The sequence below is a fragment of the Rissa tridactyla genome, chromosome 2 (assembly GCF_028500815.1).
Source record: "Rissa tridactyla isolate bRisTri1 chromosome 2, bRisTri1.patW.cur.20221130, whole genome shotgun sequence".
NCBI lineage: Eukaryota > Metazoa > Chordata > Aves > Charadriiformes > Laridae > Rissa > Rissa tridactyla.
In genome coordinates this window covers 55,027,486-56,097,902 of record NC_071467.1, presented here as the reverse complement: position 1 = coordinate 56,097,902, position 1,070,417 = coordinate 55,027,486, and the positions used below count along the sequence as shown (strand labels likewise).

General features: G+C 39.4%; 5 protein-coding genes across 19 annotated transcripts; 1 reads left to right on the top strand and 4 right to left on the bottom strand.

The window, feature by feature from the left end:
• Nucleotides 1–32,072: 32,072 nt before the first annotated feature.
• Nucleotides 32,073–58,255, bottom strand: RAB12 (RAB12, member RAS oncogene family). Its single transcript, XM_054192361.1, has 6 exons — nt 57,792–58,255; nt 44,298–44,358; nt 36,410–36,548; nt 35,783–35,872; nt 34,704–34,808; nt 32,073–34,192 (listed from the first exon to the last, which is right to left on the bottom strand). Exons 1-6 carry the CDS (start codon nt 58,033–58,035, stop codon nt 34,079–34,081), a joined length of 753 nt encoding a protein of 250 aa, XP_054048336.1. The 5' UTR covers nt 58,036–58,255; the 3' UTR covers nt 32,073–34,078.
• Nucleotides 58,256–98,386: 40,131 nt separating this feature from the next.
• PTPRM (protein tyrosine phosphatase receptor type M) lies at nt 98,387–582,945 on the bottom strand. Of its 11 annotated transcripts, XM_054191333.1 has the most exons (35): nt 582,452–582,945; nt 469,000–469,122; nt 426,681–426,946; nt 416,222–416,300; nt 413,179–413,294; nt 392,995–393,169; nt 381,727–382,020; nt 321,083–321,391; nt 318,201–318,310; nt 312,239–312,440; nt 307,682–307,784; nt 282,079–282,352; nt 280,897–280,933; nt 275,051–275,125; nt 257,823–257,955; nt 250,780–250,809; nt 198,036–198,187; nt 195,280–195,354; nt 195,026–195,052; nt 190,898–190,909; nt 189,951–190,138; nt 160,566–160,653; nt 154,690–154,766; nt 151,815–151,851; nt 133,838–133,935; nt 121,341–121,457; nt 116,109–116,263; nt 115,684–115,819; nt 114,952–115,101; nt 114,332–114,505; nt 111,848–111,979; nt 108,603–108,728; nt 106,628–106,791; nt 104,432–104,567; nt 98,387–99,165 (listed from the first exon to the last, which is right to left on the bottom strand). In XM_054191333.1, exons 1-35 carry the CDS (start codon nt 582,522–582,524, stop codon nt 99,112–99,114), a joined length of 4,497 nt encoding a protein of 1,498 aa, XP_054047308.1. In that variant the 5' UTR covers nt 582,525–582,945; the 3' UTR covers nt 98,387–99,111. The 11 variants fall into 11 exon arrangements, with proteins under 11 accessions (XP_054047308.1, XP_054047309.1, XP_054047310.1 ...); XM_054191334.1 differs by lacking the exon at nt 190,898–190,909; XM_054191335.1 differs by lacking the exon at nt 250,780–250,809.
• Nucleotides 582,946–683,450: 100,505 nt separating this feature from the next.
• Nucleotides 683,451–686,591, bottom strand: LRRC30 (leucine rich repeat containing 30). The gene has a single exon (XM_054191856.1). It carries the CDS (start codon nt 686,403–686,405, stop codon nt 685,509–685,511), a length of 897 nt encoding a protein of 298 aa, XP_054047831.1. The 5' UTR covers nt 686,406–686,591; the 3' UTR covers nt 683,451–685,508.
• A 23,498-nt stretch (nt 686,592–710,089) lies between these two features.
• Nucleotides 710,090–818,707, top strand: LAMA1 (laminin subunit alpha 1). 3 transcript variants are annotated; one of them, XM_054190708.1, is made up of 63 exons: nt 710,090–710,169; nt 734,596–734,766; nt 735,112–735,224; nt 744,427–744,669; nt 747,716–747,895; nt 750,591–750,680; nt 751,157–751,274; nt 752,352–752,530; nt 754,179–754,284; nt 754,744–754,904; nt 757,533–757,673; nt 758,621–758,794; nt 760,195–760,296; nt 761,045–761,256; nt 762,532–762,643; nt 763,543–763,653; nt 764,432–764,559; nt 765,171–765,257; nt 765,502–765,713; nt 766,209–766,315; nt 767,309–767,489; nt 768,795–768,931; nt 771,559–771,795; nt 774,250–774,393; nt 774,769–774,948; nt 775,558–775,743; nt 776,616–776,743; nt 777,811–777,931; nt 778,057–778,194; nt 779,886–780,007; nt 780,906–780,992; nt 781,249–781,442; nt 782,423–782,565; nt 785,387–785,485; nt 786,291–786,402; nt 786,568–786,730; nt 789,044–789,254; nt 789,494–789,610; nt 789,698–789,861; nt 791,018–791,156; nt 792,369–792,462; nt 793,705–793,821; nt 795,872–796,054; nt 796,368–796,522; nt 798,216–798,359; nt 799,005–799,138; nt 799,343–799,493; nt 800,035–800,159; nt 801,155–801,305; nt 802,461–802,605; nt 803,221–803,362; nt 804,507–804,621; nt 804,840–805,010; nt 805,719–805,870; nt 806,382–806,567; nt 807,035–807,197; nt 808,835–808,947; nt 810,047–810,236; nt 812,179–812,337; nt 813,373–813,526; nt 814,122–814,255; nt 815,339–815,561; nt 817,213–818,707. In XM_054190708.1, exons 1-63 carry the CDS (start codon nt 710,094–710,096, stop codon nt 817,371–817,373), a joined length of 9,288 nt encoding a protein of 3,095 aa, XP_054046683.1. In that variant the 5' UTR covers nt 710,090–710,093; the 3' UTR covers nt 817,374–818,707. The 3 variants fall into 3 exon arrangements, 2 of the variants coding, with proteins under 2 accessions (XP_054046683.1, XP_054046684.1); XM_054190709.1 differs by lacking the exon at nt 710,090–710,169 and adding an exon at nt 710,621–712,144; XR_008464753.1 differs by lacking the exons at nt 807,035–807,197; nt 808,835–808,947; nt 810,047–810,236; ... (3 more) ...; nt 815,339–815,561; nt 817,213–818,707 and having other exon boundaries at nt 804,840–805,014; nt 806,382–806,517.
• Nucleotides 818,708–818,854: 147 nt separating this feature from the next.
• On the bottom strand, nt 818,855–899,756 carry ARHGAP28 (Rho GTPase activating protein 28). 3 transcript variants are annotated; one of them, XM_054190710.1, is made up of 15 exons: nt 899,415–899,756; nt 854,843–855,045; nt 850,045–850,262; nt 844,349–844,436; nt 842,251–842,408; nt 837,909–838,074; nt 837,703–837,794; nt 835,514–835,591; nt 832,175–832,337; nt 830,559–830,641; nt 828,562–828,759; nt 827,726–827,869; nt 825,391–825,545; nt 824,694–824,758; nt 818,855–822,820 (listed from the first exon to the last, which is right to left on the bottom strand). In XM_054190710.1, the coding sequence occupies exons 1-15, from the start codon at nt 899,543–899,545 to the stop codon at nt 822,729–822,731; spliced, it is 2,034 nt and encodes a 677-aa protein (XP_054046685.1). In that variant the 5' UTR covers nt 899,546–899,756; the 3' UTR covers nt 818,855–822,728. The 3 variants fall into 3 exon arrangements, with proteins under 3 accessions (XP_054046685.1, XP_054046687.1, XP_054046688.1); XM_054190712.1 differs by lacking the exon at nt 899,415–899,756 and adding an exon at nt 885,602–889,651; XM_054190713.1 differs by lacking the exon at nt 899,415–899,756 and adding an exon at nt 872,514–873,501.
• Between the last annotated feature and the right edge of the window lie 170,661 nt (nt 899,757–1,070,417).

Genomic DNA, 1,070,417 nt, shown 5'->3' with positions numbered 1-1,070,417 from the left:
CTCGAGCACTGATTTGTTTCAATAAAACGAGCCCAAATCCCCCGGTGGCAGCCGTCTCCTCCTCCTCCTCCCTCTCCTTCCCCTCCCGCTCCCCTCTCTGCCTGTCTCAGCTTGATGCAGCTCAAGTTGTGATGCAGCCCCCCCAAAAACCTCCTTTTCCCTTCAATCCGAGGCAAAGGCGTGTTTCCCGGCTGCCTTCGCCTCCGCTCGCAAACCCCCGCTCAGCCCACCGGCGCCGCTAACCCCATGGCTCCCCGCTGCCCCCGGCTCCAGCTCCAGCTCCGGCCGCCGCCTCCGCCCGGCTCCTGAAATAGCCCCGCTGCTGCCGGGGCCGCTCGGCGCGGCGCTGCCCGCCTGTGCGCAGGATCCGCCCCCTCTGTCAGCCAGCCAGGCTGCTCTCCCTGCAAACTACTTTCCTCGCAGGCTTTATTATTATAGGGGCGCCTCTGCCAGCCGCTTCCTATCAGAAAGCCTCATTTGGGGAGAAATTTTAATTTCCCGGCCATGAGCTGTATAGCGCTGCCCTTGTATTTTTTATTTTTTTTTTGGGTTCAGACTTCATGAAAACCCTCTCTCCAGAGATTGGCAGCAACAACACAACAGCCACCGCATTATCTCTTTGCTCAGGGCAGACACAGGTTCACCCAGAGGCAGGACTCAGTATTCGAGGGAATCGGCAAGTTCCTGGCTATGGCTAAACTACAAAAGGCACGGACCTATCCTTTTGGAGCACGGGGCTATGAAATTACAGCCCTTGCATTTGCAAAGCACCCGGAGAGTAAATGACAGGGAGGAGAGGCTCAAGCGTGGGAAAGCGGCGCAGCCTAATGGGTAGAGCAGAGCAGCAGCAGCCGGGATGGTTCTGACTCCTCCGCTTGGACACAGCGGGACCTTGGACTAGCCGCGGTGGCTCCCTTCTCTGCTCAGACGGAGGTGGTGAATGGCGGTGCTTAGCTCATGAAGTCCTTGGGAGGCTCAAGTCATCCACATCTAAACGGAAGCGACTGCAGCGCGCCCCGGGAAAGGGCAGTGCAGGGAGTCGGGGGGGAGGGGGGGGGAAGGAGTGGGGGAGCAGCACCTTGGGGCGCTCCGGGTCCCCCGCTCCCCTTATCTGGGTGCAAGGTATTACCCCGAAAGCCACCGGGCACCACCACAGCAGCAGTCAGGGTGGCCAAGGTAAGACCAGGCAGCTGGCTCTGGCAGTCCCGCTCCAGGTCCGGTGCCAGGCGACGTGGAGTACCTGAGCCGGGGGCCCGGGCCGGCCTGCCTGGGGAAGAGCTGGGACCGCCCTGGCATCCCGGGACTAAGCCTTGTCTCGGTAAACGAGGGGAAAACTGATTTATCCTGCTGAATAGCAGCACCGATGCTGCCGCATGAGTATGCAACAGGTAGTCCTTATTTTGCAAAGGCTGCAGAGGTGAAAAAAATAATAATATTCAAATCAGAGCTGTGTTTACAGGTCTCCAGGAACTGGGAGCAGCTCTTCGGCACCGCCCCGGGCAGCCGGCGTGGGCAGCGGCAGCCGGGAGAGCGCGGTGATGGGCGGGCTGCCGGCGGGGCCGGGCGTGGGGCGCCTCCAGCAGCCCGGAGAAAGCCGGGGCTAGGGGCCGGCGGCGGAGGCGGCGACCGGGGTCCCTCCCCGTCCTCGTCCGGCGGGACAGACCTCCCCGTCCCCGGCCGGTGGGACAGACAGACCTCCCCGGCAGGGCGGGGCGGTGCGGTCCTTCCGCGAGTGGGCAGGAGATGAAAGCCCCGCTCCAGGGCACCCACCGGGCCATTTGTTGCTGTTGTTGGGTGGGTGTTTTTTTTAATCTTTTGGCAAATTCAGCTTCTGTTACTGATCACGGTTTCCCCCCGTTGGCATCGCTGCCGGCTGGCTCGGTTCCCGCATCCAGATGTACCTTTCAGGTCACACGGCAATGTACCTTTTGTGGCAAAGATTGCACTTATTGCTGTCTGTCTGTACATCCAGTAGAGCTATCAGGAAGACCTCGTCGGTCCAAGTCCTTTAAAATTTCTACAAAATACTCTGAGGAAAGGAAAACAGAGCAAGCCCGCTTGCAGGTGTAAGCCCCCTCATCCTCCCTCCATGTGCAACATTAGTAATTTACTTGATTGGGTGACATAAGAAGTCTATATAAGCAATATGAAGTGGCTCAGGTAGAGTTTGATCTAGGAGAACGACTCATGAAATATAAACTCATGGTCCTTTTTATTGACAGATCATTTGTCAGGCCATTGCACATTATCAGTGTTTCCTACCAAGCTGCTGTGCTCTTAATTGGGGTTTTGTTTTTGGCAATACAGTGCTGGTCAATTCAAGCAATCCTCCCTTTCAAGAATGCTTGAGAGTGAAAGAGATGGCAATTTTTTTGTATACAACATATATAACATTTGTATACAACATATACAACAATATATATTGTATACAACAATACAATTGCTGTATTCCATCCTGAGAAATAGTAATTATTATGGAAATACTACATATTATGGATGTTGCCCTAGATGAGAGATACCAGAAAGGTTGTTTTGCTCTACTGTATTGCCACTCTCACTTGGTTTTGGTTATAACTTTCAAGAATAGACGGGAATTCCAGCTTTGCTTATTAGATTTGCAGGGTGTTCTATTCCTGTGATGAAAGGGGAACTGCTCTGTAATAATTTATGAGTACCCTGTTTTGACTTTGCCCCACGAACAGAACAGTTCAATTCAAAAGGAAAATGAAAGGAAAAAGTATGTCTCAAGATAAGCCACTTTTCTACAAACAATAGCTGAGAGACAGTGCCAGGCTTCTTTGCACTGGAGGGGAAAGGAATTAGGGAGGTGAAAAAAGGAGCACATTCACAAAAGGCTGGGAATTGTCTGGGAGAATTAATCTGAGACACTTGAGTGCCTGACAGAGAGTCCGGTTTCCTGTGGTTACCTTGTTTTTTAGATTGCAATTTTACATTGCAAATATATGAATAAATATATTTTTTTTCTATTTTATGGTGGGTTTTTTTTCCCACTACATGCTTTGTTTCAACTGCTAAATGATTTATTTTTAAGATATCTTTTTATATTGCTGTGCATCACTCACCACAAGCTCCTGAAGGCAAAAAGAAATGAAGCTCAGCCTACTTCTGAGGAGATACCCTCGATAAATAGAGCCTCAGAATAATTAAAGGCCCACGACGTGGCAGGGTGACTGACCTTAGATCAGAAAGGCGACTGGAAGAGCAGATACCTCTGTAAGCTTGCATCCTTGTATTCTGTGCTTCTTCCTCTCATTGAAACATACATTAAGGTTCGTTACCCCTTGCGTTCAGAGGCAGCCCCGCTTCAAATAGGCATCTTAATAAAGTGATTTATTTAGATTGATGCTCAAGGAAAATAGCTGCGGAACTGAAAACATGCAGCAGCAAAACACATTTGGCTGAGACGAATGCTCAGTCACACTAAGATCCCTTTACATTGTGCTGGCAGTATAAAGCGTTTAATAACAAAGAAATGCAGTCTCCTTAACCCTCGCTGGGCACGTGCTGGGCTGGGTGCAGATGGCAGATTTGTGTGGTATGAGGCCAGCTGTAGTATTTTGGCCGTGTTCCTCTGTCCTCTGCTGTCTGTGAGATGCCATTTGGGGATCCCTACAAAAGTGGTGTAAATAAGCATGGCGTGAATGAGAATAAGACCCTAATATGAAAGCTAAGTGCATACCACAGAAATCTCCATTGGGCTAGGCAAATGCCCAGTAAGGATTACTGATATCATATTTCTTATTTATTTATATCAAACCATTTTTTCCTTTACTTAAAACTCGCTAGTGGTTCTCATAGGAACATGCAGGCACAGACTATCACTCTTACCCTAATTCTCCTCTCCCTTTCGTTTTATTTGCTTGTAATGTCCAATTGTTTTCTCTTATCGTAAATTAGTCATACACTCCCTGGTGGTGGAATGGTTCTTATATGCTTGTGTAGCTCTTAACATAATAGGACGTCTGGGTGTTGGTTGAATAATACAAATAATCAGACATAACACTTTTACAACAAATTTATTTTGGCAATGTCGATATCCTTTGTCTGATTAATGCAGACATTTGATAACTGAGTTGTATTTGCACAAATAATTATGAAAAGTCGATGCTAAGTCTGACTGCTTAGATTAGCTGTCGCACATCTTACAAAGCATAAGGCACAGTTTTTGGCAGTGCAGGGCTGCCTAAATTCTTTTCTAGGGCTGAGGCACGAGAGAGTTTACAATTACTTAGGGAAGATGTGAAGAGGCTCAATCTAAATGTAAATTTGTCCCTCAGCCGGCCCAGCTTACAGTAGCCTAAGCCTAAGCTGTTATTTTCTCCTATTTCAAATCCCTATTTGAAATCTACTTCAATGACACCATAAGAGCAGCCAACTTACAATGGCTGGCCTTGGAGTTACAAGGGAGCACTGATGTTTACGGAGCTAAAACAAAATAATAGATGAAGACACAAAGGCATCCGTACAGGCCACACGTATGGATAAAACAGCATATATCTGGTCGAGTCTATCATTATTCCCCCTTTATATGTAGCAGATCATGAGTTGTAATTTCTTTGTGGCCACATTGTGCTTTGTGATTATACCATCCCAGAGGAATCCTAATCAGGGCCAGCAGGTGCTACAGTAACACGTTAACAACAGCAACGAGGCATAGCTTCAGCAGAAAAATGTGTGACATTTTCAAGTTCACAAATCCTATTTTTTTTCAATCTCTTCCTTTAACTGATGCCTTTCCTTGGGGGCTTCAAAGCCCTGGAGACCTTTTTTAAAGCTTTATTCTGTGTCCCAGGAGTTACGTCTACATTGTGATGTCTTGCTCCTTATTTGTACAAAACTCCACTATTAAAGGTCTCAGTTCTTTACCAGAGCCTCTCTCCTACACTAGCAATATTACCGATTGCCATAATTCAATCAGGGAATAGAAATAATTGCATGAACTATCTCCTAGTCCTAAAAGACCTCAGTACTAGAAGAAGGGCTCAGGGAGACTTCAGACATCTTCATCCAAACGTGTGGTGCCCCAAAGCCCATCACCCAGCCCCACAGACTCCTAGCTCTGTTGGCCATCTTAATTTTGGCCATAAAGCTCCATAGAATCATAGAATCATAGAATCATTTAGGTTAGAAAAGACCCTTGGGATCATCAAGTCCAACCATCATCTCCACTCTACAAAGTTCTCCCTTACACCATGTCCCTTAACACCACATCTAAATGAGTCTTAAACACATACAGGGATGGTGACTACACCACCTCCCTGGGCAGCCTGTTCCAGTGTCTAACCACTCTTTCTGTGAAGAATTTTTTCCTAATGTCCAGCCTAAACCTACCCTGCTGCAGCTTGAAGCCATTCCCTCTTGTTCTATGGCTAATTACCTGTGAGAAGAGACCAGCACCAACCTCTCTACAATGTCCTTTCAAGTAGTTGTAGAGAGTGATGAGGTCTCCCCTCAGCCTCCTCTTCCTCAAACTAAACAGTCCCAGCTCCTTCAATCGCTCCTCATAAGATTTATTCTCCAGGCCCTTCACCAGCTTCGTTGCCCTCCTCTGCACTCGCTCCAGCACCTCGATATCTCTCTTGTATTGAGGTGCCCAGAACTGGACACAATACTCAAGGTGTGGCCTCACCAGTGCTGAGTACAGGGGGACAATCACCTCCCTCCTTCTGCTGGTTACACTATTTCTAATACAAGCCAGGATGCCATTGGCTTTTTTGGCCCCCTGGGCACACTGCTGGCTCATGTTCAGCCGCTTGTCAATTAGAACCCCCAGGTCCTTTTCTGCCAGGCAGCTCTCCAGCCACACTTCCCCAAGCCTGTAGCGATGCATGGGGTTGTTGTGGCCCAAGTGCAGGACCCGACACTTGGCCTTGTTGAAGCTCATACTGTTAGCATTGGCCCATCGGTCCAATCTATGCAAGTCTCTCTGTAGAGCCTCCCTATCCTCCATGGGCGACCAGAGCTTTTCCTTCGTGTATGTCCATGCCAGCTCAGTCGGAGCCAGTGATGGATCCCCTGAGCATCATAGGGTCACCACTAATGGTAACACCACCCTCTGGTAGGTGTTGGGGTCCCAGCAAAACATAGCAGCAAGCAGCTCTGTTGAGAAAACAGCAGCACCCCACCTCTCGCAGGGGGCCTGGTGGCCATGTGGCGAGGCAGCACGTGGGATGTTGGGCTTCAAAGCTTTTCCCAGGCTGCAGGGATTAAAGACCAAATCCTCAAATGCCAAGGGGCTGGTGGGGCTCGCTGACTTCTATCAGTCGTTCCTGCTGGTGCCAAGCCTTTGTGTGTGTGTGTGAAACCTCCTGGGATCATGGTTGGCAAGCATATATGGCTCTTGCACCCTTCTTGCTGGGGAGAGAGCTTGGGCCTCCCTGTGCAAGCAGCTGGTTCTTCCCATGGGTGAAGCCCTCCGCCCCCTCTCCCTGTTCCTCCAGCTCTGGGTTAGTCACCACTGCCTGGGCTGAAATCTGCAACCCTGTTATGGGCGGGCATTCCCAAGTGTGCACGGTTCTTCTTTCAATGTCCAAGGAAATGCCAAAGAGCCAGAACGTGAAGTCCTACATGTCCAGCATTACAGGGCAGGGTTTTTCTGGTCTGGTGTCAGCTTTAGAGTCACAAAAGTTCATGCTGAGGCCTGAACCTGAACAGTGTTACCCACTGTTCCATTTCTGCATACTACAGCCAACTATAATGTCCAATGGGAAAAAAAACCTCCAGAATTAATATACCGTGCTATCAAACCAAGGGACATCTGTGAACTTCAAACACCAAGGAGCACATACTGTGCTGTTAAAGTTATTGCCTATTTCAGAACTAAACAAGTCAAACATGCAGTTTCTAATATTAATGAATTTGTACTTTTCCTTCTCACAAACCACCTGCAACCTCAATAAACACCTACATGCACACTTTAAAATTTATCACCCACTCACCACCGTACACACAAGTATCTAGGATCTGGTATTGTCTGTAACATAGCATTGTGTACTGCTCATTTTCCAGCTCCTTAACTTTCCAGGGATCATTTATTGCATTTCAACGAGTCGTTCTTTTCAAGTAGAATTGCTACAGCTTCTTCTGTTCCTGGTTAACCTTTACATGCTGCAGGTGCAGCTCAACCCAGTAGACCACTACTGTTTGTTTTAGGATTATTTGGGGGTTTGGGGGGGGGTGTGTAACTGTACTCAATCAAGACTTTCAAAGCCATAATACATTTACTTGTTTTGAACCTCTGAATGTTTGGTGACATTCAAAAGCAAGAGACCAAACAAGTCACAAATCATTGGGAATCAAAGGCTGGCCCTAGTCAGAGGTACCAAAAGAGGAACAGTACGTTTTGGGTCTTCCTTCACAGACAGTAGGGAGCTGGCACCAAAAAGCAGCATTAATTTATCAGCCATTCAATGAGGAAAAAGACAGATGGGTCGTGTGCTTGTTACTTACTGAAGACAGATGCTTTTCACAGGTTCTGGTGGTTGAAACTGATATGTATGATGGGATACACTGTTTGTAAGATATAGTTTGATATTACCTCAACACCAGAAATATTTCACAGAATTATGAAACATATTTTGAAAGCTGAGGAGGAAGACCAATAATATGACTGCTGGTTGGCAGTGTTATTAGTTTGGATATTCTGTAAGGGAAGTGTCACCTTACACTGAGCAAAACATCAGTCTTAGAATATTATAAATTATCCATTTCTAATGGTACAGTTGGCTGAAGAAGGCTGCAGAAAATATCATATTCTGCACACACACACACACATACCTCTGATAACTAACCAATACCCCAATATAGCAAACATTCAGTAGGATTAACTTCCTAGATACATCTGTGCCAAATTTAGCAATTAAAGAGTCAGTATTTTTCCACAGTGCTTCATTCCCACTGTATTATTTCCCTCTGCTCCTAGCACCTCTTCAACTATTTCTTTTCTGACCGTGATTAAGGAGGCCGTTCCCAGCAGAAACTAAATCTCAAATTTTTTTTCATTCCCACTTCAGTTCCTCCTAAGATGCTGTGGGCAGACATGCTGTAGTCTTTATTGTGTCTCTTTTCAGTAATTTCAATTAATCTACCTCCAATTGATACTAAACCTTTAGGACCTCTGCTTTTAGTGCCAGTTCCCTTCAAAGCTGTAGCTGTTTTTGATTTAAGTCTGGGTTTTGAGACAGCTGCTCCCTAGTTGTTTCTTTTTTTCTGCCTCTGAAAAATCCCAAACAATTGCTTCTTACAAATACTCTGACTGTGATGGTTTAGGACTCGCTTTGTCCTCAGTGCATCTGCTGTTCTGTTAGGGCTCAGGCAAGCTGATTACTGAAGTCTGCTTCCCAGCTTGTGCTTTCACACGGTTTCCTCTCCGACTCTCCCATCCAAATTTGGGGCATGTCACTGCATCACCATGTGAAAGTCAAGCTCTCGATTACGCAGCACCTTTGAGGCAAGCCCACAGTTACCTCCTGCAGTTTAGACTCTTCTGGCAAGGCTCCACAATCAGTTGAGAAATTGATGATTTTTGAGGAACATGCAAATTCTCGCCCACCAGTGTTTAAGTACCAAAAAATAAAGGCCTGGAAGAAGGAGAAGCCAATGAGCAGGAATGCGTTATACTGACATAAAGAGAAGTGTAAGCAAGTAAGATTGTTGTCCATACATCCGAGGGATGCTTGGAAGATGGACCATTGATTGCAGGGGACAGTAGAGGCACAATATAATTACAATCTAAGCACAATATAAGTCACCAAAAAATAGTATTAGTGGTATGTTCAAGGTTCCACACTCTTTCAGTAAATAAGTCATTGACTTTAATTTGTGAATTTAAACAAATACTGTTAGCAATTCAGAAGTCGAAGAATAAGCTTTGCTTGCTTTCTTAACTTGTCTCATAGTCTGTTACAGTTTGTTTCTGATCAGTAGCAGAACCGACAGCGTTGTTTCCCTGCACCTGTAACAAATGATTCAACAATGAAGTCTTTCCCTAAAACAAGGAATTACTGTTCACTAAAAAATATTTTCAGATCAGCAGACGCCTGTAGCATATCCAAGAAGTGTCCTTAGCACTCAATTAGTAGAATTCCAAAAAAGGCTCAGAAATTAGAGACCAGTTATATATTTACAACTATCCTGGGCTAAGTGACACAGGACTAGTTTCTTTTTTAATGCTGGGGAAAACTCCACTTTTGGAAGACTCTAGTGTCTGAATCTGTGAAAATATTTACTTTATAGCCAGCTAGGTCATGTAGGATTCAAGGTCTCAGAGTTTCCAAGCCTTGCCAGGTGCAGGCACGAGGAGGAGCGAGGCCTGGGCATTTGACCCAGGCTGGACAACAGGATTGTTTCATACCGTGAACGTCACATTCACTATCAGTTAGAAAGTTTGCTGAGGAGTTTCTCTCTCCCTTGATGGCGGCGGTCCAGAGAATTCCTTGCCCCTGTGCCGGACCCCTGAGCCCTTCCCTCCTTCCCGAAGCCGTTGCGCTCGCAGTGTCCGACATTTGCTGCCCACGGCTGGGAGTGCACGGCTTCTGCTGGTGGAATGGGCTGAGCATAATCCTTGTATATCTTATATTAGTATCAGGATTAATACTGGTTCTTTAGTACTATTGTAATTATTTAGTCTTATCCTATTAAATCTATGTATATTTCAACCCTTGTGTTTCCTTGCTTTCCTCGACTCCCCTTTCCAGGTGGGGAGGGGTCGTCGGGTGATAGAATAATTGTCTAAACGACAGTAAATTGTTACGGGTTTTCTCAAACCATAATAACACTTCTTCGGGGCTCTTCTCTTTTGAGGCTAGTTTGAAGCAGTTCTTTATGTCATTTGGGAAATGCCCACATTTTATAAAGAATTAGATACAACCTGATAACTAATTGATTTACTGCATCTCAGTTTGTAGGGTCGAGCTCAGAACTATACTGAAGTGCCCTGCCAGAGCAGGAAAAACAGGGGAAGAAGAAGAACAGGGAGGAAGAAGACTTTTCTAGTTATCTTATCTTGGAAGACTGTTTGGAGTCTGTTCTCCAGCCTCTGAAGGCAGAAATATCTTTTTGTTCAACTTTTTGCGTGGCAATGGAATTAGAGCTCTAATATTCTCCATTTAAAATTGAGGTGACAGGGTGGTGCTAGCACTAACCGGCCTTAAAATGTTAAATGTATTTTAATGCCTTCCCTGTGCACAATTAGTCCAATATTCATATGAAGACCTTTTTACATTAAAGACAAAATAAAACGAAACCTCAGTTTCTTGGATATCTTGGTCTGAGAGTGATGACAAGTTCCCGCTGCTGTATTATGCCCATGCTGCAACTTCCTAAATTAATTTATCCTAATCCTCAGTAAGAACAGGTGCTTGCCCGAGGGATGCCATGGCAGTGGGTGCTTTGGGAGTGCTAGTGCTGAGGCAGGCGTGAGAACCAGCCCCCTTCACAGCGGGGTGCAGGCGATGCTGCTGGCAGAGGTGCTCGCCCCAGCCCCAGCCCCTCTGCCCTGAGCTGGGAGGAGACAGGTCCCAGGTTCAGTTTTCCACCCTTTCTCCCACCCACGCTGCCATGGGCTTGGCTCTCTGTCCCAAGGTTTTGTCTCACCCCTCCCCAAGGAGGGACCGAAGAGCCAAGTGGCTTGTTCACAACCACCGTTTTGGGCGGTAGGGATGATCCGGGAGCGCAGGCTGGGCTGTGAGCTGGAGCCCTGGCTCTGCTGCTCCTGTCCATGGAGAAATGGATCTAACTCCATTGACTATGGTGGCACAGCTTGTGACTGCTTGGACAAGACTGGATTAATCCCAGAGAAAAAAACAGAGGAGGAAGATCTCCCCTACCAAGAGGGGATATGGGCACGGAGGTGAAATCACAAGCCAGCTACTGCTCTGGGAAAGCGCAGAAGATGACTCAGCATTGGGTGTAGCGTAGACATTAATTAAAAATAATAAAATGAAACTGTTGATACTTTCATAGAACAGCTAACGTTCTTCTACCAAGAGGTTATGAAATACACAACAAATAGCAGCTGCCACTTATTTCAAATTTTCTGAAGGTTTTCGATAAAATCTGTCTTTGGAGGTTGTTGACAATTCATCTTGCAATGAGCTGAAAACTTAATGCAAAGTGGGAAGTACGTAGAGATAACTGGCAAAAATGGAAAGATGTTAATTGTTGATTTTGTCAAGGAATATCACAATACAATTGTCATTTTCAATCTATTTATTTGCAATTTAGAAGAGGAAGTGAATGTCTTCATTCACAAAATTTGCTGATAGCAAAATTTCATTCTGGTGGCTCAAGAATGCGACAGACTCTAGGAAAACCTTAATGAAATTAGGTAATAGACAATTTTGTAGTAAACTAAATTTAGACCCACTCAAGACTGGGGACTAGAGATGAGTGAATAATTATTTCTAAAACGTATTCAGCATATTTAGCTTTTGTGCACTTGCAAAATGCTAAAGATCCATTTACGGTTTTCCAAACTTCATTATTTGTTTCAGTTATTTCCAAAGTAATTGTTATGAATAATTCTCAATTCATAAATTGTTCATGGTGAGTTCTGGACATTTCATTAGGGAGGACTTCAAAACACATGCCCTGACTCCCAGTTCCAGGTTAGTGGTATCTGAAAACAGCAATCCAAACTAATTTCTGTCCTTTTAACCCCAGAGCATCCTCCATTTATGCATTAATTAAATATGACAATGAGAGATTTCTAAAAGTTTAGAATTAGCTAAATTAAGGGAAGTGAAAGAGTAATGTATGATAGAGTAGAAATTGTAATGGTAAGACACAGAACATGGATCACCCTTTCTTATCCTGTTTTGTATGAAAGGGAACTCTACAGGATTTTAAAAATATAAGCTAAAACATATACTCTGAATCAGAGCTTAGCAGCAATAAGAAAAACTAAGCCAAAAACTATAAAACGACGTTTAGAAAAATTACAATATATTGGAATAAGGAATAAATACAGAATAGAGGAGAACTGATCCTAGTAAAAGTGGTTTTTTTGAAGGAAAACCATAGAAAGCCCATAGAAAAGCTCAGAGAGTTTGTAGGACCCAAAATGATTGTCCCACTATCACAGGAACCTCTTTAGTGTTGTCATTTCATTAGGATGGTCAAGAAAGATTTCAATAGTTAAGAACATAACTTTAGTTTGCTTTGAAAAGGAACTACTCTGTGGGTTAAAAGCAAGAAACTATGTTGGTCCGCAGCACCTAAAACCCCAGGAAACGGGCATCGTAACTGTGTGTGCTAGGAACAGCTCAGAGACGAGAACTTGACTGACCTTTCATCATTTTATAAAGACCTGTACTGAGCCTGTTTTGGCACACGTTACAGATAAACAGCATTGGATTGTAAGTCATATTAGCCAGCTAGATTTCTGTAAACATACCATCACACAGCAAAGTGGAGAATTTGGGGGAAAAGGGGAAAGAACCTGGACAGGGAGAAAAAGAGAAGCAAGCTTACAGATCAAATTACCTTCCGACAATTAATAAAATACCTCTAGGTCTAGGACATACTTCCCGTTACAGTATATTTGGAAAACTACCCCAGCGAAGCCTGAAAATGCCTTGCACCTCCCTCTCTTCCCATCCCTCACGTGCCCTTTCCAAGTGGAACCGGGCAATGGAGGGCAGGGAGGAGGAAGAGGCTGGTGGAGGCCCTGTGAGGCACCATAGCCATGCACAATGGCTGATGACAGTGCCTCCCCCCAAAAAATCCACCCCACACTTCACGGGCCGTTGTCGCACAAGGGTGTTCCTCTGCTGTCTGTGTTCACTGGTGCAGGAGCCACTCACCCCCCGCTGAGGGTAAGCAGCTTTGCCCCAAGGAGTGCTGGCCTAACGCGGCGGCTCATGAGGGGCATGGCAGTGCAGTTTAATTTTAACGACAGTGAGTTTATGTCTGTGCCACCTCTCATGTTTAATCCGCTGTCATGGATGCATTAATTTTTTATTGTTTGCATCATAAACAGAGCCTTTCCTGCAAAAGGAACACTAAGGGTCCATTATTTTTATCGTTTCCTCCTCCCGCCCCCATTCTGCTTTGCTGTTAGTCACCTTTTCTACATGAATCAATGCTGTTTTTCCCAAAAAACAGGCATGTGGGATTTATTCAGGCAAAGTGTTCATATTAAAACTGGGGCACTCCCCCTCAGCACTAAACAGTGAACTATAATGTAAAGCATTACGGTAGGACAGCCACCACTTGAATGAAGAAGAATACACACTTGGCTCATCCTTCTTGCTGTCCGTCAACAGTAATGGATCCGGATCCAGCAGTGCCTCTGCATGCCACACAACAGCTTGCGTCCTCCTGCCTTTTGGACTTGTGTACTAAGAACCTGCATTGCCACACTCCAGACATGTGCAGTGATTTTTACAACACTTCCATTCTCTGCTGAAGCACAAGAAAGACCTTTACCATTTATTAAATCAGCATTTGTCACTAATTATTCTTAAGCTTATCATCATTTGTAACTTCAAAGCTCTCTTTAGTTGCTTTAATTTTGGATTCTGCAGACCATCCTTTTTCCATTCGAAAAAAGAGTTCACCATCTCAGAAGGAAAAGCCATGTACTATTTTAACATCTCCCGAAGAGATGAAAAAAGGTATGAATGGATCCTGTAGTCTAGGCAAACGCCTATTGCGCTGATATGATTGCATGGAAGAAACCCGGAATATAAAAAGGCAGGTTCACTTTTGGCATTAAGTTTCTCTTCCTGTACTACTCTTTCCCTGAAGCATGCCTGTGTCTTTGTTGACCTCCCTCTCCTGCTTTCTCTTGTCGTCTAACTCCTGCTCATGCAGAGTATCAAAATCACCTTTGCCCTTTGGGACACATGACTCCTCTCTTCAAATCTTTTTTGCCTGCAGTCTAATTTTTAAGGTCTTATCCTCCCATCTTCGTGGGTTTACCCACGCTTCCTGCTTCTTTCCAAGCATAAAATATGAGTAGGAGGAAGAAAGATGCCGTAGGCCTGCAGGGCTTGAAGCCATTATGTTTAAGTCTGGCAGTGGGTCAACGCAGAGATGCAGCTGCGAAGCTGCATTTTGGTATACTTTTATGCCTGATCTGTAGTAGAGGTGAGCTGTGTAAACTACCTGTTGAAACCTTTTTGTGACAGAAAATCACAGGGCCATGAAATACACCATCAAAAAGAGAACAGGAAAGGACGGGGGAAAAGATAACTATTACCCCAGTGTGGGATAAACAAGGTGACCAGGAAAACCTGGTCACGGGTGCTTGGCAGTGCTCTCCTACCTTACCTCCTTGAGAGCAAGTAACATCCATCCACCACGGGGACAGCAGTCACAGCCCCCCAGATAAAGTTGCATTTCATGGTGAATTCAAAATATGGCTTAAATATGGCTTTTGTGTTAAAAATGCCACATTTATGGTGCTTGCCTGTCCTGGTTTCGTCTGGGATAGTTAACTTTCTTACTAGCAGCAGTATAGTGCTATGTTTTGGATGTAGGAAGAGAATAATGTTGATAATACACTCATGTTTTTTGTTGTTGCTAAGCAGTCAAGGCCTTTTCTGCTCCTCACACTGCCCCACCAGCGAGTAGGCTGGGAGCGCACAAAAAGCTGGGAGGAGACACAGCCGGGACAGCTGACCCCAACTGACCAAAGGGATATTCCATACCATATGATGTCATGCTCAGTATATAAATCTGGGGGAAGAAGAAGGAAGGGGGGGACACTCAGAGTTATGTAATTTTGTCTTCCCAAGTCACCGTTATGTGTGATGGAGCCCTGCTTTCCTGGAGATGGCTGAACACCTGCCTGCCCATGGGAAGCTGCGAATGAATTCCTCATTTTGCTTTGCTTACATGTGTGCCTTTTGCTTTGCTTATTAAACTGTCTTTATCTCAACCCATAATTTTTCCTTATTTTTCTGATTCTTCTCCCCATCCCACTGATGAAGAGGAGAAGTGAGCAACAGCTGTGTGGTCCTAGTTGCCAGATGGGGTTAAACCATGACATTGCCCTTCAAGAATTTTCAAGAATACGTACTGATTAGCTTGATGCAAAATTAGTTAAAGACTAGGAATGATGGCATACGTTTCCGTTCTTGTATCACGCATGGGATCCACCGGGAGAAACTAGGTTACAGGTCTGCTAAGTTATTACATGCTGTTCTGGCTAATCACTCTGCTTGTGCAAACTATGGGCAGGCTCAGTGGTCACTGTGTGATCAGAGATAAAGCAGCTACTCGCTTCTCTACTTCCGAGCTACAACTGCGAAGGCTCAGTCTCAGGCTCTGCTACTTTCACTTCATATAATGTTGGTGTCGCTGTAACAGCCCTGCAACTTCAGAGATCAGCTCTAAAGCTAGAGGCCAGCTTCGCAGGCTGTGTCTCAATTGCTTGGTAATGTTCTTCTGAACATGGAAAAAAAGTCATAGGAAAAGATAAGTTGTTGGGAAAACTTCATAGGGAAACACAAGCTGTAAACTCAGCATTACTAGATGGTGTGCTTTATTTTGTAATCTTTGGTACCTTGGGGAATTTGCCCATAAATCTGTGTTGCTACTGCATGTTTTATCTAATAAGTGGTATTACATAATGGTATACTTTTTATTGATTTTTTTTTGGGGGGGGGGTGTCTCAGTTAGTGTGCATATTTGAAATTGTACATTGTATTAAATGAAGAATATTATCCAAGCAAAACTGTCAAGCATAAGGTTAAGAACTGAAATCTGTACTGTTAACTCAAGGCTACCACACACTACAGAGCAAAGCCTTTTAAAGAATACTATACAATACATTACAGATCTACGCTTTTCAAAGCAGGATATGCAGGATTAAAGCTACATTTAAATCCAAACATGATAAAAGGGAAAAACGAAATAGGCAAAACACGACTACTTTATAGCGATGTTATGTAAGAACTTACACGGGAAAATAATTTCATCCCCTGGTCCGAAACAGATTTTTTAAAACATCAATTCTTTTTGTTGTTGTTGTTGTCCTTATCTAATCTGATACCATAAATACTAAAATACTTTAATCCAAACTGTATGGCTATTGCCATCCCAGTGCAGAGCTCATTGTGTTCGTGAGCCTCAGTCCTGCATTTTCCGTTCCGGCAGACTCCCATTTCTCTTCAGGACCAGCCCAGCTCTGACATTTCGGGAGTCTGTGACCACTGAAATACTTAGCTTCGTGACGCTTTTCAAATCACCACAGAATTATCTGTACTCTATTCTATTTTCAAATTTGTGATGGATATTCTCAGTACTGACTCAGTCTTGAAGTAACTTGCATTTTCAGGCAAAAATGCTAAGATTACGCTGTCCTTTGGGACTATGTATACTGCCTACATAATGTATCTCTGTTTTGTAAGCAGCTTAGGATAGGGACCATGTATTATATAAAGCGGGGTGTATAAACCAATGCCCTTATTTAGTAATAATCCGTGTTCTCACTCCTTCTGACTGCAGTGCCCGGTGGCAGGCTGGGATTTATTCGGCAGAAGACAAGCGGTAGCACAATAACATCTACTAAAATACACTTGTTATTCCTGCCTTTCTCATTTGAAGTTGAATACAGCCGGCAGCCAGTGGCGTAACCTCCCTGGTAATCAATAAACACAAGAGGCTCCCAGATCCCCTCCGTGTTGTTCCATCTTCCACCTCCTCAAGGGGAAGAAACGCTGTGACAGAAACAGCAGCATTATCAGCAGGAGGGTACCACTGCTCCCTCCCTCCCCCGGGCTCCCAGAGAAATACGCCGCCTCTGAAACTCACGTGCCAGGATATTATTCAAAGACTTATGGTTCCTGATTCTCGCTACGGTTCGCTCTTGCTGCTTTGTTTACTTGGCAGGGTGAGGGAGGGAGGAGGGAACTGGATTAGCCTCCAAACCCCGCAACAAAAGGCAGAAAAGCTCTGCCTTGCGTGTTTAATAATCTGCATTTCTAGCGAATTACTGAATATGCTGGAATTACCTCCAGAAAATCGGGCGTATTTTAAAATAGTTATTCACAGCACTTAAGCAACACTTCACATCAAAACAGCTTTGAAACCAACAGTTTTGTTCTGATCTGGTAACCACTGTCACATACCATGAGAAAGGACCAAAACAAAACAACGACACCAGGCTACTGGATGAGCAGAATTTAGTTATTATTTCAAGTCCTTGAAGTTCTGTTTTTATCTACTTTACCTTTAGATGCATAAATATTACACAGAGAAAAATAATCAGAACCACTGGGATGGGAGTATTGGAAAAAAGAGGGGGAAGAAGTTCAGGTTTTTGGCGAAGTGAAGTTATCTTCTCATTTGTAAAGACCTTTACAGCTGAGAGAGGACTAAAATATTTCTCTGAACAGAACATGGGGAGAGGACTGGGGTATTGTTTTTTTGTTGATTATTTGTTTGTTTTGTTTTTTTTTTTTCCCCCAGAGGAAGAAAACTACCTGGTCTTTGCTCGTGGTATTAGACACGTATCATGCAATGGCTCAAAACACTGATTTGCTTAATTGCATTAGTCCACTCCCCTCCTGTTGTGGGAATTCAAGCTTCAATGGCAAATTCAACCTCCTAATAAGATTATGGTGACGTTCCCAATATGAGGCTGTAGGGTGGCAGTACGATGGGCACAGGAGCCACGCGTTTCCTTGGTGACTGGCTGAGTGGTTAACCCTGGTAAGAAAGGGTGGAGGGAAAAATCAGTTTGAGTGACAGCACTTCATCCTTTAAACTTCAGTTCGTGGCTGAGCAAAGCAGAAATAATGCCAGGCAATGACCATGGGGAAATTACCCTTGTTTTAATCTCTGTTTCTTCCAGCTGATGTCAGTAGAAGGGGACAAGACAAAGGACCTCAAGCTGTGGTAAAGATCATTAAAACAGAAAAATATAAAGCCATGGACATCACTGTGCCATCTATTAAATATTGATTTCTGTCGAATGCAGACATTCTTCTTTGTTATGCTGTTTGATACTATTATTATTATACTATCTTTAATCCATTTTGTATAGTTTTATTCCTTTTTTAACCTCCTTTGTAACGAAGGTGCCTTTTAGTCAGCTCCACCAGCTAATCAGATTGCTTTCTCTTCATTACTCACATTGAGCTTTTAGAGCCTGAGGCCCCAGCTAACTGGAATATACGGTCACGATCTAAGTTCTTGTGGAAGAGCTGAAGCTGTGCCAGAAACACAGCACATCATAGCTCTGTTTTTATTGCTGTCATATCGAGAGCAGGTGAGATGCTTTTGAATCAGGGAGTATTTAATCACAAACATGCCCGATTACTGTACAGGAGTAAAACACGCGTCTATCATTCACAGCCTCCAGTGGAAACAACTAATAGTCTTTTTTTGCCGTTTATCCAATAAATTGTGTTAAGACAAATGTAAGGCAATATTAAAGAGATGATGTCTGTGAATGGAGAAAGACAAGAATTTTTCTGAGGGATATTATTTTTTTCCCAAGGCAAAGATATTTCTGAGTCAGAGGACAACATTGCCCACACGCAATTAAGCAGCCTATAACCCACACACACGGATCCCCTGAGCCCGGGTTAGTTCGCTGCAGTGCAAATCTAGAGGATTTCCATCACAGGCAGTAAAGTTAAGCTGTTGTGAAAAACACTCATAAAGGCAAAATTGTTCCCACTTTCACAAGACTGGGTACATGAGGAAAGATGAGAGGTGTAGGCCCGTGGGTACACCTGAACGAAGGGCTCCAAAGGCTACGTGAATCCAAAAAGTGACAGAAAACTTACTCTTACCACCGAGCACCACCGGCGGGTGATGTGCCTCTCTGGCATGTGGCTGCTGGCCAGGAGGGCGACGGCAGGGAACGGCGTCCTGGTGCAAGGGCGAGAAGAAAGGGAGAGACCATCACTATGTGAAACCAACAGCAGCAACTTCTAATTCCTCTACGCTCTAATTTAGTACAACTGAGAGCGTCATCAATTGCTGCAGTCTTCACTATTTTTAAACCTTAGGGAGCAAATGGAAATCACATTTTAAAGTCAGAAACTTAATTAGGGACTTTGAGAGCTTGTCATCTGCTAAAGGAGAAGCTACAAGGCCAGTTCTACATTCCTTACCTCTTCTCTCCTCTGGGAAGGTTTCTGATGTCTGCTGCCAATCCACCCGGTGTTTCCTTTATTGTGGCTTCAGCTGCGATGGCTCCCAGCAGATCATTTTGATGTAGTTGGTCATCAGGGTTAAAATAGAAGAATCAATGGATTTTTCAGTTTGCTTTTGTTTTTGTTTTCCTCAGTACTTTTAGAAATGTCTGTAATTCTTATAATCACGTCCTGACCTCGGTTCTCAAGATCTTCTCTTTTTGAAGATACCTACATTGTAATCAAAGTTGCCATTACGGCACAGCTAGGTATACCTGCAGCGGCTTTCATCTAGCTATATTCAGATTAAAGGTTTCTGCAACATTTGGGATGCTGAAGCCAATGGCAGGGACAACCCCTTACAGCCCCACAGGGAACGCTGGACATCTGTTTGTGAGGACCATGGGCTTGATGGCCCTTCCCATGACAGCTCCTGCCTACCTGGCTCTGTGGGAGTCACACCTTTGCCTCCTAGAAATACCTTGTTACCCCCATCACAATCAGATTGTCTGTAGTTAGGTCTTCAAAACATGACCTTCTTCAGTCCTTCAGCCCAAATATTTATTAAGGGCACAGCCAGTTCTGCTCACTAAGCTCTCACAGTTCATGTGGGGGGAGAGTATTGCTCCAAATGCAGCAGCTACTGTTGGGGCTGCAACACACATGTGCGGCTCCTCCTCTTCAGCTCTGGAATTTTTTTCTGAACATTTTTCCTTCTCGGCTTTCTCCAAGCTTCTTTGTTGTTTCTTGTTGGTCTAGAGCCCAAGAGAAGATGTTCTGGTGTACTTCTGAAAGTTCAGTAGAATCAGTAAGTTAGCGGTTTAAAAAGCTGAGAGGCTGGGAAGAAGGCGACATATTCACAGCACCTTTTTAAGGTATTTGATACATAATCTAATACAATCAAATATTTTGATACAAAAAATTAGGAGCCTAATCTTTCTTGACTTTCCTAACAGTGAAAGAGATGACTCCTCCTCTGACTCCACTTGGTGGAGGAACCTAATTTAAGCATCCAGATTTAGATGAGTTAAGTATATGATGTGATGACTCCTTCCCACTCCTGTTCATTTTTCCACTGCTCACATGGGTAGCAAATTCAGATGTATGTTACTATTTTTTTAGACACGTGATGTGACCCCTTATTGCTAATGAGAAGAGATTAACCTTTTGAAATGTGAGGATGAAATTACACTCTCTTCAGGACTAGAGCCATGAGCTAATATAATCACACAGAGCCTAGGAAAGAGCTGTGGAGACACCAGAACCCCAGATCTGAAATTTCTGTCTATAATGAGAAAACCAGAATCCTTATTAAAGGGTTATTTAAACAGGCTCAAGATCACAATCCCAACCCATTCTGCTTTGGCCAGGAATAGAAAATAGTTAGGGAGTAAGGATGTGAACACAGATCTCCACCCACAGTTTTAGAAGGAGAAAAAGTCATCTTCCAGCTGGGTTTTGCCATTGAGTAATCCCGCAACATCAAGAATTTTGATTTTCATGAAGAGGCCAAAGAACTAAAAGGAGCTCTTAAAATGCACCCCCAACACGGTTTGGAACTGAATTTTGGGTGTGTAACATACACTCATGACAGTCTTTGGCTGTACTATGTTTTGAACACAGCTGCAAGCACTCATGTAGTCACTCCCTTAGAAACATCCATCTTGGTTATGGAAATATTAGTACTATTAGAAAATAACTACTGGTCATTAGGACAGTGCACCCTCATCCGACCATATGCTCAGAGAAGAAATGTGGAATATAGGCAATAATATTCGGAAATTTTAAAAAAAGGGTGTCAGGGCAAAGAAAGGCCAAGATAGAGCTTTGCTGTGTTGCATTACCATAATATATAAATAATAGAATAAAACGCACTCATGATTCCAATTCAGAATTTGAGGAATTCCTTAATTATGTCTCTGCCACAGGTGAATGGTCAAGAACACTGCCCTTCTGATTGCCAGCAACATTTTCCAACTATTTGACATATGCTTAGGTGCTTGTGAATCCACAGGGGAGGAATAAGAAGGTATAATGTAATGGCATTAAGTAGATTTATGCAATGCAGAAAACACTTACCTACATTAATACATCCCCCTTTTGGTTCTGCTGCCTTGTGAATCAGATGAGATGTCAAGTTAAATATTATCATGCTAGAAAAAGAGGATTTGCTGCTGTTATTGGCACAGTTTTAACAAAAGCAGAAGGCTAGTTTCCTGTGCCACCACAAAAGTAGCCCTATATACATATTTTAGAAACAACCAAAGTACGGAGTTGGATTCTAGTTGAAAGGTGCTTCCACTCATATGCTAACAATTTTGTTGACAAGATCTAGACTGTGCTTTTAATATTATCAACATTTGTTCCGGTTTCTCTCTTCCATTTCAGTATGTCTCCTTTCTTCCTTCTTCTCCAGCCCTTCTAATTCTTCTGCTCCCATTGCGATAGTGCTCTGGAGGCTCCTGTCAGTCCCGTCCTGTAGGTATGAAACGTGCACGAGACTTTCATGCTAGGACTCCTCGGACCCTGGCCTGAGGATCCGAGCCCTGCTTGCTCCCAGGGCTGCCTGAGGAGCGCCTGTGTGCAGCCCGTACGATGCTCAGCTACCCCCTTTCTGACTGGCAAGAGGCTGCTTTGATGGTTCATCTGGGCACACCAGGAGCTCGGCTCAGCTCAGCTAGTGCTGACAAGGTAGGCAACACCCCCGCGAACTCTGGCAGGCTGACAATACAGGTTTAATACTAACGAACGCAATTTCTTCTTCCACAACCTCATTAAAATTTGCTCGATTAGTCTCATGTCTTCTTCCTTTGCTTCCCCGCTTCGACTCCCTCATCTAAATTCAATCTACTCGTGCTATGCTCCCATCCATTCCTCATTTTCTCTTTGTTTTCTCCTCAAACACTCCTCTAATTCTCTTGCCTAAAGTGCACCAAGCAGTTAAAGCCCCGGTAAGTGGTTACTGAGCTTCCAAGCCCTCACTACCACAGCCTTGTACGGAGTCAAATAAGAAAGAAGGGGACACAATGGGTCATGTGCTTGGGAGACAGGTCAAGGTGCCAGCCACGGCTGAGAGGTATTTTCTAATGAAGAGCTTTTAAAGGGAGATCAAAGATGAGGCTGCCCAGATGTGCTAAGGTCGCACTGTGCCAGAGGAGGAAGGAAACAGGTTCAGGTCCCTCTCGTCAGCCTTCGCTGAAGGCCCTCACGGGAGACTGAGGGGATGCAAAGAAAGACGGAGAGCACAAGGCACCGAGCGCCCCAAGCGCCACAGGGCAGATCTGACTCTGCTAAATTACGACTTGGCATGGAACATTTAAGACGTGAGGTTTGACTGTCCCACATCCCTGCCCGCATTTGCATTCTCCCTCCTATTCATTTTAGTTACTCTTATCTTTTGCCATATAGGAAAATGCGAACCTCAATGCTTTATTAAAAGGCATACCACGTTCAGAAAGCCATTCCAGCAGCATAATCCCCTCCTCTTTCTCTTCTCATGGCAGAGCTGGGACAAGTTACGCTGTCTCTGTAACCACTGACTTGCTAGTTTTTTAAATAACCGAAACATACAAAAAAGCCCCAAAATAACTTGGTGGGAGTTCAGTTTCTACTCTGATCAAGTTGGTAACTGATGTACTCTCCAGGGACCTCTGGAGTACCTGACCTCTTCAAAGACAGGCAGGCACCTGGAGGCAAATGTCTAATTTTCATTTGGACCCCTACATGAGACAAAACCCTCTTTTAAGCCTTTTGTCTCTCAAATGCTGATATTTACTTATGGTGCTTACTTAGAGTTGTGCAATGCATAGCAAAAGTTGATTTTATTGCAGAAAACTTGAAATTCTCTTTTTCTTGCTGACTTAATTGCATGCTATTGTCATTTACTGGGAAAGGAGAAGTTGAACGGGTTAGGATAGCTCTCCTCCACCCTCCTTTGGGTTCCATTATTGACAACATTTTCAATTTCAGCAGACATCCAAACTTTCTTTATGAGCTCCTCGCACAGCCTAGCACAACTGCAATGATTTAGAACTACCCTATCCTAATACATTTTACCCCTCAGTATCTTATGACCCAGGAAGACATAAAACTCAATTTACTCATTAACCTTAGCTTCCTGAAGCTGCAATTACTGCCCTGTGGACGGCCAGTAATTGAATTGAATAAGAGTCGCATGCAAATGCCAGCCGGAGCTGGCTACTGCTAAAAAGATAATCCCGCATGCTTACAAAAATTGCGTGTGGCACACAGACAGCAGGTAGCAAAGTGGAGCATTAGAAAGGAAAATGCATAAAGTAGCACGTGCAGGGATTAAGGAGATGCAAAAGAGCAGAATCACAGGAATCCACTCAGTGGGAATAAACACAATATTATATGAGCTTCGGTTTACGGTTACAGTTAATAGCATGCAGTTATTACTTTTGCACTGAAAAGCGTTTTCTGAGGGGATGGTTTCACCACAGAGTCAGATCTTGTTTTTCTCCCTGCCTTTTGTAATTCAAGATGTTAGCTGGCATTTTATATAGCCTAGTATCCTTTGCCCCAACTGCAGCGAAAGAGATCAAGACATTACAAATAAGGACCAGAGTTAGCAGAAGGAGACTCAGTTTGAAGTGCACTTGTCTTTCAACATTGTTACTTTGCATTTTTTTTCCTCCCATGGAACCATAAGTGTATGTTTTTCCAGGCTTGTGGACAAAGCTTTTGCATTTTTCAGCTCGACCTAATTTAAGTGTAGATGACCCTGGTCTCTTACCGCCTAAATTTCATATCTCATCGTGGCCCTTGCAGAAATATCTCACCGGTTCGTTGAATGCATTTCTTATGCAACCTCATATTCCTCTCACATTTAACTTATTTTGTTTAGTTTCCTGGTTCCAGTCCTAATTTCTAACTTTCTTCCTTTGCTACTGCAAGATGCTCCAAGTAAATAAAAAATGCCATTTAAGAGCTTTAATCACCATGGTTCTGATCCCTTGCAAGACATGCCTACATTACATTAGTATTTTAATTCAGATGAGGATCATCTCTTCTTACTGCCCTTCAGTTCACATCACAGAATTGTGTTGGAGGAAACAAAGTGGATTTCTTCTAGAGAAAACCAAACCAGATGATCTTCAGGAGCACAGGTAACAAATTCTGACTGCTATCAGTAGTCAGTGCCCTAGGCCACACCAGAGCAAGCCCAAAGCAATCCCTTCCCTAGCAATGCCCACGCAGATTCCCAGCACCAATTCAGTTCGACTGGTCTGCTCATTTTGGATCACATTGACAGAGCACCCACAGCAAATGTAAGTATACGCAATTTTCTCCTGCTTTAATTTGGTGATGCCTTGCAAGAACCCACAGACGATGTACAGCTATCTATAGGAAACAACATGATTTTTGGTTAGTGTTTTTGCTGTAAATGATGTCTCTTTAATCTCATGTTTGACTTTAATTAGAGTTGTTGTCTGGTTCTCCTCTTCCTTATTGCTGTTGACATCAGAGATGGACATAAATACAACTTTCCAGGACCTCTCAGGTCTTCAAGTGTTTTTGAAGAGCAATTGTGAGTGCTAAAGGAGGATTTCTGATTCCCTGGAAGGTATCACCTCAACATAATTCATGCATGCTTTGTTTTTCTGAACGTTCTTATGTTTTGCTCATTAATAAAACTTCACATCCACATTCCAGTTTTTGTGGCACAAGACTTTTTCTGCGAGAGGGAAAAAAGGGATCTTGGGCATTTTGGATACATTTTCTAGACTTTTTTTTTTTTTTGAGACCACTTTGTTTACCACTCAGGTCCTGGGCAGGGTATTTTTCTTATATTTTCCACCTTTCTGGTAAGGATTATTTCACTGTCTTTTCACCAGTTTTACAGATTTCATTAACTTAAGCAAATCTTTGATTTCAGATGGCTAAACCAACAACAGCTTGCCAGTTTCCACCCAAGGCTGCAGCAAAGCAAATGGGCTGCAGACAGGTTCCTAGGCACAGGCCATAGGTTTTGGACCAAACCTGCATGGAGTCACAGCTGAGGTTCAGCAGCCTTTGGCTGCACTTGTCTTGGCCTCACTGGAAACCTTGGTTCAGACCGTTCACTTGTAGCAAAGTTTTTTTTCCTAGTGATCAGAGACTTACTACCCAACTTGTCTCTTTTTCCTTATTTTAATCACGGGATGTAATCATATTTATAGACATATTAGTGGCAGTTGGTTATTCTATGTAGAAAGATGTATCTAGGACCCAAATGTACAGTGACCGGTGTAATTACATCAGAATAGAGGCAAGATATGACAGCAAAGGCCTCCAAAGCAAGGACACTGGATACAACTTAGACAAATACAGGCCTGGGCTGATAAGGAATGGAGAACCTCTCCTATGAGGACAGGCTGAGAGTTGGGGTTATTCAGCCTGGAAAAGAGAAGACTCCGGGGAGACCCTATAGTGTCCCTCCAGTACTTAAAGGGGGCTTATGAGAAAGATGGGGACAGGGTCTTTGGTAGGGCCTGTTGCAATAGGACAAGGGGTAATCATTTTAAACTAAAAGTGGGTAGATCAGAGTAGACATAAAGACGACATTTTTTTATAATGAGGGTGATGAAACACAGGAACAGGTTTCCCTGAGAGGTGGTAGATGCCCCATCCCTAGAAACCTTCAAGGAGCAACCTGATCTAGTTGAAGATGTCCCTGCTCATTGCAGGGGGGTTGGACTAGGTGACCTGTAAGTGTCCCTTCCAACCCAAACTATTATTCTATAATAAGAGGGGGCTCGGGATAACATTAAGGATGCAAGTACTCACCCATGGTCAATTAAAGACAATTTGGAGCTGGGCAAAACCAGCGTTAGGAGTAAGAGAGAACAAAACCCAAGTATCCAACACGTGTAAAATGCACTGTATATTGTAAATGTGTATGCAATGTACTTGCACACCAGTGAAGAAGAACAAGCTGTATGAATGTGTCAGCAAACACGAAAATAGCCCAAAGTGGAGCCTAGAGTGATGAAGAAGATGCCAACATCATATTCCTCCTGACAAAGAGGAGGAGGAAACCCGGCCATCAACATCTCACTCCACCCAGTGTGTGTGCGTATGCTCGTGTATGCTTCTTTGCAACAATTTAAACCGATTTTTTTTTTTAACAGTGAGAATGATGTATTTAATTAGATAATTGGGACTGTGAAATTTAGTAACTGGACTAATCGTAGTAACTGTTTATTGCATTTTATTTAAGTCTACTAAGATTTCAGTTAGACCAACAATAAATTCTTGGCTTTGCATATAAGGTATACCCCTAATTTGGCCCATAAAAAGATATTGAGAATAATAAACTGATTTCAATTAAGATTTATTTTGTTGCCATTTTGAGTAATCCTTGTCTGGATGACAGAGTTCACAACAACCTGCGAAGGCGAGTTATTTTGGTACAGATTTGTATCCAGAACGACGCCAATGGTGCAAGTTAAATATAACCAAGTGTAAACTTTTAAATGTGTCAACATGGAGATTTCCCCTGCTTTTAAACTGCTTTCAATCTGCCCTTAAGCTGACAGAAATAGTATGACCTGCCTGTGCTTTCCTTAGAGCGGTGACTGTACACTTCTGGCGCAAAGCACACCCGTCTTGTTTGTCCTCCCACGCATATGCCACCGAAGAGAGTTCTCTAAGGAACATCAGATTGACATCGATATGGGATAGTTGGTAGGCACTGTGATCAAGGAATAGAAGACACGTAGAAAAATGACATTGGAGATCTAATAATACCTGTGATATCCAGCCATTATAGAGCGCATGAAAAGAGTGATCCACTTGATGTAATTTACCTGGATTTACAAAAGCCGTTCTACCATGTCCCTCACCGAAGGCTCTTAGAGATACTAAGATGCCATGCGATAAAAAGAAAATGTCCTCTTCTGGATAAATTACTGATTAAATGATTAAAAGCTACCGTGTAAACCTATGCTGAAACCACATTTTTGAATGCGGTGCTGGCCTTCTTGAAAAAAGATGGTAATAGAAAAAATGTACAGAGGAAGGCTGTAAGGATGTTTAAAGGCACGAAATGGTTTCAACAATGGGAACAATTGTAGATATTGGGACTTGTCAAGCCTGCAAAGGATATGACTGATGGAAACATTTGATATAGGATTTTAAAATTATGGGTGGCAAGAAAAGGTAAAAAGGAAACAATTGTTCCCTGTTTCTTTTGGTAAGAGAATGCTGGGAGGTGAAATGAATTAGCAGATGACAGGTTCAAAATAAAGGGAAGCACTTTTCCCAATAGCGTATAGTTATGCTGTAGAATTTACTACCGCAGTATATTGTGGATATCAATAATCCACATGGGTCTAAAAAAAATGCAAGCAATCAGACCAATTCTTGGAATTAAAAATCCATTGTGCTATTACGATGCATCAGCGCAGGGGCAGCAGAAGTTTACCGTCAAGATTTCCTACCCAGCAGGGGAAAAACTTCATTTTCTTTTCATCCTTGTCTACTATAGGATGGCAGTGGGGAAAAGGTCTCTATTTTATGTCAGTCTATAATCATGAGGGATTAAGTGAAAGAGACCTGCGCAGTCCCTTCCACTTCTCTGTTCTTAAAAATCAAAACCGCATTGAAGCGAACAAAGCCATGCCCGTATGCGGAGGTCATCGCTGGCTGCAGATGGATGTTTCGGCCTCCTCTTTCTCCTGGTGGTTATCAGAGCTCTTGGATTTTGTCCCCCTCCTGAAATGCCACCAGAAACCCCACTAGGGGCAGCTGCAGTATCCTCCAAGTGACTCTAGTCAAAAACCTGCAACATAAAGTAAGTAATTTCATAATCTGGCATTTTGGTCGCCCGACCAGCTTCTCTCCTGCTTTTCATGTGAGCTCAGACAAGTCCATAATGCCTGCGTTTACACAGCTACTGTGAATTTGCATTACTATCCCTGAGAAAGAAAACTGACTATTTTCTTCAGTACTAGCCAGCTTCCGGGGACCCATAATTTCATGCCAGTTAGGGAAGGTGTCTGTAGGATTGTGTGTACTAACACATTGAGACACACATGCTAGATTTTATAACCCTTAAATGCAACATTAGAGAACATGATAAGGAACTCTGGGTCAGAGGGAAACAAAACAATTTTAATCTAAAAAAGCATCTTAAATTCCCCCATAACAACAAAAATCATAGCCAACGTCAAACAGGATTCCTCCTTTCTAAGAGACCAAAATAATCTTGGGGAAATAAAAACTTAAAATTATAAATAAAATAAAAACTAAATGTTTCGTAGCTATCGATTAGAATCTACAGAAAGCTGGATTCTTTTGCAAGGGCCAGTACTTGCCCAGACTGACACAAAATTTTGTTTTAATAGCATTGACCCTGTAATCCTCTGTGATAGAACAGCATCCTTGAATAATAGGATTGAAGAATTGAAGCATCCTTGAAGAATAGAATCGGACCTCTGAAGTACTTAGAATTAAAATGAAAATTTGACCTTTACAATTTTAAGGACAAATACCCTTCATCAGAGGTAGTTTATGTATATTTTGGCCAGAGTTGGAAGAAAAAATAATTTCACTCAAGACCACCTAAATCAAGTAACAGTATACAAAACAGATTTTAAGGGCAATTCTAAGAATAAAAAAATAAATTATAAATCCTGATAGAAGCACAAGTAATAGATGACATTGAGGGGTTTTTTTTATGTTTTGATTAATTTATTAGAAAATGAAGAAAGCCCATCTGAATCCTTACTGATTTTTGAATAAATCATCGAAGGGGATCCTCAAGAAGTACAGTAAATAAATCACGTCAATCATACAGATGACTGGAAGTTCAAAAAAATATCCCTTCTGCCAGAAAAGAAACTTAAACAAACACAACTTCGCATACAGAAAGTCTATTTTTTAATCCTTCAATACTTCCTTCCTCGTGTCAACACAACACACTCGTGCATTTCTTTGTCTCTCTTTTCAGCGGCCACAGCTATTAACCACTATTATACTTTAGGTTGCTGCTTTTCCGAAGCAGCGGGAGTTTTGGCAAAAGCAGGCACTTACTGAGCAGGGAGCAGCCAGAAGCACTCGCTAATCCAACAGGACGGGTACCGGATTCCTTCACTGGCGGAGCTTCAGTGACCCCTAATGGACAACTCCCACCAGTGCGCCTGCCCTTGCAGGAAACCCAAACTGTGCCACAAAACCTCACGGTACTCAAAACTTCCCGTTTCAGCCCAATATGAACCCTGGCACTTCGGCTTTTCCTTATTTAGTGTGAAAATCTTAACAGCTCGCACCCAAGACGACTCTGCCTACTAGGATGCCACTATTCGTATTTTGACCATTCGAAATGTTCTAAGCCAGAGGGAAGAGGAAGGTGAACAAACCCCACAGCCACTCTGCTAACTAGTTAGGACAAAGCCAATTCATTTTTTTAAAAAACTAGAGCCAACAGGTTTCACATTTTTCAACAGGAAATAAAAAAAAAAATGTTAAGTACTAACATCTCAAATCGACCTATTTAGACTGTTTTAAAAGGAAGACTTGCAACCAGCACAATCAAGTCTGTATAAACAAGAGTAGTGATTTGAAGGACATAGTCCAAATCTTTCTGCCTTTTCTCCCCAAAGTGAGATTATACCTGCCATTAGTACGGCAATGAGTCGCTTTCATTCCAGGGAAAGGATTCTTTGCTTCAGCAAAACTACTACCATTTCCACTGAATGAAAAACTGCCAACACAAGAAGGGAGAATGAATTCATGCTGGTTGGTGCAGTTTCTTTTTGTCTTTCACAAACCATAGAGATGAACTCATGTGAATGAACTCCCAGCACAGGAAAGCGACCAAGCTGGAAACAGGATGCATTCCCCATTTTTGTTCACGCTCTTTCTTTACTAGCTTGGTTGCTTCTGTTCGCCTTTTCCTACCTACCTTGCTTTCCTTCCTACCGCAGAATTGTACCTGCTACAGATCTTCTACCTCAGTGAGATTTTGAGGCACAAAAAGGTAGAGGCCTTGAACAGAAGGATCACAGCGCTGATGCTGGCGCTGACAGCTAGCACAACAGCCCCATTTAGACAACCGATAGCACTAGTCTGTAAAACAAAACTATCGGCTTTCAAGGATAACTGGATTAACTAGAAATCCTTGCCCAAATCAGAAAGACCTACCGAGTTCCTGATCCTGATTAAATCTAGCACTCTTAAGTAATGATTGCTTTATGGTATCACTTTCACAAATAATAACAATAAAAAGACAAACCAATTAAGGCAAAACTGTCGCTGCCAGAAATTCTGTCCCTTCAATGCGGTGACATAAATAACAGATTAAATTAAATGAAGGAATGATGAAATCTCCAGAAAGGGGCCAAACACACAGCCCTAAACTTCCTTTAGCAAGTCCCCGTATCCTGACTTTCAACTTCCAGTCCTTTTTTCTACCTTCTTCTCATCCTCCTCCTTCAGAAGTACCAAATGTTGACATTTGTTGTATATGCATTTGAAGGAGCAGAACATCTTGTGAAAGGAATGTGCGACCCTCATTGTTCCTCTAGTGCACACAGCACAACTGCATAATTCAAGATGTTCTGGTAAGCCAGTGGCTTTCAGGTTTTTCCATATCATGACTGTTACACAAGAGTCTTCCTACTTTCCTTCTGTTCACCTACAAAGAAATGATCTGTTAACTCAGCCCACTGGCTGAATGTCCATTATAGGCAGATCTAAAACTTTATGGACACAATCAAATATTGTATCAGTCTCTTGAAAGAGATGAACTTTGGTTTTGGTACAAGATGCAGTGTTGACTGGTTATACCACTGAAATTGTGTCATTTCAGGAATTTACTGGATTAAATCTTAACCACACTGAAATCAGTGTCAAACCACCACTCAACGGCCACGATCTAGCTACTGTTATTTCATGAAAGTCAAGAAACCACCACTACTTTGGAGCAGATCATAGAATGTGTTGGGTTGGAAGGGACCTTTGAAGGTCATCTAGTCCAACCCCCCTGCAGTAAGCAGGGACATCTTCAACTAGATCAGGTTGCTCACAGCCCCATCAATCCTGGCCTTGAATGTCTCCAGGGATGGGGCCTCCACCACCTCTCTGGGCAACCTGTGCCAGTGTTTCACCACCCTCATGGTAAAGAACTTCTTGCTAATGTCTAATCTAAACCTACCCTGCTCTAGTTTATCACCGTTACCCCTCACCCTCACATGCCCTTGCAAACAGCCCCTCCCCAGCTTTCTTATAGGCCCTATATATAGGCCCTATTATACCATCTTATTTCTGATGCTCGCTTATCATTATTTCTCCATCATGAAGAAACTGCCAGGGACTAGATGGCCTCACATCATCTGATGCGCTTAGTGGCAAAGCATGTTGGACTCAGTATTAGAAGGAAACAATCCCCCCCCACACACCCTGAAAGGTGGGAATGAGGTACCCTTAACCAAGGCTCTGAAAGAACAGCAATCTGTTAACACAAGTTAGAACAGACTTACAGGTGCAGCTAGTGCTCATCTTCCCTTTTCTTCATCCTGCGATCTCTCAACGGTTGTGCAGACCATTCAAACAGTCCATCATTAGATGCCAAGAAGGGTTGGACTGACAGCTGAACTTCCACATGAAGCAATGGAGCAGCAACAATAACTTTTTTTTCCCCACCCATCTTTCCGCACCACACTGCAAATGCCTGCTAGGTGGAGCAAGGACATAAATGAACTTTTTTTGACTCATAAAAGTTGCAGAGATAAAATTAGGAGACAAAACCCTCTTTGGTCTCATAGTATAATGGATACAAAGCAAACAGGTTTCCTGAACTTTTTATGATTTCCAATGAATAATCAAATACAGTCAAGCATTCTTACATAAATATGTCTGTCTTAAATGCAATAATTTTTAATTGTTGGTACAAGAGACTGTGATTCCAATCTGCCTATATACAAACAGCACAGAATTACAAGAAAGTGTATCTAAGTCAAATTTCTTAATTTTTATTAAATTCAAAAACTGCAGGAAAAAAATCACAAGTTTCTAAGTACAAATAAAAACAAATCAACTAAAATAAAATGGTTGTCAAGTTAAAACTCATTTTCCATAATTTTCCCTTCCTTGCTACTGCCCACAGTACCATCAGAAGTCCTACAAGTGCTTTAGAAATTGATTTTACCTTACCCATATGATAGTAAACTGTAAGTTTACTATGTAAAAAAGCAAACTGTTTAGGCACAAGGTGGCAGAAGACATAAGCACAAATATCAACCATGCTTCCTAAATCTGTCAGTTGAAATCCAGGTGTTCTAAAGACCTGCATGGTATTGCATTCAGAATGTCAGAGCTTACTTTGTAAAATAAGGGCTCATTTTTATTTTATTTTTAATGTTAACAGTGCGTTGTGTCTTTTTTGCTTCCAGAAAACAGAGAGAAGCTGCTTAAGTCAGTGGTATACCTTACTGGTCAGTGCCAGTGTTCTGGCTAGAAGAGTGGCAGAAGTGACAAAATGGGTTCCAGCACCAGAGAATGAGAAGTAGAGAAGCTGTAGTGTGAAAAAGACTGGTTCATACTTGTGTTGCCAGCGTAATTAATAGTTTGGCGACCGCTTGCTAAGATAGCATGACAAGCAGTCACATGCTATTTGAAGATATCAGCTGGGCTAGGTCGTCAGCTGCTCTCCCAACAGAGCAGTGATCAAGGTGAACAACTAACGTCCGCTGCTCTTCTAACTACACCTACAGGAACTGTCAAACTGGAAATTAAATCATAACAAAATAAAAACAAGTGTTGTTCCATATTCCAGATTATACCTTTTACCCATCATTTGATACTTGCCATTCTAATAACAGGTGCAGTTCCATTGTCATTCATAAATACAAAATTTTATTTGCACTTCATTAGTTTAGAAAGACCACAATGTTTTTCAATACCACAACATTCAGGACACACCAAGTTATTCAAATATGTAACTATTGATTTACCACAGCTAAACTAAACAGTGCATTTTAATAAAAGATATACCAAAGATATAATTCACAAATTCATTATCAGACAAAAACCTAACACAGTATTTGCTTGATGGGAATAATTTCCACCATTAGGAAAGAAAATAATTTTACCTTAGGTTCCCTTTCCCCCAACCCTACAGATGTCCAGACAAATACACATATATATTCCTTAACACAGGAAAATGTATCATCTTAATTTTTTTTTTCTTTTTAAAGAATTTGTCTAGACAGCAGCATTGCTTTTTATACTTTCTTTTAGAGCTCGAATATATCTCAATTCTTTTACTGAAACTTAATTCTTGCAACCAAGTTTATGCTTACGCAGAAAATTATATATGCTACTTCAGAGTGCAATCTTAGATCCGCACCAGGTGTGATGTCTTGGTATACAAAGAAAGGGTGCAGCATTAATCGAAATAAATAAAAGACTGCCAAAAATTAAACTTAGCTTTTCAATAAATCCAGTCAGCAGAGGATGCTACAGCCAAAAATGTTTTCACTACATTAAAAGGAAACATAATGCTGATTATGGAAGCTTTGTACATAAAGTCCTCTGTTTTTAAAAAATTTGTCTTTAAAATAGTTAGCAAAGCACCATATACTTATCTTCATACCAGAAGAGCTTCTGCCTGCCTGTTTATAATAACAAGAACTATTACAACATTTATGTCAAGAATAGGTATAGATTTAATTTCTCCTCCTCCTCGACTGGAAGTGTGGTAAATTCCCACCGACTGTACAGTATTTATAACACTGGGGCAATGAATGAAACATCATTGTGAGGGAGAGGGGTAATAATTAAATGTTATAGCTGAATCCTACACAGGATTGCATATTTGCATATTTACAAGTTAGTGTGTAGCTCTGACTCGAATAACAAAGTGCAACAAGAAACTGCCAAATGATTGTAGTGCAGAGTAGTACAGATACTTTCTTTACCCTCCCACTCCTATTTTTCATCCTGTATGGAGGAACAAGTCAACAGCAACGGACATGCGGCCTTGGAGGAGGCAGTTCTGGTGGGATTTCTGGCTCTGGTTGCAGGGACAGGATACTGTTGGACAACTCATTTCTTATAACATCCAGTGGCATCTTAAAGAAAAGAAAAATCACCTGTAAACAGTCATCTGCACAGAACTCAGCACAAAGAGCTCCTTTCAAGAGTTCACTCTCAGCCAAAGCCTCCATTTAAGGATGTTTTGATTCTTATTACTGAACTACATTCGAGTAAGTTGAATCAAGAATTTCTTTCAGAAGAAAGTTAGAAGACATTGTCAAAATAAAGCCACCTCCTAAACCAATTAAATTACTGCCCACAAATGAAAGCAGGCAAATGTACAGTCAGCTGCTGATACACAGTGAAGTTATACGAAAGAGGAAGTATAGCAAATAGGAGCAGATGTTTACCAAATTCAACAGTAATATTTATTAACTGAAGTGTTCAGCAGAGGCTGTGAACTACATTATGCCCGCTACATATTAACCAAAAATTTCACCTGACTCTGTGCACTCATCTTCTATGTCCTCCCAACAAGTGCCTGCAGTCATTATTTAAACACAGACCGTTTACATGATCAGAGGAATTACCACCTGAATATTGTACCTTTTTCAGAATGTCATCAACAAGTTTTAGAAATATTTCATCCACATTAAAATTATCCTTGGCACTTGCTTCACAGAACCGCATCCCAGTTATTTGCTGTGCAAACTGATGGAAGAGAAAATAAAATAACTACGTGAAGATATGCATAAGCAGCAACAAACAGCAAATATGCACTCCCCATAAAAGCCTTAAAAAACCCCCACAACTTTCTACAAATCTGTGAAAGAAATCTAATTCAATTAATAAACCTGAATCTCCAAGGTACAGCAAATATTACCACATAATTTTCTCTTAAAATTAGTTTACTGGAAAAGTGTGCGGCATTTTTCCAGACATAAATCTGAGAAATTAATGTCTTCAGTTGACATGGATTGCTGCAGATTGCCAAAAAAGTATGAACTTTTCAGTAGAGTTAATCTCAATCTTAATCATAAAATGCAGAAAAGGGAAGTACGGATGAAAGAATTAGCCTTGACACTCTAACAGGAAATCCTTTACTTCCAAACGCATGATGGGTAGCTGAAGGAAAACGTTTGTGTACGTCCATACTGACAGTATCCTGATCAAGATGGTGCTATGAGTGTTCTGCTAAAACATACTCTCTTGACAGGCTCCTTACCACTTTTGGAGTTGGAAAAGAACAAAAGAAACATAAACCAAAGATGAGCTAAGTAATCAATCAGGGCTGTTGCCTGGCCTAAAATACTACTGAAAAGCAAACATCTGGAAGAAGGCTCACAAAGATGGCCCGAGTAGAGATATCTCTGTGATTCAAGTCTTCACTACATCCTCTTACGGAGCCCCAGAAGGAGTAATCCCTGCACTGCTGTGTAGTGTCAGCTAACTTGTAGTTTATTCTTTTCTTTAGAGCAAAGACATACTGATCCAGCAGGCAAGCATACAGCTGCAAATTTTAAGTAAGCAAATACTGTATGGATTTTGACAGAACACCACCACTCTCAATACACTCCTTAGGTCTAACAGTCTGAACAAGAGTAGCCATGGACCATCAGCAGCAGCAATGCCACAGCAGTTTTGCTTCTAACAGTAACTAAGAATTGTGTTAGACCTATTCTTACCTTTTCTCCCTGCTGTCGAGTAATCTCTCGATCAACTTCACAGTCCAGTTTATTTCCAACTAATAGAAGCTCTGCATCTTCTGAAGCATACTGCAATTAAGACATTTTTAATTAACTAAACCTAGGAATGTAAGATTTTATAATGTCAACACAATATTAAAAAAGGGTGATTCCTCTACTAAATAAGGAACCACAACTACACAGTTTATACGTACAAGTTCTTCACAAACTTTACTTCAAAGATTTTTCAACTTCGATTTTTGAAATTCCATTTTTAAAACATGACTTCAGAACTAGCTATTCTAGTTTATCTAAGAATGAACATAATGACCTTATTTCACAGACAGGAAATAAAACACTTTTTTTTCTGCCCCAGTGCACAGGTAAATGAGTAATGTTACAGATTTCCACTGACACTTCTAACTTGGACAATTCTAGTTCAAGGAAGCAGGAATAGACAACCATTTTCCAACAAAAATGTGTTAATGTTAAATCCTGGCTAAAAGAACCCAATGAAAATTAGTTGGCATTACTTTAGTAATCCTATATCAAAAAAGTCCTACAAAGTACCTTTGAGGAAAAAAACTGCTTCTTAAGAAAATGTGTAAAAAAATATTTAATGCCTACCTTATCAATCATTTTCATCCATTTTGGTAAATCGTCAAATGTTTCCTTCTTGGTGATATCATACACCAAAATAATTCCCTTGGCACTTCTGTAATAAGCTGAGGTAATGCTGTTGAATCTCTCCTGACCTGCTGTGTCCCTAAGAAGCAGCAGCAAACATTGGCACAAATATTTCACCAATTTACGAAGTACAGAATAACTTTGTTTACATTTTAATAAACACAGCCCCACGCTCATCAGACACTCTATATTGAACATTTCCTTCTATATACGTGAATTTCAGGCCAAAAAAAAATGAAGCAGTACTTTCAATCATAAAAAGTTTTTGTATCAGGACTACTTATCCCATACTAACTTCACCAGGAAAGGCCACCAAACAGTTCTACATGTGTCTGAGAATGAAGCTGCCCAATGAAAACGTACCAGCAGATGAAGCTGGTTTTGTGTTGTTGGGGTTTGATTGGGTGTGGGGTTTTTTTTCTGTTCTGTGTTTTTTTTTAATAGCCCTAAAAAAAAAATGAAAAAAGAAATGGACACATGCTTATCAAACACAGCCGGACATCCAACTATAAAATGAGCAATGCACTGATCGTTATGATTCGAGCTTTCAGAGCCTTTTGGGATCAACCACAGCAATTCAGCCATGGTTCTAAAACTAATGCAGAAGATACTGGCAGATGTGAATGAAAACAGTGAGCAACCACTATGTGGTACAGCTTTCGAAAGTAGACACCCAGCTTTCATGATTACATCTCTTAATTTGAGGTGTTCAAATAACATTTCCATTCTCACTTTCAGCATTGTAGGTATTTCAGGCGGGGTGCGTTTACACAGGAGACTATTTTCTAGCAATGACACCATGTCGCCTGTACTAGCTACAGCTTATATTCCAAAGCAGATGAGACCGAAGGGTTATTATTTACTGAACCATGAAAACCTGTGAACTGCTTTCAATCGTATCATCAAGGCTGCTTCTGGAAGATTTTTGGCTTCTGGAAGATTTAGTTATACTAAAAAAATAGCTGGTGCATATCATAAGTCTTAAAATGTGACTGGTATCACAACTGGAAAGTAAGTTATATGGTACTCCAAAGTGATCAAGCATTCACTGCTTGAGTTCAGCCCCCAGAGCCAATGGATAATTTTGAAATTTCACTGTTAGAGCAAGTCAAAAGATGGACCAAAATTAAGAGTGGATGGGGGAAAATGCGCACGTGTGTGTTGGGACTCAAAAGTTCAAAAGGAATTCTCTTCAACAATCACATTTTAGACAAAAGAAGGAGGATGAATTTGGGAATGAGATTAACGATGGAGACCCAAAACACTTGTTACCAAAAAAATGCCATGTTCACAAAATGCCACATCGATTTGTCCTGACAAATTAATTCTTTTAAAGCCTATGCACAACAAGCAGTAGAATAAACTATCAAAAACCTATTTTGCTCTTCACAAAATCTTTAAGAATTTTAACTAAGCATGTTTAAAAATGAAGTATTTAACTTTCTCCTGAAATTGCCACAAGTGTACTTGATAGCAACAAATCTTTGCTAGTGATTTCACAAAGAACGCAGTGTCCACTAGAAAAAGATTTGAAAGCTCTGCTTCATAGCCTGTGGATAAATATTGACCACTACTTCACTGCAAGCCAATGGCATCACAATATAGGGCAGAAGAGAACAAATTCCTATCACACACATTTTTATTTTATTTTTATTCAAACCCCATTCTCTACTCAGAACTTCAGAACTGCATTCATACAACCCTTTGGGACCCTACAGAAGGTGAAAACAGGAAGCCTGTCAAGCTGTAGTAGTATTTCAGACCAGTTTTAGATGGTTAATTGGTTGCTTTCGTATCAGTAATGAGGCATTTTTATTAAAGCAATACAAGTTCTGGCAGCTGAAACTACAAATATAAGTATTACTCTGAGGAAGTAATTCTACTTTCTCTTCCATTATTTCTTTGCTATGGTCAGATTTATTTTTTGAAAGGTCCTTTGGACATTCACTGCATGAAAAATTAAAAAATTCTAGTATGAACCGTTGATTTTCCACATATGGATAACATTGCTTTAGTGTTTATGAACAGACTTCTCAGAATTATGACCTTGTAGAGCAGCCCCTGACATCTGTTGCTGATCCAGCCTACTGATCAAGCTTATTAAGGATGGGATCCCTGTAGTTTCATTCTTCTGAGCAGACACAGACTAGGCAGCAGGTGGAAGGCAATACCTGATGTGGAAGAATGCATCAATTCTAACTTTGGCCAGAATAATGGGAAGAGTTGTGGTTTTTTGCTGCCCGGTCTTCCCCCTCTTCTATGTGCCCCTACCAGAACCCAGATATGAAGGGACTATTTCAGAGTCACCTGGCTTTGCCTTCAGGTCAGTGCTAAGGACCTTTAGCAACTCCCATCACAGAGGGGCTACCAGCGTACCACATCACTCAGTTCATACACTAGAAAAACAGAGGGGAAACAAACACACTAATGACTGAAGACAGTCATCCACACACTGGATAAGCCTAGGGGTGGGTGATGGAGCCAGCTATGCAACATTACACTCTGCCACTCCAGCTACCTCCAGCTCCACATTTCCCCTAAGCCTGCTGAGTGCTGTATCTTCAAGCCTACCTGGTACCGTCAGCCTCTCCTCACCCCACAACACCATCAGGGTCTTTAAAAGTTTATAGTATTCCCAGGCTGCTGATCCTCTCTGTACCCTCAGGTCCTCCTGCACTCCCCTTTGTGTAGGCCATTCACCCAAATATCATACAACTTGCAGTCTGGCTTACTGGCTAACCGAGACACACCACATGCTGTGGCTAGTTTAAAACACTCATGGATAGCCTGGCTGTCCACTATGTACGTTAAATGGCCAGATGGCCACTGACTGTCACCTGCCAGTCGCATAATGACACTGAGTTATGGCTGACCTTCTTTGCCTTGCTTTAAGTCATGGACTTCCCCACACTTCATACGACCAATGCCTCTACTGCCGCAGCAAGTTTAAATGAAACCAGTCAACAGGTTTGTGATTGTAAGCACGATATTCTAATCCTTGTTTCCTTTGAAAACTGGAAGAAAGTAAGCTGAATTTGCGGTCTTGAACATTACATTAATATTTTACTAGCCTTCTTCAAACAGTAAGGTGAAAATTAGGGAACTATTTCTGCAATAAGTAAGTTTAGAATGCAACCCCAAGCTATCTAAATAAGCTGTAGTTTGAAAAGAGTATCAAATTGATCTTTCACGTGGCAAATCTCACCGTCTACCAGGTACTACCTTCATTTTCATGAAAATGTGCAGTAAATTCTTCCAATATTGAGGAAAAAGTGACAACCCCCAATGCAGACCTAATATTAAAAGCATATCTAACTTAAAATGCCCTCCATTCATGTGCAGTGCTGGAGGAATTAAGTTTGTTACGCTATTTTCATTGATGTATTTATTACACTTCTGCAGCTGGAGTATTTTAGTAAGGATAGCTAACAGTACATAACTCCATGAATGTTTTAAGTGATACGAAGTGCTGCTAGTTCTTCATTTGGTCTGGTCAGAATTGACATAACAGAATAAGTCAGTTCAATTTAATTCAAACTCCAAAAGTCCAAATAATACATTACTACAACTTGATCAATGATTTGGCATCACTGAAAAAGATACAACAGATTACTCCTTTTTTAATGCTAAAAGCAGTTTTCTTTCATTGATTTTTTTGAAAAAAATGGTTCTAATGGAAGAACACTGGTATTTCTAAATCATAATCAGAAACATACAGCGTATGACTCCTTGACCATCTATAATCTGCAACAATACAACCCCGCTGCGTGGTTCTGTTTTTCTGCTTCCAAAACAAGAACTAGACATCACTCCAAAAATACAAACATTACACCAAACAAAAGCAAATACAAAAACCACACAAAGCCCATTTTCAAGTGTTGATTTGTCATGTTCTCACTATTTCACACTGCATAAAATACAATACAAATACAGTTGATCTTAATTAAAATAAGTTTGGATAATTTTTGTTTTACATAAATGTTCTCTGTGTCTATCTAAAACAGTTGCTTGAAACAAACACACAGACTCAAAACTGTCTTTGGCTCTGAAGTTAAACTATTTTTTTATGAGTGGTGGTGTGAACTGGCAATAGAAAGTATTTTTAAGCACATAAAAATTTAACACTAATTTAACACTTTCACATGCTCTGTGCTTTTATAGAACCTACAGGCAATATTTTTAAAAATGTTTTTAAGTCATTTTAGAAGTTAATTCTACTTGTTAAGCTGAGTTTTTTCCTCAAATATATTTAAAATATTTTATTATAGGAAATAACTTATTTCTGTTCTCCCACTGAACAGAAGGAACTACATTATGTTGCATTCCAGGACAGGTGAGCTTTTCCTCAGACTACTCCTCGCCCCAGAGATTTCCCAAGACGACAACTGTCCGTTAGAAAATGCTGAACTGGCAGAATGTGAACTTTTTATGAGAACGCACCAATTTAAACAACCTCCAGAAGCAAATCAGACCGTTTTCTTGCTGGGTCACTGGCTCCCTTGGGCATTAAACCTGCAGAGATACCAGAGAGTCCCTTTGGCTCCCCAGCAGGGAACTGGGAGCAGGGGCAGGATACCAGAGCTTCCAGTAACCAGGCCCTTCAAGCGAGGAAGCCAGAAGTGACTGCTGCTTGTGTCAGCTGAGTGCCCAGATTGCACAGGTCGGAGGGGACAGTCACACTCACTACTGTCCTGCTGAGCTACTCCCGGCACACCTATGCTTCAAAGCATGAGAATGGGTTTCTGATTATTTGGTCTAGTTTTCAAGCTTTGTAAAAGCACCAATTCACAGATGCTCGGATTCCCTCGGGAGCTTACGCTACCCAGTAGCTCTGGTTACTTTATCCCACAGCCTGAGCTGCAAGTACACATCGCTTCTCACAGATGTATGAGCTTGTTTCAGACAAGAACTGCAATGCAGCAGCAGATGTACTGTATCTACTACTTCTGGCAGCCCAGGGGGCACTACTAGTGTTCCAGGTGGCACGGAGGAGATGGACAGTACTCTGCCTCCTCACTGCTGCTCTACCATTTCATATTCTAAGGAGCAGGAGATTGTTTCCTGAGGGAAGAGGTACTGGGAGGTAGCAGGGACCGGGCAGGAACAGATAAGCTACGGGTGACAGATCAGACGCCTCTGTGATCCTTAGCTCAGAGTATCCCACTGCGAAAGGAATACGGGAGACAAGTCCAATTTGTACGCTACCCTACAAACAACTGCAGGTGCGAAAGCTGCTTTCAAAAGGATGTCTTACACACCTAATTGCTTGATATATTCAACACGGTACTGCTGTTTTTTCATAAATTCAAGTGGTAGAGGTCTGTGGAGAACACTCTGCTGATACAGTGGTCAGTGAAGAGACACGTCGAGTGACCATAAAACCACCAAAGTTAAACTTTCTTTTTAAACTAATCTTGTTTGAAATAGAATCAAATGACTAAAAGAAAAAATAATCAAACTCTGATGCTTCAAAACTTAACTTCAGTCATTTTAAGAAAACAGAAAAGCATAAACTTTAGAAATTATCTGTTCATTGAATAAAAGGGGTTTTTTTGCAGTAAGTTTACTGTAATCATTGTACATAAGATTACCAAGAAGTATGAGGCAACCTTAATTGTGTCTCTGTGTAAGTATGAACGGAGACTGACTTAGGATCAGCTGTGCAGCTTAAGTCTGTGTTTCTAAACTTCCAAGTGTTTGACTTGGTAAATTGCTTTCCTCTTTTAATCTATCAGTTGAAGGTACAATAGGGAGCGGCTGAGGGAGCTGGGGTTGTTTAGCCTGGAGAAAAGGAGGCTGAGGGGAGACCTTATCGCTCTCTACAACTACCTGAAAGGACGCTGTAGCCAGGTGGGGGTTGGTCTCCTCTCCCAAGTGACAAGCGATAGGATGAGAGGAAATGGCCTCAAGTTGCACTAGGGGAGGTTTAGACTGGATATTAGGAAAAATTTCTTCACTGAAAGGGTTGTCAAGCATTGGAACAGGCTGCCCCGGGAAGTGGTTGAGACACCATCCCTGGAGGTATTTAAAAGACGTGTAGACGTGGTGCTGAGGGACATGGTTTAGTGGTGGACTTGGCAGTGTTAGGTTGATGGTTGGACTTGATAATCTTAAGGGTCCTTTACAACCAAAACGATTCTACAATTCTGTGATTCTATGACAATAAGAGTTCAGGAGTATGCCAAGACAGTTTTAAGGGTTAAGTATAAGAATAACATTTTAATAGCCACTGTTGGAGAGAAAGTGACATTTAGGAGCAGGATGTTGTGTTCATGGATTTTACCATATTTTAAAATATTATCTCTTCACATTCTGTTTTCTCCACCATTTTAGCAGGGCTTAGCACAGGAGTAATGGTTACATTTTAGCAACCTATCACTTCTTAATTTTAAAAGTTTCCTATACGCTACTAGCATATTCTCAATATGTGGAAAATAATGGTTTAAACAGCTCTTTTCCAACAAAACATCTCTCCCATAAAGAATTTATTCAACATGAACAAATTGTTTGATGAGCTTAGCACATTTCATAGCAAGAATTCCTATCAGGCGTACAGTAGTATCTCCATATCAGAATTTTTTTGTTACCTCTGTCAGCTCCGGCAGACCCTGGCTAACAATTGCCGGCTCAACTGCCAGCCTTGTGGTCATAGGTTTCCAAACAGGGACAGATGATGGATGAAGACATGCCACTAACATTCAAGTGTTAGGTGACTGATGATACCAAAGATGAAGCAGCAGGTTAACTCAGAAGGAAGCAAGACAGACACATGGTGTGACAAACAGAGTTGATGGTGACCTGCCAAGAGGAGTTAGTAAGCTGAATTCACTGCATCCATGTAGTTAAGAATGAGAAACCACCAGAATGTCCCAAAAGTGTAACAACAAGTATATTTAGAGATTCTTTCCCCCGCTCTGGATTGTTAGCAGCTTTAACAGTTTAACTATGCCAATTATGCATCTGTTAATAAACCAAAGCTAAGCTTCTACAGAGTAGTATATAAGATTAATGTATAGAACATAGCTGGTTTATTCTCTCATAATAACATTTATGTATTGTACTACTCTGCAAAACAAAGGAGCTCTTAAACTCAATAATTTCTAAACAATAAAAACTGTATTAATCATTTACATGGAGAATCATTATCAGGAAATATGTAACCTACTCCAGAAAGGAAAAGCTTAGCTCAGACTTTGAGCTTTCTGTAGTAGAACACCAGTACCAGTTAAGTTATAGGGTCTTATTTGCATGGGATCATTTTACTTCTCAGTGCTGTTTAGAGTGGATATAATTTACTTAGTCTTGAATGCCTTTCACTTTAACGTTATTTAATATAGCGTCAAAGAAACAGCACTGCATATACTAAGTTTTAGAAAAAAAAGTTTAGAAAACACTTCACCGTTGTTTTGTGATTGCTGATACAATGAAGGTCAGTGTTAAACAGTCCAGAAAACAAAAAAATCCCAAAGCGTATTTTCTCTAGTGTCTATTTAACACAGTCACCTTTTGTTTTTTGTAGAACTCCTATTCTATTTCTTGTGTAGGCGATACCATTCTAGGAAAAGGGGCTTGAGACCTCTGTGATGCATTAACATTTCAGTAATTACATTCACATCCTATTTCTAACTTTATCTCTCCTCCTCCTTTACCCTCGCTAAAATCTAAGGGCTATTTGGTTTTGCTTAAGTCTCGTGGGAATGGAGGAGAGGAGGAATAGGGAAAGAGCTAAACCAGCTTATAACAGTTAATAGTATTAGACAAGCATATTAATTCATGCTAGAACATCAAAATTAAAACATACTGCTGGTTGCACGTTTGTTTTACTTACCAGATTTGTAATCTAATTTTCTTTCCTCTTAGCTCTACTGTTTTGATTTTAAAATCAACACCTATAAATAAAATACAGTAAACAGAAAAGGAGGAATAAGAAGCAAAAGTAATGAGGGTGCAATTATAACTATTTTTTTTTTTAAATATTAACTTGTAACAGTCTGAACAAGCAGAAGGGTTTGCACCACTACGAGTCACCTCAGAAACACCATGGGGATTTGACAATTGCTATGTAGTCTGTGAGCCATCCAATTTGGCAGCATCACAACATACACCTTCCACTTTGTGCAACATTTCCAGCAGCAGGTAAACCCAACATAACAGTAAATCAGACCCGGTATGTTTGTTTCTCCCTATTCACCTTGACTGTCAAGGACAAGCCTGCCCTACTTCCAATGGCACAGATGCCCTGGAGGCATGGGGCAAAACCAATTCCTCCACATCAGTTTTGCTGTCTGTGAACTGGGAACAATACACATCTGATTTCCAGGCTAGATGCCTAGCATCTGTAAAGCACTTCAGTGCAAGTGCTGGAATTGTGGTTGGTTTATGAGGAAGTCTGTTAGCACTGTCATTCTTAATTCCTGCAAATATTTATTAGCAAACTGCTTAGAGAGGGTATTTGACTTTTAAAATTTCTTTTATACCTGTATGGTACTTTTATCCATCATCTCAAAACTCCAGCAACATTTTGAATGCATGGTAAATACCAAAGATAGAACCATGAAGACCTTGTTATACAGAAAGATAATACTGTTGGCAACCAACATGTAAGACATACTATGGTCAAACAATACCTAGACACAAAAGATTACCACCTCAACTACAAAAATATTTCACATGTTTTTCAAATGTCCTAGAATATCATAGCATTTGTAGATTGTGAATGTGTTCATTTTTAGTATACATTTGTATGAAGATTTTTGCTTCAGTTCTTCCTTCTGAACATCATCCCTCCTAACACTGCTAAATCAAAAAGAGGGAAATAAAAGACAAGAGAACATAGTTCAGACTGGTACACTTAAACTCACGCAGAAGTGTAGAAGCGTAGTGTGTTGGAAACACTTTTGCTGTTTCACGTATAATTGTATACTAAGGACCGGGATGAAAGTGAAGAGGAAAAAAAGATTTTTATTTTCTCTAACAAAACCTACACATTTTCCTAATGTCTACCCTTGGTAAAAGCCGAGTATTCTTGCCGATATTGTTAGACTCAAGACTGGATCGTAACTTTGACAGAAAGGACTAAATTTGGCCCTTATGCAAAGCTTTTCAAAACTCCTGAAAATTTAGGTAGGGAAAAAAAAGTGCATTTTACATCCTGAAAACCAGTTACATGTCGTTGACTTGGCATTTATTTTAAAGTGCTTTTAAAGACAGTTATGTCTGTAAAGTTGTTAGTATGGGACAATGAAATGGACTAAGTTTTAAAAAACTAGATACATTCTACAAATTGAAATGCAAAGGATACATTCAATTCTATTTTTAATTTGCAAAGCGGGTTGCCACTGTTCAGCTAGACTAAATAAATGGAAGAATCACTGATAATCATTCTCCTAAACAAAAATCCCTTCAAACAGCTTGCAGTTGTACAATACATAGCGATAAAAGTATTGGTTATCACCATGACATTTGGTCTCCTTCTCCAGGTCCTTAGAAGTGTCTAGCGCACATATTCACCAATTCTTGGAGTTATTCAGGACATTTGATGTTTATTCTTCACTTGGCAAAATGTATCCCATTCAAACCCCAGCAGGGTTCTCAGGCAATACAGGAGCTAAAGTGTTGAGCTGATTTGTACTACATGGTCTACAATTTTAATGGCAATTTTCAAGTATTCATATGGAAATTGAGAAAAAAATATTAGAATGATTAACATTTCAGAGCATTTACTAATTCTAACTTTAAGAAGTATTTTTCTACATTTTTGAAAAACCATCATCTGTGTCAGCATAAATGCAGAAGTGAAATGATCCAACTATGCTTTACTATCCAAAATGTGGGAAATAAGAATTCTTGTAATTACTGCTTTTCTATTAATGAGATTTTTTTTTTTTAGAGAAACATACCCACATTTCTACTGTTACAAGCCTTTTCTCTGTATAAATGCCTTTAAACTATAAAATGCAATTGTCTTATGGTCACAGCTTTGTGTAAAATAAGACAGCAGCTTTACTTGCTAAGAAGATAATCAATATTAACTGAAATTGCTTCAAACCTCTCCCTTCCTGCCTCTTCCCCATTCTGCCCTTATCTCATACACAACATACTATATGATTTGCCATTCATCTGAGAACTCAGGTTCAAAAAAACAAACAAACAAATCTCACTTTTCTCTCCCATAGAAACTTAAATAGAAAAAAAAATCTAGGATGCTCATTGAGGTGGGGTATACTTGTTTTAGGCTAACAATTATACTTGTAGAGGAGCTTGATCTGAGCAGAGAGAGAAGACAGCTCTGCTGTGTAAAGAAAAAGTCTTGTTGTCACACAAAAGAAGAAGTCTGAACCATCTCTGATACAAAATTGTGTATTAAAAGCCATCACAGAACTTTCACTTAAGTTTCACCAACTCCATCAACAAAATATTTTTATTTTTACAGAGGTGGTTTACACACTGCTGTCTTTCAGGAACAAAAAGGTTTTGTTGTATTTTTCAAAAGGAAAAATAATTAATGAACTATGGAGAGAAAAACTCCAACTGTTCTAGTAAAGTAAATTTTCAACTTGGGACTTCCTGGTACTAGTAGGCAAAACGTATGAATGAAATGAAGTAGAAAAAATCCTACCTATTAAAAAGATGATTTAAAAATAAATAATCCGTCCATAACATTGTTATTTCAAAGGCAGATCTTTCTATTAATCATCTTAAAGTCATACCATGAAACATTTCCCTACTGTTAAATTTTGCAATGAACAATGCAAACCACTAGCTTTGGAAAAGCACGTTCCTCTACAGAACTGTTTGAATCACTTAACACTCAGGTCAGACAGCTTGCCAGAACTAAGCAAAGGTTGCTCAACTGCTCTTTATAATTAGTAATGCTCTGTAGGCATCAACACAATACGAAAAACTTCATGTTTGCCAATACTGCAGGAAAAACATCTGGCAACTTTCCTTTTGCACACAAAGAAAAAAATTCCTAAGCCTGTCAGGTTTCATTACCATGTTTCACCATAGACCTGCCAAAGGTAGTGCTCTGAGTTTACATACAAATTAGTAATTCGATTAAAACGATACCACAATCATTTGTTTTCCACTTCAATTTCAAATACTAAGTTAAGAAAAAAGTTCAATGAAACAAATTAGCTTGATTAAGGTCAATGAAAATACCTAAATGAGAAATTTTGCTATCCGTACAATTACTCCAGCTATTAAAAACAAGAGGAAAAGCTGTTAATGTTCTCTGAAAGTCAATCAGGAAACTAACACTTTCCACTGTAACAGATAACAAATACCTATTAGTCACACATGACGTTGAGAGTTAGACAACTGCACCTTTCCATTCACGTATGCTAAGCCAGTCTTATATGTTCTTTATATTTGCAGTTGTAGAACGGAAGATTTGGAGCAACCGCTGCAAACTCCCATTCTTCAGCAAAATAACTGAGAACAGTTCTTTTAAGCATCTCTATTCAGCACAGGATAGAGAAGGTATTAAATCTGCTCTTAGAAAATGGTGTGGGTTTTTAAAGAAATGCTTTGTAACGCTCCAGTGTTGATGCCAGCAAGATTTGATAAATTCTTTAAAATCCTTGCTTCAACAGACTCTTAATTTACAGTTGCTCTAAGCAAGGCATGTCTTTCTCAGTCTTGTTAAACCTAATTCTAAGACCTGTTAAGTACAGGTATGTTGTCAGAATTTTTCCAAGTTTCCCACTGTTTGCAATGATACTGTTGGTCCTTGCAGTTACCATTCCCTTAAGGCAGATCCCAAAACACAACTAACACACAAGTTTATTAAACACTGGCATTTCTTCTGCATTCAATCCTGCCAGAGGCTGCCCTGGCCTTGAAGCTATATAGCTGCACAAACGGTGTGCTAGAATCCGTGTGCCAACAGACAGGACTCACTAGCCCTGGCATAACACTCTACTAGCACAGCTACAGCAACACCTTCCCCACTGTGTGCCTCCAGTTATGGCAGGTGTCCCCTAAAAGGATGTCAACAACAGCTAACACAAACAAGACACTTAAGCACCTTGTGTCCTTAATTATGCAAATAGAACTGAGGTCACGGTTTTATACATAGTTCAATAAAAGAGAGGAATCAATAATTACTGTTGACAACTGCATTAAATCTGAGCAGCAATTTTTATAAAAAGAACGGATTTTAAAAGGCTCTCTTTAGGTGCTACAAGGCTGGCAAACTATTGCTGGTTTGCACGCTACCTAGTTTGCATTTTAAATGCTGCTGGCTAATTTATTGTCAACGAATAATGAAAGGTACACATGCCAGTGGAGCCAACAAGTGCATGTGCTTACAATCATACTGAAGCGTGCCCTTTGCCAGGTCACAGTGATGCAAGAGGAACCAAAAGGCTTATCACAATCTCCTCTCCCATTAAAAAGTCCACCTCTTCTCCATACATCAGGTTTGCATGGACCACAGGCAATCAATGCGTTCAGTTTTTCTAAGGTTATTACACTCACACTATGAGTGAATCCAGACTTTGACCCCATTTTTCTTTGGAAATCCAAAAATTCCATTTTTCAGGCATCCAAACACACACATAAGAACTAATGGAAAAGGCACAAAAATACAGATCTCAGCCTCTGGTTTGGGTTTCTGATTTTGTATCTATTGAACATTTCAAAGTATACCGAATCAGTTTGCCTTACCACTTAAAACTACAAATGAGCTGCTACCCTCTCCCTGCAGGCTAGATATATGTCAAATAAGGCATTAAGTACAGCAGCACTTATGAAATGTGTGTACGGTAAGATTATTAGTTAAGGATTTTCAAAATTTTATACAAAGTACATTGTTTTTGTTAATAGCACATGAACTTTAGATTAAAAACATGCTTCACGCAAATGAGAACATCTATTACAACAAGGACTCAACTGAAACTATGCCTTTTCCAGGGAAAATAAAGGGCTAGTAGAATAGAAGTGATTTTTAAAAGTATATTAAACACACAGCTAAGCAAACTGTCTGCACTCCTTTCAAAAATAAACAGCCTTAAAAGAAAGAGAACAGACACTCAAAATAGACGTGCACTAATGAAGTTCTAGATAAGGGCAAGTCAGCGAGGATGACGTATCTTGTCACTGAACCAAACTTGAGACTGAAATCCAATAAAAATGAAGTCTAGCCCAGAACAGATTATAATATATTAATTTCTCCACCCAAACAGGAACCAAATTATCTACTAAAGCACAAACTGAAACACACACAACTGTGTGTACCCTCTCCCTTTAAAGCTAAAAGAATTTAGCTTCCTTTAGATTTTAGAAATAAAAAAAATAGTGAAGAAACGTCTTTCTATGCATTTTTCATTGGGTTTTGGGGGTGTTTGGGTTTTAGGTTTTTTTGATTTTTTTATTTCCCCCCCCCCCCCCGAAGTGGCAGAAAAAGGAAGTGGAAACTGTTTTGCTTAATGCACCCAGAGTGACCTTTCAGAGGCCAAGATTTCCTGATAATGAAGTTAAAGGAGGAGCTGGGAAAACAGACGCAAATAGAGCACAAAAAATCCCCTCCAACTAAAATCAATTCCAATAGATTAAATTTTCAGAGGCCTATTAGAGATTTGCATCAAAGCAATTCAATCAGCGAAAAATAATCAGACCACGTTTAAAGAAACACAATCAGTTTAAAAATTCAGAGGTTGCATACTAACTAACCATTAGAACAGACACATAACTCAAAGACTATGACAGTTTATTTAATTTGGACATCCAACAGCATTATACAAATTTTCTTACTTCTGCTACAACTGATGACTGAGGTCACATTCTTCTTGAGGTAAGAACCATCTTTGTCAGTCCTGGTCTGTAACTAAATACAATACCTACACCTATCCAGAAACTCCTGAAGTCAATGAAAAGATGCTCAATAGCTTTGATACTGATTTCTGCCATCTTGCAAGCAACAACAAAAGGTACACAGTGAGGGAGAGGGGAAGGCTAGCAAAACTGTTTCCAGAAAAAAAACCAAAAAACAAAACCAAACCCACTGTATTTTATTTTAACTGAAGCTGCAGGACATGCAGTTAATTTTAAAACACACTAAAGCAGAAATACCTCTTTCAAACTGCATAGTAAAGATTTTAAAAAGGTATTTGGAAGCACTTAGTGTTAGTCAGATATGAGCCAGTTTGGGGATTATTTTAGAGGCAGGTAAAGGACGTTGTCCATAAAGCTTCAGCGTGTAATTCTAGAACGATTAACACGCAGACATTTGAGACTGCTCGCCTAAAATAAAAGTGTACCCGTATCTCAACTGGCAACTGTGCTACAGACCAGAATGAAACAGATACACCAGCAAGAGAAATAAAACAAAATAAAATTTGGTAATATATAATGCAGTGAATAAATTTTGAAGGTGTAATTATAATGAGTTTTTAGGAGACTGTCAGGGATTTTTGAATGTCCGATATACAGCTTCTAAAAACCTCACATACTTGGTACTTCCAAACTCAATGAGAATGGAGGAAATTATCATTTCTTTACATTTTCGTGGACATTACAATTCTAAAGCCTTTCACAAAATGTAGTCTTTTGACACTATTTACGGCACTAAGTTCAAAGCATGCACCAAAATTCTGATAAAGAGAATGAGATGGAAGGGGAGCATAGAAGGAATGATATTCTCTGTGCCTTCTTGAACAAGACTTATTTTCAAAACTTCTGATTATAGACCAGGAAAACAAAGTGAGCTACTGGTCTACAACTACCTGACCTGAAAGGAAAACTGAATGTGAAGAAAAGTTAAATTTGTTTCACGAAGAGCACTACCCAGATTTTAAAAAGGCAGAATCTATTTCAAAATGAAACTGAATTTAGCATTTTGTTTTGGCTATCAAGTTTCCCACTCATTTGGATATCAGAAGAAATAAGTTGTAAAAGCGTCACTATATGCTGTTAAATAGTTGCAATCTTAACAGGGAATATTAATCCTCTTTCTTGTTTAAGGACAGTCTAGTGAAAACAGTTTACAAAGACTTCAGAATTTTTATGATGAAAGGCACTCTAAAAAGCCCATGTCTTCCACTTTATGGTTTAGCTAAAACCACAATTATTTTGCATTGCGCATGCACTATGTTTTCATAAAACGAACATTTAAGCTCACAACTCCCAGAAAAACATAAGAAAGCCCATAACTGAGAATCATATGGCCCTACGTGGCTTTTTTTTCTGTTGTTCCTGACACGCTCAGCTGTTCACAGCAGAGACTGAGTTTGACAGCTGCATTCCACTCTCCTTGCAAACTAAACTCAACGCCATTCAAGTGGCCTCTTCATTTTGCCTGCTGTTTTCCTTGCATATTCTTGTATGTGTACTGACTAGGGACTACAAGGTACTCTGACAGTTCTGTAGTGTTGATATAATCCAGTACCTGAATATTTCTATCAGCTGAAATTAGCATCCAGTTTACAAATGAAGAAAACAATGTCAATTTCAAATTTGCTCTTCTTCACAACCTCTTGGTAATTAAAAACCCCATACCTCCCCAAAACCCGACTCCTGAACCCTGATTATTTATCCCGTCAACCTACAACATTTTCCTATTTTAAAACATAGTTTTCTCACCTTATGAGGTCTCAAACAATTACGCATGGAAAATAATTGCTGACTACACCCAATGCTGTAAAATATGCTTAGCTGACACACCTGAGGCAAATAATGACTGGCCAGGTGCTTTCAGTTGCTGTAGTCCCTAGTGTCAATTACAAGTGACAACATTGCTCCTAAAGGTGAAAGGCAGCTGGCAGGGAACACAGGCTTCTGTTCCCTTCCGAAACTTATGGTTACACAACTGAAGACAAACAAGACAGGTTCATACATGCTCCCTAATTATCTTAAGGTTTTGTGTAAGGCAAAATTGTTTTCTGTGCGAGCTTCCAGCCTCCTGCTCTCCTCTATTTATAGTTTTCCAAGTAATTGCAGCACACCACTGATGAGATGTTTTGTTTGTTTTATTTAGGTTATTGTGCACTAGCCAAAAAGCCAATATATGAGAACAGACAGGTATTAACACCCTGGACATGCGATGAAGGCTCAATTCTCACAGAAATACTTATCACTGATCAGAACTTTCCTCCTGTTTTGTACAACAGCAAAAATTTCTCAGTCCAAGTACAGAGCTGATTTTGTGTATAAAGTAAGGACATCTTACTGCTACTTTGTCATGATGTGGTAAAGCAAGAGACATCTATCTCTACCCTTTCTTCCCTCTCCCCACCCCAGCTAAGTTTTCAGTGACATTGTATGGAAGGGGAAAAAAAAAAATCTGTAAAGAAAAATTAAACTGCACTATATTTCTTAGAAAGAGCCCACAGGAACATACAACAAGCATAGCAAAAAGAGATATGTTTCTCTAGTTGATGCAGGATGTTTTTCTAAAAGTTTTAGGTAGATTGTTCTTCATCTCAGATTACACGAAGTTACTAAACTTGTTTTTATTATAATTTACTTATTTTATTATTTACTTATTTTTCAAATGGTTAGTAACCATATACCATGTTTACAGTGCTTGTGAGAATAAATACTGACTGGGTAACTACAAAACTGAGGACCAATTTAACAGACAGTTCTGAAAAAAATGACCAATTGATACTTCTAAAATGAATATGCTGATAATTGTAAGTGAATATAATTATGCTATATGGCAACCTTATAGGAATGAAACTTAACATTTATGTTGTTAGTCCACAATTTTAAGGATAAAGAGAATGAAGAAAGGGTCTGAATTGTGACAGAAACCCCAAACGTATGTATACACATATATATAATTATAAATGTGTATATATTTATATATCATATATATGTGTATACATATTAGAACCAGAAGCTGTCTTAAGATTGCTCTGATAGAAGACAAACCTAAAGTTTTCACCATTACTACTGTTTATTTGATGGACGTTAGGCATTTTGCATGGACATCGGTATTTTAAAAGGAACTGCTTTGGAAGTAAAAGCTGCAGAGCTCTGCAAATCTAATGAGTTCCCAACTTACACACCATTTCACACTAACATCAAAGTAAGGTGAAGCAAGGTCAAAGAGCATTTTTGTGAAGTCAAAGCCATCTTACACTGCAATGCATTTGCATGCCACTGATCTGGATCCTACAGGCTACAATTAGACCAAAACAGATCACAGGTCACAAGATTCCCATCCTGACCCACAACAAACCTTCCCATTACGACCTTAGCCAAGTAGCTCTACTTACGATTTTGCTTGCAAACCAGGACGGAAGGAAGCTTTAGCTTTTACTACAAGCAGTACTGTAGTAGCCAGCAATGAGCCTGCGTGGGACACCCAAACCGCTCTTGATATTATCAAGGGCAAGGCCTCTTTCCTGGGATGCTTTCAGACCTGGTGGAAAAGAGCTGAAGGATAAGACTAGGCCTCAGAAACTCTCCATACTAAGCCAGCAAGTAAAAGAAAAGCCGAGGAGCTCAGCTTGACTTGAGGGCGCAGGAGAGCCAGCCGCCTGAGAGGCGAGTCAGTGCAGGGCCTCAGGTTTGGGTGAGCAGGAACCTCAGATTCAGAGATTAAAACACAGAGAAGCATAACGCGTGTGGCAAAATTAGATGGACAGGAAATACTGCTGCGTATAGGAATTTTGTAGATCTGCCATGGAAGAAAAACAGCAGAGAGATTGGGAATGAGCTAAAATTTGGTGGATGCAGGGAGGATAGACAACCGTGAGACTAAGCAGTAGTTGTACAGACACTGGGAAGAGGCCTTTGACTATTAAATAAAGGGACTCTGATGAAAAAGAGTATGAGAGAGCACCATTTAAAAAAAAAAATAATATATATATACAAATTATAATATGACCACTATGGAGATCTGAACTAAGATGTGTTTCTTTCGGGATAAGAACTATTTGGGGGGAGCAGAGAAGGATGGGGGAAGAAGCAAAGGCAAACACTCTTCCATCACCACCCATCTTTGAACCTTCTCACAAACGTGGCAATGAGTATTTACCTGCTGCCTTTGGAAAGATCACCTTTTTTCGTGACGGATTTGGTATACTGGTTTTTAATTACCAAGAGTCTGAAAAACCTCCAAGTGAAACTTTTGGATTCTGTTCCTGCGTGAATAATGCAGGTACATGGGGTAACAAATCATAAACAGAGATTTTTATTTTAAAATAAAAAGTATATATATATTATGTCTGTTGACAGAGCTAATATGATGCTGATATCACCCTCACATACGCATTCCTCCATTATAGAAAAGAAGTTACTTTAACTACTTTGGATTTAATACTGGCAAGAAAAGAGTAATTTTACATCATCACAGGTACAGAGGAACACTTCTAAAAACAATTTCTTTGCCCAAACAAGTAATAAAAATAAGTTATAACCTAATAGTAAGAACAAACATTCAGACCTAACACATAAAATTGTAAACAACAACATCTATTTCTCATCTGACAACCACATGCAAAAATCAGTAAATATTTGAGCATATTGAGTATTCTCAGTACTATGTCAATAGCAGATTAAGTAGACACAATATTCTATGCAACTAATTTAATGCCCAAAATAAACACATCAAAAGAATTTTAGATCAACAGCACATCGTGTGCTGTTATGAATAATGTGCTGAAATCTGCCAAGCTATTTTTGAACACTTTCAAAGAACTTCAGTATTTTGAGATGGGACTGAAGACATGTTCATGATTTTATTATAGAATTTACTTTACCAATCTGGCAATGTAGTCTTCTTAAATTAGCATTAAAATACCGTATCTTTCTAAATTGAATCCACACCTCCCCTTTTCAGCAGAAACGCTCCACATTTCAGTGACATGGTGTTATTATCCTAAACAGCTCTTAGGGCCAGAAGACAGCCAAAGCTTCGGACATTTGCAATTCTTCCACTATTGGAGAAGACCTCCAAGTAGCCTGTACACTCTCATACAAAAGGTTACGGCGTTAAATGTTGTTCTGTTTTGCCTGTACTTCTACTGGTTTAGTATAAAAACATAAACATAAGGTTGACACCATCAATATCAACATAAGGGAGTAAATATGTATTCTAGCATTCCATTTAAAATACAGCTTCGTTAATAAGAGGTAGATACAACAAATTTTCATCGTTCTTTTGGCTACATAGTTTTTTCAAATTTAATCTCAAGGTATATTCAGTTTGCATAACCTCCTCTGAAATTGTATCAGTCACAGGGTTTTCAACAATGTTTCAAAACACATTCTCCACTCCTAATTCTTGAAAACCACTACAGTAAGTGGTGACAAAGAAAGAGCTTTATGATTTCAACTGCGTATCAAAGTCTGACCTCAGGTCATTTTGGAGTGTGGGTTATTTTCAACCTACATGAAATGTAAATAGCAGAGGTTACTTTTTCTTATGCTACGGTGCAAAAAAAGCAAGGTGCAAGCTGACTGTGAAAAGCTCCTTCATTTAGCAGTCAAAAGATCCGGGGGAATCTCAACAGCTCTCAAGTTTAGTCGGAGGACCTTGAAAGAATGCCATTACTGTCAAGTCTTTCTACATGCATTTTGGCACGAGTCAATTTCCCTATGCTGCTTTATGTTGGCACACTTTGTACATCAAACATTACGTAATCTTCTGTCTAGCAGCATACCACCATTTATTTCCTGTTTCTTTTTTAAAATAAGGAAGCTTCCCTGCTTCAATCACTGTCTCAGTCATCTAGCAAATCAGTTTTGCTTACAAGGCACCAGACTGGAAGTCTGGACCGGGGTCTAGAGTACCTCCTCTCACTTCTCAAGATTCACATCAGGAAACATGCTACTTACAGACAGCAGCCCAGCCTTGAAGAAACCCTTAATGTAGGTCAACCCAAAGAAGATGCATGTGAGTTCAAAACAATATATAGACTTGCAGAATTTAGAAAGAATACATTCCACTGTCAGTTCTACTTTCTCACCTGTACCATATATTTAATTAAATCTGTCCATCCACCGAAGCCATCAGCATTTCTTCATTACAATACGTTACTTGAGGATTAATCCCTCTGATATGCTACCACTGCCTAGCTTCTACAAGGTTAAGTTACTAACTTCAAAACAAAAATATATCGATGCTAACAGTGCTAATCTGCACTACCAGATTTGTATTTTTAGAGGACCTAGGAAAGAATGAAAACAACAGATAAAATACACATTAAAAGTAAAGTAGGAGTCACTGTATATTATTTTGTCACAGGCAGATAGTTCTTGATAGTAATAATTCAGCTTCTAAAAGGCTTTCCATCAGATGCTATAAGTTTACTCACATTCCAAGCTACAATTAAGCCAAGCACACATATTTTCCAATGACACAGACTTAACAACTGCCTTGCAGCAAGACACAGGAGTTCAACTCCAAGGACAGGACTCTAATAACAACGCGGACTAACTAGCTTGTTTTCCTCCCTTTACACATTTGTGTATTAAAAGACAACAGGCATTAAACTACCTCCAAGACTCGTAGAGATGACTACACCATGAATAAGACAGCACACTACAGAACCAGGAGGTTGCTCTCCTTCAGTTAGCTGTGTGAGGAGCAAAACCCACAGCATGCTCAAGAGGTACTACTCTTCAAGAAACAAAACATTAAACTCTGTCAGATCTAACATCACGGAGGGTTTCTTGATGAAGGCGTAACAGCAACCTGGAGTTAATCAGACTATGGGCTGGAAGAGTATTTGAAGTCCCATCGACTATTTTGAATACACACTGCAACTTTTAACAACTCCCAAAACACTTCTGTTTCCCTACAGGAAACATCTCAGACTTGTGCGCAATAACCTGCTTTACCAACCATCCGTAATTTTTATTTTTTTAATTTTTAAACTGTGCTTTTTTGTTTGCCGTTAGCGAGGCTGAAACAGGATACCCCCAAAACCTTCTCAAAACTTGCCAAGATAACCAGGCAGGCCCTCCACGACCTTTCCCACCCAGAGCGACCTGGGCGGCCTGACACCAAGGGCTCCCCCGCCACAAACCCCCGCGGGCTTCCCCACGGCGGGGCGGCACACGGCCGAGCAACCCACCCGCGGGAAGGGGCCGGGGACCAGCCTGAAAGGGACGAGGGCTGTGAGGCCTCTAAGGGGGACAACCTCGGGACGGCATGTGGCGACGGGGGGGGGGGGGGGCACACTTGGGGGAAGACGGCAGGAGGGGGTCCAGGGGAGGAGGCCGCCACACCGAGCCCGGTCTTTCCCCGGCCGGGCCCTGTGGCAGGGTGGGCAGGGCGAGCAGCGGGGCGAGGACAACTCCCCCCCTCCCCCGGGTCGGGTCGGGTCGGGACGGGTCGCGGCGCGCCCCGCCGGGCTCCCCTTACCCACGGTGGACTTGCAGGCCTCGCAGAAGGTGTCGTCGGTGAAGCGCTCCATCAGGCTGGTCTTGCCCACCCCCCGCGACCCGATGATGATCACCTGCAGCTTGAAGTCGGCCGGCCGCGGCGGCTGCTTCCTGCGGCGGGACTGGCCCCCAGAGAGCGCCGGCGACCCCCCCGCCGAGCCCGCCCCGAGGTCCAGCCCGCCGCCCCCCAACCTGCGCTGCGGCAGCCCCGAGCCCGGCTCCATCAGCGACGCATGCGGCGCCGCCCTGGCGCCGCGCTCCCTCCCCGCTCCCGCCCTCCCCGCCACCGGCGCCGACGACTGCGAGGCAGGGGGAGGAGGGGGGCAGCGAGGACGAGACACAGCCGCCGCCCGGCCCGGCCCGATGGGGAACGGGAACAGCAACAGGAACGGGAACTGCGCCGCTGCCGCCACCGCCGGGAGCGGCGCGCCCAACCCGGCGCCCGGCCGCCCAGCGCCCTCTATCGCCCCGGAGCCGCGGCCCCGCGCCGCAGTGCCGGGGGCGGGGAGCGGCCGCCCGCTCCGCCCTTCCCCCGGGGCTTAGGCCGGCCGAGGGTCCCTGCGGGCGCTGCCCGCCCGTCCCTGACTGCGTGCCGGCCGCAAGTGGGGAGAGAAGGAGGGCGAGCGGCCCCGCGCCTCAGGGCCCGGCCTCCGTCGCCTCAGCCCCTTGGCTGAGGTGAGTGAGGGCTGGCGGCCTCCGGCCTCGCACGGCCGGAGCCTACCCGGTCGGGCCTTGCTTCGAAGCCCAGTGCGAGCTGTCCCCACCGGGGCGCTGGGGTCTCCCTCTAAATTTATCTTCGATTAGTCCGGCAGACCCCCTGCGTAGAGTGGGACGCACCGGTCTGGTGTGGGACGGGGGTGGAATTTTCTGTCGAAGCCAACTCGAATACCTAGCACCTGGGCCTGGACCTTTTCATCCCAACTGCCTGTGCTTGTTCAAATTCCAAGCAAAGGGAAAAATGGCATTAGCGGAAGTAGTGTCATAAATCACATGAAGGAAAATGACCAGGGTGAGCATTGCTCGCCATAATTTTTGAGGAAATGTCCACCTCTCCAAGCACTGAGGACCTAGAGTTCACACAATCCTAAATTTTTCAGCAGCCGCTGGCAGCAGGGTGACTTCCAGAGGTAGAAGGATTCATGCTTTTAACTGATGTTTGCAGGTATACGCAGTATTCTTCTGAACATCAGAGGTGCGGGCCGCCAAAGCTAGCAGATAGTTGAGAAAATGTGGTCCCGTTTTTCTTGGTTCTCGGTACTGTTTGTAGGCTAAGGAAATTCCACAAGGGAACGTCAAATTGGGCTTTACACTTAGGAAACCATTGCCATACAGGAATGATTTTCTAAAGAGCTAATTTTCTTGAAGAATCAAGAGACAGGTCGACAGTAAGGCTATGTTGTCAGGAACAAAAAACCAAAAAACAAATGAACCAGTACTAGTTTAACATTTTTAACTGTCACTAATTTTCATCACCAGCAGTATTGACAGTTATTCAAACAATCAGCAGGGTCTAAACCTTTAAAAAAAACACCTTAACAAATCAATCCCAACACTTCTTGTGCGTTACTCTCGCCCTACCCTCTTCTTATTGATTATCTGTAATGCTATAATTAGGTAGTTGAAGGGACAATCCATCACTGAGAGCGAAATAATCTGGAAAGTAAAGCAGCATAACAAGATAACCTTTCTGTTTTGAGTTGAGGTTTTTTTCCACTTAGGTCCTTCCTCTAGAATTATAATGTTCTCCAAAATCAGGCACTTGCTGTGACCCATCTGTAACTCATAGATCTTCGAGATTGCTCGGCTCTTCCTAAATTGTGCAGACCACTAAGTATGTTGTAGACTGTTCCCCCACGTTCATTATCGGTCATTAGAATAGCCTCAGTTTCACACACTATTTTACGTCCTACCAACTCACTTCCAAACAAGGTAATTCAGATGAATTTAGGTTGACCGCTGTGTTTCTGTACCTGCACGTAGATATTCAGCAATATCAACATTCATTTTCAGTCCCTCATTAAATGAACTGAACTGTGAATACCAGGCTTCAATTGCGTGGCCTTGAGTGGTTTGCATCTCTTTTGCAGCAGAAGAGCTTTTTCGTGATTAGTCAACAGCTGTAGAGAACCCACATACATGAAGTGAATTCCTTTGGGCCTCCAGTCTGTCATGTTTAGCAGTCTATCAAAAGCCACTGCCACTCTTCCGTTTTATTCATCTCTGGCTATTTGGTGGGGCCATTTTAGCAAGCTTGCATAGATTTTTCAGATTGGCTAGTTTGTGGCATCCAAACTTTTCTTTCACCATCTGTTTTCAGCTTTCCCACGCTGACATGTATAGTCAACTACCAAGTATCATAAAATCATAGAATATCTCAAGCTGGAAGGGACCCATAAGGATCATCAAGTCCAACTCCCCGCTCCTCTCAGGACTACCTAAAACTTAACAATATGACTAAGAGCCTCATCCAGATGCTGCTTGGTGCTGTGGCCACTTCCCTGGGGAGCCTGCTCCAGTGACTGACCACCCTTTCAGTGAAGAACCTTTTCCGGATGTCCAATCTGAACTTCCTCTGATGCAACCTCATTCCATTTCCTTGTGTCCTATCGCTGGTCGCCAGAGAGAGGAGATCAGCACCTCCATCTCCACTGCCCCCCTTGAGGAAGTTGCAGACTGCGATGTGGTCAGCCCTCAGCCTTGTCCTCTGCAAGCTGAATAAACCAAGTGACCTCAGCTGCTCCCTGTAAGTCTTGCCCTTGAGGCCTTTCACCGTCTTGGTTGCCCTCCTCTGGACACACTCTTAATAGTTCTATGTCCTTATATTGAGGCCCCCAAAACTGCACACAGTACTGAAGGTGGGGCCGCACCAGTGCAGTGTAGAGTGGGACAATCACCTCCCTCATCTGGCCAGCTGTGCTGTGCTTGATGCACCCCAGGACACGGTTGGCCCTTTTGGCTGCCAGGGCACACTGTTGACTCACATTCGTCTTGCCATCAACCCAAACCAACCAGTAGAGCAATAGGTCCTTGTTTGTCAAGACCAAACCACAAATCTCAGGCAGAATAAGAAGCATCTGGACAGCCTGCAGTACTGCAGAAATTAGTTTGTTATATCCCCAACTATTTCACTCCAAACAGAACATGCATTTTTATTGCAGCTTCCCCCCAGCCCCGCAATAGCTGGGCTTGGATTTTCTTTAGAAAACAGAAAATACTGTCAGTAGCTGCTGGTGGGAAGTTTTTCAAATAGACCTTCAAAATGGTATTCTTAATTTTGCTGCTTCATATCAGTAGTATCATTCATTGCAGGAATGTAATTCCTTTTCCAAGAAATTACAGGCTATCAGGCCCAGTCAGCATGAGTTCATGAAAGGCAGGTCCTGCTTGACAAACCTGATCTCCTTCAGTGACAAAGTGACCTGTCTGGTGGATGAGGGAAAGGCTGTGGATATTGTTTACCTGGACTTTAGTAAGGCCTTTGATACAGTTTCCCACAAGCATCCTCCTGGAGAAACTGGCTGCTCATGGCTTGGATGGGAATACTCTACACTGGGTTAAAAACCAGCTGGAGGGCTGGGCCCAGAAAGTGGTGAAGAATGGAGTTAAATCCAGTTGGCAGCTGGTCACGAGTGGTGTTTCCCAGGGCTTGGTATTAGGGCCAGTTCTCTTTAATATCTTTATCAATGATCTGCACGAGGGGATCGAGTGCACCCTCAGCAAGTTTGCAGATGACACCAAGTTAGGTGGGAGTGTCGACCTGCTTGAGGGTAAAAAGGCTTTGCAGAGGGATCTGTTCAGGCTGGATCAATGGGCCGAGGCCAATGGTTAAACCAATGAAGTTTAACAAGGCCAAGTGTGACCCAAGATCCTGCACTTGGGTCACAAGAGCCTCACGCAGTGCTACAGCCTTAGGGAAGAGTGGCTGGGGAGCTGCCTGGCAGAAAAGGACCTGGGGGTGTTGGTCGACTGCTTGTATCAGGAGCAGTGTGGTGAGTAGGACTAGGGAAGTGATTGTACCCCTGTACGGGGCACTGGTGAGGCCCCACTTTGAGTACTGTGTCCAGTTTTGGGCGCCTCACCACAAAAAAGACATTGAGGTGCTGGAACGTGTCCAGAGGAGGGCAACGAAGCTGGTGAGGGGTCTGGAGCACAAGTCTTATGAGGAGCGGCTGAGGGAGCTGGGGTTGTTCAGCCTGGAGAAAAGGAGGCTGAGGGGAGACCTTATCGCTCTCTACAACTACCTGAAAGGATGTTGTAGCAAGGTGGGTGTCGGACTCTTCTCCCGAGTAACAGGCGATAGGACAAGAGGAAATGGCCTCAAGTTGTGCCAGGGGAGGTTTATATCGGATATTAGAAAACATTTTTACACTGAAAGGGTTATTAAGCATTGGAACAGGCCAGGGAAGTAGTTGAGGCACCATCCCTGGAGGTATTTAAAAGATGGGTAGGCATAACGCTTAAAGATATGGTTTAGTGATGGGTTTTGTCAGAGTTAGGTTGATGGTTGGACTAGATGATCTGAAAGGTTCATTCCGACTTAGGCAATTCTATGATTCTATGATTCTATGAATTGGATATGCCACAGTATTAGTTTCCTAGCATTACTTGCCATCTCTGGATGAGCTGATAGCATTTTAATCTCTCTGGCTGTGAGAGCTTGGAGGGGCTGATACCTTCATCTAGATTTCTTCCTCTCTTACCCATGCCAGAAAGTGACCATTAGACGAAGACTCATTATCAAAAACATGGAAAATGTGTTCTTTGGTTGAGCTGGGGAGAGATCATGTTTCAGACCTGGAGATGACATTTAAGAACTGTAAAGTATGATCTATGGCATAAACAAATTATTCTGAATTAAGATTAAATACCATTTTAATGAGTTGCGTTCATCTCAGATGAGTTTGTTTAACTTTTTTTAAAGTTTTAAAACATTATTTGATTTCAGAGATTGAAGGGACTGAGCTGCACAGATGAATCAATTTGATTGAGGGCACAATTTTTTTAAACCAAAGTACTGTTACCATTCATAATAGGAATACTCTTATAAAGAGGTTTATATTGGTATGGTTCATATACTTTCCCTAAGTGGGAGCCTGTATGTATGATGTATTAAGTGTATGTGCATCAGTAGAATCATACCTACACAAGAAGGATGTACGGGTATTACTATATGAAAAAGTTTTGGTAAAGCTGTACAACTTTTATGGATACCCTGGCCTACATTTCAACTCATTTATGTACACAAATAAAAGATCAACATGGAAAAAAAAACCAATCAAAAACTAGCTCCAAAAGCAGAGAAAGAGATGGGATTTTGATTTCTTCGTAATTGTTTGGTGAAAAATAATCAATGTGCTGGTAGGTAGTATAGTCTGAGTTGCAGTGTTTTCATTATACATTAAATTGGTATCGGCCAGCAGAAAAAAGCTCGGGACAAAGCTCACAGAATCGCCACAGCAGCGTGGTTGAAACAGCAAAAGAGCTTCTGACCTCTTAAAAAGCAAAGAAACAAAAGAAAAAAAAAGTCCCCAAGCCTCTTGTTTTATTAATAAGCAGATGTATGGAAAAAAGGGCTATTTTAATACATTTTCAAGCTGTGTTCTAAGGGCAAATCAGAGTTAATATTTCCATCCCTCCTCTGTATCCCAGACACTCTTAGGGCAGCTGGTGCATATGTTTATGCTTAGAAATGTGAAAGGAGACTTACTTTAATGTGATGAGCTGTTTCGAGATGTCACTTTGTGTTTGTTTCCACTGTACAGCCTTTAGTACATATCGCCTATACGCTGTCTGTCATGCCCTATGCCTAAACTCTTTATTTTCCTGCAGTTTCTTTTGCCTTCCACTATGTCTCATACTCATCTAGATTTGATCCAGGTTGAATTTATTTCAAGAGAAATATTTAAAAGAAAATACATGAAGTATTCTTTTGGAGAGAGGCGAGAGCAGGGTTGATTGGCTAGACCACGTCTGTCAAACCCAGTCTCTCTAAGCCTAAAGGATATTGATGGAATATTGACAGACTGGTCATCGTTCCAGTGGAAGCAACTCTTGCTACTCAATTGAGTACAGCGGTATAGTTAATTTAAATGTCCCTCTAATCAATCTTTCTCACAGTCTGTTCTGCAGTACTTACACGATATCATCTGAACTATGTTACTTTTATAATTAATTTCTCTTTTCAGTACACATCTAAAGGGATACCATTGTGCTCATATTACAGATGGGAAACTGAGGCCCTGATATTTTTGGCTGTATATTGTTTTAGACCGGTGCGAAAAATTTTAGATGGTTATTTTATGTGTTAAGTCTTGAGGACTTCCATTCAAAAACTGGTTGGAATTTGCTGTTTTGGAAAGGGTGGCAAAATAGTTTTAAAGACAATGGCAGTGAAAATGAACACAAGACAGGAACTGCGAGCTTACATGCGCACGCTGCCAGAGTAGTCTAAAAGCAGGATTTTAAAGCTTGTGCTGTAGTACATTGGAAAAGTTATAACACCTCTGAAGAGTAACCCAAGAAATAGTAGTCTCGGGCTACCCTGCAAGAAATGCTAAACGCAGGGGTATAGCTAACATCTCTCTTGCCCACAGAGTTCAAATTTATATACAGCTTCTTCAAGGTGTGTAGCAGAATGCAGATTCTCCCTCTCAGATTAATATCCTAAGACAATCTTTTCTCAAATATAAATGAACTCAGTGGCTTCTGTTAGCTTCATTTATCCTTTCTCTACTTTATAAATTTGTGAAAAGATATCAACACTCTGGATATATATGCATCTTTTTTTCTTTGGTGGAAATAAACAATTACCATTTTTCCCCTGTTTTCAGGAACGTCATCAACTCTGAATATTCTCCTCTCTTCTATTTCAGGGTGGGCAACTGCGATTACCATGTAAATTTTAGATATACTTTCTAAACTGTTTTTATTCTGAGCAATAACCCCCTTTTTAATATGGTTGTTCCTTTCCAGACTGTAATAGTTTTATTTACTGTATGAGTAGATGGAAAGAACCTTTTTCCTAGGCCATCAGAACCCATTCTGGGATTTGAAAGGATAGCAATTTTGAGTGATACCACACCCTGTTTTAATTCCTTAATATCTTTTTTTTTTCCCTTGAAAATTTAATATTAGCATTATAGCATCCATATTGTTCTCATTTTTGACAAATTCCATACACCCATGAGATATTTATCATCCAGTATCAACACGTCAGAGTGAGTATGATTAAAGAAGAAAACAAACAAAAATTAGAAAAAGTCCTACTGTAAACAGCTCAGCAAATTCTTTATTGTATTATTGATTTTAAGCAGGTCTCCTCATTGATTTTGGTGGGGAGTTTGGTTAAAAATCAATAGGATGATATGTCCTCCTGATTGTACCTTCAAATTTGTACAAAGATAATAAAAGGATTTTATGTGAGGGAGGGACTTTTTACAAGTACCATTAGTGTGAGAGTTAATGGGCTGTATTCTGATCGCTGTCACTGTAAGTTTTTCTTTGGCACATCACGCAGATCATGCATGTAGCGAACAGGCTGTACGCATGTAATCCATACCTTTCTTCGTGCAGGGGGGAACAGCTTTCCACATCTTCCTTGGATCCTGTAGATGATTTCTACATATGCAGACACCCTTGGGAGAACTGGAAGGAAATACGCAGGAGAAACAAGCACTCAGCCCTCAAGTTTTAACAAATTTGGAGATGCAAACACCTAATACCCTTTAGCTATTGCCATGGATTTGTGTGGTCTGACACAGGAGCTCTGGACTGTTCTGTGAAGGCAAGCAGCTCCCTATCCCCAGTGACAGGGTCTCTTAGAATTATATTTTGCTGAATTCCTTGCTTCACCGAAAATTATTATCACAAAGGAGCAACATCTTACTCATCATTGACTTCAGGGGGAGTGCTTCATAGCTACACAGAGGCTTCAGATTTGGCTTTAGTTCTTTAGTCATATTTTACATTCAGCTTTCCAGTTCTGTGTTTGTTTTAAAAGTAACAGGAGATTCATTGTAAAAAAAGATGGCAATTTTGAAAGCTTTAGTACATGTACAAGACATATGAAATTCACTCCATCCATCCATCCATCCATCCATCCATCCAGGTAAAGCTGGCTTACTCCAGATGAACTGTGGGATGTAGTGAGGTAGAAGAGAGAAGTTCAGCCATGGGCAGTAAGTGGTGTGGATGGCTGCTGCAGCTTCTGCTTACCAGTGTTTGAAGCAATTCCCACTCTTCTCTCGGTACACCCATGTCGTGGCCTTTCGTGATACCCAAAATGCAAACAGAGACTGTGTTCATTGAATTCTATGGAATCAAAATGGTGCATACTTTTTTTTTTTTTAATTGAAATTTCCAACAAAGTTCAGAAGAACAATAAAAAAATGTACAGAGTGGTTTTGCTGGTGCAAGCATATTTACCACAGTCCTGTTTCTAGCAATGCTTCAAGTAGTCTTAGATATAATATATTAGCTACTGAAGTGACAAACTCAGTAGAAAGCAAAAAATAAATCCTGCAGATAAATGGATCTACCAAAAAATTCTTGGAATACAATTAAAGCTAATGATCCAATAATCTTTGACTACTGTAATATGATAAAACATGAAACATACCTTCAAGGTATGCGATATTATGGGCCTCAGGTTGTTATAATAAGCTTAACTGACCAAATTTGCTCCATACTTTTACTCCTTGGCTTTTCCTAACAATTCCAGAGAGCATTCGTTGGATAGCTTTCATATTTTTGATTAAACAGAAATAAACTCTGAGGTTTGATAATAAATATTGCTAATTATTATTATTAACTTGGAGGCCTTGAATTTAAAATTGAAGGGTTACAATTAGATGAAAGCATTAAAGTACTTTATTCACTATCAAGAATAGCATATTTTTTTTAAAATGTGGAGTCTTTATATGGGCTCCATTGTAACTACTGGCTTTTCAAAACTCAGGAGTTTGTTTCCTTCCTTGCGTTTGGTGTGAAATACTAAAGGATTATTTTCCTCCAGAGGAAGACCTAGATCTCAGAGCAAGTCAGAAATTGAATGTTTTCTCCCCTGTGCAAACACACGTACACACACCTGCTTGTGCATGCACACACATACGCATATGAAAACTAATACTTCCTTTTAGTTCATTGAATGTTTCTTTAAAGAACTTGGAATTATTAAGAACTTGAACTGTTCATGCATTTCAAGACCACTAGGTGCTGCCTATTCACTGCAGCAAACCTTACAGTCTCTTATAGTAAGTGAGAGGAAATATGTGAATATGTGAATTATTCATAGTTTCAAACTGAATCTGAGGCCTTTTGCTTCCCAAGGTAATCTGAACAACTGAGAATAAAGCTAAAAATATGGTAGAGGCTTTATGTTGTGTAATTAAGAGAAGTATTTCCTCGACCACTCAGTTTTGAGCCCTCAATTACTGACACGGTGAATAAAAGCTATCAAGAAAATCCTGCAAGAAGCCTTTCCAGTGTTTTAAGAAAGGAAAACACAAAAAGCCCTCTCATATTCTGGTCTGACTGGCATAGGAGTGATTTACTGTCAGGCGATTAGTGAAAATTGAAAAATGTAATTAAGGTTAGCTTAAAAATTTCTAATCTCACTTTAGCTCTGATGCTCATTATTGTCTTAAATGTAACATCTATTGTTTTTTAAATAACACGTGAAGAGCTGGGTTCTTACAGTTAACACTCAATCCTTCCTAATATATTTCATTACCTGCTAATTCTGTACATGCAACTGCAGATTAAGGACAGACAGGAATAGGAGAAGAAAGTTTTTCTGCATGCTTATGATAGAAAGAAATAATACAAATCTCTAGCTTTAAGCAAGCCTATCCATGATAGTTGTAAATATGTTTAAGAGTGACATGCCAACAGCAATCACAACACGTGAGTCACCTGTCCACCGGCAAGTGGAAGCTCCTGGCTGCACGAAATGGCTTGGAAACCTGCTGTGCTTAACAAAACTGCGTTCGTATCTTCTAGAAGACGGACTGGTTTGAAAAGAAATACGGGACAACAAAAGAGAAGTAAAGGGCATGGATAGTGTGTCTATATTAGCATATTATGATAAACGAAACATTGAAATAAAATGTGCAGTATGCAGAATGGAGGGTTATTGCTGCTACGTGTGTTTGATACCACTGTTCTCTTCTAATGAAGAAGAGATGACATTTCATTCTTTCTTTGACTCAAATAGACCATTTTTTTCAGTGGGAAGAATAACAGAGGTGGAAACTATTGTTGAAAGGCAAACGGAGCATTATCAAAAGTTTTTGCAAAGATTTAGGTAAAAAATTGCAAGAGAACAGTTGTTTTCTCCATGTCAGTAAAATGACCTTAAGAGTGAAGCTGTACTCACATTGTTTTCAAGGTCTGGAAAAAAACAATAACGCTCAAAGAAATAACAAAATACAGTAATTTAGTAGCCTCAGTGAAGAGATAAATCACATCTGTATAGTGTCTCTGAATACCTCACGTAAAGTTTGTCTTAAGGGAATATGTAGTCAGGTGACAGAATGCCGAAGGGAGCAGGCTAATGGGAAGAGCATGGGTAAGATTCTGAAGCAAAGTTTAGAAACTGTAAAACCCGACATGTTCAGCTTTTGGTTTCCCCTCTCTTTAATTGCAAGGTGCAAATTATATCCACAATGATGTTATGATCCAGAAAATGTGGCATAGATCAAAACACACTCCATTTATCAGGGGGAAATCCGAAATCCGTTGGAGCTAATGGGAGGTTATTTTTTTCCCCTCTAATTTCAGTATAGCAAGGCCTCATCCATCAGTGCTTTGGCTGTTCTTTCACATTAGGCACTGGCTAAGAAGTGCAGGCTGCTACCAGTTGTGTGGAACAGGCATGACATTCCCATCCATGTTTCCGAAACCCTTGTTTTTCACAGCCATTGCAAGGTTCGGGGCCATACAGTCACGGTATTCTCTGCTGCAGATGTTCTCTCCTTTCGCTGAGCAAGAGACTTGGCATCAACTGTTCACACTGGCAGCGTTGTGTGATGTTTATATAAATATGGTCCAAAGAAAAATTGTTATGTACTGGAGGTGGGAATAGTCTAGCTCATCTGGGCCATGTCACTACATTTTTGTAGCGCGCATTTTGTTTCCCAGCAGTAAAAAAGAGCATGATCTGGGGAAGAGTCTAATTGCATCATTCCCTTCTTCAGGAGATCTGCCAGAAAAACAGCTTTAAATCATGTCTGGGGTACTGAAAAGGTACCGGTTGCAGAGCCTGCCCCAATGAACAGTGACCAGCTGTGTGGTGTCAAAGCTTTAAATTCCAAATTCCTTAAAACCCATCAGCTTTTTAAGAGTCTTATTTTCAGTTACACACGACAAACTTGACCAAAGGACCTGCTTAGTGAATGTCACTGTTCAGAGATTAGTGTGTAAATGCCAGGCTTGTGTCTGATCACACAGCTGCCCAAGTTACAAGGTGTAGACCTTTACTTGTAGTGAAGCTGGCTTCTTTATGACAGTGATGACAAGATCACCATAACAAACATCTCATTTTCTGGGTAGAACAGACCATTTACTCTACCTAAGCAAGGTAGAAAGGAGAATATCCAGTAGCATCTTCTAAAATGAAACATTTATATCAATAATTCATGTGCTGTTAAAGTTCTTCTTGAAATGATATTAAATAACACTAATTTTCAAATTATCTTGAAAACCTGAAGACATTCCAGCAAGGATTTCCAGCGTTGTTCTAGAGAAAGTGAAGGAAACTCAGGGATCTACTTATTTGCTCAAATTCTGTACAAAGTAACAAAACTGCTGATTTTGTTAAAAATAAAATTATAAATGTAAACTGTCAATCCACATAATTTCATGGAAGGTAGATCTTTGTTTTTAAACAAACTCATCATGGTTATTTTATAGTGAACTCTGGATCTGATGGAACAAGGGCGGTTGCATTGATACAGTAGCGTTGGATTTCTCCAGTGGGTTTGATATAATACTGCACATTCTGAATAAAAGATGTGATTCATGTGGGACAGCGTGCACAGCATATAGATTTAAAACTGGATTACTGAGAGGCCTTGTAATGCAACTGATACCAGGCTGACAGAGCTGGCTGTCTCCAGCAGGTTGCAAAGGGGTCATTAAAGTACTTCAACACTCCTTTTAAAATCAATTGTGTAGATGATGATGCAGAATCTTTGCCTGGATGGTTAAAAGATGACATAAAGATCGACCAGGAAGCAGATAATGAATACAAGTCGCTTTACAGAGAGGACTTAGTTGCCTAATTAAATGCAATTACCCAGTCCAAAGAACTGTGATTCAGAAGAGCCACATCTATAACCAGGAGTCATTACAGGACGAAGCAAAATCTGAGCCAGCACTGAGTGCTCTTCAGCAGGGCTACTTTGTCTTGGCGCATGTTGTTTTCTCTATGCTGTCCTTCATTTTCAAATTAACTCTTTAGGGGCCACCTCAGGTCTGTCTTTATTGCATTGGCTTGCTTACCCTGTCTTGGTAGATGAGTGACTCAAAGAGTTGAAAGTTCACTGTAGGTGTCCATCTCAAAAGCAAACATTAATGCTAGGTTTTAGGAAGAAGGAGCAAAGGGAAACAGCAAAGCGACTTTGCCAGTGCACATATCAATAGTAACAGCGTTACTAGAATACTGTCTTCATTTTTCACAGCTACGCTTCTAGAAGGATGTGGAGATATGGTTGAAGGATACAGAGCAATGTCATGATAAGTAAGGTCTGTGGCTATCTCTGCTTGGATTATTGGCTGCTAACTTCTAAAGAAAGCACAATGCATTTTCACTGGTTGTCTGTGTTCATAACTTCACTTGAGTGAACCGTTCATTGCTTGGTTAGAAAAAGGCCAAGCTAAAAGTACTCAGCATTGTTCTGAGAGAATCTCTCTGCTCTCCAGTTCATGTCGTGAAGCAGTTTCTCTTCAGGGTTCACCCCACTGTTGTTCCTCTTCCTTGAGCTTTCCCTTTCCCAATTGACTCTTAAATGGTCCTTATCTTGTGACGTTCTTTTTATGAAAGCCTATTGCCCACCCAGAACAAATATTAGACAAGGTGAGCAAAGGAGATAATAAATAAGTCCTGCAGAGGCAACTGCATATTACTGTGCTTTTTAAAATTTAAACCTGAAATTTTTAGAGAAGATGTTAATTGTTGTGTACTATTCTAAAGGCCCTCTATAATTACCTTTTCCTTTTCACTGACTTCACTGATAGCAGAGGGTGGACCAGCAATGATCTTTGGCTACACAGCACTTTCTTCCTTTCAATGAAAGGACAATAGATAATTATAGCTTATTAATGGACAAGAGAACAGTTACATACCTACCGGAAAGATGTTAGCATCTTATTCAAAGCTGCAGAGGGAAAACTTTCAATACATAGAGACATTTTGTTTTATGGAAAGACTTGTTTTTTGTTTTTCCTCTAAACACTGGTTCTTCAGAGGCTCAGTAACATTTTGCACACTGTATTATTTTTGTTATTTAGCATTGTGTGAGGATTTGCATCTTATGGAAAGGGAAATCTACCAAAATTCAAAGCAGTTTCTGAATTGTATTATTGACTCTAGTTCAGATGGGTCTATTTTTTTCAGTTAGCTACAGATTTGAAAATGGGAATTTTAAGTGCGATGTAAAACACCCCTGTCACTGGAAAAGTCTCGCAATCTGCAAGCATCCCAAATGACATTTCAATTTGTGCTTTTGCTATTTTTAAAGATCATTTTTTTCATGTAACGCCAGTAACAACAGGTATTATTTGAATTTAAATGGTTTCCAGAATATTTAATAAGTCTTGTGGCTGCAAAAAACTATATATATCACATCGATAAAGCTAGACCACCTGCCTCCTGCCTTGATCAATACATCAGTTGTTAGGGGAGGGATGACTCTGTGCTGTAAATTGTAGTTATTTGTTTGCACTCCAAACCATTTCAATTCTTTTTTTTTTGTTTTTTAAAAAAGCAAAGAGAAATATGTCCTCTTCCCCAGTCCCTAACAAATATTGCTATGACTCAGAAGTGCAATTTGAGATTAGGTTATTTCCATTTCAAAAGGAGCTTTGAGAAGAGCGGATACACAGAAGATGCAAAACCACCAGGGTCTTTGTGGACCATAATTTCTGAACTGTAATAGACTTTTTTTTACTATTTATTGTTAATAAGGTGCACCACAAGATGGCTCTCTAACAACAAAAATAGTCAAAAAATCCAGAGCTGGTTCTAAAAATAGTTGGTTGAGCTCTGACTGGGAGCAAGTTCTCTGGCACAGACCTGTGTGCGGTGCTGTTGGAGCTGAGGAGAAACAGTTTAACCACCCTGACAATACCAAATGAATCACGGGGTTTTTTCTTGGTGTTGTTTGCTTGAAGGAAGCAACTAGGATATAATAGCCCTCGCTTAAAGGTTGAACAGTAAATAGCCGTGCCCACCTGTGACAAGTTAAGAGTGTGTTTGTTGAGTGGATGCTGAGTGCAACATCACAAGAGCTCAATGGCACTTTTAGCAGAAGAATAATTTCAAAATAATTTCTATCCAATTTTTAGTGAAAAAAGTGAAGCGTTTGTTCTTATTTTGTACTATTTTGTTCTCTACTGTCCTTTCGAAAGGAAGGTAAGCATGTTCCAAACTTCCATTTATTTACAAAAGTGAGGTACATACCTATTACTTGACCGATGTACAGGTTTGCTTGTTGGAAACAAACATTTCCATGCATGCAAAAGTGTAGGGGGAGAATATGCGTGTGGAAAATATGTACCCAATAAAAGTATCAACCATAACTTTTGTGCAGTAATAGTCTTAAACAGGTACAGTCAGAAGTGACTACTAGGAAAGGCCATCTCCCCAGCATTATGCACTGACTTTGCTAGAGATGAAGCACCAAACTTTTGTATTTTTATCCTTCATCTTACAGGTTATTGTCAAAAAGCAGAACTTCCCTGCCTGTAGCAAAGGGTAAAACAAACTTTAGTTTTTTTAAAGGCACCGTCTATTTTTGGGGAGACATTGGGTAGGTCATTCATGCCCTGGGCACCCAAAAGGCAAAGAGACTAATTTAACTTGACTACTCAAGTGCAGTTGAACTCCCCTTGGAGCTTAAGTGCAAATTTAACAGCGCAGTGGAAGAAACAGGATCAGCTACTAAGACAGAGTCCCCCATTCTTGCTGAGCAGACCAGGACACATGGAACCAAGAGGAGAAAGTCAGAAACTGTCTTTAGCTGCTCCTCGTCTGTCAGTCAGGGCTGCTAGCTGCACTTCAGGAATTGCCCGCATGAGCAGTTCTGTTCCGTGCGAGGACAAAAATCAAACAGATTAGGTTAAATTCACCTGTTTGAATTTTCCCCTCGATGGAGCAGAAGAGCCCTTGTAGTCAGTTACCAGCTCTCAGCTAAGACTTATACACTATCCAATGCGTAGCAAGGCAAAATAACAGATTAGTTTCAACTATCTTCAGCAGCTTGTTAAGATAACATGTCCTGAAATGAAGTGCTCCCATAGCCAGGCATAGCAGAGATGCGATGCTAGAATCTCTTTTTCCTTCCCTCTCAGCTGCTTGTGGCTGCCTCAGTCCCGGTACCTGACTGCGGAAAGGCTTAGGGAGTACTAATAAATCAAAGGCAGGCACGGATTTGATGTGTTAGTGGGTTTGCTGTGACTGGAGTTGGGATAGAGAGCTTAGCCACAACCTATTGTTATTATGGTTCTGATAGAGACCACTTCACAGAGGCTTGTGGTGCTGGTAATGAAATATAAGAGGATTACTGTTTTGGACAGAGATTTATATCTAGTCTTCCCAGCTTTAATAAGAAATGGCCCTAAGCCGCATAAAATGGGATCTAGACTTTCCTAAAGTTTAGTGATGTTCTGAATGGGGACTTTGGTTTAGAGAAAGTATTTATAAACTTACAGATCCTGAAATGTTTACTCTCTGAGGCTCCTTAGCCCTCTCTACAGTTCCCTGTGGAGCAGTCCAGCAAAATTACTGTGATAAAAGTTCTGCCTTGCAGTTCCTCAGCCCTAACCCTGTCCAGGTTTCTCATAAAGGGCTCTTGTTGCCGAGCTGGCCTCTTTTGCTACTGCCCTTCAGGTAAATCATCTTTCACAGGGGTGAGCTAAGGTTACAGACAATGCTAGCAGAGTTCTCCTAATTTGTTATAATGTGACTGTTGTTTGATTGCCCATATGAAATCGTGGGATGGACTGTGTCTGTTGACTGACATCAAGTGAAATGATGTATTAGACACTCAAACGACTGGATTAAACTGGAAGTCATGGCTGATTCCTTCCCTACTAATCTTATCACACCCTGATCACTCTCTCCATTGAAACAGTAACCTCTAGTTTCAATCTGTTGCAAAACTTAATCTGATTCATATGGCCCATTTTAGGTGGTACTGGAACAAAAAATTAACCCTAGATCTGCAGGATGGACCAGGCAGATTATATCAATTGTTACAGAATCACAGAACAGTTCAGGTTAGAAGGGGCCAGCTGGTCCAACACCACTGCTCAAGCAGTGCCACCTGGAGCAGGTTGCCCGGGACCATGTCCAGTCAGGCTTTGAATAGCTCCACAGATGTAGACTCCACAACCTCTCTGGGCAACCTGCTCCAGTGTTTGGCCACCCTCAGAGTAAAAAAGTGTTTTCTTCTGTTCAGATGGAATTTTATGTGTTTTAATTTGTATCCTTTGCCTCTTGTCCTGTCACTGGGCACCAGTAACAGGAGCCTGGCTCTGTCTTCTTCATAAATTATTTGTATAAATATCCCCCTGAGCTTTCCTTGAGGCTGAGCAGTCCCAGCTCTCTCAGTCTTTCCTCATGAAAGAAGCCACAGTCCCTTCATCATCTTAATGGCCCTTAGCTGGACTTGCTCCAGTATGTCCATATGTCTTGTACTGGGGAGCCCAGAAGTGGCCTCATAATTCCAGGTGTGGTCTCACCAGCGCTGAATACATAGGAGGGATAACCTTACCCCCTGGCAACACCCCTCCTGATGCATCCCAGGATACTGTTGGCCTTTTTTGACACAGGGGTGCAGTGCTGGTTCATGGTCAGCTTGTTATCCAACAGGAACCCAAAGTCTTGTCACAGATGCTTTCCAGCCAGTTGCCCCCAGTGTGTGCTGCTGCCTGGGATTCTTCCCCATACGTCAATTCTGCATTTCCCCTTGTTGAACTTTATGAGATTCCTCTCCACCCAGTTCTCCTGTCAAAGTCCCTCAACAGTGGCACAACCATCTGATGTATCAGCCACTCCTTCCTGTTTTGTGTTATCTGTGAACTTGATGAGGGTGCAACTCTGTCCCATCGTTGAGGTCATTAATGAATATTTTGAACAATATTGGCCCCAGTATTGGGCCCTGTGACTTGTGCCACTAGTGCCTTGCTTCCAAATGGACTCTGAGGCACAGATACCCACCCTCTGGTCCTGGTCATTCAGCTAGCTTTTAATCCACCTCACTGTCCACTTTTCTAACCCGTGTTTTGTCAGCTTGTCTATGGTAATGTTACAGGAGTTGATGTCAATTTACTAAAGTCAAGGTAAACAGTGTCCACTGCTATCCCCCTGTCCACCAAGCTAGTCATATAATTTTAGAAGGCTATCAGGTTGGTCAAGTGTGTTCTCCCCTTCATAAATCCTTGCAGACTACTCTCCATCACCTTCTTATCCTTCATGCATTTGGAAATGCTTTACAGGAAGATTTTCTCCATCACCTTCCCAGAGACTGAGGTGGGCCTGACTGGCCTGTAGTTCCCTGGATCTTTGTTCTTGATACCTTTAAATTGTTGTAACCCATGATTTGAGTTGCATGTTAGAGGAATTAATACAACAGGAACCACCTGAACCGATGGAGAACAAGCCTTACAAGACGCAGTACAAGTGTGGCAGTGACCTGTCTTGAGCTGGCTTTGGTGCCCAATAACTCCATACGACACACCACCTCTCCTGTCCTGAGTGACCACCGTAAGAGATAGAATCGGAATTCGTGGACTATATCAACACAATGGACACTTTGTGGACATTTGTGGACATTTATGGACAATTTACAGACATTTCACAGGGGTGGTCCATCGACTAAGGGAATGATATCTATGTATCAAAGGATGAGAAAGGGAGTGGTGGTTAATGAGGATGTATTGAATAGGGTGGGACCTGACGCGGCATAAATAGTATAGAATAAGGGGTGGAGAATGTGCTGGTTTTGGCTGTGGTAGAGTTAATTTTCATCATAGTAGCTAGTATGGGGCTATGTTTTGGATTTGTGCTGGAAACAGTGTTGATGTTTTAATTAGGGGATGTTTAATTATTGCTGAGCAGTGCTTACATGGAATCACCCCACCAGTGAGTAGGGTGGGGGTGCACAAGATACTGGGGGAGGGCACATCTGGGACAGCTGACCCCAATGGACCAAAGGGATATTCTATACATATGACATCATGCTCAGCATATGAAGCTGGGGGAAGAAGAAAGAAGGGGGAGGATGTTCGGGGGGGTGGTGCTTGTCTTCCCAAGTAGCTGTTACACATGATGGAGCCCTGCTTTCCTGGAGACGGCTGAACACCCGCCTGCCGATAGGAAGTGGTGATTGAATTCCTTGTTTTGCTTTGCTTGCGTGCACGGGTTTTGCTTTGCTTATTAAACTGTCTTTATCTCAACCTACAAGTTTTCTCACTTTTACCGTTCTGATTGTCTCCCCCATCCCACTGCGGGGAGTAAGTGAGCAGCTGCGCGGTGCTTAGTTGCTGGCTGGGGTTAAACCACGACAAAACAATGTTTTTTTAAATATATAAAGTATAAGGATAAAGAACATGATAAATATGGTACATTTGTTGTTCCATTTATTTCTGTTTAACAATTTGTTATTGAAACTTAAAACAAAGAAAGTGACTTGGCCAGTCGGAACATGCAATCTGCTGTATTGCTCTTTGGCAAGGGATGTTTTTGGGTTACACAGGACAAATTGTCATTACAGTTGGTGTATAATGGAGACGACTGGAAAAAGATACAACACAGTAGAAATCTCAAGATCTTGCTCTAGGTTAAAGTTCACAAATCTTTGCAGATTTAAATGAAGGAAAAATCTCTTTAGAAAATTGCTTTATGATTAAACTACAGAATATTAATAATGAAAACAGTAGCGATGTCTTGTAAATACAAGTGTAACAGTATACTCTGTGCATGCTTAAAACTTAGCAAGTGGAGTGCATTCTGTATAAATGAGAATTAAACACAACAAATTTCATCTGTGGTGTTCAAATGTATCAGTGCTATATTGTGAAATTTACAGTCTCAGATTCAAGTAATGATATTTGAAAGTCTTAAGTGATAAAGCACAGAACAGTGCCTTGTACAGAACACAGAATTTGCATCAACATGGACTCAGTAAGTAAAGCTACCATAGGAAACCACAGGAAGGAAAATTATGGAGATGGCCTCATTGCCTTCGGAGACAATGTGGGGACGGGAGGGGCAGATACCTGCTTGAGAAAAATACTCACTTCTTAAAAAAAACATCTATTGACTTAGTCAGCAGTGAATAATATTCTCAGGATATTAAAGCATCGGCCAATGTATTTCATCTGTGAGATCTGTATCATTAATCTATACATGCCCCCAGTGTGATACTAGGTTATGTAGGTGCATGTGGCTTATCAAAGTGTGTAATATTTTCTTAGATCTGTCAGTATCGGGGAAGAAGTCACACCGCTAATCAGCATTAGAAGTGGCAACATTTTCTTCCCCCCTCCGTGTGGGGAGTTTATGTTCCTAAACAGCTGACAGAGCACCAGAGACCTTGTTTTTCTTATTGTTAAAGCTGCAGAGTGCCACTAGCACATGCCCAATTTTAACTGAAAGGTGTAATTCAAAGCTAATGTTGATGAAGATGTTCGCTCAAGGGATACCCCAAATGGACAATTTGACATCCCAGTGCTTGTGCAGCTGGGCCTGTACAAGGAACATTGGAACCAAGGGCGCCTGTACATCCCCACATGCCCGAGCCTGATCAGCCATTAGGACTGCTAATTTTCAGTTAGGAGTTGAAATACCGAAGGTTGGGCTGCCAACACACCATCGAGCCACCAAGCTGCACATTCCAAGAAGATGCACGTCGGCATCAGACTGCTCTCAAGGGAGTAGCACTGGAACGGGCAATGCTCTCCTGGTTTTCTCTTGCACTCATCTATGCTAGAAGAAATAAAAGTTTAGCCCTGAGGGGGACTGCCAATATCACTTTGAAGAATATATATCAAAAGCCAAGAGGCTGTAGCACCAAATCCCAAAGTGCACCTCCTGAGAAAGAACAAATGTTTTCTGCTATACACCATGAATTCCTCATCTGTGAAAGAGCTGCAGGTGTAAGAGCTGAGGTTCAGAATTCCCAGGCTTTATCCTGCTTTGCCACACAATATTTTGTGTGTTGAGAACAATTGTTTTCCTATCAGTAGATATAAGGACAGGTATATGTAGTGTTTTATACCTGCCTTGAATGTCTTAAAGCTGTTCCTGGCACCTTGTACTGGGTATGTCAGGAAGAACATCTTTGTCTGTTTCTCTGTGTTGTGCCAAGGTTTTTAGACGTTCTTTTAAAATCAGTGCTCTATCAAAATATATTCAGTACGATTAATGCCTTGGAGGTGCTTTCTAGTGAGGATGTAGCTATTAGCAGAGGCAGCAATAGGTAGGTTGAAAAAAATATGAAAAATCTCTAGCAACAATATCTTTCAGGCTTGTGTGCTACCAGATACACTGGTAGCAGGTCTTCCGGGGTCAGTCCTCTAAGCGTGAGGGTGCACGAGTTCCTTAATACAGATAAACAGTCTGCAGCAGCACTAATTCCCTGGAAGGAGTTACTCACATGTCTTGGTGTGTACAGGACTCGGCAGTTCTGTGTTTGCATTGTGCAATTACAGATGTTGAATTGAATGGTGTTTAAGCAGTTAAATTCTCGCATGAAAGAGATACCATAGCGCTGTAGTAGATGTCTCTGCGTTGGTCCAAAGCAGTGTTTTCTACAAAATTCTGCACTAAATTACAATAATAATACTTTATTTGCTTAATGTCAAGCTATCATCAATCCCATGCAAATTGTTAGCTTTGCAACAAAACACCATGTAATTGTCACTACAATCTTAAGCCTCAGCAGTCTTGATTTTCAAAATACTAGTTCATCAATAAACCATTGTAAAGCCTTTAAGCTCCAACAGGAATGCAGTAAGGAAGCTCTTTTCATCTGTGATGTCAATAAGCTGAGGTGAGACAAGAAACTAGATTCATCAAAGTGACAAGTGGATATATATATTTTAACCGTAATGAATAAATGACATCCCTATTAATGATTTATCTCCTTTCAACTTTAACAAACAGTTCTAGTGATAATGACTAAATTTTTTTTTGCATTAGGAAAGTAAACTGACACATACCTAACATAGTCAAATAGAGCCTAGTTCGATATTCATAAATGCTGGCTTTGTATATGGAACGCAAGTTGGTAATTACAACCAGAACTATTCATTTCCTTTTTTAAAAGTAGGTACCTGGGAATGCCATTTAGTCATTACTCAGAATTACTTGTTATCTTTGATGAACTTAGTCTGTGCTTTCATCTGGTACCAGACTGCATGCTAATGCCAATCAAGAGTGTAAATATGCAAAGAAAAAAAATATTTGGATACGAATTTTAAATACGCTTGGTCTCATTTTCATTCTGTTCCCATTGAATCAGAGGCTGCGGTGGCAGCACCCTCTTCAAAAATGCTACCACTGGGCCAAGAGGGGATATCACTGGGCTTAGAGAAATCCATCTCTATTCTTGTGACAAGAAATGCACTGTAAATGGGCATTTTTCCTATCCCTCAGTCCATTCCATTTGTTCCTATTCTTATACCAATTTCGAGTCACTCACCCGTACCCTGCCCATTAGAGCTGGTTAGTACGTGCTGTTCATTTATCATACGGGAAATAGGCTGCTTCACCGGTCAGATGTTTTACAGGAAGGTATCTGTTCCAGTGAGGCTTTTTCTGAAGGCTTGAAAAGCGAGGGAGAGAGCCCGTGTTCCAGGGCAGCCCCCCGATCTGAAAACTGAAAACCGTCACTTTGGCACAGCTCTGTTTTGTGCAAACAACAGAAACAGGTTATTTTTGTCCTAGGACAGAATAAAGAAAACCACAGCAGCAACAATAAATGTCACAACCCAAAGAGCTGCCACAAAACAGAAATGTCATCCTCTGGTCAACTTTTGGAGACATTTAGTTCGGAGATCTAACTCAGCGTCTAAGACACACACACACACACACACACACAAAAAGATGATGTAGCTGTTTTTCTGCAATTGGCTCCTATTTTTTTTCACATCCATATAGTTAAAATATCTGTTTTAAGCTTTCCCGTAGTCTCTGTCATCATACCCTTTAGTTACTGCAGAGGAAATTTTGAAACACAAATGCTCAATAATAATAATAATAATAATAAAACAGCAATAACAATAAATATGAATGTCAGGGAGGCAATTACTCCTATTTTTGCCTTTGAAACGCTGTCCCACTGAATCATTAAACTTCACCATGTTCTCTAACCTCATTACATTTATCTGTAGGGAGATTAATGCTCTTTCGTAGTTACGGGTCATTCTTCAAAACGCTGGTTTCCTCCTGTTTTCTGTTCTTTTTTCTCAAGATGCCCCTACTCCATGGCGATGCTGGTTAGTACATTAACTCTTCACCTCTGAAGAGCTGCATGAAACATTTTAACCTTTCACACTTGTCTCTTATATTTACTAGTCATAAACCACAGCATAGTGACCAGAAAAGCAGGAGGAAACATAGAGCAGGGCTGGAGCAGGAGGCACGGCACAAGCTCGGAGAGGGGTAATGTTAGTACAGCTGTGAGGGACAAAATTTTTAAATTTCAACCTAGTTACACCTGAGTTAGACTGTCAGCACTGAGGTCAATGTGTTGTATCAGCTACACCCAGGCGAAATCAGGACTTCACATTTTTCTGCTGCTTGCAGGTTCAGTGTCTCATTCTAGCAAGACTGTAAGAGCTCTCTCCCCACCTTTGGAGATCAGACAGTAACCTTGAAGGATAGCTATTTCCATAAAATATGTTGCAAATACTGGATTTCTGAACACAGGCTTCTGTTAACATATTTCTTCTATTTCAATAAAAGCACATTAAAAAACAGATGGTTATTTGGAATTGTCACGCATTACAGTGAATACAAATACACTCTTATAAATGAATAAAATACTAAAGCTTCTTATGTTAGGATCTGTCACTCAGTCTCAGTGGAACTTTATCTTCTTCATAAAGGCTTAAATTTTCTACTGAAATAAATATAAATCAGCACCTCATTCTAAGTCATACCAAAATGGTGGTTTGCTTTGTTTTTCTTGACAAAAATCAGATGGGATCCAGTTGACAAGCTTGCGGTAAATGCCTTAGTGGTCAGACTAATCACCTTTAATCATTTCAAGCCCTGAGCCATTATTCTGACATAAAAAGGGAAAATCCAGGCATTGCTGTCTGCACCTTCCTGAGAAAAACTCTGTCTTTGGGCACAAAGCCCAGTGGAGGCCATGGCCTAGGAAAGAGGAGCCAGAGGGAATAATAAAATAAGTTCGGCTAGCCTGGAAATGTTCTTTGTCCTTGCGAGGACCCTCACAAGGCTCAGGAGGATGCTGCTGTTGCCCTTCAGACATGCATTAACCTAACCGGGGAGGTGCAGGGCAAGCGGACGGATAAACGGTAGATGGTGCCTCCTGTCATGGTGTGTGACGGGCTGTGCAATTAAGCAGAGCGGTGCTATTCAGGAGCTTCAGAAAGAAAGTTTTGAGAACCTGGCTGGCAGGAAGAAGCGAGTGTGTTGTTTGTGATGGCTTGCTCCCAGGAAGAGGGCTCTCAATCTCTTTCCCAATGGGGATCTTTTACAGAAAGTCGTAGCAAGCATCAGGCCAGGCATCAGCCAGTTCTGTGGCGTCCTCAGATTTCAGAAATAGTGTGTATAGGCCGTTTTGTTATTTACACAGAAAATCACAGCTTCCTACCAGAGACTGGAGAGGTTAAATGAGATTTGTTAGCATCTCTGGAATTCCTGCTGAGCTGAGGTCCATGGTCTGCAGGCAGGTGTTGATAGTGTCTTTCTATGACAAGCAGTCAGCGCACAGAAATCAAAATGGTTGTTCAAATGGTTGTTCAGCGTGAATGTGATTTGCGACCACAGACTCTGCAGTACGTATGAACCGTCTCTGGTCTTGTCATACTAAGATGTAGAGGAAAACTTCCTTTGGGGAAAAAAAAAATGTTAACAGAGCTTTTCAAGTGAAGTTTCTGCCCTTTTGCCCAGCTTCTTTCAGTTATTGTAAGAATTGCAAAATACATGTATTTGCTTCTCCCCCTCCCTCCCTCCCTCTTTCAGCTCTCCCCTCTCCCTGCTCCTCGAGCTCTGCCAGGCTCTAGCTGCTGTACCTGAGGTGATCTTGGAGCTGACTGGTTCCCAACAACATCTAGGAAAAAACTTTTGGACTGGGACCAAAAAAGAGCAAATGGAAAGGAGGGGATAAGGTATGTGTTACAGACCATTTGTTTTCAACCTTTTCTGTCCCCGGTGGCATCATGCAATCAGTTCTTGATTATCCACATGAACAAAGACTTAAAATGGTTTGCGTAAAGCAAAAATGTAGCTAATGCAAACCATATGGCAATTAGGCTATCGGAACATTCAGTGAAAAATATAATGGGGAAGGGAAATAAGGCCAGTAAAACTCCTCAGACTGGAGCATGGCAGTCCCCAAGCAAACACAAATTTGAGCTGGTAAGTCCACACAGCCCTGTGGCACCTGCTCCCAGACATCTGCAAGATCAGGAAGAGCTGTAGGAATCTCTCTCTAAGAGTGGGTTACTTACATACACCTCAAAATAGTCTGCTGAATAATAACCCAAAGATAGTGACTCCAAAAAAGATGTAGAACCTCCCTTCTACCTGTATTTCAAGAGGAAGAATGATCACAATCCACTGAAGTCTGTCCTGTCCTAAGACTGTGTTCAGTAAAGAGCCCTGAATAGTCACGTCCTTCTCTAGCTGGTGGATTAACTTGGTACCAAGTTGTTCTAGTTTTCCTGTTGACAAAACTAAAGAAATCTTCACAGAGTCCCTCAGTTTTCTCATCCCCTACCCAGCAGAGACCAGAGCAAGATCCAAGCCCTAGGCTTATTATTTTTCCACACAAGCAAAGGTTGTGATCAACTCCTGTTATTTAATGCCAATGTAAAACACATCCCTCACCCTTCAAGAACTGCATTTCAAACCTGCTGCTTGAATAACTGGGCTTGAAAATTATTAATCCCACTGTAGCTTCTCTGTGGGCTCCCAGAAGGAAAGAAATCTTTGTCCATGCCCAACACCATCCACTGCAGGTGAAGTTGCCCAGTGCTCTGGGGGACAGTGCATGCAATCACAACAGGTGAAACATCCCAGCTTCTCAATGCCCTGGATGAGAAATGAAGGGCCCAGGATCAGAAAAGGTTCCTGTCTGATGAATGGAAAATGACGGCCTGGGAGCAGTTCATTGTTTAGTTGCACCATCAGGCTTTATAGTGCTTTACTCACCTAGAAGATAAAGCTGAAGAAGTTGCTTGACCAACGTGTGTAAGAATATCTAATTTATTTGCAAGTTTACCCTCCCTGGTACACTCCAGTTCTCAGCGGAAGGAAATGGGAAATAAATCCTCTTAAAAGCGTTTCTCTTAAAAACTGCTGTCTGCTGATAGATTGATTGAGATACAAAAGGGCTTTGCGGTTTGGGAACACTGAGTGTTACCCTATGGGATTAAAAGCAAAGGCTCTGTAGTGCATTGTGACATGGAGTCTGGGATTTCAGGAGATGGCAAAAAAATTCTGAGGGACTCAGATATACAACTGTCGGGAGGGAAAACAGTAATCAGGATTCTTGCAACGATAGGACTGAAACCACCAGGTTCCCCATGTGCTATAGGACATCACTTGTCTTGAAATCTAGTCTGCTGATTCCCACCCTACTGCAGTAAAATGATGGCAGTGATCCTGCAACCTCTTCCTACCCGCCACGGCTGTCAGAGTGTGCCTTCTGGTGAGTCTAATATCTGTCATTCAGTAATGGAATACTAAGGGGGAAAGATGTCCATACATGTCTGGGAGTCAGAAAACCCCTGGAAAAAAATCTGTGCAGGTTTACGCAGAACAACTCGTACCACCCAAGATAGATTATTTTTTGATAGAATTACTAAATTAATGGATGATGGGAATGAAATCGATTAAGCAGTTCTGAGCTTTCACTAAGGCATTTGATACAGTGTGTCACAAAAGCTGGTGTGAAAAATGAGTAGCCATCTGAGCTACAAAGAAACTGTCATGAGAGCTGAGGATTGAATCAAGGACTTAAGGGAAGGGAAAGAAAGTCCAAAAAATAAATGACAATGACAAAGCAGAAGGAGGTATTTGCTCTGGGCTTTCCAAAATCTGGTGTTTATTTCACTGGTATTTCATGCTCTATTAGGGAGCTGTTATAAGAGGTGGAGGTGACAGTAAATTAGGAGATTCAACTGAGTTAGAAGTATGCGCAGGAATTAGTAGGGAGATGAATTTCCTCTCAGCCTCAGATTCACTCAGCAACAACCCCTTCCTGCCCCTCCTGAACACCCCATAAAAACCCAACCCAAACCTGATACACTGGGAGAAGGGGAAGGAAACACAGCAGGACTGAAACGTGTTCCTGGAAGGAGTGGCACGGTGAGGTTGGCACGGACCTTGGTGCAGAGAATGAGAGGAGACCTCTTGACCAGCTGACTGCCGGTTCAACCCATCTTACCATCCAGCTGGGGACCCTCCGGGCTGTGGTTTTGGTTATCTTTCACAGCTTGCTTTACCTGACAGCCATGCAGTGCTTGGAAGGCTTGAGAAGCCAGCAGAGACCTGTAGAGAGGGGAAATGAAGAGAAGAAAAGTTATCAATCACATAGCAGAGAAAAAGGGTATTTTAAGAAGTATGCAGGAACGCTTCATATCATGTCACGGGAAGGTCCTGTCTGCAGAGTGCTGATGAAACTAGGCTTCAAACACAGCTTTGCTGTACCGATTTTTACTCCCATTTCTATATCTCTTCAATAATAAATAGCATCTTCTTCTCACCTCTCAGGTAAACTGCACCTTTTGAAAATATTACTCCTTGAAAATAAGCAGACAGGTAAGCCACATCCTCAGATAAGCCAGGCGGGGTGGCAGTACCCTGCCCTGCCTGGTGCCGGGGGAAGGGAGCGAGGAACAGTTTCTGTGCCACACCACATAAAAGGTTGCTTTGCTTTGCCCTCTCTGGTATTCACTGCTGCTGAATTAAAGATAACTCACGGCTGTGCACGTGATATCTGTACTACCACCTTCAAGAGAATTACTAAATTATAGGGTAGGTATGATCTCGTTTTTTTCTTTGTGTCCTGCACGTGGAGAAATGAGAGTTGACACAACCAAGCCAAAGGACCAGCGTGGGTCTGTGGCACAGCCCAGGACAGACCCCTGAGCCCTTGATGCCTTACAACTGAGTGCCAACATCAGTTTTTTCTAGCTTCTTATAAACGCTTAATTCCCTCCTTTCTCCATAATATTAACATTTACTCCCAAATGTGGTTGACTGAAACCGCTTGTAGACCTGGAAAGTGCCTTTTATTCCTTTATACATGTTGCAGCAATTTCTATTCTAAAGGTCTTGGACCTTCTGTGACTCATTTTTGCAGGTGTTTTTAGATTTTTGAGCAAGTGTAGTAGCAACCGTGAGTGATAGTAAAACCTTGCCACACAGAAAGACTGATTTTCTTCTGTTACAGAGATTAATGTTATTCTTTTGGGATACAAAAGAAATCTCCTGGCTGATGAACTTTGCTATGACACTGGGCGGGAATGGCTCCAGACTGTTATTCTCTCTCTTTCTCCAGAATCGCTTTGCTCAGCAGCTATTTGTAGGATACTGAATAAGCCAAGGAGCCGTGCCAGTTCCTGCTGAGAATCAGTGATCAGCTCTTGTGCTGGGGGAAAAGGCAGTGGGAGCCGGGCCCTTCTGAGGGGAAGCTGCCTTGTTAAAGACCTGTCAGCTGCCGCCAAAACCAACAAGGCGACAGCCAAAACCAACGAGGCGAATAGCCCTCGTGGGCAGCTGTGAACCCCTGGGGTTGGGAGGTCTCTGCTGGTGGCACAGTCCACTGGGGGAAAATGCCTGGGGCCTGAAGGAGCCAGTGGTCCTTTCTGATTAACAGCCTCCTACATCACACATTTTCATCTAATTTACCTCTTTTGGCTTTCAAATAAGCAAGTAATGTCACACCTGCTAAGCAGCTAGAATTATGCAGCATCATAAATTAAACTTTTTAATTTGCCAAAATTCCTGGCTTATACCGTTTATCATTCAGAGCCACCCTTCAGAGCGGCAGAAGTGTTTCCTGCCCGGCAGCATACGGGAAGGGAATCTTTTCCCCTCGCCCTGCAGCGCAGGATGAGGCAGGGATGACAGTGGGCACCGGCACCAGGCAAAGCTCTCCAGAAGGATGCATCATTAGTGAAGCCATTAACCCCAGGACACTTGTGTGGCAGTGCTGTGTTTTGCACCACGTACCCACCGCACCTGCTTTAGTCGGAGTGGCTGGTGAGCTCCTGCTGCTTGGGTCCCCGCGGCAGGAGCCAAAGCCCTCGGGCAGTGGGGCGACACTGAAGACCATGCTGCTTTGCTGCTGTCAGATTATCTGCGAAGTTCTTACAAACGGGAGCACGATGTTTGCATTAGGGATGCTGTTCCAGCTGAGTAGGCGGGCATCAGCTACAAACACTCTGCCACACAGGGAGGGAGAGTGTCCTTATGAAGTTGGGTAGTTGTGACCTCCCTCTTCCTCTCCCTCGACGCAAGACTCAAAGCTACTTAACCCATGAGACAGGGAATCAGAGAAGGGTCTATTTCTGTAAATGCATTTCACTGATGAAAGCTGGGCTTTGAAGACTGATATTGCTTGAAAACTCTTTAATACAGTGAATATCTGTTGGAAAAATATTGATGAGACTGGGTTTTACATACAAGAGCAAGGTGGTGCTGCTGCTTAGCCCAACCTTCCTAGAAGCAAAATCAGAAATTTGAGCTTGTCCCAGGTCTGGTAATTGCAGACAACATGGGGTGCCTGCGGTGTCTTCTCCTGTGAAAGTTTTCAATGGGTTTTCCCCCACTGCCTTTCCTTTTTGGGCCAAACGCTGAACCCTTCTTATTGTTTGGAGAGTGGTGGTGGGTTCCACTTCCAAATGAAGAATAAAAACTTGCTCATGGACTAGAATAGTTTGTGGTGGGGGATGTGGAGTGGAAACACTATAGTGAAAAAAAAATTCCTATTGAAGAGATACTTGAAGTCACAACAATTTGTTTTTTGAACAAAGCTATGAAGAGTTGTCCAGGCAGCAAGTAATACAAATGAGTTAAACTACTTATAAGCAGTTGCCTTTTTCCATAAGCAAAAAATCCATATCAAAACAGATATAGATATATGGATATGCTTAGGGTAAAAGAACTGCATTTAATGAACTTAACCCAAAAATGGCAGCACTGCACAGTCTAACGTAAACAAGAAGGATGAGGGTGATTCGTAGTACCTTGCAGAGAGAGAGTTTCATTTGGATGCTGCCCCTTCTTTCTGTAAAATGCTCGCATAGCTGCTGGGAAAATAGGTTGGGAAGGAGCCAAGAAGAACAGCAGTGAGTGGCATGAACCCCGCAAAGGGAAAACAAAGCCCACCCACTGTGTGCGGTGCAGCTCGGCATCCCCTCTCTGCTGCCTGCTTTCCTGGGCCAGAAGCCCAGCCCGGGGTCAGCGGGCAGAAGGTGGGTTTCGTGTGCTGGTCTGGCTGCTGGGAGCCTCCTCCCATTAATTACTAACAGCCTTCAGAGGACCTGCAGCTTCTCTTTACCTGTTTGTTGCCAGTTTTATGGCACCGCTGTTCCAGCAGGGGACTACGCCGGGGCCGCGGCGCTGGGGCTCGGAGGAGGTGCCTGTGGAGCAGCATGCCGTGTCCTGTGCACCCTGCATTGGAGCATCCAGTGCACCACTGGCTAGTGCAAGGTCTGTCCTCTAACAGACTAACTCACAGACAGATCTGTCTGGGAAAATATCCTAAAAAGGCTACAGTTCCTAATACTGCAGGTGCAAAGTTTGGCAAGGCTGGAGGTGTTTGCCAGTAGCTGTTTGCAGCGGCTTGCCCCTGGGTGTCCTTCTGGACAGCCTTCTTCCAGCGGGCTCCTGGGCTCGTCAGGGGGAGAGCGAAGGGGCCATGAAGGCTCAGAGATGCACACACTTACTCAAAGGACCAAACCTGCTCTTTGATTTCAGGCAATTGGGACAATTCACGGAGGTTTTATCTTGTTGTGGTCTCTTCTGAGGGAAGACAAGCTCTTAATCAAGTTTAACGAGCACATTGCCCATGTGATATTGATAAGGGATCTTTTCTTCTATATCCTTGCTGTTAGGGATATAAAAATCCTTTGTTTAAATTAGACTACATTACTGCCATTTACATCCAAATTAAAGTGTGGAGACCAAGTCTGGAGTAGTTACACACCTCTCGTCCCAAAGGAGTGAGCCATATTTATTCAGTGTAGGGATGGACACGGGAGAATGAAGTTCTCTAAGGATATATGTGCCTTGGATGTGCTTGTGATGGAGAGAAAAAGACTTCACTGATACACCACTATTGCAAGTTCTTATGGATACAATAGAAGAATGCACTATTGCAATTTAAGGGGAAAAGAACAAAAACAATTCACAGAATACACTATTATCACCTAACAAGTGATCCCGAAAAGTAATAGCACAAACCACCAGGGCGCTAGATATGAATATCTTAAACAAGTGCACAAATCACGATCTTAGAGCATGGTAGACATCATACGTACGTTATTAAATCACTCATCCTCTCTCTGGGGTAAAGCCACTCAACCCCGGGAAATTACCTTGCACGGCGTCCTGGGCAAGAGGGGGAAGAATCTCCTGCAGGCCAGCTGTATCTTTGGAAGACTCCCCATTTTGCTCCCCAAAACTTTGGACTTAATTATCCTGTTTCAGGACTGCTTGAATGGTTTGCACTATCTGGGATGGTTATCTCCAGTGGTTTGATGGCCCCTCAGATAGCAATGTTTATTTTGTGATGTCTGGTCTCACGCTCACTGCATAGTGGTGGGACGTGACTCAGGGCATTTTGTTTGTTAAAGGGACCATTGGGGTTTCGGTTCTGTTTTCGGTTCTTACTGTAATGCAGTGTTGAGACCACCCCGGGCTGAGCCATTTCCACAGCTCCCCCCAAGTTATCTCTGTATAGACAGGGATCAATAAGCAAAGGCCAAGGAGAGATGGAACTGAGTCGAATGACAACTCCATGCATCTCACCTTTTGTGTTCTGAAACCGGTTTGGCCAGGTGCTCCCGTTCAGTGCTGAGCCCCTCTCAGTCAGTAAGGTGAACGCACTGCATGGGCAGCAGAGCGTGGCTTCCTTCAGCTTCCTGCTGGGCCTGGCACAGCAACGCGACTAATTTCAAGCCCAGTGGTGGAACAAGCCCATCCCCCCATGTCAGTACTGTTAAACTGGAAGCCAAATCAAGTAAGTTGGCTGCACCTACTCATCACCATGTGAAGCGTATTTAGAGCTTCACACCTGTGAGTTATAATAAAAAATACGCTAACATATACAGCAATAAGGTGTGATTTGTGATGTTAATGACTTTCCCATCTATACATTTACTGACAAAATATATTGCATAATTTATGAAATTGCTTTAGTGCTCAGAGCACAAACGGTGCCTCCTGATTGGCTCAGTTCAGTGCCATATGTTGTATAGAAAATGTATTTATACCCAACGAAGAGATAAATTGTAAGGAAGCCTTGAGTACAATGATAAAATTATAAACACATTTTCCGCCTGTTGAACACAGAATTTATATTTGCAATCTTATCTTGGTTGTGTTGCAACAGTCAGCTTGGCTTCTGCTTTTGCCCCTAAAGGCTTTCTTCAAATATTCCCTTACTAGAAGTGTTTTTTGAAGCTCTACAACTAGACAATTAAGTGAGTACAAAAAGCACAATAATTACTTCATACAGCCAGTGTCGTGTCATGTATGGTAATGTCTTTCTTCCTTTTAGTTTATTCCATCTAGAGATATGCTACACCGATAGACTGGCTTCCAAGTCCATATTCAACTCAGTTACCATCGGTTTTAAGAGAACATTGCAGTTCAAAAAATAGCTAAATGTGCAAAAGCTTGAAAACTGGAAAAGGTTAAACTGATCCAGGGATTTTTCATTCCCATTAACTGATAAAACCATTTCAAATTCAAACTCTCCTGCTATAATTTTATATATATATAACGAATTCCATTTCCCTGATTGTTTAAGTTATATTATCATATAGCAAGTTACTTTAAATCTTCCTGAAAGGATCTAGGTGGAAAATATGCAAGAAGAGGAGAGGTGATGGTGGCTCTTGCTACCTGTACACCATCTACATCAGCCTGAGGAGGCAGACGGATCTCTTTGTGGACAACTCACCCCGTGGCCGTCTCTGTCTCCACAGGAAACCAGTCTTGGAGTAGGCAGACCCCTAACAGGGTCCTCAGTTAGGTGGCCACGATTTAATGACCGAGTCAGAGCCTTGGCATGTGTGTTTCATTTGAAATACAGCTTTCTGACAATCCTGGTAGACGTTGGCCAAGTCTTTTTTTCTCCCCCCACCCCCCTCCCTTTTCCAGAGAGAAATGAAGATCCGTTTAACTGCAGCCAACTTCGTTAGCTGATTGATGTGCTTGCTGGCCTGGCCGAGCACTGCTCTGAAGGTTAGGTTTCCTGAAAGCAGAAGGAAAATCCCCCCATGACCACTCTGGCACTTGTAGAACAAGCAATTTGTCTGACTGGCTGCTGAATGTATTAATATTTGAAGTTAATTTGTCTGCTCGAATAATCTGGTGCCAGATCATGTAGCCATTTATCAGTTGTAATGGGAAGACGCCGCTCTTGCCGGACCACCTCTAGAAGGTAACCACCATCACCTCGGTACATTTGACACAGCTGATTGTGGAAAATTACATTGCAATATTGTTCTGACTGCTTGGTTGCAAAAAGTGTTTAGTAGCTTTATGTTGCAAGGTTGGACTAAATCATATCTCGGTAGTCCAGACGAAGTGTAACAAATGAATTTGCAGATGTACCAGCAGTACCAGTTAGGGGAGGGTGTCTAATTCTTCCTAAGAGTCTCAACTAAGTGGAAACCTCATGCAACAAGCACATGTGTTGAAAGAGAGCGTTCTCAGCAGAGGTTTGGGGAGGGGAGAGAATGCTCTATTTAAAAAAACCGAAGGTAAATACCACCCAAGCTAATAAAACTCTGCCCACCTTCAGCAGCCGACTCTGTGCCCCAGGCTGCGCCGCTGACAGATGTGGTGGGACGGCAGACGGGGGAGCAACGCTGTCAGCATGAATGAGAGCCTTCGCTGGAGAACACGCGTTTGGCAAAGCCGCCTGTCAAAACCAAGGCAGGATGACCACGGACTGATCCTTGAAGTGCAGTCAGAGGTTTAGAATGTGGGTCAGAGTGATTTGGCAGGAGGGGACCTTGGCAGCGGGGAGGGAGGAGGGAAGGGAGAAGTGCCAACAGAAGGAGAGGGAAGCTCAATTTGACCAGCAGGCGTTGTCATCTGATAGAAAGACAGTACAGTTTAATATATCAAAAGCTTTTATTCAAATCAATTAGAACGACCCTTTTGGCTGTCAGACTGAGGCGTAGCTCCACACTAGGCAGCCTAAAGAAGGCAGAAGGCAGACCGATAGCAGTTCATTCATTTAGTGTCCTTGGAAGAGAGACAGATTTGTGTATGTTCTGTCTTCTTGCTACATCTCGACAGACATCGGTACAGGCAGGCTAGAAGTACCAGGATGTGAAGAGTATCTAGTTTGGGAGGTGGCTTGTATTTTGCTCATATCCTACCGAGAAAAAGCCAATATACGCACAAACCGAATATCGTGAAGCAAGAGTTGCAAGCCACTGGCAGATGGTTTTTTAGCAGTGCTATCTCTGTGGATTTGCTCAAAAGCTTGTTGTTTTCAGATGGAGACTGTAATCGTTCCAAAATACAAGGCTGCAATCCACCAGCGTGGCTGAGTCTGTGCTGATCCCCTGTAACAGCAAAGCTACCTTTTGTTTTATGTGGTGTGTAATATTGATTAAATTCCTGTACATGGCCAACAAAGGTCACTCTCCTTACGCCTGGCTGGGCGAGACTTTCACAGGCGTCCTCACCACGCTGCGCAGACTGGAGAACACAGAGACGAGCAGATAATGAAGTCTTCAAGGACCAACATCAAATTTCATCCCACTTCTCATGTGGGAAGGCAGTAACTATATTTCACTGCCAAGACTTTTCATCCCCAAAAGGCTTGATATTATACGCTGATTGTCATACACCATATAAATCAGAACTTCAGGGGGACACACTAGCGGGCTAGTTCTCTGTGCCTTCAGCTCAACCTCTAAAGGTTAGAAATACAGAGAATAATGGGACTGGATACATCCCAGTGTCTCTTCAGAGGCTGCAGTTACCAGCCCGATGTGTAATATGAGTACTACGTATGTGATCCAGCATAGTGCTCTGCCTTCTGAGTTATCTGAAGTCTTTTGGGGCAGAAACTCATCAAGGTCAAATGGCATCTCCTTGTACAGCGCCTACAGTTGTGCCGGTCTGGAAGCTCTCAGGCAGGGCTCTGCACCTGTAACGTTCATTCATGGCACAGCAAAAACACTAGCACGGCGTTTGGGTTGTGTTTTGTTGTTGTAGTAACTGCTGGTTAAAGACAACACTTAAAATGGGCTGAATACTGTACAGATACAGAGAAGACCAAGTATCTCTCCCAGATTTTCTGCCACGCACAATTCAATTCCATGTTTTTATCACTTTCAGTGAGTGGGTCAATCTGCATCTGTCTACTTAGGTTAATTTTAAAAAAAATGTGCTTTTAATAACATACATCATGTGCTTAACTTTAAGCACCTAAGCAATCCTATTAATTTTATATCAAGGAAGCTCATATTTTAAACTTTTTGTTGAAGCATAACGTTCACTGACGGCTGTCGACCTTAGTCCTACAAACACTTCTATGCCACCTGTGGTGGGCTGACCCCAGCCAGCAGCTAAGTGTTGCCACCTGCACACTCCCTTCACCCTGGTGGGACAGGGAGAGAAGAGGAAGAGCAAAAGCATGGAAAGTCGTGGGCTGAGATAAAGATAGTTTAATAAGCAAAGGAAAGAGGAAGAAGAGAGGGGACATCCCCCCCTCCCCCCCCTAAGAATCAATGCAAAGGCATTCATTCACCCACCACCTCCCACAAGGAGACCAAAGCCCAGCCAGTCTCCTAGAAATTGCATCCTCCTCATCAGCCCCCATTTTGTTACCAAGTCTGATGTTGTATGGTATGGAATATCCCTTCTTTGGTCAGTTGAGCTCAGCTGTCCCCGCTGCGTTCCCTCCCAACTTCTTGACCAGCCCCAGCCTACTCGCTGGGGCGGAGGCAGAGTGAGAAACAGAGGAGGCCTTGGTGCTGCGCAAACACTGATCAGCAATAGCTAAAGTGTTGGTGTGGTGCCAACACTGGTTTTAGTCACAAATCCAAAACACAGCACCATACGGGCTGCTACAAAGAAAATTAACTTCATCCCAGCCAGACCCAGAACAGCATCATGACATGACATGTACAAGGATGATAAGGTCAGATGTAAAATGTGTGTGAGAGTCGGATTGATGTTTTTGCACAAGCGGGACTAGACAAGAGGATATTAATGTAAATGTTTGTAGGACTAGGAGTTTTGATTGCATTTAGTCAGGCCTGGCAACCCTATTAATGTATGTCTAGCGTGAATGAGACTCATGCTTTAATTGTGGCCCCTGAGCACGTCTTCATAAAAAAACCAATTACTAGAAATATCACGACTGTAGACATACAATTAAAAGTCTTCTAGCTGCTACTGAAAACACATCAATAGAAGAGTTACAGGAGTAAAAATACTACTGCTTGGAAAGACTGTCAGTGAACATGAGATATTAATCTCCTCTGACACGTTCCCTTAAGACAAGCTACAGCAAGCACTGCTCTTACTCCTCATTGTCAAAGCCCACCTTTTCTGTTCTTTTGGGCATCAAAGTTCTACCAACAATAGTAACAAAAAAATCACATGTAGACCCCAACTTCTTCCAGCCTCACATCTGCTTTCCACCTATCATCTAAAGTCGTATTACCCAGAAAGAGTATCATGCGCCGTGGTGACAGGGCTGGGAGGGAAGCAGGGTGGAGGCTCAGGGGGCAGGTTATACGTGATCCTGGGCTGAAAGGCAGGACCATGCCACCAGAGTGCAATGCATCTTCCAAGAGAGCCCTTGGAGGCTCGGATGGGAGATACAGACCTGAAAGCAGTGTAGCCCAGCAGCTCTGCTGCTCTGCCTGGCTGGGCTGGGCCAAAGAGATGCGACAGCCTTATCCTGAGAGTGGCTGAGGAGCTGGTGAGATGGACTGGAGGAGGTGGGGGTGGCAGGGGTTGGATTTCAGGCTTAGAGCAGGAGACAAGGTGAGTCTGGGGAAATGACCAGCACAGGAGCTGCCTTTTCAGCCGTCCACAGCAAAGTCTGCTTGGAAATACCCAGCAGGGGTGAGGAAAGCATTTTGCTGTTGCTGTTTATTGCAGTTTGCAAAAGGTTGCCAAGGCTTTGGAAAGGTTCCTTCATTGAAGGGGGTTAGGACGCTGAAGGTGAGCGCCAGCAGCTGAGCGGAGCAAGTCACCTCGTGCCAGCATCATGTGGGAAGCTCCCACAGGCAGAGCCTGTGAATGGCTGAGGCAATACAAACGGACCCATCAGCTTATAGTTTCACTGTATAGACAAGGTCTAGGCTATGAAAAACAAACAAACAAACGGGCTCCAATAGAAATGGCTTTATTTTCACATGGTCTGTTGGGTTTTACTGGTACCCTGCCCCCAAAATTACACTGGTCTTTGGCTTCCTTAACAAGCACCAAACAGCAGAACTAAGCTGTACATTTTTCTTCTACTCCTAATTTAATTTTTCTTTTAATAAAGCCAAGTGTCTGTCATCAGATACGGGCTGCATGAGATTTTGTAGTCCGAGGCTCCAAGTTGATAAAATAAGTGTAAAACCAACAATAAATATAAAATGATGTGGCGAATCATTCTGTTACAGTGGTCTGCCTACATACCTCGCTGCTTCTGAAGGCAGATGCACAACTGCTTGGAGAAGTTACTCTGGGAGGCAGAGCAACCGAATTACCTTTGAATCAGAAAACTAACGAGGCTGTAAAACCTCAAGTAAACTTTGAAATCACTTACTTTCCTTCAGTCATCCTTGATTTGCAGGGGGAAAACACAAAACAACCACAAGGGAAAGGAGACCCAGCGGCTGATCCTGCTGTGAGTGTTTTGGAGTGGCTAATGCCAAGGGGCTTTAGGTTTGCTGCGACAATGACAGCCTCTCCAGGCCTCCCCAAAGGAAGCTGCCTGGAATAGCTGCTGCTGGAAGTGTCAACTCATCTGCATTGCTACATCTCGGGGAAGAAAAAAATCTATTTGCCTCCTTGCCACACGTTATAAAGGGCCAGTGTTGACTGAGCACGGGCATATACAGGAAGCAGTCACACCTGGGGGAACACCCGCACACAGTGAAATGAGAACCAATCATTTCGGATATATTAAAGATGAGTCCTAACCAGCTGAAGGAGAAATCCAAAATGAAGGTGGTCTTCATGCTGCATAGCACCTTCAAATCAGGTCTTGGTGCACAGAGACCCTTTTGAGCCACACAGCGTACAGCTGGGTGGGAAGGTTTTGTATTTTAACACCAGTTGCATTTTCCATGCTTTATTTTTTTAATCTTGCTTTATGTAGTCCTTAAGCTTTGGGTTAGTACACTGTGAAGCTACCCTGCTAGTGATAGACTCATTTTGCTGATAAAGAAGCCCAGAAAGCTGTCGGGAGCATTGCTGTTAAAAAGATACAGATACCTGCATGTGATCACCTCTCTCCCCATCCCCGTTGCTGCTCTTTCAGAAGAGCTTAGCAAAAATCATCTACCTCAAGTCGCGGACAGGTGATGAATTGGGTGATACATATAGCTAACCATTTACAGTGTCTCCCTATTCATTTATGTACCTCTTATATACTGGGGATTGAAGAAAACATCCATTTCTCTGTTCCTCCCAAACTAGGACCGATGTCTCCGTAAATCCTGCAGCTGTACTGGGCTTGTAATCATGTAACTTCTGCAAAGGGAGGCTGGTTTGTGAAGACTTAAAATGGCTGTCACTGCTGTTTTCTTTCCGTTGCCTCCTCTAAAATGCTACCCTCCAGGCAACTTTCCCAAGCTCCGCGCTGCTTCTTAAATACCTGCCCTCCACGTTCATCTCCTCTTTCTGCTGCTTTCTGATTCCTTATGTTTTCTCTATTCCTGTCTCCTTGAAGTTCTCCTCTGTTTTTTCTTCTTGCCAAAATATTGTTTTAACTAAGCCTGGATTTCTCTATCATTTGTATTGGTTGATACCTGAAGTATGAGAGTGAGGACACAAAGCAGCTTGCTGTGCTTTCTTTAACTGGCTCCAGTTTTAAGACATTGTAGTTCACAGACTGCCTTTCGGGTCAACATCACACAGACTCAGTAACACAGGTTTGACTATATCTATGTCAGAAGAACAAAAAAAAAAAAGTCATATCAACAGTAAAACAATAAGAAACACTGCAGAACCCTCTCCTCCTCTTATCTTCCCCCCTGCTTCATCCTCCAAGACCTACATGTGCAAAGTACGTCTGCAAGAGTACAGCAGCTGAAACAATGTCTGGCAGATGCTGGCAGCCTCTCTCCTTGGGAGAGATTGCCATGATTCTTGCTGCATTTCAATAAATCTCATTCACATTTGGGATCACATTGCCTGTGTCACCTTCCGTCCCAGGGTTCCTTCACACGCTTAGCCATCACACTTCTTCGAACTATCACAAAACATCAGACACATATGTGCATGTCTCAATAAACAGGTGGTGGAAACCAGGTATTTAGTGTCCCACGATTACTACACATGCTTGGCTGGGATACCTGCTCTGTCCTCTTGTGAGGAACTGATGTTAGAGGTTTGGATTTTGTTTCCTAACAATAGGGTTTCCAAGTGAATCAGAGTGTTTTCTACTACAGGCTGAAGTGCTACAGGGTTTATCCAAGGACCATCATTCTTCTCAAGGCTGGGGTTGTTTTCCCTAAGTTCTTCAGTACCTCTGTGCAATTTATAGCAACGGCTGGTACCTGCCAGCTACATTTTAAAACAATTTTAAAAGAGATGCTTTCCAGCTGCAGAGGAAACCTATCCTCCTGTCTTCATATCTGAATTTTGCAGTGGTTTTGAACTGGAAGTTGACAAGCTGTGAGTCATTACACGCAAGCTGGATCTCTTGGATTTAGAGGCTCTCAAAACAGTTTAATACATTTAAATAGCTACTGTCCCCATCCCAGATGGCTAGCACATTAAAAGGATCTTTTTAAGAACTGGAACGCTGTGCTGTTTGCTGCTTTCTTGCATTGGGTTTCCACATATATTTGGAAGGCTTCATTACTGGGCAGAGTTGCTCCATCTGCAATGTCTCTTTGATGTTGCTGGGTGAGAGACAGATCTGCAGTTCCAGCGGATGGTGCGGCAAACCCTTGCCGGCTCTTTCCCCTTTCTTGCTGCTTCTCTGCAGCGCCTCCTACATCCATGAACATGAGGCAAGTCCCAGCCTGGTCAAACACTGGTCAAGAGTGCTTGGGAGAAAGAGGAACCATCCAAACACCGTGGAAGTGCAGTGCAGCCATTCTCAGGATAGGCAAGAGCTTTAATGGTGTAAACCTGTCGACTGGCAGAACTGGTAACGGCCCTACTAGCAGGGTAGTTTTACTCACTTTTTAACCCCTCCCAATAATTCCAGTACTGGTACCTTTAACACGGGGAATTACTTCCCCCTCACAGCAGTCATTCTTCCCACGAACAAAGGCACCCTCAGCCCTTTCGCGGCAGCAGACACAGAGCGACTGGGCTGCAGGGGAATGCCGTGACAAGACTGAGCACTGCAAGCCCGACACCATCTCTTCTTCGCGCAGCAGGGCGATTTTCGGGTTCTGCCTTTGTGCACGTGCATCTTTAAACATACAATTCACCACTTTATCTATTGGCATGGCACACCTTGCTATTGGCTGGATCAACACTGGATCACACAATAAACACGCTCGGGAGGCGGCTCAGTATTTACAAGAATTAATCGGAAAAGAGGCTTAGCTGAAGGCACTCAGATGCCAAGAGATATCAAATTAAACGAGATTTTATCATGTATGTAATTATTTATTGAGCTGAGAATCCATACAAGGTAAACAAATGTTTACACTATCATACAGTAAGCATTTCCAGGGCTTAATAAAAATGATTGTCACTCACTGTGCTTCACAAAAAAATTCATTTTAATGAATAAATAATTTGATGAAATCAAAAAATATTTACAATATAAACAAATGAAAAAGCTTTGGATATATTAATCTGAGCATCCTGTATTTTGCATTTTCTACCTGTATTTCTATCGAGATTCTCTCTCTGAAATGGTACAAAGTGGATAGAAATTACAACTCAACAAAGTTAACATGATTTGGTACATGTCTTTCCATTAGTTCCGATAAGCTACATATGATTCATTTATTATGCACGTGTTAGAATACAAATATAACTAAAATCATATGTTATCAAAATGCCAGACAGCATTCTCCACAGAACAGAAATGTACACTAGGCTGTGGCAATAACTGAGAATCACAGGCAACGAAATATAACAGAAAAGTACAAATTCCTTCATAAGAATATAATTGTGCTCTCTTATTTACCAGAGGACTATGCTGCTTCACCACATCAATGGCTATGTATGAATACAGTGTTCAACAACTGCCATGTGGTTTGGTGTACGTTCATATGGGTGTCAAGCAGCGGCATTATAGTGGAAAACGGGCAGTGCAAGCGGTTTTATAAACACCTTTTCGGGCTCTTAAAAAGAGCCAAGTATACAAAGCAGTATAAGCATAACACTGAGGAGTCTTCGTCTCATTTACACAGATATCATGAAGCGACTTGCTTTGTTTGTGGTGGTGAAAGGAGGAACTTTGTCTGCGCTGTTTATGCAATCAGCCAGAATTCAAGTATTCCAAAGCCACTTCGTAGCAGAATTTGTATTGATCCTGAAAAATCAAAACAAAACCACAAAGTCAGTTATTGAAGGAACTTAATTAAGGGGATCAATATTTCTCTTCTGTTAAAATTATTTACTATCAGTTGTTGTCAATGGGAACCAGTCTGCAAATCCAATTTATATTCAGATAAGAAAACCTTTATATTAACCAGACAATAGACACAGGTACTGCTCATATTAGACGCGTATTTAGCTGCTCCAATACACTTGTATGAGAAAAATCGACTACACGCAAGCAAATTGACTTGCAACCCTTCTGTCATCTGTCAAAATGCTCGTGTAGCGCTTTACCAGAATTAGAGTTATTGAAATTCCTCCCTGGAAATGTTTATCACTAAAATAGACCCAGTATCTAATACTTCCCAGGTCATAACTTTTATTTTAAAGTCGTTCATACACTTGCTACGTTTCAGGGCAAGCGCTGCCTACAGTTCCTCTGCTATCCACAGCCCAAAACCACGCTGAAATACTGTCCTCTTCCAGTGCAATAGGCACTGTGAGATCAGGCTTGAGCTAAATTAATTGGATTCATTTCAATTAATATTTAGCAATTAATGGTGATGCGTAAGTTAGGCTCTTAACAGCTCTTCTGTTACCCAGGCCAAGTTTTCAGGTGCCAACCCTGTACTTCAAATGCAAACCTGCTGATTTTATTTGCAACTGTTCAGAAACGGGACTGATTCCCCAAAGGGGAAAAATCCCCTTCTTGTGGCATGCAAACCCTGCCTGCACCCTTCAGAGATGAAGGGCCATGACTTTGTCCCCTTCATATCTTCAGCAGTACAAAGAGGCCAGTGCTTTTGACTGACCCTCACCCACTGTGCAACTGTGATAACCTGGGGCCAGTTCTGTTTACTACCTTTATCAATGATCTGGACAAGGGGATCCTGTGCACCCTCAGTAAGTTTGCAGATGACACCAAGTTGGGCGGGAGTGTTGATCTGCTTGAGAGTAGGAAGGCTCTGCAGAGGGATCTGGACAGGATGGATCGATGGGCTGAGGCCAATGGTATGAGGTTCAACAAGGCCAAATGCCGGGTTCTGCACTTGGGTCACAACAACCCTATGCAGGGCTACAGGCTTGGGGAAGAGTGGCTGGAGAGCTATATGGTGGGAAAAGCCCTGGGCGCGTTGGTCAACAGCCAGCTGAATATGAGCCATCAGTGTGCCCAGGTGGCCAAGAAGGCCAACAGCATCCTGGCTTATACCAGAAATAGTGTGGCCAGCAAGACTAGGGAAGCGATGGTCCCCCTGTACTCAGCACTGGTGAGGCCACACCTTGAGTACGGTGTTCAGTTTTGGGCCCCTCACCACAAAAAAGATATTAAGTTGCTGACATGTGTGCAGAGAAGGTCAACAAAGCTGGTGAGGGATCTGGAGCACAAGCCTTATGACGAGCGGCTGAGGGAGCTGGGGTTGTTTAGCCTGGAGAAAAGGAGGCTGAGGGGAGACCTTATCGCTCTCTACAACTACCTGAAAGGAGGCTGTAGCCAGGTGGGGGTCGGTCTCTTCTCCCAAGTAAGCAGTGACATGACAAGAGGCAATGGCCTCAAGTTGCACCAGGGGATATTTGGATTGGATAGTAGGAAAAATTTTCTTCACCAAAAGGGTTGTCAAGCATTGGAACAGGCTGCCCAGGGAAGTGGCTGAGTCCCCATCTCTGGAGGTATTTAAAAGACGTGTAGATGTGGTGCTAAGGGACATGGTTTAGTGGTAACGTGGCAGTGTTAGGTTGACGGTTGGACTTGCTGATCTTGAAGTCCTCTTCCAACCAACACGATTCTTTGATTCTATGATTTTAAATGATGCTGTCACTGATGACTTCACAGTTTTGTGTGTGCACACATATCCCTCTTCTGTTGTCATTCTTGCTACTTGCAATATTTAGCAATACTACAAACATTTAAATGAAACAAAAAAGCCAAAAGAAATAGTAGGTCCAGGTTCCCTGAATCCAAGGGCTCTGGCTTCTAAAAATTCAGTTGGGAAATACCTGCCAGTTTAATGACTATTTCCGCCACTAAAATGCCTCTTTCTCTTATGCAATTTAACCAATTAATAAAAGATAACTAATCAGGTACTATTGTGTAGGAACAACAACAGAGTTAACTGAGTAATGGCACTCACCCTTCACCTTCCTAACATCACAAGTAGGAAGACTGTAAGTACACTTCAGATATATTCTCCTTTTCACTGAAGCAAACATTTTACAGGATTAACTCATTGGGCCTGTACTTGGGATTTTGGGTCACATTTTATCTGAGAAGAGAGTCCACCTTAACGTGTAAGAGACCAAATAATACTACAACAATCAAAAAGCCATTAACATGCATGGACAATTTTTATGTTCTTTTGTTGAGAGCTGTCACTTCGAAAGAAAACAAATCTTAGGTGTACGTATCACCTAAGTGATGAATGAGTTGTATGTGAGGTTTTAAGATCCTGCAGGGTTCCATAAACTGCTTGTGTCTTCTTCAGAATGAGAAAAGAACAAAAAAGAAGAAAGGAAAGAAAGCGGTATTAGGCAAATTATTCCTTTTCTGCTTTTATTGCATATATGTTTCTAAATAAATGAAAATTATTCTATAACTACATAACGGATCAAAACATGAGATCAGCCACTCATCCATTTCCATTTTTCCATGCTCGTTTTATGCTGATTTACTGATCCAGCAGAATAACTGTCATTTTTAGTAAACTCAATACCTGTCTTAAAGAGTAGACACGTATTATTTCCCACTGTGTTCACTCATGTGTGTCCTCTGTACATTTTTATTATTCACTCGATGGTGAATCTTAAAAGTCTCTTTATGTTAGCTAGCTTCAGAGAGGTATATTTATTTATTTTTTCTAGGACATCTACTGGTAGGTCCAATAACATTTATCACAAAATGCTTTAGGCATTCTGTAACAGACATTTTGTAATACCATGTGTTACCTTCGCACGACGGCTGAATAATTTCATAGATTTTCCATATTGTATGGATGCAGCATTCAGATTTTTACACTTGCAGGAAAGCAGAGGTTTCAATGAAATTAAGAGATGAATCTCTAAGTATGGACCATAAAGATTTCCCTTCATCTAGTCGGAAAGTGCATACCAGGTATTGATAAAGCAGTCTTGAAACTATTTTGGTGAAATACTGTTATTATTCTGAGCATTTCATCTTTTACCACAGAATTTTACAAAGGTAGGTGAATATTATTGTTCTCGTTTTTCAGATGTGGAAACTGAGGCAAAGACAGATCACGAAGGATAAAATCAGTAACAGGATCAGGAAAAGAACTCAATTGTCCTGACTCCCTTTTACCATGAAACAATCTACACGGAAACTGAAACCTTGCTAATTCAAATATTTGTTCCTACAAAGCAGCAGACCAAGACTGAAGAGATGTGGTTCTAACTTTGCTTTGTCAGTCAATTACGTGATAATGGGAAAAAATCCTTATTGTCCCCTGCCTTCGTTCCTCTGTCTGTACAGTAAGGAAAACAATACTGATCTCCTTCACAACTGCTTTGACATCTCCTAATGAAAAGGCCTTACAAGGCCTCTCAGTGCTGTCCAGACATTCTCAATACCATCCTCAATTTGCTAAAAGCTATTTTTATATTCTAAAATAGTACATTTAGTTTTTGATTAAAAAAAAAAAATCTCTGCTGAAAAATGGAGACAGCTGCCTGACAAATCTATACCTGGAGAACTGTCACAAATGGGAATTTATAGAGAGCATTTTCTTCGACTGTACATCTTCACACTGGTAATTTTCTTTTTATTTCTATAAAATAAATGAATAAGAGATCAGTGTGTTCTGTGGACTTAAACTCTGGGAGAACGGAGAACAGCAGGCCTGCCAAGTCTCTATCCAAACTATACTCTCTGAATGAAGAAGTAGGACATTTTTCTTAATATCTAGGAAATAAAAAAGTATGGTTCCCAGCATGATGATTCTCCTCCTGAAAATATAAACTAGAGGAAGAGGAGCCAAATAAGCTGCTCCCTCCCACCACTGCAAAAGCTTGATAGTTCTCACTGATACAAGATTCATAGTTCCACATTGCTGGCTCATGGCCCTGTGGTGCTGCTTCTAAACTCCCTCCTCGCTTCGCACAGCTGGTAACATCTGGCTTTTTTCCATGAGCGTGGCCAGAGCAAGGCTGTGAAATCTGTGATTTCACAGGTAAGATAGATGAGACGACTGCAATGGAGGATGTGATGGGAGACGTTCTTCCGTGGGACAGATGAGGCGCAGTGATATGTGTGGTGGAAAAGCGGATGGCCCTATCCACCTACAACAGGACCTGAAAGCCTCCCAACGGAAATTCCTGCTTTCTGCACACCCTGATTTTGGCACCTCGTCTGAGAGAGGGGGATCTCTCCTAAAATTACAAGACACTTGACCAGCTCGGTGGGAAGCCTCTTGCCTCACCGTGGGCACTCTGTAGAAAAGATGCTGAAATATGACCCCAAGTCAGCTCATATTAGTTTAGCATCCCTGAAGCTGCCCAAATGCTGCTTCCTCCCACCTATGATGCTAAATGGAATACAGCTGCCTCTCAAGCAGACACCTCTACAGCAGGATGTTGTAAAACAATGTCTTTTATAGCCCAGGCTTCAGAATAGGGTATCGCGCTACACCCATCTCCAAGTACAGAACTACACGCTGGAGTGTAAGAACCTGCTGGTTTAAGCTGTTCTGCAGCTCTTGTGGCATAGCAGCTGGCACTTCAGCAATTCTCCATTTAAAAAGAAAGCTCATAAAACACTCTCTAGGAAAATAATTGCACATGGCCCCTTGTTTCTGAACTTCTTTAATCTTTCTATGAGATAGAGCAACCATAATTAAATGCAATATTCTGGATGTCAAACTGAAATTCATGGCTTTGATAAATATTAGGCGATTAAGCTATTTATAAAATATATAATTTGAAAATCTGGCATTTCATTTTACATAACTATTATTTCTACCATGCAAGGGCTGCTCTCCACTTGGCTCAGCCTGCTAGAAAAGAAAATTAATAAGGATGTTCGGCTGAAAGTTTAAAACTCTTAAAAAATTCAAATGAACAGAGACAAAGTCTCCTTGGGAAGAAAGCAGTGTAAAAATACTCTTACAAGTGAAGTGACTTCATTATCCCCTTTGAAAATGACTTGCTTGCTTTGTGAACAACTCCCACTGCAAATCTTGGAAATCTTACTGAGTCTTCTGAGAAAAAGGAACATTTTCTATTTAGTGGTGCAGTTAAAAAGCTCATACCAGAAGGTCCACCATGTTAGGCTTATTATTCCTCAGTGTCTTCACAGCATGGAATACGTCAACAGCCCTCTGATGTTGAAGCATTTCACAAACAATACTGATTGCACAAAATGTCCCACTGCGGCCACCTCCATTCCTACAATAAAAATGACAAAATGGCACACTTACAATTGACTCTATGTTACAAGTTCATACAGCACCAGGGATGGCTACACAAGGTATGAGTTCCAGCAGGGAGAAACCACAGAACATTATTGCCTCTGAAGGCTGCTGAACTCTAGGCAGAACACGATTTTTAATTGGAATTAATGGGCCGAATGATCTCAAAGCAATGATTCAGAAATCAGCAGGCTGAAAGCCTGGAGGGAATTGAACGGCTGAGTTTTGCACCATCCTTCAATGAACACCTGAGACAGCACAAAGAGGATGCTAAAATAAGGACAAGGTACTTTTAGATTCATCTCAACACCCCTTTGCACTGTAAATGCACAATGAACATCAGTGCTGGAAATGCTATAGAGAAAGAGGATCTCTAAGCTCTTTTATTCCAGATCCTGGTGCCCAAAGGTGTTTCGGAGGAACAGCAAAAGCGTCCGAAGTCTCTTTTGCAGGAGCTCTTCTGGTGGCTCCACCTTTAGCATGGCACTAGGTGGTGCTGCGATCTTGCCCCGGCTGATGGGCTCAGCCCCTGGCAGCAGGCAGAGGGGCCGGCTGCCTGGCGATGACTACTTTTAGAAGCGCACGTATTTCCCCCTCCACCCACAGCATCAGAGGATGAGAACCCGAAGTGACTTGCTAACAAAGAAGCCAGGCACAAGTGTTCATACGCATGATCAAATACAGTATTTAATAATACTCTATCCCCGGTTATTTTTAATCTTTGAGAGAATCTCTTTCTTTCTGGAAGCCCTATTATTTCTACAGCTATTCTAATCAGAATCTTTAGGCTGCGCTTCACCGAAAATAATAAACCTTAATAATTACCAGAGTGCAGACTAGTTAGGTAGCGGGTCTTTCAAACCAGCTTCGCAAATGGTTGATTTTCAAAGGAAGCTACAACGTCGCACATCTGTCACATCCAGGCAGTATGAAAAGAATGCTCTCTGCTGCCAAAACATTGCCTGATATTGTGGGACTCTTTGAGAATTTTAATTAAAATAAAGTCATTTAAAAGGATTATATTAGAGCTTTTTCTTTCTTTACTGCCTGGAAGTGACGCATGTGTGATGTTGTACAACTATTTAATATCATCAGCCACCTCAGAGATAACAGTAATTTACACTTCAAAAGGGTCTTTTCAGCTAAAGATCTCAAAACATTAATTAATCACACTGCACAATGCTCCTTTGATAAAAGTATTATTATCCCCATTCTACAGATGGGGAAACTGAAGAGCAATGACTTGTTCAAGGTCAGTGATAGTGGGAATTATTAATACACCCTTAGATTTTCCTGCATCGTTCTAACATTGGGTCCCAACTTTTGAAAGTGCATTAGTGTGTGCTTTTCCCATCAGCATGTCCCTTCTCCATCATAGCAGCATCTTTAAGCAGATGTCGAGAGGAAGATGGATACAACTTCAAGCACTGAAGACTCCGTCTCAAAAGATCAGCTACTGCTGAGGGAAACAGCACGTACAAGTATTAAGCCATATCAAAAGGAGGATGGCAGCAGAGGGGATGAGAGTCTGCACCAGTGGAGCACAAAGACCACAGGAGGACAAAAATATATACCATTATTAGAGAAAGGTAAGGCAATTAAAGGATCATTGTAACTGGTCTATCGGGCTACTTTTACTTCTGTGCTGTACGTCTGGGATCACCCCTTCAATGCTACTCATTTCTACAGTCCTTATCTGTAGAAACAAAAGGTACATTGTTCTGAAGGTACAGTTTTGATTTACTCTGAATAAATATGCACCTTTTCCATTTGCAAAAGAACATCTTTATATAAAATAGAATTAACTTGTACCCATCATCCTTTCACAGGGGTCTACCAAGGGACAGAGAAGGAAACTCATGAATCTACATCAAAAAAGTACACAATTCCTCCTATGTTCAAAGCTTTTAAATGAGCAGCTGTATTATTTATTCAGTTCCAGATGAGGACAGATACCTACTCACAAGTCTTTTAAAACCTGGCACAAATTCTGTAACGGTATTCCTTTATTTTCTCTCTTCTGTTTCCAGTACTTACAAGCAATGTACAACTGTGCGTCCCTCTCCCCCGTTATATTCTTCCTGCCACTTCTCCACTTGGCGGATGAGCTTCAAGAAGGAGCGTTTAGAAACTGGAGTGTCTCTATACATGGGCCATCCCAGGAACTGGAACTGCTGCACCATCCGGTAGCCGTCTTGGGGCTGTAGAGGTTCAGACAATAAGCAGGAAAAACAACTGCATTTTTTTTTGGCACACAACTTAGATATTCGCATCAGTGAGGAAAGTTGTTCAAGCAGATCACCGCTGACAAACTACTAATGTAATTTCAACTGCCCTTGAGGAGTTATGACTCTTAATTTCCAACAGAGTTATTACAACAAGAGGTTTTAAACAGAGTGCTATACAAATAGACTAGAATAGAGCAATGGTACAGCTGCAGGATCAAGCAAATAATTGATTAACATCATAGCAGGAACTTGGTAACAAAGGAGCTGCAGCACAACTTCAATTATACGCCTTCTTTTTTCATATACTTCAGCATTTTGAAGAATATTTGTGTGCTTCTGCCTTTTTTTTTATAAGAAAGGTCAAAACCTCTCAAGATAGTTTGAAGCAGGAAACATTTAAAAAACCAAAGGAAGCCCTCAGATTTTCCTGTCTTATAAAAAAATCTAACTCCATTTTATTTTATTGTGTGCTACTGCAGCAGTCAGAACCCCTCTAGTGAAACGTTACTGAACAGTTGCTTTATGGTGATTTAAAATAAAAAAGGAGCATAGGACAAGTGTTAGTGGCAGAAAATTACAGTCCTTTGAAAAGAGCATAATAAACACACATGAAAACTGTTTTTGTAGTCTAGGATTTGCCGCTTTCACTTCTGTGCAAAGTGAGGGCATTTTAGTGCCACTTTGAAAATGAGCAACACACAGAAATGTTGACATTACAATTTTTTCTCTAGAGTAAAAGGTAATAGAGAGCATGTAAGATTAACAAGATGAGGGAATAAACCAAAGCGGATGCAGCATTAGGTATGTTCTTCCATGGGTTTTGTCTGCTTTATGTCAAAATTTGGAATCTACTGATTTTCTGGCCAGTTTCTTTCAGCTGACGGCCCCTCTTCCCCAAGCACATCAGCCAGACCCAGTGCCTGTTAAAGCTCACATTAATGCTGCTGGGGATCGTGTTTTTATGTTGCCACATTTACTGTGAACGCAAGGCCTTCTTAGTATTAAAAGAAATATCTTGAAGCTTACAATCAGCTTCCCTGTTTGGATATTCGGATGTTTTTGTGTGTGTTCTGGGGGCCTTTCTCTCACTGTCCTGAGAGCTACCAGATCTCAGGGCAGTTCCCATCTTTTTTCCGTAGGGAATACTGCTCGTTGCTAGCTATGGCTCTTCAGTGATCAACACCAGTCCATTGCAAGGCTCTCCTCATCTGGATGGGGAGAGGTGCCTGGTCTGTGGTGGGATCTTATTTCCACTCAGCTTGAAAGACATGCCTCTTTTAGTCCTCTGTCAACTTTACAGGAGCATAAAAGCCGGCTATGAGAACGTACTTGTCCTTCTGAAGTCCTTACATATATTACGAAGTGTGATTAGTGGGACAAGATCTTCACTAAAAGCCTGGGACTGGTATTGGAAAACATGCCTAGTATTGGCGCGCAGCTCTCTTCACGTGACACAAGATACAAAAATGCAAAATGGCTAATATCAAACTGTTGAAAACAGCACTGATTTTGGCATTTCTGGGCTACCGATCTGAATACTGCATTTATTTCATTTGCATTTAACACAGCTGAGATAGGCATTAAAATATTTTTCACTTTAATTACACAAAGAAGGCTTTTTTCTCATTGATCATGGTGTGACTCAGTATTGCACCGTTGCTCTGAAAAAAATAAGCTGAAAAATGAGAATGGTTTTATGTGAGTTTAACTTTCATTTTTTTTGTGACTTGAATAGAGCCAACTCATCTACTGAGACAGAATTGTTTTGCAAATAACGTCCTTACCCTGGCTGCATTATAAATTCGGAATATCCGGCTGATTATGTCTTCTTCTAAATCAGCTGATACGAACTCCACCTGAATAGGACCGTGTCGGTGTACTCCATTTTCTGGCCAGTACTGAGGACACAGCTATAGAAGACAACAAACACAAAAAAGCACAGTTAATCACTTTGAATTTCATGGTGCCTCAATATACTTTTCTAGATTTTTCTTTGTGCTACATTCATTACTGACATTCTCACACAACATTGTTATAAAATACACGGTGGACCATCCTCCATCGGTTTCAAGCACTCTGCTTTTACTTGTGCAGAACAAGTTTAAACAAATGCCTTTTCCCTTAACTGAACATGCTATCGCTTGCCGCTGTACTCGCCATTCCCTGGTATTTGGAGTAACACATTTCTGCCACTCAACGTCAATTCTGCAATACCGTATGACAAGACAGGGGGACGCTGTCAAATATTACCGTATCTCGGAGACAGTGTGAAGCCTAAATACCAGAGGCCTGATACCTCCAACCCTCCCAAAAAGTTGGTAATAAATCAAGCTACATCAGAATACTCTGAAGAGTGCATCAATTCTTAAAACTCAGGGCTTAACTTTCACATCTGTTTCAGCAGTGACTGACGATGTTGGTAATATCAGCAATGCTTTAAATTTTCATCAACGGCTCAATTTCATCTTATGAATGCCACCTGAAAATACCAATTATGCTCTCTTTAGTCCTCAGAAAACATTACTTCTAGGTATCTGAAGATCACAACATAACATTACCATTATCTTGCACAGTTTTAGCATCTAATAATATCACGATGGCTTAATCCAGGAACCAATTATCATCTGTGTTAATACGTTATAGATTAAATCAACACTTTGCAGGGAGGTTTTTCAAGCTAGACTCTGCTTGTCCATGTTTTTCCATAAAAACCCTAATGATTCTTTTTCCGGGGATATTTACAGTAGTTCAAGTATGTAGCTTTTGCAAGCATTCACCAAAATTAAGTATGAACTCCTGAAATTTTGTTTGCTTGCAGAAGCATTGATGTCATATTTGGAACTTTATTTCATTCAGTAAAACAGCTGTGGTCTTCATTCTGCTGCATTGCTGTCGGTGATCCAGAGCTGAGCTGACAAATCACATTTACTCCAGATGTTGTTTTGCATTTCTTGTAACATTTATTCCTCAACAAAGCCGTATAGAGATGACTACATTTTAGGGAAACATAATCATTTACTACACCAATTAAAAAGAGAACAGGGTCTGATTTGCAGAAGTTCACTTTTAACAAGTTAAAAACAGATATTTCGAGTAGGAAAATATATTTTCATTTATTTGAAACCCCCCAAGATTCGGTCTGCTGAGCAAATTGCTTTCCAAATATTGTCTAAATCTTACACGAATTTTTATTATGAAATATGCTAGTGTACAGGGTAGCAAAACATAATGCATCCAACTAATGCAAGTGCCAGTGCTCTGATAATTTAACATGTGTACAGTTTAGTACACGTCTTTCAAATACATAGGAATGCTGTTCTAACAGATCTTTGAAAAACGCTTGAATGATAATAAGCAGAGCTGTTTGCTGGAGCTGTTTTAGGAAGTCAAGACTTTCAAGTTCTAAAGAAACTAAAAGCATTTAGGTCTGCGCATTTTGCATGCATGTGATGCTAGTGACTCTCTTTAAGTCAGAGTCACTGTGAAGGGTTGAATTTCATTTCCCAATAGAGCATAACAACCCACATAAATTGTAATATCTAAACAGAACTGTAAACACTCCGTATGTACATAAATAATAATGATAACAGTAATTATTAATAAATCTGAATGTAATGTGTGTTTTTAATAAGCTCTGCCCTTTCTCCACTTCCATTTGCTCTGAGGGTTTTGAGATTTATTCCTAATGAAAAGATTGTTACTCACATTAGAGGGAAATGGTTTAACGTACTGCAGAGGCAGGTGCATTAACTGCATATCCCAATAGCTTTTAAAAGCCTGTGAGGCTAATAAATGCTTGAAATAGCCATGCACTATTGTAAATTCAAAACACAGCCCACAAATTAAAAAAACTCTGTTCAGCAGTCCCTAACAGTCTGACTCCCTTGAGTCTTTCCTTATTCAGTCAGAAAATAATCTTAGACTCATGAATAAAAGTTTTGTCTTTCATTTCTGTTTTTCTCCCTGTAGACAGTTAAGGGCTTGGAATCAAAATTCAGTCTTTAAAACAGTGTGTGGAATTCCTACACATTCCTTTGAAAGACAAAACTGAAGATTAGTATGTTTTAAAAACAAATTCTTCACGTTAAAAAGAAATAGAAGGAAACATTCTTTCTAGGTATGAACAATGCACAACAAAACTAAAAAGATTCTTGATCGCATCAAGAATAAAAATAACATGCAGTCTGCTATAAAAAAAAATAACAATTTCTCTTAACCAATAATTAGTAAATATTTGCATAGTTAGAAGCCAGATTACCACCACATTATTCCAGCAGATGGCTGGTGCAGTTTGTTGGAACCAAGGAAATTATATCTGTGTAAGAACTTGGAATTGCGCAATTGCGAGCCAGGCTCTAGGACACTTAGTGATTAATGCTAGCAATTAAATTGCCAAACCAGTAGGTACAGTTTTCCAATTTTCTAAAGAACATGTACAGCATGCACAACTCTTTTGTAAGGTAATTACATTCCCCCATACATTTTGTTGCTCTGTTTCTCTCTTCCGAAGGATGCTTAGTCTCCAATCTTGTTTAGTTCCCATCTCCTTGCTAACAATGTCATTTTGTGCCAAACAGAACACAGATTTTTCACACCGGGAACACCTATCCCCCGGTAAGCAGACCAAGGTCACTGACCTGTTTCGGGCAGGCTAATGAATAGCTGTTGGCTTCTGTTTATGACTTTTGGCTATTACTAGTGTGTTTCAGACTTGAGTCAGAATTTTACAACCATCACTTTTGGTTTTTAGCAGCTCTGCCCAAAGCAAGTTTTCTTACCAGAATAAATTTTTGGCGTGTGCACTTAGGTGTGTGTGCATTAACGTTTTGGTGGAGAAGTCGCTGATGGTCTGATTTATTCCTCTTTCGCTATGTGTATCTGCAAGCTACAAATCCATTTTTTAGTGTGTTAGTATTTAACATTGTTTTATAGAACTAATTACATCCTAAAGCTGTTCTGAACTGCGCATGCGCTCAAATGCTGAGGCACTAGCAGTCCTCTGTTGAATGGCGCCATTTTCTGGACTTACTTGTGCTGGATCGACATCGTTCAGCATAACTATCGAAGTGCAGTGATAATCTAGGACCAGTCTCCAGAAATCTTTGACAGTATTTGGTAAGGGATGCTGCGTAACTATGAAAGCTGACGGTTGCTTGTAGCTCTGCAAAGAAATAACAAGAGATGGTGAGAGGAATGGTAAAAGACAAAAATTCAGCAGAATGCCAGTCATAGCCCCAAAACTTTGGGCCTGAAAGCGTTATTTCTATTTCCTATATAATTAATACATTGTTTTCAGCTCCTTCCCAAGATCTTACATGCTTCAAAGTTAATAAACTGTATTATGTCTTATTATGTATTATAAGAATATGACTTCTGCAGATGTTATATTTCTGAAACTTATTTTATGCCACAGGCATAGAGTAAAATCATCAGAGATTTTTGCCTCCGATGGAACTCCTAAAAATTTTGAGCAACAGTTTTGTTTTGAGCGGTTAATGGACAGATTAATCTTGTCTGTCTGCACTTAGCTGTTAATTTGAATGATGCCCGCAAAAGGAAATATCTAGCTATTTTTCAGAAATATCGTTGAAATTCTGGTTTCTCTGACAGCAGCGAGGATAGTCAGGGGATAAATTTCAGTGCTTTTTGGGTTTTTTTAGTACCAGAGTGTGTAATTGACTAAGCTGCTTGGTGGAACTGTTCAATTGTGTAATTTTCAATTACGTCCTCCTGAGTGTTGAAGGCCAGTGTGGCCATACTGGGGCGATTCTTGGGAGGGGTTGCCATTGCCTTCGTTAAGGAGGGCAGGGAACCCTCTACGTGCCTTGAACTGAAGTCTTTGTACCACGACAGAGATACAATCTGATCAGCTACTTGCAGCTTCCATTCAGAGACAGTCACTGAAGAGACCACAGAAAATGAATCCAACGTGTTTCGGGGTACAGATAAAGATGTGCAAGACTTCAGTTCTCTGTTTTGGTTTCAGCAAACTGCAACCAGCAGGTATCGATGCTGCTGGTACATCAGTCAGCTGCCTTCTATCCTACAGGTCTTGTCTTGCTGGAAGTTGCATGCAGATGAGAGTTGCTCCAAGGGCTCTCCATTACTCCCTCACGTAGAAGCCCCAACAGGTTTTGTTTTTTTTTTAAATAGTTCTCAAACTCATTTGATACTGAATAATGAAAATTATGCTTGCTACCCCTTTTGCTTGAAGTGAACTTTAAAGGTCTACATGAAGAGATCCAGATGCATCTCAACAGATGCCAAGTGGAGAGGGTGAAACACATCGTGTTGCCTGCTGGATACTGAGTGTTTAGAGAGAGGTACAAATGTCTACTCTCGTCTCTCAGTGCAGGGATACTGCAGGAGCCTTGCAAGGGCCCTTTGGGTGGAAAGTGACCCAAATCACCTCCTCCCTTGGAGCCTTTTGCTCAGACACGCTTTTGGATCCAGCTCATTGTTTCAACAGTGAAGAAGGGAAGAATTTTCAAAGCAAATATTGAGGCACTGCTCTTTCTGAGCACTACTTAATTTACAGAACAAAACAGTACTGAACCCTCCGGGAAAGAAGACAATGTAATGGCAGGGCTGTAAATTGCAGATCAAGGAAGCTCCGTTCTAGTATGAAATGCCGTTGACCTACTGCGAGAACCTAGAGAAGTCACTTAAACTTTTGTTCTCTGTTTCTCTACATAGATAAACATAAAGAGAATACACCTACCTTTTCACAGGAGCGTTTTGAACTTGGGCTTATTTTAGGAAAACGCATTGAGAACTCGGAAGGGAAGAAATGCAAAAACTGCTATGAAGTGTTATTACTCTAGCTTCACTTTTCAAAAAGGCCATTTACAATGCGTTCATTCTTTGCTAACCTCTGTTTTCTTGTTGTTTATGTGTTTGACAACCATAATTACTATAGCTCTAAATTGTCAAGGATAGGCTATAAATATCTACAGACTGTAAAGGCAGTTTAAGTGTTTTTAGTGATACTCTATTAGCAGGATTAGAATTACCACAGATGCATTAGAAAAAAAAATCCACACACACATTCAAACAGAAATAAACGGGAACACTGAAGTAATGGCTTGTGTACTATCCTATGCTGACAGACAATCACTTTTTTTGTTAATTATTGTTAAAAATAGAAACAAAGGGAACTGAAATATTGCTGCAAACCTTATTATTCTATTTAACTGCCTTAGTGTCTTAATAGGTAACTCTTTTTTTCCTAGGCCAGATGGTTAAAAATTCAAGCACTAGGGAGAAATACAGACACACTGAATTTATCAAAACTCCCCGACTTGCTCTCTGAGCGTGGCTTTGGAACCTTGGCTGTGACATAACATATGTGGGATCCTAAATGTACTTGGGAGTTTAAAGATTTTGTGTCACGTTTTTGGAAAACAAGCTAGAAGGATTTCAGTCTTCTTATGCCGACCCCACTTTGTGGCATTGCTCAGTTTGGAGGGCTGCTTATTCCCTTTTTATTATTAATGATGTAGCGGAGACTTACATCCATCAGTGCAGCATTAATGTAGTTACTACTCTCCCCATCTATTGTTATGAGGAAAGGCAGGCATCTGTCTGGAGGCAGAACATCCATACAGCGATTCTTTTCATGATTTCGTGGTAAAAGTGCTATGCTGCAGTCTTCTACACGCAGTGTTGGAGTCACCATATTTAAAGTCTTTCAAAAAGAGTAAACAATACAATAGAAAAATTAACACAGCAGTGAAAGAATTCCAAAATATTTAAGAATAGATCAGCTCAGCTTCAGTGGGAATCAATATGCAGAGAAATGAAAACACATCATAGTCAGCAGGGTTTAGAAGCAAAAAATCCTGGAAGCATACAGATCTGCAAAATAACCTCAAAGACAGCTGCAGAGTAACCTGCCTTCTGAAGAAAGGACAGTGAAAGGAATCAATATACTTCCCTTAAGTAAAAAGAATTTTACTACGGCTCTATTGCATTCTTTTATGATTTAACATAAGAGCAATTAGTGACATATTATTTTCCCCTTTCCCTCCCAGGCCTGGTCCAAAATTCACATGATTATAAGCAAGCACTTAAGTAGAAGTCTTTAGCATAGCTGAACTATACAGCTTCTAGGCACTGCTAGCTACAACTTACCCGAAATTCCTCTTTGATCTGGCTGGAGTTAGTCTGAGGATCCAGTTTATTCATTTCATAGTAAACAGACCTAACTTGAGAAGCTGGAATAGATGTGTCCCCACAAAGACATGCTTCCAGGATAGCATCATGGATGAATACGTACTGCTCCTGGTAAAGCAATGAAAAGAATTACTGACATAGAGGGCATATACTACTAGTATTTTGGTGAATAAAAAATAATAACTAATGTGGTTGCCACTAATACTTTCTGACTTTACCAGCACTGAAGCAAGACCAGAAGGAACAACAGCAGTTCACAAAACTTTACTCCACTCATTTAGAAATTAATTTAGGACTGACTCAAACTAGTTACAAGTACAAACAGAAGCGCAGTAACATTCCATAATAAAACTCGGAATGTTTCTGATTTCTTCATTCCTTTGTGCAGTGCTGTAGGTGCTATGACATAACTGAGCCTCAACAAGATGTACTCCAGAATGAATCCTCCCTGGAGAGGACACTCATGATTTTCTTTTTTTCTTAGAAAACCACAGCAAACCTTAAGTGCAGCGTAACTGGGCACTTGTTTGGCCAGCGGTTCTTCAAGTTTCTGTGTGGATTATTTTCTGCATATGACTGAATAAACTACCTTCTGGATGGTGCCTACCACAAAGGGGCTCTAGTTTCATGGGCTAGAAGAACACTTTTTCTTGCAAAGCGTAAGGCAGTATTCATGTAGATTAACAATACCTCAGTCTGCACCATGTTAACTCTCCGAGATCGAAGCTCTCTCACGCAATTGTATATGTCTACAACACCTTCTCTTTCTGCCATATCTAGCATGATGTCAATCACAATGAAGCACCCAGTTCTGCCAGCACCAGCACTAAAGAAAAAGAAGAGCACAGTTAATGTTCAGCAGTATATTGGAAAATGTGAAGTGCCAGGGTTCATCTTGCAGGTACTTGATTGGTGGGATAATTATTGAAATGAAGTCTTGCATTCAGGCATTTGCCGGATTTCAGACTCAGTTGTGCCGTTCTTGTTTATATTTTATGTATTAAGTTCTTGGGGGTAGAGGTCCAGTGGCTTCAGCAACCTGCATGGAGATGATGCAGTACAGGAGAAGCAAAAGTAGGTTCTGAGTTTAGTGGTCAATACAGTGTTCTACCCACCTGCAGTGAACAACCAGAGGGCCAGCGTTTGGTGGGCTCTTGGATTTGACCTGCCGTACAAATCCCAGCAGGCCTGTCGCATGGTACGGTACACCGTGGTCTGGCCAGCCAGTGAAGTGAAACTGCCGAATTTCTCGAATCTCATGAGCACCTCGCTATTGAAAAGACAAGGGTTGAAAAAGAAAAACAAGCTGGAATGTGAAAGAAATTAGACGAGAGACAGCATAAGAATGTTACTTCAAAAGCCTTGCTGTAAAACATCCACCCCCTACCAATACTCTGTAGAGACTGTTGGAGAGCTTTCTCACAGCAGGAGAGCAAGTTCAAAGGTTACATATCAACCGGTTTCAAAGCCTTACAACAAAACTGAGTAATTTAGCACTAGATCGGTTAGAAACTTTTAGCAACAAGATAGATGCTCATCTCTATATTTAAGGACTGGGTTGCTTTGAAAACTGTGGCCTTAAGATGCAAGCCATGATCGCAGAACAGGTCAGCAGCAAGGCCATGAACATACAGCACAGATGACATTTTTTTTCCCCACTGCTCTCCACAGGAGTTTTGCTGCTGACTTCGGGGAACTACAATTTCAGCATAATTTTCCTCATCATTTGTCTCCTTCATTGGTCTGAAAGAAACAGCTGAATAGTAAGAAACCTTTTTGCACCTCCAATCACAGGGGCTGTGTTTGTAGCCCTCCAAATGCTCACCCTTCAAGTGATCTGCCAGAGTCTAGAAGGACACGGATACGTTAAGACAGGTATAAATGAGAGGCCGATCGTGCAAGTAATTTCCCATGTGACTTTCTGGAGCAGTCTGGATATTAGAAGCGTGTATGCTAAGTTTGATTTTCTTAGTGCTTGTATTTCCCCCTCCCCCTCTAAAAATGTAGCTGCCGGTATTTTATTCTCATTAGAAATCCACAGACCAGAGGCCATCATACATATTTCATAAGCAAACAGCAAAATTATGACATATCATGTCTAGGCTGGACTAAATGTCAGTGATATTAATAACTGGTGGTTTACAGTTTTTCTTCTTAAAGATGTATTTCCTGTCTTGAGCTGGTTTGCATATAAAAGGTCTAATCCTTTTTGCATAATGAAGTCATATAAACTTCCTAATTTATTGCTAGTATGCCACCGAAAAGAGCCCGGGGTTTTCAATGACTGAGAAATTTTGGCCATGCCAGTGCTACACGACTGGGGTGGGCTCGGTGCATCTTGGAGTCCTGATGCCCTGACAGCTCAGGCTGGGGGATTGTGGAGACTGGGCAGCTGCTCAGAGGAATGTCCACGCTCGTCTCCCTCCAAAACTGCGACACAAAAAGGCAGGCGAGGGAGGGGATGAAGAGCCTATGCGACACTGAGGAGATCACACCCTTGCAACAGAAATGACCTTATATCCTAAAATGCAATTTTAAAACATATTGAAATCCAGGAACAGACAAAGTAATTTGCATTTTAAGACAGTCTAGCAAACACACTCAAATACAATTTGGTCTCTGTACCATGGGGATTTTAGAGTGTGTTAGTTAACAGCTTTTTGCTACTGTAAGCAAGGCCTCCAACTCCGTAAATAGCTGTGCGTAGGTGGGGTATCCATGTCCCAAACATTTTTATATTGCTCCTAACAACTGCCCACAACCCCCAAGAAACAAAGATCCCATACAAAAAGCAATGCCGTGACTATACAAACTGAGGACTGCAATGAGTACCCCACACAAATTCTTCACGGTGTACGCAGCCTTGATTTTCAAGCAATTTACAAAAAGTAAACTGCCCCTCCAAATTAATGTGCCCGGCTGTTGCATGGGTTAGGATATGTCCTGTGTATCTTGTGCGTTAGTTTTGAAAATGCTGTCTGTCACGCTGACTGCATTTTTGTCTCTCATTGGTAACACTCAGCTACTTAGAAAAGATTTTGCATATAGGGTACTTTTATAATGAGTTTGCTTATTATACCTACAAAAGAATGATTTTCATGTCTGTAGCTTCCCTGCTGGTTTCTAAACCCAAAATAGCAACACAACTGCATGAATCATAAAAGCATATGCTCAGCTTGGAAATACTGCATTTTTTATTTTTTATTTCAGCTGAAACAAAATGAAAATGATGTACATTGCTCACAAACCCTACAACGTTAAAGAACGTAGACCCTAATCCTACAAATACTTATGGTGCTGCTGTATGTTCCTGAGTAATTCATCTGAGCTGTTGTGCTGTACAGGAACCACTCCAAAGGAACGGTTCCTTATCACAGAATCACAGAATGGCTGGGGCTGGAAGGGACCTCTGGAGATCATCTAGTCCAACCCCCCTGCCAGAGCAGGGTCACCCAGAGCAGGCTGCACAGGAACGTGTCCAGGCCGGTTTTGAATGTCTCCAGAGACGGAGACTCCACCACCTCTCTGGGCAGCCTGTTCCAGTGCTCTGCCACCCTCAAAGGAAAGAAGTTCCTCCTCATGTTTAGGTGGAACTTCCTATGCTCAAGTTTGTGCCCATTACCCCTTGTCCTGTCGTCGGGCCCCACTGAAAAGAGCCTGGCCCCATCCTCCTGACACCCACCCTTTAAGTATTTGTAAGTGTTGATAAGGTCCCCCCCCAGTCGTCTTTTTTCTAGACTGAAAAGACCCAAGTCCCTCAGCCTTTCTTCGTTAAGAGAGATGTTCTAGTCCCCTAATCATCTTTGTAGCCCTGAACACATCATAATGCGTATCTAGGAAGTGGTCTTCAGAATCAGAATGTAATTTTGGGTTCAATTTTCTTAGCATCATTCCCCTACTTCTCAGTAATTACCAAATAGCCATTTAAAAAATAAAAATAAGTGATTAATTTATCTCCAAACAAATCAACTTTTAAATTGTATTTTAGAAGCAGGTATGAGATGTTAATCCACAAATAGAAAAGATGGTCAGAAGGGACCTCTGGAGGTCTCCAGTCCAACATCCCATCAGAGTGTGTCTGTGTCCTGGCACTATATCAGGTCACCAGTGGCTCTGTCCACCTAAGCCCTGATGACCTCCAAGAATGGAGATTCCACACATTTTCTGGGTAACCTGCTTTAGCACTGCACTACCCTCCTCCTGAAGGAATTTTTCCAGTGCAAGCCTTCCATGCTGCAGCTTCTTGGCTAATGACCCCTGTTTTACCATCCATTACTGAGAATTTGGTGCCTCTGATTTTCGAAACATCTTTGGGGTATTTGCAGACTGCAATCAGATCCTCCTTACCCCTCCTCCTCCTCTCTACCACACCAAGCAAGGCCCCCTCCAGCTCATATGTCCTACATCCATAATCATCTTGGATGTCAGCTGTTGTCCCAGGATGTCACAGCCTGTACAGACGCATGGGGATAACCCACCTAAGGCACAGAACTTTGCATTTTTCTTTGTTGAATTACTAAAGTTTCTGTTGGCCAAATCTTCAAGTCCTTTAGAGCTGAGGCTCCAATGTTCAGCATTTCAACACTGCCCTTCATTTAGTATTGTCTGCTGATTTGGTTAGGGCGCCCACTGTCTCATCATGCAGCTTGTCTTGGAGAGGCTGAAAAGTATCAGTCCCAGTAGATCAGGAATATAAACTTGAGAGAATTATGGTGGAAAAGAGGTAGACTCGACCTTCCAGTACCATTGGAAGAGTTAAAAAATATGGAAAATAGGGTAAAAACAAATGTACTTTAATCAGACTACACCGACACTGCTTTTAGAGGCTCACTGAAAAACTACCAACTATTAAAAAGCAGTGTCTAAATGAAATCTTTTCAGATGGAGATTTTTTTTTAAGAAATAAAATGTTTAGTGCCTTTTATCTCTATCTGTTCTAATGCACTTATTCAAGACAGTTTGGTTATGATCAAGTGTAAAATCCTCTAGGTCTTTTTTTCCAGTCCCAGTTAAGAAATGAAAAGCTAACATCAAAGCACGGGCTTAAAATTTGCAGAATAGAAATCAACCAGTGCTTCATCTACTTCAAAGTGTAGCCACCATTTCTCATCTGTTTATTAAAAATACCTAAGTACAAGGGAACAACAGGCTTGAATGAATTCGATGTACAATATATATAGCGGTAAACATGATACAATATTTCACTTCATTCAAACTGCATAATTCTGTTATCATTACCTTCCGGTTGCTGTATTGATGCATATTTAAGTATCAGTTTGAAGAATGAAACAAGAAAAAAACTAATTCCTTTGTCACTCTGGATGTATGTACAGAGACCCTGTTGGGCCATCTTTTTGGCAGTTTCATCTACCAGGGTGCAGGATTCTTTGATGCTAAAGATTATGTTCTTCAAAACCATAATTGAATACTATTTCATCATTAGAGAGAACCGCTATATCACAGGTACTGCAACTAAATCAAAAGGAGTTTTCTAAGCTAATTAGTTGAAAATCTACTCATGGTGATACTCAGAGAACGTTACTTCAGTGTGTCATTACGGATATCAAGTCTTCCAGAGAGGCCCTTTCCTCATTGTTTTGCAACTCAAATGAGTCTTGACACATGCAATTAAAACACTTCCGTCCTTTAATGAAGTCTGAATAAAACCCTTAAATTGATACAAAGCGCATGAAGCACTTCAGCTTTGACTGACCCTGCTTGTTCTCACTTTCAGTAACTACCTTATTTGTTAATTGTACGTTGTCCGCATATTGCAAGCTGTTTGGGAGAGCTACATGATCTAGTAAGCATGGCATTATTCTAATAAACACCAATACGACACACTGATTGGAACTCTCCATATAAAGACTGATTCCACATGAAAAGTGAAATTGCCTTGAAAATAAAATTAATTTGTTTCAACTATTCCTGCAGCCCAGGAACACACCGGCCCAACATATAACAGCATCCTCCACCACGGACTTCTGAATAATGGTGCGTGCAGCCTCTGGTACGGACAGAAACTGATTGTGCGGAACATAAGGTGGGAAAACAGCACGAATGTGATTTTCAACTGATTGCTGGGAGGCAGGCTTCGATTTCTCCTAGGCAAGGAACATCACTTTTTCTAACTCAGACAGGGGCCAACAGTGATGGAAAGGACAGAAAAGTCGCTGCATTTCAAGAAAAACAGAGTTTACCATAAGAGGGCGGTAGTCGTTTACCCAAAATAATAGCTACAAATCTGGGATGTCAGTCAAACCATTTAGCTTTCTCGTGTTTAGTCTGTATATAAGCTACTTAGGCAGATACCATTGTATTTAAGAAAACTGAATTTGGAAACTTACCTTTTCTACTGCAAATGTTCGAATCACATATTCAGCCAGGAGTTCTGTTTCTATTAGGGTAACTTTAATGTCTTTATATATCTCTGTGTCATCTGGCCAGTATTTGCAGCATTTGACCTTTAAAAAATACAAAGGAAATTAAGTTTCATTTATTTTAGAAGCTTCATACTGAATCTATTCTGTATTCTGTGCAATGATTTCTGTTTCAAAATGCAGTCACGCGCAAAACAGTCACATTTCCTACATGTGGAAATGATTAATGCTAAAGGGACGTTGCCTCTTCTTTTTTTTTAAGACATCTTCAGAGTTGCAGGTGAGATTTGTGTTGTGGTTAGTAAAGTAAGGCAAAGTTGTACAGAGCACAAGGGATACTTCCACCATGCATAACTCAGTGGCAGTAACCGTTCATTTCCTCTGCTTTCCAACGCAGGCTGGGCCCAGAGGGACAACTACCACCAGAAGGTTTTCCCCCAAACTCTATTTGGTGATTTGTCTCAAAAATATCTTCCTATCCTCTAAAATGAAAATGTGGTTTTTTTGGACAAAAAGGATCTTCTCTACTGTTAGCAAAGTATCTGTTTTCTCAGATTAACTTTCCAAAGGAACCAATGAGAGGTCAAATGGCAAAACCCAGCTCTTTAAGTCAAGCGATGAGTTTTATGTCTGGGCTTTAACACCAATTCACTAGATGACCCCAAATGCTATGGGTGGGATTGATCTCAGCTCAAACTAAGATGAGTGGGACGAATGCCTTCTAGAGGTGCTTTTATTTTTGTTAACCATGAAAAGAGTCTAGACGACTGCCTTCGCATAGGTATTTATTTGGCTTCTTGATGGCTAAGGTCAGGTGAGATTAATTACCCTTTCCTCCATAGTAACTTCACTTGGCTTCTGGAGCTGTGCGTTCTTGGCAAATTTATCCTGGGATATGGAGACGGAAAGAAAGTGGGCTTTGTGAACTGTATTTCAGATTTTCTGAGCCCTGGTGTGGTCTAGATGGGATGGACTTCACATTATTTAACATATTCAAGCGTGCTATTATTCTGCTATTTTTTAACGTGGGTCATTGTGGGGACTGTATATGATGATGCAGATAGCCGGCAGACTTAAGGATTTTCTCCTCCTTCCCATTTGTGTGGACAAGGTGGTGGGCGCGGAAGCTAGCACATTACTTATATCTCGGTTTTATTCTCCTCTATCACGGTAATTGCTATGCCATCACCACTGCATCTGGCCATTGTCCAGTAGTGCAGTACAGGCTAGGAACAGCATCTGTTATACATCTGCTGCGTGGAATGGTTTCTCTTTCTCTCACCGAAGGGAAAATTTAAAATGGATCTTTTAATACATATAAGTCTACTGGTTTACTTAAATATACACATAAATGGGCTGGGTAAAAAACCCCCAAACTTCAAATATTCAATGGAAAACTGATAGAAAAACAACCAAAAAAAAATTAAACATCACAACTGGTACAGTATTTCTCAAACCCATTTTCAGGCCAAAATATTTGGATTACTATCATGCCTAGTCTTGAGCAAAAGGTAAAACTGATGAACATGTGTATAAGCATACAGTGAAAACTGTAAAGCATGAATAAAATGTTTTATTTATACAAACTCCAGGGTCAGTACATAAAGGTTTACGCAGAGAGCCAAACCTTGTTCTGCCAGGCAGAAGAAAATGCTTTCCTCAGAATCTGTTTCTAGTGACGTAGCTGATAATCATGTACAACCCCTCTTTACTGTCTAACAGAAGACAGTTCTTGCCACACCAAACAAGTAACATCGGCTGACAAAACAAAAAGTACGTCCGGGCAGGGTCAGTAGTTCTGACCCTTGTTCTGACTCTTTAGCAGGATAAAATTTGAATCTGAATAGAACTGTGTTGAAGGGCTGGAAAAACACAGCCCCACATCAGGATCCTCTTCAGAGAAAAAGAGTAGCCCAGTTGTATGCCCTGGCTCCCAGCCACAAAATTATACAAGCACCTTAAGAGCTTATTCCTGCTTACACAGCTGATGGAAAGCTCCTGGAGCAGAGCTGGAGGTAGCTATAAGCAGGTTTTTATTTATTTCTCTATGCTTGTCTTCAGACCTAGTAACCGCATTAGTATTGGCTAAGAAAAATTCTTTATATTCTTCACATTTCACCCGGTATTAAGCACGGTTTCAGGACAACTGGCAAACACCAGGTTATAGAGTTCCCTTCCAATAGCAAGAGGCTCGGAGGTGGGACACAGGGCAGTCCTCGCAGTGCCTGGCACTCCTGCACCAGGGGCCAGCGTAGCAAGACTGCTCCCCCCTGCCACGCTGCCCAGGCAGCCAGCCGACAGGGCCTCCGTGTGGATGAGAAGGTTTCCACCAGCCAAGGGCCAAGCCCAGGGATAATCCCAGGCTGCCTAAATGGCAGGATCTCTGGCAAACGTGTATTCATCTCTAGAGCACATCTATCAGTTACAAAGCAATGAACAAGCATTTCAAAAGCATTAAACGTTGCTGCGAGCAGTTTAGTAGTTGCTGCTGCTATCTATTGTTGTATCTACTTGATATTTATTCAGATCTTATCTTGTTTGGTTGTATTTCCAAAAACCCTCTGATAGAAGCTAAGTGAAAAACACTGAATGCTCATTGTTTTGTCTGTGTTGTTAAAATAATCCAGAAAATTCCCATTGTTCAGATCCCTTAGGCCAGCAAACTGGCCCTTTTATAGTCATTGCCGGGAATTCTCTGAAACAGGGTTTTCCTACCTATGGCTAAGATAATTTTTCGACTTCCCATGCAGAATAAGGCAATTCACATTACCTCCGGACTGCAGCAGCCCAGTGACAACCCCGTCTCTGGAGCTGATTCCCCTTTTCCTGCCTGTTCGTTTATCCTTTCCATACGCGGAACCTGAACCCCACGAGTTTGGCCAAGGCACGTTGGAAGGGTGCAGCTGCAGGGGTGATCCTTGCCACAGCACTACTGATCGGCACGTCTCTTTGTTCCTAACTTTAGCCTTGTTTCTTTCTGATGGGCGCCTGCCATCCTCAAAGCAGGTCTAGTTTAGTAAAATAAACAATCGGGAACAAACCACCAGCCCTGGCTGAATTAAATTGCTCAGCCTTGAAGGAAAACATGCCTGTTTCTAACTTGGTAAGTCTAGACAGTCTGGATTATGATTAAGAACTAGGGACATTTAGAAAGACCAATTTAGAAGAGCACAGTCCCCACCTTCTTACGCCTCAACTGTTGGATTTGCTTCCACTCTTTTTTTAAACCTTATTTAAGATGATCCAGTGCAATAATTAGGGAAGCACTGAGGGATGTCGCACAGAAGTTACAGCCTTTCGTGCCTCACGCAGCTTGGGCCTGCCGGGGATTTCTTACTCTGCTGCACAGGGGACTTTGGGCATGGAGCAGATTGGAGCTGAGCAGAAGGATCCATGACAACACAATTTCCTGAAAACTCTCCCAAGTGGAATAGGGGCTGTAACAGCCGTGGGAATGGTGCCAGAGCCGCAGTCAGAGCCACACACCAACACTAAATGATTCACTCACTGGGAGGGGGGAAAAAAAACCCCAACACTTTTTCTCTTTTTTTTTTTTTTTTAATTTCAGGCTTTTTTCCTACTTTTGTCTCTTCTTCTGTAATGCTGCTGCACGTGCTAAACTCTAGAAATGGGAACTCTGCAGACTCCTGATGAGCCAAAAGTTAACTGAATGCTTAAAGACCAGTCTCCCATCTCCTCCAGCACCTCTCAAATAAATGCAAAGGTGTCTTAAAACCAGAAGTAGATTAAATAGTGTAAATCAAAATCACACTTATAAATGTTTATTGGATCAGGGCCTTTATTTGCACATGGAAAGACAATTGCAACAAAACAGAATATGGGTTTACTCATCAAATATGAGAAACATTGCTGGTAACATATGTTTGTTCATTTTTTCTTTTTAGCACAGCTTTAGCTACTGTGATTTGACGAATCTCTTTCCCTTTTTATAAACATTTGCTACGTGTTTTACAAAAAAACCCTACGAACAGAAGGTTTAGCTAAATAATTGATACATGAATCCAGAATTGAATATTAAATTCATTAATTTTTTTTTTTTCACACGGTTGCTACCATACCAGTAAATATCGTCCGCAAAGTAGAAAACATAATTTTGAAATCTCATCTGAGCAGAACTATAATTGAGAGTTTGTTCAGATACACCCCACATTTATATCCTAACAACGTGCCAAAAAATACAGATGTTCATCACAAGATGAGATAAAAGGGTGATTGCCAGAGACATAATGAAAATGCTCTGGTTTAATCTATTCATCCCAAGGTACACTGTCCAATTGTTCCAAACATGTTTATTTTACTAATAATTTTAGAAATTTGGAGAAGAAGATTACCTACTTCCACTCCCTAGCTCCATCCCCCAGCAAAATAGTCTAATGAGAGAAACTAAGAATTAGAAATGAAGGTGGAAAGTTGTTTTTGCTGTTTCTAAATATAACAAACAATGTAGGCAGTGGATAGCTAATGAACACAAATTGTGACTTCCGAAGCTGTATATTTAGCCATTTGGCAATGTGACACATCTAGCTAAAGGCAGTATGAAAGCCAGGACAGTAATTCATTTACTTAGAGGTTTGGAATAGGAGGAATATTACAGAATTAATATGTGAGCTGGCTGTGAAATATACTTTGTAGTTTGTACAGAACAGTTTAAATAACACTGATTATTCAAAGTTCCCAATTTCCTTTGATTCTGAAATATTCTTAGCAAAAAGGTGATATAACCGGCTATGCACTCCATGGATTGTCGTTAGTCAAGAGCAGTATTATATATTCTAATTTAAAATTAATCCTGAACTAAGTAATGATGATAAGTCAGACATAAATTTTGAAGTGAAACCTCTAGGATATAAAATGAAATAGCCAACCAAGCTCACTGGTGAAAATTTTTTAACAGATTTTACAGATGTAGCTAGGATAACATCATGTACTTTTATTTGGCTGACTCGAAGTAAAAGAACATCCAATAATTCAAAGTGGTTTTATTTAAATACTTTTCAAAGAAAAAATGTATTGTGATATAAGAACATTTTATAAGTTATAAACCAACCTTTGACAGAAGATAAAACCCGGTTTTTCTTGTTTTCATTTTCTTTGTTTGCTTTTGAGCAAGTCAATTAATTGATTTATACCTCGTTTTACAGTTTTCTAAGAGAGGTATGGAAGAGTACTGAGAAATACAACATTTAAGATATTATTTGGCACCATCAGACGAATGGGTCTGTACAATGGCAGCCAGAAGTCTTCATTGTTGTTCACAGCTCCCAGAGGGGGAGAGATGTCTCCATGAATTTTACTATCTCAGTCTAACTTCTTCCAGGGACGACTCAGAGCTGATATAATTCTCCACCTTCTGCTGCCTTATGTTGCCCCAGCAGCGCAATTCCTAGGTTGACTGGTGGATGCACTCTCATTGAGCTTCTGTCCAGAATAGCTGGCTTTCTGGACATGTCCAGTAGTAGCCATACACTAATGCTTTCCACCTGAGGGAATCAGCGTGGTCCCTTTGTTTTTAAGAATCAGGTATACTGTTAGCATGCCATCAGCCTATTGGCTGGGATTAGATGAAATTAAGATGACAGGCTAAACTCACGGTGTGGCCACACTTTGGCCGTAGAACAGAATTAGTCTAGGAAAATTGCTTTAGGGTAAAGATGACCCAAGGTAAAGCTATTGTAGTGTTCCTCTCTCTATCGCTAGTACCAACAGAAGAATATGGATTGCCTCTGTTTCATTGCTTACGTTTAGGCAATTCTGTCTCCCACTGGGCATTAAAAAGGGCTGTAAATTAGTGCACCTTAGTACAGCCCTGGGGAAAATAACCCTGAGCACAGAGCACATGAGAAGAGTGGGCCCATGCCAAGATGAAGGATGGTTACAGAATTAGCTGGAGCTCCTCAAAGCCTGTCTTAATCCCTTACGCAACTGTGAACTCATGGGCATATTGCTCAGATCCTGTGCTCCGAGGACTGATGTGTCTGCAGTGAGTAGAACAGCCGGTGCTCTGAATCGTGCTTCCGCTCCAAGAGCAAAATCATGCCATTACTTGAGCTACAGAGCACCACCGAATTGGTGGATTGCCTTCTGGCTCTAAAACCTGATCATCTGATGCCAAGTTAGAAAGCTCTACGTGTTACTCTACTGGGTAAGGTAAAACTGTGTCGGTGCCTCCAGGATACTTCTTCCTTCACTGAGAGATTAATTTCATGAGACTGCTGAGGTGAGGAGACTTGCAGTGATGAAGCCATTTCACTAGCCCTGACATTTCAAAGAAGAACTTGAAGCCCACTCTGCAAACTGCACTTATGCTTGCCTCCTACAGCTTGGCAGCGCTTCAGCAGCTAGCCCAAGAAGGGGGTTGATCCATTTGTGTATCCTTAAACCTCTTTTATTTATTTCTCAAAAGTGAATTATCTCAATTGGATTAGTGAGCATTAAGATATTAATCTACGTTGATTAACATTCTTTGAAACGTAGCTTTTACTGGAAATGAGAATGCATCAAAACACAGAGAGCTGAAACCATGTCTGCTTTGAGTGACATGGGACAGTGCTGAACGCTTGTAGGATGATGTCCTGTTTGATGATGCTAACGTTGCTAATCTGGGGACATCTTTATTAAATGATTGCAAAGAGTCCTTCCTTCTCTTTCCTGAAGAACAACAGCCAATTTTTTTCCCTAAGGGCTCCTCCCCTGCTACGCATAATGAAATAATGCCAACTTATTATGTCTGGTTAGAAGTCTAGAAAGCTGAAATCTGTTTTGATGACTAGAAGGGTTCACTGACTTGAAAGATTAACAACAGCTTTAAATAATGATTGTTTTCTTTTTTCTCATTGATACTCTGTAAAAGTATAAACTCTACAGTATCCAACAAGAGTTACTGGAATTACAGTGAAGCCAAAAGTAAAACAATGAATATCTAATAACATATATGTACCATAAACGCAGGTCCCAGGTTTTCTGGGCAAACATGATTAAGAAAAAAATCTTCTCTAGATATGGAAGGACACTAGTAGTTTTTACAAGCTGAGACTAGAATTACCTAGAGGTAGGAAGGGTTTCGTACAGCAACCTTTCTCCCTCTCATTTATAAAATGTGGTTTCTTTCTTTCAATGGAAAAGTTAAGATGAAATCTTGGTCACCAGTGTGCTTCCAAACCCTTTAGCATACCTCCTAAGGAGCGCTAATGCCAGTATCCTGAACTAATTCCAACGTAGGTAATTTAGCTTATTACATTTAGAGGCAGTTTCAATCAGATAGAGTGTTCTTCCATTTATACTAAATACAAATGTTCTCTTTGTGAAGAATTTTTTAGAGTTTTAAATTTTAAAGAGTTACTGTGTTTTACCTCTGCAATATCTCCGTAATGGGTGATCTGAACCTTAAATACTATTTGAATTTATCTTTGTTTATTAGAGGGTCCTTCTGAATGGAAGATTCTCAAAACTCGTAAAACACGTAAGTGCAAGCTTCATAAATAGGTTTGTGTCAAAAAATTCCTTTTTTATTCTAAGAATAGGTGGCAAGCCCATTGGAAATACCACACAGTTTTTATGTTGCTGGAATTTCCTACAATTGCAATATGCTTTCAGTAAGAAGTCTTTGGACAGGGCAGTTTTTGGCAGTTTTTCTTGGATGTTTAATGTCTAAGGTCTGTCTATGGACGAAAGAAAACATTAGGTAGACCTGAAGAAGATCTGGTTCAACATAAAGACTTCCGGATTTTGTTTGTTAAGGAAATGTATTTGTATCTGGTTTAGAAATGTTTCTTGAATGCTGAGCAAGGCTGCACATCCTGAGCAAGGACCAAGCTTGGACCCAAGCACATGCACATAGGACTGCTTAGAGCCGGGCCCACGCAGAGTAATTCCTGAGATGAGCAACTCTTTTCTGATGGATTTTATCTTACAACAGGGAACTTTTTTTAGCCAACCAGCAGCAAGGAGATGTTCCCTTTCTGTCAGGAGACCTTTGTATGGGTGTCCTCACTGCCATGTAGACCCCAATTATTTTCTTTTAAGTGTGAAAAGTCAGAGCCATCAACATTTTTGCAGTGAGGCAGATGAGAGTGCCTACGTATGTAGCATGGCAACCGCAGGTCCAGTAAAACAAGCGAAGGAAAAGCTATGCCACCACTGTGTTTTTTCTTTTTCCCCACCCAGATACAGCCCTGATGGCTCCTGAGAGGGAAAAGTCACCCAGGAGGAGTGTGAGATGGCTATCAGGAAAGCACAACTCTCCTGAGAGACGAGATGGGAGCGGGAGGCTGTTTCAGTAGCACGAAGGTGTGCATGCAGGCATGTGGGCAGGGGCTATTTATTTATTTCAGTCTACGGCTGACCTTCATTCCCCTGTTGGTGTCACACCCATTCCGTTATAGTCAACCTTGCCTTCTTTCAAAAAAAAGGTCTTTTGTGTGCTTATTAACACTATTAGCACTGGCTTTTTTCTAATTCTGGATAATAATTGCTAAACTCTAATTACTGTAATTACCAGGCTCCTGGGGTGAGGTTTTATTTTTTATAATTATTTCTAGTGATTTTTTTGTAAATACTTTGTTATATTAAAAGCATGATAGACAATCATGAGTCCTTGCAACACTTTTATATATCAACCACCTCCACTGAATTTCATCAGTGCATTTCACTGTTTATTAATCAGATATTACTAAATTTCTTCTGCCTCAAGCAAAAACAAGGAGTGGGAGAGAAAGTGACTACTGACAAATGATGTGACATGCCAGGTTTGATTCTGCCAACCAAGTATTAGTACCAGCCCAACAAGAGCAAAGATGGAGGTGACAGCTAGGTGGCACAATTGAATATATTCTAAATCTTCCCAGAATAACTCTATAAGGAGGAAAGAAATGTTTCAATGTGTGCAGACATTGAAACACTTTAAGAAGCAACCTGAGACTTTGGCCAGTACATGAAGACCTTGATCCAGTTCCCATTGCTTTCCACAGAAGGATCCAGCTCTGTCTTTTCGAGTCTGTACTCCAGTGCAGTCTCTGGAGTAAGCAAGATGTTCTCTTTGTGTCTGTTTTCAGATCACCCCTACGCTGGTGGGATAAAAAGTTTTGTTTCTTCTAGAATAATCCACCGGATTATGCTAAATCTCTCAGGAAAAGATGTCTGAAGTTACACTACTATCTTCAGTTGCTCTAGCACTTACAAACATGAGCACGGAGGCCTCCTGCATTAATATAATCCAAAATACATTATTTTGAAATGGCTTGTGGTCACACTGATGTATTTTTATGAATCTTGTTTTTGCTTTTTACCTCTTAGTGTGTGGTTTGGAAAATTCAGATTTTTGCACTAAAATTTAGGTGTATTCTACCATTAATTACTTGTCATTCCCTTTTTGTGAACTTCATTTGAGTGGAAAGTTGTTGACCCAGCGTGAAGATGACAGAGACTTTTTTTCAAGGCTGCTTCAAGGCCTGCTTCTTTGTTTAGTTTATTTTGTACAAGTTCTTATGTCAACCTAGGCCAATCTTAACTAAAAACCACTTCATCATCCGTTATCAAAGAGCTGTTCATGCAACTCAGCAATGATTTTTCTAAATGACTGTGAGACCTCATTTGGATTTTTAATAAACAGTCACATTCTAATGAGGTCTTCATAAAACCGACTAAATATGTTTAGAAATCATTAGCTTAAATTACCAGTACAAAAGTCTCCTTAGGGAGCCCTGCAGATTTTGTGATAAGACTTCTGGCAGATGGATTAGTATAACAGCGCAAGTGAGTTCTGAATTTCCACACAAGCAGTGTAAATGTGAGTGACTGGGTAACAGGCTACTAGATAAAGAACTAAATGTCCCTCAGGTGGGTTCATTAAAGAGAGAAAACAATCAAAACACATTTCTGTGCCATTTAAATACCAGGTGCGCAGCAGTCTGCAGGTGCCAGAAACACTGACAAGGGTCCCTTGCTGGAACACACAAGAGCTTAAAGGGATGCATGGTTTTGACAAGTATGCCTCAGATAATGACAGATATTGGCAGATGTACCCGGACCCTGCTGGAGGGTAATGTGGGGACTGAGTCATTTGCAGCAGGTGCTTGCATTAGGGACAGCCTCATGGTGATTCCTCCATCCGCAATTAAAACAGTCCTGATGCATAATGCTCCAGGGCAAGAAGCAAGTTCCTAGCACTGATTTAATGACTATCCAGCCAGTCCTGGTAAACAAATACACATACGCCCCCTCAATGATTAATTCATGAAGGACGTACACTGTGTGGCAAACATGTTAAATAGATATTCCTCTTTCCTGAAAATATAAAGGAATTTTCCCACTCGGCTTACGATGGGTCAAGAGGGTTAAAAAATAAAAATAATAAACCCCTATAAATCTTACACCAGAAATACCAATTGAAATAGAAAACCTCAAGGTTGGGAAGGTTACAAGGTTTGCCCTGCAGGAATGCCACCAAAAGGTCCATTAAAATCATTACTAATCAAGGTGGCACAGAACTTGAGTTAGAGGTTGCAGGACAGATGGTGTGTTTCTAATACGTCTCCTTGTTGCTGATGGTTCCAGCTCTGGGAGTGGGACAGAAGCACCAACGGAGGCGTGACTGCATTGTTCTGTGGCTCATACGATCTCATTTCCATTTCTGCTCTCTGATCTCACCTATGTTGGCCTCCCGAGAAAGTGACAACAAAGACATTTCTACCACTGCCAGAAACAACAAAGCTGCAGGTCTGAATCCCACTACAGCTCTTGCACCCTGAAGAAATCGCCATGGTGGCACAAACTGTTGGCTCGCTGCTAAGGGAATGTGCCGTGCACCTAAATGTTGTGAGTTGAGGCCATCAACACCAGCACCAAGACTGGCATCTCCCCGGCTGATACCTGACAGTTCACTCTAATTGATGCTTTCAAATACTGGCTTTAGGAAAACAGTATGTGGTTTCATGCAGTATGCTATTTTCATTCTCAGGCTTGTTTATCCATACCCTGAAAACATCCCTTTAAGTTATGTGCTTGGGTACTTACGAATGCGTATAAAGCTTTAACGAAGAGGTTTGCTGGAGAGCTTCCTATTCTTACAAATCCATCCATTTTCAACTGATAATGTGACCATCCGACTATTTCTATCTTCTTCCTAACTCAAGGGACTGAATTTTTAAAGTGGCCTCCGTGATCCTTTTTTTCTCTGCAATTAGTCGTACATGTGCTCCTGCAGCAGGTGTTGAATGCCGTCACAAACCCCATCTTTTTTATACCTAAAAATAATACTGGCACCTGATCTGTTGGTAGGCTTGGGCACACAGAAATTTACCTGTTAGGATTTATATGAACAATTGACAAAGAACATAAGGAAGAATAAATTCAGACCGTAAAACTCAACTTGCTAAAAAGGAGACAAGATCCGATACTTTGACTCAGACCACATAAACGGTGCTTTCTCTCTCTCCTCATGCCAATGCCACAGGGCAGGGGGGTATGAGCCTCTCCACCAGCATGAAATTAAAAACATCTCTTAAAACCATGTGGCTCACACCAAGATATGTGCACTTGACTTCCTATTTCAACACTTCGATTTACAATAATTGCAGTAGTTGCAATAAAGACAGTGGGCTTTTTTCATTCCAAATGAAAGCTGTATGCCCAGTTCCCAAGCAAATTTTCTTGAAAAAAAACATCCCAGATGAGAACTAAGACACCAGTGCATAGACAAAGCAGTAAATTGAAAGACTCAGTTATTGATGGTTGTGAGAAACAAAGAAAATGGTTCTATTCAATACTTGTTGAAAACAAAATTAGCCATAATGACTTGGGTAGGAGGCCTCCTTTAGAAGTTACCAAGGAAAGAAAGAAAAGTACACCGTATCAACCAGGTAAGTCAAGCTTTCCTTACTACTCAGCTCCTGAAGACGACCTCCTCGTCAACAAATTTAGTGTACAAACGAGTAAAGCTATTTTTTTCTTTTTTAGCCCAGAAGGCTTGCAGGAAGGAAAACCAAAACAAACCAGGTTGATTCAGACTGTGAAGAAGGTGCAATTTCATAGTTTAACTAATTTTCTCTGAAATCTGTTTCAGAATTACTCCCCCTCAGCCTCCCTTAGAAAAAAGATGACTCCATACCTGTAACCTGCTCTGTAACCAATTCCCGAGTTTCCCTTAATGGAAATGGTATGTCTGAGATATATACAAAGACATGACGCTTTCCCTCTTTGGCAGTCTTTGCAAGCTGTGCTATACAGAATGCAGCTTTATCGGTTACTTTTTCATTGTGCTAATGTTATCAAAGCCAAGAATCCAAGGCACGTTTAAAAATAATTGATAATGAACCTCTTAGCAGAAGCAGTCATAAATATTTTATGTGCTATACTCAGTATATAAGCATCTTGTTGGTCTGCTATTTAATTTCCAAAAGCAAACACCTTGGAAGTCTTTCATCTTTTTAAGTACAAAAATCACTTACCCTTCCCACTTCTACGAGATTAGTAACCATGATTATGCTGGCTGTGTTTTCATGCCATACCATTCTCCAAAAGTCATATATTGTCTCTTGCATTGGTCCTGAAACAATAAATCAAAAGAAAGGTTACTTTCTGAAAGTCGCATGATTGGAAGCTTGTCTCTGGGGAACTTTGAGAAACGATGACTATACACATATATTCATATCACTATCATCATATTTTTCATTTAGGGTCAATTTCTTTTCTGTCATCCCACCTATCTGCATTTAAGTATTTTTCCCCTGAAATAGTGCTCTGAAAGAAAGTTAGTTCTCCAGCATTTAAGTATTTATCTCTGTAATACCCAGAAGTGGAATTATAAAAAATGGATAACATTACTCTTTCTCTTAACAATTGGATGATAACCTAGGGAAGGTGTATTTGGAATGAAATGAGCCTCAATGGACTACGTGGCCTTTCCTGGTATCTAATATTTTTCTTAGTATACGCTATCCATCAAATTATCCCAGCTCCTAAATTGTACTTCCTGAAGTGAGACAGAAGTTATAGTTTTTTGCTGCAGTACATCACTTTGCAAAACAGTGGGGAAAGCAGTAAAGAACCCCGGCATGCCACGGCAGCCATGTCCTCTGCAGTGCTTTCCCCAACAACCTGGCGGCTTTTGTAGACGAGCACATGGGGGGCTTCCTCCGGCGTCGTGCTAAAGCTGGGTACCAGCCCACAGGACATGTTACAGAAATGTAAAATGTTGAGAACAACCACGTCACTTTGCACGTACCTGGTCCTGGTCTGTTTCTAGCCTACACGTCTTACCCATGATGTTCGGTCTGATACCCCAACTTTAACCCACTGCTTTAAAATCACCAAGCCAATAAGAATACACAAATGTAAAATACTATCAGGTACTATAAACTTAACATCCACCCTGAATCCATTACTGAACTGCCACGCTGCAGCAAGCAATTAGTAGCTTATTTAGAGGAATGCCTTAAATCAGCTAATTGGAGGACAAATGGATAATGTATTGGCCTAAATGTTCCTCTAGTGAAGACACCAACACCCTTAAAGCGTTACAAAACCATACATTGACAGATTTGTCTAGTTTGGCACCCATGTTTTTGTACTTTGAGCTCCCTTTGAAAATAAAATTCTCACTCTGAAGTCAAGTACTTCGTGAAAAAAAGAGTAATATATTATGACTATATTATCATAGAAGGGGAGTTGGACTGGATGATCTTCCAACCCAAACCATTCTGTGACTCTATGGCTTTGTGATTCTATGATATTATAGGCAAGTCAAAATCAACTCACTAGGCAAATAACATCACAGTTATGATGTAACTTAGAACTCAAGTTTAAGAAAAAAGGATGGTATTAGTCTAAAACTTTTGATTTTTTTAAGTTTACTTTTATTTTCAGCAATTTCAAAGGATAATTTTATCATCCATAATTTGCATAGACCATTTAAAGAAGTTCTGTATTCTCCCCTTTACTTTCTCTGCTTTTAAAAATGCTGCATATATAGTTAGTTTCACAGGTTTCACCACAATCACTCAACTTGTCTTTTGCTTGCTTTGGTAGTTCATATAACAGGAAACAAAAAAATCATTTAAAACAACAGGAAGCCATGACTATTAGAACACAAGAAATGTCAGAAGGTCTCAGAGTAGAAATAACGACAGAATCTAAAACTACAGTTTCTGAAATCACCGAATTCAAGCCGATGTTGCGGCTGCAGAACTGGACACCTTTTTTTTCCTTTTAATGTACAGCACAGAACAGTTGATACTTTTGTGAGATTTCATTCTGAAGCATGACAAGGGTGAAATCACTCTCCACCGTATGGAAATTTCCCATGAGTATTTTACTTCTACGTAAGTGTCCTGGATATGTAACACAGACACGGTTCGAGTGCAATTTTGAATACCACAGTAGGATAATTAATATACAGTATAGTGAAAGTTTAGCTTGCTTGTGTTTTAGTAATGTAGGATTCAATATAACTTGTGGGGCAATTAAAGCCACAACAGCTTTAGAAAGGTTTTTGGCCAGCCTCTCCTACTGGAGAAAGGAAGGTGACTGTTTTACTCACTGTAAGAAAACACTTCCTCTGTATAGCTCCTTCCCTCCCCTCAAATCTTAAGCAAATATCCAGCAAAATTACTATTGCAATCATCTTTGAAGAAGTGTAGCTAAAAATAGGATTAGGGAAAGGCAGTTTTCCATGGAGTAGTGTCCTGGAAAGAGTCTGTAAATTCATGACATTATTAAGATTATTTAAGCTTGATCAAGGACAAAAGATAACAACAGTATTGCTTCAAGAATCCTGATTCACAACCTGGTCTAATGGAGAAAATATAAATGGCTCCACTGCATTCTGCAATAACAGGATTGCGTGATGTTTCAAGGTTGTTCATCTGAATATGTTTTTGGTAAAGCTGCAGAAAAGGTGAGAAAATATCCTCTGTCTACACAGCCCTCTTCTTTTCCCCTCGCAAGAAGCCAGAATCTTTGAGAAACTGAGGGGCAAGGTAGCAAGTTTCTTTATGTATTATTTCAGTTGTCTTTCCTACGGATTTACTTGAGATACAAGATAGTTGAGCCCAACTTTGTAACAGTGATTTCCTTCTGACAGCTCTGGAATAACCTGCAACAATTTATTCCTGATATTTTTTTTTTTTTCCTACAGACAGCATAATTTTGTCTCGTGATTTAAAGATTCCTACACTTCAGATTCTGAAATCACGAATTACAACTAGGGAAAGATCCTAAGCACTGATTTATTGCTAAAGATTTTAAACTTGTCATTCTTTATAAAGAAAAAAACAAGACAATAAATTATGAGACGAAGAAATCTTTAGAAAAAGTAATAGCATTTTCCAGGCCAGAGAAAGAGCTGAGCTCTGACAAGTCTTTCAAGAAGTATTCCAAATGTTCTTCCAGAAGAAATGTCCTATTCTGCAGTGCTGAGCATGCTCTTCTCGATCTTACTATCCAAATGAAAAGACAATCATAATTAAAAGTGCTTGACAGGATTTCCTGCTCTCCTCAAGTATTCTGAGGTGTTTTCTTGCTTTCCCTCTCCAATTCTAACATGTAGCCTCCAAACTTCTTGCATGTTCAGGACACTGAAAGGAAAAAACCACCCAAAAACCCGCTTTAACATCTCAGAAAGTAATTCTTTTCTACCCCATTTTTCTTTTCTTCTTGACATTTTTCGAATTATTTTCTGACATATGAATAAATTATTACCTGTCTTCAGCCAGAATGGAAAAGCATTAGAGGCTAGGTAGGGTTGGAGGATTTATTGTCATGAAGAACTGAACGATTTGATTCCAGAAACTCATGGTAGGGAGAGAAAGAGCCTATAATTGTTCTAAGCATCAGCTTAACAGATGTGTGCACAATAGGCAGGAAAGGTTATTCTCAGCAGTTGCCCCCTTGCGGGAGAAGGTGGTCTGAAGAGAAGGCACTGTGCTGCCTAACAGTAAGCCTGCGGCGTACCCCATTAGCTACACAATATACTAGTTGGTATCAAAGATTTCTGCTGTGAAAAAAAAGAAATCAACGACATGCTACAACCAGAAAATGAAAAGCAAAGGAAAATAAGAAAAAGAAATCAACCCTCCAAACCCCACGCTAATTAAATGCACTATTGAAAAAAATTGAACAGATATGATCAGTTGTATATATCAACCATTAGTTGTATTACCAGTAGTCGTTAGTTGCTGCTCTGGGAATGCAAACATATTAGGAAACGGAATATCACACAGCTTTTAAGAATGGTTTAAACTCCTAAGCAGCTGCTTCTGCACACAGAGCTTTCTAGAGCCTCTATTTCTGCTTGTTATTGTCAGACCCTGTTCTAGCAACTGGTATTGCTACTGGGGTATGCGATCAATTCGAACGTGACAAACTAGCCCAGAATAGAGAAAAAAAATGCAGGAAAGAAAGTAAACACACAAAGAAACAAGTAAAACCTGAATCCTGAAATGTCCCCAGGACTTACTCAGATGGGACTTGTAAATCTATAGGTCATTTTTCAATTTCTAGAAAAGCAAGCAGCTTAAACAAGGAACAAATAGCTTCTAAAACCTTTTTCTAGCGTAGAATGTCAAATCCACAAGCCAGCGTTTGGGCCACCTGAGACCAAATTCAATGACAGATATTAAAGCTAGAAATGTGCAGAAAAAGAACAGACGCCTTTAAGCTCCAAAGGCTCCCCAGGGACAGTGTATGGCCAGTGGTAGCCTGTGTTGACGGAGGCGGCGGCCTGACAAGATGCAAGACATACCTGCAGCAGTTAAATTCCATCTCGAAAAGAGCCCAATAAACCTCCTTCCAGTCAGTAGATGTGTCCACCCAGCACGAGGAGGTGGTTATAAAATGGTCCCCTCACCTAATGGTGACTGCAGTTTCTAGCAGCAATGACAACTGTCTTCGCTTTTTACTGAAGCAAAGCTTGCGGCTCATTGCTACGACTGCCTACAACTGGACAACTCAAGGACAACTGGCTAATATGCCGGCATTTTAGCACTCGTTCTTTACAATGTATGATCCCTTCAAAATTAACTTGAGACACGGTAAATATGGCGGTGCATGGCCAAAAAAGCCAAAAAGCAACGTTCCCTTCGCAACCACACCATCAAAAAACCCCAAACCCATTATGTAGCAGAAAATGTTCAAAATACACATGAAAGCGTAAAACCAGAGATAAAATAATAATAAAAAAATACTGGGAGAACAGACTACAAGCTAACAGATTAAAAATTTCAAGAATTCTCCTTTTCCTAATGAACCTTTTAAATGGGACAGACTAGCTGTTAGTAGGATAATTTACAGAGAATTTTGCAGGAGGAAGCAAAATTACAGGGTTACTAATGCTCTGCCGGACCAGTGATCTGATAATCCATAAGTGCATGTTATTTGCTCTTTTAACCATTCTAGAAATCGGAGGTAAGAACAAAACGCCCTTTCAGAAAAAGTTGTGTAAAAACCTGCAGTTAAATGTTACTTTAAACTATAAATATCACTGACTGCAGGCAAGGGAACATCTCCCTTTACTGAAATACATATTTTTCCTACTCAATAAGGCAACTTGCCGAAGATTTTATCAACGGGAATTTGCAGAGGCATCATTATGTGATCAGGTTTTCACGAGCGTTCAGTTTTGTCAGCCTCCCAGTTACCTCACGGGACATTCTTCAGCGGCCAGCAGCTCTGCAAACCTGGACACCTCTTTGCATGATCAGGTGGAATGTAAGATTAGGTTAGATTACACTAAAGGAATGTAAGATTCGTTTCCGCTTTTTCATAAAATAATAAAATAAAAATTAAAAAACATTAAAATAAAATGTCTCGATCTTTCTATCTAAAGTAGTCGGCACACTATAAAGAAAAGCTGTAGATCCCGGTTGTGCTGTTTTAGTCAGAACAATCACATCAACTAGCAAGATAAACTGCTAGCTCAGTATTCCTTCGTAATTGCCTGGTCACTGCCTCACAGCAGTACAGCTCATCCCACCCTCCCCAAATGAGCTGGTTTCTCAATGGAAGACACTTTGAAGATCTGATCAGTTGCTGGTAATCTGATTTGTTAAGAGCAGTCTTTACCATCTGCTTGTTGAACAGCACGTATTTAACTTTCACTCACCCCTCTGGGAGTTCTTAAGGGTTTAGTGCCTCCACGGAGGCCAGCGAAGTCCAGAACAAAGCTCTGTTATCAAAACTTCAAAAACTCAGGCAGTGATCATGAAGTCTTTCTGCAACAGCTGCTCTCAAAATAGGTTCAGACATTGTTTTCTACCATAATATATACACTTAAATTGACTTTCAAGGCTTATACAGGAGCATGTTTTTATAGGCACAGTATGTGTGCTCCTGTAAACACTGTGGACGATTTTTAAGTCTGAGATAAACTGTGGTCAAGATATCACTAAACCACGTGGGCCCACCATTCCCCAATAGCTATCCAAATGCATACAGAGCAGTCTTTCGTGTTTTAGGATATCAAGCAAATAATGATGAAAAAGAGTGAGTTCATATAACCTGGAGGTTTCTAAAGCTTTAATAAAAGTCCTCCCAAGTCTGCTCCAGAAACTAAAACGGCACCGAGGGTAAAACGTCCCCCAGTGCCATGCACCTACTCACTTTTACTGAAGTCTCCTATAGGCCTATCACTGTAAGAATCAACATGAAAAGGCAACAGACGTTTGTACCGACAGAACTTGGCCATAACTGCTTCAGTGTTGTTTATTAATTGCTGGTTTCTAGCTGCCATACTTCAGTATTAATTATTATTTGTTGCTTCTGCATATCCCAGCCCCAGACATTTTGTGCACTAAAGAATCTCAATGAAATTAAACAGAAACCCTGAAAAAACACATTCTTGCTTTTATCGCTTTATTTCATTTGACTTATAGTGTTGTCTGTGATGGCATTTGAAATGCACTTTCTAATTTTAGCCTTAAAAACATTAATTATTATGTAATCTTCAGCAGGGCTATATGGTAATTATACAACTATGCTGGCTTTCCTGATAAAACTTTCTTGGAAATCTCTCCTGCCTTGGAAAAATAAAAATAAACAAAGCTGTGGATGAACTTCCAACGAGGTTGTTTCCCTATAAGTACATTAAGCCATCCGGCAGTCCAAGCAAGGAAGCTTGAGGCTACAGCTACTCTTACGTGAGGTAATGAAAAAAACCTCCCCCTCAGTTTTAAACCTTATTTTAACTGATTCCTCCATGGTAGTGGATTCAGAGATGGTGGAGAGAGAAGCCACTTCTTTGCAGAGGCAGCAATTAACTTACAGTCAGGTAAGCAAGAACACCATTTTGTAAACAAGAATTCTACCAGATCTTAATTCACAAACAAATAAAAAAATACTCTGTTTCTCCTAACACTAGTTTTAACTGAGGCTTAAGAATATACCACGTGTATCAAATATATGCAGAATCCATGTTTGAGTCGTAGTCGGTCCACTATTTCTTTTTTTTTTGGCCTTTTGCAACAATACCATCTTAAAATGCAAAAAAAAAACCCAAACCACAACAGTATGAAGCAACACTATTCAGCAAGTCACCTCCACTAGACTCAAGTGGGTTAATCAGGACTAAGCTATGAGTTTAAATTTTTTTTTCCCATGATTTCCTCACCTTAGATGGATTGTCAATAAGAAACAGATCTGACTGAATCTTGTTAGCTTGACATTTCAGGAAAATGCTGCTTATAAAGCCAGCTGAAATGCTTTCTTGGGACAAATCCTGCCCAGTCCAGCTACTGGCAATGTAGAGGCTTTCTACTGTATCCTTTGCTCAGGAAAAACACAGCCTTCTCTCATTATCAGCCAAGGGACAGCACAGTGAATAGTAATTGGCTGATTTTCAAGCACAAACTAAATCCTACCTGCTTCGAGCCAGCCAGTCAGCAAGCCCTGCTGTCTGCACATCACTATATGTGAAAATTGGCTTTCAGAAAATGAAATTTTCAAAGTGCTTTCAAGTCTCATTAGCTTTCAACGAGGCTTACATTACTAAGCGACTGAGGTGCACGTAGAAATTTTATCTATAGCTCCCACGAGACTGACCAGTGCTTTGGCTGGCTTTCTGTACCACCTCCTCCTACATTTAGAGGAGTCAGCACCAGCCCTTTCAAAGGATGAAGGAAAGGAGGAGACTGTCCTGTCAATTCTCCATCTCTTTCCAAATGTAAAAAGAACATAAAAACATTTGGCCTGTAAGATGCCCTTTACAACATACAGTAGTGATGAGCCACGGTCCTATTGTCTTATGAAATACATGCAAGCATCTCACAGCTAGCTAAAATAAAAAATGCCTTCTGTTCTGAATTCCCAGTTTAATATAGAGATGCTCAAAAAATATATCCTTTGAGTAATGGCAAAACTGATTATTCAGGAGAATTTATTTATTTTTTTAAATTGCTCATTTCACAAACTAGATAATCAGCTTGAAAATACGTATTTTACAAGTGTGTGTATATACACATACACATCAACTATTGGCTAGAGCTGGATCATTTCTCTTTGCATTTCCTCTGATCCTATTCTGCAGTGATTCTGTGGGTAGTCAGAAAGTTTTATGGGGATGTGGTATTTATTCTTTGGAATATCTTATAGCATTTTTTTTTAATTTATTGATACAGATCTAACTAAGCTGGAACAGCACACATCTCTATGCGTTATTTTGCCTGCGTTATGGTACCATCTAGAAATCCCCATCTGGGACTGGAGCTCCATCATAGCAGGAACTGCTTTACATATTAAATGCCCATGAATACACAAAAGGTGTTCGTGCCCCTCACCGTCACAATCCAAACGTACCTTGAGAGACAACAGGATGCAAGATAGGGTTCAAATGAACTTAACAGGCTCGGTATAATATTCAGCAGCCACAACATGCCAGCTCCCTAGCCATTTCTGAATAATCTTACCTGTCCCTGTTCCTTATTAGTATTTCCACCATGTTCAGAAACAAGCCATTGCTGCACTTAAATATATTTTTTAAGTCTGAGACCAGACTTTATTTGTGCACTTTTGGCAGGTGCTATCTACGACATTTTTATAACACCACAGCTAATGCTGCCAGCTAACTTTCCATCTAATAAAGTGTTACACACTTATTGATTGACATTTCTCCACAGCTAGTTTTCCAATGCTAGCTCAGTTTGTTCTGTACCAACAACATAAAATGAAAATGTCATATGATTTCCCAAAGAATAAATAGCACATTCCCATAACACCTTTTGACTACTCACAGAAGTACTACAGACTGGGAACAGAGAACTGGCAGCCACAGAAATGGCCCACATTTATCCAGTTAGCTTGAGATTAGGCAAAGCTGAATGCAATAAAAGCTGTGTACTTAGTACTGCTGGCCATGTATGTACCATTATGCCATTCAAGAAAGCTGCTTTCTCTGATCTTAACTGCAGGAAATTAAAAAAAGCAACTGAACAATGTAGTTCATCCAGTATAACTGAAGAACGGTTTCTTCATATAATTTGTTTGCCACACAGTGGGGATGTTAAACGGTCTGTTCCTCTCATTAATATTTTCCCAGACTGGATAAATGCACTGTCTTCCAAATTTGGCATTAAATGTAGCACTCCCAGGGGTCAGGGATCCCTAGTGAGGGTTATATGGAATGCCTGAATAAGGCTAGAGTCTTGAATCTTTACCTCGCACAGTTTGTAAGAGAGAACTGCCAGGCAATGGCTTGCAGGGAGTGTGTTTCAGTTTTTTCTGCTATGAAACAGGAATACTTTGAATAATTATAATTGTAACTAGAGGCCCTGATGTATTTTCTGGTGGAGCGTACTGGCTACAGAGAAACAGAGTTGGTCTCACTCGCACATGGACCCTCTTTCTCTCTCTGCCCTACAGACATTTGATTGTTTAATTACAGTCAAGCATGTTGGGAGAACGATAGAGGACTCATCTGGGAAACTGAGATACAGGTCCATATTGATTCAGATCAAACAGCAACATGAGGTATTGGCTCTCTATCTGAGGCCACAGCTCTGACTGAAGGCTTATTCCAGGAGCTTTGAATCCACAGTCTAAACTGTCTTTGTGAAGGCAGTCCAACAGAAAGCTTCAGTTTAGCTGAATCAATGTTTTCCAGTAAGAAAGCTGTTTTAGTTTCTAATTTGTGCGTTCTTCTCAATAAGGGTGATTTACATCACGGAAATATGAATACCTATTAATCACTCATTCTAAATAGCCTATCTGAGCTCGGGAAGACTAACAAATACAGAATTTATTTTGTAAAAAACATGCTGCCTGTAACATTTCCAACTCAAAAAATCTTAGGTAATTGACTTGTTGGACTGGGTTCTTCACATCAGCTTGTAATGCAGAATCAATTTTGATGATGGATGAGAAGTTTAAGATCATTTTATCCCCTTCAGTAGAAGGTTCCTTAGGGAATGGACAAAAGAACCTAATTAGTCTTTCCCATTTCTACTTTCTATTTTCATGTTGAGTCAATCATAAGCATCAGGATGTAATAAAATCATCACTATTCTCTAGCTCAAAAATATGAGTTCATTTTGGCTACTTGTTTCTTTTATTTTTCCCCAAGGACCTTATTGTGAAGGAATGTTGCTCATGCTTGTGAGTAAGATATTCAGATGCTGTATTTTTTAAACTTGCACTGGGAGTTTAAGTGCATTAACATGAACACTTTACCCAGATGAACAAACAAGATAATTTAGTCTACATTAAAGGACAAGTAAAAATGCTAGCAAAACCAGATTTGTCATAATTTATTATCCTGATACATCTCATGAGTGAGATATATCACTCACAATGTATTTTTCTATTTAAGGCTAGAGAACTTTGATACATTTATTTCCTCTTCAGTCATAGATACCAGTCAGAATCACACAAATGTTAGTCAGATCAAGATACATGTGAAGGTCATAAACAAATAAATGTGTATTGGATATTTTTCCTTTTAACGTCAAGATAACTATGGTAAAAATTAAATCTGCATGACAAAAAAAATCTCTCAGCACTATTAATGATTGTTATTTTTGGGAGCACGTTGGTTATTTTTACCACTTGGAGTAGGAAAGGGCAATGCCAACCTTTTCATTCTATTTCTTATTATATTTTATGGGAGACTGCATTATTTGATGTATACTCTAAACAAGAAAAGCCATTCTAACATGTGGAGCGCGTTTGTGCTTAGTACAGAGACATGAGCCTGCTTGCAACAGAATGAGATTTAGCAGCAGCACAGGGAATCTCCACAAAGTCTCCATCTCGATATGCAACTGCATGGAAGCATACAGATGGATAGGGAAAGAAATTAATCCAATAAGCCTGTATCTTTTTTTTTTCAAAGGCAGGGCTTCATAATCACCCAGACTGTCATATGCATTGGTGGCCATATCAATATAGAGATTTCAGTTTCCACCAAAGGATGTAGAATAGAGAAAAGATGACAGGTTTCAAAGATTTGGATAGGGTGACAGGACCAGAAAAAAAAAAAAAAAGGTGCCTTATTTGTTTCTTGATACATTTGTTTTTGAAATACATTCTGTTTGTAAATTTGCTACACTCTTTTTTTTTCAGCAAATGAGAAGACGAAAAGCCTGCTTACACCTGCTGCCAAGCTTCCTCCAGGCTGCTGAAGACTGGCTGGAAAACAAACTTCACAGAAAAAAAGATGCTTTGATTACGTGATTTTCCTGACAAACTGCATTTCTCTGCTCCTTCTTCTGCTTTAGCATTCCGCTGCACTGATTGACAGGCATGTTAACACTACTCTGTCAAGAGTGCCAGGTACCTTCCCCATCAAGCCCAATTTATGGCTGATTCTTTATCGAGGATGGAAACCCTATCATCAAACCTCACCTTTTCATATTTCGCATCCCCCAGAAATAAAGACATGTGAGGCAAATTTGTAAGGCTGATGTTGTATACATCTTCCTTCAACAAAAAACAGATTCCAGTGCATAGTCTAGGTAATTAGGAGTCTGAGAAGTAAATACACTAATACACGGCCACCTCCATAATGTTCTTTTCTGAAAGTGTGATTGGTCCACGAGGACAGTTTGCTCAGCTCTTCAGTGTCAGGAAGATCATAACTTCATTCTTTGCAGGACATATTTTATAGTCACATTTTTTTAAAGAGGACCAAGATATTCTTCTATTTTTCTACAACACAAACTTGAAATATTTCCTTTTGCCCGATTCACCTCTTTGTCTACTTAATTACTGTAGTCTCTCATTTCTCTTCTTAATTCTGATATGCAAAAGTCTGTTGTAGTTATTCTAGTCCGACTTCACAACAAAGAAATCAAACCAATATCTTGTCTTTGAGACCGAGATCTATATATGCTCTGAAGACCCTTATGTCTGATTTCCTGCTGCTCACTCTTTGCGGGGGAGAGGACAGGATTGCTTTTTCTTCCTCTGTGGCTCTGACAGTGGACTACAGAAAAATCATCAGTTTCTCAAACTGTTGTTTGACAAGCCACATTAACAAGCAAGTGAAAGAACGGCCAGCATGGGATGAGGGAATTTATATGTGCAAATAAAGATTAAACTATTATTCAGTATAATTTCTAGAGCTTATTTTTATTTTCAAAGAATTTCCAAAGGTTTATGAAAGGCAGGCATGTATTTTATGCAAAATGTAGCCACACATATGGGAAGAAGAATGTTAGTGGCTCTACCTAGTAATGGATCTACCAGCAGTTTTCCAACAATGCTCCTGTTTCACTTGGTCTACACACAAAGATTCGGAGAAGTCACAGAATAGAAGTATAGAATGTGTTGGGTTGGAAGGGACCTCTGAAGGTCACCTGGTCCAGCCCCCCTGCAGTAAGCAGGGACATCTCTAACTAGACCAGATTGCTCAGAGCCTCATCAAGCCTGACTCACGGCAACAGAGCCTAAGCCAACTTTGAATCTATTAGAAAACTACGCTAGACCTGCATTTACAGCCTTCTACACTGAATGGAAAGCAACAGGGACATCCCATTCCCTGTGCAGAGAAAACCACCACACAGCTGATTAAGACAAAGACAGAAAAATATAGGAATCGTGAAAATGGTGAAAGATAACCATTCTAACACAGTTATCACTAAAATCTCTTATTGTAAACAAAGAGGCAGAGAGGGACTACGGTATTCTCATGTGGCTGCAGTTGAAAAGTGTTACTTCGATACTTATCAGTTTTTACTACACCCTGTCTCTTTTTGTCCTCAGCGCTAGAAAAAGGACCAACTTTTAAAAGATGCTCAAATGTTGCAAATGTTATCATCAGCTTTCGTTGGGAAATGGGAGTAAGAGAGCGCTCTGGTGAATTTGCCATATGGCTTCACAATATAACCTGGAGATATCACCGTATGTAAAGGATCTATTACTGCTGAATGCAGCTGGGTGAAGGAAAAAAAATAACTTCTTTGCCATTTGCCACCACTACTGCAAAACAGGTGAAGGACATGTTTCAGAAAGCCTGGCCTATTCAATGTAGGGCTTAAGAATGAAGCCATCTTCACTGAAGACAGATGGCCCCAATCACCTTTTTAACATTTTGATGATTAAAAAGAAAAGAGCAGCATCAAACACAGATGAATCTTTAATACCGGTATATAGAATTCAATCACTTCATATATACATCAGGAAATCCTCCTGACTACCCTACGTCCTGCAAAAACGACAGCGTATATAAAGCTGAAAAATCGTGTAGAACTGTTCTGCTTTGTTGTTTTTCAATTCTTCCTGAAGTAATTTCAAATGTTAATTTTCATCTGGAGGCTAAAACCACGGCAGCAAAAGTTTCTTTGTAAAGATAAGTGTGGAGCTTCCACACTGCTGTAGTTCTGACAGCTTTCTGCAACATAAAACCAAAAGACATGCCAAGGAAGTTAAGAGTATTATTATTCAAAGCAGTATTTCTGCTTCAGATGCCTGAAAGGGAACTTTCAGTTTGAAAGAAAATGTATTTTTGTTTCTGAAAACCGTTATTAAAATGTTCACACAACATATACGGTCATGTGCAGAAGAAAGACACGTACTTTGCAGAAAAGAGAAGGAATATGAAAGGGGTTATTACAGTGGCAAGTTTATGCTGCTGCAGTGAAGACTATAAACATTTCCATTGTAAATATTTATTTTCAGAAGTTTATAACTCATACCTAAAAAACTCCACCTGACTGAAACTTGACTTGATGTCTGTCTCCATAATCAGTAATACACAAAACGAAACAGTTTAGCATTTGGATATAGAGAAAAGGAAGGTTTTATCTCAAGCTGCTTTATATTCAAGAGTAACTTTTTACAGGCATTAAGATATGTTCTGAAGTACTTCCACAAAACATCTCAGATCTGGCTGCTCTGCGTGTTGCAGCAAGCAGAGACAATCAGACCCGTGAGGAATATTCAAAAGCCAGAGATGCACAAACGAATGTACTTCATATATCAAGACCTGCAGCTTGCATGTGAGTATCTGCTGTTTTACATGATTGATCTGCTCGAAAACCAGCCCTGGTGGAAATGGCAACGAGCGATACTGTAGAACTCTATTAACATTCGTTTGTCACTCGTAATTTACAGTTGTTGGTGCAGTGGTGAAGGAAGCGTTACAAAACCTTTGACAGGGAGTTGCTAAAAGAAGCTAAGTCATAGCTCAGTTAACTATGTGAACTTCAGGGGACACAGAACAAGTAAATACAAAAAAGTTTCATTTTTCCCGCTTAGTAATCAGGGTGAGACCTGCAAGATCACCAGCAGTCACGCAATACATCCAGTAGTGTGCGTGAGAATAAGTACTATACAGATATTCAACATAATGCTCTCACTAAACGACCTGGTTTAAATTCATTGATTGCCTAACTCCCGGAAAAAAAACCCCTAGCTACCAGTAAATTGAACTGATCATACAAGAGCTCGATATTCTGCTGTAAAAGAATTTTAAAGAATTATATCCATAGGAACAAGGGATATATAAAACAAAGTAGCGAGTTTTAAATTACACCAGCTTGCTGGTTCTGCATGACCCTTGTGACGAGGGATTCTTTTTAATCACGGTGACTGAGGTGCGGATCCCATCTGTTGATGCCAATTACAGCAGATCGCCAAAAATCTTTATTAGCTGTAAATTCAGCCCACCACTCGCATTATACTTATCACATAAAAGGAAAAATGATGTGAATTTTATAATTGAAATTGCACACTCTGAATGTGTTACTCTTAAAATGGAAGTAAAACCTTTTTTGATTATTAGTCGAGAGAGCCTCCATTAGGCAGGTCTTTTAAAAAATGCTTCTCCCCCTAATTCAAATTAGCAGCAGGATGTTACGAATGAATGCCAAGGTGGAAAGATACCAGTCTGTACGTCAAACTGTGGTTAGTATGGAAGACACTAGCACTTTAATAAACAGGTGATTATGCAACTCCCAGCTCTGTTAAAAGCAGATTGGTAGTCTATTAGGAACTGATTAAATTTGCCACTTTTTCACTTCAAACAATTATATTTGCTCATTAACAGTTGATATGTTGAATGCAGCTTAAGAAGAACATAGGAAAATTAAATATCAATCATTCTGACTCCTCAGAGATTTAAAACTGACTCATGTAATGATATTTTCCTTCAAAGAACAATAGGTATGTGCACCTGTGAAAGCTGCGATGGAGGAGAAAAGGAAGAATTGGAAAAGTTATTTGAAGACTGATGTAAAGTAGACATCAAGGGAATTAAACACGCAGCTAACTGTTGTGCTGCATTGATGTGTTTATACATATCTGTATGAAAGTGTGTTCTAAAACAGAGCATGAACATCGCTGGCTATACTGCAAGCCGTGGCTCATGACAGATTTACCAGTAAGGAAGACAAACAGAGGCATAGTCTGTTTGACATCTGAAATAAATGTCTTTCCTTTCATAGGTAATATAGACCCTCAAAGGAGTTTTAGAGATTATTCCTAGTTACCTTATCACCTTTGCGAAAGACAGAGATTGCATCTTTCTGGAAGCGTTACTACTGTGCAAAGGCTTTGTCAGGAAGCTGGGATACTGGAGAGTAACAGTAACTAGCCTTTACACAGCTGCATCTAGCAGGACATTGCAGAGAACTATAAAAAGCAGATGAGTATTTTTAACCCTGTTCTGCAGATAGGAAAGCTGAGACAGAGGAAGGAAAAGAAACTTTCTCATGATTCTTCATCAGGCCAGGGACTGAGCCAGAGAGAATACATAACCCTCTTGAGATCAGTGCTCTGCATTTCTCCAAAGTGGAGATACACATCTGTTTCCCAACTGGCCTTAAAAAATCAGATGTTAAAGATGTAATCCATGAAAAAAATCACAGCAGATTATTTTGAATTGCTGTAAATTGTATGCCCATTTTAAAATTAATTTTATATTCTTCAGAGAGTCAGTTTCTCACTCATTGCACCACGGGAGGGGTTAGGCATCCATGTGTGCACTCAGCTGCACCTACACAGAAGAAACTGATAGGACCTGCCCCAAAGAACTGGCAGCTGAAACAGTCATATATCCTTTACATCTAGGAACAAGACTTGTTCCTACTACTCTTATTCTCCTTCTTGACAACATATCAGGGAAAAAAAGTGTAGCAAAGAAACTGTCGGGATTCACTTGTGAATCTGGTACATAGACTTTCAGTACATTCATGGAATCATAGAATAATGGTTTGGGTTAGAAGGGTTAAAGATCATGTAGTTCCAACCCCCCTGCCACGGGCAGGGACACCTCCCACTAGACCAGGCTGCTCAAAGCCCCATCCAGCCTGGCCTTGAACACTTCCAGGGATGGGGCATCCACAGCTTCTCTGGGCAACCTGTTCCAGTGTCTCACCACCCTCACGGTAAAGAATTTCTTCATGATATCTAACCTAAATCTACCCATTATTCATACATTATTATGTACTTGGCTTTAAAAGCTGAAAATACAAAACCCTCAAGCTTGGTATTTTCTATTCAAGTATTATGATGAGTGATAAAGCCGCATTTAAACTTGCTTCAGATAGGGATCTCATATGCCTATCAGAAAGCTGTCAGGGAGATCTTCTGGTGAGCCTCCTGATGAAAACAACTGTATTACAAACTGCAAGTAAAATGCCAACTGTGTATCTTTTAAATTTAGGATTCAATTAAAGGTGAAAACTAACAGCATCATCAGCTAAAGGTTAAATGGAACAATCCATTTCTTCTCAGATGAGGAGGGCGTAAAAGCCCAACGGGAATAAAGCAAATGCTGCATTTTTGTCCTAGTTTTCCTGTTTGGCTCATCTGTAGAAAGGCCATGGGACTGAGGGATGGCGGATAGGTAGCAGAAGTGGAAGAAGCAGCACATTTAAATGGCTCATCTTCTAAGATCACAAATTCTAATTCTGGTCTAAAGGCAGAGACAGGAAGCCTACCAGTGCTAGAAGTGGGGACTGGAGGCTGCAGACTCTGGGTTACTTAGGGGACAACTCAAATCACAGTAAGACCTCCTATTTGACATGGCCAAGAACTTTTTCTCTGCTTTAATAAAAAGCCATTAAAAAGTATATATCTAAATCCAACATGGTAAGATTATTTTAGTGTATTATACTCGGTACTCCATCTGGCTCTCTTAAAAGGTTGGGCATGTGTTGAAATAACGTGTGCGGGTGCAGCTTAACTTCTTCAGATCCACGGGCAAACGCAGGAAGCTCTGTCACAGAATACCTATCACAGAGAAGATTCCCTCCAAGCAGTGGAGGAGCAATCAAAGTTTCACACGTATGCTATCCAAGCATAGGCAGGAGATTGGCATATTGTTCAATATTATAACTAAGCAGTCACAGAAGACTCATCTTCCCCACCTGTTCCAGCTCTGAGCTTGACCAAAAAAATAAATAAGAAGCGCATCAGAATGGGCAAATTATGTCTTTGAAGACAAGTACAAATTGAAAATGAATTTGTGTTTTGACAAAGGAATAGGTTCTTGTTCACAAGCAAGCTTTTAAATGATACCCTATAAAATTGGTTCTCTAGATCCCTTTGAAGAACCCCCTTGCAAACATAGTATATCTTTGGGCGCTCTGCTAAAACTTGCTAATTGAAGTGTTTTGTATTTTAAGGACCTTAAGCCTGGTTATCATTAAACAATTAAGAGAACGTACACTTTCACGACACTATTGTCTCTGTGAAAATTTTGCTCAATGTTTCTACCACGACATTTCTTTTTTCATGGGTAAGAACATGTTGAGTAACTTCTGCCAAAAAGGATGTATTTTGCTTTTCTACTCAAAACACAAAGGTAAAGGACCGCTTACTTGACATACATGAAAATTAGATAAGAATTAAATTTGCTTGCTTCTACCAAAGTGATTGAGTCTACTCTGTCCTAGATATTGACTGTGGCAAGAATACATATTAAAGAGTATAAACTGTAATCCAAGTACCCAAACCTCTTAGCCTCACATAGCCAAAAAGAAGGGATGATAAACTTACCTTGTGTAGCAATGTAGTGATTTGGTCTATGATAACCCTAAAATAAATTGGAAAAAAAATATATAAGCAATATGCACATCGGCTATGTTGCTATGAGTGACACTGCATTTAGAGTAGCATTCAGTAAAAATCAGAACAATACAGATAACCTATTAGATGCAAAAGTTCTTTCCATTGGGGAAGGGCAAAGGAGAAGGGGAAAAAGAAGCCAATGTGTTTTCTGCGAGATACTTAAGTTGCAGCCTTGTACATTAGGGGACAGAAGTAATATGTTCTTTCAGTCCCTTGTTGGCTCTGCTGAAAATGAACAGCATGAAATCCTCTCTAGCACTTGCAGCTAATGGCATCAGATGCTCATGGAGGCTGAGATATACCTTCAAGCTACTGCTTCTGAGTGCAAAGCCTATCCCTTTTTTAACAGCTAAAGAATGCTAGATTTGCATTCAGCCTGGGGAATGGTGGGGGGATGTTCACTCCGTCCACTGTGATTTGTTTATGTTTTGTTTCTGAACAGTAAAAAGGAGGGTAAATTCTTTGACTAAATGGTTTGGTACGAATATGCTTGTTCACATCTAAATAGGAAGAACTTAAAACAATTCTCTGTTTCTCGTATGACAAGAGAGACTTAATCACAAGCTGGCTGTGCAATAAAGACTAATACCTATGGATTCTTTGCAACATTGAATAGGTTGCCAGTAAGGAACAATACCATTTTTATAGTATTTGAGTTTCTGACATGATGGGAGTGTCCACGAAGGTTTAGATCATGCACTTGTATGTTGATAAATTCAGTTATACCAGTGTTAATCTTTTAATAATCATTATGATGTGTTTTCAGACATCAAGAGGAAGACCTTAAAGCTGTAGCTTGTGTGCCATTGCAATTTCTTTGTAAAACAGCAAGGGGCATGGTAGTGATGCAAGGAGGGAAAGACTCAAACCAACTGAAGATACCTTGAATATTACAGAAAGAATAACATCAACTACAGAATTGATTCCTTTACATGCCATTGAAGTAAAATTTGGAAGTCTATGAACTGAGAAGTGTTCATATAGCCACAGAGCTGATTTTTTTCTGCTATGTGTTATCTAATATCCTTAGTGTCTGGGATCAAATGATTCTGTTTCCCAGTGAAAAAACACATGGGAAAAAATACAGCATAATCACTGCCCCTCTCTTTTATCCATTAAAATTTCATAGTGACTATGACCATGCCATTCCCTTATTAACATGTTTATTCTGACAACACAACAACTGTACTAATAATCACATGCAAGAGTAAAATTGCAGCTGCTTCTGTAGTAGAAAAACAAGCATTTCTAACGGAAACCTGACTAGAAAGATTACAAACAAAAAATGCTGTGTTTTGTGGCAGAGTTGTCTTTGGAAGATGTCTGCAGTCCTCCAAGCTTTGCAATGAAGAGAATTGGGGAAGAATTGAAGAGAAAGGGAGAGAATTTTTTTGGTTCTCACCCTCTGTTTCTTTTACAGCTGCACTCTCCCCATCCTCTTGTACTTCCACACGTAAAAAAAAAGGTCGCTATGCAGCTATCTTACCCGCATTTTAATGGAGACTGTATGGTTCAAATCCTTATTCCTCACATCTAATATTTTAGAGTCAGAACCAAACCTGACACAAGAACATACTAGTAGCCTAAAATGAGAACAATCCTGAATGTTGGAGAAAGTGTGAAAGTGAATGCAAACCTAGGTCCCCAGTGTGAACCCTCTCTTTCCTTTCATGACAGACTACTCCCTTTAGAGTTTAGTGGGATGTCCAATGAAATATATTTCCATATGTGTCTCTACTTCTTGGTGACTGTGCTATTCTTTCAAACAGCAAGGGACTGAGCAGAAATCTGGGCTTAACTTAATGGTTCTTGAACATGCTAATAAACATCAGTAGAAGGGAAAATCTTCAGAAAGTTCCAACTTCAGACTTCAGATTGTTACAGCTGGAATACCTACTTTTCTTGTACAGCCCTAGTTGCTTCATACTCTGAGAAAAACATCTGTTGTATTCCTGTTTCATACTGGTGATTAAATTTGAACTGCAAACTGTGACACCATTTTTCAAAGATGGCACTGCTGAACAAGAGATCTTTAGAAGACACAGTTTCCTGTGAAGCAACACTTGTTTTACTTAGCGACATCTAGCACCCCGTGTAAATAATAAAATTATTATCTTTGCTATCCATAGATTTCTGGCTTTAGATAGTATTGATTTAATAATGATTTTCAATTCTACTTTTGAGTTCATTCTTTCAACCAAAATCACCTTGTCTCTTAAAGAATTTATTCTAATGTAAAACATTAAGTTAACATGATGCAGAATGAACAAAGAAGCCACCTTCAATAATTAAACAGCCTACATATTTAATGAAATGTCTTGCTTGCATTAGAAGTACTGGTTAACAGCTGCAGAATATACTTTGAAGGCGACTTAAAAGTGCAGAGATGACAAGAGATTGCAAATCTCTGCATTAGGCATTACAGAGTTTTGTCACATTAATATGCAAACAGCTTTCTTTTAAATGTGGAATGATGCCAAGCTGTTGACAGAAAGTGAAAATAACATTTTGTTTGCCCATATAAGCACCAGCAGGCAAAGTAGCCATACAGTGCTGCTGGCAAGGTTTCGACTAGTGGCAGATTGAGGAAATTACTCCTTCCATTTGCTTATTGACAAAACCTCTGAGGCTTTTTTTTTTCCTTTAGTGTACATCTAGCTTCCAAAGACAATACTTTGCAATGATGTTTAGCAGCTGACATTAGCTGTGATATCTATTACAAATTATGAGTAGCATGAGAATAATAAGAGTTGCCTCTTTGACTGAACACAACGTTGTTTGTTGACTACACCAGTATACGCACATCAATATAATTTCCGTTGATGTAATCGGAACTTGTTTCTCCTTCAATGGGCTGCAATCTCACTCGAGAATGATCATCTGAAATGGGATCAATGGAGAGAAAAAAAAGTAATTAAAGACACATTCAGTTAACACAGCCTTCATCAAAACACTAAAGTCAACCGAAACCTCAGTATTCGCAAGTTCATGCTTGTTTTGTTGTCCATGAAAACACTGTATCTACATTTAATCTTCATTTCAGTCATTTGCAAGGCTTTCCAAATCGCCTCTGATTTTCAGTCTGAATGTCTTAAATATTTCTAATGTGAAATCCATTGCAATTATGGTTTTTGCCTTGACAACCCCCCAAACCTTTTGTTAGTAAAGTAAGTAACATTAAGTTGTCAAAGGTTTAGTCATTTGGAAATGCTTCTGCTGGTACGCAAAATAAGCTGAAGTGATTCTACAAGACATACTACCACCTCATAGTTTCTGAAGGAAACTCATTATGTTTTCAGTGAGGGAGAAAGCAAAATAAAACAATGACGAAGCCAAAGCAGTCATATAATGGCTTTGTGACTGAATTTTGTTCCACTGTGGACATCTATATCTATCCAGGAATGTGCAAACACTTTCAACTCCATTTTCCGTATTCCAATCCAAGACACCATGGCATGAATTCATTTCTTGTCAGCTGCCTCATTTTCTTTACGATACCACAGCAACGCTGGAGAAGTGCTAGAGGCTAGATGATCCCCCTCTTCAAAAAAGAATCTCTCTGTGCTGGCAGGGCTTCTTCTTCTTCTTCTTTGAGACTTCATATGCTCCTCTTGATTCTCTTGGTTCGAAAACAACCAAACACAATGGCTTTTCCAGAATGGTGCGTAAGTTGTTGATAAAACAATTTGAGGCTATGATCTCAAGGATGGAGAGCTGGTAAATAGCCACTTTACTGCTGCTTTGTTTACAAGTTACTCTTGCATTATAATTAGATACCTGTATATTATTGTTTTTGAATGCTGCTTGCTAGCTGAGCTAGTATCACTTGCAGCTGACGACAGACCTTCATGACTGTCATTATTTTGTTGTAAATGTAAATAAGCATTAGAGCACCTGAAACCTGCCACCCATGTTCTGAATAGCTATTTTTTTCAACTTTAAAAATCCTAAGAGATAAGAAATGAATGAAAGAACATGAAGTGGCTTAAAAATCCAACTTCATCATAAGTAGCATAATATTTTCCCACATTATGGGGGAGAAAGGAGAGGGCAAGTGGTTCTTGAAATAACACTGTTTTAGAATTAGAAGTCAAGAGATTTTCAAATGACTGAGTAGGAAAGGAGAGGCAAATTCTTTATTTTATCCTCTTTTATGCTCCAAGTCTCAGGGACTACAGATCTCAGAGCCTCATTTGCTTCCCTAGGATTCCCTTGGGAGTGAGAAAAAGCACAGCTGTAAACCAAATATAGTAAGTCTAGGTTCCACACAGTTCTTATTTTGCTATTTTCTTGTGATAATTTCACCCACTAGTTTTCAAGAATGAGTTTTTCCAAACCTGTTGGAATATTCAAATCAATTACGTTCACCAGGTCAGCCTTTTCAGCCTCCTTATTGGATTTTCCAAGAGTAAACATTTATAGAGATGTGACTCTCCATTACATAACCCGTGCTGGTCTGAGCCTACGCTCACCAAGCTACGCTTATCCAAGTGCTGGGCTATTCTCCGCTAAATTAAGCTATTTATCAGTTTCTTTTGAACAGAGGTTTGGTAAATTCTTAAAATCCATCTTGCTTAAGGAAGATACCACATTAGGAACTTTCTAAGCTCTAGACATGGTTGCTGCTTTTACAGTTTTGGGACCTGCTCCATCTTCTGCTGAAGTCAGCAGACTCCAGAAGTCAAGCGTGCTTGAACTCATGGTGTGTTTTCATCCACATCTTCATGATTTCCTGCATTGTTGACTTAAAAGCATTCTCGCTGACCAGCCCAGGCTAGTAAAGATCTCCGCTTTTATGTTACTTAGGGCAGGATTTAGTTGTCCAAGTACAAACATCTCATGCCACTTCACATACCCCGGGATATACTGCCTAGCCTTCAGCTGTCACTGTGGAATAACACGAGTCTCTCGTGGTTGGTCCTGCACAGATGTCCTAGGTCACCTGAGAACTGCTTTCTTCTCACGTGCATCCTTTCTAGTAGTGCATTCTCAGCTAAGTTTTGGGGAATTCTGGAGGTAATGGACTGTTCAATACCCATTCACTTGCAGTGGAGCTGGAGTGACTCCCTTTTTTTGTTGCTTTTAAAACTCTAGTTAACTCCTTGCTGCGTGGCAACACTTCTTGATTTGAAAAAATTCTTTGGTCAACAAAAAGAAATGTTACTCTGTCTATGCCTGTGCTTATGTCAAGTAGATTTAAACCTGAGAGGTACACAAGCCATATATTCTTCCAACATGTGTGTCAATTCTTAAATAGCCGCTAGGTTAACTGTCTAGATTTTTAGGGTATTTTTTTCCTTTATACATCAGCTGCTCTTGACAATTTTTGTAGCTTTTAAATACTCTCTTTTCCAGCTCACTGTTATTTTGATAGCCCTCTATTAGGAGATCAAATTTAACTCTGCGCTGATCACTTAAGCTTTCAAAATGAGTTATGTTAGAATCCATTTGTCTTTGTGGAAAATGGTAATAGATAATGAATATAAGCATTTTATTCTCGCTCCCCCCACGTTACCTACAACAGGTGTGTGCCAGCCCGCAGACTGTGATCTCTAAGAAGCCCCTCGAGTAGCTGGTTGATTAGTATGCCTAGCCAATGACCCTTCCTTGGGACGTGCCTTGCTGATTCTTTGCAAATCAAGCCTTTTATAAATGTCTCACCTAAAATCTTTAGCTGCTTTTAAAAGCTGTGATCAATATTCTCTTCTCATTTAGTCAATATTGAGTTAGGTAAAAATAAATACAGAAGCCCCCCATTCCGAAACTACCTCAAGATCTCTCCTGAGGAAAACCCAATGGATTTTAACAAAATCCATGCATAACCTTACACAATTACGACAGAACGAGACTTTTTCTTAGGTAAAAAAAGATTCATTTAGCATTCATGCTAGTTTCAGTTCCTAACGAGAAAGCACAAATCTTTCTGTGTTCAGAAAAGGAGGAGCACGTTTTCTGTGGGTGACTCTGATCATCACCATGGGGCTTGTTGATACAGCGGCTCACCAGTTGTAGCCACTTTCATACAGTGGGCAGGGCATGCCTGCAACCAATTAAACGCCCAGCACTTCAGTAATGTAAAGCATATTGCCATTTTGACAACCTCCTGCCAATGCTGGCCAATGCTGGACGCCTGGTGCTATTGTTTTAGTTCCCTCGGAGAGCAATAATGACTACAAACAATAATGTAACAGTAGTATCTTGGGGAAAATTTAAATAAAGAGGATAAATGGATGGAAAAAAATACATTAAATGTTTTACAGGAAAAAATATACATTTCATTATAATCATGTACCCATAGTCAGTGGCACCCAAACCATCGTCTTTTTAAGTCTTTAAACATAGTATAAAAGGGCAATTTAGTAAAATGCTTTTCAGCTAAAGCAAATATGTTATACAAATACCTGGGACAAATTTTCAAAAGCGGCCCGCTAAAATTGTACTCTCAGACTCTGAGACAAGTGATCATTTAGGCAGCAAAAAGCCACATAAAATAATTAAACAGTTAACTACCCCATTTGAATACAAGTGTTTAACAAATGACAAACTGCGTACAGTTTCAGCTTCTGTTTTAAGATATTGCCTTTAACTCTAATGGATTTTCATTTGAACTTGTGTCCCTGTGTCTTCACAGCCACATAAATAGGAAGTGTTATTGATAACAACTCCATCCAACTCCTTCCCTTTGCTAAATAGTGAGGACTTTAGAAGTAAATTGAGATCTAAATGATCTGAGTTATATTTACCCTCTCAGAAAGTCTTCAGTATCACTTGTAATTGCCATTGATTTGTGTATCTAATATCTTTTACTTGTTTTCCCTTGGCTACTCACCACTTCATTACCTCAGACATACAGCACTAGTAGTCTTCTGCTTTCTTCAACCAAAGGGTGTCAAAGTGTAAGGTGACGGCTAACGTGATGTTAAAGAGGGGACTGACAATACTAAACCCGACTAAAAGAGAAGATCTGTTGTCATAAGCTTGGGCTGTAAATAAAATTTCACAAAGGAAGGATAAACATAAAAACTTTTTGCTATTCTTATTTTTGCCTTCAATATTTTTACTTAAGTGATAATAGTCTAATGTATTGCTACATCCTCACAAAATAACAAGTTTGTTACACATTAAAGATTGCTTGGAGGGAAACAAGCAGAACCACATCTAGCTAACTTATCTTCTTTTGCATATGCTCCAGCCCATCATGATATTCACATTTCCCTAGAGGATTTCATTTCCTTTTTCAGTAAGTAGCACAGTATACATCCAAAATACACAGCAATACTACCATGTCCATTCAAAATGATACGGCAGATAGCATCTCGTGCGTAACTGGCCTCTGCTTCCACAAGCACTTCCTGCAGGTTCTCCTTCTCCTTCTGCAGCAAGTTACAGAGCTCTTTTCTCATTGTACACTGTCTCAGCCCAGCTGGGCCACAGTGATATAAAGGCCTATTCATACCACCTACTGTAGGTCACCACGTTACGACTTGGTCTCTCTAGACTCGTTGTGCAACCACTGCAAAGAGGACCTCCTGAGGTGGTGATTCAGAAGCATTCAAATGGGCTCTATTTCTGAATAATTTCTCTAGAAGAGCTGTCCTCCCTTCTGTCATGTCCACGTAGTTCACTGATGAGGAAACCTCGGGAGATCTGTGCCCAGATGAGCATGTAGACTAGGTGCCGAAGTTAGGCAGTGTAAATACGCATTACATACTCCTTCCACAGATCCTCCAAATGTTCAGCACTGTTTATTCGTCTACGCTGTCCCATGCACCTAGGGTTATACATGATTTCTAAACTCCTGTAGTATCATTAAATGATCCCTCCTTAAAGTTCATTTTCATGCTTACAAAACTTCCAACATGCTGTGGCTGCTGCTTATTTCTCTGCTTACACCTGCTTCGTTTTCTGGCTGGCCAGTAGAAACAGGTATCTTAAACTTGGATGGTGAAGGGACAATCAGGGAAGGGATCATCACCTACATACACACCGGGAACTTACCTGTTAAGTGCAACGCCACCAGTGTGTAAATAATAATACAATTTTACCGAAGTTGATATATTTTCTGCCCCCGTGTTCATGTGCAGCATCCCTTGCCACAATGTTTTGCAACCTCATAATGCCAGATTTAGGGGTCATTCACCAAAGCATGCTATCGTCTCCTCAAGTTATTTGATTATTAGTATATCTAATCTTTATCAAGCTTGGTATTTTTAAGTAAAACATATAGATCCTGTTTTTTTTTTCTTTAGAGTCTGTCTAGAATTAAGAGGGTAAGTCAGGATAGCTGTAACTGTTATCAAGGAATACTTAAGCAGCAGTATTGTCCACTCCTACAATATCCAAAACCCAGTATCAAGGTACTGACGTGATCACGGGTACTCTTTCACTAAGCTGCCAGGAGCAGTCTGGGAGCTGTTAGAGCCGAGTATTGGTTAAAGGTGTCATTCTCCATTAGCCAAACGCTGATCACAGGATGGAAGGTATACAAGAGGCTAGTTGAGAAAATGCATTAAATCTGACAGTTTTCTCAAGAAAAAAAAAGTAACATCTTCCCTCACTTTTATCTTCTTAATTAGTGAAGAGGAATATAAGCCTGATGTGAGCACGAGGCTGGTGGTCATTCTTATCCAGTTCTGAAGGGAAGTTAACACAGTGCACAATTATGTTGTCAACACTTACATGCAATGATATTCCCATATCTATTTTTCATTCTGTTCTCATCTTTCTTAGCTGAATCCCACGGTGCAGACTGTCCTTCAAAGAAACTCTAAAAAAGGAAAGAAATGACATTAAGAAAAGCAGGCAGCAACAGTTACCTTACGGATAATCCAAGGAGAAAGGCAAACAGTCCTTGCAGGTATTGTTAAAGTGTCATTTAGCCAATTGAGCAGAAAGATCAGCCTCCTGTTTAAACCGTATTTATGCATAGCTCCAGATGTTATCTAAAATTTGACATGAGATTATTTGGGTAATAGCAAGAAAAATTATTTACACGTGAAGTCTATTAAACCTTTCACAAAGTTGCCTGCTTGCGACACCGAGTCCTTCATTTGGGCTATCCAGATTCTCTGCATAGTTCTCATACACACACAAACGAAGCTGAAGGAGCTTCATCATCAGTGTTGGAGTTGCTCCAGTATTTGAGCGCAGAATTGCACACTATACTAACGTGTTTTATTTTTGACATATCCACAAGTTTCACTTACTTCTTGGCAGATGACCTCATGGGTCTAAACATATATGGGCATTTTAAAAAATCTGGATTCAACTAGCATGTGTGGGGTTTTTTTGAACACAATTTATGATACCAGCAAGATGATTATTTTGTCAGAGAATAAAAATAACGTGACTTTGTGAAAAACATAATCTAATATTCACCCAACCTCTGCACTGTAGTTAATAAGTTGAATGAAAATAAGAAAGTAGAAGGTGCTAAAAATACATTTTTGCATTAATAAAACACACAAGCTGCCAAAATGGCAGCAAGCAAGTTGTTATGCCCTATCTGTCCTGTGCATTCTGTGGTCTAAAGGAGCATTTACACCATTTCTTAATTTATGCATTGCAAGTCATATAATGTAGATGCATTTTATCACTGAAATTGTAGTAAGTATTAAAATATTAATCTTGTGTTAAAAACATTTAGCTGACAAACAAGCCAGTGGAATTCTATCAGGATGATGGCCGGTTTTAACTCATGATTTGATCTTTTTACTAGAATGATCAGGAAACTAAACCTTTTGATTCAAGAGGGACATGAAGGTACATGATTTACTTTTCCGGTAACAGAAGTCAAAAATGGCTAAGTCCCAAACTAAACAGGGAAAACCTTGGGAAGTTCGTATCTCTCTCACAAGACCTCAACGCATTCTGAGTGGTTTAAAATAGATAATGCCCATTAAATGGACTACCATGAGTGTCCTTTGCCCTCATACTTGAAATGCACTGTTGTTCAAATCCCAATGATTTCCATTAGTAAAGAACATAAAAGTCAAAACAAACCCTTGATCTCTTGCTGATGTGAATGGAACACAGGGCCATTCAGTGTATAAGATGAATTTTCTTTTAATAAGTTCATTAGAGTGCTGCTTTCCAACTTATGATATGGAAACTCCTGGGAATGCATGCATTATTTCTAAAAAGTTTGTAAATAACAACTGTAAAGAAAAACAGAAGCCTTGTCAAAAAGCTTCAATTTGTTTGTAATTCTTCTCTCCACAACTACTTAGAAGATTTTTAAAGGTTTGCAAATTGAAATGATTAAAACGATAATGATAAAAATGATGTAAGTTTCCCCCTAATCATTGGGTACAGCTCTGAGAAATGCATATTCCTGCCAGGATAGAGAAGTGGGTCCCTGCAAATCCTAAAATGATTTACAGCTTTGTGGCTGTTTGCCAAAAAGGTGCCAATCAATATCTGATTATGTATCTGCCAACGGCGTCTAAGGCAAGCAAGCCCTCCCACTCCCGAGCACTCTCAACTCAGGCTGCATGGAAAATATTCCTGTAATAACCCAGACTGGACTGCAGAAGGAATTGCTCTCCATGGGCAAAGACCTATGTCTCAATTTCTTGCAAAGTCCACGCTTACGCTCAGACAACACTGGATGATGAACGATTAAACATAGTGAAAGGCAAAATAGAGATGGAAATGTTCAGCAGCAAAGCTCCAAAGGCAGAACAAACTTATCATTCATACGTTCTAAACCTTGACCTGGTATCTTCCTCAGGCTTTTGTGTTTCAGGCAGGTAGATAGACTACTACTAGTTTTCTAACAGTCCTTCTGCTAGAGACTAGTTCACAGAATTGATCCATAAGACATTACCCAGGAAATGGTTTCGGGTTTAATTCACTAACCATGACACGTGCTGTTACAGAGAAAGAGTCCTGCTGATAAAGCTCCCGAGCCTATACCTTGAAATATGGAGGACCCAAATATCCTCCTAGGGACTTCTCGTTTCTCCCTGTCCCACTAATGAACTTTTACAAAATTGCTTTAAACCAATCGATTAAAGTAAATCTCCGGAGACAAGTGGGAAAGATTTGCACGGTATTGAATTCAGGGAAGATATACAATAGGCAATGTGCTCGTTTGGGCAGCTCGTCTGCTTCTCATCTGCTAATGTACGGGTTCAATTTCTCCCACCTGCTTGGAACTTCCCAAACAATGATAAGCTTAACGAGCCTTACAGATAAAATATATCCTAAAAATATATCTGCAACATAGATAATTCTATTCTTTAGAATACATATATATCAAACCTCACACAAAAACAAAAACCAGGAGACAGATTTACATTTCCAGCTACTGCATATTGACTGCATTAAAAATGTATTGTAGAAAAAGAGCGCCATATATATATTTTCCTTCCATTTTTTATCAATAAATTAGTGAATGAAATAAAACCTATCACATAGGGAGAACAGACCTAATTTATGTAGATACATTTTTCTTTTTAATTCACTTTGGGATACACACAGCTATTTCAATGAGAAGTGTACAGAGAAGATAATTTGAAGGAAGAGGTATTACAGTGCAAAAGCATAAAAAGAAACAGTTATTGTAAAAGACAGCTGGAGTGTCATTTCCGAAATTCCCCATGTGCTGCCATTACACAAACCGCAACAGAATGATAATCCACAATGAATTATAAGGAGAAATCCCATTTGTCCCACAAGTAAAGAACAGAGCAGATACCTCATAACAGATGATCTGTCAAGATCCTTCCTTACTTGTAAGAAATATATGTTTCATTACAGAAATTTTTTTAATGTCTTTCCTGACATATCACTCTCCAGGGAGACTGCTGCACAGCAGCCCACACATTATCTTAGCGGCTATTCATTCTAATTCGTCCTTAAAAGTTTCTTAGAAATGTGGACTATTAGGAAGAAATACGACCCCAAACAGCTTCAATCCACCAAATGTCTGGCAAGGGCAATGGAAAACCGAAAATGAGTGTAGGACGTTTCCCAAATCATTTAAAATAAGTATTTCTTTAACTCAAATCACTGGCGACCCAGCCTCCATGATCTATGTGAAAAATGAAACACTTTTCAAGCCAGCTGTTGTTCCAGCAGACATTTCAGTATGCAATGTCAACTGTCATTCTGTTCTTTCAAAATATTTCAATAATCAGGATAAAACAGTTTCTGAAAAAGCCTGAATTATACAGAACTGGTGTCTATGCAGCATGAGAACTGGCCAGTGATGCAGCAGCAGGATCATCTTAGGATGCACGTGAAGCTTTTGCTTGCTTTAAGTCAATGCTGCACTGGTTTCCATTAAAAATTAAATATTTGCCAAGGGCTAATTCACTGTGACCCTCAGACTAGAAAATAACTGCAATATCTCAAATAAGAGGGGGAGATAATCATTGCAAATACAGATTTTTTTAAATTATTCCCTTTCCTCATTTAAAATTCATAAGACCAGAAAATATTGGAAGGGACCTATATAAAATACAGTTTGAAGAGGCTGGAACGTGGAGACTAGCGTGAGATCTTCAATATGTAATTTGTAGCTCTGTTGATTTTCATTTTTGGCAACACACTTTCCATCCTAGATTTTCATGCTTCCAATTAAGGATAGTAAAAATAATGCATCTTTGTAAGTACTTTAAGATCTACAAATGTAAAGTGTTGAGCAGAATTACTATTTTTATTATAAATCCAAAGCCAAGCAGCAACTTTTTAAAAAAATACTTCATAGTTGCTAGGTGACAACAGCGTTAGTCTCCTACGATGTCTTTTACAAAATGCAAGCTCTTACAAGCAAAGAAATGAGAACTTAAAGACATCTTAAATCTTGCTCTGCCTACTTAATAAGCAAGAATATTATTTAGAGGTACAAATAAAGGCATATTCCACTGCGTAACAATCTTAAGTTTGATCTGTGGGTTTGTTTTCAAATGTATGACTCTTTATGATGTCTGATTTTCCTGATTGGCCCTAAATTTGTCCTCTGATAACATCCATTTTTCCATTGCTATTTCTAGATAACCAGATTAAGATGTACTTTAGCAAAATGAGTAATTTGACCTATTCAGTTATACATGTCCCTGAATTTGTTTTTAAACTATGTACAGAGTTACGCACACTGTCTACTTTAGGTCAGACCAGACAACTGTCGGTGGTCCTAGTGGAGGTCCTCGTCTAAGCTCAATTAGCTAATCTAAACTCAATTAGATATAGAAAAAACTTACATTTCTACCATAGGTCCTTTGAGTTGCAGCTAAATTAGATGCTTAAAATGCCCTGAGTTTGATAGTGAAGATACGTCGCTAGTTTTACCTGAATATATCACCCTTTACTACTGCTATGTCCACTTTGTATGTGCAGATTACAGATGGAAAAAAATGCATCCATTAAACTCTGAGTTAAGATCCTAGTGTTGCATTAGACTCTTCCTTCTATTTACAAACCCTAGCAAATACACTTTTTATTTTATGCAGGTCCATAAACATTTCGAGGACAAGGACCTTCAGGCTCATTCAATGAACAGGGCAAGATTTATGAGTACAGTAAATCTGTCAGTTCATTGGTTTTTCAGTATTCAGAATCTGCAAAATATCTGGCATGCGAGGATGTTCTTGTTACTTAATGACATTAACTGTTTTTTTTAAAGAGAAAATTGAAATAATCACATGCAGTTGTTAATACCTGATATTTAGATTGTTAAGGAATTAAGAAGGAAGAGTCATTGATAGTTATGTTAAGGAAATCTGCAGAGAGGTCCATGCTATGAAGCAACATTTTTAATCTTCTAGTCACTTTGAGGAAAGATTTTATCACTGAAAATGCATCACCTGCAAGTAATAAATCACCCCAAGTGTTTGTGAACAGTAGTAGAAGATTTCACAGATGGCAACCCACTATATGCAAGCAGCTCTTCATACTTCAGTCATTGCTTTGGTCACCGAAAGCATTTGTGGACAACAACGTGCCACTAGAGAATATATTCACCATCAGCTTGTTCTTCTCTGTCAGCTTCAATCACTGAGAATTATGTCCAGTTTTCAAATAATGGAATTTAAAAAAACATTTTACTGTGTCTGCCCTTGAAAACTGTCTGTTGCAAGAGCCAATGTGAAAATCTATCTAATCAATGTAAACTGCCTTCAGCAGTAATAAAGCACTTACCAGTGTGCTACTAAAACCTAGGTCTGGACACGGAAGGAAAAAAAAAACAATAGAGACTGTTGCAAATAGAATATATTGATGTTATCGCCAAAACTCCCTCATTCTGTTTGGAATTTTTTGGAAAAATTAGACTGACAGTTTACATAAGGTTTTCTGAATGTGAGATAAAAAGTGCAGATCAGTCTTAAAGTCTGACATACGGCAACTCTAACACTGTTCCTGGTGCTCCTTTATGCAGTTGTGCCTCCATGAACTGATGTAAAAAACCCAAAAACATCCATTCATAAAGGCTTGCATAGCCAGAGGTAGGAAACAGAGTCTTTTCTTTCTTAGGTGCATTTAGGTTAGTCTACCATTACACACAAGACGAAGAATAGGAAAGCAAAGATCTGGAAATCGAAGGGGAATCGTTACCCCCTCCACTGACTAACTGCAGCATGACTTAGCATTCAGATTTCAAAAAACGGACTAAAACCACACGGTAAGACAAAATCTGGTACTAATTCTGTCATTGTGTTCGTGTGCTCACTTTTCAGTGTCAAGATGCTTTCAGCTACTCTATTTCCTAATACATTTGTATTTTTAAAGTCACAGGCTTTGGTATTCCCTGGAAAGCTGGCCAGTCTGGTTAAGCTATAGCTGCATAATGAAAACCTCTTAAAAGGCCTGTACTGCTTTGGTGTGGTACCTTTAATGACACAGATACTTGTAGCAGTTAGCATGAGTTAGCTCTAGTTGACAATAGTGTTAGCACATGCACATGAAATTCGCTTAACGCTATAGGACAAGAGAGTAGCTTGGTTTTAAGAATAGAGAAGTAACGTAAGTGAAAGCGACTTGTCAGTCACCGTGAAAGTTGTGAAGGTGTTGAATAGAATAGGAATAGGAATAGAACCTTCAGGAATAGAAGATCGTGAGTGTCAGCCATAGTGAAAGCTAGTTTTTAGATGTCAAATGCATTTGAACAAGATAACCAAGAATTAGGTATTCTTTTCTGCCCACTCCTATACCTGACAGTCTCCTGGATTGCTCGGGGAGAGGACCCAGAGGACAAGGGAGGAGGCCCCTGAGAGATACTGTAGGAGAACACATGGCATGGCTGGAACCACCACGCAGACCCACCTGACGTCTCTCCTGGAGCGTGTCCTCTCTCCTGCGGAACAGGGAAGTCATGCAATTTCTAAAATTGCATATATCTGTGACTGAAAGATTTTGGTAGCTGAGTACATTTAGTCTCCAGTGACCAACTGGCATTTGGTCTTAAACCATGGCCATACGGCAAAAGAGAGTGTCATGGAGTACATCTATACTAACTAACAAAGAATTGCTATCTGTATATTTTTTAAACCAACTTATTCGCGAGATCCGTTGAAGACATTTCTTATCTTAGTATCTAACACTGCCACACCTTGTGTGTGGAATCACACACACATCTTGTGTGTGCCACACACACACAAGATTCAACGGCAGGAATAGAAACCTTTACAGATTCTGCAGAGTGGTCTAAAAATTTGTGAGATAACCTAGTTTCTATAGGCTTTCAGAGCCACTTCCATTTTACCTACTGGAGTTTTAAAAACTCCATTACTTTCATTCCTTTAAAATTCTTTAAGACTTCCGTATACGGAAAGATTTTGAAATATGGTGAAACGTGAATTAGTAAGAGGACTGCAATAGAACATACAATTAAAATTCTAATTTAGAAACTTATTCCCTGGCATACTAGATAGCAATAACTTAACCTCATTAATCTTCCTGATTTATCTCCAGCAGAAAAATATAGTATGTTGATGGGATTTTATGATCCTTTTTTTATAGAAAGGACCCTCTGGGTACAATATGCACACTTGCACTGTAACTAATGTGCAGGATATATTATTTTTAACTTGTGTGTGAAAAAAATTAAAGTTGGTCTCAAGCCGTGCTTATTTCCTCTCATGAAAATAGATTTCCTGCTTTTGGAGGATTTAACGAATCATCTTCATGTAAAGCATGTGGGATTTTTGTATCTCCCTGTTCCTCACCCACTTTTTTTTTAACATACTATGTAATTAAAGTTTTGTTCACAACTATCATACCTTGTACCTTCTCAAGAACGCAGTGAACTGGAGCAACACTCGTGACTGTAATGTCTGTGAACATAAAGTGAATGAACGCAGGCTATACTGAATACCTAATACTTCTGTGCTTCGATAGGAAACCTCTTCTGGGGAAATACAGTGAGACATTGATCACCACATGGGCACTATCCATCCTTTTGTGAACAAAATTATCCGCTTCATTATTCAGTAACTCTGCTATCTCCTTGCTTCCAAAGGATGTAATTACATGTGTTAATTGCACACTACAGGAGTAAAAGAAGGTACATAGTTATTTACTTCTTAATGAGAATTCCTACTTATCAAGACACAGGTATTTACGCAAAAAGGGCAGGACTCGAGGTTACATACAGTGCACTGAATGTGTGGATAAGGGTTTTAAGATAAATTCTAATCAACTTTTTTATACCATCTTCAGAAGGGTAACATGTAAATACCTCAAATGACTTGGACAGAAGGAAAATACTCAGCCTGATGACTATGACATGGTTTGAGTAAGGCCAAAATGGAGAGGTAACTTAAGATATTGAGTGAAGGCAGAGACATCAACTCTGAGCTAATGCAGGTATCCAAGATACCATTATGACCACCTAACTTTGACTTCATTCAGGAAAGTTAACAACACTTATTATTATTACCGTTGTTGTTGTTATTGTTGTTATTATTATCATTATTATTGATAACGATGACGATGATGATAATGTGCATCTTTTGCCCCCATCTTTGAAAACTTGCCTCACTCCTGTATTAGAGGATAAGGTATCCAAAGTAGCTATTGGCTGCCAAATTATCAGTCTAATCACTCCTTTTTCCAACGTCACAGTGCTAACTTCTGGTGCTGTTTTGTTGCACTTGTTTTACAAGTAGCCACAGCGACAGACGCCTGGAACCTCCAGACTGAGCAAGCTGCAATATTGCTGTTAATGGTGCCACAGGCTTTTGATTTTTTGCATCACAGATCTGCACTCTATCTGCTACGACTCCTTGAGACTTCCTGTTGAGTAAGCTTTGCAGAAGAAAGGGAATGACAGCCTAGCAGTGGTTTCTTCCAACTCCTCTTTCCTCCTTGGCTGCAACTCTGCTTCTCATTCCCTTTCCCTCTGTTTGGAGTCACTAAAATTTACATAAGGGTAGCTGTATGCCTGTGCATTGCTACTCTATTAGAATTTGGAAAACTGTGGGTTTGTCTCTTCTTGGTTTTTGTTTCCAATTCTTAATCAAGCAACTCATTTTCAAATGCCTTTCTGCCAAGCAAAACATTCCTTCCACAATACTACTTAGAACTCAGAAGTACATCACTCCTAGATTTTCTCTGTTGAACTCAGAATGTTGCAGGCAGGTGGATTCTACTAAGTGTTTTTAGGTACCTTAAGAGTTTTGAGAATATTATTTTGGATCTTTTCGTGCACTTTAAAGTTTAATTAAAAAAACTAATAGAAGATTTAAATATTTCTTCTGAGTCTAGCTCATTTTTCCTCCAAAGATTAGCACTATGATATGTGATTTACCTTACAAATAACAAAAGCTTGCCACGGGGAATGGTTTCAAAGAGCTAATGAAATGTTATTAAAGCAGATCATAAAGATACAATGTGCTATGAAAAAAGTAGGCAAGAACTACAGAATTTTTTTTTCCTACAGTAAAGAGAAGAGTTTGCAATTGGTTTAAAATAAGAAAGAAAAAATGAAAAGATGAAAAAAAAGAAAAAGAAGAAAAAATACATGAAAATCAAAGTGAAAAACAGAGAGAGAGAAAAAAAGAGAGAGAGGGGAGAAGAAAAGACACAGACATTTTTTCAGTCATCAGAAGAAAACCAATAGTGTGCATTTAACGGAAGTAGTAAGCTTTGCATTGTAGTTCATTTTCTGTTCACTCATGTTTTATGTAGTGATTGAGGAGAGCTACTCCACTAATTGCCTATGTATGCTATGTAACGCACCAAACAAGGATTAAGGATTCCAAGAAACTCCCTCTGAAGTGGAAAATACTTACTTCCCATGGCAAAATACTTACTTTCCATGACTTGATTGACACTGTAGGCCAGGACACTACTCTTTGAGCAACTATATTATTTGAAGAAGTACTATTTAATAACCGTGCACTTCTGTCATCTGCTTGCTGAAGATTATTTCTAATAGAAGGTGATTAACATTGAACTGTTGGACACATATGCTGATAAGAAAGGTGACTTCTGACACATTTCTAGCAAATCCAGTAATATTTTTGCCTGATTTTATCTGAATAAATCATTGTAATTGAGACAGTGTGCTGAGCTCAGAATTCACAAGAACTGCCTGACTCTTTAAATTATCAGTTGACCCAAGCATAGAAAACTTGACAACATCTTCAAATCCCTTATAAAGACAAGCTGCTTCTGATTTAGAACCACACAATTTGCAAAAACCTTGAACATAATAAAATTCCCTGAAGCAACAGAAAACAGCATGTGGAGAAACGAAACAAAGGCAAACAAATGTTGAATTTGAGAAGTGAACAGAACCCCTCCTATCTTCATCCACGTTGTAACGTACACACAGCTGATCTAACCTTTCCAAAGTGATAAAGCACCCCTCAGATTTTGCTCACTAAGTGAGCCTCAAGGGTTTTCGTGAGCGTATCTAGGCCGCTCTAGTTAATATAGTTTGGATAGAAGATAAGAAAGCAACAAAGCTCACATAATAAGATTTTAATTCTGCTACAGAGCAACACTGACATCATACGAAACTACAAGATAAAAGCCAGAGTACACTGCTGTGCGCAGATCGAACACAAATATTTTGCACACTGTTGTTTTTCCCCAGTGGATAAGATAGGACTTCTCAGGGGAAGTAAGAGTAGTAGGGCTCAAATAGATAAGGGTCTACTTGCAGTGCCCTTTCAAAAAAAGGATAGCATTTCATTGTGCTGGTTCATTACATTTTTTGATCTTCACAGGAAACTTTGGTGCCTCGATGTCTGCTTTGCTTGTTTGCAAATACACTATTTGCTAGTATATATAAAGACGATTATGCATTCCTCCAGGCTTGACTTTTAGCCCAGCATTTTCCCTGTTCGAAAGAAAAAGATCTCTTTCTATCTAAAGCTACGTGTCTACTTCCCACTTTTCCCGGCTGGCATCCAGTCCCTGCGCCTATCGTTTGCTACACTGCTCTGCGCAGGGGGAGAGCAGTGATGGGTCACAGTAGAGCCGCAGCGACAGGAGCTCCCGCTACTTCACTACTGAAAACTCCTGGCTATGGCTTTTTAAAGTTATGCTTCCTTTTCCCAGACATCCCTCCGCAGGCTCTCACTCTGTGATTGCTTCCTGCCAATCATCTTCCCTTTGGACAACTATGCACTTACTGGAAAGGAGTGGGCAGGTAAAAACTTTGAAAAAAGTGCTGTTGGTCTTGGATGATTCCACACCTCTCTGAGAAACTATTGAAAGAATAATACAGAGTAGTTAAGAGCATATGAAGATAATCAGCATAAAAATAGTAGCGGCAGTAATGGGATTGACAATGATGACAAGTGTTGCTATCAGTTGTTAACCTAATCATTTTTAGCATGCTCACTGCATTCTGACAGACAGCAGCGCTTCAATACAGCCCCAAGACTACTTGTTAGAATGAAGAGTGTCTGGTTAGGTGCACTAATGAATAGCAGCAGCTCACCAACCTGGACTGTCCTATTTTGATGTTTGAAATGTATATACAGCACTTTCTAATTCCAAGAGAGGTATCCCTGCAGCAATTTATCAACCAGGCTTAAAACCAGACAGTTTATTCAAATATATAATACATGGGATCACAGGCTACACAAATGACCCAGGCTCAGCTAATTGATAAAGTGAAAAGGAAGTACTCTGGGTTAACAATGAGGAAGGGGCAAAGGAGGTTGCTGTCCCTAAAGACTGTCACTTGAGGACCACTTCTGCATCATTAAGCTAACATCAGATACATGGTACTAGTATTTTGTCAATGGAAAAGTACAAACATACCATACACAAGTGACAGTTTCACCATGGCACGTATCCACAGGAGCTTATCAACGGACATTTGGATTGTCCAACTCTATTTCCATGTAATCAGCTACTATATTCCTCATGCCTGAGAAAGAAACTTTCAAAGAGCTTTGAGAAGTCTTCTAAACCTGTATTGACCTTGTGCAATATAATGGAGATCTCTGAATGTCCTGGTGCAAATGTCTCTTCTTCCTTCTTATTTATCACTCACACAGCATACATTCAGAGAATATACTCTGCAAGTGAAATAAGTATTGGACTAACTCCCAGAAAAAAATCAGTCTCCAGGAATGAAGATGGAGATGGCAATTTGAATGCCATCAGTTACTTACTGGGCAGATGCACAACAAGGATGTCTCTCTCTACTCTAGTCTGGTAGTGTTTTACACTTGCTATGTACAAGTAAGAGCACGGTATAGAAAACTAACAAACCAAACGTAATATTCACAGAAAACAGACACACCCTCACAAAAAGGGAAGAGAAGTGCAATTGTTTGACAAGACAGGTTTTTTTCCAATGGACAATATGGTGAGGACATGAAAGTGAGCTAACTGAAAAGTTGCAAAGTCCACGTAACACAAATGGATTATGAAATAAGAAACTGAAACAAAAAAAGGGCTAGTCATGGAGATAAAATAGAGCAAAATATTGTTTACATTCACAGCTTTAATAATAGAAAAGGAATAATCATAGTTCCGCACTTGGATCACACCCATGACATTATTCTGGGGATTTTTTTCTGATGTGCAGGACCCTTGCAAACATGTCACCTAGCTGCTCTTTTGTTCAGATTCTGATCTTGCTGAGTATCAAAACAATTCTTCAGTAATGAAGATCGAGATTTAACGACTTGATGTATAATTTTGTTTTTTGCAATCTGCTTCTTCATTTCCTCTTTTGCATAAACTGAGGAAAATACAGCGATTTATCAGCTCTCCGTAGACACTGCAAGATTTATATACATTGCAGCTCTACATTTTTATTCTACATTTCCTTTCATTAGAACAGTGCACTCAAGCTAGATTAATTGAGGCAAACCAACATTATAAAAGCTCTGTTGAATAGCAGCAGATGCCTTTATTCTCTGCATTCCTCCATAAAACAAAACTTTCAAAAATTTGAGTCTCTATATAAATATTTCCCTTACAAGACAATACAAGGATCCCAGGCATCTGTCTCTCATTAAGCCAATTACTATTTGCTTAAAATAATCCAATAAAGTCCGTATTTATGATTTCTAATTAATAAAAGTATTGTTAGACTCTATGGGCCAAATTCGGCCAAGGAAACCCGAGAAAACAATGAAGAGTGAGATAGATGGAGAAGAGGGACTTGGCACTGAAACGTTCCAGTCCCAACACTTGGTGGAAAATCCAACTTTGAGATAAACCCCCGCTCAAACAACAGGGGAAGACTTACTGCTAGGAGACGTCAGCTCAGTAGGGACTAGACTTCCAGCTGAAGTACATATATGAAGGACATATACTAAGTACTACACAGCTGGAGTGCTAGGGAGGTCAATACTGGGTCGTACCTTGTTTAACAGGTTCATTAATGACCTGGATGATGGGGCAGACTGCACGCTCAACGAGTTTGTGGCAACACCAAACTGGGAGGGGCGGCTGATGTGCCAGAGGGTTGTACTGCATCCAGAGGGGCCTCAACAGGCTGGAGAAATGGGCTGGCAGGAACCTCCTGATGTTCAACAAAGAGAAGTGCAAAGTCCTGCACGTGGGGAGAAACAACTCCAGTCTTGGAGATAGTCAGAAACCATGTGGATGTTGTCCCAGGCAACTGGCTCTGGGTGGCCCTGCTTGAGCAGGGGGGTTGAACCAGATGACCTCCAGAGGGCTCTTCCAATCTCAACTATTCTGTGATTCTGTGACATGGGCATTGAAAAAATCCCTTAGGGCCACCGGTATTGAACTTGAGGTAACAGGGGAGCATCTATTTCTACTGAGAACTCTCAGAAACAGATACTTACCCTGGAACTGCATACTATGTCCCAATTGCTTTTGATGCTGGATACAGGAGTCATTTGAATGCAGACTGTGGCACTGAAATTTCACCTGACAGCTCAGTGATTAGGACACCTTCCTGATGCTAGCGATTTGCTGGACACAGGACATGGTATTCTTTAAAATTAAGTTTCAGTCCAAATTGCATCAAAACTAGAAATGCCCCAGAATTACTTAACATAAGTTAAAAGAAAAGAGCTGTCTTCCAAAACAAAATAGGGTCCTGGGACACTATGATGGTAAAAATAAGTTAGTAAAAGACAGTAAGATACTAAAAGACAGTAAAACTGATTCAGGATCAGTGAACCTTAGACTCTGGTTTTCTTCCACACTTACGGTGTCCCACTGCTATCAACATTTAAGGTTTCAGGAGAAACATTTTAGTAGCTGTACGCTGCCTGGATTTAGTGCAAATCTGTCAATGTAACATGGTGATCCCACATCTCACTCTGGCTCCCTACCTAGCCCTAAGTCAACCTCTGTAAGCTGAATCTTAGTTCCATAAGAATATGTTTTAAAGTATATCATCTGAGACAATACCCCCAAAACCCGTGGTTTGCTTTTTTCATATTAGGTAGCTGAATTTCAAAGTTATCATTCTTGGTAACTTCACTGCAGTCATAACACCTGGCATCTAAACCTGCCATATGAGTTAAAATACAAATACTTGATCTGATAGCAGATCAAACTTGAATTTTGGCATAAACCAAGATAACTTTTCTGCTTTTCATTAGAATATGCTGAAAATTTTCTAGGCGTGGGCAGAACTGTATGGTGAATGGAGTACTTCATTGCTTTATGTACACGCATTTTCAGCTTTTTAGAACATGGTATCTATTAGTGGCATTAAAAATAGTAGTTTCTATAGCATATTTTTTTCCATTCTCTCCATGTAAATAGAGAGGAAAGCAATCTTTTTTTCTTTTTTATATTATTGCACTACTAAGCTTGAGCACTCTAACACGCTGCTTCTCCAAACTAAAACAATCATATGGGTGGCACCATTCAAATCTTTCATGACACCAAAAAAAATCATGTCACTATTAAACTCCTAGATTAGTCAGTCAGGTTTCCAGGGACTCCCGCACTTGCTGTTCTGCAAAACTGGGGAAATAGGACACATGAACAGGTGACCTTTTCCTCCCTTGATCTCACAGAGACACAGAATTGCTACCCTAGTACAATTCCTTCCCACAGCCGTTTCCACAGCCTGGTCCCCCCAGTCAGCACATCTTCTCCACTGCTTTTCTGGCGGAAAAAGAACGCTGCTAGCTGAAAGGAGTAGAAGCGGGAATGTAGAAGGACCTCCTGCTTCTCACTTTTCCCAGTGTTAGGGAGCAGGACCGCCCCCGCCCCTCATCGCACTGTCCTGCCTGCTGCACCCAGGAGAAGGAGGCGGCAATGGCAGAACCTGGATGAGAGATGCAGAGGTCTGGGCTTGACCAAGCAGGGAAACACAAAAAATTGTAGCACACCTTACGTATTGTTCAGCATCAGGTGATGCTTCACTGAAGGCAGAATCCCTGTTCCACAGTATCTCTGTGCTTCCAAATACTCCTGCAATAGCTTTGGAACTACGAATGTTTTCACCTTACCCTCCTGTGTCAGTCAGCAGGTGAGTAGTGGGGTCCCCACATCTAGGAGGGGATGCAGTGAAAGGTAAAGCTTTATCTGTGGGCAAGGTTCCCAGTATCAGAGGGAATTATTCCGAGGAATGAGTATACATATTGAGTAAGCACAAACAGACCTCTGTGTCAAGTGTGTAGCTAGACAAAAGTTTAGTAGTTTCACACATTTCTTGGCCCTTGGAATAGGACTATTTTAAAAAGATCCAACCTGATCCCTGATAAGATATTTAAGGCAATTCCACTGTAGCACACCTGAGCAAAAAGAAAACATACTTGTAGTTATGTCAACAGGAAAGACATTTGCTTCCCAGCCAGGCTGTCCTTCTACCTCAGCAATGTTTAAAAATCGACTGATGACAGAATCACAGTGTTTTGAAAAAATGTCACCAAAAAATAACAAACACATAGTCTCAGTAACAAGAAATAAAAAGAAATCCACAGAACAGTTAAACTTTATAGAAGCCCTAAATGCTGCAGATAGCATGGCCTTTTTTAGCTTTCTTTGTGTGCCAGAGATACATGTGCTTAGTAAATATCAGTAAAATAAACACAAATGCTGTGCAAAGGACTGACAAATGGAGGGAAAATATGTCAATCTCTAACCAGATCTACAATTAAACATATAAAAAGCATGAGCAATTTATGTGATTTTCCTTGGGTTCAAATGTTTTTGTATGTTCTAGCTACTGTCGGTTCTATAGACTTGATTCACAATGTAACCATCAAAACGTAAAATTCAAGCTGGTGATGTTGTAAAAGAAGAGACAATTAAAAAGTCAGTGCTAAAACTGAAACGTGTATAAAACTACTAGGAAAGCAGCAAGACACCCAATTTGCTTAGATTTGAAATGTTTTACCCAGTGCAAAACCGAAGCAAATGCTATGGTGTGGTTTGATAATTTCAAAATTCATATAAATGTCACCCTTTCACTCTCCAAAAGGCAAAAAGTGGTTTACTGCCCAAACTATGAGTTTATTTCCATTACCTCTATATACTGTAAGTAAAATGACTCTCTTGAAAGGGCCTAATTAATGTAAACAAAGCTTTTTGCAGAAAAAAGCACTGCTCAGAATAAAGGCTCAAGGATTAGGCTTTAGCATAACAGCTATATGCATATTAAATAAAAGCATTTTACAACTGAATTTCTTTTTTTCTCTTTCCCTTTACAGCATCATCATCCTGCATTTTGCAGTCCAACAGCAAGACAGTGGAGCAGGAGAACAGCTACTAAAGCAAAAGAACTAGAAAACACCAAGGATGCTAGCTAGCTTAAAGAGCTCTTTGTGTTCTTTATAAACTGAAGTGATGTTAGTTCTATAAAATTGACTACTAGTATGTAAAAAAAAAAATAAAAAAATGACCATTCCACATCGCATTGTTTGCTTTGTGTATACAGAAGCACTGATTTATTTTCTTCTTCTTTATGTGTGGTAACAGCCATACTGGGTCAAACCAGAGGTCCATACAACCCATTATTTTTTCTACAACAGTACTAGTAGCAGACGTTTACAAAAAGGTATGAAGAACAGAGTAAATAGAGAGTGAATCTTTCCCCAGCATACCCTCTTAGCTTCTAGCAATCAATGGCTTTCCTGAGCAATCTCTTCCTCAGCCAGAGACTGCACACAGCCATTGTGTTTAATAATGAATTTGTCTAGCCCATTTTTGAACCCATTTATAATTTTGGCTTCACAGCATCTTGAGGCAATGAGCTCCACGATGTAATTATGTGCTGTGTGAAAAATATTTCCTTTTGTTCACTTTAAACCTGCTGCTTAATAGCTTTGTTGGGTGCTCCCGATTCCCTATATTATAAGGAATAATGAATAATTGTTGTTAGCATTGCAGAAGTAACACTCATCTCTGGCACAGCTCAGAATATCCTAAGGGGGTATTACAGCAGCCAGGAATGAGTGATATTTCACTATCCTGGAAACAAGGCGAAGACTCGGTACTGGAGCTGATAAAATGGCTCTGTGCCTCTTTAAGGATTTCCTTACTCATAGAATCTTTGCATAGTTTATTATGCCAACCTTACAGAAGCTGTGTACAGCAGCATTACGGACAGCATAAAAGCTGAAGTATGAACGGTCGAATGAGCGAAACTACAAACTAAAAATGCAGAGTTTTACTGTAGTTATTTGTCCAACACAACCAGAGACACCAATGACAAATAGAAACAGACGCAGATAAAAATCAAGGCTAAGTGAACAAAAGCTCAGTTGATATCACAGCCTAATGCAGAGGACAATGTTCTGAAATACTCTTCACGCAAACAATGCACTAAATCGTTCTGGCAATGAATAATGGTTGACAGCACTTGGAAGAGCAATACTGGTATCACAAAAGACTGAAGAACTGTTGTACGCAGTCTTTCTCAAGATTAAAAAGCATATGTCTCAACTTGACAGTCCTGCTTAGATTCAGAGATCTTGGAAGGACATGAAAATCTAAAAAGAGCTTTGCACTACAAGCTTTTCCCCATCTATTTAAGTCACCTCATTTCTTCCCTCACTGTTCACGTGGAGTTGGAGGTGGCTGTTTTTACTGTTCTTTCCTGAGTAGAGGATGCAGGATCTACCTATCTTTTTAACATTTGTTATGTCACACTGGAATTTTGTTGCTTTGTCATCATTCTTGGCAAAGAAGAGCACAGAGATTGCTCACGTGTAGGTATTTGCTGTAAATAATCTGAATGGCAATGTTTTCTCATATCAAAACTCTAAGCTCTGTGATACTGCCAAGTATTTAAGCACCAAAGGCAAAGAATTCCTGTTGCCGTCTCGCAGACTAATCGCACACTAAAACTTTATGCTTACTTCAGGAACCAATACTGCATGCTGTATGGAAGCTTCCAGCATCCCGGAGCAAGCACTAGGAGGCATTCTATTCAGAAGGGAGTCCTGTCACTGTTTGGGTAGGACAGAGACAAGAAGCTAGAATTTGCTAAAAAGAGCTTTGTTAGCAGAAGGCAGCCACAGCTATGGCTACTTCTGAACAGTCCCAGCCTCCGCATCAAGGAAGGTCCTCACTTCTTTTGTCTCCCTTCGGTGTGTGGTGGAAGAGTGGAGACAGCCTGTCTCTCAGAGACTCGGACCTCTCTCTTGTAGATAAAAGAGCTTCTTTTCTGTTATATATTAAAAGCAGTTATTATTGCACAGGCCAGCACCTTAAAGCTAGATGGGGAATAACTGAGCTCGGCTGGTAGATGCATTTCAACCGTACATAAACACATGCTACCTATTTTTTCCACAGACCAAAGCAGAGCATTGTCAGTCATTAATCTTTTTAAGATTTTAAGGGGAAGAAACTGCACTGTTTTGGTGAACAGATATTCAAGCTTTGTCACCATTACATGAACATGTCTAAACTATTATGTGTCTGACATCCCTGGTGTCTAAGTGAATGGTAAAGGTAAACCAGAAAAGAACGTGTATTAAAAGCAACTTTAAAACAGTCCTTTATATCCTTTGAAAACTAACCGGACTTAAACACTGTGAAGAAGTGTCAATATTATGAATTTTCATCAGTGCTGAACTGAGCTGCAAACCCAGTAACTCCAATAATTTCACATGGCTGATGCAGCCATCATGTCATTTCTGAAATATTGACTCTCACTGACAGTATTTCGCAAGTGCTCAAAGTCAGCCTGCTTTTCCTTCTGCCCACCTCCTGGGCTGCTTTGTTTCCACCAGTACTCCAGTCTTCCCATCAGCTTTGGTCTGGGGGACAATTTTATCCCATAGTTGCCCTGCTCATCTTTGTCTCTGCTTGACCAAGATGCCTGCATCTTCTTATGGCTGTTTGGCAGGCTATGCCCTCTTCACCTCTCAAACGACTTGCTGACGACCCGGGGCGACCAAATGGCTAATAAGATGGAGCCAGAGCCAAGCAGCTGAAGAACACCAGTAGCCCCACGAGAGTGTAGGCAGTGGCCTCACTGAGATCCCGCGTGATGGGTAACTGGAGGAGCAGCCATCACGCTGAGACAGAGGCGATGGCAGGAAACCAGCAGGAGAGAAAGGAGGCTTGCCAACCCCCTCGTCTGCCCAACTGCAGCCTGCCAGATTTTCAGTGGACTTAACATTTCCCACAGAATCTTTCGGGCCCATCAAATCAGTATGCTGTAACAAAACCAATCACTCCTGCTAGAAAATGCTGATCATCTGTTCCATTGACAGGACAATTACTAAAGCACTACAGGAAACATGTAAGAAGAAGTCTTGTATTCCAGTTAGAAAACTTCTTAAAAGATACACTGAGCCACAGGCTATATAGGAATACAAATTTTCATTTCCTGAAAAATTCATAATGGCTATTTTAACTTATTTAAAACAAATGCATTATAGAAAATAATGCATATTTTAGGTATGCTGTGAATAAACTGCTGCTAAATGAAAACTCCTAATAGCTAAATTATGCTAATTTGATTTGAAAAGTGTTCCTCTCGCTTTACAAACAGCCAATAATAATGCTCTGGTCATGAAACCAGCAATGGACTAAAATGCCTAATTATTTGTAGTGAATAAATACAATCCATAGAAAACACATAGGGTGTATATATAATTAATAAAGCATAGATTATAATTGCATTTAACATCATTTGCATAATTTAAAATGGAGTAACTACATGACTGATTTTTTATGTCTTTTTAAAGGGCACTAATAAAATATGAAGGAGGTAAGGAGGCTTATATGAGTAGGAAGTAATGAATAATACCTTGAACATTAAAGCACAATATATTATTCTGTGCACATAAATTGGACCAATTCGTTTTTGCAGGTGCAATGGGAAAAGTATGGTGCATCAGCAGTTTTCAAAAGTAAATAATACGGTAGCTGAAGAAGGGATTATGGATTCTGATCAAATATTCAATGTCTTATTTGAATAATTAATCAGTCAGTCTGGTGCAAACATACAGCATATAGCCCTCAATGATTCAAAAACTTCTCTTTCTTTCAAATCATACTTGTCAGTAGCATTTAGAAAGTTTAACCTATCACCTTATCACTGTGAGCATTAAAACCGTTCTTGTGGATTTCCCTCTGGAAACTCACGTTATGAGTGAAATTAAGTTCAGTGGCCTCATTTAGTTTCCTACCGCGGTGTTCAATAGCCCATAATGACGCACAGATTGGCTAAATCTGAAACTAAACCCTAATTTCAAAAAGTACAGAGAGAGCATAGATTTGATACTAGCAAAAGCATAGCAGCAAGATCATTCAGTAAGAATGACTTGCCTAACAGACAACCAGAGTAAAATATATTCTGAGAGGTCTCCTTAGTACAGCTTGACTGTTTCTCAACCTGTGGCTGCCAAAAGGGAGGAAGACAAGACAGGCTGGAGAATAACGGTGCAACAGATTTCATGTGCTAAAACATTGGAGCGATGTGTGAGTGTTGGTTATTAAAAGAATAAGTATATACCTCTGTGTACATCCAAACATGAGGAAGCAGTAAGATGGAAAAGGTTAATTCTTCCCATTAAAATTATATAACCCCACTGTTAATCACTTGGATTTATCAGACGTGGATACTGGATTTCCAAAGATCTGCTTGGTGCCAAGTTGACAACAATCAGTGATTCTTCAAATCAGGAAGAGATTTCTTTTATTGCTCCAGTGTGACATTGCACATGCCCACAAATCTTTCCAGAATAAAATGAGAAAGATTTTGCAATGCCTTCAGAGAATAAAAGATCCTAACGATGAAGTCATAGGTCAGGAAAAAGGGGAGCAAAATTAAAACAGGTTTTGAAAGACTGCTGTGGCAGCTGGACCCCGGATGGGAAAAAAACCCACAACTTTCTAAAGCAGATTGAAACTTTATTGCCATGGGATAATGAAGGACAAGAGATATGTCCAAAAAACTGCATGCAACAGGTAAAATGATTCCATTTTAAATGCTTAAGTAGACTCACACATTAAGGATCAGGAATAACATCAGAGGTGCTTATCACTTTGTGATTTTCCATCCAGCTATGCTGAAACATGAAATGAATGTCTGCTAAATATCTGAACATGGAAAAGACACCCAGGGCATCTTCAGGACCATGAGAATTGACAGGTTACAGCCCATTTTTTATTGCTGATGATAGATTTTGTATTGATTCACGTTTGCCACCACATACACCAGGATTACCAGACTCAGTAGACGCAGAAAATGATTAAAATAGCTGCCAGAGCTCCGACATAAGAAGAACCTGCATTCAGTTCATCCGTCCAATTGATCAGCTGAAACATCTATATCTCACGACTTTTGAGTGGACCAACACTTTTGTGAGTGGATCAATACCACCAGTCTCTGTTTTAACTGCTTAGAGGGACACAATGGTCATGAAAGATGCGCTGACGAGCTACCAGGCTTTCCTTAGGACACAGTCTAAACTTGACTTTACATACAAGACTGAGTCTGGTAGACTCACACGGAGAAAAACATTGGGCTGAATTAGGCATTCTTGTTCTTGTAAGGCATCCTTGCTGCCTGAGATCCTACACAGTTCAGACTGTCAAGGCTACTAGGAAGAAGAAAACAGGAGGTTCACACTCAAGTAAATCACAGACTGATCAGTACCAAAAATAGCCGTGTCACAGCATGATCAAACAGCTGCCTACACCCCACTGAGAGTAATCCTAAGGATACTGGAAGCGTTCTAGTCTATACACCTCTGCAATTTTATTATTCAAACAGATAAACCCACACAGCCTTTCTAATGAAGCCATGACCTGTCTAAATCTATAATCTGTGGTAAGAATAAATTCTAATTAAAACTGCTTAAACAAAAACAAATTAGAAAGATGCTTCTGCATATACATGCACTTTTATTTAAATTGGAGGAGAAGGCATTTAGGAAGAGTAGGAAACAGTGAGATTTATAAAGTCCTAGGACACCTTCATCACTGGGCAGTTAGCCACGCTGCAGCATAGGGCAGTGTCAAGTGAATGATATTAAGCACTGTGGCAGCACTTCTCATACATCTGAAATCTGTTAAGAACAGAAATTCACAGCTATTAAGGATAGGTTCAGAATTGCATAAAACTGGCTGACACACCAGCAGACATTCAGCAAACTAAGTGTCTCTCCCCTGAACCGAATAAAACCCCAAACAAATGCCTATTAACTGCCGTACAGCTAAAATTGTTGACAAACGATTCTTCCTGATCAACAACTGGAAGTCACCCATTCTACTACGAGGCTTATTAAAGAACTAAAAGGATACTGCATGCATTGGGAAGTTGTGTCACTAATAACATAGGCTATTTACTAGTGAATGCAGTTTCTAGTTTGGGATGACTTTATTTCAACACTTTGGTGTTGACCTGGTGTACCATAGGATTTCTGAACCAAAACATGCCTCGTGGACATGGCAGCTGCTTATTTTTACTATTGCTTTTGACCTCCCAAGATAGATTCTCCCCAGTGCCAAGGCTTCCAGCATCCAAGAGTCTGGGATAAACCCAAGCAGGAACAAGTTACTTGGCATTCATGGAAGGCTGCTGCAGCTCCCATGGCAATCCAAAGAAACTGACTTTTCTGAACACAGTCCTTTGACAAAGGAGAAATATCCATCTCTCACAAAGAACCTTTATATCACCATTAGTTGCAGTTATCGTTCATTGTGCATGGGAGAGAACGTAATAATATATGCCTATAATCAGACCACTGCAACTTTCCAGTATTACAGAACAAAGATTCAACTGGGCATTCAGGTGATTGTTCTGAGCCCCATCTAAACAGATTAAATTTCACAAAAAAGTAACAGCAATGATCTCTACAGAAGAACATTTCCAACAATTCTCCACACTGTTTTCACAGGACAAACTCCCACTATTTTACTTCTGTTTCTATTTCTGTTATGTTTACAATCTCTAATGAGTTTTCTCATTATTACAAAAATAGAAAGAGTGACAAACAGTTACCTGCTCTCAGTTCTGGAGGACGCAGATGTTGTCCTCCGTGTATTTACACTGTGGACTAATGCCCCCATTCCCACCCAATGTTCCAGAGTCTTTCTGCTTTCTTTGTAATTTGTGGCTTGTGGGACAGAAAATAACCTGAACTGATTGTGGTATTGACTGTCTCAGCTGGTGCTGCAGAGTATCAAATAAAATCAGAGAAAAAGGCATGATAAAAATGTACAGGTTGGAGGTGAGACAGGCCAGTTGCAGTCATAAGGAACACAGGCAGAAAAAGCACCACCAGCTGGGTTCTGGCAGTAGCTATATCAACATAACGTCAATAAAATACATATTTTTCCTACTATTTTCAAGATTTCAGAACAGGGGCCCAGAACCACAGGGCTTAGAAGTGTCATGTGGCAGCAAATTTGTCTTCCAGCTGGAACCAGAGAGAAAGAAAAGCTGCGACTGGAAGACTGGTTGGTGTGACAGGATTCTAGTCTGTTATGCCTTTGCATGCCAGCAGAAAATGGAAATGATATCAGAATTCCGTCCTAGGTCAGAAATTCATGTTAACAGTGGTCTGGAGAAAACAAAACCTTAAGCAGGCACCTATGGGGTAAACTTTCCCCCATGAAAAATTTCCTGCTTGCCTGCAATACTTTGTCCCCCCAAAAACAAGGATCCGTATTTCTGCTGGTTTTAGAGAGATTTTTTCCTATTTTTTTTACTTACAACCATTTTCTATTTACCCCAGGAATTTCACTGGCCAGTAGTAGTACACTGCGTGAAATACTTTGGTTTTATTGACTATCAGCACATCTACCTGCATATCTTCCGAAGTTCCATTTCAATTAATATATTGCTATGAAGACAGGATTTCTTTCATATCCCCAGTTATTCTCAACACTCACCTCCAAATCCTCTTAGAATTATCCTTTTTTTTTATGATCACCTTTGACCACAATCCCCTAAGGTATAACTGAGCAGTGACCATGGCCAGATAACCTATTTTAAAATACTTCCACCAATCCATAATAGGTGCTAAGAAGTGCTAAACTGAAACGAACTGATTAACATACATTAGATAATGTATTTCATGTTCCTGACCTTAATAGGCCCTCTGAGCCTGTATCCTCACGGGTATCCATCTATTTAACTGTGGTGATTTAGAGATTAATGCAGTTATATTGGTGCAACCCCTCAGAGTGGAGACCACGCAGCATAAAAGGGACGTAATCTGTACAGTTTATCTTGACAGGATATAACTTCATTGTATTAGGAAAAGCATTGGTTTAACGATATTAGTATAAAATACATTTCCTGAGTGAAACAGGTAACTGCCACAAAACCTTGAGAAAAGATGTGTGTGACAGGAGGAGAGGGAAGACGAGAGAGACAGTGGGGGGAAAGGCCTTAAAGTTAAAGTTACAGGGAGGAACCTTTTTTAAACCCTGTTATTGACACAGTCCTGTTAGTGCCAGTAGGTGAGGCTGATCTGAGCAGGATACCCTTTGCAAATCCTGGCTTTTCAAAGGAACCTCTGGTTTCGAGATAATGGAAGCTCAGAACTCCCTGTCATGGAACATAATGCAAAATTGATTTTGCGAGGCTTTATCTACACAAAGTTGCACTGGTTTAATTAAAGGTGTGTTTTTAAATCAATTCTGTTAAACCAGTCCAAGCTCCTGTGTGGACACTCTGAAATCGATTTGAAACTGTCTTATGTCAACTAACCTTAATTTGGCAAAGAAACAATTTACACTGAACAGGCACCAATTTTTGCTGATCCAAAAATAGGGATAAAAATAAATCTTATTTAAAATGATAAGATTTTGACGAATTTCTCTGTTTCTGCCCTAGCTATGCCACCCTATGCTGGCCTATAGCAGCCTACTCCATCTGTTTAGGAAGGAGATGAACTCATTTCTTCACATCTATGTGTTTATGGCTTTTTGACGGATACATGTCCTTGAGAAAGGATACAGTGTAAAGCACTGCAAAATTAAGAAGCCAAAACCCAAAAGGTGACAGGTGTAAGGAGAAAGAAGTGAGGAATAGTAGAGACCACTTTCACCCTCCTTTTCTATTTATTTTGTTTCTGTAATGCAGAAAGGAGATAAGCAATGAGCCTTCCTCATGACCAGCATAAGCTCTCTGATGCTGTAGAGTTGGGGAGCAGCTCAAACAATCCACAATTAGTGGAGGGGTGCACGTGAAACTAGGCCAATGTTATCCTGCCAGTCTAACACTGCTGAAACCCCCAAATCTCTCCTTTCTTAAGGGTCTGGCAGGGGATAGAAAGGATTTTGAAGTTCTGCTGCAGGCTAGTGGTGTGCAAATTTCCTGGAGTTTGAGGATTTCCGTGCAATCCCTTCCCATCATTCACACTCCACTAGGCTGCAAATGAAGGTCTGCGTTTGAGTCCACAGCTTACAGAAACACATCCATGTTATTTCCACACCTGAGAAACACATGGGAAAATGGGCAGTGAACTTGTCACCGCTGTGCCGCTTAAGGACAGGTCTGTATTTGCTCTTGTTCTACAGGCACCGCTGGACACAAAAGCAGAAGCTGCACCGCGACATCTGAGAGCTGGGACCTGATCCTGCTCCAGGGAACAGGAGCCTTCGCACACGCCATCACAGGAAGAGGGACAGGCCGTGGGACCTTTCCCTGCTGATATTCCACCAAAGCCTTTGCAGTGACAAGGGCCAAAAGTATCTCAGCTCCTCCCAGGAGGAGAACAAAACGGTGCAGTCCTCGAAAGTACAGTGTTCCCTCAAGCCCCTTGTACATTGGGATCTCAAGGTACTCAGGATCTCAAGCGGATAACCTTATTGCAGAGTTGAGCAGCGAGTGACTAATTATCAGCCTGCCGCTGCTTAAAGACGATTTTTCAACCTTTATCCTTTGTGTCAGTCATGTTACTCCAAAAGTTCGTGCATGAAGCCAATAGGACTTAAAACCACGTAGATGTGCTTAGATTGTGAACTATAGCCCTAATTATTGAGAATAGCGGCCCTAATTATTAAGTTTTAGTTTAAAGCACTTAAAACTATGCCCTGTGCACGACAGTAAGTGTTCTGTATCCTTGTGCTCCTCTGAAGTGCTGCTAATGGGTAATGTGCTACTTTACTTTCTGTTCAGTTCAACAGATTTATTTTCAGAGTGAATCCTGTGTGAATTTCTCCTGAATCAGACTCTTTCCCTGGTGAGACTATATAATCCTGCTGTCTTGTTAGAGCAAAAATCACCTACGAGACTTCATTCAAAACAAATCCCCTGCCAAACTATTTCTCCCTTTTCATTTGGACAGTTATCCTTCTGATAATTTATAAGGAAAAAATTCTTTTGTTGTCTACTTCAACCTTGTAAAGAGGACAGTATCAGTCCGACAGCAGCGTAAACAAAGAGATTCGCAATCTTAGCAGTGCTAGAATATATTGGGCAGTTTTTCATTGCACATGGAGGAAAAACAGCAATACTGCAGTCGTTCAATGAAAAAAAACATCCTCAAAGATATGGCTACTTATGGTTCATTCTGACTGTAAACAATTTCCATATATAAAGAGGAGTTCAGATGCAGCTGCAGTATGTTAAGTCCCCCTTCCCTGCACTATTAATAAACTGCACCCTAATGTATTGCATCTACTGGCATTAGTCATGACTACACCTACCGTCTGTAATGGGATGCCATTCATCAGCTTGGTAAGCTCAAAATTAAGTGATTTTCCTGGAAACTGTTTTTCAGCAGCATCATTTGATCCGCTGTAGTTAAAAAGCCATGTCATTGGTTGCATTATAAATTCCATTTTACAGTCATCTTTTTTTTTTTTTTTTTATAAATTAATTGTAGCTTTCCTCTAGGCTTAATACTGATATAAAAGGTTTTGGCTGATGAGCAAATCTTTTCCAAAGACAAGAATTTTCAATTCTATCATTTTTAAATAACAGTGGCATAAAAAACCTCACAGGAACAAACTCATTTAAGTCAGCTTCACAAATGAAAGTTGACAAGTGATTAGCTCCTTCTGGGAATGAATTGTTTTCTACATTTTAGGGGAAAAAACGTCATCGGTGACTTTGGAAGTGGCCTGAAGCATGGGCTTTGGAAATCTAATACTACAAATACCAGTTTAAACAATTATGTATTTAAGCAATTGTTGTAACATGGAGTTGGCATGACAAAGCACAAACTTCAAAAAAAGACTTCAAAAAAAGACCATCTCTTGTAAAATGCAATCAGTATGCACACTTGTAAAAACTCAGCAACGTACTAGTAATTATTAGTCATCCTGAAGGACCTGCAACAGTGAATACATTAGTTTCTACCTTTAAAACTTAAGGGCAGTCTCTAGGGCAGGGCACACTTGCCAAAAGAGAAATTGTTGCTTGCCCTACAGGGTGGAAGTAATTTAAATTACTTTTGCTGGTTGTCCTCCTCCCTTCTCTTTCTATCAGATGAAAGAATGACAAGGGATCTTTTTTTTGCTGGCTTCTGCTTTGAGAAGACAGAGTTAAAATTGAATCTGTGTCATTCTGCTTCTCACTGGCTATGTCGGAGTCACATCACAGTAAGACCCATTTATACCTGTTCTGATTTCTCACGTTCTCGTTTCCAAGGAAAGGAAATTTAGGCTGTGTACTGGGTTGGAGATGAAGTGCAAGTTGGACAAGTTCCTCAACTAGACAAATGGACGCTACCACATCCAGAGGCAGATACAGGCTCTGTCAGGTGTAGCCTACTCCTAGAAATGGGGGTGGTGGGCTGATGGTGATCATTATCTGCTCTCTAGACCATGTGGTAGGGATCATTTTATTTTTTAAAAAAGCTAATCACATCATCTTGGATCATAGTCCATATAATGTATGAAAAGTTAACAGAGTATTTGAGAGGTGATATATTCAAGTCCGCAGATCAGACCCCAGAGATCAGACTCCACAAGTTCTTACACAGTGCATCTTCCCACCCGATCAATCAAATTTATCTCATGAATTCTAATACACTCCTATGAAAATTTTGACAAGTTGTAGTCCAGCCCTGCAGATCAATCTTATGTATTTTTCCTCTGTGAAGTAATATATTTATGCTACCTGGTTTTTGGGTTCCAGTCCACTGAATTGTAATCTTGTGGGAAACTACTTGCTGTAGACATCTTACAAACCCATATTAGAGTGGTCCTGTATGCAAGAATCATTCAAAAAAAATAAACTCCTGAAGATCTGAGCTAAATGTCAGAGAAAAATGGACAAAGGACATTCAGTTTTACAGCCTAACAATTAAAATATTGGATATAAGCAGATTTTAAAGGTCTCAAATCCTGCCTCACATTGGTCAAGGAACCCAGGCTGATAAGTTCATTCAAATATATGATTTGGATGAGGGGTGGTGCATTCTTGACACTCTTCAGCAAAACTATGCTTTGGAAGTCAGGCATAATACTACCCTTAATTTTGGCCATGAGAGCAAGTTCTGCTTGTTTCTTGCTTTTTTCACTTAGTAAACTGACTCATCTCACAAGGAAGACAGGATCTCCAGCGCAGTATGCTGTGTTCTTGTAGTATTTGCCAGGATGTTGTGGTCATGACATTTAAAACTAAGATGATAACAGGGAAGAACAGGTCACTCTAGCATGAAATGAGGAAACAGAAGTTGAATCCAAAAAAAAAAAAAAAAGGAAAAAAGAGAGACTCTAAGTTCATATGAAAAATAATGAGGACTAGAGATAGCCTCCAGCTAGTGGGAAATGGCTCAGGCACCACAGAATAAATTTTATAGCCCTGTGGGCCTCTCTGAAGATTTGTGTACTTCCTCTCCATGATGAATACTATTATTCCAAGAAATACTGCTTGTAGAACTAGATTTCTAAGCTAATATTGTGTTACAGGGTAACAGTGACTAGACAATCCGTGATGTAGAACTTTGGAAAAAAAGGTATATTCTTCAACAGTAAAACAAGAATATGGCAAGTTCTGGGAGAATGCTAGTGGACCTGTTTTTTTGAATATACATCTCTATGCAACTAGAATTAGGCAGAGATTTCCAAGAAATGTTTTTAGGTCTCACTCCTCGTCCTTGCTGGTTACGATCAGCAAATTTGCTCACTGTAGAGATGATCCTTTCCATTCAATACCTTCCCTCACACAGCAACTGACTGACTTGGTTGAGTAATTATTTTTCCTGTTCTGTGGTACAGAGAGCAGACAGGTAAAGCCAAAAGTGCAGAGGACATAATAATAATCAGATCATTAGACCTGACACTTACTTCATACTCCTCTTTGAATCCATAGCCTTCTGCACACTTCATCTGGGTGATGTGCTGTAGCAAGTCAGCTACACGGATGGCTGGATGAAGCTGTCCGGTCTGGTAGGGCACATCCACTGGATCTCGCTTCTTGTAGGTATGGGATTGGACCAGGCTGCTTGTGTCACTGACCATCGTATGGGTTTCATCTAGAAAAAGAGTATCTCATAATTTACTGGCTCATTTTCACGTATTAATAGAAATACAAAGTACACAGATTTCTAGAGGAATGGCAGAAATCTGACACCATCAGTACTGCTTCTGTCTGTGAAGGCTACACCAGAAGAACAGTAAATCCATGGAGCAGTTTACACAGGGAAATTGCAAGACTGATTGGAATGAGGCAAAGTCCATGGTTCTACAATGGAAGCATTGCAGAGCAGTCCAAACTCTAATATTGTTTTAAATATCACTAGCTGATTACAAACAAGTTTTAAATTAGGCATGTGGTTCTAAACTGCATAGAAGTTTCATTCTGAAACTTCAACAAGTCCCATGGAATGAAATTGGACTTGTATTCTTCTTAGATTACTGGCGTGCTATATTTTACACTGTAAATTTAGAGCAAATGTTTGGAGTGAGCAAAATAAAAAGATGCACGAAATGGCTTATGGTTTCATCAAGCTAGGACTGCAATGGAAATGTAGATCTGATACAACGTTTGGAGACAAACTATGAGAGGACAAATGCAAAGGATCATCTGGTCAGGAAAAATGTCTTGACTGGCTGCTGAACATGCTTTAGGAACACGGTATATCATGAGCCACCACATTCGGCATGGAATGTTATATGTCAACTGACATGCAAGCCAACAAACAGGAGAACCCAGTGGGCTGGTTAAAATTTTTATGAGACACATACTCTCCCAACCCTCCACATCTCTTCCATGGGGCAAATGGGCAACTTACCATTGATTGGCACTTTTAAGAAGATACATATCAGGAGAAAAAAAAGAGGAGGAGAAAAAGGAAACAGGGCATAAGCAACAGTACTACATTAATAATTACAGGTAATTTTATGTTTGTAATTTAGTGTTTACAGAGTGATTTCCTAAATGAGTCAGATTCTGATCTCAGTTTCACAGTGTAAATTAAATATACTGAAACCAAGGTATCTTACTGTGAGTGAGTTCACACAGATGTAAATGAGATCAAAACTTATACTTAGCAGTAAACAGACAGATGTGAAAGTGCACTCTACCTAAGGAAGCAATATGACTTTCTTCCTGTTTAGATGTAGTTTTAAAAATTTGTTCAGACTTGACAAGAGAAAAAAACCCCACCAAATTCTAAGTTCCAAATATCATCATAAATATTTTTTCTGTTTACCCAAATAATAATTTTACATATCTCAAAGAGTTTTTGATTTTTAACCAAAATTGTAAATGTGGCACTTTGACTTATTCAAACTACTCCTCACTGGCTGCACACTAAGCATAGCAAGGGGTTCATAAAAATACTATATTTATTAAAAACTTACTACTTCGTAAAATATGTTGTATGAAAGGGAAGCATTAAAAGAATATTTCCATATTCATAAGTTAGATATATCATAGCAGGAAGTTCCACAAATACTCTGGATGCAAAGGTCCCAGATTCTCATGTACACACCAAAAATACCAGCACACCTCATTAAAGGTGAGATTCTGTTCTTAGTTACACCACTGAAAATTGATGTCAAAGCCACAAAGGTCAATAAATCATATTTAAAGGATGATTTTAGTTTCTCTCAATTCACACTGATACTAAGAGACATGAAATCTGGTCCTCAGTAAGCATACAGTCAATATGAACTGTGCGTTTGAACCTAAGCCAAAAATAACAGAGAAAAATTTATGGGTATGAGTATGGGCATTTCACTACTTTTCCTGGTAGTTTGCTAATCTGATCTAACGCAGAGGAAAAGGATTCATCTTTTAGTCATAAAATTTGACAACTTTTGTCTAATGTGTGATAAAATTGTACTGCGAAGCACCTTGGGATGCATGGCATGAAGCGTGGTATACAAGTGTAGGTACAGTATGTTGCTGTTGAAATGGCACCTGAAAACTACAAGGTGGCTAAGACACAAAAGACAAAAAAAGTATAGGAAGTTGATCATGATTTTTTGGGTGGCTTATTGTAATTTTAGAAATAGGTTAGAAAACCTGGGTGGGCTTTTTTTTGCAAACTACAGAATTGCTTGTAACACAGACTGTTAGTAACTAAGATGAAGGCAAAGTTAACAGACAGCAGGGTCTTGTGCTATGAAAGCAGCAGTTTAATCCTTATGAATCTCTTTCCTGTGTGCTCCTTTGTTCTAGAGTAATTTTCCTCTCTCAATTTCTTTATCTTTTATAGCTGCATTAATACTAGTTTTCTCTCTTTGGTAGTGATCTTTTAAGTTGTTTTAAATTAAGTGCTTTCAATCCTCGGTTTATATGGCACCTTAGGAGCCATGTACATCACAGTTTTTTGCCTTGCCTTTGAGCACTGTAGCATGAGCTTGTCAGGCATAACAGGCCACTGTTTTTCAAAGGGTCAGCTCTTCCAGATGCAGTTTTCATAAGCAACGGGAAGTTTGTCCAGCTTAAATACTCCTACAGCTGCAGTTGTTCTGTCCTCCACTTACTCATTCCCACAGAGATGCACAACACGTTAAATAATATATTTATTTACTAGTTATATGAACTCACAGCATTGAAGGTATCTAGAAACCCAGCCCAATATCTTTTCTGGGCTGAGACTCTTCTTTCTCCAATTTCAGAAAAATGCATATCACTGATACTAGACAAACATGACCTACACCCATGCTCAGGAGCTATTAATCTAGCCACTGTTACGTAGAGTGCTTTTTTAAATCTCGGGCTTTCACTTAGGTTATTAGGCTAAGCAGACTGTTGCCTTTTGCATCATTTAAAGAGTTCACCACCAATTAGCAGTCTTTTTTTTTTTTTTTTAATTGGCTAAGAAATTCCTTATTTGCATGAGTAGTCCAAAGATCTTGCTGTACATAAATTTGGAAATGGTAAGTGTCTTGTGGTCTTTCTAGCAGATTTTGAAAACTAAACTCAACCACTCACCAGACCTGTACCCTTCCCAGGAGGTCACATTGAAAAGTTCATTTAGTTCTAACTACAGGCTTGACCCTGCGGTCTAACACAACTTCTTTGGACACGAGAAGACAGCAAAAGCAGGTACTGGTTGCAATTAAAATCCAGCATATATTGTTAATAGCTATATTCCTCTATTGACTGAAGCATAGCTAATTTGATTTAGCTCAGATAAAACACTATTCCTATACAGACAGTCATAAACACATTTTGGGAGAGAACCTGGTCTGAATGGAACACTACTCATAAAAGGGTATTGAATTTTTAACATGTAAGGTTAGAAAAATGTTCATTTTCCACAGTGAAATAACTGGAAGATTTTCTGAGACGAGTAAGCATAGGTTGCTGTAGTAGACCATAAAATACATATCAGACTAATTCAAGATTTTACAGACTTAGTAAAAGCAAAGATTTTTCTTTCATAGTGTGTTTGTGTGATATCTGAATTACTTGCTTAGAGATTATTTCTTGTGGAAAAAAAAAGCTAACAAATAATTTTACCATCATTATTATACAGCAAAGGATTAAAAAAAAAATATCAGAGAAACCATTAACTAAAACTTAATAATCCAGGTAGGAAATCTCAAAGTTTTTCTCCTGATAATAGTACTTTTCTCCTTGCCCACCCACAAGGTCAGAAAGAACATCTACTGGATGAAGCGTTGAATGAATGCTAAAGCACACAAAAAAATCTAACATCTCAGGCATTTAAAAGGCACTGCAAATTTCATTTGCATGCAGATTATCACATTGTTACAGTCACTACCGTTACCTTCTTCCAGATTTACATAATGTATAAAAAAGTACAAGTTCCTTCTCCAAGTTATCACACTGAAATGCACTGCGCTAAATATTCTTTCACAGTAACAAATGTTCAAGATCACCTTCCTAAACTTCTACTTCTACGTGCTTCACTCTACTTTTACTTAAGCCGGTTTAACTTACAGTTTAAGGGCAGGAATCAGTTAAGGGATCTTGTATTTTTTACAATGATTTTAAGAAAAAGGAAGAGAAAGAAAAATATTTGTTGAAAAAATGATTATCAATCATTGTAAAAAGAGTAAATAGGCTTAACATTGGAGTTGGAATTCTTGCTACAGTGCACTGTTATATTTTGACTTATTATTATAAAAAAATAAATCTCTCTGTTTAGTTTAGGGTTAGTATGGGAAGGAGGTGTAAATAGAATACAAGCCACGAAGTAGTTAGAGTTACTTAAGCACTGAAAATGCAATAGCAACTCATCCTTATTGTTTTATCTGTGCTGAAACCTCTCTCTTTTTGACATTGGACAATAGCAGGTTTTCCTAAACTCCCAGTGGAAATGCTTTACGCTTTAGCTGTATGTTTTTAACCTACAGATCTAGTGTTTTATTTTGTTCCTGTGACACCTGATGCATAATAAACTATATACTCTAAGTGTCATGTTATCATTTTGCTGTTCAAAATGCCATCTCTCCTCTGAAACTTCACTTTGACAAGCATGTCAGAAACTGTGCGGTATTGTGAGAAGAAATGATAGCTGGTGGATGGCCAGAACTCTATTTTGTCTGATTTTCTGTACCATGAATAGTCTAATTAGGAAAAAAAATGTTATTTTTAAGAAGTGACATCTTCAGTTCTGAGATAAAACGGGAAAAAAATGAGGGAAACTATTTCAATTGCTGCAATAATCAAATTCTTTTGTGTCACTCCAAATACATGCATAAACATTTCCTCGCAAATCCACTTGTTAAAATTATTTCTCTTTTCCCCCCTGACTTGCACTATGACAGTAGTAATCAAGCCTGATAACTGTCCTTAACATTCTCAGCGTAGCCAAGCCTACCACCGCTCCCCTTTAGCAGAAAACTCCAGCTTTTTGCATACTATTGTCTGTACCCCAAGAACTGTGACTTTCTAAATTACTTCAGCAATAAACTTTGATAAAGGGAAATGTTCTCACCTAGAATTGCAGTTGGCACAAATGGATCTGTCATACATCATAAGCAGGTCAATGCAGAAAAGGTAAAAAGAGAGAGAACAGTAAATGATTGATACATGTTCCCCAGTTTTCTTTCAGAAAGTTACTGTAAGCAACCAGTATGTTGCTTATATATGTATTAAATTTCCACGGCAAGAAGTATAATAACATAATTACATATGCTTTTATTATGAAAAGGTCTATATTGGGTGGAAATCAAGAAAAAAATTGGTTACCTGGGTAATAAGAATTAGGCACTGTTGTGCTCAATGTGTTAGTTTTCATTGTAAATGAAGATGGTGAAGATACAGCTGCAAAGAGAAACAGAGCTGGTTAGAGACAGCGAAGTGATACGTGGCTTTTTAAGCTGAGCGATTGACTCGGTTTAGAGTCCACCCCGTGGTGTTTGTTGCACTGGAATGGGGACCTAGGGAAAACCAGGTGTGTCTAGTGAATAAAATAGCTCCTTGAATTTGGTCAGTTCTCTAAAAAGAAATGTCATCAGCAAAAGCATCTCGATCAGTCATGACGAATACACTTCTTAAATCAGAAGATTAGGCTGAATACTGATGCTTGAATAAAGACATCACGACAACAGGTGTTTTTGACAGAAGCTTTGATCATTATTAAGTTTACCTAGTAATACTCTAAATACTGTATGCAAATATTCTACTATAGTTCATTTTTTCCTTTTCTTTTTTTTGATTTGTTCAGACAGATGGATAAAGTGTACACAGATACTATTATGCCCTGAATATTACTCTTTGTTTAACAACGGTTTTCAGGGAGTGACACATAGACCAAAGCTTGCATTGATATTTAATCATTTAACCATTTGTAAAATCTATGGCAAAGCCCAATGCAACAAATCAAGTTCAGTTAGTTCCCCGGTATTCAGAGATCGTGTGAATTACTGTTTTAAGCACAGATACATTCAACAGCTGAGAGTTAATCGCAACATTTTACAGGATGTTCAGCCAAAGAATCATTAAAAGCTTTTAAGCAAAAGCTCATTCCGAAGTCAGCCTTAGTTGCTTATCTACATAGCCCGGATTCAGTCGGATCAGTGAATGTAAGCATGTTCTGGATACCTACAAGCAGACTAACAGGAACTGAAACACTGGAACAGGTTGCCCAGAGAGGTGGTAGATGCCCCATCCCTGGAAACATTCAAGTTTAGGTTGGACGGGGTTCTGAGCCATCTGATCTAGTTGAAGATGTCCCTGCTCATTGCAGGGAGGTTGGACTAGATGACCTTTAAAGGTCCCTTCCAACCCAAAGTATTCTATGATTCCATGAATTTGTGAAACAAAAGTAGAATCATGGAAGACTGGATGAGAAAGATTGAGATTATTCCTGCTGGCTTTCATCCATCTTTTTTTTCGGTTGATCTTCTAGGGTGTACAGCTGCCAGTCCTTGGTAAAATGGAGCTGTCTGAAAACAGGCTAAAATTATGCTTATGCTATAAATGAATATATCTGAGATTACTTTCCTTTGATTATGTCTCCTGAAGCACAGGATGGAAAGATCAGAGTGGTATTCCTGTTGGGTATGGACACATAGAGTAGTTGAGGTCAGAGCTGCTGCAGCTCATAAAACTGTCCAGATACAGAATGCAGCCAGGATAATAAACTTCCATAGGAAGCAGGAATGTTTGAAACCTTTTGCGCACAAAGATTATTCCCAAAGACTGTCAAGACCGCAGCTTCTGGTGACCACATTTCTTATGGGAAGTCCAATTAGAGTTTCTAGCCCTCAAGTGGTATAAAATATTTGTTATGCCAGTAATTTACAATTGGTTTAAGGTGGTTTACATAAAGAGGATTTAGTCCCAGGAACTCACTGCAGCTTCTGTGGTTGTTGTGACCATTCAGTAACACCACTGGAAAACTACATCATGATGATGGAAGATGAAGTTACATCTCTTGATCTCTTCACAAAAGCAAGCAATCTCATTAACTGCAACGGTATATTCTCACCATAAAGGCAGGTCAGATTTTGAAAGATCTATTTCAAAGCTATTTCAGAAGTAACTCGAACGCAAATTAACATTGCAAATTCTGAGCCTAATGCTGCTGAGAGAACTCTCACTGTTATAAACCTCACAGCGTGTTTGTACAATTGAGCTCGTCAAAGATAAGTTCTTATGCATATTATTAAAGAGTGGGAGTTGGGCCTCACATACCATTAGTACTTGAAACAAAATTCAATCTTTGGCAAATTCTGAAGATGTTCAAAAACACTGGTATACAGAAAAAACTAAGGTTCCTTAAGAACTACAAAAAACAAGGAAGTTTTTTGAACAGTCATTCTTTTTTCATTCTTTTTAACAGTTATAAAAAATACTGTTTTTCCTGGTCTTTGCTTAGTGCTAACCCTCGGACAGGAGTGAGTCCTTAATTAAAATTCTAATACAGGAAATTTTATGTCTCAAATTTTATTTATTTTCAGGGTAGATCTAAGAAAAACCAAGATATTAGAGAATCTTTTATGAAATTGCATAGCAGATAATTCCACTGAGTTCTTCCTTTGCACAACCAACAGAAAGAGCATCATCTAGAACTGGAAAGACAATCAGATCACCATTATTAAGTTATGACATTCAAAAATAAGTTTCGCCTACATAAACAGAAGTAAGCAGGGGAAGCATTTGAAGGACTTGAGACAGCATAAGGGATATAAAATTTTTAACATAATAGAGACTGGAGAAAGGTAAAACTGCAGCTGTTTCAGTAATGTCTTTGCTCTTCTGCAGAAGAAAAGGATGGACAGAAGAAAAAAGCTCAATTACCCTTATTATTTTTAAAGAAGTCTCTTCTTGATGTCTGACTGTCTCGCTCATTCGAATACACACTGTAATGTGCTGCACAGTGGGAAACTCTAGGTCCCATGGATTTTCCATGACTGAGTAATGAGGAGTATTTTAAAAACCATTTGCACCTTTCTTCCACCTTCCAAAAAAAAAAAAAGAAAAGAAAAGAAAAAACTTACATCTCCCATTTAGATTGTGCGTGTCCATGAAAGAGAAAGCTTCGTCACAGTTGGTGCCTTGCTCAGTGTAGCTTTTATCCATTGAATTCACCATCACTGTCATTTCCTGCCGTGTACTACTCAATGTCTCTTTCCGCTTTTTAGCCAATTTTCTTAAGAAATGAATGTTGAGGGAAAAAAAGAAAAAACAACACTCCATGAGCAGACATAGTCTTCATGTTGTTTAGATCAGTATTGTAGTTTGTTACAACATTATTACAATTATTCCTGCATTTCTGGAAATTTGATTCCACACTCACGTCTTTCAACGACATCTGACAATCAAGGAATAGTTGCCAATGCCCAGACTTATGGTGAACAGCACCTTAATCCTTGGGGACCACCACTGAATTAAAGGGGACTACTTGGATACAAAGGTGATGTGAGCTACTGTATCAGAGGCTACAACTGTTTAAATACATAAATAAAAATGACAGCAGAGAAGATTTCACTGGAAGTGACAAATCAGTAATAATTTTCACTTCACATGTGTAGAACTGTCTGGAGCTGTTTCATTGAGACACCATATAATACAACTGGTTTACATCATACTGTATAGTATACGTTTGATCTCTTAACGCACTGCACGAGCAAGTGACATTTTAAATTGACTTGCATTTCTAAAGACTATTCTCTGTCAATCTTGATTTAAGGAGAATTAGTCACAAGAGTTAGTTGCTTCTCAGCAGGAGTGATCTGTCAGAGACAAGATCTTGATTCCGATACTATAAAGGTGATTCATTAAGCTGCAGAACTGCTTTGGATGCATGAATCTCTTTTTTCCAGATCTGTCTGTTTCTGTCTAAACTAAAATCTGTGTCTCCCCCAGAGTTATGCTTAGCTACCATCACAAAATAACACGTCCAAAACTCTTGATTTTTCCTTCAAGCTCTGCAAGACATCTGTAGTCTTTATGATGGTGGACCCCATGCCCATTTGGCTTGTTTCCCTGGCCTGCGACTCCATCTTAGACCAAGCCTTTCTCCAAATCCTTGCCTACAGCCTTCATTTAAATTTTCCAGATTCCTTCTGTATAGTATCTTCAAGGTATGAGTTTTACACATAAATAACAGAAATACACAGAAATAACCACTCCGCATACTTTGATCTTCTCATATCTGTTTGTTCAATGGCTTTTCCTCTGTGGAAAACATAATAAACCAACTCATATCCATCTGCCAAAAAGATCTTTTAGATATGATTTTATGCTCTTCAACCAGAACTTACAGGAGCTTATTATCTCATCTACGTATCCTTCCACTTCTAGAGGCCTACTGCATCAAGCATAACCAACTTGTGCTCTCAAAGCCTTTCTCTTTGTTGACTCTCATTCAGTATGAAAAAAATTATTCCCACCACAAACAAAAATTTAATACCAGCCTCCATTACCTTTTCAAACAAACACGTTTGTCTCCCTTCATGCTGCATGGGAGGAGCTTTCTGTAACGTTCCCTACCAATAGCTCACTATTCTGCTTCAAATCACTGCCTGCAGACGCACTCTGCAGAGTACTGATATTACTGTTCACTATGCTGATCAGTATTGCCTCCGAGTCTCCCCATGTTCCCCATCTGTCTACTTGTTTCTTCTTTACAGCTAAAGAACAAGCCATCTGGGCAGGAGCCATGCTTATGTTCTGTACTGATATAGTACCAAGCTCAGCAGTATCTTAGTCCTTGACTAAAGCTCGAAAGGCCTTTGAAACTTCAGTCTTGCTGTTAACAAAAGTACTAATAGTAAGTGCAGGCATGGTATTGGGTCACTGCACACAGAAGTATTAAGGGTCACACTTGGCCCTCAATAATGTGCTGGGTTGCCATCCCATTCATGAGGGCATGTCCCCATGACTGAAAGTGACTGAAGTCATACTCTGCCTTAAAATCCCGCTACAGTACCTGCAGTAATGAGTAGTGTGTGCCTCTTTGCTCGCCCCAGCTCAAAAGGCACCTGCGTTAGCTTGAGCCACCATGAACACACTCCAAATTGCGACTGATGCTGAGAGGGAGAGCGCTTATGGTCAGTCGGATGGCAGCCACTTGTGGGACTCTGTACTACACTAAGCATTTGGACGCACAACAAAAACTCATCCATAAATGCTCATTATTACAGATTTCAGAATTCACTAATGATAATATTACAGTCCAGCTAAGAAAGAGTGTAAGATAAACAGTAACAAGTCACACTCTTCCTGAAGATTAAGTTTAACTCCTAATTTTGTGCTTTGGAATATTATTGGTGGACAGCAAAAATAACTCACAAACAAAGGTTTTGCTTCTAAATTTTCATTTAATTTTAATTTAAGGACATTAAATGGAGAAACTTAACAAGTTCCTTTATGATTGACACTAATTTACTTTGTAGACTTGATAACAAAACCAGTTTTTTATGACTTCACAGTACATAAATACAGAAAGGACCATTAGGTAATCCAGTGAACTCTTTTAAAATCAGATACAGAAAAATTTCACTCAAGTACTGTACGTAAAACAAAACTCCTATATCTTTGCATCCTTCAGTCTCCTCCCTCCTTCACTGTAATGAATAAGTGATATATTATTTAAAGTAGAATCTGAGATGTATCCCCTAATGCACGAACAACTTAACATAAGTCCTTTATAAGGACAGGCTTATCAAAGTGATAACATGAAATGGATATATTTTTTCCTCTTTCCACCCTTGGCTCAGGTGGCAACACACCAAGTCATGCATGGCTCCTCCTCTGATCCTCTTTAGCCTTAAGGTGAAATTACATACATCTACTCCTACCACCTGCCAACCACTGGGCAATTCCCAGCTTAGCTGGGCTGTGAAACCAGGACGTGAACAGTGACAATGACAGCATCCACAGTGTGGTCACTGAAACTTCATCTGTAAGGCACATATCGTACTTATTTACTTATTTTATTCCACAGCTGTGCAGACCATAGGAAAGTGCTTCAGGAGAATTGAGCACAAGAGCAATGCTTCAGGAGGGCATGCAGAAGGAGCTTTTCTTCACGAGACTCCCCTCTCTTCAAGCTGCAATCAGCAGTGTCTCTTTAACCAGTTGTCAATCCAATTAGCTAACGAGACACTGCATACTTACTAATGCCAGGAAACTGCAGTATATAGTGGCCTTCCCTTGACCACCAGTGGACCTGTGAGTACTATCTATTCACAAAACCTTTGATCGCTGTTAATCTCACAGGCTCATTGCTTTCTCCAAGAACTCTTGCATGTGAACATTGTCCGGGGTGAAAGGTAACAACTCCTCCTTAATGGTTTTTTAAATAAAAGTTACTAGGAGAACTGCCATGGGCAACATTACAGTGATACTCATCCGTATCTGAAAATACACAATGTGGTAAGATATATGATACCAGCCACTCAGTGGGATTACGAAAACCCCCATGCTCTGCGTATTTCAATCATCTGCTGTTACAGAGAATGTCCTTTATTTTACGGTAATGATTGTATCCTTCCCAAGGAAAGCCAGAGCTCTTGCTTATTACACCAATATGAAGTTCAAATTTCATTAGAAGTCAGCTAATTTTCTTAAAGAAATTACACTAACATTTTCTCATTTCCTGCATTTTTGTTTTTGGTCCCATAATCAAGCTATAGCAGATTGTTTTTACGACAGTAACAACTGTACAGTATTTCTCATTCTGAATCTAATTCTGGAAATAGGTCTTGTGGGAAAAGTTCAAATCTGCAACAACTGCTACAGGAAGAGAGTGATACCAGCCAGACTTTTGTACTGTGAACAAAAACACCCACTGGACTTAGTCAAGTAAACTTTAGCTGAATACAGCATTTTTTACATCTGCAGTTTTCAGATATTGCTGAAAGCGTTGCAGTGCTGCAGTCTCTGCAGCTCATCCGCTTCTCATCTCTCGATCCCTAGGAGGCTCCAGCTATATAAGATGTAAGAAACTCGTAAAACCATGGTACTTCACATCAATGTCACCACTCATGCTTTTAGATTTGAAGTAAATTCTGGGGGGGGAAGACTTAAATATTTGATCATCTTCACTCACAGAAAAGACACTTCATAGCTACTCTCTGATGTTTCCTCCTTCTTAAAGGAAAAGAGGTCTACAACCAAAGGAAAAAAATAAAACAGATGGAAGACCCCACAATGATTACCTAGGATGAAATTCTTTTTGTATGGAAAGCAAAAATTATCAGCTTGTCACACAAACAGTGTTACCATTGCTATATGAGGAAAGAGAATATACAATACCAGTCTCAGAAAAGAGGAGCCTGATATTCAGAACAATCTCAAAACTAGCCAGGAACTGTTGGTATTTTAAGGCACAATAAATTGAAAGAAGTGAGTTGGTGTAATGGTAAAAATATGGTAAAATACAGAGCAGACACATACAGACTCCCATGAAAACATTCTGTGGGATTTTGGGTATCGTTTACTCTGTTCTGTTACAAATACTAACAAAATCAGCCTAGGAAAATGATAAAGGCTTTATCACCATCTGTCCCCATTTTATCTGCCACCATGGAACTCTTAAATGCTGCATCTTTTCCTGTACAGTCCCTTCTAGTTGAAAGGATCACCATGTGAAACTTCTGCAAGCCTGACTCAATACCTTTCTCAAAATCCTCCTTCTCTGTGATTTCTCCCTCAAACAAACCAACTGTTAAGTTGCTGCTACATTATCAGCCTCTATTTACTTCATTTCCCATCTGCTTACCTGTATCCATTTTCTCTGTCCTGTCTTGACTTAAATAACAAGCTCTTTGGGACCCAGCTTGCCTTTTCCCTTCGTGTTCATAAAGTACTGGGCACAATGCATGAGGCACACGGGGACACTACCATAGTTAAGAGCAATGTAACAACAGTAAAAATAAAACAAAAAAAAAAAAAGGTGACTGGGGCTGATAACCAGAATCAACTGAGGTTGATTCTGAGAGAATTGCTCTGAAAGAAATGTGCCTTCCATTTTAATTTAGGCACAGTGAGAAAAGCATATTTATTTGAATCAAGCAAAAGCACTCACTTCTGTCTTCCCAATTCCAAACTGAGGGGTACTCCCCTTTTTCTATCACTATGCCTCCTTTCTTCCAAGCAAAGAAAGGAAAAACAAGAGGCTCCTACTTTCCACAGCTCCAGCGACACACTACCATCACCGTGATATTAATAAACACAGTGTTGCTAAAGGAATTGGGCTAAATTTTTTCCTTTAATTAATTCAATGAACTATTTTACTTATTATAACTTAAGATAACATAGCTTCTTCTTATATATATTTTGTTTCAAATTTCACTTCTCTATTTGTGGACAGGTCACATAAATGGTTCTGATGAAGAAAGGACTGGGGGTTTTAATACAACCCATTGGTGTGGTGCACTTGTAGTTACAAAAACTTGTAACAGTTTGCTCACCAAACGCCTGAAAGAATCTAAACTTTAATCAGAAAGATCCTTTAGTAAAATAACGGCTAGTTAAAAAGATACAATACAAAAAGTAGGACTAAATCGTCATTTTCCGCAACAGAGGTACATTACTAGGGGATATCCTACAACAGTGCATGCTGGGATTTGTACTATTCACCATATACACACTGATCTAGAAAATAGGTGAACAACATTGTTGTCCACAATGTTTTTGGACAACACACGACTTTTAATTGGTAGTAAAAATTAGAAATAGGGTTAAAAAGTTGCAAATTAATCTCACGAGGTAGGGTGACTGCACATTCACTAAAGATAAAATTCATTGTTGACAGATATAGTCATGCATATGGTAAAAAATAATCCTAACTATATACACAAAATATCGTGTCTAAATGACTTCAGAAACAACAGAAGAAAGAAATCTAGTAGTCACTGATTCTCTGAAGACAAAAATCCAGTGCCATGTATTGTCAAAATGGCAAAAAGAAGTCAGAAATTATTAGGTAAGGAATAAAGAACAAAACGGAAAATAGCATTAAGCAACTGTATAAATCTATGGAGCTCCTGCATGTTGAACACTGCATGCGATTCTGCCATGTGCCTATCCAAAAAAGATTTTCTCAAACAAGAGAACATATACAGAGAGGTGATGGGAAGACCAAAGGAGCAGATCCTACCAGAAGAGCGATAGTCCTTATAAAGATAAGGAGTCGCCAGTTTAAAAAAGAGGCAGTTGAACAGGGAATATGATAAAAGTATACAAAAAACATGGAGAAAAGTAAGAAAATAAGAAAGAATGACTAGTTCTCAAAAATGTAAGAACCAGAACCAGAGGGTATGCAGAAAATTTTTTAACTATAAAAGTAAATACTTTCACACAAACCAGATAATTACGGAACACGTCATCATAGGACTCTGGAGATAGCAAAAGTAAATTTCAGTAAAAGAAAAATTGATTAAGGGCTGAGTGGAGGACAGTGGATTCATTATTTTATCTTTGCTCTGTTCCTGTATTCATCTGAAGGTTTGTCACTGGACACCGTCACAGACATGATGTTAGGTCTGGTGGACTTTTAATCCAACATTTGATGCAATTTTTTATTATATTAAGAATCCCTGTACAGATTATGCAAGAAACAGAATGTAAACACCTTATTTATTTTTCTAGCACTTAGAATTACTCACCATTTTGCATTTTTAGGCTACTTACGATATACCAGGCAGGATTAATTATCTCAGAAATTAATTACTTTGCCTATCTATTTTGGCTGTCTATGATACACTAAAAGAAGACTCATAATTATTTGGGGGAAACTGCTTTAATCCAAAATCATTTAATGACCGTCACTGATTCAGTGACACTCAGTCCAAAGGTGTAATTTAATAAAAGCTCTCCACAAGAAGCGTATAAAGAAGTCTGCAAATGTAACTGACTTAATCCCTGTTTATTGTGTTTTCATATATTTTTCATAATTATGTTGTAATTATTTTTTCTTTACCAATGAAACAGTCCTTGTCAATAACCGTGATTGATTTCCTGTCTTTAGCAATGGGTCCTCTGAGGCAGAGACTTACACGTGTACGATGGAGTTCAGGTTTAGCCTACCACCCCTGGTTTGCAATACTACACATTTGGTATCACTGGGTATTATTCTTATCAGCATTAAAATTGGAAATACTACTTTCTATTTTTTAGGATATCCTTTTAGGGCATAAGTTGAATCTACAATGCCTCATCTGTATTCTTTATGTGACTTTTCACTGTCAAAAATCCTCACAGAACACAAGTTTTAGAAACTTGAATATCTAATCCAATTCCAAAATGTTAAATTTCTTTAGGCATTATTAAATAACTATGATTATAATTAATTAATACTTTTATTCTGCTTTATATTTCTTATGAAAACAGCAACACCGCACAGAACCCTTTTTACTTCCCCTGAATGGACCGAGACACAAATATGAAGCAATTGAAATCAAGCGAGGAAGTGAAATAGAAATAGTATGGCATTAGTGATAGCAAAGTTCTGCTCACAGCAAACTTCTGTCATTCAGTTTCACATTTCTATCCTTTATATTGACACCTAATATGCTCAATAATTCAGTTTCACAGTGACATTAAACTGTGTATTGTCAACACTCTATCAGACAGGAAATAAAGGTTGGAGAAATATTTTTAAAGGCACTACATTTTGCAGCAAGAACTAGCGAACACCTAATAAAATGCTTTACAAGTTGTCCCCACTTCAAGAACTAGAATTTCTAGAGAACCACCACAGGGAAGGTAATTTTCAGGAGAATTAAAAAAGAAAAGGGTAGGCAGGATCCCACTGAATTGTATTGTTCCTTGCTTAGGATCTCCTAGTATGCATTAGCTGTATTAGATTATAAAATTATTCTTTTCCTAAGAAGTCCAACACATATTTTGTATTGACATCACAACAAAGTAAAGCTACAACAGCATGGAAGACTGATGTAGAAATTATGAATATTTGACTATAGCCAAGGCTGCACAAGCCCATTTACCTGAGTTTACAAAGGGGCAGCTTATTCTAATTTCTTTTAGGTGCCCTTTCTTTGTTTTAATTATCAACTTCCTGCTTCAGAGCAAATGCTAACATTATTCATTTCATTTTTATCATGCTCTTGCATTCTCTGGTAAAGACAAAAGAATGAATTTTAAAAAAATGCTGTGATGCTACTCAAATTTTGAAAACAGTGTTCTTGATACCACAGGATTTCATTTTCCTGCCTTTCATTCACTGTGGCTTTCATTTTTGCCACAGAGACTTCAGAAGCACTTTCAGTAACATCAAAACTACTACTGGGAGACCAAGAAGGCATCCCAATACTAGCAGGACTAGCTAGAAAGGGAGGAGAAAGAAATAAAAGGGTGGTGGGGGAGGATTCGTTTAACTTATAGAGTTAGAAGAATTGAGTGCAAAATGAATACAAACTTTTTAAATGGAGGCAGAGGTTAACAAAAATGGTTTTGATTTATACCAGCCTAAACAAAAACAGTTTTGATTTTCTGATTTTTTTACTTCCCTTTTTACTCATTGCATATCAGACCTTTAATGGTCTTTTAGTACTTTCTTGTTACTAGTAGACTGGTTCATTAGCATCACTTGAGATCAAAGCAAAAATAAGTTATTTGACTACATCCCATTTTCAAAATAACAGCGGTAGCTCACAGGTAAAGTATGGCATGACGTAAGAAACAGTGGATCAGAAAAAAGAGAAAGAAAATATGGAGGGGAATGGGAACTGAGAAGAAAAAGATGATGGAAAAGTAAGGTACAGCGGCAGTCGCAGACACGCAGCTCGCCTACTCTTGCTGCTAACCGTTCTTTCTTGAATTCAGGCATTCAGCACGTGCTTTGAGAATTGCTTATAGTGGCATCATTAAAAACTCTGCGTATCTGTTTCTTAGGTTCTGCTTCGTATAAACTCCTACATCAGGTTATCTGAGTTTCTGCATCAAACCCAAGAACACCTCCGGTCAAAGGAGGCATCGCACTGACAGATTTTCTTTGCCGAAGCAGTGGCTGAGGGGGAACACTGGCGGCTGACGGACAGTGCGAAAAAACTGGAGCTATGTGGTGCATCAGATTAATGTAAAAACATTTATGTGAAATGGGCTGACTCTTGTCTTAGCTCACAGAAAAAGTTAATTTTGTGGTTACAGTTTAGTTCTTGTTTGTCCACCTAAGAAGACCTCAATGCATTTTAGTGTGATTGACAGGCTCTTCAGGGAAGCCTCTAGGCTATGGCAGTAAAAAGGAATTTGAGAAGCTTTGGCAGAACTCTGTGTATGCGAACCTCCTGGTTGCACTATTTCTGGCTCAAGTTAGTCACCGGTCTTGGTCTTCAGAAAAATGCACCCACACACTTTACAAAGAAAATCCAACACCCCCCTGCCCCCCCAACAGGAGAATAAAACAATAGAGACGTGAGCAGCAATAGTTTTCAAAATTTACCACTATCTAATTTTGACTATGACCTTGATTATTATAAGTGATGAATCAGGGAATAACATGTCCCATTCTACTCAACCGAACCAAGGAAGGAAAAATGAAAAGCCACAAATTCTCTGAATTTGTTTCAAAAGTTAACAATTTTGCAATGAGAATTTAAATTTGTGTTTTGATTCTTACAATCCCCAAATCGATCAAGAAAATAGTGATTACAATGTTTAATCGACATATAGGTCCTCCTGAATTGTAAAGGTCTATAAGAAAAATATACAGAGTATTAACACCTTGGTTTTTCCCCCCTGAATAATTAAAAGGCAAATGCTTATGAATCTGTTCCGTTCACTAAAGACTTAGCTGACTGATTTACTTAGGTGATTAGGGCAGCCACGCGGAACTACTTGCAGGACAAGGATCAGGGTGCTGCTTAGAATATGGGAGAGGCCAAAGTATGACAAATCCTTTACGAGCACAAGGAGGAACCCAGTAGCCCAGCTAGAACACGTGAAGGCCAAAAATCATGCAGTGACAACAAACTGCTCTGTGCTTGTCCGCTCTTCCGAGGACGGAAAGAGGACAGCCAGGCAGCTGAGAGGTCTGTTATGGTGAGGAATGCAGGGACACGGAGCAGCTGGGAGCAGCTAAATCAGGGCAGGGAGATGAGGGGTGAAATGACTGCATTATACCAAAAAATATCACTATGGTCTTTGACATAGGAGCAGACCAGCACCCAGGTCTGTCTTTCAGCTGATGGCCCTGCTCACTAAACCAGCAAGTCATACTCTCTGACACAGTCAATCTTGAATTATTCTCTTCAAGGTAGTGTATTTTAAAAGGTTTTGGAAAGTTCTTCCTATTAAAAAAACATGTATCACCAACCAGGGGATTAGGACCCTCTGACAGGAAAGGAAATGGACTTTTAAATGTTACCTGACTGAGCAGGGAACTGAACTTGGATCTCTCTCAACAGACAAATCCTGCCTGAAGAGAGACTGAAAGAGCTGTCCTTGTTCAGCCTGGAGAAGAGAAGCTTTGCAGGGGATCTTACTGCAGTTTTTAACTACCTAATGGCAGGGTATAGAGGATACAGAGCTAGACTCTACCCACATGGTGAAAGGACAAGATACATTAAACACAAGTTACAACTAAGGAAAGTCCTATTAGATCTTAGTAAAATTTTCTCACCATTGGGGTGGTCAAACAGTGGAGCAGGTGCTCAGAGAGGTGGGAGCTCCATCTTTGGAGATACTCAAAACTCTGCTCGACAATGTCTTGAGCAGCTCGATTTAGTTGAAGTCTGCTTTGAGCAGGAGGTTAGAAAAGATGATCTCTAAAGGTCCCTTCTGGTCTAAATTATTCTAGGATTCCCGTTAAATGTTCTGGTAATAGGGCTTTTTTTTTTTTTTCATAAAAGGAAGCCATAGGGATTTAAAGGATTACAGATTTGAACACAATCCTCGACTGTGCCCCTTCTTTGGAATAGTCCTACACGTGACATGCACAATCAGAACCAGTACAGGATAATACGTAATACTAGCAAAATTACATACATTCAGATAATTAAATATGATGATAGATATAGATTCTTTTTAGTTATTTATTTCGTTTTTAATTTTTTTTTTCTGCTGCATGTACTGAACCATCTTTCTAAATTAAGGAGCAAAGCTTCTGTAAATATTTTTATCAATAAAGTTTTTTCATTAGAGAGCTAGTTATATTCACATTGAACTGCTTAATGAGAATGTGATAATTTTCCATGAAAAAAGGCAAACTCTATTTTGATTTTCTAATATGGTATTAATAATATACATGTCCTCATTTTAATGAAGATGAAACCTTCCATTTTCCATTGTGTTTGATTTGTATTAATTTCTGCTACGTTAATTGTACATAAATGTAAAATGACATTACGCTACTTTACATGCTTTCTATTACACTATTTCAACTTTATTGAAACAAAGTATTTGAAGTTTCTGAAGAGGTCCTTTTCTGAAATGTATGGTCACAGGAAAATTCTAAACCTGAGATTTCCTTTTGCCTGAGGATACTTTTTTTCCCCACAAAAAGAAATTTCATTTTCTTAGCTAACTCTATTAAGAACAGTAAATGAAAATTTACACAGAACCTGGACTTTCTCTTCTGTTAGCATATATGCCACTTAACTTACCTATAGCTAACAAGAATACCTAGAATCTTTTGCATGCAAATGAATACACATACCGAATTTTGTTTTAAGAGATAAAACTTAAAATAAGCAATTTAGATGAATGAAAGATGTGTATGTCATATTGGGCTCACAGAGAGAGGTATTTCCTTCATAGTATTGTGGAGACGGGTATTAAGGACTCTGCACATGGTACAAGAATACCAGATTTATAACATATTGTTTAAAATATATATTTTGCATTTGACATTGCAAGTCTTCCCCTTTGTCTCAACAGCTTTTTTTTTTCTTCTTTTCCCCCATCATATTATCATCTGATCTGAATAAAGAACTAAATAGACAACACTGGGGCCTGCTCAGGAGGAGGTAGTTGTGTGATGTGTAGTGCCAGACAACATGAACATGAAAGCTTTTTACATAACTACATTCATAACAGATTTTGAAATTCACTTCCTGAAACTAATTATCATTTTAGAAAAGGCTGGCTAATGATGAAAGAAAACACCTCCTTATCCCATAGCTGTCAGTTTTAAGTAGAGCCTCAAACTCCCAGGGGTGGTGTGCACCGTAGGTGCCCCAAATCCCTCCGCTTTCACAAACCAAGACAAGAGGCAGTGTTAAACTGATGCAAATTTGTTCTGGGGTGATTTTCCCCACACCAATTTTTCACCACATTTTCAGAGGTGTTCTCAGCGCAAGGAATTACAGGGCTGTATGGCAGATGTATCCATTATGTGGCAGTTTCATCATCCTCTCTGCCCACTGGTCTCTCACTTTCCGATTTGCTGATACTCTAAACTCCTTAAGCATGGCCGGGCAAACGTTTACATCTTTAAAAGTAAATCTGACAGATAAGCAGTTCCTTCCACAAACACAAAATCCCTAGCCCCGCAGTGCGTCACTACCTGAGGCTGACCTGGGTACAGGACAGGTATTTTCTGGATGAAAGAACTTGTTACTTTCACTATGGGGTTAGCGAGTTTGTCTTGCAAGTCCCAGCAGAGCAAGCGGATTCCCAGATTTCTATGGAGTCTAACAAGTTAACTTCTAGGCTTGCATAGGCTCAAGTTAACAGAAAGCAATAGTAACTGTGACAGTTTTAAACATAGGAAATATTTTTCCCCTGAAGGTATTTAGGTCTCTGCATAGATATCTCTCCCACTAGACAGAAACTAAGGTATTTGGCTTTATCAGTATAAGGACATTAAATACAGTCAAAATAAATTGTTCAAAGTTCTCCAAAACATTCCTTAAGGGAATTATCTTTAGTATATTTGCTGTTTAAATATATGTAAATATATTGTATGTATTGTATATATTATATACATGCATGTATATATGTAAATATGTAACTAAATATACATACTGGTGTAGTGCTGAATTAAAAGCAAAGGTTTTGATAGGCTTAATCTAACACGACTCATTCATTGGCTTGCTGCTCCCCAGTAACAGAACGCAAAACAGCCAAAGGCTTTTTGCCAATTACAAATTCCATTGTATTAGTACAGATATTCTGTCAGACAGATAAGCATCCTGACCTAGCGACTATGTATGTCCTGCAGTGGGAAGTACTTCTTCAGTTCATGGGTATATTGCTGTCTGTGCCAGACAGCGTTCCTCACTCATGCTGACTTTTGAACCATAGTCCTATAATTCCTTACTTGAATAGATAATTGCTGCCTCTTTGTGTCCCAATACAGGCAGGAGAGTGTACAATATATTTGCAAGTGCTGGTACTGAATGTTCAAAAACTTGCACGTGATTTTTTCCGTACTACCTGCACTCCCATCTCCGTCATGTACCTTCCACTTTTTCAAGCAATTCCCTCCTTCAAGAGTTTTGTAATATTCAATACACCTCAGCAGTTCAAAATATGCAACTTCGTAGGGTTTTAATCAGCCTACCAGTCTATCTTCTTTCTCTTCCACAAGAAGAAATCTGTCTCGACAAAAGTCAGTGACTAAAAACTCAGAATAGGCAATACTCAGTCATGTAAGAAAGAAACTCATTTTTTCCTAAGGGGCTGCTGAAATTGGGCCATCCCCTTAAGGTGGGTGGGATGCATGAAGATATACCCAGAGCATAGTGTTCTTGGTAGTGCTCTAATTTAATAGCACTCTGTGCTCACTGGGGGAAGGAAGGCACTAAGCAGTGGTTCTTTAGCAGCATGTAGCTCGTAAACCATTCAAGTGTTCTCCCAAACCACGGGTATATCATCTAATTGGCAGTGGAAGTGTGGTGGTAATCCAAAACTGTGACTACAGGAGGAAGCGGTCCAGCTGCGACCTTGTGAGGCTGACACTATTTGGTCAGTTTAAGATGCAGCTGCACCCTCAATCCAATCCTATCCCATGCAAAGGGCTTCTGGGAGAAACTGTCATCTGCCCCCTTTATAAACAGCTAATGAAGTTGTCCAGCCCCTGCTTCTCTTTTAGCAGGTTTCTCTTAGGTCCTATATTCAACGGCTCATCGTGAAGAGATGAGGCCTCTATGGCAAGGAAGGTTGTTTCATTCACTTTATAGGATCATAGAATCATAGAATGTGTTGTGTTGGAAGGGACCTCTAAAGGTCACCTAGTCCAGCCCCCCTGCAGTAAGCAGGGACATCTCTAACTAGATCAGATTGCTCAGAGCCTCATCAAGCCTGGACTGTAGGGTCTCTTTATACCACTGTGGGAAGTGCAGCTGATACAGCCGCATACCATGGTGGTTTTAGGTAAGAACATTTCAAATACATATATTTAGGTCCCTTCATTTCTAATTCTGGCAAACTTGAATCTATTAACACCAAAGGCTTTCTTAATTAAAAGATGTAAGAAAGGTGTCAAGGAAAGCTTCTCTAAATCTTTCTAATACAGTTTCATCTGAAAAAAATCAGTGTTATAGCCACAATAACTTTAACATTTGAAAAGAATCTTAATTAATGGTAATATAATAAGGGATTTTCACTCAGAGCTTTGCTACCCACAAGCAGTATGATAATCCAAAGACCGAGGAATCAAAATTTTTGCAGGGAACCACGTTACCTTTAAGTCTACACCTCTGTCACAGAAACACAAAGAGAAAATGAATGCCTTGTACTTTTTCTCAAATCTAATTCTAAATTCTGTGAAAATACACTTTTAAAGTCAGAAAGACATCTTTTATCCTTGGAAAAGCAAAAATCTGAAACTTCTGAACAGAGCTTGCATGGAAAAATTCCTTCTGAGCAAACAGAGTAAAAGCTATTAAGTAATGTCATAATCCTTCCCCTGATTAAATCATCCATTACAGTAATACTATATGTATTAACGTGAGTTGCTAAGCACCGTGCTGTTCTTCAGAAGGCAACAACCCCAAACTACCAGAATACTACTACATCGTTAAAAATATCAACCAGTTGGAATTTGCAATTTTAACAATAATGATAGCTGCTGTTTTTACAATACACAGCCCGGTGCTTCGAATATATTGGTATATTACAGTTTACAGTAGTGATGTAATACAGTAAGTATAATGACTTTTATAGAGATACACAGACCTCTCTAAGTGTTGCAGGGAAGTGAACTAGCAGGCTTTTCTGTTGAAAATAACAAACTATTTCTTTGCACTCCTCTAATAATAATGAACAACGATGAAGTTTCTAAGATACAATGTGGTAGTGCTAAAATTAACTCTCCAACTCATTATTTACAGAGAAAGGATGTAAACTGTGACAGCTGCAAGGAAAACTGCTTTTTCTTTATTAAAAAAAAAAACCAAACAAAAAAACCCCAACAAACCAACAGCACTTGATAACGAAGAAAGCAGTACCTCTGTAGCAAAACATAAGAGAGTTCCATAAAAACGATTTGGCATCCCTGAAGATTTTAATGGTTAATAATATCCTTTCTATGAGTTTATTGAATAAACCAGTAGCACAGAATTCTCTGTTAGAGCTCTACATGATTTGGGAGACGGTACTTGAGGGGGAGTGTCTTAATGCCTGTAACAAACTGCAGGAGACAGGTCTGAGTAGGAGTTCCATTAACAGAAATTAGAGGGAGAGGTTAGCAGGATATTAACTTCCAAGACATCACTACCAGTCAGTAACAGCTGGGAATATGTGGCTATTTTATCCTCCTAGAGAAACTGCTGAAATATTTTTCTGCACTTGAAAAAAAATACGCAGTGAGTAGGAATGCTTCTAAAACAGTACAGTACTTATTGTGAAACAGGTTCTTTTAATGTTTTGGCACAAGTGTTGGTGTATTTTCTACTGATTTAGGGTAAGTAATCCATAATATATTCATTATGGCTATTTAACTATACAAAAGGACCTGAAAATACCTATAGCGTTGTGATTGTTTTCTGAAGTGAAATGTGAATGCACAACTACAAATATAACACATTCATGAACTACAACATGGCAATTTCTCTTTAACATACTGTTTGATTCAAATTATAACAATTTTAAGATCAGATGTCCAACGAATGCTTTGACTGGATCGACATTTCCTAGCTTATCTAGACAACTTGTCAAAAAGGTGTATGTTTCAAAGGAAACTACAGGACTCCTTACAGTTGACTTCAGTGGAGAGTTAAGTGAATGAGGACTTCAGAACGGTGCATTCCACTTCTGCCCTTGGAGAAGGAGGGCTGCCTCTTTCAAGGAGCTAACTGGCTTCCCTTTGTCACTTGTGCAAGACCAAATGTAAAATCAGGGTCTCCAATACACCCATTAAACTTAGTCACTTAGTAAAATTAGTAATGGAATCCTCTTAATGAAAAGATGCCCCAGGTACTGCGCCATGGGTTCTTACATGAGCTTTATACTGAACCGCAAGTCACTGCGTGGAATGACACCACCCTCCACTGGGGGGTAACTTTTAACAGTCACTAGTAAAACCTTTAAGTTTACAAACATCAGATTAAAAGATAGTATTGTGCTAGTTTCTTCAACAGCAAGGAATTAAGTAACTTGAAAACAGGTGAGTGGACATCCGTGCAATTCACTAGGGACACCTGTTCACTATTTAAATAGTGTCTTCCTTCAAAACATTGTAACACTATAAATAACTGTAACTAAATAAGAATGGGAAATGACATTGTAATAATATTTTGGCATAGGCGAATCACAGGTGCGGAGTCTCTAGTTGACTTTAGACAAGAAGTTACAGTAACAAGAAGCTAGGTAAACAAGAGTTTTCCCAAAATCCTGACTCAGAAATCCAGGCTGAAGGAGATATGTGGACACCTGGTTCGGACACTTGGACATAAGTTTGGGTAAAATTTTAAATGACAGCAGAACAGTATGCCCTCTGTTAATGACAGCTGATTTCAGAAATTAGGTAAAGTATCTCAATTACTTCCATTTGCAGGTAAAACTGAAAAAAATGGCTTACTCTGCCAGAAGCAGACAGAAATGTTTGTGTAATTTGGAATATCTTTTTTATGTACCAAAATAGCAGATGCATAGGAATGTATCAATATTGTGGCCTGCATCTGATAAGGACTTCTTATCTCCCCTCTGCAGTCCAGGCTCGAGTTTGTCTCTTTTTTTTTCACTACAGTGATCTATCAAGTTCATGTTCCTACGCAATGTAAGACTCTCGTGCTATTTTCCCACTTTATTAATATCGCTCCTTTCACCTGAGGAGTTTTAAATATTTAATGGAGTTTTACTAATTAAAACTTACATCACTCTCTGTGAAATATGTATGGTAAGGGGACAGACAGAAAGCACTTCACTCATCAGTACAACAGATCTTGGAAGGAAGGTAGCAGTAGGCTGACAGCACTGTTACTCTTCACACAGAAGACGGAGAAGACTATTGCTTTCGGCCAACAGATGAAAAGATTTCAGCAGGATGAATGTTATTACCTGAAAGGAGGGTTGGTCCAGAAAATGGAAGCTTTGCATTTTCAACAACTGTATTCATGAGCAGTGCAACTAACGGATTTGAGCTTTCTACATATTAATCTCCCGTGTTCCCTAACTTCTGTGTTCCCAGCTTTCCTTTGGGTCCTCAGCACCGGCTCCCCAACATTTCCCAGCTACCTCTCCTCTCTGTATAATTAACGAAGTAGCACTAGGTGCTAAACAGCAACAAGGCTAAAAATAAGATGAAATTTTAAGTGTCTCCAAATGTCTGTAACTTCCCCTTTTAAGATGATCCCACGGATGGGCAGAGCGGCCCTCAGCAATGCACTGGGACAAAGATTCAAAACAAATTTGTGGCTTTCAACTTAGATAAAAATTTAAAAAGAAGTTTAAAGATAACTTAAGCTTGATTTAGGATTATATCTAAAAGTGCTGAACTTCAAGCAATCATGTAGTGACGAGGCTTACGGTAGTTATGGACCACTCCCACTGAGAGACTGGGAGCTATTCATGTCTTGCTGTATTTATTATTTCATCCCCTCCATCCAGTGCCCCTCTCTTAACTTACCCTGCCCACTTTTTATGTCTGGTGTTTTGGATTTCAGGTTCAGCAGTGGCGAGACCTTCACTGATTAGGTGTTTGAACACCTAATGTGAAAGTGTGACGTGGTATAGCTTGAGTGAGGTCTTTGGATATTTTTTTACTAGAAATTTTAAATTAAATAGCAACATGCAAAAATATCACAATAGAATATGAGCTAAGCTCAGTGCCTTCTGGATGTCCTCAAGCCTCTCCAATATCTTGAAATGGAAGCCAGCGATAGTAATATCTTGTATTATGTGTATTTACTTCAGATTTAAATTAGATGGAAATAATCTGACCCTAATAACTTCAGTAGGGACATAATCTGGCACACAAAATGAAACATGTTTTAAGTTTCCCTACTCGGGGGCAGACTACCGCATCAGCTCTTAACTGCTGAAAGTAGTTCGGGGCTAAAAGTGATATGGGGCAGAGAGAGATAGGCAGACACATTAATTATATTTTTATTTCGGCACTTGTCACAACACTTTAACTGCCAAATAAATCACCGCGACTGGCTTAGGTGCACGTGCCATACTAGTGCTTCCCTGGTCCTAAGAAACCAGGTCCTAAGAAACTGGCAGAGTAACTCCTGCTAATTGTATTCAAAGAACTACTTCGCATGCATAACCACATCTGAAATATTTTTACCTGCTTCTAGGAAATAATGCATTTTATTACTTGCAGGTACTGCCAACACCACACAAGTTGAGGCATTAAAAAGCAGGAGGTAAAAATACAGAAAAGCAACCGCTCAGTTTCTTCTTCACTGTGTGCCCTCATCACACTGTCTGTCTACTGGTTTCAGAAAGGAAAAGAAGGGGTGTAACGGTTAATCTATTGTTTATTCAAAACCACCAACAGAAGTTAATAGACAGTTATAAACTAATTGAGTGCGTCTGTAGTGCTATCTCCTCATTCATCTTGCTTATTCAATTTAGCTCTGTTAGTGTTCCATATGGTACAGTGCCCCTGCTGCTAGGAACAGTCATTCATTGCAAAAAAAACCCTGTAACAACAGGAAGCTAATAGTTTAACTGTTCCTCTAAATTTGTTTGACAAAACTGACATTTAGTACGCCACGTCACGTTGTCAGTAATCTGCAATTTACCCTTAGGCAGGCAGTGGATGCTCATTTTATTTACCTCTCGTAGTTAAAAGCGTAATTAATATTCCACTCTGAAACAAAGATTAGAGATTTGACAAACATTGCAATTTAAATTCTCCATTATAGCAAACATTAAAATCAAACATCTTTCACACACCCCACTGCATAAAGGACACATGTAGCTGTAATTTAACTTTTTAGTTTTTAATACCACAAACTAATTTCTGCTGTCAGTTTAATGAGGTGGAAAACACAAATCTTGTTGCTCTCTGTGTGCACAGGCTGGGACAGTTAGACTGCAGCGAGCTTGAATCAGTTTGCTTCATGATGTTTCAGTCAAAATCCCCAGATTATTGTGAGTCTAAAAAGTAAAAAGTCTAAAAAAAGAAAAGTCGTAAAGAATTTGTTTAACAATAGGCTTCGATAAACAAATACTTCAGGAACAAAAATACTGTAACACCACAGCAGTTTTCTGAATTGCTGCAGCATTGCTGAAAAACTCCAATAATTGCTGTAACTTTTGTGGTGGCGCTACCCGTAGCACAAAGCCCAGCAAAACTCTGCCAAGGCTGCGTTAGGAGGGCACGTTCCCCTTTCTCAGTGTTTGACCTCCTTCATCCTGCTTTACACCCCGTCGAGGTATAAGCACTCATTCCAAGCATTTAATCACGGGCTTAAAGCAGAAGCAGTTTGCAGCGATTCCTGACCTGGGTCAGCCGTCCGGGGCTTGGCTGGCACTGTCTCTGCCACTTTCCCAGTCCCTTTGAGGCCAGGCTGGCATACTCCTCCTCCTCATGCTCCTTCCACCTCCGCTCCATGCCCGCAGATTTTACACGTATAGCAAATGCAAAAAAATTGCTGTGCTTTCCACTCACAGTAGTTATGCTGTGGGTAAAAGTCCCATAGCAGGCTGCTCGGTGGCGTCTGTGTTACGACTGATTTATTGTGCCAGATTCTGTGACAACAGGGCACATTATCAAACTGGCAAAGTAGGGGGAGCTCTCAGAGAAATAAATGACTGCGGTTTTAACTCACGCTAATTTCAACTGGAATTCTGGCTCCATAAATTCTCTGTGACTGATTAAAATTATTAACATGTAGAACACCTTTAGGCAACCACGCTGGCTCATTAAACGTGGAAGCCTAGAGTTATCTCCACTGCAACAAACGCGTGTGCGAACGCGTGTGTTTCGGAGACATACATCAGGAACTTTTACTTTTTTTGAGGGAGATCTTCTTCACAGAAGCACCAATAATGCAAAAAAAAAAAAAAAAAAAAAGAGAGTATAAACTCGACAAAGAGGCTGCTGTTACTCTCTTCTCAATCCATCCTATGTAGTAACCCACTGACTCCTGACTCCTTCACAAGACTTCATTAGTCACTGCCAACTTCAATCTGCTTCAGTTATTTTGCATTCAGCTCCCAAAGGAAAAGCACTCTCCCCACTGATCGCAGGCTAAACTAGAGATAAACTGGCTCATTTTATAACACATCAGCCTAACATGTCCTGAATCACACTAGCACCACAGACCAGGAAAGGAATCTCTGAATATATCTAGCCCTGTCAAAATACTAAATAAGAGAGATGCACGTTTTTAAAACTGGGTCTCCAAGGCAGGAATTCAAGTTTTACAGGCAGTGTCGTTAGGGTAAGCACATTTTTTCTCTCCTAAATGTCAGAGGATATTTTCTCTTTCATAATGAATGTCTGCATATAAAAAAAACTTAATAGTAGTATTATACTTTTAAAGAGAGACGTTGATGTACAGTCTGAGATTCTGTGAACAAATGATTTGAATGTCCCTGTTAAGCAAAAATATTTGAAAAGGTTATAGCAATTGAATGAAAGTTATTTAGATTTTTATTTAATTCAAAATGAGATGCAGGTTATGAAAATGTATAAATCAAGAGATAAGTAGCAGAGCCACAAAGGTCAGAATCACAGCTGTTGATAAAGGGAACCTCATTAATCATAACGTAAGAATTGCCATATTGGATGAGACCTGAGCCCAACTGGTCTTATATCCTGTTTCTGTGAAGTTCTGGAAAGTACAAGAGATGCTATAAAATGCAGATGTGCAAAAAACTGTTTCCAATCCCCTAACGGCAAAAGATCGCACTAAATTTTGAAATACCAGGTTTTACATGCCTTCCAAAACGCTTTTTAGCAGTATTTACACCTCAATTTTAACAATTTTATCTCTGCATATTCTTCAAATCCACAGAGATGTCCAGTTCACCTTTGAATCTTACTATAATCTTAGCCCAAGCAGCACCTGTTGACAATCAATTTCACTGTCTAATTATGCATTATATTGAAGTTTTCCCTTCTATTATAAAGGCAAGTTAATTAAAAAACCTCTTCCCTGTATACTTTATTAGCTGACTTATGGAGAATAAAAATTCCTGGTACAATCTACAATTTATTAATTTGTTTACTTTTACTGTGCCTATTTTTATCTTTTTCCTTAAACGGCCAATGCCCAATCTTTCAGTCCCTGCTCATGTACATTTTTCTGTGCCTGACTCTGAAATTTCTCTCCCCCTTCAATACACTTTTTTGGATGAGGACTGACCAAATTACAAGCAGTTTAGAGCTGTACAACTCTAATGCACATTTGCCCCTTCTACGTTGAATTCTTTCAGTACTTTATTCTAGCTTGAATTCTTCCACTTTGTTATGAGACTGATTGCAGTGGAGACTCTTGAGAAGCTGCCTGAAAGCCTTTTGTGTTTCTGAACTGGTCTAATAACTAGGGCTGGATTTTGCAAGAGCAAATTAAGAGAGAAACTTGCACGACAGGAGAATATATTTCTTTCCAAACTCTAAGTAGCAATGCTTGATTCGACACTGTTAACTTTTCCTCTTCCAGGCAAAATGAAAGCCAAGGTGGCCTTCAAGGAAAATTGAAGGGGCACAAGCACACGTTGGTAGCCCTCACATGTACTTAGTGTACTCCATTGGCTCAGCATTACCATAGCAAGAAGAGGGGAAGGACTTCCTCCCTTGGGAGGTCCAGAATGACAAAAAATCCATTGCATCCTCGGGGCACCAAATTTTCCGTACACAGGGGAAAATGAGAAAGACAGATCTTCATTTGAGAAGCTAATAAACATACAGGGAATGCTATATTTTTCTTACTTGTGCCAAAAGTGAAGTCCCTAAGTGTCAGGGGCTTGTAAAAATCTGGTTTATATCTGTGGTGGACATGGAGATCACAAGGTTTTCTGTAAACTAGTCAGAGCTGCTTTTGTCTGTTTGCCATCTAAATCTGCACCCAGGGTCAGGCTAGCAGACTTCAAATATGAAGACTACCAATGTTCTCATTAGGCTCTTTGGGAATTCTGTTGCGAGCTTTGCCCTGTGTATCACAAAAATCACCTGCAATTATTTTGCCTGGGCTTTGCATGGCCCTCCCTCTCCATAAACTTCCTCCCTCTGATCACGCTACAACAAGCTTGAGATATGAACACAGGCTGTTTTACTCAGTCAAGACATTTATGTAGCTTCTTGAGAAGAAGAGGAGAAAAAACACATTGGACGCACTTATCAGTTGTTTTTTCCCCTTGCCCTACTTTTAAGAGTGAAATTAAATATATAACAATTGCTGTGGCAACGGAACAGCAATAATTAAATCCTTGGCATTTTCATGCTCTTCTAAGTGACACGCTCTAATCAAGAGACCTTTAACTTCTGTGAGAACGGTCTTCAGAAGAAACAAAGACAACTGTGAACAAAACATCCAGTTTGAAGGTTCCACTTGAAATGCTCCTATCTTTGAATGATGCCGAAGGTTTGCTTCGACATTTTCACGCTAAATGCTGAGATGAAGTTTATGAAGAACAGTCTGGTGGATTCTAATTAACACAAAGTTCTTTTTTTTTGGCCTAATTTAAACAGCTACAACAAAAGCGTGTCTTATTTCCTGAGGCGTTCAAGAAGTTCTTGACTCTACCTGTCCCACTCTTTTGAGGTACAATCAACAGAAAACACAGGAGTTCAAGAAATTATAGAATTCTTACCGATAGTGTCTTTTTCGCCTAGTCTGTGGGAATCTACCATCAAAACATTCAGCTTGCCTACTAATTGTGAGCCATTGCAAATGTTTTGCTAAAATCGACAAAACTAACTTAGATTTCTAATCTTTTGCCATAAAGCTTCTTCTCAAAGAAATGCAATTTTCTCAACAAGGAAAATGTCACCTAATATAAACTCCACTTAGGAAATCGAAGTTCATTATACACCTAAAATGAGACTGTATCATATTATACAGAGTATGCCAACATTATGTCCACAGATGACTAGGTATGCAATTAAATATGAAAGCTAAGTGAATAAACAGAGGAATTCATTTTTGGCTGCCTAGATCACTGTTAAAAATGTCCTTTTTTGTGATGCAACAAATTATTTTCATATGTATGTATAATATACATCAGTGTACATGCATCTTTCTGCATTACCAGGCTAATGGTACAGGGCAATATAATACCACAAGACTTTCTGTATTTCTGTTGTATATCCTCTTAACCAACATTTTCCAACTATAAAGTCACATTATATGCAAATAGACAGTTAACTGACTTTACCATTATATATTTAATTTGATGATGCTTAGGGGTTCTTTTTAAAATCTTTCCCAGTGAGCTAATTCATTCCATAAATGTAAATGTGCTCTAGGATATAACTCTATTGTAAATTGTTTATTCCTTCAGAAAAGTCTATTAAAAATTTGTGAATCTGTTCTGCCATTGACATTTGGGGATAATGAGTGAAAATCTTGCATTGGTAACTAACTATGTGAGTGGGAGCTACGTGTGTAAATGCTCGGCACATCTCGGGAGTCTGTACTTCAAATCTTTTATGAGAAAATTTGCTTTTATAATAGCTATAGTTTATTGAACTTTCCTTACAATACTGAATTATTCATTCAGCCCACTTATCAATTCTTTTAGAATTTTTAGGAATCGAACAAAACTCTCCACACACTCTCTCATATTCCTTTTAGAACAGACGATTTACAAATCTAAAGTCTTGGCGTGAAATGCCCAGAAATCTTGGAAGGTAGCGTTTATATTCTAGCAAGGCTAATTTAGACATTTATCATTGCAACACATAAGTCACAAGTACTTATTGTTCAGAAATTTTGGAAGCCCCATGATTTAATTGGTTGTATCTCAGAAGAATGGCAGAATTAGAGCCATGGTATTATTTTAACACTTCCAGAGCTGATTTGTGTCAGTACCGACACAAATTTTGCGAATGTGCAGTCGTACCATAGAGCCGTTCACTGATTTATCCCGAGAAGGGTGTGGATTGAAGCTGTGCTGATTGGATTGGACATAGACTTGCTGTAGAGAGTGGCACAGATAAAGTTTTTCATCAGAGGCCTCTTCTAGTGCTAACACATTTTTCTTTTATCTCTAGGTGTTTCTAAAGTTCATGGGATTTTGTAGTTTTCTAAGGTGCCTGGCAGATAGTTGAAAGCTGGAAAATTTGCAGAAAAGCGCTTAGCAGTAAAGTCCTACTCATGTATGATCTGTTTAGTTTGTGTATACACTGTGTGAATGTTTGTGTGTCTGTGATGGATGAATCATTAGGTAGATAAAGCTAATTGAACAGCATAGAATTGTTGTGTTGAAAAATTTAATTTTGCCTGTTTCAGATAGTACCAAAATGTATTTCCTTGACAAATGACTACGACTGTGATGGTTTGGCATATAAGGCTCTTTAACACATTTCAGTCTTTAATGGATGTTCTAACTCAGTTCTCCGATGCTACAACACTCTCAGCGTTTGAGAACGCTCATTGTATTTTGCTTTTTTGGCTAGAATGCTTATCTAATTGAGAGGGAGATTCAATAAACTGTAATCATTTAACTGGGCAATATTTGGGTCAATAACAGCACGGAAAACACTCCATAAAAGCAGCAGTAACGTTACAAGCAGTACAGGTACAAGCAACCTCAGAAATTAGATATCTTTTGAAGTTTTCATATAATCTTTTTGAATACCGTGGCTATCTCCATTACTAGACCTGAGCATTACAGATGACGAAGAACTGAGAGTATTCAAAGGAATAAAAGTAATCTAGGATGAAACAATGTGGAAAGGAATAAACCAGCATACATGGAATAATAGGTTGAAGATGATGTATAGATATGGAACTTCCAATCCAATCACTGCTCTGAATTGGGTGCAAATACAGATTTAGACGTGTTTTAAGTGAACTACAGAAGGATGACCTTTCCTACCGTAACACCTTGCATTCATCACACTTCGCTGATGCAGATACTAGGCTGAGTGCCATCTCCTTTCATCTTTGAATCTTCCCCTCCATGCTTTCTTCCCTCCCCCCCTCCAGCCCCCACCCCCAGAAAACTGACATCAAGGTATGCTCGCCCCTTTTTCCCATCATTTTGTAGTCTGTAAGCAGCCATTGTGCTTTCAAAACTAATCTTCTTTCTATTTATATATCAATAAAAAAAAGCCTAGACTGCAGCATTTCACTAAACAACTTCAGGGATTTGAAAAAGAAAACAAGCCTATTTCACTTAAAATGTCAAGATTCAATTCACCCTACCATGCTATTCAGCACACACAAAGAAGGGATAAAATATATCCCAAAGTGTAGTGAGCGACTACCAATCAAAAACCGGCACATTTAGGTAGACAGCTATTGATAAACCTCTGGGAAGAACAGGAAGAAGCGGGTACTAACGACAACAATTATAGACATACACACCCCGAGAGGGGGAGAAAAAATGTGAATATTAAGACTGTAATCTGTGTATCTAGAATAAATATTAACTGACACTAAAGCAACAGAAATGAGCTCACTGTTGTCTCTGCCAGGCATCCATTTGTCTGTGTTCTGTTCCTACAAAAATAGCAACAGCAGCTTAAATATGTAGAGAGACTGTCTGAAGATTTTTGAAGGTTCCCCCCCCCTTTTCTTCTATCTTGGAAGAGTGCCTCTATTCCAAAGAGATGATTGCAAAATAATCTGAGGAGGATACTTTCAACTTCAATACCAGCCACTAGAATTCCTCTGTGTCTTTTTTCTCCAATTTTCATGACAGTATGTTTACTAAGAAGAAATTCAGAGACATAAGCCAAGAAAGGAGAAATCCCTCCTAGATACATAATGAAGGCAGGGCTTGAAAGCACAATTTTAACAGTCTGCAAAGAACTAGACATGGAAGGACTGCCTTTCAGCCATTAAAGGTATGTTCTATGTAATTTGGAATATTTAATTAGCTGATTATTTATCACACCAACAATGCTAGCAGAAACCTCCGCTGCTTTAATGCAAAGGTATTTTGATCGCACAACATATTTTCAGTACATATACTGTAGCACTCAGGGATCTATTCTATTCTTGCTTGCATTGTGTTGTAATGACTTCAGGCAGTTCAAAGGAGTAATCTAAACACTGCAAAGCACACACAGAGATGCGCGATTATTTTCTGCTGTCAAAATACCTACCTTTTACTTAGCTTTAGATTAGCACAAGATTGTTTGTACAGCCAGGAGAAACAGAAAAGACTATCTGGAGGAAGAGGACGTGTCAGCTAAATTAACAAAGATGGAATCAGTGCAACTTGCTTCAATGAACCAGTTTTGCCTTAGTCTCCTCATCACTGGGAAGTCTTGTCCAAGTATAGACCCAGGGCTGCATGAGCAGTGATTATAGCCCCTGAGAACCCAGGGATCAAAGGACAACACTGCCAGCCAGCACACCATGCCACCTCTTCGTCTCCTAGTTAGCAACGGACTACTAAAAGGCATTGTTTATAATATTGTGTACTTTTTATTATTAAACTCCACCATCCCCTCTCCAGTGCTTTTGTCCTCAAGGTCCCCAGTTCACCCTCATTTCCCAGTCACCCAATATCTTTATAATGCTTGCTAACTCATCAGTAAACTTCATTAGCACACTTCTATTTTTTTTTTTTTGTGACTTGATGAATAACGGCAAATCAGGAAACATAAGTGTTGAGACCGACACTTAAGAAGCTCCTATGTCAACTGGTTTTGCTCCTGTCAAAAGTTTTTTCACTAATAAAACCAACCATTGCCATCTCTCCTTTGATCACTTTCTTACGTGCCCTACAACTTCTGTAATAATTGCCATCTTGCCTAGTTTAATGAACACCCATCCAAACAGCACTGCCTCTGTTGTCTGACCGAATTCCAGACAGACAGACCAACTACATTACTGCTGTGCAGAAGATCATTTATTTTATTACACAAAAAATGCCCTATTAATTTGGCCTGACCTACCTTGGTAAATCTATTTTCCTATGATCCGATTTACATTTAATCTTACTTCCAAAGTATTTCCTTCAAAAAATGTTCTAAAGCCTAGTAAGATTATCTGAGACAATAGCTGCCCAGGTAGTTTTTTTCTTGAAGATGGGCACTACTTTTGATATTCTCCAGTCATACAGAACCACTCTGACTCAATAGCTCTATTAAAGACTTTTGCTAGTGGACCTGTCATTTCATCTGACAGTTCTTTCAGAATTTGAGATGGTGCATGATTTGCTTCCTCCAGCTTGGGTGCATTGTGAGTTTTGAGTTTTGCTTCCACCTTACAGGGGTAATTTCCATTTCTATACCTTTATTCATGTCAGTTATTCTTCCTGACAGGCATTTATCCCCATGTTAACCATAATCATAAGAGATAAACATAGTCTTAGTTCAAAAAACCCGTTTCAGCATGGAGACCAGGAAGAAACAGCATAAGAAGGGTAAATCATGAATGAAAACAGTTATTATGTCAAATGGCTCAAATACTCACACCTTTGATGATTTTCTGGTGAGTTATGGAATAACTAAACCAGCTGGTAATAATGTTAACTCAGAGCTAAAGGAAATTATTTCTGAAGAATACTAATGGTGGTGATTTTGTGGTTTCAATCATCCCTCAGTCTGAGTACTGGTAACAAGCAAAGAAAATGTATTTCCACTGGTGCGCTGATGTAAAATATCACATTCTCCTGTTCCAGCGAGGCACAGAAAGCCCGACTTGTCCCGGGACATGCAGAAAGATTTTGGCAGAGCCAGAAATTTTAACATAGCCTTTGGACCCAATTTGAAAAGAATCCTTCCTTACTATTCTAAGTCCCTTAATTTGGTACAAAGTTACACACTTACTTACTCCTGATATCAAGAATTTCTGGTAAAATCTGAGACCACATTAAATGGAAATGACAGAGAAGGTAAAAGACCTGGGTGTATTATTTAAAGGAGTATTATTATAAGCCATCAATATGATGTAGCCTTAAATAAGGAAATCCAATTCTAGGACAGACATTTCCAGAGACAGAGGAGTAGTAATGCCAAGGTACGAGGCACTGGCAAGACCTCATGTGGACTCCTCCAGACTGTCAAAATAATTAACTCAAATTGGATCAGATACAAAGGAAGGCTTCTGGGTTATCTAGAATGGAGACTTTATTTAACAGAGAAGAATTTTCAAAAAGCACAAATGAGGACATGAGTTCCACAAAGGACATGTACAGATATGCAGATGGACACATAAAAACCACCTACAGCTAGGAAGAACTATATGTCTGGCTTTGACAATTAATAGCTTGGAGATAAAAAGAACTACATAAATTAGAGGCCAACGCTGGCACAAGAAAAATTGCCTATAAACTATATGTGTTGGAAGTAGTCATACGTGGATCGAAGTAGTCAATGTATGGACCAACCTTCAAAACAGAGGCAGCTTTAAAGTAAGTGTAAATTTATGACAGTAATTTTATGACATTATTACTGAGAAAGTGGTTAGATTTGATGAGCCTTCTAGTCTGAGGATCCTACATTCTTAGGAATTCATGTGCTGTGATAATCAAAACAGCAGTGGCAAAATTTTCATGCATGACATTGCACATGTGGTTTTGTATTGATTTCTGTTACTTGGCAAAGTAAGATATCCATATCGAGATGGAAGGTGAAATTTTCAAGATTTTTGTGTCTGGATAAATTGTATGCTTATCTATTGGAATTGGAATGGGGACCAGTATTTGGTTATTAAGCAACCATGCAAATCTGGTGTATTTTAACTAAGTCTTTACACTCTTACAAGTTATTCTTTTGACACATCAGTCTAAAAACCCCAGCACCCCCCCTCTAAGATGCGCCAAACCTTGCTACCACATAACTAATAAAAAAACAATCAATAAAAGTCCAAAGAAAGTAGTATGTAGATAACATGCTAAAACTTTAGGTTGCGACTTCGATTTCAGTCACTGTCAACAAATTTTACAGCTGAATTAAATTAAAACTAGAAACTTAGTGATGAGGGTTTGGGTTAAATGGAGCTGACATCTTGTTTAAGTGAACCTTTATGAAGCAAGGGCAAATGCTACCTAGTTCTACTCTGCTACTTGCCTTGTCGGATTTATTCCAAACAGAAGACTTGTACTAAGAACTTAGTGAGTTCAACCCTCTGTGACAGATTTCAGCAGAGACATGGCTGATTTGTAGACAGACATGCAGTCCCATAAACAGCAGCAGACATAAATAAGGTATGAGTTGACCAATGCTGACTACACGTAAGGTTTGAATTCAGTTTAGTTTGCTGCATAAGGAGGTACTTTAATGTGGTAAAACACCAGACATGTTATGTACCCCTGCACCTCATAAATGGCTTGCCTGAAAGGTCAGGATAAGAGTCTCTATTCTTAGAACAGATCATATTGTATTATATGAGAATATGATCTAGTATAGTATTAATTTTTTAAAAAAATCTTTCCCCCTCATTAAGTGCATAAGGCTGAGAATCGCAGATTTACGATCATCCCTGACTTTTAGTGAGAGTTATACGCCCTCAGCTCTCTTGCAATGCTGCTGCCTGAGATGGTGAGTGGAGGGAGTCTGGTGATTTAGTAATAATGTAAAACGGAAACCCAAAACTGAATCCAGCTGTAAAGGAACAGAGTGAATCTCAAAAATGTGCCTACTAAAGCTGAATCTCTGGTGTTTGGTTCTACTTTCAGAGAGTTTTGCCTGTATTGAAGGGCTAAAGTGGATTTGGGATGTACAAAGGATGTGATTTAGGCCTTTCACGACTAAGCTGGTTATTTTTTTCCAGGAATCAAGGAGAAAGTTGTCTTCTTATTCCTGAGTAGTAGACTGGGAGGATACTAGAAACAGAACAGACTTGTATTTCCATTGCCTTTGCAGTAGACAAAGAGAATCACAGCTAAAGCTGCTCGTAAAGGCTTTACCTCTAAGATATCACACTTGGAACAGTTAGATCAATACATTCTGGCCGTATTTTTCTGCTTTAGCAGTGGAAAACAGACATAAAATTGACTTAACCAGGTAGTTAAGTCCAGTTAATGGCTATTTGAATTGGCAAAGTATCCCAAAGCAGTCGGAGTGTACTAGTGAATCTTGCCTTTACAGTTTTATTTTGTCTTTAAGAGCAACATTCTGAGGAGGTTTTCCTGTATTTAAAGTATATTCATTTTTAACCTCAAGTCTGTCTTAAAGTATTCGGGGGAAAATTTACGATAGTGAATTGGACTTTGAGATTTTTAAAAAAATAAAAAATAAAAATTAAATTTCTCCTATAAAACTTTTGTTTTCCCCAGTAAAGTTACACAGTCCATATTTTAAATAGTTAATATGTACACAAGATACCTCGATTTTTTCAAGTGATTATTTCCATTTTTTTTCACCCCTTTACACCAACTGCAGTAGCAAGTAGCTATTTTTTCTGGTTTCTGCAATTTAATGTTGAACAAAATATCAAGTGCTGGATTATGAAGTCTGAGGGCTCAGATAGAAAATGGAAAATCGGTTCTCATATGTGTAATGAAAGACATGGTTTATTTAAAAAGTTACTTAAGTTGTGTATTTTATTTTAAATACTGCAATTTTTAAAGGCCAGTGCACGCTGGTCTTTAATAAGTTTATAGCAACTGGGGGGCAAACTGCAGAGGCAGGTCAAGATGCAGGAAATCTGCAGCACAGTCTGGATGATGAACCCTGAAAACATCTTGTGAGACGTCTGCTTACATAATGTATTGCCATGCAAGGGTCATTTGCAAATTAAAAGCATGAAAATGCTGATGCTACTCAAAACTGCATTAGCAGAATCACAAGACAGCATGTGGCCCGATTAATCTTATGAACTCGGCATTAACATATTACCAGATCACAATGTAGATTACACATTTATGAGCATAACAACATCCAATGTAGAGTAAAATATGCCCCGGAGCACCTTTGAGTGTAATTTTCTTCTACAAATAAAAACAAAGGTTTCAGAGCAATGGCCAGTAGCATCTTCAGGCTCAACAAGAAATAATGTGGTCATATTATTATCAGTTGCCACAAACGTCTGCTTCAAAGTTCTATCTCCAGTTTCAGATTAAGTTTATCATTAAAAAGTTTTAAAAAGGCAATGTATATACAAGGATTTATTTTCTATAGAATCCCCTCTCAAGACATATGGAATTCAAGACTTACCATGTACACATGTGCTGCTATTTTAACATGCAGCAAGTCAGGAGGCAAGCGTGGAACACTCTGAATTTCCTTCTCTGTGCTAGTGGTATGTAGTTAAACACTGGAGGAAAGCATGCCTATATATATATATATATATATGTACTACTTAAATGGTCATTATACTCTAAAATAAAAAAAAACCTAAAAACATCTTACCTGCCATGGTTGAATTGTGTGATTTCTAATGTTGCCTATGGCATTGGTCCTGCCTAGTACTACTTTGACACTTTATTGTGGTTGTAACTGAAATATTCAGGAAAGGGTAACAGTATTAAATCAAAGGCTGATCAGGAACAAAACTTATGACTCTGGGATCTTACATCAGGCTTGATAGAATCTAGATACAACGTTCTCATTATGTCTCAATACATAGATACAACTGATCTTTCTTGCGCCATTAATTCTGGTGAAAAGATTTTCACTGTTTTCTGATTCATAGAGACAGCCTCTTGCACGACACATCTGCTTTGGGAGCGGGTCACTGAAAAGTCAGCATTCAGCCTGGCTTTGAGCATAGACCCACTTGACCAGTTTCCAGGCCCACAGCTACAAAAGGCCCCAAGATCTACCCAACAATATTCAGTAGGTCTGACATTGAACTTGCCAAACACACAGTTTGCTTTGCGTGGACATGCTAACTGTGATGCAGTGGACTTGCTGCATTGGGAACAACCATGCTCAGCATTTCCAGAAACATTTAGTCAGTCCAACTAGCCATGAGATAAGTTTGCCAGTGTCAGAGGGTCTGACACAATGCAGAGCTGGAAAGTTTTGTCTTGTCCTTACTCTAGTTTAACACTAGATGCCCGTCCAGTATCTATCAGGCGTTTCCGTCTAGAGCTGATACCAACTACAGGTAAAAGAGGAGACTTGGAAACAGCTCTCGGGTCCCAGATCCTTGTGCATACCTAGAAACTATACTGAATTGCATCAGTCTAATTCCTTTCACCCTTCATGGCCTGGTTTTCATGGAAAGGAAACATGGAATGATCTGGGTCCGGGGTCCCATAATGCATGCTCCTTCAAATCAGCTTACATATTGCCAGAGTGGCTTATTCTAGAGGAGAGAACTGACTCAGGGTACAGCCAGCCCAGAAGGGTGGGGATGCCAAGATGTTCTTCCCAGCACACTGTCACAAGAGCTTCCTTGAACACTAAATATAGAGGACTTGCTGCATAATTGCAACACAACTGACAGATTTTTCACATTTCATTTAATGAAAAAGCTTCATGTAGCTCAGCTGTAAACCAATGACACAGCTCACCATCTAATAATCTCAACAGAAAAAGTAAAGGTTGAAGGTACTGTTTATGAGGGATAAGCTTCAAAAAATTCAGATAACTGAAAAGCAATTCAAATATTTGTAAGGTCATTCAGAATGACAAAAAGTTGGTGAGGTTATTTCCCGCTTTCTAAGTATCTTAGGATGTTCTGCTTACAAAATACATAACACAGCTGCTCCTACCTCTTGTCTGCATGATTTACTGTGCCAGATTCTAAGCGCCTGTGATTGCTCTATCGAAGGCATTTATGAGTACACAGAACATTTTGCTAAAACAGACCCAGTGACTTTGGTATGATGATAGGATGGGGGGATGGGTGTCATCAGAGCAGATGCCCTCACAAGGTCCCTTCCAACCTAAATTATTCTGTAAGTCTGTGTCTGCTTACAGACTTAAAAAGGCTTATCAGGAGTTTCACCACTCCTCTCCAGACATCTGTATATATGGTCGGAATTTGTACGTAGCTGCTACCACAGTCCCAAGGGACAAAAATACTCAGAAAAAAAAAGTCCACTTGCCTTTCTATTAACTACAAATACCCTAGTAAGAAACTCTCTCTTGTTCTGACTCTGCTCAAGCCAAATATTTTTAACGTAGTCAAAAACAAGTAAGAATTCTACCAAGGAATTTTTTTTTTCCTTCAAAAATGGGATCTTTGTCTACCAGGGTTGATCATGCATACAAATACATGCAATGCAAAGACATAGTTTGGCCAGAAATAAATAAATTGACTCTTCCTTTTAGCACCTATGTCAAAATAAAAAGTGGATTTGAAAAGAAGTAACAGCATGACTAGCCTGGAATCCTTTGTTGCTCAAATATTATAAATGAGAGAAAGCAATTTAGTTTTGTTCGCATTCTGCACTGCATCATTCTAAGCACATGCCATTAACACAGTAGGGTGTTGGAAGAGCCCTATTTCCACAGAATAAACATTTTAAATAAAGCACCAAAGGTTCTGCCATGGCCTGGAGTTCCACATTGACTCTCACGAGATGGCAGAGGCGGGTAGGTATCAGCTGCAGCAGCCCTTCTTCTTGCCTATGCTATTTTCAGACTGCGTAGGCAAGAAATAACTCCTCTACTACAATCACAGCAAATAAACAAAGCCTAATAAATAACCATTGCTACTTTAGACAGGTCAAGGAGTTCCTGTTCATAAAGCAGCTTGTGTATATTTTTTCCATCATATTATGCCCTTGTAGTTCATAACATAACAGACGGAAAGCATCTTACTCTTTGCTTTGTTACTTGCTAATAGGACAGGTGTTGACTACGGTATTACATAAGTTTATGAAACATCATAAACTGATTTATTTTGGAGTTCTCTTCTTTTTGTTACACGTCTGCTGACACTCAACCCCACAATAAAATTCTATACTAAAAATTCGGTTTCCACTTGGCTGACATAAAAATACAAACGTATTTGATGTGAAAATACCATTTACGCAACTGGTCTTCAAACAATTAACTGTTTTCTGAGCAACGGAAAAAATAATCTCCGTGAAAACACAGTGCAGCCTTACCATATGACCAAGTATTGTGAATGTCTGCAAAGTAAAGTGAGGTGTTTAGCAAACAGAAAGGATGAGGAATGACGACTAAGTATAGCTGGAAGATGAGATACAGCAACCTGACTTTAGAAATAGCCTTTTAACTGCCAACTGTATAATGAGAGTAAATATCAGGTGAACATGAATTCACTGACAGTTATTGAGAGAAAAATAGTTGCTGTCAAAACAAACCAGTACTAAAAAATTGCCATGGTAGGCTGCTTTTCTTAATAACTTGTTCTAGCTGGATTCAGCTTTTCTGCAATTTAACATGTCTCTTCAGAAAGGTGGTCTGTTTCTTTTCTAAAAGTAACCTACTGAGGAGCTGGCTGAATGCAAGGTTCGTTTGCAGTTCTGATTTGTTTATCTTAGATCTGTTTGGCATAATTGCATATGTGAGAATAATCATTAGATGCTTTGAATGGAGCAAAAAGGAAGAACCTTCATAAATAACAGTGAGGTACAGTATTTATAGTCAAGAATTCTCTGTTCCTGGAGTCAATGCTCTTATATTTGGATGAAGATTAAGCATCAAATAGAACTGCAGCATGTGCAAGCCAGGCATACATTAAAAATGAACAGCTGAAGGCTGAGGGACACATTTGGCTCAAACACTTTTCTATGTGAATAGCAGACTGAGATACAGAACGCTGCTTCTAGCTTTGCCTCTGATGTTCTTTGTGAAACGTCATTCTTTTTAAAATCGTCAATGGAATTTGTTCCAGAAATGCACATCAACTTAACTTTTGGAGCTGGTTCATCTATCACACTTTTAAACCTTATTATCACGTGTAACTAAATAATGACACGAAAAATGCATTTTCTGAAAATGAACATCTTCAGATGCAGGATCACTGAAAGGACTAAAGTACAGTGTCTCTTTGCTTTCCTTATGGCTGTGCTGTTACTCACTTGGGAACTACTCATCCTTCTCACTCCTCATTAAGTCATTTGCCACCTGAAAATGTCACAAGAATATGATTTTGTACTGTTATTGTTCCACGTCAACAGGAAAATGCCATTTCCTCTAGCATTCTACATGCTGTCCAGAGATAAAAAAAAAAAGATTTAGAGGCCTGGTTCAGTATAGAGTATCAGTATTCACATGCACATTTCTGGCAGAATTTGCGGCAAAATTATGGGGTGGTTTAATGCTATGGAATAGAAAAATGGCAGCTGCTGCTGCTACAATAAGGGGTAGCAAAAATTCCAGCTGTGGATATGCAGTCCCTCTCTCAGTGTAATACAAAAAGTGATATTTCCTGTGATTAAATGCAATGTGCAACTTTGGCTTGTTTCTCTCTAATCGCCTGTTTTCAGCTACTTAACTTTCTTCAGGACTGAAAAAAATAGATGCTTAATGCACCACTCCTACAAACAAAAGTATCCATGGAATAATTAATGAAAGCCGTGTAATTTCTTTTTTCTATTTGTGAATCAACCCGTAATTTCAATCTCTTCTGATTTATGTATAAACATTTATTTTTAGCTTCAGTGATGAAAAGCTGACAGGCTTGGTAAAGAGACATTCAAAAGAAATAAGGCACAGGAAAATTTTAATAGCTATTAGATATAAGCGTAAAAATGCCATCTGTATATAAACTCCAAGACACATATAGGAAGAAAAAAAATGCAGCTGACATGTTTAAATGTCTATATTTCACTAGTAAATTAGCTACTGTAGGAAATTTTCCAGTATCAGTAATAAAAGATATGACACTGTCTTGCAGCGGCGCTGACTAGACGGTGAAGGAAACATAACACTGTCCCATTCCCTTAGATTTGCAAAGGCAGAATGTAATAACAGAATGTCTTGTTGCATTATGTTACGGACTAAAACACCGAGAGCTGCAACTTCAAATTTGGGCCACCCTGAAGCTTCTGTGGACCTCTGCCACCTGTCTCTCCAAAGCTTTTTATGTCATGTGGAAAAAGAGGAACTCACAGCATCACAGCATGCCACAACAGGTGACAGGTCTCAAGTTCCTGCTATACCCATCTCCACTTCAGCAACACTAGAAGGGTGACTGTCTGGCACAATGTCGTGACAAGGTGCGTGGGTACTGGGTCAAAGAGGAGAAGGATCCCACTAACTTCTCCTTCCACAGCATACCTTTGCTGCTGTATCACCACGAATTACAGTCCATGTGGTACCAGCTAATTATTTCTCTGGTCAAACGGATACTTGTGGGTGTTGTGCTGTGAGGGAAATTTGTCAGCATCTGAGGCACTGTCAGGTGAGGATTTTCAATGTTTTTCCTTCTACTGAAAGTACTACCTCAGTCTCACAGATATTTTCTTTCTGTAGTTTGCCTTCCAGGACATCTGTTTTCCTTAGCTGTTCCCTTTCAGGGCACATTCGTTCCTTGACAAAGCATACAACGGTCTCCCAGCTCATGGCTAAACTGAGGAACCCAGGAATGCTCATTAGCCCCAGCAGCCAGGTGCATGCTCTGACTTCGTCCTGACCCTCCGGTGAAACTGAGAATGATCATCCCAAAGCCCAGGGGGGTTGGTTTCCTGGGAGATCCATGTTAACCATCATACTCAAGAAGCTAGCACGTATGCTAGTGTCCACCTGTCTTACAATCTGCAGGAGGGACTCAGTGGCCAAGGACACACTGGCCTTCCAGGAAGGTATCAGGAAGTCAGTGGGATGACATGGGCCCATAGGCTCTTACCAGTTCACAGCCATTTGTCTCATGTCTTACTATCTGGTGTCTACATACACTATCTGGTGTCTCCTGCAATAAAGCTGGTAAGCTGTAAACACCTTATGTCTTGAGACTTGTAACAAGCAGAATTAAGCCCCCTTGAAGCACCCCAGCACAGGCCTCCAAATTTTCTTCTCAAAAAGTTTTGTTGAGTTATGAGACAGCAATGCAAAGAGCCGAATGGCTTGCTTTTTAAAGATCATCCATGCAGACATTGTCTGACCTCAAAGGAGTATGAACAAAAGGAAGGGGAAAGCTTGTTGGAAGATGAGGTCATAGAAGGCCATGTATTCTTCTGCAGTAAAATTTTATAGCTTGTCACATTGTCTTAAACCCATAAAAAACCCATTTCAGAATGGGAGAGTGAACATAACCCGCACTGCGTTACTTCCAAAATAACCTGCAATAATCATGTTATTAGAGAAAGTCACAGGACTAGATTAACCCCCTTAATTTTGAAAGCTGATATACACGTTATATCATCAAAATGTTGGCAACTAGATATTACTAAGACTTCACCCCAAAAAGTCTCAAATTCTCTTCTTCAAAGCTTGATAAAAAGCCACAGCTCAAAATCAACAAATGGAAAAGACTCAAAGGAGGCGCTTATTTACTAGTTTCTTGGCATAAAAACCTGAGGAGGTTTATTGTGCAGTGCACACGTACACGCACACCCACAGAGCTTCAGATTACAGCTTGCATCGAGGAACAGAGGTATGAAATACCTGACATTAGTACTCCGGCACTTCGTTTCCTTCACTTCAGATACATCCTCAAATGATATAAAAATAGACTAGCATTACTTTCTGACATGACTAAGGATCTTTAGTTTTGATCTACATACAACTGCATTAATAATAGATTAAGGGTTGCTATCAAAGCACGATCACATGCTCCAGAAGGAAGAAACTACAAAGTACAGCTGTCAAATCATTCTCACTAGCTAAAGCAAGGGCAAACTAACAGTATCTGAACTTCTAGGACATTTACTGGTCTGCTCAACCTCTCTTTAACATTTCACTCCTGAGCAATGACTTGCATGCACATGACACAAACGAGTATTCTCCTTCTTACTGACCTTGGACAGACAAGGAAATAAAAGATTTTTTCTTTTAAGGCAACAGTACCATTGTAGGACACAATGCAATGAAACAACAGCCTGCAGAGAGCAGGAAGAACCATGGCATTAACATTTAGTCAGTTGATACTGAAGAAGTAGCACGTGACGTAGGTTTATTTACTATCTCAATCCAATTTCTCATGGATTACTCAACGTTGAGTGGATGATGCCACTTCAAAATGCATAAACTCTGAGTAATCATCTAACTAGTTCTTGTTTTGTTGTAACTATACCATGCTTTTAAATATGCAACCCACTCTGACTGGCCTGTAAATGTTCTAAAAATAGCTGTTTTGGTTTACTGTCTGACAGTAAACTATCTGACAGCAAAACAGGCAACAAAAAAGTCACCCCATCACTGTCTTTCCTCAGAAAGACAAAGCCATTCTGCCACAGCCCACTGTTACATCTGCAAAGGGCACATTTCTCGACACCAAATAGAAACCAAGCACACAGAAATTAACAAAATGACAAGAAGTGGCTAACATGCATGGAGATCCCTTTGTGACAAACAGACAAGATCTGCACGAATATTTATGGAGAAGATCCCAACAGGAAAATTCTTGATCACAGGCACTGCAGAGGCTAATGAGATACAGGGAAGATGAACACAGGCCAATTTAGCTTTAAACTTCTGGTGACTAACCAGCATTCATGAACCAGGACAGTGACCTTTCCTGCTGTGTTTTCATTCCTGGTTAGTGACCCCAGTATATATGTATTTCTTGACTCTCAGATAATGAAAGACAGAGCAGTTTTTCATTCACAGCAAATTCACAAGTACCAAAATAACACCAAGTGACTTTTCATTGGGTTTTACAACTCTTTGGACCACTGCACTTCCTGAGTCACATTAAAAGACTTTGAGAAAGAGAACCAATTTGACTATAAAAGTCTAGATTTTCCATGATTAGTCGAATGCAAGAGATATGAAAATCCTACGCTATTAATTTAGCCTAGATTTTCATTACACTCTGACTCTGGCAGGACACAGCAGGAAAAACTAGGCTCCCAAGAATGTCCACAAAAGGAAAAGACACCCAGCATTAAAAAGGGAGAATCGTGTGACCAAAATGTTAACCTGTTGTCAATATTTTTAACCCACCAGGCAATAACGTAGTGATTGGAAACACCTACAAGAGATTAAGTGATGCGGAAAACAGCGCTGCTCAGATGAATCTGTTTACAACAAAATATGAAATCAGTGACAAATTCAATAGGATATTAATGGGATAAGCACTAGGACCACAGTAGGCATTTCCTGCGTTACTAAAAAGCAGTATGAGTTAAAGGTAAAGGGAAAATAAGTTTAATATTTGGGTCCTGTATTAAAGATGTGCATTCCTATGTAAATAATGAGAATGGCAGTTACATGCAGAGTCCATAGCTGAAAGTGAAAGATGTGATTAACCAAGAGTACCATATCTTGGAGTGTTTGTAGTGGACAAGTAACCTTTTATTTATCATTGAGGTTAATTTCCCTTTCTAAGGGTCACTAACTTGATCTTAGTTGCTTGACTTACTGTTGATCTTCTTTAATCATAGCAAAAAACCTTCATAAGTACTGCCTGTCTGAATGCAGTTAATTTAATCATATGACCTTTTCCATCTTATTTTCACCCTATGGCTACCTGACTTCTAATCAGACAGCAAATGATTAGACTCTAAGTGTTAGATTGTGCTCAGTTATTTTATTTATGCATTTCTGAAAATCATGAGATGCTGAATTATTGTATTATTCTGTTTAACTGTTTTCACCTTTGTCCGAGGAACCTACTACTGGATTATCTGGGCTTTAAATAATGATTATTTCTTTTTGTCAAAAGAGTAATCCACACGCACAAGAGTTCAAGCAGTAAAGCTCAGATGCTGATTACTCCCACTGTGGGAAAGGAGGCAGCGCTGCAGCCACTGAAGTGTCAAAGCAGCTAGTGTCAGAGAAAACACTTTACACCTCCCCTGGTGCTTTTGCAAGGGCTACTCATAAGACAACATGTGTTTCCGCAAGCATATGTGGCTAATCCTGCCTTCGCTGGTGATGTCTCCATCACCGATTTTCAAGTACTAATATTCCAACAACACGTATTTTCAGGCAGTGATGCCTTTCTACTTAGAAACACAAAGACAGAATTTTCTCAAACCTAAGTGATGATAAAGGAAGCATGAAGCACTCTGCTTCTCTGATTATCAGACCTCCAATAGTCCTGATACCACTGCTTTGCAGCAGTTAATAGCAATCAAAACTTAATTACTGAGGAGAATACGGCGCCCAAAGGTTTAAGAACTTTCATCAGCAAGTTGGTGGCAGAAACCAGACCTCTTGATTCCCATGCTCTTTCCATAACCTATTTGAATGCTTATTTAAAAAGCGATCGCTATTATTACATTTTTATGTCAGGAAGAAACCTACAAGAAAGAAGTGAACACCAGGATTTCTGAAAGGATGACTTCAACGAACTGCAAAGTTATAGTCCATTCTGGTGTGAAAGGTTTTGCAGAAGTATTAATATTAAAATTACAAAACCTCTGTAAATTGTGCGGAAATTGTAGCCCTAAAAAGACAGACTTCCACTGAATGGCCAAGTTTTTTATCTGCCACCGCAGCTCCATCACTCACCAGTTAGTGTCACTTGCATGGCAGCAGTCATGGCAGTACTTAGAAGTAATCAAAACCTACTTTAATCAGCTATTACTGGGATCTGAGAGAGGGCTACAATGTTTGTGGTGACTTTATCGCCTTGCCAGAACTCTAGCTCTCTTTAATAGCAAAATGTACGCCTGGGAGACAGACAATTTTCAGACGTCAGTATGTAGGACAAAAAAAATGTCCCTTATGAAATCAAATCTACATTCTACCCATGTATGCCTTGCAGCATTACATATTTATATGAAACACAGTAAAACAGCTAATTCATTACACAACACAAGACAGTGATTTATTAGTCCTCTCTTGTGCTGTGAGAAAATCTGGAGTCTCTCGAATTTTAGTCTCATGTAGTTAGGTTTTGCAGCATCCCAGCAATTCTGTTCAATTGAAAGTAGCATCTGACCCCATGGAGAACCAATTCCTCTACTCACCGGGCAGAGAAAAGATGGATCCCTATTCTTTAACCTTTAATTAGTACTTAGCTACATTATGCATGCTGAGGGCAAGATTAGTCATAAATGCTTCCAGGGGCACTGTATACTTACTAGTAACCTCTGCACGTAGACAGTATGTATTTCATCCAGAACCAGCACGTGGAAAAATATGTAGCAGAGAGGGTTGGACAGCATATAATTAAACTCGCTTTGCATATTAGGTGAGCAACTAAAGTAGAAACCATTACTCTCTGTCTGCAAAGCAACTCCCAAGGTTGTTGCAGGCAGAACGGCAGAGTATATGTCTTGCAATCCTAGGTATAAGCTGCATATGACCAGTGAAAAATAGGCTTTTTATTATGGCAGGGCTGAGACATCCAAATACGGGACCAGATTCTGCAAAGTGCTGAAGTCAATAGGAATTGAGGGCATTCAGCACTTAAATTAATTCACACAGCAGGGTATCAGAATGGTCCTTGTTTTAAATATTTTAGGCAATCAAATTTAAGTGGCTATGCTGAGTTTGTTTTACTCATTTCATGTTGGCTTTATCATGCCAAGATTTTAAAGCAGTGAAGCTTTCCACTGTCTAGTCAAATTACCAGATGTAAATATGACATTTTCTTTTAAGGATATGATTTTAGGGAGCATGCTGATTTCATTACATTATCCAGTGGGGGAAAAAAACATATTTATAATCTTAAAAATCTCATCTAATACAAAGCAACCATACATGAAACAACTAAAGCAATACGTTCTACTGACTATTTCTGTGGTTTTTTCATGGGTATGTCAGCACTTTGTAAATCTGAATACATCATCATGGACCCACACTCGCTAACTTAAGCTATGAACGTTTTTTGTGAACAATACCTTCTACTTCTAGACTCCATGTAATTGAAAAGTCAACTAATAACGATGCTTAGAAATTAATTTATTTCAGGTATGCTGTAACAACCATAATCAGCCATAAATCCTTTTGCCCTATTTGCATTTACTGAATTTGCCTTAATTATACTGCTGCCTCATTATGAAGCTCAGTCTAGAGGGGAACTCGCAAGAAGCAATGATGCAGAAAGCAGAGGACAGTTTATTCCACTTCATGGATTTACAACTTTCTACTACTGCAAACCGCTTGGAACAGACTCTATTTGTGAGGTCATTAACATGTAAACAGTGTCACGCTGAAGACGCATGGCAATGACCTACCATGCTAATGAAAAGTGATATTGAGTTTACTAATTCAGATAAGGGTACACAGATTGCCTTTTCTCTAACGCGGAAAGGCCTGTCACAGAAATAAATGCATGCTCCTTGTTGCAATTAATTTGATTCTTGTTCTTTTAAAGCTTTACTTGTAGATTTAATTAAAGCTTTCATGCAGCACACACTTTCAGGAAGTATCTATGTTTAATGGCTTTTTCTCCTAAATTAAAGAAACGAGTGAAGGTTATGATTCGAAGAACAACAGGCAATCATAAAATGAAAAGCTATTCTTAATACAGTAAGCATTACCTTGTTTTGACATAAGTAAATACACAGTACCATGGGTGTTTAAGTACACTTTTTATAATTAACATCACAGTGCAACTTCCACGGTGACATCATTTTCAATCGCTTAAGATAATTTTTTTGTTTTTTGAATGTAAAATCTTGCATGCTAAGTTTCAACCTGGAGGTGAATATTTTTAAAGCCTTCGCAAAATCAATTTTTAGATATGAAAAAATGAGCAAATAAAAAGTTTGCTGTTTTCCCATGAAAATAAAGAAACAATCCCCAACGCAAGAAAATTCTCATGTAGACACGTAACTCAGTCTTTCCTTAATTTTACCGTATTAAATGTTCCCTAGACTAGTAAGTCTATCTAAGCAACAGACACTTAGTAAATATCAAGAATAAAAAGAATTACAAAAAAAGGTTGCACAATAACAGAAGGATATTCTGATGTTCTCAGATATGCCTCTCCTTCCATCTACAGGTTCTGAGGAGAGAGATGGTAAGGCATGGAGCAAGAACAAGTGACTAGGCAGCTTGCACTAAGTTTCTGGAGACAAAGCAGAGCACACAGAGTGAAAATAAAGCAATTTTAAGGAAATATTTTTCAGGACAGGACAGCCAATACAGTATTGGCAGAGAAGGACGGGGGGAAGGAAAAGGGGCTAAAGGAAAAGAGGAGTAAGTAAAAGGAGGAGCAGAGGAAGAAGAGAAACAGATGAAAAAGGAAACGGTCAGTAGAATAAGAAGGCAGGATTAAGAGCTGGGCGCAACACCTTACTGTTGAAAAAGAAGCTGGAAGGAAAACAGCAACAGTAGGATCTGAGGAGTAAGTTAGATAAAACCCTTCGTGGACAGGGAACTGGACAAGACACTTCCATGAACACACAGTACTCCTGCTTCAAAATAAGTTTACAGGGTTCCGACAAAAGGCAGCTGAAACTGCAGTAACCTATTCAGGAAAAAAATAAACCCATTCTTGCTGGCAGCCTGTATTAGGACTCAACATGCAAACAATGTACCCTGTTCTCATTTTCATTTATTTTTCTTAACCATGCATTAGGTAATCACCACAGTTTACTAATATCCTTATGTGTTTCTCTTCTTTTCTTAGTTTAAAATATCTTCTATAATCTTAATCTGGAAAATATTAAAATGCAGACATGACTCTTCCCTATTTGTTAAGCAGAAAGCAAAGTTCTACTGCCAGTAACACCCGGATGTTACAGCTAAGGATCAGGGCTGTATTCTATGACGCATTAGAAACGTGACAATCTTACCTTAAAAATCTCAGGAAATACAAAGCATTCAGTATTTCACCTGCTTTTGAAAAAACACTGTAAGCCAGGAACCTAGTCCCTCTGAAGTGACCCTTCCATGGACAATTGCCAAATAGGACCATAAACTGCAAAATACATTCCATTATACCTAAAGCATAATCCAACACACGTTTTTAAGCAAACTAAAATGTATCTAGCCTACCTAAACCATTACTTGTTGCAGCCAATATGCATACATTATTATACCCAAGATGAACATGTTGGCCAAATCCATACTGGAAGATGTACTTTGGGCTACTGACGTCACCACGCAGGAGGAAAGCACACAATCACTTTGCAATGGGAAAAGGAGGCTGAGGGGAGACCTTATCGCTCTCTACAACTACTTGAAAGGAGGTTGTAGCCAGGTGGGGGCCGGTTTCCTCTCCCAAGTAACAGGCAATAGGACATGACGAAATGGCCTCAAGTTGTGCCAGGGGAGGTTTAAACTGGATATTAGGAAAAATTTTTACACTGAAAGGGTTATTAAGCATTGGACCAGGCTGCCCAGGGAAGTGGTTGAGTCACCATCCCTGGAGGTATTTAAAAGACGGGTAGACATAATGCTTAGAGGTATGGTTTAGTGATGGTTTTGTCAAAGTTAGGTTGATGGTTGGACTAGATGATCTGAAAGTTCCCTTCCAACCTAGGCAATTCTATGATTCTATGTGGAGCCGTGTAATTCTCTAAATCAGCTGATCCTCTCATTCCTGCACAACTGTGAAATGTGCAGGTTAGCAAATGCTTTGCTTTGCCTTTCCTTCAGACAAGCCAGAGATGCCCCTGGTAGCTCTAACTTGTGTCTTTAGGACCAGAGGAATCAGGGAATGAGAAAGAAGGAGAGAAGCTAACTCCCTCTGCAGGTGAACTGAGTATAATTTAGCTACCCCTAGACATTTGGTTCAAGGTCTTATCGAGGGATCTCAGATCAAATGCAGAAGCGGTCCTGAGTTTCAGCTGCTAAAAAGAAAAATAAATGTGCTTCTTTATGTTTACCAGCTCAGTACTCACAGGAGCAGGTAGTTCATGGCACAAGCGCTACAAAACTCTGCTCTATTCCATCTACTACCTCTTGTTATTTGGATCGCTGCTGCTGTCTGGTTGGCACAGGAGTTAACTAACAGAACTACGCAAGACTCTTCTGACAGTCCTACAGATTTCTCTCTGTAGCATACGCTAAAAGCTGCAGTCTAATAATAATAGTAGTAGTGATAAAAAAACCTTTCTCACACAGTTGTAAATGAAATAAAGCCGTGATTCTAATATCTATGATAAATCTTGTACAAGATTTTCTTTTGCAACAGGGTGTCTGGGACTGATGAAATGCCAGGTTTTGCTGGATTTGTAAGCACACAGTACAGTCCATTCCTCTGCTTCTTTGCTTGAGTAGTTTTTGTGAGGGTCAATTTCACAGCTGATGCAATCGTCCCAGCTACATTTTGCATGTGGGCTATAGCCCTGAAATTAGGAAGGACCCTGGTGAGATAGAATCCTTGCACAGACTCTCACAAATGGAGGCAGAGGGCCAGAATGCCCAGGAGTGACAGAAGAAAGCAACTGAGCTACAGTTCCTGATCCTCTCACGCCAGAGTTAGGTAATTCATTGCAGGAAAACAATGACCGAGAAAGAAAATTTGGAAACGAATGATCATTTTGGGCAGCTAGACACTACGGAAACCAAATGGCCCCTGTTCTTCTCTCCAGGGATCTGTCAGTCTAGACTTCACGGGAACTTCAAGGGAACACTGTAGATAAGAAAGGAAATGAAAAGGAGAAGAAGGAAAAGGAGCCAAGATTAGAATGTTTTCATTGTGAAATTAAGAGTGAACACTAACAGATGCTACCTTGAGGTGAATTATCATTAACCTGTCCGTAACCTCTGCAGTTAGGCTCTACAAAGGCATTTCAGCTGGTATCTCCCATGGGATTCAGGGGCCAGAGAAAAGACTACTGATAAGAAGCTCAAACAAAAACAAAACCAGTGAATAGAAGTTATTGTAAAACTAATGACTACAACACCTCAGTGCCCTGTGCTGATTTCACTCAATAGACAAGAACATCTCCTTACAGTTGTTCTTATCGGTATCACAGAAGTGATTAAGCCTGTGGTTTACTGGAGCAAACAAGTTTTAGGCTAGATTCACCATATGATTTCTCCTATCCATTTTTCTTTAAGCATTTTTCTGCTGCTTGTCCTTCTTGAGACCAGGAGAGATACAATACAAAATTCACCTTATTCCTTGTAGTCCCGCCTTTTGCAGACATCCGTCGATCGGTTCAATGTTTCACTAAGCCGTTTTGAAAACTAGCAATTCAGTCTTTTAGGAAAAATACAAGCCTTTAGCAACATAAATTATGAAGTGAGTTTTGGTCTTAATATGCAGTGTAGCTTCTTTACTGTTAACACATTTACAGTCACACAAAGTGTAATGGCAGGTTTGGGGTTTAGGGAAAATAAGTTTCCAATGCTATTAGCCTTCTTCTACAATAAATACGAATACTAAAATAAGGAAAAACTCTTCTTCCTGTTTGGATATTTAAAATTAAAGAATCTGAAGTCAGTTTTGAGCTACCTATGTATATAGAAATACAATTCCAGAGTAAAAAACGCATGAATTGCACCTTTTTCCATAGGGAAAAGTCTTTAAAAAAGTGAATGAAAATGATACACCTTAGACCCTCTTTGAAAGTCTAACTCAACAATGCTGGTAGATAATGGCAAAATCTCAGTGCCTAGAATGACTGCTGTTGACAGTAGGCATGACAGATTTGGGAACCAAATTTTTTAGGAAGCTCCAAACAATGTCAACAGGCTAATTGTGGAATTAATTCAACCCGCAATTCTATAGAGAATACAGTCCACCCTGGTAAATTGGTAACACTAACTGAACAAGAATCAATATGGGACAGCAATACAAATACTCAAATACAACAGTAACTTCTTTAATACATGCACCTGTCCCTATCTTCTCTTCCCCTCCTGAATGTATGCATTATGTCTCAGTGCTATATATAATAAAGATAGGCTTTCAGGTTTATCCGTCAAGAGTATATGGAATCCACAACTTCTAAAAGCAATCTCAGTATTCAATTCAAATCCCTGTTTAGAAAAGCAAGACAAAGCTTTTATTAATGTGGAAAGAACCAAGATGTCTCTAGACTGCATAAGCATTTATTTTTCCTAGAGTTACATTGGTTCCCACACTAAATGTCTGCTACCTTCACAAAACAAGCACTGTAAACTGAAACTGCCCCTTTAAGGACAGAAAAATCTCCAAACTCCAGCTCATCTGCAAATTTACTGCTTGACACTGAGGGAGCAAGGACAGTAACTGACTGTGATTGTGTGACTGGCATAGCAATCAGTCACTTCTGATACGTCACCCCACTCTCTCTGTAGTACCCATTTATTTGGAAAAACCCAAACTTGCAGCACACTACAGATTATGGTTTCTCACTCAACACATCTGGGCTAATGTAGTTTTGAAAAGTCTCGGTAACTTCAGAAATGACTACGGGTTTCCTACCTGTAGGTATTGGAAAAGTAACTTGGAGTGAGTATCTAAACATGCCCAGAAAAGATGAACTAAAGCAGAGCTATTCCACCACATGAATGATCTGATCTGTGTTGCACCTCAAGAAAGCTATTTCATATAGTCGGGTCACTGCCCTGGGGGGCTCACATACTACGGAAAGAGCTAATAAAATAAAAATAAAAGGATTTACTTAGTGGTTGTCTGAGTGTTAAGGATTATTTATAATTTTTCTACAGAGAAATAGGAACATAAGCCTTGGTTATAAAACAATACAATTAGATCCAAAAGAATCAGAAGATAAAAGGAATCAGTGTAAGAAATAATGACTTCAGACAGATATTTAAAAATGATGTGGTGTATTTTAATTAAAAATAAAATTCTAATTCTGAGATTGCTTAGTATCTGTGCATGAAAGCTAGATCTTGTACCTCTGTACTCAAAGCATACGGCACACAGCCCACAAATGTATTTTTCAGCAATGGTGACTTAGTAAAACACCCTCCTTGCTATTTTGGGCACTGCATATTATCCAAAGATTTCGATATTCTAGACTTTGCCAGATGCAACAAAACTCATGGGACATCCCCAAATCATTTAAGTCTAGCTTACAAAACAATTACAGTAATCCACGTTTATTTTGGGTTACATGATTCTGAGCTACAAGTCTATGTAACTATGCATATTTAAAGATTCAGAAGAGATCATAAGTGTAGTCTTAATGGATCAAAACATCAAACAGTTCAAACGCATTCCCGTTTTTCTGTTCAGTGCTCTCCTCCATCTACAAGACGCTAACTGATGAACTTACTCCAGTTCCAGGGGCAGCTGCAGCTGAGAATACAGGGCTGCTTCTAACCTCTCTCACTATTTACAAATTACTACAGAAGTTTTAAACATGATGACTGCGTATTTCCTGGAATTATCCAGAAATCACTCTTAAGAGTTTCAACACCATTGATTTTTTTGGAAATTTTATGACTCTGATTATTAGGGTCATTTTGCAAATCTGCTAACCTTGTGCTTTCTGCCATAAGTACTAGGTCAATTGCAACGGAATTGGGGAAATGAGCCACAAATTAAGTCTCCATACAGAGCTCCAGAAGCCAACACTGAAAATCTGCTAGCGAAGCAAGAGACACAGAGATAGCTAAACTGAGAACAGACTCAGAGGCTCCTGAGCTCAAGTTAGGTACACAAGAAACGTGTACTTCAACTGGGACCCAAACCACCAAATTCTCATGAAAAGGAGGGTTTGTTTTTATTCACATTTATATAAAAAAGCTAAATGTTGGTACAATTAATTTTCTTGTAGGAGCAATTTTGCCCTCTTTGAATCATACATAAAGTACCAAGCAACAGGACCTCTACTCCTATATAGTCCATTTTAGTAATGTTTCAAAATTGTATTAGGCTTCTGGATTGAGATTTCCATATAGAGGACGTACCTGTGAAGCACTTCCGTCCTAAGCCACCTAACTAATTGGTGCTGGGACAGACAATATCAGATTTCATACTAGTAAGATCTCAACATGATTACTATGTTATAAGAATTCTCGGCAATAATTGTCTCCTATTTCCCTACTTCACATTTCACAAGTTGAAACGACTTGTGAAAAGGCACAAAAATAGACTAATACTATGCACCTAACTGCTGTGCAGCCCCGTTGTTGCATAAGTACTTAATTTCAATAATAATCATAACATACCATTTTGATATCAAGTTCAAACTGAGGACAACATCAAAAGCTACCTGCTTAACCTTGTATTTTAATTGGGTGTACATCCTACTCATAGCAATGTAATGAAGCCTTTTCTTGAAAGCAACTTCTAACAGCTACAATTTGTAACTATCTGCCCCAGAATCTGGGGTAAACTGAATTCCCCAAAATCTCTATCAGGCGCTAGTGTCTCCAGTAAACTCAGATGCTCCAAGCCCTCTTTTTGTTCGTCTGATGCTTGAATTTGCATGAATTTAGCTATGTTAGCTCCCGACTAATGATTAATGATCTCAGAGGGCAGAAGCTTTATGAAAATGAAAATCCCAAATATGAAAGTTAATGGCCATCAGTCAGCACAGTGGTGCTCGCTGTCACCTGAACAACAGGCTTGTCTAGCTCATTTAACCATAATTACACAATAAACTACTAATGTACTTTTCCTCTGTGGCCAATGTCGCAGGGGTTTGGCCCATCAGAAGACGTGTGAGGAGAAAGCAGTCATGCCAGCGCTGGCTGCCATGCTGAGAACACCAGTCATTACAAGTGTCACTAACAACACCGTCTCCATTCTTCCCTTTTTCTGGAATTGACTGCAAAGTCAAAAGACCTGCTGCAGAGTTAATGAGCACTATTAAATTTGCTCTAATCTTAAGAAGAAAAGAACTCATACAGGACTAACTACGGCCAGACCAAAAAAAATACCTGCTGCCTGCCTGAGGTGAAAGGTAAAAAATGCACCAGTTCCGAGGAAAGCAAGAGTGGGAGGAAAGGCGCTGGCAGAGGCACTTAAGCCCATTAAAACGAAGTATAATTCTCAATAGCCGTACTCGACTTCTTTTCTGTAAAGTCTCTTGACTGGCTAACTAGTAAACACAAGATAAAATGGAAATAATTCTCTGCCAAATATGCACAGCTGTAGGTCCACCTCTGATGATTCATCAGCAGCTCTAGGCATCTGCCAATTTTTTCTTTTTTAATTTCAATTTAGGATGGATCTAGGAGTGGCAGAGACTGCAGCCTACTAGGCAAAAGGAGCCCACGGCACATAAGGAAAGCAGCACACAAGACAATAGTAACTATTTCAGTGCATAGATGCTCGCTTGGATGTTACAGCTTGCATTTACAATGACTAATCAGTAAATTTGAATATGATACTCAGTATAGAAGTGGTAAATTAGCAATGGCAGAGTACTTCAGATTATGTTTCTCAAAATATAGAACATTTTATAATCCACACCAACTTCCTCAGCTAAAAATAAAACTGTAATGAATTCTGCATTCATGTAAGATTTCCTCCAATTTCAGTGAAATTGTGTGGTGCGTAAACAGGTGGAGAATTAAGTCCAAAATATTTCCTCCTACCGGGGGCCAATCTTGTTTGCTCTTTTCAGGGCTCTTATTTCCCTTCCTTCGCCAGACAGAGAGCAAAACAACACAAGGTCAAATGCACACAATTTCTTCTGGAAGAGTTCATGTACCCAAACTACAGAGTTACCAAATTTGTATCATGCTTACAAAAAGACAGATCTTTTCTTGAAGCTGCTGTGAGAGTACTCCAAGTAATCACAAGAAGCCCTGTTATATCCAATATTACGATTGCAAAACTGGGGACAAAACCTGTTCAAACTTCACATTATTTTCCATTGTCAGTGGATAAAGGGGAAAAAATGATACAATCCAATTTCTTTGAATTTAATGTTCCATTTGTTTCAATTTTGTTTTTTGACTTAGCCTTGAGACATGAATTACATTAAAGTATTAATTTAAACATATGTACTTATTATGGCAACAACTTACGACATGACTTACTATATTACACTATTTTGACATTTTAAAAACAACATTTAAACAGTCCCACACTGAATTTTTTTTTGAAGGCCTATTTCATGGAAAATATGGTCTTTTCATCTCAAGAACAGAAACAAATTTTGAAATACTGTATCTGTGGAAGAGATAATTTTTTCTGACCTTCACATAAATACAGTGCTTTAAAGAACAGTTTTAAAAAATTGTACTATGTGTAAAGTGTCAAATAGTGTAATATAAAATCTGAATTACTAAGTAAATGAGCAGTCTCAATATATTCTGAAGTCTTAGGGAATTTCAACTAAGAGGCTTAATTTTTTGTTGCTTTAATTCATTTGAAGCATGGTTCTGCTCACCAAGTTTTCAAGCCAGAAAACATTTACTAATTTGTCCATAAATTCCATAAGTGAATGATGCTTTTTCAAAATATTAATTGAAAAAATATTTTAAAAGTTTGAGGAGTAATTAAAAAGGAACATGAGAAACTAAATATTGTTTTTAAATAAAAACATTACTGAAATGTGTTCCTTTCAAGCGCGTGGTACTACCATATGTACCTGAAAACTAGTACTACAGTCTGTCTCATGCAAGTAATGCTCCGTCTTCTGTAATTATACAAAAAATGTCTCCTAGTTCCCCATGACTTTTAAACCTGAGCTTTAAATACGACAGATATCTACTGGGCAGCTGATTTTTGCTGCCAGCCAACAAGATCAAACAAACTTAAATGCATCTCATTTTGTGACTATGCAATTAATATTTTGCTAATCCAAAACCTATCATGTACTCCTTGTACCTGGAAAGCGAGAAAAGGTGAATAGGCTCGGAAAGGGATTTGCTAAAGTCACTGAAGAACCCTTCTCATTCATCACCTGCTGACAGCAGGGAACAAAACAAAGGCTTTGAGTAAACAAAGAATCATATAATGGCATTACTAAGGACTGTATCAAAATGAAAAGTTATTACTTACTGAAAGTTATGCTTCATCTTGCCCTCATTTTTTACTGCTCTCTCCTTTGAAATTCACTCCAGTAACCGTAACTCATGACGTTTATGCATGATCATTAATCATGAAAAAAGTAGTAATATGTACACAGCAACATATGGAAATGCTTGTACGTGTCTAACCGATGCTATATGTTCAACAGAACAAATGAGAAAGAAACCACTATATAAATCCTAAAAATAGTTACTTAGGCATGAAAATTTCTCATACACATTGTAGTGATATTTCTACCTACTACTTTTCAATTAAGAAAATTCATTACATAAGGATATTCAATGGACTCTAATGCACAGTATGAGGCATAGGAAACTGCTATAAAGCTAAATACTTCATTACATTATTGGCCATGTTGTTTTTATCTTGGTAAAACTTCTACAAAGTTTGTTTTTATAAAGGAACTTTCAATATCAGCATTCACTACTTATGCATGGAACAACATGGCAGAAAGCGTGTCTCTGATGACAAAGAAGTTACTTACAGGTAATAAGTGTAGGAGTGATAGCTTCTTCTGCCATGATGGTGGAAGGATTAGGCAGTGGTGGAAAAGATGAAATGGAAGGAAAGAAAAGCCAAATATTAATGTATGAAAAATCAAGATGAAACTGAGACCAGAACTGGTGACACAAATGAAAGGTAGCAAGAATGCATATCTGGGCATATCATGCAACGTGTCTGGAACAGACAGATGACATATCCAATCTCCATAAAAATTTAAGCAATACAATACATAATGCATCTCCAACTGTTAAATCAAACCACCTTAAATTACACCGACTCTCTCAGTAACATTAGATATAGAACGTATATTTATCTCTGCATACACTACACACACAAACACTCCTGATTAAAGTGATAAAACACCTCCAATTACACTTCGACTGCATTAGGAATAAGGATATTGAGCTTCTAACATGGTGTTAGAAGTTTAACAATGCAGAATTTCAGAACATTTATTAAACAGCTTCTCTTCCTGTCAGAGTACTGTAGAGTCTTTGGATATCCCTTTCTTTACTTCAAGAAATCAGTTCTGCCACTGACAGGACTAGAACTTGTTTCCAGAGGGGAAAAAAATCAATGGTCACAGCTTTTTTAATATCTCAGCTTTTTTAACAACCATTTAAATTCAGAAGAAAAACATACTTCTGGCCACACAAGTAAAAAGGCTATCCTTGCTGGCTAAAATTATTTTGGTGGTATTTCCCCATGTGTCAGAGAAAAAAATAAGAACTGATCCTCTATCCCTGTTATTTCTGCCCACGTGAATGTCACAAAGAACAAGTTGGAGACCTAGCCACCACCATCTGGAGAAATACAGACCCAGTCAGTCTTTCCCGCATCACCTCTTCCACAGCCAGATCCTCCAGCCAGATGTGCTCTGCGTGAGCACGAAGTGTAGAAGCCCTCCAGCTACGCTCTTCTGCTTTACATCTCTCCCTCCCTCGGTTATGAGCCCACTACAAGCATGTCTGCAACTCTCCAAAAGGGGCGAGTTCCAACCTAAATGAATTCCGTATATTGACTGCAATTAAAAAGAGGCTGGAGATCTTAAAACATCTCTGAGCACAGCATCAAGTAGCATTGACATGTTGTAAGATAAAAGACTGAAAGGAGCCATGTAGGCATTTGTAATTTTTACAGCACATGCATACAGCCCTTTGACTACAGAGGAAACGTAAACAGGCCTTGCAAAGGCCTACAACTAACATTAACTTGCCTCTAGCTACATGCTTCAGGCATCCCTTTGAAAACCAGGCTTTCATCAAATTTTCTCTCTCATCTTCTTTGTGTGAAGATGCCGTTAGAAATATTTTCCAGTTTTTATTCCCATTTTTCTGATGCAAACAGTATTGTTCAAACACAAGAGGCTAGATACTGAATATTTAATCACGTGGCATGTCTGCAAAAATGCACACCTGTTAAAGTTGAGTTTTAAAAGACATCTAAGAGTAGAGGACAGGGAAAGCTGGAAACAGTTATATGCTTCTTCCACCAGCACAGACCCCCATTGCCTTCAGTACGGAGAACAGGATCAGGTCCTACCAAAGCAGATCAACTTACCTGCTCTGTTAGCAAGGGGTTATTTTCTGGCTCAGTCCTAATTATATCTCCCCCTGCCCTTCTTTTCAGACTCACTCATTCTCTCACTTCCATTTAGAATCTCATGACACTGCCAACCCTGTTTCTTGCCATATGTTGCCATGAGAGAGATTTAATGTAATTAGTACAAATGTTCTCATACTTCTAAAAGATGTATAATAATTTGAGAAACAACAATAAATACAATTAATCAGTGAAGCGCTGCTGGTACTTACGTGTAGAACTCTGCCAAATATGTTATAGAGATAAATTATTCCTTATGAAAAAAATGCTGAAAACCCAGGAGCTTTAATTTGTGTAAATGTCCCATTAAAAATTTGTATAAGATGAGAAAAATTAAAAGTCTCAAGCTCCAGATATTTTTATGTTGCTACAGTTGTGAAATTTTCTACATGAAAGTCCTTGAAAAGGAGCACTGTGGTTTTTGACTCTCAATAACACCAGACGCTAAAAAAACAGGTAAAAAAAATTAAAAACCTGCAGAAACAGAATATTTTAGACTTGCAATTCCTCAGGCCACATGCAAAACCACCATTGATAATTGAAAAGATTTAGCTATTTTAAGAAATATGGACAAGTTCCATTTTATTTCCTACATAATGTATATAAATTTACTTTCTCTCTATGTATGAATTTTTTTTTTCTGTTAAAGAGAGTGACCCAAAGATTTTGGCCAACCTTTGCCAAATTTTCTTCTGTGCATGGCTCTTCAGTCATGTCCCACTAGACAGGTTATTTTATGTCAATAAATTGTTTCTGTGTATAGTGATAATATAAAGCACTTTTATATCCTTCAGGACTGAAGACATAAATAAATTTCATAAATAGCACTTGTAGAATAAGGCCCAACTATAAAATCTATCAAAACCAACACAGCTGGCCGCAGGAGAATTGTCCCACTAGAAGGGAAAACTTCTGGAACTGTGTAATTACCACTGTGATTTCTTTCATCGTCTCTCTTTTGTAGCTGGCCTAGAGGGAAAAACAAGGTTCAGGAGTAGCACTCGGAGAAGACTGGAGTTTTCCTCCAGCCCTATTATCTCCAATTTCTATCCTAACTGTTTGAAATTGTTGGCAAAGGTGTATAACTGCATTCCCAGACCAGCTCCATCAAGTGCAAAAGCCTTCCTTAGCCACTGCCAAGAACCAGGGGCTCTGACTTAAACAGATGCTGCAATTACATACATTAGAAACTACTGGAAGGCTCAGGCACAGAGACAGCTGAAAACAGAAACTAAAGATAGGCAAAAGAAAATAACCTTTTTATGGAGAAATGCAATGATCAGAAAAACTCCATTCTACAACTGAAGGAGAAGCCGATGTAATTAATTTTTAATAACCGCTTCCTTGCTGCAGCAAGATGGTGGCCCCGAAAGTAATAGCCACCCAAACACATAAGTACTTCCAAGCAAACCTTGGACCAATAAATCTAATTTCTCAACTTCTGCGTATTTTTTAAACTTAGCTGAAATAAAAGAAAAAAAACCCCAAGCAACAAAAAGAGAAAAGAATAAAGCAGTAAGGTTCTGATTTTTCAATGCCTTGATTTAATTGCTATTGCTTTTCCAAAGGTTGTGGGAACAGTTCTCTCATTTTCACCGCTCTACTTTAAGTTGACCAAAAGGTGAACTTACTTGCTGCAATTTTTATTTTTTATTTTTTTATTTTTTACAAAGTCCTATACAGATATATCAAAGACTGGCAGAGATCAAGGGCCTTGCCTGAGATTTAATATTCAGGATCCGATTCAAAATCCACTTTACTTTGGAGCAATATTGTGGAAACACATGTATTGGTTTCCACTGACTTTGTGTTAACACTTATGTGAGAGATTTGGAGCACAGCTGAGAGGAAAACATACTGACATTATTCTGCCTGCACAGACAAGAATCGTCTCCTTGATATGACCATATTGGTATTAGGAATAGCTTGCAGGTCGCTTGTCTACGTGACATCTTTATGCAGGAATGTGGTTGAGTGGATAAAGATAGAACAGAGCAGATAAAGAACTCCGAACAACGAAGTGGGAAGAAAACCAGGAAAGCACTAACAGCCATCCCCTGACCCAGGTGACAGGCGTACAAATCTGGCTTACTTTAGGCAAGAGTAAGTGTCCACACAGAAAACATTTTAGTGTCCATGATGTTCCTACTCTCACCAGTGACTCCATACCATATACTGAATAGTTAGGCCACCTAATCTCTCCGTGACCCAGTTTACCAAATAGCTACTTCAGATGACTGTTATATAGTGAAATTATTAATGACGCCTAATGGCTACCGATATTTGCAGAACTTCTCTACCTACTGCTTTGACAGTGACCATATCCAAAGCACGTCTGTGTGGCACTGAAAACTTTGCTTCGAGTGTTGGTCTTGGCTACTGAATTAAAAGTCAAAGAGGCTGATCTGTGAAAATCTGTGGTGCCTGGTACTGACCAAGCAAAGAACGGTTTCTGGCTGAACTGAGATGGCTATTAAAGGAATATGTTGGGTAAAGACACGGATATCACCTACAGTGAAACCGCTTTCCAAATCTCTTGACAATGGAAAGAAATGGTTTAAAATAAAGTTAATTAAGCACTGTGAAGCCCCAGAAGTAGAGTAAATCTAATCTACTGGTGAGACCCGGAGGTGAAGTCTACAAGGACTCATTTCTGTGAAAGGATGAGTAACAGACAGTATGTATCTTGGGATATGCCTTGGGATGGTGGAGCGTGAATGGGATATTGCTGGAGCCAACTCCAAGGAAGACAAGTTTCAGAGCACGTAGCCTCAGTGCAGTGAAACCTACTATTGTAGCCCAGAGAGTCTGCACGGAATAGTGCAGAGAGGAAAGTGGTTCTCTGGGGAAAGGTGCCACTGAATTACAAGGTGCTGTTTTATTTTTCACTCAGAGCTTTACTCCAGTACAACTCTTGATAAAGTAAATGAAATAAAATGATCAAGTTGCAGCAGTCAAATGACACGCTAGCTTGATAAGATTGTTTCACAAAGTAGCACCTAAAGTATCATAAAACAGCAAAATCGCTACAGTTATACTAAGCTTGCAGAATGATTTATACATTTTCCTCAAATGCATAATGTATACACAGTAACTGAACCAAGGTGAAACCATAGGGGCTCTCAGCAGCGTAGTGAATTAATGCACCAATAACAATCTATTGAATAATCGGTTCATCTTTTGCTTAAGTCATGAGTGCAATTGTATTCAAGACCTTCTATGCTACAGCATCTGCTTTAGAGGTCTGGGACACAATATACCTGCCTCCTGAAACTCTCATTAAAGCCTAGTCACATCCTTTTACACAGATGAACTATTCTTACTTTTTAGTATTCACTACAACTCATTTCACAGTTTGTTTTCTTCAAGGCTGCAGCATCATTCTGGGATATGTTTAAGTTATTGGTATCATTCTTTCTGTACTACACAATGAAATTGTGCGTATGTGGTAACAGAGTTCCTGGACTTGTACTTTCAATAGGTTCATCTCTGTGACGAGCAGATTTATTCCAAACCCCAAAGAAGCTCACATAATGCACTTTTCTTCTAACAACAGAATTACTATGAATAATAATTACTGTGCTGTGGTAGACAGAAGGAATCAAGTATCCTTCTGCATTAACATGCAAACACTTAGAATTCGAGCCTTCTTGCCTCTAACAATTAGATTATCAAAGAGCTTTTCCCTAGAGAATGAAGCAAGAGCTGGTATAGCATCCATTTAGCCAGAGACCCTGACACCTTATTTACTTTGAAACTATTTGGATCATTTTGCAATGCTCTCCCTTCAAGATTAAGAAGAACTTGTCTCCCTTGGGTGAATATATTCTACCTTTGGCGCAAATGCTTAAGGAGAGGCTCAGAACTGGAAGAGAAAGAGTGATGAATGCTGGTCAGGAATTGTGTGAAGAAGGACTGGCCAGACAGTGCGAGAAGCCTTCCCCTCTGCATGCCAAGTGCCATGTCTGGCCCTAGGGAGGAGTTTGGAAGCTCAACTGTTAAAACTGAAGGTATGAATGATGCAAAAAATCAGACGTGGGAAGAAAGAAGTACTGCGAAGTCAGAACAGATTTTAACTCTGCTACACTGTATTTTATTGAGAAGATTTGGTTACTGGGTCAATTTTGTTCCCTCGGCCAGACTTACCCTGGGGCTTAAGTCTCATTCTCCTCTGTAAAGCAGCTTTTGACTGCTTTACTTACCTCTTGCGGTGACCTAGCCCTCAGTCCTGGCCACAGCTCCCCGTTCTCTGCATAGAGCCCTTCTAACTCACGGCCCTGCTTCTGCCTTCAAGGAGAATGAAAAGCAGCTACTTCTGTTGCCTGCCCTGAGGCACTGTCAGGCAGCTGCCTCCTTAGCTGTGCACCTCCACTGTTCACATTCTGGAAGAATTTCAGGCAGCTCAGGGGTTTGGACTATCTCAGACCTGCCAACCTAGTTAACATACAATTAAATCACATAGCGTCGGGGTGAGCAAAATCAGGCCAAGATTGCTCGCAAAGGAGGAAAAGGGGATAATACAAGGTGAATGGCAAGGAGGTGAGGGGTTATGGGACAGGACAGCAAGAAGACTATGGCAGACGTGGCAGGAGAACTCGTGACTCAGCCCCTCCACACGGCTCTCACACATTCCCAACCCCAACTCTACACATCACTCAGGATACAACCTAAAACCTTGATTTTATTTGCTAATGAATTTGTCCCAATCTAGACTTAGCTTCTATCATCACACAGATTTTTTTTCTTACCCATGCCACCTCCCTAGCTGTGAGATATTTTTCCCTTTATTATTTTTCCTTTTACAGTGTTGAGAAAGGCAACTGGGTGTAAAAGGCTTACAATTCTAATGTTGTAGCAGTTTTCAAACGATTTTCAAATCAGTCTCAATGTGTGTGTGTGTGTGTGTGTGTGTGTGTGTTGAACCAGCATTTGGAAACATTCAACACCATTGTAACATTTTCATTTGTTTTCAGGGAATGAAGTTTATGCAGAACAATACAGACCCCATTCTTAGCCAAACTGCCTTAGCCCTAGCTCCTGTTTGACTGAGGATTTCTTTTACATTCAAGAATGAAACTACATTTAACTTTCAGCAGATCTGTTGAATAGAGATACTGTTCTATTATTAGAGTCCATCATGCAGTACTAATGCAAGAAGTGCTAGAATCATTAACCTCGAGTTGTTTTTCTTCTAGAACAAAGCCACAAGCATTAATTCATAGAAAATGCTGTGGGTTGAAACAGGTATTGTAGTTTTATACAAAAACAGCAAAGCTTTGGGGGTGGGAGGGAGCAGTTCCTAAACTCTGTGGCAAAGGGCATGAAGGTGGCTGGATACTTTTGCCAATATCAACCTGAGAACTGCTGTAGGAGATGCTGCGATATGAACACGTACATAGAAAACATCTACTGATTGCTCACCTTTTCTTCATTACCAGCACGACCCCCAGAAATATAATGACGAACAGCAAGATGCCTGCAATGACTCCAGCAATTTTAACAGTATGGTCGGTCTGCTTCTCAGGTTCTGGGTCTGGTTTTCGAGTGGCAGCCCCTGTGGAATCAGTAAAAGGAAAAAAGAAGAGAGAAAAAGAATAAGGATGTTATTCTTTCCATGTTTACACATTTAACCTACCAATGTCATTAGTCTTTTCCAGGGCCAACAGATATCAACGCTTGATATTTTAAGAAAAAATCCTCCTTTCATATGCATTGACAGGAATATAATTCCTCATATTGTTCCATGACATTTTGCTAGACCACAACACAGGTGGGATACTACAGTCAGCCCTGACCCTTTTCTAAGAGCCTCTTCACACATTCACAAATTTCTATATTTTTATTATCTGTGCTGGCTCCCTTTTCTTTCTGCCATTTAGAAACTTGCTAACAACACAATAACTATCCTAAGCCTTTATCCAAATTTGATTTGCTGGAACATTTTCCTCAATTATTTTTCATAAATGAAGCTGTAATTCCACAACATATTAGCTTAAACACCTGGAAAAGTGAGATAAGCTCATTTACCATGCATTTTACCCACAATTGTTTTTTACACAATAGGCTTTTTTTTTTTTTGCCTTTGGAAATCTAAATCTAGGTCACATCTGGTAGGCAAAAAGACTCCTTCTAAGCAATTTATTCACAAAGTGGGAAGCAGCTGATGATCACACCACTGGCACCCACATTTAATATCTGTTTAAATGAGATAACCAGTGCCTTACAGCAGCTACTGTCTTAGCTCTTCCAGCTTCTCCACTTAAAAAAAATAACATCGTTTGTACTGTTTACTGTATAATGTGATGGAACGTCAAATCCATGTCTGATGAAATATCCATTTCCTCTACTAAATGAGTTCAGGATGAAAAATGTTAAGGAAGCAACATTAAATTCACTAAACTGATTTTATTTTTTTTTATGGACTTCCATTTTTTTTTAATCAGAAAGTGACAGTATTCATCATTTAAGGCACCATGCCATACAGTGGACACAGGGATTTATGGATCGCTTTACTGCTATGGCTTTTTTTGGAATTATATTTTACCATTTATATTTTACACGTTTCTTCACTTTCTTTTTTGGAAAGAAAGCAAACTGGTGATCAATTTACATGCAGAGATATTTTCTGAAAAATTCAATGCAAACATTTCCTATGTTTCTTCTCAGTTGCAACCATCATATTCTAAGATGGTGAGTACTTCTGAGCACCCACAGTTACACTTTTGGCCTACATCTTCAAAACTCCTTACCACCAGGAATGCCCGCAAAACCTGACAATTCATATTGCTGCCAGAAAAGGTGTTAATGTTTAATCAAAATACATCTAGGGCTAAGTGCAGGAGCCAGGTTCTTTGGAAAATTCTGGCCATGGTATTTTGTGTGAGTGCTAAGTCAAAGCAGATGATTTGCTGCCTATCTCTGTGCCCAGTCCCATCAGAATAATAGTTTGATAGCAATACACTGCAATTCTGAACTATTAAAGTTCTTACTCCGTATGAGTAAAGGTAATGGAATCTGGCTCTGTATTTTCTTCAATGCAGACGTATAAAATTCTGTTATAAACAGTTCTATTTTTATTTTCCTTGTGCCATATACAAATAGTTTTGTTAAACTCTACATTGCTGTAATCTGCCTGGCACTCAAAAGTGTAGCAGATATTTAGAAGACATCTTTGTGCAAAAGGCAGCTGTTAGTTGAACTTGGCAAACAGGAAACAGTGAATCGAGTATAAGGCAAACGGTAAGACATGATAAGGTCTTCACAGTCCTCTTTTAAATCTAAAACCCAAGCAAGGAAGAATGCAAAGTCAACAACAAGCAATATATTTTCAGATGTTTTCTAAGACTGGTTCCTCCCAAAGTCTACTCTTCATTCTCTCCTTAAGGCTAGATCATTCCACTGAAATGCTCATCACTACCACCTTCTTAAAATCAAATTTTGCCTTATGGCTTCATTCCTTTCATCAAGGCTTCCAGTGCTACTTTTGGGAACATGAACGCTAAATACTAAAAGTAAATGAAGGCAGCCTTGCTACATTTACACATACAACTCTCAACTATCCAATGTGTTTTATCTCAGTGTCATGTCTCTCTTTAACAGCACAGGGTCCTCACTTCAGTGGAACTAGCCAGACTTACACTATGCAGAGAAGATAATATTAAAATCATATTCAGAGCACACATACTTCCTGCATCTCATGAAGCGCAACTTCCACGAAATGCCTTCAACGACACAAAGCACTGCCCTCTTGGGAGTCACAGACAAGCTGGGGAATCCACCGCTACTGGAAATTCTCCAAAGAAAGCCTACACGAGGAGACATACAGAGCCTAACAGCAGGACACTGAAACTCCCATTTTGCACCATCTATTGATTATCCAATTGAATCATCTTGAATGGCCTACAAAAAGTGCATGTAATGCCACCCTGAGTTAAAAATAGAATAAAGCTTTCCATCACGATGGACTCTGCCTGACTCGTAACAGAGATTGTCTTAAACTGGAAACACGATGTTTGACATGCCTTTTAAAAACTCCTATCACTAATTCTGATAAAAACCAAAGTATTGGCATTATCTCAATTCTCCATTAGTTCCATTCAGCACCTCATTCATTCCCTGACAGAATGTTGCTCCTTTCTTGGTGTCAGTGAGTTCCAGAATCCACTTGGGTAAAAAAACCCAAATTTGCCACCTTTCACCTTTCTTGAGCATCCCTCGTGTCTTTTAGTATTAGAAATTCTGGATCAACTTTCTTAATTTTATTTAATACTGTTTATTCCTTTAGCATATCTCATTTTTTCTACATTTTTAAAAATTATTGTGCTCTACGCCATTTTTTATCCCCCTTAGCATTCTGTTTGGTTTTATTTTGCCATCAGATGGACACTTAATAGGTCACTGGTGTATTGTTTCCAATGAAACCCGCATCCCTTTCTTCAGAGCAGTGTTCTATTTTGAACCCTTTATTAATTAAAAGTCATTCAAATTTAGCTCTGCTGATCACTACATAGCATTTATCAAGACTGAAATTTGAGCTGGCACTACCTCTTTATTCAGTTTGCTTTTGTCCTGCTGAAATTCCTCATAGTCCTGTGTGAATTCTGCTAACCCGCATCACTTAGCATCATACTCTAGAGCTGCTGCCTCAACGTTGCCTCTTCCGTGTCTTTAATAAACATAACGTACCGCATATAATATTAAACCCTTAAGTGCATTAGCTATGATAAAAGCTGGCAGTTTACTTCTCTCTGTTTTCTGCCTGATAGGTAGATTTTAATCTAGAGTAATATTTGCCTCTCACCTCATAATTACTTCTTAACTAATTTTTAACCTATAGCCACACAGGCAATTGCACTGGCGCCATGGAGAGAAAGGTGAACTGTGTGTAAGGGGATCCAAGCAGCTAGGGGCAGTCGTTCCGAGATTCGTTTTGCCACTGCCATGTCAATTTGTGCTTTTAGCCTTGTTTGTATGTTTTCAAGAGATTTAGAAAATTCCTATTGCAAGTCTAAAAAAATGATGTCGTGGTTTCTCTTTTACCCTACTGTACTGACATATGCTAAAAAAGTTGAGTGAAATATAATCTTTCTTTACAGAAACAGTGTTAACTATATATGATATGATACTATGATACTATTGTATCATGGTATTATAGTCCCAGTTTTTTATTCTATTTATCATTGTTGTTTCAACCAGTTGGTCTGACATAGCCATTTTTAATTTCCTTGACCACCCTAGAGCCTTTAAAAATATATAGCTACAAGACTAGTGGAGCTTTACATCTCCAGTAAAATACCTGTTTTAATGACAGACTGCATATTGTTGCCAACAGCTGAGCTAAGCCCACTGCATTTTCCTCACAACACTGGACCTAATGACTTATTGGGGCGAGTTTTTTCATTCATTTTACATTTAAGCTTTTGGTTCTACCCTTTCAAGCCTGACTTGAAACTTTCCACAATAACCTCACTTTTGTTTTCTTACTGAGACTGTCTGGGCTAGTGGGGTTAGAAGAATCAAGGCCAAACTGCCACATATACTGCGGCCCGCCTCCCGAAAGGCAACAGGTCAGTAAAGAGCAATGAGCGCAGGACAGCTCAAGGGAGCTGCTTAGAAAATAAAAGGACAAGGAAATGTTTCCTGCCAGTTTAAAAAGGATTAAGGTGCTGACTTTGGAAAGTCCTTACTTGATGAGAACAAACTAGAGTGCTTCCTGCCAGCAGTGACAAACAAGAGATACACTTACAGATAAACCCCAAGGTGCCACAAAGCCCAGCAAAGTATTTCCACAGGCTTCCTGCACGGAATAAAGTGGAAGACAGTAACATTGTTTCTTTAATTAAGTAGACTTGTCTCATTTTATTTCTCCCACTCATGGCTGACCATAGTTGTTGCCTTTTCTTATTTCCTTTCTGCAACTCCAAGCTCTCAAAAGGTCCTTGCTTGGTAAGCCACTTGTAATCCTTTCCCACCGTATTTCACCCACAGGTGTTCCACTGACTGATGTAATGGCTAACTTTACAAAGCTTTGAAGTAACATAACAGTTAGTCCAGGTCATGTTAGTCTCCAGTCAAACTTGAGACTAACTCGTGTTAGTAACCAGCGCATGATTTTTTTATGCAGGCAGTGCGAATCAACCATCACATCTCAGCACCGACTTTTAACTTATGTCACAGAGTGAGTCAGGACAATGAAACATTATACCCCTGTGTGACAGTTGCACTGTGATTAGGCAGCAGAAATCACACAAAATGGTACAATGTAGAAGGGAGATGTGATGCTTCCTTGGAACCCCTGTCACTAGAGTCTTATTGTCCCTCCCACAAAGAAGACTGAAAAGATCAGAGAACTTGGCTTTAAAGACTCTGCCCACGTTCTGCAAGGACAATACAAATTACAAAGGCTACTATCATTATTTCTCTCTATTGTTTGTACGATAGTAGGATCTAGAAGCTCTAAATCAGATTGGGAGCCCCACTGTGCTAAGAACAGTGCAAGCACACGGCTAAGAAATCTTTGCCACTAAAAGCACACTATCTAGCTGAGCCAGGCTGTAATTGGCAGGTGTAGCTATCGTAGGTGGGAGAGAGAGGCAAATACCCCTAAGAAAATGCATTTGCAATACTCAAATAAATGAACACTTCTTCCTGCTCTTTTAGCCAGCTGGTATCACTCAGCATCTCCAGTTAGTACCACAGCAGAAAGAGATCTTCAATCTTCAGCAGTGATTTGAGGGAGAGAGTAACGTTTTTGTGAGTGACGTTGGTTAGGGTATTTGAAGGAATGAAGTAACATAAAGGTTCACAAAGGTAGGAAAAGCAGAGGTGTCAAAAGTAAAGGGCTGGTGTAAAATGCAGTATGACAAAATAAGAAAGCACACAAATTAAGTCCGTGCTACTGATATGAAAATGGGTGCTCCACGGAGGTAGATCCTTCTTATAAATGCCAAATGATCAACAGGAATTCCAATCCTACATCACAGATTGCAAAATACACCTGAATAGGGCAGTAGTGGAAAATGTCCAGTTTTCCCCTGAAGTTTTCTCAGCATTTCTACCCCCATTTCCCCCCTGACTGCAGAAAATTGTACCTTTATTTTTAAGTCTGTAGAAGCATTACTGGTATTACGAGGAGACAAGGCAGTCCAACATGCTTTTTATTTGAGTTTCAAGTTCATTCCAGATGCCAGGATTTGTGACTGTCTTGGAGAAGACCCAAAACACATACAGATTTGTAGATGAAATGAATTACCACCCTGGCTAGTCTGTTTATACTGTAAGTGACTGGCATTCAGTCCTCATCTGCTAGCCAGCATGTATTCTGCTAACAAAGTCTTTGTTTTATTACTCCTGGTAGAACTCCAGCTAAGGGAGAAAGTTCTCCCTCCCATTCCTCATTGTTAGCTTTCCAGTCAGTGCTCCTCGTTCTCCTTCAAAACCGCTTTTTTCTCCATATGGTAGAAGTTACGAGGTGGTGTTGGGCAGGGTATAATTTGTGACAGAAGGTGGTTTTGATCAGTGTTTTTTTCAGTTTTCTCTCTCTACTCCATGCCTTGAATACATTAGTTTTGTAAATGCCTCAGAGTAAGGTCTGCTTAACTTCTCTTTTTACAGTATTTTCCCCTTTCTGTTTCTGAATTCTTTTGGAAATGCTCAAGTATAAACTGTTTTTTCCACGGGGCAGGGATTATGTTTTCTTTCTGTTTTGCTGAGCACAGGAGCCATTTAAGTGTTGAAATCAATGTATCCTGATTTTGCCTCCTATGACACGTTAGCTCTCACTAAATCTATTTTTTGAATGTCTGGGAAAGAGGGCAAACAGCATTTATATTTTCATAGGAGAGTATCTTCTCTGCAATTTATGATCATCAGTACAATACATATTGCTGTGTACAGATCTTCCTTTCCTAAAAAAGATTTCTGTACTTCTACAAGACAACCATGCTGATTTGGTACATTGTTTATTTGGTGTTTTTTAAATGCAGGAAAAAACAGACTTGTTAAAAGATCTATGCTAAGAAGGGACTATGAAAATAAGGCTGCACTGTGTAACAACAATTATGAATTATTAATTTTGTTTGTGATATTCTTTACGAAAATGTAAATATGAGCGACAAAGAACTTCATGAAAAGAAATGCAAAGAACTACTTCACTGATGAATATGACTCATTTAACTGACTACCAAATGAACTGTATCTCTCACTGCTGGATGATTCATGTTGGTACATGTGAGCAAAAAGACTTTTTTTGTTAAACATCTGTGTTTCTGGCTGTCAGGAATAATAATATTCTTTACAAAACATGCCTAAAACAAATTAAGTTCCCAGTTTGAGATGTATCTTTTGGTCTCATCACAATTTACTTTTTAACGGGATTTTAATCCAGGGTCCTTAGACTGGATTTTTCTGTGACTGTTTTGTTTTTTTTAAGAAAGGACTTACATTAAAACAAGCAAGCAAGCCTTGATAAACAGCGCCTTTGCAACAGAATCACCAAGGTTTCTACTAGCTCTTTTTTTCCCTTTTCTCTTAATCAAGGAAATTTAAATAATTAAAATTCATAAAAATTTTCCTCTCCAGTGGGCAATCAAGCAGTTGGAAGCCCTCACTCATACTGGAAGAAAGAAAGTTTAAGTCCTCACACCCTAATAGCACTGCGATCATTAAGGAGTCATAGAATCATAGAATTGTTAGGGTTTGAAGGGACCGTAAAGATCATCTAGTTACTCAACAGCTACACCACAACCAGAAATTAATAACAAGTCTAGAATATACAGACATGGTGTATCTCCTTCTTGGAGATAAGTAATTACCTAAGGAAAAAAATATAAAGTCTTTGGAACCTTAAGCCTTCAAATGGCCCTAAAGGGTACTCCCACACACTCCAGTCTATTTTATGAAGGAAAAAGTCTGGTTAGATATTTATATACACATTCCATGTGGTAAAAGAAGCAGACACAATGATGCATTATCACAGACCTCTATGTCAACAAAGGGAAAGGTCATGGCAGCAAATTTGAAAGAAAGATCCCACCACTGAAATTAAAGATAAAATCCTCCTGACTACTATGGAAAGAAGAAATTGGACTTCTTTACAAAACTGCCCTCTGACTACCCAAACACAACAAAAGTCAATATGACTCCATGAGATGCAAATTTCTGGTCAAGAAGGTTGTCTGAGGAGCAATGAGAACATACTTGCATCAAATTAGCTGCATACATGTAAGTCTCATACTGAATAAGGATGAGGACGTCTGAGAAAGAGGCACCAACAAGGGCTGCAACCACAAGTGTCCCAGTACTTCGAAAGGCAGGGCATGTTATGAGCTGATGCTGTGTGAAAGAGGTCCCACTTGCAGCCACTGGAAGTGCAACAGCATCTTATAAATCTGACATCTGTGAACAAGAAGTCCTAGAGGTATAAAGTACAACAATATCTCAGCCCTAAAATATTTGATTTTATGGTTCTCTACATAATCTCAAACCAACGGTACTCAGGTTAGAAGAGTGGCTCTCAAATTAGCTCTAAGGAAATGAAAGCAGTCAGTCCAGACTGATTCCGTCCACACATAACGCATTTTTTAGCAAGACAGCACTGCCTTCTAGCCACTCCTAGAAGTAGCGGGTAATTTATCATCACCCTCATCAAGGACATTTGAATTTCACCTGTTGCTGAAGGAGATGTCTGGTTGGCTCTCTCACGCTTTCAATACCCGATCTACTCCTGAAACTATACTGAAAAGTGTCAAGAAATATCAGGCATCTATCCAAGTTTATTTCAACTATCTTCTACAAACAGGAAAGGTGTGCATTAGAAGCCTGAAGAGGAGTCTGCCCTCTTTAGGGGAAGTAACATCTACTTGTACTCAGTTGGCCCCCACCAGGCAGGGAAGATGTGAAGTCAGATCAGAGTAATGTTTCTGAAGCTGACCTTCTCAGGGTGAAACTCTGCTACAGAACTGAATGTTCTTGGCATGGACAAACACAACTGTTTTATTTTCCATCCATGAATGCAAGGGATCACATCCAGCATGGGAACTGAGTAACCTGAAGCTATGGGGAAGAAGTAGTGGAGTGAGGTACTGTTTTCTCATCTTGCTGCCACTGAGGACTTAACTACAGGAACACTAATGAACAGTTCCAAAGGGAAGGTCAATGAAGACCTGGTGACTTTGCCATTAGGAGGAATGGGGGAGGAGAGGGGTGGGGCAGAAGGACAACGTAGCACAGGAATCCCAGTGGCAGGTCTGCACATCCATGCATTTCTGGCCTGTGCTGCCACTGGCTCATAGATGAGGCTGATGTTCCTGGTGATTTCCACTACCAGGCTCCCCAGCCATCCTCCCCATTGTATCCCTTACGAAGGGTTCTTCAGAAATCCTTCAAAAACAATCACACTCAGAATTTACTTATCATGGCTCACTGCCTACCTATTTTCTTGGAGGAAAGCATAACACAACTCATTCTACTCAAAGATAAATGGAATTATACATGCAATGATGCACACAGAAAAATAAAAATATATTTGTGATAAATTTATAAAAAGCAGGAAAAAAGACATAAAACTTTTTTTTTTAAAAAGCATTTCCATAGTCAACATTGTTTTGGGGCAGGAAGGTTGGCTAGAGGAACTGGGAAGGAGAATCAGCACAAGAAAAGAAAAATAATACTACAGAATTCTGAATCTGCCTTTGTGCCAATACAGTGTAGCAATTCTTTCGTTCACATTTCAGAAGCGTTTACAGTATTGCCAATAATTGCCAAAACTGAAGCAATGTTAGATGAACCAAGATTCTAGTACAGGGACAAGAATAGACTAGGCCTCCTTTGAATGGTTATCACTGATTTACATTTCATTTTTCATATATTTCCTGTAGGTTTTAGGGGTTACAGAAAAATCTCCATCTGTCCTATTTGATTAAGAAAGCCTTAAATAGCCATTTTTCTCATCAGTTCTTTTCATATCATTTTTAATTATCAACACATTTGATCATAACCTGAAGCTAAGTCAGTGGCAGCATGCTGAAAAATGCTGAAAAATATAACCACTTTCCTTCAAAAATGTTTCATGAATACTTTGTTTGCTTCTGACCAATGACGATTTACCATTTTTCCTCTGTTTCCCTTTGTGTTTCCGACGTGAACTCAGAAGATGAAACAGAACCTGAACTACTGTATTTCCCCTCTTGTCAGCTTGAAATCATGTGAGATGGCAACTTCCACTCGCTTTTATGCAAAACTGTGACTCAGCTTTCATTTGCATGGGAGTTTTATATTTACACAAAAACTTCTTAGTGGTCAGCCGTAACAGAAAATCAGATGAAGAGAAGGAAATGAAAATTCAAAGTTTTGGGAAAATAAAGACTTGAAAATGCACACATGTACTTAAATGCCTTTCCCAGAGCTCTAAAATCATTGGCTTTTGCAGTGAAACTCCCATTACCGCAGAAAAGGCCATTTTCAATATAATGTATAGAGAAGCAGGCGTTAAAAACCCATCAATAACTACAGTCATGGCTGGAATAGTGTTGAGCTATTACTCCAAGCAGACAAATGCTTAGATATTTATTAAGATTTCAGTTATTTTAAGGAATCTAAACTAGTGAATTGCTGAAACATTATTTTGCCCAAGGTAGTATGATCTGTGTCTTTTGATTAAAGTCGACAGTATTACTCTCCTCTTTGCTGCACTACTCCATTTAACTGTAACACATTTTAACGTTCACCTATACTGTAACACAGAGGTAATCCATGTAATATTGCATTACACATTTGTTAAACTCTCCAGTGATATAAACACCAGATTTGCAGTTCCTAAGAACTGCAGGTTATTTTACCCACAACTAGTCCCACATTTTCTTTCAGATTAAAATTCTAATTGCTTAGCATTTTATGAATACAGTCAATAACTACAGATGGGAAACACTGAAATTCACAGGGTTTTTTAGTTACTAATTATATCTCTGAATCTCTCTCTCTTCCCTTGCCTCTCCTTAATTTTTTATTGTGGTACATGCAAAACATGTTCTGCTTTGAATGTAAAAATCAGAGGCATATTTTTTTAATACAGAAATTAAATAACATATTATATGACACACAACCATGCTCTAAAAATTACCTGCCGGTATTTTTGCTTTGTTTTACATTTTCTGCTTCTCTGTAGATTGCTGATGTTGATATATTTTGGATTAGACGTGATACTGACCAGCACCACACAAAGGGCAGAGACTCCTTCTGTTTGGTAAGAATTCATCCTGGTCAGTTCATTCATATTTGTGTTTTCATGACTAGGTTTTATGTTTCCATTCTCTGTAATGAGATTAAGGAAAGTGTGCTCCCCACAGTCCAACCTCAAACAGCCTCACAGATCCTCCCTCACTGAAGGGACTTGGGTCTTTTCAGACTGCAAAAAAGATGACTGAGGGGGGACCTTATCAACACTTATAAATACTTAAAGGGTGGGCGTCAGGAGGATGGGGCCAGGCTCTTTTCAGTGGTGCCCGGGGACAGGATAAGAGGTAATGGGCACAAACTTGAACATAGGAAGTTCCACCTAAACATGAGGAGGAACTTCTTTCCTTTGAGGGTGGCAGAGCGCTGGAACAGGCTGCCCAGAGAGGTGGTGGAGTCTCTGTCTCTGGAGACATTCAAAACCCGCCTGGATGCGTTCCTGTGTAACTTGCTCTAGGTGACCCTGCTCTGGCAGGGGGGTTGGATTAGATGATCTCCAGAGGTCCCTTCCAACCCCTACCATTCTGTGATTGTGATATCCTCATATTAAGATTACACATTACTGAGCAAATAGATTTTTTTCAAGCTAGGATGAGCCAAACAGGCTCATCTTTAGTAGCTTAAGTAAAATTTTGTTTCACTCTCTTCATGAAAGAGACATTTGACACTGACACTTGGAATCATATTCTTCTCAGATATGGACTGGAACATTTGAATTTCCAAATCAGTTATGTACTCGAGGGATGTAACACAGCTCCTGCAATGACTGACTACTAACTCTGTTGCAAACAACCTTTTAACTCTTCTGGATAAAAGATAAACAGTGTCTACAGTGCAAAACATACCTAATTAGGCTACTTGTCCTTCCTTAAAGGATAGCGAAAGATTGATACTTTCTTCTAGGTCACGGGATCTTCTACAGCTGTTCCTGTCCCACGTCTGTAACACCACTAGCTCTCCATGATACAGTGCCCAGGTAGCTGATGAACCCGTACGTCCTTGGCCAACCATCATCAATCAGCAGTTCATGCTGGAGCAGAACTGCTGGCATGACACTTTATCCTCCCTACTCTCCTATTTATGCCGAAGAGTTGCAAAGGTCCCACTATCCCCAACCCAACCTGTTCAGAGTAAGAGCTGCTGAACGGGAAGGAGGTCCTGAACCCCTGATCAGAGCCTCTGGCTTTTCTGTAATGACTCAAACACATTCAAAACTAAGGCTGATAATACCTTTCCAGAAAACCTTGTAGGAATTCTTATTATTGTAAAACATGAACTGGAGTACTTAATATCGATAACAGAATCACATTGGTAACTGACTTGTAATCAGCTCTATGGTCTACAGCTGGAAAGGGCTTGTATTTATATTAGGGGTTATTTCACCCTTTGTGAATCGTTATCAGCATTATTTTAGGCCCTCTTTGTCTAATTGTTTAACTTCAGCTCTTCTTCAGATCCTCCGTAGAAAATGTACTTGTATTTAAAATCCTAGATGCGTTGGCTGCACTGTCTTAAAATCTGAGAACCTGACATTTGACTCTGTAATGTACTAGGAAAAAAAAAAAAGAGAAAAGGAAACAGTAGCTCCCATGGCACTCCTGTATCCTCTTAACATTTTCTTGTAACTATACTGTTTTATAGATGAAACTGTCACTGCAAAAATGACAAATATAACACATAAAAGAACAAAAATGGGCAATAAATCACAAGTGACACTCCAGCCCATTGAAATGCATTCAGCCGGTGCTGCAGAAAGTAGGAAGATTTCCTCTCGCTTTGCATTCTGCCTAGCTAGGACCAGAATCCTTGAAAAATTATTACAACAAATGCTGGGGCCATGATGTAAAAACAGGCTTAGAATTTCACTTTGGAGAGCCAGATCCATTCTCACTCTGCCTTCCTTGTCACTTGGCCTTGCAACAGCATCGTAATATGGCTTTACACCACATAGGTGCTCGCTCTCCCCTGGATAGCTATACACAACTCCCACTGGCGTAAATGCTGTTCAGAAGTATCAAGAGAAGAATACACTTCTAAAATGCTGTATTCAACCTGCATACAGACATATCTGCACACAGCTTTGTTATTACAGACAGCACTGTAGTTTCAACTAGGAAATCATGGGTTCTCCATTACCCAAAATAGCACTTCAAGTTTCAACATGTCAGAATACGTCTAAATCAATGCTACATGGTTCAGGATGGAGAAAAATGAATGTGAATGTCTGTCCAGCCTGTGTTGCTATACCTCAAATGCATTACATTGTAAAGGAGAAACCACAAACACTCATAAAGAAATTACCCCCGTTCTTTCCAACAAAGGAGATAAACAGGAAAACAGCCCTTCTTAAATTCATGTTGTTGTTTTTTGTGTTAATAAATAAACCGTGTTTTCAGTAATGCAATATAAATATGGAGTAAATCCCTTGACCTAAAAAACATTCAATGAAGTTGCGATCTTATCAATCAATTATTTCAGTTGATTTTTTTCACTTTTACAGTGGAATGGCTGAGAACAGAATCTGACCCAGCCTCCAGCAGTAGATCTTGCTATGTATTGAATACACATCTGAAGAAATGTGTATATTTTACTATGCCGCTAACTTCTTAAGGGAGGAGAAACCAATTGGGATTATTTTATGATTGCTTTTAACATGGTTAAAAAATATGCTGCTCATCTGGACCTTGAAGGTATGCACTGTAAAAATCATCTAAGCTTTAAGATTGCCACTACCTTTTCTAAAAAAATTCTTCCCAATTCTTAGGTAGCAGTTATTCTACAAGGCTTCTGACATATCTTGTTGTATCTGATTGTAACAAGAATTTCATCTCTGAAGAGTGTACAATACAGAACTCTGCTTCCAGCTGCATGCGTAATTAACAATGGGTAGTAAAAAGGGCGTTCTATGGAAATCAGTCTTAACAATATCCAGTAAAGTAGTGGCTGCCCTACTAAATCACGAATGGAAATATTTTAATTTAAATATAAGTAGCTCAGACGTATTTTAACAATTAAGAAAATGCCTGAAAGAATGAACACCCTAATCATAATTCCAAGCATGCTATTTTATCAGAATGCAGACAGAAAAAATAGATGAGGGCCGAGTGAATACCAAATATGGCCAATTTAAATCTATTACATGAAGTGTCTCTCACAAAATAGTGAAGCAAACTGCAAATGCTTTTGGGCTTTCTCAAGAACAGGGATTTGTTATTCAACTTTAAAGTCAAGATCATACAGTCACTTATGTATGTGATAAGTCTTTTGTTAACCTTGTACATGATTTCAACCACACTGTTAAACCTTATTTGATTATGAAAACATGGAGACGGTATCATGAGGACCATTATGCTTCATGTATACATAGTCTTTTCTCCTGGCTGACAGATATTAGTTAGATATTCTCCCTATGTATTAGAGGACAGGGTCAATTGAGTGGATTTCAAGTTAGTTACTTTTTGTAGGTTAACACTGAAAGCTAAACACTATCCCTCAAATTTGAATTCCTTAGTAACTAAGTTATTGAATCAGTGACAGTAATGTATTCACTAGTACTAATAACACTAATTTGCCTATTTTAGCTTGTAAGAACCAGAATCACACAGTAGGCTTTACAGCATGTTGTATTATAGTATAACTTAAGGACAAATACATTGGAGGTATTTAAGTGCAACTATAAGGAAAAGTTGCCTCTGCTACTCCTGCAAAGGAGTACTAAAGCAAGGAGTGGCTGTCAAGATATTTAAGGCAAATATTTTTATATGAAAAGAAAGGAGAAAAGAAGGAGCTAATAATCCATTGTTTATAAACTGCACCAGTAAGGACCAGGATGAGTTGGTTACGAAGGTAGAAGAAATAAGTGGAAGCAGAGTTGGTTTGAAAGCTGACCTATATTATCATGATCTTTCTGAAGAGGAAGATCTTTCAAAATTGGTAACAATATTCAGGATTGTAGCCAAGATTTTATATTTTCATTATGCAAGAAGCATCAACTTCCCACCTGAAAAAAAGAAAATCCCCATCCTGACCTCCCCACTGCCAGTTATGTATCTCCTTAAATGGTAAAAGACAAATGTATTTTGATCTCAAATGTAAGTACTTTGGTGCTGAGCAAAGAAGTGCGGAAAAGGCACTGAAGAGAAAAGACTAGGAAACACTATTTAACAGTTACAGCTGTAGGGCTTGTGGTAACTACAGTTCGCAATAGTCCTATGATTTCCACAGGAAGAAGCCCTTTTACATGTAGATCCTTCCCACAGTCTGGGAATCTGTAGGAGAAAAATGTGGGGAGAATGTGCGTCATCCCCTGCTTCCTCACGTCCAGTCCAGCTCCTGTGAACCTCCTTGAAGAAAATCTTTGGGTCATGGATACTGCAGATACCATTATTGCTGTACCACCCTGAAGTTGAAAAGTCTGCCTAAGGGACCCCTACACAGCCTGTCTCTGTACAAAGCCATGAATTCCTGTCGCTGTCATGGGACCAACCACGTGGGCTGGGTGAGGATTTTTCACTCCCTATTGCAGTTGTGGCAACTGAGAAGGAAAGTGCTTCTTTCCTTTTGATCACACAGTCCTCCAAGCATGAGAAGGGCTTGCAAAAATGATGAGGGGATTTCAGAGGGTTTTTAATACATTTCTCAGATAGCCATAAATGCTGTTTGCAGGTATCATTCGATACTGTCTTTTTCACTATAAAGATTAGTTCCTCGTAGAACAGATTTTTTTATTTTTAAAAAGGAAATCATGCACAGATCTGACAGACAACAACAGACTGCCAATGGTATGAGCCAACAGTGACAAAGCAACCAAGTAAATACTTTGCTGGCTGTCCTATGGTAGCCGTATCTCTCTTCTTTCACTGTTAACTACTAGAGCCATCCCACTCTTATGGAACAGGTCTATACCCAGTGTTTCCTGTAGCTACCCAGTTTTGCATTAAAACAAATAAAGAACAAAATAAGAGAAGGAAACCATTTAATTCTCCATATGGAAAAATATATAAGCTTGTTTGAATCCTGTGATGAAGAAATCAAAACTTGTTGAAGTTCAAGGACATGGAAGAGGTGCTCTTTGTCCCTTCAAAGCTTTATTTGCATTCTCAAGTAAAAAAGAATTGAGCTATAAAAGCGTATGTGGTCAGAGCTTCTGACAAGTAGCACTAACAAGAGCAAGCTAGTACTTCCTGGCGTCATCCAAATATGTTATTCTGGTTAGTTCATATGTTATTACATAATACGAATACACATGCAACAATTTTGTCTTGATTGACATGACAACTTGGTCACTATGGATCACTCCGCTTTGTTATTATAACACACACCCTAGAATTAAAAGCTATTGCAGACATGTCACTAATCCTCTTATCTTAAGCTAATCAATGAACCGCCCCTTATTGACTATAGCAGTACCCAGATGCTAAACATCTGAACTCCGCCTCATCCCTCAGACACCATGGTAGCAACATTTACATGCTTCCCGAGTAACTATGCCAGTATTCTTGAAAAAGGCAATGATTTTATCACATGCTAAATGCTCATGGACTAGGTCTAACTCCCCCTGTTAAATATTCCATCGAACTCACCTTAGATTCTAGAGTTTTTAATGCTTTTTGCTCCTGTTTGAAAATGAAAAGGTTTCCAAATCCCTTAAAAGCTTTATGCATGTGTTTATTTTCCGAAAAAATGAATCATTTCCCCATATCATAAAGACTTTCTGGTACATTCCAAACAGGCCTTCAAGCCACATACAGCCTAATTGTCTTGCATACTGAGTTTACTTCAGCAATTAGATTTAAAAATATTATAGTCTTGTTCATTCTCCTATATCACATACTAGGTTATCTTGTTTTAGTCCTAGAGCTCATGTATGACAAAATTAAAAAGGAATCAATTTTATTTCTTTATTTTGATTTTTTGTGTAATGAAATGTTGCCAGAAAATATGATCTTCCCAACATTCTGCAGTAAAAAAATAAATCCATTAATACAAGAACTTTGTCCTAACTTATGCATGCAACTCTTGAGCCTATATTATTTAGAAATTCTAGTTGTCTTGATCTAATAACACAGAAAAAAATAAACAGGTACACAGATACTATATCTATATTCAAACTGTCATTTAATTTACAAATGGAGCAAGACTAGACCTCTGTACAACATCAGGCTTGAAGGAACATTCCACAGATCATACACACAATGGGCACATGCAGTGGAGTTGTACGTACAGGGATGTGTCTGTAAGTTTTGGTGCCAAGCACACAATTTAATTTAATGGAGCTGAAGAAAAATTTATAAACAAAAAAAAACTTTTAACATAGAAAACTATTTATAAGCAGAGAATGACGAAACTGTCAGGGAAGAGGAGCCAAAGAAAATGAGACAAAATGGGCATGATGACTTGTCTATACTTGAACATCTGACCTGTTAGTTGGTCGTCGCCTGCAGCAGGGGCGATGCGAATGTATGGTGTTGTAAGCTGAGTCACGATTATCGCAGCTAAGGCAAAGGAAGATTTCCAGGTCAGCATGCATGAGGGAAAAAAAAGCCAGACTGAAGCTAGGCCAGCAAGAGGAATCTTGGTAAATAGTTTATTGTCTGAACTTCTTACAAATAAAAACCAAAAAACTCCCACAAGTTCCTTTTCATTTTCAGTTGTTAGTTTGGTTATTCTGCAAATTAATAAGCTTTCGTATGTGACTTTCATTCTGGAAGAGGACTCAAAGCACATTATTAACAGATAATGCATTTGAGGAAACTGGAGACTCTTTGGCTCTGTTAGTCACAGCACTGGGCCTTCTAAGCGAAAGTTAACTGCTTATTCAGATTACTGTAGTATTAACCTCTCCAGGTAATTTAAACTAGTTTCAATTTTTGTTTTCCTATTTCATAACAGTACATTTTCCCTGTAATTCTTTTTAAGATAATTGTCATGTAAAATGATTGAGTTAGCTAAGATTCATTTTTCTTGTAGCCACTTGGGTCTTTGTTCTAAAAATGCACACACTACACGTATACTTAACTTTCACCATACAGGGAATGACCACTGAGAGTAAGCACGCTTTTAGTTAGGTATGTATATAACTGTTTGAGGTCCGAGTTTCAAGTTCATGTTTTGTCACCAAGACAAGAAAAAGACGAAAAGCCTGAATTGTTTGTTGTGCCTGAAGTATTCAGACTTTTCTGTTGGAGCTGTAACAATCACTGACTGGTATAGATAACTATTACCGTGGCTCACATTAATAAAATCTTGTATTTCTTTGTTTGTCAGCAGTTCTATGATTGCCTCTAAATGGTTAAGCACATTATGATACATATATATTAAGGAATATAAAAAAAATTAAAAGGTCAGGTCCAACATGATGCAGCTGGAGAATGATGCAAAGAAAAAATATTGGAAAATTAAGGACAAAATTATATGAAAGATCACTCATTTACATAGAACAGCCTGGGTGCTATTAGAAATGTGGCAACGAGTGAGGAAAATAGATCATCTACCATCTGCAGACAATTAAACTCAAAACTGCTGCTGCATAATATTTTGAAATATCCCTCTGCAACACTGAAATGCAGTGTTGATAGTAGCTGCTAGAGTACTGTTGCTATTGGATTTAAAATATTATAATATCCTTTTCTGTCTTATAATTAATGAAATCCTTCCAATATTGCAAAATTAGAACAATAATGTCTCCCTCTTGAGAACCGGAATCCTAGGAGATAACTAAGATGTTTCTATCCAGACAGTGTTGTAAGTCATATCAGGAAATATAGTCTTAATATAAATCACAAAACACCACAAAATTGATAGCAATAAACTTGGAGGAGTTTTGGAATGTTTTCAACTTCGTCTGCTGAGATTTTACAGTCATTTAGCTTGAAGAAAGAGCAGGTATATGAAAGCCATATTTCAAGCAAAATACGACAACCTTTATTACCACTGGTACAAAAATCTCTTCCTCATTTTTGTTTGTTTGTTTGTTTAATTATCTTGTCAAAAATAATGGGAGTGGAAACCTGCAGTCTCTACATTGGCATATACACCCAAACAGTCACAGAGGTCCTAGAAGACTTTCTCTAAAGAAAACTGAGATCAGAAGACTCCATCCGCCTCACAAGAACATGCTGTCTGACCCTACTCCTAGCAAAGGCAGTAGCAAAGGTTTCCTTTGACTTCAGCAGAAGAAGGAGGAGAACTTTAAGCTCTACAAAACCCAGTATTCTGATCCTAAATTACACTTACAGTCACAGCAATCAGGATTTTTATATGATCTCTAAAAGAACACATTTAACAGAGGTTTAATTTGTAAAAATGTAATGGTCATGAAAGAAGAGCATTTTTAAAAATATTACAAATTAAGGTTGTTTTAAATACACTTGATGGAATGAGAAAGTATTATCTAGCTACTGACCCTACATTTGCATTTGACCCACTAGAGTTAGGCTGTACTCTTCGAACAAGAAGCTAGTCATGATTATAGGCTATCCAGTGCACTTGGCTCTGATCCAGTGTCCTGGTCTCAGCTGGGATACGGTTAATTTTCTTTCTAGTGGCTGCTGTGTTTCAGATTTTGTATGAAAGGAATGTCAATAATGCATATTGGTTTAGTTGTTGCCAGGTGATGTTTGTATTAGTCAAGGACTTTTTTCAGCTTCCCATAGAAGCTGAGAGGGATCATAGACAGAAAAATCTGGTCAATGTAATATTCTGTACCACAGATGTTCAGCATAGAAATGTTCATGTTCGGTATATAAATGTTCAATATATAAATGTTCATGTTCAGTATACAATGGGGATTGGCCAGGGGGTGGGAATCAATGACCACTGCTTGGGATGAGCTGGGCAACCAATTCACCAGGTGGTGTGACTTGTGTTGTATTACTTTATTGTGTATATTCTTTTACCATTATTATTATTATTGTTATTTTCCTTTCCCATTATTTTTCTATTAAACTGTCTTTATCTAACCCACGATGTTGTGGGTTTTTTTTTTCCCCCTCCTTTTCTCCCTCTTCTCCCTACCCTTGGGAGGGCGGAGAACTGAGTGAGTGTCTACGTGGTCTTAGTTGCCGGCTGGGGTTAAACCATGACATCCAGCTACAGAGTTTAGTGTGTGCCAGTTGAACACATGCTTGACAGTAAGCACATGTATTATTCCTGTTGACATCAACTGGAGTGAAAAGTGAAGTACCTACTCAAGGCTTCTGCTGGATCTGGGGCAAGAACACTCTGCATCTTTATATTATGCTTATTAATTTATGTTTATTTTAACAAAAAATGAAAAAGCATGTAGTGGTCCATGGAATGAACACTGCAAAACTCGGTGACAAAAGAGAATCTCAATGATCTTAAGAAGGTCTCAAGGGCACCAACGACTTTGAGATTATCTGGAGTGAGGAAAATTAAAGGAAACAGAGCTAGCAAACGATATAGCTATGCTCATGTCAGGTTCTGAGCTCTCCTACTGGTCCTGAGGGCAGACTTCAAACAGGCTAACCACACGCAGACAATGGCATGGCTTGGCCAAGCACAGCTGGCCCAGTGGAGCAGCTTGGAGGTTGCCTTGGGTGACCTGGATCCCAGGAAGGGCTGCCAATGAGCTTTGTGCAATCCTCAAATTCCACAGGAATGAAATTGCAAAAGGTTTCTACAGTCAGGGAATCAAGAAACAAGCCGACAGTTGGCTGTGCTGTCATGTTTGTTTTACAGGGTACAGTTTATGGCACTGGCCTTTACCCGGTGAAATACTTGCATGTCTACTTTAAGACAGAATAGTTGCAATGCGGTCAGTGAGATTATTCTTTGTGATCATAGTTAGGTCCATAACTGACTTGATCAGGGCCTCAAAGCACATGGTTTCCCACATACATATTAAATTCTAGTGTATGCCTATTAACTCCAATGGCTTACACAAGGCTGTACATATTTTCTGCATCGGATCTTAATTTAAAAGATTGTACCAGTGTTATACATGAATGGCCTAAAGCACTTCCTTTTAGCTTTAAAAAACACCAAACTTGAATTTTTAAAGACAACAGAAGCCCAGAACACAAACATTTCAGAAATTATGTTAGTATATGAAAACTAGATGTTGTATGGGAGAGTGTTTGCAACCTTGTTTGTAAGAGGCACTGTAACAAACAGATGGGCAAAACAAGCACATGATAGAGCTTAAGTAGCTTACTGTCTAGTAGGTACAGTGTAGTCACAAAACTCAGTGGAAAATGGTGCATATCTGTAAGAGATCAGGCACAGTGGTCAGAGCAGCCTCTGTTTCCTGGGGTGCGGGCAATATGAACGTTGCACTAAGCTGTTTGATAGTGTGTGGACAGAAGAGAAAGTGAATGGGAGAGGACAAGTCTCTGTCTTGTCCCACTGCAGGTGTGGTGACTTCTGACCTACATTAAGCATTTTTGCTACTTTTTCTAGTCCTTATGTGGGAAGTGCAAAGAGGGCACAGATTTCTGCTTTTCTCTCAAGTACCTCTGTTGGATCTAAAGGGAAAAAGTCCGTACAGGCAGGTATGATTAATATGTCATGGTCTCCATTTTATTTTTAAAAATTAATATAGTTTCAAAATATAATACAGGCATTCAGCTTATAAGCATGGAAATCAGTGCTTTACAGAAGCCCCCCAAGAAAGTTTTGCACCAGTGACTATAAATGCCATTAAGGACATCTCTGGTTTCAAACTCCTCACAACAATCCCTCACATTATTTTACTGGCTTCACAAAGGTATTAAGAAGAATTCTGAAACATGTTTTCAAAATAGAAATGTATGGAGATTTGTTTAAAATAAAAGCTGCATTTCTCACATGTCCGTTGCCAAATGGGTTAGCTCAAAGTAGCTTGTTGCTATGGGAGCTATTCCAATCCATAAAGTTACCCTCACTTCTCAAATGAGAGAGTAAGAATTTTCAGTCAGTCAAGTAATTGAAATAGTTGAACATCCATTAGTGGTTAGGAATACAAATCTTCAAATAATTTAAAATCCATTCCTCTAATTGCCTATTATGATTTCCAAGGTAATGTAGTCCACTCCTAGTATCACTGAAGCTACTGGAAAACATCAACACGGGATTCCACTTGAATCCGAAATTAATCTCTCGTCTATTATTTTATTGGGTTTTAGTTTAGATATTTGAAAGTCTTCTATGGTTTAGTAAGCAGTCAGTAAATTAGAGTTAAAACTACTTCCTTTGGTTTGGAAAAAACCCAACACTAAAAACCAGGAACCAGTTCAAAGAACCATAAAAACTGTATTTGTCACATTGGGGAGGATCCAGCCTTTCAACAGAAGTAATTGTATGCTAATGTTTCTGTTACTTTTAATTAATGAGATTCTCATCCATTGTATTTAGATTTAGTGGTGGTGGTGGTGGAACTGTGAAGTCTACATGCAAAGGAAACCATGGTGGAATCAGTTACATTAGGGATAGACACTATGGGCCATGCATGATCTTCGGCAAAGAACACGGATGAAGTATTTTTTGTTTCGTACTCTTACCAGGTGTCCAAATTGCAAGGTGGCTTTACCTATTCCTACTCATAGCACTTGCCTTTTCCTCTATTACAGTCTCCAAATAATCATACTATCCCATCACTTTTTTTTCAGGCCTTGAAGTTGCCATGAACTAGAGGTACTAAAAAGGTGAGACTACAAAGATAACTACAGACAGACCCTAGCCTCCAAAGTTAAATATATCAGCACCATGTTTATCTTTTCCTGTTTGGGAATCAAAGCTATAGCTAGCACTGTCTCAATTATACAAACTTGTCTCACAAATGGCAGTATCATGTGCTGACAGTCCAATAAATACAGCTGATCTGTACCATGAAAATGAAGAACAAGATTTCCCCCCTTTTCTTTTATAAAGCAATTAAGATAAGACAATTGCTTACGAGTAAGGGGTAATTTTTCACTATGGATTTATAAGCAGCTGGTATGCACTCCGCAATTGGCAATTTTACAATTCTACTATATATAGAAAAGTAAAAAATATTTCTTGTGAGATCATATAAAAACCCACAGAATATATTTCAAAACACATGTGTTCAAATAGACAACTAAAAATGAGTAATATGTTTATTATTAAAAACAAACAAACAAACAAACCTCCTAAATCTCAGCCAGAGATGCAAATGAATCATTTAAAATTCTGTAATAGGTTTAGTGATGTCTTTTAGCAATATAAACACTTCTGGAAGTCTGCAAAGACCATGTGAGGGAAAGGTCAGCAGGCTGAAATACAAGACATAATATGAACGTACCTTTTGTGGCTACCCTGACGCAGTCGATTTTGGTTTCCTGTGTCAAATAAAGAGGAAAAAGGTCACATCCTGTGTTTCTAAGGAAAGAAAATAATCCACGATTCTATTCTTAAAAGTACTGATAGAATGTCAGAGAAGTGTTCGTTTAATGTGCCTCATTACATATTTAACTGCTTATTAAGCAACTCCAACGTGCTTTCATAATATGGACAAACGCTGCTTGGGTAGTGTACATAAACATTTCACTTAAGATTTCTCTGAAAGTAGAAAATACGTGAAAGATATTCACAAGAGCACAGGCAAGTGTTCAGCTTTTTTACTTTGGCAACATAATGACCTTGGGAGACTTTTTTTTTTTCTTACAAATAGTATAGTTCGAGGCATCATGCTAGACAATTTTAGAAAGAAAAAATAATCAATGGTGTTTCACATTTCTGCACTGTCAGTGCACTGTGAAAGAGGGACCATTATGGCTTCTGGCAGAAAACATTTCCAGGCTGTCAACACAGACAGCCAAAGCTTATCAAGAATGGAAGGGCTCTGGGTAGGTCTGTCCAGGAAATGAAAAACAATTCCAGGAAGAATTAGCCCGATGAAACATGATCTGCGAAGACCTTCTTACACACTTTTCATTTCAGTTCCATCTACTTATTTTTCTTTTACCGTTTGCAGAAAGGCAAAAAAAAAAAAGTTTCTAATTCAGTCAGGGCAACCAAATGAGAAAACAGGAGTTCAAGACATTACAAACTAAGGTAATGCGACTGGACAGGCCAAGACAGATGTGCTAAAATCCACAATCAAGTTTGGCTTAAACTTAGCAAAAGAAATCACAAAACTCTCCTCTTCAAAGCAGCAAAACAAAAACAAAACAAAAAAAGCAAGCAAGCAAGCCAGTCAAACACACTCATTGGACAGCTCTTAGATAAGAAGACAGAATGGTAACGCACTACTTTGCCTGCTCTCTATTGACAAAATGCACTGTTTTCCCCTCCTCTTTCCTGTAACCTTTAATCATTAAGCAATATTCTGTAAGGAAAACTGTTATTTTTTAAACTCTGAGTGTTAAATTTCACGGTTATTTAATTTTTTCATTAGCAACTGAATTGGACATCTTGCTAGTTGGTGCTGATCATCTGTTTGCACACAAATACTGTATAAAATCACACCTGTCCTAAGACTTACCCCATTGGCTCTGCTAGCGGCTTGAAAATAGATGCTGTAGCTCTTATGAGGCAGAAGAGGAGCATTCCAGAAACCACTGTAGGTTTTGTTATCACCAATAGTAAAAGGCTGAGCAGCTTGTAAACCATTGGCTGGAAACTCTGCAGCAAAGTAGTACTGGGAATTCAAAAGCGAGGCATTCTGGAAATGAATGGGCACTGGGTAGCACTTCAGGATTTCAGTTGTCTTTTTGGTTCTCCGTGGGCGTTCTTCTTCAACAACTATTTGATAGACACTAGGAGTAGAAAGGAAAGAAGAAAAGAAATCATGGGTTATTTTAAGACTCGGGCAGTCAACTCATTCTGAAACCACAATAGCATACCCGTATTTATGGAAAAAAAGAACTGTTAAAAGCAAAGGGCATGGGAGTAAAATGTCATTATGAAATTCAGGTGTAAGAATTTGTGGAACAGATTCATGCTTTCCAAGACATTAATTTTGTTTCGGAAAAACAAAATTAGCCATACACACCAGAGCTTTTTGTACAGCAAATGCACAGAACACCTTCTTGTTCAAACTCTTGCACAAAAAAAGCTTGCTTGATTAGCGCTAAAATGTAGAATTAAGTACTATTTTGTTCACCGAAGTAAGTATAAAGTTATAGATTCCATCCTCTAACCTGTCTAAATGAAATGAAATGAGTAGTAAGATGAAAATGAAGAAATAAACTACAAAGAGACAAGGAATACTATTTTCTTAACTGTTGACATTGTAACTATTTATAAAAGCACACACAGGTAAATCACAGTCTTTTAAAATTTCGCTGGAACATTGACTGTTACTGCGCAAGAATAAAACACTTTTTAATGAACGTTACTCTCACTCAGCAAAGCATTTTTACACATCTTAGAGATAACCATGTTTTAAGTGTTTCTGCATTCTGCAAAGCAATTCAGTTTGTACTTGCATTCTTTGCTGTATAAACCCCCTACAGGCAACAGTCCATCCCTTTAGCCTGTAAAGGTGCTATGGACATTCAAGTGGGAACAAAGAAATTGTGATTTCTGCTGTATATGCAAATAGCATAATCATTATACCCTTGCAGTTGCTGTAAAAGCCTGAGTCAGTGCCTTCAAATTTGTGAAGTGGGAAGTCCATGTCTCTAAAGAGGACTGGCTTACAAGTTTATTGCTTCACTGGGGGACAGTGATTCTTAATCACTATTTGTCTCCTGGAATCTTGAATCCCGGTAAGCAAGTCAGGGTAAGGCAATGTGTCCACATTTTTGCACATTACATCTAATAACAATTTATGACCTTTCAAGGTGATAATTCATAAAAAGCAGCAATCTCTGGGTAGGGTGTGTTCCGTAAAGATGAAATATCCACACAGTCTTCTGACATGTCATCTGTGGGTAGATAATTATGTTTACAGAAGACTCTGCCCAAAGTACAGGGGCACGTGGGCTGAGCTCTGCAGCTCTCAGTCTGGACCCAACAGGGCTTATTGTCTTAGTCGTATCACTGCACAGCATCGGCTATTCCCCTTCTGAAGGCAAATCTGGTTTAGAAATAAGAGAGATGACTTTGTGCAGTCACCAAGCCCGCTCATGGCCAGTGAACTCCTGCACCTGCTTTGAGCGCTGGCACAGAGCTCTCCAGCTCTTGCTCTCTCTGGAGCCTTACTGACTCGCTGCACAACCAAACTAACTTACTGCTTCTACACTCAAGCTGCCTTTGCAGGTTTAGATAATGCCGCGTGCTTGAATGATGCCCCATCACTGAAACTGTTCAAGATCAGGTTGGATGGGGCAACTATCTAATCTAGTTGAAGATGCCCACAGCAGGGGGGGTGGACTAGATGATCTTTAAAGGTCCCTTACAACCCAAACCATTCTATGACTTCATGATTCTATGTCAGCATGATGCTAGATCTGCAAAGCCTTCATAGCTGAGTATCGCCAAGAGGCAGAGGAATGCCAATTCTCTTGGCCATCGTACTGTTTTTTTACCAGACCTACTGATCAAGTGCAGCAAACCCCGGTCACTATGTTTTCAAGACCTAGAATCTCCAGTAGGAGATGCTGCACTTCCTACGCTTACAAAAAACGCCCAGAAAGTTAACACTGAGAATGGTTAATACCTCTTCTTCTGCCTAATTTAGATTTGCACCACAGTGGAGGTTTAGTTTAATGTTAAGGCACTTTAAGTGTCTTCATGAAGATGTTTATACACCTGTAAGCTCCCATTACAGTCACTGGAGAGCTGCTCCGTACAGGTAACAATCTTAAAGACCTGACCAGCGACGAGCTGTCTACTTTTGGGTCAACTTAATTGCTTTCTAGGCTCCACTGACTGTAATAACTAAATACTCGGGTCACATGTAGACATCTACAAATACACACCTAAATTTTAGACGTTTTAATCTGATGCTGAACCCCATGCAGGAATCAAACCATGTATAAGTAAAATTTGGTGCAGCCACGAAGACAAACAAATGTCTTGAGGGTCCACTTGAAGGCCACTGTCTGTACATTTTGCGGTTCTGTGTAACAAAGTCTACACATCTAGCAGAAAGATTTTCGTTAGTTGATTAATTCCATGCTGAGTAGTAAATGAAGGTCAATACATGGCAACCTTTCTTTGATCCCATGAGAACGGATCTGTAAAAACCAGCCATGAAATACATCTAAGCTTAAAAATTAATCACTGTCATTACAATCTTGTTTTTTCTCTTCCAAATCAATGTTTGACATGATTTTAGCTGTTAATTTTCTAGAACAAAACACGGTTGCTTAGGACTGGGATTCCAAGCTACTTTGAAGAAAGCATGTTGCCTCCTCTATTAATTTACAATGAATCTACAATAAATACCATCTGCAATGTTGCCTCCTCTATTAATTTACAATGAATCTACAATAAATACCATTTGCAAATTTAAATGGAGTATTGGAAAAAAAAGTAGAAGGTGATGTAAACATCTGTTCTTGCAAGGTAGCGAAGCTGGACACACTTGCCTAATACCGCAGCAAAGATAAAACCCCCTCATTTTCACTAAAGCTCAATGGAGAGTAAACTAGGTTATTTGGCTGTTGCCTTCAGGAGAGTATTGTTATCTTTTTTATTGCAGCAGGACCGAATATAAGAGGAACTTCAGCCCAGACAAGGTAATACGACCTGTTTCAGTACTGGTTTAAATAAATATTCTTTTCATTTTTCACTCAGTGATTAAAGCTAAAGACTGTAGATATTTTAGAAACAAACCTGTAATTAAAATGCTCATTTTTCTCTGGCAAATTCATGTTAGTTATACTATGAGCACTATTCCTTGTATATTACATTTTAAATGCCTGCCATCTATTCATCTTCAGATACATTAAAGAAAGAACTAAGTTGACTGGAGCAATTTCAAACTCAAAATGTCTTTTCATCCTTTCTCCATGAGACAGATTAGATTTGCAAGCATCTAAACCTCAAATCTATTTGCTCTTTAATAATTTAAGCACTGAAAGGTCAAGCAGCTCTTTTCTGTTCCCCTTTATCAAAGTCCAAGTGCTAATGAAAAATAACTAAATCCCATCCGCTGCCCAATTTCCACACACTGCTGTTTCTCTGATGAAATTAACACCTTATAAGCACCTGGGTCAACGGAAACATGACAGAACTTTATGAGTGATACGTTTTACATTTGTACAAATGAGATCATTTTGCTAATGAATTTTACACAATTACCCCAATTACAATTATAATCCAAAAGCCTCCTCTAATTCTTACTGTTAAAATTGCTTTCTTTAATATGTAACAGCTGAATTGCCTGCGCTGAAAAGGGTTCAAGCTTAGTGAATTGAGCTAGCAGTGTACCGGGACTCTATTATTCCTCTTAGGTATAAGTCAGATTTCCTGCTTGTTTGAAGTTGCATTATTCCTTTTCCACACCTCTACATTTCAGAGAATGAAGTCTTCCCACCTGTAATCCAAAAAAATAAAATCTACACTACAGTGAAAGGTATGGAAAGCATATTGGCTATTGGTAAAGCTTAAATTGATCTTTCTGAAGGAAAGAAATGTAATTTAAGTTTCATTCACGCTAAGCAGTTCCACTATCAAATTCCAATGCCTTGGAAATTGAACACGAAATCTGCTTTTATATAGATCGAAACTTACTGTTGCATCAAGAAAGGAACACATGGGAATTATTTTTAACTTATGATTCAAATATTTCAAATTTGGGGATTAAAAAAGATGTCTGGGAAAAGAAAAAATTGATGTAATTTTTAAGCTATTTTTTATTTTAACAATTCCAAAACAGCTCCAAATTTAAATGACTACGCAGAGATACTGCTCTGAACATAATAAGGACCGTAATTTTGGTTAGAAATTAGACATACCAGGCTTCTCAGATATTTACTGAAATTGGGCTGCTTAAATTAAAATGGTCTGTCAATGTCTGCTAAATATACTGATTTCTTTCAGAGTTGAAAAAAGACATGAAAGATGAAAGAAAACATGTTAACACAGTAATCAAAGATGCTAAGAATATTTAAACAAATGAACCAAACCGTTCAAACATTTCAAAAGAAGACTTCAGTGTATATCTATTCTTAAGTCCATGAAATGATGGGTTTTAGTAACTTGCTGAGTCAGGGCATTATTCCACATTACTGGAATGCAATAAATCAAATTTTAATTAATCAAAGCCTCATTCAAAGAGACAAAATAATTTTCCAAGAAGGGCCTATAGGATACAAGCATGGACTTCAGGATTCTTAATACAGCAGTCCTTAACATGTACAATCTAGGTATTTATCAATTGAAACTTGTGAATTTATAATTACATGTCCATCAAAAGTAATTCCAAATAAAAAACAAAGGGAAAACAAGCTTGATTACTTCATTATTGAAATGTCAGCTCTCTCTTAAATAGTCTTGATGCTCCACCTAACTGGAAGCAGTTTGTTGAAGTCATAAAGAAGTTTTAAAAATTTATTACAGAAGAAAGATGGCCTAAGGACCTGAATCTAGACGAAGATTATCTGGATTTATTTATTAGTCTTAATACAACTGTTGTGTGTGATCCTAGGCAAGTCAATTAAATATTTTGTGCCTCAGTTCTCCAGCTGTAAAATGAGAACAGGGAAGTTTCTTATTCCCTCTAACCTGCTTCAGTGGTTCAAAACTAAAACCTCTTCAAGACCACTTTTTCTATTATCGTTGAAAAAATAGGTTGTTTTTTTTTTTTTTTTTTCCCTGGGAAACGTACACACCCTGCAAAGCTGTTCAGCTCCACTAACAATATGCTGAGCACCTCTGAAAACTGCTGGGCTGTTTTTGCAGACTGTAGAGTCTAATTAGAATATTTCTGCTTGTTGTAGTAAGTCTCCTCTTAGTCTTATGTTTTATTATAAACATGTATGACTGGTACTTTTTATAGACCTGTTTCTGTATCTCGACTTGCTTTGTTTTAATGCCAAACATTCAAACAATAGAATAATCTTTAATCTACATATTGACCATTATTTCAGTTACTTATTCCCATAGCCTTACTTTATCTGTATGCTAGAATCACTTCACTGCATTCTTCTACTAAAATACCAAAGTTCCAATAGATGGCAAAATTAAGAAACCCAAACCCCACCTTGTTATCTCAGTTTTATGTCCACAAAGAAGTCGATTCCTCAAACATAAAGTCTAAAGGGTCCCCACAATTTCACCAATACTTGTGTAGACACTGAACATTATTCTACTGTACTGCCATGCAAGGCATAAGCACTTTTTAAAAATATCAGTTGTTTTGTTCATGTTTTCCATCCAAAGCTTCATATATGCTCATCATATGTCAAGTGAAGAGTTTATTATTTAACAGTGTTCCTTTAAAAAGACACAATCTTTGGACAATTTTTTAATATAATCTGCAACATAACTTCCTCTTCAACTCTGTCATCAGTTGTTTCTGACATCTTCATAACATCTATATGGATGAACATTGGAGATTTGGTCTATTTCTTCCTGCCCTCATATTGCACTAGATTCTTGAAATCTATCCTGTAACTTAAAATTTTACAGTACTAGAAACTATATGTAAACCGTATCTTGAAATGGAAGAGGGAAATTACTCTTTAAAGGACAGGAATGAATAATTTATAGTTAGCAGGCAAACAGAAGAAGGCTACAACAAATTGCCACTAACTGTCCTACTACTGAGCATGAGTCTGTATATTTATTATAGGTGGCATTAAACAAAGGCGATAATGACACTCCCCCAATTTATCAAGTGTCTCACCATAATAGCTACATAGGCTTTGCCAGTGCGTCAGGAGTTCTACCAACACATAATATCTACTGAACAAAAGATACTCCATGTGCGGTCATTTTCAGTACAGATGTGAAGCCAGGGAACCAGCTGAACAGTGGTCCTGTCCCTCTGACCACTGCAGAATTTTACACGTTTTGTCAAAGGGGGAAGCAGACACTGTTCAACTCTGTATTGTCTGCATATCACACAGAGACCGTCGCTCTATTCAAGATCGGCATTTATAGGCTGAAAGAACCAGATGCAGTAATAATTGTTCCTAGGCAGGCTATGGTCTCTGGACAAGGGCAGTCTGAACGAACACAAAATGGGTACCTTATTTGGGAGGGGTGACTTTTCTTGTCCAAGCATGAGAAATGAAGTTATCTGTATGAGTTTGGGATTTTTATGGTTCTGTTGTTTTTTTTCTGACAGTGACTTGGCAATGTTACAGGTGGGATAGAGATTAGGTCAATGACTCCATAAACTTTATGAAGTTTATGAAGTAGAATTAAGACTAGGGAGATTTGATTAGCAAAAGAACAAATGAGTATGCCTACTAACGAAGGAGAAGCCTGTTCAAGGTAGCCCCCTCTATTTCAGGAAGATTTTATTTGGGAGATCAGAGATTTTCTGTGTTTTAAACAAAATACAGCCTTGCCAGCTATACCTTCCAAAATGAGAAAAAAATGAAGCATCTTAAAAGAAAACCCTTACATGGATGTAAAATTCAGATATGAAAATATAGAACTGACAATAAAGAAAAAACCCAGACCAAAGAAAACCTCCAAATCAAGGCTGCTGTACCAATGCCAACAACGATGCATTAAGATCTAATTTATAAAGGGGAAAAAATGTGAACTAGGCGATGTTGCAAATCATACTGGCAACACAGAAGCAATCAAAATTCTTGCAACTGTTCACATCTAAGTGCTTGACACACCAGTGTTAAAGGTGTACTGCCTTTTCTTTTTGCGAGTGAAGGCAGTCTTTAATCCTCATTTTTGTTTCCATCTGTGCTTGCAGTCAGGAGGTTTTATACAAACAAAAGTTCCACAGTCTTTGTCTGGTTTCTAAGTTTGCGGGACAGTTAATGCTTCCAAAGTGGAAGAAAGGGAGTAAGAGAAGAAAATACAACAAGCTAGCAGCTTGTCGAAGCTTGAATGGAATGATTCTGCTTCCACACCTGGCTTTATTTACTGGCTTTGTAAGTCAAGAGGTAAGTCCGGTTAGATTCTCCAAGGCAAGGTCTGTTTTTCTTCTCAGGAAACATTATTACTGGCACCTGAAACTTCCAGCCCATGGGAAAAGTCAAATTGGAGAAAGCCACAAATCTTTTGGAATCAGACCTGGAGTGAACACGAGAGGGACTAATATTATACAGTACCTCCGTTGTCATGCAAGGAGCCCTATTTCTGAGATCAATCAAAGCAGAAATACCTAAACAGCTGTAAAGGAGGAGATAAGACAGCTTAGGTTAGCCCCCAGAGATACTGCCAAATGTAAACTCTCAGGTGTCGTAATAAGCTTTATCTTCACAGACCCAAGTCCATTGGGGAACAGTATCTGGTTTTTAATGTAAAACTTCTAAGCTGCTTTGTGACTGCCCAACTCTTTCATATGGATAGTCTTAAAGTCTTAGAAATCAGTATTTACAAAGGGGATTTTCTGGGAAAAATACATCCAAGCAAACCTCTCCTTAGCATTCCTATGGATTTATATCGGAAATCCCAACAGTTCTCATATGCGGAGCATTACGTCACTGGAAGTCAAAGATATTTTGCTTGTTCTTTCCCCTAAGGACGGTCACCAGGGGAGGATATGACTATGCATTCAGTTCCTTTGAGAAGAAAAACAGTTGCTACGTAGTATCTTAATTGCAGAAGAGTCAGATGGGTTCTGAAAGCGGTAAGGGAACGGACACCGTAAGTCCATCATGCATTTTTCCAAACACAGAAGAACTGATACACTTCTCTTTTGTGAGTTTAGACTCTCTAGGATTTAAGGGAAATATCAGAGCCTGGGCTCCCAAAAGTCTTAGAAGAAAATCTGCAAGAAAGGAAAAGGAGACAATGATGCATGCTCCTTCCACCTTCCAGTGGCCAGATGGATGCCACCTAGTCCCAATGACGCAGTGTATTTAATTTTTTGCCTTATTTCCTAGTATACGAATTCACTGTTTTAGAGACTCTAAGCACACTACGTCAGGGGCAGAGAATCATATACTACCATATACTTATATAAGACGAGGGTGCAGGGGAATATGTTTATCCAAAAATGACTGCTCTTTACACTCACAAACATCTATTGAGTATTCTTTTAACTGCTCTATCAGCTGATACTTGGCTTCTTCCACAAATAACTCTGGTATACATAACTGATACTCTTTCTAATAGGTATGTCACCTTTATATTTTTGGCAAACATAAAACTTCTCTGCTGATATCTCTTTCATGTATATGGGACAACAACATCCCATTTACATTGATCTGGTACTGGGTTCTTTAAATCCCATTTGAAACAGAAGATGCTTCAAAGCTTTGTAAATAGACTAACACACTACAAGTTTTACAGCGAGAATCCCGTCTACATTCCACACGTCATCTGTGATACCCAGCTCCCACCCTCAATATGCTCAGCTCCTTTTAGCATCTCCCAAATATTGGCTGGAAAGGAGGCAACACATGCTGTGGCTGTGGCTGCTGCTGGGCTACATATGGGCTTGCTGATGTGTGAATTGTAGCTCTCTACTGATGAACCAAATGAAATGAACTAGTTCATATGGTACCATAGCCTATCTTCAGCTTAAATGCTAATCTGGGTCTTTCCTCTGTACCCAGAGATTCCAAAATGTGGGAGAAACTTACTATTTATGAAACATTTAAACCATTTCATACGTGCTTGAAAATCGCCGATAGGTTCAATATTAGTGAGGGAAGGAAGGAACATACGGACAGGTGGTAAAAACAAGGTAAGCCTCGTTTTCTGAGGAAACTAGGAAAAAAGCAGGTATAAACAAACTTTAACTTAGTTATGTTCTAGAAAGTTTATTTTTTATCTTGGATATGTTGTATTGCACACACAAGCCAAGGAGTACTTCCTTTCTTCATTTTAGCAGTGAACAAGTTTTATTCCTACTGGGTATAAGGACTCAGTCCCTCTAGACACCAGATACTATTGATCTCACTCCACGAGGCTTTACGCTCTTAATTTAAAGCCCAAGTAGCAGCATCACTAACTTAAATGATGCTGGTCTAAACAGAACTAACCTAAGGCTTCAGATTCTCCAGGGCTTTGAGACTGACTTCACTACAGAGCAGAATAAAATTGGGATATCTCCTACTTCCTTCGTAGTCTGCTCACAACATGGCTTTAAAATGAATGAAAACCAGGGATGGATTGTGAGGATAATAATTCCACAAAATATTCCACAACGCAACTATTTTGAGATCTTCTGGTGGGCATCATGGAAGAGGCGAGTAAAAAAAAGAAATAATTCTCTCCAGACAGTAAGCTACACATACAGTTGCTTGTTATGACATTCCTCACCAAGGTGTTCACAACCACACATAGGTATCTTTTCCTTTTTTCCTTTAGAGAGGAAAATTATATTTCCATTTATTTTCATTTCAGAGATAGGAACAGAGAGAGCATGATATATTGATTTGCAGAAAGCTACACAGATTGTCCCTAGCCGAACCAGAAAGACACTGTAATTCCTCTCCTGGCCATGTGAAGAGGCTTAGCTCCTCTTCTTCTCTACAACAGAGCTCTCCCTTGGGGAACACGGGCCTACTCCTTATCTGGGTGACTTTCTTGTGTACAAACAAATAAAGAATTAACAAACCATTTCAAGTACGGAGCTTCTCTACACTATTCTGATAGTGACCTCTGTCTTAATTTGAGTATATTTTTCCAGCAATCACCTACTCAAAGCAGGGAGGGAAGGAGGAAGAGGGTGAGAGGGAGGTGTGGATGAGAGAGAGGGATGCAGAGGAAAAGTGGGAGAGAGAGAGAGGGAGAGGCAGAAGGGAAGGGAGAATTCTGTACAATCCTGCCAGGAACAGCAATGCCAGTTAGTCCCACATTACGTGGGAGGCTTTTATAATGAAAACCACCGATCATCAAAGTTACCTAGGTTTAGGAAACATTTCTCTCCTATCTTGTTTGCTGTTATTTATACGATAAGACTGCCTCCATCTTTCAAAATTTGTATTAGAAACACCCTCTTTCCACCATAATACTTTAGAGTAAGAAAAAAACCCTCAATACACAGTGAAGGAAGGGATTTTGGTTTATTCCAGTTGAAAGAACAAATAGTGTAGCAACTTAAATGCTCTGATTTTTACATCTGTCATGCTGTGGAGGTGTTCATGCTTAGCAAAGCTCAGACAACAGTGTGTAACTCTTAGTACAAAAAGCATATGACCTAAACTGTTCTTCCTCATAAAATACAGTAATGAAAACAGATAATAGCTGGTCTTGCACAGACAATTTTGTTAGATGCCACATGTTTCATATAATAACACAGCGTTGAATATTTCAGGCTTGTAAGTTTAATTTCTCTTTGTCCTGGTTTGATCAAGATAAGATCAGTCCTAAATTGCTTTCGAATATTAGCTGGGTACCATGAATGTATTTTGTATTCTCTCAACCATAACTCATTACATGGAACTTGCTTGGCATCAATAAGTCACTATCGCTTTTCTGTGTGTACGCGTGTGGGAGCGTGTGTGTGGCTCAATACCCTGCTGCTAGGCTATTTAGTGATAAAATCTGATATAATAAAATATTAATTACAGCTGAAAGGTTGGGTGAGAAATATGAACTCAATTACAGTCCCATATTGTGAACAAAGGGCAGGGTGAAAAAATCCTTTAGTTATAGAGGTTTGGGATAATAAAAGAACAACTAGAACATTAGGCTCAAGCTGAGTGCTCCCTAAAAGGCCACCTGTTATTAATCTTCACATCAGGCATAGAATTTCAACTAAATTAGGTCAAGATGAAAGATCGTTGCTGCTGATTTTTTTGACTTAACTAATTTAAAGATTTCTTTGTCTGAGCATTTTTTTCTTTGATGTCATTGCAATTTCATAATTAGAAATTTGTAACAACCACAAGGACACAGCAATTATAATTAAAGGTTAGATATCATACACGGTATGCAAAATGATCACCTTATATGGTATAAAAATAGATAACAACTAGCAGTTGATTCTAAAAGTATTTGTTTCAGTCAGATTGGCAGTTTCTCAGTGCCAAACTGTAGCAGATGTGCTCCCACCACCTTAGAAAGCCAAGTTTGGGTTTTTTTTCAAAAAATACCAGAAGTAGAATATAAATTATTCTAAGACTTCTTAATAAATACATTTCTGTTCATCTGTTCAACTTACCTGAGTGGGAAGTCAGATGAATTACCAAAGACTTAATAAAATGTGACCAGATTGCAAACAAGCACAGCTGTGAGCCAAAGTTAGTCCAAACCAAATAATACGACCTTGAAAACCTATGCATAGTAGTGAATCATAAGAACTGAGCAATCTTATCTATTATTGCAGGCTAAAATGTGCCATTATATCATAAAATAAGATTTTCATTGTCTGAAGAACTGTGTTTTCTATTAACAGTGTTTTCTATTTCAACAAATTTTGCTGAAACTATGGCAATATATTTTGGTACCAAGCCAGAAAACATACTTTCCATGAATTTACATTTATGATACTTGGAACAATCCAAAGACCATTTCAAAGCTTCTTAATCAGCTTTCTATTCTTTGCTTAATTTCTTTTTAAAAAGAACACAGAAAAAGGATGAGTTCATAAATACAAGATAAAAGTATCTTGGTACAGCAAGCGAGCTGCTTTTATAAGCCAATATTACACCATTTAACTCACCAGTTTTCAGGTTGCCAAGGCCCATTTATAAAACAACTGGAAAGCATGGAAAACGCAGTAAAGTCTTGTCACAGATTAAAAGGAATTAAAGAAAGCAAAACCGTCTAAAATAATTTAGTCTGAAAAAGAACGAGGTTAGAGGGAATCTGAAGGAAATATTCAAAACTGAAAGCCATGGCAGAGCTGACTGATCCTCTCTTTTCAATCTGTTGCAGCGAAAGAAAATACTGATGCACAACAGTATGGAAGTACAGATCAACAATGAAGAAACAAAAGGAAATGCCAGGAGTATAAACACATGCAAACCAACAACCTGTGAGATGACACAGCCCATCCTATCAGGATCAGTAGTAGCATTTCTGAAAGGCTATGCCTGACTCTCTGATATTCAAAGAAAGCTCGCTACTGCTTGCAAATTGTAGGTCTGCTTCTGACTAGAATGGAAAGATTCATTACAGCACATTTTCAGCTCCAGCAAAGTCAGTGACGGTACCTGAACCATCAGATTCCACTTGGTTCCTTCCTGCTACGTAAGGCAGGGTGCAAAGAAGAAACAAACTTGTTATTTTTCTTATTATAGGATATGACACAATGCTATTACCTAGTCTTCACAAATTAGGTAAAGAATAGATCTAGCAAGGTCTAAATGACCAGTTCACTTGGATTCCCAAGAAGACAGGAAGGCAGACTCCCACCTAACAGGGACTTTACTAGTTCTTAAAATCTACATGGGATGAATGTGTTATGTCATTTCCACTAAATAATTTTGAGATTCAAGTATTTTTTCAAGAAATGCTACACTCTGTTATCATTCTACTACGTTCAGAGTTGCTGGATATAATATGATAAAACACTGTACTGAAATTAAAAGGAATGGAGTAACAGAAAAAGAGGCAGTCTTGGTGCAAGAGCCATTTCTACTTCCAAAGAAATGCAGGACTTGCACACCACAGGTTTTTTCCTCAATAGCCTTGAAGAAGATCAGTATCTACACAAAATATAAGATTAATTAATTAAAAAAAAAAAATACTTTGAGAAATAATGTGCTCTTAAAGAACAGGAAGATTTCCTCAGATCTAAATCCATATATGAATGGTAAGATATTCGATTGCCCATTCTCCTGTATTCAACTCCCAATTTATGTTTATTATATAAGATGCTGCATCCTAGAGCAGTGGTTTTCATTCTGTTCTCTGCAAATTCCTAGGGATGCACAGTTTGCAAAAGGGAAGAAAAACAAATGTACAGTTCATGGATTTAAAATCACAACATAGAGATCTGCACATAACACTGCAATGTCTTCAGGGGTTTACAAATTAAAAAAAGTACATCACACATACTAAGAAAAAACTGATTGCAAGTAAGTGATATTCTAGTTCAGTATTTTCTAGTGGCCCATAAACTCTTGCAATGCTGTGACTATGCCCTGGAGAGCGTCCATGAGGTGTGGACACTCTTCAAATGTCATAATGTTCGTGTGTGTAACTATAGCAAGTTGTACAGCTCTTATTTATGGATGTGAAATAATATGCACATGCAAATTGATCAAGGAGCCTGGATATTACATAGAAATGAAGAAGTGGCAGAGCAGGAGATCAGCTAATGGATTAATGACACAATGTTAACACTAAAAGAATGAGATCTTTCTATATTCGACAAAGCTGCGCACTGGAAACTCACTACTGAATTGTGAGGGGGAATTAAGCAAATAGATTTATTAAAATGAGTGGTTCAGTGGTTCATAAGTAGAGGGAAAATGCTTATTTTCTCCTTTTCTCAAGGATGCTCTGCAACCTGCTGGTTTGTGTGCAGCACAGAAAGAAAAATATTTGCTGAGGCAGCTGGATGAATACACAAGCCAATTTCAACAAGTTTTTTGATTCAAAGCTTGAAAATTGTTTACTGCTCATTAAAGCACTCACAGAGGATATGAAGTTTTTAATCTATTCAACCAGGGGATACAACGTGGAGCACGGAGAGACTAGCTCAAACAGATCTGCTGCAGTGGTTTAAGATGTTGTCTCATTTGTCCATTTCCTCCTTCTGCCAGATGCTATGCTTTCATGGGAGACTTGGTGGAAAGCAACACGTGCCTGTGCTTCAGATGCGACTGGAAAGCCGAGCGTTATCACCTAAGAAACCCAAGGCAGACACATTTTCTCCTGCTGACCCTGCTGTGGTAGAGCAGGGCCAAAGCAAAAATAACCACAACAAAACTCTCGTCTCTCAATGCTATCGCCTCTTTCCACAACTTGAATGCAATGGGTCCTGGTCCAGCAATTTGGAAACGGGAGATTATTGTCTGTGTTCATTTTCATCCTTCCTTCTCTACAGAAAGGCTCTGCAGTGCACTCTAATCAGCAGTGCAGAATGATACAGGCAGATACAAAAAACCAGTCAGTTTTTGTGGCATTGTCCCCAGTTTCTCGGGAGTCCTGTGGATAAATACAAGGCTGACCTTCTATTCTGTCAGTGAAGGTATAAACTCTTCCTCCTCCCTGAAATGGGAATGAGTCTGGTAAGATTAGGTGGCATAGAAACCTTGGCAGCATGGCATTGCACAGTTCTTCCCACAGGAAATCTGGCTGTAGATAAAAGATTTTGCATAGTTCAGGATTAGCACAACTATTAAATACAGATGAGATTTTGGCCTTGTGCTTCTACTACCCTGCGAGACTAATCTTGAAAACAGCTTCGGCTCTAGATGTGAGAACACAGTTAATTCATTCGCACTCGTCCGATTTCCCCGTGGTAATTTCTCCCTAAATACAACATTTTTATAATGCCTTGTACTTCTATCCTACCACTCTCTGAGACTGTTTTAGGCTGAGGCATTTACACTGCTCCTGACTAAAGAGTTGCTGCCTTCAGTTGTAGAGCCCAGTAAGTGACTCTAATGTTTCTTTATGTCATTTAATGTAATCCAGTTGAGCAGATTAGCTTTTACTTAGCAATGCTTTAGAGTCATGATGCTTGTTGTAAATGCCAGTGATTTCCTTTCCTACTTAAATGAACAGTGTAACAGAAAGAGTTTTCAATGTTAATGTTCAGTAAAATGCATACTCTTTCAGCATCCAGTATGGGAAATGACAGTGTTTCACTCGGAGCACATCTATAGCTTTTCTTCCTCTTTTCATGTAGCATTCCTCTTTATTCTTTCATGTCCTTAAATACTACTTAATACCAAATAAAAGCATTCACTTGTTTCCTGCAATGCATGATCAAAATGCTTTAGTACACACAGAATGGGTCAATCAAATATTACTTATACTGAGAGTTAGGAATTCGCCCAAATTACATTGTCCTGGAAACCACAGTCCTCCTGCCATACCTTTATGCATTAGCAACAGAATCTTTTCTAATGAAGCCATTTAGTGTTTGCTAGTGAATAAAGGACTCGAATAAACTTGCTCAAAAAACACAATACTGGAAGAAAAAATCCTAAGGTCAATGGCTGTATGAAAATGCAACATTGTCAAAGAATCTACGGGAAAGGTAATTAAAATGGTACAGGTTACTTCTGTGTTGTAACCTAAATTATGAAAAAGAACAAATGTGCTCCCTGATGAAGACAACCCTAGTCTGTGTGAGCATCTTGACAGAAACTTGTGCTTTTTTGGGGGTTGTCATGTACAGAAAACTGAAAAGGGACCTTTGGCAGCACAGTGCCGTGTGACTAACTCTCACACAATACCACATCACATAATCGTTTCTACAAATTTACCTAGCACCACCTTCCTGACATTTACATCTGTACATATTTCAGAGCTTCAGTTCACCCCTGGGTAGAGACTTATATTTGAGTTGTTTATTTACATGCTCTCTGAACTGAAATTGTTCTTCTCCCTCTCTGAAGTTTATTCTTCTGATGTATTTTTAGAAAACAACCATGTCTTCTCTTGGCCTTAACTGGCTAGCTGAAGCAAGTCTAGTTCTCTCTGTTCCTCCATGTGTAACACAGGTTTGCCAATTCCCTGATCATTTATGCCATAACTCTCTGCTGCCGTGCTGCTAGTAAATGAGTATTTCTTGGTAGATCAGAACTAGGCACAGGAGTTCACATGAGGTCCTGCCAGTGTCTTGTACAAGGGCATTTATAGATTGTCACCTTTGCTGGAAACCCCACCTGCTGTGTACAGTCTATTTGCCTATCTCACAGTCATGCCATGTTTTGATGATTAACAGTCATATCACAAGCCATCGATGCACACTTTCTTCTCCTCTGTTTTTTACAAAAATGAGCCTATCGTACAACATGCATCCTTGTTATTAGCTCATAAAATGCAAACTTTGCATCTCATCCTATCTGTAGGAGGTTAATCCTGAAGGCTAGTCAATATTTTCTGTGCAGCATTCCAATCCAATGCTGCAGGCAGGATCTGCTTTTACTGCCAAATGGTTCATAATGTGTTATATTTATATTTGATATCTATACACAAAATGTGCAGAATGTTATTGGGTCACTTCTCAGTTGATCATAGAATCACAGAATGGTTCGGGTTGGAAGGGACCTTTAAGATCATCTAGTTCCAACCCCCCTGCCATGGGCACCTCCCATTAGACCAGGTTACTCAATGGTAATTCAGTACTTCACAATACAGCACAATGAACATGTACTTACATCATGACCACTAGTTTAGAGCTCTTGTGAGCCACTTAAAAATACATAGTTAAATACGTATGAAAGAAAAGCAACTGAATCTCAAGAAGAAAAATATCAAGTATATGACATGGTTAAAGTACAGAAAGATTGACCTGCAACATTGCCAAGGCTTCAGTTCTAACAGGGCCGAAGCAATCATGGCTTCCAATAAGACCTTCAAGATTGACTTGAGTGCTTATTTAGTCAAATGGGTGAACAATCACTAAAAGGAACTCCATACTTTTCACTTGGGACAACTCAGTTCAGTGTCACTCAAGAGCAAAATTACTGATGAGATTCAAACCTTCATAAAAAAAAAAAAAAAAGAACTGTGGTGAGATGATAAGCCACAGTGGAAAATCTAATTTCACATTGGCATTAAGGATATGGCAAGCGCACACGAATAATACACAGTAAGATCAACAGCAAAAGCTCCCAAAGACAGCAATGGGTTCCATGTGCCTGACAATTCCTAACCACAGTTCCACAGGAATTTAGAATGGGTCACTCAGCACTGTGGCTACAAACTAACATATAGTACTGTGACACACATTTTCAGAAAATGACTTTAAAATGTCTCCAGAAAGTACATCCCCACATAATCCTGTTCAACAACCTCTCGGGGAAATGTAGCTGACTCACATACTCCCCCTTCAATCCTTCCACAGCACACAGTAAAATGAAAACAAATCCCTGGCGTACTTCAGTAAACACAGGGCAACAGCATTTCTTTCTTACACTTTCAAGGAGTGCTCTGGTTGTTCTGCATCTGAACTCAGGTATGTATGAACTGGGTACATTTTTAAAAATCATGCAATGCACTAATTTCCAGTGGTGTTCATAACTATTTCATTATGCTTCTTACATTAAACACCCCTCTCTCTCTCAAGATAAGTGCCCAGAAATAAACTTGAGCCCCCTACACAGTCATTGGGAGAGAGAACCATGTCTTGTTACAACTCCAGAGCGCTAGTCTGAGATGAAAAGTGGAATTGTACCTGTCATACTATCTCTATAGGGTGATCAATGAGCCCGTAACTGAGGAACTACCTAAACTCAGCCAGATGTAGATGCTTACATTTAAAGACCTGAAAGGCACTTTATTTGGGGCTTTACTGTATAGGTCTACATCTCATTAGGATACAAATGTCTGAGCTGTCTCATGAGAAATGTGACAGACATGCCAGCTCTTTCCACAATAACCTAATGACTTGAGCATGTTCTCAGAAACTGGAGGCCAGGGTTCAATACTGTTTTCCACCTGAGAGGCTTTCACCATACTGCTCCCACCCCCTAGCCATCCGAACAGTGTTACTGTGGTCTCCCGCAGACGTTGACCTAGCATGCAAACAGAAATACAAGAAGAATCAGAGAACCAGGAGAGCATTCATGAAGGAACCTGTCTAATCAAATGGAGAATCTCCGTATCCTGTCCATTACTTCCGTTTTTATTCAATGACAGTCTAAAATATAACATATTAAAAGTCCTGTGAGAAAGGAACAAGGACTTCAGGTCTCTTGCTTGCCCAGGAGGAGCTTTAGGAACTTTGTGCTCCTAGTTAGAGGTTCCTACTGCTTCACTGAGAACACTGAGATACTTGAGAATAGGCTGGTGGCCTACACTGAGCTGTCTAAAATCCATCTAAGCTATACGCGTGAACAGGAGATTAAACAGAGAAATACAACACTATCCTCCTTGTTTGAAAGGTCCCCAGTAGGGCTTTGGCACCAGCCAGCTACCACTCTCCTCAAAATTTCTAGACATGAATCAGGACACATTCCCAACTGGCAATGGGTAGGTGGTCATTGTGCCTGGGAGCTCTGCAGTATGAACATGGACTGCTTTTAGCCAGTCGGCCTCAGTACTAGAAAATGGTACAGGGCATACAAAATTCACAGTAAATATGCATGCTTAAAGTCTGAAGTCAAGTAGGCTAAGCTGGGCACTGAGTAGCCATTCCTTGGAAAGGGATCATGGAAAAACGACACTGTTCTGTTCCTTGCATGCTCAGAGACCAAGCTGCTCATTTTAGTAAGCAGATTTATGAAAAACGTGTTTTATCAATTCTAACTGAAGTTGGCGGTCCAGAGAAAGCAAAACAGGGTATGAGTTCCAAGACTTTATGATTCACCAGTTGACTTGCTGTTGGACTTCCGCCTTCACCAGGGAGACTGGAAAAACCCAGTGGTCCGGAGGATGTCAGCAGAGAACTAGCTAGCTTAGCTGAAACGGACTGTCAGAATGAGAGGTAAGCAATACAGAGAAGACTACCACTAGGAATGATGCAAAGATATGGTCTCCACTGCATCCTACTTAAGGTCAGCATGTAGACGGAAGATTAAAAAAAAAACCAAAAACCAAAAGCAGAGCCTCATAACAGTGCAGCAAACTTTTCAGTTGCTAAGTATAACCAAAACCCATAATAAAGTATTGGTGAGTTATGAAACTGAAAAATGCCTTCAGAGATATGGAATAATCTAATCTCTCTTTTATTCTGGAATTGCCCTAGCTTGCTTTATTTATCATAGATTAATTTTTATTAATCACATTGCTAAATGACAGATAGCATTACGTGCTGGGTTCTCAGTTCTCTTTAAATTACTATTTAAAGAAATCAAGAATCAATGCTCCTTTTACCCAGGGACTATGTGAGAAGTCACAGTAAAAGGAAATTTCTGAACAAGCCATCAGGACATGTGAAGCTGCACCACGCATGCCCAGGCAACACGTACCATAAATTCTAATTCAAGTCACAAGTAAAAATCCAAGGACAAGTTCTACTGCATAACAAAAAAGAATTACAGCATTTTTACAGCATAAGCAATTATTGTACTGTTCCCTCAATGAAACTGAAATTGACCCTTCTGCTGTAAATAATTATACTTCTTGCTATAAAGAAGTGACAATTATGGGCATTAATAAAACCCCATCCCTTCTGAATCACAGACATCCTCAAACAAGTTTACTGGCTGCCTTACAGGTTGTAAAACTATGATTTGGAAATACAGTTTGCAGGCAAAAGCTGACCCTACAGCATACAGTTCAAGTCTTTATATTTACAGACCCTTAAACAATAGAAAGGATGCTTGTGGCAAGCAAATTAAAGAATGGACAGTAAGTTCCCTTCATGCTCTTTAGACCTTCTGGTCTCACAGTATTTCAAAAGGCTATATTTTGAACAAGACATTTCAGAATACTAGTAAGTTAATAATGCTATTTGACCAAGTATTGCAACGTTATTTCAACATAACCATTTCTTTATCATAAATCCACCAAATATCTAGACTGTTTTATCAATGAGCTCTTGAAAGGCCAGAGTTCACTTTTCATTTTATTGGGAAGCTTTCCAAATCTCTCCTGGTTAATGCACAGTTTTAATATTTCTCTCCTCAGCTGCGTCTATGTAAGATTTCCTTTTTTCTCATTACTGCATTACCATGCAATGTCACTGGGAATAGAAGAAGATTACAATAACATGCTAGCATTACATAACGTGCTAGGTAGGAATTGTGAGAGGACAGAGCTAAAAATACAGATATTGCAGTGCTTTTATTTGCATGTGCTGTTTCCATGTTTTTGTCCACACAGAATGCTAACACGTCTCCTGTTGTGCCAATCAGTATTCTTCCATTTCAAAACTCATTTGTTCCCTTATAATTGTACTCATCATGCCTGCCTCCATAATTCATGCACGGGAAATTAATGCTGCACTCTTACCACGCAACATAGAAACTCAGACTGCGATACCAGTACGTTGTCTTCTCTGAGAAGTGGATTGCAACTGTGAGGCCCAGCCCTGTGGCTGCCATGGACTCACAACAGCAATGCAAGTGCCCCGTGGTCTCTTCAAGGTTATGGAAAATATCTTGAAACTTTTGTCTTCAGAGTGCTTGAAGCCCTGCTGCTTTTTAGGTTCCAATGATATCAGCCATGGATTTCCAAACAGCCTGGCTAGCTTGCTAGCTTTTGCTTGGATTTCTTGATTGCCAGTGAAACAACTTAATCTGCTGATCTGCCGACCAGGTGAGTGTTTTTGTGAAGATGAATAAAGGTAAGTAGTGGCTTCTCGGGAAGGCCATCAGTCAGATGGGAGGGTCCTGCAAAAGCTCTCTCAGGCTTCAGTTGATCCCATTTCTACAGATGCAAGTGTCTGAACAGTCCTGCATGCCCTAACTGATGTGGCACAAGGAGTGTAAACTCCTGCTGCCAGCCCATGAGAAAGTGAGTAGACACAGTGACAAAGCAGAGGGGCTGGCCAGACACTTAGAAGACTGATCCTCATGGCACCAGTCATGCTGAAGAAAAGAGATGAGGCCCTAAGACACGTTGTCCTTCTTTGCAATGTGTGTGGCAGGGACGGGAAGGCAACTGTGACCTCCACTTCATGTGCAATGCACTGTGGTTTCAGTGGGGAACTGTTGCATTACATATGAGTCTTTGCGTTTCAAAGATGACCACCTCAGTTTAATGTAGTCCTTCCTACTGCTAATCAGTAGGTAGGAATTAGGTGTCCTCTGTCATTCGTTTAGGAATCACTACACTATGAGTGTTGTTGAAATGGCTAAACCACATACAGAATGAAGTACTCCTTGGACTTGGGCTGACAAAGGTTTCTTCACACCGTGCATCTTCCTTTGAATCATGCTGCTCCTATCCCAGGGACCATGTGCAGATGGCCTTAATACCACTTGTGACAATGAGGCCAGTATTTACAGGGTGCCTTTAAAGGTCTGAACTAGGCCAATAAGAAATGTAAATCTCTGTGGAATTTAGACAATCTGAACACATCATGAAGTGTTTACCTTATGAAGTAGTAGAAAGGAGTGCTTATCACTTTAGATAACACATAGTTTGAAATTTCTATGGTAGTTTTCAGCTGCACTTCAAAACACTTAACAACTTAATATGGCCTTTTGGGCTGAAATATACATAACTTCTTCAGGGAAGAGAGATTAAAAGTATATTTCAAAACTAAGCACTTCAAGTAAAGATATGTTTGCTTTATTTTCCCAGTAGAGTTGTTATTTAGGGCACCCAACCTGCATGCTGAAGAAGTTGGGCACACTGATGATAAAGGGGATGCATTGAGAGTACACAGACTGCCTTCACTCTAGCACACTCTCAGCTTTCAACTCACATAATTCCAAGTTTATTTGCTTCCTTCTGCATGTTTTCTTTAAGGTACTTTTAAATTATACTACTTGGCAATTGCTGCAATTCTGTCTGTGCTTTGCAGCCCCAGGTGCTGCAGGACTGATCCTACATACTCAGTGCGGGAGGTACCCTGGCATCCTAAATGCCAACTGTTGCATGCATAGGGCACTGCCAGCTGGTACGCTTGGCCCTCCAGTTCTCTTACTTTAGGCTGGAAGAGGAAAGTACCAACTGTCTGTGTTGTCTACAAGAGCAGAGAGGGTGGATAAATAGGCTAATCATTAACTGATTAGAAGGGTTTAATGGGGCAAATCCAGCTGAGCCAAACTCTGTAATGTAATATGAGAAAGAGACCAGGAGGCAGAGCAGAGTCTGGATGGTCTGGTCTTCTTTCTTACCCTTCTTGCTCCTTTCCCCAGCCTGCTGCTCCCAGAGTGCTTGCTATCGCCAGGTGGTTCTGGTATTATCTGGGCCAAAATCTTTGGGATGTTCACTGTTATGGCTTTTTGAGGATGTGGCACAGAATAGAGGAGGAGGATGGTACAGTGACAGCACTTTGCTGATTATGTAAGCAAGATAAAAGAAGCGAAAACATTCAACCTTTATCACGGCAAGACTGAATGGAAATCTATGCGACAAAGAAAACTTGCTTCTCCCTGCTGAAGCTAAAAGCTGCCAGGAAAACTTTTCCTGAGAAGGTCATAAGAATCTTTTATAATGGAATGCGGCAAACAATCTAAAGCTCTTTCTAACGTAGATGAATATATAAATAACACTAAACACATGCAGTCACCAGGCATTACATTTTTTATTTCTGCATATGAGCCGGGCCTTTCCAACACAATAGCATTCCTTAGTTGAAGAAAATGGAACCAACCAATCCATGTACCTGCAGACAATTTGGCCCCGGGGTCTTTAAACTTTAGGCTAACTTGCCCTGAAGAAGTAAGAGATACAAATGATACTGCCTTGGAAGAGTGAGTCCCTCAATAGGTGCTGAAGAGCCCTCACAGAAAAAAATATTTGCATCTGTATGCTTTTTATGCAATTCTGTAAAACTTTACTGACTCTTACTTACAAGTATCTTTGAAAAATAGAGATTATCCACAGTAAGAGATACAATACACAATTTCCACAGAGCCATCACCTTAAATTAAAAAAAAGCCTTGCAAATTACAGTCATTCTAAAAATCAAAATAGCTTAGCCAGCTGTTAAAGAAGTGCATACATGCATCATTACTGAATGCATTACTGCTTTAAACACATATAATTCCGAAATAATCTCCTTGAAATAAACACAATCACTGCCATAAAGCATGTTGGACCTGAAATTGAAGACAAAGCAAGCAGTATTTGTTGTATTAAAACTCTGACAATATACATTTTAATCATGTCCAGTCTTACGAATTCTAAAACAACCTGGAATGCCATTTGGCCTTCGTGATTAATGTGTACTTTATCATTGTAAACAGAGCTTCCTGAACATTTCTATAAAGTCTGCTTTTTGAATCAACATTTAAACAATCAGCATTGCCCTTTCTCTCCTTTTACGTTGTGGTGGTCGTGTGCAGATTCTAAATAAGGTATAAGGTATCAGGATTTTTCATATTTAAGCAGAGAAAAAGAATTTAATCACAGAAAAAAGCTGGAATTCTGAGTGACCTCAGGTATTAGCTTTGTTGACTTGAATGGTAGAATTTGTGCTCCCCTTATCCATCTCAGGAATTAAAGAATTTTATGTGACATGGCTGATGGGTTGATCAATAAAACAACAACAATCATTTACACTGCAAGTTTAGCGCAGTTTCAAAAATCTGCATTAACCAAGACGGTAGTTGTAGCAGAATCAATAGACAAGGCATCTTGCTTAGTGGTGCAAATAAATGAAGTATGACTAAACTTTTAGCACCCAATGAATACAGATGCAGATGATAAAATACACGTGCAGAATGTGTTCTGCAAGCTATGCAATGACAGTGTGCTTGAGAGTGTAATGCACAATAAAATGTTAAAAGTATTAGGAAATTCTTACTTTAATTTTCACTCTGCTTCACTCAGTATTTGCATTGTGAGTCTGCAGTCAGCATTCATTGTATTTTGAGACCTGTTGCAAAGGACCTCGTTAAATTCGCTCCTGTGTGTTTATGTCAGTGCTATAGCTTCACGTTACTTTAAATTTCTCCTCCTATTTTCCTAACCACTCATCCCCTTATTTGGCACACTTTAATCTCCTAACTAGCTCCTTTCTATTGTCAGTGAAGTTTCTGATGTGTCACTACTGCTATAGGAGTCAATCATCTTTAGTTCTGATACAGATAAAAGGAATGAAACTGCTTTTTCATTAATGGTCTAATACGTTTGTGTTTAAACAACGACTCCAACTGGTACTATTTTAATCCAGATGCTTGAATTCAGAAGGACTACACTATAGCTTTGTGAGATAAATGAAGACAAACATCAGATCATTCTGTTTCAAATCTAATCTGCTAAATCAAACAGTTTAATTGAATCTGCTTTAATTGCTTTCTCTTTTTTTCTCAGTTGGTTCAAACTTCTCTGAAGTGTTACATTTCCTTTTCTAAAAGTTATCTGAATGACCAACAGGATGGCATTTCCTAAATGCAGACCTACATACATACAATCATGATGCAACAATGAATACCTTGCACAGTAAAAAAACCCATTCATATGAAACATTGAATATTCTGAAGAAACCAAAAGAACCGAAAGATTTTCACTCACGCATACAGGAGTATACCAGATATGTATTTCCCAGACAAACAGAAATTACCAAAAACCTTAGCATCACGATGAAAACAATTGATAGTCATTAACTACAGGTGTAAATTCTTCCTATAGAAACAAAAGAAGTAACCATTTCTGATGATACCTGATGAGCCAAAAGGAAAAACATCCTAAAGCTCTGAAAAATCTGTATTTCTCTCATCTGTATTTTCATTTATTCAGAGTATTGAGCTCGTTACTGGTTCTCATTCAAAATACCTAACCATTTCTCTGTTTTCTTCACTGAAAAGCAGGCCTCTTTTATTCTAATCAATGAAGGACTTACCCAGTACCATGTATGTGGCGGTGAAATAAACCTCTACAAATTGGAAATTCATTAACGGGCACTACATAACACTAAAGAATCTGAGCTACCAGTTTTCCAGGTTGATTTTTTTCCCTGTTTTTGCTATCATGGTCAATTAATCTAAATACTTTATGAATGTTACAGTACATATTGTTTAAATTCGCTTACTTACTAAGAGTTTATTATCTTAAATCTGTGAAGTAAACAAGAAGAGTGAATATTAAAGACAGCAGCTCAGTATAAAAATGTGATATGCCCTTGAACTTATAACACTGCAGTAAGCAATTACCTTAAAGAAGCCACCCACACAACAGAACTACGGCTTTGTTCCTTATCTTCAAAGAACAAGCCACTTGCATCTGGATCAAATCCTTTAAACAATACACGAACACTCAACATCAAAGCACTTTCATTTTCTTCAGTTATTTAATTTAATTAGAGCTAATACAGACATGAATTTAGACACTGATTGCTGTGTAGAAAATCCCCAGAAAACATGTTCAAGAAATTAATCAATTTGGTTTTAATTTTATAAAGATTTTTTCCCCGGTACCTGACAGGAGCGCCTCTGCTCTGTGCAGGTTTCAGCAAGACTGTCACAGTGCTGTCAGTTTGATTCAAAGGTGTTTCAAGTTCATACGGTGGCATAGAGGGTGCTGGAATAAGAAAATAAAAGAGGCAAAAATAATCATTATTCCTGTATTTCTTCTTTCAAGAGCTGTATCTTTATTTGACTAGGTAATTTTAAAGAATTCTTCAAATATAAAGACCATATTATAAGTCTAAGATGCTTGCTGTTACAACACAAGTGTGAGACAACTGTTAAATAACTTCAGTGAGGGAAAAAAAAAAAAACCCAAACAAAGGAATCCCAGCTCACTGCCAATTTCAAGACAGGAAACAGATACTGGTAGGAGTAAGTTTGCAGAAAGCATTGAAAATCCATGACTTGGAAATTAAAAGTTATCTCAAGAAAAGCAAATGTGCAAATGTGCATGTTGAAGTGACTACAGCTTTTGAAACTAAGCCCAGCTTTCTCAGTATGTCAGTGGTATTAGGCTGCTCTCTCAGAATTTGTCATTCCTGGAATTTTAACTAGTGCTGTAACTGTCTATTGTCCACCACAGACATAATTTACAATAATGAAGCGGGATTATCACCATGAGAGCGTATCTTAGGTTTGAAGCCACACTCAACAGCACTTTTGCAAACTGTGTCTTCATTGAGGAATTACAATTATGATTAAAACAAATGATGCCTCAGTTATTGTCTTTTACTGTTGCTACTTTTGTCACTGCTATCATGTAGTCCCATTTTTATCATTATATTGGACGGAAGGCTGCTCAGTTAATTGGTTGTTTAGCAGTCTGTCGTATCCTTATTGTCCGGTAGTTAATGATGATACACAACTAACGGATTTAAAGGCTAGAGAAGCAAAAAGTGGCCATTGCAATCTCCTCTGACCACAGGAATAATGCAGGGCAGTGAACTCCCCTAAACTAATTCCTGCTTGAAAAAGAAAATACATCTGGTGGGGGAGAAGATCTTTTCTTTAGCAGGTTCTTCTATTGGCTAATTACACTTCATGTTGAACATGGAGACCTATTTGGCATCTCAATTTGTTTAGCTTCATCTTCCAGCCACTGGAATACTTTGTGTACCATACTGACGAAGTTACTCAGTATATTATGCTCCACGTACAGATAGTATCAACCTCTAGGCTCATCTAGCAAACTAAATAGCTCCAACAATGTGAGTCTTTCTTTAAAGTGTATTTTCCAATACTTTTCACCTTACCAGTCGCAGCTGCATCTACTTGAAAAGTATACGAACGTCTCTTTCCTTTATCCATATTGCCCTATATACCCAAGTAAGGATTGTATTAATACTTTTGTCCACAACTCTTCGGTCAGCTATGAAAACATTAACATCTTCGTCGCTTTTCACTGATATTCACCAGTTTTGAAACGCTTCACAAATAAAAAAAATAGTCTTCAAAAAAATCCTTGTAAGCTGAGAGGGTTTTATTCTGTTTACAATTCCAGACAAAAGGCACTAACATTTAGACTAATCATTTTAAGTAAATTGGGTACCCGCTTCGAGAAGCCTAAGGGCATAATATTCAACAGTACTTTAGAGATACAGACAGAATTTTCATGTATTTCAGTTTTGAATATCCAGATCTTGTTCACATAATGTCCCTTTCTTAAGTTGACCATCCTGAAAATAAGGGAAGCACAGAGAAGCATCTCCAAAAAGCTTTCTTAACTCTGAATTGTTTTGGAACACTGTAAGTGTCATTTCTTGCCCTTGGTCTACTGCCCACATCTTAAAAAGTCTTGTAATCTTCCTAACTTATTCTTAGTCTCCCTCCACCAAAATTGTCTTCCTGTCCAGGATATGAGTTGTGGTTCTCCCAGTCCCAGCTTTCAGTCCTGGCTCCTTTTTCTCTTCTCTACAGATACTTGGACGTTATCTATTCTTACACTTTTCTCCTGTCTAGGTTAGGACTCTTCCTCTTACACACTGCCCCCACATAAAGGAGCTTATCAATTCACAGAGAAAACAGGAGATACTCCTCCTGTTCACAGTTTTTGCAACTGCACATGCTGGTCTTCAGCCGCAGAAAGCTCAGATGCACTAAACGGTAAGGCCCTTACAGACTCTGTCTGCACTGGGCCACACCGAGACGATGAACATGCAGGCATGTCTCTAAAAGCTTAGAGAACTTAAATCTATTTATTAAGGATGTCATCTGTGGTGACATTCCCTACTCAGTTGTGTCAAGTTTCCCCCATTTGTGTGCAAACTGCAACATTTACAAATTGCCCAAATCTGGACAGATTTTCAGAGGGCTGGCTCAGAGTAATGTCTCTCTTTTGCTAAATATTTAAATCCCTGATTGAAAGCACTTCAGTAATGTATCGGTCACCAGAATTTTTCATGATGTCAGCCATGTTCCTGAAATGGATGAAATTCTTCTTAGTATGAAAGGCAGCATACAAAATTTCAGCCCACACAGATAACTTTTCACAGTTACATGAAACAGAAAACAGTCTTCTAATAGAGTGCCCATCAATTTTGATAGCAGGCCCTGTTACAAGCTCTGCTTCTGGTAATACGTATTTACATACAGATCACTTCATCCATCAGTGCCAATCACACAACTGTAGAATAAAACATGGCAACTATTTACAGTACAGAATAGTACTACTCAAACACTTAAGACAGGAAATTAAGAGTATTTTATTCAAATGAAAATGCAGTCTAGAGTCAGACAAATTAAAATACAATGACTCAATTCAGAAATCGGTCTGAATGCACTGTTGCCACCTCATCTGTTCTAAAAAACAGTGAAACGTTTCATCCATAAATGTTCAGCATTTTCATTTCACATCTCTCCAAAATGGAGAGCAGTGGCCACATGAAGAGCCTCAAAGCCTTAAAGTGAGACAATGAGATCACAAGCCCACAGCACTGCAAAGAGGGTACCATATTCAAAAGCTAAAATTTCAGTTGTGATTTTTCAATGACGCTAAGAAAAGTATGCATTCTGCTTCTATTTTAAATTCATCCAAAGACTGGCTTTAACTACCCAAAGACAAGTCATAAACATTCCCTGTTAGTACAGAGACTAACATGAAGTCATGAGAGAGCGGGGTGCACACAAGACGGCTTGCAGAACCTCGCCGCGTGGTAGCTCGGAGGTTAGTCTCATGCCCGCAGTATCTGTTCAATGAGTTTTAGTTGGTGACATGTCACCTTTAGAAAAGAACAACAACGTAAGATCCAGCTTTATTGCCAAATGCCCAGATTCTCCTTCGCGCTCAATAGTCTCCCTCCTTCCTCATTCTAATAAGGCTGATTCTGCCATCCTCACTCATAGCAAGTCTGGCTATGTCAGAAGTTGATTTCTGACAGAGAAAGTTTCTGCTCAGTATAGGAAAGGGGATGGAAAATGAACCTCATCATTACAGACCAGTGTTAATCACGTTTAGACTTTCCATGAAGAATAATTTTCTAACGTGAAAATTAACGACTTTTTTTTTTATCTCTACCGACACCTGTATTGGCAATAATTTCCACCTCGCATTAATTGCCTTTTCCTATGAAAATAAAAAAGAAATTGCTCTATTTATGATCAAAACTTGTTGTTGTTTTTTTTTTTCACTCCAGTGAAGACAGAAAATGAGTGATGGGGAAAAGTACAGAGAATGAGAGTAAAAGAGAAAGAATATTTTGTACCCAAATGTCTTTCTTTATCCTTTCTGAAAAGCAAAGTTGACCACAAATAGATAAGGTAATTTTCTGTAAATATTATCAAGGCCTCACAGTTCAACTGTCAGTTTAATTCCCAAGAAGACTGTAGAAACGTGAAGAGTAAAGGGATTTCAACTGCAACTTTGCAAAACATTTTGTCATCAATTACATAAGCATTTCAGAGTATGTAATAGTATCGCATCCCATCAGCTAGAGAAATGAAGTGTTCCTCTGCCTCTGGGAGGGCTTTAAAATACTGCTCGTGGATCTGCAGAAGTGACAGAGTCATGCTGCTGTTATCTGAAAACCACCAGTCCTGATGTTCTCGTCTAATGCAGTTTCATAACCACTTCAGTCCACACGCCTGCCAGGAACATACGCAGGCTGGCAGTTAGTTACACTTTCTAAGCGAGTACTAGACATATAGTATTTCTGCTCTACTCTCAATTGTTCATGGCTCATTAAAGAGATTTTCCAGCACCGTTACTGTACTAATTTAGAATCATGTCAAGGCTGACTAAGCTCTGAATGGAACCCTCATCCTCACGTCCAAAAAACCCTACGCTAAATGTTGCAATAGCAGCTGGCACCGACTGCAAGCACATAATTCATAGGGCTTCTTGGGTGATAAGTTACAGTTGTGAATAGGAATTTCCAAGTACGAGATGATATTTAAGCACTTGGAAGTTTTTCAGGTATGTTAATGTATGTCACTTTGACATCTTCAAGGATAAACATGTATTTTACTTCTTCAATTTACTGCTTGTTAAATCCTAAAGAAGAAGCAAACAAGAAAAGAATTACCCATGTCATTATCATAAGCAAACAACGATATTCTTTAATCAAGTACCTGATATTTTAGTGGTGAACTGATTTGTGATTGGAGGTCCAAAGCCTTTAGCTGTGCTGGCTCTTATGGTAAAAGAGTAGGTTGTGCCAGGATACAGTCCAAAAAAGAGATAGTGCGTTTCATTTCCTAGCTTTGAGACTCGTCCACTTTGATTGGATAAATCTATTTCTGGGTCAAAGGAACTGACTGCTTTGTAGGTGATCTGCAAAAGAATAAGAAAGTTATAAACTGCCTTGAGCAGATGGACAGAGATTGCATCTTTATCCAGTAAACCCTTCTGATGTATGCGCTGTCAGACATTTTATGATAAGCTATCTTACTCTCATATACTCTTCAAATCCCGAATCCCATGAAAGGACACAGAAACTTAGCCATAACTGCTATGAGTTATTACTTTTATAGATACAGAGACTTAGAGGCAGCTAGATTACAACTCTAAAGGATGGGTTCAGGCTTACATTAATTCTTTCAAGATGCTGGCTTTACCAGTGTCATTTTTTGAATTCATCTTACTGTCGGTTTTGATCAGCAACAATAACAAAACCAAAACAACCAGGTAAAAACAGATACGTGAATAACAAAAGATGTAGCCCCCAGTTCCAGCTGACTTGACTAAAATTACACTTTGCTCTGAATAAGATTATCCTTAAAAGATGATAAGGGCAGCTTAAGGCAAATTTTTCAGAAAGTGGGTAAAGCTTGTATTTTAGTCTGCAGCTTAGCTATTGTAATTGCTAATTTGGAAATTTTCAGGTTATTATATTGTACCTAGGTCAGATTTTCATTTGGAGGAAAGGAGAGATAAAATGTTAAGTAATATATGCAGACTGTATATCGTATCCTCAGTTCCTTCTTTAATTCAAACAGTATTTTTAGTTTTCATTAGAAATGTTAATATAAGTTCACAGTAAAACTTGATCCAGATTTCTTCTATTAATTACTAATTTCCATGCACTGTAATGAGAATTTAAAAATAAGAAATCCATTAAAAAATTAAAAAGTAAAAATGATTCATCCCTCCTTTTTACTTTTAAAGTTTCATTTGTATGCGGATAATTCCAACACTCTCATTATATAAAGTGATAATTGACATTCTTTTTGCTATATTTATTCCATATCATTATAATTAAGAAGGCACTTAAAACAATACATAGAAACATCTAAGCGTTGGCATTACACATTACCTTAAACACTTGCAATTTCCTAAAACCTCTGACTTAATGAAAATTGATTTTTATATGACCCATCTAATATAACATCAATAAAGTGCTGAAAATTAGTAATAAAAACTTCGATACCATCTAGATAAACCCCGACATTATTGCAGTACATACAGGAAGATCCTCTACAACTCTTCATCCATAAATTGAACTGAAAGTGCCTTAAAAACTGCTCAACTAGCTTTCCTAATTATAACAGAAGACAGAAGATTACACTAGCAAATATCAGAACTTTTATCAGTAAAGAAATTAAGTTTACATATTGTGCAAAAGAATCTGCCTGATGGATGGTAAGTGCTGTTATGTCTGCTTGTGGGAGAGTGGGTCAGAACTTTTTTTGCAAATTTTAAAAGACAGGTTAGACAACTATCTCGTAACTATGTTTTGTACACAGCTGATCCTGTTCTGCCGCAGATATGTGAACTAAATGACCTCTTGCAGCTCCCTTTAACTCTGTTTTCTATATTTCTACGATTCGTAACTGCATTTTCCAAAATCTCACTTAATTCTATTGAAAATAATATCAGGCTATTGGAGATTCTGCAGCCTATGTTAGAGTCTTAATTTTTTTTTTTGCAGTGTTTAGTTATTAGAAGCTAAGTGGCTGACATTCTGTAATGAAATAGGTTCTTACATGGATCATGCAGAACACATGAAAAAAAGAAGCGTTTTGCCTTTTCAAAATGAACTTGCACTGTTTCTGTATTTCACTCCTACTTGTAAGACTGTTACTTTTGGTTTTTTTTAACGCATTTCTTATGTCCACCATTGCTAATGCCAGTTCAGCTTTGCAGTGATGACAAAAAAAAGGCATGAGGGTAATTTTCTCTGCATGTTGACTATTTTTATCAAACTTAGGTGAAACCTTGCCCAAAGAACTAATCCCTTTATTCCTACAACTGTGGACCTGTACTTGTAATAGAGGAGCAAAATGCAACAATTTGTCATTATGTCATTTCTTCATCTAAAGGGTTTTTCCTTTAAATATTGGTAAAACAATTGGATTTGCACTTAATTTCACAATAGCAATGAATACTCTAATACTTGAGACTTCAACACACAGTTTTTCCCAGCACAGATATTAAAAGACTGTTTCCTTCAGGGACTAAAAACAAATGCCTGGCCCCAGAAAACAGACTAAGTTATGAGATTTTTAACAACATAGAAATTTAGGTACTCAGAGTAGGAAATGCCAGACACAGAGGTGAGACTGAGCTTTCTCTCTCGGTGCAGCTATGCAGACTCAGGACAGGGAACTACTGGAGCGAGTCCAGCGTAGGGCAACCAAGATGATTATGGGACTGGAGCACGTCCCTTATGAGGAAAGGCTGAGAGAGCTGGGACTCTTTAGCCTGGAGAAGAGAAGGTTGAGGGGGGACCTGATTAATGTTTACAAGTATCTAAAGGGTGGGTTTAAGGAGGACGGAGCCAGTCTCTTTTCAATGGTTCCCAGTGACAGGACAAGGGGCAATGGGCGCAAGCTGGAACATAAGAAGTTCCGTTCAAATACACGGAAAAACTTCTTTACAGTGAGGGTGACAGAGCACTGGAACAGGCTGCCCAGGGAGGTTGTGGAGTCCCCTTCTCTGGAGATTTTCAAGACCCGCCTGGATGCAGCCCTGAGGGATGTGCTTTAGGCAATCCTGCTCTAGCAGGGGAGTTGGACTAGATGATCTCTAGAGGTCCCTTCCAACTCTGAAGATTCCGTGATTCCGTGACATTAAGTTCACCTATCTGCTGGGATCAAGACCCTGGGACCTCATGCTGAAAGAAGGTGTCTGCTGCTGTAGTCCTCAGGCTGCCCCTATAAGAAACAGCCATCAGCTGAAGCGCTTGCCCTGGAAGGAGCAACCTTGCTCCTAGGTCTCAGGCTTACATACTTGCAATTTTCCCTCACTCAAGCTGTGTATCTTCAACTCTAGACTGAAGTACCCGGCACTCTCGTACTTGTTTTCCATCTAGCACTACAATTTTTTCACCCCTGGTTGTGTACAGCCCAGCGGCGGGTAACAGGCGAATGGAAGGAGCATTCACCCCTTGCTTCAGCTCTGCGCCTGAGTCGCTCCCTTGGCAAGGCAGGTTACCATGAATTGGGGAATCTCTCAAGCCGAAATGTCCCCTACCCAGGCCTCCCCTTTACTAGGTTAGTGCTCATCTGCTAGGCCATTCTCTGAAAGGTGAATGCTATGAACACCATAGTTTTCATGAAAATACCAAATATGGCATACGTTTTTATAAGAGCAGGTTTAGTGGCTAAGCTTTTTAGATCAGAATTGTTGATGTACGCACAGACAAGGCAGGCTTAGATGCCTCTTTATCTTAGCTTTGGCTTGCACCAAGGCATAGGCAGGACCTAGACACCTCACTTCTCAATCTTGGGTGATTTGGAGCTGTGCTGTATGCGTTACCTTGACAGCACAACGATCAGCTGGAAAGGTGCCTATTGAGACATGACGGATAGTCTAAATCAACCTATAAAATACAGGTACCTAAATATAATCTAACTTGTCTGGATTTTATCCTGTGAGCTACTTCGGTTAGCTAAAATATACCTGAAGTATACTTCTATGTTTCACCTGAAGTATACGTTTAAAACAGGTAAAATGTCCTTGTGATTCATTGCGTATATTTGTTGGCCTCCAGGTAGTTTACCAGTCATATTTATAAAATCTTTGTGATATATTTTAGGCTTATAAGCAAACATCAGGGCAGAAAAACTATTGAAAAATACGCTTTCAGCAAGTAGGTGTGTGTTCATATTTAGCTACCTGACTGGACTGAGTTGGCATCTTTAAAACAAGGGATGGTTTGATTGCCTCAGTCTGTTGGTATCTTTTACTTAAAAATTAATTAAATCAAGTTTCTGATCTAACTGATTGCCTTGCTCCCTCTGTCTCTGCTTTGAGGTGTATTACCTAAGCAGTATAAGGAGATATCAGCATTGTATTTTCTTCTCAATATTCTCTTCATTGTTGGAATGCTAGGTTCTTTTGATGTTCAGAGACTTGCACAGTCCTGAATACCTTAGTAAGTCTGGCCAAGCTATTCTTTTCCATCTCTGAATACACCTTTACAGCTCCCATTACAGCTGATGGAGTTATGTATGTATATACATCTAAGAATGAACTGCATGTATACAGTTGCCATGGTTTCGGCTGGGATAGAGTTGACTTTCTTACTAGCAGCTGGTATAGTGCTATGTTTTGGATTTGGGATGAAAACAGTGTTGGTAAAACACTGATGTTTTTCCTCACGTTGAGATGGAATTTCCTGTGTTCTAGCTTGTGTCTGTTGTCCCTTATCCTGGCACTGGACACCACGGAGAAGAGGTTGACCCCAACCTCTTGACACCCGTCCTTTAAATATACATAAGCATTGATAAGATCCCCTCTCAGTCTTCTCTTCTCCAGGCTAAACAGACACAGGTCTCTCTTTCTGGTTGTTGCTGAGACAGGTCAAGGCCTCTCCTGCTCCTCGCACCACCCCACCAGCGAGTAGGCTGGGAGTGCACAAAAAGTTGTGAGGAGACACAGCTGGGACAGCTGACTCCAACTAACCAAAGGGATATTCCATACCATATGTCACGCTCAGTATATAAAACTGGGGAAAGAAGAGGGAAGGGGGGTTTGTTTGGAGTGATGGCATTTTGTCTTCTCAAGTAACTGTTATGAGTGATAGAGCCCTGTTTCCTGGAGATGGCTGCCAATGGGAAGCAGTGAATGAATTCCTTGTTTTGCTTTGCTTGTGCATGCGGCTTTTACTTTACTTATTAAACAGTCTTTATCTCATTCCAACTAGGGGGAGTGAGCGAGTGGCTCTGTGCATATATTCCTCAGGAATGTAATCAGACGTGCATGAATGTTCCTAAGTAGAAAGATGATTCACACTGTGTGTTCCTATGTACATAAAGACTAACATCAATAAAAACCTTAACATATTAACCAAAACATCCCTGAAAGTAGGCAACTGTTGAACTAGTTGGAAAGCAGTTAGCTTCATAAAAAATCAATTCATACCTTTTCATAACATTTTATCCTCTTACAATAAAGTCGTTTTCAAAACAGTATCAATAGGTTACCATTCAATTTAACTTTTCTTTTACACCAACTCTCGTTTAGGTGGGGTTTTTTAAACAAAGCATTTCAATACCAATTTTGTAGTAAGGTCAGGTAAGAAGCTTAACAGTGATTACTGTCTGACAGCTTAATCTGTGCAGTCTTTTGTCAAATTTTCTAAAAGGCAGAGGTTCTACATGATGAAAAGCAGTGATTTTTAGACATCTAACAACATACAATTTTGTTGAATTTGCATTTTAAAAATGTAGATTTTTTTTTAATTATGCCTGCTTGTTTCTACTACAATAGGCTTCCTGTAATGAGTCTTATCTAAATGTGATGTTGACTGTCACCACTGTGTTATGTCTCCTATTTGTTCAAAAATTCACTAAGATATGTCTTTCAATCTTTTAAATGTTTGATCCACATTACTAGATAGAATGCTACATCACATGGTTCTAAATATAGCAGTTTCCTTAAAGCTGATAACCCAAGAACATTTTGGGTCCTGCACAATTCACTCCTACATTATGTATTTGACTTCATTACTTTGTAAGTGTTACTATCTTCAAAAAGAAGATTCATTTTACATAAACTGGAAAAAAAAATTAAATTTTCTTACTAATTATGCACTTTTGAAAATCAAAACTATACATAAAAATTAAAACATAGCAAAATGCTAGGTACCTCATACAAAGTAATCACACCATATGTTTGCGCTGGCTCTCTCCATTGAAGAAAAATCTTCTCTTCAAAGGTGCTCCCTTGAATGGATTCAAGTGGCACAGCACTCGGGACTAACGGATTAAAAAAAGGAAAAAATGCTGTTTTGAGAAAAATTTCAGAAGGAGACACTCTGCTTAATATTTGCGCTGTTGAGGCATAAAAACCATCCCACTATTATTTCCGAAGACCGAAGCAAAGGCCAGGGTAGCTGAGGAGGAGAATGACTAATTTAACAAGATAGTGTCATTATACGTGGAAAGTTACATGGAACATACAGAAACATGGAACAATGGAAACATATATGTCACCTTCAGTGTAAGTGTAGTGAGCATCACATTTTTCCCATAAAACACTATTGATGAAAATAAAGGACAAATATAAATTCTTGTAAATAAAACCTACTTGTGACACCTACTTATCAATATTGTTACTGTCCCATAGTGAAAAACATATTAAACATTCATATATGAAAATGGACAAGCACTGAAATAACAACATATGGTGTCAACAAACTGAACTAGAATGGTTAGCTTGGAAAGACAAGTCGCATGTTGCATAGAACAATGATGCTCACTGATATTAGGCCTGAAGACCTACCAACAGGGTGAACATAGGGAAATTATGAAGCAGCCAAACAGAAAATCTGACATTATTCATTTTTCTTGAAGTCTCTTAATTTATGAGAATGACCTCTGAAGAGTCAGGGATGTCAGAAGGTTCTGACAAAAGGCATGTCAACTACTCTAACGTATCGACTTCTGTTTTCTGTTCATTCTGCAACAATTCCCAAGCCAACCTCTACACAGTTTTCAGACAAGGAAGTGTGTAAACAGCTCATGGATAGGTATCTGCGATTTTATTTTTGTAACAACACTTGCAAAGAAATGTGAAAAGAAAATCCTGAAAAATGTGGGACTGCTGTGAGGCAATAGGCATTGATGGGTTGGCACTTTTCACTGCATGTGAAAATCCAGTAAGAAGATACATTTAGCACTTTCCACAGGCTAGAGAAACTACCTTCTGCAGTGGTTGAAATAATTTCTCAGACCCCTTATTGAGATTTAGCCGAACGGTTAAAGAATAGGAAGATCTTCAAGCAAGACATCTGGTGACTCCTTCCCATTGCTAGGTCTGGTAGAGCACTATCCTCCTCCTACTGCTCCATGCTGTTGGTCTGGGAGTTCACACAGTTTGAGACTTTCATAATCACCTCTCCATAGCTCTCCGCAGAGTCCATTGCTCTAGCCAAGGGGAAGCTTCAAGGACACAGGTGATTGTTTCTGAATTTGCTTACCAGTCCTTTATGGACCAGTAAGATTACGCCTTTAGGACAACCTTAAGTCTGGGCACTAAACCTTGCTTCCAAGTAGGAGAGAACTGGCAAAATTCGTTTGGAATCATGGGGTTAATGACGTATGTGTAAAGGGAGAAGACTTAAATATAGTGTAAAGAAGTTGGGAGCATAGCAAAACACTGTGGTAACCCTCTAAAATTATCTGAAGGCCATAAACTGAGCAGTTATGCCATGAGGGAGGTCAAACACTGGCAGAAGTTACCTGAAGAGGTTGTAGGATATCCATCTTTGGAGATACTCAAAACTCAACTGTACAAGACTTTGAATAATCTGCTCTCACTCTATCTGTTCTGAGCAAAAGGTCAGACTACATGAGCTCTGGAGGTCCCTTGCAACCTATATGATTGTGTGATTCAAAAAGTTATGATGATTATTTGGGTCAGCATACTCTGTTGTGTTACATCCATATTTATGTACCTTACTGAAAGTGCATGGTATACTAAAGAGTTACAATTTTTGTCCAATGTATTCTCTCAACCACTGATATTGATTTTTAATATAGATCTTGGAATAACATAAAGTTCCAGAGGGCCAGGAATAAGAAAATACTACATAAAATTTTAGAGAAAATACATAAACAGCCTAGATAACAATAAGGTCTTTAGCTTTGTCATCCTATAAGTGAAATGAATCAAAATTAGAGCATGACAGCAAAATTAATTCTAATAAAACAATTTTTTGTTAGCTATGCTTTGTCAAATCTGTTGCATTAGTGACTACACATTCCTAAATTGTTTAATTTATTCCCTCATATATTTTCATTAGAAATTAGTACTACACAAAACCAATACAGCATATATTCAATTATTTAATAGGTTTAAATGACAGACTTCAAGAATTATAAGCAGAGCTCATCATGGCTGAAGTTTTTTCTAGAAATCTTTACAACATGTTTGCAGTAAATCTATCATTGATCTGGAAGAAAGCATGAAGCCATTCCTGTGCAGATTGCAGATGATAAAAATGGGAGGAGGACGGATCTGTTATATAAGGCAATGCCAGCCATTTGGTAAGGTTTCTTTTAAGGGCATGCATTTTAGAATGGGTAAAAGCAAGGTCAAAAAAACTAAGGCACACTTGTAGAGGGCACCAAGGGGCTACATGTCAGCACAGAGTGTTCTGGAAAGGTGAACAAATATTTAATGCTGAGCATATCACCCAATAGAAAAGCTTACATGATGATACTATGGACAGTCACGCGAAATTTCTGCAAACTGATACTGGAACTTTTAAGAGGCAGAACATAGTTCAAGCACAAGTTATGAGTTTAATGAAGAAATGATTAAATGATGTGTGATGTTATGGGTTACCTAAAAGATCATTATAACACTTTTAATGTACCCTTTACTGCCTTAAAATTGGTGAAGTTGGTGGAAAATCTGATACAGATTTTAGTGAAAGTAGAACATGCACTTATACAGAAAAGTGTACTGACTGTCAGGTAGTATGCATATACAATGTATGCGTACACGTAAATACAAAAACTCACCATCTTCATCAGTTTGTACTACAAGTTCTTGGCTTTCTTTTCGTCCTTCGGGATTCATTAGTACTAATTTGATGCTGACATTTGTGTATGGTGATAGATTAGTAATTGTGTGCTGGGGATGTGAACTTTCTGTATCCCAGCTTATTTCTTCTCTCACTTGCTCTTGTCCTCCAGCCTGGTAACGGTAGTGGACTGTGAGGTTGTATCGATGGCAACGTGTGACATTATATCCAAATGGTTCCCAGCAAATAGTGATTTGTCTAGATTTGATCTCCACAACCTCTAGTTTTCGTGGCCCACGCATTGGATCTGCAAAATTACCAACATAATTCGGGTATGATTATTTATCCGTATTATAATAGTAAGTCACATGAGTAATAAGAAGTTACACAGTTCTATAAATACGACACATAAGCAGAAACAGAAATTCATTGCTTTCTCTGAAAAATCAGGAAAAAACAGTGTGAGAGAGAGGTGTCTGATGAAAAATGAAGAGTAAATGAAATATCAGAAAGTTTTTATGCTTAAGCTCAAAGTGCATGATACAGTTTAAGTAACGCTTACATCTTACCTATCTGTTGCTTGCAAAAAATAAATATTTTTTTAAAAATTAATTTGTGTTAAGACTTACAGAGCAAAAAACTTTACAAAACAAGTATCTAAAGAGAAAAGGTAATTTTAGGGAAAACTTGCAAATACATGGTGATTTTCTCCCAGGACTGTTTATACAGAGAAAAAGCGTCAGGTGGTTCTTCAGCTATTTCTTATTCATTTAAGTTAGACTGAATGCAATTACTCAATCTCTATTTGGCCAGGACATAAAGTTAATATTCCAATTTCTTTAAAATAGTCCATAGGGTTCTTTTCCCATAAACATTAGTTGTTAATACCTTCTGTCTGTCTTTTTTTTTTCTTTTTTACCACATCTAAAATAAACAGTGCAAATACCTAATTTTGTAGTTGTAGTTTAGCTAAAAAATCGAAAGAAACACAGAGGACGTACATCAGCCGATATCCTACTGCATCTGTGCTTTCCTAGAGAACTCCCAGTGGATAACCAGCCATAAATCACATCTAATAAAATCATACCCAAGAACTTATGTCTCTCTATATACAAGAACCAAAGACTGTGTTGACGAAGTTACACTTTCTTCAGTCCTACCGGTCCCAGCAATTCAGATAGAGAAGTGAACCCAAATTTCCACCGTATTACAGCAAAACCACTGAGCTGACACCCCCCACCTTCCCCATTTTCAAAACACTGCCATTAATAGAGCTATTATGCATATTTAGCAATAATCTGTTTTTTTTTCATATTGGAGCCCTCAACAAGATTAAAGACAATGTCTGGTTTTATCCACTGCTTCACTAGTTAAATGCTTAGAAGACTTTTAATGAGCTAGAAGCCTCTTACAAGTAAACAAATTAATATGCATCTTCCCTCTTTTATGTTTATTAATCAACATGTCTTCACTAGGAATGTTCTGAACAATTTACACAGGATTTCATCTTTTTACTTTTTAATAAAATCCCTGCATGCTTGAAATAATTGTTCAAAGATGTTATTCATCTTAACTCCTTGAAGAAAAGGTGTTAAGAAATTGCTTGTTCTCTCTAACATCTACAAAGCAGGGTATTTTTTTCCGCTTTCTAATCCTCCAGCTTCTTTTAATTTTTTTAATTAATTGCCACTACCCAACAGTGCTGAGCACCAATACAGAGTATTTGCCAATTGCTGACAAAATGGCACAGCAAAACAAATTCATGAACAGATCTAATCCTGGTCTCCTTTCTAGTGACTAGATTGACTGATAAAAGTGTCCTCACCAAGGATAAATCGCTACAGACCATTTACCTGCTTCCATGCTCAGATACTCCAGCTAAGAATACCATGTTTGGGATACTTTCTATTGCCACAACAAAGATTAATGAGAAACAGACCTCAAAGACTGGCAAGTCCTACGAGTTTCATGTCTTCCTTAAGCATTTACTTCTGCATAATTCAAACATAAGTTTAATGAAAAAGGAGTTTTCTTTTTTTCTGGTTTCATACCAGCTTCTAAGCATTTCTTCAGTTAGGTGAAACTATGAATACTGAAGGACATTTGATGGGTATTGTGTAACTGTAATCTATCTGAATGGGCTAAATAGGACTAGAAAATCAACAAAATCGAGGTGACCCTGACATACAACGTTAAGCAGTTGAACTAAGTTCCTAGCTGCAAGAATATGGAACGGTCTGCTTAGTACCACAGTAGGCACACCAGAAAATCCACAGGGGAGCTGAGAAATCACTTTATTAGAGACATAAAACTAATTTGTAGCATTTTAAGACTGAAATTGAGTGGCTGTACAAAAAAACTGGATCAAAACCTATCCAAGATTTCTGCCCAGGAGGAAGATTTTCTTATGTCACCGTTACCTTAATAAAAAGTACAAGTTAGCCCTCTAGTTAAATCTTGAAGTCATTGCTATGAGAATGACAGATACATTTTCACTTCTAACAAAACAGTCAAGGGAAAAAAGAGATTAGATTGTAAAAGATGGAGATAATACAGCTTTTGTTGATATTCACAGGATAAAGCTCATCACACAAGGCAAATACCCAGGTTGCTTTGGTTCCCGACTTGATTCTGTGATCTATAGTATCAGATACCTAAGCAGCTCATATCTGTTTTTTCCTTACAGTTCATTCAGAGATTATGCAACTGATAGGGCCCTAATGACCCCTTCGTGGGGTAAGTGTAGTGTGTCAATCTGACAATGACAGCACTTAGTGAAAAGAAAGGGAGAGGTAGGATATAAAAAACCCTGTGATACAGCAGAGAAAGACATATAAGGAAAAATAAAGCAAGATCTTATATGATGCACCAGGTGGGATAACCGCTGGTTTATGGGGGACGTCCACTGAGAAAGTGAGGTTGAATATTCCAAAGAGGTTTCTCCATGAAAGAGCCTCTGAAGATAATGGGCTGTACTCCAAAGAATTTACCCAGTTTGTGTCCTCAACCGCACTTTAAAATTCTCTAAATAGACATATTTCGTGGAATAGATGCTTCTTTATTATTTCTTTCATCAAATAAACCTAATTCATGAAGTACCACTACTTTATTTGCTTTATTTTTCTTTCCAATAACACACTTTCATTCATCAGACATGACTTGATTACAGACCTGAGGATATCAGTTCTCATCTGCTCTATATAGTTGAGTTCTCAGTCATAACAGATCTATAGGCTCCAACTACATGACAATTTTTGGTTAAATTTAGTTAATTCGTACAGTAAGCAGGAAAGAGATAAAGGGAAACGGGTCTACTTTTAACCAGAAAAAAAGGTCAAGGTAACAATGGAATTTTGGGGTTAAAAAAACACGTGGCTCAAAACAGCCATGAAAAATAGCAGTTATTGCAACAAAATATAGAAAAAGAAACTTCCATTTGATCAAGTCAGTACTGGGCTTCTCTGGAGGTATCGTTCTATACCCCAAAGAAAATATTTAATGGTTCTGAGAGCACAGATACACCGGAATCTGTGTACTTCCGATACACGGGAAAGTATATGCTCTTCATGAAGAACACAGGATACTCGGGGAAGAAAACTATTAAGCAACACAAAAAGAATGACAGGCAATGACTATGGTTTAAAAGGGAAAGCTGAATTAATTACCACAGCATGATGACTTCATTTAGTTGATTTTACTTTCTACAGGATCTTTTTAACGCTTTCCCACGGTAAGCTCCCAACTTTAATTGAAAAAGCAAGCATTCTATAGAGATGCTGCTGTTGCGCTCATGAGACTTGCACTAACTCTTCATGCAGTACTCGAAGGTTGTCATCCTAGCAATGGTCTGCTGTTGTTACCTTGGGTGAGCTCTGGTAAGCTACCATCAGGTAACGGATAGCTACATAGAAAAGTGTCATTTTATAGTGCTAATCACAATTGAAATCACATTTTTTAAAGTAGAAGATGAATAAGGAGATTAATATGCCATAACAATTATATTCTATGCAACATATACACCTCATACCACAACAACCATTTGCTGAACTTTTGTTTTTTCCTTACTTTATAAAGGCCCACCTGCAGACCTCTCCACTCCTTCTGCAGTTCTCTAGATGAACTTCGACACTGTTGCTCCTCAGTTTTCCAGCTATTTTCTTATGCCTCACTGGTACAAATCATGAGGCGAATGGAGAAAATAAGGCCTACCAATTCATAAGAGAAGAAATTTTTCTCCCAAAGGAGCGCACTGCCCGTCATGCCTGAAGCTTAGCCAGGTAGTTCTTACTAATTCCCCTGCTGGCGCCTGCAGCATTTCTCATACTGCTCTCCTGCCAGCTTCAGCAGGGTATCAAGCAGTGAAGTCTGACAGTTGCAGCTCTGACCTGAGGGACCAGCAAGCCTGGTTCTCGCCCCTGGCATTTTAGCATCCCATTTAAGCGGTGATCTTGGCTCCTTCTCTGCTCCACTCTGTTTTCCTGAGAATATGGAGCAGAGACAGACAGACAGGATCAATTTCCATTGCAGCTGCAATTCACAGCTCATTTCTCTGGAACTTCACACTTTACCTCTTACCACAAGTACAATGCTTTTTCAGAAACTCAATTTCAGAATCACAGAGACATTTAGGTGTATTTTTAGCATCCTGCCATTGATCATCAAAACTTGGGTTCAGAAGGAAAACTCAGACTGGGAGTGTTGTCTTTTCACCATAGACTGCACAGACCTACTGAAATAAAGAGATGAAGAAAGGAACAGCACGGTCATTTTCTGCCACACCATGACACTCCAGTAGCTGCAGGCATCTGGTATGTGTTAGGTACCATTTGAAAGTAGTCTGAACAATAGCAAAGAATTTACTTCTTGTCTAGGCAAACTATTAGTGTGGTTTAGCTCTGTAATCACAATTCTTCTGATTTACGTTCCAGATTGGACTCTATTGTCCTTCCCTGGGAAGTAAAGGATAAACACAGCAAGAACATGTAGAAATTTAAGATGAAACCAGAATCATCTGAGATTTAAGATATTATCCACTCAGCTCTTTTAAACACAAAATTTAACTGATAATTAAACGTACAAGCTTTGCCACAGATTGCCCAAGCAGTCTTGTTCAAATTACTTAACATCTTTTCACTTCGATTACCTCTGAGTAAAGTAGGAGTCATAGTACTCTAGCATCAGTATCAGAGGGTGTTGCATATCACCTAATAAACACCTGCACGGCATCACACTTGCATACTACAGTGATGGAGACCATAAGCACATACAAACTTTAGATTTGATTCCACACACTAAATCAGGGCCACATCTGATTCAGCAGACAATTTAAGACATGTTCTGTTTCAAACAAGGCTGCTTGTGTTTTAAGTCAAACACATGCCTTAAGAGTTCATCAGCACTGGCAAAAGTGATCACGCTGTCAGTGAACTTTACTGAGTCAGAAGAATGCTCCAGGGAAGAACGAAACAGAACAGCTAAGGAGGAGACATGGGAAGTAGTTTGCTTTTCCCTGCAGTAACATTAAACACTTAAACATTTTAAACAGCAGAGAATACAACTCTTACTTTATATATATTTACACACGCCATATTTCATCCATGTTTCTCCTTACTTGGTAAAACCCCACCTGTAGAGTTTATAAAGCCAGACTTCTCCACTCACTCTACAGTTCTCCAGATAAACAGATACTCTGCTGCTCCTTGGCAGATTATTATCCAGCTATTATCGAGACAACATAATCCAGATATTATGTTATGCCTCAGGGCTACAGATCATGAGGTAATGAAATATCATTTCACCTATGGGGGTGGATTTATCATTTCATCTATAGGGGAACAGACTATGTGCCCTGTGAGCCAGCTGCTATCAAAGTGACAATGTTTAGTTTGTTTTTAGAAAACACATCTCAAGATTTGTACATCTATAGTCAACACCAAACAAGAAGTGGGTAAAATACTTTACTTATTTGGCTTGCCCTTATTTGATTTGATTTGATATCCAATCTACACATGACTGCAAACAATTTGCGGTTGTTTGCAGACTTGGTCAGACAGTTTTGTGGAAGATCACATTCAAACATGATGGAGTGATTTTTATACTGTAATTATTCTTTGTCTGACTTCTTCAACAACAGACTGAAGTTCAAAAAGAGCTTTTCTTTGCTCAAAATACCACATGATTTATCAAATCTGGTAACAGATCTGGGTTTTTCAAATTCCAATTTACCAAAAACTGCAGAGTGTAGTGAGGAAAGAAACGACGGGCAAGTTTTTGGGTGGTATAATTTCACAGCTTTTTGACACATTTTTATTTCAGTCCATAGAAACACATTGGTTTTACACAACTGCATCTCAAGTCCAAAGGAGCAGTCAAATTTGTTAATATGAAGAACTGCTTTGTAGTTAGGACTTGAGAAAGAAAAGGGGCGCTTTACCCTCATGATTTTTCATACTGTTCAGTATTTGTGCTACAAAAGAAAGGAATCAAAGAGAAGGCAAACAAAGAAACAAAGGGACAAATGATTAAAGGATTAATAAAGTCAGCACAATGAAATTGCTAATATGATGTTGCTGATGTCACAATCATTTAAAAGTGAAACCTGAGACTAAGCTAGTGCTGTGCACAAAGCTGTCAAAGATCCAGAAACAACCCTTGGAGTAAAAAGGCCCCCAATAGAGGTTGGTCATCTGACATATCTAAGAACACAGCGTGTTGCAGCAGCAAGCAAAAATGTTAAAAGCAGCAAAGAACAACTGTAAATTTGTAAATTTGTAAAACTTGAAACACTGGTTTCATCTGGGATATCTCTACTTCCTTTCATGGAGCAGCCATGGAAATTGATAGCAACAGTTACTAAGATTATTTAGGTAAAACAAAATGACCGCAGAAGATACTCAGCATCTCCTGGAGAGATTTCAAGTGATGGTATTTAAAATTCTTACCAGTCTTGCACAGTTACTTGCTAATAGCATTTCCAAAAGAACACGTCCCTCCTTCTGCAAAAATAGATGCCTCCTACAGAAAAGCAGCACTTCTATTAGTCTTATAAACATATTCACTGACACTTTAAAAAATGTTGGGATGCAAGCCCTGCAGAGCTTCAGCACTAATGAGAGAAAGAACTATGAGACAGCAAAACCGAAATGATAGTCAACCCAAAGAGGAAGGAATAATCAGTTTTATATACATATATATACACACACACATATACATATATATCTATATGTATGTGCTGAAAACTACACTATGCCTGTTTTTCTTGGAGCAAATTCTGGAAAAAATGGCTTCTTTTTAATTATATTATTTGTTTGGTTTTTTTTAAATTTTAATTACATTGATTTGTCTTCCACAGTCAAAATGCCAGTGGAGGAAGATGAACACAAGGGTGTATGCACCCTGAAGTTATCAGGATGCTAACTTTGAGCAGTAGCCTGTGGGGATCCCTTCTGCACCCTTCCAAGTTATTGCAGACTTAAGAGCACTGGGAGGCAGGAATAAGCTCCCTGCATATGTTTCCCCCAGCACCTTTACTAACGCGATCAGCATCCACAGTGCCACAATGGAGAGAAGGTGTCAACAGGACAAGACTTAAGTACAAAACCCCCACATCTCCGGGCAACCTCACCACAGATAGTTTTCTGTCTCTGGACTAAACCACGTCCCAGCATCTGCGAACTGCAACATTCTCACTTCGGGCATGCGCTCATACTCAGTCTCTTTTTCCTGCTAGAGATGTCAGCAGTCTGCTGGGCAAAAGAGAAAAGCTAGCATCTCCCAAAATATCCTGTTGTCAGTAAGACTATAGCTAACACCATTCTTCTTCAGCTTGGAACTAGATGCAAGATTGTGCTTCCACTGATTTCGTTTTACCATATACTTCAGAAGTATTGTGTAGTTAAACCTGATGTGTCTGTATGACAATAGCATTTCTCTTAGTTTATATACGAAGAAACAGAAGCTTAAAATAAATGAATTCTCTGCTGAAGGATACAAAGTATCAGCAAAGGCATGGAATCCTAATTCTCAGTCTCTTTCTAACCGAGCAGGACATAGCACTCAACAGGTTTTTCTGTACTTTGTGGCCAGAAGTGGTTAGTTCCAAAATGTGGGAGCTCAGAAAACAGTAAAATACATACTCACAGCAGTAAAATGAGCAGGCCAAGTTCTTAAAATGAGGGAGTTTGAATCCTTACTCATTTCTCAAATTCAAATGTGAGATATAGTAGAGGTCTACTTTTTCCAGGAGCTGATAAGTACTAATATCAGCTTATCACTAGGAGAATTCTTTTTGTGATATTTCTAGCTGAAATACAAGCTAAAAATATAGTAATTTTTTGGGAAAGAGCCACTAAATTGAGCCAACTATAGAGGATTCATTGAAAGCACATTCTAATAGGCATCCAAGGCATCAGCTCATCACTTACCAAAAATAAATGTAGCTGTTGCTTGAAACCAGATGAGGCGTTGGATTTAAGCTTTTAGTAATGTATTGTTACAAGTACTGGATACGGAAACACGAATGAGTGATATAATCCTGCATGAGACAGTTTCCTTAACTTTTTCACATCCTATTCTCCAATTCATGGCTACACATATCCCATGAGGCCTATGTCTTCAGGCTGACGTTCACAGCTGCAAGATATATTGGTCTAATCATCAATAACACCCTTTTAATCATCAGTAACACCCTGTAAAGCTAGTAGTATTTTTAACGTGTTAGTTTCCATACAATATTTTCTTTCATGAGAGAGCTGGTAAGAACTTTTCGCTTTATAGTAAAATTTATATCTGAACCAACGCAAACTGAATCTAATATTTACGTTGTTGTCATTTTATAGGTATAGTCTGGATGGTGAGTCATTTAAATTCTAATATATTTAAATAAGGAATGAAAAAAAACCACCATTCGATATATTTTTGTCAAATTACCTACATTACATGATTACTCCTCCACAATCAAAATCAGATTTTAAGTATGAATGATACAAACAAGATTACATTCTGAATCTGCAACAGAGATTTTAGCTGCTTGTTTAAAATGACATACCTAGCTATTCAGTAATCACTTTATAATAACCCCTTTCATTTCTAAATCTACTTAGCCATCAGCCAGTAGTGAGGAAAATGCTGGCAGTGGCTTTTACAACTACACATTAGTTTTACATTTCATGACAAGCTAATTCTAGAGACTTCGAAAGACAGACAAGCATGTGTTCTTAAGGTTTTCTTTCTTTTGCATGAAGGAAGCACACATCTAACTGAGAAATGAAAAATAAAAGAGTGCAGACATATACTTTTCACTTCGCACATACGGCAGTGACAATTTATCCCAACTTCACCCCAGGAACCTCTGTGAATATGTAAATCAATAAGAAATAAAAGGTTGTAACAAATACCTCTCAGGAGAATTACTATGGTGAGATGGCAAATAAAGTGGCTGTTTCTTGCAGATGCTACCTTTGGTAGATCTACCTTTAGTAGATACTTGGATCAGAACAATCTTTGCGGAAAAGACTTATGTCACAAATATTGTCCCTCTCAGCTGAATCTATCACAGGTGTTTAACCCTTTTTCTGAGTTGATCATGTGGCTGGTTTACAGTGCCATTATTGTCCCTTCCTACCACATGTCCATCGTACACTAACAAAGCAGATGTCATTATCTCCTGATCTGATTCACAGACGCATTTAACCAGATGTATACCTCCACACCTGTGGCACCCTTCAGAAGTTGGAACAGATAGCAGGCTTCTGGACCAATTTATACAGCCTGAAGACCAGATGCTGCTCATATTTGAGACGCCTCAGGCAACACAAAGGAAGTTGAAGGTCTGAGGAATTGCTCTTGTGACCCCCGGAACACCTCCTTCACACCGTTACCACTCAACAGTACTGTCTCCACTGAACACGAAACCATCTGGTAATACAGGGTCAATACAGAAACTTTCAGATATACTAAGAGATGGTGCAGGTGGCTGGCTCATAGTTAAGTATATTCATGAGAACAACAGATATAATTTGACCACGCACCATGAACAGGGGCAACGGCATAAATGTAACATACACTCTTACACTCAGTGGTCAAAAAACAGGAACCCAGGCAAACAGTATAAACATTTAGAAGGTATGGTGTTAGGGAAAAATCTTTTTTCTAGTCCATTTTCCTGGAAATGTCTGGAATACATCTATGACTTTGCAGCATGGCAAACCATTCTCTTTATACACTAATACAGTACATGCACTTTTGTACAGCAAGTGCCCCAATCACCTTCTAATTGTGACTAATATTAATGGCAAAGTATGCACCGTTTGCTCTGTTGTGTGACACATGGGTATGTTTGAACTCATTAGTTTTCATGGTAGAGCTTCTTGAGTTGCCCCTGAAGTCAACTGGAGAAAAGATAAACCATTGTGTAAATTAGCAAAGGTTTCAGCTGCTCAATACCTGCCATGAAAGTAGAAGCCTAGAGACTGTTTATTATGTTGTGCAAAAGAATAAATGGGCAATGCTGTTTCATAGATCAGTCAGAATAAGATGTAGCAGCGTGTTCTGGTTAACACTGTGGCCTATTGCTACTGACAAATCACATTAATTCAGAGCTGTTAGGTACAGTGGTGTTAGCTAAATTGGGGATTGAGAACAGCCCTTTATTGAACCTAGATGACAGGACAACATGGTCATATAAATCTACGTAAAAGAGAAAATGCCACCAATCAATGTTACTCGTCTAAAAAGGATATTTACCATTCTTTCTAATCTGACATGTGCAATCAACCTTAACCAAATGATGTGGAGTGAGATTGGTTTTGACAAATAACTCTCAAATGCATAAATGTGAACGAGATTCTCTGTAACAACTGGTAAAAGAAACTTTGAACTTACATACATGTCAAAAGGGAACAGAACATTCTGCCTTCCTACTACACATGCTAACTAATATTAACACGTAAGTACAATATTAAATGAAAGCTAAGTGCTGTAAAGTTGAGAATATCATCTGTTTAATTTGTGACAATACCCTTTTCCCAAAAGAACCTCCTACGTAATTCACTGTCAGTCTGAACACAGCCTTTCACTCTCCCCAGGTTAGACCCATCTTCAGGACTTTTCCAGGAGCTTCACACAAGCCTGAGAAGTGACTAGCTACTGAGTAAATGAGGATGCTTTTTCACCCACCAACTTAAACTACCATCTTCGTCTTTGTATACTGTCAGTAACTAATAAATTGGGCCTCAATATCAGTTGCAACATTGAACTCTGATTCCTTTCTCAAGCTGGCTCAAACAAGAACAGTACTTTACTCAGACTTTCTTGAAAGAAGCAAAATTCAAACTTCTACGCTACCTGTGTAAGTTTTGGATGTTTTAATTTAGAATGATGTAAGAACTGACATAAATGATATAGGTTTGCTAATTTTTTTTTTCTGCGTACCTTGTATGAAAGGAATTTCTTGCTAATTATCTTTGCAGTTCAATAGCTACACTTAATGTCTTTATACATTAAAGTACTTTAAAAGTACCTACATTAAGAGTATATACTGTTGACTTTGTTTGTTGAATATATTCAGCCTCTTTTTTTTACTTCTGTATCACAATATCTAGAAAATTTCTTGAAGAAGCCCACAAATTGCTCCCTCTCTGGTAGGTTTCTTCAAATTTTCCTGTGACAGCTGAAGAAGTTATTTGCCACCAGTGTTCTCTGCTATATCACTCCCTGTAGAAAGCACACATAAGAAAATCTGCTTGCTGATGAAGCGAATTTATACTGTTATAGTCAACTGCGAAACACAGAAGAAACAAGCTCACCCTTGCTTCTGACACATTTTAACAAAGAAAGAAACTTCCACTGGAGGAGGAAGGAGAAGAGCTGGGCAAAAGGGGTGGAGTGGATGGTAAACTGCTTCAAAGTAAATTCTTTTTTTTTCTCTTAAGATTTAACAGAATCCTAAGATTCCCACAAAAATGCATACACCTGGGACTTCGATGTCTGCCCCAGATACAGAAATAATATGACTGACACTACTATGATACTACTGATGAAAAGAGTAGACGAAGGAATACAAACACAGAATAAAGAACAACATATGAAAATAAACATGCTTTTGTGTAACATGTATCACAGTTTAGTTAAGCCCGTGTTATTTCCTTTAAGTCACGCTTTATTTCCACACGTGGTCTTTGAGACTATGTTGTTTATTTCCTTTCTCTAGTCATAAAGATTAATCATTTATCAGGACTACATTTCCCTATGTTGCCTGCAGCATCCCCTGCTTTAATAGCTACAGGTCACTTTGCATTTGGTTACGTCCTTCTGCTTCCTTCCCCTCTTCTAAATTTGGTCCTGTCAAATGGGTTAAAGAATGTGTGCATTTATGCCAGAACCATAACTGACATGGAAGAACACAAAGCAGCCATGAAATATTCAAGAAAGCGGAGGTTATGGGAGGTTGCTAGAGTACCTGTGCTCCTGAGCGAAGGAGAGGGACCAGGACTAGCTTCCAGTTTCACTGGTCAAAGACAGGCAGCCGCTTTACTGTCGAGACATAAACCAGCTCCGCAGGTCACTCCGGAGCCCTGGATCACAGTTTTACCACACAGCACAAGGAAAACATAGAAGAGGTGGCTAGTAAAAGTCCACCAGAAATAAGCTGCTGTGACAAATTATGGAGCTGCATATGACAGCAATTACATAAATCTGAAAACTGTCTAATTCTATCACCAGTGACCCAGGACTCAAAGTCCATTAAGCATTGTTTTTTCCAATTGAACTGAACTAATGGAAAATAATTGCTACTCTGAAAAAGGTCATACACAAAGTAATAAAAAAGCAAGTGCTATACAGTCACTATTTATATGTTACTCTAATTTGAATTTATAAATTGCTGACATCTGCTATAAATCACGCAGTTTCCTTCCAAGCACAGAAGTTTCTCATTGCAGGCTTTCCCCTGTCTCTATTACAACTATGAAAGTAAAACATTCAGGATAATAATTTACATGGAGTTTGTGGAGTGTTCAAGTATTCATCTTTACGGGTACTTTTCACTAACAAAACTAGGAAGAGAGTAAAAAGGAAGCAGTCCCCCCTCAAAAAAAAACACCATAAAAAGCACAAGAGCCTACAAGAGCTCAAAATCATCAGCTCCCAGAGCTTACAGTTATAGAATAGCCAAAGAGGTGTCCTTATTTAAAAATTAAAATTTTAAAATAGTTTAATTATAGAAAATAGGTTTAGATTTAGAAAATCAGAAAGATATAAACCACAGATTTTAAGTATCAAAATTTGCATTTGCTTGATAGGAAATGTAAACTCTTATTTGTAACTGAGAATTGAACCAAACAAGAAGGCGACAGTAGAAGAGCTGCTGTTTTTGCACTTCCAGAATGGTTTAGGGGTCACCTGTTATAATCTTGAATTATGACGATGCTTATTTTTTTCATCAGTAATCTACATGCGCGTAAAAACAGCTTGCTGGATTTAGTATACGTACACATACAAAATCTAGAAATATTCATATAATGTATAACCAACTTAAGCTAGAAGTTTCTTCACAACTGAGCACCTGCTTTGTGCTTATGTAAGCCTGCCAGTAGCACAACTGCATTTTAAACTACATTATATTTGTAGGAATAATTTCAGTGACTTGTAAATGGGACCGTGATATTTGGAAGTCCATTTCCAATAGTTAATCTGAAAAACCAGGACGTAGCCATTAAGATGTTATAAACATTAATTGCTCTTGTACTAGACGGTGCAAACACGCCTGTCAGGTCTTCCTGACTGGATCTCAAAGGTCAACCATAGAGACAAATTGGGAAAAAAACTGACAGAAAGACAGTATGACAGAGACTTGAAGTCAACAAAAGCTCATTTGCTCACTTGCCCCATCCAAGCCATCAGCTGCAGCCCGTGTGGATCAGTATTATTCCCACAGGTGACTGAGCTTAGTGGCAAGATCCCCGTACTGGGGAATTTGAAACCTCAGCTCAATTTCTGGCTTAGGCACTTGTCACTGGAAGATCATAAAAATCCCACTCAACACCTTAGATTTGAATAACTAAATCCTCTGTTTGTAAAGCGCTTTGATATTTATGGCTTGGAGGTGTTACATCGAAAGATACTATTATTTTTTCAGTATGCTCGGAAAGTTGAAAGGAAAGCAACATGAAAGTCAGGGTGTCTCTAGCTATTCCGCTGCTGAGGGCACTCACCAATTCATACAACCACGTTGAAGCTGAATATGTGGTAGTCTGCTTCACTAACGCGTGACTTCAGAAATGCCAACAAACTGATTTCAGGGGAGGCAAGAGCTTAATTCAAGACGAAGAGGTAAGTGAGGATGGTGCACGGGGTGCAGCTGCCCCGGCTCTCTGCGAGGAGAGGCCGGGGTGGCCCCGTGCCAGACACGGCCGTCTCCAACCGACTCACCACAGGGCAGGGGTGTGAGGAGGGGGAGTTTTGTAGTTTTGTCTTTGTTTCTCACTACCCAAATCTATTTCAACTGGTAATAAATTAAATTAATTTTCCCCAAGTTGAGTCGGTTTCGCCTGTGACGGTAATTGGTAAGTGATCTCCCTCTCTTTGATATCAAAACCTCTGTGATTGTAACTCTGTAAATCGTTCGGGGAAACGATTCTTGACAAAACAATGGGATAGAAGGAACAACCTAAAAACCGAAAAGAAGGACCTAAAAACAGGCAGTAGAAACCTCAGTGGGCTGATTGCCCAAGAAACTTGGCTATACCGCATGAAACGTGTCCTTAAGGTGAACTTGACTAATCATAATATGAAACCCACTCCTCTAGAAGTTAGGATACCTGCCTCTGCTGGAAGCCCCTCACACACTGAGCCTGCACAGTAAAATTAAGAGACACCGTAGCTTTAATTGAAGATGAGGACATTTTACACCAATGAGCTTCAAGATAAGGAATTATAAGCACCAGTAAAAAGTTGATAAACAATGAATATGTTAATTATGCTAATTTACAATGTATAAATGGATGACTGTTTCAATGCTGTGTGTGCTCGCTTTTCTGATACCCCCAGCACCCTTTTTTTTTTTTGCACAAAACTGCTAATAAATAGCTAATACCCCCAGCACCCTTTTTTTTTTTTTTGCACAAAAACTGCTAATAAATAGCTAATACCTCAACTCTGTGTGTCATTGGCTTGCACACCAGGTAAACGATCCCAAGAGTTTTGGGACGACATCTTTACCATGACCCATGAGATTTTCCACCTTACTTTGTCCCGCTGTCCCACTGAGGAGGGGCAGTGAGAGAGCGGCTGGGTGGGCGTCTGGCAGCCAGAGCCAGCCGAGGTCAACCCACCACAGATGGGTTTGGTGTTTTGAATATTTAGGTCAGATCCAGGTACAAGTGAGTGTTCCCAAAATGAAGAATATAGTATCAAGACTCCAGTGAATATCAAGAAATTCTGCACTATACAAATTTTTTTATTTCATTTTTGATGAATTTACATTGTATTAAGTACTGGAGCAGAAAGCAATCGTTTTAAAATAGTATCAGCACTATCAGTGTGTAACCATGGTAATTAAAACAATATTATTTTTAAAAATTACAAAAGACTACTCAAGACACATAAAAAGGAAGTATCCAAGAAAGAACGTCTTTCTTCTGATAACTACATTTCTGTAAGTCTGCAAAATTATTAAAGACACAGACATTTTTCATTCCTGCTAAATAGTTAGATATGCTACAGAATAATGGTTTTAATTAAGAATCAAATTAAACAGGGAGTTTGCATGGGCAGAACTTTCAAGAAGCTTTGAAGCACATTACTGTCAGACCTCTGAGACAATATTTTATCCAGGATTTTCATACTCCTTATTTATATGGAGATTTCACTACCTTAATGCATATTTACAAGTATTCTAATACAGGAGCAGTTCCCAACTAGAGAAAAAACAACAACCAAATCCATAAAAAACCAGGCTTTTTAAGAGTTAAAGCAGAAGGTGCTCACATAACAGCTCAGAAGCATTTAAGTCAACTTCAGCCTTTTCACTGAACACTGCATCTAATACTACCATCAAGAATATAAGCGAATAGGGGCTGGAGGGACCGGTCCCTCATAAGGCAGTCCTTGCTTACGACAGAAGACAAAACTCAGTAGGCAGCAGCATGGTACCGCTTAAGGGGTAATTTATATAATAATGTTTAATGTGGTACGAAAGTATTCTTGATTTAACTTCACTGATCTGAGGCTTCTTTTAACATCGGCTTGTGATAATAACAAAAAAGATACCATTCTTGGATGTGTTACAGTTATGGCCACACAACTATCCGTGGAGAAAATCTGTTTTAAATTATGAGCTAAAATGAGAGAAGAAAAATCCTTCTACAAGCCCAAGAGCAGTTGTTTTCTCTCTGAATTCACGAGTGAGTTCAGCCACTGTGTAGCCATACTCATGGCTGTCAGCAAACCTTGTGTAGCCCAGTACATTGAGGAAAGCTTTGCAAGTTCAGAAGACACACATCCTTTGCCCTCTCCAGCATGCTGCAGCACATCAATTCCCCACAGAATGCTATGGTGCATAGGATCCCTGTAGTGGCTTTCCACCCACAGCAATGGGACCTTAAAAGGTCCCAGCCACACCCGAAGCCCGTTAGTGAAAGCATGCTAGGAGAGACAAGTTTTGTCTTAACAGAACAGGAATGTGGATGAAATAGTACTGCAGGTGAAAGAGGTAAGACAGACAAGTCTCACGTGCTCTGAACTTTCCATTCAGATACGAAATTTTCACCAAAAGTAAAATATGACACTGTTACTAACACTAGGAGGTTGGGGTGTATAGGGTTAACCTCCTATCATATTCAGGGCACTTCTCATCGTTCCCGCTTAGGGTTGTGTTTGAACGTGCAAATCCCCCAGGAGAGATGGTCACCATGGTCACCATCTTGCACCCCTGGGCATGTGCCCAATATCATGATTGAAGGCATCCCAAGAATTTCCACCCTGCTGTCTTGTTGCCTGAGTGACAGGTGTAGTAAAAACTGCTGGCTCGCACAAACAGGAAAACACACTTTTTGTTTTCTTCACTTCTCTCCGTTGCCCTTGGCAAAATGCAGCAAGAAGTGGAGAGTGGAACAAGACTCCAGCTATTCTCAGATGCCTCCGGGAAGCGTGGGGGACCCATCACAGAGAGACATGTAATGGGACAATGTGGGAGCTCAAGGATGCTGGAAACCTTTGGTTATTCCTATGGCCATGCAGAGATGCCTAGTGAAAGCTTCGAGTTAACCAGACTGACTGATAAGAAGCTGAAGTGCCAAATGTCTCATCAGAAAGCCTCTTCTCAATACTAGTTGATAGTTTAATTCAGCAGATTCAGGCCATATGAAAAAAAAAGCTGAAAAAGACAAAGGCTGTTTATTTACCTTAGGCTTTGGTTCAGAACATCACCTGTCACTAGAGGGATGCACTATATGTCAATGCTATAGGTGAAACAGGTAGTGTTTATGTGTGCTGTGCAATGCCACGTTAAATATTTTTAAGAGGGCTTTAAAAAGACAGAGCAAAGAGTTTAAAAAGCTGAACCTATTACTATGGAGTTTCTGCCCCCTAGCAGAGGGAAGTCTAAAGCATGGTTATGGCATCTATTTTTACAAGTTTATGCCAAGTCACCTATCCAAATTTTCTCTAGATAAATTTGCAGTAACAAGTTTAAAAACACATAGAAGAAGTTATTACAAATGGCAGAACAAACCCTAGGAGGCTTCTGGCAGCTTCGTAGGCATTAGTTATGATCCATATATAAAAGTACTCCCCAGGAATTCACAAAGAATAAGTCAATAATTCCATCTATGGTTTCCAATGACATGAACAAATGACTCAAGATTCAATCCTGTTGTTTATGATGTTGCTAGAATCTCTTGATAAAAGTAAAGCCTAATGTTTATAACTACAGACATATTATTCTTAGAATATGTTCATCAGACCATAGGATTACCTACATGACTGTATGTTGTTGAAACGATTTTACTTTTAGTACGATTGAAAAGCTATTTAAAAATACGATAAATAAACCCATTTGCTTCAGCAGAATTTGCAACTCATTTCAAATTTTAAAAACAGAAATAGTTATCCTGATCTGAATGTAGAGCTACCTCTTAAGGCAAGTGGGAAACATACAGACAACACAACTAATATAGCAATAGTGTGGAGACAAAAGAAATAGGTGCATGACGGCTATCCTATATATGCATGAGAATACTTCATTCTTGCCTAAGGCACTGTCTGGAACGTCCTGGGAAAAAAATCGTAATAGCTGGTTTGAGCTTTCTTCATTTCCTTTAATGAAGAATGAAGCAGCGCATCTGAAACATTTTGAAGGCAATCTACCAAAACCACTGACTAATGCAGAGCTCCCTCTATAACACCCATTAATAACTATAAAGATTACTGTACATCCAAAAATGCCATTACAAAAACATAATCAACAGTCAGAAAATGCCAGACAGTATCCCAGACATCACTGAAAATCTTGAGTTATTTTATTTATTTACAAAAATTAAAGAATTTTATTGTTTCTCAAAAAAGCTACAGAAGTGCACAAAGAACTCCAGTATCAATCTGAGTACTCTTGTGGTTATCTTGTGTATGCCTTTAGTATAGAGAGCTCTGGCTGGACCTCAGGAAAAAAAGGAAAGTTTATGATCTTTGGAAAAGGGGGTTGGCTACTTATGAAAAATACCAAGATGTAGTGAAGCTATGCAGGGCAAAAATCAGAAGGGCCAAAGCTCAAGCAGAACTCATCTTGGCCACCACAGTTAAAGATAACAAAAAGAGGTTCTTTCAGTATATCAATAGAAAAAGGAAGACTAGGGAAAATGTAGGCCCACTAACGAATGAGATGGGCGTCCTAGTGGTGGAAGACACAGAGAAGGCAGAGCTACTGAATGCCTTCTTTGCTTCAGTCTTCCCTGATAAAGCTGTCCCTCATGAATCCCAGGCCCTGGAGGCAAGGGGGAAAGTCTGGAGAGAGGAAGAGTTTTCCCCAGTAGAGGAAAATCAGGTTAGAGACCACTTGGCCGAGCTGGACATCCGTAAGTCCATAGGCCCTGACGAGATGCACCCATGAGTGCTGAGAGAGCTGGCAGATGTTATCGCTAGACCACTCTCCATCGTCTTTGCAAGGTCATGGAGAACAGGAGAGGTGCCTGAGGACTGGAGGAAAGCCAATATCACTCCAGTCTTCAAAAAGGGCAAGAAGGAGGACCCAGGGAACTACAGACCGGTTAGTCTCACCTCCATCCCTGGGAAGGTAATGGAGCGATTCGTTCTGAATGTCATATCCAAGCACGTTCAGGGGCAGGAAGTTATTGGAAGTGGTCAACATGGATTTACCAAGGGTAAATCATGCCTGACCAATCTCATAGCCTTCTATGATGTTATAACTGGTTGGCTGGATGAGGGCAGAGCAGCAGATGTCACCTACCTTGACTTCAGCAAGGCTTTTGACACTGTCTCTCATAACATGCTCCTTAGAAAACTGAGGAAGTGTGGACTAGACGAGGGAACAGTGAGGTGGTTTGAGAGCTGGCTGTGTGACAGGACTCAGAGGGTTGTGATCAGCGGCACAGAGTCCAGTTGGAGGCCTGTAACCAGTGGTGTCCCCCAGGGGTCAATACTTGGACCAGTATTCTTTAACGTATTCATCAACGACTTGGATGAGGGGACGGAGTGTATCCTCAGCAAGTTCGCTGATGATACCAAACTGGGTGGGGTGGCTGACACCCCAGAAGGCCGTGCTGCCATCCAGCGTGACCTGGACAGGCTGGAGAGCTGGGCAGAGAAGAGCCTAATGAGGTTCAACAAGGACAAGTGTAGGGTCCTGCACCTGGGAAGGAAGAATGTCAGGCACCAGTATAGGTTAGGGGTGGACCTGCTGGAAAGCAGTTCTGAAGAAAAGGATCTGAGGGTCTTGATAGAGAGTAAATTATCCATGAGCCAGCAGTGTGCCCTTGCCGCCAAGAAGGCCAACGGAATTCTGGGCTGCATAGGGAAGAGTGTGGCCAGCAGGTCAAGGGAGGGTCATTCTCCCCCTCTACTCTGCACTGGTGAGGCCACAACTGGAGTACTGTGTCCAGTTTTGGGCTCCCCAGTTCAAGAGAGACAAGGAACTACTGGAGAGAGTCCAGCGTAGGGCAACAAAGATGACTGAGGGATTGGAGCATCTCCCTTATGAGGAAGGACTGAGAGAGCTGGGACTCTTCAGCCTGGAGAAAAGAAGGCTGAGGGGAGACCTTATTAATGTTGACAAGTATCTAAAGGGTGGGTTGAAGGAGGATGGAGCCAGACTCTTTTCAGGGGTTCCCAGTAACAGGACGAGGGGTAACGGGCACAATCTGGAACATAGGAAGTTCCGATCAAATATGAGAAAAAACTTCTTTATGGTGAGGGTGACAGAGCACTGGAACAGGCTGCCCAGGGAGGTTGTGGAGTCCCCTTCTCTGGAGATTTTCAAGACTCGCCTGGATGCAGTCCTGAGTGATGTGCTCTAGGCAATCCTGCTTTAGCAGGGGAGTTGGACTAGATGATCTCTAGAGGTCCCTTCCAACTCTGAAATTCCGTGATTCCATGACTTAGAGGTAGCTGTTCGTCTTACCAGGAGAGAAATTCATCAGTGACCTGCAGATCTCCCACTCCTGTGTAAATATATCTTTATATGCATTTAAGTCTGTCAGTCCATATGGAAACATTAATGATTGCTGTTTCAATTTAAAATATACCTAAATATCCAAAATTCAAGTAAGGCAATATCAGTACTTTAATTTTTATCTTGAACTCTATTGTTAAGTAATATAAAAAAGCCATATTTAAAAATTTAATATCATTGGCTACTTTCTTGAAAATAGACAGATCATAAATAGCTTGCTCTTTAGTTGAAATCGAACTAGATCATTACAGAAGTTATGGAAAGAAAGTTAAAGGAGAATCACACATGCAAGAAGATTCAAACTGAAAAAGAGCAAAGAGGGAGTACTATCAGGACTTAGGTTAGCACAGCAAAACTCTCTTTTTATTAAAAGCACAATTTCACAAAATGCAGGATTTGAGTTCTTGACTCCCATCAAGTTTATGGCTGCAATCTCATATGAGATGTTTATTGATAAGCACGTGTGGTGAAATAAATTGGGCAATCCATGTGACAGCTGATCTACAGAAGTGTCGTAAACCATTGCAGAGTGCAGATCACAGCCAGCTTGGAGGTCCAGGCACGACTGCTCAGAACAGCTGCAATGGCAGGAACAGATCTTCCCAAATGCTGGGGAGGAAAGGGCAGCTTAAGGTACACTGGGCGCTTACAGGTGAGCATCTTTGCTACTGAGCAGAATTTAAACAGTAGCAAAGATAAAGCTGAATTTTAAGGAATGGAAGCTGCCAGCCAGATTCCAGACGAGAAAATAAGAAACATTTTCTTTACAGAAGGACCATTAAAAAGGAGAAGAAAAAGGAAAGACAAAATATCTTTAATCACCAAGTTTACTTAGCAACTATTCCAACTGGAGAAGTATATGGATAGCACAATCCATACACTTTTTATGCTGTGAATAGTCATTGCTCTTCACTTTTGAGTTTGTTTCTGCAAATAAAGTATTTTTCCGTAATATTGGGGAAATAGAAAACTTAACTTTTATAATATAATATCTGCGGTTGAAGAAGAGCAGAAGTCTTTCATATAAATCAAACATTTATGGCTTGAGGCATATGGCAAAATAAAGCTGGTAATTCTTAAGGCTTCCTTTCCTTTTGGAACTGTCCCTACTTTCTAAAATGTGTTTGTTTCACTTGCATCCAAAATAAAAACAACTTCATCAGATTGCAAATGGATCACCTTGTGACCACAGGCCAACATCTCCATCTTGTATTATTGTAAAACATTGCCTATAGTAAAACGCACTCTGTCATTTTGGTTCAAGCAACCTGATACCTAATGTACACATCGTTGGGCAGAATTCGGCCATATGAGTGCAAAAGAAATAAATCTATCCTTTCGACAAAAGACAAATTACGATGTTACAAAGCTAAACCAAGCATATTGCCTAGGGTATCTGCAAAGTGCTTGCAAACTGTTCACCTACTAGTTGTAAAGTAAGAAGACAAAGGACTAGAGGCCCTTGTATCTACAGTAGTACAGCAGACCTGAGGCCCTTGAATCTTCAAAAAAGCAGTACATTTGAAATATTTTTCAGTTCATTTCTCTTTTTTGTTAAGCGCATATTTTCACTTAATGGTTTTCTCTTACTCTACATGATGGTTCTTCAATCTTTCATACCAATTTCTAGCATGATAAAACAGTCAGCATCCACTTTCATTAAATATTTGATGATTACTTGGCTCTCACAAGGTGAACTGTGATACATAAGAGCTAGCCTGCATCATATGAGAAATGCTTTCATTCAAAATAATGATTTAATATGTGGCTACTAAAGACGTGAGCATACAGGTTTTTATTGATTCATTTCAATGTCTTCAGGAATCATAAAACTTGTCTATGCTATTATGCATCATTGGTTTATTTTATTAACAAAACTTATGAAGGTGTGCCCTATCAAATCAAAGCATTTACTAGACTGTCTATCTCTAGGAATAGTGAGAAGCCTCCATAAATCTACCTTCACATTATTTAAGAAATAATGCTGACAGATGATTTAGTCTGTAAACTCAATCTGGAGACATCTCTGCCTGGGAAAACATTCTCTCCAGTCCTCACAAGCTTTGCTCCCTTTGCTTCTTTGGCAATGTAGCCCTGCAAGTTTGTGATTCCTAGCAAAAGGATTTGTAGTTGGTTTTGCGCTAATGATATTCCTGTCTTGTATATGCTCCCACGTAAAGTTTTGGTAAGTTTTTCAGGAAACTACCGTAACCTCAGGGTTTGGAATGGGTGCAGTGCACACCTCAAAAGTTTCCTATGAGAACAAGCTGAGAGAGTTGCGGTTGTTCAGCCAGAAGAAGAGAAGGCTCTGGGGAGACCTTATTGCAGCCTTCCAGTACTTAAAGGGAGCTTATAAGAAAGATGTAGAGAGATTTTTTTAGTAGGCCCTGCAGCAATAAGAGAGAGGTAATGGTTTTAAACTAAAAGAAGGAAGATTTAGACTAGATATAACAAGGAAATTTTTTATGATGAGGGTGGTGGAACACTGAACAGGTTGCCCAGAGAGGTGGTAGATGCAACATCCATGGAAACATTCAAGGTCAGGCTGGATGGGGCTCTGAGCAACCTAATCTAGTTGAATATGTCCCTGCTTACTGCAGGGGGGTTGGAACTAGATGACCTTTAAAGGTCCCTTCCAACACAAACTGTTCTATGATATGACGACTAGATTGTTGTGAGTGTCAAGCAATGAGGCTGTCCTACCAGACTGATGACAAATTTAGTCTTGCAATCTGTCATGACATTTTCCTAGAGCAATTCAATGTCTGTGAACAAGCCAGTTTTGCTTGGTCATTTTCCTGCAAGGCAGAAGGCTGGCAACTTCCTTTACCAAAGAGAAGCACATTTGTTAAGATCTAAATACCCATTCTGAGATGAAATATCAGATCTGTATTTATCCACTGGGCAAAAGATTTAATCTATGTGAATCATACGGCTTCCACATGTGATAAAAGACATTTAAGTTTATGGATCACTCTACTGGAAAATGAAATAACAATGAACAAAGGAATGTTGAAGCCTGAGATTTCATGAGGAATGTCAAGGTTCTCCAGTGAGTCCAAGACCCTAACTGGAGTATCGAAAGGCCATTATCACCGCTTCAATAATTGAATCCAATATATATTCCCTATGTGCAATCTTTGCTTTGCAGGCACACAGATATATCAGGAAAATGCAATTTCTGGAATACACTGATTTCTCCTTCTAGAAGGCATGGAAATAGAAGTATATTCCCTCTTTTGAGTTAACTGTAAACTTTCCCTCAGCAGTTCACTGACTGGCCAATGATACCTAGACATATAAGGTCAGAATTGCTTAAAAGCCTCACAGCTTTGTTTTCAGACACCTAAGGTACTATTATGGAATAAGGTGAACTGGGTGCCTAATTGGAGGTCTGTACCAAAGACACAGCATCTTTAGCCAAAGCTCCTCATTTATTAGCAGTTTTGATGAAGAAAGCAGGCAATAGTTTCAGGTTCATTTAGAAGACAGGCATACCGTAACTCCTGGTCCCATGCCAGGTCCTTTTCTCAGGTGACATGTGGAGTCTCAGGGAGAGAGGAGCTCTGCACATATTCCATGTCTTGTTTTGCTTTTGTAGTAAGAATTGTGCTACAATATCCAGGCTTTGTGGTTTAGTCACTATAAAGTGACTAAGCACTGCAAGCATACAGACATGTCAGTTATAAGCTGAAAGCATGTGACTGACATCTTCTAAATGTTCACAGAGAAGCAGCACGGTATCATACTGTTGATATTTCCCACAGTTTGTAGGTGAGAGTTGTAGCAGCTGCTGATGCATTTGGCAATACCGGGGGAGGTGGTAGTGATAGAGTAGCTAAGGTACCTCCTGTTATCACAAGAGGAGAGAGGAAGTGAGACTTGTGAAGTGATGGAAAGATTGCTCCAAAGATGAGCAACTCCCAGCGTAACACAAGCAGTTGATCCAAAACGACCACTGTTACCTGCTGCCAGATCTGAACTCTCTGTACTACCAGAGCTGCAAAGCCTCAAAAGACACCTTTCCAAAATTATACCATTAGCATAACTATGAACAGTATTTTCCATCAGCCAATGTGCTTTCAGCACATTATCTAAATGTTTCCGAAGCTTAGGAAACATAACTAACACCAAAGACATGTTCTATTCAACTTCTTCCTTTCTGTTAAAATGTCTCCTGGTAGATAGGTGAAGTTGAACCAGTACAGGAAAACAGACTGCAGAATCAGAGCTTTCTGATGCACTGGAGAAAAGCTTCCTATTTCTTATTTTAATATGGCACTCATTTTTATCTTTGGTTATAAATCACATTTTTAGAATAACTTTTTTTTTCTTCTTGTTGATCTGATGAAGAAATGTGTTTACATTTATCCTATGTTCTCTTTCTCTGTCCCTCAATGTTTTTTTAATCCTATATCTGTCTAGGGTTTGCATGAACCAGTTAGCTCTGGTTCTCTTCCGAGTAGGAACTGTTTGGAACACTGAAGCACACTGCACTGCTGTCCTCATGCCATAATTAAGCAAAATCAGCCCTCGGAACATAACACAGAGAGACTGACGGAGGTAGAGAGCATATATTTTGCAGCTTGAAAGAAAAGAGAGGGAGAAAGGATGTGAGAGAAAAACAAGAATAAATGAACATATTCTTGAAGGACTCAAGCTCACAACCAGTGTTTCTAACTTTTTCATTAGTTCCTCACATACCGTATTTGACAGAATTACTGCTATGCTTGCTGATGCAACCCACTGGCCTCCAGACATCATCACAGTAATATCCCTGTCAAACATGACACCTGTTTTTCATTTCCAGACATTGATTCTCCACCTTATAGCCAATGTATTTCATAAGAATAAACTGTTATCATTACCAGCAAAATATTGATTAGACTGAAATCCCTACCTTTAAATTTATAGCCTTAATTTCCACTAGGTTTCATCAGTTACCTTCAAGCAGATGAAGATGTAAGGGAGTCATTAACATGTGTCAAGCAAAATGTTAGCTAGTCTCTCTTGTATTTATTAAAGTTTAACAAAAACAATGAATAAATAATTCTATATAATTGGAAAGGAAAAAGAAAAAAGAACAAGCACCTGTTTAAGGTCAGACAACAGAAACTCGGAATTAGAAAGCACAGACCATACAGCTAAGTAATAACATGGGCAGAAGTCTACAAGGAAAGGGCGTAACTCTTGTAGTTGCAGAGCAAGAAAGAGGTCAAGGCTCCCCGACATCAACTGCCTCTCAGTCCCTGCACATTGGGCCTATGAGCGAGGACAGTTCTCTCTGTCCCCATGGTACTACCAAAACCCAACTTGACTTCAGTCTCTGGGTTTCTGAAAGCCTCCATGCCTGAGTTATCCTGGATAAATGAAGTCCTCTCTGGACGCCACATTTCTTGTATTGCACCTGAAATAGCTGAACCTCCTTCTGCCATTTGTCGTTTTCAGTTTGCCATGTGTTGTTTTATTATATTTAATCTCCTCAACGTGGGGAGATATTAACTTTCCCTACATATTTCGACAACCAAGATCCTCCTAATTCCCTCAGTTTGTACTAATTATTTTCTTTGTCTTGATTCATTACCCTTGGGCCTTGACTGTTCTTTGTGTAGATCAATATTCCCTTTCCTCCGAGTCTTTTTTTACACCATTTTTACGCTCTTTCCCCTGCTCTTTTTCCTGTTATTCTTCAGGGCCATGATGCTAGTTAGCTACCGTAGAAAAACTTCTCAACACCTTCTTGTAAAATCATTGTGCTTTCAGCAGGTACCTTATTTTATATGTGCAAGTTGAAAACTTGGACCTGTAACCTTATAATCATTGAAGAGCAGGGTCAGAATTAGCTTCTTAAAATGTAGTGCGCTTTGCCAAAGCAGCCTACGAATAAAAGCTTTTCCGAGTCTTAGACACACATGAGGATGAGGACACTTTCCACCCTAAGGTGCACCTACAAGACAAACAACACCTCTGGGAGATGAAGGGTACTCTTGTTTTCTCACTGTACTTAAAAAAAATCATTTTTTGCTCCTTCAATTACAGATCATCACCATCAGCACATCTGAACAATGGGGCATTTTCAGCAAAAAATAAACTGTATTTCTAGAAGTTACACTGATCTGATTTAATTGACTCAAAATGCGTTTAAGTGACTAAACTAAGGATCAGAAGTTTGACTTCTTTTTCACACAAACCTCTGGTTTTGCTAATTACAGCTGAACAAAAAAATGTACACGAATGTACATATTAGTTATGTGAACCTTGTCAGTTGTAAACACGGACAAGTGGACTTATAAGTGGAAATTTATAATGATATTATTTATATTATTTTTGTGAAACATATATTCCAGCAGAATCTGAAGTCTCAATGCCTCACATATGCCAACATCACAAGGGCTCCATTTAATTACGGGAATACTTTTCTGACAATGTAATCCCAGAAACCTCTTTCTCTGTCTCCTCCACATAACATGTCATTCCTCTCTTTCTTCTCCATTATTCCTTAAGTAAAGAGGTTATTTTACTTACTCAAAGGAAAAACAGTTATAATTTTTATATTGAAAATATCAATCTAAAATAAATTCATGCAATTTATTTAAGAAACTTGTGCTGTTTTCCACTGCACTGATAATGCTACAGCTAGGAATGAAAATCCTATATATTCACACTGCACCTTTCATACTGTAAATAGAATAACACACTTTTCATTCACTAACCACATATTATGACTCAGAAATGTGAGTGAGACAAAATAATGATAAGAAAAAAATGCTAAACCTTGGCTACTCATTTTTGTCTAGCTCTACTATATCCTGGAACTCTTGTACAGGGACAGACTCAAAATTCTCTGGAACTCAACAGATAACGGTTAGATGAGATTTATGTGCTGAAACAGCGAACAGCATAAAATTCAGGAACTGTACATCTTCCTAAGGAAACAAATATATAGGCATTTTTCAAATTATATGCAAGTCATTTACACTGCTAATGTTGATATGCATTTCAGTGAGAGAAAAATGCACAGTATTCATTGTGACTGACAGAGTTGTGCCTAAAACCAGAGAGGCAGGTCACTATTCCTTCAATTTATAGTGCGTAATACAAATTTTGCAACCTGTAAAAACATCATGTTCTGTTCTATTCTGCTATGCTGGCAAAGTAGCTTATGGTTCGTCAGACTGACATTTTTCTTTTGAATAATGCAGAGAATCAATAACGCAGAACGGGGAGGGGGGGGAAGGATGCAGTGGGAGACTTGCAGAAAAACTGTGCTTGGACTGTGCATATTACACAAGTCCCAAGAGTTCACAGAGTAATGGAGATACCTAAGCAACGAGGCTCAAATCTACTATGAACTCTTCTATATAGAGACTGGAGGGGGGTTTGCATTTCTTTCTTTTATATCCTATGAAATTCTCATGGGCCTCTAAATCATGAAAAGGAGATTTCATATTCTTTGGGGCAAAGATGATGATCATTAAGGAATTACCAAGGTTGTTGCCTGAACCTTAATTTTGTCCATCAGAAAATGTGAGAAACTCAAGTTTCAACAACATACACTTGCTAAGAACACATCAGATAGAAAGTGTTTTCTTTCTATGACAAGGCAAGTAGATACCTATGTCTTGACTTTACTAAAGCTTTTGATACTATTTTAGGTAACTTTTCCATAACCCAACGAAGCTAAGGAGAATTAGCCTAAATTAAGATACTACATTATGGACTCAAAAAACGAACCCATTGGAAGACTACACTGGAAGACTAACAGGGATCTGTCTAAGATCTGGTGCTATTCAAAATTTTCACTAATGGTGTGTCCAACAGCAAAGTTGAGATCTTGGCCACCAAATCTGAAAAAAAAAAAACAGAAACAACCTTACCCTACCACCAACTATCAGGAACCACTCATAATTAGAACTGCAAGATGCTACAGTGAGGCAGCAACAACAAATTGCACAAACTGTAGACAGGGAACCACTGTTTCACCTGTGTTTCTGTAGAAGAATGTCTTACAGTTAGTATGAAGTTTGCACCATTATAGTCAAAGTATTGTTCAACAGTTTAAAGTCTAACTGATGCCTTGTCAGAAGTGGTACTCCTTAGCGGATGATACTGCAGTTGACATTATTCAGTATATTCACTGAAGATCTGAAGAAAGGGATGGAATGTACCCCCAATCTTAGAGATGACAAAATTAGGGTAGAACTTGCTATGTGGGAAGGCATGACAACTGATCAGAGGGATCTCAACCAGCCGAACCTGGAGGAATTGCCCAATCTTATTAATTTCAACGAAAAGAGATGCAAAGTCCTGCACTGAAGATGGAACAATCTCATGCATCAGGACCAGCTGGATAACAGCTCTTCAAACTTGGAGACCCTGCTAGATGGCAAGTCAAACATGAGACAGGAAATGTGCCCTTGCTAACTACACACGGGACTGCATTAGCAAGCCCACAGCACGTAGGTGAAGGGAAGTGGTTATTCCTCCAGACTTGACTCTGTACAAGTCACTGGTGAGGCTGTATGTATGTGCAGATGTTTTGGTTCCTCCGTACATGAGATTTGGCAACAAACTGGAATGGCTCAGAAGATGAATAAAGTGTCTGGAATGCATCAAATAATGAGGGGAAGCTGAAAGAACTGGGCTTGCTCAGCCAAAGAGGCATTTCTAATTGCTGTACTGCAGTACACGAAGGAGAATTGCAGAGAACAAAGCACGAGACTCTTGGATGCGCAAAACAAAAGGATGAGAGACACCTCTTATCTTAGACATTCCAACTCAATAAGAAGAAAAAAATTCTTCACAGTGGTCAAGCACTGTAACAGGCTGCCCAGAGAGGCTGTGGAATCTATGTTTTTGGAAATATGACTGAAAAAGCCCTGAGCAAGTTGATCCAACCTTTTAACGACTGCTTGGAGATAGAGACTGGACTGAATGACCTCCCCAGACAAAACCCTGTGACGATTCTTTGATTTTATGATTGAGTAATATCACACGTGAAAAAAACCAACACTGCTGGGACTATGTAGGACCCAATCACAATGCCATGTTCCGGAAAGGAATAACCTTTTCTCTGTGTCTACAGCTGAAAAATAACAGGTTTGTACTGCAGCAGAGACAACTGAGCTTAGAGATTATGAAAACTTCTAACAGCATGAACTGCTGGAAGAGGGGGCATGAAGAAATTACAAAATTTAATTCCTTTGAGATCTTTCAGAAAACCAGACAAAAAGACGTCACAAACAACAGAAATATAGCTGACATGCTAAATAGTATATTTTGGGACTGGGGAGGAACAGAAGGCCTCTAGAGAATCTTTCCATCCTGGGAACCCATGAAAAGCAAATCATGGTGACACACAGAAATGGAAAACAAATACTAAACAATTTATTTAGGGATTTTAGTTTTTTCGTTGTGGTTTGGTTTTGTTGTTTTTTGGTTTTTTTTGGTCATAGCTTTTACTAAGAAATAATCAAATATTAGTATTGCACCATTATTTTGAAACATAGCTCTCTGTTACTAATGTGGTTTGCTTTGGGCGAGCCCCTAGGAAACTCGATTCAACATTGTTCCATTGAAGAAAGTTTCTTAGCAAAAACCATGAGAAATTCAAAAAAGAAAACAGAGATAGCTGCCTTCTTTCTAAGCAGAAGTTTGCCGTTAATTGTTCCCTCCCATGCTTACCTTTTGAAATGCAGTGCTACGTATAGACTAAGAACCTAGAGCTTCCAAAAATCTAGACAAAGGAAAATGTGGCTTGCCCATTGGCAATACTTGACATCAGCATTAGAAAGAAAATGTTATGGATTCCTTTGAGACTGCAGTATGTGATGAACAGAGAAAACTGAGAGCTCCAGGCTGACAGGTGGAATGCAGCAGTTTCTTGTATGTTTTGTGACTGTAGCGTCAGAATTCTACATACAGTAATGTGCTCCAGAAATCAAGTCTTAATTTTAGATGTAAAAAAACCCAAACAAAACAAACAATAAAAGCCCACAAAAAACCCTCAAACCATCTTGCATTTGAAGGTTTGAAAACAATCACAATGATGACAACAGCCTGTACACTATAAATTCTTCTTTAATCTGCCAGTAATTTAAAACAATAGCTTCAGGAGACTTGAAATCCAACTCTGATATCAATAAATCCTTAATTCTAAAACCTGTCTACACATCAACATCATTAACTCCTTGCTCTTGCTGACTGGTTATTCTCTCTTCTTCCCAAGGTGAGGTTGGTGGCTCCTCTGACATCTAAATTTGGGATGTAATCTTTCTTGGGGCTTGTGTGTGTGTGCAAGAGAATTCACACAGCGGTGCAAGAACCTGAGCGATCATTTACAAATGAGCACTTATCTCTGCTAAAAGGAGGTAGATCACCTAAACGTTAGATGGCATCCTAGACTCCTCAAGTTGATATTTTCTTCATCTTCTGAAGAAGCTTAAATGTAATGATGTCATGCCAATAAAAGTTTCATTTCTTTTGATAAGTAGGCCAAAGTAGCAGATGTCTAGTTTAGCCTAGAGGAAAAGATGTTTAATGGTGTGTGACAAATAAGAAGAAATAAAAAAACAAGTAACATTTTTTTCAATACTACCTACTTTAAAAATGTTTCTTTCCTCTATTATTTAGGTTGTACATCCCTAGTTACATTGCATTAGAATCACAGCAATAGTTTCTCATTCAAGACAATATTAAAAATCACCACAGCGATCTTTAACATATTTAACAGCTAGCTCTCGATTTTATTAAAGTCTTGACCCAATATTCATCTCTTGAATGGCCATCTACCAAAAGTGGAGGAGGATAATGGAGATAAATACAAGGAATCAATTGTAACATTCCTTTCAAGCCCTCCACGCACATAGTTTGCCAAATCCAGGCGATTCACTTGACTGGTTTAAAATGCAACACTGGTTTCCCAGAGAGGATAATGGACTAGTGTATAAACAGAAATAAAAAATAAAAAAAGAAGCAACAAGGCAACCCAAGTGACAGAAACGTTTCAGGGGAGAAAAAAAAAATCATCGCCTTTTCCAAGGGAACAGACAGTTTAGATACTATATGAATATAGTTTTCAACAGCAGCCTACCAACAAAAACATGACACTTTAAGTGTATTAAAAATAATGACATGTTGTATCATTAAATGATCAACAAAGCAGATGATACTCTCCCAGTAGTGCCTAATCAAACACCAATAATAATGATCACTTATATTACCAGTGGGCCTAGAATATATAATTATTCGATAGTCCATTGACCTAGGAGCTAAATACATACAAAAATAAACGACAGCGCCTGTCCCCTATTTACAATCTCAGTAAAACAGAAGATAAAATCAGAGACTGCAGAACAGATTCAGTTACAGGGATGGCAGAGAAAAAAAGTGAAAAATCAGATAGTATTACTTAAATATACAGCATGTACTCTTTGCCAGGGAGGAAAAACTCCTACAGTCTGTATTTTAAAACTCCGAAGAAATGTATCTCCACATATTTCTGACAAATCTCTTGGATAACTGTATCTTATCTGGAACTCATGTATTTTCACATAGTGGATAAAAGACATACAGATTTAGATATGGAGAGATTCTGATCGTCTTGTTTTCATTCTGGATAGTCCATTAAAAACAGTACTATAAAGAATACAGTTAAAAATATTTCTCACAAATTATTATTTTTCGAATAAAAATTCCCTAGTATGGCTGACTGGATTCTTTAATTCACTTTAATCCAAAAAATTCGCTACACTACTAATGTAGGTCTCTTGCATAAGCTCTGATCTCAGAACAACACAAGGGAAGAGGACAATAGCAGAGGCCTGGAAGGGACAACCCTCAGCACCAAATCCTCCCCTCCACAGTCTGTGTGTAGGATACATTCCCACCTTTCCCTTTCCACAGGGTATAACATTTTACAAACCTAAATGCCTTTCTCCTATTCTTCACCAAAATTCATGGACACAGAAACAAAATTAGTCTTTCACTGCTCAGATCTTGGCATGTTTTCACATTTCGCAAAAATTCATACTCTAAAGTCCTAAAGTCCCTTTGGAGAGCAAGGTGGAAAAGGGAAGATCTTAATTTAGGATGCTCCAGAAGAAGCTTTAAGAAATAAGTTTACTCTCTTTTTACTGTTAAGAATGACTTAAGGAAAATAGTAGCAGGATTTGTGAATAACAGTACATTATTTTGCCTAGTATGTGTTGTGAACATTGTGCAAGGCATTCTTTGAAAGCAGTGATTTGGGTCAGCATAGAAAGAACTGTACACATTGTACTTGTTATTACGTACACATTTTATGCCCTTTCATACTGTGATTTAGTCTGCAGCGGATGCTCTAAATAACATGTGTAATTGTAGATTTATTGAAAGGAGACAATTTCAGCAGTTCAGTGAGCTTATCAGAATGAGTTTTGCAGATGAAACCGCACAACGTTCTTAGAAATGAAATGTGAAGGACAGAGATGAGCAAAGCCCTTTTCTTCAAGGCTCTGGCTGGCTACCAGAGCATGCAAGTGGATATTTGTAATTGACGATTTTTCTCTGGATTCATAGCAATACGTTACTGGGATGCAACATAAATGCTGAACGGTGACACGGAATGGTGCATATTTTCCACAGGAGAAGGTTTTTTTGACAAGATCTACAGACTTGCCTGGCAGTAGACTCACACTCCCCATACATAAAAAGAGTTCCTCACTCAGAACCTACAAGCAAGGAATGGGTTCCCTTCTGTCAAGCTCTCGCCTACTTTTCACATTTCACTTAGCAGTAAACTGAGGCATAATGTACCCATAAGAGGCACTTATCCTCACAGTTCTAATTGCTATGTAATACTTCCGCATTTTAGAGTAATCGAACACAAATGTTTGCCTTCTGCAGAAGCATTGTGAGGATGAAGATGCTACTGCGCTAATCTATCAAGATTTCACCCACACAAGTAAACAGCAAAATCTGAAAATATAAATGCACAAACAACAAATTGATCCACACAATTTATTTGACCGTGACTCAATACAGTGCTTTTGGGTGCAGTTTAGTTGCCTAAACTTTGGTGCCTACTGCTACCTGAAATGTTGTAGCACACCTGACTGATCTGTACGAGGATTTCATATAAGATGGACTCTACGGGAGAACCTCTGCCCTCCCAGACTGGAAGAGAGACCAGGAAGGACACTACAAGGAATCTCCAAAGATACTCACTAGTTGCTTGTGTTTAGGGAACTGAACTGAGCCTGTTGACTTAAGGTAAACAAAATAAACATGATTAGTTAGTACTTTTAAAATAAAGTTTTATCATACACAGGGCCCAGACTACCAGAATCATGCACAAAGAGAACTAAAAGCAACAAGAAAAATATTCAATTAATTATATGTTTGACTGCCCCGGACTGCTATTTCTTCTTTAATATTACATGTATAATGGGAATAAAAAATAAAAATAGGAAATAATTATACCAGCTCCATACACCAATCTAATACATTGTCATTTGAATAACATTAGTTTTACTTGAGCAAATATATCTGTGGCCTGTCTTAGCCAAGTGGACCGAAAGGAGTAGACAAAATGAAGCAAGAGAATCAGGGAAGAAACTCAGATGAAGCAAGAAGAGAAATCCAGGTTTATTCCTTGGTTCATGACTTCCTTCCGTATCCACTACTGCTTGCTTGCTTTCTTCCATTCTTCATGAAATCATGAAGGTAAACTAGAAAAACTAACTACACAATGATGGAAAAGAATTCCTTGAAGTGCTAGTTTTGTTTCAGTTAAGTACAATGCTATATGTCTGTGACTAGAAAATAATTCAAGATGCAAATGTGAAATATATATGCACATGAATGGAGGCACACACTAACAAAAGTTAGCTTTATATTTCAAAAGTGGCACCAAACTAAGAGAAGTGAAAGACTTAGAAGTAAACAAATTATGTAGCTCTTTCTCAGTCTTCTGTGCAATGAAAAACTGCATTTTACACTGGTATCATCAACATTAAGCTTCGTAAGCAAAGGAGAATTTTGATTCCAATCACAATATGTAATTCCACACTACTGGAGGAAATGCATTAGGGAACATGCATAATATTGCCCTTCGCAGATTATTAGTGTGCTTGCCTGCTTGAAAAGCAGTTCTAGAATGAATTATCAAAACATACCTTGCTGCTCTAGCAGTGGTTTTTTTCATCATCATCCCCTTAGCTATTTCCAACAGCATTTATAAAGAAACAATCGCCTCAATTTTGCCTTTTGGATGCTGACGTTGACATGGTATGTGGCCATAGTGTTACCAAAGACAGGTCTCTGCTTTGTTTATAACCATATGCTAAAAAGTTGTTTACTTCCTACTAACCTTCCTATTGTGCTGACATAGGTTGTAGAAAACAGTTAACCTCTAAGCAGATGTTACAAATAATGATAATGAGGAGAAAGCCAGAAGTAGTTAATCACCGAGGATGGAATAACAAGAAGTATTTCATCACTTTAAGGTTCTTTTATGTACTCCTATGTCAATTAGGAAAGAGTTGTGGCTACTTCGAGGAACATCCTTACCATCCTCAAGAAGTCGGCAAACTTACAGTAAACTTTTACTGTCCTGAGATGACTCAATACCTTAAAAGGATAACGTGAGGAAGGGTCTCCTTACCCAAACAACCACCGAGAAGCTCACGCCTGCACAGAAGTGTTTTGGCGATGCAGCAAAATTTAATACACATGTGCAAAAAGGCTATTCCATCTAATGAATATGTAAGCCTAGGTGGAGTTATGTATTAGGCAGGCGGAATTATGAGAATCTTTTGTGTATAAGTAATGGGTGAATATCCCTGGTAAGGTGTGCTTGATTTGTGGATTTCCATCTAGAACCCGACAGCGAATAAAGCACTATCTCCTCTCTAAACTACTTTTTGTTTCGAGAGCTTTTATTTCAGGTAACAATAGGACAAAAGTCTGCTCTCAACTTTACATGGTGGAGCTTAGAAATGCTGCTCTGGCTGAGCGTGCAGGACTCAGAGACGACCCTCCTCTGGCCCCATGTGTCTGTGTAACACAAGCTGAGAGTCAAGCTCCACAAACTGAACCTGAGAGCAGCCATCTGCTGTCAGAACCGCATACCTTCACGCAGGCAAAACTAATGTCTACGTTCAAGTTTTTCAAGCTTCTGTGCAACATAAAGCCACAGAGAGGTGCATTTGCAATTTTGTACAGTGGAACAGGCAGAGAAGGCTTCCTTGTTTGTCTTAAGGGTAACACCCATTTCCAAAGAAAGGAGTGAAGCTATGAAAAGAACCAGAAGCTATTTCTGTTACTATTACTCCATGGAAAAGAAAATCATGCTCTTTCTTAAACACTTCATAAAAGGATAGTTAAAAAAAATATTTGTTTCTTAACACATTCACAATGTAGTATGAAGAGGATTTTCTTTTTCTTTATGGATCTGTTCTAAAAACAATATATACAGACAAAAACAAGAGGGTTTTTTTCCCCTCATAAGTTTTATTTTAAGCTTAACAATGGAACATTTCACCACCTTTCTTCCTCACCCATTAATTTTCCCATAGTGCGTCAGCAGCTGTTTATTGATTTTTTTGACATCTATTTTGCATTGTACAGGACTTCACTGTCAACCTCCTACTGTACACATCTGATAGTCTGCAATTTCCATGATATGTAGGAGGACGATCTGATATTTGTAGTTAACGTGGCAGCAATATTAGCACCTCGCTAAGTTAGAGAATCACAGAATGACAGAATGACAGAATCGTAGGGTTGGAAGGGACCTCTGGAGATCATCTAGTCCAACCCCCCTGCCAGAGCAGGGTCACCTAGAACAGGTTGCACAGGAACGTGTCCAGGAGGGTTTTCAATGTCTCCAGAGACGGAGACTCCACCACCTCTCTGGGCAGCCTGTTCCAGTGCTCTGCCACCTTCAAAGGAAAGAAGTTCCTCCTCATGTTTAGGTGGAACTTCCTATGTTCAAGTTTGTGCCCATTACCTCTTGTCCTGTCCCCCGGCACCACTGAAAAGAGCCTGGCCCCATCCTCCTGACACCCACCCGTTAAGTATTTATAAGCGTTGATAAGATCCCCCCTCAGCCGTCTTTTTTCCAGACTGAAGAGACCCAAATCCTTCAGCCTTTCTTCATAAGAGAGGTGTTCCAGTCCCCTAATCATCTTGGTAGCCCTTTGCTGCACCCTCTCCAGCAGTTCCCTGTCCTTCTTGAACCGGGGAGCCCAGAAGAGACTCCTTAGGTAACTTTACTCTGGTAATTTACCACGTATACCAATCCAAACAGGCTGAAAACTATTCACCTACATTTTACAGTTCATCTCCATTCCAAAATACTTGCTGATCCTCTGAGGGGGCCTGTCAGGGCATATGCCATCTAAAAATTTTGCAATCTGCATAACCAGGCATGGATGGTAGATAATTTTGCAAAAATATTCCAGAACAGTACTGAAATTCTGTCTCTTTTCTTAACATTACAAAGATGTTTGACAGCACTAAAAATTAAAATGCTTTCTTTTCTTACAAAATTTGCATCATACTTGAGTTAGTATTATAGAGATTCATCCAAGTAAGGATTTTAGTTTGTTAATATGCCCCAGAGTCACAGCATGTCCCTATTAGTTCAGAAACTATAAAAATAAAAATGCTTTTGGGCATTAGCTGACTTTGCCCTTCAAAATAACTACTGCAGTTTGTGGATGTGGGACATCATGACTACAGAAATTAGTTTGATTTTCATTTCGTACCATTCTTGGTTTCTTAACCAGGTACTTCCGGACTGGAGGTAAATCTGACCACATGATGGAAGAGGTACTGAACAGACACACGGTTAAACAGTACATGTCTGATTCTATGGTACGTCGCAAAGTCTGACAATCCAAAAGCTTCTGCTCAGACCCCTAGAGCAGAACCTATAATCCTGATACATCAGACTTCCTGCCACCATTTAGAACCTACTGTTCAGGAGGAGAAATATTTGCCAAAGCTCTTTTTTAACCAAAGAAGCCATTTTTGAGAACAGAGAGTGTGTGAATATGGCTCTTCCTCAGGACAACAAGCTTTTACAGCTCTAAACATCCCTAGGGACTTGTTCCTTCTTTGCAGGACTAAATTCAAGCTGAGTAGGATTTCACAGCTCACATGAAACCATGTAAAACCGTAGATTTTGTTCCACTACATTATAACAGGATTAAAGGAATTATAATTCAGGTTAGATGAGCCATATTCCAGTGTCCACAGATGTAATGTTCCACCAAACCACCTCAGACTAAGGTTGTAGAAACTACCCTGGGTTAGATTTTCTTCTCACCACAGCTGGCTGAGAAGGCAAGAAGCACGCCCACCAGCAACTGGAAAAGACCAGAGCAGTTATAATTGTGACTACTGAGAAGAAAAAATCCTCACAATAAATAGAGGACTGGCAAGACGCAAATCTTCACCAGTTCAGATAAAACACTAGATCTTTGTTCAAATTTGCTCGAGAATGGCTTATTTAGCCTAAACCAATTCCTAGTTACCTTAACATTATCTAAACATTCTGAGAGCGCACACGGATTTTATTCAGGCTACACCAGGCTCATATATGAAACTGGAACAAGAGCATCTTCTAAGGCACTTAACGTTAAATGTTATGCCAGGTTAACAAAGCTGCACAGCACCTAGACATTGTCTGATTAGCAGTTGGCCAACTTGTAGCTCATGCCTCAAAAACCAGTCAAAGGCCAGACCTCCAATTAAATTAGTACAGCCTTACAAGCATACCACGAACTACAGTGCTAGTCAAGTTTGCCTGAGTGTGAGCAACTAAAATGAAGACACAAACAATTACCTATTGTTCAGAGTAGTGGTAAGATGAGATACCCAAGACAGAACAAAAACTCTCCAGGCGATACAAAACATTTGTATAAATTAGGCCACTGCAAAGTTGAAATGGGAACATGCAATATGGGTGCAATGGGGAAAAGACAGACCGTGGAGAACAGGCTCAAGAGGCAATGCCAATTCAGCCTGAGGGCTCCAATGCACAAACTCATGCAAACACGGCTGTGCGGCTTCCAGACCCCAGCTAGCTCACTGCCAGCCAGCTCAGGTCTCCGCATTTGTGACACAACCTACTGTGAAGTTGGATGATCCACCAACAGATAACCGTGAGCTGAGTGCAGCTCAGTTTCCCAGCAAAGTACATTCTGATGGCAGATCATTATATATAATTGGAATTGCTGGTGCTAGAAAAATACTAGCTGAGAAATAAGCAACTCAAGGCAGTAAATGCAAACTAAATATTTAGCATTGCGGGCTTCACCTGGAATTCCTTCACAGTCTACATACATGTCACATAGCATCATGCATTTCCTTCAATTTATATAATATAGCTACTAATTTTACGCGATATAGCTATAATATATAGCTAAATGTATTATATTAGGTAATAATATAGCTAAAATATTATAGCAAATATTATATTTTATATAATATAGCTACTACTTTAATAACCCATGTAATTACTGCTTAGGAATAACCTTACCTTTAGAAACTTGTTTTCTTCCTTAGACTTTGCAGTGAGTTATTGGTTAATGAGTTATGTATGGGATTTGGTTTTGAAGGGCAGGGGAGGGAGGGAGGGAGGGAGGGAGGGAGGAACAAAACAAAACAAAACAAGAAAGACAAGGAAATCTTCATGCATCATTTTTCTCTACCTGATTTTCTGAAGTTGTATTGTATCTGTAAATAGCCTATGAACTCTGCTTGCATAAAAGAGTCTGACCCCTTCCAGCATAGGCTGGATGTTTACTGAAAAACTAGAATAGCATAGAATACCACATCCTTACTTAGAAAAGTTCTTTTAAACTATAAATTATTTGCCTAGAAAGAACAAATTAACTGGTGCACACAGCATAAGCAAAGCTTTACCTGTGCTCATTACTCAGGAACATATTTAAAAAGAGCTGGCTGTGCAAGTTTGTAGGATGACTGTATTCCAAGAACCTGAATCTTCCAAAGTTATTTTTGATGTCTACAAGTATTGTAAAAGCACTGAACTTTTTCAGGATCCATTCCTTCTACTACAAAAACATTACTCAGCTGGTAAACTTTATGAAGCACAAATAAAGTAAAAGTGCATTTTCCAAATTCTCACCTGTTTTTCACAGGTAGTTTATCTTTTTCCTTGACTAAGTTTTTTGCATTTTTTTTTTCCTTTCTTAAAATCATTCACAGTAATTATCTGATAGTCCTTACTGATACCTAGAAACAAGATATACATTATAGTTCATCTTTGAAAACATCTCTTTCTGCTGTCACAACAACAAAAAAAAGTAGTTTAAAACTGTAAATAAATAAAGCACACCAATAATAATGGCATTTCCTTATTCTATGCACCACGTAACCTCCGTTTTGGAATGGAACAAATTGCATGAAGAATAACCCAAAACGTCACAATGCGAGTATATCTGGATGCTTCTTGCTAATCAAGCTTTACCATACGTAACGTATTTTTTGTGTGCTTAACAATGAATATCAATTATGACCAGCAATTATGGCATACACTGTTTATCTGAAGTTTACAGAACCCTTACAATATTCAGATGAGGAAGCTTTTTATGTTGAGTTATTTTAGGGGAAATAAATGTACTATTATAAGTGCTTTACAGTAAATAGAGTAAATATGGCCTAACATTTGTATCACTATTACTGCAAATCTCTTATCTTATCACAGTGTCTCGAAGCTGAGGCCCCCAGATCAAAAGCCCTTGTCTCGTGCCTCTGCGGGCACTGTTGGGTTTCCAACTACTGGGTGTGAGGCATCAGCAGGTCTGTCTGAGCTTTGAGAACTCCTACGCTTCTCCTGAGGTGATACAAGGAGAGTGCAATACAGGACTGCGACACAGCTTTTTCCAAAAAACACACCACTTTTCCTAACCTCAGTAAGAGAAACTAGGCAAAGAGGAGTTTTAGCCCAGCACACAGCCTACAGGTATTCCCCTCTTAGGAACAACTATGCAGATCTAATTTGAGTTAACAGAAATCCTATCTGTCCTCTCTGCTCCTAGAACAGTATAATTCCATTTTCTCTGTCTCCCGTTATTCTTTAGTCAGCACATGCCTTTTAACCCTTGCCATTCTGAACCAAACATTTGGAGATGGTCAAATGAAAAAGTCTAAGGAGTCTTGCATTATACCAAGAAGCTACAAGTGTGATGTATCAGTATTGCTTCCTTTTCATGCAGAATTTACCCCAGGTTTGAACCATCTGTTGGAAAATGCACCCTAAGCAACTGAGTAACAATCACGTGGATTTACAAAATGTGTAACTCACAAAATGTCACTATCCGATGTAGTCTAGATGACAGTGTTTACCATAAACCCTTCTACAAATCACCAGGATCGGTGTTTCTCAGCTGATTTATGAGGCTCCATCAATTACTTCTATGTGATCCTCAGCAGGTAGCTGAGCAGACCCCTAGTCAATAGGCTTATATGCATTATACAGAGTGCTGTAGGCAGTAATGGCACAGCTGTACAGCTGTTAAAATTTTTATTGAGGTCTGCAAATCAAAGACATTGGGGGGAGTGGGGGTAGAAATCACTCAACTGTGCTCTACCCAAACAGATGAGTGAATCATTAAACTTTTTGCTTTCTTCCTATTACTTAATCATTCTAAAGCTATCTGATTTACCAATACAATGAAAGTACAAATTAAAAGCTCTAACCTCCACCCTGTCTCAAAGACTAATTTTGAAATTAAAGACCACATGAGGTTACTAGCCATTGCTGGGGAAAATATCAATTAAAAACAAAGCACTAGAGAAATTACCCCTCTGCCAGCAACTTCACATAAGAGATGGTTGTTCCAAGACCAGGCAGTTTTGACACCCACTAAAGATCAGCGCCTGAGTCTTCTCATGTTCACGGTGATGCCAATTACTCTGGCAACAGCAAAGCTCCTGCAGAGAAGGTAAGGCCCCAAGATCTGGACTTTCTGTCTGCACTCTAGTAGACCCAGTTCAGCATGAACCCGGTATAGTCATGAAAAAGTCAGGGAAGGACCACACAATACGAATTTTTCAGATACTTAATGGTTAAAAGGAAACCACGAACTAGTAACAGCATCAAGCATGGTAAAATAAAAGCATGAAAAATACAAGAATAAGATCCACAACCATGTCACAGATTGATTTTACACAAGTTATTACAGTCACGTGGTTTAATTAGTTTCTACATCATTAGCGCTATGTGTTTTGGAACCACACTTAACTACAGGTATCATTAAACTTAAGGAATTGCTTCTTTTATGAGGAGAGAAACATTTGCAGCTCTACAAACCACAGACTAGCCATCAGGGAAAATAGACTAACATCTGAATTTAATCATATGTTCCTTCAGTCTCAACAAATGGACTTCAGAAAGTTTAGTACCAATGCAGTAATACCAGTCCAAGATGAGGAAAATATTCTTGTGGTTAAAATACACTTGGATGAAATATTTCAGATGTTTTGTAGTTGGAATTGCCATCTTCGTGTGCCAAGCTTCCCCCAGATTAAAGTACGTTCATAAAGAAAGTGAAAACACTTTTTCCATCTACTTTTCTCTGCCCATTTTTTTTATTTGCTGCTTGTACGCATATAAAAGAAAGTTGATTTTGCAACATGAAATATTATGACTTGCAGATTGTTAAAAGGATCATTACATATTTCCTCTTATTTTTTTCCTTTTGCTAGTAACACTTTTCCAAGCTATATTCTGTATAACTGTATCTTGACAGCAGATCTCTACACAAGTCACTATTTATGATATAATCCATGACATTTAAGATTTGCAAGTATTGTTCCTACCTGATGGTGATCCTGTTACTTATTATAGCACAATCCGGTTCTATAAAAAGGGTTTGAATAAATTTGCTAACTTTTTCCAAGAAAGGATAAGGTATCACTTCTGTATTTTCAAAAGATCTTTCAATCCATGACGTGAGGGAAATTTCACTATCTATCTGCATGGTAATAGGATTTATATAGGCTGCAAATCTCTTATCATCCCCTTTCAGAAATACCGATTTCATGATTCTTTCTTAGAAGACTAGGCACCAAAAATAACTTTCTCTGAATATCTGAGTTCTCTTAAAATCTGTCTTTCAAAAGTAAACCAGTAAGACTGAATGAAACTGGTCTGTGAAAAAGGAAAAGGCCTGCAAGCAAATAACTTGGCTTGTGTCCGTCTAATGAAAAAATCTGTGGCTAAATCTACTTGGACGTTCGGTTATTCGCATGATAGTTTTCAGCTCTACGTTTCTAGAAAAACCATGGAACTGGTAAAAAAATTATGGGAAAGCATATGTGCTGGGGCTGGAATCCAACCCTTTGGGAAGCCAATACTCCTCCTTATGTTTTTCTGCAAAAATACTAGTTGAAACTAGTCCAGGAATTATTTCCTAAAAGACTTCTCATTACCAGGGACTTTCCTCGCTGATTTAACGCTCTCATGTTCCAAGATGCCGAGGCTGTGCCGCCTTCTGGATAGTGTCCAAATTCCTAAGCTTACTCCTTTTCTGAATGTGCTCTGAATTCCAAAATGATGCTGTCTGCCAGTGGACCCTTCCTGCACACGGGGTGACATAAGGTTGTCGTCAACTAGAATATTATTAACCGGATCTCAGCTACTCCTTTGCATCCGGGAACGGTTCCATGCTGAAGTTAGCACTGTTTGAGCAGGTACAGTATCTCTGTGGGGAAAAAAATCGTTAACTCTGAATAATCCAAAACACGATGCATCTCTGGAAAACTGTGCAGAAATACAGCTTTCATTTTTCTAAATCTCATTTCTGAAAGAGCCGCTCTGTCTCTTTTGGTGTTTATCTGAGTCCCTGGAGGAGTCAGTGCTCTACTGAAGATGAGATTGCTTTTGTCTAGATTTATTGCAAATCAATGTGTGCTGAGTTCACAATTCACCCTGGTTATATTCTAAATGACTTCGCTCTTGGATGATGGCTTGATGAAAGTGTCATCCAACTAAAGAAAAAAATTCACCACCACAAGTTTCTAGAACACTTTATAAATTCTTGGGATCACAGAGAAGCCAAATGGCACATATGTATCAACGACAGATGTCCTTTCAATGCTGAAACTATAGGTTAAAAAAAAATCCTCCCTGGTTTGAAAAAAAATCAAAGAAACTATCAAGAGTTTTTGGATCAAATTCATCTCTGAAGTAGCTCTTTATTTTACAAGGAAGATTAACCAGATGATGCAGGGCGTTCACATTTCTTTGATTCCTTTGACAGTATTCCCTTTGGGATTCCTCTGATCTGTTTTCACAGGGCAATTCTGCTTGAAGCACCTGAGGAGGGCCCATGCCAAATATAACTCCTCCACAGGACAGAAAAGAGCTGCTTCTCCCTTATTTGTTGGCACTCCCTTTGGAGACTTCAGCAGACCTTGGTTGGCCAAGGACAACGGATCACGACTGGAAGAAAGAGTCACTCAGCCAAAGCTTCAGAAAAGTTTCTAGTGCCAAAAGTGGAACTAAGGAGAAATGGAAGTGCTCATAGCACAATCTATAAAATCCCAGCCGAACTGCTAGGTGTCTAAGCCTGCGCACATTTTTGTGGTTGTTGCTATGGCCAAACCTCTTCTATTCTGTGACAATTCACATCGCTTTCTTGAAGACGTTACAAAAAAGTTTCATCATTCTACAAACAAAGCGTTACAATGCTGTATTTCAAATAACACCTCAATAGTCTGTATTTTTAAAGAATTCTTTTGAACATTTCTGGTATTTTGAAATTTTTTTAAATCCCATATGTATTAGTCCAGATTTTTTTGTTAAATCATTACCTATACAAAGCTGTGAAAAAAAAGAAATAAAGATCCTGTCCCTTAGATCATCATTCCTTAGTTGCTTTATTTCTAGCATTTCCATTTCTCATGGACGGGATTAAGAGCAAACCAAACACACAGCCTGCATCTTAAAACAAGATATATTTTAGTATTTTCACTCCATTCTGTTTTACCACACCAAACAGAGTAAAATGGAATAGCATAAAATTTACCACATTCTTTCAGGTGTGCATATTTACTTTAGCAGGACTTAAGTGTAATGGGATCCTAAATGCCACGGTATAGAGGGAGGGGTTGTCTAAGCCACAAGCGAAATATGCAGCAGAGGAAGGAGAGGAAAAAAAGTAAATATTCTAGACCAAATATGCAGCCACAAGAATAAATGAAGTGAAAAATCAGGCAGCACAGGACAACACTCAAAGAATAATTAGATAAACATTTGCAACATGTTTGAAAAAAATCAACCATCTCAGATTTGAACCTACTGAATTTAGTAGATAACTAATAAAATCAAAACATATTTTGGAAGTAAAGGGAAGGTCTGGCATGCATGCGTCACTCATTTTTCAGTCCCCTATAGTCTTGTTCAAGTGCCACCTCCTGCCTTTCCCATCAGGTTTGGAGCGCGAGCGGCTAAAATCAGAGATTTGTTCTTCCAGCTGCCACGTATTTACAAAGGAAGTCTTGTTTTGAGCTACCAAAACATCATGAGAACATAAAAAGTAAGTCAGCTCAGTAGTACACGTACTGTAATTTCTAGTCTCTTTTGGCTAACAGTGGTATGTACCTGCAATGTATTTTCACCATGCAGCTGTACTGTGTATTAAAACCCCATACTCAAAACACATGTTGATGTTTTTTTAAAAAAAACCATATGCGGGCATATAGGTAAACTATTGGCATAGTGTAATCTGGTAACTGATTTAGCTACAGCAATATATTACATACATTTTAAAGAATATATTTTAGTGTTTTTCACTAACTTTGAACAAAAAGACCACCCGAACAACCTCTCCTCTCCATTAAGAACTGTTAAAAATATAAAGTAAACATATCCAATCTTTCTGACAAAATGATAGAACTATTTTTCCTTTCTTCTACAACATGAAACTCTGCCAGTAATGCTACTGTTGTCAGCTTATTCTTAAGCAACACAATTCCCTGGCATCTCTCACAGTACTGCAAATCAGTTGCATAAAATCCATAGCAACTATCTTCAGAAATTGGTCTTTTTTTCTGGTATGGAAATTTCCTTGTTTATGTTAGATGTTTAGACAATTTCTAACTCCACTGACATAATAAATAGTATCATCCTCGAAACAGTCATTGAGAGCGAGCAGAGCCAAAGTGTTACACTTTAACCTTGGCAATGGCCCATCTGAAAACCAATGGACACAGTCGGGAAGATTAAGGACGCATTTGTCTTCTCTATTCAGAGTAAGAACGCACTCTGCTCAGATTCAGAAAGTTATACCATCTTATAACACAGAACTTCATCAACAAATGGCCTAAAAATGAGACTTTAAACAAGGTGTTCCTGACCTATTTTAGGAAAATAACTGATTTTAATCCTTAGCCAATGGATATTAGGACTGACACTATCACTGTGCCACCAGTCCAGGCAGGTCTTTACATATTTTATAGGAGGAGAAAATCTTACCTTTATCCTAGAATGTTTTGTCTTTATCCCCAAAGAGACTTATGAGTATTTACAAAGATGCAGGAGGTTGGTCTCCCAAGAAGCACTTTATCATCAGTGAAAAGCTAATAAAATTTAGAAGACGAATTTAAAATATTAATTTTAAAAAGATACATTTAAAAGATGAATAAGAACACTTTGTTTGAATCCTGCTCTGAAGCAGCCTCTTGCAAAGCCTGTCTTTCCATGTTGACTACAGAAGTTACTGAAGATACCCAACGAGCAGCACAAGCACGGTTCCTGATAGCATATGTCAAAGCTAGAGGTAATTCTCAATTAGCTACCCATACTTCTGCCAAATCTTCGAAAATAAGTTTATGGGAGTCACATTTATTGTTTCGTTAGGCACTAAGCTGTCTAAGGAACCACAGTATTTCCTCATATTACTCTCAGCAATTTTGGGCCAAAGTCAGCAGAAAGTTTTTTACGAAAATATTGACAAAACCTTTCCAAGTCTGACCACAGAAGGCAAAATTAGCCTAGTCTTACTGGTTTATATTTACTTTCCCCAAAATAAAATTACTTGAAATAACAGCATGATGGCAGTACAATTATACAGCATAATCAGATTACTTATTAGTACCTTGAAAACAAACATTTCTTTGCTTCTTTGATTACTCCTACCACAGACTTCCCTTGGAATTTCTTTTCCAGCACTAGATCATTAGTAGTTAAAAAAAAATTGTAATGTTATTTGAATTATTGCTTTATCAACTGTGCTTTTCAGGATTATGCCTACATAACTTATTGTGTAATACATGAAATGCTACCCAAAACAGGTGTCAAACACGATGAATAAAACAGGGAAGTTAATTAGAAGGAGGAAAGTGGTTTTCTCCATGGATATAAGCAAAAGAAAATGCTGGAAATCAGCAAAAAATGTGGGCCCAGCTTGGACTGGGTTAATGAGCTTCAACCAAAGCAAAAGTTTAACTTTGCCCAAAGCAAAGCTCTCAAGAGTCTCCTGATCCTCATCTAAAAAGCTTCTATCTGAAATGAGCTTACTCCTTCCCCTCTTCGCTCCTCAACAGGAGACTGATTCCACATTCACGTCTGCTCACCCACCCACCTGAAAAAGCTGTTCTGTTTTTCGCCCTTTTTGTTTCTCTGTATGAAGAGTTAGGATACAGCTGGGAAGAGTGTCAGGTTCTGCAAGCCTTAAACTCTGAGCAGGTAAAGTCCTACTGACCCACGGCAGTTTCTGTATCTTCCTGCAGGCTGTCTCATTCTAGAACAATCTTGAGCTGCAGCACATTTCAGCTTGTTTTTCACTGGGAAGAGCGATTCCAGTCATAATCTTGAACTTCTAATACCACTGCAACAGTGTTGAAGCCTTTTCCCCTCTCCCAAACAGCCGAAATTGTAATTTTTGCAATCCATGGAAACTTAAAACAGGCAAAAAATTGTTTTTCTTCTAGGTCATGTGCCCTGTGCTTTTACTGTAGTATGACAAAATTCTGATTTAAATTCATAGTCAATTTTGTGCTATCCAAGTATAAGACATAACTTCAAGTTTCTTTAAGAAGAGTTATCTGAGTAGCATATATTCTTTAACATTTCATACTAGATAAAACCAAAGATATTCACTACTACTTTAAATGATAGTCAATATATTTTATTTCAGCCAGGTACCCACCGCTGCATATTAAAGTAAAGGAACTAAATATCTTCTGAATTTATTTGGTAACCTTAAATTTGGTGTTTTGCATGAGAAATACCACAAGCAAGTATAAACCTACAGATACCAGTGCACATAGCTGTCACATGGGTTTCGTTATCTGTCTCACACTAATCGTTTGTGTAACTTTGCTGAATATTAGCAATTTAGACTGAAACGACTGTTCTTCCTCTTTCCTCATGCTGGAAAATTTTAGCAAACATAGTTCATCTTTTTCTGAGAATGAGTTTAAAATTAGTTTAGCCAATGTTACATGTCTTTCTGTCATCATTTAATAGCTCCAACATCCCTTTATAGCCAGAAATAATCGTACAAAAATGAAGAAGAAAAAAGGAATCAGTTACCTGTGTTCATAAAAATAAACCTAAATTTAAGAATTGTAAATCTGAGAAATAAATAAGTCACCATTTATGTATGATCTAAAGGCTTCATAAAGATTTGCTCCAATCAGTCGCCCAGCTGTACTAGACGCACCCATTATTTTTAATCAAGATACTAAGCCATCCCCTATGAAGAAATTATTAAATGTTTATGCAGATCCGTGACATACTCATGCTCACAGAATTCTCTGAGGGCTACCTTTTTCGTCTTCCTGCATCTTTAAGACACTGCAAAGGCAAAATACTATGTTGCCCTGCCATTTCAGCATTTCAACTTGTCAAATCAACTGATATTAGACTAGAATTGTTACAGAAGACATCCAGGGACATGCCACTTAAAATTTCTCAATAACAGATGACAGCTCAAACCTTTTCATTTAAGGAAGAAACTCTAGTCTGAGCCACTGGAGAACTGTGCATCTATAAAGCTCCAAATGCAGAATAAAACCTTAAGATCTTATCAAACTGTAATTTACATTGTTCTAACAATCAAGGCATAAATCAGTTTGCAGAGATTAAAACCTGTGGTCTGAAAAAAAAGACACATACAAACTGGCCTCAGCAACTTGCAGTAACATCCAGAAAACAGCTACTGAAGAGCATGAAATTGAATGCAGAACGGTACTTTTCTGACAGATTTTAAGTTATTAACACTGACTTTTTTCATAAGCAATGCTCTATAAGTCAAAAGACTAACAGTAAAGTGGTAGTACACCCAGAAGTAAATGATCACTTTGAATTTTAGTAGACAGTCTCTGAAAATTATTGTTATGAAAAGAACCTATTTTCAAGTCAGTTGTTTTAGGAACGTAATACAATATTGTACATTAACTGCTTAGCAGAGATTGTGTCACTGTAACACAGAATAAAATAACTTGGCTTTAGAAGATTCATGCCAAACTATTCTGTGATGTTAATAGAGCAGAAATAGATTCATTGTTTTAACAGATTCATAGGTAAGGTGAAAGGCATTTTTACTTAGTCAAGAGTACAACTTTTCTGTGTATGTAAGAATCATATTTTGAGATTAACAGGATATACACTTTGTTTAAATAATGAACAGATAGTATAGTGCGAGGAATCATTGTACAATGTATCTAATTAACAGCAATAACAAAAGCACACAAAATACTTCTGTAAATATGGAGCTCAAGTGAGTTTATGGAAGAAGCATCACCCATCTGTCAGTTAAATGACAGCGATTCTGATCTTTGCAGTTGCCTTTGAAAATCTGGTGCCAAAAACTTTTAAAAATATTAATCTTTGCTGGAGCTCCCATTGAAAGATTATGTAGAAATGAACAGGGCAGCCTCATCATGTTTTTATTCATTTTCTTTGAGACCCCAGTATCAGAAAGCAAAGGGTCTATCTCAGTCAGTAATTGGAAAGTTTGAAAATCAGAATATGTCATAACTTTTTGTATTAGAAACATCTCAGTTCAGGATTAAACCGAACCTTGATAAGACCTTATAAAGACCCTGAGAACCTTGATAAGACCTTATAAAGACCCTGATTCTTCATGAATAGTCTTAGATATAGACCGAGACAAAGTTAATGTTAATAAAGAGAACAGACTGAGAAGCCCTGTCTGCATAATATTACTCTGAATTACTGCAAGACTTGATTCAACCACGAGAATTTTTCATCTCCTTTTACAGCAATTGAAATAAATAATGAAAGAATTTCTAGTTTCTTTGTAAAACAACTAACAATGCAATGCTGTTTGTCAGTGAAAGGTTTCTTGACAAAAGAAATGCTTTCATTGATTATCCTGAATTATAAATTATAGTTCTCTAATTCTTCCTCTTATAAATGAATACTCTTCACAATCTAGCCTTACATGTCAGACAAAAAAGATGAAACTTTTATAATGGAAATTTAATTATAGTACAGTTTTTGCCAGTTGTCATTCCAAAGTCATCTATAATTATGCCCAGGTCATTAAAAGTTATTTTTTTCATTTACTTGGCCAAACATGCCAGTTACACATCAGGTCATCCTCTCAAATTCAACTCTGTACAACAGTAATTAAGTAAATTACTGAATATTTTTTTGGTGTGCATTTTTTTTTTTTTTAAGCTAATTGCAAACAAAACATCTGCAGAAACAGTCAAAACAAAGAGCAACTGACAGACAGTTTGATTTTTGTTTCCAAAGAATATAATTTTTTAGAAATAAAAAGGCACTTCTGTGTGTCAAGAGTAAACACTTATTATTGCTTTTTTGCTTTACATGCATTTTCCCATATGTATAATACTAAAAGATAACAGTCCATTATAAACATCATTTTCTGCTGCAAAATTTCTGGACCAAAACACCTTCAGAGAGCTTTTTGAAAGTTATGAATCATGAATTAACGGATAAAACTGAAGTCTCCCTTTCCCATAAGAAAACCCTCTTTTCTCCTTACCAGGAACTGGATCAAGCTTAACAGAATGAATAAGCATGGACTAAATGCACAGATAGTTTTTAATTTATTTAAAACAATAAAAGGGATGCTCAAAGGATGGTGCATATTGAAAGACAGATAAATGAGACATCAGAAGCATAAATTTGAAAACACAATTGTTAAAAGCATTTTAGATGGTTGGTCATATTTCTCATTCTAAAAAAGATCATCCTATGGACGAAAGAACATAAGTACTGAAATGCAAGAGCCCTAAATCATTAACTTCATTGACAGTCTTATTTTAATCTCCATTTTACTCTTTTAATACAGTACTTCATGATAATGCTATGCAAAGCGTTTCCCAATTTTATTTCTTATTTTCTTTTATATATTTAATTAAGTATTTGCTTGCTCAATGTCTCCCCAGCCAAATGTTTTATTTTCTTTGGGCCAGAATCCATCTAGCCACATGCGTACACAGTAGCAAAAAAGAATACAGAGTAGCTTTCCTCCCTCAAACCTTTGTTGCCTACAAGAGTCTGAAAGAATCTCAGTTCCACAGGGATATCCCTCCCTGCCTAACTGACACACTCCCCCTTAGGAGGGATTAGGTGGATTACCAAGGAAAACTATTCTTTTCAATCCAGAAATGGAGGTCTAGTGCCCTTTGAACTGTCTCAACTTTATTCTTCTGTAGTTGCAAACAGAAATGTGATGCCCGCTTGCTGACCAGGAGAGATCTTTGGACTGTAGGACAGCATTACCTATTTACAGCACTGCAGTGACCTAGCATCCTGAAAAGAGAAATTTTTTTCCTCCAAAGTCAGGATATTTCTTCATTGGGATCTGCCCTGATTTCATGTCTCAAACTAGACACCTAGCCTACAGTCTAGGCCATAAAATTTTAACTGTACTTTATGGCAAAAAGTAGTACCAGAAAATCCAGGACTCGCAGCACCAACTCTTCTCGCTGGGAACCTTCAGGAGGTTGGACTGGATTCTGCATACAACAGTTCTACATTTAAAACAAACAGCTTTGCAAAGCCAAAATGCCTCCCAAACATTGAAAAAAAAAAAAAAAAAATGGAACCTCCTGAGTGTTTTTTTGTTTTCGTTTTCCTTTGAAGTGAGGCAGAATTAATGCACCATTCATTCTGCAAACCTTTGATTTTACTTTTACTAAGCAATTAAAAAAAAAAAAAAAGAAAACTAAAAGGTTTAAAATTTAAGTATCTCAGTGTTTCTACATAATTCCTGGATGTTTCATGCTTCACAGATGCTCCAATAGAATTGTGTGGTTATGTGTTTTTACAATCGGCCAAAGCTGCTGAGCAAGACAGCACACGGTCTGACAGACTCAAACAAAAGGCTGAGCCTTAAAATAATAAAACAGAGGAGCATGCCTGTCTGTTCATCCATTTCCATCTCTCAATACCCTTTAAAACCATTGGCAAATTTCATCCAAATAACTTGTTTCAAATTTAAACGAATTTGACACACTCCTGCCAGAATTTAATTCCAGAAGGTGAGAGAGAGCCAAAATAGTGCCCTCATTCAGGAGGCGCAGGGCAGACAAGCAGAAGACTAACATCAAATACCCCTTTTGACAGCAGATTCCTGGTCAATTGGGTGCTGCCTCTTGCCCTGCAGGTCTATCATAAGGGAAAATGGGATTACCATCATAAGGTGGCAATATTTAGCAGACATTTTTTCCAGAAATTAGGCTTCCATTGTCTATGGGACATCTTATTTTCCCGGCTCCTAAAACAGGTGGCTCAGAAGTTCACTCAACCATTTTTTTTAATTACAAAACCTGTTCTTTAGAGCCTAAATCCCCTTTGGTCATAGGGGTGATACATTCATACATATATATGAAGGAGAAAGAGTAGTAGATTGATGGAGCTATATGTGTGTGTATGTATATACACACATACACACTCTCAGGCACGCATGAGTAGTTATTCTTTTAGACATAAATTGAAGAAGTAAATATACTTTGACCACTTCAAATCTATAAAAGGTTTTGCTTTGGTTTTGGATTAAACCTTCTCCATAGACTAAGTCGGAGGAAAAGCCATCCTTTCCTGTCTCATTTGCTAATGTCTTTGCCAAAGAATCAGCTTTATTAAAAATGAAGTGAAGTTTATCTGTAAGTGGAAAGCAGTATGGCATAACTGGATGTGAAAATTGGAATAACTGATGTGAAAACTGCCTTCAGAAGAGGGGAGAAAGTGCTCAGCAGAAAGTTGCATCTATACCCAAAGCACTCCCTGTTCTATATTTCTAATTGCTTTTAGTAACAGAGTACCAATGCATTTATTTAATTCTGCAGTGATAATACTTCCGAAGAGAGAGATACAAAGCCTCCACAGAACAGTTCACGTTCAATTTGGTCAGAACAGAATACTAATAAGGAATGCCCTATCAATACTTTTCACAAGTATACCTCATATACCACTTCTATTAAAGGTGCCCACATACCAGTCTTTTGTTTATAACCAGCACACTCCCAACTTGCTGGGTTTTTTTCACTCCATAACGAGAAATTCTTCCTGAATCAAAGTTGGTAAAATAATTTTTCAAGTGTGTGGGTTTTGAGTTTTTCCTTATAATTAATAAGACATTGTAAAAAATCTGGAGATAGAGATATGTCATAGAAATAATATTATCTACTTTTTCTCAAGGGTCATTATGTTTTCTTCACATTCCCTTTACCTGGTAGATATGAAATTAATAATTTTGCCCCTCGCGTTTGCTATAAGATGGTGAAGGTTCATTTGTCTCAAAGAGCAGGTTAATTTCTTTCTCTGCAAATGTTTTGAAATGGAAATCTAATAAAGTGAAGAACTAAGTCTCCATTTATATGACTGCTTTTCACACGACAGTCCTACCTGGCACTTCTTTTTACAAACACTAGGTTTCCATCTCTATATAAATCCAGCTATAATTGTCAGGAAAGAATCCTAAATGCTTCACCTCATTATAACAAGGAGCTCCTCAAAACAAACTGATCTGACAGCCAGGTTTCATACTACGTATCCTTACCATCACTACAATGTGTCTACGTTCCTTATACATGCCAGCACACGTGTCAGAGAGAGGGCCAACAGACCTAGATCTCTGCAGGAGATTTCCTCTCCTCTTCCTGCCCTTCCCATCAGGTGGTGGGGAGGAAAAATGTTCTGCCCCTCCAGTGAGACCTCTGGATGCTATAACTAAACCAAAAACGTGTATTTAGGGACTTACGAAGACACGAAAGTGCAGGGACTAGTAATTTCTACATAACACCAGCTCGCTTGGTGGCTGATGCTAGGAAAAAATGTTTGTGCGCACAAGCTGAAGATTCACTGAACAGAGAACCGAGCTGTGATTTCCCTTGCAAAGGAAAGACACACTTGTGATAAGGCAGATATCCTGATAATATTTTATTTTCTAAGAGAAAATGTTTATTTTTCTCTATCACTGACAACCAGAAATCTGAAAAATGATGTGGTGTAACTCAAACTTCTATTAATGATAAAAGAGTCTTTCTATCATGCTGTACCTCACTGTTCATACAGCCTTGGGAAGGACAGGAATACGGTGGAGAGATCACAATACATCCCTGCTTGTGAAAGCAGAGTCCAGCAGAATTTAATGGACGGCATGGTGACAGCTCCTCTCCCCAGAGTTTGACAGAAACTCAGAATCACAGAATGGCTGAGGTAGGAATGGTCTGGTCCATCTGGTCCAACCACCCCCTACCCAACTCTTGCTCAACCAGGGCCAACTAGAGCAGGCTGCTCAGTACCATGTCCAGACAGCTTTTGGATACCTCCCACTGCTCTCCCCTCACCTACCAAACCATTTCATTGCAGAAGGCTGTCAGGTTAATAATTTTTTTTTTGTTTCCTAATAAGAGGTAAGTGACATGGACATACATCCCATTAGGTAATATTTTCTTGGAATCCGATTAAAATCTATCAGTCTTCCTTCTGCACATCCAAAAGCCGTGATCACCTTCTAGACTGCAGAAAATCCACTACTGGCTTTTACCCTTTTGAGAATTGTAGACCTTATATGGGAATGATTTGTGTATCAGAAAGGGATTAGGAGAAAGGATGATACAAGTAGGTATTCCTCATTTCAAATTTCTATTAAAACTGTAACTTACTTTCTCAATGAAAACATACATGAAATGTAAGTTCACTGTGGACTTCCTGTTCTGGTAAATCAATGCAACTTCCTACTAAAGTTTATTACAGCTTCAGCTTTGGAATGGTGACTTTAGAAATGCCATTGAACTTTTCCATGGAAGATAAAATGGTGCAGTACCTGCAATCCTCCTCCTCAGGGTTCAGGTGCCTGTGATCTGAGATCTAGCTCTGATACAACACAGCAGCACAACCTTGGTTCAAACTTCTGAGAAAATTGCCAAGTTCTGAGAAAGAGCTGTAGAAAAGAACCTGCAGTACAGCTTCAAGTTGACATTTTCTTAGGATCACAAAACTAAGCGATCTTAAGACTTCATTATATGCCTTAAAAAACCTAAACCTGTTCCCAGGCAGTCCCTCAAGGTATAGCAACAAGAAGGAAGAACTTAATTCCCAGTGACACAAAGATCCTTCCTCTTTTCTTGAGAGAAAAAGGTCAAAAGATACAAAGAAGCCTTCAAGGACAGAGAAAGGCAGCCTCCATTTCAACCTAGAGAAGTTCTCATCCTTCCAAATAGTGATATAGAATGGGGATGGGCATGGAAATAAGCAGTAAGTACCACTGAGATTCAAGACAGGCTAGGGCATGAACATTGACAGAGAGAGAGACTAACTATAGAATTCTTGACAAAAGAAGATAGGAAGGTGGAAAACGGGGAAGACCAACTGCAAAGATGATTGAGTATTCAGGATCTCATACGTTAGGGGCTGCAGACTGTCCGTCTTGTAGGACCTGGCAAGTGCTTCATGTTGTGGGGCAGGAAGAAAGTCGTAGCACAGAGTACTATCTGGCATACTCAGCATGTTGATTTTGCATGCAGGGTTCAAGACAGTTGCTGGCCCATACCACGTGCCTAAACATACTTTTGTCTGTTGCAACCTGATGCAGTTAAGAGACCGTATGACAGCAAAGTACTGTATAATTTGTGGGGACTATCTAAAATGGGTAGATGGGGAAGATTATGAGGTCTGTACTTTGGTTTGGATCAGGCTACAATTTTTAACAGAGCAAACATACGTTGCCTATGTGAATACTGTATTTCCATACTATAGACCTTATGTGCTTATAAATTATGCACCTGTTTTAGCAATGAAAAGGAGAAAACAGGGAACTTAGGTAACATTCCCAAGTAAAAATAGGGTTGTTGCTCTGGTCCACGTCTGATCATTTTCAGGATCTGGTAACAGGAGATGAGGTCTTAATTGATCAGAGGGAAGAAGATGCTCATTCCACCAGCGAGCGTTTTGGCACACGTATATTTTTTCACAATACCACTGGATGCCAGTGGGCAGCACAGAACTAGCAAAGTAATTTTGACACCTTGGAAAATTACCCAGCTGAAGCCAAAGCGGTGAGCAAAATGAATAAACCAAAAAAGAATAATCTTTAGGAGTGGGGATTTAAGGAGCTCCTCTGCTCTGTTCTTCCAGATGGTAACAAGCCTTCTAGGAGTAACAGACAGTTTACAACTAACCTGCAGCACTGATTCAAGAGCTCAATTGTACTGGGAGTAACGGCTTTCCTCCTGACAAGCTCAAGTGATGGCGTAGAAGAGACAGCAAAATGAACTATGTTAATTAAAACATTCCTGTTACTTCCTTGTATGAGGAATGTGTGAACTCTCTGCCTGGAAAATTATTGATTAAATTGTCAGTGACTGTTTTTGCAAATACTCCAGGGCATTAATCAGGTCTTAGCATAGAGAAGTAGAGTTCTGACTACTAAAAAAAGCGCCACAATTTGTGGATAGACCATCAGAAGGTTTTTTTTATGGCAGTCTTCTTATTTATTTTTTTTATTTTCTTAAATTCCAGTAGTTTTCTGGTTCAGGAAAGGAAAAAATAGTAATTTTCTAGGATTATTCCAAATGCCACAGTCAAAAAAGAAACATGACGAGAAAAAGGACACGATTTTCCCTAGGCGGCCTTAAAAATCTCCTCCCTTAGCAGGAGAGAGGATTTTATTTTACTTTTTCTTCCTAAGGTAGCTGGCTTGAAGCTATACCTGTGTCCTGGTTTCAGCTGAGTTGGAGTTAACTTTCTTGCTAACAGCTGGTTAAACCATGACAATTTGTTCACTGGCAGATTCAAGGAACAACATTGTTTAGAAATAAAGTTTCATAATAGAGAGACCATAGCAAAAAAATTTGTAGGAGCTCATTTAGCAATTCCAGATTCTCCAGGAGACTGTTTTAAGTGGGGCACTGCCTCACTGTGAGACTCCTATTCCTCAAATAACGGTGTCTGAAGCGTGAAGGATGCTGATATCTTGCCCCTAAACAACTCTAATTGTGGGTGAGTACTCTGGAATTCTTATTTTAAAACTTTACCAGAGTGAAAATGTACATCAGAGTAATTTGAGATATATTGTATAATAGAAATGTTCTGTCACATATCTCCTGATGGATTTTTTTCCCCATTTCTCTCCACCTCCCTTTTATTTTAAATGGCAGCACTATTCCAGGTTCCAACACCATATGAGACAGCTGTGAGAAGAGGGAGCTTTGAGCACGGCAACTGGTGATTCAAATTCCAGACAACCTGAGGCGGCCTCCACTTCAGACCTTGAAACAAGAAAAACCCTTTTTTCTGACTCAAATGTGGTTCACAATGGCCAAAATCCATTAAAACCCTCTTTTTCAAACCTGAACTCCATGTTCTAGGTTAAATCTAATCCAGACCTGAACGTAATTCCTCAGCCTTCCTGAACACTACACTGAAAGAGCACTTACATTTATATTACATTTCATCTAAAGGAAGCAAAACACTTTATAAAGTACGTAACTGCTCCACTGAGGGTGATGCAGCCAAGTCTGGAGAGATTATTTTTTCTTTGCATTCTAATTATAGATGCTTTTATTTACTAAAGTTACAGATAGGACTTGTCTATTACAAGCCTCTGAAATCTCATTTTGCTAAAATGAAAACATATTTCAAGTGCTTTGGAGAACTATTAAGATTATTGAACGTCTAGCGTACTGCTTCAAGTCTCCGAGTGGTTCACTAGACCCCTAGGGAACAGGCAAGCAGCATACAATTATCACAGTAATTAAAAAGGTGCAATGACTCTTCTCTTAAAGACTCTTGGTTTATTAATTCTATGGTATGCTTTGGAGACTGGCATTATTTTACTCCTACCCAGCTTAATTATACCGTCATTAGTTTATCAGCATCTCCTTTTAAGCCCTTGGGCCAGTTATTAGCATGTCACTTGCTAACAGTTAACCAATAACCACTACACCTTCAAAGCAGGATCTTCTGCTATAAAAATGCCAATTTGTAGAGACAGATTTAATATCATCATTCAATTTAAATTTTTCAGTCAGCCTTCACTTTCTGCTTTTAATTTAAGAGAGTTACTGTTTAGCTTAATGAAAACACAAATAATGCTGATGTATTACAAGATGTTACCAGGTAATAAAATACTTCCAGTACATAGCAGTTTATGAGACTGAATGCATGTTTTAACACTCCACAGTACATACCATTGAAAAGACCAGAAAGCATACGATGTTCTTAAATATAACTAAAATTCAGGATTTCTCTCTCTACTGGGTCTGGCTGGGATGGAGTTATTTCCTTCTTAGCAGCCTGTACAGTGCTCTGTTTTGGATTTGTGATTAAAACAAGGCGGATAACACACCAGTATTTTGAACATTGCACCACCTCAAGGCTTCCTCTTTTTCCCACTCTGCCCCCCCGGCAAGTAGACTGGAGGTGGACAAAAGGCTGGGAAAGGACACAGCCGGGACAGCTGACTCCACGTGACCAAAGGGATATTCCATACCATACGATGTCATGGGCAGCAATCAAAGCTCAAGGAAAGGAGGAGGAAGGGGAGATGTTTGTTGTTATGGAACTTGCCTTCTCAAGAAACCATTATGTGTGCCGAGGCCCTGTTTCCCAGGAAGCGGCTAAACATCTGCCCGCCGATGTGAAATATTGAATTAATTTCTTATTTTGCTTGGCTTGTGAGTGCAGCTTTTGCTTCACCTACTAAACTGTCTTAATCTCAGTCCATGAGTCTTCTTGCCTTCCTCCTATTTTCTCCCTGTCCCGTGGCAGAGGTGACCGAGGAGCAGCCGTGCAGGTACTACGATTCCACTTGGCTGCTGGCTGGCATCAACCCACCAGACTCTCTAACCCTTTAGTACAGACAGCCTCACTCACACAGCACCCAAAGTTACGTTATCTAATCATATAAGCAGATGATCAAACTACGAGAAAAAACATTTTTATGTTAAAATAACTGATGTACTTGTGTATTAAATACATACTAGTATTTAATACACAATACACTTGTATTTGATACATACTTTGTCTAAACAGATAATTTTACATTATTATTAAAGGCACAGTGACCCAGAAACCCTCCTGAAGGTAACTCTTAATTAATTTTTATGCTTCACTTTTGACTAAGCTGAAGTTATCTTAGTCTAATAAAGAAAATCTTACAAATACTAACTACTTAACTAGTACTATAACTTAACTGCATGGCTTTTTGGTATTTTTCATTAAATACTTCTGTCCAATAATGAGAAGAAGAAGAAAAAAAACCCCACATATACCACCAAAGAGTGACTACTTGTATAAGCTTGCTTCTTCAAAACATAACGCTGGGATTCTTGAGAGCAACTATATCTCATTCTATGTTTGACATCACACCCATCAGTTCAACTGAAATGCCATTTAGCCACTGACAGGTGGCCAGGTGACTTTACAAAAAGTCACTTTACTTTCATATGCAATGGAAATACATCATTATTGCTGTTGAAGTATGTAATTTTTTCTGTTAAGAAGACAAATAATATTAAGCCATTCTTTAAAGGATTAGGATCAACAACCTAATACCATTTGGTTAGTGCCGTTTCCCCTAGGTAACGCTTCTGCCTATCTTCCACCAACTTTACAGCAGCAGAAAGAAGATTTGAAATACTGGGGGAAAATACTAATGACCAAAAAAAATTCCAGGTCACAGTATACTCTATTATTTCCTGAGCAGCTGAATCCCAAATTAATATCACTGCCACTCTTCCTGAAAATTACTGTACAATTGCTTTTGTATAATAGGTCTACTTTGTATCTTTTTACAGTCAGAGGTCAGCACTATTAATTATAACATCCAAAACAAGAGCCAAGACTGCTACACAGCACTAGAAATCACACTGCCTCATTTAATGAAAAGACATGCTATCAGTCACTCAAGAAAGCAGTCCTTTGCTAAATCTCATCTGCTAATGGAGACTTAACTGTGTATACTTTTGCCGTTACACAGGATCTCCTTCCCCTTTATCTACAAGTCTGACATACTTGAGTTTGAAAAAAGCAAAAAAGAAACTTTATCCAAAACAAAGTTCTTATCAAGCTTGGGATACTAGCCAAAAAAACCAAAACAAAAAACAGAAATAAAAAAAAAAAAAAAGAAATAAAAAAAGGGTGAACTAACCTGACACCCAAACATACACTGGCAAGAGAGGGGCGTAATGAAATGGAGAGACCTTTGTGCATACCTGACACTAAAAAATTGTTTGTTTATTTATACAGCACTCTACACTGACCACTTTAAGGCACGCACAGGTATGATCATCTGCAATCTACAGTGGCACTGAAGGTTCGTTTCAAGGTCATCGTAGCTGGCAAATGCAAATAGCTTATACTTTAAAGCATTCAGTCTTAATTCCAGCAGCATGCTGGTTTAAAGTAGACGGTAAAAATTGCTTGTGAAATAACTTCCATTTTCAACCCTAGAAAGATGCTTACAATTTTCCAATTACTTTTGACTACTCACCAGCACATTTTGTTCTTGTTTTGAGAGCTGGGCCAGGAGATCCAGTTCCTCCTTCACCTGGTCTTGTAAGTAATACGCTGATTTCATATTCTGTGTCAGGATCCAGGTGCCCAATCTTATAGCTTGTGGAGTCCACGGGTTGTATGTCATACCAGCTTCCACTTGAAGTTCGATACTCAACTTCCCTTTGAATAATGGGTCCATCCCCATTGATGGAATTGGCATTCAGCTGTATCCACAGGTAAGTTGCGCCAACTGAGGACAGCTGGGGTGGAGCAATGGGAACTGGTGGCTCTGAAGCACAATAAGTTACAAAAAGCAGCAATCACTACACTGGCATTTTTTCTGCTTCTAAAACATTCAAATAAACAATGGGGTTTGTACTATAGAGATGAAGATTGCATAAAAATATGGATGTGAACAAATTATCACGACAGATTAGCTTATTTCCAGTAAACTGCAATACGCAAACTTTTGCGTGTGCGTGTGGAGATTTTAACATGAAGCTTTGTTTGATACCATGTAACTACAAAGCGGATGCAACTGCAATCCTATTCACTAGACATTACGTGGCAATTTTCAACTTCCAATTTAAAAAGAAAGATGATCTCAGTTTTTCTTACCAAAATACAGTTCTTACTGGACATAAATATAAATCCTAGCAAAACTAACATTTTAATGCTAAAATTGATATTGTAGAATTGTATTGTTCCTAGACATAGCCAGAACAGTGATTTCTGCATGAAAACAAAATGAATTTTTTATTCATTATTTCTTATGGACTGTACTACTCAGCCTTCAGACTTTCAGACTTCCGTGTAAGCAGAATAAATATAGTATTTTTTCAAGTCCTACATCCTGGTTAAAGAGAAAGAGATTCTAACTGAGAGCTGGGGGAATTCCTGAGTCTTTACTATGACTTTGACACTATTTCATGTAATGGTTTATTTTCGCTAACTACCAGAGCTGTACTTTGTCTCACAGAGCAAGTATGTGTGTGATCTCCTGATAGATCTGCATTCTAAAGGTTTTAAAAGTGAGTAAAATTTTAAACAAACTTTTATTTATTACATGATGGACATCTCATTTTAAATTAGACTGCAAAAAAATTTGCAGACATCGTCTCTTTTTAAAGGTAAATAACAAATTCATTTTTTTCCAATCGATTAACCAGGAAATTACTCTGCTCTTTCCTGCATCACATCTGCAAAAAATTCACCTTCACATTGGTTAAATATATTCATGTAGAATGAAACCAGGCTGCTGTAATAAGGCACCGTTTGATCCAATATTCTTAACATATCTATCAGCAAACACTGCCACCTTCTTAAGGTTACACAGAATACGTAATGAACATAGAACATCTGTCTTCCCTAAGCTGTAAATTCAGATTTATCCTTTTCTGCTAACCATTTTCCAACGTGTTGAGATATAGGCAGGCAAACAGAAAAGAAGCTGAATTTATATATTTCATCATTTTCTCAAGGACTTCAAAGTCAGAGTTAAAGCAAAGAACATTAAAGAATGAAGCACAAGGGAGAAAAAAACTCTGAAAATAAGTATTAATATTTCCTGAGAAATAGTAGAATTTCTATTTTAATAAACATGTAATTATCCTACATTATGCTGCCTTTTTTCATTTAGAGAAAGAGTAGTGAACCTGCAGAGCACTAAGGACACTGAAGATTAGCTATGCTTCAGATAGACAGTGTCTCTCATTAGCACTGTTGTGGCGGTGTGCTCTCCCCTTTTCCCCCTTTCCCCCCCGGGCTCCTGCTCAAGCCATGGCCATCAGCGGGAGTTCTTATGAGTTGCACTTGAACTGTGGGGGATGGCTGGCAACATAACCAAAACACCGTCTGGAGTGGGAACCCAGGTATCTTGTTCCCATGCGGATATGACTATAGGTCCATTATCTTACTCCATAAATAGCGGACAGCCCAAGAGCCCTTTGAGCTCTCCTGCACGGCAGCGAGCTGCACAACAGGATCTCCCCTTGAGTGGGGATGCTCGCTTAAGGTTCTGCTCCTTGAGGCTGAGAGGTCCCTTGCCACAACAGATTCTCGGTAAGTGACTAATAGCATGCTAAACTTTGAAATCTTAGCTAAGTGACATAAGGATTGATTGCGCATATATAATCCTTTAGACATAAACCGTTGACCAAGTCTGGGACGAGGATTGGATCCAGCTGCACCTAGACTCCTCTCTGAGACCGTTTAGAAAGCAAGGGGGGGCCTTTCTGAACCTCGTGACTCAACGGGAGGGTCCTCCTGAGAGCTTGTCTGACCCCTGGTCTCTATGCAGTAAATAATCAAGTGTACCCTGGCATCGAATCTCATAAAACACTGTTGCATTCACTACTAACTTTGTTAAATCACTGTTTTATGTTAATAAACATTTCACTACTTCTCTCTTACAAGTGAAGTTAATCACTCCGCCCGCGACAACTGTACACTTGTACGTAAGCTTCAGTCTGTGCAATCTGTTAGCAATTGCTGAAATATGACATCACAAAACAGCAAACATAGGCATCATCGTTACATATTTTCATCTTAACAACACTAATTGATTACCATCATGAAGAACATGATACAGTGGGCACCAATCCAGAATGTTTCCAAAGATGTCTACTAATTATTACTGATTGCAATAGACATCAAAATAACTTCATATATTGTGGCAGATTCCAGTACATAAAGAAAAGAATATTGTTTACATTTTCAAATCACTAGGGAAAACACTGTTACATGTCAGTAGCAATATATGGCAAACTGATGTAATCTTTCGGTTAGACACATACTGCAGTTTTATTGAAATTATTGTTCCTGAAGTATATAAACTATGGCTTCATACAGCGATAGCATGTCTGGAAACAGTTCCGATGACTCAAAATGATTTAGCATCAATTTAAATCATTAGGCTGTTTTGTGAACCAAGACATGAAATGGAACTTTTATAGAGCATCCTAAGGCATTTACTTAGCCATGCTGAAAGAACAGTTAATTACTTTCAAGTTTCAAATGCTACCAAAGGCTGTTGAAGTGCCATTCAAAATGCGAACTCAGGAGTTAGGTCACTAAGGTTAGTGGTTACACCAATTCATTCCAACTATTACAAGTACTTGAAATAGACAGTATTTTATTTTCTTTTTATCCCTTGGGGCATATTTTTCATTCCTTTGTGACCAAAGTGCAAAAGGTTAATGCAAGCTGCATGATTTCAGCAAAGCCTGCATATACTGCAGTTTAATACTAGTAACGTAGTTTAATACTAAAAGTAGTCTTCTTACCAGAGATCGAGGTTACATAAAATGAACCTTGCATTACAAATATGATGCTCATTATTAAGTGACTCGTTAAAAACCTGAGACCCGGAGTTAAGCAGACACTTTAATACACACAGTATACTACCAAATACAATGAGCCGATTTCATGACTAAGGTATGAAAGTTGTTCTTCTGACTTATTCGTTTATTCCTCCCTTAGGCAGAATGATCTAATCTTTTTAGGATCTTGAGGAGTTTGAATCACTTAATCGGGTAAGTACCAGGCTGCAGCACCATCTTTCACTAAAAGCAGGTTTACTGGTGGCCACTTGGGTAGTCTCAAATAAATACTATGCAAATTATTTTCTGATTAACACCTCTATGAAAATGGTATTATAGACCTGTGATTTTACAGCTGTGTACATTCAAGGAAGGAATTTCAACTGATTGGAAACAAGTTTGTAGCAGTGGCTGTTTAGTATGATGGTTTAGCTCAAAGAGGAGTTCTTCCCTGGAGATCTCTCTTGAAACAGAAGTAAACAGAGCTATTCAAGTACTGTGAAACCCTTTAAAGACAGGCTTTTAAAATAGCATATTAACTCAAAAAAAACCTAAGGTAAGTTTATCCATAATTTCAAATTTAATGCTTTTTAGACTTTGGACAGACAGCTGACTACTTCTGGACAAATGGCGATGGGCATAATCCCGTATGGAAAGAAAATAGTTTCCAAACATTTTCTACAAGATCTTAACATCTTTATCTTTTGCAGTTCTTTTAAAATTTAAATAGGGAGGTGAAAGACATCACACAGAGATGCCAGTAGAGATAATGTAAATCTCTGAGATTTAAGTTAGTTATAGAACACAAAAAATAGACATTTCTTATCTGTGTCTCAGAACAGCTAACTTGAAAAATGAAACAATCTACTTCAATAGTAACAATAAAATTTTTTGATTCTTCTTTTGCGGAGAGTGAGAGAATGGAGCAATGCTACATTTGTGGGGGATCAAGGAAGAAACATTTATCCTGCGAGCTAATTTTTTTCAGCTAAATAGTAACTGTTAGAAAGAGAATGCCACGATATTCCCACATGATACTGTTCAGCACATCATGAGTAGGTGAAGTGATAAAAATAATGCATCAACAATATCTGATGTTACGTCCACATTAATAACTTCTTTATTATTATAAAGCTAATCAAATCATTATAATTTTATAGTCTTGAAGTCAACTAAACAGGTTAAAGAATTTTTTTCTTCCATTTTCCTTTCTTTTTTTTTTTTTTTATGCATAGATACATATTATCACACTCCTCTTCTGAACATGCAAATGATTCTATCTCTTTGGAAACAGTGGAGAGTGGTGCCATTTTGCAACCTTTAACTGTGGGTGAAGGGCCAACAAATATCCCCACTGTTAACAAAAGACATGGCAATGATTTTGGAACATCACAGTTCTTCATGCAATACTTTTCCCAAAAAAGTCTTTAAATAATTCCTGCCAAAGCATTTAATTATTTAATTAAACAATACCTCTAAACAGTATGATGCATAACATGTGAGCTGATTTTACACTATTGCTTTACTGATACTGTTCAGGTGAAAACTTGACCTGACCCAGTATCCTAATGTCCTTAAAATTACTTGTAAATTCATCATTTAAGAAAAATGTCATTGTCGTATTTTATATGTATTTTGAAACTTTACAGAAAAACAAGTGTCCTTGTACCGTACACTGATAAGCCTACGCAGGAACAATCTAATTAGTTGGACATCAGTAAATATCCTAATAAACTCTGTGGTAGTAGTAATAGTCTTACTGTAGTACTGTACACGCATCCCTAACTAGGCACAAACTCTTCCCTTCCCCCAGTATGATTCCTCCCAAACCCAACTGCTCTGACTTGCCAACTCTCTTTTAAACGGCGGCACCTCAGCCTGCATTGCTCTTGCTCCATCCTCATCCGCTTACTTAAGTGGTCTAAGCCATCTATCCTTCCCATTCTCAGCTTTGCTCAGCTTTTGCTTCCTCCCCACACTATGGTCACCTTCTCCACATTCCAAACATCACTAAATTTCCACCTCAGGTTTGGGGTTTTTTTACCCCAGGTTGCACCTACAATCTCTGTGCCTGGTCTTTTCCATGCCTTCCAGTCTGCTGCTGTTCTTCTAACCGTGCTTCTCCCTAGCATCTACTTCTCCTCTCCCCTCCTGTACCAGGCAGTTCTCCTTTCCAGACAGTTCCCTTTTCCACTAGCCTCAGCCCCCATCCTCATCCCCTACATACATATATATGTATATACACACATACATACTTTTGCATATGCATGTACGTATGTTTATCTTCCACCCTTTGTTGTCTTTCTCCCTAGTTTTTAGTGTTTGCGTAGTCCCAATTTTCACCTACCTCCTGCCCTCTCATTTCAAAACACCCCCCAGCAGTTTGCCATACCTTTCAGTCCCAACACTAACAACCTCATCCGAGTATGAAGTCACTTGCTCTTCCATCCCTTGCTATCCACATGATGCATCTCACCATTTTACCCTCACGGTACAAGGGCTCAGTGAGGCGGAGGGCTGTATACTAAAAGAAAAGGAACGGTAAGCTCACAGCTTTTAATTCCTGTGCCTGCATCCAGTCTGTCCCAGAGGAGCTCAGATCAGTACTTGCATTTAAATTCTGTTCACTGTATCTAGAGTTTGGGGGGAATCTGATAGCTTAACTCCGAGAAGTCTACATTGTACGTATCAGAACAGGGGTCTCGGTGGGTTTTATTTAGTAGCTTGTAAATTGACTGTACTTGAAGACAGATATTCACAGGAGCAGAAAAACAGTATTCTTGACATAATCTGAAAAAAAGTTCCTCCTTCAAAGCCCAGAGTCTTCAGCGCTTTCCTATGGGATGGTTTGCTAAGATGGCTAAACCATCTCAACTGTTTTGGCTAGAGGTTTTCTCAAAATCTTCAGGCTAAGGGACACAACTGCACTAGAAAATATCAGCCTGAAGTCAGTTTGCCAAAATATTAGCGTCCGAAAGTAGGACTTCATGAAAGGAATTTTCAGGCAACCATAAAAATAAGTCCTAATACCACCACCGTTTGTAAAAAAGGGTATCAACAGATGGATCCAGCATGAAAGGCTACTTGTCAGAGAGACAAAACAGACGTTAAGTACTTGTGTATACTTAATGTATGAGAACAACTGATACTTCTCTTATGAAGAAAGGCTGAGGGATTTGGGTCTCTTCAGTTTGGAAAAAAGACGACTGGGGGGGGACCTTATCAACACTTATAAATACTTAAAGGGTGGGTGTCAGGAGGATGGGACCAGGCTCTTTTCAGTGGTGCCCAGCGACAGGACAAGGAGTAACGGGCACAAACTTGAGCATAGGAAGTTCCACCTAAACATGAGGAAGAACTTCTTTCCTTTGAGGGTGGCAGAGCACTGGAACAGGCTGCCCAGAGAGGTGGTGGAGTCTCCGTCTCTGGAGACATTCAAAACCCGCCTGGACGCGTTCCTGTGCAACCTGCTCTGGGTGACCCTGCTCTGGCAGGGGGGTTGGACTAGATGATCTCCAGAGGTCCCTTCCAAGCCTACGGTTCTATGATTCCATGATTCTATGAATGGAAAAGCAATCTTTTCTTACTGGGTCTTGGTCTCATAATGATTTTTCCCTCCAGAATAAATTCTTTCCTCTAGAGCCCCAGAAGAGGTTTGGTTCTGTTCTCGGTGTTATATCTTCCATTTGGAAAGATGCAGACATTTAAGCTGCGAGCATTACAGATGGCTACCTTTCTATACCCACACTTAAAAACCTAACAAAACTCCTTTTAACCAATCTGACACCTAGGTTTACCTTGTTTGAACTCAATAAGCAGTCTGAACTCTGTAATAATCTGACGTCTGCTCAGACGGGCTCATTCTGTTCTCTTAAATCTAATCTGTGTTGGATCTATCCACTATTAGAAAAATTTAACCTAGGGACTGTATGTAGAAGTCTAATTTACTTCACCAAATACATTTAATCAATTCCACCCTACTATTTTCCTTTTGCTCAATGTTTGATTACTTTTATGTCACCTACTAAATACGAACTGCTGTTTTTTACAATAAGTGGGTGATCTGACAAGGCCAATTTCATGTCTCCCATTAGATAAAGTGACATTTCAATCCAATTCTCTGACAAACTTAGATGAGGATGCTGTGTAGTTTGAGCACACACAATGACAAGGCACTTGTCTTTTCAGCCTTTCCTATCAGAACAAACAATTGGGTAAATTGAAAACCTCCCCTTCAGGATTTATTTAAATAGAACAATCAATACTTTATTTCACTGTCCTCTAAAAGGCATATAAGATAACACTAACAAGTTTTCAAAAAACCTTCTTTTTTTCCTTCTTGTTCAAGGCCAGCCTAATTGTTCACTGACAGGCTTTTTGCTTATTAACTAGACAATATTCATGTTTACAGTTCTTTAATAAGATAACATGGGATTAACTGACAGCTCTTTAATTGCTTCCCCCCCCCATACAGATTAAACCTTGCTATAACCATAACTGCTTAGGTAAAAGAAAAGAAAATATTTGACGTTTTCTTTCATATCTTTCCTCAAAGTTTGATTCCTATTCCTGTGTGATTTCAGGTTTGGATTGCAGCACCTGGCACTACCAGCCCTTCTGCTGACTTCGAAAGTTCTGGTACTTGGTCTCCAGTGCCACACAACATCACGCCACTACAAACCTTAAAGAGGTTTACATAAGAAAGTAACTGGAATCTACTTAGCCTAAGTTCCTATTTAGTGAAACTACATCTACAATGAAGTAGAATGAACATTGTACAGAGTTGTAACCCACACTACTGTGCAAATGTCCCTACTTAAAACCAAAGACATTTTGAAAAAAATTCCAACTCCAGTGCAGGATTTACTTATTTGCAGGTTGAGTTACAATTTCACTAACCAGAATGAAACAGAGCACCATAAATGTGAAGAACTGACTCTCTTTAACTTACAAATGCTAGGTTTGACTCTCCTGTCACCCTGGCAATGTAATTCCAGGGAAATTCCTCTAAAGTCATCTTAGTTACACCAGCATAAATGAGAAGAGAATTAGAATCATTGTTTCCAACAAAAAGTGGGGAGTAATTACACCACTGTTTCTACACATGCTGTTATTAACCCATCAGTAATTCCCAAGTATACTAAGCATTACATGCAATATGGGTAAATGTACATTTTTTCATGATTTATCGACTGTAATGGATTAAAAAAAAAGACATAGCTGCACTGAAATCAATCCATTATCTCTGAATTCTGCTAACTAACATTGCAGAAAAGCTGCTGAAAAAATTAGGAAATACAATTTCTTAATTATATGCCATCAATAAGAAAATATATTTACTAATTAGCCCCTAATGCTGCTATTTCAGCACAGTCATCTAAGGTTTTACAGCACAATGTTTAAAACGGGTCTTTTTAGGTCAGAAGGAATAACCTGCAGGTGGTCTCATAAAAGCTTCAGTACAGGCAACGGGGATTACCATAATTACTTTGCCACTCTACAAGTAGTTAATGGGATTATACCCGAAGGCTATACGCTTGTTCACAGCACCCATTGCAAATTTTCTGAAAGAATGTGGGTAAGCACAAATGCTTTAATGATACGCTTCATAATTTTGTCTACTGCACCGCAAATGGAGCACTAATAAATTAAAACACCCTAAATTAAATAATTTGAAAAAAATCTAACTTCTTTGGCTTTCTGTACCTCCTGTTACTGATGCAGTCAATCTTCCATCTGCCTCCCTTCAGGCAGTCTCCGTTCTTCCTCGTTTCTACTGATATTAGGTCTAAAAGATGCTTCATCATTCCTGTTGGGGTTCATACTTCACCCTTCCTTGCTCTTTGCTGACTTCCATACATTTCCTTTTTGGCCACTCCTTTTATTTCCTTTTCATGCTATCTTTGCTTGAACTGAAATAACTTCACTTTTTCTACCATGCCTTATATTCTCATCCTACCTTCTCCATTTGTTTCTATCTTCGTCTTCAAACAGCTCATCTAAGTTTTCATACTACAATTTGTTTTGTTATGTTATCTTCATACACTGGTTATTCACAAACTCCTCCTTTGTTGTCTTGTCCTGCTTCTCTCCATTTTCTCTAAAACACATCCACTGAAGCCATATTCTTACTTTTGGAAAATGGCTCGTTCTTCTACTGGTAACCTTTTATTCCGCAGTCTAACCCGTAGCCCAACTTTCTTCCTCAACAATCAATCCCTGCTCATCTCACAAAAACTGCACTAACCATATCACCTCTCCATTATTCCACTCCTCATTTTCTTCTTAAATATCCCCCTCAATTTTTATTTAATTCAAAAAACTCATCCTTATCTACAGCCTAACTGCTAACCTTCTTATATGTCTTCTTAATGTAAACTCTATTGTTCTCTCTTTGTCTCATCTTTTTTTTCCCCAAAAACTTTTGCTTTGCTTTTTTAACGTCTCGGCCTGATTCTTTACTTATGCCTCTGTGGCTCCTGTCCTTCAAACCCCTGCTTTACTGCTAGCTTCTCATACACGTGCTTTCTATACTGACTTCAGAAACAACATCCATGCTACATTTTCAGATATAACAGTTATCCCACACCTTGCTTATTGCCCTACATATAAGTTGCCTTTAGGAAAAGGATCAATCTTTAAAAAGTCCTGAGAAATCCCATATAGGTTTATAAATATACAAAATAATTAAAGAGTTAGGAGAAAGAAAAGAGCAAATCCCAGATCAACTAATAACAAAGCCCCTTATACAATCTGCTGTCTGCAACCAGAACTGTACAAGCTCTTATACTGCAATAGGTACTGATTTTTTAATTAGATGACTAAGTCGTAAGGAATGTTAATTTGTATCTTAACCCAAAAGATAAAACCTAGAGCAGAATTTCGAAAGCAGAGTGACAAGAAGGTACTACACAAAGATCAGCTTCTTGAACCTGTTACTCCTTACCCTATAAGTTTATTTCATTCTAATATGTTTATTTAATTATAATAATATCATCCATGATAATCTGAATGCTATCCCCAAAAGAAAAAAAAAGTCCTATCCAACGAAGAGCACTGTTTCTAAAATCAGAGGATGCGTAATAGATGCAAGTATGTCCTTCCTAATTCCCAGAGGAAAATTCCACACTGGTGGTGGATTTAGTTTTAGGGCACTCGTTCACTCCTTCCCAACTTGGATCAAACTGTTTTCAGGAAGAAGAGAAAAGAGCCTTTAGACCTTCATCTCACTTCTTGTTTGTTAGGCACAGAATGGACCCGAAGGTGAAGACCTGTAACATAATAATGTGTCTCCACACCTTCGGTGCTACAGAATCTGGTTTTGATTCTGAAAGAACAAAAATAACATTTTGTTCCTCCAAAATACTAGTATAAAAGTAAGAAGCAATCAAAATGCAATTTAAATATACTGTAGGTTAAAAAATTGTTTTAGTGCAGTTTTCTATAATAAGGATGGACATAACTGTATGCATTCTATTTACATTTAAGTGTTTCCTGCTGTTTTTAAAAACATCCCTCCGTATGTTGGAATATGTGTATTTTATGTGTTCGTTTTAATGTGAATCTTTCATATTTTGCAGTAAATGTATTTTTAGAACGCAATCTCCATAAAGGAAGTAAATAGCCATATGAACATAAGTTCATACCATAAAAAAAAAAATCTTGTAAATATACTCTTAAAGACATACAGTTCTAAACAGTGCATTTTGGAGAAATATTTAAAACAACAATAAACAAGTAACTAGTTAATTAGCCCTGGCTTCTTCTGTCATTCTCTTGTTACAGCTGGATAGGCTCTTAAGATTGACACAAACAGAGTCTATTTATTGAACCTCTTATCGACTCGAACAGGTTATGGGTGACATTCTTACTGAATTAGCAATTGCAGGTCCTTATTCCATACACTGAGCATGCAAATACTTCTTTTTTTTATTGTGAAATACCTTTGACTATCAGTTCTGCATAGTTTGATACACCAACTCCTCCTTCTGTTCGAATCATGCAGCGATAGTTGCCAGCGTCCCGCTTCGTGGCATTTACCACACTAAAAAGAGCTACAAATCGGCGAACGTTGAACACTTTTATGTCCTTCAAAGGTGCATCCCTTACGTAAATACCCTAGGCAAAGAAACAAAGAATATTGTTAATCATATTAAAAAAAAGACAATAATACTGAAACCCAATTTTATTTCTCTCGAGTTCCCCAAGAGAGGAGGCAAGATAAAAGCAGAAGTCTATGTTACTTTTACAGATGTTTACACTGTGTGAGACTTTACTGTCTTCCCATGTGAGTTAAACCATTCATCATCAGTGGGTGACCACTCATCTGGAACAGCTGCTTTCAACTCTTGATAGATTAACTAATAAAAAGATTTAAGAGCAATGTAACGTTTACTTGCTTGGCTTGCTATACACAAATATTTAAAGTTACCTCTTTTAAAGAAACATGAAACCCAGCACACTCAGTCTCCGCTTTCTCTTCCCCTCTGCATCTGCTACTTGGCATACGCATCTTGCACAGCTTGTACGGAAATGTCAGTGGGTGGTTCTCATAAAGCACCTACACACACTTGTGGGGTTATCAGCGACTCGGATGGAAGAGACTAGGCACAGATTTACCAGGCAAATGACCAAAAAGGTGGAAGCTGTCTCCATCTCCCACTTCCTCAGCATGAGACTGGGAACTAAGCAGTTTCTCCCTCAGTGCGGTGTCTCACCCTCAATTCAACATATTGCATGCATGGCACAAGAAAACGAGCTATGTAACAGCTGAGGAGCACAACGCCCAGCATAAGTCCCAAGCTACTGGCCTGCTCCCTCGTGCGATCCAGTGCATGGCTGGAGGAGGAAAAAAAGGAGGGTAGCAGACAGAAGGCAGCAGAGACGACATCTTGCCACGTCCTGACAGCAAGATGAGGGCAGAGAGACTTGGCCCTCAGATCCGTATCAGAACTTGTGCTCCATATGCCCGTGAAATAGGATACGTGCACTATGAACAGTCAAAAACCCTCAGAAAATGTGTTATCATTGACTTACTAGAGCTGGCTGAAAAAAAACCATATACAAAATCTAGTGACAACATTTACTCAAACAAGCAAGATGTGCTTTGCACAGAAACACATGTATTTCAACAAACTGAAGGCTACGGCTATTATCAAAGCATCAAGAGAAACTAGAGAAACCCCAACAAGCACCTCCCAAAAGATGCTCTCTCCAGGAAGGCATTTTTAGTAGGTTTTTCTGACTTCAGTAGCTTCAAACAGGGCAAGGGTCCTGCATGACTGAGCTTCTATAAACCATCAACAGAGCTAGTAACATCTGTTTTTCTGCCCTAGAGTCTGTAGTTTGTCCAGCAGAATTTAAGACCTATATAGGAAATACTGACCTCAGTTTGTTCTGGCCTTTACTTGCCATCATACTGGAAGTACCCTGAAAATACCAGTTACAACCAGAGAGTTTCAAATACCAGCCACATAAAATTAAAGTCATCCATAAATCACAAAACCAAGTCAAAGTTAATCATGCCACTAATGCCAAAGAAGCAGTATAATTATCAGTAAATACTAATTCTCATGCACTGTAAAGGTAATCTCCTCTTCAAAAATAAACGTGGGTGATGCACAGCTTGCTTAAAAGAAAAAAATGCTTGAAAGATGCACAAAAATGAATGTACTATCACACCTTAAATATTACTCAGTCTTAAATTACTACTTGAGAACTACTTCGGACAACTGCCAGCTCCTTAAAATTCCTAGAATTCTGAGCTGCTGATAAACGAGTTTCTCTGACGTGGCATGTCAGTTACCGAAAACAAAACTTGGAAAGAAACATTTCAAACTACTATTTCAAAACTGCTGTTTTTCCCAGTTTTGCCACTGTAATATCCTTCTAGCAAGAACAGCTGCAGATAGCAGGAAGCAAGCAGAGTGGGTTAATTACGATTTTGGAGAATGAATAGTTCTTAAAAGCAACATTATTTTTTACCCAAGAAAATAACTGATTAATCCTAATTATCAGAGCTGCTGACCAGTCACAAACCACATAGCTTTAAAACGTGTTTCTGCAGCTTTCAGACTCTTTAAGGATTCTGTGCATAGCCAGGTCGTGTGCTTACATTACATCCACCCACGCTAGTTTTTCCTTTTTTCTAGTCACAACATCAGGAAGCTTCACACAGGCTATTTTATCCTGCCAAGAAACAGGGTAAGTTATTCTCTAGGGAACAACATACTGCCACACGCTGATTAATTCTAGTACCTAAACTAGCTCAGCTCGTTTAGAGTGTGAACAAGCCCCAACGCACTCCAGCCTGCACGGTACACCCACACTTCCACACGGGCACCTGCATCCAGAATTTACCAGGATTCTCATGAGTTATAACACAACTGAAGTACCGTGTAAATATTTTAAGAATTACTTCTTGCTGTCCCCACCCAACCAAAGGCTACAGGACACTATTGAAGGGAAAAAGAGGTGAAAGGAAAGAACTAGGCAGTATAATTTGTGCCTTAATCTGCAGCCCATGAAGACAGGAGATCATGGAAAGGTAGGATGCACACACATCCCCCACTGGCCCCACAGAGAGGACTGTCTCCTGTCACGCCAGCCCCCTCAGACTTCACAATGGCCTGTAGAAATCCTAAACAACACAGTTTGGGTTGTCATATAAATGGCCAGCAGTCCACGAAGAGAACTGCTCAAATACCCATCCCCATAGGACATATTTCCCATCTTTTTCTGTGCATTATGTGGAATGACAATTGGAACTGATCGATGCATCGCAGCATTTATAATAATAAATTACTATTTCACTGGGGTCCCATAATCGTTTTCACCTTCTGCTTATTCTCGAACACACCAATCTCGCCTGATTTCAAATGTTGTAACTGCTGTTCCACAACAGGAAATCTTAGTTTGATCAAATAATCGACTATATGGCCACGCAACACATGCTATCTGTTCTCATGTCAATAATTTTGACTGAAAAAGAGAGAAGTCAAAGCACATTTCAGAGGCACATAACATTTTGCTCAAATGAACAAGCTATGAGCCTTAAATGTAACTCAGCTTGGCTCTACAAAGGATTTGAGCATTTTTGACCCCCTACCGAAATCCAGATGTGAAACAGGTTATTAAAATAATAAAATTCATGATGGAACTCCAGAAAGAAAGCCTTTATTATTACAACGCACCTGTAAAGTATATGTGAGATTATTATTAATAAAGATTATCCTGACTGACTTCTCTTCAACATTACAAACTCACAGAGGCAAAGTGTAGAGTGTCTAATTATATGTTAGAACTCAAATAGTCCCACAGAAATCACTGGCATGACATTTCCTAGTAGAATTCAAAGGAGAGAAAAACCCAATTTTTTTCTTTCATGTCTTTCAGAAAAAAAAATTCATGGAAAACAGCGTTTGGGACAGACAAAGACTAAGAAACATAATTGCTTTACTTTCCACAAGAAAAAATACAGCTCAAGAGAGCAAGTCTTCCCTCTCTTCTGGGATGACAGCAAACGAGTAGGAAAGCTGCCTAATTGATTTAAGTCTGAGCATAAAGGAATGGTAATGAAGGTAATGAATTCAAGTATAAGAAAAGTTCAATCCACAGGCACCGGAGAAGAGAATTAAAAAAAAAAAGGCTGCACAGTAAAATAACAAAACAAACAAAAAAAAACCCCAAACAACCCACATCTACAACCTCTACCAAACACTTATTTCAGCAATGGACAAATGGCAAAAGACTGTTTTTATTCTGAAAAAAAAAAAAACTATTTATAATTTGAGATATGAATACATAATGGCTTCTGTTTTAACTGTACCCACATGGCCAGCTTCACTCCCTTTATTCGTGATTCACATTTTGCTCTCTCTGAGTTACTGCACAGTGTCTTCAGGAAGCTGCAGAGGTATGACAGTGGTCACTTTTATGGGCTAGTTAAACCCATTGGAGGAGAATGTCAATAATATTTTCTTTTCCATATTTAACAGGCCCCTTTAAGCACATTATTTGATAAATGACCAGCTCTCAGTGACAATTGTCAATAGCTATTTCATTTAGCACAGCTAGAAATAACTTATGTCAAATGAACATACATTTACTGAACATATTAGTACACCCCGCTACTTTTTTTTTTTTTTTTTTTTTTACAAAGAATTATTTTTAGGAACATTCACAAAAATAAGTTTTTAACACTCACTAATGCAACATTCTGAAGTCCCACAAATAAAAGAAATCACTTAGAGTCATTGCTTTACTAATTACAGTCATTAAAACCTTTATCTCAGTTCTTTTAAGGTAGATTTCAAAATTTACTGATAGGTCTTGCAAACTACCAATTTTATGTGGGAGCCTAAGTTTTCACAAACATATCATATCTTATTGAAAATTAAACAAACAAACAAACAAAAGACAAGTCTGCAATTAACTAATCCCATTCCAGAAAACAGTACAAAATCAATGATTTACAATGCAACACTGTAGTACTCTAATATCAAAACCCATTAAAACAGGCTGTTGGAGCAACTTTGTAGTGTAGTTCTGTTTTACAGGTGGGGTTTTGTTTGTTTGTTTGTTTTAAATACAATTAAAAGATAAAGATAGTGCTTTTTACTTTAGCCCTGCTTTGCCATGTGAAAAACTGAGGCTTTAGTACAGATTAAGCTTGCCAGCTCTTTCTGCCTCTGGGACTTGGAGAACTGTGTGAACAGGACACTTCATTCTTTGGAAAGAGGAAACTGCCTTAATCATTTAATGCTAGACCTGCTTGGACTACAAAGGCCACGTCCCCAGGGCAGAGCTATCTAACCTTCTTAGAGCAGAAGAATTTGGACCACAAAACGAAGACTGCAAGATGTTGAGATCCAAAAATGAAAATCACGGGTTCCACTGGCTGCTGAGCAACTCGCATGTTTTCAAATGCTCAGAGAAAGCTTTCAAAAAAAAGAAATACACATATTCAAGAATGTTATTTAAGCCAGCTAATGAAAATATATAACTGTATAAGTCACTTGTAAAAATAAATTTTCTCTTAAACAACATGTTATTTAATATATAGGGATATGGAAAAAAAGGTCTTAATTTAACCTCAGGATATATACAGCTTGAAAATCCATATTCCTAGTACCAGCATATTAAATGAATACAGAGACAGCTTAAAGCACTTTAAAACGCACATTATTTTTCCATTTTAGGCAAGCTAGAATGAAAAGAAATAGGTTGATGGTTATTTAAATTAGACTTACAGCCTCTTTTAGGCAATGAACTAACTCTAAGGCTTCTAATTGAACAGCAATTTAGCAGCAACAAGATCTGTACTATACCTTTCAGTAATACTTTTAACAAAAATGCAGCAGTAATTCGAAGGCACTGAAGTTCTGGGATGTTATATCCAGCACTACCACTGCATTAATCACCCTCAAGGCATGTTTCAACAATCTTGCCAGAAGAGACTTAAAAGGAAACATTGGTCAGTCACCCTCTGTCCACACAGGTAGATTAAGCAGCTGTTCATACATTTAATAAAAGAAAGGGTTTGCAGTATCCCTCTTTCAAATACACACATTTATAAAATTGTGATTAGAGTCATACCAGTGGGATTTCAAATAACATCAGCAGTGCCAGAAGTAATTTGGTTTAAAATATGTATAAAATCTAAATCAAATAGTAATTAATACCTCAACAAAATTGCTTCACAGAATTCATATCATTCCAATAATTAAGACAGTTGGCTTTACCTCTGAATTTCTAGAGCTGCTTTCATAATCAAGACAACTGTTTGTCAGTCTAGATTAGAACCACCACAGATCCTGTGATTATCTTGTATTTATTCCATCTGTGTAAGTTAACAAATGTATTTCATTCAAGTAATGAGGCTGTGCTGGAAAAAGATTATTGTCCTATTTGGAATTATTCTTCTATGAGCCAGAATCGCACTCTGCATGTGTAACTAAAGGGCATTCAAGCAAAATGTTATGATTTTACCTTTCAAGAAAAATTTCAGCTTTCAATATTTTAATGTTTGATAACTCAGCCTTTTCCTCAAATCACATAGCTTTCCACAAATCTCCGTTTATTATGACTAAACTGGAATGCTGGCTGGAGCTGCCAGGTAATATTGTAAAATATTACTAAAGTTACACATCTGAGTTGTCACGTTATCAAATATTAAGCAATGACATCTATTTGAAGATACAATTAAACACAGAGAAAGTAAACAAAGACATTATTGCATTTTCTGGAGTTGTTAAACTCAGTGTAATTTAGCCAAAGCAGCTACTCTGTACTTACATACTGAAATTGTTTTGCATCATTCTGACAGGAGCAAATCTGTTATTACTACAAGGAGATTTTAAAACGAAATAAAACCCCAAACCCTGCTCAGTCTATTTTTTATTTTTACATTAAATTCCCAAGTGATTGAGAAGAGTTAATATTCTCTAACAATTTTTCAGTGCTCGCAAAATATGTAAAAATTCCAAATCTTCTTTCCATTCATCTTTAATAGCACACAATAGAATACAAAATGACTTGTAGGCAACTACATCCTCAGAAACATCTGGAGAAAACAGAGTACTATGAAATCTCTCTCCAATGCAGACTTTTATACTTTAGACAGAAACTGTGGCAATGATCCATGTACCTGCTAAGCATTTTTCTGAACCCATAGCCCTATTTATAAAGTCATTTAATCTAATACCGTATCTTAATTCTTTGAAATACGCAACACTAAGTACTCCTCATCATGCTTTTATTTGCATTAAAAATTCCAAGGGTTAGGATGAACACCTTGCTAACAAATGAAGGGAACATACATAGGATTTTTAAATACTCTGTCTTGGAGTGCTGCAGACACCAGGCTTATGGAGGGGCTGGGAAATAGCAGAATGATGAGGAGAAAATGTGAAAGTAAAGATCATTAGCATAATTTTCATCCATACAAACAATGTAAGGTATATTAATGCAGGCATTTGCATGCCTTTTCCATCCAAGTACATAAAAGGACAGTTAAAAAAACAGTGTGCTCATGTCCCACATTCTCTTCACTGGAAAAGTCTTATCTTGTTGGGAAGAAAAGAAGCACAGGATGAAGGAAGTCCAACTTGCAAGTTTTGGGGACAACCAAAGTTACAAACAACCAGAATAGCAGGCAAAACCAAAGTGATACAGAATCCTACAAAGCTGGTAAGGAAGAAGTAGCCAAGAAGTAAGCACACATATATTTGATGATGAAAAACCATGCCCCATTCAGAGCGAGGCAGTGGCCTCCTAAAAAGATCCTTTCAAATGGGAGGAATGAATGGCAAGGAGAGACACATGGCTACGATTAAAGAAAGCTACAGTAAGCCCCTCAACAGTAACAGAGCAATTTGTGAATAAAGGCAACCATAGCAGTAATAACCAGTAATAGCTGGGTACACATTGGTTCATGTAACAGAGGAACTAATGTAGAGGAGTTTGGCTGGAGGTGTTTTGGTCTTAATTACTGAGTCAGTCACGTAGTTTAACAGCTCCCACCTCCAACACACGCTTCCTCCAATGCTCTGTTTCCTTCCTATCATCTTCCCTTTGGGTTTAATTTAATTTAATCTTTACTTTGGTTCTCCTTGCCTTAAAACAGTTTCAACAGCCCTCGGTCTTATAAAAGAAGCCTCCATTCAACTCCAATTTGAACACGATGCCTCCCAGCAGTAAGTTTGTACATTTTAACTACAGTAGTCATTGTAAAGGTCACTGTTTCTTACTCCCAAAGGTCCAAAAGCATAGCACAGAAAGCTTACTGAATTTACTTCATCAATTGCCTAACTCGTATATGTCCCTAAGTGATTCTGCTGCTGCTGAACTATGCTTCGTATCAAGGCAGCCTTCAGGGTCCAGAGACAGGCACACCTAACAGGCTGTTTAAAAGCAAGCTGAATTTAACCAGCTCCCCGTGGCACAGGTCAACTGTTCCATTATCTCAGGTTTGCTAATCACCATTCACTATATTATTAAACGCTCCATTATAACTGGAGGATTAACACATCACACTGAGTTTCCTGAAAAGAGTATGCTACTTAGGTCGCTTCATTTTCAAATTCAGACAAGAATATCAAAATGGTTAGACTGATAAAGGTAATCCCAGAACAACTTTTCTTACGGGTCACTTCATCAAATGAGAATACATATGGGGATGGACAGGGATGGAGGAGAGGGACTGATTTATGTGCATCCTCTCTAACTTGCATGTGTCCATAAATGCCTGCAGGTAAGCAAATCTTCTGCAAATCAATGTATGCAGTCAGTTCATTAATATCCGGTAGTCTCTGAACACTTGAGACACAGCTCTAAAACAGGGAAAAAGGAAGAAGAAGAAGAAAGAACAACTACCTGTTACCAAAAGCTTTTTGTCTAGAGTCCAAGCTTCATATCATCCCCATTAAATAAAAATAATAATGGCTCTCTTAGGTGGCACTTCTGACTCTCTTTATAGATCTAAAGTGCAACAGGTCATCTTAAGCAAATGAGGAGGATCAAAGTCTACTAATTTTTCAGGTTACTCACAAACCGACTTTGACAAGCTTTCTCCAACTGCCTTAAAGTTTTACATTGTTGATCATAGCCAAGGCCCTTGTGGATTTCACAGAGTTTCTAGTGTACTTCTAAAAGTAAAACTTCTACATTTATGAATTCTTCAGCTTTACTTTTCCCCAAAAATCTCTTTTGGTCACAGGGGATTAACAAAGAAACAGGAGATTAAGAGTTATATATTTGTGATTAAAAGGCTTTTTTTTCAAGACAAAAATTTTAATACCGATATTAAAAGTTTTCAGACTCCATATTCCCTTTGTAAGCAGGAACGGTTGATATACTAGTTGAAAACAAAATGCATATTTCAGTGTCACAAACACACTCTTGGCAGAGCAGCATCTACCTCTGCTAGACAGGTGCTGATGGCAGGCCTTCAGAGAACACCACCCATTATCACTCCCTGCTGGAGTGTATGACCAACACCACCTACAGGGCTAAGCACCTCTCTCCTCAGTCTACAGTATTATTTTTTTTTCTACTGTGTTAAAGGTTGCTTAATTTTCTTGCATTAAAATCAAATTTGTTCACGTCCACTGAAGTCTTTAGTTTTTTTTTTGGTATCACTACCAGAGTGTGGTCTGCGGTGCTCACTGATCTGAAGAGTTTCTGATCTAAAGGTTTGGACTAATGTCATAATGCAAAACTTTACAGTGGCTTCTGTCAGGTATTTTCAGCAGAAATCAAATACTTTCGACAACGTTAGAAGCTTCAAAAATGTGTTCTGCATCCACATCACTTAGGAATGGTGGAGCTGGTTCATGAGGTTAGGAGTGAAAGTTATTTTTCCATTTACCCTTATCTGCATTTTTTTTAATACTAGTAACAAAACACGGTGACGTTTCTTCATGGTTACCAACATTTGGCTCTTGCGTCGGGCAGGGTGGACTGGGAGGCTTACCCTTTAGAGGAACTTTGCTGGCCAGGTTTCTGCAATGTTCCTGAGCAGGAGAATACAAGGCTCATTTTTGTCTCCAGTATTACAGTGGCACCATCTAATATAAGTAGTATAAGGCTACCATACAGATTCAGACCATCTATCGCACCATCAGGCATTTTAGTTCTTCCAGCTGTGCCTTCTGTTGGTCATACTAGCTCTGTGAACCCCCACTGTGCTACATGGGAAGCAGGTGGAAGTGATATGACAGTCTGACATCCATCAGTGATTGCGCTGTGGCCCTGACTTAGCAAGTTGGCCTCTAATATTCTTGAGTTTTAGGGCTGGGTTTTTTTGATAGGTTGTTTTTCTAAGGAAAATGCAGAAATCCCTTGCAAGAACCAGCCTGGGCAGCACACTGCCGTGGTGGAAAGATTTCACTGTGCCTGGGTGCAAAAACAGGAGGGTGGCAGGTTGGCAATACTCCCGTTTTGAACACTGACAGTATGCCAGTTCCTCGATTTTGAGAATTTAGTCCTAAAACACTCTTACTACTTACAGAGTCATGCCAGTGATAAGAGCACACAGCACCTGATGTGCCACTCAGACTCACTGACACTAACCTGTAAAGGAAAAGACGGTGTCCAAGGAGGAAGTCACCCTTACTGTACATTCCTACCACACTCTAAACACGTTTTGAAAATTCAGGTGCACGTAGTTTATTTACTAATAAACACTAGGCTGGATGGTTTCTGATGGTCAGCTCCGAAACTTCACTGAAGTCAAAATACCTCACAAGTACATTGACTTCAAGATGTCTTTCTTTTTTTTGCATTTGTTCAGTGGGATTTAACATTAACAGTCCAAAATTAGTTAATTATTCCTACTCTCTGATACCACTAGTAACTGAAAATTCTGTAAGAGAAATCTTAGCATCACATAAAGCTCACTCAAATCTACATACATACAAGAATAAAACTTGTAAGTCCAGGTAAAAAAAGCCTGGCTGGTGTTGTCCCTGATGGGAGATTGCATCCTAACAGAGAGAAGAGAGAAAAGGATTGCTCTAAGCGTGATGAAGCCTGCAGCCCGATTGCCCAGAAGGAAGATGTAACAGTTCACAACAAAGCTTGATGCATAAGCAATGCTTTCATCTTCCTCAAAGGATGAGCACCTAACCTAACAACTCTTTTGTAACAGGAACTGGTTTGGAAGTTTAGGTATACATATTCAAAAATATATTCGACTTTTCATACAATCTAAATATATACTGTCTTAAGGTATAAAGCTTGTGGTATATGCATTTGCTTACAGCTAGAGTGGAACAATTAAAATAAACGTAGATACTTTGTTCCAAAAATTTGGTATGGGATCTCTAATACACATGAACATACTTAAAAATTTTCTAAGTTTGAACTGATGTTTAGAAAGCTGAGATTTATTACATTTCTTTCTTATGCCTCTCGTTAGGGAAAGAGAGTATGTAAATTAAACTAGATCCTTCTATCACATTTTATCAAAGTTTTTTAAATGTGGAAAATCAGAAAAATTGAAGTTTCTCTCCTAAAAAATTACTGTGACAGAGTATGTGCAAATTAAACATCAAGCAAAATTAAAATAAATGCAAACTCAACAAGCTAACACAATATTGTATGCAGATGTTTATAAAATTGTGCTGTAACAATTATGTAAGTGAGGAACAGGGATATACAGATAACAGAATGCATTGTTCCACAGACGCTTCAAAGTATCTATTTTTTGCCTTTTCTTTACTTTACTTTTGTAAACCATACGAAAAAGAGCTTCTTTTTGCCACTTCCTATACTACTGGCATGTTATACAAAGTACTAGACTGCAGCTTCCACATTAACAGATGATTTTGTATTTCTGACACCCTCCTAGCAATATACAGCTCCTCCCACATAAACTGCTGGAATTTGGGTGTGATCAGAAATTTAATAGGTCAGTGTTCATTGACAGCCAAAGCCCCATCCCAACGACTTTGCTGAGTTTCTTCTGTGTGCTCTTAGTGCTGAGAATTTCCCTTCTCTCCTTTATGACCGACAGAAGTAAAGTAAGAAATAAGAAGTATAAACGGACAGGAACAGAAATTAACAGCAAAGACAGACCAAGAGCTTAAAATGGGAAAAAAGAGGAGTACAATCAACTGCTGAAAACCAGTGTGTACACATAGGCACACATCTCACCTCACTCAAGAAACTCCATTTCAGTATTTCCTTATCAGTAAAATTGCTAAATGGTAGAGATGAGAATAGTGATTTTTAAATATTATCATAATCACAAAATAACTATGATTGGAAGGGATTTCTCAAAGCAGGGTCAACTACAACAAGTTGCTCATGACTGCAACCAGCTGCATTAATATCTCCAAGGATGGAGACTCCCTAGCCTCTCCAAGCAACTTGTTCCAGTGTTTGAACACAGTAATTTATTTTCTTTTTCTTATGTTTGAGTGGAGTTTCCTGTATTTCAGCTTGTGCCCATTACCTCTTGTCCTGGCACTAGATACTACTGAGAAGAGTGCGTCTCTAATCTCTGCTCCTTTCAAATTCTCCCCTGATCCTTCTCACTCCAGACTGAACAGTCCCAGCTCTCTCCTTACATTTGAGATCCTGCAGTCCCTTAACCCTCCTCCAACGTGTCCGTATCTCTCTTGTACTGGGGAGCCCACAACTGGACACAGCACTCCATATGTGTCTCACCAGTACTGAGCAGAGGGGAAGGATCACCTCCCTCGACCTGCTGGCAACACTGTTCCTAATGCAGCCCAGGAGGCTGTTAGCCTTCATTGCTGCAAGGGCACATGGATAGCTCATCATCAACTTGTCCACCATGATCACCAGGTTCTTTGCAAAACTAGTTTCAAGCCTGTCAGGCCCCAGTATGCATGGGATTATTCCTTCTCTGAGGCAGGACTTCGCACTTCCCTTTAATGAATTTCATGAGGTTCCTCTCTGCCCATTTCTCCAGCTTGTCAAGGTCCCTGTGAACGGCAGCCTTACCGCCTGGTGCATCAGCTACTCCCAACTTTGTGCTGTCTGCGAACTTGCAGAGGGTGCAAGCTATCATCATCCAGGTCAGTAATAAAGAGGCTGAACAGCACTTGTCCCTGTATCGATTCGTAGAGCACACTACTAGTGACTTGTCTCTATAATGCACTATTATTCATTATAAATTATAATCGGTATACATAATGAGTGCTATACATAATTGCTAACACATGCGGAAGTTTTTTCTATTAGCCAAATATGAACACGGGATTTGTTTTCTTTTGTTCTTTCTTTCCTTTTTAGCCTAATGTAAAGAAATTGGTAAGAATGGTCAGGCCATCCATACATGTGTTACTTTCTCATTTCTCTTCAAAGATCTTAAAGTCTCCCAACAAAATCCACGCAAACTTCACGGAATGTTTCAGTTATTACCGTGTCTGTAAAAATAAACAGCACAGTTCTGCAAGGTTACCCAAAGCATAAGCTAAAGTATATTATAGGCACCAGAAAATTCACATTTAAGTCAGATAATGAAGAAAAAGTGTTCATCAAAGATCACAGCTCCTTAGACATTAGGTAACACAAACATGACACATGTCACAAACCTCCTATATTATGCTGTTCATAGAACTTTTTCTGTCATATAGTAAGATTATTACGCAATTAATAAAAGGCAACTAAAACTGAGTCATGACAATGGAAAATATACAGTATTGACTACAAGAAAGGCAGTAAATATATACTGGACTGGAGAGGGGGAGACAAAGAAATTAACGTACCAAAACCTGGTTTAACTGTTATCTATTCAATAACAGACAGTGGCCCTTCCTACAGGGCACTAATTATCCTTCTAACAGAAAAATCACCTTAGGTTACCACAAAAACATATTAGGATGCAGTTGCATCAGGATGTGTGTAGTCTTGGCAAAATCTTTAGCTGATTGATGTCATTAAAGCTCTTCTCAAGTCAATGGACTCAAGAAAATTTGCTATGCACAAGGTGGCTTGATCAGTCTCAGAAAATTAAGCTATTTATGACCAGGAGGAAGAACGATCTCCTGTACTCCTGTAGTACACAAAAGCACCTACTGATCAACCCAAATTTTTTTGTCTTTTTTTTTTAATATTCAAAAGAACACTTTCTTTAGGCCTATCTCATTGTATAGTTTACATTAATAGTTCCACCTGTTTGTGTTACTAAGTTGTTACATATGTATATGATTTAATTTTAACAGGTAAAACACTGCTTTATTATCTTAGTACTCAAAAAATGGCTGAAACATTTTTTCCTCCAGTGCTTACAGACTTAGCAGTGAAAATGGTAATTATGTGAAAGCCTCAGAGAGTTTACAGCATAACAAAAAATTCTTATGAAACTCTAGGACTTCAGTTCACCTCCTGGGATACCTTATGTGATTTACATAAACAAGCACATGCACACACAAACTATTTTGTATATCCTATAAATATGTTTTATTTTCATCATTTGCCAGGAGTCATTGCACTGGTTCTACATTCTCACAAGAATGTTTTTGATACCTCTCTCATTTGTGCGTGCGTGTGTATGTATTCCTAAGGAAAACAATTTATTTTCCAGAACACCCTCTGACACAGGATTATATCTCTTCCTTTGAATAAATAATAAATAATGCATACAGGTTTTGCAGTTTTGTATGTAGAGGCATAAAGTCTTTCATACTTTTCATACCTTCAGCAAAAGATTACTGAAGATACAAAAAAACCCATACACTGAATAAGGTGAAAGATAGCTCTCAGAGAAGACAAGAAGAAAAGCCAAATCCCTTATTAACAGGTAGCAAACAGTTTAGATAGGGTAGAGAAGACTGGCCATTAGAGTGATACTATTCTTAGTTTCTTGGCTGCAAATGAAGTAGCATGTGTTCTGCATGCATAAACATAAACCATAGGTATGAAAGATTTCCCCCTCTCCCTGTCTAACAGAGAATACCCATTAGTCTCTTGCTATTGGTAAGTCTGATAATGCCGCTTCCTACAGCTGTCACATATTCTGAGACACTATTGTGATTTGCTTATCTTCAACAAATTTTCACTCTTAGGTCTGTGTTCCTGCAATGAAAGTTATGTGTCTGAGACTTACATTTTGAAATAATTATTTGAATTTCAACCATGTTTTAGAATGAGACTAAGAAAAATACTTCAGTGAAGTGATGACCTCTCTGCCTCATCAACTGTAGCTTTCCACTGTTTGAAGAAGCTCTCTCAAGGAAGGCTTCCCACACTGAGTCAAGGTACAAGTCTCTGAAAAATGCAATTGCTACATGTTTAGTGATGCTACAACAAATCTTTAAAAATTAATATCAAAAGATTGGGTTTGATATTAAAATGGAATTTCATGATACCTGGGTATCATCTGAAAAGCAATTTCCCTGGAGTCATACTCTAAATCATTCTAAGAACAAGGAGTACAGAGAGGGAACTGATTAAACAAGCTGCAAATTAGGAGAAGCAGCAGACGAGGGTGGGAAAATGAAGAGACGGAGCCAGGCCTGAGAAGCTAAGGAACAAACAAGTCAGTTGCAGAATCTGCATGATTCCATGATTTAACAGACATGCCTCTGTCATAGACACCTTATGTCATGTCACCTAAACTTTTTCCAGGACTCTTCTAACTGCATAGTGACATTCTAGATGCCTAATTTTGGTCTTTGTAGCCAATTTCCCGAAGTACTGGCCACTCGCTATTGCAACTAACATCCATGATCACTGATCATGGAAAGTGCTCAGTGCGCCTTACATGTAGAGAATCAGATCCATATGTCTCAGAGACTGTTTCCAAAAGAAAGGGATATGTTTTGCTTTTGTTTCTCAGTGTCTATGTTCCTGAAGTATAAAATGAGGATCACGTCAATCCACCACATAGAAAAAACTTAATATTGTGAAGCACTAGCATTAGCAGAAAAGTTTCCATTAGAAAATGAATCAACCTGTTTTCAGAACTGATTTGTACAGTATTTAGTAAGCAAAGTGAAGCCCTAAATATACTTGTATGAAGGAGCCCACATGTTAAGGAGCTACTCATCAACTGAATATGTCCACTATACTGAATAAGATGGGGATTCTGTAGGAGAAAAAAAAAAAAAAAAAAAAGAGATGTTAATATGTACCTTAAAAAGGGTAGACTCAAGAGGTTCAAACTTTTAAGCTGCAGAGGCACAACTATTCCCAAGTATTTCCTTGGAAACATTTATTTTAATATTTAAGCAATTTTCACTTGATAATAATTTTAATTTTAGTTACTATTAAATATAATATTTTGTATGCGTAAACATTCAATACATGACAGTTCAAAATTCATACACTTGCGGAGAAGAAAATCTATGTATGTGTATACCTGGGGTTCACAGTGGAAGAAGTTTACCTGTTTTTAAGTAAAACTTTATTTTTCTAAACTTCATTTTAATTTGCAAGCTACCATTTAGATTCCTGGCTCCAAGATGCTGATGGAAAGCAAAAATGTTTGCCTTTTCAATGTTCTAGGCTGCCCCAAAAGAAGGTTACTTCCAAAAAAGAATTCTACCTTCTTTCTCCAGTAATACAGTTCTGTGTTTCTTGTGTCAATTTACTAAATACTAATACTAGCACAAGCTTTTCAGAAGACATTGTCTCAGCTGCTTTCACTTGACCATTAACTGTTCTGTGTTCCCCATATTAATTTCTTTCTAAATTCTAAGTTTGGCTCCCACCTACAAATGCTTATGGTTTTGGTGGCTTTTTTTCTGAAGTGTATTTCCATTCCTTGGGATACCCCCAGCTCCTTTAGTGCCTAGTGCTTTATCTTATTGTTGGTGTCAACCTCTGGAGCCTGTAGTTTCAAAGAGGAATTTGTTCAATTAAAAGAAAACCCACAGCAATTGCTACAGACCTTATAGCGGGAGCACAGGAAAGAGCATAGGAATGGCATTTTTTCTTAATCATTCAATGGAATAGAAAGAGTCAACCCATACTGATAACAACCTGTCCTGTCCACAGATGTGATAAAGAAAATGTAAGCAGATGGGACACATCTGTTAATTATAAACATTCCTTCATTAGTGTAATCAGATTTATTTTTAAGGTATGTTTATGTTTAAAACATAAGCTAATGAGGACATTAATTCATAAACATACAATCTGACCAATGACCTTATTAATTGGACACTCGTTAAAACAACAAAAACAAACTTGTACGATGCTGTGTTGTGTTTTTGAGTCCTTTCGTTTGACTTTAACTTGCAATTATATCACTGAAAATACCTACAATTTGTTGCCAAATTATCTGACAAACTTGCAACATAGCTCATGCACTAGGGTGCATGGCTGCCTAGCAGGATCAGGAAAAATGTTTTTCTTGCAAAGCAGTGCACTATGGAATAGGTAAACAGCTTTCTGTCTTCCCTTTCCCGAAAGAGTAAATACTGATCACAGCATCATGAAACAAATTTCATGGCTCAGTGGTCTAATTTGGGCAGCTCACCTATGAATTGTGGTTCCCCCATCACCTTTTCAATTGCAAAAACTTCCATAATACTCCATAAATTAATAGACTTCATATTCCATAGGGAATAAGAGTGGGACAGGCTTGAAAAGAAGAAAAAAAAAAAGAGGTAATAAACCATGATCTATAGGTTTCACTTAGGGCTGCTTCAAGGCCTGGGCATTATTAAACTAAGAACATCTATGCTGTTTCCAAGAACTACTCAGCAAAGACAAGGAGATTAAAATAACCAACCAAGTTACAATTATTCATTTGTTTTAAGGAATATATATAAAGGTATAACCCTCACAGTCTAGCAGACTGTAAAAAGTAAAATAAACAAACACACCAGAAAAAAGTGTACTACTAAACTTGAAGTCTTCTGCTGCATACAAGCTGAGAGGTACTACATAAAAGGGACAGAACTAGAGGAGTAAAATCCTGCCGCTACTGGATGTTATAAACAGGCATATAGAAAATTCCTCAATAGCACATCACGAAACCAGATGGGCTCAGCTGACTGATGGAGAACTGCAAGGTCTGGGGATCTGTTACCCAGTAGTGACCTAGCACACTAAAACACAGCTAATCCTGTTGGGAACAGTATCTCATAGCCTTGATACGCAGCATCCAACACGTGGAGCTGTCTGATCGGTTTTACTGTTAAGTTGCAGCAGACATCTGTGGAAACTGACAAACAAGTACAAAAATAAATCCAAGCCATCTAGGAGACCTTGTCAACTTTTGAAATGTTCTTACACAAAGGCCCACCTGGAATTTGCACAACCTTGGACTGATTACCAGAGGGACCTGTAGTTATATGGACAAGATATATAAACAGTGGCCCTGCAGAAAGATGAAATTCCTCAAAAGGCGATCTGTCATTACTTTGTTATCCTTCACATATAGAAAAAAAAAAACCCTCATAATTATGTATAAACAAGGAATCACTTAACTAAGCTCAGCAAAGATATTCTGGAATTTGTACTGCTGTTAAGAAGAATTATTTTTATATTACATAAGCTCTAGAAGGATATCGTATTTCTAAAATAAAGAAATTACTTTCCGGTCTTGCAAAGAATTTGTGTGTGTCCTAAATTCCATGCAAAAAAGTTAAAGCTGAAACTACACTGCTCTGAAATATATGAAAAAACTGAATGGAATCAGGATTTCCCTATACTAAATTCTACCTTCAATTTTAAAAAAAAGCAGTATTCAAAAGTTCGAAGGTTCTAGAAAGGTTATCATTGACGAAATAACAACCCATTATTTTCCCATAGTGCTAAACTCTTTTCATGACTGGAAAAATCATTCTTTCAAAAAGTCTCAGCGGCTTAGGAAAGACAGGGGTCTAATTCTACCAATTCAACATTGTACCACTGGCTTTAAAGGGCTGGAGTGTTAGAGAAGTATCACCCTTATATCAGCACAGAGGTTGAAAATACCCGTGCAAACCCAAATAAAAACAAAGGAGATTTCCATTGCCTTCTACTGTATTTGATCAGGCTCTTTCTGGATAGACATAACCGTTTGTCATTCATATACAGATAAATATGGGTCTTTGCTTTTCAAGTGGTTTTACTTATTTGTTTGTATGCTTGTTTTCTTATAACTACTCAGCTATTTAAGCTGTCACACTTAAATGAATCCTTTCCAAAATGCTTGATGAAATTTTGCACTAAGTGCAACGTGAAAGGAAAACGATAGTAAAAGCCTGAAATCGCTTAAACAACAAAAAAAAGAGAATTTCATCTCTAAGTCCCACCTGTAGCATTGCTTCAATTTCTCCTATCTTTTCTTCTCCACATACTGCAGTTTCATCTGACTGTTCTCCTTAAGCATTGTTTTAGGCAACCTTATTTCCTGCTCTCAGACAACGTCCCAGTTCTAGCGTGTTGTTTGTCACGTATGGAAAGCACAGGGATCTGGAGGTTGGTATATCCCTAATGCTAAGACCAAATACAGACTATTGTTTGCTGTAGAGAACAGACAATCCTGGAATGACGGCAGCAAGACAGCAGTTAAACTTGCACCCCCATTACTAAAAGAGATCAAGTAAGAAGCATGTTCTTGACACAAGGTTACACATACGGATAAGGAGAAACTTTACTGAAAGAAAATGAGTTGGAGACAGTCTTTAAATCAAGATCTGACACCTATCTAGAAGCTACATTACTCAATAAGTAAAAAATTATGGACTCAATCAATATAGGTAAGATTCTTTGGGTCTTAAAATACAGATGGTCAGGCTTCTGTCTGTCACAGAATCACAGAATTGGAAGGAGGAGTTGGAAGACCTCTGGAGATCATCTAGTCCAACCTACCCACTAACGCAGGTTCACCTAAAGCACACTGGATAGGAACACATCCAGGTGGGTTTTGAACATCTCCCGAGAAGAAGACTGCACCACCTCTCTGGGAAGCCTGTTCCAGTGCTCTGCCACCCTCAAAGGAAAGAAGTTTTCCCTCATGTTGAGATGGAATTTCCTGTGTTCCAGTTTGTGCCTGTTGCCCCTTGTCCTGTCGCTGGGCACCACTGAAAAGAGGCTGACCTCATCCTCTTGACACCTCCCTTTTGGTATTTATAAGCATTGATGAGATCTCCTCTGAGACTTCTCCAAGGCTAAATAGACTCAGGTCTCTCAGCCTTTCCTCATAAGAGAGGTGCTCCGTTCCCTTGATCATCTTTGTAGCCCTCCACTGGACTCTCTCTAGCAGCTCCCTGTCTTTCTTGAACTGCGGAGCCCAGAACTGGGCACAATTCTCCTGACTTAAAAAGTAGGAATGTAATTTTAGCTGAAAACACTAAACAGAGATAGAGGTAAGCCAAAAAAAAAAAAATCATTGTGCGTGATGTTGCAGTTAGCCAGCATAGACATTCTGAGAAAGCCACGTGCTCTTCCCTTGGGGATTTAGCCTTTACTCATGATTATCACATGTAACAAAACCACTACCTTTATTTTTAATAAGGCATCCCATTGAAACAAGGGAGCAAAATCTTCCAGTATCACTTTCTACAACAGGACACCTGCTATGCAACAGTTCAAAGGCGCTATAAAATCTAATATTGATGAAATGGACAGCCCTATCATTTTTCATGTTTTACATTCCTTTCAGAGTAATGAACTCTCTTCCCCCCAGATCTCAGTGCATTAGGAAAGAAAGAAATTACCTGTAACCAGAGTCTGTCACCTGAGTCTGTTCCACCATTGGCAGTACACTGAAAAGTAGCAAATTGTCCCGCATTGACTTCCACACTCTGAAGACGCAAGAAATGGGGAGTTTTTGCTGTTGGAAGAACATAAAGTATTGGAGTTACGCAACATGGAAGTACTGGCTATGAGTAATACACGGAGCAAATTAAAAAGCCCTGCTTTAAAGATCACTGACTACTCATTAGATTCTAGGTTGGTTTACTTCCGTACCTGGGAAAGAGCAAAAGTGCTATTTAATTGCTCCTGCTGTGTGAATTATCATAGCTCAGCATCCCTCTTGCAATAAAACTCTATTAATAAGGATCATATTGGAAACTAATTATGTTTTGAACAAAAACTGATTAGATACTTACACTACCAACTAGACAAAACAGTAAGAAGTTGAGTGACGTTGTCAGGGAAACAGGTTTTTCTTTTTAAACAGGTACAGTGACTATAGAGGAGATGCTTTAGAGATGTAGCACACCAAACAGCTAAAATACTAACATAACACTTCTCATCAACTACTACTGTATTCTCTAAATACAATTCTTCTCAACAACACTGCAGAAAAACCAAAACACATGCATTCTCCATACAAATACTTATTTTTCATTTAGAAAGAGAAAAGGCTCCCAGCAAAAATGAAAGCAATACAGCTACAAATAACCTAACAAATGAAACAGATATTCAAACAAGAACTACGTCCACTGAAGGAGGAAAGATAGCATGCGTGTTTTTGTTTTACTGGAAAGAGTCAATCATGTGACACAGAAAAACATAGAAATTTGATTCAGAAACTTATCCTTGAAAAGGCAGTATTCCCCAACCATTGACATCCTACTGCAGACAAGGGGACTTTTTGCACTGTCTGTACGAGCAGATGATAAGCCAGGCTCAGAACATTGCTTTCAGACATGGAAATGTTAGTATTAGCAATAAACTGACAAACTAAACATACAGTTTCTAGCAGAGCACCACAACCATTTGAAGTGTTGATGACAATTTCTCAAAAGACCTTATCACTGGGAGAAACTGCAGTTTTAAGGAATTTACAAATAACCAGCTACCAGAATTCAAGAAAAAGTTGCTTACTATTCAGTCTAAGGCAGTATAAGAAGGAGGAGATGGAATAAAATACCCCAAATTAATAGTAAATGTGTAAGGAAATGTTTTCATGATAACTGTCCTTATGGCAAATTTATTAGACATGCTGCTTTTTTTTTTTTTCCTCTTAAACACTTCCCAATTAGGACAGACAGACTTTAGGTCGAAGTCATCCTCTTTGCCTATCAAACTATTAATGTCTATCGAGCAAAATACTTGGACAGGTTCCCCATTTCTCAGTCACTACTTTTTTTTACTTCTGCTTTTACCCCACTTGATTTTTTTTCTCAGTCTTCCTAAACTCTGGAAAACTATCCTTTCTGAATTACCAGGTATGGTCTAAGTGGAAATGGGCATTAGGTTTTAAAAAAGGAACACACATACACACACAAACCCCACCCACCACAAGCCATCCCTTTCAGTTCTTGCAACTTGCCTTCTGCTTGGTCTTTGTCCGTACTATGCAGACAACTGCCTAGCAAATATTCTTCATATTTGATTTTTTTGTTTAAAGAGTTAATCATTCAAAAATTATTTTTTTTGGCAATATAGAAAAAGAATAGCATTACGAGTCTTGCTAAGTTTTAGACACGCAGTAGTTCTATTCCAATTTGCACACTTCTTCAATTTGCTTGTAGACAACGTAACTGGTTTGATGTCTTAATTTCTAACATTTTAATTACTTCATCAAAGAGCTTTGCATTAAAGCTTTTGCATTTCAGCACTCTCACATTAGAACTCTACATGCTATGGTGTATAACTCAGTCTCCACACTAGCAAGAGCTACTTGCAGGTTTTGAGAATTGATTGGTACAAATGCACAGATCAAACCTCTCAAAATCTGTATAAGGAAAATTATTAAGCTGATAAAATGCTGCTTTAGACTTACCCTGCCTGAACCAAAGATACAAATTCAGAATGCAGAAGCACAAATGCTGCCTAACAACATGAGAGCCTGCTGTTTTTATTAGAACTAAGTGATTCAGAAATAACAGCTGCTGATTCTGCATAACTGTCTCCACATTTGAAGAAATGTCTGTGTCTTCTTGCTACTAACACTAAAATAATTTTTATGAGGTGCTCTGATACTAACTGATAAACCACTTTTCATTTTTAAATCGCAGCTTTTACTTACAAGGCACAAAGAATGCATACAAGTACAATATGGCATTAGAGGAACATGAACAATTACACAGAAGTTGGTGTCTTTTTCCCCACTCAGTCATTTGGTCAATAAGATTACAACCTACAATTCTATGTATGATCTTAACAGACCTTACTTAACAAATAGGAAATATATGAAATAATCATTTAAGTAGTCTGTTCAATTACACCCGGATTACTACATTAAAGCTTTAATTTCCAAGGTTTTGTTTTGACATCAATTTTAAAAGAACTTAGGATAGTTTATTACATATCCTTAATAGGATAAGGAAACATACATGAAACATAAGCAAGGAAAACAGTGCAGAAACTGAGCCATGAACCCGAAGTACAACAGCTGGGGAAGTACCCTAAGTAACCTTGCTTAGCAAAGCCTCGGCCAGCTGAGCTTGCTTCCTTCTAAGCCTTGGGAAAAATAACCATATATATTCATCTCTTGTGGCGTTCATCTGCTCTGACTAATGCCTCAGCTTGTGGCTGTACTGAATTTTTGATGCCAACAGAAAACTGGCCAACAAACCTTGATGACTTATGCCAAGTGCTCTACACAAGGTGCTTTTAAGAGATGTGTTTAAAGCCAATAAGGTGTAAGTGCTCAAATGCTAGCAACACTTTGTACATACTCAGCCTATATTTATAGCAGTGACATTGTTTTCCGACATTTTCCATATCTTTTGCCCCACATTTATTGAAGCATAGTGGCACATTTATTTTAGAGGGCTGGCCTTAAAATAGCAGATAGGTACTTACTACACGGATGTCCTAAAACTTTCACTTCATCAATAGCCACATATCCTGGGTGACCTGAAGTGACCACTTCAAAAACAACCTGAGAAGCGAAAAGAGAATTTCTGTTAGCAGCTTTTTAACACAGGGAATATAAAAATACTGCGTTATGGAATAATACATCGACTCTTTAATATGGTGAGAACACTGAAAAAAAAAAATACAACCAAAAAATCCTCAAAACGTGTTGCTCTTATCATTAAAATGAGCCAGAACATAAAGCACATTTTTTCATGTTTATACTATTTTTTTGAGATTTACAATTGTGACCATACATAGTTCACAATTAGAAATAACCGAATCCCCCCAATATTTGGTCTGCCAAAGTACTTAACTAATAATCCTTTTATTTATTTTCCATTCTTTGTCTTGCAATATAAACTCCTACTTTTATTTTAAAAATGACAGTTCTGCAGTATAGAGAGATTTGCACGGTATCAGACACAAACATACCTATTTTCATGAATGTATTTTCCATGCTCTTAATCTCCCATCAAATGTACTGAATTAAGTAAAGCAGATCCATTTGCCACGGTTTGTTTAATGGCTATAAATAGGTCACAAAATAAATGGACCGTTCTTGTTGTTTGAATTAAGTACACTCAAAAGTAAACCTCTCCAAACTTTGGCAGCCTTAGCTTTGAACATCCCAAGAATGTTGATGAGGAATAGAAGAAAATATGCCAGTAACATTAGCAGTTACATTTCCAAACCAATGCTGAAGAAGTTCATGCTCAAATCCAGGTTGTGACTTTGTTATTTTTAATACTTCCCTTTTGCTTGGAAAGTTAACTCTAATTGCAGCTTGTAACTTGTCTCCGGAAGTACACTGAGGAAGACAAAGGTTAGAAACTATTTTTCACACATATGCTATACCTGACCTTGGAACAGAAGCAGAAGGATACTGTGTACCATACCCTTTAGTGCAATTACTACAGCAGAAAGAGAATGATACAGAATGCAAATACGTCACAAGGATAACATACAACCCTGTAATATTATATCTCAGTTTCCTGCTGTTGAATGTACAACAGCAGAGCACCGATTCTAAAACAAACCTTGAGGTGAGCAAATTCTTCACCACTTACTGCCTCTGCCTTCTCCCATCTTTCTCATTGCTCCATCTGTGGACACCGATCCTGTTCTTCTCTAACAAATACAATTTTCCTAAACCCTGTCCATTTCTCCCTCTCAATCTCACAGTGAAATTGCCGTAAATATGGCTTTAACTCCATATGGCTGACAAGCAAAAAACTACTTTTCATTCTAGTTCTGTCTCCTGTCCACACAAAAATTCCAACCTACAGTGCTATGTTGCCCCCAGATGAACCAGGCAGCAACAAGAAAACACAAAACAGCAATGAGAAAAGTCCAGAAGTCATCAAACAAATTTTAGAAAAACAAGTTCTGCAAGAAAAGAATTGCTCAGTCACAAGTCACAGCCTGTGGCGTTCTAAATGCCCAACAGCACTCTCATGGCACTTGAGGTTTTTGTCAATCCACACCAACAGACTGGACAGGGTATGGATTTGGCTCCCAGCATTCAGTAGAGCATCCAGAGCAAGTCCATTCAAAATTTCAAAGCATCTCTTTCCTATAAAGAAGAAAATCTCCTTTTGGAATCCCAGTCTTAGGAACTATGTTGGGAAGCAGAAGTTCTTAAAGAAGAAAAAAGCAAAAATTCTTACAGAATAACTTGCATAGCACTCAGTATAAGGAGAGGATCTGCACAAAGCAATCTGAAAGGTCTACCTGATCCACAATCCCATCACTGCAGAGCAGAGGAGGTTTTTTCAGGTTCTTCACTTTTAGATATGCTAAAAGAATATTTAGATATACTAAAAGAATATTTTTTTCTAGAAAAGCTCATGAGGAACTGGCACATGGACACCTCTGAAGCAGCCAGCCAAACCAGTTAGAAGTTTTCTGCTAAATATATTACTGCCAGATAATGGGGATTTAACCTTTTTTTTCAAGTTGCATAAAAGTGCCTTTTCTGAAGAATTACCTGACTTTAAACCAAACCAAATACCTGAAACGGAGAAAAGAAAACATGCATAATACCTGAGTAGAAAAATCTCAAAATAATTTCTATAATGCATAACTGAGGAGCTTAGCTACCGGCTCTCCGAGAGGTTTTAAGTACTTCATTATTGCAATACACTCACACATGAACAAAGCTTGTAGATTCTAAACACAAATCCAGCACAGGCAGAAACTACAACCTTGAAGTAACTGAATCAGACCTGCTTATGACAACAGGCAAAGACTCAATATACTACTAAATTACAATTATTGACATTAAAGGGGCCATGTTCCTATGAAAAGTAATACAAATTAAAATATTGTCAGTTTAATCATGCTTCCATTAAAAGAGTAGCCAAGCTGATATCAACTTAAATGATTGTTAAGTTTTGGCCTCTTCTGACATAAAATATGCAATTTGTAGTAAATGGAAAGAGACTCTACGGTCAGCAGTGACACGCCATCGCGGAAGAGGCATCACTGATATGCCTTTTACTTCACATATTCAAGAACATGACACCTATTCCAAGTACAGCAATATAATTTCCATTCTGTTTACGAGCTGTGAAAGACTATTGACTGCTGTATCCAAAACCAGTATTTTGTTTTACTAAAATTAATAAATTAAGATTATGGACTATAATATCTGCTTAACTAAGCATTTTCCCTTTTTACACTAAAAAAAAAAAGAATATGAACATATGCATGACACATTTCTGAAAGTCCTAGTAAGCGTGCTACACACTCTCAGAAGGTGCTCAGGAACACACCTAGAAACACTTCCGGTAGCTCATTTATTCATCAAAAAGCTTATATTAGGGCTGTCAAGACTATTCACAAATCCGGATCGGTTTTGCCAGTAATTTCACTAGAAATGAAACCTAGAAACTTATTTCACGTCCATTTTTTACCATCATTTCACATTTGAAAAGTTGCTGATCTTGTAAAAGTGAACACTTTTACTCCCGCCTCCAAACTTTGCCTTTCCTCACGGCTGACTGACGCAACACCTGCACGCAAGACAAAAGGCTCCAGTCAAAATAGAGACAGCACTCCAGCTATGTCAGACTGGGCAGCCTTTGGATTTTTCGCCTATTATTCCGCCACCTTATCAGTCAGGAAACGACTGGTTAAAACACTGCATTCATTTGCTCAGGAAAAACGCTGCCGAATGTTGGCCTGAGAGCTGTTTTACACCATTCCCCCCCCCCGCCCCCGGTCGCAAGCCTGCCAAACAGGAACCAGGGAAGTGGCTTAGGACTGCACTGTCCCTGATCCTCCCTGCTTCAGTGAAGAGCAAAATTAGCTTTTCATTCCTGCCACTTCCCCTTGCTACGTATGAACAAAGAAAGGGGGTCTGCTCACCAACATAAATGCTTACTGCTGAAAATGTGCGACTCAAGATAACTTGGCTGTTCCAAAGAACAATAGAAATAAACAGGTTTTGTTGCCACACAACCTCACTCCGTAAATTCCTGCCTTTGTTGTTGCGAAATTGCAACGCTTTTAGTCAAAAGGTGGATTGTACCTAAAATAAACACTCTCTACTTCACACGACTTAAAAATAGCACGTTGCAAAAACAAGAGAGAGAAAGGAGTACTAAGAAAGTTACTGAAGGCCAGGCTGCGATCCCGCTCCCCTGCATCCCCAGTCAGTGGGCAGTGATGTTCCCTGCGCTGCCCACAGCAGGCACTGGGCTCTCCTCCCTGCCTGCCCTGCCTTTCTTTAACTATGTTTTTACAAGGCCTTCAGAACAGGTTCTCTCCAGAAAATTGGCATTGGTTCATATCCCTGTGGTTGAGTTCTTCTCCCCACTTTTGACTCATCCCAGGACTATCCGCTTTGTCACCGGGACACTATCGTTCTTTGATGGCTGCTGCCTCATCAAAGCCACGCGGAGGGAGGTTCCTGACTTCATTCCTTCCCAGGCCCCACCAAAACCAAAATCAGTCACAGATGATTGACTTGGGCTGCCTAAAACATGGTCCGGCCTCCCTGGCTGGGAATTCGCTTTATGTCATTTCCCTCACCACGTCTCACTCCTACACAACTACCATTTAGCACTCACACATGCACTCGAGCACATTAAACAACATTTTGGTGGTTGCTGCCAACCTGAGACGCCAAAGAAACCTCTTACGGGTGAGCTACACTGAAAACTGAGCTCTTGACATTTGGGCTTACTAAAACTTATTATTCTTTTTTGTTTTTAAACCAGCCAGTTGTTGTCTTACATTTCTCTACTGAGGTCCCTGAAGCTTTCTTGATTTAGGAACAAGGGACGGGAGAAAATAACAGAGCCTTGTTATATGACAAAAAGCACGCGCCTGTTTACTCTTGGACATTTTTAGACTGCCGGGGCTTTTAAATTTAGGTATGTGGTTTGCCCTGGTGCATCTTTCTCAAAATAACTATTCCAAAATCACCCAACTCAGTGAAGAAGAGCTATTAAGATGCCTGTCACAGGGTTGTGATTCAAAACGCAATATGCATTTCAAAGTTTCTTTTGAGTTCAAAGCACAGTTCAGGAACCATGTGCGCAGTTGAATGCAACACACACAACATGTGAGAATGTGAGTCTGACCTTTACTGCACAAGAAGGTTAATTCTCTGTCCTAGCTGATGACTTAAGTACATTGTGGGAGTCAAACTCCAAGCAAAGCATGTACAAAGCAGGTTATGAAACAAATGAAAGTTTAAGTCCAGGTTTGAAAAGGTAAGTTGGATATACTGCTTCTTATTCCCTAAACTCCTAATTTACAGGAGAAAGTGTCAGAATAGTAAAGGATAAATCTCATCTCAGTGTAAAGTGATACCATGTAACTCCTTTGTGTCCTTACTAAAAAAGATCAGGAGTTACTGCCAGGCTCTTATCCCTTTTTCTCATTCCGGCTTCATAGGAATTTATGTTTAAAGAAGGTGCAGTGACGTAGAGTAGTGTTGCTCCACTGGAAGCTATTTTTAATCCTTTCAATTCCATTTCTGGACTTTAAAACTGGAGTGTCTGTTGTGTTATTTAATCAAGATTTGTTTCAGCTCACTGCTGCAATGCCTGGCTCCTAGCAAAGTACAAAGCAAATAATTCAAAATATAAAAACTGATAGGGGAACGGTGTGTTACTTGCAATGGTGCTGTGCCAAATTGCTTGCTTGCATCGCTAGGAGCAGGGAACACAAGCCACTCACCAGACTCAACCCAGTAGTGGCATTTTGCATGTTGTTAAGTTCCAAAACTGCAATGCTTCAAAAACATAAAATATATTTCAAATACTACTAATCGGTCTAGAATCATTAACTAACGTAAGGAAAAAGAAAGTATTCCCCGAACACACAAAACAAGAAAACAACCCTTAAATCAACAGATTTTTGTCCTGCTAAAAGAAGAAAATGAGGGGGAGAAAAAATATTAAACATTAAAGAAAATAAAAACAAAGCCCCAAAATCCTCCCACCCTCTCCTCACTAGAGGAGCAGCCTTTTTGGGACTTACTTGTATCTCAAAGCATCAATTTTAGAGCCTCTCAACCTACTGAGGCGGCTCCCCAAGAATCTAAAACCAGGCTCACCACTACCCATAGAAATCTACATAGCATTTAATCCTCTTTTTCTGAGTACATCCTAATTCTATTCAAGTAAGGAGGAGGGTGAAGGTCTTAGTAGTTATGTGAAGCCTTGTTTTGTTTGCAGGCTGTCTCTAATGGCATGATAAACTCCTTGATGCTCTTGCTTAAGATGCAGCAAGTAGACAATAGCTCACTAAAGATTTTCTCCTGTGACCAATGATAAAAAGGGGAAGCCGATGCTCCCCCAGGGGAGTGCTCCTAAAGTGATTTTATAATAGAGAAATAAGACTAGCTCCTGTAGACATATCCCAGCTACTTCGAAACAAATAGCTCAGAGACCAGGAGGCACAGCAGAAAAGAACAAGCTGTGCTGATTATCTTTGACCCTCAGAAGGTGTTTGGCAGCTGGAACCTATGTTACTGCAACTATACTGTAATCAGTAACCAGACTGCAAGGTAGACTATACCCTAAAGTCAAAGGCAGACGTTAAGCAGTAGCACTTAGAAGACCATTAATTATGGAATTAAATATATCCTTAATCACCAGAATACTTGACAAGTTAAGTTTAAATAAGCAGTAATTAAACTACAATTAGTGTTGTTACGTGCAGGTTATCATTGCGATTTATATACGTAGTACCGCTTTCATATGGCGTGAAACCTACACAAATAATTATTTAGTAAAAAGAAAAGCGTATACTAAAAGAAATTAATTACTTTGTTCAGAGACTGTAATTCTAAAGAGTCAATTCTAAATGGAAACCCAACATGAAAGGTATTAACAAGCTCAAATAACTGGTGCTACAATAATAAAATACTGTTAATTATTAAAACTTTTGAACGCTTTGTATATAAGTGTTAATAATACATGGTTTAAACAAATAGATCTTTAGAAGTTGGATTAAAATTCACTCCACACTACACAATCCAATTTGTAGTCAGCTACCATTAGTGGGTGTTATTTTGCCTAAGTTTTTCATGAATCAACAGCAAAACAGACCAACACCACTGTGTTTTTAAGCATCCTGAATTGTATAAATATTATAACTCTGAAATGTTATCATATATAATTTGTCTTCAGAATTCTGTAGTACATCTTGGTGTCATTTGCAGCTAGACACGTTCCTACTAATGGAATGGAGCTATAAGGCATTCACAAAGATGCAGATGCCTACACGGATATGTGATTTAAAACGCAACAAAGAAAATCACACAACTACATTGCTTTGTCCCTTCATCTACTAACGCTGAGTCTTTTCCTGAAGATTACTCATTGGGAAACTACCATGAGTTTCACATATGAAAAGCTGAAAAGGGCTCTATCATTCCTTAAAAATCTTCTCCTCTTAATTTTGTTCAATAAGGTCAGGTAGCCTCAGAAAATCCCTGGGAGGAAGTCTTGTACACTTTGGAGGTTATGTGAGAAACACAGGGTTTGTGCCAAAAGAGGTCAGAGTTTTGGAATCGAACAAATAGCAGCTCAGGAAACAGAGGTGGTGCTAGACGCCTGTCAGATGGGTCCCCTGCCTTCTCCGTGCATATGACATGCAGTCACCTGAGCTCTCACCTAACTTGGATGCATGTTCTCACAAGATCCACATACACCCTCTCCCTTCTTCCTGCCCTTCTCCCAGCTGCTTGTCACTAATTTTCTGCCTCCCCCAAAAAAGACTCTGTGAAGAAGAAAGAGCATGAAAATAGATGAAAAGAGTTAAGAAACAATGAGAAATTGCAAGTATCATTGGACGAGTGAGGAAATTGCATCACAGATTTGTGAGAGGACGGAGGCAACCAAACTGGAGATGATCGACCATATGCTGTCAAAATGGAGACAGAGCTTCTTCAAGAACAAATTAGCTTATCTACAGTGAAACCACTGCAGTTACACTATTTTACATGGATTCCTTGGACTGCCACAGGTATTACTGTAGCATAAGACATTCTGGCACATGAGCTAAATTGCAATACCTAACCAGGTATTATTTCAGACTACATGCAGCAAATGCAAAGAAAATGACTTACTATACTCTTCAGTGAAAGAAAGATTATGTAAAAAATTCTATATATCCAGAGGGAAATAGAGTACATGGAATCCATTACAGACAGACTCAGGTGTCTATTATGTATCAGCTGATAACGTGGTAATCTGCTAAACCGCAGTACCCCATCCAAGAATGTAAGTGCTCACCTACGAATAAGGGCGAACAGTCCAGATGGCAGATCTCGAGGAGAAAGCAGACTATAAATGTTATCTTTGTATTTCTATGGCCAAATATCCATATTGCTGAGACATCAGTTAGATGTATCACATTGTTAGAAAATCTGACACAGATTATTACTAATATCAATAACATTTAAAACGGTCAGAGCTTGCCAGTATTTTTATTAACACGTTAATTTAGCTTAAATTTACTCGTCAGAGTCAAGGTTGCTTCTACTAAAATTCCCCTGTCCACATTAGCATTTTAGTTCAGAGCTAGAGTGAGGTGCTGAAGCACAATCCTCATCTTTACTGACTGCTGGTTCACAGAGCAGTTCTGTTGCATAAAAACCAGACTCCTTTCAGAAGACAGGGAATTGGAAGCTCCTCTACTAATTCACTCCAAACTCAGGTCCAGATTTAGGCATGAGCGACAGTCACGCATTCACCCAGTGTCTGCAAAATGTGCACACACCACATGGTGCTCCTGAACCACCAAGCATGCTCACAAAACCCTCCAGCAGATCCCATGTTACAAACCACCCAGAGTTATATCCAATGTCAGCCACGAAATTGTCTGTGGGACGCTCTACTCTTCTCCCACCATCCGCTGAAGCTAACAACACAGACTGGTCCTCATTATTTCAGTCAAGATAGAAAGGCTCTTTGGCATCACTGGAGGGCATTCTCAACACTGGCATCAAATCAGTAACATGGAGTCCACAGTCTTGCAGTAAGGTCACAGAATCATGGAATATCTCGAGTTGGAAGGGATCCCACAAGGACAATCAAGTACAACTCCCTGCTCCTTGCAGAACCACCTAAAACTAACCCATATGACTAAGAGCATCACCCAAATGCTCCTTGAACTCTTGACAGCCAACAGAATACACATTGCCCTTTCACCCCGAGAGATGTAAAGGTATGGCTAAACCAAGCTTGGACTCCATGATCAGGATACTGTCTCATGCTTCAGAAAGGCAGGTAGTACATCGCTTCTGCCACCATGCTGAGGTGAACCTCAACTCTGCTAATACGCCTGCCCTTCTGGAAAAGGTGCCGCTATTCCCTCATCAAGCCCGCAGTCAATTATATGAGATCCACATCGTGAGTCCTCCCAGCGAAGTTTACTGACGTGTCCATAAACTTACCCTGAATGCTCTCCAGTAAGCCCCAACGATGCAGTTGTAGCAATTCCTAGCCACCTTGGCCAGAGCACTGGATGCAAATGTGGACCCTGTCAATACCCCCTACACAACTTAGGAACACGCTATCGAAGGCAAGAAGAAATGAACGAGCGTGCTCTTTTGGGTCTGCAAGCATTGCACCCACTGCCAGGTATCCCTGTCCCAAGAACAAGATAGCCCTGGCACTCCAAAATCAACTTGCAGACCAGGACCTTCTATCAAATGTGAGTGAGACAATCACAGAGGGAAAGACTCCAGAAAGTTCTTCAGCTTGTTTTTTTCCTTAAAGGAAAAAGGGTTCAAACAGCTTCAGCTTACTTGAGACATTCTCACAGATCAGCCACTGCAGCCACAGAAAGAGGTCCACTATAATGCCCCAGAGCACCTTGCAGTGGACATTGCCAAACTCATGAGAATATGATGTGGCACCAAACAGCACATGCAGGAAGAGAAATAAGGCTCTACCACATGTGACACTAGTAGTCGGGGCACTGACATAGGACTTGAGATGTCACCTCCTGGAATGACACTGTAGAATGACAACATTGTACTTCCTAGGGAGGTCTGCAGTCAAAGAACCCCTATCTTTGGGACAACTTTGCTTCAGAAAGTTTCAAACCGCAAGTATGGTGACAATGTTAAGCACAGGGGACCAAATAAAATCCAAACCATACTTTCCAAACTGCAACTGAAGATGAGAGGAACCTCAATAATATCTTTGATCTACTTGTCTGCTATTATTACACCAAATTACTTGCTTGTGGAGACACAGACTATATTTTCATGGGAAGGAGGAGAAAAAAAAACCTGTTGAACTACTACACAACTGTAAATAACTGTATAATCTATAAACTTTCCTACAGAAAAGCAGCACCCTAAGGAACTGTCAAGTGAAATTCTCCCTAAATCTTTAGGATGTAATCAGAAGCCCATTCCTATGATAGCTACTGTTATATTTATGTTTACTACTGGACAGAACAAATGGCTATTGCTTTCAAACTGAAGACTCAAACTGAGGATTCAAAGCATTCTCCTTGTTCTAAAACAACAAGTATTGCTGATCTAAATGAAACCTGAAGTCTCTATTGCAATAAAATCTATTGGCGTTTAATTCCAGCATCCCTAATGAACTGAAAGAATGAGTGAATTTATTATAGAGAAACAGAGGTAATCGACTGAAATCAATAGCAAAATTTCTAAATTGTTTCAATATAATTATTCCATCCACATTTAAAGCATACGTGTGTGTGCATACATTTCAAACACATCTATAAATACATGTAAACATATAAACACTGCCACATATACAAAAACACATTTAGCATCATCTACAAAAATATGGTTAAGAAGAAGATCAACAAAACATACTGAAAGATATTTTGATTTAAAGTCAAAATGATGATTATGTGACTATTATGAGAAAAAAAATTCATAAAAAGTAAAACATACCTGATAAAAATTGGGCCAGAAAGTGCTAATTGCCAGTTCTGCTCTGTTCCAAGTAGCAGTGAAAGATGTGTTCCAGATCGGGTTACCAATAGGACCATCATTAACTTTCACATATATATTCAAAGTGCCAGGGCTAGATCCACTCTTGCTTGAAACATAATAGTGGAAATCAATACAATGCGTATCATTTTCTTTCAGATGGGGCATCAGGAGGTGAGCTTTCTGTCCCACATATCTCCCAGATGTATTCACCAACATGAAAGAACCTGCAAAACAAAGTTAGTAGTTCAATTTCCTCTTTATTTTCATCTCCTTAATATGGTGATCTGAAGTTAAAGCGTCATTAAAAAAAATAATTCTTTGTTTTGCTTCTACTAACATAACAGTAATTTGTATTTGGTAGGTATTTAATCTCAAATTAATTTTGAGAATCTCAAGATTCTTTTCTAAAGCTAGTAAATAATATTATTATAATATTATTTAATTTAATAATAATAAAATTTATTATTATTTTAATATATTGTAATTATATTAAATAATTATATTATTTAATAATAATATACTTATAAGAAATAATTAATTATAAAATATAATTTAATAATAATAAAAAAATCCTTATTTTACCGTTGGAGAAAGAAAGAGACACAAAAATACCACTGAAGAAGCAATCTGCACTGCGCTGAATCTACAGATGTTAGTAGAGAATCAATTGTAGGTCCCAACTATCTGAGCGTTTCTGTATGCAGAGTCTGTATTGGGTTTGGGTGGCCAGGATTTTGTAGCGGGGAGCTACAATGGTGGATTCTGAGAAAAGTTGCTAGAAGCTTCCCCTATGTCCGATAGAGCCAAGACGGATCTGCTGCTGGCCAAGCCCATCAATGACAGCAGTGGCGTCTCTGTGATAACTTTTAAGAAGGGGAAAGAGTTGTCATACAACAGGAACAGCAGCCAGAAAGAAGAGTGAGAACGTGCGAGAGAAACAACTCTGCAGACACCAAGGTCTGCGAAGAAGGAGGGGGAGGAGGTGCTCCAGGCGCTGGTACAGGGATTGCCCTGCAGCCCAGGGCGAAGACCATGGTGAGGCAGGCTGTCCCCTGCTGCGCCTGCAGGTCCACAGTGAAGCAGTATCCATCCTGCAGCCCATGGAGGACCCCACGCCAGAGAAGGGGAATGCTCGAAGGAGGCTGTGACCCCATGGAGAGCCCACACTGTTGCAATTCATGAAGAACTGCAGGCTGTGGAAAGGACTCACATTGGAGAGGTTTGTGGAGGACTGTCTTCCACGGGACAGTCCCCATGCTGGAGCAGGTGAAGAGTGTGAGGAGCCCTCCCCCAAAGGAGGAAGAAGCAGCAGAGATGTGATGGACTGACTACAACCCCCATTCCCTGTCCCCCTGCGCTGCTCAGAGACGAGGAGGTAGAGAAATTGGCAATAAAGTTAAGCCTGGGAAGAAGGGAGGAGCGCGGGAAGGTGTTTTAAGACTTTTTATTTCTTATTATCCTACTCTGATTTGATCAGTAATAAATTAAATTAATTTCCCTGAATCAAGTCTGGTTTGCCCATGATGGTAATTATTCAGTATCTCCCCACCCTTATTTTGACCCACGAGGGCTTTTGCCATATTTTCTCTGCTGTTCAGTTGAGAAGGGGTACGGTAGAGCTGCTTTGGTGGGCACCTGGTGTTCAGTCAGGGTCAACCCATCAGAAGAGTTGCAAGGAAAATGAGGACAATTATACATGTTCAGATGGTGGGATGCAGTATATGATATAGATGGGAGTCCTAAATGTTCTCAATTCCCCAGCCTTACTCTAGCTAATCGCCAGCTACATCCTTGACTGATTAGAGTGCAACAATTGTCTCCTAGCCTCAAGAGCTGAGAAAAGATGGAACAAATGAAAATACCCAGCAAATTGGTAAGCCTTACAGGAGAGAAAAAAAAAAAAAAAAAGTGGGGGACACGACAGTGTGAATTTTACATAATGGTCCCAACTTAAACAACAAACAACAAGAAATGTAAAGGTGCAGATCAAATACAGTTATGTTCAAACAACTCTCACATGAACAGCTAGTCAATTTATGCTCTATTTTTTCAGTGCCTATTAATGTGTTTCATTGAAGCGTACATTCAAAATAATCATATTACAGAACAGGTGTGCAACTAAAGAATTTGAATGTTGGTATAGACATTACATTAGAAAAATAGAACATGATTTTCAAGACATTCATATTTCTGGGTTGAACAAACCCAAAGCAAAGAATTCTATAAATACATATGCTATAATATCATAGAAGGAAATAAAATTCAACACAATGTCTACTTTGGAAAGAAAACATATCAATAAAATACATGAAGTAATTTAAACCCTGCATTTTTCATAAAAGTCAAGAAATGGATATGTTATAGTTGCACACTATAAATGCACAGGTAAGTGCTCTTATAAAAATATAAGGACGCACATTTCTCAAACAATTATTAAAAAACTATTTTTAATTTTTTTCTTTTTTTTACTTTGATGGGTGATGATACCTTGGAATTTCAATGAGATGCAACCTCCCAAGTTATTTCTTGAAATGGAATGTAACTATTTAGAGAACTGTGGTACAGACTGTAACTTTATCTTAAACAGGTTTACCTATTCAATAATTCAATAATACTTCAAATAATTTATCAAGCATAACTTCTCATTAATTTTCATTCTAGACAAAATAACTGGGTTTCTAAAGCTGAAAAAATAGACATTAATTGTGATACAAAGGAATCTGAATATTTTACTTCCTCAAAAGCATTACTCTACTAAATTTACAGACTGTTCGTTGCTATAACATATTGGGACAGATCCTTATTCATTAGTAGTCATTAGAAGTCCTTATTCATTAGAAGTCACTGAACATGTTTTCCATACTTTCCTACAGATAACTTTGAATTTTTAATTTAGCAGAAGGAAACAAGGTAAGGCATCGAGATTCACGTGCTTTTCCATGCAAGGACTGGTTTCTACAAGTTTCTGGTTATACTATACTCAAGTCTACAGTACGCACATCTGCAACATTTTATTTCTTGCTGCGTTTCAGTAATCTAAAATGTAAGAAAGCCATAACTGGGAGAAAAAAGGACACCCCACACACACTATTCTAGATGGAGCAGGCAAGAGGTGGCAACCTTGCTCCTAACCTACTGACACAAGCACAGGAAAGAATACTCTTTATTACTACTTTTCACATGTCCTCACCCCATTTCACCCTGTCACAGCAGTACACCATTTTCATACAGAATGCCCTATGTGTTTTTGACTTGTAACACACACATCTTCAAATACTCCAATGCAGAAAGAATAAAATTTACTTCTGCAAAGACATAGTAAGACGACTCCTGTCATTATCTTATACAGAGGAGACTAACCAAGTTAGTAATCTTTGGTCTTTCCAACCTTTTCTTTAGTATGATGGTTCCTACATTGTTCGTGGTCTTGGGTTGATCAAAGTATAAAATTTCCCTGTGTCAGAATTTTTGATCCTGTTGTTCAGTGACTAACTAGGATGCTGAAGGGTGAAGAATGTATTTCCCCATCTTTGTAACACAACAACGTGTTAAAAATAAAACTCACAAAACTATATTTGGGTACAAAAAGGAAGCAAATAAATTTTTAATTTAGCTACATGGATCTTTGCTTAAAACAGGCAGGAATGAAACCAATATTCCTTCCATCACTTAGTACATGCCCTGCTGTTCAATTAATTTATTTAAATTTAAAATATTTAAAATTTAAAATATAAACCCCTTAAAATATTGCTAAGTTATCAAAACAACACTTAAAGCATTCATGAGTTCACTAAAAATTAACTGGCTTTTTTTTTTTAAAATCTTACCACTAGGAATGCCATAGAGAAATGTTCATCTTTTCCTAGCAACTTTAAAATTTCAAACCAGTATCTTCCTGATAACCCAACCAATTTTATATTCAGCGCTGCTAAGAATCCTACAGTCCTTGATAGAATTATATTTTTAAGAACTATTTAATTTATAGCATCCTGATTAATGTAGTATGTATTGCACAGCTGAACCACATGAAAAATTATCAGTGGCTTAAGGAAAAGAATCTAGTCAGCCTGTTTTGAAAAGCTGTCTCTGACTCCTTTGTTGAAAGTGACAAAGTACAGAAGAACGTCACTGTAAACAGAATAAATCCTACTTTCCTTTTTGTAAGAAAAGGCAATCTTTAAAGAGAACTAAATTAAGCCACACTATGTCATTCAGATGTACTGTTTTAGTTTTCCTGCTAGAAAGTATCTGTTGAACTCTTCTTAGTTCATGAGGCAAGGAGTAGGACATAAATGCATCCTTTTAATTGTTTGACTAAACTAGCATCTGAATCTCAGGAAATAAGACACCTAGCAGTACCATGACAGGTAAACTACATCGCATAGGTCTTTTGGGACCTTTGGATTTCCCACTTGTGAAGGTCTCACCCACCAGCGCTTTCAGAAGCTGAAGTTTCTTCTGTTCCAGTGCACCCGGAGCACCACCTTCACTCATACAACTTTTAACAGAGTCAAAAACCAAAGGACATTCAGCCATCTAGTGTGACCTTCTAAACCCAGAGCTGATTAAGTAAGATGTAACAGCCAGCCTAAACATATCCTTTAGACAGTATTTAAGGAAAACTTTCCTGAAGCAAGTAGGCATCTTAGACGATGGATCTAGGAACACCTGACTGTAAGAGCCTGGTTTCAGAAGAGAACAGACTTCTTGTGCCAGACACAGGCCATGACTTGTGTGCGTGAAAATGAAATCCCAAAGTGCCCGTACATTAAGCTATCTAAAATCAGCCCATTTAATGTAGAGCCATTTCACGCTCGCCCATGAAGAAAAAATGAATATAGATACATCTGCAACATTACTCATCTTTGAAATTGTGTGCTCTGCTGAAGGTACAAGAAGGTGCTCTGTCTACTGAGAATAAGTAGCACTGCTTTCTTGAAGATAAATACTGAGGTCTCTTCTTTCAGTGGGGCAGATGAATATGAAAAGTGCACGCAAGAAGTCTCAGGTACACATAACCACCAGTACGTGGGCAAATCTAAAGTTCAGATGTAGGCCACTGACATTTTGGGGGTTTCACTAAGGTTAAGCAACAAGAAAACATGTATAATAAATTTCATGTAAGCCCCCAGTTGGTGCCTTAAACCTTTATTAGTCCTGTCTTTGAAAGGCTGCCATCTCATGAAGGAATTCAATATATTTTTTGACAGTATGTTTTTCCAGGCATGTGAATTCTGATAAAGATCAACTCAGCTTCTACACTTAGTTTTAACTATGGATCTCCCCACAAGAAAAACAACCTAATAAGTATTTAAAGGAAAAGGCATAATCATTAGACAGAAATCATTACATATATTGTACTTAAATCCATACAGAGTGCATAATGAAAAAAGTGAATTGAATGCATTAAAATCTTTCTTCCAGTATTTTTTTTTTCAAATCTAGTCATAGAATCACGGAATCACAGAATGGAAGGGACCTCTGGAGATCACCTAGTCCAACTCCCCTGCCAGAGCAGGGTCACCTAGAGCAGTGTACCTAGAGCAAAACCCAGGCAGGTTTTGAACGTCTCCAGAGACGGAGACTCCACCACCTCTCTGGACAGCCTGTTCCAGGGCCCATCTTATCTTCAGAGCTAAGTGATGTAGAAATTTCCTCTTTCGACTTTTACTATTGCCATCTGTTAAAGGGATTGTTGAAATAATACTATGCCGGATGGTTGTATAAATCTAAAGTATGTGGATAAACTCAATATACAAATAAACACTTAATTTTTTTTTTTTGGGGGGGGGGGGGCTGAAGAAAAAAAAAAAAAAAAAAAAAGAAGAAAAGTGTGGGGAGAGGGGTGGTTCTCAGCCATGAAAAAGAAAAAAAAACAAATGAAAACCACAGTACCCAAAGCATACTTTCTTACAGTGGATCAATTCTCCAGAATCATTTATCACATATTCGGGCACATGAGAAATACATACAAAAAATAACTGCAACTATTCACTGGTATATCTACTAGGAAAGAGTTATCTGCCAGAAAACAAGGATTCAACAAGAAAACATGTAAAATTATAATCAATTCGGCAGTCATTCATAAGAAGAGACAGCAAGTGCACGTATTACTATAAACATATTACTTTTAAAGTGACTAATTTCCTAGATGTGCTTTCATGCTTAAACACATGTCTGATGATAGTTTCCTCAGTCAAAAAGTTTAAATGGGATTTACTTGGGTTCAGTACTTAGGTCTTTGTTTAGGCACTACATGCAATTGAACAGTTGCAAAGTACACACTGCAATGAAACTGAGAATAAAATCTAAGGTAGCTGATGGTGCTCAGCATCCATTAAATTCAGGTTTCCTTAATCCACAAACTTGCTAAATCATCCGTATTTCATAATTTTACCCAGAGGGTTTAAATTGACTAAGTGGTGAATTTGCTGCAGTTGCTGTTGTTGTTTACATTTCCTCACTGCAAAAATGTTTCAGCAGTAATTCAGCAAATATTTGGTTCATTAAAATATTAATTCTAAGAAGATGCAATACTTGAAAAAGAAAATATAGACTAAAGTTGCTCCAGTGTAAATCGGCAATTGAACACCCCTGTAATTCTCGTTAGCATCAATGGAAATTTTCTGTGAAGTGAGCATAGAGGAAAATGAAATTTTGTACACAAAAAGATGCCCAAAAGACAGTGACACAAGAACTGAAAAAAAAAAAAAAAAAGTATTTGTTTAAAAACAAACAAAAAAACCCCAAAAAACTGACAACTGGAAAAGCAATGTACTGTCCTACAAAAATGATGGAAATGACACAGGAGAGATTTTCCAGTCACTTCTGCAAGTTTTCACCATGTCACATCACCTCATTAAGAGACACTTTTTATACTTGGAATGTCAAATGCAATGAAATTGAATGCAGTATCATTTTTCATGCATGAAGAAAATGTGACTAGTGAGCAAAGAAAGTTACTTTGTTGATTTTTCACCAGTCTTATACATGGTTGAGGACAAATTATTAGTTTTCTTTCCAGACCATGACAACAGACATGACCTAGACAGGTTATAATAGCAATCCTCGTTGCATTTTCATTGATACAATAATAAATGTAAGTAAAAAAGTACTGGTGTTTAACTTATTTAGGCATCAGCATTGGTTGATCTGGATGCTTAGTATTTGAAAAATGTGCTAAATGAAGGAAAGCAGAAAGTCTGGTTTTAGGAACAGATATTCTATATATCACCTTATTAACAAAACACCCTTTGGGTGCAGAAACACCTCTCTGCAAGGTTGAAGGGCATCAAAAATACCTTTATCAAAAATGTTCTGATTAGATAGATACAAAGGCTTACTTTTTATTAACGAAACAGCATTTCCTAAACCCGAGACACCCCTCCTGCCATCACTCACAAGGGATGCCTACCTTCCACCAAAGACTTCTACCACTGACTGTGACTACTGTGAGTGCCCAAGCCTAAGTATGTGACTGCCCAAGTTACTGGAACTGCTGTGCATATTCAGATAAATTGCAAGGCTCAAGTGTAATGAGTCCCACTTTCAGACAATGCAAAGTCAATATGTATGTTCTTATATTTATTATATTTTTTAAACATGTGTATGGGCCATCTTGGAAGCACTGCAGAAAGCAGAAGACCTGAATTTAATAACAGCCAGCCTTGGACTTCAATTCCCAAAGCTAATGTCTTCACTATTTTTTCCTACTATTTACTAATTTTACAGATAAAGTAAAATATGTTTTCAGGTAACATTTGAAAATTATGGAGCTGCTGTAATTTGAGAAACCTCTCAAAGCATGACTAGCACTACCTAAATAAGCCAGAACTTCTGCTCAGATGCACCACTTCCAGATGCCACGCAGTAGGTAGCTCCACATAAACATCAGTGCCACCTGCACCCCTGAACTGGCATAATGAGGTGTGCCAAAATTAAGAGTCTTCACTTCAGTGCCTCAACTAACATCCATCAGTTCTGTTCATTAACTCACAAAACATTATTGTCTCAGGTGAATTTTAAGCCTTCTTTTGAGCAATATTTACTCATATTAAATTTCATGTGATTTTAAGCATTATTTATTACCCATCCTAAAAAAGTATATTCATCTCAACTTTCAAGTTGTATATCTTCCAAATTTTCAACTACTGAAACTCTTGAAAAAATCCATTAAACTATTCGATCATAAATCCTGTATATTGTTTGAAAAGATCAATCCACTTCTATCTATAATGCCATCTTAATTTTAGCAGAACAACCAATAAGCCTAACAAGCCTTATAATTCTTTCGCCAAATTCAATTCTTCAAATTCTTCCTCATCTCATATGCATAGACACATCTTCCATTATTTCGTTAGAAATTGTTTTGATCAAACACAAACATGAAATCACGTATTTCTGAATCACGTATTTCTGCAGTCCCTTTTCCAATAGCCAGTAATATCTAAAAGAACTGCTTTCTGATGAATACTGTTTGTTTTTTCAATCCTTTTCAATATTTAAAGAATTTCAATATTTAATGAATTTCACTATTCATCTTTGTTCTGTTTCCTTTATGACTCTTCTACATTTTCAAACACAGTATTGACATGTAGAAGGCCACTTCTTATATAACTAATATTACTTTTTAGGAAAAAGCAAGCAATGTATAGAAAGTTCACAAGCCGTTACAGAAAACAATTGCATGTGGACAAATTCTGAGAGATCTGTCTAAAGTTTCAGATTCAATTTCTGAACCAACCATTACATTTTAGAAAAAAACAGAAAGCAAAGTAAGAAAAGGTAAATTATCCATATGTTGGAGTACGCCATATGTTAATTAACAAAAATAAAAGTGTCATCTGGTGGAGAGCTAACTTGAAATAAAAATACAAAGGTTATAGGTAAAGAAAAGGAAATGAAGTGAGGGAGGATGGGATGGAACGTGTTGGGGAAAATGCATGATTTAAGACTCCAGGACATGCAAACCCAGACCGAGGAGACTTTTAAAATGCAAAGCTATCCAGCAGCATCTCCCCAGGACTGGAAAAGACAAATTCAGGTTGACTATTCTAGAGCAGCGAGCAGGCAAATATTCAAAACGATCAATTTCCATTAATTGAAATTAGAGGACAACGTAGATTTTACCAAAGTCTCCTTCACATAAAGTAATATGAAAAGGAATTGGACTTATTTCTGCCCTCAAGCTTGAAGAGAGACAGCCTTTAACAGAAGGAATTCAGCATTTCTGAGATGAAGGTGTAAAGTGTTGACCCATATAAGAATGTCACAGTGGACACCACCAATCCATTTTCAAATCAATACAGCTCCAGAATAAGAACAAAGATCATTCTTTGAATATATACATCCAGACTGTGGGAAACTATATATTGCTAAGTATTTCCTCCACCTTCCACTGTTGACAAAGTTGATAGTTTATGCAAATAAAAAGAAAAATAGAAAATCCAGGAGTATTGTCCCACAGCTGGATGGTTGGTATGCAGAAGATGGTGAGTCTCTGTATTGTGAACCATATTTGCACTTAAAGAAAAAATAGTGAAGAGAACATATTCATCTAAATTAAAAATACCATGCAAAGTATTAATGCAAGGGAAAACTAAAGATCACAGGTTTGAATGTTACCTGCAGTTAAGGATCCTGTAAATATGACATATCACAAGCTTCTCTGGCTTCAACATTGTGGGTGTAGAATATTGTCGATTTGGAACAAAGATAAATTAAGGCTGGGTTTCTATAAAACCTCCCGAAGGGTTTACATTTGAACTGCAGTTCCACTCATGAAGGCAACTGGAAAGATTTGTTTATCTCTTTTTAAACAGGAAACCTGACTTGCCTGCCTATAAGGCGAATGCAATTACAAGGTAAGTCTCCCTCTGTTTGATAAAGTGGGCCAGGTACAGTGCAAGCAATGAAGTCTCCAAGGAGTTGTGCTACTCCTCTTGTCCCTGGAGGGCCACCCTAGATGCAGCCCAGCCCCAAGGCAGTAAAGCAGTCCCACCGCAGGCAGCAGTGACTAGTCCTGGTCACTCAGAAAATCCACGGGCAGCTAACTAGCCAAGGGGTACAGCAACTTGGGAGAGGTTTTTGTTTGTTTGTTTGTTATTAAAGGAACTGTGCTCCAATTGGGCTTCAAAGAGACAAGTTTGGTGCAGGACAATATTCTTGTTTGGTTTAATTTCTGTAAGATGCCTCATCCCCTGTTTGGCCTAACACAATATGCTCTGGCAGCTCTACCAGTAGCTTCTACAGCCAGTGAGAACTGTGCTACAAACTGTTAAAACAGTAAACCAATTTATAAAACACACTCACAATAGCCAGCTTCCCGCAAATGGTACACAAAGTTTTCTTCAAATTCTCTCAAGAGTCCTCATGATGCAGTCAGCTGGATTTCTTTAAAGCTGGCCTACTACCTTTCACAAGTTATAAGATTTTTTAACTTTTATGCTATGACTGGATCTCAAACACGCCAGAGCTTTGAGACAGACCTGTCTGCACCTTTTCTTTAAAGTGAACACACCAAAATATACCAAAAGGGTTTTGAAGAAGCAATGTTTTATTAGAACATAAATTTGAACAAACTCTCTTCTGTCTGAAAACCCAGATTCTTTCAGGTGAGAGAGATAAAAATACAGCCATTTGAAAACAAATACCTTTGCTGCCCAACTGTGTCTTTGCAACAAGGGCCCTTTTCCTCTAGACCTGCTTTTCACACTAGCCACCTTCAATAGCCTCTATGGTTTCCATGAACTCTACTTGTTCCCCTCTGGGTCAATAGAAAAATCTCCCCTCTTTTCATCATCTCTGGCCTGGTTTTATGTCTCTTCCCCATTATTCGAAGAAAACGCACCAAGCGCAAGCTCCCCACTCAGCACGTCTATTACCACCTGCCCTGTTCTTCCCTGGAAATGCTTCTCCCACAGTCAGGAGCTCTCAAAGAAGAAATCCTCTCCTCCCCTTTAAAAATGCCCCTGACCAAAAATCATGCAGTTACCAACCATGGACTTATCACAGCATATAACATGCATACAAAAAATAATTTAAAAAGACACCTTGAACCACTATCTCATTTGTCACAACCAGAATGACAATATGTGCATGGAGAATTTTTTGCACATCCCCTCTGCTTTCAAGGGGAAACAAGATGAAGTTTCCAACCTCACAAATGGAATAAAACTTGTTTAGCACAAAGGTTCTTTCCCTGCCTCTGAGGGCTACGCTCGCAGATGCTTCCTCTCCTTGTCTATTCCTAATAGGGCACAGCTCCGACAGTTGATTCTTTAGCCTGTGTACCTGTAGTGAGATTGGAAGAGAAGGTCTGCTAGACACATCTGCTAAGTCTATCCTAAACAAAATAAGGAAATTCAAAATACAGGATTCAGTAAATAAAGGATTAAAGCATAGGAATAGAAATGGTAACTGACAACATGGTAAGAGACAAACAGGTCTTGCTAAAGAAATAAGCCTGATTTTACAGTTGGAGCGGATTGCAGGTACTACTGAAAAAGATAGCAGCTAAAGATATAAGAGACTTCCGTGAAGTGCTTAACATAGTAAACAAACCGATGAGAGCAGCATGCCAGAACACATCAAACGTACTAAAAACTGAATAACTGAAGCAACTGTTAATGAAGAAATCCCAGTAAAGAAGGGATGAGGTTCTGCTAGTGGCATTCTCTTTGGATCACTGCTGAACTAGATGCTATTTAACTTCTTTTACATGGACTAACAACAGATGTAAAACTGTTTCTGGGAAAAACTGTAATGGATAAAAACCACTATCAAAACAACACAAAGTATCTGAGTAGCCAAATCTAAGCTACTCTCAGGACCCAGGGTGAGTCCTCCTCTCCCAGCCTGACAGACAAAAGGTTGCTGCAGTTCCATGTCCCCAGATCCAGCTGGTGGTGAGGCTTCCCAACACCTACAGACTGACATACAATACATGCCAAGAGAGACAGACAGCCCCACTCTGTTCCTCCTCTCCAGCTAATGGGAATTTCTCCTTAGCTAATGGGAACCCTCGCCCTGCTCCTCCACAGGTGTTGGCCCCCAGACCCAAGAGACTCTATCACTTTCACGGTCCTACATCAGCTGCTGGCACTCAAATCTCTTCTACTCTTCATGGGTATTCACACACACACTGAAAATGAGAGCGCACCCACACACAAGATGGTTTGAAATAGGACTTAATAAGAACACAGGACAGACTGTGGCAATCAAGCATCAATCAGGAAGAGTCACACCAGCATACTGAGTGGTCGGCTATTTAGAGTTGATAAGCCTCTTTTATCCCTTTATCCCTCTATTTTTCTCATGCTTGCTCCTTACCAATCCAACTTTACTCCTGCCTTTGGTCCCCACATTAACAGTCACACACGCAGTGAGGGCAGCAAGCAAAACTGCAGGCCACGTTTTCCAATGTGTTGCTTACCTATCAACTTGTGATTTATTATAGCTTGGCATTCAAAGCATGAGACAGTTGTTTTGTCACTGAAGATAAGTATCTGTAAAACTAACCAGCACATGCCAACAATTAATGCTGTAGCCCAGAAAGTCTCTCTTCTTTTCTAAGCACATTCTCTTTGCTGCACCACAAATAACATTATTCTTTATTTTTGTAAACCATTCAACCATGTAATTCAGCATTTAAGAAAAATACTCAGGAGGTAAGCAGAAATCACCTTCAACATGATTCAGGAGAGTTCCTGGGGTAAACCAGTTGCTACTCAGGTAAAAGCTTTGGGGAAGTAAATATAACAAGGGTGGGGGGGGTGGGGGAGGGACATGGGTTGATCCTGCATGTTATCCTTATTGAGAAGGGCCATCTCCAAGAACAGGGTTAAGTGCTACTGGTGCTCTTCTCCCTTCCCAATGCCAGGCTGAAAGGTTTGTTAAACACAAAGGTTAATACAAAAAGCTTCTTAAGGTCCAAAGACAGTGAGCTTTACAACTTTTACAGAAATTCAATTTTGTTTCAGCTTTAGGTTGCTAGGTTAATGATAGACTAACGATCATACCTATGTATACACTGTTCTAAATTTTAGACCACCCAGCAGTAAGCTACTTTCCATTTAAAAGCAGACTGTCATTGTACTTTCTCCATACAGTATTCTCTGGAAAGAGTACTGCCACCTGGCCGATTACCAATTTCCTAATTACGGATAAAGGCAAACTGTCATCATAGTACTATCAGGTGTGTAAACTACTACTTAGGTGTTGCACAGACTGGTATCTGCAGTAACAGAGCACATGCAAATGACATCCGTCTTTTGAATTCCACTCAAATGTCTGATAGTTTATCACAGACCTGTAAGACAGAAAACAAAACACTACTATATTGCCTATGGCACTAAATCCCACAGCAATACAGAGCTTTCTGAAATCTTGTTTGACATATCAGTAATTTTAGAAGCATATTAGCCTCAAGGGCCATTCTGTTACTGGAGTAATTTACTCCTGGTTTTATGAGTGCGAATAAGGATAACTCACAAGAAATCTACCTTATCTATCAAAGGGTAGGGTAGAATAATAACAAAACAACTCCACAGATCTATAGAAGACTACAATGTAGTGTTTAACTTACTCTTTTGAATCAAAGCAATCATCTTCTTTCTCATCTGTTTAATACGTTCATCTGTATTAGCATGCACCATATATAGCCTCAATTCTTTACTTCCATGTAAAAAATCCTGCTCAGCAATTAGAAGCTCACCAGTGTAAGTACAATCACAGGTGCCTCCCTAAAAGATACTTTTATATTTTGTTTGCTTGTTTGTTTTTCTGAAATAAATCACCGATTGAAACTACAAACCACAAGTAGTGGGCTTTTCCCCAGTTAAACTACAAATTATTTTAGATTAGCATTTGCAGCATTTTTCCTCCATGGCAACACCATAGAGACCTCAGGTAAGACTTGCTGAGTAAAGTTTTAAGCACATCGGGGCCTGTGTTTACATGATGAGCAACAGGATGACTCAGGACCTTTCATCTTGAGCCCCTGTCCCCACAGGGAAGTACTATGTTATACCAGCATAAAGGCACTCACCTGTCCCATGGCAGCTACATGACAGTTTAAGATTTAACGGATAAGCTACTGCACTTTCCACAGGCTAAGTTATACACTTTAGTTATCTACCTTTCATTGTCTCATACCAATTAGTCTGCACAGTCAACCTGTATTATAACAATATGAAAGCTTTAAAACTGATATGCAATTGAGGCTTTTACTTCAATCTTAAAAAAACAAAACAAAACAAAACAAACAAAAACCCCACAACCATGAATTCAAAATCCGATTTTAAAATGGAATTTAACTCCAGTCTACACCAAGATTTATGTGTGTGTGTGTATATATATCTACTTGAAATATTGCATTAGTTGGACTTACTCTGTACAGGAATTAAAGACCTACTACATCTCCATTCCTGGATTTCTTTCTCTCTTTTTAATGCACTTATGCCTTTGCCACAGAAGCAGCTGACAGCATTTTCTACAAATGGGTATATAAAGCCATATTTCACTTAGGTTTTCTCCTCTTAGGGATCCTGTTACACTTAGCAACAATAGAGAGAAGAGAGACATATCTTAAGAGTTCAGATTTCTTTTTTCCTACCCAATTTCCAAATTATAAAGCAAATAAAAATACAGAGTTATTTGTTATCCTGGGACTAAGTTATATGACAGGGTTACATGAAAGGGTTTCAGTACATGACAAATGAAAAAAAACCCAAACAAACAAAAATAACTTAAGGGATAAGGATTTTATTTGCTTAAGGAAAATATTTAACTCTTAGTTTCACAAATTTGAAATCTCACCTCTAAAATAACACTCTTTTTGCAAAAAAACACCCTCTCTCGGCTATTTTATTCTAGACATGTTAATCACTACAGTACAATCTATCTTTAAAGGCTCTTATCTAGAAGAGATTACGTCACAGACTACATCACAAATAATGAATACTGTGCAGGTTGCCAATTTATCTGTGTTTATTTGCACAATAATTCCTTTCACTGTGGCAACAGGCAGAGTTTCCAATGCCTTCTGCACACTGATAAAGTGGGAGTTTCACTTCTCATTCTTTTAAAGAGGCTTTTTCCAAGCCCCAGAAGGAATTGGTTTTAAGTGTTGTATTACTGTGGCTATTCGCTATGTCCTAGTTAGTCTCAATTTGTATCCACCTTAAATATAGCAGAAAACATCCCTAAAGCATTTAGCTGGTGTACATATGAAGTTAACATACTTATCCCATGGAACTATATATTGTTTTTCTCCTGTGCGATGCCATGGAAGATACTGTTTGATAGACCTGCTTTCAGGTTCTAGTCTGCTAAAGATGCGTTAAAGATATTAATTTGGGCCCGATTCATCTCTGAAATAAGCCCTCCAGCTTCCATGATTCACTATCCCAGGAACTAGATTGTCATACTCAAGAGAACAGTAGGGTTGTGGGGTTTTTTCCCCAAGAAGGAAAGCATAAGACTCCAATTAACATAAGGGCTTAACGATGTGCTTAAGTACCATTCAGGAAAGCACTTAGATACTTACTTAATTTGGCTTCGATAGGATTAAAAATTGAGGAGGTACATGTATAATGTTTCTGCATGATGCTTTCTGGAGGTCTGAGTTCCTGCTATGGCAGGAACCTAACATTTCACAGCTTGTTTAGAAATATTTAATTGAAATACCATTGTATTCACAGATACAATTTCCAAAAATACTTAAGTGATACAGAAATCCTAGAGTTGATTTCATGAGACCTAGTTTGTCAACAAAGTACAGTAGCTGAAGACAGCAGTTTAGGAGCTGCAAGCCGTAAAATGATGTTTGCGCATACACAGACTGTGCATGTTAGTAGACATGCACATGAACTAACCCTTGCCCAGAGAAGGAAGTGCTAATTAATTCAGCAAAACTCAGATTTTAAGTCCTGAAACTACTTTTTCCAACATTTAGGCATTACTCAGTAGACTTCTAATTCCCAAATTGCCTAGAGCAAATGAAACATGCAGAACCACATTCTGCACCATTCAGGATGGTGTTTTCAGTTAAATTTTATATTAACGGTGATCCATAAGAAAAGTTAAGGCTTGGCAGCAGTGCTCAAGGCAAAAAAGTTTGGACAACACTGACTTAAATTCTTGAAAACTTTTTTCAAGGCGAGAATTTAATCCAGATGTTAAATATTAAGGCATTTGATGATTCTTAAGGGGGAAGAGGGATAAATACGTGTTTTCACTGCTGAAAAAAAGGGAACATGTATTTACATGTTTTTAAAATCTGCTGCAGAAAAAAGCAGAATCAAAGAGAAACCAAACTAAAAGATAACAAATTCTCTGCGTTTTTCTTCTTCCTTGACTTTGTCTTACCTTTAAAGCTTCTAGGTTGAAATTTTATACCAGAAGCCCCCACATTTCATTACATACAAGTCAAACAAAAACTAGGGAACTAAAGCAACATTTTCTTAGATCGCGTCACTTTTTTTTTTTTTTTTTTTTTTTAAACAATTTTAGCCTGATATCCTCACAACTCATTATGCTTCTCTGTGCTCACCGTGGAAACGCGTCTCTCCCTTCTGCAGCTTTCAGGGATGAGCCGGCCCCAGGCCACCATTTGCAGCCCCTGCTCTGTCCTTTCCCCGCCGCGGCTGCCCCCTGCCCAGCTGCGCCTGGCTGCTGGGAAGATGGAGGAGTCCAAGGCAGGCACCAACTCCTTCCCGGGGGATGGAGTTGTCCAAGGCAAGCACAAATTCCCACCGAAGGGAGGGAGGCAGCACAGGGTCCTCCTGCAGGAGGATGGATCCTGACCCTCAGGCCTGCAGGGAAGGAAGCAGACGCCAGCCAAGCCTGGCCATTGGGCCCACAGGGCCCTCGGCCCACCACAGCTCAGACCAGGAAAGATGGCAATGTTACACAGGGCACATTCCCTGCCAGCCCGTCACCCATCCTTCCCCACTCCTGGGATGCTACACACATTCTGCTAATTCTTTTTTTTTCTTTTCTTTCAAGTAACAGTTGTTGCGATGCTGCTGAGCAGCATGAAGCATCCCTTTTACCAGCCCCCCACCACAGAATCACAGAATGGCCGGGGCTGGAAGGGACCTCTGGAGATCACCTAGTCTAACCCCCTGCCAGAGCAGGGTCACCTACAGCAGGTTGCACAGGAACGCGTCCAGGTGGGTTTTGATTGTCTCCAGAGACGGAGACTCCACCACCTCTCTGGGCAGCCTGTCCCTGTGCTCTGCCACCCTCAAAATAAAGAAGTTCCTCCTCATGTTTAGATGGAACTTCCTGTGCTCCAGTTTGTGCCCATTGCCTCTTATCCTGTCGCTGGGCCCCACTGAAAAGAGTCTGGCCCCATCCTCCTGACACCCACCCATCCTCCTGACACCCACCCTTTAGATATTTATAAGCATTGATAAGATCCCAGAGCAACCCATCCCCATTTTAATGTGCCCTGCAGCAGCGAGGTGAAGGCTGACCATGGCAATGATAGACACAGCAGCGTTTTACTACACATACGCCTTAATGCTTCCGCCTGTCACTCATCATTAACATGTTTCACATCAACAGCTTCTTACTTCTGCCCCCCTAATATTAAGAGCAAATTGCCATGTACGAGCAGGCAGTCTTAAGCTGAGCCTTGTATCTAGGTAACCACAAAAGCAAGCAGTGTAGGCAATAGTTTAGGTGTAAGTATGCCCAACCACTCAGGAAGTAATGGTTCTGCATTTTCAACATTCAATAAAAAAAATTAGTTTCCAAACTGATTCATATTTATTATGTCTGGCTGTAGTTCAGTTTAAGTTTGACTAAAATATTATTTAAAGTCTCAGTTCCATTAAACCTCCTTTCCTTGTCTACAAACATGAACCATTTGAATGTATCTTCTGAAGTAATACCAACATTTTTTGTTGTCATTTTCAAAGTCTGTTTCACATACCCAAATAAGCTATACTTCAACAGCATTTTATGAGACAAAAACCTTCAGAAATATTATGAAACATTGTCATAATAAAACAGATTACATTAAAATCTTAAAAGAGAATGAAAATCCTAAACTGAATAATTGCTAGACTCAATTACCCTTTACAATATAATAAATACTTTGTTTTTCATTCAGACTATAACTTGGTGTCAAAAGCAGGAATGCAAAACATAGTGACATAAATTTTTAGGAAAGCAACAAAATCACTTGGCTTTACTGGAGACAGTAGCATTTGTTTTCTCTTCTCTCATCTCATTTGTCACCTTCTTATTTTGCCTAATGTAATTATTTTACTTAACATCGTTTTGATTTGATTTACCAAAATGAAATTTGCAGCCCTGCTGTTCCTTCTCCTAGAATTTTTGCTGCGATCCTCTGAAGCCTAGCTACCTTATTTTTGCAAATAATCTGAAGTATTTTAGTGGTGAAATTTCAAATAAATGAAATGTGTACCAGATTTTAAAGACTTATACGAAATTATCTCAGGAATGATTTCCCAAGGAAATCATATCAGTGGCAGAACATACTCAAACTAAAAACTTCCCTATAATCTGAGCTATAAAGCTCAGATTTTTTTTTTTTAATTGGCTACTATTACAAGTAATAACTACAACTCTAGTACTTAGCCAAGATACAAATAATATAGCCCCCATTTTCCAGAGTACTTTGTGTGTGTTAGACAGTACTTTGTATATACAAACATCCAGACTCCAAGCTATATATTCAAACAAAAATGTAGGTATGGTACCGTGAATACAGTTTTTAAAATCACTTTGGAAGTTGACTTGTTTTGAAGTAGATGCCCGCTTTTCCAGCTTCCCTAAGAGTCCTCAGTCCCCTCTTCAGAAAAGCTAGAAAATAAACTACAAATAAAACCACCCTTTACAAAACATCCACTCTCTGAAGCACAGTGAAAAGCCCAGATCCTCAGGCAAACCGGACTGCTTGCTATTTCTGTCAGATTAATCTGAACACCGAGAACTGCTCACTCACTCGCTCTCTCTTTGTTACACTTGCATTTTTCCAAGTCATCTGTCTTCTATTCCTTCTTATAACCTGCTGAACACAAGAGGAAAGTTGAGAATAGTCTACTCAAAAGCAAATGCACACTTAGTTAGCAGACGCCAGTAATCTTTTTCACATGTTGCACAATTATGGATTTACAAATTCAGAGATTAAGATTTAAGAACACATTGAAAACATTTGAAATAAAATTAGTTGTAGACATATTTCTTGAAGTTTGGGGATATTTTAAACAAATATTCTGAAATGCCGGCTGAGACACAGAAGTTGCTATGTGAAGCGCAACAAACAGCTATGTACTGAATGCCGAATATGCACAGAATGAATTATTTCTCATGCTAAAGAAACCGTGTGCTGCTGTTTGCATTTTGTTTAAAGTTTGCACTAACTACTGTAATTATACAAGTCTGTTGAAAATTAATCCTCTCTTTACTCTCTTATGGAAGTCTCTAGAGAGAGGGGGTTTTTTTTAATCATTTCTAATGTACTTATTTTAAAAAGAAAGAAAACTTTTCAGTTAGGCAGCAATACCATCCATTTCATAACACTCAAACTTGATTTTTTGTGCAGACTGTTAACTCGACAGACTTCACCGTATGATGAACAACTAACAGATAAATGTATCTAGGCTATTCCTACTCTTTGCTCATCATTTTGATAAGGCTTGTCATGATATAGGAGGTAAAACTCACTAAGCTTCAACAGAATGTAAGTTAATTTCCTGAAAGAATAATGTAAGGGAGATTTTTATTAAATCCTAATTACTTCTACTTCATTATCACTTCAGTAGGTGGATTGGCTGATATCATTATTGTAATGGAGGGTAGTGAGAATGAATCAGTCCAGTCTTACAAATATACTGCTTCCTCTCATCTTTTTATAATAGTCTGTCACCTTTTCTTGTATTTCAGTAATAAAATTCACACAGGTCATACTGGGGAAGTGAAAAAGCAATGACTGAAAAGTGTCAATGGCAGACAAGCTCTTACTGCCTTTTTTAAAAAAATCTTCATCCAAAACTTCCTCCAGTTGCAGGGGCTGGCAATATTGCTATTACGAATTAATTCAACTTTCATCCTGGTTTGGCAAAGTAGAAGAATGTGTTATGAATCTCTGTGTTTTGTCAGAAGTCAGGGGCAAAAATTCTGGAACATATTCTGACAATGGCTACTTCAAGAGTGACCTACGGCTTTGCGAGTCTAGCTTAAGCAAGCAGACACAAATAATCTTGAATTCTCTAGAATCCTTTTTTTTTCTCAACTGAGTATTTTAAAACAAAATAAGATCAGCACTAAAACTAACTTAGATGATTACAATTTATAAGCCTGTTACGCTGATTTAAAATTCTTTACACTTGATTAGAAAAATTGTTGTCTTGATACCCCCTGAGTAAACTTCATCAACAGCAGTCCATAACTACTGTTTTCCAGTCCTTCAGAATAGAAAGAGGAGGAGGAAACAAAGGCCTAGGAAAAGAATAAAATCCTATGAAACCTAATTCCTTTAAGAACTCGAGTCTGTAAAAAATATATATTTTTTATGAAAAGCTAGGATTCCTAAGAAAGGATGGGTTTCTGATTGTAGGTAATTCACTATTTTGTTATTATTAACAAGCACTGCTGTTTATTTCATATTTACAAAAACTATTTTAAGATTCTCACTGCTTATGTGCCTAACTCTTTCTTTAAATTTCTGGAGTTTCTTGTCCTGCCACACTCTACCTGACTTCTTTGCTCCATCAGGGATGCCAGCCTCATCAATCTCTCTGGTTTCCTCCTGAACATCTCCCTGTGTACCTTCCCGCTGACCCCCTTCAACAACCCACCCCCTTTCTTTCTTCAACTCAGTCAATTTGAAAGGGCACTCAATATATTAACAGGCCAAATAAGTTAGTTGATAAACGTTGCTGTTTCCTCTGCCTTGAATCCCGATTCTTTAATTTCTGTTAATGGGGGCCACAGCTATCGTAATTTCTAAAATCATAGTTGCATCATATACATAAGCATTTATACTGCCTGGTTTGTCCTGACTTGACCTCATGGGTACCAGGAAGATTACTACAAGAAAGCTGGAGCCTTCGAATTTAATTAGAATAAAGTGAAACTATGCAAATAGCAGCATACGCTTGATCTAAACATACAATGATGGTAATAAAGCTACAGAAAGCATTCACATCCTTACGTCCATCAGTTATCTATCTACCAATTACGTGTGCTAAACTAAGTGTGAAAAGCATTCTTTACATGAACTAATTTTAATCCTGGATTAACCAACAAAAATAGTATTTCATGCCTTTAAGATCTCAAATTATTTTGTAACAGATGGAAAAACAATGGTTGAGCCAAAATACCAGCACTTCAGTTATTCTCTGTAGCATTCCTATTATTTCATGGCAGCTAAAAAGATTTCTTTTTTTTTTCCGTTTTCTTTTTAAAGAGTAATACGCAAGTTCAGTGCATTAAAAAAAATAGGAAAGAAAAAAAAAATCTGAAAACACTGAAGATTTTCAGAAACGCTAGTAAAAATGTTGCTTAAGGGTTCTCAAATGCCCAAGCAAATCATTACCAGGAAATTACTTTTTAATCAAGCATGAGGAGGAAAGCAGAAAGTATTTTATTCCCTACAACAATACAGCACATGCTTAAATAGTCAGAAAACATTGTTTGCACTTCAAGAGAGAATATATCCCCAGAAATGACTAAAACTCTAACTAACAACTAAAACTAACTACAAATATTTAGCTTACATCCACAGGGAGATCGAAACTCGTATTTTCCTATCGCTTACCTTTCCTTACAAATTTCTAGCATAAAAACATGTAGTCACTCTGCTATTGCTTATGATTTTCCATCTGTCTCAGCTAGGACAACAATTATAGACTAGCTATTTTTCCTGCTACAGTACTCAACTGTGGTTAGTAAGGTTACTAAGACCTAGAGAGAAACCTGCAATCCTCCCCCATCTTTCTTTTTATTTTAATTGTCTGAGGATAAGGAAGAATGGATACTTAGTACTGTAATTACTTAATAATGGCTCTGATACTTAAGTAGCACAGATAAGTAGTATTTTAGGGCTGGATGTGTCATGAAAGCTCAGATAATATGATAATAGAGTAATATAAACATTCACTATTTTAAAAAATAGTTGGCATTTTAATAGAAAATCCAGTGGAAATAATTCTGCTGAACAGTCTACTAAAAGCTCTATAATTTGTATGTTTTCCCTTATCCTTCTGCTTTATTCTTCCATAGATCTTCACACAAACATCTTGCAGCTTTTAGCCTCAAAATGGTCAAATTGATCCTAGGTAAGAAGAGATTCCCAAGTCTTGCAAATGATCACCAAAGATGCTGAAAAGCATGACTAGTGCGTACGTACACCTGCAGAGTGACTCAGTCTCTAAAATCAAAGACTTGGAAATGGAGACATAGAAATGTCAATTGCCAAAGAGATCTCTAGCCCTTCAAAAGCCATCTGCATCACAAATCTGCATCACCTGATAATACTTAGAAATTTAAAAAAATACATTTGGTACTGTTGGCAAGTAATATCAGAATACTAACGTTTATGTATGACTGCAAAATAAAATGCAGCTGGAGGGAAACCCTCAAATTTGGAGCACTTTGACACAATGCTCTGTGTCCGGGTAAAGGCTGAAGAGGTGTAGCTCAGGCTTTATGAAACCGAATTCCGTAACAAGTAAGAAGGGCTTTTGCCAGCCTTGCACTAATATAAAGAGAAACTGAGTCAACTGAAAGCTGGAGCTCACCAGAGTGAGAAAAACAGGCAACATTCAAAGCCAAATCAACATCTGTCATCTTATGCAGAGATACCTGCATCGCTTCTAGTGTGTTTCTTTACAGTAATTACCCAGTGCTGAGCACAAACATCCACTATAAAAAGTTCGCCTTTTACCACTGCCTCTTTCATTAAGGTTGGGTTTCATTTCAACGAAAGTTTGATTGTAGTCTTTGAGTCAGCACTGGTGTTTTAGAGCGGAAAGCAATATAGGTGTCCTCTGTTAAGAATCATGAACTAGTGTAAGTACCTCTTAGCTTTATTTCACACTCTGCCACTGACTCATTATCTCAAGTGAGTCACTTAACCTGCATAGGTCAATTAGATTGTCTGTAAATTATGGAGGATACCACAGGGCCTCATGGTTGTTATGAGGTGTTACTCATTTCTGGAAGAACATTTGACATCCTTGGATAAATAAGAGTGTAGATTTTATGACTGCCAGCTAAAGAGAAATTAGCTTATAAGAGGGCCATGCTACATGTTGTTTGTGGTTATTTTGCATGACAAGTGATTCTCCCAAATAGTCATTGGTGGCAAATGCCACTTTTCTCAATCCTTGCCATGTTTTTCATATTTACAAGCCTTTGCACTAGGTATGTGGAAGACAGGCATGAAACAAGGACACTAATTGTCAAGTTCACGCAGAACTGAAACAAAAACAGGGACATGGCATGCACGAAAATGAGATACAGTGTTCGTTTTGTTCTGGAAAGTGAAACAAATAGTAACTTTTTAGTCATGATTATTACATCCTTGATTAATTTTCTTGTTTCCTGAAAAGTAGAACCATACTCCCCCTATGTAATATTGAGTCCAAATACTTAGCTTACGGAGTACTATTACTTATTTGACAGGTATGCAAAAACCAAGCCTGTTTAAGCTGTTTATATGTGTTTTACCTTTTTTTATTATTATTACTTGAAGCCAGAAGCATAAAGACTCTTTACTATACAGCAATAACCAATTTTTGTCATTAGCAAGCATAAGAGGTACGGAGGTTATCAACTTGCGGTAAGGGAACACACTTTGAATACTAGTTGACTCACAGGAAACATCTTATTACCAACACTTTCTTCTGGGCTTCCCCCCACCCAGCCACCCACCCTTGTTTTAATTAAAATGGGAATAAACTGTTTTCCAGTTTTGCTAAACAAACAGAAAAAAAGATCACACTGACAGACGGAAGAAAAGGTCTTCTCCAGGAGGTATGTCTTAAATACATAACCTTCAATAACTTTTAGTTTCTCTAGGTATAACATGAAATTTTGTTACAATCAAATGTAATTGTTTTTGAAACAGGCACAGAATTGTTTCAACTACTATTGATACAACACCTGTTAAGCAAGGTATCAGGTAGAAATGCAGAAGCTAGGCTAGGAAGCATTTCAAGGCCTACGTCTGTAGCCAAAATTGTTCTTTAAGCCACTACGGACCACTGCTGCTACTGAAAGTGGTCCACACATTTCTACTGTGCCTTCCTCTTTCTGTCCTACACGGCTGCACAGGAAACCAAACCAAGGACCCAACTGATTTTCTGGTTTCTGTTGTTTTGGGTTTTTTACTGCTGCGGATGTGGGAGAAGGTGGTCTAAGTCCCTGAAGGCACTACCAGCCCTTGCTGTCCCACCTGCCACCCTTCCCCTGCAACCCCATTTCAGCTCAGCCCTGGGCCACCAGTCCCTGCCCCAGCGATGCTGGAAGAGTGTGCCCATCTCCAGCCTTGCCTCGGACCCCTTCTCCTTCGGCTCCTGCCCAGGGATCCTTGTTGGACCCTGGAGCTTTCCTTGGATCCCGCTAGCAGGACGTTACTCTGACAGCTACGTTTAGATGCTGTGGGACTGCACCCCATCGGTGAGGGCACAGCCAGCGCCAGGGTCATCCTTGGCTCCCAAACCCTCTTCGCCTAAGAAGTAGCCAGCCCTTGCTCCTCCCTAATGGGGGAAGGAAGATATTAGTCAAGTTAATATAAGCACGTGTGAAACTACTGCCTAAAAACTAGGCTTCATCTCAGCCCATCCACAGGAAATGATAACGTATGTACTTCCTCTCCAGTTGTACAAACCTCAGTAAGAAACAAAATCCTAAGCAACACTGACAACTAAAATATCACATTTGCTATGCGAGATAGCACTTACCAAAGAACTATTGTTGGAGGTCTTCTGCAAAAGCAGTTACAGCGAAGTAAAACACTTCAATCACATTATAAACATTTGCAGTATAACATCTAGAGTGCTGCTGCTTCATGAATTTAATTGAGAAAACTGATGCAAGAAATCTATCCCTACACTGACAACCACTGATCCTTTATCTATCTTAAGTAAAACCATTACAGCTCTCCTACATCTCATAGACACGGTCTACCTCCAAAACAGAAAATAGCAGTCATGTGGCCCATTACATTTCTTGCTAAGGATGACCTCATAGTACAGGAAAATAGGGGCTGAAAGCACAGCATGATCTTGAAAGGCTTCTAAAAGCAGGAGCTATTCCACTTGATTTCAAAATGCTAAGGAAAGGTATTTCAGGATTAGTAAGGTGGATTCATTTGACAGAACCCAGGAAGGCCTTATTTCAACTTTAAATTGCTTTAAAGAAAAAGAAAATGCTGGAAAATACCAAAAAGATCTGCTCTGGGAATTTTAATATGCATTAGACTTGAATGAATGTTAGCATACAGTCTTCCAACATCATACTGGATGTTTCATTTTGGAAACATCTCTTGCCCTCTGAATTCTGTTTCAGAAGTTATCAATTCTACTGACCACTGAGCATGAATTATTGACTTGCCCCACTCAGACCACAGTATGATTTTCATCTGCTTATCTAGCACAGATTCTGCTAAGTCCCATGACGAGATAAAACAGGACAACATTTATTAATTGGATGGTGTCTTGTACTAGACTTCAAGGCTGATTGTTGAGACAGAATGCTCAGTTAAACAGAAAATTAGGGAGTTTACCTGACACCAACAAAACCAACCCAGTACCCACCATGAGACCATATAAGTAATACACACTTTTTCTAGTACTTTTTTTTTCCCCAAGCACCCCTTTCCAGATGTATCTCTACTATTTGTTCTTTCCCCCAGCCAATCTAACTCTATACATGTGCTGAAAGAATCTTGCTTCTGATGTAATTTCTAACACTTATAGAAAAGTTTAAGAGGAAGTTGATTTGGTCATTTAAAAGTTCCCTGCATCCTTAAACAACCAAGTGTTGTTTTACAATATGATGTAGCTATTACAAAAGCTTAAACTCCTGCCTTTCAGCACTAAGCCCGAGCAACATTTCAGCTCCTCTCCTCCCTCCACCAAGAAGTACAGCAAAATACAGCGGGGAACTGCAGGAACCTCAACCGTGGCAATGCTAGGTTGGGTCTGATGTCAGCCTATTCCAGCAGACGGCATCTTGCATGTGATAAAAGGAAGTTCTTTGGAGACAGGGGCTATGAACCCTCAAGTAGGCTGGCATGAGACAATACAGACTTCATATTAGTCTCCTCCTGACCTCTACTAGACAAAAAAAAAGTTTTAGAGAGGCAGAGAAGCTAACACTTCCAGCTTAGTGACAAAGCCTACTACAACACTATGCAACCATATGGTACACACAGCTTTATTGCCTTGAGTTTCTTCCTTTAGTAATTTATGTGGTAACATTTAGTATCTGTTCCATGTTTAACACATCAATATTTAAATATTGTGCTACTTCGTTGGTTAGTATGAAAGTAGTTGATTTTTTGTTTCAAAGACTGGAATGGTTTTGATTTACTGGGGTTTGAGTTTTTTTGTTGTTGTTTTTTTAATGAAACCTAATATTCCACTCTCATTGACTAAAGTAATGCATATATTTGGAAAGTGCTGCTGAGTACATAAAGACATGTAGTGTGTTCCTTGTAAAAACAAAACAAAACAAAAACCCAAAAAAACCCAACAACAACAAAAATCTTTCTCTTCTCCCAAAGAAACTTCAATAAAATTAAGAAGTACATTCCCATCCAAGTCTCAGAGTAAAAATATTTCAGGGATCCCTGCAAACCATTTGGAACTGCAAAGTAAAACTATACCTCATGTTTTCTCAGTGTGACAGAGTTAGAAATATAATCCTCCAAATTAAGGTAAAATAAGTACACAGAATAGGCTACTCTCTCTTTGTTGTTACTGAAAAATGACGTGAAGTTAGAGGGAGGAGTAGTAAGAGAGCAGGAGAGGAATGAATGACACAGAAAAAATTATTTTACCTTGTTCTCTTCATAAAAGTTTATCATTATTTAGAATTACAAGCAACTTACACTCACAAAATACAGTTCATCACAACTTTAGTTGTAAGCATTTGCATATACCTAGCCTTGCATAAGAAAATAGGGTCCAGGTGAAGGTCAATGGCAGTGATGCACAGAATAACTGTAATTCAGCTTCAGCCCCTAGTCAGATGCAATGTGTCGCTAAAAATGAACATGTTCAGGTTCTAAGTAAGCTGTCCTCACAACTTCCATCAGGAAGTTTTGTCTCATTATAAAAAAAACATTTCTCTCTTCCAAAAAGACACTTTAAAATTTCATTTCCAACGAGATTTGGCTCTTTTAAAAGAATTTGAGACTATCTGAGGTAAAATGCTTTTTCATACCATAAGAAAGAATGTACTGAACAAAGAAAAATAGTAATTATCTTTTTAATTACTGTGCTATAATTAACACGCCCTGTATAACAAACTGTAGAATTGTAGACAGAACAGGACAAAACTTGGTGTTATCTGCTGCTATTTGCACTTAATTAGCAACCTCAAACTTGCAGAAAAATGGTATCAGTTTCTAAAAACATGCCTTTTCACAATTTAACCTTGACGGGGTAGAAGCAGGTGGTATGGAGCTTTATATTAAGTCTTGAAGAATGCCTTGGAAAAAAGCGGACTATATCACCCTTTATCTTGAATGCAAGTAATGCATCAGTGTGTGTGGAAGCCAAGTGAAAACGAATCTCTTCATGTGTTCGTTTCAAAGTAAAGGCAACTACCTTGCTCACAATATCCTGTGGCTCAGCAGATGTATTGAAAATCATCAACATGGTGATATCCAATTGCTAGTCAGGCCTTCTGTAGTCAGAATACATGCCATAAATATTAATGTGTGTGCTTTTTTAGACCTATCTTCAAACGTTCCATCAAATTTTCTTTAAATAAGGAAAAACATGAAGGAACACATTTTAATAGGCAAAGCAAAGCTCAAGCAACTATTAAGTAAAAAAGGATATCCCAGCATCCTTTAGGGAATTTGACAGTCTGTGCTTCCCTAGACTCTGCGTATCATTGATATGCTAAACTGCAGTATACCAACAAAGTTTTAGTTAGGAAATGAATCCATGAAAAATAATAATAATGCTTAGAAAAAGCATCTCGAGTTAGAGGTGGCAAAGAGAGAAATTTGGCACACAATAACAAACACGACAGCTGATGCAAAACATAAACTCTGTGCCTAGTGGATTCAGCAGAATTTAGAGAGGCACTATGAAGACTTCTGGACCACAGAAATCTCATGCACATACTGAGGAATGGAAGAGATGGAAGAGAATGAAATTCTTGCAAATAAATATATTCTCCCAAGAAGTATACGGCACAGGAACTGTACAGAACAGGAAAAAGAACAGAATCTTGAAGTCACAAAAATCCCAGAATCTCAAAGCAACAAAAATGAATAAATCTTTTGGCAATTAAGTTTTGCTTTCATTACAAAGATCTGTCATTTAACAAATGTAGTACAAAAATTAGGACTTTTGTTAGGCTTTAGCCTTACAATAGTATTGAAAGGCTCTTAAAAGGCAACATAAAGGAAACGCACAGCTTCATCATAAAAGCAGCCCAACTATTAGCACACAAAATAGTGGCCTCAGGTTACATAATTTCAAACACTTTTCTTCTCAATATGAATAAAATTAATCGTTGAATGAAACTAGACAACCTGAGATTATACCAGAGTATCTTCTAGATTCCTGTACACAGGATAGGCTCTATTTGCCGAACACAAAAGATGCATTCTAGTCATTGAAGCATCAATGCGGTATCAATTTTTATTTCCATATTACAGGCAGAGAACTAGCTTTTCCAAAACAGTATTTTCGTTTGAACGACAGTGATATGGGTAAATAAAGGATCTCAGAGGAGCTCTTTCCTGGAACTTTAAAGGCACATTACTGGGGGAATAACGGATGGGATATGAATGATGTGAACTTGTGAAGACTACATCTAATATGAATCCATTTTATACATGTAGAAATCCAAATGATTAACTGCACTGGTGAATACATGCCATATCCAAGGTGTGTATTCCAAGGACTTCCCCCCCCCCCTTTTTTTTTTTTTAAATTAACTTTGCTTCTTTATAGACTTGCACAGGAGGTAAAATGACCTGTTTTAATACTTCATGTTAACTTAAAGTTACAACTGGATGTAGACACACTACAACAATTAGCATGAGTAATTTAAATTCAACAGGCACTATAACATGCCCTTGCAAAATATAGCTTTTCATTGCTGTAACTAAAATAATAATGAACTTCTTACTAATTATATAATTGTTGTTACTGATACACTAAAAAGCAGGGGAAAAAAAATCTGCCGTGCACTTAGTAAAGCAGCTTACATTTTGCAAGTCATGTAAGTAAAATGCCTGAATTGACATTTCTCCCAACAACTTTCTGCCTTCACAAAGATGTCTCACACTAAAATTAAACACGTCAAGAAAAACACCACAGCAAACATAACGCCTAAATATCATTGCTGAAAGACACCATATCTCTTTATCCATGGTACATCAATTTATTACACTGCAAAATTTCGGCTCATTAAATTTCACATAGTGCATTGTGCACTCACAAAGAGAACTTGGATGCTGCCACCGACCAAGTCCACTCTAGAACATGAGGATTTGTTGTTTCAGGCACATAATCATTGCTAGTGCTGCTACACACTGAGCTTCCAGAACTCAGGTCGCATCTTCACGTTGTCCTGCATGGTGCTTTTTGGATTAATCAGTATCCATAGGCATTAGCTCAACAGCAGGTACACAATATCCCAGATCTCCTCAGAACAGGACCCTCATCAACCCAGCCTGGACCTTTCAAAGGTGTTTCTTTTGATGTGTGGCTGCTTAATAAGGAAACTTCATACGGAAATGCCATGGAAAGCAGCAAGTTTTACATCCCTTTCTTCAGGTAACCTGCTAGCTTCTAGAAAAGCACCCTTCCCTATTTGGGATACAGAAGAGTCCAGAATCCTCCTCTGAAAGTTCATCCTCTCTTTCAGTTCCTTCTTGGGATGCCACTTGTAAGAATCCCAGCATGACCCTGTAAGTAGCAGTACAGTGGTAGGATACTCTTTTCCTAAGATGTAAGAACCATACAGTCAGTGCTGCCTGCCACTCAAGCAGTAATTAGCATTGATTCCTATTAACTGAAAACCACTAAAATACTGCAGAGGTAAAAGACTGGACCAGGGACCTGCTTCCCGTCACCTGCTGTTTTCCTTCCAGAGCCTTCTCAAGTGTTCGACAAATCTTGATTTCTCTTCTACAGATTGATTTCTCATGTTGATTTCTCTTCTACAATAGCCCATGCGCAAAAGGAGGGCTAATGAACAACTTCAGTTCTCATCCTGGGAACAGGGCCATTTCCTTGCAACCGCAAGATGTGAATTATAAAAAGCTTCAGAAAGGAGCACCTCTAATGCCTTTGAGCAGCGGCCTGATCACACAGGTCTTGCATATAAGAAACAGCCTCTTCAGCAAATTCCCAATTCCCCTCAACACATAAGAAGTAAAAGAATACATTAAGGATCATCCCATTGTCATGTCTGATATACTTCTTTTGCAATTGCAGAGACAGACATTCTGGGAAGAACAACATCTGACTCCTGAGTTCAGGCTGGTGCCACAATGCTCGACAGCATACATACCAGGGACTTGGAGAACTTCCCCTTCAGTACGGTGGGATTCACACACTGCTTAAGTGCTTCCAGGAACAGGTGACAGTTACACTCCATAATTCTATCGAGGACTTTCCACCATCGTTGTTTTGAACCTCTGCACATTAATTTCTCTCTTATCCTATTGTGGGTTTCTACTTGCCTTTTTGAGTCTAGTTTTCACTCTCACCTTTTTCTGATCTGAAGGTGTTTGGGATGTTAGGAAGAGATGAATGTCACAACAGCAACTAATGAATAGTGAATTATACCCTGCCCAGTCATGCTCCAGTAAAAACCCAAACAACACAAGAGTTTACTGTGACACCTAGAAGAAGTAAAGGTGTGAGTATGGGAAAATCAGGAACTCAGATTTGGCTGAAGGACATTCCTCCCCTCTATGGTAAGGGGAAAAATGAAATAGTAAACTTTGAAGTAACAATACAATCCTATTTGAACTTAATGCATAATCATAGTATATGAAGAAACTGATAAGAAAAGTGCATCTGTAGCTTCCATGTTCTAATATGATAATGTATGTATTAAAAAGCATTTTTTAAATCTGTATCATGTCAGAAGCACAGAACTGTGATCAATTGCTTGCATGCAATTATCACAAATATTTGATGTTATTAGCTGCTGCAACATTATGACTTGGATAATTACCTGCACCTGTTTTCTCATAATTAAATGGCTGCGTACATCATTAAATTTTCAATGAGGTCCAGACAGTACTTTTTTTTTTCCTTTGTGCTACTGAAATGCAGTTGATTAGAAATGTTGTGACTTCTAGATGAAGAATGCATTATTTCAGCTGGTGAGGGAAACAACTATATTGCTTTAACACTGAGAACAAAAGTATTGAGCTCTTTAATTCAGCTCATGGAATTCATGAAAGTCTTTTAATTGCTTCTTCTCTGACTCCGAGTTCTACAAACATATATAAGGAAATTAAGACTGTGTCTGATATGTTGGGAAATCTGATTGCTTCAAATACAAGAGGACTTAAATACAATACAAAATACAATCCATCCATTTTGCTCATGTACTAACCTAGCTCTCCAGCCGCATTTGCCACCTGATGTACTGCCACATGACTGTCCTCACCTTGGGAGCAGAAGCCCAAAAAGCGTGGACATCTTGAGATGCCTGAAGCCACATTGCAAGCGGAAGTTCTATGTGGCTGTACGTAGTTTCCTAAATGTGCTGATTTTGGCTGAACCAATTACTTTCATTTAAAAAACGTCGTTGAAGCCCACGCACTAAGCGAAGAAACATCACTCTGCAAAATTTTAGACATTTTCCAGCACACTTCTACTGTGAATCAGATTTTACAATATTACATACAGCATTTCCTATGAGGCTTGATTAAGGTTAATGAAGTAATTTAAACCACATAATTCTCTGGTAAAAGGAGGAAGACAAAGGGGGATGCTAAAAATACATTGTTCTTAAACTGTGATCAGAATATTTGTTTGGTTGGAATACCAGCCTGGGTTTTGACACTGATGAGGAAGAAGCTTTCTTTATCACTGTCCTGTACTTCAGAGTAATTTCAAATTCAACCCAAAGAACAAGTACTCCGTGAATGACAGGTTTGCCAAATAGCTTTCTGATGCAGCATTTAATGACCTCTGCCTCAAATCACTCAAATCAATGACTTTTTGGCCGCTCTTACTATAGTCACAGTTCAAACTGCTAACAACATACTTGTTGTTAGCATTTGTTAGCATGGCAAACATTGTCATCAATGCTTGCCAACAAATTAAGTGCTGTAAGAAGGGATGAAAAAATCTCCCATAAATCTAACTGAGACAAGAATTCCCTCTTTAATTTCAGCAAAAAGCCTTAAAATAATATGCCAAGAAAATGATTCCCTGAAGAGTCATAATGTTTGCACTCCTGAAGAGGAGTGATGGAGTCCAACTCCAGCTCACTGGCATTTTAACTGTGACTGTGACTATGATCTCGTCATATAGAAGAACTGTCTTAAAAGATAAACTTCTAACTCAGGAAATAACTGACTTAGGCCCTGAAATGGAGGCAGTCACACTACACACTTTAAAGCCTGTAGATGCAAGGAAAAGTTTTGATCCACTCTTTATTAGTTTCTAAAGGGCAAGCTGGATGAGAAGAAATCTAATGGGATAAGCATGAGCCTGAAAGAAAAGCCCTGAAGACTGCAAAAAATTAAGAGGCTTTTTTTCCAGTAGATTAATTACTAAACAAGAAAAAGCTTATTTAGGAATACTCTGATTATTCTCCTGATCTTGCAATGCAGTGAGTGCAGCTCCTAGAGGAGCATCTTCAGACTCACTGTTTATTCACAGTCCTCACAGGCTTTTTACTGGTCACAGCTTTTCTCAAACTGGCTAAGTATTTTCATTCTCCAATAGCAGAAAATAGCCAGACAAACAGGCACAAAAAATGTATTGCTACTTGATACAAGTCTGCTGAAACTGGAGCAGAAACTGCAGAGGTTTCAGTAAGATTCCCATGGCAGGGAAGGTACAGTAACAGTCTTCAGCGCTGAGTGAATCTCTAGGGAACCCTAAGCTTAAGCATGCACTAACTTAATTTATATTACTATGGAGTCCCAAACTATCCAGATTAAAGCTTCCTGAGGTACGTTTCCATGTCTCGGGCACATCCCCAGGAAAGAAAATTTACATTCTGTGTGGTCTTTTCTGAACCAAGAGCCTCCACCAGAAGTAACTGAATTTTTCTTTTCCAGACCAATATTCCAGTTGAAAAATGCAAGTTCACTAGAAGGTAATGCACGGGTAGCTGTCCTGAATCCCTGATAAAATACTTTAACCATTATTTACTGGCTTTACAACATGAAGCACTTTCCCTCCCTCCTGTTGGGATTCTCCCACCTCACTTCCCCTCTCTCCTGTTGGGGCTCTCCTATTTCATCTGAAGGAACTCCTCACGAACACTCCAGGGAGGGAAAAAACACACACAAACAAAAGCCCAGTTAGTCAGTGTACTTCTAATTTAGCAGGAAAATCTGAAACAAGATTCTGATGCACTTAACCAGCAGGACAGTGTCTGGCACTACGGGTGGAAGACGGGAAGGAGCCTGGGTTTCCAATGTGTAATAGTAAAACTTTGTAATCCTAAACATTTTTGCTGTCAAGAACTCCATTTCAAACCCAGCTCCAGTGTCTAGCTTATTACGTTAGCTGCTTCTCAGCATATATGATGGCAGGTGTTATATATAACCTCAGCAGGAAACGTGTAATCACAGCAAGGCAAATGAGTTCGGCTAGAGGGCTTGCTTAGCACCATGTGGCACTACACGGTGTTACACAGAAACACCCTCAGCAGTCAACTCTGTCTTCCAAGGTTGCTTCGAGAATACTCCGGTTTAATGAGAAGTAATTCCCAGACCTTTCATATAGCCTCTATCTCACTTTTATGGAAGAGAAGAGTTCCTCAAACATTTAAAAAGTCATAATTTATCATATCATCATTCTCCAGTCAAACATCTTTAATAAATCTGCAATAACTATTGCTGGATTCTAACATAGCGTCTCCCACCCACTTCGGCAAGTTGCAGCATGTTCTGTGATTTTGTACTCAAAATATCAGAGGGCTGCTGGAATGCGTAAGAAAACAGGACAACTGTTATCCTCCTCTCAGTAAGTTACAGTTATAAATACTAAAGAAAGCCCATTGCTTCAAATGAAAATTTGAAAGTCAGTCACCTACGTTGGGCATTATCTCATGAACCACACCGTTTATATTCAAAATACTTTGTTGTACAACAGAAGAAGAAAGTGTAAAATAGAAGTCATATGTAGAGAACATCTACAACAAAAATTTAAACTAATCATTACCATATTTAACCCCACCATTTTGTCTGAAAGCTATTAGGCGTATAGGCAAAATACATTCAAATATCTTGTCTAGTTGCCTATTAAGCAGGCCAGGAATATTGTCCATCAGTAATTCAGAATCAGAGATTCTGATGCTGAGTAATCTTTTACTACCCTTTGCAAGAATACTGGATGCTCTATATTTGTAATAAATCCAGTGTTTGCGCCAGGTGCTGAAATCAGTAAGTCAGGTCAGACGTTACAAAAATGACTGTAAGATTCCTGTAAGCTCTCACAACAAGCAATATCTCAGATGTAGCTGGTGGCATTATTTTGACTGTTGAACAAATCTGTTAAGTACGCTACTCGCTAAAGTCTTTAAGTATGTTTTCAAAGTAGCTAACCCCTCTAGGGCTTGCATGGTAGCCATAGCAGCACGAAGCTGGCTGGGTCTGTACTTGGGTGGTTTGCTCGGGCTGACCCCCATGTTGCTCCATATTAGCAGCAACTGATATTAGCTTACACAGTTAATTGGAAACCGTCTTGAATATGTCAACACGAGCTGGAGCTGCTTGCAAAAGAGGCAACGTCCTTAATGCCTGCAGCTACTACCTGGATGTGCAACAAAATGCTAAACATGCTCGTGTTCCAGGTCTAGAAAAGTCTATGAGAAAAATCAAACTTGAACACTGTGAACGAGGTGCAACTCCCACACCTTGACAGTACTTCACGTTATCTCTGGATAGCATTCAGATGAATTTAAAAATGCCACTATTTAAAGTAATCTGGGAGAAACAGCATTGAATAAGGAACATATTTAATTCTCTTCTATATGAATGTAAACAGAAGAAAAGCATCCCTACTAACACAGAACAGAAACACAATGCAGTGCTAAAATACACTTCATGATAAAATACTAATCACAATGGAAAGTCAAAGTAGGATAACTTTACATGGTAAGATGCTGCAGTTGGCTTTAGTATACACTTGCCAACTGATCATTTTATCTGTCTTTTTAAAACGGATCACAACTCTTCTACACACAATTAAACAACAATTACATTTTTCACACCACTACTTCACATTCTACAGTATTAAATACTCCCCTAAATCAGTATCTTGGTTTATGGAATATCTGCTAGTTATGCATGCCTGCTAACTAGATACCAAAAGACCACTTTAAACAATGATTAATAAAGCATTATATGCATTTTCTGCAGACACTGCATTGGTATTGATAAACATTAAGCAACACTAGATAATCAGGACACAAATAACCATAGAAGGCCATTCAAAAAATTACACATAGCCATGAAAATTATATATTATCACCTCAAATAGCACAAACAGAATCCTCATCCTGGCTTTGACCAGCACTGTATTAAACACAGAAATCTTCATTGCCAAAAACATCCTTTCAATGCACTGAATGTCAGCCTGTGAAGATTTGATTTATAATTGCTTTTGAACTATTCTAAAATAGTGACTCATTGCAAATGCAGTGACACCCCTTCAGTGATATCAAACTAACCATGGCATTGAAGAAAAAAGGATGCTACTGTCCTCTGGAACTGTGAAACACTGTAGAAAGATTTTACACAACTGAACACAGTGTTTTGTAACAAAATACATGGACATGAACAGAAATGGTATCCAGCAAATCACAAATAGAGCAGAGTCTTGACAATGTCTGCATTTCTTACAGTAATCTGTAAAATTCTAATTGCATCACTGTCAGTGACAAGACTCACTGTAGCAGTACATAAACTAACACAATGCACTCAAATACCTCATAAATTCTGTTTTGATTTGAAATTTGCATACGTCTCTGTATTTTGTTTCTTTGGTTTTTTTACTCATCTGAGTTTTCTCAACTTTTACCCTACTCATTCCTCAGACTACCCCAGATCCTGCCTCTCAGTGTTTTAGAGCTCTGAACCTGCATTCTCTTCACTGCTGTCTGTATGCCAGTTGTTCTCAATCGGTAAACAGGTATCCATCCATACATGTGTATGTGTCCATATGTATATTTAAACACCTATTAATTCTTCAGCTTGCACCCCCCCCCATCCTCTCCCTTAAATCCAATGAACACCTCTGTTGCTCTCGGTTCTTCTGTTCTTCCCTTCTAGGATACACTGCCAGGTGTCAGAGGGCTTTGCTACTGCAGTCTCGCACACTCAGCCCGCATTCCTTCACGTAAACATCTCAGAATAAGCAATAGTTTTGAGCTTTAATGTTAAGTACCAGAGTACTCTGTGGGAAAACCACAATGCCAGAATAATGACAGGCCACGATGAATTGGGTGGGACTTGAGCATAAATGGGACTATGGAGTGAGAGTAGAGCAGGCATAGGCCAGAGAAAGAAATCAAGATCTGGGAGATCAACCAAAAATCAGATTAGAAATGCAGAAGAAAAGCTCCAGAAGACTGTTCATGTTTATTTGCATTATTACAGGACCTTGGAGCACTAAACAAGAACTGCGGGGTAAACACAAAATAAAAAAATGGAACAAATGAATGAAATAAGAACACAGTACTGATCAGATCAATGCAAAGGGGTTTACGGACAACCTTTTTTTTTTTTAAGACACAATGACAAAAGAAATAAAAAACAAACAAACAAAAAAAAAAAGAAGGCCACATGTGTTTAGAAGGAGCACATTCCAGTGAAGCAACATGAAGAAACACATGAAGATCTCTCCCTGAAAATTTACTGACTAGATGAAGATGACTGCTATCACGGTGTAGCAGAAAGTAAAACTGGTGCAATGACGCTTATGCTAATATAAGACAACTAAGGAGGTAACAGACAAAGAATAGAGAGAAGCAGCTCATATTTGATGCAGTCTAGAAGGGGAAACCCTTCTATACTGAAATTAAAAAAAAAAAAAAAAAAAGGCCAAGCAGCTGGTTCGGAAAAGGACCTTTGCAACTGCATTCCAAATGCAAAGAAGTAGTTTTTAGGTACCTGTGGGGCATAAATCTGCAAGAAACTGGCATAATTTATTATGTTCTAAATTTGCTATTTTCTAAAAGCATCACCGAAGATGCCATCAATGTGACACAAGCAAGATCAGAAGAATGGTGCTACTGTCCACACTAATCAAAAACGTCATAAAAAATAAAATCTCATCCAAGTGATTAATTGGATTGGGAATGTCTTTACCGGTGGGTTGACCTTGGCTGGCTGTGAGACACCCACCCAGCCGCTCTCTCCCTCCTCTTTCTCAACAAGAGAGGGGGAGAAAATGAGACAAAAAAATCTCGTGGGTCAAGATAAAGACAGGGATATCACTCACCAATCACTGTCATGGGCAAGCCAGACTCAACTTGTAGAAAATTAATTTGATTTATTGCCAATTAAAAATAGAGAGTAGGATAATGAGAAACAAAAAACTAAAAATACCTTTTTCCCACCCCACCCCTTCTTCCCAGATTCAACTTCACTCCTTCGTTCCCAACTCTTCTACCTCCTCCCTGTAAAGTGGCACTGGGTGACAGGGTATAAGGGTTATGGTCAGTCCATAACACTTCATTCTCTGCTCCTTCTTCCTCATACTTTTCCCTTGCTCCAGTGTGGGGTCCCTCCCATGGGAGACAGTCCTTCACAAACTGCTCCAATGTGGGTCCCTCCCACGTGGGTTCTTCAGGAACTGCTCCAGTATCAGTCCTTTCCACAGGGTACTGTCCTTCAGAATGCACTGCTCTGGTGTGGTTAACCCAACAGGCCACAGGTCCTGCCAGAAAACCTGCTCCTGCGCAGGCTCCTCTCACTGGGCTGCAGCTTCTGCCAGGAGCCTGCTCCAGCGTGGTCTCACCACAGGCTGCAGCCTCCTTCAGGGCATGTCTACCTACTGCGGTATGGGGTCCTCCATGGGCTGCAGCATGGATATCTGCTCCAGCATGGTCCTCCATGGACTGCAGGGGACACCTTGCTTCACCATAGTGTTCACCACAGGCTGCAGGGGACACCTTGCTTCACCATAGTCTTCACCACAGGCTGCAGGGGAATTCTCTGCTCCAGTGACTGGAGCACCTCCTCCCCCTCCTTCTTCACTGACCTTGGTGTCTGCAGGGCTGTTTCTCTCACGTTTTTCTCACTCCTCTCTCTCATAGCTGCTGCCCAGCACTTTTTATGCTTTCTTAAATAAGCTATCCCAGAGGCGCCAGCATCACTAAGGAGCTCAAACTGTGCCCTGTGGTGGGTCCACTGGAGCCAGCTGGAACTGGATGCATTCAACATGGAGCAGCCCCCGGTCTCTTCTCACAGAGGCTGCCCTTGCAGCCACTCTGCCCCACTGCCAACACTTCTCCAATAGAGTAATCTATTATTTGGGCATATTTTTCTGAAGGCATCTTTACTGGACTACAGCTAGAGGGTATACACTTAGCTGTAATTGTAAACGTCTATTATATAAACACATTAATATCAAACTGCTGTAACTGTTTTATAGGACAATGCAAGATGGCATTAATAATGACTAAGTGTTTCTATAATTATAGTTTTGAATACTATTATAAACATACATTCTTGGAACAGAAAGCCAAGGAGAAAGGCAGAGGCTGAGAAAAGGGAAGAGCTATTCTTCCTACAGCATTTACTCCATCTGACCCACAGGACACTTGAAACAGAAGAGCAGTGGATTAACCACTCTCATTTAATCCATACAAATATATACAGAAATATACATGTCACCGCTTTTTGGGTCTGTTTAACACAATTTCAGATTAGTACTGACTCACTAAAGGTCACACTTATATTTATCAAGAAAATCAGAGCACTGGAGTGCTACTACTTTAGTAGCAATAACTTCATATTTCTCTATTACAGTAACAATCCAACAAGGATTGAAGTCCGCTTTAAGAAACACTTTCAGAAACTTTTTATTATCATCTTTGATATAACTTATCAGTTTTCATCTAAAATTAGATCTAAGAACTATTAATGTTCACCAGCATGTAAATACAGTGTGTACATTAATGCATGTACACATGCATGAACGTTATATGACATTTCTTTTGACCCACCGAAATAACATATCAAGCCAAAATATTTATCTATCTGAAGTATAGTTATGCTCTCAACTGTCTCATGCGGATTAAAATAAATCAAATCCCATAACTAGTGTGCTTCCCCCTGACTGCCACCAAATTATACAAAATATTATATATTGACATCAAGTCGCTCACTGGAGCATATTGCCTGAAATTAGGAATGTTATGTGCATTAATTTTTCCTACTGACACGGGACTACTGAACTGAGAGTTCTTGTTTCAGTCTAGTATTACAACATCGTTGCATAAAGCATTTTGCTTTCAAGCCAAGAATTCCCCACAAACCATTAATCTAAGATGTTCTATTCATTATCATCTCAAGCTATTTTTTTCTAAAATATGTAGCTCAGAAACTGCTGACAAACTACTTGAAATCATTTTTTAAGTGTATCACACAACCCTCTGGCTAAGGCTAACTGAAAACGAATTAAAATCATTAAGATGATGATTTGAACAAGAACAGGAAAAAATGTCTAGATGAAATTATGAGGAAAAATTAGATACCACTTGAGTGAATCGTGCCCTTAGACACACTGCTTCTCATTTTCAAAAAAGTGAGCATTTCTTTCCCTCTCAAAGGGGTTTTTGACCTTTTAAGGCACGGATAACCACAACCCTCCTCAGACTAACTTGTTCATCTCCTGACCGAAGACTCCCAAAGCATATTTCACTTCTTTTATGGGCAGAAATAAAACTCCCTCGACTCTAAATATAATTTATTACCAAGTTTAATATCTTTTTACTTGATCATCAGAACATTATTTTAGTCTTCTGATAAAAAGGCAGGAAGACAAATACGAAACAAGTTGTACGACATCTGATAAATAAAATTACATGTATCTTTTTCCCTCCATAAAAATACCAGTCCCTCGTCTACACTATTGGCCCTGGGAAAACAAAACAATCAAATAAAAAAATCTTCAAGCCTGTGGTTATCACGGAAAAGAACACAGATTTGAACCTCTTCTATCTGCCAAGAAGACTGAACAACATATACCAACAATCACTTTCACAAAATCCAAGCAGGGACAGTAATGAATGAAATTTGGAATAGAAAGACAATTTCCTGTGGTGTGATTGAGAAAAAGAATGTATAGCTTGTACTGCAAGCCAAGATGACTGATAAACGACATGTGTTAGCGCCAACTTGAGAAACAGTATTAAGCACTCATGAAATAGTCCAGAAAATTTTTAGCAGCATGTGCCAACACCACTGGACAAGAGCCAGTTTAAAAAGGAATTTGCACGAGCCTCCGTTATCTGGGATGATGAACTCAATCTAGCACGACAATCCAAGTGCTGGGACTCAGGCAAACCGAACATTCATCTTGAAGCGCGAGTCCTACCTTTGCCAGAGGAAACAAAAGTGCTGACGGAAAAGGCACTTCAGTTCACCCTCAGATATGATGTCCACAACACATGGCGACATTGATAAATCTATAGTGAAGACCACTGACCACAGCATTTTTACCAGTGAATAGGGCCGACTGGTGCATATCATACATTAGTGCATTTATTAGACCACTAGTGATGAGTGGATACATTCAGGTTTTGTTTATGTAGTCACTTCTGAAGATTCACACTGTTTATCTCCTAATTCCCTTATCCAAAAATAAGGAACATTTCTTGAGAAGGACAACCATTAAAGAGATTTTACACAAATGCTGAAGTACCTTCTGAGTCCTTTGAAGAACTAAGTGAAATCGATGTGAAACATCAGGACATTCATCTGCTATGCTTTTAAGTGTTCTGGATATATTTATACTAAATTATGAGGCTACTGCAGAAGTAGTCCCGTGATGCTACAGCCAGTGATTTTATGAAGTGGTCTTTTTGTTTTGGCTACTTTTAGGTGACAATAGTCACAAGAGGCTAAGTCTTTAAAAGCCAAAGAAAATGCTGAGCTGGGCTGCAGGCAATCATCCCCCAAGAGATGGAGATCAGTACACGGGGGGCAACTCTAAACATGCCTAGATAAATTTTAGGCTAGTGAATCATTTAAAACCAATGATCAGATTTTACATATTTGGGTGGGTGGGTGAAGTGGTAAAGGAATGACTGCAGTAAACTGACTAAGTTCAACAGAATGCAATGGTTGTTGCTATGGAATTATGCAGCGCACAAAGTACATTACAAGTACAATAAACAATAGTAACACAACAAGCACAATATCATTGACGCCTTCTGTTTCGGGGTACCTCTCCTCTCCTTTTTCTCTCATCTCTTTTTCACTCTCCATTTCTTTTCAGAATAGGTTTTGATTAATATCTCTTTCAATGAAAATACCTAAGGCCACCTTTTTTTTATCTCTACTATTCCCTCTTCCTTTGAGTCATCCTGTCTGCATGTTTCTAGTACTACTTTATATTCATTTTCATGCCATCATTCTGTTTTCTCTCTGCCTTCCCTGATGACACTATTTTCTATTTCTACTTTCTTACCTTTATGTTCCACACTCAACAAAAGAAAACGTTTGATTTGCAAAACATCACTCACAAAAATCACTGGGAAGATCTGAGTCTTGCAATTAACAAACAGATTAAGACGAAGTAACATTCTAACAATAGTACTGTCAAGAAAGGCTGAATAAACACATAAGTTAATGTCAAAGAGAAACAAAGCAAAATAAAAGACCAACCAGATGGCATCCCTTGACCAGAGGGGGGCTTTATTGGTGCGTTCACCTGATCCCAGTTAAGATCATCATCATCTGACTGAGTATAGCCACAGGAACTAAGAGGCTCATCGAAAGTACAGCATCCTGTAAAATAAAAACAAAGATAAAAATTACACAAGGCATGCAGATAACAGATTCTGAGTCTCTAATCCTAACAATTGCAACATAATTTAATGTAGGCTGTATAATTTTTCAATGTCTTTTAATACAAATGATTATATATTTATTAATTATCAGGTTTTGAGCAGGCACAAAACCTTCTCGTCGTGAAAACAAAATCCCAAGGGTAAAAGAGCAGATTTAGAACTTCAGAAAAGTTTTCTCCCTATGACGCAATCATCAGGTAGCAAAAACAAACCAGCAAAATAAAAAGCAATAAAACTCACAACATCAAAAGATCGAATAATTAGTATTCTTAAGGAAAAACAAACTATTCCATGCCTGAGAACCCACACTTTAGAGGAAAAATGGAAGTGTGGGAACATCGGTTCCCATCCCTGTAACTTGGTTGCCAAGTAAGGGAAGGCGTAGATGCTCCCAGGTGAGCTGCGCTGCAAACAGGTACCAGCCTGGGTGTTTGTGGGATCAGCGCCTCTGGTACAACACAGCACACCTATCTCATAATGCCAATCTATGCAGAGCCTCAAACTCCCTGAAAGAAAACAGCATTATTTCCTCTTTTTCCCACTCTTTTAAGTCATTTAGAAAAGAAGAACATGTTATAAAAGCACACACTAAGCTGGGGCGGGGAAAAATCTAATGTCACGAATTTTGAAGACCGAAATCTAACATTATCCACAAGAAAATGTAAAAGCTTTGCTTTTTCCCTTTGGTGCAGAGGAAACTTTTCCAGCTTTTTTACATCATTCTCTTCTAACAGGAGACTAACACAGTGTTACAAAATTCTTTTTTTCTTTGATGTTTCACTGCAGTGAAGAATGACATCTTTCCTATTCAGGAAAACAAATATAACCCTAGTCACGAATATTTCAGTCCATATTAAAGTAAATTCTGCAGCTGTTCAAACAAAACTAAACTTTAGGGCTATTCATCATCTTTGCTATCTGTCCATAGGCAGAGCAGGCTTAGCCTTGCCAAGCTGTATTAAAATAGGAAACAGACAAAATCTAGCTTTAAAAAAAGACTTGAGACACATAAGTTTTCCTAGAACATTATAAATGGCATTACAGAATACCTTATCAAAAAGTAGGATAACAGAAGACAAAATTTCGTTATACCTAACTGAAGTCCCGCCTGCCTAATAGCTAGTCCCAGTTTATATTTGAAATTCATGACAAGCACTTTGTAAGCATATAAATCTTCAAAAGAAATTAACTCTATAACTAATCACCAAATAATTTCGTTTTTTGTTCTCTTACAGTGCCATTGGTCTTTAAAGACACACCATGTTTACCCTGCCCTTGGATACAGACTATCCTATACTGTTCTCTTTCTTCTAAAATATCTTTGTCTAGGAAGTATTCATTAGCTCTAGGTATACCAGGGAAACTGGCAGCTCTGGACATTGAGTCTTTCTGTACTATTTTAAGTGCACAAGATTCAATTAGATAACCCAGTGGGAACAGAAAACCCATTAAAAAACTTTCAACTCGGAACTCTAATACTTCACCTCAATGATAACAACTCATATAAATGATCTCTCCCCTAAAGTTAAACAAATTCAGAAATACAAGAGATTTGTATATAGTACATCAAATAACATCTGCAACATTTCCAGCAGAAAGGCTTAGAAAATTGGGCATCCATTTACACATTTGTTCTAGTACTTGAATAAATATTACTTCACACTTCATAAAATATGCCACAAGCTAAGTTTCAGACACAACAGCAAAACATCAACTTTCACAGACCTATCTGTGCTTTTTTATAAAAAATTAAAAAACAAAACAAAACAAAACACCATAAGCCACAGGTGAAGCAAAAGGCAGTTTCCTTGCAAAGGTACTGCAAATGATACTAAGGCCTAAATTTAAATATCAAGTTATGCAGTGTGCAACGTAGTCAAGCTTGGCAAAAAATTTACATCTGTATAAAACCTGGCATGAATAATGGGTTACATTTCAAACACAGGACTAATGAATGTACAGAATAGCTCCCATACCTCATGATATCATACATATCTCTAGCAATAGGGAGACATAGGAAAGTTTAGGTTTTCTTGCTCAAACCCAGAAGCACAGCCAAGTGCTGCAAAATGTCCAGTACTGGAAAAAAAGGGAAGAGTTTGTGATTCCAGATGGTTAGGCAAAAGGCTTCTCCTCTTCTCACTACTTAGGAAGATGTCAAAAATGTGGATAAATAGACTGACAGTTCTACCTGTCTAGACCATTTGTCTGTCAACACAGAACCATTTCTCACTGTTTTTGTTTTTGGTTTTTTTTGTTTTTTTTTTTTTTTATTTTTTATTTTTTATTTCTCTTGCGAGCCTATAGCTAAATCACTCTGTCAGGATTTCTTTTTTTCTTTTATCTTTGCCATTTACATCCTACAAACCTCTGTGAATTTATTATAACTTCCTCAATACGGGTCTCTCATCTTCACACCTGCTATAGGAAGAGTTTAAAGGGAACTTCTGAACTCCTTCCATTCCTAAGTCACTTCCACCCGCAACTAATAACCAAACTGCAGCAAATATCACTACAAGTACTCAAACTGTACAGCCACCAACCCAGAGAATTGACCAGCATACACAAGATCTTTAACAGCACAGATGCCAAGCCACGTTCCTTTCTGCAGCCAGCCACTAAAGATAAGATGAATACTAATGAAGGCTTTGCACAGCCAAGACTTTCTGGAAAGTCTTTTGTAGATTAAAATAGCATTACATGGCATATATAGGTGTTGGAAGTATAGACAAGTTTATAGATTGAACTAAGAATAACACAGAACATCTTACTGGAACAAAAAAAAAAAATATTAAAAACCGCTTAGCTACAATTACTGTTAATCAAGAGTCATTGAGAGTCCTAATGGCTTATGTTTGGCTCCCCAAAGTTCCAACCCTCACATCTAACTGTATTACAAATAAGATGAAGTTATTTAGAAATGGGTCATGACATTTGACAGAACCCTATATTTGCATCTACTCAAGCTCTCCTGCCTTCTTCTGCAGCGCTTTGCCTATTTTCTAGTCACGATGCTCTTATCATACAAGGTTTCCACTTCATAAAAGGTTATCCACATATGATATCAACAAGGGCTAGTAAAATGTGAAAAATTATCAGTGGTCTTTAATGTCTCTCATTGTTGCACTGTTTTGAAACACGAGCCACTGCCAAAATAGGCACTCATTTATAATAACTAACACACTTAAGAAATTCCGCCCATTTTTGCAATTAGAATTTATAATAACAATCAAAATACATATCGTCTGCTATATAGTTTAATCAAGCAAAGTAATTTCCCTGCCTGTTATACTGGCATTACAGTTCGGATAGCCAAACTGTATTTTAAAGGATGAATTCTGTGCTGACTGAAATATTTATAAGTAAAACAGGAGATACATATCCCATTAAGATTCTTTCCCTTATACTATATTTTATAGATATTTCTGGATTCCTAAGAGGAATTGAATTGACAAACGCACAAGATGCAACACAGTCTATTACAGCCTACGGTTCTTTCAAGTGCAATTATCCATTTAACCATCATGAATCCTGTTCAATATAACTATGCCATTGCCCAAATATAGTCCTTTTTTGCACATTTCTATTTTTATTCAGTTAAATTACTTTAGATCTTGAAAAATTTATGATCTTAAACAAGGAATATAAGATGAAAGCAACTAATTATAATAAATGGGATAAAGAATACACTGTATTTTTCCTAATGTGAATGAAGTTTTATTCAAAGTATTCTGTGTGTTACAGACTATAACTATGACATCTGTTATGAAGTATTCTTCAAGAATACCTTATCAAAAGTCGGATAACAGAACACAAAATTGGTTAAGTGACAAAAACTAACATAGAAAAAAGTTCAAGTTATGCTGGACATTCCTTTATTTTCGTTGGTCTTACGTACTGAAAAAATCCCCGATCAATATGTATACTTTCTATCAAAAATTTGCTGTCAAATGTTCAAGTGCTAAAACTTGTGATGCTTATGAGTGCTAGCACTGGCAGGGAACAAATGTGCATACTAGAACTGATAAAAGGGCCTTGCTCTGGGACAAAATACATTTATTTCTTTACAGCAGAACCCTGTGGTTTCTGGTCTGCCAAAGTAACATGAATTCTGTTGCAGAATAGGTGAACCCAGAAGATGAGTTTACTCAATCCCACATTTTATTAGTATTCTTCTTTATTTCATTTTAAAAGTATTCTGAATTCTGTTGTCTCTGTATTTTCAGTTTCATACTGGAAAAGTGTTTGTGTTGATTAATTCGAAGTGCAATGTAGCTACGCTTTGAAACAGAAATAAAGGTTTTGACATCTGATACGAAAGGTGAGTGTCCAGATCATGTGTGCTATCAGAGGGATTTGATAATACAGCGAAAGATTAATCTCCTATTAGGCAATGGATCTTTTCTGTCTATTAAAAAAAAAAAAAAAAAAAAAAAAAAAGGAGCCTCTGCCCAAACCAAGAATATACCATTCCTCAGCCAGCTGCATTCCCTCCTGTCCTTATGACCATCCCTACATCCAACAGCAATGGACCAAGAGCATCACCTGGACAACATATTGAGGCAAATTAAAAATTGAAATAACTGAAAACTGTGACAAACTGTAATTGTTAAGCTTGACTGGACTGTGAATGAGCCAGCCCTCATCCCCAAGGGTTACTGCTCAGGACAAGGCAGCATTGCCGTGCTGCCTTGTGCTTCCTTTTACATTTTTGAAGTTTTAGATTTTGGGGCAATCATCCCATCTAGACACTCTCATGACAATTAGAAAATGACCTGAGAAACACGGCATCAGGAAAACAAGACCCTGAGCCCCTAAACTGACAAACTGTCAAATCAGAGAAAAAACAACTACTCCATTGGGGGCCAGTAAGAAGTCATAAAGTGGAAAATAAAAAGCCATTCTCAATTATAAAGTGGTTAAAGAGAATGCTAAAGTGGGAATCGATGGACAATTTTTAACGGAAAAAAATTCAAATTCTGTCTCTAAAACTGTATGACAGGTCTGGGCTGCTGTATACCTTTAATAAAAGACAGGGTGATGACAAAAACTGTCTAACACAAAACTGTCCACCTCTCTGAAATTAGTAAATAGTTGAGCCAATAAAGCTTCAAGTAAACTAACTACAGCTAAACAAATGGACACTTTAAAGAATGTATTGGAAACTGGACATAATGGCCTGCCTGGATTCTGCTTTGTGTGCAGATTCTCATGAGGAAAGAAAAGAAAAAAAAAAAAAAAGGCTCTACCTGCCATTTTCAAAGGTGTCACAGCATTACACATTAAAAGGACTTTCCAGCCACACCAGCTCAGAGATAGCTAGCAAAAGAAACTCTTCTTTCCCTGTGTGCCTCCAAAGTGCAGGCAGAGCTGCCACATATCTGCAGTGACAGAAACGCACCAAAAATTCTTACCCAGGCTTTACAAGTGAACTTTCGACAGTGGGTAGTCTGTTTTAAAATGGAACATTTATTTTCTCTCAAAATATACCAAGTTTTTTATTTTGTTCAGAGCTATAAAATAATACTTTAATCTAGATTACTGGTCAGGGAGTCTGAAAAACCACGTGCTGCATAAAGTTGGTCTAATTTAAAACAGTTTCTACATTTTGTCAAGTCTGCATATGCGCGGGGGTGAGCGAGAAGAGCAAGAGGAAAAACAGATTTTACAATTAAAGAACTTCTCCGATTGCGGCTGTGCTCAGGAAGCGTTGTGAAAAAGGTGGAGGACGGAAGAATTATCTGGAAAAATCTTATGAGCCAGAGCAAAAATGACGAGGGAAAAGGATGTATTTTGCAACTAACAAAGGCCAGATATTAATTCTGGCTGTAAGGGACAACAGATGGAAAATGATACAAAATTGTGCAAAAATATGTGGAAAAGGTGGTATGAGAATGCTAGAGAGTTCCGAATTCATAGACCCAATTCCAGCAGTATTACAGGTGATGGCAGTATACAGAAAAAAATCATTTTGGATAGACATTTAAAGCTGTTATTCATGAGACTTCAAAAGCTCACCACATGTTCATAAAACATTCTCTCTGTTCTCCCTCCACTTACCTGACAGAAGCTGAATCAAGACAAATGTCTCCAAAAATGTTTCCGTTTTGGTGACATGGGACACTGTAGCAAAGTTGCATTTTATGGAAGACACATCTGTCAGTTCTAACTTCCTCTGGAAACCTGCCCACATTTAGGTAAATAAAATGTTTTCTAAAAAATTACACGTGCCTCATAGATACTGAGAATAAGTCAAAATTTGGGTTCCTGGACTGTAGTGAAAAGCCCTGAAAAACAGGACAGTTCCTTCTCAAAATGTGCATTTAAACTCCTTTTAGAGACCAAGACATAGGAATAGACACCACTCACCAAGGATAAAAGACAAGACGTTGAATAAGGGCTCCTAAAATAAATACCACATGTAAGCAAATAATATCCATACATTTGTGTCATTTTTATATCCGTGATTATTTATATGAGGCCCATGGGAAAACGGGTGCACATTAATATTCTATGAGCAAACATTTCTGGCATTTTTTATGGCAGGGTGTTTGATTTTGCAATATTAGTGATAGCTTTTCTTAATGTATGGCACAGAATAAGTGCACATGTATGCTTACACACATGAATTATATCCCTGGCTGCAGTTGCAATTAATTAGAATATGACTAAATTTTAGGGTGGGGGGTGGTTTGTGTGGGTTTTTTTGTTTTGAGGTTTTTTAAGTTTTCATTTCTTTCTGTATACGCACCATTAAGTTTTTAATTATTAATTTAATGCTGAAATTGAGTTCCACATCAGGGAATTCACTTTATAAATGTAATAAATACTGTTATGTTAACTTTTTTGAAAGGAAGCCTTATAAGAAAAAAAAATCTCCATATGAGAAGTATTTTGGAATGACTTTTCAAGAACAACTAGATGTCCAATTTGTAACGTGTATTTAACCTACAGCTGCAAAAGGGAGAGGAGTGATGTACATGTGTTTTGGAGCTGACTCGACCTGCCGAAATTCTGGTCAAAAGCACTACAAAAATAAATGAATAAATAAAAAGCAGATTTCCCATATGTTTTGTATCTTGTTTATCATAAATACATGACAAAACCTTGCTCCAAAATGCAGAAGTCTCTTGTATAAACCGCCTGATATGTTTCCACATAAAGCCCTGACCTACAAATAACTAGCAAAAGGAACCTTTCTTCTCACATACTTAAAATAGAATTAAAAATTCAAAAGATATTCTGGCAATGGAATAAGCCTCCCGAGAAAAACAAAAATGCAACTGAACACCTCTTTCATATAGTGTATATCATAGGATTCACTTAATTTATTTTTATAGCTACCACCCAGGAGTGCACAAAACCCCTTTATTAAATGCGTAAAAGCATTCAATCATCTTGGTTGGGAAAGAAAGCAGATGCTACAGAACAGAGATGTGGGAGAGGCTTTTTCCTCCCCCCATTTACTTGAAACGGAGACTAGTAAGGACATACTGGGAGGGCTGGAAACAGATGTACACACTGCAGTAATATATACAGAAGGTAACATTGGGTATACTTTCTTTTCACAAGTTAACATGCAGTACCTCTTAAAGGACTTGAAATGACACCTCTGTTCTGAGAAACTACAGTAAAACACATGAGAACATTTTCTGCACTCTTTCCTGAGGAAGAAAAGAAAGAGGATAATTTTCAGACTACCTACTGGACCAGTTATGACTTTGAAGCAGTAGCCTGCAGCACTTCACCCTTCTGTCAGCCGAGGGACAAAATACATACCACAGGTATCTCTTTTCCACTCAGCATCTATTTGTGACTTCTTATGTTGGTAACAGAAGCTGTCCTTTTTTATTTAATTATTATGTAGAATGCCTCTATCCTTTTCTCACTTGGATTTTATTGCAATTTTACCTCCACTTCTCCTTTCGGGTCACTGAGGACTGCTATCACCAAAACACACCCAAGCATGTGCAGCTGGAATTAAAAAGAAAATATCTAAACATAGTAAGAAATTACTCATTTGATTTCTTTTTTTTTTCCTGGTTTCATTTGCTCCTATAGACCTACCAAGGCCCAGAGGCAAAGCCCTAAATTGTGTCCTTAGGTAAAGTGCTGCCCTGACAAAGGGTAAGCTCAAGAATCGCTCACCATTACTCTCTCAATATGGCATTTACAAGAGATGTGAGCAGTTGTGCTGATCTGTTGAAGACAGGCAAATTTCAACAAAAGGAAAGACGACAGCTGTCTGCTTTCAGTAGCTTCACATTCCAGTTTTTAAATTGATTATCCTAAAAACTGCTTACTCCTTTCCATTTCACCTCACCTGAGTAGCCCCCAGCATCTTTGAATATCATTAAAATATAACACAGTAGATCTGCCCCAGAAAGATTTGTTCAGGGGAAGGGAGAGGAGAGCAGGGAAAGGCATTTGAGAAACAATACAAACTGTGCAAGTGGGAAACAATACAAAACTGCAGCGGTGATATTCAAGGAAGAAATTTATACATTGGAAAAATCTGAGATGAAATAAAATGCAGTTCAGAAGGAAGAAAAAAAAAACAGGGTGGGGATAATTCAGTCTTCCCCCCCACCCCCAGCTAGGAGAAAGGGATTGAAATGCAAGCCTCTCGGCCAAAATCTATCATAATAAAGGGTCTACTCACTCCGACACTTTATTTAAAACACAGTGTAACCTAAGAAATATACAATCATCAAGACTGTAATTATGAGACCACACCAGACCATTTCTCTAACATCTGTTCAGGAAACACTGCATTAGATTTTCAGTTTGTCATGAGGACAAACCTTTTCATGCTACATCCATCCCAGGGCTCTGGGGAAATACAGCCTGATGAACAGTCAAACCACCTTTCCCACAGCCAGCACTGCCAGCCGTTCAACTCACAAAGCCATTCAGTTCCTGAGCCCAGCGTACTTGGATTTTCATTAAGGTACTTCTTAAGAATTTTGAAAAACAGCACTTTTTCCTTAAAATTACTATAAGCCAGTATCTTCATTCTTAGTTTAGAAATTGTGCTATTCAGTTATCCCCCCAAAAGTTTTTTCTCACATTGTAATGGATGTGCATGAATGAATGGATGTGAACAAAGACAAGAACACGCAACACAGTAAGCAGACACTGTGCTTTTGTCTACGGTTGTGCCAAGAGTCATACAAGTTTTCACAAAACAAATCAGCTTTCAGCTGCATTTCATGCTACGCGACTATGAGAAAAAGACCATGTTGCTTCAACACATTTATCACATTTTTACAATTTACAACACAATTTAGAATTCAGAGTGAGTTAAAGAACACTTGCTCTGACTAAAGAAACCAAAGTCTTATGTCACAGGTCAAAGTTGCTTTGTTCATTCCTTGGCTTAAATGGACGGACATTGACAAAAAACCGTCATGCTGTCATAAAATAATCAAAACCTATGATATTTTAAATTAATTTAACTACCGTATAACTACATAACTGTACCTGTTAACAGCATAGATTATATCAGAATAAGAAGCAAATAAGAAGCTAAATCCTGATTTTAAAGCTCAGTATCACGGAATCACGGAATCTTCAGAGTTGGAAGGGACCTCTAGAGATCATCTAGTCCAACTCCCCTGCTAGAGCAGGATTGCCTAAAGCACATCCCTCAGGGCTGCATCCAGGCGGGTCTTGAAAATCTCCAGAGAAGGGGACTCCACAACCTCCCTGGGCAGCCTGTTCCAGTGCTCTGTCACCCTCACTGTAAAGAAGTTTTTCCGTGTATTTGATCGGAACTTCCTATGTTCTAGCTTGTGCCCATTGCCCCTTGTCCTGTCGCTGGGAACCATTGAAAAGAGCCTGGCTCCGTCCTCCTTAAACCCACCCTTTAGGTACTTGTAAACATTAATCAGGTACCCCCTCAACCTTCTCTTCTCCAGGCTAAAGAGTCCCAGCTCTCTCAGCCTTTCCTCATAAGGGAGGTGCTCCAGTCCCATAATCATCTTGGTTGCCCTACGCTGGACTCGCTCCAGTAGTTCCCTGTCCCTCTTGAACTGGGGAGCCCAAAACTGGACACAGTACTCCAGTTGTGGCCTCACCAGTGCAGAGTAGAGGGGGAGAATGACCTCCCTCGACCTACTGGCCACAGTCTTCCCTATGCAGCCCAGGATGCCATTGGCCTTCTTGGCGACAAGGGCACACTGCTGGCTCATGGATAATTTGCTGTCTACCAGGACCCCCAGGTCCTTCTCCTCAGAGCTGCTTCCCAGCATGTCCGATCCAGCAGTATCATCATGTTTTTCAAGGGTCAATAAATGTAACAGTGCAAAATAGCTCAAAGTCTTGGAAAAGTTAAGTGTCAGCTCTAAGATGATGGGCCCACAGCAAACTTTGAGACACTACAGCTGGATTGCCAGTACAGCATAGAACATCCTCAAAGCGAGCCCCAAGACTCACTTCTTCCCCAGCTTCCACAACTTTTACAGATGGTTAATACTGCCTCTGAAGTTATCAGCTAGCAGGACTGAAGACAACCTGTTTTATCAAATCCAATTTTGATAGCTGAGGGATTAACTATCATTTCATCCAACTATTGGGACATTCTGATCTGAGCAAGTTTTTTGGTTTTTCTTTTTTTTTTTCTGTTGTCAAAAAACTACTATAATATCCTATTTATCTATATATTAAGGGATTTCATTGAGAAACCTGACAGCATTCTTCTCATCTGCCAGTCGAGCTTTTATAACGTATCTTCACCTCTAAACTCTTCAAGCTAAAAAACACAAGTGTACTTGAAGCTCAATCATTCTCCTTGGTGCTGCTCATTTTTAATGAGCCTCTTGTCTTTACATGTCCCAAAAGACAGACTCCACAAAGCAATCTCAGGTGATGTGAAACCAATGCTTGATGCTTTTCCAAAACCCTGTCTTTTTGAGCCTGAAATCTTCCTGCTAAACCCGTATGGGACTGATGGGCCATTTCAGTCAAACCCAATTTCACTTATTTATTACAAGCCCCTACTTAGAAACTCTACTGTGGATTGCTTGTACACACAATCTGTTTCCAGCTTTGAACTTTAAAAAGGATTTAAGCAGTCAATCTCAATATCATTGTAAATCCAATGTGCATTACTTGCCTATTGATTGTGAGAAAATAAAAGTTTGAAGCTTGATTTCAGGGCTAATCTTTCCATTTGCTTGATGAGTTCTGCAGTTGTTACAGAACACTTAGTGCATCCTGTTTGATAACAACGTATTAAGCTTGCATGAGAAATCCAGACTATTTACAACACACTTCTAGCTTTAAGTAAAGAACAAAGGCAGCATTAGCTTTCCTGGTCCCAGAGGCTTTTCAGCTATACCACAATTTAAAAAAAACACCCAAAAAACAAACAAAAAACCCAACAAACCACTAACCATTTCTGTATAAAGGATTCCATCCACAACCTTAAAATATTTTCATAAAACTAATATGTTAAGATGGATTTTATATTTCTTCTGCCCAATATATCAACCTTCAATAGATTCTGTCCAAATCTAGACTTTTATATTCTACTTCATCAATGATAGAGCAAATGAAAAAATAGACCAGACACATTGGTATTCATTCCATTTACTATTAGACTATCTTACAAATGGCGTTTTTCCCTATAAGTTTTAAGTGAAATAGTTTATCATCTAATTAAACGAGCTGTTTATGATCTGAATTTTAATGTGTGTACTGAGACATTTGAGAACAAATGCCATAAAAGAATTTTATACATAGAAAGAATTCAAATAGATGTCGAAGCCCGTGCAACCCTTCCCCTGCCTACTAATCTAAGAATTCCCCAACCCTTTCTTTTTTTTTTTTTTTCTTTTTTTTCTTTTTTAAATCTCCAGGTTTTTCTGCTGCATTTAATCTGGGGGCTTTCCTTCAGATGAGAAAGGCTGTTACTCATTTTGTTTTGCTTTTTAAAGTTACTGTCCATGCGTTTTCCCGTGCAGTGACTATGACCTGTTACAGATGCATCCCAAACCATTTAGTTCTATGATACAGCTTCAGCTACTCGATCAATAATTCAGGAAAATATTCGTCTTGATTTCGTTACTGCTGTCAGTACAACTCTGTGCCTGGATGAAAAGAGAGCAGGACCTCCATCTGGAGGTTTTACCTGTGCTGCTCAATGAATTAACCTGTAGGAGGTGCCACAGTGATGAAGCAGTCAAAAACCTCCAGAAGGCAACTTCATCACAGGGGTAATTAGTTCACTACATCAATAACGCCTCCAGTCGTTAGCAGCACCAAGTCTGAATCCCAGGTCTGCTTGTTAAATTCACTCAGCACAACAGGCTTTCACTGTGCTGCAGGTATAAATAACTTTCTATTTTTAAATATAGTCAGCTACTATTTTTTTTTCCTCATTTTTAGTCATTATCTCTTGCGATAAATTATACTTTCTTTCATTCATCATGTCTGTAACTTCCTCCCAGAAGGAGAAGAAATAATTAATTTTAGAAGCCTCTGACATTTTCACAAGGTCTGATCGACTATAAGAGAGACCCACATTTGACAGTATTAAAACCACCGCTGCTGCAGCACTGACGTGCCCAAGCTTACGTGACCCAAGAAGCCAACTCTCGAATCTCCCACACAGGGCACTATCACTGCACTACCCAGATAAAGCAATTACTTTCAATTCTTGCCTATAAGAGGATTAAGTCAGTAGTAAACTCACCTAAATGTTGTACCATAACAAAAAGACAAATCGAGGCCACACAGAGCTTCACACTTGCTAGCCGTGTAGAAGCCATTTCTGGTCTATGTGTGAGCGACGGCAGTATCGAAGCACTGGCAAACCTAAAGACTGTCAGGTTGATTCAAATTATTTTTTGCTTTCTACTAATTCCAGCCCCATGCCTGATGAAAGGGATGTTTTGCCCAGGTCATAACACTGGGATAAGTGTATGTCCCCCAAAGTCTGATCCTTTGTGAAAAGGGTCTGATATTCCTGGGACACCAGTACATTACTAAACTGGGAAGGTCTAACCCTCTCTGTTGCCAAAATTCACTTCAGGACAGGATAATCTAATAAAAGCTATATGTTGTATGCTTTAAACAGTATAGATTTAGGACTGATTTAAGACAAGCTAGACTAGCTCAGAGTTTTTGGCTTAATGACTTGAAATTATCCATTTTTTATTACAGTATTTTAGTAATACCACATAACCTATAATATACAGCGTATACAGATACATTTTTACATGTATTTTGAAGCCTCTTTCATAATTTACCTTTAATTATTTACAGAGAAAACAATAAACAGTTGAGCTTTGGGGGCAATTTTCTTTTTATTTAAATGCATCTTACTTAAACGTTTAAAAGTCTTAATAAAAGTCATGTTTGGCCTTTATATTTTGAGGTAGCTGATAGGTCTGAAGACTTCAGTGGTTGCCAAGAATTGTGTGTCAAGTGTCAATACGGTCCAAATACGGGAGTATTTCAAGCGGATGCGAGACATTCATACATTAATCTGTCATCGCCCAGTCTAACCCAACATACAGTACAGACCTCAGCATTTAAAGTAATTAATTCCTGCCTGACCCAGAGCATATCTTTTATAGTGACATATGCAATCACAGATTTGAAACATTTTAAATCATAGAGAAGTCAGAGTTACTGAGCTAACTGCATTCTCTTCTTCAATAATCTATTTGAGCACCATTTCAGGTCTTGCCTCTCAACTCTTGTTCATTGGTGGAATTTGGTATTTCTCCTACTGTCACGTCAAACCATAGACTGCTGTCCCCCATCCCACTCTCAGCCAGCCTGACCTACTCAGAACTCGCAGTTCTTCTCCGCCTTCTGGAGCCAAGGGTGACAGCCCACAACTAAACAGCTTGGAAAAGCAAAATATTATTTGTTCAAGTTAAAAACATACTAAAAAAAGGGTTTAACACAGTGTGTTTTGCATGGGTTTACCCCCCCTAATATTTAACATCTCTAAAATCTGTAGGTATGGTCATTTTTTAGTGGGTTTTGTTTTTGTTGTTTGTTTTTTTTAAATTCCTTCACAAAAAGCCTCTTTCTTTCCCTTCCCCTCCCTATTAGTGCTGTACAGATCCTAATGATTAGTTGAATCTTTCTCACTTCCGCAAACAGTCCTTCAGCAAACCAAAGTCTGAAGATGATACTAATAATGCAAGCACAAGCAAACAATAAGAAAATGGCAGAGGTGACGTTCCTCCTTAGTAAGAGCTCTTTGTCAGCCACATTATGAGGTAACAGAAGTGACAACCTAATCAGATCTCACAAGAACTCGGCCAAAAAAATTTGAAATTAAGTTGAAATAAACTCAACTTAGAGACAGACCTTCCAATTGCTGCATCATGAAGTATTAAACTAAGATTTTTAAGTAATGAAGCATATTCAATCACATAGCTGTCCCTAAAAATGTATTCTTAATAGGAATATTTTAACTAGGAGAACAGAAAACAGTTTTTACCATTACTAAAATAAAATTTAAAAATATTGTTTATTTTATCTTTATATCATAATTTTTAATTTTTTGTGCAGGTGTTAACTGTACTAATTATATTTGTATGGTAGCATGTGTATATAAATTATAAATAACTATATACATATTGGGGGTACGTGGTCAACAATTTTTTACTGATCGAGGTGCACGGTCAAAAGAATTGGGAGATCACTGACCTAGAGCAGGATGCTCAGGACCACCTGCAGATGGCTTTTTACTATCCCCAGGGATGGAGATCATCCGGTCCAACCCTGCTGCTCAAGCAGGGCCACCCAGAGCCAGTTGCCCAGGACAACTTCCACATGGTTTCTGACTATGTCCAAGGTTGGAGGCATCACAACTTCCCTGGGCAACCTTTCCTAGTGCTCAGTCATCCTCACAGGGAAAAACTGTTTCCTGATGTTCAAGGGAACCTCTTGTGTTTCAGGTTGTGCTCATCAACTGTAGTCCTGTCACTAGGCATCACTGAAAAGAGCCTGGCTCTGTCCTCTTTGGACCATCCTTTCAGGTGTTTATAGACATTGGTAAGATCTCTCTGAGCTTTCTCTTCTCCAGGCCGAGCAGTCCCAGCTCGGCCTCACTGGTGCTGAGGAGAGGGAAAGGATCCCCTCTGTCAACCTGCTGGCAACAGTCCTCCTAATGCAGCCCAGAATACAATTGGCCTTCTTTGCTGCAAGGGCACATTGCTGGTTCATGGTCAACCTGGTGTCCACCAGGACCCTCAGAGCCTTTTCTGCAAAGCTGTTCTCCAGCTGAGCAGCCCCCAGCCTGTGCTGGTGCCTGGGGTTGTTCCTCCCCAGGTGCAGCACTTTGCAGTTCCCCTTGTTGAACCACCCTCTGCTGTATTGGTCACCCCTCCCAGCTTTGTGTCATCTGTAAACTTGCTGAGGGTGCACTCTACTCCACCATCTAGATCATTAACGAAGATGTTGAATAGTACTGGACCCGGTACAGACCCCTCAGGTACACATTGGCCTCCAACTGGACTTTGTGCCACTGATCACCATCCTCTGGGCCTGGCTGTTCAGACAGTTTTCTACCCACCCCACCATCTGCTCATCCAGACCATAGTTTGTCAACTTCTCTGTGAGGAATTTATGGGAGACAGTGTCAAAAGCCTTACTGTAGTCAAGGTAGACGATATCCCATGCTCTCCGCTTACCTACACGAAGCCAGCCATTTCATCGTAGCAGGTTATTAAGCTAGTCACTTCCCCTTGGGGAATTTGTGCTGACTGCTCCTGATGATCATCTTGTCCTCCATATGCCTGGAAATTGTTTCCAGAATTAGTTGCTACAACACCTTCCCAGGGGCTGAGGTGAGGCTGACCTGCCTGTAGTTTCCTGATCCACTTTCTTGCACTTTTTGAAGATAGGAGTGGCATTTCTTTCCTCCAGTTCTCAGGCACCTCTCACAATCGCCATGATCTTTCAAAGTTTATGAAAAATGGCCTTGCGGTGACATCAGCCAGCTCCCCCTCAGAACTCACGGGTGCCTCCCATCAAGACCACAGGTACCAAAGGAACATCCACTTCAACACTTAAGTTTTTCCAAAATATGAATTTGCCTAATTCTCAGCTTAACTTTGTTTAGTCATTCAGGCTTGTTTTACTAGTGGCCGGCAACTCTGTGGGTCCCTCAATTATTAAACAGCATTTCTATATAGCAAGGCTTGCAAACCTAGATCAAATATTGTAAAGTCTGATTTATTGAATAGATTGTAGTGGCAGATTTAAGGAATTTGAAAGGTGTGCTTCCAAACACTTAATGGTTCAACATAGTAGTTGTTCTGTGCTCCCTTGAGTTTGTTATCCTTCCCGAGTTGTGATGCTGCATGGGCTAGATCAAGTATTCCGATGACGTTATAATAATGCCAAGTATTCCTCCTGTTTCTGATACTTCTTATCAGACATCAAAAAGCTTGCTTTCCAAGTCTTTTTCAATCCCCGTTTCCTTGATAGTATTTCTTTAGGCTGGAGGCATGTCTTCTTTTCTGTGTCAAAATATATAGTGCTTTCTTGCACTCCAGCTTTCAAGATTGCTCAGTTCTCCTCTGATCACTGCTTACCATGGCGCTAGCCCTGTTGTCATCTGCATGCTTTTATCGGTAATGACTCTGTATTTCTTCCTCATCACTAATAAAAAGGTTAAACGCTGTCAGATCTAAAATTAATCCTCAGAGGACCTCCACATACTCCACACTGATTACTGACTATAATTATGTTATTGAGACCTATTAGCCATTTTTTTTTAAAACACACTTGATGTATGCTGATGATTCTATATCGTTCCAATTGCTAAATCAACATGTCACACAGCACCAAATCAAACATTTTACAAATATTAAACGTCACATATCTTTGAAAAGTCCAACGTACTCTCTCAAAACGTCACGTTGTCTTGAGAAAAGATCTATTTCCCATAACCGTGTTGACTGAAATTAATTAATGAAGAATTAAAGGTACGTAACAAAGTTGACTCCCAGGCAGCCATTCTATTATTCTGCCCCAGATTAATGTCTGTTTGACAGACTTATGATTACTCGGTCATCCCAAAGCAAGAAAAACTTACAACGTAAAAACAACAATGAAGATATTTTTAGATAGAACCCACCAGTCAAAAAAGTTTCATGAAAATAACATACATAGCCATACATTTGGTGCAATGATGTAAAGACAATCACCTATAACAGAAAACATCCTTAGTCAGTGAAGTCACGGACCTTTCAAGTAACTCCACCAAGCTGGACTGAGACTTTTAGGAACTTCCCACGCGCACGCACACACCTTTCACACACTTTGTTTTATTCACAAGAGGAAAAAAAAAATTGCAATATAACTCACCTGTGTCATGGAATGATTAGCAGTCTTCTGGGAAACACGGTATTTTATTTAGAAAGGCATTGATTTGCAAACAATGGGGCTACAGAAACAGAGCTCAACAAAAGTAAATAAAGGACTAAACAAACATTCATGGACACAGGAAATTCTGTGCATGAGAACTTTCTAGAGAAAAATTTATAATGAGCTTTTGTTCTCTAAAATTGAGACTAGTAGTTGCAAGATGAATGGCCAGTTTCACTGTGTTTAATAGTTTCTATTCCTTAAAGGTTGTTTTATAGATTTAAAATCTAAACCATAGTTGACAAAACGCACCTCTCTTTCTCCACAGTTGTGAGAATACTACAAAATCATGGATCTCCTTTATGCAGAAAATTGCCTCATTTACAAGTGTCCTGCATTTTATACACACATTACATATAGTCATGTTTTCCCATATTCTTAGGTAGTTTTTATTGTCTCTCTTTTCTCCTCCTAACCTCAGGTAAGCCTGAGAGCAACGAAGAATTAAACAAAAGCAACTGCAATGACATGCAATTTGTATTTCTTATTTTTTTTATTGTTGGTTAGCATATTTACCTTCCAATTTTTTAGGAAGGTATTTCAGTCTAGCTTCAAATTCATGCATACTGGAAACCTATTTAAGGTTAGTGCAATACTAATACTAAAGTAATTTTCCTCCTATGCTGATTTTCAGCAGTAGATATGTTTTTCAGTCCCAGAGGGACTCATCCATTCCCATCCTTCCCACCCTTCACAGAATCATAAGATGGTTTGGGTTGGAAGGGACCTTAAAGATCATCTTGTTCCAATCCCCCTGCCACGGGCAGGGACACACTTCACACTAGACCAGGCTGCTCAAAGCCCCATCCAGCCTGGCCTTGAACACTTCCAGGGATGGGGCATCCACAGCTTCCCTGGGCAACCTGTTCCAGTGCCTCACCACCCTCATAGTGAAAAATTTCTTCCTAATATCTAATCTAAATCTCCCCTCTTTCAGTTTAAAACCATTACCCCTCATCCTATCACTACACTCCCTCCCCATCTTTCCTGTGGGCTCCCTTTAGCAAAGGCTGCTATAAGGTGTCCCTGGAGCCTTCTCTTCTCCAGGCTGAACAACCCCAACTCTCTCAGCCTGTCCTCATAGGAGAGGAGCTCCTGCTGTTCAATCATCTTTGTGGCCCTTCTCTGGACCTTCTTGAGCAGGCCCATGTCTATCTTATGCTGGGGACTCCAGAGCTGGACACAGTATTCCAGGTGGGGTTCTCACAAGAGCCGAGCAAGGGGGAACAACCACCTCCCTTGACCTGCTGGCCACGCTTCTTTTGATGCAGTCCAGGATGCGATTGGCTTTCTGGGCTGTGAGCACACATTGCCGGCTAACATCCAGCTTTTCATCCACCAGTACCCCCAAGGCCTTCTCCACGGGGCTGGCTCTCAATCCACTCATTGCCCAGCCTGTACTTGTGTTTGGAATTGCCCCAATCCACATGCATGATCTTGCACTTGGCCTTGTTGAACTTCATGCGGTTTGCATGGGCCCACCTCTCTAACCTGTCAAGGTCCCTCTGGATTGCATCCCTTCCCTCTAGAGTATCAGCCATACCACTTTTTTGGTTGTTTTTTGTTTTGTTTTCCCAAGATAAGCATATTAAAACAGATGAAACAGCCTACTTACAGTCCATCCTTTTAACCAATCATACTTCCAAGCCAGGTAGATACAGGACATGAGGGAATGTTGCACACTCACTCAGCTGCCCTCTGATCACATTCTTCCTCACTAAGGAAAGGCACTAGAGTCTCCTTATATGCTTGCTTGTTGCTGACGCTATGGTTTATATATGGCAATGCCCCAACTCTATCATTCTCTTTGCAGGAAACTAATCCCTGTGATACAATATCCTCAGCACTACGTGTAGCCATTTGACATTCACCAAACCTGACAAGAATGAAATCTTGAGGTTTTTATGCTACAGCAAACAATAGTCCCTGTGAAGGTCCACCCTAAACAGACAGACAAAAAATGATGCAACAAAGATGGCTTCACTACTTTAAACACGGGAACACCACTATCACACTGTACATGCGAAGAGAGTCAAGATAACATCTCAAATTAACACTGCTGCAGCAGTTCTCACAGATGGTAAATCAACAACAGCTTCTGTACTGTAAATCCTTTACTAAAAACTGTAAATCCTTGCCTTTAAGGCCCATCTCTCTGTAATCATCTTTGTTCATCTTTCAGTACATTGCCAAAAGCCCTTAATTAGTCTGCCTTTCACTGCCCCTCATCCTAATCAGTTGACTAATTACTTGCACATAATCTCAGTGTCAGGTTAGAAGATGTTTTTTGAATGAAGATAAGCATGTGGAAGAAGTCCCTGGCCTAGGGGGCATGGAGGATAGCCCGTAGACAGCTACAAAACGACCTCAAGTAGCAGGTAGCCTCACTTAAGAGAAGAAAAGGGGGAGGGAAAGATGCATCCACAGCCAAAAGCAAACTTAGAGATATAATAATCCACAAAAGCAGACAGCAGAAAGCTTTTAGTGAGGAAGGCAAGTCAAGGGAAAGGCTGCAGTATGAAGAACACTCATTCTAGCATGACAGCAGGGAATGCAACTTTGGATTTCAAATGGGCTGTACAAAGGAACTACCAGCAGATGCTGCAGTAACTGATGCAGGAGGAGAGAAAAGCATACAAAATGGTTTTCTGCAAAGGCAAGAAAAGAACACATCTGATCTTAGGAATACATGAAAATATTTGGAGATGATATGCATCTATGAGAGAAAAGAAAGCACCAGAGATGTACCTCCAGAAAAGTAACAAGATTAATGAATCAAGGAGCATGGGCAACAGCAGGAAGAACAACTTTGGAGAGAACAACACTGAAGAGGAGTTAACTGCCACCCGCAACTCAGACAGCATTGATATGACTTCCTCCACATAATAATGGTGTGTTAAAGAGTAATGGTGGGTTAAAGATGAAAAGGACTGGATTAGGAATGAAATCCTTTTCAGACTCTTCTGTAAAGAGCAGACTTCATGACAGAAAATAGAAGGAACAATTAGATGCAAAAAAGTTAATAACAATTTAAAAAAAAATGCTTTAAAACTCTTAAGGTTATATCATATTATTGCACTTAATGAGAGAAGAAATACAATACAAGAGCTTAAAAAATGTTCTGATGACTTAATAAAAATTCCACCATGCATAACATCTTAAGAATTTCTCTGGATATTTTGAAAACAGTACAGAACTTGTGAAGAATGCAGAAGAGCGTTTCACAGACATGTATTTATGATGTTGCTAATTCAGTAGTTACGTACCAACAGAGTAAGTATTGCAAAGACCCTAAACTGACACCAAAACAAATTTGTGGGGATGACTTTTTACTATTAAACTCAAATTAACATAGTTTTGTTTCATCTTATGTGGCTTACGTTAGTACATCAAGGAACATGAGAAGTTCAATACCCACAAGATATTGAACTTGTGCCCCTCCCTTTATTTTTTTTTCTTTTCCTTAACTAAAATGCCTTGCATAAATACTTCTAATTTGTGCCTAAAGTGCAAGAAGAACCGCAGTACTACATTCAAAATTATGAACTCATTTAAAAACATCGCAGCAACATTTCAGAAACAACATCTGTGCTCAGCACAGCCTCCCAGCAAAATCCCAGAGGGGAGGTGGGGCGGGGAAGGTACTTTGCCCAACAGTTTCCTCGGTCTATCATTTCTAGGGGCAGGTCCTAAGCTTCTTCAAGCCAAGCAGAGTAACACTGATGAATCACGCCCATGCCATCATACTGAGCAGCGGCCAAAGATGTGGCCCTACCGTACAGCCAGCATCTCCAGGTTGATGGCCTGGGTCCCATAGCAGCCACATTCCAAGAGTTTAAAGGAGAAAGTTTGACAGTCCTTAAATCTGTCATATTTCACACCCTGTTAAAATGAGCAGAGGCTGAAGATTTAACTCTGCAGTTGGCAACAGTGCTGCAACACGTCAATCCATGAACTGCAGACCTGGGCTGTATCCAACAGCCGGTGCAGCCCGCCCTGTGGAGTCACTACCAGCATCCTCTCAATAATTTCTACCGATCTTTGATAGTGTTCTTCACAGTCAGTGACATCGTCGAGAAGCAACTAGTCGTTCTAAATCATTACGTGCCAAGGCCTGGAATTCAGTGTTAGTACGCCACAATTTCTTTTCTGTGACAGGCTCCACGACAGTATCAGAACTCAGAAAATATTTGTTAGTTTTTTCCTAACACATGACTTGTATTCAATTAAATGGCTAATTGTCACATATGTGGAAAAGAACAAAGGAACTACTTGGTTAACTGCATTTTCCTCTTTATTTAGCTCGTTTTTTATTAACGGGGAGAAAGTTGAGTTTGGCTAAACTATCATACAAACAACATACAACAGTTTATTCATCTCAACAAGGCAAGAAAGAAACCGAGGCACCTGCCAAACCTAAGGGTTAAAGAGTCTCAGGACTGCAATGGGATTTACCTCCCCTTGTCTTTGGACACAACTGCCCAAGTTAGAAAATCAGTTCCCTTAAGGCCCTGGCCCCCCACCATCTAATCCAGGGAATAAGCAGGTTCCTCTAAAGGACAATACAGATTTACAGTAGTATTGCTTCCAATTTAGGTTTGTATGCTGCTATTTATGTGCTAGACATATAATGCTTTATCTATGCAAGTTTGGTTTTCAAACAGCTTTGAAAAATCTCTAGTTTAAATTAAATGTTTTGTAACAAATGTCAAAACTGTAAATCACTGAACAGTAGCAGTAAGCTGATAGAGAAGATGCAACTTGCTCAATAGAATTCTCCAAATCTGTTAAGCCAAAAGTTGTTTAATACAATTTAACTCACCCTGGAGTGCAGTTAAATAATTGTGATGGATGGCAGCTTGTCTTAGTCTTTTCCATTTGTTAAATTATGATAGATGAATTATGCACATTACTGAATTTCAATGCATTCTTTCTGTTCACCACCCCTGCTTCATAAAAAACATCCAGTCAATAAATAGTCTAAATCCATCTCCATCAGAACCGTATGACATTCTACAATTATGATAAAGAAGCTGAAGGCCAAAAATGTTTCAGAATAAGTCCCTTGACATTAAAAGCAACAATAAATGTACGTGTGTAATGTAACTACTAACACGCTTGCTACTATCTCTATTTTAAATAAAGGAACCGAACCAATATCTGGTAAAAATGTTTGTTATTAGTGCTTTCTGAGAACTTTGGGGGAGGGAAGACTATAATGAATCAAACCCCCAAAAAGACATAGGTGCTTTTTTTTTTGAGCAATTAGCTAACTTAGTATTGAAGTCACACATTGAAAATTATGTAAAACAATTCTTTTATAAAATAAGATAAACATATTGCTAAATATAATATAACATACTTTCTAAGAAAACTTCACTTGAGCCGCCATTTAGTAATTATCTGCTCTTTGACAACACCTGCACAGAGACTCCTAGGATGTGCAGTTTGTCATTTTAATGTATTCCACAAAATCCCAGAGCACTAAGCTTCAAAAAAGAAAATCCATACTATCTACTTTTTCAAAGGGTTTTTATCTTACAATAATTGTTGCATGTGACTGCATCTGACTTCTAACCATTTCAGTATCCGTGTTCAATCAGTGTGGCATTTCAGGAGAGCGTCTGTTTACTTTGAATCCTTCAACTAGATTGTTCTTTGTTTAATCATAGACATACAGCATCTTAAGTTTCTCAATTTGGATGAAATTATGAAGTGAAAATGGCCGATACAGAAGTTTTCTTTAGAAAAAGACAGTGTATGTCTCCATATGTATCTCTCTATGTATTCGTAAACTACCACAACTCAATGTCTGACAGATGTACTGGAAGATTAACAGAACCTGCTTCTGATTTCAGATGAGCTGGTGTGTGCCAGGAGAAAGTCCATGAAACCTACAGAGGTACATCATATACCAAGGAAAGACAAGTGTACAAAAAAAAAAAAATCTAGTCAGGCTTTAAATGTATTCCTCAAGACTTATGAAAACCGAAACAAAACCAAGAAAACAAAAGGATTTGATTGACAAAGTGCCACATGCTTCAAAGATTACAGGGTATTTACTTTAACTGTTGGTGAGGTATAATTTAACATAGCTGAAGAACAGCATTATGTATATGATTCACACTACCAGCCTGAGCTACCTTCCACAGTAGGTTTTCATCAAACGTAGACGGAAGGAGGACTCAAGCTAAAATGACTAGTTTAAAGAATAAGGGGAGGGGGGAAGAAAAAGCTGGATATTAACTTCGGTAGCAAGTTCCTCCATCTTTGATGAACAGACTTATGAAAAGTTTATGAAAGTATAGACATGAGGCAGTAGCTCTGTCAAATCTCAGCAATCCGGTCTGACTGACGGGCATACAGCTTCACAAATACATCCTGACAGTTACACGCACTGCAACACAAGGAATCTTATTTTAAGGAAAGTTTGCAAAAACCAAAATGTGACATTTACAAGATTTCTGAGCATAAAACCTCAGGGACAAATTCAATCTCTATTACCTTCACTTCATCCTAGTTTTCCTTAAATATATTGTCCCAGATTGTTCTGATGTCTCCTCCCCCGATACAGACCTAATACCTAGGAACTACACTGACACTGTGAATCTGCCAGGGCCTTTCAAAAACCATTTTTATCTTAAATATGAAGTGTTTTCCTGATGGTGAAATGGCATTACATCTTGCAGAATTCTTCATTCATCCCCAGTGATACCACCTACTGTGGAAGGTTAGATCTGAATCATCTTCCTTAAAGGAAGCTTGACAGTTCATTTTAGAAGTTCCTTTTTGTCTCCAATTTCTAAACAGAAAGTAGTGTACATTCAGAAATTTCAAGCAGCTGTGTACCTCTGCAAGTGCCACTGAACTAAAATAACATTCCTCAGAATTAGTCTGTCATAGTTTAAAGCATCAAAATTGGTAAGCAATTCTCAAGTGACATTGTAATTACAGAGTGCAGCCGCAGTGATGCTACACTTCAGGCTGAAGGAGCTATTCCTATCTAAAACCCCACTTTCAGTTTCTTGCAACTTTCTCAGCACCCTCCCTTTTGAGGCATACCTGACACGGGGCACACTTTTTTGACAAGGGCCTCCTTCACAATTCCAATTTTTATTCACTAAACAAGCTCTTGTTCCTTAGAGAGGTTAATATTCAAACAGCAGACAGAAGAAATTGCTATATATAAACCCTACAGAAAAACAATTGAGTAAAACCATACATTCTTGTCCCACTGGGTACTACTTGGTTGACAAAAGCTATGCATGTAGTTGAAAGCAGGTTATGCTAGCAGTGTGGACACTATGAACTGGTAAAAAAACCTCTATTAGGCGTAGTATAATTTGAAGAAAATTTTAACATGAAAATCAGTTGTTATTTGTTGTCCCTATTTAGCTGTCCCCCAAACCCAGACCACCTAAATTCAATGAGCTACAGAACTTCAAATCTGTGTTCCCTAGAGCTAAGGCTACAATGAGCCCCAACAGGCTGTATGAAATGCTTGCTTTTGATTCCTTGCAGCAGTCTTGATTATTTTTGAAAGCTCAGCTGAACGATCAGGTATGAGCTGAGCCCTGCCACTCTTTCTCCACAAGTCTAACTTGTGCCAGTTGCTATCAGCCCTACTAAGATCCAGAAGCGACATATTTTTTAACTACAGACTCCCGAGATGCTATTTGTAACAGAGACCATGCCTGGCATACAGCCCAGGGAAAGACCATTGCACAACATTGCAGTAGACGGCTTTCAAAAAGCAGCAGAAAAGGCTTGCCATGTCCCTGTTTTTAACCCAACAGATTAATCTCGGTTTACTGGCCAACATAAACCTGGAATTCTCTTGAGGGAAGACACCCTCCAATGCCCTTGTTAAGATGTACTACTGTGCAGAAAAGGATGCAAGACTCACCAGTCTAAAGACGAGGATACAGAAGGATGGCTGATGACACTACAACCTCAAGATAAAAGAACTTATCCTGAAGGTGAAAAACTTTAAGCTATTATACAATAAGAGAAAAGAAAAACCCCGTAACCAGAAAAAGACGAAGCAGACAATTGCATTAAAGACCAAGTTCTGGACTGTCAGGAAGATGCATAAGCCAGAAGACCTGCTGAAAGCTTTTGGGGATTCAGTTTTTCCTGCTGGTTAGATGGAAGCAGGCTTGTCAAGGTGAGATTGTGAAGCTGCCTGCCTACTCTGCCAACCACCCTGGAATGACTGGCTTTCTCCTTGTCTCACAGAGAATGCCTCAAATGTGTAAGGAAGACCCTGCACACCCAACAAGAGCCCAGCATTTCACTGCAATACCCAAAAAAGGTCCGTGGTATGACCCATAAGCTCTTTTAAGTATGTTACTGGATTTGGACCTAACACTTCATCCTTTCAAGCCATGAAAATCAGAAAGATCATGGCCCATTGATAAACTGCATTCGTTGCTTGTTCTATCTGGTTTCAGTAGATTTGTGGTAACAGTCAAGACAAAGACTAAACAGCGTTTATCTGCCCCTTTTTGCACTAGCCTGCAGCACAGGGAATACAGAGAGCAACAGTTTTCTCCTTTTCTTTCTCCTAACTTTTTCATCACTTCATATTATTTGACAACTTCTTACAGTTCTGTAGCTTCTTCTGGGCTTTCTCAGATATTTATTAATTTACAAAGTCCCCCAATGCAGGAAATTGCCAGCTTTTATATGAAGGATAGCTTTTTTCCCCAGTAGCAGTCATCTCCAGTAATTACCAGTCAATAGGCAAAACATGTCCATTTAGCACTATTAAAATTCTTCCCAAAAATGTGACAACTGTTTGCGTACCAAGACTGCCTTTTTAATTGTCAAGATGGATTGAAGAACAGAAGAAAAGTTATACACCATTCTTTCCATCCTACTGCACTGACATTGTATTTAATCCAACAAACACTGCAATTTCCTATACAACACACGTGCAAGATCACGAACACGTAGCTTTTGTTATCCAGCTTCCCCCTTTCACCAGGCTTAGTTACTGAGATCAGTCCTTGGACTGCACATTACAAGTGAATGTGTTGAATTTTCATTGAGATAAAAACCAGTAAATTCTCTTGGACTTATTTATTTATGTATTTGGGGAGTGGACAATATTTCTTCCTTGTCCCTAACGATCACAGACAGCAACTAACCTTAATTCCTGTAGCTGAGGTCCTTAAAAGTCAAGGAATTTGCCTATATATTCTGAAGAACAGGAGAGGGAGAAACAGAAAGATGTCTTATAAAAATAACTAAATAAATAATAAAAGGTAAATCCTTTGATGACTCTGGCATACTGGAAGTAAGAGCCAGTGATCTTAATAAGCAAGTTCATTTCAAAAGTGCTAAATAACAGAACTCATGCTAGAGCTCAGACACCAATACTTATAAAACAATACTGGCTTTAAAAATAAAAATGAAGATAAGTCCTCAGATCCTTTCTTTCATAGAAGGAAAATTAAGAATGCAAAGGGAGATCAAATTGAGAGAGAAATATGGGAATTTGTAAAACCTACCACATAGACTGAAGACAGATAAAATCATAATTATTATTAGAATGAATAATATTTTTTTATTAATTTTGTTCCTTTCCAACTTTCAATTGTATAGCTCTAGATAAGCTTATTTTAAGTAGCTTTGAAATGGAGCTCTTGACATAAGAGTGGTGGAATAAAACCAGCAAGTACCTGTTCCATCTTCAATGGCCAATCACTGAAATGCACCAACATCAACTAACGACTCTGTTATTTGAAACTTGAACTAAAACTAAAATGAACATACTATCAACAATGAAGTGTATTGTGTGATTTTTATTAAGACTTAATAAAAATTCTTCCTCCTTTGTATGCATAGTCAACATGACATTCTTCCTTCCTCCCAAAAGCAGGAGATTCAAGAGTTAATTTCGCCCCACTGTGAATAATCTGGGACTGCTTCAATACTTATTACATTTCACTGCAATAATTTATAGGCTGAACATTTGCAGTGACTAACACTACGCCAGAATTTTTCAGTAAAATGATGGAAGAGCACTGTAAGTAACAAAATGTTTTCACCACGTAAATTGCTCTCTTAAAAATGTGATCCCCAGTAAAGTCTTCAAAAGAAGCCTGATTATAATTGGCAGTCCTTCAGAACAGATTAATTTAATATAAAGAAACTGGAAGCCAATTTGTTTCACAAATACTGATAGTTACGTTTCACTTAAGTCATGGTCATAAAATATGCATCAAATTTAGCCTAGAAAGCTACACCTTCTCTTAGTTCAGCTAGTTTTTTCCCCAACAAAATCATGTAGAAATACCTAAAACATAGATAGATAGGTGTAGAACTTTCATATGTGTTCCTGAGAGAGGCAGTTAAAAAGTCAGAATCAATCTTTCCAAAGATGAACACCTGCAAGATGAGAAGCGGAGATGCTCCTCCATGCCTTCTGCCTGCTGTCAATGCAAGAACAACCCAGGAAAAGGCATTTACAGTCCTTCTGCATACAGACATTTCCCCAGTAATTAAGTCACTGGAGAGAACTACACAATATATAGATTTCCATAAAAGAACAATCTGATGTTTAAAAAGATGCTGGACTTTACCCACACCAAGACTCTTCTGAGACAACTTGTACAAAGCCTACACTCTTTCTGCTTTTAAAACATAAAACAAATACAGGAGTTTGCAGCTTATTCAGTGCCAACAATAGGACATCACTGCTAACTTGAATCTAATTAATAAAAATACAATCTACACATTATATTTAAAATAATTACAACTCCTTGAATAGCTTAAAGATTTTCTTGAATAAAGATCAGAATACTGACATAAATGTAATTTTTTAAAATGGAATCTTTTTTATAGCAATCAAGCTTTTAAGAAAATTAGTCAAACATTAGAAATTTAATTTTCATACCAGCCACTAATAAAGTTTGGAAATAACATGACCAGACTTTCAGCCTTCAGAACTAAAAATGCAACACTCACTTTATACTTATTTTTCATTGTAACAATGTCATTTACTCCTCCTGTCCTGGCAATTTGCAAAAGGTCAGCTTGTTATACACTACGGAAAGATTCTTAGACCATAAATTAATAAAGTGAGTTACATGACATTCTTATCAACCTTAAAGCTATTCCCCACTAAGGAAGTTTTGAAGAAAAACATTAAATTGCAAGATTTTTATAACTACACCTCCAAACTGTAAATACTTAGCCTTTCAAATGTATTATCAGAAGCAGAGGGAAAATAACTTGTTACATCCAAAAGGCAAAGCAATGACAGAAAGGAATTGTTTCAATAAAAAAAAAAAATCTTAATGCTCCCTGTGCACTACAGAACATCAGAAATCCATTCTTTGATGATGCTATAATGAAAGAAAGTTCCTCTGGTAATATATACAAAGCCCCAGATAAAAGCTTACAGGATTAAAGGATTACATGAAGGTTATTAAAGGGGTTGGGGAGGGAGGGAGGATGCACGCTCTTTTAAATAATGATCATCGTTCTGTTTGGAAACGTAAGTAATAAGTTTGGTTTTAGGTTGCGTTTTAGCTTTTGTAATAAATGCTGTACGTACTTTCTTTTGAGCAGAAACAAACCAGTAATATATAAGGAAATAAGGGCTTAACTTGCTCTTCAAATGCACAAGAAAGATTTGTTTGCAACATAAATCTGTTGCATTGGCATAGCTTCTTTAAACAGAGGTTCCAGTTCTGAACTGGCACATTATATATTGCATTTTTATACACAAGACTGTCAAGCACCTTATTTTCAGTATTTGTTCCTATGGAAAAACAGATGTAAATGAAAAATAAACATATCAGTGTAATGAATTACACTATTTATTACTTCTAAAATAAATTACTACTGTTAATCTATACATCTCATACATATACATTATCTATAAGTTTCACAAAGTTTACAGTTGACCAAGATTAAATCCACCGTGGCCTCTTGTTTTCACTTACTGTTGAAAATAAATGCAACTCGTCATTTGAGCAAATGCCTTTTAAAACATGGAAGTTTTCCTCACACATCTCAAATCATCAGGTTTCAGCTCATCCCCAAAAGAATGGGGGGGGGGAAGAAAAGAAAGCTCATCCCCAAAAGAAAATTCCAAAATTCAGAATGTATAACTGCCTCCCAAGGGGAAAATCCTCAATATGATTTGGAGTTACTGTGATTATTTACAAACACTGGTTGCACCATACCCACTATGGTTTTATTGACTTTCAGTGTAGTTAAACTGACTTTATTAAATATAAAACACTAACCTCAGACATGTAGGGTATTACACTAACGGTCTATTACTTTCTTCTAATGCAGCTGTACATTTTACCATTAAAGCTTCCTTAAGAATTATCTGATTTCTTAAAAGTGTCAAAGATGAGGAAAAAAAGAATAAAATTCAAACATTATTTGATTCTAAACAAAACACTGATGTTCCCAGCGTACTGCCTGCAGCTGGTATACGAAGAAATGAGTAAAGTAACTAGAACAGCACTCTAGCTTGTTTCAGATATAACAAAATACATGACATCTCCTTCGGGACTCATTTGTTCTTAATAATTAAGCATGAATCGAAACTCCTGCTGAGGGCAGATCCGTAAACAAGTATTTACTGTAGCTATCTAAGAAAACAGGACAGTCTGTCTATTCTGCAACCAGCAACTACTTCTAACTTTTAAGGCAACACATGGATTTAAGTTCAAATATTTAGTCTGTACTCAGTAAATGCATTTCATTTTACACATACCAAATCATCCTATTAATATGTTATGCAGTTCACTAAAAAATAAATTGAGATAATTTCATCACTTTCCAAGGGCAGGTTATTTTGCAAGTTCACATGAGCAACCATTTTACAGTAAAGTATTTCTTCTACAACTCTTAGTATATATTGCAGTACCTACCAAAACTGGTACGGGAACTACCTGAACATATTGTGACTAGCTTTTTTTGCAAACTTTTAAAACAATCCATGTAAAATATATTCTCAAATTATGTAATAACTGAAAAAAATCCAGAAATTGAGAACATAGGTATGTCTTTGATGTCCTAGTTAAGAATTTGGCATCAACATTTTAAGTCTTTTTGCCAATCACTGAGTCATGTAACAGACAGTAAGGGGAAAAAAGGCCAGAAAGTGAATATGCATGACAACAACGAGATGTGCAAGAAAGCCAGATAAAATAAAAACTTTACAACCAATACTGAGAGAACATGGAAACATTATTTAAAATATCAATTTTATACCTACAATATTCTTAAATTTTAACTTATTATCCTAATACACCTGCTAGATAGAGATATTGCTAAGTAACCATGTATGGCTACAGAGGATTTATGGCAATAATCATATTAAGATTATTGGGCACCGCTAGTGGAAATCATCACCAGAAAAAAACAAAAACAACAACAATATAAAACTCCCAACACAGACAATATGTACATAATTTTGCTTGCATTTGTTAAACATGAATACACTATTAAAGCCTTGCGTTGCACAAAATCCCATCCATTACCAGAACCCTCATGTAGAAAACACTAAAAAGGTGGTAGGAAATTTTCAAGCGTATAGAACATGACTTCTCAGTTTCCACCTCCAGATTTCATATATACCTTACATTCACAGAAATAAGTGATAGGCCTTATGCCCACTAGAATTATCAAATACTCATAGGCCATTGGCCCCCAATTCTGCTGGTAGGGACAGACTATGAAAAAGCGCATGTGAAGAGACACAGGCTGCAGAACATAGAAAAGTCATGCTTCTTCCAAGCCATTCTGTCAAGCTCTGGGCAGTAGCAAGACCCTCAGCACTCCAAAACTCTCTTCTACAGTAAACATTAATGGATCTCAAGAGTGGCCTGATAAAAGGGCACAAAACCCCAGCTGCTCATTCTGCGACAAAATGCTGCCTTGGACTTTTCTCTGCTGTAGATGCCCACATTTCATTTAACCTCATTCTTCACTGCAAGCTCAAATAATCAGTATCCCAAAATTTTTGCCAAAATTATTGCCAAAATCTTCTCTAGATGGACAGTACTCATTACCTTGGAAAGCTCTGAGATGCAGCTTCTTTGAATAGCTTACTCAAACACATCACTGCGGTGGGCACATTCATAGATTATCATTGTTGTGGTTTATATCTTTTACTTGCAGTACTCACCCAACTTGCTCTAGTTATAAAGCTTCATACATATAGATAATGCTGCTTTGTATGTGCTAACAATCCTGGCAGGTTTCCCTTCAATAAACCACTCCAGATGTTAGTCTCGGTAATTATGTCTGACATCTCTCAGCTTTGGTAATGAAATACTGCTGATACAATTCCTTGTTTGTATTTCTATGGATCATCTTCAGACATAAAAACTACAGAGTTAAAACAGCCACATCGACAGGCACAGAATGGAAATCTGCTAAATGAATATACAGCAATCACATGATTAGCATAAACAGCATAAATATGGAAATATAGGATTCTATGAGAAAACTATCAGTTAACACAGCACACTTCGCTCTTCTGCTTAATAAGGATGCCCTTTCAAATCCTATATATGCATATGTATGACTACATGAAAGACAAAATTACCAGTGTTATCAATATCATGTAACGCTGCATAATATATAACCTCTTTCTGCTTCAAAAGAATCGAAACTCAACTTCACACAATAGGCCTGCTGCCAACAAGGTATGAGAAGAAACATGCACAATGGAATTTCTAACCTGAGAAGTCAAGATTCAATACCTACTTTACCTATGATAGTATCATATCAACTAAAGTGAACATTAAAAGTGCTCAGGCAAAAAATGTGGTTAAATAATTTGCATACAAAAAGCTTGAATTTTGCAGATGTGATCTTAGAGAATACAGATTCTGGAAGGTATACAACATGTACAGTTTCTATGCTGATAAATAAGCCTGCTCAAGAAGAAGTCATCGGCTCATACTACCCTCTTGGGGTTTTTAAATTATCACATTAAATGTCAACATTAACAATAAAAGTGATTAAATCAGTACACAACTACTGCTGATGGCTGAAGTTTCAAATATTAGCAGTGCTGTCAATGTTGTATGGGGCACACAGAAAGGAATTTAAGCAGGAGCTGATTTTGTATTGAAAACAAACATTTCTTACCATTTTAAGCTGTGATAGGTGTCATGCCAATATTTCTGCCAACATTATTTTATTGCAGATAAATTATCACATAGTGTTGACAAGTTATTCGTGATAATAGCTTTCCTATATATTTCGCAGAATTATTAATTATTATTATTATGACGACTACCTAGCAACATTAAATCCCATCACTTAGAAGCAATTACCCATCAGCAGAAACCAGTTTTCATTTTTTTAAAAAAGTAAGAATAATGTCAAAGTCACTTTAACTACTGGCTTCTGAACAACTGAAATTAAGCCAAAGTCACTTAGATCACTATGAACTTAAGTGACTTCTAACATGAAGTCTTCTTAATGGAAAGTCAGAAAGCCACTCATATTTACTGTAATATGCAATGCCACTGTTTTCATCGCATAAAACAAAAGCTTCAGCACATGCAGAAATCAAAGGCCTTCCCTACAGGCTGCGTGAAGTATGTGAAACGGGCTGTTTCCCAAATAGTATTATGCCTTTTCATACTGTTATTCTGCGACTTAATACCATCACTGAAAATCATTTATAAAAAAAACCCCACACAATTGCAATAATGATGTCCCATCACTGAACACTTTATTTATATAAGCATGAGCAAATGGTTTGAACAGAAGTATGTAGACACACATACAGCTGCCCATCCCCATGGCAAAAAACCCCAGAGACTCTTACAAAAGCACATCCAGCATAGTGGATGTGCTTTTGTAAACTCAAGGTCATCCAAAACAGTTAATGGGTTTGAATTTCTCCAAGTATTTTTAGGCATTTAAGTCAGCAAAATGTTTGTCTAACTACAACATTCAGTTAATGATCAAACAAGAAAACCAGTACTAACTGGCCACCCATGGCAAAATCTCATGACTATAGTTTACTAATGAAGCAATAATTATGTTTTGTAAGAAATAAGGAAGTATATGTTTCAAAGGGATTCACGTATTAGAAAAATCACTTTAATATCTCAGAAGAATGCACTAGGGCTTGCCCTGTCAAATGAGAGAAGAAAGGTGGAAAGAAGTCAGAGGATCATTATCTCCAATTCTGAACATCTCAGTTTGCTCATCACACGAACTCTGTTAACAAGAACCACAGCATTTGAGTGAAAGAAGTGAATAGGTGCCAATACTGTCATTCATAACAAGGTATATGAAATGTCCTGACTATGAGGTGATTTTATTTAACCTAGACTCTGCTAATAACTTGGCAGGTTTTGTTTTTTTTTTCCTGGTAGGATGAAAGGATACACAAAAAAAAAAAAAAAAAAGACTACGAAAAGCTCAAGAAACTTTGAAGGGAGCGATTTCAGCAAAATATGAACAGTATATTTTGGAAGGGAAGACATGAGGAGAAATACATCAAATGCTTATGATGATTCAAAAAGTTCAAGCAGATGGGTGTTACAGGCACTGTAGGTTTTAAAACATCGGTGCTACATCTGACTCTAAAGAGAGAATCATCAAGCTCAGGGACACAAAAGTTATGCTGCATATTTAAGCCAAAATTTTAATTGTGCAGATTCATAAAACTCTCTGTGTTCTCTTCTAGGAAAGTCTAGCTGAAGCCTAGAACCAGTCAGTAGGAAAGAGCTGCCACCAAGGATGACAGCCTGAATTTACAAAGGGAGTCAGCTCCTTACCGCCTGGGCAGAAAGCCCAGCTCAGCACTGGTAAGGACTTTTCTAAGTCTCAGGTGAATGATTCCATGACCTAGGTCAAAGCTGACAGCCAGATAAACGAAATTCAAAGGCAAACGTTTGCCCTTTGTCCACGATAATCCTCATGACCCATCTTCAATTTATCCCATGGAGAGGGATAACTCAAATCTCTCAGCCAACGCGGTGCCAAGTGACATATCGGAGGCACAGACAGAGCTTTGTCTTCCCACAGCCGAGGCCATTGACCTGCATTTTGAAATATTCACACCATGAAAAATAAAAATGTTAAGTCTTATATACTGACTATATGAAAACGAGAGAAGAGCCAGGGGAAGAGAAAACAGTAGCAACTACTCTTTGTGAAAAAACAATAAACTGTTTATTAGGAATATTTGATTATGCAGAGTGGATAAAACCATTTTAAATAGCTCTGCAGTATTATTTTCTCTTTCTGAGAGTAGAACCACCTCCAGCTGAAGAACTACCTCTTGACCTCTCTGTTCTTCAAGTAAAGTCTTCCACATTACTAACACAGTCTATAAACATGTGCTTACTTGGGATCTAAAGAGCATCACTATTTTAACAGGACTGCCTACTTAACTATATGATCATGCTAGACTCCTTTGCTTAATTGGGAGCTAAAGGCCGAAGTAACGAGGGAAAAAACAGGAATCCCACCACGTGCTCTGAAGGTAAATTGACCGAGCGCCATGTGAGACACCGATTTCTACAGCCAAAAGTTTCTGTTAAAAAACTTTTGATCTGTGATTCCTTTCAAAATTACTTAGCAGTAGAACTTAAACGTCTCGGTTTAAGAGGACTCTCAGAAGGAAGCCGGTACCCTCCACTCTGAAATCCATCACAAAGAAATAGGTAATTTATGCCATGCCTGGAAATATTTCCCAAACAAGGTTTTTCACAGGATCAAGACAGAATTCACGGACAGACTAGTTTTGTTTGTTCTCAAATGATATCCAGCATACCTATGCTTTCACCTGCTCCTCGAAAAAAAATTCTGAATTTTCTAAAACACAGACCATGCCAGTCTTCCACTTTCCAGGCAAAATCATCATAACCCTTTGAGCACAAATAAGCTGGTGTTAAAAGTTTATAAAAGAAATATTCATGAATTCCTCAAAAGCATCGTTACTGCCTTTTACCTTCTGAACCATGAGGGAAGGCCTGCACAAAACAAAGGCGCAGCTTTCTCCCTCCTGGCCCATGTGGCACTGAACCAGTCAGACATTCTTTAAAAAGGCAGATTCCTATTTGTGGTACTTAATGCCAAGGCTAAGCTAGCTACATCCAGACAATAATAACTATTTTTATTACTTGCTTTCTGAGATAAGAGGATTCTGTCATTAAAGCGTTCCCTTATGCAGTGCTTATTCCTGCTCTAGTATACCGGCTGGGAAAGCTTGGAATTGATCACTTCCATTTGTTTTAATAAACTGCCCTACTTAACTCCCAAGATTGTATTGGCTTCATTCAAGAGGTTTTGATGATGCTGATTAAACTCTGTCATTTTTAGACAATTTCGAACTCTTATTTTAAAACACAGCATTAATTTATGATGCATTTTCTAGCAAACTGTGGTACACAGATATCTTATGTAAATTATGAAGATGTAAAAGCCCTGTTTCTATTCTCAATAGAATAAACAGTACTTTGGACAAAGTTCCAATACTCTCAGTGCAATGTGATGCAAAGAATTATTAGGAGACTTGATGAAAGTGTCTTTCTTTATGCATGTGAAAATATCTTGACAGCTGCATTGCCTGAATATTGTTATGTGTTCACAACATCATATGGCTCCAGTAGGTTTTGTGTATGTTTTCCAACTAAAATTTTTATTTTATTTTTACCCTGGCAGTGCTGAACCCATGCAAGCTGAACACTGCCCACTAAGTACTTGTACTACATTTTAAGGAACAACTATGCTTTACTGCAGGGAGTCTCACATCTCCCCCCACAATAAACGTGCAGAACACAATCAAACGCAACCTCAGAGGCCCATAGATGAATGGCTACGCAGCAGCACCACACACCACTAAGACTTTATCTACAAGTAAGGACAAAGGTGCACATCTCCTGTAACAAAGTTTCACGGCACAAGTGAAAGTTGTATACAAAGATCCAGATATGAACAAAAGAAAAAACTCCTGAATCTTCCCACATCTCAGGCTGGAACCTTGTGACAGAAGTAAAGAGTTGAGCTGGGGCAGAGGAAACATCTTATAACCTTATATTCTTCCCTATAGCTTTCAGCATTACTGCATCACCAACAGGTTGGAAATTAACATTTTCCCCCTCTATCTTCAACTATTCACACCAGACTGTGTCCAGTTCTGGTCTCCCCAGTACAAGGGAGACACGGACATACTGGAGAGAGTCCAGTGATGTGCCACAAAGATGACGAAGGGATTGGAGCATCTCCCATATGAGAAAAGTCTGAGAGGTGGGACTGTTTAGACTGGAGAACAGAAGGCTCTGGGAGATCTAATTAATGTCTATAAATACCTGAAGGAAGGATGCAAGTGACGGGGACAGAGGCAACGGGCACAAACCGAAACACAGGAGGTTCCCTCTGAACATAAGGAAACACTTCTTCCCTGTGAGGGTGACCGAGCACTGGCACAGGTTGCCCAGGGAGGTTGGGGAATCTTCCTCCTTGGAGATATTCAAAAGCTGTAGGGACATAGTCCTGGGCAGCTGGCACTGGGTGGCCCTGCTTGAGCAGGGAGGTTGAACCAGATGACCTCAAGAGGTCCCTTCCAACCTCGAGCATTCTGGGGTTTTGTGAATTACACAGGTGCAGAACATAGGACAACAATAGTGTCTGATCCAGGATTTGCCTGGAACACCCAAATGATGAGAACCACTTATTTTAAAATTTCCATTGTAGATCTGACCAATTTTTTCACATTTTGGCTGCTAAGAGATGCATACACTACTTTATATTATCCCAATCAGATGAAATTAAAAAATCATGAAAAGATGAATTTCTTCTTAAGACAGCCGTGAATCCCTGTGTGACTTATCTTTAACTTCTGGCATATTTTGATGCATCACATCAATTTTTAGAAACTCACTGAGGTTCATCCATAACTAAAGCACCTGATGAAACAGGACTAAAAACAATTGATAAGTACCTGTACCATACAGAATATTTACTACATGTTTCTGTGGGTACACGGTTAAAGTACTGAAAATCATAACATTTTTGGACTTTTAATAATATGGTAACTCTTATTCTGAGTTTCAACTGCAAATAAGATTTATTTTATTTTCCCATTAAACAGATTCCCTTTGCATTTGATTATCTCATAATATGAAATAGAAACTTTAAGTCTGACCATTGTAATTAATATTTCACAGCATTACCATTTATATTCTAAAGCCAAATAGCTAACCAGTATCATCCCAAACATAACCCATCTAACATTTCCTGCATGTTCACAGGAATATTAATTTAAGAACCTATTTACACTAAAATGCAGTTTTCTGTAGACACTGAAAATACACTCTCTTTTGCACTAGTTATTCGTCATAAAGTAAATAGTGCAACCTGTTTTGCAAACTGTTACTCTCCTACTTGAATTATATTATATCTTTCAGCTTTCTGTAGCTGTCATTAACTTTGCCCTCTTCTTTATCTTCAATCTGAAGTTAATTCTCTGGCCAGCATGTTGCTTGCCGCTTTGAGGGATTAAATATAAGGGTTTATGAAGAAAAGGAGCTTTTCATACAATGCTATTACACCATGATAGCTTTCACAGAAATTGTTGACTCTTGAAAAATGCATGTTAAACACACATGTTGTTCATTTTAAAAGAAATATTATCATATTGCAAAATAATAAAAAAGGGATTATTTTAAAGCATTCGCGGAACATACATGCAATCCTATTACAAGCAGCAGACAGGAACATACCCATATTCCCCGCACAGCACACAGACATTGGAAATGCTGTTTGCTGTTTATATACATTGTACAATTATTCTTCTAAGACATATTCAAAATAATACCTAATTTTTTCTTCTAAAGGACATTCTCTTAAGAAAATGGTAAATCTAGAGAAGCATTTTAGTGTTACAGAATTACAAGTCTGTGGTCCTGCTGTACCAGCTTTTCATTCCATCTCACTTTAGCTGCTGATGTAGTAAGGCATTCATCTACAGACCAATTTGGAAATTTAGGACAGTAATTTAATGGTTTGTGCTAACCATAACATAGTATGTCTGCACTAATGTCTAAGATGTGTCTAACCAACGGATGCAATAACAGAGGAAAAGTGTTGTGAATTTGTGGATCACATTTCCTTTCACACATACTTTAAAACAGAAACTCGCAGATAATTCCTTAGTGATAAAAATATATACCTACTTGATTTTAAAAATGAGCAACTTCAGATGACCCTGCTGATCTATCTGAGTATCAGTAGAGTATCTATCTCAGGCTTTTCAATTACAAACAACTGGGAAAGTCTTAGACATTCAAAGTACACATGAGATGCTAGCCAGACTTAACCTGGACCAAGTAATCAGCTGAAAATAATGGCAATATCACTCTCATTTCCTTTCCCAACATGTTTTCTATCCCATAAAGTGAAGAATGGTGTAGGAAGCTGCAAGAGACAATTTTGCTAACAATCTAGCTACTGAAAAGTCTCCACAGTTGAGGAAGTTTTCCATAGCATTAAGTGAGAGCCTAAACAACATCTATCGCCACCTAATACTAGACATTCAAAGCCCCAAATTCTGCATCACGAAAAAATAAAGCAAGCCACCAAAGGAACACCTCAGTCAATGTGCCAGCAAACCTGTCTCTGTGGAAAGAACATGTTGCAACATGATTTTGTTTCACTAAAAAACAAGTCATATGCAAAAAAGAATGTACCTATCTCAGTATCTTCTATAAGCAATAATCATTCAGATGTGTTCTCTTGCCTCACGTGCTCTGAGATACTAAAATAAAAACTATTTCTAACTTCAGTTAATTTGCATTGGATTATAGCTGAGTGACTTAAGTAAAAAAAAAAAGTATTATTAATATTACATCTGTTACAGATGGAGTAAGCACGGATAAGCATAATCTTTTCATTGTTTTATGGAACCCCAATCCATCCACAAGTGTACAAATCTGCACGATATCCTTGAGTGCTGGATTTTAAATTCGGGTCTCAGAGAGAGGTGAAAGACGTGCAAGATCTTAAATATACAAAGAATCCTTAGCTGACTAAATATACAAGCTAGTTTCTGCAACTCATTCGCAGGGATAAAGCACATCTTTATTTCAGCATAATCAATGTAATTTCTTCCTTGTTCCTGATTTTCCAAAGAGTACAGAGAACAAACACACAAACAGGTGCAACTGGGGACTCGGGAACCTGCAGCTCAGCGTGGCACACTGCAACATGCTTCCTGCACACCCTGGAAAACGGGTGATGAAAGTTTTTCTGGGGTAGCTCTGCAGGCAAAAGCCCTGATATATACTTACATATCCATTCATCAAGGCAAATTAACTTTTAGCAAAAGCATTTTCATTCCAGTATAACTGCACATACACTCGACTTCAGCACTTAGGCACCGCACAGCCTGTATAATGTATACAGTTATTCATATTCTGAAATATGCAAAAACCCATATCTCACTTTTCTAGATGACACTGTTACCCTTGAAAACTTTTTGAGTGCAACCCTTTAGACCTTGGCTTCAGATTTAAAAAACTAACAGTACAAGTACTTCTCCTGAAAGAGATCTAGAGGACTGATACATTAAAGATTACGAAAGATGCCAGATAATCAGACAGAATGAAGTATCAGCCAGACATCTGAAGTATCAGTACTTTCCCGTTAGTACAAAACCTCTCTCTTCTTCCCCTAATTGTCCACCACTAACAATGACAGTAACCATCCAAATGGCTCTTCGGCGCACCTTCCATTTTTAAATATGCTGAATACTCAAGCACAGAATTGATGTTATGCCCATCCACAGGACATTCTATTTTGGAAGAGTACTTTTCACCTACTTAGCATGCATAGGCCAAAGGGCAAGACTAAGCAGTCCATCGTTTTTACATTCCTTGTTTTCCCTAAATGCTTCAGGCAATTAATTCTGAATGTTTCTTTAAAATTTAAGTTACATAAAATGTACCTTTCTCCCTGTCCGGTCTTTATATTGCGTAATCAAGAGATGATGGAAAGCATACAATCAGCGTGGTTCACAATGAATCTACCTGCCACTCAGGAAAGTTTATGAAGGCTGGCACGAACAACCAAGGCACAGAACTGAGCAAGCAACATACTGCCACATAACCTATGAAGGTTCACAAAGTAACATGTTCCAGCAATACTCACCAATTATTACCCACTGGAAGCTGGGGAAAAGCCTTCTCTTCCACCTCTAAATGTGATAACCAGCATGACTCCTGAACACGTGGACAACCCCCTCCACCATCCAGGACAGAGGGCTTTAATACTTCAGCATCTGCTCTTCAAGAGGCAGCCTGATGAAAGCCGAGGGGAGGCCTTCAACTAATGGAACTCTAACGGAAGGGAAAAGGAATGGCTCTTCCTTTTTAAATGAAATTGTTTACACGCATGCTGTTATTTACTGGGGGGGGCAGGCAGATGTTAACTGAAAAGAAAAGGCCAAAGTAGATACGAGGTTCAAAGTGAAATCTAACAACATGTACTCGGTCACTTCCATTAATCAAGCTGTGTTCAGACAGCACCGACCTCTCTGAGCAATACACTGGCTCAGCCTGTAGGGGAAATCCAAAACTGATTTATTTAACTATGATTTTAAATTACGGTACAGGTATGACAATGGACAGTAAACTAACTCTTTACAAGAGTCTACAGTATACTCTATAGACTGTTACATAAATAGCAGATGAATTATTATCTAATTAAGCTTGCCTTGCAAGCATATCCACAAAAGCTCTGAGCATCTGTTTCTCACATTGAAGAGCTGAAGAAACAGAAAAAATTGACTATATACCAAATTTTGTCTTCATAATGCTGACTACCTACTGACAAATACACTGCTCTTCAAAAATTTCTGTTATCATTCCTCTTGGCTGACTGCTAACTTCATCTGCACAACTGAAGTAAGCCATGATAGTTAACAGTACTACAGAGATCTCTGAAAGCCCCTCAATGGCTTGAAATAGTAATTGTAAAATAATTTCATAGTCCCAGATCCTAAAGAAACTAAATGCATTCTGAAGAACTTCAAACTTGAAGCGCCTAGCCCAGTAAGTTGCTGGACACCATCAAATCCACATTCTAGTCTTCAAATCAAAAGAAATGCTTCTCCTTAGGAATTGCCTATTTTGACAGGAATACTTACTTTCTTCCCTCTCCCCCCCAAATGGGTCACATACCATTTGTGGTTGAAGCTAAGCCTGAGAGCTTTAGCTCTCAAGGATGGTTTAGACAGAATTAAAAAACAACAGAAAAAAAAAAAAAAAACAAAAAAAACCCAGTCGACATCAAGGAATATGATGTTGCAAGTTGAAGTTGTTTTAAAAACGGAGAAAAAAAGAGTTGAAGCTGGTTCAGAACTCCCAGCCCAATAACATGAATACAGAACCCCACAGGAAGCATCCTGATCTCTGCAGAAGCTAACCAGTGGTTGGGAGCCTTTTTCTAAATAGCAATCTGAACTCAACTGAGAGAATAAAGATGAATCAACTTTAAAGCACAGCTTTACATTCTCAAAATTAAAAGTCTACTAAAGTATTAAATAGATTAAAATAATCTTGTGAGCATAGAAGCTTCAATTAAAATCTTAGTGGAAAAATGAGACGGCAGTAAAATGTAAACATGATACAGCAGGTCAGCTAAGCCTACACTTAACGCTGGTAAGAAACATGCAAGAGAAGCACATTTCATACAACAGAAAACCTGAGGTACCTGTAACTCCAGGACAATGAACCAGTTTACACAGCACAGAAGCAGTGAAGACTGGGAACTGCCTAAATCACACGCCTTCTCAGAGTCAACACAACAGGCTTGATTCCATACCTATCTAAAATAATAACCACGAGCTGAAGGAAGCAGGTGAAAATACGGTGGCAATTACCTTAACGCTCACCACTGAGAACATACTAACACTAACAGGCCCGCTGTCACGCTTCCAGGGGTACATTAGTAGTTCCTAGGCTTGTGCTGGACACCTGTGACACATCAACTGGTCCAACCCAGACCGTGCTCAGTACTCCGAGACAACACAGAAACTGGAGCTTGCAGGATGCTGCTGTTGCTTAAGAAACAGAGCTTCACAACACAACATTCAGACTGTCAGGCAGTCACCACGTTTTCAGCCGAAATTCAAATCATCAGTATTTTATAAAAACCCTCATATAGTCCAGTTACCTTATAGATCACCTGCCCTCCTCAGCCCAGGTTCCTCTGAGATAACAGATGCATTGTGGTAAGAATTCCTCCCTCCTTCATATTTACTGTAAAAGGCTGTTAATATTGGTACTTTTTCCTCCATTTCCATTCCTCATTAAAGTTTTCTTCTTGCAGCCTTACAGATTGTATGCAAGATCCGATTCCTTCTCCTCCACCTTGCCTCAGTTTTACTCTGTGGGCTGAAATCCTTGAATTTATCACATTTGCTGAAGACGTTCATTCAGTAAAACTAAGGAAAAAAAACCTTTATTAGATATTTCTTGTGTGTTCACTCTTTTATTAACAGCATAAAAGTCTAGAGCAGTGAGTAAATACCTTGAGAAAAATATACAAGAACATATTTGCAATCAAAATCACTTGGCTCCACAACAAACTCATACAGTTATTCACCAAAACTGGATTTTCAGTTCTGTCTGAACAGAAGAAAAATAGGAATTTGTTAGATAAAGGAAAAGTGGGTCAATCTAAATCTCAATTGTTCATGAAGTGGAGGAAGGCTCAGTGCTGTGTGTCAGGATCACAACCAGTTTCAAGTTTGTCAACTGACCCCCTCTGACAAGGGCTGGTAACAAGTCAACTTTTATTCTTTTACCCCAAGGCTGAGAAAAGAAGAAAATTCTTGAAAGAACATTTAACTGACCTCATAGTGCTAACTCAGTCCACTTTAAAGTGATAAATGACCAGCTCTACGGGGCTCCACTTAGAAAAACTTTAAATAGCACAGCTGACCACTAACACTAAAAGGTTCTGCAGTTTTGACCTACAGTTTTCCTGTATAGATGCAGAGAAGGGGGGGGGATTTTGTCCTGAAGGTAGGGAAGAGATGCTGATTGAAATTTTAGATGATACTTCCACTTAAGACAATAGAGAATATACTTTTTTTATGTTACTGAGAGCAATAAATACACTCACTGCATGTTTAACCTTGACTACTGAAGTTATTCTCAAACCACTTGAGACACAAATATGGTAATACATAGGCCATATTTTTTTTTCCTGGTATATAACTGCTCAAAGGTTTTCAGTTTAATTAAAATGTTAATTTATTGTCAGTTCCAGCTGACTCTACTGTGGAAGCCTGCAGGATTGATTTTTTTATTTATTTTTTTTTCTAAGGAGAAGTTTGGTGGGGTTTTGGGTTTGTTTTGTTTTTGTTTTTTTTTAAACAACAATTTAGTCAGTATTATCATCATCAGTAGACGTGTAACTAAGTCAGCACTTTTGCTTGTACCCTTGTAAGGACTCGCTCCTCCTGTTTGAGTAAAATGGCTGTTTCCTGCTGATATCAGAGTGCACTGAGATTACATGTATTTTCAGAAAGCTAAAAAGTATCTTTCAGAATATTTATTTCACAAATCACAATTACGTAGCAGTATGAAATGCCAGCTATAATATTACACAAACTCTGAATTTCCTGTTGAAGTCTTGAAAATAAAGGACAAGTTACCCCTAAGAAAATAACTTCATAAGGTTGACATATTTATTACAGATCTTCCAGAGTAATCTCTTATTATTCCTATTCCCACTACAAGGGTATATAGTTATCCATGTATGCATACAGAAACTCAGGCTATGAATACATAAAATACAATCAGATTTAAATATGATAAATACCAATAACTCTCCTTTAATATGACACATTTATTTCAGAGCTACACACAATGTGATCCTTCAGAAGACACTGGAGCTTTTTTTCTCCAAATGAATAAAAATGTAACATACACCCTTCCACTTAAAAAAAAAAAAAAAAAAAAACCACAAACCAAAACCAAGTGTTTTCACTCAAAAAAAAATAATATTCCTACGTACAAGAGAAAAGTAATCATGAAGTTATGGTGATAAGTTACTCTAACAATGTTCTGCTGGACTCAAAGTGTCGAAGTGAATAATTGATCGACTGTGACACCGCAATAGCTGAGACTGTATAGCAAGAGAGAGAGAAAGATCCCTAAGGACTAAAGTGCACATCTTTGTAATGGGAGCAGCTGTAATAAATCTAAGCTGACAAGTATTCAGAGACTGAAGCAATGTTCCATCAAATATTTTTAAAGTCAGTTCCACACAAGTCAACCCAGCTTCGCCTGGAGATTTATCAGACATTTAGCCGGTGCACATGTGATCACTTGTTAAAGTGAAGGGGAAAGCTAAAGAAGTGGACAAATGAGAGATACTAGACCAAGGCACAATAAGATTTTAATGCCTAAGGACGAACTTTCACATTTCATTAAAGTTTAGAAAGATTTTAAAATCTGTTCTCGTATCTCTCATTTTTTAACTATTTTTTTTTCCTAAAGGTTTTTATTTAAGGAAAATAATTGAGAAACTATTTTCTTTCTTTTCCTAAATTTATGAACATGTCTCAATCAAAATTCTTTTTAAAAAGTTGAATAAAAAATTTCATTCAAGATGCACATTTGTTTATTTCCTAACGCATTTGCACATTTCTAACTTTTGAAGTTTTACAGAGAAGTTTATAAAATTCTGCTGTCAAATCTGAGCAACTCAGACAAAAGTAAGACATTTGATTGAAATGGACTTTAGAAACAGTACTAGAAAAATAAGATATCATTCATTCAAGAAAAATCAGTTTACTGATAACCTTCCCAGTATCAACTTAAGTAAAAGAGTAAGAACAGTCATGGGGTCCCTGCTCAAGAACTGCCATCCTCAAGAGCAGACCAAGCCTGTTTAACATTGGGAATTCTTCAAAACACTTGACAAATCCTGATGTCAGCAAAAGCCCCAACAATTGCTAACAAAAATACATACTTATCAAGTATTATGGGTACAAATTACTTCTGGGGAGATTCCGATTGGACACAAGAGTAAAATTTTTCACAATGAGAACAATCAGCCATTGTAATAATCTCCCCAGGGAAGTGATGGATTCCCCAACATTGAACACTTCTAAGATTCCACTGGAGAGGGTGCTGGGCCATCTCGTCTAGACCATGCTTTTGCCAAGAAGGTTGGACCAGATGATCCTTGGGATCCCTTCCAACCTGATACTCTATGATCCTATGAAGTAGCTGACTACACGCCAGACTGATTTTGTATCCTGCTTCCATCTACACCCACATGGGAAATTTGAACAGAACAGCTCTCAAATGCTGTAAAACTCAGTACAATTCAGACACCGACACCGTTAACAAAACTCTACTAAAAACCAAGCCTTTCCCAAAATTTAGAAATATGTAAAATGATGAAGCAGTGAGTGGAAGGAGGAGATGGGGCAGGGAGCAGAGCAATAAGCAGAGGAAGGAAAAAAAAAAAAAATCAGCTAAAGTTTATGAAATAAGACGAAAAGGAAGAATCCTATACCATTTCACAAAGACCATTCAGGGATGGTGGAGTTGAGCAGAGTATTGGACATTTTCTGATGTGAGCCCTGGATCCATGTTCCTGTATGTATCTCTGGTCATACCACACAGTGCAAGCATAATTCATAGTTTTAATGGTAATTTTTGGTTTTGCTTTCATGCAAGTGAAATGTAAAGAGTGGAAAGTGGTCAGGGTATTCCAGACTGGAACAGGCTGTCTGCTCTCCAGAGCTACGCATTCTCAGAATTTAGTAGATCCGAGTCAGCTGATTTAAGGATCCAGGAGTTTCAAGATGTTTCTGCAGAAAGTCTCTGAATCTCACTCCCAGCTGGAAATTCAGTGATTCTTCTATTTACTTACATCAACTTTTTCATATCCAAGTTTGATGACAGCCATCTACTGACAATTAGGTTTATGGAGTAAACAGAGATGGATAAACTGTCACACAAACCGACATCCACAGTTCTACTCATCCGATGATGGAATCTGGCACCAGCTTGTCTATATGAATGAGAGGAGACAGCACAGGGTGGGGATGTATCATAAGGGGCTGCTGATGTCCCTTAACGCAAACACAAGCAGTTGATAATTGATGAGGTAAAGATGTATGAGCCAGATGGATTTGTATCATGCAGCCTTTTTTGATCCTCGTTTATGTTCTCTTCTGTTGAAGTACGTGGGAGTTCCTGATTTCAGTGACGCGGTGCTGTGCTACCCTACCTAATACTCGCCATGGCAGAAACGCACCCTTCCACCTGGCACCTCCCACTGCAACCGCCACGCAGAGCTCAGCACAGCCTCTCCCAAGAAAGGAAATGCAATTCCACCTCTGCTACCTTTTGTTAACCGCAACACTGAAGAGCTTACTTTTTATTACATGCTCTATCTACAAACAGAAGACAATGCTTCAAAAGAAGCAAAAAGCAGACTCTGAAATAGATTTTAGAATTAGTTCAAGCTCTTTGTCATACTTGAAAAAAATATGACGAGTCAAGGCCCTAGTCATTTACAGAAATGTTATTTTCTAAAAATACAACAGAGTGGCAAAACTTAATTAAAAAATTTATATATATGTATATATAATTTTCTTGGTTTTCTATAGCACTTTCTTCTGTAGTTGCTGAGAGGCAACACGGACATTGCCTACGCTGGCTATTGCAGAGCACAGAAAGAGCTCTAATAAATTATGCACTTGTTTTGGAGAGGCTGGAGGATTGAGACCCTATCTTAAACACCAAACATGATTAATTTTATTCAATGAGACGACTCACATTAGTAAAAACATTTGTATATGTGGCTATTTGCAGAACGAGACCTAAAGCAATTTTGTTCTATTTGACATTCCGTATCACGCAGAGGCCTTATATTTTCCATATATGATACTCAAATTTTATACATGGCTGCTTGGAGAGCCCCACTTCCATCAACCTTGGCACCTTTTTGAAATCCTCTGATGCATTACAGCTCATGTGAGCATACAGCAAGTCCGTATTCTGCACTTGAGATAAAGGAGGAAGTTGTTGTTGTTTGAAAACACACCATGGAAGAGTAAAGTAAAATACATAATTTGGTGAAGAAATTTTAACGCATATGATTTACGCATCTTTCATGGGGTTTAAGTCACAAAGAAAATGCATGCAAACTACATGTACATTGTGTGAGCTAGACTCAGATAATTTAGGATTAAAAACTGAAAAAAAATAAGTAAAATAATTATCTGAATAAGCAAACATTAATAGGAAATAATTTTCTTCATTTTCACTTCTCTGAGTAATTATACCTGTGGGCTATTATGAATAATTTATGAGATGGCATGCAGTTTACATGTAGCCCTGAAAGTCTATGCATTTATAATATGATCATTTCAAGAAATTCTGGAGCAAACCATGCCCGGTAAGTGACTTCTGCACAAACAGTCTTTCAGCCTTAGGATAGTTTAAGCTTCTGTTAACAGAGCAAGGCACTCTGGTTAAAAAAAAAGAAGGAAAAAAAAAAAAAGAAAAGTATTTTTAGTTTATTTAAATCTCTCTCCTGCAAGTAGCATTCAATAATTCATTAAAATCTTGTAACTCCAAACTTCCTTTAAGCTTTGCGAAATATTGACTAACTACTTTATATATTGATCTTTACAGTGATTAAATTTTTAAGGCACTTGAGACTAAATTCTGGTAAAGGCAATATCCTCTTTTTCCCAGCAGCATACAAATTATGTTGCGCAGCCAGAACCCAAACAATTCTGAGTACCCTGCAATAGTTTTAAAAGTACAACATTGTTTCAAAAACAAAAGCCTGACTCATAACTCCAATGTTCTATTTTCTGACCAAGTGGAATATATGGAGACCATTTAAAACAATTACATACCATTTCTCTATTTGAAGTCCCGTTTTCCAAGAAACAGTTTATTGTACATATACTAAAAATAAAAAAAAAAATCCCCAAGATTATGCAAAACCCTTTTCTTTTTCTCTTTTTTGGTCTACAGTGAATTTTAGTTTTGACCGAAGATGAAAAAGCCACTTGCAAGAGTACAATAGGAGTCCACATTCTTTTCTCTCAAGATCATTGTGCAGATTTGTAAACATGCGGTACTTTGTCTTCCAGCATAAGTAAACTACATTTAATGACTAGAGGAGTACTGTATAAAGAGATAAACTAGAACAAAAGACTTTCTGCAAAATACAATTCAGTCTTTATGCATAAATTATCCATTCACAATGCTGGCGCCTTTTAATAAATTTTGGCCTTTAAAGTCAAATTTTTTCAGCTTGGTTTGTTTCTAACACATTTTCTGTCGTTATAGTACATTTTACCCCTTCCTCTTCAAGATGCAATGGAAATAATAACAACCAAAAGAAACTGTATTGTCAAAGACTGTAAGTTTATTTAAGAATTCTTTTCTGCTTAAACTGTTTATCTCAAAAATACACCTATTGTGTTCCTGTGCACATTAAGTTCACAGACTGGAGTTCGTCTTTTCATCCATACTTCACTTGTGCATCTGAACCAATCTTCACAGTACACTACAATGCTCCTTAGAAATTAAAAAAAAAAAAAAAAAAAGGCAAGAAGAAGGTTCTTGACAATCATCCAAATAACTAACATAGCTCCATCTTCCACCCACCACATTTCACTAATTATATCTCAATAGCTCAGCTCTCTTAAGACAGAGAAGGAAGCAGATGACATTGTCAGTGTGCCAGGGGAAAGAGTAAGGTAAGTAAGCAAGGGAACCCCAGAAGGGAGGAGGATCAAGAGTTTTCAAACCTGTGCTGAAGCCATTGTATGCCAAGAATTACCACGTGTATTCCTTCTATGCAGGAAAAGGGTGGTTTGAACACAAAATTTGATCTCAGAGTAAAAGATGTAAGAAAAAAAGAAAAAAATGCCTGGTCAAAATAAAAAAAAAAAAAAAAAAGACTCAAAGTTCTCTCATTAAAATAACTTCCCTTCTCCTAACATCCTCCATCTCCTGCTGCTACATACTTTTATTTCTCTCCAACAAAAACATGGCCTTTTGAGGTTGGACTACTGTATTTCTGATACCTTCTCCCTTTCAAGATCTTTCAGTAACACTAAGCATCTTGCCTACCTTCATCCAGTGCCACTCTCATCCTACTAGTGCTTTGAATTACTGAACACATACTAAAAATGCTCATTTTTATAAACAAAGTTGGTACCAGATCAACGTCAAAACTTAATAACTGTTATCCCTGCGAGGAAAGGGCAGTGAGCAATACCTACCCTACTTGGAAGCTGTTGATATACTTGAAAAGTACATCAACTTCCTTTATGAAAAAGTAAAGGTCACTGGACAGAGAACACAATTCCAGATGTCCTTTCTTGCCTTTACTGTTTGCCATTTTGCTGCAAGAGTGATTACTCGTATAAAATTCTCCTTCCATAAACATATGTTACATCATATCCAAGCATATGCTTAAGTTGCTTATAACACTAAAGTACACTAGCTAGTTTCACTATCAAAGCTCTAGTATCCTCTTCATTATAAACGAAACAAACGTTTAAGATTCTTAACTTAGAGACCCATTCCGGAAAGGGAGGAGGAGAAAGAACACGGCTACATAGCACACACTTGTGATACGAAAGAGGAAAAATAAGTTAAAATTTCAATAGCAAGAGAAGCATCAAAAACAAACATTCTACTTTAATTCTGAATCTGCAATGCAAGCATCCACATTTCACATTAGCCCACCCTTCCCTCGTATCTTTTGCCACCAGCACGCCACAAAAAAAACTTCATCAAGGTTAGTAATACTCATATAACAACTAGAACCGATTTCTACGGGCAAGATATCCCTGCGTATTGCTTTTAGTGCATGAGAAAGAGAAAGAGATACTGTTCCATGTAATGATTCCCTTGACAGGATACCTTAGCTGATTTCATACCCTTCTAGCAGAAAGGGCACGTCAAGAGGAGAGATGACAAGACCAAAAAACACCATGTTCAGCAAATGCCAGCATAAAAAGCGCATTAACTGCAAAGATGATTCAGAAGAATTTGGCTTAACTTTCTGTGAATGCCAATTCTATTATATGGGGGGGAGGCAACTGAGCAACTCACTCTGTTCCTCTGATATCACCTTGCAATTGAAATAACATATGATGCCAAACATCATCTGTTTTATAAGAGACAGAGGTGGCACCAAAGAGTCTTTAATTTATTACAGAAATATTGATTTTTCATCTTTTCTGAATAAGTGGTAATTCAAGAAATTAGTTAATCTTAAAACAACCTACATTGCTTGAAAATCAGTTAGCAGGCACGCTCTAGCAGAGCAGCCTTTTAAGTTGGCACAGGTTGGAAAACTGAAAATGCCTCATCAGAAGAGCACCTGACCTAGAAGATGGCCTGGATACCACACGCCAGATGATGACCATACATCATTTCTATGCAATTTCTATAAAAACAAAGCATTGCAGCATTCTGGTCTGTCCCACAACCTGCTGAACTCTTTCCCAACAGGCAAACAGGTACTTTTCATCCTTTTCTTAGGCAAGACTGGTCCCTGTTACCTACACCAACCCACACTTCCTCACTCTTACCTCCAAGGAGACACTAGGGGAGGTGAGAAGAAGCCAAGTTACTACTCCTTGCTCCTGAGTTATTTTTGAAAGAGGAAACCGAGACATTGGATTCCACCCATCCAATGGAAAAAGTGTCTGACACCTTGTGGAATAATTACTAAATTGGCCAAGAATACAAAAATACAGCATTGTTCACACATTAAGGAAAGTCATAAAATCAAGAGGCTTCTGAGGTAGAATACAGCCGCAGCTAGCACACGAAGAATGCAACAGAATACAACCCTGACTCCCTGTACAAGGTTGTTTGCGAAACTACACGAGGGATGGAACGGAACGCGCTTGTTCCGTGGCCTTCCCTTGTGACGAATAGCAGATATGGGGACGAGATGGTACTACGGAACTGATAAGCGGCCTACACGCTACCCGAGCCAACATTTCGTCAAATGTTGATAAAATGCTGTCCTTTTGTGCAAACTTTGCTCACCACAATGTACCAAAACACACCTCCATCCCGGAGGCTATCCGCCCCCAAGGTGTGAACACTCCTCCTTGAATACATTAATCATAATAAAAGTACGTATGACTAAAGTCACTCAAACTCCACTTTGAAGATAAAAAAATAATATAAAAATAGCCCAAGAGAGGGGGGATGTCAGGGAAGACACCATCGCGAAGAATTCCACCGCTGATTTCCGGGATCAGTTGACGGGCTGAGCCTTTCTTCCCCCCCATAGGGACGCCTTTGGGTAAGACTTCGATTACACCGAGCGCTTTCTCGGGGACTTAGAAATTTCTCTAGAGAATCTCTACCCTACATTTATAGCCAGGCTGTATCGTTTATAATTTTGTCACGCGTTTGTATACTTAGCAATATCTTTATTTGCACGTGCTTTGCAGGCAGTGTATTTATCACCGGCAATCCTAAAGAACCTGTATATCTGTTGTTTAAATAAACTGCACTGTTTAAGTAGCTAGTCGTTTCGCTTTCTCACTGAACGCGACCAAAACTTGAGAGAGGCCGTGCTAGTTCAGGAGCACGACTGGACTGAAGGTGCAGTCCACTATTAGTGTATCCAAATCGTAGTAGTTTAATACATATTAAACGCAATTGGACTGATAGTGCTGAATTGGGCATAACTCAGAATTTAAACCTAGCCGCACCTAGCCTCCCACCTCGGTGAGGAGTGTTAGAACGCAAGGGGGTTTATCTTCTGCCAAAACCGCTTGGCCCCGTTTCACGCAACACACCTCACCAAATGTTTAAGCATAGCAGCCAAAGAAACCATGTTAACGAGGAGCAGAGTCTGAACTGCCATTCATTTGGCTATTCCACATGAAAAACTCCACCAAATTGGATCTTCTTTCAATATTATCTTGTTCCCTGAGAAAAGTATTGGCTAGTCTTCAACTACCTATGAAGAAAGCTAGAAATCATAGGGGAGCAGACAGATTTCAAAAAGCACAGAGGTCCATCAAATACTGAAGATCCAGTTTAGTGCCAGTCATCAGTCAAGCACACTCAGGAGACACAACAACCAGCTCCTGGAATGAGACAAAGGGGCAAGCAAACTCCAACACATTTTTGGATATGAGGTGCTCCAAGCATGGCAATACCAAACAAAAAGAAAATGGAAGCTGCTGTAATAACTGCATGTGACCTTTGTCCTCCAAATAGGGAGCTATTTACGAAGGCAGTTACAAAATAAATAATTTTAGGGAACTTTTGATAACTGAAGACTTCACAGAAATGTTATCTGCATGGGTAATAAGACTCATATGCCTACAGAAGACTATGGTACTCAAAACTTTCTCTGAGTATAAAGTACCGCCAATTTTTTCTACCTCCTTAAGAATTCAGAATTCAGAGGGTAATTTTTGTAAATCTCTGTATTCTGGAAGTTAAATATCCGTGCATCATATATAGAGAAGCATGCAAGTCTGATTGGAGCATCTAGGATTAAGCAAATATAATATCTTGCTCTCATTTTCACATACATTTAAGGATAAACCTGCTGCAAAGCAGAGCAAAAACACCTAGTAAAAACAAAAAATTAATAAACGTTTATAATGAAGTAAAGAAGAAATGATTAAGGGAGGATATATTTTAAACCAAAAGACAGTTCAAAGAAGGCCTTTATGGCATACACTATTTTACTACATAAATACTAGAAACTAAAGCAAATAAATTACCAGAAGAAAACCAAATTTTCCATATGGGAACCTGGTGCTATATCATCACACAGGAAGCCTAAATCCTGTCATGTACTCCCCCTCAGAGTCTGGAGTAATACAAACTGAAATAAGTAATTATTTTAATGCAATCAGAAATATTATCTGCAAGACTCTTGCTAGGCACCCTGTACTTTAAATGGTTTATTAAAAAGGAAAGCTGGCTTATCTCTAGAGATCAGTCTTTCAAATTAATATCTTTTATGTTCTAAATAATGTATTGTAGCTAAGTAGCAGAGAAATTGGAAAATTTATGAGTAACATTATAGATGGTTATAAAAAATTAACCTTTCCATTTTTTTTCATGAAGGAATCCAGCATGCTATTCTTTTTAAACTCACAGTAAAGCATCTGCAAATACTATGATATTTCTTTTCATATTTTCAACTGACAGCTTTCCTGCATTAATACTGAACGTGCAATAGCAGTATCCTTTTCGGGAACATATAATATTTTGCATGCAGTTCCTATCCATAAAATAAAGTTGGAGAACCAAAGCAGCCACAGTGGTCAGCAGAGCTTCATAACCCAATGTAATGAATTTCTCAGTGTAATAATAGACATTATGAGAATTTTCATACTTTCAAGAACAGCGGATTAGAGATAGATGAAAGTTGCACACACCTGCAATACCTATATAAGGCCCAAACTTTTCTCTGCCTTCAAGATCTGTCCCAGCTCAATGCAGGAGAGGATTAAACAGCATAAATATACAGGCACCTGAAAATGAGACCTATCCAGAGTGACCCATTTTCATAGAATCATAGAATCTTCATGGTTGGAAAGGACCTTTGAGATCATCGAGTCCAACCATGCACGTGCGCAAAAAAAAAAAAAAAAACCAACAAAAAAACCCACGATCCTACAATCTCTGCCACTAGAGCATGCCCTGAAGTGCCACATCTAGACGTTTCTTAAACACCTCTAGGGATGGTGACTCAACCCCCTCCCTGGGCAGGCTGTTCCAGTGCCTGACCACTCTTTCAGTAAAGTAATTCTTCCTAATATCTAATCTAAACTTCCCCTGCCGCAGCTTCAGACCATTCCCTCTGGTCCTGTCATTATTCACCTGGGAGAAGAGGCCAACACCCACCTCTCTCCAACCTCCTTTCAGGTAGTTGTAGAGGGCAATGAGGTCTCCCCTCAGCCTCCTCTTCTCCAAGCTAAGCACGCCCAGCTCCCTCAGCCTCTCCTCATATGACCTGGTCTCCAGACCCCTCACCAGCCTGGTAGCTCTCCTCTGGACACGCTCCAGCACATCAACGTCCCTCTTGTACAGTGTGTGTACAGTGTGTTTTGTACAGTACTTGTACAGTGACGGTATTTTGTCACATACCAGCTTCCTCCCTGAAAAAAGTTTTGTCCTTACTTTTCTTGTATACAAAGGAAGAACCACCATCTCTTGCAGCAAATAAAACACTTTTACAAACTTTATGGAGCTTAATGTATCATTGCATTATTTCTTGAGACATGCCCATGTTACCGTCAGGAGGCTACAGTGACAGATGGCAACATAGACACCCATTTTTGTCCTGCTACTGAAAAGCAAAGCCATTGTAGCTCTTCATGACCCTTGAGTGAATGAACATATATTGCTAAGTTCTTCAGCAATCAAAATCCACAGCTGATGAGCTTTCACTTCCCGTTATTTTCAGCCATATAAAACAATACAAAAAACCACACACTCATTTTACAGCTGAGCAGGATACAGTTTGGCTGGTCTTCAGCCTGCACATGGGCATCCTCAGCTTAAAGGATCCCACACAACTTGATTTAAATTTCTCTGAACTGCATAAAGAAAGTGCATTACCACAGCTCCACAAACTGCTCTACACTACACATCGGAGCATCTGAAGGGAGAAGCAACTGAACATTGGAAGCCTCATTTTCTCTTAATTCGCCCTTGTCAGTGCCACGTGTATTTTCTTTTCAGTGGGTTTGAATAAATAAAAATTACTTTCTATTCCAAAAGACTACCTTCCTTCTCTTTCCAGATTAAGACTTCAACGATAAACCCATGCTTACAGCATGGGGTAGAACTTGGCTATAGATTTCTGATGAGTTCAGTATTTCCTTCTTAACAGAAATCATCCTCAGAAATATCAATAAAAATGTAAACCTCAGTCCCAGTGTAAGCTGAATATGTATAAATGGACAGTAATTTGAATTACCCAAGATCTCTAGTATCTCCTTCTCAGTTAAGGGTCTCCCCAAGTAGCAACAGATTTCAAGATTAAATCTGTTTCAGTGTTGCAATTAAAAACATACATTAATATACACCAAAAACTTCAAGAATTATACACATCCAAATCCAGCCTTATTTCAGAGCAACGGAAGTATCAGCAATGAGTTACTCAAGATACTTGCAAGAGAACAGTCTCCACCACCACCTTCACAGAAAAGGTCTGGAAGAAACAGAGGGGGAGGCTGGATGTCAACAGTACAGCAATGGAAAGGCATGTATTCCTTAGTTGTACCAAAGACAAAAGCTAGGATTTTTGGTGAATGCGTCAACTAGGAACTCATCTCCTGCAGTGATTTACATAGCTGCTGTAGTTCTGAGAAGTTCCTCAGACTGCTAGGAAGATCAAGCCACGCACCTCATTGGCCCCATCAGAGACCAGGACTGAGATTATCACCAAGGCACTTCTCTTTCTCCACTTTCTAACCAGGTTGGCCAACATTCTAACTCCTCTTTGTCTCTCAGTTGTAAAGTGTTTAAAAAAACACAGACAAATTCTCCCCTAAAGACTCTCTCCTCTGTAACATGAGCTTGAACCTTCTCAGACCTCTCAGGAAGCATGCAGAACACCGATTTGGAAAATACATGCACACACAGACATTTGGTCTATAAAGGAATCCAACTATGTATTAAGATCCCACCTGAGCAAAACACAGTAATAAGACATAATAAACACGAGAGCCTCGAAGGTTATTTTGTATGCAAAGCATATTTTGATAGTGGTACTGTGATTGTGGGAAACTCAGAAAAGAATTCCAGAGCAATAAATTGAATACCTGCACATTACTGGGCATCTGTGCTTCACTAAAAGCAACAAAAAAAAAACAAAACAAAACAAAACCAAAAAAACCACACTCAAACAAGGAAACACAAAAAAAAAAATCAACAACAAAAAACCCCATACTTTATCCTGAATGATAGTCGCATAAGGTCAATGTCAATTAAATCTTAAGTGTTCCTTTCATGGTTCAGCTGGTGAAGCTTCCTATATAATTTTGCTAGAATATACAGCATACGAAATGAGTAATGGAGCTTGTATTTGTATTCTGTCATTCTCCATTAGTGTTGTGTACAGAAAACAAGACCCGAACATTTAGTGATGAGTGAGGTGAAGAAGGGAAATGAAAATGTCAAATGCAGGAAGAAACTGTTAAATGGCACCAAATGCCTGGGTGAGGTGTTTGTCTACCCATGTGCTGCTTGTCTTTCTCAATCTATCATCAGAAAGGACAAGGAACCTCAGGAGGGATGAATGTCCTAAGTCAGAAGGATGGAGTGGTCTACATCCTTGACTGCCTCAGGCAATAGCATGCTTGCCCTAAACTGTCAGTTTATGGTCTTCACTGCAATCTGCCTCCTGTCAATGTGAAATTCAGAAATTGAAATCCAACGTGACTTGCAGCCTTCAAAAATAAAGGCTATACAGGTTTTTTTCAAATGATAAAGCAATGATTACAGGCATTTTTATTGGTTTTTTTTTTTGGGGGGGGGAGGGGGCGGGTGGTGGTGTGTGGATCACAGCATGGGAGGTGGCACACATTCCAGTGTACCAACTTGCCCTGTTTTTCCACTCAGGCTGATGCTGAGAGTTAAGAGACTGACTGGAAGCAGTTGGCCCAAATGACCATCTGACCATGAAACAGAAATATGGGCTAGAGTTTGAAAGGAAGTCCTAATGGAAATGTAAAACAGAGAGAAGCAGCACTGCCATTACCGTCAGTAAGAAAGGACTGGAATAACAGAAGAAAGTCAATCCAAATAGTTAAAAATGAGACAAGAGAGACACAGAAACATGCTTAAGTTTCTACATGTCAGATCATCTCTCCTGTTTCATAATAAGCAAAGAGATGATAAAACAAGAGGCAAGCTAACAGGTTGTATACCCACTATTGCTCTCAGAGATGAGCAACACAACTTTGATTGAAAGGCCACAAGCCACTTCTACAAATGATGTCTTTGTGAACAAGTTAGGTACATCCCAGTTTATTCAAGTTCTGCTTTGCCTTTTCCTTCTTTTCTTTGTAAAGTATTTTTATTTTTTTTTTCACATGATGCTGGGTGTTTGAACACATGACAAACAGAAGAGGTCTATACAAGCATTCAATTCAGAATGGCTGTTTCCCTTTTACAGCATGAAAGCTCACTGAGAGGATTATATCCTATTTCATCACAAAGTAGTGATTTAGATTTTATTTTGTTAAATCTTTCTTATACCTAGGGATTTTAAAGAGTTATTTCTACATTTGCTAAGAATCTTTTAGAAATGAAGACACATTATTAATATTAAATATTCTAGAATGCTTACAACAGTATCAAAAACCATGGATGTCATCCCTTAGTCATCCACAGACACAAAGTCAAAGTAAAGATCTGACAGTATTTTACCAAGAGACCCTTCATTCACTCCTAAAATGAAGTCTAGACCACACTGGGGTCTTGGCACTGAAAGTTTTCATTACAGAGAGTTCTCATTAATTTACCAGGTACTCAATTAAACCAGCTGCATTTTGTTTAAGATCTCCAATAAAGACTTTCACTTACAGTCAGTTTACAACTTTAAAAAATCATTTTATATAACTTCTATAGCCATAAAAATCAACACCACAAAATTTAATAAATTTTATATTCAGAAGCATCTACTTTTGTTTTTAACTGAACTCCACAGCCAGGCTACCATCGAGCTGAATGGCAGCGCAGTTAGATCATAGTTTAAAGCATCCGAGACCCAAACTCTACATCCACATGAAAAGGATGAGTGTTGGCATCTTCTGGGTTTCACAAGCAAGATATTTAGGACTGGAGATTGTGCTGCAACAGAGCCTACTGCTACTCTTGAGCAAAACTAGAGGTGTCCCCTTCTCATAACAAGTCACCAAAGCCCAGGCAAACGTATGCTGGTAATTTAAGAACAGGCAGAATAGGTGAGAAGGATGCTGAGAACACAGGCGTGAACTCTGGCAATTCATACACAATTTACCAGATGCCTTTAAGCAGGAATCCAGACAACCTGCACCCACTGTAGCCACGGTCTTTAAGGCAACTGCATCAGAATCGACAAGATTTTTTTGAATAACCTCCAGAACCTTAAGTGGTTGCTGGCAGAGTTTACACCTTGGCAAAGGTGTGTGCTTTAAGTCCGATACAGTCCTCAGAAGCTGACTGTATATTTCTTATGAGGTTCTGTGCCAAGCCAGGCCACATTTTCACCTTCTCCCCTGCATGGTGAGCACTGCTTGCAACCTAATATCCATATATAAACAGGAAATAAGACGGTTGGTGGAAGACTGTCACACAGCATGAATATCTGTCCTGGATTCCTCTAATGGTGGTGTTTGGCACAAGCACAAAGATTTGGAGAGTATGGAGAGTAATTCAAACAATGGGCTATTTACACACTGGTTTTGGTTGTGCAGTATTACTCCTATTACTTGATCCCATCAGAAAAAAGCAGCCAACGATGCAGACTCTGCAAGTTCTATCATTTTTTGTTGGTTTTGGTTTTAAATGCAAAACTGTCTGATTATCTCAAACTGTAGCCTTTTCCACTTACAGACAGACAAATATACACCTATTCGGCGTGTGTATCTATCTCTATCCTCACCAATAATTTGGTGTGATATCAAGTAACAGCATCATGACACCTTCTCCCCCTTCTACGCCTACCAAAAAAGTAAGAAAGAACTTATGCCCCTTACACCTCTATTCCTTGGAAAACAAGCCCTAGCACAAGACCAGCCGGTTTACTGAAGACCCTCCACCCCACTTCTCTCCCTGTTGACTCTCAGCTTGCTCTCCTTTACTCCTCCCCAAGCTCCCCAGGCTCTGACCCTTCACAGGCTGGGGTTTTTTTTGCCTCTCAGCCCTCTACCCCTTTCTAACCCCTCTCAGGACTCTGTTTTTGCACAAGCACGGTATGTCAAAATGTGCTCTGTAAGACCCACGGATAACATTTGAGGGGGCAGGAGGGGAGGGCAGGGGAAGAGTCTTCTGAAGACAAAATTATTTTTAAGGAATTCCGCAACAGTGTCTCAATATTCACTTTCCCAAAACAAGAGTAAACGTAGTAACACAGCTAGGATTGCCCTTCTCTCTCCACTAGCACAATATTCTCTGTGGGAAGAAGGGAGACAAAAAGGGCAGGGGGGCATGAAAGGAGAAAAAGAAGTAAGCAGCCTTGATGACTTATGACACAAAATTTCTTTCCTAGCAGGACTAATCTCCATTTACTCTACTAAGATGGAGCTTCTTTATGGAACACTTCATATACGGCAGGAGATTATTGATTCACTATCCATCAGAGAGAAATTTTATTTTTATTTTTTTTAAGCCTGATAGCTTTGTAGATAGAGTTCTACTGGATATGTGTAATAAGATTTTTTCTTATTTAGTGGATTATTCCCAGCTGCAGAAATAGCATCCCAAATTTAAAAGTAATTCAGCTTCACCCTCATCCCACCATAACTATATATCTGTCTTAACAGTATGATCATCATTGACCGCATCCAAGTTGCCTCAGGTCAGATGAATTTGCAATGATCTTATGATACTAAAATAATTTCATTTGAAGGGAAGAGAAAGCCCCAGAAGATACAAGGAAATGGCAAATTGCTCAGTTGTTCCTTCTAACTGCAACAATCATGGGAAGAGCGGCTCGTTCTCAAGACAGCCAGTTTTCTAAGTGAAAATGAGTTCTCACCCCTGTCCCCCAAATGCCAATCAGCAAGGCCCAGAAAGGCTCCCAAACAGCTGAAAAAGGAAATGCAGCTTTTTTATTCAGCCTGGTGGAAAACAATCCTGATATGCAGATTCTGATCATAAAAAATATTCTGATGGGGTTTTTTACTGATTTAAAAAAAAAAAAATAATTATCGTTAGTCAACTGTTCTCCAAGACTGGATAGTCTCTCCAAGGTCTTAGCTAAGAGTTCCTATTAGGAAAATTATAGCCAGGCAGTGCATAAGGGAATGCGTTAACAGTCAGAAAACTGAAAATGTAACTGTACCAATTTTAAATTTGAATACACTATGGTGTTGCTTTTACCCCAACAGCTCTGATAAGTTGCTTAAGGTTGTAGCTAATAAAAGGTCATTCTGTAGCATTTTTTTTTCGTTATTTTTTAATGTCAGAGAAATCCCGAGGGCTGTTGCAAAGAGCTCTGCAAATGCTAAAACATGGAATGGAATAGAACAGCTTTTGGGCTGAGGGTAGGCATCTGTGAGAACCCAAACCTTCCTGGTCCCCAAGGTGACAATGAAGATGAGTCCGCTGTACAGACTCATGCCGACAGACAGAGCTACTGACGGCTACGATGGTCTGCTCGCAGTGCCCTCATTGAAAATCTGCAGAATGAACAGCATCTTTCCACAAACTTCAACCTGCTCGTAGCATATTCTAATCATAATTGTCTAGTGTTTTGTCAAGTCAGAAGAGGAGAGATGAGAGACTTGGAGAGGACAAGGGCTGAAAGCACACACGATTCGACCAGAATCATTCAAGAAGAGTCACTTGGAAGGCAAGCGGCTCAGCACAACTAATAATTTCCAGCTAAAAAAGTCTCACTGAACAAAACAACTAGAGTGCTATATCAAAACACTGCACGTCAGTAAGACTTCTTAGCATACATAGGTCCTGCTGACTCAACAAAACCTTAAGGATTATTATTTATTTCCTGAAAGTACAGCTCTTCTTTACAATATAACCTAGATATAAAATACTTAAGTACAGTATTTGCTTAGGCAAAAATTTGCTTCCCTTTTTCTTCTTTAAGAATTTATGAGCCCAGAGAAATAATTATCTTCAAACAAAAAGATAGTTTAGGTCTGATTTTCTTTACTTATTACCCATTTTATGGCTATGCAAGTCAGAAGGTGAGGAAAACTGGCACCATAAAAGAGAGTTCCAATTTCTGGTATTTAAAAAATGGACAGTATTTCAAACATGAACCAGAAAAAAATTGCATGTAATTTAGGGAAAGAAAAACTTTTAAAGAAAAAAAAGCAGAACAAGAGTTTTCCTTAAACTTACCCCATTAATTTGGAGATTTTTGGTTTTCTTTGAGATGGCACAAGGAATGAGTTATAAAATCCTGAGCTTTGAAGTTTTGTTCATTTGACATTTTACATTCCAGCAAGTATTTTTCCATTATTCACTGATCTCCTTATATTATAAGGCACAGCTATGAACTCGGATTTAACTACCTCATGCAGTGCCTCAATATCAGGATGCCATTTGGCTACCTAAAAAATGCAGAGATATTCTCCAGCAGCCAACAAAAAGAAAGTCAAAGCACCAGGGTTAGAATGAGATTGTAGCAACTCAAATTAAGGGTGCCATCACTGTCAACTGCAGTTATAACAGGCATTTTTATAATATTTTATTTTATACTGCTTTTCCATCTATTTTTCATGCTATTTTTACTCCTCCAAGCTGCCTCAGTATACAGAAGAGTACCTCAACTTTCCTTGCCCAGAAAGTCTGACTTTCTTATTCTTTCTTAACCTGACTCTTCTCTTGTCTACCTGTGGACAGAAGCTGTTGCTAAACACTGTAATTACCCTCTGTAGAAATTACAAAAGGAAATTACAACAGGCAAAAACAGTTAGAAGGTAAAGTCAGTAAATTTAAAGATTAAAATCAAATTTTTTTGCAGAATGAAGAAAACCAAACTACTACACTTTCATCTTTATACATAATATTGGTAACACGAGGTGGTCATTCAAAAATATGTAACCCACGAAACTCTGCATCACAGCTGGGACATTTCTAATACAGTCCAGCTTACACTGACAGTGTTTCTTCCTATGTCCTTTGACTGAGGGGAAGAAAAAAAATCCACACGCAACATAAAGAAGCTGTGAAGACACAAAACATTTCAGGCCACAGTTAGAAAGGCAACACAGGTACTAGATCCAAGTCAGCTTTGTGCTTCACATGGTCACAGCCACAATACAGGCTTCATTTTTCCTCAAAATGTGAGCACTGAAACAACCATCCATGCCCATCTCTTCTCCATATTAGACAACAGATGCCGAAAGGTACCCCACAATAACAAAATATTTTAAACTCTGTGCAGAACTCAGCAGCCTGTACACCAGAAAACGTAGCCACATTGGCTACCAAAGGCAATAACACAGTCCCAAAATAGACTGGCCTTTATTTATCTGAAAGCTCTCCTTTCTTCAAGAAAGGTTTAAGTCACACTGCTGCAGCTGCAATAAATATGACACTACAGCTAGAGCTCCAGGTACACAGCAGATGAACAACTGATGTGGTATTTTCCAATTTTCTAGGCATACTGCAAGGTCACTATATGGCCAGAAGCACAGAAGACCCGAAACATCTTCATGATAAAATTACATTTGGATATTTGTTATCACTGGTAAGAAGTTCACATAAATGGTCAATTTTTACACCATGAGCATATAACTAAAAATTAATAGATATATGTTTGCTGAACAGCATGCAGAGCTCCTCATCTCAGACGGCCAACTGTTCTCATTCATTTACTTTAAGGTGTTTGGGGTTGGGTTTTTTTGTTGTTAAAATTTTTAATGACCATGTTCATCCCAATAGGATTATGATTGGAAGTATCTTTAGGTCTAGCTATAAAAAGTAACGCTTGACTGTCATTAACTATTTTTGCAGAAGGAGTACCATTATATCCAGTACAACTATTCAGAAGTGCAGATGACTGCCACATCAATGTCAACGATCTCAACAGATAATGGAATCTAGAAGTAAAAGGTTTGTTCAAGCAGTTTTTTCTGATTTCCAATTAAGAATACAAGGTACATAAGAAGCCAATACACTGCTTAAACACAAATGAAATTCCACGTGGCTTTGCAGGGCAGTTATACCTTCACACCAGCTGATACATTTCAAGACAAGAAAGAAAAGCGAAGAGGTTCACTTCTCTCCCACCCACCTCTACACTGCATCCAAGCGGGGATCTCTGTGGCCCTAGCAAGGACCAGGACAGGACTGTCCTGAACTAAGTGCCCGCAATCCTTCCAGTAACGGGAGATTGGGCAAGAGTACCTTTTGGTAAGTGGATTTATATATAGGTCATGTCTGACCTGCAAGCTGTGTTATTTTGGCAGCAGAATCAGGAGGAAGCCCTCATCTCCACGCTTTCTGCGGAGCAGAGCCATCAGCACAATCCATGCCATGGGCTGTGCAGCCACCTTGCAGCAGGAGGGCTCAGGGAAAAATTTTCCATGTTGGGACAGCCCCTGCATCAGCTGCAGCTCTCTCAGAGTCCTCTTCTGACACAACAGGCAAAGGAAGACAGGCTGCAAGTGATAATGTTCATTTGATGCAACTCAGGCAGGTCTATCGAATATCTTACAGATAGGTCAGAGGGAGTTTGAAAGTCAATCAACTAACCTAAGAAGCAAAAGATACAGAAGAGGCTAGCAGACCTGGAGGTAAAGCCAGTGGTTGACCTGCAATGAGAAGTACCCTGAGAGACTCGGCTATAGGAAAAGCATGCAGAAACTAGCTGGCCACAGTGGACAACTTCTCAACTCTGTGCAGCACAACCCTTACATGGGACTTTGATATTTCTTGATAACAGACCTAATACTGTCAATACAGGTCAACTAGAGCTCACTTATGCCTGGTTGTGATTGTATTGTAGACAAGTTGCTATCTGCCATTCAGTCCTATGAGCTCTCTCTGTATCCTTCCTATTTCCGCATATGAGCCAAAGAGGACTGCAAGGCTGATCACTTCAGCCATTACTGCACTTACAGTGTTCTTGTGAAAGTACTATTCAATCAAAAGGAGAAAGCACCTATAAATCCTCTTTTATCTCTGTAATATAAGGCCAGAATAATTTGCAAGTTCAATATACTGCGTAAGTTACAAATTAAATCAACTGCTAGCGCTTTGAAGAGTTCTCATTTTTAAAAGCTAGTGCTGCAACACAGAAGTGATACAGCTCCTTCTAAAAGCTTACAAGGAATACAGGAACTCCTCTGGTTTAGTACAACTGCTGTGTTTTATAAGGACCAGACACTGCAAAAGCATTTTGCATTAATGGTTATAATCATCTAGATGCATTTAACTGTGAAAAACAAAACTGAGCTCCTTTCAGTACGAATTTGATATCAGATGCGTTACGGCTACACCTAAAATAACTGCCCGTGATGTTTCTGGCTTATGCATGTATGTAAAGCTGTTCAGAATTAAGTCCTATAGGAATTTTCCAACACAAATGCTGTCAAGTATTCTGAAAGTTCAGAGTCTGCTGATGTTTATGGATATTTTGTAAAGTTATTTTGTGGAGTTGGGTTTATTTTAACTTGGGTAAAACAAATACTTAGTGAATACAGTGTATTAAGTGATTCATACAACAGGGAAATATAAACACTCAAAAATACACAGCTATTACACAGATTTATGTAAGCTGCAATACCTGTTTACCAGTTTAAAGGTACAAGACAGCAAAGCTGTCATTTGATTTTAGAGTATCAACCACACACCATGTATCTGCTTTGGTTTACAGTTCTCCCACCATTGCTGTTAATGACGCACTGCAGCCTCATGCATCCGAGGCTAATCCTGAGGTTTAAACAAACGATTCCCTATTATCTTTTGGTCTTAGAATGTGCCGCATCAGAAATCTGAGGGATTAATGAAACACTGCTACCGCTAATTGCTGACACAGGAGTATTTAGGGCACTAAGGCAATCACAGGAATAAAAATAATAATTAAACCAAATGGAAAGAAAAACAGAAAGAGACTTCCTAGTTTTCCTCTGAAGTACATTAATCAGTCACGCAATGTCCTGTTGTGAAAGATCACTAAACATATGCTTTATCACTTAGTCCCAAATAAAGCAAGTCTTTTCCATATTAAGTGTTCTTTGGTTTAGCAGCTGTACAACTCACAACCAAAGACACTAAACATTGACACAAAGCAAAAGTCAAATAAAGAAATGCTTTTACATTGCCTTACTGTAGAACTGTGCATAATGCAGGAAGAGGCTAATGAAAATGAGAAAACTCTTAAACTATGTAAAACTTGGGGCCCAATCCCTAGGAAGAAGTGCTGGAGAATTTGTAAGAGTGCACTGATGAGCCTTACTTTTACTGACACAAAAATCTAAGCTTGGTATTAAACAAAAAAGCAAGTAGACAGACAATTTCGGTCAGCAGAAATCACAGCGTATTTTGCTGTAGAATGTTGGTTCATTATCAAGAGACCTGTAAAGGAGGTGGAGGTGTTTTGTTTTGTTCTGAGTGAATGACCAGAAAAAGTCCCTAAATACACTTCAATTGCTGATGATCAGCATATTGCGCTCTTCCATGCCCTCACCAATTTACCCAGTAACAACGTAAAAGTTTAATAAATTCGGATCTAACTTGCTCTAAAGTCCCTTTGAGAAGCTCGCCCACCCCCAAAAAAAAGAAAAGATAAAAGAAACAAAACACATGATGGAAATATGCAGATTACAGAGAAGTATAGGATAGATTTTCTTTATATTTAATGAAAAACTACCAGTCATTTTCAGTAACCCAGCAAAGCCCGATAGGCACATTCACTTGCAATATCAAAACTGATAGAAACAAAAAACAAAAACCAAAACAAAACACTCACACAGGTGAACAGAAAAGATGGCCTGCCACTCTTGGAGAAAAGCAAAGCACTAAACTAAATGGCTATTCAATGATAATGAGAACACATGCTTAAAAACCCTCCCTTGCTTTGGCTGCACAATGAGAAGACAGGACCTTGCCATGGGAGATGAAATTTATGATGAAATTCCTTCTTATTTTACTACTGTTCTGACAGAAAAAACACATCACCTACTAATATTTAGAGTAATTACTTGTGGTATTATACCTACTCCTGACTAGAATAGTTATATTTTGGTTTTAAAAGCTTATGATGAAATTTAGAGAGCTGACAACATTTTTTTGACCAGAAAAAAAAAAAAAAAAAACCTTCAACATTTACGTGTCTTGCTTCTAAGTTAAAGACAAATAGTCACCAACTAATGAAATATACATATTGACCAATTCCTCATGATTTTGTGCAATGACCTGAACATACAAACATCCACTCCTAAATTTCAATTAACGAAGAGCTAACGTAACAGTGGTTTTCCGGGACCATATGCGGTTTAGGATTTCCAAAATTCAGAAACCTCTCGAAGTGCCAATCTCTGCAAGTTAAATGATAAAGCAGCAGCGAGAGACAGCGTTTCCGAAGAAAGCAAGAGCACATCCCAGCTGGTGACTGCAGGCTGCTCCATACCACCCCAGCCTCCAATGGCCCAGGCGCAAAGCTGACCTGGATTTTTAACTTCGCTGCCAAACCTGTTCCACACATTCAAAGTGAAGTAACCACAGATAACCGCAGTATTTAATGCCTGGGTATCCCACAACTGTTATCAGTGCCTTTATTGTGGTTTGCTACAGAAACACTAGTGGCTTTTCATGATCAAAAGTGGTTGAAATTAGTCCCCATCACCAGCAGATTACTGTCCGGAAAACTCATTCCCACAAATGTAAGAACTTGAATTTAGCAACAGACATCCTGAGAGAGCATTTCTAATTTATCTCAAACAGCGTCTAATGGTATTAAACAAAAATCCAAGTGCTAAAACTCTAGAAAAAGTGATATCAAAGAGATCTGACACCTCCTACTGATATTACACAGTAAACAGCAGATGTTGCTGCTTCTTCTCAGTGTTCTGAAGTTTTCTAAGTGGAAGAGGTGGAAAAAGTATTTGCTAACTTAACTAGGCCACACATTAAAAACAAGAAGGTGAATAATGCAAAAAACAGAAGTACGTTGAAATTCTGATTTATTTCTCTTACCATACTCATCTCTACTAAAATATCATTCACATGCTCTTACACATTATTTTCCCATATTTTTTGTTGTTCAAAGATGAAACTCCAGCCATCTTAGAAATCTATATGAAATATCATTAAAATTATCTATTGCAAGATCAGAAGTTATCTGAAGATTAAAAAAAAGGATTAAGACGCTTTGCTCTAGGAAAAGAAAAAGCCAAAGTACAAAGACTTCCTGCACTGCAACATTTTTGAATAGACACTATAACAGGCTGAAAAAAAATTTTCTGAAAGCCTGAAGTTATACTAGTATGCTTGTAGTGACAGATAAGTTTCATATAATGAAATATATTGTATTGCTTCTTTAAAACCAGATATTCATTAAAATTCTAACACTTAAGAAATGACGAATGCAGCAGAGCCAACCTCCAAACATCAAGATTCCCAGCAATACTACAGCGTGTAGTTTTTTGCCAGAGGTGAGTAACATCTGAGTCACACAATTTCTGGCTGTCACTTCCAAACACAAGCAAGCTAGGAAGTGAAAAGGCATTGTTGGAAAACAGAAGAGTACTGAAGCTAAGAATGGACAATACTGAGCTAATACATTGAATTTACACCAAAAAATGGGTTCGATCTTAAAAGTGATCATAATTTTTTTTTTTTTTTTTAAATCACCTGAAATTACTCCTCTGGTGTTCTGGTATTAACAGAGTACCGAGAAAACAGCCATTAGACTTCAGCACAGGCTGCAGCTCTGACTGACGTGATGTTGTAGGAATTGCTCCACTTTATCAGCTTGACCGTCCCAGCAGCAGAAATCAGGATGATCACACGTATTTTGTTAAGTGCAAGAGAAATGTGTTTTGCCTCAGAGCGTAAGCTAACTCAGTACTCCTTCTAAATATGCATTGCTCTTTTTGGTTTCCAGTTACCCTTGGGCTGTGGCCATGCCAACCACACTACAGACACCTCACACCAAGCCTTTGCTTTAATGAGTACTCCATGGTCTTCCCGTGGTGGAGGTATGAGAGCCGGCAGGCGCTGCAGCATCCAAACGAGGCTGTTACTATACACACATGCAGCAGGGAACTGGAGAAAGATGACCAACTTCGAGAAGTCACTAAGCAACTCCGAAACACCAACCACTGTGCTCTGTATGCGATTCCAGCAGACCACCTATGAGCCAGAAACCAGAACCATTCCCAGGTTTAACAACACGCTATGGGTGCCTGGGCTCTCTCTGGAATGGAAAACCAAAAGGTTGGAAATTATAGTTCTACAAGCTATGGAAGTGGTTTCATCGTATTACTATGTTCTCTACCAGATCTATGACATTTAGGATTCTGAAGTAATGGCATTTTCATCTTTGTACCAAAATGAAGTTTTGACAGATGCGTAATTTCAATAACCAAAGAGCTAGGAACAGAAATCTATTAAAGATATTTTAGATCTATCAATTTTTTAAAAGATGGCAATAGATAACCTCATCACATGTAGCATTAAAAAAATTGCAGAAACTTTAGCAATTTTCTAATTCACTTTCTCGCCTATGTCCAAATGTTACCAGTTACCTAAATAAATGCTTACAATGAACTGGGACTTTTTTCCCAGACTATATTTCAGCTTATTTTAGTAGCAATTATTTTCTATGCCGGTTGCTGTGAGAATAGCTGCATAAACAATTAGAACAATGAATGACTGAGTAGGCAGCAGGTGATAGATGGGAGTAAAACTTATGGTCATATAAAAATCTTCAGAAAAAAAAAAAAGGAGGGGAAAAAAAACCCTAGAAAAGTGACACTCTGCAATGTCATTTAAACTGTAAGAGGGCCTAAAATCAGATATCTTGTAATTTAAATAAGGCGACACATTTTACTGCTTCAAAAACTCACCCCTTCTGTATTTTTTATTCAACAGATAAATTAGAAGAACACTTATAATGTGTCATTGCATTTCGGATAATCTTTCCATCTAATAAAGCAGTAACAGTAATTTTAACTGAAATTATCATCCAAAAATGGCAAATCTGTCATTTTGCAAGGATCAGATTTTTAACGTTTTTTTCAAGACTAATAATATCCATTATTTGCTATAATTCTGTTTCAGGCGTTTTCAGATCACACCATAATGGAAATACCTTTTCTACTGGGAAACATTTATCCAACTGTGAACTACCAAAAAGATATTATTCCTTCTTATTTTACTACTGTTCTAACAGAGCGACCACATCACCTACTAATATTTAGAGTAATTACTTGTGGTATTATACCTACTCCTGACTACAATGGTTACATTTTGATATTAAAAGTTTGTGGGTGGAATATAGCCAACCCACTATTATTCAGCAAAACTGAACCACAAAATACGTAGATGAAACTTTCTTTTTCCTAGGCCAGTAAAATCTACTTAATTATTTAAAAATTCAATTTAATTTTTGAGGACATATACGTAGAGTGAATCTTCAGAGACAATGGTAGTGTCTCCTCTGCTTAATTTAGTTCCTTAAATTAGTATTGCAGTCCTAATGTTTTCATTATTTGGACTTTAATCTGCTGATTACTTTGTTGATGTAGGTTTATTAGTGAATGGGCTTAGTGGCCCCAGTTAGTGCCTTTAATTACTGGGTCTTTGCTGGATTTTTCCTTCCTTTTGTAGTTGGTAGGCAGCCTTCAATTGTTTTTTTAGTTTCTTCTGCTGCTTTTCTTAAAGATAGTGCATTTGCTTCTATAACAAGTACAAAAGTATATTCATAACAGCAGTGAACACTGAATGACACTTTCATAACTGGCACTCTTACCAAGGTCATTACATTTAATATTTTTCTTTGTTCCCTTGTTCTTTGTCATCCTTGTGGCTGATGCTCTCACAGCCAGAACCTCATTCACATGTTTTACTTTCACTCTCTTCCTCTCCGTGTTATAATGCAGCCCTTGTAAGAGTCATGATTGTTACACTTGCCACAAAGTGACATGTCTGTTTACTCATTATCATCTCTGATTTTTGCTATACGGCAGCTGTTTTCCAAGGGTTCAGTGAGTTATTTGTTAGGGGGAGAAAGGAGGAGGCAGGGAATTGGTAGCACCGAAATTAAGCTACTTAGGAAAACACTTTTCTTTTTGTATTATACTCTGGGAAGGCTTTTCAGCAGGGGATGCCTAACTCTGAAATTAGTTGATTCTGCAAAACTGCACAACACTGACCTCCATGAAAAGATGCAAAATATTCCAGTTCTCTCAGGATTTTTCAAGGAGAGGATGGATATTAAGGAACAAGCAGATCAGGATGGCCTCTAGCTTTCCTGAAGACAGCTGTTCTTAATATAATATTGTTGTTTCTTACACTAAGTTAACAGTACATTTCAGCCTGGTCAGGCAAATACTTTGGGATACTATTTTATTTCAATTATCTTAAGTTGCCTTTCTTCTTTGTAAGAATCTGACTTCAGAGCCCCATGTATTTTTGTGCATTTTTCAGTTCAGGGATGAACTAAAAGACAAGCAAGCCAGAAATTCCTACAGCATAATTCAACTTCCACGCAGAAGCCCCATTAGCTGCTATGCACGCCACAAGCAAAAAACAATGAGCATCTTGGTGGCAAACTGCATCAGGGCGAAGGTCTTAGATGGTACCTTCCCTGTCAACATGCAATTCAACTCTTTCACTTCACGTCACTCACAACAGAAAGTGAACAACCTAATATTTATGTTTAACCACACTGAAAGTACTTTTTCATGAAGCCTTGTTTTACGTTCTTAATTTTTAGCAGCATCTGAGTTGCTGAGATTTTTTTTTTTTACTGTGTTTCAGTCTCATAGGTATCAATTGAGACTTGTATGAAAACAGTTTTAGATACTGCCCAAATTATCTAGCTTCAGAGCAGCAACTGACTTCTGAAAATAAGTCTAGCTGACCTTTACCTCTCCTGTCTAATACAGAATTAGTTCCATTCATATAAAAAAAAAAAAAAGTACAGACCTCAGCGTTTCTAGTTTTCTCATTATTTGGGGTGGGGAGGGAAACAACCTCACGAAATGCAGCGCTCTTAAAGAAATGCAACCTGACAGGAATGCAAACACCCTCCATATTTCCTCTATCTGCTATCAATTTTTTTTTATTTCTTTTTTAACTACCGTGGAAGTATATAATCCATGCTTTGTTATGCAGATGTTCTATTTGTGTTTAGGTCAACATTAAAAAAAAAAGCAGTGGCAGACTAACCAGCTAATCATATTCTTCAACTTACAACCTCAGGCAAATGACCTTAAACACTGCAAAACATAATCTTCATCAAGTCCAAATAAGAGTAATAATTAATTCAATAACGTTAACATACAGAAGCTTAAGAACTGTCCCCCAGGACACAGCAGAATGTTAAATACACTAAAAACAGCTCTGAAAGAAAACACAGCCATGAAGAGACACGATATTTTTCTCAGAAGCCCTCTCCACTGCATGCCACTTAAAAGCAAATTTTAACTTGCTTATCTGAGTTTTATCAAAATTAAAGGAAGAAAATCAGCACTTCGGCTTCTTCCACACTGGAACAAATACGAGTTCTAGGAAACAGCCCAGGATTTCCTGCCGCCAGTTATCACAGCTTATCACAACTTCCACAAAGCAGTATCTTTACATTTTTCCCTCAATATCCGTGATGCTCCCTCCCGCTTCCCATCAGCTGCGGCAGCGGATCCTGCGGTGAGGGCTCCAGGGGTACAAGCACCCGGCCAGGCTGCGGCTCAGCTTCTGCGGCAGCCCTTTCCCCTGGCACGCACCAACTTGAATCTCTCTCCTTCGCTCAGTCATGAATTTTCACACGGATAACAGGAATTAATTACCTCTGAGGTTGTTTTTTTTCTCAGCTGTTAAATACGGACAAGCAAGTTCCAACGAGGGACTGACAGAGCAACACGCAGAGCGGTCACGTAAACCTCACCACTAAGGACAGCAAACTGCAGATGCAATGCATCTGGCAAAGCTAAAGCTGTCGTCTCCGACTCAAGGTTTACATAAAAAGAGTGTACAGCCAAGATAATCCATCCTCTAATTATGCCTGAGATTTCCTGACCTTTGTGTTCAAGCAGCACACTTGGTGACAGTAGGGTGGCAAGATTACAAGCCAGCTTTCATTACAGTTATATCAGTATTAATCACACAGGTATAATCCCATGCACCTTCACTTGCTTCCAACGCATTTCCCCTGGTCAAATTCCAGAGGAAGTTGGTTTAAATTACCCAGCTGTATTATGAAGCACCGAGCACAGCCCAATGAACCTGATGAAGTTACTGACTGCTTTTGATCATTTACTAGGGGTCAGAAACTCAAAACCAGAAAAAGATGTCAAGTTACACAGTTCATTAAATGAAGATGTAACTAAGGTTCAGTTTTACGGACTTGCTATAGTATCTATATATGAGGAGCTGCAGATACGTTAACCTGTGTCATAAGACAGAGGAGGGATTCTTCTCATACAGTGCAAAAATACAGTTTGTTTTTTTTTTAGTATAGGAGGATGTTAATCAATGACCAACATCCCACAGGCAGCTCCACTAAGATCATACAGTTTAGACTTTCAGGAAATAACTATGCAAGAATTGAAGTACTGGAATACCATTAAGTTTCCGAAAATAAAACCATAATCAGAAGATAAAATTGCAATGACACTTTAAAAAAAAAGAAAAGAAAAAAAGAACAAGAAGCCTTTCGATCTCTCCCTGGATCCTGAAACAATCCCCAGTGAGAGAACAGCTGCTACAAAGTTCAGTTGTATCAAACTACCATAAGTTAGCATCAGTTTATGGAGAATACCTTGAAAAACTGCAGTGTATGTTTAAAAGTAAATTTATTAAGATACAACGGTTTGGATGCAAATTTTTTCATGACAACGCTACCAAGAAAATCAGAATATTAAAAAAATTTTCATGACATCTGTTAAATTAACTAAAACCTAGCCAAAGACACATCTCGGATGATAACTACTTAGAAAAAAAAATATTCCACTAATTAGGTGTGCAGTGGAAGCTCTTAAAAAAAAAATGTTGAATAGGACAGTGTTAATAACCTATGAGAAAGCTGCACCATCCCCAAATTGAGTTTGAAGATGACAGAAAGACTGAGAAAGAAACATTAAGTAATAGTGTAACACAGCAACCTCAGCAAAATACGATGAGTCAGAGACTAGTAAATAATCATTTTGACAAACACATACAGAAACTTGTATTTAGAAGCAAAGGATGAGTGTGGAGAACACGGGCATCCATGCCAGGAAGGAAGGACTGACAGAAAAACTTAAAAATACAACTATTTAAAAACAAACAAACAAACCAACACCACCCCCAGAAAAAAAAAATAAATCCAAAACCAAACAGTCAACGAAATGTTCATAGAACGGTGAGGCCAAAGAAACATGTATGAACAGCAGGTGGAAGATAACTACCTGGGTATTAAATGCTGAGGTTCAAGGAGGACTTAATTGCGGAAACTGCTACAGCCTGGAATACAGAGGCAGACAGACCAACCCATACACACCCACCCCCAGGCCCTTCTGGTAATATAATCTACAAATCATGTAAAAATTTCCATACCCAAAAGCCAGATTACTTTCCTTTGGAAGGAAAGAGAAACAAAAGAAGGAAATGGGCCTTTAACAGGCAGTTAATAATCTCTTAGCCTTTCTTTTTTGGCTGTTCAAAAATTTACTATTAAACCCAAAACAGCGGGAGAGTTCTTGCCTAATAAAAAAATCAAGCTTTTCACAACAGCAAATTATGTTGATTTTTCTAAATAAAATAGCAAAAGATATGGACTATTAAAGCAGAATTTCTGTATAAAATTCCAGTAAAGCTCTGATACAGGATGCAGAGGTCAAATGTGTGGGTAACTATTAAAGCAACAAAATACAGAAAACCAAAAATCTATAAGAAGGGGCAACCCTCTGGGTTATACATATTAAACTGGCAGAAATATAATTGGTATCCTCTGGATTTTTTTCATGAGCTCTAGCAGCTTCCAACACTGCATATACCATGGTGCTGTATGGAAACGAAACCCTAAGTACCTGTTACCATACATACACAAATTTCTGCTTCGCCAAAACATATTTATATAAATATTTATCTAATCACTAGAAGTTTCAAAGATGAAGAGGTATGGAAATTAACTATTTCTCTAGTGAAGGAGTAATGGCTGTTAGAGGAAGGGTACGAGAAAGTAACATCCACTTCCAAGTATCTAAGCATTGTTAATATCCGTAATATGACTTCAGCAGTACCTTTTAAAAATATTAGTACAGAGGAGGGAAGAAAAAGAATAATCCTAATTTAAACTACGAGCTTACTCAAGTAATATTAAAATGCTGGGCAACAAAGGAGCCAGGTAGCACTGACATGTAGAAACCACAGATAAAAGACATTCCCGAAACATTCTTTTCTTATACTCTTTAAACAAAATAGCTGATAAATGTACACAAAATATTATCAGAAACAAAACAGAGCAACACAAGGAAGGCTGGGTTCTCTCAAAGGTGAATGTTTATTCCTCAGATCCAGAGCTAATAAGACTATAAATTGACAACAGCAGCAAAAAGAGGTATGAGCTCGTCTAGCTGGCTTGCCTCTTAGGATGGGTGACCCTGAGCTCAAGATTTCCCGATACACACTCCTCATGCAGGAGGCCCGGAAGACTTCTTCGTCAGAGAGACATTAAGAGTATGTTTATTGTAAAAAAAAACCTCCACAACACTGACTCAGTCTGCCCTAGACTATCTCAAGACTGGTAAACAAAGATTTCACCCCTAATTGGTGATTACCGGCAGACACAGGAACTCTATTATTGTATTTTAGAGAAACAGAGAGTGTTATCGAGCCCAGCACTGTATTTGCAAGAGCGTGCATACTAACCTGCATCTACCAGCAATTTACATTTCCAGAGTAAAGAGCAATTCATCTGTTTTAATTCATTTAATGCTCATTCTTCTGTAAATTAGTTAACTGTAGAGCCCCCGTCTATCCAATTTTGCTAAATAGCTATTATATTTGAATTAACCGAGTTCCTTTCAGCACCTTTAGTTGCCATGATTTGTTTGTGGAAGGTGTCAACCTCCAACTGCAATGACGTCTGGACATACAGCTGGAATTTCACCACAGGATTTCAGATCCCACCCCCTCCTTTCTCTTTTACAAGTACACCGACCATGGAGAGGCAGATACTAAACATCAGGGGTTTGTAGTGATCAGAGCACTAAACCGCCCAATCTATACGAGGACGCAGAGCATTGTTCCTGTAAGATAAAGATTTCAGAAGTCTGCGTTTCTTTAAGAAAATAAATTTGCTACCATGCATATACTCTCACAGCAGCTAAAACGTTTTTTACCAATGTCTGCTTAACATTGATCTAGTTATTTCACCAGTGACAAAAATCTCATCGTTTACCCCTCTGCAAGTCCATGCCACTGAATTGATGAAATTGTATCTTGCCTTCTTACCTGTAAAAGCTTACAGGTGAGGATCAGCCATTTGAGAAACTACGCTACTTGCCGGTTGACTCCAAGATTCACCAAGCCTCTAATCCCCAAGGAATGCATCCCAAACACTTTACAGAGATAGTAGCAAATCGTTACAAAACACCTTACTGCATTGGTTCCCAAAAGATTCAAGCAGAACAAACCTGTTCCATTTCATATTCCTGATTTCAGAAGTCTTGTGCCTCACTTCACAGCTGAGGAAGAGAGTGCTTGACCTGGAAAATGGCCTTTTACATGGGAAGAGAAGCTTGTAAAAGTTGTCTATGCCTGAAAACACAAGCAGAATTGTAAGTACACTATTTCTCAGACAATAGAAGGTGACCAGTCTTCAGGTTCCCAAGAACATTTCAGAGTTTAGCTAAGGAAGTCCCTGAAGAGATACTAATTTTTAAAAGGCAAGTAAATGTAACAGTATCTCAGGACCAGGTCTGCTGACCTGAACAAAAGTGCCCTTCTTTCCAAAGCAAGAGGGTACTAAATGGATTGTTAATTGAAGGAAGCCTTGACACACACACACACAAAAAAAAAAAAAAAAAAAAAAGTGACTAAAAGCTACTAATGGGTCATAAGTTTTTTGGAGACTGCTGTGGGAGATGGACATCATTTTCCCATTCTCCCATGGAAACTGAATTCATCTACCATTTCGACAGAACCCTTCTGTTGTTTCTTTGGGGTGCCCCTCATTAATATGGCTCACTCTTAGAAATAAGCAAAATGTTTTCAACTGCTATATATCTGCTTTGGCTTCAGCCTCCTTAGAGGCAAGTTCTGCTCAAGATAACAGTACTCTCTTATCATAGAAGCATCAGAATGCTTAGATTGGAAGGGACCTTAAAGATCATCTAGTTCCAGTAGATTTCAAGATACTTTTCCTTTGTTGTTAAATTCCACGATGAATTTTTGCAGAAGTCAGCAAGACAACACCAGATCAGAGTGGATGTTCTTTTTGCCTGCAAGGGAACTTAATGGGAGTAATTCTGGCTCCACTGCAGACAAAAAAGGTGTTTTACTTACCAGGTGTGTTTACCAGGTTTAGAAAGGTGTATTAGGTGATGAAGTATGTATCAACTATCTGAAGGGACCAACAGCAGATACAGGGTACTGGCTTTCATGATGTCATCACTAGTATTTGTAATAGTTGAGCTTTTTCATCAGAGAGGCTTTTGAAGTCTCAAGATGCTAACCTTTAACTGGGGCAGCAGGGGGGTAGGGGAGGGGAGGAAATTTAAGACAAGGGAAATAACAACCTAAAGGATTAAAAACATGAAGCCAAGGTCAGAAAAAACCTTCTACTGCTGGTATTACAATCAAAATATTCACCAATAAAATACCGTGTCACTTCAAATTAGGAGACTTCAGTGTACAGCAGACACTTTTGGCAGAAGAAAACAAAGAATCATTAGAAGAATTGCAAGTGTTAATGAAGGTCTGGAAAAATCTGCCATTTGATAAGAGATCTGTGAAGTCCAAATAGCTATTTATTTCAGAAAAGTTTAGTATTTGCTCATAGTCTAAAGAATTTAAAGAAGAATGAGGTTTCCGTAACAGGAAACTTCATCTAGCAAAAAAATGCATAATGAGATACAACAGAGCAGAACCTTGAAGCTTAAGACAAATTCATTAGAAATAGGCATTCATTTAAATTGGCTAAGTGACAGTAATTTACCACTGAAACCACTTACCTCAGGATTTGGCTTATTATCCGTCAGATAGGCTCTCTGTATCAATAATACCTTTCCAGATACTCATCCAAAAAAGTGCAAAATATAATGAGAAAGCCTATGTAGGCAACACAGAGAAGATAAAAAAATCTACAAATCTAAAAATTAATCTATTCGCTCTTGGACCTTCTTACAGAGGAGTTACAGCAGAGACTTGATAGCCTTTAGAGGAAAAATTAGAGAAGCTGAAATTTAAGAGTTCAGTACCGACACAACAATTAGCATGGGCAAAAGTTAGATGAACTGAGTAGGCAAGAACCTTTTCAAAGCACTGAAAATTATCCCGTTTGTGGGTATTCAACCAGAATAGTTTCTCACATTACATTTTGATCCCTGTAGTAAAGCTTCTAAATACTAGATATCTCATTAGCAGGTTTAATAAGAAATTTAAAGGGGGGGGAAGTGTTGCAGGGGATGGTTTTGTAGTTTTTAAAATTGGAATCATAAATATTGTCATCCCACTTGGCAGAAACCAAAGGAAATCCTGGCATATGCAAACCTAACGTTCTTCCAGTGCTAGCAGCCTTTCTGCTGCCTCTTCCTTTCAAAGAAAGGATCCACTCCATATACTTAGTAAATCTTAAAAAAAACAAAAAAAAAAACCAAAAACACCCCAAAAACTCAAATAAAAAAACCCAAGGTCAAAACAAAACTGAAAACAGTATTATTAGGCAGGATTGGGGATGAATCCACAATTGTAGATTGCCTACACATTTCCTAAATGTGTCAGTAAAGATCTTATTAAATACTATTGATGAAAAATGATCATACAGTAATGGAACTTAACAGCAAATATCTCAAATGCTAAGAAATCTCAACTTTTTCATATTAAAAACTATGAAATAATTCACTAATTGTAAGCCATTCCCACAAAGATAACATATTCTTTTATGAAGCACATTTTTGAATCTTAAATACCTCTGTACAAACCTCAGTCAATCCCAATAGATTTCATTTTTTAAATTTTTTTGTTTTTTTCAATCATCAGTAAGTGTTCCCTTGGGCAAAGCTCACACAAAAACTACAGAACATCTCCTGGTACTAAACCTTCTGTGAATCGAGCTTTTAGATACTTGCAACGCCCTGGTATCAAGACGTTCCTACAACTCTGAATTATTTATTCACCAATCTTTGTGCCGCTTCCCAAACACCAATGGAGACCAAAGACGATTTCAGCTATTTGATGTTACATCTTCTCAAGTGGCTAAAGAGGCTATAAAGCACCCCATTGCTTAAGCCTGCCATCTCAGTTCCATTAGCAGTAAAGACCTCTCTATTCAAACTGCTAAGTAAATCCTCCGAGAGCTCGGGGACTGTTTCATGCTTGAAAGCAACTGTTAAGAATTTGACAACAACCAAACTGTTCCTATTTAATCCTTCTCCCAAGGTAAAAAGAATTATAGGTAAACATATGCCTTCATTATTTGCTTTGCTGCATTTCAATACTCAATCCCACACAAAATTGCCAGCCAAGGATTTAATGCAATCTCTTCTGTATTTCAGAGCTATTGCCTTTACAGAATGGAAAAAGCTTAATAAGGGCTATAGAGCTGGTTAGCAAACAACTCTATTTTTTATAGCCCACACTAGAGATCTTGCAAAGGTAACTTTAATAAAGCAAAGAGTTTTGGACATTTTTTTTTTCCAAGTTAGGATTGTCAAGTAAACAAAAATAGTTGTTAATTCATTTCATCTGCCAATAAGTATTTTTCTTTTTAATTAAAAAGAAACAAAATTGATCTATTACAGAGTACAATAACTCTAGTTTTACTACAAACACAGATTTACATAAGCTTTCTTTTGGGTTAGTAACATGTATGTTAATCAAACACTAGAATATCAAGGAAAGCTTCTTAGATACACTCTGGAATGCATTAAAATGAAAATTTCAAGCCTTCAGTCAGGTTCATTCAGAAATGAAATAACTTCAAAGTTTTTCAAAGAGCCCGACACGTTGGTACTCTAAGCGATGCACGGTGCTCTCGCCCACACAGTCAGAGCATTCGCTGTCTAATCCCTCTTCTTTACGAAAAACGTGTACCAATACAAATACAGAATAATGACTGAACAGAAATAAACAAGCAGTTATGTTGTGTTGCAACAGCCACTAATTGACTGTTGTGTGGACATCACAAAGCAGCAATCCCTACAAACAGCTGCCATAGTCCTGGCTGCAGCACCATCGCGGCCGTAAAGGTTTCAAACCCAAGTGGTGCTGTGTGACAGGAGGGTCCTGCAGGGCTGGACAGCCGACCCCCAAGGAGACTGGACACCCGTCAGCATCAGAGGGTTGATGCAGCTCCTGCTTTACTTTCATCCAAAAAAATCCGAATTTGCAAGCGCCAGGACAGTTTGGCAATGAGAACTGGGCGGGGGGGGGGGGGGGGGGAGGGGCATGAACCCAGCCAATTCCAAAGTTCATTTCAGAGGTACATTCCTCATCCAGACTAAAACATGAATGTAAATGCTCTCTAGGAACGTAAGCGAGGCAAGGACATAAAGAAGAAAGATGTAAGTGTAGTAACCCAACTAATAAGTTTATTTCCAATTAAAAAAAAAAAAAAAGAGAGAAAACACACAAAAAAAACAGACCACCTTTTAAGTACATAAGCCTTTATTCAGACTGTAGTTTTATGCATTGCTGGAGACAAAACCAGGGCTAATATTAAATTTAGGAGTTTATTTAAGCAGACAAAAGAAATGCCCAATTTAAAAGTGAAGGCTGTGGGAAACTCATTAGGCATTTAGAAACCAAAGGCTAAATCCAGATCTCATTAAATTTCATGGATTTGGACTGAATATACAGTACAGCAAGAGTACCATTTACATATAGCACAACAAACATATCCAAAACAATCCATACAGTAACATTCATATCATGTCAGAGGACTTGTTTGATAATTATCTCTGTTTCACCAAGAAGCAGAAAGAGGAAGAAACATATTGCAGTTTATCTAATTGACATGGGACAACTAATCACTGGCAAAGTTAAACCCACAAATCATAACTTCGAACCCTAATACTTATGATGGAATTTAATAAATAAAAATCCCAAACCATTTATCATACCATACACCATTTATCATACCCCACCTTGTAGTGGGTTTCCCCACATACCTTAAGTGAGCAAAGCCCATCATTCATTTTAATAACACTTCCTACAAGTAAACAAGCAGGTCATGAAAACAAACATGAGACTTGAAGACACTAAGACAGTTATTGTAGGGCTAATTATGCTATTTAATGGAAAAGAAAGCCTTCTTCCTAGCTTAATTTAAGAAGCAAGAAAAAGCCACTGCTAGCTTTGAAAGCTGTAGCTTTCCCCACCATTCAATTAGGCTTTCTTCTTTTTTCTGCACATTCACACATTAAAACTTCTTGTTCTTTTCATAAACATTTAAATAATAAATTCCCTTGTCTGTTCTGTACTGCTTAAGGAAATGGGCACAGTAGAGCCTTTATATGACTTCTAAGCTTTTTCGCCACGTCAAGTCTCTACAGATGTCTTGGTTGTGCTAAAGCACTGCTGAACACATTAGGACTGGAGCAGCAGATTAAAAGGTAGTACCTTAATAGTCATTACTTTTTTTCTGCGTCAACTCTTTAGAAACTTCTAAAATGAATTTGGCATTAACAACATCATTCTTTTTCCTTTCTAGCTCATGACATCTGTTTTAACCTATGCTTCCCCTACAATGACATTTAAGTACAGCAGCATACTAAATTGCTACCTTGTGAAGGGAACAAAACATAACTAATAATAGATCATCCCATCCATGTGCATAAAGAAGCTCAAATGAGGACTTATGTGAACTGATGCTTAAGTAAATATTTTGAGACTTCTTCAGTATATTTAGCGTATTTCAAGTTTCTTGCTATTCTTCCTGAGAAATGCTGCTCTGCAGAGGAGCTTGCTTGTTAGCAAAGCTCTATTCTTATGGAAAAGAGTGGTAAACTAAGTGCAGCAATAAGTACAATAAATGTGTACAGCAAAACCCTTCATTCAAATGGAAATGGTAAAAGAAGGTGATCACGGGGAGTGAATGATCTTCCTTACATGTATTTGCAAGGTTTTATACAAAGTTCCATACTGTATCATCTGTATTTAGCAACAACCATTGAAAACACTGCACAGTATTAAAAAAACATATTTCACACACACAGTAGTCAAGTACAGAGTTAGAAAAACAAACAAAAAATACCTTTGTAAACGAATGTAAACAACCAGTCACTTAATAGTGCCATTCTTGACACACTTGAAATTTTATGAAGGTAACTGCTAGATAGATTTCTGCTACATTATAAATAGCAGATAAAGACAACCAGAATCTTGTATGGATGGGGTTCTTTCCGTAAGTTGTTCTCATAAAGCTGCTGTGATCGATGTTTTGTTGCCTGCATTTCTGACCTTGTCCCTTATCTTCAGCTTGGAGACCTCTCCTGGGCCAAAAGCATCTACTGCACTGTTTACACAGGGCCAGCCACGATACTTGTTTGGTTCTGAAGTACTGTCCTGCTACTTGCAATGAATAATACCAGCTTTCTTGCTTTATATCTGCTTCCATGCTCCTTTTTTCCTATGTTGTAGCACAGTATTCCTAAACAATAACCAACTGTCCCCTTACACTGCAAACAACACTGGGGGACAAGAAACTTGAGAGCTAGACGCACACACGTCACATATATCCCTCCTAAAAAATTCAAGTCTGTTTGAGGCACAACTCATTTATATTCAAGCCCCTACATCTGTACATTTCTTTCTATAATTATGACATTGTATAGTCCACAAACAGCCTAAGCACTAAATGATACACTGTAGCTGTTGCTAAGGCAGCAGCAGATTTACATGGGTGAAATCTAGCCAGTGTACCACCCTTGTAAATTATCAATAATTAAGTTGCTTCTCCATCAAGGCTGCCACAACCAAAAAAAAAAAAAATAATAATCTTCACTTGTTATGAAAACTTCATATAAAATAAAATAAAGGTCCATAAGGTAAAGATGGCAAATATTTTTCAGGGTTTAGAACATTTATGACAATTGTTTCTTGGAAGTGCAGCAGCGACTCGCATGCTATGTGCCCAGTCATCCAAACTACTTCAAGAAAGAAAAACACAAACCCAAAACCTGTTATGCCAAAACTGTTTCATAACCGGTTTCATTACGAACCATCATGCTTTATTTAGGTTAACTGCATTGCAGGTATTCCCATCTTTGGGTAGTTTCAATAAACTCCCATCTTTGTCCTTTTTTAAGTCAATACAAGTAATCTCAACAACAAGAATTTTAAAGACTTTTCCACAGAAAAAGAAATGTGCAGAGGAGGTAGCAGTTTGTTCACTGTTTTTTCCTAGTTTACACTTACAGACAAAGAGTAAAAATAACGAAGAGATTTTATTCTGAAGCAGATCAGGGATAAAACCGTTCTAAAACAAATTAGTATTCTAGCATAGAGATCTCTACATATAATCCAATTATAATTAAGACCAACTGTGAATGGTTTAACTATAGTTTTCCAGAACTTACTTCCAAAGAAGTGGCTGGTTTTGCCTGAATGCAGTTTTTGGAAAATGGAAAACATACTCTCACAGCAAGTTGTGTACCAGAAAGTGAGCACAAGAAACTTTACATACTGTAACACTCAGTCTGGAGAAGAGAACGCTCTGGGGAGATCTTCTATCAGCCTTCCAATACCTGAAGGGGGCCTACAGGAAGGGTGGGGAGGGACTTTTTTACAAGGGAATGTAGCAATAGGACGAAGGGTAACAGTTTTAAGTTAAAAGAGGGTAGAATTAGATTGGACATTTGGAAGAAATTCTTTACTGTGAGGGTGGTGAGGCACTGGAACAGGTTGCCCAGGGAAGCTGTGGATGCCCCATCCCTGGAGGTGTTCAAGGCCAGGCTGGATGGGGCTTTGAGCAGCCTGGTCTAGTGGGAGGTGTCCCTGCCCATGGCAGGGGGGTTGGAACTGGATGGTCTTTAAGGTCCCTTCCAACCCAAATCAGTATATGATTCTATGTTAACACAGAGCACCAAAGCCATAGCAAATTATTAATATCAGCCCAACTGATTTTATTACAACTTCCTGTCATTATGTTAATAAAGAATTAGTGGCAAATTAGTAAGTCACAGTAGTTGCACTACAAGGCAGTGATATTTAGCATGATATTTTAAGTGAGACTGGTAAAAATACACTTAAGCAGAAGATTATCTGCGCAAGGAGCTTCATAACCGATATCAATCTTGTTTAATTAAAACAAAAATTACGCTAATTTTTTCTGCTATCTCCCCAGATCACTCCAATCAACATAGAGCAGATAAGCATTCTAATCTATACTGTGTAGTATTTGCTGAGAGAATTTTTAAAAATTCTATAAATTTCAAATAAAAGTTGCTTTGAGAAGTTTTACGTCACATAACTGTCTCCTAAACAGAATGTGCTTGATGAATGGTAGAAAATGTAAAAGATAAAACTATTATAAATGCTTGCCTTTAATTTTGGAGATAGATATGTGTGCGTGTATATAGACATATGTGCCTACACACACACACTCACTCTTATTTGACTCTTTTCCTGCCCATTTTTAAGAAGAGTTATCCATAACTGCCTGGATACATATATTCTATAAATTTTGATAGAACATAATAGGGATATAAACTAGAAGAGAGTATACTAAGCATACGGGAAAAGTATATTAAGTTCTTCCATAGTATCTACCAAATTCAATAAATAGTAAATCATCCAACAGAATTAGATGCCAGGGATAGAGTTTCCTTTCAAATTCTACAGGCCTTTACCACACGGAAGACTAGAAATCCAGCCCTTTCTTTCTACAATATGGTAGCCACCTGCCAACTGCAACTTCTTTTGCTGTGGAATATGTGAAGTTGAAATATTAGAAAATAGAAAGCGATAAAGAAGCTTAAAGAAGTACACACTGCTGCTGAACTGGAGATCAAGGTTTCTTGAGAAAGGAACACTTAAATTTGTCCCACTGTAACTTCTTAGCTGTCTCATCACATCCTTAAACTGCCCTTCAAGTCCCACCTGTGCCTACAGGGTATATCATGATCTGCTTCCATCCTCACCACTTCCCAACTCTGGTTAAAGCAAAGCTTCATGTGTGTACAAAAGTTAATAATCTATGCTGTGTGCTGGCAACCAATCCCTTACTCACTAGCAAATATGCTCCAAACTAAAGATGGCTCCGGATCATCGCACCCTGACACTCACCCTGTAAATGCCATACTACAAGTGCTATTTTGAGGCCATTAGCCATAACTACATCAGATCACGTGGCCTCCTAAGAAGACTCTTGCGAGCATACAGCAACCTAAAGCTAAGTCTGCAAGCACCGCCAAAGGCAGATATGCCTCCTACAAAAGCCTACCACCAGGTACACCCAAGAGGGTATCCTCATGCAGTTTGAGAGATGACGACATCACAAGAAGATGGAAAAGCTTTGCTGCATTGATGACTGCTGGTTGTCTTAAAAATGAAGCCTTGCCGATCCCTGTAACTGAGCTAACACAATCCTCCATGTTCCAAGGAACAGCTAAATCTCAAGAAAGTCCTAAATGATCCTGTGATCAACGCCTCACACATTTTCAACATAAAAAGTCTAACAGTCATCTGATAAAAAAGTAGCATAGCCTCCCTATCTTTATCAAATAAAACACCTAAGGAAACATGAAAACAGAACCGGCAAAGTGTAAACAAAACCATTTTGAAAGAGAGTTTGGGGACCTTAGGTATACCCACCGAATAACCAAAACATGCCAGATCTAGAATTTTGAATGTTATAACCAGCATAATAGGTCAACAATGCTGTCATAATAGTGTGGGATACAAATCTTTCTATAGTTCCATCATTACAGTACTATCAAGCTATGCCAGTTACCAAAAATAAAGTTGAAATAAGCCTTCTGTGTTGTCTCAAATGCATGTATATTAAATGCTACATTAGGAACCAAGTGTTACACTACAGAGATTTATTCAACTCAAATACCTGAACCTTTGGAAATGCAATATTCACAAAAACTGAAATCTTTCCTTTTGTCTTTTTAATCTCTGCTTTGGGTAAGGAGAAAGGAAAGTCCTATAAAAGGGCCATATCTGATGACATAAACTGGCATAGTACCAGAATTCTTGCAGAAGACAGGAAAATATCATTTCACCATTACTGACAGCCTTCAAGAGCTTTTGAGGCATTCATAGTTGTTATGACATATTCAGAAGGAAAGAAAGGTGGTGCATTAATCAATAAGGCAGAAGATCAACATACCCTCCATAAAATGAGGAAACATAACCTTCCTTTGTAACGTGCTCCGAGATCTGCTGATGAAAGATAGCAATAGGTGATGAGTGTGGAGGGAATAAGCAAGTGAAACTACCTGACTGTTGTCACTCGAGATCTTTTCAGCTTGGCACACCTACCTAGTATTTTTTAACCTTAAAATCATGTGACAGATTTATATAAAAATACATCTTAGTTAAGAAATATATGTACCATTTCAACAATATTTGAAGAAGTAATAGTACCTCTGGCTTTAAATGAGAACATTCTTTCTTTTAATGTATGTATTAAAAAGTGATAATATTTAAAAATTAACCCCGATAACCTTACTATTAGAGTGACTTAAGAGCTCACAATGAACACACTGACAACAAATAGCAACATACAATGTTTTGCTTATTCCAAGGTTGCACTACTATCAAGACATCACCATTCTCTTGTTAGATTACTATCAACATTTAAGAATTATTCAGAAAGCAGCAGTTCAGTTGCAAATATTAGCTAAGCCAAGATAATTAAAAGCTGTTTTTCTAGATATTAGAAACCAGTATTTGCAGTGACCCTTAAAGGGGATTCTGCTTCACCCACGTCACCCTGATAGAGAACCTGGTTTTCCCACTGCATCCAGCATAACTTTAAGAGGAAAAGAATAAAGAAATATTTCATTTATACAAAAAAATATGCTTTCTTTACCAGCAACGAAGCTTACAACAAGCACTAGGCCCATGAAGCAACAACTACATGACAGGAAATGATGGGAGATCTAATATAAATTTTGAAAGTGTCTGAGAACACACAAAAGAAGGGGGGTGTGTGTGTTATAGAGCCTATTAAAAATATACACAATCAAAGCTATATGGATTCATATTAGGAGACAAAAAGTCTGGGCTCTATTTACAATTTAGGTACAAACTTCAAAAGGAGACAGATTATGTGGTACAGTTAATATTCTTTCTTCAAGATTTTCTGAAAAAGTAAACGAAGGCCATTGCCTACCTTCTGTTTTACTCATTAATTCACTCTTCAGAAATGTACTGGTGCAAAGTAAGAATAAATCAGCGTAAGAGTGCCTATTACAGCCCTAAGCAGCAGCACTTGAATTCAAGAGAGGAGAACTAGACTGTATAATACCACAAAGAGGGGAAAAGAATCACTGAAGGTTAAACATGCAAAAAATTGAAAAAATTAAACAGTCACAATAACTGTTGTATTTATGCATGCTCATCTAACTTTGAACAGCTGTGGCAATGTAATTCGCACCAACAGCAACAAATTCTTGTCTCTGTGTGTATGTCTTTTACAGAGTCTCTTGGGTTTTTATTGTTGTTTCTTCAAGTTAGTACGATGTCAGCATCAGGAACAGCTACTGTAAGCCACCCAGTAACAGATGCAGGGGAAGAGGGGAAATCTGTTATAATAATAAAAAGCATCATCTTTTGACCAACTCAAAAGATCCCCTTGAATCTACTGCAGAAGACAGTATGAGTAAAATGGAGATTAACAGACACATGGTATAATGAAATCAGAACTTTAAATCCATTTAAAAAGTGACATGTGTACCAAAAAACTCAAGAAAAGGAATTTACAATATAAAGCACCACAAAGATTACATAGATACTTTTCATAGTGCAGTTTGAATACATTTAAGCTGGGCTGTTTGCTCTGCTTTGCAACCACCGGTGGTTTATGCTGCTATTTCACATGCGGAGCCTTTTGAGAACCTCCTCTTGGCAGCTAGTACAGAATTGCCAGTACAATAAAAATTCACACCTTAACCTGGCGTGCAGCAAATTTATTTATAGACAAATCTTAAAAGCAAGATAATTTACTGTGTTTTTCAAATAGTTATCCACATTGTCAGTGTGTATTCAAAAGGGAATTAATGTCATCTGAATTCACACACTGTTAACTCCAGAGCACTCTTCTCCTTACGTGCATAGGTGCGGCATTACTTGTTCTTCGTTCAGCAGCATTTCTTGATCTATGCCCCAGAGATCAGAAGAGATCATGATCTAATGGTTCCTCCCAGCCTTAAATTACGTTATGTTATGCGTTTGCAGCAAAACCAATGAGCCACTGGAATTCAACTATGTACTTAATAAATATTTAAAGTCAAAAGGTAATTTAGTCATAATATATAGGGCATTTTCTACAAAAGGCAGAATTCTATTTTAAATAATTCATTCCATATAAATGTACCCATACAAGGCTATATGCAACACCGGCTCATATGAAAAGCACCAGTTTAATCACACATTCCCCTACAGAGCTGCAAAGAAATGAAAGACCAATTAAACAAGTTATATTGTACAATTGCCCAGATAAGACCCAAAATCGTGTTTCAATCACTAAACTTGCATACACCATAGAAATATTTTTCACCAGTGAAGTGATAATATACAAGATTGAACATTTTCCCACAATTGCCTGAACTCCAACACCTACAGCAAATATATAGATCTTTCATAGCTGCAGCAATTCAGTTTTCTTTAATAATGTAAACACATGTTATATTTCATTAAAATAGGTATATTACCTATACATATAGTTCATCTCTTCTATAATGACAGCAGCAACCCACATAATCAGATATACAGATCTACCAGCCTATTTTGAAATATCCATTATTTGCTTTGTACATTCAGCATGCTTGAGAAATGGATTAAGTGTCAATGACTATGTTTTCTACACTCGCTGTGTGTGATTTTTTGTTTGTTCATTTGCTTTTTGTTTGCCTTTTTTTTTTTAAAAAAAAAAAAAAAAAAAAGAGTTATAATCACTATTGCTTCCGGAGGACGTCAGAAAGAAAAGAAGAGCAACACATTAGCCTCAAACTTTGGCCCAATGTGGTTTTGCCAGTATTGACAAGCCAGATAATACCAACTAAGTGAGTAAACAAATCTATTTTAATTTCATGCTCAATTAAAAACACAGTGGGTTGCCCAGACTGAGAAGGGTGCGGAAAATCAAAAATAAAAAGTTTCCTAATTTTAAAGAATTTTTAAGGGCATACTCTCTGTGTAAACTATTACATAGCCCCATTGCAAAGAAAGAAACAACACAATGCCTACTTATGGCTGATATGCATACAAGAACTTGAATCCTTAACTTGACATCCATTACAGAAGCAAATCTACCTGCTAGAATGAAAAAAGCACGCATCATCAGGTGCCCAAAAAATAAAAAAAAAGTTCTTCAGACATCATATAATTTGTTTAGCTGCAAGATACTGTAATTAGTTTTTATTAAATAAACTGAAAACATTGAGTTTGTTGATGGTTCTCTTTCATTTCATTTTTCCCTTTCCTACACATAATAAAGGAGATAAATATTTCTGTATGTTCCACACCCCACATACATTTGTTTTTCATTTCTCTTCTCTCTGGCTCTGTTCTCAACAATTTCTTGCTCTTCTGCTTTGCAGGATTTTCCACCGTATATTTTCTATTCCCTTTCTTTTCCCAGTTCTGTTCATATCCTCTCTCTCTCCACAATTCCCCAGGTCTCCTTTCTCAATTATCCCTGCAATCTCCCCCTTACACAACAAGGGAGAGATTCTCTTACAAAACTTTTCACAACTAGGACAGTTTTACAACATTCTTAAGAACTAATGTTAACATGAAAAATTAAGACTATAGGCCCTATATAATGATGCGCTGGAAAGCATATTTGCAGGTTCTACGAAAGGAATGGAAAGAGAAAGTCGCTGGACTTCTAAGAAAAAGAACACAGAAACACGAAAAAATACCTTATTTTCATTGCCCTGTTGCTACAGCCCTCTAGTACTTGTGAGAGATGTGTGCTGCAAGTGTGGAGACTTGCATGCTTGCAGCCTGCCTGCCACAGCCTACCAGTATTTATTTTTATTTTTTTTTTTTCAATCTTCTCCACAGTAAAACTACTGCAGTGCTTGCTTCCGCATTTGTGGTTAGAGAGCAAAACTGACCTGATAATTGCTAGCTGTACTGGCCCACAATGTTACACTAAAATCACAGACACTCTTTTCTTGGGGCCTACAGTAAGGATGGGAAAGGACTCTTCATGAGGGAGTGTTATGATAGGACGTGGGGTAATGGCCTCAAACTGAAAGACGGTAGATTTAGATTGGATATCAGGAAGCAATTCTTTACTGTAAGGGTGGTGAGGCACTGGAACAGGTTGCCCAGAGAAGCTGTGGATGCCCCATCCCTGGAAGTGTTCAAGGCCAGGCTGGATGGGGCTTTGGGCAACCTGGTCTAGTGGGAGGTGTCCCTGCCCACGGCAGGGGGGTTGTAACTAGATGATCTTTAAGGTCCCTCTAACCCAAACCATTCTGGGATTCTGCGATTCATATATGGATGCTTAGCTAAGCATCACTGCAGCAGTTAGCATGCAGTTCACGGTTTCAAGCTTTCCTTTCCAACTATGCTATCTAGAAACACTCCTTTACTTCTGTTAGCTGAAATTGTGAAGCACAAGGCTTGGACTGCATTCTGCTCATCAGAATCAGGTGGGTTTCCAACCATGCAATGAAACATCAAAGTGGAACTTCTCAATTGTGTTAACTTCTGCTTGCTGGTTTCATCAATGTTCCTCCTATATTACCTTCTCACGATCACACTGCTACAATTCCTCTCTAAAAACAAGGCACATCTTCCTCGTGAAATCGTGATTAGACGTCCTGGCAGCACTGAGACCAGGATTACAATCCTGTTTCTCCCTTACAGCATTTAATTTTCAGTAGTTTCTCCACATTTCAAATACAGTGCCTCTGATGTAGCACAACATTATTTGAGACAAATTCATTTAAATATTCTAATGTAAGTTAATTAGAGACAAAAATATGTGGAACTTTTGTTGGCAGTGCTCGGAAATTCATGTATCTCTGCTGATAACAGCCTTTGTCAACAGCCGAGCTTTGCCCCAGCCCGAAGCTCCCTTCCCTCCCAAGCACCGAAAACCCGAGGCCCTTACCACACACACAACCCACTGCACCAACAAGTCTGTGAAGATGCTGGGGGTCATCAGCTACTGACATGAAACCAAAGGAATAGTAAAACGGAAATGCAGACCACCATATGTTGCCTCCTCTATTGCTCCAACGCAGCGATAAATTTCACTCTTACAACAAGTAAAGGTCTGTGGTATAAAAAAAAGCCACCGTGAAATTAGCCAGAATTTTAAGCCTGAAGTTGAGTTCTGGTAGTGTCAAATAATGAGATTGTGAATTAAAGGAAAAAAAAAAAAAAAAGAGTATCTACATTTAGGAGGTTTCTCTTTATTTCCCTGCTGGCCTGAGTCAAATATGCTAGCTCTGGGGAAATGTTCACAGCTACCTTTTATGTCCACCAACTCCAATATTCACAACTCCATTGATCTGCAAGCGTAAAGCTCGGGTTTTAAAACTCCTTATTTTTGTCTTGCTTTGAACTGACAGTTCCTAAAATTGGCACTTATGTGCCCATATGCACGTACACACAGATTCAAATGATAACAGCAGCGACATGACTAAATGCAGAAGCGTGCTACTTAGTCTTCTGCATTTTATCCCCTCATAAGACAAAATCAGCATGCTGTTAGCTAAACCAGCAGTAACTAAATAAAAAGAACAAAGAACCCCTTTGCAATGTTCTAAAGAACTTAAAAACAAAACATAAAACACTATGCATTTTAAACAGCACAAGAATTGCCCCTGGAATCTAGATTCTCAGATGTCAATTCTCCAGAACCTGCTGGGATTCCCAAAACACAGAAAGAGGAAACAAATTTATTTTAGTCATTCGTGAAATCTCAGCTATAACACACAAACTCCTAATTAGAAGTCTGACATGGTAATTAATTTAAACATGGAATAACCCATAACCTTTTCACTGTTCAGTGATTACTAGCAAGATGTTTTCACTGTGACTATGAACTCTAGAATTCTCTGAAAACATGAACTTTAATCCCCTGGAAATGACCAGCATGTGTCATCTCATTACTTAGCACATTTCTGGCAAGAACAAAATTTATTGCTAAAAGGATAAATAAGGAAAGAGGACTGCAACAGAGACTTACATTACCCCTGTGAATACCAGTGTGACTGGGATCCAAAGCACATCAAATCAGGCCCATTTCTCTGAATCTTTCTTAATTTGGTCTCCAAACAAAAAGAAAGGTTTAGGTTTTAACAGCACTTGGAATAAATAGAACCCAATTGACATGAAACTCAACAATAGTTAAACGAATCAGGCAAAAAAAAAAAGTACAGAAAAAAAAAAATCTTTGGACACAGCATAATAACCTCTAATTCCCCTGCAACAGAAAAGCATGTTTGTGCTTGTTGTTCCTTTCCACAAACTTCTCTAGAGGCATCACTTCTCCTTCCTTCCACTGTTTTAAAACTCCCCACAGAACCTCAAAGTTAAGACTCACGACACTTCTATCCCTTGCAGTGTTATATGGGACAAAAACTCAGCTAAAAATCTTTAGTTCTTATCCTTCAACTACTAATTTCCCTCTGCGGGGATTTTTTTTAAACACATTTTTCTCATTTTAGTGGTTCTGTAATTCGTTTTCTGTTTGGTATTGGTGTGTGTTTTCTCTTTAATTGAAAAAAGCATCTTCATTAGGTAGAGCTCCAGTATTCTCTGTTATTAGACGAGAATGCTGGTACCATACAATGAAAATTTCTGCTATGAAAGTAGTTAAGTGTATGCCTTTAACCTATGTGAATTTGAAAACCAAATTAAAATGTTTTCTGGAATGACTATCTCTTACTTGATATAGGTCAGCACTTTATGATCTGAAAAATAACACAAATCAGAAGGAGTCACTGGTACAGCCATATTCATTCTGACTAAAACTTGCCAGAAAGCAACAGGAGCTTACATTACTGGCACCCTTTTACTTGGCCTTAAAAGTATTTGTCAACACTATGAAAAGGTATTTAAAAAGACTTTCCCAACAGATGCATTTCAAACAGTGCATTCAGAAGCCTAAAAAGTCCTTTAGCTTTTACCTTTTGTGTTTTAATATACTATGGAATATCTCCTATCAATAAACTTTTTCTCTAGTATAAAAATATTGCGTTAACACAGTGAAAAATTTTTTTACAGATCATATTTTACAAGTTCATATAACACAGAGAGGTTGTGGAGCCTCCCTCCATCGTTAAAGAAAGTCAAAACTCAACTGGACGAGGCCCTAAGCAACACGATCCAGCTCTGAAATTAGCACGCTCTGCGCTGAGCAGCGGATTAGGCTGGACAATCTACAGAGGCTTCTTCCTACTTTAGTTGTCCTGTGACTCTAATCCCTTCCAAAAGCCACCAAAAAGAAACCGCAGCACATAAACGCAAAGCATTACAACCCATCTCTTAACAAAATCTGATGCTTTTTTCTTCAGGGGGGAGGGTATTGAGCAGGAAGGTATTTCTCCAACTCCACATCTACATTTTATAGTCTCTTAAAAGCTTTTAGAACAGCAATATTCATTCTTTGAGGTGGAGATAATGTGTGGACCAAAGCTGTGTTACTGCCCCTCCTCTTGGTTTCTCGTCCTGCATCTTGAAGGCAAAGTCTGTCAAGAAACATCCAGGGAAAAGCTGACAGCAAGAACCTCATAGTCAAGACTGATTTAGCAGGTAGCGGTATTTCCTGGCTCCCTCCTCTACCTCCATCTGGAGAGGCTGCCTTTCAAGATTACAGGAAGACAGTCAAACCAAGCACCAACACAAGAGAGTGAAAGCCACACTTGCCAGAAGTCAATCATGAGTAAATCCCTCTCTTTTTAGGTCTAAATGCTAATTCCTCTGGCACCACATTCCACCTGTCACTGTTCAAAAGCAGGCAATGTGCGAAGTGCCCATCTACTCCATGCAGTGCTCATCATCATGAGAACATTTCTCATTTACAATTTTTGCCTGTTAGTTTCTGGTAACATACTATTCATATATAACCAATTTGGCATAAACAAACATAAAGTTGCATATGTATACATTTTTGTTTGCTCTGGTACACTTCCTTTTATTTAAAAAAAAAAAAAAAAAAAAAGGATTCCTCAGCACCTTTGAGAAGTGATGTATAGACCAGGCTGCTATACAACTGTGGCTAGGAGCTGCTGTACACCACTTCTTCCAAACAGCATCCAGCCCTTTATGCAGAATGCATGAAGAGGAAAAGGCGGGGGGGGATGAGGGGGAAGAAACAATTTCAATCAGACCTACACACTTACTACGTAGAAGACAGACACTAGAAAAAAAAGTTTAAGTTCGGAACTCAACTTTTAAAAAAATAAAAATAAAAAATAAAATCATACATTCTTCACCAGTGATGCTTTTATTTTTTGCATTTAGTCAGCAAAACAAAACCGATGCTTCTTATTACTTTTTGACTTCATAAGCAAGTGTTTATTTCCCAACGCCATGGGATTTTGCATGCAAACACTAAGGAAAATATTTTACTATATAAACGATGTTCATGAAGATATTTGCTAACTTCGTTTTAATTATGAAACCACTTAAGGTTATCACTGTGTTATTTTTAAGAACAAGCAGAGTCTACAACTTAGATCTAAGTTCTTAACTGTGTCCTTTTAAATGTGTGTACTACCTAAGTATGTAAAAATCTAACGGAGTTACACAGTTTTTAGCACACAAGGTCAAACCACCACCTTGTCAAGTGCTGCACGCTGCCTCTGGCAGAAGCCATTAACTAGAACTTCAGAAAAATAAAATACCCACAATGCATCTAACTATAGTTTTGTAGAGGTTTTCTGTGCACTTCAGAAAAACAATCCTCCCTTCAACAAATCTGAACTACTGCAGGTAAAACAGTTAGGCATTATTAAGAGTGCTCTTGTTAAAGACTAAGAACTTTTAATCAATAAAAATGTCAAAGCTTGCTTCTTTCTTCTACTTGATCACACCAACTCGGAAATTCCCTATGCTGCAAATTACCACTCCTAATCCTTCTCCTATGCAGCAGAGTCCCTCTTCCTTTACAGGGAGGGTCAAGGTGAAACACTTGTGATGTATAGCTGAAGCCTCACGGTTCCCTATTTACCAAGCCCTCCAGACAAGAAAACTGGTGCATATGAATCAAATACAAGCAACACTAATGCATTAATGACTGACGTGTGGCAGAGACAGACACACAGATGCAGCTTGACATTAATGGAGAGATTTGCCTGTGGTCATGCACATAGAGCAGGGGGGGGCAGAACAGACCCACCTGCCTCATGTTTTAACCTGAGTATGAAATCAAATGTCAGGCAAGATTAATTAGATGCCTAGAGTTTTATTCTTTTCTGTTGATAGAAAAAGCACATTTCCATAATGTGAGGAAGCATTTATGTGGATAGCAAATCAGGTTGACATTGAGGGAAGGTTTACTTTATTGTGAATGCTAGCTGTGTGGTGCTTGTCAGTGCAATTACTTTCTACTCAAGTGGTTTGCTTTTTAACATTTTATTATCTTAACAATAAAAACCCTGGAAGCAATAATTATTTATTATGCTAATTCTTTAGCTTTTTTATTATGAATTTCTGCCAGACCATTAAAACTTGCTGTTTTCCAGACATAAACCAGATTTATTAATATTCAGCCAATTAAGAAAAAAAAAGAAGGCAAAAACAATCTCTGTACTGGTAATTAGTTACTAACCAGTCAATTTGTACACTTATCAGCTTCCCCATAAATTCTATTTTCATTTATTCAATACCCAACATTTCTAACATCATTCTGATTGAAAACAACTTCAAAACACTAAGTCCACTGCAGCATTTTTTATAAATAATGATTTAAGCAGCCTGAGAGGCAGCAGGGCTTTAGACCACTCTGAAAATGCACTATACTCAAGGACTGCATTTTAATTATGGAAACCTTTTAGAACATCCCTGTTTTATTAACAGTAAGTGAAAGACTATAAACAAGGCTTCAGTATGCACCACTTCTTCTCAATCCTGCCTAAAGCCCTCAAGGGGAAACAGCTTCAGTGTGCTTTCATTTCTCCCCCCAAGCATTCTCATCTCTGAATGCCTCTTTTCACCAGCTTTAAAATTCATTTAACATAACAACCACATAGTTATGCTTCTTTCTCTCCCCCCCCTTTTTTTTTAAAATATACAAGTGTTCCCTCCTTTAGGAATAAACACCAAGGCCACAGCTCTCAAACTCCCACAGCATAAATGTAATATAGGAGACCACAAGCAAGTCTAAGCAGAAAAGCACTGCAACTAAATGTACCTTGAAAAGCTCTTAGTTTGCAATGCTTTTATAAAGCTTCACGTCCATGCACAAATCGTCCCTACATTTCACACAGTGACAATGGTAGTAATCCCTGGAAAACTTCTAGAACAAATTCCCAAGCTCAAAGCTTAATTCCCCCTGAGCCAGTACAGCACTAGCTTCTTCTATGGCAAAGATGCGATGCTTCAAGGTTTGTCAGAGCAGTCCTCCCAGCTTCAACAACAGATAATACCAACTCCCATGATGCCACACACAAGAGCAGAGCCAGGTTTCTCCATCGCTCTCTGCTTCTGAAACAGCTTTCTCCTGCACCTCCCACTGGGAGATTCTGCCTGTGGCAACAGAAAGGTCCCTATTAATATGTAATATATACCATAATTAGCACTGTAAAGCAGGTAGTTATCTCACAACTGTCCTCCCATCCCCTTCCTCATCATCACAAAACTTTATTTACAGAGGGGGAAAAAAAGAGGGGGAAAAAAAGAGGGGGAAAAAAAGAGGGGGAAAAAAAGAGGGGGAAAAAAAGAGGGGGAAAAAAAGAGGGGGAAAAAAAGAGGGGGAAAAAAAGAGGGGGAAAAAAAGAGGGGGAAAAAAAGAGGGGGAAAAAAAGAGGGGGAAAAAAAGAGGGGGAAAAAAAGAGGGGGAAAAAAAGAGGGGGAAAAAAAGAGGGGGAAAAAAAGAGGGGGAAAAAAAGAGGGGGAAAAAAAGAGGGGGAAAAAAAGAGGGGGAAAAAAAGAGGGGGAAAAAAAGAGGGGGAAAAAAAGAGGGGGAAAAAAAGAGGGGGAAAAAAGAGGGGAAAATATCACTGGTATAAGTCATAGCCTACTGGATAAGCACAATTTAACAGGGGACAAATAATCTTCTCTTTAAGCACCTGAAAGCCTCCCTCTTCCCAGATACCTACAATGCAAACCAGACAACTGTTCCTCTCCCACCACTGAAGGAACAAATGGAGAAATAAGGCAGGTGTCAAAAGAGGGAAGGTAAAGTAAACAAAGTAAACTCTTGCTATAGAGTGGTAGTAGGAAGAAGTAAGCTTTGCTTGAGTGGATGCTCTGTAAAAAGACAGAATACGTTGTGGATGGCTCAAGTTTTGCCCAAAAAAGATCCCAAAACCTAAGTCCAGGATCTATGGTACCAAAGTGAGACCATCCTGATCAAGATTAAATAACAGATCAGTGGTAGACTAGGGTGCAATCCAGATGGGCACATGGTTACTGAGTTCAGCATAAGTTTTGTTAAAACTGTGACCCCTTGTTATGGAAGTGCCCTACCTCTCGTGTACTCTCCCAACATCATCAGCCGCTTGACCCTCATGACCGCCAAACTCCCAGGTTACTCCATATCAGTACCTCTCATGGCCCCCTGCTCTTTACTGGAACCTACTCCCCTCAGCCTCAAGAAGCTGAGAAGCAACAGCACAAACTTCAATATTGGTCTCTAGAGCGGAGGTAGTTTTTTTGCACCTAATTACCAGATTATTATCAGATGCACCTTGCAGAAAAGGCACCATGTCTGAAATGCTTTGAAGAGCACCAAAGAGAAAATAAAATGTCAAAACGCTGCCATTCGAAGACACAAGATCTGTATTCCATTCTCCATATCCAGTAATGTTACAACAATACATTCAAGCATAGAAGTTCTCAAAAAACAATTAACAGGCCACTTATTTGTTTAAATGGGTAGTTGCAGTTGAAAAGGAAGCTGTTACACACAGTGCTCCCACCCCTAAAAGACATAAAGCATGACTCAGTGCTCTCTGTTTTATGTTGTACTACCTCCAGTATAAGACACTTACACTTAATAGTGATGTGAAATAACGTTGACCCTTCTAATTAGCTCTACCCATTTCCTATGGGAACCTGGCCTCTTGTACAAAAAGAACGCAAAGAAAACAGCCACAGGAGTGCTACCGATGTTCAATTACCACTTCTCATCTTAAGCGAAAAAAACAAAACCAAACAAATCCCACAAGTAAATAAAACCAATTGAGGCCAGACTAAGAAAATTAACAAGACTATTTAACAAAAATCAGAGTAGAAAGACACACTTCATAGAGTACTTTTTAAGCACAGAGCCTAGAGATGGAAAAAAAGACGGAAAGTGGGCAGGGATGTAGATATAGAGGGTCTCAGCAGCCTAGTCTGTCCCTTCCTGCTGATATACACCCATCAGGAACAGTATCTGCCTGTTCGACCTACAAACCAGTGTCAACACAAGGAAACTGCAACATAACAAGTGTCCTGGATAACATCCACCAGTGCTTCACTTGACAGAAAGCAAGTGGAGGGGTGTAGAGGTGCGTGTGAAATCCTGCCTTACAAGAGGCTGGAGCTCTCAGGATGGGCACATAGTAATTCACTCGCCTTTTTAAATACATACAAAGCATATTGCTGTAGTCCCTCCCAGAACATCAGGTTAGGTTTGTAACATTAGTGCAGCCTTTCGAACGAACTATGTGCCTCAGTGAGCTGCATTATTCTCATCTACAGAGGAAGTAGACTGATTTGGTACAATGATTACATTCCTAGCCACGCTTCTGACAAAGTATGCAAAAAGCTCTGATGTTCTGTCATTCCTGGATCCCAAAATTATTTCATTTGCAAATCTACATCAGCATGAGCTGCATTTATTACCAAAAAGTAGATAAGATTAAGTGGTGAGTTTCAGCAGGATGGCCCCCCTTCAACATAAATTTAGAATGTAGTGCTCTTAAGCTTTGGTCTCAAGATATACTGCATTTGAATAAGGGAATGCTAAAATTTTTTGTAAAGTGTACACACACTCTCAAAAACTATTCACCTACGAAAATACTTTAATAAGCATGATAATCAATTTGGGAGCTACACAGAAACCCCTGACAAATACAGGCTTCTACAGATACACCTGATGACAATTAGCTCTTGGCAATGACTTTTGGCTGCTCTACTCACAGTAACATAATAAATACAGTGTGTAGGTTGAGAGAACCAATGCACATGGAACAGAACAATGCAGAAGCCTCTGAGTTTTCTCTCTTAGGACAAACACCGAATTTTTTTAATAATATACTCTACAGAGTACGTTACTAAATGTGATGCAGAAATAGAAAAAGCTCTTTAAAAATAAAAGATCATGTGACACAAGCTATATATCCTATTATTTTCATTTATTGTCCATGCATCTCAAGTGGCATTAATTTACAACAGTAAAGAGCAAAGCCATTAAATACATACAGGGTCCTGATAGCTTCAGGTACAAAATAAGAATAGTTTCTCACAACAGCTTAGAGTGCTGTTGTGTATAGAGTAAAACTTGATACCATTGCAATTCTATTTCATGTATACACCGGAAAAATGTATGGAGTAGCTGTCAATATTTTCTCTTAAAGAAAATGAATTACTGTGAGTGCAATATTCCTGTGTGACAGGCGCAATAGTTCACAGCCATCTTCCACATCAACATAAAAAATTATTGCAAGTGATGTCAAAATCCATTAGGTCCCACTTTGTTTGTTTATTACTGATCCGCTGCTGGAGGCAATCAGCTCCATCTCCAACCAGGCTGCATTAGCAGGTTGACTCCAGTGCAAAGTCAGAGTGGGGAGCATAAACCACCTCTGAGAATAGTCTCAGTTGGCCCAGCTAGATTTGCAGAGAAACAGGTGAGGAGTGCTCATGAAATCTAGCAGCACATATGAGCGATAAAGGAAGTATCCTCCACCTCTAGGTGGGCAGTGAACATCTTTAGAAATAAAAATCTAACTCAAGTGATGTGTTGAAGTTAAGAGTTCATCTACCCGAACTCTTACAGGAACATACCTCTACCAAGCTCATTATCCTGTTAAAAAACTGCAGCCATTTTAAAGCTTTTGCACAATTTCAAGAAATCCCACATAGCTGAACCTCCACACAGTGTGTGTGTACACAAGACTCGAGCAACCCTTTTCTATCCCCAATCATGGCCTCACCTGAGCTAAACACATAATCTTACCGCTTTCAGATAACTGAGACCCTGCCTGGAAATCTTCAGCTACTCTCAAAGTCACCCCGCCTTTTCAAATTTAGGATTCCGTTGATACTGTAGAAGGCAGCAAAAGAAATCAGTTGCAGTCTCAGAGCTGTGCAGCTCTGAAGAAGAGACGCCAGTAAAACTTGCTCCTGTCATTAAAGGGAGGAGACAGAACCCAACCAGTATTCAGCTTCCCAAAGCTCTGTGATCTAATTCTACACAAAAGGCTTAATAAGGTTTAGACTCATAATACAATTAGTAATTTAGCTCACAAATTAGACTATCTATTAACACTCCAGCAGAGACATCAGCCATATGAGGATTAAGAAGGAATCTTCTGCTTTCAGTATGGAGAGAGAACTTGAATGCTTTAATAGACTACTTCAGCAGCTGCACAGGAGAACATATATTCCATTGTACAGAATGATGTGACCAAGGCGAGCATCCCGTTCATATATCGAACTTTCACCAATCAGAACCACGTTAATAATTTTCACAGTAAACACAGAGCAGGAACTTCTGAGCTCATCTTAAAGCACAATTTTAACTGCTAAAAATATACACTGATAGCACAGAACACACTGCATATGCATTTATATGCGTTAGAAGTGCACATAAAAACAAGGGCAAAAATTAACATGTCAGCATGGTCAAAATACAGGTTAACCCAAGGTATGAGTATTATACAACATTTAACTGCGGGATCTGAATAAAGAAGCAACCCTTTCCTAAATCTCTCCATACAGCATTTATTCTATATCTTCTAGCCGTATGTAATAGAAGATTCTGCATCATCTTCTCACCTTAAACAATGCTCAAAAGATTTAGGAGATGATACCTCTAGCATAGTACTTAATGGCACTTTGATAATTCACCCGGAATATTTTTTCTGTGTGGACAAAGGCAGGCTGAGTAGGCAAAAAACACTCTACTTATTATCAAGGAACTAAACTTTCAATCGCTCTGTCCTAAAAGTGCTGTTCCGATTTCCAGAAAACTATACACGTAACTACATTTCTACAAAATGCTGATACTGGTGTGTTCATGCTGACTTGTGTTAACACCTGACTTACTTGCAATTATTGTGTCAAGAGGAGCTTTTTTTTAATTACTTTCATAGTATGCCCCAAACTGACTGTATTCATCTTTAGGTTTTGAGCTCGTGTTTGTATAAACAGTGCCAGTATTACTAATCCTTTTGCGCTTGAAAAACAAACAAACAAAAATTCTTCATCAGTTTACTTCACACACTAGTAAAAACCATTCACACCCAAATAATATTATGAATAATGTCCATCTGGTCTGAAATGTAGATCTGGCCACAGTATCTCATTCTCCACTAGCACTGCCTGCTGTTTCTATCAAGTGTTCAGTGTGACTCCTCTCAGTGCAAAGTAAAACTTCACTCACTTAACAGCACTTACTCATAAGCACATGCTTTGCTGGCATGTGCATTATCACATGCATGGGACCATTTTGATCTTACTTGTCTCAGGGGAAAAAAAAAAAAAAAAAAAAAAAAAAAAAAGAGAGAGAGAAGAGCAAACCCCCTAACTTCTTAGGAATAATACTCAGGCAGTCAGGAATTGAACCCCCAAGCTTCTGTCATAGTCCCCCCAGAGGCTCTGGGGCTTTCTCAACATGTGCACATTGTTCTACAAACTCTAAGGGCAACAGAGTGGCTGATGGCACTGCAGGGCATCCTAATCAGAGCTACCATCCTCCAGTCTCAGCTCTCTTCTTGGCTCAGTAACAGACACCCAGAGGATGGAGGTGGTAGAGGAAGGCACAAAAGATTTGTAATTTGTGGAACGTGGTGATGAGGAGCAGCCACGAACAGAGAAAAAGAGGTGGAGAGAGCACAGGAGGTGGCACGTAAGCAATATATTCTTAAAGGTGGCCTGGTGGTTAACAGCTTTGTTAAATATGTATGTTATTTGCTGTGGAACAGATGGTACTAAAGTGCAATTTTAGATGGAACTGAGAGCAGGTAAGAACCCTCCCTCTTCCTCTGAACAAAATTCCAGAGTACACAGCTCTGGCAGATTACTATAATTGGCCAATTCTTTCTTTTATTGATAGACCACTGTGTAGAGTCAAAGCACTGAAATCATGTGAATGGGGCTGCTGGTGAATGCCATGTATTTGCTCAATGCCAGTTTCAAGCATACGGATGTGATTTTTTTGCAGTTCTGCTCCTAAAGGTCCAGAAACACACATAATCTAATTCTGCCATACAAGCCAGAATTAATTTTTCACTGCTGCAAGTCTAGCATGGCACTGTGCAGTCTGTGAAGACTTTAACAGTGCAAGTTCTAGAAAAGGGTGATTTCTCACTCACAGTGAGTGGTTCCCAAACTGTGGTTGGCAAAACTGTGATCCACTCACTACAAGCATTGATTTGAAGCAAACAAGCCCGTCGGATACTATATCACTGAGGCACATTTACTGTGGAGCAATTCAGGAAGCCACAAGTTAATACTCATTCTGAAGTTGAGATCTTCAAAAATACGGAGAGTTTTCATTACAAAGTCTTTGAGTTTGGGCTACACAGAGACTGACTCCATTTTTGCAATGAGCACAACAGAACAGGCAAGCAATAACTTTCAAAGTACAAGCTTCCATCTTGCAGCCTAAACTGCAACCCATCACATGTAACCAAAACCTCCAAAGTACATCCTGACTGATGCCAGAATGAGTCCACAGCTGCCTTCTATTTCCATTCATCACTGAGACATAACAGGTATCTTCCAAAATAAGATTTCAGACTTCCAAAGACGGCATCTGTTTCTCTGCAGAAATCAGAGAAAGAATTTCAAAAGCAGCAGACAATGCATGCACAATTCATGTTCCCTAATTCCCCTTGAAGCAACCTTGGCAATAGAGCTAGACCAAGTTCAGACCGTCTTTATCTGAACATATGCAATACCTAAGGCTCCACCCCAACTCTAAATTATGATCTGCACTTCAAGACCCCAAGTCCACTATACGACAAAGGAAGGTAGAGGCGAATAAGGCTGAAGTGCATATTCAGCAATGGAGCTGCCAGTGAAGCAACCCACAAGCACAACAGTATGGTTGCCTATGCTTGAAAACAGAAAAGTAGCAGCTGAGGAATATTATCCTTAAGGGGTTATTTCCACATCATCTCCCTGCACAGATGATCTTATGCTAGATACCGGGCTACAACTCAAAGAACATTTTAAGGCTTTTTACTTTCACACCTTTTTGTGGTCATGTAAAGTTTTTAACACGGGCAACATTTAACTCCCCAATATTGAGGATGCAAAGTTACAGATTCTAGTGGACAAACAGACTTTCTGTTAAGCAATTATACATGTAAAGATGCAGCTCTGAAGCTTCTGCGAGACTCGTTTAAAAACCCCAATCCATGGCTCCTGTTGCTGCACGGCTGCTGCAGAAGCCAGTTTTTTTTATTTGCCCAGAGTGTATTTGCACTTGTCTTGGGCTCCTGGGCCCTACACAATTCCAATGCATATTTGCTCTAAAGGGCGTGTGCTCGTCTCAAACACACTTAAGTAAATAAAACACTCAGACCCCAGTGTTTTCCAAATCCCCAAATGAAAATGCTAGGCTAATTCACATAAATCCCTTCCTAGCCTAGATTTATATGGGCAATTCTAACAACAATTCTTAAAGCAAGAATAAATAAAACACACCTCATGAACTTTATACGTGGTCTTCAATCCACGTGCTTTGCTGTCATTATAAACAGGAGGTAGTAATGTTGGGCAGTATACAGGCTTCCATTTCTCATTTTCAACCTCTGATGTTTTAAATAAATATTAACTGTAATTGTGCTTTGGTTTTGTTCGTTTTCCAACCGTTTCCACAGACCTCACCCCAAAAGGTTTCTTTCATATTTAGAAAGGTGCTTACAGAGGTTTTCTCCTGAGCTAGGACTGAATTGAGATGACATCTCTCAGACACGGTAAAGAGGGCATCAACCGCACAGTGCCTTAAAATTATTACTGGGACAACAATTTATCTTATCTAACCGAGAAATTACTTCAGTAATAGCTGTCTCTGCAGAAGTTAAAAAGAAAAACAGCTTAAGTAATGTGTTATGTAAAGTGCTTATATTAAAGAGTTGAATGCAGATAATCTTCATCTACTCTGCAGAATTCAGAAAAGGTAACATTAAAAGGAAAAAAAGCTATAGCAATTCTCAGTCATTAACATAAGAACTATCCCACCGAGTACTATGGTTCCTGGAAATGTCCACAACTGTCTCTATCTCCTAAACATGTGACAGTATTTAAGCACATTGTTGATTTTCTAGGGAAAACTGAAGTCTGAAGTTACAGGTGGTGACAAGTGAATGCTGTAGATTTTCTCCAAATGCATTAGGGGGTTCTGAACTGTCACATTCAGTTCAGAAGTTTACCAGATTTCTCAAAAAATAAAAATCCTACTGGTCAAAACCAAACAAAAACCGACAAAAAGAACAGAAAAGCCTGGCCATGAAGATCCTCACCCATGTCACGGTCAAATGCCAGAGCACAGACTTAAATCCATGTCTCACACACCTATGTAGGAGTTCTAATCACTAAGCAACTGACTATTCCAACAGGAGTTAAATATCTGTCTTTTTCATGCTGTGCTCCAGTGGTATGATTCACGTTAGGCTATGTCATCCCAAGGTGGAACCAGAAAAATCTCCAGGCTCAGAAAGTTCCACTGAGAGAAAATAATTTCCTGGTTAAGATTATATGACACATCTTAAAACTGTTAAGTAAAAGATGTTACACTATCAAAATAGTAATAACTTCCAAAAATTGTAGTCATCAGAACATTGTTGATCATGAATTATACTGTTGGACAAAAACATCACAGTAAGTACAAGAGATTACATACAGTCCTACGCAGATAAGCAAACAGTGTCAAACCTTGCAAGTTTCTACCAAGCCTGTGGGAACACTTGGAAGAGGCTGCAGAGTTGTTAGGAAATATTGGACTTCTTGCAGTGATTTTATTTACTAGAAGGATGGAAGAGCGAATAAGTAATAATGAAATTTTTCGTTTCAAATGAAACAAATATACAAATCACAGAAGAAGAGAGCAACTGTACCAAACAACTACAGAGAAAACAGTTACGTCTGCTCTGCGGCCTAACACAGTTCATTGAGATAGCAATTGACTTTCATGTTGGTTTTCAACTGTTAGCTGAACTGTGTGTTAAAACAAGAAAAAGCCATGAACATGAAAATAGCAGAAATGAGACAAACGGGAGTTTCTATGCAGGTACAGGAGAATCTGAATCCCTTTAGGAAATCTCAGCCTCTGATTAGGATATAACCTGGCGATATCCTTTTTTTCAAGACTGGAGATCCTTTTTGTCTGCATACCCTTAGAAACTATGTGGACTTCGTAACCAAAACTTTAAGGTGTGCGTGTAGATAACTATTTTTTGGTCATAAATTACTTTATCAGCCATAGTAGAATTACTAAGAATCAGCTCCCAAAATAAGGAATTGTTTGACCTTAGAGGGAGAAGAAAAACAGGAGGGGAAAAAAAAAAATACAATTCCCCTGCCACCATCTCTGCTGCAAGCACACCATGAAAAATGCAAAAGTCTACTAAAGGGTAATAATTCATCAACTTTTTAAGACACAGACGTACAAACTGGTGCATGGATTACAAGCATATACCCAAGTACAGAAGTGTACACGTCCCAGATGGAAATTATTTACTCAGTCTAGTCTATATTCACCAGAAAAACAAATGTAAAAAGCTCCTCTATTCATTTACCTATAACTCCATTATGAAAACCTCAAGGCATTACTGGTCCACTATCCATCCACCTGAAATTGCACAGAAACTCCTGTAATATCTTCCTCAATCTTATGTTAGAATCTCATCAGCACAACTAAACAGTTCTTTCATCTAATCAGCCTACATTTATGCACTACAGAATTAAAACAAAGGGCTGAAGACAAAGGTATTCTATCCAGTATATTACTTTCAAAAATAAAGAGTCTAAATAATATTTGATTTTAGAGTTAAGGATAAAAGAGGCAATAGGATTCAAGGTAATAAAGCATGATCTTTCTGATAACTTCCCCAAAATAACTGTGCTGTAAACCTTAAAAAACAAACAAACAAAAATCAAAAAAAACAACCAAACAAAAAAAACCACACACACAACCAGCAAACAAAAAAACACACCCCTGCTCTAATACAGGCATGTGGTACTGTATTTCATTCTCCTAGATGAAGAGATAAAGTGATGAAAGAGGTAATTAGCTGCTAGTTATTCCAGTGCAAAATCACATTTCTTGTGATTAACAAAACAGTGCTGTAAAAGATATTTATAATACCTTAACATCAAAGAAGATTAAAAAAAAAAAGGGGGGGGTGAGGGGCGGACAGGGAGGCAATCTACCCCTCAAAAAGCCCTACTGTAACCAAAATTTACTGCTCTCTAAATCAGGACATATTACACGTGGGCGAGGGGGAGGAAGGGGCAAAACAAACACACTCTTAAGGAAAATGCTGGTTTTACACCATTCCACAGAAAAAAATTAAAGATTCATTAGCATCATTACACTTAATCGTATGTGTAAAGATAATCAACTATTGCTATGTAAAGCTGTCAGAAGACATATTCGAGCCTTGAATATGTTATTACAGCAAAACATGTTCAAAACTAAGATGAAAAAAAATAAGAAAAGGTAAATAATCATAAACGTATTTCTGTTTTCCAGATATAATTTAGCCATCTTTAGGACTTCAGCTTTTTTTTTCCTAGAACATCTTTTCTTCCAGTAAGGTTCACTGCTTACGCCCTTCCAGAAAATGTTATACCTCCCTTCCCACCTTTCATCCCCCCAGAACACCCTAATTCTAAACCTGTTTTCAGAACTCCTTCCTGCTAATCCTGCCGTGGTTTTGTCTGAACAGATGCAGCCATTACTTTGTTTCCTACCACTGCTCCTTACGGGGCAAAGGGTCACTGCAGAGTCAGACTCTTCTGGCCGAGACACTTCTTTCCTATTCCCTGTAGCTACTGAGCACGAGGATGTGTTAAAGGCATAAATACACCTTTATTTTTACTGCTATTACTCTCAGAAATCTGGGCACAAAAATGTCTTTCCTTCATTTTTAAAGCATATGTGGGGACTTACCCCCTGTACCTCCTTGGAGCATTAATGGCAGTCACATTGCTTAAAAACCAACACCAATTACTCCAAAATCAGTACAGAATTCCACTGTCAGCAACATCATTTATGAAAATAATTATTTTGAATGGAACAGAAAGCTTCTTAATAGGTTGTGAGAAGACATATACTCACACAACACTTAAGCTTTTCTTTAAGACAAAAATCAGGCAAGATGGTTAAGATATAGCCTTATCAGATCTCTACAGCAATAACCCTTGAATTTAAACCGCTAGGAAAGTACTAACAATTTCTTTGTAGTTTCATGTATTTTATTATGTATTTTTGTTATATTAGAGCATTCATTCATCCTTCTGTTGAATACTAACACTGATACTGAAATTAGCCTGTTAACAAGTAATTAAAAGTTCATTTGTATTATAATCAAACCGGTGCAAACAAGCCACCAATGAATTAAAATTCTCCAGGTCACAAAAATCCATCATGTATTTTCACACCTCCCCAGCTCCAAATACACCTACATTCTCATAAAGCCCAGTTTATAGCCCTTCCTCTTTCTATGCTTAGAAAAGTGGATTTAGAGATGCAGCTACACCTAGTGATCAGCAGCAGATCACAGCAGGCAAAACTCAGGAAGACACTACAAAAACCAGAAACGAGTATGGGAACATAGCGGGGTGAATAAAGTGACACATCAAAATTTATTGCTAGACTTCCCCCCCCCCCCCCCCAATATAAGACCACATGCTCCAAAATGGTTTTGATTTCTTGAAATCCTTTTTACTACATTGATAACATTACACATTAAATCAGAAACACAGACCTGGAAGTTATCAGAAAAATCAAATTAAATAAAGAGGACTCTCTCAATTTTTCCTCAAGAAATTGAGCGGATAATCCAGCTGCATTCACACATCAACAAACAATTTACTCCTGGGAAAAATTTCAGAACTAGTTCTTTATACAAGAGTCGTAAATGTGAGCTGAAAGCTTTGTAAATGCATGTCATTTTCTGGGGAAACATCTTTAAAACTTAGTGATGTAGCTACCTCAAGTAAGTGTTTGACAGCAACGCTAACGAGCTTTAAACACTGGAGATCTCCCTCTCAAATGGCATTTCCTTCAGCATAAAGTTGCAACATGGGAAATATAGGATCAGTTCACAGGTCCCGACCCCACAACATCACTGGACTTTGTTCTATCAAGTCTACACCTATTATCTTCCCCCCTGGCTGAACCTAACGATGCGAACTGAACCGACCGTCTCGGCAGTAATGTGTAAAACTGACCTAGCCACCGGCAACTGGGCTGTTTGACGCATTCGCTGGCCATCCTGGTGTGTGAGTGAGCGCATATGAAAAATAAACGATTTCCACATTTCTTCAGGTCAGACTCAAACAACATTAGCGAGATGGAGTTCAGAAGCTTACTCGCTCTACCCTAACATGTTTTGTTATTTGCCTGAGGATTTGGTCTCTCTAGCTGTCAATCTGGCAACTTCTGTGAGCACTAAATATATTATTTTTTCATAAATTATATGCTGCTATATTGTTTCAGGACACTGATTTGTTTTCCTTGTCTATTCTGACGACTGCTAAATCATGAGGCCAAATAAACATCACAGAATTTTCTTCCCCAGTGTTATTACATTCTTGTAATATTTTGTAGTATTTATTTTTGATTTCTGATGAGGTTTCATCACTAACTTTTGACACCAGAACAAGATCAGAATGGCTAAATAAAATAAATTTTAAAAAATAATCCACACACCCATCACAGAGTTTCTTTTTTGACAAACTCTGCCACTTCCAAACCCAGACTTTAATTTTTGCCTGAAGCATTCTAAAGTACATCCCAGCTTACAGGGGAACACTAACCTTATTTCATCTGTTTCTACCCGTCAAAAGTTTATCCCCCCCCCCCAAAAAAAAAGGATGTATTTAGAAGCCAATCCTTCAACATGCTTCCATTAATTTGCTAGACTATTTTAAATATGAATACACTTAGGTGTAAAACACAAAGCAAGTCATTCACCTATTCACCTGACAGCAAAAAGTTTGGTTTAAGAATCTTCCCCCACGGCTCTCACTGTTTAGCAAGGCCAAGTCCATGCTATGAACTTTAACTAGAACAGTTTTGTTGATGAGCTGACAAACTGTGTCAGCCACTAATAAAGCTGCATTTTCCACTAGCATATGTTACTTCCCTTAGGAAATGCAGGAATACGGACTTGATGGATGGGTGGAGAGGAAGGAGAACAGGTGAAATAAGCAATGCAAGCAAACCCAGAGTTTGTCAGAATGAGATATAAACACACTTGGAGCTCTTTGCTAGTAAAGTGATCGGAATAGATATTAAAGACTTCCAAACAGAGATCCTGAGTACTCTGAGAAGTCTCTTTAAACACAGGTTATTATACCAGAAGCTTTTTATTTTCTATACATTGCTCCAATTGCCAGGAGCTTCATTTCAGCTGGGACAGGACCTATGAAGACTTAACCTATATTCTTTCTTTTCATCTTCCCTCTCTGCAGTCACCAAACATCAACATCATCACAGTAAGTTTCAACTTCAGCATGTCAAACTTCTTCCTTACGTGTGTTTTTGGAAAATGTGATTCTTGTTTTCAGACTGCTTACACCCAAAAGTCAAATAGATGAATGTAAGACACAACATCTATTCAGAATGCAAGTTTTTGTATTTTTAATCCAGGAAATAGCTTGAGGACTACTATTCTCTATGTAAAAACTTTACTTGTCACTAGGAAAAGCGATTTTCATTTTTTGTACTGCACTTCTCCTCCTAATTGCCACTAGTCCTGGCGCAAAGTTCGTTATGAATGGCTGCCTACAAGCACTTGTAGTCAGTCCATCCGTCCGTCCATCCATCTCTCTCTCACTGCAATAGGACTCATCCCTTCTCATCCCTTTTAAAACCACTACCATAATAAGAGCATGTTAATATACAACCTTGTCGCTTTCCATTGCAAAAGAGAATGTAACAGCCTAATAATAGCCCTCCACAGATTCAGGTTATAAGCAATAATCACCAATTTCAGAATTCAGGCTGCATGCAAGTTTACATCTATCTGAACACTATGCCTTCATAAAAACCCAGTTTCTGACTTCTGCTACACATCTCCTTGCCTTCAATTTCAGCTCCCCATTTTGGTATTTGACAGAACTCATCTCATCCAGACCCTTCATTTTATGTAAGGCCTAATATTTAGGCTTACAATGTCCCTTCAAACTTTCCACATCTCTATGTTTGACTTAAATCCCTTCCAGGAGTGGATTGCTTTCCCTAGCCTGAATAATCTACCAAGGAGACAGAAGAGGGAACACAGTGGAGTCAGGTGGCATTTCATATGACACGAACGCCATGTTTCAGAACTTTTGTAGTATTAGCATTCAGTCTTCGCATGGGACCACTTAATAACATTTATGTTAAAATTATAAACAAAAGCAGCTAAATTAGGTGCGCTACAGTTTCTCAGAAAGCAACTAAAAAAAACCCGCAAACTCTCAAAACTACTCTTGCAGAAAGACCCCAACTACTTTAAAAAAAGAAAAATACTTAAGATAAGCAGCATTGTCCATTTAAGACTAGGTTTTCAGTAACATCTCTTCAATTCAAATTCTTGAGACCATTTGCTTCTTGAACTGATGAATCCAGAATTTTAAATTCTTTAGTTAAGGACTCAGAGAAAATCTCATTGTTATTAACTGTTAAGCTGCTTTCAAAAGATTACTTGAAAGCTTCCAGGCCTTAAAAAGCCAAGATCTGATCTTTCAGTAAGATTATTTTCTAAATAAGAAACTCAAATATAACAATAGCTGACGGTAACGTTAGAACCAACCTCTGTAAAACAAACCAGTCATTTTAGAAAAGGGTAAAAATAAAAATGGAACTATACATGCCAAAGATTACTTAACGCACCCACTGCTATTCTTTGCTTAGAGCATGTGTGGAGTTCGTTTTGTTTCTTTTTTCTTGGTTTGTTTTTAAACTTTTTATAGGTTAGTCATATAACTCTCGTCTGCAACAAGGGACAGCTATTACAAAAGATAACTACCCGACTCAAGGATGGATTTTTCTGTAATTTAATTTCTATGACACCGATGCATCAAGCTTTTAACAAAAGCAACAGCAATTTTTTCCCCCAAGCAAAAATGACTCTCAGGCACACACTTCAAATGGTAAAATACAAAAATGGAAATTTCATCAATTTTGTTCTAAGTGAGCGATGAGAATCAATATTTAAAAAAATAAATCCGTACATGCATCTTCACATTTAATATTTAACATACACGTACATATGCACACACAGGGAGAATGCAGGCCAGATTCTGCATCCCATGACATCCTTTGCAATTTCACTGAAGTGTGTAAATTGCAGCCTCTGTCATTCAGTACTTGGGAAGTGTTGGAATGACACCTTTTGAATAACCGTATGCACAGGTCGTCTCTGAATTGTTTGTGTTTTCTATCACAGTCCTTTCCACAGCGTGCAGCAATGGAAGTGAATACAACAGATACAAATCTAACACTAATGTGGGATTGTTCTTCAGCAACAGCACTTCAATGCTGACCCTAGTACAGTATCAGCATATCGCACGTACAAGTCATTTAAATATCCAGGAGACGAAGAGTTGCCCCAGCTTAACTTTAAACAAGAAGTAAGACAGTTCATGCAGGTCAGCAATGAGTTATGAATTTATCTTAATAAAGCAAGAGCTCTCACTGAAGTTTGGATGCTAGACTTCCAATATTAATGAGTTATAGGGCTAATATACATGAGTTCAGTTCCATAATTCACTGCAAAGCATAGCTTCATCCTAACATGAGTGTTTGGAAAAGATTTCATCATTGTTATATATCACCTCGGTACAAAATATTTTTCTGCTCAGGGATCTTCTGTCTCGTCTGCAGTAAAAATGCTGGAGAGAAAATAGGGGAAACACAGCAACGTATACAAAAGGTCCCTGGAACCTACCATAAAACCAGAATTTTTTGATTTTTAAAGAAGTTTTAAAACAGACCACCAATTCCTAGCCATAAAACTTGGTTTAGCTACAGTGCCGCATAGGAGCATCACGCAACGTACAAAATATAAACTATTCTGCAGCCTGAGCAACAAGGAAAGTCAAAAGTATTGCTTCCCACCAGATCAAAGCACACTTTGCATGAACCGAAGACCAGATGTCTTCAATTTAACGTGCTTTTCAGTTGCAATCACTTCATGTTGGGAACAAAACAAACTCAAAAAAAAAAATAAATCTGAAGTTAGTTTTCGCAGCGACGCACGCAGAACTATTTCACAATCCAAATTTCTGTCTGAAATTATGGGTTTTTTCGACACATAAACAGGAGAGGAGTGCAGGCAGAGGACCGCCAGCCCCAGATAACCATCTGCAGGTCTTGGATTTGCGGCACCAGGCAGGCGCTGTTGGACGGGGAGCACTTTGCCGGGGCTCTTGGCTGGATGCGAACTCCCGACACCCCGCAGGGGCGGGCAGCTCCTGCCCTGCCCGCCGGGGTGACGATTTTTTGAGGGGGAAGCTTTAACCTCCGTCTCCACCGGCGTTTCACCCGCCGCACCTACGGGCAGGGGGAACGGCGGGGGCGGGCAGGGCGGCGGGGCAACCTCCGGGCAGCGCCGCCGGTTCTCCTTCCCCGCGTCGCCAGCTCCGTGGCCGGGCGGAGGCGAGGGCGGCGGCGGCGGCGGCTCACCTCGCCCCCTCAGGCCGCCCTCCCGCGCCCGAGGCAGGAAGGAGGGGGGAAAACTTTCGGGAAGTCGGCGACGGCGGCGAAACGAGACACAGTCCCGACCGTCCCCTCCGTCCCGGCCCCGGGGCTGCCCCGGCCCCGCCAGCGCACAGGGGCGCAAAACCTCACGGCGTCCCGCCGCCTCCTCCGGACACTTAGTTTCTCCTCCATGTACGGAGCGGTTCCGAAGTGTCCGCCCCGGCAAGGGGACGGGGAGAAAGAAAGAAAAGAAAAAAAAAAAAAAAGACAAAAAAAAAACCTGAAAAACCCAAACCAACCCCCAAACCGAGTCCAACATCGCAGCGCTCCCCCGCCTCGCCCCCCTCGCCGGCCCGGCGGCTCCTTACCTGTGAACGTCTGCGCTCCCGCCGCCAGCAAAAGTCCAGCCAAAGTAACCAGGCAAGTTCCAACTTTCCCCATATTTCCACCCCTCTTCCTGCTCCAAAGTGCCAAAGTGTTTGCCAAAGTAGGAGGCGCCCCTGTCGCCCCCCTCCAGTCTGTGGGGGCAGGCGGGGAGGGGGGTCGGACTCCCCCCAACTCGGGCTGCGTTCCCCTTCTCGCCCCTCTCTTCGCTCGTAAGGGCAGGGGAAAGAGGGGTGCGAAGTGGCCGGGGGCGGGCTGCCTTCCTCCAGCGGCGACGCTTGCCCTCGCCCCGGGGGCGGCGGACGCCTCACCGCTTTCCGCGCCGCTCGCCTGCCCCCAGTGCCCGGAGGGGTGGGGGGCGGGGGGAGCACCCTTAATCCCGGAGTCTTCTCGCCCGGCGCCGCCGTTAGTCCGGGTTTAGCTCGGTCCCTGACTGACTCGCCGTCCCCCCCGGCAGGCAGGCGGGCTAAAGGGAGCGCGGAAAGTCACGCCCAGCCGGCGGCGCCGCCATTCTCCCCCGCTAGAGGGCGAGGCGGCGCGGGCCGGCGGCGCCGGGGCGCCGCTGACAGGGCTCCGGTAACGGCCGCTCGTCGCCTGCGGAGGCTGAGGCGCTGGAGTCGCCTTCCCGCCGCCCCCTTCCCGCTGCCCCGAGAGCGGCTTTTGCCGGCAGAGGAGGTGGCTGCGTGCCTGGCAGGACGATGCCGAAAGTTCCCGGACAGCGGGGGAAGAGAAAGAGGAACCGGGAGGTTAAATAAATAATGAGGGGGAAAAAAATCTCCACTAGGCGTCCCGGTAACTTTGCCGCGGGCCCGTCCCGGCCAGAGAGGCAGCCGCTGGAGTCGGGGGCGGCCGCGGGTACCTGTCCCGACGGGACCGGGGCCCTGAGGGAAGAGGCCGCCGCCGGCCCGAGCAGCCCGGCCCTGGGGCAGCGGCCTGGCGCTCCCCGGCCCCGCTCCGAGGCACCGGGACAGGGAGGGATCAATATGGGGGGGAAGGGCTGGGTGTTCATAACCGTTTTTTCTTGTTTTTACAGGCAAAGTGGAGCCTTTTCGGGGTGCGAGGCCGCTTACTGGGTCTTCGGCGGAAACCTCAATCCCTGCCCGCGCAGCGAAAGGCCGATGCTGAAGAGGAAATTAAGATGTGAACGGGGTTCCTCCAGCGAGCGGCACGGCGGCGGCGTAAATTAATTGCTTCTCATCAGACTTTAGCGCCTCGCCCGGCCCTCGGCTGCGGCCACCCTTCAGGGCGGGCGGGGAGGTGGGAAGGGACCGGGTGGGGGTGGCTGCTCCGGTCCCCCGGCTCAAAGCAGGGTGGCAGCTTGTACCCCTGCCAGTGAATAATGACGTCATTAATTGGCAGGGTCAGCTAGTGAGCGATGGAAGTAAAAATCACCTTAAAATGGCAGTTACCTGTCATTGTTTGCAGTCGGCGACTTCTGGCGTTTATCTCTACATCTCGTATGAAATACAGCTGCTCGACCATCTTTTTTTTTTTTTTTTTTCATTCTGGGGCTTTGGCTCCTGCTGTCCAAGACGATGTGTTTGTTGGTTTTAAACCAGTTCTTTCTAAATTGGACTTCGAGAGGTGGAAGTGTTTTTGTTGGCTATATCACTTTCAAGGAAAGCTTTATTTTTATTTCAAGTGCAAGCGCGGCCAAATTTAATGCCTATTTATTCCCTGGGGTTTATAAATAAAACAGTAAAAAAATGCTGCAATTAAGGGTTTGAGCTGACAAACACAAATGTAAGAGCTCAGGTTCTCAGTTGTCTCCAGCACAGGTCCTTTGGGTTTTAACACTGTTCTCATATAGAGTTACCCAGCTTCAATCTCATATCAACTGAAGTCTTAACTCTACCCATCCCCCACGTGGTAGTTCCAGTCGCAACACGAATGAATGATTTGTGCATATTTTGTATTATTTTTACATATAATACGTCCTCTTCAAACTTAAGCACACAGCTGCGTCATTTCCAGTGATTGCCCAGCCATTCTATTGTCAGGACACTGCTCTATTATGTTTTTGCTAATGCATTTGTTACGTGATGAAATCTGCACGAAAGGACATGAACTTTTTGATGCGTGGGGGTAAGACAGCTACCTCAAAAGTTAACGCAAGGGGGCAGAATAGCATTAATTGTTGTGTTTCCTGACGTCAGACTTTTTCTTTTGAATTGTGAGCGTTCTCTTCGTTTATTGTTTGCCTCGAACTTCCCAGTCTTCTCCCCGGGAAAAGTTATCTTAATTCCACAAAGCTTTGATAACCTTGGGGTATGTTGCAATAAAAATTCTAATTTTTTTTTTATTTTACAATTTTTTTCCTGGGTGCATAATTTATGCAAATTTTATGTTCTCTAAAAGCTGCAGTTACAGCTTCTGAAAATTAGAAACTATATCTACTCTTGAAAGTGTTACCTTTGTAACTGCAAAACTGTTAAAAAAACCTCAGGAAGTCTCATAAGTAATTGAACTTACAGTAAACTTAACTTTAAAACATGTCTTCTACTAGATCTGTCACTAAAAGTCCAGAAATGAACAGTTAAACCAGTGCTTATGCTAATGATGACTTCTCTCTAGGCTCACAATGTCTAGACACACACAAAATTCTGTCTCTGGTCAGTTAATGTCAGCCCTAGCACAGTGTGGTGAAGTATTGTGTTCAGACGTACAACCGTAACTCTCAACCCCATCTTTGTTACGGGGAAACGAAAACTCCGTGCCTATATCCACAGCTATCCAGTGTTGGCTTAGCAAAGATGAGCTAGAAAGTCACCAAGTTCTGTGGATTACAGGAGAACGTGTAAGAGTGGTTGGTCACAGTTACAGCAGGAGTAAGGCTAAAGCGCCTGACCTCCGAAGACATAACCATTCTGCTTTAATTACAGTAAGTGTAAGAAACAGTTAAGCTCTGGGGAATAGCTAAACCCACAAGAACAATAGAAAACACGGGACATGCATGGCTGATCAGGAATTGTTAGCTGTGTTTCGCTGAGTTTTAGTACTGGAGCGTGTATAAAAACAGTCCAGAAAGACTACAAAAAAGAACTACACCATCAAGAAAACACTAGACAAAAGCCACAGGTTCACTGGTGGTTTGATTCCAAACATGCTTTCAAGAGAGTTCATTAAGGGCTAAGCTGGGGCTGGAAAGAGGAGTGGAAGCATCTGGCAAAAAAAGAAAATACTTTCCTGATTGTTTCTTACTGACAAACAGATACCTTGCATTTTTTCTTGAACTGGATCACCTCAAAGAAATACCTGATTACAGTTCCCTACATACACCCACCTCAGCTTAGGAACACAGAAGATCACAAATATAATTACTCCTGCTGAAAGGAGTCAAAGAATGAGACAGTTGAGCAGTAAGACATGGGGAATAAGGAGAAAAAACAATCTGGAAGTTGTCATAACTATTTTCTGGATTTTAATGTACATCAATAGGAAAGGCACACAACCAGCCTTCATTGCAAAGTTTTTGTTTTATTTTTAAATATGGAATTTGTATATCTAACCCCCTAGGGAAAAATTAAACAACCTGGTGATAAATTATGAATAATTACACTATTTATTATACAAACGTGACTGTCTCAGCTGCCCTCTCCCTGCTAATCATCTCTTGCAGATTCATTTCCAGATCTCTGAGCTACTTCTGACAAATGATTTTTGAAAATTCCAAACTGATAAAGAATTGTGAGTATTAGTGGTTTGAGAGGTCTGAGGTCCAAATAGTTGATCATAATGTAAAAACAGAGGTATTTGACCCAAAGTTCTCAGAATACGCATACATACATGCTTAACAATTACATACATATTGTGTTTATCTATTTAGCTGTTACCTTTCCTTTAAGGCATTAACGATATTCACAATGCTATTCATTTTATACTACTGGCACAAGAGCAATTAAACATATCTCAAATTCCATGAGACATCGAGGCCATCCTGCATAATCCGTAGCATGAAGTCACCCTTCCTATAATGATACGAAGCAGGAACACACTCTTGCTCGTGTTACAGCACAAATAGAAAAGCTAAGACTCGTATTCCGATATTGGAGGAAGGGCCCAAACATCCTGCCTTTTTTTGACCTGTGACAATGCTGATTAAGTGACAAGAATGTGGACTACAGGGCTGTCACCTGATCTTTTGGGTCAGTAGCAGATAACATCACTCTCACAGCTTAAAGCTATTTTTTGCACTATCAAGTAGTCAGACAAGAATGATTTTGCAGTAGCCCACTCCATCTTGTTCTAAAGCTCAAACAGACAAAACTTCATGAGTCTTTCAGTGACGCTACTGTTTAAATATGATGAAAAAGTAATTTTCTTCACAGGATGGGTGCATTTTCTTAGTTAAGTACAGCTAATTAGCGAAAGTAAGATGTGCTTTGTTAGAAGACAGACAGACAATGATTCCAATTCTCTGTTTTTATCAAAGCCGCTTCTCTGCTACAGTGAATATCAGAGACAGTCGTTGGTCAGGAGGACCACCCAAGAAAAATCACATCATCTCTGTAGGTGAGGAAGAATATGCTAAACTTTAAAGGTTTTTTTCCATTTGTTGCTATTTCTTCCTAAATACAGAGCAACATCTTCTCCTTTGCCAGTGTTCACTTATCTTTAGGTAGCTTTATTTTCTAACCCAGATTTTGACTGATACTCTTCACCTTTTCAAAGCTGATTTTTTGTCAAAAGCTTCCAAAAGAAAAAAAGTGTGCTTATCTATGTGACAGGATTTATTGATTGCGTTATACTCAATTATATTCTATTTCATAATGTTTGCTGTATCTATATCCATAGATGCTGTAAAGGTTTCATTTGTTACTGAAGAGTGATTTCAGTGATAAATCTAGTTTTCTGAATAAATCTTCTAGTGTTTATTCAAAAAGTCAGGTGCGCCCCTTTTTTTGAGAGAGAGAGGGTAGGGTGAGGACATAATAGTGTCCTTAAAAGATCATGTCTACTCCATACCCCATCTTTCCCTGCTTCTGAGGAGCAACAGAGAAATCCTTGGAATCTAAGGTCAATCTAAACCAGCTGCAAAAGTTGCTGCATACAAAATGTTCCATCTTCAGTAGAGGCTCATCATCTTTCCTGCTTATTGCTGCTGGGGCTTGCTGGCACTGGAATTGATCCCTGATCATTCATTTGGCACCGAGATGCACTAATCACAACTGCGGCTGCTCCCTATTAGATATCGTCATGTGTAATATTGACTGCCTGCTTTTTTTTTTTCTTTTGGGTACTGCTAATGATCTGTGCAAGCAACAATAACTGATCCATTTTGTACCAAGGACACCTTGCCTTATTCACTTGATCACTCTGAAGTTTGGTGGTAATAAAAACCAAAGTCCTCTTTGTTTCCAAATTTTAAAAAAGAACATTTTTTTATGATAGCTGAGGAAATTCTACATGGCCGCTCCTGGCCTTGATAATTAAACCATGGTTGGGACTTGAGAGAGAAAAACACTCTCTCAGTGTTTTTTGCAAAAATCCAGATCTTTGCAAAAAAAGTACTTAGAAGACTATAGAGAAGCAATCTTTAATCAGAAATTGTTGAAATAGAAGTGAGAGAAAGGCCTGAAGTCTCCAAGGAAAACAGTGGGGGACCCTTAGGATCTGAATGTCAGGAAGGCAGCAACAGCTGGCACTGCACAGAGGTGGTTACTGCTAGTTCAAGCCCAAGAACAAATAGCTGCATTGTGGAAGAATATCTATTTCATAATCTCACACTTTGCTATAATAAGATGGATAAGACAGAGCGTAGCCTAGGCAGGTAGAAGCTTGTAAGCTCACAAAAAATTTATACGCAATGCTGTCTCTTCTGCTGGAAGCAAAGTTTTTGATTCTGTGATCAACATAGTCTCCTTCTACCCACACACGTGATTTGTATGGACAAGGAAGAACATGTACCTCATATAGGGTTGTGTTTGATGCATTTTGACATCTGCAAGCCAAATCCTGTCTTGTCTTCTGATCATCAGCATTTTATTAGAAATCTGTTGTGTTTAACAATCTACAAAGATTTAAAACCATTGTGACTCTACTCTTAGAAATATTTTATCGCTATATAGTATATGTGAGAAGCAGGCCTCTTCACAAACTTGACCTTTCTGTCAGGGAACAGAAAGGGTCAGCTGCTCCCTAAGGGACAGGGAGCCAGGAGCTGAGTGCGGTAACACCTCCCAGACGGAGAGGGGCCAGGGCTCTGATCCACCAGCCCCAGCAAGGTGAGGAGAGCAGGCTGGGAGAGCATGGCCAGGTCATCAGGCAAGTTCACAGTGATGAGGCAGGTCTGAGATAAAGCCAGGAAGACAATCTACAGGTGTCAGGATTAGGATCATGTTCAGTGATCACCAAGCAGGTCCACAGTGATAAGACAGGTCCAAGATCAAGCCCAGAAGTTAACCCACAGGCTGGGGCGTGGGACAACAGGGTCTGTGACCAGACATAGGGATACCAGTGTTCCTATAGCAATAGCTCCAGCAGAGACTGAAGCCCCCAGGGTGAGCTGAAATGGGGCTCCTGGAAGGACTGAGCAGAGGGTTGGGTGGAGTCCCCAGGTAAGGCTGATCAGGGCCATTAAGGCTCATTACTGCCGTCAAAGCCATCTTATTTTCCACCTTTGCTTCTTCAAATATATTACATGGCTTTTAATATTTTTTTTTAGCTTTCCACACCTTGTAAGGAAGCTGTCTTCACTGTTCTTCTTTTACTACTTGTTCTTAGCTTCTCCCAAAATGTGTATGTCCTAGCAGGGTCTCTGTCAACATTATCAAGAGATACATACAGGAGACGAGAGCAAAATAGTTCAAATACCTAATACTGTTAAACAAACACCTACTTATGCCAACTGAGCATGTATAACCTTCAGATTTGTGTATGGCTGAATGGGATTGGTCAGGAGCAGAAAGAAACAGAAGCACAGGATTGATCAAATGCAAATACTTGCAAATATTCATATATTCAGTCTTCAAAGTCTGTACAAATACAGACTGTAATATCATCTTTGTCACTCGTTGCTTTGATCTTGTCATTCATCTGGGTTAACATCCTTTTCTATTACAAATTTAGGCTTAATTTCATTGTCTTCAAAGTTCTGTGCTGTTCTACTTCTCCATACTCATTTGAACTTCAAGTTACTGTTCTTTCTGTTCAGTGCTTCTGTAATGAACCATGTCAAGGAATGAGACCAGAAGAATCAAAATTTAGGAGATAAGCACTGTGAAGTAAGCTAACTTCTCAGTCTTCCAAGACAGAGTAATTGTTCCTAAATAAATTAACATTTGTTACATAATAGAAGGAACACACACTGAGTTATACCAGCAGAGCTATAGCATTATATTTTTTCCACTAAAAATATTCTAGTGCATCCCTCTCCATAGATAAAGCCTTTTCCAGAGTGGGTTTCTCTGCAGGCTCCCATCAAATGGAACATTCCCTTTAGTAGTGATCCCTAGAAATACTTGACAAAGTTTGTTTTTCAGATGTCTTCATACAACGCAGAGGACTGAAGCAGACAACTGGAATAGTAATGTCTGATGCTACCGGTGCTAACATTGATTGATCACATCCATGAGAGCCGTTCAGATGGTGTCTCCGTTTAGGAGAACATAATTCTGACATCTTGGGTTCATTCTGCCAAACATGCAGAGAAGCAAAAGCTAACTGAAAAGCCCTATTCAATATAAGGTTAGTTTTCTTTCTGCCTGTAGACTTCTCTTGAGTTTGTTCACTCACATATATTTTTCTTCAGTAGTTCTGAATTAGCATCAGATAATAGAACCTGTGCCTTGGCATAAGATTAAGTTTTTCCAAAAGTTCATTTACAGCTAGTTAGGAGTTTGTGAAACAGAAGTGAAATATGCAGCTTCTTTGTTTCTCTCCATGGGTCTTAAAAACAGTCATTGATGGATGGAATTAGAGTTCCTTCTGCCTCTTCATTACAAACTCGTATTTAGCAATGTAGCATTCATGTTGTCAGCAGCACCTCTAGACAACTTCCTACTATTGCTTGGATGCAATTGTCATGTGAGATGCATGAGATGTTATTAAACTGGATCCTATTGAAACAAGAAGTTAAGATTTTTTTTTCCTACAGTTGTAGTTGAATGGAAGGAAGTGCACTTTATATTTTGTACTTGTCTTTCAGCAAAAAAAATGATTTTTTTTTTCATGAAGTCTACTTTAACAACAATTTATACTGTTGCAAAACACTGTGATAACATCTCATCAGAGGCAATTCTGAGCAGGCAGGCAAGGTAGTCAGTGATGCAGAATCCATCACAGAGGCAGCATATGAGCATAGATGTAAGTACAACCTCTCACACCACCACCTGTGCTGACTGCAGGTTTTTACCTTAATATGTTAAAAAATTGTTGATAAGTAAATTATATGTTATAATCCTGACAACTCTAAATTATGCTGTTTGTGTTAGTAGTTTGTAGAATTTATTTTGTATTTGTTTATTTGAAAGTGTCTGAATATTTTTTTGAAAAATGGTAATAGTAGGTCAGGGGAGGTACTACAAAGTTGAAAGGTTCACATGTAAAATCTACTTATTTAGTATTTTTTCTGATTCTTTATTTTCTTTTTTTTTAATATTTCTGCTTTTTTAGAGAGCAGACGAGTATATTTCAATATACATATGATTGAATTCTTGTTGGTGTTCGCTTGTGCAGAATGATGAAGAGGCGTGAAAGTTAAATGTGCTTCATACCATCATTTTTTCCTCTTGATTGCTTTCATACCAACAGCAGATGTCCAGTGAAGGGACACAAATATTTCCCTTTAGCAAGTCATTCCACTGAAAATAATAGGAGCTTATTTAAATAGTGTGGCCCTGAGGAGACAAAGAGGGGAGCAAGCACAGGATAGAATAAGAGCAGAAACATACTCAATCAAAGAATGACTTTATTTGCATGCAGTGACATTTTTTATCAAGTTACACGTAACAAATTAGTAGGAATTCAACTGCCCATTGATTTATCAAAGGCATCGCGAATGGTAACGTGAAATTTGTTGTGGCCACGAATGCTATTGATTCTCCTGCTCTGTGCATTATTGTGCTAAAAATCAATTATTTAATAATTGATTTTATACTAACTGTTAAATTATATTATTAAGTCTAAATTAAGAATTATGATGGATACAAATGGATGTGCTAAAACATAATGCTGAAATGGATTCCTCTCACAAGTTTAAATAACCATTCTGATGAGACAAGAATAATTACCAAAATAAAAGCATGATAAATAAAAGTCAGGAAGGCTTTGCAGATGTGGTGAATCATTACATATTACTTTGCTTTTCAAAATGAGCGCTGATCCTGCTGTTGCTTATTGTGCAGAACTTCAATTAAAGTTAATGGGAATTCTACGCACAGGAAAGCTGCAGTGTGGTAGATTTGGGTTTTTTTACCCTCGCAACAGTATTAATGGGAATTACAGGTGTGTTTTGGGGCAAAACCACTACCCATATAAAAACAAAAAAAGTCTAGCTATATTTGAAGGGCTACATAGTAGTAGTATTAGTTACAGCTCTCAAAAAGACGGACCTCAGTGGCAAATGAGGCAATGATGTTTTCCCCCTCCTCCTATGCCGTGATCAGACGCGAGCATTGCTGAGGAAAATTTTCTCATGTTGAAGAACTGACCAGTCATTGTCTGAAGCTATAAACTAAAGGTATGTTGTTTCCAGAGAGACTGATGCTAAATCAGAGGCAATAAGTTTTCATCACAAATCCTTATTTTTATTACAGTACAAACAAAGAAAATATATTAAAAGAATACTGCTAAAAATCAAGCACCAGCAGGTTATAAAACACCTAGATTAAAACACTTCTATAACTTCGGGGCTATACCTCTGCCAGGTTCAAAGGCTCAGGTGCAAACAATGAACTGACAGCTCTTCAGAATATGATCGTATGAATTATGTACAATAACCTTTGAGGTCACAAGCATTGCAGATATGAGTTAAAAGTTTCCTAGATTAGAATTTCTCCCTTCTGAGCACCAAATGCTTTAGAATAATCCATATCATAACTGGAAGTAACTGCTTCTGCCTACCTCTTGTCTATAAAATCCCTGAAATGCTTCAAACCCAGGGATACACATCTTCTGGAACAGAGTAACTGGGGAAAAACAGAAAAGGAGAAATCAAAGTAGTTTTGCTTTTTTGTGATCACAGTAGTAGAAGAACAAGCCTGTGGTGCCTGATTTGTTTGCCTTAACACTTTCACCGGTAGTACTGTTCCTATTTGATCAAGTCCTGTTCCCAGTGAAATCAGGAGTAACGGCACAGCTCCCTCAGCACTTACACTGCGTTTCAGGATACTAAGCACCATCCTAACCTTGTGACAGCTCCCCGGTGGCCTTACTGATTTTGCTATGCAGCTGTGCAAAGATGAGGCAAAGATGGAGGTGAAAGGCCAGGCTGAGGCCTGTTTGGTCTCTTCATACAGAGGAGAACACACAGGGCTCCTGAACCCCATGAGTTCATCATCATGACTTATGAGAGCTACCACATTTTGGTGACTTAGGAGCTACTTGAAGCACAATGACCAGCATACTCTGGCTGAACAATGTCAAGACTAGATTGAGGAGCAATAGGCTGCCCCATTATGCACAAACAAAGGTATGGCTTTGTCCTAAGTCCATTCCACAAACTGTGGACGTTCACCAATGGGTGACAGTGGCAATATTCATTCAAAGCATCTTTGTGTCTTAGTTCACTGTCAGAAGGCCATGCTTTTTTGTTGATGCCTTCCTTCCTTAGAGCACCTTCTTCTTAGTCTCTCTGTCATATCTTTCTGCATTACCTCTTTGCATCATCTCCCCTACTCTGTGAAAGCAGTAGTCCAAGCTGTCTGTTGCCACAATTCCAGGAAATATGCTAGTTAATGCTGTCCTGACAGGGACATTAGCAGGTCCCTGACTGCTCTCCTGAAAAACTTTTCTATCTCCCATTTTGATAAACATTCATTAGTCCTGGATTTTCATTCCCATCAAGTTTGACCAGAGGCAGAAACCCTCCCTACTGAGTAGTATCTGTTGTGTCCCATCTAGAGAAAAAGCATTTTCTAACATGTCACTTGGAGAAAGTCACAGTGTGTGGCTTTTCATGTGTGGCTTTTCATGTGCGCCTTTTACCTACAGTAAGGCTTCTTTTATGAGAGGTGTTTCTCCTTTGATCCCTCTTGAGTGTCTCACAGGATAAAAGTCCTTAGGACAGTATCTCCTAGCATGAAGGACACCAGTCCTTGCCCTCTGGGCACTTTACAACTCCATCTCATCCAGTTGGTTCCCAGCGGTGCTCACTCGGAACTTGGTGCAGAAGTGAAGCAGATCCCTGTATAAATACAAAGCAAACACTGTGCACAAAGATGGAAATGCCTGTGTCATGGGGCATGCTGCAGCATGTCTGGAAGACCTGTAGGAGGTAACCCTGTATGGCAAGATGGATCTTGAGAAAAAGAAGCCATAAATGTTCCATACTGACTGATGGAAATGCATCATTTCCGAAAAAGAAACCACTAGGCTTTCTTACATAGGCATACCTTTGTATTTTTGCACACTAGCTTGAAAATACAAGGAAATAGCAATGAGGCTTTGCACTAGCCTCCCCCTTGGTAGAAAGAGGATTGAGGAGAAGGCTGGCAGATAAGGCTGGCTGGAAGCAACCTGGGCTTAAGTACAAGAGATCACAAGGCAGACCCACAAGGCAAATGTTTGGTGAATCCAGGCTCTGTTATTCTCTTGCTACTTTAAGCAGAAAACATACTTGTAAAAAGTGATTTGCAGCAATGGCCAGGGTAAAAGTGAAGGTGTGCATGCTAGCTAGTGTGATGGTTCAGGTCAGGACTGTCAGGCTCCCCTGACAGCAGCTCCTGTACCTTCTTATCTTTGCTTTCTCTTGTCTTGCTTCAGCCTCAAAGTTGTGCAGCTGAACCTCTGAAGATACCACGCTATGGTCTGTTCTGGCTGTTTTGGAATTAGGAGTCCCAGAAAGAAATTCACTGGGTCTTGTTTTCCATCCTTCAGCAACATCCATGAGGGTTTGGAGAAAAGGTTCACCAAAAGAGTTCTTCTTTTATTCATTTGTATCTGATGGAAAGCAAGGTATGGCTAAAGACATGTCCCTAAGTAGTCTGACAAAGAGTAGGTCCTTTGCTTGGCAGGACTGAGGCTGCTGGTGGCTCTGCGTAATGAGGGAAGGACAGGTTGTGTAAACCAAAGGAAGATGTCTGGGGACACTTGGATCAATGAAGAGTGGGAAGTATTCCTACAGCTGCAGCAGAGCGGATATGTGGTATCATGGGTTATGCTCTGTTAGCTGGGATGATCTGGAAGATTTCTGCATTACTCTCTCCAGTTTGGGGTATAATAGTCTGAAAATGGTTGTGAAGTGGTCTGTACAATGCATTTGGCCTTAAGGCTGTCTCTGAAGATGCTCTTACAAGATAGCACAGTGGTAGCTGTTAAAGATACAAAAAGAAAATAGCTGGTTTTATTCTTGTCTTTTTCTAGGTCTAGTTTTGAACTTTGTGTGTTTGGTTCTGTTAACCGTCACTAAGTGCACTGGTAAAATAATAATTTTGATTTAAAGTGAAATCTGACAGGAACTGAGAGGGATTGAAATTGTAATGATGAATGACTTCTTAAATTAATCTAACTTCCATAGGCATGTCAATATTTTTGTTAATATTAATAATAGTGATTGCACAAGAAGATAATGTAAACAGTGTTACAGTTTTGTAATGCTTATAAAGTGTGGTACGTAATTAAGTTAGAAAGCTGTCACTCTGCACGTTGCAAAAAAGAAAGAAAGAACCAAGAACTACATATAATTCCTTCTGTCATAACTTAACAGTATTTTTGCCCACTTAAGGTTACTTTCTCCAAAACCAATGCTTAAATCTTCAGTCACCCTCAGTTATATTTTGACATTTATAAATACCATTTTGACATAAATGTGCTGCTGCTTCTTTAATCTGTTGCAGCTCACATGGCCACAAGACTTTCTTCACTAATAGCAGAACACCAGCTGTATTAGCTGTATCTGTCTTAGATAAATGTAAGTGAAAATGTCCCTCGCATTCACTGAACATTTTAGGTTTTACTGAGAACCAAACATTTCTGAGCTGCTCCTGATGCCCTTGAGAACAATTTTTCTCATTTTTCTTAATTCTCTTCTGTGATTCAGTTTCTCTGAAGAGACTCTAGGAAAAATACAAAAGGCGGGGGAAGGAAAGGAGGGGAAGGATAGCAAAGAAACAAAGAAAGGAAAGGTGCAGTTAAGAAACAAACCACCGTGTAACAGAAGCACTAATGAAGTGGGAAGGCATGAAGGGGGGGAGGAATCAGACACCCAGAATAAAATGACCCAGAAAATGATGAAACAATTGTGACTGACGGAGAAAAGTGGAACTTACAGTAGCTAACATGAAAAGGATATTTGGAATAAGAATGGTCCACTTCTATTTCATAGCCCTTTCTGTTCAGCCCATTTGAAAAAAAATTACTGGAGAAGAGCACTCTACTAGACACAAATGAAAAACACAGAAAGTCCTGATAATGCATATATATGTTATGTGATTGCTGATCTCAATTGGTGACATTTGCGTTTGTGAATTCACTGAGTTCTTTAGGTGGGAGAAATCAGAAAACATATCAGTGGCATTCTCTTGGCTCTGCTCAGAGTGAAACGAAATGTCAGTGTCATCATAAAGATGAGCTTTCATGTGTAATATATGTGTAGTATTGGTTTTACGATGAATTACAGTCTATAAAATGCAAACTATTTTAAAGACTTCAAGAAATTAGTGTTACGGATATTACTCATACACCAATAAAAGAGTTTGCAGAAGACTGATCCAATATTAAAAGAGAAATTTTCATGCATAGAATGTTAGAATGTTTTAGAATGCTGCAAACTGTGTGAAAAGGGTGTTTTTTTCAGATGTTGCAATGAAGAGAATTGTAACTTTATCAAATTAAGAGGTCCGCTGTGTACTATACACTGCGGGGATTCTCTGAGCCAGTAGCTGACTTGCCTGAAAAAGGCATTTAATGTTTCTCTGGGGAAAAAAAATAAGTACCAAGAACCACCAATTCTGACTAATAACTTTAGTTGACACAGAACTCCTGGTTCACCCTCAAGGAACAGTTTTGGACAGATTTAAATGGGAGAATGATGGATTAATATGAGTGGTGATGTTTTCATCATCATTGAACAGAGAGAGGTCAGAGTGAGATTCAGCTGTGCAGAAGAGAGTAGGACATTGTTGTATAAGGAGAGTTCAGGGAGGAAATAAGAGACTGATCAGCCTCCATTGCTGACAAAAAAAAAAAGAGCAGATTTAGAGAAGAGATCAGTTTAGACTAAGAGAAATTGTGCCAAAGCACCTGTAGATGTCGTGAGTCTTGCAGGTTAAACTCAAAGGCATTTCTTTCCTGAACTTGAATTCCAGGTTTTTCTGGCACATGGAGTCTGAAGGGTATAAGCTTGATATGCAAACCATTCTGTCACAGTGCCTGACTGGAGGGCTTGGAAATGTGAAGATGCTGCAGGAAGGAAGGCTGGGGGGCTATCACTTTTTTTAAAAAAAAAAAAAAAAAAAGATGCTAGACTGCTAGACAAGAAATCTCAAGTTCGAGAGTGTTAGTTTCAAACTAGAAACTTGAGAAACTATGAGGACTCAAAGCAGAGGCACTTTGCCTGAAAGCATGTGGAAGTGAGCACATTACTCTATTTGCACCAGTTTACTGGATAATGAGGTTAAGTGGTAACTGGATAACTTGCCCCATATTCCTGTGCACCTTGCTGCTGTGTATGTGCTTATGTACAGCTACAGAAAACAAGTGTATTTATATGGGAATAATTAAAACAGATACATGTATACATGACCTGCATGGACATTCTTGGCAAGATCATTTGCTCCAAAGATTATGTTCCTGCTGGTAGAATGCAGATCTGATTTAATTTAGACAAACCTTTCACTGCTTTTTAATAACAAATGCGAGACAACACTATACATTAAGTATACGGCTAAGATGTCACACATGCTGAGAGAAAATTGTTGTCAAAGCAAATGAACATTTGGATGATACAATGGTAAGAATAATGTAATTAAATTCATTTTCATACCACTGATTTTATCACCCCATTTTCCACACTGTTCCTTCTAGCCATATGCTTTGTTTCCATTCAGATCTGCTCATTAAGGAACAGTGAGTAACATTTGTTACAGACAATGCTGAAGATCAGGTCCTGGGATTGTTGGAATAAGGTTTAATTCAACAGAATAAGTAGGAACATAGTAAGAAAGAAGAGAGGGAGAAGCTGATATAAACTGGAAAAGCCCGTGAATATAGCTGGGTAAAGAACTGTGGGCCTAAGGAGGCAGATGATCAAAAGGATTTGGAAAAAAATTAAAGTAAGGGAAAATGAAAAAGACACAAACAAGGATTAAAGGGAAAGAAGGAAAAAGGATAAGAAGGGGGAGAATGAAAAGGAGCCCGTTAATGGTAGCTGGAGATAAAAGGGGAGAGGGAGGATGAGGCGTAAAATGAGATAGAATTTAATTATGCATACTTTTCTTTAAATGGCCATCTAGCCTCGAGCCCCATGGGCCAAGCGTCTGTTGCAGTTCGATTGGTGGAACAAGCGCGTTGTGTATCACAGCTGAAATATTTAGCAATGATGGTATACTGAAAAAAGTGCATGGTTTTCAGAGAAGGGGTAGGCAGGATGCAATGTTGGGGATCGGGCCGCTAAAGAAGGAGGAACTCCAGTGGAACGACTCATCCCCCAGGACCGGACTGGCAGGATTTCACATGCACTCCTCTGACAGTGTGAAAGTGGCACTTGTGATACTCCTAATAAAGGGCTCCTTTATTCTTCCAGACAGCGGAGACATGCATTTGACTATTTGCTTATTAGGGTCCATGGGGCCAAAGTAGTTGGACCATTTGAATATTTGCTAAAGCTCTGAGTCCCAGTTTGGTTATAGCACTCCGCCAAACTGTCTTGACTACTGCAGCCCTTCCTCCCATGTCTCTGCCTCCAACTGCACCCTTCGGTCTCTGCTGTGCTTTTGGCAGCGTGGTTCTTTCCCCTCCCTCCAAATTAGGCATTAAGAGGGGAACCGAGGAGTCTATCTCCAGTCAGAACCAGGCTGGGTTTTCTAAGATTTAGTTATTATTGTGCAACATAGTTACACAATCAAAGGAGCAGGGCAAGAGGTAGTGTTGAGCCTTTTCCTGTTTGGCACTTTTAGGAACGGGGTCTTCATGTTATATTTAACCTACCAACAAACAAAGGGTTTTCTAATGGCTATGTATATAAAAACTCACATTCCAAATTTGGGAAGTCCTAAAGATCACAGGTGAAACCTTCAGCTCCATCCTTAGATGAAGAGATCTGTCTTTATCCTCTTGGTATGGTATGCTGGCACTTGAAAGGAGCTTCATACATTCCTGTAGGAATAGCTGGTCAGGGAGGGAACCACTGCCATGCTAAGAGAGGACTGACCTCTCCAACTGAGGCCTTTTCTGGGAACAAACCTCAAAAGAGGCTCTATGAGATGCACCTTCTTTTTGTCCCAAATATTCTCAGGTCAGAAAATAAAAATAGTTTATTTTCTCCTGTTCTGCTCTCTCAGAGACAAAACACCATTGTCAGAAATGTTAAAAGGGTTGCTCTGGAGTCATGATGACTCACAGCATTGAACCACTCTTCGTGATAGGGATAATAAGATTTTACATTTTGAGGACCGTTTTCCAGTTTAATCAGCATCAACAGCCTTTGGATCTATTTTTCTTACAATATCTCTGTTGCTGTTACAGTACATTTTTTTTTTTTGGTAGTATATGGGGAATCTTGGTGCTACCATGTAAATAACATGTGTAGGAAAGCGCAATACATTTCATCTCTCTGGGTGTGTATAATTTATAATAGGACTAAGACCTGCTGAAGAGTGAGGTCATGGCATGCCCTGGCCTCTTGGTCCCTCAGCAGCAAACCAAGGTGCGAGGTAACACCATTCCTGCTCACACCAGCTTTTTTATTTTGAAAAGAAAAGAGCACAGAAGCTAGTGGATTCTTATGGCCGGGACTCACATGACAGTACAGGACGATGCACATGCTGATGAGACCGGCAGCTTAGACATAACCAAAAATACCAGTTTCCATCTTTTTCTCCAAAAGGTCACTTTGCGTAAGGCTGTATTAACTTCCTTTAAGGCTATAAGGCTATAGCTTTAAGACTATAAGGTTATAGCTTTAAGGCTATATTAGCTTTGCTTTTTCATTAGCTTTCTTTCCCCCTTGCCCTGTCATCTCATTTTTCTCTCTCCTTTCTTCACTTCTTGTGGCTGTGATTCTGTCTCCTCAAAGAAAAGCGTTCTAATAACATCCCACTATTTCCTAAATGAGCTGAACTCTGTTTGGCTTGGAACCCAAGTGCCAGCAGACCACTGCTGACATTTTTAACACTATATCAGATTCCTCTGAACCTCTTCTGAACACACTTGCAAGGTGGGTCACCCAATTGCTAATCAGGTATTCACATTCTGGTAGTACACAGTGTGTACGTTATTACCCGTTACACATCAAGCTGGTCATGATTTGGAACTAAGAGAAAGCCACAGCAAAAAGATGGAAGCTACCTATTGTCCTGAACATCAAGAGATCTAGAATACTGTTTTTTTCTACACTTTTGTGGAGGTATCATCATTTACCCAAGTGTCTATACCTAGGTATATAATATATACCTAATATATTATTAATGTATATATTATTAATATGTATATATATAATGTATATATTATTAATATATTAATAATATATATACCTAGGTATATAATCATAGCATCTGACTTGGCGCGCACGTCTTCTGTTGTTTATTTTGGAAAAATAAGTATATCACTGCAACTGTGGGAAAATCCAGTTTAACCACTGAAGAGCCAGGTTGAGTTCTTCCAGCTATTGAAAAAATAATTAGCAGCTGAATTGGTTCTTCTTTTCCTGGTACCGAGAGAAAAACTAATAAAAGAATGATTACAGGATGTATAATATGCCAGCTAGATGTCTGCATTTAAGAAAATCTGTATCTAAAGCACTTTTATGGACTTTATGGCCATTACACCAATCGGTCCTCTGTTTCACTTTCTTTTAAAATAACATGAAGAAAAGACAAACAAAGAGGACACAAAATGTTGACTTGCTCTTAGAGCCAAGTCTAATCTTTGGATTTAAACACAGCCTCTCAAGGGACTTCAAAGAAAGCTTTACACAGTGATCTAGAGAAAGAATTAAATTCAGCCACAAAAAGGGTATCTCCACATCTGGAATTCCTGTATTTATCAGTATTTCATCTTTAGACATTCTGTGGAGCAAGGATTGGAACAAAATTCACTTTAGGGTCAAAGAATACTCTAACAACTAGCTTATCAAATGATCCTTTTCTACTTTCTTTCTGGTTTTTGTTTTGTTTTGTTTTTTTAGTTTTTGAGTCTGAGTTTGTTGTTGGGTTTTTTGCCTAATGAATATTTCAGTATTCCAGACAAAACGAAACAATTTTACCCAAAGGATTTAGGGAGTTTGCTTTTATTCTAGAAAATGTTGAAAGTAGACATTTCAACAATTTATTAGTTTTCCCCCCAAAACAACGTCTGTTCCATAAACTGACTATTTTAAGTAAAAACTGTTTTGGTGTTTGGTTCTTTCCAACAGCTTCCTTACTGGTAAAATCAGCATGGCTACATCGTTGTATTTTTAAGATCATAAACACACATTGTTCTTCTTCAAGAAACAAAGTAGAAAATCATTCTTTCTACTTCAGTCATTAAAATAATGTTCAAAATGACTCACGCATTTCAAATTCAGATTTCTGGGGGTTTATATTTGTTTTGTAGGAAGTGGAAAACAAGCCTTAATAGACATACAGAATGTAACAAAAGAGTTCAGACCTGTCACTGAATCATTTTATGGTGAGAGAAAACGGTAAAAATGTTATATGGTAAAGAAATAAATCCCTATTTTGGAAAGAAAATATAGGGTGTCTTGTCCCCTCAAATCTACAGCTGGCAGTTACTGCAAGTCCAAAGGCATATGCAGAGGCAAGCACCTTCAGTGATCTGTGTTGCCACCATTCTGTGGTAAGCAAACATGAAGGAGGAAATCATGGGATATTCAGAGCTTGTGAGAGCATCCCTGGAAGCTGATCTCACTAACGTATTTCAGAGGAGAATTAAGGCAACATCTGCATTCCCAGATGTGGTAAAATAATTAAAGAGCTGTTTGAGTTTTATTTCTGCTGCTTTTAAAACCATGCCATGTCTCGAATGGAATAAAACATTGGAGAAATATTTTTTTATCTAAGCTATTTTGAGTATAGAAGATGGAGTTACGTCTGTCTTTGTTCTCCTCCTAACATCTTAGGGTTACTGTGGGTGCTTCAGGCAGCTACTAGCTTAGCTGGCTTCTGCCCCAGCCATCATGGAAGGAGTGCAAGCAAGGCTGCTGTCAGTCAAGAAGGCATGTGCAAAGGTTAGTCTGTGCCTCTGTGTATTAAGTGATAAACAAGGAAATTGTTTCCATTCAAATTAGTAAGACTGATTGTGCACTCCCTGTGACCCAGTTTTCTCAAAAATGGTGGTATTGGTGCAAGGGAGGAGAAAAAATGTAGAGCTATGTCTACTCAGAAGTTACTCCGAACATTAGAAGATGTTTTGCATTCCCAAGTTCTGCAAATTCTTTTTGCAGTAGCAATGGAAAAGGCAACCTTTGATATCCTTTTTCAACAGAATACTATTTGTAGTTAGATAAAAAGAAATTATTCTGGTAAGCTATGAATGCCAGCTATCCACTCAATAGGTGGACCATTTTGGCAGTTGGATGTGAATTAACTGGACTGCTTCATGTGTCTTTGCTGACTCAGTTCTGATGCATGCCAAGTTTCAGTAACAGGTAGCCAAATAATTAATCTGATTTTTCTATTCTTTTCATAATTAGGAAAAAATCCTCCCCTCTATGTAGTGGCAATCTCCTTAAAAAATGGAAACAATGAAGTTAGAAGTTATTTAGTCATAACTGAAAAGTAACAATAAACAAAACAATTGCACAGAGCAATTGCTTTGCAAAATTGATGTAACTGTACACATTTAAAATTGTACACAACTTTTGTATAGTAAATCATTTAGCAAGTTGTTTCATTTACTGCATCCAGCCTCCTACCCAAGTCTCTCCTTGTTCCCAGATAAGCTTTCAAGAATAATAAATACCCCCTTAAGGGGATATGCTTTAAAGCAAATAACCACTGCCAAATAATTTATCACATGTAACCACTGGTCTCCATTCTTAATTACTAGTATTTCATTCTACTGCTTGTTTGAGAGAAGTTAAGCCTAATGCCTGTTCTCTGTATATTCTTTTTTTCAAGAGCTTCTTTTCATCATGTATGCAGGGTTTGAACCAGACTGTCCCTTTTTTTGTGAAGAAAAACATTTCTGTGGGACTTTGCCTATGGGACCCTGTGGCAGAGAGAATCCTATTTAATTCTTGGCATGCAACATATAAAAGAAGTTCTTATTTGATTCAGGTTCAATAAACAATAGTTGGTACTTATTTGCATAGGGTAAGCTCTGTGCTTAACTTCTGGATAGTTCAGGTTTTGCTGGCTGTTCAATATTTATTGCACTATCTTATTTATTTCTTTAATTTATTTAATGCAGCAATATTTGGATGCTGGTTTTCCGGGAACTGAAACAGAATGAATAGTCTGACTCCTTGTGGTTTCAGTGAACTTTTTTCAAGGTCATAACAATTTACTAGGGCATGACTGCCTGTAAGAACCAAGTTACCAAGAATTTAATCAATTTTTTAAATGGTTTGGCTCTAAAAATGAGGGAGGAAAAAACCTATGTATTTTCCCTCTGTTAATGGGAATCTAGTTTATTTCACTAAGAATACTGAATAACCAAAAGATAATATTCTGCTCTCATCAAACACATACAATTCTTCTGACATAGTGGACTTGTGTAAGCAAACGTCTTCCAGCTTTTGGTGTTTATTAGGAAGGAAGTTTTAAATAGAACTGATAATTTTAAACAGTTTTATAAAGCAGCTTTGATTATACAAAGCTATGACATGTGCTCCTTTACTTGCAGTTTATTCTCTTAAAGTCAAGTCTTCCTCTGGAGGCATGGAATAGAAAATGAATAGGCATAATCATGACTAATTTCATTGCACTGATGGCTGTAGCTAGTGTTAACAGCTCTTTAAAACCAACATGTGACACTGGGAGCCGGACTTCACAGTGATCTGAGCACTACACATAGCTTCAGTTAGATACGGTTCTCAGGACAGGTGTGTGGCATCTAGGGAGGGTTCTGACTGTCAGCTCATCTAGGTGAGAAATAAGAGGAAAGAACAGCATCTCCTCTGCTTCTGCCTCGGCTTCTTGGGTCTTGCCTTGATGTAACTGAGACAGCACCAGTATTCAGGGAGACAGTGACTGACCTCAGTTACTGCCCACCAGTACGTGGCTACAGAACAGCAAGAACAGCAGCATCAGGAGGTACTTGTAATGCTCAAGGCCTCTTGGGGCTACTGCTGTCCTGCTGCCGCTGATCCCTTGTTCCGTGATCTGAATGTGCGATCTAACTTGCAGAATTAAATGAGTGTTCTGTTGGGGGTTGCAAAAGGGCTATTGACTACCAGTGAGTCATTCATTACATGCAGACCTGGGCTCCCCAGCTGCCTGGGGACTATACCTGTGCAGGTGTTTTGCACCTATTTAAATTTAAAGCAGTCTATATGCGAGTACAAATTTTCACCAGTGCAAGGACTAAACTGTCAAGATCCCAGTATTTTCATCTTTTACAAGGACTAGACAGAAAACTTATTTTTAATATAAATGTGGCAATGTAGCCTTCATTCTGAGTGGTTTGCACAGGGAAATGTTGTCCAGTCTCTGTGGTGGAGCTGTAGACGAGAAGTGCACTTCTCAATTTTGCCCCTGAAGCAGCAAGATCTATAATCAGATAATGAAATGTTTTTGTGAATCAAAACTAGTGTATTTCATTCAAAGTATGTTATAAGATAAAGCTATTTGAAAACTGGTTACACCATAATGAGCATGCTTTATGTTCAAAGCAGAGAGAGCAGGGCTGCATTTCAATGAGCACTGAAGTTAGGCTAATGGATTGTTTCTCTGAATGTAGATATTTTAAAAAAATAAAGCAGTAGTTTTGTTACTTTTTAAAGGAAAACCATCTTGGCAATATTTTTTTTTCATATAAATATAGAAAAAGGCAACAGATGTGCAAAGGAATATATTAGAATTGAAGCAGTAGCATGTTTTAGTACCTACGGATATATGAATTAATTTTCTTTTCATTTGTTTGTTTCTCTTACCATACCTTTCTTTAAGTAGCTTGAGGATATATCTGAAGCGGTTATTCCATATTTCCCCATCTATTCTCACCAACAAATTCTATAGCAAATACACGTTTCTGCAGCTATAATGATTAAATAAGTTCACTGGCTGTGCTTACAAAGAATTGAAATAAGTTCAATATCTGTCTTTTCTTTATCACAATTTACATACTGCAGATACCAATTTCAGAATAGAGATCATTAAAATATGTTTGCAAGTAAAAGATTAAAAATCTGTAAGAAATTGGATTTAAGTGGCTAAAATATTCCACAGAATTGCAAGAAAAATATGAATTGTGTTTTGTTTTGTTTTCTTAGACTGTAGGGAAGACATTATCCACAAAATCATAAGAAATAGAGCCAATATAACCTAGATTTATTCCTAACAGAAGACTATGTTAGGAAATTACAAGATAATCAAATCTCTGCTATAAACAAATAGGAACATTCTGCCCACATTTTTCTAAAGAACCAAGGGGCAATATTGACAGCATAAGGTTTTACTGGGAAAATGAAATCAAACCTCTAGAGGACTAGAAGAATTCAATGCTAACTGCTGTGAACAGTGAAAGTTTTCCTTAGAGAGAAAACACCAGTGAAAAATTATGATTAGCTGTTTCCAAATGTAAGTTTGAAAAAATAAATGCAGAAAGCAAAAGGAAGCAGTGTGGTAGTAGAAGTTTTCTTGAATTACTTATTGTCCAATTTTAAAACACTGACAGAAATTGGTGAAGAATTCATAGTCCGTATTGCCTACCTCTGTTGTTTATTGCTTTTTTTTATAGCTACTTCCTCTACTTCCTTAAGTAGAGGAATTTATACCCTTCTAGCATTTATAGATTTAGGTTTTCCCATTCCCATTATTCATTCTTTAGAGACTCTGAAAATCCAGCAGGCATTGTGGGCAGTCTCAGCATTGTATCAGCCACGATCGCGTGAAGTGTTATTCGAAGTAGGGCCTGGAGCTTGTTTGTGTCCTGTCTGCAAAATAAATATGTTTATCGCATACAGGTGGCTAACATAGGCATCGCAAGTGTCGTCCGTTGATGACAGAGGGAGTCAGTGGCTGGCAACCTTGGCTGTTTATTAGGCAGCTTGAAGTGCATGTTGCTCTGTTGAACTTCAGTGCCCACAGCAAACCTGCAGGAAAAATCTGGCCTCTCCCAGTGTGCCCGGACTGCAGTTCAGATACCTGCTTCCAATGGTGGAGTCCGTACTCAGAATCTGCAGCAGAAGAGAGAGTATTTATAGTCGATGACCCTGCTATTAATTGATCCAAGCGCAAGTTTGCTGACCTTCAGGCATACACAGATCTTGTCCACTTACTCTGACTTTTACCCTACTAGTGACTGTGGGATTCCTGGGGGCAAGATTCTGAGCAAAATCCTTTGAGTTGATGTTTATTGACATTTGCTGTGAAATATCACACAAACAGGGTTTGATAGACTCGTTTTTGTAGATCTTGAATTAAAACAAAATACCACACTTAAAAATGCAATATTATGCTTGCTATCCTATCCTAATAAGCAGAGTTATATATATTAAATGTTCACATTCAGATTTTGGATTGTGGGCCTGATGTGTTATCCAGAATCCTGCCATATTAACTGGTACACAACCATACATGCAGACAGTGTGCTAATTGAGAACTGACTGGGTTAGTCTCTATTCACTTGTTACTAAAGCAAAACTTTTAGTGAGCTATATCATGTTCTGTCTGAAGCTCACGGGAGCTGTGTGGAACAAGTCTGTGTGGGACTGTGCAGAAAAGTACTTAATCTAAAAAAAATCTATAAAACATTTGCTAATGTAATACCAGTAGTACATAACTTAATCTAAATGTTTGCATTACATAAGATGTAAAATGCAACATTTACTTTGAGTACCTCTTTAAATTGTTTCTCTTGCAACTGAATTTTTTGTACCAATGTTAAATAAACATAAACAAGATATTCCTTTTTCTTCATGATTTTTATTTACTTTAGAGTATGACTGATAATCATCGACTGCATGTTTATATGAATAAGTAGTTTAATAAGATTACTATATTTTTAAGTGCTTTTCTTTCTCTTTCTTTCTTTCTTTCTTTCTTTCTTTCTTTCTTTCTTTCTTTCTTTCTTTCTTTCTTTCTCTTTCTTTCTTTCTTTCTTTCTTTCTTTCTTTCTTTCTTTCTTTCTTTCTTTCTTTCTTTCTTTCTTTCTTTCCTTTTCTGTCCTTCCCTTCCTCCTTCCCTCCTTCCCTCCTTCCTTCCTTCTCTCTCTCTCTGTGGGGAGAAAGATCTTTTGCCATTATAAGCTATTCTATAAAGGTATTACCTTTCAATGCCCTCTTCAAGGTACCCAGTAATAAACTGTAAATTTAGCAGATTTAAAAAATGATTTTTTAGTATTTTTTTTAGCCCTCACCAGAAAAATTACTACCATTTTTATGGTACAGAGTTATATGTAAATGCCTAAAAACTGAGGAAGAGAAAAGAAAAAAATGGTTAATACTATACAAGGTGATACTATATAAGGCATATACATGTGATGCACCCTCATCACATATTGAAAAATGAGACTTTTCAAGAGAAGACAAATTTCTACCAACCAAAAGAACTATCCCAACTATGACTATCCCAAAGAACAAAACTGCGAGTACTTGATTTTTAAATGCTGATACTTTCATTACTTCCCTACTCAAATCAATCAAAGCAAAATGTCAATGATTAAATTTGCAAGATGACAGATCAATCAGTACATTTTTAATATATTACACTTAATAATCATACAATGTCTTTTAAAGCATGCTAAAAATTCCTGATTTCAGTACGTCAGCACTAGTAAAGTACCGTAACTCATAGAAAACTTTTCTATATTAGTTTCTCCTGAATTTATAGAAACTGTGTCCGTTTCAAGCTTTTATCTGTCCAAAAATTATCTAAAATTATCCAGTTTAATTGTATTTGTTGGATATATGCTGTACTTTTCATAGCACTTTAAGAATCTTGATTTTCCTATTAATCTGGATTGAATGGTCTAAAGGGGCATTCACACCAACTACTTCATGCATTACAGAGCAAGTTGAGTAGAGCAGTCAAGCTTCTATATATTAGAGATGTCACCAGGCAGTGATGCAGGTCACCTGCAGCTAAAAATATACAGTGTGAATCTCTTGCTGGAGGTCTTAAAAATATTCAGACTTAAGTTGTAAGTTAGCTTTCTTCCAAAGGGCCTTTTCCACCACCATCATTCTGTTCACAGGTCAGAAAGGAATTGCCTCTACACCCTCAAGCCCAGGTAACAGCGCTGAAAAGCGACAGAACACGTATGGATGACTAAAGCCAATCCTGCTGGCTGTTGCAGCTGCTGCTGTATACATGTGTGCCTGGAAATACTTGCCTTTGTCTCAGTCATATTAGCAAATCAAATGTCATTTGAGTGATGTGAGGATTACTTCAGATGCCTCATTTCTATTCAAATGCATAATTTTACACATGAAGATGCTTTTTATCTCCTTCTGTTGTGTTTCTGGTTTGGCCATGCTTGCAAGATTGTCCTAAAACAGATAAGTTGTAATTTCATATACTTTATAAATTGATTATGAGATCAGATTGCAACCTAAAGCTATTGGCAAAATTCCAGTGAACCTCCATGAGAAGACATCAGTCTTTAAATATTATATAAGCTAGTATTACAAAAGGCATTGATCTCAATAGAGATCCCTCTTGGACCTTGCTCTTCTGAAAATGCTAAGGCCTTTGTAATCTTGCCATTTGCTTTCCACCTCCCCAATGTTCCTTACCTATTTTGTTTTATTTTAGTTTATTACCTGTCCTATATTTGAAAAGATCATGACACAATAATCCATCATGTCTAAAGCTGACTACAGGTTTGTGAAAATCCAAATATGTTAAATCTGCTGGCTCTGTCTATACCAACAGTTATTTCATTAAGTACTATGATTTGTCTGAGATGATTTACCTTTCACAAATCCATGATGACTCATGCTTATTAAATTGTTCTCTTCCAAACTGAATGAATATTTAAGATAGCCAAAAATAGCATCTCAAAAGTTCTGCTACTCTTGGCTCAGGCTTTGACACACTTAAACAGACTGCAAAGTATTTTCCTTCACTAATTTCCAGTTGGGATTTCTTTTTCAGAGAGTAAGTTATTATTAAGCCCGCATAAAGGTGGCAGAATCTTTCTCATGGATGTTTTTCTTAAGATTTAATATGTATGGTGTTAATCACTACAACTTCTGAAAATGATCCATTTCTGATCTAGGCTACTTTTTTTCCTTTTCAGCAGGTGAGACATTTTTAAGTGCTTATTCATGATATTTTAAAGGTCTAGCTATCTAAGAGGTATTATTCTTTGTTCACAAAGACAAGACATTAGAGATACTTTTCTACTTATCTACGAAGGGAAGGAAGAAGCTTTAAAGCACTGGGAAGACTAGCTGTAATAAACTATGTGAAATGCTTTAAAGATTATTTATTTTACCGTCTCCCTTGATGAGTACAAAATGTACCTGTTTTTAAAACTACATTTATTTTACCATGACTATCCTAAGAAGACTTCTTTTTTTTTTAAAGCTGCTCTTTCTTTGTCTTTTTTTTTTTTTAATTTATTTTACTTGTCACACAGTTTTTATATGCCTTTCATATGCTGTCCAAGTTAGGGAAAGGTTAGTAATGCTTGTGAAATCAGTTCAAGACTTTTATCACAGTTGTTGTTTTGTCCTTTTTATACAGTGTTTTTTTCTTCCCCTGCTGTACTCAGTAAGTTAAGGACTCTTATTTAGTGCAGCCAGTTTTATGTAAGCTGTACAAGAATAAGAAGGCAGAGCTGGAGTGGAAAGTGTGTCAGCATATGCTAGTCTCCAAGACAATGAAAATTAATAGCTTTTAAAGGAAAGAAATAATGTCAGAAGAATGAATCAGAGGATCGAGAGAACAAAAATAACGAGCAGGAAGGTGAGGTGACCACAGTACGAATGAAATCTTAATGATACAAATTAATTTTTGTTTGTCCCAACATGCTGCAGTGTTCTAATGATGAACTTGCCAAAAATGTGGAGCTGTCTCCAAGACCCCGGGAAGCATCTCTAATTTGTGCACTGAAACATAAAAGAGTCAGTCACTGGCACGTGTAGAGACTGGAGACTTCCACTTGCAGTGAGTTTCTCATATTTATGAATATATCTTCTAAAAAACAAAATCTGGTCCATTAATTTCCTTGTCAACATCACTCAGCAGTTCATTGAATTTGACTAGGAAACCCAACAGCAGCTGCTGCTTCCTCCTCCCCCAACATTCCCAGTCATTTTTTCTTGTGCAACTCATTACTATAGAAACAATCTTTCCTAAGGTATTTCAGTTTCAGAGAGCGATGCTATATTAAAGCCATTCTGCTTATAGAACATTTTGTTTCTTATTGAAAATGTCTCAGGTGAAATATTCCATGACAATAAATGTTTTCAAGGAACAATTTTCCCAAACACAAATGCAATGAGCATTTACTGCAATGGCGGTGTTATCACGGTTTCCACAATAACACCAATGAAGGTCATGTAAACTTTCATATTACCCATTTCATGTTTCATCTAGTTCTATATGTATGTGTGTGTAAATTTGATATACTGTAGAAATAGAGGCCTGGGAAGATTCATGTCATATAATTGCTTTCACAGAGTGATCTAGGACCACCTTAAACAGAGGTGGAGCCTTTACCTCAAGAGTTCCCACAGAGCCTAGTAGTTAGGAAGCCTCCTTAGAATTAGAAATCCAGTTTCCCCTCTGATTTTATTCATGGCTAAGCTTCTTCCTCTCGGGCAAGCTCAGTCATTTAGTTTAAGAAGTTCTCTTCTCTCCCTGGTATGTATCCTTACAATGAATCTGTAGACAGCAACACGATCCACACAGTCTTCATTTGGCTAAGCTGTGCATGCCACACCTTCTATACTTTCTGCCTAAAAAGAGATCTCCTTTCACAGTGCATTTTCAAATTTTTCTGGGCTCCTTGTTCCTCTTAGTCTTCTTCTCTCTTTTATTTCACATTGATATCTCTGTATTCTTGCCTGTCTCCCCCCCTTCAACTCATCTCTACACCCCCTTCTTCTTCACTCTTCTGTCTCACCACCGTTTTCGAAAGCTATCTGCACATTCACTTTCTTCCTTACCTGCCATCGCAATATTAGGCTTCAAGCAGCAGCTGGCAGCCTGTTCCTCAGCTTAATTAAAGGCCACTCTTGAACTTCATAGGAAATATCTGTATTTGGGACCTCGGGACTCTAGCTGCGCTTGGAACAGTGAGAGAAATTTTTGATACAATTCAGTGCGTTAATACTGCTAGTGCTAAGTCTTCCAAAGTGTCTGCCAGAATCCACACAAAACAACACCCCAGAAAAACAGAAAGAATGCTTTTTCCATTAAATATAACAAGTTCAAGGTAAAATGTGTGGAACAGAAAAAAAACCTAACCCAATACATATGTTTCGCTATGTGAAACTAAGTCTTAAAGAATAACCAGTAATTGCTGTGATTCTGTTTTCATGAGCTAAACTTAGTTTTGCACCAGTGGCTCACAAATGCCTATGCCAAGTAAGATGTTCTGAGAATTAAGGAGGAAGGAAAGAAGTCTGTGGTTTGGGAGGGTAAGCAAATCCATTCTCTCTCAAAGGCATCTGAGAAATAAAAGATTCACCATCTTCTGTTTAAAATCACCCTCCAGCTGGATCGGTTTTAAGTGTCGCACATTCCAAATGTGTGTCATATATTTGGACAGAAGTGCTTTAATGTCATGAGTCCTTCTGAATCATCCCTTCCAGCAGTACATCCAGGGCTGCCTTCCCCAGCAGGCTGAGAGCAGCCTAGCCTGGGTTTGGGTTGCCCCAGTAGCCACACGCACTCACGCTGCACTGGTGGGAACAGGAGAAATTCTTCCGGGAACATAAATGGCAGAGGAAAATCCTGTCCAGCACTTAGCGTCACAAACGGCAAATGAGGAGATGCTTACAGATATAATATCCGTGAGCCAAAGAGAGGAAATTGTAGTAATCACCCATTGTGTTTGAGTAGCACTTTGTACTGCGAAAAAGCTTAGCATGAATGTGGTCTATAACTACATTGCAGCAGGCCTGTCATTTGGGAAGTGGGAGGGAAAGAGTTTATCCTCTCCTCCACCCCATCCCTCATTTGAGTTTCTCCTTGTAAAGTCATGTCAATAGCAAACAAAAAGCTCACGGTGCAATAAGCGTGAAGATAATCAGCTTTCAGTGCCCCCCGCTCCCACTGGATTTTAAACAGCAGATTCCCCTGAGCATAACACAGTTTTATCAGAGCGCGTTGTTCAAACAGGGGCTCTGCTTTTGATGTTCAAAAGCAGACGCTGCTCTACAACATCCACAAGATGCAGGCGTTCCGCTGGGCATGTGGAAGGCCTTGGAAAGAGTGGGGTCTTGCGCAGGTGTGGGGAAAACTCAGGACAGCCCCGTATACCCGTGTGGGGACTGATTTCATGCTTGCAAGTTGGAAGCTGTGCGGAGCGGCGCTCAGTGCTGTCCTGCACTCCCGGCACAGAACTCGAGATGATAACCCAGGAAGTTTGCCTCCACGGATGCAAAGTTTCATTTGCTTTCATCTTGCATGTAGATTTCATAAAATAAGAGATATTAAAAGAAAAAGGCAACAATTGGAAGCTCCAGAAATAGTTTATATTTTAAAAAAAAGCTATTTCCTATTATGCGAGCAAAGCTTGTGCTAGATTTCAATTGCCAAAGAGTATACGAGCTGCCTGTGAAAGGTCCAACATTCTCATCTGGAAAAACTTTTAGATTTTATTCCTTTATTTGGCTTGAAACAGGGCTTTTTTTGCTTTTGTTAAATCTTTAGCTGAGGTCTGGGCCACAGGAAAAGTAAAAGGCAACATGCTGGCTAGAGGCCATCATTTTACATTTTAGAAGAAGGATTTGGAGTGAAAACAGATGAAAGCTATGGGGGCCCTGGTCAGATGGCAGTCAAAAGATCTGCAGGAGCCAGAAGGAACAGAGTCCAACATATCTGAATCCTGGCTCAGAAGAAATCAATGATCAGCTGAAATTGGGGATGATGCAAGGAAAAATAAAAAAAACCCCAACATTCCTTGAGGTGTTGCTTCAGCACTTTGTATAGTGAATAATGGAAAAATACCATCAAGGAGAGATTTTCATAATTCTGGCATCAAGAAATTCTGTGAAGTGCTCACGTTAACTGCTGTCACTCCAATGATATTTCTAAAAAGAACAGAAGCTGCAGAGGCACAGAAACAAAGGACGGCCCAGAACAAACAAGAAGACCTGGAAAACCACAAGAGAGCAGACTAAAGCGTTACATAGAAATCTAGTCTGTGCTCAGCACCAAATGGGAATTAGAGAAGTAATCACGGAGGAAGCAGACTGATGTACGCTGGATGAGGTAACCCACCAGGGCAGAGGAAGAATTCAGTTTGAGGAAGGCCACGTTAGAGAAGATGTTAGTAGAGGTCATTGTTTTTGTGAAAGCTAATGAGTCAATTAACATACAGCAGCTCCAAACTTGCCGCCTCTGAGGCTTCCCGTGCCCTTGTTTAGAGAAGTCGTGGAGGTCACGAATTGCAAAGGAACCATTTAGCTTCACTGCGCAATCTTAAAGAGGTGCAGCCAATGCAGGAAACACTTGCAAGGAACAGGGAAATGCTGGAGGTGTAGCTGGAAGTGAGCAAAACCCCAGCTAACAGCTTTTCTGTTCTCAAATTGTGAAGAAAAACAGTTCTGAGCATTTTTGTTAGAAGGGTTTAGGTGAAAAAAAAGCTCACAAGAAGTGTTTCACTTCTTTTAAAACTAAAAACTAAAGCGATCACGCAACACTGAACATTGCACTCAGGTGGTTCTCAAGTGGATCAGCCGATATTCCTGTTTGGAAAATCCTTCACTCATGAGGGTACCAAAACATTGCTTTGTATGTTAACTGTACTGCTAGTATAGGTATTTACATTGCTGTTGTTACTAGCTGTGCCATTTCAGTCAAATCCTGTTGCCTTTGTCATCCATGTACGGTCAGTGGCAGTAGGATATCCTCTTCATTCTCTGGGGCACAGTTTTGCTTTCCTCACTCAGTATTGTTTTCAGAGGCAGTTTGTATAACCAAGAAAAGCGGAACTGAGCCCCTGCATCACTTCTGTGCTCCTCAAAAACACCGTGCAATGGATATGGCCCAGAGCATGATCACTAACTTCAGCTTCTACTGCACTGCTGCAGAATCACTTTAAGCTACCTGGGGGGGAATAAAGAATATAGGTGGACTTTCTGTCGCCTAACTATAACCAGATACAAAATTAAGTTTGGAGTGTCGTAAACAAGCCAGATGAGCTTCTCGTATAGTCACTGAGGTGGTGGTGGGAGAGAGAAAAATGGGTCCATCCTTCACACATCTCAGGGCAGGCTGAGTTGCCCTCAGAAATACCTCCCTCCACTGACTACATGTGAAGACTCAGTTCTTCAGGTGCTTCAGTTCTTGTTCTGCAGAACTTAGGTACCAAGAAGAGGCACACCTGAGAGATTTATCTTCATCAACTGGTTTGTACCATTAAACAAAATGGTTTAAAATTAATCAAAAAGTCCAACCTCCCCTGCCAATCCTTCATGCTGTTATTGACATTCAAGGCATCACACACCTAATTTATTTTATAAATGCTGAAACTCCAACTACAATCTAAAGATCTTACATAAATTCACTGGGGGAAAAGAAGCGCGAGGGGCAGAAGGCTGAAGGAAGTTAGATCTGAACATCCATTGTTTCAGAAATTCATCGCTGACTATTTAAAAAAAAACATTTAAACAGTTTTCCACATGTGCTATTGTTAAAACCTCTGCGTGTCACACAGGAAGACGTCTTGCATTGCTGCACCGGGCCCTCCGACGGAAATGGAGTAGTTCAGCCAGTCGCTTTTCTCGGTTTCCATCATTGTGTCAAGGTTAAAGTTTGTTTTCCTTATGGGTACTAACTGTAAACAAGCACCCACTAACACTGATAGTCTCAAAAAAAATGTGGTTTGTCTTTTAACAGAAGTTAAAACATCTGTTAGTCTTTAAGAGTGGAGCTATAATGCACACTGCAATCTAGCAGCACTTAGCATTGAATTTAAAGGACATTTCCTTCATTAGAAAGTTTCTCTACAAGGAGAAAAAAACATAAATCAAGTCTTTCTAGAGACATTTTGCTTTTAATTGGTACTCACAACTGCCTTGCACCCCCACCGTCCTCACACCACCCCCCCCAACAAATGCTCCCCCCCACCTGGCTCCATTTATCTGGACTTTCTCACTGAAGAGGAACTAAATAATCTTTATTTGTAGAAAGAGGGTTTGCTGGCAGAAATAAATTAGAAAATGCATATTCCCAAATATGTAACAATTGGCTTAAATTTTTGGAAGTACAAACATAAATATTGACTGCAGGTTGTTTAGCAATTAATTTTTTAAGTCCATGCTGACCTGCAACAACAAAGGAGCTTAACGTATTTATAACGCTTGTACATTTCACAATTTGAAACAAAAGAATCTGGATTATTGTAGTGCATCCGTATTTAATAGTTACAAAATGGAGAATAAATGTTACTCTTTTTTTCTTTCAGTAGCATTTTCCTTGGAAAATGGAAGCTGCTTTACAAACCTAAAACTAATACAGGGAATTTCTCTCTCCCTCCTTCTCCACCGTCATGAGTAGAATCCTCTCCAGAAAAACCCTTTCAGGAATATTACATTCTAAAGATCATTGACTGTTAAACTGTATTACATTCTTTTTCTGTCATCTTCCTGTACTGAACACTGCGAAGACACAAATTGTTATTGCTAGCATTATTGCACCATCTCATGTTGTTTCCAGTGGCTCGTAAATTCTGTATATCATCATATCCTTTTCCTATGACTTTACCTTAGCGCTGTAAAAGCCCAGAATACGGATTACTATTTCGGACTTCATTTTCTCCTTTTTTGGATTATTTTTCCTGAATAATTATTTCCAGTACATGAAATGTATGTCAGATGAATAATTCCTTAATAAATAGCATGTAATATTCACAGATATGGCCCAACTCATCTCGGGTTACCCCGGTACAAAGAGGTGCAGCGCCTTTTTGCAACACTTGCGTTCAAGAATCTTTTCCTAAGCCATCTCTGCTAGTCTCAGCTGCTGCGAGGAAAAACCTTGGGACCGTAAACAAGAATTTGATGCTGGTCTGGGTCCGCAGAGAGCTCTCAAGAAAAGATCAGGAGCCAAAGAGACAGTATCTTAAATAATTGTCACCGTTAACTATTTCAGAGCTAATGAAAAAAGCAGCAGGCATGAACATAATGCGAACATCTGCCCGATGGCTGAGAGCTTTACCTCGCAGCTTGGGAACTCGGATGGGCAGGGCCTGGAGTGCCACCGTCTCTTCCCCCCCGACCCAGGTTAAATATCGACTGGACTGAGCTTAAGGCTGTTTGTTATTGGCGAGCCAAGGTTATTACTAATGCAACAGCTCGCAGGGTTCCAAAATGTGCTAAGCACTTTACAGAGATGTAGGGCAAGCCAGGCCTCAATCCCACAAAGCTGATATGTCAGTGTCAATTTTAGACACAGCGACCAAACTTGACACTCCTCCCTCTCCCTCCTTCTCTCCCGTGCCCCTTTCCCTGGGCTGCGTCGCCTCCTGGTCACTTGGTAAATCAGAACACATATTTAGCTTTAGGGAACTAAAATTTGCCTCAACATCTGGGTTTTGAAAACACCCCAACCCAGGTATTTTTGCAAAAGGGATGGGGATTAATAGCAGACTGCGGGATCAGTCACCTCCGTAGAGTGAGTAGAAAACCCCTTCAGCCACATCAAGGACTAAAAAGATATTTGGAATCAGCTCTCCCTAGATCTAGCAATGGCCTCTTCGGGCAAAGACTCCTACACATTGTAGCAAAGAGGGTGGGGAAATGGTGGCCTCCGTCACTTATAAATCCATCATGAAATTGTCTTTTTTCAAAGAAGAAGAAATATTGCAATAATACGAATATTATTTTTAAAAGCAGCTTGATATAGACTAGTTCCAACTTGTCTGTGAGACTCTGGAAAAATCATAGCACTTTCAGAAAACAGGTTCTTCCTTCTCACATGTTCTGCCTCTCTGAGTCGATTCAGTGGAAATGACAGTTCAGGGTGAACCAGCAAAAAGTTATTTAGTCTAGATCAAAGGTTAAATTTTCAGCTCCCCTCTCTAATCATAAATAAAGTTTTGAAAACATGTTTTGGAAATGGTATTTTGTGAAATGAATTTCAAGGTGGCCTTTTAGGGTAGTCAGTATTACAAGAGCCAACGTGACACACATTATGTAGGAGAGGGAAAGAAAGAGCTCATGTGTAAGGGATTTAAGTAAGCTTGTAAAAACTGCTCTTGTTGAGTTGCATTTTTCTCCAGCTGAATTCCTGCTCAGTAGCAGTTTACCAGTTGGGTCCTCCTCAAATGAAATCTACAGTTTTCTCTGCAAGGCAAGGGAAAAAACAATAAATCAAAACTAATGAGGTATTCTTTATACTATTGACGTCTTCTTTTTTTCTTCCTGCGTCACTGTTATATTTGAAAGGAGAAAACAGGGAGTGATATTGAAAGTGAAAAATGAAAACTGCCCACCCGATGAAAAGAAGGGAAGGAGGAAATCAGGAGGGTGAGTTAGCAATTCCTTAAGCACATGCAATATCTGTAATTTTTTAACTTGACAATTGCACCGAGACACAGAGGGGAAGTGAACTGGTTGGGAGAGTGTTTGCTCTTTCACAGACAGACTTGCGAGAAAAGGACATCAGTCATTTTGTCCAGGCCGTGTGTAACACATGCACATCTCAACGCAGGCACAGAATGGCAGCCACAGGAGGGAGGAGGGTTCTCACCTGTTTTTCCTCCCCTGCTTGCTCTGCCTTCCCTGCAGGGAGAAAATTGACACAGCCCTTCCTTTCTCCAAGAGGAGCTGTTAGCTTGAAAACTAGTAAATTAAAACACTTATCCTTCTCCAGATGCATCCTCAAACACCTGTGCTATTTATTTTTTTTCAGATTTAAAAATCAAATTATCCTATTTCTTTTTTCATTCCTTCTTTTGTTGCTACGTGATGCTTTTCTCTTTCTCCTTCCCCAGCCCCTCCTTTAGCTCCCTTCCCTCAGGATAACAGAGTGACTAAACTGAGCAAACACTGAAACAGACAATGTGCAGATTGCTTTCAAATGCACAAAAAAACCCAAAACCATGAGGAAAGAGACAAAAATTGATGGGTTTCCTTTCCCCCTCTTTAATCGCAGGTGTTATTATAACAGTATAGGTACAATATTTTCCGATGGAGGTGTGAATTTTAAATTGATGATGTCTGTAAGTTCGGACGGTGGTTGAGAAGTTGGAGCTCATCGGCTTGGTTGTGCTGGAGCACTGGCGCGTTAGGCAGAATGAAGAGTGCGAGGGTGCTGCACTGAGCTGTGCTCGCCCGTATCATCGCACACGATTAAGATCACACATAGCTTTCTTGCAGTTCGGTAGAAAGAAATATCTAGAGTTTGACTGTCACTAGACTGTACTGAATTTAGTGGGCCTTTTTGTTGCACTCATCTTACCTCTTGATTTTTCTTGTCTGGCTGCTTCTGATTGCTATCCAGAGAGCCATTCCAATGTCTAAGTAATTAATTGGTGCTATAGTCTTGTTAGGGTTTGTTTTCTCCTGCTGCACTTAACTGATTATTTGTCTGAAGGCGGTTCATCAGATAGAGAAATTTGAATAAAATGAACAGTGAAAACAACATTTTCTTGCAAGTAAACATTTGTAGTGAACAGACAGACATTGAATATGATGTGTAGCTTTCCACACAGTTACAAAATTTGTCTTTAATGCAGGCATGTCAAATATCTAAGACCCTTGTCCTTACTTCAGAGATACTGCATACTCACATTTCTGGCTTCAGTGGGGGCTGCAGGACACCAATTCTTCACAAACCTCCAACTTGCAGAAAAACGGCTTTCATTCAATCCATCTTCTCTACAAGACCAGATGTGTAAATGTATTTCCTCATGACCAAAAAGCCTCCATTATCTCCTGGTTTAGGATATTTGAATGCTGTCCCTGTTTATCTATCTCAACGATTAGCTTTCACTCTATAAAAGCCATCATTTGTTTTGCCTGAGATGTATCTCTGTGTAGAGGACATTGGTATACATAAGACATAAGAACTGAAACATCAACCTGTATTTTTGATGAGGCAGTGCAGAAGGTTTGGATTTGGGTCTATAGTCCAAGAACAAATAGAATTTATAAGTAGTTGGGGTGAAAGAAAACTCTTTTTCATGCGCTTTCAGTTATTTTCTTTCAGGACTCAAAGAATCACTGGATTTTTGATGGTCTGGAAGCCATCAAAAATTCCTCCCTTATATGACAGACTAGAACTAAAAGCAGAACCTCTGTTGCCAGGCTGACTCGTCTGGCTTCCTCAAAGAAGAACAATACGTATCTTTATAGCCCCTCTCACTTTATATTTGGTGGATCCTGTAACTGGGTTGTTAAGACCACGTGTCTCGCCTCGATTTCTTACAGGCTTTCCAGGAGACTCAGACAATCAGTGCAAAAATACACTCTGACCTAGGAACCCCCTGACTTTCACCTTCAGGAGAATACCTGACCGAAGCTTAAAAAGCGGGCGTTCATTTTATTAATTAATTCTAAGTTGCAGGTAGCAGCATGTATTCTTCTTGTAACCGTTATGGATCTCAGCACCTTTTACAAGGATAAGATATACATTACCGCATAGAGAGAAAGGACAATGTAGAAGCTAGTGACAAGAGCTGACCCTTCCATCAAATAAAAGCTGATTATCAGTCAATTTTTTATTTGTCTGTGTAACACTCTAGACACCAATTAACTACCTGTCTTTCCCCTATTAGTAATATCTACACTGTGCTATGCAGGAAAAATGTCTTAGTCAAAATTAACAAGGCACAAAGCACTAGTTGGATAGCAATTAGCAGACAGTGTCATTGCGATGGCTTGCTAATAAGATGAAACAATAGAGAAGGAAATGTATTCTGTGTGTCTAATGGATGCTGTAGATCAAATAACATCTCAGAGAGTTCTGAAGTAGCGTAAACAGAACGACTCCCTGTTGTGATAAGTCATCTTGGATCAATGGCGGAACTGGAATAATCGCTGGCATGTAACTGATGTGGAGAAGGGAAAAATACAGCATACTGAATTTTATGTTATAAGATGAACGGCTTCGTTGGAGTCTGCAAGAGTGTTTGACCAACTCTGTACTAGGTAGGAGACAGACACTAATGGGGCTGATTTGTTTTTGCAGACAGATGTCTACGGTTCCACCCTTTCTCTCTCTTGTTGCCCAACCTCAGCCCAAGATCAACATGATTCAAAAGCAGGTTTCACTTATCTGACATCCACATGTGCTCCTTTAGGGAATAGAGGCTTAGATAAATGGTCTGGGTTTTGAGGTCATCTCTGTAACAGGATTAAAAATATTAACTGGCTCATAAATTTGTTTTACCAGGGTAGCGTTGCCTGACTGAGCCTGTATCATTTTTATTGCTAGCTACAGTTATGTTTATTGACAGACAAGGATTATAAAATGATGACACAAAGCAGTAGTTATTCTGGGTTCCAGCAGGAACAATAAATTCTCTGCCTCTAGTTCTGGAAAAGTTTCAAGGCTTTTTATTCATGAATAGTTACCCTATAAAGCCACAGTGTTTTCTTGGCTAACGTTACTCATTTAGTTCACCTGTGTTGCTCCAATCAGTACAACAGAGATGCAGAAGATAATATAATACTATAAAATTTACAAAGCCCTAAACAGACAGAGCTGAAACTATTTTTTTTCTTTCTTTTTCTGTAAATCTTAGTTGCCAACACCAAGTGCAGAGTTTCTTCTGTCTGGGGATATTTCTGGACACAAAAAAAACAAATGACAAAAAGGCAAACAAGAAAACTTGGTAAACATGAGGAGCTTCAGTTGGAGAAAAAGGTATAAAGAATATCTATGCTTCTAAATACACAACAAAATGACATAAAATCAAACCTGCATCAGAAGTCTGTTGAACCCCAAGTTTTCAAATGTTAGTTATCTGCTTTAATGACACTAAGAAGTTGTAGGGTACTTGCTGCCCTGTGCAACAAGTGGTACAGAGGTGGCCTACTTCACTTTCAGCCTATTTCAGATGTCAAGTGTTTCAAGCCTCTACAATTTGCCTTATATTCCTTTTGCCCTTTTGATATTTATTTACATCTCTTTCCCACAGTCTGAAGCCTGAACTGCACTCTAACTGAGGTAGCACTGGACTTGAGAATAGCTAGAGCTATACAGAAACGCAGAGTGGTTGAGTTTGGAAATGACCTCTGTAGGTCACCTTGTCCAACTCCCCTGCTCAAGCAGCGTCACCTATAGCCACCTAGAGCCTCTTGCCCTTTACGAATGAAAATTAATATATCTGAGAATAAGAAAAATCTTTTTTAAAACAGGGTCACACTGTTGCCACTGTCTGTGTCCCCCTAACTTCTGACTCCTTTTCTGCCTTATACTGCTTTCTAACTGTTTTTTCCCCATTTCATGTATGCAAAGTACTTCTATAGCCACTGCGTGTGCCTTCATCACATTTCCAACAGTTGATTTTGGAACAGCTTTCCAGTTCCTGGAAATCCTTCCAAATTTAAAAGCATCCTCATCATTTCATCATCCAGTTCGTTGATCACCAAAGGGTTGAATAGAACTGGGCTCAGAAACATCCCATTTTAAATGTCCTCCCAGTTTGACAACAAACCCTTGACAGTTTCTCTTTGATTTTGTTTTCTCAACCAGCTGTGAGCCTTCTCTGCAGTGATTTAATCATATGCCTTAATTTGCTTACGAGAATGCTGTGTAGGAGACTCAAGAGCCTTACGAAGTCAAGATATATCGCATCTACTGCTTCCCCCTTATTCACTTATCCTGTCAAAGAAAGAAATTAGATTGTTTTGATACAATTTGTCCTTGACAAATTCGCATTCACTAGACTATTATTACCCTCGAGGTGCTTATAAATTGATTGATTGATCCTCCACCATACAGCTTCAGTTCAAGGAAAATCACTTCCCCAGCATCTACTCTGATGTGCAGCTAATGGGGCTCAGTTCTGTGATTTCAAATCTACTTCTCCTAGTTTGGTATTTGTCTTCCCAAAGAGGCCTCCTAACTATCTCAACGGTGTGCTCTCTTCAGTCCCAAAGCTAAGCAGGTTATGTGAGCTTTACCTGCAGTACTCAAGAGCACCAAACCTATGAACACTAGCCATACTCATGAAAAAAGGCCACGTACCCTCTAACTGACCTTTTTCTACTGTATGATCAAACACAAAATTACCTGTTGATGACAGTGACTGATCAGTTCTGGGGGATATACTGCTAGGGTGCATGAGCAACAATTTTTTGTCATTTATGCAGAAAGATTCCACCTGAAGAACAGAACTCAGTAGTTGGAATTATTGGTTAGCAATATTTGTAATTTATGTAAATGAAACTGCCCAGAACTGGCTTGTCTCCTTTTTTCCTACAAAGGGAGCAGAGAGTTTCATTTTTCTAAGCCATTTGACCCTGAGGCTTACATTTGGAATTCCATGCTAATAGACACTACATAATTATTATTTTAATTAGGAAAGCTGCAAAAATATTCTACTGAGTCTCTTAATTCAAATGGTGTAACTGACACACAGGGCTTAGTCCTACAATGGTTTCAGCATAGAGTTATACTGAGCACAGTTGGCTTTTTGCTCAGAACAAGATGAATATTTTGGCACGGCATCCTCAAAATGCAGGAATAGGTTACTGAAAAGGTGTTTGAACCCAAGCTGACAACAAGTAAATACTCCACTATTAAATATTGCACATTTGACTTTTACACTTACGAGTAAAGGATTTTATTAGAAAAGTTAACATGCATAGAGACCTAATTTTATAGTTCTTACTTGGGCAAAACTCCTGATACAACTAAGGAAGGGTAGCCCAAGCTCAGTGTGAAGTGATCTAGTACCAAAAAAGTACCAAAATAATAGATTATTTGTTTCAAAGATAATGCAAAACACTGAATAGGTCATTATAGAATAATTTGATTTGAAGAAACATTACCACAGAGCAAAATGAATATATTAATGGTATAATTTTGCTATTTCTTTTCTTTGCCTGTTTGCAAACATACAACAGATAACATTTGCAGAATGCTAACATTATTTTTTTTTTTTATTCCATCATCTTCCAGTGCAAATACATCCATTTGCTTCATTTTATAAGCAGTTAAATGACTTTGACTCCTTATATAATTCTGTGAAAAAAAGATATCTACCTTAAGAGTTACACGCCCCCTCTTCCACTTGTCACTAAGGGCATGTTTGTGTTTTGCAAAGGGATACAACTTGTTGCCTGAGGTTTTTTCAAGTTTTATCCCAGCTTGTGCATCTACACACTGCTATGCAGAGCCCTGCTAGTAACCTGAAGTGGAAGCAATAGAAGTCCTAAAACAAAGCACTGCACCTGCACCAGTAAAGCCTTGCCTCTCAGCAACTGGACTGGGACGCGGGCTGTGACGGGGCTGGACTGCTTCCTGCTCTTCTTTTCCATCCAGACCTGCCCCCAGAACAGTCCCGTCACTGCTTTTGTGTTCCTGCCACAGGTCTTTTAGCAAGATATGGAAGCCGAGATTATACAACCCTGCAATGGCCAGAACAGGAAAACAAGCAGATCCTCAAATGTTCCATAAAAATTTAAGAGCTTTATAAAACCCGGGAAATAAGTTCAAAGATGCATTTCAACTTAATTACCTATTAATTTGAATATGAGACTTGGACCGTATCTTAGTTCTCTGCCATAATTTTATCTACTTAAGAAGGAGCAATAACGTGAAGTCTTTCTGTGGCTCTGTAAGTGCAGCTGGCTAAGAACATTGTTCCCAGGGCTGCGTGTGCCCCTCCTGACACTGCCAAGGTTACTTGTGAATAAGAATCACGTTTGCTTCTGCTACATCAGAAAACAATTAATCTTCATTGTTTACCAACCAGGAGTAAACAAAAGCAGTAGGGAAATAAACTGTATTTTCAGGTGCCTATGAAGATATTACAAAAACAAAGGCAAAAGTGCAAACTAAAGCTGAGGAAAGCTCCTGGACTACCTCTTACAGGAAAATGAAGATTTAGATATTTTACAAACAGGGGATTTTTTTCACATTGCAGTAAAGACATATTTGATGGTGTTAACTCTAGATGTATGGCAACATGATCCAGAATACCTTATCTGCTCTGGAAACGGGAGCAGATACACAAGAACTGCTTTATTTGTTTAGGTTCAGTTTGCAAAGGTGATTTTAGCAATACCAATGGGGAAATTTGGCTCCTTTTTACTAGAGTGGAGGAGAAAAGTGGTGCTGCGAGTAAGCAGGAGCGCACTTGTGAGGTACTGGCACACTGCTTACCACTGTAATTACAGGGATAGATAATTATCTAGGTTTGAACAGAGAGCAGAAATTAAAAGAGTTGAACTTCTGACTCTATATTAAACTGAGGGCTAGAAGCAATAAAGGACTTGTAAGTCCACAAATTAGGCACTGCTCTGTCCAAAACAGAAAACACCCAGTTCACTGAGCAGAAACTGAAATCCAGCTGGTCCAGGAAACCCTGAGCAGGTACAAGCTTTCAGCTAGTTAGCAAGAAAGGCTGAACTTCAGGCTGAGTGCAAAAACATCCCTGGGGACAAAATCCCCCAGTATGGTGGGGCCCCAAAGCCTGGTATGGCAGGTGAGGAACTGAGTTTTCTTCCTGAGAAGACACAAGGAGAAGATGGTCCCACCATGGAACTTTTCTGCAATAACTTCTGCTCAAGAGCTGGGCTCAGAGGCCTGCCAAGCCCAGGGGAGAGGGAGAGGAGGTGGAAAGCAGCATTTCAAAAGAAGGCAAGAGCACTTCTGATTTCCGTGGGGCCCAGTACAGCCCCAGAGGTGTACTGGTCTCTCAGAGGAATTAGATTGTCCCCTGACTAGCTTTTGGATCTCAGTGCAAAATGAGTAAGAGGCGGGCCAAACTTTCTAGCCAAAAAAGCCCAGCAAGTTTAGATACTGCTGACTAGCTTCTGAGGGGGTTTAAAAAAATAAATAAATAAAAATCATAGTTGTATACTTAAACACCGCAAAGGCAACTGTAGGTCCTGGAGAACGTTCTTGGTTTCAGCATCACATGCTTCACACTGTACTTCCAGACTACACGCCCCTCCACCACAGCAGTCCACTACAGTCCCCTGTGCTGCAACCCACGTGAGGTTTCTTCTCCTGCGTGTGGCACGTGTTTGCCACAGGGATTCTGTATCACTTTAACTCAGTCATAACTTCCTTTAACAGAGAGCATTCAGCTATGGACTGGCTTTCCAAAAAAAATAATGAATCACAGACTTGGAAAGGTAAATCTTCTATCAATTTTAAGCTGTAAGCTCACCGTAGCAGAATACCATTTGGAAAAAAAACCCAAACATGCTGACAGTCAAATAAAAAAACCATTCAGTTTGTAGTAAATACCATCAGGACGACAGACTGCCTTTCTTAGATTCAAATCCTAGCTAGTGTTATGCACATTGTTAAAACTCCTTTCTACGTGTAAGTTTTTCTACGGAACTTATCCTGGAGTATCCAAGCCTTGTACAGGTGCTCCCCCACTGCCCTGTGATTAACTGAGAAGCCAGCTCAAAGCTTAGATTTAGGTTTCTCCTTTTTTGTGCGGTATTGCTTTACTCTAGTTCTTTGATGAAATGCTGTGTGTGTCAGAACATAAACAAAAATGCCCTTATAAAAGTATTTAAAACCTCAGACTTGTTACTAAACTGCTCACCAATGATTGTGGTCTCCATGAGTGCTACTCCCATGGGCAACACAATGGTGCAGAGCTCCCTGAGCATGATGCAGGATTAAAAATGGGGGACAAAGCCAAAAAAAATAGAAGACGCTGGTTGAAGTAGTTATTTCGGATGAGTTAGAGAAGGGGGTAGGTGAAGAGAAGGGCAGCAGACAGTTGTGCAGCAGCGGTCCTTTTCAAAATGGTAGACTGCGCAGGGATGCGGTGGTCCTCTACTGAGGCACCCTGGACTGAGACACGGGGATAGTATGTTATCAGATGCTGATAGATATCCAATATGCTAATCATATAACCTAGTAGATCTGTCCATCAGACTCAAGTAGGAGCTAGTATCTCCCTGTGCATAAGGGAGCTAACACAGTAAAAAGCTAAGAAAAGGGGGGAAACTAAGAGAAGCTTTAGAAATAATTAGGTCTGTAGATGAAACCCGCGCAAGGTCCTCTTCTGCTGCCAGAACGTAACTCTGCCAGGAAGCTTTGTGCTGTTTACCTTACATACGGCACGGCAAAATTTCTTCTAGGTGACCACTTAAGGAGCTGAAAAAAATATTTTTTAGGAAAGATGGTCTTCAAATAAAGTGAAGCATAACTACTCAACAGGCTGGGAATGCTTAGGGACAGTCTGTTAGGACAGATGGCTGCTTAACAAGAATGGTCTCTTGACCAGGTTTCTCTGTCTGCATTCCAGGTGCCTGCACGTAAGGAAGCAGATCACATGCGTTGTTTCAAATGTGTATCGATTTGCCAGTGGGGAGAGAGAGAAAACTCTGTCTTTGATAAAGAATTTGATTTGATGATCATTTACAGACCACACCACACGAAGTCTTGACACTGTTTCTTCACCCTAATTACTTTGTGAGCCATCTGGTGCACCTGCTGTTGCAGTGAGGCAGGAATAACAGTTTTACACCCTCCCTCCCTTTTCTTTTCCTTTTTCTCATACTGAGATGGATCTTTTAAGTGAACATCCACCTGACGTGGCCAGACAGTGCAGATGTAGACGCAGGTGCAAACTCGGTCAACCATGCCTCCAGATGGCTCTTACTTATTAAGACAGCCAAAGTAATAACCCCAGACAAAGGGCCTCCAAGAAAAAAACCAAGACTATCCTTCAGGAAAACACTAGGTTCAGAGATGGAGTTCATGGGGATCCCAAAGAGGTAATCAGCTTTGAATTTGTGGTGAAAATAGGACTGGTCAAGCCCCCTCAAAATTTGGATGAAATGACAGATTGATAATTGAGCTATCGGCAAAATGGTTAAAATGCCATAGTCTCCCCTAAAGGCTGATTACATAAGCATAAGTGCCAGGAGGTAGATGCCAAGATGAAAGCCGTGGCTTCCTTTTCTCCTGCTGAGTAATATGCTCTGCAACTGAGACAGCCAAGAGACAAAAGCAGTAGGATATTTTATGGTCTGGTTTCTTTTAAACATCAGAGGAATCACACTTCCAATGGCTGAACTCCAAACAAACAAACAAGCGAGCAAAACGAAGCAATTGTGCCCTCCCTCAGCCTCTCCCTTTAATATCTTTAATTACTGGCCCACAAAGTGTGAAAGTTCAAAGGAATGGGTTTCAGGCTTGGGAAGCTGCCTCACTAAATAAGTTCATTTGGGCAGAAGAAGCTCACAGGAGTCCACAGGCCACCTCCGCTTCCACAATTGAATGAACTTCTCCTTGTTAACCTGAATGCTCTTTAGGGGAAAGGCGTTAGAAAGAAAAACAACTTTTTCAGCCAACTATTCCAACATAACTTCTTTGGGACTATCACAGATCACTTAGGAATTTTCTGTCCTTGAGAGACACGACAAAAAAGCGCCCTCCTCTCCAGTGATCATTCCAGCAGCCATGCTGCCAAAATGAGTGCTCCGCTGAGCAGAATTAATTGCTGCTTTCCACCTGTATTTTCTTGAGAGAGGATTTGTGGCAGAGTGCCCGGCAGACGCTGTGCTACTCGGGACAGCGGGTCCAAAAAACCAGCATGCAAAAGTGACAGGAGGTGCAAGTCCACAGGCAGGACTCCCTCGGCCCTGCCATTCTTATAGTAACACAAACGCCTTTGGTCTTGGCTGAGGAGGAGATTCAGCCCTGCTCCAGGCACCCTGCAAGGTGACAAGGCCATGCCTTGTCAGGTGAGGGAACTTCACAGTAGCAAATCTTAGTGAGAGGTGGGGTCACAGTACAAGCAAGTCATGCCAGGCTCCCCAGTTTTAGTCCACAATGACTACGAAAATGGCCTAGGCATATGTCTCCTCTGACGGGTCTTCTCTGAATTTTCCTGTCTAGAGGGGTCCTCAAAGCCTGAGGTCTCAGGGCCATCAGCCCAAAGACTCCCACCACTATGAATGTGATGAGATCCCAAAGCTGTCTCATAATTCCTAACATACCCCAGAGAATCAAATCAATTCCTGATCCCTTATGTGTCTGACCAACATAATTTTTCCAGCTTTCTTTCTTTCTCAGTGGATTAGTCCTATTCTTCTAGAGCAGAAAAAGGTACAATTTCAACAACAGCTTCCACTGGAACTATGAGTTTGGTATCAGGATATAAATGTTATTAGAGGCACAGGTGAAATACGTTGAAGGGCAGCAAAATGCATGGAGTTGGAGACAGAGATTTCCCCACGTCTCCAGCCCTTGTTCAGGATGCTTCCCCACAGTAGCTCCTCAGATGAAGATCTGCAGGAGCATAATGGTAGGCCTGGCCCTGCCTGATCCCCTATCCTTCTGATGCTTGGGAGGCTCCCAGCAAACCCGGGCAGAGGAGGTGAAGAAGTGGAGTTGGAGGTTGCCTGTGTGTCCCTTCCCTTTTCCCTCCTCTCCTCACTGTCGGAGTGGTCAGGCCCATGCACAAAGCAAGCAAAGAGAAAGGCAAGAGCAGACCAGGGGAGCTGTACCTTGACCCTTTGTATGAAGGTCTCTGTCCCTGCCATAAATACCACTTTGCTGACTCAGTCGAGAAACCTTGAAAATTATTATTATGTCTAGAACTTAGAACTAAGAGTTTTATCCCTGGACCGGTACCTCCTGCACAAACCCACAACAGTGAGACACCTCCGTACCACAAGTCCTCTAAATGCTGCCTATTAGGCAGCAGATGGAGACGGGGAGTATAAGGAGGCAGTGAGACCTTCCCCACCAGCCTGATAGACACTGTTCTCAGCACAGCAAAACGTAGCTGTTGGCAAGTTTTTGTGGGTATCTTGAAAAAGGAGAGTTTTACTGAGGTTTTAAAAGAAGATAATGCAAACAAGACAAGAACTGTATTCTAGATTATCATGCTTTTTCAAAAATTCTTTTTAGCACAACACACGGGGACAGCAAAGCCACTTCTTAAGACCTGTACTCTGTGTTGTGCTGTGAGAACAAACCTTTCCCCCAAACCCCTGTTTTATTTATTGCCCGTTCAGTTTGCTAGCCATATGAAAGCTAAACCTTTGCTAGCCTTCCTGGAAACTAAGCCAAACCACTGAAAAGATATATTTAGGATGGAGGAGCTGTAAGGGACAGCTGGAGCATATCTCTTGTACTTCTTTACTGTAGCACTATTTAGCCTTGTCACTGGGCCCAAAGTGAAATAGCTGGTACTCATATTTTAATGAATGACAGCCAAGCAAATTCAAGTGGTGAAGTTGTGATCAGCTCTTCCACGGTAAAACAGGAATTTGGCTAAACCTGTATTTGATTTGGCCTATAAATATATTGTCCTATTAATGACCTCATCCAAAGGCAGCCTTAATACTGGAACAATTTGTTTTTCTGAAATCAGGGCTTTCAGTGAGCGCTTTGATTTGGATGTAAAATCCAAGGACAATGCCTATGTTTTTTGCTGCTAGAGATTCACTGGGCAATTTTTGAATTCACTGAGGGGTAGTTATCACCAGTACTGGGATTTGCATGATGAGACTGTGCTATGTAGGATGGATTTGTTTTACAGTGTTGTTTCTTTTCTGGGCTCACTATGATCTACAGTACATGTATATCCGTTCACGTCCTGCATTCTGAGCGGCCCGCATTGGCAGCAACACAAATTTTGTATCACTTATTAGTGATATAAATCAAGCATTTCGGCTCCTGAATAATGTTAATCTGAGGCCCATAACCAGGGAAGGGAAAATCAGGATCCTTCTTTCAGGACAACGGGATGATTCCTGCAGCAACTGCTCTTAGCAAGCTGTTTCCAACTCCAAATTTTTTCTTCCCTTTTTTGCAGCTGAATTTCCATTTGGAAAAGCAAAGTGACAGGGCAAAGCGAGAGCCTTTATGATACACTCCAGTATGCGAGAAGTATGGAAGAGCTTACAGCCTGGCTAAAGCAAACCAACTCCATAAAGAGGCAGTGTAAGTAAAGAGCACTGAAAATTATCCAGAAATTATTTTCGGAAGGATTGAAGTTACAGTTCCCATAGAGGCAAGGTTCCCAGAGGTTTCAGGTAGCTGGGGGGACAAGCTCCCTGCTGAGCAGATTTCAGGGACTGCACTGAGTTCTGAAGGATTACTGCATATAAGAATTTGTCCTTTGGCTCTCCACTCACACTCGATTTTCTGTCTAAACACATGATTTAATTTGGGTAAATCCTGATTTATACCACTATGAATAAAAGGGAGCTGAGGCCATCAGTAGTATAAATAAAGTCTTAGCTCAGTGGCAGTCTTGCCTGTGTGCGAACTGCAGGATCAGGCTGTATAGTCCTGGTAACTCTTTGGCATTCGATGAGCAAGTTACCTTTATTTATAACATGGTACAGCAGGACGTGTCGTTGTGATTGACTTACAACAACTGCAAGGTCAGAAGTTTGATACGCTGAGGGAAAAGTCTCCTGGCAATGGTATATCTGGAGATTGTGTTGAATCAGGGATATGTAAAAGGTTAAATAGGGTAAGTCTAGAAGCTTTGGGCTTTTTTATATCTCAGACTAGCTTTTTAGAAACATCCTTGGAGGATACTAAAGAGTGCCTTCTATAGCAGAATGCTGAATTCACCCTTTTTGCCACCTTCTGTGACCTTTTCACCACCTCCTTACACATGGTTTGTAAAACAAGAACCACTAAAACAACCCTGTCATCAAATCCACGGCATCTATTCCTTCATTGATTCTTGAGAGGTGATAACAAGCTCAGCTAGGATCACATTTTAATAATTATATAGCTATAATTATCATTTTGGCTTTGCTAGGTTTTTTGAAAGATAAACTGTGCAAGCTATTTATAAACTTGATAAGCAGGAGGACCTGGTGCCCTTTCCTTCTAGTAAATCCATGGCAAGTCTCATACGCAGAGTGAAATCATCTAAAAGAGCATCAAATAAAACAATGAGGCTTCCAATTAAGCATAATCTTGCAGTAGGTGGGTGCAATAAATACCTCAGCAGTGAAGGGAAAGAAAGCATTGTATTTTACACAGAAATGCAGATGCTTCAGTAAATATTAGAACATGGCAATCTTCCATGTGTAGTCCCGTCCACACTAGCACTTATCCCAGCACAAATGGTGAGGGCAAAAAGCTATTCCAGGGATACCTTTGGTGTATTCCAGGGATACCTTTGGTGTATACCAGGTAGAGGATAGATACATTTTGAAGGAGAGCTCCATTTTACACAGCTGGTTAGTTACATGATATGTATCTGCTCATTTGCAAAATTGGATTTTGTAAGCAAAAACAAATGGAGAAAAATAGCAAGAAAGACAATGAAAAATGGAAACACAATTTCAAGGATGTCAGAGCAGGGGCTCTGGGTAAAGTATGAAAGCAGTCCCAAAGACAAGGCTTATGGGGTCCTGATAACGGTTTCCTAGCAACAGGAATACTATTAAGGGGGATGCTGAAGTCCAGTTTAATACGTTTATCCAATGCACTGAAGGACACGTAAGTAACATCAAATTCCTCGTTTTATGCAGGGCTACTCAGTCAGGTTCTGCAACAGCCTGTTCAAGAGGAATTTCTACAGAAATCAGTCCTGCATTTGTACCCATATATATATCTGTATATATATGTTGGTCCTTTTCCAGCAGAAGAGGGAAACAGCATCATTTATTGGGATACCTCTTTGGGGTTATTTCATTAGATACAAGACTACAAATGAGTTAAATAGAGTTATGTGAAAGTAAACTACAATACCTTCTGCTTTTCTCTCTAGGATATTTAGACTGCTAAACTCACAAAAAAAATATGTTATGGTATTTACAACTGACTGTCATAAAAACTAGTTCATGGCACAGATTTAATATAGTTTAATGCAATTATTTTTAGCTTAGTTGTGAAATTGCTTCAAGTAAACAACTGCTATGTTATCCTATTTTATCGTACTTCTAGAAATGCTAACCTAGACTAAAATTGTAGTTCTCTATTAGAAGGTTTTCATGTTAAAGGGAGACCCATATATAGCTACAAAATCTATAAATTTAACACTGTAAACTATATTGTGTTAGAAATTTATTTTAAAGCTCTGAGCAAACTCTCTACAGAATAACCACCCAAAGGAGAGGATAACACTATGTAAACTTTTGGGAAGGGATTTGATAACTTGGTTAAAAATATCACGTAATTTAGCAAAACTCCTTAGAGTCAAAGCTCAACAGTAATATTTATGCATAAATTGAAGTGACTAAAACCAAACACAAAATCAAATCAGAATGTTGGAAAGCATGGAGAAAATGATTCAAGAACCAAGCACTGGAAAAGGTTAGCTGTGGCACGGCATCATGCTTATGTCAGTGCAGTCTTACTCTAGTAAGCTTCAAATGTAGATAATTAATGACCACCATACCCCAGTAGCCTCCCAAGCCAACCCTGAGAGGTCTGCCATCTGATTTCCATGATAGGTGACCTTTGAAATGGCTTCTTCATGTTTTGGGAGGGGGAGACACAAAAATATAAAAGGATTTGGTAAGTTTATTCTTTTGCTGCTCAGGCTGAGGTTCTAGCTAGTACCTCATGTTTATGTTTTTTCCAGCAGTGTTTCGGGGGTCTGATTCCCTTCTTTGGCATTTGGCACATCCCTAGACCCAAACAACAAATTCTAAGCTCCATTCTTTCCACAGCCCAAAATAAACACGATGCAAATAGGCTCTAAGACCCACGTCCTCTGGGAAATTTACAAAGTAATCCTAGGTAGGGAACTGGTTTGCCATCTCTCATTTCCCGTTTAGAGAATGATGTTCAGTTAGCCAACGGATGCAGAAGACTAGACAGCAGCACTGTTAGGCTCGAACTGGCAAATTTTCAGGGTTCTCTCATCAAAGCAAGACAAGAAGCATTTTTGCTGCATTCCCTCTATTTCCCTGAATGTAAATTATTGGCTGAGTCTCCCCCCCCCGCCCCCCGCCATTTAAGACAGGAGTCTCCAGAGGGGCTGGAAGATGGATGTATCCCCATCCCATTTGACAGGAGACCTCAGGAGCAGCCTGTGGAAGTGCCTGCAGGCAGGCTCTCCAGGTGGGTCTGCTAGGGTAATAAGCTGCCTAATGGCATACTAAGCAGCCGAGCAACTGGGAGTGCTTGAGCCATCAATTCAGGTGACTCATACCGAAAATACCTGCATTTTCACAAGCCATGGAGATCAGTCATGTCACTTTTGGGGTTTTCTGTCAGGAATGGAATAAGACAAAGCTGGCAGCCATAGCGGAAACATCATTTCCCACCTAATTTGGCAAGCTGAAAATCCTGCAACCACCTTTGCTTCTGAAAATGTCTCCATGCTCTCTCTGCGTGCCTCTCTGTGGGAGTCTGACTAGAAGCCAGTTTACATCACTTCAAGGATGGGACAGGCACCTGGACATAAAGCAAAGCAGCAGACAGCTGCTTTCAGACTATGTTGTTTCTAGAAGAGAAAAGTGTAGTTTTAAGAAATTAATTGTTTTATCTTTTATCCTTCTTGAAGAAATTCCAGTTTTTGCCTGAAATAAACAGATTATTTCTTTTAAAGGAAATTTGAGGTACAATTAAGATACATACACAGAGAGAAACATCACAGCAGTGAAATCACTTTGCTTCTTTGAACCCATCTGCAAAATACTTCTGTGTACAACTTCTATAACCTTCCCATAATAGACGCAACCCCTACCCAAACACACCTTTACCTAGAGGTTTAGGCACTTTAAGTTTTTAGTGAAATTCTTGGGACACTTACAGGTAGGCTCTACCACAACCCCCAATTAAAAGAAAGCCAATATCTTTCTGTAGTGAAATAGATTTGATACTTGTTACAGAGTCTGCTGCTCCTGTTGCTGTTTCTCTCCACTTTCAGTGTCAAAAACAAGGGCCTGTGCAACCCTTTTATCTTTACAGCTGAGCACTTGCTCACAAAATCATAGCGTTAACGTAAAATAAACCAAAGGAAGGAAACAGCTGCTGGAGCCCTGAAGAAACAAACTGCACGAAGCTCACACAGGGGTTCACGCTTTTTCTGTTCTAGTTAGGGACTGGAGGAGGTTGTTATGATCTGTTCCTCCTTGTGGACTGATGTTTGCAAAATGACAGTGCTTTCTACCACCATTAGCTGGCTGGGCTCCTTTTTTTGTGGTAGTAGAGGGAACCAATGCTTGGGGGATCTAAAGGTGTCGGGCTGGAGTCCCTGCTGAGTGGGATTCCTCACAAAAGCACTGCAAGGAAATGCCAAATGAAGGGTTTTCTGTGTTTGACATTTTTACAGGTTGTTATGGAATAGTTTAAAAAACATCAAATGATAAATAATCTTTCATAACCTCTGTTAGCTCCCTAATCCCTCTCTACCTCCTTAAAATGTGAACTACAAAATCTTGGCTGATCTATCTTGCCTTTTACGCATCCTTGCGGAAGATCATAGATGGGGATCCTTATACATTTGATAAGAACATACAATTTAGCTGTCTAAATTTGACCACATTAAGTCTCGCCTGCCTGGATCTGAGACTGAATGCCAGAATTTGTTAATTGTGGTGCCATTAGCGCTTAAAGATTTGAAGAGACTAAACCATTACACATACATTTTGGCAGTGTGTCTTACTGCTCCTGCTGGTTTAGAAGCAAACACTGAAGAAGGCTTCAAATGGATTAGAGACCGTGGAGCCTGTTCTTTAGTGTGTGATTGTTATTAAGAGGTTATTTAGGGGCTCTCTTATGGGGGTATCTCTGGATTAAGGATTTATGGAGATAGACCAAGGATTTCTTGGTGGGTACTTAGTAAGTTACATACGTACCATATGTTGCTGTTTTTGAAGTTTCCCTGTGTTTAATAGTATTACTTTTTTTGGCTTTTCCTTAACATTATTTGCAGTTAGGTCAGAGGTCCACAATCCTAAACCTGGATCTGAAAGCACTGCAAATACAATAGTGTCTGAATCCAGCCCTTTTCAGTACGCCTGTATGAAGTAATAATCAATTACTGGGTGAAAGTAACCCATAAACAGACGTGGATTGCAGGAGACAGATCTGATAACATCAAAAGGAACAAATCATAGAATAACACTTGTCAGAAAGCCCCTGAAAAGACATTAGGGACTTCATGAAATTCATGGTGAAATTCCATTTACTCGAATCAGCATGGGATCACAGGCAAGAAATCAGAAAAAACCTCACCACTCCTCAGGCTGGAATGAAAACAATATTCAACTTAACAATAAGCATTTCTACCACAACACCTGTCGAAAATCAGTTGGTTAATGACAGTCAGATAGGAGCACTTGATATTTGCCTATCCACCTACAATGAAACAGATAAACGCAATACACAATACTTTACAATTATAACCCTTCGGTGTTTGACACAGTTCTAACAGTAAGGGCAATATGTCCCTATGTAAAGTTACATACATGTTACTCAATGTGGTGACAGAGTTTTGCCTGCAGGAGTGTTTTTGAAGAATAAAATTGCCTGTTCTGTCAAAAAATGCCTGGATTCGAATAGGCATAAGCTTGATTTTCACCTGCTTGCCTCTTCAGTCTGGGTAGAGCAGGTATGAAACACTCTGTAATTGAGCAAGTGGTTACATCTGCTCTCAGAGTCCCAAATTAAATTATTAAAAAGAATTAAAGAATGAATTAACCAATGAGGATTGGAAATAGGGCAGAGTATTTTGCTTCCATGGAAGCCTGATTTTTTTGATGCTCCTGCTTAGATCAGTTAATGCTGTTCTGTTATTGGTCACGATCCCTGTCCATGAGTCCTCTTCAGACACAAACACTTCATCATTTTATTTTGGAAGCTCTACTGATTTTTGATAAGCAAATATCATTACAGATGCTGTTATTGGCAAATCATGGCAGATCTTCCCATGGAGTTCCTTTAGAGAGCATCACTCTCTCGCCAGTATTAGACTGTGGCAGCTTTGCTGCTGCTGTGACAAATTTTAAATTAAATTTTAAAAAGCACAGGAAGATAATGATTTCCAATAAATTCTGTGAAATTCACTTCCTATGGTAATAAAAGACACACAAGTTACAACACACTAAAATTTATACATTTGCTGCAATTCACCTTTAAGGAACGCAAGAGGAAAGTTAGTGATTTTGAATAGATGATGTGTTTTATTTTATCGTTTGGAAGCATGCCCGTTATTCAGGATCACAGAACTCATGAATTGATGATCCGAAGGGAGGCTCTTTTACTGTTGCTTCTCCTGTGTTGCCTCTATAAATATCTCTTTTTTTATAGTTATTATTCTGCAGTTTTTAGATTTGTTTTATGGTAGTGGTTATTAATGTTGTACCTCTGACTGTTAAGAGAATTCATAGCTCTGTTAGAAGTCTGACATGTCTGAGAGATTTGCTTGTGTATGTAGTTTTCTTGCAGTAAACCAATCTGCTGGACAGGGAGGGGAATATTCTGCCTTTGATAGCAGGTATATTTCTGATTACACTTAGTGGGAATATGTGGCTTCAAACAAAACCAGCAGCCCCAAAAGTTTAAATTACTGCAAGTCTGGAGTGCGTAAGCTTTTTGTATACGATCACATAGCCTAGACAAAGAACAAGGAAATAGCTACTGCTATTTATTCCTACCGGAGAGTGAGGATTGGGCATGAAAGTCTCATGCTCCCAATTAACTTCTCTAGGAATTTAGAGGATTGTCCAAACATAGGACAAACGGTGTCTTCGGCTCACCCGAAACTGCAGCTAAAAGAGACCAACATTACTAACAGCGTCAATCTTTTTTTGTTTTAAAAACGCCCATAGTTTCTCTTTCTCTCCTGAAAATGCTACTGTGACTAAATTGAGGCTCCCCCTCCCCCTGCCCCCGGGGTATTTCAGAGCCAGGAAGATACTAAAATCTTAGAAGATGCTATTTTGTATTTTACTTGCATCTTTGGGGTGTAGTGACATGACAAAACACAACGCTGAAAAAGAGTCAGCAAAACTATGGCAACGAAGGCTTTAATTTCTCCGGCAAGACAGACCGACTTGGAGTCCGCAACCTACTGCAAATCATCTCTAACGCACCAAATGATTCGCAGACTTTTAGTGAGTAATTGGATGGCTGCCGGGGCAGCGGCTCCACAGCGAGGTCGCTCAGGACCTGGTTTATCCAGCAAGGCTACAGAGTTAAAAAAAAAAGAAAAAGTGCACGCTATTTTTTTTTAAAAGAATAATCGCCCAGGAGGTTACATAGCTCCACCCTTCCAGGCGTGACTTTCAGAACAGGCTGAGTTTCTGAGTTTTGTTTAAGGTTATTTCCTCTCCGAGAAATACTCGTTGGAGAAAAGGCGAAGGGACGAAATATATGCGTTGCTTCTTACAGCGTGTTTTCTCATTCTAGGGGTGATCGGTACACGGGGGAGCTTTGCACCTGGCAGCTACGTTTATAACTTCAGAGAGAAAGAAAGACCATCTTTAAAAGCCCTAACATGACATTTAAGATCCTCTCCACAGTGGGTTTGTTTTTCTTGCCTTCCTGGCCCTTTCTCCTCCACGAGGAAGGAATAGCTCTTTCGACAGAAAGGCCCCCCCAGGCAAGCAAGCATGAGAAGGCTGATTTTTGTGGAAAAAGCTGGCAGTTTGGTCTGGGCTCTGACTCTTTATGGGAGCTTTGCTATTGACTTTAGCTGGGCCAGGATTTCACCCATCGCTTATGTCAAGTTTGGCAAGGATTACCGGCATGAAACTGATCCTGAGGGAAGAAATAAGTCTGGTTTTCGACATAAATGCCCAAGTGTCCAACACGTATGAAGAAAACTGGAAGGACCATAAAAAAGACTAATCTTTTAGATGTGCTTAGCAGACCTGATGATGCTCCCACCGAGGTGATGGGGGCTGACTTGGGGAGCGAGCACGGTGCGCCAACACGAGCACTTCACCTCTGTCCCTTGTCGGGTTTCCTTTACAGCCATGGCAGGGCAGCTATTTCTTCATTCTACAGCTCCAAATGAAAGAAGCCAGAGTGGCCCAGGAGAGATTTAAGCTGGTCACTGCAAATTGATTCATGCAAGTGTCTCTGGTGTGAGGATGTGCTACTTCTCAAGCAGCAAGAGAAGGGGAAATGAAATGAAGAGGTTGTATGGCTGCTCTCAGGAGAACGGCAAGCTAACAAGAGCAGATTGGTGTTAATTTAGCTGAGAAAAGAAGCCTCTCCTCTTTTAGTGCTTGAGGATTTGAGATTCCCGCAACAGGTTGGCGAGGCAGGCAGGGGAAAGGAGTGGGAGGGAGATCGCTCTTTCTTAAGCGGTTGCAGAAGTGTGGAAGTAGGTTATGGCAGGTTAGGGAACAGGAAGAAAAATACATAAGCAAAAGGGAAACACAAAAAAAAGGGGAGAGCACAAATCTGGGAGAACAGCCGGCTCTTTGCTGCTTCAAAAGCATCTCCTTCAGGAGAGCAGGGCAGGAAATTGCTGCTCTGCTCCACAAAATTAAAGAAAAAAACCAGAAGAACTACTCCCACTCTGTAGCAGGACAGATCCCGTATCCTGCCTTTCAACAGGCTAACATTAACGTGGAAGCACACTATGGATTTGGAGCAGTGTTTATTCTTATCAAATAAGACTAGAGCATGGCAGGAGCAAGCTACAGTTTTGTCTTTATGTCATCCCACAAAAACATGTCTGATAGCCGTAATCCCATGCACAATTTGAGCAGTTAGCACTGCCAATAAAAAAAGCAGTCCTTTGTCGTGTGCTCCCTAGTTCCCCTATCTATTTCAGTGTGAAACCCCTAAATAGCCCTGCCAACATAGGCTTGAAAGTGTAACAAGTGTAAATGAGTGACTGAGGGAAGGGACAGAAGGTTAAATTGTTCTTTCAAAGTCTTGAGTGTGTGTGAAACTATGGCTCAAGAAAGACCATTTGAAAAGATAAGAGAATATCCACCTAAAAGGTACTTCTTTCTGGACAGCCAGAAATTTCCGATTAAAAGCTGCATTTAAGAGATACTAAACATAACCTTGAAGAGGAGTACTGCTTCATATCTGATGACATGACATAGCATGTGGATTTTTTAATACAATATATCATGTATCTGATGATAATAACAATAAAAGCATAGGTGATTTTGAGTCCTTCTGCATCCTAGGATTATTGTTATTCTCGTTTGTCCTGTCAAGATAAAGCAGAAACAAATGGTTACACAAGTTCTGAATATCCTTGAGAGAGCTAAAGAACAATTTTCTGAAGATGGAGAGAAGGACAGATTGGCATGAGGTAAGAGAGACACCTGCTTCAGTTCTTTTTGTTGATCCAAAGCTTCTGTTGATTCAAGGGATAAAAGAAGTCCCCCGATGGGATGTGCCAAGAGACACTTTTAATCTCTTTTTGCTGGTGAGAGATTCTACTGCCAACGCTTGCAGTATGAACTTCATCCAGTGTTTATTGTGTGAAGAGACAAGATGAAGGGGTAGCCTTTCCTGCACCCCTCAGACTTAAATAGAGACTAGAGCCTAAGATGCACATCCTTTAATCTTTTAGTGAAAGGATAGAGAAGAAATATGAGTCCAAATCCATACGTTCAAATTAATGCCTACATCGCTGGATCTCAGAAGACCCTTTTTTTTTTATTTTTAATGTGTCCCATCTTCTGAAAAATGACGGGTCTATTGCAAATTTAACCCAGTGTGGTGAAAAAGAAGCTTTCAAAATGTCAGCTGGTGAAACACTGAGTGAAGCAGAGGCCTGGGGCAGCTTCATCCTGAATTCAGGGCAGAATGAGGTCCAAACGTACCATCTGGAAATTTTCATATCACCTGCCTAGTTGCATAAGGGAGATTAATGGCTTCTTATGGCTCTTTTCTGTGGAGGACAGTACTTGCATTTCCTTCAGTTTCCGAAGAGGTTAACCTGCCTGCTGATCCAACCAGTTAACTGAAGTGCTGTCTGGTAGGAAGTGAAATTCATGCCGAAACTAGGTATCTGTTATGCATTCCAATTTACTTTCCCTGATTGCAGCAGGAATCAAACAACAACTACAAAAAAAAAAAAAAAGGCACAAAGCAGTGAGCAAAGAATCTCTTTGAACTAGCACCCAACCCAAAAGCTCTCTGGGCTTTCTCTGAAGCCATTCTACCTGTCCTTCTATACCTGATGGTTTCTTCTTTGTTAGTCAGTTGTTTGCTTCCTCCTTTTTTTCAGCGTCTCTGTCCTTGCAGAAGTTTTTCCTGCAGATACAGAAAATTTCCAGCAGAACAAGAAGGTGTCAGGCAGCTCTGCTCCTGGGAGCCCGTGCTCCATCTTTGGGGTGCGGAGATGAAGCTGCTATGGTATCAACTCCCCCATATGTAAGAGAAATCAGAGCCACTCGCTTTCTTGCAACGATATTGAAGTGGGGAACTGTGATCAGACATTCCGGCAGCTGCTGATTTCAAAGAGGTTTAACCAAGTGTATAATTACACAGCTATGTCACCTTTACCACTTGGGGCTCAAAACGCCAACAATTCCAGAGTGCAACCACTTGGCGAAGCCTTACTGTATTTGACTTTGTCAAACCTCTTGAGTTTTCTGTGAGCTGCACTTAACCCTCTTGCATCTAGGAGACTGCCCCAAACACTTTATCCTAGGCAGAAGAAAACAAAGCAGAACAAAACAAAAAGCAGCGACAAGAAAAACCCAATATACTTCAAGACATTAAAGTTAATACATTCTTGAGTAGCTTTGCCATTACAGGTGTGCTCCTGGTTGGTCAACTTAGTCACCTCTTGTGAAAGCAGCCTACTGAAAGATTTGGACATATTGTTTCCTTCCCAAATTTTTTTCCTATAAAGCATTTGGTTCATCTGTTGTCGTATCAGAACTCCAATGTAGACTTCTCTGTGATGTCACCTTAGAAGTGGGCCCTCAAAGTTGATGAAATATTAAGCTCACTAAAATTTCTGTTATCTCAGTATGCTCCATATACTCCTGTTTGCAAGGTACTGTAGGACCAGGGCTTTTGCAGTAATTTGGATTTGAACATCCTGTTTTTGAGCTAATTTTCTACATCATGCCTACATTACCCCCAGTAGAATTTTCTCTCATCTTTGATAAAGGCTTTGCGGCCCCAAAATGTCCAGGAGTTTTACAATCATTTTATAACTTATAACTTAATCTCCCCTGTTCCTCATTTAACTTCTCTCTTGAAGTATCATGTCTCAGCTTATATCCTTCCAACTTTGGATGAATGAACAACACTGAACATCAGAGAGAGGCAAACACTGTAATGCTTTTATGAATATTCATCTGTATTTTGAAAGGAACTCTGTATTTCCTTGGTTCTCATTTTCACGCCATAAATTTTCTGACAAGTAATATCTGTGCAGAAATATTTGCCGAAGCAGCATATACTATTATAACAGCATCAAGTACTACTAGAATGTTAAAATTCAAATGAATAATTGATATTCACATCAAAAAACTGAATCAAAGAATTATCCAATTGAGGCAAGTAGGCGTGCCATGTGATCTCTGTGTTAAATTGGATCAGACTGACTGAATTTCTTTTTTGAAAACCTGCAATAAGATGTCTGTGAATGGGCCTAAACTTGAGTTTCACTCACTCTAAATCATTCTGAATGACAAACAGACTTGCAAAAACATGTTTATAGACAATTTTCAAATGGAAAAAGAGGCAAATGCATTAAAAAAAGTATTTACCCTGAAATATTCTACCAGCTGAGCTCTTAGATAAGTTACTATCAGGCAATCCAGAATGGTGCTTTCCCTTTGCATTCTCTTTCTCTTAAATGATGCCAATTCGAGGGGAAAAGATTGTGCTTTGACCCTAGCGTGTCAATCTTCTGCTTATCCGTGCAGAAGACTACCTCGGAATCAATGGGGTCTCCTTATTTGAAGTACTGTTTCACTCCCTGGCCAAAGTGTGCCCATATAGGGAGTTAAATTATCCACGAGTATTCTTGCTTCACCCGCTGACCTATATTACTATGACCATTACCCACAGTGATGCCTTATTGGTATTTCTGCTCCAGTAAATGAGCATTCCCAGGGCTAAAATACCCTTTATCAAAACATTACAAGGAAGCAGCAGTATGTACTAGAGTGGGCACCAGTAAGAAAGAAAAAGAAGTCTTTTTCTATGGAAGGTGATTTTACAAAATATTCCCAGGCAGTGGGACAAAAGGATGATCCCCAGATGAGCCAGCATTGCTTTATTCCTTTCCTGGGAGAGAGGAGGAAAGGCCAGTATAAAAGAGGGGCAAAGGAAAGATCCCATATGACTTGGTGGTCCTGGGGTTTGTCTGGCTAGTTTCTTCCATCAAAGGACAGAAGAGAACGCAAAAGAAGCCTTGCAGGTCTCTGAGCAGCATGGTCATGCAAGTTGGGCCATTAATATTCACCTACACACGTTGTTTAATGAGGTAGGCTCACGAGAGGATGCAATAATTGAGAGGGGGGTGCACTGCTGGAGGTCCCGGGGAGCGCCCGTCCATCTGCCAGCTGCAGTGGGAGGGCTGGAGTGGAGCCAGCTCTTGCTTGGTCTCCTCGGGGCATGCGCAATCCAGAAAAGTCCTCGTGGAGAAAAGGAGGCAATAGGAGTAACGCTGCAGAGCCGCGAAGGGATGCCAGGCTGCTCTGGGCAATCAGGCAAATCAGGCAAATCAAAGCGGCTGTAGTGGCCGGGAAGCACAGTGAGGGCAGCAGGAAAGCTGCATCTGAAAGAGGTCAAAATGCCAGCAGGCACGGGAAGAGGTGAGATGACTCACAGGGGAAGATACTACATGTGCAAGGAACTGTTCAGCGTAAGGGGAAGTGCATCCATCTGATGCAAAGGGGTTTAAAGACCTATTTGGATCATGTTTTTTAAAAAAAGCCAAGCAAGCCAAAATCCCATGTTGTAGGACAGCAATAATACTTTGGGGGATTGTGGTACACCACCTGGCATGGCTGGATGCAGCACAAGCCAAGAGCCATCTTGCAGTAGGAGACAGTCTGGCTGATGGCCCTTGCGCTCTGAGAAAGGAGGGTGAAACCTGGGACTGTTGGATCAGCTTTCCTATGCTTTTTCCCAACTTGACACCTAAGTGTATTAAGGAATCTTGTTATCCTTTAGCTTCATTCCATACCCTTTTAGGAGCTGTGTGCCCTGTATAGATGTAGGAATCCCTTTATATTCATTGGCTTTTTTACATTATCCACACTTTACATGTAATAGTAGCTTTCTGTTGAAATTGCCTTTGTGTCGACCCATAGGGTATATGGTATTGGAGTTGTTCATGAATCAGTGTCATAACACTTACAAAAATCCGTCTTTGATGTCACTTCTCTTGCTTTTTCTGTCTCCTAATATTTGACCTAGGAGGAAAGCGGACAAATAGCAATACAAACCAAGCCAGCAACAAAATCCTACACTGAAAACCCTGTTAGTACCCTATTATTTGGAGAGAGACCATTCAAACAACAGTCTTTGTGCTGCATCTTTACATGTGTAGAATTGTGAACACCCCCGTTATTCCCAAACGAGGTAATCCAAGAGACTGGTGGCAGTTCGCTGCAGCTTTTTAACACAATCCGCTTGCAAGTATTCAGTGCGGAAAGATGTCATTGGGCAGCGTATTCTGGGAATTATTTCATCTTCCTACACAAAGGCAAAGCCATTTATCAGCTCAGATCCATTCATTGTCCTTTCCTATAAGACAATACCTTTCTACCTAGATATTGCCTTCCAAAACCCTGGCCATATTGTACAAAACAATAAACACGAGCTATCACTGAAAGGCATCTTTCCTGGCTTTGCCAGCAAAGCTTTTCTTCTGGGGAAATGTGTGCAGACAGGATACTCCTCCTTTTCCTTCCCGGTGACCTCCAAGCCAGCAGCTGTCTGAGGACAAGGGGCCTCCCTGAGTGTTGTGACTGCTGTTCAGATGGGCTTTATAGGCCACGATGAGTCCATCTAAGGGCAAGTATATTTCATAAGCTTTTGCCATCCATGCAAATTCTGGATTATTTCCTCCTCTGCACGAAGATTATTGCAGTAAAAAAAACCAAACCAAAACCAACAACAAAAACCACCCAGAAAAACAAAACCCTGTCTTGCTAATTTATTTACTCATTGACTTTCATTTAATACAGGAACTGGCAATGCGGTCCCTGGGCTACCTCTTCCAGTATCAGCACATCAGTATTCAGGAGTCCAACTGCTGCTGTTTACAAATCTGTGTAGATGAATGCAGTCCAAAACGTACAAGTTGGGCCTAAACATTAAACTCTGTTTACTGTAGAATTAAAGGTAAGTCTTTGACAAACAAAAAATGAAAAACGTGGATCTGCAAATATGAGCAAATATAAACTTGTGATTTTAATATGCTGGGAAAAAGGATTTTTGTACCGTTTCTCTCTCTAACGTTCCCCTGTTTTACATACATTTCCTCTCCACAGATGTGTCTGGCCTTTAAAAAGTAGATTTTGGAGGCTAGGTTTTAAGTTGCAGCATGAACAGTTGCTCACTTGAGTCGTTATCTACAGAAGTTGTGGCCAATATTCAACAGTGTTTATGCAGAAGATTAAGCAACTGAGTGAAGACTCTTCCCTCTGCCTGGCAAGGCACCTTAGCACATGCCAGACTTTCATGCATATGGGTACACACAGCAGTGCCCAAAAGGGTACTTACGATCCTGCTGTGGAGAATGGTCTGCAATGGCTTGTTACATGAAGGCCTTCAATAAAGCATTAATTTTTTGGACTTGCTGGGTATACCTCTGCCAGATTTATATGACCTTTTTTTACACATGGTAAGCTTTCTTCACTTTGGGTGTATTTGGCTATATGGGTTGATTTTAAATGCTCTTCTAATTGAACTCAGTGTAATATACTGGTGCGCAAATGACAGAAGGCAGCCATTAGTAATATTCGTTTGTGCTACTAAAGCACTCCCTTAATCTGAACAGAGGAATTTTGAAAAGACATGTTGTGTACTAGCATTAAAAATATCTCAACACCTGGAAGATTTGGAGTCCAGCCCAGTGTAAGAGTGGGACCTCTAGGCACTTGAACTTCACACTGATGGAACTTGAGAAGCATCTTGACGGTGATGGAAATGAACCCTACACTGAGAGCTGAAGTGGAGAGGAGCAGCTAAATTAATGCAACGGCTATCCAAAGTACAGAGCATCGCTGGAGCCAACCACGTCACAACTCAGATTGCTTGTGAAGGGAACGCCAGCCCCTTAAGGGGAAACCACCAGCAGTGCCACCTCCATTCTGACAGTTAGCTGCTTGGGGAAGAAACAGCCATCCATGCAAATATTCTCTGTGTTTGAAAGCTGACCTGTCTCCCCAAAATGCACTTCATAGGGCACGGTGCTATCTGAAGCATTCAGAAGTTCACGTGTGAGGAACCAACAAAAGCATAGATAAACTGGTAAACGGAGGCCCAGGAGGAGCGGTACGTCCACATAGCTTCATATTCAGCAGGGGAAAAGAAAGAGTAAATATCGATTCTCAGTGTAGGATTTTGATGATGATAAGAGTCTTTCTGTGGGTAGCCACTGCATCGCTTGAACACAGGAAATTAAATCAGTCTGATCCCTGATTGATAGGAAGCCTGGATCTTTTCTGACCAGCCTGTTAGATGCCTGTAACGGTCTCTAGGTGTCAACCTACCAAGCTGGTTCTGCTCTAGATGCCACACTGCAGCTGCCAGCCTGCTCCTCTGGACGTGGGGTTCACCTGGATCAATGCCTTTTGGTACTCTGCTAATGAATTCCTTCTTGCACTGGATAGAAGTAAACAGTTTAGTTACCCAAGAGCAATTCACAAGTGTAATGATGTTTGTCAGTGCGTGTCAGTCATTAACTGGGATTTGCATGTTTTGCCTAGTGTCTGCATGCACACACTCAAATTGACGTGTGTCTGCTCAAGCTTTCTTCTTCCGGTGACTAAAGAGAGCAAAGGAAGTAACTTCTTATCAGATCACCCCAATTTGCCTGTCCGTATGCAACCTTTTTTGGGTGCCGGATGTATCAGCAGGCAGGTGGGGGTCACTCTTTCTGCTGCTTCTCAGAGGAATGACTCTGGTCTAAATGTTTCTCTGCGAAGATGATGCATCTCATTCGTCTTTGTTCCTTTGTGGCATGAACATAGAGAAAGGGTAGAGGAGATTGGCCAGGGCCGTGTCTGACTTATTTGTGAAGGTGATAAAATTGAGAAACAGTCAGAATATCCAGTAAGCTACTAATTAAATATGACTGCAAATAACCCCGTATGACCTACAGCCTAGGCTGTTACGAAATTTTAGCTTCCAGTCAGGAAGAGTGGATGGATGTCTGGCTGTCATGGTTTCTATAGATAGTAACTGCTACTTTGGGTGCCTTTGGCTATAGTCTGGCCTGACGTTATGAAATCTAACTTTACAGATTCGGATGTATTTTGCATTTGCTCGGGTCAAGTCTGAATTTATTCTGCAATGAAAAAAAAAAAAAAGAAGCAGAAGCAGGACGATTATTTAGGAAACTGAAAATGCCAAGGGAGCTCTTGGATGCTATGCTTCTCTTCTCCATCTTACTGCATGCAAATAACAGCTTTCCTTACAATTTCCGACAGAAAGTATTTGGAGCACTCATTTTGACTTCCTGATTTGAGTGTGTGCTTGACTCTGTGCAAGTGGCTACAGTTACCAAAAGCGCTGAAACATAATGCTGTGCCTCAACATGAATATTCAAGTTCTTTCAGGAGGACACCGCTAAGATCATTACAATTGCTAATTATAAAAGTGGTAGCCAAAACTCCCGCTTCCTCCTATTATTCTTACATCCTGCAGATGTCCTGATTTAGCCAGTTAATCATCAGATTCTCCTGGGAATCATCTGGTCGTTCAGTTTTGTCTTTCTTTTTTTTAAAATGAATTTGCTTTGAATTTTTGGTGTGGTGCTTCTCATTTTCTCAAATGTTATGTTTCATTTCTTAAATATTGTATGTGATGTTGCATTTCTTAAATACGGTGCTTGGCATGTGTGCACGCACTTAAAAGGTCCCCAAGCCACATTTTAGTTCCCGGGAAAACAGCACATGTCCCTTCAGTCAAAGCAGACATTTCATTTTGCCTTCGATCATTATACCACCTGCTCACTCTCAGCTACAGCAGGACTTTCAATAGCTCTGTCGTATGGCTGCGGTAAGTTCTGTTTACATCTGAAAATATTGCTCCTGTGCGGCAGCGCTTGTGAGAACTGTACCAAAGGCTGGAGTGTGCTTGTGGGCCGGTGGGATGCCCTTCTCTGCAACAGTGCCTTGTGAAACGATGTGTGGGGGGACGATAAGCAGAGTGAATGGTTTGGCCAGAGTCCCCTGGCTGTTCCAGCACTTTTGTGCTACCTGTCAGCTGTAGAGATCTGAATGCCTCCTCATCTTTTCATATGCTCTAATTTTCCCACAGCTAATGAGATAGCATGGGACCGCCACACCGTAATCTGCAAGAAAAAGGATGTGAAGGGAGGAAAGGTCACCCATTAGGAAACCGTAACCCTGAGGCCTAGAAACGCATAACTGTTGTGTTCCACCTACTGTCGCAAGAGGCTATATTTGTAAAGCGTTTATGCTGTATTATGTATGTAACGCAATGATGGTGTGGTATTCACTGCATGGCATAATCTGACACTGTGAAAACTCATATCCTTTGAAAAGGCCACTAATGGAGAATGGGAATAGAGATAATTACTAGAGTTGGCAGAGCTAAACCATCAGATCACAATAGCAAATTTGGCCACTGAATCGATTAGCAGCATGACAGACTCTTCTGTACCAGAACAAGTTCTATTTTTTCCTCCTCCTCTCTTTCTAATAAGCCAACAGAGCTCAGCTCCACGCTCACAACAGAGCCCACAGATTATTCCCTGTGCCTAACTCTCATCTTTTTGTGGTTTGGTCGTTTGTTTTTTTTCAGTAAACAGTGCAAAAATTGTGTGTTTATTCCTTCTGTGTGGGTTAATGTATCTAAAGATAAATTCTTTCTTTCTCTCTGCGTATGCACAAACCTCTGCGTTGCATTACCACCAAGGATTTGAGTCCCAAACTGCGTGTGTAGGGGTGCAAAGCACAACTCTTATCATGTTAACATTGTTTGCTGATTTTTCAGTCAAGCCTAAAACTACTGGCAGGTCACCTTCCTGAAGCACTGGAGCTCACTGCTCACAAGGCAGCCCCAGGGACATACTCCAGCCTCTTCAGAAGTGATAGCCAAAGCCATGGGAAGAGGGGATGCATGAAAATGGAAGAGGAATGTGAAGAGAGAGATAGGTGGGTAAAGTGGGTGATAAAAGGGATAGTCAGGGGGAGGGAAACAGGGGAGAGAAGTAGCTTTAATGAACCTTGAAAAAAAAAATCTCACACAAAGACAGTTTTAGGGAGTGAAAAGATGTCAGGCTTTCCATTTATTCTCTTTTTTGTGGATGAGCCCAGAGAAAAAAAAAGTATCTATATTGAATGAATGGCATTACTCTGGAATTCACATTATCCAGCTGTTAGGATGTTGTTTCCTCATTGAACCCCTATGTCTATGTGATTTATGATGCCATTTTAGAGAGCAGATACTGAAGCCTCAAAGGAGTTTGGGTTTCCCTTTGCTGCCTTCTTGCACTGCATCTCATCATCTGCGTCGGTGTGAAACTCTGTGGGATTCAGCAGCAGGCAAGAGCTGCTTTGTGCTGGTGTTGATACCTACACAAAGAAGCAGAAGTCAATGCCCTCAATATCCTGCCCAAGACCGTCCAGCATATCCGTGGTGCAGCCTTCACCCAATCGCCCAAGCCCCACTTATGTGTCTGAACCACAGGAGTGACCCTCCTCTCCCAGAGCCACGTGGGGCACCAAGTTGCCATGTCCCCATGCAAGCAAATGGCCTGCAGGACCAGAGTGAATTCCTGCGCAGTGTTGCCCATGGGGATCTTCCCATCCACAGTTGCATTTATTCACAAGTGCGGAGGGTTGCAAACATACGAATGGGCAAGCAATGGGCATTTATGCTGCCACATGACCTCCAGCCCACTGGTCAGTATATCAGCAGGTATTTGAGCTGCCCTTAGTTTTCCTGCTAGGCGCAAGAACCTTGGCAGCCATCCAGCATCCACCCCTCCCACTGAACTGCGTCCTCCCACATTGACAGTCCTATGCATCTCTTTTAACCTTGCCTTTTGCAGCATTTCACATCTGTGTTCTGTAAAATCAAATACTTGGATAGTTTTCTTAATCATGGTTGAATTCATTAGCCCAGATTCTTCTCTTGGTTACTTGAGGCAAATCCAAATGTTCTCCCAGGTTTAGCTGAGGGGAAAAGTTTGTTGATGAAGGTTTTGAACCTCTTCCTTTGATAGAAACACTGGCCTAGGAATAATTCTTCCCTGCTTTGTGAACTTATTTTTCCCCATTTGGAAGTACTGAATAAACTGAACAACTTGGCGGCACATTAAAGCTTGTTTGAAACCACACACAAAAGATTTTGTGCAGCTCAAATGCCAGAGAAATGTGTTCACATGTGATTGAACATAATAGTCCAAGATTAGAAAACCTAGCAAGAAGCGGGGGGGATTAAGAGCATGCTCTTGTGAAAACCTTCATAACTTCGGATGAAAGTCAACGCAATGAGGTACCCAGATGAGAATAGTTTGCTGAATCGTATCACTCTACCACAAAAAAAGCAGTGTGAAAAGGAAGATTTTACTCATTTCACTTCCACTGTTATCCTGCATCTAGGCATGAATATAAATTTTTAAAGCCTCACAGTATTAAAGCTATATATTTGTGTCAGCAAATTGTACATAATCTGTTTTGTAAATATTAGGAGCTCTAAACCCTTGGGCCAAATTCTGCTATGAGATGCACACATACAAGTCTGACAGTCTTCAGCTGAAGTTATGCATGAAACAACAGAAAGCATAATTTGACTTAGCCATATCCATTCCTTTTACTAGCACAAAACACTGGAAGAATAAGTTGGGCTAAATTCTGATCTCAGATGCATTATTATAATTGAGATAATAACACAGTCAGCTAAGTTACTGTCATTTCAAAATACACTAGCAAAAAAGAGCAGAATTATAGCTGTTTATTGTAGACCCTTATAGAAATATTCTTCTTCTTGACGAGATGCTGGGTCTTCAAAGAAAATATTAAAACCTATGTGAAATTCCTACCTATATCAAGAGTTTTGTGCATTTTGACAGTTCAGCACTGGCCTCCATCACTCTGTAATGGAACTTGCTGTTCTAGTGACACATCTATATTCTCATGAAATGAAAAAAAACCAACCCCCCCTCATTTCTCTATGATTTTCAAACCATCACATACTTCTATATTTCTCTGGAAAGTTACTAGCTCCAGAGAAAGAGTAAAAGAGCTCAAGATTGAATTTATCAAACCAACCATCTTGTGTCCGTCTCCTCTGCACTACTCTGTAACAGAACCTTCTAGTTCTCTTTTTCCTGACCAATTACATGAACTACGTAGTTCTGGATTAGGATGTCCCTGAACTGAACGATTTGGTCTTTGGCACAGATTTTAAGGTGGAATTATTTAGATTTTTTTTTTTTATTTTAAATTTCAAGGAGAAACTTTCCATCTTTATTTTGTCTCATTTTCTTGTTTGCAAAACTATCATGTGGATCTAGAACTGGATTTTAAAAACTGGGATCGAGAGCTGTCTGATCTAGGGCTGGGGAATGGGTTTATCTCCTTTTATCTCCGTGATTTATAGTGTTTTGTTCCAAGGACAATAAAGTGTTATTACAATTCAATGTGTGTTACTACTAAGGAAAGGGCAACCTATTAGGAAAAAGGCACAAACCCCAGTGTAATTTGAAAATAACACAGCATAACCGGCATTTCTTTAGAACAGGCTTATATGGAAGGGAACGAGAGGTTAATTGTGCAAAATAATATTACTGCACATCCAAATGCCATTTCTAAATGTTATAGTACATTAAAGTATACTGCAGTGAATTAATAGTCCTAACAGTGATGATAAGCATGAGTGGACTTGAGGAGGTATCCTGCAGCTGCTTTCTGTCAAATATAAGTAATATTAAGGAAACAAGTGTACGATTGCTTTTGATCAGAGTTAATGAGACATTAACAGTGAATAAAGCGACTTTAAACCAAAACTTCCTTATTATATTTTAACAAAATATTGCTAAACACTTTCTCTGTAATGACAGAGATGGAATGACCTCGCAGGGGAATTTGGCAAGCCTGTATAATGTATGAGTTGCTTCCCCGTTTAAAGTGTCACTAGTAGGGCTACCTCCCAACAAGCAAATTTCCATCCAGCCGTGGTCGGTGCAAGCTAATGATCTTCCCACACCTTGACATCACTGTCAACGATGGATATTGGTGGAGCATTCCCAGGACGTCTGGACCAATATTCAGCAAAAGTCAAGTCAGTGAAACCGAGGTTGAACAAATAATTCTTGCCAATGGCCACATCGGACCAGTGGCTTTCAACTGCTGAGGTGTTATGAGAAACAGCATGGGAAATGGTGACTGAGTGTCTGTCCTGAGAGCCCTGTAGCTTTCAGTGTCACTGGGCTCGTAGTGGTAGAAGTCATCTTTAAAGGAAGTTATGCAGTATTGCGGAAGGGTAAATGGATTTTTTATGAGAATTTTTCTAAGGTAACCAAAGGACTTTTATCTATTTCTTTTCAGAAAGCGTGGGACACGTGCTCTGCTTTTGAAAAGTCTCCCCTGGAAAGGCTCCAGAGATGTATCGGAAATTCCATCACTCCATGGCCCCGACGCTCATTGCTGCTGGGCAGATCTGAGGGAAGGAGAGAGGCAAAGGGCTCTTAATGGATTGTGTAGTGTTTCAGGATACGTGAGGTTGTATTTATAAACCAGATCTGCAGAAACCCAGATTAGAAGAGGGCCAGCGAAGGCAGCGGAGTTCCAGGTAGCTGCACTGACCTCTCCTCTAGGAGAGGGAGACACACAATTCATTCTGCTGCGCATTGTGGCTCAGAGCTACGGGCTCCTAAATTTGAATGAAGACTGCGGAGACACTGAATGGAAGTGGTGCAGAACTATCTACTACAGGAGTAAAATGTTCTGCCAAAAGAAAAACTTCTCTGAAGATTTGCATGCAAGTTACCATTGAAAGATTGCCGTGAGAAACTTAAACTTCTCAAAGTTTCACTTGCATCTATCTTAAGGAAAGTTCTCTCAAGCAACAAGACACAATGATTTCCTTAGACTTTCATATATGTACTGATCTATTATTGCCTTAAGCAAAAAGGTAGGGCATAAATAACTGCATTACAATGCAATGCACACTCTAGAGCGTTGTAATCGTAGACATAATTGTAACAGCAGGTCTATGTTGTCCAGCTAAATAGAGATCTGTAATTCAGACCATGCAGAATGGAGTGTGGTTTGTACTTCTCTGTGTCATAGATCTAAGGTGGGAATTTTACTCCTACGGTTACATTGCGACTTCCTTCACTGTGCAGTATTGCCATCAACTGCAAGGGTCAGCTCCTACATCAATTCAGTGCTAATAGGACTCCCTGCTTATCATCACTTAAGTGTCTCTGGCCAATTAAAGTTTTTAACTTAGTCAATCCAGCATAAATATTCTTTAATACCAATTAACACAATGCATTCGTCATTATGATAGTCTTACGATTGTGCCAGCTTTTGCAGACCTTGGAATACATACAGTACAGAAAAAAAATCCACAGCCTGAATGGAACATCATCTTGTTATTGAAGTAGGGTCCTGATATTTTTACATGTAATGTGATATCAGACAATGAATAAATGCTCCAGGATAGATCTTCAATTAAATCTCTTGTTTTCATTCCTAAAAGACCGCTGCCATATATTTTAGATTGTTTGGCTGTACTATATTATTAGGAGTAAAATGTATTATTAAGGCTATTTAAAGAAGGTATCTCTTCCCTTTAAGCGAGTGGTACTTGGAGGGTTTGGGGGTATTTTTTCAGTCCCAGTTATATTACTTCCCCCAAACAAGATTGTAATTACAGTGTAAAGGAGAAAAAACAGATTTACGGTTTGACGACACTGAAGGCAATAATCCTAACAAATAGAGGACAGAGCCTAATAAAAAACCGTTATGATTTTTGCCTTGTCCCTGACTATGTAATTTCCTTGTTCTATCTGTGGGAGGACACACATTGCCTGAGCTACTCCTGAGGCTCTCCAAAGTCATCCTTCACTCTTACATTTCAGCAGCAAGCACTTACAGCAAACTTTCATTCCATCTAACAGCTGCGTATTACCTAAGAAACCTCAGCTGCAGGATTGTTCAGTGTGATTCTTGGAACATAAAAATGATTGTTTTTCATTGAAATGTTCTGGTCCAATTTGACCCACTGAGACCAGCAAATAGCGAGTGCCTGAAATAAAGCATTTTCAGATGGCAGGAGAAAAGGACTGGGAATTAGGAGACTGAAGGTATTAGTTCTTGCTCCGCCACTGCCTACCTACACGACCTTGTCCAAACAGCTTGTTTTCTCACGTTTCCTTTCCCCTGTTCTCTCTACTTCAGTTGCAAGTTTTCCATATTTATTTGGTAGCACAGTGTATTCCATCTAAGAAAGAGCATATTTACAAAACCAGGCAGGCTTTCTCTCTCCCATTAACTTCAGCAGTCTCATGTTGTCATGGGGTTTGTTGGGTTTTTTTCTTTCGGGGCGAGGATTTGGCACATCAGCTGCTGAAACTGTAAATTTTTGTTTTGGAAGAAAGTAATTTTCTGGGTTTTGAGCCCACTCCCTCCTTCCTGCTGAGCCGCGGGTGCAGCGAGGTGCATGTGCAGAGGGATGCTTCTAGCCCCTGGGCAGGCAGCTGGGAAGGGCTGCCTTCAGCAGCTGGTGCCTGCTCCTCCCCGTCCCAGGCCCACTTCACCATGACTGAGAGGGGCGTTCCTTCACTTGGCTTCAGGAAAACACTGATTATTTGGCTCAGATATACTTCGAACTTGAATTTGGTAGAAGAATTACAAGGAAGGTAGAAAACAGCAAAGACACAAAGTCCCCTTCGTGCCTAGATTACATTAGATGCCTCAGGCCTAGATTACATTGGGATTTGTATCCAGATAGGTTTTTGGCCTGTGGCAGTCATTACCGCATTTTGAGGACTCAGGTAATTTTCCTCCATCACCGGATTGATTAAGACGGGGTGAATTTTTCCTCCTTCCCCAGGAACCTGGCTGGGTCAATGGAAAGGGTAAGTTCAGACTGGCCCATTTCAGCAGGCGACAGAAAGCCACTTCAGACACTTATCTGATGAGGAATCTGATATCTTGCTTGATAAAGCCAAATCAGAGGAGAGCACAGCGGAATTTCCCACTGTGTTGCTGGAAGGAAACAATCTCCTTTTCTTACGCCTTTAGTCCTTGAATGACCGGAGAGCTCCAACATTAGGAGTAGCCGTGACAAGGGAGAAAGGGAGAAGGGAGAAGGGGAGGGAGAAGATCTCCATAGGGCAGGGAGATGGTAGGGAGTGGGGTGGCAGGGAAGGAGAAGACAGCCTTCCAGCAGGTGAAAACAATTAAGGAAGAAACTGTGACCTATCCTGCACAAGTTATTAACAGTCATTCCCATATGGTTTTTATTAATAAAATTGTGGCCTAATTATGCCACCTCACTTGAATTTTGTTTTACTTTCTATGCTTCTGGGAAAAGAAGCAAAATATATTCAGGAGAAATGAGAAGATGGTCCTGGAGACAAAAATCCCTGACATTTTTAAAGACATATTAACCAATATACCAGCAACTTTGCTCATGGGAAAGCAGACAAAATGATGAAAACAAGGAGATGGAGACTAGAAAAAGCGAAGAAATGGAGCGAAAGGAAGAGCAGAGCAACGTGGAAGAAACGAAGGACACAGTGCAGCTTCTTAACTTGTAAGGGAAAAACATTATTGCCAAATACCGTGCATAACATGTATGAACAATGAGTACTTGCTAAATCCTGTACAGAAGCGTGAAGGGTATAGAAATGTCTGCCAGTATATCCTTTCCTAAAAAGAGCCATCCAGCCAGGGCAAAATTGTGCAGGCAGCCTCACAAAAGCATGCTCTGTGGAGGCCAGTTGTCTCCCCTCCTGTCCTCTGGTGTTATTAGAAGAAGACTTGGTAAAAAGCAGCTTTTTTTGTTCTCAGCAACGCAGTACACAGGCGTTAATTTATGAAGACTAGTGCCGAGTAGTCATACTGTAACCTCAGTGGACTCTTTGAAGTTGAGAAAGTTCAGAAACATTGCAGGTCGAAGATGTCCTCTTGTCTTTTTCATTTTATTTAGTTTTAGTTTGCAGCTTGCTTTTAAAAAGCCTTGTGTTACTATGGTTATAACTGCAATGGTCAAAGGACATGGGCAAGCTAAAATTTGCAGGTCTTTACTGGAAAAAACTAATACAGTGGGAAAAAGGAGATAATCTTCCTGGCGTACAAGCCCTTCCTGTCTACTTTTTCCAACTATACTTGTTGGTCTAATGAAAGATGCTACTCCCACCTACGAGCCTGTGAAAAGATTGTTATTCTTTTACCTCTCTAAAGGCCTCATAATACTATTTTTTTAAATACTGGAGCAATCCTGAACAATATGCCTATGTATGTGATAGCCTAGATTTGAAGCACTAAAGGCAATTTGTGACATAACTCACTCAGATTTTTTTTTTTTTTTGGTCCCAAATGCATAGCTTAACTCACATAATCAGAAAGTGGATTTACAGAAGCCATTGCAGCTTTAATAGTTGAAGAAGCATTAGCAATTTAGGAAGAGGTAGTAGATAAAAAGACTGGAAATTTTAGAAAATGTTAATCCTTTTCCTTACTGAAACACACTTGCCTTGCCTGAGGCATCATTCCTAGGGAAAAAAAAAAAAAAAAAAAGAAAAAGAAAAGAAAAAAACAAGCTGCATTAAAATTTAACTGCAGGGTTGAATTTAATTTTGTTTTATCACATTTGTACACAGGAAACGTATGTGAATAAATAGTCCTTCCTGCAAAAGGTATTGTCAGAGACTTGTCTGACATGTTTGTAATTGCTTATGCAAAGACTGGGGAATGTGACGGGGAACGTGATGTCCCAGCACTGGTAAACTGTGTTAAAATCCAGTATAAAATAAACTATTGCTAGTTAGAGCATTTGAGGAGACCAGCTTAAAGCACATTCATTGCTGCTTGTGCAAGAGCAGCTCCTCTGCTCAAACACTGGCAGAAAGTGAACACAAAAGAGGCATTTTTCTCAGCTGTAGTACGTAGTTACAAATGATTCACATTTGGGGTGGAATCACATCCTGGTTTGTTTTTATGGGAGTATTAAGCATGTTTTTGATAATGGATAAGTAGCAAAAAGCAACAATACTAAGGACACAACAATACATCCTAGGTACCTATCGCTGCAGTAGACAAGCACCTTGGCAGATATGGATAACGGAGGCAGAGACATTACAGGTTCAGCTGTCATTTTGTTGTATCAGCTTACCTTCCAAACCTGTCTGGAGGAGAAAGGGAATAAACTGCTGTTTGACATGCATGCAAGAAAATTTGTTCTGCTGCTTATGTGCATGTAAGATTGAAGGATTTCTTTTGGGTTTATTATTAGCATAATCAGAAACATTGCACTCCATCATTTTGTTTTAGTAAACCTTGTCGTTGTTGTAGGGGCAAAACAGACAGCAGGATAAATCCCTTGTTCACTTACATTGGGACCAAGCCAAAATGATCACTTTCATAACAGATTTACTCTGGAGTTTACATCGGGGTAAATGAAATCAGAAAACGTTGCAAACTTATATGTATTATGGACAGTAATGGGTACCAAGTGTAGAAAATGCAGCGTTACCACTTGAACTCAGTTTTACCTTTCACGGCATTATTGGGCTGCTTTTTTGCTCATGTCAGCTGCTCAGAAGGCTAACATCTAGTAGAAAAAACAAAGTGAATTTTATGTAACCAATATCTTTTAAGTCCTTGGATTCCCGGATTTCATGCTTCATCCAATGTGATTTCTTATGAGATCCAAACCCCACCACCTTTTAAATTGACAATATTACAGCTCAAGCAAAAGTTAAATAGAACTCCTAGGACTGGCTTAGCATTTTTTCTGGCAAAGAGGTAAAATTATACTAACAAATTTTGCCAAGGACTCTGCTACGTGTACTTAGGGAGCAGGCAGTCTGAGAAGCAGTCAGTACCTCCAGAGAAGTGTTTCGTCGTTGGCTGGGTGGTTCTAAATGTACCAGCTTGTTTAAATAGCAAATGATTTTAAATATGAAAGGAGGCTTCTTCCAAGAATTGTTATATTGAGCATCACAAAATTGCTGTGGTTTTTTTTTTTTTTTCCCAGAGAGCTAACCTCCATCTGTTTCTGAAAGAACTTAGCATTCATAAAGTAACAAATTATATTTCACAGCATAGCTCTTTATCACTCACCAGTTAATGGGGCTAAGAAAAGATTTCAGAAGATTCTGCTGACTGTAGTGCAGGCTCGGAGAAAACAAAAGGAACCGCCTGGAGATGTTGCGGAGGCATAGTTATTTGGTTACAACTTAACCTCTTGCAATTAGAAAGCAACAAAAGGGCACATGGCATTTAGGTCACTACAGAAAATGCTGGCATTAAGCTGGTCACATTTCAACAGAGTTCTGAAGTCTGAAACGCTGTTAGGCAAGCAAGAGACTGGAAGGCACATAAAGAGAGAAAGCACTGAAAAATGCAAAGGACCAATAACGAAGGACAACATATTTTAGAGAATGCACAATTTTCAGTTCCCCCTTCTTGAAGCTGGAGAGTACAAGGAAGCAGAAATCATTTGGTATATCGACCAAGATATTTCAGGGATTTAGGGTTATTCTCTGCATGTAACTGAAAGCATTGGAGAATCTGATTAACCACCCAACCCCAGTTTCTGCCTCTTGTTGGTTGCTGTTGCGATGTTGATGGTTGGTCGCTGTATATTCGTGGCGTATGGGAGGCAATGGGCCACTTTCCCCATTACCTGATTGCCTCTGAGCACACACACCACTGCTTAGCAAACGCATTCCTGGGGCTTTTCGAGTCTAGGTGGTTAGTAATGGAACAATTACGCATTTCCACAAGAAGTCTCCACAAGGCCGTCTAAGTCCATAAATATTTTGGAGAAATCTGCCGACCAGAGCTACCTAAAACATAGAAATATCTCCATGTAGTTGCTTTTCCAGTCTTACCTTTCCCCTGTTCTTCCACATACGCATTGCAACACACTCTAGGTATGTGTCAGATACTATTTTCCTTTGGTTCTTTGTCTCAATCAAAGCATTTGAAGGAAGGTCCCATAGTGGATAAACATTCAGTGTATCTTTCTTATCCACCCCTTTGGTGGATAACCCTGTACATTGGTTGGTCTGAACCTTGAATACTCCCTAGAATTATTACTTTCTGAATAGGTGAACTTGTTTTTAAAATTATTTTAATTAGGGCAAAGAAATACATTTCTGCTTTAATCTCTTTGTCAATGGCTGATCATGATAATGGTAACAGAAATATTTGCTCTCTCCCACTCCCAAAATTAAGCTTCAGGCATAAAAAAACATGAAAAGATCGAAAAGTTGAAAGCAACTCAAAACCTGGATCAGATGATTTTCAGTGTAGCTGTCACTGCTGGTAATATGTTAATCCTTTTGTAAACACTCCCACACCTCTCCATAATGTACATAAATGAATACCACATATAGTGGATAATCACAAATGTTGTAACCATGGCGGTTTTATTAGTGCTAATGATACTACTTTATATACTCACAAAACATATGGCAAGCAGATTAATACGTTTAAATTGGCGGAATCTCTCTTGTTTGACAGCGCTACACTTGCCCTGAATTTCCAGAAGGATTTATTGCAGTTTTAGTCTCCCACCTTCAGGGCAACGACTTAGAAGTGCCCTGGAGGAGCTCAGCATTTAGCAGCAGATCAGCATGTCTAAGGGCAGCTCCTCCAAGGTAACTCTCTTTGCAGAAGTCAATCCATAACACATATATAGCACTGCCAACAGCATAAGAACAGCTGTGGTACTATTCATCTGAAACGGGGAGAAAGGATGCATTTAAGGAGACACAATACATTTCTCCGGTTGACTTGGCATAACCTGATGCGATTTTCCTTTCAATTTGCTGCAGTCCCATATGTAAGTCAAATGGAGCAGTAACACATGTATCAGCAGCAGCTGTAACAGTGAACTTGCTTGGACGTTGCTGGTTTGTTGGGGGGTTTTGTCTGGTTGTTTAGGTTTGTTTGGTTTTTTTGGTTGTTTTTTTTTTTCTTTTTTTAACATGCAACTTTTGCTATGACTTCAGGACAGTAACATCATTTATTTCATTTTTAATAGCTTATATTTGGACCTGATGATGTGTTGCCCTTATGGTTTGACTGGTGCGTTTACTAGAACAGCAGTAATGTTTTCCCATTCTTAGTAAACTGAGGGCAAATCAGAAAAGAAGGTAGGATTTTGGAGGTTATAAAAACTTGTTGCCGCATGCCATTTTTACTGCTAGCATTCCTGGTGCCCCTAAACCCTCTGGCTGCACTACCCACACTCAGCTTGAAGGTACAATGGAAAGTCACATCTTTCAGTCTAAAATAGCATCAGTCTTTTCCATTGCGAAAGTGATTTGGAAGACTAAAACCTTTACAAAAATTAGTTCACTAGGGTTAAGTGAGTGTCACTCAGCTTTTAAATACCATATTGTGAAATTCCCATAAATGAGCAGAGGGGGGGAGGGGGAAGTTCGTTCTTCCAGCATTGCAAAAGCCACGGCCAGGGTATGCCACCCTCCTGCTCTAGGAACAAGCAGTCCACTGAGAAGAGTCGAGGGTCGAGTAGGTCAAGCGAAGTGATTCTCCCCCTCTACTCCACTCTTGTGAGACCCCACCTGGAGTACTGTGTCCAACTCTGGAGCCCTCAGCACAGGAAAGACATGGACCCCTTGGAGTCTGTCCAGAGGAGGGCCACAAAAATGATCAGCAGGATGGAACACCTCTCCTATGAGGACAGGCTGAGAGAGTTTGGGTTGTTCAGCCTGGAGAAAAGAAGGCTCTGGGGCGACCTTATTGAGGCTTTTCAGTAATTAAAGTGGGCCTATAGGAAAGAAGGGGACAGACTGTTTAGCTGGGCCTGTTGTGATAGGACAAAGGGTAATGGCTTTAAACTAAAGGAGGGAAGATATAAGGAAGAATTTTTTATGATGAGGGTGGTGAAACACTGGAACAGGTTGCCCGGAGAGGTGGTAGATGCCCCATCCCTGGAGACATTCAAGGTCAGGCTGGATGGGGCTCTGAGCAACCTGATCTTGTTGAAGATGTCCCTGCTCATTGCAGTGGGGTTGGACTAGATGACCTTTAAAGGTCCCTTCCAAGCCAAGCTATCCTATGATTCTGTAAGAGTCAGCTGCTGAGGAGCTCTGCGGCATTCACAGTCAGCAACAGCACTCAAGAGCTATTGCTGGAAATCCTCGCCTAGAAATCTTGCTGGCTTTACCAATTTGGCAAGGATCCCAAAACTGCTCTTGGAAACACCTCCCCCCTGAATCACCCCCACCCACCCCCAAATCACTTATGCCCATGGACTGAAAAAAAAGGGGAAAAAAAGCCTTGCATACTGTCCTGGCATGCTCAGTACAATTAGAGCACAAAGCACGCAGCCTGCGCTGAGCAATTCTGCTGTTCTTTTGGGTAGCTACAGAAATGGCTGAGAGCGTCCTCCTCCTCCTCAGCAATCTCCCTCTTAAGTGTTTGGCAAACAAGGGTTTGCATTGTTGCTAATGGTATATGATTTCTCATACCTTTTAACTCTCCCCACAGTGAGAACGGGGACAACCTCTAGAGACAGCAGTAAGAGTTTCTGAAATGTGGGTGATAAAGATGCTGAAGTCTGCAGATGTAAATGGTTTTGAATGAGGGAAACTGAAAACAAAAACAGTATCAGCTGAGGATAGTTTTGAAGTTCTACAATTCTTATCCTTGGTGGGGGAGATAGAAAGCAGAAGGTTTATTTTATGCAAAATCAGAAGAAAGCTTTAGGCTTTTGATTTTTAAAAAGTAAACCTTAGTATTATTATATAGTTAAAAGCTGAAAATAATAGCTTGCGAGAAGCTTTTTTCCCCTCCAAAACACCAAAAAAAACCCCCAACTAAATTTAAAGTCCCTCTGTATCCAAAACTGAAAGGTTTGAATAGAGTAGTAAGACTAAATGGAAAGCAGTTTTGCACTAAACAGATAAAATGAATCATTTTACAATTCAGCATTTACAAGGACAATTGCAAGAAACAAAAAATACAGGGGGAGAGAGAGAATGAGAGCGAAGTGTGAGCACATGTGCACATGGATGGGCTCATGCATGTATGTGTGTTTGCAGATGAGTTACAAATACGTTAAAAATGCTATATACATTGACCTTACTGCTGCCTTGACAGATAAGGCAGTAAGACAGGAGTTGTCAGATGTTACAGGAAAAATGTTTCCTCTGGAAACATTTTACCTGCCTCTACTGAATGCCTTTCCCTCCATAAATATCTCATTTTGCATTTTAGTAAGGAGGGAACTTTTTTGCCTATTTTCTTGGAAAGCAATGAAATATACTTAGGCATATGCTGTTTAAGACTTAGAGCTTAAAGAAAATAACAACCGCCTCATTCAGTAGCATTAGCGCTACTACTCTTTCTACTACATTTCTGCTAAACAGATGCTTTGGTTGAATGCGGTATAGAAGTAAGTTTGCTTTTTATAAATAATAAAGATGGTGGAAACACTTCCATGGATTTTCTGCTAGAACTGCAGAGATAAAACAACAACAACCGCTACCACCAAACTGAAGAAAAAAGAGCCCACAGAGATTGAGATTTTGCTGCATTGTGCTGGCACGTAAGAAAGTGTAGCAGAAGTAAACTGGCAATACTGGGATTGAAACCACTTAACAAACCCTGAATGATGTCCATCACTGTCCTGATTGATGAGCACCACCGGCAAGCTTATGTTTAGAGCTAAATTAGGCTGAGGCATCAGTGCACTGAAAGACATGGCTGGTACTGACATGAGGCTCCACAAGCAAGAGAAATGGGCTGACAGGAGCCTCAGGAAGTTCAAAGGCAAATGTAAAGTCCTATCCCCAAGATGAGGTAATCCCATGCTGTAGCGCAGGCTAGGGACTGGCAGAGAGGTAGCTCTGTGGAAGTGGACTTACGGCCTTGATGAACAACAAATTGCACGAGAGTCAGCAATGCACCCTTGCATCAACGGAGGTGGACCTCATGTTGGGCTGCTTTAGCACAGGCGCAGTCAGCGGGCTGGGAAATGTAATGTAATGGAGATGGTACATGGTAATGGAGAGGCTGCTGAAGGGGGCCCACATGAAACACCAGACTCAGTATAGGGCCACCCAGTCCAAGAGAGACATGGACAAGCTGGACCAAGTTCAGTGGAGAGCCATCAAGGTAGTTGGCAGATGGAGAACATGACACGTGTAAAGGGAGCCGGGGTTGCTTTGTCTGAAGAAGAGAAAGTCAAGGAGAGCGCTAACTATCTTCACTGCCTAAGGAGGAGTTACAGAGAAGGGAAACCAAACCCTTCTCAGAGGCACAAAGTGAAATACAATAACCAGTTGCATCCAGGGAAATTTGGACTGGATATAAAAAAAGTTTTTCTTTACAGCAAAAATGTTTAAGTCCTGGAGCCAAAAAAGTTTGTGGAAACTCCGCCACCAGGGATTTTTAAAGCTTGACAGGTAAAGGCCCTGAGCAGCCCTGATCTGACTTTGAAATAATTTCTGCTTTGTAGCAGGAGGCTGGACTAGTTGACCTCCAAAAGTCCCTTCTGATACAACCTTTCTGTGACACTACGCTTCTTTGAAATGATTTATTCGCATGGGAAATTTAACTGTCCAGGATGAAAGAAAAGCAAAAGTTTACAAAATCTTATAAAACTGAGCAGAACTAATTGGAATTAGAAAACTGTTTCTATATTACTGCCCTAAACTGCTGATTCACATCCATATAGCTAATTTTGCTAATGCAAGCACTCCAAAGACTAGTAGATAATGATCTATATCCAGAAAGGAAGTTTTATGCAACAGTATGGAGCGTGGGTCAGTCCAGGCACTGGGAGGCAGGAGGCATCTATGTTTTCTGCCCTGTCAGTTTCTGGAGATTGATTAAATTTCTGGAGATTGATTAAATGCTGTGTCTGAATGCGGGTTTGCATTCTGACAGTTTTGCTTGGGACATGGAAAATTTGAGCCCTAATTCCATCTTATCCTTTGAAACACAGTGAGGAGCTGCCTGTAGGCTCTCAGTGGAATAAGCACGTGGATCTGGGCTCTGAAAAGAGAGGTACCTATGACAGAAGACAATACAGAGATTTTGTGAGTAGAGCTGTGCCTTAGGTCTGCAGTCCTTGAGACAAGAGAAGTGGATAGAGAGCACTCATATGCCTCTCTTCTCCTAGGGTTTACAGCCTGCCACCATCTGAAAGTGGGTATGGACAGTCTTTCTTTCAGAAAGAGATGGGAAAGGCAGAGGACACTTATCTTATTGTCTCTTTATACATTAACATAGAGGTTAGCAAGATCTTTGTGGATGCAGAAGGTGCTTTCTCAAAAGCAACACCCTCCCTCCCATCCCAAAGCTTGAAGAATGTCTCATGTCTTAGGACATGCCCTAATTGTGAGTCTACAACTTTATGAAGGATGGAGAGAAAGGGAGGCATTCCCAACCCTGCTGTGAGAGCTCTTCAACTGCCGAGAAAACAATTCTTTATTTATTTTTGAAAGGGAGAGGGAGGGAGGGTGGGAGGAAATTTGGTTTGATCACATTTCAGAGGCTTACGTTCTGCAAATAAGCATACAGGCTTTTAATAAAGGCTGGCTCTGTGGTCCTTACCGGTTTTTGACTGGTAATTACTTATGCAAAGACATATACATACGAGCCAGAGAACATTAGAGTTGTGTTTTACTTTAAAGAAGCATGTCCTCCTCTCCAATGAGGATAGGCTGAGAGAGCTGGGGTTGTTCAGCCTGGAGAAGAAAAGGCTCCAGTGAGACCTTAACGCAGCTTTCCAGTATCTGAAGGGGGCCTACAAGAAAGCTGGAGAGGGACTTTTTACAAGGGCATGTAGTGATAGGACAAGGGGTAATGGCTTCAAATTGGAAGAGGGGAGATTTAGATTAGATATCAGGAAGAAATTTTTCACTATGAGTGTGCTGAGGCACTGGAACAGGTTGCCCAGGTGTGACGGTGTTCTCCCCCTCTCTGGGCGCCAACTTGACCTTTATCTCCTGTAACACTACCCAACCGATAACCACCCATGGTGGTCTAATGGATGCATCTAGTCATGATGGTGGCATTTGGGGCTCAAAGGTGGTTTGAGGGCTCAAAGGTGGTCTCAGGGGGACAGATAACAACACAATAGCCAAAGGCTAAAGTGTAATTCGCCCACCCCACCACCATACTGGTACTATGGTCAATATGCAAATATGACTATAAGTCAATCATCTTACCTCCATAAATAGTGAACACCCCAAGGGCCTAAGGAGCTCTCCTGAATGGCAGCATGCTGCATGCCAGGATCCCCCCTTGGGTCGTGACACTGCTCAAGATTACTCCTCGAGGCTGAGATTCCTTGCTGCAACAGATCCTTGGTAAGTGCTAAACTTTGAAATTCTTAGCTAAGTGATAAAAAGGATAGATTGTGCACGTATAATCCTTTAGACATAAACTGTTGACCAAGTCTGGGACGAGGATTGGATCCAGCTGCACCTAGACTCCTCTCTGAGAAGGAGTCTAGAAAGCAAGGGGGTCCTTTCTGAACCTCGTGATGCAACGGGAGGGTCTCCCTGACAGTTCTGTCTGACCCTGTCCTCTATGCAGTAAATAACCAAGTGTACCTTGCCATCGAATCTTGTTAAACTGTCATATCTACTATCAACTTTGTTAAATCATTGTTTTATATCAATAAATATATTGCTGCTTCTCTCTTACAAGTTAAGCGTATCGCTACTTCTGCAACACCAGGGAAGTTGTGGATGCCCCATCCCTGGAAGTGTTCAAGGCCAGGCTGGATGGGGCTTTGAGCAGCCTGGCCTAGTGGGAGGTGTCCCTGCCCACGGTAGGGGGGCTGGAACTAGAGGATCTTTAAGGTCCCTTCCAACCCAAACCATTCTATGATTCTATGGTTCACAGAAAACAGCACCCACAAGCCTAAGTATACAGGGAGTAAGTGCAGGTCCAGCAGCTCCATTCTGGCATGATCCCATGGCACCATCACCTTCTGTATTTACATGCGGGGCAAGAGGAGGAGATCGTTCATTTCATAGGTTCAGCCAAACTATTTCTTCAGGCGTATTCTCCAGTGCAGGGCACAAGGGAAGCTGCAGTGCTGGTTGAACATGTGAGTAATGACTGTGCTACAGAAGAAGGGTAGGAGTAATAGCTCCCGATATTCCCTAGTAAATATGTGCTTGAGTGATTTTGCTGGTAAACCACTGCCCGTGCAAATGAGTATTTCAGTGTTGTGTGGTTGTCCTCCGTTCTGGCAGTGGCAGCATAAACCAGAGCTATCTCCTTCTCATGAAATCGGAGGTTTAGCTGTGGAAGTCTCTTGATAACTGGCTCCAGTGTGTTTTAGGTTTTCTATGTTGACTAAATTATGCAGTCTATCTACTAGACAGCATGTTTACTTATGTAGCAAATTGAACAGAGAAGTATTGTCTCTGTTACCAGCCACTTGATCTACTAATGCCCTATGACCTCCATAAGAAATTATTTCAGGTTTGTGATGCCAAATAGATGCTTGCTCTGACTACACAAATAATGCTGTGTAAACTGATTTGCCCCTTGTGCAACATTAGTAAATATTTTGCATGCTTGTTAGAAATTCAGTATTTATTGGTTGAAGAAAACTCGGAATCCAAACTGATACCAATGAGCTTACCTGCAATGGGTGTTTTTTCCAAAAGAAGACAGTCCAAGATGGTTGCTTAAGAGATGGGAGTGAAATCCATGCAGTCTTAAATTTGCATTTTCATGAAAGCGTGTCCTTACTTCCAGACTTCTATCAAATCTGCTTATGTTCTTCAAGACATGATGTACCACATCTTTTCCTTCACAGAGGTGAAGCCCCAAGCCTATCAAATGAGGCAGAATGTGAGCAAGGATATATTTTTAAACCCTCTTCACCAATGGGCTTCAAGCTCTAACTTGCCCCAGTTCCTGTGACAGCTTCAATCAACCTGGAAGTTCATTATTTCTTTTCATTTTATAAAAGCTGCATTCACATTATAAAGCAGAAGATAATCCTCGTGAGTTAAGATAAATCCATAGGCAGTGCTCGCTTTAGTTCTAATTCTAATTAGAATCTGCACGTTTATTATGGCAAATGTAAGATGCATGATTTAATCTTTCATACCTCCAAAACTGACCATATTATTTCTGTATTATAAGTTTGCCTTTCATATATATAGCAATATAAAAAGGATTATTAACTTAAATCCTGTATTACAAACACTGATCCCTACAGTGAAGCAATTACATTACAGCGGCTAAATATACAGGGGCATAGAGCTCTTCCCACCAGTCAACAACAATTTAGCCATTAACTTAAATGAAAGCAAGATTAGGCCTGTATTCTAAAAAAGGTAAAATTCATTTTTATAGTTGCAGTTAATGACAATGTCAAAGTAAAAATAATGAGTCAAATCATTCATTGTGTGCAACTGCTATCTAAAAAAACCCACCCAAACCAAAAATCCTTATTGCTGACAGCAGTTATGTCATCAATCAGAACATTTATAACATCTGGAGAAGGTAATAATTGCTTCAGCTTGGATCTAAACTTCAGCTTGGATTTAGGTCCAAATAGCAATTAGCGGGGGCTCACCTTCATCAGATCTCAGAGACGTCAAAACTCTGCAGGCTGTTGGGACTTGTGCCTACCAGCTCCCCATGTGTGAGGAGCCTGATGCGGTAGATGGGCTCTGAAAGTACCAGTTGTGACAAGCCAGAGCGACAGCCCAGAGTACTCATTAGTTCTCCTTAAAAAGAGATTAGGCTGCTTTCTTTTCACTCATATGCCTAAGGCTGAAAGCTCTCGCTTTGGAAATTAGAAACCAAGGTTCAATTCTCTCCTCTGCTGTGACTCTGATAAAGGAGTGATTGGCATAGCTCACAGACTAATCTGGGGTGGAGGGTCCCTTTCCCTTTACTGTTGAAGCAATACCATCACACACAAAAAAAGAAATGAGAAGGTGCAAAGTGAGAACAAAAGAGTCCACCTGCACATGCAGAAGCACCGACTCGGTCACCTGGAAGTGAGGTGAAGGAACCTACCTAAGAGGGTTCTTTGCCAATGGCTCTCACAGGTGTGTGAAACTCTTGTTCAAGATGAAATGTCTTCACCAACAAGCGCTAAGGGTCTCCAGCTTTGTTTCTCCTTAGCTGTACCATGCAATCAGCTTAAATTGAGCATGTAGCAGGATTCTCTGTGAGGTGAAAAATTAAAGTTTGATTTTCACAGTCTATAATAGAGAAATGAACTTGTGTTTCTCATAGCCAGTACTCTGACTTCTGCGTGGTGCTATATTTTCTGATCACATCAGGGCTTTCGACAATTTGAGTACGGATTTCTGGCTCCATCTCCATGTGAAGTAAACCCGTGCAACTTCTCTCTTAAATTATTTGTAAAACCAGGGACTAAAACCCGATAGCTTCCTAGAATGGTAGCTGTAGGTCTAAAACCAAGGCTGGGAACTATCAGGAAAGATAAGCAAGGCCTGGCAGAATTGGGAGTTAAGTGCTGTCTTCCAGCTCTGTGCAGATTCCCAGAGGCTGTTAGGCATTTTGTATTTTTGCAGAACATACATTGCCTGTCTTTGCAGTGCAAGAGATGAGGCAGGCCATTCAGCCAATATGAACAAAATCTGGCAAAATCCAGTATACCTAAGAGGAATGAAAATATCAATGTTTTCTGCCCCGAGAAAAAACTTGAGATTAAATAAGAACCAAACCACCCTTTTCCTGTCTTTGAAACCAAACGTTAGCAAGACGGATTTTTTATGCTTGAAAATACCTCTTTTATTTCTTTCTTCTGGACATTGCTGAAGAAATGAGTGGGTGGTGATGTATTCAAAGCATGTCTTGTCATGTCTAATTGGCTATATAAAGAAATCAAATGGCCTCCTTCTTCAAAAATATATAACACATTAATAAGAAATAATTATTTTATTGATAGAGCTGACTTTTATTGGCTAGGAGAAAAAAAAAATGTTCATGACCCAGATTTTCCAAAATGTTACAGAGAACAATTGTCAGTCATCTGTCTAAAGCATCCCTCAATCAATTGATTTAATAGAAACAATATCATTATAATAAACTATTGCAAAGAATATGTCTCATAGTTTGAAAAAAACATGACTGTGTCTTTATTTTATAACTGTCCATGACTTGTCTTGGGCTTTTTTAATCTCACAAATGAAGACCATTCTCTTATGATAAAGTTCTAACCAATTGACATTATCTCTTAATTATTTTTGTAACATATTCATTGCAGAATTTGTTCAAGTAAGAAGTTATTGTTTAATTTCCGTGATGGATGTGCTCATTTCATGAGTATTAGATTAGTGGAGAGTATACAATTTGTATTAACATGCATATGTCATTAAAGAATACATTGTTTTCCAGCTGTCTTCAAACAAAAGTATGCCTATGAGATACTGATTTGCTTTTGCAATATCTACTCACGTGAATAGTTCCAGTTAATATTCATGTGAGTAAGGATTATGTAATAAAATCTACAGGTTTTGTATTTATTTTGCTTTGTTTTGCCTAATTTTTCTTTCGTGTTCATTCTTTTAGAAAACACACACACACACACAATTTTTTCTTGAGATTGCTTTCATAATAAGATTAATTTTGATGCTAAATGCAGCCAGAAGCAAACCAAAAGGGCAACACTTCTTGCCTAAAGAGGATGAACGTTTCTGTGCTGTAAGGAACAATCCTCCATTTCCAGGAAAACTGAAGGGAGGACCTAACGATAGGTCTTTCATTCTCTAAATCCCTTAATGTCAATTAACTTGTATAACAAACAAAAGGACCAAATATTTACAGGGTGACAAGAGGGCACCACAGACACTTAGGATTTCATGCCAAATTAGTAGTTCCTATACTTTCCATTGTCCCAGCAGCCAGGAAGAACCTGCACCCGCAGCCATGGGTGTTCCCGATTCAGCCAGTCCCTTGCTGCCATGTGCACCCCCAAGGATTACGTTTTATCATTCTTGCCTCAAGGCTCATCTAGATTTACAACTCTGGAAGACGTGTGGGCTTCAGAATGACAGAAAAATTTCTGGGGCTCAAATAAGCTTCTAACTCAAAGCTACAAGGCAAAAGTGATGAGGAAGGTAGTACTTTCAGTAATCCTGGTGCGCCCACATCTAGACTGGGATATGCTGAATTTCATTGCATCACCCTGTAAGAAACGTAGGACACAAAGGGACTCTGCAAAAGGACAACGGACAGCAAGGTTTGTCTCAAAATGGCATCAGTACGTGATTATGGTTTTCCTCAACACAGAAGGTGGGAAGAACTCCTGACTTCCGCAGCGTAGGCATAATTTTAGTTACTCAAGCAGGATTCAGTGCCTAATTTCTAAAACTGTGACTGTGAACTCGGCACTCAACTGTCACTTAATCCTGGTGGCACCATTACCAAGTACCTCTTTTTTGACCCAAAATGCTGGGAAGCTGGGATCCGAAGAAGAGCGATGTTTCAACCACCTGAGAGGACCCTAACTTCAAGGATCTCAAGTCAGGCTTGCTTTGATATTGTATCTTCCATGAAAGTCACTCTTCTTTCTCTACAATTCCATCACTTCCACGGGAAGAGGTAAAAATAGGTATAAGCAATTCCAGCCCGTGGGGGAAGGTTTCCTACTTCTTGGACAAATACTAAGTAAGTGCAAGCACCTGCACGTCATGTTCCTTCCACGTTCCAGAGAAAAATAGTGATCCATATCCATATCCAGGAAACGTGGGTCGCTACCCTCAGACAAGAGTCCTACCGCTGGGATCCAGATCATGCCTACAACTTTGGTTCAGGCAACAGGACCCGACCTGCGTGGTGCAATCCAGACACCCCTCTGTGCCTGAGGTTTCCTGCTAGCTGTTCTAGGCAGCTCCCACTCCCCTTGTGGGACACTCACCTCCCCGATCTGAAACATCAAACTCTTTTTTTTTTTCCAGAAATGGTGCCAGATGGCGGGGTTTGGTTTCCATGCAGGTGGCCAGGCACCTGAGGGTTAGACATTTTGGCACCAAGCCTATGCTTTTTAACAGGGCAGAGTCCTGTTTGGGTAAGCATTTGCCAGGATAGACATAAAGCGGTTGCGATTCCTCGGTTATTTTTTTATTTTTTTTTTACTGACTAAATCTCCGATACGTTTCCAGTCTCCTTGATGCTGGTTGATTTTAGTGGAAGCTTTCAGCAGCTTTCAGGATAGGACTGCATTAAAACGCCAGCTCATGCGTATGCAGCTAGTGGTAAATAAACAAGTATCTCTCTAATTAAAACACATATAGGAAAGTCTAAACTAATTTAACATCTAAATGATTGATAATAAAGGGGTAAGGGAAACCCAGAAATATTAGCCCTTTAAAAAATTTTTTGGCGTAAGAATTATAAAATGAGTGGAGATAAGCATCAAGGCATCTAGCATGAAAAACCAAATGAAAAAAATCACTGGGACAAAGTTATGGAAACAGATAAAAGTCCGCGTGCGCTGCAAGTGAAAAGGCACGGCAGAAACGTGCTCAGCTTCCCCAACATGCTATTAACATCTGAGAAAAACACTACTGAAATGTTACAAACTAATTAAATTGGGCATACAAGGGAACCAATGGGAATAAATTATTATGCAAATGCAAGGTTTTCCCTACATAAAGCAACTGCTAGGAGTTGGTGGGGTGGTAAGCAAGGAGTGCGGTGGATGCCAAGCTGCCCAGGAGGTGATGCTCGCACTGAGGGACCCTGGCGCTGCAGCATCGTGCTCGGGTGTGGATGGACCTGATCACAGATAATGGGATAAAATCCCACAGAAGGAGGGAGGGTAGGAAGAAAAAATGTAACTGGGACTTTCTACAAAGGGAAAAAGAGGCTGAATCAGGACTGCTAAAGCAACAGTGCCATCTGCCGCGTACTCCCCTATGGAAGCAAGCTGATTTTAGCTGTCTCCTGCTCTGCTGCAGCCATGACAGCAAATCTGGGAGACCCCCTGCAGCACTGAGCTGAGGAGGGCAGGATCAAACCCAGCCTTTCCTCTGGCCCAGCCTTTGTGCCCAAAAAACATTTCTTGAGTGTCCTTAATAAATATGTTGCCTGTTAAAAAAAAAGGAGGGTTTCTTTCTCTTGGCTTAGCAGGATCCCATGCTCGGACACTCAGCGAAGAATCAGTCCACTATAAAGCCCCCTGTCAGTGAGATATACATCATGAATGTGTAAGCAATCAAACTGCTGCCGTCCATTCTCTTTTCCATGCTGTATTTCTTTCACCTTGTAAAAGGGCTTTCTGTTACTTGCGCAAATCTGCTGTCGGTTTCGATCCATATTTTTATGCACTGTTCTTTTCACTGTGTTCATTACCTCTCTGAATGCCTTTATACATTATATTATCTGAAGTAATTATTACAGAAAAGACTAATCAATATTATGAATTTCTATAATGCCTTTCATCAGTAGCTCTCAAAACTCATTTCTAAGGATCAAACTTGACAGAACTCATAAAATACAGGTGTAGTCACTCTGCAAAAAATTCTGGTAGATGTAAGTCTGTAATCCCCATGTCAATGTTTATACATCTCATATTTTAACCTTCACTCAAACACCCTTATTTTTTAAAGAGTTCCCCCCAAACTCTGCCCAGGACAGAGTATGAATGGAACTTTGATAAGGTGATTCCCTGTCCTATGACCCCCCACTTTGGGTGCTTAACTGACTCACTCCTTAAGGACAATTTGCAGGATGGATAGTCTAAAGTCATTAGCCCAGGCAGTATTATATTCAATAGGTCCCATTAAAAAAATGTCCATAGTAGGACATCACTTTTTGTAGGTAAAAGGCTACTCTTGACATACTCCGGCATCTACTCATTTTCCTCATTAGACCATTGTGCAGGCAGCTATACTTTTTGCACATGTGCGATATAGAATCCCTGCGATTTGTCTGCTGTGGGTGTTAAACTTTGGTTTTCTGTTAATTTGCAGACTTCCAAGCTGTCCTCTACGTCCTCTGCTACTGTTCCTAGACTCATTAACGACACATGGAGGCGAGGCTTTTGGAAATAGATAGTGTGGGATTCTGGGGCAACAGATGCTCTGTGGTAACTCAGAGATGCTTCATATTGCAGACCTGATCTTTGCAATCAAGGGTCTAAATTTGAATTTCAGAAAGGGATAAAACTTGTGATGAAGCGTTTGCTATGACGAGAGCTGAACTCCAAGAACTGAAGTCAGCGTCTGCATGGGTTCAGAATATGAATCCAAGTCTCTGCTGGTAATGCATGAATGCACCTTCCATTACCAAAGCCCCTGAATCGCTGCCTTAGCAGGCATAGGCTGCATCAAGGACGCTTTTCTTGTGACTTTCTTTCTGTCTCTTTTTTGGCTTCTTGGAACTTTATATGATTACTTTAGATTGGAATAGCTATAAGATCTGGAGGCTTCACATTAATTATTAACCTCAGTATCTGACTCCTATATTTTAAGATCTACAGCTCTGAAAGAGGATACACTGCTGGCAGTAGCTACCTTGGGAGGGTTGAAATTTATTATAAATCAAACTAATCTATACTGTCTTCTGCTCAGGAAATTGAATTCTGGGAGTTTGTGAAAGTCAACTCAGAGTTGACTGAGACTCCTAATTCACATAGATGGGGGACATTTACATTGAGATAAGAAAAAGCTGTTGATCTGAATCTCATTACAAATCAAATTTAGTTATTCTGGAATTCAATCTACCATATTTAAGTTAGTTAGTGGGACCTTCAAAAATGGAAAGTGGAGTCTTTGTTCTTTTAAAATAGATGCAACAAGATTATCTGTCAAAAATAAGAGATACTCATTTTGGGCATATTTAGCCAACAGATACTTATAATCAAAGAGTGATAACAAGTTCCCATTATTTGGTTATGGGTCTCTGCTGGCTGAGGTCCCACAGTGGCAATTTTTGAGAGAGTTCTTTGTACTCGCAAGCTTAATCAAAAACAAGACTCAGCTCTGTATTTGCCTCCACAAAGTCAATGAACTAAGCTCATCAAAGTCGTAGGGTTAAATTTAGCTCAATGTGTCTTTGTTAAAATGTTTATAATGCAAATGGTGGCTGTTCACAAAAGATGTAACAGAGTCTGTAGATGGATTTGTTCCTTTGTCACCTCACTGAGAAGCTGAAAGGTATCTCCAGAAAGAAATAAAATATATGTCTTGTGAGTCTGAAAAAAACCCCACCCTCCTATTGTATAAACTCTTGGCCACCCATTTCCAAGAAGATGGTGGGCATCTTCGTGCCATGTTTATTAGCTACAGTTAAGAACGTCATTAAAAGCTCAGAGATGCAAGTCTTCCTAGGTAGCGCAATAAAAACTAACTAAATAAAGTGATGGATGTCCCTTCTGAAGTCCGAAGATTCAGCATTTGGCCTGCCTTACACCTGCTGAGGGAAAGTAGCTGAACTTCCAGCGAGGCTTCTGCTGGAAACAGCGGCCATGGGAACTGCCTCAGGGAAGAGAGGGATGGCTGTAACCCCTGCCAGCCATGGCCAAGCCAGGTCTCAGGCGCCTTTGTCACAGCAGATGTCTGGGGGGATGCAGTTCGCCTCGAAACAGCTCTCTGCTGCCAGCAGCCCCCTGCTTGTGTTGAAGGCATCTGACACTGAGGTTAAGCAAACCAAGCCGTTCAAAGTAACTGGATCGCGGTGCCCCAGGCAGGCTCTGTGTTAGAAGCAGAGAGTGCGGGAACTCAGAGGAGGGTTGCGGGGGATGTATTAAGCTGTCAGCAGTAGCTCCACTCTCTGGCTAAACCTGTGTGAGCGCTGCTCCAGCTGCTCCAGCTGCCGATGTGTTTTGTCAGCAATGAGTTAAATCCTTAGAGCAGACAAGGCCGAAGAGGTTTCTCGATTTCCAGCTTTGCAAACACCTTTGGCCAGCATCTCTGAGTATGACAGCCTGGGAGCATATTAATGAGCAGCTACTTCCCAACGGGAACTGTTATATCAGCATTTCTTCTCCCTGTGTTTTTTCCTGCCGCTATCCTGAGTGGTGACACAGAGGTGCACGAGCAGCTCAAAGATGACCGTGGAGTGTAAGTATCTAAAACAGCCAGGAGGGCTTGGGATACAGAAGCAAATACCCTAACCTTGGAATGACAGCTCTCTTTCAACTGGCGATGGGGTTATGAATATAGCATTTACTTCTATACCATCAAATAGAAATGATAACATAATGGACTGGCAATTCTGCTGTTATTCTGTGGCTACGAAAGCACATAAACTGAAAGGCCAGGGGAATGATTCTTCTGCAGTTAGCCTTAATTCCTCTGCAGATACAGAAGTATAATGGGAAACCAGAAACAGACCTCTACGATGCCCTATTTAACCTATGGGAATCTTTCACCAGAAGAAGGGGCAGGCACACTGTGTCAGAAATTATATACAGTGCTAATGACATATTAGACAGGAGATAATAAGCCTTTCAGGGATTCCTAAATGTATTACTTGTTAATTTAGGAGGTACCCTGGGTGCAACTTATGAGGTGGTACTAATTTAGAAGGTATCATGAGTAACTCTGCTTGCTGGAGGGTTGAAATGTAAATCCCATCATTCAACAGGGAAAACGAAAATGCTCCTTCCATTAAGTCTGTGATCTGTCCTTCACTTGCCATGGGGAATATCATAATTTAGAAAGCCGCCTTCTAGAATGTTGAACAATCATGCCTCATCAGTGAGATCTCCAGATTAAAAATGTGAACATTTTTACATTACTAGAGGGATTGTTATATCTTGCTTAATATTTCATATATTTGACATCAAACTACCGAGTAAAGAGTATAATGTATTAAAATGCCCTTCTAGTCATATTATTTGCCTGCTTTTATGTAATAAGACTCTAACTGCATTTGTTCAGTGATACTGTACAGTGGTTTGATTTATGTTTTGTAGTGTCGGGCTGAGAAGGGACTTTAAAACTGTCAGTCAGTTCAGATCTATCGCAGAGTGGCTGCGGATCCTGAAACAGGAGGTTCTCCTTGGAGGCAGAGGAGTTTTTGTATCCTCCCCTTAGATGCAAAACTGATGCAGCACCACCTTCCATGGAGCTGGCTGCACCTTCAGGCACCCAGCAAAAAGCAACAACATTATTTTCAGCCCTTACTAATTGCTTCCAGAATTTGTGGGTACAATCATGCTGTCACTGTATCTTATACCGTAACGCCCTGCATACACCGGGTCCAGCCCTCTTCACTTCTGCGTGCCTACAGTTCCCACTGTACTCACCAGGAGGCGAGGCCTGTAGGAGCAGTTCCCTCGAAAGTCCCCGTCCCCCGTCCTCGTCCACCCCAAAAATCGCCTGACAGTCATGACAGGGCAGTGCTGAGCTTCACACCGCACATGCACATCAGCTAGGTCAGTTCAAACCAGGCAAGAAAATTGGTGCCTCTTTAGTGGATCCTGTTGCCTTCCCTTTCTTTATCCTACCTCTTTTCCTCCTGTCCTGAAGTTAAAGTGAGTACCTTTCTGTGAACGGCGTAATTGTTATCGCTTCCTGCAATTGTGGCTACGCATCATTGCTCCGGCCTCAGACTGCAGCTTCCCTTGTAAAGGGCTCACACCAAAGGTGGGAAGCGTAGTACACACAGGTGAAAGCCAATGAGGAGGGCATATTTTTACAGCAGAAATGGAGAACTAGACATAAATCTTACCATGTACAGCACATGGGAAAATCTGGGGCTAGACAACAGAATCTATTCCCACTTTTACACGATTCTAAATCATTCTGCAACAATATGACAACCAGGGGGACTGAAATTCCTCATTTCTAAAATAGAGGTAACAGAGGCAGTGAATTTATGTAGACCTTCACTGGGAACAGGAGGGGACCTCTGGAGAATAAGTCAGGTGAGGACAGGACTTCTTGTTTGTTCACGGTTGTGCATAGACTCTTTCCTGTGTCTTTAACGTTTGCCATAGCCCTTCAGTAACTGGCTAACATAAATAGCCATCTAGAATGGTATGGAAGACTGAGGATTTATGAGTTATCAGGGCACAGAAAAAAGCCACTAAGGGCAAAGTATATTCTGCTCTTCAGGCTAGTTACTGCTTTCTGAGGCTTGTTCACCATTTTTTACATATTCTACCTGCTGTTTTTCTTTTTCCTTCCTTTTTTTTTCTTTTTTCTTTTTTTCTTTCCTTTTTTTTTTTTTTTTGCTATCCCCCTGTGTAGTTGATGAAGAAGACAGGCCCCTGCTAATGATTAACTTGTTTTGGAAGGCAAATTCAGAAAAGGAGGGTTGAACTGACATCAGTCAAGCAGTCAACTTTAATTAAAAATGTTGAAACTCGTTAATAAGAAACAAAGAGGCAAAACAAAAAAAAAAAAGGAAGGAGAATGCATAGCAATAGAAAAGAGAGAACATAATAAAACAAGGAGGAAGGACAAATGAAAAGTAAAAAGCAAGAGAATTAATGGGAAAATGGAGATAGCTAGCACAAACGAAACCATACATACGCTGTCCTGACTTCTTACTAAAGTATCTGGATGTCCATCGGTAGCCTCTAAAGTGGCAGTTCTTGCCTGCTTACCTCCCTTATATTTATTATTTATCTGATATTTTAAAATATACAGTTGCTAGTATGAACTGGGGCATTTCGGATGCGTATTTGCTGTTGAATACGCACACAAGCCTAGGTCCTGCTCAGAATAGCCAACCGCTTGTTTGGGGAGTACAAGAGAGAGGGAGACTGCTGCAGAAATCCCGATTTGGTGACTCATCACCCTGGCAACACTGGCAAGAGAAAAAGCGATGCTTTATCTTTACCCAAATCTAGACTATCCTAAATTGATGTAAAAGTGAAAATGACTTACTGAGAAGAGCCATTAGCTTCACGGAGAAGTTTTGAAATGTCACTGCTTTGCAACATATTAGCCTAGCTAAAGAACATTAAATAGCCTCCCTAATGGACACCTGATACACCAGAGAGAATTCTGAGTCCCTGGTGAACTTCCTCATGCTCCCCTAAGGCTAGTCCTTATGAGGATTTGGACATGCTGGATGAATTTTCTCACCCATGCACTCTAATATCTGCATGCAGATGAAACATCTTAACTGCTGTAAATTCATAAGTTTGAGCCAAATGAGAAATAAATCAAATTTATCCCTGATATGGGCTTTGCGAAACTGAAAATTTACCAAGTCTAACTAAAAGCATTCATTTGCTTTCTGTTCTCCAAGCCCTGGGGCATCATTTAGACCACAGAAACCTCTGGTCCTCCAAGCAGGGCTAGAAAATGTAGCACCTGAAGCCTGTGAGACACTGGCTTCATGTTTTCACACAGTGTAAGAAGAGGCTATTGAAAGACTCATAGTAAGACTGCTGCATTAACTTATCCAGATTAAATACGGAGATTGAAGGGGAGAGGTAAAACATATACATCAGCTTTTGATAAACAACCAACTACTAAAGTTCTTCTAAACTTAAACTGAATTTTGAACCAGCTGTGTTTCACTCTCCGTCTCTAGGGGTAGCCCAGACAATTGGGTGTGGAAATTCTCTGAACTTTTCCATTTGAGTCTTCTACAACCATCCGGGCCAAACTGAACTCCAAAAGTATTCAGTTTGGTATCAGATGCATAAATTTTCTTAGACGGATCAGGCTGTGTAGAATTTAACTTCTTTGCTGTTTCGATGGGCTAAAGAATGCATTTCAAATAGTTCACTGCAAGAGCTACTAAAGTCTTAGTGACTAACAGAAAATGAATGTATCTTCTTGCATGATTATTGAACAATAAAAAACCCACAAATTGGAATTCTTCCATATTTTAAATCTCCACATTGCTTAATAAAAGGTCCCAATGAACTTTGTGGAATCTGACACTAAAAAACACCCAGCAGAACTAAGGTACAAGGAACTCAAAAGCAATGTAATTTACCACCATGTGTTTTAAGTCCTGCTTTGCTGCTAAATCACCAGCATTTTATTTGCAGTGAAATATGCTACTTTTCAGTCAGATCACACCTATTCCTTAGACACTACATTGCAAAGTGTTGCAAAAACCCCCCAATACCTCCAAACATATGCATACACAAATGCACACACATACATGCTCAGAGGGATTAATTTTATTTTTTAATGAATTGATTTCAAGGTTAGCATCCTTGTAACTTCATTTGTGTGTAGACAGAACACACAAACACCACCTTACAATCTATTCTTTACGGTTTTATTTCCCAGCTGGGAAGAGGGGGTAGGTGTGTTGAAAGATATACAGGGCTGTTGTGCACAGAAATGCCTATGGAAAAGCTTTATCCTAACCAAGTCACAATCAGTTGAATGAATTTCCCGAAGTGAAGGTTTCGTTCTTCTGGATTCTTCAGCTCTTCCCACCAGTGCCATTCACAGGGCACTCCATTAGTCTGTGCCAGACAATTTAGGGGCCACTAATAGCCTCTGTTGTGCCCCGCAGGGAAATACGTATGCATGCATGGACCAATATTAAACCCCATATATACACACACACACACTTCCATTATATTTTTAAAAACAAAAAGGACAAAGAACAAGCAAGGGAAGTATAATGAAAATAACTTTGTTTTCCAGATGGAAGGGATTTTTTTTTTCCTCCATCAGTTTGCTGTTACTCACTTGGCAATTTCTTTTACCTGATTTTGGAACGCTGTTTCTAAAAACTACAGATGCTTCTTTTAAATGTGTCCTGATTACCCCTGTTTTGAGGTGGAGCATTTTAATAGCCAGGGAGGAAGGATTTTCTGCCATTGAAAGCATTTGGCACAGGGCACTGTAGGTGTGTTGATGGTTTTCTGACACGTCTTCCAACCCTTCTCAGCAAGTCTGAATGTTATGTTATATTGAGAGATAGTGCTGCTTGTGCTGTGCACACGTGCTGCAGAGGCAAGGCCAGCCCAAAGGAGGGTATTTGTACCCTACAACTTCGTTGACCTTGTTTCAGATGCCTAAATTAGGCTGCAGATATCCTGGCCAGTGGGGAGAAACCCTGGGACAACATGGGGCATTTCAGCAACACTCCTTCCCCAAGTGCCTCCCGGGAGTAATGCATCCATCTCTCTCTCTCAACCATGGAAACAGTGTCTGGGGATTAACCATGCCCTGAAACCTCTAAGGGGGGGGTGTGCATAAAGCTGGTGTCGTGAGCACGACACCTGTTTTGGCTAGGTTCCCCGTCTCATGATGGGTGGTTGTGGAACCTGCCAGCCTCCCCCATCCTGCCCTCCTTGCATGGCAGGTGAGAGATTGGACCCTCGGTGCATTTTCACACCGACCCACATCTGGCAACACTGGTTTTGGAGGAGGGTAAAAGCTATTTTTTCTTCTGTAAATATGCCCATGACACAAAGGCTGGAGATCGGGAAGAAAACGGAGCGACATCTATTTCTTCCAAAGAGTTGTACCAAAAAAGAAAAGAGAATTATTACTTATTTAATATCTGGGAAGTGGAAATTAAAAACAGGCTATCCATCAATGAATTTACGGTTTCTGGAACTCCTCTGAGCTCTAGGAAAACATAAAGCTCTGCCCTTTGGTCTTCTTTTCAGTCTGCCTGGGTAAGCTCACTTTATGAGGCAGCATAATTTGCAGTGACCTTTTCTGAAGCTGTTGCTACACTTCCTGCTTCACTGGAAACCACCTTTTTAGCCATGCATGACATGACTCCACATACACTGGAGTATAAATTTCAGGCTTTGCCACCAAACCCTGCAAAGTAAACTGATGAGGTAGGTGGCCGTACCGGAGCAGGATGCTGTTGGTACCGCTGGGCTGCAGAAGACAGTGCTGAGGGATGGTTTTTGAAGGCCGGTTGGCCCTTGTTGGACCACGGATAAATGCATGGAATCAACGGCGGGCAGGGGATGAAAAAAGAATTTAAAACTAATAATGTCAGCCGTCTGCTTTTCTCTGGATTGCTTGGGGGGAGAAAAAACCCATTTCTTACGTATTTCCGCTTTTAAAAAATCTTTATATGAATTTGGTTTCCCCTTGGGATATCCAGGGCATTCAGATAACCTAATATATTTCTCAGGAGAGCTGTTTCAGTGACTCTTTTCTTCATCTTTTATAATTATTATCCTGCCTCTTACTTGTACAGGGGAATGATTATGCAGTTTTACAAAAGGGTTTTCAGACATACTCCACATGTGAGTATTAAGGTGTACCTCTGTCCCAATATAACTAAAGCCCCATGCCCATTTAAACATCCACTGAGGTTTTAAATCTTGTTTTTGCTGTATATAAAATGGTAAATGTATTTATTCTCATATAAATGCAGGCCCTTCTACAGTCAGTGGAAGTTTTCCTTTGGCTGTAACTATTTCAGGATTCCAGCTTCCACATGTGTTCCCTGCAGAAGCACATGTGACATAATAATATGCATATTTTCTTAATCTTTTAGAAACTTTTAGTATGTGATTCTTTTTGTAGAAATCTTTTCATATATATTAATTATATATAATAGAACTGTGCGAGGCAGTCTGAAACACTCCTTGAATCACTCAAAAACTGCAGTCTGAAGACTGCAGAAAATTTACCCTTGGAATTTGGTGAATCCATACTGACCAGATGATTAGTTCATTTTCTTTGTTTCCTTTCTTTATGTATCTTCATTTACCTTTTCTTTATTTATTTTTCATGTGGTGAAGACCTTTGAGGCGTCTTTTTTCCTTTGGTTAAGGAAGTAAGCTGAAGTATCAAAGATTTTTCTACTTGCAGAAATTATATGCTGTGATACGGTTTTTCAAGTAAGGTGCTGACCTAGCAAAATAAAGAATGTGTTCTAATCTCTCCAGGATCAACACAATACATTTAAGATGCATCCTTGTTCACTTAAATAATGATTGTAAAGTTCTTAAAAATACTAACCAAATAGTAACTGAACGATATGGTTTCCTGAAGCTACAGTGTAGTTATAGGACATGAATTTATTTATATACTCAAAAGTTTAAACTGCAGAATGCATATTCATACAGTAAAAACGTGCAGTAACTGTTCTGGGATTTGAAAATTAAAAAAAGGAGGAATTTTGATGAAAATGAAGAAAAGTATAGAGAAAATATTGGCAAGTTGGGAAAAAAATGGTAGATATATTTTTCAGCCAAAGTAATAATCATCAAAACTTAATCCAAATTTCAAGATCTTCCAACTGGAATCTGAAAAATTCTGTTTTGAAATGCCACCCCGGGTGCATCTTGGAAATTTGTCTTTGTTGGTTCTTGCGGCTTCTCTCATGTAACAGTGCGCGCTGGTGTTCCTGGTCAGATCACATGCCCACGGGTGCCCCACGGGGTTACTGGGATGTTGCAACAGATTTTGGGAAGTCACCAGCAACAAACGGCGTGAGAAAGTTTGCCCGTGTGGCAGGTTTGGCCAGTAGCCCCAGAGCAGTAGGTGCAACACATTTCAACTTCTAACTTCCAGTGAGGTGTTACAGAAACGCTTCAGATTAAAATGTTTTCTTTTCAGTCAAAAGCTGAAGTCGCTAACTTTGTTTAGGCCAAGAGCCTGAAACCTTCCAGTTTTCAAAGGTTTTGCTTGTTGACTAAACTTTAAACTTTTCACAGAATGCGGCTTTCTTTACAATTTAAAATAAAAATAGATGGAAGCTCTTCACCTCACCAAATGCACCGCCAGTGTATTTGATGATAGCTGGGGAACAAATTGCATAGCCCTGTTGTATATTACATTTCTCCCAACCATTTGACCCCAACAATGTTCTTGCTACTTTGTTCCTGTGCTTTGTTCTTTGTTTCGTCCACATCAAGAATTTTTCTAAGCTCTTTGAGAGCTTCTCTGAGTGACTGTCATAGAAAAGTCACCCTGCCAAGAAAGTATCCTTTTCCATGAGTGGATCGCACTTTTTCCACTCCTTTGAAGAACACCACCACCAATAACAACAAAAATAATAGATGCATCTAAAGGAGATGTGAGACTTTGGATGAGAAAACTTCAGTGAGTACTAGAAACAAGCCTAACATTCCACATATAGTTCTCTGAAAGATTATAAGCCAAAATTGTATCATTCAATATACACATAGAAGTGGTACTGTCATCCTCTGTTATGAGACACGACTGCAGTCCTTGCAGCGTTTCAGCTCCTTTTTTCCCTGTCATCTGTACAATTAATATCAGATGACAACACTGAGATCCACCAATTCTTTGCTAATGCCCTGCTCAAAACTAGGGCCAGCGTGTGACATCATGTTTTCTACCTCCCTTCTCTGCCTCTTGCTTGCTTTCTTTGTCTTGCTCCCTCTCACATGCAGATACATATATCTTTATTTGCCTCTCGTGCATATTTCTATACATTAACAGTCATATAGTCTTTTCTTTTTACAGGGAGAATTCCGAACGCTACCTTTAGTCATGTGAGATCATTTTCTGTGTCTCTGAGTTACAAGGGTCTTGATTGAGGAATGAAAGAAAGACTAAAGCAGTTCAATAGAAATTATCTTCTTAATGGTGAAGTCTGAATTATACATTAAAGTACCATTTATTCAATGAATTTTATTATTCTGTTTAAAAAGGCAGAGACTTTTATGTGTTTCGTATGCTTACATAGGTTTATTAGCTTGAGTAAAAGGTTATTATTATTCAATTGAATAATTGAATTTTAAATTATTGGTATTGCACTTCATATTATAACTGCTTTTCCAGATGCATTTGATTATGTCAAATTTGCCTTTTAATCCCCTGCCTGGAGACCGTTTTCTTGAATCAGGCACTGTTTCTCACCCTCCGTGGTGGTATCCTAATGAACACACATGGTCCAGTCTCACATCTTCCATGTAAATTACTGCGCATACCTCTTCTTGTCAGATCACATCAGAGGCTATCTGGTGTCATATAATCCTGGATACTGATACGTGGAAAATCTTTTCAGGTGATTAATGCCATAGGCATCTAATTTTCCTGCAAAGCACTATTATGGGACTGCAGTGTTTACGTGAATGCCAGACTTAGGGATATGAAATGTACATTTAGAAAAGTTAATAATTTGTGCCTAATCCCCTACAAGAATTATCTGTTGGTATTTCTATAAATAATTGCAGCTTTATTTCTTGTCTCTAATTGAATCACATATTAATTTATTGGACGTATTATTCATTAAAACACTTGGAACTTTGCTGTAAATCTCATTGCATGGGTGAAATAAATACAAGTAAAGCTACACTTAAAATATCTTTGCATTTGAAACATTTATTAAATAAAAAAAGTGACAAAATAGCTGTGCTTTGGTGTTTGTTTACTTGCTTTGTTTGTTTGTTGTTTGTTTAATGCTCAAGCAAACGTGCCCTTCAGAAGGCTTCTTGTTTGCTAGAAACATAACATTTGTCCTTGACGATACACTTGGAAACCGTGATTCCTGGGAGTAACACTGAAATTCTCTATTAAGATAACAAATGATACACAAAACAATCCTACATAATAAAATATCACGGTAGGCAGCTCCAGAGTGGAATATTCTGTGAGCACCGATTCTTCATTGCTACACTCAATACCGCAACTGATAACGTCAGCGTGGTTAAAGGTGCTGCGTTTGCTTGCATGTACCTCTGAATTACCTAATTGTTTACTGTTATCAGGCTGCTTCTACCTCTGCTGAAGAGTTTTTCCCTCAGCCAGGCGTTGTCCATTAACTTCACCAGAAGCAGGATCAGCCTTCCACAGCCTTCCGTAATTTTGAGCAAATTACGTTTTAGAAAGTAATCGTTGATTCCTGAGATTTGACATAGGATAGGAAGCACTTTAAAAGTGGCTTTGAATACTCTTAATTAGCTCAAGAATTACAGGCTCATTCCTCTCTTACTCTGCCATTACATACATTTATCTCAACTGATTTCAACAGAGTTGCTTCTGTTTTACACTGGTGTGAGGGAACAAAAAAAACCAGGTTGCATAAATTGTTAACAGCTCTTTCATACTGCCTCTTTATTACCAGATAAAACTTTGATGAAGGACATTCACAGAAGATCAATATGAGAAACCACATAAGACCTGACTTCTATGCTACTGGCTGATACTGAAAATCACAGAAATAAGTATTTGTTTTTGAAGCTCTTACTTAAGCCGATGATTGGTTCGATGCTGTTTTTCCTGAAAGAAATATTTCACCTTTAGGAGACGTACTGCCTCCTGAGTAAAGTTACTCCACGGCTCCAATTGCAGGGATGCGGGAAAGGGAACAGAGTGCAGTCATTCATCCGGTAACGAGCAACTCCATCTGACAGCCTTCGTTTGGGGGAATAAGGACCCACGTTCGCTTCTCCGCTTGGTGTGGATGCTGCTCCCGGCTGATGTAGGCACCCTAGGAGGCTCCGTGGGAAAGGCTGTGTGTCTCAGGAGGGTAACAAGGGGCTTTGGGGAAGTTTGGGGTCTTCTTCCAAGGAAACGGGAAATCGCCTCCTCATCGGCAGTCTTCACCTGTAATTTATAGAAGCCAGCTCACAGCTGTGGGGTAAACAACAAACCGTATTGAACTGGCCAGTAATAAACTCTCTGTGGGCTAATATAGCTCAGGATATATTCACTGCCAAAAGTAAATTAAACATTTTCCTTGAGATTCACTTAGATAGCAGTGTTGGTTTATGTAGTGGTTTATATGCGTATGAAGAAGTGAGCAGGAGTTAAAGTGCAACTGCAATCACATACAGTAAATCCAATTTATATTAATATTCCTCCAACCTAATAGCTGGCAAATACACGTTTCTGCACTTCTAGCGGTCTACCTTAATTGGTTTCTGTCAAACGTCAAGAAAACATTTTATCACAGGTTTGTGGGTTTTTTTCCTAAAAAAACCCCAAACGGATCTACACTGAAGGTCACAGAGGTGAATATTTTTAGAAAGTTTACTCTTCACACACTTAATCAAGACCATGATACTTTACTTGCTTTCCGCCAACCGTTACTAAAGCCATCCACAGTCTTCGAAATCCAAGTGTTATGAAGTGGAAATGCCTGTTCAGGAAAGCGCTCTGGTATGACTGAGTCTTGATGACAGGCTTAATCCCAAACTCAGCGGAAACTCAGTTGTGCTCCTTTTTCTCCCTGAGGTAGTTGAAGAGGACATCCAGCCCCCCCTCGACGACCTCGGGCAGGGGCCGGGACAAGGGGTTGTGGGCGATGTGGAGGCCTTTGTCCATCGGGTTCCACGCGATGCGTGGCAGCCGGCGCAGCAGGTAGAGGTCATCCGGGAGAGTCTGTATGGCGTTGTAATCCACGTTTAGTAACTCCAGAGTGGTGATGAAGCAGAGGGAGCGTGGCAAGGAGCGTATGTTGTTATTCTCTATGATAAAAATTTGCAGATTGACCAGATACTGGACACTCTCCGCGATGCTTTCAAGCCTGTTGGACCCTAGGTGCAAGAAGTCCAAGTTCCTCAGCGCGAAAATGCAGAGGGGAATTTGCACAAAGCGATTGTTGCTGAGGTTCAGTTTCCTCAAACTTGTCAGGTCGGTGAAGCTCAAAGGCAGTTGCGAGATGCAGTTGTGCGAGAGGCTCAAAACCTCCAGCTTCCTGCATAAGCTGAGCTCTGCTGGCACTTCTGTCAGGCAATTCATGTTGACGAACAAGATCTTCAGGTTCCTCAGCAGCCCAATCTCTTTAGGTAGACACTTGAGGCAGTTGCCACCCAAGTTCAGCACTACCAGCCTGTCCAGTTTCCCCAGTGAAGGAGGAATCACCACCAGTTGGTTGCGTGAAAGGTTCAGTTTCTGCACCTCGGGCAGTCCCCACAAGAAGTCAGGCGCGCTGGTCATCCCTTTCATTATGAGGCTCAAGCTGACATAACGCAATCCCCGTTTTAGCAGTGACTTGGGCTCTTTCCCTGAGAGAAGAGCATCTTCCCACGCAGGCAACTTTGGACCTTTCCTCAGAAAAACCATGCTCCTTCGCCTCTCGTTCTTCGAGTGCTCAGTTCCCATAGCACCCTGGATCCCTCCTGGGAGATGAAGTGAGGTTTTCTTCCCTTGCAAGTGCTACACCAACATGCAAATGCCAACGGGGGATGACAGCTTGCAGGAGGCGGGAAAGTCAAAGCAAGGAGACAAGGAGGAGCCTGTGAAGTGCATCTCAGTCCACCCGGACAGTTTCCATAGCTGCTGAGGGAAAGTTTCACTTTTGGGGGCTTATGACGGTCTTGGTGCACAGTGTGTAATGAAATACTTGCTCCTGACTTGTGAGCAAACCTGTTCAATTCAAACTGAATGCCACAAAGCAGCTGTCACTGTCATTTGGCCTGGGCTTTATTGGACAGATATGTGTCTTCACTGCAAAAAGGTCACAAGGATGCTGTATATAACTTCACCATGTCAGCTTTCTTGGCTATCTGGTACATACCATGGCTGCAGGACAATTAACAAGAGTGACTTCAAAAAACAAACAAGCAAGCTATAGAAAAAAACCCAAACAAGCAAGCTATAGAAAAAAAACCAAACAAGCAAGCTATAGAAGAAAACAAACACACAAAGAAGTCATCATGTCAATTCAGATGTAAAGGGAATTTACACACCCATTTTTATTTTGTTGTTCCTGATTTTACTGAAATAGTTTCCAGTCCAACAGAAAACTTTGCATGCTGCAAAAAATGCTTGTAAAGACTTCTATGTGAGTCCTTGTTTTCTCTTCAGTTAAAAAAATAAAAAAAGAAAAAGTTAGTGCTGGTAAAAAATGTTAGCTTTTATATCCCCTTTGTGGTGAGGATAGGCCTCTTTCTTTTCGGAAAGGGTACCACCTTCGCTGCAGCAGTGACATTTTCCAGCGGCATCTGCGCCCACTTGGATAATTGCTTGCTACCCACGTCACCGAGTGTGAGCGGTCATATTGCGCAGTTCTGTGCAAATTACTCTGTCTTAAATGTCTTTTGCTACTTCCACATCTAACGGCGAGATTTTTTGGGTCTGGTTCTTTTGTGCAGCAGAAAACATAGCCACTTGGTGTCCCTTTTCCCATGAACTTCCCTGTCTTTCTGGGCTATTCTGGGGTACAGGGGGACTAGCAGTCAAATAGCTTGAACTATAAATGACATTTAACTCCGGGATAGAGGGACTGATGGGAGAGGAAGGAAGCAGTGAGGTATAATAATACCCAAGAACAGCTGAAGCTAGCTCTGCTGATGAAAGGAAATTGTATTGCTACAGGAATATGCAGTGAGTTTAAACTCAAAGGGACCCTAAAAAGGATACACAAAAGCTTCGGGCACCATTTAAACTAGGTGAAAATTGCAGCAAATAGTACAAGACTTTCAGGGCTTTCCCTCTCCAGTGGATCCATGGTGATGGAGATGCTTTGCTGCTGCCTGAGAGACGTGGTGACGGGTGTACCCTCCCTCCCCACGACCTCATTTCAGAGAGCCTCCTCACCTTAAAACCCTGCATTATTAGCTGAGATGCTGAAGGGCTATGCACGAAGCTGCAGGTTGGAGTCGGGGCACTCCATCAACCTCTTTGGAGTCAGTTCCCGCAGTCCCTTCTTACTGCCGAGCACCGCTCAGTCTCTTTTCGGCTTTGGGTCCCTGACTGAGCTGCCCCCGCTTGGGAGGAGAGGGGACAGAGGGAGCATCCCTGTGGCTGTGTCAGGCAAGCCGGGCCCTACGGCAGGAGAGGAGCCAGGACCACAGCAAGAAGCGCGAGATGGTGGTGAGCTGTGTGAGCCACGCAATTAAAACATCTGCCTGGCATGGCACAAGGCATGGCACAAAACCAGCTGGTCCTGAGGCTGAAATGTTGTATTCCCTGGAGTGCCTGGACAAGCCTGGAAAGGGCTGAGGCCAGTCGTAGCTGTTTGGTTAGAGCGGGTTGGCAGCCTGACTGAGAGCCGCAGAGCCCTCCCTCCCAAGCACTTTCTGCCAATATTTGCCCGCTTGCAAACAAACATTATATTAAATCCCATCGCAGCCGTAAGCTCTGACTCAGTGTTCTTGTTCACCACCATCCGGATGCGCTGCCAGGCGTGGGGAGATGACCCCGCCGCTGCGGGCAGAGGAGCTGCTCAGTGAAGGGAGAGGAAACCCAACAGCAGGCCAAGCTCAGGCCAGATTCAGCCTTTGACGACAGGGGAACCAGAGGCTAAAATGTGCCCCTTCAGCCCAAGCAGGTGGGGAAGCAAAACCGAGAGCCTCTCGCGAGCCCTGACTCTGCCCAGCTGCTGTGAAAAACGCACCTATTATCAGGCAGCCTAAGTGGATTTGAACAAGACATTCCCTTCTGCAGCGAAGGGAAGAAAAAAGCCTTTTAGAGGGGATTTACAAAGTCGGGCATTTCCCTTCTCCTAATGGCACCGCCAGGAGGAGGAACCTGCCACAGCTCTGCCCAGTGCCCCGCGTCCCTCCCCGTGGCCGGGCTTCTCCGTGTGCCCACATCCCCACCGTCACTTCAGGGCTCTTCCTTCAGGAGCTCCCTTTTAGTAACAACCGAAAACAAACACAAAGGAAGCACAGTCTCCCTGTAGCCACACTCTCCCCACCCTCCGCCGTCTGGCCAGATATTTTTGGATGAGAACATCGTCCCCATCTCCAAAACGCATTAGAGTTCACTGCCCGGGGACTTGGCAGGGCCGGGTCCGACCTCTCACCGCAGAAATCCCAATTTCTTAACAGTGTGACTCAGCCAAAGGGCTCTGTACCCTTCCCTGGTTTTGCATTGTGCTGCCGATTCGAAATCAAGCCTGTGATATCGCCCAGTCCAGCCTGGGTCCGGCTGCTGTTGGAAAGCTTCACCCTGGGGTCTCCATCAAAGGAAAACGCTTGCCCTGCTCCAGGCTCGCGGCACCTCCTGCTCTTGCACTGCTCTACCTCCACTGCCTGTCGGGCAGCAGAAGCAGCAGCAAAGGGGGTTTAAAAAAGAAATTCCACATCTGCAGCTTCCATTGTCCGGTTCCCTTCCTGCCTCCGCGAGCATCGAAACTGCTGCGTGAAGGAGAAAAAAAAATAACCATTTCCTTTTCTTTGTTCTCCAACAGAAAAACAGGCTATTGAGCACGCTTGCAGTTGTGGCGAGGGGAAACTCTGAGGTAACCAAATTAAATTCCTTTCTTCAAATTGGGATATAAAAAACCACAGTGGCCTCATCTGGACGTCGCGGGAACTAAAGTTCTGAACAAAAATAGTCCCTGGTCTGTTGGCATCCCAGACTGGTTTTTTTCCAACGTTTTCCAGTCCCCTTTTCTCTGGGTCGCTGCCGCCCTCCCTGTGCCGGGAGGATGGACTGATGCCTTTGGGCTGCTCTGAGGTAGCCGAGCCAGGGAAACACTGACCTGTGTCAACACAGCCCAGCAGAAAGCAGAAATGAATTCCGTGCATGCAAGTTTGGGAGGGGAAAAAAAAACCCCAACAAACCCAAATCATTGGGAATTACACGATACAGTGGAGTTGATAGTTGCTTCATGGATCAAACAAGAACGTTAGTGTGCAGGGGAACAAAGTGACCCAAAACTTCCTGAAGAACTTTGTAGTCTAACTAATATAACAAGAGAAACTGCACTATTAGCAATAATAAAAAAACGGTAAGCTGACAAAAATGACAAGCTATATTTTCTGACGTTCTTTGACAATGCAAATTATTAGATTTTTTTCTTTTCTTGAGGGAAGCAGGATTGTCAGCCCTGAAAAAAACTGTAAGATGAGTTCACAAAGACCTGGAATTTTAAAGTCTATTATCCATGGGCTCTTTTATTTGCCTGCAGATTTGGAGTCTCTAGAATACGTTTGGGGAACATTTTCTCTGCAGCCGGGCAGGGAGGCTGGACAACTGCATTGTTTTTAAATAAAAGTTGAGATCATCTCGTAATTACTTTTCCACAGGATTTGAGCTTTTAATGAAATATCCAATAGCATCAGACTTTTAATGAAACCATAGCCATCTTGACACATTGAATTTGAATTCTGTTTTCCTGCAAAACCTAATTCAGTGATTGTCTTTTAAATTGGTGACCATACAATAGATACCTATAGTTTCATGAGCAGATACCTATAGGTTCGTAATTGATTTGGAGGCAAATTTCAAGTTCTCTATTGAGTCAAAATTTTATATGGTTCCTCTGGCTCATCTTTATTATCTTTATACAGTTCCTTTGGCTCATCTTTATAGTTGAAATCTTTAAGCATACCCTTTTGTAAAATGCTGGGAAGTTCAACCCATGCCCTTTCGGAAAAGATTTTCATTTTCATTCATTATCTAGGTATTATAATAAACACCCGGCCAAATTAGGATGCAGAAACTACCTAACCCTTCCTGTGACAGGAAGGATGCTTTGGCTAAAAAGGGTTAAATTGTTTCATCAGAAAGCAACAGTCATGCCAGGGAAATATTCACTACAAATACAATTGCAGCTACTGAACCATCTTCTCTTGTGCTGTTCCTTCCCTCTGAAGTAAATAAAGGGTTTTAAAAGTGTCAGTGCCATGCAGACTGTCAAAGATATCCTCTGGTCTTAGTGCTAAGGTGGCGAATTTTGTAGGTTTTTAACTACTTTGTAGCGGTTTGTTGATCTTGCAGTTATTCAGAAATACTAAGTCAAATTTCAAAGGTAATTTGAGATTTATGAGATGTGACACAAGACAGGAACAATTCTTAAGGCAATTTCAGATTTCCTGTTAATTTGTTTTTAATTATGGTGCTGTTAACAGCCTTTAATGCCTGTGTGTCCCTGGAGCTTTCTTGGAATGTTTTATTAAGGTCCCATGTGGAGCTGCTGGATCGCCTGACCCATGAAGAATTGGACCTGGAGGTGAATGACTGCCTGTGCGGCGGCTTATTTAACACGAGCTTCAGCATAGTTTCTCTGCAGACCTCTTGACAGGAGACAAGCTCAAACTGTCCATAGTACAGAATAAAAAGAAAGAGATTTGGGTTTGTGTGTGTATGTAGACTAGAAATGACAGGCTCGATTCCTCCTGGTAGTCAGCGGCCAGCAGCGACTCTCATGTTACATGGAATTACAGGAAGTTTTATTTCTTTTCTGCAAACTTGTAGAAATTTTTTGGAATTCCAGAAAATGCATAAATGACTGATTAGTCAGCTCCTACTTCTGCTGCAATTTCCCTGTGTGTACACAAGCCAAATAGTTGGTCTCTCTGGCTGCATTAAACACAGGCAACCCACAGTCCTGCTCTGTGGGATCACCTGTGTCCTCTGGGGCACCGGTTTGTCCCCATGCCCGTGATTGTTCTCCTGGCCAATGGGCAGAATCACAGAATCACAGAACCATAGAATGGTTCGGCTTGGAAGGGACCTTAAAGATCATCTAGTTCCAACCCCCCTGCCATAGGCAGGGACACCTCCCACTAGACCAGGCTGCTCAAAGCCCCATCCAGCCTGGCCCTGAACACTTCCAGGGATGGGGCATCCACAGCTTCCCTGGGCAACCTGTTCCAGTGCCTCACCACCCTCACAGTAAAGAATTGCTTCCTGATATCTAATCTAAATCTACCCTCTTTCAGTTTGAAACCATTACCCTTCGTCCTATCGCTACACTTCCTGATAAAGAGTCCCTCCCTATCTTTCCCGTAAGCCCCCTTTAGGTACTGGAAGGCTGCTAGAAGGTCTCCCTGGAGCCTTCTCTTCTCCAGGCTGAACAACCCCAACTCTCTCAGCCTGGCCTCATAGCATAGGCCTTCCAGCCCCCTGATCATCTTCGTGGCCCTCCTCTGGACCCATTCCAACAGGTCCATGTCCTTCTTGTGCTGAGGGCTCCAGAGATGGACACAGTACTCCAGGTGGGGTCTCACCAGAGCAGAGTAGAGGGGCAGAATCACCTCTCTTGACCTGCTGGCCATGCTTCCAGAAACCACTTGCCTCGGGTGTTTGCCCAGTGCTTTGCAGGGAAAGGAGATCTCAGCACATGGACGTGCCCTAGGGCAGGAGTGCACTGACAGCCCTGTCCTGCTTTATTTAGTCATCTGCGCACAGCCTTCTGTGTCTCAGCCTTCTCTTATGGCCAGTGTGGTGACAGATTTGACACCATTTATAAATGCATTTGAAGTCATTATGTGGAGGATATCACTGCAGTGTCAAAAGCATTCACTATTCTATTATTCATCACTACATTTATGAACAGTCACATCTACATTCATAAACACCCATAAAATAGACTGTACATGCCTGTTAGCAGTATGGATGTTTGCTAAATGCTACTCATGGTCTGTGGCTTTCTGAATCAAATTGAAAAAAAGTTGGAACAGGTTCTCCAAACTGGATGAAGTAGCTTTTAGTATAACTGCTGCCACACCACTTCTCCACAGGTACTCTTTTTCACAGAGCTCTTGAAGGTCATTTTGTTACATTTAGTGCATCATAAGAAACACCAGTTCTTGGAAAGTAGGAGAGCCTGAATTCTACTGATCTAAAAATCTAATCTGATCTAAAAAGAGGTGTTTCTTGGCCTGTCTAACAGAAGGAGTCAGATCATCTAAGTGTCCATCACATGCCTACTCAGCTGGCCTTCGTGCAGAATGCACCACCACTTTCCTTTCCTTCTTTCTGTCTTTCTTTCACACTACACCACCTCCAGACTTATTTCAGTGCCCGGAGCAGATTCAGTTCAGCTGCCTGTAGTCTATAACCCCCAACTCTCTGACGCATCCTGTGACCAGGGGCTACGTGTCACTCTGAGATGGGGGAATATCCCCACTTCTCCTGAAGCTGTTGCTGAAATTAATAGGGTTTTCTTAAACATCCGTGGGTGCACTGCGTCCAAAAATAAGCATGACTCCATGGTCTGCAGGCATAACTCCCAGTCTCTCCTCCAAAGACTGTTTAAGTGTTTTACCTTTAATGGGTTGCTGTAGTTACCTATTTTTCTGGAATCTGAAAATGCATAATCTGGCCTTGAAACAAAAGGCAGAGATGACCCTGACGGTCCTGAGACGAGAGAAACATTTCCATGGGGTCCTAAGTGTAGTACCTGTAGTTTAGAGACAGGTGGGATTTAAGCTAGACCATTAATTCAGAATTATCAAGTAAGAGTCTTACAGACTCTCCCTGCTAAATCTGCCAATATGCTGATTTTGATAGACTGTTTTTAAAATAAGTAATTCTCTCCAGGCACTGCTAGTGTGAATGTGTCTATGTCCTGGCTCCGTGGGGTTCTGCATGCCACAGTAAAGACCAGGCGACTGAACATTATTTATTGCAAAGTTCATTGCTGCTGTGCCAATAACCCTCTTTTTTATTCTAATCGCTTAAGGGTGTTTGAAAATGCTGTTGTATCATAAAGTCTTGAGGGGCAAAGCCAGAGGGAAGTTGTAAACTTATTTTAGAAATAAAATCAAACACCAAATGATCCAGCTTTCCATGCCTGATTTTGTGTTTAAAATAAATGCATGCTTCTCCAATTGAAAGCACAAGCCCTTTTTATCTCAGTCCTCATGAAATTTGGTAAATCAGTACTGCAAATCAATGTGACCCAGTGTGAAGGGTCTTGGGTATTTCCATCCAGAGTCCATTACAATAATGATTGCAAAAAAGAACTTAGGAAATAACTCAATCAAAGCTGCTGTGGAGCCTTAATCCCAGATCCATGACTCTTACACAAATTTTACTGATATAAGAAGGAACTCTGCATTTACCTTCATATGCCTGATAAATGATAAAACAGAACCTAATTAAAGCTCCGTAAAACACATACCAGTGTCTCAGTTTGGGATTTATCAGAGACATTATCAAACGAAAGGGCAGACGTCCCTCTAGACATTTGAAGACTCAATGCTGACAATTAATAGCTTGACTTTTAAATTTCCAGGCTCTAACTTAAGGAAACATATTGGATGCTTAGCTTCAAAGGCCTTAAATGAACAAATAAAACTTCTCAAGCGATCAGAAAAGCAATGCATCTAGGTACTATTAGCATGACAGCAATATTTGAAATCCCATGAAATAATATGAGTCACCGTACGGTCAGACAAAGGCTGGTGAGATCTGAGTCAAGTTGCAGTTAAAGGGGAGCTAAGGGCATCACACGGAGCACAGCCTGGAGGCAGAAGATACAGCCCAGTAGGTGAAAAAAGCACATGAAAAGCAGCTTGCATAAAAATGTTACCTTAAAAGTAATAAAATAGAGCAAATCAGAGGGAAAATAAGATCTTCAAGCTCAAGTACAGGTGAAAGAAAAAAGAAAGGAGAAGAAAGGTCCACTCATAATCATCATCTTTCTTATTTTATAACCTCTAATGAGAAACTTTCCAATAGAGAGAATCAAACATGAGTCTGTTCCACACCAGAACATCACAAGGGATTAATTGTGGTGTTCAGCCGTGGGGTTTCAGCACTTTTTGGACAGTGGGAAGACAGGATATTGTAGTTAATGATTCCACCTGAGGTGGACAGGCAGCACATTCGGCAGCCGTGGAGGTAGGTGGAAGGTGAGCACTGATGCTCTGATGTGTGGCCAGGTCAGCTAACAACAAGGCAAGTTTTTTCGAAAAGGCAGAAGATGCCGAGTGGCGCAAAAGGAAGGCGAATGGCAATACCGAAATTTAACAATGAAATTAAAACAGGAGGTTGTGATCAGGGTGAGCAGGGCAAGGGGTTGGAATATTTTATTTTTAATCTTACCTTTCTGGTCTGGGGAAGGTGACAAGCGAGATTTCTGGAGGATTTGAAACAACAGTGCCAGCCTGTGCATTCGTCATGAAAACTTACGACACACAGAGCTCAATAAACTGATGAAAGGCATGCTATGATATGGTTGCCTGTGAGATCTGGAGACTAGACCTGGTGACCCATATTGTCTCTTCCCATGCCACAGTCTTAAATCTGACCTCCTCTCCTGGCTGTCTTCAACTCCCCACACGTGCAAAAATTCAGGAGCCCCGGTTCACAGGCCGCTGCGTTCACATTATCTTTGGTGCTGATCTACACGTTTTCTGCCTCACTGCATTTCACTTTTAGTTTATTGGATTTGAACAAATGTAGGCAATCAGAGGAAAATACAATTATGACAGAGTTGCAGCCAGTTGTTTTCCGCATGATAAGAAATCTCATCTGTAGCCAGGGCTGGGTGCAGACATAACCTGGGCTGGTGAGCTCCGAGCAACGTGCTGGCAGATGCCAGCAGGAGGTTACAGTCTGTTTCTCTCCTTCATCCATGGAAATGGATTCAGGTTTTCCAAGGCTCGTGAACTTTGCTAAGCCATTTCACGAATCCAGGCTGAACGTACAATGCGTTACAAGTATCTTGAGTCAGTTTGGCAACCCGAAAATGAATATACACGCACAATCTTCGTGAGGTATATTTAACTGGCAGCCTGGAAACCACCAGTCCTCTATGGGTTTAGACAGGTAACATTTCAGAAATACAGATTTTGGCAGCTTCACTTTAAAAGCCACTGGTGGAATGGAGCAGCAAGAAAAATATTTCTTAATATGCTGTTTTTACCTACCCCTCAAATGATGGTGTCATGATGCTGGAGTAATATTGGATAATATACGGTGACAAAGGAACAGTGATATTCCCCCACTGATAAGGCAGAGTGAACATTTGTCTGCAGCCACCTGTTCTTGAACTTCTCTAACTGCACTTTTTCACTGTCTCACTCTGGAGCAAACTATGCAATACAGGTGAAAAGGTCTAAGTGCTCTTCCTTGGGTGGAAACTGATATGGAAATGCTGAACATTGTCTGCTACCTGACATAAATACTGATCTAAAAATACACCACCTTCCCCCCAAACCCTCACTTTACATCATAAATGAAGCATAAGCAAACCCTAGAAAGATTGAAGCAGAATGTCTACTGAATTTATGATTAATAAGTATGTCAAGTTTTATAACAGCATCCTTATGTGGACACAGCTAATGGCCTTAACATTGCTTCCAGAATCAAAATTGAATGCTTGAGCAGACTTAGCCTCAGGAAGGCCCACGGTGATAAGGGAACCATCAGAGAAAATAGGTGTACGCATTTTTCAACCTGTCAAGTAAAAAAAATCACAGATAATGATAAGTCAAGGATATGCCCTCTCATATATGAGTTATACGAATGTTTGTGCTGAACAAGGCTGCCTCCTAAACAAGAGGGAAAAGGTGAACGTAAGCAACAGAAAGCTGCACGATTATCCTGTAAATGACACTCACCCAAGAGCAATAATTACTCTGAATCAGCATTTAAACAGGGAAAGAGGGAGGGAGTTGTTCTGTGCTGCTCAAAGCTGTTGTAAATTGCTAACCCTGTAAGAAGCGCAGGAAGAAAGAAGCACGCAGGTAGGAGCGTCAAAAAGGAGGCCACAAATTTGGGTTGAGCAACACACAGACTTAGGAATTACCTAGATTTTTGGGGAGGATTTCACCTGTCAGTGCTCTCAAAGGCTGTAGAAAACATCTCAGGCCCCAGGGACTGAGCCAGGCTGTAACTGCTGTGGAATAGGAAACTAAACTGGAGGACAACCTAAGGACCTGCCAATCTGATGCAAGCTTACCTTCCTCCCGGGCACCTGCTGCTACCTTGCTGCTAAGACGGGACCGAAGGGACTCTGCACCAGCCAGGTCTCGTACAGAAAGACCCAAATGCCAAATGGATTTTTTTTCTGTTTCTAATTAGCAAAACGACGTGTACAGGTATGGACATGGGTAAAATGGAAAGCACCGGGCATGGCATGTTGTCTTTCAATATTGATAATTGCTGATGTTCTCCTACATCAATCTTCTGGGAAGGACAATAATCGACTAGTTAGAGATGTTATCTGTGTCAGCCTAAACTCTCCCCAGTAAATGTCATAAACAAAACTTAGCTATTACTACAATGCTTACATGCTTTATTAGTTTTCAAATAAATGCTTTGAATAAAAAAAAAAACAAAACACACACACACAAAAAACCAAAAAACCAAACCAAACCAAAACTCCAAAATGTTGTAAAGGTAGAAGTCATAAATTAAGGGGAATTCTCCATTAGCAGCAGTATACAACCATAACACGTCCTTGCAGAAGTGGTATCTGGATAACTTATTGAGCTATCCAGGCAAACACTGAAAAGCATTGGAATGAGGACTGTCATTCGAGTTGTCTATGTGCAGCATATAACATCTGCTGCAAAAATGGTAACCAATTTTGTAGGAGATCCTGTTGCTGTGTAATAAGCACAGCTCTGCACCACTGAGTTGTGAGAGTATCAGCTGTGATAGACTAACAGTTTCTCTCTCTTTTCACAGCCTGGCAAACTTTTTTTCCCACTTCGCTCTTATTAGGAAAGCCTCACTGATTCCCTCTGTGTTTTTATCACAGGAAAGAACCAATGACATCTGACAGTGCTACAGAGAGGAGGCAGTTTCTTCCTAACTAGCTTCTGCGGGGAGGTTGTACCCTGATGCAGGCAGGTCTGTATTTCTTCCACTACTATGCATACAGTTTGTAGAAAATATAAATTATTACTATTACAGCTCTCTTTTTAAAAAAAAAAAAAGGAAATAGTATTAGGCAAGACGATAATCCCCAGCCTCTTCCTGATGTGCTCCCTGGGGTGTCCTTCTCGAGCCCCCCATATGACCATAATTTCCCCTGCACAGCTCAGCTGAGGCGTAGGCTTTGGCAGGACCACGTCTGCCACGGCAGAGCTCCAGCTCCTGCTCTGCGCTGACTTGAAGGCGAGAGCGGCCCCTGATGAAGACTCACTTCCTGAGGCATACAGGCAATTTGGAGGCTTCCAATACAAGTGCCGACAGAGGAGCTTTGTTTCAGACATGACGAATACACGTGATAAGGCAACAGAGTGAAAAAAGTTTTTTAAAATAAAAAAAAAAAATAGTGCTAAGTATTACTATGACCTCTGGTTATGTCTCTTTGTAGGTGGCCACTATTTTCATAAGGTATAGAGCTACACTGTATATTTCCGGCACAATTATGAAAATTCTTATATTCTAGAATTAAATAAAATTTTTATGCAATCCATTACCTTTAGATAATTTGAGAACACCTGTGACTGTGTGAAGGTATTTTGTATTCTGGGGCCTTAACCAGCCAAAAACGTTTTCTAAACAACAGGCCAAATTCAGAATCAATGTCAGTCAATGTTGTTTATTTTGGAAGTTGCACCTGTTAATTCTCAGCTGGAATGTGACCCTCTGGCTTTGCATCTTAAACTTTCACACTTATCTCAAAGCCAAAAATGGGGGAGCCCTCTTAAAGACTCTTACAATCACACCATTGCATCCCTTCCATACTTCTGACACTTAGGAAGAGCTCTGTCTACTGATTAATAGAAAACTATGCCTGAACAGATAATTTCCTTCTATTTAAACTCTCTGTTGACATTTTAGTGGCAAATAATTGTACCACATCCATTGAATTTGTTCCGTTGTTGTGGCAGTTAAGACAGAAATGTGTGAGTCTCTGCAGCTTCATTGAACAGAGATATGCACACACTGCTGACGTTATTAAGTGTACATGATATAATTTATTAACCGAAAGCCCATTAGTTCCTGACAAAAGCTAGGAAAAGGAGTCACAGTATAAATATTTAAAGTATTAATTCAAAGACTTTTAAGGAACATGCAGATGACACCGGAGTACAGGAACCAGGCTTTGTGTAAAGCTTGCCACTGCGAGATTTGTTTGTGAGATTTCTCCTCTCTAAACCACTGAGCATCCTAGTAGAGCATAAAGGGGCCATTGAAACGCTTCATCACTTATACAGGAATAGGCACTTAAATATACCAAAACATGTACAGTTCAGTAGTTGTGATTTTATTGATTGCCTCAAATGATTATGTGATTAAAATATGACAATGATGTGTGTCTTCAGGAAATATTCAATATTCAGTAAGACTTGAAGCCAGTTATAACACTGTGGCACGTGGTATCTTTTTATTCAGACAGATGTTGAAACTGGGATCTTCAGCATCACTTAGGGGCTTGGGCATTGCCCACCACTGGTTCTGACTGTGTTTCTTGCTCTTCCGGCTGGACTGGGACAGCCTGAGAAGCACAGCCTTTTTTTTAAAAAAAAAAGCTAAAAATCCATAGCATGTACGTACTTTGCTGTTTGCAAAACAGGTGATGCCATTTGGAAATATAGAAATAAAATGCTCAGCTCTCTGCAAATGAAAGGTGTTGAGTGGGTGCGCTCTGGCCAGAGGGGGGCATTCAGCTTCACAAGCAGCATCTGTCCTGCCTTTAAATCATGTCCCGAGTACAGCTGCCTTTTCTTCCTCTGCCTCTGGAGGTGAAGAAGGCAGAGAGAGAGCAGGTAGTGCAGACATGCTCTGCCCAGTGGCACAGACGTGGTTGGGAAGCTGGTAGCTGGGGGCAGAGCTGTTGGATACTTCTTGTGACCTAGAGCCTTTATTTCGGAGGCGTTACTCCTGCTTTAGCTGTGCAGCTCCCAGTTTACCTGCCCTGTACATGTCACACTGGTGGATTCCACTTTGGTTTTAAATCAAATGCATTTCTGCGTCCCCGGCATTTCTGCAAGAAGAGTTTAGTTGGTGTACGGCTACCACAATCCTGTACGCTAACCCCCGCATCGAGTCCCTGGCCATTTGCTACCTCTGCCCTCTGAAATCTCATCCATAAAATAGAAATTTGTGGCGTTGGCTTTTCAGAGAACAGGGGGAATCAGGATAGCAGAAATATGAATGCTCCAAACCCATTTCCTCACAGTGCCTCAGTCCCGATTCAGAAAGATCACTTTTAGAGATAAAAGGATAATTCAATCATCATTTAGTTTCTCTTCCTCTGAGAATCCCAGCCAGGAATGATTTATTGAAAATTGTCATGATAGCTGTTATGTTTCAGACATTCTTGGAAAGGCTCTTTCACAACGCATAGCCAATTCGCATGGGCATGAAAATTAACTTTATTCTAAAGACAGGTGTTTTAAAATATGTATTAGAGAAAAAAAAAGACATTTGAATTTGAACTGAACAGCTATTAGCTTCCCTAGATAGTCTTTTTTAGTAACTACTGTCTATTAATTATTTACTGCCAGCAAAAGATTTAATCTCAAGCAAAATTCTTTGGCTTTTGTTGGCTTTGCTGCAGTCACGGCTGCAAATTCTGGCATGTGATCATTCCAAATTCCAGGCTCAGTTATTCACTTTTTTTTTTTTTTCCTCTGGTAAAGTTCACACTGACTTTAATGAGAGATTTTCTTCAGGAAGGGATGTGGAATTTGTTGTTTTGTCAGTATTACACAATATAACACAAAATACATAAAAGTAAAACCCGTTACCTTGGCAAAGCAATTAAACCCATGAACTTTGAAGGCGTCCTACTTGTCAAATGCTGATAAGCTATAGTTCTGTATGGTGTCAGGAGGAATTCAATATCAGAAATTTTGAGGGAGTAAAAGGCTCCACGGAAGTTTTCTGTCTGTTTTTCAGAGATGAGGCTGGTGTGGCATTTAGATGAAGGAAAAGATAGATTTTATGTCCTTAAATGTAGTGAAATGCTACAGTCAAGAAGTACCCACTGTACTTGCATTCAGCCTTGCGTATGAGCTCCTGCACCCACCCACACCCCTCTCCCACCCACCCACCCTTCTGCAGCCTTCTCTGGACTCTGCTTCTGACATGAAACGCCCTCAGGGGAACAGTGTGTGAAATAAGCCTGATACTGTCGATTTTCGGGCACCATATTCAAGATGAGGACGTTCACGCAGCCAGTAAGTTACATAAAGCAGGTGAAAAATAAGCGTGTAAAACTCCTGCTTTATGAAATAAGCTAACGCTAAACTGTTCAGGAGCAGGAAAACTCCCCTGCAGACAGCCTGTCTCATCATTTTTTCCATCAGAGTGACTGTTTTGTCTGCCTGAAGCACCCAGAGTTGGGCAGCCTCCGGCCGGGGACCGTCAGCAACGAAGCCCCGGTCTCAGGAAAACTGAACCTGGGGTTGCGGATTTGCTTTGTGAAAGGTGTGAAAAATGCGAGGGGAAGGAAAAAAAAATAAAAAAGTTACCAGTAAAGAGGCAGCTGGTGGGCTCTGCTTTGCGAATACAGGTTGCAGTGATTTCCTTAGCACAGCCGAAGCGGGTGTCAGGAGGAAAGGAGTTAAAGGTTTTGACTTGCAGTTTCACAGTGCCATCCAGTGGCTGTTTTAAATGGCTGCAGAATGAAGTCAGGGAAGCTTGGAGCTTACTGAACATTTCTGTCCGCAGTCAGATTTTTCAGATTTGAACGAAACAGAACAAAGGTCTTGAGAGTGAAATTCCATTCAATTAATTAACTGTAGTTTATATTTGTTGTTTTTAATAATTAACTTCTTATTGCAAGCGTTTACTCTTCAATATGCTTTAAGTACTTCTCTACTTTTAAAACAAACACGTTATTTGTATTAGTATCAAAAATTTGATACTAATTTGATTTGATTTTTAACCAAATAAAGTATCGCATAAGAACACAATCCACCAAGGCACAGCCCCATCACAAAGAACTTAGCAGTGTCTGAAAAATGAACTGGTGCTAAAAAAAAAATCTTATTAGGAAATCCTTAACATACGTGTTAGTGATTTGGTTTGGGATTTATAGTTTAGTTTTTTCCTCCTGTGTTTGTGGCTTCATTGTCATGTCAATTAATTGAATCTTATACTGTTTGTGTCATCAGCTTAGAGTTTATAGAGTACTTTGGAAATGTTGTAATATAAAGTATTCACCGAAAATCACTGTGTAAACTCTATGTGCTGACTTGTTTATTTTATAATTGGCTCGGTTTCAGTCACTCTTTGACAGAGCAGCTTTCAATCTTGTGTAGTTCCTGATATTTCATCAAAAATCCTACACCAATAATAGCTATTTTTCCTGTTCCTTGCTAGTATTTATAAAAGAATATTTGAAGTAAAAAAAAAAAAAAAATGTATATATATGTGTTTGCTTGGTTGTATTGTGCATGCGATACCAGTCAGGGTTTGTTGGTTTTTTTTTTCGCCCTGCTTTTACAAATGAGAAAACCTGAAAAAACAAGAAGGCGCTGGTTTCATGGGCGGCTGAAGATGAGATACAAAGGTTATCTTCAGGTTGATGGAGCCCCTTACCAGAGAGGTGCACATTCCTGGGAGAACCTGTGGCGGGGTCACCTCAGGCTGCAGGACAGTGGAAGGGGAAGGGGAAGGAGACGAGAGTTTCTGCAGATGGGGAAGAATTTTAATTGCCACTCGAAGGACGGCGCCCCTGCCCGCTTCCTGCAGATGATGAGAAACGTGCAGGAAGGAATACAGGAATGGTAAATCCAGCGCTGCGGTGTCGCTGCAGATAACCATGGACTAAAGCTTGAGAATGTTTTCATTTGTTTAAACGCAGGCATTTCTTCACTGAAGTCAAAGACGAGCTAGAGAGCTCACCTCCTAAGCTCTCCCCTCCTCAAACTGATTAGCTTTGCTTCTCGTTCTCCAAAACAAACCTCTAATTAGCAACGGAGTTTACACAGAAACACTACCTTAGTAAATACAGCCTGACAATCCATCAATCATGTGTAGAATATTTATGTTGACACCGTTGTCTCTCCTTGCTATGCAATTCAGATTCTAAACATTTCCAGTATCTCATGAATTTTTAATCATAATTCTTTTTAAAGTGGAGCTGATACCTCGCTAGATATTAAAAAATGTTAGACGGCGGCTTCACTGGTGAGCGTTTGTTTACAACGCACAAAAGAGACAGCAAATGCGACTGTCAGGTTCGGTAGCATTTAATACTGACTTTGCACTGTAGATAGCTACGTAAGTAGAACGGGAATCAGAAAATAAGTTCTAGTCAGTGCAATTTAACTTGACAATAATTAAAATATGATTGCCTGATAAACTTTGTCCTTTTGCCCATATTGATTTATTTATGAATTAATAGGGCATCTGATTTCCTCTATTTTCCAAGTCAGGCTATTCTTTCAACGTAACTTAAAGACCGATTCCGTAACTACCTGTAGTTAGTTCAATCTTAGTGTATTTAATTAAAAAATCATACACTTCAAATAATGCAGAGTTAATTTTAAGGATAAGATGTTATGCATGAACTCTGCTTCCATTCTATCTGTTAATGGTAACTTTTGAGTAGCGGAAGATCTCTCTCAATAGCATTAGCAAGGTGAAGCACAGTGATTTCCAGACTACACTGTCCTTTTTTAATCCACTTATCAAAATTCTGTTGAAACACATGTAAGGATACCCATCAGATAGTAGGTAGGCACATTCACCTGCGTTTATAGACAGGAAGAATTAGTGCTGGTTTTGAAATGATGCTCCCTGAACCTCACATTAGGACACTCCTACTGTTCCTCAAATTAGGAACCTGACATAGTATCTGGATTATTATTTTTTAAATGGCTTCTAGTTTCAATCTTAGGCAGGGCTAATTTGTTGAAAATTGGAAGTGATAAATTATTCAGTTTGCTAATAATGGCTTTCCAGATAGGTGTAAGGCACTTTCTTGCAATAGCAGGAATGGCAGTTAAGATTAAAAAATAGCTCACATTATGCACATATTTCCTCCCACATTAATAAAGTTAAATCACTGCTTGAATTGGATTCTATGGCAAATTTCTATAACAGAAGCTTAAAGCTGACATTAAATGAGTGTTTAAGTGTATAAATAAATGACTTTATTTTAAAAGCTACAGAAGACAACTGGAGATGTTCATTGTTCCACTGGTTGGACTAAGGTCATATATTTAAGCTCTTGGCTTTCATCTTCTCCTTTCTCAAAGTTTTGTTTCTTGCATTATCTGTAAGTATTCTACAAAAAAAAAAAAGGTGATGAAATCTCATTAATCTCACATCAAGATGCCTTCTTTTAACGCAGATTTTGCACAGGCAGGTGTATGTCTCTGGGCAGCAAAATCTCAGCACTTGCTGTTAAAAGCTCAACCACCGGAACAACACTGATGTCCTACAGATCTTTTCCCAACTGCATACCCGACCACACTTGAGAAGAAATGCAAATTCACTGAAGAAAAGATCAGAGGGTATGATTAACTGATTAACTCCTATTTAATATGTTTTGCAAAATAATAAAGGAAAAATTAGTCACAAACTTTAATCTGCTCTCACAAATTAACTGTGGTTTAAAAGTATGAGCTACATTATTTTATAAATTCTCTACCCATTGAGAACTATCTGAGATGTTAAAAGCACAAGTTAAATGCCATTCAACTTGCACGTCTCGGTGAGGGCCAAGTTATATTCTCTCCTCTTCTTAATAGAAATTTGGAAGTGATGGGTTTGGATCCTTCAGGTCCCACAAGTCTTTCCCACAAGCCCAAGATCAGTTTGGAGATGATCAGCAGGATTTTTGCTGCTGTTAACACTTGTTCTTCATGTTACCGATCTCTGACATGAATTAACTGTGGCTGTTCCTTTGCCTGCATGGGTTACTGGAGCCTTTAAGCTCTTGCAAACAGTTTAATCAAAATGTAAGGAAAAGTCCCATGCCCAGACTGGGAACAGCATTATGGAAGGGTTGCTGTTGCTGATTACCAGCAGTGACGGTATTGTGTTTCCTGTTGCCTATGGGTTCCATTTTTTCAACAAAAGAAAAATTAATGTGAATTCACGGTGATTTCTGGGGAGGAATATATTCCCCACAATACAGTATACCACCCAATCATTCCCGTTGGACTATAATCACAATTTCCAGCCTGGGAACTGTTCACAGAAAACATGCCGAGTCTTGCCTTCAATACCATTGATGCCAACGAGTCAGTTCTAGTAGGAAAATGGCAAAAATCAATCAACAGAAAACATCACCACTTATTTTGCAATGTGGAACCAGGGCAGCTCTATTAACCTATTTCCAAACCATGCCACCCTTTGCAGGCATGGTTTCCTGCTTGGTAGCTATGAGAAGACAAGAGTTACAAGAAGCGTCTTCATAGTCAGGTGCCTAGGCACTGTCCAGGCATGTGACGTATATTACCACAATATAATGAGATAGTTCCATATTTAATTTCAAAACAGGGGGTCTGGGGCAACTATGCTGCTTGCATCGGGTCTATCCAATGCTGCGCGAAAGCAGGGTTCCCAGGATGAAGTGATTTAAGGATCTACCTATATTCCCCTCATTAGTAGTATCTTATTATTAAAGGTCTTTTGTTACACTGTTTGGTGTTGTGCCTTTCTTATTGAGATTGAGGAAGGACCCTGCACGTGCCCTGAGCAAGAACCGCTGGACCCGCTGCCTTTAGCACCAGGCTAGATTATGGCTCGTAGCAGGAGAGGATGACTGGGTGTTCACAGCCCCTCGGAAGCCTGGAGGGAAGGGCACCACTAAACCTAGGTGCTATCAGTGTGAGGGATGTGGAGGTGGGGGGGCGAAGATGGGGGCACGTACGTGATAGCCTGGGCACTAAAAATCCTCCGTGTTCTGGGAATTATTGTTCTGAGACCAGGGTAGGAATGTGAAGTTTTCTGATTTCTTTCTCCCATCCCACCCTTTTTGCATCCAGACTGTCCCAGAGTGCCTGCTTATCTCCAAAGCCAGCCCTCCTCTCTGGTAAACACTTAAGTCTGGGCATCTCCTGAGGTCAGTGAAGCCCATAGCAGACAGCAGGCAAGCCCTTGAGGGACCTTGTGCCTGAGGGCAGCCCGTGCAGTGCTTTTTCTGGCCAAGTCGGAGGGATTCAATGCACTCGTGCCTTTTCCCCTGCCCCGTGACAGCTCTGGCAGTCTCCTGGAGCACCTGTTCCCCAGCTTCCTGCGAAACACCAAATTTCCTTTAATCCTCGTGGAAGCCTTTGTCATCTCAGAGCCAAATTATTGTAACATAAATTTCAAGTTGCAGCTTGAAATCACTTTCAGGAATAGAAAGGGCAAAGACTTTTGCTGCCGATAAGGAGCGTCAGGCTACCAGCTGAGGAACCCCAGGAGGGACCTGGGAGCTGCCCTGGCTTACACCTCTTTCCTTGGGTTGCACTTCCAGCCCGTCAAGCTGTAGAGGTGGTGTCTCTGTTGAGAGGAAGTTGTGGGCAGGGTGTGCTGTGAAGGGCCTTTTGCTTTGAATTCACTCCTCTCTTTGGTCTGTCACAGCTCAGATTTATTAACCTCTGGACGTACTTTGCCGGGGGAGGGAGAAAAGCACTTGAAGGGTTCTGGGGAACAACTGAAGAGTTATCTAAACCAGCTTTTAGTAGCGGCTGAATGTTTATTAGAGGCAGACAGGCAGTTTACTCTACTGGTTTTTTCCTCTGATTACAAGTGATGATTATTTCCAGAATGCTTTTTCAGAACACTTGTGTGGTGCTTATGAGATAATGAGGCAGAGATGCAGAATGGATAACAAGCGTGTGCAAAAGAGCCCAAGAAAAACCAGCTAAAAATCTTATTTATCCATTAAATGTAGTTCTGGGTGGGATCATTGACTGGTTATATCTGTGTACCTCCTTCTGGTTACTACTCCAAATTCCCTACCCTACTTCCAGCAGATATTGTGTCAATGGTGTTCATAGGGTAGAAATGCTCCGGTAGGCGGGGAGGAAAAAGGGTCAATGAGAGTGGGAAGGGTGGTAAGGTGGGATGGTGGGATGTGCAAGTTATTAAATGCTATGGATGTGGAAAAGCACAGCACTGCTGAGAGCTATGAGTGCCCTGGCTGCCCTCTGGGGTCAGGAGGTGACTTCATGCTCCTGAGGGGCCTGAAGGGAACCTGCCATTAACACAATAGCTCTGCCTTAAGCACAGCAACGCAGACAAAAGCTGAAAAAACATATTTGGTGTTCACTTGGAGTTTACTTAGGCACAGGATAGCAGAGCAGTTCCATTCAGACTGTGTATTTGGGCTTTCTCCAGTTTGAATTCTCCCAAACCTCTGTTTTTGCCAAAGGCAGTGTTTTTATCCATAGGTTGTTATGCACAGATGGCTAAATTAACATATTCCCTTTGTGCTACATCATCCTAAATATTAGGATTTTCCATTCCTTTGCAACTGAAAAACTTAGTCCTTAAGGCAATTTTAATTCATGAAAGTTGGTGAGAGAGAAAACAAGATTTTAAGAAGCTCCCTGTAAGTGTATCTCTGAGTATTTTCTGGGTATTTACAGATAACTTTCTCCTTGTCTTACACAGCAAACTTTTTTTTTTGCTTTATTTTGGAGTAAATTTTGATTAGCAGAACAAATAAGTGTGAGATATTTAGAAATTATCCTTCTTAACGTTTGTGCCATCTCTCTTTCTTTCCAGTGAAGTTGGAGCGGTAGCAACTGCTAGTTGTAGTAACTATTTTATGATGTAAAAGTCGCCTGTGCTATTTTAATTTGCAGTGCTACTATTCATGTTAAGCACATATGATATAGTAGCGCTCAGAGCTTCAGACTGTGCAGATGGTTTTCAGGAACTGTATCAACGTGCACGAAAGTGTTCTAAAATGCTTGTATTCTCGCGCACGTTTCTTGAGTCATTCAGGATCTTACCTGTACCATGGCATTCCACTTTCTCATCGGCTTAGTTTGTCAAAGACTAAGAAATTTCTAGTCTTATAATTCCTGATGTGCTCGCTCGGTGTAAATGTGCGGTGGAGTTACGCTTGCTTAAGAAGCTGAGATTCTCGCCTAATGGCATAATCATTCAAAGCTCATTAGAAACCTAGGTTAGGAAGGAATTATATTAATAGTGCTATGTCTTGAAGCAGGGAGCATTCCGATTGCCTGGTGGTTTGTAATACCAGCAATGAACTGTGGAAAAAAGCATGATAGAAAACACAGTAATCCTTTTCTCCAAGAAGGTAGTACGTACTCAAATGAAATTTGAGAAGAGTCAGTTTTCTTAGGGAATGATTATAATGGACACTGAACAACGGTGATGTAGTCCTGCAGACTAATTCAATGTATATATTTCAGTTACAAGTTGTATAGAGATGTTTATTTAAACGATAATAATTGAGTCAGATGATTAAGTCCAGAGCTGGATCTCAATATACATCCTCTACCTCTTGCGGAATATTGTGATGAGGATAAATGCATGTAATAATAAACTGGCACTTACCATCGCATGGATGTAGGATAGTACTCTTCAGCTTGCTGTAATTTGAACGGTTAAACTGATTAAAAAGCTGTAAACTGGCAGGACTTTATGTTGCACAGATGCTCCCTCTTTCCCTTTCCTTTGTACTTGGCTCCCAACTGGTACTTGCGATCCTGCACAGAGGATTCCTTAACCTGACCTCTGTGATTTTAGAACAAATGACACTTTGGCTCTTGAAATTTGTTGACTTTTCTCTCCACAGATGTTTTGCTTTCCTCCTCTTTGCCTGTCCTGAAATTTAAGAAGTTCCTGGTGTGAGCAAAGAACGGATCTGTTGGAAGGGACAGATGTGGAGTGTTATTTATTTGTAGGCTTGAAAGCCTCTGATAAGGTTCTATGGCAGAAATTTTTCATTTTATATCTCCTTGACACATAGATTTTTCCTGTTTGTCTATGTTTGAGTATAAACATTGCTATGCCTTCTGAAGTATAACTCATAATTGAGTTTACGAGAAGAAATAGCTTTATTTTATACAAAATATGTAAATTACTATGCTTTTGCTGATTTCTTTATCCCGATCGATAAAAACAACCAGCCAACCAAGTTGAAGTCTGAACTCCATGAGCAGCTGCCCCCAATTTGAAGAAGGCACTTGCAGCCTAACTCTGCTCATGCAACTCATACACGTCATTGTATTTTGAAATAGAATTTTAAATGCAATCCCATACGGACCAGCACAATTTTTTCCTAAAAAATAAGCAGCATAAGTTGTCAGTGGGGATTTGCATTTGAGAAAGTTATCTTTTGACTAAAATTCCCTCACCTCAACCAACTTATTTTGGGCATACAGTTCTTTTCCCAGGAAAATGTCCTTCCTTGCTGCAACTTACTTGAAGTATTCATTAAGGAGTACTGCAGATACAAGCTCTGCGACCTGACAAGACTTAAAATAAGGAAGCCTAATGGGAATGAACTTTCCTGAAGTAGTAAAGAAATGTCTCTATGGTAAGGAATTTCTACAACCAGTTTGTTGTGTTTTACGCTAGTTTCAAGAGGCTGATCACTAGAAAATTGCAAAGACTTCCTACGGGACAAAACCAGTCAACCTCTTAGTTTACCAACTGAGGAGAGAACTCTCATTTGCAAACATGGCTGATTGGCTGTGTTGATGTGGAGCGGAGGCTCAAAAAAATATCAGCAAGGGCATGAAGTTTCAAAGTTGGAGATGGCAAATTTACAAGGAAAGGCTCAGCAGCTGATTTTTAAATTATTTTTTTTTTTAATTTTTTTAACCACGTTGAAAATACCTGCCATATAGGAAAGCTGTACATTGAATTAGTTTAGTAATGCTTTCTCCCTCGCCACGCATTTTTACCTTGTTATTTTGCAAACTCGCCTTTCCCTTCTCCCTCTCCTTGCAACAGGTCCCAAATCACTAATTTCTGCTTTCCCAAACTTTTCCGGCACCGGACGCGGGCCAGTCGCACCCCGCGCATCAGGCGCAATGCGCCGCCGGGGCTGCAAGTGCTTCGGGGGCGGTTTTGCGGGGACGGACACGCATGGTGCGGGCCGCGGGGTCCGCCAGCGTGTGAGCGGGGGGGTGTGCGTGTGCGTGAGGGTGTGTGTGCGTGTGAGCGAGCCCCCGGCGGTGCGGGGCGGGGCGGGCCGGGGGCGGCGGGGGAGCATATAAGGCGGGGGCGCTCGGCGGGGCGGGCATCCCGGCGGTGGTGGCGGTGGCGGCGGCGATGGGCAGCGGCGGGCGGTGGCTGCTGCTGGCGGTGGCTTCGCTGCTCTGGTCGCCGGGGCAGGGCCAGCCCCGAGGTGAGCCCGGCTCTCGGGGCGCGGGGTTTTCGGGGCGCGGGGGTGCGCACTGCTTGCGGTGCAATGCGATGGCTGCAGACTTTGTTCGCAGCCGCCCGCCGCGTCCCGGGGCAGGGTTTCGCCCCCGGCGGGGCTGGGGGCGGGGGGGGGGCAGGGTGGCAGGCTTGGCGGAGTTCCCCCCAGCCCCCGCCGGGCAGAGCCGGTGCCGTGGTGGCCGTGCTGGGTTTCAAGGGGAGCCCCGCCGGGGAGAGGCGGGCTGGGGTCCGGCAGTGCTGCTCCTCGCCTCGCTGACACGCTCTCCCTTGCGCGCCCCCCCCCCTCCTTTATCCCTACTCTCCCCTCATCTCCGCGCCGTGCAGCCGCCCTCTCCCCCCCCTCTTTTCCTGGAGCCCTTTCTTCTCCCTCGGCGGCGGGGGCCACTCCGCCCGCCCGGCCGCCTCCGGGGCCGCCCACTCCCTTTGTGGGAGCCGAGAGACGCTGTGGAGCGGCAGAAACCCGGGGGAGGGGGCGGCACGGCCGCTGACCCTCTCCCCGGGGCAAGGGGGAGGGCTGGCGGGCGGCCCAGGTCCCCAGTGTCGCGTCGGAGCCCCCAGGGTAGCCCCAGCCCCGGAGCCGGGCAGGGGCCGCAGCCCCGGGGGTCCCGCTCCGGGGAAGGGAGAGGAGGAGGAGAGCCGAAAGATGCCTCACGCTGTCGCTAATGTAAACCAGATCAAGTTCTGCTATACGGGGCGAGAGGGGATCAAAACCACTTTCCAGGCATGAGACAGAGGTAGCATGAGGATGTAATGGAGATAATTCACAAAAAATTTTCTCTGTTTTTTTTTTTTTTTTTTTTTTGCTCGTGGGGCTGGCTGGTGCACTGCAGCCGGGATACCGGAACGCTTGGCGGCCAGGTCTTGCTTTGCGAGGAACTTCATCACACGCATCCTCTTTGTTGGAAGAGCAGTAACTTGGGTTTTCCTAGTGAGCCCGAAGATAGTGAGCAACAGCAGTTCACTCCCTGTTACTGGGCCGGAGTCAACCCTAGTTGACTCTGCGGGGTGCTGGGTTATGAGGGAGAGCACTGGTAGGCACCAGGTGCTCCCACCTTTGGTTTGGTTCAGCTTCTGGTGGCATCAACAACACAATTTCTGCTGATCCCTACTCCCTGCACATTAGTCCCCAGCCGCATTAGGTCTCTATTAAAAAGCAAAACCCGGGAATGGAAAATGGTTGGAAGGCATATGTTGTGCAGATGCATGACTTAGTGTTCTTTACAGTGAAGTGTGTGTTCAAGATGCACATAATATGGGAGATAAGCATCTGCATGTTTACAGGCTGCAGTAAAAGCAAGTGTGTTTATTAATATGATTATGTGTACAAAACTTCATCCTCCAGGTAAGGAGGACAAAATCAAGCTGAAGTTAATTACAGAGTCGATATATTTTGGCTTGTGAATAAATACACTTCACCTTGGTTACAAAAGTTCAGTCTTAGAAACAAATGAAAAGCCAGACAAAATGATGCAAAACTTACTTTTCACAGTTGTTTTTTGTAAGGTACCATCTTACGTACACCAAACAACCTTACTTCGCTATTAACTCCTGTTTAAATATGTATGCTAGCACACAGTTTAAAACAGTTCCTAAAGCTGGCCAAATGTAAGTGACAAGAGTCCACTTTTTTCTGTGGAAATTTGCAGTGATCACACTGCAGTAATCTGTTGCAGCTTTTGCAAATAGTTTAGTGCTGATTTTCCAGCTTTTACATAGCAGCTCACGTTGTTAGAGGCATCTCGATAAAACGCGTATTTTTATATCAGTGATCAAAGATACCAGTATATTTCATTGCACTTAAGCTACCCCTCCTGGGGCTAGTTAAATTCATAATTGTATTTTTCTAGTTGAAAGATCAGGTCAGGAGATCATTCTTCCTATTAGATTAATTTGATAGAACTCTTTTCTCAGCATGAGAGTACAGATCATCCGAGGAAGCGGTGAGTATCAAACCCCCCTGGTGGATAACTGCCTTACAAAAACCAGAATTCAAGATAACTGATCCTAAAACAATGTGAAGAATGCGATGCAGATTAGAATAGCCATGTTGCTTTTGCAGAAAGTAAACAACTGAAGCTCAAGCTTGTAAGCATTCTAAGATGTAAAAATACAGTTTGTGGTGAGGCTGGAAAGATTTCTCAGAGCCCTTGCAAGAGGATTGGGGAAGTTTGGGGGGAAAGATATCTTGGCATGCCCGTGGAGAGTACCTTGGCAGAACTCTCAGCATTTCTTGTTTTCCTGTTCTTTCCTGCTTTTGTCCTGTCAGCAGATGAGGAAACTGGAGTGTACGATGGTTGGAAGGGTCTGTCAGAAAGTGCTGAAGTCCAATATAAGAAAGAGCAACACAGAATAGTAGAGTCACTGCACTGAACAACTTTGAAGGTTAATGATTGGTTCATTCAGCCTAAAGATTAATATCTACTTACCTATAAAATTTAGTTGGTATTTTAATTGCAGGTGTTTGTTAAATCGTTCCCACCATGCTGAAAAGTGGGATTTGTATTTGTATCTTTTGTATCCAGTAAGTTTCTCTCACGAAGAACATACCACTAGTGTCTGGATCCACGTGAGAGTTATTTTAGAACCTCAGAAGCAAATAGCCATTTCAGAGGCTTATGTAGCGGCTTTGCTCTGCTGGAAGGCATTCTTAATTATACTGGAGGTAACAGTGATACAGGTTCGCAAAGTAGAAAGGGAAATAAGTTAATGTTTTTGCACAGTATTGCCTATATCTCCTAAATTTGATTTGACCAATGCCAAGTGATTTTTCTATAATTAAAAAAAATCCTGCTACTGTAAATGTATGGTAATGGTAACTTTCCAGACTGTAGTTGTAGGCTAAATGTTTCCTCAGCTGCATCTCACCTTGGTTTGTTTTTGTAAGCTGGTATGCTGTAGTGGCCTGCTCTGTTGTTCCTGCCTGGGGTTTTGGAGTCAATAGTTTTTAAGTGCTGATGCTCAGGGGATTGAATGCCCTCAGGAAGGTGCCTGGGGTGCTCCATCTGGGCAGAGCTGAACACAGGTATTTCTCACGCTTACCATCATTTGGGTTTCAAACCTACCTTGTGTCAAGAATCTGGTTTACTAAGTATGCTTAGGCTATGATTAATATGCAATTCCTAACATTATGGTCAGCGACCACACATGTTTTCTGAAACATAAGCTATATAGTTTGCTTATAAATGAGATTGCTAGAGCGCTTGCCCAGGAAGTGGGAGATTTAGGTTAATCTCCTTAGTCTGAGATGGTTTGAGCCCACATCTCCAATTTCTGAATAGAGTGCCTTATTACCAAGTTGCTGTGACGGGTAATGCAGGGGAGGGGGAGGCATGTATGAAGTCTCCCCATGCCTCTGAAAATGAGCTACTGTGCAGCCAAAAATGCAAGTTCAATGGGTGCCAATGGAGAATGGGCCACAGAAAAAGCTGAAGCTGCAGTTAGATCGTTAGGGCGCTCAAAAATGGAGGGGGAATCAAATTGCAGGCCTTCCTCTTCCTCAGCAGTCAGACATCTAAATTCAGGAGAAAAGCTTTTTTTATTGCACCCGTGTCTGTGGTTTTTTCACTTGGTCACTCAAGGCTGGCACCACTTGGTGGGATGACTGTGCATCCCACTTAGTGTAGATGGACTTTTTGGTGCCTAATTCAGGATGGTGACTTCCAACTCAACTGTGGTGTGCTTTAATTGTAGATGTGGCAGCAAGATTCTTTAGTCTTTTTAGGTTTTTTTAGATCTGGCTGGTAGTCTACAAGCCCAGAGCGGTAGATCTTACACTCCTGGTTGCCTCACTACAGCCTCATGCATTCAGTTGATGTGGTTTCCTCTGACACTTGAAACGGAGAGCCAAACTTCCTGAACGTGCTTGGATGACCATAAAAGTTTGAAGATTTAAAGTCTTCTTATACCTTCAAGATGGGCTGGACATTGCACTCCCCAAATACTTTCTGTATGGAGTGAAAAAACCTGTCATAGGGACTTCACAAATGCCGTACTGCATCAGAGGTTGGTATATGGCTTGAATAGACCTTGTTTCCATCAGTCTTAGATACCATATTTTTCAAAGAGAAGGGTAAGAAACCTGCAACAAAGAATTAAGTGATATAGGAAGTGAGAAGGTTTCTATCCACTGCAAAGCTTGTCTTTATTTTTAAATATTTTCCTCTAACATCTCTGCTGTGCTTCCACTGGTGTGACTATTGTTTTCTGATAAGAGAACACTAAAGGAAACCTGACGTCTCTTGAGACTTGTGGAAAACTTAGAGGCTGTGCTGTTTGCAACTTGCAGTGCGAGACAGGAGGATGATGAGCTAAAAATGTGGTAGGAGTCTGAGGCAGAATCACTAATGCTGTGGTAAGCTGAAAACTTTAATTTTTGGCAAAATTGGGCAGAATGGCATACTTGGCCCAATTTCTCGCTTTCTCCTTGGGTTTGAAACCTTGAAATCTATAGGAGTGAACCAATACACTCCTCGTGTCTTCAGGCAGGTTAAGTAGCAGGGCCACAAGATAACTTATTAACTTTCCATGCTCTATTTAACTTGTTAGACGATGTGATAAGCCTCAGGTCCATACACACAAAGGAGCACAGAGGAACAAGGTGGGGCAATCCCAATAATGAACCCAGAGAAACTAGCTCCTCCCAGGGCTGTCTCATGACCACCATCAGCCCATGGGCTAGGGGTGACACCCATCATGATGAGTTATGGGAGAAGCTCTCCAGAGCTTACGGGGTGTGTGCATGTGAGGTGTGGGGATGGTGGTGGCTGTCTACAGGGGTACTGGACTCATTATGAGATGCAGGGGAAGAACATTTTGGGATTGAACAAGATGGCTTATGGGATGAAAAGAGGAAGGGCCAAAGACAGGGTAAGAGGGATGATCAAGATGGTCTGGGAAAGAACAAGGAATGGGGAGGGAAACAGAGGGGTAAGGTGTTAAAGGCCAGTTGGCTGTAAACAGGTTGTAGGTCAGTATGCTTGTTTTGCTCTGCCCCATACCTGATTAGTACGTGTCCTGTACTGATGTACCTCATGGCCTGTCTTTTTATTAAACTCTGTTTCTGACTCTTCTCCTGGGTGAGGGGGTCTATGTGCATGGAGATACAAATGCCAGCCACTGGCAAGGGTACTACAAGTCACAGGGGCTGAATACTGGAGACACAGACCAGAGGGTCTGCAGGTTGGCTGCTGGAGAGACCAGGAGGTCTAAGGCAACTACTGGGTAGACCATGGGATCTGGGGGTTAGCCAGGAGACCTGTCTGTATGCGTGTGTGTCTGTGTCAGGCAACAGATGACAAGAAGATCCAGGGCCAGATACCAGGTAGGCTGAGTGTCTTAGAATCATAGAATTATTTAGGTTGGAAAAGACCCTTGGGATCATTGAGTCCAACCAGCAACTCCACTCTACAAAGTTCTCCCTTACACCATGTCCCTTAACACCACATCTAAACGAGTCTTAAACACATCCAGGGATGGTGACTACACCACCTCCCTGGGCAGCCTGTTCCAGTGTCTAACCACTCTTTCTGTGAAGAATTTTTTCCTAATGTCCAGCCTAAACCTACCCTGCTGCAACTTGAAGCCATTCCCTCTTGTTCTATCGCTAATTACCTGTGAGAAGAGACCAGCACCAACCTCTCTACAACCTCCTTTCAAGTAGTTGTAGAGAGTGATGAGGTCTCCCCTCAGCCTCCTCTTCCTCAAACTAAACAGTCCCAGCTCCTTCAATTGCTCCTCATAAGATTTATTCTCCAGGCCCTTCACCAGCTTCGTTGCCCTCCTCTGCACTCGCTCCAGCACCTCGATATCTCTCTCGTATTGAGGTGCCCAGAACTGGACACAATACTCAAGGTGTGGCCTCACCAGTGCTGAGTACAGGGGGACAATCACCTCCCTCCTTCTGCTGGTCACATTATTTCTAATACAAGCCAGGATGCCATTGGCTTTTTTGGCCCCCTGGGCACACTGCTGGCTCATGTTCAGCCGCTTGTCAATTAGAACCCCCAGGTCCTTTTCTGCCAGGCAGCTCTCCAGCCACACTTCCCCAAGCCTGTAGCGATGCATGGGGTTGTTGTGGCCCAAGTGCAGGACCCGGCACTTGGCCTTGTTGAAGCACATTCCATTAGCATTGGCCTATCGGTCCAATCTATGCAAGTCTCTCTGTAGAGCCTCCCTATCCTCATGTAGATCAACACTCCCGCTTAGCTTCGTGTCATCTACAAACTTGCTGATGATACACTCTATGTCCTTATCAAGGTCATCAATAAAGATGTTAAACAGAAATGGCCCCAACACAGAACCCTGGGGGACACCACTTGTGACTGGCCACCAGCTGGATTTAACTCCATTGACCACCACTCTTTGGGACTGCCCATCCAGCCAGTGCTTGATCCAGCAGATCGTATGCTTATCCAGGTCATGAGCCGCCAGTGTTTCCATGAGAATTCTATGGGGGACAGTGTCAAATGCTTTTCGAAAGTCTAGGTAGACAACGTCCACAGCCTTTCCCTCATCCAATAATCGGGTCATCTTGTCATAGAAGGAGATCAGGTTTGTCAGGCAGGACCTGCCTTTCATAAACCCATGCTGACTAGGCCTGATCCCCAGCTTGTCCATTATATGACTAGTAGTGGCACTCAAGATGATCTGCTCCATGACCTTCCCTGCTACCGAGGTCAGACTGACAGGCCTGTAGTTTCCCGGATCCTCCTTTCTGCCTTTTTTGTAGATGGGTGCTACATTTGCTACCCTCCAGTCCATTGGGAGCTCCCCAGTTAGCCATGACTTCAGGTAGATAATGGAAAGTGGCTTGGTGAGCATGTCTGCCAACTCTTCCAGCACTCTTGGATGTAACCCATCCAGTCCCATAGACTTCTGTGCATCTAAGCGGTGTAGCAGGTCACTGGTCACTTCCTCTTTAATTGTGATGACCTCATTCAGCTTCCCCTCCCTGTCTCCTAGCTCACGAGGCTGGGTGACCAGGGAACAGCTAGTTCCACTGCTAAAGACTGAGGCAAAGTAGGCATTGAGCACCTCAGCCTTTTCCTCATCCTTCGTGACTATGTTTCCCTCTGCATCCAGTAAGGGAGGGAGATTTTCCCTAATCCTCTGTTTGTTGTTAATGAATTTGTAGAAACATTTTTTGTTATCCTTCACAGCTGTAGCTAGGTTGAGCTCTAGCTGCGCTTTGGCTCTCCTGATTTTCTCCCTGCATAGCTTCACTATATCCTTATAGTCTTTATGGGAGACCTGCCCCCTCTTCCAAAGGTCATAGACTCTCCTTTTGTTCTTGAGGGCCAGCCAAAGGTCCCTATTTAGCCAGGCCGGTCTCCTTCCCCCCCTACTTGTTTTTCGGCACATGGGGACAGCCTCCTCCTGTGCCTTTAAGACTTCTCTCTTGAAGTATGTCCAGCCTTCCTGGGCTCTTATATCCTTCAGGGCAGCCTCCCAAGGGATTTTGTCCAGCAGTCTTCTGAACAGGTCAAAGTTTGCCCTACGGAAGTCTAAGATGGCAGTTTTACTAACCCCTCTCCTTGTTTCTCCAAGAATCAGAAATTCGGTCATCTTAATGTACTGGCCAGTCTTGGCCAGTAACTAGAGGGATCCGTAGTGTGTGAGTGCTAGCTGTGATGGCGTATGGTGTGTGTGCAAGTCAGGCTGTGGACCAGCAGCCGGAGTGGAGCTGTGGGCTTCAGGTGCTCACATGCCCAGGTGACAGCAACAGGGGAGACCTGGGATCCAGGGGGACAGTTACTGGATAGACTTGAGTGTCTAAGTCCAGCTACTGAAGGAATCCACATTGCATATATATCTGTATATGAATATATATTTTCTACTTAAGGTCTTTCATCCTGATCAGCTAGAGCAGGGAACGGGAGGAGACTGTTGGTGGTGATGGCATTTGTGTGTTTTTGTCTTTGCTAATCTATATGGCTGGCCATATGTATATGCATGTATACATTGTATTACATGTGTGTGGCTATGTATGTCCCTGTTGGAAATACATGCTTAGCTTTCCTACTGACTGGAGATGGGAACATGGAGCTGCAGTAACTGCTTCTGCTGGGCTACAGGCCTTGGCACACCCCAGCAAAACTCTGTAGAAGAGCAGCTATAAGTCTGGAGCTCTGGGCTTTTGTTTTCTCCGACACAGTTTAGCTGTTGAGGCCTTAGTGTAATGGACTTTGTTCTCTACAACAAGTACTGGACTTTGTTCTCTACAACAAGTACTCTACAAAAGTCAATTTTAGATGACCTGTCTACCAAGTCACCTCAAACAGAGGCCACTGTTGCATATCCCCAGGAATGCTGACTTTGTGGGTACCATTGCGTTAAAATGATTAGGTTCCCTAAATTTGTATTAAGCAACAGAAATATATTTTGAGATCTTTATCAAATAGAAATGGTGCTCGATCATATTCAAAGAAATTGGTAGAGTAGAAAGGGTAATGCAAAAAGGTAATAGGTCTCAACTAGGTGCAAATTTTCATGGCTGAGGTCTGACTTTTGAGGATGTGGGAAAGGAAGAAAGAACCATGAGAAATTTCAGTTTTTCTGTTGGTCTGCAAAGAATATCTTAGACATTTTGTGGGGGAAGCATTGTGCTTGGCCTCGATTAGAAAGTCCTAAATTTAAAACCTGCTTTGTTTTTTTCCTCACTTATTTTAAAAGGAAGTCAGTACTAACAAGCCATGAACTATTTCTTCTTTTCTCAGAGTACAAGGGTATGTGACAGAGAAAAATCCCATGAAAGCATTCTAAGTAGGCTGAAGATTAAGATAAAAAACCATTTGTCTGTCATAAATATTTTCTTCATTCCCTGAGGCCTTAGAAAATGCATTTCGAGAAATTCAGGACCATCAGCATGTGTTGATCAGCTGTTGGTATTTACAGCAGTTTCACACAGGATCTTCAGGTGGGGTTTGCCTTCTCCTACACGTATTTTCTTCTGTCCTCCAGGCATCCTTTCCTGACCAAACAGCAGAAAGTGTTTGGAGAAGTTTTGCAAGATGAGGTCAGTTAGGTCAGCCCCGCAGAAACTGTAATTTGTTAGTTGGCATAAACTTTAGGTGCACATCAATCAAACTGCCCATTTATGTATGGTTTTGGGTACTTCAGTGATATCTCGGAGGCTGTGTAAAGTGCCTCTGGACACTAGGATGTGGGTACAGCATACTGGCTTTGAGGTTTTGAGGCGAGTGCTTGATCTGGTTGTGAGTCAAAGCAAAAAAAGTTAGATGTATCTGTTTTTCTTATTTTGTAGTCAGTTCGGCTATTTTAAGGACTTTAATGATTTTTTTCAATTGTTAGAATCTGTGTTTTTTAGAGGGGAAAAAAACTGCTTTTGCCCTGAGATGTAATTATTTAATACACATTTTTGTGAACTAAAAGCTGTATACATCACAATTTTGCATGAAAACTATTTTGTAGTTACAGTAGATAGAAATAACACAGACACGTAAGACTATAAAAATACTGTCAAAGTCTAAGCCTTTGATATCCTTCTTACAAAGATACATAAATGCACATAATTTAGACTTCTCCTCCTGATGTGAATCAGCAGTTTTGATTCCCGAGAAGTTTCCCTTGTGTTCCTGGCAGAGCAAAACAGACTACTAGGATGCTCTGGTTTTACCTGAGAAGCTGATATTTTTTTAAAAAAGTCTCCCTGGAAAATCACTGCTGCTCTAATGGCCATGAGAGCTCAGAGGGCTGTAGGAGGGGACGGGGGGGGGGGGGGGGGGTTGCACGACAGGCAGCCTCACATGCCTCCCTTTCCACAAGTGGCCCAACCTTGCAGGCTGTGTAAAGCAGCACCTCATGTGGGTTGATGGACTGAGTTGGTTTGTCTTGTCTTTTCTGGGCTTTTCCTACCAGCCAACGCCGTGAAGATCCCACTTCTGCTTTGTGCGGACAGTAGATTTGAGCCTGTTGCAATTCCTTCTGTTTTAGCAGCTTTAACTTATTAAAGCTTTTGGTTATTTTTTTAAAACTGACATTTAATACAGTAACAGCTCCATCAGAGATATTCCCTAACCTATTCTTTCAGATTAAAGTTTCAGATTTGAAAGTTGTTTTGCAAGCACAATGTAATTCCTTTCCGAGAGCTCATTTATTGTGCGGTGAGATCCAGCCCCCCTCTTGATTCCCGCATGAGAATAAGGGTTAAAAAGCTGTTTAAGAAACGGTCGTCTTGAAGTGGAAACTCTTATTTTCCCCTTGTCCCTGCCTGCATTTTTACTGCTGCTTTTTGCTCCAAAATGACCTTGAAGATAGGCCTGTGTCCACTGCCTCCTTTATCATATTTATGTAAGCTTTTATTTACTGAAAGGCTGAGGGGACAGTGCAGAATCTGTATAGGTAATTCGATACAACTTCTATAGTCTTGATTTGATTATTGGATTTTTTTTTTTCTTGTGAAACTGATTAAGCAAGGGGTTCTAAATAGCAAAATCAGTGGCATAAGTCATGCTGACTATAATAAACCTTGGATTTCAACCATTGAATTGGAGCTAGCACTGATGCTTGCTTAGATTAGTATCGATAGGGTTTTTTTCAGCTTTCTGAAAGCACAACTGGCATTTTGCCTTCTGTCGCAAAACTCATCTGATCAAAGAAGTGTTTGTGTAGGAGGGAGAGGGGGAAAAAAACTCCAACCAAACAACCAGTAGCGACTAGCATTTCCAGGGAGGACTGGAGCAGGGGTCTGAGCTGTCCCTCGTTTTTTCACATGGGGGCTGGCAGAATGAGCTTTGCAGCCATGGCAGAAGGTGGTGGGCGAGCTGGGGAGACTGGCTGCACCGTGATACTTCTCCACCACACCCTGCCCAGGCAGAGCTGCTGCCAGGCTGGATGGAGCCTGGCCAGTCTTCACCACGTTCTCAGGGTTATTCCAGATCCATCCAGGAGTACCTACAGTGAGCGGTGAATCAACGAGGCTCCAGCACCAGCAGTAGACCTGTGCTTGACAAACCAATTAATCAAATTACGCCTTCCCTATTTGTGGCTGTTGCTTTCCTAAGGGAGGAAACCAGCTCCTGAAGGCGTTTCACTACTATAAAACTGGAAGAGAGTCCATTGGCTTTTCTTGTCTAGGTTTCCCTTACAAGTGTTTCTCATTCAAATGCATGAATAGCGAATGTGTGTTTTGTTGTCCTCCATGCCACGCCATCCACATATTTTACTTGCCTTTACTGTGCTGCCTTTTGTGCGTATCTTGCTCTGTTGGAAGGGGGGAGGGCAAAAAAAGGCTTCTAACTGTGTGCAAATGCCTCTGATGACTCATTTGTTTCTACTTTATTGGCTGAGAAGGGCTAGATAACAGAAGTTTGAAGTGAAGGTTCTTTGAATTGTCAAGATCCGTGAAAACCCTGGTTTAAATTAGGGTTGTGAAATATATGCTGTTGAAATTTCTAGGATTCCTTTTATTTGCTTTAGCCTGTAGAGTCTCTAAAATATATACTCAATGACTCCTACCAGAAAACACCCTTTAAAATATGCTAAATATATCAACATTTTGATAAGACAATGAAGGATCAAATGAACTCCACCGAATTTGGGAGAATTGCTGTGAATTTACGTTTACAAAAAATTCATTTATTACTTCAGTAGTTGCTAACTAGTGCATTGTTTCAGTCAGGCTCTTTCTTAATTGCACAAGTAGTCCAATTTGCTTTTATGGGGTAATACATCTCACTTCCAGGATTAAGTAACACATTTTTACAAATAGAAAGCAAATCTGTCATGTATCTAGAACTCCATGATTTGTGAATAAAACCCCCTTTTAAGCGTTTTTGGATATTAACATCAAATCTCACTAAAAAATGGTCAGCATTTTAGAAACCATGCATTTTTTTTTTTGGTAATTCAAAAATGTGAGCTTGCTACCGAAACGGACATTTAGAAGTAAAGATGGATTTTAAGCTAAAACTTACAGGAATCAAGTCCTTCCAAGCCCTATTGCAATTTATCTTTCTTGAAGTAGGTTTACAGTGGGTCTGCCAGCATCCTCCAGAACAAGTTTATCATTGCTAAATGCATGCAGGAAGTACAAATACTGGAGTCAAATGGATGAGCACTCTTTACTTGGTGGTCACACAAGGGACAGCTTAGTTCCTTGCATATTTGATAATATTGTCACGGGGACATTTCTAACAGGAGAAATGATTCTTCAAAGTACAGGGCAGGTTTCCTGTGAGGTGGAGGCTACTCTTTGCCAGCAATGAGAGAGGACTATACGTGGCCAGGCAGGGAACTTCAAACTGAATTGGGTGATGAATAAAGGGGAATAGATCTTTCCATAGTGATGAGTGATAGTATATCATCTGAAGGCAGCAATGAAGCAGAAGGTACAAATTAGGTCTGCTGGTGGATGGCTGTATTCAGTGTCTATCTTGGCATGGATCAGAGACTGCCACACTGATGTTTAGCTGCAGCAATACGTAAAGTCGCTCAGAAACTTTTTATTGTGTGATACTTAGAAGTGGTTTAAGGATTTTCTATTGCTTACTGCCTCAACTAATAGTGGTAATTGTCAAATCCAAGTTTGGATATCTCTGGTAGGCTGAAAATCTAATGTAATGATAGGAAAAGAGGGTAAGAAGGGGCTTCTCAGTGGTGCAGTGGTAGGAAAAGGTCAGGATGTTTGCTCCAAAGAAGAAAAACCCTTCTGTATACCACATAGTATTGACTAATAATAACAGTCTCTCTAAAAATTGAGGAGCCCTTATCATCTTTTCTGTTCTTAAGGATGAGAAATACATGCTACCCACACTGCAGCATTACCTATACGATCGCTGCATTTCCCACAGTAATCAGCAAAAAATACTTGGGGTGTTTCAGGATAGGATCCAAAATCTGCCTTGCAATTTTTTAGTGTCACTGTAGCATTGCTGAATTTTAAATTAAATGACTTGAACGCTCAGTCCTGGTTCAAGCTGTTAGAATTTTCTTTAAAAATTGCCCTTTGGGCTGAAATGCATCATTCTTGTTTTCAGGCCAAAGGCAAAATACTTTCAGGACACTTGATTAAAATTCCATGCAGCTGGCTGAGTTATTGAGCATTGACAGCAATGTGGAAGAAGACTTTTTTAGAAGTTTGCAATGTTGGTTGTTTCCACCCCCCTCTTTAGTTTTGTGTCCTTAAAATTACATTTTTTCAGGAATTTATCCTGTGTGACACACATGCCTTTGATTTTTGTGAAAACATTTACTTAGAAAAAATAAAACGAGGGTTTGAAAGTGGTGAGGGTTTGAAACAGAAAATGTGCAACAGCTGACTTGCTATTAATATTTTTAAAATAAAGTTGCAAGATGTGCCCTGTACGTTTGTTAGCCTGTGTGCTTGCAGACCCGCAGATGTGAGTAAACAAAACATGGTGATTTGCAATTTTACTTTGTTGCCGGGAGTAAAATGCCTAGGAAAAAAAATAGCAGGATATGTTTTATTTTTTGCAAAGAGCAGAAAGCCGCCTCTGTAGCACGTTGAGCGGTTGATTATAACTGAAAAAAAACCAACAAAACACCGCAACAACCTCCAGAGGTTATTTTCCAATTAACCATTTAAATCAGAGATTGCAAAATCTTGTCAGTAGAGATAAGGGAATGCTCCAGTTTTGCATGTCTTCAGTGTTACACAGTTGCGAATCCTTTCAGCTCCATTCAAGCTGGAGGAAATGCGCTCCATTCTGCCCAGGAAGATCTGGCAGTGATACAGGGCTGTATGTGCCCTGATAATGCCTTTGTGCCTGCTAGGATGAAAACATTTTTCTTCTATGTCTGGGAAAAAACCTCATGGCTTTGTGTAACAGGAGAGCTGGTGGTTCTGGGGTGACAAAACCTCTTCAACTTGAAATAGCTTTTGTTCATTAATGGAAAAATTCCGCTTAAATAGAAATTTAACTTCATCTAAGGCAGCTGGAATTTGAAATATTAAGATAGTGCATTCATATTTGGAAAGGGAAAAAATACCATGTGTAAAGTTTGGTTTTATATATGGCTGGTGAATAACAAGCTTAAATGAAGTGAAAAATCCATTTCAGAGTTCCTTGTAGTGCTGTAAGACTTGGTTTATGATCACAAGGAGATGCCAGCTGCCTCAAGGGGTCATTCTTTGTGTTTACATGGGAAAAGAAGTAGTAACATTTTGTTTGGTTTTGCGACTGAGTCACAGTACAGAAATGACTGGGACCACTAAAGCTTTAAAATTCTTTTCAAGCTCAGGTCTCTTAGACACTTTGCAAGTGATAAATGCAAATTTAGAATCAGGTTAGAGCGAATAAATACTTGGGTCACAACTTCCTATTTATTATAATAAATGATGCAGTGTGAAGCTTAATGCTGCACATTTATGCATGCAGATTTAATTAGGATTAAACCCAGACAGGATTTTCATTTACAAGGAAGACTGTTGCCTCAGGTTGAAAACTGGTGATAGGAAAGAAGCACGGGGTGAGCTGTTATCTATTGAGGCAGTCACAGTAAAAGGTGGTGGGGGTTAAGGCTGCTTTAGATTTAACATCAGTAGGAACAAAAATGTTCTGCCTTGTTAATATTGGGACACATCATAAGTGACAAATAACTGAAGTCCCTAGTCTTTGACGTGGCAATCACACTGCCAGTACTATTGTCATATTGATCTAAGCTAATATTGTGTCTTAGGCTGCATATAAGCAAAACTGACAAGACACTGAAGTATGTAATAGCTGTGGCTTGTATGTACATCAGGTTTCAGTGAAAATTGTTTCCTAAGATTAAGGTGACTTCAGGAAAAAAACCTAGTATAATGATAAAAGAAAGAACAACCCCCAAACCAACAAACACTGTGATGTAGACTCCTCAACATGTGGAAAAAGCTTTGGGTGAACAAGAAAGAACTAATTTCATGGTCTGGCAGGTTTGTTGTTCCTTGGCAGCCTGCCCATCTGTCAACTTTTGGCGCTTTTGCTTTGGTGTAAATGCTGTGGCAATTTCTAGGCAAGTTCTTGAACAGGCCAACACCATACAAAAAAAAAAATCAATACTTGCAAGACATGACTCGACAGAAGAAATATTGATTATACTTTGAAAATGCATGATATATAAAGAGTACTCATCGAAGATACCTTTTATATCCAGTTGTACTGTCTGATGCTAAAAACTAGCATGAAAGCTAGTTTTCCTCTTTTTCCTACGGTCCCTTAATTTGTTCTGATTGAAAGAAATCTGCAAGTTACTGCCAGTATCAAAGGTATTAGAAATTGCTGTGATAAAACTTTCTGATGCTTTTTTTTATCCCCAAGAACTTGAACTTAATATTTTTTTTTTTTTTTTTTTTTTTGCCTCAGATCCCTGAAATTTGTGAAGGACAAGGACCAAGCCAAAAATATTAGACACTATATTCAGGGCTGTGATGTAAGCTATTAAACCTGTTGTATTTAGCAATGTTTTCTGTTCTTTCAAAACATTCAGCTGAAGGCTGTCAAGGCTGATGTGCGCTCCTTTGGGAAACAAGGTAGCTCATTTGTAGGAACTCTGGATGGGACTGAAAATCAATTGCTCAAACTCCTTCGGCGTTAAGAATTTGCACGCTGACCCATGTCTTCGCATCCTTATCCTCTCTACTTCCAATCTTGAGTACATGTGTTGTGATATTGTCTCTGTATGGTCTACACGTATGTGTGCAAGCTCCGAGCATGAGAGGGACTTAGAAGGTGGGACATTGTAAAGTTTGCATTAGCTAACTTGTTAACAATTAGCTTCATAAACTGAAGGATATTGTTTTAGTGTTAGTCTAAACTAGTATCAAACCCATCTGTGGCGTTAAAAACCTCAATGCTTTGTGTAAGAAGACATTAGTTGCTGTGTAACTAACAGAGGTGACAAGCTTCAGTTTCTTGTGCAGATATATTAGTATTGTTTGGCCTTCCTTTTTTTCTAAACATTAGATCTGGAAGTCTGGGTTTTCTTTGTTATGGAAATTTTTCAGTGAGTTTGATAATTCCCCAGTTCTAACACTCTGTCCTTCTGATAGTGCATACCAGGAAATTTAGCATCTTACAATGAAGACTTAATTGGTATGTAATGATTTCTTCCTTCTTCCTTTACCTTAGTTTTCCATTGCCTTTTATATTTAGCATGCTGCTTATTACACTTTGAAATTTAAGATTTCATTAGGGTTCAGGTTTTCTGCCCTTTTTTTGGAAAAAAGCATTTTGCCTCGTTCGAATTCTCTGCTATGTTCTGGCCATCAAACTGGCTGTTTGCTGGTGTTTGAGAATTCTGAGGAAGACGTGCAAGTTATGCCAGGCTTGCTCTTTAACCTTCACAAACGATATGGAGGAAACTGGTGGGGGAAGAATAGTACAGATGAAGCTCATTAAGTGAGCAGACTTTTGCCTTCTGTGTTTGTAGTCTGAATCTGACAGAATGCATCTTTATTAATTTGCAGTCCTATACTTCTTTCCGATACATTTCTGAGCACTGAATGCTAGTTAGCACATCATCTAGCCCCAGGCAGACCGCAGTAGGTAAATGCCTGTTGCCGCTGTACCCTGTCTCCATTAAGGCTCTCATTAATGGTGAATGCCCATAAGCAACAGCAGAAAACGTTTGGCAGAGAAGCCCTTTGACACTTGGACAGAGGAAGGGCCAGGGTTTGGTCTTCTGTAGCTTATTTGTACAGCTTGTGAGGTTCCAGCAGAATGTTTTTTTTTGTCACATTAACCACTGTAATGGATTTTTTTGTTGTTGTTCTTCTGGTGCTTCAATTGGGTTGCTTAAGCGTGATTGGCAAAAGCTTTACAGAATCAGAGCTATAAAATAATCAGGAGATTGTTCTGAAAGCAAGCGTTTATGAGCATTCAGCAACTGATTGCAAAGTAATCTGTTTTACCGATAACCTGAGCTCATCCCAGGGCCTGATGTGGATTATACTTCTCTTTCATGACTGACCAGGCTGCAGTATAACAGAAAAGCATCTTTTATTTACCTTAGCATGCAATGGAAACTGAACGGTAGTGCCTTGAAAAGAAAGCAAAAAAATTTCTTGGAAGTGTTAACAAAACTGTCAAGAATTTAAGAAATTATTCTACTCCAGTTGGTGTTGATGAGGTCTGAGGAGCTGCACTGTTGGAGAGATGCAAACTGCCAAGAATTCAGAAGGATAAGAGATTTAGAAAATTGGCTGTGGAAAGATTGAAAGGGTTGTTTACTTAGTCTGGAGAAGAGAAAAGGGGTGTGATAACAGCCGTTCAGGTAATCAAGGTCATGAAAGATCATGAATGCAGCAAGAGGACTAAAAATTTGTAACTTTAAAGTGGTAAAGCACCAGAGTAGATCTATCAGGGATGTTGAGGCATATTCCTCATAGGAAGGAAGCTCTTGAGAATGGAGTAGACAAATTTAGTATGTTCTTATATTGAAAAGTGATTGAATTAAATAATCTTAATCTTCCCCAGCTAGTATTTCTGTGATTTGACATAGTAGCTTTGCTCTGCAGAGTGAGAAGAAATAGAGAACAGGTTTTAGGAGAAGATAGTGGTCTGTCATGGTGGTGAGGTTTCATTTTAATCTGAAATAGTTTAATCTAAACGTTGCAAATCAAAGTTTGCAGAGGTTCTGCTGATAAAACCATACCCCTTAGTTAGCCCCTGTAAGCTTTCTGTTGTGATAGCAGAAATTCTTCTCTCTGTAGGGCTACAGAAAAGCGAGTGATCAGTTTTTAAAAATGATTTCTAACTGGTGGATTGCTACCTAAGCCTGCTGTGTAAGTTGTAGTGAAGCTTTCAGCGTTTCAAATGGGTCAATGGCTGTTGCTAATGCATATTTTTAGGCAGCGTCTCCACAAAATGGATTATAAAGCAGGTTAGGTGTTATGCTACAGATTTCTTGCTGACTCTAAGGACAGGGAATTAGTGCCTTAATTCCTGCAGTTAGAAGTTAGGGACTTCAGCGCATTTACTTAGGAAATCAGCCTTGATTTTCATTGTGGTTACAGGACAGGATTCTGATGAAAGTGCATAGAAAAGGTTAAGCCAAGGACATTGACTAGTGAAATAATATAAGGGTAAATCTATTAAGCAGGCAAGGAATCTGAATCCAAGCCCGATAGTTCCAGGGCTTTTATTTAGTAAACTGATTTAGTCCAAAACTTGAATAAGACAGAACAACTAAAACAAATCTGTGCTATTGGAAACTGTCTAGGAATGTTATAAAGAATGTGACCTCAACTTCTGCAGTGTAATACTATCACATATTTTATACATTTTAATATTCTGTGACATTTTATTGCATTTTGTCCTTAGCCCTTTGTGTTGTCCTGAAGTGCATCAGACTCTTCTGAACAACTGTCACTGTGTCCTCTGTAAATATTTTCAGTAAATGAAGAATATATTGCTTGTGAGCAAACTTCAACATTGCCTGCTTGTTATGAACCACTGATTGCCTTACATTTTTAAAAATGCTAACTTGCAAATGAGATTAGACCCCCTGAAGTATTTCTGTGTTCTGAGAAATGACACAATAAAAAGCTCATTGTTAGCTGCACACATCAGCTTTTTATGCTTTTTAAGTCACATCTACTTTGTTCAGTTGCGAATTACTGCTTTATTACTCTCAGCACAAAAAAGCCAAAACACTTGGGGAAAAATCAAGCTGTTGCTTTGCTGAATGCCTCAGTAGAATTGCTCACTGAAGTCTAGTTGAGAGTCTTCATTGTCTACACTGATGAACAATCCAGAAAACATTATGTTACCTTCTGGACTCAGTTCTTGGCTTACTTCAGATAATCTTTGTCTTCATTTCCCATCAGTGTTTTGTCTTCTGATTTCTGGGGGAAGGGGGGAAACAAAACAACCCAAAATTTAAAAATCACCTACTTAATTTAATCAGGTTTCTAGGGATACCAGAGAGAGATTAATGAATCTAGATTCAGAGGGAAGCTGTCTTAAATGTGGCCTTCCTATAAGAAGTATTGCCATCCTTGCTATGTAGATCAGGATACCAAAAGGTTATTATCATCTTTATTGTGCTTTTTGAACATATTTGTTGGCATAGTGAAGCCTATGTAAAGCAGAACTCTTATATGTATCCTTCTGTTTGTACAACTGTGTTTGTAAAAGAAATTAATTTAATCAGCTATGCTTCAGCTAGGAAGATTGTTACTCTGATAAGTGTCTACCTTTCTCCACGTGCCTTTAAAAAGTGAAGTACAGTTTCACCCTGCCTGACAGTCATGTTGTGAGAATCCATACAATAAAACATGGTCAAAACCACGGTCGATGCATAGATTTTGCCAAAACGCACAAATTCACTTTCTGTCCACCTGAAACAGAGCAGTTATGAGAGACTGTTAATTTCCTGAGTGAAAAAAATCATTAATTGGGAATGGAATTGGGGCTTCATTCAGATCTAGCTGTACAGAATGCAGCCAAGCGTCCTAAAGTGAGAATACTTTTTAAAGATAAGCAAGGGAATAAATATGTCTAAAGCCTTTGATAAATGTCAGAGAAGAATCACACCTGCATCTGGTTTCCGTGTTTCCATGAGTGATGTGTATCTGCTGTGGTCTCAGCACATAGAATAAGTGTTATGTCTTTAGAGTGCACTGAGGCTTCTGTACATGGGAAGGCTATCTGAGCTAGATGAAATGTTCAACAACTCTAGGATGGGTCAGATCCACTGTACAAATACTATGGAGCTGATCCGCTCATGTGCAGCGGAACAGGTGTATCCAGAATGTATCAACAGGTGTGCATTGATAACAGTTGAAGTTGTGAAATGTGCAGATGGTTAGAGTTTCCATAACCTTGGAAATGTCCCAACACCTTGAAATTCTTCTTGGAGAAAACTTCAGGGTTGCTTGGTAGTCTATACCTATAACAATTTCAGTTAGCTGAAAAAAAACCCTTATAAAATCACAAAGAATTAAATTGCATCTCCAGGGAAGACGATGGTACGTATCTCTACAACAAGGAGCTTGTGAGGACTTCTGTAGACCGTGGTTTCAGGTAGAATAATTCCAGAAGAGGTGTAGGAGATATGATCAGGCATAACCTTCACAATAGAGATAGCTGTCCTGGTTGCAGACATCTTTTGCTTATGCAAGGATGTATCTCAGTCCATGATGACTTTGTGTGAATTGTCAGCACTTTGGATCTGCCTCAACAAGCTGCACGTTCCAGCTGTCCCCATTCATTCTGAAGGATTAGAGTCACTAGTCATATTGAAGCACATAAAATAGAAGTTAACTACCTCATCTGCCTAAAAGCTCTTTGCTTGTCTTCCTTTTCCCTGGCATGCTGCATGCTGACCAGCTCTTCAACCATCATTCAAATACGTTACAACTTGCTTCATTATGAACAAACCTTTCCCTGACTCTTGCTTAAATAGTAATGCTGTGTCCTTCACCACAAGGTCTGTCCGCTGAACTATGCGTACAACAAATTCATCTAACCTTTGGATTCTTCTGTCTTGTCATTACTTTAAGAATCAAACGTGATAAATTCTGCCGTATCTACCAAGGTTGCAGACCACCTTGTTAGGGATTTGATTCCCTCTGCTTTCGCTGAGCTTGGGGCATTTTGCCCTTATAGGAAAGCTCTGAAAGACATAATTCTGACAGTAATTCAGTTTTCCTGTGGTGAGTTTTAGTTGTGCATCTGGCTAAAACCAAGTCCTTACAAATGAGAACAATTTGCTTGAACATCTAACGCAAACATTGTACTCCACTGTGGTGCTGAGCTATAGTCAACCAATTGTTGCTCTTTCTTAAGGTCAAATTAGCATCCATACACTATTCATTTTCTGGTATTGGGCAGTGTGTGAATCTCTGTTTGGGGCAAGTGGGCAGCTGACTAGTTGTAAAAAAATCAAGTTAAAGAATTTACCTTACCAGGAAAAGAGCTGGCCATTGGTTTGAAGTAGATTAGTTTAATTTAGAAATTCTTCTAGCTTTTCTCAGGACCACCGTAGTCTCTTGCAAAATGCTGGACAGTAATTTCCAGAGAGGGGCTTGATGGTGGAAAGATGAAATAGCAAGTACTTATGTACAAAGTTGGCTGCAAGGTGTTTTAACAAATGGAATATAGTCAACCAAGCGAGATTAGTGAGCTGAGAAGTCTTCTACTGAACTCTGTACAGATCCATATGGATCTGTTGCCATCCATATGGAGATCTTTCAAGGCTCATTCAGAGCTACAATTGTATACTGTGATAACGGAGCCTGACAGCTCAGGAGTGAAACAGTGAGGATTTTCTGTGTGGCACTTGCCTTCCTTTCTAATGCAATAAGAATGATAAGTCCAATTCAATCAATCATTTGTGCTGGACTTCGGATAGCAAACTGTAAAAGTTACATCAATGTCTTTAAGAATGCAAATATCATTTACAGTTCAGTTTAATGAGATGTGGTATCTTCTGCCAGAGTTTTATGTCTGTTATGGCCACTTGGATTTTATAGCAGGATATGATGACAGTCACTTATTTATCTGTAAATGGCTCATTTAGGTGACTGATTCCATGGCTGCTTGTCTTTATCATAGCTACCTCTTTTTTTTTTTTTCCTTTGGCAGAGGAGCATCTAAGAGCTCTTGAACTCACAATTCTGAGTACCCAGCTTTTCTTAAGAAAAGACTGAAGAAGAATAATTTTCTGTAAAGATGTAACTGATTTCTTAGAAATTTGCCTCCTTTCCATTTTGTTTATTGCAGATACTTACTGATTCTTAATAAATCAGCTCCTACACTAATCTCAGTCTCTACTGAAATCAGTGGCCGCACTTCTGCAAATTGCCTTAAAATTTGGTTGCATTAAAGAGAGAATCAGAGGTGAATGTGGTAGGCTAGGATTTGAAGAGATGCAGTACCCTGCAGAATGAAGCTAACAACCTCATGTTTTTTTATGTGGATCCTGGGGCAAAACTCCAGTGCAGCTCAGTTGGATTGAAATGTCCTTTCTTATCTCTGTGGGATCCAGAGAACCATCATGAAACCCTAAGGTTACCATACCATTATTCAGTTCATTATCAGTCAGCAAATTTATTAGAAGCCAGTGAGATGCTTGATGATGAGTCCAGGGTGAATGCTACGGTGACTTGAGCTTGGGGTTTTGGAATGAAGCTTCGCCAGCACAGCACTTGCCATCAGCACTTTTCTTCAGAGCTTTGCTATTCCTTTGGCACAAGTTAGTTGACTGAAGGTTATTGTAGGCAAATTATGTCACTGTGACAAATGATCCTGGAAAGAAATGGCAGGGCTACTGTGGAACGTGAGTGAAGGTAATGAATGACCAGTGAAGTAATGGATAGCTCTTGAAGACTGGCCGATAGGTGCCTAAGTGAACAGTAATGAATACTGAATACAGAAGGTTTTGTGTCATTGGAGAGTAATTTAAAAGACTACCATTGGGCTTTCTTGTCCAGTAGGAAAATAGTGAGTGGCATTTGTCTTCAGCTTTAGGTCTGGAGCAATACTGCATGTACTGCATGAGGTGAGAGAATACTGTGCAGAAAGTATGTTACTGACCTAAAAAACTCACCAAAGTGGTAAATAGTATGTCTTCAGCATCCTCGTCTGCATCAGATTAGGTATAATGATAACAAGGCATCTAAGCTAGTTTAGATTTAATTTAAGTGAAGTCAGACTTCAAAAAATAAAAAGCTCTATGTCCCTCTTAAGTTTTGAGTATAGCACAATTGAAAACACACTGTTATTCATACTGTGGTGCAGAGGGTTAGGATTCAGTTACATTTTCAATATCTGAAGTCAAGGTTTAAACAGCACTAAAACTTTTCTGAGGCTTTCCCAGGGTAATGCAGTTACTGGGCAGGCAGACACTTTAAATTAAAGGAATATTGAATTTTACCTTGTTGAGATGGACAGCAAAGAAAAACAAAATATTAATATTACAGTCTCTTACGGTGTAAAAGAATTCATATAGTTTTGCTCAAGAAAAAGGCACAAATATGGCTGGAAATTTTTTTATATTCAAATTTCCTTATAACAGAAGAAAAATATTAAAAACCCTTTAGGAAATGTGGTTTTAGTACCTCACTGTTGCAACAGTAGCAATTCTTGTAGCACTCTTAATAGGCCATACCAAGGCTTTAGCTTTGATTTCAGCCCATCATGTTTGATCTCTAAACACCAGACTGTTTTTTCCAAAATCGTTTCTCTTTTTCAGTTGCTTCTGAATGGAAATGGAGTATCTCTGTTATACCATAATCATACAAGAAATAAAACCTTTTTAGCTTGGGAGGGAAAGCTGGAAACTGATAACACTGCTTAACTTAACAGTGCTTAATTTAACAGTGCTTAACTTCTCCCTGTCACATGCAGTGTTCTTTAAATTTTGTCAGTAGCCTTCAAGCTAAAATAAAACTTCACTCCTTTTAGAAAATACTAAGAATTTCTGATCTGGTAGCAGTAATCTTGAAATGCTGTTTCCTTGTTCCAGCACACAAGAGTAACACCATTTGAAAGTTTGGTAAAGCGTTTGTGTGAAGATTAGTAAGTGGTGAGCAAAACATCCCCTGGACTTTACCCAGGCTGCAGAAAAGTCCAGAGCAAAGGTCTAAAATGGAATCCTTAAAACTTGCGAGCCTGGCGTGCATTGTTTGGGGTGCTGGCATTGCTGCCTCAGAGCTCCAGTGAAATGCCATTTCCCACACCGTTCCTCCTCGCTTCTGGCAGTGGGCCCATTGTCCCTCCTGGTGTTGATCAATTCAAAATGTGAAGAGAAGGTTTAGTAACTGTAAGAGTTCGTTTACTAGCTCTTGTGTTCCTCAGCAGTAAAGCATCCAAAGGTGGAGCGAAATAACAGGGTTATTTTAGTCAGGGTGCTACAAGGGCTGTGGGGGCTCCCTGAGGGTTATGGGGGCTCCCTGGGGGGATCTGGCAGGGCAGGGCCTGGCAGCTGGGGCCTGTCCCACCGCCCCAGCCAGGAGCAGGGTGAACGGGGGCCATCGGGGCATTCCCAGCCCCAGGCATCTCCCTGGGGATGGGCTGGGCTGGGCTGGGGTCGGGCCGGGACATAGGCCCAGCTTGGCAGGCCCTGTGGCCAGGCAGGGCTGTGGGGGGTGGTGTCACTTGGGCAGGGGCTGATGGCCATGGTCAGGGTTGGAAGGGGGCCATGGGCAGGGTGTAAGGAGCCCCTGGGGGCTGAAACGGGGTTCTGGGCTGTGAGCAGGGACAGGCAGGGCTGTAGTGCCCCAGGGCCATGACGATTGATGTGCTGGTGTCAGTGTGGTATGATAATCTTCTCACAAAATAAGTGTGTTTTCATTGTATCTTTCTGTATCTCTGACTCTCAGCTAGAAGCTTGTCATGAAACCCTGTATGTTCAGGGACCTGTGGCATATCCACATTTGTATTTTGCTTGCTTTACGACGTGGCTGATAATCGTTACTTCTTTGAAGGCCTGTTCCCCGCCATTTTGAACCTGGCCAGCAACGCTCACATCTCCACCAATGCCACCTGCGGGGAGAAGGGACCGGAGATGTTCTGCAAACTGGTGGAGCACGTTCCAGGACGGCCCCTGCGCAACGCCCAGTGCCGCGTCTGCGACCATCGCAGTGCCAATCCCAAAGGCAAGTTTCATGTGTTTTTTTTTCGTTTCATGGGTTTGTGTCATTCTTTTTGACCCTTCCACATGAATACAGGGTGTATTGAGGTCAAATACTTTTGACTTGTAGTCTCTCCACTACATAATGAAACTACCTTTGAGCAAAGGGCTGACAGAAAGCGTGAACGCCTTAAATCAGTGTTAAGCACTGCAGAGTCCAGTGACCACCTTTTAGTCTGGGGGCAGATCTCGGCTTTTACTTCTTTATGACAGGAAGAAATTGTGCTCAGCAAGAAATAAATGTGCTGGGCCAGAGAAAATGCAGTGAGTTGTATTTTCAAGAGATGTTTAATTTTTTGCTTTGAAACAGAGCAGCACCCAATTTCCAGTGCAATCGATGGTACCAATAACTGGTGGCAAAGTCCCAGCATTCAGAATGGGAGGCAATACCACTGGGTCACCATCACCTTGGATTTAAGGCAGGTGAGTAACATGTAGGTGAGTGTCATTTATTGTATGTAGCATATAAGCCAATGCAGTTGATTACAGTTCTTCTGTGTTTAGATAGTGGGATATTTAGCAGTTAACTATTTAGTAGCACATAGTTGAACATTAATTTAGAGCTAATATGAATTGATTTTAAACAGATATATTTTTTCAATTATTGTTCTACAGCATCTTGGAGATTTCAGTACTATCAGACTGGAATGGAAGTGACTATATTTGTAAGCACATAGGTCACAGGTTGTAATTCATGGCACAGTAACAATTGTATATGTGTGGATGAGAGTGTTTATATAAGCATTCCTTCTGTCTTGGCAACTTTCCTCTGCCTCACCCTGCTGTCTTTTCTCCAGAAGTCCTCTGATAGTGTTTTCCTCTACCTTTGATTTCAAGCAAGTTACTTGAAGTCTGGGTTATCAAAGACTTATTTTCAAGCAGTAAACAGTTTTTTCAGGGTGTTGTCATAAGTGCAGATTTTACATGTGAGGATGCATCTGTTTCTGTTTATTAACTACAACTATCAGCCTGTCACTTGATCATTATGCAGTTTCTTAGTAAAAGAGTAAATGATTTGAAGAAGGACATGGTAGAAACATTGGACATTTTCTGTAAGAAAACAGAGCACAATATACTTCCAAGTATTAACTCTTGATCCATAGGTATTGTAACTCAGATACTGAGTTTCAGTGGAGAGAAAGGTAAGTGACTGGAGGATTATTGTATTCACATCAATTATCTCAGATAGTTATCTGAGATACCTATCTGAGATATCTCAAAGATCTCAAGTTAAACTCTTCTGTTTAAATTCCTCAGTATTTTGTATATTTACATTAAATATATAAGTATGTTAATGCAACATAATGGTCAGATTGAAGTGTAAAATGTCATAAAGTTCAATTGCAGGATCTCCAGAACCCTGGAAACACAGACTTTCCTCAGTTGAGGGGTAACCTTCAGGACTAGAAAACAAAACATGCATACAATGGGGCAAAGTTAATGTTGCTGAAAGAAAAGTTGAATGACATTTTCTGTGCTTCTCTTCTAATCACCATCTTGTTGAAAGGAGCGCTGGGAAGAAATACACCGTATCTTCTATGGAATTTTACTGTCAGTTGTTCTGAAGAGTTAGGGGTTATATCTATAAAACAGTGATTTCTGACGATGGGGAGGCTGGAACTGCCTGGGCAGAAGTTGGTTCCTCTGTTTTGGCACTTTACAACAAATCTTGGAGGAATTCATCATTCTTACACAGGAGGCAGCTAAACTCTACAAAGTGTTTGCTAATTTATTAGTTTGCCTATTAGGCATGGAAGAATCAGAAATCTCCTACTCTACTCCAAGAAAAGACAAAATAATTTCTGAAGGAAATGTGTTTTTTCTGGCTCTTTCTTGTTGTTTTGCTTTGGACAGATCTATGTGTTGGCCTGTCTAAGTTGTTTGAAAATCGTACCTCAGCAATCCATTATTAATATGGGGATGCTTCCAAACTCTGGAAGAAGCTTGTTACTAAGAAATGCATACTTGAGGTGTACAGTTGGTAACAAGCTTTGCAAGATCTGTAGGCCCTGCTTGAAAGTTATTTTAAAGATTAAAACAGAAGTTTTAAGTTTAGAACATTAAAGTGAAGCATAAGTTAAACAAGTGCCTAGTTTGCTTTTTAGTTAGAAAGCAAAACTGTTAGGAAGATAATCGCAAGGTATCTTTTGTCAGTGACAGAAGGTTTGGATAGGACTTTATTGTTGTTTGAAGAGTTGACTTTGTGTTTGGTTTGTACTTGGACAAACAGGAAGGAAAAATGAAGGAGGAGGGAATGCCATAGTTTTTATCCTCCTAGAACATTTTCACTTTAGAAACAGACCAGCTGAGCTGCCCTCTAAATCTTTTATTCTCCAGCCTTGGTGCTGTTGACGTTTCACCAAATACATATCTTTCTTCTCCTGACCCATGCTCAGTTTCACTAATTCGATTTGAAAAGTTTCCCCCAAGGGGCCTTTCTTCTGTGTTTTCCTTAGAGAGTTTGAGAGAGAGAAGGCATCTAGGGCTGTGCAAACTGAATGTAAATTACTGCTCTGTGAGAAAGGATTTGGTTAATAGAGATCGCTTGAAGTCAATGAGTTATTAGAGCTGACTTGGTGTGCTTACTTTAAGCGAGTCAGCTTCAGTAAAGAAAACACAAAAGAAAAGCTTGGGAAGGACCTTAGTGATTTTAGTGACTGTTTACTTCATAAACTTGTTTGAGAATGAGTAAAATGAGTTAAAATACTCTTCTATGACCTTCAAAAGTATTCCTGGAATTCAGTACCTGTAACTATGTGTGTTGCAGTACGTCTTTATCATTGGTACTTTTCTTACATTTCAAGTTTTGTGCATTAAATCTGCCAAGTAGCGTATTAAAGTAAATATGTCCTTTAACTTTCCTTGCCAAAATATAGAATATATTCACACTCTTTTGTGATGTGAAGAATGACCATCTGGTCATTATTTATGTTTTTTGAGTAATTATCAGAAGTTCTAGCAGTAAGTGGAGTGGATTGTTTCTTGGGATTGTTACCAATGTACAGTTTAGAGATGTAATCCAGCAGTCGGGTTGGTGAGTGCTGGAATGTAGGCTTGGATGGCAAATAAGGGGAAGATTCCCTTAGCTGGTGAAAACTGGCTCCACTCGGTAAAGTTCTGGACACAGTGTGTGTCCTGTGTCCTGTATTTGGCTGTATTCATGTCTAGGCTCAAAATTGAAGGAAGCAGAGGATGTTCTTTCAGCTAATATTCTACCTTGCACTTAGTTTATTTACTCTAAATACAGCCGGACTGCAGAGCAGTTTGATCGAATCTTGCTAAGAAAAGAGGGATGGCTAATAAAATCAGTATGGAGATTGCTGCTTTGATCTTTCTCCTTTGCAGAATCTGTGCTATTTATAACTAATGCTGAGCATTTTGGAAGAGTAGCCAGTGGGTACGTCATGATTTTTTAGCTCACGTGGATCATAACAACTAGGTACATGTTACATGTATGCTGGTGTGCTTTTCAGTCTTTCCAGGACCCAGATGTATGATAGTCTTCCCCCGGTCCTCCTCCTTCTATTAAATGTATGGCAAAGATCCAAAACTGGTGAAAGAGTAGTTTAGCAATGAGATGTAGTATTGATATACAAGATACCAAGATTTGATTTATGACCTTACGCTTCCAGCACTGGCAATGCTACAGAAACAAAACGCACAGCAACAGTTTTAGATAAAAACGTCTTTTTTTGCCTGAATTTCACTCCTCTGGCCAGTTACTTTGTGAAATTATAATGAATTAAAATAAATGCTGACTATTACAAAGTGTGCTTGGGCCAGCTGTAAAATATTTCTCTGCCACACACACATTTTCTTCAGTGTTATTGCTATGCTTCAGACTTTTCAAGGTACTTAAGGGTACTTTGTACTAGGCATAGCAGAAAGGCACAAGTTTGTATATCACAAAGCTCTTGAATTGTAAAGCAAGACCAGCTGTTCTTGGAAGACCCATAGTATCAAGTTGAGAAAACTCTGCTTCTGATTAAATCGTGGCTCATAAATATTTCATGAGTACTGGATTACCACTCAGAGTCATGTAAGAGTAACTCATAGTTTCTGCTATTGGAAAGTAAAAAAGAATGTAAATAATTATAATATGATTTGTACAGAGCTTTTATTTTGAAATCAATTGTCAAGAAGAGATTTCTGTAAGGGCAAATCCTTTGCTGATGTAAAAAGATATTATTCTGTTGACTTCACTCAACCAACGCTAATGTATTGTACGTGGCAAGCTTCCTTAAAAGACTTCTGAGGTTTTGTAAAAGTGATGATGCCGAGATTCAGGGAGCTCATCTGTACATTCTAACAGTACACTGCTTGAGTAAAATGAATTTTTCTTCTATTCCTAAGCAATGGTTGCACATAATAAATCAGAATCTGAAGGAAAAGATAATTCAGGAGACCATAAATTCTACTGGATTTAGTTTATTTTGCACTTTTAACACCACAGACTCCTCAGAACAAAACATAGCAAGCAATTGCTAGGCCTCACAGTCTCTAATAAGAGCTTTAAGCCATCTTTATCCCTTGAAAACACATTTCTGTGAACAATATAGGCTGATAGTCACCATATCCCTTCATGTAGTCTTCTACTATTTCAGAGTTTGTACAGATTCGTTTTAGACTTTTTGGACACTAAGATGAAATCTGACAAAAAGAGGCTTTTCTGGTAATCAGAAATATATGTGTTGACAACACTGAACAGAATGGATTTTGCAGTTTCAGTTAAAATGTGGAGTGATGTTAGTTGTAATAAACATTTTTCACCACAGGACTTGTCATGGGCTTTTGGAAAACGTACTTAGCTGTTTTTTAGATTCCCTTTCTGCATTCATACTCAAGGAAAGATTTAGCTGAATTTATAAAACTAGGAGGAACTAGTTTGCCAAGAGCCTTGCATTCCTCCAGGTATGTTCATTTTGCAATCTTCTGCATTATACAGTTTACATTATGCCAGTGTGATTGCAGTAAGGGATGCACTGGGTCACTGAAAGTGATCCGGAGGTCCTAAAGTTTTCAGGTTTTTTCAGGGTCAGGTAGAGTTTGGATTTGAATTGGGGTGTAGACTTGAAGTAGCAGTTGGTACCTCTGTTTTTAATAGGTTAACCATTTCTGAAATGTAGGAAAAAAAATAATGCATTGGGATTCATCTTTCCTTTTAAGTTTTCACTTTTGGAGCCTGGCACTTTGATACTCATAGATATAAAAAGACCGAATCTTCCCTTTTCGTTGTCTCCATTTGTGTAGATTGAAAAGTATAACTGGGAGTCTTTATCCCAAAAGACTACCAGGAAAACTGAGCTTGCCAGGACGTGTATCTGTGTGCTTTGTAGAGCACTGACCATGCCCTTGGAAATGGGGACTTTTGGCTAGTATCTGCTGGGTGGCCACTGCTGGCTGAGTTTACAGTCTTGAGCAAAAAAATGTGCAAACTTCCCCAATGAATGGGGAGAAGGGTTCATTTATAAATCTGTTTCAAGAATAATGCACTTCTTGTTGCTGGATCTGGGAGTCAGGGAAACAAGGTCATTAGGAAGGCTAAATAAAGGAGTAGTGACTTGTTGCATTGGTATTGGCTGCTATGAAGAAGAGGTTCTTCAGTACAAGTTTATTTGGCTGGTCTTTACAGTGGGGATTGAACTGCCTGTAAAATGACACTTTTAATCTGTGGCTGTTTGGGAATTGCTAACTTGCTTTGGCTTGCCCTTTTTACCCTTGTAGCTCAATAAGGAAATGAGTTCTGGGAAAGCTGTACAGTCAAATTAAAGTGTACAAATCATTAGCTCTTGCCACACAGCTCAAGTTTATCGCGTGGCTGGTTGGTGGACACTGAATGGATGTGGGAAGTGGTTAGAAATTGCCTTTGGTGATGTTCAAACCTGAAGAACTTATAAAAGTAAAAATCTGTGAAGAAGTGCTCTGAGGAAGATTGGAAAATCAGCTTGCATTACATGGGCTTCCTGGTTCAGATCCATTGTGGGTTGCAGAGGCCGTGGGATATGAAGTCTGCAAAACCCCTACCTGCTGTCATTCCTTAAAATATCTTCATCTCCAAACAATGGGAACAACTTAATCCCTTCCTCCATCTTCATTCCCTTGCTTGGGAACATAATCCGTGAGAGAACGTAACTCCTTCTTGTAGGTTGTCTTTTGACTTTTTGGCTGCAGGAGCATTTATACAAAACCCTTCCATTTCTATATTTTAACCTATGTTATTTCAGGGGCTGACAAATTTTCCTGGTGTTGCTGATATTCACTATCCTGTGAATTTACCTATGAAGTATTTTTGTGTATCTATGGGCTATGTGTGTAAATGGAAGAGAGTTGAGAGGATCGGGGGGAGAAGGCGGCAATGGTTTTTTACAGTGTGCATACTTAAATGTTTATAGAACCGTTTACTGATTTGTGAATGCCTCTTTTGGCATTGGTGAACTGTAGGCATGCAGGAAAAATCAATCACTAGATATCTTGTCTACCAAACATGGCTGCTTTTTTCCTGGAAAAATGTTGAGTTGAAAAGATTTAATTTATTGAATTGTGCATTAAATATGTGCACAGTTGCTGTGAAAATTTTTATCTTTAACCGCCTTTTCCCTTCACTGTCCCCTCACCAAGAAACTTGATATTTAAAATAAATTTAACTTGCATACTCTTGTGAATATCTTTTATTTCAGCACCAGGGGCTGCAGTTAGTTTGTGATGAAGGATAGCGCATTGTTACTAGTTGGAACTGGATTTAAAACTAGCTACATCAGCTGCAGACTATAATGGGTCTTGAAAAATCTCAATGTAATCAAAAGTAGATCAGTTGTTGTTCAGCCAACTGTGTAATAAGTATGGAAGTAGTTTAGTTGACGACAACAAGCAGAGAGGAAAAATAAATAAATAAAAGACATACAAGAGTTCTTGAGGAAAATTTTCTACCATGGCATTGGAAAAAAAATTGGGGTTCCAGTCTTGCATTTTTTTGTGCATTTGAGAGAGATGATTGACTTCAAAGGAACTTGGAGGTGCATAGCAGTTCCTAAGATCACTCAGTAAAACTTCCCTGGTTTTAACAGTTTTCTGCAGTTCTCTTCTGTGATGGAGAAGATACTCATACGAGTGACTCTTGTCACATACAAATGTCTTCAGGTTCGGGGTACTGAAATGATGATACCCCAGATGCTGCTGGTGTGTAACCCAGTGTGAAACAGGTATATAGCTCAACTACTGCTGACTGAATCAATGAAATCCAGGTTGTATATAGGGAATACAGTTACTTGACTTGAAGTCTCCTCAAATTCTGTTCTTTTCCCTTTAAAAGCATGTATTTTAGCATTTTTTTCAGTTGGAGCTTGTTGGCACGATGTACGTTTTATTTAAAAGAGGTCTTTTTCTTCATGAAAGCTGGACTATAATTCTTGGTATTCACTTGACTTTGATCGAATTTTAAGACTGTGCTGAACAACAGAGGATACACAGACCCCAGAGAAATTTTATTTCTAAGACTGTAAGGCTGTGACTAAACAGTGAGCTGGCTTTTCTTTTTTGTTTACTTCTGCTTGCATTGCTGAAATGTCATATAAGTCAGTAGACAAAATCCTCAGTTTGTGTCAATTTTTATATTTATTGTAACAACTGGAAATTTTCTGTTTGTGTTTGATATCTCAAAGGCTGAAACTGAAGTGCCTGGAAATAAAATCAGACCAAGTGAATATAATGTTTTAATTTACGTTATCACCAAATTTTTTTCCTTCTCATGTCTGCAAGATCTCCTAAGCGAAGCTCTGTTCACTTAGACAATGTCTTGTTTCAAAAGTAGTTTCCTGAATTGCATGCACAGTACAACTACCATTTATCTCTGTGTGTTTATTTCCTCATTTGACAAAATCAAAAACTGCTTTTATGTAGCAGGTACTATTCTTGCTCTGACTTTAACCTGTACTGGAAAAAAAAAAATAAAATTTGAAATGTCTGAAAGAACTGGTTGTGGCAAACTTGAGCTCAACACAATATTAATACTGCACATGCAGACAGGAATTATGATGGTTATACCAGCTGACCAGGCAGTCTGCTCAAGTGAGAGTACATAGCTCTGAGATGGTGGAATAATATGGCATTTTTTTTTTCATCTAAATGTGGCTTGATACTATAGTGCATGTAAAACATTGTCGTGGTTTGGGCTGGACTGGCCACTGAAATGAATGACAGATGCTCTCCCCACCCGCTCCCTTCAGGGAGAAAAGTACCAGAGAGAAAGAGACTTATGACTTTAAAAGAAACTAAACTACTTTAATAAAATATTAATAATTTAAAAAAAATACAATGATATATATAAAAAAAGAAAATAATGAAATTATTATTTAGCTTGCTTGATTTCAGCACGTGTTTCACAATCGTGGATAACCTGCGCAATAGCGTCCATGGTTAAATCCACTCCTTGGTCACGGGCCTGTTTGTATGTTGCATCCCTTCCTTGATGACCTGAAGTGTCATGGGCCCACTGAGCTAAAAATAGTTCACCTTTATGTTCCCAGTCCAAATCCATCTGTAATATTTTAGCAGCCTGATCTACTTGTTGATTGTTTTGATGTTCCTCAATGGCCTGACTCATGGGTACGTGGGCATCCACATGTGGATTAAACTCCTGTAAGAAGTCTTACCAATTTGCAAGGACAGCCTTTTGAAATGAGGTGATGTAATAGGTATTAGGTAAGGAAGAAGATAGTAGCTTTGCAATAAGTGCACTTCAGTGTTAGTGTCTAATGCTGTAAGCTAGTCGGGGGCCAGTGCAGGTTATCTAGCTGCCATGACAAGGTCATTTAAAAGGTGATATCGACTTACTTAATGCCATGCCTACTCAAACAAGTGCCAAACAGTGCTGTTGTGTGGATGGGGATTTCACTTAGGATCCAGGATTGTTAAAAAAATAGTCAAGATACCTGTATAGCTTAGAGAGTACACATCTTAAAAGAGCTACTATTCTTAAATAAGTTTATCGTGTTGTATTTGTCACATTCATCTTATTTGTTTCTGTGTGTTTTCAGCAGTGTCTGTAAATAGTCTTCTGCTTAAGTAACGTTAACACAGGGTGAAAATGGAATGCACAGAGATTTTTAAGGTAGGGTGTAAAAAGCTTATCAGAAATGCTATTACTGAGAGGATTAAACTACCAGCTAAAATGTGAAACAGAGTTGTTTTGGCTGCAGTTGTTTTGAAAAAAACAACCCACTTTGAAGCCCTCAGTGGTTCAGAAAAGCTAAATAGCACACCGCATAGAAAGAGTGTTATATGCAAGTAATCCTGAAATGTACAGTGTAGATACAGGTTTCAGCTATTACATTAACACAGAATGATGCACTGAATACATTTGGTCTTTTTTTAGTCACATAAACAAATGTTTTGTTGTAATGTTCAGAGTTTTGACAAAAACCGATACGTATTTCTGTTAGTAAAAGACTAGATTGGACTTTTGTCAAAAGTTTATGCAAAAATTTTGTCCAGAATCACTGTACCAAATTTTACCCTCTCCCAGGCAAACCATATACTGCTTTTAAAATTTAAGTTTAGTACCCAAGTGGCTTCCAGTGATCTTTTACAGCACAGTGAAGTGTTAAAATTTTCTTCGTGCATTTTTTAGGTCTTTCAAGTTGCATATGTCATCATCAAAGCTGCTAATGCTCCACGACCTGGAAACTGGATTTTGGAACGCTCCATAGATGGCACAGAGTTCAGACCATGGCAGTACTATGCAATTAGCGATACTGAATGTTTAACTCGTTATAATATTACACCCAGAATTGGGCCGCCAACTTACAAGAGAGACGATGAAGTGATCTGCACCTCCTATTATTCCAGACTAGTTCCCCTGGAACATGGAGAGGTATGTTTGTTTTTGCACTTGTGGTTTGTGAGCAAGAACATGGACTGATAGCAATTTGAAAACATTTGGATTACAGTTACAGTGTTCATCGCCCTCAGCACTATCAGATGATCTGTTATTCTTCTTTAATGATACTATCTTTACATTACGTACCAGCATAGTAAACTTTTATATGTTGGGATGAAACATGTCTTTGGCTCTACATATTCCCGTTACTAAACTCTTTGTTCTCTCCGCATAATTTGATGGTAGCTATTAGCTGTGAATTATTAGTTACTTTATCCTGAAAGACTATAACAGAGGCTCTATGTTTTGCCAGGTTTTTCATTTAATAAAGAAAACCCCTGTGTTAGGAACACCTGGTTGTGTGAGATAAAGCTGCAAACACTGGAAGTGCTCGGCACAGCTGGAACTCCTAAACAGGCCTTGGCATTCTTTCAGGGACGTAGCATAATTAAAAGAGCTACGAGTTGTGCAGCCTCACTGTTGATTGTTCTTTCTTTTAACAAACTCTATTCATGGTACTTGTGTAATTTATTACATAGAGGCAGCTACATAATGAAATGATACATTAAAACCAGCGGTTATTCTATTGTGAATGCTATAATGTAAGAGCATGATAATAAATGCAGTGTTATCCCATGGAGAATGCTAGTAACTCTTGGCTTAATAGAAGCCAATATGTTTTTACTTCTTGGTTAAAAAAAGACTGGAGCGTATGCAGCTAAGGGCTAAAGTGTGTCAAACTTCTTTACATAAACTTAAAACTATGTTTCAGCAAGAACAAAACAATGAAATTCAGTAACATCAAATCCCATTCACTTTAATCAAGTGTTTATTGCAGCGGTGTAAGCATGTGCCCCACAGATCAGATGTAACAGACAAAGAAACTTAACCTGTCTCTCCACACAGCCTGAAAGCCCTTAGGTTGACTTTGTACGAACAATGCCTCTTGTAACGTACGCCTGATGTCTGATAGGCCATACAACTCCAAACCCAGGAATGCCAGAGATTCAGTTTAGTGACAATTTTTTCTTATTTATTTCTTATTTATTTTCCCTGAATTAATTGGGTGATACTATCCAGAACATTGCTTTTTTTTCTTAGTGCAGTAACATAAAAACATAACATAAGAACATAAAAAATGACAGAATTAAATTGCCGCGTACTACATAAAAACTGTCATTCACAAAGGTAGGCTGCTCCTTCATAGCCGGAATGGCAGACAGACAGGAATATTCCCTGCACACGGTATCTCACAATCTGTATTAGTGAATCTTGGCACCCTTTAGAAAATATATGTATTTACTGCTCTGTAATTGGTTCTGGCCAACCTATTGAACTTAAGTATGGGGTTATAGGAAGTCCTGCAGAGCAGCTGATCTTTACAAGCACCTGCCTTGTGTCCAGCATTTGTTAGTATCCCAGTGTTCTGCAGTCAGCTTGTAGTACCCTGGTGTGAAAGAACTCGTAGGGTAAAAGGACCACATGTCTAAATGTTCCGTCTTCAGTTGCGTAAAACATGGGTACAAGGATGAATAATCTGTTCTGCATGTCTGTAACAGGATGGAAAAAGTGGTCTGAAATTGCAACAAGGAAAACATGGTTTAGAGATCCAGGAGCATTTCTAACTATAAAGCCAGAAAGGGCTGGAGTAGATTGCCTTGGAGGATTGTTGAATCACTACCAACAGTGGTCTTCAAGAACATCTAATAGAAGTATTGCAAATTCTGCTTAGGGGTAGGAAATGGAGTAGAAGAATTCTGTGTGATTCTATGAGAGCTGAATATTATAAGGTGGTGTTAATTTGCAGGATTGGATCTGGTAAAAGTTTTGGGTTCATAACTGTTATTCTGCAGTTGGAAAATTGATGATGGTTAGTTTCTGAATGGGCTATCATAAAAATGAAATTTTTTGAACACAGCATATTAGAATATTTAGAAGGAATGGGGATAACTCATAAATGGCAAAATTTTAATGTTGAGAGTGTGAACTCCATTACCAGTCTCTGTTTGTATGTCTTTGAAATAACATGGTTCCTGTCTAGGAAGCTCCTAGACCCACTACAGAATTAAGATTTTTAAAAAAATAATAATTAAAACATCTTTAATATTTAGAAATATTTTCAGAGGAACGACTTGACAGTACTGGACAAAGTTGAAACTATAAATTTAAGAGTAGTATATGAGACAAAATTAGTCTTCATAAATGAGAATAAGTCATGCACTCTAAAATGTAGCTGACAAGCCCAAAGCATGACCCCTTTTTTGTTGTGGACACCGGGTGAACTCTTTACCTTTCATTTGTGGCTCATTTTTCAGTTTGTCTTATAAAACGGAGCAGGAACTCCTTGTGTGTTCCTAAGTTGCTTTGGAAAGATGGAAGGGGCTGTTGCCAGAATAAGTTGTGCAGCTTTTACCAAAAGCCTTCTTAGTGGGGTCAATTGGGATTGCACAAGAAAGATGGAGGCCAGATGGGCTGGTTTGTGGTGGGAGCCCCTTGTTTTCAATTGTCGTATGTGTTGTGGCTTCCCACTGCACTGTCATATCACTGAGTACCCCTTGCTGATTGGGAAGCCCTATGCCAGCAAGGCATAGGATTAATGACCCCAGGCTGAGCATATGTGCCATGTGATGTTTTGCAATAAGATCTTTACAAATTGTGGAGGAGAAATCTGTAAGGACAAAACTGTACTTCTGGCCAGAGTTACATGTTCCATGTCAATAAGGGAGAGGAAAGAAGACTGGGGGAATGAAGGACTAGCTTGTGGTACTGCTTTTCTCTTTATGCTGTCTCCACAAAAGTCCAGGAGACTTGAGACTATGATGAGTGGTGATTTCAGGACTGTGTGAGTCAGGAAGCAAGAATTCTACCTGCAGGTAGAGGATAGGGAAGAAAAAAAGAATTCCAGGTAGTTTAACATCCCTCTATCCTATGTTGTTGGAACACAAGCTTAAGTTCTATGTTTTTAATTCTCAGACTAAGATGTTTGTTGTTGCAAATGAATCACAATTATGTTTATGATTAAGCTAGTCCCTCTTTCTAGATTCACACGTCACTGATCAACGGTAGGCCTAGCGCTGATGATCCTTCACAAAAGCTTTTGGAGTTTACTTCTGCACGATACATTCGCCTACGACTGCAACGTATTAGAACTCTTAATGCTGACCTCATGACTCTCAGCCATAATGATCCTAAAGAACTAGACCCCATTGTTACCAGAAGGGTAAGCTGATTGTTCATAAATGGTATTCAGTGTGACTTGATGGGAGAGCCTTTTCTGATCTGTTTGAGGAGGAGGCCATGCTTGATCCCTGCCATTCACAGAGTTGTTTTGATAGGTTGTTAAATAATTATTGCCTTCCCTTTGACATTATTAACAACAATACCTTGTCAGAAATAACTTCAAACAAATGCTTTTTAGATACTGGCTTTTATTTGTTTGCTTTTTGTTTTATTAGTTTGTGTAAATGACTTATGCTAGGAACAGTGTTTATAATACTTTATCATCAAAATAAAAAATATGGTTTGGTTGATGGAAATGTCACTTAGATTGCTCTTGGTGCAACTGCAGTACCTTTTCTGGTGTATCAATGATTTCAGGACCCAGTGCTCTGGTTCATAAAAATAATTATTTGAAAACCTTGCAAGTGAGAATTTTGATGTCTGATGAGTGTTTGCTTCATTGCTTAAGGCTGCTGTAATCAATTGCTTTAAAGCCTATGAATTAATAATAATGCAAAACACTTCGATAGAATTCTGAGAGTATTAACTGATCTTTACACATTTGATATGGAAACTGAGGCACCAAGCACTTGGGCTGACTTATTCAAGCTCTCAGAGAAATTCAGTGTTGGAGCCCCTAATAATGGTACCTACCATGAATTAACTGTCCTGCGGTATTTCTGCTTTGTATTTTGCCATTTTGCTGTGTACATTGGCACTGCTTCTGTGAGGTCTGGTTGGGTAGCTGGGTACAGAATGGAGAAAGGAATTTAGATTTGATCAGGATTTGGTGGGTACTTTCAAAGCAGCCCCACTCTTACCCCAGTCATGGACATGCCCACTCAGCTGCAGCATTTCTGGAGCGTAAAATCCGGATGTTCTACTTGTTCCATCTGCCCCATGTGGGAATTGCTAGACTGCAAGTGCAGAGTATTGGACAGCTGCTCCAGCTGTGACTTGCTGGCCATAGGGAAATGGTTAACGCACAGTCTGAGCAAGTGAGATGTTCCTGTGGAGCAGGCTAATTGACATTTAGGTCTGTTGATAGTATTGTAATATGAAGAAATACACCCCAAAAAGAAAGGCTCAACATGGAAGCATGCAAACATACGGCTGTGAAACAAGGGTGTTGAGGACAAGCATTCCCATTGCTTTTCTAACACACACAGTTGTGCAATCCAGGGCTTAGTACTACCCAACCTAGTTTCATGCAAAACTTATTGCAGTTTTGCATGAAAAGCTATGCATCTTCGTCTTTACAAGACCTGGGTTTTATTGGGCAGGGTTCCCAAATCCTGATGTCTCACCTTATGTCTCACTGTGCAACCGACTACAACTAAGGTAATCACTTCCAGCTTTCTGGATTGTGTTTTTATTGTTTTTTAAGACTTTACATCCAGTTCTTGATACCAATTTTGTCAGTTTCTTGTACATGGTCTTGTAAAAGGGATGATTTCTAAGTGTTCAACAGCACCTTTATTTCTGTATTGTATTTATTTGTCTGTAGCATTTGATTAGCATTGGTTTCTTGTTCAGCTTCAAGCTGCAGACAGCTGCTGTGAGCCATGCACTGTGAGTTTTAAGAAAACAGGACAAAGGAGATGAAGCAGGGAATGTAGTGAACTCCCTCTGTTACTAAGAAATATAGCTCTGCTTTTGTCCTCCTACTTTTCTCAGGCTGGACCTCCTTCTTTGTAGTTAAGGATTTACTGTTCATGGTAAGTCCTTGAATATTTTTTGTAATTCAAATCCATGAGATTAAAAAAATACTAAAATACTAAACATAATAAAAAATTTAAAACATTAAAAATTAAGTATGAAATCAAAGAGGCTAGTTTGCTCTGGTTCCAAGATCCTTCAAAGAAATAACAGTCCATGAGTCAGCATGCCTGACCACCCAGGGCCACCTCCTCTTCCTGAACCAGATGACTGTGGGGTTGTTAGGTCTGACAGTCTTGAACTCTTTCCTTAGAAGTATCCTCAAAAAGTGTTTCTTTTTCATTCCCCTGTAGTACATACTTCCCAGGATACAAACAGGCCAACCATGTTGATAGTTGCAGCTGTAACTGAACCCAGATGGTCATTTCCTGCCTCTTCCTTGCCTTGAAAATTAAATCCTTTCCTTATGTATGTTGCTTTTTCTCACCACCTGGCAATATTAATGGATTGTGCTCTGCTGTATCACCAATTTTTAAGCTAAGAATTTGGGTGGAATAATACAGTGCCTACACACTAGTAGCAAAGAGCTGGTCTGGAAGCAAGTGCACAAACAGGTTTTAAGGGAGAGCAGAGTTCCCATTTTAAGGAAACATACTCTTACTCCCCAGACTGAAATTAAAATGTAGCAATTACGCTTCATGGTTTCTTACAGGGTGAAAAAAGGATTATTTTACAAGTAAATTTTGGCTGAGGTCACATTTGGTGGTCTTTCCTTAAACTGAGGAATTGTGCATACTTATTTAAAGTTAAAAGTCCATTATTATTTTATACTAGTGAGGAAAAATACGGGGAAAAAAATTTTCACAAAATGGAAGGTTTCCCCAAGTGGCAAAAGTTCAAAGCTTCTTTTATTTTCTTGGCATTTTTCAAATCACAGAATAGTCGAATGCTAGTATTTTATTTTCCAGAGTAGAGGTGAAGATGTAAATACATGTAAATGTATTTTATTCATCCCTTTTTCAACTTTTTTTTTGTAGTACTACTATTCAATAAAGGACATCTCTGTTGGTGGCATGTGTATTTGTTACGGCCATGCTCGAAGCTGCCCCCTGGATGAAATCACAAAGGTATTCTTTAATCTCATTGATTTATTTTCACAAAACAGCATTTCCAATTAAAAAAGAAAAAAAAAAGTACTTTGCCTAAGGAGAATGAGAAAGAGGAGACTAAAAGAGATCTTATGATATGGTGCACACAAATTATTTGTGATAATTTTCTTCCTTTTATGTGTAAGCATATCTAGATCTCTGGTAATGTGACTTTCTTAAAGTAACCTCTTTTTCTTTGTCATTAAATTGAAACAATTGTAACAAGGGGCACAGCAAGAAATAGCCTCTCTTGCAACACAGGAGATTTGTCCCTCCTGTTCTAGAAAGGCTATTCCCCAATAGTTGATACACCGTGGTTGAGCAGTCTGATGCTAGTTGTGAGTTATTTGTGGGTCTTGACATTTTCTGGAGTAAATCTGATATTAGGCTTTTGGCAACACTGATAAAATTATCCATTAAAAAATATTTCAAGAAAGCAAATTTTTTATTCTTAGAAATTGCAGTGCCAGTGTGAACACAACACATGTGGAGAGAGCTGTAACAAGTGCTGTCCAGGCTACCACCAGAAACCTTGGCGACCAGGAACCATTTCTGCTGGGAACAAATGTGAGAGTAAGTATGCGCAGAGGTTTAGTTAGTTTCATAAAGGCTTATTATGTTCTTGTTTGAGGTTGCCTTTCATATAGATCTATAATAATTCCCAAGAAAAAAGCACAAACTATTAACTGTCTTTATGGGATTATATAAAGGTAGAGGACCCACTTCTAATCATAAGTGTTGAGATTGTTTTAAATTTTTTATCCAATATAACTTCCTAGCTACTGGAGTTGTCGTGTAGTAAAGCTTTCAGAGTCTCTTTTTCAAAGAGACGTAGGGATTTATTATGCTCCTGTAAAAACTAGCAGATTTGCATCAATCATTTTGTTAGCTACTTGAAATGCAAATTTCTTACATTGATCATAAATTTTGTCAGATAAACAACTTTGTTCTGATAACAAATGTTTTGGAAGAAACTCCTTATTGGCCAATTTCATATCGTCTGGTAGACTGACTTAAGCTGTGCCAGTACAGCTGAATATGTTGCTAGGGCTAGTTAGTGCGTTTTCTCTCTTCACATTGCTAATGCATGGCACAAGCTGCAGACAATTAAGACAATTAGATAAAATGTACAGTTGCAAATGGAAAAGTAGTCTCTTTAGTTGAAGTCTTTATACAAGTAGGTGTTTATGACTGTTTGGACTGAAGTATCTTCTAACCTAAATCAAATTTATACTCGTGTGCTGATATGGTGGACTTCTCAGACTTTTGTCCATAATACCAATAAGGGAAGAATTAGGCAGATTTTCTTCCATAATCCAGAGGACAGACAATGAAAGAACAGTTATTGGTAATAGCACATACCGCTACTAACATTGGTCCTGACAGGATCATCTTAGTGGTATCTACAGAATACTGTTAAAAATGGTGCTATTAAAGTCGTGACAGTGGTTTTGAAGTGTGCTTACTTGCTAAGAAATATAGTGTATCGTGACTGCTGAAGCATATAGCATGGTTAAAGGGAAAAAAGGCACTTGAGATGAATCGATATGCTCTTCTGCTTAGATTTTCCACTTTGAAAAATGTCAATGTTATAGAAAATGTTATACAGTGTAAATAAAAAAAAAGGATGTCTCTTCCCTTCCTTCTCAGAGTGCAACTGTCATAACAAAGCAGAAGATTGTTATTACAATCAGAGTATTGCAGATCTGAAAAGGAGCATGGATATTCATGGCCAGTATATAGGAGGTGGCGTGTGTTTAAACTGTACTCAACATACTACTGGGATCAACTGTGAAATGTGTGCTGATGGATATTTTAGACCACACAAAGTAAGATTTGGAAAATACTGTTCTAACATTTTGGTGAATTACAACACGATATGATGATGTGTATTTCAGCTCATTGTAATGAATATATATATATATATATATATATATGTTTAGCATTTGCAGAATAGCTAAAAACTATAGAGGTGGGTTTTTTTTAATAGATGACATATCACTAAAACTTACAGAAAAGAACATAAAATGCTTGTTCAGTTATGTGGGAGGGAAGTTGGAGAGGAAAAGCGTAAGTGAAGATGAAACTTGAAGTCCTACTGTGAAAGTGTAGGTGTTCTGATAGGAAATCCATTTCTCCTGTGGATAAAGTTTTAAGAAGTGCCAGTACTGAAGTTTTAGTGTCTTCAGAAGTGTCAAAATTGTGTACGATCCTATATCAGCCCATTTCAACCAGTGTTAAAACGGACTATTACATGATTCTAAGATCAGACTCTTTGTCTCATGAGATGTTGCAATAAATATTCTTCTTCTAGACATGATTATTGTAGAACATGTGCTCGCTGAGCCTGTGTACTTTCCAGTTTATTGACAAGTGTCGCTCTTTGGAAAAATGACCTAAACTCTACAAAAGACATCGTTAAGATGTGACTAATGGAGTTAAACATATGAATTTCCTGCAATGTTAGAGGTCTCTGTATAATGAGACATAACGGAACTAAACTTCTACCCCACAAGGTCTTGCTTTGGCAAGTTCACGCATATTTTGGAAAACCCATGCTTTAGAAATCTAGCATAAATTCAAGACATTGGATAGGAGACATTCAAGACCAGGCTCGATGAGGCTCTGAACAATCTGATCTAGTTAAAGATGTCTCTGCTTACTGCAGGGGGGTTGGACTAGATGACCTTTAAAGGTCCCTTCCAACACAACACATTCTATGATTCTATGATAAATTGGTGCAGAGAGCAAGGATGAGTCTGTAGGAGTATGGTTAGACAGCAGGTACAGCTCATCCAAAGAAGTAAACCGGAGTCGGGAGGTTGTCTGATTCACTTGCTGTAAGAAGCATTGAAGAGAAGTCTTCAATCAACTTGTAGCCAATAAATGTGTATCTAGAGGTCATTACTGGTTTGCTTTATATCTGAAGTGCCTCAAAGGAAAATTTTCCCTGAAAGAAAATAAAATCCTTGTCATATGAATTGTGTTGCCTTATATTTCAAAGATGTATAGATCATGAAGTCACAATGAATCTTCATGAATAGATAATCTGCCCTCCCATTGAACACAGAGCCAAGGATTTCTTTCATTTCCTTCCTCTTTGAACCAGAGCATCCATTCTTGTCTTAAACATTTCCATAATCTTTGGCAAACCATCACAGTGGTTAATTGCTGTTACATTAAAAAACTATTTATTCTGAATGTGTCGGGCTTCAGCTTCCAGCCATTAGCAGTTACTGTACCTTTGTCTGTGCTATTGAAGATCAAATTTTGTTCCCACATTGAAGTTTTTTTCTAGGCTGCAATCCCCTGATCTTCTGTTTGCTAAAATTAAAATGGTCCCTTGATCTATTGCTGCATACTAGCTTTTCCAGTCTTTATTCGTATTAGTTCTGGTGATCCCAGACAAGAAACAAATGTAAAATTACTTTTCTCAGTTAATAATTGGAGAGTTTAACAGACAACGTTTGTTCGTAGGTTTCTCCCTATGAAGATCACCCATGCTATCCCTGTGCCTGCGACCCGTTCGGCTCTCTGAGTTCTAACTGCATTAAAGATGAGCACCATTCTGACTCACAGCGTGGTAAGGGAGCGGGAAGTGCCTTTTCTCTAAACTTCAAATCTGGATATATTTCTTGCCAGTTAGGTACCACTTCAAAACAATAGTAAATATTTAGGAAGGAGAGGTGAGGCATAACATACTTTTAGGATTTTAAGGTATGTCAGGTCCCTGAATGTGTCCTTGTGTGGGGATGGTGGCCTCTAACTGTGTAAAACAACGTGATGGATTGAGATCTAATACTGTTGTTTATGAATGCTGTTACGGCTGTCACAAAATCCATTTTGCTGCTGTTTCTGTGCATGTGGTACTCTAAACATGAAAAATAGATGGTGAGACTGACATTATGCCAAGTATCTGTGTGGAGTATGACTTGGAGTGTAATAAAAAAGGAATTTTAAATTACTTGCACCCTCTGAGAAATCTTGAATCCAGCCTACTGACTGCTCTTATTTATTTGTTTCTGTATTTTTGCTTTTCAAGGGACTTGGCCAGGTCAGTGTCAATGCCGAGAAGGTTACACTGGAGAAAAATGTGATCGCTGTGCATTTGGGTATCGGGGCTATCCAAACTGCCTGCGTTGTAACTGCAGCCTTATTGGTAGCATTAATGAAGATCCATGCACAGAGCCTTGTCTTTGCAAAGTGAGTATTAAACTGTCATTTTTGTTTAAAAACAAATCTGTGTATTGATTCATAAACTCCTCTTGAATTGACAGTATGCCTAGCTGGGTTTGGTTTTAGGGATGACTGCTGATATTTCTTTTCAAAGTCACTGATTTTTTGTAAAGAAAGGATATGTTCATAACATCTGCTTTGTGTGAAAAAACAGCATGCATATTTGGAAAGAACTATTGGAACACTTACATTAGATGTATATATGAAATGGGATTTAATTATTTGATTACAAAATCTAAGCCATAAAAATGTTAAAAAGAGAGCAGTTTTGCAGCCTTCTTTTATTTTTTGGTAGATGTCCAAACCTCTTGAAATATCTTGCAGCTGTAGATTCTGCTGAACTTTTACAAAGCTGCGTGTCAATATTTAAAGGAGTTACACTTAATTTCTGTACCAAATGTTAGCTAGTAGTTTATATATTTGTTGCCAAGTATGACAGTGAACAGGAGCCAAAAAAAATGTGGTTTGTTTCACAATTTTTCTGAAACTTCTTAGTCCTTTTGCATGATTTATCAAACATATAAATAATGAAAGTCTAGAAGAAAGAAATAGCACCAGTGGCCAATTTAAATACGAAAAAGGAGATAAAACTATTTTGCCTGATTTTGAGCTAGAGTAACACTATACTGGCCGATGCAGCTAACTGGTGAAAATTTCAGTATAAACTGAACCAGAAACTGTCCCCTTTCAGTGCTGTTGTGGGCATGAGCCTGGCATACAGAATTTTTGAGCCAGATCACTGAGCCAGTGGCCCACCTAAAGAGGTGAAAGCAAGGAAGGAGAAAAGTTACGTGCTCCAAATATCAAATGAAGAAGACAGGATTTCTAAGCCTATGCAGGCTCTGTGAACACAGTAGTGCAAGCTATTCCTTTTATAGTCTGAATTTCGAAAAGAGTGATCTTTTGTGAAACACACCTCTTGACGTATAGTCATTGGGTAAAAAATTTTATTTTTCTTCAAGAAAGAAATGATAATTTCTGTCTAATAATGTTAGAGACAGAGTGAATGTGTGATCCAAGTGCATCCTGAGGACTGAAAAATAAAAAAGGCAAAAACAGCATAGAAATATTATTTCTGTAAAATTCCAAGATTTTAAAATCTCATTATCTCAGGAGGCCCTTTGCCTGAGGTTTTTCCCAAGTTTGGATATTAACAAATAGAAAGCAGTCATTTTCAGCCTTTGAATGAGAGCTGAGGATCATAAATCTTTCATACAGTTTGCAAAAAACGCTTTGTACTTTGCTTACAAAAGCAAATAACCTACCTGTTCAGAGTGGTATTATGTAAACTTGATATGCCATACACTGGACCAGAAGACAGTTGGTAGTGTTGCCACCAAAGGCCTCAGATTTCTCTCTGGTAAGCCTGAAATTTCCATGGGACCAAATCTGAAGTAAGTGGAATCTGTAGTGATTCTTTTGGGGCTGAAGTGAAGTTACTCTGGTAACTGCTTCTGAAAGCAGAATTTGGTCCACAGGCTTTTCAAGTTGCAATGCAGAGCTTATACAGGCCTCTTCAAAACAGCAAGGCAGGTATGCATCCCTGTATGCCCTGCAGTCCTGGTGTCCTAACCATATGTATCAAGGAACTTTGTGGGGTGCTCTGTGAAGTTCTCTTTGCCTCTGTAGTGGAGTTTTCCCATAGTGGAAACCAAAGGTTGAGATGGGGAAGTGATGTGAGTCCAGGTCTTGTCCTGATATGAAGCTAGGACATGGTCAGAAACTTGCCCCTGGCACCGGGAAATGTTTCTGTATAGCAATACCCATGGAGATCTTTTATTTACAAAGCTTCGTGGGCATTTACCAAATATTTTCTCTACTGTTGCTCTTGTCAGCAGCAATTGTCTAAACTTTTTGAATAACTAACTACATACTGTCTGTACAAATTTTACAAGAAAAAAAATTGGTACACTGTTTTGGGTATTTTCTTTCCCTGTAAATTCTACATTGAAAGAGGTATGTAGCAGTATGCTCTGAAGTACCCAATTTGCATGGTAAGGAGGCAGCAGGCCAGTGATACGAGCTAAAGGAGTAGAGCACCTCTACTTTTGGAGTCGGAATTTCTGGACCTTAGCCATATTAGGAGGAAGTGGTGTTCCTCCAGGAAGAGGTGGCAGCAGTGGTGAGGATCCCAGTTTAAGCATTGATAGATGGTTGAGGAACTGTTGTCTTGAAGCTGGTTGTGGCAGCTCCAGGAGCCTGGCCTTAAAGGTGAGCTATGATGTATGTAGACTATGCGGATTTGGTAAACACGGGAATTTTTATTTCTCCAGAGCGAGCTACAAATTAAAGCTATGAGAGAAATAGACTGGCAAGCTGGCAGAAGTTTTTCAAACCCTGGCCATGTGCTGAAATTTCACTGCAATAGAGCCCTTGCCAGGGCATGTTTAGATTTTGATGAACTGGCAAACTCTGATGAATTTTTCCAATCAATTTTAGTTTTAAGCTCTGAGTCTTATTCAATAATCCTGCTGTGCTGAAATCTGTTTTCTTTTATAAGCTTCTGAATGCTGTTCTGCTTAAATCCTGTCTAATCCACTGTATTTGTTACCATAATAATGCTGATGCAAAACAAATGTTATATGCCATTGACAGGAAAACGTAGAAGGTGAAAACTGTGATCTCTGTAAACCAGGATTCTACAATTTGCAAGAAAGAAATCCTCAGGGCTGCACAGAGTGTTTCTGCTTTGGGGTTTCTGATGTCTGTGACAGCCTAACATGGCCCATCAGTCAGGTATTTATATGTTATGTCCATGACCTAATATTCTTTCCTCGGCAGCTGCAAAATGTACTATATTTCTCTTTGGCATGCACCCAAGTTAACTCCAAATTCTGGCATGTGTTGCCTTACAGAGGAATGGATTTTCAATGTCACTTGGCAACTCTGAAGTAGTCAGCATGTCATCTCAGTGCAGGCTTTGGCCCTACTGGCTTGCAGTAATACCAGAAATATTGGGCAGTGCAGGCTGCAGTAATGCACTGGAAAAATGCGGTTTTTTTCTTAGCTTGTGCTGTTTCCTTGCTCTCATACCTATTGGGCAAGGCTAGAGTGACCTCTGGTAGCCAATACTCGTTTTCTTAGAAAGCAGAGTGATTATAAATATCACTGACTTCTGAATAGACATTTCTTGAGTTAGAGGGCTTTGGGGACATTATTTTCCTACCAAATTCCTTCCGTATCTTTGCAGAGATAGTCACACTTTAGTCCCCTGTTTTGTGTGCCAAAAATAAGAGAGAAAAACACATCATATTGACCAAAATTCTAAAATGCTTGTGTAAAACTTGTTCAGTGAGAAGAATAAAGTTGTCTCATCTTCTGCCTCTTCAGTGAATCTGGATTTAACTTTCCTGCAGCTCAGCCCTACCCATAAATGGGGATGAGAGACCTCAAAGCCCTTGAAGTTCTGTAATTCTGTCTCAGGGAATTACATAGGTATAATGCTAATTTTATTGGGAGGAAGAAAATCACACTCATTATAGTTTTGTTCCCATCTAATAAAGAGGTAGAGACAATCCTAGTATGAAGTGGCACATTTGCATGTACTGGATGTCAGACTGGGTTAATGAAAGTGTTACGGATCCATCAATTGGAATGAATATCTAGGGAGGGGTTGAGTTCAGTGACTTCTGTCTCGGTGACACAGAGCCTGACTCCATTAATATTACTATTCTTTCTTGCAGATATCAGACATGACTGGATGGCTTGTTACTGATCTGTATAATGCAAAGAGCGTGCAACCACAGCGAAGCCAATTTGATGGACCCCGTCAAATAAGTATTAACAACTCTGATGCTGTGAAAGTACTGAAACATACTTATTACTGGTCAGCACCTGAATCATATCTAGGAAATAAAGTAAGTTCTTAGCTAGATCCAAAAGTCCTTCAAAGTTTCTCTGTTTTAATGATACCATATTGCTCTAAATGTATAGTTTGTCATTAAAAATTATACATAAACCCCAACATTACCAGACTTCCTAGTCTATCTCTGCTCTTCAAATCATAGTGTTCCTGACCAGACATTCGCAGTATCCTCTTCTTGCTCTGTCAGCTCATTCATCTCCCCACTTTCTTCTCTGCCTATCTTTGACACAATATAATCTGTCTTTTGTTTCTCTTGACTGTTATTAATTTATATGCTCACATTCCCCATACTCTTGGCTCCTGTCCCAAAGCTTACACCCTTCACACCTCGTCCAATATGGTAGACAGGATCATCACATTCCTACCTGCCTCTTGGCCATCTCCCATTTCGCATTTATTAATTTCCAACCAGTAAGTTGTTAATTTTTGCCCTGGTTGCTACCTAAAGCTCTGGGTCTCCCATTTTTTGCCTCTTTGGGCAACTGGTGTCCCTCACAGTAAAAAAGTGTTTTCTGATATTCAGAGAGGACCTCCAGTGTTTCAGTTTGTGCCCATTGCCTCTTGTTCTGTCTGTCACAGGGCACCACTGAAAAGAGCCTTGTTCTGTCCTCTTCGTACTTTCCCTTCAGGTGTTTATATACATTGATGGATCCCCCTTAGCCTTCTCTAGGCTGAACAATCCTGGTATTCACAGTCTTTCTTCATATGAAAGTTGCTCCAGGCTCTTAATCATCTTAGTAGCCCTTTGCTGGGCTCTTTCTAGAACTGCACTCAGAACTTCAGCTGTGGCCTCTTAAGCGCTGAGGGGACCTTGCAACCTCACTTCTTTATCTATTTTTGGTCCAGTCTCTTTGCCCATGCAGCCCCGTTTCTTAGTATGGTCACACAGTAAATGAACACAAGTCTCAGAAGTGTAACATTAAGGAGTAGTTTCACAGCGCTCACTCAAATTCTGATCTCCTATCCACTTAATATAGGTCTAACTCTTGGTACCACTCTTAAACTTACTTTGAAGTAGTCAGCAGCAGTTGTGGGGCTAAGGAGCCTGAAAGGTAGAATATGGATTGTGACTAACTCCAACATGCTGTGCCCCTTGTCTAGAATGGTAGTGTAAACCTCTGCTGTTTGTTAAAAGTCCTGTAGGTGTTTCACTCAATGAAGGCACTTATCTGAATCATCTGTAGAGCCTTCAGTTAGCTTTCCCCCACCTGCACAGCAACAAGCCAGTGCTTGTCCCTGTGCTGATACACACAGCGTGTTAAATTTTCACTGGAAAGTTGTATTCGTAAGCCTATGTACTCATATAATTTCAACATTGTACTGTCCCATGCCACTTCTTTGTGTTGGTTGGAGGTTATCGTGTTGCTAAGACTTTGCTTTTTGTTATTTCAGCTCACAGCTTTTGGTGGAGACTTGAAGTATACGGTATCTTATGACATTCCAATGGAGAGTGTGGACAGTGATATAGTATCTAGTGTGGATGTCATCATTCAGGTGGATTTTTCTTTCAGCTTGTTACTATTCAGACATTATTAGGAATCTATGAAGGGGTTAAAAAACCAAAATATTATATTTCTACAGTAGTAGTTTTGTTGATTTTAAGTCCCTTCTTAAAAGTCACTACCAAGATTTTGTTACTACTCATTTCTCTGATTTTCTGATCCATTTCTCTGAAATTGTAGGTGTACAATACTAGTTTTAAATGATAAATAGCTGAATTGTAAACCTTTATGTAAACGGGTGAGGTGTTCATTACCGAATGCACAAAGTTCTGTTTACAAAAGAAACTACAATAAGCTGGAAGGACTTATATTTATGAAATAGATGAGTGTTCTTGCTGATTACTTTTTATGTTTTATGTTGCAGTTAAAAAGTAAGGCTCTATATTGAATCCAATCACCTCCAGAAAAGCATTATTTTGTAAAACATTCTTAGCAATAGAACAAAGGAGAAAGGAGATTCCGTTTTGTAGAGGAGTTTGTTTTTTGAAATTTAATTTAATTTTCTTTCCAAAAGAAAATCAAATATTTCTGAAGTCTCGGAACCAAAAGAAAATGTGATTGTAGACTTCCTGAAGCCATGGAAAATGCAGACCTTTTACTTACTTTTTTTTCTAGTGCAAGAAATCTAGTTTGATTGCCTCTTTTCTGTGTTACTGGATGTATATCTGACACTAAATTTAATTGCTAAATAAAATTTATATGCAAATATGGAAAATGTTTTCTCTCTCTTTCAATTTCAGGGTAATGGACAGATTTTGAGTACAAGAGCAGCAGGCTTGTCATTACAGCCATATGAGGAATACTCTAATGCAGTGAGATTTATAGCGGAGAATTTCATAGACTTCAATACAAAAAAAGCTATAGACCGGGAAAGGTTGATGACTGTTCTGGTAAACATGACCCATCTTCTGATCAGGGCCAACTACAACATTGCCAAAAAAGCTGTGTACAGGTAAGGGAGAGAAAATATTCAAGTTAATCTATATACTATATTTTTTGTGCATATGAAACACTATTCATAGTAGCAGTATTCCTCAAGTTTTATATTAATAATTTCTAGAAAAAAAAAAAATTATTGAATTTTCTCAAGACCGGTATTGTTCCCCAGATACATTCATGTGGAATGTGTGGAAAAGGGCATTTGGTTGTTTTAAAGATATCTGATAGCAGTAACATTGTTTTCAGCTTTAAAGGAGTACTGCATAAAAGCTTCATTACAATGACAGCTTTGTTAGAGGGAAATAGCTCCGAAACTCACAACAGTATGCTTATTTTGGTATGTTGCAAGTTAATCCATCACTGACTATTGAAAACCTGCCAGTAAAGACATTGTCTGTAATTTCTTTTAATGTCTGTAGATATTACTGATGCTCATCTCTAAGAGAGTGCTTAATAGGAAAATTGGGTTGGAACGGATTAACTGGTCATTCCATAGTCTCCGTCAGCATTAGCAGTATCTGCATCAGTCCTTACAGATCTCTGTTTTACCTGTTCTCCAAGATATACAAGAATAAAGTCTTATTGGTCTCAAGGGAATCAGTTCCAGTGCTTCATGATTTCTTTACTTAATTCCCTTAGCCTTCCTTCCTCTTTCCCTGATTTGGTATCATTTCATGTCAGTAACATTGCTGTTGATACCAAATTTGCTTTGTGCCCTTTTGTACCCTTGAGGAGTGGTGATATTTATGTCCATTTAGGGATAGTGTGTTCATCTTTCTGTAATGTTTCTAAAGATTTATTTAAATCATTTTACCTGTGGCTGAGAAGATTGTCTGTCTCTGCTGCAAAGTGCCATTGTTTGTAGTAAAAGGTTTTGCTTTGTTCTGTTTTGTGCATCAGCAATGAACTGGTGCCGTTTCTCACTACCTACCCACGCGTGATACATGGCTATTTTGGACATGGTGCAGTAAAGCTGTCTTATTTCAGGACAGCAATAGAAGACTGCCCCACCAATATAGCTCTGATACCATGACAGAAAGGGAAGGTTTTGTTTAAACCTCTCTACAGGAGAAGAGACGAAGGTAGTAACAATAACGATAACAGAACGAGGACACATCTACTCCCAGAATTGTAAATAGTCTTTTTACAGCTAAGATTTGTGCCTGTTCCTCAGCTGTCAGTGCCAGGGAGAAGCACTCAGCAGTGTTACTCCCCTAGAAGCAAACTATCCTGTTCAAAATCAAGTTTGGGCAAACAAACGATGTGATGTTTTCATGCTTGATCCTAGGCTGGACTCTGTGACCCTGGATACTGCAAGTGCAAATGTTATAGATCTTTCTTCGGCACCAGATGTGGAATTCTGTGAATGTCCTCAAGGTTACACAGGAATATCCTGTGAGGTAACCTCTTACAGTGTTTTATGTGTGTAAAATTATCTCCTATCTGAAAGTGTGTAGGTTTTAAAGGCAGGCTGCCTTTAATTATACTGCCATAAATGTTTATGTTCTGTGGTGAAATGCTGTCTACTATACTGTACAAAGTACTGTAGATATTTTCTTCCAGATACACTAAATGGGATTTTAAACTTATTTCTCGAATTCTATTCGGTAGCACTAAAATATGATGATATACTTTATAACATCAGTGTTGCAGAGGGAGCAGCTGTAAAAGCTCTGTGAAGCTGTTTTGAGCTTACCTTACTCATTAATAGCACTTTTCCTGGATCTGAATCGTGTACGGTTTATTTCTGGTTTATGTCATTAGGTTTATGGAGGCAATAAGGAATCTTAGCAGGGAGGAATGCTAGCCTTTGGAAGATCCCACAAGGGTCAAATGTGTCTCACAAGGTGGTGTCTTATATATCTGTGAATAGTGGATTGCCGAGGCAGAGCACCATCTGCAAAATAGCAGGAAGTATTTTGACAAATAATTTCAGTATGAAGCCTTGTGCCATAGCATCGTTAATGATTCGGCAGAGGAGGTAGAACATCTGTTTTTTATTGTCCCATAATAAAGAACTTCACATGTTCAACTGCACAAAACTTAACTTATGTGCCTCCAGGGGACAAAGGGCTGAATCAAAAGTTTCATGGAGTTAATTCTATCCACTTTATCCAGTGCAAGTAAAAACCAACCACCAGAAAAGAGCTGCGGTGACATAAATAGAGCTGAAAGAGCATTCAGTTACCACAATGTGAATGAGTTTGTGGGTGGTCCAAAGTGGGCTCTTTGAAAATGTTTTGATGTGTACTTTTAACATACATAATGCTACTGCTTTTTTACCCTCGTTTCTTTTCAGTCCTGTCTCCCTGGGTACTACCGTGTGGATGGAATACTCTTTGGAGGTATTTGTCAACCCTGCAAATGCAATGAGCATGCAACTGAGTGTGATATTCATGGTGTTTGCTTTGTAAGTCATCCTTCCAAGTGTTTGTGTTTTAAGCATCTGTTTAGGAGTTAGGAGAGCATTTTGGCTGTGGGAGACAGGTCTACAGTGTACATAAATTTCAAGCTATGGGTACCAAGTGTTTATTTTGCTGTTCCTTGTTTACTTCAGAATATGTTCAGGAGACTCCATTAAATTGTTCTCCAGTAAAGGTTTTTTTCAGTTTATTGTTTCAAGTGGGGAATAATTAGAACCAAAATAAAAATGTCACCGTATACTGGCTGATAAAAATCTTAACTCTGCTTGCTGCAGGTGACAATAAAACTTTTCCTGAAATTAACAAAATTAAGCAGTGTTTTGGGTGAATATTTGTTTTCAGGTATATGTGCATCTCTCATGACTGACATCAGTTGAAATTACACATTACCTTCTGAAGAGAGAATTTAGCTCTCAGATCTTTTCTGAAATTTAAAGGTCACAGAAATACAATGGCTAAACACCAGTAAGAAATGTGTAAGAAGTTTGTTACTGCAAATGTGTGCAATATGCAAAATATGTTTTAAGTTTGCATATGAGTAATGTGGCTGCTTTCATGGTGTAAAGTATATTCTAAAGTGTAGGAAAGAAAAATTAGAATTTGTTGTTACAACTCGGAAAAAAACCCCCACTTACTTTCAAAGTTCTACTCTGTTCTTCATGCTGTCACCTGGAATGTTATACTGCATGCAGACTTCTGCAGGGATCCCTCAGGGGCTGAAAAAAACAAGAGTAAACACGAAAAGATTTTTTCCATGTCTCACAGGCTTGTCAACACAACACAACAGGACCTTTCTGTGATCAGTGCTTGCCTGGCTTCTATGGAAGTCCATCCCAAGGAACTTCGGAGGACTGCCAGCCCTGTGCATGTCCTCTGAGTTCTGCTGCGAACAAGTAAGCTGCTTATGTGTGACTTTCTTTTGCATCTTCAGCAAAATCAGAAAGTGAGATGAAGAAAAAAATGTCAAGAAATCTGATGGAGAGAGAGAGAAGGACTTTTTTTCTCCCTTTTCATTTGAGCCTGTCTTATAGAAACGTTGTTTTTCCAGGTAGACAATGTATAGACTAAGCTTAAGACAGGCTGAGTGAACTGGTGCAATTTGTACATGAAGGGTAAAAGTAATTCTTTGACCTATCCTTGGCAGCAAAATCACCGTTATCTTTCATGTTGTTTCAGAAAACAGTATAAGGGCAGAAGTGTTGCATGTGAAAAAGAGGAGCTCGGTGCAGAAATTGGACAGATTTGCTAGAGTGAGGGCCAGGTTCTTAGGAATTTTTAAAATCTTCCTTTCCTTTAAAAGAAAAAAAACCTCAATAAGAGATTTTGAAAATGACAGCTTTATTTGACATTTTGTAATGTTTAAAGCATTGATGTTAATCTAGAAAAATTTGCAACCACATTGTTTTATAGATAGGTGCATGGGCGTGAGTGGTGGATATTAAATGTTTGTAGAAGTCTTGTGATTCTGTGTATTGATACTGACTGCCATACGTATTGTTGTTAGTTTCAGTCCTACTTGCCAGCTGAGTGAAGGAGGTGGAATTGTCTGTGACAAATGTCTTCCAGGTTATACTGGTTCTCAGTGTGAAAGGTATGTATGCTTTGGGTAAAGTATCTATATCATTGTCATAACTAACTGTTCATCATCCTACATGCCTTGCGTTGTTCATACCACATGTACAGAACATTCCTAATAAAATTTTCCTTCCCATTTGTCTTTGCTTGTAATACAGAGACACTTTAGATAAAAAATTAATAGGAAATACTCCCTTGGGTGAGGAGAGTGTTTGACATGACTGCATTCCAGCTGATGAAGTTTTTAATCTCTGGTGCAGGTGTGCTAATGGTTACTATGGAAATCCACTCGTGCCTGGACAATCGTGTACTCCTTGTGAATGCAATGGCAATGTAAACCCACAAGAAGATGACCACTGTGATACCTTCACAGGACAATGCCTGAAATGTCTGGGGAACACAGCAGGTCACCACTGTGAAAAGTGTGCTGAGGGGTATTATGGCAATGCAGTGATTGAGAAAAACTGTCGTGGTAATAAGATATTATTGTTACTCTCAAAATTTAAAGAGCACAAAAATGTGGTGTGCATGTAGTAGAATGGATAGGGAGACAAGTAACTTTGCTGAACGAGTTAACCTCCAAGTTGTGAGTTGGCAAGTGCAGTTGAAAACTATGGGGTTGCGTTAGCCTGAGGAAGGATTGTATTATGCTGGGGTCTGACACTTCATATTCCTACAATTTACTGGCTTGCTTGATGCTGTGACTTGCTGTAGACATTTCCTACTTCTGGATGTTACATATAGGGCTGGAAGAAACAAACTTCTCAAATGTATCTGTTCACAGAGGTGATTTTTTTTCTATCTTTTAGCCCAAATGTGTAGTACAGGTATTACTGTAGTGTATTAACTATGGGATATAAAAGGTGAAACACACATTTATACCAAATAGTAATTCTATATAGTGAAGAAGGCACACAGATAGACATTAATAATTTTTTTATTTGGTTTCTTTTTGTCTAAACATAAGCCTGTGAGTGCCATGTGAATGGTTCCCTTTCGAGTACTTGTCATCATGAGACAGGCTTCTGTCAGTGCAAATCAAATGTGATCGGAGAAAGATGTGATAAGTGCTTGGTAAGCAAATATTTGCCTGTTTTTAATACCTGCATTTTCTTGTATCTTGGTGTTCGTGTTTATTTATAGATATTGATTAGAACAGATACAGAGAATAGCAGCAACTATATTGAGGGGAGAGGGGTTCAGTTGCTGGAGCAGAGACCGAAGGTTTGTCTGCACAAGCTTTTGCGGTTGCAAATTACTCTGCCTGTGCTCTTTGCAGATGCAAAGCTATATAGTTGACTCAGCACCCTTCTGTATAGGGCTGTTCAGGCTAGTGCTGCACTTGAGGACAGCATGCAGTCATGTTGGCTTACCAAAAAACCAAACTGAACACTGGTAACAGACCTGAAGGGATCTTAGTGCTGTGCTTCTGCAAAATGAAGGCGGAGTGGGAATATCTGAAGAATGTGGCTTGGGATAATAAATACTTCATGGCTGAACACCAAAGGGATTCAGCTAGACAGGCCTGTTACAAGAACAAGTAGATGTTCACGGGTGATACAAAACAACAGTTCCCAGACTTTGCTAAGTGTAGAACTGCCTCAGAGACCAGAGCAGGAAATCTGTGCCCAGTTACTGCCCCTGTGCCAGCCCAGCTGAATGCCTTTCAATCCACATATACAGGATGTCACTGACCTGCTCTGTTCTAGTCTTTCATTCACATTCACAGAAATCTGTGCCTGATCAGCACAATCCACCCTCACCTCGTGGAAGCCTTTAAATTAAAATAACTTCAAACTTTAAAACATAAAGTCTCACTAATGAGATTGGAGGACCAAGAGAGTGTTTCAGTGTTCACTTTCTCACCCAGACGCATACTTGCATATAGCTGGGAACAGTGAAGCCATAAGGCCAGGCAGTTCTCCCACAGCAGTCACACAGTGCTGCCCAGTATTCATGCAGGTCAGACAGCGGGGAAAGTAAATAAGAGAAAATAAGAGTGTACATCATATTGTTTTCAAAAAATTATGAAATATAGCTCAAATGTATTTACTTTCTGTCCAATAGAATGGTTATTATGGCCTGCTTACTGGATTTGGCTGCATTCCCTGCAATTGCAGTCAATTTGGCTCAGTTTCCGAGGACTGCAATCATCAGGGGCAGTGTCACTGTGTACCAGGAGTGGCTGGAGAAAAGTGCGATCGTTGTGCTCATGGCTTTCATACGTTCCAGAATGGTGGCTGCACACGTAAGCTCTAATCCATGATCCTTTCAGGATTTGTCTGGAATTTCTTTCAGCAATACATTTTATGTTAAACTCTGTCAAAGGTCAGTTGTTTTGATGACTATACAGAAAAATCTGTAGAATGGTCTCCTAATACTTTGATTAAGCTAGGGAACAAAACATTTCTTTGATTGCTTATTGTGCTTGTGAAAGGTGGTGACTATGAAATAACAACTCATAAAGGTTGCATGAGAGAAATACTACATCCTCAATAGCTCCTTTGTCTCTTTTTTGACAAAACCCTTCAGTCCTTCAGATAGAATAGAAACTTCTTTATTTCTGCAATTGTAAAAGTTCAGAGCTACTACTCTTACAGACTTTTACCTTGTTTTTTTCATTTAATTCTTTAAAATATATTTTATACTTTGATAAGATGTCATTGACTATTTTCCCATTATTACTTAGATGTGTACAAATTTTAATCATGATACAGAGGAAAATTTTAACCCAAACAGAGAACATGCCATCAAAAAACCTAATTTATGATGTTAATAAGATGCCCTTTTCAACACAGTATAGCTAAAGGAATGTCTACCATTTCTTCAACCTGGCAGAAACATTTTTTTTCATGCTTCAAATAGTATAGTAATATGGAATCTGCAGTGAGAATATGTGATAGGATTATGGTTTGGAACATATATACTGTGTCTTTACTAAGAATAGAAGATCCCTTAGGTACCTTTAACTGTTTCAGTCCTGAAAATTTTGTAAATATTATTAAAACAGTTAATAAACCCACTTTTCTAAACTTCTGCTTTTTAGCAAGAATAGTATTGCATATCTTAAATAGGCAAGTGCTTCTTACAGCAGTCAGTTATTATAAAAATAGTTATCCATCCCTATTATTCACTAAGCAATTTTTGAAAAGTACTAATTCCTGAGATTAATCCTTTCACCTGCTTGAGAACAGTATCATATCTCCTGATGAGTTTTGTATCCTCTGTAATAGGATTTCTTTTCCTGCAAATTTATTCTTCTCCACAATAATTTTATTTGGCTTTGTTGATTCCCCCATGGAAATGCAGCACTGCTTTTTAAACCACCAAGCAGGCTATGTCAAGAAGCAATAATGGGCTTTCAATGGAAAGATGAAATGTCACTGTGGTCATAATTTGTTTCTCAGTGATTAGGGATGGCAAGGAGTTCCTGGTGGAATGGATAAACTGTACTGTATAATTAAGAAAAGTAAGACTATCAGTGGTTTTGGAATTGCTTCTCTGTAGCTAAAGCAAGGATAAAGCTAATCATTCAGTCCTATTTCTCTTGCAGCCTGTGACTGCGCCCATACTCAGAACAACTGTAATGCTGATTCTGGCCAATGCATTTGTCCCCCTCACACTCGTGGACCGAAATGTGAACTCTGTGAGGAAAATCACTGGGGGCTCTCTCCTAAACTTGGGTGCAAGGTATGATAGGCTAACTGAAAAGCCATGGCTGTTAAAAGCAATTTGCCTTATGCTAATGTCAGAATTGGACTCTGTTTTCAGAACCTCAATCTTTATTATCTATCTCAAAGTGTTACTGCAACATGCTTACATTAAAAAATAAAAATAAAAAATCAGACTGTAAAGTCTTTATTGAGGAACCTTCTAAGAAAGCTGTCTTTGAAAAACCTGATCAGAGTGCCCATTCTGCATGGATCCTAGTAAAATTTTGAAGTGTGTATTCTAACTTTTAGTTGCTTAAATAGTGATACTAGAACAGATTCATAGCAACAATTGGCAGCAAGGAACATAGTTTCTGTGTTAATCAAGGAACGATGATATTATGGTTTCAAGAACAAAATCTAGCTTATCTTGAAAGTCACTGCATGCTTTTTGTCTGAATATTTAAAATTAAAATGGTATAAGGTAGTTACTATTTCGTGAATGGAAAAATGGTAACTGCCATTATCTCAGCTTAATATTTATGAATAAGCAGTAAAATGCCAAAGTCCCTGCAGATCCAAGGAGTAGCAACCATTTGCGCAATTAGGTTCATGCAGTAAATTCCTGACAGATGTGGCATTGGGCCAATCTTTATTTTATAAATATTGAGATTTTAAAAAGCCTCAGAATTACATGAATGTGATGGGTAATTTCAATGGAGAAGCCACAAATATAATCAACTTGACAAGATCTGTCATTATACGCAGTAAGTACTTGACAAGTACAAGTATCAGACAAATTGTTTTCTTTTTCCTGTCTTTAATTTCTTAGAGTAAGGATGATAAAATAGTCCTATAATATCTCTTCAGAGTTTACCATCTTAGTGATTTATAGCAACTTACTTGGCAGCCGCTCTTTAAACCACAGCTTTGTCAGCTACCAGCTACTGTCATTCTTACCTAATGTTCTGCAAATACACCGTGCTGGTCCCTGGGCATTTCCCTTGAAGTGTTCCTTTCATAGGGTGATTCCACAGCAATTGCCAATGATCAAGTTTTAATTAAATATGTAACTGCTCACTTTTGCTAAGTTTTTTAGCATTCCTTTTGGTTACAGCATCACAGTAATTAACATGAATTATGCTAATGTATTTTAGTTACTTTCTTGATGCAACCAACAATATTGTGATCTGCAGGTAATGGTCCCAACAGAGGCTCCCCTCTGCTGAAGAGTCAGCTGTGGCAGGTTGAGATATGGTGCAATGTCTACTGGCAAACCCTGGAAAGGCTCTTGCGTGCTCTCTACAGGGATGAAATGGGGGAGATGCTATCAGAAACCCAGCTGGTCTGCTTTTGCAACACAGACTGCAATAGTGGGATACTTCATCTCTCTCGGTTTCTTGCAGTTTTCTTGGTATTCAGCATCCATTTCTGGGTGCAGTGATGGAGCAGAGTCATGTTTTGCTTACAACCCTTTTCAAGTGTGCTACAGCACAGTTAATCAGACCTTAGAAGTTCTTATTTATCTTTGTCACATATAGATAGACATTGAAGTACATGTAAATTATTTCTATTATGATTCTTAAAATAGGGTTTGATGTTCAGAGACGTAGACCTTTAATGATATCTGTGTGTCAAAGTTGTCAACTTGCTTGCTCATAAAGTGTATTAGACTAGGCAGTGTAGTACCTAGTGCTTGCTGCTAGAGTAAAAACTACGTAATACAAAGAGTACTAATGGTCAGCAGCCAGGTTGAGAAGAACGCTAAAGGATACATAGTGATGTGGGTCTTTGTGTAGAGCTTTACAAAGTAAGGCTTTTCATCTCAAAGAGGGATCATAAGGAAAGAAGACTCAGGGAAAATGCTCACAGTCAGGTGATGAATGTACTTTTTGCCTGCACTGTTAGAAATAACTACAGAGCAAAATTGGACCTGTTAAGTAGCCATAGAGATGAAATTAAGACTGAAGATTAGATCTGCTTCAAAAAAGAAAAACAAATTAAGTACATCCAGTTTGCATATTTGTAATAACAGGTTCATATTACTGATCGCATAAAGAAGGATGGGCTCTGACAGGGAACAGTATTCCTTTAGTACTGAGCTGCAGTGCATGCTGAGCTTCCCACCTTTGAATGCAAAGAGATTCTTAATTACTCATCAGATAGTAAATGAAGCTCGAGCAAGTTGTAGGCCCTATTAATGCTTCTCGACATCTTAAAAGAATGTCAGTATTAAGATTTTTCTTTCTATCATACTTATAAAATTATTGTACTTAGGGGTTTCTTTCCTCTGACTTTTATGTAACATTTAACATTTTAATTTACTTGCTGCACTCAATGCATACTATTTTGAATAAAGTTTTTTGGGTTTATTTTTTTTTCTAGAACAGGTTCCTTCAACTCCCTTGATTCCCAACCCAGATCTGGGAATCAACAGAGCTTGTTACTTTTTGCCATCCACTGTTTACTGGAAATGCAGTTCTTTGTTCAAATACTAACCAAACAACCCCATTTCTATGTGGAAGTTCTTCCCTTTTATTATTGTATGGTAGTTGTTGACAAACATTGAGTTTTAAGGGACACTCTAAATTTACTGTGGTGTTTCTGTTGTAACAAAATTGTTTTTAAAGATCTGCTATTTATGAACATTTCTTCTTTTCATCTAAGGCTTGCAACTGTAGCGACACTGGTTCAGCCAATCTCCAGTGTGACGTGTTGACGGGTCAATGCCAGTGCAAGGTTGAATTTGGAGGACTAGATTGTTCCAGGTGTGCATTAGGCTACAGGGACTATCCTGACTGTGTTGCCTGTGACTGCGACTTGAGTGGAACCAAAGCGGAGATGTGTGATGACACTGAAGGACTTTGTGGTTGTGAAGAAGAAACTGGCATCTGTACCTGCAAGGTACTGAAGTATTCAGACACTTTTGGGACAGCATTGGGTTTTTCTGGTCATTTATTACATCGAAGTCACAGAAGGTGTAGGGCTGAAAGGACTTCAAAAGGCAATCTGTATCCCTTCTTTGAGACATTTCCGAGTACACCCAAATTGCCCCTAAAGGATTTTTTGTGCCAGAGCTAAACAGGTGTTATTATTAATCAGCTGTGTTAAAAACTGCCAAATGAGGTTTACCACTTTGGACAGATGCAAAACAATCGTAAGCAGAGAAGGTAGCAATGTTACCAACATGGCACTGTTATTTCTGTTCTCAGAAATTCCTATGATAATACTAGACAGTTTGTCTCTCCTACCTCCTTTTGTTTTGTTTTACGTAGCCAGGTAATTTTATTCCCATTTTGTGGTCACAAAATTACTGTGGCCCAGTACTTTTAGACAGAATTCATGGAATTTGATGTGGATGTGCGTTAAGAAGTCAGGAGAAAGACCCATTGTATACCTAATCAAAGAAAGTAATTTCTATCTGAGTAATGCTGAATACTTGCTAAGTTTGCAAAACAGCCACTGTACATCTGATTGATAGAACAATGGCTGGTGTCGTTCTAGTCTTGTACAGGACTTGGCATATTTCACGACTATGGTTTTGCTGCAGTCCTAAATTCAAATAGATTACATTTGCTCAATGTAAGATCCATGTGTTTATTCTGTATTAAGTGAATTTCTGTGACCGCGTCGTTCTTGTACGTTCAGAGTCCTCTTTTTCGTGGATTAGTGTTGTAAGGTAGAAATGAATGAGGATGCATTTGTCTTGCTTTTTCTTTTGCTCCTACATTTCTATCTGCCTCCTTTTGAATAGGGTAAAGCGCTGGCTGTGAGTTCTGGGACAAAATTTTTGTAAATTTTATTAAATATACGAGAATGGTGCTAGTGACTTCAGGGTCACTGTGTTTTTCTGTATGATGTAAATGCCTTTGATACCAAGAGCAGTGCCATATGAACTATTTTTTATGGTATGATTTTTACGTGTTTTATTTATCCCACTTGCTTTTTTCTACAGTTGCATTTTGCCTTGCGAATAGTTCCAATAATAATAGTTCGTAACTCATATGCGTTATTCCTTAGTTGGTATTTAAAATTGTGGGGTTTTTTTCAGTACATGTAGAACATTGGAGAAGAACCAGCTGTAACAGATAAAAGTATTCTGATGCAATGGGCAATACAAAGAAAATGTTACTGCCTCAAGTGAGGGAAAACAATTCCTTCATAGAGTCTAGAAATACTTTGCTGCAAGAGTGCACTTCTGAGTGCAGGTCACATTAAATGACCTAATCTTGAAGTTTTTGAGCACACAATCCCTGATAAGAAGGTTGTTTTTTTCTTAACTTAAAAGCATAAATTCCCTACATACTGTTTTGTCAATGAATTATTTCATTCTCTGTGTAGAGACAGACAGCACTTCTACAGCTTCTTCCATCCTAGATGTGAAAGTATTTTAAAAAACTAATTAAATGTTAGAAAAGTCAAGTGAATAAGCTATTATATTCTTATCCTCGTTACACAAATGGAAGAAATGAAATACAGAGAAGTTTTTCCTGCTTATACACACGTGGTTTTATTAGGTTTGGGAACAGCACACAGATTCAGATGATACAGCCTGCTTGTTTGACTACCCAAATGATAATGATAGGATGAAACTAACAAATAAAAGATGGAGAATTTCAGGATTTTTTAAAATGTTGCAAGTTCAAATTTGTTTTCTATGCTATAACCAAAGTCAGTGCTAATGAATAACTCACGTATATTGCTAATAGTAATAGTGAAGTCTGAATTGACATTGTTATATAAAAAAAGGAAACATTAAATGTAGAGATTTAGTAGGACAGATTTTTCTGAAAAGGTGAGAGTCTGTTCTTGAAAGATTGATAGAAAAGAATTTACTTCAAGGCAAGAAATGTATGCCTTCGTAGGTCTCTCTCCAGTCTTCTGGTTAAAGGTGCCAGTGGGCACTGACTGTAGTTTTGGGTGTTTCTTCAAGTGGGGTTTACCAGCTGGGAATTGAGTGCAAAAACAGATGCTTGGGAATAGGTCCGCTGATTCCTATTCGTACTGAGCAGTTTCTTTGTCTTGGAGAGCCCATTTTCCAGACTTGGGCGGGGGGGGGGGTGGGGGTGGGGGCAGGGGGAAAGATTTTTCTGTCTTGAATGGAAATGTATAGCTGCGAATTTTCTCTAGAAAATCAAATACATGAGTTTAGCTTGCATGTTTTGTGTATTTAAAAAGAAAAAAAGGCAGTGGTAAATAATGACTAATATACTGCATAGGAAAACAGAATAGATACAATAATTAACTTCCTATTATGTAGTTTACATAGCAACTAGTTTTTCTTCCAAAAAGAACCGTCTTTCATTCAGCTAGCAAAGTAATATGAGTGTGCTGTTGTGTTTCTTTTATTTCCTCCAGGAAAATGTATTTGGTCTACAATGCAGTGAATGTAAACCTGGAACTTTTGCTCTGTCTGCTAACAATGCACTAGGTTGTACTCCGTGCTTCTGTTTTGGGATGTCCACATTTTGTTCTGAACTAGAAGATCATGTGAGAATTCCTGTAAGTAGAGTGACATAAATATACAGACAGAGTTTGGTGTTATCCTCAGGTTAGGCGCCACACTGGTGTGCGTAAGGCTGCATACATTTAATGAATCAGGCGGAATGTAATTCGGTAGCTTACGGTCGCAGTGGCATATGGCAGAACAAAATAGAAAGCAAATGGTAGGTGGTCATAGTCTTATTTATGAAACCTTGTGTTTCACTTGTTGCTTTTTTAAAAATATAAATATAAAATATATTTCCCAATTTTTTTTGATTGGGCATTTATTACTCTAAGATGGACTATTGACTATACTAAAGCAGCTAAAACTGTTAATACCATATTACACTGAGATATTTTTGTTCAATGAATCTTTTGCTCTTTGTGTTGCAGATAACCTTAACTCCAGATCAGTACATTCTGCATGTAGTAGCTCAAAGTAACCTAACTGGAACAGTGGAAGGAGTATTTTCACAATTTCCTGATGTTTTACTGGATGCTGCCATAGTCAGAAAATACTTAAATACAGAAACATTTTACTGGAGGTTACCAGAGCAGTTTCAGGGAGACCAGGTAAGATCATTAAATAATTAGAATGCCTTGTAGATAATTGCTTTATTGTCTAATAGTCTCTCCTTTATTGTATAGTAGTCACTTTGATAATATTTTTCTGCGTTAGTTCTGTTCTTATAGGTCATAATATTATAAACACTCAGTGGCTTAACTTATTTATAGCAAGCACAAACAATATGTTTACATTATCTTTTCCTAATGAGATTTTTCTTGACCCTGTGAATTGTTAACACCCATATTTAATTAACATGTTACTCTTCAGAGATTGTGTGGGGTGGGAGAGAGTGATGTATTCAATTTTATTTTAGAAACCTGAAAGACTTTTCAGCCTTGACGTTAGATTCAGTATGTAGATCATGGAATCTCTGCTGCTTAGGAATTAAATGAAAGTTGAGTGCACACCTTGAAAGGGCCTAAGAGAAGAAACCGAGACTGCTTTTTAGAAATACGCATTTAACCTTGGTGTAAAACCTGCTGAGTTTAAGTCAATTTTCATGTTTTATTGCCAATTCTTCAAAGAACTGACAGTTTTCAAGTCTTCTGATGATGATAAAATATTTTAGCTCTAACCTTGGAATAAATAAAAGTAATAATTTTTTATCGAAACAGCTCATGGCCTATGGGGGGAAGCTGAGATATACTGTTGCTTTTTATGCTTTGGATGGCTTTGGAACCTCAAATTTTGAGCCACAGATTCTAATGAAAGGAGGTCACACCAGCAAGTTGGTCATCTATGTAGACATCCCTTCGCCAGAAAATGGAGTAAGAACTGACAAGGAAGTAGAAATGAAGGAGGTAAGCCCAAACATTGGTGTGGAAATCTTTCTTTTCTTCTATGAGCATTTACAGAAAAGTTCTATGTATTTAATAAAACACTTCGAAAAATGCGTATCTGATTTCAAATAGACTGAGAACACTTGGATTAAAATGCATCTATTTTAGGGAAAAATGGCTGGGAATATTGTGCTGTAGCAGCACATAACATTTTGATATTGTTTTCACTTTTGGAAGTGCTGAAGATGTGGCTGTGGCAAGCTTTTCAAACACAGACTCAGAATTCAGTGGTAAATGACAGGCAGCCAGGTATTGTCATTCTCAGTCAGTCTCATAATTTTGTAGCCCGTATGTTACGTTCACAGCCCAGGAGCATCACATGGGGCATGAATCTTAGCCTAGCAGGAGCAGTAAGTTGCAGGAGTGCCCACTGGACAATTTCAGAGAAGATAGCGAAGATCTCCTTTGGTCTCTGGCACTCCCTGCTGACTGAGGCTGAGGTGAGGTCTAGTCTCTCTTCTTGACAGGAGGTGGGATACAGTTACAGCAGCTGTTTCTAACTTCGCATAAAATGAGTGCTGTGAAGTCCAGGTCTTTTGGCTGTCTGGGTTCTCCAGATCTAGCCAGAAGAAGCTGTGCCATGCAGGCCTTGACTGCTTTCCTGTAGAAACTGCTCAGGGAAGTTGAGTGCAGGGAAGGGAAGGAGAGGAGAAATGATATAAACCCATGTCTTGTTCTAATGCGGACCATGATTTTGGATTTTCTGGGACCTAGGGTTTAGACATAGACACTCTGACTGCATTTCAAAAAGAACACATAAGGAGAAAGAGAACACTAACTTGAAGTGAGCTTCAACACTCATGGTTTTAATAATACATGTTATGTTTCCCTAGGATTCTTGGAAGTATTTTAACTCTGTATCTGATGAGCCTGTCTTACGTTCTGACTTCATGTCTGTGCTAAGCAATGTTGAATACATCCTTATCAAGGCAGCTTATGGCCAAGGATTACAGCAAAGCAGGTAAAGCAATCTCTGATTGCATTTACTTATTATATTGCATTTACTGTAATTTAACCTAGAAATAGTCCCAGCTGAGCTATATAATAAAGATTTAACTCAAATTAGAGAAATTTCCAATTTCCTATTTATGACTTTTGCTCTTCTGATAAGGAAACATTTATGACCTATAATGGCAGTGGAATCCATTTTTAATTTTTTTTCTGTGAAATACTAAATGTCTCTGCTGCTTACTTTGATAGGAAAGCTCATAAAGAAGCACAGAGCCTTACAAGCTGATGCAGTGTTCTGCAGGATGGGTGATACAGTTAGATGATTTCTAAATTATTTCTTTCCCATTTTATTTTTATAGGTATTGAAAATTTTGTTTGTTTTTTTTTTTCAGTTGAAACATAGCTCCCTAAGTTCTCAGGTTTGTACCAATCTAGATCTCTCCTGTAGCCTTATGTGCAGTGATAATAAACCACTTCTTTATGGGAGTGGTAGTAAAATATTCCCACCTCAGAATGGTAGCTTTTTACTGCCATTTTGAACAGAACTAGGTTACTAATGAGAAGGAGGAGATGGGATATAGTCATTGCATCTGTCAGCTCGGAAACTAATAAAAAAACCCCAGAAATGCATCCAGTGAAAACCCAATATCTGTACATCTTCACAGATGTGAAGAGGTGTGATTCCACTTCCAGATGTGGACTATTTTTGATTTGCAGTCCGTCACCTATATGTTTGTTAGCTCTGTCCAAAAATTTGTGGGACAAACCAGATGTATTTCTGTCTAGTGTTTTCTGAGGCAGAAATACATACTCTTGTATCGTAGGTTTGTCAACCATTGCAGACCAATGGGTTCAACCTATATTACTTTGAAGTACTTCTGATTTGTTTGGTTTAGGTTCTAAAATTCCATAAATACGTAAAGAATCTTCAGATTTTATTGAGATATTTGCATGAGGAAAAGGGAATCATGGGAGATTATGCATGTAGCCCTGACCTTGAAGCATAGAAGTGTTTGGATCTCAGTTTTGGTGCTATTTCTCTAGATATTCACACTCTCTTCTGCATATATTTTGTAGAATTGCAAATATCTCAATGGAAATTGCAGTGAAGTTTGAAGAAATGCATCTAGGCAGAGCTAGAGCTCATCTTGTAGAGCAATGTAGATGTCCTACTGGTTATGCTGGATTGTCCTGTCAGGTATAGAATCCTTGAATACTTTTTGTGTGTCTAATAGTGAGATAATAAAAAAAGTTACTTAAACGTCTTTTAGAATTGTTTGTAACTGGATTATATATTTTTTACTTTACTCCCCTTACAAATAGAGCTGTGCTCCAGGATACTACAGGGGAAGGCATACAGAACTCAGTGTCAAAGAGCCTCACGCTCTGATAGCACCTTGTGTGCCCTGTCAGTGCAACAACCACAGCGAAACCTGTGATCCTGAAACTGGAAAGTGCTTGGTATGTACTATTTATAAATTTTTCTGTTGGTTTCACCTGAACATACTGTGGCAGTAACCTATGGAAGGAGTTTCTGGGCAAAGTATATGGCTGCACTATTTGGGTAAAGTATAATTCCCCCTGCAACTCTGAAAAATGGAAAATCTTTCCCATAGAGTCTGTTCAGTAAAATTATCAAGCTTTTTAGGAACTAACATCTTCCAAATAATTAATTATTTTAGTTTTAATTTTACTTTAAAAATAACTCATGTATCTGTTCAGTTTATCTGTTCTTCTGTGAGACTTTTTGAGCGTCTGTCCTTGATCTGGCCAAGGTCTGCTTAGTCACACAAAAAAGAAGTAAAGGGATCAGTAAGCCATACCACACCACAGACTGGGTAAAGTCAAATTCTGTTTCTCTCAGGAAGAGAATCCTCTGGGCAGCTTTAAGTGAGGCTTTTTTAACTCTGGAGACTGAAGTAATATAAAGATATGCCTCAGCTAAGTTAATTTGATTGCAAAGGGTTGCAAAGAGGGGCCACATCTGACTAATACATTGCCTCTCTCTTGTGTGCTGACAGCTCCATGGACAGCAAATTCTTAGCTAACCAAATAAGGCACATGAAGTCTGTTCTCTGGTATGGCTCAGTATTCTTTCCTAAGGGTTTTTACATTTTCTTTGTTTTTCCAGTGGTGAGTTGGTTAGTTCAAAGTCAAATTCAGCTGAATTCTCTCTGGAAGAGAGTTTTTTAAATGAGTTTCTTTAGTCCTTCGGGCTTTTGTAAACCGTTCTTTCGCTTTCAGGTTTGTCCTAAATTATGTAACTCATTAATAAGATCTATGGTTCTCATTTCTACAAGGCCGAAACATATAGATCTTTCACACTAGTGAATACTGGTCATTCTCTCTCTCAGCTTCTTGTCGCAGGGGTGGAAAGTCACCTACGTGTTAAGATTACTACTGAAACATTTTCAGCTGAGTAGTGTAAGCAAAAGCGATGGTTTTCACCTCTGACTTCTGCTCCTGTAAAATAGGAGGCTGCATTGCTATTGCTTACTGTCTTCGACTAACCTCTAAAACATACACACTCTCAAGAATATGAATCAAAAAAAAAAGGAAAAAAGAAAAAAATGGTTAAAAAAAGGGAGAAACTGAATTTTATTCACTTAGGGGACTAATCAAATTATTTTTATAATACCGATTTAGTGTTTTAATATTAATATCACTGTCTGTTGATCAGTACTGTTGACAAATTAAATATAGTGTCTGTGGATGGTCCTTGGTTTATAGCATTCATAGGTATTTGCTGAAACATTGAAACCTATATTTTTCATCCAGCTATCTTGTTTAATTTTTTCCATCAGTTTCTTCTTTCCCCTTTTTTTTTTTTTCCTTTTGAGGGTTTTTTGCTTTGTGCTGTGATTCCTTGGCCTGAATTGGATTAATAGAAGTAGAAATACAGAAACCTTAATGGAAATTTAGAACATAAATTAGGGCAGCCTGCCTGAGGGGGCATTCACATAAAAGAAAATATGCTGGCATTCTGTTTATTTTTGCATAAAAGGTTCCTCAATTCAGAGAATGCTGACCAATGGGTAGTGACATTTAGAGATGATTGTTGAAAACTGTACACATTTATCAATTGGCGGGAAGATAAAGTTCCTCTTGTTTGTTGTTGTTTTAAACTGTCTGAATTCCTTTTTGTGTGTCAGAACTGCAGAGATAATACAGTTGGTGATTACTGCAGTGCTTGTGCCCCAGGCTACTATGGGAAAGTAATTGGATCTGTCAACGACTGCTCTCTTTGTGCCTGTCCCAGAGCCAACCCTGTTAGGTAACCAGAACTTATTAAATCCAATGTACATTTTAGTGTTCAGGATTTCTTGTGCTGTATGCCCCACCTTCTACTCCCCCCATGCTATCACAACAGGAGTTAGTTATCATTACATGTCCTAAATTTTTAGATATTTGAAAGCTACCTATTTTAGTAAATGAAGCTTACATTCCGAGTTGTTCACAGCTAGTGGCAACTTTGTGAGGTTTTAAAATAAAATGATTAACTGATAGATAAGTCAAGATAAGAGTAGATCAGTCACATAGAATATTTTATAGATAATGGAGTTAGTTGTTCTGACATGATTTAATTTCAAATGTGGGTCTCTCTCGTCATTCGAAAAATAATGCTTTTTTATTTACAAAGATTCAGGCCACCTCCGGTCAATGCAGGAACTTTTCATGTCCTAGGAGAAGAACAAGTACCCTCTTGTTTGAAATTTACACATCTGTTTGTTTGGTAGTGGAACAGTTAACTTCATATTTTGAAAATCAAAATGCTGTGCAGGCTGTTTTTTCTCCAGAAGCTTGAAAAGCATATTTGTTGTTGGCTTTGGGATAATTGAATCAGAATAAGAGTCTAGCAACTCTGACGTTCTCATGCAAGTCTCAGTTAGATATATACCATAGCCATACCATGCAACACCCATTTTTCTTTGTCTTATATTTTAAAAAGAAGGCCATAAGGTACTTTAACATGTTATACAGTAATGGAGTCACGTTGGGAAAGCAAACTTTTTATGAAACAAATAATTTAAAGTGCAAATTCTAGAGCACTGCATCAGATTGAATAGAGGATGCTGTTGCTTGCAATATTCAACCTGTGGCTGAAGGTGTTCTCTGTCCTTGTATGGTCTTCCGTTTATGTGCTAGCAGGTATTTGTTTATCCTTCCTCCAGTTTTAGTCCCACTTGTGTCCTGAAAGGTGCTCAGGATTACCACTGTGATGCCTGTCTCCCAGGGTATGAAGGACAGTACTGTCAAAGGTGAGTTACACATGATGATCCCATTTATCCCCAACTCCCAAGGACAGTTTGATTAATATGAGCCATATTTGTACGATGAGTAGATGATTCAGTGTTCATAAATATGAATGACTGCTCAAGGACTTAGGGTGATTTGTTAGTTACTGTTAAGAAGCCATTAATTAAAAACCTATCAGTGATTCTCAAAGATAAATATGACATCTAATTTCATGATGAATATCCCCTGATGTTCAGTGTCCCATTCCTCCCTGTGTAGGTGCTCCCTTGGCTATTATGGTGACCCTCAGCTTCCTGGTGGCAGCTGCCATCCGTGTCGGTGCAATCCAAGTGGCTCTGTTCATGTTAATTGTGATGGTGCAACTGGCCAGTGCCTCTGTAAACAAGGTGTGACAGGACAGCTCTGTGAGGAGTGTGAACCAAGACATCTTCTTGTGGAAGACGAGTGTCTTTGTAGGTGGTTTTTAAATTGTCGACTTCCCAATGGGCTTTGGTCTGTTCCAGTGATATTTATGTGTACATGATTTATTCCTTAAATGTTTTTATGATGTCAAGCCCTATTCTTTACATGAAAGGAAAGAAATTTTAACCACTTAATATTTCTGTAAAACAGAGGAGGTTGGACTAGATAATCTCCAGAGATCTCTTCCAACCTCAACCATTCTGTGAACACAGGGGAAACTACAGTAGAGATCATAACATCAGACAAGCCTTAAAATGGCTTATTTAGTGTTACAGACAAGTTTAAGGAAAGATAATTTTAATACTTTTTTGCTGTCTGTAGCATACCTTTATTTCTTTGAAAATGCTGAATTCCGATGTCATTAACCCTTTGGATGGGAGGTTGCTGTAGTAATACTTCTGGAGTTATCCAGAAATGTAGGCATTCTCCACCAATAATTAGTCATATTCCACCAATAATTAGTCATGTAATTCTTTATGAGAAGGTGGATAGCAGAAAGCCACAGCTAGTATAGTAATCTGCTTTTACAATGAATTGGGATTTAGGACTCAGATTTTGCTTTGTATAAGTAAAAAAACCCCAAGGAATAAATGGAATTACACCACAACAGGCTTGAATTTTCCATCTTCCTAACCCATTTGGGTGAATGTCAGTGGCATCACCCTGGATTTATGGCAATATAGCTAAACAGGCTCAATAAGCTTATAATGCAGCAAGCAGCTCAATAGCCAGCAGGATCAATAAGGCTTGAATGTGTGCTAACCAAAGGAGAGCATGTTTGGAATAGGTCCACTCTTGGGGCAGAAAGGCAGGGCAATATTACAAACCTGTATACTTAAAATTACTATACCTAATCACTCTTAACTCAAAAGGTAAAGGCACGTACTGTGTAAATCAAAATAAATTTCAGTATTTAGTGGCTTCTTTTTGATACTAATATTGCTTCCTCCTCTTAAAATGGTTTATTTAGCTTGTGATGACAACTGCACAGGAGTTTTGTTAAACAGTTTGGATAATCTCAACAAGGCCATACTTTCAATGAACCTCACTGGTGTTGCCCGTGTGCCCTATGGGATATTGTCAGAGTTGGAGAATGCAACAAAACAGCTGAAGGTAAAATGAAAAAATAGTAGAAATACTTAGCACACCTTTGAAGCAAAACTTGCAGCCACTCACGTGTGCCAGTAATTTACAGAAGCCTGCCTGAAGTTCATGGCTTGAATGTGTGTATGTGTAAGTGATACCACATTAAGACCATTACATTTGGTATAGAACTATACCTTAAGTTATTTAGCTGCCTGTATTACTTTCTTTTCATTTGTTGTACTAGCATTTAAATAAATGAATGAATATATTTTTCAATCAGCACTGTGATTATCGAATATGCTATATGTACGTGCTTCACGGGTATTATGTGCATCCCTAAGTCTGCCCAGACGTACAGAAAGGAAGGGGAATAATTTTCAGCAGTGAAATTGAAACATCAGGCCGGGTCTTTTCCCTTTACGGTCCCTTTCCTAAAGAGCTGCCAAGGCATATATCTCAAGGCTGTTTTCGCTAGAGTCCTCAGGAGGAGGGGGTCTGGCAGGCTGTGTCTCTGTTAGCCGGGGTGCCTGGGATGCAGCAGTTTGCTTTCCTGTTGGTTGTGTGCCCTACTCTGTCTTCCATCTCAGGACACAAAGGCCAGGTAGAATGTTTCAGTGCTGCTTGTGGCAAACTTTCCTTCCAGCTCCTCTCCCCCTTAAACAGAGCATGAAATACCACATTTTGTGGTTCTAGAGGGTCATTTACTGTTGCTGAGGTTTAAGTTCATGTGGTCTCTGCAGAAAGCCAGAGATAAACAGAATCCTGCCTGCTTCATGACCACTAAAATATACACGTTTATTGATAGGAGTCTGCTCAGCCATAAATCAAGCAAGACAAGCTCTAAGACATAAACAAAGCTATCTTCTTTGTATTCCTACATATCACAACAAAATCAAAATGATGTGAGACATCTTTTGCTGCTGGATTTGGCAAATTAAGGGTTTGAATTAAAATTTCATCTATTTAAGATATAAGGCAGACTTAATTCCAATCAATGTACTTGGAAATGTTAATAAATTACAACATTTGAAGGCAAACTTGATTAAATTACATGTTTGTGCTTCATCAGAGACACTCTTATCCTTTAGTTTTAGTTGGTAACATTTTAGTTATAAGGCTTCAGTTATGCTTCCCTTCCTTTATGTCATAAGACATAAACATACTGAATTATTGTAATACTTTAAGGATACAATTGACTTGCTTTCTGTAATTGTTTTCTGTTTGTTCAGGGGCATCATCTTCTGGGACTATAAACATTATTCAATATGTAACTTTTATTTAGCACTTAAATTATAAAACAAAGTCAAATCTTATTTTTCAATATTAAAATCAAATCAAAGCCAGCTGTCACTCTTCTGAAAGTGGGATGCTAAAAGCGATACAAAACCGCTTGTGACTATGATGTCAGTTCTGTTTATGTAAGGCCACAATGTTCTTTATACAACTTTATCTTGAGGGTAAGTTAGTAGTCCCGTAATTTTTCTCTGTTTGGAAACAGGTATTCCCCTCTTCTGGCTAATCAGAGATTACCATCCCTTTTGCCTTGTACCAAAGTAACGGTAGCCAGAAGCTAAAAAATCCCCAAGTTTATTTGTGTGAGTTACAGATCTTCCCTGAGGGGCTATCCCCTGCACTCTGTTGTGTCTTTGCCTCATGCTGGTCACTCAGGAACTCTAGTATTTCCTCTTTTTCTATGCATTAGGTGCAGGTCTTCCAATAATGAGAAAGTTAATCAAATTGCACCACCTGCTCCTCATTGCTTCTGAATATTCAGTCCATCTGAGGACTTCAGCAGTTTTGTTTTTCTAGTTAAAGCCTCTTGGTTTACTCCTCCTGACATACCTAGACATACTCGCTGTCCCATTTTGGGTTTTTGAACTGGGCTTTTAAAGAAACTTTGCTGTGCATTATCCCAGGAGGCTCAAGAGCGTCAGCTTCTGTTTCTCTTTTCACTTGTTCTTTCCTCATCCTGAGGAAAAGACTTTGAAATTTCCATTTGACACAAAGCTGTTGCATAGTCCTGTGTATCGCTTTAAAAAGTCAGGCAGAATGATACTTACTGTGGTATTTACAATGGTTGGCTCTGAAATATCTGAAATCTAAAAATAACCTTTCCCAGACTTGCTCTCTTTGTAAGACATGCCTTAAGTTTCTTTGCATCTTTAGAGAAGTGGTATTCTGTTGCAGGCCTTGACTGTATCAAATGTGATACATTTGGGTACAATGGCCTATTTATTGCCATATAGAACAGTTTTGAGGTGACCTTGGAGCCAAATACAGCCTATTATTCTCTCTTATTGGTGAGAGGATCTGCAGGGCTGCTTGTGTTAACTTACTGCGTCTGGAGGGCTAAGATCTTGAACTCCTGAGTGCCATGCACTGGGTTTTGACATGGGAACTAAGAGCTCTCCGAGGTTATCCTCACAGATATACTCTAGATGCAGCTGTTTTGACAAGACCAGCTGCCAGTACAGTAGCAGCTGTGGGACTGGATGGAAGACATTTAATATGATGGGCCTTGGAACTTCTCAAAGTAGCTTATTTGGGCAGCTCAGACTGTGTCGAAATTGAGATTCAGGAAAGCAGAAATTAGGCTTCCTCCTTATTACTCAGTTGAAAGAACGACATGTCTGGATCCTTGGTTTCTTATTTAAAGAAGTGACAGACTTCGTTGCATGAACTGTATGTGTGTAATTATTTTACATCATCTTACGTGCTTTGCAAATCAGTCATTTAAAACATATAAACAACCGAAATAGTGTGCATAGTTATTTTCTTCCCAGAACTTTTCCGGACATACAACAGAGTTCTTAAATTACAGTGTGGTGTTTCTTCTTGTTTCTTGTAGGGGTCTATAGTTCCTAGAGAAGATCCAGCTTACTCATTAGCTACAGCAAAAGAAAGTCTTTTGAGTTTATCAGGAGGAATTGATCAGCTGCATGAAGAGGTAGGTGCGGTCTTCTTTATTTGTAGCTTTTCTGGAGAAATCTTTTGAGATTTCAAGGGTACATTTTCAACTGTACCTTTGAGATTCATAGGTACACTCATAAATGTACCATTTATGGTACATAAATGACAAGAGCTATTTAGAAATTATTTTAAATCTGTAGAGTTCAGTGAAAGACTTCAGTCTGTTCTGTAGTCTTTCTGAGGAGGAGAGTTAATTGGTCTGTGGAATTCTTCTGCAAACTACAGTGTTTCATGATATTGTACAGGAGATTTACATGGTTGCTGTTAAAGTTCAGAGGTTTTTTGTACTGTGATCATTTAAGACCCTAAAACTGGAGAAAGGGATACTTTCTTCATGCTGGTATTAGCCTGGTGCTTATTCAATTATGTCACAGCTCAGTATTCACCAAAAAGTCTTTGATACCTATAGTATTGTGTTTAAAATGATCTCAGCAGAAGTAAATCTGTTGAAAATCCACATGAAAAGTAGACAACATTTATATTGCTTACTTTACTAAAGAAATAGCTTTGGTAGTTACAATCTTATTGATTATGAAAATAATTGATAACACAATTCACTGATATCAGAGGTGGGAACTTTCAATTAATTAAGGCATCTGCAAGCATGGAAACATCAGAGATTTATGAATCAGCTAGGCCTACCTCACCAAAAAACATTGTTTCCTCTCGCAAAGTATTCTCAATATTGGGAAAAAAAGTGTAAAACCATAGACAAATGTTGTGAATTAATCATGAATTAATTTTAGGAGAACTTTCAAAGATGATCTCTGGTTTTATTCTAGTCATCTAGATTTTTGAAAAAAGCTGGTCAGCTTAACACAATGACTCAGGAAACCAGGAATAAAAGTCAAGAACTGACTGGATTTATTGACACAGTACATACAACCATCAAAGGTATCCTGCTTTTAAGATATTTCCACTTCTTTACAGAATTTAGAAGGGTATTTCCTTTGCAACTCTTAAAGAACTATTTACATGGAAAGTGCTGCAGTTTGCACAGGGGGTTCCTGTATGCTCTTTTTTTAATGGTGTGACTAAATTGTTTGCTCTCCTACTTAGAACTTGCTGAAGTTGCTATGTCACTGAATGAAACACTGGGCCTGGATCTCCCGCTGTCAAATGCTACATCTCAGAGCCTGCAGGATGATATTTCTGCCCTTTTGGATGCCTTGCGCAAGAAAGATTTTGTTCAACAGCATCATAATGCTACCAGTGTCCTAAAGTAAGCCTGTTCTACTGAAAACTTCATTTCACATATGTCTATACTGTGCAATACTGCTTTTTGGAGAGATATCTGGAGAAACATTACACCATAATAAGAGGCATTGTGATGGATAACTAGCCCAGGTGGAGCTATATGAACTCTGAATTTGTAGTTACATTATTTGAAGATATTTGGGCATCCCATGTGATACTAATGCAGCCAAAGCCTGTTGCTTTGGACAAAGTTCCATTGCAATAAGTGAAAAGACTCAGTGGTTTTGGTTTGATTCAAATCTGGCCCTAATGCACATCTCCTTGTTGCTTTTGGCTAGGAAACGTCATAGAACTGTCTCAGTCAAGCCCAGGACATGTCAGTTCTGCTGAAGGATATGGAGATTTATTGTCACTGGAATATGTATCACATAGATTTGCAAATGAAACCAAGGCACTTGTTTCAACATTCTGAGCCACTGTTTAAGATTGTATTCCATTGTCTTGATTTGTCCCCAGTTAAGACTATTTTAAAATGGCGTTTATATTCGTTATTTATTAGTGCATATTGCCAGACTTGACAATATAAAAACATTGACTGCTCCAACAGTCAGCAAAATTTTTATTCTAACTTCAGAAACACTAATTATTGCCCTAGCCCACCAAAAACTGTAAGAATGTTAACATTGGCTTCAAGGGACAAAGATTTAGATCAGAGTGGAATATTTCTGAAAATTTGACTTTTCTTTATTAAGTGTTTTGGATTAGGCAGGATAGAATGTTTATACTGGTAGCATATCTGATTTTGTACAACAGACTTCTGTGCTTGTCCTTGTACTTAATATTAAATTGTATAGAAACTAAATGGAGTAGAATAGTACCATTTATTCTTATATTTATTAGGAACTTCAAATAGCATTTGCACTCACAAAAATGTCTCAAAATGACCAGTTGCGTAGTAATAGAATGTTCCGACTTTCAACATCAGCTTTTGAGCTGTTATACAAGGCATTTGTAAATTAACTTTTGCAATTACAGGCTTTATTGAAATTTCTGAAAGTTCTCTAAGTGTCCTTAGACAGATCGAAGAAGAGAGTTAATAAGATTTATAAGATTGTTTGCTCTGCAGAATTTATCATGCAATGCAGTTGTAAATTTAAAAGTGATTTAAAAAAACAGCTTGACAGTGCATTTTTCAAGGAGCAGAAGTTACCACATGGCTCACAGTTTACTGAGTTTGTGATGTCATACTGTCAAGCAATGTTTGTAACTCAGGTCTCCGCACATTTGCCATGTTAGGCAAAGTTCCCAAATAGCGTGAAATATAATCTTTTTACTCTACACTGAAATAGAAGCCACTACTGTCTGTAAAATACTTTCATTCTTGTAATTTTTTTAAGGCTGTGGCTTCTGAGTGTAAGGACTCTGAATTATTAGTGTTAAGAACACAGGCAACGCACATCTGCTATTCAATAAGGATGATGGAATGTGTTTTGCTGTGTATAATTGTGAAACAAACAATGCTTCTTTTGCTTTGGCTAAAGATCTATATGATTTGAAATCTGATTAAAAGGGGCAAACATTTTTGTAAAAGTATCATTACAGGAGTTGCAGTGTGCAGCGTATGTGCTGAAACAGAGAGAAACAAAGGAACTTCTAGGATCATTTTCAGTTCAATTCCTTCAATACTGGAAAATGTTCAAATGGAGATGTAGATATTCCCAAGTAGAACAGCTGAAGTGATTAACAACTGACAAATTTGGGGATGTTTGGTATTTCCTAGATAATGTCTGTTACTGATTTCAAAAGACAAAGTGCAGAGATTGCTCATTTTAGTGTCCATTTTAATAAGGCTATTTATTTTTATTTGATATTTAAAATTTTCAGGACTCTTGGGTATACGTGTTTCAGTTCTGGTTACTTGTTTCTTTCCAGTATCAATCCTCATAAATGATGTTTTGTTCCTACATTCAAAATATGAATCACTACAATTAAGACATAGAGCGGTCCCAGAGGGATGTTTCACAGAGGTTTTGATGTGGGGGATGTTCCAATTAAGTCCAAGCAAAAGTGATTTATCCTAGCCCCTTTCCCCTCTCGTAACCACATACAAAGTTTATGAACTGTATTCCTGCCCTCTCCCCAAGGCAGTCATCTTTTTGTGTGGTAAGATGAGTAACTAAGCTAATGTGTATGTATGTTATTAGAGAAAAAAACTGAAGACTTCCGTAAGAAGATGCATTTAAATTAATTTCACGTGACCCCAGTTTCTCCTCAAGAAACCCATGCTCAAGTTTCTCCTTTGCCATTTATTTATTTTTCTGATTCCTCTTTTTGTCAGAGCTGCAGAAAATTTGTTGATCCGGGTTCAGAAAGAATATCTTACACCCCAGCAGGAGCTTGCTGAATTGAAAAAGGATGCAAGCCAGCTCTTATCAAAGCACAACAGCAGACTGCAAGATGCCCAGGACCTGGTGAATAAGGCGCTTGCTAACATCAATGAGACCAGTCGCTTGTTTCCTCTTATCTCTAGTAACCTGGCAGAGTTAAATGTAAGACTGGACAACCATTGTTGCATAAGAAATACCAAATACGAAAGTGTGTTTAAAAGCTGCTTTTTAGACTTTATTATATTTGTATATGTTTAAACGTGTTAATATATGCAATACCTTAAAAACTCAAAGGAAAGCAGACCCCTGTTTGAAAACCAAAAACTGTTTATGTAATATGTGAACTCATCTGTACCAGCTGACTTTACAGACTACTATAAACCACTTGATTTATGCTGTAGGACAAGAAGCTAAATATAAAGCAAGGTGAAGAAGTCTCGACCATGCTCATTAAAGAAGGGAAGGACCTAGTGAACATTGCTGTTGCTCTCGCCCAAGATGTAAAGAACTCTACATCTGTAAGTTCTTAAGTTTTAACATCCTCTTTGATACTATCAGGTGTATTTTGCTATTGAAAAAATAAAGAAAACCATTTTGTTGTGCAGAACCTGGAGGGCCACCAGGATGGGTTAGTCCTGTGGAGCACCAAACTGCGACACCACGTGGATGAACTGGTGATGCAGATGTCTGTGAGAGGAGTGCTTGACCTGGTATACAGAGCCGAGGACCATGCTGCCCAGTTCCAAAGGCTTGCAGATGCACTAGAGAGGTAGGAAACTTAGAAATACGAATTCAGGAGAGATTTACAGTACTGTCTGTCAAATTTAATTTCGTCAGGTAGTAGCTTAATCCACTCAAGGAGTTCCATGTCCATGGCATGGGAGTTGGACTAGGTGATATTTAAAGGTTCCTTCCAACCCAAACCATTCTATGATTCTGTAATAAATTTTTTTTCGCCATTTCAAGTGCTCTTTATTTTTAATGCAATGCACCTTTGTTAAATGATATAGAGGGGGTTGATTAGTCTTGCATTTCATGTGGCTGGCTTACTACAGTATCTAATCAATTATTAAATGCTCAGTGAGTATAGTGTGAGTATAGTGTGAGTATAGTGTGAGTATAGTATGAGTATGCTCATGGTATGACTAGAGAAGCTTCTGGTCTGTGTATGAATACTTCCTGACAATGTATCTCTCAATCTCATCAAGAAGCTATTCCTGCTATGCCTCCATTTTGTTGCTTTCAAAGCATCTTGCAGAAATAAGCGGGTTGCAATCTCAAATCCACTCAAATGCAGTCCTAGAATTTGAAAGTTGGGAAGTCATTCCAGTTAATTCAATGGAAATTAATTTTCTATCCCAGGAATTCTTCTAGGCTTCTTGCTGTTTCGTCTTTTGAAGTCAGCAGATATTTGTGTTAACAGTTAAATCATAACAGATTGGAAAATTTGCATGTATTTTAAGTTTGAGAACAGAAAATTTTGCTCTCAGTAAGCCGTCAGATAAATTCAGTAAAGCAAAATTTAATACAGAATAGCTTTCAGATACTTACGATTTCTTTCTAGGCTCTGTATTTCTCTACTTTGCTTTTGAGCTCTAGCTAGGAACCTGTTCTGTTTAGGCGATGTAATTTGTTTGTTCTTCACGCAAAATGTCACTTAATTGGCTTTATAAATTTAAAATTGACCATAAACAAAAAGGAATAAAATAGAAAAAAAAATAGATTAAAGCCTTCTTTGGAGTATTTTTTTAGTTCAAAACAATGAACATAAAGCCCCTTATGCAACATAGGGCAAGGTGTGCTCAATTTTTGAGTGCATCATGTATTCTAGAAAGATGCACATGCTGTAACTTGAAGACATGGAATTTAGTGCTTGATTAAGATACTCTCACGAAAAGAGAATTACTTGTTAATGTTCTATCTAGTGGCCTCTCTAAAGTAAGAAATGTGACTCTGAACACAACTGCTGCTGTCTATACCCACTCCAGCGTTAAAAGTGTGATTGAAAGAACAGAAAGTTTGGCAGATGATGCATCTAGAGTTATGAATGGCCCCTTGGATTTAGTAAGTATCAATATTGGTATTTTAAGTGATATCTTTCCCTTTCTCATTTTGGAATACTTTTTCTAATTGTTTTTGCACTTGTTGAAATTTGAGTCTTCTTAACAGAGGCATGTATGGCAGCCTGTCCTACCAACTGGTATATACTGTATCTTGAATCTGTACTCCAAGGCAGTAACAGTATACCAGATTTCATCTTCTGTTTATCTTGCTTTTCTGTCTGCCACAGTACTGTCTACTTTTTTTTTGTTTGGTTTTTTTTAATGTCTAATGCATGGTTAGCTGGACTGTACTTGGTTCTATGAGTGTGTTTATATCAGTCATCTGACATGCATTCCTGTAGAACTTAAGTTCCCAAACCTTTGGCGTTCCCTTCCACTTTTGGAATCATTCAGCCACCTCCCTATTTGATCTGTCCCTCTTCCATTTCTATCTAGATATTCCCCACCATGGCCATTTTGCTTAGTCTAGGACTTTTTATAACCACATGTATGTTTATGTGTCAACTGCCATCCCTCTGTCTTCCAAGATTATCAGCTTGTTATTGAAACAGTAGATTAAAAAGACCTGAGCAGTTACCAGTCTGACCTTATTACTTTCGTAGTATTCTATTTACTCCCCTTTTATCTCATTCTGCTTTTTGTGATGGTAAACCCAAGGAAGGAATGGGCTATGTTTTACAAGTGTCATGCACGTGACTGGAGAAACAAATATGTGACTGTATTTACATGATAGTGATCAAAACAGTTGGCATTGTTTTGTGAGCTTGCGTGTTATTTTAGAGCACTCAGCCTTATTAAAGCTTTGTACAGTATAAATCCTTCAAGGTACTTTTGTAGATTTTCCAGTTGGAGAAATGGATTAAAAGAACACTTTAAAAACTGTGCTAGGATTTTTTAACTTAGGCCTGGAACTAGAATTACTGCTGTTCCAAAAGGTAACACTGAATCAGTAGCAGTGTTCAAACTAGAATTTGGTAGGGTTTTTTTCGCAGTCTTCTCTTTTTATTAACTCACAAAGAGATTCAATGTCACATTCTTGGAAAAATGGTTACAACTTGTACTTTTTTTAATTGATGCTTAATAAGGTAATAAATAGAATATCTCATAAATAACGAGACTGTTCAGTAACTTGAAGTAGAATCCGCAGATACTTTAATGCTTTCAGTTGAATTTCTGTTTTTCATATGTGGCAACTGACGTCTGTGTTTTTCAGCCAGAGGAGTCTCTCAGTCTTCTTGGAAAAGAAACTCTACTACTTAGCTCCAAATTTCAGAATGAAGCTAAAAATCTGAATAAAAAAAGTGATGGTCAGTTCTTCAGAGTTCGCATTTCTGCCTCTATTTCTTTTTCTGTATCCTGTTTTGTGGGGGTTTTACTGTGGTTTTTTTTGGTGTGTTTTTGGTTTCTTTAAATGAGCATAAACTAAGATAAAATCCTGCATATGACTACATACACATTTTTATACCATTAAAATTAATGTATTATGCAGTCATGTATTATTTTAATTTTTTAGGTAAGAATATAATTTTTCTCCGTAAACATGTAAAAAATTGGCCTTCACTATACCTCATTTACCTCCAAGCAATGCTTTCTTTAAATGACTGTTTTTCCAAATGTTACGAATTAAATCATTAGGGATTGTGCAGTAGACGAAGAACAAACATAATTCTTGAAGAAATACATTCATCCAATTTTATCTAATAAATCATGGATTACACAAGTATGTAGGATGATATATTTAAATCAGAATCATTTTTACTTGTTCTTTCTAGACAGCTGAAATACAGAAACAAGCTGAACTTTTTTTGTCTGTACAAAGTGCCTTTTGACTCAGAGTCCCTCTATAAATTCTGAAATCACTTTGGGTTTTTTTTGTTACTCCAAAGAGACAGCAAAGCGTTGGAGTCTGCACTATGGAAGTTCAAAAAAGCATTTTGAACACAAAGTTTGTGTGGGAGCAGAGGCTGGCCCTACGGGAAATTTTGGATGAAATTGGACAGAAAATGAATGTCTCACAGAGATAAATTGTAACTGTAAAATGGTCTTTGCTTTTAAAATCAATGGCTTTACAAATATGTATGCATTTTATGTAATTCAGATGGACAGAATACATACCTTTTTTTCCCTTCTGTTCTACATATTTTTATTTTTAGTGAGAGGATTCTGCAAACAGATCACAAATAAATAAAAGAAAAATGCTTCTTTGAATGCCTCCTGTCAGATATAACAAAAAGCGAAGAACATCATAAAAATTGTTCACAATCATGAAATCATTTTAATTTATAGTATTTTTCTGACTATGTTTCTACCAATTCTGTCTGATGGAATTGGCCAAAAAGCATAACTTTGAATGGAACAGTTCCTAAAGGAGCTTATCCGTGCATACTGCATTCATTTTGCATTTCTGTTTGTAAAATGCTCTTTCTGTTGAAAAAAACAAAAAAGTGCCATTAAATGAGTGAATACTTGTTATCCCTAAACATCGGGTTTGTGTGGGTTGTATGGTATTTATTTATGCCCAGAAAAATCATACTTATTTCTTTCAATAGGCCTTTTATTTGGATTGAATGCATTGAACAAAAAAGTAGAAAAGATTCAGAAAAGTACTAATAAAATTGTCAACCAGCTTAATGATTCCCTGGTGACACTAAGAGCATTGCCTAATGGTAAGTGAAATTTATATTGGCATTTTCCTTATTACAGAACCATCTAGTACAATCCTAATTCTGTTCATTGTCTGATTGCAGAGATCTAGCAATAAACTATACCGGAAACTTGTTTGGCCTCATGCCTTACAAGGAATATTTTCCATTTTTTTAGGAAACCAATGAAACATAACTGGGTTATTATATAAGGCCTGTAGTCTTATTCCCATTTCACACTGCTGTAAATCAGGAGGGGCTCTGAAAGCAGTATAATTACAGTGATGAGAAGAGAGTGAAGTCCTAGAATATTTAATCCCGCATGGACAGAAATTTACGCGTGGAACTGTGAGGTTTTGCTTTCTTCTGATAGCTTCTTTCAAAATTGTTTATACTGCACTGTGAATCTTATAATCTGCATCTAAATGTTTTCTTGTTGTGAGCGCAGATTTCATTTAACCGAATAAAATGTTCTTTCTGTGCTTTTCCAAAACAAAAAAAATCCCTTATTAGAAAAAAGTTATTATTTTGGAGAAAGGCAAGACCTAGTGTTCATGGAAACTGATAGAGAAAAAAGTCTTTGAAGTTGTGAATAAGAGTGTCTGAAATGCTTTGCCAACCTTAGTAATGTTTTTTTTTTAAGGTAGAAAAACACTCATAAGGGCCTCCTGCCTGGGTTGTTGAGTTGTAGTGTATGTCCAGATTAGAATGCTAAATCCAAAGCTTTGAAATACCTATTTTAGAATTCAGGCTTTTAACTCATTCTAAAGGGTGATATTAGTGATAAAGTTAACGCTGGGTATTAATTGCAGGATGCTGTCTGATGTGGAGCTACACATTGAATGTGTTAAGGCATTATTAAAATCATAAAACAGTCCTCCTGAACTCATAGCTTAATATTGTATGATGTCAGGTTTTTTGTTACATTTCTTGAAGTTTTCTCTCTTTTTTTTTTTTTTTTTTTTATCTGGGCAGAGATTCATGGTGTTGTTGCCCTCTGTATAGGGTATTGGTTGTGAAGGAGGATCCCTGCAGACCTAAATCAGGTTTTTTGTGCCAGCTGCAGCATCTTCCCACTATTTCAGGCACAGGGGAGTCTAAGGGGCAGGTTGAGATTCGGAGTGGTGTGCTCACTATATAAGTGATCGTAGCACAAAGCAAAGGGTGCAATAGACCTTCTGCCTCACCAGCTTTCTGTAGATTACACAGTCACAGAATGATAAGGGTTGGAAGGGACCTCTGGAGATTATCTAGTCCAACTTCCCTGCCAAAGCAGGTTCACCTAGAGCAGGTTGCACAGGTGAGAAACATAACATTCAAAACATAAGTCCCAGACTAGTTAATGTGGGTGGCAACACTCATTTAGGGAACTTAAAACACTATGAGCCTTATGTAGTCATATAATCTTCCTGCTGGGACAGGCAGAATCAAGTTCTCCATCACTGCATTCTGTGTCTATGTTGTATTCAGAGCTGGTCACGAAAAATATAATATTTTTCCTAGAATTCAAAACTTGGATTAATCAAGTCTTTTGATCAAAAGATGTGAAAATCTAAACTGATGAGTCTTAATTAAAATTCCCGCAAATTCTATTATTTATTTATATGTATAATATAGTTTATTATTATATACCTCTGTGCATGTGTGCGTGTATGCATGAACAAACATAACTATATCTATATAACTATATCCATATCTGTATCACCAGCTTGGGAACATTTACCATGTTTTTTTGTTGAGGACCATAGCCATGGCCATTTTCCAACTTAATAACTGGGCGAGAGGAGTTGTACCAGCCTCCTGGCACTCCAGCTTCACACTCTCCACTCTGTAAGCCATGATGCGTTCAACAGTTAAGCAAAATTAGATCATAGTAGGTCTTGGTTTGGAACTCCCCTCACAGACTGAAGAACACAAACAAACAAAAATATAACTTTTACTATGAAAGGAATGTAACTGACTTCTAGTGTTTTGACTATATTTGTAAGTGTGTTGTCATGAAGCCAGGCATTTATTACTCCCAAGTATGCATGAAAGCTGTGATTTTTTTTTTAACCTGGGAACTGTGTTTCAGATACAAGGAAATACATGCTTGAGGTGAAAGAGCTGGCTGTGTCTGCAAACACCAGTACCGTGGTGGGTTTAAGTCACTTTGGGGATTTCAGTCAAAAGCTGCTGAATACTTCTTCTACATTGTCCCGAGTTAATGACACATTGAGGAAAACTAATGAACTTATAACTGATTCATCAAAAGCTGGTAAGTTTGCTGCTCCATTGCTCTTTAGAAATGTCACTGCTTGCAGAAGCAGTACTAATATTCAATTTTAATAAGCATTAAATAGGAGTCTGATGGACTGAAGGTTTCTTCCTAATTCAATAAAAATGTGCTAACTTTTAAAAAGACCTCTAGAGGAGCCACATGGGATACCCGTAAGTATGCATATTCCTTACTGATGTTTAAAATTGCTGAAAAAAAATGATCAAAACCAGGCCACCTTGGCTAAGTATTTTAGCAATGAACAGTACATTCTCTTTCAACCTGCGTCAACATTTCATTTATGTTTTTGCAGCAATCACAGCTGAAAAACAAGTTAAAGAAGTCGAAGCACAAGCAAGTCTTTTATTGGATCGTCTGAAACCTTTGAAAATGCTAGAGGAGAACCTGAACAGAAACCTGTCTGAAATTAAAGAGCTCATCAGCCAGGCCCGCAAGCAGGCAGCATCAGTAAGTTCCATCATCCCAGACTTAACTGGCCTCGCTTTCACTGTTAGCAGGGAAGTTCTTTTGAGATAAAGAGCCTAAAATTATTTACTGTAAAAGTACCTGGTTGTTCCAGGGTCTCACTGAAGTCCAAGAGCACCGACTGATGCTAAAAGCATACCGGAAAGGCTGTTGGTACATTTTATAATTTTAGCTTCAAGTTTTTTATTGCATTTGTGAGTCAGAACAGCAAGGCAATAATTTATTTACTATTTCCTTTTGTTTCCTAAAAAAATAATGAAATACACTATGTCAGAAAGCAACCACAGAGATATTTTGGTGAGAAAGAGACAAGTGAGGGGATGGTGCTGCAATTATTTTTAGGACAAGATGTTAATTTCTAAGCTTATTTTAGAGATTGATGTGGGGTACCTCCATATAACATCAAGTATCATTACAAATCTTTTAACAAGAGTGTTGATTCTATCAATAAATTTGCCATGGTATGTCCATATGTTCTTTGCAAGAAGCTACCATGCATCCAGAATACTTTAAGATAAATAATATACTTGTTTTTAAATCTCTGCTCCCCCCTTAAAGACAACAAAAGTGAATCAACTGTACTATGGGCCTCATTAAACTGTGATGGGAATACGAAAATGGCTTTACACTCAGTAATTTTTGGCATGCCTTTGGCTTCAGTATGGGTATGTTATTGTAAAATTTAGGGAGGTTTTGTTTTAAAAAATAAAAGGCTTTCAGTTCTTTCTGCAAATCTCTTTAATTATATGGTTATTGCTTCTCTGTCACAGTCTACTGAAGCTTAATGAATCCACTGCAGAAAAGACGGAGTAATAGTCTGAAGTGTCATAAAACACAGAGGTTCCTGGCAGGATGAAAAGAAGCCTTAGCAAAATCCCCTTTTCCAATTTTGAGAGTTTGTTCTGTTGTTTTGTAAACTTTTATTAGAGGAGAGAAAGTTTATATATCTGTTTCCATACACATATGCCCACGTGTGCTTTATGTATTCAGTTGTTACAGGCGTATTCAGTGAAGTTGATTAAGTTAAGGCTTTTCTGTTGTTAAAATGGGTTTTGTGTCAATACACTACCGAGCTCCTTGGAGTCTGGCTGCATTTAGCTTGCGTTGATGTCCCATCAATACACTAGACAGTGTTTACCTTGTAATATATTCACAAATGTATTCTTTGAATAATCATGTAGACTGTTGTAAAACTTTGAAATAACCAGAATTATTGCAGACTGTCTGCCTTATACATTTTTTTAAAAAAATTTTCTCTTAACATAAACTAGAAATGATGTTTCCTTTTTTTTTCCCCAAAAGGTTTTGAATTTCTCTATCTTTATTTTCTGATATTATTTATTATTACAATGGCTTTTACTGACATATGGGCTTCTGATGCAAGATTTATTCTTATTTTTTGAGGTGTTTGAATAGTTTAATTTACTGGCTTCAAATCTCTTAAATGAATGAGTGAATTATGACAGAGTTCGTTCTTTTCTATTTGTGAATCTCCTTGACAAGTGATACCTAGGAGACTGCTAAGTTCTAACCCAGGTGGCAATACTTAGGTTGCATGAAAGTATCTCAGCAAATGGCTTGCATTTGTTGGTCAGAAGCTAAGTACATATTCCAGAAATATGTGCTGTGTACACTGAGACTTGTTTAGATTCCATTTCCTCCTTTCCCCCTCCAGATTAAAGTTGCAGTATCAGCAGACAGAGATTGCATTCGTGCCTACAAACCCCAAATTTCATCGACGAATTACAACACCTTGACACTCAATGTGAAGACTGCTGAACCAGATAACCTCCTTTTCTACCTGGGTAGCAATGGAAAGGTAAGTTTCTGGTGTACATTTGCTGAAGGTGTCAGATATTTTAAATGACCATATATAAGTTGTTTCCTACTTGACTTCGAACTAAGTATCCAAGTGAGGGAGGCTCCTTGCCAACAAATGTGTTCACTAGGTAGGGGTGGAAATATTTTTGTGCCTTAGATGATTCCTGAGATTCTCAAAGGTAGAGAATAAAAGCACTTGAAAAGGAGCATTATGGCTCACTGTCACATTGCCCTCCTCTTCCTTCTCTACGTAATCCTAACAAATGCACAGCTTTTAGCTCCTTGTGGCATGCTATCACGTGAAAGTACTTTTTCACCGACTGGTAAATCACTTCACATACGCTCAGAAGTGCATATTTCTGTATGCACTATATTATCTATAGATACATAAAAACATCATGTTTTTATATATCTATAAAGAAAACATTCACCCACTTGTATCTAAACTGAATTTTTTTGTTTCATTAAAAGTAAAAGTGAGTAAAAACTTCCTGGGCCCAATTTTGCTAAAAGTCAGCTCCTGTAATAGGGGATGTAGGGACTTGAATCTGGAAAGACTTTCTCAATGTTACATGTTAAAATACACAAAACAGAAACTGCACATTTGGTGCCATGTATTAGAATAAGCCCTGCTGTTTTTCAGACAGACTTCCTTGCAGTGGAGATGCAACGTGGTAAGGTAGCTCTTCTTTGGGATTTGGGCTCTGGATCAACAAGAGTGGAATACCCCGATTTTCAAATTGACAACAACAAATGGCACAGAATACATGCAAACAGGTAATTAAAATAAGAATGGCATAAATGTTGGTTAGGAAAATTGATTTTATTTTTTGTGAGTGAACTTGGCATAAATAACACAAACTATCTTCTGAGGTTTTCCAGTGACAAGATTTTTCTCGTCCTTAGAAAAAGAAGCTAGTAGCATTTGTTGATTAAGCCTGGTGATTTCCAAAACTATTTATTAGTATTTGTACTTGGCAGGTTTGGAAAAACAGGTACACTCAGCATAGAGGAAATGAACTCCAATCAGAAGCCTTCATCTAAATCTGCAACCTCTCCAGGGACAGCCAGCATACTGGATGTTAACAAATCAACCTTGATGTTTATTGGAGGACTTGGAGGCCAAATCAAGGTTAAATTCTGAGATCAGCATTCTGTAAAATGTTTTTATCATGTTTGAGATACACTTTTGACTTAGAAATAATTCCATGAATTGGTTACTTCTTCAAGAAATGCCAGGTACTCTGAACATAAAGCAGAGATGCTATAAGGATGTCCTAGTATCCTGAAGTTAATTTTCCCTGGAAAAGTGTTAAGTGGTAATTAGGCCAGGCTGTGTGTGCATGCATGATACATAGACATTACACAATGAATTTGTTTTTTGTTTCCTTCTTCCATGGCTTCTTTTAGTTTGCCATTGTTATTTATGCTATGAGGCATGTAAGTAGGTCAAGGACATAGTTATAGTTATACTTTTTCACTTGCTGCAAAACTAATCTATTATGATTTAAATGGTAATTGTTAATAGTTATGCTAAAACGTGTTGTTCTTTTATTATGATTTATATCTAACAAAGTTAGAGTACAAGGAAAACAACCAAGCAAAAATTTGGCTGCATAATTTTCAGAGTACTTAACTTTAATTGTGTTCATAAAGTATTTCTTGTCTTACAGAAATCACCTGCTGTTAAGGTGACCCATTTTAAAGGGTGCATGGGAGAGGCATCCCTGAATGGCAAATCTATCGGTCTTTGGAACTACATGGAAAGAGAGGGCAAGTGCAATGGCTGCTTTGGAAGGTATTTGGACTCTCTTTTTTGTAACAGATTTAGAGTAATTTACATCTGTAATACATATTTCTGTGTTAGCTGAAAATAATGAACTTGGACAAATTGCAGTGTTTCATTTATCATTAACTTCTGAACACGAGTTCTGAACACACTAATCTGAATGTGCCACTGGTGTCAAATAATTTCATTGTATGGAATTTTGTTACTTGATTAATCACTTTTTCAGAGGAGTTCTATTGCTGTGGTCTACTTTGTGCATTGCAAATGGGGACTGCCAGTGAACCAAAATATTTTGGAATCTTTGTTTTCCAGTAATTTCCAGCAAGATAATTTTTCTTCCCTAGGGCAAGAAACAATGTAAAGCAGTCTTAAAAAAAACCAAACCACCAACCAAAACCATAGCAAAACTGTAGCACCGAACTTGCTACTGTTCTTGTAATCGTTGTGGAAGGAGACTGGAGACTGTACTATTTTTATGTTTAAGGAATCGGAGAGAAATACTCTTGACCATATTCCTTTTGCAGAACGTTTCATGGAGAAACAGCAGAGGGTGCTGCTTGATTGTATGAGATATTTTTTACAAGTATTATGTTGCAGGGAAAGGGACTAATAGGAAATTTATTGTAAGTGCAATTATGCAAAGCATTTTGATAAATGGATGATATGTTTTAAGTAAGAGGCTGTATGTTGTAACAATTATTTTTTCCCTTAAGAAATTGTTGGTTTTTTTCATACATCAGGGAAGAACATTTTTTTATCTTGTATACTTCCTTCCCCATGGCTAAATCATGTATTGTGAGATTCTATAATGAAAGTGGCCTTTGGCTGGAATCCTTCAATTACTCGTTCATAACATCAAGATTCAAGTCTCTTTCCACACTTTCTAATCACACTGCCTGGTGGCCACACCAATTGATCTAACTTTTCTTACATTTTATATAAAAATGACTGGAAAACCACAAATTTTCAGTTAACATTTTTAACTCTGTTTTCTACTTCTGTAGCCCACAGGATGAGGACACTTCATTCCATTTTGATGGCACTGGATACTCAGTTGTGGAGAAGGCACTCCGCTCAACCGTGACTCAGATAATAATATTTTTCAGTACCTTTTCACCTAATGGGCTGCTTCTGTATCTTGCTTCAAATGGCACTGTAAGAAAATGGATCCGATTCTTAAGCTGTCAAAAACTATGTTTAGACCACTCGATGGTTTCTTGCTTTCTTCTTTGTTATTTTTCAGCTTGTGTATGTTAAAACATGTTATTATCTTTGTGTAGATTATCACCTGTGATTGACATCATACTCCAAAGGAGTAAAGACAGGAACCCTAGAGATAACTCTTCAGAGCAAATATTCTCATATACTAAGGGCAAAATTAAGCAATGAAAAATATTTTCCTAATTTTTTTAATTCTAGACTCAAATGAATGATTATTTAACTAAAGGCAAGAAAGGGAACAGTAGGGACAACAAACTAGTTTTGTTCAATTGGAGGAACCTTTGCAGAATGTAAAATCTCTTGGAAATGAGCTTGCCAGAAAGATAATATGATACTGAATAGGCATATTGAATTAAATCCATAAGACGGCAATTCAGTAAACTGAAATAAATTAAATAGAACTCCCTGCAACAGCAATATAACCTAGACCCATCTGCAGACCTTCATTGTCATGTCATGCAGTTTACCGCGTACTTAAGTGCTGGTTTTCCTTTTCCTGAAGGAGGATAAAGCTTTGTTTAGATACAGATTGTTTCGGAATCACTGCGTTATTCATTTCCTTTGTTATGTACTTACTGCCTGAATGTATTGCACAACGATATCTGACTTAAGTTTTACAGTGCAGAGGGGGCACTTCTAATACAATTCAGAAAGTCATTTTTTACTGTGTGAAGAAGCAAGCATTTCTGCAAGAAGAAAAGCTTCTTGCAGAAAGAGCATTCTATGTTTGATCGTTATGCTAACAGTCAAATCAAATTACTCTCACCTTCACCCAAAAAAAAAAAGGCAAATCTGACATTTGTTATTTAGAACTCCTCTGCTGAGTAATCAGCAGAGGAGTTCATTTAAGTAAGATAACAACAAAACAAAACAAAAAGACATCCTTGTGAGGTACATGTAACTTAATTTTCCTAAACATAACAAAGGTAGGTTGGGCCTAACAAATAGCCTAAGTACAAGAGTTACCAAACCTCTTTCACGCAGTAGGCCAAACCTGCCAAGGATGCATCCTTTTGGAAGATTTTATTTCCAGGAATTTAACCTGTTGTTTGTTTTTTTTGTTTTCTTTTTTTTTTTTTCGCCTCTCAGAGAGATTTCTTGTCCCTTGAGCTTCTTGATGGCAAAGTGAGACTGACTGTTGATCTAGGTTCAGGACCTCTTGCTCTTACAACAGAAAATCGTTACAACAATGGAACATGGTATAAAATTTCATTCAGTCGGAACAAGAAACACGGTAGGTTACGGACAAGTGTCTGCACATTTACAAATATAAATATTTAAGATAGCCCCAGGGAATATCAATACAACCAAATTCGGTTACTTCTAATGCTGTTTTTTTATCAGCCACACCTATGTTACTTTGCTTTTAGAAGGACAGCAGTATAAATCTTGTGCTTAGTTTGGCACATCTTATAAAGAGCAGGTAGTGCAGAAGCTGCCAGACGAAAACATATCGACAGTCTTTAAAGAATGGAAGATCTTTGTCCAAGTCTGTATATCGGGGATCATCTTTTCTGTTTCGTGTTTTAGTAGTATGTAGTACAACAGTATTTTGGGGCCTATGTTTGGGAAGTAATGCATTACAAATAATACATGTTAATAGCTATAACATATTCTCATACATATATATTTTCCTGTAGACTTCCCCAGATTTGGTTTTGGCAGAGAAGAAGGAATGAGATTAGCAGAATAGCTAGAAGTGCAATAAATTACCCATTCTAAAAATAAGAAGATTGTCCATACACATTGAGTCAATTAATACATTTTCCTTTATTAGAGACAAGATTGACAAAATGGAAGAATGTGTATTTGTGTCCTTCTCCAGGTCGTTACTCTCTTTTCTTTGCAGGAATTTTGGCAGTCATGGATGCATATAACCTTAATTATAAAGAAACGAAGCAAGGAGAATCTCCTGGGGTTGCCTCAGACCTGAACCGCTCTGACAAGGACCCAATCTTCATTGGCGGGCTGCCAAGATCGAGGACTGTGAGGTAAAGTGTCCTCTCGCTTTTCCCCCTTTGCTAAGACTCTTCTGAGTAAAGCGAAAGACTTTAACAAACTCCGCTGTATCCACTGAAATTAGTGAAAATCAGTGAAGTCTGAAGTCTTGTTTATGGCTGTGTATACCACAGAATTATCTGTCTTTTGCCTTCAAACTCTAATATGGTGCTCTACACTGGCAGGTCTGACACTGCAGTTCAGAGCAGAGACAAGCTTCTGTTTTTCCCCTCCATGGGTGATGTCCACCACAGCCGCTGCCACAGCAGCTGCCTACTCTTTGTGTCAGACTGTGGCACGCATTCAGCACTGCTGCCTGGAATGATGCTCCTTTGATCTTTACCTGTGTGAGCCTTGAGTTTTCCAGCTGGCATTTATGGGCAAAAACTGCGCTTCAGAATGAAAGTTCTACTTCAAAAAAGAATTCTTGTAATTTAGTTTTGAAACTTGGAACAGAGGAGGAACAATTGTGAACAGATCAACAAAAAACATTAAAAATATATATTTTTACAGCGTGTCTCTAGTTTATACTTTCTATCTTGCACATCCCTGCTGAACTTGTAAAGTCACATTTCTGCCAGTGCCTTCATTTTGAAAGGATAAACATGTCAAAAGAAAATCTAATTAAACTGTCTGTATGCTCTTGACAATCAGATAAATTCCAGGACAATATTAGTCTCTGTGCAGTTATTGCAGAGGTGCAGACTTGTTAATCTTAGCTGGCATAGCAGCATGTAAGGCAATATGGCAGGACAGCCTTAGACTTCTCCGACTTAAACCTGTAACGAAATTAGGCACCCTCCAGACTTAAAAAATGAAAAAGAATTGCTAGGTAGTAGAGAGTTGCAGTTACCCTCTCTCACAAAAGCCATTACATTTCACCTGAAGATTCACCTTAAAATTTTGGAAAATGACCTGTCTGTTTCCATTTGGGGACAATGTTATCTGACTCTTTTTAAGATCAGAATTAATATCTACTAAGAGTAAAACCCAAATTACCCCTGTTTTCACTTACACGGGGCTGACTGCATTCTTTAAAACAGATCTCTCTTTTTCTTATTGAAGAGAACTTAGTCTTTTCTCCCAGGAGATTCCAAATACTACTCTTTGAAAAAAAAGCTTTGCTTTGTGTTTCAGGAAAGGTCTAAATAGTAGAATGTACGTGGGATGCATCAAGAATCTGGAAATATCCCGTTCAACCTTTGACTTGCTTAAAAATTCATATGGAGTAAGAAAAGGCTGTGTATTGGAGGTAGGAGAATTTTAGGTTTTGTGACCTACCGTTCTGTGACCTGATCTTTATTGTTATTGAACAATGAATAGTAATGTTTGTGAAATAATATAGTGAGTTGAAAGGGGTTTATCGTGAAAAATTCCAAGATAATCTAACGTATACTTCAATATTTTTTTTCCTTACTGGGCGCTATGTAGGGACGAAGTCAGTAATTATTTCTCTTCCTTATAAAATAGCCTATTCGTAGTGTGAACATCTTGAACAATGGATATATTGAGCTGGTACCTAAGTCCTTAAGCCCAGAATCAGAACTGATGGCAACTTTTGCTACAAAGAACAGCAGTGGCATCATCCTTGCTGGACTCAGTAGGGGACTGGAAAAGCGACGACGTAGACAAGCACATTTGGCAAGTACTGAAAACAAAGACATTTTGATTTTGTTTTTGCCATTTTTATTTTGTAATATCAAATCAGTTTTTTATGATTGTAACTTGTAAAGAATGAGAAAGAAAAATTTATTTGGCTTAGGAAGGCCCAAATACAGAGGCTAGGCAGGGACAGAGGATATTTATTGTAGCAGGGGAGAAGTGAAGGATCAATTAGCAGAGACCTAGTAAAGTTACCAGGACCCAGAATGCTTTTGCAACAAGGAGGAAAAATGCATGTGAAACGCACACAGACTATTACTTTCCACTTCTGTTAGTCAGAAGTAGTTACTGAAGGATTTGAGTTGAACAGCCATCTCATATCTGGTGGACTGTTCTGGAGCTCCTGCAGTCCAAGGACAAAGTTTTAGTAGGAATACCTGCCCCTTCTTATTTATTTCTTCTAAGGGGAGGAATGGGGTGGTGGTAATATAAAAAAAAAATCCTGCATTTTAACTTGAATTTTTATCACGACCAGAGAAATTTCCAGCTTTCATGTTTTCTGTTAGAAGGCTTTGCAGGTACCTGAGAGGTATCAGTACGTGCCTACTAGTCTTTCAGTTTCATTTAAAAGTTTGTTTACAACAAAGTTGGAGGTAAAATTTTCCTAAGTATGTTGTATTTAAACACTGAATGAGTGACAGGAAATTGAATTATAGTTAAAAATTAATCTTCTGATTAAATCCACAGCCCTTCTTTTCTATCATGCTGATTGATGGTCATCTTGCAGTGCATGTTAATGCTGGAGATAGAGCAAGTACTAGAAAAGTAATTCTTCAGTCTGCTAATGGAACATACAGTGATGGACAAGAACACTCTGTCATCCTAATCCGGAATAAGAGGTACATGTGACTGCGAACAGTACTACCTGTTTAATTATTGTATGCGGTTGTCAGTTCACTGTGTTCTCTGAGGAACTGCCTTTGCTAGCTCATTAGGTGGAATAATCAGGTCTGTGTTTTTCTGCTGTTAATGGAAGTGTTCTGATTTACATGGTAATTGCGTACAGCATACAGCCACTGATGAAGTTGTAGTTAAAAGCTCTCAAAATCTCTAGACAGCTTGGGCCACTTGAGTAAAGTATACTAAATAGTATTAGGAAAAAATATAGCTATCAAAATAGTTTGTAAAGATAGCTATCAAAATAATTTAGAAGGATATATGACAAAAGTCTACATGTTATAAATTATCTGAAGAAGTTCTTCTAGTTTTAAGACATTGAAAGAATTATCAAAGTGATGATATCTTTGTTTTTTAGAACAGGACATTTTTGAGGCTGAAAGGAATGCTTTTCATTTGAAAATGAATGTCTGAGGCTCTTGTTGAATGTTTTTCCTACTTCATCTTTTTCAGGATCATAACCGTACAGGTGGATGAAAGTAACCCTGCAGAACTAAGGCTTGGTTCATCAGCAGAAATGAGCGCCATGAATATTTCCAACTTCTACGCTGGTGGCATTCCAGCAGGAGAGGGCATCTTAGGGCTAAAAATGGCTGGCTCATTTCATGGTTGTATCAGCAATCTTATTTTTAACAAGGAGTAAGTCAGAGGGGTAACTGCCCTGTTTTGGAAAAGCATGTATAGTAATTATTTATTGTAGTTTGTAATGTCTTTCATGACGTTGTCCATTTGCCTGGGTTTTGACATAAGACAAGCATGATACTGATGATCTGGGCATTACAACAGGCAGAAAATGGATATTACCAGCTACATATCCAAATAGCCTTAAAAATGTTGTTAATGTGTATAGAGATGCTGCATAAAATGCAACTTTCTCTGCTATAATTTCATCTGCATTCACAGACAATGGTTTTCAAAGAATATTGTCTATTAATATTGTTCTGTGGACAGATATTTGCTACTTCCCAATCTTTTGGTCCCAGCATGCCACTGCTTTCCCTTTCTCCTGTTAGTAGTGGAAGACCCTGTAAAATACTCTCCTTGTGCTTGGCAAATGTAGGGATTTGGGATTTCAGCTCTTAAAATGTAGGGTTTTTACAACACAGGCTTTTGTATTTCACCACTTCCATGAAGTATGAACATGTGGATATGGACAGCTGCTTTTTGTCAGAGAAGCCTAAACCAGCCATACAGCCAGAAGACATTGAGATTCAACCTGAACTTCAGGCTTTACCAGTTCCCCTGAGGCCTCTTACAGATACAAAAAAAGTATGTATTACAGCAAAGCTCTATTGCCTCTTCTAGGAAAGTGTTTGACAGCAAGATGCGTTTTAGCTTTGTGGAGAATTGTATGGACTGTGCATATTTGCTTCTTTTATGGTATGGAATAGTTCAATGAATGTGGATTTGAAATTGTTATTTCTTATAGAAAAACTGTGATATAAACCTTTGTAGCAGCCTGTTGGCCTTTTGGAAGGGAAAGGTAGTTCAGGCAGCAACACTAAAAAAGACAAGAAAAAGTGGAGTGATCCAGCAGGAGGACTTGACAGTAACTATTATCTTCATTGAGTTCCTGCCAAAGTGGCTCTGTGCTGAGATTTGCATTAGTTGTGCAATTCAGCATTCACGTTTTCCTGGTCACACACATGCAGTCTCTGCTCTGTCGCCAAGAGGAGGCACAAACCATTCCAGAGACACACGGTGTCTGAATGCAGCTTGCATGGCACCTGTTTCCTCTCACATGGTCCCTGTTCCCAAGAGAGAAGGCAGCGTTACTTCTTCTGCAGCTGCACATCTTTATAATGAAGTGTTTCCAAAGCGCCCTGAATCATTTTTCTGTGGCAACAGAAAGCAGGATTTTATACATTTCATACAACTGTGCCTATAAAAAGAAATAAGCTGTCTTTCTTAGAGCTAAAGTATAGCTTTGGCTCATACTCTGTTACTCAGCTCTCCATCCTTCAAATCATAACAAAAATGTGCGTCCTCACTAAATGAGAAAATATTTCTACCAAGTCCATAAGATTTTCACCCTGAAATTGTACTGTCTTACAGCATTTTTTATTAAAAGGGCTATCAATTAAGACAAATAGTGAATCAATTCTTTTCAAACTGCAAACATTTCTCAGTAGGAAAAAACAGTGCTGTCCATGAGACATAGCTTAATCATAGAATTGTTAGGGTTGGAAGGGACCTTAAAGATCATCTAGTTCCAACCCCCCTGCCATGGGCAGGGACATCTCCCACTAGATCAGGTTGCTCAGAGCCCCATCCAGCCTGGCCTTAAAAACTTCCAGGGATGGGGCTTCCACCACCTCTCTGGGCAGCCTGTTCCAGTGTCTCACCACCCTCATGGTGAAGAACTTCCTAACGTCCAGTCTGAATCGTCCCATCTCTAGTTTTAATTCAATCCCTCCAGTCCTACCATTACCCGACATCCTAAAAAGTCCCTCACCAGCTTTCTTGTAGGCCCCCTTAAGATACTGGTAGGCCACTACAAGGTCTCCTTGGAGCCTTCTTTTCTCCAGACTGAACAACCCCAACTCTCTCAGTCTGTCCTCATAGGAGAGGTGCTCCAGCCCTCTGATCATCCTTGTGGCACTTATCTGGACACGTTCCAGCACGTCCATATCTCTCTTGTAGTAGGGGCTCCAGAATTGGATGCAGTACTCCATGTGGGGTACTCACGAGAGTGGAGTAGAGGGGGAGAATCATTAGAACTAGTTCATTTTGAGCCTGAAGATAGCTCCGAATGATTGGGAGTTTAGCTAATTGATGTTGCTCTATACTTTGTGGTTATGATCTGGTTTTGCTCCTTACAAAGATCTGCATAGGCGCATTGCTATTCAGCCTTTGCTGGTCAGAACCTGGTACTATTCTTCTTAAGAAAGTCCTTTCATTAACAGGTAGTTTGTGCAAAAGATGAGCTACCTGATCATGTTCAAGGTGCCCATCAGTTTGGACTTGCCAAAGGCAGCCACTTGACACTGCTCTTCAATCAGTCTACTGTCAGGAAGAAGTGAGTATATCCCGAATCACAAGTGCACAGTGTGTTATCTCATATTGAGCTACAAGAAGTGCAATGTTGTTTTTCATGAACGATCATCACATTACCAGCTTTGAGCGTGGCTCTTGCTTCAGGCTTCTGTGGGTTCCTCATGGAAGAAGGCGTCACGACCACTGCAATGTAATTAATGTGTCTTTCCCAGGTTTGTGATCATGAGTTTAACTCATGGTCAGAGTTCTGCATTTTTTCCTCTCAGACTTAAGAGCCCCACTGTACCTGCTGTAAATATTTTGATTTCTGTTTTCCACGTACAGAGCTCAGCTGGTCCCTCCTCCTTTGACTGATGCAGATAACATCTCATTCTCTCCACTGGATTTTCTGCAATTGCACCTTCCATGTCTGCTTCACTCCCCAGGTCACTGAAGGAGCTGGCTACTGAGAAGAATCATTCTGTTGGGCCTTAACATGTGATAGCCTCTCTGCCACTCTTATTTGTTTGAGAGGCTCCCAACAAGGTCCGCAAAACACAGCCTGCAAGCCACTTGCGTACGCTTCTTTCAACTCAAGAAGCCCCCGCAGGCATTGAGAAAAGAGCCTTTTTTCCTTCTAGCCCCTCTGTTGCAACTATTGAACATAAGAGCATTGCAGAGAATTGATGCTATGTAGTCTGAACGTAGTGTCTCTGTAACAAATAGCTCAATCGGCTCCTCTGCCTTTCAAGCCACCCTCCGTTCTCAGTCTGCCCGTTATATCCCAGTAAGCCTGGCTAATAGTAGTGGATGCCATCATAATATCCTGAAATTCGTCCCTTTCTTGGGGCAGTAGGCAAGCCTGCAATCGCAAACAGCTGAGCCTGTCCCTCTTAAAGCCCAGCTCACTCCGTGACAAGCACTTTTTCTGTCTCTGACAGGTGCAGCACTGATTTCTAGTATGAAATACATTATAGGTCATGCTTTCTTAGAATCAATGCAAATTCTACTTTTCTGGCCTTTGTAATAATAAATTTCCTTTCATAATAATAAATTGGTTGCGGCTGTTCTCTGTCTCCAGAAAAGCTATTTATCAATGCAGAAGAAATATCTTTCAGTAACACTGAATTTTTATTGTCTAGACTTTCTGTCCAGCTGAATCTCAGAACCTTTGCCTCCAGTGGCCTGATTTACTACATGGCGCACGAGAACCAGGTTGATTATGCAGCCCTACAGCTTCATGGGGGACAGCTCTATTTCTCATTTGATCTAGGCAAAGGAAAAGCAGTAGCTTTTCACCCTGCTGTTATCAGTGATGGAAAATGGCATACGGTAGGTAGTCACCAATCTTGTACTTCATTTTCTTTTCCTTGGAGTTACTGGGATGTTTTATCCCAGCCTCTCCTGTGTTTTCTGTGTTGCAAAGGCAAACAGGTTTTAACCCAGTCATGAAACCATTCAGATAACTTGTGTTTAAGTATAAATATTTCATTTAAAAATTCTCACTAATTCTGCATCAATTCCAGCATGCAACTACTGTCAAGTATCTCAGATTATTTAGAAATAAAATAGCTCACCAACTGTGTAATGATGGTCATCTTCACCAGAGAAGAACCCAACAGAGAGGTCTAGAAACTGTCTTTTTCCACAGAAAGCTTTCCATGCAGTATTTCACTAAAGACCTACAACTGACTGTGTGACAGGGTGATATAGATTTGTGGGTGTTTGTGTTTCTCCTTTCTCCCACATTATCACTTAATACCTGAGCATGTCGTAGCAGCTAGTGCTAACAGGGAAGCGCTCTCTTCCCTTTCCTTGGTTGATGCAACATGAGGAAGGCAGACATTTGGAATGAATGGAGGCTGGAGAGGGAGGACATGGCATAAGGAGAGTTTGAGGAGAAATTATGGCGGCAGCTTTCAGGCATCGCGTAGCATTCCGGGCCCTCTGTACAGAGACTTTGTGTCAGCCTCTATTGGCCTAGTTCCTCTGAGCAACCCACCTGCTACCGCCTCTGACTAAATGCAACTCTGACCACGTTACTTTTCCTTAAGGCAGGTGAGGATGACAATACTCATCCTGCTAAACTTCCCTTCCCTTGTCCATATGTGAAGCCTTAACTCCAGGAAGCGGCTTCTGTGGGACAAAGCGATTGATGACACAAAGCTGCCACCTCTCCTAGGTGCCTTGGGAATCAGCAGACTGTTATTTTTGCTTTTCATATATAATCAGCAGGAGAAAAAACAGCAAAAACTAACATAAAGAAAGCAAATGTGAACTTCTGTCAGAGAAAGATATCACAGTTAAGCTCTGCTGCCTACTCTGAAAGGAAGAACACTCCAGGATTTACAGCTGCGTGTTTAAAATTAAATATACTCATACACTATCCACTTTTTAAGAGATGAACAGATTCCATACAGGAGCTGACCTACCTTTACTACCCAGGACATAAAAACATGAGCTTGAACCTTTTTTCTGAGATTAAGGCTGAGTCACACCACTTCACAGCTGGGAGTGATTATTGCAGTAGCTCTACAATCAATTTAAGCTAATATGCGTTGCTGCCAAAAGGAGCACTTCTTTTCCTTTTCTGCTATCTGCTCATATCACCCTGCTGTACCACTACATTATCCCTTTATCAACCCAAATGTTCATGAAACCTCATGTTGAACCTGGTCTGGATTCTGAGTGGGGCTAAAAGTAACGGGGGGAAGAACAAACGGCTAGCTGACTTCAAATGAAGTCCCTCATCTGCATGCGAGTAATTGCTTTAGTGCAAGGAAGGCACAGGGGCACGAGCGAACAAGATAGACAGAACTGGAAAGCTTTTTTGGTCATAGCAAATTCACCACTGCCCATCATCAAATGACAGCGTAGGAGTGTGCGCTTCAGAGAGCTAAGATGGCTCAGCTGGTGGGCAGCACAATAATTGCAGAAGATCAGCAGTACTCCCCTCTTCAAACTCAGTGACGTACTCATATCCTAAGGCAATAAACTAGTGGTTTTAAATAATCATTGTTAAGACACCGAAAAACTTACTCAGGACGACATGCAATCATTGGGAGCCCTTGGGGAAGCAAGGAGGCAGTTTATCTGCTCAGTTGCATTCTGAAATGGCCTCAACCTCACCGTGAATTTCAAGAGGATATCTCAGTACAGCATGTTAAAGCAGTCTGACCACTAAAAAATTGTCTTGCTTACTTCTATGGCAAATGATGAGTAGATAAATGATTGAGCTTACTGATTTATGTTTGCATGCCCTCATTTTTTCCAGATAAAGACTGAATACCTTAAAAGAAAAGGTATAATCATTGTGGACGGACAGGAATTGGTAGCAGTCAGTGCTGTGGCAGATGGTAGCACTTTGGATGTGGAAGGGAAGCTCTACGTGGGAGGCCTGCCCTTAGACTACGTGCCGAAGAATCTTGGAAATGTAAGAAGATTTGGGGTGGTGGGGCATCTCTGACATTTTGCAATACAAAAATGAGTATACTGCATCAAACCCATCTAATTCAGTACCCTGTCTCTGATGGGCAAAAAAAGAAGTACTTAGGGAAAGAAACAACAAAGTAAGTAATGACCCTTTACCAGATAAATCTTTCCGGCTTTCTGTGGCTTAGTGACTAGCTAGAACTTGTATCCTTGTGTTTTAGTAGTAGCCCTTAATAAATTTCTTTCTTCTATCAATGTCTGTGTTAAAAATGGATAAAGAATGTAAATCCATGTGTTTCAGAGTATAAGATAAAAATATGACTTTCAGTCTCAGACATTTTAGTACATAAGTCCTGTTGCATTCAAATAGGAACTAGGTGCCTTAAATATCTCTGAAAGGCTGGGTTTAGCTGTCTGAAATTAAAACATACTTTTTACACATGCTTTTTTAGAGGGTAGGTTTTCGTTGCCTTCCTTCTTCTGGAGCCCATTATCTCAGGGAGGATTCCGGTAATGATAACAATATTTCTCAATTCCTGGGCATAATTTCTTCACCCATGCTTTTTAATTGGATAATGGGGCTAACAAATATTGGAATACTTCGAATCTGCAATTGCTGAAAATAGTAATAGTGAGAAATTCTAATGACTCCTTCTGCTGGATAGAACTCTGGTGATCTATACTTGCACAATGTCATACAAAAATCTTGATTTACTCGTTAATTTGCTGAAGCATGTTTGGAATGTCTTCAACTGTTGGGTGTATCCCTGCTCACATTCAAGCAAGTACAATTCTTTCTATATGTTATAGTGTATACTGTGTTCCTAAACAGTATTTGTTTTGACTCTAAGACATTATGTACATTTGTAACCTTATAGAATTATATGTAATAAATAGAAATGTAATTACGTAAGCATTTCAAATCCTGTTGTTTTGTTTGGATACTTTTTTATTTACAATAACATCAGGTGAATCGCAAAGAGAGCATTGCAGAAGTTTGTATTACACATTAACTCTTATATTTCCATACGCTTAGGTGACTCACAGTATACCTGCCTGCATTGGCAGCATGACGATTAACAGCAAGCAGCTGGACAACGAGAGCCCTGTCTCTATCTTTGCTGTGAATAAATGCTATGTGACAGTGCAGGACGGTACTTTCTTCGATGGGAGTGGCTTTGCTGCTCTTGGTAAGTGTCATTAAACGAAAGCAGTACCTTGCTGAATTAATGTTAATGAAAACATACTCTTTTTAGGTCTTGTGGGAGCTGTGAGTGATTGACTCCTCACACAAAGAGTGCATGCCCTGCATATGTATTTCTAGCCGAGTCCCTTTACTCCATACATCCAAAAGTGGCCATTTCTGCAAAGGGCTATCTTCCACAAATGAAAGAGCTAATGATTCTAGCACTGGGAAAGAAATGAACTACCTCTTTCTTCAGCTAAGAATATCCATGTTCATTATGCTAATGTCTGTTTAAGGGTATGGAGACAAAAGAGGAATTGTGAAATAATGTGAAGGACTACATTAATATGTGGTCTTTACTGTTTCTTAGAAACAAGATAGAACGCATTAAATCTAAACTAATGAAAGAAAACTTATTTGGGAATTTATCTTTTCCAGTGTAAAAAGTGAATGCCGACTTTGGAAAACTTACTTTCCTGAGGTTCTGCAAGGTCATATGCCATCAGAGAAATTAACAAGCCTTTTAATGACAATATATGTAGGCTACTTTCTACTGTGGGCCACAAGTCTGCTGTTAAAAGCTTGTAACTTCTTTTCAGTCCGAGAAGGTTACAAAGTCCGGTCTGATGTGAACATCACACTGGAGTTCCGTACGACAGCGGTGCATGGCGTTCTCCTCGGGGTCAGCAGTGCTAAGGTTGATGCCGTTGGACTGGAGATTGTAAATGGCAAGGTAGGCTGCCCCGTGCTGCCATTTCACCAAGCCTGCTTAAAACTGGGAGGATAGAAATGTTGGGTAGCACTAAATAGACACCAGTCATATGTGATGGAGGCAAAACGTCCAAACCAAATCCCCACAGAACTAGGATGGGATAGACTTTCAGTCTCAAGGTTTCTCATCATCATTGTGATAAAATATGAGATTAGCAGAAGTCACTGGAACTTTTTGCCTCTTTAAGTAGTCTAATTAATGTTTAGACACAGTCTGTAGCTACTGTGACCTCCTGGACTACATGCCTTGTATGTTAGACCAAATATATACCTTTCTTGTAGCTTAATGCTTTTTCTACCGTAGAGCTACACTTGTCCTTGGTAAACATATTATTGCATGCACAAAGCACCCTGTTTTCGCAATCTCTTCTTAAATGTTCATGAGCAATTAACTCACTTTCTACTTCTACTGGCCATTATGCTCCATAAACCTTTTAACGATCAATACATAGTTCTCCACTTATCTACTGCATAAAAAATGTATACTTGATTGCTCTTAAGTATTTCCTTTTCTCAGAAATAGCTCATTTTTTATTCAGAACTTCCCAGTTAGAGACAGCGTTAAATATCACTGTTTCTGTGGGACATATTTTCTCAGTTAACATTTGCATATTAATCCTCACCACAGAGTTGAGGGAATGTCTACTGCTTTGAAAAATAAATACATTAAATAAATACATGTATTAGCAATGACACGTGCTTTCAGTCCACTCTCTTCAGTTAGATACAGTGGATCTTTTTTTCAGATCTGAAGTCTCAGCTTCTGTGAGAAAATGACTTGATTTTTATTTTAAGAAACACTGAAATCCCAAGCGAAGTGTACCACGCTAACCCAACAGACATAAATAGATCGAAGTCTTTTAGATTTTAAAGATACTTCAATAGGGACGTGCTTTATCCATCAAATTAAAAAATAGCTTTGCATGATTACCAAACATTTATTAAAACTGAAATCTCTGCACCAGCATGATTGTGCTTTTATCTAGGCAAATTAGTTCATGTATTCTTACTTTATATCTTTATTGGCATCTGGCTGTTTATACAGGTTTTATTCCATGTCAACAATGGAGCTGGCAGAATTACAGCTACATATGAACCAAGAGGCACAAATAGTTTGTGTGACGGAAAATGGCACAAACTTCAAGCAAACAAAAGCAAACATCGCATTTCGCTGATAATTGATGGGAATGTGGTTCAAACTGATAATCCCTACACCCAGTCAACCTCTGCAGATACCAACAATCCCATTTATGTTGGAGGCTATCCTGGTAGGTACAATAATATTTCTCTTCCCTCCTCTCCCTCCTGCTTACGCTCTCTCTCTCTGAATGACTCGTAAACACATGCGCGCTCTCTCTCTGATTCATGAAGTTCATGATTGAGTTATAAATCATAGTTACCATTTTCCGCGTTGTTGCTGAGATCACAGCATGTTAATATTTGTGCATACTATCTTTGTGGAGGACTGCGTTTAGCTGTTGAGCGTGTTGGCAAGATCAACTGAACTCGTATCACTTTCCTACACAAACCTGCTCCTTAGTTTCTGAGAAGGATTTCCTCCATGCGGTTTGTCTCTCACAGTCTCTCTCAGGCTGCACAACACCCCTGCCTCTGTGTGTTTAGGTGTGATTCTCTGGCAGTCAAATTCGTATTAAGGCTTTCTCTCACGTTCATCTAAGTAAGGTTTCTATAGTGCTCTTCTCTACTTTATTTTTGCGAATGTTTTGTGTCAGGGGCGGTGCAGGCAGAAGTCAGGCTGCTGCAGAGGAATGTGGATTTCCCTTGTTCGGTGCAAATTCCCTTCTGAAGTAATTGTCTGTCAGTCATTCTACGACGGTAATATAAAAAGATAGTAACACAAAAAACGTATAATCAAATTACTTTTCAATTAACTTGTGCAACTCATCAGTTGATAATTTGAGCCAAGACAGTGTATTCATTAAGAGGATTGAATTTCGAACATTATGAGTTTGGCCTCTTTGCAGGAATACTTTTTAACGAACACATCAGTACTGAGAATGAGTAGGCTTTGTGTGGTTTTGAATATCTTATGCTTTTAAAGACAGCCTAAAATGCCCATATACATCTCTGAAACAGCTGTTACAGTTTATCAGTTCAGATATTTACATTTGTGTGAAAACAGAGTGATGAGGTCTGAAGGGCAAACTCAGCCTTTAAATATTTGGAAAGCTTTAGGGATAGTAGCTTGAAATGTTACAGAGCCTTCTGTGGGACAAGATTTCTGTGTTTTTTGAAAAATGACTTAACGCTAATTAACCAGATCTTGATTCATATTTGGTCTTCCTCGAATGCCAAAGTGGCCTTATCAGCATCCTGTGAACATTTATTTTTTTTTTTTAATAGGGTGATGTGATACTAATTGTTCTTTCAGTGCTCCATTATAAAGATTAGGGTCCATAGAGAAGAGAGAAATTCTTCGGTTTAGTTGAGTGCTGCAGAAGTGGCATGAATTGTTTCACAGGCTGTATGTAAAAAAAGAGTTGAACTCTCTACCAACCTCATGTTTTGGTTTGCCAGTGGAGTCCATGACTGTCTACAGCTCAGCTGTTGCTTCAGATTCTGCCAGTTTCAATTTTAACTTGGAAGACACCTATGTAGAGTGGCTTTCTCCTCTCTTTTGTCCTCTCTTATGTCCCATTGTCCCCTGGGACAAATTATTTCTGCAAACTCTGCGCAAGTTATCCCCTTGCCTGGCTTACTCTTGAAGGCAGCGTTGACTGTCCGTGGTGGGATGTTCCAGATCACCCAATCCAAACATGAATGGAACTTGGTGCTCCTCAGGTGTTGGTTTTATCTCCTGTTTGTGAGGGAGGGGAAGCAGTTGAATAATAACCTGGATCTTTGTATTGTTTCAGTTCACTGGAAATAGATTCTACATATGTCATGTTTGTTTTTCAGCTGACGTGAAGCAAAACTGCCTCACAAGCAAGAGCTCATTCCATGGCTGTTTGAGGAACTTCGTGTTGACCAAGGGCCAACAGGCAGAATTGTTTGACTTCAGCAGAGCTTTTGACCTGCGTGGAGTCTTTCCTCATTCCTGCCCTGGGGCTGAGCACTGAACTGCAGCAAAGTCTGTGTGGACTGCAAGAGGGTTTTTTTTGTTGATCTGTGATTTTTCATTCTTACTTTGTAATGAAAAGAAGAATTGGTGAGAGCCTGCATCTCTTTGATTTTCTGGTGGTTTTCCAACTCAGGTCATTTATTTTTTTTAGTCAGAAGCTCTATGTCTGCATTTGAACTAAAAGGTTTTAAACAACACATACCTCTACTACAATGTTAATGGCATTAATTTGGTATTTTTCTTTTGGGAATTTTTATTAATCAGTGTTTACAGTATGTTTTCTTTTGATTACTTGGCAGTATTTCATTTTATTGTGTGTTGGTCGTTTTATAAAAAGGTATTAATTTTGGACGACATAATAAAATTACAATAAACTCTGCATTATTTCATGTAGTTCAGTTGTCCATACATTTCAGTTAGAAGAAAAAGAGCCAGACAGCTAAGAAATTAAAAGTACAAGTGGATAGAGTCCAGCAGAGGGAGCAGGAGACTAAAGGCATAATTCTGAAAGGCTCAGATTCTGTCTAATGAACAGAATTTTCTTATTTACACTTTATATGGTAGCTCCAATCCCTTTTCCTTCTGCCTTAATATCCCGTGCTTCTGGCCCCCATTATAGCCACATTGCCTAGCAGGATTATGTTCCTGTTTATTCTTTCATGTAGTCAGCTGCAGGATAAGCAGCAACTTCATAGCAGAGACGCATATGAAGTGTTGTGTGGGTGAAGAAATGATTTGGGTCTGGCTTGGGAACACCAAGGTATTTTGGCAATGAGAACTAATGCATCTTTCTTGTGAAAACACTGTTTCTTCCAGGACACAGGGAAGCACCTTTGGTGCCCTGCGATTCCTAATTCACAGGTCGGTCAGCAGTTCTGTCTTTGCCTTTTCCTACTGCGCCTGCCTCTGTTTCTAAAATGGGGCTTCCAGCAGTTGCACTTGAGCCAGGTTTGGGGGACACGCACTCCATCTCGCTCAAGTAAGGACATCTATTCATCAACTGGCCGGATCACTGAGCAGTGACAAACACGTCTCATACTTGAAGATGCATCTATAACAAGCATGGCTCTTTGCAAGTCACTTCCATCTCCTTTTTTTCTGTTTGAATTAGCAGTAATGTTTTGCTCCTTACAATTTTGTTTGGCTTTTATTATACATCTTTACAATTAATTCTAAAGTATTTCAGACTAGTTTAAAAAATACTGGCTCAAATAAAACCCCCGAGCAAGCAGTTTGTCATTGATTTCAACGAGGCAGGATTCCAAGCAGTGTCATTTTGTACCTTGCATGGAGGTAGCCCAAGAGAAAGCTCCCGGAGCAAAGAACTGCTCCACTAGAGCAAGTGCGGTCCTTTGTGTACCTAGCTGTTCAGGTGCTGTAACAACAGAGCTGCTTTTAAGACAGATTCACCACTGCTTTTTGCAGTTTCTGTCACCTGCTTCTATCCGAAAACCACGTGTTTAGATATGAAGAGCTTGCTTTGTTGGTATTGTTTTTATTTTTGACATGGATACAATACAATGGGCACATTCTACTGTACAAATGCACTTACGTGTGGGCTTACTTCAACAAAAGACATAACATAATGAGGATTGTAAGGGAAACGTACATACAAACATTTTGCTTTGATTAGTGGCATCGTATGATTTGCCAGAGAAGACACACGTTAATGGAAAGCCATTGAAAAATAAAAACGGAAACACAGTGCCTTTGTGTTTGTTACCTATTAACCCCAAGATCTGATCTCATAAGGTTCACATTACAAGCAGTAATTGAGGCAACACGGTTTAGATAAAATTTCATGCATATGCTGAAAATGTCTTTTAATATTTTTTTTTTGGTAATTTTCAAATTAAAGGAGAAATACTTTATCAATATAAAAGACTAGTAGAGAGGTGAAATTAATAATAGAAAGTTTTGGAGTATTAAACCTCTTAAGCCAAAATATTTTTCCTGGAAAATGCAGAGTGAGGTAGTTAATTTCATACATAGACACTGCCACATTTGCGCACGCGCACACATTCTAATGACGTTAGCTGCATAAAAAGGTTGGAGCATTCCAGGCTGTTTCCAATACCTACTTCTTGCAATACTCTCTCTCTCTGTTGATAGGCAAAATGCTGTCTTTGTAGAACCACGGAGTACATAAATGCTTGAGGCATCTTTGGTGTTTGCTGAATAAGTTTCCCTGCTTGCTATGACTTTTTTATTAATAGCTTTCCACATATGTTGCTTTTTTGTTAGGTGACAATCCTATCATAACTTGGTTTTGACTTCAACTGCTGTTAGGAGGAACAAAATTCCAGGCGGCTCCACCAGCATTTTGAAATATAAGGCCTAAAGTTCAGACCTCATATTCAAAAATGTCATAGAGATTGTTCAGTTTGTCTGCTGCATATTAAATCAAGTTAGTGTACCACGACAACACAAAGCAACTTAATGTGTAACAGCATTAACCACGGTACACATGGGTCATTAGGTCCATTTGTATCAAAAAAGAGTTTTGCCATTCTCTTTCAGAGACAGCAGGTATTTGGCCATGCTGTAGTAGTCTGGGCACTGTACGTAGAATATAGTTCACCTGCTGATATGCATGTCTTAGAAAGTTATAGTCAATTTTAGTATAAAACGAATGTTCACAGGATGGGTTTCGTTACATTAGATTTGGCTTTCCTAAGTTGCAAAGTGGTAAAAGGTGAAAGTCTTTCAAAACCCCCTTCTATCCTGTACGGAGTACAGTGCGATCTGTTTCGGAGATAACTTTGATGAAGTCCTCCCTTCAGGGTCCAGAACGTGCTGAGCAAGTTACCGTGTGAGCACATGGGTGCTCTGTGCTTTCCCTCGCACGGCCGTTGAGAGCGCAGACTGAAGTGAGTGGGCAAGACGGAGGAGGTCAATGTGTTTCTCTGAAAGTACTGTAGAAAGTTCTCTCGTTTGCTGCGGCATTTCAGATTCTTTAGTTAACGTTCAGGCTTTCTGTATAGTCATAAAAGCTCTTTCGTTGGCTATAAATACAATGATGCTTAGCATTTATATGATACTCTTCATGTGCAAAGCACTTTCCACCTAAAATCCCTTTGCTGAGTTTGTCCTTCCTACGTGGATGTTTATAACTCCTGTTCTGCTCAGGGAATGGTTTGGCTGCATCTGAGAGCAGAATTTAACTCGACTAATTCCCGTGTTACCTTTATAAGGAAAGTACTAGTCCTGTTTTACAGCTAAAAGAAAAGGGCAGCGTAGTAGAAAGAGTTTTCTGTTGCCACAGAGGGAAATAAAGGGAATCGGGAACAAAGCACTGGGCAAAATGTTTTTGCTTAGTCCTATGAACAAACCAGAGGTTTACTCTCTCTCATATACTTAAAATAAATAGTTGTCAAAATAAGCAGAGTATTTTATAACACAGCTGTCCTGGTCTTTTCCTGGCTGAGACTATGCATCCATTAGTGTTAGGGAGGGGAAAAAAAAAAAGTTAAAGATTTCACTGTTTTAAAGAAAATGAAAAGGTAATGTTGCTAAATATTACCATTTTTATCAGATAAGAAAGAAAGACTGGTTCTGCCCTCTGTAGGCATTATTGTTGCTGGTAAAATTACTGATTCGATGTTGATGTCTGTCACTGAACACCAACAATGCAAGTTAGCTACTGGAGAACATGATTAACTTTGGCCCAGAACCCGGCTTTCTAGAATGTGAAAATCTTCATCGCACAGCTTCAGCAGAGCATCGCAAGTTACAGGCGTTCTCTGCAGGACAGTGTACTTCTCGTTCACCTGGAGGACTTGGTTCAGAACGCTTTTGTGTTGCTACCTGGTAAACAGAGCACCAGCTTCTGCCTCTTCTGTGTATCCAGCTCAGGAGCAAACCCCACTGCTCGGCCTGCGGGTGAATTCCTCGTGCAATATTGTCATCCAATAGCGGAGACATTGCAGTGCAGTTAAAGGCATTAGTTCCCATTTTTTGCATAAGACAAAGATGAAAAAAAAATACTTGCTGTTTTCCAGAGACTTTTGATTTCCCTACTCAACAAACACACTCAAGTTCTATAAAGTATAGCCCTAAATGAGAGGACTGGGTGAAGAATGGTGCTTGTGACAGGCTACAAACGAGACATACCGTCCTGCGTATGCTGTGCTGGGTTCCCAATGCAGTTGCAGCCCCCTGTTCTCTTGTCAGCCTGTGCATTTTCATAGACTGCTTGCCATCTGTAAAAGGAGCTGCAATTTGCTATGTATTTGTAAAACCCCCAGCACAACTGGGCCTGGTTTGGCAATGGGTTGAAGGCCCGAATGTTGAAATGTTAAATAAGAGTAATAAATCCCTCTGCTCATTGGAAGCTCTTTTGCTTCTCCCGGCTGTATTATCCAAGATCCAGACAAAGATCTCCCTTCTCAATGCAACTGAATAATATAAAAGTTGCTTACATATTAAATCTAAAATAAACAAAAGAAAAAAAAATTAGGTTACAAAGAAACTATAATGTTTAACAAAAAAGGTGATGGCTGTAAGTGGCACCATTAACACGTATCTCATATTATGGCATCGCACAGACTTAAATCTGAGAGTATCAAGTAAAAGATCCAGGGGAAGAAGCCCCTTCTTGCCTAGCATTTGTCTCCCGAAAGTTGAGTGTATGACAGGGGAAGGAAGGAGAAAACGGTTTGTGGTGCTACAATTGCACGCAGACGGACAATTTTGGAAGACAGGTAGTAATATATACAGTGGTACATACATAAAGCAGTATAGCTGTCTATACAGTAGTTCTTCCTCCCGCCTCCCTCCCTCCCCCAGCGTCAGGTACTCGTGAGGAGTGACTGAGGGACATAAATACTGCAGTAATGCAGACTGTACAGGTTTACTTTCAGCAGAAGGGGTTGATTTTGTCACACAGCTACGTCTTGGCACCGCTGCAGGTCGAACTCCTCTCTTCCACGCTTGACAGATACCTTCTCTTCGTGAACGTCTCTGTGTTACGCCATAGTCGGTAGTGTTTCACGCATCCACGGATGCCGCTGGATTCTTTCCAAAAACTCACGTTCTAACACCGGGTCAGGAAACAAGCAACAGGTTGTTTTCTGCGCACCGTACCTTAGTCCACCCTCCTCAACTCCTGGGCCAACTGGCACGAGTGTAACCCATATGAAAGCATAACTGGTATTTTCAGATGGTCCAGAAGCTGGAGTGATAATGCTTATACCAAAACTAGTACGTGGCGAACATCAGTTGGACAGTACAGTAGGAAGGAATGTTATCCCGTAGCTACCATTTTGTTTCGTCTCTGCCAAGATCTTCTTAAAATGACAGGCATCGCTCTTGTCTATTTGGCTTTTGTCCAGTACGCCAACAGCCTCCTGCTTCAGCTTGCTTTTGGCTTTATCACCCATTCTGCCTGAGGATTTGCACGGTAAACATCTAACATGTACGCATCCGGATCCAAACAGTGCTGACCTGAAACGGAAATCGACAGCCATGAATCAGAGGATGTTTTGAGCCCATGAGTAAATGGGACAGCGCTATGTTAAAATGTCCTTGAATGTAGCTGTGACTCGCATAGCGAGCCTAGTTTGGTGCGTCCAGCTGACATCTTTCCTGGATACAGACAGGGGCTTTGGTAAATTTGCCCGTGATTTTACTGAGTGAGAGTCATGAATTCACTTTCACTTCCAGGCAGGATGCCCTGCATTACACTGAGTTACAGACAGGGCATTTAGTCGAATGGTGAACAAATACTGTGGTCACTTTAGAAGCATTAACATCACTGTTACTGTAAGTGTCACGGTATGGTTTTTTTTTTAATTTCTTTGGATTTATTGGACTGGAATTACAACTCTCTGAATTCATTTCTACACTAGTTTTAAATGCTGAAAAAGTAGCTCTGTAAACAGCGTGTTCCCACCCAGCTAAGATCTTGAAAAGAAATACAGGAACTATATCAAGGTATTTGGCAGTTGCTGTTTTGCTGGTTAAAAGCAAAAAGTCCTCTGAAGTCTGGCAGTTCGCAGGTTTCGTTAGGTGGTGACTGGGAATAGGAGTTGCCTGGGGAGTCCCTGCTGCCTTTGCCACAGCAAGAGGCATTTGGCACCTCTTAATTGAGTAAAAAGGCAATAAATTCTTGAGTTAAGTTGATTTGTTGGACTATACTGCATTTACACTGAGTGATGAAGCCATTTAACTGGTGAGGTTACATTGCCGTGACACAAAGGATTACGGTACAATTTTTGTACAGTTACTTATAAGGTCACCGAGGTCCTAATGATTTTATTAAAGTGAAAGCAATATAAATGAATGAATGCATAATCAATGGAATAAGGTACCCTGGAAGATCTAGGAGTATAAAAATAATTTTAAATGAAGAGGCAAATTAAATGTCCTGATTTTTGAAAGAGCGTGGTGGGAATACTTGGGGTTCTTTCACAAGGCCTTTAGGATCTTCTCCTGTTTTAGGATCAGTTGGTCATCCTGTTTGGCCAGGCAAAACAAATCACTAATCAAATTTAGCTTTGTATGAGCATATCTTCAGTAATAAAGACTTTGGTTCTTGACTGCTGCTGAAGCAAGTCTGTGATGTTTTGTTATAACTTTATAGAAAGTGTTTAGAGATAAATCTAGATGAATTAAGGAATAATCTAATCAGAAGGTTAACAAAAGACTCCAACAGAGCATCCATAATTTTAGTATGAACAGAGAAAGGAGAGTTGGGACTGTGCAGTATCAATTTAAAATCTGGTTTTTGACCTTTAGGCCAGGAACTTGTGTGGCAAGCCACTGTTGTTGTTATTATAAAAATGTCACTGCGTGAAACACAGAAGAGGACAAAATCCCTACTGCAAGGAGTTTACAATCTAAATAAAGCATAAGTATAGCACCCCCATACATGCAGGGTCTGAATTCTCAATTTTGTGTTTTTTATTTGGAGGAGGTTAACATTAAATACTGTGAGGAAGAAATAGGTCTTGGGAAAATGCTTGACAGGGAGGTGGAATGTGCTCGTGAGAGGAAGACTAAGGATCTCTTAACCATGGAAAAATGCTCGGTTATGATAGTGAGAGAGGTAAGCAAAAGGTCAGATGAATTTGGCAAGGCTGTCAGGAGTCCTGCTGAGATCCAGCCATCAGGTCACTCTCTCCTGCGGGGTGCCCTTCCAGGCACGCTGGAGTTGGAAGGAATCATTACATTGATTTTAACAGCTTTTGGGTCAGACTCCTTTCCTGCAGATGGGCTGGAGGGCAGGAGAAACCCAGCTGTGTGAAAACAGCACTGTCCTGAGGTGTTTGAGGAGGGTAAGGACATCCAGACTTGAATTTTCAAAAATGAGACCTACCTATATTTCCTCCAATTTCATGTAAACTTTGGATCTGGCCTCTCACGTTCTGTGATGAACTGCGGCTAGGATAGAAAAAAACCTTCAGTTTGTCTTTCTGTTATAACCTTATCAGCCAGCACCTATATTAAGCTAAAAATTGATACTTTTGCCCCTGTGAACTTACTTATCAAAAGCAAGGACTTCCACCAAACGGAGCACTGCAGAACGCTTGAGTCTGCTACAGAGGTAGATTGCGGTGTCGCAGTTAACTAAACCTTCTGTTATATTATTTATTTAAAGAACAGAATTATATAGTAGCACGGGAAGACTTTGCAGAAAGGACTTACAGATAAAATTTGCCATTTCCCATAACTGTTAATAATTGTTACCTTACAGAAATAAAAACATTAACATTTTATAGGCAGATGTAAGACAATCCCTCTGGGTTCTCTGTGCAGCAAGTCTATAAAACGTGTGTTTTCAGTAGTGACATAACAGAGGGCAAATGATTCTGTATAGGAGCCAATTATTAAGTAAAATATAAAGAATAAAATCAGTGGTTAAGATTTCTTTTACCAGCGTAACCATAAATTAGCAATTTTAGCTTAGAAAAAGAGCTCTCGTAACACAATGAGTCTTTGAAAAAGGGACAACCTATTCATTAATGGGCCTGACATTATTGTTCGGGAAAAACAAAATGTTCTGGTTTACCCACCTGTTTTCACAGTGGAATCGCGCCAGGATGTCTTTGGCTTTTGTTTGGCTGTTGAGTTGAATTGCCATAGAGACTTTTGAATGTAGTGGTGCATAAACTCTTATCACCCCCTCGGGTATGTCAGATTGCAGGTATGGGGGAAAAGTGACAGCTCCCTAAAATCAATATTCAGTAGAGTGAGTCTAAGGCAAATATTGCTGTAGCTCCATTCAGAAGCAGTTCTGGCACTCTTTTGAGGTTGCTTGCAAAAATCACTGTCCTGGATTCACTTCATTATTCAAAGAACATATTTACAGTCATACGAACACGAATTTATAGATACAGTGTATGTAGTAAGATATGACACAAAGACACAAACTTCTTGGCAAGCATCACATCAATGCATGCAGAATAAAGTGCAGCCCTTGAATTTTAATTGCTTGCAGCAATATTGAGTCAAGTTGTTATCTGAGATTTTTAAAGTTTTTTCTGCTAACATCGGTCGGTGAACCAATTGCTTATTTCAAACTATATAAAAATGTCTAGGAATATCTGATCTTCCTTTTAAAGATGAAATTCTCCTGACGCATGAAGATCCCGTTCTGTTTCCACCTCCTATAGCTCCAACAAGATTGAAGCTTATGTACAGTATCAGCGCACCATATGTTTTCTGTTAATTTGAAATTTGACCTTGTGAAGGGTTCAAACGATCATCTATGAAGTTTATGCACTCTTCCATGATTAATGGTGGATAAATCAATTAGCAAGGTTTGCATTCCAGTTCTAATCCAGTTAATACCATGCTGAGCAGAGTACAATAGTCTCTCCAGTCTCTGTCCCTGTGTAATTTAGAACATCTGAGACCCCGGGGTTTGTGTTAAGTGCTCTCAAAATTCAACTCGGTTATCCAAACAGAGGTTGCCTCCAATTTACCCTTCATATTTCAGCTACCTGCCATGGCTCATCTCATTTTTATTAGATGCAAAGCCAATTACTACAATCAATGAACTTGCCTTCCTGAAGGTGCAATGACTGCAGTAATTGACTCTCCTCAGAAGCTCTCACTGTATTCGTTCCAGGGTTAGTACAGTTTTGCAACACAGTAGTCTACACCGCCATTTTGAACAAACATCTCTGTCTCCATCTGCAGCACAAATGTCTGTCCAACCCACAATATGTTTCAGTCCGTGCCGGCAAATGAATTCTCCAAAAGCTGAACAAGCACGGATTCGCAATTCATACGTATCATTTCTCTTTCTGTGTTTTTTTCCCAGACATTCCCTTCTGCACTTTCTCTATTGTCTGTATTAGGTGGCTTATTCTCTATTTCTTATACTCTCCTAATATCACTCCTTCCTAATTTGTCTTTTCTTTTGTTCTTCAAGACTATTTTTCAATAACTACAGAGTCCTTGGCCAGATGATTGATTAATTCTCTTACAATTCACCAGTCTCTGTTCTTTTAAACCTTCCGGAAAGACACTAAATACTTTCTCTCCAGGTTATTAAAGATAGTTCCTACACGGAAATACTACGTATAATCTGCTATAGGGACTATACATGTTGTGCATGTGTACATAACATGCTTTCTTGCCCAAATTATATGTTACACCTAATACGTAAGTTAATTTTAGGTGTCCATTGAAGTAGCGTACTTCAAGTAAGTTCCTAAACTCCATATCCAGGCAGTGGAGAAAAGCTGGTGGCTTTAAGACCTCCAAAGGAAAATTTTTTTATCAGACTTTCCTAAGTCTGAACTGCACCTGGAGCTCTGGAAATCCTCAGAAGTATCAACCTCTCTGACGATATGGGGAATAACAACTCAAAATACTTCACTAGACACTTAAAATTTAGACATTTTTACTGTCTATGTTAGGCAAACTGGATTTTCTTTCTGCTTAGGAAGTTAGTGCAAAGCTGTAAAACTAAAACTTGCAAGGAGAATATCAAGTGGCCTAGATCAGGGCATGCATAAGTGCAATTAATCTTAATATGGACCATCCTACTACTCAGCTACAGATCCATGGATTTGTTGAATATCTATGGATCGTTGCTGTCAAGGACAGTCCACATATGACCATTTTCTTATAAAATTAGTACAAAACCAGCATGTGTTTGTAACAGCTTATAGCTTGGGCTGCTGGAAATCATTCCGCCTTCCTCACCTTTTCTCAATCAATCCCCAAAGCTTTGTCTTATCAGGATGTTGGACTGGGAAGCGCATCCTCCAAGATAACTCCCAAATCAGCTTATTTTATATGGCAAAATTTTCTCCCCACCCCCAGAAGCTTTTATGAGATAAGAAAGGAGGGAGGCTGGTTAAAGCTGCCCTTGAAAATGGTATATTTTTATCATACCTCTGGTCTTTCAGGTCTTTCCCGTTCCATGGTCTTTCTTCTCAGAAGTTTTCTCACTCCTTTGTCAAACATTAACTGCCTCTTGCTGTTGTTCATTGCTGCCTCATTCATTTTTCTCACTTGGGAAATCAGGAAGGATGGGACCTAAAGGGAGGTAACCAGAACTGAGAATATACAGTAATTTTTCCCCCCCTAAAATTGGTGTTGGGGCTTTAGAAAGGCATGAAATTTTAGGCCACAGAAGCTCTATTTATTCCCAGAAGAGAATGTGATTAGTAGCTCTCTCTAACAACCCACAGATTTTCCTTTGGTGAAACTGTAGATCATCTTTCGTACCATATGAAACTTTTTAGTGATGTTTGCAGTTGTAGGAACTTTATTAGGAGGTGGTCTTTGCAATCCCCATCATACACTCTCTCTGTTATGAGGAAACGAGTTGAGAACTGTCATCATCTTCATGCCAACCTTCGGAAGTCCAGCAAAGATTATGGGCTAAACTTTAAACAGTCATTTAATCTCATTCAACTCTAGATATGTCACCTAGGCATCAAGATTAAATCATTCTTCTATGCATTCTCCTCTATAATCAATGTTGTGGGATGGTTACCTCCAGAGAGAAATTTGTGCTAAAATGGGTGCCTCAGATAGACGAGGTAAATCTCCATACAGAGGTATCTGTCACCCAGTCTCATCCTAGATATAGAAGACTCCATCCAGTTTCCAAACAATAGCTAACTGTTTCTTCTAAGAAGGTCAGTTTACTCTGATTTCTACAAAGCATGTAGCAAAATACTTCTCTGTACTGGAGCCATAAAGAGGGAACCAGCATTACTCACTGTCCACAGGATGTCCTGGTACCGAATTAAAAGCCGCACGATGTGCGCTGTGGTGGCGGCTGCTTGCATTTCTTGTTGGTTTGCACGTTTCCCTTTGTAGATGAAAAGGTTTGGTGCAACAATCATGGAAACATTCCACAAATTCATTTTATTTTTCCCTTCATTAGCAACCACCTTCTTCAGGAACTGAAGAAAGGCCTGGAAAAACAACACTTGTTATGCTGAGTCTCACAAAATAGTTTACTTCTTAAATATAGCATTTTCAAATGCATAACATGTCTGGATCGAAAGGTGCTATATTTACACTTGGAGATGAAATTCAGGGGTTTTTTTGCATTCTAATTTGGATTACTCTGATATTTGCTGGCACAACCACCTGTGTCAATCACAGAGGAATAGTTAATGTTATCAACATACACATTAATAAATTATCTATCACTTAGAGCATAATCCCAAATCCATAAATCAAGTACAGTGTCTGCACTAAGGCTCTGAATCCTGTAGTAGAAGAAAGATATAAAGGTGTTGCAATGGAATAGTTAAATAGATTTCAAGGTGTCCATTTTGATCAAGGATTTTTATATCGCAATCACCAGGGTGATCAGCCGGTCTTCAAATGTGCAGCAGTCCCGTATGTGATATAATCTGAGGAATTTCTGCCAACACCCAAACTTTTAATCTGGGATAATGAAACCAAGAAGAGCTCAGTGGTTGTTCGTTGACGTCACTTCTGCACATGCATGGCAGAATCAAAGGAAACTCATTTCCCTTTTGGGCCGTTTATTCAGAATTTTGCTTGAGTGACTGAATAGGATGGATTGCAGCTGTGGTTAGAGTTGGGGTCTGCCAATGAATCCTTTTGCAACACCATACCGTTAAAACCACTGTCTTTGTACCCTGACATTGCAATTAAAACATTTTTACAAAACCAGGAATTGCAAAACAGAAACTGTGTTGGAGAAATTTCTAAAATCTTGTTATAGATAGCAAGTAGAGATGCATTCAGTTTTGTCATCACTTCTATTTTTGTATAAAAGCCTAGTAATGATTAAGACTGCTCATCTAGCATGTGTTTTACAGATACAACTCTATAGGAATATGGATTTTGGTAGAAGAAATAACCTCCATTGTTCACAGAGCACTAGTAGAATCCCAAATAGGAGGGTTGTTATTCTTGTCCCTTGTTATTGTATAAATAAATACAGATAAAGAAGGCACCTGGACTCATAAAGCTACATCTAAACTGACCAGTGTTAGACTTTCAGAGGTGGGGGACCTGCAGGGTCCTGATGAGCAGGGGACCTGATGAAATGTCTGGGGGCTCCCAGGAAGCTTGTTCACCCAAGATTCCTTTATGTAGAAACAAGTCCAAAGATACAACCGGTGTCTCTTAGGGTCAGGACACAGCTGCAGCCAGATCTGGGAGCTCCCAAGCACCCAAAATGCTTCATGACTGTATCAGGAAGTAGTACATGGGTGTGGGCATGGGTTTGGAAGGCAAACCAGCTGAGGCCGAGGTCCTGACATCCGTGCTACAGATATACGTTTCAGGGGTTTTTACTTCAGACTACCTCCTCCGGTCTGGTCCAGTGCCCTGGGAGCCCTTCAGCACTGGGAGCGCGCTAGGCGAGCTCCTGGGAGGCAGCTTCTCATCCCAGAGAATTCCAGTCATGCAGAAACCCAGAAAGTGAACCTTGTTTTTACCAAACTATGCGAGGAACATGCCTCTCTGAAATGGATGCTCCAGAATAAATGATGCCTGGGAGCCATTTACTGACACCAGCAGTTGGATATCTCCAGCAACTATTTCTTAATTGCTTGTAAGAGAAATGACAGCCAGGGGACTGGAACATTTCTTCAAGAAAATGATAAAAAACACAGATGAGTACTTTCACAGTGCAGCATCTGATCACTGACTGTTAGAAAAAAACCCCATGTCTGTCATTGAAAAGTCAAAAGCACCACAGATGGCAGGTGATAGCAAAGGAAGAACTTACCTTGGCCGTGTCTCTGTTAGCTTCAGGCAGCAGCATGATCAACAGATGCAAAGCTTGTAGCTGTAACTTGATCTTGGAGATTTCTAAGAATATGAATAATTAATATTTTTCAAATCCTAGTTACAATTGGTTTGTTCTAAAACCCTTGTTGGTCGGCAGTTCTGGAAACACAGCAACCACTAGCCAGTTGAGACCAGCATGTTTAGATATTTATTAACCATAGTCTTTTCCCCAAATATAAAAACAATTGTAATGAGTAGATTTTTTCTCATCTTCCTGGGTCTTTGTCACAGGGGGAGAAAAGGCTCTATAACATTCTGTCTAAATAGCGAGGAGCCAATATTTTTCAGTATTAGCCAGTTTCTCTTTGATATCGTGGTCAGAATTTGTTGTATGTACATCAAGTATTTTCCCCCTTTCAAACTGAAATCAATATTTGTTTTCAGAAAATTTTCAGACTGTTGTTATTAAGTAATTTGCTGAACATTTGTGGCATTAGAGTGGAGACTGATTGCTTATAACTTAAAAAGTATTTGTCCCAAGTCTAGCGCTCTAGATAAATGTAGAGCCCCTTGTCCATTACAAAATACCATCATATTTTCAGCGATTGGTACATATTAACGCTGTGCAAACATCACTAGAACAGCTGGGGTGGAGAAGATTGGAGAAGATCTGTCATTTGCTTCCTCTCAGGGTGGATGAGAGAGGTTTGGAGAAAAAAAGAGTGTGTGTTGTGGACAGCGTATCCGTTTGAAAGGAATAAATTCACCAACACCTCATATTCAGTCTTCTCCTCCAAACTGGTAAGTGATTGTAACTGCACGCAGTCTGGGACTCACAAGGAGCATACTCAGTTACGTGAAAGTTACAGGAAGGAGTCACCTCCTTGTGCCCTTTAAACTACCTCATAGAGACACTGAAAACTTGGCTGCAACCTTATATAAGGGTTCTAAGTTTTCCGTACCAATTTGCCTAATAAATTTACCATCCTGATAGTTTCACTCTGTCCTTGCTCAAGTGAATTCACAATGAAGTCAGTAGGTATTGCAAGGTACTACTGCATTCTGGCTGGAAGAGAAATGAACAAAATGTACTGAGAAGGAGAGGGTGTATGTACACTGAAAACAAAACCTGACTGCCTGAAGCTTTCCGTGACCACATATATCTTTGTACGAATATTCTGACCTCAACATAAACCTGGAGAGAAATAAAACAGATCCAACAGAATATCAGCTGAAGGGCAGTGACCTGAATTCACCTTGCAGAAACTTTCATTTGTGAAATCTATAATTTGTGTGAATCAAAGTCTATATATGAAAGTCATTGCTCGGCCAGCGTTTGCTCACAGATTTCAAATCTCGCATTAAGCAGTTGTGTCACTCACAAAATGAGTCTATGCTATTAGAAAAATGCAGAGACTTTTTTCCATTTGAAAAGGAAAGCATGAATTAAATGTATTAAATGTTTAGACAATGTGCTAGGCCTTTTTTCTCTCTACTTCAGAGAGAGGAAAAAATTACATGTTTTTTTCTCTCTGCTTCAGAGAGAGAAAAAAATGTAATGCCTGCTATTACATTTTATCTAGATCAGTCCATACTAACTCCTTTTCCACCTACTTTCCACTAGCGTGATGAAAGCAGGCAGATATTCTACTGTGAAGAGGGGGCTTGGGAGTTCTCTTATAAACATTTTCAGCAGTCCGGCTGCATCATTATTTCGTACTTGGTCCCAGTCAAAAGTGTCTTCATAAAATTTTGCCTCAAGTTCTTGATGGAGATTCTGAAAGATAAAAGGAATGTCTGACCTTTAATCCTTGCTTCTGACCCAGCAGTTTGAAGTTGCTTCAGAAATCCCATTATAAACAACAGGCAGGTTGACAGCATAGTTAAATTAAAGCAGCCCTAAACCAGTAGCAGCCTAGGTACAGCCGTGTGGAGTTCAGAGCAGGTTAACTGATCAGGTTCCTGGGGGTATTTTGCAACCCTGGCTAAATTTGGTTTGCATTAGCTAGATTTCTGCCAGTGACCCATTTGAACCATTTTAAAGAAAGAAAATTTTGTGCAATGTCTTAGAACTAGAAACAGAAAATTCAGTTACACACGATTTTTAGCGCAGATGCTCTTTTTGTTTAAAACACTCTCCAGAGGTTTTGACCCTTAAATCACACAGGAGTGGCATTTCTTCCTCACTGCTAGTGAACTTGCTAGACAATCTGTTGGCATCCGAATCTGTGGGCCTGGACCAAATGGCTTTAAACTTCAGGTCTTCCTGTCTTTAGAAGGATGTTTTCTTTTAGAATAGCTGTAATTAGATTTGGTCGCTTCATAGAAAAGTAAAGGTATCAAACCATTCCTATCAGAAAACCTCCACTTAATACAAGCTAAAAAAACGCCTCAAAACCTGCGAGATATCCAGGACAGAAATGACTATACCATTTTGGGTGCCCATTTAATCCTCTTGTTCTCCAGTGTCAGCATCTTGCTCTATAGCAGAGGTCTGTTTCGTTCTGGAGGGTAACTAATCAATGTTTCACACACGTCTGTGAGTGGGATATATTCAGTAAGGTTCCTCGTAGGAACAGAATTTGGCTTCAAACCCAGGTCACTGTTTAGAAAATGCAAGCTCCTCAAAAATGTGTTGGGTTAATAAGATTGAAGGAGGCTATTGTAACAGAAGGATATCCATAAATTATGCATCTTTCACAATTATTACTGGCCAAACACTGCCTTATCTATAGGAAGTTTGTTGCTGCTTTTTGTGAGACCATTTACGACAAATCAAAACTGTAGCTAATATTCAGGTTTCAGATCATGTTTTTGTCAAACGTACTTTAATATTACACAAAAAGGTTTAGTCCATTCAGACAAAAACTTTAAATAATGGATTCTGTTTACTGTGCCTCACATGAATGGAAGGAAATTACACATCAAATATGGTCACACATAATGAAGTGAAATGGTTGGCACAAAAGGAAATAGAAAGTCATTCAGAATTTGGTATATACTGTTACAATCTCATTTTTACTAGCACATTTTGCTGGTTGTAATCTGGGCTATCTCAGCTTCCTCTGTATTCACATCCTTTACACATAATCCATACAAACACCTGGATTAAATTCTCTCCTGGTAACTGACTGGGAAATGTGGAACAGAAATCCTCACCTCATCAAAATCACAAGGGGAGAGAAAAACTACGCCACATTTTTTGCTGAGGACTGGGAAAAATCCATAGAAATAGAAGGCAAGATTTTTGAAACGTAAACATTTAATATATACATCCACACAGGCAAGCATATGTGTATATTTTATACACTCCCCCCTCCATATACATATGTATATGCACATAAGTACTTTTAAAAAAAGTTTTCGCAATTTTTTTTATTAAATGTGACTGATCCTACAGTAGGCTATCGTGCAATTTTTGCTTCACTGGAGCTTTTGTTACAAACAAGATTACAGAGGGAAACTTGTTGTTATTTCTTCTATTCTTTGTTTTATAGAAGAGTAACCTTTAATCACTTCCATATGCCTTTTCTTTCTCCAAACAAGACTGAAATAAAATTGGAATGCCCTCAAATCCTAATGTCACAATAATGTATGAAGGCTTTGAAGGATGAAATCTGGATCTGCTTTGAAAAAATCTCTCTCTTGCTGGTTGGCTTGTTGGACAGACTTAAATGAAGCCAAAACTCAAGTAATTTAAAACTTTCATATGGACAGCCTAACTTATCACCCAGTATAGGAGCGTTACATATAAAGTCATATCTCATAGCAGCTCCCTGGATATAGGTTGTGAATAAGAAGTGAACAAGACACGGTACGGTATATGCAAAGAATATGAAAGTAATTTAATTAGGTAGAGCACAGCCCTGCTGTGTAACCTCCCTGGAGAGGGTGGAAAAAATTGAGATTGTGTGAAATAATACTTGAAGTATTTGTATGAAAAAATGAAGAAGCCGAAAAGTACAGGCCAAATTCGGAGCTCCTCTTCTGCAAGATGTGGCATTTTGCAAGGTGCTGAGTGCTTTTATCATGCCACAGATTCAAAGGGAGCTGGGATGCTACTGCCTAACTTTGGTGCATTTTACGTAATGCTGCTTTTTCTTGTACAGTCATTTTTTTATGATCCTTAGCCCATCAATGTTTAGCAATTCCCAACATTACTCTATATGTGGCTGCCACGATGTTGAGACTTCCTGCCTTAGAAAGCGAACTAGCTTTCTTGGGATGCACTATAAGAAGTCGCTTGAACCAGATTAAAAAAAAAAACCTAGAAAAAAACAAAAATCTGGGAAAGAGGTAGACTACTAAGCCCAGAACAAACTTGTTTTTCTAATTTGCCTCTGCCAAAGGCTTCCAGCTCCTGGAATCAAGTTAGTCTGGAGAAACAATTGCAAGCATTACTGCACCGCAATGTCAGGTTATTGGGTACCAACTAGCCTGTATTCATAGCCTGCAAATAGCCTGAAGTACTCAAGGCTGCCAAACAGTAAACGCAGGCCAAATTTCTCTCACTTGGAACATGAAATTGTGAGATCACAGAAGATAAATGAGAAATAAAATGACACAAAGGTTAAAATTACATAGACTAAGATCTTTATCTGAAGTTCGCTCAGTTTAGCAACTCTGGATTTCTGAAATAAATTAAAAGAGAGATAAGATCACAGCAATTTTGGATGACAGAGATAAGCTGAAAGGATCGCTCGATGTTTAGTGGAGAAAAACTGCATTCAACGTCAAGTCTGTGCTTTATATAGAACATTAACAAATGCAAAGCAATAGACCACATGTTCTGTGATTTATTGGTTCCCAGGAACCATCTGACCTTTCACTGGTAGGAATAGAAATGCTGATCTACACACATCAGTATTTATGTGCAGTGTGCATTTGCGTGTGCTCTATTATTTTACATAGGGTCTGTGGTCGAGGAGACAGAAAACTGGCACAAGTGTGTACCTTGACTCTGGAGGCAGATCCAGGCACTCGTAGAATTCCTTCAGTTTCTAAACCTGTTTCCTCAAGCTTGAGCAGCAACTGAAAAAAAACCCAACAAAACCAAGGAAAATACTCAGAAGCACTTAATTACCTTTCTTTCAGTCTAGGTATCCTTGAAGCTAATTTGAAAAAGATACATTTCTATGTAATTTTCTAATGAAAACAAGCCAGCTCATGTAAGTAAACCTTCCTAATTTGTTCTCCATATTCCTGACCCTGAAATACAGAGTATGCAGAGTACGGAAAACCGATAACGCAATAGGCCCCTGCGTCCTTGATTTGAGACTTGGCACTGCTATAGAACACTTAACACATAAACGTATTAATAAAGGGTCAGATACACTGGGTAAAACACAATGGTGTTTTGAGGGAAAATTAACCTCTGAGAAATGTTTAAGTCTTTCCCCAAGGAGCACAATGGAAAGGTCTATAGATAACATACGTTCCTGGGAACTGAGAACTCAGATTAGAAAATGATCCCAGGATATTTTAGTTTGAAATTTCTGTGAATAGACAAACAGGCTTTCCACTCTTAAAAAATAAAGAAGATTTGATTTAACATAATTTAGAACAAGACAAAAAAAAATCATTCCTAGCATTTATTCATACAGCTCTGGATTTTCACCACTGTCTCTGCTTCCTGCCTGAGCTGTTGGATCCTTCTAATTTCCCATGGTATCTTGACAGGGGAGCTGTGGAGCTGATTGCAAAGTCATGTAAATATTCAAGTCATGTCAGTCTTTCCCTTGACACTCCACACCACTTCCCCTTTTGTCAGTATTTACAGGGAAATTTGTTGTAGTTTCAAGCCCACATAAACCTGTGTAACTGAATGTGTGCTTGTGCCTGTGTACCTGTCTCCAAGACATCCAGCTGGATGTCACTGTACTGTCAAATGACTTACATAAATGACATTGACTGGTCATACAAACCTCAATAAAATACTGCTTCCATTCTGGAAATAATAGCTAAGCTGCTAACAAGGGCAAGTGTAGGGTGCTGCACCTGGGGAGGAATAACGCCATGCACCAGTACAGGTTGGGGCTGACCTGCTGGAGAGCAGCTCTGTGTAAAAAGACCTGGGAGTTCTGGTGGACAACAGGATGACCATGAGCCAGCAATGTGCCCTCATGGCCAAGAAGGCCAATGGCATCCTGGGCTGCATCAAGAAGAGTGTGGCCAGCAGGTCGAGGGAGGTCATCCTCCCCCTCTACTCTGCCTTGGTGAGGCCGCACCTGGAGTACTGTGTCCAGTTCTGGGCTCCCTGGTTCAAGAAGGACAGGGAACTGCTGGAGAGGGTGCAGCAAAGGGCTACCAAGACGATTAGGGGACTGGAACACCTCTCTTATGAAGAAAGGCTGAGGGATTTGGGTCTCTTCAGTCTGGAAAAAAGGCGGCTGAGGGGGGATCTTATCAACGCTTATAAATACTTCAAGGGTAGGTGTCAGGAGGATGGGGCCAGGCTCTTTTCAGTGGTGCCGGGGGACAGGACAAGAGGTAATGGGCACAAATTTGAACATAGGAAGTTCCACCTAAACGTGAGGAAGAACTTCTTTCCTTTGAAGGTGGTAGAGCACTGGAACAGGCTGCCCAAAGAGGTGGTGGAGTCTCCATCTCTGGAGACATTCAAAACCGGCCTGGACTCCATCCTGTGTAACCTGCTCTAGGTGACCCTGCTCTGGCAGGGGGGTTGGACTAGATGATCTCCAGAGGTCCCTTCCAACCCCTACCATTCTGAGATTCTGTGATTCTGTAATACCTATGATTTGAATTCACGTGATATTAAAACTCCTGAGACAACTCAACTCTGCCACTTCTACACACACAATTTTGCACAGTGGCCTAATTTAATGAGAAAGGGAAACAGAAAGCCAGACATTTCTTTCCTGAAGTTTCCCATATGGCATCATATAATTACAAAAATTGAAAGAGGTCCCCACCACAGATAAAACACACAAAAAGAGCAAATTTTGTCTCCTTGTCACAGGATTTTCAGACCACAACATACAGACAGACAGACAGTAGACACTTTCAAGTCTGTAAAGCCTGCATCGTCTTTTATCTGATGACTGTGTGTCACTGACACTGAGTGTCAGTGCAAATGATGGAAAAATGAATCTCAGCAGCCCGGCAAGACGAATTATACTCACTTTTTGGAAGATGAGGGGAACTTTTATTCCAGGAACCTTCTTTTGATCATTCTCCAGCAATACGTTGAGAGGGACTCCAAACAGACCATTTTCTTAAAAATAATAACAGCAAATGTGAAAGAGAGAAAACACAGTCTCGTATGCGTCTTCTTAGCTATGCTGAGCAGTGCCCAGGTGGCCGCCATGGGGATGCCACAGCACGGTACCTCGTCCCCGCACCCTCTCTGCGCGGTTCCTCTTCAGCTCCACCCCCAGTGCGTCATAGAAGGCCGTTAGCTCAATCAGGGAGAGGTAGCGGATCTTCTTCATGTCTTCAGGAGATAGGTCTCCAACCTCTGTCAGTCCAAACCGGCTTTTCCGAACGATGAATTTCTACAGTAGAGATGGGTTGCATCTTTATTTGCACAAAAATTACAGGACGTGAATTTTTTGTTTTGAAAGAGATGCCCGTATGGGATAGGAAGTCATATTAGGGTAGATGGGTAACACCAAAGAGCTGAACTACAACCCTGTATCTTGGCCTGGTATGTTGACATAACTCGCATCCATCTGACACATAAAATTGAGCTTCTTGCTCACCATGTTGCCTTGCAGTTTGACTGGTAAGTGGTGCTGGAGCAAAGGTATTAACCTTAGTGCCTGTACTCCAGCTGGGACAAATGAGCTACGTGCTACTTTTAAACTTTTGCCCAGTTTCAGCAGGATATAAAATTTTGCTCTGCATCTGCCTCTGCCTCCCGCAGAGCATCTTTGAATGCTGTTGAAGTAGCTGACATATTTCATCATGGATATGGTTGTATATCAACTGTGTATCTGTTTGTGTAATGAACCCATGCCTGCTTTGCATATTACTATTAATTTATGAGGTCTTATAGGACAGTTCAAACTGAAGACCTGAGGAAAAGCCCAGAAGCAAAATCACTTAGTCCTGATGCCAACCTGTCAATTTACTGGTACTTTTTATTACTCAGGAAGATTTAGGCTTAGAAACAGGACTCCCAGAAGCTAAGGAATAATTTATTCAAGTAGGCTTGAACTAAATGATACTTAGTAATTTGGGGGCATGTGAAGATGTCTACATATTTTAGAAACTGCAGTGCCATGGACCAGAGCCAGGAATGCTGCGTCATGACAGAAGCATTTGTACAAATGTCAAAAAGAACAAATACCCATCAGATTTTGACATAATTGTTAGACATAATAACGTTATAGTAAAAACCATGCTTTTCAAAGAACTGTGGATCTTTGGGATTGTATGTTTTTTTAATTTAGTTGTAATTTAAACCAGTAATTGTTAGTCAGAGGTATAAATAAGTAGCATTACAAATCATCTCCTCCCTTTAGGGAACTGAGTGGAAACCCAGCCTTTAATAATGTTTTGCTTCTGGATATTTCATCCCAGTCCTCCCCTTTTTAAACAAATATGGACTCAATAAGCTTAACCCATCTTTAGATGAAGCCAGTCAAACAGATTAAGAAAAAAGTAAACATAAGAAGTATTAAACTTACACCAGATTTTAAAAGTAAGAGGGGACAAGGGATATCTAGATTAAGTAGGTTAGGACTTCCTAAATCACATTGCACATGCTCTTTCAAAAGGTGTTAACCATAATTGGGGGATAAAGAGTGCAGGGGATGGAAAAACAAATTTATATGCTGTCTGGGGCATTTTAGGCCACAATCTTACCTCCCCAGAATGCAGCAATACCACCGTTACTCTTATGCTGAGACAATGTAATAAAAGCTACATGGAGGATAGTCTTCTGAAGACACAGAAAATACTGAAGAATATCTATGTATTTTGGTTCCAGTGATGAAAAAAAGTCCAAAAGCAGTCAAAACACAATAAATCATCTTGAAAATAAGAAAAAGTCATGCAGTATATGTACATTTTCTCAGAGGAAAGAGAAAAAGTATGTTTGCCAAGAAAAAAATGACAAACACTCCAAAACTGATTAGAAAGGATAGCTACAATGATTTTCCATGGTGGCTGACTGTCTCCCAGGGTCATGATGATGTGATGCACTGTTAACACAAGGTTTGGGGCTGGGCCTCTTTCTACTGCCCAGTGTCACAATTTTCCAGTGATTTTTCTTACAAACAGTGGAGTCACAGTATGCAGCACTGAAGGAGGCTACATCATCCTGAAATTAAACTACTAGTGTTTTGGCTAAGGATCATGTCTGATATTGTGTGACATGTTGTTTCTATGTGGAACTGTACCATGTACTAAGATGGGCCTGAAATGCTGACTGACTCTTAGGTCTGTAATATCTTCAAGTTACATTGATCATGGTCCCACACTGGGGAAACTGCAGACAGTGATGTTGAGTTGGCTCTTAGAATATAGAATCATTTAGGTTGGAAAAGACCCTTGGGACCATTGAGTCCAACCATCATCTCTTCTGGAAGCTGAAGGGGACATGCTATTTTATGACACATAATCTCTCTCCGTGCAGCTCAGTATGTGCTATCCATGAAGCTGGTTATATTAATGGGTCAAACCTGCCCTGGAGAACCCACTGTCAAGGACGCTGGATGTTGTGCAGACTTCAGTCTGTCCCTGTTGGCCCACCTTGAGGAATAGGGGGACAGTCCTTCAGAGTTTAGGTGACTGGTCACTCTGTGTAACAGAGCAAGAGGTGATTTTTTGCTGGGGCCCATTATCGTCTGAGCCACTATGGAAAAAACCCAATACCACGAGTGGCAGCATATGAAATAAGAGAAATGCCAATGTCAACAGCTACAATTGTTGACTTTATTTAGAAACTCTCTGTTTGTGATGACCTGGCATATTTCTCGTGTACTCTCCCAAGCACACAAAATGATGCCCTGCATGCAGAATAGTTCATCTCCAGCACAATGCTGGCGTTTTCTAACAGTAATCAATTATGCATCCACAGATCCACGATATTCAATGTGGCATCTTCTCTTCCCCATTTGTCACCAGTTTCCCTGCTCTAGCAACTGGAAATTTTCCGAGCTGTTGCAGAGAACAATTTGTGTGTGTGTGTGTGTGTTGTGGTGAAGGCTGGGATTGTAGGTTTCCTACTAGAAGGAGCAAGGATGAACCCTTCGTTTGCCAAAATCATGATGAATGCTGAGACAACCTTACTCTCCAGAAGACACCAAGTTATCCACACCACAAAAAAACCCAGACACACTAAAGCACAGGGATTTCACACCAGTTGTAATCTACTTGGTGTCTTATCTCTCCTTTCATGAGGGAAGCTTACTTCTGCATCTCAGGTTCTTCTTCCTTGGTGGTGCCTGAGATGGACAAATGGATAATTCTCAGAGAATTCAATGTCTGCATGGATAGCAACAATTTCGGATTATCATAGAATCATAGAACCATAGAATGGTTTGGGTTGGAAGGGACCTTAAAGATCATCTAGTTCCAACCCCCCTGCCATGGACAGGGACACCTCCCACTAGACCAGGCTGCTCAAAGTCCCATCCGACCTGGCCTTGAACACTTCCAGGGATGGGGCATCCACAACTTCCCTGGGCAGCCTGTTCCAGTGCCTCACCACCCTCACAGTAAAGAATTTCTTCCTGATATCTAATCTAAATCTACCCTCTTGCAGTTTGAAACCATTACCTCTCGTCCTATCATTACACTCCCTGATAAAGAGCCCCTTCCCTTCCTTCCTGTAGGCCCCCTTCAGGTACTGGAAGACTGCTAGAATGTCTCCCCGGAGCCTTCTCTTCTCCAGGATGAACAACCCCAACTCTCTCAACCTGTCCTCATAGCACAGGTGCTCCAGCCCTCTGATCGTCATCATTAGTTCAGAACCTCAGGACATCACAACATTTAGGAAATGCTTCCAAATAATTTACAACTATTTCATACATTTCACTAAAAAAGTGCTATTTGAAGCATAAACCTAATGCTCCAGATTTCAGAAATGGAAGTTGTGGGGTCTGATGGAAATAGAAAACTGAATTCCTTGACTTGAAGAAATGATTTCGCATAATGACATGATTGCTTGGTGTATGTCTGGTTGGATGACATGATACGATAAACTTTCCTTTAACCATTCACGTAGTATCCCTTATAGCGTAATTGCACTGAATACTGATTGGAGACAGCAGTACTGCTGCAGGACTAAGGCTTGCTTTCCCCGCTTCATCTGCGAAGAGATTTTAAATCCCTGTGGTAACAAAGGCAGATGATCTGTGGGGGTATAAAGTAGGAAAGCAGACCAGTAATAAAAAGGATTGCTAGTTTTAGTGCCGGTAAGTGGTCTTTATTTCTATGTAAAAAATATATGTGTGGATGATGCAGTATTTGTGGATTGAGTTACACCTATTCGTCTGCAATGGGTACAAGTAAAAACCAGGCTTGAATATCCAGTTTAGCTTTGGTGCCTTTCTGGGAATCAGTCACAAGCGGTAGGAAGTCACAGCGGGCAGCCTCTATGAAGCACACATAGTGAGGGACAGCTAATGCATCCTAACGCACTCTGATGCGCTGGGGACATGATGTAGGAAATTACTGGGTTAAAGAAAACAATTGAGGAAAAATTTTGAGAACAAACTTACAGGCAAAGCAGAGTCTTCCTTTTTGAACCTCTGGTTTTTCGGCCATTCTTGGCTTTTTGGAAGGACCATAATGGATTCTGAGAAAGAGACCTCATAGGAGAGCTCTTCTGTTACAGATGTGCTGCCTTTATCTTGTCCACAGTCTAGACAACTATTAGCTGAAAATAAGGGAAACTATATATGAATGCTGAATATATGTTTGCATTTAGTACAGAGACATTAAAAAATTCAACTAAGATGACAAAAATCTTGAAAAAGTAATAAAGGAAGTGCTTCAAAAGGAATTTCAGTGTAAACCACAGCATGTTCCTGTTTTGTCTGGAGGAAATAACCCCTTAGAAATAAAATCCTTATTTTCATTTTAGATTATTTAACTTGTTGCTTTTCGTGAGAAAGATAGTCAAGCTGGAACTTCCTGTTTATCAGCAATTATCAACTTTTTGTACTCCATCGTTGTCTACCCAGGCCAGCAAACTGTGTTGGCACTTGCGTAATGAACAATTAAATATAAAAGTTCCTGACAGAAAAATGCTGTTGACACAGTTTCTTAGGTCACTGTTGGCTTATTTACAATCATAAGACATTTTGCATATATTTATATGCTCACATACATGTATTTCTCACAGTCACTAGTTTAGGTGTGTAGCACCAAAACAGGACTCAATGTACAATCTTCCAGTTCAAAAAACACTGTATCTACTGGAATTTCTGGTAGATATTGTGAAATTTGTTATTGCTCTGCTCTAAAATTTAGTTACCTGCAGAGATTAGTGGATGCCAGAGGAAAATTTCTGAAATCAGTATAAGCAAGTACAGAAATACTCTATTGCCATGGAGTCCAAAGTGTGATAACATGCACAAGTTCCAGTGTTGCCAACTTTCATGACTGATTTCTCACATCTCAGGACAATTTTACATTTTCCCTTAAAGTCCAGCTCCTAGACACACACGATTGGAACAGAATCATAATTTTCCTTGGAAGTGAAGTAAAATTTTAGCCCCCAGGACTGCAGAGAAGAGTTTACTAATGTAAGTGCATTCATTGCCATGGAAATCAGAAAGTGAAATAAAAAGCATTACATGTTTTATAAACATGTGTATGCCCCATGATTTTTGCATCATTGCATTTACAGATACATTGCATTTACATTTACAAACTTTTTTTCCAATGTCTTTTGTTTTGCAAGTATGGTTTGAAAAAGCTAAGTGTGTTATTAAGTGGCTTCTGGCTTCTGAACTGTGGCCTTAGATGTTACCTAATGGCCAAGCCATTTAAGATGTTTTCCGTCTCTCTTTCCATCCATCCACAGACTGTCCATGGTACCCCTGGACATTTGGTTCCCCATCTGTTCTAGTACAACTACTTGCAGAGCAGAGGTATCAGCAGAGCAGCTTTTGCGATCAAGGAAAATGCCTATGGCATGATATCCAGAGGTAAACATCTAAAAGACTGTTTTTAAAACTCAGGTGTGGATATCCCTGTAGTTAAGCCCCGAACAATGGTGATGGGAAGAGCTTTCAAAATAAAAGACAGGCATTCCTGTGGAAGGCTGCTGACAGTTATCCAGACACTGAATAGAGCAGAGCTAGCATTTTCATTAGCACTGCCAGTCACTGTCAGGGCAAAGTGTTTAAGTGTTGTCCAAAATAACACCACTAGTGGACCAGAATAATAGGGCAGAACCAGAAAAATGATAAATTTCTAACACTATGATTTCTGCAGTACTGGAGAAGAAATGTGAAGGAAATATGCATCTTTCTTGTCATGATTTGCAACAAGAAAATACACCACTGACATATTTTGGACAAATTCTGCACCATATTGTTTAGAGCTTATTTTTACATTCCCAGTCTTGCAATGATGAGTACTTTTTAGTCACCGATGCCTCAAGGGCAGCAATCTGTGTCTGTGCAACACAGGTCTTGAATGGGAAACTTTGGTTCCTGCATGACAATAAGCTGACAACGATTTTAAGGAAATATATGCAGCATGGCCCCAACATGAAAGAGGAGACTAACCTCAGAACCACAAAAGGATCTTTCTGTCTATCATTTTCCTAGGAGGAAGTGAACACTGGTTACACATTGGCATACTCACAGCTAACTGATTTCCAAACTGGCTTCTGCCCAGGAAGCTGGATACCATTAGAAGGAACTGGTGACACTGGAACTGTCTCAAATGTGGGCTGATAGGCAAGGAAAAATGATCAGACTGCAGTGAAGGTAAACGTCTATGGACAGAAACTGCTACAGTTTAAGCAACAGCGTTATCATTTTCAGTTTACACTCTTTTGCCAAGTTTAAACAACCTGTAGTGATTCACCAGAGCACATTTTTCATAGCCAAGCCCGAGAATTAATCTTCCCCAGGCTGCACAAACTTGGATCATGTTGAGGTCAGTAATATTGCAGCTCGCTGTAGCTAATGAGTCCTGTCCTATATAATGACTAAAATTAGCTAAGTAAATTGCTGTACATAATTGTGCTAAGCGAAAGGTCCTCGTCAAATTGTAATCCATCCTGCTTTTAATCATTTTGGCCACAAATCTTTTTGAGGACTCTCTGACACGTCAAGCATCCGCTGCTCACAAGCACCTGTCAGAAATCGGGCTGTTCACCCCCTTTCAGGATTTGAGCAACAGCAAATTATTAATGGAGGGATGTCCTCCCACAGGTTATATACTAACACTTTATCAGTGAACTGAAAAAACATTTTTTGGGGAAAAAAGACCTTTTCTATAGTCAACTTCATTTCTTTCCACTCCAGAAATCATTCTGCACTGTGTGAAAATGGGGAGAAGCATGTGTGGCACAGCAGAGATGGGGTTCTGAAGCCCAGGGGGTGACTTTCAAGCACTGTTGCTGCTTCTTGGCAGCCGAGTTTTGCCCTTGTTCTCAGCAGTTTTGGGACTCATCATAAAGGCAAATCTGAATGTTTGTGTGCATGCAGGGCAGTAGCAGCTCATCTGCACGTTCTTGGGTAAAAAACCCAAACGTCAGGAATTAAAAAATACTCTGAAGGGTACTCAGTGAAAATAACTACAGTACCCCAAACCAGCCTTGCATTTTTTCATCTGTCTTTGTATCCTGCTGGTAGCCCTTGGAGCCCCCCCCTTTCTCAAACCTGATGCCTCACCCCCCACAAGCCTGATGGAGCAGCCCCAGCTTTCCAGCTGAACCTGCAGCTGAGGGCCCGGATGAGCCCAGAACAGCAGCTCTTTAAATTGCTCTTTAAATTGCTGTTTAAATTGCTCTTTAAATTGCTAAATCGGCTGTTTATCAACAAGCAGCAATGCCTCAGGGCAGAAATTTTGTCTTCCCCATTTGTAGCCAATGCACAGGAGCAGCATTCAAGTTGCTAAAAAATGCCAGATATTTAAAAGACAGGCAGCTCTTCCAATTGGAAGCCTGAAATAATGTTGCAGTTGTTTTATTCAGTCTTATCCTCCAAGCTATTTGGGTAACAAAGTCAAATGTAACATGAATAAAATCTCTCCTGAGAGAGTACATTCAATGGCCTGCAAACTTGATAGCAAACAGGATTTGAGTCACATAGACTTCCTTTGCCAGAAGACTGTAAGGACCATGGATTTTTTTTTTTTAAAAGAAGAACTGTAGGATCCCGTAACATTTACACAAGACGTTTTAGGACATAAAAAAGCGAGATAAATTTCAGGTGGGAGTATTGAAGTAAGGAGACAGTTAAACTCGCCTCAGCAACTTGGGATAATCAAACATAAAAGTAGCTCTTCTGCTGGTTATGATCCAGATGTAGAAATGAATGGTAAACATTAGCAACTGGCTTTTCACTGCTCAAAATGTCTGACCCCATGAACAGTATTCAGCATGGATTTACAGTAAATCAAATTTATTAAGAAAAAAAAAATAATCCTTCCAGCCTTGTTACACAGGTGAAATCAACAGTGGAGCAGCTGCGGCAACCCGGTCTGGCTAAGCACGGTGGAGCTGGTAGAGGGGAGCTGGCAGCACAACTCTGCCTCGTGTCCAGCAGTGCTTGCAAGAGCCTGCAGGCTGCTCTAGCCTGTGGCAATTGAATATCACGAACCAGGTGCAATATCAGGGGTAGCTAAAAACCTCGTATCCTTGGTCTCATTTCCCAGCCTCCACTGGAAGATTGTATAAAGAATGCAAATCTCTGTCTCTTTTGTGAAAATCTCTTCCAAACAGGACCAACAACCCCTCCTATCCCCCTTTTCTCTAATCTTAGGATAATATGATAGAAAGAAAGGGAAGACTGGGCATAAAGCCCCTTTAATGCATGAATTTTCAAGATCCAGGTTGTTCCTTTAGCAAAAAAGAAGATTAAAAAACTTTGGAAGTGCATATCTTAATGAATGTGAAAGGCCATGAGTCAAATTGTGTCCTTAACTAAAGCAGGACCGCTTTATTCTTTTGGTTGGGGCTCCAGCAAAGGCAAGACTTCTCATGTCCTGATTTCTGACTGAAAGTGATTCATTAGACAGTTCTCATTATCCGATATTAAAAATGAGCCCAGTGTTTATTGGCACAATGTACACAGGAATTTCCAATGGGAAGAGGAAACCAGAAGAGCAAGGAAAAGATGGACATGAGGTAGATAGATAGTTCTTTAGTAGCTCCCCTCATTGTAGAAGATGTAAAAACAAATCATTGGAGCACCAAGTGACCAAGTTCTATTTTCAGCCCTGTAGCTAAGTGAAATAAAGGCAAAGGAGGATACCAGTAGGATGGTCAGGATGGTCAGGATACCAGTTGCCCATGCTTTGGATATATTCATATTTCCGAGCACTGTCATCGCAAATGCCTTTTCATGCAAATAGCACTGGGTTAGTTTGTGATTCTTCTTTAATTAGGACATGATTTTCTCATGCATTGCTCAAGCAAAATGCTCCTAAAAGTCTTGAAGAGTTTTAGCAGATGACAATGTACAGGGTTGGGCTGTTAATGAGCATGATGCTTTGTTTCCTCCCTCCAATAATAAAATCAATGTTTCCCCCCAGTTTGTATTCTGCTGTTGATTTTTCTAGGCTTTGAGCACTAGCAGAGCCGATAGCTTCTGATGAAAGCAGCGGGGTACCAGCAGTAAGGAAAATCAGGCCACTGTGATTAATAAACTATCCAATTTAAATCTCCATTGTGTGTCTGTCAGTCAAGTCTGCTGCAAGCAGGCCTGTTTGAAGAAGAGCAGAGGCACCTCAGCTGGTGCAGGCAGCTCCACCGAGGTATCGCTCTCAGAGGGGTGAGGTACCACAGGTGCTGCATTTTGTGCCCGGGATCACAGGACCTTTCCAGGGTGGCCAGCAGAAAAAAAAGAATAAACCACAACCCGCCAAAAGGAGACTTCATTTCCTTTCATTTCAGTCCACTTGGGCTGTTGAGGGAACGCTCCTGCCCTGAGGGGATGGACCTCAAGGCATGATGAGGGAAAACCCTTTGCTCTGTGTTGACCCATATAGACATTGGCCACCAGGCAGTAATATCAGAACATTTAGCAAGCAAGTTTTTTCAGAACAGAGAAAAGAAACCAGGGCAAAGATTTTTTTTTTTCTTTTTCTCCCCCCCCCACTCTCTGGATGACAACTATCTATGCTTCTTCAGTGGTTCCAATCTCATCTCAGGTTACCCTAGTGAGATAATCACCTTTTCTGTCATCATTAGCCACAGAAGAGAGTAATCCTTCCTGTGACCCTTCCCTCTAGGCTTCTGTAATGCTTAGGTTGTTGGGAAGAAGATGTAAGTCCATCCTCCTAATGGAGAGGATTATAGAGTTAGCTGAAGCAATTAGAGCTGTTTTGCTGTTTGCAACTTGTTTACTTCTTCCATTCCCAACTGAAAAACAGGATGGGAAAGCAAAACTCCTGCACAACATTTCAAGCAGTCTTTTTACCAGCCTCTTTTCAGCAGCTTTGATGGAAAGATTTGCCCCTCCCCGTTCTCTGTTGCTCTTTTTTGTTTGGGTGGTTTTTATCCCAGATCACTTTCCCAAACTGATTCATTGCAAAGATTCACTAACAGCTGTAGTGCCATGCCCAAAGAGGCAGCAGAGTGTGAGCTGACACCCCCTTACAAAGGGCTGCTCAGAAAACTTTCAGCTTCGGGCAAAACACCTCCCCTTTGATGCGTCCCTGAGGAGCTGATAATTAGGAAAAACTTTCTAAATCCCTTAATAAGCAGCAGAGATAGGAGCAATGGTCAATGGGAATGCCCAAAGAGTTTTAGGAACCTTGCAGGCTTTTAGAAATACAATCTGTTTTGCAGTCCTTTGGAGGGAGGTGATGGTGTGCTCTGGAGCTGTGTTTAACATTTAGGTAAGCATCCTGCAGAACTGCATATTTTTGTGGGAAGAAGAATTAGAAGTCTTAATTACTTTTCCAGTCTTATCTTTCAGACTTTCAAAATGCAGAACTAGTGGGTGAGCTGAATATCAGAGGAGGTAAAACAGTGATTTGAAGGGCAATGGCGCTGAAGCTCCTGATTCCTTTAGCAAGTGAGAAACAGAGGTGAAAAATAAGCAGGTCAAAACCCGATCAATAATGTGCCCATCTGAGAGAACAGGTGCAGTTATTTGGTTGATTGAAATTTATTAGGAAACTTAGGCTTTATTGTAATTTTTTAAAATTTTAAACATATTAAGGTTTACAGATATTTGAAAAGGGAGAAGTTTCTAATCTAATAAGAAGTGCCATCAACTTTTTAGTGTTCATGCAAACATGCCTGAGGATTTCTCATGCAAAAAACTCTGCCCACAGGAAACTACTGGATGCTTCTGGATATATTTGTGAGAGAGGTGCTAGAGGTTCAAAAGAGCCCAGTTACTTAAAATTGGGGACAAATAAGTTAACTCCCCAACCATTATGTCTCTGTAATTTTAATATAACTATGCAGCTACCATTTTGTGTCCATTTTTTTGCTTTAAATTCATCCAGGGTGCCAAGCCTTGAGGAGAATGCAGCACCAATAGCGAAGGACAAAACAATTTCATAATGAAAGAGTTTCTTGGAGTTTTGTAATGGCAAGAACTTTAATATTAATTTCAAAGGTGAACTTCTGAGCTTATTGGTGACTCCCATTTAAGATATCGTGAGTGACATATGTAAAGTCATGTGTGTGTGTTGCTTTCAGCATTGGACTAAACTCACACCGTTGGCTGCATTCACCAAAATCAAAATGTGTAGGGATTGGAATTGGTACTTTTAGAACTACCCTCAGGGAAAAGTGGATGAAACCACCAGAGGCAATGCTCATTTCTGAAGCCATGAAGCAAATGAACAGTTAATAGATTTTCATTTGCTATGTAAGTGAAATGTAACTGCCAGTGTACCAGTTGCAATCATGCTGGCAGGTGTTTAATTGCTTATGCATATTTGAACCCCAGTTGCTTCATTACAGAAGTTTTACTTCACTGCTGAGACTGCTGAGTAAATAGCAAGTGTCCCCAGAAGCCAGCAAAAATTTGAATAGCTGCCAAGAGTAACTCACCAATTTCCAAAAAATAAGGGAGTAAATGTTAGTCTTGATAGGAGATTGCAGAAGGAAGGCTGGCAATAGATACAAATTATGTTACAGGTTAGTTGCAAAACTGTGCACCATCTATTTTATTTGGTTTCTTCTTTTCCTCTCAAACTGTAGTAAATACACCATTAAAAGTCTGGACTTAGTGTCAGGTACTGTTACTGGCTGGCTGTACATTGTCAGCAGAGAAAAGTTCCTGTCTGGTAGAAGCTTAGATGAACTACTTGCAAGATGCATAAAAAATAAGCTCATAAGCATTCACTAGGATGCATTGGCTACTTACAGAAGAGTCATTGGTGCCAAAGATGTCTCGCACATCCCGGACTGTGTGCTTGTTCTTCTTCCTCAGGGTTTGAGTGTAGGTGTTGTACCTCTTCTGTACGGCAGCAGCTTGAGTGCGGGTCAGAGTGGACAGCAGGGCTTGGCCATCCTCCTCTTCAGCTCCCGAGATCAACGTAGACAAACCTACATCTTGCAGCCATTCTGCCTCCAGCTCCCCTTCTGTGGAGAAAGAGAGTGTGTTACCAGGCCTGGCATGGGAGGGAGAGGGGGCTGAAGGAAGGGAAGTGGCCTGGTGGATTGCTGCCTTAGCCTTTACCCGAGAAGACTTCACTTCCAATCTTAGGCCATAAGTGTAAGTTAATTTAATTTTATCAACACACTTTGTTGATCAACAAAACAAATTTCAGTTTGGCAGCGTCTGCACAGGAGATGCTTAGGAGAAGAACAGAAGAGGTATTTTTTAACCTGAGCGTCAATACACTTGTGTGAAGAAAGCAGTAGAGCGCCCAGCCTGACACAGCAAGTTTGCTAAAAACTAACCCCTCATTCAAAAGTGTAATTCCCCTCGGTTACTGTTTATACCATGTTGTACTGGATGAAGCTATTTGGCAGGTGGAAATCAAACTGGTATTCCAGACAGCCAGTGAAGATGCCACACTGAGAGAAGTATGATGTCCACCTAGTCCAATAGCCTGTTTTGAAGAAGATGATTAAGAGCCAGAGCTGCTCACTAAAGAACAAGGGCAGGTAAGATAGGTGTCAAAGAGGTTGGGTAGGGGTGGAAGATGCAGAAATAGCCATCTTTGCATGCCAGGTATCATCCTGATTTCTAATAATTAAAGACTGGCTAGCACTCTACACCCCAGCATTTCCTGATATCTTAATTAGTGACTAATATCTTCTTGAATCCTGTTCGATACCTGCTTCTCAACTGGTTCAACATGGCAGCTGGTTCCATAGTGGGATTATGCACTGGGTGAAAAAGTATTTTCTTCCCTGGCTCAATCCGACATGGGGGAAGCTTCTGGCATCTTCTCACAGAGTCACCCTTGCAGCCCCCCCCACTACCAAAACCTTGCCACACAAGCCCAATACAGGGTTTCAGCTTGCTACCTGTTACATTAAATGAATACCCCCTGTCACTATAGGACAGGGAGAAGCTCCCATTCTACCTTCTCTAAATCCTTTAGTAATTTTAAATTTTGCTGTCATTGCCTTTTTATTTGTTTGCTTTTGAAAGTAAACAGTCAGTCTTTTAAAATCCCTCTTCACATAGGAGATTTTGAGCGCCTTCATTTTAGTTCTGTGAACAATCCTAGCTCAGCAATGTGCTGCTTGAGACAAGACAATAATTGAATTCCAGCTTTGACTGAAGAAAAGCTATTACAAATAAACATGTCAAACAGGAAATGGATTAATTTGCAGCATGTTCTATAAAACACCTAGTGAATGCACTTATTGTTCTTGTCCCAGCATGGGTCTTAATGGCAGGTTGGTATTTCCACTCTCCCTTTATGGCCTCTTCTTGACACCAGAATGCCGGCAGATTGATAGATACCAGTTGGCTGCGCTTTGGCAGTTGGATACACAAAAAAGAAAATTACAGGGCTGGACTGCAAGGACAAGTGAAAGCATCTTACACGTGTGCCTTCGCTGACTTCATTGTTAACTGCCTTGTCTCTTTACAAAGCTCTACAAAAATATCTGCTTCTAAAACCCCTGCTCTGTGTTAGATGGGGTGTGACCAGCCCTGTATCCTGCGAAACAGCTTTTCTCCACTCGGATACTTTCTTCATCCACAGGTAGGACGACAGGCTGTTCCTTTCCTTTGTAAGCTTTGAACCTATGGTTCTTCTGCTGTCCTCACTCTTCTTTCCAACAAGATCTCATTTCTGTGTGCTGCTGCTCTGGCCACATCCATTCATGTTCCAGTTTCTTAATTACATTCATTTTGGCTTTTGTCCTGGCATATTCTTTCCAAGAATTTAGTTTTTAATCAAACTTGGCTTTCATGACGCTATGAAAAATAGTAAAGCAGACATGAAATTGTGCCTGCTTACCAGCCACCCCTGTGACTTGTTTTCTCTGGCTATTGCCCTTTTCCTGTTCCAACCACTCAAAAACAATAGACTAAGAAATAACGACAACAACCAGAGAAGCACAACTATTAAAGAGAAGGAATTTCGGCATCAAAAACCCCCTCAAAATTTTATGACACATAAGTTTAAATAAAGGCTAAAAGAAAAACATGTTGTTTCACAAAACATTATTTTTACAGCGGTAGCTACTTATACAGCAGGGTCTTGATACTGTGTTTGATTCTGCTCCAACAGAAGACAAACAGATAATCAAGAGGGTTCCCTCTGGTTGGTAATTCTCTTTTTCTCACAGAGATTGCCAGGAAAGAGGTGTGCCTTTCTTTGAATTTCAGATATAGCCTCAAATAACAGCATCCCAGCCTTGTAACACTGTTAAAGCAGTTCTGAGCATCGCTGCCATCTTAAGTACCCCACGACTTCCTCTTCCCCTACATTTTCATCCCTCGTATCACTTGTTATGATCTTCTGTTCTTTCTTGACCTTAGTTACTAATGTCAACAGAGTAAGTGTGCTGATGTCCTCCCCTTGCACATGTGGTCTAGCAAAAAACCGCTTTGTGGTTTTGACAATATCAGTTGTGCCTGGCTGCTATCACCCTTTGGCTTCCTTCTTATGGATTCTGCACCTCTTCCTGTCAAAGGCAACTCAAAAAGGTGATGAATATTTGTTTTCATTTTGCCCTGAGGACTTCTACATTGATTTTCAGTGTTTTGATCCTCAGCAAGGAGTATTATCCTACTAGGAGCTTAATAGAAGCTATTATTTCCAAGATTTGTAATTATTTCCAAGATTCCACTGTTATTTCCAAGATTTATAATCCCAGACTGAATATATTCCTGAAGTTAATAACTAGAACAAGCACTGTCTGGTTGTGTGTGAATGTATGCAATATATATGTGTTTAAAACAACAGTATGAAGATAAATTAAGTGTGGAGATGTATTGCATTTTACCTTGCAGTCTCATTTTTAATTCAGGACAGAGGGGAAAAAAATCAATGCAATGTAATGAGATGAAATCAGACAAAAGGTAACATGGGACAGCAGCAGAATTTGCACTGTTGTGAAGATTTAGCTCAGCAGTGATGAAACTGATGGAAAAGTTTCTGAGAACATGGCAAATGGGCTCCTATATTGCCTTGTCCTACTAACTTATCTGTCACAGATATGTGACATTCCCCTGACCATGCTGACAAGTCAGGGACACCCAGTTCACACTGACAATTGCATGACGGAGACACCGAGAGGTTCACAATTTCTTTCTGGAGTCTCCAAGGTAGAGGGCGTGATCAGACAGGAATTTTCCCAATAAGGTCAAGCTGATTGAGGCAGATTGCTTTTCTGCCTTCCCATAACAATAACCATAAAGTTTCAGTGTTACACCTTGTTTTATTTTTATTTGAGACCACAAGCCAGCACAAAGCAGTGCAGTTTGGATTTAAGCTGCCAGACCATAACCCTCATAGCAGACCGAGATTTCTGGTGAATGGAGGTCATCTCCTTTTGCTTCCAGGAGACCCCTACCTGGAACTAGTGAGTGGGAGGTGTTCCCCAAGGAAATGGTACATGGTTGGAGCTAGATACCTCTCTGTGGGATGCTTATCATAACTGGTTACATATTTGGTTGCTTAATAAAGTAGCACCCTTTCCCCCCTTCTACCCGTCTTCCTGGTAGCAGAATTAATGACATCCCATTGCACGTCAAGGTAAGAAAAATACATTGTCACTTGTGTTAATAATTGTATAGAAAGAACACACCATTGTTTCAAAATCTATCCCTAGATCGGTAGTTACCAGTCTAGTGGCCATGATTCACTGAACGGTTGCAGCAGTTATCAGTGGGTCATGACCTCAAAAAAATTTGGTTTCATCCTATAGTAACACCTGATATTTTGTGTTGCACAATATAACGCATTTGTAAGTGGGGTCATAACTGTAAAAAAATGAGAACTGCTGTTCTAGATGTTATCAAATCATCTAATACAAAGCTGCATTGCAACAAGCTAGTGCAGACTATTACATGTTTTTCCAAAAACATTATGAAAAATGAGAAGGGGAAATGTTAAGGTAACAGAATGAGGTAGTAATACCTTCAGCATAATTTGTGTAAGTGATGAATGGATTTTGACAAGGGGGGAGTCTGAATGATGTAGGCATCCATGTATTCAGACTTATCTCTAATCTCTCCTTGAGTTATATCTAAATGGGACAATCTCAGCCAAACAGCCAATTATCAAATTTCTGATAGCAGCAAATGATATCTAACTAAAAAACAACTTCAAGACTTTCATAACTTCTGCATTATATCCTACCAAAAGCCAGAAAGTTGAAAATTCCAGTACACTAAATGAACTTTTTGGTCTTTTTATATGCTTTGGTTTATTTTATTTAATGCTGGAGATGAAGTTTAATTTAGGCATCTCTCTTTTATGAATTACACCATTTCTGTCCTCCTGAAGTACAAACAAAAGTGGTGCAAAAAAAACCTGCTTCAGAAGTCAATTACCAGCCCCAGTGCATAAATCTGAATTATTTTTTCTCTGCAGTGGTCTCTCATACATTGACTGTAATGTTCAGAAGTAGAGCTACAATGATTATAGACTTATGCTCATACTGGATGACAATAGGAAGGAGACCAAGGCATTACTAAAGAGATGAGGCAAAGCCAAGGTGTGAGGAAGAAGTGGTGTTCTTGTGCTTACCATCAGCAGGTTTGAACTCCAAGAGCGTTGCTTCTTCAGATCCATCTTCACTGCTCTCCTTGATGCTCTCCACTTCACACCAGAAGTCCTCCATGGAGGTGCTGTCCATGGAGGCCTGTGAGTTGGAGCGACTGAATGAAGGAGGAGGTGCCGAGTCGTTGGAAAGCATCCTGTTAATTCTTCGACAACGAGGGAGAGACTTTCTGAAAAGAGAGATGAAAATACTCTATCTTTCTATCTTTCTAACTTGTACTGCACAGACAAAGCACACAACTAGGGCTTTAACTATGACTGTACTAGGGAGCAGGGAACAAGATGCTGGCAGCAAAGCACACACCACCATCCTGAAGACTGGTGGTCTTCATGATCTCTGTCGCTCATAACAGTTATGGCTGGAAATTTATTTTGCATCTAATAATTTATCTCTTTAATATCCTTTAGTGTTTTACACCTTAAAGGGGGACTCAGGAGATGCAATTTCTATCACTAACTTGGATACTCATCTAATGAGACACTGGAAACATATTTTAACTTCTTTGTGCCTCAGTTTCTCTTTCTATCCCTTTCTGTTTTGCTTACTGGCTGAAATGTTTCAGTGCAAACTTGTTTGGGAAAAAATAATCAAACTTCGGAAATATTTTACAAACTCATCTTGGCTCCAGAAAAGAATTAAAAACTTGAAATATTTTAATTCAGAAGAATAATTACCTTTTATTTGAAAATCCTGTAAAAATATTCCATTTTAAAAATGAAATTAAAATAAATGAAATTTTAACAAAAGCTGTCTTAGAAATGAAATAGTATGTTTTAGGCCAAACAGAAGGTTTTGATCACAGGTTCAAAAAAAATTATGATTCACTAAAAATCAAATTTCAAGTCATGATTCAATACAGTGATGGAATCAAAACAAAGAAGTTTGTCCCTTACTCCTTTGTTCTTGTCTTTTCCCACTGTAAGTTCTTACAGCTGAAGACAGTTATACAAGTTCATACAAAATCTTGTAAAATACCTACCACAAAAGTCTTGTCTGACTTTGTTCTTTCACATTATTACAATTGCAATACTGTAAGAAGCTTTTGTAAGTGTAATTAGCAGTAGTTACAGTAAACAGTAATAATAACCACAACAACATTTGTACAAAGGAGTCAGGAGGTAACATAATCACAGCAGAGAGCTAGACTACAGGAATTAATGGAAAATTCTGTCATAAGGTCTTCTGGCCTTCACTTATCTGAATTAATTCAAATGCAGTTTCCCTTTCTCTTCCTTTTCTTTATGGCATCATCCTGCCAACAAGCCTTTGTTTAAAACCACAGACATCACTTTTACTCCACTAAAAAAAAAGATACTTCCTTTTCAGTATTTCCCTCCTTGTCAAAGTTTTCGTAATGGATGCATAAACAATATATTACTTAACAACGCTGACTGGACGTGTTTTTACCCCTTTTGTGCTGGTGCCTCTGCTGCATCCCCCCTGGCCGGAGAGGGGCTGGTTGCTTCCCTAAGCCTCCTGGAGCCTCCTCGCTTCATCTGGGTGGTCCCAGGCGATTCCTTCTGGGTTAGGTCTGAGCCCCAGGTTGGGGAGGGGCAGGGGGGCTGTGGTGGAAGCGACAGAGCACAACAAACCCAGCTGTGGATATTACCAGTGTTTTAAAAGGGCAAAGCTCAGGCCTTTGCGCCTTTTTGAACACAGGGAGGTGTTGTACAGACGCTTCAGCTGCCAAACCTGCCCATGCGTCCTCATGGTCAGCTGCTGGGAAGCAAAGTTTTCTGATGGGTGGCAACGTTTTAGCAGAAGACAATGTACTCTGGTGCTGCGGAGACACGTGTCCTCCAAGAAGAGAAGTGCTATCTGTCTTCAGTGTTTCTACCCTTTTTTCCCTCATAAACAGCAAATGATTGTTTGCTTTTAAACATAGCACTGAAAACTGTTACTCTTTTAATTAGAACAAGCCACAGTCACCAAATCTGAGAGGAACTTGTGACACAAGTGTGGTTAAAGCTGTTCGAGCGCTTTCCATGTAGCTCTCCCTCTGGCGAGAGCCAAGCTTTTCAGTCGGCTTGTGTTTGCAAAGCCTCAGATGACTGGGGTACCTGATAGAGCGCAGTTACTGTAATTATGAACCTGGAAGTGGCGGCCTCTGGTTTTTCACCTATCTTTCTTCCCTGCAAGTCTCACGGGACTTAAGTATCATGAATTAATACCGTACCAAGCGTCCCCAGGCAGCGATTGTAACCGGCAGAAGCACAACGCCTGAGGAGCCGCCATTAAAAACCCACCTCTTCAGTCGGGAGCTGGTGGGGACGGGGGAAACAGCTCCCGCCAGCCAGCGGCTTACTGCTGTGAAAGGCTTACTGCTCTTTTGTTTAAAAGGTGATAGTGAGCACAAATAAGGAAAAAGGCAAAACTTCCTGGCACTCTAACAGCGTTTGGGGCCCCTTTTCACCGGGCGCTGTACAAGCAGAGAGGCCAAGGCCTGGTGCCGGGGGGGCTCATCTCCCACCCTGGCCTCCTCTGTGGCCCAGGGCTCTGCCTGAGCCCCCCAACGCTGCTGCCAACGGAGCAATTCACATCCCTGCTTAGTACAAACCTTTGTGAAAAATAAATCCCTACAACCGCTATATAGCACAGCCCAGAGCTCCCAGGCCAGCGATCGCAAGAAGGAATGCTTTCGCCAGTCTGGAATCAAACACGTGCTGGGATGAGAAGAGGGCTTTTTTTTCCCTGATAGCATCACTGGCTCCCATCTTTTAGTCATGGTCAGGGAATTTAAACATTTCCTGCCCTCCCAGTGTGAATCTTGACCATGACCCTTGTGTTCTTCACGCACCACACCAGACTGATCCTTGCTCTTTGACTCCATCAGCACTTCAGCTAGCTCAAACCAAGGCTTTTTATTTCACCATATTAGGAAGAAAGAGGCTTGGTGGGTTGTTTCTCTTCTCCCCACAGCGAGTATGCTATTTTGTAATTTTACCATACCAAAAAGCTAAATGCAAAACAGACCACGTAGCATGGCAACAACCGCTGCGACAACCAGATTTATCACACATGTCTAAGGTTCCTGGGTAATTAACGTGCATTTACAACAAAATTAAAAGTACGGAGCTTATTTGGAAAATCAGCTGAACAAAGTCTCCTGAGAACCTCGTGTATGAAGCTTGTTATCTCAGCTTGGATTAAATCAAGCTGTGTAAAATTCCTGTAACAAGAAAGGTTAGGCAGAGGTGCTTTATCCTTATTGGTAAACAGTTGAAGCTTACTGCCAGGTGGTCTGGTACAAACCTTCTGCAATTATTCTGAGTCTGCCTATTAAAAGCTCATGCTCTTGAAAAGACCTCCAGCTGCTGTTTTTGACCCATATACCTGTGGCTTTTGTCCTGGAGGAAGTGGTCTTCCTTTTATGTGATAATGGCAGTTGTCTCCATTTCCTTGAGCCAAAGCTGCTCAAAACAGCTTCAGGAAAAAAAAAAAAAAAAAAAAGATCCTACTGAGGAAGCAAAGCATATTCTTCACCACTTTTAATTCATTCTTGAAGGACACTCAATGAGCACTGACTCAGCAAGATGCCATCCTGTCTCATCTCAACAAGCCCAGGTTGCCTCTCACCTGGGAACTCTCCTAGCAGAAAACCTGTGTTCCCAATACCTTTTTCACCCTCAGGGATTTCTGGCTCATTTTTCTGGCTCTTTTTCTCAGTGTCTGTAGAGAACTTTACAAGAATAAATTTTTTCACTGAGCCTAATCTGTTGCTCTTACAGAAGATTTGAAAGCCAGTCTTGTTAGGTAAGTAGCAATCATGAAGTTCAGGCTCAGTTTCATTTGCTCCGTCACACACCCAAGCAGTGGTGAGCTAATCTGTAAGGCTGACTAAATTAAACACAGGAGGGATCTCAGATCCTGGCTTCCTAGATGGAAAATGCTGGGAGAGAAGGATGAAACTTAAAGCACCGAGCAAAAATTACAATGGCTTTACTGAATGAGCTGAAATTGTTTTCAAGGTGGAATTAAAAAGAAAAAAAAGCTACACAGACACAGACCCAAACCCTTGAAAAAGGAAAGAAAAAAAGAGGGAAAATATACTGGAATGGCCAATGTTATCAAAGAGCATCGCTATTACTGGATATTGGTCACAGGAGAAAGGGTTAAAGAGTGCCAGTAAGGAGAAACATGATGATATCACGTAGAAAGCCTTCTGTGGAAAGACTTTTGCAAAGAAGCAGGGTATTTCCATGGGGCACAAGGAGGCTGATTCAACTGTGTGTGACTCTGGTTTTGCCCTGATCTGTGTTTATAACACTGATGAAATGCAATAGCAAACCGGTCCCAGAACCTATATTTTATGTTCTGTATATTGTGCAGAAGTGTGATGTTCAGGATCTGATAGCAAATATCGATTGCAGGATAGCCAAGCCAAATCCAATAACCAATTCTTATCCTACCCCAAACTGAAAGTTTGCCAAACCACACGAAGAGCTGTCTTGATGACATCTAACGATTGCTCACAGGCTGACTAATGATAAAGCCAGGCTTGTGTTTTCAGTTTAATTAAGTAATGGGGGGTAAAGAATCCATAAAACAAACTGGAGCAATAAAGCCATCTTGTAGTTAAACCCACCATTTAATCCTTGTTTACACAGAGAGACAGCACATCTTACTCTTGTGGGTCATTACGCTTCATTTCATTCGGCGGGTCCTGAACCTGCTTCACCACAATTAGTCACATTTATAGGACTATAGAAGAAGGAGCAGATTTTCCTGGTCATTTTAGGACTGAAAGATCCACCTTTTCATTGTGCAATCATTCTATCAGTATAGCCACTTAATCCAGTGAAGTCAGTAGCGCCTGAAAAACACAACAGTGTCAGACTACAGTGTTGTTTCCTGTACCCTGATCTTTCTATTCTTCAGTTTGTCATAACTATTCACCAGCTTCTGATAAAAAATAATTACCTTTTCTTTGCTCAGCTCTTCCCAAATGTAAAAAAGGGGATGGTAGCTTGCATTGACAGGGAAAAAGAGCTATATTTTTCTCTTTTCTGAAATGTTAGAAATCACTCGTGCCAATCACTTATTTCTTTTTTTAAAAAATAAAATATATTCAAAATCTAAGCAAAGGAAGAGGCCAGCGACTGGAAATAGTATCTTTGTGCACAGTCCATGGTACAGTTCACTCTTGCCCCAAATCTCTTGTCCTCTGGTTCCTTCCTGGCGACCCCGTTCTAGCACTGTTTGCTGCCTGCTTGTTTCCTTCTTTCCATGCTTGGTGGCTTCTGCTCACAGAGAGGGACATACCTCAGACGATATCCCCCCCAATTCCATATGCATGCTTCTGTTTCTGATTATTTTGCAGATGTTAGCCAAGTTGTAGACAGTGAATCCTAAAGTTTTCCCTTCTTTCTCTAATGTCTAGCATAGCAAATATTTAACCTATCACGTTCATTGATTTCATGGAGGTGTCACCCAGCCTCCCTTGTAACAGAGTATTTGAGTGAGAAGCAGAACAGGATTTTATTTCATTAATCATTTTCCCATCCTGTTGCCTAGCAGAACTCCAAAATCATATGAAACTCATTGCTCTTTGATGCAAAGCCGGGTTTGAAAATAAGCTGAGTTATCACTGTATCAGCTGGACTTGAAAACACAGGAATTCAGTACTTTGCATGACTTTGTATTCTACAAAACTTTCTACAAAATTTGCTTCTGTCAACTATTAATTTTACTTCTAAAGATGCTTTTCTGTCTCCACAAACATTTTTTGGACCAAAAAGGACTTGTTTAATGAGTCTTAAGATTTAAAGACTTAAAAGAGAAAACACTTAAAAGATTTAAAGGAATTAAGAGTTTCATTATTTATTTATAACTCATCTACAAGTCATCCAGGTGCTGACAGGAGTTAGGAGATTCAGCTGTAGAGTTTGCTCGCCAGTGTTACCTGCCAGCTTCAAAAATGCATTTCACCTTGGGTTCTTCAACTCTCTCTTACGCAACTTCTTCATAAGCAGTACGGAAGTCCCCTGTCTGGAACAAGGGCCGCACTGTGACCTCTCTGTGGCTGAGCATGGAGATTTCAGAAGAATCTCTCTCTGTTTGTGTGTTTCAATGGGAGGGCTTTCACAATCAGACCCTTTGAGCTAGAGGAGTGCAGGGAATATACTCTCTAGGTATTGCCTGCTGGCAACGATGACCTTTGGGGACATGACCCAGACCTCTCCTCCACACTGGTAATCACATCACTTCAGTGCCGGCCTGATGCGACGGAGACAGTGCACTACATGGCCTCAATGCGTCTGTCAAAATCTGAAAGGGACTCTATTTTGTCTTCATTCTTCTAACAAGGCTGTTCCTAAAGGGCAGCAGGGATTCCCAAATGATGAACACTAACAAGAGTACATTCTGTTAACCATTTTTGTTTCAAGTGAATTGGAAAATTCTTTTTGTATAGATTAAGAGGCAGGAGGATAAGCTAGTTTTGAATGCTGAAGACTTAAGGACATGAGCAGATAATGGCAGAGTATGTTAGAAGTAATTTTCAATGGGTATGGGAAAGATACAAAGCATCTAGACATGTCTGACAGCAGGCAAAAGCTGGTTTTGAGCAAGCAGTTTAAACATCTTAAATATTTCCAACACACTTTCATTGTTAGGGGTGACAAATTCTTCTGTTGTGTTGGTGCTTGCTTTGGTCCAATTGCATTGATATGAAACAAATCCACGTATCTAGGGCAGACCAAGGTTTTCCAGGAAGAAAAATTCCATGTACCGTAGGCTTAGGAAATCCTGTGCTTCCAGGAAATGTCTGATCTATTATGCATGTACAGTACAAATTATTTGTGTCTGAGCATGGAACCCACTGGATGCAACAGTTCACTGTACATATGCCTCAGAGCTGATGAAGGCCTCCAGGAGCATTGGGCTCACTCTGTGTGCATGGTACAATTTATCCACTCATGCTGAGTAGGTGCCTCCAAAAATTCCAGCTGTCTGGTACTCACCCACCGAGGTCACCAGCTAGCTGAGCACCCCAAAATCCAAGACAAACCCTTCAAATTCCACCTGGACTGAATTTGAAATCAAGATGTATGGCAGCCTTGGGTTTACTATTATAACTTTACCAGGCCTTGGCATGAATTACTCAGTTAAGCCACACAGTAAGCATGAGACAGACACACATCATTCCACAGCTTGGCACAAACAGCTACCGAGTGTCTTACCCAAAGTAGCAAGCAAAGATGAAGCAGAGTCACATGAATAAAAAGGAGCAGGGGAAACACAAATGCACTAGATCCTGTCTAAACTCTGGTACTGCGTGAAGTTTAATGCTGTTCACTGCATTCACCCCGTCCCTCCTCAGAGAGCTATCTGTTGTAGTGAGGAAGCTCTCACAAAAGGTAGTAGAAAAGCTGTATTTCTCTTTTGCTTGCTACTGCTCTGGCAGCGTCACTTCTAAGGTAAGCAACAGCCCTGTAAGCACTCCCTGGGGATAGCATCATCTCAAGCCAACTGGAGTATGTCAAGTCACTATGCATGCATGTGTGTGCAGCTACAAGTACCAAGGAGGATGGGAGGAGGAGAGTAATGTGCAGGCTAATCCAGAATCTTCTCTCACAATAAAATTGATAAGCCTTTGCCAGCAACTCACTCTTAGCCAGACTCATTATTTATAGCACAACAGGATACAGTTAAAACTGCAGGAAATGCACAGGTTCGAGAGCTCCGATGAGGCTTAAATCATTCAACAAGCAAAGAAGCAAAGCAAGTAAAATCCATAGGGGATGTAAACTGGACAGTGTTAAAAGATTTTTGGCTCTAGAAGCACAAAGTAGATTTTCTAAAGAAATAGGAATATTAAAATAATCATCAGGCACGATGAAACACTGAAATGTAAGGGGTCAAACTTTCTATAGCTTTCAGTACAGCTTCTAAATTGCCTGCATTTATATGGCAATTGTGGAAGGATATGTACTTCTTTTTATTTTAGATCATTCTAAAGGAGCATCCTTTCAAATGGCACGAGTATTATCATTAAGGAGCTCACAGTATTTATAGGACTTTCTCTCTCTGAAGACAAGTTCATTCGTTTTGGTTGAATTCAGGTAATAGCAGAAAGAACTGGACCATACTGTCTACTGGAAGGCATCTAATGCAACTATATACATTGCGAGTGTAAGCTCTTTAAGCTCCTGACATAACCAACGAAGGGAGGCAGATACTTCTAGAGAGTGAACACATAAACTAATCAGGAGCTGGAAGTCATGCAAAAGTCTTTGAAGTTTTCTTTGTGCTTAGTCTTAAGTGAACTCCAGCTGCTACTTTCTCCCTTCCTATAATTAATGCACCCTTTTAAGTTAATGTCACCACTCCACCCATTATGTTTTTTCCAAAGGCTTCAGGATCTAAGCAAAAAAGCAGTACCTATTTTCGTTAGTTATTGGGGTCTCCCTTAAATGTGTTTTAATGTATATGGAAGGCAATGGTTGAGCTACAAAACTTGAATATGTAAACTCTCCAATTTACATTTACATTTACTTTTTAGTCATGAATGGTATTTGTTACCCTGCAAGTCACGAGAAAACATTTTAAACATTGTGCTAATGGTATTCACAGGACTGGACTGAAGTAATGTGAAGCAACACATTGAACCTTTAAGGCTAAACAACACACAACTTTTAAAACTATTTTATTGAAAAAAATGCTTATGTGGTGAAGACACTCTTGAATCTTTCGACAGAATGGGGAGCAACTTCAGATTGTCACTATAAAAGTCCTGGATCAGATTCTCAGATCATTATAAACTGTTACAATGCCACTGGCTTAATTTATCCTTTATGTTTAAATTCAGAACATCCTTCTTTGTGGTACTGCTAATGTTGAAGTTATTACAAATCACAAAAATTTCATGAGAAAATGTACTTCTCACCATTTAGATTTTTCTCTGCAGCTCTGGGTTGTCTGTCAGGCAATTCTGAACTCTCAGCTTGTATTTTCCATGGTGTATTGTACTTTGTGGCATACTGAATCAGTCAGAAGGAATGAAAAATTTGCTGGAAAATGCTGTAGCCAAATAAAAATCAAGATGTGCACATAATTCTATTTCTTGCCTCTTGAGCACATTGGTAAAGATTGTATGTGTTACTTTGGAAAGAGTCCCAAATTTGCTGAGTGGACTGTTCTTTTGTTAATGAGGCTGCTTAATAAAGCAGTGTAGATAAAGAATGTGCAATGAATAAAGATGAATCTTGGAGAATCTCTCAAAGCACTATGTTCTTATTTTTACCTGAAGAAAAATGGTTACGCATCAGCTGGAAACTGATGGAAAGTACATCTACGTGGAAACTTGTCAATGTCCCCAACAGCCTGCAGCTTTATTCTGTATGACTTAAGGCAACATGAGGCCTCATCTCTACCTCTGTCTCCCTTTCCATCCCTCCATCTGCAGCCATCTCTGAACCCTTCCTCTTTCTCTTCGATTTTCCAGAAAGCAAGAGCTGTGGGGCTGGGTAAGAACCTCGAGCAGAGGCGGAGCAAGCAGGGAAGCTGATAAGGTCTCTGTGCAGAGAGGAGGTGATACCAGTGTGGCACAGGGGGACCTGACACATGGGGCAAGGGATGGGGATTGCAGCTGATGGGTGTGATCCCGCATGTTTCTCCAACAGCATTTGACTGTCATATCTCCTTATCAGAAGTTGTCACACACTCCCTCTCCATCCAGTTCTAAATATTTACAAAAATCTCAGAGTCAAAGCAAATATGGTACTTTATATTCTAAAAAAATAAACTACTAAAAAATCCCAGACAGCTAGGCAATATTAACAGAGGTAAATCCTCTTGGCTCTGCGGAAGCCAATAGAAGTTTTGCTAATGCAGTGCATATTTCACCTTCATACTTTAAAAAGCAAGCTATATTAGAATAGATTTTTGACCAACATTTTTGAGGGAGACAATGAACAATTAGTGAAGGGAGGCGGGGAGCCAGCAAAACTGCCACCTTGGATTTCCGAAGGGCAGACTTTAGCCTGTTTAGGAGCATGGTTGAGAGTGTCCCTTGGGAGGCAGTTTTGAAGAGCAAAGGTGCCCAGGAAAGCTGGTCATACTTCAAGCAGGTGCTCTTAGAAGCACAGGAGAAGGCCATCCCCATGTCCCGAAAGACGAGCCGACGGGGAAGAAGGCCAGCCTGGCTAAATAGAGAGCTTTGGCTGGACCTCAGGAAAAAAAGGAAGGCTTACATTCTCTGGAAAAGGGGCTTAGCAACTTATGAGGATTATCAAGATATAACAAAGCTATGCAGGGGGAAGATTAGAAGGGCCAAAGCTCAATCAGAACTCAGCTTGGCCACTGCAGTTATAGACAACAAGAAGAGATTTTTCCAGTATATCAACAGAAAAAGGAAATCTAGGGAAAATATAGGTCCACTGATGAATGAGATGGGTGCCCTAGTGGTGGAAGACACAGAGAAGGCAGGGTTACTGAATGCCTTCTTTTCTTCGGTCTTCACTGATAAAGCCGTCCCTCACGCATCCCATACCCTGGAGGCAAGGGGGAAGGTCTGGAGAGAGGAAGATTTTCCCTTAGTTGAGGAGGACTGTGTCAGAGACCACTTGGCCAAGCTGGACATTCATAAATCCATGGGCCCTGACGGGATGCACCCGCGAGTGCTGAGAGAGCTGGCAGATGTTATCGCTAGACCACTCTCCATCGTCTTTGCAAGGTCATGGGGAACAGGAGAGGTGCCTGAGGACTGGAGGAAGGCTGACATCACTCCAATCTTCAAAAAAGGCAAGAAGGAGGACCCAGGGAACTACAGGCCGGTTAGTCTTACCTCTGTCCCTGGGAAGGTAACGGAGCGACTCATTCTGGATGTCGTCTCCAAACACATAGAGGAACAGGAAGTTATTGGAAGTGGTCAGCATGGATTTACCAAGGGCAAATCATGCCTGACCAATCTGATAGCTTTCTATGATGTTATAACGGGTTGGCTGGATGAGGGGAGAGCCATAGATGTCATCTACCTTGACCTTAGCAAGGCTTTTGACACTGTCTCCCATAACATCCTCATTAGGAAGCTGAGGAAGTATGGGCTAGACGAGGTGACAGTGAGGTGGATCGAGAGCTGGCTGAGTGACAGAACTCAGAGGGTTGTGATCAGTGGCACAGAGTCCAGTTGGAGGCCTGTAACGAGTGGTGTCCCTCAGGGGTCAATACTTGGACCAATTTTGTTCAATATATTCATTAATGACCTGGATGATGGGACAGAGTGTATCCTCAGCAAGTTTGCTGATGATACCAAGCTGGGAGGGGTGGCCGACACTCCAGAGGGCCGTGCTGCCATCCAGCGTGACCTGGACAGGCTGGAGAGCTGGGCAGAGAAGAACCTAATGAGGTTCAACAAAAGCAAGTGTAGGGTCCTGCACCTGGGAAGGAAGAATGCCAAACACCAGTATAGGTTAGGGGCGGACATGCTGGGAAGCAGCTCTGAGGAGAAGGACCTGGGGGTCCTGGTAGACAGCAAATTATCCATGAGCCAGCAGTGTTCCCTTGTCGCCAAGAAGGCCAATGGCATCCTGGGCTGCATAGGGAAGACTGTGGCCAGTAGGTCGAGGGAGGTCATTCTCCCCCTCTACTCTGCACTGGTGAGGCCACAACTGGAGTACTGTGTCCAGTTTTGGGCTCCCCAGTTCAAGAGGGACAGGGAACTACTGGAGCGAGTCCAGCGTAGGGCAACCAAGATGATTATGGGACTGGAGCACCTCCCTTATGAGGAAAGGCTGAAAGAGCTGGGACTCTTTAGCCTGGAGAAGAGAAGGTTGAGGGGGGACCTGATTAATGTTTACAAGTACCTAAAGGGTGGGTTTAAGGAGGACGGAGCCAGGCTCTTTTCAATGGTTCCCAGTGACAGGACAAGGGGCAATGGGCACAAGCTAGAACACAGGAAGTTCCGTTCAAATACACGGAAAAACTTCTTTACGGTGAGGGTGACAGAGCACTGGAACAGGCTGCCCAGGGAGGTTGTGGAGTCCCCTTCTCTGGAGATTTTCAAGACCCGCCTGGATGCAGCCCTGAGGGATGTGCTCTAGGCAATCCTGCTCTAGCAGGGGAGTTGGACTAGATGATCTCGAGAGGTCCCTTCTACCTCTGAAGATTCCGTGATTCCGTGATTCCGTGATTAATTCCTTGCTAATCCACTCATCTTCTTTTTGGTCAAAATTTTAGGGTGTTTCACTCACTTTAAAATTAAATAACAGTATATTATTTGGTAGCCTCTCCCATTCAGGACATCAACAACTCTACAAACATAATTGTGTAAGCATAAAGCTGAACTTAAAGCAAAAGCTGGTAGAAGACTCCTATTGGAGATTGGTCTAGAGAATTTTAATTTATAATGTAGGTACAGAAATGTGTTGGCAAGAACCTCTTGAGTTGCCAGATGACACTGGTAGCAGTACCAGTACTATGGAAGGTCATGGTGAGAAGATAGGAGATGCAATCATGAGAAAAGACAGACCAGAGCTGAAGATGAAGAACGGAAACTTAAATTTGATGGAGACAAACACAACAGACAGGGAACACCAATTAGAAGTTCACAGGTCTCCAAAGAGCAGACATTCCCATTTTTTGAGGAATCAATAGACCACAAAATCAAATTTAGTTGATTATATTGTCAGGTCTTCAAAAGAGGAATGAAGAGGGAAAGGAAAAAACTATTCATGTTCTTATACTTTGGCTGTACAATTCCAATCAATAGGGCATAAAAGGTTTACTGTGAACTTAAAGTGATTTCTAGGCTTACTCTAAAGAGACAGAGGGAACATCTTAATGAGAATTTTCAAGGCAACACCCTAAATTTCAAGTGGTATTTTTCTAATTTTTGTTCAAATGTTTGTATTATGTGCCTGTGAAAAACATGACCTTTCTATGTAAGGAGCCAAACAAATCAGTGATGCTTCCAAACCACTTCAACTACAGCGAGGGCTGTAAATGTTTGACTAGGCTACACTTCTTTACAATGCCCATAAAAAAGGTAAATAACAGAATAAGAAAAATCACATCTGAAATGGGAATACTAGTACATGATGCACAGCAGCTTTCCAGTTTCCTTCAACTACCTTTTTTCCTCCTGTTTATTTTATTTTAGAGGTTTATCTCAAATATTTCATCTACAAGCACTCTGAGGGAAGCTGCAGCATGCCAGGTATTTCAAAGATAACTCCAAATATACTGCAGCTCCTGAAGCTCTTGGAGATAGAGAGACCACTAATATTTACAAAATATGATGCCTTTGTCCATAGTTCCTCATGAATAATTCGGAGTCCTGCAAGCAGCCCTTCTGAAGCCAGCCGAATGACTCTTGTGCATAGGGTTTGGAAGTTTAAATGTCTTAATATTGATGCTGGGGGAGTAAGAGGTAGCTCTTGGAAATCTCTGAGGAAAATGGAAAATGGGCTCACATTAGAGGGAAGTCTTCAAGGCTCAGAAGATGTAGAGGGACAATATTATCTTTGATTCAAGCATCTTAACATAGGTACAAAATGCCCGTTCATGTTCTCTCGTGAAGCAGAAATCCTAGATGGCCCTGAACCATGCTAGAAAGTTCTAAAGCACATTTTGTAGACACCATGTATTACAGGAAGGGATTGCTCTTGGCTATTTTGACAGTTAATAGTTTGTTATTGTTTGTTCTAAGCTGTTCTGGGTTTGCACCAGGTCTCATTGGAACAATGGAAAGAGGACTTCGGAGAATTGCCTCTTTAAGCTGTGTTGAGTTCTCCTCAGTCACAGTTAGGAATCTGAACCCAGATACCAAATCATCACGCAGAGGATAGTAACAGCAGAACCAATAATTTGGTAACTACTAAAACACCCCAACCACCCCCTGTAGCATTTAATTAACTCTCAGGGCAAGAGCTAATTCATCATAACAGGACCGTGGACATGTTGTCAAATAAGAATTACGGAGGGAGGTAAAGTCATGTCTCTAAAATCACACACATTTTTGCCACAGAAGAGGGTTAAACATACAAGAGCTAGTTCGTGACTTAAAGCTATGGTACACTGTGAGTAATAGAACTGCTAATCTTCTGTAAGTCCTGCAGAGCTTGGCTGAAGTTTCTAACTGAGCTTTGTCAGCCCTGTACATATTCTTGGCTGGATACCCTCTAAAAAGTAATTAATATTGCTATACAAACATAGTAAATCATGTCTGAAAACTCACATGCTTATGTCAAATGAGTACGACTAAGCTGTTGTTGTGCCCTCTGTCATTGTGAGTACATGCTCCTCTTCCCACTCCTGCCTAGATAAGAGCCATGATCCATGATAGGAGGTGAATATTCACAGGGCATTCATCCATCTTTTAATGATCGTGTTAGATCTTTCACTGTGCAGGCACTTTATGAATGTTGTGAAGCTGTAATGCTATCCTTCCCATGAGGACACCGAATTACTTATCCATGCTTTTGATATAACGCATCTTGGCTGAACTGTTGCAGCTCTCTCGTTCTGGAAGATTTCCAGTCAAGGGCTATATTTACGTCAGTTACGATTCATTCAAAATGCTTCCACAGGATCTTGAACAGGCTAACACAGTTTCACGAGTTTAATCCAAAACAGAGATGATACATGGCTTTCCAGTAAAACAGAGGAATAATCATGCTCGCACCTCTAGTTCTTGGTTTGAGTTGGTATCCCTGGTAGGTATTCAGCCACTGCTTGGACCAGTATCTTTTCCAGACATCCAGGTGACTACAGATTATGCTTCCAAAAGGGATTTAGGAGGGCAGTCACCTAACTCCCATCTTCAGAAATGACTGAAGGATTCAGAAGCATACACCCTATGGACTTACAGGGAGAGTAAATGCTCCTGCACACAATGCCAATTTTAAAGACGGTACTTAGGCTTTTAAGTCACAGACAAACTTTTGAAAATTAGCCCTCAACAGAATTGTATACCATTACACCCTTTGTCCTTGGAGTTTTGTTTTTTTTTATTTCTGTTTCTGGGATTTTGACCACCTAAATTCAAGCCTTATCTTTTAAATTTGGCTTTGATTAACACAGCTGTTATTTATTCTGTTGCTTGGCAGGAATTACTGCAAGACCACCATAAAGTCAGCCTGTTTGTACTGTATTGTACCGTTAATCTCCTTTTCCTTTATGACATACATGCACAATATCCTAAGGGGAAGATCACAATATATATACGGATTCATACTCGCATATAAATTTATGTATGAATACATAGCAACAATGGGAACAATGGGAGGGAATATTTTAATAATCTCCTAAAAGCCTTTGTGAAAAATTCTAGATAACACATAAAATGGAATGGTTTGTACGGCATGAACCAGGGGATCAACATTAATTGGTTGCTTAATGGAAGCATAATTCAAGATAAAAATGGAATAGACTTTATTCAAAGTAGTTGGAATCATTTGGGTGGAAGAAAGACCTGACAAATTAAGAGGCAGCTATATCATTACGATCACTAATGCACAGCTCACCACCTAAGGTTTTCCAAAATAATGCATTTGAAGAGACTTTCTAATAAAAAGTAATTAGGAGAGTTGAACAAAACACAATGGTGCTTAGAGTCGCTAGGTTAATTTTCATCAGAATTTGGTCATTATCTTAAAATAGCATTAACAGCAGATTATTTCTATCTATCTAGAAACATCTACATTTCTGTGTCTCACGGAGACTTTCTGAATTAGGAATCACTTTGCAATTGCACTGCAAAGCCCTGCCTGAAAATGCCCTAACACCCAAGAGTGAGCTGCCTTTTCCTTGCATGGACAGGATGACCTCCACTGAGAACAAAACAGGAGCAAAACGAGGGATGGGACATCCCTCAGAATTCTTCCATTCGTATGAAAAAGGAGTCACAAAATCACAAAAAAACAGTTTGGACAATCATCTATGCCAGTAAGCCGTATCTTCCATCCTGACAGAACACTGTTGGGACTCATAATGTCACTGTATTTGCTGAAGAAACTCTATTAGTGCCAGGAGTATAACTGTCCAGTAGAAATTTCACAATAATCCTGCTGATTTGATTCTCTTTTCTAAACAAATCATTCAAGAATCTAGGTAGCAAAAGTCAGATCTCCAGGGATGTTAGCTGCCTGGATTTCCTTTCAGTGAGTCTTCATGTTTGACAAGGGAAAAAGAAAGCACTTGCTCTTTCATTCTGATCAAAGTCAATTAAAATCTATTAAGTACTCATCATACTGGACTGTGATCATCATACTGGGCTACTCTGCAGCATTTGATGCCATTTCAGACTTCCCTTTGATCCCCAGTATAGGCCTCATGCTGCCCTTACAGAGGGAATAACAGGGGAAGAAATGCTTGAGAAGTTTTCCCCAAGGCAAGGAGTATTATTTCTGCTGATGGTCATGACCCCAGCTCATGATATTTTGCTGCAGGGGGACTTTGGAACCATAAAGGTTGAGCTGGCCATTTCAGTGTGTGCAAGCTGCCATGGAGCAAGAACTGCTAAAAGAAACGCCTCGAACACTCCTGATGTTTGCTCTGGAGGTGCAGAGCTGTGAGCGTCATGCCAGCCAGCGGGTGAGAAGTCTCCTGGAATCCCTCATTGAGGGATTAGAGAGCCTGGCCATGAGGGCTGGATTGATGGTCTATCGTTTGCATTTATTTAGACGACATAAGCAAGCTTCCTGTTTCCTCAAAAGAATGTGGACAAGTCCTAGTTTCCAGCTCCCTTGAATTTCTACAGTTTTCTAGGTAAACAGTTTTAGCTGCTTTTCACCACCAGTCCCCTGATGCCCTTGATTTTTCCCTGGTTACCAGACATAAGCACCTTCAAACTGAAAGTAGCCATTAGGAAAAGCCTGTACTACCTGCAAATCCCTGCCTGCCAAGTGTACAGAACCAAGCAAGATTTGCACACAGTTTGAAAAATGTGGATTAGGATAATGTATTCATGAATGTAGAAGCACGTTAGCTCATTTAGCCATGTAATCTGTATGAACGCATCACTTAAATTGTCAGACCTGGCTTTCCTCCCGTGGAATGTTATCAGTCGTAAGTTTCTTCTTTCCTTACAGCTAGGTTTGTATAAAGCTCTACACATGCAAGTTAGAGTCTGGTCATGACAATGAGCTGAAATACACATAATTATCATAGACATCTATATGACATCAGAAGGCAAAAGTTGAAAAAGGCAAATTTCTGACCCCAAATCAAATGAAAGCGCAAATGGGAAAAACTGTGATTAATCCAATTTGTAGTAAAGATTCTACTCCCTCTGGAGCATTATTCCAGCAGAACACATTTTTAAACAGAATAAAGGGTGAGAAAAAAAATTGTATTATAACAGTATAATTTTCCAGAAGCACACCTTTTTAATAAAACCTTATTATGTTAATAGAACCATATTATGTTAATAGATTCCTGAGAAGTATTTTCATACAGCTTGAGTCAATGCAAAGCATGCATATGCCCATCCAGTAGTTGCTTTTGCTTGCGCTGTGTCCAGTTGTTTTTCTACAGTGGATTTTTTTTCTTTTTTTGTCCCCCCCCTTTCCTGCCTGGTAAAGCTGGAAAATTCCACTAGTGATAACTCTGACAGCTTGCTCCCCCTCCTGTCAGAGGGAGGGAACAGGGTCTGGGAGGCTGAGAAGTTACTGATTTAGTAAATTCTGCAAGTCTTACCTCGGAGCAGAATAAAGCCTTGGTGTTATCCTTAAAGGAGCAGAGCAGAGTCCTTCTGAAACCCAACTTCTTCATGCTCCTAGTGGCAGTGAGTCCCTCCTCAGCCTATGATCACCAAGTCGCATATTCTGGGAGCTATCTGACAGCCTGTGATAGGGTATTCTGCCTCTAGTCATACAAGGGCTGCGGGAACAAAGAGCAGTGGAGCTTCTGGCCCTTGTGGGAAACAGACTGACACTGCTCCACCACTATTTAAAGAGTAGATGCCTCCAGGATAAATCCTCTTACTGTGTTTTCCTGTTTGTGTCAGAACTTAAACCCTTTATCCATTTCCTAAGAGGAGAAATAAAAAAGTAATCAGCACTAAGCTGCGCTGTAATACAGGACAGTCCCTGTGGGGTGGCTCAGAAAAAGACAGAGTCAATTTATGTGTTTTCTGCTAAAGGGATATGAGACACTACCATTAGCATAACGCAAAAAAAAAAATCGTAAATGGCCAGATGCAAATTAATGAGGAGCTCTCTCTGCACGGAGATGGCTGCTCCACCCGGAGCAGAAGCGTAGTGCGCAATGCCAGTGAGGAAGGAGAAGCGAGCCAGAGTACAGCTGTTAAGGAATCAAATATTTATGGGGGAGCCTTTCTTGCTTTTCCTACAGTGGGACAATCAGTGGGAGGCCCAGATGAATGCTGACAAAAGCATGCACCAGGTTTCGTATGAACAGTGGCCTACAATTGGGTTTTGGCCACAGGGCAGATAAAGTCTTGAAATTTGGGGATGATTTTAAGCTGCAGCTGGAGGGCTGAGGAGACACACTGTGCAAAAAGTTCCCTACCACAGGCTATTAGTGCCATCAAAGGAGCCCTAAGAAATAACTCTTAAGCATGGAAAGCATATGCGATGATCAAACTTTACTCCCTCCACCAAACCTTTGTTTATCCATTGAAATGCTTTAACTGGTCTGTCAAATTTACAGCATTCCTGTCATCATTCCTCCAGCGCAAAATACAGGAGGAAAAGCTGACTTTCTGGTTATAAGCTTTTTGATATCCTTCACTTCCTCCAAAGACATGGCTAGAGCCCTTCAGCAGAGTAACGGGAAAAGAAAGCCTGTTATTTAATCAGAGAAAGAAAAAAAAAAAAAGGCTGAAACAAAGAAAAGAGAAGGGAAAGGACTTCCTGAATCAGACACAGATTTCCTAAGGGGGCAGAAAAGAGGAAAACCAGAAGTGGTTTGGTTTTACAGTTCATCGTGAAGTTAAATTTGCTTTATGTTTTAAACTGAACTTAACATCACCTTTCTGTTTCTTCTGGTGAACTTTTAGGATTACATAAATCCTTGAAAATTTCGAAAACTTCCGGTCATTTACCACTATCTGTAGGTCTCTTTAAGGATTGGTAGGTTACACTTGAAAGGATAAACTGCAAGGAAGAGACTGGCTCAGAAATTTGGAAGTGGACTGTGGCGCTGTTCATGCTACAAATCCAGCTGGTGTTGGTGGCAGCTACTGTTGCTTTGCATGAAACGATAGTCATGCTAGTCCATATCATCCCAACTAAATACCTCTATAGTGTTACCTCCTGCAGGCCTTCAGAGGCAACCTCCTGGCCGAATGGTCACCAGACTGCCCTCCCTGCTTCCTTCAAGGATGTTTTCTCCCTGTTTCTCCCTCTCACTATTACTCTCCTTGAGCTGTTGCTGTATGAAGTAAATAAAATAATTTTTTACCGAATTCTAGGCTTTGTCCGAGCAGTCAGATAGATATGGGTTTAGGATTGCCTTTTTCCAAAGTTGGCCTCTCTTGGAATTTAAACAAGCCTCGGTATCAGTGACTTAGGTTTTCCAAGGAATTAAGGTGAGATTTGGCTGTATTTGGTAAACATGAAGGCGGGTTCCTGTTTGCAACCCAAGTCCTTTGCAGCTCACTGCGTGTGCAACGCAGAAAAACGCAGTCAGCGAGGGAGGAGAGGAAGCGGAGACTGGCTTTTGCAGCACTTCATGTCTTCCCTCTGTCTGCTCTCGGTAATTAAAACACTCCCTGTGTTTCAATAAGTGCTGGATCCTCTCGCCTAACACTAGGTGTTGGAAGCAGGGTGTGTGAGTTAGGGCCCTGCTTGCTGCAGGCTCCTGATCACAGACAGTGGAAAGAAAGTCACCTCCAAAGAGTAATTCAGCTCACCTATGGATGAGATGTCTCTTGTGGGGAGAGGGCAGTGAGGGACTCGCCAAAGAGCTGTTAAATGCTAGAAGTGGATAAGTGCTCACTGGGCATTAGGTACACTTAAAATTAAGGGAACAGTGACCCTCTCCTTGCAGTGTCCTTGTGCTTAACGTATTTTACCTCCAAAATACAGTATTTTCTTTAACTACAATTTAAACAAACCTTTAGGTTAAAAGTCTTGACATAAAACTACATAAATATGTTTAAACATGTTTTTTTGCCCTCATTCTTTCTGGACCAGCACGATGGTGAGCCCTAATCACAGCTGTCCTACAAAAAATAAACAGTGGTGAACTCGTATACACAGGTGGCCCACCAAAACATGACACAGAGATCTGCCTGCGCTGGTGTCTTTATTCTTATTTGAGTGTTCTGTTTCATGGTTTGTACGAAAGTAGCTCTGTACTAATTCTATATATGAGACATAATGATGAAATATTTCACCAGATATACTGAATGTCATACAACCGATAAATACTGACACGTGTGGTTTCATGCTATTCTTTTTCTAAAGTTAAATGCTGAGACATAAAATAAACCTGCTCTTGACTCCATTTTATGACTGCAGAAATACATAGGTTATCCTTACAATGAGACAAATGTTTAAGCTTTTTGCTGCATCTGAATGTAAGAACCAGGCATAAACAATTAGCTATGTAAATAACTGATTTTTCAGGGCTCTGGCAAAACAAGTAATTGAACAAAATCTTAAAGTTCATCTTAAACAAAGCCATTTGCTTTTCCTGTAAAAATTCAGAAGAACAATAAACAGTTTGATCTCAGAGATTTGTTTTACTTTTCTGTTGAAAGTCAAATCCACATAAATTAGAAACAAAACAGCTCATTTAGAAGATGTTGCAATGAAATGTTTCGGCTTTTTCTGATTTTTGACTATTTTTTTTCTTGGCTCAGAAAAATGCTCTGCAGATTATTCTGACCAACCCAAACGTTTTGGGGTTTTTTTTTTTCCCTGAAAAAGAAATGTTCTTTTTTTTGGGTCTCGCTTCTAAATACAGTCTCCTGCTTTAACAGGTCACTGCTGCTGTGGAATAGCTTTAAGGCCTTGTCTAACTGATGTCATATGGCAAGCATGAAAATAAAACTACAAGGAAGGAACTGGAAGAATTATCATTGGATTAATTATTCCACAGAAATTAAACTGGCATGATCATAATCTTGTGGTGGTTTCTTCTGCAACAAGATTGCTATTTCCAGCGACTCTATATATTGATCTATTCCAGCTGTTAGTGAACAAAAACCAGAGGCTCTTCTCCAAGCTGGATTTTACATTAACACTGGGATACATTAAGCACACATGCTCCAAATCTGGCTTGTTTTTCATGGTAGAAAAATGGCAATATCCTAAAACTTAATAAGTGATGTATTTGAAAGCAACTATGTAGATAGGAAGAAGATAGTCATTCATGGCCAAGCAGTCCAGACTTGACATCAGCTCCTCAGATGCCATGAAAGATCACACCTTCTCTTAGGAGATCTCTGAAGATCTGCTTCTTCTGTCTGGGCTCTGGCAGGGGATCTGTGAAATTTCCTACCCACATTCATGATTGATTAAGATTTAATTGTGGTCTTAGCTCTACCTTGGAGACCATTAATTTACAGAACAGGGATTTTTCAAAAGAAACTACTTAACCTCCAGACCATTTAGACATAAAACCGGTCAGGCAAGAGAAGAAGGTTTACAGAGCGTGACAAAAGAAGGATTGCAAAATGTGCAGTGCCGACGTACAAAAACTGTGGAACAGAAAAACCCTTACAGAGCCTGTAGGAAGGGTTTTGGTTGTTTTTTTTTTTTTTTTTTGCAATGTCCCTGTGCCTCGCAGGAGCCCCGCGGCCGGCCGCTGCGCTGGGTTTCACAAATACGCTGAGGCGGCATTCTTTATCTGCAGTAACACTTGGTGTTGGCTGCAAAGGTCACCTTGACAAATGAACTTGCACGGTGGAAAAAATCCTCCTCCACCAGTAAATTAGCAGGAAGGGACTGAGCTTGTTTTCCAGTGCCCATTGCAATAGCCGCAGACCAGAGACATATGTACACTGGAAACAGTATGTGGAGCTGTGTGACAGGGGAGCCATTTTTGTGTGCTGAATTTACAAACACAGAGGTTTTTCTCAGGTGGCTCTTTGATCTTTGGAGAAACACTATTATGCACCTTAATTTTCAGTCATCTGGTGACTTTTGAAAATATTGTGCCATTAGGTCCCTACAACAAAAGCCTGTCTTACTTCTCGCATTAAATGATATCACAGAGAAGCCATTAGTTATCCTAATCCCAAAGATTTACAGTACAATTCCCTAGGGAAGCCACTTTCTTTCCCTGAGAGACATCATTTCTTTCAAAGCTAAGCAGGCCAAGAAGTCCAAGAATATAAAGATGACAGTCTGGTGAAAGACTCACTGAGTGAGGAGGAAACAAATAACAAATCCTATCAGTCACATGGCAAAAAGATGAAGACAATCATTACTTGCTAGTATCTCCGAAATCTCAGTGTATTTTCACTGGAAAAGAAGGATCTGAGCTGAGAGCCTGTAATGCTACCATTTCCACATTCACCAGGAAAAAGTCATCTATTTCAGTGATCCTTCCCCATTTCACTTTTTCTATCCCAAACCACCCTTCCAAACCGGTCTTTCTGCTGCTTCTTCTCCCTGGTGTTGCTTCATGTCTTTGACGCACAGGCAAATGTTAGGGGTAGGGTTCCTGCAGTCTAAAATGATTGCCTGCCTCTCTTCTCCAAAACGAGAATATTCATAACATATGATGTGGGCTGAGGGTTCAAAGATTATTATAAAGAGTATAGAAAACCCAGAATGCATGAGATCAAGGGCTGAAGGATTACTGCAGCTTGAGCAAAAACAGAGGAACTTTGTCTAAACCCAAACAAAGCCAAGCAATGGGTAAAAGCCCTGGCTTACTGATTGCCAAATGTAAGACATTTATTCCCCCTCCTCCTTTAGATGTTAACCAAGCACTGCTAAACTAACTTCAGCTAAACCGCTGTAATGTATCAGAGATATTTTTATATTAACAGATGTTCTTCACTAATGCGACTTTAAAAGTAACTGTAACTGCCAAATTCGTGTTTGGCCAGTAACCTTTATTTTAAGAACTGGGGTGAGTTTCTACTGAGTTTCTAATGGTCTATCAACCAATTCACTTCTCTTTAAAGGTGAGGATTTAATTTGAACAAAATATCTTACTAGTTTCACCCATTAGGTAATGCTAATTTAATCAGCAATATTGCTTGAGGGGGGCTGTAAGTCATTAAATGTATTCCAGTAAAAGGACTTTAAAAAAATCCCTAACTAAAAAGGCATTACATCTGAAAAGTCTGTTGGACGCAAATAGACAAAGGAAAAAAGTTTTTGCTTTCTATACATAATTATGGCTCTGAATGTGCTCAATCAATTACAACTATCCAATCTCCAAAATTCATTCCTTTAAACAGAAACATATATAGAAAGACATATCTAATTACCCTGTATAACATAAATATTAGGTTAGTCTAAAATTTTGTTAATTATTTGACATGAAAGCAAAACTGAGCTTGGCAGTCAGGCAGAATTCGAGATGTCTTTCTTGTACAGTGCAGCAAAAAACAGGGGAGGAGAAAAGAAACTTCCATTAACAAGCTCAAAAGAAGGAGTCCATGTTAACTACTCCACTGTGAACCATCACAGACATTTCAACATAAAATATTAGCATGAGATAAAAAAAGAACAAAAAACGCGAGCAGCCCCCCTCAAAAATACATGTAATACTACTTTTTACAGTTGCCGCAATTCAATGGCATTAAGAGAGTGACAGTAGCTGAGGCTACAGATCTCCCTTGCCTGACTTCAATCCAGAGACCTAGAGCCCACCATGTTCAGGGCTTGGCATACCAAGTGCGGCCAAAATATGTCCGTGCTACCTGAGGAACAAGGACCATCGCTAGCCCTGCTGAAAATGCTGTTTTGCCCTTACTTGTACAGGTCTGAATGGTTGCAACGGGTGCAAGGTAGCGGAGACTCAGGCCCCCGAAGGCACTTTTATCTGCTTGGGAAACGGGCATAAACATCTTCAAACACAAATGCCTTCACGAGCCTGAATGAGGTTCCTTCTTGCTTTCAAGATCAAGGCTTTTATCAAGATTTAGAAATTTCTGGTTTCCCCAGCACTGTCCAAACAAGATATACCCAGACCCATGGATTCCATGGGTGGCAACACAGAAAAGAACAGTTCTTCAGGGCCAGCCGTCACCTGCCTTTTCCAGCTTTTCTTTCTCACTCCCCCTCACACTTGCAGAAATCCAGACGGGAAGCCCGAGGACACCAGCCGTGTGACAATGTCACAGGTTTCATGTAGTCCTGTGAGATGGTTATCTGAGAGTTATTTCCTCTTGCAACACTCTCTCTTGCATCAAAGCACTTCGGCTCCCTGTTATTTGTGTAACAACTGGTGCCGACGCCAGTGCCAGAGGTTTCACCGGCAGGGCTTTTTTGGTATTGGCAAGACAGGAGAAAAATGCTGATTATGACTAATAGAAAGTGCTGGATCAGAGAGAGGAAAACTTCAAGATATTTGATAAGAGATGGTTTTTCAAAAAGGCTTTCCTGGCAGCACTGTCAAAGCTGCAGGAACAGCCTCCTTTCCTAGCTGTCACAACTGCGGGCAGCAGTCTTTGGATGCTCTGATGGACGAGTGTTTCACGTGGCCCTGGTTCTTGTTTTTCTGCAGATTTGTCTGAGCTGAGAGGGCAACTTATGTCTTATAGGATATGCGTTATTAACTTACTTAGCTGTGGGTTATGGCAGATGGGAAAAAGCATGTGTTTTAAAGGCAGGGCAGTGAAATCTGACAATGTCACCCACACAGGACACATACAAGTGTTGTCTGGTGAAGACGCCCCTTACCCCGAGTCCCTCTTTGCAGGACTGTAGGTGCGAGAGACCTGCCAGGAAATCCCACGGGGCTGTGTCTTGGGAGGGCTGCCGTGCTGTGTGTAGCATTCTGGCCCAATTCCAGCGTACATTAAGGCCTTTTTACAGTACTCGTGAAATTTCAGGCTGCTGCTTACACCACCTCTGCTCACTTGTGTTTGTTTCTGTGCCCAGTGAAAATGTTGTTGTTGTTGTTGTTGTTGTTGTTATTATTATTATTATTATGCACTGGAGGTGTGAGTCAGAAACAAAAGCCTCCTGGGTGCTGTGCTTTGTACCAGCTACACTGAAAAATGGTGTTTACCATCAAGAGCCTGCAGCCCATCTCTGCCCATGCGGAGCGCTGTGCTCCCTGGCCTTGTCCTGATTGCAGTTTAGGCAGAAAATGTCATTTTATACCCCTAAGATAGCTACATTTCAGAGGTGGAATTGCTTCTTTCTCACTACATAAACTCAGAAAGTTAGGGATATAAGAAAAAGCATAACAATAACAACAAAAAGTCAGAGTCTTTCCCATATTCAATTACAAGGCAATTTTAAAGCTGCTGTCTTGGGTCCTACGAGACATAGTGCTCTGGTCCAGGGAAGAATTATTTCTAGCCTCAGAGGGTAAGGACGTATGTGTGGACATACAAGGCCTTAATCTAATCAGTGATTCAGGACTATACTGTGTTTTTTTTTCAGGCCCTAGGCCAATTTTATAATGGAGGAAAAGAGGTAAATATTTCCTTTATTTTTGCTTTTCTTTCTGGCAGGCTGCTTAGAGAATATAGCAGCTGTTTGAAGATGGAGCCAGAGGCTTGCAATGCTGGTAAAATTTTGTTGTGGGGGAAGCTGAGAGCGAGGGAGGGGTGGTGTTACTAGGGAGTGGGGTTTTCCACGTCTCTAAAATGCTGGGTGTCACCACTTTGGTTCCACAGCTGATGCACGCCGCACACACGCGTACATGTACGGATGCACAAATGGGTACGGAGCATGGGAGAGACCATGCCACGGAGAACGTGTACACCTCAAGGATTTTTAAAGCACTGAGTAATGATCAGCTGATAGGGGAATTATGCAGCCTGACCCTGAAACTAAAACCTTGAACAGATTTGCCATGACAGCAGAAAGTGTCTCTGCTTGCTTTGTCATCCTTTTCTCATTACAGTCTTCAGACTGGTTACAGATCTGGATATAAAATTTGAAAATTTGCTTAGGAACTGTAATTTACAGCTCCTCTTTGCAAACCTTCACTGTTATTGGGAAGAGATGGAAGTTGAGTGCATGGAAGGTACACTTCGTGGTGACAGCCGCATTTAGAGTTATCGACTTGAAGTATTTCATACAGTGTACCCTGTCAGGCGCACCATGAGTCCTGGTTTTCTAGGGATTTCTGTGATTTGATTTAACAGCCCATTGCCCCTTTGGAATATATGCTGTGAATGTGTGAGAATTTATTACACGCTATCCCTTCTCCTTTGAAGTTTTTCTTTTTAACAGTTTGAGCAAAACGAGTTTTGAATAACTCCAGGTAGGACCTCAGTTCAAGCTGAAATAGTGTCCTCTGGAGTTTCCTCAGAGGTCAGTGGTCTATACTGGAGTTTCCACAGTGTGCAACCAGCGTTCTAACCCTGCTTGGCACTGACAATTCAGAATAATAAAGAAAAAATACGAGGGATGGAGTGGGGTAGGGAAGGAAAATCTTGGTCAGAAGTGCCAGGGCTCAGAGCTGGAATGAGTTTTTTTTCTACAAACCAGAAAAATTGAGCAAGGGCTGATTCCTGTGAGGGACTCAGCATGTTGGCCACGATCCAATAAAGCACTTAATGTTAAACGTGCTCTGGAGAGTGCCATTGGGAACGGCCTGAGCACTAAGTACCCAGCAGGATCAAGCTCCAAATGGGGACCAGACATAAGCCAGATGGCATTATGTTAGCTTTGCCATATTAATAAGCTCTTTAGTTTGCATTTTAATCACTTTCTCTCTTATTTTCCCCTTTCTTGCTTTACCTTTTCTATAAAACAATCCATACATGCACTGGGAGAGGAAGGCAATGTACTGAAATTGTCTCTTATCACCTTTTCAGAAGCATGGAGTTAAAGAAAGAACCGGGAAAACTGCCGCTTGTTTTTAACACAAGTCTGACTTTATCAGCAGTGCTTGGACGAGCACCATTAGGAGTATGGGGCTGCTGAAGGAAGAAAAATGCTGACTGTGTCTCTCAATTCGCTCTTCACATGTGTGTGGTGAGTGTGCCATCGTGTTTGAGAGCATCAGTGCCTGCATCAGAGGTTATTCTGATGTTTTAGCTGGGAATGGAGGGGGACAGGTAGGACGGCTGAGCAGGGACAGCAGGAGATGGCTTTTTGCCTGTCATAAGCTAAGTTCAAACTGAAGTGAGTCTGCTGCCATATGGCGCTGAGTACTCACAAATCCACCGAGGTCACCTGCCAGAAGCCAGTGGGAAGAAAATAAAACCCTAGTTGCTGCTTTGTTTTTTTAAACAAGCCCTGGCTTTCCACTTCTTCCTTTCCAGCGCAGTTACAACTATCTCCAGAACTTCCTCAGACCTGTGACTCGTGCAGATGCCAGCTTTTACATGGATGTTTTTGAAACCAAGCGCTGCCTGACTGGAAGCTGTCCTAGCTGGAGCTGCTTTCCTGCAGGGAGGGCACGGCGAGCAGCTGAGGTGGGACACTTGCCTCTGCCTCTGTGCTGCTGGCACTGCTGACTCTCAAGACAGGCTGTAGCCATCACTTCTGCTGGAGCTGTGCATGCATGTGGGTTGTGCAGTGGGACTGAAGAGGAAATTTCTGTGATCATTTTAGCATTTGGGCAACTGGAAAAGGAGCTGACAGAGGCGCCAGGCCTTTGCTGTCAATGACTGCATTAATCTTCTCCTGGCCTTGGAGAGAAATTTTAGATGAACTTAGCACATGTTCTTAAAGAGGTTTCTCTCTCAGTTATTTGTGCTGTGGATCCTGCACTGATGAATGATAATGCCAGTGAAATGGCCAATATAAATCAAACTTTGCTCGATAATCATTTTAGTGAGGATGCTTGTTGCTGTGTAGTTATTTAAAAAGTTGACAGTTGGCTACCATGGCCCAGAACTTTGGAGACATGTGGATGGAAAAAATTTTTTTTTTCCTATCTTAGAAGGTGGTGGCGGGGACAGAAGGAAGCACTAATGCCCCTGTTTTCATATCTGTGTATCACCCAAGTAAATTTTTTTTTCTTAGATGTAGTTATGGAGTTATTTTGGTCCAGAGGAAAGAGTTTCGGATGCATATAATTTTAAGAACTAAGACAAATAATTTTATTGCTACTGCTGGTAAAGTTCATGGTTGACAACCAAGCTATATTTATCATGTGAAAGTTTAGTTCATGGCAAATGTGTCATAATTCAGAGTTATTCTGCCATGAAAGAAGTCAAAGCCTAGTTAAGTTACTTTTTTTTGCCCTGTGCTAAGAGCAGGTCCCTGGACAGTTACAAAAGCTCACATTGGAAGTGGTGGCTTGTTAAGTCATCGCAACTTGCTTGTGTTTCTGAGTCCTAACAGACTAGGAGGGAATGAAAAGTTTGGAGATAGCTGACTAGCAGACAGTAGCTATGAGCTTGGTGGGAATTTGACAATAATTTTTGATCAAACAAGGAACAAACTAAACTAAGCTATTTTCTATTTATGAACTTTCTATTCCTTTCAAGTTTCCTCCAGAAAATGCTCACATAGATGCAGTTGTCACAGCTCTGGGAGGTACATGAGTCTGTGGGCAGTGATTTTGTTTGGTTTTCCTACACTTTCTGTCCATATGTTGGCCATAAGCAGAGCTACAGTTTAGAAAATTGACAGAGAAGGTTTTCTGGCCTCACTGTAACAATTTGAGACAATGATCTGAGCTGGAAGGTGGGTCAGGAGGACCCCAGAGTATCCTCTGGCACATAGAATCGTAGAATGGTTTGGGTTGGAAGCGACCTTTAGAGGTCATGTAGTCCAAACCCATCCAATGAGTGGGGACATCTTCAACTAGATCAGGTGGCTCAGAGCCCCATCCGACCTGACCTTGAATGTTTCCAGGGATGGGGCATCTACCACCCAGATGGGGCAACCTGTTCCAGTGTTTTACCACCCTCATTGTAAAAAATTTCTTCCCTATATCTAGTCTAAATCTACCCTCCTTTACTTTAAAACCATTAGCCCTTGTCCTATCGCAACAGGCCCTGCTAAAAAGCTTGTCCCCATCTCTTCTTTAAGTACTGGAAGGCTGCAATAAGGTGTCCCCAGAGCTAAACAACCCCAACAGTCAACCTCATCATCCCACAGTCAAGCTTAGAAGTCACTTGAGTCTGTCCTTCACGAGCAACTGAACAACACAATTAAATCCCCCAGGTGTTCCTCTGTGACAAAAGTACAATTCAACAATTTTATATAGAATATTTCTATATGAAACAGAATTTGAATAATAATATGTGAATCAGGCCTGGCGAACACTGCATGAAACACAGGGAAAGTGCTAGTAAGAACAGATTTATGATAAAGTTTTTGTCCAGCAAAAGTTAGACAACTACAGCAACTCAAAGCAGCCACATGGTTGCTTTTGTTATTTATCTTGTCATTAGGGTTAAAACCAGCCCATCCATCAAAAGGTGTTCAAAGTGCTTAGAAACAGAGGAAATCAGAAAATTTTCTATGGTACAGACAGGAGTGTATAAGTCAAGAATTTCCTCTCAAGATATTATCTGGTTGTTTTTTTCATGCAAAATAAACTGATTTCATTTTTGTTAGGCAAACATTGGATCACAGCATGAATCACAGCTAACCAAGAAGCTACTCTCTTATCATAATTTCCAGGGAAGCAGCACTTTCCTATTTACATATTGTATAGGATAATAGTCAGAACTCAAATACAGTGTAATACATAATTTGACCTTAAGCGTTTCAAGGGTTGCATGAAAGAAATGTAAAGACTTGACCTTTCAAAAAAGTTCTCCCACCATATCTGGTATGAATGTGTATTTTTTTCCACTTTCTTTGTTGAAATGCCTAGTGACATCAGTGTGTTTCAGTTACTTGTTTAGACTTCTGAGTAACTATTTTGATTTCAACAATCAGTATTTAATATTCTAGTCACAGACTTTCGTTTCCACATAATGCAATTACAGAACTTTTCAACTGCTTTGATTTCAACAAATGCATGATTAAATCAGTAATTTAAATAAAGTACCACATCAAAACTTATTTCAGAAGTCAAGATTCATTTAAAATAAGCTTCAATGAAAGAGTTTTGCATGATCTTTCATCTACTTCCATCACAGTTTTGATCTATCCTTCAGTTCACTACTTAGAAATGGAAGACTGCATCTACTCAGCAAGGTTTCTTCCAATGCTGTCAAAATTTTTCAAAGAATGACTAGGCAAGTTTTGTTTGATGACAAGACGAATGCAAAAAAAAAATGCATGGTTGTCAGAAAAGCAGATTTTAGATGTTTTCTTTTTTATTTAGGTACTTTCTATTTCCTTAACTAACTGACACTATATCCTTAAATTCTTGGTTTTCTCTCAAGTTCCTTTAGATTCTTTTAATGATTGGAAGATTCCTTTGTTAGAGTTGTGATTGGGTGCTGTATTATTTTATTTTATCTTTACATTAGCTACACATTCTGAAAATATAGATAGGATGACATAAATCTCCAACAATCTTATCTTAGGCACCTAAAAATTATTTTTATATTAATTAAAATTTATGTCTATGATCAAAATCAATTCAATGATTCATCCTTAGAAGGCACAACATCAACTTCAAAGGCCAACATACCTTTCTCGTTCTCAAAATCCTAATTGCAAAACCACAAAAGAGCAACTCGTCAAAATTCAAAAGTAATATCGAAAGCATCGAGAATATCACAGATAGAGGAAAAAATCCCACAGCTTGATACTTACAGAATTTCTTAAAATCTAGCCACTTCTTTCCAGATGCTGGCCAGGGGACAGCTGTGCATGAGGCAGACACAAACAGTACATCCTTTTTTCACCTGTCCTCGCAGCTATTTGAAGTCTGCTAAAGAGCAAACTTCTGAGCAGTTACACAATGACAAAATAAAATGAAGGAGAAACACATACATGATTTTGCGTCAGCTCTTTTGCTTTCTGCACAGCAATTCCCATGAAGATCGCAATGTAGAATATTTTTTTTTGCTGTTAGTATTGCTCACTTTGAGTTTTTATAGCTGCTTGGAGATCTACATCATTGTATTTGATTTCAGCTAATCAAGCATAGAAATGAACAGGAATGCAGACACACAGCACTGTAAAAAACACAGAAGGAAGTTTTTTCAAACAAAATGCCTCTATTAGGCAGCGGTTCCAGTGATGCAATCAGAATAGGAAGGAAAGTCTGTGTTGTTTCATTGTTTTGTTTGGATTTTGGGGTCCAGTGCTAACTTGTGATAATATTTCCATGTGTAAGTATATTTCTCTGAGAGCAATCCAAAAGAGTGACTATGATGAATTTAATAGGAAAAATATCCCATTGAACTTGCTAAGTTTTTCCATCATGAGTGACCATTACAGAGTTGCCCCACTCAATTATCTTTCCTGTGTAGTTCACTAGCTTTTGGCTAAGTTTACTGTATTTTATCAATGTCCAATGAATGCACAAAGTGGATTCAGAGAAATTCAATAACTGATTCATCCCTGTGAGGAATTTAAGAGTTTTTAAATAAGAGAACAGAGTGAATAGCATAAATGACCAAAAAGAAGCATTGCACATATATCAAGGATATAGACTTGGTTGCAAGGACATCTAGATCTTTAGAGACAAGCCCAAAGCCAACTGCTGCCAAGAGGAGTTTTGGATCTGACCTTAAATGTTGTGAGATGTCAATTACATTCGTAATCCAAAGATTCAACTCTCTATAACCTCCACAGTTCAACAGTTAAAACAAACACGTCCTCTCTACAGACATGACTTATCTGATCGGCCCATCACACCACATAATTCTAAACAGGATTTTCCAGGTGGCATGTACAGAGCACTGTGTCATCTCTCTGGCTTTAGGTAGCATGGTTTAAATGTGAGAAAGGCCAATGGTGGCAGAAAAATTAGCTTAAGCAAACAGGATTTTTCCTTACATCTCCCAGACAGTAAATGCACAGCAGCAGTTTTGCAAAGTGAGCAAATTCTTTTCATCAAATGTAAAATTGATATTGAAGATTAAGAAGTTTCCTCCCCTTTTGTAAGAATATGTCTCTCCTCTCAGCATGCTAAGTATGTGTTGTTCACTGTTTATCTCTGAGGCCCACTCATCGCTTTCAAGGCATCTTCAGAAGATGCTAGATTTTGTCGGCTGTAACTATAGGTCTATTATAGGGCAGACTATTATAGGGCATTTTATATGTTGTCACAAGTGATGGAAAAGTATTAAGTTTTTAACTAAATATAGGTCACAGAAAAGCACAGAAAAATAAATACTGAGCTTATTATCTTCAGCTATACCTGTTGCTTAAGTATATTGACATCAGTGAATGTTGTAAGACCTTGTGAAGATGGCCAAGGCCATAAATATGCATTTTCTGTAAAGATATCAGAAAAACTCTTCCCGCTATCTATTATTTTCCTGTCTCTTTCTGTTACCTGATGCAAACTGCTTTACTTAATTTCAAAGATGAATCCAATACTAAGTTTAAATTTATTTGAATTCTTCAAAGATTGCTTGTCAAGCGTTATTGCTACTGCCATGTCCAGTGAATTCATGGGATGTGGCTATCTGCGGGCTTTAGGGTAGCTCCACAGATGCATATCATTTCAGCGTTGGCTTCATTTCTGTTGTTGCGCATCCTGAGGTCTTCTTTGGTTTGGATGAAATAGAAAATCTGTCCCAGTGATGGAAACTCATCACCAATAGTCTCAAAGGAGGTAACTTAATCTAGCCGTCCACTCGACTGATATAATTAGGAATGCACTTTGTCAGCCTTTGAGGGTTTAACTACAGCTGGCTGGGTTCAAGACAGTCTCAGAGAAACCAATCTGTTCTTAGTAACACCATCTCCTTCACAGAATTACAGACATACTTTCAGCATATATACCCAGCTAACTGCTGAACGATGTTTTTCCACCCGCTTCTGCAGTGGTCAATGTCTTTTTCAGCATAACTGGAACCCTGGGTCAATGCCATGAAATGATTCAGAAACCAAAGGCTGAACTGATAGCTCAAGAATAAAGGTTATGAACCTTATTTACAGTGCTTGAATGTCGTTCAATTCAGCCTCTGAGCATCATCATATTTCTCATCCAGCTGATGAGATTTAATTAGAAAAGAGATTCTAATGGATATTCAGAACGGCCTATTTATTGTTTAAGAAATAAAAGGTATTTTAGGCTCTATTCTCTAGGAAATCAGAACTCTAGTCTTCACACGGATTAGCTAAATCAGGGGCGAAAAGTCTAACCAAATAAAAATTTAAAATCTTCTTTAAATTTATTCATCCAGACTAGTTGTGGATCCCTGCTGTACCCTGGACTCTTCTGCTGGAGTCTGCAGGGATTCGGATGATTAATACCTTCGTAGTATTGTCAATAAGCTTTTCTAACTGAATATCACAAACACCACTCCTTTTTCATGTGCTTCGTTCTGGTCGGTATCTGATTTGCACGAATGAAGGAGATACTCTGTTATGGTTCAGGTAAGTTGGACAAAGTTTCCTCTCCAGCCTGCAAAATATTTGAGAAAAATGCAGTATAGCTTTCCACTTACTTACTTTAAACATCTAGACTGAAAATACCCAGCCTAACCTATTAATCATCAGAGTGGCCTGTTCAGAAAAAAACGTACCCTTTTTTTTGTCTTATCAGTCCTGAAGCATTAGTCTAAACACTTTGAATTCCAGCCTTCAAGGTTCCACCTACAGTCGTGTCAGCGGGCTGGGCACAGGCTCCCCCGGGCCAGAAGCCCTACAAGCTGCACAACACAGTGCTGCGCCTGCTCATCGGCTTGGGCAAAATGCTCTAATGTCACTGTTCAGCTTCTGGACACAGCCAAAAGGAGGTCGGATTTGCTTGAGGCCACCCCATAAAAAGATATTCTGAATTCCTGTGCTGTAATCATTATGTGGTGGTTGTGAAATTCACTAAAGCCATGGATATTTTACCTTGCTCTTAAACCTTATGGTGTCAAATAGATTTTTTTTTTTTAAATTATTTATTCATTGCTTTGTTTGTTTCCTTTTTGCCTGTAATATAGATTTTCAATAGGTGTCAGAATACAGACAACACAGCTGGGCCTTAAATACTGACTGTACATAAATTTCAGTATCCTGTGTGTGACAGCAAAAGAAAAGGACTGTATTGCTGATAAAACAGCAATACACCTCCTTCTTGCTTCAGTAAGTCTCCATGTAAGTAGGAGAAGATTAACTCTGAAAAGTACAAGTTACTGTATATTTCAGAATTCTTGATAGCACTAACAGTGTTAATTATAGACATCCTCATTACCCATATGAATATCATACTCCATGTTAGAATCTGGAAAGGGAAAATGAGCCTCCAAGGACATCCTATGACAATAAACGCCCTGTACAAATAGGCGATTAGTTACAACTAGAGTGACTCATTGTTGCATGGCATGTAATGTAATTAACTGCAGATTTACTTGTGTTCAGCGTAGACTGAGGCAAGTTGCTTTGGTTTGCATGGTCTCATGCATTGCTGAGTGTGGCACAGTTAACTTCAGGCCTGGCGTAGCTAAGTTGTATAAAAAAGATTCAGTAGTTAAGAAAAGCCATAAGAGCTGGAGTCCATTAAGGATGAAATGCACCTTGACCACATAAAAGAGCTGCAGAGTTGATGTCCCTCCCAAAAATCTGTGGTGTGCTTCCTAAATGCAGAACATGGAGGTCCTGTGTCTTAAAGAAGGCTTTTCAAAGATAGACATAGTAGGTTCCTTTGTTTGTTTATTTTTGATTGTCATTCTTTGTCAGAGGCAATGGATGGCTTGAAGAAATATGCTAGAGGAAGATTCCAGCTAATTTTTGACTTATGGGCTAAGTCATTCTAATGTTTTCCATATGTTCCATGAATTGCCAATGACACATGTGTAACCTTAAGCTTCATGCTCCATCTATGGACTTGTGCATATTGTACACACGCTTGTAAATAAGAATAAATTTATACTTCCAGAAACTTCACATTTCTGTAATGTCATCCTTAAATCCTCATGGTTTAATTGTTTTTGTTAATTGAAAAAGAGAAGGAGGGAAGGAGGGAAGAAAGCAAGCAAGCAAGGCAGCATCAAAGGATTGCAGCGGATCACTGGGGATTGTGGGGAAATGCATCCTCTGAGTGGAAGATGTAAGAAGGACCTTACACAAGGCGGACACAATTGTTTCAGCAGGAGACTAAAGACTCCCACATATTTAAAAGGCCCCTCTCCTGTGCTTGGCCAGCTGTCCCTGCTTCCTTCTGCCCACCCTCTCTCCAAAAGGGAGCACTTTCAATGTGAAATCCTGCTGCAGCCTGAGTACAAAGGCTTCCCTTGTCTCTGTTCATCAGGATAAGCTTGCTGTTTCCTTTCACTTCCTTGCACATGCATGATCTGGGCACCATCTGGCCCAGAAATGGCCAAGGACAGCCAAGCCTGCAAAATACCTTCAGAGAATGCCCCACTCCATGTTTCACCTGTAACCACCGCAAAGATTTTATATTGACCTCTGCTACATCCAGACAAATATGTAGAACTCGAATTTACAAAATATTCAAATAAAGGAGGGAAATATTACAAAAGGAAGACAGGCCTAGTCACCATTATGTTTTACTTATCTAAGATTTCATACTGATGTCTTATTCTGCAAGAATCCTATTAAATAGGAAGCAAACCTGAGCTGAGAAAAAGAGAGAGTGTAATCAGATTGTGTCTTGTAAGCAAGGTTATTGACAACAAATCTTAATTCTGATGGCTTGATCCCATTTTCACTGAATTCAGAGGTAAAACTTCCATTACTACACCTAAGTATCCATTAACTCAGTCCGTGTGCATAAACAAGGCTTATATCCCACTTCACATTCCACTGCAGGATTTATTATTGGCCTTTTATTAGACTAGAATGTAAAAAAGACAGAGCATTTCTTTTTAGAGTGAATGCTACAACTACACAGTTCTTGCTCTCATACTAATGTTAACCTTAAAAAGGATCTGACATTCTCACTTTTAGATTCCCTTTTGACCACTAGGTATGATAATCACTCGGACAGAAAATAGGCCTGGATGATATTTTGAGCTGAGATTTAATTAGCCAGAGAAAGAGAAACTGATGGGGAGGAGGCTCTTCACCACCAAACCCAGAGTTTGCATAGACAAACCCAGAATCTGGATAACTGCAGACTCTCTGCAAGGGCGTAGTTAGCAAGGAACATACTACTCAGTGAATTGAATTCAGGCCTTGTATAAATTTATCATTCCCTGTCCAAATCTGTCCATTGTGAAGCTAGTATTATTCTGATTACCTGTAGTAAAATATGAGGACTTACAGCACTAGAGCTTCTTCCATCTCTGGTAGCAAACTGTGAGAGTGACCCGGTGTCTAATTTAGCCCACAGATGTTTAAAACACAGTTGCCCAGCTAGCCTCTTGCTTTACTTGGCTTTCAGCTAGTAAATGATGTCAACTCACCTGGACTTCTACATCCAATATAGGTTTTCAAAATATACTGCCTTCTGTCTCTCTGAGTTAGTAGGGCTCTTCTACCCTCCACAAAAAGGCTTATGGTCATTATTTTGCTCATTATATACCCAGAGCAACTTCTACAGAAAAAAATGTTATAAAAGGCTTGTATAGTCCTCAGGTAGAAATTCAATAATGGCAACACTTAGTAGCAGAGATTTCTGTCTCTCCTTTGTTCAGCTTGCTTCTAAACATCCAGCGTAGGTCCATTCTAAACTGGATGATTTCGTACATCTGAAAATCCCACAGGCTTACAGCAGTCGAGTATTACTCATAGCATCCTAAATAAGAAAACATAACCGTCTTCAAATGAACAAGCTGATAATAGGCTCCCTGCTCCAGTGTTTGTTCCTCTCCTCAGGGACCAGAGGCTCTGGCAGCGTCTGGAAAGTTAACACATACAGACAGGGGAAGAAGCGAATTACAAAGATGAGGGATCCCTCACAGAGCATCAGTCTTTCCCTTGCATTAATTACAAGGGATGCCAATGCAAGCAGTTTAGCTCTGCTAAAATAGTCCTTCAGGGTAATGGGGGCTCTTTTTCAAACAACCTGTCTTTTAAACCATTTCAGCTTTTGACTTCAAAATCACCACTTAAATGCCATTACAAGACCCATTGCCACATGTGTCTGATGGGACTTGGGGGTCAGCTATAAATGGCCCCACCACACGATGTCTTTTGGGAGATGTTTCTTTTCTCACTTCAACTCCTTTTATAGAATCATAGAATGGTTTGGGTTGGAAGGGACCTTAAAGATCATCTAGTTCCAACCCCCCTGCCATGGGCAGGGACATCTCCCACTAGATCAGGTTGCTCAGAGCCCCATCCAGCCTGGCCGTAAAATCTTCCAGGGATGGGGCTTCCACCACCTCTCTGGGCAGCCTGTTCCAGTGTCTCACCACCCTCATGGTGAAGAACTTCTTCCTAATGCCCAGTCTGAATCGTCCCATCTCTAGTTTTAATTCAATCCCTCCAGTCCTACCATTACTCGACATCCTAAAAAGTCCCTCACCAGCTTTCTTGTAGGCCCCCTTAAGATACTGGTAGGCCACTATAAGGTCTCCTTGGAGCCTTCTTTTCTTCAGACTGAACAACCCCAACTCTCTCAGTCTGTCCTCATAGGAGAGGTGCTCCAGCCCTCTGATCACCCTCGTGGCCCTTCTCTGGACATGTTCCAGCACGTCCATATCTTTCTTGTAGTAGGGGCTCCAGAATTGGACACAGTACTCCAAGTGGGGTCTCACGAGAGTGGAGTAGAGGGGGAGAATCACCTCCCTTGACCTGCTGGATGCACTTTTCTTGATGCAGCCCAGGATACGATTGGCTTTCTGAGCTGCTAGTGCACACTGACGGCTCATGTTGAGCCTCTCGTCTACCAGCATCGCCAAGTCCTTTTCTTCAGGGCTGCTCTCAAGCCAGTCACTGCCCAGCCTATATCGGTGCTTGGGATTGCCCTGACCCAGATGGAGGACCTTGCACTTGGTCTTGTTGAACTTCATGAGGTTGGCATGGGCCCATCTCTCCAGCCTGTCAAGGACCCTCTGGATGGCATCCCTTCCCTCCAGCGTGTCAGCCGCCCCACACAGCTTGGTGTCATCAGCAAACTTGCTGAGGGTGCACTCTATGCCACTGCCCATGTCGCTGATGAAGATGTTAAACAAGACCGGTCCCAGTACTGATCCTTGAGGGACTCCACTTGTCATTGGCCTCCGCTTGGACATGGACCCATTGACAGTCACTCTTTGGGTGCGGCCGTCAAGCCAGTTCTTTACCCACTGGGTTGTCAGTCCATCAAACCCATATTTTATCAGCTTGGAGACCAGGATGTCATGTGGGACAGTGTCAAACTTTTGCACACAAAAGGAGAATCAAGTCATATATCTGTGAAGGTGGTCCTTTTTCTGTCCTCCTTTGCTCCCCTCTTCCTTCCATCCCCTTCTGAGTCCCTGGCACATACAATAGGACTTGGAAGACCACAGTGGAGACTGTTTCCACTGAGAGAGAAAGAAGGAGGCAGGCAAAGGAGCTAAAATCCTGCAGAGGATGCCTGGCTTCAGTTACCAGCTTGAGACGTGACTCTGGACTCTCTTCTCCTGGTTCCCCTCCTGTGCTCTTTTAATACACCCACCACAGTGGTACCTGAAGGCTGCACAGAACACGGTCCCACCCTGAGGGTGGATGTGCTGCCTGCCAGCCTTACTCTGCTGTGCTGCCTACCCAGCTGGAGCAAAGCACTGCAGTGGCCCAAGTGGCTGCTAATACTGTGGTTAGCCAAAATCCAGGATGTTAACTTGATTGTTTGCTGTGGATACTCCGCACTATTTCAGGATGTGATTCTATATTTGTACAGCACTAACCAGATGCTTTTCGGATACTGTCCTAGCTAGGACTTTTGGTAGTCTTTCTTAGTTGTGTGTTGCAGTTCCTACCACTGCACTTTTCCCACACATTTACACTGAATTATTTTGATCTTCTGTGCCAAAATAACACTTTACAGTTCGTGATTCCTGGCTGTTCGTTGTGACAGTGCTGTCGGTCTGCCAGATGCAATCTGAAGGTGTCTGTGTAGGGCACGCAGGGCTCTCAGGTCCTACATTTTTTTTGCGGGCAGCTCCAACCGTCATGTAACCAGAGATAAGTGACTTAGTTAAAAATGAATGGGGCAGCTGGCTAAACGCTCAACCAAACAAAATGATCAAAGGGACAGTGCCAGATGTTTTCCATCAGCTCTACATATGGAGGTACCAGGGAGAGCAGCAGGAGCACCAAACTAAAAAGAAACCAGAGAAGCCAACTCTAGTTTCAACCATAACATGAGGAACTGGCTATAAATACTGCATTCCTCAGTGAGGCTCCCAGAGGACATTTTGTAGGTATTTCTAAAACCTACAGGAAAAACGTGTCTACCATTGTCTGGCTTATTTATACGCATCCTCCCAGTAAATATTTTATTAAGAATCACCATTCCCCACATCTATAAAAATATACTTTAAAAAAATCATATTTTAGAAAGCTGCTAGAGATAATAAAAATTGTTTTTTCCACAAGATACATTTTTTGCCCAACCTGTGCCAATACAGTCTTTTCCTAGACTACTGTTTTATGGGGTTTTCTTTTACCACTTACAGTACATTTTAAAATTTTAATTTTATAGGTTTTGAGTCCAAGTTACTGCAAGAGGCCCAAGTAATTTCAAGATTTACTGTGGTAAAGGAGCCAGCTTTTTATTTTTGTCTTCTGGGGAAGTTTATGGTAGAATGAGATAAACGTTGAAAATAGTTAAGGTTGTTTATCCTGCATCACTTAGAAGACATTCTTGACATCACTTGTATACAACTGAGCAGGGGAGCTGCTCAATCAGCGCTGACAGAAATTAAACCCAGATCACCCAGCCTTGGGGCATACAGACCTTACTTCAGCGTGATAAAATCTGCTTCTGTTGGGATAAAACCTGAACTGCTTATACGGCCCTTCCTGTCACAAGCCAAATTTTGGTGCATAAAGGCTCCTCCTCCAGTTTTGTCCTTCCAAAGACACAGTCATTATATCAGAACACTTTACCTCATCATGACATATCTCTGTAGTGTCTTGGGGCTTGCAAGAGGGGATGAATATTGCAAAAGTATCTGCTGCTTCCTTGTCCAGTGTAACGACTTTACCATTGGCCCCATATCTGCAAGTCTTAGGGTTGGATCCGGAATCCTGGAAACTACCAGCAGGTAACTCAAGACAACATAGAAACTTCAGAAAAATTTCCTGTTCTTTTTTGGCTTCACAGTTTAGTGTTGTCTGCCTGAAAGTCACTCCCTGACAGTAGGAGGAGGGAGATATGCTGAACATGAAGAGATTGAAACGGCATTTCCCTGAAGCAACTGGAAGTGCCAGACTTGCCCTTGACTAGGGTAGAAGCTAAGATGGGGTCCTGGCTGAGTTGTTCAGTGGTACTGAAATCCATTTTGTCCTTTACCTTTACGTAGTATGCCCCTAGGTTTGGTAGTATATATGCTGCTCTTTGCTTGAGTATTGATTATAAAGATGTTTATTCCATGTATAAAAAGCTTCACATGCCCTTTAAAAGCTGCTCTAAACCCATTCTGCAGGAACAAAGCCTGTGAACGGGCTTTTTCTTTCCTCTGATTCTTATCAGTGGCCTAAGAGACTCATGGCAGTGGAAATATCTGTGATTTGCAGTGCAGGATGAGTTCTTTGCTAGTAGATATGCTAGTAACAAACTGGCTGAGGAACTCACCAACTCTCATACTTGAGTCAAGGAAAGCTTGAGCGTGACTCACTTAGGAATGCTTTGTACTCCCCTAATTGCATAATTACCTTAGAGACCTCACTGGCCATTTGGCATAGAGGTCATGCCTGCTTCCTCTGAGCACAGGAATAACTTCTCTTAGCGTCTCCTAGCAGGATAAAAAGGAGATGGGAGGAAGACAGACATATGGCCGTGCCCCTGCTTTTCCCCTGATCCAGGGGCAGTATTTGTGCACAACTGCAAGTCCTTCATCTCTGAAGTGAGGATGGAAAAGTTACCCATTACTTAACATAAATGAGCACTCCCACCTTTGCACTGAGACAGTATCTGTGTTGAAAGGGATAGTGTGATATTCTGGGGTATTTGGTACTGGTGCTTTTGATAACTGAGTTCTAATAAATGGGATTAAAAAAAAATGAGGGGGATGCCACAAGCACAGGAATCTTCCCCACTATACTGATATGCCATAGAATTAGTCTGACTGCAAAGCAAAGCAAACAGAGATCTCCCCAACACTTTGTTCTCAAAAGCAATGAAGAAAAAAAGATGTCCATAATATAAATGCTATCAACAATTGCAATCATGCAAAGCAGGTGACAAGTGAAGTGAAGGGACTTGAATGTTCCGTGAGAAAAATGGAAAATGAACTTTCTAGTTGCATTAATGGAATTAAAGGAAGATTTGGCTGGAGAATTCTCCTGGACCTCTAGCAAAATCAACAGCGCAGTTTTCAGGGCTCACCCCATGTGTAGGACTAGTAAAGTAAATAAGTCTGCAAGATGAATGAAAGAAGAAAGATAGAAATGAATGATATAGATAGTTGTGGAGGAGATATTTAAGTATAGCCGTCTTTAGTCTCCCCAATGCTCTCTTAGTCTTGAGAATGGCTGGAATTTGTGGTCCCTCTTCTTAACCTTTTTATTTATGCTATCCAACAGTAAGTTTGGAAGCTAGAATTCTCCTTTGCAGATTGGTGATGGCATCACTATGTAGTCAAACATTCATCCCACTCTCCCCTTCATTACACCTATCCTTCATTGCATACTGATGCATCTTCCATTTGAAGCAGCTAAAGCACATCTTCTGTCCCTCTTACAGCCCACCAGCTGTTATCCCCTAACTTATAATGGGGTACATATACTCTCCTCCCATTGGGCTTATGAATGAAAATACTTGTGGCTGCTATACTTCATGCTGATGTTTTAGTTGCATGTGTTTTAGATATGCACACAGGATGCCTACCTGATTGGCCCTTAAAGAGTTGCAGATGGATGTGAATCCAAGCGGTTTGATTCACCTAAGTTTATTAGTGTAAACTTTGGTGTCCATGGGCTTCTCAGCTGTGTAATTCAATTGGCAAGAATGTTTTAAGATTACTTTAGAGGTTCATGATGGCTACTTAAGTCTTTCCTTCTTTTTTATCAGTGTCTTTTTAAATAGTGGGAAGCAGACCAGTTTAATGTCAGCTGAGGCTGCATTAGCTTCGCCTTTCTGTGAGAAACCTCTGCTTAGAAGGTTCCCAAAGTGAAAGTGTTTGCAAGAAAAAACATAGCTGGGAGACACTCACATCCAAGCCTGGCTCTGGTGAATGGAGCTGTTCTTCTGATACAAAGGGAGCATCACTCTAAAGCAAGAGAAATGTTTTGGGGAGACGAAAGAAAATGAAAGATCTTGATTCCTAAGATGAGAGAGAGAGAGTTGGTCAGCAGTATATCAAATTGAAAGTTCATATCCAACACTGATTTGTTCTCACAGATAGGTATCTGAAGTATGGACTTCATTAGAGCTACATCTAACTAATCAACTGAATTCAGGGGAAAGTCAGGCTCTGGGTCCCAACTGCTTTTGTTATCAAACAAAAAACAGGCAACACCTCTGTTCTCTGCATGCTTTTTTGAATCGTTCTCCTGGAGAGTCAAGGAGTTAGCATGCCATAGTGCGGGTGGCTGCCCTGGGGATCAAGGAACAGCAGACAGAGTCTATAGTAAAGCTTCTTGCATTAGGATGGCGGCAGAGGAAACTATACAGAAAATGCAGTCCAGGAAAGAGTTCTTAGAAGATGAAGTAGGGATTAAGCCAGAGCCTATTTTACCATTTGCTAAAATGCTCAGTGCATTTGCCTTCATGGATTCTGCATTCCAGAGGACTGCATGCTGGGTTAATAAAATCCCTCTCTCGAACAGGCTTTGGAAACTCAGACGGTCACTGACTGCCCACATGGCAGAATTTGGCTATTGCTATTAGACAGCTGCAGGAAGTTGAGGACAAGAAAGGGGAGACAGCACCAAAATCTTATGGACACAGAGACATGTAGAGAGACACATAGCTTTGCCTCATGGCAGGAGCTTCCAAAATATGTTTCTCATCAAAATGCCAGGATTGTCTTGTGGTTTTTTTTTTTTCATTCAGGAACTGCAATTTGCACTTCTGCTTTTCTTAGGTGATACTTATGTGATTTAAACCCTCACACTCCCTGAGCTTAAGTTTCAAGGGCATTTTAAAACAATTAGCACACCTACAAGAAAATAGCAAAACACCACATTTCCGCTGCTCACAGACTCAAAGGGAGATTGAGTTTAGCATTCTTCCTTGGGGAAGAAATGACATGCTCCCCAGTAACCCAATGCCAAACCACTGCTCTCTGTTGTGAGTAGCAAATGCCATTCTTACTGCGTCTAAAAGCGCAGACTGTGTTTCTTTTCTTAACATGAAATTGTGTATTTTGGTACTGCTCTCAAACAACAGTTTAACAGAACAAAGGAGTTATCTTTATGAGACAGCCAGGGAAATACACAAAGAACAGGAAGATGCAGCTAACCTAAATAATGACATTGAAAACAAAATAGCTATTGGGCTATAAATAAACAATATGAAGTAAATATCATTATTTTTATTAAGAGAAGATGCAGACTTAATTCCTGCCGATAATGACATCTACTGTTTTCTCAGACTTTAGTTCTCATTTTTTTCAGCCAAGCCACAGAATAACATTTCCTACTTTCTTCAACTTTTTGCAGTATGAACTTTCATACCACTTCTTTTGGAGAAAATTGCAAAACCCAGACACGTACGTTTAGGAGAAAGGTCAGATTTTCTAAAACAATAAAATTGCCCAAACTGCTGTTTTTGAACTGTGCAAATACAAGCATTCTTACAGAGCAGGGAAGTAAACATACACACAACTGCATTAATTAAGACAATGCTTAGTTTCCTGCAACCCAAAGTAATTTTCTTATTTAGACTAAGTCTTTAACGGTGTGATCTCCCATTGTGTGTACGTGGGTGTGCAAAGCACCAACTGCAATTTCACAAAAAGGCAAGGGCTGGTCCTGATGAGGTGGGTGGATGGCGAAGGCATTAAATAATCCTCTAAACCAAAGCCAGAATCAACTTTCTGAGCACCAGATTCGGCCACTCACTCCAGCCTTCTCGCTTTCTGTAATACAGTCCTAAAAGACCTCAGCAGAAGCCTGATTCACGTGCTTTTTTTTTTTCCTGGGGATTTTCTTGTTGAGTATCTTGGGCAGGAAACTGGCCTGCTCTGTTGACTTACAGGATTTAAAATAAGCACTCGCGTTTCCCCCTCCCAATCCTGACCAGCGGCGCTGGGCTGAATCACTTCCACAGTGGAAGCAAGAAATGTGTGAGAGCAAAGTGCTCATGAAGTGTCCGAGCGATCGGTAAACGCTCTCGGGCTGACATATGGTCAGCAAAACCCACGACCGACCCTGATGAAAAGTCAGGGCATGGTACCGGTCCCCATCCCTCAGGCTTTACCTGCTGGTGGGCGAATGGCTGGGGGGGATGTCTTGCACAAAGTTCTGCTCCATGCCTGGGATCCTGGCCGGGCTGTGGGGATGGTAGGCTGTGAGGACCACGCTGCCCGAGTCCTTCATCTCCATGGTCATAGGCGCATGTCGGCCCCGCTGCCGGTGACAAAGGCAACCGAGGGGTGCCGATGGGCCCCGACGGGAGGACGACTGGTCCTGTCACAAGCAGGAAGGCATGGCCTGGCTCCGTAGCAGCCTCTCACCACCGTTTGCTGTCAGGAGAGCTGTGTAACTGAGACACGGCTCCTCTCCCTGTCAGGAAAGCTGAATTAGCATATATTCAAAAACACCGCCCACAAAACAACCCACGGGGAAGTTACTACGTTCCTAGGAAACTAGAAACCTGAGATAATCTGGCATGGCACCGAACGACCGCCGGGAAAACTTCTGACTCTCTCTTTTTGTTTCTTTTTAAGAGTCAGTTTCTTAATACTCCTCCTGCTCCCGAAATAGGCTCAACTAAGTGAAATTATTTGCCAGTTAAGCAGCAGGACGAGTGGAGAGCACTACTCAAACACAAAACGTGGTTTGGCAGAGCAGGCAGTGACATTTAAACTGCTTACACGAGAGATTCAGAAACCGAGTAGTCTCTGCTCTGTTTAAATAATCAAGGAATCTTGATTTCCTACATGCTGGATCATTTCTGTGGCAGGGAACTGCACTTGCTTTCTCCTGAAAACAGATTAAGTTTTTGTTTTGCCTGATACAGCCGTGTACATAATGAGAAGGGCTCTGGGAAATGAGTGAATTATTTTTACAGTAGCGTGCGTTCATCTGGGGCAATCCCATAAATAAATACACTCCGAGGTGCTTGATACTTTTTCATGCTTGTGCTTGATGTTTGTGTGCTAACTGAATGTTTTTCTCCCAAAAGGAAACCAGCAAGCAAAAATATTGGGGTCCTACTCTGGAGTAACACCCAGGGAAAACTTTGCAGACAAAATGAGAAAACTCACACAGCCCTTTATTTTCCTCTCCAGCTTCCTCAGGGCTTAGGGGTTTTTTGAAAAGAAACATTTCCGATAAATGTTTGCTCCTGAAATCTATTGTCCCGCCTGTGGAATCATGGGAAGGATGTCCCTAATTTTACTCTACGAGCCACAGCTCGCTGAGCGCCTTGTGAGCACATGGGTGAAACACCAGCTTCTGTGCATCTTTGTCAGAACTGCGGGCAGCATCCCCAGCATGGGCACTGTGCAAAATGTCTCTCAGGCTCCTCTTTCGGATGCCCACCTTGAGTGAAGGTGTCTCTCTAGCACTGGTATAGGGGCTGCCTAAACTATACTGTCAGTCTCTGCAGCTGGCGAAGTAGCACAGGTTTTGAAGGGCACAAAAATGATTCATGTCATCTCCGCCTTCCCCCCGAGCTCTGTATCCTGCCTGGAGGGGCAGGACAGTTTCAGTCAAATATATTGCTGCAACTCATGTAGGCAGTGCCCAAGTTAATTTTAAATTAGCCAGCACAGGACACTGATAACAGTACACTTGGCAGCACTTCTTGCCAGACTCACCCAGGAAGCATAAATATTTGAACATGCAGAACCTCTAGGCTTGCTCTCGCTATGCTGTTAACATCTCCTGGATTAAATATTTGAAAGCCAGGTTGCACAGAATAAAATCATGGTTGCTTCCATGGCAGCGTGGAGGCCCCCTGGGAGCCACCATGAAGCCATATGTTAGAAACAAAGGAGAAGGCTCTAAGCTAACTCTTGAAGCATTGCCTACTGCCCATGGCATCAGGACTATATCCCACGGTGCCTCCAGGGCGTAGCAGGGTGAATGCAATAACCAGTGAAGACCTCATTGTGCTCCGTGGTTACTGGGGTGTTCAAGAGAGGGATAGGGTCCGAAAAATTAGGATAGATGCTATCATGGATCTCATATCCCAACTCCGTGGAGCACTAACTGAATGCCAAGCTGATGCCTGGCTGCTGGATGAGTAGGGATGCTCCTGCCAATGTAACTTTTCCCTCCCTACCCTGCCTTTACGTTTCCCTTTCTGGACCATAGGGTGGGTACCCTTCTTCTCTGATGATGATGAGGAACTTATAAATATAAATTTATATATGGCACAGGTGCAAATAGATATTTTGAAAATTGCTGACTCAAAATACACCTATCATCTGAGAGCTAAAAATTTATAAAAATAAGTTATAAAATATCTGCTGACACCCTTTAAAGGCATCCTCCACAATTTATTTAAAGAAACTCAACATGTGAAGAAACATACATCATGGAAGGCACCAAACACCATCAGAAATCGAGTAGGCAACCTTTAGGAGACCAGGCTGCAGACAAAGTGTTGGCTGCAACTCCAGGAAAATCTTTTTTTCTCCCCTTCCTAGCATCATACCACTAGGCTTTCTCCAGTACCATCAGACAGCAAAATGTTGGTTATGCACTTTAGGCTATGTGTTGATAAAGCCCACAATAGAAATACCATGTATTTTTAGTATTATTTTTATTTCGTCTTTTCCCATAATAAAAAAATCAAACACCAATATGACTTAGAAAAGAATACAGTTACCCTTTCAATAGTAAAATGCATATAAAGAAAAGAGGCCCACACATTAAATGGGATTTTCTTTCTAAGAAAAATAAACATGGAAGATTTTATTTGGAGATTTATAAAGTGCTGGTGCATAAACTGGAGGCTTGTATGGAAATGGCACTCTTTGGCACAAGTACAAATAGATATTTTGAAAATTAATCAGCCAGAATACATATATCAAACTGAGAGCTAAAAATATTTATATGCGTGATGCCTCTTGGGGTTAGACATCTGCATATTAGTGAAAACTAAAAATGATGATAATCAGCTAGAGATACACATCAGCCATTAAACAAAGTTTTAACTGGACTAGTTAGGAAATAGGAAAAGTGTACAAGGCAACGTAGGCCAAATTCTGCCTTTGGTTCTATCTGTGCAATTCCATTAGTTAAAGGAGAATGTATTCTTCCAGTTTCTAAAGAAGCAAGTAGGAAAATACTGTAATCGAACATGCTTGTGTTTCTACAGGATCCACTTCAATACGAGATCAGGGAGCACTCAGGACTATGGCAATTCCAATTGCTTTTTCAAGTAGTTAATAGCTCTGTAGACCTTTCAAATACACTGTAAAGGCCAGTTTGGTGAGAAACAATATTGTGAAGATGGTTTTGATGGCAACCAGTAAAGCGAAGTTGGAGCAAGAGAAGAATCTGTGGAGAGTCTGTAGCCAGTGAACCCGGGACCAACTCCCTCAGGTTTGGTAGACAACAACCTTGTGCTTTCAAATTTTACATTGTGCTTGTGCCCAAGGGAATGCTTTGTGTTTTCAAAAATTTGGCTAAAGAGTTGTTTATATATGGATCAGTGGGCCCAGATTTTGAGAACAAGAAATGAAAAACCTTTATTAACGTATTGTTTCAGAAACCTAAGTCAGTGGTTATATAGAACCATAGAATGGTTAGAGTTGGAAGTGGCCTTAAAGATCACCTAGTTCCAACCCCCCTGCCATGGGCAGGGACACCTCCCACTGGAACAGGTTGCTCAAAGCCCCATCCAACCTGGCCTTGAATGTTTCCAAGGGTGGGGCATCTGCCACCTCTCTGTGCAACCTGTTCCAGAGTCTCACCACCCTCAGGGTAAAGAATTTCTTCCTAATATCTACTCTAAATCCACCCTCTTTCAGTTTAAAACCATTATCCCTCATCCTGTCACTACACTCCCTGATAAAGAGTCTCTCCCCATCTTTCCTGTAGGCCCCCTTCAGGTACTGGAAGGCTGCTATAAGGTCTTCCTGGAGCCTTTTCTTCTCCAGGCCGAACAGCACCAACTCTTTTAGCCTGTCTTCATAGCAGAGGTGCTCCAGCCCTCCGATCATCTTTGTGGCCCTCCTCTGGACTCGCTCCAACAGGTCTATGTCCTTCTAAAGTTGGGGGCTCCAGAGCTGGATACAGGACTCCAGGTAGGATTTTACCAGAGTGGAGTAGAGGGGAGAGTCACCTCTCTTGACCTGCTGGCCACGCTTCTTTTGATACAGCCCAGGATGTGCTTGGCTTTCTGTGCTGTGAGGAGGGCACATTGCTGGTTCGTGTTGAGCATCTCATCAGCCAGCACCCCCAAGTCCTTCTCATCAGGGTTGCTCTCAATCCATTTTCTGCCCCGCCTGTATTTGTGCTTGGGATTGCCTCGACCCATGTGCAGGACCTTGCACTTGGCCTTGTTGAATTTCATGTGATTGGCATGGGCCCGCCTCTCCAGCCTGTCAAGGTCCCCCTGGATGGCATCCCTTCCCTCCAGCGTGTTGACTGCACCACACAGCTTGGTGGTGTTGGCAAACTTGCTGAGGCTGCACTCAACGCCACTGTCCATGTTGCCAGCAAAGATGTTGTAGGATGAAGCCTTCAGCTCCTCTGATGAAGAGTATCTGTGACAGCCATATACAAGAAGTATAAACAGCCAGAAAATCACTAGTTAATGTTTACTGAGATGAAAAAGAAATTTTTGTTGTTGCTAATAATATTTACATAATATTAATTAGTAATCATTGCGGCAGTAACATGATGGACAACTTTTGTATGGTGAATTTAATGTCTGTTCCTTAGAAAGGAGCTAATACATTTTTCACATAGATTTTAAACAGCCTTTTCTGACCAAGTCCAAGGGGGGCTGTCACTGAGAGGAATGGGATTTGTCAGCTAGGGGTTCTTGTCCCAGAATGATAGGGGCATGCACCATTATATCATAAGAGTAGACCCACAGAGCCCTGGAAAGTGCAAAATTGCCCTTTGAAACACAAATCACACAAAAATCTCTGGGTATTGAATTTCATTGCTCGCTTCCAGCTTAAATTAGCCAGGGCAAAGTTGGACAGAATTCACAAAACTTTGAAGTTAATTTTGGACCAGTTTAATGTGAACTTGGGTTAGATTAAGTTTTAAAAGGAAGCTGTGTAAAACACAGCATTTTTCACTGATTAAATCAAAGGAAATAGAGTGGAGCAATATGCAGAAAAATGTCATCCCAACACCGTGCCTAAATTTCCTCATCCCTCTTGTTCTGGTGGTAGTATGCAATAAATTTTGTATCTATCTTTGCGAAAGAAACCAAAACTCCATGCTTTGGGAAAAAAAAGGTATGTCTTTCTTGTCTTTAATCTGTCACTTGGATGGAAAGATGCTTGAGGGGTGAAGGGCAGAAGGACTCACCACTGTAAAGAGTTGGTGTGGGCAAAAAGCACCTGACCGTTGAAAACAAGGAGTGCGCCAAAGTTGTAGGAAAATCAATGACAGTGGTGTATGAGTCTTCTGCTGCTTGGTACCAACACCTCCTGTGAAAAAAGGCTCTGAGAAAGGGCTGGCTAGTGTGTCAGGAAATTTTTCTCTGTGGCTTGAGGCCTTTTTCCTTTAAAAGGATTTTATACATCATGAAGGATAGTTTCTAATGCCTGATTTAGCCTCTGTGCTTTCTATTCCTGTGATGCCGGAAGGATTACAGTCTTTTTTTTCCACTATAAAGGTGAGGTGTTTGTGTGCCTCTGTGCTGGCAGCTGGGAATGTGAGCGTCTGGGTGACATTCATCGGTAGCATCAAAACACACCCACTGCTTTTAGAACACTGAAAAATTCATAAGCCAGCCCCCCTGCCCACCCCCCCCAACAAATTGGAGGAAAATCTTTTGTTATTCTGTTTCTCCTTTTCAAACTGAGATTAAAAACAACATTGAGAAAACTATTGCTTGTCCTTTACAAACAGATTAAGTATCAAGGCTATTTAGGCAAAGAGAATAGAAGTCAGGTATTGTGGCAAGTGGTGGTGTTTCAAAGGTTTTTAATTAGAGTATGAAACAAAACATTCATCTTTGTTAAATATAACCTTGCATATTTCAGTCCCAGGCCCAATTTAAATATACATCATACTTTGGTGAACTTTAACATGGTCATTTTTTTATTGAGTGATTTACTGTGGACTCTTTCATCTTAAAAAAGACACAGAAGCATAGAAAAAAAAATTCTTTAGGCAACTTTGTGTAGCTGCTTGCTTAGCAATGACCCTCATTTATTTTCTAGAAGTTCAAAAGTTGGTTCTCCTTAGCCCAGATTAGACTACCCGTATATTATTCCCATGTTAATTATGTACAGAAAAGGAAACTTCCTTAATCTGTCTGCCACAATAGGGCTTTCTGGAGGCTTACTTTAAGAAAAAGCTCATATCCTTTCATTCATCCATTAGGTTCATGCTCCTTCATGACATGTTGATGTAACCACTTCAGCTGGGACAGCTGACATCCACAGCTGAATGCTGTGGTCTGCCTTTTTTTTTTTGTTCTGAGGCAGCAAGTTAAAATTACATGAAGGAGTGGTAACGTGGTCAAGTTAGGAAAAGTAGCATTGGGAGAGGCCGGTGCTTCCCTGAAATGTTTCTGTAAGGACAAGCTGAAAATGGGATTTGGTCTCTGCAGCGTGGAAGGGGAAAAATGGTCAGGGGCAGACAGCAATGAGCATTTTCAGTAGGTGTGTATCCATCCCGATGCCTCTGAAACAGCAGAATTGTGTTGGGCATTTTCATTTGGTACAGGGAAAATGAGTCCTTATTTTAAAATTACATATAAATATTTATATATTCCACATAATACAATTAAGAGTTGTAATGAAAAAAAAAAAAGGAAGATAGTTTGTTGTATAAAAAGCAAACCAGGTAGAGCCTTATAAGATTCACCTTTTAAAAACTACTGTTTTCCCGGAGCTGGTCAAATACTTAAGCAGCTGTATGTATATGTATATGTATATGTATATGTATATGTATATGTACATATTTGCTTAGATATGTGTATGTACACACATAATTCCTCCTTCCCTTTTAGCCACCATTTTAACATTTAAGAAAGTTATTCCTTATTTTACATGTTATGAACAGCAAAATGCAGTTTTCTAAGGGTGGTAGTGATTTAGGTGCATCTGCCTTTGCTGTTACGGTGCCATGTTAGCAGAATATCTGATTGTCTTTAACTGTCTCAGTGTCCAGATGGGGGTTGGTGACAAGTGATGTCCCTCAGGGGTCCATATTGGGACCAGTACTGTTCAATATCTTCATCAATGACATAGACATGGGATCATGTGCACCCTCAGCAAGTTTGAGGATGACAGCAAGCTGAGTGGTGCAGTTGACACCCGTGAGGGATAGGATGCCATCCAGAGGGACCTGGACAGGTTTGAGATGTGGGCCTGTGTGAACCTTGTGAGGTTCAACAAGGCAAAGTGTAGGGACCCTGCATCCAGGGTCGGGGCAATCCGTCCAAGGCTGGGGGATGACGGGATTGAGAGCAGCCCTGAGAAGAAGGACTTGGGGGTAGTGGAGGATGAAAAGATGGATGTGAGCCGACTTGCAGCCCAGAGGATAAACTGCATAAAGACAAATGTGGCCAGCAGGTCATGGGAGGTTATTCTGCCTCTCTACTTTACTCTGGTGAGACCCCACCTGGGGTACTGTGTCCAGCTCTGGAGCCCTCAGCACAAGAAAGACATGGACCTGTTGGAGTGGGTCCAGAGGAGGGCCAAGAAGATGATCAGAGGGCTGGAGCACCTCTCCTATGAGGGCAGGCTGAGAGAGTTGGGGTTGTTCAGCCTGGAGAAGACAAGGCTCCAGGGAGACCTTATTGAGGCCTTTCAGCATGTACTTAACGGAGGCTTATAAGAAAGATTGGGGCAAACTTTTTAGCAGGGCCTGTTGCGATAGGACAAGGGGTAATGGCTTTAAACTAAAGGAGGGTAGATTTAGACTGGATATAAGGAAGAATTTTTTTACAAGGAGGGTGGTAAAACACTGAACAGGTTGCCCAGGGAGGTGGTAGATGCCCCATCCCTGGAAACATTCAAGGCCAGGCTGGATGGGGCTCTGAGCAACCTGATCCAGTTGAAGATGTCCTTGTTTATTGCAGGGGGTTTGGACTAGATGACCTTTAAAGGTGTCTTCCAACCCAAGCTATCTATAATTCTATGATTCTATGAAAATTATTAACAAAAAGATTGTAGACCCTTTCTTGTTACAATCATAAGCAATTTCACATTCAGTATTTTTGTAAAATTTTTAACCTGTAAACCACTCCATTTTCAGGGAAGGCTTTGTGTAAGGTGCAACCACTGTTTCCCTGCAACTATGTCAACGATTTCTTTCATTGTGTCATTTCATAACCGAGTTGTTTTTTCCCAGGGAGCAGCAGTAGACCACAGCTCTGCTGGTGTATTGGAAAGTTGTACCGAGTGAGACAGTAGAGCACTACTCTCTTAATTGAGCCAGACTTTGAGCTATGTTCTGAGGGATACGTGTAAAAATTGATGAAGCAAGGCAGAGAGGTGTTAACATGAACCACTGGTGTTATCAGGCACATAACGAGAACCATGTCAATATCAGCTACCTTGTATTGATTCCATTCTCCTCCTTTTAAAACCAAGAGCTGTGGTTTTAAAATTACAGAGTCTAATAGCATTATTAACTGTATTTCCCACATCTGAGGAGAAATCTCAAATTCTGCTTCCCATCTAGAGCAGAGGGGTGTAATTTCAATAAAGCGTAACTTACATCTTCATCCTGCTTTGGCATTCTTGCAGCTTGATGACTTGAATTCCTGAAGTTACTAAATCTACTTTTGGCCTTCCTATACAAAAGTGAAGAAATTATTCTTCTTATCTGTTGATTTCTTCATAGTACTACCATATCACCACTAAAAGTAGTAATTGAGGTCGTTGGAGGAGTCTTATTCATGTATTGGTCATGAACATGATATCACAGACATTCCCTAAAATATCTGTGTGCGTAATGAAGAGAGATGAGGATAAAAATAAGGTTTGTGATCTTTGCATGACAAGATGCAGAATGATGCAGGCGTTCAAGTAGTGGGTCTGGGCTGCACACAGTGGATCTCTTCACCTACCCCACACAGTACCCACTTTGGGAAATGCTGTGAGCATGTTGCCATCGCCGTACAGTCAAGCATGCTCAAGCTGACCAGAGAACTTCATGCAACACTCACTTCTCAATTTTGAATAAACTCAAAAGTTCCCATGGTCATACGTGGGAATCTGTGAATTTCTGCATTCTGAATTTTGATCAGTCCTATTGCAGAATGAAGTGAGTTCTACTCAAAAGAGATTTCTCCTGTTTTTATAGAGATATTTTTCTAAATTAGTAATTTCAAATTTAGATCTGCCACAAAAGTAAATAGTAATTTATTGACTTACACCGGATCTAAAGATTTTAAGTAAGAGGAGGAACAAATAAACCTAATTAAAATATCTACAAGTGAATTTAATGCTAAAATTTATATGACAGGTCTGTTATAATTTTAAATCCTAATTCTAAGGCCTCTATAGTTTATGAACAGTAAGAAAAGAATGTTCTCAAATTAAAAATAAAACAGTTTGAATATAACTAAACAATTTAATACGCAACAGAAAATCACTGGAATGTACAATTATTAATGTCAATTTGCATTTTGAAATCGTATTATCAAAGGCATGCATTTACTTTACAGTATTGCTAAATTAAACATATCTGTGGGAAAGGCATATTTCATTAATCTCTGTACGAACACTCTGTGTTTTAGAAACGGAGACATCGAACTGACTTTTCCAGGAAAATGCAGGATGCCTGTGGCATAACCATAGAGGGAACCTAAGCTGCCTGGCTCACAGTCCTCTGCCCTAATCACATGTGAGGATGCAGCTTAATTAATCAACAGTTTGGAAAGTGCTCTTGTAAAGGAACAGGTGAAAAAGATAATATATTTAATTAGCCCCCAAAAGAGAACCACAACAGGAGATATGGAGAAGACACCATGCGAGCCACAGAAACGAGAAATCTTCCCTGCAAGTAGCTAGTTGGCAATTCTCTGCAGAGGGTATGTGCTAATTTTGGTGGGATGTCTAGGGAGACTAGAGGGTGTTCCACCTAATAATTATTAAATCATCCAGATTAGTCCTAAGTGGAAACACATAAATGAACATAACTTTGCTAAGCACATTAACCGTAAAGTTTCTCTGATACTTTTATGGCACAGTATTGAACACCATGAACTTAAATATGTTTTAGAAGCACTAGAAATAAATTTTGCCTCTACTCCAAGTGGGTGGTTGCATCACCATGGTGAACTAAATGAGCAATGATAATCAGAGGGTGACAGAAGGGAATTTTGCAATATGAAGCATCCGGGAATTACTGGTTTGGGAGATTGCAAAGAACTTTTCCAATTTTTTGCTTAACAAGGTCAAGCATGAGCCTTTCCCGCTGTGATACTGGCACCAAGAATTTTGTTTCATAGTTGAAAGATATACCGGAGCTTGAGGACATGAAAATTTAGCGTTAAACTTTGTCATTTTATATTGTTCATAGAAAAATAAGGATTCCCAGGGTTATTGTGCCAATTTTGTTAGTGTAAATTGCTAGCCTTCTCAACACAACAGAAAAAAAATTGCAGTTATCCCAAAGGCATTTCTGTTAGAGGAAAAAAAATAACATGTAGTTATTATTTATTTGTTTCATTTGGGTTTTGTTTTTATTCACATGTAATTTATCGGTGGCCTCAATGGGCTACAGTCCATGGTATGCAACCCTATTAAAACAAAACAAAGTCCCACCAGGGATGAAATGGATCCATTTTCTCCAGATTAATTTAATAGATGAATATTTCACACAACGAGGAAGCCAAGACTGCAGATGACTTGTTTTTGGTTTGGAACTTCAGGGAACAGATGGGAAAGCGGCAGCATTAATATACCTTAATGGATCCACAGGACCGCGTTTATTAATTGGCTTCAGTTCAGATTTTTTTTTTTTTGTAGTAAGTATGCCTTGCTGAATCACCTCAGAGTATTTTCAGATACTTTTTCCTTCATTTCTCTACTGTACTGTGCCCCCACTTTCGATCCCACCTTTGTTGTCATGCTTGATTATAGGTTTCAGTCTCAGAAAAGCGTGGGCAGTCTCTAGCTGTTTTTGGAAAGTGACTGTCATACACGAAGGACTGAAGGGAATAGGCAAGAATGTGCCCTCTCGCCCCCTAGTCCAGGAACTGTGGATACCGGGGAGTACGAGGAGAAGGGCCTGCAGAGAGCCACTCAGCTCATGTGCTCTTCCTGACCAGCATCTTCTATTGCCACTGTTGGAGACAGAGGATGGGGCGAGATGGACCACAGAACTGACCTTATAGGGCATTTCTTGTGGTCCTCGGTTCTCAGAATGAATTTTTATTGATTACTGTAAAATAGGACGGGCACAAAACCGGACAGAATGCGGGTTATCCATACAGGGGAAGATTTTATTTCCAGTACAATTCTGACCTCCCAAAGAGAAACTGACAACAAACACAGATAATGATTATCATAATTTAAATACTTTTATTTGGGGGGCATGATGATATAAGAAGCCAAGAAAAAATAGCAGTATATTGTTTATTAAAAAACTGTTTATATCCAGTTCATGATGGTGATTTTGTGCAGTTATAACAAAACTAAAGCGTGAGTCTCAGTCAGAGAAATGAAGTTTCAAAAATTTTTTTTTTTAACTTCATTTTTTGGAAACTTGAGTTTATCTTCCAGTACCTTCGGAACTGGAGGATAAATTCAGGAGACCCTGGAGACAAGATGCAGCTTAGAAATAAAAAAGAAAACTGATGATGGTGGTTCTGCTTGTTTTTGTTTTACCATACTTGTCTGATCCAAGCAGGTTCCTGTTATTAAGTAGAAAGGTGTCATGAGCTTACCCATAAGTGGAGGCGAAGCACATCTACATATGCACCTTTGAACTGTAGTCCACCAACGATCAGTGACAACGGCCCGTGGAAAACCTCGAATTCAATTTGGGGCTCTGCTTGCCATTTTGTTCAGGAGAGTGTTGGATAAACGTGTATCTTGCCTATGAAAACAGCTTGCCTTCTAAATTTATGAAATCTCACATTTGCTTCTAACTTTACCAAAACAGACGGCATGAGTGTGGTCCCTCGCAGGGATCTACCTTGGCCCATCAGATGAGCTTTTGTAGCACTACTGAACTGCAGTGCTCCTGTGCAGAGGACCGTCGTCTGCTGTCAGTCCACATGGCGCGCAGGAAGGCTTGGCTTACTTTTAGCGCACAGCATCAAAAATCTCTGGACTGCTGCTAACAGAGCTGTCGCTTTGCATGTGTCTTCTACATGTTGTGTGCGACATAATTTTCTTTTATTTCTCGCAAACAGCAATTTCATTATACCTCTCTGGTTGTTCTGCTCTCTGACATTTCAATCTGTCTTACCTTCTACTGAACTGGAAAACAATACCATTAAGTGAAACTCGAAAAGAAAGAGAGAAACTAGCAACTCATAATTTATTAAGTGTAGTTCAGCATGACTCGTAAGGACAAAGAAGCATGTGAAAAAAAAAAAGATTAGATACTGGCAAATTGGGAGTGTTTTATCCTCCTCAAAGTCTCATCATTTGTTGTATGAGATACTGCAGGTCTGTTACTACACTGAAAAAGCATTTCTTGTGTAATCATACTAAGCATGCGTGTCTCAGCAAAGATATAATGACAAAGATATGTGGATAAATCTGAATTACAGCAAGCATAGGATTTTATTTAGTCATCCAAGTTTTTACTCAGCAACCAAGCTTGGCATGTCAAACCTGGCATTTGCTTGCACAAAATAGGTAACTGAAACTCTGAGTAAGCCCCATTTTCCTGGGAAATTACTGGTATTGCAACAAACACATAAAAAGGCTTTCACACGCAGAATGCAAGGCCATGCATTTTCCTGGGTGCTCCATTGTATCTAGTGCCCAAACTGTGCCTCACTCTTTCTCGAAACAAGAGCTATAAATAGGCAGGCACGTTGTGCCATTTTAATGCTGAGTATTACACATTCCAGCAACTTCAGTTTTTCAGCTGGTTATTTTTATTTTCCTTTGTTGTGACTGAGCAAGTGAGCCCAGCTTACTGAAATGTCACCCACTCCTTGAAAGAAAAATCTAGGAATGCTCAAAGATCAGGAAAGGGCTCTGCCTAGAAATACTACTGAAACAAGGAGGAGAGAATGCAGAAAACTAAATGAGAAGGCTGATCTGAATGCAGGGAGTATTTTGTTTGCAAACAGCAACGAACTTTTGTCTGAAAAACCCTGCCTTTTTTGGTGTTATTTTAAATCCCAGTCCGTAAAGTGAAACATCATTAGACTCAGGAGGGCTGAAGAACATTTTTTATGGCAAATCTGAAAAATGGTACTCTTTTTTTTTTTTTTTTTAAATAAATATGGCTTCCTATTGTTTCCATACCCTGAGATCTGGCACTCAGAGAGCCAGTAATTTCCTCTGAATGCTTTTAGAAAACACCAGGAATGATATAGAATATTAATGTCCCTTGCAAATAGTTTCGGTTTGTGGGGGAACTACTACAGCATGAAGACCTGTTTATAACGCATCACAGGGACTTCCTCACCCTATTGTCATTAGCAATACAGCCCTCAAACTTGTAATCAGTCACCATCCTGCTAGCAAAAAATTCCGAAATCTGCATTCGTATCAGCAGCAGTTTCCTGGATGCCCTTTGTGTTAACAGATCTCAGTGCAATGCCAAGCCTTTAATTTTTCCCTTGACTTCTGAAATCTGTGCTGGACCTGCACGCTGGTGTCAACCTGGGCCTCAGGTTGCCCATGCCTGGACTGTGGCTGCCTGGGAATCCCACATCCCTTGGTGGCAGGTAATATCAAGACTCTTCCAGGGACAACCGCGGGTAGAGCCATCTGCTTAATCTTAGTTCCTGCATTAAGGGCAGATGTGACAGAAACAGAAAGTCAGAAGAGCTGCATCATGCTGGGGCTGTTCGTTGTGAATGCAACCGTGAAACTGTGTTTTGGAAAAACCCAGGGTGTACACAATGTTTTTTCTGGTAGATTTACCAGCTGGTTCTCCCAACCTGGTCTGTGAGAGTACTCTAGAGGATAAACGCTCAGCAAATCTGACCTTGAGCTAACAATAAATTGGATAGCTTTACTGTCCCTCTTCTGCAGATTTAAAAGTTTAATAATGAATTATCTAAAACTCTTCTTCCTGGGAAACATTGTCTGTGTGGAGTCATAACTATTCTGTATCCTGGCAGACCGTGATCCTTGTAGTCTCATATTGATGTCACCGCAGTTTTATTCTGGGCTAAACTTCTCTGACCAAAATAGAATTACTCCTTATTTATGCCCCTGCAGACAAGGTTAGTACAAATGGCTGATGAAAGCAACAGCTCCATCTTCCAATGTCTGGGCTAGAACTGGTGCTGGGAGCTGTGACTCCGTGGTTCTGCGCTGCTCAGGAGGAGGCCCCTTTGCACAAAGCTTCAGTATCCTAAACTGCTCCAGTTTTGGTTCTTCACTAGACCACCCTCCTAGACTCTTGGTCCTCCTCCATCTCCCCAGTAATTCTTCCAGCCCCATAGACAAGGTTGCAGATTTGTTATGTTGTTTTAGTTCTTTATTTTCTCTCTATGGTGAATTTTGTGCAGGGTGATTCTCTTCAGGCCAATAGAAAAAAGTCCCGTTTGGTGACCCCCGAAGAACGTCATTGTGTATTCAGTTGGTAGCAAGTACGTAGCAAACACTACAGGCCACTGGACATCGGGACTTAAACACAGGAAAAGTTTTCAACATGACTGCATTTCCTGTGCTGCAGCCCACACTCTGGTAAGGGGTGTCTATGGGCGCCAACTCTTCCTTCATAAGCTGATGAAAATGGGTATTTGTGCTTGCAGCAGCTAGAAGGGCAGCCATCCAAATGTGGTCTGCTGTGAAACACATCCAGGGCTTTCTCTGCACCGACAGCAACCCTTGGTGCTGCAGATCCTTTGATAACGTGCCCTTTACTAAGTAATCTAACTCCTACTCCCATTATGTATCTGAGAACTGGGTCCCCATTCGGATTGCAAAATTATTGCTGCCTATGTGCTGAAAAACAACTAAAACAAGTTAAAGAAAATAATTCCAAAATTTTCTTTGAGATTCTGAATAGTTACCAAGATTTTTTTGCTTAGCAATGACTGTACCAGCAAAGAGAGATTATGTCCAGCAAATCACTCAATAAAACGCCTTTCTGTCAGAGAAGCCTGCTCACCTGATTTTGCTTTATTTGCAGAGAGGACCAAAGAGATTTCTTCCTGCAAACGGTGTGCTGATTCTGTTGGAAGACAGTGGAATTATGATACGTATATACCATTTAAAGTTGCAAGTAATCCCCTAAAGGGCTTTATAAAATTCTGCTTCACACCGCACCAAAGGTGCAAAAAGGGAGGCACCGTCCCAAAGACTGGTACATGGCCTCCAGCTTTGGCTCTCTAACTGCCGTGAATGATGAATTGTGTGCTATTGCTTTCGGGTCAGATACTACTAACTTACTTTTTAGGAAAGGCCTAGAGCACTAACAGTTATCACATTTATGGAAAGAAAAGCACAAGAGCAAAGTATGCCCTTTCACCTGGAGCATGTGATCAGAAAACAGAGTAGGCAGCGTAAGAAGTGTTCAGCACAAGGACAGGAAAAGCCTGTCCAACTCAATATGCCCAGCCTGTTCTTTGTGCCCTTGTTTATCTGATACTAACTTCCCTTCTTTTTTCACTCTCCTCCTCTCACTCATTCGGAACTTGTTGTTAATTTCCAGCAGTTTTTCCATTAGCACTACGTAAAATCTTGGCATAAAGCGGTTGTGATGGAAACATTTCCCAGTTTCTTTTAAGTTTTGAACTTGGGGGAAGCTCTAATCTATTTGCCTGTAGTTTTCAAGGGCAGTGCAGACAGTGAGCATACAGTTTTAGTCTGCTAGCTGTCTGTGTGTTACAACTTAGCTGAGTTTTAAAATTCTTGTGCCAATTTAGATTAGCCTGAAAGCTGCTCTAATAAACTTTTAAATAACCACATTTTCTTGTGGCCATACTTTTCTAGCAGCACGGCACAGAGCTGTACCATCAGTCTTCCTTTTCCCATTTAAGCATTGCCAGGACAAGGGAATATTGTAAGAAATCCGTGATGATTTCCTCTACACCATCATATTTTAATAAACTTGGAAAATTCTGTCACATTGCATGAGGTAGGTAAGCTTGTGATAGCTGTGAGGGACAAAGTGGATATAGTCCATGAGAAACTGCGTCCCTTGATTTTTAAAAGCCCCCTTCAAATTACTCATACCTCAATATTTTTAGAATGTTTAAAGCATGTGTTTCAACTAACCCTGCCGTAAGCAGTAGCCTGTTTTCCTTTTAATAATAGCTGTGCATCATTGTCTTTTGTTCTTTACTTTAGGAGACAATTTTTTATCCTACAGTAGCTCTTATCCTTTGTTCTGTACCTTTTATCCAGTAATCTTTGATGTGGAGCAGTGCTAACTATCTTCTGAAAACCTAATTAAATTAGAATTCTCCTTATCTATCATGGCAGTAATATCTTCAAAGAATTCCAGCAAGTTAGTTAAGGTTGAATTCCTATGCTTCAATATAGTCCAAGTGTCTTGAGATGTTATCCCTCTAACAGAGAGCTCTTTAAAATACCTTTCAATAAATTCTTAAAACGGTCTTCACGTATCATTGGATCACCATCTTGTCCTACCTCTCCCATGTAACCTTTTTGAAGATTGACCTTACATTAGTCTGTCTTTGTTGTTTTATACAAAGATCCCACTGTAACTTAGTGAACTTCATATCAAAATTAAAATAAAATAAAACCTCTGTTCAGACATTCTTTTTCTCCTTTTACTCACTAATGCTCGTGGACATCGCTTTGATTAAATGAAATTCTGCTAACCAATTACATTATCTACCTAACAGAAGAAATTCTTTCCTCTTTGACTTTCAAAATTGATTCCTAGCCGAGAGCAGTTTGATTTGTATTTCCTCTACAAGCAATGGAAACATAATAAAAAATTAATAATTCTATTATTTTTAATCCCATAATAACCTCTCAATTTTATCTTTTCAAAATTCCAGCCAATAGGCAGATTTAATATATAGATGGAACAAGGCCAGTTGGATTCATATGAGGTCTTAGTATTGAAAGCTATCCTACCACTTATGATTGATTAATTTTTGCTTTGGTTTGATTTAAAAAATAATTTCTTGGGGTATTTTTTTTTTGTTTTTGGTTTTTGTTTTGTTTTGTTTTTTTTCATAACACTCTGGAAGTCCCAGCTTGCCACCTCCTTTTTCACTTGCTTAACCAACACTCGGCTCTCCTGAGCTAAAAGGCTGGCTGGGCTGACCCTGGTTCTGCCGCTGCCTGTCACCTTCCAGCATGCGATGAGCTTTCAGTTCCTTTTCTATACCTTAAATATTTACAGTACGCTTCTGCGCTTCCACTAGCAATGAGTTTACCAGACACCAAAGCTGATTCCAGCTGCATAAAGCAGCAAACGAGTCCGTAGGAGAGATTTTGCTGGGGTTGTAGAGAGGTTTCTCCATGAACTGGGAGGCATGGGAATATATACGTGCAGGAGAGGAAGATGTGGTGATCTCAGGGGTCCTACTACTTTCTTGCCGAGGGCAGACAGATCTGAGATTGCAAAATACCTCCTGTAAAAGAGCAAGGGCCACAACCTTGCTCCTGCCAATCTGTCCTACTGCAGCCCTGCAAAGCATGGCTAACAGGCACAATTTACACAGCCGTGTCCAGGGAGCAGGAATCCCTCATCAGTGACCCCATTGAAGGGCTTTCAGTAGCCCTGTTCTCTCCTCTGCTGTGCCAGGGCACAGGTCAACTGGGCTAACAATGGCCTCCGCGCCCCATGGCTGCCATGGCATGGATGGCATACTGTTTCTGCTTAAGCATCACATAGTAACTTTATGCTTGTGTTTAATTTAATGGTACTCTCTACTCATTTGCTTTAACTAAACAAAAGTAATGAAAAAATCAGGGGTATCTTGAACTGAAACCCCACTTTTGAGGTTAATGTCTGTTTTGTTTAAGTAGGATATCCTTTTTGGCAAGTTTACAAGCATGTGTCAGACAAATGTTTTACAACAAAAACATTTTGCTACAATCACAGGCTGATAGAATGACTGATTATCATTTAAGAGACTCTTTGTTCTGACTACTCAGAGGTCTCCTCGTGTGCTTACAGTCTGAGATTCATTTCTCTCTGAAATTGAATTCATATGTGCTGGAGAAAAAAATAATCCATCCCCTCATTCTTTCACTATGAGGTCTTTTTCTTCCCCCCCCATCACTGATTTTCATAGTCCTGTAACTGATTTTCATAGTCTGAAATTATAATTTTATAACTGCAGTGAATGTAGCTTACAGAGTGCAAAAGAAGTGAAGCTCAGCCCCAGGAAGCCGGGAATTGCCTGGACTACCTGTGGAGTGCTGTATGGAGACACCCGTGTCAACTATGAAAGAGGTGCCTTGGGTACAGAAAGCAACCCAGCTGCCGCTTCACAGAGGGGACTCCCCGCTCTCATCCCTCCTAACACAGACCTCAGGCACAGACATTAATTAATAGCAGCCCGCTGAGGTAGTGAAATATTATACCTATAAGAATTGCCCACAGTCACAAGCTGCAGCAGAGCCAGGAGCTGAACCCAGCCTGGAGTTCCAGTCTGGTGCCTTTTAGCACTTCCTTCTCTCACATGACTATTTACATTACTGACCTTTGGAAAAAAAAAACCAAAAAACAACAGATATTTATATATGCTCATATTTGCACAAAGGATTCTTCGTTCTGAAACATCTTTAAAACCTCTGCAGGCCAAAGATCTCTGTAAACCCCGGTGTGTCCAAGCGAAAGCACGTACTGAAAATCAAAATTTGAATTCTCCTAACATTTGAATAGAGATATAACCAGCCTTGTAAATCCTGTTTTGCCACATAATTTCCCTTTGGCACAGAATAAAGGAATCTGGGGATAGCTGCTGGGCAGCTTCTAGGAAAAGTAAGAGTAGCACTGTTTAGGTGGTAACAGTGGCTCAGACCTCACAGGGACTTCAGGAGCACGGTTTTTACTGCTCTCTGCTGCAGACCCCAAGTTAACCAGCCCTGAGAGGAGAACACTTCCTCAGAAACAGATTTGTCCTGGTGGCATGAGAAATGTTTTCCACAGCTGTAAAATCCTGGCATGAAAATCTGGTTGCTCCTCACTTTTCTTGGCATTGCTATATGGGTAGTGCAATGCTCATTAACTCGATTTATTGTTTGTACCATTTCTGCTACAATCAGTGACTCGACAGGATAAGAGCATCTCTACATTTTCAAGTATATAACATATTGCTATATCTTCTTAAATATCCAGACAAACTCTTTTTCATTCTTTAACTTTTTTTCTTTCCTATTTTTTTTTTCTTTTTCAGACAACAGCTAACTTCCCTGGGTTGATAGATAGAGAGACTTATGGAGGCTTGTAAAAATAGAATAATAATTTTCAGGTTTTTTGGACATCCATGTAAAATTTCTTTGCCCAACTGAGTCACCAGAGATCATTTAAAGAGGCCTAAAAGAATAATCTCACAGGCTTCATGATCCAGAGACTAAAGAAATCAGAATGTGTATATTTACAGAGTTTTTTCACTTTCTTGCAATATTGCAAAAAACCCTGTCAATGCTTCCTCTGCATTGGCCTCTACTAACATAGTAAAAGTCATTCTTTATCATATAAGACCAAAGCTTAACAGTGGACCCAGCTGCCTCAAACGATTTCAATTAACTGTGTGGTGAACAAGCTGTCTAATTACTTTATGGAAGTAAAAACACTATTACTTGGTTGTCCTCTTTATGCAAGTTTCTGAAATATTTAATTTATTGAGCTTATTGGCTTAAAATTGAAATTTTTAATTCACTCTGCTGATCTAAATGCCCCTATTTGGATATTACGGTGTGTAAAATGGTTCAGCTCGACTCTGCCATCAGGGTAGGTGCCTGGTCCTCTGCAGAGGGCATGCTGTCCCCCTTTTCTGACCAAATGCTACCTGTTTTAGCCCAGGTCTGCTGAGCCCGGTGTTCGATCACCACCAGCCTCTACCACAGAATAAAGGATTTTGGATTGGAGAGGGCATGATGGAGGCGACGAACAAATGCAGCGTAGCAGTCCCTCGGTTTCCAGACAGCCTTGGGGTCATTAGAAGCCACTGTAATTTAGTGGAGTCTTTATATCCTCCCGGAAAGTGAAACTGCTGTAAAAGCAGAAGAATGACATACAGAAAGCTCAAATTAAAAATACAGATAAACAAAAAAAAGAATGACTTATCTTTTTGGGTTCTCAGAGCTAATACATCTAGAAGTATTGTTTCATGACATCGACAGGATGTGTTGCCCTTTTACAATGTCAAGTAGCATAAATCAAACTAAAAAAAAAAAAGACTAAATCTGAAATTAAGAGAGAATTTCAGTTACCAGCCTCCTAAAAGCGTTCTCAGGGAATTCTGTACATGGCCACATTATCAGTTCATATGCAACATGAATTGATACAGAAATATGTATAAAATAAAAATACTGTGCCTTAAGGCTCCTACATTTTTATGAAGGGTATGGTAGTCTGGAAAGAAAAAGATATCTTTCTTTTATTGTACAGAAGCCCAAATGCACAGATGATCTCTGTGTTCATACACATAGAGAGATATCAAAACACAGCTGTAAGGTCTAATTTTAGGGGCCACTAACCTTGATCATGCTCTTTTAATAATCTTCCTCTTTGGGAATTCAAAGATTCAAAGAGAGCATAACCTTGAGAGCTTTAACCAGTCCTTGAAACTAGTACTCACAATGTGTCATCTGATTTTAGAAACTGTATTATCAGACTGCAGTGGTTTGACCATGAGGCCTTTCTCTGGTGTAGGTATAAAATTAGGATGTCCTGGAAGCTGAAGCGTCATCTTAAATATATACAACACAGAGGGTTCCACAAAGATGTTTCAGCTGAAAAAAATGTGCTAGGAGCCTAATATCGCATTCCTGTGTCAATCATAACACAGATAAAAAGCAGAAGTAAAAATCCTCCATCTTCCAAACCCCCCGCCAAGCTACCTCTCTTAACAGTTCATCTCTCTGAAGAGGAACTTTGTCAGGGTTTTCTGGTAAATAAATGAGGAATTACTGAAAAAGCCCTGAAATGGACCTTATGCTTGAATCTTCTTTCTTTTCCTTCAGCATTCCCAGTTGAATCTCACCACATTAAAGCTTTTATACATTTTAGACCAGCTGCTGGTGTTACAAAACTGCCGAAGTTGCTACTTTCAAATGTGCTATTTATTTGAAACCTTCTGATGTGAGAGCTGACTCACAGTGAGCAGAGAAAAAGTGTAATTAAACAGCAGCTCTTCATGTAATTTTATTCAGTTAGAGAAACCTGTGATATGTAAAAAGAATGAAATAAACCAAGTGTATGCATCTATCAAAACATAAAACATAAGGGAGGTCTCTGTCCTGTCCTGCAGCGACACAGCCGCTCCACGGCAGCATTTGAAGGATGCCCTGCACAACCAGACAGTGCCAGAAGGACAATCCCAATGCATGGTGTTTCTGCAGTAGGGAGTAGAGCTAAGCTGAGCCCAGGATGAGTTAAACCTTAACCCATCGTATACAGTATTCTTGGTTGCTGCTAAGAATCTGTTGCCTGAGCATCACCTGCAGTTTTAAGGTTTGCTTGTAATGGCATAGATGGATAATATTCCAGGATGGTGTTAAAGGAAAGTTCCACAGCGAAATCCACTCCCTACAATTTTCTACTCTGTACAGTCCCTCCCACATAAGTGCTCAGTTGTATTTCAAAATCAGAATGATTCCCTACATTCCTGCTTAGCACATTCAGAGGTTAAACATAAACCAGAAACCAACACTGACTATCATTTAGCATTCCTGCACCAAATACCTTGCTGAAGCAAAATGATAAAAGCTCAGCACGTCATTCTTGGCAGGTATGGCTGATTTTTTTTTTTTTAATGCTTCTATTAATACTCTTGTTTTACTATGGTCTCACAATTACTTTTATTCATCTGTATTATTCTACTTTGTTTAGTCTTGTGAGCTATTATTTCTGATTCAGTCCTGTGTCACGTACCAAAACAAGGCTGCAGGAGTTCACAGCTCATTATTATATATTGTAATGAACTGCTGTGGAGCTAACGTGGTATCACGTGAGTTGGCAAAATGCTATGTGAAATCTAACTCTAAAAGGCAACCACAGAAAAAGGGCACCTATTTACTCATATGTTTTTCCCACTTAACTAGAATGTGCACAGGCTCTGTATAATGGACTACAGTTTGGTTTCTGTTTCCTACCCAGATTTATATCTATTAGCACAGACTGTTCCCGTCAACTGTCAAACACCTTTCCACTGATAGCTTTCTTCAATATGTAGGGATATTTTTTCCTTGCTACTCTCTTCCAGGGGCTCCAGACACTCCAGAAAAGGGTGGAAAGGAAAGAGCAGTTCACAGGCCCTGGTCCATGCAGCTACAGGTCATGGAGCTGAACTAGCTTTCAATCAGTCCATCACACATACGGTACTTTAAACCCCGTTATTATCAAAACCCACTTTTTCCTGATGGTGCAAATTCATGAGGTTTTCTGAACTTAGTTGAAACTGGCATCTGAGATAAAACCACAAAACTAAAGAATATTAACTAGAGCGTATGGGAATAGTATGGACATGTATGGACTGACATACCATCAATCTTCTGTTATACCTTGCTGTTTCTGGTCCTCTCCATATTATGATGTAGATTACAGACTTAACAATGAGAAAAAATATTTGGAACATTAACAGATTTGATTATGCCTCTCCAGTTCTCAGAAGTGACATACATTACTAGGATCTTTCCCAACCCCATTCCTTCTCTTACAGAATTTGATAAAAATGAAAATAGTGTCAGTACATAAAGTACTTGGCAGTGCAATCCATTCATTTTATCTCCTTTGATAAGTACAGTATTACCGTAGATTCATAACACAATGGGTTCTGCTTATGTGATAAAACCCACAACCTTATCCGTCCCATTTTGAGTCCAGCAAGGATTCGCAGATACCGTCTCCAAGAAAGGCTGCCAGACACAGGCAGAGCAAGTCATGGAAAAAGGTGGAATTCCTCTGGTTTTCTCTTCAAGGGGAAGAACTGAGAGAGTTGGGGTTGCCTTTGTGTTTCCCAACACTTAAAAAAATTTCCTTATCTTCTTTATAAGGGCCGCTTAACATAGCAAGAGGGGAAACATTAAAAAAATGCATGGAAGTGTGTAATAAATAAAGGTATGGAATCCTTCTGAGTATTTGAAATAGTTTTAAAAATTTTGACTGGAATGTCTCCAATCTGATTGTCTGCAACATGGAATCACTGAGATCCTATTTAAAAACAATAGTATTGTGATAAAAATGTGACTCGCTTAGCTTTTTCCAGATAAGGTCAAAGAGTTCACAAAGGTGTGAAAGACTGGCAAACAAAAGAGTTTACATAGATACAGTTTCTTTAAAACACTAATGTCACCTCTGATTTTCAAGCTCTTTATGAAAATGGCCAGAAAAAAATATTAAACTGTGCCCAGACAGTTCCTTTATAAGCAAGAACAAATGAATCTTGGCATAACAGGGATTTTTCATTTCATCTTTCTGATAAAAGTAATTCTGGTTAAATAACTTAGTTTAAGCGTTAAAAAGCAAAGATAATCTCTCCTCCCCAAGAGCTCTTTCTCTTTTTTCTACTCTTCCAACTGCAGACACTCTCTTTATCTCCCCTGAAGACCAAACAATATTATAAAAATTATAAGAACCTCTTCTCCAAGGGTTTTGTGTGGTTCTTCTCCCTGACGATGTTTTCAAACACCGCAAATGAAAGCAGAATTTCCTTGCCACAGAGAAATCCCCCAAAACACAGTGGGAAAAAGCTAAAACTGAGATAAAAACTCCCTTTTAAGGGGATTTTTCTTGATAAATCTCCACTGTAAGTCAATCACAACAGTACATTTTGCTTCTAAAAGATATCTCAGCACTAGCTGTTTCTTTCATTGACTATTTTTCCCTTAGAAAAGGGAAAATTCTTGTATACTTTGCTCTTTGTCACATGTGTTGTGCTATGATTTTCTAAAGCTCTCATCAATCTTGGTTGTAGAATTTGGGTAGTTTAGAAGTTAGTTCTTGGAGAAATAATCCCCAAACTATCCTTTGTAATGTGGAATTCTTGTTTTATGCACCCCTGTTACATATTCTAAGAAGTTTTGAGACTAGTAGCACTGATTTTGGAAGATTTTCTGACTACCTTTAAAGAGCAGAATGAAGAGAAAAACATTTTGCCACGGACCATAGCTTTAGAAAATAGTTATTTTTTGAAATAAGGTCAATATTCTCTGTCTACACATCCTGATTTACATTAGCTTTTTTCTTTCTTCAGGAATGTTTTCTGTCCTTGTCTGCTTGCTTATTACTTGCTGCAGTGTGAAAAATTAATCTCTAAGCCTTTGAACAATGCAAATCAGTGCTTATGGACTGTCATGCATAGAGATAATTTTCACTTATTTATTATTCTTCCTATTGAGATCAATATACTCTAAACAACAATAATGAAGAAAGATGGTTTGACCTCTATTTAAAGATGTATATGTTTACTTAACTATTTCAATCCTGTTCTCATTTAGCTGATGTTAATCAGAATAACTCAGTTGATGCATTATGCAGTGTGATGCATCAACTGCATGGTGCATGAAAAAATGCTGAAGAATTTGATTAAGAAAAAGCATATTGGCTTACAAAGAAGTTGAGTTTCAAATGCAACTAGTGGGACATAAGAGGAGTAGCAGATGTAGCTCTAATACTGACTTTGTCCGAGAGAAGCAGCTATTAGGCAGTCAGTAGACACTACCCTTTTCCTGCAAAGCAGATGCGGGTTTTCAGCAAAACACCTGTCTGGCTAGTGCTGGCTGTGGACCAAAATACCTGTGACAAATATAACCATCTGTTTATGAGCAACTGCTAATCCTCTATCGTATAGGATACGAGATGTGATTGGAAGAAATTAATCTTCTGGCAGAAAATTCCAACATTACAGGACAGCTTATTGAGCACAGAATATGTTCTTAAACTTTTCTTATCTGTACTTCAAAAAAAAAAAAAAAAAGGTGCTTGCTAGAAGGTTCTAATTATTATTTTTCAAATAAAATTTGGTGTTGGTTACATTTTTTGTGATGATATTCATGACCCCTTTATTTAAATTTTTTTTCTACTTCTAAGTGTCCTTATTAGGACCATGTAATTTAATCTAGTTAACTCTAGTTCTAATTTAATCTAGTTCAGCTCACAAGAACAGAGATCCATCTGTTCACCTACTTTACATATGAAACCATTAGACAACCTATTTTCGCATGGAATATTAAGCTTAATATACTTTTTAACATCCCTGGGATGAAAAGAAACCTGAGCTTGTAATAAAATATGGAAATAGTTGATCTGAGCGTAATGGCTACTGAATAGTAGTCCAATATGCTGCATTTTGTAGAGGCCATAAGTATACATGCAAGGACATCATGAAAGCATAATATTTTCCATTTGTAATACTAACAAATGGTCAATTTGTGCTGTCCTGCTGCTTATAACAATGTGTAGAGATAGATCTCAACTTATGAGAGAGCAATCAAACAACTTTGTCAAACTGAACAAAAGTTGTGATATGAATAACCTACAAAATGCGAACCAATTAAACATAGTGACTATGATAAAAATATAAGTTATTGTAACAATATTACTCTTCTGTAGTAAGCGATCTGGTATTTAACAGGATCCATATTTTTGACTTAGCTTACCCACCCTATAAAAGAATTAGTAATGACAAGCCTTTGCAGTCTTTACTCTTTCCTACAGTAATTAATCTTATTTTATAATGTTCAGACCATTCTGAAAGAAATAAGAGTCCGTTTGCTCTGGGACCAGAAGTCATTTCTCTTATATTGCTAACTTGTATGAAATGTTCTTTGTTGGTTTTATGAATAGTTTTCTGAATGGATCTTCAGCACGTATAGCTTTTTACCAAGCTTTGGGGAACGAAGTACCAGAATGACAACCTTTTACAAACATGATGAAGGGACCAGAAAGCAATAGCAGAAACAAATTTGCTAGATGAGAAGCCCTTGTCACTGAGAGGGAAAAATTCAAATGCAAAGCATTTCAATTCTTTAACCCATATTGCTATTTTAAGCGTTGGCATCTCTGGAGTGGAGAAGGTTATTTTAGAAAGGGAATAGCAGCTGCTAATTTGAGAGCTAGAAAGGCAACCAAAGGTATTTATGGTAGTTGTAATAGTATGAAGTATGACCTCCACAAAATCTCAAGAATCTGCAGGGAAGCACTCCAGAATGAACTACTCTAATTATTAACAAAGCTTCAATTACAACCCACACCACATGCCAACAGTTGTCAGTGGCTACCATATCAAAGATATTTAGTGAGCCTACAAGGATGTAGTAGAAGCCTGGTTCTTCCTACCCCAGTTGTCAGAACTAATTTATTGTTAATATTCCTATGATACCATTATAAGTATTACAAATATAAAAGAAAGGGGTTTTGCCAAACATGAACAATGATAGATCTACTTCATCAGACCGGAAATGTAATGAACGGTCCAGGAAGATGGAGGAAAACATAGCGTTTTGGCAAACTTAATGAGGGAATTTTGAACTCCAGGTTAAATTCAAAGTCACGATTTTAACCTGGACTTGCTTCTCTGATATCTGTTGTCTCCTAAATGCCTCTGCATCTATATGTAGAAATTGCTTCTGAAAAAATAGTTTGCTTTGTTCCCAGGTTGGATATAATAATCAGGTATCACATTTTAATTTGTGGTTACTGAAATGACAGTATCTTGAAAATTGGATAGCCTTGTCCTACACAAACCACAGTGACCAGTTGGTCTGTAGCAGCTACTGAAGGGTCCAAACATTGACCAAAGAAACAAAGTCATAAAGCATGAATTTAAATAGGGATGAGAGGTAAGACTCACGCAGACATGGAAAACTTTGTACAGGAGGAGAGTGGAAGCAAATGGACCAACTTTCCCCATAAGAGAAGTCCAATTTAACTGTTGGCTGATGTCAGCCAAGACAACATGAGTCTCTTTCCTGAATATAATTGCTGTACCTTCAAAGATTTGCTTTAGGAAGGGTGAGTTACCTTTTACTTTCCGAATGCCTGTTGGTTTTTTTTTAAATTATCTGTACACACTTGGATTCTGTTTTTAGATAAAACAAAGTGCTACAGTTAGAGATTTGTGAACCGCATGTGTGTAAAGCAGAAAGACTTAAAACTGCATGAGGATCCTGAGAAGGATGGGTAAATGGTCCCTGAGAAGTCTCTGCTGGACTCATTGTCAGGTGGTTGTATCTCAAAGGCCTGATTATCAGAGGAGATGGTAGGGTCCACACTTAAAGAACAAGAAGGCCCACAAAAAAGAAATGCTGCATGTTCATTGGCTTAAGCTGAAGTGGAGATTTTCAGTGAGTGAATTTTATGGAGAAATCAACCCTGGTCCAATCTAGTGTTAAATCATTATGTCAAATGGGAGACATAATGCCTGCCTACACTCGTTTCTGTGTTCCATTCACGTATATTTTGCACTTCTATAGTGTTTTTCTAATGCTGCAAAGCCTTTTTCTAACAAGAACGAATGACCTCACTATAACCTGTAAACTAAGCATTTTATCCCTATTTTATGGGAATCTGATGCCCTGGCTGATTAGCTGACTGACCTGGTATTACACCCAATAGAGCTGTGGCAGAACTGAAAGCAGAACATTGATCTTTTCCTATGGCTTATTACCCTGTGACTTTTTATGGCAGAAAGTCGAACTATTTAGCTTGCTTTCCCGTCAGTTTATGTCTTTTGCACCTGTACCACAGCCTCAGAAACCTGCCTACTGATGCCCTCAATGCCTTCAGATCCACCCTCCTGCATATTTTCTGAGGATTCTCAGAATTTCTCAGCAATTCTAGCAGCTCTCTTTTCTCCATCGGTGGTCTGTGGGGTGTATGCCATAGCTTGGCTAGCAGCTTATGTGCCAATTGGCTCATCAGCAGGCAAAACACAAGAGATGACTAATTAACTTACATTTTTTGCTCAGAAACACCAATAACTGTGCTTCTCTTCTCTAGTCAGGAGACAGTTCTCATGAAACTTGTATGAATTTAACAATCTTTAAGATTTTTATTCTTCCATCACACCTGTTTCAATTGGCCAATTAGGTCAAATTGATTGGAGGGGGGTTGGCATAAAAGATGTGATTGCAATACACCTTGCCTCCAAAGAAATCAGTTAAAACCAAGCCTAATATAAATGAAATACAAACTCCATACATTGAGGAATAAATTACGCTGGAAAAGTAGAAATTAAATTTTGTGTGATTATTCCTAAAACAACCTAATACTGAGTTTCTTTCACTTTTCTTTGAAACTTCTGGTAATTGTGAATATTTGAGGCAAGGAGTGAGACTTCAGAAGTCAAGGTACAAATCCTTGGTTCTTATATTTTCTAGTCAGAGGACAAAATGTAGTGAGGAATAGATTCCATACAGGGATGGATCTATGAAGCTGAGCTAGATCGTTCAGTTTTTCACCCTTAATTGTTTGATAGATCCATTACGTATCAGGACTTTTTCTAGCCAATTTTTGACTAAGAAAAAAGCCACTGCTTGACAAATGGTCTTTCTTTTCCTGTTCTGTCTCAGATTCTTGATCCCCCTTTGTTTCCCTGGCTGGCATTAGCCTTCTGTTTGGCCGAATTGCAGGTGTGTAGTGTTATTACACCAGGAGTGCTTGGCTTGTGTAGCTACATTTCTGTCAGTATTTATCATAACAAACACTTTTTACCTTTCAGTGGATTCCTAATTAGAGTCTGAAAGCTGGCTCAGGGCTGTCTTAATATATCAAGGGCCCAATTCTTCTTTCAATTACATAAAAGTAAGCTCAGGACAGCTAATAGAATCGATACAGATTTATGCCAGTGAGATCAAAGTCTAATCCAAGTTTCTGCTAAGGAATACATTTTCAACTATTTGGAGGAAATAAATAACTTGATGTATTTGTTGTGTTAGTAGCTTGATGAGAAGATGGCAGTCTCCTTGGTGAAGATGATTTTCCCTTTGCTTTATTCCTATGAAGGATGTCTGCTTGTGGTGAACACCTGCAGGTGAGAAGGCTGCAGGCAGCATTACTGTATGTAGGGTCCAGGTTAGCTGTCTGTAGCTTAAACAGCTTTGAAGGACCACAGCAAGGAAAAACAGTGAAGACAGGCTCACTCCACAGCTGGTGACAGGATCGTCCAGAGGCACAAGGTATTTTAGGGCCTCTATTGCCCCTTGCACAGATAATGTCAAGTAGACAAGATTGATAAGGACGTTTCTTGAAGGAATGTAATGTCTCCTATCTCAGAAACAGAGAGCTAAACTGAAGATCTATTCACACTTGAGCAAGCACGCTGGAGTGAGCACCCTGGCACTCAGGGGGTTGCTTTAGGACAACATAATACCACAAAAATACCAACAGGATTTCTAGTAGCCCCCCTCAAAGGGAATCTGGCATACAGATAATCTAGGTGGGGGATATTTTTTTCACTAGGAGACACTTCATATTTACAGATACACTGTGAATGAATCCACTGAGGGTTGGAGATATTCATGTAATCTACTATAAACACATATAGTGTTTATAATTTACTATAATCTGCTATAAACAGAAATGATGAGTCCTTTTAGTCTTAGCAAGAGACATGGGCTTGTCCAGCACTATCATGCTCATTCTTAAAGCAGTCTGAGATGGTTTTCTCTAACTGAATTGATTCAGAACAGTCATAGGTGATTTTGGTTATTTTCAGTAAAAAATGAAGAAGTCATACTCTCTCTATCATGCAAACAATCATAGGAACTTTGCCTGGTAAAGTCGTATAGCGAAATAGATTCTGAATATGACATTTCTTCTTCCTTAGATCAGTGTGAGTGGAGCTATTAATTCCCTTTGCCCTTTTTCTGTTGTTTAATTTGATAATTCAGTTTTAGTTCCCAATTTAGTTCGCATATACCAGTTTATTTTAGATACAGGACATCTGAAGCTAATAGTAGTTGAATTCAACATGCAAATGTGGAATTAGGGCAGTAGAGCAGGAAGCAGATGTCCAAAAGTTTGCTGCCAAACCAAGGCTTAACTGTGTTAAGCCCAATATGAATGCTTAGCTCTCTTTGATTGTCTTTGTTCCCAGGTCTGTCTTCTGACCAAAAGGATCAGTTTTAGACCAACACTGTGTTTATTCTGACTTTTCTTAGCTAGAAAGATCATTAACAGAGGAATTAGTGGTTGATAAAGGATGAGAAGGTAGGAAGACACTGAACATTCACAGACTTGGTTGATGTTTTCTTTGAGGAACCTATGGAATAGGCTGTTGCTTCACACAGGGTAGGTATTTTTATTCCCAGAACCTTCAAACTAAATAGTGTGTGTGTAATTCTGGTTTGTACCTCACTTTACCACCTTAGGGCAATTACTTACGGTTGCTGTAAAAAAGCATGTTGTCATGTGGAATCTTACAGCTGTGTCTGTATGAATTAAATTTGGATGTGGCATTAACAACCCCATGTCGAGATTTTCCAACTGCTAGAGTGTTTTTCAGAACTACTGTATCCTGATTAAGTGATTCACACCCTAGTTTACAGGAACCAATTGATCCCAGAGAATAATATGCTGAACAGTACATACCTGAAAGGAATTTGCTGATGTCTTAAGAAACGGTGATCCCAAGCTGTCCTGCTTTAAACCCGATCAAGCACTTGATATCCTAGCCACATTTAAAAGGGAGGCTGAGTCCTGAGAAGAAAATAAGTGTAATCATTTGTGGAACAGCAGTGGCATCTTTATGAAGGAAGCCAGCTGATGTGGCAGGGTGTTTTCAAAACTTTTCCCGTAGACAGATGTTCAATTGAAAAAGCTCTGATTTTTCTGCAAACTTGCAGGAGGAGGCAAAGGCACTTTGGGAAGTAGATTTGTTCACAAAATCACTTCTGTTTGATGTTATCCCTTCACACATGGATAACAAACGAGATAATCAAGCAAATGATCACGGCTGTTAAAAAACAACTGTGTCAGGAAGAAAAGCATGTGCTAGGAATTTCCCACAGACATGTTTTGAATAATACAGTTACATTGCTGTCCATCATGTAGATGCCTTTTCTCTTTTGCCAAATTTCTATACACAATATAAAGCTGTTTCACATAAAATCTATGTGTAAAGAACCCTTTAACTTTTTTAGATTATTTAGAGACATTTATAACAAATTCACCACCTTTCCATCACACAAGTGGTAACAGAAAGATAGTTTTAATAATATTTTACAGAAAGTTACAAGCTTTCTGTAAAACAGGTAGAGGTATTTAACTAACAAAGTGTTGTCTAATATTTGAGATTAAAATGTACAGCTGTTCATAATTTTTAAATGGCTAGGATGACAAATTTCCAGAAATCACAACTTTATGATGGATTTCCAACAGCTATGTGCGCATATGACTCAGTTGAGAGCTCTTTGAGCTCTCTTCTTTGAGAAACTGGTGTTGATTGCAGAATTTTTCAGCTAAGGTTCATCCTTCATTAAATGTCATTGCAGGATCACGAAACAGAGAACTGCAGTTTTCTTTTCCTGTTTTTCTGTATTTACACTTTCAATCATTTTGGAAATTAGATGTCAACATTCCTCTCCCCAGAATTAGAAAAGGGATTTTGGCATGCAGTTTTTGAAATGCAATGAAAAACTTTCAAGTATCAACTAATTTCCTCAAAACATGAATGAAAACATAAAGCTTCACAAGTTTCAGAAAGTGATAGCCATATGAAGAGCACTGATATTCTCACGGTAATAAAATTTTGCAAGAAATCTCTGGTGTCTGTCAGTAAATTGATGGTGGTCCATGATAAACTCCAACTAATCTGGTGTCTCAGTGTTTCAAATAGGTTTGTACCCTGGAGTTAGATTTTCTTATTGTTCAGAATTTGTTGAACCTTAAGGCATGTTAAACGTTTAAGTCTTATTTGAACTTGAAGGCCATTTCCTTTCTTAGGACTACCTAAGGGTGTGGGGGAAAAGATCTTCCTGATTTTCGTAGGTCATATCTTTATCTTTGGTTAATTAGTTTAATCAAACTGATTTGGTACTTTTAAAGTCATTGCATTCATTTAGGTAATTACGGTGCGTATACCATCATAATTTAATCAGGTAAATATTTCATGTCTTCAGTGAGGAAATGGCTGATTCTCTTTTAGTAAAACAATGTTGGATAGGTTTCAAAATGCTTTTTCATGGTCTGTGATGGAGATTGAGCTAAATGGAGCTAAATGGGGCTAAAGGAAGAAGGAAAATTCTACAGCTGATTGATAGTGTTCAGTTTTCTGCTCCAGGACTAAGAGGACTACATTTCTTAAGACTAAACTGGCTGTAGATTGCAGCTATTTCTGTCCACCCAACACATTTAGTTCGTGTTTCCTTGCAGCCACTTGGTACATGGAATTCGGTTTAAATTTTATCTAAATCTGTGAGTGTCTCTGAGGGATGGAAGCACACCCATGAGATCCTGCCTGAGTGTTTGGATGGCAGCATTTGGGTAAGAAGTGAACCTACCCCTTTCCATCCTAGGTTGAACGGGAGCCTGGGCACACATGTGGGGTCCATATGGACATGGAAGCAGGGTTGCATATTGTCTGTGGAGCATACCTACTTGTGCAGTGTGAACACAATTTCTGGGATTTCGGTCCTTGAAACAAGTATGCCTTCCAGTATAGGACCACTTGTATTTAGAATTGGTCTTTTTAAAAGCTGAATTGATTAGAAATACAGATAAAACTCACATAGAAATGTAAATAAATTATCTGTGTGATATATATAACATTAAACTATAAATCACCTGGGATAGCTACCTTCTTTAAAGCGAAAGAATACGCTGTGAGAGAAACCGTACAAACAGAAGTACACACAGTTTGGTAAATATTGGAGTTAAAGTTGCACAGACATCCAGACCAGTGCTGAATATGGGCGCATATTAAAAATATGATCTGTCTCAGGTAAGAGTAGAGGTAATGATGGCCTGAAACATATTAGATATAATGCTTGTAATGAAACGCAAAATTACTAATGGTATACTATGTAATTGTGCAACTCTTCCAATAAAGGATGTATTTACAACAGATTGGAAAATGGAAACCTTTCTGCCCCAAATGTTTCCCTTTTTTCCTTTCTGAAAGGAGAAAAGGTTAGGCTGGGTTTGTTTACAGAGTGTGATTACACTCAGCTGAGTGCTGTTAAAAGGAGGCTTATTTAACCTTAACTGAAGCACGTGGAATCAGCAGAAATAAGAAACCACCATTTGGAAATACAAAGTATATGAAATGTTACCTGAGTTCTCCAGGTAGGACATATTAGGATGTACGCCATCTTATTTTAGCACTCTAAAATAATGTAGCTGCTTTAAGTTAGTTGTCTGTGTTTATTGCTCCACGTCAATGACAAGAGAGAGGTACATCCAAAGGAGCAATTTTTCCCAGCTGAAAAAAAAAAAAAAGGATTTCTGAATTGATAGAAGTTCTATTAGATAGGTCAGGAAAAGAGCCACGGGATCATCCTGCATTTGTTCAGAAGGGCAAAAGATAAATTTTTCCGGACATTAAGTCTTACAATCAATGCTGAAGGAACAGTGCAGTGATGATTCAGATCTGTGGAGCGTAAGTAAAATGAAGCAAACATTAATTTCAGAACCGTCTGATTTAAAGTGGATACAAAAGTACAATGTAGTATTATTCTAAGGAAATTATGTTTTATTTTAACTACGGAAACAATAGAGAAGTTTAAAGCAAAATTTGTTTCATGTTCCAGACGTAAAAGCAGTAAGATTATGTGTAACTATTCAAATACGTATTTTTAAGTTGTATCACTTTCTAAACAGGAGACGCAGTTGCATTCCTGCTTTTAAGCCATTAACCCTCTGTTCTAGTAAGACAATTAAAACTGAGTGTACTGTAAATGCCAAAGAACCATATTCAGTATGCAGAGACCATATTCTACATATCCTGCTATTTTCTAAATCCTAAAATGTAATTTATTCCAGTGATCCTTCTCCAACAAAAATTTAATTTCCTCCAATCGCCAGAGTAAGGGCTTATTGAGATAAAAGGGGAAAGCAAAGACCTTTATGAGTGAGAAGAGAGAGCAGCCTGCATCTTGAGTTAGCTGCTGATTGTATTTGCAAAGACAAAATGAGGCTGAGTGATGCACACAGACATTAATAAAACTTTATACTTTAAACATTATCTCAGAAGATTACCTGTGACAGTACAGAACTCCCAGAAAGAATTCTCTTCAGTAAATCTAAGTACAATGTAGGATTTGCATTTAGAGAGACAGGCTTCACATTCTAGTTTTTCATATATTATTCAAGTATTCTACATTTAAACCAAGTTCATTTGGTATTATTATTAGACCTAAAATATATTAAAAACCAATCACACAGATCTTGAAGTGCTAGCAGACAATGAAGTTACAACAAAAAAGGTACAATTGTGGTTAGGAAACACAAAGACAGACTGGAGCATTGAGGTAGATTTTCAGTAAGCAGAGAAAAGCAAGAAGTTAAAAATCACTCTAACAAATCAGTCTCCCATACTCTTATCTATTAGAGACATATTTTGAGCAATGAGAGCTTAAGTGGAGATAAAAGTACAAGCAAGAGGTGATATATCTGAGAAATCTCAGGCAATTGCTGATGGAAGCAGGAAAGTTAAAACTGCAGTTCTGCGAGGCGCAGATAAGGCAATAAGGGAACACAGTCCCTGCCAGGAAAATCACGGCAGACATCAGCGCTGCCATGGCCCTTAGGTACAGAATTATTCAAGAGACCAAAATCACCAATATTGCCAAGTCTGTGTAAGCATGGGGGAAACTAAATTCTCATCAGTTCACTTACTGGGATAGCAAATGTGCTGGTGCACCTTTAATCAGACGAGCGAGTGTAGGTAAACACCTATAAAACTAACTATATTTGAATTAAATAAACTATGTGTTTCCAGAAATCTGAGCTTAGACTCAACTGACTGATCCAATTTTAGTGCTTGAACGGTTCATAAAAGTGACAAAGCACCACTGCTGACAAATCTGATTACTAAGCGCCTACCTCCTGATTCCCAAGGGCGTGTAGAACATGACGTGTTCCACATGTAAAAATATTTTGCCACATCTGCTGTAGCATAGGCAGACTTCAGAAAGCATGGTACAACTTGTTAGCTGTCCGTATATGTATTACGTTGGCCAGATAGATTTCCCAGTAGCACACAAAACAGTTCCTATATTCCAATAATAACAATAATTCCGAAAATAATAGTAGTAGTAACAGTTCTAAAAGGAACTTTGATCACCTAGTTCATCCCTTTGCTGAAGTATTTCAGCTAAGCCTTGTCTCATATAGAAGAGGGTGAAAGGATAGCTCCCTGTGTCTTGTAGAGAATAGTCCCTTTTGTAGATCCTGGTTTGGCATTTCCCACCCCTGTTTTTTTTCAAGAGTCTAACACTGCTAATTTGGGTTCAATTTGTGTTTCACAGTAGCCACATGGCCTTTTCTCTTGAATTCCTTTCTGTGTGTCTATTTGTATAACTAAGCAGTCCTACTGCAATGCGATTTCCTTATTGAAAGGTATAATAAGAACATTTTCAACTCAAATTTTGTCTTCTAGCCTGCTCGAAACCCCTTAAGGTTTAATTTGAAAAATATCTTTCTCTACTGTGCAGGCCATGAATTTAAATGTGTAATAGTGCCAAATCCATGACGAATTATGGAACCTTTTTGATTGCTATGGTATTTATCCTAATTTGAACACAATTGTCCTTTTTGAACATTAATCATAAGCTCACAAAACAGACAGCTTGCGCACAGAAAGACCTGAGACAGTTTGAGCACCTTCAGAATAAACCTCTTGCGTTATGTCAATAAATCCTCGTTCATCTGTGGATAAAACTGGACTGTGTAAGACCTCATGAAAATTAAGAGAGAGACACCCAGAGGATAAAAATTAGGACTGAAATCTGCTGAACTGTTAAACAAAGACAAATGTGTTCCAAGTACTGGTAAAGATTTTAGGTGGATTTTTAATGTTGTTTTTTTGTTTGTTTGAGTTGTGGGTTTTTTGATTTTTTTTTGTGTGTGTGTGTGTGTGCACACTAGCCCTGTCCCATTTTACAGTAGCACAGTTCATAATTTTTATACAATTTTCTTTTTTTTTTTTGGTAAAAGCTTCAATGTTAACATTTTTGTTTATGAGTTTAACTGATGCAAGAAAGCTTAGAAGAAGTACAAAGACAATAGTGAGTGCAGAAATAGCATGCTGTTTGAATAGTATGAATAAGGCTTAAAAAAAATAATTTGGAAGAATTCCTGATGAATGCATATGCCAATTTCTTCATCAAGAAGTCACTTGCTCTTTGAGCAGACTGCTCCATAAATTCCCCACTCCAGAGTTCAGAAAAATATACTAAGAAACATCTAATCCAAGTTAGAGACAGAACATGAGATAAGATACATGCTTGTAAAATGTGGAGCGACAAATACAATATCGTTATGTATAATCTGATCAAAAATGAAATGAAAAATCCATTTTTAAGGCTGCTGAAACTTATGTTCCTTCTGGCTTTGCAAGAAAATATGTCTTTTAGTTTCTAGTGAATGTGTCCCATTTAGTAATTGCTGCTGATACACATCTACAAGACAAATCAAAATATTTTATATAATTTCATTTGCCAGATATATGGTATCTCTGTTACTTTCTTCATTTCTGTGTAAGTAAATAATGACAATAAAAAGCTTTATTTGCCAACAGTGCAAATGTTTGCAGAATAAGCTTCTTCAAGTGCCTATATACAGGTGTGTAGTGTTTTGTGCAATTACAGACTTAGGAATACAGTGAAATAAAACAAATTGCATTTAGTGTTCACACTTAAAGGGATTCAATCTGCTGTTTAGTTTTCCTAGGAAAAATTCTAACACATACTATGTAATGTAAATAAGAAAAAGTCATTTGCTATTATGTGATATTCAGTTCTTTGGATCCAATACAGGCTTTATTTATGATAGCAACATTATTATTGTCAATATAACAGTAATAATTCAGATAATACTAAAAATTGAGAAAATAACTTTAACATCTATTCAGATACAATTCCTGACTGATTCCAGAGAGCAGCAGCATCAACACTCAACTGAAATTGAGACATTTGGATTTTTAATTGTGATTGGTATCTGGCAAATCCTACACATACACAAAAACTCCAGCCGTATTTCTCCATAGAAAGTAGATTTGTCCTTATAGGAGTGGAATCCACTGAGTAGTGAGTGGATAAGCCAAAGTATGGTTCACTCTAAGTCCTACCAAAGTAGACAAGCAAAATACAGAACATGGCCCAAAAGTGCTCTTACAAGAAGGCTCATGCCATATCTCTAGCTGTGGTTATATAGTCACTGATGAAGATACTAGATGGCTGAATGGCCATAAATTAGTGGTTTTATGCAAGCATATACATATATATATAGGGTATTAAAGTAAGAAAAAAATGGCCATATATAATATTCAGGAATATCCCTGGTAAAAATGAATCACACAGTAAAAAAGAAACAAGCCAACAACCACCTGCCCTCCCGCTATAAAAATTGCTGGAAACATCTAGAACACATTAGGGTAAATTAACAAGATTGAATCGATGCCTCAAGGTGATATGCCATGAAATATAAAATGCAGTTTTAAAAATCATAAATATTAAACTTTCATTCATACTCTTAAGAAGTGTAAAAGCTAATGCACCTTCATGGAGGACTCTGGGATGTATTAACTATGATAATCTCATTGTCATACCAATGACTTGGCATTTGAATGACCACATCTTCTTAGGTGGAACCTGCAAGATCTTACAGTGAAGTCATTACTGCTCTGTCCACTATTGAGGAAAAGAACATATCTTTTGAAAAAAAAAAAATAATACGCATTTTCCTAAGATGTCCCTACTCACTAGCCGGAATTAAATGCTTTTGAAATTTTTCATGCTACCAATTTTTATAGCTTGCAAGCATAAATATGCCCGTTATTGACTTTTTCTGGTTATTTTCAGGGAATGTATCGATACCTATTTAAGGAATTTACACTTTTTCTGGCTCATACCTCTCAGGCTGGGTTTTATTTTTGGCATAACGATATGCTTCAAGTCTCAAATTTCCAAATCCCTCTAAAACTCAGATATAACAGGTCATAAGGTGCACAAGATCTGGAGACTGGATGAGCTAATCACTTTTCCTTGTTTTACCCCCTAAAACCCAAGGAAAGGAAAAGAGGCTTCTGACAGTGTTTATGCCCTGAAGTTTGGCAAGGCCAAACTGGATGTGATGTGATGCTGTCCAGTGCATACTGAACTGGCATGCCATGCAGAGATGAGAGGAAGTGTGAGCCAAAAACTTGGGGCCAACGAAATTTCAAAGTTTTCGTGTGAAGCGTTACTTTGCTAAAAGGAGGAGTTAAGGATATGGTTATGCCTGTATGAAGTCACAATTGCTGTTGAACAACTGAATTATCTCCTGGTCTCATATATGAATGTCGGGGGAGTCAAGTGGTGCTCCTTGCTGGGGACAACCAGATAACTGTGCTTTATTAGGCAAAGTTTTACAGTTGACAAATCTGAAAGGCAAGCACAAATTCACAAATGCAGCAAAGACTGAGTAGTTATTTATATACTCAGTATTTTTCTCACCAGGCTGATCCTACTTAATCTATTGTACAGCTCTTCCAGCACAACTCTATGTTTAGAATAAAATACAGACTCGTTTAAGAAAAATAAGAATGACATCAGTATAGTAAGTAACAGTAACCCAAGAAGGATAGACCTTTTTTCTCAATGAAAAGTGGTAAGTCATCCGTAAAATCTAAATTCTTTCTCATGGAAAAAAGATATTAAAGATCCCAAAGTGAATAATTACCTAATGAGCTATGAAATGTTATCAAATTAGATAATTCAATATTAATCTTCAATATGGGAAGAAAAAACTACTTAAAAAGAAAAAAAAAAGATTTAGCAATGCTCCATTGTCTAAAGCTTTGGAGCTAGAAACAATATTTATTGCATAATGTTTAATGTAACATTTGTTTACCGTAAAGTTTCTCGAATCAATGATTCTCCTTCTAGTATTCTAAAGATTTTGGGGAAGACTGATTTTGGAATCAATAAATAAACTATTTCTACGTGTAGTAGTCAACTTTTATCTTGGTTGATAGAAGTGAACCTTGACTTCAGAGGTCTACAAAAGAGATTAACCAAAGCACGCCTATTAAAGGGTCCACTGAAGATATTTGGAAGTTCTTTCGGATGAACAATATTAAAATAAGTAAATATGTCTAGCTATCTTCACTGCTTACGTCCTTCTGCACTGAACCTCTCACTGTTCTTCACATGTTAATTTTCTGTAAAGTCTGATGCTGATATGATGGCGTTCTAAAACTTGATGCTGCAAGTTTGTGCTATGGCTGCTGTTTAATTGTTTCTATTTAATGAGGCAAGTAAATCAACTTTTTTGTTTTCCTTAGACAAAGTCACTGAAGCAGCCTGCAGCAGAAGTTCCTTATGTAAATCTAATGATAGCCGCTTTGGAGCAGAACAATAACAGGACAAAACTAAGTCTGCTTACATCCTCATGCAAACACGGTCGTGGATCATACAAATGCAACTTTGGAGAATCATTTGTAAACGTCTGTTCCTTGCTTTCAGCACAACTATTACCGAGTCTCATTACTATAATCTGTCTTCTAATGATCAAAAATGATGATCCGATTCACTTTACCCTCTAATCAAATTAGTCCCTTTAATTAAAAAACCTGAGGCTTGGCATCCACAATTCTAATTTAGTTGGTAGTTTTAACCTGCGACTTTTTGGTAGTTACTCACACTTACTGATTTTGCATTTTATGGTTCTACTATTCAGGCTAGAGTTTTCACTTGTGATTTATTGCACACCATTCATCAGGCATAGAGTGAAGAAGTTTTGAACTTTTATTATATTGACATGGTTTTGGATTCCCTTTGGAATCCACATGGTTATTTTATAAAGATTCTTAATGCTTAATAACCACTACAGGAAATTTCAGTTAGATGAAGTTATGCTGGTGAAGGATAACGGAAGGACAAAACAAAGCTGTTTTAGCAGCTTGTGTTTTATGAGAAACAGAGGTAAGGGAGAAACCACCCATGTGTTCCAGGGTGACAGAAGCAGTAAAAGAGCATGCTCCCTTTGAGCTTTAGAATGCTATGATAATCAACAGAGCTAAACAAAATGCAGAATTCCCTGGGCTTTTGGTGATGTGAGCCTTCAGAAGAACATAAAATTATCACCAGAAAAAAGATCTTAAAATCTTGGTTTTAAAAAAAATATCCTGCCTCCTTTTTCTAGCAGCACTAAATTGTCCCTGAAGTTGTCTGTGTAATCTGTCTGATCTCCCTTTTTCAGGATTAGATAAGAGAAATGTGGTTACTGTATCATTGATCAAAACAACGGTATTAATGGCCTCCTTTTGGATTAGGTCGAAGTGGGCCTCTACGTTTGATATGCTAAAATTGAGAGAAAGCCTATGGTGTTTATGAAGCCTGGGGCCAGCAGGCTGGGAACAAATGTGTGAAATAGAGTCAGCAGTAACATGCTGACTACTGTGAGTAACAGATGGTAATATTCAGTGTGATCTGGTAAGGTTAGTCAGCCCAGCACAGCAGCCAAAATCTTTGCCAAGATCCTCTTTCTGTGAATGTGCACCTACCCGTTGAGAGAAAGGCTTGCTCTCTCACACGCTATTGCTCAAAATGCTGAATTTATGAAATCCCCTAATGCAAACCTTTCACTCTTTCTTGCTTTCCCTCCCAGGGAGCTGCTCCATTCATTACCCAGACTCAATCTGCTCTCAATGCAGACTGAGCAGGCAGATAACTTGTGTGCCAAAACAAATGTTTGCCAAGTCCAGCACAGGGCTTCTCTAAAATGTGGCATTCAGCTATTGTAAGACATGCGCAGAGTTTACTTGGGTAAAAAAATAACAAAAAACCACAAAACGTTTTGGAGAGTGGAAAGATATTTTATAAAAAAGAAAAGTCTTTGTACTTAACGGTGCTTTGAAGAACTGCTAATGTTTAGGAATTGACAACAGCAACTGGTATAAAAAGACCATCTCACCACTAAGCGTCATGGTATCATTAATCTTTCAGGCCAGGGATCAATGAATCTTCACAGGACAATGTCCACCTCAATATTGTACTATTTCTTAGGGGGAAATCTTCTAGAAAGGCTGCAGAAATCCTCTGTAAAATTCTCCTATTGATTCCCCACGATCCGAGGACAGTAACTCTTAGTCTGGCTCCCCACCTGATGTACCTGTCTGGTCCTGGGGTCTGATGCAGGTCTTTGCTGCTCCTTTTTATTGCTGGAAATTCATAGGTGTTATAACCTACGAAGAAGAAAGGGGTTTGGGCAGCAAAGTACAGCTATCTCCAGCCCTGGCCAAGACACAGAGAGGTACAAGACAGTTCAGAATAAAACAATGGGATCCGGACCTGAAATGTTCAAAATCATGGCTAGAGAATTGCAAGAAGGCTGTTTCTGAAAAGAGAGTTTTAAAGAAACTAGAAGCAAAACATTTTATTAATAAGCCAAAAAAATCTTAATTATGAATTCTTTCAAGCTATTTCCTCTCGGCCAGCCTGGTTCGGCTGGAGGGGTGCTGCAGACTGGAGACAGCATAGCTATAGCAGCTCACGCCAGCTGAATCCTTCACGAAAGCAGAAGTGCAGAATAGTTATTCTGTATTCTTAAAGCTGAGGTAATTAAACTGTAAGGTGGAATTGCAACAGCTCAAGTCCTATTTCCTGGATAAAAGCAAAAAAACCCCAAAAGCTGGCACCTGGAGTTTCCTTTTCTCTGTAAATTAGTTTAAACAATGTAAGGTAAACATAAAGATTGGGTATTTAAATGAAGGAACAATGAATGTAAGTAAGTGATGTGTATAATGGCAGATTGGTCAGAGAGGAGGAGTAGATTGGTACAATTGTAGGGTAAATATAAACTTTCCATGTTTCAAAATCATGATCTGAGAGTTTTCCCCTGCAAATTCCATCTAACAGGAAACTGCCGAGTATAGAGAAGTAGGGAAAAAATATGTGTGACCTGTGCAACGCACATACAGTCAGGAGACCTCAATAAAATAAGAATCCTAACTTTTAATCGAGAAAAAGCATAGGGAAAATGGTGAGGAATTACTTATCCCCCAAAATTGTGAAGGCTCTCACTGTGGCCCCAGCTGTGAGACTGAAGTATCTCAGCACAACTGAAGCCAGGATGGCTCTGCTCATGTTGGCCAGGACGGGGAGAGAACTATCAGTAGAGAAAGGAAAGGGAGAGAGAAAGCAATGCTAGTCCAAAGCTGGCCTGGCAGTCTTCAGAGTGGAGTTGTTTCTCATAATGCTTGAAAAGTAGACTGACTCTGAAGCTATACCAATTTAGCCAGGGCTGGGGCAGTCTGTGGATTGGGAAGGTAAGCAACCCTCTGCATCTTTTCCATTTTCATTTTCTTCTTGCATTAAGGATATTGCAGAATCACAGAATGGCTGAGGTTGGAAGGGACCTCTGGAGGTCATCTGGTGCAACCTACCTGCTCAAGCAGAACAACCTCAAGCCAGCTGGACCATGTCCAGACAGCTTTTGAATATCTCCAAGGATGGAGACTCCGCAACCTGTCTGGGCAACCCGTGACAGTGCTTGGTCACCCCCACAGCAAAGAAGTGTTTCCTGATGTTCAGAGGGAACCTCCTGTGTTTCAGTTTGTGCCCACTGCCTCTGCTCCTGTCACTGGGCACCACTGAAAAGAACCTGGCTCCATCTTCTTTGCACCTTCCCTTCAGGTATTTATAAACGTTGATAAGATCCTCCTGAGTCTTCTCTTCTCCAGGCTGACCGGTCGTAACTCTCTCAGACTTTGCTCACATAAGAAGTGCTTGAGATCCTTAATCATCTTCATGGCCCTTTGCTGGAGTCTCTCCAGTATGTCTGTGTGTGTCTTGTACTATGGAGCCAGAACTTGACACAGCACTCTAGGTAAGGACCTCACCAGTGCTGAGCAGAGGGGAAGGATCACCTCCCTCAACCTGCTGGCAACACTTTGTCTAATGCAGCTCAGGACTGGCCCTTTTTGCAGCAAGGGCACACTGCTGTCTCATGTTAAACCTGGTGTCCACCAGGACCTCCAGGTCCTTTCCTGCTGAGCTACTTTCCAACAAGGTGGTCCCCAGCCTGTGCTGGTACATGGGGTTGTTCCTCTCCAGGTGCAGGACTTGGAATTTCCCCTTGTTGAACTTTATGAGGTTTTATCTTTATCCTGGGATAGAAAAGAATCTGACCTCTTATTTTTCCTACTACTGGAGAATTTTCTAAGAGCTTTAAAAAAATACATTCTGTTAAAACAGAAAAATATATAAAAAAATTTAATATATTTTATGAGGAGAAAGAGAATTTTTTTCTAATTCTTAGATGCCAAAAAGGTATTTCAATTTATTTTGTTTATGTCTGTTTTCTTCTAGTGTGTGTTTTTTTTTAAGATAAAACCAAAGGAGAATTGTAGTTTTGCTGTGTATGAATACAGGTACACAAATAGATAAATACTCACCTTACTGAAGCCACACTAGCTTTTGCCAGGCAGGTCAGATTTCTCAAGCTACCCACTAATTCTACACTTGGTTTGCACTTGTACTAATTTCCCCAGTAAAGAAGTCAGACTTAGAGGTTTCTTGGTCTCGCTGGAGCTTTTCAAATATGTCTGTTACCACATTTGCTACACTGCAGTCCTCAGGCGCCACTGGAGCGTTGAGCCAGAGGTTAGATAGTGCTGTTATTGATTTAACTGTTTCATCCTTGATGTCTCTTAGAGCTGTTGGGGGCACACGACCCAGGACTGGTGATGTTTTTCATGTTCATTTTGTTGGTTTGTTCCACGGCCCCTCCTACTATCACCTCAGTTTCGGACAAGACCTTTGCTGAGCCCTCTTCAAGAAGGAGGTTATGGAGGGGGAATTTCTCCTATTTCCACAGTGAATGTCAAGGCAAAGAATTTGTGTAGCATTATATCCTGATCATCAGCTGTCCCTACCGTAAGTGTGTGGATTTCTTCTCCCGACACGTTTGAGGGATTTAGTATTATTTTTTATGTTATTTGCTAGCTATTAGCTTCATATTCTGGTTAATTCTGTCTGATTTTTCTTTTCATTTGATATGCCTGAGTTTCTATTATCCCCTTTGTTATATTAATTTTAATATGCATATGCATGATTTTAGCAATTTGAAAGATGTTTCCTGTTTCCAGCAAAGTCCCTTCCTTGCCATTCTGCCTCGTTTTCATCCTTATTTAAGCCTTTCTTATTGCAGTTCAATATGCACATTGCCTGTAAGATTTTAATTTTCTTAGCACCTTCCTTTCAGCCTCCATTTTCACAGGTTTTCTCATTTTTACATAGTTCTGTTTCTTCATGACTTCATGAAATAATACATGAACTGGAAGAACTGTTTTGCATATGTAATCTTTTTCTTGTTAGTAGAAAGGTGTACTAGGCCACAAATTATTTTTGTTCCCATAGCACCAATTCCTGTATGCTAAAACCAACATGATTCAATAGGAACGGACTGAACGACTTCTTGAACGGCAGTTGTATCAGTTGTGGCAGAGAAAGATGGTCCAGATGCAATCTCCAGCTCAGGAAGTCATTACCTAATTGCTGGAAACTGAGATGGTGTACCAGGGGAAACATTATCCTTTATGCATTCTCCATCTCATATATACCTCCCTAAGCATACCAATCACTGTCCAAGACAGGATATTGAGGCAAATGGCTTTTTTGGTATAACTCCATATGCTTGTTTATATAAAAAGTAAATCTGTTAAGAAGGAAATGCTTCATGGAGTGAGTTGGATTTCCCCAGAACTTTATTTCATAGGAAAGCAGAGGAAAGAGTCCTGACGTTATAAAATCATTCGTTCTAAAACAACTTTAAATTTAAAACTATGTATTAGTTTATGAAAGAAGACAAAAATGAAGTAAAAAAAAAATTGTTGCAATATGAAGTTTCTTCTAGTCCAAAAGTATTTTTCTTCCAGTGTCTTCCTTTCAGAAGCATGTCAGAACAGTCAGCCTTGATCCTTTCAGAGCATCACAGACTTTGCAATCTTTAAAAGTTTTCGTAAATCAAAACATTCAAAGCGTTGAAAATACAAACAGCCTCAAGAATGAAAAAAATACGAAGCCCTTCCTGGCATATGAGAAGAGAAATTTGGCTATATTGAAATGAAAGGCTACTGCCTTTGGTGGTTTCTTGCAGTTTCTATTATAAAATGCATTAAGGCAAATTCAGACCAAGAAATCCAAATTTAAAAGTAAACTACAATCAGGATGTAACTTGAAATGCTTTTGTCCTCTATTATGTGCTTCCCAGTCACATTCTACTAAGCTTCTTTAAAGCTTGACTTCATCTTGCTATCTGAGTTGTGGTTCTTCCCTTGAAGGAGCCTGGTCACCTCACCCAGCTTTCATCTTCTTAACAATTGAGATAGGCTTTTCTTTCTTTCTTTGGAAAGGCGCTTGATTATAAATGTGAACTGACCTTGAAGCTATTTGGTGGTCATCAGTTCGGAGGAACACACACAGTTTGTTGGGATTGTGGGCTGTTTCTAATGGTCTGCTCACACAACCTGCTCCACTGGTCGTTCCTGTGAATTGGGATGGCCTGTTTATTTGGCCTACCATGGAATGTAAAAATCCTGAATTACGTAGTAAATTTTAACTATTAACTATGATATGCTTATCAATGCATTCCTAACTGGTTAAGAAGACACGTCTTGTTCTCCTTGTTGTTTAATTAACTACAATATTATACTGACTTTAATAAATATAAGTAAATAACATAATTTTAATAAATAATTTTTTATTTTATAACATTAATGTGTATACCCTAATTACAAACTTATTAAATCTTATGAAGAGAAGCAGAAATCTGATCATTCTTAAAAAACATTACCTGAATTCAAACAGAGCACCGTAACTGAGATAAAAAATGCATTTAAATTAAAATACACTGCTGAGAAATGAAAGTTTGAAACCAAATCAATTTTATTATGCCCAGTGAATACTTAAGTTGCAGGAAAGGCTCAGTACTTTTACTGAGAGCTCTGATCTTAAACTACTGGGAAAAAAATAAATATTCGTATTAGTGCTTGGTCTGTATTTGGGGACTTAAGCATGTCCCTGGTAGGAAGCTTAACTATGTAGTTTTAGTTTGTATAGGGCTTTCCCTGCAAGAGAAAGGATAACATTGGTAATTTAATAATGAGCCCTGTAGTGATAACTTGGGTGCAGATGTCAGAAGCGACATGCGTATTTCAGAATCCACAGTGCTGAGTTAGTTTTCCCTCTGGGCTCCAGCCTTACTTAAAAGGAAGCCCTTTTTGAAAGAAACCAATTTACTTCGGTAAAAATTCTCAGAAGTACTGGATTTTCCCTCACTTTTTGTCAGGATGCGAAGCCTGCCTTTATATCTTTCTACATTTTCCGTGAAGCCTTGAGCCAGCTCTGCTGTTTTGGCTATAAAGCTGTTACCCAACTGTCAGCTTCTACAGTGATATTTTAATAGCTCCGATATCTCATGCTAAGTCTGCTTAGGCTTCCAGGAAATATGTGTTCTGCCTTGGATGTGCTCAAGCACACGGCAGAGTTGTTAGAGTAGTCGCTCCATGCTAGCTATCACCATATCTGTTAAATTGATGGTTTCCCTTGCAGTCATGAGAGAAGAAAGTGCAACGTTTAAAGCACCATCTCCCTTTATTGACTCCTAAGTCTTGCACCTTGCACAGTTCTTAGCCCTCTTCTTTTTCACTTTTTTCCACTGTTTCTTCGTCTCCTTCCTCTGCCCTTGCTCATGCATGCACGTTGCTGCACAGGAGGCCATGCTGCTACCTCCATAGCATAGCCCCAAAGAAACAAAGGTTCCTCTTGTTGTCTCCCTTTTTTTTGGACTTAAAATTAGTTGTCCCAAGATTTTCCCTCTCATGGCAAGGAATGAATCATAGGGTTAAAAAAACCAAAGACTCACATTCTCACGTAACTGCCATAACTAAGTCTTTAAGAAAATCCTCCCCCTCTACTCTGCCTTGGTGAGGCCGCACCTGGAGTACTGTGTCCAGTTCTGGGCTCCCCGGTTCAAGAAGGACAGGGAACTGCTGGAGAGGGTGCAGCAAAGGGCTACCAAGACGATTAGGGGACTGGAACACCTCTCTTATGAAGAAAGGCTGAGGGATTTGGGTCTCTTCAGTCTGGAAAAAAGACGGCTGAGGGGGGACCTTATAAACACTTATAAATATTTAAAGGATGGGTGTCAGGAGAATGGGGCCAGGCTCTTTTCAGTGGTGCCCGGGGACAGGACAAGAGGTAATGGGCACAAACTTGAACATAGGAAGTTCCACCTAAACATGAGGAGGAACTTTACTTTGAGGGTGGCAGAGCACTGGAACAGGCTGCCCAGAGAGGTGGTGGAGTCTCCATCTCTGGAGACACTCAAAACCCACCTGGACGTGTTCTTGTGCAACCTGCTGTAGGTGACCCTGCTCTGGCAGGGGGGTTGGACTAGATGATCTCCAGAGGTCCCTTCCAACCCTATGATTCTATGATTCTATGAAAAGATATAAAAAAGGAAATGGTAAAATACTAATACTAATACTAAACGGAAAACACAGATGCAATATGACAATAGCATTTTTCTTGTTGAAATGAAAAAAATATATTTTCAGAAGAAAATATAAAAAATATTGTTAAAATTAGAGCTTTCCTATAAAGAAAAATCTGTTACATTATAATGGCTATTTCTAATTGGTGACTCTTGTTTACCCCTTGCTTCTTATTCTTCCTTCTACACAAGGGCTAATTTTTTTATGTCCCCAAAATACAACAATTGCAAATGTAATAATTTTAACGTGTACATAATCCCTCAAAAGACACCACAAAAAAAAAAAGCTGCCTATTTAGGTATACACAAGTTTGATTTCTTACCAAATTTCAGATGCAGAATCTGATTCGGCCAACTCATTAAGCACATACTTTGCTTGAAGCCAGGGGATAACTCTAATGACCTTAACAATCCTATTGGCATTAGGTTTACCTTGATTTTAAACTCACAAATGTCTCATTAGAATAAATGACACTGACTATGTAGACGTTTAACTCACAGCCCAGGCAGCTATATATGATTAATCTTTGCTGGGTCAAGAACACAGTATTCACTGTCTGAAAACTTTATCGCTTATGTGTGATAAAGTATACAATTAAGTAGAGTTATGGGTTCTCATGTCTGGACCAATTTAAAAAAATAATTCCTGCTTTGGAAAAATTTTGAAATTATCTATTTAGCTTGTACAAAGAATATGTGTTCTTTTCTCATACTTCACCCAGCACAAAATCTTCCCTTCATCAGACATTGACCTGGATTCTTTCACTCTTCTATTTCCCTTCTTAGAGATTAATAGATCTTTTACAGTTGCAACAGCTAGCCATTTAAAAATTGGAAGAAAAATACGATAATGATTTTAGAGAAAGTGTACCTTTATGTTTCAGAACTTCCAGAACATATATTTCATGCCTTGCACTGTGAGTGTATTCACAGCTTTGAAGTCTACAGCCTTTTAATGAGTCTTGGCAGTCACTTATTGGCGTCATAAATTTTGTAACATCAGATAAAACATTTCTAGGTGGGTTCTCAAAGAGGAACTCCAGAGTTTAATGTGCTGTGCTGCTTTCATAAAGCACTGTGCTAACAAACTGACAGAATTTCCTAATTAAATGTGGTACAAGTTGTATAATGCAGTGGTTAGTAAATCTATGTTTGTGACTCAGGAGCAAGGCACACTAAATTATGCTTGATGATCGCTGGAAATTAAAACAGAATATATGCAAATTTAAAAATCAATCAACAGACAATCAAATGTAGACTTAATTCCCCTTTTAAATGCACAGATTGTTTCAAAGACCCTTTTTAAAATATGAAAATGCAGGTAAAAACTGTAGTTTTGTTTTTAGCAGAATATGTGCTTTTTAATCTAATGCTTCCCAGGTGAGCTTAGTCATTACCAACCCCCCTGTCCCAGAACACTCCAATCACAGGAACCGTGAATGAAATGCAGTCCATAACTCAGGAGGTTGCAGTCAAGAGGGAACCATCAGCTGCTCTATATGACAGACAAATGCCGCTGATTGTTACCCAGCTATTTATTCCTCTACTAGGAGCCCCTTTAACATAGAAGCAACCAGGTAGAAAACTTCTGAGTATTAAAGTTGCAAAAGAGATGGTAATTTGGCCTAGAAGTGTACAAATAATTAACAGGAGAGGTGGGAATTCTTAGTAGTTATTGGTGCTTTGTGGACAATTGTCGTTAACTGATAAAAAATCAATGGATTATCTATTCATGTACAATATCAAAAGAATGCACATCTCAAATGGCATTCAAACCCAATCATTTTAGAAAGACATCATAACAAAGCAAAAGGCTATTATGTATTAACGATGCAACATACAATTTAACCAGGCTTAAGTGAAAGTTAGTCAGGTTTTCTGCTGGATAGGAGAAGTATGCTCTACAAGGGGTCATATTAATGGAAATGGTTATCTGAATTTTTAATCAATCTGCATTAAAATCATGAAATAGAGTGTGAATTTTAAAGTGAACGTATCTGGAGCAATGGTACGCATAGAACAAATTTGGTCATAAAAATTTAGGTTGGGTGGCTCTAATAACAAGACTGTTTCAAGGACCTTTTTTTCTGCAGAAATTGGATGCGTCTGTAGTGACAGAGAAAGAAGCAAAGCAGTAGATTGTTCTTCTGATGGATGAATTACTAATATTTTCTTCCTTGTCCAAGGATGTTCAATAGCTGACAAAGAAATGAAGTGATTAACTTAAGTTGTTTTTTCTTATTCTGTCATTACATTTAGCTCAGGCTTGCACTACAACAGTCCTGGGCTATGCCCAAACACTGAAGACACAGTGATGGATTGTGCATGTATATGAGTTTATTCATGTTTATCTGTATGCTCAGGTGTGTTGACTGACATTTAATACCCTTGCACTATCTGAAGAGAAATATTTGAAAAGTAAGGGTTTACTGAATAAGCTTAAATGCGGAATAGCATCTGCTCATACATGGATAAACATTAGATTTACATAATATAAATGCAATCTAATGGCAAGTATTAACTGATATTTTTTTTAAACTCGATCTATTAACCAAAATAATTGTTTAAGTAACTAAATATTTAGAATGTTCTAGGATGACTCCCAAGGACTGTGGTGAGATTTGGATCGGGTCTTCAAAAAATCCAGTATGTTAAATGACATTGGCACATCCACTCATGGCATTTTTTATATTACATTATTGGAAACAGTGTGTTTAGGAAAAAAGCTACAGACAGTTTATAGTGCAAGGTTCTTTCAATAACCTTTGAATTATTTATCTATTTTTAAAACCCAAGATACTTATAATTAAATATTAAAGATTAAGGTGCAATATTTTGGACTAGAAGCAAATGGTGAAGTTACATCAGTAGTTGAGATACCATCTGGTCACTGTCACTAAACGTCCATTCGTATCTTAACAACTTACGTGTGCGGTTGACAGTAGGTTTTTCTCCTGCAGAACTACTTTAATTTCTTAAGAAGCACCTCTGCACTCTTGTGCTGTTACTTTGAAAACGTCTACATAAGGCTAAACTTGCTGTTATTGAAACTTTGAGTAGAAGCCATTCTTTCAGACAGCGTAAGCTTTAAAAAAACCTAGCTACTGTTATTAGTATGCCAACAGCATTTGTACTATTTCTTGTACAGGCTAATCCACAATTTTTAAACATCAGCACAGAAAAGGTGAGAATCCATGACAGCTGTCCTTCACAAAGGGACAGATTTATTTTCCATAGATAAAATGTATAACTATAATTAATGAAGGGGTGTAGAGTAAGGAATGAGAGTCTGGAAGCTGAAAGGAGGCAGAGCTTGCTGTGCATGTCTTGCCCTTCTACTTTTCCCCAGCCATACCCTCTAGATGTCTCTTTGCTCTCATTCAGCTAAGTGTTTCTTTAGTTTTTGTGTATCTATCTGCTTAATCATGTGGAAGTGGTAAGACTTTTTCATGCACATAACAAGGGGGCAAGATTTCTGGAACCAAGAGGATGGCTACAGCACATTTGAAAACTCAAGTTTTCACCAGGCAGTTGTGCCAGGCCTTTCCATGCAGAATGACTTAGACGCCGTGTGAGTGTCACCAAGCAAGCACATTTCTATACAGGCAGCTTGGGATAGGTTCACTTCATCCGAGAAAGTGGAAAAAAGAAAACATTGGATGCTATCAGTTGAAAGAAATTTCTTGATCATGTTATCACCAGAAAGCCTTAGAGGGTCTTGAAATTTTTTAGCTATGAAATGTCCATGGGACAAATGGCCAACTTGAGTCTCTTGTGGAAGGAAATCCTGGATAAGGTGGAGCTGGAACAATACAAAAGATCCAGATGGTTTTGTGGTCTAGTGTTTCAGAGGAGGTGACAACTGGTGAAGGTGTCACATTGAAACAGCTTGTTAATTTAGTAACACAGCTTAAAATAGTCTCCACAATCACAGCAAACTCCAGAAGTCCTTTGGCACAATCTCCTAATTGAAAATTGTTGGCAAATAGCATGGAGTGATGACAAGATGACGAAGGGGTAATACTAAGGCAGTCTCGATAAACCATGTGACTTGATTGATTACTTTGATCTCTCACTCACCAAAGTAAAAGAATTTTCCTTTGTATTAACTGATAGTTGGTTCATGTCTGAAATGAAAAGTTTGAAAAATAATTGCAGAATAGACCACTGAAGAATCTAATAGCTTCTGTTAGAAACATAATTTTTTCCCTGTGTTCAGGGTAAAACACTGTTATATTGCAAAGACCTCTGCAATAACAGAATGTGAAATGAAAGGTGAAATGTGCATTTGTAAGCTATAAAACTTACACTGTTTGTATTATAGGAATTGCCTTGTAACTGCATGAAAATAGCGTATATTAATTTGCTAGGAAATGCTGGGTCAATCTTCTACATATCCTTTTACATGATAATATGTCTTCCAAATTCATTTATGTTACTATGACATGATTCATTTTGCAATTAACCATTTTAATTATATGCAGGTACATGGCTCTTTCATGTAAAATCGTGTTAACAACAAGCAGTCCTTAGCTCAGAAGTATTTCAGTCTCTTCATTTAACAGCAAGCTTTTCTATGAAGCATAAAGATGTTATCTTAGGGAGAATGGTCTATATGTAATGGTCTTAATTTCTTTTCAGCACAGTCCTGTAACATCCCGACTCTCTTTTCCAAGGCCCAGACACAACATGAGACAGTCCTACTCTCTCTCAGGGTGAAACTGCAGATTTCCTTCCTGGTATAATTTCGGAAGTCACACACAGCAACCTTGGCCTCCCGAGCACTGCTGAACCCAACATACCTAACTTGTAATTTAAGCAGTGTTTTACAAGTTTTAATATTATATCGAAAAACTAAAATCTCTTTTTTTTTTTTTTTTTTTTTCCCCCACAGAAAAAAGAAAAAGACAGACTCCAAGTAAAAGAACGTGTAAAATGCAGCATTCAGATACTTGCATTGTGGTACATTTATTCCAGCAAGTATAATCTTTAGCAGAAGTTAGTGGATTTTGTTTTAGATTCAACAACGATTTTACAGGCAGGGTTACCCAGATTTCAGACTGGGAGCAAGAACACCGCAGTTCTGGGGAGCTTTAACAAGAGACCTAACAAGAGCTGCATCTTGGCACTTTAAAAAAAGAATTTGCCTTTTGTTTTTACAACTTCCCTGAGCTTCAGAAGGTAAGATATAGAGGCACTTACTTCTACCAGGGAGTTCTTGCATCGGTGTCTTAAAATCAGGATATCCCCATGTGCTGCATGGGCTGCAGAAATAATTCTGAATGCCTCATTACCTTCCAGGAGAATATACTAATAGGACTTATGTCCTCCATTATTAGAGCTCAAACAAAATCTATGTTTGCTGCCAAAAATTATCACTTGTTTGTGACAAATCCCCTGTGCTCCTCATTCTTACACCACCTGTAAATCATGGGTACACAGGCCCTGTAAATATGAGCTGTGCTAAATAACAGTGTTGCAGGGGTACTCTGGGTCTCAGAGAAGCAGTAGCTCAGGTTTATTCTTATCTGTGAACAGGTGGCTGACTTGGCTCTTTTACTAGTGAATCAGTTCAAACTTTGGCCAAATAAGGTCTGACCTCTTGCCTTCCCTCTCCCCTCCACCTTGGCTGACGTGGCAGGTGCTCCCTCCTCACATGGATCATTGAAAGCAGCCCTGAGGAGAAGGACTTGGGGGTGTTCGCTGATGAGAAGCTCAACATGAACCAGCAATGTGCCCTCCTCACAGCTCAGAAAGCCAACCGCATTCTGGGCTGCATCAAAAGCAGCATGGCCAGCAGGTTGAGGGAGGTGATTCTTCCCTCTACTCCGCTCTGGTGAGACCCCATGTGGAGTACTGCATCTAACTCTGAGGCCCCCCAACATAAGAAGGACATGGACCTGTCAGAGGGAGTCCAGAGGAGGGCCATGAAAAATGATCAGAGGGCTGGAGCACCTCTCCTATGAAGACAGGCTGAGAGAGTTGGAGTTATTCATCCTGGAGAAGAGAAGGCTCCAGGAAGACCTTATAGCAGCCTTCCAGTACCTGAAGGGGGCCTACAGGAAAGATGGGGAGGGACTCTTTATCAGGGAGTGTAACGATAGGATGAGGGGTAATGGTTTCAAACTGAAAGAGGGTAGATTTAGATTAGATATTAGGAATAAGTTCTTTGCTCTGAGGGTGGTGAGGCACTGGAACAGGTTGCCCAGAGAGGTGGCAGATGCCCCATCCCTGGAAGTGTTCAAGGCCAGGCTGGATAGGGCTTTGAGCAACATGTTCTAGTGGGAGGTGTCCCTGCCCATGGCAGGGGGGTTGGAACTGGGTGATCTTTAAGGCCCCTTCCAACTCTAACCGTTCTGGTTCTATGATACGTGGCCATAGGACCACCGAGGTCAGCCCTGCCACTGCCCTGGTAATAAGCTCTTCTAATATTGACACTGCTTGCACTGGCAACAGTGTGGTTTTTGCCAGGATAACTTGTAGGGACTTCCCTGAATGAAGTCAGCTGAGTGAGAATTTAATATTTTGCGGGTCCAAACTAGTAGACTGAAGTGATATGCCAGTAAAGAAATTTTATGCGTAGACATGACTGATGTGAACCTTGCAGTAATAAACAGAAGAGTACCAAAAGAAGAGGCAATGGGTAAAATAGTTTGTCATTAATGCTGTAAGATAAAACCCAGGCCAGGTTTAATTCTGCTCTTCCTCCTGCTTTCTACAATCAGACCTTTTCTTGCTGCCTGCATGGTTAGCAGCCCACACATTTAAAGGGCTTGGACATAACACTAATGCTTTTCCCACCTGCCCTCCTGCTAGCCAGCTTTGCCCACACTTGCATCCACAGCCCCTCTAGCAGTGCAGCTGCTATGATCATTGTTGATGTCCAAAGACTCCAGTGCTCATCGGAGTCCAGGAAGGAGACAGAAAAAACTCTCTGAATCCTGGTGAAGATGAGTTAAGGTTGAAATTGTGTTGAGCAATGCGGGCATTACAAAATAGCTCTCTGATTAGCTGTTTTATCTTAGATTAATAGCACTTTGTGTTGCAAAATATCCTGCAGAGATCTTCCAGTGCTCTTTGAACATGTGCATGGACTTATGTTCTCAGAGAAGCATGTTAACAGACACTTACACATGTAAGTGCCTATATTTGGAAAACATATGACCTTTAATTGGGTACTTCTTCTGCTTCTTGCTTTTGCTGTTGATCTCTCATGATGTTACAGTTAGTTGAACACAGGATTAATTCAATCACCACTTTATTAACAAGAGAAATCATGAAAAAGTAGGCTGGCATTCTCCGTGAGCGATAATGAGTTTCTAGATTTGACTTGCCATGCACTATTTTATGACAAAGCTGACTGACATTCTTCTGGTTACTATTTACTTAAATACTAGCTTTCTACCAGAGACTAAACAAAGTATAATCCCTACAGAAACCTGAGATGCTTATATTAAAGTCAGATGTGAGGTAAAATGGAGAGTTTCTGTTATTCTTGGCTTAGCAGTATGCAATTACAGTAATTTCTACCAGCATACTCGGTGTCTGTGCTTTTGTGACAAAACAGAAGAGGCCTTTGCTTGACTGTTTCTCTTCCATTAGTGACAGGATAACTTAACCACGTTAGTGCAGGCTAGAGACTTTCTGTGTCAGAGATAGCTTTGCCTGCACTTGAGAGATAGAGGAAATGTATGGGAGGGGGGGATTATAAGCAAAGTGCGTTATTATGCACTGAGGCACATAGGTACATGAACACAGAGGTTGTTGTTCCTCCCAAGTGGCCAACATTTTCCTCACTTTAATGGCTAGGTCCGAGAAAGAGGTTGCTAAAACCCTGCTAATAGCTGCAGGTCCAGCTAAGTTTAGCAGTTTCTTATTAGAGGCTCAGAATGCACTGGCAGGAGCAACGCACAGAGCAGTAGGGAGTCAATGTACTCTGGTGTCCCACAGTTCATTAAAAATTCCTATGTATGTCAGGTATGGGTGAAGGAGACAAAAAGGCTTTTACCCGGAGCTCCAAAGCTCTGCTGAGAACAACAATGATTTGAAAAGTAGATAATGAAGCTAATAACTAATTATAAAAATAATGTAGGTAACTTCTCAGTTTCAAGTCCATGACTAGATCTCTTGAAATAATCATAGAATCGTATAATCACAGAATCATAGAATGGTTTGGGTTGGAAGGGGCCTTAAAGATCACCTAGTTCCAATTCCGCTGCCATAGGCAGGGACACCTTCCACTAGACCAGGCTGCTCAAAGCCCCCATCCAGCCTGGCCTTGAATGCTGTAGAACGAAAGCTAAGGTTCTGTTTTGTTTTGTTTTGTTTTGTTTTTTTAATATTTCTGTTTTTTACTATCAGCTTGGCAAGGGAAAAGAGAAGTAAAAAAACCCTAGCTTTGCATGCTCTTGGACAGGATGTTGGATTCATTCTACCCGTGCTGCAAACATGTGAAGTAGGAGATGGAATACCATGTTCACAGGAAAAAAACAGGTCTTACAATTTATAGTTCCACTTAGAATAGAAAGCGAGAACAAACAAAATTAGAACAGATTTAAGCTTTTTTTCTTCATGTAAAAAGAAACGATACGAACAACAGGAGATGTGTAATTTCTTTGCCAGACATGAGATTCTCATTACATTTGGCAGAGCGATCTAAGTAATAATACTGTTCCTATTGTCATAGGCGTCATTAAACAGAGAACCTCAATTTGCCTGGAATACACATTTCCTGAGTCATAATCACCATTAACTTGAATTACAACTATTCATATCTCAGAGCCTTCATTCATTATAACTGTTAATATTTTCTAGCACCTACTAATGATTTGCAACATAAATATTGTAGAAAGATGATGTTCTTTCCTCTAAACAATCAACAACCAAAGTTGAATATTGGAGCATACATCAGGCTAGAATTCACATTTACTAAGAAACTGGCATCTATTTCAGCAGACAAAAATTAGTTTATGACACATAATCAAGTAGTTTACAACACTAACGTACCACCCAAATGAAGGTGTGGTAAGTTCTGTACTCCCCAAAACAGCTGGTCATCCATGCCAAAACAGAAAATACAAGGTTCAAGATGGACTGTTTGCTACATCTGAACATTCACCTCCCTTGGGGACTTGCAAGATTTTCAAGTTTATGAAAATTATGTGATGTGCAATGAATTGACAAACTGGCAAGTGTCACTGGGTTTAGCAAATGACCAAACCCTTGCTCTTAAGTAAGGTAATTACAAAGACAGAGGTGAAACATTAACCACATTATCAATGTACAATTTGTAGATAATACGAGTACTATTTAATTGCTTTGTGAATTTTAAAGAATAGTGTCATTGCTGCATACTGTATCTTGGTATTACCACTGTGCGGAGTCGAGGGTAACCACATTGCATGTCAAAAATAGCTAAGTTATTTATATTTCCCATCTCTAAGCACTGCCCTCTCAGAAAGCTTCCTTTCCACGGTAGATGTTTCTGATCATGACTCATCAGTTGTCTGAATAAAATCTAAACAGATAAAAGAAAAAATACTTCTGTACCATCTAATGTCCATGAGAACACACTAATTCTTCTGCATATTTCTGCAAAGTTTGTGTAAGGCGTCTGTTATGAAGTTGATTCAGCTCAGAGGGATGCGGTATTTTGCTTTTATGACTCTGGATGATTCTTTGCCCTGCAGTTGAAGATGCATTGTCCCCTGATTTGCAACAAGTGAGGAATTATGAGGTAGCGCTGCCAATTTTCCAATTCACGCAAGATGGGGGATATAAACAATCATTTCCTCATAACAACAACATGAACTAAGACAGGCTCAACAAAACCAAAGTCAAACCTGCACAATAACAAAACTTATTTTTCTTACACACCATGATTCAGTATCTCCTTTGGGTCCCATATTTGAAATTTGGGGTATGAAAAATGCAGAATTCATTTCTATAAGCCACCAACAAACCAAGGCCAAATCTGGAGAGCATTAATCTATACATATGCACATGTACCTATATGCATGAACACACACACATGCATAAGTTGTCAGTATTATTAATACTCCAAATAGGATGATAACTCAGAGCCATAATTTCTTAAGCCCTCATGTACCTTCTCACAGTGATTTGGATTTTTAATTGTAGGTTTAAAATTCAACAGCTCTGTACCTTAAATCAGGAAGAATTTCTCTTTCTTTTGTCCTGAGTTCAGCTTATGCTAAAAACTCTAAAAAAACCTTGGAAATACTTCCCTTTTCCTTAGAGCCTTATTTCTGTATTATATTTCAAATGTTGCTATAACAAAACCATCACTTAGCCATATTTTTTGTGTCTCAGGGCTTTTCTTTAATTACTATGATAGTCAGAGACTTCAGGGCTGCTTTGCAAACCCCCTTTTTTCGGGGCTTCCTTTGCTGATCCAGTTGTGGGAGCAAGGACAGAGAGTGAAAACACCCTTTTCCTTCTGAATCTGTTTAAATAAGTATGATTCATTTATCCTGAGTTTTGTCTCAGAGTACAGCTGCAAAAAACTTCTTCCCTAAATGGAAACCTCTAAGCTGTGCAGTGGTTACGTTTAGACTCTTGCAAAATTACTAAATGCACAACATTAATTCTAATATCTGAGTGGGTACATAAGTATATTTTTATAGAGTAATACAAAATGGATAAAATGATTGGTATATTTCAATATTTTACATGTTCATGATGAATACACTGCCTAAATTAATAAAAAAGATGCTAATAACTGCACCAGCGAAGCTGAAGTAGGAGGCAGTATTCTGCACAGAGATTTGGAAAGACGGACATCAGTGCGATTATCAACAGTAGATAATTTTCTGGACGTTCTCAATTTTTACCTAAAAAAGTTTTTTAAGTTTCGCATTTAACTCTAGTACTCGTTAAAAATTTAAAAAAAAAAAAAAGTTATTTCAGTAAATGGCATCTGTAAAATCTTCCAAGTAAAAATGCTTAAGGTAAAAATACTCTTTGAGATCCACACAGCCAGGGAAAAGAGCCTTTGTTTATAGTCAGAAATGACATATGAAATGACATATGAAATGACATATGAACTAATTATAACTACCTTTATGTACTTTTTTTGCCCAAACTTTCACAGATTTAGGGGAATTTTGTCTAAGAAGAAAAATAAGATTTTTCTCAGAAGCTGGGCTCTGTAACTACTTCCACCCATGACTTCAACACAGCACTACTAACAAACAATGCCGTAATCAGCCAGGATCCTCCCTCAATTCTCTGCGAAAACACTATCATGTTTGTTTACGTGTTCAGGCGGTTTTGGTGCACGTCTTGTTTTATTGGCAGTTCTGAAAAGGGCACATTCTGTAGCCATGACACACTTTTGGATTCAGCCCCAAAAGCGCATCAGACTGCACAGGATGTGTTGTTATCTGCTCCGTAACACATAGACAGTAAATTAACCGCTATCAGCCAGACGACAGACAGCTAAATTGAATGTTTTCATATAGTTCTCTTTAATTGGCTATATATCTTGATACCTATCTTTTCTGATATTGCTCCCATATTAGATGCGAGAAGATTAAGTCATTCAGAACAATGGGGGAAATTATTATAGACAGCAAAGATATGACACTCCATCAGCGGTGGGCGCTTTTCAAGCTAATGCCCTGTAGTGTGCGTTACACACATTCACAAGCCCTCGTTTCACCGTTCTACAAGTGCATTTTATCCTGTGAAAAAAATAAAAAGATTCACAGCTTTCTCAAACATGCCAGCAATTGCTCCAAGTCCTTGAGGAGCCTAAAACAAATGTATCTTGAAGTGTAATATTTTTAGGAATGCACAGAAAATATGAAAGCACATTTAGGGAGGGTTGTGGATGCATTTTTTAGAAGGATTTTATGACATTTCAATTCAATGCAATTGTATTCCTTATAAAAAATGAATTTCAATATGTACCTGAAGCTGAAAATCTTCAATGCACAGAGTATAATTTGGGAAAATTATCCTTTCAATCAAAATTAATAAGTAAGAAAATCAAATAGTGAGAAAAATGCCAAATTCAGTCATTCACTGAAGACTAAATGATATTTTATGTGCATATCCCCCACGTATTAGCTTACTGAAAAAAATATTGTGTGCTCCAGTAATATGCACTAGATGTTTATATAGATGTCTGTCTAAGTATTTACAAATTTCACTGAAAGTCTCTTACTACTCCTACTACGATTCAGGGTGTAGCTGTGCCACCTGTCATGAAAAGCACAATGGTGGAGCAGAATCCTATGACCTGAACACGTGTTAATATACAAAAGTCTCCGTCCTGCTCTTTCAGAACATATCTGTGTTTTATAGCAATACTGATACTTCCTGTCTACACAGCTGAGAGATTAAAAAAAAAAGAATTAATTGCAACTTGTTACCACAGCAGAAATGCTATCTGCTACAAAATCCAAGTAAACAGACGTGTTCTGGCAATTAATTAGGCTAAGGAGGCCTGTTATTGTAACAAGCAATTATTTCTGTGTGAAAATTAGTTTCCAGAATTGCTGTATACGATGGTGGTTTCCTAGTTGGTTTACAAAGGTGCTTTATGTGGAGGACAGGCATCAATAGTTTATTGTAGAAAATAACTGTATCATGAACAAGTTTGTACCTCACAAAATATGTTTTTAGGTTGTTTCAGACATGCCCAGGAATCACGTGGCATTTTGGAGGGGGCAGCCCTTGTACCAATAGAAGTGGGCAGGAAAGCATCGCAGAGTCTAAGGCAAGGACTCCATAAACCAGAAAGTTGCGTTTTTACAGAATGAATGTTTAAGACAGGTTTATACATGGAATTTAACATGGTGTATTTTAGACAAAATGTATACAGACTTTCTATCTCCATGTTGTAATCCACATCTCGCATTAAAATAGCTGCCTTCTTATTTCTGCACCCTCTTGTCTTTTATGTTCATGACAAAATAAAATGGTAACTTTTATCTAATTATCTTTACCTATAGTTTCTGGTATTTGTGTCTTATGTGTCCAAGTATATATACTCCTGCTTGATAAGTGAGTTTTGACTTGCCTTATTTATTTTTTTTCCCCATTGACATTTGAAAAACCTCTAATTGGCTTTCCTATTGGTTACATCTTGCATCATAGTTTTCATGAAAAAAAAAGAGTTCCTTTGCCCTTCCCTTGTCTGTCTCTTAAATTATGAATTATTCAACCACTGTACTTAAAAACATTACCTGTGTTTTTAGTTCACAGTACATTAAATGCTGCAGTGACATCAGTCAATTGACTTTATCATGCCGTCCTCAAAACTGTAAATGAACTGGATTTCAGCTGCAGACAGACCTGCAACCTTGAGTATACTGCTTCTGTACAGCAGCACAAAATACAACTGCTATAAACTAAATTTCTGTAGAAAATAATCAACAATCAGATAGCGTAACAATTTCATACAAATTTGTAAGAGGGATTTGTAGTTTGGTGTAAAAATCCCTGACACCTAGGTACTGATCGTCATTAGCCTTGACAAGTACATTGGGCTATGTTAGATAACCTCATTAGCCAAGCACAGTTTACCTCAAGTCACGGACGCTTTTGGGAAGGTTAAAACCGATAATCACTTTTTGATTGTAAGACTGATGTGGAGAATATATGTAATTTCCCTTAGGTCAAAAGCTGAGGGTTTCTTCTATGTTTTATAGTGTTTTTGGTTTGTTCTTCTGCAAGTAAAAAGCTAAAGGTTGGCAAGGAACATGGGAATTTAAAATTAATAATGCCTCTTCTCCTCAAAATATTTCTGTTGATTTTGCAGCCATGTATTTGATAGCTCATAAAAACAATAATAATTTCAGTGCCAAAGTACAAAGAAGAAAAAACAGCCCAAGGTAATGGTTTTCCAAAGCTACAGATACTATAGATGTTGAAATACATGGAAAAAAAAAAAGGATTGTTGTTGGCAGAACAAGGAGGGCAGTGATTAATCTCAGGAAGAAAGGGGCAGATGTCATACATTCACCAGCAGGCAACACAACTGAACAGCATTTAGAAAAACAAGATGCTTATGTTGCCCCAGGTTAGCTCATCTTTCAGGCAAATATAGTAAGCATGACCAAATCAACATTTATCTTCAAAATGTCTTCTGTGACGAATGGCACAATTTTTCTTTACTTCACTCCTTTTTGCACTTCTTAGGACATCTTGATTTTCTGAAGTGAAAGAAAGATCATTTGAATACAATACCTCGTGTATGTGGATTGCACAATGGGAAGGGAAAAGAATCTTATTCACGAAGATATCTTTGTGATTTCTTTTTGTAGTACTTGGTACATATTCATTAAATAGACTTAATTGGCTTTACTTCTTCTGCTGAATTATGAAAGCATCTCCAGAGATCCACTGTAAGTATCTCCACATAGTATCGCTTCCTGCATTTGTGCATTAAATCACAATTATCTTGGGGTGGAAGCTGGAATCACATCTGTGTCATGATAAATGCCCACAAGTTTATGGGTGCTTCGTACACCAGTCTGCAAGGGAACTTTCTTTTCATATTGAGATGAAGAGTTGTTTGCACAATGAGGTTGGTTCCTGGTGCTCTAAAAGCTATTAACAAGCATTTATGCACAAGAGACACAAGAGTGGCTGTTGCTTTTTTATTCCTGTGCAATGAATGATTCATCACTGTATAGTACAAAAGGTGAAATCTTTACAGTCCTTTTTGGTGTTGGTAAGATAAGCAGTTTTTAAGTTATGGGGGGAATTAACCCAAACCTTAATTCTAATGCTCTGTATGTTTAACTGGAGAATATCCAGTTCTGGACTAATATAAGACAAATTGAGTCTAAATTCTCCTTGTCTGTGAACACTATTGATAATCTGTGCTGGTGAATGGTCCCTGGCACGGGGATCAGCACCAACAATACACAGCACAGCCAGGGGGTTAGTGTGGGCTGGGCACCATCCCCAAAATGCAGTTTGGATGCTGCCAGCCACTTCTGAAAGGTAAAAGAGTTTAAAATACATATGGGCTGCTCTGTGCTGGCTGCTCTGTGCCAGGGAGCATAATGTGCATGTTAAATTTACTAGTGTAAACTGTGCTTTTCTATTTGCTGTTGCCTGTGGTGGAAAACAAGGGACTGCAGAGACAGGGGCCATGCCACCATCACCTGTGCCTGGGCCAGCTGCGGCAGTGTGTCATTGCCTTTTGCAGCACCATCACCTGCTGAGGCTAAGGTGGGGATGGCCTTGCTCAGGAATGGCCTTGATGCTGTGGACCATGATGGCAGATGTGAAGACATCCTGAACGTGGTTAGGATGAAGACATCCTGAACGTCACCACAGCAGGGACAGAGACAACTGAGCTACACTTCGTACATCCCAGCACCGTAGACAACTGGAGCTGATCCAGGCATCACCCTGGGCCTCACCCTTGACATCTCTTCCCTTCGTTTTTTTCCCTTTGGCTATAAAACTAACCACTGGCTTTTGCAGGGATTTGTGGGCCCAAGCTGCTAGACACTGAAGCAAGTTTCATATGAGCATGTCTGATCTTCGGTGGTGTATGGCAATAATGACTTTTCCAGAGAAAGAGCACTGGAAGAGAATAGTCTCCTCAGCCTATGCTTCGTATTAGTTTGTACTTCCCCCAGTCTTTCAGAGACCTCTCAGCTGGACAACTTTGGACTTTTACAATCACTAATCCTTCCTATAATTTACAGGGACTATACTTCAGGTTTCACAGTATAGTGAAAGTATATATATATTTCACAGTATAGCCTTTCCAGAGGCTTATGGATCAGCCTCATGAGCTCATCTACAGTCCCAATTCCTCTTGTAGCAATGGTGCTTACCTCTTGCAGTTCACCCAGTTTCCATATAAAATAGCCAACAGTGAGGAAAATGGCTTGAGGATGTGTTCAAGGAGTAGACTTCAAAATATCTGCCCTTATAAAAGGAAACTTCAGCAGCAGGATGTACAAATTTGTGACAGAGATTAATTACAATACAGAGACTAAACAAACACCTCTCATAATCATTGGAAATAACTACAGGAGGGCTATGATGTGAACACATGACTCAACAAACACCCCTGATAAAAGGCTGTGAACACTTGGAGAAGATACTTAAAATTTCTGCTGATCTGATTAAACCTTTTTTTGTAAATAGATTAAGCGATACAGGATGCAGGAATGCAGAGGGGTGACTTGGCTGAAATACTGCTAAATGCCTTCTGAAGGGCATAAAGTTGACATAATCTCTCTGGTTGGGAACAAACTGGATTACGGAAGTCCCATCAACTGAAAAGATTATATTGTGCTCATGCGGATTCATCCAGTGGCATCAAGTCAATCTCCATTCAGGGAGAAAACAAGCACTGAATTAAAATTAGACCCATAATGTGCTCTCATGATTGTGTCCCGGGAGCACTACAGTTCACAGTGAGTGTGAGCTGAAAAAAAATCTTCAGTCATCTCTCTCTAATTCAGAGTAATCTCTTTCTAAGCAGTTGTGATTCGTTGCTAGCAGGCAAACTATGAAAATTGCATTTCATTGAGCAATTTTTATTTTTTTTTCATAGAGGCATAGAGGGTTTAACACTCCTGTTGTTAAAGAACAGAGCATTTAGGGCAGTGCTTTTTATTCTATGTTTCTTTCGTCAGACAGGGATCAAGCTTCACACGTGATCCTGCAAGTAAAACACATCTGGAAATACAGAAATAAACGCATATGTCACATAACACTTGCTGATTACTGAAAGGCATCACCGTGGAGCTACAAGGAGTCACAGTGAGACCGCACAAAATCCAACTGCTTTTCCTTCCATGTCTCTCCCACCTCATTTGCACACTTTGGCAAATTTTGGCACCTGGAGTCATCTGGCCTCAGTGTTATATCCGTCCAAGCTATCCACTCATCCCATGTGCTTGTAATCTGTAGCAAATTTAGCTTTCATTATTGGCAGAATTTATGAGCTGAGATTAGTCTATCTTTGTAGCAGAGGTGGATACTTCTGTGGCAACACACTATGAACAGTTTTCTGAGGGAATAAAACACTAAAATTCACCCTAGCCATTTTGGAAGACGAGATCAAAATTCCTTGGAAATAATCCCATAAAACTACTGGAACTAATACTATTTTTAGGGTCTACTTCTGTAAAGACCTTTGCGCAATGCGCTGCCAAGCTCTGCAAAGCCTATGTCCATTTTCAAACTTGATTTAGGCACTAAAGGTGAAAGCCACAAAAGAAATCTAACGGTGTGATGGTAACTTGGGGCCTTCAGCAGGGAAATGACGGATGAAGTACTTGCAAAGAGAAAAGTGACCTGAAACCAAATCTTTCCTATTACAGGAAGGCGCTCTGACTTCCTTACAGTTCACAGGATGCAGGTTTTTATCTGCTCTGCCTTCAGCCTCCTACACCCCAAGCTTTCTTTACAACCAAATCTGGTAAGTGGGGTCTGAGGAAGACAAACCAGCACGGGCCCTCCAGGTCTTTGTTTGAAATATGATGTACTTGAAATGTGGGATAGCTACCTTGCCCCTCAGCATTAACAAAGATTTAAGATGCCCTCAGCTTGTCCAGAAACAATCTGGAAAGAGTACAGGGAAGGATATGGATGGCAATTTGGGAGTATGGGGAACTCTAGCAGGGCTTTGTGGAGTACGGATTTGGAGGTGCTGACTAGACATGTTTGTTCTTTCATGGACGTAGTCCTTCATGTTTTTGAATGCCAGTGGGATTAGTCTTCTTCATGACCAAGTCATGACTAAAAGTGAGTCTGGCTCATCTACATCACTTTGATCTTGTAATATTAGGTGAACTCAGAGTGTCTTCACACTTGCTCTCAGAAGAAGGTGTTCGGGCAGAACCTGGTCACAGAAGAGATGAATCTTCTTCTGATAGCTGAACAGGAGGGTTTTGGAGAGGAAAGGCCAGAAGCTCTTGAACTCATGGTGGGAGGAGGAAGAGAAGATTTGCTTAGCAGGAGGTACCTGCAGGCTCTGCCTCCCAACTCTTGAGCCAGTCTAATTGCCCCAGGCTGCAGCAACCGACACAGACCTCCCCGCAACCTCCCCTGACAGCTCTGAGCAGAGCAGAAAACAAGCAAATTCCTCTGCCTTGACCACAGCTCCCCTTGTTTCTCCTGTGCTGTGCAGTATTGCTGCTCGTCAGCAACATTTTCCCTGGCCAACCTTTCAGACCTAGTTCTCTATCATGTCCCCAGGGCTGCTGATACAGCACATCCCAGTGCACAGGAAAGGACAAAAGAAGGCACAGAGGCTTGAGAGGGCAGAGTCACAGTAACCTTGGGTGGCAGATTGAGTTGTGCCATGTGCACGTGTGTGTGGACACTCAGCATGCTCATGCCTTTGGCAGTGAAGGCCCAAATAGCATCCTGAACATGAGTGCCATTCTGATAGGCTGCCTGCCTGGTCCTTGCTGTCCCAAGTAGAGGAACAAAATCTCAAGGCAGTTGTGCAGGGCACAGCAGGGATCTGAAGTTCAGAGGATGTGGGGAACATTTGTGTCTAGTCAGCCACATAGGCACCATCACCTCGTAGGAAGGTCTATCTTCACAAGGGCCTCTTCCCAGGGTAGCTGCCACCTCCAGAAGAAAGAGGTCACCGTTCCCTTTCCCATTATGCCCCTCTAAAATGTGTTTGGTTGGCGAAGTACAAAATGTGAAGCCAAGAATGGTGCAGGCAGCAGGCACTGTGGTTTCACTCCTTAAACAGCAGACACAGAATGAGCAAGAACAGAAATAATTTCTTGCTTCATGTCAAAGCCCGTACAGGAGGCACTGGTACACTGGTAGGAGCTGGTATATGCTCCCAGCAAGTCAGTGGGAAAGACAGGAAAGACTGGGACTAAATTCCCAGTTCTGGCTCCTTGTCTAGAGAGAACGGAGTCTACTCCAGCCTATGGTGACTGAGGCAGCTGCTGGTTGTGAAAATCTGAGGTTCACTAAGACAGCCAGAGCAGCAACTCTTGGAATTATTGATGTCAAAACAACACACCTCCAAACTCCTGCAGTTGCTGACAAAATTCACCACATGCCGTGCTGGATTTTGGCATAGACCCTGACAATCTCAGAGGTTCCCCAGACTCTGCAAGAAGGCAACAGTGATTGAATAACATCAGCATGAAAATTTTCTCTGACATCTGTCTTTAAAAGTGTATCCACTTCAGCAATGACACTGTCTGACAATGCATACCAATGATACACCATGATATAGCTAGAAAGAAGGTAGCATTGTAGGATGGATAGTGTCCACCTAAAGGAAAATGAAGAACAATGATTATGAGTGTTTTTAATATTAAAGCTGTCACAGAAATTAGGTTTAATTGTGGTAAAGCTGAAGGTTGTTTCTAAGTTTGGATGCTGAATTAGTGCCATCTAGTGGTAGTAGGGTTGGGTTTTTCTTTTTTTTTTTTTTTCTTGGTTTTATGGTCATGAAGTTCACAGCCACTTTAACATCATCAAAGTTCCACCTAATAAGTAGAAAAAATTCTTATGTATTTCATACCCTTGTGAAAATTTTTTAAATATTCCTCCAAGTTGAGCAACTAAAAGCCATTGATATATAATGATCAAGATATGCACAAATTCAGAAATACTTAAATTTCCATTAGTTCAAATAACTGTATCCATCACAGGCTAAGATTCTTTTCTATTGAAGGCAGTATGGCATCACAACTTATCCAACACTCCCAATTTTAAAAGAACATCTTTGCCACTATGGCCTCAGGAGACAGGAACACCAGACTGACCAGCACTACCAACCTTATATCAGTTCGCCTAACAAAAGGTATTTCCTCTGATGATGGGCCTTACGGTCAGCTGCATTTTCTTAGCTTTTAATTATGAGCATAAAGTTCCCAGATGTTTGTCATCCCACCTGGCCCCTCAGCAATAAATTCTTCTATGTCAACAAGGGTTGACAAGAAGAGGAGTTAACAAGCGGGATTCATTTCAAAGCTTTGCAGGAAAACAAAGAAGTTCTGAGCCCCCTGCAGTTGTATGTATGAAAAACGAGCTACTTTGGTGGTCTGTTGTTTGCCTACAGAGTACTGGCAGAAGTAAAATGTCAGAAGCAAATGTAGTCTTATCTCATTACCCCTACAGGTTGACTGTGGTCGGGAGTGTAAATTAGAAGATGTACACAATTTTGCGTGTTGTACCTTTATGCTCATAAGGTGAGAATGCTGAAATTGCATACTACTTATCAACTGATCATTTCCTTAATATATTCCTCACTCAAGGATTTATAGTAGGGTAGATAAATTCATAAATGTTTGGTATTCTGTTCAGTGCATTAAATGCAGCTCTCAGATAAGCTGTAGCCTTAATTTATTCCTAGTTTCGGTGATGATCTACAGCTCACTTGGCAACAGGGACAGAGATGATGAGGGTTGCACTAAAATGTGAAATGGTGATGTGTTAGACACCAAAATTTGGTAAAGAATGAGTGCCTGAGACACAAGTAAAGATGACAAAAGCAAAGACCATTTGGGCAGGAGATCAAAGCAGCCCTGGAAAAATCGCAGTGAGAGGATTCGTTGCTTTGTTTTTATTAAATTGGTTTTTTGTTACATTTTCCTCTTTTTATGTTTACTCCTACTCTTTTTCTTTTTCCCTTATAGGTTCTATAAGGCTCTTCAAATGTGTGCTTTTCCTGAGATGCAAATCTCAGCCTTAGCTTGTAAATAGTGCTGATACAGGAGATTGGGCTTTGAAAACCTGATTGCTTCTGCAAACTCTTTCCGCCTTGTGAAAAAGACCTCTGGGACTTTATTAAAAAAATCTAACAACACTGGAGCTACAAGTCCTTACACCTGTGAAGCTCTAATATGTTTTTATACATATAAGTGAATGGATCTCAAATCTAAGAAATCTTGTAAAAGCGAAGTATCTTTACCTATCTAGTACATGGAAAATCTGTACCTGTACATTGAACATCTGCAAAAGTAATAAGCTTTATATAGCAGACTGGTATCACATACAATCCCTGTTTCCTTTCCAAATTGTTGTAGTTTATGCTTTTTCTGACAGTACTTGAAAGAATTAAGAACTGCTGCCATCTGCCCTTGCAAACAGGAGAAAATCAACAATAAATGAAGGAAATCACTGTTAGTGATATATTGTTTTACTTTATTTCCATCAGAGGCAATGCATTGCCAAGTAGAATTACTGTTAGCTTTCAGTAAACTCCGTTTTTTGATGGGAATTTGATACCTGAATTGTACGAACAGTACGAAACCTCAGAAATTAACAGAAATGCTGACACCACTGGGCTGTAACATCTTCTCTACATATCTTCTCAGTTGCATCAGCTGGGGCTTCAAAAGCTTGTAAGGTAACATTATTATCAAACACTTTGCTTTTCCTGGGCATAAAGTCATCGATTTCCCAGCTGAACTGAAGTCTTTGGAGATGCATTTGTAAGGACATGGTACGAACATAGTAGCTAGCAGCAGTGTGAACGGACTGTAGTTCTTGGTACTCAACCTTTCCTGTATACTCCCTCCAGCATTTATTTTTATAATTTACAAAAACAGCCCCTGCTTTTAAAATCTTGAGAGCCTAAGTAATTAAAAATACGTTTTTCCACATCTTTAAAGCTACGTAGGGATTTTGCTTGAAGTTTAGACTGGGCTTAGCGTCGAATTTGCCAGATGTCCAGTTTAACCCCAGGAGGCCACTTGATGAAAGGCTTAAGGGAAACCAAGTGGCACAGGCTTGGCCATCCTCCGCCGGCCCCTCTGCCTTGCTGTGACCTTCAGTGCCCAATGTTGAGCAGACAAGATGGACCCCGACTTTTCCTGCAGCAACTATCACATATCACAGATGAGGCTTCATGTTCAAGAGAATACAAACCACACACAAGTGGAAATTTTTATCTTGTTACCAGAAGCTGCCAGTTGTGTCCCTGTCACATCTACACTCCCACTAAGCCACTGGAGTTGAAACTCTGGTTGGCCTGTGCCCACGTCCCACCACATTACATCCTGACGTTAACCTGAAATGGCAGAGTTTGGCTATCCAGCTGTAAATTAGACAATGCTGTTCGGTTTCGGCAGCTCTAGCACCCACCGTTGTGAAGACAAGCTTGGTCTGGTCTGGGAGGCAGCTGTGACCATCACGCAACAGCCAGGGCAGTGTGAGGCTACTCTGTACATCTCCGTTCTTCTAGATGGGGGCTGCATAAGAGTAAGGCAGCTCAAAAGTAAAAAAAAAAAAAGAATAAATATCCTGTCCTTGCCGAGGTCTCCTTTGACAACAGAGGAGTGAAAGTTTGCAGGCTTTGAAAAAAGGTTAGCCTCTCTCCTTCTTTCCAAAGCTTCATATAGACATTGTTCGCAATTTCAGCAGAGAAGGGAGGGATGCTGCGAGAACCACCCCTGCAGTCGGTGACGGTTATTATGTTCTAATTGGTTAAAAAGCCCTGGCCTCTTTTGAATATGTTTGAAGATACTTTTAATTATAAAATCCAATGAAATATCCTTCATGCTTTACTAAGAAGCAAGAACTAGTAGTCTCTATTATGAAGAATTTTTTACTGATGAAAGAAAATGAATGTCAAATAAAAGGATAATGAAATGACACTTACTCTTTTCCTCCTGTGAGTGAATATGGTATTACAGTTTTACTTCTGCAGAGCTTCTGAGCACTTCTGGTATGTCTTTGCACTGCAGAGAGCTCATGGCAATTCCTCAAAGAGTTACATCATAAGGATATTATAGGGCTGCAGATGTGCCCTACTTATACACAGGATACCCAGAGGCGTTTTCTTGTTCCTCTTCTAATTTCCTCGTGCTTAATATTTGAAGGCTTATGGAAAGTTCTAAGAAAAATGCCTAATTCCTACATCTTTGAGTGATTAAACACCTTTGAGAATCTGAACAGAGGACAATTTTGGTCAAATGCATTCTTCTTGTATCAGTTAGTATCAATTGCAATGACTAGTGCTGTGATGCCATCTTTCTACTAAAGAATCCACTTTTGCTGACGGAACAAAACTCAATCGACCACTCGAACACAATATTGAGCTTCTGTTTTCAGTCACTGCTCCAATACCTGCCTTTTCTCACCAGGTGTTTTGTAAGATATGGCTGTTTTCCTCCAAAATGCCATGTAACTTTAAGCAACTGGTGGCCAACCAGGTGTCACCAAGACAGAATATTTTTAAATATTATTTTAAATATAAATATATTAATATTTGTGTGGCAGCTTAATGAACAGTGTTTTGCAGGCAAAGGATAAGCATTATATATGTGCAATGGTGTTCCATTCTTCTCTCCCAAGTATTAATTTTCATGAGGAAGACAACTTCTCAAGTACAATGTAGCCAAATGCACTGAGAAAGGATAGCACTAAATATGAGTTTACAAAATATCCCACCTTCCAGGGATGGCTCCCTCAGAAGTGGAATCCTCTTTCATGTAAAATCCATTTGTGTTGTTACATTGAGCATCCACATAACTCCACAATACAAAAGCTGACTAAAGACTATCAGGAGGCTTTAGGACAGAAGTGTTGGACTGATGTAATATGTTTATGACACTAGGTGAGGTAAGTCAAATCTCTTTTACTGCCTGATAAATGATTATTCTTTTGGCAGCTGTGCATCAGATACCACATTTCTGATTAGACTACACAAAGAGACTGCAGTACATGCTCCTCAGAATAACGGCTGTGCATGAATATGTGTATGGATAGAGGACACTGATCATGAAAATAGGGCTAATCTTCCTTCCTTCCTTCCTTCCTTCCTTCCTTCCTTCCTTCCTTCCTTCCTTCCTTCCTTCCTTCCTTCCTTCCTTCCTTCCTTCCATCCTTCCTTCCTTCCTTCCTTCCTTCCTCCCTCCCTCCCTCCCTCCTCTTTCTCTCTTTCTTTTTATCTTTCTATCTTTCTATCTTTCTTTCTATTTCATCTGTAACAAAGTCTCAGCTATTTTTCTAGCAACTTGTCTTCAAATAAATATTCTGCTACACAATGTATTTGCCCTAGTTTCTTAGACAAAGAAGCTTTTGACCTGTGCTTCATATGAAATACAAATATGTTTGGATTTCTTTCTCACTTCAGGAAAGATATTTTCAAAAGCTGCTCATCAGCCAGCTCTCAGTTTTCTTGAAAAGAAATCTTGCATCCTTTGGTGAGGAATAACAGGCATACCCCCTCAATGACACTCAAAGGGAACTTAGAGACATGGGATCAGAACAGTCAATTATTGCGGACAGGATTTACTTAGTATGCATGGGTATCTTCCAGAAATGAAATTGCATTTCATGAATTGCATTCCTACAGCAACGCTCCTTTGCCCAGATCAGATGCTTCCTCACCCTGCACAACCACTGAGAAAGAGGGGAACAAAAAACACTGTAAACCAGCCGCAGCCATCCATTGCTATGCCTAATCATCAGGCACTGTGTCACAAAGTAAAACCTGGAGCTCAGTAACTCTGGGATCATGCATTTAAAGTGAGCTTTAAAATGGAGATTGCAAGAGTGTGTCAGAGCTTTCCCAATACCCCTCTCTCTCACCAGATTTTCCTCGGTGTTCAAGGACTTCAGATAAGGACCGATTTAATACCAGCTTTGCCCCTAGTTTCTTCCTCTATGAAGAAAGCTGCAACAATTTGCCATGTGGGCTATAAATATACTTTTGTCCCTGCAACCAAGCAAGATCTGATTACTGTTTCTGTGACTACTGCGGTACAGAAGCAGATGAGCTTTTGGTTTTACGGGGTTTCTTTCTTTGAGCTAGGCATATTTAAATATTATTGAATAATGAAATCAGAAAAGAAATTCCAACTACATGAAAAGGATACACTGATTTGTATCTTAAGTAAGTGATATGAAAAAGAAATGGGAAGGCTTGCCTAGATTCTAAAGGTGAGAAAAAATTCGTAGAAAATGTTGCTAATAAATGCATCTGGCAATTCAGCTGCATCACTGAATCCTACCCATGACAAAAGGCAGTCTCACAACAGTCAGAAAAATGCATATACTTGCATTTCCTATACACATCTTCAAAGTGGCAATATATATAGCATATTTTACAGTGAAGATAAGTAAAATCACAACAGCATGCTAGCTGGTATGCCATAACCACTAAAATTGTAACTATGCTCCAGAATTACCCTTACAAATAGAATCTAAACGGTACCACACTCGCAGGGAAAGAACTTGAGTTACAGGCCGGAGTCAGTGCACTAATTGATGAGATCACTGCAACAAATCAGAGCAAGAAATGAAGAAAACAGGAAAATGCTACCTGCTGGGAATAGAGATTTTAAGAATAGCCTGGAAGCTTTTCTACATGGGACAGAATCAAAAGCAGCAGGAAGAAGAAATAGCAGCCAAAACACAGGAAGTATTGAGCAAGATGTTTTGAACTACCACAACAATGTTTACTTAGATATTCACACATTAAATGTTCAATTAAAGTAATAAGATCAAAGCAAATGGAAAGTAGTGCAGGAAATGTGAATTGCTGTTGTATGAATTCTTTGTGCTGTGTCAGACCACTGGCCACCCAGCTCAGCAGCCTGTCTTCAGAGGTGGTCAGCTACTGGTTCTTCAAGGGAAGGCTAATAAACAAAACAGAAGCAAACCAGGAGTGATGCTGTGGGGAAAACATTCTCTTTGGCTTTGTCAAGACATTGAATGAAACCCTGGAACTTGAGGTTTGGTTATAAAACTTGCTTTAACATAGACCTACCAGTGCCAGGAAAATGTTATGAGCTCCACAGGAGATGGATGAACATGGGAACTCAGAACCCTACATTTCAAGCCCAGGCGGACCATGGTTATTATTTGTCTACGCTCTCACCTGACACATTTCTCCATACAGGGGTTGGAGAATGTGTGTCGCATCCATGCCCCTCCACCCAAATAAAGAACACACTGAAGATCTTTCTAAAAACTGCACTGGTTTGTGCTGAGGATTCTCAGTGATGGTGTATTCACCACTGTCTATGGTTAAACTGGATGAATATTAAAACAGATTAGTTTCCATAGCTTCTAGTTGCAGCAGCTGGACATTCCCATCAACTCATCAGATGCTTAAGAAGACCTCATATTTGTTCCTGTACCTAAACACAGTGGTCAAGTTTCATGTGGTCTTCTTCTTGGGCATCTGAATGAATCAAGGTCCTTATGCACCTATTAGAAGCGTTTTCTAATACCCGCATCTTTCAGTGTATTTTGAAATTTCTGCAGTTTTCATAGTCATCTTGAAGCATGGTCAACTGCTGCAAACTGAGGCTTAGGTCCTTTTATGTCATCACCCCTTTTTAGGCAGCTAAAGATTCCCTTCATTATAGAGGCAGAATCAAGTAATTACAATTCTTATGAGCAATTCTGAGGTAATTAGGTAACACTTCTCAGAGTCACTGCTTTCTATGACTTCATTTGCCACCTCGTAAGCATTTAAAATTCCAGTTTTAAAATGTCCCACTTAAAGGGTGAAACTGTACTAAATGAATGATTTCCTATTTGTTTTGGATTACTGATAACTGAAGACATCTAAGTTCATGTGTGGGGAAAAATTCTTATTTCTAATAGAAGTGGTTGAGTTTATTTTGGAGTTCATACTAAGCAAAATAGGTTTTCAGATTTTTTTTAATCAGCAAAATAAGGTTGTTGGAAGGGAACACCTATAAACAACTAAATTATTTGATTTTATACTGTCATCATTGCATAGTTGCTTTTCTCAAGTTACATTCTATCCTTTTGGGGGATTATATCGCTTGAGAGGAAATTAATCTCCCTGATTATCTGATCTTATTTTAAAGTCTGCATTTTTTTAGACTGAGAATCATGAAGGGCTTGATGAAAAAACTGCCCTCATTTCTAAAGCTGTGTTAAGAAAATGTGGCAATTAAAAAAATAAAATTAATTGCCATTTGCTTCTAAGTGATGATGATTACTCTATAGCTTAAGAAGACATACGCACCCACTCCCAGTTACAGATTCAAGACCTAATTTTTAGTTCTCAGGATTGAAGACTGTATCCCTACAGCTGTAGATCATTATACACAGATATTGAGTTCAGTTTAGTAAGTGTCCTGTTTACTGCAGCAATTATAATAGCTAGAACTTTATTAATACACACAGTAAAAGCAGTAGCAAACAATATGACCTCTTTGAAACAAATAAGCTTTTATCACATTGTGTATGATGGAAAATTTTGCAGCTTCTTCATCTTTTCCATTTGACAGCTAATTGAAAATACTTCAATTTTGTATAGCACCTACACAGTTATTTAGCAACTAACAATGATCACTCTTTGTAAACAGACATGAAATCTAAGGTCGATTTGAAGTAATTTATTCTAATGCACTTGGCCTGAAGATGTATATGAGAAGGTGTTATGCTGGTTAAATGTTTCTAAGTACATACAATACATTTTACTGAAGAGCCTACAGTAAAATCAGTTTTGTGACTCTTCATGCTATTTACACAAGAAAAACATTATGTAGACTGCAAATATTTAACCATCCTAATTTTATTTAGTGTCTCTAGTTTAATGGATTACTTCCTCTTTATCATTCTAGCTAAACTTTGAATGCTAAATAGCCAAGCGGATTAGCAGCAGCTCCAACCATAAGCAGAGCTGAATTTTGATTATTCAGAATGTTAAGAAAATATGGACAAGAGAAGTCTACTGTAAGAAGATGTGAACCTTCACTTACTGAGGCAAATGTTCTAATCATCTGAGTTGACTCACTAGACCGTGGCTACAACATGACTATAGTCAGAGCAAGAGTATAGCCTGTTCGTTAGGGCAGTCACTTGGGGAGGGAAATCAAAGCAGCTCTTCTCCTCCTACTAGCTATGTTGTACTTTGCAGTGAACTTTCGTTGACAGTCTATTTGCCTTTCTGAACATGGATAAGCAGGATTTCATACTCATGGCCTCAGTGATTTTCATTAGGAGTTAGAACATGATTAGCAACTGGGAAGGAAAAGGCCAGAGACTGGAAAATAATTTTAGCAATTCTGAAAACTGAGAAAATTTAGCCTCTTTATGTGTGGATTATGACGTACGGTGAAATAGGCAGACAAGGAAAGAAAAACACAGCCAGGAGAAGCAATGAGAATTATGAAGACATGCATCAGTTAACTAACTGATTATGCATTTGAATAATATAACAATATACTATTGTGATTATTGCTCTTCCAGGAAACTGTAGGCCAAAAATTTATCAAATTACTAAACTACATCTGAATGTGCACTGTATGGCACACTATCATCAAGAACAACTGAGGTCAGAAATGCAATACAATGTAATATGTGTGAAAACTTTTTTACCAGTTTTCACATGTATTACATTGTGTTGTCACTACTATATACTAACTATCATAATAAAATAGATTTATTTAACTCAGTCCTATTATATAATTTGTATAAATTATTAAAACTCTATAATCCATTTGAGTAATATCTACATCAGAGATGTACAGAATTAAGAATATATTTCAACTTCAGCAACTATTTCCATATCATAATACCAATAAGCATAATAAATAGAGATTTAATATGCTGAAATAGGGACTGGATTTTCAAACTAGGAAAAAACTATTACTGAAAAATATAATTCACCCATTTTTCATTTTACACAAATTCTTCCTCTAACGGGATCTATATGAATTATAATCTCTTTCTTTAGAGACTTCCCATTTTTAGAGGTTTTATTTAATGAAAAATATTTAAATAGCTCTGCACACAGAGTGCACTATATTTAATTCATTTACCTAGTAAAAATGTGGAATAAGTTTTCTAACAACTTCCTAATTTTTTTAGTTTTCATGAAAGTTGGCAGAAGCACTAATTATGAATGAGGGCTATGAAGGGGTGTCCTTCAAACTGTTTAAAAAACAGAAATGGGGAAGCATCACATCCTTTTTAAAAAGGATTAAAAGGAGGATCTGGGAATTACTGACCTGTCAGCCTCATCTCTGTGCCTGGTAAGATCATGGAACAGATCCTCCTGGAAGATATATTGAAACACATGGAAGACAGGGAGGTGATTAGAGACAGCCAATATGCCTTCACCATGGGCAAATTGTGCCTGATTAATCTAGTGGCCTTCTGTGATGGGGTGACTGCCTCAGTGGTCAAGGGAAGAGCTACAGATGTTATCTATATGGACATCTGCAAGGCCTTTGATAAGGCCCCCCACAGCATTCTTGCTGCTAAGTTGGAGAGAAGTATGTTTGGTGAGTGGATTGTTAGGTGGATAAGGAATTGGTTGCATGATCATGTCCAAAAAGTTACAGTCAATGGCTCAATGTCAAAGTGGAAATCAGTAATGAGGAGTTGTCAGCAGATGTCATTTACTGTGACTTTAGCAGAGCTTTTGACACTTTCTCCTGCTGTGTTCTTGTATAGAAGTTAGGCTGTTACAGCCTGGATGGAGCACTTGTCCTGTAGGGTGAGGTTGAGGGACAGGGACTGGTTCAGCCTCAGTGAGACAAGAAGGCTTTGGGGGCATTTAACAGCAGCCCCTGGTACGTATGGTGTTACCCAGAAAACAAAAACAAGCTTGTCACACCGGCACATGGTGGGAGGATGAGAGACAACAGGAATAAATGGAAATAAGGGCGGTTCAGATTGGATTTTAGGAAGGTTTTCAGACTGTGGCCAACTAGGCAGGGTTGCCTGGGCACAGGTTGCCCAGGGAGGCTGTGCAGTCTCTGTCCTTGAAGGTTTTCAAGACCTGACTGGACAAAGCCCTGGTTGGATCTCACAGCTGACCCTGCTTGGAGCAGGAGGCTGAACCAAAGACCTCCCAAGGTCACTTCCCACCAGTATTATTCTGAGATTAAAAATGATATATGGTTGTCTAAATTACCCACCATAACTGCAAAAATTTCGACTATTCTGAGAAATCCTCTTCCTGTTCCCTCGGGCCTGTGAAGAAAAGATGATACTTGCAAAGGGTCCTGTTGCTTAATAAGACTGGTAGAATATCTGCAGCTTGATCTCTGGAGAAGCGATTGTCGCCAGCTTTGATATAAATACAGTAATCAGAATTCATTCATCTGACAGTGTAACACAGTATTTCATTTTACAGAGCAAAAAAAAAGAAAGTATTTCCAAAGGAAGCAGAAATCTTTTACTTCTCCAGAAAATGAACACAGTCTGGCATTCACAATCACAGCTTTAAATTAAGCGGAGCGGTTTTGCAGTTAAAAGGGTATTAGTGTCACAGTGAAATTTCTAAAGCTTTTTTTTTATTTGGAACTCAGGAAAAAGGGAGGATAAACGTGGAGAAAAGTGGACTGCTTTTCAACCACATACTTAAGTGTTTGCCTGGCTCTTTCCATGATTTCTCAGTCATAGGTGCACATGACAGGCGCTACGTACGCTACTGGGTTGTGCACACGTGGAGCAGACATGCATTTAGCTGAACTACTGTCAGTCTTGTCGGTATGTGTGAAAACATGAGTGTAAATGGAAAAAAATGTATGTGGATTCAGTGCGTGAGCCTTGGAGAAACGCAATGGGTCTATATGCAATGGGCTTGTGTTAAATCATTGAGTCAGGCTGATGTCCCGTCTCCTCAAATAAAACTTTGTGAATGCTGCACTGTGGCAAGAAACCTATGCCGTTGGTAATACTACTGTGGCATTATAAGAGATGGGTTAGTGCTGACTCTTAGTCTTCCAGCACTAAGTAACTGCCTCTGGAAAAAACACAGGCCACACAACTCTCTGTTGTTCTCTTTCTTTTCAAGCCTTTAAGTGACACTTATTGTTTTTGGCCAAGAAAGAATAGTTAGGAGATTTTAGCTCAGTGAACTGATCTTGGTAGGGAACTGCATTTCGGAAAAATATTAAGTCTGTGGTATTTTCATCAGTTGCTGACCTGCTAAGTAGGCAAATGGGCCAACAGATTGAACTCTGAAGGTATCATGGGGTGATAATCACAAGGCTACCAAACCAGTCATCCAGCATTACTGGTACTTTGCTGCCAAAAAGCCCAATAATCCCGAGTATCCATGTTTGGTGCCAGATATATTAACAAGCTGTAGCTGTGCTAATTTTGTTTTTATACAGCATACAGGAAAAGTGTCATGAATAACAGCTAAGCCATCTTCCAAGAGCAGCATTAATACTTTAAGCTTCTGTTAACATAGATACGCTGAACAAAATGGGATGTTAAATACTGCATGAAAGATGGCTACTTCACAAAAATCTGTTCTGCATTCAAAGTCCCCTCTGACGATATAAAACTGAAATGTGAGTGTATGTGTAGAACTGTAGCCATTTGAACATTGTTTATCATTGTTGCAGGATCGTAAAAGGGACGTTAGGGTAAACATGAAGGAGATGGCTAACAAGCAGTACGGCAGGGCTAATTTTGATTTGAACGAGGTTCTGAAATACATATTCATGTAGTCAAGACCAGACCTTCATATGCTATTCTTTACCAAAATTAGCCCTACTATATCATTTTGGGCATATGCATCTGTAGCTACATATTCATTTTTAAATAAACTAACAGAAAAATATGGTATTATGAGCAACTGATGGATTCTATCCATATTAAAATCCAGCCAAAGCTATAACAATAAACATAAGGAAAGCACATTAGTAACCTTAACAGTTTTTTGTTTCCCTTAATGAATCTCCCCGAGGAAGTTACTTTCCATTTCTTAAAGAGCAGTCACATAAGAAGTGAATCCTGAATCGACTGAAGTCCATGACAAAACTCTGATTTACTTCAAAAGGATCAGGATTTCGCTCTTGCTTTTATTGTGGGTTTGCTGGAAAGGTTTCCAAAAGATACTGAGAAAAAGGCCTAAGGGCTGTGAAATGTGATTGTAGACATCCTTCTGCAACAAAAGCTGAAAGATTACATAGCATATTCAGAAGTGTATTCCAAGAACCCCACATTTATTTATGAGTCTAAGCAGTCAATAAGTCAGTATTAATGCAAGTGATTGTTACAAATGGATGATGTTTTCTTATCTAGAAGAAACTGAGTTTAAATCAAAAATATACTTTGATAGTTAATGGCATTTTAGAGCACATGTTAATCAGTAGATTTACATGTTGAATATCGCAGGTCTTTTATCAATCATATTATTCTTTGCAATTAATGACAAGAACATCTAAAAAAAGACAAAAACTACATGGCCTTATAGGACAGCATACCAAATTACTCAGGGCTTAAATATCTTAGTTGTCAAGCTGTAACCTCAGACTCCTCACTCCTCCTATAGACATGAGAAGAATAATGGGCCAGCAAGGAGAGGAGCACTCTTTGTTAGCTGGTTCTACCAAATTAATAAAGGAACCCTGACTAAATGGCCAGTGAAACTCTGTGTGAACATGTATAATTCAGTGGTTGTTGAGGAGTGATTTTAAAGCTGATTAATTTAGATTAAAAAGGTTTTTCAAAAATTGCTGAAAGTCTCTAACAGCACTTCTTTGTATTTTCGAAGATTTACTGGAGAGAATATTAGGCTGTATTATTGAGCTATTAGTAAGCTGCATGAAGAGAAGCATTGAAAACAGTAAAGGCAGTGCCATTACAGAAATAATTGGTATATTTTCAAAATGAATAGACGATACACAATTTTGGTCAGTGCATCAAAAACAACTCCAAAAGAAATAGGAGCAGTCCAGCAGCTCTGACAGAAAAATTACAGCTGTAGAGATTCTTCACATAAAAAGATGAGATAAACACCAGCACCGTCTCATTTTGAAATAGCATGCATATGAAGTGATGTGACACATACCTAGGAAAATGCATGTTACTTTGGCTGTCATTCAGATGTCCTGGAAATACACAAATGTGAAAGCCCATGATGAAATAGAAAGGAAGGCTCTCATTAATTAAATGTATAAATATGACGAAGAAGTGGATGGAAAGGTTAGGAAAAGGAATAATTCTTAATGTTCCTAATGATTTCAATGATAACCATAGCAAGGGCAAGAGGAGCTCTTCTCCTGACTGCTTTTTTGAATAAGGTCACCTCCCCACAAGACCTGTCATAGTGCTTGGAGAGCTCTGAGCTACCATCTACCCACCTTTATAGTTCCTGCTCAGTTCTGTGTCCCAAGTCCAGGCTCTTGATCTCAGTGGTGGCTTGCTTGACCAGGGACACAGTGTCAGCCTGCAGCTCCTCTTGAGGCCAGACCATGTCACTAGTGGATCCGATGTCAGTCACCACTCGGGGACTAGCAAAGCTGAAAATATAACAGGAGCCTGGAGGGTCTATGCAACTGAACTCCCAGCTTCACAGCTCTCCAGTTCTAGCTAATGAGTGAGAATAGTTTCAGACTGCTATAACTCACCTCCAGCCACCTATCACCCACCAGGACAACTTTGGTAGACAAGAACCAATATAGCATAAGGGCCTTTGACTTTACTTTTTCAGCCTCAGCCTTGCTATCTGATATGTCACCCACTGGTTCCATTTACACAAGGGAAATCCTCTAACATCAAGTTCAGCTGCCTCTCTGATTGCTTCACTGGGCAAGCAGCAGGCTCCAGCCTTATACATGGGCATAGATTTCCCCCTATCTATTGTACTACCTCTAGGGAAATCTTTTGTTCTACTTTTCATCTTCCTTTTTGACGGTATTAGTCAGCATTTCATGTTGTATCTTGTCTTCAATTTGGTCCACAGCCTGAGCGATAATAAGCATTTGCAGTATACCTGCATCCCACTGACTCCCATTAAAGTATAGCGAGTTCTATGAATCTCTCGGGACCTGACCAATAGACTGTTCCTCTTCCCAACAGCAACATTTGTAATGCATCGGAAACTTTTATAGCGCTATCAACAGAAAATATATAGTGTAAACAACTGTACTGTGTAATCCCAACACCCAAGCCTTAGCCTAGCAGCCACTGTGTACTGAACTCTTGCACATGGGGAATTCTGAGCCTAAGCGGTATTTTGAAAACAAAACAAATTATAGGAAAGTTTTTTCTTTTAAACAACAACAACAACAAATTATTAGGGTAATTGCATTGAAATACATTACATCAAAGATGACTTTTTTTTTGTTTCAGTTTTTTAGTATCTATCACTAAAGAGCACAGCCGTTCCCCGTTGCATGACAAAGGCAATCCTCTGTTCTGTTAGTCAAGGTAAATATGACAAGTATACATGTCTACTGATTCTGTACTTGGTTTTCGATAGAGCTTTGGAGAGACCAAGGACTTGACAGGTACAAACAATGTTTTTTCTTTAGTGATAGATCAGTGCAGATGCAGAAGATGACGGCACTATGTCTCTTGTGCGGGGACTTTTTTTTTCTTCATTTTTATTAATTGTTTTTTCAAACTCAGACCTACTGCAGACTGAAATATGTGAATGCTCTTGGAAGTACAGGAGCCTAAAGCAACCTTTCCTTAACTAATTTACTTTGACTTATGAAGTTCAAATCGTAATCTTTCACGATGCAAATTTATTTATTATTATATCACAGCAGAGATGACCATGCAGATTGCTATTCCTATTTAGAAAATCTATACCGAGAGAAAATGAGAGGTGACTGATTTGTATCTCACTACAAATGCTGGATGGACTCACTTTGATTTTTGAAAGACAAAAGAGACTAATCTAAAGATATGAAGAGCTTTTGCTACCATAAGCCTTGCCTCTCCCTTGGTATTTATACAGGTGGTTTATATTAATCAGCTCTTGATGCAACCTCATGCGAGAATATTGGTGAGGCAAAAAAGACCCTGTGTTAAGAGTGAGCACGTCTTGTGGGATGGAGAATTACAAAGGAGAAACTAAAGCAGAAGGCAGCACCAGACAAGTAGTTGAGAGGCCATGAGTTGTGTGGGTTTTGCGGTCTTGGAAGGCTTTTCAAAGTAGCCACACTCAGCCTGTGTCAGGATGCCAGCTTGTTTCACTTAGTGCTAGTGGGGAGAGGAGAGGCAGAAGGGGAGGGAGGGTACCACAAGCTGGCATTTCTTCCCAGGTCTTCATCTCCTATAAAACACACATATTGTGACTTCCAGATCATGGTGCTAGCGTACCCCTCATTTTGCCTTCTGCTGTGGATTTTCTCTAGTGCAAGGAAATATTCCAATATACATTCTAGTATTTGTATGTATGTGTGTGTGCATATGTACATATATAAAAGACATATACATATGCACATATATTATATTCTTTTAAAATCCTTTTTATAGAGTATGGCAATCACTTCTATCTCTTGTAATTGTTTTTGTTACCCAGTGATTGACTGTCTGTGCGTGCACGTTTGTGTGTGCATGTAGAGGCAGGCGGGAAGGAGAATCGTGTGAGAGACTGCAAGTGTGAGAGCAAGAGGGAAGAGCAGCGTGACTGTAACACCCCTATCTGAGGTGTGCTACATTTGAGCACCGGTGTCACAGGGTTTTTTTGAAATATTGCCTGCTTCAGTACTTGCTGCATTTACTTCAGCATACTGGCTTTTTTTTTTTTTTCTGCATTTTTCCAACTTATTAACTGAAGAAGAAAAGCAATAAAATAAATTCCAGCCCAAGGGAAGACTTTTCTGTGTGTACATTAATAGCACAGCTGAGAGCTAATATGGAAACCGAGTTAAATAGTAACATCTTCTGTCCTTTTAATCTTGATGATAAAACTGTAATTTGCATTAGACAAATGGAATTTATGGATTATTTTTTTTTCCCACTTTTGAAGCAGCATGGAATCTCAAAAATACCAAAATAAACAGTTTTCTTTTTCTGGAAGAGAATAAGATCTCTTTCACAGGCAGTTGCATGGATTATGCTTTCTCTTCCCACAGCCACAATTTGGTCTTTTCCTACATATAGCTATTTCATACATGAAGTACACAGCCCTGAAGCAGGCAGGCTTTTATTCATGGCTGTCGTATTGCAGAAATGAATCTGAGATTGTCCTAGATGTTCAGACACGTCCAATCTTTCAAGGACTATGCCCCAGAATTGTGTGTTTGCTTTATTCCCAGCACATTTCTGAAGTAAAAAAAAAGTGAGAGAAAATTTCAAAAAGGATCATATAGGAATATTATAAGTAATAGCAATATTTTACTGGCATTTTCCTGTCAAGGTAAAAAAGTTCAAAGGGAAATAATTGCAAATGTACTGGATGAAGAACACACATCAAATTGCAAATGTGGTAACGATACCTTATCTCATGCTTAGCATCAGATTCAAGTGTAATTCTTTTTACTGTGCTGGAACATGCAACACTGCTTTTTTGAACGCTTTAACGATATTTGAAAATGTCAGATGTATCCTAGCCTTTGAAGTAAAGAGATTCTCATCTGTAACACTGTTAGTCAGCAAAGCTCATTGTTAGGCAAAATAATGCAAAATGACACTGAGATTAAGTTTTGTTTACAATGGAAACATCAAAGCAAGTAGCTAAAAGTCCCATTACTGAGAGCATACTATTACCTCTTTTTCTTCAAAAAAATCAAGTTTCAGTTTCAGCTGATGAACATTTTGTTGCACATAGAATTGCAGAATCATAGAATTGTTTGGGTTGGAAAAGACTCTCAAGATGACTGAGTCCAACCATTAACCTAGCGCTCTCGAGTTACTGCTAAACCATGTCCCTAAGCACCACAAATACACGTCTTTTAAATACCTCCAGGGATGGTGCCTCAACCACTTCCCTGGGCAGCCAGTTCCAATGCTTGATAACCCTTTTGGTATAGAATTTTTTCCTAATATCCAATTTTCACCCTCTTCTTTGTGAGAGATTTTATGACATGAAGAGATGTAAGCATAAGAAGATAAGCGATAGGTTCAGAGTAGGTACAAGAATAAGATGCCAAGAAAGATCTGGTGGTTACTTTCTCTTCAGAACAATACATGTATGTAAACTCCAGGGCTGACCACATCGCATCTTTACTTTGTTGCAACAAGAACACAACTGACTCAAAATATGTTTATACATTTGAATTTATAGTAGATACTTTCAAAAGTGAGCATAAACATTCTTTATATTGAACATAAACAGGCTTATATGATACCATTTTAGTATTTGTGATGCTCACTGAACTTTACAACTTATGTTCTGATTCATTCTTTGAAATATTTCCTCTTCATGGTTTTTCATACAAGCACTTGACCAATTGCAGTAGGCTCACAAATTCTGTGGGGTTTTTTTTGCACCTGTGGTGAGAATGGTTTTGGAAACTGGTCTAGGAGCCTACACACCTATAACTCAGGTCTAGGTAGGCATTTACACTGCCAGTACTTACCTAAGCATAGATTCACTGTAAATTGCATACATTCACATGACAAATTACAGTCGTTATGGTGGAAAGTTTCATAAAACTCTCATTTGAGGGTCTGTTGTGGTAATTAGTGACAACAAGCTTTGTATTTTGTAATGTGGAAGTGACCATTCTGAAAACAAATACTGATGGAAAGAACTAAAGAAAAAAACAACTCTACACGTGTCTATGTGTTCATATTAATAGAGCTATTCAGTTTAAAAGTGAGTAGTTAGTGTCCTCAAAGCAAAGCATCACCATACACGGTATGACCGTACATGGTCCCCTCAATTAAGTATGAATTCTGTTCCAATTACTTGTCTTCAAACAAAAAAAATAAAAAAATAACACATGACGCGCAGTCAAGAAGACGTTTCTACTGAAAACCGAACTTTCCCAGTAATGATTTTAGAAAAGGCACACATCAGTAATATTTTAATTACAGGTAAGAGTTCTTCACAAAGAACAACCCTCCTCCAAGTTTAAAATACAAAATATCCATTAATTCAGTTTAATGACTAAAAAAAATACAGCTTCCACAGTTAGGTGGCACTGTTTCCTTTTTCTTATTAAAGCTTTTAAGCCTTTGCAGCCACTGAGCTTCAGAAGCACCAAAAAAAGTAAAGCCTTTTACGATTAAGGCTTCACTCTGAAAAGGAACTGGACAAACATCAGTCTGTCTCATGGGTCTGTAGTTATTCCTTTCCCTTCTCTTTGAAGCTGACATGTGTTTCCTACAGTCTTTGTCTATCACCTTTTATAATGTGCTACAATTACTGTGGGTATTTTCAATCTTGGAGAAATGCTTGTGGGTGAAATTTCCATCCTCTCCAGCTTCCCAGCACTTACTGCCATGCCCTGTTTTCCTTTACCCTGCAACACCACGAGAGCTCTATATTCAACTCGTGTATATCAGCCGTGTTGAGGATCCTCAATAGTAAAAAAAATGCTATTTCCAAAAAACAATGCCTACAGTAAAATTATGGAGTTGAGGGGAAGAGTTGGCTCCACTTTAGCCATGGTTTTGGTGTGATCCATGCTTCTACAACTGTCTTATATCCATTGCAAACTGAACTGTCTTGAAGAGAAAGGAATTTGACATTTTGGGAGGGGTTAGCATAGTGCAACCAGAAGCAATCAAAATTCTTTCGGATCACCACTGAAAGAATTTTGATCTGCAGACTTCAAATTTTTGCTCCGAAATGGCCAGTTCAGGCATTCAGAACTAGGCTGTCGTGTATGTCAAGAAGCTAAATTGGACTCTCATTGAAACTAGAGTATGAGAACCTCTATGGATTTAATAGGTCACAAAGAAATGTTGATGAAAATATCAGAATCTACAGTACTCAACAAGTTAAAGCTACAAGATCAACAACTGCCGCATGTTATTTCACCAATATTTCAAAATTCCCATCATATTCATTATAATTGTTTCAACGAACTTTATAAAATGTTTCATCATGCCAAAATCTGTTTTTGTTAAGACAGGGCCCGTCAACCACCAATGAGGCTATACAAAGGAGAAGTAAAAAAGCAGTCTGTGCCACTTTCTGTCAAGACAAAAATGTGGTTGAAATACTTGATGAAGTGGACTGAGATGTGCTAGGAGGTATTGTCTTCCCTGAAGCACAATGGACTCATCCCAGCATTCCTAACCCAGGTTAAAGTGAGCAAGTGCTAATGTTGGCACCTCTGAAGCTCTACCTCATATTTTCTATATCACAGCCTGGTGCAATGTCTTATGTCAAGAAAAGCACTTAATAGTCAGCAAGATCGTTCTTTTTATTTTCTAGGCAGTCACAACAGTGACATCACTTTGGGAGTGGTTCCTGGACTTCTCGAATTAAACTTGAACTTCAGTTTATGTGTTACCAAAAAGTCTCAGAAATGTACTAGACTGAGCCTGTGGAAAACAATGCTTTTTAATTTTTGAATTGCTTTTTTGCAACATGATTCTAGTATGGCTGCCTGATATAAATCTTCCCTCTGAATATTTACTTAGCCTTAGTAGTGTTTTTTCCCACAGGACACAATTTCACAATATTACCTTTCATTAAAGCTGCACTGTTGAGCCGTTGTTTGTGCCTTTCTGAAAAGCTACCTTTTTGGATATAGTTTATTCTGCTATATAATTTAATGTTATTCTTTAAGCGTGAGCTAAATAAATGATGAAACTTGGCTTCACTGTGATATCTGAGTGTTCTTCTCACCCTTTCCTATCCAATCTTTTCCACAAAGCTTTCTTCTATTCTTTAATTGACAATAGTCTATAGTGTTACTAGAGACTTTATGAATTTAAGAAGTTATCAACTATTAATATACCACAAGTTAGTGAACATCATCAAGACTGTTTTGCTATTCTAATATCCCATCTGTGAAAGTAGACACCAGGGAATGCAAGAGACCTGCTAAGGAACACAGCTGTTACTACTATTTTTTATTTAATGTTTCCCTTCCTCTCTATAGACATTTAACTTAACTAGAAAGGTTTTTTCACAGACTTTGACCAAATCTTCGTAAGTGTTGAAGCTGTTGGCTAAATTTTCTCTTACATAGTAGAAATTTACTGAGTAAAAAAAAGCTAAAAACAAAATTAAAAAAACCCAAACTACTCACAGATCTGTAAGACACATATTTCTGAAGATGTCTGTGGACATTTCTGTTAGAACACCTGGAATAATGCAGAGATTTAGAGTGTAAGTTGGATATTTCTCCTTATTCAAAGGCAGCACTTGTTCAGAGTTAGCAGGCAGTGGTCCCAAAATTTGTTTTCAAGTAATCTTCTGAACTCCAAGGGGGTAACAACAGCTCTGGGGCAGGGAATTGAAGGATCTCAATTTGTTTGGTAAGATCTGCTGATCAAGCTTACTCCTCTCCTCAACACAACTGCCTCTGCGTAACAAAATGAAGAAAGGAAGAGTCACTCTGTAAGTGAAATCTGTTGGACTTTCTGTCCTGTCTGCAGGAAAACATGTAAGGAATTTATGTGCCTTGAGAAGGTCAAAAAAGAAAGTTCTCAGCTACAGTAATATTTCTTTGGAAATCCTTCAGTAATAACTTATAATTAAAAAACAGAACATTTTTCCCCAGAAAGGACACCAAATTTTATTTGTGATTAAATGTATATAATAAAACCAAATTATTCTCCTGGAATAGCCAGCTAAATACTCAGCTTCAAAATGTGAGGTAAGGTACAGCATTTGAAATGTGTTTCCAATCTCTTGCTGTCCCAAACTGGTATCTGCATTGAATATAGTATATATTACTCGGTCTATTCAATGCAGATGTCCTTCCCAACAACTGTTGGTTAGCAAAGCGAAAAGAAGTTATAGCACATATTAAGATATATATATAGTGTATTAGCACAGTTCCATTTTTATCTGTCCATGAATACTACTATATCTGTAATACAGCTGAGTTCTGTGTAATGTTTACAGCAGATATACAGGTCTGTTCTTTTTCTTTATTCACATTTTCACTGGCTCACTGTACCTTAGGAAATTATTCCTTATTCCTGTATGAAGCATCTGACACAGAGGAGTTGAAATATTAGGTAAAATGCAGCAATTTATTACATAAATAAACCTTAGATCCATGGTGGATAATTCTCAATATACTCTGAGGTTTTATATAATTACTGTTCTGTTTTGTTCTTGTCTGATTCTGTTGCTGTTTCTTGAGATCTGTATGCACATAAATTAATGTAATTCATCAATATGACAGCTGAATTTTAAATTTGGGGTTGTTATTTTTTCAACAGTTCAGCTGTTCACTTTAACGTCAGCAGTGATGCAGGCTTTACATTATGTACTTTTTGACATCTTTAATTCCAGATTTATGTGGCATAGATGAAGAGGAATATATATATATATTCCTCAGTGAAGCAGACATTTTTATTTTCTAGAGATCTCCCTACACAGCACTGTAAGCTCCTCTGAAGTCATGAGACCATCCATGTTTAACTTAATCTTCTACTGGGTCATCAAAGTGACACGGGAGTTACTCTACGAGCTGCAAAGGCATGCCTCTGCTTCTGTTCCTTGCCAGCAGCCCTGCCCCAAGGCAGAGGTTCAAAATTGTTTTTATGACCTGAATCCCTCTGCTTCCATACGTTTTTCTTCTAAGGGAGTATGTGAAAAGCACGCTCATTCTCTTTCACAGGCTAACAATGCAGTTTTCTTTTTTTTTAAATCTTCAAATCTGAGCTGTTGGACCTCTGTTATTACGCATTGTTTTTTCCCTAAAAAAACAAACAAAGAAGAAAAGAAGATTATGAAAACTAGTAAGGAGAAAAATCTTATTGAAACCACTGTTTTTTAACATTTATGACTGTGACGTGACAGAATTAACTGCAACTAATCACTACATGCCATTTTCCTCTTTAACATGTTAACCTCTTAGGAAATACGCAGGTACCAATCCCAAAAGTCTGGCTGAACTGAAGGGAAGCCCAGCTCTTTGCCTCCCTGAGAGCAAGATCTGGCCAATTGTCCTGAGCCTCTGCATCTGCTGCAGGACATGGACTGTAACCCTGCCGCTGAATTCCAAACACCTTTTCCATTTTTCAGTGGAAGCTGCTGAGCAAGCAATTGTATCAGCTTTCTGTTTGTTTTGAGTAGCACCTTTCCTTCATTTCCATTTCACTGAATCCGCAGCAGAGGCACAGCACAGTGCTAACAGTAATTTTAGAAGAGTGAACTTCCCACAAAACAACAGCTGTCAGGCTTACCATATGGAAAAAAAACCCAAAACCCCACAACAGAAAACATATCCAAACTTGGTACAAACAACCTGATAATAAGGTAGCAACAGTAAGAAAGCAGTTTGATAGTAACCTAAAATAAATTGCTACAAAATATATTGTCAATATAAAGAATATTTTTATTTGAAAGTGCTGGATACTTTTGGGGTTTTTTTTTTGGGTTTTTTTGTTTGGTTTTTTTTTTTTGAAAGAATCTTTATTTGAGCTAGCAAATTGATTCCTGATTTTAGAGTCCTGTACAAAAAAGGACCTTACAATGTTCAGACAAAAGGTCTTCTGTTAATGACAATGACCATGCTCTGCATACCCTTACAAACTTCTCTATGAAATGTGCAGTGTAACTAGCTATAATTAAATATATGCAGATATCACAATAATAAGAGCTTGATTAACTCCTTTCTATAGGAAGCTGCATATTAATTTCCATAATGCTTAAAATTAGATGAGTTCCATCTGAATTTTAACATTTTCCCTTGCCAAATGACGATGCTAATCGCACTATTCAAATGTTTGAAGAGAGAATTGGGAAGCTTAGTGCAGACAAAAAACCTACAGTGTTACCATTTTAGCAATACTCATGTGCCCAACTTAACCAATCATGAATGAAGCCCTTTTACTTAAATATTTGGGAAATGTCTAGTACATCTCAACAAACCAAGATTTTTATATTCATCTGCAGAGAATTAAAAAAGAATGGATGCTTTCTAAATAGATTACCATGGTATTTATTCTTCTTGAGAGAGAATGTCAGCGCAGTTTGGTTGAATATAATATTAGCTGAATTTTAGATGTTGTTTATCTAAATCCAACTTTACAGAAAACATACATGTTTTGATGCCATTATTGACTATTGGTTACTTTTTGCTGCAAAAGATTTATTCTACATCTGGATGTTGAATCATCTACATACCAAAAATTTTTTCCTCAAGCCAATTTATCTTATGATTACAACAATCAACACAATCAACACAATACTAGAATAAAAATCCCTTTTCTAAGAAAAAGATGCTATGCCTTTGGTTTCACTCACTTCTTGTAGCTAAGATACAAATCTTATATTCCGTACAGCTTGTTTCTAATCCAGCTTTTGGGAATGGGTTGGGCTTGGGGATTTTGCCTCCTTAAAATAGAATCTGCTAGCTGTAAAGAGCTATGGCTACTTTCAAGACCTTTTCAATTCTGGTATTGAGGGAAATGTCCCAGCCAATTTCATTCCCAGCAGGTGTCATGGGGTTAAGCACTTCAGTGCAGTAAAGTGTTGTTTTATTTCTTCTGGTGTTACCAGAAGAATAGAATTTTTAAGTAACATCCAATGAGAAGGCTGTGATGATTCCTTAGTGTAACAACAAATAAACCAACAAATGTTAGAGGAAAGATACTGTGACAGCAGCAGAGAATCTATGGCTTGCTCTTAGTCAATCTTCTCATCCAACAACTACAGCTGGTTTTAAACCGACTATTTTAGACTTCAAAGCCTTGTAGGGTGCCAGTTTCATTTACGCCTTAGTCTCCTGCTCAGAGAGATGGCATGATACATAAAGCATTATTTGACAGGACGTAGCAGTGATTGCAACCCACTACAGAGCAAACCGATTCTTTTTCTACTCCTCTGTTCCTCCTGGCTGATATTTCAGATTATTGATTTCAGGATATCATCAAGTGTCAGCCATTCATTTAAAAATCACCATGTCTGAACAAGAGCAATGCCACATAAATGCTATAAAAATTATACAGACTTTAGCTAAATCTTAATCACTGAATTTCTGAACAGACTGATGATGACAGCTATCATGCTGAAAAATGTCATAATTTATGACACGTTATGCATTCTCTGAAAGACTGTAAACCAGTACTTCTGCCTTTACTAGATATTTAGGATGCAGATTGCTATTTTGCATAATTATGGCTGCCACAAAAGATTAAACTTGTACTAAAAATATGCATCACTATCTAAACACAAAATGTGGGGTTTTTTTTCATTGCTGTTTCTCCCTCCTATTCAATACTTAGCTTATTCCATTCTTTTTTTGTTCTGCCTCCATTCTTTTTCCTATTTATTCTTTGCTTTGTTCCATTTTCCTTTATGTCTTTATCATTTCCCCTCTGCCCCCGTACTTCTAATTCATTATTTATTTAGGGGAAGAGTTCCCTTTGTTTGTCTCCTTTGTTTCTTAGCATTATTTGATTCTCCCCATTTCACCTCTCTGCAGTTTGAAGGAAGAATCTTTTCCAGAATTCCTGGTTTGCTGTGCTTCCTCCACCCAATTATTTTGCTGCTTCTTCTATCCGTTGGTTATATGTTCTTCTGCCTCTTCCAATGAAATGTGTGGGCTTTTTCAAAACAGTATGTCACTCTTCATTTTAAGCAAGGCGCGAATAACCTAGAATGCCTTATATCAGATTGGGTGCAACTGCAAAAATCCTTAAGCAAACCACAGGTATGCATCCAGTATTTTACTGGTCTGATCAGTGAAAAACAACAGTGGGCTACAGATTTTAATGAAGAAAAGCTAAAGAAAGGATCACTGATAGTGTTCACGTAAAATGAGGCTTCAGCAAAAGCAGAAAAGCAAAACGGTATCATGAGAAGCTGTTACAAATTTCTGTTCTTACCAGACTAGGTGGGCTTTGGATCCAGTATTCACCTAAGCTTTCTTAAATTTTAAAGTATTTAGCATGTTTCCTTCAAGTCCTATCTGATCAGCCCTTCCTCTATTGTCTCAAGTTTTGCCCATGAGCCTTAAAAAGAAATTAGATTAACCTTCCTGGGACTTTAGTTTATATATTGTTTAAACAGATCATTTAACTGTCTTGATAAGGTATTTACAGCTTACTTACTATTTGTAAAGAGCATCAAGGGTGTCTGATTAAAGATAATTTAAATGCAAACTGTTATAATTTCCAATAGAACCTGTCCCCTCACAATTAAGTAGTTCATTACTCACTTAATCATGTAGCCCTCAAAGTTACTTGTTTTAGAAAAATCTATTTTTGTGTTAGGTATTGCATTTACATGGCAGAAAATTACTTTTTTACTTGCCAACTTGTTATTAGTATGTCATATACCAGTTCTGAAATATCAAATTCACGTTAAGCAATTGTTAAACAGAGGAAGAAACAGAGGCATGCAAAAATTATACAGGTTTCAAGTCTTGTCTTGTGATTCTCTTACTTTATGCACTCCCTGCGTGCCGAAGCACAGAAGGGACAGTGGCTTTTTTTGCTACCTAAAAGAAATCTATAAATCATGTAAAACTTTCAGTCTCAGGTTGGCACTGTCAATCTGCTCTGACAGGCTGCAATATGAACGGTCTGGTAGCCGGGCAAGAGAGTCACTACTAAGGTCTTGCATCCTGCACCGACTTCTTGTTAGCAGTTTAAAAAATCTGTTAGTACAAACCCTGTTTTAAGACTCCAATATTAAAAATCTTGGCTATGAATGTTTAATGTTGCTTAATTAATTTAAATTGTACCAACCATTAGCTTGCTAAGACGTTCAATGAGGACCGAGCTACCAAGGGCCTCATAAGTAGCAATTAAGACTGTGAAACGAGAGTTGTGATCAAGAAAGTGGTGTGCTGCTGCCTCCATTTCCATGATCACCGCAGCACTGCAGCACCATTTGGAAATACATTTGAAGCAACAGATACCAGTACGCCTACATCACAGAAGGTGTGACATTTTGTTTTAATTGAAGGCCTTTCGACCCGCCTCATATTCCTGACCAGGGTCATGGCTCCACTTGGCTGCTGTACGTCTAGGCAGCCCTAGTAGTGGTGTTTAGTGGGATTTTAGGCACTTTTATAGTGTATAGTCATCCAGGTGCCCTGCTGGCGTCAGCAAAGGGAAGGTGGCCCAGCCAGCACATGACCACCTCATCCCAAACTATGCACACAAGGCAGGTAAACTGCCACCTAAAACTCCAGTGCTTCCTACATAAGGGTGTTTGCCTTTTAAATATACTCATAGACGAGAAGCAGCTTACCCCTAAAGCCAGTTTCTATTCCCAAGGCTTCAGTTATTTCAGCAGTTGAAGGAGGCAAAGGGTAAGGGTATTCTGCTAGCCTGGCACATGTCTGGATAAAGCCCTAAATCTCACATCCTCAAAGGACTTTGCACATCTCATCTGGGTTCAGCAGCCTCACTTGCAGCTGTTTGGTGTCTCTGTCGGTCCAGGGCTGCCTGTCTGCCTGATGGCATGCGGCCACTGAAACACAGAAGAGACTGCAGCATTCAAACTCACAGCTCGTTCAGCATCTTCACATCTGTTAGATGGTCTGGATATGTTGAAATAACTTTTGCAAAATGCAAGTATCCGTTTCCACAGTCTGTTATAACATCCATTCCAAGTTTGAGAAAGCAAACATGGATGTCATTGTGTATCTGACATTGATTTTGTGAGGGAAAATAAATATTTTAAGATTCTAAAAGGGAAAGAAGAATAAGAAGAATATAGTCATTAATTCAAAACCCTTCTAAATGAATGAGTCTTTGAGTTTGTCTGAGTTTAGTTCAAAACTCAACGAGAATTCAACTCGTAACTAATTGTTTTAGCATGCTTATGGAACTTCAATTTCTCAAGAGCTGATGTAAGTATTTTAATGCCTCTCTCTTCTTCATCAGTAATTAAAGGTGCCCTCATTATTAGCTATTTACCAAGTATAACAAATCTATAGGCATAGTTTGTGTTTTGAAATGTTTTTTAATAAGTTCTATGTGGAAAAAAGCCAATCAAAAGAAAAACAATAAATATATGCATAGTACACCTTTACATGTTTTTTACATTTTGTTTGAAATTTTGTTTGATAAACATGGGTAATTTTAATGAGTCTTGCCAACTGTAAGATCAGTCCATGGGTGTTACCTAAATGTGGCCTTGAACTACTGTCATCGTTTTTTCTGTTGCGCCATACTCTTTTAAATTTTAGAATATGAACTAACAGATACCAAATTAGAGCAGAATACAAAGGGGTTCAGTCATGCTCAGGAGCTCCTGGTTGGATTCAGGGTATGAGATTGACCATAGATGTAAAAAGCCCAGAGCAATTCCACCTCTCAAAGCCTTGAAAAAGGTGTAATTCAAGCTGCTTGGTGTTCTGCTAATCTCAGTAATGTACCTTTGCCATTAGCACAACAGCAATAATTACAGCCCATATGATGCAGAAGAACTTTATGCAGAGGTAAATCCAGTTCAGGAACTTTTTTCAGAGATGACAATAAGGTTCCAAAAATACTTTCTCTGAAACTAATTTTTCTGTGTTAGATTAGGGACATTGCTACATTCCTTCCTCCAAAATGTTTGTTATGATTAATGTACTCTTTCTGGGTTAACTGTAGAGTTGTTTTCAGATAAAAAAAATAAATGATGGCTTGCTATAATTATTTCTCTTCTATGTCAAAATTGAGATATAAGTGCAAACTATTACTCCTTTTTAAAAAAGAGCAGATCATCCACACTTCAGATGATGTAGTATCTAGGGGGATATAAAATCACATCCTCAGAAGGTCACTGTTATAGCATGTTTTTAACCTCTCTTGCATCAGTATGGCATTTGCCTTGCTGTCGTCTTTCAGTACTCCCTACAGCCTCATGCAGAAAGACAACTTCCAGATGATTTAGCTGTCAAATCATTTTCCTGAAAGCAGCACAATAAGGAGAAAAATCAAGGCACATGGGTCTGGAAAGGCCACCAAGATGTCATTCAGCCTCTGGAAGGTGGTCCAAGACACAGCCAGATCCTCCTAAATCACATCACACAGATATCTGTCTGTTATCTTAACAGACATCTTTTCTGGGAGGCTAAAATGATGGCTCTATTTGGGTAGATACTCGGAATTTGTTTCTAACCATAAGGGTAGTGAAGCAAGGACATAGCTGCCTGGAGAACCTGCCAGATGGGAAGTTTTTAACTGCAGGTGAGACAAACATTAGCCAGGAATGATGGAGTCAGTGATGGCTTAGCCTGCCTTGGGGCAAGGAGGTGAATTGGATGAGCTTGTCAAAAGAGAAAACAGAAATTGTATGACTTTCTCCCCCATCAGCAGCTCTCAGCACCCTCAGTGTCACACATCAGGTTGCAGTCCTTTTTCCCAAGTGGCTGTGCATCATCCAGATCACTTATGCTGTCTTTCTCCATGCTTTTTAACAAGGAAGTGATGATGTCTTCAAGCCACTATGTTGCTGCCTCTTGCTGCGATAGCTGAGACTTGGGGTAATTGTGTGCTGACGACTTCTGCTCTTGCAAACATAGCTAAGCTGCCTCCAAATCAGGTTGTTTAGGCCCTGCTAGCTGGTCCCAAATATGATTATGACTGCAGCTGCACTGTGCTTTTCCTGATATCCAAACCAGTAAGGCTAAACCTATTTGTGCTACTGAACACAAGCCAGCAGCATGCTCCTGCAAGGAAAGCTAAAAGCACATTGGGCTGCAGTGGCAGGAGCATATGCAGCAGTTTCAAGGCTGCGATCACTGCCTTTTGCCTGGCACTGTGGTGAGGCTGCGTACTCAGCATTGCATCCTCTTTTTCATCCCCTCTCTCCACTGCAAGAGGAATATCAACAAACTAGAGACAGTCTAGGAGACACCCACAAGTATGTTTAGGGACGTGGAGCATATATCTTATAAAGTGAAGCTCAGGGACCTGGGTTTGTTCAGCTAGCAGAAAATAGGTTCAAGGAAGACCTAATTACTGTCTTCAAGTACCTAGAAGGGAGTTGTAGAGAAGAGGAAGTCACGGTCTTTTCAGAGATGCAGAGTGGAAGAATGAGGCAATGGTCACAAGCTACCATCCCCAGAAGTATTTAAAAGATAGGTAGACGTGGTGCTTAGGGACATGGTTTAGTGGTGGTTTTGGCAGTGTTAGGTTAACGATGATCTTAAAGGTCCCTTCCAATGTAGACAATTCTATGCAGCAAAAGAAATTCCTACCGGATATAAGGAAAAAATAAACAAATCATAGAGTGTTGAAGATCAATGTGGTGAGCCAGTGAAATTTGCTTTTTTTGATATTTTCAAACCTTAACTGGGGCAAGGTCCTGAGAAACTTGATGTTAGCCCTGCCATCAACACAAAGTTGGCGTAGACAACCTCCAGAAGTGCCTTCCAACCCAAATCTTGTTGTCATTTTGATTCTATCCTCTTATCATGCACTGTAGTTACTCCTTAACCTTCAGAGGAGAAACGATTTATAGAATAATAAAATATCTCAGGTTGAAAGGGATCTCAAAAGACCATCTAGTTCAACCTTTCATGGCAAAGGGAGCCTAGATAAGATTATCAAGCACCCTGCACAATCTCATTTTAGAATCTCCATTGATTGTAACTCTACGACATTGTTGGGCAGGTCATTCCAGTGAATGATTATTCTCACTGTAAAAAATGTCTTATATCAAGATGAAACCTCTGCTGGTGCAACTTGTGCCCTTTGCACCTTGTCTTCTCCATGTGGCTCCTTGCGAAGAGAGATCCTCTGACCCCTTTGTAGCCACCCTTTAAGTACTGGAATATTGCAATTAGGTCCCCCCGAGCCTTCTCTTCTCCAAGGAGAAAAGACCTAACTCCTTCATTTTTAACTCATGCTGCAAGTTCTCCAGCCCTTTGATCATCTTTGTGGCCCTTCTTTGGACCCTATCCAGTCTGTCCACATCTCTTTTGAAATGTGGGGACCAGAACTGGACACAGCACTCCAAATACAGTCTGACCAGTGCTGAGTGGGATGGTCACATTTCTACCTCTGCTAGTAATGCCACTGCAGATGCAGCCCACGATCTGATTTGCCTTTGTTGCTGCAGCAGCACACTGCTGATCCATACTCAGCTTGTTGTCCACCAGGACCCACAGGTCCCTTTCAGCAAGGCTGCTCCCCAGACACAGAGATCTGAGCCTCTTTTGTCATGAAGTCCCAGGTGCAGGATTTTGCGCTTGGTAAATGCCCTTAACAAAACAAAAAAAATTCTATCTTGTGTATGTGAGAGCTGCTTTAGCTGAGTATGCGTGGGAGGAGAAAACATGGAATGACTATGTCTTCATATTAGAGCATACAATAGGATCCAATAATTCCCGGGACTCCTGGAGAGTATTGCAGGATATGATTATTATTAATAATAACTACTGTAACATTCTATTAGGATCACATTTATCCTCCATAGAATAATAATAGCTCTGTTTGTCAGGCTAATTTTGAAAGGATTTGGTCTGTTCTGGGTATGAGCTAAGAAACTGTGGTTTTGCCAGAGGAAATTAGAAATCACAGTCTTTTTAAGAAAACTGCACTAAGGAAATGATCCAGAGTTCAAAGTACTATTCACATTATTTTCTGGAATTCATAGTTCTGTCTCTGGGCCATATTTGATTAGGAAAAGGCAAACGGCTTTTTCCCTACTGATCAACTTATTGAATGATTGTGGTACATAACATTTGAAAGGAAATTATAAGTATAAAGTATATGTATTTATCATCAAACAGAAGCTGTACCACTCTTCACTGTTGTAATCACTATCCTTTGAAGTTTGAGGTCCTGTAATTGTCCAATTAAAAAAAAAAAATCAGTTCTGATCTACTTTTGCTTTAATGTGGAACGTTATGTCAACGAGACTATTTTTAGCAGTTATGCTTGTCCCACTCCAAAATATATATTGAGGTATCAAAGATGTTTTAAGCTTTTGTACTAAAGAGATTTCCCTGCTTATGAGATTGAAAAATAACTTAAAAGTGTTTTTTTTTTTAGAAAGAGGTCAATCTGTACTACTACAGTACGGCCTAATTAGTAGTGCAGCTAATGACATAGCAAAATTAAATGCATAGACTAGATTTTTATACATGCAAACACTAAGAATATCTATTACATTTAAAGTAATTAGTTAACTGGTGTGTTTACTGGGACATTTAACCAACAATTTTTAACAAAAAATGACAATATAAAGGTTGATTTTATGGGTTGAAATGTATTTTTTACATTCTTTATGTAAAAAAAATGTATTTTTATGGGCTAGACTGTGTATCTGTAACACAATTTAAATAAAGAGCAGCATTTAGTCTTGCAGTTTTCAAATGGAATAGGGACTTCTGTACTATTACCCTCCCTCCTTACTAATTCTAGGTCAAAATAATGTGCAAAATACACGCCCTTTCAGGCTGGTTCTGATGTGCTGGACACACCATGCACCCAGCTCACGGTCTGTGAAGCATCTGCCCTTGCTTGCCTAAAAGCTTCAGGTAAAGAGCCCTTTTGGGGCATGACACTATTCAGTCTTCCTTCCCTCTGCTGATGGTGTGTAAGTGAAGAGACAGTTTTGCCGTATACTTACTTTATCTTTTATATACCCTCAACACTCAGGAAATGCTCCTGGAAACTGTCGCATTATTTTATTAGCACTGCAACAAAGAGATCTTTCGCAATTTTTTCCCATAAATATATAAAACATTTGCCATTTTAATCAGCGCAAACTCTTTTAAATTGATATTTTTTGTGGTAGAATAAACTGCATATTTTTTTTATACGCTTGTCTCCAGCAAAAGTTGCCCATTTTATCAGAGGAACTTTGGCACTCCCGCAGTGAAAATCATTTATCTCTTCTGAAAATTGCTTTTGCTTTGTAGAAGAAGTTAAATGAAGCTGAAAAGGTTCAGTTGCACTGAGAATTGGCAGAAATATTTTTCATTTGCTTAGCTATGTTTGAATTTTCCACACGTTTCTGACAGTACAGTAAAAAGACTGCACATAAAAAGGCATATATACTATATTTGTAACCTCAGCTTAACACCTGAGACAGTAAACTCAAAATCTAATACATTTATCATTTGGTGCCTTTTCAATTTGCTATAAATTTCTTGTGGTTGTTACTTCCCATTGGAGCTTACTAGGACATCTGGGAAACTGAAAGCCCCAAGAGGCAGTAGCTAAACCCACATGATGCAGTGCCAGCTCACAGGTTCCAGGACTGGGCTGGCACTTGGATTCTGCTGATGTTACGCTACCAGGAAAATTAATGATGTTACAGTGGAGAAAATTATGTCCAATATTTCCAAGTGCCAAGTACTTGAGCAGGTACTTGGGGCACTCAGCGGTTTGAGGTTGGTGTCGGCTTCAGCAAAAACGTGAAACACAGTCACACACACACAAAGAAGGATCTTTGCTAGTTTCTCAGTACTGTTTGCAACTCTGGGTCTTGATAAGGGAATGGTCCATTTCCACGCTCCCTAAAATAATAAATACAGTCATTACTCGTTGTTTGGCCTGGGGTGGGAGAAAAAACCTCAATGGCAGGAGGTAAATGATCATTTTTACCATTTTGCAGAAGCTGTAGTTTATAAACTCAGATATACTACATGGATATGTACACATATGGAGTTCCATATGGAAGATTTCCTTTTAATGAGTGTGTGTGTGTGCACTTCTACACATTTTATTGTGACAAGTTTCCAGCATGAAACATGTATCTCTAAGTCTGTGCCTATTTCAGCAGTACAATTTAAATGTAGGCAATCAGGTTCATGGCCACATCCTTCACAGTACTGGGCTCTCAGGACGCAACCCAGTACTGGCAGTACCCATAGAAGAAGTGTTGACTGGTGCCAGTGGTTTTGAGTCAGATCCGCTCTATGTGATTTGTGATTTTTGTCCAGTCTGTCTGGCAGAGGGATGAACAACCAACAGTAATTTGGAGGTGTAGTAAGCACCTATGACAACCTGCATCCTGTTGAGCTGCTTCCAGGCTGCAGAAGTGTCGCAGCTGTACACCCTCAAAGACGGTTTAATTTTGTCTCAGCGGGGCCAGCAGTGCAGCTATAGAAACAAAGTGGTCTCGTGGGGCAGACGGATGCCTGTGAGCTAACGTCAGCCGTCACCCAGAGATGATGTTGAGGGCAGATTCAGACTCGGATTAAGCTAGAAACAAGAAAAGTGCATGAATGCAGGGCAAGAGCTAGACTGGTTAAATATATGCCCACCTCAGCAGCCCACTCACCCACCACCCTGTCCAGATAACAACTTAATGAGCCGGTTTGTAAAGCAATGTGATCTTCCTCTGTCCAGATAAAAATATTCTTTGAAGATTATATAAAGAAAGTTGAAAGGAGCTCTTTCAGGGAGTCCTGAGCTTCATTAAAGTGGGGCAGAATGGTGATAATGGATAGTCCAGGGAAAAGACTAATAAGTTACTCAGTGCTGCTATAATTGGGAAACAGCACCAGCTGTAAACTGATTACTCATGTGCAAAGATGGTACAGTCATAAAAGATGTTGGTATCTCATATAATAATAAAACCTAAGAAGTTTCTTAATGTAATCCACCAATATTTTTGATGAAGTCCTTCAGGTTGACACAATCTGACTTGTGTTTAATGAATAAATAACTCTTTGCCAATGTATTAGTGGAGAGTGTGAAGTATTTTCTTATTTCTGCTTAGAAGAATGAGCTGAAATCTAATTTCAACCACGTTTTCTTCTCTAATTATGACAGGAAATATTAAAACTTCATTGACCAGCTAGCTCTATTTTCTTCCCAATTTAGTACCGAGCAGCCCAAATGTTTTCATTGGGAAGGATGCACCACTGATAATGGTAACTCTCTTAACCTCCTGACTATCACACCACAAATTATGTAGCTCTTCCACACCATGGAAACAGCTCTTTAGTCTGGATGGTGAAGAGATTTAACTGAAGCTTCTTAAAAAGACAAACATGGACATCAGCTTCTGGAATCCCTATATGTACAGACTAAGGTGCTCATAAATGCTTTTGAGTTACTGGTGTTTGATTTATTCAGAGATGCTAGGGGAGGCTACTTGCTTGCCAGCTCTTCTGAAATGTTTTCCTACTAATAAATAGACTAGTGACACTTATGCTATTAAAATGGGCAATAGACATCAAGAAAATTATCAATATGTAGAAAACACAAAATTTTGTCCCTGTTTTTACCAAATTCATATACATTTTTATTATTTTACATTCAGTTTCAAATATTAAAGTGAGTTGTGATAAAAACAGAGACAGTGCCAAGCGCACTACTTGCTGCATAAACTGCAGGACTTCTTTCCAAAGTAATTTTTTGTTATAAAGGGCAAAACCACCGTTCACTAGTCAGATGTGAAAGTTATAGCCAAGTTGCAGGGCTTCCTCAGATTTCATGTTGCATATTACAGTGCTGGGTGTAACCATGAAGAAAATGAACCTCTGAAAAATTATTACTTCCCTGGATAGCTGAAATAAATATGCCATAAAGCTGAAAAAAAGTAACAAATAGTCTTTATATTTACCTAAATATGTCAGTATTAGTGACTGAATATGAAAGTGAAAAATGTGCATTTTCTTTTCCGGTGAGAAGGCAGTCATAGATAATTTTATTTTTTTTTTCCCCACCAGTTAATACATGAGATCTTCATGGATATTAAAAAATCAAGTCAGGTCTGAAATTTACCATCTCTACCATGAATTAGCTTCCTCCTAAAATCCTATCACTCTACCCATCATTAACTTCAGTGTCTTACAGTAGGTTGTAATTGAATTACTTTATCGCATCATTTCATCACATCATTGTGTTCACTCAAAAAAATGTTAAGACCTCTCTATTTCACCTCAATTTACCTGTACCATTTTAAGGTGCTCCTTTGTTTTGTTGACCTGTGGCTTTGTGCTTGCGACCCACTCCCTACAGTCCGTGGGCTGTGCTCTGCAGGTCTTTTAGCAGAAATGGAGAAGGATGGGCAGGCTGCAGACAGGTTTTCCTGGCTTGGGTGGTCTCCTCTGCTCCAGGACAGCCTTGAACAGAGCTGCAGTTGAAAACAGAGTCCTTGAAAGGCACATGCAAAATGTCAGCATTTCTTGCCACCGTATTAAAGAAGCGTATCTCCATATTGGGTGAAAATACCTTGCAGGCGTCTCCTGCTGTGAATGCAGCCTGGCTGCGTTCTCTAATTGCACTTCCCTGTGAAACAGGACATAGCATAGACATCTTTGCTTTCAAACTTCTTTTCTGCGGTCATCTACAAATAACAGATCCATGTTTGATTTCAGTCCTCTTTCTAAAGGGTAACTAACTGGGTATATAAGGGCCTTTACAAGTTATTAATAGTAAGCTTTCAAACTCAGGGGTTTTACTCAGGTAACTGCATATCACAGAGTAGTCTGTGCGCCATCTTCAAAGCTCATGTTTTCCCCTTAAAGATGAAGTCTAGACTTACCATCCATTTCCCATATTCTTTTTTTTTGTTTTGTTATCATGAACTGGAGGCAAAAGTTCAGACTCTGTTTCACAGTTCCTTATTCCTTTTTCCCTGTTTAAAATTCAAACCTTCTACTTGGGATACAGGTGTGACTATTCTGGACAAACTGCTCTAACATTTTTATCTTCAGCGGATTTAGAACTAAATGAGCATACTGTTATGGTCACATAATCTGTAGGGATTGTCCCTCAGATATCAAAACAGAGAGTGCTATATTCAGTGGCAGGGCAGGCATTGCTTTCTGCACCTGGATTGAAGTCAATGGAAAAACTTGATTTAAAGTATAGAAATACTTCATCCAATCAAATAAGCATTGTCCTTGTTTTCAGAGTGCCAGCACTCATTATTTTTTCCTCTTTCTTTCTGTTTGGCTGAAAGGGGTTTCTAGCGCCTTGGAGAAAAAAAAGATCGCAAGCATTATGCCGCTGCAATAAAAATATTTCCTCATAAACTAACCTAGCTAAGGCAATTCCATCTCAATCACAGAATAAAGAAGAAAAGTGAACTTGAAACTGAAAACATATTTCCCTGCAATTATCACTAACCGTCGAGACTGGGGATCCCCCTTGGTGCCCTTGTTTCCTTACTGTGCCTGAAGAGCTCTCCCAGTGCCCACACCACCTTCCTTCATCAAGGAGCAACAGGTTGCCAGATAATTCTAGGTCTCTTGGCTGTGAGTTGGAAAGACTGAGTTTCCTGATGGCGATTACTTGTGTCAAGATGGTGAAGGCTCAGAGAAATAGATCCTGCCTTGCAAGAAGGACAACCCTGTGGGGAGAGCCCAGGCTTAGGTTTACAACAATACTCTTCTGCCTCCCACTCAGCCTCATGATGTGTGCTACTTTGGCGTATTACTTTCTGTGAGCGTCAAGTAAAATATTGTCTGCCTTGCAGGGTATCAGCTAATGTGTTTATGCTCCTAAAACACTCTTTCTGTTATTTCTATCATATTGTTTTTTTAAATGAAAAGGGTCTAGGAACAGAAAATGTTATTCTTCTCTCTAGTAATAATATTTTCTATGTTATACAAGAAAAGGATATTACAGACTATCTATATGATCGTATTTATTCAGGTTTCTACAACTGACTGTCTTAACAACTAAATAGTGAGTCTTTCTGAGCAGGTATGTAAAATTAGGAGGACATAAAGAGTCTTTCCGCCCTGTCTCACACATTGCATGTGAGGTCCAGTCATAATCATAATATCCTCACAGAAAGAAAGACGAGGGACTGCTCGTCTCACATCCTCAGAAACGCACCAGCTGAAAGAATCTGAAGATGCATCCTCAAAGGGTGCACTCACATCAGTGTTTCAGTTCAGACCAGGAATGTGTTTTTGAAGTGAATCTCCCTGTTGTCTCCATTCACAGCACTTTAGGTTATGTTGTGGAGCAGTCTTAGAGTGCTAGGATCCCTCAGCATGAAAGAAGGCAGATCCTAAGACCATCCATAATGCATGCCAGTCGCCGGGGGGGTCAGTCCAAGGGGCCAGGCTAGAGTCAATGTGAAGCAAAACCCCAGAGGTGTCATATAACATGGATAACAATGTCTCAGCAACAGTAGTTTTGACCTCAAGATCAATTCTTATCAGGGCATATAGGAACAGACTCAGTTGTACCAATGACTGAAAGCACTGGAAAGAACAAGTGCATTAGGGAGCTAGTGAGCATGTATTTCTGCATCATAAAACCCAACCAAAAGAGTAGAAAAACTGTACCCCGGCACACTGTGTGTGGAACACAGCATTTCTCCTTTATTTTTTAAGTCTATGAATATGTTTTCCAGCCAGATGTCCACTTAACTACAGCTTTCCAGAACAATTTGGCAGTCTGGCATCCAAAACAATCCAAATGTTTTCTGAGCTCCTCCACAGCAACATCTTTGGGAACCCTGTCTCAAAGTGCACGTTATTAACACCTTCCTTGGTAGCAACATCACTTGGGTTTGGTGGGATTTTCCTTCTAGATGGAAGTTATAGGACTGATTACTTCTTAAATGGTCTGATTGCCTAAGGTGGAGCCAGGTCTACTGGAGAACTGAGGTCTCATGTCAAAAAGACAATAAAATATCAGTTGTATTAAGGAAAAACTCACCTTTACATCACTTTTCATAAAACCACCTAGGACTAAGACCTGACTGTCACTACACACTTCCCAGTAAATCGGGTATACTGTTCACTTGATTCAAATCAATCTCTGCTCAGATTATTTCATATCATCAGAGAGAGGAGTTAATGAAGTGGGAGAGTGAGGATTCATTTGTATTAGAAGTCGTGCTTAAATTCTCCATAAAAATAGCTCTCATCTGATCATCTTATCACATTGCCTGTGTGATATAAAGTGTTTTGTGCAAAACTGGAAGTCACCTTTGCTTCTTAAATATTTTCACATGCCACTTCCTACATTAGTGCCATGGTCATGGTCTATGCACATCACTTAAATTGCTGACATTGGTTCATGATCGATAGCTTTCGAAAGCTGATTCTGACAGACCTGCAATGATGCTTTATCTTGCTTTTCGTATTGTCTCTTTCTGTTGGATTCTCACCACTTTTTCCTTGGCTCCTTTTAGAGGGCTCCAGCAAAATGACTTATCTCTGTTGCAATAATCAGACTGGCACTTGGCAAAACCCTTCATTTCACACGCTCATTATTTGGTGCTATCTATGGTGAGACCAAGGCAGGCTCCTCTGTCGCCCTGCTTTGGTGGTCCCACGTTGCTTTAGCTGAGGGGCAGTAGCTCTGCTGGTGGGAGACTGGATAAGAGGTGGGAAAGTCATAATTGTGGTTTGTATTGAAAACATTAATGTCTAAGGACAAAGGAAAGAGTGCATGACGGATTTTTTTTGCCTAGGTCTGCAAGGTGATAGCTTTTGTTTTTTTCCTGAAAGCTAATCCTATCTTTTTACTCTAGAGGAGGAACATAATCTTAAAGGTATCTTAAACTAGTTATCTTCTAACTTCTGTCTTTATACGTAGAGGCCTGAAGGAATGACCATACACTACTTATTGTATATTGTTTTGTAGTGTTATGAGGGAAACTGCTGTATCTTCTGCAGTGTTGTTTTATAGATTTGTTTCTTGTTTGAGATAAAGCCTTTTGGGAGTCCTAAAATATAAACAGAGAGTCTCGTTTTAGTGTGGCAAGTTGTGAGGCATCTTTAATTATTGAAAGCAAGGCAGGCGTGAAGACAGTATTTGTGACACATGGCCCAGGGTTAGCAATTGTGTGCCACAGGCATAGATTTCGAATTGTTCACTTACATAGAAGGGCTGGATGGATAAATTTTATTTAGACAGCATGAAATTAATCTTTTGTCATTATATTGAATTTAGTCAATATAATCTCTCCCAATCTCAACAAGTAGGGAGTTACTGTATGTAGATAATGATTTAAGATAAACAAATACACAGGCACACAAAAATCAAAAGTAGTATCTTTGAAGCGAGATCTTTCTCCTACTGTCTTCTTTGGACTAACGACAGTATATTGGATGGTTTGTTGGATTCTTAATCACTGTTGCCAGGGAATTCTGTACATGAACACAAAAAGTTCATATGCTTAAATATGACTAATTTTGGGAGGGTTCTGACCACCACCACCAAAAAACTAAAAAAAAAAGTGGGCAGTTACTATGAATTTTTAGTCCTTTTTGTGAGTTTTTTTTTGACTAAAATCAAATGATGTTGCTCACTGTTTGTTCTCTGAAACTGTTTACAAATATCTTCTGCAATATGAACACCAAGTAGCATTATTAATGTATTTATTCTCTCCTGAACATTAACAGGTAGTTGTGGTATTTTCTTCAAGAGTTACATAGTTCACAAGGAGTTTGTTAATAGATTTCTATTCAGTAACAAGGGGTAAAAAAACCTGAAAGGATTTATGAAGAGACTGGAAATGAAGTTGAAAGACAGTCATCCAGTCTCTTGATTCTTAACTGTATGTATTTTAAAATATTATTTTATCCTGAAAACAGATGTACAACAGAGCAGGGAAATGAAAACTGGTAAGCTAAACAATTTGTGAACTAAACAATGAATCTCTTATGGTAGATTTGAGCCTGATTGGTAACTGCTGCTGCCAGACTCTCTGATCATTCAGATAGGATGCACACACCAAACAGCAAAAAACAACTACAACAAAACAAACCAAACAAAAAACGGGTTACTGCTTGCTAATTGTAATTACTATCCATTCCGTTTATTGAATGAGGCAAAGGACCTCTGGAAAAAAGATTAAATGTGTTCATAGGTAAAGACTGTCAAAGAGTTTATGAGCAAGGGGCATGTATTCCAATTGTGTCATCAATCTTAATTTAGTATTTCTGAACATCGGAGTTTAAACATAAAGCTTGGTGTGTTGTAAGAATTACATCTTGATAGGACCATAGGAAAAAAATAACTTTGCATGTGAAATCAGTAAAATCAAGCAGATACAGCAGTTATAAAACAAATTATATGAATGTATGATGCTCATTCTTTCATAGTTTACAAAACTAGCAAAAAATGTTACACTAATAATATGCAACATTACTCAATTTTGTTTTCTTAATGTGCAGTTCATTAGTACGTATGCATATACATATTTTTTCCCATTATGAACAAATTCTAAATACAGCAGCAAATAAGAAACTGATAGGTTCCCAAAAGATATAATTATATTGTTTATCTCCAGACAGATTCTATAATCATAAAGTCACACAAAGTTTCTCTTTTCTCTCTTCTGTTTATTTTTCTTCTCATTTTTCTCTTTGATGACACTATGACTTATTGATGAGCATCTATACACAATTACTTCATATAGAATCTGATTAATCTATAATTTCTATAATTATATTTCTATAATTTCCATAATTATTAGCTTTCATTAATAGATATGCTGGGACAAATACAGATTTTCTACCTAATGCAATATCTGTTCCATATTTTTTAATCACCAGCTAGGCCAAATTCTGGCAAGCAAATTAGAGCTTGCAATTTGTAACTCCATAAAGACTTAAGGTGCTGCAACTGTTTAGTAAAAATGAGGCTAGCTTTTAAGCAAGACTAGGTTTGTAAGTAGGTATGTTTGGAAATGTCAGGCAAACCTTTGGGCACACAAAATCATCATCAGTTTGAAAAATACATGCGCCTCTAAGTTTGTTAAATTTTCCAGATATACCAATCTATTTAACAGAAGATATTATCTCTACCTAGAAATATTTTCCTGTCTATGCTCTTAGGCCATCATGGATATCTCTAATTTTAATTTCCTGTTTCAGGCTTCATAGTTGATTCCTGTTAAACACTGTCATAAAACTTACTACAAAGTATTTTGTTAGTACAGTAGAGTCTTCTTGACCCCAGTGCTAGAAATTGGAACTGGAAATAACAGAACTTATAAGTCCTTTCATATTCAAAACCTTGATGTGACAAAACTAAGATGAACTGTAGATATGTGAGGGTAAGAACGGCTTCCAAAATTTCTCTTAAGAACTCCTTGTATTTTCAAGGCACCTAATGTACATGCCCATTATGTATATTACAGATGTGATCCTCACAATAAGTCAGAGCTCTATGTTTAATTGGTTCATTATAGCTACATCTGCATTTAAAGCAAACTACTATTAACAGTTACCATGTTATCAGAACAGAACTAACCTGGTTTAAAGACATAAAGTTAGACTATATTGGTTTAGGTAATAAATTATAGGCTGTACTTGTTAAAGCAATGTTATTGTTTAGAATCACAGAATCATGGAATAGTTAGAGTTGGAAAAGACCTTAAAGATCATGTAGTTCCAACCCCCCTGCCATGGGCAGGGACACCTCCCACTAGATCAGGCTGCTCAAAGCCCCATCCAGCCTGGCCTTGAACACTTCCAGGGATGGGGCATCCACAACTTCTCTGGGCAACCCGTTCCAGTGCCTCACCACCCTCACAGTCAAGAATTTCTTCCTGATATCTAATCTAAATCTACCCTCTTTCAGTTTGAAACCATTACCCCTTGTCCTATCACTACATAATCATACATAATATCACTACATAATCAAACTTCATATTAAGACACATTGCAGGTTTATTATCCAGCTACCAAATCAAGTAAAATCAGTCATCTTCCTTGTCAAGGACAATATTGTACCATATTTACCTATGTCAATTATTAACACTTCTACATTATAAAAATTTATTTAGTGACTTAAGGACTAATTCTTCTTCATTAACTTAATAAAATTTATGAAAGATTAATATTTAGATAACTATGTCCTACTTATCTTTAGGCTGAACTCTTATCCATACATATCTATTCAAGTTGGAGTTTTCTGCATCTTCTGCATCAGCAGAACCCTTGAGGCAAGGGAACTAAATCAGTTATGCTACACTGGAACCTGTCCTCGCTTATGCCAGTAATCCTGACCTAGGCTTTGTACATTTGCTTCTTTATATTCAAGGGAGAAAAAGTCTTCAATAAAAATTATTGTTTTACCTTCCACAGTATGCATTATTACAGGATATATTAGCTAATTGAAAAGCTCTGAAAGTTCAACGGGTTATTTTAAAAAATGATAGTTATAAGACACCTTTGCAATAAAGAGGAATATGTAGTAAAATGACAGAACTCTGCCCTTTTGTTTGCTTCCTTTGAAGGTAAGATAAACATGCAAGACCGTAGAGCAGTTTGCACTGGTTTCTTGTGTTGTTGTTGGTTTTTTTTCAATAGGCAGATTTCACCAGCATTACCTATGCCAGTGGAGAATAGCAATTAACTAAAATTTTTACCATCAACATAATCACATGTTCTCTCCTTGGAATGTGAAGTGGGACAAAAGTTGCAAACGCTACAAAAATGTATTGAAAGCTTTAGCAAAAATGTGATGACTAGCACCCAAGACAATTATAGGATGTTAAGTGGTTCTAATTCACCCCAGAAGTATGCAGGTTTTTGCCAGATTGAAACAAGGATGGGGCTACCAGTGATAGACATTTACTCAGGGTGATCAGCAAGCTCTCAGACTCCTTTGTTAAAGAGTAAAATTGGCCTATGCATGACAAAGGAAAGCAATGTTTCTAGGAAATGAAGGTGCTGATTCATCAGGAAAATGCATCCCTTCCTCCTATTCCTACAAAATCTTCACCAGGGCTTCACCAGGGCAGGGAGCGCATGGGTTGTTAAGCTGAAATTTTCACGTCCCTCTAGAACTGGAGATGTAGTGAAATTTAAGTCCCTTTACTCAGGGCAGGAAATCTCTGCAGGATGCTGACCTGCTGCTCTTCATGGCACACCGCATGGAATTTGTAAGGTTCCTTTGCCAGCAAGGGAGAAGTCAGCCTTGCCAGCAAGCCACCCCTAATGATAAGCACACTTAACATTTTTAGATAAATGCTTGATAATTTATCTCCTTCATTGTGAAGAACTGCAGCCTGATAATGATAATGACAGGAACAATGCGCTCACTCTTCAGTGGTAGCCACCATAGGAGGAAAATACCTGCCATCCTGTTACAGGCACCCCCTTGAATGCTCTCAGGTCACAGGTGTTGAAGAAACCAACAGAGCATTAGGGTGAATAAGTATGGAGGCAGAAAGTAGAACTGAAAATATAATATTCCTGTAATCTAAAATATTCGCTCTCAGTCTGAATCACGTTTTTCCAGTGTGGTTGTCACAGACCAGGCTGAGAGAAGATAGTTCATGTGGACTATGAAATTAGCTCTTTACATCAGGAAAGGGACTACCATGTTTGTTTCCGAAAAGAATATGATATAGATAAAAATTAAAATACAGGTTAAAAGTTTGTCAGAAGCTTTGCCCCCTCCCTCATTTACTCTTTTCTAGCAGAGTAGAGGGAATATCCAACACTATGTAGAAGCTATGTATCGCTATGCTCAAAATCTTGTTTTATGGGCAAAGAGGAAGCATACCTTCCATGCAAATGCTTGGAACTAATCAAGGAAACATTTTATAATTATTCTTTGTGAAGTTTTTCATGTCTGAGATTTCTTGCCAAAAGATATCAGTAAGATGCAAAATCAAATAAGAAGCATATAGAGAAATTCCAAACCTTTATGCTTATGTATACCTGAATGTGAGAAATTTTGTTTAAGAATTTTGTTGAAATTAAGCCATTATATAGTGTTGGGACAGATAGAGCTTTTGCAAATTCAGCAGTAACCATAGAATTAAAAAGATTTCTGAACTCAGAACTTACTGGGAGATGTCCTGATCCAAAACCTGTTGGAATCAATGGAAAAACCTTTTACTAATTCTGACACGTTGGGATTAATTGCTCAAAATAGTCTCATAAAATATTTTGGATTTGGTGCTAAACTGCCATGTGCCTAAATGTCTGGCAACAATTTAATAGAAAGCTAATACAACAATTCAGCTACAGCAAGTGTGGTGACGGCTAGATATTTCTACCAATCTCCACTGTAAGAAGATGAACTGGACAGCCCCACAACCAGCCTGATCAAAAATAAAAGTATACTTCAGCTGTCAGGGTCACTAGGCAAATATTACTCAGTATAAAGAATTGTGTATAAAGCTTTGCAAACAGTTTATAGTTTTGTCCTCTGAGTGAGTTATGTCTGTGGAAATGTTCACTGAACGATAAAAAAGCCATCTACTTATCCATTAGCTTAGCTGATTTGAAATACTGATAAATGAATAGCAGACACATTTTGCATTATTATTTAATCTGACAGTAAGGTACAATAATGAATGAAGTTCCATTTTACATCGCTGCTAAAAAATCAGTGGGAAAAGTACCCCAAAATGTCAGAGGCATGAAATGTGTTTATAACCTTCTGATTTTCATACAGAAGGAAAAGAAAACAATGAATATGTGATTAGATAACTCTTAATTCCAGAGAAATGAGCAAGAACTTAGTAGCGGTAGCTGTCTGTGAATATCTTTTTGATTATCCTGTTTGGAATGTAGTAATCTTCCCCAATGTAATATGATGTGAGTGGCTTTAAAAGCATACTATAGCATTCATCGTTAATTCTTTTTAAATCAGATGTGCATCACTATGTTATTCTTTGGATAGGTTCTCCGTTCTATTTTTTTTCCTTCCAACTTATTTAATGCCTTATACCCGAGTCTAGGAGGGTTTTTGAGCTTCCCAAAACTTTTAACAAAATTTCAAGCTCTAGCAGAGCAAGAAACTTTTTTAAAAGCTATACAATGCTGACAACAAAATGCCGTTGTGTGTTTTTTATAGGTGATGGCAGAGTTCTATGCAAAGGTGTTATTTTTATATTGCACATAAAAAGACGACCTCCTTCAGAGTGATTTTCTTAAGATGGAAATATTTCAAGAATTTAAAGAGAGTTTTCACTTCCTTTACCCCCAAGTAAAACATAAAACAAGCGTATGGCCCCACCTGCCACATTGCTGCCTGCCTCTCGGCACTCAGCGTGGGGGAACGCAGTGGAAAAGAGCACCTCATAAAGCACATACCTCCTTGTGTAACTTTGATTATCAGGTCATAAACTACCACTGTATTTTAAATATATTATATAGCACCATTCATTTTTCATTACAGCAAAGTTTCTTTCTGTTTAGTTCACAGTGGTCTATGCTTTATGTCATGAAGAGCGCTCTCTCTCTCTCTCTCTCTGTATCCTTCTCCAGCAGGTCTCACTGCGCCGGGGGAATTCAGGTCATGCTCAGGAATGCAACACACATTCATGCCTTCGGAAATGCCTTTATACTGTAGGCAGCTACACCTCTTCCATTTCCAGTTTCTGCTCTATTGTAAGTAGAAGTGAGGATGTGTTGCCAAGGTTGAAACTAATTTTTCATGCAGTTTATTTTTCTACATAAATGTGAGCAATGTCGTTGATGAGGCAGACAAATTATTTTCCGCTGATTATAGAGCAGATGTTACATAATCTGTGTGAACCATTGCAGTCTGTGTTTTCTTTCATCTTCTTCTTTGCTGGATATATGATTAAAGCATGAAGCTGACGATATGCACACATTAAAGCAGACTGCACGGGTTGCTGCTGGGCGGCCTTCTCTCTGCAACACAAGCCAGGAACCTCAAAGAGAACTGATGCATGATTCGACCATAAGTAAAGAGAGCAAAAAAAAAAGGTACTGAAGCAGCTCTTCTGCACAGCATGTCTCGAGCAAAACTGTGCACTTAAATACAGTTGATCCTGGGTTGGGTTTGGATGGGGGAACTGAATGACTTAGTAAGACCTCCTTTAAACTTATTTTCCTTTGATGTAATGGCAGACAGAGTTCTGTGCTGTGTTAAATTGTCCCAAGCAGTGAGGCTGGCTCTAGAGCAAGTAGGTCCCACATAATCCTTCCTTGGTATGTGTCCCACTTACCACACACAGCTCGGCTGTCCTGGGCTATTTCTGCATATATATTTCTGCATAGATTTCACTAAAGGCAAATCACATCTGAAATATTGGTGGCCTTCTACGACGGAGTTAGTGTTGTGGATAAGGGAAGAGCAGCTGACCTCATCTACCCAGACCTGTGTAAAGCATTTGACCCTCTTCTGCACAACATCCTTGTCTCTAAATTGGAGAGATGTGAATTCGACAGATGGACCACTCAGTGGATAAAGAATTGGCTGGATGGTTGCACTCAAAGAGTTGTGGTCAACGACTCAATATCTGAGTGGAGACCAGTGATGCGTGGCATTCCGCAGGGGTCAGTATTGGGACCAGTGTTGTTTAACATCTTTGTCAGTGACATAGTGGGATTGAATGCACCCTCAGCAAGTTTGCCAATGACACCAAGCTGTGTGGAGCGGTCGAAGTGGTGGAGGGAAAGGATGCCATCCAGAGGGACCTGGACTGGCCTGAGAGGTGCGCCTGTGCAAACCTCATGAAATTCAACAAGGCCAAGTGCAAGGTCCTGCACGTGGGTTGGGGCAATCCCAAACACAAATAGAGGCTGGGCGGAGAACGGATTGAAAGCAGCCCTGAGGAGAAGGACTTGAGAGTGTTGGGTGATGAGAATCTCAACATGAGCCCACAATGTGCGCTTGCAGCCCAGAAAGCCAGCTGCATTCTGGGCTGCATCAAAAGAAGCGTGGCCTGCAGGATGAAGGAGGTGATTCTGCCCCTCTACTCTGCTCTGGTGAGACTCCACCTGGAGTACTGTGTCTAGCTCTGGGGCTTCCAACATAAGAAGGACATGGACCTGTGCGAGTGGGTCCAGAGAAGGGCCACAAAGATGATGAGAAGGCCAGAGCACCTATGCTATGAGGACAGGTTGGGAGAGTTGGGATTGTCCAGCCTGGAGAAGAGAAGGCTCCAGGAAGACCTTATAGCAGCCTTCCAGTACCTAAAGGGGACCTGTAGGAAAGATGGGGAGGGACTCTTTACCAGAAGTGTAGTGATAGGACAAGGGCTAATGGTTTTAAACTGAAAGAGGGTGGATTTAGAGTAGATATTAGAAAGAAATTCTTTACTGTGAGGGTGGTGAGACACCGGAACAGATTGCCAGGGAAGTTGTGGATGCCCCGTCTCTGGAGGTTTTCAAGGCCAGGTTGGATGGGGCTTTTAGCATCCTGGTCTAGTCGAAGATGTCCCTGCCAGGGGTATTGGAACTAGGTGATCTTTAAGGTCCCTTCCAACCCAAACCATGCTACAATTCTATGGTATGCAATAGTGTGCATAAAATGATTTGTCCTGGGCTGTTTTGTACATAGACAATAGCTTTCCTGGCAGCTTCCTGCCCACCTAGGTGCAGAAAAGCTGGCGCCTGGGAATACACTGTGCCCCATAAGTGTGGGCCACTGTAAAGCAAGGCACGGTCTGGAAGAACAGTATCTCCCTTTCAGCTGAGCCAGTCATTTCCGAGCATCTCTCTGAGGGATGCAGAGAAACCTGAATCTCCACTCCTGTTTGTGCAGGGAATATGCTTACCTCTGGCTCTGGACAAATGCAAAGGGTAAGGCTTCTGCCCTGGGAATGACACTTTTTTATGCCTTATCTCTAGGGTTGTATATGAAGGATCACACAGGCATCTCAGCGTATACTGTTGATTATGTATGCAAGAGGAAGTGATTAAGTAATAACATTTCTCCAGATTTTTTTGAATCACTCTACCCTAAAAAGAGCAAAAGGTTGACCAGAGAGAATTTCAGGACATTTTAAAAACTGAGAGCAGCTATGTTTTGCAATAGATAGCTTAGTGAATTCCCCAAGAATGCTGAGCTAAAATTACTTCTGGCATTCCCTTTACTTGTATTATTTATAACATCTTTTTTTGGTGGCATGATATTGAGTCTTCTCAAAAACTTGGAACTGTATGGGTGTAATGTCTATATAATATTTGTTAGCATACTACAGCTCTGAAGGAAAAGGTGGGATGGTATCCTATACTGAATTTAACCAACTGAAAAAATGAAAAGAAGTTGATTTTTTCAAAGTCTACAATATCTACAAAAGACTTTGGAGTACAATTCCATTCCTAGCCCCTGGATGCAAATGCATGCTCAGTTCTGCACTTACTTTTTCACACAGCTGCTCAGAAACAAAACATTAGAACCTACATTGCTGTGTTTTACATCATAAATGGAAGAAAAAAAGGAATTATGAAATAGAGAAGGAACTTGAAAAATTATGTCATCATTTATGGATGGCTTTACAGTTCGAACCATGCATTTAATGTGTTTTTGCATCTCTACAAATCTTGAGGGAAAGAATTTGGTCTACAAAGGTAGATTTTGCTTTGTTAACTATCTCCATGTGAAATTGTCTACAGAATGTTACTGTGTTATTGTTAGACAGAACCATATGTCGCAAAGCTTAGGAAATATTCCTATTTCAAACATTTAATCAAGTTTATCTTCTCCATTATACAAATGTTTAGAAATGAAAATAAACTGTGTACAGCAGCTTGTCGTAAGTCAGAAATATATTTTTTCCTTCATCCTTCAATTTTCCATGGCAAAATCTCTTAACTTTGTTGCATTCGTATATTCTTGAAAACATTCAGCATGAGAAGGAACAGTTATATGTCACAAAGAAGCATCAATTTATCTTGTTATCCTATTATAGTGTTTTCATTTCTGTTAACAACTGATTTTTAGTGTTATTCCTACTCCTTTGGTGACTGGTACACTGATGAAAAAGACATGAATACACTTTGCATTTCCCATGGCAGAATGAATATCAGGTAATGTATGGTTTTTAAGGTATAGCAACAGATATTACAGGGAATTTGTTTTTACCTGTACTTGAAATAATAACTCCTTTGAAATCAACATGCATCTTGCCATTGCTCTTAATGAAGACAGAATTTCACCCTCTACATTATTGAATATGGCAAGATTCTTGCTTTAATACCAGGGATCTTTATTTAACTTTCTTGGGCCCCAGAAGTCTGTTATGCACTATTATTTTAGTTGAGCAAACCATTCATCTTGTGCCAAAAGCAGGAGGAATGGCTTTAGAAGTTTCTTTTTACAGCTTTAAATATTTTAGCACGACCACAGGAGAAGCAACAAATCTGCAGAAGGAGCCTAGTTGAACCTCAGAAAACTGATTCATGTGACACTGCTTTCTTGCCTCTCTTGCCTTTGAGATGGATACACGGCACAGGAGTTCTGTGATCCCTCACCCCTACTAAATGGGGGAAAAATGCATGCTTTCTTTTACAGGCAAAAAGTTAAATCCTTCACTATTTTTCTTCTACAAAGACCTGTCAGGCATCTTGCTGAAAAAGCAAAGGCAAATGCATTTATATTTCATAATTATATAGCTTAAGATTCAGTTTTGCTGAAATATGTTTAGTTATGTTAACTGTGTAATTTCAAAACCACATTTGTTACATTTAACCCTAAAAATAAAACAGTTCTTCTCTCAACTGAAAAATGTAATTCTGTGCTTTATCATTTCTTTTACTTATTGAACTGTGTCCAGACTAAAATAAAAATTATTGTACTTCCTATTGTTGTGTTCCTCATACTTAGTCATTTTTCTTTTTCTTCTCATATTATGGCATGTCTTTCTCTAAAATGACCAAAAAAATTAGAAAGAAGATGAGTAAATCTGGCTTGACTGAATTCAAACAACCGCGGTTGGCTTTCAATCCATAATTAATCTTGTTATTTAATCCAATGTTGTGATTAGCATCAGCATACGTATTTTCTTATTTAAAATATGGTCCTCTTTTTGCTGTATTCACACTGCAAACCTTCCTGTGGCTATGACCCAAGAAGGCAAGCCACATTACAGCCCGAAAGCAATACTTTTCAGGGCTTCCAGAACAAGGGCTGTTTCAGTGATTAGTGAGAAAGAATCATTCCTGGCCCATCGCAAATCAGTGTGGAGGCAGTGGCTGTTCTCATGAAACATTGCACCAGATTACAGGACAGAGGATGCTTTTTCTTATCCTGCAAGGCCTTTCGAAAGAAAGGCATTTCTCTTGCTGAATAATCAGTAATTGCTGAGCTGAACAGTGATATTCATTAGTTAATGGGAGAGAAGAAAGCAAAAATAGTCATTGCCTGATGGATTGAGTCAAAACCCAGCTACCCCAGCTGCAAACCTGATGTAATTGTGTAGAAGAGATGGTACTTTTCCTTGGACCATCCAGCAACAATCAGAAAAAGAAAAAAAATCTCATTTTAAAATAAAAGCTCCAAACTGGACATCATTCTCTGTGAAAGGTTTATAAATGTAGGTTTTTCAGAGCTTTTTGTCCAGGGAACAGTGAATGCAAATTTTTTAAATTCAGTTTTTAAAAAAATCTACGTGTCAGCTACACTGCACTTTAATTCAGAAAAAAATGTAGCATATGCTGCTAACAATGTTTGTGAAGCTGTTTTTCTTCCTTTCTGTAGCATGTTTCTCTAAATGCCTATATGAGTGTGAGGAACAAATCTAACACAAATTTTGTTTCTTGCCATGCTTTCAGGCAGGACTGTTCCTCCAGGAGGTAGTGTAAGGTCTAGAGGAGGTAAATAAAGGTGCAAGGGAGACTGTGAAGAGGTTGAGCTATTTAGTAGAATAAATAATTGCATAAAGTAGGGCACAGGATAAGAGATGAATCTATTTAAGCATAGTTTGTAAAACAGAACTAGTTTATGTCCCTAGCTGAATTAATGATAATGTCCAGAGAATACCAAGGGAACTAGACTGAGGCTACCGCTGTGGATGAAGTAAAGGTCTGATTAAAAATTTGTTTTAAAGAAAAGAACAAGGGAAAGAATCCTGTTCACTTTGGCAAGGCTTGGATCAGGCCCCAGCTAAGTTGTCTCCATGTCCATACTACATATAGAATTCCCAGCTGTCTTCAGGTAGGCACACGAAAGGGAGTGGGTCTTTTCAGATTATGAAATGTGGAAAAAACTTTCCTATGTTTACAAAAAACTTTTAAGCATATTCATCGCACATTTATGCAAAGTTTTACCACAGCTACACATTTTACGCATGCCTTAATATGAATTCAAGCACTTTAGACAAGAGTTCAACACAAATTGCTCACATAATGCAATATCAGATGATATTTTGGTACGCAATGAATCCCGAAGAGTTGTGCTGGGCATTGCTTCAGCGGTAGGCAGTAGAGAAAGAACCAGATAGATCCCCTTAGAAATATGTCTATTGGCTAAAAAACTGATTGGGGTGAACAGCCTCAGGGTGTGAAATACTCCATGGCCAAGACTGTGGTTTCTCCATCCACATTTCAGGAAATGCAGTGCCTAGATACTGAGTATTAGCCTAGGTCTGCTTATGTATACTAAATGTACACTCTGTGACAGTGAGATGTTACCAGTCAAGTCTGTCCTTGCCAATAGATGAGGGTATTCCAGCATCTCAAATTATTGCTGACAGGGATCTCTTGTTTGGTGACGTATGGAGCTGGCCATGAGTCAGGAAATGCCACATGGCTTTTTGCTATAGCAAGGCCGGAAGCAGCAGACTGCAGTTCAAAAGAAGGGAGCTGGCAGAAAGGTTATGCAAAGAAGGATTCTAGTAGACTGGGCGGAGACCTGGTCCGAGGTCAGAAGGTTTCTCATGAATATTCCTTTGCTTTTGGTTAGTGCAGCAGAATTTTCTTTCTGTTGCCCTGCAGAAGTATGCATTGTTCTTCAAAGGAATCAGATATTTTATGCAAGATGTTCAGAGACTAAGTTTAGCTACAGACTCTTTTAGTAAATATATTCTTATTTTTTTCCCCAAAATAATTCTGCTGCCTTTCAGCCCAAATCTGCATTTTTCCGCACAGAGCTTTACTTTCTTTAATTATAGACTTAAATGTATCTACTGAAGTGTTAAGCAGTCGTATTTTGAATTGCCGACTGAAATGGTTACGTTCTCTTCAGTATTTTTCTGTCGTGCCCAAAACAAGCAACCAAGTTTTCTTTAAGGTTTTGTATGTATGAGGATAACAGTTTCAGCTCAGTTAGACTCTTGCCAAGTGAACTGTAGAAAGAATACTCCCAGTTAATTGCAGTATATTCTTATCTTTGCAAGAAGAGGGGTTTAATCAGTGTGCTTATTTGCCCTTTAGATCTCAGGTTGGTATCCTGCCAAAAAGCCCTGACTACCTTCACTCCTCTCTCTTCACAGACTCTCAGTGACACTTGCCACCTGAGTTCTGTTTGTCACTCGGAGCGAAGATGGTAACTATGATAACTTGGTGAATTCTCAAATGTGAAATCAGTGTGTCAGATCTGAGTAATTTAGATGTGTCCAGAAAGCCTCAGGCTTAAAAAGTTCAATAAATTCTGACTTTTCAATAGGTGTGCTAGACCCATCTTTCGTTTCAACCTTGTCATCTCACAGAAGGAGACGTATAATGTCATTTGTCTGTGATGACTGTAATTAATGCTTCAGCTCTCAAATCCAGTCTTTGGAGGGCTGCAACTGGATAATTCATTCTCTGCAGTGCACTAAGAAAATAATGTATCTACTTGTCCAAAGTGACAGTACAGCTCCTGTATGCTGTCAGACATTTGTTTGTGTTCACTCAGGTGAATTTTTAGGTTGATCTTTGTCTAAGCAACTTGTTAAGTGATTCATCTTTTTTTTTCCTGGTTGCGTACATGTATGCTCTACCCATTTTTTCCTTAAAATTTTTCCATCATTTTATAAATGCCTTGATTGCTTTGCGGCTTCTGGGAAAAAGAAGTACAAAGTCACAACTAGGAGTCATCTTTCTTTTTTAAAAAAAACCACACATTTTCTACAATCAAAATAATGTGTAAAAGGCTGCTACTGGCTAGTGTATTCCCTGAAATGTATAATAAAGATCTATGAAACAAAAAAAAGAAAGCAAATCGTATCCTGGGCTGCATCAGGAGAAGCGTGGCCAGCAGGTCAAGGGAGGTGATTCTCCCCCTCTACTCCACTCTCGTGAGACCCCACCTGGTGTACTGTGTCCAATTCTGGAGCCCCTACTACAAGAAAGATATGGACGTGCTGGAACATGTCCAGAGAAGGGCCACGAGGATGATCAGAGGGCTGGAGCACCTCTCCTATGAGGACAGACTGAGAGAGTTGGGGTTGTTCAGTCTGAAGAAAAGAAGGCTCCAAGGAGACCTTATAGTGGCCTACCAGTATCTTAAGGGGGCCTACAAGAAAGCTGGTGAGGGATGTTTTAGGTTGTCGGGTAATGGTAGGACTAGAGGGAATGGATTAAAACTAGAGATGGGACGATTCAGACTGGAGGTCAGGAAGAAGTTCTTCACCATGAGGGTGGTGAGACACTGGAACAGGCTGCCCAGAGAGGTGGTGGAAGCCCCATCCCTGGAAGTTTTTAAGGCCAGGCTGGATGGGGTTCTGACCAACCTGATCTAGTGGGAGGTGTCCCTGCCCATGGCAGGGAGGTTGGAACTAGATGATCTTTAAGGTCCTTTCCAACCCGAACCATTCTATGATTCTATGAAAAGAGTTCATAAATGGGAGAGCCCATCTCTACAGAAATTAGATATCATTCTGACTCATCAGATATTTAACCAACTGTGCTTATATGAATATACATATTTCTTCTTCACATTCACAGTTAACAATGCAGCAAATAACTATTGTAACCTTATTACTGTGTATAATACCAATGGCAAGCAGTTAGCAATACTTGTTGTATAATAACATTATCACTGGAAAAGGGATTCCAAACTTAATGACTATTTCAGCACTTCTGTATCAGCAATCACCGTGGTAAGGGTTTTATGTGAGAAACTAGCAGATGGCATCATGAAACGCATCTCTTCTAGTGTTGGGTTTGTATAGTGTCCTACTCATCTATTTCTGTCGGGTGCATAATGTGCTTTTCATCTATTTGAGATCTGGCTTCCTGTTTGACCCTTTCAAAGCTTTCAGCGACACGGCAAAAATAATGGATACCTTGGGAGTGAAGAAAAAAAACAGAGAAGTTAGATCTGCTGGAGAGAGGATGGATCCTTACGGAGCTGCTCTGAGAAGAACAGTGTCGCAGGAGCACACCTTGTCAAACCATGTAGCACCAACTATAAGGCTTGTCAAAAGAGGGTTAGGGAGTGAGCAGGATGCTGCAGTATTTTAATAACCTAATTGTACCTGTTCATGAAGCAGCTGATTAAGCCTTATGCCCAGCAAAATGGTTATTGAATCATTACTTCCACAGTCGTGCCAGATTTAAAAAAAAAAACCAAAACAACATCCCCAAATAAACCCAAAGCAAATGAGTATTGGTCAGGAAGCAGGAAAAAAAGCAACCAATGTTTGAGCACGTGAGACATCCTTATTATTAACCCATAAAATTCACATCATAGTGGACTAAGAAAAGAGCAGTGGAATTAGAACAGATGAGTATGCTGTGGTTACTACTCTCTTCCATTCTTTAGTAAGTTAAAATAATCAGAATCTAAAACGTTCAGGTAACAATGTTTGTAAAAATTAATGATACAAAACTACTGCAAGAATATCAAATAAAAGAGAGTGTGGCCTATGAATGTAGGCCTGTATGACACCTGATCTAAAGTTATGCAATCAGTATTATGCATTATTAGACATTATCATACTCTACATATTGGAGACATTAGTTTAAATATTTCTCCAGGAAATCTCTTCTTGTTTTTTACTACCAAGTGAAATGCAGGGATGTAAGTCCAAACTAAAAAAAGGTGAAAATAAAATATGATGAATTCTGAGGTGTGTGGTCTCTGTCATTCTTAATAAAAAATATTCAGTGAAGCAACAACTGAGATGAAAAGAAATAGAAGAACAAGAAGTGGGTGTCACAATACCTTACTTCAAGTGTTTAAATGTAGGCATCTACATCTAAGCTCGTCAGCTAAACACCTATTATGGTACAGAAGAGAAATAAGCACTTCTAGAGCAGCTTTCATCTCACCCTAATTTAGATCCGTGCATTCTAGTTGTTTATAGAGGTGAGAAATGAATCCCACCCTTGATAGTTTTCTTTTATGTATTTGCAGCATCTTATTTACTATGTTTGATTCAACAAGATATATGTACCTCCACAAACAAATCAGAAATATTTCTACTCACTTTGATTTCAGTAACCATAAAAGCATTGATGCTAAGCTCGGTGTATGTGCTGGACAAAGGGACAACAGAGGGAAGAAGGTATATAAGAAGAAATGCACTTACAACAGGACAGCTCAAATGGTTGATCTGCACAGAATGGAAAGTAGGACATTTTCAAGGACAGACAGTTATCCAGACAAGAAGCAAAGCCATGAAGAGTAAGAGAGAGAAATACAAATTATGGAGAGTTAGGAACACAATTTAAAAATGATCTGCCAAATTTTGATCTTGAGCTTACTGGTTCAAAAATGCCATTATTTTAATTGTACTGAGCAATGAACTGCATAGGAATATAAAGTTGTTTTCCACCACCTGAGCCAAAAAAAAGAGTATAAATAAGCTCAGTGATATTTATTTGTTTAAAATGATCTAGTGCCATGACATCAAGCTTTATTTATTAAGTCCCTATTGTCCAGATGATGTCACCACTTAGTGCTATCTGTAATGTTTAACATTACTCTATAATTTTCTTCTCTGGTTAACCAAAGAGAACATTCCAGACTTATCATTATTATGCACATTACACAGCTTACTTAGACCAGTACAAATAGCAGCAAATGTCACTTAATTCAGAGCAGTTCTTCTGCTGTAAAAGCAGTATGAATATATTCTGAAAAATTACAATGTAAAATTAGAACTAGTTTATTCGACTGAGCAGAAAACATGTGTATTCATACTTGTAACTTCATTAGTGCCAGAAATAAGTATTGCACTCCCTTCTTGGGAGTTTTGTGCATTTGTGAATCAATACAACTGTGGGAATGTAAGCTAGTTGAATTCCAACTTTTATGTTATTAATAGAATAAATGACTTAATCGAACTTCAGACATCTAATAGTTAGACATCCAGACTGTTTCAATAACTATGAAACTTCTCAGCTTTCTTATCCTAGCTGCTTCAAGTAACTGTCCTGACCTTAAAGAATGATCCTCTGGAGGTTTCCACTACTATTAAAGCTAGATCGGACAACAAATTTTGACTGACATTTAAAGGGTTGAAATTAAGGGAGAGGAGTCTCTCTTAGGTTGTCATCCCATAAGCTGTTCCACAATGGCTTATCACTCTCATTGGGGAGATGGGCTGTAGCTTGTGCCTTTTAAGGCTCAGCGTCCAAATTCATCACAAGACCACTATATATGAACTAGACAGCAAAAACACAGACAGTTTGACGTGCTGGCATTTGAACTGATGGAGTAAATTTGGCATTAAAAGAAAAAAAGAGCTCCAAGTTTTTGTTTGGAAGCTGCAAATCCACAATACATTTTTTGTACAAACATCTTTTAAAGCAGCAGCTCAGAAGATGTTTTGTGAACTAAAAATATAGTTAAAAAAATAAGCACAATGTACTCTAAGCAAAACTCTTAGTTTTCCAGTTTGAGCAGGGCAAAAGAGATGGAAGTCATATAACGAAACAGATATGTTTTTGCATATATCAACACTTGGCCACCTTCATTGAGGTATCCGTCACTGCTATTCCATTTTGCAACTAATGATCCTCTTCTAGAAACATGTCTTCCCAGAGAAGGATGACAGCTGGCTCCAGAGGCAAGTTGGAAATCTGGCATCTTGAAATCGAGATCATCACAGCGTGCCTGATGCCTATTACATATATAGGGGAACAGCAGCCACATAGGCGACAAGCAGAATATTGTTGCCCCACCCAAGAACATGGTGCTATTTACAGTAATTTCAAGGAGGAAATTTCTTAACTCAAGACGAGTTAAGAAATGTACTGCAAAGTGAATGACTTTATGCGCAACAATTTCCTCAAGATCAGGCATTGTGATGTTTAATGAGAGAAAACACTGGATGTAACCCCCGCTGCTTGTCGGTAAGAACTGTGCTAGGGCAATAATATTTTTTTTAAGACAATAAAGCTTATGTTGTTTTTATGGTAGCTTATAGTGCAGATATGACAATGTTTCTTTATTTCAGTTCTAAGGACCCTGTGGCTCAGTAAAAGCTTTCGGCACACTTAGTTGCAGGTTAATTTATATTTCAAAATGCAACTGTGGATTCATGAAATACTTAAATCATCTGCAGTAGAGGAAGAACAAGTATTGCTCTCTCTGCTAGATGCTTTTGGAGAGCACTACTGCTACTCAAATAGCACAATAATTCTCAGGGAGATTTCTTTGGGTAGGCATAGAGCTCTTATGATGGCACCTGAATACTTCAACCACCACTCTGCTCTTCTCAGTTCCCAACACCCACCTCCTTGCCATGTCATCATTAACAGCTTTATCATCATCTCTAACAGTCACCAAAATTAATATTTGAAGTAGGCTCTTGGCCTGCCTTTTGTACATGGTTGGCTGGATAAGCACCAAGGTCACCAATGAAACACATACATTTTAGAGGGCTTGAGTGCCTGAGGACCAAAGATTTGAGGCTTTCCACACATGTTCAGCAACTTACCCTGTAGTAATCGTAAAAAGTTGATTGTCCCTACCCTGCCAGCTGTCCCCTTTGGCACTCTGACGTCTGTTTCTAAAAGCAACAACATACAGACAATATTTTCCACTGGCTACTGCTTAGTATAAACTAGAAAATAGCACCCTGGAAAAATCATGTTTTTAACCTCATAATCTTATTCCCTAGGCTGATGACACACCGTGTCGCCACAAGGTTTTTGATAGGACAATAAAGTATCAACCACCAGGTCTTTTCAAAATAAGGCTTCTGACTGCCAGAGGGACTGCAGCACTTTCTGACATAAATTCAAAAATTGATGCCAGCACTTGGGCTCAAGTTCCCTGCAGAAGTGGGTTTCACAACATGGCAGGGATCTGCTGACCCTGGGGAACCCGAAGGAATTGCTTTTCTCTACAGTTATCTGATACGTTTATTGTTACGATTTTGCGTTTCTAATTCATTGCTTGACAGCAGTAGCTTTTCAGGGTGAAAATGGTGTTTGGAAAATTAGCACTACCTTTAAGTCATTGAGTTGCCTTCTCTGAACTGAAACTTGCCAAAACCAAAGACTGACCCAGCTGGGAGAAGTGACAGTTTGCTAATGGTTGGCATATGTACCTTACTTCTCCTATCCAGTCACCTAATCTTTTTCTCTTTATTTCCAGGGAGTGCTGTTGTTACCCATCATAACTACGAATATTTTTTTCTTATTTTCGTTTGTCTTTTTAGTCATCTCTACAGCTTTCTCTATTTGTATTTTTGGCAGCAGACACTTCAGAGACTGGGTTGTTTAAAAAAGCCTCTTTTCTTCACAGTTGCTAGACTTCCCTGTAACATGCCTCTGGCTCTTTTTTTTTTTTTTTAAAAAATTATTTTCTATCACATTGTGTGAAACATGAGTTATTTCTAGCTCCTCCTGCCACAGAGATGAAAGTTTAGGAAATGTGGTTTTTTTTCAGACAAGATGCTGTTGTTCGTTACAATAAGGCCTAGCACCAACAAGTTTAGTATTCTGGTTTGGCTACAATTTCACATCAGTTTCTCTTAACTACTGCTTTTGAGGACTGGGACAGGGATTGGTTGAGGACAACACATCTGATGTGGGAGTTGTCAGGGCTTAACATCAGGCTGAGTCTCAGCTTGGGGCACAGGCGGTACAAGGGTAAGGGAAGCATCCCCTCTGGCAAATAGTAATTCTCCAAGAAATGATGAGCCAGCAAAGTTATCTCATTTCTGTTCCTGTTGAAGGGCACTAACACAGCACGACATGATGTGACAGAGCTTTGCCAATCCACCCCTGTTGCAGGGTCCCTGTGTAAGCTACACTGGCTGTATAACAGCAGTAAAAAAGTGACATTAGAAGATGCCTGGGCATCATCCTTCCTTCATGGATCTCCATATCCCTAGTCCCATCATTTACATACAAGTCTTGCAGAGACGCCAGCTGAGATTTAATACAGCCCATGCTGTCTTTGCATAATGCATGGCCTTTATATACTCGCCCAAATAACTCCATGTTTCATGTTGACATCAGCTCTGGCCTTCATTGGAAATCCCCTAAGTAAATTAAATTTCAACAAGCTGTCCCCTGAGATGGAGGGAACATTTTGGTCTTGCACACCAAGCACCGTCAGGTTGTACAGTCCTCTGGACTGTTAGAAAGCACAATATCTGCCTGTATTACAGACTTCACATCTCAAAGCCCATGAATTATGTTTTCCTTTTCCTCCTAGCAGTAAGCCACAGTTTCTAGGCTGTCCTTCAAAGGACAGTGGTGTAACCTCTGTCTCTACGTCTCTCAAATAATGGCAGTGATTACGTGTGAAAGTGGTACCTGCAGTCCCTTTTGTACTGGCACGGTGTCAGCTGAAATGCTCTCTAATGCGAGTAACTCTCTTGCGCCTTCTTCCTTCACAAATTGTGTAATTTAGCCTTCTTAGGGCAAGCTCTAAGTTGCAACAATGATATGGGCCAATAACCTCTTGCAGGACAGTTCAGAGTCAGGTCGCTCTGGCATTTCCTCTGGGTCAATAGGGTCCTAGCTTGGAGCCTGCCGGCTGTTGCGAATCCCAATATACCTGTCCTATGCACCTAATAGCAAGGAGTTTAGCTGCCTGAAATAAGCGTTACAAGTTCAATACCTTGAACTGGGTGGCTTAGTCTTAGGTGCTATTTAGGCACAACTCTTAACATTTTCTTCCTAAAGCTGACTCTTGTTGTTACTTCGTTAATTACGAAGACCATCTAGAAATACCTTCTCTTTCACAGTACTTTTCCTCAAGCAGGTAGACCATCAAGAATACATCCCACACAGGACTGTGACTGTCCTTCTGACACCGTGTGGGATTTAACAAATTGAGCTATCTAGTACAGCTGTTTAGATCTGAGTTTGTTTTGTAGATACCTTTTGTACTTAGCAGAGAAAAACAGGCGTTCCTGGGCAGTGACTCATCGCACTCTAAGTATAAAATAGGTCAGATGAATTACATTCTTGGATTGGGGTGAAATGAACCCAAATGAACTTCAGAGACTCTTTCAAGGGCCTGATGACAAAATTGGATGATGCAAATGTCACATTAGTTTCTGCCCCTAGTAAGTGAAAAGACACAGTCACTTCTTAATTCCTCTGAAGAGTGACTCACTACGCGTAATAAAGAAATGTGCAGGGAGCTGCCATCCAGTCAATAAAAACCACAAACCACAGGGAATTGGGTGGAGCGTAGTCTGTTTTTATTTGCAAATGACATATACCTCAAGACAGACGTGCTTGAGAGAGGGCCTCCTGCTCCATGACGGGTCGCTGCAGCTGGGGCAGAGGATGGCAACAGCCGGTTGGGGAAAGCAGGAACCTTGATGACAAACAGCCTCAGCAGAGCCCTAAAGATAAAGCTGCACCTTCCCACCCTTACAACAGGGGACAAGGTACCTTAGCTGCGTAGAAGAGGCGTTACGTTCTCCTTAAAACAAAATTGTGAAATGGGCATAGCGGCTTATTCTTAAAAACATGGTATATCTGTTTCCTCTGTGTAAACAGCTTTATTTCGTAAAAGATGAAAGGGGGAGTATGTCCTTCATCCCAGGGGGAAATGGTGTCCTACTTCTATCTAATGGCATTCTCAGAAATGCATGCGATAACAGTAATCATTCTGAGGAAGAGATACAGATTTTCAGGGCTCCGTTTTGAACGTCCAAATTTCTACATGTTAAAGGGCGAGGTTATCAGAATGTACTCTGCAGTTGCCTGCATTAAATGTGTCCCTTCCTCTCAAATTGTGAAGTCAATGATTAATCATTCTGAATACCGCAGTCCTGATTCTCCAGCAATTGCCTTGGCGCTGCTGCTTTTTTTTCTGGAACTGGAGGCGCTGATAAGCACGGCAGAATTGCACTGTGTCAGAGTACTAATGAGAGGAAGGTAACAAGAGATCTTCTGCTGTAAGTTAAGAGAATCACACTAACTGGTTGCTTAAAAATCCAGGTGTAATCCATTACTTTTTTCTTTACAAAACAAGAATCATTATTTTTTTGCCTTGGCAACTTACTCTAATAAGTTATTCTCCAGACTAGACCTTTTGTGAAAGTGCCTCCTTATGATCTTTACATGTAGCATGTTTGCATCTTCCTATACCCAGTGAGACAGTAACAGTAATCTTGGTTGACATTTGTGTTGTGTAAGATTTTGCGGACTTCATTGACATCTGTCTGTTTGCTGGGTTATCAATGTTTGATTTTTAGCCTGTCTTCCTAATTATGCTTCTTCTTTCCAAAAGCTTGTTTGTACCTTCCCCATGTTAATTTTTAGAACAACTTCTACGTAAGTCAACCAGGTCCACCACTAAGGGTCTGATCCTGCAAGTCTCAGGTCTCTGATGATCGGGCCCTTTGACGCCTGCAAGTTACAGTCTGTTTTTCTTTATTTATGTGTGTTGTGGTCCCTGAGTAACGAGGTTGGGCTGGGCCAGCAGCATTAGTAAAGCGTCCAACCATGACTTTGGCAGTTTCTCATGTGTACACTTGAACACCATTAACAGCTACCAGACGTGCCTTAGTTTATATGCAGCATCATCAAGTCACCTTATCAGCTTGCTCAAATAAATTCAGAAGCTCTATTAGATTTACCATTACCAGAAGTCTAGATTAGCTGCAGTTTTAATTTAATTTTTCCCCCTGTCATAACAGCAGGGCCTGTTACATGTTTTCTAAGTGTTGCATTTTCCTTGATGAGTTTTATCTCTTTTTGAACAAATAGTACTGTGACTAGAGCCAAAATAGCTTTAACTATAAATACGCAATAATATCACCTGAAATTTTCATGCTTGAAATTGAGCGATACAAAACTCTATTCTATCTTATTTTTCTATTTTTCAACAGACAGTGTCACAAGAGAAGGTCTTTTTAAAGAAATTAGAAGATTTATGGGGATTTTTTGTTCAGTTAGTGCTGTATTTTTATTTTATATGTTTGCTTTGTATTCCTTTATTTGAGAGAATAGGAACATTTCTTAATGTTTCCAGTCCAAAGGCCTCATGCTAGTGTTTTCCAAAGAAGGAATTTTCCTGCCTGTTTGAATCTTTCTGTGGATTTTCGAACCAGAACACTGTTTAAATTATGTTAGCTGAATGATCCCAGACAGACAGTCTGGGATACCCTAACAGATTAAAAATGTATCCACTTAGAAAGTGAGGCACACACAGATGAAATGTTAAAAGATTTGCTTTTATTAAAACAGGTCTTTCATGAGAGATAGTCTTTGACAAGAGCGTATTTTTTCTTTACATGGATACTTCCAAAGTCCTAAAAATCTTTGGATCAAAAGCCTCCATGCTATCTTAATTTCATCAAAGAAAATTGTATCAGCAAACCTTCAGGGACCTCTCAGGAGAGGACGGTCATTGAAGGGAGGTGGATAGAAATTATTTATTACGATATTATCAAGAATACCATTATTTTGTAAGAAATCTAGTCTCCTCACAACCTTAACAATTTGCAGAGAGGTGGGTGTACTAATTACTATAACTGTATGAATGTCTAGAAATAGAGTAGGTTGAAGAGTCTTCCTTGAATAAGTAACTGGACTGACTGCCAACATGGTAAATTGGTTTACTGAAATGTCAACAAATTACTCAAGAAAATTCTTTTTTTTGTCATCTCTTTGTGGCTCTTATTCTCCTTTCCCCTGATAATAAGCAAACACACAAATTCCTGAAGACGTTAGATTGTTTATGCTGCAGCAGTTTCTAGGAAGCAAAGGTTTGCTATGTATTTCTTGTATTGACAAATACAAGAAAGCATATAGCCACTGTACGGCGAGCTGCTCACGTTAATATTCACTCACTATAGTCAGAATGCAGCGGGGGACAAAGGAATAAGTATTGATATAATATAGCAATGAGGTGCTAAGAGCTGAAAATCAGAATTGCAGCTAAATGAACCAGGGATCCAGGTCTGATTATAGAGCTGGGCTTTTAAAGGAGGATCAAGTGAAGTACCTATTTGTTTCTGCATCATTTGAGAGAGCATAGATTAGGAGATGTTTCTGTGAGTAGGAGATGCTACCCAGGATCTTGTGAACTCTCTCAGAGGTACGATCAAAGGAGGACGTATACTTTTCCACGGAGAAATTAAAAATAAATTTGTATATCTCAGACCCCACAACTGAAGACTTGAAAGAAAAAGCAGAGTGTAAATATTCTGCCTGAGCCAGACCTGGACTTTAATACTAAACACCAAGGAGCTGTGAGGATTTGTAAGTTCAGAAAATAAATGTTTGATTGTCATCTGGGCAGGGAGTAGAGGAAAGGAAGGAAGACTGTAACACATGTGAAAGGAGAACACAATTTGGGATTAAGGAGGAGACAAAATTTGCACTCTTTAAGGGTAGAGCTATAAAACCATTAGTAGATTAAATAGAAATCGACTAGTCCAATTAAGTATTAAAGTTATGATATTTTATTAATATAATAAGTTACTTTTTTAAACATAGGTTTTCATTATTCCTTACTTGTATAGCAGGAGTGGTGCGTGTGGTGTTCTGAGACTACCAGCAAGATATTGCTCTACCTGAGAATCTAAAACTTCTACCCTGACCTTGCCATCAGATCTGTGACCAAAAATCCTTAAATGAAAATATTAAACAGATCTTTTCCTGTGAAAGAAACTCTGCTGGTAGCCTGAGTCAGGGCTCAAGAACTTACTAGGCAACAGAAGTATATAAAGAAAAGAGAGTTAAGACCATTTAGCAAACCTTGACATTTAATAGGCGTTTTCTTAGAGCCTCTCTTTGTCTTTACAATTTTAAAAAAGACTATTCTTTGTGTATTAAAATTTACATTCTTGTAAGAAAAACTGGCCTTCAAGCACCAGTATTTGAATAAAAGGAGATTTACTTCATCCTTTTCCTGATATATTCACCTTCTGTGGTTTTGGAATAAAACTAAACAAAAATCACATGTGAATTGTGGCTTTATTATGACCCATCAATAAAAACAATGTCTAGATTATTTTACCTCCCTGGAAATGCTATCTTATTGTTGTGCTTTGTTTGCTGAATTATACAGGGATTATCAGAAATAGTTATTACTTCTGGTTTGCCCCTTATATTAATGCTATATTTCAGTGTACTTCTTTGACAGACTCATTAAGACACAAGGGCAGGCTGGAGAGCAGTGCACATTCTCCTGCATTTTAATACCGTGAATACACAGAAAATGCTTCACTGCCAGTTAGAAACGACAAAAAGGAAAGATTTTACAGACTTAAAAACCCGAGTTTCTCTTCCTGTGCCTTGGGTAACAAGGTTAAGGATAATATCTTGTCAAATATAGAGCAATGATGAAATTATTCTTTTATTTCTTCCCAGTCTCTTGTAAGGTTTCTCAGGTTTCAGAGTTGAAGTGGAGCATTTTAATACTTGAAGTATTTTGCCATTGCAAAGTTACCCATATTGTTCTTCTGAAGGCTTTGGAGAGCTCGGTTTTGTAAAGAAATTGTCAGCGTGGATTAATGGCCTCACCTTTGGTCACTATCTTGTTTTACTTTGAGCAGAATTGCACTTATAGGAGAATTGCATTTCCTGAGAGATTTTTCAAACTTTACTCCTGGATTGAGAAAATTTTCTGTCATTCTGCATTGCAAGGAATTCATTGTCCTCACCAAGCTTTTTGTTTGTTCAAGCAGCAGTCCCATAATATCATTTCTGTGATAACGTAGCACTTTTCAGCTCAATCTATGAAATATTTTTTGTTTGACTTAAATATTCCCTCTCCTATAATGAGGAAAATCTTATAGTTTCTTTCACTTACGACGAAATAAACCAGGAAGTTTCCATTCAAGACTGGAAACCAAAACCCAGTTAGTCCTGTATCCCTCAGGACTGACATAAACTGTCATAAAATCTGAATTAAGTAATAAACCAGACATAACCTTTAGCAAAACAGATAGGAATCATATTAGCCAGCTGAGCATTTCCCCAGTTACAACATAAGAACTGAAGGTCAAAGTGAGTTTAGTATGTGCTGAATGTGCATAGAATGTAATTGTTCAGTTTAAAAAAGAAGCATTGCAAAGGCACTCTTTTTGATGTGCAACCTTGGAGAATAGTTATGTTTGTCACTTTCATGCATTCCTTGCTCACATGAGCATGGTGTTCACGAGACAGCAACAGTCTCAGGAGAGCATCAATGAAACTTTGTGGAGTCCTTACTGTATTAGTCTTATGATGTGAGATAGATGAATATGCATTGGCAACATTATTTCAATTGAAGGTTGTTGAGACTTCTGCTACAGATGCATTAGAAAGTCAATTGTGAGCCTTAGATTGGTGTAATGCTTTGAATTCAAGGCTACCGAGACCACTTGAGGTTTCCATTATGATACTTTGATGAGGTGATTAGTCTAGGGAAATTATTCCATTTCAAACCTGAACCACTAGAACAATCATTGTACATTATGGGACATTACGCGATAGTGTGTATTATTTCAGTATTGTATTCACAGTGAAACAAAACGGATGGCAAATTAGAAACTCTAAGCATGACTTTTGAATAGCATTACAGGCAAAGACAGAAAACCAAAAAAACAAATGACAGTACATTGCTTAGTACATCAGGAATCAGAAGATATGTTAGGTGGTTAAAAAAAAGAATTAGAGGGAGATAACCTCCCTTGCAAGAGCTGCCTAAAGAAACGTGTGGTCTTGGAAGGAGACAGAAAAAATATCATCATTAATAAGAATCGTAATTTAAAAGCAGGAAATCACAGAACTGGAACAGGTCTCAAAAGCCCTTCTGATCCTGACTTCATGCCTGAAAACAAGATCTGTGACCCTCCTAACAGGTATTTATCTTACTGCTTCTTAAAGACACCTGTTAGCAGAGACTGTGTAATCTCCCCAGACAATCAACCCCAGAGCTCTGCTATTTTCGTTAGTTTCGCTAATATCTAAACTGGATCTTTTTTTTCTGTTAATAATTTCATTGCTTCTTCTCTATGCACATCATGTACCCTCCATATAGGAAGCAAATTTTTGTGTGTTTCAAAATTATTAGTATGTTCTCTGTGGTCTTTTCTCCATTAGGCTAAATAACCTCTATTCATCCTATCATTTTTGTTATTTTGATCTTTCTCAGTGTGGTCTGATTGATCAACATCTTTCCTGACATGTAGTGCCCAAACCTGGACCTGTTCCTCCAGCTAAATACTTGCTAGTGGTGAGGTTAACTTCATCTGTCTGAAAAGACCAGCAGAAAATGAAGAAATGGTCATTTTTCTGCACAGAAAAAAATGACTAGTTTAACTGTTGAAATATATTTTGACCAAAAGTTTAGACTATTTAAAATACATTCCATGTCCATATCAACATGCTTTGAAATTAGGTTGGGGTTGGGGGTGGAACTAATGTCTCTGATATTTTCAGATATAAGTGAAATGCTCTCTTATTTCAGTGTTGGGGTTTTTTTCCAGTCTGGAACCTTTTCAGTTTCCATTGGTATGACTCTTCAAGAAAAATGTGAAATTGCAGATGATATTGTACACGCCTTACTATCTAACCACGTATCTCTTCCAACCACTCTAAATAATGTTAGACTGCCACAAGCCTCTTTTTGGAACCAAGCGTTATATTTAATATGTCTCATCCTGCTTTGTGGAATTTTGCATGCTTTGGAAAGAATGAGATTTGTTAGGTGACAAATTTACATCTGGGAAATACATACTTGTTACAAAAGTCCAGGAAATGTCTCTAAAGTTTCAGTGGAAGCTAACAAAACTGTGTGAGTGGACAGTAGACATCATGTCAAAGCTGACAATATGTGTTGGCAGTGTTCATTTGAATTGCTCGTACACATCACCTCATTCAAAATTAATTGCAACCACATAGATGAAAGACTTGATGTCATTGTGGGGAGCTCAATAAAAAATGCACCATTGACTAAGAAAGCAAAGAAATTGCTAGAGTACCTAAAGGATGAAATGGAATGGAAAATGGTGAAAGTTTCACTCTCTTGACAAAAACAGATACATGAACCATACAGATCTTGAACCTGCTCCCAGAAAATTGGCTGGATCAGAAAAAGGACAGCAAAGATGGGTATTAAGAACATCTGTTAAAAGATGCCAAAAAGAGAACTTGCACTAGAGAGGAGATGCACAAAAGAATCCATGAAAGAAATAATCAGGCAATGAATTATGCTGAAAGGGTTAATGAGAAAACTCTGCTCACCCTTTCCTTACGTAAAAAAGGAAAAAAGTGCCAGTGAAGGAATGATTCAAAGCAAAGCCATACTTACCCAAAACAATGATATTCCCTAGCTATGTCCAAAAGATGTGACACAGCAACTTTTGCCAGTTCCCAGGAAAGGATTGTTTAGCTCACACGGGTCCCCCCTACACCTATTGTAAGAAGACAATAGATTTCCCCAATGTCTCCCTTCTTTCCAAAAGAAAAAAAGCCTGTTATGCAGATCAAAATCCATCCATCTTGCCCAGGAACCTCAGTGTCAGATCAGTTGGTGGTGAGCAGTACTAGTCATAGATACGGTGACAATATAATGTTGATATCAAAATTACAAAAGAATACAAAGTGAGGAAATAAACACATGTGGATAATGATAACATTCAGATTACTATCACTATTAGGAAAGAGATAAACCTCACTTTTTGGAGAATTAACTACATGATTTTACTAGGTATTACTATATTATTATGTTCTTGGCATATTCTTTAGACTATCTGTTCCAGACCATTGTAAAAAACTGAGATATTAGCAAAGGGATCATTTCTTTACGGTATTATGAAAAACTTAAACAAAGTCACATTAATAAAATGGTAAGAATCATTGTTTTAAATGTCTAGGTAATATGTACTTCAGAGAGCTATTTTCCCTACCAATCTGTTGTTTAATTTTGTTTTTCACATTTTGATCACATTCATTTCATACCTGCCTAGTGACTAATGTGGCAATGTTTGCTTAACACTCAGTGTTGCAGATGGTGCCATGCCTGGAGGTGGAACCATGTATGGAGATTTCATTATAACTTAAGAAATGAAACTGACGATTTAGATTATGCTATTATGAAAAAAATTAAGTTTCATGCGATGTTAAAATGCTGGCGTAGTGACAAAACCATAAAAGCAAGGGAATGCTGTGATAAGGCTTTCAGAAACTGCATTACTCTTCTCCCAGGAGCTAGCAGCAGGCATGGCCTGGTGCGCTCTCAGAGAAGGAGTTCATTCATCACTATGGATGTTGCATTTCCCAAAAAACCTAGACAGCAAATTGCTTTCACAAATATCTTTCATTTGTTGTTGTCATTGCATTGTGAGACTTAAAAGAAATATACGTAGAAATAGTCAGTGTCTTGTATAACAGCGCTGCCAATTTCTGCCTAGCTGTGATGAGGAAATTTTCACTGTGGTTAGTGCATACAAATCCATTTTTCTCCTGATGTGTTACCTCAGAGAACTTTACAACTTCCTCCACCACTTACTAATTTGTTACTTTTGAGGCATTTTAGGCAGTGCCATATTTTCATAGAATCATAGAATATTTAGAGTTGGAAGGGACCTTAAAAATCGTCTAGTTCCAATGCCCTGCCTTGGGCAGGGACACCTCCCACTAGACCAGGCTGCTCAAAGCCCCATCCAGCCTGGCCTTGAACACTTCCAGGGATGGGGCATCCACAACTTCTCTGGGCAACCCGTTCCAGTGCCTCACCACCCTCACAGTAAAGAATTTCTTTCTAATATCTAATCTAAATCTACCCTCTTCCAGTTTAAAACTGTTACCCCTCAACCTATCGCTACACTCCCTGATAAAAAGTCCCTCTCCATCTTTCCTGCAGGCTCCCTTTAATTACCGGAAGGTGGCTATAAGGTCTTTCTGGAGCCTTCTCTTCTCCAGGCTGAACAACCCCAACTCTCCCAACCTGTCGTTTGTAACAGAGGTGTTCCAGCCCTCTGATCATCTCTGGACTTGATCCAACAGGTCCATGTCCTTCTTAAGTTGGGGGACCCAGAGCTGGATGCAGGTGGGGTGTCACCAGAGATGAGTAGAGGGGCAGAATCACCTCCTTCATCCTGCTGGCCACGCTTCTTTTGATGCAGCCCAGGATGTGGTTGGCTTTCTGGGCCATGAGCGCACATTGTTGGCTCATGTTTAGCTTCTCATCAACCAACACCCCAAGTCCTTCTCAGGGCTGCTCTCAATATTTTCTTAGGAAACGTCAAGATAATATTGTCATACCTAACATTGCCATTAATCTGATACAGAGTTTTGCAATACCTGTGGCTCCTACGCAGGAGAAAGCACGTTGCAATGCACATCTCCAAGTCTGCAATCTGACTTGCCATTGTATGTCTGTCTTAACAGACCTGTCTCCACAGGTTGGTGGAAGACCTCTGTCTTTCAGCACAGTAGCCAGATTTCCTCCAGCTAACACCAGCCAAATGTGATTTCCCTGCACCCGGTGCTGCTCATGTGTTTTCCATGAAACGACTATGCAGAGAGGAGTCAGCTCCGTTGATCTGCACATCCGCAGGCTGAGGAAAGCTCAAATTCCACACAGTATTTCTTGCGTGCTCCCACGAATACTCACAACAGGAGATACAAAAGGTTCTGTGCTTGTCTGGAAGAGTTTAAAATAACAGGCCTTGTACTCTTAATTGAGCAATATGTTTCAACGGACTTATATAGAATCCCTTTTTCTAAAAAGGAAGCTGGTTTATCTCCTACATTTTTGAATGTTACATAATGCCTCACATTGCTTGAAGTAGGTTTCACTAGTGAAATGTGTAATGATCGTCATATTTCCATTGGGAATTTTCAACTCTGTCTTGCAAGTTGCCTACTTCTTAAAATAAGCTTCTTGTTCATAGTTCTAGTAGTTAGATTTAGTAATTAAGTTACATCCCAAAATGCACCATAGCAATAATTTAGGGTATTTTTGGCTTTAGGGGCCTGTGTGGTAATTGTAGAAACAAATTCATTCACAGTAAATTAAGACAAACAGGAAGGCCTTCAGCTGAAATACTGTGGAGAATGTTTGCTAAAGCTGAAAGGGATTAAAAAGCTTCAGTAAGACTTTGTACTAGCAACCTAAATGAAACACGTTTCAGAATTTAAACATAAATAGATAATTCAGTTTTTAAAATACCTAGGGAGTATTAGCTGAGAGTCATGCATGCTAAATCTTGAAGAAATGCTACTGCTTTAAATGCTTTAAGCTTTACTAGCACAACTGAAGAGTGTGTTTCTACTTAATGGAGAACACAAAAGTCTGCTAAAATGTTTAAGTATATACTTTCATAACCCATAAGAGAGCATCTGCTTGTGCTTCATTTTGTACAGGTGCATCTCAAGATTTAACTTTGATCCTCTGTGTGATCATTATATTTTGATTCACTGTTATACAGCTGTAGTTAAAAAAGAGGTACTGCTCGTAATAGAAAACTCTCCACTTAGATACTGCTGTGTTTATATAATGTATTTCTATAGCATTCAACTTCCATTGCAAAATATGGAAACTAAAATCACATAATAATAAAAGTATTGATACTTGGCGTCTCATCCATAGATGAAAACCAGATGTAGAGATTTAAACGTTGTGACAATAGTCTGATAGCCATTGTTAGCATTGCATTAGTTCAGCAACTATTATTTTTAATTGGACAAAATGCATTTCTGAATCATAGAATCATAGAATGGTTTGGGTTGGAAAGGACCTTAAAGATCATCTAGTTCCAACCCCCTGCCATGGGCAGGGACACACTTCACACTAGACCAGGCTGCTCAAAGCCCCATCCGACCTGGCCTTGAACACTTCCAGGGATGGGGCATCCACAGCTTCCCTGGGCAACCTGTGCCAGTGCCTCACCACCCTCACAGTAAAGAATTGCTTCCTGATATCTAATCTAAATCTACCCTCTTTCAGTTTGAAACCATTACCCCTCATCCTATCATTACACTCCCTGATAAAGAGTAATGAGAATGTAATGAGATCAGTCTCCTACTTTGGGTTTTATTTTCCCTTTGGTGAGTACATGTGATGTTTTTAAAGTCATGCCTTATTTTTTCCCATGTTTATAGAACTTCTTGGTGAATAGGCTACAAATCTGACATACACAGTTGCATCATTTAACCACAAGAAAGACATGGGAATCTTTTCCTTTCACCCAGAGAATAGGGATCTTACCAGTCCACAGAAGGAAGAGGGTTTGCTGTCTTCTGGGTGTTCATCAAGCCAGCTTCGTGATGCAGCCCAGCAGTGGGGCGCAGGCTGGTGAGGGGACTGCATCGCCTCATGCACTGTGAAGTGTAGGGGGGGCTCACACACCCCTGCTGCACCAACTCCTCCCTGGGAAATGCAGGGCAGTGCTCTGTGGTTCGAGCTCAGCTGATGAAGAAAGAGAGGACCCATCTCCCTTTGAACTCAACATTTTTTCTTCCTTTTTCAACACTGATTTCTGTTCCTCAGACCGGTGAAGCTGGACAAATAAACTAAAGGAGAAGGTAAAAAGACTGCATGGCTGGGGCCTTGCAGTAAATTCTAAGAATAGATTATTTAACGCTTCTTTATGGACAGGTAAGGACATCGACGTGTCCCTGAGGATATCCAGCTGCCTGTGTAAAACATATTCCCTCTGCATTTGTTGACCTAATGATTCACACGCTAGTTTTAATCAAATTCTTCAGAACATGCAGTTTCCTGATTCTGGAAAAAAATCTTAACTTTGAACTCTTTGAATATCCCTCCTAGAATTACAGTTTCACGGGGAAATCTGAAATGTTTCTGCTTTAGCAAAGCTTGCAGGAATAAAGTCCAAAGAATATGCTACTGCAGAGACATAGCTCAATTTTAGACAGTGGCATTTTGGCTATTTACAACACAACTTTGTCCCAAAGCTCCTTTATAATTTGAAAGCGTACTAAGGATATGTATCATAGGATGATATCTAAGTTCCCTCATGGTATGGCTGGGCTTTCATGGTTTCTAGAAGTAACCCGACGCAGTTGTTTTGACTTCAGTGTAACATTTAGAAGAACCAACCCACATTTTGTTCAGTTTGGAATATTTAATATATAAATATTAAATATTCCAAAACGAATATTTAACAATACATAAATAGTAAATATTACATTATTATATGATATTAAAATATATTACATAATATTAAATATAATATTATTATATAAAATGTTTTATATACTATTATTATGTGGATTAATATATATTTAATATGTATAATATAAATGCAATTAAAAAGAGATTTATTAAAAGACTGTCCAGTTTTCTCTGCTCCTGAATGTGTTGACTGTTTGGAGTTTTATTTAGTTAGTTCACTTTTCAAAGATTTATTTTAATCCTTCCTGATTTGTTGAAATCGCAATATGCACATTGTATAAGCTGTTTATAGATTTCAGCTACTAGAAGGTTGTTAAGGATATGAATCTATTTTGCCTTCAGGCACGTCTGTCAAAGAGTGATCTGCAAATGAAAAAATAATTACATACTGTTTCAGATTATGTTTTGATGGTAATTTTGATACCCAATATAACTGAAACAGGCTTTTTCTTTAGGGGAGAATAAAAATGGAGAAAAAACACTTTGTTCCAGTGGAAGGAGCAGAGCCATTTATACTTAATCTAAAAAACCTGTAATCAGGATTGGAAGTGCTCTCTGTGAAGAGCAAGGGATATCGTATCTGAGAGACAGAATGGGTTTGATTTGTCATCTTCCTCTTTCAAAGCCTAACTAAGTGAAGTATCTACAGCTCTTCAGAAGAGGTTTACTTCACCTAATCACCTATCCCCACGGATAGTTGAACAAATGTGTCTTCCAACTACAGAGGGGTGACAAATAAGCAGGCAGAAGGTAAACCCCAAGCTCTGGTTGACAATACCTGGGGACAGCTTGTCTGCTCTTCTATTTCCTTCCCAAAGAGCATCTCTGCCATGGATAGATTTGAGGAAGCTCTTCAGCGCTGATGGCAAAGGAGGAGCATCTCCCTCACAGGCAGTAATGGTGAACTGTGTTTTGCCCATGTTTTCCTATAGTTAAAGTACTCACTCAGTAAAAAGTGCAGAAAAGAGGAGAAAATTAAAGGCGTTCTTGCTATTAGTTCCAGTTTTCTGTACCTGCTTTACCTGCTTTCTTAAATCTATCAGGTTTAGCAAAGCTAGGGCTGGTAAAAGAATAAAGGATAATTAGAATCCAGTTCTAAACCTATAAGGTTTAACCTATAAGGAAGAAGAGTTTCTTGCAAATGTTTTCCTTGGAGAGAAGTGAACTGGATGAGTGAACTATAATGTGGGTGAAAAACTGGTTGAACTGTTGAGCATCATCAGTGGTCCCCAGTGCAACCGGCAGCTGCTTACAAGCAGCACCCTCAGAGGTCACCCCTGGGGCCAATCTCATTCATCATCTTCATCAGCAATGTGGAAAGGAGATGGTGCACACCCTCAGCAAGTTTGAGGGGGAGCAGCAGATACACTGGGGTGTGTGGCCGCCATTCAGGGGGCTCCCAATAAGCTGGAGAGGTGGGCCAGTGGAAACCTTATGCAGCCCAACAAGGGCTCTACATCTGCAAGGGAATAACCCTGGCAGCCCCTGTGCAGGCTGGGGTTGGCTGGCTGGGAAGTGTCTGGGCAGGAGAGGACATGGAGGACTGGCAGATACGCGATAATCAGGAGTCAGCAGCATGTCCTGGTAGCAACAAAACTGAGCCCTCGTTGGGATGGTGCTATCACATATATAGCCAGTTCAAACTAGATCTGAGGGAAAATGTCCTCATAGCGAATGGTTAATCTCAGGAGCAGGTTTCCTGAAGAAGCTGCGGAACGTGTGTCCTTGGAGATATTCAAAACTCAGATGGCCAAGGTCACGGGCAACACAGGGTAACTTTGGAGCTAGATGTGCTTTGAGCAGGACCTTGGATCCAAGGACTCTTTCTACCTAAATTATTCTGTGTTTCTAAGTCAAAGAAGAAAAACGTAGACTATGTCCCACTGCTGCTCACGGTAAAGCTTTAACATGGCTGGGGACCTTGTTCACTGCTCCATCTCACAGACCACAACAGTTTCTAACAATGAAGCAAATACTGAAAGAGTGGACAGGAGGATGATGGAAGAAGGGAATCAGCTTTTGGAGAGGATAAATAGCAACGGTGTCTTTGGATTATAAATATTACAGCCTGGAAAATTATTACATCAACCGAACTGTTGGCATAAATTGACCTAAATGATATGAGTTTGGCATAATTTTATCTGTTTACATGAACTGAGCTGTATGATGAGCTATTTTTAACTGGTGATAATGAACTCCAACAGCTTACAGGACAGATGAGAAAGATGGGTTCAACTGCGCAGAGATAAGATTGGAAATCAGAAGTCTGAAATTCTCCTCACAGACCTACTGCATGCTAAATATTTTTCATAAGTGCTTTGAAACAGTTCAAATGGAAAATACTGTACAAACATAAAATAATATTACTAATACTATCATGCTTTGTAGAAATGCTCCTAGCAATAAAAGGAGATGAGGAACACAACAGTGCTATCCCATAAAATTTATATTAAGCTGAATTACCTATGAAGAGAATCTTTTAAGAGAGTCTCATTAGGGATTAACTATCCTTCACGCTATACCAAATGATTAGTAACCACAGTGAAATAATCTTCCACCTGGCAGATAAATGTACAGGATATTGCAAACAGGTACATTAAATAGCAGAAACGGAGAACAGACAAAGGAAGACATAACAAGAAAGATTTTAAAATCAAATGCGGCTGTACCAGTAGGTTGTGGTTAGCTACTGTTATCAGTTTCCAGAAACTGTTGAGTCTTTCCAGTACCAGTCAGTCTATATATAGATATGATTTTCATTTTATTGAACTGCATAATGCTCCTCTAGTCTCTTACATTCTAAAGACCGCAATGCTTTCTACTGTAATCTCCAGTGGCCATGGGCTATCACTTAGTGCCTTTTCCTACAGCATATAGATTTGCTTAGTTCTTCATTTTCAAGTTTATGAGATTCTGGGGTAGAAGAGAACATACAAATATAAGTATAAAATATGAAAATCTGGTCTGTGATCATTACCATGTATTTTAGGATGTCAGTGTTTCCTCTGGGACAAAATTTTAAGACATTGTAAAGATCCATATTGCTATATTGGAGCTGCTTCAGACTATTTTTCTGTACTGCCTCCCTAGCCTGTGCGACTTTCAGCCTGAATAACTGTTTTCCGTAGAAATTCTAAATGAAGCGAAACTTTCATCTCATGCAAGCTCAAAACTAGTCAGGTGTTACCTATTTTACATCACTGCCTGAATTTCTTTGACAAGGATTAAAGATGCACGGAAACAAGGGGAAAATGTGAAGTTACAAAGGTTAAGGTATCATTGCAATAATTCCTTAAGTTTTAAGTAGCAGAAAAGAGGAAATAACCTGCATTATGCAACTTTTCCAAACTGACAAACTACAGGAATAGAATCACTGAGTAGCCATACATTATAATTGAGTGAAAAGGAAAAAAAATGAATAAATATGAAAAGAATTTCTAAACTAAAGATTTTGTTGACTATGTTTGCAACCCTTTCTAATGTCTTTTTGGAAGTGTTTAAGCAAATCAAGATTTGTGTAGGCTAATACCCAAGATTTATTTAATGACAAAAAGATATTTTTGGGTGACTAAACCAAATTAATTTGAGTGAAAACCAATTATGGTTTATAAAGGTTAACGTTTAGATGCTAGTCACTAAGCCTAGGTATAAAGACAAAGCCACAAAAATGAATTGTAGCTGACTAAATAATCTGCAAGGTGGGAGTTTTTTTATTTTAAAAAATGTAAAAAACTAAGCAAATTTAAAACAAGTACTGTATGTTCTCAGATAGTTCACTAATTAGGTGAAAAGAATAGACTCACTAAACATATTATTTTCATATTTTTTCTAGTTCTTCTATAACATCATATTGTCCCTTAAGTTAGAAATGAAATTAATTTATATGCAAAGTCATGTACTAAATCAACTTAATTGAGTGGCAAAGTTTTGTAGTTTTTATTACTAATTCCAATTTTCTCCTTCCTTTTTTTTGCCAGCTACATCCACCTTATACATTAACCATTAAGTTTTGCTTTTCCAGAGTATCTTCCTTTAAAAGCAAGAAGCTCCTTTTCCCACTCCTGAAATTCACCTCTATTCAGACCCAAAGCCCGCTGATGATCGGGGGAAGACATCAGTGAGTTGTTCCAAACACTCCCTTTGAGATCTGTATCATTATCTACCAGACCAGATTATATCTGCTACGTGCCTGGACACAAAAAGGAACAGGAGGAGTTAAAGTTTCTGGGTTCCCTTCACAGGACTATGTGCTTTTAAAGTGAGCTCACTTTCTGAGGTCACTGGCTTTTTCTTACTCCTGTCTTCCATCAAGGCCAGGAGCAGGCGAGCCCCAAGCCTGGAGAGTGAATGGTGTTTGCCACCAGCCCTGTTCTGCAATGCCTAGGAAAACCAGGTGGTGAGAAAGGAGATTTTTACGTCCTTTTACAAAGCAGGGTTCATCCTTGGTGTGAATCAGCGAATATTGGGTACAGTCTAGTCTATGATTTGCTATGGCTGGCACCTGAATGATGTTCTTGATAGTCATTTTGAGCCTGCATCATTTCCATGAATGATTTTAGAAGACCCTGTTTGGATTTGTGCTGCTGAATTTGATTGGTTAATCTTTAGCTACAGAATTGTCATTGTTGGTTTGGGATAAAAACAATACACATTCTAGTGCCTGGAGGAACATGTTTTCCTCTCCTATTTGATACCTGACATTGTCCCAGCTGAAATGTATTTGTTGTGATTTCTTCAGCAACCCATTTCTATGCCATGGGTTTTTTTTCTGTCACTGCTTTGATTTGCTGCTCTCTCGGTTCTTCAGATCATGCTTACCAAGATATGACAGAGTACATTTTTAAAGCAGGAAAAGCAGTGGTGACCACACAAATCCTTTTAAATCCAATCTATTTGGTAGCAGAGTAATACTTGTGGTTGGTGGGAAATCTAGACGTGCTTTTGATCTCTCTGTAAATAGAAATTCCTCTACAAGATTTGCATTGGCTTTGCATTTTCATCTCACGATTTTTAAAGTGATCATATATTTTGGGTAAATTAAAAAGGAAATGATTTAGTGGGTGTGTACAGATATTTTCTCCTCATATTCTTGTTTGAAAAACTTCTGTAGAATATTTAGTTCTGATATTAGCAAGGTAACACAGGCAGTAAGTTGAACCGTGTACGAGGGATGACTGGGTAGTGCACCCTCCGTAATCAGTGTTTAGCACCCATTTTTGATTTAGAAAGTTACTATATAGTTCATGCAACTTGCACATAACTTGTATCAAAAATTAGATTATAATCATGGAGCACATAGGATGGAAGGGAGTTTGAAAGTGTATTGTATGTTTTACATCCATTTGTGACAGTTCCTTGTAGACCGCGAGTTCTCGGTAGAGGAGGAATGCAAGCAGAGAAGTGGGCGCTTGGAAGTGTGCTGCTTACCACTGGTTGTACTCTTAAGCATTTAATCTTTCCAGCATGTTTTTAGTCCCTTTCAGAACGCAATATATTCTTTAGCTCCCTTGGTGTAGCTGTAAAAATAATTAAGGTGATGATGCCTACAGCACAGACTAAAGCTATATATTGACTTGTACTTGGAGGAACAACAGAATCACATCTGCGATGGAAAATGCAAATATACACAAAAGAAGAAATTAGGCAAGCTCATGAGTTAGGGACGCTCACTTGAGTGACACAGGAGAATGGCTTAACTGGAAGACAGAAATGTGAGGGTATGTCTGACGCACCCTGAAGCACGGTGGCCAGCACAGGGCAACTGGGACAACAAAGCCTGCAGGGAAAGGGGGCAGAGGGAGACAAACCTGGTTGTCTTCTTTATGCTGCCTCTCAGATGGGACCTTGCAGTGAACGGTCCCCAAAACCACACGGGGTTTTGCTTCAAAGGAAGCTGGTTCCTTCACATAGCAAAAAAAAAAGCTGTAGTGCTTACTCGCAGCCATGCAGTGTGGGCAGCTAAGGGGCAAACTGTGGAGTTAAGTTATATGCTAATATATATGCCAGGTACATCCATAGGCATCTAATTAGACTTTGCTTTGGCTCTACAATCTAACACACAATTTCCTGCAGCACACAACAGCCCTGCTTCCACGACAGATGTGTAATTCTGGTACTGTGAAGATTGCACATAAAGTCTGAAATAAAAGCTGAGATAACCACTGAAACGGCCACTAAGGATTAAAATTGCAGACTGTGAAGGATCTCATCGTGGAGCAGGAAAGTGCCAATAGCAATTTTTCTCTCTGAAGCCTTGCTGTGACCTCACCTGCAACAATTTTGTGCAGTTCAAGGTACCCCTACACCAGAAAGATATTGACATATCAGGAGTACAGAAAAGAGCAACACGAACTGCTATGAAGGTGGACAGATGGATTAAAAGAAGTGCTGTAGAGAGAAAGAAATGATAGGAGGCTACCTATGTTTGAAGGATGTTAAAAAAGGGAAGGGGCGCCTCACCACTAGGAGCAGCATATTGGATTGCTTTTAAATTGGGAGTTTTCATGCTGAATGTTAAGAAAGAAATCCTTGGCATTATTTCTCAGGGAGCCTGTAGCAGCTCTTCCACTTGGCTCCAGCCCATCCTTGGAATTGCACTAATAAACGTTGCAGTAATGTTTTGCATTTGTATCACAGTAAGGACCAAAACCACTTCCACGGCAGAAGACATATTGCTCTAGGCCCTTTCCCACCCTTATTTCCACATAGCAAACAGGAGAATACTGACTGGAGATAGTCAGCCAAATTATGCTCTCACAAGTACCAGGTCAGTGAAGTCCACGCACACAGCCAAAAGCTGATTTCACCCATAGTGTGAGATACAAGTAAAGCAATAGTAGTTGAACATTCATACCCCTTAATGAGGTCATATTTAATATGCTGTGCGCGTTTCTGGTCACCTTATTATAGTAAGGTTATTGTAGAAAGGAAGTGACAGCAGGGGGCAATCAGTATTGTATAATGCAGAGACTTAAGCGTTTTGATTTTTTTCGGAACATTTGTGAAAGTAGGACTGTGTTAAAAGGAAAAAAGGAGAATTGGAGAGGCATTGGGGTACACAAAGCCGGCAACTTATTTAAATTCCGGTCAGAGATAAGAGCACAGGTTTGTCACTGATATAACATGAGGAAAAGTTTAAAACAATGAATCAGCTATAATTTCTTTAAAGCGTATTTAATAAATATGGCTACAGTCAGTTTCAATTAGCTTATTGATGATTGGCAGTAGGATATTAAAAGCTATTCACATCAATGCTTTCCAAACAACTTTTTTCCACGCATAGTGCAATAGCATTTTGTTATGGGTTCAATGTGCCACTTTCAATTTAAACTGAGGGAATTCTGAGGACTACAAGGGGTGAAATCCAGTTTAAATTGCAGTCTTTTGGAACTTATGCTCAACTCCCAGAAAAAAAATTAAATGTTTCTGATTTTGCTGCGGCCGCCTCCCACTCTCACGCGTCCCCTTGGGTGCAGAAATCCAGAAACGCAGCGGATTTGTCACAGGCATCGTTCCCTTCCTTTGGCCGAGGGCAGAATTAATAGACTGAAACGGTAGCTTGAATCTGCAGCCATACACTGCCTATCTGCATCTGCACTAGATCCTAGAGGCAATTTTAAACTTTTTGCTAATTACAGGAGAGTTATTTAGAAAGACTGTAATTCAATATTTTATTTCTTTTTTTTTCTCAAAAGATTTGGTTTTAATATTAAATCACTCTTTCTCTCAGTTTGCTTTCAATGGTTAGTTTTGTTGAGGACTACCCTATTTTTCCTATGGATTGTTTCTCTTTGTTCCCGCAGATACTCTGATTCCCTTCGAGCTGCTATTGATTTCGGCGCAGAGAGGTTTTGCCTCCACTGTTACAAATGCATTGTGTTCTTTAAAAGTGCAACTTCAACAGCAGCCTGTTATTTGCTGCTCGTCCTGCAGGTCAGTGTATGGAGAGGCTGGAAAACCTCTTGCAGAGAGTGTGTACCACACCATCATTTGTGCCCTTGCAAATGCTGTCTTATGAAATGATTCCCTTCTTAAATGCAAAAGATTGAACAAAGACTCAGATTAGGTCCTCAATTTGTTACTGATTTTGGAAAATACTAAAGATTTTAGAGTCTTATTTTGAAAATTAAATTTGAGCATTTTTAACCCTTGGTTTACCGTGGCAAGAATATGATTTGTGCTACAGTAACTATTCATGCAGTAGGTACCTGTAAGTATAAAAAAACAAGGTTTTTGCTTCAAATGGATCAAACTGATCTTCTGACTGACACCAAACACACTTTATAACAGAAAAGTAATAGAAGTAAAAGTAACAGAAAGCAGATAAACACATATAAAATGCACCATCAGTCATCCACAGCAAACGATTCATTTAGAAACTGAAAGGGTATAAAATATTTACCTTTTAAAGAGAGGAAAAGAAAGAGAAGTGTGGCAGAGAGAGAAACAGAAAGATCAACACTCTGATTCACATAAATATACCTCTGATACCGAGGTCATGACGCGCAGATGTGGTCCAGAACTGTTGATTGAGAATTGGATTATTTGAAGATTTAACTATTGTAAGTGATTTGTTTTATGTAAGATGAACATTTACCCCAATTAAAAAAAAACAAAAGGAAAGATCTAAAATATAAGAGCTATTATTCATGCTCCAAGCTGAAAATGATGTAAGAGCTATGGCATACATAACTTTTTTTCACATTGTCATCTTTATGTCTTATTTCCAGGGCTGTCAAAAAAAAAAAATGAAGTCATGTCAATTTTGTGTGAAACATGGGGACCAAAATGAATTATGTTCCCTGAAAGGAGACACTTTTGAGAAATACATTTTATGATGACTATGTAAGATTGCACATATATTTCACAAGATGTTATCCCTATCACTAGGGCTAATATTATTTCAAAATAATAAAAAAGTTTATTTCTTATGATAAAACATTGAACAGATATATTTCTAAAAATTACTTCTTGTTCTAATTGCTATGTTTACTCATTTGAATGTAATAATGCATAATATCAGACATCTCTTGGTTTGCAAATATGTGTGTATATATTCCTCACTTAGATTCATCAGAAATAATTTTTTTCTTAAACACAAGAGGTTTGTCAGTATCTCATCTTACAGATGCTTCACATGAAATTGTATATTTTGTATATTGCATCAATTACATAGTTTTCAGAAAAAACGTATAGATAAAAAGGCAGTACATATAGCTAATTGCTCTTCTGAGGCCAATTAAACACTTGAAAATAGAGTAGCACAGGCTGAGGCCAGGCAGCTCTCCCCAGTGAGCTGCGTTAAATTTTGGGGGATTGCAATGAAAAGGAAAATGTCAAGGGAAAGAAAAAGACACAAGTAAAAAAAAAAAAGTTGATGTTCCAGCAAAGAAAATTATGAAATCATCATAGTTTTCAGTTATGCAAATTCCTGTCTAGCAGTTGCTTTTATGCTCTGATTTTTGTGTTAATAAACATGAGCTTTTTTTCAGCTACAATAGATTTTCTCATTTGAAGAAGGTACTTGGATTAAATAGTTGAAAGCAGGGAAGATACTGGAGAATATTCAATTATCCTTTGAATCATAGATTAGTTATTCTTATTAGTCTGGAAGAGCATTCATTCTATTTTGTTGTGCTATATATCATCTACATTTGATTGCTAATACTTGATGAGTGTTTTCTGTAATTAAAAATCCTGGTTGTTGTAAAGAACAATGAAATATGCATAATTTCCCTTTGTCTTTTTTTTTTTACCTAACACAAAGCTGTTCATACTTAGTAATTTAGGAGAGGTAAAATGGTCTATAAATATATCAATGACAAACAGCCACTGAACTTCTGATTTCATATTCCATCTAAATCCGTAATCAATCTTTCACTAGTTTTACCAGACATAATTGTCCTGATATAGTTTGATTCGGTGCTGGAGCATGTTGACTGCTCACCTGATACCATAATTGGACAAATAATTGATGTTGATGAGTCTATGTCTTCAACAACATACTTAGTCTGGGGAGTGAAGCCCGTGTTGGCCTCTGATTCAGAAGGGTGCTGGGATCTGTGTCTGCAGTTGTCACATTGTATTTGTACATTCAGAGTCCCCCATGCTGAATTCGTCTTTGGCAGACACTCAAAATCTGATGGTTAGAGATAATCTGACATACTCATCCCCTCCAGGGCCAGATCCTGGACTGTAGGCAATGCAGGATGCTCCCCACACACAGCTCTTGGGGTTAGCCTCCTCAAGAACAGACTGGTCTGGTCCATGATATTAGGTACTTAGCTCAGAGGTCCTATGACCCTAAGAGAGTATTGTGATTTTTCCTCATTTTTTTCAGCTCCCATAATGCAAAAGGCTGTATGGTTTTATTGTAGAGTAGTATTTTCACAGTGTGAAATTCAAAATGTGTGTTGCATGCTGTGGAAGTATGGCATGAAAGCGTATGAGGGTGACTAAGGATTAAACGCTCGATGGGGTGGTGCCGGAGTATTCACCAGAGCAGAAAAGAAACCTGATGCAGTCTTCACTAGATACTCACTAGGGTATCTTGAATCGGTCAGGAATCCTAGGGATGAGGGTTTGCAGCAAGCAGAGGTGAGGAAGGGGCGGCTGCTGGAAGGTGGCACTGCATTGGTTGGACCCAGCAATCCCTACCTTGGCATCCATGGGAGGAGCTGCAGGGTGGGCAGGCAGGGCTGCTGCATCAGGTTTTACAAACAGAAGTCCAGGTGGAAGAATGCTTGACTGCCTTAACTGGCATGAAGTTGTCTCTCACAGAATCAGCAATTGTTGAGAAGGGGGAAAAAGCAAGAAAGTGGAAAAGTATACTCTTTTTCGTTTAGAAAAGCATCATAATTACAGAAGCATACAGAATGCAATAACATATTTTCTGTTTGCTACTCATTGCCTCAAACAATATAAACAGCCAAAGGAAATGAGAGAACCAGGAAGATTTACAGTATCTGTTGATATTCTCGCTGCAGGCAAAGAGACATAGTTAATTGGCTCTAGACAGTTTTGAAGGGAACCCCTTTGTAGAAGCATAGGCACACCATATTTTATTTTATTTCACAGCAGTGTGCATACAGCATGAAAAAAGAAGGCAAGATTTCAAGCATAATTGCATATAATCTTAATTAAAAATGATAATGATCTTTCCTTTCCTAAACTTTCTTTCCACAAAATTTGTTGGTAGAGGAAAGAAGCGGTAGGCGAGAGTTACTGATGAGTGAGATGTACACTCAATGAGATGCTTCCTCCTTTTGGGAGAGGCTTACTGACATCAGCTGAGCTTCCATTTTAAAATCTAAACATTAGGAAACAACTGTTCCCTGTTTGTCGTCATTCCACACTGTAATGGAGTACTTCACTCATAATATGGGAATATTGACTTAACAGGAAGCCCAAAAGCTCCTAACTGAGGGAAAATAATATAAAGTAACTGCTTGGATTCATCAAATGTTAATGTGGGAAAAATATTAAAGCGGACCCATTCCCCATGTATAAATGTTTCACAAAATCCAATATACGTATTCCTTTAATAATCTTACAGGGCCAGGCATTTTTGATACTTTTAAAAAGGTTTAACATTCTTTAATACTCATGTGGAGCAACCCTTGAGAAACTGAAATGGCACATTCCAAAAATCACACACAAGTTACAAAGAGGTCTGTGACAAACCCAGGTTTTGAATCCAGATTTCCCCATTTAAATCGTACTTTGCTAATAAGACCCCTTTCTTCTTCCTTACTCCTTGAGCTTGTAAGATTCTTACAAACTGTCAAATGGAAAACACTGGTGAGGATGCATTACCTTGGAGTTAACCACACGCACTTCAAACATCTGGCTTGGCCAAATAGCCAAGGGTCTTTTAGTCCCCATGAGGGTCCCATAAGGCAGCTGGAGGATTCCTCCATGCAGGCAGAAGGCTGCATTGAAGCAGAGGCGAGTTCTCATCCCGAATGACACATTTCCTTTTTACTGGATCTGAGTGTCTGCAGAGCCCTTCAGAGCTGGAGTTGGCCCAGCTTTCTCTGGTCTGTGGTAGCTGCCTTCCTTTTCTACAGACTTGCCTTGCTTTTGCGAAGTGCTTCATACACTCATCACAACTGTTATAATTCCCTTTGATTTCTCTTCCACCAAGGCAGTAGGGTGAATTTTCCAACATCAGTTTAGGAAGAGAAAAGTAGAACCCTAAGGAATCCTGCAGAAAGTCTCCCCTCAAAAAACGCACTAACATTTTCATGGTCGGAAGACAGCCATGCATTTATGTATGAGTACATTCCCACCATCTTGCAGTGCCAAGTCAACTACAGTTATTGTAAAAGTCAATAACTTACCACAGCAAGGGACATAAGGTTACTCTGCCCCTCAACTTCATCACCTTACTAGAAGTGATCATGGAAAATAATGTCAGCATCTGCTTTATCAACATGTTGGAGAGGACTTAAGCCTAGTGCATTTTCTTCTTGTTTCTAGGTAAGCATCTATCCTGCACCTGCTCTTCCTCTCACATCCCACTTTGTGGTTTATTTTTGTTAGCCTACCTCAGACAGTTCTTTGCCAAGCCCAGATTTTGCAGCTCCATGGAGCCACAATCTCATCTTTATTTACTTGTTCCAAATGGGGTAATTTCTGAAACACATCCATGGATCACCTTCCCCAACTTGTTTATTTGGTGTTCTCTCAGAACATCTGTAGAGACAACAGAGGGGAAAGGATAGATTTCATCCAGATTTGACTAAGACCTTGCTTACAAAAACTAAGAAGGATTATTTAAAAATGTAATTGTCTGCAAAACCTAGTTAATATTTTGCAAAAACTAAGTCACTGAAAACGCATTGTGCTTCAAAAAGTTGCAGTTCTACCAAAGACTGAATTCGATCACCAAAGCATGAGGAAAGCATTTTCAAGAAAGGTGTTGCTCCCATTGCTGACGTTTCCTCTGGGCACCTGAGCCAGGGGAGCACCACCTCAGCTAAAGGCTCTCCAGGACGCCTTTGTTTCAACACTCTGCTAATGATGGATTTCACAGCCAGACAGTTTCTTTAGCAGATTTGCTGACATCTCAATTAGCAAATCCTAACCATGAATAACACCATCTACCCATGGGATTTAAGCTTCTTAAACGAAGCTTCTGTCTTTTCTACAGCTTCCTGCATTTTACAGCTTCCCAGTCTCTGGACCCTCACTTCATCCTGCATTACACACAAACACCAGAAGTTAGTTTTAGTTAAATCTAAAAAAGGAGCTGAGAATAGGGAAAGGACATATTATCGTCTCGGCTGGAGCGATTTTACAGTCTCCTCAGTGCTCTGTCATTTAGAACAGTGCATGTTCAGTACTGAAAAGCCCAATGTGAGGTAAGTGGTAGCTCTTTTCATGGGGTGGGGATGATCAATGCAGCACTCCCCTCATACTGGAAGCTGTTTGATCTCTAGCAATAAATTTGTCACTTAGGACAAAGCGACACTTCTTGACACCTCTCAGTTTGTTGGATTAGCCCCTTATTACATTTTAAACATTACTGTCACCCAGAAGATGGGAAGAGGTGAGATACTGAAAACTGAAGGTGCTCCTTTACTGAGAGAGGCCACCATCTAAAGATGGGCCGCTGCTGTTCACACAGCAGTCACGTGTTAAAAGTATATCCTTTCATCAGAGGAGTATCTTCAAGCTGAGCGTGCAGCTCTTTTGTCACTCAGCACTTGTTCATAGAGCCAGCAGCCTTGTCTTTAATCAGTCTGCAACGGAAGACCAGGAAGTGTTTTCGGTTCGAAATATACAGTGCAGTAGCTCATTGCAAATGGCAGAGTAGCCGATGAGCTACTAGTGACGGTCATGAAATATGTATGCGCACAGTGAGTGCTGAGTGGAAATGTAAGCTGTTAGGGTCCTGATTTCATTTAGGCTATTGTAAATCCATAAAGGTTTCCTCCAGAATTATCTGAACTTGTAATGTGGGATAGCAGGATAAAGTAATTTTAATTCCTGTGAATGTAAATGACATCAGAGTGGAGTCTATTATTTCAGCATGAATATTTAGGCTCTTATTTTTTGACTTGTCATGACTAAGCTTTACTGCTAACTAAGTAGAAAAGCTAAAAGGAAGTTGTTAAGTATATTTTCCTACCATATATAAAACACTTTTTATTTTAGACTTGACTATCTGGTTAGTCCACTGCAGTGTTCAGGACACTACATCTAATCACACTTACATTTTCCCAGCACAATGAAAGGAGAAAGCACTTTAAAAATGAAAGACACGTTCAGTACAGACTCTAAAGGAGGGATTAAATTAAAATTTAAAGCAATTTCAAGAAACACAGTAATACTCAGAACTACAGGATGATAGTAGAGTAGAAAGTCTTAAAATAATTCTGACACTGATTTCACAAGTAATTTCTGTACAGGGTTGAATCAGACCTGGACTAATATTTTGGATGTGTTGCTCTGTGTCTCCATTTGTCTCCCTCACTTGTGTGTCGCCATCACTGCAAAGAATTTCCCTCCCCTCCAGATTCCTCGATCCCTGCAAGCAGTCCCCCTCCTGACAGGATGACTCTGGGCTCCTACCAAGTTTCAGATCAGCTTCCTCTTGTTGTGGAATCACAGTGAAGTTTTGATCTGGTTTTTTTATTTTAGAATTTCCTAGAGATCTCCAGCATCACTGATGCTGAATCACTATTTACCGCTACATTAGAGAACATTTGCTTTCCATGTGCTGTTGATGCTTTAGGAAAATTCCTATATGTGGATAATTTCTGGTTGTAAGGATAGCCTTACTTCGCCTTCCTTAGAACTGCTAATAGTGAATATAATTCAGGCTTAATGAGCTGTGAACAACTTTGGGTATTTTTTAATCCTGTGGGAAGTCTGCTTGGCTATTGAAGAGTTTGACCATAGGAACAGTAAAAAAATCCAGAGTCCCAAAATGCCCATCCTGGGAGATGTGGAATTTATTGAAGAAAAACAGTCTCTTGAAATTGGCCTCCTTTGTGGATATGCCCTTTCCTTTCTGGCTCATAGACACAGTTATCACAGTGAATGACCAACATGACTGGGGAGGTGGGGAAGTTATCATAAGGATTCAGATCACCTCAGAGCGATCCAGCAGGAGTAACTTTGAAATAATTTGCAAGTTTGTATAGCCATATATTTTTCTTTCATTTCAGTGTTAATGTATTTAACATTAATTATAATGCTTTGTTGCAATAACACTACAATGACAACTAACTCTCCTTTTTTGAGTTTGGTAAATCAGGAGTGATTTAGTATGTTGTTGAAGATCCCCTGTCAGTCTACATGCACCTCCATACAGCCTGATCTCACTCATTCGTTTTTGGAAGAGGATTATGCGCTAGTTCTTTTAATACAACACCCACCTGGCTAACATGAAATGATCTGTACGGGTGAAAAAAAGTCATCATCGTGTTAATTCTTCACCATCTTTCGTTTGGGCTCTACCACCAAAATGATACCTGTGTGAACTGTGTGAGTAAATTTCAATCTGTTTAGTCTTGAAAGCGATGGCCAGTGGGAAGGAGATAACTCACTAGCATTTGTCACAGCATTTTCAAGTACACCTTTCAGAAGGATGCTATCACTTCCATAAGTCAGCGGTGGTTTTGGTTCAGATTATGAAATCTTTGTCTGCAAAGTAATTTTCTTCTTTTAAGGGTGACACGTCCTTAATTAACATACTTATTTTAGTTCAATTAATATTTTGGTTATGTTTTGTACCTTAGCAAAATAAGCACTTTCTATTCATTATCTAAATCAGTGATTGGAACGTTTTGGCATTTTGCTGCTATTTGGTTATATGTGATGTCGTACAGATAAACATATTTGGTGGACTTAACACAAGTCAATATTTAATAAATGCCTGCCCTATAGGAACTTCATCTAAACTGTGAAATTAATAATAAATGATTTCAAATAAATGCTTTCCAGCATACGGCCTTTTGAATCATTTATAAGTTGGGCCCCTTCAGTAAGTCTTTTCATATTTAATGCATTAGGTTGGAGTATTTATTGCAGTTCTGAAAAGAACAAAGAGTGAGGTTCCAGAGGAAAATCACTCAGGGTTTGGATGAAAGGAAAAACAAATATTTTAGGTCAAATATACAACTAATTAGGGGTAGACTGTGCCTTTAAGTACAACCTTAAATAAAACCCTATTCATCCCATCCCCAGGCAAAGGCTTAAGTTTTGCATTCAGATTTGAAACATCACTTATCCATCACTCTCTTTTTATACAGAGCAAACATTTGAAGAAGTTCTTAAAAAAGTTTTGGTGGGGTCTTTTCCCTGCCACGGAGAGCACAAAATTAACCCTGTCTACCTGCTACGTCTCTCCTCTCCTCCCCTGGCCTCAAGGAAGATCAAAGGCAAACCTCCCAGCACATCCCCGGGCTCCTCTGGTGAGCCCTGCTGCCAGGACTGTGCAAGTGGGTTGCAAAAGGGTCAATTTATGGACCTCTTTATAAATTGGATTAAAGCTATGGGCAATCTGACTCCTAATGATAAATGGATATGAGTTGTTGGAGAAAATGTAAAGGTTTTCAAGACCTGAAAAGCACTGGCATTTGTTGTCTACCTTTCTTGGGGCAGCAAGACAACTACCAGCTTGCATTAGTAATTGTGAGTTAGTTTATTTTCCAAAGCTAGGAACTATATAAGCAGGCACTAAAACAAGATCAAGGCACCAGAACAAAAATTAAATGTTTTTTTCATTTATGTGAAAATTATGGATCGCTTTTTTTTTTTTTTTTTTTTTTTTACATCCTACTGGGAAATACATTCTGTAGAAGCCAGGATGTGTTTGTAATGCAGGTCTTCTGGATGACTTTGCACTACTAAATTTACATTTTTTGTTGTAAAGATTAATGTTGCTAACGTATACAAGTTATTCTGCATCTGTAACACGCATTAGCATTTTTTATTAGCAGCACTCTGCCTGTTTATTTTGCTGCATTACCCATTTGTCTGAAAAGTATGTTTATGCTGTGGTTATCACCAACAAGATTATGACCTGTTCAAATGGCACGATCTAGGCTGCACAAGGTGAATGAATAGCATGAAGTACATCTTAGTCTGATACCTTGTAGATTCAATGGGTCCTACTGATACCAGGCCCTGATATCATTTCCGCTTATATTAATACGAGGCAGCAGGACTTAGCTGTGGATGAACAAGCTCCCTGCCTCCCCGCCAATGAATCATGCAGAAACCGTGGAAAAGCAGCAGCGCAGCTTCCCATCCTCCGTCCTGAACTTCAAACATTTCTTTAAAGTAGCACAGAAGAGCCCAGGACCACAGCAGAGTCGAGCATCACAGCTCTAAAGCAGAGGAGATGCCTCCCATCGGGCCAGAAAAGGGCATGTGGATGCTAACGGTGTCTGAGATTTCAGGTGTACACAGTATTTGACATCATTAGCCTTGCAAAGCTCCTGAGTCAGTGTAATGGCACATTCCTATAAGGCTAATCTTCCCGTGCACAGAAGTACAAGTGCTGACTTAGACATTGCACGTTCTGCCAAGCGGTGAGGCAGCTGGAAATCGAGCATCCCAAAGTGCAGCACCCTGGGGTCCTCTCAGCTGATCCAGACCTTTCTGGGTTCCCGTGTATATACGCAAAATGACACATGATGTATCAAACCTCCACTGGGCACTGTAGCTGAAATTTTGTAAGAGGCTTAAAATGAATAATTTATTTCTCAGCAGCCTGAATAAAACACCGTGATCATTCAATAAAGATCCAGAGGTATAGAACTCCATACATTGATTTGATAATTTCACTATGATTAGTTAATAAATCACTGTATCCAAGTGTTAATAATATTTGTTTGCAAGAGATGCTTTTCATTGGTTATGTGGCTCTCTTGCAATAGCGTTTTAATTAAACAGTCTGGATGTATGCTATAAAAATAGACTGCAGACATCACTCAAATTCTCACAGATTCATTTGAACTTTTGCTTCAAATTTCAATCAAGTTTCCAAACCCTTAAGATCTTTACCACCTCTGACCAGCTGCAGCACAGATACTGTAGGTTTCCCTGCCATTGTTGAAGTAAGCAATTATGCAGAATTCATGCCTTTGAGGACAATCTATTTTTGGTTTCCTAATCGGTGTGTATTCATAGACAGGAAAATGAATACTGTTTTCAGTTCCATTCTGAAGAAAGCAAAGGATTTAAACTGATGGTTTGAGAAGAAAATGAATACAGAATTCCATGTTTCACCCTCTGTAGCAGAGGGTGATGGAATCTTTATGCCTCCTCAACAGTTCTTTTTCATAGGAAAAATACTCATAAAAAAAAAAAAAAGTATTTTTTCCCCTCAATTTCCCCTGACAAGTTTAAAATTATCTCGAAGAAGTTAAAACGCAGAAAATAAATTTTCCCTCCCGGTCTACAGACATTATACCCCATGAAGTTTCTGGTTTGGGTTTTCTCTTATTGAGAATATTGGTGGGCTGGAGCAACAACAAAGGAAAAGTGGACACAATTTTCAGTCCTACTGCTTGGCTAGAGTCAGTTGAAAGTGGTGCAAATGCCTCTGCAGTTTACCAGCAATGTTCTGGTTAGTTGCTCAATTTAATAGTCACTTTATCCTGCAAGGTGGCACCTGCTTTCTGGTGACTTTGTTAAACCAAGCTCCCAAGTTTCCACAGTTTTAGAGGAAGAATCCTCTGCTCATTCCTTCTCCCTTCCTCCCAAATATATATAAGCTCTCAAGCTCTAACCAGTACTCTAACACACACAAACATATTTTGTTCCTGACAGAAAATGCAACTATGCTTTCGTATTTCAGTTGTTAGAGACTGGAGATGCAAGAGTCATGCTGTTATCTTCTCCAAGGACCATTATATAGATTTAAACACAATTATTTGTGAACAAGGACTAATTTCAAAATTCCTGTGTTCTCCCCCAGGCTCTAGGGAGAATATAGTCCAACCGCTGGAGATATCATTAGTAAATTGCAGCAAAGCCTATTACATAGAAAGGGAGAAGCCAATACCGTCTTCGTAGTCATATTCTGTTATGAAAGAAACTATCTTGTGTGAAAACTCTTCTATTTCGTTTTCCTCAGGGCTATGAGAAATGAACCATCAAGGATTTAGCCATGCTGGATTAAGATGTTACTGCTCCTAAGCTCCAGCCTAACCTGACTGGCCCCGTGCCAGAGAATGCAGTTCCTGGGAAAGACGAAAATTGCAGTTTTCTGGGAGGGGAAAACTGCAGTCAGGTAAGCTGCTTGAAACCCACCTCATTGGCAGTTTAAGGCGGGATGGGGGTGTATGAAACAAATACTCTATTTTGATACTCCTCCAACACCAGTAATAATTTCCAGGCAAAAGCAAAATTTCCCACATCAGAGAGTGGAGAGGAAAAGGAAATGTGCTTCCAACAGATTTTCTAAGTCACCATCACTGCAGGTGTGAGTGACCCCGCAGGTTTACTCAGGATTAATAGTGCAAACTGTGTTTAGATGAGGGCTGGCATTTTAACCACCACATCCCACTTAACCAGACTGATGATAGTTTTTTTTTTCCACTTGCTGTAGTGGAGCCTGGCAGCAACTTGTTTGCAAAATAACTTTGTTTTCCTTGTGTTGCCATCAAGCAGAAACATTACACAGTGTCCCTGATGAGAGATGCAAATTCAGCAGCCCAGTAGAGAAGGTCTCCCACAAGAATCTATAGGGCTTTGGGGAATTTGCTTAAAGATGCAAATAATGAAGGCAGGGGTTGGGAAAAAAATTAAAAAGGAAAGCAATGTTGCCATCTAAGAGTCTGAAAGAGGGGAAGAAGAAGGATACTAAGTCAGGAATGAAGGTGACATTTGCTACTGTATACTAATAAGGTACACAAGTGATGCAGAGAAGATGAGGAGGAATAATTCAAAGAAAACAATCAGTAAGGAATTTACACTGAAACAAACAAACAAACAAACAAAAAGGAACTAGATAAAGCTGGCAAGGCAAGTTGAATTGCCATTCTGGGAGATATTAATCTATGAGATGGCTAAGAATAACTAGCTCAATCCAGCCAGATGCAAAGGGATGGAAATGCCAACAAATCCTTGCCAACTCAGTCTGCAGTGTCACTCCCATACATTCTCTCCTTTTGGTTCCCTGGAGTATACATCACATTTTACCTCATAGACCACAATGATATTATTTCCTATCACAAAGACAACCCTGTTTGATCCTTATAAACAGCACCTATCTAACTGTCATCTAGGATTTTTTTTTTTTATTACAAGAAACTGTATTTTGGCTGTTTGTGGTTTGTTTGTCAGCCTCCCTTGACCCTGGGTTGGATCATGTGCGTTGAGACCAGCAGCACTACAGGACACATGTTGTCACATCTGAAAGTTAAGTAGATGTCCAGTAGGCATGACATGCTAATCTTACTTTAGTACTCCATTTGGAGTTCAGTGCCCAGCTCCAGGCTCCCCAGTAGAAGGTAGACATGAAGCTACTGTAAAGAGTCAGACAAAAGGCCAGAAAAATGATTGAAGGCCAGAGGCATCCCTCATATGCAAAGATGTTGAAGGAACCAGGACCATTCAACCTGGAGGTTGAGGAGAGGGCTCAGGGGAATCTTGTCCCTGTTTATCAATATCTGATAGGGGGAATAAAGAAGATGGAGCCAAGCTTTTCTCAGTGGTGTTAAACATCAAGACAAGAGGCAATGGGTGCAAACTGAAATACAGGAAACTCTATCTAAAGAAAATACATTTTTTATTTTTTTACTTTTTTACTTTTTTTTTTTTTTTTTTTTTTTTTTTTTACTGTGAGGACTGCCCAGAGAGGCTGCAGAGTTTCCATCCTTGGAGATATTCAAAACCTGTTTGGATATGATCCTGAGTCATCTGGTCTTGCTGACCATGCTCTGAGCAAAGCAGCTGGACTAGATGATCACCAGAGGTTCCTTTCAGCCTCAACTATCCTGTGATTGGTATACCCTGTAAATCAAAGAAAAAAAATTGCCTGTCTTAAAATCATGGCATATAATTAAAATTGTATATCATTTTACTATGTATAACTCCAGGATATGTTGATCACTGGCACAGTTTATCATAACACTGTAGTAACACTGGCTTGTTGCATATTATAGGGTTGTTATGCGAATAACCCACAACACAGCAATCTGAAGATTCTTCTGTTCTGCTACTTCCTAATGTTCAATAGATGTCAAGATATTAATTAAAAGCAATTATTGTTTTCCAAAATTATTGATTTTCCAAAAGTGATAACAATTTTTTATATATATAAGCTTCAAAGCATAGTCACATTCAGGCCCTTTGACATGACAAGTATTAACTGAAGACTTAGAAAAAAAAAGATCATGAATTAGGACCTAAACCTGAGAAGTACCCAGCTCTCTTCCCTTCACTTGAGAGCATAATCCTGCCTGGGGTGAACGGGAGTTTTGCTATTCCATTCAGCAGGGCCAGAACCCTGCAAGTAATCAGTTCTGAGATGTGCATTTAAATTAAATGGCAAATGGTCCAAATGAGTCAATATAAAATATAGCGAGATGCTTTCATAATTTCCTCAGCTTACAAAGAGCTAAGAAAAATTAAACCTAATTTAGAAAAAACTTGCATTATTAAACGCCTAAAAATGCTCTAGAATTCCCTACAATGAAGATTCCAGCAGAGCCTCAACCTAAAGTGTATGCAAGAGGCATGGAGATCTTAACCATCCTTTCCCCATGCTCCCAATTAGTACCAGCTGGTGAAACTAATGACTCATGAAATTTCCGAGACTGGCACAAACTGAAACTGCGTCTCCCAGCACCCTTTCTTCCCTCCCCACCCAGAGAGGCAAAACAAGCCTTGGGGGTTTCCTGGGAAATGACTAGTCACAAGGAGCAGGCACAATGAGAGCTTCGGCTCAGGAATGCATCAATAGCCTGCCAAGCCTTCAGCATGTTCTGCCATCCCATGGGCACCACCAGAAATCAGTTGTTTAGTGTAGGGTGTGATAGAGTTTCCACTCAGCTGAGTCTCATTGATTTTTAGAGTTTGGGTGATTTGTAGGAGCATTGCAGGCAGGTATCTGGCAGCTCAGGGCAAGGTTGGAGAGATGCAGGGCAAAAACATCAAGGTAAGGTGGACAGGAAGAAGGCTTAAGCCAATGAGATTAAAATCCTTTTAAGTCTGGACAACTGGAACATCTAATTTATACTTATCCTCATTTTGGATTAAAATAAATCTATTTTCGGGTCACCTTTTGCAGTTATATTTCAGATATCTTATCTGAAGAAAAGCAGAGGACAGAGTAATGTTGACACAACTGGAGGCACAGACGAATGCAGTGACCTTCTTCAGTGTGTACTGTAATGACACTTTAAATTCATTTTTTTACAAGATGTAGTCTTTGACCGTAACCACTCTGTCATGGATTTCCAAAATAGGTAGGCTTTTTGCAAACACACTAAAGTATAATGAGAGATATATATATATGTATTTTTAAATGAGCCAACAATGTCAGAAAATTGACATCACAGATGGCACAAATACTAATCCTGTTAAAAGTATTAAAAACAGTGAATTGCACCTTATTTTATTGTAGCTAATGACCATTCGCTATAATGCAAAAGTAGAAGTTTCTGACATCATCTCATGGTATTCTGTTATGCCCACAGGGGAAACTTTCCAGTTGTTTTATGGAAGATATATCCAGTTGGAAATCCGGATTTACGATAGTGATGATCACTATCACAAGGGCTAGAACATAAATGAAGACACTATCCATCCTATGTTTAGTACTACTCATTATTAATCATATGAAATGGAAAAGAAAATATGTTAATTAATTTGAAAATGGCACAAGGCTAGGAAAGACTGTAAGGAATTGAAAGAAAGATGTCACAAGAGAGGAACCTTATCCAGCCCCAGTTTAGCTGGCTGGCACCGCTACTGCTACTTCTGCTTAGAAATGCTGCAGAGCTACAGGGCAGTGCCCAGTAGAAAGGAGTGGGAAGGCCCCAGAAGTTAGAAAGCCAGACTTAAGAGGAAAAATTGAATAACCTGAAGTTGTTCATATGCAGTGAAAAAAACCCAACAAAACCCAGTGATAATATTCATAAGCGTACAAGTCCTCTGTGAAGAGACAACCTTGGAGTACAGGAGACGTAGTAATGGGGATAAACTGCAGAAAGGAAGATTCAGTTTAGATAATAGGAGAAAAATAACTTAAAGTATTTTGCATCTCTGTATTTCTAGGGTAACAGAGATTTAAAGACTCTCATATTCTGGCTTCTAGGTTTATTACCAAATTCTGAGTTTCGACAAGTCATTGGTGCTTATAGCTCCCAAGATAAGAAAAAGTCCAAGAAGTGTCACATGCATGGGAGCTGCAGATACCACAACCAGGGTAACAAAGGAGCTCCTACAGTCCCTTGGTGGGTTAAAAAACAAAAAAGGTGAACCAACAGACAGATGCCCAAACTCTTCTGTGTCTTAGCTAAGTGTGTGTCTGTTTGGAAACAGCATGTCGTATCCAGATATTATAGCTGCATGTACAGGGTGATAATGTTCTGTGTTTATGGCCATTGTTAATTTATACATATATATGCACATATGTGTGCACATCTACAGAGGTTGAAAACGAGCAGCAGATATTTAAAGGCAAAATTGCAGTGTGACTGTTTTGAACACAAAAATAACTTATCAATATTGCTGAATTTCACTTAAAGTTCCAATACAAAGTACATCCATAACAGCAAATTGTTTCATGTAGAAATCTCTTAATAAGTTGCAATTCCATTTCTTTGTTTGTTTAAGTCAATTTGTTTGGAGGAGGGGGTGAAGATTTTCAGATCTAATTATTTAATTGCAGACTTGCAGCTAGCCTATTAAAGACATAATTAAGACAGTAAAGTGTTGGCAAACAATGACTTGATTTCGGTTGTAAACAAAGGAAGAACTATTTTTAGTAAAACTTCTGAATAGCTTGCAATGTTTTTATTGAATCTGCGCAGCTTGTAATTTTAAAAACTACTTATCTTTTTGGGAAGTTACAATAAAAACAAACAGTATTCCAGCATTCGCCATGCACCGGTCCCATGCAGTGGGGTTGCTGGAGGTAAATTCTGGTACAGTTTGGAAATAGTGGGCTAGGGGGTCCGAAATATGAAGATAAATTTTCTTCAAAGCAACCCAGATAATTGGATGTGGAAGAGGAATATTCTTGTCCTCGGCCTGCAAAGATGTAGAGGAGGTTAAAACCTTCTCATCGAAAGGGTTAGATTTTGGGCACACTCCTCGGTCATCATTAGTAAGAGGTGAAGAGGAAACGCTGCTCAAGGACCGACCACAGCTTAGCTGAAGAGGGTGCTCTCTGGTCCAGCACAGCACCGCCAAGAGCCAGCGTCCTGGAGAGAGGTTTCATCCCGCCGCTTACAGCAGACTCCTGACTGCGTCGGAGCTGGAGCGGTGGAAGCTTTGTAAAGGACACACAGAGCAACAGCACAAACAGAGGTTAAAGTTGTGCTTATCGCATAGACGCGCCTGCAAAAAACGCGAGTCACGACGCCCGTGCTCCTTACAGGGGTTGTCACCAGAAGTTTTTCCTTCGGTCACAGGGAATACCTGCAGCTGCTGCCGGAGCTGCGGAGGGAGAAGCAGGATCCGTGCGGGGTGATGAGGGTTTGTGCTGGCTGCTGCAGCACTCGCCGCTGCGCCAAACGAGACGCGCGTTACCTAACGGGGCTGGGCAGCACTGCCGGAGAAATGGGTTTTATTCCCGGTTACCATGGTGATGGTCAGACCAGACCGCTAACGAGACGTCTGATGGGGCAGGCGATATAATAACGTATGCGGCAGGCCGGGTGTGGGAGAATAATGCTGTATATCAGGTATCTGCTTACCAGAGCTCTTCCAGCTGATTTGTGAGAAAGGTGGCAAAAGGATCCTCTAAACCGGGGTCTTTCACTTGTGTTCAAAATCGGATATTTTTCACCCTTTGTGAGCTAATACTGGACAGTAATGCCATCTGTAGTATTATTATAGCCTTTTATCTACTATTTCAAATTTTATATTACTCCATTAATTATTAACTTCTAGTACAAATCACCATGATAGGAACCTGCTGCACTTAGGTCTGAAAAGAAAACATTAAATCTTTCTTTAACGTGTAAGTTCTTTTACAGATCACATCATTTCAATGCTTTAGCTTCTAGCTGGTGCACTTCTAGCTTCCAGCGCTTTTAATATGGTCTCCTGGAAAATCAGAGGAGATAAGCACATGTGTCTGCATAATCAAATCAGCCCATCTGTAGTGGAATAAACAGAGAGAAAGACTTATGTGCTTATTTGATTAGTATATGCTATTGGAAAATAAGTGGTATAATACATATCAAAATATTTCGCGTCATTATTTTGCTATAGATAACAGATTTCTTTTTTTCTTTGCTGTTGAAGCACAGGAGCATGGAATGAATCTTCTACTTTGAATTTTATAGATAATCTGATATTCAGCAGCCTTCCGAACACAAAATTCTACATGGGTGGACACAGAGGTATGAAGATGGGATGTCAGGCAGCATAGAGGGGCAGAGGTTTTGAAAGCAAGAGACAGTACTAAAGCAGAGAGAGGAATGAAAGCAGGAAAAAAAAATCACTATAATTTCTCCTGTTGCAGGTGATAGGCACTTAAGGACTTCAGTATGAGAATTCTCCCTGCTGCAAGTAGCCTCATCCACATGATTATAAAATCAGGCCCACTTTAGGCTAAGGAATGCTCTGGCAATTGCAGCCATATTTCTCAAAGAAAGTACCAACCACAATCTGGTAATTCAATTGTGAATCCAAGCAATTTTACACAGGCTGTTTATCATCCACATTTTAAATTTAGCGATGGCCTATTTTGAATTATTCCATTTGGGTAATTACTTTGCAAAAAGCTAAGGCATAATGCTTCGGTTCATTGTTTACACCAAATTTGTCATTGGACATACCCTAAGTATTATCTGAGCCCAGTCTCACTTAGATACATGTAAAACATCTGTGACAACAGTTACTCAACCAGCTACTCAACCCATTGTTCTCTCAAAAAAAAACAGGACAGAGAACGCATTACTGAAACGTAATTCTGGAGTAATAACAGGTTACCTCAACCACCTGCCTGTTATTAAGTCCATATCCTAAATCAATTATATAGCTCATTACACAATCACTGTTTGGACCATCTAGTCAAATGCGTCTAGAGAAACAAACCGATAAAAAGGAGTAGAACTAAACTAGAGATGTGGTATAGAACTTGAGAAAGCCTAAATTCAGAAAGCAGTCTCTTCAGTAATGAGATATAATACTATTTTTTTCTATTTTTTTGCTTTACTTAGAGGCAAAGTCATGTGTAATTCTTAAAGAAAGGCTATAAAAAAGACACTACAGAAAGCAGATTCTACCGTGAATAATTTTTAGACTTGGGTGTCTGGAACACAAGGACTAGATCATTGTCACTGTTGAAAGGGTGCACTCCTGAGGAGAGATTCTACACGTTAGGTAAAAAATAAAATAAAATAAAATAAAATAAAATAAAATAAAATAAAATAAAATAAAATAAAATAAAATAAAATAAAATAAAATATTGGAGTAGTAGTGCTCTGTGGGCCTTTTTTTTTTGTCCTACACACCCTATTAAAACAAAATCTGCCCAATTACACCGAATTATGTGATGCTATGTGCTTATTTACTGTGGAAACTGTTCACTCAGTATGAGAATAAGACCAAGCTTAGTTTCATAACTATCCCATTCTCCCTATATGAATTTAAATATGAATTTAAAATATTGGAGGCAGGCAAATCACATTTAATTTTCCAAATAAATGCTTAAGGGATCATACTTCATTATTATTACCAGCTGTTATGTGCATTATAATGGCATCTAGAAGCTTTACTTATGGACCTGGACCTCACCCATTCCTATATATGTTAATTCTGCACCACACTAATAATTAAACACAGGTGAGAAGTAGGAATATTTGTGTTGATTTCAACAAGTGCTGAATTCTGCATTCCTAACATCAGTCCTGTAGCTGTTTCAGTTCTGTTTAATAGTGCTGCAGTTAAAAATAAATAACAGAAAATGTTAGCCTTTCTCCATTCTTAGTCTGGGGAATATACAATGACTGTTTTATGTTGTAGAAAATGCCTTTGCAAAGCTAAGAACCACCTCACTGCATTTCACAGGGAATTTTTGTCAAGTTCTATAAATCAAATGATACAAGCAACAATGTGGTGCTCTGTATTCATCAATTGTTCATGTTATCTCTTAGCTTATATCTGCCATGGTGAATTTTCAGTCCAGCTTTTTCTTGATTTCATTCAAATTGCAAAATTTCTTCCCAATCATTTTCCCCCCAAAGCATTTGTTAAATGTGCACATCAGAATTATATGGGGAAATCCTTCTAATGCTCTGATGGTGGCAGTCTTCAAAAAAAGCATTATCTCCCTCCTCCTACTCATTAGTCCCTTGCATGTTCATCCAGAAGCTTCATTCAACCCTTCTGGCACATCCTCAATCAGGAACTGGGCCAGTTTCCCCCTTGGACTCAGACCATTTTCAAGTGTACCACCCTCAATCTTACACATACCTACTACTCTTAAACTGAGATTTTCACATTCCTCTGTGTTTAAAATCTCCATTTTTGTTTGAACAGAGTCTGACTTACCATGTAGTAAAGGTCTTTCTGTATGACAGGTCTCACACTGGTCTTCCACAAGTCCTTGTACCATTTATGGTCACATTTTGGGCAATGTTTATCACTGACACCTTCACTGATGAAAATGCCCAGTGTCAGGCTGGTCCTAATCCTCCCCAGACCTTTATTTCAAGGCAACTACCTGTTGTCAATAGCTGTCAACTAGACCCTTCATTATACGTTTAATATGAATTTTATTAGTGCTCTAGAGTGCTAATGTTTTAGTTGTAACAGCAAACTTATAAAAGTTTATTATGTTGCTGCTATTAACCAATTTTCTAACCTCAAAGAATCATAGAAGGGACCTTTAAAGGCATCTAGTCCAACCCACCTGCAATGAGCAGGGACATGTTCAACTAGATCAGGATGCTCAGAGCCCCATCCAACCTGACCTTGAATGTTTCCAGGGATGGGGCATCTACCACCTCTCAGGGCAACCTGTTCCAATGTTTCACCACCCTCATCGTAAAAAAATTCTCCCTTATGTCTAGTCTAAATCTTCTCTCTTTTAGTTTAAAACCATTACCCCTTGTCCTGTCTACAACAGGTCCTGCTAAAAAGTTCGTCCCCTGCAGGCCCCCTTTAATTACTGAAAAGCCTCAATAAGGTCTCTCCAGAGCCTTCTCTTCTCCAGGCTGAACAACCCTAGCTCTCTCAGCCAGTCCTCATAGGAGAGGTGGTCCAGCCCTCTGATCATCTTCGTAGCCCTCCTCTGGACCCATTCTAAAAGCTTTGTGTCTTTCCTGTGCTGACAGCTCCAGAGCTGGACACAATACTCCAGAGGGGGTATCACCAGAGCATGCAGAGTCCCCTCCTCTCAACCTGTGGGCCATGCTTCTTTGGATGCAACCCAGGATATGGTTGGCTTTCTGGCCTGCAAATGCACATTGTTGGCTCATGTCCAGCTTTTCATCCACCACTACCCCCAAGTCCTTCTTCTCAGGGCTGCTCCCAATCCCTTCATACCCCAGCCTGTATTGATACCGGGGATTGCCCCGACCTAGGTGCAGGATGCTACACTTGGCCTTGTTGAACCTCATGGGGTTCATACAGGCCCACTCCTCAAGCCTGTCCAGGTCTCTCTGGATGGCATCCCGTCCCTCAGGCATGTCAATCGCACCGCTCAGCTTGGTGTCATTGGCAAACTTGCTGAGGGTGCATTTGGTCCCACTGTCTATGTCATTGATGAAGATATTAAACAGTACAGGTCCCAATACAGACCCCTGAGGAACACCACTTGTCACCGATCTCCATCTGGACATTGAGCCAATGACCACTACCCTCTGGATTCAATCATCCAACTAATTCCTCATCCACTGAACAGTCCACATATCAAATCCATGTATCTCCAATTTAGAGAGAAGGAAGTTGTGGGGGACCATGTCAAAGGCCTTACAGGAGTCCAAATAGGTGTCACCCATAGCTTTTCCCTTGTCCACTCATGTAGTCACTCCATCACAGAAACTCATGAGGTTGGTCAGGCATGTCTTGCCCTTGGTGAAGCCATGCTGGCTGCCTCAAATTACCTCCCTGTCCAATATGTGCCTTAGCATAGCTTCTAGGGGGATCTGTTCCATAATCTTCCAAGGCACAGAGGTGAGACTGACTGGTTAGCAGTTCTCAGGGTCGTCCTTTCCACCCTTTTTAAAAATGTGTCCAATATTTCCCTTTTTCCAGTCACTGGGGACTTCACCTGACTGCCATGACTTTTCAGATACCATCAAGAGTGGCTTGGCAACTACACCAGCCATTTCCCTTAGGATTCTGGGATGCATCTTGTCATGTCACATAGACTTCTTTATCTTCAGGTTCCTCAGGTGGTCACAAACCTGACCTTGTCTTACAGTGGGAGGTAAAATAGGACTTCCTTTTCACAAAATTTTGTTGAAGGGCTTATGTCTGCTGTACCCTTACATTTTGGTTTTGTCATCAGCCAACACTTCTACCAGCCTCCAACCTTCTCCTCTGGTCAGCCAACAGTTCCTCATGTCCTTGCTCTTTTCAAATGTAAGTAAATTATTCTACTTCTGTTTGAGTTTCTGTGATATATTAAAAGACCAAAGATTATCTCAAACAGATTGGATTCAATTTATCAAAACTGGCTGATATTTAAGATATCTATCTCTGGCTAAATGTGACTCACTTCTTTTCTACGTACTAGAAAATTGGAAAGTGTATAGTCGTCTTCTGAAACCAAATCACACAACTCCGTTATTTTGCAAATAAAAAGCAGAATCATTTATTTAACATATGTGCTTTTTTCATCATTGATGAATAATTTTACCATTCTTCATTCCTAATATACCTTCAAAACCTATTATCCTTAATTCTGACATGGAGTTCGGTCTGTTTTTCTACACTATTGCATTTAATAAATTCTAAATAATATGAGTTCCCCTCTATTTCCAGTTTTTAGCTTTTAATAGTTTAGGTTTTAATAAGCATTTAATTATTTTTATTATTAATATCACTTGGAATTGCTGTCATTTGATCATCACCAAATTTCTCTTCTTTCCTTGCAAAATGGTAACTTTATACCCTTCTACTAAAGCTCTGCATTTCCCCTTCCATAGTTTCTTCCTATTTAAAATGCTCCTTTCTAATTTTGCTTACAAGACTTCTCAGTTAAGAGACAATTGATCTGAGATTAGTTATCTAATACCTCAATTCAAGTACATTCATGATTCTGACTTTCTCAGGTAAACAATAACTCTCAAAGTAAGTACATTGGTACAGAATTCCGCTCACCGCCACTCTTCTGCTCTGTTCTAATAAAGTTATCGACAATGTTATTTTGACAAGTTTTACAGGTCTGCATGACTTCAGAGTTTGTTGTTTCGGGCTTTTTTCCCCTCATGTCAGTTTAAAAATAGGAATGAAATAATGACTAGCAAGGGGTGCTTTAGACAGCCTGGAATGTTTACACAATGATATAACATCCCAGGAGAGCCACTCAAAGGACTTCAGGATAGAAATGGTATTTTTCATTTTTGAAGACTATAAGTGATTGAACATACTTGCCTTTTCATTATTACGTCATGTGATCAATATTGAAGGAGGCTTGAAAAGCATCTGCAACATTAAAATTGTAGACTCAACTTTTTTAACCATGTTTGCACCCTATAACTGTATACAGTCCGGTAATTAGCAACTTGACTACGAAAAAGTACCTTTTAAGGGAAATTTGTATTTAATCAAAACCAAACATTAATTCTTCCAAATGCGTCCCCACAGAAGACACTCATGCTAAGTTAAGAGCTCTTGACACAGAGTCCAAAAAAGAGATAAAATATTGTTTAATGAGCAGAGATAACCGGCAAGACTTTGGCATGCAGGGCAAAACCAAGGAGCACAACCGAGTGCCAAACGTCCATAAAGATTTGTTACAATATAGTCACATATAAGACTTTACACAGGCGTCTCAGATGCGCTTTACAGCTCAATGGAAGGAAAATGTGCACACGCGTGCTGCTGACTGTGCTGAAAGGCCTTAAGTGGCAAGAATATTATTCTGTATTGAACAGGAAATTTAACCCATCAGTGAGAAGCATTGCTGCTGGAGTGCTGGCGTGGAGACAATTGACTGAATAACAAAGAAGCTACTTGGCTACACTTTTCATAGCTGGGATTGGGCTTTGCACTTTGCGCTGTAGCCAGTTGTGTCTTTGAGACACTTTAAGAAAATGTTTTGAATGGGGGATATGTT

What these genes read in the sequence shown, in the direction of transcription:
- RAB12 (XM_054192361.1), bottom strand. Translation starts at nt 58,035, where the DNA reads ATGGAGCCGGGCTCGGGGCTGCCGCAGCGCAGGTTGGGGGGCGGCGGG. An exon ending in GGCCTGCAAGTCCACCGTGG is followed by an intron (nt 44,359 to 57,791) that starts GTAAGGGGAGCC and finishes TTTTATTTATAG; the next exon opens with GTGTTGATTTTAAAATCAAA. An exon ending in GGATGAAAATGATTGATAAG is followed by an intron (nt 35,873 to 36,409) that starts GTAGGCATTAAA and finishes TCTTAATTGCAG; the next exon opens with TATGCTTCAGAAGATGCAGA.
- PTPRM (XM_054191333.1), bottom strand. Translation starts at nt 582,524, where the DNA reads ATGGGGAAAGTTGGAACTTGCCTGGTTACTTTGGCTGGACTTTTGCTG. An exon ending in GCCTAATTCTTATTACCCAG is followed by an intron (nt 195,053 to 195,279) that starts GTAACCAATTTT and finishes GATGTATGACAG; the next exon opens with ATCCATTTGTGCCAACTGCA. An exon ending in GAATTTATAATGCAGCCAGG is followed by an intron (nt 106,792 to 108,602) that starts GTAAGGACGTTA and finishes GAACCTCTACAG; the next exon opens with CCCCAAGACGGCTACCGGAT.
- LRRC30 (XM_054191856.1), bottom strand. Translation starts at nt 686,405, where the DNA reads ATGGGAACTGAGCACTCGAAGAACGAGAGGCGAAGGAGCATGGTTTTT.
- LAMA1 (XM_054190708.1), top strand. Translation starts at nt 710,094, where the DNA reads ATGGGCAGCGGCGGGCGGTGGCTGCTGCTGGCGGTGGCTTCGCTGCTC. An exon ending in CCCTGGATGAAATCACAAAG is followed by an intron (nt 750,681 to 751,156) that starts GTATTCTTTAAT and finishes TTTTATTCTTAG; the next exon opens with AAATTGCAGTGCCAGTGTGA. An exon ending in CCCGCAAGCAGGCAGCATCA is followed by an intron (nt 796,523 to 798,215) that starts GTAAGTTCCATC and finishes TTCCCCCTCCAG; the next exon opens with ATTAAAGTTGCAGTATCAGC.
- ARHGAP28 (XM_054190710.1), bottom strand. Translation starts at nt 899,545, where the DNA reads ATGACCATGGAGATGAAGGACTCGGGCAGCGTGGTCCTCACAGCCTAC. An exon ending in GGAGTTCAAACCTGCTGATG is followed by an intron (nt 850,263 to 854,842) that starts GTAAGCACAAGA and finishes CTTTCTCCACAG; the next exon opens with AAGGGGAGCTGGAGGCAGAA. An exon ending in AGTTTGGAAATCAGTTAGCT is followed by an intron (nt 842,409 to 844,348) that starts GTGAGTATGCCA and finishes CCTTATTTTCAG; the next exon opens with CTAATAGTTGTCTAGACTGT.